This window comes from Heloderma suspectum, chromosome 4, assembly GCF_057233095.1.
Source record: "Heloderma suspectum isolate Gila_16-S chromosome 4, 16-S_ref, whole genome shotgun sequence".
In the NCBI taxonomy this organism is placed as follows: domain Eukaryota; kingdom Metazoa; phylum Chordata; class Lepidosauria; order Squamata; family Helodermatidae; genus Heloderma; species Heloderma suspectum.
In genome coordinates, this window is record NC_139461.1 from 70,497,549 (window position 1) to 71,650,981 (window position 1,153,433).

The 1,153,433-nt window shown below is 42.2% G+C and overlaps 10 protein-coding genes, 2 long non-coding RNA genes and 2 other non-coding genes across 37 annotated transcripts; 7 read left to right on the forward strand and 7 right to left on the reverse strand.

Moving 5' to 3' along the window:
- Window positions 1-2,215: 2,215 nt before the first annotated feature.
- LOC146346987 (chloride channel protein C-like) lies at window positions 2,216-112,042 on the reverse strand. The gene is made up of 16 exons (XM_084848083.1): window positions 111,789-112,042; window positions 100,929-101,058; window positions 95,119-95,199; window positions 93,415-93,590; window positions 92,659-92,751; window positions 84,757-85,000; window positions 79,830-80,024; window positions 79,336-79,433; window positions 78,180-78,283; window positions 76,013-76,184; window positions 73,954-74,125; window positions 58,137-58,303; window positions 36,275-36,454; window positions 7,442-7,538; window positions 4,250-4,345; window positions 2,216-2,446 (listed from the first exon to the last, which is right to left on the reverse strand). Exons 1-16 carry the CDS (start codon window positions 112,040-112,042, stop codon window positions 2,216-2,218), a joined length of 2,490 nt encoding a protein of 829 aa, XP_084704209.1.
- A 16,431-nt stretch (window positions 112,043-128,473) lies between these two features.
- UBE2V2 (ubiquitin conjugating enzyme E2 V2) lies at window positions 128,474-147,379 on the reverse strand. Its single transcript, XM_084849599.1, has 4 exons — window positions 147,341-147,379; window positions 138,445-138,590; window positions 130,771-130,896; window positions 128,474-129,340 (listed from the first exon to the last, which is right to left on the reverse strand). The coding sequence occupies exons 1-4, from the start codon at window positions 147,354-147,356 to the stop codon at window positions 129,194-129,196; spliced, it is 435 nt and encodes a 144-aa protein (XP_084705725.1). The 5' UTR covers window positions 147,357-147,379; the 3' UTR covers window positions 128,474-129,193.
- An 11-nt stretch (window positions 147,380-147,390) lies between these two features.
- On the forward strand, window positions 147,391-157,144 carry LOC146346989 (uncharacterized). Its single transcript, XR_014790124.1, has 5 exons — window positions 147,391-147,544; window positions 147,909-148,106; window positions 149,967-150,148; window positions 156,591-156,731; window positions 157,056-157,144. It is a non-coding gene; the product is annotated as an uncharacterized LOC146346989 (long non-coding RNA).
- TRNAA-AGC (transfer RNA alanine (anticodon AGC)) lies at window positions 156,069-156,141 on the forward strand. The gene has a single exon. It is a non-coding gene; the product is annotated as a tRNA-Ala (tRNA).
- On the forward strand, window positions 156,819-156,891 carry TRNAA-AGC (transfer RNA alanine (anticodon AGC)). The gene has a single exon. It is a non-coding gene; the product is annotated as a tRNA-Ala (tRNA).
- A 10,537-nt stretch (window positions 157,145-167,681) lies between the features above and the next one.
- MCM4 (minichromosome maintenance complex component 4) lies at window positions 167,682-181,183 on the reverse strand. Its single transcript, XM_084849597.1, has 16 exons — window positions 180,909-181,183; window positions 179,339-179,503; window positions 177,750-177,910; window positions 177,481-177,582; window positions 177,030-177,125; window positions 176,849-176,944; window positions 176,047-176,185; window positions 175,365-175,585; window positions 174,171-174,291; window positions 172,820-173,079; window positions 171,867-172,232; window positions 171,003-171,130; window positions 170,257-170,464; window positions 169,442-169,670; window positions 169,135-169,268; window positions 167,682-168,305 (listed from the first exon to the last, which is right to left on the reverse strand). Exons 1-16 carry the CDS (start codon window positions 180,997-180,999, stop codon window positions 168,213-168,215), a joined length of 2,610 nt encoding a protein of 869 aa, XP_084705723.1. The 5' UTR covers window positions 181,000-181,183; the 3' UTR covers window positions 167,682-168,212.
- A 166-nt stretch (window positions 181,184-181,349) lies between these two features.
- Window positions 181,350-346,239, forward strand: PRKDC (protein kinase, DNA-activated, catalytic subunit). 10 transcript variants are annotated; one of them, XM_084849588.1, is made up of 86 exons: window positions 181,350-182,028; window positions 187,380-187,456; window positions 193,942-194,034; window positions 194,992-195,066; window positions 195,780-195,888; window positions 196,527-196,639; window positions 201,023-201,122; window positions 203,015-203,070; window positions 203,189-203,219; window positions 203,552-203,709; window positions 204,819-204,965; window positions 205,184-205,348; window positions 205,513-205,681; window positions 208,701-208,750; window positions 216,572-216,706; window positions 222,509-222,661; window positions 224,316-224,431; window positions 224,764-224,923; window positions 226,466-226,552; window positions 226,971-227,090; window positions 227,591-227,750; window positions 228,176-228,282; window positions 230,334-230,424; window positions 236,066-236,229; window positions 244,873-245,025; window positions 247,215-247,322; window positions 248,651-248,877; window positions 250,278-250,372; window positions 250,806-250,908; window positions 252,104-252,234; window positions 253,371-253,625; window positions 255,208-255,434; window positions 256,491-256,699; window positions 256,814-256,946; window positions 258,702-258,860; window positions 260,512-260,715; window positions 261,436-261,621; window positions 263,596-263,700; window positions 264,273-264,440; window positions 265,414-265,541; window positions 266,706-266,913; window positions 267,063-267,241; window positions 267,970-268,138; window positions 269,695-269,760; window positions 271,724-271,796; window positions 273,076-273,224; window positions 273,599-273,736; window positions 274,644-274,763; window positions 279,563-279,706; window positions 283,048-283,199; window positions 283,597-283,728; window positions 284,974-285,085; window positions 285,881-286,005; window positions 286,103-286,252; window positions 287,046-287,219; window positions 288,991-289,089; window positions 289,774-289,984; window positions 290,705-290,876; window positions 291,376-291,591; window positions 293,252-293,364; window positions 298,938-299,069; window positions 300,695-300,874; window positions 303,138-303,346; window positions 304,876-305,014; window positions 309,576-309,764; window positions 311,416-311,640; window positions 311,930-312,038; window positions 312,603-312,714; window positions 315,767-315,956; window positions 316,893-317,067; window positions 317,751-317,941; window positions 320,410-320,590; window positions 321,280-321,440; window positions 323,146-323,357; window positions 330,428-330,515; window positions 330,728-330,871; window positions 331,566-331,770; window positions 334,277-334,344; window positions 334,618-334,838; window positions 337,275-337,367; window positions 339,005-339,094; window positions 340,652-340,723; window positions 341,259-341,460; window positions 342,301-342,489; window positions 343,272-343,411; window positions 344,220-346,239. In XM_084849588.1, exons 1-86 carry the CDS (start codon window positions 181,860-181,862, stop codon window positions 344,422-344,424), a joined length of 12,420 nt encoding a protein of 4,139 aa, XP_084705714.1. In that variant the 5' UTR covers window positions 181,350-181,859; the 3' UTR covers window positions 344,425-346,239. The 10 variants fall into 10 exon arrangements, 6 of the variants coding, with proteins under 6 accessions (XP_084705714.1, XP_084705715.1, XP_084705716.1 ...); XM_084849589.1 differs by having other exon boundaries at window positions 250,809-250,908; XM_084849590.1 differs by lacking the exon at window positions 339,005-339,094.
- Window positions 346,240-357,607: 11,368 nt separating this feature from the next.
- CEBPD (CCAAT enhancer binding protein delta) lies at window positions 357,608-360,894 on the forward strand. The gene has a single exon (XM_084849598.1). The coding sequence runs from the start codon at window positions 358,592-358,594 to the stop codon at window positions 359,558-359,560; it is 969 nt and encodes a 322-aa protein (XP_084705724.1). The 5' UTR covers window positions 357,608-358,591; the 3' UTR covers window positions 359,561-360,894.
- A 1,227-nt stretch (window positions 360,895-362,121) lies between these two features.
- Window positions 362,122-656,853, reverse strand: SPIDR (scaffold protein involved in DNA repair). Of its 2 annotated transcripts, none has more exons than XM_084849595.1 (20): window positions 656,807-656,853; window positions 654,664-654,819; window positions 649,379-649,448; window positions 645,166-645,333; window positions 638,683-638,843; window positions 534,357-534,613; window positions 529,587-529,687; window positions 515,677-515,896; window positions 459,435-459,636; window positions 458,117-458,391; window positions 394,887-395,048; window positions 392,491-392,578; window positions 387,970-388,113; window positions 387,803-387,862; window positions 378,301-378,511; window positions 376,142-376,294; window positions 366,341-366,434; window positions 364,364-364,478; window positions 363,393-363,446; window positions 362,122-363,045 (listed from the first exon to the last, which is right to left on the reverse strand). In XM_084849595.1, exons 1-20 carry the CDS (start codon window positions 656,819-656,821, stop codon window positions 362,914-362,916), a joined length of 2,838 nt encoding a protein of 945 aa, XP_084705721.1. In that variant the 5' UTR covers window positions 656,822-656,853; the 3' UTR covers window positions 362,122-362,913. The 2 variants fall into 2 exon arrangements, with proteins under 2 accessions (XP_084705721.1, XP_084705722.1); XM_084849596.1 differs by having other exon boundaries at window positions 378,301-378,445; window positions 387,970-388,116.
- On the forward strand, window positions 641,497-656,171 carry LOC146346996 (uncharacterized). The gene is made up of 3 exons (XR_014790123.1): window positions 641,497-641,664; window positions 651,564-651,716; window positions 654,617-656,171. It is a non-coding gene; the product is annotated as an uncharacterized LOC146346996 (long non-coding RNA).
- A 7,206-nt stretch (window positions 656,854-664,059) lies between the features above and the next one.
- Window positions 664,060-726,278, forward strand: LOC146346997 (ethanolaminephosphotransferase 1-like). Its single transcript, XM_084849604.1, has 10 exons — window positions 664,060-664,184; window positions 680,454-680,522; window positions 688,264-688,372; window positions 690,632-690,706; window positions 696,373-696,641; window positions 703,181-703,289; window positions 716,570-716,618; window positions 718,761-718,941; window positions 722,864-723,046; window positions 724,444-726,278. The coding sequence occupies exons 1-10, from the start codon at window positions 664,128-664,130 to the stop codon at window positions 724,495-724,497; spliced, it is 1,155 nt and encodes a 384-aa protein (XP_084705730.1). The 5' UTR covers window positions 664,060-664,127; the 3' UTR covers window positions 724,498-726,278.
- An 8,713-nt stretch (window positions 726,279-734,991) lies between these two features.
- MAPRE2 (microtubule associated protein RP/EB family member 2) lies at window positions 734,992-871,163 on the reverse strand. Of its 3 annotated transcripts, XM_084849602.1 has the most exons (8): window positions 871,066-871,163; window positions 823,931-823,992; window positions 778,529-778,656; window positions 760,858-761,003; window positions 759,151-759,364; window positions 743,100-743,239; window positions 740,289-740,447; window positions 737,156-737,530 (listed from the first exon to the last, which is right to left on the reverse strand). In XM_084849602.1, exons 3-8 carry the CDS (start codon window positions 778,647-778,649, stop codon window positions 737,234-737,236), a joined length of 1,077 nt encoding a protein of 358 aa, XP_084705728.1. In that variant the 5' UTR covers window positions 778,650-778,656; window positions 823,931-823,992; window positions 871,066-871,163; the 3' UTR covers window positions 737,156-737,233. The 3 variants fall into 3 exon arrangements, with proteins under 3 accessions (XP_084705729.1, XP_084705728.1, XP_084705727.1); XM_084849603.1 differs by lacking the exons at window positions 737,156-737,530; window positions 823,931-823,992; window positions 871,066-871,163 and adding exons at window positions 734,992-735,436; window positions 800,532-800,742; XM_084849601.1 differs by lacking the exons at window positions 823,931-823,992; window positions 871,066-871,163 and adding an exon at window positions 800,532-800,742.
- A 15,691-nt stretch (window positions 871,164-886,854) lies between these two features.
- DTNA (dystrobrevin alpha) lies at window positions 886,855-1,110,348 on the reverse strand. Of its 12 annotated transcripts, XM_084849617.1 has the most exons (23): window positions 1,109,849-1,110,116; window positions 1,012,380-1,012,447; window positions 1,004,118-1,004,198; window positions 981,101-981,314; window positions 969,694-969,779; window positions 966,457-966,611; window positions 964,424-964,529; window positions 963,757-963,923; window positions 962,002-962,126; window positions 952,584-952,664; window positions 949,899-949,988; window positions 940,527-940,604; window positions 939,468-939,560; window positions 930,022-930,109; window positions 915,463-915,569; window positions 913,745-913,858; window positions 911,539-911,635; window positions 904,229-904,388; window positions 900,448-900,537; window positions 899,130-899,298; window positions 896,497-896,629; window positions 894,516-894,561; window positions 886,864-890,476 (listed from the first exon to the last, which is right to left on the reverse strand). In XM_084849617.1, the coding sequence occupies exons 1-22, from the start codon at window positions 1,109,863-1,109,865 to the stop codon at window positions 894,544-894,546; spliced, it is 2,337 nt and encodes a 778-aa protein (XP_084705743.1). In that variant the 5' UTR covers window positions 1,109,866-1,110,116; the 3' UTR covers window positions 886,864-890,476; window positions 894,516-894,543. The 12 variants fall into 12 exon arrangements, with proteins under 12 accessions (XP_084705741.1, XP_084705738.1, XP_084705742.1 ...); XM_084849605.1 differs by lacking the exon at window positions 949,899-949,988; XM_084849606.1 differs by lacking the exons at window positions 949,899-949,988; window positions 1,109,849-1,110,116 and adding an exon at window positions 1,057,800-1,057,973.
- LOC146347000 (uncharacterized) lies at window positions 1,030,299-1,033,275 on the reverse strand. The gene is made up of 3 exons (XM_084848212.1): window positions 1,033,032-1,033,275; window positions 1,032,616-1,032,765; window positions 1,030,299-1,030,903 (listed from the first exon to the last, which is right to left on the reverse strand). The coding sequence occupies exons 1-3, from the start codon at window positions 1,033,273-1,033,275 to the stop codon at window positions 1,030,299-1,030,301; spliced, it is 999 nt and encodes a 332-aa protein (XP_084704338.1).
- Window positions 1,110,349-1,153,433: the final 43,085 nt, after the last annotated feature.

Consider the following 1,153,433-nt stretch of genomic DNA (forward strand, 5'->3'; position numbering starts at 1 on the left):
TGGGGGAGCATTTCACTCTTAAGTATTGACAGATTACTGAGATCTTCAAATGAACCCCTGCTGTGGATGCTTCTGCAGGAGATTAGGGGCTTTTCTACACAAGGCATTTATCAGGGGCTTGTCATTCCCTACTCATGGTTGTTTATAGGTTCTTTAGATGACGTTGTGACCCTCCAATTTCACTTCTGTCTCTAACCAGCACTTTCGGTGAGGTTTTTTTTAGAGCAAGGAAAATGCAGCATTTAATTGTGAAAGCAAAACAAAGCACAATTTCATCTTGTGTATTTGTGCTATAGGTCTGCAAGCACATAACTGCAGAACAGTTTTTGTTTTTTTCCTGTGATGGTGCTACAGCTTTGAAATTCTCTCCAAAAAGAGAAAGAGAGATGTTGGGCTACATTTCTTGATATTTTTAAGCATCAAGTGAAAGCTTCCTTATTTTTTGGCTGGAATTCTGTCTCTGCTTACTGTTTTGTTCTTTATGCTTTTCCTATGCAGAAATTTATAAAATTTAGGCCTTCCTATCTTAGAAAAAAGGCAAGTAAGGAAGGGTGAAATTATGCATGATGTGGAGAAAGTGGATCATCCTAGAACCCAGAGGCATCAAATAATACTAGAAACTGGGGCCATCCCATGAAGCAGATTGGTGGGAGATTCAGAACAGACAAATTGAAGTATTTCTTCGCACTTTGCGTAGTTAAACTATGGAATTTGCTACCACAAGTTGTACTGATGTCTGCCAACTTGGACAGCTTTAAAAGGAGATTAGACAAATTCATGCAACATAAGGCTATCAATGGCTACTAGTCATGATGACGCTATATTTCCTCCAGTATCAGAGGTAGTATGCCTCTGAATACCAAATGCTGGCAAACAGGAACAGGGGGGTGCTTTTGCACTCACATCTTGATTGTGGGCTTCCCATTGGCATCTGGTTAGCCACCGTGGGAACAAAAGGCTGGACAAGTAAGGCCTTTGGTATGATCCAGCACGGCTCTTCGTATATTTGTAAATTCATACATTCACATAAAACAGAAATGAATTGTAAGATATATTATGCAAAATATAAGCTAGGATAAAATTTGAGGAGGAAGGATAAAGGATATAGCCAATGAATAGTGCTTAAATATTTTGGAAGCGCTGTACCTTATTTATTTGCAGAAGTAAAGAAGCATGTTAGACAATTAGGAAAGTTCATAATCTACATTCCCTATAGCCAATATAAAAAGTCAGAAAAATGTATCTCTACCTCTATAATTAGCAAGTTTGGATTTCACAAAAATCAGTTCCTAGTGCAATGACATGAGTAACTGGCATGAAGTATTAGCAATTCTACTCATCGCCATTAAGGAACCAATGATAAATTTATTAGACATTACACATGAGAGACCATTTTCCCAGTATATTACATATATCTCAAGCACTTTCCACTTTATAGGCATACTTCCTTAAGAGAAAGAAAAAGTGCTACTTTCTCAAAGGCCTCAAAATCACCTTTTCTCTGCTTGTATGCTTTTCAAATCAGCTAATGATATTAATATACTTGAAGACGCACAATTGCTTAACAACTGCCAAGATTCTCGTAAATAGTTTTCATAGCTCCTTCTCCCTTTGTCAAAATGTATTAATAATACTAATTTTTCTTTACTGTGTACAGTGTCTGCATTTTGTGAATGCTCTTATATACTATTTTTATATCCTATTTGAGACTGGAATGAGAAACAACTATATGGAGTATGAACCCAACTGCCTGAACCCAAAGCCTTGATACTCATTATCATGGTACACATTAATCTAATAGTTTGTTGTGATATGGTAATTATGTGAATTGGACATGGCTTATTTTTCATAATTTGAAATGCATCCATTACATTTGGATGGGGGGAACTCTTCAAAAAAGAACATTTATTTTTCTCTGTCATTATGAAGAATGTAGGATTGCTTTTCTAATAAGTAAAACAAAAGCTTGAGAAACTCCTCAGTCTCCATTCAGATCACTTCACAATGGAGGCTGGTGGCCCTGATTTCAGAGGGTTTCTGAAATCCACAAATCCATTGTGGGTTTCAGTCAAAACCAGCCAGAAGTCTAAAGGAGCTATCTAAGATGCTGAACCCTGTCCCCAAACCCTTTAGAGTTCTGGCTAGTTCTGTCTGAAACCCAGAATGGATTCACAATGCCACCAAAATCAGAGCCACCAGCCCCCACTGTCACTTCCTAGTCTAAAAGCTCATCATCAGAGTGAGGCTGCTGTGATGTCTGTTGGAGTCCCAGCTGCTCTTCCAGCTGGAAAGATATCAGATCTTTTCTGGTGATTATGCCAACAACCTGGTTCTGCAAATCAATGACTGTCAGGTGGCGAAGGCCCAGAGACCGAAAGATGAGGTATGTGCGCTGCAGTGAGAAATGAGCTTGAATTGACATTGCTGATTTGTTGATGTATGGATCCTGCAAAATAAAGAACACATTTAAAGAAAAAGAGTGTAACCTTACTCTGTATTTCCAAATAAAGCCTAGAGGTGGCATAGCACCATTTTTAAAATCTTACTTGTACTTTAAAATGTTTTTTTAAAGCACATGATAATGAAGGTTTCATTTTCCACTAGAAAATTAGGTTATTACTGGAATATACACAGATCACATGGGGTAGAGTAGCTAAGGTTTGACTCTGTATATTCCAGGATTCTGCATGGAAATAATAAATTACCACATATGTATGACGTCTTAAGATGTTTTATAGCTAGGTTTTTGTTACATAGCCATTTGTGACATCATGTAATATTCTACAATTAAGGCTTTAGAAAAGGAATGTAAAACAGTCAATTAAAAATGCCCCCTTTCTCCCCAAAATATAAAGTTCTCTGGGTGAGAAACCTTCTCAGCTTCAAGTTTTTCTATGAGTAAGTAAAGCTAAGTGTCATATTGTCATTATGTTCTTCCTACAGTGAGATTAGCTCCACAGAGGAGAAAAAGCACATAGAACTATGGAGATTATCTCTGTGTAGGAAAAGCCAGATGCACAATATCACTTGTGAAGTGCACTGCAAATATATTCAGCCACAGGTATGCTAGTCAGGAAGCTGATGTGCAGGAAGGATGAGCTAAGTGTCAGAGAAGTATTATGTGTGAAATGGCCCTGAAGTTAAATCCATTGTTTCTAGGGTTAAATAACATTTTCTGTTATTGCCATAAGAGAAAGTTCAGTACGACTCCTAAAAATAAAAGTAAACACCTCAAGCCAAGAAGCATCCTCCCTTGGTGACAATCATAAACGTTTGTATAATTCTTGGGTTAGACTACTGTAATGCACTCTTGCTGGGATTGCTTTTGATGACGATTCAGAAGCTTCAGCCGGAGTAGAATGTACTGGCTGACCCCGGATGGATTGCTCAGTTGAAAGCATATTAAAGCACTGCTTGATCACCTGCCATTGGTTCCCAGTGGTTCTCAAAGCACAACTCAAGGTATCAGAAAGTCCTTAACCACTTGGATCCAATGTATCTACCACCTGCCAATTAGCCTATGTCACTTCATTACCTCCAAGATTTACCAAAAGCATCTTCTTTGGGTTACTGTATGTGTGTTGTGTCAGGAGCCAGGGCTTGTAGAAAGATATAAGGTAATCCTTAGGCTATCTTATGACCACTGTTAAATGAAATGTTGTCATTCGTGGACAATGCAGTGTTGCTCGTTGGTCTATATTCTTCTTCTCAATTCCTGAGAGTCTAAATAGAATGGAGCTGGTTTTGGCTTTAGCTTCCAGTGCAGCAGTTAAAATATTAATGTCAAAATATCTCAAGGAAAACAGGCATGGGATTTTCATTGCTGTGCTGTCAGAGGCATGATTAACGGTAGGGAAAGTCTCAAAAGCATTGCTATACGTTATGTCTTTGCAATTCTGGGCCTGAAGGAGTCAAATACTGACATTTAAATGATCTGTTCCATTAACACTATATCTTCTTTGCCAATCTGGAATGCGTTTCAATCGCAAACCCCTTTCAAATGGTTGCCTTTGCTGTATTTTCTTGTTGGCTCACTGTATCAACATCTGTTATGTTTATATAATTTGAATTAAAACTCAGGAATGCTGTTTGTACTCAGCTACTTTTGTTGAGAGTGTAGCATCCCAGGATTGGCAGTGTTTATGTAAATCAGTGTAGCTGACAGAGCCGTCATAAACAGAAGAGAAAATGTAACAAACACATTGTTCATGGAGGAAACGTTTGTTTTCAGAGTTGGCTTCATTCTTACCAGATTGATGAACAGTTGCTGATATCGAGGATCTGTACTATAGCGACCTAACATAATGGCCATCCGTTGCTGATCGGGCAGTTTTTCAACTCTGATCTGGAAAAAGACAATATCACTGTTACTTTGTGCAGTACACTGACACTTGAACTTCCTTGCACAATGTGGGCTGAGTTTTCAGCAAGGAAATCTGCAAGCAGGGAGAATAAGTGAATTTCTTACCCTATGCGGCAAAGTTCCTGTAAAAGAAAGCTGAATTATAGAGCAGCCTTGCCCAGCCTGATGCCCTCCAAATGTTTTGGATTAAAACTCCCAGCATTCCTGACCATTGGCCATGCTGGTTGGGGCTGATGGGAGTCGATATCCAAAACATCTGGAGGGTACCAGGCGGGGAAAGGCTGTTATAGAAAGATTCAGTGTCCCTGCTTGTCTCTGAAAATCCTTCTTCTCTGCTTGGCTACTTTTGTTGAGGGTGCAGCGCATGCAGCCAACTTACGGTTTATATTTTCAAAAGAGCAGGATTGATTAGAATCTTTATTACTTCGAATTAATAAACCAGCAGGATTCAGTAGATCTAGATATGAGCTGGGAGATGCAAGTCAAGTCAAGGTTTATTTATATGCTCCTTTTCTGCAGTTACTGCACTCAGTATGGAATCACAACAGATACAAATGCAACAATATTTCATAACAAGTTCATTTCAACAATAAATAAATAATCAAAATTTTAAAAATCACAGAATAAATCATTTCAATTCAGTCATTCTCAATTCCTAACAATAATTCATTGTACTAAAACAGACAACAACAGTATAATGATAGCATTAAAGAACAATTCAACATTCATTTATCCAAACAAGCAAAAACCACCAGCAGAGAACCCAGGTTTGACACACACACACACACCCTGCTACCACTAACTCATTATATGTCTTTGGGCAAGTTACTATGTCTCATAAGAACAGTTCAAATGAATAATCCAAGCTGGGTTAATGTATCTAGAGGGTGAGTAGTAGGATCATGATGGTCAGAAGGTCAGAATAGGGATTATGGGTGTACATCTGTACATGTAGGACTCCATGCAGTTGGGACCCCCAGGATAGGGGGGAGCCCTACGTGGGTTCCAATCTCCTGGGTTATATAATATAGTAAGGAAAGCAACCTGATTGCTGCTCATTGCTTTCCCTGCTCTTTCCAACCATGTTGTTGTTGTTCAGTCGTTAAGTCGTATCCGACTCTTCGTGACCCCATGGACCATAGCACGCCAGGCCTTCCTGCCCTCCGCTCTCTCCTGGAGCGTGCTCAAGTTCATATTCATCACATCAGTGATGCTATCTAGCCATCTCATCCTCTGCCGTCCCCTTCTCCTTTTGCCTTCAATCTTTCCCAGCATCAGGGTCTTTTCCAGGGAGTTTTCTCTTCACATTAGGTGGCCAAAATATTTGAGCTTCAGCTTCACTATCTGTCCTTCCAATGAGCAGTCAGGGTTGATTTCTTTTAGGATGGACTGATTTGACCTCCTTGCAGTCCAGGGCACTTGTAAGAGTCTTCTCCAGCACCACAGTTCGAAAGCATCAATTCTTCGGCGCGCAGCCTTCCTTATAGTCCAGCTCTCACAGCCATACGTTACTACTGGGAAAACCATAGCTTTGATTATATGAACCTTTGTTGGCAAGGTGATATCTCTGCTTCTTACTACGCTGTCTAGGTTTGCCATAGCTTTCCTCCCAAGGAGCAAGCGTCTTTTAATTTCATGGCCACAGTCACCGTCTGCAGTGATCTTGGAGCCCAAGAAAATAACATCTGTCACTGCTTCCATTTCTTCCCCTTCTATATGCCAGGAAGTGATGGGGCCAGATGCCATGATCTTAGTTTTTGTAATGTTGAGTTTCAAACCAGCTTTTGCACTCTCCACTTTCACCCTCAACAAGAGGCTCTTTAGATCCTCTTCACTTTCTGCCATTAGGGTGGTATCGTCTGCGTATCTGAGGTTGTTGATAATTCTCCCGGCAGTCTTAATTCCGACCTGTGATTCATCCAACCCAGCGTTTCTCATGATGTACTCTGCATATAAGTTAAATAAGCAGGGCGACAATATGCAGCTTTGTCATACTCCTTTCCCAGTTTTGAACCAATCGGTTGTTCCATGTCTGGTTCTCACTGTTGCTTCTTGACCCTCGTACAGGTTTCTCAGGAGACAGGTAAGGTGGTCTGGTACTCCCATCTCTTCAAGAATTTGCCACAGTTTGTTGTGATCCATACAATCAAAGGCTTTAGTGTAGTCAATGAAGCAGAAATAGACATTTTTCTAGAATTCTCTTGCTTTCTCCATGATCCAGCGAATGTTGGCGATTTGATCTCTAGTTCCTCTGCCTCTTCGAAACCCAGCTTGTATTTCCTGTAGTCCTCGGTTCACATACTGCTGAAGCCTGGCTTGTAGGATTTTGAGCATAAGCCAATAATACAATCTGTAAGTGCCTTTGATATGAAAGGATACAGGGTTTTTAAAACAAAACAAAACTGAGGAGTACAGCATTGAGATCCCTTCCTAACAGAATGTCTGAGGCAGTTCTCATTTAAAAAGCTTTCATGAGCAAGTGCTGCCATAGATCAGCAAATAAACTGCATTTTTAGAGCAATTTCTTTGGTAGCTGGATAATTGTGCAAATGCAATGAAGGCAGGGAAAAGCCTTGCTTCAAGGGCCTTGCTTTCTTGCAGTTGGGGAAACCTGTTTGCTCTTTTAAAAGTAAAATAAAAACCCTAGCACAGGAGAGAACATACTCTGTTCAGTGAAAAGTAGCTTTCAGCAATGAGAAAAGTGTGTGTGTGTGTGTGTGTGTGTGTGAGAGAGAGAGAGAGAGAGAGAGAGAGAGAATTGAATGTCTTGGGAAGTAGACTGGCATCACTCTTTTTTTAAAAGGTGACAATTCCCATCAGCCCCAGTTTGCATGTCCAAGGGTCTGGAATGCTGAAGGTTGTAGTCCAAAACATCTGGAGTGCAGCTGGTTGGGGAAGGCAGCTGAACTAAGCATAACATGTTACATCAGGCTAGTACTGATGTAAGGAGAAAAGAGGGATTGTATGTAGCATTATATGCCATCTACTTCAGACATGACAGTATGGTGGTCCCCATACTGAACTGTCCCTGAATAAGAATTAATATGCCAGATAGGTAAGTAAAAGGGAAATTGTTACCTTCTGGTAGGAAAGAAGAGATGGGTAGGATTCAGAATCATCCATAGGCTCTGTTTCAAATATGGTTTCATTTTCCAGTAGCACGCAGAGCTCAAGCCTAGTTTTATGGAGAATACATTTTGTTTATTTATTTATTTACATTTATATATCACCTTATCAGCTAAAAAGCCATCAAGGCACTGTACAACAATTTTAAACAATAAAATCTTGCAACAATAAAAACAATAATATTAAAATCAGTAAAATATTTTAAAATACACATTTTAGAAGGCTAAGTTTTAACAATGCATCTTTATGTCCTTTCTGTAGGACATATAATAGTTCTTGAGGGAGCGCATTCATGTGTGCCTGACAAAAGGGCCTCTGCAGATAACGGTACCCTCAAAACAGCCTCTCCTGCAGATCTTAGTACTCAGGCTGCTTCACAGCGAGACAGGTGGTCCTGTAGATAGATATGTTCTAAGCCATTTAGAGCTTTAAAGGTTAAATCCAACACCTTGAATTGAGCCCAGAAAGCGACTGGCAAACAGTGCAGGTCTTTCAGGACAGGTGTAATATAGTCCTGATACTCTGCAACCATTAGCAGCCTAGCTGCTGCATTTTACACCAAGTGAAGCTTCCGGACACTTCTCAGGGGTAGCCCCATGTAGAGTGCATTGCAATAGTCTAAACATGATGTAATCAAGGCATGGATAACTGTTGCCTGCTCAGACTGATTCAAGAAGGTTCACAGCTGGCACACCAAGCATAATTGTGCAAACACACTCCTTGTCCCTACCACTACCTGAAGATCCAGGGACAGCGTAGGATCAAAGAGCACTCCCAAGCTATGGATCTGATCCTTCAGCAGGAGTGCAACCCCTTCCACAACAGTCTGAATTCCTGTCCCCAAGTCAGGCTTTGTACTGACCAACAGACAAAATAACCAGTCCAAAACTGCTATAAGACAGTTGGGTTTTTTTAACCAGTGGATTTCCTTCTAGGTAATTCTCAGTGGTTCCCAGTGTGGGTTCCCTGATGGTGAACTAAGAACAAAAGAAGAACCATGTGGGATTAGACCAAAGTCTGTTCTAGTCTCGCATTCTGTCCCCATGGTGGCCAACCAGGTGCCTATGGGAAGCCCACAAGCAGGACACAAGCACAACAGCACTCTCGTGCTTGTGTTCCCCAGCAACTGGCATTGTGAGGCATACAAGACATGCTGGCTGGGAATAATGGGAGTTGTAGTCCAACAACATCTGGGGAACTGAGTTTGGGAACTACTATGTCTGCACAGTAGTCCTCATCATGGGTAAACTCTGCACTCCCAGTATCCATAGGCAAAGAGTCAGATTGACACCAGACAGCCAGGAGATGAGCCATACAACTATTAACTAACCCTGGAAGTTTTAACACCAGAACCTTCCAGAATGCATTGCGAAAAGGAAATTCACAAGTAAGAACCAATTTCCCATTGTTTTGTACTTCCCTGAGAGGAGGAAAGTTTCAGGGGTAGCACTATCAGGTTGGGCACAATCCTATGCATGTTTAGACAGAAAAAAAAGTCCTACAGCATTCCCCAGCCAGCATTAGGAGTTGTAGGACTTTTTCTGTCTAAACATGCATAGGATTGTGCCCTTAGTCTCCTCTGAATGACTGTGCATGGTACAATTACTTTACTGACAAATATGAAGACAGAGGCAGTTGGTTGGCCACTGCAAATTGGATGGACTAGAGTAGATGGATGGTCTAATCCAGCATGGTTCTTCTTTTGTTCACAATGTGTATGTGTGACAAACTAGACAGATCTTCAGTTTTCAACCTGATGGCATACACACAATTGACTATACAGAAGTGGTATCTTTGTTGGAAATTGCTCTTGATGGAAATTGCTCCCTACAGGACTTCCATTAGGTTTGGCTTAATTATTTGTTTTGGTTTTCCTATTGATTACACATGACCAATGAATATGTCATGAATGGTGCCACTTTTATCTCGTTATTAATTTATAACATTTGCTCTGTTTTATCTGGACCTCTCTCAACTTTAATTTATTTGAAGCAAGGAGAATTCATAGGGACATGGTCCAAATATGGGGGGTGGTGGATAAAGTTATCCATCTTGCGTAATGTTTTGCATTAAACCAAAATATTATAGTTTAAACACCAGCTGTACAAGACCATACATCTCTGAAACCTAATAGATATATCACATGATACCTTGCCGAAGAGTAGACATGCAATCTAAACACAAGCTAAGTAAGGTTGTATTCAGTTACTCTCTAGCTCATGCAAGCAGATAGGTAGACTCTATTAGTTTTGCTAAACAAAATATCCAGGAACCAATGAAAAGTAATTCAGTTTTAAATGAGCAAACAGCTTTACAATATTTATCCTCATAAGAACCCTGTGAGATAGCTCATTATGTCACTTTTACAACTGGAATCTTACCAGTGGCCCTCTTTCCACTTGTCCATGATAGATCTTGTTAATTCTCAGTTCTTGTTAGATCTCAATTCTGTTATGAGATGACTTTTTCCAAGACATTGTTCAGCATAGTTAAATTCTCTCTATTATTCACCATGTACACACATAATGATAAGCCAGGAATCCTGACTTATTCAACCACAATGTGTATGACCTGCATGCTGATGTGTGCAGCCTATTCAATTCCACTTTGCTCCTCCTACTTGCATGAGTAGTTAAACAAAGCAGGCACCAATAGTTTAGTGTTACATCCGAACCTGAGATTATGGTTTATTATGCCCAAGCAAATCAAGATTTTTAAGCTAACAACAAACCCTAGTTAAAAGCTGGCTTAAGAATCCCAGTTTCCTTGGGCACAATAAACCATAATCCCAGGTTCTGCCATAATGCTAAGCTATTAATATCTGCTTTGTTTACCCACTCATGTGAGTAGAAGAAATAAAGCCGGAGCAAACACCCTGTGTGCACCAGTGCGCAGCTCATGCACACTGTGGTTTAATAAGCCAGGAGTCCTGGTTTATCATTATGTATGAACATGGCCATTGTCAGCAAAATTATTAGCCTGGAAAGTAGCCAGTTCACTTTGTTACAGAAGCTTTACATTCACACATTAGACAACATTATAAGAGCTACACGCACAAGAGCTTTTCAAAGTCATACAGCCTGGAAAGAATGAATGGTGAAGTGGCACTGCCATGGCAGGCTCCTTCCATGACTTGAGCATGCTTGTTTGAACATCTGAAGCGATGTATATGCATCCCACATTCAAACAAATGTGTATCAATTTGGAACACAGCCAATTACTAAAATGCTGCTCTACCCCACCCCCCAGATGAACATTAATTCTACTCAGATCAAACATCTGTGAAAGCATCCTGTGAGGCCAAATATTCTAACTTATAACTTGACACTAGTTAATGTCAAATGATTCAGCCCAACTTTCCTTTCCTCCCACACCAGTTGGGGTCCATGTAAAGGGTCTGCATAAATAATTCCTCTAAGATCATGTACAGCATACCATGCAAGCAAAGCTCAGACCCTTGGAAGGGGCCACTATAAGAGGAATCAGGTGGGTGGAATCGTTCTAGATGGACTGCTCCTAGCACTACCAATCAAAAGACATTGGACAGCCTCTGTAACAGATTTTCTGAGGTTAAAAAAAAACCCACAGAAGCACTAAGAAAACACAGGAGGGTTACAGATGGAAGATGACAAATTCAACCCCCATAAATTTCAAGAATGAGGCAGGGCGATTGCACAATAAAAGCCTCTCCTGGAAGTACCTAAGTATGTAACCAACCACACTACTCAGGGCACATATAAAAGGAGAGAAAGGATGTTTCAAAGGCAATGTATGCAAGATGTGTGAAAACATTCCACGTATAAAATGCATGGCTTTGAACAATTTAGCCATTCCACTTTGCTTTCCCCTTCTGACAATAAAGGGGGTATTTATTTATAAATATTTATATCCCACCTTATCTCTGAAATGTTCTAGGTGTCTCACAACAAGTAAATAATTTAACCATTAAAAACATATATCCGTAATATAAAAAACAAAAACAGCAGCAGAGACACACAATGCACAGCAATAAAATACTGTATTTAAAAAATTAAAAAGTAGAGACTGATTAAAACAAGTTAAAATTACCCGCTGAAGACATTACACTACATTTTTCCTCTTGCAAGGAACCCAAGATGGCATTCATGAACCTCCTCTCCATTTTATCTTCATAACAACCCTGTGAGTTAGGTTACACTGAGTGACTAGCCCAAAGTCACTCAGTGAGCTCCATGACTGAGTGGAGACTAGAACCTGGATCTCCCAAGTTCCAGAGCCCAGGGACAGTCACTGAAAAGGCCCTATCCATAGTCCCAACTAAATATATCTCAGGGGTTGTTGGGACATACAAGAGCGCCTCCAAAGATGATCTCAGTAAGTGGGCAAGTCGGCATTAGAGAAGGCAGTACTTCAAATACCCTGGTGCTAAAGCATTCAGGATAGTACTGGTTTAAGAATTTCCCAAGTGCTTTCTCTGGTATTCATGAATAATAATCAAGTAGATCAGTACTCTTGCTTTAAAACCACAGCACCTACATGTTTGATCTGACATAACCTGCCTGTTAAATATTTTCACACCTGAAGCAAAAACACAACACAATGCCCCCTGGCCCACTCTAAAATGTTCCTTTTTTAATTATGCAGGGAGAAATGAGAGTGTAGGAAAAATATGTCCTCTCTGGCAGTTACTGCCTGAAATGTAGCATCATCATAAGGCTGGCTGTGGGAGGCTTATAAAAAGATAACCAGCTGTGCAGTCAAGTGAAATGCTTAGATATGGAACCAAATTCTACCCATCTGCTGCTCCAGACAGAATTCTTTCACCTATTTTATGGAAAGGCATCGATCTAAAGATTAAATCTGCATGACTGATCAACGAGTCCTGAAAAACAAAATCAACAATGGTGGTAGTTTGCAAAAAAAAATTAAAAAATTAAGATATCATTTTTTTAGTTCTAAGGGAAGAGTTTTATAATTATCCTAATGCTAGCTACAAGGATGTGATAATTAGCAAAAGTTGACCTTGTCAAAGTTCTCCAACTTCCACCTAGAAGCTTGATCCAACTTATATAATTGCAAGCTTCCCCCCCCCCCCGCATGAAAATCATGAATTACTTACGTGCATACTTGGGTGCCCATTCAAAAGGACGCAATCTTCTCCCAATGATTAAATTGTGTTTTTACACACTTCTTAAAAAGCATGCATGTGCATTTTCTAATTAACTCATTTTTCAAATGCATCCCCGCACCCTGCATGCAGCATCACAACTCAGTATTGTTGTTGTTGTTCAGTCGTTAAGTCGTGTCCGACTCTTTGTGACCCCATGGACCATAGCACACCAGGCCTTCCTGTCCTCCGCTCTCTCCCGGAGTGTGCTCAAGTTCATACTCATTGCATCGGTGATGCTATCTAGCCATCTCATCCTCTGCCATCCCCTTCTCCTTTTGCCTTCAATCTTTCCCAGCATCAGGGTCTTTTCCAGGGAGTTTTCTCTTTGCATTAGGTGGCCAAAATATTTGAGCTTCATCTTCAGTATCTGTCCTTCCAATGAGCAGTCAGGGTTGATTTCCATTAGGATGGACTGATTTGACCTCCTTGCAGTCCAGGGGACTCGTAAGAGTCTTCTCCAGCACCACAGTTCGAAAGCATCAATTATTTGGCCCTCAGCCTTCCCTATAGTCCAGCTCTCACAGCCATACATTACTACTCGGAAAACCATAGCTTTGATTATACGGACCTTTGTTGGCAAGCTTCTTACTATGCTGCCTAGGTTTGCCATAGCTTTCCTCCCAAGGAGCAAGCGTCTTTTAATTTCATGGCTACAGTCACCATCTGCGGTGATCTTGGAGCCCAAGAAAATAACATCTGTCACTGCTTCCATCTCTTCCCCTTCTATATGCCAGGAAGTGATGGGGCCAGATGCCATGATCTTAGTTTTTGTAATGTTGAGTATCAAACCAGCTTTTGCACTCTCCTCTTTCACCCTCAGCAAGAGGCTCTTGAGATCCTCTTCGCTTTCTGCCATTAGGGTGGTATCATCTGCGTATCTGAGGTTGTTGATAATTCTCCCGGCATCTTAATTCTGACCTGTGATTCATCCAACCCAGCATTTCTCATGATGTACTCTGCATATAAGTTAAATAAGCAGAGCGACAATATGCAGCCTTGTCATACTCCTTTCCCAATTTTGAACCAATCGGTTGTTGTATGTCTGGTTCTTACTGTTGCTTCTTGACCCTCGTACAGGTTTCTCAGGAGACAGGTAAGGTGGTCTGGTACTCCCATCTCTTTCAGAATTTGCCAGAGTTTGTTGTGATCCACACAATCAAAGGCTTTAGCATAGTCAATGAAGCAGAAATAGATGTTTTTCTGGAATTCTCTTGCTTTCTCCATGATCCAGCGAATGTTGGCGATTTGATCTCTAGTTCCTCTGCCTCTTCAAAACCCAGCTTGTACTTCCGGTAGTTCTCCGTTCACACACTGCTGAAGCCTAGCTTGTAGGATTTTGAGCATAACCTTGCTGGCATATGAAATGAGTGCAATTGTATGGTAGTTTGAACACTCTTTGGCATTGCCTTTCTTTGGAATTGAAATGTAAACTGACCTTTTCCAGTCTTGTGGCCACTGTTGAGTGTTCCAAATTAGTTGGCATATTGAGTGCAGCACTTTAACAGCATCAACTTTTAGGATTTTAAATAGCTCAGCTGGAATACTGTCATCTCAGCTAGCTTTGTTGTTAGTAATGTTTCCTAAGGCTCACTTGACTTCACTCTCGAGGATGTCCGGCTCAAGTTCAGTGGCCGCACTATCATGGCTATCAGGGACATTAAGATCTTTCCTGCATAGTTCTTCTGTGTATTCTTTCCACCTCTTCTTAATCTCATCTGCTTCTGTTAGGTCCCTGCCTTCTTTGTCCTTTATCATGCTCGTCTTTGCACAAAACGTTCCCTTGAGATCCCCAATTTTCTTGAAAAGATCTCTAGTCTTTCCCATTCTATTGTTTTCCTCGATTTCTTTGCATTGTTCATTTAAGAAGGCCTTCTTGTCTCTCCTTGCTATTCTCTGGAAATCTGCATTCAGTTGGATATATCTTCCCCTTTCTCCTTTGCTTTTCGCTTCCCTTCTTTCCTCAACTACTTGTAAAGCCTCATCAGACAGCCACTTTGCTGTCTTGCATTTCTTTTTCTTTGGGATGGATTTCGTTGCTGCCTCCTGAACAGTGTTACGGACCTCCATCCATAGTTCCTCAGGCACCCTGTCTATCAGGTCTACCCCCTTAAATCTATTCATCACCTCCACTGTATATTCATAAGGGATATGATTTAGGTCATACCTGAGTGGTTTAGTGGTTTTCCTACATTCTTTAATTTAAGCCGAAATTTTGCAACAAGAAGCTCATGATCTGAGCCACAGTCAGCTCCAGGTCTTGTTTTTACTGAATGTATAGAGCTTCTCCATCTTTGACTGCAAAGGACATAATCAATCTGATTTCGATATTGACCATCTGGTGATGTCCATGTGTAGAGTCGTCTCTTGTGCTGTTGGAAAAGAGTGTTTGCTATGATCAGCGTGTTCTCTTGGCAAAACTCTATTAGCTTTTGTCCTGCTTCATTTTGTACACCAAGGCCATGCCTGCCTGTTATCCCGGTGATTTCTTGACTTCCTACTTTAGCATTCCAGTCCCCTATGATGAAGAGGACATCTTTTTTTGGTGTTAGTTCTAGAAGGTGTTGGAGGTCTTCATAGAACCGATCAACCTCAGCTTCTTCAGCATCAGTGGTTGGGGCATAGACTTGAATTACTGTGATGTTGAATGGTTTGCCTTGGATTCGTACTGAGATCATTCTATCGTTTTTGAGATTGTACCCCAGTACTGCTTTTCCCACCCTTTTATTGACTACGAGTGCTACTCCATTTCTTCTAAGGGATTCTTGCCCACAGTAGTAGATATAATGGTCACCTGAATTAAATTCGCCCATGCTTGTCCATTTGAGTTCGCTGATTCCCAAGATGTCGATGTTCAATCTTGCCATCTCCTGTTTGACCACCTCCAGCTTACCTTGATTCATTGATCTTACATTCCAGGTTCCAAAACAATATTGTTCTTTACAGCATCGGATTTTCTTTTCACTACCAGACACATCCACAGCTGAGTGTCCTTTCGGCTTTGGCCCAGCCGCTTCACTCTTTCGGGCGCTACTTGGAAATACCCTCTGCTCTTCCCCAGTAGTATATTGGACACCTTCCGACCTGAGGGTCTCATCTTCCGGCGTCATCTCTTTTAGCCTTGTGATACGTTCCATGGGGTTTTCTTGGCAAGAATACTGGAGTGGGTTGCCATTTCCTTCTCCAGTGGACCACATTTTGTCAGAACTCTCCGCCATGACCTGTCCGTCTTGGGTGGCCCTGCACGGCATAGCTTATGGCTTCACTGAGTTACGCAAGCCCCTTCACCACAACAAGGCAGTGATCCATGAAGGGGATTGTACCAGGTTTAAAACCATGAAGGGGATTGTACCAGGATTGTACCAGGTTTAAACTCAGATTGCACTTGCATTCGGGAGGTGCGAATGGGCTAGATTCTGGTCATAAACAAACTGAAACAAATTTCTTGTACATCCCTGAGCTATATTTTAGGAGTAAAACAAGAATCCCAGTTAGCACAATACTAAAGAACAGAAACATTTTGTTTAGTGCAGGAGTCTTGCTGGTAAGCTTGATCAGATTCCAAATTATTCAACATTGGTCTGAAGTAAACCCAGCAGGGAATCACATAGGAGCCGGGCTTTGAAAAACGAAAGAAAATCTGTGTAATGAAAAAAGCACATGCACATGCAATGTATATACCACAAGCACGATGAAGGAAAGTTTTGCAACACCACTAATGAAAAACAATCCAAGGCTATTAAATTTGCCACATTCAAGAGAAAAATGAGCACCCATTATTTCACTTGGACTTGCAGAAGTCATGCATCAGAAATATAACAAGATCATTCTTTGATGTTACATATATCCTTCCTATCACATCATCAAGTTTCTAAAACAGCAGCCCAAGCATGTTTCTTTCACTATATTTTGGGCTTAACAGGAAGTTCTAGAGATCAGATGGTGAATTGGCAATTGTTCTTCTGCTCTTTATTTATTTAGAAAGGAAGAAACCCCTTTAGGAAAGGACCTCTTTTCAAAGATACCCTGGCAGGCCATACAACATTTTTATTTTATGATATCAGTTACAAAACAGGCATCACAAAGACACACAATTAAGATAACACACTATTACCCAAACCTCCCACGTTAGATACTATTCATTCCTGAGCACTATGCCAAATCTGTCAGCTGGGACAATGTTTCCCACTCCCACCATTGTGCAAAAATCCCTTTATTTAAGGATATGTAACATTCTAAATATTAGAGAAGTGACAGAAGATGTGTGGGGAACCTTTAAAAATAGTTATAAAATGCGGAAGAAGTAGATTAAGTCCACAATCCTATGCATTCTTGAAAGTAAGCCTCATTCAACTTAATGGGGCTTATTCATTGAACTCAATTGAGCTAATATGCATTGAATTCAATATGGCTTACTTCTGAGTAAACATGCCAAGGCTTGCACTGTAAGCAGTTATATCATTGATAATCAAAAGAAAGATATCCCCTTTCATCCTTTGTGTCTGCATGTTACTATCTACATCTGATCTGACAAAAAAAATGGATCCAAGAATATGTTTTATACGGTATGTATCTGAGCTGCACAATCATCAAACTTGATAATAATTAATATTCCAAGTACAGCAGTCAACTTTCTGTAGATATAACATCTCCAACTGGAATTTGTTTCAAAGTCCATTGATGTCATTGGTCTATTTCAGTTGGCTTTATATTTGACAATCAGAGAAAGGCAATGACAGTCAATTGTGGCATACAGTCAGAGTACTCCCACACCTTACATTCTCCAACCTATCTTGTTTTTTCCTGTGAATACCAAGTCCCAGCATCATGCTCGACAATGTTCAATGTTCAATGCATAAAAACAAATGATTTTTTTAAAAAAAATCTTTACATACATCCAAAGTGGAATCATTAGGTTACAAAAGTGTGAAAGGATTACTGAAGGAGGGAAGATACATCACAGAGGAACTAATGATACCAGAGAATTTCAAATATAACAGGCTTATAAAAGTGTTTGTAATACTCATTTTTATCACTAGTCAGTCACTAAAACTCTGACTCCATTTGTCATTGCTAAGGAGACATGTTGATGTCCTGCTTTTATACCTATGGGGTCAAAATTCATCACACCAGGCCAGTGAGGTCAATAGTCACTGTGGATTTATGCTCAGCCCTTGATTAATTTAATCCCCTTACTTAATATTAATCAGAAGCTGTCCTTCTTTTGGGATAGTTGCACTTTAGGCCAATCTTGGTAAACTCATTGTTGGGCGTTTCAATGCCGGTGCAAGTCCCACTGTCTCCCCCACAATTCCCACTTCTGCCCATGCTGTAACTTACTAGCATTAGGCTCCCCTTCACAGTGGGGAGAAGAATAGAGGATGCATGCCAATTGGAACAGGTGCCTGCTCCAGGACAGCAGGCTCCCATCATCTGGTGGGTGAGGCTGCCACCACTGAGACCAACAGGTTGCTGATGCCACCTCCTCCTCCATGGAACAATAGCCAATCAGAGAGCAGGCACTGGGACTTACAGCGTACAACAAAAAGGAGCACCATGCTGTTACATCATCACTGCGCTACAGTTCCTAAATTACAGATGCCAAAATGTCATGAGAATTTAGAACTCTCCAAAGAAGAATTTTTAACATTATTTATGGAGGTGTGTAATTAATAGTTCAAATATGACTAGAATAAAGTAAAGTTTGAACATTACTAAGAGAAACTAAGGTTTTAGTCATAAACATATTTAGTTCTATGCACTAAGACCCATTAAACCCAATGGAGCATCAGTGTAAACACAGCTAAGATTGAGCAGAGCACGAATTATTTGCATCGTTCTCCACTTCAGATAATGTTGAAGAGATAATCACATCTTTTTCAGGGAAAATATCTGAAGAACTAGGTTAAATCAAAGTGACAAACGATGAGGTTTTAGAGCTAAGTGATAGATTAGAAATTAACAAGTCACTGTGACTAGATGTCATAAACCTGAGAGTTTGTTAAGAACTCGGATGTGACTTTGTTGATCTTCTGAAAACAACAAAAATAGGAAAATATACTAAAAAAAATAATTTGTTGTCCTGGAAGATTAAAAGGTAAACAATGTAAAATTCATTATTAAAAATGGATCCAGGGGGGAGCCCTAATTGAGGAACATGCAGACCAGTGGGAAACCTTGATAAAGCTACAATTTATTGTATAAATAATAGATACATATAGAACGTATAGAAAAACAAGTCTTGCTGGGGAAGAATCAGCATGGCCTACGCAGGGAAGCAACTAGATTGGTCAGAGTGGTACAAATACGAGGAACCCAGCCTTCTACCCTTGCCAGGCTAGCCAAGCAGGACCTATTGCAGTCTGCACTTGCTGCTGGTTCAAGCTCAACTTCTAGTTCTGCCTCCACCTCCAGCATTTGAGCTCAAGGTTATGTACAGCCACCCAAGTGATGCTATAGATTACTTAGCACAATGTTGAAGAAGTCACAGAACTTTTATCATATTCAGGGACAAGCAGGTACTAGACTGTAGCTTCATAACCAACATGCAGCTAGAAGTCCATTGTTATTGTCTGTGGGGACATGGATGTAATGCCATAAGCCATATGTGGGGAACATGTGGCTCTCCAGATGTTGTTGAACTATCACTCCCATCTGTCATAGCCAGTACAGCCAATGGTGAGAGATGATGGGAACTGTAGTCCAACAACATCTGGAAGGCCACACATTCCCCATCCCTGCCCGAAGCTTTGCTTAGGGCATAATTCACTTATGTTTCAAAAGCATGAATTATAACAATCAAGATACGCTCAGTGATATTAATCAAGTTGCTTCTGCTATAGGACACAGTGGCCCTGTTCAGACATAACTTAGGACAGGGTAGTTAGGCTAACCATGGTGCATGATGACTACCACTAACCACACCTCATGCTGCTGTCACATGTGCAGGGAACCACAGCACGCAGCATGGTTAGCCTAACCACTCCCTAACTACCCCCCATCCTACAAAACCCTGCAGTCCTCCATCCAGGCCACCACACATCGCAGTGGCCTCAGCAGAGCAAGCGGCCATTGGGGGGGCGCAGGTGGACATCTTGGGGAGGCCGCAGGTGGCAGCAGCTGCCTCCCTACTGGGTCACGGTGCATGCGGATGTTTGCACTTTCCACAGCAGCTGCAGGTGTTTGTGCATGGGAATGCAGTGAGCTCAAGGTCACTGTGCCAATAACAGCGGCAGTGCATGGTTAGCGAGTGTGGTTACACTGTGGTTATGTAGCCACTGTGGTTAGGAAAAACACCCCACAGACAACATGCTATGCCATCATAGTTAGCTCAAAATGCTTAACCATCATGGCTTAGCATTATGTCTGAACAGGGCCAGTATATGCAATGATCCTTGTTGCACTAAAACTTGCAGATGACATTTCAGATGACATTGTCACAACTTGGAGAAGCAACCATCAGAACTCTTACAAAGCTTTGAAGTATATACATCAATGCCTCTTTTCCCAGGCATTTGGCAGCACATGATGAGTTTTAATTGGTCCTGGATGTGTCTTTAGTTGTGATTGAAAGTTCAATGTTGTTTTTAGTTATATGTTGTTTGTGTTTATTGTCTGTGTGCATTTATGTGCTTTTTTGTAAATAGCTTTTAAACTTTATATATTGTATTTAATGTTTTAACTTCTGCAAACCGCCCAGAGAGCTATGGGGAGGTGTAGAAATGCAATAAATAAACACATGTCGTTTGTATAGTTCTAAGAACACAGCAGATATAAATGAGTTATGCTACATCATTTTCTGTGACGAAAAGGGCGTAGTAGATTCATAACCGCCACCTTGTTGCGACTGCCTTTGGTAGCACATTCAGCATTCTAATGGCCAGACCTACCTGTCTCAGTCCAGATGGCTATGGATGGAGGATGGTAGAGGTGCTTAACATACAGTAGGTGACTGGAAAATCAGCACCAGAGTCAGTTCTGGACTGTTGTCCTACATGGGTATGCAGCCTTGTGCAGCACTCACATGTACTTGCATGAAGAATGATGTGCACAGTATTATGCCATGTACATTCAAACTGACAAAGGTAAAGATGGACATTGAATCTGTCCGTGAAGGAGATAATTATAATGATTAGTTTAGTGATTAATTAAAACATTTTTGAGAAAAAATGTTCTTCCACTTCATAGTTTTTGTAGATTTCAAAATGCAGGTATGGTAGCAATATACCAGCACAATAAAAAGTATTATCATGGAACCAAGTTCTCTTTTATTTTTATTTTATTTTTTTATCTCTCTGATTTTTATTTCACATAGAAATTGTTGAATTCATCAAGTTGTTTTGTTACCTTGTATGCATATTTGGGTATTACTTATTTGGGGCTTCTTTTTTACACAATTAAGATGTGGTCTGGGGGGGTGAAAACTAGGGCTCTGCACTGCTTCGGTCCAAAGCCCAAATAACAAGATGAAGCAGGCTGATTCGGAGGTGCCTCGGCGTGATACAAGGCAGATCAGAATAGCACCAAGGTGCCCTGAAGCAAAGCAGCTCTTGACAAGGCACCTCAGTCTGCCTAGGAGATTTGTAGCTCTTCTGAGCAGCCCAGACAGGCTGGCTGCAAATGTATCAACTTGACAGAGATCTGGGAAGGGGAGAAGAGGAGGGAAGGGGGGAAGAGGGGAGGAGGAGGAGGGAGTGAGCTTTAGCAAATGGCAACTCTAATTGCCAAATTAGGGCTGAACAGAACCCAGTGGTCTCCAATCAGTGACAGAAGTGGAGGAAGGGTGAGGAATACTGGAGTGGGGAGATTTGTTCATTGGAGAGAGAGTGTGCACTGGTTAGGTGGTGGTTGGTTTTGTTTGTTGTTAGAGAAAGATCTGGTGTGTGTAGCTTTCTGTTTCTTCTGTATTAATTCAACTATTCTTTCTTTCTTTCTTTTGTAGATTCTTCATTTTAAAAATCAGATATTTAGTACTTCATTTGAGTTTCCTCCCTGGTTCTTAGTCTCTCTCCCCATCCCACCCTTCCGTAATAGGTTTTACCTTTCATTCTTCTTTGTTCATTTAAAAAACCAGAAAATTTCACTTCAGTTGCTTTGCCTCATTCTTTAGCCCCCCCCCCCCCGCTGCCTTCTCAATTCTCTCTCAATCATTAGTTTGCCATTATTTTCATTCTGTGTGTGTGTGTGCGTGTGTATACACACATACACAGAGAGAGAGAGAGAGAGAGAGAGAGGGAGAACTTTCTTGCCCTCGTTCTTGGCTGCCCTCCACCCACCCACCCTGAATTCCTGCATTCCTTCCCTTCTCATTGATCTCTTTCCCCTAAAAATAAATAAAGAACCCCTTTCTCTTCCATTAGGATTATAGTTATACCCTTGCTTGTAGGTAGTTCAGTGTTTGCTTTTCTTTTGCTCATGTGTGTGTGTGCATACTTGTCCTGTGTGGACAAGCAAACAGCGTGTGGCAAAGCACTACACACACATTAACAGCTATTACTTAAATAATATAATACTACACTCTGTGGCAAAGCAAGCAAGCCCAAAGCAAGCAAGGCATCTTCAGGGTGTTGTTGGCAGGGGCAGAGTTGGGTGAGGTGCCGCTGGGACCAGCTGTGCTGGTAGGCAAGCTGGCTCTCCCCCAGTCCGGATAGTGTGTCCTGGCGTAGCAGGGCAGTAGAGTGCGAAGGCCAGTCACTGTGCCTAGAGGTCATTGTTTGAGGAGGCTGGTGTAGGCAGCAGCAGTAGCACTGTTGCCAAAGGAGCATCATCCCCTTCTGTAGTGGAAGAGGGGATCCTGTCAGAGGTGTCTGATGTCCCCAGGTGGTGGAGGGTCAAGAAGAGGAGGTCGTCCAGGGAGGAGGACAAGCAGCAGAAAGCAGACAAGCAGCAGAAAGCAGCAGACAAGCAGCAGAAAGCAGCAGACAAGCGGCAGAAAGACAAGCAGCAGAAAGGGAGGACAAGCAGCAGAAAGAAGCTCCAGCACCCCAACCCCTCTTCCATTGTTCCCTCTGCTCATGTGGTGATTCCTGAGACTCAAGGCAGGCAGTCTCTGTCTCCACAGAAATGTCAGGGCATCGTGTAGGACCACTCTGAGGTGGGAGTGGATCCCAGCACTGCTGCGTGCTGCCACTGCAAGGTGTCTCTGAGCAGGGGGAAACAGCCAGGCCACTAAACCACCAGCAGCCTGCTCTTTCACTTAAGGAGGCAGCACCAGTCGGTCTTGCTTGGCGAAGAGGCCCCCATGTCCTGGCAGGCCAGCAGCAGGGGCAAGCATAAGGATGGTAGTGCTGGAACTCCTGCAAGCTCTCTCTCTCTCACCCCCAAGAGGCTTAGGCAGCCACCATGGAAGAGATGGGATAGGGGAAGATGGGCTCACAAGATGGAGGTTTCCACTGCCTGACCAGATCACGAACTGCATATAAACTGGATAACGATGTGCACTTTGCTACACTCGCAGTTCTTTCAGTTCACTTGCATCATTTTTTTAATTAAAAACTGTCTGAAATTTGGCAGGTGTGGTATGGCTAAAACAAGTAAAATATAAAATAAATATAAAATATTCATTTTGTGTGTGCTAAAAAAAAGAAAAGAAAGCACATTACTACAAAAACTACTCTGCCAGCCTGCCTGCCAGTGTTCCCAGGCAATGTGTATTCAGCCAAACAGAGCATGAGGTCATCCACTGTGAAGCTGAATAGAAAAGTAGTATTAGGGAAGAGTGGTTATTTGCACTTCAAAGAAATCTACTGCAGCGATTAGGGATAATGACCTCCTCCACTTCAACATCTAACTTATTAGATAGCCTATTATCCCTTCTGAGTTTGGTTTGACTTTCTAAGAACAGCACATTTCACCTGTGCCTAGCACAAAAACTACTGGGCCAAACTGTCTGCAATTTGGCAGGTGGGATTCCCACCATGGGGGCAAGGAGGTCCCCAAATTCCATGCACTTCTGCAGAAACAGTGAAAAGTTATTCCTCTTTGCTTTGAGAGTTTTTGTTGAAAAAAATCAAATTGTACTGCACCTAGCACATAAATTATTGGACCAAACTGTCTGAAGTTTGACAAGTTCAGTCATCTCCATGGGCTCTGTTTGGTCCCCAAATTCCATGTATTTTTCATGAAAACTGAAAAAGTTATGGCCATTTGTGTTTTCTAATGCAAGTCAATGGGAAAACATCAAAAACTAGTGATTCAGATGTCTGAATCTCGCTTCAGATTCAGATCTGAGTCAAAGCAGATGGGGTCTGAATTGGTCCGAAGTGAAGTGGGACCATTTCAGAAAGTTCGAATCGGCATCTGAAGTAAAGTGGGGGGGTCCATGCACAGCCCTAGTGAAAACTACTAATTACAAATTACCATCATGGTGAATACTTTTACTAGGTTCATAGGCTATATAATTTTTTTTAAAGTATCTAGTTTAATCTGTTTAGGACACAGTCCTATGCATGTTTAGACAGGAAAAAAATCCTACAACTCCCGGCATGGCTGGCTGGGGAATGCTGGGAGTTGTAGGACTTTTTTCTATCTAAACATGCATAAGATTACACCCTTAAATGTTCATGTATTTGGAAGGAACTGTGCTGTAAACTCAATGGAAATATGACTGATCATTTATTAGTGTCAGATAGCAGGCTAAAGGAGGAAAAAATATGTATAATATGCAGAAGGCAGACTACACCTTGGCCCTATGAACAATTTTATCCATAAATGAAATCTAAAAAACAAGATTTTGTCCATACGTGGTTTACAGATTTTCCACTTTTTGTTCTGCATCTTTTCAGTGATGCCCCCCCAAATTATTTCAATGCATTATTGATCTTGTCCAGTCAACTTGAGCCCTCTTGGGCCCTTACTGGGCAAAAAAAGAGTGAAACAGACAGGCCTAGACTATTACATATCTTCAGCTTGCTTTTTTTTTTTTTTTAACAAATTAAGGGGTTGTGGAAGAGAAGCTACTCATTACTGACAGCCATCAGGGCTAATAATTTACTAGGGTATTAGGCTATCCAAAAACGTCTGCTTGTTTAATAACTCCACATGGTAAGGACCACCCCTTCTGGCCCATAGACTATAAGGCTCATAATCCTTCATCATACGTTTCTGCAGCAACGCTTCTTAACAGTTGTTTGGTACATATATCATGTTTAATACCGTATCTTCATTCTAGTTGCCAAATAAAATCCTGCTGACCTGTTGTCCAGAATGTAAATTTGTGAAGTACACACAAGATTTCGCCCTTTCAAAGTAAACTCGGTTACTGAATTTTGATGCTACAACCGGAGTGGAGAACCTGAGCCCGGGGTCCCAGTCCAGTACTCCAGGGTTCTAAAGAAGGCCAAAACCACTCCCCTTGGGCCCACCCCCCTTGCCCTAACTGTGGATTGTTTGGTGCTTTTTTGGCTTTGTTGGGAATATTGCAACCTCATCTGAAAGTTACAGGAAGGGGGCAGTGTTGCAGTTAGCTAGTTAATGCACGGGAATTTGGGGCATAGCTAACCTTAGGATCTCTATAGAGATCTTACAATGTAGTTTCCTGCTCCTCCCCTTCATTCCCCCCTCTTTCTCTCTGAACTCCTCCATTGCTGAGAGCATATGTGCTTGCTATTTCTCTCTCCTGACAGTGTTATAGAACACAAAAAATGGACAACACCTTTTGTATTAAACTATATGCTGTACCTGCACTTTTATGCAAGAAACTGTGAGTAAACCATTTCACTTTTCTTCACCAAAGAAAGGTGTGGTCTCCTTTTGTGTGCATGTGGGACTGGTAAACACTCATTCTTGTCTGCCTTTTGTTTTTCTCTGCTAACTGCCTTTTTAACAGGAGGCAGCAATACCAAATAATCCCATCAGGCTTTTTGTGCAGTTTTTCTCCATTCTAAGCCTCTCTTAAGGCTTAGTTAAAAGCAGTAATTGCTTTAAGCTAAAATATGCTGATAATTTTTGTATCTGGGTTGCGCCCCTTTTGGCTTTGTCCCCATCCACCACTGGAATGTGGCCCCGCAAGAGCTTCTCCAGAATGAAATTCAGCCCTCGAGCAGAAAGAGGTTCAACATCCCTGCTCTACAGCATCCATCGTTTACTAGTAATCTCTTGTTCTAGCTGAAAGGACAGAAATAGAAGGGAAGGACTGGAGGGAAACGAGCACAAATGTTGAAGAGGATTTTAATAAGCTGTGTCTTTTAATACTAACCAAACTAAGTTTCAGATGATTCCATCACATACTTAGGGTATAGGACAAATACATGATCAGTCTTTCCATATGTAATAATTTTCTCCTCGTGCCTATATTTGAATCCAACTTTTAACAACAACCGGCACTTGCCTCAAAGCCACCCACAGGCTGCAGCTTGGCTTCATAAGTTTTTAATTTGCCTTTCAGCGTTTTAATTCACACACTATATCATTCCAGCTCATTCTGGAGAACTTTGTACACCTGCTCAGCTATTTGTGTAACAAAGCAACCCCTTTACTTTTTAAACAACGTGCAATGTGAAATAATATTTCTTCTTTTTTAGCACAGTTTGCACTTAGGATCACATATAAAGTCTATGCCCTGAACACCAGCTCTAGAATACCCTAAAAAAAACAAAACCCTGCACATAGAAAATAACGGTATGGAGATTATTAATCAAATGCAACTTTGTGAACAGGTAATACACATAACCGGCAAAAGGAGAAGGGGACGGCAGAGGATGAGATGGCTAGATAGCATCACCGATGCAATGAATATGAACTTGAGCACACTCCGGGAGAGAGCGCAGGACAGGAAGGCCTGGCATGCTATGGTCCATGGGGTCACGAAGAGTCGGACACGACTGAACAACAACAAAAAATACACATAACCAATTATTTGCATTTAGATATTCTAATTTAAATTACAACTGTATTACTTTTCCACTGTATCAGTTTTGTTATAATCCAGATTTCAATATAGGATCAGGAGCTGTAGATCATGTGTCAAATCAAACATTTTCTATTCCCATTTATCCTCTTACAAGTTCCCTTCCTGCATTTTTTAGAAGGAGAACTGTGCCAGCACTACTGTGTTCAAGACTGTTGCTGCAGATTTACAGTATACTTTCAGACAGTAGGTAGTACTGGCATCATCTCAATGACTTGGTTTGCATGTCACACCAGCAATTCCTGGGTTTTTTAATTGCCAGGGATGTGCAAATCCAAAAACTCTGGGTTGTTTACAGATTAAACAACCTGAGGTTAACACAACAAACCATGGATTAACTCTGTTGTTTAACCCATAAGCAACACAGAGTTTCCAGGTTCATATGTCACAAAACAACCCAGGAATGGGGTGTTCCTGGGCTGTTAACTAAAAATGGAAATGGCTTGCACACGGCTCATGCACTCCACTCGTCCCCACAATTCCTGGGTTAAAAACCCCAGGAATTGCTACTGGGATGTGCAGACCAGGTCATGGACTCAGGAGAGAGCTAGGTCCAAAAGATAAGGTGAGACAAGGTGCTTGATGTTTTAGTATTGCACCAGTCTAAGTTTGGCCTCACAAGTAAGGCCAAGGAAGTTTCTAGAAAGAACTATGACCCACATATCACAGTATTCTGTACTCTGACTTTTTCTCAAGCAGTACATACTCAAAACATAGTACAACACTGATAAAATATACTTGTCCGCAAGTAATTTTGGCTTGGCAAAAGCTTAGTAAGTTTTGATTTGATTTGCCAACCCCCACCCCACCCCCCACCCCAAAAGTATACCTAATAAGCAGCTATGAAATATACAGACATAGGCCTCTGGATCAATTATGTCTTGCTTAAAGGATGTTACTGCATAATGCAGCTTTAAGTTTTCAACTTTGTCATATTTTCTAAACTATGATCTCTTCGATTTACTTTCAGTTATGTGACACTGCACTTTACTGGAGTGAAAGCATGTATTAGCTAAACAATGTAGTTTAGATTTAGTGTTCCCATGCATCATCATGATAATGTTTCCCTCAGCAATAGTGTCATTATCGTTACTAAGTACAGCTGCTCTGCCATCTCTACCACAGACAACAAGAGCAATTTCTAATCAGTTTGTAAACTGAAAAACTAATTCAAGACTATGGATTGGAGGATTATGAAGAAGCCATGGGCTCAAGAGCCTCCTCCTACTCTAACAACAGGGCATAATACATTGCTTCCTGTTTTAACCAAACCATAGTTTGCTGTTACCAACAAACCACACTTTGCCAGTTCAGATATTGATGAGTTTGTAATCAGTTAAGCCCCATGTGCAAGAGGAGGGAGGAAGAAGTGCTTGTGCCCATGGCTGGCTAGTTCATGATCCTCCAAACCATCAATGGATTGTCTCTATGCAGATTATGAATTAATGCCATTCATTTCGTTACCACATTGGAATGCCACCCGATAACGTACATTTCTCTGGGCAGCTTACAACAAACATAAATGCAACAAACATAAAAACAATTGAGGACCCCCCCCCAAATGAACATAAAGCCACAAAAGCAACATAAAATATATTTGTAGACAACAGTCTGTAAATTGCTTTTATATATCAGAAAAAGAAGCTGTTTAAGCACAAACACCAGCCCTGTTCAGGGGTCCCACCCACCTCCATGCAATTAGAATCATTGGGGAAGAGGGGGGCAGGCCCATGCTCACTGGGCCTGCCCCCTCCATCCCGTTCCCATCGTTTGACTCAGTCATTCTCCATGTATTGGAGGAGTAACTTCTGCAGCAAGGAGTCAGCTCTACTTGCATAGGCATCCCACATCTGTACTTGTGTACTTTTGGTGGCAGAGGAGGTGGGGGCCACCAAAAGGCCTGCCCCTGCTCTAAAGATCACTAACAACCTCTGAATATTTATTGCCCACGGTGGTATTTTTGACCAGCAGAGAAATTGTTAAGATAAGCTCCTTCAATTAGTCAAACAAAAAGGAATAAGCAACCACACAGGACATGAACCATTGCTGGCTTACTACTTTAAACCCGTCCCCCCAAAAAAGTCTGCCACCCAAGTAAACTGGCAGAGGTTTTTTCCCCTTTTAATTTTGGCTTATTGTCAGTTTCAGATTGGGTACGTTTTTGGCAAATGCCCTCTCTTTTACAAAATGGTTTGGCTTGAAGTATAATGATTTCCATCAACCACTGAAATTTCCATGAGCTCCAGGAACAGGGAGAAAAGGAGTTGCTTAACTAATTAAATTACACAGAAATATAGGCAAACTGCCAGACATTTTACTAATTTTTCAAAACTGGCAATGCATGTTTTTCACTAGTTTCTCTTTACAGGTAAGAAGAGTGTTTTGTACATTCCTTTATACATGATGCAGCATTATGTTTTCTGGTTAATCACATTTTCCTAACCTGCTAAGTAAATCAAAAACATTTCCTTATGCTGAAAGGCAGACAACACAAATGGGTAACAATGGATTCACTTGCATTTCTATCCTAGCTGTGAATACAGCCTGATGGAGAGTATGGGTGCTTCCAGATAGAGGGGTCCTAGTGCTGCTACCAATCAGAAGGCATTATGCAGTCATTCCATCATTTCTCCCTTAAAGGGTAAGAGAAAAGACAGAAGAAGCAGTGGGAAAACATGGGAGGGTTATGAGTGGAAGATGACAATGTCTGGACCCCACGCCCTGAATTCCATGAATGAACCAGTGTGATTGCACAATAAAAGCCTCGTCTGGAAGCACCCCAGGATTGTGGTGGCAGACCTGCTCCAATCTATATGCAATGTATAGACTCTATGTGTAACATAGGGCTCCTTCCAAATGATCAGGAACCCAGCACTTTCTATGCTCCCAATTATGGGGAGGAAGCCTTCCACACAGGGCTGGCCCAAGACATTTTGCTGCCTGAGGCAACAAAAGATGGCACCCCTTCCCATTCCATGTACAAATAGTCAACTGGACTGGCAGATTAATCTGTCTTTAGTACTGATGAAGAGACAGTATACTCCACTGCAATGGAAAGCAGCGGGCTAATCTATGGGGTGCAGAGCAGGCCATGTGAGGCACAGCTCTCTTCTCCCACACCTTGTTGCCACCTCCCAGCATCTGCCACCTAAGGCGACTGCTTCACTTTGCCTAATGGTAGAGCCCGCCCTGTTTCCACAGGTACAGTTGTACTTGTGCAGAGTCTGTTCTGATCTTCAATTGAATACACATAGACTGGGACGTGTCCTGCCACTTCAATAATGTCTTTCACCCCTTGCCATGTACTTGTACTCAGTGTATACACACTGTTCACCTGAAAGGCTATACTTTCCTCCATTGCACTGAGAAATCACCTTAATTCTTCCCTCTTTCAATAAGCAACACCTGGGAAATTCACTGAGCATGTGCTGACCTCACCTCACAACACATCCACTATTTCTAAACCATCTACATTTAAATCCATTCACCTCTGTTCGTCTAACATAGCTTTTATGGCTACACTATAGCAATTCCTAGAACAGCCATTGAATTAATCATATTGTCAGAATGAATGTAACTCTGAGTTTCATTCTTCTTAATGTTTAGCGTATTGTCCTGAAGTGAACCAGTTATAGACTGTTATAGGAAATGTTATAACTTCATTAAATTAAGCGTCCACGTGATATAACAACTTGGGGTAAACAAGAAAGGAGTTTTGGTCTGCAGGAGTTACCGGTATTGTCTGTAACTCTGATGACTGTAAACATTTTGGGAAGTTGGATAACTGGTATGTCACCCTATTTTTCTGAAGCTGTGTATAGGAAAACCCAAAACTAAATGACTCATTTTTTCTACATCCACATCATACCTCCCTTAAATGAGTTGCAGGCATTTTCAATTACATTATCCTCAGCAACTGCAGTTGAAGCCACTTTTAAAATGTCATCTCGTAACAAAGAAACTAGGCTGCATCTTGCCAAATCCACTAGTAGTACTGCCTGGTGAATAACAGGATATTGTTTCATTACATGGCTAGGCACAAAGAAAATAGAAAAATTACTTCATAAGTACCTATCAGTCATTCCATAATTTGCTACAAAAACTCAAGATGCTTATTGGAGGAGGATTTGAAAGAATGAGGCTCAGTAACCAAAGACTGAGCCACAATACCCCATCCAAACATCCTATATGTGTTGTGAGGGCCAAACTAGACATTGCATGGAGGATGCAGGAGCAGTATCTCTACAGGGTATTTTGTTTTTATGTTTAATTAAAAATAGTAGTCTCAGAGGCTATGATAATAAGCAGAAGAGAAGGGAGAAGGATGTCAAAACCCTTTCCCTTCCTGCTGCTTATCCACTCAAAATTGAATTGCCCCCACCCACCTATTTTCCCACCCACAAGGATGGGGGAAGAGAGACAGGATCCCAATATCATTTCCCTTGTACGAAGAAAAGCAGAGGGGGGCAGTTTTGAGTAGACAAAGAGCAGGGAGGATAATGGTTAAACAACTCCTTTCCCCTGCTATTCACTTACTCAAATTAAGGACCTCCCCCGTGACCACTTTTTAGTTGAAAAAAAAAGTTTTAAAAATGTCTCCCTCCTATCTTCAAGTTTGTCCCTCAGCCTCAGATGAAAAATGAACCTATTTCTTCATTCCTTTGAATGGTGATATCAAAACTGGGGCTGTGGAGAGAGACTGTGGTGGATCCAGACTAACTTAGTCAAGGAATCAACGTGACATAAGCTAATCATGGATAACCTGTCCCATTTATTTGAATGGAACTAAAGTATGATGAATTTAAGTTTGGATCCAACCCACTGTCTGCTTTTCACAGTGAGGGAAAAGTTATGGCATATCTACATTAGTTGAGATGCTAACTATTGACTTGGGCCCAGTTCAGATGCTAACAATCGACTCAGGCAAAAACCAGATCCTGAGTTCATATCCTGGTTTGTAAGTAGCATGTTACCTACCAGAGAGCAGCACCTCACCTCCATTTTGTCCCCACCCTGTCACCTTGGCTCATAACCTCCATCTTGTCTGAAGCAGGACTGGGTGTGGTTGCAAGATTAGTCACCATGAACAAGAGACCCTAATGCAATCAAAAAACCCCAGACCCTAATGCAATCAAAACAACACCTTAGCACATCAATTGGCTATTGAGAGCCTTGAGTTTGTGTGACCTTCCAAAGAGTAATGAAACTTACATAGTTACATCTGAACAAGATGTCGGGGCAGAGCAGAGCCGGCCGCTGGGAAAGGCCGAAAAAAAAGGCAGGCAGCACAGATTCCCAGAGGCGCAAAGCCTGGCTGTGCTCATACTCCAGGCAAGGACCGGTGCTCTGGCCATGCTCAGGAGCATGGGCAGCCAGGCTTCCTAGTTTACTATTTTTATTTACTTATGTACTTACTTTATTTATTACATTTCTTGTTTGCTGTTGTTTACTTTATTTACTACATGTCTGATCTGCCCAATAGCTAACGTTCTCTTTTCAAGTATGCTTTTTTTTTTTTTTAATTGTTAATGGCTGCTCTGGGAGGGGGAGGGGCTTTTTAGGTGTGGAATATTACCACAAGATGTAGTGATGGCCACCATGGATGGCTTTAAAAGGAGGTTAGACACATTTCTGGAGGAGAAGGCTATCGATGGCTACTCATCCTGATGGCCCTATGCTACCTCCACTACCAGAGGCAGTATGCCTATGTACACCAGTTGCTGGGGAACATGGGTGGGAGGGTGCTGTTGCATTCCTGTCCTGTTTGTGGATTTCCTGTTGACTGCTGGTTGGCCACTGGGTGAACAGAATGCTGGACTAGATAGACCCTTGGTCTGATCCAGCAGGGTTCTTCTTAAGACCTAATTGTGATGGTTTCCTCAAAGGAATTCTAGAATGGGTTGTTTGGTAAGGTGTTGAAGGAGCTCTCACCCCTTTTCACAAAACTCCAAGAGTTCCCTGAACAGAAGGAATGATTGCTAAAGTACTGTAGATACCCTAGAGTCCTCACTTCTCAAATAAACAACACATTTTTCACAGCGCTCAAGACCATTGGGTTCTAATCCTTTACTAAGTCATATGGAGATATGATACACACCTTCATATTTTTATTTCCATTGTCTATTGTGGTATTTGTACAAATATCAAACACTCCTCTACTATTGGCAAGTGATGTGGAGTCCAAAACAGTATGGGTGACTTAACAAGGGGAAAAATGAGACAAACATTTTGGCTCAATCATTTATTAGCATCAGTTCTGATTTTATTGCAGTGGACAGCTGGGAAATAAATGAGTGGGTTAAGCTTATTTAATATATCATATTCAACCTGGTGGACTCTGTAGTTTGCAAGCTATCAGAAGTGTAGTTCTGGGGTTTCTCAGACACTTAATAACATTTAATGGAAGCAGCAAGATGACAACAGATAAAGCACTGCAAGATTGTCTGCTGGTCTCTTCACACATTGGGCTGAATTCTGTGTAAGTTAGCTGAACTTAGGTCCCACTGAAATCAGTGGGCCAAGCTAGTCATGACTTAAGTCCCATCATTTCAATGGGAACCAAGTATGCTGGCTAGGGATTGCTGGGAGTTGTAGGACTTTTTTCTGTCTAAACATGCATAGGATTGGGCCTTTAGTCTGAATCCATCCTGTTATGTTTATAGGCGTAAAGTCTAAACGTGACATGTAAAGTAAGAAAGCAACAGATATTAACATGGGTACAAGTGTATCATATGCATACACTTGTTAAGAAAACTTGACTGACTGACTTGGTAGCAGAATCAGATCTGTCCTAAATAATGTGTGAAATGGCCATGTGCAACAAGGATCATTGGGAAAGGTAATTACCATGATTCAAAAGGATAAGACTGACTTCATATACACATGTCACCCAAATATACACTTCATAGATTAAACTCTGATAACCTCTGTTGATTTTAGATCAAATGGTTCTCATTTTAAGGAATTATTTTTTGTTCATTTGAAATGCCCAAATGATGTGAGAAAGCCAATACTCATAGCCCATCACCTTTAGGTTATTAGGATTAACTTGTGAAAGAAATCCCTGTTTACATTGCAGTCCAGGTAGTTCTAAACTTTTCTTAGGAAAAACATGTTAGTGGTTGGATAAGCATGGAAACAAGTCATCCAGGTAGCAGAAAAGTAGGATGCTCTGGTTCAAATTTTTCTAAACTCCTATGCATGTCATACACACACCCTCATCATCCTTTTGTTTGTTCATCAAAACTCAGCCAGAATTTATAATGTGTCGTGATCTTTTCCCAAGGACATGTTGTTGTTGTTGTTGATGCTGCAGTGCATGTCTACTGCAGATGGCCATGAGAAACTAGCAGAATAGCAATTTTGGGGGACTGGACCAAATACGAGAATATAGGGGCTGCATAACTGATAATAGATGACACCCAAAACTTATAGATCTGGCCATTTGTTTAATAAGACTGGCATGCTTTACTCTTGAGAGCAGACTCATTAGAACAACTTACAGACACAGCAGCACAACAGGAGAATGCAGCATCCTTGTCTGGAAAAGTCTGTCATAGGAAACTCCTTTGTACTCATAATTTGTACTCCTCAGTGGGCAATTGCCACAAAGGTCACTAGCACTGGGCCAACTATTGTAGCAACCCTAGACTTCTACAGGCAGCCAAAACCACCATTACAATGGACATGCAACCCTATCATGCTAAACAGTCTTCAAATAGAGCTAAGCGATGCTCATGGCTGTCAACACTTGGCCTTTGCTATCTCTACCTCTTTCTGCTTACCACTACCACCTTCTCTTTTTTTCACCTTGCTTATGTTCACTGGGACTCCCTGCATTTATTCTAGAAAGCTAGACCATATGCATCAGATACTTACCCAAAGTCAGTACCAACCGAGTTTTCTGTTACGTGTATCTGCCTTTCTGAGTGCATGGCAAGGGTGAAATAATTTTAATTAAAAATTTAGGTTGCCTATTCTGAGAATTTTTTAAAAAATCAACAGAAGCAGCACTGGTTGCAATTTTCATTATGCGTGATAGTGAGATAAGGAGTATAGGAATTGCTGGCAAATGTGCGATAGTGAGATAGGGGGCAGTGCTTGCTAATGTGGTTTTAAAGGGAAAGAAATTTTAATAATTGGCACAATCGGGCATGGCTTGCGGAAACAGATGTCTCCTCAGAAGTAACTCCCATCGTGGTCAATGAGGCTTGTTCCCTAAATATCGATGCTGCATTTCTTTACTGTTTGCTTTGTTGCTGTAAGGAAGTAATTCATGCGAAGCTTTGCTCCTTCTCATTATGGGAGCTTCAGGGGAAGGAGAAAGGGAGGTAGAGCCTGGACCAGGGGGAGAAGTCTTTCTTGTTGGTTGAGCGGCTCCTACCAGTCTGATGACATTCATGCCAATCCCCCCACCCCACCCATAAGTATGTTCCTGTGAAACTAGTAATCATGTGACACACTCGTTTGTGGAGCCCTGCGTAGACCAAAGCCGGTTCTGTGAAAAATCTGGGTAAGCCACCATTTGCTTCTCTTTCTGTTGTCATGGAGACAGCCCCCTAATTAGCATGTCACAATAAGCCAGGATTACTCTGCAGCCCTGGCTTATCATGTACAAGCAGTGTGCTTGAGCACACTGCCTGACTGACCTCAGTGTATGTGGGAGTGACTAAACAAACCACAGACTTTTGGTCCATAGTTTGTTTAATGTGACATGTGAACCTCGACCTCTGGCTTTACTCTCCCTCAACAAGCCAGCGAAATAATCCAACAATAAACCTAACAACTCCCCCTTATTGGCGGTGAGACAAGCCAGGGATCTGGCTTCGCACATCATGCACCAAATATCCATGGGTTGTTTAACTGCTTCGGCTTGCAGCAGGAGCAATCAGGCAGCATTTACAAGCATGATTGTTGTAAACAATATCATGACATTGATACCTTCCTATTGAGTAGGCTCAGGTAACATCATGGTGAACATAGAGAAAATATATTGTTATTCAAAATATAGAGAAAATATTTTGTTATTCAATTCCTGCTTACCAGCAGTTGTGAACATAGTTTTCTTACATTTTGCAGGACTGTCACAAGATTGCCTTTTCTGTCTACAGATTGACAATCACTAAGGATATATATCAGGTTTGAATGGAGACAATCTTGTACAATAGCATAAAGTGAACTATTGTGAGGCCCCGCAAAAAAAAACCATGTATATTGCTACTTTTCTTCCTTGGTGGAAATGCTTGCTTACTTTAGTTCCTGTTTAGTGAAGCAAGCCATCACAATAATTATGGAGACTTTTCTGTTCTTTCTGAATTTTGACATGTTTTATCTTGAAAGAGGTGAACTTGAGTAAAAGTAAACAAAGGGAAGCTTGCTGGCAATTTGTTTCTAGCAAGTTGGGTTTGCTTCAATTTTACGATCAATTTGACCACACAAGTCCTCCTTCATCATTTTTCTAAGAAGCCTCAAGTGCCTTGAGGTGTTTACCCATTTCTAATGGAACATCGCACAGTAATACAGGGGGAACCACAGACAGGCCTACGCATACAGTACTGGATAAAAATATACACAGTTGTTCCAAATCGTAAAGAGAAAACTGTTGTAGATCTCAAGCCTTCTACTTTGAAACATGGATTTTCATAACATGATGTGTTAAGGCCTTCATTCTTTGTTCTAAATACTGGCCTGAGGGGCCCCTTAACTTCAAGGAAGAATGTACTGGGTGTCTTACCTAGTAATCGTTCCCAGGAACACCTCTGCCTGATCTGCCTTAGATTTGTAAACCACTGGGAATCCACTATGGCTGGTGTTGGCAAGGAGTTGAGCCAAGAAAGCAATGTTTTCCTTTAAATGGAGAACTCTGACGTGAAGCTTCATGACATCTCTGGCAGCAAACAATTCCAGGTTCAACCTGATAGACATAAAGCAGACAGCCAACAATTTATTTAGTAAACAGGAAACAAGGCATGCTTACCATGTTAGCATTTGATGACTTTATAATGTGCTAGTGAATTACTTCAAGCTGCAAATAAATTGGTTTTATTTGTGAATATTTTGTTTTAAAATGTAATTAGCCAATAAAATGATTATCAAGCATGGCTTTCCTGCCTATGAGTAAGAGATGCAGGATAAATTCAACCAGATGCAAGCAGTGGTTTTCTGCAAGAGGATAAGAGCCATTAATCAATTTCTATGAGGGTTTTTTTTAGGTTTTTGTTTTAAAGTCCTAACTGAAAATGAAGTCCTCAGAAAATCACGTTCAGGTTACAAAAAGTTTTTGGAGCTAAGAAGAGATAGGGAAGATGAAATAAAAATAAATTTGGCTTTCATAACAACGGAAGTACAGTTAAATTGGCCCAGTTGTCCACCGAACTCAATATCCTGCCTATGACAGTGGCCTATGATCACTGCTTGAAGAGCTTGAGAACTATTAACAACTACTGTATTCACAGATATCAGGAACACTGGTGCCACATCTGTCCTATTTATAGTATTTTAACTGTTTATAATAAATTGTTGGCTGCCCTGAAGATTCTGTGGAGCCACACTGACAGGGTATAAGTTTTAAAATCTGGTGTGACTACAGGGGGTATCATAAGTATATGACACCAATATTTTAATCTCACCCAGGGTGTCCTTGTGTCCTGCTTTACAGATGACAGTTATCTATTTGAAGGTGTCCTCTATTTGAAGGACTGCCCAGTCCAGGTCTGGATTAAAAATAAAGAACCATGAGAAGGGAGCGCAGGAACCATGAAGTTGCCCATTGGCAGTAAACACCTGGACAGCAAACTCAGCAGGCACACAGGTCACCTGGTCACAGTCTCCCTCACTTTGGTGGGATACTGTATTTCTATTTAAAGTATAGTAATTATTTCTAAATTTGCATCTACAGATATAAATCAGCATATGCAAATTTTATGCAAATATGTGCCCCTTTTTTTTATAATGCATAACTGGCCACCCGAATCCCACCCTTCTTCCAAGGAGCTCAGGATATCATACATGCTTCTCCTCCACAACAACCCTGTAAGGTAGTTTAGGCTGAGAGATGGAGACTGGCCCACCATCACCCAGTAAGCTCATGCAGAGAGGGGAACCTGGGAATGTAGCAATTTCTTGGGCCTATGAAATCCTGAATACAGGCTGGATTAATGTGCCAAGTAGTAGCCTGTATACAGTAGTCTGTATATCCAGGACCTGGTTCTTACAAATAGCAAGTGAGGTGATTTAATGCATTTAATGATAAACATTCAACAGATCATCCTGGGCTGTACCACTACAGGCTGCAGGTAGCAGATGCCACATTGGAATAGTCCTGTGTGCGCGCGTGCGCACACACACACACACTCCTTGCACATAGAAATTCGATGTCAGGAATGGTTTTTTGCCTTCTCTTGGACATGCCAGTTCTCTATATACAAGGTATCATTGTTACAGAGGACATTCAATCACCTGGAATCTAAAGAGTACAATGAAGAAACAAGGTGACAATCCTTTCTTGACTGTAAGAATTAGGCCGTAAAAGTGATTATAAAGAGCACTGTACATCCTGGGCCAAAAAATATTTAAACCCGTAAGGAACATTCCAAGTTCCAAACGAGACATGCTCATGTCATGAGGATCAACATGAGAGAATAGGCAGCTCTGCTCATTCACAACTTTTCACTACTGGACAGTTTGCTTTTTTGAATTGCTTTTAACTTGGGTTTCTCATTTCACTCACTGAGAATGTTTACCCATCGACTAGCTGAAGATTTTCATCAGAACAACATTGGATTTTAGCTGGACTTCTTGTAAACCCGCTGTTAATTATGTTGATTAACTATTGGACCTTATATAAATATATTTCATGAGTTTGTTTTGTGGATGGCTTCATTTTCATGATTGTTGCCAGTAACATTTAGACAGTCAATCTATATTTTAAACTATTACATCCATAATTAAACCTGGTTGGTATTTTTAAAGTAATTTACCATGTACATTGTTGCTTTTATACAGTTGTACAGTCTGTTTGATTTGGCCTGGCGAACAGTTAATTAATATCTCCTTGCCCACCCTTCCCCCCTCCAAAAAAAGCGGGGGGATTCCTAGCATTTTCTCATGCTAACTCTCTTAGTCCATACAAATGAGAGGAGACTTGGCTGTTCAGCAACATAGACAGTTAGGTACTTCAGTCTGAAATGTGTTTGGGTTAATTTAATGTCTGTGTCACTTGCTTTTCTTAAGAAGATTTAAAATGCTATTTGTTTACCAACAACTGGTTGGACGGATGAGACATGGCACTCCAGATGTATTCTGTTGACAATATAAGTCACATATGCAGCAGAAAAAAGAAAAAATATCTGACACATTTCTGAAGGTGCCTTGTGTCACGTGGGGGCATATCTATAGGTTAACACAGATATTATACACACCAATATCCAGCCTGATCCAGCATCTAGGAACCTCTTTCCCCAACAGATATTCACAAAGTCAGAGCCCAAGCATCTTTCAGAAGTCCTCTAAGGTCACTTTATTTTGATTATTTATTATTCTTGTTTCAAGTTTTAAGAGATATATGGCAGTGTCAATTACTAGATACACAAAAGACCCAGGGCCAGGGCCCCTGAGACAAATTATTGAATAAAATTTGCATATGCTAATTTATATGTATATATGCCAATTTAGAGTACAATAATTTAAATTTTACATAGGTGAGCCAATTTCCCATCCAATAACTCCAAATGCTTCAATCTGAACCCCCAAACAGTTCCCCAGATCCCCCCAAAACAGTTCCTATTCAAATCAGTTCAATTCCCCTTGATATGACAGTGCTGAGTGTGTTGAAGTCTTTCTCTGCAAACTTGCAGAATCCTTCACAATGTACTTCAAGAGTGAGGACTTCCAGTTGGAACCAATGTCGCTCTGGCAGCTTCCCACAGGTTCTCCCATGGGAGCTTTCTCAAAGAGCTTTTAAAAGGTTGAAAAACCTTTTCATCTCCCCCCTGGAATTAAAGGGGGGCAAGGCGGAATCTGGACAACATCTTGGAGAAAAGTACCCCCCTCAAGATAGTGGGGGGGGGGTGGATTCCAGGATTATCTCCCCAGAGCTTTACCAATGCAAAAAGCTGTGATGAGACTCCTATTTCATAGGAGAAAACAGGGCTGAAGTGTTCCATAATAATATATGCTTCAAGAAATATCAGCAACTCCTATGGGATGATTTAAGAAATATTAACAACATCTGAGAACATCTGAGGACCTGTAAGATCTGTTTGAGAGAAACATGAATGCACCAAGGAGAAGAAAGGGGATGGCTTCACTGCCAACTCCCCCCGTACCTCCTGTGTCAAAAGTTTCGAAAACAGAAGATATAGGGGAATTATTTACTCTGATAAAGACTTTATCTTCGCAATTTACGGAGCAAGCCAGAGGGTTGGATTTAATCCAAAATTCCATCACCGCCTTGCAAGGAGCCATCAATTTAATTAATGTGTCATGGCAAAAAATGGAGACGAGAATTAACGAGCTAGAAGACTGAGTAGCAGCGAATGAAACTTCGACACAAATTTGTTTTAAAAATGCCTCTGACAGAATTTCTCGAGGCATTCACAAGAAGATCCAATGTATGTATTATTGGGATTAAAAATCTGTCTAATGATGTAAAATTGCCTATTTTTGTGGATAAACTTTTGCATGAGATACTCCCTATCCCATCTGATTATTTACTTGATATTGAGCAGGCATTTTGTGTGCCAAATGCGAAAGGGACTGATTATACCATCATAGTCCAATTTGCAAAAGTCTCCACAAATAATTATATCCTGCGTTTGGCAAGAGAGGGTGGGAGGAGGAGTCTCCAGGGAGGAGTCTCTGTACAAAAATGCTCATCAGTTGTGCCCCTTGGGCAATTAGTAATTTAGGGATGTGCAAACACATGATTTTTGTGATTGCTGAGACTCTCCAAACACCACCGTGAAGCTGTGCTCACCTCATTTCTCTTGTTCAATTGTGGTCTTTTTTTGTTTAATTTGAATGGGAAAAGTGCACATTTCAAATAGAAAAAATTGCATTAAAAAAAAACAGATCCAATGCACGCTTTCCCCCATGGAGTAAAGTGTGAAAAAGCACATTTTTGTAAAATGTGCACTTTTAAAGGTGTGTGTGTGTGTTTAAACACATTTTTGAATGCAAACACAAGTTTTGGGACTTTGTGAATGTTTTTGGAGAACATGTGCTCCTTGCATTTGCATTCAGGGTTGTGAATGGGACATGTTCACATGATTTGTGAACATGAACAAAATTCTCGTACATCCCTATTTGTAACTCAGTAAAATCATTTTATTTGTACACCTCTAGTTCTCTGTAGTTCAGTAATTATAACCATTTGTAAAATATAAAATGGCATAAAGCGATTTTATTTTATTTTTCTTTTATTTTCCCATAACTCAACAAATTGAAATTAATTAAAACACTGTGTCATCCAGCCCTCTATATTAAACAAAAGCATCTAGGTCAAGATCCAAAGAACCATATAACTTTTCCACATGCTCATCAAGGACTTGGACTAATGTTTCATGAATAGCAGCTTCAAACAAGTAAAAAGAAAAACAACATCAGTATAAAATTGCCAGTAAATTGCTCACAGTGGAACACATCTGTAGATATCTGTTCCTATTGGCTAAAGTCAGTGGATGGAGTCAAAGAGCAAGTAGCAAAATGGTGGTGACTGCATGGAGGTTGCTGTGCATGTACAGATGTTCATACAAATGGCTCATCACAAAGATGCTCCAATCTACATCACAACATTGCAAACCATCCCTCTTGCAAGTTTGCATCAGGATGAAAAGAAGTGGGAGCTCCTCAAGGTTACCAGTTTACAACAGGGAACAGTCTCCAAGTAGTCAGGTTTAAAGCAGCCACAATGAAGCCATATTGTGGTCTACATTCTGCAAGCTTTTCAGGAGACTCATTTTTACTCTAACAAGCATTGCATTGGCAAAAACATTTGTATGGGATATAAATGTATATGGATCTTATGTTTTAACTCACTGACAGCTGTTCAATGCTTCAATTGTCATTTCTTTTGGCAGACAAAGTCTACAAATACCATAGATAGATAGATGATAGATAGACAGACAGACAGACCGACAGACAACATTAAAATCTAAAATAATTTAAATGGTATATTAAAATCATCATAACAAAACCACATAGCAACATTAATAAATCATATACAAGCAACTAGTCAGAGATTAAGACCCTGCTGAAATAAGTAGGTCTTAACTGCCCACTGAAAACAAAGCAAATATGGGGCCTGGCAGATAGCCATTGGGAGGCATTCCAATCTAAAGGCTACCACAGAAAAGGCACCTTCTCTTATGCCTGCCCACCATTCCTCTAATGGCAGCAGGACACAGAGATGTGTCCCCAATGCTGGTTTTAATGCTCAGGCAGAACTATAGGAGAGAAGGAGGTCCTTCAGATATCCTGTTCTTAAGATACAGGTAGATCTTAAGATCTGTAAAGAAATCTTCAGAAAAGTGAGCTAGTCCAATCAGTTTCTATACCAGCACAGCTGCATTATTTGGTCTCTTTTAAGTGGGAAACCTCAGTCATTTGTTCTGTCTGCCAGCTGGTGGCCAGACATTAGAGCAGCCTTAACCAATTAGTGGAATGTCCTATCCAATGGTTAGACTTATTGTGTATTCCACCTGCAAAGTACTGCATGTGCTTGCTGAACAGGGATCAATTGAACCCAAAAGCTCCACTACCAACACACATGCACACACACACACACACACACACACAATTTCTAGCCAGTGAAACTATTCTATCTACATTTTTCTTGCAGCAGGATGTCAGTCACTCTGCATGTTATCTATAACGGCCTGCAGAGAATGGATGATATGTAAGCACTCCAGAAGCCTGGAACAAAATGTATTAATTCCATATGCTGTTTCCATTAACTTCCTTCTTCAAAATGTGCAGAAACAGAAGTGATTTTGTTCTGCAAGCCTGTTCAGAAATAGGAAGTTTAAAAGTCAATGGGAGGGGCAGCTTTACTACTAGGCAGGAAGCCACCAAGGACAGCACTTTGCAGAGAGTGAATAGCTTGGCTTTTGCTATTCTGCTGCTCAGATACTAAGAAAGAATGACCTGAAGGAAGGAATAGGCAGCAGGCAAGCCATCCCATTGGCAGAGGGAAGGGGAGCTTAGGCCTGGGTATGTCATATGAGGTATGGGAGAGATTTGCAAGAGGCCAGTGGCTGGAAATTTGGGAGATGGTTATGAAATAGGGCATCTCATGATCAACTCAAAGGATTGTGCCAAATGTTGTTGTGGGCCTTCATGCAGCTCTCCCCTTCCAGCATTCACAAAAAGCACATATGCCTAGTAAGTGAACACTCTGCCTCCTGTACACTGCACAACAGAGAAAATGGCCATGCTGCTTCTCATACTATGTAGGCTATTGCCATCTATTTTATCATATGCCAGGAACTAGACAGGGGCAGTGTGTCCCTGTTGGTTCTGCTGGACCTCTCAGCGGCTTTCGATACCATCAACCATGGTATCCTTCTGGGCCGCCTCGCTGGGATGGGATTTGGAGGCACTGTTTTACAGTGGCTCCATTCCTTCTTGGAGGGGCGGACCCAGAAGGTGGTGCTGGGGGACTCCTGTTCGACTCTCTAGCCATTGGCTTGTGGGGTCCCTCAGGGTTCTGTTTTGTCCCCCATGCTATTTAACATATACATGAAACCACTGGGGGAGGTTGTCCGGAGTTTTGGGGTTCAGTGTCACCAGTACGCTGATGACACCCAACTCTACTTTTCGGCAGTAATGGACTGGATGAGGGCAAACAAATTGAAGCTTAATCCAGACAAGACAGAGGTGCTCCTGGTCAGTCGAAAGGTAGATCAGGGAATAGGGATACAGCTTGTGCTGGATGGGGTTACACTCCCCCTGAAGACACAGGTCCACAGCTTGGGTGTACTTCTGGATTCAGCCCTGAGCATGGATGCCCAGGTTTCAGCGGTGGCCAGGAGTGCATTTGCACAGTTAAAGCTAATGCGCCAGCTGCGCCCGTTCCTGGAGATGTCTGACTTGGCCACAGTGACACATGCCTTAGTTACATCCCGTTTGGATTACTGTAACGCGCTCTACATGGGGCTGCCTCAGAAGAGTGTTCAGAAACTTCAGCTGGTTCAAAGAACTGCGGCCAGACTGCTGACTGGAGCTGGTTACAGGGAGCATACAATTCCCCTGTTAAAACAGCTTCACTGGCTCCCAATCTGTTTCCGGGCACAATGCAAAGTGCTGGTTATGTCCTATAAAGCCCTATATGGCTCGGGTCCAGGTTATCTGAAAGACCATATTCTCCCTTATGAGCCTACTCGTGCCCTGAGATCTTCAGGGGAAGCCCTTCTTGCCATCCCGCCATAATCACAGGCACGCCTGGTGGGACTGGGAACGCGGGAGAGGGCCTTCTCGGTGGCTGCCCCAAGGCTCTGGAACTCCCTTCCCAGGGAGGTGAGAGTGTCACCCTCCTTGATATGTTTTCGCAGGCATGCAAAAACTTTTTTGTTCCAGCAGGCCTTTGGGGATAACTAGTCTGGACCTGGGAAAATGCGACATATGGATACCATTTTTGTTGTTCTGGTTGTCTTTTAATGTTTTAATATCTTTACAATTTTAATATTGATGATTTAATTATATTTTTAACTTTTATACAGTTGTATTTATATTTCTATTTATAGGTTTTAATTGTAGCAATTTTAACGTTGTAAGGCCGCCTTGAGTCCCAGTATTGGGGAAAAGGCGGGATATAATAATAATAATAATAATAATAATAATAATAATAATAATTCGTCCATACCTGGAGGAATGTACCTACGAAAGTGTCATACTACAAGCCAGCAGATAAGCTGTGGAACATTTCACAGAGAATGCAGTGTTTGTTTTATTTATTTTGTTTTAGAGATCTATACCCTGCCCTTCAGTAAAATTCCAAAGCTAGCTTATACATCTTCACATCAGGGAACTTACTGTCAGGAAGTTATTGTCCTCCCCCTTCACAATCAACACCACAGAGATTCAAAGCTTCAACCTATTACAACTTCATTAAGCTAAAGACCAGCTTTTCTACAATGTAGATTCAAGGAAGCTCTTAGACTGCCCCAGGCTCTGAACAACTAATCTGAGATCTCTAATTAGAGAAGACGATCCAGAGGGTAGTGAAGCTGCCAACAGTTTGCCTGTAAACATCATGGCCAAACGTGCCTCGCAGTGATGCCCCTCCCTTAGGGCAGCTCCCTTCTACGTTGGCTTCTAAGAGTGGCTATCCTGGCAGAGCATCTTAGCTCCATCCCTAACTCCACCCACTTCGACTTGCATCCCTAGTGTCTCTCAAGTCATGCTTCTCTTCCTCCTTCTCCTTGGAAACTTGAATTCTCATGGTGGAGAGAGGAGGGAGAAACTCAGCTTGGGAGAAACTTCAGCTGTTTGTCAAGGCCTTGAGAGGAATCTCTCCCATCACATTTGGATTCTGGGGAAGGTTCCTCCCCTGGGCTCTGATCTAGCTGCTTCAACTCTGATTCAGAATCGGAGCTGTCAGACATGAGGTCAAAGAGCTTGGACTCATCCCTGTCACTTACCAGGAAGCTGATAAATCTGATAACCTGGAATAAGGATTATCCATGGGGCTGCGGTCTACACTGAGGGACCAAGATTCTAGCCTCCTTGTTAGGAAGGGCGGGACATAAATCATCATCATCATAATCACCATCACCATCACCCTTAGCTAGTATGTTAAAAATGCTTCACATACATTATCCCAGTAAGGTAGGTTAGTATTCAAGTGACTTAATAAAAGTTTATGTGCAGCCATACCACCCTACCAAAGCTGTTCATACAGTAAGGGGTCCCTGCCCTGGGTAAGGTGCACCTTGAGTTTGGGGTAGGGGGAGGAGGTGCGAAGAGCTTCAGCTATTGGGTGGTTTAGAAATGAAATAAAATAAACAACTAAATAAATAAATGTGCTGTTCTGCTTCAGGTAGCAAAATGTCTTTGGCCAGACCTGCTATAAAGGGATATGACGCAGTATAAACGGCATCATGTTTTACCATGCCTCTCGAGAGACGACCTTGATGGGTCCAGTTTCAAATGCACCATCATCTTCTTTCCTTCTTTTTTAAAATTCTCCCCTCCCCCAATTTTATTAAACTTACCCCCACACACACCAGATTCAAGGGGGGGGGGGAGAAATATAAATGTCAACTTCAATGCATTACAAATATTAGATGTTAATATAATCTAAATTAATAAATGGACTACAAGCCCAATATCCAGTATATTAATATATAATGTATAAATAAACTAAAAAGAAAGAAAGAAAACAAATCTGCTAATGCATATAAAGTGAGAAACTCGATTAAATTAGACCAAATTGCTCAATAGTCCTCTTCCTTGCCACTATGTCAAAAAAGAGCCAGTTCAGATGTAAACAAAAAATACATATCATGTATCTGCTGCTGTAAATCAGGAGTAGATTTATCCTTCCAGTGCTGTATAATAATTTTCTTAGCCACACCTCATGCTCAGAGTATCCATAACTCTTGATATGAGTCCATATACTGGGGATATAGCCTAAGATAATGTGCCACTTTAACACACTGTGATTGTTGTAGAATCATATATAATCCTGTGACTATCAGACCAAAATGAAACAATGATAGAACAAGACCAGACCATATGAGTAAGTGTTCCAACAACTTCAGCAATTAGGGGGCCATAACCAGTCCTATTTAAGCATTCTCTGAGTCGTCCAATAAATACAAAGTAGAAGTTTCTGTTGTATTAACCTCATTTTAATATCAAAGGTTCTCATTTTACTGTTTTTAAAACAACCCACTATTGGTTTAAGAGGATATTCTTAAACCAATAAGGATAAGGATATTCAAGTTCATTATTCCAAAGAACTTGGAGATAATTAATATCAATTTTATTTGCATCTTTAAGTTTCTGATAAAGATAAGTTACAGGTTTAGGGACATCTACTAAAAGATCCAAGTTCAATTAGAAAGATGGGGTTTCAGAAGCTGGACATGCATCAGGACCAAAAGGCTGAGATAATAAATGTTTCCATTGAATACACTGCCAACAAGCACTCTCACATAGATCAAATTCAGCTTTCATCAAAAGTTTTGAAAGTGGCATCAGAGGAGATAAGTTGATCCTCTGGAAGGTGCAATTTGTGCCCACAAAAGATTTACGAGCTATTTCTAAACTAGGATTATTATTTGTTCTTTATTGAGTTCATTAGATGCCCTCCTCAAAAAAAGATACAAGGTATCTTACAACAATGATTAAAACATACAAAAATTAAAACAATTTACAACAGATAAAAACAATTAGCAATAAAATAATATCAAGTTCCAATAAAACAATTAGATTACAATTTATGAGCCTCATCATATGCCTGGGTATGGGGGAAAATCTTAACCTGGTGCAATATGTCAAAATTGGCTCCAAGTGGACCTCACTGGGGAGAGCATTCCGCAGCTGAAGAGCCACCGGCTGAAAAGGCCCTCTCCTTTGCTGCCATCCTCCAGATCTCCCTTGCAGGAGATACTTGGTGGACAGCCTCAGATGTTTACAGGTAGGTTCTCCCCAAAGTAAGCTTTTTATGGGTAAAGGGATCACAATAATGCCTATACTATGCAATAACTTTCATACAGTCAGGGCCAGAAATATTGGAACAAGGATAACTGTTTGGGCATTTGGCCTCTGTACACCACCACATTGAAGTTGAAAGGAAACACACCCAGATGGGAGCGAAGTCAGGACTTTCAGCTGTAATTCAAGGGCTTTGACAAAAGTGGGGCACTAAAACAATAGAATGGGAAAGACGAGAGATCTTTTCAAGAAAATTGGAGATCTCAAGGGAACATTTTGTGCAAAGACGGGCATGATAAAGGACAAAGAAGGCAGGGACCTAAGAGAAGCAGATGAGATTAAGAAGAGGTGGAAAGAATACACAGAAGAACAATACAGGAAAGATCGTAATGTCCCTGATAGCCATGATAGTGCGGTCACTGAACCTGAGCCGGACATCCTAGAGAGTGAAGTCAAGTGGGCCTTAGGAAGCATTACTAACAACAAAGCTAGCGGAGATGACAGTATTCCAGCTGAGCTATTTAAAATCCTAAAAGATGATGCTGTTAAAGTGCTGCACTCATATGCCAACAAATTTGGAACACTCAACAGTGGCCGCAAGACTAGAAAAGGTCAGTTTACATTCCAATTCCAAATAAGGGCAATGCGAAAGAGTGTTCAAATTACCGTACAATTGCGCTCATTTCACATGCCAGCAAGGTTATACTCAAAATCCTACAAGCTAGGCTTCAGCAGTATGTGAACCGAGAACTACCAGAAGTACAAGCTGAGTTTCGAAGAGGCAGAGGAACTAGAGATCAAATCGCCAACATTCGCTGGATCATGGAGAAAGCAAGAGAATTCCAGAAAAACGTCTCTTTCTGCTTTATTGACTACGTTAAAGCCTTTGATTGTGTGGATCACAACAAACTCTGGCAAATTCTTAAAGAGATGGGAGTACCAGACCACCTTACCTGTCTCCTGAGAAACCTGTATGAGGGACAAGAAGCAACAGTAAGAACTGGACATGGAACAACCTATTGGTTCCAAATTGGGAAAGGACTACGACGAGGCTGTATATTGTCGCCCTGCTTATTTAATTTATATGCAGAGTACATCATGATAAACGCCGGGTTCGATGAATCACAGGTCAGATTTAAGATTGCCGGGAGAATTATCAATAACCTCAGATACACAGATGATACCACCCTAATGGCAGAAATCAAAGAGGATCTAAAGAGCCTCTTGTTGAGGGTGAAAGTGGAGAGTGCAAAAGCTGGTTTGAAACTCAACATTAAAAAAACGAAGATCATGGCATCTGGCCCCATCACTTCCTGGCATATAGGAGGGGAAGAAATGGAAGCAGTGACAGATTTTACTTTCTTGGGCTCCAAGATCACTGCAGACGGTGACTGTAGCCATGCAATTAAAAGATGCTTGATCCTTGGGAGAAAAGCTATGGCAAACCTAGACAGCATAGTAAGAAGCAGAGACATCACCTTGCTGACAAAGATTCATATAATCAAAACTATGGCTTTCCCAGTAGCAACGTGTGGCTGTGAGAGCTGGACTATAAGGAAGGCTGAGCACCGAATTGATGCCTTCGAACTGTGGTGCTGGAGAAGACTCTTACAAGTCCCCTGGACTGCAAGGAGGTCAAATCAGTCCATCCTAAAGGAAATCAACCCTGACTGCTCACTGGAAGGACAGATACTGAAGATGAAGCTCAAATATTTTGGCCACCTAATGCGAAGAGAAACCTCACTGGAAAAGGCCCTGATGCTGGGAAAGATTGAAGGCAAAAGGAGAAGGGGACGGCAGAGGATGAGATGGCTAGATAGCATCACCAATGCAATGAATTTGAATTTGAGCACGCTCCGGGAGAGAGCGGAGGACAGGAAGGCCTGGCGTGCTATGGTCCATGGGGTCATGAAGAGTCGGACACGACTTAACGACTGAACAACAACAACAAACCATTCAGGAAGTACAGCCAGTGGCATACACACACACATCGTTGGTGGCTCATAAGTAATGGAACAAACCAACGTCATTTCAAACTTAAGGATTGCCTGTAATACCTGGATGAAAATCCTTTCCAGTCGATGACTGTCTGAAGTCTGGAACCCATAGACATGCCCAAATGCTGAGTTTCCTCCCTCGAGATGCTTTGCCAGGCTTTTACTGCATCTGCCTTCAGCTGCTGCTTGTTTGTGGGTCTTTCTGCCTTCAGTCTTGTCTTCAGTAAGTGAAAAGCATGCTCTATTGGGTGGAGATCAGGTGACTGACTTGGCCATTGAAGAACATCCCACTTCTTTGCCTTGAGAAACTCTTGGGTAGCTTTTGCTGTATGTTTTGGGTCATTATCCATCTGCAATATGAAGCGGCGTCATATCAGGTGAGCAGCATTCCGCTGAACCTGAGCAGAAAGTATAGCCCTATACACTACAGAATTCATCCTGCTGCTTTTCTCAGCAGTCAGGTCATCAATAAACACCAATGACCCGGTTCCATTGGCAGCCATACATGCCCATGCCATAACACTGCCTCCACCATGTTTGACAGATGATGTGGCATGCTTTGGATCATGAGCTGTTCCTTTCCTTCTCCATACTTTTCTCTTCCTATCATTCTGGTACAAGTTAATCTTGGTTTCATCAGTCCAAAGAATCTTATTCCAGAACTGGGCAGGCTTTTTTAGGTGTTTGCTGGCAAAGGCTAATCTGGCCTTTCTGTTCTTGAGTGTTACCAGTGGTTTGCACCTTGTTGTGAAGCCTCTGTATTTACATTCATAAAGCTGTCCCTTGACTGTAGATGTTGACAATGACATGCCTACCTCCTCAAGAGCGTTCTTGACCTGGCTAGATGTTGTGAAAGGGGTCCTCTTCACCATGAGCAGAATTCTGCGGTCATCCACTTTAGTTGTCTTCCATGGTCTTCCAGGCCTTTTGCTGTTTCTGAGCTTGCCAGTTAATTCCTTCTTTTTCAGGATGTTCCAAACAGTTGTATTGGCCACTCCCACTGTTTTTGCTATCTCTCTGATGGGTTTATTTTGTTTCCTCAGCCTAATGATGGTAGGGATGTATGAATCCCACTCACCCGTCCGTTCCGGGGCATTGGCGATGGGGGGGAGGCGCTTCGTCCCTCCCTCCGGAATTCTCCCCAGCTGGCTCCACTCTGCAGTGACTCCATGGACCTGCCGGCCAGGGTTGGCTGCAGCCAGAATTCTGGCTGCTGCTGGGCTGCTGCAGCCGCAAATGGCGGCCGCTACACCATTTGTGTGGCTGCCTTTTGCTGTGATAGGCTATGTAAATACTTACATAGCCTATTACGGCAAAGAGCAGGGGTGCAAATGGCCGTCATAGCGGCCGCATCATTTGTAGCCACAGCAGCCCGGCAGCAGCTGGGAGACCAGCCGGAGCCACCGCATCCGCCACTGCATCCGCCGCCAGGTAAGCTCCGTCCCGGGGGGATTCCGCGGGGTGGCAGGGGGTGGAGGCCATTCCGCCACGGATTCTTTAGAATCTGGCCTCACTGGAGTCTGTGGCAGAATTCTCTGACATCCCTAAGTGATGGCCTCCTTCACTCGCATGGACACCTCTTTGGACCTCATGTTGGGAGTTCCAGTGAACAGCTACCAAATGCAAATGTAACACTCAGAACCACCTCTAGGCCTTTTATCTGCTTGATTGGTCATGGGGTACCCAGGAAACAGGCCACACCTGGCCATGCAGCTGCTTGTCAGCCATTTGTTCCATTACTTATGAGTCACCAACGATGGGTGTGTGTGTATGCCACTGGCTGTACTTCCTGAATGGTTAGTGCCCCACTTTTGTCAAAGCCCTTGAATTACAGCTGAAAGTCCTGACTTTGCTCCCATCTTGGTGTGTTTTCTTTCAGCTTCAATGTGGTGGTATACAGAGGCCAACTGCCAAAACAGTTATCCTTGTTCCAATATTTCTTGCCCTGACTGTATATATCTTGTGGTGTTAAACGCTGCTAATAAACCATTTGGCTGGACAAATAAGGAACTAGTACCTGCCAAGATTTCAACTGAGTCAAGTAATAACACTCAAGTTGAGCCCAAATGGGAACTCAGTTCTGAGACTCTTCATTTCAGCCTAAGCTAAGATATATGCCCAGTGAAAAGCTTGGAAATATGGAAGATTAATTCACTTGACAATTCACTTAGGCTGCAGAAAAACGTCTTACAACAGCACTCCTCAGCCAGCCATGCATGTAATTTTTTCTGTCTAAACATGCATAGGATTGCACTCTTAAAATAACATGAAGGTATAAATACAGGGAGACATCAACCTTGGAGTTGAATTCATCTTCGATCACATCTCTCTTAACCCAAATACTCGAGGGAAGTTTAGACCACCTGTCTAAGTCATACTTCATTTATACCAAATATGGTGATAGATTTAATTAACTGAGAAACTAACTGAGAAAGCTTCCTGTCCTAGGAACTGTTATGCCAAGACAAACAAGAACATCCGGATACCACCTAAAGTCCTGAACATGTCAGCAGTGCAGTTAGAACCCAATGGCCTTGTCCGATTTACCCCAATTTTTAGAATAGCCAGATACAACACTAAACTGTTGTATTAAAGAAATCAGGTTAGGAATAGAAACTTCTATGTTATCAGTAAATCACAGAGTATTGTCTGCATACAAAACCATCTTATATTCAATCTCACCTAATATAATATCTTTAATATTTTCAAAATTTCTAATAGGAAGCAGCTCTAAAACTAATTTTAAAAGAAAAGGGGATAAAAAACACCCTTGACATGTATCTGTACATAACTTAATTGAAGAAGACACTGTTATTGATCACTTGTCACTGAGGGGCCATACATATCACACTTATCAAGATACAAAGCTTTGAGGAAATCCATATTTAATCAAAACATGTGACAGAAAACCCCAATATACTACAGCAGGGGTCCCCAAAGCAGTCATAGCACCCATGGGGACCTCCAATGGCACCCACAAAGCTCTCCACTCCCTGCCCCCTTCAAAATTTTATTTTTAATATTTAAAAACTTGAAAAACATTAGGGTGCCAGGTTCTCCTTTCTGTTCCTGAACCTGCCACTGATCAGCTGTTTAGCAGGCAGGAAGAGAAGGAAAGAGTTGGTTCCTTCCCCACAGACTTTTCTCCTTGCTCTCTCTCTCTCTCTCTCTCTCTCTCCACTCCCAGCCTCTAATTTTACTATTTCTCTCCACCCAACCCCTTCCCTCGCTATTTCTCTCCCTACCCTGTCCCTAGCATTCTTTCTTTCCTTCCCTAGCCTTGTTCTTTCTCTCCCCTCTACCCTTTTACCTTGTTATTTCCCTCTCCCTCCCAGTCTCTCACCTTGCGCGCACGCTCTCGCGCTCTCTCTCTCTCTCTCTCTCTCTCTCACACACACACACACCCCTCTTTTAATTAGCCAGGCCCCTGCGGCAGCCATTATGTGACTAGCCATATCCTCCATGGGAGCCATTTTGTGGTGGCGACTACAGCAGTTTCTCGAATTCCCAAATGTGCCCACAGGTTCATGTGACCCTTCTGAATTCGAGTTCTCCTCAGGGTGATGCTGGGCCTTGGAACATGACACAAGCTTATGTTCTTGATTAATGATTTGACAAGCAAAATTTTGCAACCAGGAACTTGCCAGAACATCACAGTTCTACCACACATGCAGGTGTGTGCCTGTGTTCCAACAGCCATGCCAATTTGCCAACACTATTCTTCTGCTGAAACACAGGTCGGATCACCCAACTCTCTGTCATACAGAGAGACAGAGAGAGAGACAGAGAGAGAGAGAGAGAGAGAGAGAGACTGCTGCCTGAAATGTAATAAATAAATATATCCAACCTAAAAACTCAGGATATATGTTTGAGTTTTTAGAGTGGATTTCAGGCATTGTGTTTTGAAATTAAATGTAGATTCCAGATATATTTGGAATCTACATATAATTTCAAGGTGGCAGATTTTGACATGTATATTTTCAGGCCTTTTAATAACTTTTTCAGTAACTTAATTTCATATATATATGTATGTGTGTGTGTGTGTGTGTGTATATATATATATATATATATATATATATATATATATATATATATGTATATGTAAACTCCTACTTCTGGAAGGGAATAAGGAATATCAAAAGCTCAAGTATGCAATTTAATGTAATTCAACTTGCCAGCATGCTTTTATTTGAAACAATGTACAATGGCTATAACATATTCTGAATTCTTGGCTCTCCAAATCAGCTTTATATGGCACATCATGCAGAAACACCCAGGGAATTTTGACAAGGCTAATGTTAAGCTAGAACAGAACAAGCACCAGATTCACTCAGCTCTTAATTCAACTTGTCCCATTAAAAAGTAGGCTGTAAGATATTTTCTTTCTTGAAGTGTATAGTGGCTTATAAAAGCACGAAGAGTTGCCAAGATGTAGATGTGTTCAAGTACTTTTGCCCTCATTAAAAAGCACTCCCTCACAGCTAGCAGCTCTGAGCATTCCAGTTCACTCATTTTTATAACAGGGAAGGGGGCTGTTTATAGCTAGAAGTGCACCATAACTAGAAGTCACAGCGCAGCCATGTGTTAGATACAGTTTGATCAGCCAGGATCCAAACCATCGCAGATTGTATGATCAGAAATAAGTACTTACATGTGAACTTGAATATCTATGTTGTACAGCAAGAAAAAAGCAAAGGAAGTGCGTAATTTGAATTGTTCATGGGTTTATTAATGGAAAGTATACTCAGCATTTCATACTTCCAATCTGGGGATTATGCCCAACCTCAGCTGAAAATAGATCACAATGAATACATTACCTGTTCTCCATCTCTGACATATCACTGGTATACCAGAAAAGGGAGAGATGCTCAAAGCGTGTTTCCTCCAGAAATGAGAACAGAGGGTAGAAATGCATATGTCGTCTTTACTTCCCAAAAGAGCTACAGAGCCAGCACTCATTATAGTCCAAGCAGTTTCTAGTTATAAATTGCTATAAGTCTTATCAAGAGGACTAAGAAACTAAGGACCATCTAACTCTTCATCACAGCTTAGGAAGGCTTTTAGAGAGTGGATTTATTCCTTTTATCATAATTGATATGCCACCCTTCTGGTTTTTATGAGGTGTTGGTTATGTTTTATGATGATTTTACTGCTGCTGTTTTTAAATGGCTTTATTGCTGTCTTGTTATTTGTGTTATCCTGTTTGTGCATTGTTTTTAGTGTATTTTGTTTCTTCTGAGCCACCTTGAACTATCAGGAAAGATGGGGTATAACTATTTTAAATTAAGTAATGTAGCTATTACTTAATTTAAAATTAAGTAATATTAATATTAAATTGTGGGAAGTTCTTGGTGGTATGGGGATACCAAGTCATCTTGTCTGCCTCCTGAGGAATCTGTATAACGACCAAGTAGCAACGGTAAGAACAGACCATGGAACAACGGACTGGTTTAAGATTGGGAACGGAGTATGGCAGGGTTGTATACTCTCACCCTACCTATTCAACCTGTACCCAGAACACATCATGCGACGTGCTGGGCTTGATGAAGCCAAGGCTGGAGTTAAAATCGCTGGAAGAAACATTAACAATCTCCGATATGCAGATGATACCACTTTGATGGCTGAAAGCGAGGAGGAGCTGAGGAACCTCATGACGAAGGTGAAAGAAGAAAGTGCAAAAGCTGGGTTGCAGTTAAACCTCAAAAAAACCAAGATTATGGCAACCAGCTGGATTGATCACTGGCAAATAGAGGGAGAAAACGTGGAGGCAGTGACAGACTTTGTCTTTCTAGGCGCAAAGATTACTGCAGACGCTGACTGCAGCCAGGAAATCAGAAGATGTTTACTTCTTGGGAGGAGAGCAATGACAAATCTTGATAAAATAGTAAAGAGCAGAGACATCACACTGACAACAAAAGTCCGCATAGTGAAAGCAATGGTATTCCCCGTAGTAACCTATGGCTGCGAGAGCTGGACCATAAGGAAGGCTGAGTGAAGGAAGATAGATGCTTTTGAACTGTGGTGCTGGAGGAAAATTCTGAGTGCCTTGGACTGCAAGAAGATCAAACCAGTCCATCCTCCAGGAAAGAAAGCCAGACTGCTCACTTGAGGGAATGATATTAAAGGCAAAACTGAAGTACTTTGGCCACATCATGAGAAGACAGGATACCCTGGAGAAGATGCTGATGCTAGGGAAAGTGGAAGGCAAAAGGAAGAGGTGCCGACCAAGGGCAAGGTGGATGGATGATATTCTGGAGGTGATGGACTTGACCTTGGGGGAGCTGGGGGTGGCGACGGCCGACAGGAAGCTCTGGCGTGGGCTAGTCCATGAAGTCACGAAGAGTCGGAAGCGACTGACTGAATAAACAACAACAATGTAGCTATCATTCCACATTTTCAAAGACTGCTTGTATTTACTGCTCTCAGAAAGATGACCCCAGTGATCCAATGGGAAATTTCATGTATAGCCTTTCCTGTCCCTGTCATTGGGGGAACTTAACATAAACCCATGTTATGGGGGCCACTCATCCTAATGATTTCTCAAATGTTTCCTTAAAAACATAATACACTGCACACTTAAGATTTACTTGAAAATGCAATAGGATGTACAGCAGGCTAAATCTCATACTTCTTCTTTTCACAGTGGCTGCATTTGCACATAACAATAAGTCAGGAATCCTGGCTGTTCCTGGTTTATTGTGAACAAGCAGCTGCTGGTACATGCAACACATTTACTCCTCCCTTTGCAAAATGGATAAAATGGGTAAAATGAGTGGGTAACCAGAAATGTATAGTTATTGTGACATCCAAACTCAGGATTCTGGTTTATTTCTCCAAACAAGCCAGGGTCATAAGCCAGCAACAAGCCAGGGTTTCTTGTTTGCTTACAGATCTTGGCTTGTTTGAGAGCTATCAATTTCTGATTAGTTTAACTTGTTTGCACAATGGGAGAAGCAAAGTGGGAGTGAACAGGCAGTGTGAACCGCCATGGTGCTTATTCACAGTAAACCTGAACCCCATCTACATGAACCTTTTACTCCGGAGCTGCTGCAATCCGAGGACCTTCCGGACATACGACGCAGTCACCACTTTGCGGCCAAACCATGGTTTTCATAAGGAAAATGCGGATTTTCTCAGAAACGTTTTGCTGCGATTCTTTAGCTTGCTGTGGGTTTACCACGGTTGCTGAGCTGTCTGTCCCTTCCTCGAACTGACTTTGCAGTTTGCAGTGGGTGTGGGGTAGGCATGCTTAGTGATTGCGTCACTCTGTGACGCCTTTCCACTCCTCCTCATTCCTCCCTGTTCTTTTGCAGCTGCTCAGTAACAGAGAGGTACACCCAGACGGATCCATTTTGGAATGATGGGTAGGCATGTACCTCTCACGTGGGCACACCCCTTCGCATGTGCAAACCATCGTGAGAGTGTGGGGCTGGAGGACTGCCACTGTGATTATGTACAAACAGTTGGCATGGTAACGAAGGAGCAGACTACCCACATCTTTCCAAGAACAGACAGACATAAAAGAACCCCTAAAATACAAAACAGCCACTAAAATCCCAAAGTGTCACACCCCTATCTTCACGTGGCTATGCGGCTGTGTATTTAAATATAACAGTAAAAAAAGAGCAATGAGACTGCTGCAGTTTACTTCACTTTAACAGCCATGTGTCAGGGCACAGCAGATTTTTCCACTGGAGAAGTCCGCAGTACATGTTCTGCAACAGAAGCTAATTCGCAGATGCAATGCTGCACAGTTACAACAGAGTGAACGTTGAAAGCGGTGCCATGTAGATGGTCCCATGAATAAGCCAGGAATCCTGACTTATAATTATGTGCAAATGCAGCCAGTGTTACATAGTGTAACATAGGAAGAAAGGGTTGCAAATAAAAAGCCAAGCTAAAGGAGAACGTCATACCATTTGAATTGTATAATTTTGTACCTGCACCCCTATGCTTTCCTTCTAAGCTGTTACACAGTGCACTTGCTCTCTACTTGAAGTAATCACAATATGTAAATTTATGCCCCTTTTCTGATATAATGTGCAAGGTGGTTTAGCATTACCTTCACAAAGTTTGGGCTCTTGCCCCCCCTGCCCCGTGCCGCTGCCGCTCATCTGGCATGGCTGCAAGTAGGGGATTGGAAGCATATTCTTCTTTTAAACTATCTAGAGTTCCATTATGTCCTAACTTGGGGAACACTAGTTAGCTTTAAAACTAAGGTTTAGTGAACAAGCCATGATCATAAACCATAGTTTGTCGCTGGCTTCTTTGAACAAGCCATAGTTTTTAAACTAACTGGAGTTCCTTGAAGTCTGGATGTAACAGGGAAGTCTGGTTAGTTTAAAAGCAGAAGTGAAAGGTTCCAGTTTCATCCTTGTGGCCACGCCAGAGGCTCATGCCAGCTTGAGCATCAAAGAAAGCCAAATAGGTAGCTTAGGGATGCTTCTCCAAGGACCTGAACTAAGCCCTTTCCAGCTCTGTGATAGTTCCTAAGTCAAGAGAAGTCACATTTGATGGCAGAATTGATCTGTAATTCTTTAAAAACAGAAAACTAAGGAAATCCACCCAATTTACACTATTCCTTCCAAGCAGAGGGTTCCTGGCTCTATAAATCAAAAAGGCATTGTGCATCTATTCCATCTTTTTCTCCTCAACATTTTCTGGTAAGAAAAAGATGGAAGAAGCGGTGGGAAAACATGGGAGGGTTACACATAGATGTCATCTGTATCTCCCTGTAAAATTATGTGAATGAGGCAGGGCAACTGCAGCATAAAAGCCTCATCTGGAAGCACCCTCAATCCACTCATTTCATTATTATTACTGATTTTTTAAAATTATTATTATTATTATTATTATTATTATTATTATTATTATTATTGCTATTACTATTACTGCACTGACTCCTGGAAAAGTCATAACACAAAAATAAGAAACACTCACCAATTTTTCCTATGGCAAACAAATGGCTCAGCATCTAAGTAGGGAATACATTTCAGCTTCAGTAAAGAACTGTACAGAGACAGGTTAAACCAGTCACCAACCATTTTGGCTAACATGACAGCCAGCATGATGAGTAGCAAGGACTGTACATCATTTGTGATCTCTACCTAAAGCAGGGGGGAAATGAAACCATGTATTACTAGAAGATAAATGTGTTATTCATGATATCGTTAAGTTTTACATTCAAAACTAAGCTATAACTATGATGTGCTTTTATTATTAACAACCATAAATACCATTTAAACAGCACTATCTGAGTGTTAAGCATGGCACATAGGAAACTGCTGCCTATTTGCCCATCTAGGCTAGTGTTAAGCATGGCACATAGGAAACTGCTGCCTTTTGCCCATCTAGAACTCTGACTGACAGCAGCTCTCTAGGGCCTCAAGGTAGAAATCTTTCCCAATACCCTTTACTTGATACTTTTAACTGGAAATGCCAAGGATTGAACGTGGGACCTTCTGTGTCCAAAGCACGTGCTCTACCATTGAGCTACGGCCCCTTCTGCTAAAATGTTCAAAGCACTTCACATACATTATCTCAGTCATCCTTAACCAAATAACCTGTAAACCAGGATTGTCAGCACCTCTAGAGTGTGGGTTCTCAAAGTGTGAGGCAACCTTTCATTCAAAGGTTGCAAGAAGAAACAAAAAAGGCTTTTCCTGATCAAACCCACCTGAAATTTTGTGTATTTCTCAGACAGGTGTTGGAGCTTTTTTTACTTTCCAGAAATCCCTGCCCTGGGGTCTCAAGTGGCCCTGCAACCTCCTGTTTCCACTGACCCATTTGGGCTTTCTTGATTAGCAGTCTATTTATTAATTTTCCCTGTGAATGTTCAGGGAATTATCCAGACAACTCAGTTCAATAAATTCCCTACTACATCTAACTTTTGTGGGAATGTCTTGCAACCCTTGGGTCAAAGGTAATTCTACAATATTCGGTCCATAAACAATAGATGAGCTGTTGCCTCACTGCAGTTGGGATAGCTTTGATGCCCCTTCCCCTTAAAAGAAAAAAAAAGGATCAATGCTGCAGTACATATGAGATTGAGAGGGAGAGAGAGAGGGAGAGAGCATTTAACATGCAAAGGGGATACTCACACAAGAGATAATGCTGTTTTAAAGCTAAAGTGCAAAGAAGCCACTTGACATTTTCACCTCAGGAGCCACTCAAGATAAAGTCTTGAATTATTTTATCTAGTGGATGCTATGTGTGAAACTGTCTAGAGGTTTCTTCATACTTTGCAACAAGACCAGTCAGTTTCTGCAGTGTGGTTGCCCTCTTTGCAGACACAATGGATGTTTCTACATGAGGCTGTTATTCGACTGCATCTACTTTCCATTTCATCACAGAATTGAGATCGGAGCACTACACAAGGAGTGTTTCCTTTCCTGCTTTTCCACTACATAACCTCTAGGTGGCACTGTGGTATAGCAGAATAGCTCAAATACACAAGAGGAAATAGCACTTTCTTTCACATTCACAATTAAATGCTGCATCTTCCCTGCTTTAAAAAAACGTGACCAAAGATGCTCTTTAAAAATGAAACTGGAGGGTCACGGCATCTTCTAAAGAACCTGTAAACAGCCATGAGCAGGAAACGATGTGAACAGGATAAATGCCTTGTGTAGAAAAGTCCAATATAGCATGGGTCACAGCATAGGATGCAATTAGATGGGAATTGTGCCACCCATCATCACAGATGTCACAGCCACTATCATATATGTGCTCACGGGCCAACCTAGATGTGATAAGGGAAAACTGTGAACAGCATCTCCCATGTGTCAATATTTTTAAAGCAATTCTTGGGAGGGCGTGGTTTTGATCAGGATAGCAGTGCTAGGGAAAGGGGTTAATCATTTCCCTCTGTGCTGTTTCCCCAATTAAAAACACCCTCTCCAAAGCTACTATTTGCCTCAAGGGGAGAAACCTACAGGTACCAGTGAGATATCTGCATGTTTCCCCTTGTGGGTCAAATAACAGTTTCAGGAACCCAATTTCAATCAGAGGGAAATGCTGCTATCCTGATCCAATTCCAGAAGAGGCTCAACTGCGTTTACATTTTTAAAAAGCAGAAGATCCTATTTATGGATTTCCCTCCTCATCTAGTTGGGCCAATTACATTTATGTAACTGCATTCCTTATAACCATATTTACATGTAAATACAATCTAACTGTTTTAGATTGTAATCACCTAAAAGCAGGGACCTATCGTTTAGTTGTTAGTCGGTAAAGTACCATGCATATTGATGACACTACAAAAATAATAATGCAACAAATTCAATTCTGAATGATTATCTAAATCGCAAACAACCCCAATAGACAAAGAAAGACTCAAAGTTTATGGGTCATGTTGTAATATGGTTTGACAGTTGGGATACACAATATCCAAAACAGAACTGGATCTCATGCAATCACTGAACAGAAAGCACACATCTGTTGCCCTGTGAAAAACGGTGATCTGAAAAGGGCCATACTCCACTTGCTTCTTGATTTGGAATGCTTCTTATAGCAAAGTTTGTGAACCTCAACCGAGCCCTATGCTTCATAGATACGTAGTTTACATGGAAATAAGCAACATGAGAAGAAAACAAATAAAATATAGGGGGGGAAACAGTGGTGTATTAAAATCATGGAAGGGAATAAAGAGAAAAAAGCAAGGGAAAACAACTTAACAGCCAATAAACTTCATCTTTTAATCATGTTCATTGTAATGTACACATAGAGGCTAATCATAAAGAAGAATTTATTAGCTATGCTTGATTTTGCTATCTTATTAAATTTAGATCTTATAGGGGTAACAGCCCAGGGCATGCTAAAAGCTGCTTGCCTTTAGCACTGTTGCAGCCATACAGTCACCAGTCCTAGTGGACTGAGGAGAAATGCTGTTAATAGACAGATTTATAATTCATAAATCAGGGAATTAGTTTCACCTTGCTTACCTCATACATAATTGCATGCTTGATGAAATGCTTCAGAGGCTTTAAAAAAAACACCTTATATTTTACTCACTCATGGAACTTTTCTGGAAGTGCTACATCTCTCTGGCTTCTACATCATTATAACCAATTGGCCCCCTTCCTATTATTTTAGTTTTATTACATAACACATACTTATGCATTTCATTAAGAGCATCAACAGGGCATGGCACATCAAAGAGAGGAGGGCAGCTGCCCAGGAAACTCAGAAGATGCCGTTAACATAAAACTACTGATAAAAGCTCTGGCCCTCATTCTCAACCACACTGCAGTTAACCTGTTTCATAGTTTGGCTTTTGGTTTCAAAAAATGTAGTCAAAATGGAACCTCATTAGAGCCAAACCTGCCGATGCAGCAGACTTTTGCCGGGGATTCTCTTTTATTTGCATTTGGGGGGGTGGGGAATGCAGTTAAAAGTGAAATCATCTGGTGCAAAAAGCATATTTTTACTCTATAAAGGCAAAGGCAAAAAGGGCACCATTTATATTTACATTCATAAAAAGGCAAGTGACTGTGGTATATGTGAACTTAAAATGTAACAGCTGCCTGCCTGCCTCATTTAGCAGACAACAGTTGCTCCCTCTTTCTTCTTGAAAACGATACTGCATAGTCCAATTCAGGATTGTCTTACTGACTTTAGAAATACAATTTACACCAGGGTTTACAGTTCAAATCATTCTGAAATGTTTATATTTTTATTACGAGCTTTTCTACATGAGGCATTTATTGTGCGCTTGTGATTCTTTACTTACAGTTTTTTATGGGTTCTTTAGGTGATGGCATGACCCTCTAGTTCCGCTTTTGTATTTTCAGAGCACTTTCCCGGTTTGTTTGTTTGTTTTTAAAAAGGGGGAAATTTGGGTATTATTTCTGAAAGGGCTATTTCTATTTGTGTATTTGCGCTATTCCACCATAGCACAGCTCTACCTAAAGGTTATGTAGTGGAAAAGCAGGAAAGGAAAAGCTGTCTGAGTAAAGGTCAGATCTCAATTCTTGCGACAAAACCGAAAGTAGGTACAGCGATTAACAGCGTCATGTAGAGAAGCTCAAACTAGAATAACCTCAGAACCAGCCTACAGATCTCGCTGTACTGCATTCTCTTAACTACCCCCTTCTCTTTCCCAAGCATAGGTCTTCCTGGAACCTTATTTCTCAGCTGCCCCTCTTTTTTCTTTCTACACCCCATAGCACTCTTCTTTTATTGTAATGACACAGGTATCCCTGTAGCTATCAACCCATCAATATTTTTCCTTTTTTCTTTTTTCCCACCCCAGAGATCTACCTGTAATTCTAAAGCTGTCTTCCCCAACCTGGTGCTCTCCAGATGTGTTGGCCTACTACTCCCATCAGCCCCTGCCAGGATGCCCAATGGCGGGTGGTGAGGGGAGTTGTAGTCCAACAACGTCTGGAGGGCCACACTTTCCCCATCCCTGCTCCATTTCCTGCTTAGTGACTCCAGTGGCAACAGCGCACAAGGCTTTCACTTGCCCAGCAATTCACACACTGTGGGTCAAACTACATTGCTTCTTCTCTCCCTGGATTGAGACATGCATGGTGGATTTGGCTGTGGATATTTGGCTTGCTGCAGCCACCCATGGCCCACCTGTGTCTGAGACTCTCTGGAGCCCTAACTATGCATGTATGTTTCACTCCAGTCTATAGCCCTGTTCCGGTGTTTGCCTACATATGCTTACGTATGCTTATTATATGAGGGTGGACTACATGTGATGCAAAACTACATGGGACACAGTTGTATGAATCTTTTAAAAATATTAAATACAGGTGTTGGGGAGCTCTATTAGGATCAGGACCATTGTGCATATGGAAGGAAGGTTAACCCTGTTTTCTGTCACTGCAGTCCTAATGCACACACACACACACACACACACACACACAGCTGCTATTTCGAATGGGAGGGAAGGTCCCTTTGGTGTCAATGAGAGCTTCCCTCCCAGGAAGGGGAGGGAATTTTAATTAGGACTGCAGTGTGGGAAGAAAGGATTAATCCTCCCTTCCCATATACCATAGTCCTGATTGCCCTTCCCTACTATTTAACGTTTTTAAAAGATTTACACAGTACTATCACATGTAATGTAGCATCACATATAGTCTATGCTCCAATATTAAGCATATATAGACTAGGGTGAAACTTGGATGTGTAGTTTGGCCCCCAAATTCCCAAGACACAGGTGGGCTGTACCTAGTTGGCTGCAACAGGCTGAAAAACCATGCACCTTTGAATGTAGGGAGAGAAGAAGCAAGACAGACAGCAATGCAGGCATTCTTTCTACCTTAACCCTACCTTTCATGAGCCTTCAAAGTTCTCACAACGTTGTACAAAAGAGCTACATAAATGGTTATCTGGAATTCTTCCAGCAGGGTAGTTTGTGTTTATAAGGAAGTATTAGAATGTGAGATGACATAGAATTCACATCTGTGTTTCACTCTAATCAATGTATTAATATCTGAGGGTAGAATTAATTAGCAAGCATATTAATTCTGGAAAAATGTTACTTAAATCCTACCATATCTAGGATAAAGACTGGTACTGTGATGCACTTTCCCATGAAATCATACAGATGTTTCAGTTTTTTGTATCAAATGGAGCCCATTTAGATATTTTCCTTTGCAATGAGCAAATGCCAACAAGACCGTGATCCAGCCATGATTCAAGAAACTGAAGCTGTGAGCTATACAAGAACAATAACCGGAACAGTTTGCCCTGGAGTACGAGACTTAGTAATGGCTGTATCTGCTCTTGCTGTAGCCCGAAGATTTTTGCGACACCAGCTGTACTTCTCATTGTAGTCAGATTTGCTATTAATATTCTTATCTATCCTTATCTCAGCTTTTTGCCTGAACATGTTCATTTGCGAGCAGACAGGGGTAATAAAGAGTCGGACACAAGTGCTTGGATTGAAATTGGGCCACGTTTATTGAAATATCTGCAAAACCCAGGATGGGCACTGAACTGCACCAAGCTGCTAGCTGGCACTATAATGGGCGAAGAGGCGTATGCAATGGGCATCGGATCTGCACAATCTACATTATAAACTCCTGGGAAGTCTATGTAGACTGGTGGTGGTACCACACTGAAAATGGTGCCATTTTAATGGTGCTAAAGCTGGAATGTTCCTACTAGGAAAAGCCTCATCCTATTGATGATTGGCATAAAGCTCCCTTCTCACTATGGTCACATTACTCCTCCCATAAGTGTCGCAACTTGCTGCAAGTCACTCCTTGGGCAACTAACTGCAAGTGGTAATGTCAATTAGCTCGTGCTAGTGTAAACTACGCTAGTGCGATGCCAATAGCATTCGCTGGTGTGCCCATTTCCCTGGAAACTTATGTTAGCAGTTGTGCCCCACTGGATACTGACCATTGTCTCTACATTATTTTCAGGGTTTACTTCTTTCAAAAGTTCTCCACCACATCTTTCTCATACTACATTTTCTCCTCTTATGTCCTTTTCTTGGTCTTGCTACTCTGCACAAGCTCATAGGTTAATAGACTCCTCCTCTTCCTCTCAATCACCATGCCTTCTCCCGTGCCACTCCCTATGCCTGGAAAGGTCTACCTATAATACTCCAAGCCACTCCTCCTCCTCCTCCTCCAAACCTCTCCTCAAGACCCACTTCATAAAAAAAGCATAAGCCCTCTTCAGTTGTAATCAATATATGTAGGCTCTACACGCACAGAGCAGTAGTGGGAATGAGCACACTAGCTCTGTCCCTCTCCTTCCTTTTTCTCTTTGCTTTCTACATGTAGATGGAGACTGTCTGTAGTAGAGAATCTCCATTATCTTCAGGGGCTTGCCACCCAATTTCAAACCCTGGAAGGTCAGACAAAGGAGGCTCTCCCTGAAGTAAGTCATCCTCTACATCTGACAGGCCACAAGAACAGCGATGGAGAGGGCAAAGCCAACATGCTTATCCCTGCTCCCCATCCTCACATATAGAACCTACACACACTTACATCGACTGAAGAGGACTTAAGTCTTTTTCACCCTGCGCTGCCACTCTTTCCTCCTCATCTTCACTGCTGGCTTGTCAGTCCCTAGTCTTTCCCTTCCATTCATATCTCCTGTGTCTCATGTATGCTGTAAGCTTTCTGAACAAGGACAGTGTCTCCTCTATGTTCCATATAGGGCCTAGCAATCAGTGGGTGTGGCAAAGTTTTTCAAAGGAAGGGAAGATATAGGTGGATGACAGAAGCCAGTGCTGCTCATGCATTCCAATGGAAAAATGAATTGCCACAGAATAACTTAATATATAGGGCAGGAAGGAACAGAAGAAGTGATAGAAATACATGCAAAGAAATACATGCCAATGCCACATCAGCTTTGCTCGCCCCCAGTGCCCTGCCCTGCCCAGCATCCAGGAAAAATGCCATCTCAGTGCTGAAGCCTTCCTCTCTGAGTGCATCCAGTTCCTTCAGCATATCCCTTCAAAATTTAATATTTCAATCCAAGCTTAATCATTTTTTAATTACTCGGTTCTCTCCTTGTGGTGAACAAAGGGGCCAGCAAAATACCCATTTTATTTTGCTTAGTAGTTTGTGGTTATTTTGCTCTGTATTCTATTTTCTTATTTTTATATTTGTCGTAAACTCAAAGATGAACATATCTTTCATGGTTGTATAGCCAAAAATGTCCACACTTAAGCAAGTGGCCAAAGGTACTACTGCTTCCAAATAAAGCTTTGAAATCGCCTTTATGTCTCCATTCTAGAACTTTGTGAACTGTCAGCCTTTCAACTGTGGACTCCTGGATGCAACATTTTAATGCCTAAGACCAAATGGATGAGTCACTTTCTTATTATTTTTCTGCATCACATTAATAGGCCAGCATATACTGTACCCATCCATTCTAAACTGAAATTGACATATATCTTAAGACATGGGTTTCGACACAGGCTGGATGAGGTCCACCATGTAATGTCATCTAGCCGACAGTGTCAGGCCACTCTGGGCAGGTTGCAGTAGTGAATTATGCACCGTGCAGGTTCTGTCAGGTAGATGTGTTGTGCAAGGTATAGGCTGCACTCATGTGCTCCACTTCCTCACAATGTCCTTGACATTGATTACAAAATTGAGTGTTCTGCAGTCCCCTGGTCTGTTTAGTCTTTTAAATTATCCCATGGTTTTAAAAAAATTCAAAGACTGTATCTGATTAAATTGAAAGGAAACAGTCTTTACCTTTTTGTAAACTTTAGAAAGGCAGAACACACAGTACTGTAAGGGTGCTTCCAAATTGGTGTTTTTCTTCCTTACTGGGTTTTCTTGTGGAAAGGAAAAAAAGGATAAAACAGTGGTGGGGGAAAGGCGGAGGGTTACAAGTGGAAGACAAAGTCATCTGGTTCCCTTGTAAAATTCCGTGGATGAGACTGGGCAGTGCTATAGAAGTGCATGCACTGGGCTTTTGCATTTTTAATAATTTCTCATAGTTTTTTCCTGAAATGGTTATCAGGCTTCAGAGCAAATAGTGAAAATAAATAATATCCTTGCTAAGATCTTCTGGAAAAAGCCCTGAATGTAGGCACGCTTCTTTTTAACCCTGATTCCTCAGCCCCCCACACCCCCGGACAGGGAGAAGAGTAGTGGGGGGGGCAATGTTGAGCACAAAAAATGGGAAAGGATTAAACCCCACCAATTCTTCTGCTTTAGTTTTCTGCCCCTGCAGCTTCATTTTGTAAAATATAAAAAGCCGGGAACAAACTACATGTCACTGTGTTGCATGTCATTTGGTCCAAAGTCTCTTCCCTCAAAAAGAAACTGAGCTTTAAAGAAAGTTTATGATGCAGTAAATGTCTCTTTCACATTTTTGCTTTATTTTATCATAATGCCTTGTGATAAAAGAGGGAGGTTCTGTATTTCCCAGTGAAAAACTACTCTGCAAAAATCTGTCTCTGTAAATGCATTTTAGGAACCTCTACACATTCTGTCATAGAAGCAGCCATCTTAAATTTGAGAGAGCGCAGGACAGGAAGGCCTGGCGTGCTATGGTCCATGGGGTCACGAAGAGTCGGACATGACTGAACAACTGAACAACAAAATCAATGATTAATGTTATAGCAATGCTTTCTGCTCCCAAAAAGGTTAACTAGCAAATCCAGATGAAAACCCACCATGATGCTGATGCTTGAACTTACAAGTACTCACAGCAACCCAACATTATGTCCATATGACCTCCCTCCCTGGTCATGGAATATTCATGTACACCTGACTACCTCTTTCTTAAGTCAGTGTTTTTCCTACTTGTCTTTCATGAATGATCAGCACATTCATTTCCTTAACTTGAGACACACTTGACAAGGCAATCTCACTTCCCTTCAAGCTCTTTGCTGTATCAGCTGTAGCTTTGTAGGGATTTGATTGTGTGCCTGGTCATCTCTCTCATTCACACATTGCTTGCTTCCACTTGTAATCCCACTTTCTCCACCAGCAATACTTTGTTGTATTTCCCAGGGGAACTACGGAACCTGGGTTCTTACTGAAGTAGGATGGCTGAAGGGAGAGAATGCCAGGGCCTCAAAATAGTACACAGGGCCCCCAGCCTACCAGGCCCCATAATTCCTGAAAGGAAACAGATGAAAAACTACTAGGCAACTTAATAGAATAGGAAAAACCAAGAAATAATAATAGGAGAGTGTAAAGGAAACACCCTCCAGGTTATCCCATGGCTAACATTAAATGTGGAGGAACAAGTTGTGGGTTATTTCACCTTTGTCCCCAAATGTGGAAAAAACATGTAGGTTTTCCACAGCAGTTGCCTTTTTAACACGTTAAGATTTGGGTGTATGGCTGTCTCAAGTATAAATCCCTTAAGGTGCAATCCTATGTATGTTTAGACAGAAAAAGTCCCAGCATGCTGGGAGTTGCACTCCCCTTCAGCCAACAACCATTCGCTCCAAAAGCTCAGTCACAACCAATTCTAACTGACCCTAGATACCTTTTTCACATATCCTGGCCAGTTATGTTCCTTTTGGAACTCCTGCCTGCCAATCACCCTTGCCTTGTTGTCCCACTTTACCAATCCAAACAAAGGTATCCTCTCTCCCTAGAAATTTTAAACTCAGCCTGAAGCCTCCCTTCATAAGCAACTATAACCAAGGCAGCCACAAGTATTGTAGGCCAAATACACATTAACAAAGCTAGGTCTGTGGCCTACTCAGTTACATTTACCTTGTTCAGATGTAACGGTGGCATTCAGCAGCAATTTGTGGTTTAATTGACCCACACATTGCGTAGATGTGCACCATGCATAAGCTGTTTCAGTTTCCAGCAACAACCTATGATGAATTCCACATTCATAGATTATTACCATGATATCCAAACCCAGGCCCCTGGGATTGTTTGTGGGTTAAACAACTGCAAGTTAACCCACAGCTTGTTCTTGGGTTGACTTGGGATTGTTTAACCCATGGACAACCCAAAGTGCCCGGGTTCGGACGTCATGATAATGGAAATTGGAAGTAGCTGGTGTGGTGCTTCTAATTAATCCACAAATTGCTGCCATACACCACTATTAACGTCTGAATAGCCCCTTCATAACATCACAAGAGGTCACACAAAGTATATAAACATAACAACACATAAACAAACAGGTGAAAACAGTGTTTCTTCACAGTGGGGATGGAGTCTAACTATCCACAGGTGAGCAATTAGAATATCTCAGACCTGTCTCTGGCTACACTGTCCTGGGCTAGGATATTGCCTGTTGGAGGCCTCAGTCTCTGCCAGTCCCTGGTTGTGTGGAGCTGTTGGTGGATGTACACTGTCTGCATGAAGGCAGAAGGTTGCTGCTGCTGCAATCTGTTTAAAGGACCGCCATCACCTATATCAGCACTTTGAGATCTGTGTCTACTTATGTGTCTACTTATGTATTATAATTAATACTTATTATAATTTTTAGTTTTATGGTTTCTGAAGTTTATGGTTATATTGTTGGAAGCTGCCTTTGGAGAGTTTTACCCTAAAAAGCAGCCTACAAATGTTTTAAATAAACAAATATTCTCCACAATCTTCTCTGGATGGTTCTTTTTACTCCTGTTTCTTCTGCAGTCTGCTCAGTCTCTCTTTCCTGTCACCATATATTAAAATCTCCCTCTCTGAATCTCTTCAACCAACTCGCCTCAGACCTCCCTCACCACCTCTTCAGAAAGAACATTTCAGTCAACTATGGCAATCTACGTTGCTTTTACTAGAACCCTGAGATCCACCAACTGAAGCTAGGAATGTAAGAACTCACCCTAGTTCGGTTCTCCGTGCACTTGCCGAAGCACCGTCCCTGCTCGCTTCCCCCCGAACCTGTGCTCGAGCCACCCACAATTTCGGTGAATTCCCCAGCACACATTGCGAACCCATTCAGTGAGCACCGCCATTTTTGCGCCTTTGCTTTCTAGGAAAAACAGGAAGTTAAAAAAATGTGCATATTCAAATATGCGCACTTTGGAGCTGGGAAAGCTAAATAAGTGCAATATTAGAGGGATTATACCTCTAATATTGCGCTTATTTAGCTTTCCCAGCTCCAAACTGCGCATATTTAAATATGTGCATTTTTTAACTTCCTGTTTTTCCTAGAAAGCAAAGGCGCAAAAATGGCGGTGCTCACCAAACAGATTCGCGGTGAGTACTTTGGAGCGCGAGTGGATACGAGGGGGGAGGCGAACAAGGACAGCGCCTCGGCAGGTGCAGTTTGGAGGTTGCAGGCGGGGGTTGCTTGACGAATTCCCGAACCCCAAACTGCGCTCGTGACATCCCTAACTGAAGCCTGGTGTGAAAAACATACACTTGGGGCCAAAACAGACATTACTTTAAATCTGTGTCTAGCAGTTATGTCTTTTGTTCATTTTTTATTCTAGAGTAGGTGCAGAGGCAGGCAGTCTGGATCTTAAAAGCATCTGTACCCCTACACACACACACACTAGGGTCCTGATCTGAATTGGGCCCCCTGCACCTACTATAGAGTAAAAATGGGGGGGAGACAACGCTGCTAGACAGATTTAAAGTAATGTCTGCTTTGGCCCTCAGAATTAAAGAATTCTGAGCCAAGGAATTTGTCTTGGGTACAAAAACTGAGCGAAGCTCACAGTCCTTCAACACAAAAATCCACTCCTGCTTACCCTAAATTTTCTTCATTTCAGCAGTATCATTTGGGGTGAGCAGGGGGAGGGGGAGAGGAGAATCATTTTGTTGCTGCTATCTTCTATAATAAAAGAGGTGTGTGTGTATGTATGTGTGCCTGTCCATCAGCACCATAGCTCCAAGACCATGAAACCTAGACACCTGATACTTGGCATATTTATTTAGGGGACCCTAGGGGTGTGCACTTCAGGGTTATCTTGTTTTTAAAATGTATTAATTAATTTAAATACACTTAAACGTGTCCCTATGGTTGAGGCCTGCAGTAACATCTTCAGCCACTAGGAGCAGACTTCCCTAACCAGCATATAGGTTTGCAGTCCACACAGTTTGAAGCTAGGGGAGCTTAGTACGCCTGCCCCCTGTCGTGGGGCAGCCTCCCTCATGGGAAGGGAGTGGACAGACCCCTCCCTCAGGGGGCTATAGGGGTGCACCATGGCAGGGCTCATGCCTAGGGCTGCCAGCAGTCAGGGGTTCATTCAGATGGGGCAGGCACAATGTGTCCAACTGTAACTGCTGTGTACATTTGCTTGAAGGCTTCACTATATCAAACAAAAGGCTATTCCGACACAAGCAAATCCTGGTCTGATAGCTGGTCGTTAAATAAATCAGAGTCAGAAATACTTGCTGATCTACCGCAAATCACCCAGAGATCTACCAGTAGATCCATATCTACCTTCTGTCCACCCTTGTCCTATCACAGCGCCAAACCTCTGAGCTGAGCTGTATTCCAACCATCCCAAAGGGGGCTACACTACACTTCAGAATTTAACGCATCCTTGCCCTTTAAACCCAGAAGCCTGTGCCAGGGATTGATATCATAAGTCCTGAGGCTCCATCCTGCCCACATGAGCTCCCACCTCATACTACTTTTGCACTCCACTATTACAGCAATAGCCCAGAATGAATTATGAACTGAGACGATTTTACACCTGTCTCCAACATTCAGTGGTTAATTAAGCCAAGCACTATTGTAAAGATATTTATTTAAAAATATTGATGATATTTTGAAAGACAAACTTCATTCAGCTTCGTTCTTTGGCTTTTTACTAGATTTATTTTAAACTCTAATTAATCTGTCCCATAAATTCCCTGTTTAATATTTGTGTGTACTATCTAAAGGAATGTGATCCCAATAGAACAGCAAAACAGAGAATAAGATAAAATGTACTTGACTGAAGTTTCCCCCTTAACACAATAAATATCCTTTTGACGCTCACAGACTTCAGCCTAACATAGAGTGGAGTGTGCTTAACCCAGTGATTTCACTGGGCCGAAGTGCACTTCATTCTGTGTTGGGATTAGGAGGGTGTGGAATAGTTCTTTGCAAACCAAAGGAAATGTCACCAGATCTAGTATTTTCAGCAAAGAGCAAAGGCTGAGAGTCAAGTGTCAGCATGGAAGAGGTAAGCAGCCAAGAATGAAGAGGTGGGCAAAAGCCTGTGGGGTCTGCTATTTCTTAAAAAAGCATTTTACTAACCTGTTCACTACTACTGCAGAACTCTTTCGAAATGGAAGACTGTGCAAAAAGCCAAAGCAAACATTCCTTTATTATTTTGGAACCTATCAGACAATATCGGAAAAACGTGTGCATTTTATGGTTCAGGGCCACAACCTTTTAACTATGTTTTTGCATTGTCACATCCAAGCCTTTTTCTCTCCTCAAAAACTAATATTTCCTCAAATTATGCCACTATTTAGTTTGGATGGATATAAACTGAAGCTCAGTTTCCCCAATACAAAAAAAGAACACAAGGATTATAGCCTGCCACCTAGGGGAATCAGGAGTGCATTGCATGACAGCTATAATTGTTCCAGCCTCTTTAGCGGTTTTCTATGCTTCCCTCATTTTCTATGTACTCAGAGCAATTTGTATTTTTTTAAATCTTTTTATTACAAGTGAATTGTGCTGAACACAGCTTTCGATGTACAGACTGGAAAATGTTCAGATAACTATTTTAATTTTTATTTGGGGGTATGTTTTTTCCAGAGATCACATTGTACTCCCACAAAAAGAGAGACTGACACGAGGCCGTACATTGTCTCAAAACCCAAAGAGGTCCCATTTCTAATTTAACTGTGTGTGTTTTAAAAATCCAGTGTAAGAACTGCTTGCATTTTGTTTCAAGAGAATATTGCAAAGTTGATTGTTATGTGGAAAGGCAATTTATTATTTTGAAAGATGTCTCTTTACTATTGGCTCTCACAAACAGGGAAATAAATTATTTCATATATTACACTGATTGCAGATGAAAAGGGTTGTTTTTCACTTATTTATTTGAAATTGGTACTTCCAGACAAGGCTTTTCTCATGCCATTCCTGCCTCATTCATGGAATATTATGGAGGGGTCCACACGTTGTTGTCGTTAACTCGTAACCCTCCCGTGTTTTGCTACTGCTTCTTCCATCTTTTCTCTTACCACAGAAATCCATTAAGAAAGAAAGGACACAATAGCTGCACAATGCCTTCTGATTGGTAGCAATAAGAGCCCCTCCATCTAGAAGGACCCTTAGGTTGAGGTATCCAAAGTGGGCCCAAGTCTGGGTCCATTCAGGGGGCTGATAAGTCCTCCTTGAAGAAAGAGATGCAGCTACTGGCTCTCAAGCTCCAGGATACTGTCAAGACCTGGTCTCCAAAGAACCACTCATAAGTCCAGGAGATTTACAATGATGTTCAAGAACCAGATCTCAGTTCTGCAGCAGATGGGGTACCTCTGATAGCTACCCACTAGGCAACATTCCCCTAGTGTTGTCCTCCCCAGCTCCCTAGAACAGGGGTAAGCAATCTGCTGCCCTCCAGATATTTTGGACTACAACTCACACAGCCCCCAACCATAGCCATGCTTTCTGGGGCTGATGGGAGTTGTTGTCCAAATGGAAGACACCAGGTTGTTTACCTCTACTCTAGAACATTACCGCCCAACAGACCTTGTCAGAGATGCTTCACAGTGCTCATTTGGTGACTCAGGATCTGCTTCTTTAAGAAAGCTGATGTGCCCTGCAAATCCTAGAGTTTGGTTAGAATTTAGGCCTGTTTCAACCACGATTAGGCCAGACAGGAAAAGGTTGTAGGTTGATGATATTTAAACCTCCATTTTAGAACCAGCAGCTGTTGGCACAACAAAGTAGCCCTAGTCGGGCATCCCCCTCCCTCTGCTCATGCCTGACAGGCCTCACCATCCATGCATTGGTGGGGACACATCTGTAGAGGAGAACCTGCTCTAACATATATGCTCCCCTCATTATGTGGAATCCTGTGCAGTCAGGGTGGTTTCCACATCATGGGCAGAGCCTACAAGCATAAGACAGGCTCCCTGCTGCAGAAGTGCTACCCCACGTGTGCCAGAGGGCACAGCCCTGCTCTCTCCCTCATGCAATTATCATGTGGGGGAGGGGGTCACCTGAAAAGAACTGAGCCTCTCCATATCTGTTTCCATAATTCTGACAGAGCTCCAGCATCCCCACTTATGAGAGCTTATAGACTCAAGGCAAACTGCTGGAGACTTCAACCACGCACCTCTGCACTGTTATTCTAGCACTTGGGAACCACAACATCAAATGCTCTTTTGATCCATTTGATGATGAACTACCCATGATATTACTAAACAGCTCTCCTTAGAAGTTAGCTTATGTGTACCATTATAACTGTCAGGGAGATTGTTAGCCTTGAAACACCACTGAAGAAAGAAGCAGCTCCAACTGCAGCAAACAGTCCTGGATCAACCCATGCACCACGTTCATCAGTCTGAACTCCAGAAATGGAAACCAATATCAAACCAACGATCCTGCCGTATAATGCTCCTATATACCTGCAGAGGAAAAGAAGTGAGTGAGGACACTGCTCTGGGCAAACAGCCTGTTTTCCTTTTCTCCTAGGGCTTCTCCACACGGGGCTTTATCCTGATATGGAGAATGGTTACTCACTGAAGTTTCTGGGTCCTTTACATTACATCATCAACCTCCAGGGCATCCCCCACACTAAATGACCTTTATCCCATTTTTTAAAAGATCAGAGATAATGAGCTATCAAATCACAAGGGCTTGAGTTCCCTTGTGAAAAGAGGAAATACTGAAATAAGAGGAGCTAGACCCCAGTGCCATCTAGTGGCTGTATAATGAAACAGCTAGAACAATGCAGATAAGGGGGGAACGGTGGAGGTGGGGAAGCATGTGTAAAGGGAGCCCGCCATGATCCTGCATTTAAAACGGAAGCAGAAAGCCCTGGTAAAGTTGTGGAATTTTAGCCTGGTGTAGAAATGCTCTTAGTGATGTAATTGTGCTAGCATAGATCCAGTGCTCATAGTCTGACAAGTGACATCCAGCAACACACACACACACGCGCTTAGAATCATGAGAGAGACACACACACACAGAGAGAAAAAGAGAGAGAGAGAGAGATCATTGGCCCTGCCCCTTCTATCCCACCCTTTTCACTTGTCTCCACAGCCTTCCATGCCCACTCTTCATATGTAGATTCCCCACATGATTTAGAACCCTGGAAAATCAGTAGGGAAGCCTCCCCACTGCAGACTTTACTCCTCCAGTGCATGGAGAATGGATAATGAGGATGCAAGGGATTGAGCAGGGCCAACGGGCTCATTCATTCTCTCACCCACGCACAATTCTAATCACGTGGGGGATGAAGTTCTGAAAACAGCTCCTGTCTGAACATAACGGATGGCAGGGCAGTCGTGTTGCAAGTGGGGAACAACTCTGCTGTGTGGGATAGCTTTACCTGGGTGCCACATACATTAAATGATATCAGAGGGATGCACATATTAGCACTGGAGAGGGAAGTAGGCATTTAAAAAAAAATTAAATTCAAAAGTTCCCTTATCAAAAGTTCACATAATAGCATGGAAGGAGCTGTATTACTAATCTCGAGTGATGGCATTAGCCACTTGATACCTGTGATATTCACACAACTACAATCCACCCAGCATCTAAAATTGGACACATTAATAGCTACATTTCCTGAATCAGAAGATGTACTAGGAAAATGTGATACTCCCACAAAAGAAGCAATTTCTTGAGGAACAAGCTGCAGGTTTTGCATAATATACAAGTGAAAACTGCACATATAGAGAGATCATAGATATAGATATATTTTTAATGAACACATAGAAAGAAAAGTGTATGCTGGAAAAAAAAGAGGCTATATTCAATGATGTCTGTCTGCCAATGGAACAGCACCCATCAGTGGGACAGATTCCCCCTCGCTTCTGCAGCCCCACCCCTTCAAAATCTGCTGGGGGGGGGGATAGGGACTCCCCAGAGCAGATGTGAAGTTGTCAAACATATCCACCTTGCACTCAGAATAATACTTTTGTACTACCTGCGAACCCTCTTTGCACCAACCTGAGGTATGAGATTCAAAGATTAAAAGGCTCAGACAAATCCTTCATTAGGTTTGCCCATTCTTTTGAGCTACCTGCTAAAGATCTCACTGAAGGAAGTGGACATGCTTTTCTTATGAGAGATATAAATGTGAATCCATTTTGTCCAGTATAAGAAGTGGATTGTATAAGCAGCCATTCTTCCATCACCATGTGTAATAGATAATAAACATTTTTGGTTTGTATAGGCAGCTGCACATGTTAAGTATGATGCAATGCAGTGTACTTCATTGTTGTCACTAAACTTTGGTTTATAACAGAGAGAATTACATCTTGCAGCAAAATGAATGCAATACTTACAGCATTGGTATAACTAAACCACTCGCAACAGCAGAGCCTGCAGTCAAGCAAGACAACAAGAAGTAGAAGAGCAGCGCTGTAAAAAGAGAGGCATATCCAAATTCCTCATGAGTCCCACGTCTGAAAAGGTACATGATTCCTCTCATACCACTGTCAGCCAAGAGGGCAGCAGCTTTACATGAGAGTGGAGATGGGGAGGTGGGGGGGGGGAAGAGAGAGAAAGGGAGAACAAAGCAGAAGAGTTCATAATGTCAACATCTTTCAAACACACACACATTCATAAGCTTCTATGTAGATTTGTAACTGTGTGTGCAGCAGGGATATGCTCACAAGCCTTACCTAAAAAACCCTACCTTTTCCACAAGACCACTTGCTTAACTATACTATCAGTCTTCATTTGCACCTGTAAGCCTCAGAGCCTTTCTACATGAAGCTTTTATTGTGCACTTGTGAATGCTCACTCATGGTAGTTTGCTGGTCCTTTACACAACATTGTCATCCTTCAAGGCCTCTCCCATGCTTTGCAACCATTATCACGTTTTTTCCCCTCATGAGGAAAGTGTGGCATTTTTTCTCAATGGTAATGTAGAACTCCTGTGCAATTGCGCAATTCTGCTATACCAGAGTGCCACCAAGTGCTTGTGTAATGGAACATACAGAAAAGCAGAGAGGGGAAAAACCAGAAAAAAAACCCATGTAACAGAGCCGATCTTAATCCCACAAAGAATCCGGAAACAGACGCCTCAATAAAGGTGCGGGTTAAAAGCCTCATGTAGAAAAGCCCTCATTTAAGGGTAAGTCAGTTGCAGCAGCTTTAAATGAGAGGGGGGCAGGATGGCTCTGCTGCCTATTCATCTAACCTGCCATCCACTCCTTATTTCCTCTCCCTCCCTCTGCTTTTTATTCCTCCCACCCTGCCTATTTTAGAATGTGAGCTGCTTGATATCAGCATCTGACTATTTTATTTTTTCTTATCAAACTCTGTAATGCAAGAGTGGGGAACATGTAGCCCTCCAAATGTTGTTGGACTACAACTCCCATCAGACCTAGCCAACATAGCCAATGGTGAAGGCTGATGGAAGTTGCAGTCTAATAACATCTGGAGAGCCACACATTCCCCATCCCTGCTACAAGGCCCCATGGAAACTGATAGTGCTGTATAAATAGGAAACAAACTTGTTGTTGCTGCTATTGTTGTTATTATGCCCCATATTCAAGTGCAGGTTTTCTTCATAGACAGACAAGACATGTCCTTCTCGCCTGCTTGCTATTCACCTAACCTGCCATGTTATCTGGACAAAGTCCTAAGTAGGGGTAGCTAACAGAGTCTCTAAGAGAGCAATCCTATACCCACCAGACAGTGCCTGGGGGGCATAGGATGGTTCGGTTTCCTGGCTCTGAGGTCAGAAACAAGGGTCTGACCTTGGAGCTAGGAAGCTGCCCCCCCCTGCCCCCTCATAGCCAGTGTGGAGAGAACACGCCGGCTACCTCTCCACGCACAGAGATGGGGAAAGGGGGCGTTCCCGGGGGTGGGGAGGGGAGGAGGTCGGGGTGGCAGCCCTATGATAAAATCCCATGGCTGCCCCAGCCTCCTTCCCTCCCCCGCCCTGAAGCCTCCACTAGATGGGTGAAAACACCCATCTAGCTTAAATGCAGAGTGGGAGGTGCAATGAATAGGATACTTGTAAACCTCCGAGTTTGGAGGCTTACAAGTACTCAGGGTGGATCTCTTAGAACTGCACCCTAAAAAATGGAAAAATTGTGTGGCACAGGTAGGAGACATATTTATGTTCATAAACATCCCCAAGTGACACTTTTTGAAACTGGAGACTTTGCTCATACTCACGTTGAAAAACATATTGTTACCTGGAGAAACATATTTGTTTTATTTTTAATTATTTATTTGTAATACATACATACTGCTTAATATAATAAAATCTCTAATACAGTATTAAAAACAATTGCAATTACAATAACAATAACAATACAAAGCAATACAAGGAGCAGCATATGATTAATTGCAATTAATTACAAGCCAGAGAAAGCCTGGGTGAACAAGCATGTTTTTAGAAGGTGTTTGAAACATTCCACGTTTTCTGCCTCCCAAACTGCACACTTACATAAACTCTTTTCATTCCCATTCTTAATCATATGTCTGTCTCCTTACCTTCATTAAAGGTTTGGTTAGAGTATTTCACTACATCTGGCCTGATCTGTAATGTTGCCGGTGGACAATTGTATTCTGAAATTTGCCAGCCAGCATGGCTTAAGCTTGAAAATAAAAAAGAGAAAAGGAACAATGTTAAATTCATGAGGGGAATATATGCTATGAGGGTATGTACAATCCCTCCCACTCATTGAAAGAACATGTGAGGGGAGCTGCATGGGCTCGCCCCGTCTCACACTGCCACTGCAGGCAACAACCATGGCTTCCACCAGCCATGCATTTGGAGCACATCAGGAGAGCCTCTACACACACATCAATGTACAATTGTAGAGCTTCTCCATGTGAGGGGGATCCTGGCTCACTCAGGATACACCCCTGTGTGGAGTTGCTGTATGGGCATAAATCCCCTTCACATGCCAGCCAGTGTGGGGAGGCTAGCTTACATGGCCTTGTGTCCCCCACACACACATACACTTATGTTCTTTCAGTGCTTAGGGGATAATCTAACCCCACTAACACCTGTTCAAAATAGTTCTTATCCATTGATTCACTCTAGGATTGGTTTTCTTATTTAAAACACACTGTGACATAATAAACTGTCTTAATTTTAAATTTGGAGCTAACCTTTGTTTAGGAGGGGAAGTTAGTATTATGGTATGTGTAAATGGTGGAATTTATTTTCTGCATATGCAGCAGTTAGTCCTCAGTTCTTGACATGGAAGACACCCTCCTTTTTTAGGCCTTGTGTTGTAATGTCTCTAAGAGATAGCAATCTAGTCACGAAACGCCCTGTGGCACACTGAAAGTGTATCATTTGGCATTACCAACCTAGATCATTTCTGTGATTCCCTGCCAGCCTTAAAACTACATGGTTCCATAAATCTGTGACATCACTCCGAAAGGCTTTTGCCATAGAACATCAGAGCTGGTTTTCCAACTATGAAATATACACCTGAAGTACACATACATTTCATTTCCTGTATTCCCATGACCAAGCAAGTTTATGGATAGGGCCCAGCAATATCCCACACAAACATACTCTTAAGCCATATTGAGCTCCACCGAAGCTTCACAAACAATGGGACCAGTTCTCAAATTGAAGAAGCCAAGGACACCTATAAAGTATTAATATGCTTATGTCTCTTTCACTACTTACTTTTGTGACTTACTAGCTGGAACAGATGTTGGCAGGTTCTTGACTGGAGTACAGTGAAAGAAGTATGGCAAGTAGACAGTAGCAGTAATGGTCAAAACCTGTACATAAAGTAGATAGATATAGATATATAGATATACTCGGGGAGAGAGAGAGAGTAAAATCAGCAAGTTCACCCCCTTAAGGAACACATGCACAGGTGTATATTCAATTAACCCAAGAAATGTAACCTTTGTACGCAATAAATGTTTGATAGTTGTACGTTCCAGACCTAATCTGTATAGCAATGACTAGGCTTCCACATGCTGGTAGAAGATAAACCAGCAACTGGAAAAAACCCACCTTTAAATACCTGCTGTTATACTAGTTCTGTGCCATGACTTCGCATCCTCTGCTGTTCTATTAATTTTACTTTTTCAGGCGCATGCCTCCTTTCTTACTGAATCCACTGCAAATGTGTATTTAGAATACTCAACAAGATACCATTAAATACTTACAAGGACCAGCACTGATTCTAAGAGCTTGGTTGCTTTTCTGAGGGATGTTTTTGGAATTGTGCTGAAGAACCACATACGTAGTTTATTAATCTTTATATTCAGGAAAACAAAGAGAGCTCCTAGAAGACCCCCAAGTATTCCAAGGAAAATGGCTGGAACGAAAGCCAACACACTCATATCCAGTAAGTTCTTAACCTGAATTGAAAGGAAAAGAAACAGTATGTTCTGTGAATTTTGCCAGTTAGTTGATATATAGCAGCCACCATGCTAGAAGAAACAAGTTATAACAACTCAACAATAAGCAAAATTAGCTGTATAAAAAGCAGATTGCATTTATAATCGCTTATGCGTCATCGCCAAGGCCTTTTTGCCAGATCTCTCAATGTATCCAGTGCTGCCTTCTTCCTTTAGGTTCAAGATGAAGCCGTGCAAAGCCTTTATAATGGGGCTGTGTGCATGGTTTTACACATGACCAGAATTAGCCTGAAATAAGCTACTGGATAGGCCTGCCTGTGTTTGATGCATTAATAAGCAGGCAAGTTTTGGGTCAAGTCATACATATCCCTGAAGCAACTTTATCTGGCTTCCAGTAGCCCTAAGAAATTATTCAAGATGTAGTTTTAAAAGTTTTATTCACAATGTCATTTGTTCAGAAAAGCAGCAATAAGAGTCTAGGGCCACGATCCATTGACTTAAGCAAATTTAACTCTGCTGGATTGTGCCCTGTGTGTATTTCATATAAATCATGTGCATTCTGCAAAGGCAAAAGACCACTACCAATTTTCTTCTTGAGAGGACCTTTCAGAAAATCCTTTTGTTCCTCAAGGGTTTTCTCAAAACAAATCTGCACAGGAGGGTAAGTTTTCCTTCTTAAATTTAACATCTATGAAGCTGAACCATAAGTTAATATTATCAGAAAGCTCAAGGCTGAAGAAGTGTGCTTTACGTTTGCAACATGAGGTTTGTATTGATTCATAGTTTCTACTTGAGTACATTCCATATTTTACCTGCTTCTTAAAAATTTAATTCTATCTCCAAGCAAAGTGAGTTATGCCTTGTTCTGAGCAATAGTAAATTGTACAGCCTGATCTTATGCATGTTTACTCAGAAGAAGTCCCAAAAATTCAGTGGCACTTACTCCCAAGTAAATATACATAGAATTCCAGCTTTTATAAACAAATTCAGACTTCCATAAAATCCCACACTTGGAAAAAATCAAAGAGATGTACTGTAATAAGCCTCCTTTACAATGCTATGGTGAGCACAGTGAAACTGAAGAAAATAAAAATATTTTTCTTGAAAAACATAAGCCACAAGCTTTCCGTTCAGAGTTTGATTTCTGCTATAAAACATGAAAGAAGCCAAATTTCCCTAGAGCCCATTGCTTACTGAAGTAAAAACATTTCTGATTATCTAGCCTAGCTGGCAAGCAAAACACAGTGGAGCCTTGGTAGAAACCACGTTGGCAGCTGTTCCTCTAGGGAAATAGGAGTCAAAATCAATTGCACATTTGTGAAATATGCTGAATCAACTTGTAAAAAACTATAAACTGTTATTCAAAGCAGAAGTCTTTATAATCCATTGTATCGTTCTGTATGATAATTACAGAGAAGTGGCTCTTTTGCATGTTCAGCAAAAACATATTCTAGGAAGGAAGTTCCGTAAACCATATCATGCACCCTCACCAAAAAAAGACCCATTTCTGATCACAAATAGCCTTACTTCCGATGGCGGAGGCAGCTGGAACAACATCTATCACATTGATCCCAACTCATTGGGAAACAGGGTAGAATACATATAGAAAGAGACAGTAAGGTATCCCAGGCTGAAGCAATACAGGGCTCTAAAGTTCAAACCCAGCAGCTTGAGCTTGCTGGCTAAGAATGATGAGAGCTGTAGTCAAAACATCTGGAAGGCACCAGGTTTGGGAAGGTTGCTGCAAAGCATCAAATGTGTCAGGGCACTTTCTAAAAATAAAACCAGACTTCTTGCTACAGCACTTTTAAATATTTTCCCCTTATCTTGGCCATTTATTTTTTACCCTTCTATAGTAACACATGACCACCACTACCACCTCAAGGTCTGAATCCGCGAGGAATAGAGGAAAAAAATATTCTGCCAGATCAGTTCTTGTTCTGTAACAGGTCTTTCAGTGGGTAATAGCTCTGATAACGAAAATATAACCTTCACTTTCAATGACACCTCTGACCATTATACAGTAAACCAAAGATGGGTGTTTATTTTACTTTAAGACGTGTATTTCCCAGTTTATAATTAAACATTCTCAAGGTGACTTACAAAAATAAGAAGTATAAAATATAACCCTATCAGAACAAAACAAAACAAAAAAGAGAGTGCAGCATTTAGAACCAAAAACAAAAAAGCAATTAATAAAACTTCAGCAGCATTTTTTAAAAACCCACAATTAACCTTTAATAAATAAACTTGGCATGGTCCCTAAAACTCACCAGAGTAGGCACCAGGTCAGCTGCCCTGGGAAGAGCATTCTAGAGTCATGGTGCCATCACAGAGAAGGCCCTTCTCCCTAGTCACCACATGCCTGAACTCTGATGACAGATGGGGGCATGCAGAGAAGGCCTTCAGACTCTAATCTTTACTGGCAAGCAGGTTCATAGGGGAGCAGACAGATGTTAACAACATAGCTTGCTTGTGAATTTTTCCTAAGCATCTAGCTGGTCACTCTCAATGGGCAGAAGTTTGAGTTCAATAGGCCATTAGTCTGACCCACCCAGCGTGAAAATACATATGTTTCTATCTGACGAATCCATGGTCACTCTTTGCTACTAATATTAAGCTAACATATATGATAAACTACCAAATCTATGCTCACCCACATCCTTTTATTAAACTACCTACTAGTGCACTTGGCTAAAGAGTAAAAGCCTCAAGGCGCAATCCTATACATGTTTAGACAGAAATCCCAGCATTCCCCAGCCAGCATGTTGTAGGACTTTTTTCTGTCTAAACATGCATAGGACTGCGCTCTTAATAATACTGTACTTATAATGAAATATTGACTATTGCAGTTCTTAGGCTATGAGGTATAAATATACATGATCCTTGAAATCTGATGACATCGTTCTCTGTTCTACATGCTGTTGAGGCATGCCACTTGGAAAAAAAGAAAAAATACGTCTCCAATATTGTCTGGAACCAGCCTTTTAAACGTAATGATGAGCTCATCTAAAATACCTATTTCACAAAGGAAAAATGGTCCCTAAAGAGCTCAAGACCACCTTGGACTTCATTACAGGTAAATATGTTTCCATGAGACTGTTTTATGTCTTAGCTTTTTCTTTTTCTTTTTTGCCCACTCACCCCCTCCTTTTCATTACATCCTATATTCAATTATATTTACTAAATTCCATGATTATACATCTGACTGGACACCAAATGAGAAAGAGCATAACTCCACAAAGGAATACTAAAGAAGAGCTTGCAAGAAATTCAAATACGAAATGGGAAAATGTATCAGATACTTCTAGACGGTGCAGCAGTTTTTAGCATTGCTTAAAGTCCTGCTATAAAACAAGATTGTTTTGCAAAAACTTTCTCTCATTCATTTCTCCCAGTAAGCCTCTGACCTTGCCAAGAACACCAATATTACAAGGTGTTACTTATCTCCAATTATTCTTAGCATCTTTCTTTGTGTATATACACTCCTGTTTATAAAATAGGAGCCTACATTTTATGGCATATTCACAGAGGAAGTATAAATCGATATGGGCTTAAATCAATCTATAATGCAAATACAAAGCCTGTGGTTTGTCCCACATTAACATACACATGTAGTACAAACAAGTTAAGAGGGGCTCAGAAATTTTTTTAATCATCTTTCTTATTTTCAAAAAAAGCAGCTTCAAAACACGGGGGGCGGGCAGGGTTCAAACCAAGCAACAGCATGGGGAGGGGGTTCTTAACTTTTCTCCGCCCACTGCTTCTCCATTAGAAATAGGTGTTTTTCTTTCTGCTGGGTTTCAAACACATGTTTGCTCTTGAATAGATTATTCATTACAAATAGAATGAGCGGGTCTGGCCCTACTGTTAGGCTGTGTGAGTTGGTGGCCTCAGGCAACAGATTTTGGGTGTCAGAGAAGGGCAGCAAATTGTTCATGATTTACTTTGTTATTATTCTGTTTGTACTGCCAGGAATGGGGAGGTGTACTTATGGGATTTTCTGCCTCACATTCTAAAATAACTTAGCTAGCTTTGGATACTGCACATCTTGACTTAGGTGGGTAGGGTGCCATTTGGTGCTCTGCCTCAGACAGCAAAATGTTTAGGGACAGCCCTGAGGGTGAGTGTCACTTAAGAACCTCCGTTATTCTCCAGAAAGATGTAAGGAGGCAGGAGCCATCTGCAGCCAATTCTACGGCGGCTGCACTGGCTAGCAGACAGCTACCTGGCATAACTCAAGGTACTGGCATTAATCTGTAAAGTTCTTCATGGCCTTAGATCTGCACACATAACAGAACCTCTCCCTATATGTCATTCCCACTGCCACCAACAATTAAGTTCAGCATCAGGTGCACTGTTCTCATTCCACCATTACATGAGGTCAAGCTATTTCCAGCAAGACACAGTGCTTTTTTGGCAATGGTTCCTGGGCCATGGAATGGCCTCCCAGAGAAGGCTCATCAAAGGACACCCCCAATCGCTTTCAGAAGGGTCTGGAAGATGTTTCTACTGAGAAAGGTGTTTAAGAGTTGAACCAATTGAGTTGGGCTGCTTTCAGTGTTTTACTAATGGATGCTTAGTCATTAAAAATAAACAAATTATGGTCATAAGTGACCTTGAACATGCGATGAGGTGTAGTAGAAGATATTGTAAATAAATACATAAATAAATAGGCCCAAAGAGATATGGGTGCTGTCATTGCTTGTAATAGTATCAACTTAATACATACCCAAAATAAAATCCTCTTCTCTGCTTTGAAAAATCCAAATTGACCCCTGTAGACAAACCCACAGAGAGAAGAAGAGAGTAAATCTGTAGTAAAGGCAGCCATCAAGCAGCAGAAGAATGTTTGCCAGGCCAGCTTGATATCCCAGAAAGAGGCCACCTCCTCAAGTGTAAACAGAAGTCCACCCACTGGAGCATGGAATACAGAAGCGATCCCTGCCCCTGCACCAGCTGTAACAAAATTCCTCCTGTTAACAAGAAGGGGGGAAATACTTAAGAAAAGATAACCACAACCACAACTGCACAGCACAGCTATTTTCAGAAAGGTATTATGTCTATTGGGCTTTTGTTAAGAAAGGTGTGCTGTTCATCTTTAGATCATAAAATAGCAAACGTAAATAATTGCTTAGCGGTGAGCTTGGAACAAGCACTCGCCTTAGACATGACATTTTTGGTAAAATAAAAAGGATACCTACTTCTTTTAAAAGGGCACGCAGAGATGGAGACTGAAGAAATGAAAGAGGCAGCCCCTCTGAAACCTGCTACCTGAAGCAGCACCTTCATGTTGCTTCATAGTAAGCCTGGCCCTGCTAGGAATAGCACATTTGGGCCAAGGAAAGTAATGCTCAAATTCACCCTTTAAGGCACGGATGAGCAGACTTCAGGCTTGCGGGATCGACTTTGGTTTTTTAATACAATTCCATGGTTTACTGGCCAAAACCTGGTGCAAAACAGTGGCTCAAGGAACAGACCCAATTACCCATTGCACCCCAAGATCTACATCCGAATTGCTACAGATCAGGGATTCTAACATAAAACACTTAAACCGGCCAGCAGAGCTGCGCAAAGACCTGGATAGTGCACTATTTTACAGGTGAGGAACACAGAGACTGAGAAACAAGTAATTCACACAAGACTAGTTGTAGCAAATCATATTTTAACATGCAATTTGTTAAACTATTGGGATGCGAATCAGAAACCCTTGATGATTTACTGCAAATCACCCAGTGATATACCAGTAGATCCTGGTCTACCTTTTATCCAGTCTTGCTTTAATCATAAAGTTGGAACAGCCAATAGAGATCATCTAGCCCAACCTGGTGTCCTCCAGATGTGTTGGACTGCAACTCCCATCATTCCCAGCTAGCACAGCCACCATCAGGTTGAGGAAGGCTGATCTAATCCAGTCCCTGTTCCGTCCAGGTCCTGTGCTGCATGATGCAGCATTCCTGACAGACAGCTGTCAACCCTCTGCTTAAATACCTCCAGAGAAGGAGAACCCACCACCTCCCAAAGCAGCCTCTTCCAATTCCAAACTGCTGTCATCATGAAAACATTTCACCTAATGTTTACCTGAAACTTGTTTCCCTACAATTTCCACCCATTGGTTCTAGTCCTGCCCCTCTGGAGCAACCAAGAACAGGTCTGCTCAATCTTTTTCATGGCACCCTTTCAGATATTTCAAGACCACTATCATGTCTCTTCTTAATCTTCTCTTCTTCAGGTTAAAAATACCTGGCTTTTTCAACCCTTCCTCATAGGACTCAGTTTCCACATCCTTCATCATCCTGGTCACTCTCCTCTGGATGTGCTCCAGTTTGTCAATGCCCTTCTTAAAATCTGGTGCACAGAACTGGACACGGTACTCCAAATGTGGCCTGACTAAGGCACAATAGAGCAGAACTATTACTTCCCATGTTCTGGATATTATGCTTCTGTTAATGCAGCCTAAGACTGCATTAGCTTTTCTGGCAGCTGCATCACAGCACTAGCTCATATTCAGCTTGTGACTGCAATCCTATAACCCTTTACCTAGGAGTAAACCCCACTGAGTTGAATGGTGAAATCAATGGGGCTTACTTTGCTGAAATCGAGATATACTCTGTCCATGGCATTCCCGTGATGTACAAAACTAGTAATTCTATCAATAAAGGAGATTAGATTGGTCTGGCATGACGTATTACTGACAAACCAATGATTACTCCCAGTAATCAATGCATTATTTTCCAGATGATCACAGACCACTTAATAATCTCTTCTAGAATTTTGCCCAGTATTGACATCAGGCTGACTAGTCTGAAGTTTCTGGCGCTACTTCCTCCCCCCCCCACCACCCCTTTTTGGAGATGGAGACAATATTTGCCCATCTCCAATCCTCTGACACCTCACATGTTCTCCAGGAATTCTCAGACATTACATACAGCAACTCTGCAGTAACATCTGCAAGCTCCTTCAGGACCTAGGGATGTAAGGTGTCTAGCGCTAGAGATTGAATCCTGGCAAGATGGAAGCCCTGGCATAAACGGTTCCCGATTCCAGGAGATAGACTCATTGCCTGTTCCAGATGGGGTTGCATTCCCTTTGAAAGATCAGGTTCACAGCCTGGAGGTAATCCATCACTGTTGATGGAGGCTCAAGTGGCCGTGGATGCTCAGAGTGCCTTTTACCACCTTCTGCTGGTTTGCCTGCAATAGCCTCTCCTGGACAGGGACAGCTTGGTCACAGTGTAGGTGCCAGTAACCTCAAGACTGGATTACTGTAAAGTGCTCTATATGAGGCTGCCCTTACGGCTGACCCAGAAGCTGCAGCTACTGCAGAATGCAGCAACTTGGCTGCTATCTGGAGCTGCTCCTCTGTAGCGTGTAACTCCTTTGCTGAGGGAACTGCACTGGCTGCCTATTCGCTACAAGGCCAGACTGAAGGTTTCGCTACTAGTATATAAAGCCCTAAACAACTTGGGACCAGGATACTTGAGAGAGCACGTTTTCCCTTATCAACCTGAGGTCATCAGAAGACATGCTTCTGTCGGTTCTGCATGGATCTATGGCCACACTGGAGTCCCCCTGGAGTTGAGCCTTCATTGTGAGGAACTCCCTGCTTCTGGAAATCAGACAGGCACCAACATTGTGTTGTTTTCAGCACCTGCTGAAGACATCTTTATTTCAAGAAGCCTTCCTTGATTGACCAGCCACAGGTTTGTTTGTTTGTTTGTATTTTGTTTTGTTTTTTTAAGTTTAATGTTGTTGTTGTTGTTGTTCAGTCGTTCAGTCGTGTCCGACTCTTCGTGACCCCATGGACCATAGCACGCCAGGCCTTCCTGTCCTGCGCTCTTTCCCGGAGCGTGCTCAAGTTCATACTCATTGCATCCGTGATGCTATCTAGCCATCTCATCCTCTGCCGTCCCCTTCTCCTTTTGCCTTCAGTCTTTCCCAGCATCAGGGACTTTTCCAGGGAGTTTTCTCTTCGCATTAGGTGGCCAAAATATTGGAGCTTCAGCTTCATTATCTGTCCTTCCAATGAGCACTCAGGGTTGATTTCCTTTAGGATGGACTGATTTGACCTCCTTGCAGTCCAGGGGACTCGTAACAGTCTTCTCCAGCACCACAGTTCGAAAGCATCAATTCTTTGGCGCTCAGCCTTCCTTATAGTCCAGCTCTCACAGCCATACATTACTACTGGGAAAACCATAGCTTTGATTAGACGGACCTTTGTCGGCAAGGTGATGTCTCTGCTTCTTACTATGCTGTCTAGGTTGGCCATAGCTTTCCTCCCAAGGAGCAAGCGTCTTTTAATTTCATGGCTACAGTCACCATCTGCGGTGATCTTGGAGCCCAAGAAAGTAAAATCTGTCACTGCTTCCATTTCTTCCCCTTCTATATGCCAGGAAGTGATAGGGCCAGATGACATGATCTTAGTTTTTTTAATGTTGAGTTTCAAACCAGCTTTTGCACTCTCCTCTTTCACCCTCAACAAGAGGCTCTTGAGATCCTCTTCACTTTCTGCCATTAGGGTGGTATCGTCTGCATATCGGAGGTTGTTGATAATTCTCCCGGCAATCTTAATTCCGACCTCTGATTCATCCAACCCGGCATTTCTCATGATGTACTCTGCATATAAGTTAAATAAGCAGGGTGACAATATGCAGCCTTGTCGTACTCCTTTCCCAATTTTGAACCAATCAGTTGTTCCATCTCTGGTTCTTACTGTTGCTTCTTGACCCTCGTACAGGTTTCTCAGGAGACAGGTAAGGTGGTCTGGTACTCCCATCACTTTAAGAATTTGCCACAGTTTGTAGTGATCCACACAATCAAAGGCTTTAGCGTAGTCAATGAAGCAGAAATAGACGTTTTCCTGGAATTCTCTTGCTTTCTCCATGATGCAGCGAATGTTGGCGATTTGATCTCTAGTTCCTCTGCCTCTTCTAAACCCAGCTTGTACTTCCGGTAGTTCTCGGTTCGCATACTGCTGAAACCTAGCTTGTAGGATTTTGAGCATCACCTTGCTGGCATGTGAAATGAGCGCAATGGTGCGGTAGTTTGAACACTCTTTGGCGTTGCCCTTCTTTGGAATTGGAATGTAAACTGACCTTTTCCAGTCTTGTGGCCACTGTTGAGTGTTCCAGATTTGTTGGCATATTGAATGCAGCACTTTAACAGCATCATCTTTTAGGATTTTAAATAGCTCGGCTGGAATACTGTCATCTCCACTAGCTTTGTTGTTACTAATGCTTCCTAAGGCCCACTTGACTTCACTCTCGAGGATGTCCGGCTCAAGTTCAGTGACCGCACTATCATGGCTATCAGGGACATTCAGATCTTTCCTGTATAGTTCTTCTGTGTATTCTTGCCACCTCTTCTTAATCTCATCTGCTTCTGTTAGGTCCCTGCCTTCTTTGTCCTTGATCATGCCCGTCTTTGCACAAAACGTTCCCTTGAGATCTCCAATTTTCTTGAAGAGATCTCTAGTCTTTCCCATTCTGTTGTTTTCCTCGATTTCTTTGCATTGTTCATTTAAGAAGGCCTTCTTGTCTCTCCTTGCTATTCTCTGGAACTCTGCATTCAGTTGGGTATATCTTCCCCTTTCTCCCTTGCTTTTTGCTTCCCTTCATCGTGAGCTACTTGTAAAGCCTCATCAGACAGCCACTTGGCTTTCTTGCATTTCTTTTTCTTTGGGACGGATTTCGTTGCTGCCTCCTGAACAATGTTACAGACCTCCGTCCATAGTTCCTCAGGCACTCTGTCTATCAGGTCTAATCCCTGAAATCTATTCCTCACCTCCACTGTATATTCATCAGGGATATGATTTAGGTCATACCTGAACGGTTTAGTGGTTTTCCCGACGTTCTTCAATTTAAGCCAAAATTTTGCAAGAAGCAGCTCATGATCTGAGCCACAGTCAGCTCCAGGTCTTGTTTTTACTGACTGTATGGAGCTTCTCCATCTTTGGCTGCAAAGGACATAATCAATCTGATTTCGATATTGACCATCTGGTGACGTCCATGTGTAGAGTCGCCTCTTGTGCTGCTGGAAAAGAGTGTTTGCTATGATCAGCATGTTCTCTTGGCAAAACTCTATTAGCTTTTGTCCTGCTTCATTTTGTACACCAAGGCCATGCCTGCCTGTTATCCCGGTGATTTCTTGACTTCCTACTTTAGCATTCCAATCCCCTATGATGAAGAGGACATCTTTTTTTGGTGTTAGTTCTAGAAGGTGTTGTAGGTCTTCATAGAACCGATCAACCTCAGCTTCTTCGGCCTCAGTGGTTGGGGCATAGACTTGAATTACTGTGATGTTGAATGGTTTGCCTTGGATTCGTACTGAGATCATTCTATCATTTTTAAGATTGTACCCCAGTACTGCTTTTCCTACCCTTTTGTTGACTATGAGTGCTACTCCATTTCTTCTAAGGGATTCTTGCCCACAATAGTAGATATGATGGTCACCTGGATTAAATTCGCCCATTCCTGTCCATTTTAGTTCGCTGATTCCCAAGATGTCGATGTTCAATCTTGCCATCTCATGTTTGACCACCTCCAGCTTACCTTGATTCATTGATCTGACATTCCAGGTTCCTAAACAATATTGTTCTTTACAGCATCGGATTTTCTTTTCACCGCCAGACACATCCACAGCTGAGTGTCCTTTCGGCTTTGGCCCAGCCGCTTCACTCTTTCTGGCGCTACTTGGAAATACCCTCTGCTCTTCCCCAGTAGCATATTGGACACCTTCCGACCTGAGGGGCTCATCTTCCAGCGTCATATCTTTTAGCCTTGTGATACGTTCCATGGGGTTTTCTTGGCAAGAATACTGGAGTGGGTTGCCATTTCCTTCTCCAGTGGACCACATTTTGTCAGAACTCTCTGCCATGACCTGTCCGTCTTGGGTGGCCCTGCACGGCATAGCTTATGGCTTCACTGAGTTACGCAAGCCCCTTCGCCACAACAAGGCAGTGATCCATGAAGGGGATTAAGTTTAATATGTTGCTTTATTCTTTATATATTTTAATATGGTGTTTTATTCTTGTTATCTTTTATTGTTCACCATTCTGGAATCTTTAGATGTGGAGCAGTATATAAATGTTTAAATAAATAAATAAATGATTTTCCGGAATTATCACTGTGTGTGAACGTGGCCTTTGTGTCAGATTCATGTAACTCTTTTGACAGTGCAAATGCACATCTCATCTCCTGTTTTGACATTGCTTCCATTTTGTGACTTAAAAGACATGGGTAGAGAAAACTAACATCTGAATTCATCCTCAGATTTTAAATTGTATGTTTCTATGTACTTCCTATGTGCAAAAATACACATCATTATTTTCCAACAGCCTAGATTGATTATCTGCTGTACCAGCAAGTAATCAATAGAGTGGGGTGCAGAAACTGCAAAGATATTTCTGAAATATGTGCTGTTGGTCATGGGGTAAATTTCTTCCTTAAGTACCAGCTTAAGAAATATATCCCGAATTTATTTCACTAATTGCTGAGGCAAGTTAAAAGGCAAAACGTATCATGTTTATTTAGGCTGTCTGACTATCCTTAGGCCACAGATAGCTTGCAATAGCTTTTTGTTTGGAGATACAACAAACAGTATAGTCAAAGATTTGGGATTTATTTACATATTTTCATAATCCAGTGTTTTAAAGCTATAGAACTTGATCCTTCAAACTTTTCCAAATACAAGCTTGACATGAACAATAACAGTGGTATAATAGATCCAGCTTAAAATAAGACCTTACAGGGTATCCCATGGATTTTCAAATGCCATCATTTCACAAATAAAAGATTAAGTGTTTGTAATGTCTGTACTGCAAGATCTGCTGATTTATCATATCCAAGTATCTTAAAAATGTTATTTTATACAAAAATAGCATTCTTCACGTCACATTGTATGAAATCATTTCATGTGAACAATGTCCATTTAAAATCCAATGACCATTGTGAAGAGAAAATTCTGTTTTGTGCATGCTCTGTAGTAGGATAAGCCAGCCACTGTTTCAACATATGCCAGAAGGCAATGAAGAATCAGATCAGGAATCTTAAATAGGATTGCCTTCTAAGTGTTTGGCATAGCAATTGTACTTGACTATATACTTCAAAATGATAGTGTTCAAAAATGCAGCATAAGCTTGTTTTCCTAATCAAAATTTATTTGAAAGACAAAAACAAAAAAAGTAACTTGGTAGGCCTACAGTTTGGGGAAATACCTTTATTAGAAACAACCAAAATGCCACAGAATTGTGCAAGTTTTCGAGTTCTCCAGAACTTTTCATCAGGTCAGTCACATAAAAGTAACAATGCATTGTCCCCTTAAGCACAATCCAGTCTCCATTAAACACACTTACTAGGGAGTAAACCCTATTGAACACAGTTGGACTTAATATGCATAGGTTTGCACTGTAAAGTGCTGCTTGAAATTGTATATTCCCTACAGTGGAGGTGTAACTTGGGAGAAAAGATGTCTGGATATTTTCTAGCCCATCGTGTCACAGGGACCCCCATTATGATGACAGGTAAAATAAAATAATTTCCAATGATGTTTCTTTTATGTTACGCAGATTAAGCCACCTCTTTTTAACCCATCTTTCAGAAACTAGTCTGAGAAACTTATTTGATAAATTCCCTTACTTGTCAGCTGTATTCCAAAATCTGGTGAAGGAGGGGAGATGAATTCCAAGAAACTTTAGCTTGAACTGGCTCAATCCATATCCTATTATTGCACTGGAAACATATTTCTAAGCATTAATGTTATATTTAATTTACATATTTACAACATTTAAAATCATAAAAAGCAAATGATCAGATGCTATAGAGCTGCATAGAAATTTAGATTCATTCTCCAGATTATGGGTTATGTACCATAGGGGTGTGTGTGTATATATATATAATACAAATGGGACCTGCAACAATATGTTGCAGTGCAGCATGCTCCTGTTCAGGGTTCCAGCCAGCCATTCCCTTTTCCAGAATACTCCATTTCCTTCTCCCTTCCCCACTTTTCCTCCCCCCCTGCCAAAATAAAATAGGCACATAGTGTTCTGTGGTTACTGAGCACAGTTTATGTTCCTCTTTGTCAAGAAGACTCTAGAAATCACCTTAAAATTAGTTATTGACTAGTAAACCCTAGCACATACTCATCTCTCTTTGTAAAGTGCAGAAACTAAATTTTTGGAATTGTCTTGTCTTATTCCAAGGGCCTAGCAATAAACTAAGGTGCTTTACTAATCATATACTTTTGTGTACATTAAAAGGTATATGATTAAAATCACAGGACTAGATCCTTTTATGCACATTGAGTAGGAAATGGTTGTAGACATATATGTGTACAGAGAACTGCTTCATTTTTCTTTTAAACCTGAAACTTTTAAAATATCAACTCCTTACCCCAAGTGAATCATGGGACCTTCTGGTCCACAGAAGAGTCCAGATGCCACAGCTAAAACACATGAGCCAAATGTTCCCACAAAAGTCCTGATATTAAAAATTTGCTGAGTAGAAGCTCCATTCAGAAAGCCAATGACTTCTGGTAATCCACTTGGTGCACCTGTTGGACAAAAGAACTGTGAAAAGAAAAAGGCAATGTAACTGTAGTACTCACATATCCACACTGACACCTAAGCTCACATAACTCCAGAGCCTAATCAAACGTTTTCCTATTTCCAATCAAGATTATCACATGAAATGGTTTAATTGTTATGGTTTGTCCTAAAGGATCTTGGGAAGTGTGTCCTCTTAAGAATTTTCTGTCAGAAGTCCCTAGCCTCCTCACAGAACTGCACTTTCTATAATCTCAGTTAAATCCATTTATTTATATTAACAATATTTATGATATTTACAGACTATTTATTTATTACATTTATATCCTGCCCTTTTTCCTCCTTAAGGAACCCAATGCAGTGTACATAATCCTCCTCCTCTCCCTTTTATCCTCACAACAACAGCCCTGTGAGGTGGGTTGGGCTGAGAGTCTGTGACTGGCCCAAAGTCACCCAGTGAGCTTCCATGGCCGAGTGGGGACTAGAACCCAGATCTCCCGACTCCCAGTCCAACACTCTCGCCACTACGCCACACTGGCTACACAGACTACAGACTACACAGGAAGCAACGTTTTACTGAGTCAGATCATTGGTCCATCTAGCCCAGTAATGGGGACACTGACTGGAAGTTGCTCTCTTAGGCTTTAGGCAGGAGTTTCCCCAGCCTAACCTAGAGATGCTGGAGATCAAACGTGGACCTTCTGCGTGCAAAGCTGTATCACTAAACCGCAGCCCCTCCCCAGACAGAATGTCTTTCAGGGGAAGTCTGTTCACATGGCAGATTGCAACAACTTAAAAATACAAAACAATGAGTGAAATTGATGCAAACAAAATCAAACTACATAAAAGCAAGAGTAAAAAGTCTCCACTAATCCCCAGATGCCTAATGGAATAAAAGGATCTTCACCCTCTTACAAAGACAGATGAGGGGAAAGCACTTACGCCCTTCCCACTGGAGAACATTCCACCTGTTTTTAATCTAGACATACTTTTATTCTACCATAAAGTTCCTTTCTTATACTTCAGCCACTGGACCAGGCTGTTTTTGGGAAGTAGATACAATTTTCTTTTATCCTTCCCATCCATTTTGATGTTACTGAGTTGGTTGCACTTCAGATTAGCAACCCAAGAAAAGCAATTTTACTAAGCCAATTTCTTCTGGTAGGTTCATATGAGCTTTAGAAGCCATTCAAGTGGCAGAAAAGGGGAGCAATACCCCATGTCATCTTTTCCCACCTAAAGACATTCAAAACATTGTGCTGCAAGTGTTTCTTTACCGATCCAACCTTCATCTGATTCACTAAAGCGAATCTATTCAACTACCATCAAAATTTGATTTAATAATTATGTGGGGGTTGTATTTGTATTGACCAAAGCCTTTTCTAATATCAACATTCAAAGTGTGCTGCCTAAAGTACAGTGGGCTATGTGATAAATCTGCACTGTGTGCAAGCACTGAGTCTCATTCACTTTAACTATAAGGTAGTGTCCTCTTTCTCTTAGAACTTGGTATTTAAAATAGCTGAGCAAGAATTGGTACTTTAGCACTTACCACAACCAGTCCTGATGATAAAATGATCATAACCAGTCCAATTCCAAGTATGCAGATCCAAGTCATGTGAAAGCTGCCTTTCTGTTAGTTTTACAAATACATTGTTATTGGTAGAGAAATTGCATAAAACCCTCCTGGGGTATTCACTTGCCTTGAAAGTTCCATTGCTTTATTGTGAGGCAGCCTAAGTTTTAGGTCTAATCCGCATATTACCTCTACCATGTGAAAGATGCCACATGATGCCTTCTCCACACCAATGCCACAATGTGCAATGTGGCTGGTCTCATGGCTCTTCTGCCTGGAATCAACTGGGGATGGGTACCACTGGAGTGGAAGCTCCATGCTAGATGGAAGAACAATGTGAACGGCCACACTGACACATTATGGTGGCAGGATGGAAAAGCCATCACCCAGAGGCCATTTCCAATTACTTCCACGTGATTAGAAGTAAGGAGTAACCCAGACCTCAGAAACGCCATCACCATGTTCAGACAAGGAAATAATAGCACCATGGCCATGTGAAAATATGCTAGGGGAAGGCTACCCTATGTGGCAAGCAACAGCACACCATGTGAAGAGAGTGGTTTTCACCATGCCATTTCCAACATACCAAAAAAAGTATCTGGGGCCATAACATCCCCAAACCACCTGTAGAGAAGAGCCTGTTGTATTTCTCTCTCTTTGGCAACAGCAACCAGTGAGAATGTTTGCTAGATGAGACCAAAATGGATAATCACCCCTGCTGATGTCAACAGCCTGAATCCATGCCGGGGCAACTATCCAGTTAGTGACCATGTGTTTGCATGGTTCTGGCTGCAGCATGCCCTGACTATGCTGCCATCTCCCATTGCTTTAAAAGGGACAGACAGGAATTCCCCTGCCCAACTCAAATCACCACATAGTGCAGGGGTGGGCAGCTTGTGGCCCTCCAGATGTTTTGACTGATAACTCCCATTAACCCTCACCACTGGCTATGCTAGCTAGGGCTGATGGGAATTGGAGGGCAAAACATCTGGTGGGCCACAAGTTGCTGACCCCTGACATAGTGGATGTCAGCAGTTTCACCTAGCAAACCACCTCACCAGCCACCACAGTTCTGTGGTCAAAATGGCATTCTGCAACCAATCCACATCTTTAGGAACACATGTGTTCACAAAAGCAGGAAACCATCATATGAATTTAAGCTTTTTATTTTACTGTTTTTAAATCATTCATTTGAATGAAACAGACCTTAAACAGGGAGTATCATTTAAGTTGAAAATAGCTGGATCACATAGATTTGTTACATTCTGATTAAGCATTTTAAAATAGATGTGAATAAAGACAAAAAGACACTTTTAGCATCACTTGACAAAACTCCCCAGAGTTACTTATTTTTCAAGAAATCCCTGCAATATAAAGACCCAATGAACTGCATGCCTAACTGAGGTTGTAATCGTATTTGTACTTACTTGGGAGTAAGTATTGTTGAACTCAGTGGAATTTACTTTTGAACAGACGTGTAAAGGGTTTTGCTGTGAAAACCCATTTAGAACAGTACAATTGATAATGGTTTAGATCCAGACTTAGAACAGACCCAGTGAAATCAGTGGGACGGAACGTAGTAATGATTTCATTGAGTCAGTTGTAAGTATAAATCTGGATCCATTGGCTATAAAGTTTGCTTGGTGAGTTAGCTTATAAAAATTGTTATTCTAGTGTGTTATAAAATATATTTTCCAGTCTACATCTTTTGTAAAGATATGGTTCCACCTTTTCCCCTTTTGGTTTTTGTTTGTTTGTGTTTGGATTAGCCAGAGTCGTGTTGTCTCCAGTGCTCATCACAAGTAAATTGACTCCCACACATTTTCAATAAAGTAATGGTGCTGAGGTTAGATTCACGTGTGTCTGAAAGTCAAAGATGTCTCTTTTGTTTTCTAGTCTTAAATGGTTCAGCAAATTACTACAGATTTCCTGCCTTAGCCTCAGGTCAGCTCTTTGACTGCAAATTGCAAACATGTGGGATGCTGCAGCAATTTAAGAAGAGCAGATACATGTAACTTGGGTTGAATACTTTGCAAATGAAAGAGGAAGATACCTCAGTCTTGGGGCTCCTTCACACAGGGCTTTTGGAGGCAATCTCCTGCTATGGAGATTGCTTACTCACAGAAGTTTGTGTACATGATGCAGCCCTCATCCAGGGAATCTCCCGCTATTTGTGAGCTCTATTGCGTTGTTTTCCATGATGAGGAAAGTCTGGCATTTTCCCTTCTCCCGCAGTGGAGTTGACAAAAATGAGGGTGTACAGTTTAAAGTCGCTTTTATTACAACTAAAACAACAGAGCCACCTAGTGGCTTTGTAATGAAACACATAGATCTCATTGTGAAGTTTTGGGTTTTTTTAAAGCCACGTGGAAAGGACCCAATCTGATTCCACAAAGGTTCTGGAAGCAGAAGCCCTGGTAAATTGCAGGATTTTTAGCCTTGTGTGATGAAGCCATTGGAATCTTTCCCCTGATTTCCTGACTGGTAGTGCCATAATTTTGACAGCTCCTGATCAAATATAGCACAATAATAACAAGAAAAGTGGGTAGGCCTGTTCTCTAGCCACTGGTATTACAGAAAATGTTTTTGTAGTCTCCTAGCATTGACAGTTATTCATGTCCCTTTAGTCTAGGGCACCTTTCTTCCTCTATGGATGCTTTAAAACAGATATTGTTAAACTCCAACTCCCATCAGTTCCCACCAGCATGACCAATGGTCAGTGGTGATGGAAGTTATAGTCCAAAACAGGTTCCCCATCCCTGCTTTAAAATATGCAGAAGAAGGAGAAGAAGAGATTAGTACTTATAAAAACATGTGAACTCTTTATTGGTACATTATTTATCACCGTGTGATCTCTAGCAAACCTGCATGTCAACAGATTAATGTTGCCTGCAAATCAATATATCCTGGGACCTGATCCCAAAGAAACCCCCACTTCAACTTCTCACTCTTCCTCCCACTCTGCAACTTCTGTCTCTAGCCACTCACCCTCAGAGTTTCTCTATATCAGGGCAGGGGCAGGCTGGAGAATGAGGTCTGTCCCCAACATGTGGCTTTTGTATACATCAGTGATTCCAATGCTGGATGGAGGGGCTGAGGAGATTTTTTTTTCTCCCACCTCCCAACCATTAGTGAGGCTGTTGTCACAGCTGGAGCAAGGGGCATGGCCAGGCCTGGGCCTGCTTTTGCAAATCCAGCACTACCCCAAACTTCCCAAAGTGATGATTGCAGCTTGTCAGAAATGCAGATGAGTGGTCACTTCAGCTTCCCTACCCAAGAGGCTAGGTATGGGAATTGAAGCATTAGAAGGAAATGCTATCCCCCATGCAAACCTGGAGCTCTTGTTGGAGAGGAAAAGACTGACATGATTCTCCCCCCCCCACCCCCACCCCCTTTCCAAAGCCAGATCCCGGCCTTGGGGATGAATGGCACACCAGAACTGGATTGTCTCTCCTCTTTCATCTCCAACTAGCCTTCTGTTGTTACATTGCTCTAAGCATGGCATGACAAAGAATTACACTGTTGGGAATTGGCTATTATGTATAGACAGATAGGGGTGAGCAACAAAGTCAGGGTTTCTTCTTTGCAACCCATACCAAATCATTTGGTGGTGTATGGAGAAACACCCTCTGGATGTTCCTTCTTTGGAGGCAAACTAAATGTTATAGCAGCATACACGAGGGGTAGAAATGTGGTTGTACAATATTCTCATGAAGTGAAAGTGGGGGTGTGGCAATTCAAAGTACAGCTTTGTTGAGCAGGAAAAGGTACTGAAGCCTTCCTTCTGGCTTCCCCCCCCCAAAAAAAAAAACCCCAGTCCTCCCCACTCCAAAAATGATCTCATGGAAGGCCTTACTTTCATCTCCAAGGCCCACCAAGAAAACTAAAAAAAAGAGCTGAAAAGAAGCAGCTTTGGGCAGGGTTGTGAAGGCTGACCTTCCTCCTCCTGCCCACCCCAGCTGCAACTTAAATAATCTCCACCATGTTTTTGATTATGGTAAGACACAAGGACACAAAGAAGACTCCTTACTCTCTTCTATGCAATGTTAGCTGCCGCCTTCAAGGATATTGGTTAGAGTCTACATTTGTTTTCACTTTGATGGTGATATTTTTTTAACCTCTGCCAGGTCAAAATAAAGACCAGATGCACTGAACTACTACCCCTGATGTCCCATTCACTGACAACTGTGCTCTTGTCAACACACTCAGCAATAGGCAGATTCCTTGCAGACCGTTTCAATTTGGTCTGGCCCTCAGTCTAAAGAAAAACAGAAACTATGCCACACCACTGGCTTAGCACTGAACCTGTCACACCAATTATGAACACTGAGGACACCATTCTTAAATCCACTGACAATTTCTGCTATCTCAAGGCCAAACTAGTCACGTCATTTTTGTATGTAGTGAGCCCTAATGTACCATGGTGTAGTGGGAAGGGATGCTTTAACCTTTTGCCCCCTGCACCTGCTATCTGAATGGGGAAAGGCTCCCACTGGAGCTCTCCCCCCATGCAAATAGCAGGTATGAGGAGGTTAAACGGGGCAAAGGGTTAAAGCCCCCCCCCCCATCACAGCAGAGTCCCAATCCAGATCAGGCCTCATGCCATCTCTTTCTTTCTTTCTTTCTTTCTTTCTTTCTTTCTTTCCTCCTTTCTTTTAAGCTGCACACTAGGGCTAACTATGCAATAAATGTCACATCTAGTTCAGCCATCCTTGTCTCATTACTTGTCTAAGCAAAATGGCTGCAGTCTTTACAAAACTGAGTCATGGCCTTTGGAACAACCATCGAACCCACAGAAGTGTAGCCAACGGTCAGTGTGCAATTAAACACTACTGCTAACATTGTGCTAGTGGAAGCAACTTTTAGCACAACACCAATAGTGTTTGCTTGCACTAGATGTCATTTCTACTATTGCAACATAATCTACATTAGCAGTAGTATCAAACTGGATACTGCTTAATATATATCAAAATATATGTACTGTTTCTTGATTTCCCCCTTTTTTACAATAAATAAAAACTCAAACCTACCCAACAAAATGGTCCTTGGCCTGATCTAACAATAGATTATTATTATTTATATACCATACCATTTGCTCTTATGTTGAGGTTTCAGTTCCTTCTGGACAGATTCTGGACTTTGCTCAAGCCTTGATTTCACATTGTTTTATTTAATTGTTATAATTATGCCCCTGTAAGGACTTATAAGAAGAGCCTTGCTGGATCAGACCAAAGGCCCATCTAGTTCACCATCCTGTTTCCAACAGTGGCCAGTCAGATGCCTCTGAGAAGCCCCACAAGAGGACATGAGGCCAATCACCTTCTTCCATTGTTATTCCCTAGCAACTGGCATTCAGAGACACAGCTCGATGTGGCTTATGTAGGGATCACAGACTTTGACCAAGCTAAGCACAGCTAGCTTTAACAATGTAACATCAGCACTCATCCTTGGACCACAATTTGGGCCCAAGAGTATGCCTAGTATTGACCATTGGGAAAGTGAGCCAGCTGCCTTCTTACAGAGGCTAATTCCAGGCAAAGTGGTTCTTAATTACCTATGTTCGCTCATTAAAAGAAATTATACAACACACACAGAACCTATAGCCCCTGGGCATGCCCCCACAGTTGACATGGTCCAATAGTATTTTCACTCAGTGTTTGTAGAGCAATATATGGTCAGGAACAGAGATGGCATAATCCTGACATCAGGTAGCAAAATCTTAATTGAATTTTTTGACCAAAGTTATATGAAAGGAGAGGTTGATTTGTTATTTTCTGACATATTACCTGAATATAGTTCTCCACCAGTTCCCATTTCAGCTTGATGAGATAATCAATTATTTGATGGATCAGGAAACCCAGTGTTCCTACTACTATTCCAATGATGCCCATCACCAACCATCGATCCCAATCCATTCTAAAAAATAAAAAACCAGAAGAATTGCATATCAGTGGCAATCATCTCAGGATGTTAATAATTAGCCTTTTGTTAAGGGGTATAATTAGCTAAATGGTTAATGGACATAGATCACGGAATCTAGGTTTTTAGAGCAAAATTTGGTGACTTTTGTTGAGAATCTCAGCTTCCAATTGAAACAAGATCATGGTTTTCTACACAATATTTTGTTTAGCTTGGACGGCTTGGAGCAAAAACTTTACTGACCTAAGACCGAGACTGCTTGGTTATTAATAAATTTAATAAATACATACATATTTGAGAGATCATACTGCTCCATGGTATACCCCAGAGCTGCAAGTGATGAAACAAAATAGGAGATGGCTTGAGTACAGATGGAGAAGAAACCCTAGTGGATGCAATAAAGTATATTCAGGGGCAATGAGGGTGACAAAAATAATCATCTTGCTGCCTCTATTGAATCTTCTATCTGCCACCCAGTGGAGCTGTTCAGAGTTATCTGGGGGCTATTATATGCCAGCCCTAAGGACACTGTACACCCCTCTGAGGCCTGCTGTAATGCATTTGCTTGGCACTTCCAGGATAAAATGTCTTGCATCTGCCAGGACTTAGACTCCAGTGTTATAGCAGGTGAATCTGGTGAGGTATCCAGAGCACATCCTTGTCCTGTTCTCCTGGATGAGTTTCAGTTGGTACAGTTCAATGGCATTGACAAAGTGCTTGGAGAGTCTCATGTAACCACTTCTGTACTGGATCCTTGCCCCTCTTGGCTTATAAAAACTGGCAGGGAAGGAACAGCTGGCTGGGCCAGGGAGGTGATTAATGCCTCCTTATGAGAGGGAGTGGCCCGGGCCACCTCAAAGAGGTAGTGGTGAGACCACTCCTGAAGAAACCCTCCCTGGACCCAGGAAATCTTAATAATTTTAGGCCAGTAGCAAATGTTCCTTTCCTGGGCATGGTCCTTTGAGTGGGTGGGTGGATTATCCATCAGTAATCAGTGGATGAAACCAATTATCTAGATCCATTTCAGTTGGGGCTCAGGCCAGGTTTTGGAATGGAAACAGCCTTGGTTGCCCTATATGATGACCTATGTCAGGAAAGAGACAGGGGGAGTGTGACCTTGTTGATTCTCCTTGATTTCTTGGTGGCTTTCGATACCATTGTCCATGGTATCCTTCTGGGACGATTGTCTGAACTGGGAGTAGGAGGCACTGCATTGCAGTGGTTTTGCTCCTACTTGGACGGTCAGCTCCAGAAGATGGTGCACGGGGAATAGTGCTCAGCCTCGTGGATTCTCCAGTATTGGGTACCCCAGGGGGTGGTTTTGTCCCCCATGCTATTTAACATCTACATGAAACCGTTGAGTGTGGTCATCCGGAGTTTTGGAGTGTGTTGTCAGCTCCATTTCTCCTATTCATCTTCTTCAGGTGAGGCTGTGGATGTGCTAAATTGGTGCCTGGCTGTGACAATGAACTGGATGAGGGCTAATAAACTGAAACTCAATCCAGACAAGACTGAGATGCTGTTGGTGGGTGGTTCTCCTGACCAGATGGAGGGTGCTCAACCTGTTCTAGATGGGGTTGCACTCCCCCTGAAGGAGCAGCTTCGTAGCTTAGGGGTTCTACTTGAGGCTCAGGTGGCTCTGTAGCACAGAGTGCCTTCTACCAACTTTGGTTGGTGTACCAGCTATACCCCTATCTGGACGACGATAACCTGGCTTCAGTTGTCTATGCTCTGGTAATCGCCAGGTTAGATTACTGCAATGCACTCTACATGGGGCTGCCTTTGAAGATGGTTCAGAAACTGCAGCTCATGCAAAATGTGATGGCCAGATTGATAACAGGGACCAGAAGGTCCAAATATATAAGACCAATGGAACCAGTTACCTATGGAGGTAGTGAGCTCTCCTACACTGGAAGCATTCAAGATGAAGCTGAACAGCCATCTATCAGAGATGCTTTGACTTGGATTCCTGCATTGAGCAGGGGTTGGACTCAGTGGTCTTATAGGCCCCTTCTGACCCTACTATTCTATGATTTTACTGTGTTTTTAATATTTTTAACCTTTGTAAACTGCCCAGAGAGCTTTGGCTATTGGGTGGTATAGAAATGTAATTTAATTAATTAATAACAACAACAACAATAATTTTACCTATTGCCCTAGATCTCTCTCCCCATAAGCCTACATTTCCCACTTTATGCACATTGCCTACATCCCCTGCTTTGAATAACTCACCCCTGCAATTAATCCCTGATCAAAATCTCAGGTTCCGCTTGCAAAATTGCAATGAGAATAAATTGACTTAACTTTCATAATTTATTTCAGTCACAACATTTGAGAGATGCAAGCATAAACTTTCAAGATATGATTTACTGGTAACTAATGTGCTCTATTTAGCTCTTTTGATTAACCACCACAGCTGTGTTAGCAGCTAAAATACCCAGGTGCAATGCCTCTTATTCCTGACTGCTGAGATGCAAAAATGAAACACTAGATCCTACAATCCACTTCCCCATGGAAACTGATTCTAGTTAATACTTCCAAGAATCCCATCAAACCCAGTCCAAACTTTCTTTAATCAATCAGTCCAAAGTAGCCCACCACTTTCCCTGGTCACAATGTCTCCCTTACAATTATTTTAGCTGTATAGGTGCCACTTTTGCAATACAGCTGGGTATTATTACACAAGCTTTATGTCTTCATCTCCTTTAAAAAATGTTCCAAAGGACACAATCCTGTGCATGTTTAGACAGAAAAAACCCCTACACCTCCCAGTTTTCCTCAGCCAGCATGACTGGCTAGAGAATGCTGGGAGTTGTAGGACTTTTTTTTCTATCTAAATATGCATAGGATTGTGTCCTAAAAGGCTTAGAATCATAGAATAGTAGAGTTGGAAGGGGCCTATGTTTCTAGTACCTTTTTCTCCTTTCTAAGTTTTGTGGCATTTTGGTTGGTCCTCCTAATAAAGGGATTGCCAACTTGTAGATGTGAAAATTTTTCTAGTGGACCAACTTTTTGTTTCCCTTCAGAAGTACATGTGGAAGTTTTCCATTTGTCCAACCTGTATGCACTCTTCACTGTCGCCAATAGATGGCATGAGAGGACTTTTGTTTAAATCCACAGTTAGATGTAATGGAACTTACAGTGAATGTGGTAAAACACTTAAAGCTGGCAGTACCTATGAACCAGTCTTTAAATCAGACCTACAAACTCCACTTTGACTATGGGCCAATCTACAGTTACGGTAGGGATGTACGACTCCCTTACCTTGTTCCAGTGGCAGCGTCCGCTGGAGGGGGGAGAAGCTCCATCCTTCCCCCTGGAATCCTCGATGGGGGGGGAGGTGATCTGGTCCTCCCCCCTGGAATCCTTGACAGCCGGCTCTGCTCCGTGGTGGCTCCGCGGAGCAGCCGGCCAGGCCAGGGCCATCCGCAGCTGGATTTCCAGCCGCGGTGGCTGCTGGGTAAAAAAAACACAAAAAAACGGCAAACGCAAATGGCGGGGGCTACGGCCGCCGCCATTTGCGTTCCTTATTTTTCGCCGTCTTAGTCTATGTAAATATTTATGTAGACTATTAAGACGAAAATAAAGGGGAACGCAAATAGCGTAGTGGGGGCTATTTGCGTCCCTTTTTGATTTGCCGTTTTAGCCTACGTAAATATTTATGTAGTCTAAGACGGCGAATCAAAAAGGGACGCAAACAGCGCCCACTATGCTATTTGCGTTCCTCTTTATTTTCGCCGTAATAGTCTACATAAGTCTTTACGTAGCCTATCATGTCTCTGTAAAAAAAACAACAACAACCAGACTGGAAATGGTGGCAGCAGCAGCTGGTCAGAAGACCAGCCACCGAAGCTACCGCCACCGCAGCTGCCTGGAACATCTGCCCCAGGTAAGTCTCGTCCCGGGGGGGATCCACGGAGGGGTGGGGGGTGGCAGGCCATTCCACCACGGATTTCGGGGCCCCGAATGCACTGGCATTCGGCCTCACCGAGATCCATGGTGGAATTCTCTGACATCCCTAACTTACGTGTTTTTTCATTTCCAATGAGGTTTCACTGCCCATCTTTTACACTACGCAGTAGCCACCTTGAATTGGAACCGGAATTTCCTTCTTCCGTGCTCCCGCTTTCAATACCCTGATATCCCGGTATTTCCCCTTAATGTGCTCTGATTTTCCGCCTTCGCTACCATATCTGGTTGTACTCCCCTCCCCTGTCTGTCCATATATGGCAGTGTTTGTATTTCCCTCCTGTCCAATCACAGCTCTTGACGGCCCCATGTCGTCTTCCGGCTACTGTTCTCATAGCTTCCTCAGCACTCACTGTTTCCTCAGCAACAAGCAAAAGGCTGGATGTGCGCACGCTTGTCTGATCTCGGAAGCTAAGCAGGGTCGGCTCCGGTCAGTAGTTGGAAGGGCGACCGCCTGGGAATCAGGCTTCCTGCACTAAGCAGGGGGTTGTTCTATCCCTTCAAATGAGATTCAGTTTTACCCCCTTCTATCCCCCGCTTCGGCTGTTTTTTTAAAAATGTAGGCGTTATCTTCGAAGAATCATGGCTTCTCCGCTATGTTTTTTTTCTTCTGATTCTGGCATGATCATCGAAGATTTGAAAATTCGAAGAGTTGAAGCTTCATATCTTTGAATTTTTGAATCTTCGAAGATCATGCCTGAATCAGAAAAAAAACAAAACATCGCGGTGAAGGCACGATTCTTCGAAGATAACGCCTTAATTAAAAAATAACCTCCCGAAGCGGGGGATAGAAGGGGTAAAACTTAATCTCACTTGAAGGGATAGAACAACCTCCTGCTTAATGGAGGAAGCCTGATTCCCAGGCCCATCCAACTAGTGACCGGGGCCGACCCTGCTTAGCTTCTGAGATCAAACATGGGGCCATCGAGAGCTGTGAGCATGGTGGGCGTGGAATCAGCAGAAACAGGAAGAGTTTCTGATCCTCCAGTGAGAGTCTCCGTCTTTAAGAGCAGGAAAACAGCACAGCACTCGAGTGTGAACCAAGCTCATGCATTCGATGAAGCACCGCAATGGGGAAAATGGGTGAGTGTGGATAATCACGTTTTAATGCGAGAGTGTTTAACCCAACAGGACACTGAATTCATTGCGATGGCGGGCACAATGTAGATCGGCCCTATGTTGGATAATTGTTCTGAAAGAAAAAGAGAAGCTTAAGAAACTAAGGGTGTGCAGTCCTATGGGGATAGGTGGCCACCTCCAAACTCAGAGGCGACCACCTATCCAAAGCAGGGCAGGAGAAGCACAGAGGGGTTCGTTCCCTCTGTGCTTCTGCTGCGCTGCATTTTCAGCTAGACAGCTGTCTAGCCACGGGAGGATGGAGCAGGGGAGGATGCTGCTGTACGACACATTGGATGTGTTGTACAGGCATTTCCACCCTCCCTGCCCTGGAATGCCCCCTGAAACACCCCTTTTTGGCCACTCCATGCTCCTCTTGAGAGCGCAGAGGATGGGGCTGTTCCACGCCACCTCCAAGGCAGCGCGGAAGTGCAGGGAGGTCGGTTCTCCAGGAACCAACCTCAGAGTGCGGGCTCCAAGTTTGGTTCCTGGATAGCATGATCTCCTATGGCTATCTAGCTGCTATCTAGTGGCCATGGGATTGCTCCCTAAAGCTGGCAACTACAACATTTGTTATATCAAATTCAAATCTAATTTAACAGATTTATTCCAAAAATATTGATAACACAAGGCTCCTTACTGATATTTTTATCACTGTATCTCACAAAGCAATTTATATCAAGCCAAAATAAACATGTCCTTGTATCAATTGTATCAATGCACAGTTACAAGATGGGGGATACATGGCTCAAAAACACTACAAGCGAGAAGGATCTTGGAATTGTTGTTGATCACAAGTTGAATATGAGCCAACAATGTGATGTGGCTGCAAAAAAGGCAAATGCTATTTTGGGCTGAATTAATAGAAGCATACCTTCCAAATCCCGGGAAGTACTAGTTCCCCTCTATTCAGCACTGGTTAGGCCTCATCTGGAGTACTGTGTCCAGTTCTGGACACCACACTTTAAGAAGGATGCAGACAAACTGGAGAGGGTTCAGAGGAGGGCAACAAAGATGATCAGGGGACTGGAAACAAAGCCCTATGAGGAGTGGCTGAAAGAACTTGGCATTTTTAGCCTTGAGAAGAGAAGACTGAGGGGAGATATGATAGCGCTCTTCAAGTACTTGAAAGGTTGTCATAGAGAGGAAGGCCAGGATCTCTTCTTGATCATCCCAGAGTGCAGGACACGGAATAATAGGCTCAAGTGACAGGAAGCCAGATTCCGGCTGAACATCAGGAAAAACCTCCTGACTGTTAGAGCAATATGACAATGGAACCAATTACCTAGAGAGGTGGTGGGCTCTCCCACACTGGAGGCCTTCACGACAAGGCTGGACAGCTATCTGTCAGGGATGCTCTGACTCGGATTCCTGCATTGAGCAGGGGGTTGGACTCAATGGCCTTGTAGGCCCCTTCCAACCCTACTATTCTATGATTCTATGATTATTTGTTTTGTCAGCAAATCCTTATGGAAAATTCAGCATTAACTATGTAATCATATATACTAACAAGGATCTCCATTCTCTGAGTGCCAGTATTTAGACAGCCAAAACAGCATGATCCATGTACAAGAGGGGGGTATCAGCAAGCCTGGTAAAGCCCCAAGGTGTGCAGGTATACAGTGATAATGATAATGGGGGAAATGGGGCAGGAAAACCCCTGACACCACCCAATGAAGACTGAGCATGATAGGTAGCCATCTCGGGGTGTGTGCGTGGAGGGCTGGGGGACAATGAGACTGTGTCTCCATAACAATGGAAGGAGAAGTGAATGGAGGAGTATCAGACTTTTAAAAAGGAATCAGCTTTGCTGTGCTTTGGTCCATGCAGGGCTCCATGAGCAAGCGCTCAGCACCAGTAGAAATCATTTCACAGAACGTACTTCCAGGTGGGGTGGAGTTTGGAGTGAATGTCATCTGACTGGCAGAGGCTGCTCAAACAATATGAGAGGCTTTCCTCCTTTCCCCTGAAACTCCAGATGCACCTGCATTTCAGGAGCAAGCCTCATTGAGCACAATGGGAGTTACTTCCAAGAAGACATACATATGCTTGGCTGGGAAAGGGGGGGGGACACAGGGATGGGAAACCAGCCCCCTTTCTGACAGCAGGATCTCTATAACAAAGGTGTGAAGTAGTTACTTCCTAAGGCAATAAACCAAACAACAGAGAATTGCAGGTTCAGTAAAGTGCTTTACAGGCTTCAGGGAATCAGTGCTTTAAACTCTGTATTCAATTCAGGGGGATCTCTGTAAATTCTGATGTGGGCATTCAGAGGGCAATCCTCATTCAGCACAATGGGAGTTACTTCTGAGAAGACACTAATGGGTTTGTTGTGGGAAAGAGAGCAGTAAACACAAAGATGGGAAACCAGCCACCATTGTAACCCAATGCTGTGCAAGATCTCTATAACAAAGGGTCGAAATATTCACATCCTAAGGCAATAAACCAACCAACAGAAAATTGGAGCCCCGAGATCAAGCTTAACAGCACTTAGAGAATTGGGCTTTAAACTGTGCCATTTCAATTGAGGGGGATCTCTGTAAATTCTAGGGATGTACGAAAGGTACTTACCTTTCTGCGGATTATGCTGATGCTGGGGGGGAGGCGTTCCATCCCTCCCCCCGGAATCCTGGCCGGCCGGCTCCGCTCCGCAGGGATTCTGCGGAGCCACCAGCCGGCTCCGCCAGCAGCCGGACATCCGGACGCTGGCTAGCAGGGATGCAAATGGCGGCAGCCGTAGCCGCCGCCGTTTGCGTCCCTGCAGTCAGTCGTGATAGGCTACGTAAATGTTTACGTAGCCTATCATGGCTGATAAAAAAACACACGCGCGTATGCAAATGGCGGCGCCCATGGGCGCCGCCATTTGCGTTCCTTATTTTGGCATGTCTTAGTCTACATAAACATTTATGTAGACTAAGACGGCGAAACTAAGGGGAACGCAAATAGCGTAGACGCTATGCTATTTGCATTCCCCTTATTTTCGCCGTCTCAGTCTACGTAAATGTTTACGTAGACTAAGACGTGCCAAAATAAGAAACACAAATGGCGGCGCCCATGGGCGCCGCCATTTGCGTACGCGCATTTGTTTTTTTTAATCAGCCGTGATAGGCTACGTAAACATTTACGTAGCCTATCACGGTTTTTTTTTTAAATCTAGCCGTGATAGGCTACATAAATCTTTACGTAGCCTATCACAGTTTTTTTTTTTGTTTTTTTTACCTGGAAATGGCGGCGGCGGCAGCCAGTCGGAAGACCGGCCACCGCAGCCGCCGCAGCCGCTGCCGCCAGGAAGATCCGCCTACGGTAAGTCCCGTCCCGGGGGGGGCGGGGGGCTGTTCCACCACCGATTTCGGGGGGCCGAATGCGCTGGCATTCGGCCTTCCCGAGATCCGTGGTGGAACTTTCGTACATCCCTAGTAAATTCTGATGTGGGCATTCAGGGGGCAAGCTTCATTGAGCACAATGGGAGTTACTTCTGAGTAGACACACATATGCTTGTGCTGGGAAAGGGGGGGGAGAACACAGGTATGGGAAACCAGCCCCCTTTCTAACCCAAAACTGCCTAGGATCTCTATAACAAAGGGTCACAGTAGTTACTTCCCAAGGCAGTAATCCAAACAACAGAGAATCAGAGCCTCGAGATCACGCTTTACAGCACTTAGGGAATTTGGGCTTTAAACTGTGCCTTTTCAAACTCAGGGGGATTTCTGTAAGTTCTGATGTGGACATTCAGGGGAGAAGCCTCATTGACCACAATGGGAGTTTCTTCTGAGTATACACTAATTGATTTGCACAGGGACAAGATACACAAAGGAAATACCCCTTGACCGGGGTAACAGTAAAAGGCACACCCCTGGGCAGGGCTAGCATGCCCAAGGTAAATGTGGGGTTTGGGGCACACAGCAGCTATACCAGGGAGAACTCGACTTAAAGAAAAGAATCGGACTTTAAGCAGTCTCAGGAAATCTGTTTTTTCCCTGATAAGCTCCGGGGTGACTGCTGGATGGCCACGACCTCATGTATCCCTAACCACCTCCAAACGCAGCCAGCTCAGAGTAAATCACTCATGGAGACACCCCCCAGGTGGGCAGGAACAGCATTCCACACTTCTTCCATCTAATTACTAGAGTCTAGTAGCAAAGTGAGTGGCCCTATATTGATTAGTATGGCAGCAAAACCCAGACAGAAGGAGATAATTCATGCATGCCCAGGAGACACCCACAGTATACAGAAAAACATCAACATTCATTCATTCATTCATTTTATACCCCACCTTCCTACCAGTCAAGACAGCTAATAATAAAAGTCAAAATGTCAGGTAAAAACATAATTTCCATTCCGTTCTTTTAAAATGTTTTAATTGTTTTAATTATGGGATTGTAATATTTTATCTTGCTGTTCACCGCTCCAAAATCTTTGATGTGGAGTGGTATATAAATATTGTAAATAAATAAATAAATACTGTAAATGATGATAAAACAAATATATTAAATACACAACAGTAAAAGAATAAAAACAGCACCCAACCCAACAGACTGGCTTACATGCCATAGCTCTGCTTCAATTTTTTTAAAAAGTATTTGCCTGTTGGCAGAAGAACAACAGAGACAGAGCCAACTTAGCCTCCCTTGGCAGGGAGTTCCAAAGCCTTGGAGCAGCCACCGAGAAGGCCCTCTTTCATTCCGAAATGTGCCTCTAATGGCCAAGAGAAGAGCCTCCCCGGAGGTCTTAAAACGCAACATTAGATTTTTTAAAAAGAAGAAGTTTGGGGCCTGCATACATACAATGCCTTCCGCCTGCCATGAAACCCTGGTTTTATGAAGGCAAGGCACAAGCCCTTAGTATACTGGGCTGTTATCAGGCCTTCCTCTTGCTTCTCTTCTGTCTAGGCCCTAATGCAGGGAAAGAAACAGGGCTAAGGTGATACACAGCTGATGGTACGCATCCCTGGACCCCAATTTCCCCACCCCCTCTAGGATCCTATGTTACAGATCTGCCCCTTTCACATCTTAAAGCAGGCCTTCTTCAACCTGTTGCCTTCCAGATGTTTTGGACCACAACTCCCAGCATTGCTGACCATTAGTCCTGCTGGCTGGGGCTGATGGGAGGAGCAGTCCAAAACATCTGGAGGGAACCAGGTTGGAGAAGCTTTAATGGATTCATTGGAGCTGGTTAATTGGACTTGGACAGAAAATAGTTTCTTCTGATCCAAATTAACCCCTAATTGTTCATTTCCATTTCAAAGGGGCAGACCCCCTATCCTGGGGTTAGGAAAAGATACACTCAGCTCCTATACAGTGTGGGGATCGGGGTTAACCCCTACCTTTGTTCTGTATTGGTCTGGAGCAGCTTTCCCGAACCAGGTGCCTTCCAGATGCTTTGGACGACAACTCTCACCATCCCTGGCCATTGGCCATGCTTGCTGTGGCTGATGAGAGATGAAGTCCAAAACATCTAGTGGGCACCAGTGGGGAGGGCTGATCTAGAGGAATGAGGGATAGCTGCCCCAGACTCAAACCTGAGAGTTATGGTTGGGGAAGAATTCCCTGATAATTTATCCCTCCTCCATGTGCAATTCCTCATGGCCCCCAACGTGATAGTGCTAATTCAGTACTAAAATGCAGTATGCAGGCCATTGTTACCTGTAGGTTTGCCCCTGCAGCCATTTCTTGTAAACGTCACTGTGCGAAGGCAAGTAATCCAGACTCTCATGGACCGACAGTTGCTCCCTTTCCTTCTCTCGGAGATAAGCACGTCTTCCTGAGCAGCTGTTGTTGCTAGCGTTGCTGTTGCATCTGGGATTGAGAGTCTCAATCAAATCTGGCCGATCTTCTGCCAGCAACATTTGCTCTTCACCATCATCTGTGCTCCTCTTGCAAGAAAGGAGGGTGGGCATTTTGCAGAACCACAGGAGACAACAAAAGAGACCTCAGTCTGCAAAGTGAGATGCCTGACAAATACAACGGGGGGGGGGGGGATTCTGTCTATGCAACAAAGGCTCACTGATTTACGTGTTGGGTTGAGTCACTGCAGCAGCACAGCAGCACACAGATCCAACAAGTTTGTCTCACCCATAGCCTGTCAAATCTAGATCGTGTTTTATAGGTGACTTTCCCCCTAGATGGGTTTGGCACACAATAGATTGGAGACTACTAATTCCCTGAACCCAGGAACTCTTAGGTTTAAAATCAAGCAGCAATTACAGAAGGTTTGGTCCTACTCAAAATTCCAGTCACTTAATATAAAAATCTATTCATTTCATTTTCAGAAACAAACCCAAACTCAAAGGCAGCCTTCATAATAACGTCCAAGACCTACTGCCATTGTCTATGGTCCACTGGCTCTACTGCTGCTCTTTGTTGCTAGTGCTGCCTGTGTACCTGCCCTTCAGTGCCTCTTTGAGGGAGGGGATTGTTCCCTCTTGCTTAAAAGAGGCACTAATAAGACCTTTATTAAAGAAACCTTCCCTTGACCCAGGAAGTTTGTCAGACTATAGGCCAGTCTCGAATGTACCATTCTTGACCAAGGTGATCGAGAAGGTGGTGGCGTACAACTCTAGATGCTTCTGGATTATTCTGATTATCTGGACCCATTTCAATTGGACTTTTGGCTGAGATATGGGACTAAAGGTACAATCCTATGGCCGCTAGACAGCAGCTAGATGGCCATAGGGTTTTTCATTTTCTGGGAACCAAGCTCGGAGCCAGCCCTCCGAAGTTGGTTCCCAGAAAAACGCCTCCCTGCCCCCTCCCTTGCCACGTTCGTAGGTGGTGCAGTTCGTCCCCGGCTCTGCATTCGTAAGAGCAGTGTGGAGCAGGGGAAAAGGGGGCTTTCCCGAGGGTGGCGAGGGGACAGCGGAAGCACTGTTACAATGCTTCCTATGCTCCATCTGGCCTCCCCCCCTGCTCCAAGGTGCCCTGGCTAGACAGCTGAAAACGGCCCTCTAGCTGCAAATGCAGGGTAGCTGGAGAGCAGAGAAAATCCCCTCCACACTCCACCTGCCCTGCATTGGATAGTCAGTCACCTCTGAGTATGGAGGCAGCCAACTAGCACCATAAGATTGCACCCTAAGGGTGCAATCTGATGCATGTTTAGACATAAAAGAGCCCTACAAATCTCAGCCATTCCCCTAAGACTGCTTTGGTCAGCTTGATGGGTGACCTATGCCAGGAATTGGAAAGGGCAGGAGCATGACCCTATTAGGTCTACTAGACTTTTCAGCAGCTTTTGATACCGTTGACTATGGTATCCTTATGGACCACCTGGCAGGGCTGGGCCTCGGGGGTGTAGGTTTGCAGTGGTTCCAGTCTTTTCTTTGGGGCCATGACCAGAAGGTGGTGCTGGGGGATTTTGGGGGGGGATTTTTTTAAACCATCTTGGTTGGTTCCAGAAACGCAATAGATCGATCGATCAATCAATCAGTTCCATTCAACACTGTGGATATTGGCCTATGGTGTCCCACATGGTTTTTTTTTCTTGTCCCCTATATTTAACACTTATATGAAATCACTGGGACAGGTCATTCAGAGCTTTGGTGTAAGGTACTGCCAATATGCTGATAACACCCAGTTCTACTGCTCTTTGTCACCTAACTTGAAGAAAGCAATCCAAACCTTTGAACATTACCTGATTTTGATAATGGACTGGATGAAGGTGAACAAGCTGACCTTAAAAAGAGCAAGGTGAGACTGAGAGCCAGTGTGGTGTCGTAGAGTGTTAGATTGGGACTCAGGAGATCTGGGTTCTAGTCCACACTCAGTCATAGAATCATAGAATCATAGAATAGTAGGGTTGGAAGGGGCCTACAAGGCCATCGAGTCCAACCCCCTGCTCAATGCAGGAATCCAAGTCAGAGCATCCCTGACAAATGGCTGTCCAGCCTCGTCTTGAAGGCCTCCAGTGTGGGAGAGCCCACCACCTCCCCAGGTAATTGGTTCCATTGCCGTATTGCTCTGACACTCAGGAAGTTTTTCCTGATGTTCAGTCGGAATCTGGCTTCCTGTAACTTGAGCCCATTATTCCGTGTCCTGCACTCTGGGATAATCAAGAAGAGATCCTGGCCTTCTTCTCTGTGACAACCTTTCAAGTACTTGAAGAGCGCTATCATATCTCCCCTCAGTCTTCTCTTCTCAAGGCTAAACATGCCCAGTTCTTTCAGTCTCTCTTCATAGGGCTTTGTTTCCAGTCCCCTGATCATCTTTGTTGCCCTCCTTTGAACCCTCTCCAGCTTGTCTGCATCCTTCTTAAAGTGTGGTGCCCAGAACTGGACACAGTACTCCAGATGAGGCCTAACCAGTGCTGAGTAGAGGGGAACTAGTACTTCCCGGGATTTGGAAGCGATGCTTCTATGAATGCAGCCCAAAATAGCATTTGCCTTTTTTGCAGCCACATCACATTGTTGGCTCATATTCAGCTTGTGATCGACGACAATTCCAAGATCCTTCTCGCTCGTAGTGTGGTTGAGCCACGTATCCCCCATCTTGTAACTGTGCATTTGGTTTCTTTTTCCTAGGTGCAGAACTTGGCATTTGTCCCTATTAAATGCCATTCTGTTGTTTTCTGCCCAGCACTCCAGTCTATCCAGATCACTTTGAATTTTGTTTCTGTCTTCCAAAGTATTAGCTATCCCTCCCAATTTTGTGTCATCTGCAAATTTGATCAGCATTCCCTGCACCTCCTCCTCCAAGTCATTAATAAAAATATTGAAGAGCACTGGGCCCAGGACTGAGCCCTGCGGTACCCCACTCGTTACCTCTCCCCAGCTTGAGAAGGTCCCATTGATAAGCACTCTTTGAGTCCGATTCTGTAGCCAACTGTGGATCCACATGATCGTTGTTTCATCTAGCCCACTTCGAGCTAGTTTGCTCATCAGGATATCATGGGGCACTTTGTCGAAAGCTTTGCTGAAGTCGAGGTATATGATGTCTACAGCATTCCCACGGTCTACAAGGGAGGTGACTTGATCAAAAAATGAGATCAGATTTGTCTGGCAGGACTTGTTTTTGACAAATCCATGTTGGCTTCGAGTAATCACTGCATTGTTGTCAAGGTGCTTCCAGATGGATTGCTTTATGATCTGCTCCAGAATTTTCCCAGGGATTGATGTCAGACTGACTGGTCTGTAGTTCCCAGGTTCCTCCTTTTTACCCTTTTTGAAGATAGGGACAACGTTAGCCCTCCTCCAGTCATCTGGCACTTCCCCGGTCCTCCATGATTTCTCAAAGAGAATAGACAGCGGTTCTGAGAGCTCTTCTGCCAGTTCCTTTATGACTCTAGGATGCAGTTCATCTGGCCCTGGAGATTTGAACTCATTCAAAGTAATGAGGTGTTCCTTGACCATATGCCTGTTGATCTCAAGCTGCAATCCTGCCCCTTCAGCCTGTACTTCGCCTTTGCCAGGGGGGTCATAGACCCTCTTTTGGGAGAAGACTGAGCCAAAGTAGGAATTGAGCACCTCTGCCTTTTCTTTGTCATCTGTTATCATTTTGCCATCCTTATTTAATAGCTGAACAACCATTTCTTTCCTCTGCCTTTTACTATGCACGTAGCTGAAGAAAGCCTTTTTGTTGTTTTTAGCATCCCTCGCTAACCTCACCTCGTTCTCCGCTTTAGCCTTCCTGACGCCATCCCTGCAATTCTGTGCTACCTGCCTGTACTCTTCCTTTGTTACTTGGCCTTCTTTCCACTTCCTATATGTGTCCTTTTTTGTTTTCAGGTCATCCCTAAGCTTTTTGTGAAGCCACATTGGCTTCTTCTGTTGTCTTCCACCTTTTCTTCTTGTTGGAATTGTTTGTGATTGTGCCTTGAGAATTTCCTTTTTTAAAAGTTCCCACCCATCTTGGACTCCTTTTCTCGCTAGCATTGCTTGCCATGGGACCTTACTGATCATTGTTCTGAGTTTATGAAAATCAGCTTTCCTAAAATCCAGGGTACGCGTTTGAGTACACTCGGCTTTTGCTTCCCTTAGAACCAAGAACTCAAGTACAACATGGTCACTTTCCCCCAGACTTCCTGTAACTGCTACTTTATCCACTAAGTCATCTCTGTTGGTTAGGATCAAGTCAAGGATAGCCGATCCTCTAGTTCCTTCCTCTACTTTCTGTAGGAGGAAGTTATCCGCCACACAAGTCAGGAATTTCCTGGAGGGGCCATGTTTTGCAGAATTTGTCTCCCAACAAATATCGGGGAAATTGAAGTCCCCCATTACTACTACATCATGCTTCCTTAAAACATTGGCTATTTGCTTTTCAAAAGTTTCATCCTTGGCTTCTCCTTGATTGGGTGGCCGGTAGTAGACTCCGACCACCAGGTTCCTTTTATTCTTTGCTCCATTTATTTCAACCCAGATGCTCTCGATGGGGCTACCAAGCTCCTCCTCCTGTATTTCTGTGCAGAGATATGTATTTTTCACATACAGTGCAACCCCGCCTCCCTTTCTGTTCCTCCTGTTCTTTTTGAACAAGTTATATCCTTCAACTGCTGTATTCCAGTCATGAGAGTCATCCCACCAAGTCTCAGTTATACCTATCAAGTCATAATTTCCCTCCTGTATTAAGAGTTCAAGTTCGTTCTGTTTGTTTCCCATACTCTGGGCATTAGTATATAGACATCGAAGACCATGTGCTTCATAGTCTGGCTTTCTTCCTACATGTGTCTGAAGACTATTATTGGGCGCTATCAGCGCTGTTCTCTCCATTGCAGTGCATGCACCTACGTCCATTGTTACCCCCAACATTACATCTCCCTTCCCCGTAGGATTCAGTTTAAAGCCCTCCTGATGAAGTTCTTCATGCTGTGGCCAAACACATTCTTCCCAGCCTTTGTGAGGTGCAACCCATCCCTAGCCAACAGCCCATCTTCCAGGAAGTATAGCCCGTGGTCCCAGAATCCAAATCTCTCTCTCATGAAGCTCACATGGTGAGTTTGGGCCAGTCTCTTACTCTCAGCCTAGCCTAACTCACAGGATTGTTGTGAGGATAATGTGGAGGAGGAAGAGGACTATGTAAATTGCCTTGGGTTCCTTGCAAGAGGAAAAAAAGCAGGATATAAATGTAATAACTAATAAACCTGGACAAAACAGAGGTGTTGATCATCAGTAGAAAGCATGACCTGGGGTTTGAGAACCAACCTGTTCTGGTAGGGGTTGCACTCCCCTTGAGGGATCAGGTCCCTAGTCTGGGAGTGCTCCTTGATCTTACGCTGCCTCAGGGATCTTCAGGGGGCAGCAGCAGCAAGGAATGCATTTGCGCAATTATGCTTGGTGCGCCAGCTGCAGCACTTCCTAAATCAGTCTGACCTGGCAACAGTTATCCATGCCTTGGTTACATCACATTTAGACTACTGCGATACACTATACATGAGGCTACCCCTGAAGACTGTCCAGAAGCTTCAGTTGATGCAAAATGTGGCAGCAGCTAGGCTGCTAACCGGTGCACAGTACTGGGACCATATTACACCAGGTTTGAAAGACCTGCACTGGTTGTCAGCTGCTGTCCGGGCCCAATGTGATGTGTCAGTTTCAACCTTTAAAGCCCTAAACAAATTAGGGAGACCCTTCCCCAACCTGTGCCCTTCAGATGTTTTGGACCACAGCTCACAGGAAGTCCTGCATTGGCTGCAGCAGACTCAGTGACGGGGCTAACTGCAAAGCAAGGTGATGAAATAGGCGAAGTTCAAAGCACAGGCAATCAAGATACATGGGGTCAGGCTAAGGCAGAAGTGGTCAAGACAGCAGGCAGAGGTCAAAGCATAGTTAGGCAATCAGATATGTTACACAGTCCAGAAGGAGAGTCAAGCAGGAGTCCAAGGTCACTAGAAAGAAGGTTCAATCATAATGTAATGCCAAGAAAACAGGAGCTGGTAAAACATTGCTTCCAGTACCAGCAAGGCAGACACTGAAGGCTTTTATCGCCAGAGCTTGCTGAGCCCCACCCAGGCTCAGCTGCTGTACATTAGGGCTCTATGGCCAGACTGCTGCTCATGAGGAGTTGCTTTCTCCTAAGGAGTCCATTTTTGCAAGCAGGCACTCCTTCACCAGGCCATGGTCCAAGCCTGTACCTTCAGAAGCTGGTGTTCTCAGGGGCTGGGCGGTGACTCAGCATTCCCCACCGCCTCAGAAGAAAAACTTTCTTCCTTTTGAGGGGGATGGTCTTAAGTCCTCTCTCCTGAAGGCCCATCACTTTCTTAATCAGCTCCAGGACCCCCTGAAGCATCTTGTTCCCCAGGGACATTTAGCTTAGAAGTCTCCAGATCGTCATCTGAGGATGATTCCTTCAGAGGAACCATGACACAGGATTCCTGGCCATTGGCCATGCTGATTGAAACTGATGGGAGTTGAAGTCCAGAACATCTGGAGGGCACCAGTTTGGTGATGACTGGCTTAGGACTTGGCCAACTAAAGAACCACCTATCTCATTATGAACTCATCTGGTTATTACTATCTGCCTGGAGAGGCACTCTGCAGTACCCCATTACCCAGAGCAACCCATTTATCAGGCACACATGAAAGGGCTTTGTCCTGTGTTGCTCCCAAACTGTGGAATGTGCTCCCTCCAGAACAACTATCGGCCCCCACTTTTAGAAAGTGGGTAAAGATTAAGATTTTAAATTTACGGAACAATCCTATGCTTGTTTAGACAGAAAAAAAGTCCTAAAACTCCAGCATTCTGCAGCCAGCAAGGCTAGATTCTGTCCTCTTAAATTATGTATGTAGTTGTTTCAATGCTTTAATGTTTTTCATATTTTAAACAGTTGTTTTACGGTTCTGTTCTTTTAAAGTGTTGCACATTGCCTTGATGGCTTTTTAGCAAGTAAGGTGGTATATAAATATTAGTAATAAATAAAAACATAAAAAAATAAGCAAGTGGAGCAAGGAGAAAGTGCAGTAACCTCAATACACCTTGTCCCCTCTCTCTGGGAGGTGGTGTGGATTGGTCCCAGGAGAAGCAAGCAAACTCACTGAGGTAGAGGGGCCCATAGAGCATTTCACCCATGAGCCCCCCAAAACTTGGAGCCACCATTTCTTAGCACTTATTGAGTATTTGGAGCAGATTGGTGGGAACACGGGACATGGCCTTTTCTGTGGCAGCCCTCCAATTATGAACTCTCTCCAAAGGAACGTTAGATAAGCCCCTTCCTTACTTAACTTCTGGAGGTCTGCCAAGACATTTCAGTTCTGCTTAGCATCTTGGTTTTTAATGCTTGCTAGATGGTTTTTATTATTTTGGAGGGATTTAATGTTCTATTCTTAACTCATTGTTTAGAATGGTTTTAATATTTGTTCTGTAAATGGCCTTGAAGGCCTTATGGCCCAAAGGTGGTCTACCAAAAAAATATTGGTACACAGGGAGGGAGAAGACTAAACTACCTGAATCTGCACAACAGATACTGCCACCATGTTTGTTTAAGAAACACATTATCTGGGAGCAGAAAGATTAACTATTCCCTGCACTGTATCACAGATCTGTTTACTATAAACTAAAAAACAGGAACAATACTGCATGTTTACATAAGACAGCCTGACAGTCAGTAACTTCATGCAAGACACGTTCTACTACTTTCTAGCAACCTAGCTATTTATACAGCAGGACAACAATGGAAGAATACTGTGACGCTTCAGGCTGAGTTATTTTTGCTTTCCAACAGGTAGGAGTGAAAGAAAAACATTGTGGCTGTCTCTCTCAGTGTTCATTGTGGCTGTCTCTCTCGGTGTGTCCTGTACCAGGTCTGGCATCAAGGGTAGCCACGTCCCAGCAGGGCCCACTGACAAAAGCCCCCTGGCCTTGCCCCTCCTCTTCACCATTGCGTTCTGTTTGTTCACCTGCCTCTTGCTCCGGCCCAGACAACATTGGTGGTGAGTGGTAGCAATGCTGAGGAAGAGGAGGAGCAACAGCAGCTGCTGACAACGGCAGTGAGAAGGTGGACTCTCTAAGAAAGGGAGCCCACTGAGGGGGCCTTGCCCAAGGACCCTCAAACCCTGCAGCCAGGTCTGTCTGCGTTTCACAAAGAACAGATGTGGAACAGGGCTCTAATACCTGCCATTAACTTTCAAACAGGACTTGAATTATGAGGAGAATGGGAGGGGGTGACCTTTAAGTGAGCACCCATCCCTTTGACCTTTCCTAGACTACAGGACTGTAGATCATTTGAAGATTCAAATTATCTAAAACCATCAGATCATCTGTACAATGTAGTGATTAAATGGTTTTCCTTTGAGTATGCTGCATTGGGAATATGGTTCTCTGGGCCATGCTCGGAGAGAGGGAGGGGAAGCAAGAGAAAAGAGAAAGCAGCCCAGTCTCAGTTTCTTCTCAAGAAAGGAGACAAATTTTATATGGAGAAGTTCTTTTGTTAGAACTCAGATGTGTTTTATTGCTTGAACCTATGCAGTCAGAAGTCAGCATCTCTGAGTTTAATGGCACTTACTCTGAAGTAACTAAACACAGGATTGCAGCCATGCTATTCCTAATAGACTGGGTATTATGCTATGTACTGCAGCTCTGTGTGTGTGTGTGTGTGTGTGTGTGTGTGTGTGTGTGTGTGTGTGGTCTGGGGGCCACATGCACATAGGCACAGGCATTTTACATACACACACTGCAGGTGAAAATGTACCACTTCACTAACCTTCCCTAATTTGGTGCCCTCCAGCTATGTTGGACTTTAATTCCCATCAGCCCCAGCCAATAATGCCCAACAGTAAGGAATGCTAGGAGTTGTAGTCTGAAATAGCTGGAGGGCACCAGATTGGAGAAAACTGCTCTACACCATTGCTTATAAACAGATACTCACACACAGAATCTTCTGTCATGACTATTACACTAATAAGTGTTCTAGAGCTTAATATTAAAAACATTCAATAAACAACTTGTTGGACTGAAATGTAAGGATTACTTCACAATGTATGGGTTGCAAAAACATGGAAGCTGCCAGTGTTGATACTAAAGGAAGTGTCCCAGATCACTGTCATGCTTTGTTACAAACATAACTTTTACTTTAGTCTGTCATATGCAAGACAGAGCTGTTTTTCCTTGTCCCACCATACTATAACTCAGGGTCAGCCAATGAAACTGATTGGTGGTAGTTTAAGGACAGACAAAATAACGTTCTTCATTCTTCACTCAAAATGTAAACATATGGAATTCACTGCTGCAAGATGGAATGACAGCTTCTAGGTGATGGATAGGTCTTCTCAATGGTTATTAGTCATGATAACCAAAAGGACTCTCCATATTGTTACTGCAGGGGAAAGCAATTGATTTCCCAGAAGCATTTTGATTGGCCACTATGAGACACAGGTTACTAGACGAGATGGATCTTTGCATCCAAGCCAGGAGGGCTCTCTTCTTATACTCTTACAAGCAGGAAACGTAAATGGTCACATCTCAGTAATTTTAAATGGATACTTCTCCATGGTCTGAAACCTGATGTATGTTCAGTGGTCATGTTCCGGAACCTTTATTATTAAGCAGGAACTTAGAACTAGTTTAATCGTATACCGTGTAATTCTGGTTTCAATACATATAGAGAAAAGGAAGTTGCCCCATTCAGATTTTATTTCATTGGCGTAGGCATGAGTGTCTTTAAACTTTCAAAGAGAAGCCTATTCTAAACATTTATTATAGGCAAGTAGATTTCCATGGAGATCTGTAATCAGACAACAGTTGGTAGAACAGACACTGGGAAGCTAATGCAGTCAGCACATCTCGTAAAACAGAATGCTGTATTCTCAGTAGAGCAGCCTCCACAACCTGGTGTCCTCCAGATGTGTTGGACCGCAGGTCCTATCATTCTCTGGCTGGGTACCAGATTGGGGAAGGCTGAAGTAGAGAATGATTCAGTCTCTCAAAAAACCTGAAGATATTCAGAGGGGGCTGGGCCAAGGCATTTTACTGCCTGAGCTGAAGGACAAGATGGTGCCTCCCTATTCTATGTACAGAAGCTGGCCAGACTGGCAGTTGCATCTTACTTCAGAAATGGTGATGGGACAGCATCCTCCACCACATCTGAGGGAAGCAGACTAGCTTAGAGAGTGCAGTGCAGGCTATGTGGCACACACAGCTCTGTCCTCCAACACTTCAATGCCACTCTCTGTCCCTCTCATCCATTGCCTGAGGAAACTGCCTTGTTCTGCTTAATGGTAGGGATGGCCACGCATACATATAAAGACCAAATGAGTTAGTCCTGGCTAGATATAAAATTCCCCTTCATGGATCACTGCCTTGTTGTGGCGAAGGGGCTTGCGTGACTCAGTGAAGCCATAAGCTATGCCGTGAGGGCCACCCAAGACAGACAGGTCATGGCAGAGAGTTCTGACAAAATGTGGTCCACTGGACAAGGAAATGGCAACCCACTCCAGTATTCTTGCCAAGAAAACCCCACAGAACGTATCACAAGGCTAAAAGAGATGACGCCGGAAGATGAGACCCTCAGGTCGGAAGGTGTCCAATATACTACTGGGGAAGAACAGAGGGCATTTCCAAGTAGCACCAGAAAGAGTGAAGTGGCTGGGCCAAAGCCGAAAGGACACTCAGCTGTGGACGTGTCTGGTGGTGAAAAGAAAGTCCGATGCTGTAAAGAACAATATTGTTTTGGAACCTGGAATGTAAGATCAATGAATCAAGGTAAGCTGGAGGTGGTCAAACATGCGATGGCAAGATTGAACATCGACATCTTGGGAATCAGTGAACTAAAATGGACCGGCATGGGTGAATTTAATTCAGGTGACCATCATATCTACTACTGTGGGCAAGAATCCCTTAGAAGAAATGGAGTAGCGCTCATAGTCAACAAAAGGGTGGGAAAAGCAGTACTGGGGTACAATCTCAAAAACGATAGAATGATCTCAGTACGAATCCAAGGCAAACCATTCAACATCACAGTAATTCAAGTCTATGCCCCAACCACTGAGGCCGAAGAAGCTGAGGCTGATCGGTTCGATGAAGACCTACAACACCTTCTAGAACACCAAAAAAAGGAGGTCCTCTTCATCATAGGGGATTGGAATGCTAAAGTAGGAAGTCAAGAAATCACTGGGATAACAGGAAAGCATGGCCTTGGTGTACAAAATGAAGCAGGACAAAGGCTAATAGAGTTTTGCCAAGAGAACATGCTGATCATAGCAAACACTCTTTTCCAACAGCACAAGAGGCGACTCTACACATGGACATCACCAGATGGTCAATATCGAAATCAGATTGATTATGTCCTTTGCAGTCAGTCAAAACAAGACCCGGAGCTGACTGTGGCTCAGATCATGAGCTGCTTCTTGCAAAATTTCGGCTGAAATTGAAGAACGTAGGGAAAACCACTAAACCATTCAGGTATGACCTAAATCATATCCCTTATGAATATACAGTGGAGGTGAGGAATAGATTTAAGGGATTAGACCTGATAGACAGAGTGCCTGAGGAACTATGGATGGAGGTCCATAACATTGTTCAGGAGACAGCAGCTAAATCCATCCCCAAAAAAAAGAAATGCAAGAAAGCAAAGTGGCTGTCTTATGAGGCTTTACAAGTAGTTGAGGAAAGCAGGGAAGCGAAAAGCAAGGGAGAAAGGGGAAGATATATCCAACTGAATGCAGAGTTCCAGAGAATTGCAAGGAGAGACAAGAAGGCCTTCTTAAATGAACAATGCAAAGAAATCGAGGAAAACAATAGAATGGGAAAGACTAGAGATCTTTTCAAGAAAATCAGAGATCTCAAGGGAATGTTTTGTGCAAAGACGGACATGATAAAGGACAAAGAAGGCAGGGACCTCACAGAAGCAGATGAGATTAAGAAGAGGTGGCAAGAATACACAGAAGAACTATACAGGAAAGATCTGAATGTCCCTGATAGCCATGATAGTGTGGCCACTGAACTTGAGCCGGACATCCTAGAGAGAAGTCAAGCAGGCCTTAGGAAACATTGCTAACAACAAAGCTAGCCAAGATGACAGTATTCCAGCTGAGCTATTTAAAATCCTAAAAGATGATGCTGTTAAAGTGCTGCACTCAATATGCCAACAAATTTGGAACACTCAACAGTGGCCACAAGACTGGAAAAGGTCAGTTTACATTCCAATTCCAAAGAAGGGCAATGCCAAAGAGTGTTCAAACTACCACACAATTGCGCTCATTTCACATGCCAGCAAGGTTATGCTCAAAATCCTACAAGCTAGGCTTCAGCAGCATGTGAACCGAGAACTACTGGAAGTACAAGCAGGGTTTCGAAGAGGCAGAGGATCTAGAGATCAAATCGCCAACACTCGCTGGATCATGGAGAAAGCAAGAGAATTCCAGAAAAACGTCTATTTCTGCTTCATTGACTACGCTAAAGCCTTTGATTGTGTGGATCACAACAAACTCTGGCAAATTCTTAAAGAGATAGGAGTACCAGACCACCTTACCTGTCTCCTGAGAAACCTGTATGAGGGTCAAGAAGCAAAAGTGAGAACTGGACGTGGAACAACCGATTGGTTCCAAATTGGGAAAGGAGTACGACAAGGCTGTATATTGTTGCCCTGCTTATTTAATTTATATGCAGAGTACATCATGAGAAACGCTGGGTTGGATGAATCACAGGTCAGAATTAAGATTGCTGGGAGAATTGTCAACAATCTCAGATATGCAGACGATACCACCCTAATGGCAGAAAGCGAAGAGGATCTAAAGAGCCTCTTGTTGTGGGCGGAAGTGGAGAGTGCAAAAGCTGGTTTGAAACTCAACATTAACAAAACGAAGATCATGGCATCTGGCCCCATCACTTCCTGGCATATAGAAGGGGAAGAAATGGAAGCAGTGACAGATTTTATTTTCTTGGGGTCCAAGATCACCGCAGACGGTGACTGTAGCCATGAAATTAAAAGACGCTTGCTCCTTGGGAGGAAAGCTATGGCAAACCTAGACAGCATGGTAAGAAGCAGAGACATCACCTTGCCGACAAAGGTCCGTCTAATCAAAGCTATGGTTTTCCCAGTAGTAATGTATGGCTGTGAGAGCTGGACTATAAGGAAGGCTGAGCGCCGAAGAATTGATGCCTTCAAACTGTGGTGCTGGAGAAGACTCTTACAAGTGTCCTGGACTGCAAGGAGGTCAAATCAGTTAATCCTAAAGGAAATCAACCCTGACTGCTCATTGGAAGGACAGATACTGAAGATGAAGCTCAAATATTTTGGCCACCTAATGCGAAGAGAAAACTCCCTGGAAAAGACCCTGCTGCTGGGAAAGATTGAAGGCAAAAGGAGAAGGGGACGGCAGTGGATGAGATGGCTAGATAGCATCACCAATGCAATGAATATGAACTTGAGCACACTCCGGGAGATAGTGGAGGACAGGAAGGCCTGGCGTGCTATGGTCCATGGGGTCACGAAGAGTCAGACACGACTTAACGACTGAACAACAAACAACAAGAAGATATAACATTAAGGGTGGGAGCGGGAAGAAAAGATCTTTGAAAGCTTACATTTGTGCCTAAATTAAAGTTGAACATCTCCAGCAATAGCATATATTGCACATATTAGTAATGTAACTGTTTAGCAACATCAGAATAGCTACAACTATCTACAGTACATATGAAAAGTTGTCTATCAAAATTTTTCTTATACTTGACCACACAGTGTTAACTGGCAGCTACAATTAATAGAGGCCAAAGTGAAATCACTGTTAGGCACATTTTTAAATGACAAGTAGCATTGTCTCTTGATGTTACACATTCTGTCATCAAAATGGAATCTAGTGTATAGCTTTCCTCCATACCCATTCTTCTATCATAACCAAAGCAAGATGGATATGAAAGATGTTAAAGTTCTTTGCAATATCTAAAAGGCAAGTGATGAGCAAAGGGCTGGATGTTCCCGATCTCATTTGATCTCAGAACCTAAGCAGTGTCAGCCCTTGGTTAGTACTTGGATGGGAGACTGCCTGGGAATCAGGCTTCCTGCATTGAGCAGCGGGTTAGACTCGATGGTCTTGTAGGCCCCTTCCAACCCTATGATTCTAAGTTCGGTCTTGTGTTTGGCCATTTCCAATTCCTCAAAATGATGCTTGAATGAAAGCTTGGTCATTCCCAATAGTCTTACCTTCTGAATTATTTAAAACTGTCGTCTCCAAGGGATACATCCTTTTTTCAAAAAGGAACTTTCTTGTGAGAGAACTTAGAAAATATATTCCTAAATCAGGGGCCGCCAATTTTTTAAGCCTTAGGGGCCAACTCATTCACATTTGTGAAGGGGGGACTATGATAGCACCTTGGAGATCTGAGGCTATTCTCCTTTTAGAGCTTAGTACTGATGGTAACAGCAAGCCACATGGCCTTAAGAAGGCACAGGAGGAGTAAGTGGACTCCCCAACACAGGATCAAAAGAGTGATGCATGGGTGCAAGCCACAGGCATCATGCCAGCCAATCGCAACTCCAAATGGCTCTTTTGATTAAAAGTTAAGATCTTTTTGTAGGGTCAGAAACAGTTAAAAGTCAATACAGTTACAACACTGATACATGGAAGACTAATATGGAACACTCACATGCTTTCCAAAATGAACTGCTTCAGAATCACTGGTCAGAAGCATCATTCATTCATTATACTGGGATGTTCACTTTCGCTACTAGATATCATGCCGATATCTAGTAGTGAAACAGAAGAAGAAAGCAAGCAGTAAGTAAAGCTATAGTGCAGACAGATGGACAGGCCTTTTGTGTATACACTCTACCCCAGGCTTCCTCAACCTGGTGCCCTCCATATATGGCGGACTGCAACTCCCAATATTCTCATCCAGTTTGCAAGCTTTTGGTTGTTAGCCATGTGCTGCACTTCAGGAGCTCTGTACCCTCCTGTCTTTTTCAGGGTGGGCACAAACCATTATTTTCTGCCAACACACATGTACCTGTTAATGGATTATTTTTCAAAGAGGGCAAATAAGTCTTTTCATGAGCAGACAAACAACTGATTTTTCCAAAGGGGGGGGGGGATGCTGAATGGTTGACTTACAGCCCTAACCTGACCAAACATGTATACTCAAAAGTTAAGTTCCATTGCATTCAGCAGACTTATCTTCTGGTAAACATGTTTAGGAGTACAGCCTTCAGGATTATTGACAGGTATATTTTGGACCACTTCTCATGAAACACTTTGTAAGGTAAAGAGATTGAAGTATAAAGCATACATTTTATCAGTTATGAAAGCCACATTCATGTATAAATAACTCCTCCCTTTAAAATATTAATATGCAGGGGGCTAAGCCTTTCCTAGTTGCCATGTTTTTTGAAGGGGAAATATGCAATTTATACATATATGCGCACATCATGGGACATGGTACTTCCATTTTGCTCCTAGCATACTTTAAACTAACCCCTATTCCTTTTCACTTCTAAAGTTCATCGTGCTATAGAACTGCTTAGATGTGTGTGTGGGGTGTGTGTGTGGGGGTACCGGTGGGGGTGTGTGTGTGGGTGGGCGTAGATCAGGAGAAAGAGAAAGGGAACTTCTCTCTGCTCCACATAAGGTCTTCCACTCTCCTCATATATGAATTGGTCAGATTTTGGGAGGGGGCGGGGGAGAGTGGGCAAATGAAGAAGGATCTCCTAGCTCAGTCATCTGTTAAGTATTCATCAGTTCCAATTCATCTTGGCTCCCACCCTTCCCCATTTAATTGAATAGAGAAAAAACAGTTTGACACAAGATTTTGCTGAACTAGGAGATTATTATTACCCACAATAGCTAGACACATCTTTTCTGTTTAGAAACAGTATACCTTTGAAAGCCAGGTGCTGGAGGATGAACAGTGTTCCATTTGCTAGGGAGTCATTGTGTATGCATCTGTCTACACAACTCCTGGATTTTTTATTTTTAAAAATGAGATTATTCTAAGGCCACAGGCTGTTACAACTTATACTGTCCCTCTAGGCCTTTTGAATCGTCTAGCAGCACCACCACAGCACTCAAAGCCACCCAAAAATACAGCACTGAAATGCTTGCAAGCAGATGTATTTTCCCACCACAACCTTATCATAGTTTTAAATAGCACATCTGCTATAAGAGTCAAAAAAGTATGACAAGAATACAAGATACTGAGTGAGTAGTCAAGAAAGCAGCAAGAGTTTCAACTAGAGGACCATTCTGTTTTCAAGATTTAAAAAAATGACAAAGGATTATACATGCAAAGCCTAACCTGTGGCCAGTCTCTTAAGCAAATGGGTCCACTGAAATTGCTCCAGCAGCCTAAGTTATCAAGCAAACAAGAGTGGAAGTCAGACACAGATTAGGAGCAGCATTGGACTTCTTGCTCTCACAAGTTACTACCAGCATAACCTAAATATAGAAATAGCACAGCCTTAGAGGATACTTTCCACGTTTTATTTACATTTGAAGACTAACTTTATTCTCAATCACATATCCATACACCTATTTCCTTTTTTGTTTTGTTTCACTAAAACTTAAATGCATGGTTTATTAGAACAAAGACTGTAAACAAATATTTGCAATGTCCATTACATGTAACACACAGGAGCCGCTTAAAAGAAAATCATTCCCCCATTTTATAAATACAAGTATCAAAACAATCCTGACCGTATTTCTGTGTCACTACTAGCAGTCAGCACCCACACCGTTGCGAAAATTAAACAAGTTGAGCAATGGTATTTGCAGTACCTGCTACTTAAACAATTTTATCTGCAGCTCTTTTACTAAAGCAAGATGGATAAAGCATGCCATTTGTTTTTTTATTTTCTTCTTGAGAAAAAGTTTTCTGAAACATTATTCCACAGCAACCTGACACTTCCTGTCATGCTTTCGTCTTGAAACACTGGTGCTCCAATTTTAGGCTACTTCAGACTTATGCTTAAAATGAGTGCCTTGGTAAAGAGGGAAAATTGTGCTGCCTTTTTTCTCTGATTGTGCCTGAAAACATATGGGGCATACATATACATATATATATATATATATATTCTTTCAAATGTCCAGATCATGTACACCAGCAGAAACTTAATGTGTGGGTAGTTTGCATTGTGAGATTGAATCAAGACATTAACATAAGTAGAAGTTGTTTAAGACAAGTTTGGGATTCAGCTAAAATTAATTGTTGTAAGTTTGTCCTTCTGGAGGTTGTGGAAGCTTCATATTTTCTTTGGACATCATTAGACGCCTTAGCTCTTGAAGTATAACTTTAATGCTATAAGAATTTTGCCATTTTGCTAACACTGGTATGCTTCGTGCATCCACCTGTAAAGAACAAAAACAAACATTAAGTACGGAATATGGAATAACCAATTCCATAATTGTGGCGGCATGCTTTCAGTTGAAGTTACAGAGAATCTGAACAGCACCAACTTATGGTGCAGTGCTAAAACTGGGTGCGCTAGTACAGAAGTGCTAAGAACGGGGCATATTGATTGTTACAATTTGTCATAAATCATGGGTACAAATGTCTAGGATAAGCACCCTTGGTTTCCATTGAATAAAATCGGGTTTTTAGTTGTTATAGCTGAAGAGAGAAAGTTTTCAAAGCACAGGAACAGCTCCTACTAACCAATTCAAGGGGAGGAAGGCAAGTGAAAACAAAAAGTATTGTTCAAGGATATGCTAGAAAACTGACCATTTTTGTTGTAGGAGCATATTCAAAAACCTGTAAATCTCGAAATGAATTAATTCATTTTTCTTGGGTAATTCGTAGAAGTTTGGCATTCCTTCATCTTTAAGAAGAGATCAGCTCCTCAGCTCCTCACAAATAATTTCATTATTGGACAAAACTCAAGCTATTTAAAAAGGACAGACAGATGCTTGTAGCTGTTGGTATTTAAAACAGAAACTCCTGTGATATATTCTTCAATACTTTGCTGATACAATTTTGTTACTAAAGAATAAGGCACCCTTAAAGGCCATGAGAAAACAATGCCAGAAAATAATCTGGGTAGGATCCAGATAAATGTGCATATTCAGAGGGCGGCAGAAGTAGAAACTCTTCGTACCCTGGGTGTTCCCCATCCCATCAAAAGGCTCTACCTCTCCCCCCAGGGCTAATGCTCATAGATGTTGCCTCCGCCCGATTTTAGGAGATTCCTCCCTTCCCCGAAGTCCCCTATGCCACACCCCACGCCATTCAATAGGGTCCTCTGACCCTCATCTGAGCCTTTTCAGGGAGCCTCTGGCATTTATCTGGAGCCACCCCTCTGTGTTTTACCAGTCTGGGATACACAATAGATATAAAGAGAAAATATCATACAGTAATCCAAGTTGAGTCTTTATAATTATTGGACATCCTATAACAGGATGGAGAACCTTGCATGGGGGGTGGGGGAGATGATCCACCACCACCACCAAAAAACCCTCCGTGAGCAGAAGCACCAATCCCTGGCAGAAGCACAGTCTGAAACTCTCTTCCAGCCGCTGGTTTGGTCAGAGACCCAGCTTTGCCGCACATAGGCTTTCCTCAGCTGAGGAAAGATCACATGTAGCAATGCCACACTATATGTAGTTTTCATAGTTTAACTGTATTGTCTGTCAGCAAAGGCAAACTACAACAAACAACAGGGCCATATACTAGTTCATGGCATATAATAGCAGATGCACTTTGAACTTTTTCTGCCCATTAGAAACCTTAACAGCTTTTACACAGAAATAAACTAGCTTGCTCATCTTGCATGCCAACTTACCATTCCATTGGTATTATTTATTCCATTCATATTCATTTTAGTTACGAATCTAACTGTTGGAGGTGCTTCTGGATATTTAGGCCCACACTCTACTTTCAAGCTGTATATTCTGTTTTCGTAATTTGTCTAGTAAACAGAGAGCAGAAAAAAGAATTAATCCTATTGAAAGCTAATATGCATTCAAAATAAACAATACTGAAATAAAACTAGTCATCCCAGTCCAAGAGATCACATGCAGAGCTCTTTCGAAACTAGTGAGATTCTGCTGATCAACTGTTTTGGCAGAAATGGGGCTGCTAGGGGGATGACACTGAATTAAATCTCCTTCTCCCTACTGAACAGCTGATTGTTATAATTTTAATATTTTCAAGAGGGCTCCATGCATGCAGCCTAGCTGTTGAATTGGGGAGAACTGCACACACAGGACTCGTTTGCACACCTGGTTCCCCATCCATTTAGGGATACACATGCATAGCATCCTTAGCAGGATTGCAACAAGTAAAGGTCTTATAATGCTAAAACAACAAGAAACATGCCTAAAAGATGCAAGAAGTAATTGGCACCACCATTTCATAGCATTTTCTTTTCTTGTACTACACATACCACTAGAAATATGAAGCCCCCACCCCCGCAAACCTGGAAAAATTCCAACTCCTTCCACAAACTCCCCCCGCCAATTAAAAAAATTGAACAGCTTTGGATTATGAAATATTTCCTTTTAGAATTTAAGACAATGTGTTTAAACATTGTTACCCAGCCTTTACTCCCCACAAATGATTTCTAAAAACTATGTAGTAGAAAATATATAGAAAGACTAGAGATGTAAAATGTCTGGAAAAAATGAAGCCGGGGGGAAATGTGTATTTTAAGATTCCCAGCATGGTTATTTCTTCCATTCCTTATTACAATTATTAATCAAATGTAGCTTTTACTGATAGACATTTAGGGATGTGCCAAGTCATGCTCAGTTTCCCAGCATTTGAGTGGAATCCCCATATTATAATATGGAGGAAAATGTGTATTCCTGACAGTTTGGCTTTCCTTCTACGGAGTCCAGTGTTTCTGGGCTTGTTCTGGATAGATGCTGTAACAGTAAATTAATGTAGTTCTAACCTAAATCCCACATGTAAAAAACCCCCAAATACTGTAGATTATCCTGCCACTGTCACCAGATGCGATGGAACAGCATGAGGTTTAGCCCACCAATGTTCCTTTTTAAAAATTAATGTTGAGGCTTGGGTCTATAAAACTCACCACTAGGTAACGCTGCCTCAGGTATAAAACCTTCCAAGTGCTGCCAATAGAATACTCTTTACCTAAAAGTAACTCAGTAGCCTGATTCCTACAGCACAGGCATGGGATAGACACTACAACTAGAGACAACCTTTCAAAATTAACAAAAAAAATAAGATGTTAAAAGAATTTATTTATTTATTACATTTCTATACCGCCCAATAACCGAAGCTCTCTGGGCATTCACAAAAATGATTTATAAAGTGAATAAAACATCACTCATCAAATAATAGGTTGAGATTGCCGAAAGGTTCTTAGAGATGGTTGCTTACCATTCCTAAATGCAGACTTTTCCAGATAAATAAAATCTCAGTAGCTTTTCCTTCAGATCAGATTTCCCTAACCTCCACCCCACAAACAGGAACAGGCTTAGGAATTTCTCTGAACTTCCTTATAAACAGGAACAGATGCTGTATACCAGTCTTCCTCTGCCTCCAGTTTTTCCTGCTACTTCTGGCTTCTAGAGTCAGATGTTTCACAGACTACTTGCTGAAGTTCCCTCTTGTCAGACATAAAACAGAAACCTAAAATATGTTAAGTATAACTTGGTTTGCTCATAAAATTATCACATTTGGTATCTTAAATGTTAAGTATAGTTCGTTCAGACAATTACAAATTTACTGAGTTTACTTTTAAAAGCTTTTAAATATAATGATAGTTTTATGAGCAAACTAAGTTATATATATAACGTTAAGAACTCAGGGAGCAATCCTATGGCAACTAGACAGTGGCTAGACGGCCATAGGATATGTTGTTTTCTTGGAGCCCGCACTCCGAGGTCGGTTCCTGGAAAACTGACCTCCCCCCACATCCGCGCTGCCTCGGAGGCAGTGTGGAGGAGCCCCATCCTCAACGCTCAGAAGAGGAGCACAGAGTGGCTGAAAAGGGGCAGGGCTGGGGGTGTTCTGGGGCAGGGAGAGCGTATCCTATGTGTCATACAGCAGCCTCCTCTCCCACTCCCCTGCGGCTAGACAGCCGAAATTGGCTGTCTAGCAGAAAAAGCAGGGCAGGAGAGGTGCAGAGGGAATGACAGCCCCCGCCCCGCCCCCATGCTTCTCCCGCCTTGCTTTGGATAGGTGGTCGCCTCCCAGTTTGGAGGTGGCCACCTATCTACATAGGATTGCGCCCTTAAAGGCTGCTTTATGTTCCTAAAGCAGCCTTCCCCAACCTGATGCCCTCCAGATGTTTTGCACTACAATGCCCAGGATTCCTGACCATTAGCTATGCTGCCTGAGTCTGATGAGAACTGAAGTCCAAAATATGTGGAGGGTACCAGGCTGGAGAAAGCTGTCCTAAGGCAACAAAGTGACTTTAGATCTGTAAAAAGCACAACAAAAAAGTATTGCTTATTTTCCGTTTTCTCCCCATGGCTTCAAAATTTCTGGAAATTTTACATCTCTACATACCACAGATTATGTCAGGCATTCTTGAAAAGCATTTAGATATTATATTATCCTTCCCAGAACTGGTGCTTTCCAGGCTACAACTCCCACCATCCCTGACAACTGGCTATACTGGCTGGAGCTGATGAGAGTTGTAGTCCAAAACATCTAGAAAGCACCAGGTTGGAGAAGGCTCTATTACATGAAAGGATTTGCCCTAAGATTTTTAGAAAATGAAGTCTACGAAAAACCCAAATGTACCTCTCCCCACAACGGACACACAACCCCTCTCCTTAATGCCACTATTATTCAAAGGATCAATTTTAAACAGAGAAAAATATGTATGTAAAACAGAGGAAAGATAGCAACTGACAGCAAAACACCTCAACAGAATATAGAAAAGGATTAATAGAGCTTAGGAGAAACTTCTCTGTGTGTCTAATAATATGCTGATTGAATGTAGATGCTGACACAGTGGAGGATAATCACACTTGCTTTCAGAACTTACCTGAATTTAAGCCTTTAGCCCATCTTAAAACTCCTATATTTCCCCTCAAACAAAGGTAAGCTTTATGCTATTTTTCAACATAGTAAATATTAAGCTTCCTTATTCGTAATGGTCACCTAAAAATCTGCTGCCACTAAGCAGAAGTCCTCTGCCCCCAAAATTACACATGACTGGCTTCCAGTTTATTTCCAAGTCCAATTCAAACTGCTGGTTACAACCTTTAAAGCTCTAAACAGCTTGGATCCAGGTCACCAGAAGGACTGTCTTCTTCAATATGAATCAGCTTTTGTGTTAAGGTATGAGAGAGGCTCTCCTTTGTGTCTGCCAACATCTGACATGGTTAGTGGGAACATGAGAGGAGGTTTTCTTAACTGATAATAAATGTATTATGGCATACACTTTTTTTTTGGTTTTGCTGCAACAGACTAACATGGCTACCTCCTCTGAACATTCTTAAAGGCTATGCCAAGGCTCTGGAATTCCCTGCCCAGGAAAGCCCACATAGCCTCATCCACACCTTATTAGCCTTCTGTCATATGTTGTAGACCTCCCTGTTGAGGCAGGATTTTGACTTGCTGGGTTGATTGCTTTATTATTGTTTTGGCCGGCTGCTATTTTTTTCATCTCTTTCTGTAGTTTGTAAATTGCTATTTTATTTTATTTTAATTTTGTATTCTTATTAGTTGCCTTGGGCATGAATTTGAAAAGGCAGTACATAATTTTTTATAATAAATAATAAAGAGGGAAAACATAAATATGGCTGTCCTCACATTTAAAAACGTATCAGCCATCTACAAGCACAGTGATTCAGAGCATGAACTGAAGGTTCCTGGTTCAATTCTCAGTTCAGCCATTTAAAATGTCTCTGTCTTGGACTCACATCTATACTATGGGTATAATAATGGTTTACTATAGGGATTGCTGAGAGAATGTATGTGAAGAGCTTTGACCATCTAGGAAAAGCAATACTAAGTATTGCAGATCAAAAGGAATGGAGCACACTTCTCTTACATAGAACAACATACATTTTCAAAGGGGACAGCTATGGCTGGATCCCCAGCTTCAGAGAAAAGGAAGGTGGTGACCAGGTATAGCATTTTTTCCTGTGATGGTCTCCTGGTAATAAAATACCAACCCCAGAAACATTTGCTCATCATTAACATTATCTTTTAAATCCAAAGCTAAAACTGTTTTACTTTCTCAGGTTTTAAACATGCAATTTTTGTGCTTTCCTGTTTTTAATTTATACATTAGTTATTTTAGCTTGAAATTTTAAATGGTAATTTGATTGTGCATTTTATTATAGTTGTTTTGGAAGTTGTATAAGTCCCACTGGGGGCTTGACAGGAGAAAAGCAGGATATAACATTTTAAATGAGTTAAAACACACAAAAACCTGAGTTTGGAAAAAAGCTATATAGATTTTAGCATTCCTTGCAAAATATTCTTAATCCTTCTGACCGCCTTCCTTTCTGTGCTCAGTTATCCAAATAAACAAATAATTTTTTTTTACCTATTCTGCACATACAGTATCCTTTCCCTTCAAAGCAGTCAGAAGCTGCCAACAGCATTTTAATGTATCATTTCCTATCACTGATCCAGACTGCTTCCTCCCAGTCAGCTGGGTTTAGCCTCCTGCTATGTTCCAAGAATATTTATTATTCCTTCTACAGCACTGAACTGAACACCCTTCATCCCCATTCTGCAGAGCAGGACAACCTTGCCTCAGCTTTAACTACTGTGTGAAAAATATTTAAGTAGCAGATTGGCAGATGGTTTTTAAAAAACAACTAGGCTTCTCTTGCCCTAGCCTATCTCAGTCACTACTTATAGAATTGAAGGACCTTAAGAAAATAATGGGATAAACACAAATATAACAATTAAATCACTTAGCATGTGTGCTGCTGACACTACTAACTGCAAGTAGAAAGGTCAGTAAGACGGCTCCCAGCTCTGCTACTAAATGGACGCTTTGCCTTAAAAACGGAAAAAAAAGGGAACCATTCCTAAAATTAGTACCAACTCCTCTCTGTCTTTAGTCAGAGGTTTATCTTAGTCTATACCAGCTGTCCAAGTTTTACAGTTGACTATAAGCCACTTCACACTGTTGGTCCCATGATTTGTTGTATTTAACTCCCCTGTCCCTCTCAAAGATGGATATGTTTCCCCCACTAGTTTACCTCAGGATGACTCTCATGTGGTGAAAATTCTGATCATTACACTGGGGGTCAGGGGAGAAGAGTTCAGTTTTTCTGGGATTCAGTTTCCTGAGGTCATGCGATTTCTGCCCAACAAAAATAAGTAGAAGGAAAACAAGTGGAAGTGCCAGAGTATAAGAATTTCTTAAGTAGAAATGACATATGAACAAGCCCTTTATCATAGCTTTGCCACATCTGGTGAGCCCCTTGACGGCAGTGCCCTCAACTTGACGGTGGCAGGTGGGTGAAGTAGCAGCAAAAAAGCAGCAGCAAAAAAGCTGTCTAGCTGGTATGCATTGCTGCTATCACCTACCATTTTAATACCCCCACAATGCCTCTGGAGCTGCAAAGTAGTGTAGCTCTGGGGAATTAAAATGGTGGGTGCCAGACAGTCATCTGGGCTCTAGCACTGAGAGCAGTGCCAGGCCCCAGTGGCTGTAGCCAATATTTTGGTTGGCAGTGGGTCCTCCTAAGGGTCTGGGTCACTGGCAACTGTCCAGTGGTGCTGTTACCTGATGCTGGGCGTGCCCTTTGTTTGAATTTGCTAAAACTAATATTATTTGCACTGGGCCAAAGCATAATGCAGGCAGTACATACAAGCGGAAGCTTAAAACTGGACAGCAAGTGTGGTGTACTGGTTAGAGTTATTAGACTGGGACTTGGGATATCTGGGTTCTAGTCCCCACTTGGGCCATGAAGCTTACTGCATGACTTTGGGCCAGTCACTGAGTCTCAGCCTAACGTACCTCACAGGGTTGCTGTGAGGATAAAATGGAGAGAAGGATGACCACGTAAGCCACCCTGGGTTCCTTACAAGAGGGGAAAAGGTGGGATATCAATGGAATAATTAATAAAAACAAGCCATATCTGAAAGTGTGGCAAATAATTAAATTTTATATTGAGCATTTGAATGCTTCTGGTTTTCCAACTCGGCAAGTTTGGCCTGCTGGCAGAATTTGTTGTTAAAAGTTCTTCACATTTAACCTTATTCCTTGCCTTCCCACAAACTCTGTAACAAGGTGCTATCTATTTTATGCTTCAACTACAGAAACTAGTGAAAGAAGCTACTGCAAACACAGCCCCATTTTTAAGGCTTCCATTTATACCAAATGTCTTCAACTTTGCCAATAAACAGGAAGCCATTAAGCTCTGGCTAGTTCCAGGATGTATTGATTATTCTTATTTATACTGATACTAGCAATGCGCCTGTCACATGAATGGCTGATAAATAGTATTTCAAAGAGCAACAGGATCTGGGATCAAGCAGGAAAAGTGGTTGCCCTTTTGGTGCATGACTATAAGAGGAGAGCATGGTATCCAGAGATGCTCTAGACGTTGCTGCTTACCCCTCCAATCTCACACCTGGGAGGCTAAAGTTAGAAGGGAAAGCATAGGCAGATGGATGGCTTATCGACACGATAGCTCCTAGCACTGGCTCTTATTCTACATGCCAAAAAGGAAGCCCAACCTCTTCTCTAATTCACCTTACCTCAAACACTACCAGACTGTTGCGAATGTGTAGGCCTGCAAGGTGAAGAAGGGGAAGGCAACAGATCTTTGTACACATTAGAAAGACAAACCAACTGCCTCCCTTCCTATCCCTATTTCAAGCAGGTTACTTGTCATTCTTGACTGCTAGGGAGAACACGTGCATGTAAAACCAAAGGAAAGGAGAGTATTCTCTTCCAGAAGAATCAGTGTGATCAAGATGCACATTAAAGTGGTAGATTATAAATATACAATAAAAAACCAAACCATGTTTCTGAAAGCAAAAGTCCTGTTTCTTCACTGAGCTGAAACTACAGTTTAATCAGAAATATTTAATACCACCAGAGTATGAATGCACTCAATAGGAATATGCAGCTAGGCCACAGCTGCACACAAGTATTCCAAACGCGTGTGCAGAGCCACCAGAAGGCACTGTTGTACTATCAAATCTGTACTGAGACAAGTGTAAGTCCAATAAAGAGGCCATTACCTAATTATTATGAATATATTGCTCACCTCTTGGCCTGCAGAAATCTTTCCATGCTGGTTTACTGATACTACCTATTATGAGGAAGCAAAACTAACTATGGGTAACTTCCACTGTTGGCTACAAGCCACCAGACAATTAATATTAGAATTTAACCTTACAGGACTTCACTCACAATTAATTAAAACTTAAAAGCAGGAATATGGCATAACTGTGAGTTATTGCCATGTATTGCAAGTGTTAACACACACTTTCTGCTAGAACATGACATAGTATTTTTGTGTTTTTTAAAAGAGAAGATTTAACTTTTAGCACTGACCCTTGGTGGCCCAATAATCATGCCCGTCCACCTTGTAAGCGTCATGTCTTCATCATCTTCGAGGCCCCAGCTTACTGTACCATCTCCTACTCCTTTCTGACCTTCTTCAAGTTCTTCCAACAAGCGAAAATTACGAGGGACCTTAACTATTTGAAAGAAGTAAAGCAATGTAAATAGCAATGTTCAAAATCTGAGCTGGTCTCGCTTCACCCATTAGCATGTTGGCTCATCCAGCCCAGGCATTACCAATCCATCTCTCAGAATTGCTGCATATACAATGTTTTGCAGGTTAACATATTAGATTTGAATTGTTACAAAAACATATCCCCGCTTATGAAGTGTCATTATACATACAAGAACCTGAACTTTACATTCCTCAGCGAATGTATCAAATTATTTGGATATAGGTTTAGTCCAATTTGGATTTAGCCTTATCTCATGGGTCTTATTTTAAATGATGGAATAAAAAATTAATCTCATATTTCATAACTGGAAGTCAGATAAGACCAACATTATTTTAATGATTAATTCATCAATTTTTTGCATCAGAAAAAAAAGTTCTAATATAAAAAACTGGGAATGCCTCCTAAACATTACAACAGAAAGCACTGCTTAGGCTGAATTTGGATGATCAGTAAGCACTACTCGATTCTTCTCTGCGTCTCTTGGAGTTCACATGTGGCTGCAAGTCACTGGGGAATAGTTTTGTCCAGATTAGGAAATTATGGTTACCAGTTTTGGATTAAGCCAGGATATTAAACCAACTTCAATCTGGTTTAATATACTGGCTTGTTAAAAACTAGTAATCATAGTTTCCCAGTTTGCACATGGGAAACAATTGTTTATTAGAGGCTTCCTGGTCTGGTTGCTCACACTGTGAAGAGAAGAGCAAAGGAGTTGCCTGAGCAGAAAAGAGGCTTATTAAACCAAGATATGATCATCTGAACACTGCCTGCACATGATAAAGGCTTGTCCATATCTTTGCTTATTATGCCAAGGTATGACCATCCAAACTGGGCCCATGAAACTTTTATTATTCACAGTACACTTTGCAAATTTAAATTACATCCACTCTGCTTTTGAATATACAACTAGAAGACATTTAAGGGGAACTATATTACTCTCTGCAATTCTATGATTAAGCCAGCAATAATTCAGATTAGAAGGCATAAATTGAAAAATAAGGCTAACACAGTAGGTTTGCAATAACAGAAGACTTGTTGGATTATTGGTCAAAGCTTGGATGGAGAGCCTTCAGTGGACAGTACTCCGACATCTGAGGTGGAGTTATTTTTCATTCCATAAAAAATATTATACAGGAGTGTATACAAGAAAGCACACATTCACCAAGGACTATGTTTCGGGAAAGATCTGCAGAGAAAGAAGTTGATAATATATCGCTGTCCTACAAATAAAAGGAAGCATTTTAAGAAGTGCTCCAAATCCACCGATAGCACTGGCAGGTGAAGCTGATGCTTGTGTCAAATTACTAATCCAGATATGTATACATTTGGTTCCTTGTGTAGGTCAACAATTATGCAAGCATGCAATGCCAGCTCTAAGTTGGTTTGACCACAAGCATGCTCACATGGCTAATTTTGGAGAAAGGATTGAGGAAAGTGCCAAGGGAATTTAACAGATGATATCCGCAGTAAGCTGAAGATAGAACTGTAAACTTCTATGGATAAAGCAAGAGTAGAATATACTGGATATCTTAATTTAAATTTGCAGCCATTATGCTGAAATACACCAACAGGGGTAATGATTTGACCTATACCATACTGTGAAACCAAACAAGTGATAAAGGAAAACAAGATTCTAAATAATGTAGTCACTTTTTTTAGAATAATAGCTTAACATTCAGCACTATCATACAAAGGTTACCACAGGCAACTGTTTTCTTTCTAATAAAAATTGAGGTGTAAAGGTGCAATGTACTTGAGTAGTGCAATCTCACAACTCCTTATTTTAGCAGAACATGGATGGAAGGACATAAGCTGTTTCTCTACTGCTTCAATGTGGGAATGTTGCTATAGTTTCCCCACAATGTTCTGCTTCAAGCAGGACTTCCCAAGTGTACACAGCTTTTGAAGAAAAAGTAAAATAAACCAGCATTTGCACCATTATAATCAGGCTGCAATATTCCCTACCTACTCTTCCTAGGGAGCATGGCTAGAAGCAGTGTTAGTGTACACACAACCAACAGCACACTTTACACTAGTCAAGTAAGCAGTTTCTCTGTTTGACAAAGATATGCTTTCAAGAAGCCTTGTTAAAATTGCTCTGTTATTGTTTCCAACTAAGATTGATAGTGCCCAGTGGTTACCACGGGAAACAGGTTTTGAATTAGAACCCCTCACAATATAGCCACGTATTACAGATTAAAAAAAGCTTGAAAAGGATTGTAACTGTTTGAAAGAACTGCTGTAGCTGCTTGCTATCTTTCAACAGAACTACTTCATCATTACTAAAATGGTGAACATTTGACATTTATAGTATTTCCGAGTAGCTCAGACTCACTTTCTGAAGTGTCACTGTGAAAAGAACCACAACAAACATTTTTAAGCATAGAAAGCCAACTACATTCAATATCTAATAGAAGCCAGATTCTCCTACCCCCTCAGGGCCCACATGACTACACACAGTTTTGACTAAAAAACACACACCATTTTTTTGAGGACCAATGGCTTCCTCCCCAAATACTAGCATTGGTATTAGATCCATGTGTTTTAAACATCATGAAAACTGGACACAAAATGAATTCAGAACTGCATAAATAAAGCATTATTAACAAGAGTAATTCACACTTGGCAGCAACAATATCTTCAAGCTTTTAGACAATGCACACAAGTTATCAAATGATAACCTATGTGTTAATGGTAGTTCTCATCAATGATGAATACTGCAGGTATTAAGAGCAAGTTTGCCCCAACTGAAGATTACAACCCTGAGTTAATGTACTTTCTGTGCTCTGTGACTGTTGCCTTTTTCCTTGCCCTGAGGCAGAGACATAATGAGAGTGTGAAGCAAACTCTCATTAGCTTTTTGCATTTGCTGCAGAAGCTACAGTTCCCTTAGAAAAAAACAGCCTGGAAACTAGTTTTGTATGAAGTCTGATAGCTATGTAAGGGTACTCATGATTACTGGATAAGTAAAAAAAAAAAAAAGACACTAATGCCCTGAGACCATCTAGAACATCCACATGTTCTTGCACCAAGTCCTGGCCATAAAAACATTTTCTGGCACGAAATGTAGTAACACTTGCAAAGCCCTACATGGTTTTGTTACAAACAGGTATCACTTCCTGCAAAAGACTGTTTTTGTTTTTATTCTGTCAGTTACAATCTGTCAAGAGAAACCAGCAATGAAAGGATCCTATAAAACTGTGGTCATGATTTTTCTAAATATTCCTTTGCCATTGCAATCAAAGGAAAAATAAACTTCTGGGTTGTTCTTTTTTAACTGAATAAACCCAGAACAGTTGGTGGTTGCTGGGGGGGGGGGGGCATAATTTGTTTTGCAAGATTAGGAGAGTTGTGTACTTTTTTTAAAAGTACTTTGTAAATTCACATTTGAATTGGGAGGCAAGATGCTAAATATGAAAACTGGCAGGTTCTGTTTTAAATGCTGTGGTTTTTTTTCTAGTTTTAACTGTAAACTGTCCAGAAGTTCAGTTATTGGGCAGTATAGAAGTGTAGTAAATGATATACAAGAGAGCAGTAAGGCATTAAATTACCCTCCCTCTTGTATCTGAAATACGTTATATTTAACATTTTCAATTCCTATTACCTTTAGTAATTAAAAAAAATATTAGCTGGACTGACCAGCTAAACTGATATTATGTAAATTTCACTGGTGTCCATTAAAAACCTTTTTAATGTTAATATAAACCTTAAATGCTTCTGAGACCTTGTGAGACTTTAAATGCTTGCAGGTTTACCACAATTCTTGCGAGAAGTTTTACACAGTAAAACAGACATATACTAAGTATGGATCCAATGCAGCACTACTATTTCATCTTGCCCCAAGAGGATGGGAGAAGAAGCAGATGCAACTTGGTGAGCATCTATCTCCCAGCAGAAACCCGCCCCCCCATGACATCAGAAAGGAGTCTGAGGAAACAACCTGCCCTGAGCAGATGGAAGATTAGGTTTGAACTCAAGAGAAACTGCAGAAGAGAAGAACAACAGGCCAGCAAAGAACAGGCCAGCACAGAAAGACAATAGATGCAGTGCAAACCTGAGTTCAACTGCTATATTCCCATTCATCTGGGCAACTGAATCAAGCATCACCATCATGCTCGCCCCGCTCCCCATCCCAATCCTTTCCCTTGTGTCTCCAGTCTTTTCAGATTGTGAGCCTGAACGCAGGGACTGTCTGACTGTTGATTCTTGTAAGCCCCTCTGGGAGTGTTTTGATTGAAGAAGGATAGAAATGCCTAGAATAAACAATAAAATACTGTTCGTATGGTCCAAAATTCCTACTCACCATTTACTACTTATCTTATATTTTGTACTCAAAGGGAGGAGGTCACTGCAGGTCAATGAATAAGAACTGGACTTACAATGCAATCCTGTACAGCAAGAATGAGGAATTTCAGGTGAGGCCCCATCCCCTAGCTACCAGGGGATGTGGCAAAGGAATCCCTGTTGTGATTTCCAAAGTGTGATCAGAGATTACAGCAAGGATTTCTCTTACTGAGGGTGAGGAGAACCACAATACATGCTTCATCTGGCCCATGTCGTCCCCAACAAGCAACAAAAGAGAAGGTGAAGTGAAGCCAGCTGCACAAGAGGCCTGAACCTGCAGATGTTCCTGCAAGTGCTGGTCAAATGTGCTTTGCTCCTGTGTGAGGAAGGAGAAGCAGGATACAAGCCAGGTCCCCGGCAGAAGCACTGACTGAAAGAACTCCAGCCGGCACTCTAGCCAGGCCCCCAGTGATATCAGGATGCAGGGCCCGCCCCTGATGTCACCTGCCCTGTGGCAGGGCAGGCAATCTGGCCCGCAGACTGAATATGATTCCCCACTTCTGCTATACATGCCTACTCAGATACCCCATTGAATTCTCTGAAACTAACTCCCAAGTGAATATAGGACTGCAACCTCAGACTGAAGATGAAATGTGTCTTCCTCTGAAAAGTCACTGGGCAGCTTTGGCAAGGCACTATTGCTAAATTAGGGGTGGGCTAACCTCTGTCTTACAGTTTCTACTCATTTCTTTTTACTAAAAGTAAATAAAAGCACAGTAAAAAGGCAATACTGCCTTTGTACCATATTAAGTACAATCCTTTCATTACAAGAAAATATGGCAGCCTGAGTAAGAATTACAACAGGCTATACAGGTAGCATAATGGGCCAAGAAAATCTGTTTTCTTCTCAGATCAAGAACTCAATAGTCTACATGCCCAGGCCAGTACCCCTAACTGAGGGAGAAATTTAAAACTGGTAGTTTCAGTATGGCAGCCCCTTCACAGAACACTTAATCAGGAGTGAAGAGTAAGAAGGCTAATATAGCAACTACCAGTGTCCCCCACCTAAGTTCACCCACCCCAAACTCCCTCTGTCATTTCTATTGGTAAGGTTACTTATCAAACGATCTTTAAAACTGAAAATTTTAGTGTAACTGCACTGCAGAAATGTTCATCTGTTCCCAAGACATCAGCAAGAAAGCATACCTGTAGAAAAGGATGCCTGTAACCACCCTATTTGAGCTTGGAATAAACAAGGCTAAAAATACATTAAATAAGATAAATAGCAAATTATACATGTAACTCAAGTATAGAGATCAGACTTTGTCTTTCTCTCTCTCTGACACACACACACACACACACACACACACAGAGCGCGCGCGCGTGCATAAAGGAAGATGAGCACCCTGATCATTTTTCCACTCCTGTTGTATATTTGCCCTCAAAACATCAAGAAACCAGAGATGTAGGTTGCTATTATCCTAGTTTACAGACAGGGAAAGCCATTCAGGGATGAATGGCTTACTGAAGGCCACACAATGGGCCATGTCAGAGATGGGACTTTAAGTCAGTTTTTAGATGCTTTCTAGCACCCAGGTTTTATTTTTGTTTTCTAAAAAGGCTTTCCCCCTTTGGAATTATCAAGAGTTCTTATGGAGATAGCTGCCATTTAAAATACTGTGGCTTTCTTGTCTATTCAGTTACCAATAAATATAGCCTGTACTCACCACCATTATGAGACCAATAAAACCAGCTAGGCAGTCATTTGTCTGGGCATATGTTATATACATTTTTACTCTTGGCACATAACTGATGATGATCATGCAGGTTCAAAACACTGGGGTCCAATACAAGTCCTATGTTCACTTAACATTTCTAATGCAAAACAACATTTTCAAAATTGAGGTCACACCAACAGTATTTTAAAAATCGGTGTTGTGGAAGCTAGGGATGCCCAGGTTTTGTGAAATCCATCCTGTGTATGTTTTGTGGATTGCACAGTGTCGTTTGTTCCAGTGTCCGTTCAGGCAGATTCGAATCCCCCCCCCCCCCGTTATGCAGAATAATACGCAAATAATTCCCTAAGAGGAACTGCAACAATTTACATAATTTATGTTAGTATGTAACATTTAGCATATTGCCCCGCTTTCCATTCAACTATTTTGATGGCGTATGTTTCAGCAGAAACTTGAGTATTATGCAAATATATTTGTAGGAAAAGTTTCAGGAAAGTAAAAAAAAAGATCCAAAAGTCCAAGGACTATATTCAGCAGGTCAGATTCTTAGAAATCCGAACTCATTTTAGTCCATCTCGAATTTCTCCAGCACAATGGCAAGGTGAGTTCTAATATTAAATTCATACATAACTGGCATACTTGCTCCACACAGTCAGCTATCACACCCTTGTTTTCTCACTGCATACTGAAGAATTCATATACTATTCAATAACCATGATGAATTAAGAAAGGTTTGGCTATATAGTTAGGAGGAATCCTTTGCTGAGAAGTAGAAACTACTGTTAAACTTAACAGTTTAAAAAATACTTCCCAACAGAATTAATTTTGATCTTTAAAGCCACTGAACAATTTGGGACCTGCTTACTTAATTGTTTGTCTGGAACATCCCAACATAAGATCTTTGACAGAGTGCACTATCTTAGCTCAGAACTCTTATCACCCCACCAAGCCTGACCTTCTTTTAGAAGCACTGTATGACATTATTTGGGCTGGCAAGAGTCACTGCTGATGTGTGTTAAATATATCAATAGTTTTTTGATGCAGTAGTTTTATTTGACTAATTTCGATATGACTATAAACACAAGAGTTTGGTAATATGAGATATGGAATACTCTAGCAACAGTAATACACTAGAGCTAATAATTTAACAAGTTCAGTATCCATCAGTGCTGTGGAAGATCTAGGTGCAAAAGATATCCTCTTACTAGAAACAATGTTTAAAATCAAATCAAGTAATTGCAAGTTATCGAGGAGAAGTAACTGTGATCCACTGATTTCTGCCACCATCTATGATCAACCACTGATTCCAAGGAGATGGTGCCCATAATAATTGTTGGCTTTGAGAATCAAATGTATCATATAATAACAAAATCCAAAGCACTACAATATTTGTATAAATACACAACTAGTGTGCATTGATAATATACTGTGCTCCCAAGGCAAAAATTGACCATGTCCTTTTACTTTTTCTGGATTAATACAAAATAAAGACCAGAAAGGAAAAGGACAGTATGTGAAAAAGGGAAATCACCACTAAAAACATAATCACATAATTTATTTCACATTCATTGTAAATAACTGCCACTCCCTGGTTCACAGGCACACTAGACTTGAGAGACTAAGAAAGGTTTACCCTTTTACCATTCTATGAAAAGTGGGGGACAGGAACAAGGTATTAAAGAGTTATGATACGATTGGGCAATAATGAGGAGGGGAGTAGGAAGAGAAGGAATGTCAGGAGAATAGGACTGCTGGCAGGCTGGAGGCACAAAGAAAACAAGGCAAGGAACGGGACTGGGATTAAAAGGGGAAGCATGTAGAGAAAGCAGGGAAGTCATGAAAGAGATACAAGTATTACAAGTTTTGGGTTCCCTTAGCTTACAGCCTCAGCAGCGAAGATCCAAGAAAACACAGAAAAGAAATGAGATGCAAAACCTCAAGCTTCATCATAAACTGCTCATGAGCAGAACCAAATTTCCTTCTTCAGTTTTGCAAGAAGTCAGTTAACAAGATCACAGCTGGGAAGGGAGGAAAGTTTATGAGATTATCTATAAATAGATTTAAGAGCTTTTTTCACCCAGTCATTGACCTGCAGACGACAACAGAAGCAATCAGCAAAATACTAGGACAAAATATACAGGACTTAATTACACATCATATCTGTTCGTTAAACACATCTACGGCAGACTCGACAGTCAGTAATACCTGTACTTTCGAAGTGAGGTTAAAACCCATCTAAACTCTACAGGGATCGGCTCTGCCTTCGGGAGGGGTGTGTGATTTATCAGTGTTATATCTGGAAAGGGAGGGGACTCGACGAAGGAATTCCTCAGCTCATGTGGCCCAAACCCTGCAATTTCCCCCACAGAGAAGGGCCCAAAGTCCCTGAATAGCACCTACCTGCCCCAAATAAATCCAAGAACGACCGCCCCAATATGAGCCCCTTCCTCCCCACATCTCTTCCCACACAGCCAGGGGGACTCTCAGCCCCAGGGCCAACCCCGCGGCCTCCCCACCCTGACCCCCGGGGCCGGAACCTTAGCCCGGCAGCGCTGACACTGGCCGCCCTCGACAGAGCCCGCCAGCCTCGGGCTCCCCACCCACAACTCTAAGGAGGAGAATCCTCCCTCCGCCCCGCCACGAGCCCCCTCAGCCATTCAAAACACCCCCCACCCCCACCGCCATACAGACCTGTGGATCCGGCCATCTTGCCCAAACCCCTCCCCCACCAGCCAGGAAGCACACGGGCGCCGAGCATGTGACTTCTGCCTTGCGTGCAACGTCACTTCCTGGAAACCTGCACCCGCCCCTGGGCCGGAGCTTCGGCCTTCTGCGCGTAGAGACTTGGCGAGAGCGGCGACCTTAAAGATGGGGGGAAACGCGACGTCCCTTCAGGCAGAAAGGGCGGGGCAAGGAAACGGGTGGGAGCGTTGGGCGGTCCCCGGAGTGTCTAGTTCTGCCGTCGGAATGATGAGGCGAAGAATGGGTTAATTAAGAAGTTCGGGCGACCTAGTCCCACTGGGCACGCTGGCTCGGGTGTAACTAGTCCCAGTCAATGCGACAGGACTTATTTCTCGCTGACAGCGCAAAGGCCCCGCGTCGGGTTTAAGAGCTGCGCGGCTCTTCTTCTTCTTCCCTGACTTTATTGCATGCCTCTCGGTAGCATCGATAGTCGTAGGAGAGCGATAGCGAAAAGTTGCTTGCTAGGGCCGCTTCCAGACCAGGCTTTTATTGTGCAATCGCCCCGCCTCTTTCACAGAATTGTATGGGTGATCCAGACGTCATCGTCACCCTATTGTAATTCTCCCATTTTCTCTCCACTTCTTCCATCGTTTTCCTTACTGCGGAAAAGCCGTTAAGGAAAAAGAAGAAGAAGAAAAGAATTGCTGCATATTTTTTTCTGAGTGGTAGTGCTAGGAGCCCCCCCATCTGGAAGCACGTTAGTTGAGGAGGAAAGGCAAGTAAGGAACAGCTCAATCCTATAATGGTCTACCTGGAAGTAAGTCCCATGGAATTCAATGGGGCTTACTCCCAGGAAAGTGTATATAAGATTGCAGTATAAGTGTTGGTGGGAGGGAATATATGAATCTGGACTGGGGAGGAGGGAAGGAGAAACAGTGCTATTCAAGGCAGTGGGTGGAAGAGGTAAAATCCCATTTCTAAATATGCCTGTCTCTGGCAGCACACCATTTGTTAGCAAGCCCATAAACCCCGAACATAAAACGCTGGGTCTCTGTCATTTAGAAACATCACCTTACTGGAGGTAACTTGGGACACAGTCCAGTCCAAATGAAGCACTTCTATTTTGTTGGAATAAATTTACGTATGGGCAAAACTCTCACATTCAAAACAATGGGCTTCAACTGGCTCATGCCATTGGTGTCCAAATAGAACTCACTGTCTGTCATTGGTTACAGACTGTGTTCCCAGTGAGCGCAGGGATTCCTTGGGGTTTCTCAGCAGTGTTGGACATGCTTTCTGAAGGACTGCCTGCCTTCCATAACCAACCTTTCCCTGTATTGTGGAGCTATAGAAGACCTGTGTGTGTTCTGTGGTGTGCAGAGCAATGATCAGGAGGCCTGGCCAGCACTTCTTCAATGGATGGTTCTTGCAGAGCAATGATCAGGAGGCCTAGCCAGCACTTCTTCAATGGATCATACAACTAAGACCTAGGCCATGCCTTAGAATCTTCTGCCATAGGGGTGGGCGGGAGGTATATCTCTGGATGATTTGTAGTAGATCATCAAGGATTTCTAACTCCTGATTGTTTAACAATAGCAGAAACAACATGACTGCCCCCACCCTAAATTATACTGCTGAAGTGAAGAAACTTGGGGTAACCAGGAGTGGATTTTGTGTGGAAGGACTGAGTTCCGTTACGTTCTAGTACTCAGAATAAATTCCTGAGTTCAGAGTTATTTAATTTTAAATTCTCCAGGCTCTAGGTGGTGGATCTTGGGATCCTGGTGCAAAAATAAAGTAGATCCCATAAGTCAGGAGTATGTCCACTGCTGTGATACAATGCACAGAGATTGTATGGCAAACAGGTCAATATGGAACACATTATACATCAAAGTAACGTAGAATAATGTTGGGTATGTGCCATCATTACATTACAATATCACAACAATAAACCCCAAATTTAATGTGGAGCCTTGTAGAACTGCCTTCAGGGCTTTTAAGTCCAAACGACAGGATGTAAATGTCTTAAATCTACCAGAACAGCCTCATCATCAAAGGATGTATAAAAAGAAAGACATACATTAACCTGAAGCCCCACCTGCCTGCATGGCAGTATGTGAGGAGAAAGCTTTTTCATAAAATAACATGTGCTGGAGACCTTTAAGAAATCATTTATTTACATAATTTATGTTTTGAATCTTCAAAATAATTTTTATGTTCCCAAGGCACCTAATTATCTATCTCTTCTGTTCATTAAAACTGCTGTCATGCTTGCCTTGGAGAACAACATATTGATGTAGATGATTGATACAATTACTCCTAGGCAGAAATAGGCAACCTGATGCCCTCCAAGTGTTTTGGACTACAACTGCCATCAGCCCCAGCTAGCATGGCCAGTGGTCAGGGATTGTGGGAGCTGTAGTCCAAAATATCTGGGAAGCATTGTGTTTGCCTACCCTGATCTTTGGTGCTGTGCCTCTCTTTGGCTTTCTGAGGAGTAGTGCACATTAAAGCTTCAGGGGAAATGGCTGGAGTGCAAATGGTGAAAAATCAGGCTGAATATTTGAAACACTACATTACAGAGTGCATTTGAAAACCTATGCTGTAAGGTGAAGACATTTTTCTTCTTTGCCAGTTTTGCATTGTACAGTACAATCCAGCATTACAGTCCAGTGTTGAGGGTTGCACTTCCTTGAAAAGTGAAGAAGATTGAACAGCCTCTCTCATATGCCCTTTGCATATAAAATCACCTGTGCCTGCTCCAGCTCAGAAGCCCCAGATGTGTTTGCTTTGATGGCTTGCTGGGATAAATATCAGGTAATTTCACCTGGGAGTGTTGATAAGGGAGTAATCTAGCCTATGAGTATCCCCGACTTATGCCCATCTCAGCTAGAGAAATCCAGCTGTGAAGCCCCAATATATTCTTAACCTGGCATCAGTGGTGAAGTGTATGTTCCTTTCAGCTGGAGGAAGTTATGAAACGCTCCTTACTGAAAAACTAACCCTGTTGATACAAGTTACTAACTTTTGACCTGTATCTAACATTCCATTCTTGAGCAGGATTGTTGAGCATTTTGGGGGGATCAGCTCTAGTACTTCTTGGAATGAACTGATTTTTGAAGTCCTTATCACTCAGGGTTCAGACTTGGAACACCAGTGGTGCAATCCTGTGGATGTCTACTCAGAAGCAAACCTCATGGAGTTCAATGGGACTTACTCCCAAGAAGTGGGTAGGATTGCAGCCTAGGCTTTCTTCACACTGAGCTTTTATCCTGCGATTGAGATTGCTCCTTAACAAAGTTTGTGGGCTTTTTACATGAAGCCTGTCCCTCCAGGGTCTCCTGCACTAAAAGCCCTTTGTTCTGTTTTTAAATAGATCACAGCAAATTACCCTGTTATGTTCTGCTTGAGTTTCCTCCATGAAAAGAGGAAAAGTGGCAAGAAGATGAGTGAGATCAATGAAAGATAATGGAAGACTCAGATATGGGGAAAGGGGAGGTGGGAAAGGGAGCACATGAAAAAGGGAGTCTTTGTGATCCTGTATTTAAAACAGAAACAGAAAGCCCCATTTTAAATGCAGGGTTTTAGGCTGGTGTAGAGATGCCCCTAAACTGGCTTAGTGAATCTGTATCTAGAGATTGGGGTGGGGGTGGGGGTTGATTCTTAATTCAGACCTCAGTAATATCCATGGATTTATGGTGTACTAGTTTTCAATGGCTACTAGTCATGATGACTATATATTACCTCCAATATCAGAGGTAGTATGCCTCTGTATACCAGTTGCGGGGGAACATGAGCAAGAGGGCGCTATACCACTCATGTTCTACTTGGGGGTTTCCCACAAGCAGCTGGTTAGCCACAGTGGGAGCATAATGCTGGACTAGATAGACTCTTGGACTGATCCAGCATGGCTCTTATGCTCTTATATTATCAAATTTGTGTTAATAGTGTGTTTTACTAGAATGCTGATGAATGTTTAAAATAAACTTAATAATTTAAATACACATAACAAAGACACAATTGAATGAATTGAGTTTTAGTTCCTTTACAGTTCAATCCTATACATGTCTTACTTATTGAGTTCCATTGTAAGTGTATAGATTGCAGCCTCAGTTCCCCATTTGTGCTAAATCCCATTCATTTTGTATGGTAGCCTGTGATCAGAAAGCCTGTCTATTTTTTAAAAAATGCATCAACAGAATTTGTTGACCATACTATTAAATCATACTATTAAATATTTTCTTTATTAAAATAACAAAAGCATGAACTGGAGAATGCGGGCATCGATCCCGCTACCTCTCACATGCTAAGCGAGCGCTCTACCATTTGAGCTAATTCCCCTTATAGGATATTGTGTTTAGCCTTTGGTGAGTCATCTCCCTCTTCACTGGCAGACCTCATTCATAGGAATTCATTGAAATTTGAGTTAACTTTGTTTCAGTCTGCAAGCCAGTGCTGCAGTTTAGACTTACTAGTGTAATTCTATGCATATGTACTCAGAAGTAAGTCCCATTGAGTTTAATGGAACTTAACTCCTATGTACATGTATAGGATTGCCGCCGAAGTATTTTAGAACAGTAGTATCCCAACGTTTTCAGACTCAGACCCACCTTTAATCCTAAACTACAACAAGGAATATGGTTCTGGTTTTATATATGTTGTAACCATATGTGTGTGTGTTGATCCTTTCCTTTTAGGGTGACCAGATATAAAGGAGGACAGGGTTCCTATATTTTTAACAGTTACACAGAAAAGGGCATTTTGGCAGTGCGGTTTGTCATGCTAGGATGAAAAAGCCACACCCACCAAAATATATTCTCTATGCAACCATTAATGGTAAAGGAACTCTGTCCTGCTTTGCATCTGGTCATCCTTCTTCCCCAAATTGATTGTGGCAGTACTGCTAGAACACACCACCTTAGACTGGGGTGTGTCTCATTTGCAGATCATAATGCATGGAAACTGGTGTTCTAGAGAAGTGTAACCTTTGTTTTCTTGTGCCTCTACTAAGAACAAACAATACTGATATATGTGACCTGACTTATATAGCATGGGAAAACAGCCTCCAGTGGAGCCTAAAGACATTTCTGTACCAGTCCTTTTGTATTTCTTCCTGTGCCAGGGTTGTGTCTCTGTTCCAAAAGTATATTTAAACCAGGGGTGCAGAGCCAGAATGGGGTGGGGGGCTGAATTGCTCCCCCAACCCTCTGCAGCCCAGATGACATCAATAGGTGTGGCCATGCCTATGGATGGGACTGGCTGTGGACACACCCACTGACACTACCAACACACACACACACACACCCCTGCCCATTTTGCCTTTCTCTCTGCTGAGTCCTTCCGTGCCCCTCAGCATGAAGAGACTCAGGCAGCACCAGCCAAGTTCCTGGCTTTTTGTGGTGCACGTTGTCCCCATGGGGGTGATGTGCACTGTGCGAAGCTACTTGGCTGGCACTGGGAAGAATGGTTGCTCTTTCCAGTACTGGCCAAGTCCCGCCACCAACTACATGCCCACTGTTGTCTCCTTGGAGCAGGGATTCCTCCAGGGGGTAGAGCTTGGAGGCCAAGGAATTCCAGGAGGCCACGTGGAATGGATGCAGAACCTCCAGGGGCCAGAGGTTCTGCACCCCTGCTTTAAACAGTTTAAAAAGGGATAGAGGGGTGTTATGTTTCTAAATGGTACACTTGAGTTTACTAATCCTCCCTCAGTCATCACCTGGCATCAGTCATTCATCAAGCTGCAGCAGAGTAGATGAGAAACATGGCCATTCCATCAGCTCTGCTGAAAGACCACCTCCATCAGGCTCCTCCTCTCCTTGAAATGTTTCCATTCCTGTGGTCATTATAAGAACAGGTATTTAATTTTAGGGAGTGGAGCCTGAGTTTGTGTTTTTCTTCTTCCCATCCTGTCCCCTTTTTCCTTCTGTGTCATATCTTCTAGACTGTACGCCTGCAGACAGGAACTGCCTTGTTTTTATTGACTTATGCAAGCTGCTCTGGGACCCCTTTTGGCTGAAGAGCAGGGTAAAAATGCTTTAACTGAATAAAATGTTTACGCATGCATAAGTGCAGAAGCTCACTATTTGAAATTGAGCATTACTACAAGCGATTCTGACAATGTATTAATTGAAACACGGAGGAGGCAGTGTCAGGAATGTCCCTTTTCACCTTTGGAATCTAATTTCCATTACAACCCAAATGAAGATAGAGTCTTTTATGCATTCACTACCTGCCAGACCTCTGAGGGCAGGGGCACACAGCAGGTCATCTCCAAATGATATCAACAAAGGGACAGCTTTGTACAGGAGCAGGCTGTCCTTAGATCACGGGTAGGGAACATCCTTAGATTTGGGTAGGGAACTCCAACTCTCATCAGCCCCAGCTCATATGACCAGTAGTGAGAGATGATGGGAGTTGGAGTCCAACATCATCTGGAGCAGGGGTCCCCAACCTTTTTAGACCCGTGGGCACATATGGAAACGTGATAAACTGCTGTGGCTACTACCACAAAATTGCTTCCATGAAGGATGTGCCTAATCACATAAAGCCATGTGGGCCTGACCAGTCAAAAGTGAGCTAAGGGGGAACAGGAGAGAGAAATAGTGAGGATAGAAGCTGGGAGGGAGGGAGGGGGAAGCAGCAAGGCAGAGGGGTAGAGAAAGAGCAAGACTAGAAGCTACGGGGAGAGAAACTGAGCTAAAGAGGGATGGGGATAGCGAGGCTAGAGAAGGCGGGGGAAATAGCAAGGCAAAAGGCTTCCTGGTGCCAACATTGTTATCTTTTTGGTGCCAGGTTAAGACCTTTCTCTTCTCCCAGGCATTTGGCAGTATATGAAAAGTTTTAATTGATCCTGGAATGTCTTATCGTTATGGTTGTTTGTTTCTGAGATTGTTTGAAGTTGTTTTAGATATGTTTCTTTTGTGTATATTGTCTGTTCATGTTTTATTTATGTAAATAGTTTTTAACTTCTGTATACTGTGTTTTTAATCTTTGTAAACTGCCCAGAGAGCTTTGGCTATTGGGTGGTATAGAAATGTAAATAATAATAATAATGGAAAGAGCAAGGGTAGAAAGGGAGAGAAAGAAGACTGCTGTAACGTTTCCAAAGGTTCTCTTCAATTTTTTTGAAGGTGGCAGGGAGGGGAGAGCTTTGTGGGTACTGGTGGAGGTCTCGTGGGCACTGCATTGCGGCCCCCTGATCTGGAAAGACACAGGTTCCTCACCCCTATTTAGATGTTTGAGTCCCAAGCCATATTTGTGATGTCCTCTCAGCTCTGTAAAATACTGATCTCCAGTTTTGTTTTTTCAACACATACTGAGCATCTCTTGTTGTTGTTGTTCAGTCGTTAAGTCATGTTCAGCTCTTCGTGACCCCCTGGACCGTAGCATGCCAGGCCTTCCTGTCCTCCGGTGTCTCCCGGAATGTGCTCAAATCCTGCATTTAAAACAGGGCTTTCTGCTTCGGTTTTAAATGCAGGATCACAATGGACTCGTTTTACATGTGCTTTCCTTCCCTCCTCCCCCTTCCCCCTTATCTGAGGTTCCCGTTGTGGCTTTTCCTTTTTCATGGAGTGAACTCAAGCAGAACACAAGCAGGGTAATTTGATAGCGCATTATCTCTAGTCTTTAAAAATGAAGTAAAGGTCATTAAGTGCAGGAGGTTCCCTTGAAGTTCATGACATCATTTAAAGGGCCCGCAAACTTCCATGAGTGAGCAATCTCAATAGCAGGATAAAAGCTCCATGTGAAGAAACCCACTGTCACCTTTTCATCTTTTTCTGGTTTTTCTTTCCACATTACTTAATTTATTGATCATTTATGTTGCATGTGACCTTCTAGAGATGTTATATGTACCTGTAATGGTAATGACATGTGCTTGTACTTTATTAGCCAAACACAATCTGTTTTGAACATTATTATTACAATCCACCTTCTATCCAGGTCCAGAAATTCAAAATAGCAGGAGCAGATTCAAGTTGTAGATGTAAAGCCCTTAATACCACTCTTTCACTTCTCTTTGAATAAGCTGCCAGCCAGAGAACTGTGGAAATGTTTTCTATACACACTTTTAATGATGATTCGCTGAATGCTAGGCATTGCAGCATGAAGGAGAAGGGGAATTAGCTCAAATGGTAGAGCGCTCGCTTAGCATGCGAGAGGTAGCGGGATTGATGCCCGCATTCTCCAGAGTGGTGTTCTTGTTACATCACCCTTTTTTCCCCTTTAAACCTGCTGGCCAACCATTCGTTTGTTAGGCAGATTGCTGGTTAATAAGGAAGGTCCCTTGATATTTCACGAGTAAGAACTACTAATTTGGAGATGCATCTCCTGATATTTGTGGACCACTCTTATTTTTGAATGAGATGCCCAAATGGGACTTGGAGGAGGTTACACCCCCTCCAACTAAAGAGAGGGACAGGTTCGAGTGTATATGTAAGAAACAGCCAGTGCTAGTTTAGGGGAGAGAGAGGAAGAGAGAGCGGGTGTGATCCATGAGAGTTTCTTGCTGGAATTGAACACCTGAAGGGGCAGACCACCCAAATTGCAAGGGTTGGGGGGATCTTTTGCCTTGGAGGATTGTGTTTGATCTGATTGCCCTCCCTTAAGTCCCTCCCAAAGGATGCAAACCCTGGAATTTCCTAGTGCTTTCAAAAGCAGAGAACACACAGTAGTGGTTTCTGGAAAGCCCGTTTCCTATGATGAGTCACCAAAGGCCAAGCAGTGACTGTGTGAGGAAGGGGAATTAGCTCAAATGGTAGAGCGCTCGCTTAGCATGCGAGAGGTAGCGGGATCGATGCCCGCATTCTCCAGTTCGTGCTTTTGTTATTTTAATAAAGAAAATATTTAATAGGGTGATTTATTGAAATTCTGCAGTGTGTCTTTTTTCTTTAAATGAAAAGGCTTTCTAGTCGTAGGCTAAAATGAAGAGTGGGCAGGAGGGGGATTAGCTCAAATGGTAGAGCGCTCGTGCTCGATGTCTGCATTCTCTAGAGGTGTTTCATTAGGTTCCACGTTCTTAATGATCAAGCTGTTTATGATCCTACCATTTAAAAGGCAGAGTCTTTCTGTAGCATGTCAGAGGTAGTCATTGATTTCTTTATGTGACTGCATGTGTGTTTTATGGTGGCAAGAATCTTAAGAATGTCGACTGTTTGACTATGCATACAGCAAGGGGCATCACAACCCCCCCACCCCGACTATGGTTTAGCGTTTGCCCTTCTTTAATTATCAAGTTTCCTTTTCCCAACCACTGTTGCAGACCGTATGGGAAGAGTACAGAGTGCTTGCTTTGCCTGCCAGAAGCAATGGGACTAACGTCTGCTGTTTATTGTTTTGTTGCTGCTTCGGTGGTCATGGAAAGAAAGTGATCCTGTATCCATGTTGTTACTGAAGCATTCGGGTGAGTCAGCCTAGACTACTAACATAGATGCATGAGGCTTTGAGAAAAGGCTTTCTATTCACAACCTTCTCTGCAAACTGGGCAGGAGGGGAATTAGCTCAAATGGTAGAGCGCTCGCTTAGCATGCGAGAGGTAGCGGGATCGATGCCCGCATTCTCCATGGTTTTTTTTTTGTGCATTTTAATAGAGAGAACTTTTAGGACATGATGCTTTTGAAATGTTTGTGGTGCATGTTGTTTTAGAAAAGGCTTTTTAAAAAATTACAGCCTACTTTGCAGAATGAAAGGAGGAAAGGAACTGATGTGTTTATTCTTCATCCTACAGCTTTTATTTTATGGATTTTCAGGAGCAAAATCTCAAGGTCTCACATGCAGCTACGTCCTACACGTGATTACTCAAGTGTAAGTCCTGAAAAGGTGCTTACTCTCCAATAAAATTACTAACCTTAATTTTATCTCAAGATGGAAACTGTTGCAAAGCAATTAATCCTAAACAGTTTTTATACATTATTTATAAAGGTATTACTTGTACAGTTATAAACATATTCTACCTACTTAATTTGCTTCAGTATGTAACAATACTGTATCACTGAATTAGACTTGGGTAAAGAAGTGATCATGGCAATTAAATGAACGAGCCAGGAAGAACTGCTGTTAATTAACTGGTGTGTTTGCATTTCCCTTCATGGGATGCAATGTCCAAAGAAAAAGAAAGGGGCAAAAATTCCGTACAACATTGCCTTGTCAATTTACTTCAGTAAGTAAAAGTAAGGCAGGTTGAGCATTGGTTTTGCTGGGCTGACAATATATTTGCTAGCCGTTCTCTAATTGTACTAAGAATAAATGTTATTAATAAACATTAATTATATATTTTCTTGAAACTGCTTGTATTCAAGTTGTTGCTGTGTTGATGTTTTGATTCTGCCCCCGTCCCCAATTCTGTGATCCAGTGCTTTGCGGCTCAGACCAACATTATGTGGCCTTCTTTGTCTTCTCATACCCCTGCAGCCCCTGTACCTTCCCCAAATCTGCTCCAGTGGGTCTTCCAACCCTCCTGAGCAGATGTGGGGGGGCTGTAGGAGGGGGGTGGAAATGCCAGTGGTTTAACATCTGCTGGCAGAACAGCATGGTTGGATCCAAGCCACAGTGATCTCCCAATCCCACACTTAAGGATGCATGAGAAAGAGAACTGGCTCACAAGACAGAGTATCTCCTTAGTGTCTAATACATTCTGGAATCATTACCTGTATGTACACCTGCATACTATTCAACCAGCAAACAAACAAACAAACAAACTCAGTTAACAAATTATTACTGTTTAAAATACCTGAGCAAACAGGAAAGTTTTGTTTTAGAGTAAAATTCAGAACTCTCAGACTGCATATTGCCCCACTGCAACTTAAAAATATGAGGCATGCCTATTTTATACCTCTTAGAAATCAAATAGACCAATTCCTTATATTTTGCAAAAGCTCAAGCAAACATGGATGCCAACACTTGCACTGAAGTTTGTTCAGGATTAAGTTGCAGTGTCTGCTTTAATACATGTGGGATTCCGTGTAGGTACCCATAGAAGTTACACTTTAAAGGCAATTCATCTAAGATGGCATCTGTCTTTGGGAGGAATTTTATTATGTTTGGTTGAACAGGTAGCTCAAGATTGCCTATATACAGGTAACATAACTTGAAAGAACCTCTGAACCAGGACATGTCACAGCAGTACCCATATCTGTGATGCACAGAGACCACAAAGATCAACAGTACAAAAACATATGGGGATAGAGATTAACTACACCACACATTGTACCCTGTACGTGGTCACCATCTGACATATGGTTAGAGTCACTTGCCCTTCTGCATGCCTTTATTCCAGCATCTGGCATAAAAAGGATCAGATGCCTAGAGGAGTTGGTTTTATTCGTTAGCAAGATTATGATTTTTTTTTTTAAAAACCCAAAACGCTTTGCTTGCTTGCTTGCTTGCTTTCTTTCTTTCTTTCTTTCTTTCTTTCTTTCTTTCTTTCTTTCTTTCTTTTTTCTCTTTCTCTTTTCTTTCTGGACATCATTATTTAAACCTCTCATCTAGGGAATTTTTTAAAATGTTTTAAAAGAAATGTTTTTAAAAGAAAATGCTTTTTCAGGTGTTAATTGACCATCTATTTCAACAAAAACATCAACTTAGCTATCTCAACAAAATAAATTCTTTACAACTGAGGAGCGCTCAGCTTATGTTGCATCCTTTGGATATTTTCCATAAAGAACTCAAGTAAACATGCAAACTTGCTAGTCATATAAATATTTTACTAACACAATTAATGGTTCTCTATTGTCCCTTTTACTGGCTGTTTTCCTAGCGTAGCTTCCTTAAAAACAAGCAAACTGTTATAATCGACCACTACTGCTATATTTGCTTCCTTGAAAAACCCAGTAGCTGGATAGTCCCACTGGTTATAGTTAGTTCACTCAAGTGGTAAGCTTGCTTCCATCTCCTCCTTGTGGTGATAATTATTATAACAAACAAAAGCATTACCTTCCCTGGCACTACAGGCACAATGCCCATTTTACTTTTCAGAAGGGTAGCCCTGTTAGTCTGTTGAAGAAAAAGACACAGAAATAATGTAGAACCTCAATGATTAATACATTTATTGTGGCATAAACTTTTGTTCATGCCAGGGGAAGGCTAAGGACTAGGCTAGTTGCTGCACAACTGAAACTGAATGTAAGGTTTGTATTATGTCCTGGATTGATTGATTGATTAAATTTCTTAATCGCCCATATGGCCAGTCACCCAGCCACTCTGGGTGATGTACAGCAGTACAATTTAAAACAGTACAATTACACATTAAACATTATTTAAAAATACCCTAACCCACCCCAAATGCCTGCCTGAATAACCAAGTTTTCAGTGCGTGGCAGAAGCTCATTAAAGAGTGGGCATGGTGGAGTTCCCTAGGGAGGGAGTTCCACAGAGTGGGAGCCACCACAGAGAAGGCCCTCTCCCTTGTTCTCACCAGCCTAGCTGTCCTGGCTGATGGGAGAGATATAAAGCCATCCGAGGCTGATTTTGTTGAGCGACCTGTCTGGTGTTCTGGAGGCGCTCCTTGAGATACGCTAGGCCAGAACTGTATAGGTCAAAACCAACACCTTGAATTTGGCCCGGAAAACAACTAGTAGCCAGTGCAACTCCTTCAGTACCGGAGTGATGTGATCACGCTGGCAGCTGCCTTTAATCAGGCGAGCTGCCGCGTTCTGCACCAGTTGCAGCTTCTGAACAGTCTTCAAGGGTAACCCCACGTAGACTGTATTACAGTAGTCTAGACGAGAGGAGACCAGGGCATGTACTACCGATGGGAGCAGATGGTCGGGAAGGTAGGGGCGCAGCCACCATATCAGATGGAGTTGATACAACGCTGTCCAGCTCATGGCTGACATCTGAGCCTCCATGGACATCTGGGAGTCTAAAATGACCTCCAGGCTGCGGACCTGGTCTTTCAAGGGTAGCCGTACCCTATTCAACACCAGGTCAGCATCCCCCAACCTCCTCTTGTCTCCCACCAAAAGTACCTTGGTCTTGTCAGGGTTCAGCTTCAGCTTATTCCTCCCCATCCAGCCACTCACCGTCTCCAGACATTTAGGCAGGGATTCTACAGCCAACCCTGGTGAAGATTTGAACGAGAGGAAGAGCTGTGTGTCATCCGCATATTGATGACACTGCACCCCAAACCTCCTGATGATAGCCCCCAGCGGCTTCACATAGATGTTAAACAGCATCGGGGAGAGGATGGAACCCTGTGGCACCCCACACATGAGCGGCCACGGATCTGGCATCTCTCCCAGTGCTACCTTCTGGTGCCTGCCAGAGAGGAAGGACCAGAACCACCATACTACAGTGTCGCCAATGCCCAACCCCTCCAGGCGGTCCAGGAGGATACTGTGGTCAATGGTATCAAAAGCCGCTGAGAGATCGAGGAGAACAAGGAAGGAGCATTCTCCCCTATCCAGAGCCTTCCTCATATCATCCACCAAGGCGACCAAGGCCATTTCTGTCCCATGCCCAGGCCTGAAGCCCAATTGAGATGGATCTAGATAATCGGCTTCCAAGTGTGCCTTCAACTGTATCGTCACCACCGCTCAATGATCTTGCCCCAAAATGGCAGATTCGAGACTGGGCGAAAGTTGTTCAAAACTCGGAGATCCAAGGAGGGCTTCTTTAAGAGTGGACTTATCACTGCCTCCTTGAGGGCTGATGGCATCACTCCCTCCTCAAGGGAGGCATTCACCACCGCCCTGATCCCCTCACCCAATCTCTCTCTGCAGCTCATAATGAGCCAAGATGGGCAGGATCAAGTAAGCAGGTGGTTGGCTTTACAGATGAAAGCACTTTGTCCACTTCATCAGAAGGAAGAAGCTGGAACCGATCCCACAAAACCGGTTTGCCACAGGCCGCCTCTTGCTTGCTAACTGTATCCACGGCGCACGGAATAACACTCCTGATCTGATCAATTTTATCCGCAAAGTGCCTTGCCAAGGCCTCACAGGAGTTTGAGCGTCTATCATAAATTCCAGCCTGTTTCACAACACTGATGTCACACTCCAACTTGACCAAGAAGCAGAATCTAAGGCCCTATGCAGATTCTGGATCTGCATAGGGCCGATTCGTCATTACTGGGAGAGGAATCAATTTAATACCCAACCCGGTGATGTCTCCAAGTGCACCCCTAACCTTTCTCCTATATAAGTGAATGGTTGCCATTTAAATGCTGTGCTGCTCTTAGGGTGAGGGCGAACTTGCCCTCTGCCAGGAATCCTACAAGGGGTGTGGTGTGTCTTTGAAACTGTATGCAGACACCATGTACCTCAGAACCCTCGCAGTATACCTGCCCTCCTCCAATACCCATCATAGACTCTTTCGTATGTAGGGGTTTTCTCCATATGTACAAGGAATATCCAAGCAGTGGCAAGTTCCATGCCCCCTACTGTCTGTTGAAATCAATGCCTCCAGTGTGTGGCCTTGCATACTATGATGGCAGGTCTCTATGTAATTGGAATCCTAAAAAATTAGGGGCCCTGCTTATGTGGAGCCCTGCCATTATGCATATTATGTTGCTGACGTGTTCTGATGTGCATATGGCAGCAGCCTATGGCCTGCTGCCCCCCAATATATTGTAGGTGTGCAGAGGAGCCCTAACTTGAAGAGAACTAACATGTATGGGTAGTTTTGCTTGTATTTAATATTAGGAGGGGGATTTGTTGACTTTTAAGGTCCTACAGGTCTTTGGAGGAAGGAACCTTGAGAACACTTCTTCCATTTTAAACTTTATCAGGTACTGAGATCTTCTGGGGCCTTGTGTGAGGATTCTTCAATAGCTGACCTAATGTCAGCTTGTGAAACTCTCCCTTTCAAGGTTTGTGTCACTAGTTCCTGTTTTTTTCTTCCAAAAATAAGAGCACATTCCTATGGTCACTAGACAGTGGCTAGATGGCCATAGCATGGTTCGGTTTCTGGAAACCCACCATGGAGCCAGCGTTCCCAGATTGGCTGCTGGAGAACCGCCTCCCTGTCCTTGCCCCTGCTGCATCATAGATGGAACGGATCATTCCCAGCTCTGCGCTCGGAAGAGCAGTGCGGAGCAGGGGAAAGAGGGCATTCCTGGGGGCGGAGAGGAGATGGCAGAAGCGTCGTTAAAATGCTTCCTATGCACTGTCCCCCCCCCCCCAACCACTCTGTCTAGATAACCAAAATCGGCCCTCTACCCAGTGATGCAGGGTGGCTGGAGTGCGAAGGAGAAGATCCCTTCTTCATTCTGCCCGCCTTACATTGGAAGGCGGTTGCTTGCGAGTTTGGAAGTGGCTGACTATCCGCATAGGATTGTTCCCTAAGTAAGATCTCTTTATTCTGCAAAGCCTTTAGGGAATAAGTTCTTGGTTTTTTGCAGTTTAGATGTATACGTTGTAGGAAATACATTTAAATATTGATATTTAAAATTTGTTTTATATGACTTTTGATTGTTAGTCATGTGGATCCAATTCATTACTGCAGGTTATGTTGTTTATAATATTGATCTGTTTTTATTCTTATCTGGCGTACCTTAGGAGAGTGATACAGTCAGGGCCAGAAATATTGGAACAAGGATAACTATTTTGGCAGTTGGCCTCTGTACACCACCACACTGAAGTTGAAAGGAAACACACCTAGATGGGAGCAAAGTCAGGACTTTCAGCTGTAATTCAAGGGGTTTGACAAAAGTGGGGCACTAACCATTCAGGAAGTACAGCCAGTGGCATACACACACACCCAGCGTTGGTGGCTCATAAGTAATGGAATGAATGGCTGACAAGCAGTTGCATGGCCAGATGTGGCCTGTTTCCTGGGTGCCTCATGACCAATCAAGCAGAGAAAAGGCCTGGAGGTGGTTCTGAGTGTTACATTTGCATTTGGTAGCTGTTCACTACCAACATGCGGTCCAAAGAGGTGTCCATGCAAGTGAAGCAGGCCATCATTAGGCTGAGGAAACAACATAAACCCATCAGAGAGATAGCAAAAACATTGGGAGCGGCCAACACAACAGTTTGGAATATCCTGAAAAAGAAGGAATTAACTGGCAAGCTCAGCAACAGCAAAAGGCCTGGAAGACCACAGGAGACAACTAAAGTGGATGACCGCAGAATTCTGCTTGTGGTGAAGAGAAACCCTTTCACAACATCTAGCCAGGTCAAGAACGCTCTTGAGGAGGTAGGCATGTCATTGTCAACATGTACAGTCAAGAGACGGCTTTATGAATGTAAATACAGAGGCTTCACAACAAGGTGGAAACCACTGGTAATGCTCAAGAACAGAAAGGCCAGATTAGCCTTTGCCAGCAAACACCTAAAAAAGCCTGCCCAGTTCTGGAATAAGATTCTTTGGACTGATGAAACCAAGATTAACTTGTACTAGAATGATGGGAAAAGTATGGAGAAGGAAAGGAACAGCTCATGATCCAAAGCATACCACATCATCTGTCAAACATGGTGGAGGCAGTGTTATGGCATGGGCATGTATGGCTGCCAATGGAACCAGGTCACTGGTGTTTATTGATGACCTGACTGCTGAGAAAAGCAGCAGGATGAATTCTGAAGTGTATAGGGCTGTACTTTTTGCTCAGCTTCAGCCGAATGCTGCCAAACTGATCGGATGCCGCTTCATGTTGCTGATGGATAATGACCCAAAACATACAGCAAAAGTTACCCAAGAGTTTCTCAAGGCAAAGAAGTGGGATGTTCTTCAATGGCCAAGTCAGTCACCTGATCTCAACTCAATAGAGCATGCTTTTCACTTACTGAAGACAAGACTGAAGGCAGAAAGACCCACAAACAAGCAGCAGCTGAAGGCAGCTGCAGTGAAGGCCTGGCAAAGCATCTCGAAGGAAGAAACTCAGCATTTGGTCATGTCCATGGGTTCCAGACTTCAGGCAGTCATTGACTGCAAAGGATTTTCATCCAGGTATTAAAGGCGATCCTTAAGTTTGAAATGATGTTGGTTTGTTCCATTACTTATGAGCCACCAACGATGGGTGTGTGTGTATTCCACTGGCTGTCCTTCCTCAATGGTTAGTGCCCCACTTTTGTCAAACCCCTTGAATTACAGCTGAAAGTCCTGACTTCGCTCCCATCTGGGTGTGTTTCCTTTCAACTTCAATGTGGTGGTGTACAGAGGCCAACTGCCAAAACAGTTATCCTTGTTCCAATATTTATGGTCCTGACTGTATATAAACAATTATTACTGGATGGAAAGATGCAGTGCAGATATATTGCACCAGGGGTCCCCAGTGTTTTTGGACCTGTGGGCACATTTGAGAAACCGCTGTGAGCACCACCACAAAATGGGTCCCATGAAGGATGTGCCTAGTCACATACTGGGTGCTGTGGGGACCTGACTAGTCAAAAGAGGTGGGGTGGGGAGAGAGGGAAACTAGAGGCTGGGTGGAAGAACTGGCAAAGGGGTAGAGAGGAGAAAAAGAGCAGGGCTAGAGGCTGGGGGGAAATAGCGAGAGTGGGAAAGGAGCAAGGCTAGGAAGGGAGAGAAAGAAAAAGGCTAGGGATGGGGGAGAGAAATAGCAAGCAAAGGGGTTGGGTAGAGAGAAATGGCAACGCTAGAGGCTGGGAGTGGATACAGAGAAGGTCTGTGTGGATGGAAGATTGGATGGTACCAAGAAGCAACTCTTTCCTTCTCTGCCTGCTGAACAGCTGATCAGCGGCAGGTTCAGGAACAGGAGGGAGAACCTGGCACTGTAATAATTTTCAAGGTTTTAAAAAATTAAAAACAACTTGACAAGCCACCTGAATAACCCAACATGCCATGGGTACTCACAGTGACCTGTGCATGGTTGATAAACAACACTGAGGAAACCATGATATCAGGTTCAGATATCATGACAGGCCACTCTGAAATAAACTAGTGTGATAACCCACTGTGCGTCGTGCAAACCAGATCACTGCCCCTGTTCACGATAAATCATGATAAGCCACACTGAGAATGAGCCACTGTGGGTTGTTTACTCACTAACCCATGATACTCCCGACAGATGATTGGGCTTGCTTCCCCCTTAGTCCTCCCGCCCACTCCCTACACCTATCCCCATGTCCTTTGCAGCACAACTCCTCTTCTATCTTGCCCCTACAGGGGCAAAGTTTCCCAGCACCTCACCCTGCAGACAGGTTAATCTGCCCCCACTTGCAGAGGGCCAAGAAGATACAAACTGATGTGCACAATTCAGAAGCATCACAAAAAATGTTATGAAGTAATCGCTCCAAAAGAGAGTAGTATGTGTGTGTATGTAGGTTATTACATCTTGAACTGACACTCAGTTTCCTCCCTGCTTTCAGAACTTCCCTGGACCCTGTACTCTGAAAGCAGTGACTGAATGGGATGGAGTGATTGGAACGGGTAGAAGCCCCGTTTGTGCAATTAAGAAGCAGTGATAAAGGGGAAAAAAAGTTGCCAATGGGTAGCAGCCATTCCAAAGTGCCATGTTGGTGGAGGGGTGCACATGCCGGAGGAGGGAGGAGTGAGGCTGGAGCTAGCACTGGAGAGATTCAGAGAAGTAGCATAGGCTTTTTGCTGCTCTTGCCAGCTGCTTGGGACAAGTCATACTGCCAGGTCCGCACATCATGACAAGCCATCCCCAGCAACAAGCTATGGATTATCATAGCTTGTTATAGTTAACAACCCACACTGAATTGTCCATGCTGGGTTCGCATGTCATGGTAAGCCATACTGATATAAGGCTCTCAACCCTCCATGGCTTATTGTGTTGTGCGAACTGTCACTAGTTTGGTTCACACAACACAGTAAGCCAACCTGGGAATAACCCATGGTATGCCTGACAGACGACTGGGCTTGCCCTAGCTTGTTCTCCCCATCAGTCCTCTAGCTCGCTCTGGCACATATCCAGGTGCCTTTGTGGCAGAAGTTGTCTTGCCTCCTTGTCCTGGTCCCCTCCCTGCTCTGATTGCTACCCATTTTTGTTCAACACTTTTTCCTTTTTGGGGTTTCGGGAGTATGCAAATGGAGTTGTTTTTAATTATTTATTTCCTGTTCCTTTGCAATTGCACAAGAACGCACTTTCACCTGTCCGATATGTGTAGCCTTGCCTTGTCCATTTCCATGTATGTTTCAGCTCTCTGAGGAAGCACAGAAGAGAGGGAAATTGACAGGGCAAGGCTACACATATAAGGAAATTGACAGGGCAAGATTGCAGATAGGCTAATTTATGCACAGTTGGCAAGGACCTGAGAAGTAAAGAATGGCAGGAAGACACTGACAAGTGTCAGTTCAACATATAATAGTGGAAGATTTCATTGTAAAGTGGGAGATATTGTTCCCCCTATACCACATTTTGGTGCACCTGCTTCTTTTACTTCAGAGCTCCCTCTGACAGCTGAAACATACAAGGAAACGGACAAGGCCACACATATCAGACAGGCAACTCTGCACTCTTTTGTACTTGTGAAGCCCTGAAAAATAAACCAAGTGTCTAATAAGTGATGGTCCCTATAAAGTGCTGTTTGGGCATTGGCCGCGGGACAGTCACTCGTGAGGGAGGCTGGAGGCAGCACTGACAAGACTGTGAAGAGCGGCCCAGGCTTTTGTGCCACTCTTGCCAAGCAGCTCTGTAGCCAATCCCGGCAACCCACATAAAATCGCTCTCCTGGCTTTGGCCAACATGACAACCTACCATGGCTAGCTGCCCATGGTTGTTTGTCATGTTACACAAACCCAGTCAATGGCTGGGTTCAGACAACACAATAACCCACACTCAGGGGTTGAGAATGGGTTGTTGAAACTTGGGTTATCATGTTGTCTGAACCCAGTTGTGCTGACAAACCATGGTTTGTTAACCATGAATAAGCCACAGATCAGAACCCAACAACCATAAGTTCTCTTCATGGGTTGTTCGTGGTTTGTTAGCAATGGCTGGGTTCAGACAACACGACAAACCAAGTTTCAATGACAACCACACTCAGCCTTCAAGTTTTGGTTATGTTGTCTGAACCTGGTGAGCGTGCACAGCAGGTGGGTTTACAAATCACCCCACCACTCATGGCTTGTTCTAGGGTTGTGAAGCGGTTTGTAACCCACCCCCGCTGTGCACCCTCACCAGGTTTGGACGACACAACAAATGGCACCAGCAATGGTCATTATGGTAATGACATGGCCCATGACCAACACATGGCAGGCGGGAAAATAAGCTACAGTGGTTTATTTTCCTTCCCCAATTATGCAAACCTGGTCAATATGTCTGAATGAAGTCTAACTGTAGACCATTATGTTTAAACTGTGGTTTATGTGGGGCTAGGATATCAACCACAGTTAGGTTGCTCTACCTCAAGAGCTACTACATCATGCAGAAGGGAATCAGCTTTTGAAACTGGATGCTGAGCAGATGAAATATGAAAATGGACAAGCAGCTGTAAAATATGGTTTACCTGCTGTATGTCTGGACGGAGTTCCTTTTCTAAAGACTAATAAATGCAAAATATAAACTGACATTGTTCCATCAAACCAATACATATATGTTCAATTTTGGAAATGCACAATAAAATGCAGATTACTGATTGTTCTTTATTACAAACAAAACCTTCACAGACATTATCTAATATGTGGAAGCAGCGCTATAGCCAAACATACAACCCTAAAATTTGCATTCCTATCAAATTGCTATCCATGTTAAGGTTTTAAAAGTACAGAACTTATTTTCTATAAATGCTGAGAGAAAAAGTATGAATAAAATTATAATCCAGATTGCCTAAAGAGTTGTCTTTAAAAGCTAAACATTTGACAGTAATTTTCAGTGGTGATATTTATGGCTTCCCGTCTCAATCCCAGTCCAATAGCAAATGGTATCTTTAAAATTACATAAACATCTTGTACAAAAGCAAGAAGTTGTAACAAGAAACAATTTTTGTAATTCAATTACTGTAAAGTAAAGCTAGGGGTTCATTCAGAGCAGCCTGACAGTCTTCCCAGTCACAGTCAGGAAGTCATCATCAGCCAGTGCATGAAGTGCTTCTTCAAACATTTCTTTAGTAACAGCCTTAAAGAAAAAACACACACACGCTTAAATGGACACACAAATGCTATGCACAACAAATCTGACCTGCAGCCATTGCTCCATCTTATCAACTCCGTTTTGCAGATCTCGAAGTCACACTTCAACAAAAATGTTGAAGGGGAACTTCCACTGTGATGCTACTAATCCAGAGTTGATTGCCAAATTTCATACTGTTGAACACTGGTTTTCAAATTGTGTTGGAGCAGCCTGAGGTTCTCCATGAGAAGACCAGTACTAGTGACAACTGTCCTGGAAGGACAGATCCCCTGGCACTACTGATTTCCTCCTGCAGTGTGCAGCTCTAGAAGAACACTGAGTGTGAGTGTGTTCTAAGTCACATGCTCAGTTCATGCAGGACAAAACCATGAGGCTCAATGCCCCATATGGACTGAGGCCATAATCTCCGGGAATATGCTGGGGTTCCATGGCAGATGTGCATGGGTTCTAACAGCAAGATGAAGTGGGTTTTTAAAAATAAATCAGTAATTAAGATCTGTCAATATCTACAACAGTAACAATAAATAGAAATTAAGGAGAAGAACTATAATTAGAAAAAACTTGAAATACAAACACTGGTTTGGGTAGCACATAACTATTCAGAAGGGAAAAAAGGCTAATAATTACACTGTGTTCCTGTTACATTCGTGAGCCTTATCACAACAATCCAAGTTACAAGGCAACGAGCAACTCATGGTATAGCTTCAAACAACCCATAAGCTGAATTCAGGGTGGGGAGGAGGCTATTCTTGGACACTTCGAATCTTGTGAAAGTGAATAGCACAGACATAGCATGGGTGCACAACAGACTTACTGTTTCAGATTGTGCACGAAGATCATCAAAGAGCTGTTGATATCTTAGAGCTGGTGTTTTACCCTTAGATTGAATAAGTTTCTTCAAAGCTTGAGCTAGTTCTTCTTTGCGTTTACGGGCAGTGGCACTCATTCCTTGAAAAAAGAAAAAAGTCACAATGCTTTCCCCAATACAACAGTCATTTAAGCAACCTCTATAGAACTTCCAGTGCTCCAAATTAGAATACTTTTCATGATTACTGTATCAACTGTATTTAAGCAGCTCATGCATGGCAAATACCAAGATCAATTTGTTTTTAGATATGGACCTGTAGTGAGGATAGATATGTCCACAATTCCAGTCCTTGGATCGGTAGCAGACTGTTTTAGAGCCTCACGATGAAGACGTTTTGCTTCTTCTACATCTATTGTTTCCACCTTGTGAGAAAAGCGCACTTTAGCATGAGCTTCTGCCAGACGAATCAAAGACTCCAACTGTCGAGGATATGCAGAAACCATTCCTCTACCACTTCCAATCTTCCTCATAGCCACATATGCCTAGAGTGGAGAAAAAATGGAAAATAGGTGTGTGTGTAGTTTTTGTTACACGTTTAGCAATCCTTGAAAATATAAGCACTAAAGTGGACAGATATCTTCAAAGATGACAAACCTGAACAATTTTCAATTGTGACAGATTCTGGATATGCTAATCAGGTATTATTTCTGAGTGGAAACCACTTTTAAATGCTTTTATTACAATTTTGCCCACACCAAACTGTATTTTTCCCAGATGAATCCTAACCCCTGGGGCAGATTTTCAGGGGCATAGAGGGCTGCATAGGAGAGGAGACAATTGGCAAAGCCCTTCACCCATCCTGCCCTGAGCAGTCACCAGTTCATGGAATTCTGCTCCATGCTGCTCTGGATTCAACCCACTGCAGGGTCCCATGTACCTAAATAGCTTTCATGATTACGTCCTTGGCATATGAAACCAATAAAACCTATTTTTCTGGAAACGCTTTGAAATCATTACGTTTACTTCCAGCTAGGTCTTTAAAGGGTTGCATTAGACTCCAACTGCAGATCGATAGTGTAAATGAAAAAATGATCCAAGAGAGTTTAAAATGCTTTAGCCTACTCTTACCTCAATGAGAGCTTGACTTGCTTCTTCACTTAGTCTTGGACTGACATAACTCCGAGCATAAGCAATATAATCCCTTAATACTGCCATATCCATGTATTCCTCTTCCACCTGCTCTTCAGTTTGATAGTATAATGCAACCAAATGGTGAGCCAAGCGTCTATCATATGCCTCATCTCGTGGGTCCAGCATGAGGAAAATGAGGTCAAACCTATAAGGAAGAATACCACCACCCTATCAACCATTTTTCCATTGGTGTAATTGTTGCCTTATGGCTCTGATCAAGCTGTCAGAAATGTAACACTGCTGCCAGGTCAAATACATGGCATTATACTCAAGCTCTAAGATGATGCGCATTTTATCTGGAAAGCAAACTTCTCTATATAGTAAGAGAATACATAATACGTTTTTTCTTTTCATGTGGTATCTCTGCCCCATAATCGGTAAATTTTGTAGTCTGGAGCTTGGCAATTCTCTGGACCAAAGGAAAAACTTCAAATTGTCAGCTGACTTTGGCAGCCTACACAGGTTCCCATGTGTATAGATCCAAAGAGTTGCCAATAAGTCTCAACATCCATTAAAAATGCCTCCCACTGCAGTATGCAAAGAGCTGCATACATTGAGAGGACAATGAAAATGTTCCCACCATCTGGGCTCCAAAAAGCTGCGACTGGAAATATAAGATAGAAATCATTGGAGGAGGATTTTTTTCCCATGCAGGCAGCAATAAAGTATGTCTCAGGGTATACCTAGATAACAACGTATGGGGAAGTTGAATATTTTCAATTGTAGTTTTCTTCGGATTCCACTGGGATTCTATTGGATTAGCAGCTGCCAGGATGGAGGTACGAGCATTCAACTGGCAAATAATTCCAGCCTGTGAGGAAGGAAAGATCTGAAATTCATCTACAGCTCTAGTAGAATCAAAGTTAGATTATCATTTTACATGCAGGCCACAGCCAAAAAAGGCCACTATGTCAAACAGTTATGAGATTCAATCACCTGTGTTTAAGTGAACTAATTATCAATTCGCCTGTTTTCTATTCCAGTCAGTCATCCATGTCTTCCTCCAGAATACTCCATTCCATTCCCTCCCTCACCTGGTTTTCTTTCCCCTCCTGTCAACAGTCGGCATTCTGTGGCCACTAAGGATGCTTAGTCCTCATTAGACTGTTTCTAGCTTTTTCCTCCCTTAGGTTTTTTTTTAATCAGATATTTTTATACTTCTGTAAACCCTGGGGCCCTGCCATGACTGCTAATACCTCCCCCTCTGATGCATGTGTGGTGCCATGAGAAGGGGCCATGGCTCAGTGACAGAAGACCTGCTTTGCATGCAGAAGGTCCAAGGTTCAATTCCTGGCATCTCCAGGTAGGGCTGGAAAAACCTCTGCCTGAAACCTTGGAGAGCTGCTGCCAGTCAATGTCGACAATGCTGGGGCAGTGGTCTGACTCAGCACAAGGCAGCTTCCTACGTTCCATTTTGGCTACATAAATATTGGCACTCATGTCTAAACATCTGAATAAGACAGTGATACAAATACCAGATCACACTCTCTCCTCGACTGAAGAAAAGTTGCTTAGTTATCGCAGAGATATTTTCAGCAAGTTTTTACCTTAGCAATAGACAGTGTTTGTTGTTCCATGACTTCATGAAGCACTGATCTTGTACTTTCATTCATTTTATCAAACTCGTCAATACAGCAAATCCCATTATCACTGAGGACCAAGGCTCCTGTCTGTAGTACTAACTGTCTCGTTTCAGGATCCTTCATCACATATGCTGTAAGGCCAACAGCACTAGAGCCTTTCCCAGATGTATACTGGCCTCTTGGAACTAGATTATAGATATACTGAAGTAACTGTGACTTGCTGGTACCAGGATCTCCACAGAGCAGAATGTTGATCTCAGCACGAAAATTACCTCTGCCAGTGTGGCTGAAATCTTTCCTTGATCCTCCAAATAGCTGAAGAAGAATGCCCTGGAAAATGGAGTATTTCAATGACAAGCTTATTTTCCTAAATGGGAGATCAATTATTTATGAATATATCTACATGCATAATTTAATGTCCTCTGATTTAGAGATGAACTGGATGCCTCCAGTGCTTTGTGGAAACAGATTTTCTGTGAGCCGCATGTTGGCCATCCCTGCTTTATGTACTCCCAATATGAACTGCTTCCATTCATTTTCCTTTCGTATCACTGGTGGTGAAAAATACTTCACCTATAGTGGGAAGTTCTTAATCGGTAGCACAAAGAATAAAGATGTATGTTTTTTCATATCTAAATTTCTTTAGAAATTATCTTAGTAGAGAAAGGTGATGCTTATATAATTAAAATACATACTTCCATCTTAACTTCACAGTCCTTGAGCTCCTAAGCCCACACCATATTCTATACCAGCTTTAAGCAGTTTCTGAAGTCACTAAGTTATGTTTTCACATATAAACGATTATGTCTTAGTTTATACGTCATGATAGGCATGCACAGAATTTGATGTATTTCATCAATATGACAGATGTAGTAATCTGGCTCCAATAGTCAGGTATATTTTGTAGCTTTGCTTACCTTTTTAATATCTTCATGCTCATAAATACTCGGAGCAAGAGCTGAAGAAAGCCTATCATAAATATCTGGCTTTCTGGAAAGCTCTTGAAGCATTTTCTCACGCTCCTCCGTAAACATTTTCTGTTCTGCTCCATCTTCAATGCCATGCAAACGTTTTGAATCAGTTTTGCAGTAATGAATAACATCAATGTGAGTCTTATAGACAGATCTTACACTGCTCATTCTTGGAATGACACGAACTGGGACTGCTCTGTAGATGCCTGATTAAACATAAAATATTATTATACCTATCAAATAAAAAAGACATTGCACATTTCCTGTCCATGTAAGACATTAACCCAACAGCTTTAGATTTGGAGTAGGCTATGCAGTCACTTAATAGATCAGTAATTCCCAAAGACGATATCATATAATTTAGTCCCAAAATATGGATAGTCACAATACAGTGACAAGCAAGCTAAACAGATACAGTGACTTCCTTGGTTAATTTTTCCATGTAGGAATGTGTGTATATTCTAGGTTCTGTAATGTTATGAAGTATCACAAAACTGTTTTTTGGCACCAGAGTACATGGCTCAAGCAATCAACATGCATCAGTGTTTGTTTTGTTTTTATCAGTAGAAACATATAAGCCCAATAACTCATAACATCTGGTAAATAATTTCTAGGATCTGTACAATAAATAAGTTGAATACAATAACTATATGTATGTTAATACTTCTGGGAGCAATCCTATGGCCGCTAGACAGTGGCTAAATGGCCATAGGATAGCTTGTTTTCCGGGAACTGACCTCAGAGCCCGCACGCTGAGGTCGGTTCCCAGAGAACTGACCTTCCCCCACTTCAGCACTGCCTTGGAGGCAGCATGGAACAGCCCCATCCTCTGGGCTCGCAAGAGGAGTAAAGAGCGGCCGAAAAGGGGTGTGTCTGGGGGCGCAGCTGCAGCTGGCCAGCCACAGCTGGCTGTCTAGTCAAAAATGCAAGGCAGGAGAAGCGCTGAGGGAACAATCCCCTCTGCGTTCCTCCTGCCCAGCATTGGATAGGTGGTCACCTCCGAGTTTGGAGGCTGCCACCTATCTGGATAGGATTGTGCCCTTAGTTTTTAAACAAGTGGATGAAACGGCACATACCAACTACACCTGCATTTACAGCTGACAAAAACATGTGAATGCAAAAAAATTAAGCAGGTACTCCTAATAATCCATATTAATAATCTCTCCTACTCTTTTAGCATACTAATTCTAAACTATCTGAAAATAAAACAAGATACTATTCCACACTGTATTTCGTATTTTTTTTTAAAAAAGAATTAAATAAATTGATTATGGTGGCAATCAAATATTTCTCTTACCTGTAATGTTAACTCTGTCACCTGGCTGAACCTTGTCCACTAGATCATCGTGAGCAAAGAGAAAAATTGTGTATGGTGTCTGGCCAGCTGGCATATCATCTGGAGACTCCTGCAGTTTGATCTGACATGAAACCACTGCTTACTTAAAAGAAATATTATTACATTTGATCAGACTAACTAATTGTTAGAAATATTGGATGCAAGGTTTTGAAACTACACATTCTTTTTCAGACATAGTTATTGAGTGCAAAGAGTAAACAATGTTGCTTCACTAGGCTGCATTGCTCTTTAGATTGGAAAAAGCACCAGTGCAGAAGGCAAAGTTCAGGTCTGCAATTGTGCTACCTTGGTCAGAGTACGTAGCAACTGTCCCAAGGCACTCAGCTGAATGGTAGCCAGAGAAGTCTGCCCAGTTGTATTTCTGCTAGACAAATAACTATTGGCAAGAGCCAGAGCATCTCGGTCTTTCCTTGCTTAGGGAAATATAGCAGGGCTTCTCTGGCAGCAATTTCTCCCTCTATGTATCTCATCTTTGGGTAGTTGGGGAGAGATGTGGGAAGAGACGGCAGGATGTGAATACCCCACAATATTCCCAGGCTATGGAAACTACGTTACAAATATGTCCATCTCCAACGTCTTGGGGTGAATCTAATGGATTTTTGGAATACAGATCAGGAGTGTCCACATGTAGTGTACATTTTAAAATGCTCACTCTTTGAATCATAGAATCTTTTCTGTAAGTTCCTTCCTTCCCCTGCTCCCCCGATATATTTTAATGCAGAGTGCACGTGTGTGTGTGTGTATGTATGTGTGTGTGTGTATATATATATATATATATAAACAAACACACACACACACACACACACGCCAAATCTATCGGAGAAAGAAGCATATTGCTACCTCTGACTTAGCCTTGACAAATGAATCCAGGAATTGATACCCTCCAAACAGGACAATTTTAAAAAGGTGTAATCTGTAATCCACACTATAAAATTAACTGGTTAGGGATACTGGTTAGGTATCAAGGTGTGCCTTGATTAGTATGTGGCAGGGGTGGGATTTGTAAATCATTAGTTGTGTAGTATTGGAAGGTATGGGAAGCATATCAATAGTTTTGCAAAATGTACAAGTAGCAATAGACTGTTGAAAATTAAGCATATACGAACTTTTCAATTGAAGGAAAGAGTAACATACCATCTGTTTATCTGAGAACAAAGAACGATTGTGGATCAAAGCCATACTATGTGTGGTGTTACAGTTCTTGCATGCTGATGGCTCAGCAATCCTGCCACGATCAATTTCTACTCTTGCTGTGAAAGCACAGACCTGGCACTTGAAGAAAGCTTCTTGCATTTCTGGAATTAACTGGGAGGTTCTGATTACCATGCCGTTTATAGTGATAAGCTGGTCAATGTCTATGATATTAAAAAAAGAAAAAAGATCCATCACATTATGGTTCAATGTAGTTAATCATTATGTGATTAACATAATTAAAAGCCATTAGCATAAAACAGCCATCTGGCATCTCTAAACATACATCAAGTAAGACCATAAGGATGAATAAGCACAAATTGTGTAATATCCACTGTGGAATTACATCTTTATGTAGAATAAGTTCTTCTGCATCAGTTGCTTGCTATCAAATTAGGACGTGATATCCCCCATATGGAAGTTGTAGATATGATCACTAGTTTTTGATCTTCCTTTGAAGCTGACATACCTGTCAGCATAAAGTTACATTATTGATAAAGTGGAACTCAAATTCAGTTTGCTGCAAACAAATAAGGCTACTCATCTGGCAACTGTTTTCCTAAGACTGAGCAGTCTATATTATTAAAGAAACTACTATTTATTAAAGATACCCAAAGCATCTTACCTTCTGGGTTCAGGCTCCGCATATTTCTGGTCTTTAATGCATTGTATGGTCTAACTTGAATTTGATGTTCCAGTATTGAGTCAGGGTAACGATCAAAGAAAATTTCATTAGCAGCCATATCAAATGTTGGAATAACTTCCTGTACAAATTGGATATAAACCACAAGTGTACGTTAATACTTGCTTCCGTGCAAGCACAGCACATATGAAAACTTACTTTATAAGCCTATTGACTATTAGATGTGACCAGCACTGGCTTCACTAATTGTAACATTTTATAAATAAATAAATAAAAGAATGTACACTGGCATCCAAAGACATTGCCTTTTGTCTCTTGCATGGTGCCTAGTTGTTTTGTTTTTATGTACATACCTGGATCCAAAGAACCAAGAGATTAATTCTAACGGCCCCAAAGGCTTCAAACTTGTCAAACAGTAGCTCCCAATGCTTCATGCCAAATCTCTTTTAAAACTAAGGCTGCAATCCTATACACATGTATCTGGGTGTAAGCTTCATTGAACTCAATAGGGTTTATGTCTGTGGGTGAGACTTCTTTTGAATAACATGTATAGGATTGCACCATAACAGGAATTATTACATACTAGAATTAGTGAATAAGCAATTCCATACGATAGCAGCACTTCATTTTTTCTATACCATTATTGTGGCATGAACCTATCGTGCCATCAATGCGTATCTGAAGTAACTAAAGCAATAGATCCAGATTACGCTCACTAACGTTTTAGTTCTGGTTGCTATTATAGTTCTTGCATTGAAGAGCCTACTGAAACTGTTTGTCTTACCTGGGGATAGCACACCAGCTGTTTGTAAAGATTTTCATCAAATGATTTTAGATGGTCACAGTTTACGTTCAAAAATGGTTCCCCAACCAAATTTATCTGTAAAACATTTAGTCATTCATTAACAATTAGCATTTAAATCTTAAAACTTACGCCATGATGAAACAATACTGCTATATCATACCTCCTCTAGTCTCTGCATATACAGAGGCTCATTAAGGTCCAAGCCAATGTTCTCATCTTCTTTAGCCGTTGGATCAATGAAACGCTGAAGAAATCTCTGAATATTTGAGAACAAGAACAGAACACAGTTTTGGTGTCTGGGTTCATCCAACAGAAGCAGGGCAGGGTAAAAACGCTGTAACATTCATGCCCCAGTGATTTCTTCATGAGATATGGATTTCATGTAATCTGATGTGAATACTGTGATTGACCACCACTAATTTGTTTAAATTTTAGACAAATTTATCTTGGGAAGAAAAGCTTTCCACAGACATCACTACATATTTATTCCCCACATTGACGGTGTTATTTCACACCGAAATGTTATCTTTTAAAAAGAAACTAAAGAAATACTGCCAATATATAAGAATATAAACACATTTTTACAAGTGTCATAACCATTATCCACTCACCTGGAACTTTTCTTTGCATGAGGCCACATTGACATCTGTTCCCCAAATCACAAGCTTTTGTCCAAAAGACTGTTCACTTGCCACTGCATCCTCCGCTGCAGTCTAAGTACAAGAATAAACTATCAATATTAAATTTAAGGCTGCAATCCAACACTCAAGTATCAGAGTAAGTTCCATTGCATTCAGTGGGTGAGGTGTCTTTTCAATCAATATGCATAAGATTGGTCTGTATCTTAACCAATGTCACCTGTAAAATGTGGAATACTTACCATATCAGAATGCAGATCCACCTGCCTGGCTTTATGGACAGAGCCAAGATCAGCCCTCTGTCGAACTGGAGTCCCTCGCACACCACTCCTTGGGGTTCCTTCTACTCTAGAGCTGGGCGTGCCATAGGTCAGTGGTGAACTAATATCCAAGTCCAGTGGAACTGTTGCAAATAAAATATGATTTTAAAATACTAATGTTACTATTTATTTCTTTTACCCAGGCTTGCTGATTTGCTTCCCTCAAGAAAGGACAGGCAACAATCAGCATGCAACTTTACAGAACTATGCAAACCTCCTTTTAAAAAAATCAATAAACTGCATTAACAGACACACTTGTACCAAAACTGGATTAGCTCCATTCAAAACAACTAGACTGAGCTTTAAGTTTGTAAATACTGCTTAGGCAGCTTGTACATTGTTCACCTACGGTGTTAACAGAGACCACCTGAAGTACTAACAGTGAACATCTCACAGGCGAATGTTTGGAGTGGGTTGATAACTGCAATATTGTCACATCTGTGATGCATCAGAGCTATCAAATGACCAGTTATCATGCACAGATGACCATCCTACAATGGCTTCACTAAACACAGCCATCTGAGCCTACCTCAAGTCTGAGAATGCACAAAGATTGAACACACTAGTTGATCAAATCTATTTACTTGTGACCAGTTGACACTGTGAGTACATTTTACATAGATGAATATGATAATATTCCAATACAATAAGCTCTTATGGATGCAACACACCCGAGGTTTAACACTTTGACCCATCAGCAACAACACACAGTCAATAAACTGCGGGTTGTTGAAAATGCAGCAGGAGCGAGTGTGTGAACTGGTTCTCGCCTGCTTCTCCTGTGATAAACAAGTCAGTCCCGAGGTTGTTTACGTGATGTTTGAACCCAGAACTCTTACTAGGGGATGAACGGGGTGTCCCTGTGTTGTTTATTGCAATGGAAGCAGGCAGGCAGGCGCCCAGGAACTAGCACACACACTCAATCCCACTGTATTTCCCACAACCTATGGTTTGTTAACCATGGACTGTTCCTAATATGAAAACCAGACCTTTGTTTCAATTATTGCAGAGGGAGTTAAGCATGTGATTAGATATCTCCTAATGAAATTAATGGGAATTTAAAGCCCATAAGTTTAGATAGATCATTCCTGGTGTGTTTTATTCTGTATTTGTATTAATTCTTTTTTTTAATCAATGAACATCTATGGACAATTAAAGGGCCTGCATTCGTTTGCATTTCCCCCCTCCTTTTCCCCCCTTGCATCAGTTGGATTTCACAGTGGTCATAATCCAGAGAATTGCACATACCACAGAAGGCTGAGCATATCCATTGAGCTTTTGGAGCTGGAAAGCAGAAGTATCTGGACTGAGCCTAGATACTCTCTTCTCCCTGGGCATCCCCTCTATTCCCCAGCACCCAAGTAAGAGCAACACCGAAAAATGTTATTATTTTTAAGGTCACCAAGTGAATGGCATCACAAAATCCTATTTTAAACATCTCAACATCTGACAATTAAAAAATGAGCTATTTGATGCTGCTACTAACTTCCTCAGTCCAAAGCCAAAAGTACCTGAATGTTGGAACTGCGGCGGACTGGAAAATAAAGCATCTTGAACATTTGGGCTTTGTGTGTCAATTGGTGGAGAAGTTGGCATTGGTTGCAACCCTCCAGTGGAGGTGGAGTCATCTGGGCGATGTCGTTGTGATGGAGGGGATTGCACATCTTCAGAAAGAGCTGCAACAAGATAAGACTTAAGGAACAAGTTTACCTACACTGTTGTATGTTTATTTCACCTTTCATATCTATAAGTAGCAGACCTTTATTTTTCTAAAACAGGTGGTATAAAAAATAAAAAAGACAGTTCATTTTATTTAATACTGATTTTTCACTTTTTGATTAAAAGCTGGTAAGCCAATAAGCATAACCCAAGTTACTGATACTACAGAATTACTATCTGGGCTTGTAAATGAGAGAAAAGGAAAATGGCATCCAAGACAAGTAGTTGTACTGGGTAGCATAGATAGTTATAACACAGGTTCCCTACTTCATCCAGGTGAAAACTACTTGCACAAGGAAGCTTAAGGTTATCTTAAGCAATTAACTCCCCTTGATACCTGCCAAATAAGTTATTGCGCTTTATCCAACTGGGGGTTCATTTAGGGAAAGAAATTTAACCCAAATGAAGAACTGGAACAGTCTATTGACAAAGAGATAAATGAAGTGTCACTGCAACTCCTCTTCAGTGTCACTGCAACTCCTTCTCCTTAGTATGTGAAGGAAATATGGTTATGAAAACTATTCACCACTTCACCCCTCATTCAAGCTTAGATAAATACCGCTACACAGTGAAAACTGTTCAGCATGTTACCGCTCAAACCATGCATCTGGCAGGTGAATATAAGGACACAAGTAGCCTTGCAGCTTCCCTGGATATCTTTGCATCTTGTTTTCCTGAGCATAAATATGCAGCTAGAGCAAGGTCATATTGCATTAAGAGAAGCATAATGTCCAGATCACAGGAAGTAATAGCTTTGCTGTGGCTGGCCAGGCTGCATTCTGAGTACTGAGTCCAGCGCTGGGTGCCACATTTCAAGAAGGAAACTGACCAACTGGAGCACAACCAGAAAAGAGTAACCACCATGGTGGGGCATCTGGAAACCAAGTCCTATGGGAAATGGTTGAAAAAGCTGGGTATGTTTAGTCTGAAGAACAGAAAGCTAAGGGGAGACATGATAGCAGTCTTCAAATATCAGAAGGTTTGCCATGGAGAAGATGAAGCAGACGTTTCTCTCTGACTACAGAGGGCAGGCTTAGAACTAATGAGTGGAAATTGCAGAGAAGCAGATTTCAGGTAAGCATTAGATGAAACTTCCTAACTGTAGGAACCGATAGATGGTTGCACCGACTGCCTCAGGAGGTGGTGTGCTCCCTTTTGCTGCCTAAAGAGATTGAGGCTGCATGTCAGAGGGTACTGTAGTTGCATCCTACATTGCAGATCTTGCGCTGACCAAGGGGTTGGACTAGATGACCTCTAAGAGTCCTCCCAGCTCTACGACTCTGACTGTAAATCAAGGAACGAACATCACGAAAGGGAGCCTGTAACTGCAGAAGCGCCGGCGGAACAGTGATAGCAACTTACGCGTGGCGGGGTTCGTGCCGCCGCCCGGGCTGGCTCCGCGTCTGTGGCGTTTACTGCCGCGGCGACTCGGGGTAGACGCTGGCGAGGACATCGCTCGAGAAACCCTGGGGCGGAGGAGGGCGAGAAGGAACACGAAAACGACGACCTCAGGGAGCAGCCGCGCGAGAAGGAACGAAGGCGGCGGAGGGCCGTCACCCAAGCCCGCGCGCCCTTCAAGTAGACCGGACGAATCCTCTTTTCACAGCACCAGCCGCTCCTTTCTGATCACTTCCCCCAGGAAGGGGGCCGGTAGGCGAAGGACGAGAAAGATTCCGCGCCAAAACGGTCATGTGACCCCCCGCTTTCGCGGGCTTTCCCACCAATCGTGAAGTGGGGGAGACCAACTCCGAAAGGGGGGGGGTGGCCAGCGCCATTCTTCTCACATTTGTGGTCGACGATTTTGAGTGATGCAGGTTGACCGAGTGACGCCGTTCCAAACCTGAGGGCGGCGTGCTTTCGAACACTTTTCTTCAGCGTCGAGTCCCCGTCCCCCCCCCCCAATCCTAAAATGTCTCACATTTAACAGGATTTCGCCGTCGCTAGGAAGAGGAAGAGTTTACAACGTTACCAGGACCGGGGGGGGGGGGGGGGAGAGGTTGACGACACGCGCCGCTCCAGCGGGAGGAGCTTCTAGAATCGGCTTCCCCTGAGCGCTGTTTGGAGGAAGCGAGGCGGCGCCATCCAAAAGTGCCCCTTCGGAGCGTTCCGTTTGCGGCCAGGAAACATGGCCCACCCTGCAGGCTACAATGGTTTCGTCCGACCTCAGCCCCCTCCTTCCTCTGCTCTCCTGAAACCCGTCGCGTAGCTTCTCCACCCTCCCCGCGAACGTTGCCCTTTCCCTCCCCGGATCCGCCGGTGGCCTTGGCCCAGGCCGCTCGCCCGCGCGTCTCTGAGGCGGCAAAGCCGGGCGACATGGCGACCCCGCTCGCGGTGCCCGGCGGCGGGGGACTGCGGGACTGCCTGCTCCAGCTGCACGGCACCCTGCGGAGCCCGGACCCTGGCAGCGGAGCCCTTCACGGCCACAGCTTGATCCGTTCCGTAGCGGAGACGTGCGTGACTAGCGGCGGGGACGGCGTCCTGGGTGCGTAACAGCTCGACGGGGAGAGTGCCTGCCTGAGGGCTCGGGGGTGTCGCGATCTCAGGCGGTTCGGTGTGGATCCCGTAGGCTCGTGCTTCGGGCTGCAGCGTGGTGAATGAGACCCGACGTTGTGGAACTCGGCCGTGGAAGCTCGCTGGGTGGCTTTGGGCCAGTCGCAGACTCTCCACCCAACCTACCTCACAGGGGGGTTGTTAGGATGAAATGGAAAGGAGGCGGACTATGTACGCCGCCTTGAGCTCCTTAAGGAGGAAAAAAGGCGGGCTATAAATGACATAAACCCGTTTTATTCCCTCAAATGGGTTATGGCCCTTGACCTGTGGAACTCCCTGCCACCTGAAGCTTCCGCGAGGCTTACTTTCTAGTATGGTTTCGTAGGGTTTTAACCGTGGTGTCCAATCGGACACTTATTTACTCTAAAATAAGTTCCATTGAGTTCAGTAGGATTGACTCCCAGGTAAATTGTTCATAGGATTGCAGACGTTCAGCCCTAGCCGATGCGTGCTTACTCGGAAGTAAGGCCCGCAGTGTTCAGTGAGGCTTACTTCCTAGTAAGTGTGTTTAAGACTACAGCCTAAGTAATCCTAAGCACACTTACTAAGTAAGTCTTTTTGGCGCCAGTGCAACAGAGCTCTGAGTAAACAAACATGGGATTGTGTGGTGAGACTGCAGTCCTGAGCACACTTACTTGAGACCAAGCCCCGAGTGTTATCCTGTCCTTCAAATAAAATAAATGGCTTTATTTAAAAAAAACTTTAAGCTGCTTTTTAGGACCATACCCCTACGAAGTGATGTACAGAAAGGAGTAAGACACAATACAAAGATATAACCATGTGAGACAAATGTAGAGATTACTTCTGTCGAAGTTTTTCTGATACACAAGCAATTTATCATCTCCGTTAAAGGCAGCAGTGAAGAGGGAGATCTTAGTGGCCCACCTAAACACTTGTAATGAAGGGGCTCTTATGCACACTAACCTCACCAATCCTAATGGCAGGCACTTGAGAAGGGCCCCCTGCAGCAGGTCTTAGTGTATGGACTTTATTATACAGGTGAAGATTTACTTCCTAGCAATCTTGCCTTAAACTAGTCTGTAAATCTGAACAAAATCTTATTTTGTCATCTTCTTTTTTTAAGGTAGATGGTTATAATAGCGTGCTCAGTATATTTGTGACAAATTTTGTACTTTGAACTGGTTAGAGTTCATGGCAGGGAAGGTTAATTTCAAGTCATCTGTAAAATAACTGGCCCCTAAATAGCTCACAGTGGGACTTGTTTCATGAGAAGACATGCTGGTCATGCTGTTTTATTTCATGAGAAAGACATGCTGGTCATGCTGTTAGGTCAGATTTGGGAAACCTTAATTGGCTGGGGGGCTGCATGATGTCTGGGGTGGGGCCAGACCCCTTGATATATCTGGTTCCCAGCTGAAGCACTGGTGTTTCAGTTGGGGACCTGGTTTTTCTGCATTCTGGCTCTTCAGCCAAGGCACTCCTCCAACTGGTGCCTCCCTTAAGGGGAATCTCTGCTATTATCTCTTATCAGTGGTCTGAGATAACAGCAGAGATTCTCCATAATGTGTCACTTGTTCTCCCAATTGTGACATGCAGGGGGAATCCCTGATCAGAGATAAGAGCAGGGATTCCTCTTCCCACTAACCTGGGGGGGTGGTTGTGGGGGGGGGCTAGGGCGGAGCCTCCCATCAACTGGGTGTTGAACCTCTGCTGCGTGGAGGTTCCCCATCCCTGTGCTAGGTGCTTAGCTGTGGTAGATGTGAAGTTTGAACATGGGGACTTCCCAACTCATACTCTTTTAGCCATTATGCTGTATCAGCTCATGAGTCAAATGAAGATCATCTAGCTGCTACTTTACTGCACGTACATGAAATTGGGAAGCCACTAACAAGTGGACATACTGCAAAAGTGATCTTGTGTGTGAAGCTGTACACTCTTATTTTCAACATTTGTATATAGCCAGGTAGGAAAAATATGTTTGAGATTGCATTAGATACGCTCTCAAATTACTCTTTAATTCATAGTTAGTAATTGCAGTTCTGCTTCTCCCACAAACTGAAAAATCAGCTATACCTAATAACCACTCCAGAACACTGTCCCAGTTTAGATGTAATGTGCACAACTCTCAGGCTCATGTGCTCCTTGTTCTCCTTTCTTCCTCTGGCACAACTGCAAGGAGGACTTTGGAAATATCCACTATTAAACTAAAGAGAGTACCCCATTATGTCTGAAGCCAGGGAACTCTAGTTAGTTTAAACTGGTTATTGAACAAGCTGGGATCATAAACCATGATCTGATCTTGATTGAATAAACCATAAATTAAACTAACCAGAGTTCCCTTGCATTGGATGTAAAGGACTTAGATGTACTAAGGAGATCAGATGCTCAGATAGCCTGTTTGTCCTTCTCATGGAGGAGAGGAGTTAACCCATTCCTTTCAAGTCCACACTTCGCTGACTGGAAGGGCACTTCATGGTAAGTCCAACTTTCCGATCCCTCAAAAGCAGGTGCTGTACAGCAGTCTTCCTTTGCCTCCAGCACTTCCTGCTGCCTTTGAGGATGATTCAGTTTCAAGGACTGCTTGCTGAAGTTCCCTCTGGTCAGACCTTTCTTGAACTGCCTGCTGCTGGGCTCTGCTGCCTGCTTGAAGCTTTGCCATAACCTCAGAGCCCAACTTTCTGCTTCTCTCAGCAACCAGGTTCAGTTTTCAAGTTTTCTCCTTGCTCTGCTCTCTTCCACCATCTGCTCTCTTCCAGCTGTCAGTCTCCAACTGACCATTTTTTAAATGTCCTGACCAAAACCTCTGACCAATCACATTCTTTATGAACCTTCTAACTAACAAACCAGCTTGTTGACCCTTTGTCCATTCCAAATTGTACTTTGCTATCCACATGGTAGTGCGGTAGTGGCCGCGGTGGCTTAGTGGTTAAGATGCTGAACTGCAGACTGGAAGGTCGGCAGGTCAGCAGTTCAAGACCCTAGTCTGTGTGACGGAGTGAGCTCCCGTCTTCAGTCCCAGCTTCTGCCAACCTAGCAGTTCGAAAGCAAGAAATTGCAAGTAGATAAATAGGTACTGCCTCGGCGGGAAAGGTAACAGCGATCCGTGCACCTCGGTGTTCAGTCATGCCGGCCACATGACCACGGAAGCGTCTTCGGACAGCGCTGGCTCTTCAGCTTAGAAAGGGGGATGAGCACCGCACCCTAGAGTCGGACACGACTGGTTGGGGACACCTTTACCTTTTTATCCACATGGTACATCTATAATTGAAGGCAGCTTTTCCCCCTAGTCATTTTCAAATTGTCAGTAATTATAACCAAGGCAGCCACTACATAAGCTACTGTCTTATGCCCAATACACAGTAGCAAAACCAGGTGTTTAGCCTATTTGACTACATTATAACCATGCAGTTGTCACTCACAGAATACAAACACTACAAAACATAAACAGATAAAAATATAGTGACTAGGTTTGCACAATATGCTGTGTTTAAGCCACGATGAGCTGCGGTGCCTGCAGGCACCATCCTGAATATGACACCCCCCCCCCCCGCCACGTTACCTGGCTGTGTTCACATGACATAACAACCCAGGGTCGGGGGTTAAACATTCAGGATATCATCCACGAGTGTTGCACCACAACAAGCCACAGCATGTCATGCAGACAGCCCCAGTGTTTCTTCACAGTTTTAAACAGTCTTTAAATGTGCTTTGTTATGTAAATTACCATGGGAGCTTATTATGCAGGAATGTGGTTTAGAAAATTTTAAATAAACTGTGGAAGGGATACGAACCATAAACTTGCCCATAACCTATAATAAATGGCAACCTGTGAGCATTATAGCAAAGCCGTGAAGTCTCCCTGAAGATAATAGTTACTACAATTTATGCAAAAATAAATAAAAAGCCAACAATAAATGTATTGTCATTTCCTTGACAACAGATATCCTTGCAGTGTTTACTCACTGTAAGATAAAGACACCTATTGAAAGAATAGTTGGGTACTATATTTCATCTACTTGCAGTAAGAAATTTGCTGGCTTATATAAGGGTATTAGCAGTGTCCCCTCTCCAGAAATACACAAACAAATAATATCCTAGGATATCTCTGAAGATGAGGATGCTGACATTTCTTTGCTACATTGCTAATGGCAATGTGTGAATAAGGCTTGGAGAAGATATTTTCTTTAAAGCTATTTGATAAAGCATTGCTTTTCTGCAAGGAAAGAGAAATGACTGTCTAATTTTTTTTAGTGAGAAACCTTAAGGAGCGGTGAGGATCACTGTAAATTTAATGTTGAATTTTATTGTATGAACCGTTTTTTTTGTTGTACATCGGCCAGAGTGGCTGGGTGACCAGCCAGATGGGCGATTGATAAATTTAATTAATTAAATAAATAAATGCTATAGACTTTTTGTGGTCAAATTTCATATTTCTCTAGGTGGTCTATTTATATGGGATTCTGTTGTTTTTCTCAGTTCTGTGACATATTGATGTGAGTGAAGACTGTAAGCTAATTTGTACTTTAAGTAAATGGCAGTTCGGTTGCTAATCTATGCTGACAGCTTGAGTACTACTTTTATTTGTATAATAGCCCCGTTTACACCACGTGGTGTTTTCAAGTAATGGGGATGCGGGGAGACAAGATCATGTCCAGTGGTCTTGATTTCTACACAGTTAACAGTAGGTCTGAATGGAGCTTATTTATCTAGACCAATGTATCTTTGGGCCCAAGGACTGAATTGGCACTAGGCAAGGATTTCAGAGACCGCACACCAGCAGTGGACAGGGTCACAGAACAAAGTGGGTGGGAACTCTGCTGGCATGCACCCCCTCCCCCGATATTCCTACACATTCTGTCTCTCAGCCTGCTTCACTCACCGCTTACCTTTTGAAAGACACCATTTTAAGGTGCTGGAATTGCCTTGAAGCCGTGGCTCCCTGTTGAGTTGGCTTGTCCCTTGCCAGGAAGAGGGCTGAGTGAAAGCCTGGGAAATGTTGCTTCACCGTGCTGGGAGCATCTTGAACCAGTGAACTGGGAGGACAGGGGCTTCAGGGAGTGGTTGGGGCCTAACTAGAGGGTTTTGTGGGCAAAAGGGGAGGCCTCATGGGTTGAATTCAGCCCATGGGCCAGTGGTTCCCCATCCCTGGTGTAGACTCCATTCAGAGCTCCCACTGACTGCATGGAGGGCAGGACCAGGACACCCAATTCTACATGCATTCCCTGTGAACAGGGCTAATCTTAATGTATTCTAGAACCAGGTGTTTAGAAAGAAATTTTATTTTGTGTGCACAGTTTGAACCCTTACTTGGTCTTCCCTCAGCCTTACAGACTTCTCTGGTGTTTTCTAAAGAAGATGGACTACTTGCATTTATCCATAAATCACTGAACACTGAAGAAGTAAGTTGATAGTCTTAGGTTGAGGCATGTTTGCAAACAGCCTTATTGTCTTCCAGCGGAACATGTTTTCAGGGGTGTTGCTAGGTTCTTAAAAGATCCGGGGCACAAGCCCATAACACAAATTTGCATCCCCCTCTCTCTCTGTGTGTGTGTGTGTGTGTACACACACACACACAATCACACACACACAAGTTTAAGTGCACGTCTGATATATATATATGTGTGTGTGTGTGTGGGGTATGTGCGTGCAGTGTGCTTGCATGTGTGGATAGATTGCATACATACATAAGAAGTGTGCACTTACTGCCCACCCCACTTCAACTCAGACTCTGATTCAGCATTTTGGAAAACATCCCGCTTCTGCTCTGGTCAATTTGTAGTCGGACCACTTCAGCTCAGCACCAGACCTGAGTCAAGGTTTGGAAAAATGAGTCTTTCTGCTTCCTGTTGACTACCATGGGAAATTAGAAAAAAAAGTAACGTTTTTATCTTGGTCAGAACTGGATGATAATGTCAGGCATCGTAGCCCCCTAGAAGGGGATTGCACCTGCCCAATGTCAGAAAAATAGGTGCAGGGTTTATATTTTGATTTTCTTTTAAAGGGAACTGCCAATAACATTTTAATTCCTTGGAAGAATTGGATAAAAATTTCAGGATTCCTTTTCCCAGTAGGGGAGATCATGCCTGCCAAATTTCAGAATGCTAGCCACAAGGGTTTTTGTGCAAGGGTGGCCTTGACATTTTGAGGTCTCCAAAAGAGGACATACTGATCTCCCTATGTTCCTTGTGGACCATTGTTCTGAAAGTTACAGAATGCCTAGAGTTGTCCCGAAGTAAGAAACCAGCAAAGTTTCAGAAGGATAGGTGCAGCAGTTCATGTGGAATGGGAGTTCTCCAATTTGGGGGAGGGAGTGATTTGCTTTCCCTTCCATTCACCCCTTCCCCAATGGTTTTTGGGTAAATTTGTATGAAAATACATAGGTCATTAGAGGTGTCTCCCAGGTAAGAAACCTGCAAAGTTTCTGAAGGATATATATGCATTCTAATTTAGAATTACTAGAATTTATTTACATTTCACCAAAGTTAGTAGCAGGGGAACATGGGTGGGAAGGTGCTATTGCACTCATGTCCTGCTTGTGGGTTTCCAGTGGGCATCTGGTTGGCTACTGTATGAACAGAATGCTGGACTAGATGGACCTTGGTCTGATGCAGCACGGCTCTTCTTATGTTCTTAAATATAGAGTGCCTCTGAGCATGTGCAGAATGTTTTTCTTTCGCCACCGGCCACTTACATTCTCCCCCTACCAATTCTATTCCCCTCCATGCAACCATCCCTCCTCATCCTACCATCCTCCAGCAACTCTTCATCAAAACAGATGTCTTGTTTTGTGCAACTTCTCTCTACCTCCTCCTTGTTGTGCACAAGCTCTCACTGTATCTTCCTCCCCATAACTTCATTTGTGCCAAGACTTCACCAGGATTCAGCCAATGAGTCTGTTTTCAAAACTAGGGCTAAGTTATGGAGAAACCCTGAACATGTACTAAGTGCCTTTCCCTCACCACTGAAGCTAGAGATCATGCAAAAAACCCCAAAATCATCCCTGATCCACAAATGACAAAACATGCATAGGACTGAGCAGAAAGGGTAGTCAATTCATTGGCTGGAATTGGGTAGGCACTGTATTAAGCTTGCAGTACCATGCTCACAACTCAGGACTCATTTCTGAGTAAACATGCAGAATATCAAGGTGCAAACCCCCCTGCAAAAGTAAATTGTGCTGGAATCCTATGCACACTTTTCTGAGGGAAAGTCTCATTAAACATAATGGGACTTCTGAGTAGGCAAACATAGGATTGCATAAATTAGCAATATTTATCTCCTCTCCACTTAAAAAACAAACCAAAAACTATTTTTTAATTAAGCTTTCTGTTCATAGGAACATAGGAAGCTGCCTTGTAATGAGTCAGATCCTGGGTCCATCTATCCCAGAATTGTTGACACTGACTGGCAGCAGCAGCTCTCCAAAGTTTCAGGCAGGATTCTTTCGTAGCCCTACCTGGAGATACTGGGGATTGAACCTGGAACCTTCTGCATGCTAAGCATGTGCTCTACCACTGAGCTACAACCCTTCCTATTGCTGGATAATGGCAACTGACAAAGAAAACTCCAGTTTTGTTTCTCTGCAACCATGTGAACCCACTCTTCTCAAACACTTGAGTGAGGAGAAGGAGAAAAACCAACCCTCTTGTCTGTTTCTATTAAGTCAAATACAGTTCAGAACTTCTGTTGCCCACTGAAAATAATTCTCTTTAAGAATCCCCCAAGAGATGCTCTGGATGGAATAAAGAAAGAAAGAAAGAACAGGGGAGGGGAGGGAAGAAGACAAGGATGGTGATTAGAAATGCAGAGGTGGGGGGTGAGAAAATTCCCTAAGCCAAGTGGCTCCTTTCAGAGAGGTAGTACTTCAGAGGAATTTAGGAGGCTGTGCAGGGTTTGCAAGGATTGTTGTTATTCAGTTGTGTCCGACTCTTCGTGACCCTATGGACCATAGCACGCCAGGCCTTCCTGTCCTCCGCTCTCTCCTGGAGTGTGCTCAAGTTCATATTCATTGCATTGGTGATGCTATCTAGTCATCTCATCCTCTGCTGTTCCCTTCTCCTTTTGCCTTCAATCTTTCCCAGCATCAGGGTCTTTTCCATGGAGTTTTCTCTTCGCATTAGGTGGCCAAAATATTTGAGCTTCATCTTCAGTATCTGCCCTTCCAATGAGCACTCAGGGTTGATTTCCTTTAGGATGGACTGATTTGACCTCCTTGCAGTCCAGGGGACTCGTAAGAGTCTTCTCCAACACCACAGTTCGAAGGCATCAATTCTTCAGTGCTCAGCCTTCCTTATAGTCCAGCTCTCACAGCCATACATTGCTACTGGGAAAACCATAGCTTTGATTATACGAATCTTTGTCGGCAAGGTGATGTGTCTGCTTCTTACTATGCTCTCTAGGTTTGCCATAGCTTTCCTCCCAAGAATCAAGCGTCTTTCAATTTCATGGCTACAGTCACCGTCTGTGGTGATCTTGGAGCCCAAGAAAATAAAATCTGTCACTGCTTCCATTTCTTCCCCTTCCATATGCCAGGAAGTGATGGGGCCAGAAGCCATGATTTTAGTTTTTGTAATGTTGAGTTTCAAACCAGCTTTTGCACTCTCCACTTCCACCCTCAACAAGAGGCTCTTTAGATCCTCTTCGCTTTCTGCCATTAGGGTGGTATTGTCTGCGTATCTGAGGTTGTTGATAATTCTCCAGGCAATCTTAATTCCGACCTGTGATTCATCCAACCCGGCGTTTCTCATGATGTACTCTGCATATAAGTTAAATAAGCAGGGCGACAATATGCAGCCTTGTCGTACTCCTTTCCCAGTTTTGAACAATTGGTTGTTCCATGTCCGGTTCTCACTGTTGCTTCTTGACCCTCGTACAGGTTTCTCAGGAGACAGGTAAGGTGGTCTGGTACCACCATCTGTTTCAGAATTTGCCAGAGTTTGTTGTGATTCACACAATCAAAGGCTTTAACGTAGTCAATGAAGCAGAAAGAGAAGTTTTTCTGGAATTCTCTTGCTTTCTCCATGATCCAGCGAAAGTTGGCGATTTGATCTCTAGTTCCTCTGCATCTTTGAAACCCAGCTTGTACTTCTGGTAGTTCTCCGTTCACATACTGCTGAAGCCTAGCTTGCAGGATTTTGAGCATAACCTTGCCTGCATGCGAAATGAGTGCAATTGTACGGTAGTTTGAACACTCTTTGGCGTTGCCCTTCTTTGGAATTGGAATGTAAACTGACCTTTTCCAGTCTTGTGGCCATTGTTGAGTGTTCCAAATTTGTTGGCATATTGAGTGCAGCACTTTAACAGCATCATCTTTTAGGATTTTAAATAGCTCAGCTGGAATACTGTAGTCTCTGCTAGCTTTGTCGTTAGTAATGCTTCCTAAGGCCCACTTGACTTCACTTTCTAGGATGTCCGGCTCAAGTTCAGTGACCGCGCTATCCTGGCTATCAGGGACATTCAGATCTTTCCTGTATAGTTCTTCTGTGTATTCTTTCCACCTCTTCTTAATCTCATCTGCTTCTGTTAGGTCCCTGCCTTCTTTGTCCTTTATCATGCCCGTCTTTGCACAAAACGTTCCCTTGAGATCTCCGATTTTCTTGAAGAGATCTCTAGTCTTTCCCATTCTGTTGTTTTCTTCGATTTCTTTGCATTGTTCATTTAAAAAGGGCTTCTTGTCTCTCCTTGCTATTCTCTGGAACTCTGCATTCAGATGGATATATCTTCCCCTTTCTCCCTTGCTTTTCGCTTCCCTTCTTTCCTCAGCTACTTGTAAAGCTTCATCAGGCAGCCACTTTGCTTTCTTGCATTTCTTTTTCTTTGCGATGGATTGAGTTGCTGCCTCCTGAACAGTGTTATGGACCTCCGTCCATAGTTCCTCAGGCACTCTGTCTGTCAGGTCTAATCCCTGAAATCTATTCCTCACCTCCACTGTATATTCATAAGGGATATGATTTAGGTCATACCTGAATGGTTTAGTGGTTTTCCCTACATTCTTCAATTTAAGCCGAAATTTTGCAAGAAGGAGCTCATGATCTGAGCCACAGTCAGCTCCAGGTCTTGTTTTGACTGACTGTATAGAGCTTCTCCATCTTTGGCTGCAAAGGACATAATCAATCTGATTTTGATATTGACCATCTGGTGATGTCTATGTGTAGAGTCGCCTCTTGTGCTGTTGGAAAAGAGTGTTTGCTATGATCAGCGTGTTCTCTTGGCAAAACTCCATTAGCCTTTGTCCTGCTTCATTTTGTACACCAAGGCCATGCTTTCCTGTTATCCCAGTGATTTCTTGACTTCCTACTTTAGCATTCCAATCCCCTATGATGAAGAGGACCTCTTTTTTTGGTGTTAGTTCTAGAAGGTGTTTTAGGTCTTCATCGAAACGATCGACCTCAGCTTCTTCGGCCTCAGTGGTTGGGGCATAGACTTGAATTACTGTGATGTTGAATGGTTTGCCTTGGATTCGTACTGAGATCATTCTATCGTTTTTGAGATTGTACCCCATTACTGCTTTTCCCACCCTTTTGTTGACTATGAGTGCTACTCCATTTCTTCTAAGGGATCCTTGCCCACAGTAGTAGATATGATGGTCACCTGAATTAAATTCGCCCATGCTTGTCCATTTTAGTTCGCTGATTCCCAGGATGTCGATGTTCAATCTTGCCATCTCATGTTTGACCACCTCCAGCTTACCTTGATTCATTGATCTGACATTCCAGGTTCCTAAACAATATTGTTCTTTACAGCATTGGATTTTCTTTTCACCACCAGACACATCCACAGCTGAATGTCCTTTCGGCTTTGGCCCAGCCGCTTCACTCTTTCTGGCGCTACTTGGAAATGCCCTCTGTTCTTCCCCAGTAGTATATTGGACACCTTCCGACCTGAGGGTCTCCCGGCATCATCTCTTTTAGCCTTGTGATACGTTCCATGGGGTTTTCTTGGCAAGAATACTGGCGTGGGTTGCCATTTCCTTCTCCGGTGGACCACATTTTGTAAGAGCTCTCCACCATGACCTGTCTGTCTTGGGTGGCCCTGCACGGCATAGCTTATGGCTTCACTGAGTTACACAAGCCCCTTTGCCAGAACAAAGCAGTGATCCATGAAGGGGGAGATTAGGGATAGTGACCTCCTAATGGTCACCTTAAACACCTTCTGATTAGGATCTCTAATCCCCTGAGTGACTTGACAGTTCTTACTTTTTGTTTTAGACTTTGAGAAAAGGAAACATTACACATGGCTAGTGCAAAAGTCACTGGACCTAATTGTCTGAAATTTGGCAGATTCAGTCAGCTCTGTGGGGGCTGCCAGGCCCCCAAATTTCATTCACGTATGTGGAAGCGCAAAAAAATTATAGCTCTTTGCTTTGACAGATTTTATTGAAAATAGCACATTTTACCTATGTCTAGCACAAAAGCCACTGGACCCAAGTGCCTGAAATTTGGTATATTTAGTCAGCTCCATGGGGCCTACCAAGCCTCCAAATTTCATATATTTATATAAACTAAAAAAGTTACGGCCATTTTGGCTTTCCAATGCAAGTCAATGGGAAAATGTAAAAAAAAAAATGGCAATTAGGACAGCTCAAAGGATCCCGGGCAGAGTTCAAAAAGACCCAGGGCCTGTGCCCAGGTGGGCCCCTCACTGATGATGCCCCTGCATGTTTTGTGTTGGTTTTTCAGTTGGAAATGAGTTGGACTTCTTTTCTTTCAGGCTGCCTGTGTGCCACAAATGACTAGCATAACTATAGATAGATTAGTAAAACATTATCTGGTCAAATAACTTTTGTGTATTCACCTTACAAGTCTGGTTTGAAGGCTTATTAACTGTATATTTGTTTTTGTCTGGCTTTGTAGCATACTTGGTGAAAATGCTTTCTTGTTCACAGTTTCGAGAATGCAGAGAAGAAGCTTTAAAATTTCTTCTGGCTTTTCTGGAAAAGATTGGCCAAAAGGTTCACCCTTATGTACAAGATGTAAAGGTGGGTCAAGGAAAATTAATCTATATTTTACACAAAACTAGACATTTTAGTCAGATAAAATAGTATTATAATATAATAGCAGTAATTAAAAAGTAGTAATCTTTGTCCAGTTAAATCCTAACATAAGGACCTTCGTGTGTTATCTGTTCATCTGCAATGCCATAATGTCCAAAGTACAGCTTTTCCTATCACTCCTTGGGATTCATAAATTGTCTCCGAAAGAGGAGTGTCACATCTTCCAGGCATTTTGTATTTCGGACAGGGTTGTGGAAGAACAGGAAGGATGAAGTACTTGTGCTTCTTGTTCACTCTGTAATTTTCACAATCAAACTGCTCAAAGTTAATGGATATAAGAACCTGGGACAGACTGGCCCTGAACTATCAACCTTGACTGACAGCAGGTCTCCATTGTTTCAGATCAGAAATCTTTTTCTGTCTTGCTACTGAAGGCCATTGTTAGTTCATCCAGATTGTATGTAAGGGGTTGGATCCAAATTTATGTTGAATCAACTGCACTGGTGGAAGTGGGCTTTCCTGCCCCTTCCTTCCCATATTAGCTCCTCCACACCCTGAAAATGCTACACAGAGAGGACACCCTGCTGAATGGGGTGAGCTGTGGTGTGTGGCAAGGGGATCCCCCAGAATCAGGCAGGGGGACCTTCTGTGAGCAGAGCCCTTCCTCTCACAGGTCTCCCTTTCACGGAAGGCAGATCCAGGGTGTTTAGGGAAGTTTTCATGAGTCTGGCCTTTGATAAGAATAATTGAGGGAAGCAGAGTGTTCTAATGTGGCGGATTGTTATGCAGGGAAAAAAAACACCTGGCTTTGCTTTACTTGGGCAATTTGTCTAGTTTTTTAAAGTGCTGTAAAATAGTGAGAAAAATGCAAAGATAATGCAAGATATTTCACTTCGAATGCAGTGCATCACCAGTGTTATATTTTGTCTTTTAAAAATTTAGCGGATGTGTTTTAGTGTTTATACAAAAGACAAAGCGGCAAAATGCAGAATCCCAGCCCTAGAGCTACTGATTAAGGTAAAAATTATATTTATATATAATTCCCTATTGTTTCTGACTTCTGAGAGGATTTAGTTATGCCTTTTTATATGTAGTGATATCTACAGCTTGGCACAATGGAAATATTTTGATGGCATATTTAATTTTTAAAGTGTCTTAAAGTAAATGACTATGAATGTCATTTACTTTGTCACCCCTAAATTGTAGGAGAAGAATACATAAAATTAACATCTTTAACTTCATCCAGAAGTCTGTAGGACTTCGTTATAAAGTTGATATTTATTTAACTAGCAAAGAAATAAAGTGTTTCGTTTAATGATCTTACTGTGTTCTATAGGGCACAATCCTATTGAGATAGACTTCAGCCCCCGAACTCAGAGGCTGACACCTATCCAATGCAGGGCAGACAGAGCATGGAGAGGATCCTCTCCTCTGTGCTCCAGCCACCCTGCCTTTGTGGCTAGATACATGTTTTTGGGGAGGGGGAGGGAAGCTGTCAAAAGCGACTTCCGTGATCTCCTGCCCCTGGGACTGCCCCCCTTTTGCCCTGTCCGTGCTTGTTTATCACTGCAGAGATGGCAGCACTGCAGAAAGAACCATGGTGGCTGCGAGAGGGCAGGGAGCACATTTTCTGGAAACTGAGGTCAGACAACCTCGGTTCCCAGGAACCGAAAAATCCTATGGCTGTCTAGATAGTGTCTGATATTTGGTTATCTTGAACATCCTTCTAGCTTCTTCAGAACTTAAGGTCTTCTTATGTGATAGAAGACCTGAAAGTTGGAGAAATCTTTAATAGATTTTATGGTGAACTTGCTGTGAAAAGTAAAGTGCCTGATACAGGTAAGGTTTAATTTTTCTGTCAGCATTTTTATTTACCTTAGCAAGTAAGATAAGATGATGGGGCTGTACTCCAAATTATTAAGAAGTACAGTTAGTTGTTACTAGGGATACAGTCTTATGTACACTTACTAGGGAGTAAGTCTCACTAAACACATACTCCTGTCTTGAGGGGCAGGGTTTACTTAATTTTCTTTTGATTTGCTCCATTAGTAGGAAATCTGGGAATTTACTGCTGAAACTAGGGTAGGAGTGAGGTACTTTCTCTTAGAACTACTGTCACATTGTGTCAGTTCCTTCCTTTTGAGCCCAGCATATCTGTAATTAGGGTAAGTGACAAGAAGAAATAAATGTGAATGTGCCTTTTAAGTCTCTTCTCCTGATCACAAAGGTCTTAGGTTGGGTGACAGCTTCATTGATAGTCTTCTTGTGGCTAAGTGAGTAAGAGTAGCAACACAGATGGCAGTGACAAAGACTAAAGGTTAGAACCATGTTGGTGAGCCTTAATAAGAACTTGGGGATCTGTAATATTGCTTGTGTTATTAGTTAAATATTTCCCTGTTCAGGGGCAAAACAAAGTGGTGTAACTGGTATCAAATAAAATGTAATCATTTGATTGGGATGCTAATTATTTTTTGAAGTGTTGGAAAGGATTTATGAGCTCCTGGGAGTCTTGGGAGAAGTCCAACCTAGTGATATGCTTGACAACTCTGAAAAACTATTCCGAGCTTATCTGGGAGAACTCAAAACACAGGTAAAGAAAGGGCTTTTTTTGGGACCAGCCAAATTTTGTTTCTACGTGTCTTGGTTTGGAAGGCAAAGATAGTTGGTGATTTTATTTCATAAAACAAGGTGTCATAAAGTTTAAAACATCTACTTATAGCATAAAGTTTTATGGACTAGTCCACTTCTATCACCTCACTTCCATCGAATGAATTATCATTTTATTTATTTATTTATTTATTTATTTATTTCATTTCTATACCGCCCAATAGCTGAAGCTCTCTGGGCGGTTCACAAAAACTAAAACCAAACAACACACAATAAAACAATTTAAAATACATAGAACATTAAAACCACAGTATAACAATACAACCACAATAAAACCTAGCAGCAGTACAGGAGTTTAAAATACAGATTTAAAACAGCAAAGATAAAAATTTAGAAAGCTAAAATGCCTGGGAAAATAAAAAGGTCTTCACCTGGCGCCGAAAGGAGTACAATGTAGGCGCCAGGCGAACCTCACTAGGGAGCTCATTCCAGAGCCGGGGTGCCACAACAGAAAAAGCCCTCCTCCTAGTAGCCACCCGCCTCACTTCCTTTGGCAGGGGCTCACGGAGAAGGGCCTCTGATGATGACCTTAAGGTCTGGGCAGGCACATATGGGAGGAGGCGATCCTTCAGGTAATCTGGCCCCAAGCCATTAAGGGCTTTGAATGTTAACACCAGCACTTTGAATCGGGCCCGGAAATGGACTGGCAGCCAGCGCAGCTGGAAAAGTACTGGCGTAATATGAGCTCGCAGGCCAGTCCCTGTTAACAATCATGCTGCCCTATTTTGGACCAGCTGAAGTTTCCGGACCGTTTTCAAAGGCAGCCCCACATATAACGCATTGCAGTAATCCAGACGAGAAGTTATCAGAGCATGGATAACTGTAGCTAGGCTATCTCTGTCCAGATAAGGGCGTAGTTGGTATACCAGCCTAAGCTGATAAAAAGTGCTCTGTGCCACTGAGTTCACCTGTGCCTCAAGGGACAGTTCTGGATCCAAGAGCACCCCCAAACTACGAACCTGATCCTTTAGGGAGAGTGCAACCCTCTCCAGAACAGGTTGAATATCACCTAGCCGGGCAGACGAACCACCCACTAACAGTACCTCCATCTTGTCTGGATTGAGATTCAGTTTATTAGCCCTCATCCAGTCCATTACTGTTCCCAGGCACTGGTTCAGAACAGCCACTGTCTCACCTGGTTTTGATGAAAAAGAGAGGTAGAGCTGGGTGTCATCCGCATATTGATGGCACCTCAGCCCACACCTCCGGATAACCAGCGGTTTCATGTAGATGTTAAACAGCATGGGGGATAAAATAGAGCCCTGTGGAACCCCATGGCACAATTGCCATGGCACAGAGCAATAATCCCCCAGCACCACCTTCTGGAATCGGCCATCCAAGTAGGAGCGGAACCACTGTAGTGCAGTGCCTCCAACTCCCAACCCAGACAACCTATCCAGAAGGATACCATGGTCGATGGTATCGAAAGCCGCTGAGAGGTCCAGGAGAATCAACAGGGTCGCACTCCCCCTGTCCCTCTCCCGGCAGAGGTCATCCCACAGGGCGACCAAGGCAGTTTCCGTTCCAAAACCAGGCCTGAAGCCTGATTGAAATGGATCTAGATAATCCGTTTCATTCAAGAGTGCCTGGAGCTGTCCTACAACCACCCGCTCAAGCACCTTGCCCAGGAAGGGGATGTTGGCCACTGGCCTATAATTGTTAACATCCTCTGGGTCCAGGTTAGGCTTTTTCAGGAGTGGTCTAATTACTGCCTCTTTTAAAGCAGCAGGCACCACTCCCTCTCTCAAGGAGGAATTTACAACCTCCTGGACCCAGCCGGACAACCCCTCCTTGTTTGATTTAATAAGCCATGAAGGGCAAGGGTCAAGCACACAAGTGGTCGATCGGACTTGGCCAAGCACCTTGTCTGCATCCTCAGGCCTCAGTAACTGAAACTCATCCAATAAAACTGGACCAGACGATGCTCTGAACGCCTCTACCAATGGAACTGCAGTAATGGTGGTGTCCAATTCATGACGAATCTGAGTGACTTTATCCTCAAAGTGCCGTGCAAACTTGTCACAGCGTGCTACCGAGGGTTCCACCATCTCACTCCCTGGCCCAGAATGTAACAGGCCGCGAACCACTCGGAAAAGCTCCTATTAACATATTATAAAACATATTAAACATATTAAACATATTAAAATATATAAAACATATTAGTCTACAATCCTCCTTGTTTCTGCTGCAAAACAGACTAACATTACTACCCCTCGGGAAGTTTATTTAAGGTGCAGTCCTATTGCAATGATTGTAAACCTCCGAACCTAGAGGGTTATAGTCATCCTATGCGGGGTGGGAGGAGTGGTGGAGGTGATCTTAGCCTCCCCGTCCTCCTGCACTGCATTTTCACTAGATGGGCTTTTTTGCCCATCTAGCAAAAGCATCTCGGAGGGGTCGGGGGAAGGAGGCTGGAGAGACCTCAGAATAGCTCGTATCTTGGCCTCTCCAGTCTCTTCCCCTCCCTGTCCTCTGAAACGCCCCTCCCCCCCCAAGATCACATCCCTGAACTCTGAGAGGCAGCTGGTATGGTTTTTTCCAGGCTGAGGGGGAGGGGGGTGGAGTTCCGATTACCAGCTCCAAGGTTGGAGCACTGTCTCCCACTTCGGACCTGGGAATCTGACTTATCCTATGGCCCCTCACACACTCAGGGGCCATAGGACCATTTCCTTAATGATGTAATAATCATAATATTTTACTGTTGGAATTGTATGTATGTTTTCCAAAATTACAGTGTGTAAATAATTAGGGGGGCCGGCAGAAGTGGGAATGTTAGTGCTGGCTGAATTATTGAGGATGAAAAACAGAGACCGTGTACATTGCAGAAGTGAATTTTAAAAATTCCACTGCCAAGCAGAATATTTAGTATTTTCATTATATTTACTTGTTTACTGCATTTATTAACTGCTTCTCCATGAGCATTAAGATTCTTACATATGTTATCACATAATCAAAACTTTTGGTATTCTACACATTTCTTACCTTTAAAAAAACCCCAGCTCATCTGTTTCTGCAGACTATCAGAATAGTGAGCTTCTCTGTTTCTGCTAGGGCCGCAGTGGCTTAGTGGTTAAGACGCTGAACTGCAGACTGGAAGGTCGGCAGGTCAGCAGTTCAAGACCCGAGTGCTGCGTGACGGAGTGAGCCCCCGTCTTCAGTCCCAGCTTCTGCCAACCTAGCAGTTCGAAAGCAAGAAATTGCAAGTAGATAAATAGGTACCGCCTCGGCGGGAAAGGTAACAGCGTTCTGTGCACCTCGGTGTTCAGTCATGCCGGCCACATGACCACGGAAGCGTCTTCGGACAGCGCTGGCTCTTCAGCTTAGAAAGGGGGATGAGCACCGCACCCTAGAGTCTTCGGACAGCGCTGGCTCTTCAGCTTAGAAAGGGGGATGAGCACCGCACCCTAGAGTCGGACACGACTGGTTGGGGACACCTTTACCTTTACCTTTTTTTGCTGTTTCTGCTACATAAAATAGCGATTCCCTAATTCTAATTAGGGAATATTTTGTCAACACACTGCACATAAATTCATAATGGAATTTTGGTCCTGGGTGATTTTATAATGGGCACAATCTGTCGTAAGTTAGTCGTGACTTTCATTGAAGACAATAAAATAGAAAATAATCATGGCTTTGACAAAGTTTGATTGATTTCAGCGGGACTTATACATGGCAAACATTTGCTAGATTGTGCCCATTTTTTTTTTTAAAGAAACTCAGTAAAATGATTAAATGATGCTCTGGTATTCTATATATCCTATAATACACTGGAAATATAGCTGTCCCAGGGATTATAGGATTGACTGAATTTCCAGCTCTGAGGGTGGACAGAGAAGTCTGCTGTTGGAGAAGGAGATCTGACCTTGGATGTTGGAGAGCAGGGAAAAGATGTGTGCTGGGGGTGTGGCAGTGGGCTTGCTGGGAGACGCTGTAGATCTGAAGGATCCACAGCTCTCCAGTCCCCCAGACATGTTCATAAACCAGATGGAAATCTGTGCCAGCCTTTGAGCTGGCATAGCTTGATTCAACTATGCCATTGGTTTCAGTGGGAGGGAATCAGTAAAAGGAAGGGAAACCCCCGGTCTGGGAGGGAGGAAAGCTGCAAATACACTGCTTTCCCCTCACTTCTGCCCTGCCAGCATGAGCCTGGCAGGGCATTGGATATCACATCAGAGTTCTCCAAGATCAAGGATAGGATTGCCCTGCCTGATTCATTGCAAAGATTGTGTCTCGAAATGCATGTTGATATCTCAGGATACAGTCTGCTTTAATATTTTATTTGAGCATAATGTTTTCTTGTTTTTAGATGACCTCTTCAACAAGAGAGCCTAAGTTTCCATTAGTAGCTGGGTGTCTGAAAGGACTGACTGCACTCATGTATAACTTTACTAAATCTGTGGATGAAGGTATAGTATTTCTCTTATTAAAACATCCTAATGACTGTAAGTGTAGCACATTTTTTCCTCAAACTTCATGAAATTCCCTCTCATTCTAAAATTGCTAGACTTTGGATCCCTGTCTCCAGAGTCAGAAGCCTTGTTGAGTATATACGCCCTGATTTTACATACACCCCTGCCCTGGGGCCATTTCATTAGCCTAAATCAGGGCTGGGCAACTTTGGAGACTCTGGAGGCCAGTTTGATCCCTCCCAGAACCCTTTAGGGGCCACAGTCTTGCTGCAGCTGCTGTGTACTCCCAAATCTTGGCATAATTATAAAAACAGTTGGTGGGCTGCTGCCGAATTTTGGCAGCAAACCTCAACAGCGGCCATTTTAGGCCACCATTGTGGTTTACTATGTGGTTTACTGCCAAAATATGGTGGCCAACTGCTGATAGTTTTGCTTCTGCCACAGCAGCAAATTCAGCAGTGGATGGGGCAGCAGAGGCCGCACTTGAGGCCATGGGATGACCACATGCAGCTTGTAGGCTGAGTGTCCGCCTCTGGCCTAAATAATAGAATTTACGGCTGTCATGGATTAATTGATATGCAGGCGATGTGATGCACATAATACAGCACTCCCCAAACCAAACAAACGACCATCAGTAGCACATCCAGTTTATACATTTTATAGATTTAATAATTTTTAAAATTTAAAATGTTATAGCTTTAGAAATTTTAAATACAACACAGATTTTAAAATGTGAAACGTTTTGGTATAAAACACCAGCTTTAGTCACGGATCATGGATTATTATCTTGTTCTTCCAGTTTAGCAATCATAGGGTAATTGTTGCCCAAAATGTGGGTCATACTGAGCACGACAGTTTATAGGTCTATCATCAGTAAGTTTTGGAAACAGTTTGTACATTCTTTCCCCACTTTGCTCTGAATTGTCTTATTGAAACCCATCAACCAATTTGAATAGCAGCAACGTGGCTAATGGAATGGATCATTTAGTTTAGCCCCCTTTCCTGAGGGAGGATATGTTTATACATAAATTTGCCCTATAGATGTTTGTCCAGTCTTCCTAGGAAATCACCAAAGAAGGAGATTTTATAACCTCCTTGGCCTGGATGGTTTGTTTCAGAAGGGAATTTTTCCTAACCCTTAATCTGCCTCCTTGCACTTTTCATCTGTTGCTATTTGTGGTATTTTCAGTGACAGGATGCACAGTTGTTTTCCCCTTCAGTCTGAGATCCTTTTAGATAATTAAAAACTGTCCGCATATTAATCCTCTCCTTCCCAATCTTAATTATTTGGTTCTTTCAACCTGTCTAAATGGGATTTGCCACTAGAGGCTTTACCTTGTAGTTCTTCTCTGAACCTTTTACAACTTCTTTAAGACCTGCAATGTGCACGAGTGAACGCAGTATTCCAAAAATAAGTTTTGTAGTTATATCATGCTTGGTTCTGATAACTTCCTGGATCTTGTGGTGCACCCACATATGAGACTTCCGCTGCATCCTTCCCCATGTTAATTCTGTAGTAAAGGGTGGATGGAAAGCTTTGTCAGAGTAAGATGTGGCTGCATTGCTCCTTTTTTTTGTGGTCACACAGTGCAATCTTATACATGTCTGCTCAGAAGTAAGTTCCATTTAGTTCAATGGCGCTTACTCCTAGGTACGTGGTTATAGGATTGAACTCAATGGGACTTACTTCTGAGTAGATAATGTATAGGAATATGTTGTTAATAGCTTATGATCTGCTAGGTAGACATACAGAAGAGTTTGGTTTGATCAGGTAAAAGATCCTCATGGATTTACACCAAATTCACTATGTTTGAATCAGCTTTTGTAAAGTTTTAATTCATATTACCACATCATCACCATCATTAAATGTTTGGGTATTTTCTCTACAGATCCCCAAGCTTCAAAAGAAATCTTTGATTTTGCAGTAAAGGCAATAAGTCCACAGGTATGCTGGGTGCCCCCCCCCCCCCCCCCGGGACCCCTTTCAAAACAACAGTTCTTTAGATAATGATAAATAAAGCTGATAAGCAGGTCTTTTTATATTGAACCTTTTGACATTGCAGGTTGACTTAAAGCGATATGCTGTGCCCCTTGGTAAGAACGTCTTATTTCATATCAAATAGCTCTATTCAGCAGTATACCTTTGTGACAACTTATTTCTTCTCTATTGGAAAGCATGGCATATGCAATATATTTCTGTCTACAAGAGATACAATATAGTTTTAAAAATAATAAAAAAACAAAATAAAGGGAGGAGAATTTGTCATTTCAGTTCAAATTTTTGTTAGATTAAGTAATTCTGTAAATATATGGCTGCTATAATAATTCAAGAAATGTAAAATTCCAGTGTAAAAGTATTTAGAACATTCTGAGTGAGCTGTCTAGCTGCAACAAATTTAATTTTAATTACAACTTTTGCTTTGCAGCTGGTCTACATTTTTTTAGCAAGCATGCTGTTCAATTTGGCACTTACCTTCTGGATAACTATATCTTACTATTTGAAGTAATGTCCAAATGGTGTGGCCACCAGAATACAGAACTAAAGAAAGCTGCCCATTCAGCCTTGGATACATTTCTTAAACAGGTACAATACATATGGCCTATAATCCAGGACTTAATAAATGGTTAAATTCCCAGACATTGAACAATGCAAAGAGAATAGGGGTCTGCACATTACTTCTTTTTTCCCCTTCCCTCACTTACTCCAATCGGTAAACCATGGTGGAATCTTTTTCTCTCCCATGTCTTTCTCTCACCATCTTCTCTCCCATGTCTCTGTTTCTACATCTTCACTGCACTTTCTGTCCTGCCTATTTTAGACTTTCTCTTCTGCCTGGCTGTCTCCACATTCTCCTACTTGATAGAAGCACTGTTTGAGGGAAGATGTTACTGCTACAAGCATAATATAAGCAGTTTTTTGATGTGGGAATTAAATGCTTAATGGCTGTATAGTGAGGTATTGTTGATTTAACTACTTACAGAGCAATCCTACTGGTGGGGACAGGAAGATCTGACGGCGAAAGAACTGCCTTATACAAAGGCTTGCAGGTTCATGCTGACAGGTCGGAAGGAGGGAGGAGCAGCATTTGTGGGGGGTTTCTTCTTTTTTGTTTAGTTTTTTATTTTCCTTCATGTATTCCCTTTCATTGGAACTGTTGGAAGGGAAATAACGTGCGCCAGCTGGCACACAGTTCTCCCATATCAGGAGCATGTCTGGGGACTGGGAGGGCTTTGGATCCTGTAGACTGAAAGCCTCCTCCAATGCACTCATGATGTGCCTCTGGATTTACCTCCTTTTTGTCCCTGCTGAAAACCGAGCAGCAAGGGCCTTGAAGGTTTCCATGGGGGCTGGGTGGAGGGACAATCTGAAGTTGGATCTCCCCCTCCGCAAGCAAACCTCTGTCTCCATCCTGAAAGGGGAAGATCTGATCCTCCCAGGGACTACAGGATTGCAGCCTTATTTAACTTCTATGTTAGTATAGCGTCAGAACTAATGGGTCACACTTTTTTGCTCCTTGCATCATAACTCTAAAGGCTTCATCATTATTGTATGCCGATGACATTATTTTGTTTATGTCAGGTTGGTTTGGGGAAGCTGCTTAATGGTTTCTTTAAGTGATTTAACTTGAACATATTTAATATTTGATTCTGTAGTAAAATTATAAAATGTCCAATTTCATATATAATTTGCAGATATCTACAATGGTAGCAAAGGATGTAGAAATGCATAAGAACAAACTGCAATTCTTCATGGAACAGTTTTATGGTATCATCAGAAAGATGGATGCCAGCAACAAGGAATTGTCCATTGCTATTCGTGGATATGGGCTCTTTGCTGCGGTATGTACTTTACTTCATTACATAATAGTATAGTAGAGGGGTTGAATGTTAGCACCAGGAGCACATTCATTTGTCATATACTTTCTACATCATCAGGCATGCATTTTTTGCTGAGTCTGCCCATGGTGGCCTAGAATGTGCCCTTTATGTAATAATCCAATTATTTACCTTAATCCAGTTTAATTGTAATATTTGTATTTTCTCTCTCTCATTTAAAGCCATGTAAAGCTATCAATTCAAAGGATGTTGACTTCATGTATGTTGAACTCCTTCAGCGCTGTAAGCAAATGTATCTCACTGAGGCAGAAACAATAGATGACCATGTGTATCAACTACCAAGTTTCCTTCAATCTATTGCTAGCGTTATATTCTATTTAGATACCGTAAGTGAGCAGTTTAAACCTCATTTGTGAAGCTATTATTTTGCAATTTAGGAGGGATATGAATATTACTGATGGGGATTTCACCAATTGAAATAGCTTGATTTTTTTTTAGTGAGCATGCAGCTGCTATCCCTAATATGCCATTCTTCTTTTTCTTCTTTTAGATTCCTGAAGTGTACACTCCAGTTCTTGAATGGCTGATTGTAGTGCAAATAGATAGCTTCCCACGATACAGTGTAAAAATGCAGTCTGCATGTTGTAAATCCATTGTAAAGGTTTTTTTAGCCCTGGCAGGAAAAGGTCCTGTACTGTGGAGTTTTATGAGCACTGTGGGTGAGTTTTTATTTATCTAGAAGTACATTTTCCCCCTCTATTGTAGTACTACTTCAAGTTTTAGAAGCTTGAGAAGTATTCATTAAGGGCAAGGCTTAGGAATGTTATTATAATCTCATAGTATTTGGCTTGGGGAAGTGTTGGTGTGCTGATCGTATTATTCAGTTTATTTTCTTAGGCAGCCTTCCCTAATCTGGTACTCTCCAGATGTGTTGGACTACAACTTTCACCATTCCCAGCTAGCATGGCCACTTGTCCCTTGTCTCTCCTGTATGGGAGATACTGCTACTACCTGTTCTGTGGGTAGCAGTTTCACCAATACAGTTAGCCTAGACACAGTTTTCACATGTATCAGGGGTGAGAGTGATATTTGCAGCAGTTATACTTTGTAATATGGTTTCTCCTTCCCTTGCTTACATGTGTGGGGTGCTCTGTCCTTTCTTCCCCAGTTGTAGGAGTGGGTGGGGTTGCTTCTGAGTATTAGTATGTAGAGTTCTACGACAGTATCTGTAAGGTGCTAACACTTGTCTTCTCAGAAATGCACTCTTTCTATGTGAGGCCAGGCTGTTTGTGCCAAATGTTCTTTTCCATGGTTTCCATCACCAAAGTTCTCCATTTTGTGCTCTAAATGTGCATGACGTGAGGCTGAAGTGATATAGCGCCATGCTGCTTGTCCCATCCTTTGTTTTGATTAGGTGCAAGGTTAACACCAAATCCTATAGTTCATTGTGGCAACATGGATGGGAAGAGGAGCAATGGGACAGTGTGTTTTGGGAGAAGAAAAACTCCCCAAAACACACTGTCCCCATTGCCCCTCCTCCCATCCATACACCTGCTCTGTAGTTAGTACAAACTTGTACCAACTATTGTACCAATTATACAGTAGTTGGTACAACTATTGGTACATAACTGTACCAGTAGTTGGTACAATAGGCTATTGTCAGGGGCAGAATGGGATCTGAAGGCATAAATGCTTGTGGGAACACTGCTTGGCCCCATGGATTCTCCAGTATGGGGTTCCACAGGGGGTCAGTTTTGTCCCCCACACTGTTCAACATCTACATGAAACCATTGGGGTGCGGTCATCCGGAGTTTTGGAGTGCGTTGTCATCAGTACACTGATGACATGCAGGTCTATTTCTCCTTTTCATCTTCTTCAGGTGAGGCTGTGGATGTGTTGAATTTCCTGTCTGTGACAGTGGACTGGATGAGGGCTAATAAACTGAAAATCAATCCAGACAAGACTGAGATGCTGTTGGTGGGTGGTTCTCCTGACCGGATGGAGGGTGCTCAACCTCTTCTGGATGGGGTTGCACTCCCCCTGAAGGAGCAGGTTCGTAGCTTGGAGGTTCTCCTTGGGCCATCTTTGCCCCTTGAGGCTCAGGTGGCTGTGTAGCACAGAGTGCCTTCTACCAACTTTGGTTGGTGGCCCAGCTACACCCCTGTCTGGACAGGGATAACCTGGCTTCAGTTGTCTATGCTCTGGTAATCTCCAAGTTAGATTACTGCAATGCACTCTACATGGGGCTGCCTTTGAAGACAGTTTGGAAGCTGCAAAATGCAGTGGCTAGATTGCTAACAGGGACCAGAAGGTCTGAACATATAAGACCAACTCTGGCCTGCTTGCACTGGCTGCCTATATGCTTCTGTGCTCAATTCAAGGTGCTGGTTTAACCCATAAAGCCCTGTACGGCTTGGGACCGCAATACCTGATGGCACGCCTCTCCTGACATGAACCTACCCGTACACTACGTTCAGCATCTAAGGCCCTCCTTCACGTGCCTCCTCCAAGGAAGCTTGGAAGGCAGCAACAAGGGAGAGGGCCTTCTCAGTGGTTGCCCCCCAACTGTGGAACAAGATCCTTGATGAGGGCCGCCTGGCACTAACATCATCATCTTTTCGGCGCCAGGTTAAGACCTGTCTCTTTCCCAGGCAGCACGTGATGAGTTTTAATTGGTCTTGAATGTGTCTTTAGTTATGACTGATAGTTCAGTGTTGTTTTAGTTATATGTTGTTTGTGCATATTGTCTGTGTGCTTTTATGTGCTTTTTTGTAAATGGCTTTTAAACTTGTTATATTGTATTTAATGTTTTAACTTCTGTAAACCGCCCAGAGAGCTTTGGCTATGGGGCGGTATAGAAATGCAATAAAATAAATATAAATATATGATTTAGCATCAGTCTACTCTTCTCTGTCCTACCCACATCTCTGGTCTTTTTGGGGCCTTGTTCCAGTGGAGTTGCACCAGTAACGCAGATACACTGGCAGTGTATACCTCTCCAGTGGGAGAGGTATATCTCATGTTCCCCCAGCATAGTGGGGTTTCTTCCACACTCTATAGTCCCCCCTCCCACCCAGCAGTGTTATGAGTATAGGATTGTATCCTTAGCTGCAACTGATTTTGTCTTTTATTGCATCCAGTTTAAACTCTGTTTTACCTGCTAGGTTTTGAATGATCTGGCTCCTTTCCCCCCGAATCTTGTGAGATTACCACTGCCTGTGTGTTCTCTCAATCTTTCCCCATCTCATATTTGTTATGCCTCTTCCCTTCCTCTTTCAAAAAACCATTTTTTCCTTTTTTCTCCTTTTAATTTCTATTTTTCTTATTCATTTAAAAGTGTCTATAAAATAACTACAATCTCTAACATTATTACGATGTAATCTGCATGTGGTTGTGCTTGAAATTTAATTTGGCAAGGGATAGGATTCACCTGTATTACTTTTTCTCCATTGCTCAATGCAAATGTTAGTGCTTAACAATAATTTCATTATTTCAGCTGTATTATTTCACCTGTATTCATGTAAGTTACATTTTAAAAATGGGTGCATATTTAAGCCTCAGTGCAACCTGCTAATTAATATAGTAGATTAAGTCTGGTAATGACAGCCGTTGCTGATTATGGATTTTATTTTCTGTGCCAGGAAAATTGCTTTTGTTACTATATTGGAATATTCAGAGACTATTTTTAGTCCACTTGATTGCTATGTTTTTAAAGTGTTGAAATATCTTCATTTTCAGTGCATCAAGGTTTAATCAGAGTCTGTTCTAAGCCAATTGTCTTTTCAAGGGTAAGTTTTGTTTAATTTGTTTTGCATTTATATATAATTGGAACTGTTTTGTTGCCTCTTGTTTGACCAAGGTGTTGTACCCTAATTTATCCTAATTTATTTATTTTTTTAACCCATGGGCCACAGCTTCATAAATTGCAAGGTGTTTTTTTTCACTTGCCTGAGCCCCCTTCCAGAAAACCTGTGACATGCCAACCCATTGTGGGTAAAGGCAGGCCCAGCCCAAGGATTACTGTTGCCTCAAGCAAGGCGGCACTGCCACCCACTCGCTCTTGCTTGGCCAGTCAATTGATCAGCCACACCCTCCTCACTTGCTCACTTCCACTGCTGTTGCAGCCTCCCCCCCAGGGTTCCCCTTGACCTGCCTGTGCTTGCTTGCCTTGCCAGTTGGTGCAAGAAGCACTGGTGAGCTGCCTTTTCGCATGCTAGGTTTGAGCAGGGCTGGTCTGGAGCCGGGGATGCCCTTCTGCGACTGGATGGTGTTGCTTCCATTTTTGTTGCTGGTGGGGAGTGACTTCTCGCAGGAGCCTGGCTGGGGCAGAATGCAGGAGTGTCTGGGCAGGCAGGAGCAAGTGAGGGAGGCCAAGCGAGTGACTGGACAGATGGTGGCGACTGTGGCCGCAGCCAAGGCAGCAGAGAGGCAGTGGCGGGCCCTCCTGGCAGGAGGTGGGGGGGGGGGAGATTGGCACAATTCAGTGCTCTCCCCACTCAGCCATCTGATGTGGGTGCATGACCTCACGTAATGGTAGTGCTGGCCCTGGGTAAAGGGTATCAGGCAGTGAGCTGCTCAGCAAGACTGAGTTTAGGGACCTAACACATAAGCAAAACCCACTAGTTAAACTCATACCGTATTTTAGTACTTAAGTGAAATTTTCTTTTGCATAGTTTGACCAATATCTTGAACTATTTTGCCTTCTGTTGTGTGACCAAAGATGAGATGGCTAGATACATTAAATACATTAATGTATTTAAAGATGCCTCTGTCTGTGTATCATAGACTTTCTGTCCGGGAGAAAATGTATGCTACAGGCTTTTAAAATATTTGGAACTGCTTTAACTTGTATCTTGCATGTGGGGAATTAATTGTAACTCCGTGAGATCATTAACATTTTCTGAGATTACTGTTCAAAAGGCTTGTTTGGGGACATCACAATGATTAAAACAGGTTCAAAGCTGTTTACACATCCTACTCCTGATCTTTACCACTTCATGCTGCTCATTTGCTTATATGTGTTGTCTTAGCCAGTTACATAACTTGATTTCTGTTATCAGAAAAACACATATGAATTCCAGCACATGTATTAAAAAGTTCTTCATCATGGTCTCTGTGCATCACACATATGGGCCCATATGTGCCTGCCTTGTTCGGGAAACTTCTATAGCTGAGGAAAACATTTTGGTGGGAACCCTCCCTCACTATCCACTGCACTTGTCCCGTGGGTCCCCACCCATCTCCTCAGTTCTCTTTTGACTACCTTTCTGAGAGGACGCTTCATTGGGAACTTTGACTCTTTAGAGAAGTTGTTAGTGAGCTGACGTAGTTAGGTTGTTTCTTCCCATTAAAAAAAATTAGATTTGTTAGTTGTTGATCTTGTTTTTCTTGGCAATCTCGGATCGCAGTGTGCTGAGAGGTGCATATGGCCCTTAAGTCCTCTTTTTGTAAATGTATTCAGTGTGGCAGCACGCTACCCCCCCCCCCCCCCCGCTGATGGACATTCCCTTTGTTTGCTTTGCCTGGGGGAAGCTCATGTTGTGGAAACCTGCTGTCATTGTATGAACTTCACAAAGCAGACTAAGCATCACCGATCAGACTGCTTAAAAGCTCTATTGTGGAAAAAGGTGCTAGAAGCTGTGGATTCCACTCCTTTAAAGATTGCCAAAACACAGCCTAGAGCAATGTCGGAGAAATCACAAACATCGCCTCCAAGCTCTAAGTCCCCGGCTCTAACCATGGGCTGGCCAGACCCACCTACTCCTGGCTGTTCTCCCACCATTTCTATGGTGAAGAAACTTTCAAAAAAGGTTAGGGTGCCTAAGGCTTCAGCTGAAGTCAAGGAAAAGAAAAAGACCAAATCACATGAAAAGCAGGTTCCTGCACCTGTTACTGTTCCACTGGCTCAGATTCTGCTGCCTCCACTATTATTGGAATCTCCTATACCAAGAGCTCCGTCAGTACCGAGAGTTCCGTCAACACCATTGCAGGAGCAGATGCATGCGGCTTCAACATCGGAAGGGGAGATCAGACATATGTCACCTCGAAATGTAATTCGTGTTTTCCCACAGCAACCACAGATTCCTTCATTGTAGGTACCGAGAGAATGGGGGTTTTGTGATGTTTCACCAGATTCTTTGCTATGAGAGGTCTGGGTTGCCATACCATGAGTGTTACGAGAGGGACAGATATTACAGATCACATTCGCCGGTGTGGGATTGGAGCAGATTTTATGATTGGCCTCCTCCTCCACTAATGCAATATCAACATGAGGACTGGCAAGGTTCTAGAGAATCTTTTCCTGAGTATATCTGCTATCTTGGGGCCACTTCTCCTCTGTATTGTCGGGCACCAGAGGCAACACTGTTGAAGCCACTGGTGGAGGATCCCTTTTTGCCTCCACCTCCAATACCTCCTTGATCCTCTTCATTAGAGTCAACCATCTTCAGGGGATAGATTGCCATGAGTTACTCCTAAGTTTACAGCTTTGACTAGCATAGTCCATTCTCCTCCAACCTCTCCAAGATCTCTCCCAAAGGAGAAGAGTGGGACGACAACTCATGGAGAAGCGATTTCTCCGCAATCTGTAGAGGACTTTCAATCAAACTTGTCTTCAGTCTCCTCTGTTCCACCTTCCATCTCCTTAGCGGACGATATGGGTACATAGGAGGGTGCTTCACCTTTGGAGGATCTTTTTCATTTTGCTGATCAAATTTTGAGGATGGCCCAGTCTTTGGGAATAGAAACCCAACAGCCTGCTGAAAAATTGCAGTTTTTGATGTTACATACGCTGAATATACACTGAATCCTCAGCACCAGTCTCTATTCCATTTGCCAACTCTACTCCAAATGGTAAAGGAATCATGGAAGGCTCCCTCATTCATGGCTCCCACATCAAAGAGACTGGCATCCCTATACAAGATGCAGGAGAAAGATGCAGGTTTCTTGTTCACTCCTCTCCGCCCTAACTCGATTATTGTGGAATCTTCGCAGGGAAAGTCTCAGAAGATCCATGCTACACCAGCTGATATGGAAGGACACCATTTGGATTTGTTGGGCAAGAGAATCTAGTCTTCTGTTGCTCCGGGTCTTTTTTCTCATGGGAGAAAATTGGGTCACTCTGTGATTACCTTCAGGAACACCGATTGGAGTTGCCAAAAAAAATTCAGTCTGAGGCCCTAAAACTATCGCTTCAACAAATAAACACCATGCGTCACCAAACGGATTGTGATGCAAAAGTGATGGTCAGTGCAGTTGCTCTTCGGCAACATTCTTGTCTTCGGTCAGCGGGTTTAACCCCGGAAGCGAGATCCCATATTGTGGGTCTCCCCTTTGATGGAGAGGGCCTCTTCAACACAAGAACTGATGCGGAGATGGATGCCATACAAAAGGCAAAAAACACAGCAAATAAGATGGAGATGTTGCATCAATATCAGCACACACCTTATTGACAGAGGAAATTGTTCTGACAGCAGCCATTCTGTTGGCATCCTCAATATCTAGATCAAATGCCCAGGTTTCACCTTTAAAAAGGTAAAAAAGGTAAAGGTGTCCCCAACCAGTCGTGTCCGACTCTAGGGTGCGGTGCTCATCCCCGTTTCTAAGCCGAAGAGCCAGCGCTGTCCGAAGACGCTTCCGTGGTCATGTGGCCGGCATGACTGAACACCGTGGTGCACGGAATGCTGTTACCTTTCCCGCCGAGGCGGTACCTATTTATCTACTTGCAATTTCTTGCTTTCGAACTGCTAGGTTGGCAGAAGCTGGGACTGAAGACGGGAGCTCACTCCGTCACGCGGCACTCGGGTCTCGAACTGCTGACCTGCCGACCTTCCAGTCTGCAATTCAGCGTCTTAACCAGCCAAGTCGGTTTAGCCAATTTCGCCCTAAAGGGGACAATTCTTCCAAACTGAGACTGACTTGGTTCCACACCAACTTCATCGCAATTTTGTTTTTCCACTTTTTGGTTCCCTCCTTTCTAGCTTTCTACCCACTTGGATGGCTAGAACTTTGGATGTGTGGGTCCTCAGCATCGTCCAGTTTGGATACTGGACAGAATTTGAAGTCCTTCCTCCCGTAGGTGCCGTAAAAGTGATCGTGCTGTTGAAGATTTTGCAAGAAGAGACAAATACACTTCTCGGAAAGGGCCATTAGAAGAGTCTTTCTGTACAGGACAATAGATGGCTTTTCCCCCCACTACTTCACGGTACCGAAGAGGGATGGGGGACTTCGACCCATCTTGGATCTCCGAAATCTCAACTAGTTCATTTGCACAAGGAGGGTTCGGATGACCACATTAGCCACTATTATTCCTCTCCTTGATCAAGTTGTCTGGTTTGCAGCAGTGGGTCTCAAAGATGTGTACTTCTACATTGCTATCAGGGATGACTAACAGAAGTACCTTCATTTTATTATAGGAACAGACATGTTCCAATTCATGGTGCTCCCTTTCAGATTGACCATGGCTCCATGGGTTTTTACGAAATGTGTGGCTCTGGTTTGTGTATACCTGCACACTCAAGGAATCGAGGTGTATCTGTACCTAGACAACTGGCTAATCGTGGTGTCATCCCAACACCTCTTTCTTCAGGCTGTGCAGTTGTTCAGAAATACTTTGAATTTGATGGGTCTAATAATCAACGAGGAAAAGTCCTGACTAGAACCCACTCAAAGAATACCATTCATTGGTGCAATCCTGGATTCTGTGACAGCAAGGGCTTACCTCCCTTTCGACAGGTTGAACGCCCTTTTGTGTTGAAGACAACACTTTTTCAAAATCATACAACAGCGTTCAATACAATAACTTCTCAGATTGATGGCATCGACGGTGCATGTGGTCGCTTGGGCGAGACTCTGAATGAGGTGTCTTCAGGGTTGGTTTCTAAGATCTATCTGTCAATGCCCCTCACCTGCGACTAACAATTCCGGGAATAGTTGCAGGCAATTTAGTGTGGTGGATGCAACTGCACAATCTGGTACAGGGCATGCCTTTCTTGCCTCCGATGCCTTCACACGTTTTGGTGACCGATGCTTCTCATCTCAGGTGGGGAGCCCACTGCGATTCCCTACTGACTTGAGGCATATGGCATCACAGCGAAAAGTCTCTCTGCATCAGTGCCTTGGAATTGCTGGCTGTTGAGAAGGCCCTTCAGTCTTTTCAGATACAACTTATCACAAACATGTACAGGTGCTCACAGAAAACATAGCAGTGCTGTAGTACCTGAACAAGCAAGAGGGTACCCGTTCCACCACACTTGTGGAAATGACAGTTGACTTGTTGGACTGGGGGCTTGCAAGGGACATTACACTAACAGCTCTTCACATCCCATGCAAGGACAATATCTTGATGGACTTTGAGCCGGACCTCCCAAGTATCTCACGAGTTCGCGATGGCTCAGAATGCAATTTGTCCCAACTATTGTTCCAGAGGAGGACTGGGCAAGAGATCGCTGGGAGTTGCTTTTCAACTTCGTTGGTCAGGGAGCCGTTTTTACCTATTCCCACCATTCCCTCTAAAGCGAGAATCCTGCAAAAGGTTCAGAGAAAGCAAACAGATTGCATTCTGATAGTGCTGTGGTGGCTCAGGCAACTGTGGTTCACTCCGTTGATCAAACGAGCGAAGGGGGAATACTTGAGAATGCTGTTGATGCCGTCCTTGTTGACAATGGACAACGGCTGCATTCATCATTCAGGTCTTCTTCTTCTTCTTAAGGTGCCATCTCCTATCGGAGGTTAGCTATCATTACAGCTTTTTTTGTTTTTGACACAGCTGCTCTAAATAGTTGTATAGAAGTACATCCAGATCTAAACACACTCAAACTTATGGCCTGGCGACTTCGTCCGCAATAGCTTCTTTTTCTAAGCAAGTCCAGGCCGTATTACATGCGGCTTGTAAGCTGAATACAAGACTCTCATATGGTAACAAATGGAAAGTTTTCTCCGCTTTTTTAACTTCAAAGGGTGTTGAGCCATACTCTGCTCGTTTACAGACCATACTTACCTTCCTCCTTACGCTCTTTGATAAAGGACTTAAACTTGCTTCACTTAGAGTATACTTGGTAGCTGTTAGAGCCTTTCATCCCCCTATTGAGGGTTTCTCCATGTTTACTCACTCTGTTGTTCATCAGTTTTTGAGTCTTAAGAATTTAGCACCTCCTAACGAGGAGTTTTGTTCCGCAGTGGAGCTTGTCAGTTGTGTTAAAGATGTAAGCTTCCAAGCCATTGGAACCTTTAGCAAAGTAGATTTGGGATTACTTTCTTGGAAAGTTGCGTTTTTAATTGCTGTTACCACAGCACGGAGATCTAGTGAACTTTGCATTGAGGATTCTCCATACCTTATCTTCCATAAGGATGAGGCGGTTCTCTGCCTGGACCCTGCTTTTTTACTAAAAGTTGTGTCAGACTTTCACCTAAATCAAGACGTCATCCTGCCTACCTTCTTTCCTTCCCCCATCCACCCAGTTGGAGACTATGCTTCATACTCTGGATGTGCGTCAAGCAAAGAAAGTACTGAGCCATTCTGAAAATCATAAAGACTTTGTTTGTCATGAAGGACCTAAGAAGGGCTTGCAGGTCTCATCACAATGGCTTGCTGTTTGGATTGTACACACCATCAAGCTAGCCTACAAGCTCACGAGACTGCGTCTGGATTGTCCTGTCAGAGCCCATTCAACTAGAAGTGTGTCCACATCGACTATCTTTGGGAGGGGTGTGTCACTACTGAATCTATGAAGAGCTGCAATATGGTTGAAATCATCAACATTCATCTCTCATTACAGGCTTGACGTTCAAGCAAGAGAGGATTGAAGCTTTGGTCGGGCAGTCCTGTCTTCCATCCTCCAGTAGGACATTGGGACTCACCTACCCACCTCCAGTAAGTCAGCTTATCTGAGCTTTACAGAGTGGCCACGTGGTCGAAACAGTCAACCTTCATCAGCCATTACAGACTTGATGTGTGAGTCAGAGTGAAGTGTTCCTTTGGCCACACAGTTCTGCCCTCTGTGTTACAGTAGGACACTGATCCACCACTGCTCACCCATACGTGTGCTGCTCACCCATATGTGTGATGCACAGAGACCACGATATGGATTCTGCGCCTGTGCGGAGCCTCTTTCGGGAAACTTCTATAGCTGAGGAAAACCTTTCAGCAGGAACCTTCCCCCTCCATCCACTGTGCATGTCCTAGCAGGTTCCCATCCGTCTTTTCAGTTCCTTGAGACCGACTAGCTGGCCTCTTTACTGAGGATAATTTCTCACTCCAGCATCAACAATAACAGTGAAATCAACACCGAAGCAGGGATGGTGGGTGGGTTGTATGAATGCACAGATGACCTCTTGAAGAACTACAGTTTCAGGTAAGCAACCTGCATTTCTGTTCTTCTTAACTAGTTTAAAGAATCATGTACTGTATCAAATATATGTTCCTGAGAATAGGACATTTCATAGAATACTCATAATATGTCTTGGCAGAATCGTCCTTGTGTGCTCTCTTACTCATTCTTCTGAAATTAGAAAGCTGTGTTTAAGTTTCTGCTATCATACCCATCTAGCACTGATTGTGGATAGCAGTATAATGTCATATATATTCACTTCAGTATTCTGGTGCCTTCTAGGAATACACTGAGAAAGATGGTTCTAGTTCAGAAGAACCTACTTCGGGAGAAGTTAGGACTGGAAAATGGAAAGTGCCTACATATAAGGATTACCTGGATCTTTTTCAAAGTTTATTGAACTGTGACACAATGATGGTAAAAACTCTAATGCTGGGGTCTTTAATGAATAAAGTGTTATGATTCAGTGATTAAGCTTTTCTTCTTATGGAAGAAAATTAGAAATACTTTTCATCTCCTCCTCAACGTCTACTCTGTTGCCATCCCCTACCCTTCCAACAGGTTCTAGTTGTTAGCATTGTGCTCTTTCCTTGCCTTGGAGTGTTGAGTCTTTGCTTCAAATGTGCATGTTTCCGGTTTTTATATATCATTTGAATGAAGTGGATTAAAGACAAGCTAGTTATTGCCTGTAGCTAGAATTTTAGACTTTCTGTGAACTGTCAGGGAAGGTTTTTGCAAACCTGATTACGTGTTTTTATATGGCGTGTACTCTCTGTATTTGTTTATCGGTACCCTATTATCTCATCCTTTACTTATATAATTTGCCTTCTATGCTTTTTAGGATCTTTTTCTGAATCTATTCCACTGTGCCAAATATTTAATTAAGGGTATTACTAATACTATTTTATTAGACCTACTTCACATGTAATGCCAACCATGGCTTAATTAACCCATAGGTTGTTGCCTTACCCAGAGTTAACATATGATTTGGTTTCCAGATGATCAAGCAAACTGCAGATAGTTTTTTCAATTCCTGCCTGGGTTGTTCCTGTCCATTTTTCCCACACCCTTCCTCTCTGCCAGTGGTTTCCAGAGTTTCTTGATCGCGCACCCCTATCAGTAAAAAAAATTTGAGCACGCACCTCCAATATATGTTTATTTATTTATAAATCATATACTTGTACTATTGTACTAATATATTATGTACACTATAAAACACACAGAAATGTGAACCACCCAGAAATTTTTGTGAACCGCCCAGAGAGCTTCGGCTATTGGGCGGTATAGAAATGAAAAAAATAAAAAAATAAATAGAAATAGAAATTAAAAATGTGAAATAAACAATATTTTAAAATTTTATTTTATTTATTAACAGTACAACCTCTCTTGTTGCTCTCAATAAAAGAAATTATTATTAATAATACCATTTTTTAGTGAGAGCAATGTGATTGAATATCCTTCACTATTTTTAAAAATCTTGGTTTAACACTTCATGACACAGCGATTCGAAAGTCTGGTTCTAAGTTCAGTTTATTTCGATACTTTGTTTTAATGGCTGTCATAGCTAAAAAAGACACCTCACAAAGATATATAGATCTAAATGGAAGAAGTGCATCTTTGGCGGTGCTTACTAAATCATAATACTCATTTTTCAATCCTACCCATTATGCAAAGGTTTTTGTTAAAATTCAGCTAGTAAATTTTAGTTATTTATTTAATTTATTAATCGCCCATCTGGCTGGTCACCCAGCCACTTTGGGCGATGTACAACAAGAACAATTTAAAACAATAAAAGACTACATTAAAAACATCACATTTCTAAAAAATACCCTAACCCACCCCAAATGCCTGCCTGAACAACCATGTTTTCAGTGCATGGCAGAAGCTCATTAAAGAGGGAGCATGGCGGAGTTCCCTGGGGAGGGAGTTCCACAGAGTGGGGGCCACCACAGAGAAGGCCTTCTCCCTCGTCCTCAACAGCCTAGTTGTCCTGGCTGATGGGAGAGAGAGAAGGCCATCTTAGGCTGATCTTGTTGAGCGGCCTGTCTGGTGTTGCTGGAGGCACTCCTTGAGGTAGGCTGGCCGGAACCGTATAGGGTTTTAAAGGTCAAAACCAACACCTTGAATTTGGCCCAGAAAACAACTGGTAACCAGCGCAACTCCTTCAGCACTGGAGTGATGTAATCTCGCAAGCGGCTGCCTTTAATCAAGCGAGCCGCCGCATTCTGTACCAGCTGCAGCTTCCGAACCGTCTTCAAGGGTAACCCCATGTAGAGCACATTACAGTAGTCTAAACGAGAGGAGGCCAGGGCATGTACTACCGATGGGAGCAGATGGTTGGGAAGGTAGGGTTGCAGCCGCCGTATCAGATGGAGTTGGTACAGCGCTGTCCGGCTCACAGCTGACACCTGAGCCTCCATGGACAGCTGGGAGTCTAAAATGACCCCCAGGCTGTGGACCTGTTCTTTCAAGGGTAGCCGTACCCCATTCAACACCAGGTCAGCATCCCCCAACCTCCTCTTGTCTCCCAGCAAAAGTACCTTGGTCTTGTCAGGGTTCAACTTCAGCTTATTCATCCCCATCCAGCCACTCACTGTCTCCAGACATTTGGACAGGGATTCTACGGCCAACCTTGGTGAAGATTTAAACGAGAGGTAGAGCTGCATGTCATCCGCATATTGATGACACCGCACCCCAAACCTCCTGATGATAGCGCCCACTGGCCTCACATAAGATGTTAAATAGCACTGGGAAGAGAATAGAACCCTGTGGCACCCCACAAGTGAGCGGCCGCGGGTCTGAAACCTCCTCTCCTAGTGCTACCCTCTGGTACCTGCCAGAGAGGAAGGACCGGAACCACCACAATACAGTGTCGCCAATGCCCAACCCCTCCAGGCGGTCCTGGAGGGTACCGTGGTCAACAATATCAAAAGCCGCTGAGAGGTCGAGGAGAACAAGGAAGAAGCATTCTCCCCTATCCAGAGCCCTCCTCTTATCATCCACCAAGGTGACCAAGGCCATTTCTGTCCCATGCCCAGACCTGAAACCCGACTGAAATGGATCTAGATTCTAGATAGTCGGCTTCTTCCAAGTGTGCCTTCAACTGCATTGCCACCACCCGCTCAATCACCTTGCCCAAAAATGGCAGATTCGAGACTGGGCGAAAATTGTTCAGAACTTGGGGATCCAAGGAGGGCTTCTTGAAGAGTGGTCTTATCACTGCCTTCTTGAGGGCTGATGGCATTACTTCCTCCTCAAGGGAGGTGCTCACCACCACCCTGATTCCCTCACCCAATCTCTCTCTGCAACCCATAATGAGCCAAGATGGGCAAGGATCAAGTAAGCAGGTGGTCAGCCTTACAGATGAAAGCACCTTGTCCACTTCATCAGGAGGAGGAAGCTGGAACCGATTCCACAAAACCAGTTTGCCACAGGCCGCCTCTCGCTCGCTAACTGTATCCACGGTGCATGGAATAACACTCCTAATCCGATCAATTTTATCAGCAAAGTGCCTTGCCAAGGCCTCACAGGAGGCCTTAGAATGCTCCAGCGGTTCCGGAGCAACTGGACTGACCAGGCTCCGGACCACTTGGAACAGCCTCCTGGGACAGCACTCTGCGGACACGATAGAGGCAGCATAATATTCCTTTTTTGCTGCCTTCACTGCAACGTGATAGGCTGAAGATACAGCTTTAGCCTGTGTCTGATGGTCTTTGGAGCGAGACTTCCGCCACCGGCGCTCTAGCCATCTCACCTCCTGTTTCAGAGCTTGTAACTGCAGATTGAACCATGGTGCAGTCCGAGCCCTGTTCAGGGAGAGAAGGCATTTCGGAGCCACCTGATCTAATGCCCCAGTGATTGTGGCATTCCAGCCACCCACCAGGGTCTTGCCCGAGCGGTTGTTGGCCTGCTCCAGAGAATCCTCAAGCGTGTTCAGGAATCTATTCGGATCCATAAGATGCCTGGGGCGGACCGTTTTAATGGGTCCTCCACCCCTGCGGGCAGGTTGTGGAACCAAGAAGTCCAACATCACCAGTTAGTGATCTGACTATGACAAGGGGGTGGTGGATATACCCCCGACTTCGAGATCACTCCCCGCTTCTCCAGAAACAAACACAAGGTCTGCTGCATGACCGGCTACATGAGTGGGCCCAGTTAGAATAGGGTGTAGCTCCCAGGAAGCCATGGTCTCCATGAAGTCCCGAGGTGCCCCCGTGAGGATGGCCTTTGAATGTACATTGAAGTCCCCCAACACCAACAAGTTAAGGGACTGCACATGCACATCAGAGACCACCTCAAGCACCTTGGCCAGGGAGTCAGTCGTGCAGCGGGGTGGACGGTACACGAGCAGAATCCCCAGACTGCTCTTTGGGCCCAACCTCCAGTACATGCACTCAGCAACCTTGGTCTCCCAGAGAAGGGGTCTGGTGAAGACCAAGGACTCTGGGTAGATAACAGCCACTCCCTCTCCCCGATTCCCAGCCCTCGGCTGCCATGCATACAAAAACCCGGGTGGGCACATGGCCACCAGAGTTGGAGCAACGGCCTCAGCCAGCCAGGTCTCCGTAATACATGCCAGATATGCATCCCCATCCAGGATCATGTCATGGATGAGGGATGTTTTCTGAGTAACAGACCTGGCTTTGCAGAGCAGCAACCGAAGGCCAGAGGATGGAGTCACGCCTCCCCCAGCCATCCTTTGGCTCTGGCCAGGCCCAGAACAGGGGACAGATATTACACATCTCTCCCTTATTCCCCTTACATGGTGTGGCCTGCCCCTAGCGCTCCGCCAGCACCTGCCGCCCAGCCTCGGTATGTTCCAGCCCCCAACATTCCCCCCATTGCCTCCATCAGGTGGACACATGCCCCCTCACTTCCGCCTATCAGGCAGGCTACCTACCCCTAAAAACACAATAGAATCCCCCCAAAACTCACCCCCCCACCAACAATTTTTTTAAAACCCCCCCTTTAAAAGTATTGCCAGGCAGGAGTCCACGGTGGTGGTGGTGGTGGTGGTGGCAGCGGTGGCGGCGCAGCAGCAGCAGCAGCAGGCACATCCTCTTCACCAGGTGGGGTGGTGGCTTCCCCTGCAGACCCTGGCTCTCCCAGGCCACCTCAGGCAGCCAGCTTATACAGCCCCTCCAGGAAGGGGCAGGTGGGAGCAGTCAGCGCAGCTGGCTCAGTACCTGCGGGCCTGGTCCTGCAGGGACTGGCAGTCTGCCGGGCAGAAGTCCACAGGGAAGGACTGGTGTTGGTGGTGGCGGTAGGCACAGCAGCAGCAGGCATGCCCTCTTCCCTGGGTGGTGGTGTTGGCTTCCCCTGCAGACCCTGGCATCTTCCTTGATGTCAGTAAGCTGTTCTTGCAAACTAATCAGAAGGTGTTGCATTTTTATTAACAAATGGGTTCAAAACCCACTGAAACTTTTCGTTTGGAAGATTTTTAAACAGGTTAGAAAATTCCATTTCCACGTCTTTTAAGTGTGCAAATATGAGAGTTTTTATATGTGACACATAGTTTTCAGCAACAACATCATATACCAATGGAAACATTTCCAAATATCCATTTACAAAATGCTCTCTCCATGGCTTGGCCTTACTGGCCAGTGGGGGTTTGGTGGCCTGCAGCTTTCGTGGGGCACAGTTTCAGGCAGGGATGACACTGCTTAGCCATCGGCTGGGGGGGGGGGGATGTTTTCGCTTTCCACAGCAACTGCAGATGTTTGTACCTGGGAGTGCGTAGCGCTCAAGGTCGCTGTAGGGTAACAGCGGTGTGGGATCGAAAACATCTTTGTTCTCCACGTGCTTCTCCAATTTCATACTGCAGGCGGGGATGGAGAGTGAGCAGCATCACGTGTTGCTAAGCAGATTTCGATCATGGAGATCTCATGCGCGGGCAGGCGCTGCAGGGCCATTTTCAGCTGCTCTTGCTGTGGAGCTCTATGGTAGCACAGGTTAACCACAGGGGCCTGAGAGACAACACACTAAGCCATGATAAGGGCCACTAACCCTACTGCAACATGTGGTTACTGTGGTTACACTGTGGTTATGTAGCCACTGTGGTTAGGAAAAATGCCCCACAGACAACATGCTAAGCCATCATAAGTGCAAAATGCTTAACCATCATGGCTTAGCGTTATGTCTGAACAGGGCCAGTGTGTAATTAGGAAGAATTCTAGCCATACCAACTATCTAAAATATTCTTTTTTTCCTTCAATTGAGGACTGTCTGTTGGCAGATGAAACCTTTCTAATTGCAAATTCACCGCTAAAATCTCTAAATCGTTTGTTGTATGATGTACTCATTAAGTCTATTCTAAAAGTAATTGAAAAGTTGGACCTCACAGTTCAGAAACAGAACATTTGTGAAGAAAAGGTAAGGCTTTTAAAAAATACTTCTTTGTAGCAAAAATAATGGTGCACCTGTTCTTATGAAGTATGTTCAGGTTGCACTTCCCAGTATTGAAAACACCATTCCTTTCGTATTATCCGTATGTGTATTTCTTAGCAGTGCTTGAATGTAGTATTAAACCATAGTTTAGTGCTATTTGAACAATGTTCAGACTCGTGTGCCCTCCCCTCTTCTCTGGCTGCAAGGAGGAGATTGGAAGCATCTGCTTCTGTTTTCATACTACTGCAGTTTGTCATTTTGTCTTAATCAGGCCAAGCTGTGATTAGTTTTAACTGTAGTTTTGCCAAACAAACCAGGATCGGAAGATGTGCCAGAGGAGGAGAGGGGAGCAGGGAGTGTACAAGCCTGAGGCAGGCCACAAGCTGCTCACCCCTGGTTTAGTCCCACATCCAAAAATAGCCATAGTTTATAGTCCTCCCTTTTCTAATGGCCTTTAGGATAGGATGGACTGTAAAATAGAATGAAACAGAAGCTTTATATAAATACATGCTCTTTCTATGACTAAAGAGATCTAAATCTAAAGGCATTCAAGAACCAAACTAAAGGAGAGGTCAGGAGAGAAATATACATGATCAGACTGGCTTACCAGGTGGGAGAGGTGAGATGAGTAGATATACCTTGTAGAAGTAGAAATCGCCATGAATGTCATTTATTTGGATTTTTACTTTTCCTATCCAAGAGGCCTGTGAAAATGTTACATTTAAAGTCTGAAATGAACTACAAAACTGCAAGTCATATTTAGAATAGAAATAAATACAACTACCTCTTAATAAAAGACAACAAATAGTATGCTTTTGTAGTGCTGCTTTTCTGGAAGATACTCGGTCTTCGGTTATAGAACAATCACCAAGGATTTCTCTCAACATGCCTTCATCAAATAGGTATTTTTGCCCAATTTTGGACATCTATTTTTTTGAAGCATAAACTATTTTTTTATTTTAAATTATATATGAGTAGGATTGATACATGCAAAGGCTATCCAGTCTGACTTGGTCAGTAAGACTAGGTACTGAGAATACAGCATCTCTTAGGGAGCAATCCTATGTCCCCTAGACAGTGTCTAGAGAACATAGGATATTTTAGTTTCTTGGCTCCAAGGTTGGAAACAGGGCTTTGACCTTGGAGCCAGGACACAACACTCCCCACCACCCCCGCCTTGTAGCCAGCGCGGAGAGAACCACGCTGGTATCCCTCCATGCTTGGAAAACAGAGCATGGAGAGAGGGAAAGTGGGGCATTCCTAGGGGCGGGGAGGGGAGAAGACAGGAGTGGCAGCCCTATGACACATTCTGTGGCCGCCCCAGCCTCCTTCACTCCCTGAAGCCTCTGCTAGATGGACAAAAATGCCGAACTAGTTTAAACGCACAGTGGGAGGTGCAAGGTGCCTCCCACTCTGCACTGGATACTCATAAGCCTCCAAGTTCAGAGACTTATGAATACCCAGGGTGGATTCCATAGGATTGTGCTATTAACATATTCAAGTAATTCAAATTACATTATTTTGCACAAACAGCAAGTGTGAGAGCTTGCAAATTGCACAGTGTGAATGGCACATCCCAGGCAAGAAAGAGGTATTTTAGATTTTCTGTTTGGCTGCTGATTCTGATTTTTTTCCTCAGGATGGAAATGAAGCTGACATTGATCTCACCATTCCTACTTCTGATCCAGCCGCAAACCTTCAGCCAACCAAGCCTAAAGACTTTACAGCCTTCATTAACCTAGTGGAATTTTGCAGGTATTATATGTTCTGTGTATTTTAAGGAAATACAGAATATAGGCGCGATACACAATCCAGCTTCTTGTGCTGGTGCAATACCCTCCAATATCACTTATGCAGCCAAACCTTTGGTCTGGAGATTGCATGACTCATACAACATTTGGTAGTAGAATTGGTGAGTGGTTGGGATAGTCACAATGGCCTCCTGGCTTTGAACAGGACACCCTGGGCTTGTAGTTTTATTGAAAATGACTTCAACTGATCATTGGTCTGATTAGGACAGATCATTCACTCACCACCTTCCAGTGCAATATAAGTTCTCTTTCTTGCTGTTCCTTTTATCTTCACAGAGAAATCCTCCCAGATAAGCATGTTGAATACTTTGAACCATGGATTTATTCATTTGGTTATGAGCTAATCAAGCAGTCAACATGGTCACCTCTTATTAGTGGATTTTACAAGCTGCTGGCCATTGCCATGAACATTGCTAAGAAAACAAAATACTTTGAGGTGAGACACCCTTATAGAGATGAGGATTCTGTAATTTATTCAAGGTAGTATTAATGTTGTGTTGACCTGTGCATGAATATAAATATGATTATTCCATTGTAGTAGTTAAGTGAAGATTGGATTTGTGTATAAATCAAAGATTATAACCACACTGAAATTAAGAGAGCTTTTGGTGTTCTGTAAGAGCTGTAGCCTGTAAGAAAAATGGCACAGGAAATTTGTAATTGGTTAACAGGATTGTTTTGGTTTGGGGGTGATAGTATGGCAAGCTCTCCTTGTTGTTTTCCAGCAGTTTGGTTTGACGCCATCTTTCAGATCTCCTAGACTCAAGGGGTTACACAAATGTAGCACTGGCCATTCCTTAAAATTGAATAAGGGACCAGACCATGGGATGGTGTTCTTTCTCCCTCCAGACGTCTCCTCTCATGTCAGTTCCCATTACACTCCCCAACAGGTCTTACTTGTGGTTCATGATCATGCCTGCACCAATATTGACCATGGTTAATGCTGATTGGGGTTTACGTCTAACCAGGATTTGAAATGGTCATAAGTTTTGGATTACTAGTGAACCATGATTAACATTAGCGCAGACATAACAACTAGCCATGGCAAAGACTGGGTGAGGGTATATGTGTTTCTTATGGTCCATACACAATCTAAGCTGTTTTTTACAAACTTGTATATCAGATGACAAATGTCAATTGGATTTCACAGAATTTTAACAGGTCTATTTATCTAAAGTATTTATATCCTGCCTCTCAACTTTAGTTCCTGAGGCACTTTACAGTATTTAAAAATCAATACAAGGAAGTAAAACCAATGAAACTAAAGCACAGTACTAAAATCAATAAAGACCAGCAAAAGCAGTAGCAAAATACCATAAAAACAGAGCAAAACATCAACAGCGTATATCAAACTCTTACATATCAGAGTCAGTAAGAACATACCTAAAAGAGCCTCAGCTCAATTCAAAACTTGAATAAATAGCAGTATTTTTAATGGGTGCATAAAGGCCACTGAAGAAGGCACTAAGTGAATGGTGGACAGGAAGGGTGTCTTGTGGTCGAGGTGCCGGAAAGAAGGATCTGTCTTTGATTGGCACCCACCTCACTTCCAAAGGTGGGGCATTGCGAGCAGAATCTCTGATGAAGTTCTTAATAATCAGTCCAGTGCATTTGTGAGTAGATGGTTCTTCAGCACCCAGGTTGCAAGCTGTTTAGGGCTTTATAGGACTGCATCGGCTCTTGGACTTATGCCCAGAAACCAAGTGGAAGCCAGTGGAATTCTTTTAAGAATTGTCAAGATGTGTTCCATATTTCTAGTACCAGTCAGCTGTGTTCTGAACCAATTCCACTTTCCAAACAGTCTTAAAAGGCAGTCTCATGTAAAGGGCATTTCAGTAATCTTATACACGTTCTTTAATAGGTGTATGTTGTCACGTAAGAGTAGTCCGCTATCCAGTAGGTTCTTTAACTGAAAATTAGAGCACTAAGACAAGACTCACAAAATATGAATAATTCTGTATATTCCTTTGTTTGCTAGGGTGTTGGTCCAGAGAGCAAAAAAAAATGTCCTGAAGATCCAGAGAAGTATTCCTGCTTTGCATTATTTGCCAAATTTGGAAAAGAGGTGATCAGATTACTGTGATCTTCCCTTGAAGTATGTATTACATGTGTTTGAGATATGCAGAAGAGGTAAATGGTAACTTCTTGGCTCTCACACTTTGTTGATAAGCATGATCCATATGCTTTGAGCAGTTCTAACTGAAAACCTAAACCCTCACTCTCTAGTCACCAATCAGATTATTTTAGTATTGTCAGAATTGGAATACAATTTTTCAAGCTTTTCTTACTTAAAAAACTTGTCTAGTTGATTTTATTGGAACTTATTTCCATGGAAGTGTGTTTAGGATTGCAGTCTTATTCTAATTCATCTTAAAATTCCTGTACGTTATGTACTTATCCAACATTAAACTTTTTCCCAGATGCTTTGGGCTGCAGGTAGCTCCTATACCATTTGTATTAAGACTTCTTATCTCTTACTTTAGGTAACAGCAAAAATGAAGCAATACAAAGATGAGCTATTGGCATCTTGTCTGACTTTTGTGCTCTCGTTGCCACATGCCATCATCATGCTCGATATTAAACCGTACATTCCTGCTTTGCAGGTGGGTCAGTATGGTGAATGAACAACGTAGCCATTTTTTCTTTATGTAACTTTTAATGAAATCTTACCTATATTTCACTTGCACAAGATGCATGTCGATTTTAGTGGGATTTGTAGTGGAATCCTGTACGTGTGTATCCAGAACTAAGTCCCACTGAATTCAGCAAGACTTGTTTCAAGGTAAATGTGTACAAGATTGCAGCCGTAATATCTTCATTATCACACCAAGGGAGGAATTGGTGGGGAAACCCAAAGTTTGAATGACAAATCTGAATGACTGCCATGTGTTAAATTTGCAGTTTTATTGTGAATATTTCGGTCTACCACCTTACTTAACATATATCTCATTCCAGGAGCAGGTCTACTAAAACTGTAATGTAGTTGATATTCTGCAGTATTGACAATGATAATTCTCTGCAGAGACAAAAAAGTCATTTAAGGAGTTCATAGATATTTAAAGTCCCCAAACATCTAACAGTTTTCTTCATGCCTGTTGTACAGAATGCTTTTAAACTGGGACTTAGCTACACTCCAATGGCTGATCTTGCACTGGATGCACTAGAGGACTGGTCAGCCCATATTCCCAGATACATAATACAGCCTTATTACAAGGACATTTTGCCTTGCCTTGATGGCTATTTGAAAACTTCTACATCAACAGGTACGCATTAAAATGAATATAGGAAAATGCAAATAATATTTTTAATGACATTCAGGTATTATTTACTAAGCATACAGGTGTTGGACTGGCTATGCTGAAAAATAGTTGCATTTTTTATCACATGTTTATCTACTCTGTCTCTTTTTATCCTCTTACAAGTGAGTGGTTTTAGTTGGTGCAGTAAATAGAAAACAAATTAATAACAATTACTGATAAACATTAGTTTTATGTTGGCAGGAATTTACAGATGTTGACTTGCTAAATAGCCAGTCGTGTTTTGTGTTAGCCACCAGTTCTGCATGCACCGGAGGATGAGGGGGAGGAGGCATTTTATGTCACACTGAGCTTTGAATTGGGCAGAAGCAACATGAGTATCTTGCAGTGAATGATCAATGGGTGTTAATAAGTTGTTCCTTGCAAATTAGATGAATGTCAGGATGATTTGGAAGTGAAGAAACTCTCCCAGGCAATCCAGAAGGGATTGAACAAAGTAGTGATACAGCGGCTGAAGAGAGCAAAGAGTCTTGCATTGGTAAAGTTTCCTCCTATCCTTCCAAAATATCACCTTTTCAATTGAAAGACCAGAGCATACATTTTCTTATTTAGACATGAATAATAAGCCTTGCGTGGTACTTGCTGTTGGGTGGCATAACTACCTGTCTGCAGTCAAACACTCAAAGTAATGGACACACATCCCACAATCTGCTCTGAATTACCTCTTGTTGGACTTATCCATGGTCACTTTTATTTATTTATTCAAAATATTTTATGCTGCTTTATAGGGCCAGCCCTCACAAGGTGGCTTCATCATATAAACATAAAATATAAACTCAAAACACTTAAAAACCAAAAACAGCTTTTTAAATACACTTCTTCTTTACAAAGTGTGATATTTACAGTGTTCAAGGTACTAGGTAATTTATTGTATCTAATATCAGATTAAAAATAAAAAGTAGACTATGTTTAAGAGTGTTAATTATATATTTTATGAATATTTTTTAAAATAACTTGCTAATGTAATGTACATGTTAATAACATGATCCAAAATATGCTTCCCACTTAGTTCAGTGGGACTTACTAAGAAGTATGTTTACAGAGCAATCCTATGCATGTCTACTCAGTAAATCCCATTGAGTTCAGTGGGTAAATGTGTATAGGAACAGAGGTGACCTTGGTTTCTGCTAGATTGTTCTTGCAATATTAAGAACAGATAGGTACTCTATACTATCAAAAATCAAATAGCTGCTTCAGAAGGTAGCAGCCTTCTAGAAGACTTTAATATTTCAAAGCAAGAACTGTCAAAAATGGGAGGGAGCTATATCCTTGTTGATAGTTATATTGTGCAGTACTGGAGTGTGGTAGAATTCTGAAGAAGGAATTCCTGATTTCTTACCTTTTCTTTTTTAAAGAAGCCTTGCACACAGAATACCTTAAGGCAGGAGTGGGGAGCTTGTGGTCCTCCACATATGTTGGTCTATAGCTCCCGTCATCCCTTACCATTGGCTGTACTGGCTAGAGCTGATGGGAGTTGTAGGCCAAAACATCTCGAGGACAGTGGTGGCTCATGACCAATCTGACTGGTGGGGTAGAAAGCAGGTCAGCAGAGGCAGAGCCAACATCATTGGAGGCTGGGCCACCATTATGCAGAGGAGCTTTTAAAGATATAGAAGTTGACCATCCAGCACAGGGGGTTTAAATGACATAACATTGTGCAAATACATTATAAGTTAATTATGTTTCCATACTTACAAATGCATTATAAGCTAGTTTATTATTTGTCCAAGCTGATAAAAGCATTATAAGCCAGTCCAGGATTTCTCCAGTCTCACAAAACTCTAAAAAGCTAGTTTATGATTTTTCCAGTCTCACAAAAGAATACTAAGCTAGACTCACACATGAATTATATCTCTTTCCCCAATTTAAAGAAGTTTACATTCTGGAACTGTGCTGGCCTGGCTCCTCAAAACAAACAGAGAAATAGCAAGCAGTCAAGCACACACACACTCAGTCTCGCCTTGTTTTCCACCTTTTTTCCAAATTAGATTGGCTGGCTTGGCTCAGCCAGTAAGCCAGCCAACAGTGCCCTCATGGGCAACCACTCTGTTGCTCAAAAGACCTCTCTGATTGGCTAGCTCAGGCTAAGAGCCTGAGTTAGCCAGTTTCATATTTTTTTTTTTAAAAAAATTGCCCTGAGGTAGGGGAGTACCCCTCCACACTGCAAGGTAGGTCTAAAAAGCCTTTCCCCATGCGCGTGTGCCTCAGCATGCATGCACGTGCAGTCCTTCAAATAACGCAGTTGCACTGGACCAGGAGTTATGGGTACCAGTGTAGCAGCACAGTGGCAGTAGCTGGCCACCACAATAGAAAGATGGCAGTGGTGCAGCAGTTTTTTGTTTTTCGCTAACGCAGGCATGGTGGCAGGGTCGCAGGGGTGTGGTGGCACCCCCCCCCCATCCCCATGATTTGATCCAACCCTGTTGGAGGGCTACAAGTTGCCCACCCTTAAGGCCAAAGACAACTTTTTATAGATATTCTTTCTCGTATACATTTCAGTAGTTACTCTCTTGCAATAATTTTATCTAGGAGGAAGATCTTTCATTGGATAAAGTAAGAACTAGAGTTGTACGCCTTCTTGGATCTCTGGGAGGACAAATCAATCGGAATTTACTTACAGGTGAGTGTTCAAAAATCTTGTCTTGAAATAAAATAGTTCATCATGATCTGATTTGTCAACCAGACCAGTGTGTTCTGAGACATCCCTTTCTATGCTCCATGGTGCCCAAGAGGAATATGGTCAGGACTACGGCTTGATTATCTTGACTAGCTTTGTATTTGCAACCTAGTAGAATATATGGGTGAACTTGATCATGGTAGTTACATAATAACTACAATTGTGTAGTTGATGGTAGTTCTATTTGTATTATGGGGTGACTTTGGAAATTATTCCTATGGAGTTACATCTATAAAAGTATTTGTTAATATATACTGTCTGTGCACTTTGGTCAAAGACAAGCCCATCAGCAGATACTTGACAGACCCAACAGATTCTGGTTTCTTGACAGACCCATTTCCAAAGAATGTTTTGAACAAGCTGCATGGATCATGTGTTCCTGGAAACGTTTTCATGTGTGTCCATCCATAGCATAGGAATCTTTCCAAACCATTCATTGATGCCAAATGTGAAGTTGGAATTGGCTCTCCTTGAGCCTCAAGATTGTAAATATTCTTTCAAAATAGATGTGATCTGCTCTATTTCTACTTTTCTGATGTTTATTTAAGAGCAACACAAAGGCTGCGATCTTATGTGTATTTACTTGGAAATAGATTCTGTAGAAATAACAGAAATTTTGAGTGAGCATAGTTTGAAAGGTTCTTCTTGTAGGTTTGATGCACATTGTGCTCTCTGGCCTTGGTGGACTTCTCAGTTTAATGTACTTAGGATTTGAGACTAATAAGGTGTGACCTTATTTATGCATTGGCAAGAGTACTGTTGGTTTAATTTTGCACAGTTTGGAATAATCTAAGTTTTTAAATTTAAATTGTTTGGCCAGGACTTCATAAGAACATAGCTTATGTTTTCTGTTGTGCTTGCCATTTGTTTTAATCTTTCTGAGTCTGGCCTAGATTCTGGGACTTAATCTTCTGGTTGTGTGTTTGGCCTTTCAGTGGGCATAACTCAGAGATTTGTCCCAACTATTTGCTTTCTTCCTCTTCTAGAGCTTATGACTGGTATGACCCAGTCATGTCTAAAATCTTTATTTTTGCTAAAGGCAAGACAGAAGATAAAACTAAATCAGTGTGATCATTGCAAAATGAAAATAATTGGGAGAGAATTTAAGCATTTTCCCTTGGAGGTTGAACCTGAAGTAAGGACACTGCTCTAAGATAAACAAATTAAAGCAATCCCAAAATTTTACTAAGTTGACCGGAAAAAAACTCACCTTCCCTTCTGAGCACCCACTGGTTGAACTGGAAAACCATCCCTCTTAAGCTTTTGCTTAATTTTTCCTCAGTGAAGATGGACATTGTGAGATGGGATGGATAACCACCTCCCATCCACTTCAAGGGAACATAATCACCTGCATAGACTCAGATCTGCGATCCAGATTTCATGCCAGGTTCTTTCTGTGGCTACTTCTACCATTCTAAAGAGAAATGGCAGATAAGATGATTGCATTATCACTGTCCTTCTATAAGTACTCATTTCTGTTGGATGGTGGACCACTCCCAGTCATCTCTCTTGGGGGACCTATTATAGATCAGCCGGAATGTCCAAATTACCATAAATGCTGTGGAGCCCAGTAGAAAGAGCTAGTCTCCTGGAAAAATGGCCCAAATGCAAGTTACAGTGCACCATCAATCTACCTGAACTTAAAGCCATTCTTTAGCCCTGTTGTATCCTGACTTACTGACACTGTGACCTGGTTCGCATGTAACTAGAAGCCACCATGGGTGAATTTCCCCGTGGGGTTTTCATTGTGGCGGCGTCTGTCATTTTGAGTATTTGAGCTGTGGCTGAGGCATGCCATAGGTTGTCATTATGTGCAAACCCAGTGTCAGGAGCGCCCTAGCTGCCTCTTGCAGTCCCCACCAATAGCCAACTCAGGATACAGACGACAAGGAATTCTTTCTGAGACTTTATTCCTTTATTCCTTTATGACTTTCAGATACTAATCACTAGCAACAAAGCAAGGAACAGCACTGGGGATAGATAGCAGAGTAGCCTAAGCTCCAGGTAAGGCAGTTGGTCCCTGTTTGAAGGAGAACCACGGGAAGACCCTGAACTTACGGGCTAGGGAGAGATCCTCCCTCTTTTCCTTGGGTCCTTGGGATGCGACCGTTGTTTGCGTGCCAAGCAAGCACTACGCCTCCTTTCTACGCCCTCCATCTGTCGTCACTCCCTGCATCTGCACCGAGCGTCCAGCAAGCCCCCCTCCAGCGCTCTCTCACTGCCAGGGTCACTATCTATCCCAGGAATGCTGGCAGGAGGAATCTCTGCCAGCTGCTGTGCTTGTGAGAGATTAGCGAGCTCCTCTCCCACGGATTGCTGTTCCTCCTCAGAATCAGAACTGCTCTGGGGCTCTATTGGCTCAGTTTCCACCCTGACACCCAGCGAGGGTGGGTTGCTGAGGTGGGTGACAAGCCATCCAGAACCCATGGGCTGTTTTAGGGTTGTGGGTGGATTGTCAGCCACCCCAGCAACCCACCTTTTCCAGGTTCGCAGGTAGCGAGAAGCTACAGTGTGCCCATCATGCCCCAAATATTCAAAATGGTAGCCACCGCCATGACGACAAGCCCCATGGAGAAATTCACCCACGGTGGCTTCTCGTTATGTGTGAGCCAGGCCAGAGGCTCAGGTTTCAGCTTTTTGGCAGCTCAGGTTGCTTTTATGGCAGCACCTACAGTAATTTACTTTAAGACTTTGAAGTCTCAACACAAATCAGCAGGAAGCAGGTTATAACACATTTCTGTAACAAGCTTCAGTTTCTGGTTTTCCCAGTAAAAGATCCAGACAGACTTGGGTTCAGAATACAGAATAAGACCAACAGAGTTTAAAATTCCAACCAAGAAACAAGACTTAAGAAACCTTTCAGGTTAGAAAGACATTGCATCCAGCAAACTTTATTGCCTGTTGCTCTTGTTTAAATACAGGGGAGTGGCCGCTAAAGATCACTGTCAAACATTGGATCCTGGCAGGAAACCTAGTTTGGAAATGCATGCTATGTCTTACCAGACACCTTTGTTCCCTTCTCTTAAGTTGATGTCACATCATAGGACACATCCCAGAAACCCCCTCCCCTGCAGAGTCCTCTCCTTGCTGCCCTGTTCCCATGGAATATGTCTCCACTTGAGAAGCAGGGGTCTCCGTCAAGGGCAGGTCTCCCAGCTGTGGAAAACAGGCTGTATCAGTGTCCTGAGTCTCACCCCCGCCCCCCCCCCCCCAGATTATAACCAGGTGGGATGCCTGGTAGAACTGAACTCTCAGTCATCTGGCTTCCCATTACTGAGCTTGGTTCCACAGCATCCCCCTCTGACTCAGAATCAGTGTCACAGCCTATAGGTCCCCCTGGACTGGGATGAGGCCTGACAAGCACTCTTCTTTCAGCTCTGTCTGGAGAAGAGGTAAGAGAGAAGCCCACATCAGCTAAAAGGGCAGGATGAGATCCTGCAAACTCCAAAAGGAAGTAACCGTCCTACTTCATTGGATGAAACACTATCTGTTGTCTCTACCCATTGAGCATATCCCTAAATCTGCAGGCTGCAGATGGCTTGACTGACCTGTCACAACTGCAAGGGGAGTGGAACCTGCACCCCAGCATATTGTCCCAAATTGTGAAAAAATCAAAAGTCCAGACTGTGTCTTCATTTGCATTGCAGGATAATCACAAGACTCACTGGTTCTTGTCCTGTTTTCAAAGTCCTCAAATGGAAATTTTCAGTGCCCTCTTTGTTCCCTGGCTGCCTAGCATCCTATATGCCTTCCTGTCTTCCAGTCTTGTAACCACAATTCTTCACAACATCTGTTAAGAGAAGGACCCTAAAACTGTATCTGTAGACCTGAGATCTCAACAAGATCTCCAGATCTACATCAAGCAGGTGGCTTAAGGATGCTCTTGGCCTTGAAAGAATAGCAGAGTATGTGGCCTCCCACCAGGATTATAGTCTGCTTTGCCAGTGAAGCTACATTTTTCAAGCCCTTCAGTACCAATGATCTTCTATTTGATATGGGCCCAAGTTATTATTTGGGCTATTTCATCTCCTTTCATCTATTATTACCCCATTGATATTTTTGCTTCTTCGGGGGTCTCTCTTGAATAAAAGATTCTAGCAGCATGGAAACAATGACCTTGATCAGCACTGGGGAGCCTTTGGGGAACTGCAGGATGTGCATACCTGCCCTATATGAATTGTATGAATTAGAAAGTGGAGCTAAGTACCCACCTCCCATATAGGGGACTGTTATTTCATGTGCAGCTCCACTGAGCAAGAAAGTAATGTTGGACTTAAGCTTGTTCAAAAACATTCTTGGGAAATGGGTCTATCATGAATCCAGAATCACATGGTCCCAGGCACTCAGGCACTCACACTGCTCCATACATTCTCACCCACCCACCAGGCAACTTACAATGTGTAGGGAAACTATAAACCTTAATCATGGGGTGGTTCTGCCACACTTTCATAGAGTGTAAATAGTTTTTCTCTTAGCTATTGTACATTTCTGGAGAGGACTCTTTCCAGAGAAAAAGCTTCTAAATGTATTACTAAAATTAATAGGAGTAAACAGCCATCTTATTTCAGGATTCTTACCTTCATATGAGCAGAAACCTTCATGGCAATTCCAGTACTTCTTTCCCTGGCAACATCCACTGAGTTGTCTTAACAAGCAATTGAAAGTAAAATAATAAATACATTTTGTTCTGTATTTTTTGGTCATAAAAGAACAAAATACTATATTACAGTGCTACTAAAAATTAATGGCCACATAAATCTAACTTATTACTAAAACCAAACTATATGGGCATACTATGTCCTGATTGTACAAGATGCTGTCAACAATGTGGCAGTGATTTGGCAACACGCTCATAAATCTTGTGCTAGTCCATCTACTGCTTTCGTTTTTTTGACTTTGCTGATCTATTTGAGTTCAAAAGTGGTTTTCCATTCTGCTTGATTTCTATTTTCAAGCTTTGCAAGCACTTCAGGAAAGAAATTAATATGAGAAAATACAGAGTACTTCTGAATTTACAATGTAAGTCGGCTGAAAGAATATAGATGTTTTTCATTTTTTTCTGCTATAGAAAAATTTAGGACTGAACCTGCAAATATACTTGTTTGACCATATGGTGTACTGCTGATATTTCTGAGCCAGGATCAGAAACAGTATTAGAAACTGTATCTTACCTGCTGTTTGTTTCAGTAGCATGTCAGAAAGCTAATGTTCAACATCACTTCTTTTAAGTGATGAATCACTCAAGTGATTAAATAAAAATGTGTACTTAATATATTCTGCTTTGTAAATGCCAGATAGCCTTTGCTATTCTGGAGAACTATCCAACCACTTAAATAGGTACCTAATCTTTTAGGATACAACCTTGCTTAAAGATTACATTGGATAAATCTGAATTCTTTATGCCTTAGTGGTAACTCGGCTTGTTGTACTTTTAATATTGTATTTTAATATTTATATGTGAACTGCTGAGGGATTTTATCATCTTTAGTGGTATATGAATATCACTAAATAAATAGTTGAAAGGTCCGGTCAGTTGCATAATGTAACACTTTTTTTCTTTTTTGCTCTTTTCCAAATATACTAGCTGCTTCTTCAGAGGAAAAGATGAAGAAATTTGTATCTTGGGACACAGAGAAGCACCTGAGCTTTGCAGTTCCATTTGCTGATATGAAGCCTGTAATCTACTTGGATTTATTCTTGCCTCGTGTTACTGAATTGGCTCTTTCTGCTAGTGACAGGCAGACAAAGGTATTAGGATTCCTGTTTTTCTTCTTTTTGTACTCAGTAGGCATCAAGCTGATGCTATTATGATGGACCCTGTGAAAAAACCTTTGAGGAATGCTTAATATACAAAGACCACGATGTTCTTAACATTCTGTTTTTTCTTTGCATATCCTTTGGGCCACTTGAATAGACCTTGGTGGCTATGGTTTCATATTGAAATCTAATGTTCTCTGTTTGGTGTGAGGAGGCATCTATAATGGGTTAAGTCCCCACCATTACCCAGGACTAGGCACAGATCACGTGACCAGGAACCTTTAGCCTAGTACTGGTGTCCTTGGCTTCTCCCTTCCAGTTCATTCTCTGCCTTCACTGGCTCTTCTGCCAATGCTCGATTCACTGATACCACTTTGAGCCCTAATTAACAGAAGTGGCTCTAACGGCCAACCCAGTCCAGGATCCTGTACTGATTGCGTCTACATCAGGAGGTGAGATTAGAGAGCTATAGCCAGTCCTGGCACCAACTCAGAGGCTGACTGATCACCTGGGCGAATTCCCTATTGCCAAGATCACCGATCTCCCAATTGGAGAAGATCTCCAGATTCCATGTTCTCGGGCTACTGCTCCTCGAGTTGGAGAGATCATACCTCTAGGTTATACGAGTGTCCCAGATACAGATCCCGGTCACTTCTTTCAGATTGGGATAAGTGTTTGAGCTGGGACCTACTACCTCAACGCAACTACTATTGGAATGAGCTGCACTCTGGGTATGGAGGGCTGACAGCAGATGAATAGTACCAAGATTGTCCTCATTATCTAAGACCTGTCTCCCCTAATTGGTACCAGTGTGTACCATCGGCGATGGTTTCTCAACCTCCACCAGACCAGGGATCATTCCTGGCTTTTCCTCCTGTGCCACTGCTGTGGTCAGTATACACCACAGCACTGCCAACACAGTCTATGCCAACATTGCTTCCATGGGCAATAGCATCTGTCCCACCATTGTCTGCACTGCTGCCACCACAGATACAGACTGGTATCGTCCATCCAACCGCTTGCCATGCTGTTCCAGAGCTTGTGCCTGGCCATCACTCAGGCACCTTAACTAATGAGGGGGTCAAAAGGTGTCGACACAACCTGCTGATGTATGTCCCACGCTGCTTCCAGGGGTGTCTCCACAGTTGGGGACGAATGATTATCAATCAGACCTGACTTCCTATTCTTCCTTGATAATGTCCGCTTCATCGCCAGATGTGGCATTGGGCAGTTGGCACCTGGCTTCCCCACTGGGTTCCCACGTGGGTCCGTTATCAGGGCTGGTGCTCCATATGGTTTACTCCCTTGGCTAGGCAGTGCAGCAACTGGTCATGAGGCTGAAAAACCCTGTGTTCAACACAGTTCACAATGAAGCATCATGTCCTGTTGTGATCCTACTTCTACCAACCTTGCTACAGACCATCCAACAATCCTGGAAAGCTCCCTCCTCTATGGCTCCAATATTGAAAAGACTGTAGAATATGTATAGGGTGCAAGAGAAAGATATTGGCTTTCTATTTCCCATCTCCTAAGTCTATCGTAGTGGAGGTGTCTCAGAGGTTGTTACAAAGAGTTCACTCTTCCCCCATGGAGGAGGAACGCACATGCCCAGATCTCATGGGCCATTGGTGGAACCATCGCCTCTAGAAGTAAAGGGATTAGGGCTCTATCCTCGCATCCTTACAATCTCAAAGGGAGATGGATCCCTCAGAGCTGTCTTGAATCTCAAGTTTCTCAACCATTTCATCTGTTACCTCTGGTTCCGGATGGAGAGACTTCTGTCCATCAAAGGAGCTCTTTACCTAGGAGACTTCATGACCTCAGTGGACCTCAGAGAAGCTTATCGCCATGTCTCTGTCTTCCTCAACCATCGGCGTTACCTCCATTTTGCCTTTGAAATGTCCCAGTTTCCATATAGAGCCATACCTTTTTGCCTAGCTTTGGGTCACAGGATATTTACAAAGATCGTGATCACTTTGCTGGCACATCTTCATGTGCAAGGGATCTCAATATACCGTACCTCGATCTGTCATCCATTCAGCCTCTCAGGCAATGGATGATCTCCAAGTCACCCTGGCATGTCTCAAGGACTTCTGTATTTTGGTCAGCAATCAAAGAGTCATCTGCTCCCCTCTTACTTAATACTCCACCTGGGAGCCTTAACAGACACACAAGTAGGGATCATGTCTGTCTCTCCAGAGAGGTTCTCCAAAATTCAAGCTGCCATCAAATTGGGTTGCATCAAGAAGTCAGCTGACTTCATTCTTCTAATGAAGGTTTGGGGCCTCATGGTGTCAACATTCCAGGTTACTCCTTGGGCAAGACTTCTTTCTCATCCCTTACAATGGGCCCTGATTCCTTTCCCAGACAACATAGCTTTATGATGTCACTTGAACATTCATCTGTCCAGGACTGCTTGAGCCTGCTAGTGGCTCCTCTGTCTTGTTCTGAAGAGAGGGGTCCCCCTCCAGGATCCCCCCCCCCAAAACAGTGACTACATCAGACGTCAGCTTTTCTGGTTGGGGAGCTCTGTGCAAGGGAAAGAAGGTTCATGGAACCTGGTCCTCAGGGGAGTCGCAGCTTCCTATCAACCTACTAGAATGCCAGGTGGCCAAGCTAACAGTTCAACACTTCACGCCAGTACTTCCTCTCAGATTGGTCTTCATCCAGGCGGACAGTGTCACAGCCAAAGGAACACATCAACCATCAGGGAGGAATCAAGTCTCCAGACCTCTAGGCGGAGGCAGACTCCCTCCTTTTTTAGGCAGATTATCACCTAGGATCCATCTCTGCAGAATACCTAAGTGGGGGCAGAATACTCAGGCTGACTGGCTAAGCAGGAAATGGCTAAACCAAGAAGAATGGATGCTTCCGTCAGAAGTCTTTGAAGAGATAGTCTCCTGTTTCAGGAGAGTCCAGGTGTTCCTGTTTACATCAGAAGCCAATCACCAGGTTGGCAGCATCTTCTCCCGTTATGCATCTCCAGCACTGGAGATGATGGACGCCCTGTCTTCTCTATGGCTGACTGGGCTTCTATATGCTTTTCCGCCGCTCACTTTTCTCTCCAGGGTTCTGTGGAGGTGAAGGAAGAAAAAGCGAGACTCATTCTAGTGGCTTCCTTTTTTGGCCATGGAGACCCTGGTTTCCCGACCTAATCAATCTGGCAGCAGCTCCTCCTTGGCCCCTCCCTCTGTGGGACGACTTGTTATCGCAAGACCATCTCCTTCACCCAAACCATACATGGCTTCAGTTACATGTCTGGAAATCAAACAGAAATGTTTTGTCAAAGCAGACCTCTCCCCCGTGGTAATGGAGATTATATTGGCCTGTAGGAGACCATCTACCTGCAGAATTTACCAGAGTATGTGGAAGATTTTCTCCACTTGGTTTACTAGGAAAAGGATTTGGGGCATAAAGAGCCAGAATCTCAGACCTTTTAGAATTTCTGCAAGACAGTTTGGCTATGAATCTCAAGCCTAATATGCTTAAGCATCAGGCTTTCACACTATCTACTCTTTTGTCAAAAAACTCAGATAGGTCCATGGGCTCCCATCCTTTTCTTAAAAAGTTCCTGTGCAGAGCTTTTTCTAGGTCACCTCCAGTTCAGTATAATTTCCCTTCCTGGGATCTCCATAAACTCCTTTCAGCACTTCAGATGCCACTCTTTGAGCCCCTGAAATCAGTATCTGTCTGACTGCTCTCTTTCAAGGTTTTATTCTTGGTGGCCATAACATCAGCCAGAAGAATCTCCAAACGTAATGCCCTCTCTGTGGATAAACACCTATGTGTATTCCATAAAAATAGAGTGTTGCTCTGTACTAACCCCTTTTTCCATCCTAAAGTTCTGTCCCCTTTACATTGTCAACAAGAGCTAATTCTTCCCACTTTTTGTCCTTCCCCTGTGCACCCCTCAGAAAAGAAATGGTATTCTCTTGTTGTCAGGAAGGCCCTGAAGACCTATATCAGCAGAACCAAAACCTTTCAGTAGTCAGATTCCCTATTTGTTTCATTCCATCCTGCTTCCTTGGGACAGAAGGTTTCTAATGCCATTCTGAGTAGGTGGCTAAAGGTGTGTATTTCCCTAGCCCATTCCTGCCTGAAGTTGTCTCCACCTACCAACATTTTTGCCCAATCTACAAGAGCAGACGCAATATTGGCAGCTTTTTTCCTCAATGCCTAGCACATTTGTTAAACATTACAAGATTGACTTACATGCCTCTGCTGAGGCGGCCTTTGGAAGGTGAGTCTTGTAACATGTCTTGTAGCAGCTACTACTTTGTTGAATCCCACCCTGCATGGGTCAAGCTTTGGTATGTCCTACCTGATTTACTGTTTACATGCACAAGAGAAAAGACGGTTGATCACTTACAAGTAAAAGGGATTTCTTTGTACATGTAAAACAGTACATCAGGGCCACACCCTAGATTCAGATTCTGTTATGGCTGTTTCTATTGGTGGGGATTAATTTTCTTATTTTGTCACTCTTGGTTTCTTTCCAAGCCCTGTCTGCAGAGACTGTGAGATGTCCTATTTTTCTTGTTTGTATTTCGCTATTCTCACTGATCCTAGTGCTTTCTGAGCTTGTCATTGGAAACAAAGCTTCAAAGGCAGGAAAGACAGTTAAACTTAATTAGAGCAGCGATTTTGCCTTTGGCCACGAGGTGGCACATAATACCCAGCTAATGTACTGTTTTACATACATAAAGAGATCCCTTTTACGGGTAAGTGAGCAGTAGTCTTTTCTATTCTTGCTATAATTCACTGTTCCCAAGAAGGATGGAGGGTTTCAACTGATTCTTGATCGCAGGGACATGAACACCTTTATCACCAAGCGGTTCCAGATGGTCATGCTGACATTGATTCTACCACTTCTACGGGAAGGAGACTGGTTCGCGTCCATAGATCAGAAAGATGCGTATTTCCATATTGCCATCAATTAGTGGAAATATCAGTGCCTCCTTTGGTTCGTAATCGAGCCCGATGCCTACCAGTTCTGTGTGTTGCCCTTCTGCCTTGCCACCACACTGAGGGGCTTCACCAAGTGCATGGCTGTGGTGGGAACTCACTTTCATGTTCAAGGGGTGGCGATGTACCCCTACATCGACAGCTGGCTGCTGGTGGCATCCATAAGGAAGGGATCATGCAGGCTATTTCCCTGATGTATCACCTTCTGCAGGATCTCCATCTCTACCTGAATGTAGAGAAATCCCACTTGAAAACAATGCAAAGAATCCAATTCATCGGGGCAGTTTTGGATTCTCTGGTGGGCTCAGCATTCTTCCCTCCAGACTGTGCATGCTGTGCAGGAGAGTTATCCACTCAGAAGGTTACCCACATGGTGTGCATTCAACAGCTATTGGGACTGATGACAGCTACTATCGCGGTAGTGCCTTTTGCATGCTTGAGGATGAAGGTGCTCCATAATTGATTCATTGGGTGTTCAACCCTTGGTGGGCACCCATTGCACCCATCTTCATGTAGCGAACACATTGGCATGGTGGATGGATGCTTCCAACCTGGGTGTGGGCATCCCATTTCTCCAGCCTTCCCCATCTTGGATCTTTACACAGATGTGTCTCTGTCGAGATAGGGGGCTCACTGTGGGCCCCTTGAGGTGCAAGGGGTGTGGATCATGGTGGACTCTGCATGTCACATCATTTTTGGAGTTGCTGGCAATTGAGAAGGATCTGAGAGCTTTTGATACCGATCTCAGAGGCTGCTTGGTTCAAGTAATTTCAGACAACTGTTTACCCCCACAGTTTACTATCTGAACAAACAACGGGGTATGAAATCTCTCCTTCTGGTCCACCTAACCCTCCATATCAGTTGGTGCATCTCTCATTGGATTGGCCTGGTTGCAGTATACATCGGCAGGGTGGACAACATCATAGCTGACTGGCTGGGTCAAACCTACTCCACTCCCCAAGAGAGGGAACTGGACAGAGCAGTCCTTGCAGACCTCTTTCGCCTTTGGGGCACTGCAGGGGTAGGCTTGTTTGCTGGGGCAGCCAGCACCATTTGCCCAAAATTCTGCAGCAGAGGGGGAATAACGCGAGATACCCATGGGGGACACCTTCATTTTCCAGGGGACAGGAACACTATTTTATCTTTTCATGCCCTTCTCAGTGATAGCAAAGATAAAGACAGATGGGATGGACTGCATCCTGATCATAGCATGGTGGCTGAGGCAACCTTGGTTCACCCCTCTCTTTCAACTCTCCCATGGGGAGTATCGCCAGCTTCCATCAATACCAAACCTGATCATATGGGATCAAGGCATCTTGACATGCTATGACTGATGCGTGGAGGGTCCATTGATCGTTTCCAACCCTTCAGTCCCTGATGCGGTAAAACTAATTCTGCATGCTGCTCGCGAGCCATCTACAAGATGTTCCTATGCCTGAAAATGGATATCCTTTTGCTCCTTTTCTACCACTCATGATTGTGACCCTGTTTGGTGCCAGTTGCGCCAAATTTTGCCTTTTATCTTGTCTCTTTACGATAGGGGTTTAAAACTTCCTTCCCTACTAGCATATCTGTCAGTTTCCGCCTCTCATGCTTCAGTGAACGGTTTCTGTTTTTTCACACCTGCTTACTAAGCAGTTTCTTGGTGGTGTACGGAATCTCACTCCTCCAGTTTTGCTCCCGGTACTGACTTGGAGCTTGTTGGTTGTTTTGTGGTCCTTGACTGCCAAGCCATTCAAACAGCTTGTGACAACAAATGCCATCTCTTGTCTTGTAATAGCCAGCAGAAAGGTAGTTTTCTATCAGCCTGCTGGTCCAACGAACTATGCGCGTTGTGTATAGGCCCACCTTATATGGCTTTAAGTCACGATAAGGTGGTGCTCTGTCCTGCCATCACGCTCCTGACCAAGGTGGTATCTGAGTTCCACTTGAATCAGGACATTGTACTGTAGTTTTCTTTCAGTCTCTTTCCACTCTGCTTGAACCTACTCTTCTTACCCTGGATGTTTGAAGGGTGTTGGCTTTCTATAAATTGAGGACTGAGCCTTTCATCAATCCCCTTGCTTACTTGTGTGCTATGGTGGCAAGAGGCAAGGACTACCAGTTGTCCTGGGTGGTCCATGCTATTAAGTTGGCGTATGAACTGGCTGGCCTTAATCTTTCTTGTCCAATCCAAGCTCACTTGACTTGTGCTATGGCTACTCCCGTGGCTTTTGGGAAAAGGAGTCTCTCACCCTGAGCTCTGCAGAGTGGACACTGGTTGAAACAACCTTTATCAGCCATTACAGACTTGATGTACAAGTCAGAGTGGAGTGTTCCTTTGGCCGCACAGTTCTGTCCACTGTGTTACATTAGGGCACTGATCTGCCACTAGTATGTCAACTTGCTACTTGCCCATATGTGTGATGCACAGAGACCACAAAGAAGGAAGACAGGCTGCTTATCTGTAACTGTAGTCCTTTGAGTGGTCACCTGTGCATTCATATGATCCACCTACCATCCCTGCTTCGATGTCAATGTTGATATCAGTATTGGTACTGAGGCTCCTCTCGGTTCTGAGGCTGTAGTGGGGAGCCTCTAGAAACTGAAGGAATAGGTGGAAATCCGCTAGGGACAAGCACACTGGGGCGCCAAGAATTCCTCAGCTATAGACTTTTCCTGAATGGGGCTCCCTGCAGACTTGGAGCCCGTTTGTGTGAATGTGCAGAGGACCACTCGAAGAACTACAGTTGAAAGTAAGCAATATGTCTTTTTCATGACCTGTGATACTTTATACTTATGCATTAAGGGTGTATCAGTAAAGGTATCAGTTATTCAGTGAAATTCCAATCCCGGCCTTTGCATTTTTGTGTGTCCTAAATGGAACTTACATTAGAGGGGTATTCGAGATCAGTTAGATCTCAGATGCGCTAAATGAAAAAATTGCATTTTTGAGATATTGGGGTTCTGATAATCCCCAGAAATTGTGAACGATTTCTGCAATAGTTTTACTTCGATGCAGCAGTTAAGAGAAAACAACCAAGAGTCTTGAGGCACAGTAAAGACTAAAAAAAATATTTATTTATTCATTATTACTTTTATAGTCCGCCTTTTTCCCTCTCGCAAGGAACCCAAGGCAGCTTACATGGTCCTCCTTTCCATTTTATCCTTACAACTCCCCTATGAGGTAGGTTAGGCTAAGACTCAGTGACTGGCATAAAGTCACCTAATGAGCTTCATGGCAGTGGGGACTAGAACCCTCATCTCCACAGTCCCTGTCCAGTGCTCTAACCACTACACCACACTGGCATAAACTTTTCATGGATTACAGCTCATTTCATCAGATGCATGAAATCTTATCCTGAGTTCCAAGTGTATGTATATATACACACAGGTGGGGTCATGTTAACATTTTAAGTATAATTTTTGTTTACATTAAATCAATCTTTTATCAGATATGCCTTATTAATATTTAATAACTTTAATTTAATTGGGAATCTAACCTAATCTTGCATTAGTAAAGTGCTTTTTCCATGCAACAAAGTATGAATGGAAGATCTGCTTAGATATATTTATGTATACACGAATAAAGGGCTAGATATTCTCCCAGGTAGCCTCCTCTTCCCATCCATACCTCTTTGTAGGAGTATGTATTTAACTGAAATGGCTGATCAACTTCTTTTTTTCTAGGTTGCAGCTTGTGAGCTCTTGCATAGCATAGTTGTGTACATGCTGGGGAAAGGTTCTCAGATGCCTGAAGGACAACAGAGTTCCCCACCAATGTCTCAGCTATATAAACACACATTTCCTATACTGCTTCAACTTGCCTGTGATGTGGACCAGGCAAGTAAACCCATTTTTTGTTGTTTCAAAATCTAGTTCTGTTACTTGAAATCAATTTTAGATGGTTAACTCTTAAAATATATTTTTTAAAAGTTTTATAAAAGCTTTTGCAGTGATTTTGGATCTCATAATTTTTCTCATTTCTCCTCCCAAAGAAAAACATACCTTTTGTGTTATATGTTTTAGGAGCAATGGAAACTGGAAAGGGGGAAAATATATTACAAACCTTGGGCGTAGTCATCCTAGTCCAACTAATATATAGCTTAACTTCGATGTTCACGTTTTATCATAATAATCATAGAAGTTTAACAAGAACCTTTATGAAGAAGTAGTAGTAGAAAATAAGGGTGTGCAGGATTCGGAGATCCAAAACCACAAGGTCATTTTGTGACAATCTGTCATCTTGTGTGACCTCCTCCCCCCAAAACACACCAACACCCTCTACTGGTGGAAGTCAGTATTGCAAGTGACTTTACTCCACGGAACTATTTAATGCTACACCCCCTCAGACACCTCCCACTGTATGAAAATGACCCCGTCTACACCCCTTTTGTGGTTTATGCTGTCACTGCTGTCGTGACAATGTCAAAACAAACACAAAAGACGACTCCTTCCCCCCTCTCCCCCTCCGTAGCCCCACCCTGATAGATGAGAGGTGGCAGGGAAAGAGTGGGTGGAGGGTTAGGGCTGACTCTCTCTCCCCTGCCCTATGCCTGTCATCTATCAGGATGGAACTAGGGAAAGGAGGGAGGGGGAAGGAGTTGTCTTTTGTGTTTGTTTTGATATTTTGTTTTGTTTGTTTGTTTTGATATTGTTGTGACAGCATTAACCACGTAAAAGGGACATAGACTGGGGGTCATTTGCATAAAGTGGGAGGTGTCTGAGAGGGTGTAGCATTAAGTAGTTCTGTGGAGTAAAGTCACTTGCAGTACTGACTTTCACCAGTAGAGCGTTTTGGCGTGTTGGGGGGGTCACACAAGATGGTGGATTATCACAAAATGGCCGCCATGCTTCGGATCTTTGAATTGGAACCCGGCACACCCCTAGTAGAAAACAAATGGTAAACTTAAGAAACAGAGAAGCAACTTCAAAGCTAGATACTGATTTTTACCAACAAACTGTTGCCCCAAATTACACAAATGGAAATGTACATAGCAGCTGCATTGTAAGAAGCTACTAGCAGGGAAAATCTATCTTCTTGCTGCGTGTGCTGAATGTTCGTGTGCTCTATGCCCAAGGTTAAAAGGTTCTTACTTTTTTCTTTCATTTTCTTGGCTATGCTTTGAATCCCAGAGTTCACAGAAGTATTTTCTTTCCATCATGAGAGAGCCTATGCTTTGTGGTGAGAGTTCTGTGAAGACAGTTATGTGGGCAATTTCAACAGGTGTTGAGGCCTGTTGCCATCTGTTGCACTCTGCAGGAGTGTTGGTAGTTGGACTTGCTTAAGGGAAGAGGTTCCCAACCCAAGCTGCATAGGTTTCAATCATCATGGATACAGACATACAAAGAGAGAGGAGGAAAAAGAGCCTGCAAACATAGGTCCATGATCCAGAAGATCTAGGATTTACTGACAGAGTGTAATTCTCCACAAATTTAGATGTAAAATGTATTTCCAAATTATCCATATTTATAACCTTGCAGAGAGCTATTACTTGACTGGCTTTGCAAGTTTGCTTTAGGAGCATGTGTCCAAAAGCGATATGGCCCCATGGGTGTCCTCCTGCTTAAACTGCTAAGCTTGCATCCTCAGTAGGAGAATAGTGTTCATAATAAGGCATTTCCTATCTGAGAGATCCATATTACAACGACTTGGGTATGCGATGCCTGATTGATACAGTTTTTGTATGTTCATTGTGATGCAGCATTAACTAAAGGCTATGGGCATTCGCAAAGTAGGCCCAGTGATTCAGCAAAATGGACCTTTAGAAAAACAGCTCAGGATATCTTTTTAAAGAAGGAACTTTTCACTTATATTAAGAACATTCAGTTATGCCATTCTTGGTGTTGGTTTAAATATGGCAAGAAGAGCCTACACTTTACATTTTCAAGGTCTAACCCTCAGAACTCAGCCTGCTGAGGATGTATTTCTGGGAGAAGCTCAGTAAGTGTTGGGAGCCATTTAATGCAATAATTAAACTAAAATATAATGTAAATATAATTCAATACTACTTAATTTTTTTTCTTTTTAGATTACAAGGCAACTCTACAGGACTCTAGTTATGGAGCTAATTCATTGGTTCACAAATAACAAAAAGTTTGAAAGTCAGGATACAGTGATATTACTAGAAGCAATATTGGTAGGTAACTGGTATCTAAGAGAAATTCTAAATATTGTTGAATTTATAAACACTCAGTTTTCTCCTCTAATTATATTATGTTATTACGTTGTAGTTTTAGTATTTTAATCTTTGTAAACTGCCCAGAGAGCTTTAGCTACTGGGTAGTACAGAAACATAAGAAATGAAATGAAATCTGAAGCCTTTTTGGTGAGAAGGATTTTATTTGCCTCAGCATACACCATTCATTCATTTTCACTTTAATATATGGACGTGGACAATTGACACAAACCCTGTTTCCCTTTTGTCTATTTCTGGAATATCACATTTTATAAGAGCCAGCAGAATTCTTGCTAGTTTTTAACAAGATCTCTACTCCACAAAATATTACTCCCCCCACCATCCTGCCCAGCCCAAATATACAGGACTCTATTTTTATCTGTTTGAAAGCAGATTGTAAATAAAATCTAGGGCAATTACTGGAGCCATTGGATACACAGACATGGAGATGATTAACTGTAGGACGCAAGTGAAAAGCTTTCACTTATTTCTCCTTGCCTAGCTGAGTCAGAGGGATTGAACTTTACCTAAAGGATCAGGTTTGTAATTTGGAGATACTTTTGGTTCCAGCATTGTTAACAGGAATTATGGGAGTGCTTTGTGATTTACACTTGTTTCTAGTAAATTTTGAGCTCCTATTAAAAGTACTGGTTTTAACCTTAAACGCCCCAAACTTTTTGGGGCCAGGTTACCTGAAGGATTGCCTCCTTTTGTATATACCTCGACAGACATGAAGATCTTCATCAGAGGCTCTTCTCCAGGTGCCCCCACCTAAGGTGAAGAGGGTGGCTATGAAGGAGAGGACCTTTTCTGGTGGTGCCCTGATTATGGAATGCCCTCTCCAGAGAGGCTTGCCTAGTGCCAGTGTTAGGATCTTTATGGCATTAGGCAATGACATTTTTATTTTTCCAGGCCTTTAAAATAATATTTCAGTGCATTTTAATCTTGGAACTAATTACTACTTCAGTGGGTTTTAGTGCAGTTTTTATATTGATTTTATATTGCTCTCTTCTGTGTTGGTTCTATGGTGATTTCTGTGTTTTTAAATGTTATATGGATCATTTTTAGTTGTTTTTAATTATTTGATTATACTTTGATTTAAAAGCTTTGTGAGCAGCCCAGGGGTCTTGGTTAATTGGGCAGTAGAAAATGCCATAAACAAATAATTCTTCACTGTGTCTTATCTAACAACGACCACAGTAGCTCACAGTTCTTGGCATCAGATGTTGAGCAAACGAACACTATTGCAAAAGTTCCTTATAATGGACCAACTTCGTTGTCTGTTTCAGGATGGGATAGTGGATCCTGTGGACAGCACTTTGAGAGATTTCTGTGGCCAATGTGTCCGCGAATTTTTGAAATGGTCCATTAAGCAGACTACACCACAGCAGCAGGAGAAAAGTCCAGTGAATACCAAGTCCCTCTTCAAGAGACTGTACAGCCTTGCTCTCCATCCCAATGCTTTCAAGCGGTTAGGAGCTGCACTTGCTTTTAATAACATCTACAGAGAATTTAGGTGAGCAACACAATTTGCACTTCTGCTAAGTTGGATAAAAATCATATGAGGATGTAAGTATGTTGAGCCAGAGAGTTCAGTATCTACCAAAACATGCTGTTACTAATTAATCTTTAAAAGATACTCTACAGACAGACCTATTCACAGCTCTTTTCTTTGGGTTACTATAGCTTCAGACTTCTGAGGTTCTTCCTCTAAGGCCAAGAAATTGCCGCAACTCAACACGAGATTGGGTGGAATTTGTGCTAGAGGGACAAAACTTTTTTGTTTTGGAAGCTCTGTCAAAGGACTATCAGCTTCTGAGATTTAGGTTTTTTGCATTCCCTGTACATGGCTTGACTCACTTGCCTGAATCATGGCTGGTAACAAGGGAGAGGGCTTTTCAGTTGTGTCTTTACTAAGGAATGTACTCTTCGAGGAGGTTTGTTTGGCATCTATGTTGCTTTGTTTTATGTCCCAGGCAAAAACCTATTAATTTTATATATTAAATAGTATTTCTTGTATTTGCATCTTTTAAATTTGTAAATTGCCCTTGAGTCACTTTAGATAAAGGGCGGTATTAAAAACGTTTAAAATAAATATATTTGGATAATTTCCCTGAATTATTCCTTGTTTGTGGCTATCTCTGGTTTGATTAATTTTTGTCTGTGACCTTGCTTGGACATAATACTAAACTGGTTTAGTTCTACATGAATGAGACTTGCGCTTGCCAGCTCCTCTCTCTTCTTGCACGGCCATGAGAAGAAGATCAGAAACGATCACTTGCATTTTTAACTAACCACAGTTTAGCATTATCATATCTGAACTCAGACAAGCTGTGAGTAGTTTTAACTTGGGATATATGCCAGCTGGTTTGGCTTATGAAGTTGGCATGTTTCCCTAAACCACAGATAAATTTTAACCACAGTTCAGTGTTCTGATGTAATTAATGCTAAACTGCAGTTAATTGAAAACGAAAGTCAAAGCATCTGATCTCCTTGTGGTCATGCCAGAGAATGAGAGGGGAACAGAAAGCTCATCCATATAATGCAAACCATAGTTGAGTGTTTCATCCAAACTAGGGCACTGTTTACTCCTGCTAGTTGCGTCTGTAATCTGGATTGTGAATCTCAATACAGTGAATCTCAATACAGTGGATTTGGAATGGCCTTGGGGCAGGGAATTGAGCTAGATGATGATAGTGTCTCTTCAAATCCAGTGGTTTGCCTAGTTGTAACAGCTGATACCTTTTTCTGTAGAGATCCAAAGATTATTACTTTTTGGCACTCTATTTTTAAAATGGTGTGGGATTTCAGACAACATAAAAAGCATGCTTCTTGTCTTATGCTTTGAATATTAGTTTTAAATTCTAGCTTCCATTCATAGTCCAATCCTTACCTATTTTGCCCCTTGTTTTGCAGGGAAGAGAGTGCTCTGGTGGACCAGTTTGTCTTTGAAGCATTGGTTGTGTACTTGGAAAGTCTGGCCTTGACCCATGGAGATGAGAAAACTTTAGGTGCTAGTTTAAAGCTTCTTTCAAAGTTTTGTTGAATGAAGCTTACATTTGGTGCTTCAAAATCTTAAAGAAATGCAGACCTAAAATGTTTGCTCTATTAAAACATTTTCACTTTGGAAACTGTTAAAATGTTTGCGTTGTAATAATAAAAAACCAAATTGCACTATAGAATATGCTGACAGGGATATTTAGAGGGACATTTCCTTTAAGACATCTACAAAGTAGGTTTCTGGTGGGATTTTTGGGGATGTTGCACTTTTTACGATTAATTCATTATTTTGTACTTGTTTTAAGTACAAATGCACATTTGTAAAGTACATTACAAATGTACATTTCTAAAGTACATTTTAAGCATTCTAGACCAGAAACAGCCCTGATCTTTTAGAAATGTTATTTGGTGTCTGTTACAGTATAAATCTTTTCCATTTGAAAGCAGGTACAACTCAACAATGTTGTGATGCTGTTGATCACCTGAAGCGTATAATTAAACATAAAGCATCTGTCCTGAACAAAGAAAGCGATAGGAGGTTACCTTGGTTAGTAATCTTTTTGAAGTTCTGAGGGGCACATTTTTGGTGGTGGTGGTGGTGGGAACCACATAGCTCTTTTAATGTATGCCCGTTTCCTCATATTTTGAAATCACCTAAGAAAGCTTGCAATCCCATACGTTTCCCAGCTGACACCATCAGCTGTGTGGCTGAGGAAAGATGCTGTTCTGGCACAGCTGTTTGCAGCAACAGGACGGGGATCTTCATTGGGATCACTTGTGGGGGAATCACTTGTGTGTGTGGGGGGGCAGGGAATTTAACTCCCCCACTAAAGTGGTTCTGATCCTGATGCAGCTAAGATTGCTGTTTGCCAACTCCTAATAGTGATCTTGATAAGGATTGGGGGGGGGCAGGGAATTTAACTCCCCCACTAAAGTGGTTCTGATGCAGCAGAGATGCTGTGTGTGTATACTTGAGAGAAGGGACAATGTAGGTGTGTGTGTTCACCTGTGCATGTATGTTCGTGTGTGTCTGCAGTCCCTGACCCCGCTAGCCATCACTGCATGCAACCCTCATTGGCAAAAAGGTTGCCCACCCCTGCTAGACACACTTATTTGGGAATCCGCATCAGTGAACTCCAGTGGGATTTTCTTCTGAGTAATCGAACATATAACCAGACTGAAGATATTTCAGTATTTAGTAAGACAGTCAATTTGCTGGTAAACCGGAGGTTGCAAACTAGGATCCCCTTATTTGTTCCTCGACAGTGTTTGTTGCTAAGACAGACTGCTCTATTTTTTCTCCCTTTTCTGGAGCTGGGGAGATAAACAAAATAGCTTATTCTTCCCTGGACAAATCTTTCTATCAAGCCTTTGTTAGGCAAAAACTTGATGTGTTCAATGTGTAAGAGAGATACGAAAGACAGGAAAATGCTGCTTTGATCTGGGGTGTTATTGGGAACGAGCAAAGATATGAATCAAATGTTAAGCTATAATTTTGTGTTGTACTCAGGAAGAGGATAAATTTGGTATTTCCTGCATTTCGGGAGATTAGTGTTCCAGGCATGGCATAAAGTTTGATTGTCATGTTCTTATGTGTGTGAATTAATTAACTCCTTTATTGCTGGGGCATTTGAAATGTTTATTTTTATGTTTAAATGTATAAGCAGAGTAGTATTTAAGCAACTGACTGCTATGCTGGATTCATTTAATAATATTAGACAATTTTTGTTACCCTTATGTAGGGGATTTCCACCTACATCAATATGTTTGGTGGATGTTGTCATGTGGCTTTTAATGCAGTGTGGACGACCTCAAACCGAGTGCCGACATAAAGTCATAGAGCTTTTCTTCGAATTTGTTCCCTTGTTGCCAGGTTTGTAAATTGCAGCATATGTAGATAGTCTGTTGCTGATGTAGCATACTGGCTAAGAGGCTGTGTTCTGAATCAGGAAGTCCTGAGTTCAAACGTTACCTCTGCCATGAGCTCACCAAATGGTTTTAGGCAAGCTGCTATTCTTTCAGCCTGAGTCCCTTATATCAGGGGTCCCCGGGCCGCGGACCGGTACCAGTCTGTGGCCTGTTAGGGACCGGGCTGCAGTAGGGGTGTGGGAACCCCCCCTACCTTGGGTCCCGGGGGGGGGGAGGTGATCCATCCCTCCCCCACGCCCCGGAATCCTCACTGGCCCTGGCTGAGTCTGCCCTGTTCTTTGTAGTAATAGCCTATTACTGCAAAGAACAGGGACGTAAATGGCGTCCACTATGTGGACGCCATTTGCATCCCAGCAGCCAGAAGTCCTCCCCCGGCCGGAGCCAGCCAGCAGCTCCGCGGCGAGTCCAGGGCCAACAAAGATTCCGGGGGGGGGGGAGGGACGGATCACCCCGCCGCGGACCCAAGGTAAGGGGGGTTCTTGCCCCCCTACTGCGGCCCGGTCCCATCCCCCCCCCGGTCCATGGAAAAATTGTCTTCCACAGACCGGTCCCTGGTCCCAAAAAGATTGGGGACCGCTGCCTTACACGATTCCAGTGAGATCTGAAAAAAAGATAAGTGGATTCATTGTTAAATATTCTGCACACCATTAGGTTGCATAAATCTTACTTAACTCAGTGGGATTTAAGCAGCTCAACTATGTGCAGGATTGTAGCCTAAGAGTCTGCTGGCTCTTTGCAAGGTAAAAGTACTGTGAAATTATCATACAAACGTCCTTCCACGATTCTGTAAATTTGTTCTATCCTACTCTGATTACCAAAGTCTTGTTTTGGGTGGTGATGAGTTCATATTCTCAAAGTATAAAGTCTGGGGGTGGGGGGAAGAGCTTCTTTAAGCCATCTTCTCCATTGGTCAGAAAGTTCCTTAAAAAAATAAACCGTAAGTCTGTGGAAATAAAATAGGATGTTTTTTAATAGATTGACTCCAGGTTTGGTGGTGCTTTCTAGACTATAGGCACAAGAGTTGATTGCCTGCAGCACATTTATCCAGAAATCTTTTAACTACTTACGTTTCTCCATCAGGAAACAATTCTCCATCTTCCTGGTTGGGTGATGTTCTTCAGAAACAAGGAATCTGTTTTCTCATAAAGAAATTTGAAGGAGGTGGCTATGAAGGTGAAAACGTGTCTGGAATCTTGTCCCATCCAACTCTTTATGACCTGCAAGAGACCTTTAGTTTGCGAGCTACCGTGCAGTGGATGGATATGCTTCTGGCTGCTTTGGACTGTTACAATACTTTTATCAAGCAGGGCGTGATTAGACCAAATGAGATACTAGGTAGGTACATTACAGAAGCAGTTTGCTTGATGATTCATCTCTCACATCAATTAGAGTGAAGTGCATAACTAGAAATATCAGAAAACCTTTCTGCATTTGGATTTGACTTTCTTTCTGTTTCAGAGAAATTCTTTTGGTTTTCTTTATTTTAAGATAAAAGTGGTGACCCATGTACAAAAAATGCTGTGTTGCTGTTGCCCGTACTCATTTTCTCTGCCCCATCTCCAAGGGGACTATAACACTATATTACTCTATCCATAGGAAAAATGAACATGATTTCTTTCAAGCCCCAGCAACTGATATAAATTGAACTGAAGACTGTTATAACTAAAGGCTGGGAGGTGTTGTCATCCTTTTTTCTGTCATGTCCTCTTCCTGAATCATCACAGTACCTCCTGTTCTACCACATCATGCTTTTCTGCTTATATGTTCCCTTGCTTTATTTCGATATCATAGTTCTCCTCCACAACCTTCTAGAAGAGTTTAATAATGCTTGCACTACCGTCCCACAGATAGTTTTTTGTCACCTGGAGTTGTCTTCTGTTATGTCCCCCTGTACAAGCTTTTTGTGTCAAACAGCATCTGTGGTTTTGGCCACTGTGGCCACATGCAAGAGAGATTATGTGAAAGAACATTTAAATGATGGGTGGTTTTTCCAAATAAGGTAGTTACCTATTATTAAAATAAATAATTTTGCATCCGAAGTGTAATACTGGTGTAAAGGAAATATTGTGGGTTTTTTTTTGCTGTACCTTGTATTTTTTTTAAAGAAAAGCAAAACACAACAACAACAGAAACACAACACAATACACATACACTAAAATATCTCTTAAGATTGTAAGATATCTACCTTTGGCTCCCCTTACACAATGAATGCTTATTATTATTATTATTATTCTCTAGTTCTCATCTTAGTTGTATATCATACATTGAGTTCACAGACATTATCTCCTTTCTCCTAATTTTAACAACAGAAAAAAGAGACTCAACCATCTCAAAGTTCAAAATCCACATACATAGTTATCACTTTTTCTCTATTTCTTGTACAAATTCTATAAAAGGTTTCCAATCTAACATAAATTTAGTTGTTGACCCTTCTTTAATTATAATAGTAAGTTTTGCCATCTCTGCCAGTTCCATCATTTTCATAATCCGCTCTCTCACAGTTGGTATGGTTTCATTCTTCCACTTTTGTGCATACGATAACCTTGCAGCCATTGTCATGTAGAGAAAGAGGGTTCCCCCCTTCTCTTTTACATGTTTATCTTTTAGTTCCAGTAAAAAAGTTTCTGGCTTTAGTTCTATAGTAGTCTTTACTATTCTTTGAGCCAGAGACTGTATTCGTTTCCAAAATATTTTAGCTTTTTTACAAGTCCACCGTAAATGATAAAACGTTCCCTCTTGGTCTTAGGAAATATTGTTTTAGAAGGGAAATTGAGTGAGGACTAAGTCTAGAATGCTGGAGACAAACAATGTGGTGGCTGTACTATTTATTCTTTTTACATAGTTTTTATGTCTAACAATATAAGATTGTATTTTGTATTCTGAGGTAAGTGATTCACTCTTCCACAACTCTTTCCAGCTACAAATGTAGGATCTTCATTCCTGACATCACTGGAGTTCTTCCTTGGAAAACTTGCCTTGCATGATGTGTCTGGTGCAGAACAGTGTTTTGGCATTGGATCCAAAGGCAACATGTTTAGTCCACAAGAAAGAGAAGAATACAATTACAGCAAATGTACAATTGTAGTTCGAATTATGGTTTTTGTCAGCATGATTTTAGAGACCCACCAGCAGGATTTCTGGAAGGTAGGTTTGGCTGTATTGGTCAGGATCCAAAGAAACCTGCTGATAGTTCCCTGGACTCAAGGAGACTAAGGACTTAACGTTTTTCGAACAGCCGCAGCTTCCCATGCCTTATGGCAAAACACTTCTGAAACTGTTGCTGTTTGTGATATGACATGGGGGAATTTGAAAAAACAACAACACAATAATTACAGATGCCATACCCTTTGCATGAGCCTTAAGCTCCTTGAGTCCAGATTGTGTTTGTGCATCATAAAATGTGCCCTCAGCAATCACTGACACTGTACTGGTGAATGAGTTGCCTATCCTGTTCCATGGCTTTAATTACTAGCTAAGAAGAACAAATTAGCTTTTGCCCTAAAGACGGCAACCTTATGAATACTTTCTTGAGAGTAAGCTGTGACACACTGCAGTTATTTTTTTTTTTACTGAAATATAACGGATGTGCCCCTACCAGACTGCCTAAGCAAATTTCACGGATGCTCTTGAAAATTAGATCAGTTACTGTTCATTCATATACATATATAAAAAACAGGTCTGCCATTCACATAATAAGCTCTAGAGTTTATTAGGGTGCAATCCCATGGCCACTAGACAGTGACTAGACAGCCATAGGATTGGTCAGTTCCTGGAGAACGACCTCCCTGCCTCTTCCCCCTCCGCCTTGTAGGCAGAATGGAAAGTCCCCAGTCTCCGGGGTCATAAGAGCAGTGCGGAGCAGGGCAAAAAGGAGTATTTCCAGGGGCAGGAGTGCGGAAATGCTGGTACGACGCTTCCTATTCATTGTCTGGCTTCCCCCTCGCCCCGTGCTCCAAGGTCCCACAGCTAGACAGCCGAAATCGGAGAGAAGATCCCTTCCACGCTCCACCTGCCTATCCCAATACGATTGCACCATAAGTTGTATTTTAAAATTTGACATAATTTCACAAAGAAGGGTGGGAGGACTGAAGGGACTATTTTGCTGTCAGGGAGGTGCACACAAATGTAAATCTTAAAATAAATGAAAATTGTTGGATTTCAAAATTAAAACAACTTGTCTCATTTTTATCTTATTCCTAGCTGCTTGAGAGAGAGTTGCTTAATAATAATCTGATAGAGCTCATTGTGAGAACCGTCTGTGACCCCAAAAGCATAGGCTTTAACATAGCTGATGTACAAGTTATGGAAAATCTCCCCAATGTTTGTGTGAGGCTTATAAAAGCTTTGATGAAATCTCCTTATAAAGAACCTTTAGAGATCAGCATAAAGAAAATAATAACATCAAAAAGGTAGGATGCTTCTGAATATAGCGTTCTAATGTAAGTGCATAAGAACAATGCAAATAATGGTTTTGATATGGCATTTAATGTATTCTCAGTATTTATTCTCTTTTGTTTTGTCAGCATTGAGGAGCTTTGCCGTGTTGAGCTATATAATCCAGAAGCCCGGTTGGATCATGTCAGACTTGGTTCCATTCTATCTGCATGCAAGCAGCTTCACAAAGCTGGTTTGCTTGACAGTACTTTGCAATCTCAGGTAAAAATATAACTTGTCAAATGTATTGGCTTCGGTACTTCGGCAGAGGAAGAAGATGTAAAATGTGGCAGACTTACTGGAGTAGTTTTGCAATAACTAAAATACTGATATCATATCAATATGGAAAAGATATAAGATTATGCATTCATCATCTGTCAGCAACTATATTTCTTGATAAATAAAGTAGAGTATTTCCTCTGGGGGGGGGGGAAATGGAACAATCATTTCTCCTCATCTGCCCTCCTGCTGCAAGTTTGAACCTGTGCACTGTTGGGTTAATCTAATCCAGATTTTGTTTATGTTTAAGTATCTGTAATCACTAGAGATCAAATCGCCAACATTCTCTGCATCATGGAGAAAGCAAGAGAATTCCAGAAAAACGTCTATTTCTGCTTCATTGACTACGCTAAAGCCTTTGATTGTGTGGATCACAACAAACTGTGGCAAATTCTTAAAGTGATGGGAGTACCAGACCACCTTACCTGTCTCCTGAGAAACCTGTACGAGGGTCAAGAAGCAACAGTAAGAACCAGACATAGAACAACCGATTGGTTCCAAATTGGGAAAGGAGTACGACAAGGCTGCATATTGTCACCCTGCTTATTTAACTTATATGCAGAGTACATCATGAGAAATGCCGGGTTGGATGAATCAGAGGTCGGAATTAAGATTGCTGGGAGAATTATCCACAACCTCCGATATGCAGACGATACCACCCTAATGGCAGAAAGTGAAGAGGATCTAAAGAGCCACTTGTTGAGGGTGAAAGAGGAGAGTGCAAAAGCTGGTTTGAAACTCAACATTAAAAAAACTAAGATCATGGCATCTGGCCCCATCACTTCCTGGCATATAGAAGGGGAAGAAATGGAAGCAGTGACTGATTTTACTTTCTTGGGCTCCAAGATCACCGCAGACGGTGACTGTAGCCATGAAATTAAAAGACGCTTGCTCCTTGGAAGGAAAGCTATGGCCAACCTAGACAGCATAGTAAGAAGCAGAGACATCACCTTGCCGACAAAGGTCCGTCTAATCAAAGCTATGGTTTTCCCAGTAGTAATGTATGGCTGTGAGAGCTGGACTATAAGGAAAGCTGAGCGCCGAAGAATTGATGCTTTCGAACTGTGGTGCTGGAGGAGACTCTTACGAGTGCCCTGGACTGCAAGGAGGTCAAATCAGTCCATCCTAAAGGAAATCAACCCTGAGTGCTCATTGGAAGGACAGATCCTGAAGCTGAAGCTCCAATATTTTGGCCACCTAATGCGAAGAGAAAACTCCCTGGAAAAGACCCTGATGCTGGGAAAGACTGAAGGCAAAAGGAGAAGGGGACGGCAGAGGATGAGATGGCTAGATAGCATCACAGATGCAATGAATATGAACTTGAGCACGCTCCGGGAGAGAGCGCAGGACAGGAAGGCCTGGCGTGCTATGGTCCATGGGGTCACGAAGAGTCGGACACGACTGAACGACTGAACAACAACAACAAATCTGTAATCACAACTATCATGAAGCATTGCTGTTGTGATGGCATTTAAATTGTGGAGTTTCAGTTCTTACTTACATTGGGGGCGAGGTGGATGCAGGGGGAAAGGCACAACCTTTCTTTTGTATTCTTGACGATATTTCAATTCAAGAAAAGTCTCTAAGGGGTATTGCAAATAGCAGGAAAAGAAAAGGGCGTCTTGTAATTTCAATTTAAATCTGTTTCCCCTCACGTTTTTTTCAAGTGCATCTTTTGTTATTTTTCTCTCTCTTAAGGGTTCAGATCTACGTTGTGAGACCGGCTCTAAGCTAATTTTAGTTGTATACAAAGGTATTGCACCAGCAGATGAAAGAAAGTCCCTTCCCTCATTGGACCTCAGCAGCAAACGATTAGCTGAGAGACTTCTGCATCTGGCTTTTGCTTTTGGAGTCCAGGTAGGGGGCTGACCTTGTTGATGGCATGTATCTGTTTTCTGATGTTTTATGTCCCTATTATTTGTATTTAACAAATCTTCTGATAGCTGTTACCCATGACTTACGTTGGCCTACCCACATTGTTTTTGATATCACCGAAAAAGAAGTTAAATCACTTCTTCAATCAGGAATAACTGTGGAAGTTTAATCTTGTCTTTGATATATGTATTTCTACACGGGATTATGTTATTCCAGTTGAATTTAGTGATGAGCATTCTTTCTCAATGGAAGACATTCTTTGATGGGTATGCTCCTTACTTTCACACTTGGAGGCAGGAATCCTACACATAGAAGCCCCACACACTTTCCATTCTGCTCCACTGAAAGAGCAGAGCTCACTGGACAGCTCTGCATTTGAGGTGTAATGCTCAAGAGATCTTTCCTTCTTCCATTCCCTTCTCTCATCCTTGTTCAGTGACAAGTCTCACTTAGAAGGTGAGGAGGATGGTAGGACTTTCGTTTTAGATCTAAAAAAGAGGGCATTCCATGTAAAATGATGCTTAAGGGGAGCCACTTACCTTAGACCTCCCACTGTAAATAGGTATTGTACCTGGAACTCTCCTTTCCCCTGTCCCTAATGTAGCCTTCTTTTGAGCCCATCAGACCCATGTCTTTGAAATTCCACACACTGGAGGTTGTATTCCTGGTTGGTGTTTCCTCTGTGAGAATGATGTGGGAGGTGGGAGGAGCCTTCTCACTTAGGAAGGAGCTCTGTATTTTTCATGAGGACAGGATCACCCTATACATAGACACTCTATATTGTTCCTACACCCAATATCCTGTTATATTGGGTGCAAGAACTCTGGATAACCTTGATTCTCCCATATCCTAAACATCCCGAAGAGAGAAAGCAGCACTTCCTAGAGAGAATGTTTGTAAATTTGCCACATGGGCATCTGCCTCCACCTTTATTTGCCACTGCAAGATCGAAGCCTATGCATCTACAGAAGTGGCTTTTTCAGGTGGGTACTACAAGATGTGCTGTAGAGCAACAGAGTGCTGCTGTTTCATATCTCATCCAAGAAAACTTTGTTCTGTTGAGAGAAGGAAACACTAGTACTATTAATAATTTTTCTCACTAGATGGAGGACATCCTGATCTATCAAGGGTTTTTTTTTTTTTAAGATAGTTAATGCCTGCCTATAACTACTTCAGTAGTGGAAGACAGCATAATCTTGACTCTTGAGTTATTTGGTGATGGTTCAACATCTTTGTTCTCCCCCGCCCCTTTTTTCTCGTTTGGTCTCAGATATTCTCAGTGTTTACAAGTTTTTTGTTTTAATGTTTGAGTTTTTTAAATAGCTGTCTCCTGAACTGGGTGGGGCTCCTCCATCCAGGGGGGATTCCTATTTTGCATAGCTCTGCCTCCATATGTGTAGAAGGGAGGAGCTAACCCATCCAAGGATATCCCTGTCCACTGAGAAGAATGAACATTATTCACAGTAAATATCAATGTTCATTTTTATTTTGAATACTTGATCACAGTTGTGTCAGCTTTTCTAGTACTTTAATAATGGGAAAAGATATACTTGACTATTACATTTTTTATTGAAAAGCATGTTTATAATATTGAAAAACATGACTTTAACTCTTTTGTATTCATTTCCTGTAGTGCACAGAGCTGGTGAGTCTCTTGTTGAACACACTGATGTTATCTGTGCCATTATCTGGAACATCCCAAAGAAACCTTATCAGCTTTTCTCACGGAGAGTATTTCTACAGCTTATTCTTGGAAACCATTAACAGAGAGTTGTTGAAAAACCTGGATATAGCAGTACTTCACCTTATGAAATCAGCTGTAGACAGCCCCAAAATGGTAATGGACTCTGCTTTAAAATATTGAGGTGGCAGATTTATTGTCTTTCAAATTTTACTCCCCAAACAAGTGTAATTTAAAAAATAAACAGGAGTAACCGTTTTAGTTTGTTTTGTACATTTAGCTTTTTTGTACATTTATACTAGTGTATAATAATTATTATACATTATTTAATGTATAATTTAATAATTATAATATTATATTATTAGTATAATAATATAATTATTATTATACTAATAATAGCTTTTTTGTACATTTATACTAGTGCCCAAGCATTATCAGAGGATGATCCTAATGACACAATAGAGAAGATCTACTATTAGATCTTTGCTACTTCTATATTGTAAATGGTCTGTGTTCTATAACGATTTTCCACCCTACCACTGACATGTTTCCAGGCCATTTTACTTATATGCCCTTACCCCAGGATTGGGCAGAGCCTGAACGTTGGGGAACTTTTTAATGCATCCTGGGAATTGGCATTATATCAGGAGGCTAAGGTTTTTCTAATACTACATTCCCATTTTCTTAACTGTACAGTTCCAACCTTTCTTTGTGGAAGCTGTATCTATGACAGACGTGGCTATATTGAGAATGTACATACTACTGTAATGATTAATTTGGTAATCTTGCAGGCATTATATTTTAGTCCCACAGTATTAAGGTTGAATTCCATAAAATTCTATTAATATTTCATGGTAGTAATACTCTACATTTCAGGTTGGTACTATTTTGAATGGCATGCTGGATCAAAGCTTTAGAGATCGTGCTGTTCGAAAGCAACAAGGAGTGGAACTAGTGACTTCTATATTAAAAAACTGGGGAGAGCTTGACCATTGGTGGACCAACGATTCTGCTCCTGAGAGCAAAATGGCTGTCCTGACCCTATTGGCTAAAGTTCTGCAGGTAAAGCTACAACTATATTTTATTTATTTATTTACAGTATTTATATACCGCTCTACATCAAAGATTTTGGAGCAGTGAACAACAAGATAAAAGAATAAAATGCCCTATTAAAACATTTTAAAAGAAACAGATTCTGAACTTAATAAATCACGGCTGGTCACTCAAGGAAGGCCTCTCGAAATAACAATGTCTTCAGGAGGCACTGAAAACTACACAACGTTGGTACCTGTCTGACCTCCAAAGGCAGGAAGTTCCACAGGAGGGGGCCACCACACTGAAGGCTCTTTTCCTGGTGGACTCCAGATGGGCCATGGCTCCCAGTGGAACCACTGGGGACATGCCCTCTGATGACCTCAGTGGCCAGGCAGGTTGGTAACTATATTAGCTGAGTAAGTTAGTTTAGTGCTTGTGAGGGAACATGAGGCTCCCTGTAAATAATTTTCCAGAGCCAATAATGTCCAAACAGACCCCAGGATGAAATGCTTAAGAAAAATCTAGATGGTATTCTTAAAATTTTGAAATATGTTAGCTTAATTTCTTCCTGAGATTGGTGTATAGGGTAGGGTATAATTTTCTCCATGTACAGATATGATTCCGAGGTCTAGTTATGGGGCGCAGCCAGTATCTAAATCCAGCCCCTAGGAAATCCAGTCCCTAAAAAATGCCCAAATACTCTTCACCTGCTGTGGTGCTGACCATGGTACAGGAATTGGAGGCTCCCTCTGCATCTTCTAGCAAGGCACCCAGGAGTTTGGCAGTGGGTAATCTAGTGGGCTGGGTTAAGGGCATTCAAAATATGTAGGTTACTCATGCATGGGGTACATGCGGGGTTCAAAACCATCCCTGACTGATGCTCTGAGCACATTGGGGGAATGCTGGGTGCTTTGAGGAAGCTGGAGGGGGTTCAGTAAGTTTAGCTGCATTTGGGGTGTTCTGGATCATGCAGTGGTGTGCTGGCTGCTGTATCAAGATGGCAGCAGTGTACTGGTCTATCTGATTCCCTTCCAGTTTCGTCAAAGCCTGTGGGATGAGTTCTGGTAATTACACCTTGGTAACTATTGCAGCATCCCTTCCCATATTAGCTGTACTTCTGTGGTGGATGTTGCACAGCTAACAACCTGCATTTCCTTCTCCCTGCATAAAAATTGTTGGATCAGGCCCTGCACTAATTTGAAAACATAGCTAGTAATAGTAACCTTCCTGTATGGTTGGGCCTCATTGTTTTTTATTGGTCTGCACAAATTTCATTTTGGGATTAATAGGAACTTAAATTATACTAAAATACATTCTTTCTGTGAAGAGGCCTTCTGGTTTGAGGAGTTATGCTGGTGTTGATTGCTGCTGTTCTTTTAATTTGTGTTATTTTATTGTTATTGGATATGAGCCACCCTAAGGATTTTATTTGACATAAGATTATTTATTTATCTGCAGTATTTTTATCCCATTCTTTAGTCAGAAAGTCTCCCAAAGTGGCTTACAAAGATTAATAATAAGACAGTCCCTGTCCTCAGGCTCGCAGTCTGAAAGACACAACACGAAAGGAAAAGAGATTGGGAGGGAGGAGCAAAAAAGCAAAACCCAAACACCAGTTCTTAGTTTCAACATTCTTATAGGTATACTTTCTGGCAGGGAAGGAGGAAACAAGTTCCCTGCAGCTGTTCCTTCTCTAGCTGATGTATGGGGCCAGGTTGGTCTCCCTCTTGGTGTGATGTTCCTCTTGGGAGGCAGGGGGTGCAACCTCCCAGTGGCCCTTCGTTCTCTGGCTGATGGATGAGGCTACGTTCTGCAGTCTGTAGGATATACACCTTTCATGAATAAATATTCAACGTAAACCTCCCTACATGCACATAGTGTCAGCTGAAATATATTTTAGAAATTTTTGTGACTGATTATCAGATTAAATATTTTAATGTAGTTGAATTAACAAATATATTCTATATGAAAGTTCAACATTATTTTCCTTACTTTTGCCAGATTGACTCTTCTGTGTCATTTAATACACATCATGAGGCATTTTCTGTTGTTTTTAATACATACACAAGTCTACTTACTGACCAGAAGTTGAGTCTAAACCTCAAGGTAATTGAATTGTATGTGTACTTGTATTTACCTGTGGTGGTATTAGCGAAGTACTGGTTGCACACAGGGGCCATGTTCAGATGTCATGCTAAACTATAGTTTAGCAAGACGTGACTAAGGCTAGCCTCCTTCCAGTCTCATGCACTCCTCCTGTATTGCTGAGAGAAGTTCAGAAGCTTTTGTTTTTGCTTTTAGTTCAGTGCAATTTGTGGCATCCAAGCTGATGTGCTGTGACTAACATTAACTATGATTAGTTTAAAACAGGCCAACTTCAAACTGTGATTTCTGAAGAGGGTTTGTTTAGTGTGATGCCATAATGTGGCCATTGTTCTTAAAGTAACTAGTAAAGCTCCTTTTTATTCTCTTCCACCAGCACCAGTTATAATTAAGAGTTTGAAAGTGGTTCCGAATCCCTTGTTAATATTGAAACTTGGTTAGTATTAGCCTTGATATATCCACTGTGCCTAATTGGTCCTCAGCAGATTATTTTTTCCATCAAAACTTTCTTGAGAGAGTGAAGGTTTTATATGTTACCATATAATATAATGTTCTAAATTACATCTATATTTCAGAGTCAAGCAGTTATTATCCTTCCATTCTTCACTAACCTTGTTGGAGAAAGACTTGGTGACCTTAAAAATGCACTTGACCAACTTGTAGCATTTAATTTCCCATTGAGATCTGATGAGTTTCCCAAAGGAACCTTAAGATACAATAACTATGTGGACTGCATTAAAAAAGTAAGTGAAAAAATGTGTAGTGTACTCACGACTTAGTTGTATATTTTATGTATATTTTAAAATACATGTTACCTGCTTTGAGCCCAAAGCCACGTACTTAAGAGAAACCCAAACAAATAAAACTTAGAAAAAAAATATATGTAGAAATGATACATCTGTATTTTTCTATTCCTTGTAATGCAAGGATTTCTGAATACACATCAGATCTTGTTTTAGCTTCAATATGCATCTTTATTTATAGTAAGATTTTGTAAATCCTGTGTTAATTTGCCTAGATTTCATGTGCAACTCTTACATGTTTTTAGTCCTGTAAATGTGCCTCACGCTGAGGAATATTTTTGGGAATGACAACTGTCAATTGACCCAGTGAACCATGAACAACCCTTGAAGAGAACTCATGGTTTGTTGTTAAGTATGTTTACTGGAATGAATTTGTATTCAATTTGGTGTCCATATGTGGAAGGGTTCCTGTTTGATTGTGGCTGTGGTTACTGAGAAATAAGGCGTAGATTTAAACAACCTGCTGAACTGGTGAATGTAGGTAATAGGGTGATGGACACCAAATAGAATAGATGCAGTGATAATTTAATATGAATGCTCAGATTTTTATTTATTATTTATTCATTTGTTACATTTATATTTTGCCTCTCCTTCAAGGACCCCAAAGCAGCATACATGTTCTCCTCCTCTCCGTCTTATCCTCACAACGATCCTGGAAGGTAGGGTAGGCTGAGAGTTAGTGACTTTCCCAAAGTCTCCCAGTGAGATTCATGGCCCAGGTGGGCACTAGAACCTGGATCTCCCCACTTCCAGTCCAGCACTCTTAACCACTACACCACACTGGAAAAATCACTGTTCATCACCTAGCTATAGCTCACTAGCTATTTCAAAAAAAGTCCAGGATGCAGACAGCTGCAGTCTCACCATCTGTCTGTTACATATCCTCTAAAAATACATTTTTTCTCTCTCCTAGTTTTTAGATGCACTAGAACTATCCCAGAGTCCTATGTTGTTACTGTTGATGACAGAAATTCTTTGCAGAGACCAGAGACACATAATGGAGGAATTATTTGAAATCACCTTCAAAAGGATTGCCAAAAGGTAATCCTGATCACTTGCTCTTTAAAGTAACAGTGAAACAGATGTCCCTCCAGTTTTTACTATTTAAATGTTTAAATTGTTCTACAATTTAAGTGTCAAGAGTTGGGTGTGATGTTCCTGCCTAGGTTCCACCTTTTCCCCAGCCTCCACCTCTGAAACTGAGAACCAAACCTCTCAGGAAATGCCTGCTTTCACCTGGATCAGTTGTTCCCATTCATACCCAAAGTTCAGCCCTTTTACTCTCTCTGGGTTCCAGAGAAACTCAATAGGCTCAATTGGTGTTCTCAACTCACTACAGGAGAAGTAACAAGGAAACAGATTTAATAATGGTAGTGTAACAATTCAGCCAAAACATGGGAGTCTGTATTTAAAAAACCAAAGATTTATTTGTAACAAGAAGAGTTGTATGTTATTATTATTCATTAATACTTGGTTCTAACTTCCCTACCTATTCTACCCCTTCTAAAATCCTATACACAAATCCCATTACTGGATGTTGCTTCCACAATCCCTAAATCCCTGTCTAACTTCTAAGTGTCAATTCATTCCTTTCTTAACCTCAGAATCCTCTCTCACACACAGGCCCCTCCCACTTTTCACTCCCTCTCTAACACTATTAACCCTTGCTTACCTGGGTTACATAAAACAATATAAGCACATCACAATAATAGGCATATGCTACATTGGGTAACTTGAGAATACAGGGTATGTGTTCAGTCTTTTTTTTCCCATTTCCCTTGCTATCAAAAGAAATACATTCTGGGGAAATCAGGATGACTCCTGATGCCTCTTGCCACATGGTGGTGATGCAGATTGTTGTTTGGGGAACTCTTTTAACTCCATATTCCTTTGGTGTGCTTTAGCTGGACCTATTCAAGCAGTCTTGTGGGGTGGTGGGTTGGCATAGGGTTTCCCTATAGGCTCCTGTGTGGCTGAACAGTGTATAAAAACACAGGACAAAATAGTATGTAGAAACACAGTCAAACAGCTTCCTTAAGTTTTCCTTGGATATATCCTGACAAATGCTGATTCTGCCTATTTAAGAATAGTATCACTGTGTTGTAAAGAAATCACTACTTAAGAAGCTGTCTCTGAAAGAGAATTGGGGATTGGTGTTGTTGGAATGTGGTTGAAGGTTTTCTTTAAATTTCTCACTGTGTTTAGGGGTAGCTGTGACAAACAAGTGGCATTGCTGGACACTGTGCACAAAATGTTCCAGTGTGACACCCTTCTCTCATATGCAACCTGTCAAGCCTATGTCGATCGCTCTCTTCTTGTGCTGTTGCTTCACTGCAGCTTGGATGCACTGAAAGAATTTTTAAGTAAGATTATTGTGGAGGCTATGGATACACTAAAGTCCAGATTTACAAAGGTAAAGGTTGACCCATATCTTCTGAAATTGATATTTTAAATAAATGAACAATTATGTTTATGTTTCCTTTAAAGAAATTGTGCATTTATATCTGAAGCTTCTTGCCATACCAGCACTTAGAACTCAGTTCTGTTTATATATTTATCCAGTCAAATGAAACTGCTTTTGAAATGCAACTCACCAAGAAAATGAGCTACTACAAGAGTTTGAAAGTGATGTATTCACGTCTTTCCAAACAAGATGTGTATTCTAAGGACTCTACAATTAACCAAGCTTTTCAGGGCTCCACCTGTGTAGAAGGCAATGAACTTACAAAGGCACTAATAAAGTAAGAATTTCTCACTTCTCCTTAGTGTGCCTTTGTTTAACTTGATTTATGTAGTCAGTAAAATAATACTTGAAGATCAATGTTCATGATGCAGAATGCAAGCTTTTCAGTTATCACAGATTTCCTCAGGCGTGGATGTTCAAGACATGTTTTTAAAAGGATGTAATAGATGTTTCAGGGCATGATGTTAAGGTGTTGTGTGTAGATTGTTTCACTGTGCAATCCTATGCATATTTACTTAGAAGTAAGTCCTACTGTGTTTAATTACGCTTGCTCCCTAGTAAGTGTTTAAGATTGTAGTCTTAGTCTCAAGGGCTTATCCTCATGCCCTTAATATGAGTGGTATCTATTGCTTTCTCCCTTATTTTTTCTTGAACATCCAGCCTAAGTAAGAAAGTTATTTTACTATTTGTTCTGTCCCACCAAATATCCTGTAGAAACCTGTATGTGAAATCTTTCCACTAAGGTTGAGTATGTTGCAACTGATGTTGCTACTAGGGTTAGAGCTACCAGGACCACTTCGAAAATACCAGCCAGCTTATTGAGGTTTAATGCTGTTACTGCAAAGCATTATATTAAAATATTCCAGTTTACCTTTGAATAGCAAGTTGTAAGTATGAACTAAAGACTATTATTACAACTGTAGCTCTGCACTTGCTGGCATATATTAGTCTATGTATGACTTCCTTTAAAATTGCTGTCTGCTTTTTTATCTGTTTTGTTTCAAGGTCCTGCTATGATGCCTTTTCAGAAAACATGTCAGGTGAAACCCAGCTATTGGAAAAGAGGAGACAGTATCATTGTGCTGCATATAATTGTGCCATTGCTGTTGTTAGCTGTGTGTTCAATGAAAGTAAATTCTACCAAGGCTTTCTTTTCACAGAAAAACCAGAAAAGGTGTGTATTTAATGAAATTTCATCCAGGCTGTGGGTTAACGATGACTGGCCCTGATACCAAATTTGGGTTTAGAAAGGATCTTGGCTGGTCCAACAACCAGATAAGAACCCCAGGCTCACTGACAACTATTGGATGCCACTGTAGGTTCGTTAGGTTTCTTCATTCAGCAAAGCAAGATCCTTCTGAGTAGCCCTGGGACAGTGGATTTAAAGAGGAGGGGTATAATTCTCTGAATCTCAGTTATATTGGTATCAGCATTTTACAGAGTACATTTATATCCCACCTTTCTTCCATCATGGAACTCAAGGTAGCATACATGGGGTTCCCAGGAAGTCTTCTATCCAGGCACCGTCCAGACCCAAACCTGCTTAGCTTCAGCAAGATGGCTGCAGCCCTCAGACCATGTCCTGGGATAAGACACACTGATCTCCTTATTCTTTCTGAAAGATTTTACGATTTAGAATAGCAAATATCTGAATCCTAAACATATTATCTAATCATTCAAAGTAGTCGGCATAAATGGATAACAAGGTGAAGTATGAAATTGGGTAATGGCACTCAGCACCAATTCAAATGTGTATTTATTAGGCTTTGTCTATATAAGAATTCTAAAATTATGTATTAGTGAATATCATCTGGAGGTTGTGGAAGTGGCAGGTGCATTCTTTTACCATAGGTCACATATAGACAGGCTCTGGGCTGTATGTGGTCTTCAGAGTCCTCCCATATGGCTTGTTGTGGGCACCTATGTTGCTGCCATCACCCTCTTGAATTGCTCATCCCCAGGCTGCTGTGATTGTGATAAGGAAGAGGATAGGTGGGGATGACTCCTCACATGTGCTCTTCCCCTGCAAAAGCTGTTTTGTGGGTTGTTGACAGCACATTTGTGGTGGGAAAGAGGGTGTGTGAAGAGAGTCATCTCTCTGTGCCCTCCTCTCCAGCACAGTCTTCATCAGGATCTCTGGGAGGTGGCACTCAGCACAAGGATAGAGCCTCTCACCTTGTTCCCTGGTGATCTTCAGCAAGATCACAGTTTCTCTGCTGCCGATAGGCTCCTTCCTCACCATTAGCAATCCTGTGTGTGTTGGTGAATGGTCTGTATGTCTGTGCAGTTTGTATGTGTTATGGTCCCACCCACCAATCCTGCCCATTTGTGCAGCCCCCAAAAATGTTATATGAGGGCCAGTGTCCTCACATAACCCCAGAAAGTTTCCCACCCCTGTCATAGGTGGAGGAGTTTCTCCTGTCTAAGCTATGTAGTTTTCTGCATTCTGCTAATTGGAAGGTTGACATATTCCACCTCCTGGACTTGAGGTATCACCTGTGAGCTTATATCACTGAGAGATGCCTGCTTTCTCTATTGAATGCTGTAGAATATAGATATTAATAACAGCCACTAGTAATATTTATAAGATTTTTATTGACCTTTTCATGCAGGCAAGTCTTCATAAATCATTGTTGGAACAGATAATTAACAATTTTTATAGTAACTTTAGATAAAAATGTATAGTATAGTGATCATATTCAAATTTGCATGTACCCTTTAATTACACAGAATTTACTTGTTTTTGAAAACTTGTTGGATTTGCAACACCATTACTCATTTCCCATCGAGATTGAGGTAGGAAGACATTACTTTCCAATTTCAATGAAAATTTCAGTAATTTTTATCTTGCATAATAATAAACTGAATGTAATGAAAGCAACAACAAAAACAGCACTACAGTGTAACTAATAAGCTTAACTGCTCCCTATTCAGAAAATATTTTTTTTTCTGCCACAAGAATTCTAGACCAAGCTAAGATGGGTGGCCAAGTCACAGAAGACAAATATTAAGATTTTACTAGATTTTAATCCGGATCTCTGCAATGGCTCCTACTCTGCTAACCAAGCCTGATAGTGATGATGGCAAACCCCAAGATTGCTCTCACCGAACATGTCACCCAGTCTTTATTGTGGTTGACTCAAACAGTATGCCTATGTTGGGGGGATCCTCTATAGGAATCCATGAGCCCACTGTGGTGCTGTGGTCATGGAGAGAAGCTGGAACTATAACACAATTTAATGGCTTAAATTTGGGGAAAATTCTTGTCACTGATAGTGCTGAATATATGATGTTGATACATGATGTTAGCTGATAGACACAAGTTTCCAGAGGGATGTTGCTCTTACATTCATGAGCAGACTGAGGCCTACCATCATATTCAAGGTGTGTCCAATAGCTAAGGGGATTGGCTGAGCCAGCAGCTGCTGGACTATGGGGGATGATGGTTCTTTCGCTGAGAGTTGATCCAGGATATGGCAAGCAAAATGGGTCACATGGTCAGAGAACACAAGATTTGGGAAATCTATCAGGTTCTTCAAAGGTACAGGGATGCCTAATCAGTTTGTAGGTTATACCCTACTTCCCCAGTATCCCCCCTTAATGATCAGAGTGACCAGTATGAAGTTCATATTAATCACTCCATATTGGCCACAAAGGCCATGTGTATCCAACCTCATCAAATGTGAGTAAGATGGGGCTTCATAAATGGAATAAAGGCTTGCAGGAAAAGCATTTCTTGGCTAGTTTAAATCAGTATGTGAAATTCTACACTACCTGTACCCACTGCGTTTTGGTCCATGTTGTCCCCTAGGGTTGTCAGGTTGGAATGCTGCAGTGACAGTAGAAGCCTCAACTAGCAGAACTCCTTATCGGGATCTAAACTCTATTATAGATACAATTTCCCTCTTGGCTGCCTGCCTGCCTGCTTTCTTCCTTCCTGGCAATAGCACGCAGCCATTCCTGCCTCTAGGATCTTGTCACTGGAGACAAAGGTTGCCTCCATGGCACAGAGTACCTTTGACCAATTTAGGCTGCTACATCAGCTGCAATCGTACAGCTGCTGCAGCATCCTAAATAGCCTGGCCATGGTTTGGTAACCTCCAGATTAGACTGCTGTAATGTGTTATATGTCCCTGCACTGAGCAGGGGGTTGGGCTTGATGGCCTGAATGGCCCCTTCCAACTCTATGATTCTACATGGAACTGGCTTTAGAAGACTGTTCAGGAATTGCAGTTCAGAATACAGCTGCTAACTGAGGCTGGGCATCACATCGATTCTTTGTCAACTGCACTGGCTCTTGATCCACGTCTAGGCTCAATTCAGTTCAATTTGACAGAGAAGAGAAGTGACATGAAGTAAGGATTGCTTAAGTCAAAATGAAAAATGACCAAAATATGGGGCAGTAGTATTTGCATTACATATAGAAAGGAAAGTAATAACAGCACTTGGCAACAGCTGACGTATGTGAAAAAAGGAAAGGGAGTTATTCAAGATAACTGTAACTGTAATGTTTCCATCTGACTGACTGGGAAGAGGACAATGGCCATACTTCAGGGAGTTCTTTTTGATAATCAAAGGGTTGTGGATTGCCAGTGAGCTCTTTTTTCCTTTGCAGCAAAGTTGCCCACTTCTGTTCAGTATTTTATATGTTTAATTCTAGATCCCTCTAGATTTGGAAGAACTATATGGAATTATATTAAATATGTAATGGAATTGCAAATGGATTGGGTTTCCTTTGAAAATATTTTGTATGTCCTAGGTTCCTCTTGAAAAAAAGAAACAGTACATTGCTATTAGGAAGGAAGCCAGGGAAGCAATGAGTGTGGATTCAGGTATAATTATTTCCCATTATCTAAAAACCGATGATGATGATTTATTTTATATAGAGTCATCAGTGTACATGGCGTTTTATGGAGTAAGATCTAGGTAAAGTACTCTAGGTAACTTTTCCAAGAAGCTTATAATTTATATTTTAACATTAAGAAAAGGGAGGAGAGGGTCATAGAATCATAGAATAGTAGGGTTGGAAGGGGCCTGCAAGACCATCGAGTCCAAATGCAGTTACATGTACTTAATACATTGGTTCAGTTTTAGACAGTTTTAAATACCATTTAATTATGGCTAAAGTGGATTGCAAGGAGGAATTTGAAGGAAGCAAGAGAACCGGCACTGCAAAGGTGTTCTGGGTGGGAGTTCCGGACATAGGGGGTGGATAATTTCATTTATAATTGGATTAAAACATTAAATACAAATGCAAGTAGAGTGGAAAACATGCCTTGCAAAAAAGTAAAACATTTTGACTGAAAGTATTTATTTTAATTATTAGAATATTACTAAAATTGAAAAAAAAATTCTACATTGTAAATGCTTTAATGCACCCTTAAGGCCCTAATCTAACTACATTTGCTGTGCTTAATTCCCATTGAAAACCAATGGGGCAATTATTATTCATACCTAATTTATGTTTTGCTGAGCTGAAGGGGTCTCATGTGTAACTAAATATGGTTGGATCAGGGGCTTAATGTTTAGATGTTTCTGGTTAAGTCTGAATGTATATTTTGATTTGAAAGAAAAAAAAACCTTTTAAAATTGTCCTTTATTTATTTAAAATAATTCTAGGCTGCCTTTAATGGCAGAAGCCCTCCATTGCATTCAACATGAATAACATGAGGCTGAACGGAACTTTCATAACGTTTAAGTTATAGAGACATCTAGTCTTCCTTCATTTACACAGACACACATGCACACAAGAGTGTCAAAACCGAGCCTACAATGGAGACTTTGCTGATTTCCTGGCTGTGACAACTGAAGCAAAAAACTATATCTGTAACCTAGACATATGTTTGTGATCTTCCTGTCTATATTTCATATTTGTTATGCTCTGTGTTTTTATTGTAATGCGATGTGAATGTGCCACACGATAAAGAAATAAATAAAATAATAACATGCACACATACTGAATGGCAGAAATCCTGTTCATGTTTTACTTAATGTTGTCTATTGGACACACCCAAGAGATCTGTGCAACGATTCTATCATTTTATTAGGTAACCAGCTTTTCAGTCCTCTGTTTCTCTCTCAGTATAACCAGACTGGGCATTTCTCTTTTAGGTGAACCACACTATTTAGCGTCAGCATCATATATGGTAGACAGCAGTCTGAGTGAGGAAATGAGCCAATTTGATTTCTCAACTGGAATACAGAGTTTTTCATATAACTCTCAAGATCCTACCACCTCTGGTTCTCGTCTCAGGATAAAGGTAACTTGGCTTGTATGTTATGTATGAAAACTGCACGTGTGTATAGTCTGGATTGTGTTAAATTTCCTTGTTTCTGTGAACTTCAGATTTGGAAAGAAAACACCATCCATTTAGCAACCTTAAGAGAACAATCCTATGCTCTTTATGGAATGCTCCAAGAACAGAGCACTCAGTTCCTTTCTATGCCCTGCAGCTCTTGCTTACAGGGTGGAAGTCAACAGAGATGTGACGCTTATGGTATTTGTCTTCTGTCCACAGATGGAAGAAAAATAATTTGCTCTGCAGTGGTTGGTTGGAGCCAGAATGTGGGCCCTGAATCTGGTAAAATTAAATGTGGTACCCTCGGAACTAATTTTCAATTGTTGTTTATAAAGGAGCCCTCAGAATCTATGGTTCGAGATGATGTTATGGAATTGGAAATGGATGAGCTCAACCAGCATGAATGTATGGCCTCTATGACAACCCTGGTCAAACATATGCACAGAAATAACATCACACCCACAGTAGCAAAAGTGAGTATCGCCTTGTTAACTTACACACTTTCCTAGATTTTTCAAGATGGATTATCAGTGCTTCTCAAGTAAATGTGTTGAAAATTCAGCAGACCTATTAGGTGAAACATTTCTGTCTTGTGAAAACTTCAAAATTGTCTGTTACCTTTTCATTTGCAATACTCTTCATTTCTGTAATTTGTATTCTACTTGTGATTTACACCCAGTTGCTCTAGGAAAGAACTCAAATCACTTGAATGCAACCAAGAATGTAAAGGGGTGTGATGTGTAAAAGTGCTCAATCTAAAAGGTTCTGTTGATTTTTAATTGTTTGCTGTCATACAGGAAAGTTTGATTTTGTATTAAGCCATGTACTTGTGTTCGTACAGATTTCTGTATCATCTGACTATGTCTAGAAACAATCTCACATCCTTTACTTTGTGAAAAGCTCCCATTTCCCTGGACATTTTCACCTGTGGATTAATTGTTGGGAGGCTCCACTACCAATAATTGAGGAAGGATTATGGCTTCACTTCCTTGATTGCTGATCTATATATGAGTTAGCCTTCTTTTGTTGTCATATTTGAGGGACTGCTACCAGCACTTCTAAACCAAACGTTTTCCAAACTTAAGAAGCATGACACACATTTCTCACTAAATACATGTAATCTGTAAGTCTAGCAGTATTTCAGGTGGATGATTTGCTGCTTAGAACTTCATGATCAAAGTCTCTAGAAGCTCTCACATGGCATGGCTATATTTGGGGTCAAATTGATCTTGGCTGAAACCTGATAAAATAAAATACTAGAAAAGTGTTTCTATATAGTTTTCTGAAACTGCAGCTGCCAAGTAAAGTTTTTGTTTTTTGGTTAACACTTGCAGTGTCTATGTGTGTATATTATATAAAAATAATATTTTGGGTATTTAGGATGCAGATTCACCAGATCTTCCTCCATGGATGAAGTTTCTGCACAGCAAACTGGGGAATCCGTCTGTATCACTCAATATTCGCCTGTTTATAGCAAAACTCATTGTGAATACAGAAGAAGTGAGTCATTTTTTTAATGATACTGTAAAAATGCTGTTATAAATGGATGCTGCAGTTGTATAGCCTTGGTGTACAGGAGTATCAGTGCTAGCATAACTTTTCTCCATTACATATTTATTAATAAAGGCAGTTGAACACATTGTTTATGAACATATGTGAGGATTGTGTTCTTAAAATATTACAAGAAGTGGTGAAAAGAAAGTAGTGAGATGTGTGCACCTCTAGGCTGAACAGAATACAATTATATGTAGGTATAACAATAGAGCGTCTATTCTGTATGTATGATCTACTGAGTATCCCCTCTACTCAGCACTGGTTAGGCCTCATCTTAAGTACTGTGTCCTATTCTGGGTGCCACACTTTAACAAGGATGCAGACAAACTGTGGAGAGGGTTCAGAGGAGGGCAACAAAGATGATTGGGGGCTGGAAACAAAGCCCTATGAGGAGAGACTGAAAGAACTGGGCATGTGTAGCTTTGAGAAGAGAAGACTGAGGGGAGATATGATAGTGCTCTTCAAGTACTTGAAAGGCTGTCACAGAGAGGAAGGCCAGGATCTCTTCTCCATCATCCCAGAGTGCAGGACACAGAATCATGGGCTCAAGTTACAGGAAGCCAGATTCTGGCTGAACATCAGGAAAAACCTCCAGACTGTTAGAGTAATATGACAACGGAACCAATTACCTAGGGAGGTAGTGGGCTCTCCCAAACTGGAGGAATTCAAGATGAAGCTGGACAGCCATCTGTCAGGGGGTTGGACTCGGTGGTCTTATAGGCCCCTTCCAACCTTACTATTCTATGATTCTGTGATAACCTGTTTGCTTGGGGGGGGGCAGTTTAGGGCACAATCCTTTCCTTGTTTAGACATAAAAAAGTCCTACAACTCCCAGTATTCCCTAGCCATCCATTCTGGCTGTGGAATGCTGGGAGTTGTAGGAGTTTTTATGTCCAAACATGCACAGAATTGCGCCCTTAGTATATTTCAGGATGGATTGATTTAAATCATACATTTAAATCATGGACGAGCAATCCTATGGCCACTAGTCAGCGGCTAGATGACCATAGGATATGTGGTTTTCTGGGAACCGACCTTCCCCCTGCTTCCGCAGTGCCTCGGTGGCAGCGCTGAACAGCCCCGTGCTTGGAAAAGGAGCGCAGAGTGGCCAAAATGGGGCGTTCTGGGGGGTGTTCCAGGATGGGGAAGGTGGAACTGCTGATACAACACATCCTATGTGTCATACCAGCAGCCTCCTCACCCACTCCGCCTTCCCATGGCTAGACAGCCGAAATCGGCTGTCCAGCCGCGAATGCAGGGCAGGAGAAGCATGGAGGGAACAGTCCCCTCCATGCTTCTCGTGCCCTGCATTGGATAGTCGGTCGCCTCCAAGTTCGAGACAGCCCCCTATCTCCATAGGATGGCGCCCTAAGAAAATAAGGCCAATTTAAATCAAGCTTCCCTTTTAAATAACTGGTTTAAACCAACTTTCCCATTTTGAAATGCCTATATTTCCTGAGCAAGCATGCATCCAAACTGGGTGTTTAAACAATTAGAACATAATAGTTTACAACTAGGGAAAACTTTTATGTAACCTAAAGACACAATTCAAAACCTCTAGCTGTACAGCTTTTTGTACTATGTTTTGCATGCATATATGCCATGGCTATAAGCCAACAAGGATTCTAAGCGACATTACTTACTTGGAAGGCTAAGGCTCCAATTCTGTGTGTGCGTGTTTGGAAAGACGTCCCACTGAACAAAGTGGAACTTGCTTCTTAGTCAACGTGCATGAAGTCAAGCTGTAACAAGTCTCCAGAACTTCCCAGAAGCAAGGGATGGTAGTTACTTGGCAAAATATTATTTCTCCATGAATGTCCATACAGTTCAATTGGTAGAATCATAAATAATAATAATGTCACAACTAAATACATTGCATACCTCAGGTAGTTGGGTGAAAAATAATAATACAAGATCATTCATAGGGGCATAATGGATGACCTGGAAAATATGACATAGCCTCACCTAGATTATAGTGGCTGTGATGACCTGCTAATCCCTGGCCCCTGTATCTAGTCCTAACGTAAGTACATAAACCAGGGTCTTTAACCTTTTCAGACCCATTTGGCAATTTGAAAAGTGCCCTGAGCCCTGAGCACCACCACAAATTGGCTCCCCAGCCCCGTACAGTATCCAGTCAGAAAAAGGATGGGAGCGACCCTCTTATCTGTGTGTGTGTGTGTGTGTGTGTGTGTGTATGAGTGTGCATGTGTGCATGATTGTGAACATTGTGTGTGTGGTACTCACTCTAGCTTCTCTCTCTGGCTCTTCTCTCTTTTCTTCTCTCTTTGGCTTGTCTTTCTTTCGTCCTTTCCATCTCTCTGGCTCCTCTCTGGTTCTGCTTTCTTTCCTTCTCTCTCTCTCTGCTTCCTCTCTCTCCCTGTATCCCCATCCCCATGCAAGTGAATGGAGCAATTTCTCCATTCATTTGCATGGGGTGAGAAACAGCTGCCCTTCTGAAAATTGGCTGGGGGGGTGAAGGTCACCCCCCCCACACACCAAGGTCCCTGTTGTTTCAAGGGTCCTTGGTTGAGGGTGGCCTTTGCCCCCCTTCAGCCATTTTTGGCAGGGAGGACTTTTTCCACTTCCCTATGTAAGGGAAAAACTGGAGGCTAAAACTTCAGGGGCCCTGGTATTGGATACCTAGGCATACTTACATTAAGCGGCCTCAGCTTGGTCCTGATGTTGCAGGTGAGGTTCCTTTGGGGATGTCAGGAGCGCCCTAGCTGCTTCTTACAGTCCCCTCCAATAGCCAACTCGGGACACAGATGATGAGGATTCTTTCCAAAGCTTTATTCCTTTATTACTTTATGACTCTTACAGATACTAATCACTAGCGACTAAGCAAGGAACTGCACTGGGGATAGATAGAAGAGTAGCCTAAGCTCCAGGTAAGGCAGTTGGTCCTTGTTTGAAGGAGAACCGTGGAAAGACTCTGAGCTTATGGGCTATGGAGAGATCCTCCCTCTTACCCTTGGGTCCTCGGGACGCGACCGTTGTTTTAGCACCAAATGAGCGGAGTGCCTCCTTTTGGCGCCCTCCATCTGTTGCCGCTCCCTGCATCTGCGCCGAGTGTCCAGCAAGCCCCCCTCCAGTGCTCTCTCACTGCCAGGGTCACTGTCTCTCTCAGGAATGCTGGCAGGAGGAATCTCTGCCAGCTGTTGTGCTTGTGAGAGATGAGCGAGCTCCTCTCCCACGGATTGCTGTTCTTCCTCAGAATCAGAACTGCTCTGGGGCTCTATGGGCTCAGTTTCCACCCTGACAGGGGACTGAGATAGAGTGTTCAGATTCAGATTTACTTAAATTCTACAAGTAAGGACTGAAACAAAGTCATAAACTAAATGCATTTATTAAAGATAAAGGAAGTTTAACAAACACACAAACCTTCAGCCAAGCCAAGCAAAGACCTATTCACACATCCTGCAGCTGTATGCTTACCACTCACACCAGTAGTCTACCAGCAAGGATAAAGGGATTCTCTCCTTCTCCAAGCATGACCAGGGACTCACAGAGGCCTAAGTGATAGGGTCAGAGTAATGTCTCAAGTTCGGGGGTGGAAAAAGAAAGACAGACCCAGGTCTCTTCCAACTTAAACGCCCCTCCTCAATTGGTAACCACCTTTCTAATTCATATTCTGAAATCTTTACATCTATTGGTTCACGTCACATTATAGGACATCCTATTCCCAGAAAGTCCGACCTTTTATCCCCCAAATGACCTCTCTCCTTGACATAAGGTATTTATGTCTTCCTGAGCTTTAGGTCTCCTTTTATGTGGTCAACACCTCCTTTTTTCTTCCCTTTATTTCCAGACGGGAATTGCAAACCACAACATGTTCTTTTCTATGACCCCGTACCTTTTACATAGTTTCCATATAAGAAAGAGACAGTTGATAACCTTCCAACTGACATCTCTTGTCAGTTTATATATGGCATCTAGCAAGCTTCAAATGCAGTAGACTTTGCTCCCCTAGCCCCATTACCCATTAGTGTTAACCCCCTTATAAGCACCATCTCTTACCCCTTAAACTCCCCTTACCCCATATTGTACCCAAATGTATATGGCAAGGCCAAAGAAAATCCTTACACATTTAAGCTAATGGATAGATCGGTCTATTGGCTTGCATAAAGAAAGGAAAAGCCCCTCTGCCAAAAACCGGGAAGGGGGGGGATCAACACCCACCAAGAAGCCTGTTGCCCCAAGAGTTCTGGGGGGGGGACTTTGCCTGCCCCCCAGTTGTTTTTCAGCAGGCAGGACTTCCCCTCCATTAAGATGAATGGAAGAATCCCTCAATTCACTTGCAGAGGGGGAAAATAGCTTTGTGGGTGACATAAACAGTTGTGCTGTATGATGACTTATATAACTTGTAGTTTTGAAACTGGTAGATGAATAAAATTCCATCAACACATCTTGGGTACAAGCATGGTTAGCTTCTCATGCAAGAGACATGCTATTATCTATGGCCCTTAATTGGAGTGTGCTAATTGAGAAGGGGGTTTGATTGAGAAAATATCTGAGTGACATATCTTATACATTCAGCATGTAAATATAAACAAGCTGTTCAAACATTAATGTTATTTAATGTTCCTACCTAGATAGAACATGATTTATCAACAAGGCATCTAACATTTTCTCATCAAACATTTGTAGGAATGCATTTCTCCATTTAATCTATTTTATTAATTTGTGTAGCAGTTTCTAGAATGGCAGCCTTGTACATATGACTTGCAGTTTTTCTTCTCTAGGTTTTCCAACCTTATGCAAAGCGGTGGTTAGGCCCCTTACTACAGCTGGTTGTTTGTGGTGATAATGGAGGAGAAGGGATTCATTACATGGTGGTGGAGATAGTGGTCACCCTACTTTCCTGGACAAGTGTTGCTACGCCCAAAGTAAGGAAACAAGTTATTTATTTAGTCATAATATTCTGATTCAGACATATTTGTAATGGCCATTAACTGAGTCAAATAATTTTAGGAAGAGTGAAATTTATCAGTTCTTAATAAGAAGCACCGCTGGTAATTCATGTATAATAACTTCTGGAGCACCAATAGGTTGTAAAAGCTTTCTTAGCAGTATCTTGAAGAGACACTAGTTGAATGCTTGTGGATATTATTGGCACCAAATACATGTTAGTAATAATATGTCAAGTGTCTTTTGAGAATGTGTTTATACATTTAAACTTTGTGTTATCCTGTGCAGTCTGACACTGCTGAAATGTTGATGCTTTCTGGCTCCTGAAGAATTAATCAATATAGAATAGGTGGCATAATACCTCTTCATGGCTCAACTAATGGTTTACAATGTTGTCAACTTTCAAACGTGCACATTGTTCATTAGACATAGGTATTTGGAGAAAAAACAGAATTGCACTAGATCATGTCCTCTGTTTAGGCTGGATTTAGACTAGCTGCATTTGCTGCTGTTAATCTGATCTCATCTCTTATTTTATGTTAATGTCCTTACATGCTTGGGGCTCAAGTTTCTTTTAAGCCGCTCAGAAACAGTGTACTGAGTGAAAACTGTGCAGCAGGTGAAAATGTTAACTAAGGAAAGGAAGCTTTTCTTTAGCTCTAGTTTTAGTAAAGCCTCAGAAGGCAGAGTAAATATGACAAAACAAAAATAGCCATTATTTTACTAGTTGGAGATTAATTTTGAAACCATACTGTTCAGTTCAAATTGGCTGGTATTTCCTACCAAAGATTAACATATAGCTAACTCAGTTCTTTTTTCTTTTTCTTTTTTAACTTGGAACAGTCTGCTCTAAAGTAGGAATGTTGATGTGCATGTATACATACCTGTGCTCCCCCCCTTCTCTCTCTCTCTCTCTCTCTCTCACACACACACACACACACACACACACACGGATGCTGGAGAAATTCTAGACAGACTAAAATGAGCTCAGATTTCTAAGAATCCGACCTGCAGAATCCACTGTGGCGCATCTCCCTCAGGCCGTGCAGAGTCTGTGGACTTTTGGATGATTTTTTTACTTTCCTGAAATTTACACATAAATATTTGTAGGAAAATACACATGTTTCTGCTGAGGAAATGTTGAATGGAATGGGGAACAATATACCAGATGTTACATACTGAAGTGAATTATGTAAATACTTAAATATTTATGTAATTATTGGTGAATTTTTCTGCACAACGAAAAAAATATTCGCATCTGTCTCTGGGTGGCTGATGGAACAAAAGGCGCCTGACAATCCACGAGACATAGAGCGGATTTTACACAATCCGTACATCCCTACACACACACACACACACACACGCACGCTACAAAGCAATATGTCCATCCAAGTCTACTTAAATGGATGTTACCTACCAAGGCTGTAATTTTCTACACAGGCTGTATGAATTCAGTTGGTTACTGTGCACAGGACTACACACCAGCTTGTTAGTATAACTTGAACCTTATAGTCACAGAGTGTATTGAGATCCATAAGAGGACTGCAGCAATGGAATAAAAGGAGAGGCCCTCTTATGGATCAGTAACTGGTTAAAGAACAGAAAGCAGAGAATAGGAATAAATGGTAAATTCTCCCAGTGGAGGGATACAAACAGCAGGGTATCACAGGGATCTGTAGTGCTTTTTAACTTTTTCATAAATAATCTGGAATAAGGAGCAGTAAGGTGGCCAAGTTTGCTGATGATGCCAAATTATTTAGGGTGGTTAAAACAATAACTGATTGCAAAGAGCTCCAAAAGGCTCTCTCAAACTGTGAGAACAGGCAATAAAATAGCAAATGCAGTTCACTGTAATGAATGTAAGGTGATCCACATTGGGGTAAAGAATCCCAATTTCACCTATATGCTGATGGGGTCTGAGCTGGCGGTGACTGATCAAGAAAAGAGATCTTGGGGCTGTGGTGGATAGCTCAGTGAAAATGTCATTGTCAGCCCAGTGTGTGGCTGCTGTGAAAAAGGTAAATTTCATGTTGGGCATAATTATAAAAGGAATTGAAAATAAAACTGCCAATGTCATACTGCTCTCATATTGGAATATTGTGTTCAGTTCTGGTCACCCCATCTAAAAAAGGATATTGTAGAGATGAAAAAGGTGCAGAAAAGGGCAGCCAAAACGTTCAAGGGGCCAGAGCAACTCCCCTATGAGGAAAAGTTATTACACCTGGGGCTTTAGTGTGGATAAACGGTGAGTAAGGGGAGATATGATGGGCATGTACAAAATTATGCATGGTGTGGAGAAAATGGACTGACATTTTTTCTCCCCCTCTCATAATACTAGAATCCAGGTTCAACCTATGAATCAGAGTGGTAGGAGATTCAGGGCCACCAATTTGGACAGGTTTAAAGGGGGATTCAACAAATTCATGGAAGAGAAGGCTATCAATGGCTACTTGTCATGATGGCTATATATTACCTCCAGTGTCAGAGGCAGAATGCCTCTGTATAGCAGTTGCTGGGGAACATGAGCAGGAGGGTGCTATTGCATTCATGTTCTATTTTTGGGCTTCCCATAGGCAGCTGATTGGCCAGTGTCTGAATAGAATGCTGGACTAGTTTGACCATCGGTCTGATCCAGCATAGTTCTTCTTATGTTCTCATAACACTGTTGCCGTTTTTTCTTAAAGATGTATTTTTTTGTTTCCTTGTAGACCTGTCTTGGCAAATCTAAAACACAGGTTAGGTTGACCCTTCCCTTTTTCTCTGATTTTCTTGTTCTAGGTCATGGGGCAAGCATTAGGTTTGCCAAGCAGTGTGTTTGTTTTCATGCTTGTCCTAGAATATTTTTTCTCTTGATTTATGATGCAGTTGGAGAACCAGACCTTTGTAATATTCATTTTGCAGTATGATAGCTGGTTTCTCATGATGCGAGCATGGTTAAGAAGATACTGCATTGTTGGAATGTGAAGTTGATGACTTTAAAAATATATGTTAGTCCTAAATGGAAAAAAAATGGCTAGGTTGAACCTTTTCTTTTTATAATACATTTGAATTAAGATAATTCATGCACGTTTTGTCAACGGAAATGGGAACTGTACCACCACTACTATTATTTAACATGTGTTTGGTATGAGTATGCTATTCAGTGTACACAACAATTTTGTTTGCATTTTCCACAAGAGACTGTTAGTCATATTAATTAATTGAATGTTGCAAGTTACACTTTGAGTGCTAAATAGTGGAGGGAAAGTGTCATGTGTATCTGTAATCAATCAACAACTTCTTGTGTGTAATAAGTTGCTTTGTGATTCCTTCATACTAGGGAGATATCAAGGATCAAGTCCTAGCTAACAGATTGCTTGAGTTCTTGATGAAAAATGCATTCCACCAGAAAAGAGCAGTGTTCAGACATAACCTAGAAATTATCAAGACAGTAGTAGAGTGCTGGAAAGACTGTCTCAGCATACCTTACAGGTAAATAATATTAATAAAGATACAGTTGCAGTATACAGATAGGATCAGTGTTGAGCTATGCCAAGGTCTATAGTTTGTGATCACAAAAGCATCCAAGTAGTTTGATGGCTTGCTTTTTCAAAGATAGTTGTAGTATTTGCTGATAGGTGAACTGTTGCATTTATACCAAATCCTGTTGTTGTCATGTCTAATAGTTTGCATGTTAACCTAAGACATCAGATAAACCAGTTGGATGATGGGGTGTGAATTAGTGAGAGTTCTATATAGGGTTTCTAAAATACTCCAGTTCATACTCTTTGAATAGTAAGCATGTACTTAACTACTTTCAGTTTTTCTCTAGATTTGCCAATGTATGTGCTTCTATTTTTGATGCCCTCCATGTTTTTGTTTACTATAGGATAATATTTGAACGGTTTTCTGGTGGAGATCCCAATACAAAAGATAACTCCGTGGGAATTCAGTTATTAGGAATTATTCTTGCTAATAATTTCCCTCCCTATGATCCAAAGTGTGAAATAGATAGTGTGAGGTAAGAAAAACAACTTTTTGAAACTGAGTTTGACATGTCTGTTAAAAGTGTATTGAACATAAAGAATTTGGCGAGTAGGAAAGGAAATTGGAAACACCTACGCCTTGGGTCCTGAAGTGTACACAACCTTCTTCAGCCAGCCTTATTCGCAGAAAGGACAGGTCCATTGCCTGCTTTTAGGGACCACTAGTGGGAATTTTTCTGCCATAATTCTTTATAGTGCTCTCTCCACAGAAGGTGTGCTTTTCAGATGTGAGTTATTTTAGTGCAGATTTCCCCAACCCAGCACTGTCGATGTTTGGGATTTCAATTCCCATCAGCCCCAGCCAACATGTCCAGTGGTCAGGAATGCTGTGAGTTGTAGTTCAAAACATATGGAGGGCATCAGGTTGGGGAAGGCCATGATAGATCGTCGGATCAAACTATTTAATGGGTCCCTACAATGTTTCACTTCCGTAGGATTGCATCAGAAAGCTTTGACTCTAATTTGAATCTGTATATCTCAAATATTCTGTCTTTGTAGTGCCAAGATCACAAAGAGGCATTCCACAACTGCAGTGATCACATGATGTACCTGTGATAGGGAGATCATACAGAGGTTTTCCCCAGGTTAAACTATATGAATGCATATTGACCATCCAAAAAGGGAAACATTTAGACATACAATGCTACATTAAAATTGGCTTTAATATACATGGGGAGCAGAATGGATAAATTTAACAATCCACTGAACAACTTGGACTTGAAAATTTAAAGAAACTCTGAAAACTGCATATGCAAAGTACATGCATTAGACACTTTATAATCCATGCTGCTTAGCTTGCAGATAAAATAGGTGTCACAATGACTTTCCTTGATGTCTTGGGCCGGTTCATATGAACAAAACAAGCCACCATGGCTAGTTGTGAGTTGTGGTATGTGCTGGTCGCAATTTGCATAATCACCGTCCAGCTCTGGCTTATCATGTCTTCCAAACCCAGGCAGCATAGCTTGTTGAAGGGTTAAACAACCCTCAGATAATCCTTCAACAAGCCATGCTGCCTGGGTTCAGATGACATGGTAAGTCATGCCCGGGTAGTAATTATGCAAATCATGCCCAGCATCCATCGTGGCTCACAATAAGCCACCATGTTTAAGCCATGGTGGCTTGTTTGGATTGTGCAAACCAGGTCTCTGTCTGTCTCATGTAATAAATATTAAAATGCCATTCTATGAGTATCAAAGCATATTTCTTATTTATGCTAGATACTTCCAGGCTTTGGCTAACAACATGGCCTTAATAAGATACAAGGAAGTATATGCAGCAGCTGCCGAAGTACTGGGACTCATTCTTCAGTATTTTGCTCAGAAGGAAAATGTGAGTGCAATATGCTTTATGTTTTATCATTTCTAAATTAATGAAGAAGTTTGCTTTCTAAGTATATTATATGCCATTGTATTTGTTAAGCTGACACCTAGAATAAGTATTATGGAATGCTTTTAAAGCAGCATGTATATGTATTTACTTTTGCTAATCCATTGGATTTCAGTAGTATAACATTTGTGGGGAGCAGGGAATTGAATAAATATACTTTTGTATTAAAACTGTAGGAATTCCCATGCTAGAACTCACCAAAACTCTACCCAGTCCATCACTCTTGCCTCCGTTACTGGCCAGCCAGATGCCACTGAAAAACTATGTTGGATATAGCCATCCTCATTTTGTCCCCTAAGTTTAGTAAGCAGAGGTGTCCTGCCTCTGAAATGAAGGTGCCATTCTTATTATGGTTAGTAAGCACTGAGGGCGCTTCTGGATGACCTAGCACTAAGAATCAGAATGTATTGTGCAGCTATTGTGTCATACTTAACTGATGTTCTGACGTAAGAAAAAAGATGGAAGAAGTGGTGGGAAAACGTAGCAAGGCTACTGAATGGAAAGATGTTTTCATCTGGACAACATTTTCCTCCCAAAAATTCCATGAATGAACCAGGGTGTTAGCATGGTAGAAGACCCTGAAAGAGATAGCTTTCATGAAATTATCAAATTCTATAAGAACGACTGGGGAGGTCTCTTACTAGTAACAGTAGTAGTAATAATTATTACTAAAATATTTGGTCAACATGTTGAGCTTTTGCCATTTACAGCTATATAATGATGTGTTCAATTTTTCAGATATTTGACGGTCCAATTTATGATTTAGTCGTAAAGCAACTAAAACAGCATCAAAACACCAAAGAGGACAAATTTATTGTTTGCCTGAATAAAGTGACAAAGAACTTTCCTCCTCTTGCTGATAGGTATATAATAATTATTAATTGTCTTATACCGTAGAGAGGTTTGGTTATGTAGCTCTATTATAATGTCTCACACTTTCTAATTCTCGGTCATGTAAAGATTTATGAATACGATCTTCTTCCTGATACCAAAGCTTCATGGGGTGATGAAAACTCATTGCCTGGAAGTAATAATGTGCCGTGCTGAAGAAATAGCTGATTTGTACCTACAGTTGAAAAGTAAGGAATTCACACAGGTCATGAGTCACAGGTAAGTAGGACATAACTAGTCTATATTTCTTTTCAGGCTCTCACCCGTATCACACAGCTGGTTTGGAAATGTTTTTGAGCATGCCCCAGTTAAACAAATAGGAGTTGCTCAAAATAATGACCTGGTTCACATGTCACGGCTACCCAGGGTTTAGAGCCAGTGTCCTCTGGTTGTTTAGCTTGGCAGGAGCAGGCAGGCAGGAGCCAGCATGCTTACTCGCTTGTTCACCCAGGGTTTAACTCCCACTGCAGCTACAGTTTGTTAAACTGTGGGTTGTTGTGAATGAAGCAGGAGTGAGCAAGCTAGTTCTTGCTCCCTGATAACTCCCACTGCAGCCAGATGGAACTAAACAACCCAGGGATGCTCCATTCCTGAATTGTTTATTGTGATGTCTGAACTTGGAGTTGTGGGTTGTTGGGGGAGAGACAACCCAGAGTTAGAACCCATGGTTTGTTCTTGGGTTGTTGTGATATGTAAATATTTTTCATTTTGGCCCTTAGAGCAGCAGGAGGAGGCTAACATTACCGTACCCTTTCTGTTTTGACAGGGACAGTTAAGGTTCTTCAAAGAAGGAATTTCCATATTCACTTTTTCTATACCTAAAATCATGCTTATTGTTAATGCAGTGTAGTTATGTTTAAATTCAATTGAATTGTACTTTAAAACAGTGAATAAAACCTATTAAGTGTAAAAGCTTCTTCTGAAATTAAACCCAAATTCCTAAATATGCTAAATAAATTTTCTACATCTAGAAGTTCAGAGAATAATGAAAGCAATGTTGATTCTCTCCTAGAGATGATGAAAGGCAAACAGTATGTTTGGATATAGTATACAAGATGTTACCTAAGCTGAAACCAACTGAAGTTCGAGAGCTTCTTCCAACAATAACAGGCTTCATTTCTCACCCTTCACCATTATGTCGTGGACGAATGTATGATATTCTCATGTGGATATATGATAACTACAGGTAAGGATTCAAACACAGGTGGTATTATTATAAAGAAGACAAGGGCATAACAGCAGAATTAAACAGTAAAAAATGCAACATGAGAAACAACACACCGTGGCTCGCTAGGCAGAGCTGGTGGCTCCTCTCCCTGAAGAAGCAACAGGACAGAAATTCATGCTAAGACCAATTTTTGTTTTCACAGGCAGTGCATGAAATTTATAGCTGGGGCTCTGACATGTTGAAACCAGGGCTAGTGAGAACTTCAAACAGTGTCTAGGAGCAGGTACAGATTGTGTGCTAAGGGCAGGAAGGGGAGACAGAGGGAGGAGTTTTAAGGAGGCTGAGGGCTCAGAAACAAATTAGGAATAGAAGGAGTGGGAACCAGGTGACAAGATGGAACCTGATGAGAAATGAGTGAAAGATGCAGAAGCCTGAGGGAAAGGGATGGAGAAGTTTGGAAATGTGGGAAAAGAGGTATACATGAGGGTTGGGGAGGAAAGTTTGCAGGGCTAACAGGAGACTGACTTCATATAGATATAGAATGAACAGTCTGGATCTCTTGAATGCCTCTATGGGACCAACTCCCTTCAGTTCCTTCTCAAAACTCCTTTTCTAGGAAGACTTTGGAACATCCCCTTAGTCCCAATATTCTTTTCCAACTTAGCCAAAATATGTCTAATTAAAATTATCACATATTCTTCCCCTCTTTACCCCTGCCTCCATTCACCTCTTCCTTTGTTGTTTCCCTATGTATATTTTAGATTCTAAGCCCCTTGTGGTAGGGACCTGTCAAACCCACTTTGTAAAGTGCCAATGGTGTCATATAAAAATAGATGCATTTCATTGCTTATGGTTTAATAATGAGATTAATAAGTAAGTAACTTAGGACGCAATCCTATGGGGATAGGCGGCCGCCTCTGAACTCGAAGGCAACCGCCTATCCAATGCAGGGCAGGAGAAACACAGGGGGCATCATCTCCTCCGTGCTTCTCCTGCCCTGCATTTGTGGCTAGACAGCCAATTTCAGCTGTTTAGCCGCAGGAAGTCAGAGCGGGGCTGGCAGCGGCCGGAAGACACATAGACTTTGTTGTACTGGCATTTCTGCCTGCCCCGCCCCCTGGAAAGTCCCTTTTACACCACTCCGCGCTGCTCTTACGAGTGCAGAGTGCCAGGCCATTTCCATACGGCGGCACTGTGGGGTGGGGGGAGGTTCTTGGGGAACCGACCTTGGAGCACAGGCTTCGTGGTCAGTTCCTGGAAACCAACGTATCCTATGGCCATCTAGCCACTGACTAGCGGCCATAGGATTGCTCCCTTAATAAGTAATAAGACTGAGGGGGCTATAATAGCACTTTTCAAGTACCCAAAGGGTTGTCACACAGAAGAGGGCTGTAACCTGTTCTCTATCATCCAAGACTAGGACATAAGGGGCTTAAGTTACAAGTTGAAATAAGGGGCTTAAGTTACAAGAAGGTAGATTTCTGTTGAACATCAGAAAAAATGTCCTAACAGTCAGAGCAGTCAGACAATGGAACCAACTGCCTAGGGTGGCTCTCCATTGCTATAGGTATTTAAGCAGAGACTGGACAGCCATATGTCAGGGATGCTTTAAACCGGATTCTTGCACTGAGCAGGGGGTTGGACTCGGTGTCCTAAATGGCCCCTTCCAACTGTATGATTCTGTTATCTCATTGGCTTCACTGAATATACTGCACAGGTCTTCACTGATCTGTGGTGTGAGTGAGTGGGTGGGGAGTGGAGTTAATTATTTTTTTCTCTTTTTCCTCAGGGATTCTGAAAGCCAAGCTGATGAGGCATCTTCTGATGTGTATAAACTGGCAAAAGAAACTCTGCTTCAAGGACTGATTGATGAGAATTCTGGACTGCAGTAAGTAATGTATATTTGGATTTTTCCGACTAAAACTGTAAAGCCCTAATGACCATTTCAATACAGAAATCAGAATTTTCTTGCTACCTAAGTTAGATTGTCCACTGAATAGTGGCACATCACTGAAGAGTTTCACGTATTTGTTTCTGGAGCATGAGGTATTTTTTCTAATATTGAATTACATGCAGCAGGAGACTGACAGCACAATCCTATGCATGCCTATTCTGAAGTATGTTCCATTGAGTTCAGTGGGGCTTGCTCCCAGGAGAGGGGGTATAGGATTGCAGCTTAAAATACTTTTGAACTTTAAAAAATTGGTGTAACACAGAGATTTTCTTCCTTGATGGGGCAGTTCTTCCTCACATACAATTCCAAGGGAGCAATTACATCCACTAGTCCAATCTCTCTATATCTAACAGATAAGAAAGGAATTCTACCAGTAAATTCAATTCCCTGTTTCATGTTTCTGCCTTGATAAAAGTAAGTAATAAGGATTCTGGTCTTGCAAGGGTTGTTAACTGGTGATGTGGTGGGGATGATTTAGCTGGGGGACTTTTAATATGCCATTCATTATGTGTTCATTCAGATATTTAGAAAACCATAGGATTCCTATAGCTTGGCATTTTTGTATTATAGCCTATTTTTCATAAAAGTATTTGCATGTCTGTTTGTTTGTTTTTACAGATTGATTGTTAGGAATTTTTGGAGTGATGAAACTAGGTTACCAGCAAATACTCTTGATCGTATGTTGATTTTGTTAAGTTCTTTCTACTCAGTCAAAATCGAAACTCAGTATTTGAGTTTAGCTACAAATTTTCTACTTGAGATGACCAGCAAGAGCCCAGATTACTCCAGAAAAATGTTTGAGTATCCACTTTCAGAATGCAAATTTCAGGTGAATTTATATATTATGGTATTGTAATACAGTATCATTGGATAGTCTTTAGGATCCATAACCCTTTAGACCAGAGCCAGATCACTGAACAGCTCTTTAAATTGTGTTAATTATAATTTCAGTTGATTAATTCGAAGCTTTATCAGATGTAATCTGAGACAGTAATTTCGATACTATATTTGGGAAAATGTGATATTTTAATAGAATTACATATTTAATATATATACATTTTTTTCCAAATTAACTAGCTGTATATACTAAATAGCTGTATTTTTCCATTTTGTACTGATGAGAGGCAACGGGGAGGGGGGAATCAGCAAAGATTGCGCCCTTCACCTTTCTTCCAGTGATTATTGTTTCATTGTTTTATTTTTCCTAATTATTTTATTGGTTTGCTATTTTTATGAATGTATGAGCTGGTTTGGAGCCTTCAGTCAGAAAGCTGAGTATAAGTTTTAGAACAAATAAAAATAAATACTTTGTTTTCAAGGTTGAGTTTAAAAATAAATGCCAAATGGGGCAAAATCCTCATAATGTTGAAAGGCAGTCATCTTTGGGCTAATGTTATACATAGAAAGGACTACATATTGCATTTATTCAGTAGTCTCATTTATTTCAGTGGGATTTTCTCCCAGGTAAGTTTACCTAGGATTAATATTATTGTAACCATGACAGTAATGAGCAAAGGTGGTTTCAGCTCATATTGTTTTTCTTCTCTAGGATTTTACTATTGACTCAAATTGGCGGTACCGAAGTACCGTTCTTACCCCTATGTTTGCAGAGACCCAAGCTTCCCAGCGTGCCAACAGGTATCACTCACAGGAAGGATCCATGGGTGGCCAACTAAGGGCTACACAACAACAATATGAATTTACCCCCACCCAAAATATCAGTAAGTATCTGTACATCAGGGTTCCCCAACCTAATGCTCTCCAGATGTTTTGTACCACAGCTTCCATCCTCCCCAGCAGTCGTGGCCAATGATGGGAGTTGGGGTCCAAAACATCTGGAAGGTGACAAGTTGGGGAAGGCTGCTCAATCTCATGCTTCTGAAACACTAACAAATTTGTTAGTCTTTAAAAGTTGCAGTAAGACTCTTGGTTGTTTTGCGAATGTGGCCAACCCTTTGGGAATTGTTAAAAAAAATGTGGATCACATGCTTGCTTGTGTAATACACAAGTTCATACTTGCATATACTTTTGGACTCATATACAAGAAAAGCGAATTGTTAAAAATCTCAATTTTTTATCTGAATCTCCCCCTGATGTTCTTTCTTCATTTATATATTTTGTTGTAACTGGACTGAACAAAGGAACATTATTTGGGGTGGGGAGGGCAGCCCATTTTATATTAATTTTGACTTGTGTAATGATGCTTTCTCCTTATTTCAGGTGGGAGAAGCTCTTTTAACTGGCTAATAGGAAACAGTGTTGACACCTTTGCAGAGTACACAATTTCTTCATCTGCTGAATCTCTATCTTCATCCATGTTGCTCATTAACAAGCGGGCTGACAGATCACATGGAGCTACCTTCAAACCCTTAGGTCCTAATTTTGGGAAGAAAAGGGTGGGCTTACCAGGAGATGAGGTGGACAGTAAAGCTAAAGGTACTGCTGCTAATGCATTATCTCCCCACCACCTGTGTTGTTTTGTTAAACGAAAGCTTCTTTTATTGTCTAACCCAAGGGTTCACAGTCTTTGGGCTGTGGGAACATTTGGAGTTTTGGGAAAGTGCTGTGGATGCTGTCACGACATGGCTGCCGGGACAGTACCCGTTACAAATGGTTGCAGTGGAGCAGTGACCAGTTACAAAATGACAAGAAGGTAAAAGTCAGACCTAAGAAATAAATAAAAAAGAGATCCTCTTGAATTTGCAAGTTTTTTAAATCCACCCACCACAGCCCCGCAAACTTTACATAGGAGTCTGTAAACTGCACAGTAAAAATCACAGATCTAGTGCTTGCCTGTGCCAAGGCACAGATCCAAAAGGCACGGGTCCTCATGGGTTTTACATGGAATGTCAAAACCACAGAGGCAACCTTGGATTTGGTGGGGTGGGCGGGTATCCCTTGTTAAAAATAAAATAAAATGGAGATCCATACAGATCTGTGCCTTGGAATCATGTTTTTGTGCCATGGTGGTACTGGTGAGAGATTTATGATTTTTATTGTGCAGTCTGTGGACACCAATGTAAGCTTAAATTTGATGGAGGATTTTGTGAGGGATGCTGTGTAAAAATCATGCAAATTCAAGAGGATCAGTTTTCATTCTAGGTTAAAGTTGGGGCTGACTTTTACCCAGACCCAAATGGAAAAGCAGAGTATGTATAGGAGGTGCTGTGTGTATATACTTTCTTGACTTATCCAACAAATGGTGGGAAGTTGTGCCCTGCTTCCACTTCTTATTCAAGTTCTTCTCTGCCTAATCTGAAACTGAACAGAAAACACACACATTTGCAGAAGGAGATTTCTGTGGTGGAAGGTAATGGGGTTTCTAAAGTCAATAAATGACCAAGTAAAGTGATGCAAAGTCATTAAAAATGCTGTTATGAGGTTGCAGTTAAGAATTTTCAGCCCCAAAGTGTTAACTCCTAAAGATTTTCATACTACATTCCTTACCAGTGGGTTGGCTTAACACATATTTATTGCAGTCCCCTGCATCACTCTGCTTTTTTCTCCTCCTCCCCTGGCCACTGTGCTTTCCCTCCTCTTCCCCCTCACCGCCAACATCCTGACTGGGGTGGATGGTGGCTTGTGGTTCTTTATAGGAAATTGCTCACCTCCCATTCACAGCAGGTGGGAGTCATCTTAGATCCTCCAAAGTGTCAGGAAATGAAGTTGAGGGATCAGATGGGAGCTGAGCTGCTTCTAACCAGAAGTGCTGCTTACCTGCTCGAATGAGGACATCGGGAAGAGATGACTGTCAGCAGCAGGTGGGGGAGCCGTGAGCCTCACAGGTGCTGTGGCATGGCAATGTGGGCATCACATTGGGGAACACTGGTCTGAGCAAGTGACTTAATATCACACCCATTATTTTTGCTCAAAGGAACAACCGGAAGAAATTTGTTTCAAGAACTTAAAGCTTTATATTGGGAAACCATTTAAATGGAAGGATTCTGATTTTGTCAGAATCCCATTAATAGAGCCTAAGTGATATGAGTGACAGTTCCAGTCCCAGTTTTAGTTAGCAATGTTTTGTATGCAAATTAAATTCAGTTTTTATTAAATAGTTTTTTATGCATAAGAATTTTTCTTTTATATGTATTAGGTATAGATGAACGGGCGGAAATTCTGAGACTCAGAAGACGCTTCTTAAAGGACCAAGACAAGCTTAGTTTGATTTATGCAAGGAAAGGTGTTGCTGAACAGAAACAAGAAAAGGTATGTTTTCTGTTGAAATTAATTATAAACACAGGCTTGAGAAACTACTTTTGGAATAGTTCTACTGAAGTACCTCTTTTGGAATAAAGTGCATGCTTGCTTATTTAGTTGAGGAAGTTGCGTAGCAGGAAAATCAGTGTTCTTGCTTGTGTGGAGAGCTTCCATGGCTAGAGGAGGCTATCTTCTTCAGACAGTCACCCTCCACAAGTTAAGGGTGACAGATGTGGCAGAGAAGTGCAGCTGGAGCACTCATCCTCTGCATGCATTTGCTCTATTCAGGATCAGAACACCTGAATTGGGCTAAGGTTTCCCATGGTACCCCTGTTCACAATATGGTAAAATATGGATTGGACAATACTACAATTAGGTGGCTCCACAGCTATTGAGCAACCATACTCAACGAGTGGTAATTAATGGCTCAACATCCTCCCAGAGGTGGGTCTCAAGTGGAGTGCTGCAGAGCTCTGTCCTAGGCCCTGTGCTGTTTAACATTTTTATAAACTACTTGGATGAGAGTGTAGTGGGGTTGCTTATTAAGGCTGAAGATGACATGAAGCTAGGATGGATAGCCAACACCATTGAAGACAGGATTAAGATTCAAAAGAATCTAGACAGGCTAGAATACTGAGACAAATCTTAACAAGATGAGATTCAATGGAGATAAATGTAAAGTCTTGCATTTAGGTACAAAAAAATAAACACAAGTATAGGGTGGGGGAGACCTGGCTTGGCATCAGTAAATGTGAAAAGAACCTAGGTGTCTTAGTGGATCACAAGCTGTATATGAGCCAGCAGTGTGATGCGGCAGCTCAGAAAGCTAATGCAATCGGGGACTGAATTAACAGAAGAATAGTGTCTAGATCATGGGAATGTCCGTTCTATTCTGCATTAGTCAGGCTACATTTGAAGTACTATATACAATTCTGGGTGCTCATTTTAAGAAGGGCATTGACAAACTGGAGCACATTCAGAGAACCAGGATGGTGAGGGGATCTGGAAACCCAAGCCCTGTGAAGGAAGGTTGAAAGCCGGGCTGGCTTTCCCATGAGGCAGGGTGAATCTCTTGCTTCAGCTGGTGGATCTTGAAGGGCAGTGGATCCCATGTGCCCTGCTGCCAGGATGGCTCTGGGTCCTGATTCCAACGTTGCCCTATGCCTCTCAAAGTGAGGCAGAGGGCAGACAGCTACTCAGGAGAGCCCCACTGACCAATCTCCTGTTGCCATGTCACAGGCAGTCTCTTGGGCCACCTCCCTAATGCCTCATCCTCACGAAGGACACCTCAGAGCGAGGTATTGAAGGGAAGGCAGGTGGAGGTATCTGGCAGGGTGGAGGGTGGCAGTGGCTCGTGCTCCTCTTATTTCTTCACCATGTGGCAGTGGCTCACACTCCTTTGCTTCTCCCACAGGCAGTGGTGGCTTGTGCGCCTTCCCCCTCCGTGTGCCTCAGTAGGTCACGGTCCTCCCCCTTCTCCCATGGCAGCGGCGTGTCCTCCCACTTCAGGTGGTGAGAAATCTTATGCTGGCCCTGGTTGAAAGAGCTGGATATATTTAGTCTGGAGAAGAGATTATTAAAGGGAAACATGTTTGTAGTCTTCACATATCTGAAAGGCTGTCATGCAGAAGATGGAGCAGATTTGTTCTTTGTTGCTCCCGAGGGCAGAACTGGAAGCAATGGGTGGAAATTTCAGGGATGCAGATTTCAGCTAAACATTAGGAGAAACTAACAGTGAGAGGTGTCCAGCAGTGGAACAGATTGCCTCAGGAGGTGGTAGGTTCTCCTTCACTGGAAGTATTCAAGCAGAAGTTGGATGGCCATCTGTCAGGGATGCTGTAGCTGCACCCTGCAGTGCACAGCCTGCATTGAGAAGGGGAGTGGACTAGATGTTCTCTGAGGCCCCTTCCAGCTCAATGATTCAATGCTAATTTATATCTATATATGCACATTTAGAAAGAATTACTAGAATTTGCTTACATTTCACAGAAGACAAAGCCAGCCAATTAATTTCCCTTCCAAATCACACCAAATAAAAACATTCTTTAGGGTGCAATCCTATGCATGTTTAAACAGAAAAGAGCCCTACATCTCCCAGCAGTGCCCCAGCCAGCCATACTGGCTGAAGAATGCTGGGAGATGTAGGACACTTTTCTGTCTAAACATGCATAGGATTGCACCCTTAATTAATTTGCACCCCACCCTCGGGTCATCCTAAATCAGTAGTTCCTTTTCAGTTACTACTAATTTTCAATAGCTCTGAACAGGTGTGAAAAAGTGTACAAAAAAGAGTGGTTGGTAATTTTTTTCATGAGCTCTTTCACATGTGCCCACATGAAGTTAAACTTAGAAAAAGAAGCTTCCATTGGCATCAATGGAAGGTTTTTTCTTAACTTTAATTGCCATGCAGGGTGGGTGGGGTTGCAGCATGTTAAGAGGAGAAGGGTAACCCTTCCCTCACCAGCTGCAATTCCCCTTGAAAATCCCCCCCCCCCGGCAATTAAGCTGAGGAAAAAAACTTCCATTAACATCAGTGGACACTCAGAACTCTCAGGAAAAGAACTGGGCCTGGTCAGTTGATTCAGGGCCAAATGAGCCCAGGGCTAGCAACACCCCTGCTCATATGGGTTACTCCTCCCAGTCACTCCCTTAAGGCAGGGCTATTCAAATTAGCCTTATATATCCCCTGAGTGGATAGAGTCTCCACCCAGCTTCTGATCCTTCCTGTTCCTGTGAATTCGTTGCAATCCACAGCTCTGCTCACCCACTCATCCCTTGATGTAGTGCAGCTGGAAGCATGAGCCCTAGAAGCCAACATACTGGGAAGCTGGAACCTTTGGCTTAAATTTGGGGAATGATCCTGGATCATTTTCTTCAGTGGCCATCCTTGAAGGCTATCCTTTTGCGGGACCCATTTTTCTTTAAGCTCCACAAGAAGTTGCCCTTTTAACTTCCTCCTTTCTACCCACCCTCCATGCCACAAAGGAGAAGGTTTGGTAGACTAAACACCCACAGTCTTTTGGTAATCCCAAACCTGTCTTCAATCCCATAGTAAGCAGGAATGAGCTGGGGTTCCCCCTTTGAGCCTCTAGCAAAGTTGCCTTTTACGGAGCGTACATCCTTTCCCTGCCCATCCCAGTCATATTGTTAATAGTTATATTTGCATGTTGAGCTTCTACCATCCTTGAGCTTCTACCATCCTAGAGAGAAGGATTAGTACAAACTGGATGCCTGGATGGTCTCAGACTTCACCTAGACAGAACACAGGGGATTATATTCACTTATGCTCATTAGGGCTGGGCAAACGAGCTGTCAGGATTGGGCCCAGGCTCCTTGTTGAGTCTGAAGATTCTGATTCTGCTTAAAAAAACAGGGCTAGGAAAACAGTTAGGCCAGAGAGCATGGGAGGAAATTCCTTGTAAGTCTCCAGAAGTCAGGGAAGAATCTTCCCAAGGCCTTGACAAACAGTTGGACCAGGCTCAGACACCGCCTCCTCCTCCTCCTGTGGGAAACCAAGTCCCCTCAGGAGAGGAGGAGGAGGGGCACAACTTGGTCAACGCAAGAGCGTACCATCGTATGAGTGGTTTGACATGTTCTGCCAGATTGGCTACCCACTAGAGCCAATGCAGAAGGGGGCCACCCTGAGGGAGGGGCCTAAGCAGCCTTTCAGGTCTTGCTGTAGATGGCCGTTGTCAGTATGGTGGCAACTCCTCTACCCTGCTAGCCTTTCCTATTAGAGAGCTCAGGATTAGCTATTTAGGCCGTAGAGCAGTCTTTGAGCTATGCTGAGTCTGTATTGTGGAAAAGCTTGTCATTAGCATAATAAAGCAGTATCAGCTTGAAGTTTAAGTCTCTGTTTTGTTGATTGCTTAGAAGGAGGCCTATAGCCTTGACACTAGTGATGTCTGAGATTGCCAGGAGTCTCTGATCATTGTCTCGCTGCTTGTCTTGTGCTCGATTCCTGTTCACGTTTGCAGTTGCTGCTCCCTCTGCAAGAATGGGAAACTTGCACAGATCGGGCTCCAATCAAGCTCCCCAAATTGGTGCAAATTTCCCCCACAGACTAAAGTGGGGCTGATTCAGTCTACTGAGGAAATTTGCACAAATTTGGACATTTGCATAAATTGAACTGGGAATTGGGAATGAGACAAATGTGACCACGTGTTCAACAATTTGCAAATATTTTTTGCAGACGTGTGCTTACACTCACACTCACCTTCAGAGCATCAAACAGGGCATGCTCGCATGTTTTATGAACAAAAGCGAAATACTCATACATCCCTAACTTAATGTTCCTGTCTGGGGAAAATGGTTTTTGAGGCCAAGTTACCCAGATGGTTCAGAAGTGGCATATTAAGTGCTTATCAGGTACCAGGGTGAGGTTCTGCTTTGGAGGGTGGGAATATCTTCACATGTATAGTGAGGAGCAGGCAGTGATTTCAGCCTTTGGGGGTTGATCTTCTGGAGGCGATCTGTAGAACAGCTACATGGATGATCTGTACACATATTTCACAATAAATTACAAGGTGAACCTTCTTTCATTTGTAAATCCAGCATTTGGGAGGCAGATACTCCAAAGGGTGTTGATACCCTGAGATGCAGTCATTGGCTGGTAGACCCACATTAGGGAATGATATAGATACATCCTGGAAATAAGGACTGCCTTCTGGTTACCTAGAGTGGGGAAAGAATGTTTGACTTTTTTAAATAAATCACTGCTCCCAAAGGTAGCCATGGGGCAGTCCACTCACCTAGTCAAATGTTTTAGCTTAGGCTGCATTCAAAGGCTCTTATGAGGGAGAGAGAGCCTCTGTGGATTTTTTTTTAACCCATTTGAGAAAATTCAGTTCAGAGTTGGGATACATTTCCTGTTTTGTTTGGTCTGCTCTGTGCATTTTTTAATTTCATTTGAGAAAGCCCACCCCAGTTGGTCTATCACGGAGACAGAGCCTCACTAGGATGTCTACTGCCCTATTGTATTCTGTGTGTGTTACAACAGTTGCCATGTTGTTAGGCATGAGTAACAATTCTGCTATTTTGTACCAGGGATTGGGAAGTTCCTGCTCTGAACTGATAAAACTTGCTCTTAGAGAATGGGGGAATGCCCTTTCTCCTAGTGAAGACAGAAGTTCACTCTGTTTTTCATCATGAGGAGATGCTATCCCAGTAGTAGTATTTGCCCTCTAAAAAGCGTTGAGAATGGTAATTCACAGTTAAAAATTCCTTTCTTATATAAACACATATGCTGTTCTTAATAAGTTCTCACTGTGGAAAAAAATCAGTGTAACCAGTAAAAAAACAACAACCCGGTACTATTAGCTGCTTTACTTCTAACTTTTCAGGGTCATCACTTTTTCTGCTTGGATAAAAAAAGAGAAGGTAATATTTAGGGAGAAAAGACATGATAGAGAGTTATGGTTCCAGAAAATCTTCTGCAGTTTGCATTGAACTCTGTTATGGTTTCTGCAGAGCATTTTAACTGTTGCATATGCAAATCATTTAGTCACTGTGTTAGATGCTGGTTTGTTCCATTCATGTTCTGTTCATGACAAAAGTGTCTCATAAACTGCCAATTTCTGCAGGAAATAAAAACTCAGCTGAAGATGAAGCATGATGCTCAGGTCACTCTGTACAGAAAATACAGGCAAGGCGACCTCCCTGACATCCAGATTGAATATCGCAGTCTAATTACTCCTTTGCAGGGAGTGGCACAGGTATACTCTCTTATCAGGGTTTCTTAATTAACTTTTGGGGGGATGTAATTTTGGCAAACATATAAAAAACTCATGTGTAATTTTGGGTACATTTAGACATTAAATTCAGTATCCTTAAGATGCTTGGATAGAGCGCTTCCTGTAATCTGGTTCTGTTCAGTAACCTCAAAACTGCAGTGTGATACATTATTTGTTTTGTTTAAATTAATATTTTTTGTGTGTGTCTTAGCTTGGCATTTGACCTTCAGAATTTGTTTTCAGACTTTGCATCATTTCAGCCTGGAGAAACCAAAGATGGTTTAAATCTTTGTGATAGTGCATTATTAGGTCTGTCCCTTACCGTTCCCATTGTAGCTATTGAGTAGAAAGGAGGACATCATGACTGAGTGATGTCCAGATCATCCATGGATTCTAGTAAGAGCTTCTTTCCCTAGATCCCATAGAATCAACAACCATGGCTGTTAATGGTGATCTGCTATTACTGAGGATGAGGTAGGAGCAGCCATACGGTATATCATTGAAGGGAATGAAGTATGGGAGATAGTTTCTCTGAAAAAACAACACACCTAATTATCTCTTCCATTCTCCTTAAACAGTAGCTTCAGAGGCATGACTACCCAAATGACTTCATGCTTGGACTCTTTCAGTGCAGGGGAACCTTCTCTAATTCCAGTCCTGCCTGCTTCAAGGCATCAGAGCATCTTTCACAGCTCCATCCCTGACAAGGAGAGCTTCTGCTGCATATGTGCTGTATGTGCCATATGCCCCACAGAGACGAGCACCAGAACTAGTCTCAAAAAGGGTCGTGGCTTCCAGGCTAGTTTCTGGTAGGCCCTCTGTCTCTCAGGCAATAGTGAAAAGGGCTGAGAGACTTAACCACAATACTGCCATAGTAAAGCTAGGGGAGCAGTTATTCTGAGGATGTGAGAATGAGTTGACTAAAGCTCAGACCCTTTGTGAAAATGGAATCGATTTTTTTTTAATTACACGTAAGGATTTTTTTTCCAACTTTGCTATTTCTTTGCACACTTTTTTTTTCACCTTCACCTACAGTTTGCAGATAATTTTAGAGTCCCATTTGTGCCTCAAGGAGATTGCTTGATATCTGCAGTTACTCATGATATCAATGTCTAACAGCCCAAGGCTGTGTGTGTTCACTAGGAAGTAAGTTCTACTGAGTTCAGTGGGGTTGTACTTCCAGGATTTCACTGTTAGGGTGGCAAAGGCAAATGCAATCCCAAATTGTTTAGGGATTATAAGGCATAATATGTTCTACATAAATTATAATACCATCTTGTGGATCTGCATTTAACAGGATTAATATAAATAACTGATGTTACACAGCACAATGTTTGTTTCAGCATTTATGAACTTTTTAAAAAACGAGTTCAACAAGAACTTCCAAAAATCATTATTATGGCACCATAAAACTTAATAATTCATTGTAGAACATTTGGCTTTTCCTCTAAAATTTGTAAAATGCATGCTTTACGTTTGGGTCACCCTGCTTATAATATACTTCAAATGTAGAAATGGCAAATGTTTTTCTACCCTGTGGAAGTACCTGTGCAATAGTGTTATGCTTATTCATACCAATGATTAATTGCTTACATTCTTAATTACAGAGAGATCCTACACTGGCTAAACAGCTCTTCAGCAGTTTGTTTAGTGGAATTCTGGAAGAAATGAAAAAATCTAATTCTCAGTCAGAGAAGAACAATGCTATCAAGCAGTTGGTGCAGAACTTCAATCACTTTCTGACCACAACTGTATTGTATTTCCCACCATTCATAGCTTGTATCCAGGTAGTACTTACTGTGTATTTGAGAATTTGTAATCCTGTTTTGCTTTGTTATGCTTATAAATGATATAAATCAAGACAAGCTACAAATGATTATAGATGGCACCATTCTGTTTATGTTTGTTAACTGTTACCCAATGATATTGCTAGTTCCTTCTGCTAATAATACTCTGTGAAATTAACTTAATTCTTACTCTTTACAGTATAATATTGACTATAGACACAGTCTCATCTCATGGTGTTGGAAGGCAGGAACTTGAAGAAGGAGCAGGCATTATGCTCCTAAATTGATAACCATGGTTTAGCAAATGCAGCATGATTGTGCTTTAAAACCTGGTTTCTGAACTGAGGATACTTCAGATTCCCAGCTCTGACCTTGGAGGAGGGAACCGGAGCTCTGACCCCCCCCCCCCCCCGCCAGTGCAGAAAGAATCATGTCAGCTTCTCTCCAAGGTCAGGAACTCAGCCTTGGAGGATGAGGAATGGGGGTATTTCAGTGGGCGGGGAGGGCAGGAGACTGGAGGGGCCAGGATATGAGCTATCGAGCTTCTGGTAGCCTCCTTCCCTCCTCCTCCAAAACGTCATTGCTAGACAAAGCAATGGCGGCAAGAAAGCATGTCTAGCAAAACATGCAGGGTGGGAGGACGGGGAGGCAAAGAAGAACCGCTGCACCCGCTCTGCTGCTGCACCCGCTCTGCATAGAATGGCCATAAGTCTCCGAGTTCAGAGGTCTACAATCATCACAATAAGATTGCACCCTAAAAGAGATGGGGGAATTTGAGTCCAAGAGTGAGGAGCCAGGGGGAGGTATTAATAAAGTACAATCTCACAGTCCATTCCCAGTCATTAGGGCAACAATCCTAAACACACATACTAGAGACTAAGTCCCACTGAATTTGGAAGGACTTACTTCTGAGTAAACATACCTAGGATGACATCCTAAATCATGATTAGTATTGGGGTAGCTTTACCTCTGCTTCTCCCACAGGGTGCAATTCTTGCTCATAGATAGATGCAGTTAGTTTTGCCTGCCTATAGAAGTATCACTTGATAATCTCACCTTGAGTTCTCAAAATAGGGATAGTTGTGAATTTGCTTTTGGAACAGGATCAGGAGGTTTACTTTTGCTCAGGGTATCAGGCCAAGTCTTATGGTGTGTACTAAAATTTATCTTAAGACAGAACAAAATGGGCGCTGAACCATTGTACTTTAGATTCTTTGCATCTCACCACAGTGGCTTTGGTGCCTGTATCCTTTGCCTGATGTTTGAGATGTAAGAGTGTTAAGTAGATTGATGTCTGTTATTAAAAAAATACAAAAAGAAACAGTGGACTAAAATCTGTTACTTTTGGCCAGCACCAGGAGTTTCCTAACATTCTTTTCTGTTAATGATAGTATCTGTGGTAACCAACTGGATCAAGGAGCTCTCAGTTGCCATTACTTAGTTTACTTGCCTTTTATAAACTCAGTTGTATGTGTAAGTGGAATAAGATATTCACGGTAGCCTGGTACTGGCAGAAATGTTCCACAACACCCACAATATCTCTTAGTGGATAATAAATAATGCAGTTAGAGAAGCTGGGTGTGTAGAATGCTTGAAATAGTTTTAGCCATAAGACCTAAATGGGAAATGAAAATTGGGCCAGATCTTTGGTCAGTAAATTTCTCTGACCAAGCACTAAACGTTGCACTATAACAGAAATGTGTGTGCATCTGTAACTGAATTGCGTTCTTATTCATTTGCTACTTTTTACTACTAATCCTGTGTCATCCTTAATGTAGGAATACTTGTGTGTCTGAAAGTTGGACTGATAGTGGTGGGGGTTAAAATAAATAATTTGCATTGTCAGGGAGTTGGAAGTTTTGTTTAGTGTTGCAGTGACCTATATCATAGTAGCTTTATATATTTAAGGGAAAGTATATGAGATTAGAAATACCTTAATGAGAGTTTAGTTACACTTATGTATTATATTAAACATATGTCCACTGCCAAAAATGGCAACCACACATTTAATTTCCCTCTCTCCCTGTGTAATATCTTTAACAACTTATTTCCTAATATCAGTGTTGTACATTTCCCTGCCCCCCATCATTGCCAGCCAGTAATGTGATGTGAGGCTAGGGAAACACACAGAACACAAGTAAGTTGTTCTAGATGTAACCATTACAAAGTTGGACTGGGGGTGAGTTGGGGGCTGGGCGGGATTAAACCTGTGGTTGTTTGTTATTCTTTTCTTCAATAGCTAATTATGGGCTTGGTGTAATAGGAAATGAGCTACCAGCACAAAGAGCTTCTGGACATCAACTCTTCTAGTGTGAGTACTAGCTGCTTAGCAAGTTTACAGCAACCAGTGGGTATCCTACTGCTTGAACAGGCTTTAGTTCACCTTTCCCCTGAAAAGGAGCCACCCTCCAAACGGATGCGTGGAAAGACAGAACTTTCACCTGATGTGACCAGATGGATTGAACTTGCCAAGTAAGTTTTTCTTGAGAAATTTTGTGTGTGTTTTTTACCCTAACGTAGAGAAGAGTTTTAGAAGTGCATAAAAATTAATACAGAATTGCATTCAAGATAGTACTTGTCAAATTGACTGTGGTGATTTGTTCTTAATCAAACTTCATGGAAGGCGGTCTGAGAATATCTGCACATTCTCAATGACTTGCTTTGTGTTTCTCCTCTAGAGTTACATTTCTGTATGTTGCGATATTGATTAGTTGTATAAAGAAAACTGTAAATAATATTTCTATGGCCAGGCATTTATGGAGCACTTATTGACCTGGTTTGCATGACACAGCACAGCTCATCGTGGGTTATTTAAAAGCACCCATGGGTGCCACTTTGCATGTCTAACCTTCCCTGCTTGGGAGTTGCCCTGTCATGCAAACCCAGCAAGTGTGGGTTGTGCTAGGGTGAAACAACCCTTGAATAATCCATGGTCTGTTCTAGGGTTATGTGAGGATTGTATAAATATGCCACAGTGGGCTGTCCTGCAAGCTGGCCCAGTGAGTTACCTAATATTTTATCAGTAGTGATGTTGAATTAGAGCCAATGTGGTATAGTGGACTGTTGGACTAACACTGAGAAGAGACCCATGTTCAAACACCCTACTCACTGTTAGCATGCATCCTCGGTCACACGCTTATGGAAACTTGCATATGCATACAAGTGTCATGACGAATGTGGGAACAAAGGGACCTTTTTCAGAGGTGTGCTCTGCACACAGCATACTATGCGCTGTGGCCCAACAAAGTGAGGAAATTGCTACTTCAAGTGGGAATACGGTTACTTCAAGTGGGAATACGGTTACTTCAAGAACAATGGTTCAGAGTAAATATTACAAGCTTTATTTTATAACAAATATTTACAAGAGTAAAATGCTTAGTATATCAACTCTCTCTTATACTGTTTCTAATGGTCCTAACATAGAGATAAAGACAGGGATGGAGAATTAACATTTGCAAAATAAGGAATGGGAGGACACTATGGAAATGGCAAGACACGGTTTGGGAAAGTATATGCCGGAGTGCTCAAGTGCTGGTGAAAAATAGTGGGCTACAGGAGGTTAGAATAGTAGGCTACGGGAGGTCAGAGGAATCAAAGGAGAAAGAGAATGAAATAGTGAAAGATGCTATAATTACCTTTTTTCATTGTGATGCGAATAGAGTATAACACACATTACACATGTACAGAAAGCCATCATGGATGAGCTTCTCTGTAACATCAGCCATGAAGCCTGCTGGATGACCCTAGAGTAATCTGTTAGTCTAACGTCCTTTACACTGTGGTTGTGAAGACAAAATGGGGGTACAGAGATCTTGAACACCGCCCTGAGCAACTTGGAGGAAGAGGAAGATAAAATATAATAAATAGACTACCTTTGTCCTTAAATGAATCTGGTTCTTTTCAAATCTAGCACAGCCTGATTTAACTGAGGGACATGTAAATCATTTTGAAAATTAGAAGTTAGGATAAGAATGTGTGCTTGAAATTTTTTGTCTTTCTAGGCTTTATCGATCTGTTGGAGATTATGATGTTCTGTGGGGTATTTTTAGTGGAAAGATTGGCACTAAGGAAATTACTCAAAAGGCCTTATTAGCTGAAGCAAAAAGTGATTATGCTGAAGCAGCTAAGCAATATGATGAGGTACAGCTATATTTTATGAAGTATCTTATTTTCAAGTGTCTGAAGAAAAACACTATTGTTCAGGCTGTAAATATTGATAATTTAAAAGCTCTCCAAATCATGATTTCCTCTTTGATCAGGATAGATGCCCTAGACTGAAATCCTGTAGTCAGCTACCTGGGAGTGAGCCCCACTGAACTCAAAGGGACTTACTTCAGAGTAGTCATGTACATAATTTCACTGTTAGTGACTGAGGGGAAAATGAGGGGCTCGAATTGTATATAAACCTATTTAGACTTCAGGAATTTGTAGAGTTTATGATTTGTATAGTTTGCCATTTGTATAGTTGATAGTATGCTTACAAGGTGGGGAAGTTGTCGGCATGACCTGTAAGGTGAGTTTGACTCAGGGTACTTATTAATAGACTGATTTCAAGCTCTAATAAGGTGTCAAGTAGAGTTCCTTAAGAGTCTGGTATTTTACATTTTTAATTAATGGCTTAGGAGGAGGAGCAGGTAGCATATAGTTTTGCATATGTTTCATACAAGAGGTGTTGAGGTATCTAAATTTGCCTTTATTAAAGGAATACTTCTCTTTATTTTGGAAGATCCTTGGAATATTTTTATGATAGGAACTCTTGTTCTCCTGGTTGGTGTGAGGAAGGCTTCCCTACAAAGAGTTACCTCTGTTGCCCAGGAAAAGCAGGGACTGTGTACAACATTTTGTGTAATACCTCGGTCCCAGCCTGCTGCCTGTCAGTTTGTGCCTACTTTTCACCTAGGATAGAGCTCTCTCATCTCTCAATCTTTGGCTTCACTATTACTTACTACTTAATCAGTCTCTACTCCTCCTTACCTTCACCACTTGTTCCTCTCCTATTTTTTTTTTTTTAAAAGCCCTGCTTTTTCTACTGCTTTTCCTCTGTCATTCTTTCTTCCTGCTTTCCTCTTCATGGCTCCTGTGGGTAAGAAAGCAGTTGCCAAATCTGCAAATAAAATGAAGCAGGTTAGTCATATCAGGTTTGTCAGAAGCCTGCCAAAAGTCAAGTGGCCCCATGGCCTTGGCTCCAGACTGGAGCTCAATTCTGCTGGTCGTACACGGGAAAAATTCCCAGCACGGAATAGCTTGCTGGCTCTGGCTGCCCATTCAATCTTGCGGACAATGAAACAACCAGCAACTGCCCAACCTTGCAAGAAGCGCTTACAACTATGGGAGTAAGGAGACATGTGTCTTCGGACCACCACATCCTCTCCCGAAATGATTTGGAGCCCTCCACTTACCTGGATTTGGAGTTAGAGGAGGAAAGGATCCAGAAACCACAGGCTCAGTCAGAGAAGCTGCGTCATACCCATGGCAATGGTGGGGACCATAACTGATTCTCCTTCCCCCAGGGTAGATTCCCACCAAATGCAGTTGGTGGTCATTTTGGATTCCAATTCTTTCCACCCAAGAGGATGAAGCTACTCCTCCCTGTCCTGTGTTGCCTAGACAAACTGAGCCTGAAGAGTCTAACTGACCAAGATAAACAGGTAGATAAACAGGGTACAAGAACAAGTTGTGCTGCTAAGTGTAATCACTATCCGCACCCTTCTGACTCCTCCCCCTCCCGCCTCCAGACCAGAAGACAAAAGCAAGCAGCCTAAATCTCAGCAGCTTAGCAAACAGCCCACTCTTGCTGTCACTCAGCAGTCTTCTGCAGACTCCAGGGAAGGATCACCTGACCCCCATTCTACAGCCATAGGCAGCACCAAAAGGATCCCCCACCCCAATCCCAAATGTCCTCACAATAGTGACGCCTCATTGCCCTCTCAGGGGAACAGCAATTTGGACAAGGAGGAGGGGGGATGGTCAGATATGGACACAATAGAGGCCTCTACAGTCAGGTTCTTCAATAAAGACACATTTTTGACTACTTTCTAAAACGATTGCTTCTCCAGCTATTACTCCAACAGAGCCAGAAAAGCTGCAGTTCCTGTCAAGGGGAGCAGCGATGTTTCCAGAACCCAAACCTGACATCAGAGAGGTACCTTTCTCCAGTTCCTTTAAGAAACTACTGAAAGAAGAATGGACATCCCCCACCCCACCCACTTCAAAGATGCAAACTCTGTGAGACTTTTTTATATACTGTGACAGGATATCATGGAAGAGCTTAAAACACACCTAGTAGATGTCTCAGTAGCCACACTACTTATAAGGATGGACAATGCAACTACAAAGGCCCGTGTATATCACCAAGGAGGCACACAATCTCCCTCTCTCCACACATATGCCCAATCAGTGCTCCTCTGGGCAGAACAGAACCTAATCTCCATATCAGCCCAGCGCATCTAGGGCAAGCTAAACTGCACAGCAGACTACATCAGTCAGTAGCCACTCAACCTGGGAGAGTAGAGCTTGCATCCCTCAGTCTTCCAAGAGATCCAGAAACACTTTGGTCCATTGGTAATAGGCCTATTTGCCTCATACCACAGCCACAAGCTACCACAGTCCCTTTCAAGAGTCCATTTCTACAGAGCCAAGAACACAGATATTCTAAACCCCACATGGCCCAGAGAGAGACTCTGCACCTTCCCACCAACTCCACTTATTGCCAGGGTGCTGCAAAAGATCTGGACAGAGCAAACAAAAGTCATAGTGGGAGCACCCTTCTGACCCAGAAGACTGTGGTTTTCAGAAGTCCTACACCTTGCACAAGAAGACCCCTGGTTCCTTTCCCAGTAGCCAGATCTCCTCTTGCAGGGACCGATGCTCCACCCAGACCTAGGATGGTTTTGTCTAGCCCCTTGGACATTGAAAGGTCTGTCTACATGACCCTAGGATACCTGGACACTATAATCAACATCCTGCTAGCATAATGTACTATCTGCATATACGAAACCTCCTGGAAGGTGTTCACCAGATGTTTCAGATGTAAAAACTCAACTTTCATGCTGCAGGTATCAAGGAGCTCCTGTTGTTCCTCCAACCAGGCCTTGATATGGGTCTCAAACTGGCCATGCTATACAGGCAGACTTCAGTCATCCAATCAGTCCTTTCTAAATTGGGTCATCTACCTCTCAGCTCCCACCCTCATCGCAAGAGCTTCCGCAGGGGGAGCACGCTGTTATGCCTACCCATCATTCACAAATTCCCATCCTGGAGCCTCCAACTAGTCCTGTCTGCATGCACCAAAATACCCTTTGAACCCCTCAAGCTCATTCCACTTAGCCTCCTATCTCAAAAGACAGTGTTCTTAGTGGTAATTACTTCAGCACAGTGAATATCAGAACCCTCAGCCCTTTCTACATGGGAAGGCCTGATAACCTTAGTCCTACTAAGACTGGACCCTACCTTTATCCCCAAAGTCAATACTTTGTTCCATAGATTGCAAGAGCTTATTCTACCTTCCTTCTGCCCTCACCATTCTCACCCCCTGGAAAAGGGCTGGCATAAGCTAGACATATGGAGAACAATAAAGGTTTACCTCAAACAGATTTTTCCTTCAGAAAATCTGACTCCCTTTTCATTTCACCCCACAGCAATGAGGAAGAACCATGGGGCTAGAACCATGCTAGCCAGATGGCTCATGGCATGCATTTTCCAGTCTACAAGGCTTCACACTTTCCTAAACCTGTAAAAATCACACCACATTCCACTAGATCAGCAGCCACTTCAGCCACCTTTTCCACCAATGCCTCCGTAGCAGAAATATGCAAGGCCAGGTCTTGGCTGAATCCAAATTTCTTCATCAAACACTGTAAGACACTTATGCCACCTCAGATACCTTCTTCGGTAGAAGGGTTCTCTAGGAGGTAGTTAGCTCTCAGTAGACTCAGTATTCAGAAATATCCCACCCTAATTGGCAGTCACCTTTGGCATATCCCAGCGTAGGGGTACCTTCCTCACACTAACCTGAAGAACAGAACATTGGTACTTACCAAGAAGGTTCCTTCTGGATTGGTGTGTGGAAGCCCACCCTTTTTGCATGCCTGAGTTTATTCCATCTATTACTCAGATTACCTGCCTCTGTGACCCCTGAGTAAGGCCTTCTCCTAAGGGTCTGCTCCTCCTATACATATATCTCCTCCCTGTGGATTTTCTCCCTTCCTCTGTGGCTTCTTTCCTCACGCCTAACTTGGGAGATTCAGAACTCTGCTTCTGAGGTACAGCTACAGATGGAACTGGCATGGAGGAGGCAGAAACTGAAAGATTACACAAAACTTTGTCACGTGGTCCATGCTTTTCCTGGGTGATAGAGGGAGTTAACCCACTGTAGGAATGCCTTCCACACACCAACCCAGAAGGAACTTTCTTAGTAAGTACCAGTGTTCCGTTCTCCTGCATTTATGGGCAGGTTCTGTAGCTCAGTGGTAGAGCACATGCTTTGTATGCAAAAAAAAATCCCAGGTTCAATCACTGGCATCTCCAGGTAGGGCTGGGAAGCACTCTTGTCCAAATCTGCAGAGTTGGTACTAGTCAGCATGCTTTTTGCAGAGAAATCAAGTCTGCTGTAGAAAATACTGTGAATTCTGTCAACGTGTTCAAATAAATGCTAGATAAATACCTGATAATCACTAAGATGTATCTGTATTTGCACCTGTAGGCGCTCTCAACACGAGACTGGCCTGATGAAGAACCAACAGAAGCAGAAAAGGATTTTTGGGAACTTGCATCCCTTGAATGCTACAACCATCTGACAGAATGGAAGTCTCTGGAATACAGTTCAACTGTTAACATTGACAATGGAAAGCCCCCAAACCTAAATAAAACATGGAGTGATCCATTTTATCAGGTTTTCAAAAATAAAATACTTGCCTCAACAACTATACTGAATTTGTTCATTGGACCAGGGTGCTGGGGCTTGAGCCTTAGACTCCATTTTTAAGGCAAAACTACAAGTTATGTGGGAGAGACATGATTTATCTCTAGATATCTGCATTTTTCCCCTATAGGTCCAACAGCACCTGCTAGGGTGTGTGGATTTAGATCATGCAAATATTGGGGCTATTCACACAACATGCTAACCCACACTCAGTGGTTGAGTGTGGTTGTTGTTGAACCATTTGTTGAACTGTGGGTTAGGGCATTGTCAGAACCCAGGACATTTCTGCAGGATGGGGAAAAGGGGGTTAAAAGTATCCACTTACCTGTGGGTTTCCCATTCGTGCTGGGGTGGAGCAACCTAAGAGGGTCCACCAATTGGCTGCCCTCCCTCCCATAAAAAAAAATAGGTTTGTCCCTGTTTAACCCCAGCAGTCTTTTTCGCAGATTGATAAAAATCAAGCCACAAGAAAGATCTTTCCTCCAAACTGGGGACAAACCCGTTTTTTTTATGGGAAGGATGGGGGGAATGGAGCGCCAAGTGGGGGACCATTTTTTTTGTGTGTGTGTAATTTCTTCATGCTGGTCTTGGGCAAGGTTGGCATGAAGAGAAAAAAAAAGGCACCCATAGGCTTGCACTGCATTTCAAAAGTGCCCTGTGCCCAGAATCGGGGGTGGGGTGAAATCCAACCCCCTGCCAAAGAACTGTTGGGGCAACACCGCTAAAATGAAGAAGAAATAAAATGAAAAGCCCCATTTGTGCTCATTCCCCGGTCACGGAGAAGTACAAAAACATTTTCCTGGTCCCATTTTTGCGCAAAAAAACACACTTGGAGCCATGAAGTGGGGATCAGCAGGGGCGAGGGGGGTGGGTGACAGCTCCTCCAGAGTGCCATTTGGGCACCATTGAAGGGACTGTCACTGGCAAGGGGAAAAGGGCATGGGCAGTGGCTTGGCCGCAATTGTGGCGCCTCTGGGCAAGAGTGGCAGGAGTTTCTGCCATTCTTGCCAAGTGGCTCGCTGCCTGATGACCTTTACCCATGATTGGTTGGCATGTCTGGGTTTGGATGGCATGCCAACCCATCATGGGTAAAACAACCCCTACTGCAGATCGTGCATTCTCAGAGTGGGTTGTTTGGGAAAAACAACCCAACCTGAGAAGAATGTCCAGGTTCAGATGACACGCTAACCAACAGTGGTTTGTTCTGGAAAACAAACGGTCATTGGCTGGTGTCTCATGAGAACCCAGTCACTGAGTGTGGGTTAGCGTGTTGTGAGAACCCAGTCAATGTGTGTATGTGGAGGGGTGCGGGAGAAACACCCTATTCCCTGCTGCTGCTCCAGACAAATTTCAGTGTTAAAAAAAAAAGTTGGGAAATCAGTCACAGATATCCTGCAGTTTGGCTCTTTTACATGATGAGGAGTACTCTCAAGCTAACATTAACCTTGTGTGGGAAAATCCAGTTTATAACTTTAAAACATTTTTTACAATTTAATTTAATTGACAAATATATTAGTATTTTAAGCTTATAGGTCATGGTAGCATATCCCATATGACTGACCTTTTGGTTTTTCTACAATATTAACGAAATCATTTTGCTCCCCCTCCCCCTTTTTTTAAGGAAACCTATCTACCATACATAATTCGCAGCAAGCTGAAGCTTCTCCTTCATGGTGGAAATGACCAGTCTTTATTGACATTTATTGATGAGGCTATGAAGACAGAACAGAAGAAATCTCTTATAGAAATGTACTACAGTCAAGAGTTGAGTCTTCTCTATATTTTGCAGGATGATTTTGACAGAGCCAAATACTACGTCAACAATGCTATGCAAATGTTCATGGAGGTAATGGTCACACACATCTCCTGTCTACCTTAAAAGTCAATAAGGAAGTTTAAGTTGATGATAGTTCATTGTTACTGCATTACGCATCCTGGGGATTATGTCACTCAAAAGTTGCATATATTTATGCTCCTTTCTCCTTGGAAATTAAAAGGGGACAAATGGGGTTCATGTAAAACTCTGATTCCCTGAGATTGTCAGGGCTAGATGACTGCATAGGGGAAAACAGCACACAAGAGAATCCACTGATAGTTGGATAGAATTTCAAAGGAAAATCTTGTTTCTCCCACAGAACTATTCCAATATTGATTCACTATTGCACCAGAGTAGACTTACCAAGCTGCAGTCAGTTCAGGCTTTAACAGAAATACAGGATTTTGTCAACTTTATAAGCAGACCAAGTAAGTTTTTCTTTTCCTTGATGCAATGCTATGACATATATTTAATAGCTAAATTGTTGCAGTAGACTTGTAACCGTGGAAAAATGTAAGTTCAGGTCAGTGGTAGTAATGTTTACTTTTCCCAAAGATGAATGTGTCTCTTACTTTATACATCCCAAAATATGCATAACAGCTAAAATATTCCTGGATAATCACGTTTTCATGGTAGTGGCTGCTGCTTGTTTTTTGTTTGTTTTTAATCCAGTTCTGATACAGAGATGTGCAAGGCAAGATTGGAATGCATTGAAGTTTCTGTTTTACACACTGCTCTCTAATGCTGCATCAGGCAATGTTTTTGATATTCAGAGAGCTGACAGAAACAGCTTCCAGTGAGCAATGCAGCTGAAGTTTATAAAACAAATTTACGCATGCACCGTTCAGTATTAGTTATTGATCATACTGATTTTTTAGGATTTAATCATGTGGTTCTTGCCCTGCATTGTCTGGCTGCGGATGTAATTTTTGAATGTTTTGTCTGTCATCCCCTCTCTCTCTCTCTCCCCCCCCCCACCCCCGGGTTCTTAGGTAATATAGCTTCTCAGGCTTCCCTTAAGAGACTTCTCAGTGTTTGGACAAGCAGATATCCAGATAACAAAATGGATCCTATGAACATCTGGGATGATATCATTACAAATCGGTAAATAAAGTCTGAACTTGCTTATCTGTGATTGCATGTATCTGTTGCACATCCATGAATATTATCTGTTCCAGTTAAATCACTGCCTTCAATAGCGAACTCAAATGGTTGAGTGCCTATCAGTCTGGGAGCAAAATGGGCCCATTGAGTGATACGATAGTGATTTCTACCTACCCAGGGAACTCCCTAGGTACATAGAAGTATCTAAATTTGTAAATTACATTTATTTAAAAACAAAGCCAAACCTACTATGAGTTTCCAGGACTTATAGAACATTGATGGCAGTTGAGCATATAGAGAGAAGAAATGCCATAGGACAACTCTCCCCATTTGGATATGGAACTTCCAGATTTATGTTAAGCACCAAAGACAGGAACTCCTGCTTCATAGTACATCTTGTTTGTGAGCATGTGTGTGGTGGTGGGAACCAAATGTTCCCACCTCTCATCTAGCCAGCTCTACCTCTCATTCAAATCTTCACCAAGGTTGGCCGTAGAATCCCTGCCCAAATGTCTGGAGACGGTGAGTGGCTGGATGGGGAGGAATAAGCTGAAGCTGAACCCTGACAAGACCGAGGTAATTTTGGTGGGAGACAAGAGGAGGCTAGGGGATGTTGACCTGGTGTTGAATGGGGTATGGCTACCCTTGAAAGACCAGGTCCGCAGCCTGGGGGTCATTTTGGACTCCCAGCTGTCCATGGAGGCTCAGGTGTCAGCTGTGAGCCGGACAGCGCTGTATCAACTCCATCTGATACGGCGGCTGCGCCCCTTCCTTCCCGACCATCTGCTCCCATCGGTAGTACATGCCCTGGTCTCCTCTCGTTTAGACTACTGTAATGCGCTGTACGTGGGGTTACCCTTGAAGATGGTTTGGAAACTGCAGCTGGTACAGAACCGGCAGCTCGCCTGATTAAAGGCAGCCGCCGGCGAGATCACATCACTCCAGTGCTGAAGGAGTTGCACTGGTTACCAGTTGTTTTCCGGGCCAAATTCAAGGTGTTGGTTTTGACCTTTAAAACCCTATATAGTTCCGGCCCAGCCTATCTTAAGGAGCGCCTCCAGCAGCACCAGACAGGCCACTCAACAAGATCAGCCTCGGATGGCCTTCTCTCTGTCCCATCAGCCAGGACAGCTAGACTGGTGGGGACGAGGGAGAGGGCCTTTTCTGTGGTGGCCCCCACTCTGTGGAACTCCCTCCCTAGGGAACTCCGTCATGCCCCCTCTTTAATGAGCTTCCGTCGTGCATTAAAAACGTGGGTGTTCAGGCAGGCATTTGGGGTGGGTTAGGGTATTTTAGAAAATGTTTTTATGGTAGAATTTTATTGTTTTAAACTGTTTTATTGTATGTTGTACATCGCCCAGAGTGGCTGGGTGACCAGCCAGATGGGCGATTAATAAATTTAATAATAAATAAATAAATAAATAATAAAAATGTGCCGCTGACCAATCAGCTATGCCGAAGTGCTGTACTTCTCCATTGTTTTCTGTGGGCAGCTCTTGCTTCTGCCCAGTATAGCAAGAAGAAGGATCTAAAGGAACCAAAAGTTGAACTGACTCTAGGTGTGTTCACAGGTACCCTGCACAGCTTAGTGAATGCATGGAAAATGGAATGGAGCTGTACCCACCAGCTCTGTCTCTCTGACCTCTGCTCATTCAGTGGAGGTCTGAATGTGGAGCCTATGCACGTATAAGTATGCCCCCTGCTCAGACTTCTGCCGAACACACAGAGGTTGAGGGATGGAGCCAATGAGCATGGCAAAGTTGTGTGTGGGGCCAGCAGGTGCAATCTCACTTCTACCTCCATGTGTTTATAGGTGGATGAAAGGCACATATAAACAGATCTTGTCTGTCTACCAATTAAGTCTGTAACTGATATCAGTTGAGATACAAGCTATTAGTGTGTCAGTTGAAAACAAAAATAAGGAAAGAAAAATGGAGAGGAGATGGAATTGATCTGCTGAAGGCTCGTAACAGGTTATAATAAATGGGAATGTGTCGTGAGGTTAAAAAACTGCCCTCCTTGTACTTTACAGGGATGGTTCAGATGGGAGAAAAGGAAAAATGCACCTTTCTCACTCTCTAGAACCACTTCCTGCCCCTGGGCTATATATCAACAAAATGCTCAGGTTTTGGGGTGGCAGCCCAGCCCAACCTGAGTCCTAAAGCACTATAGCACTACAGGGATAGGCTTGTGGGAGAAGAAGAAAAAAGGTATCCTTTTTCCCCTTCTCCCTCCTGAAACACTTCTCCCATCTTCCAGGCCTGAACAGGACTACAAGGCTGTAGCCCTAGACTGACTGGTGTCCAGAAGAGAAGCACTCCTCACAGGGCAAAGCTGAGCAACTTGTGGCCTTCCAGATATTGCTGGACCGCAACTCCTGTCAGCTGTAGCCAGCATATCCAGTGGGTGAGGGATGATGGGAGTTACAATCCAACAGCATCTGGAGGGCCATACATTGCCCATCCTTGTCATGGATGGGAAACACTACAGTGTTTTGTTGCAGCTTCCACTTGTAAATAGTTCTGTTGCAAATCTCAGGAGCAAAAGTTGCATGTGGGAGTGGCAACAGTATGTTTTTGATGTTGATATTATGTATAAATATAAAATTATGATATGACTATCAGAGCAGTTAATAAGGATTGTAATTGCTTGCTGTTCTTCAGTGCTATTAGCAGTTCGACAATAGCTGTTTGTTGCACTTATATAATCATTAGTTACACTTAGGTTTGAGTAAGGGTGGTTAGGAAAGTGTGACTGGCTAAATTATTAAATCCACACTGAAGAGCTTGGATTAACAGCTAATGTAACACAATAATATCTGAAAACTTGGTTATTCAGGCAGGCATTTGGGGTGGGTTAGGGTATTTTTAAATAATGTTTTAATGTATAATTTTACTGCTTTAAATTGTACCTTTGTACATCGCCCAGAGTGGCCGGGTGACTGGCCAGATGGGCGATTAAGAAATTTAATTAATTAATAAAATAAATAAGGACAAACAACTTCTGCAACTCCAGCTTTATTTCTGTCGATGTTGTGTTCTTATCTTTGTAGGTGTTTCTTTCTTGACAAAATTAAGGAGAGACTTCCTAACATCCATCTAGAAGACAGTATGGAAGTGGATGGAGGAGGAGATGCTAGTTCCAAAATGGATGTGGATAGTGAGAAGGAAGACACACACTCATTGATTAGAAGCTGCAAATTTACCATGAAAATGAAGATGATAGAGAGTGCCAGGAAACAGGTGTCTATGTCATGTTTAATAGTCCACAATCCACCACAAAAAAACATAGAAAGTACACTGTGGATACATGGCAGAATAATAGTAGGGCTAGAAATTTCCTCAAAGCATGTTTTAAGTAGTTTGAAAGAACTGATCATAATTGCCTTTAAAGGCTGTCCTTTAGAACACTAGATAGACACATTTAAAGGACAGAGGAAGATTTAGTGATGTTATTAATATGTACTTTACCTGTGCTGTGCGACATTCTTATTCACATTCCAGATTGTATGGGATTCTTTAAAACTACTGTTTGAATTACACAGACACCTCTGCCATTGGGCAATTTGCTTGCTTCTGCTTATGACACAGTATAAATTAGAATGATGCAAGTTAATATATAGGGGTAGGTGGGATTGGCTGATTTAATACAAGAAAGTTGGGTTAAATAAAAGTTTCTTCTGGCCCTATGTTTCTATGAACATTGCCTGTCCTTGTTCTCCTATTAAACTGGTGATTTCAGTGACATTTAGCACTTGTTTAACATCTTTGAAAAGCAGAGTTAGACTTAAAACACTTTCTGAACTTTAGTAGAAGTTCAGATGTTCTATCATGGCCTGTATCAGGTATATGGGGTACGCACTACTTGCATTGAGTGAAACATATTTATTTTTCAAAGCTTGACTAGATGGAAAACTCTGAAGACTTGTGAAGAAGCATATTGTAAAATCATTTCTCAAATCTTTTAGTCAATGTGCCTTCCTACAATGGGAAAAAATATACAAGATCAATAATTTTCAACAATGTTTTGATTCATGCTTTTAAAAATCTTTGTTGGCAGACTGAGATTTCTGTAAAGTTTATTATTACTAATTTGCTTTTCTTGTCTTGTATTCAAGAGTTCTGCCTTTTCTCCATAAAGTTATATTGAGTTTTTTCTCTTTTGATTTCTTAATACAGAACAGCTTCTCAGTAGCCTTAAAACTTCTGAAGGACTTGCACAGAGATTCTAAGACTAGAGAAGATTGGCTGGTGAGGTGGAACCACAGCTATTGCCGATTTAGCCACAGTCGCAGCCAGAGCCAGAGTAGTCCTGAACAAATACTTACAGTACTCAAAACAATCTCCCTATTAGGTAAGTGTTTCACTAATGCATAATGTAATATGAAAATAATAAGAGCTATGCCAGATCAGACCAAAGGCACATCTAGACAAGCATTCTGTTCCCACAGTGGCCAACCAGATACCAATGGGAAGGCCACAAGCAGGACATGAGTACAATAGCATCCGCCCGCTCATGTTCCCAGCAACTGCCTCTGATGCTGTAGGTAGTGTGTCACCATGATGACTAGTAGCCATTGATAGCCTTATCCTCCATGAATTTGTTTAATCTCTTTCTAAAGGTATCTTAAATTGGTGGCCATCAGCACATCTTGTGCTCACTAATTTCATAGTTTAACTATGCATTGTGTGAAGAAGTACTTCCTTTTATCTGTCCTGAATCTCCCACTGTTCAGCTTTATGGGATGATCCCAGGTTCTAGTAGTATATGAGAGGGAGAAATGTTTTTCCCTATCCACGTTCTCCACACAATACATAATTGTATACACCTCTATCATGGCCCTCTTTACTCACCTCTTTTCAAAGCTAAAAAGAGCCAAACAGTGTAACCTTTCCATATAAGGCAGTTGCTCCAGCCTCTTAATCATTTTGGTTGCCCTTTTATGTACTTCACGATGTGTTAAGCAAGGCTCTTTTGTTATGCTTTCTGGGTATATTTGTATTAGAATATTAGTTTTCCAACATTTGATCCAACAGATGGGACCATGTCTGGCAATTTGAGCATCAATGCACTAACTTTCCGCAACCAAAACCTTCTTCTGGGTACCTCTTTCCACATCATGGCCAGTGCCCTTTGCAAGGATCCAAGATCTCTTGACCAAATTGAGGAAGAAAAAACTAGACAAGTCTTATTGCTTTCAGGAGAAAAGCCTGATAATATTGAAACGGTAAAGTTTTTCTCCCTTAAATGTGAACTGCTGATGAGGTGAACAGAAGTGCAACTGGATTTTTGTCCTAATCCAAAATGTGTTATATGGAAGTAAAAGGCTGCAGGGATTCCAGTGGAACTTACTACTTCCCTAGATCTAGGGAGAACGGGAATTCACAAATAAATTTTCCTTTTCACATCAGTGTGGTTAGGATTTTGTTGTTTGATAGATTGTGTCAGTCTTTTCCCCCATTTTATAGAGAGGCCTTTATTTTAAGGTCGGGGGAAAGAGAGGGAGGGTCTGCCATCATAAAATCAGTGAGGGGGTGGCCAGCAGCAGATAATGGCTGCAGAAAGAGGGTACACTTCCCCCAAGATTGGGGAATAAATGGCTTCTATTGCTCCTGTTACTTTCCACCTATGAATCCTGCCTCTTTTCCCACCTTCCCACAACTTCTGCCACCATGCCTTAGTGTCTGCATCAAAAGCACTTTTGTAACCTTGTTTAAGAAATCGTATGTAACAATGTTTGTTTAAGAAATCACATATAGAATGAGCTATTTCTATGAAAATGAAACACCTCTCACTGTAGAAAAATTAAAAGAAAACCTTTAGGGAACCCAAATGAATTGGATTCTCCTTCATCAAATATATTAGCTTATTATGAATCCTCTAGTACGGGGTAGTCAACCTTTTGGGCACATCTGGAAATTTGAGAAACTGCCATGGGCACAGCCATAAAATAGCTGCTATGGGTGTGCATTGCTAGTCACAAAGAACAAGTGACCTGCCCAGAAATATTCATGGGAAATTAAGATGCCAACAGCTATATGCTCCCACTTGGCTTTGTAGCAATCTCAGCCCATAAGAAATATGAAAAATATTGTTTAAATAAAAATGGCAAGAAAGGGTGTCTCAGTGGGTGCCAAGGAAGGTGTCTTGGGGGCATATTGGTGCCTGCGGGATCCATGTTGCCTTCCCCTGCTCTAGTAAGACGAAGTATGACTAAATTTGAAGGTATTTTATAGGAACATATGGTTAATACAAAAGGATTCATCTCTAAAATGTATTTACATCTTATTGAGATAGGCACAGATACGTCAGATGGACTGACTATAATATGGGAATATGATATTGGGATGACAGTAGAGCAAAATGTATGGGATAAATTATGAGTGACTCAAAGAAAACTGTATCAACAATCCTTAGCAAGAATTCATTAGCACGGTTAGACTGATGGTGTATTACGCCAGTTTATCTGACAAGGATAGTGAGTATAGCCAATACAAAATGTTGGAGAAATTGTAATCAGCAAGGTTTATATATTTGTATGTGGGGTCATGTCCTGTTGTATTACAGTTTTGGAACACTATATTCTCAGAAACTGAAAACAGTATACATCAATCTGTATATGTTATATCAGCACTGGCTCTATTAACAATATAGGAAGAATAAAATGGAAAAGTGACATCTAAGGAATCAGTTGTGTTCGTGTTGATGGCAGCCCACAGGATAATAGCTAAATGTTAGAAAACTGCAGATGTTCTGACACTGAAATCTTGGTACATGGAGCTGTGGCAAATAGCCAAGGCAGAAAAAATTGATGTACCAACTGAAATGAGCTAAAGGCAAAATCACAATATCTGATTTTTTTATAAAATAGGGCATGATTTTATTTTATACCCAAGTCAGGGACATACACAGTGATATTTGTCAAAGCATTTCCTCAGATTATGGGAAAGAGATGGGGAGAGCAATCCTGCGGCCACTAGACACTGTCTAGAGGACCATAGGATTTTTCAGTTTACTCACTCTGAGCTTGTAGACAGTGCTCCAAGCTTGGAGCCAGGAAACCATGCTCCCCTCCCCGTTATACCCTGCATGGGGAGAACCACAGAAGCTGCTCCTCTGTGCTCGTAAAACAGAGCACGGAGAGGATGAGAAGGATGCATTCCCCGGGGTGGGGAGGAGATCACGGAAGCCTCTTTACGTTACTTCCTATAGGGACTCCAGGTCTGTTCCCTCTCCGCAGCCCCGTCTAGACACAAAAAATCATGCGGTTAGCCAAGAATGCAGGGCAGGCAGAGCATGGAGGAGAGGATCCCTTCCGTGCTCCGCCTGACCTGCATTGGATAGGCATCAGCCTCCAAATTCAGAGATCTATCTCGATAGGATTGCGCCCTAACTATGATTTGTTACTATGAAGAACTGTAAAGATAACCTCCAGGTAGCCAAGGGATTTCACCTATATTTTTCTCTGTAAAGTTAAGAGGGAAAATGTGTTAAATGTACTGTCCTCTATCAATAACTAGGTTTAAACTTAAATATATTTTATTTGTTCATCTTTGTATCTGGAATTTTTTTTTGTAAAAATCATATATAATCCGTGTTTCCTTAACATTCTTTTGAAATTCGTTTTTATTCTGTATTTTGCTCTATAAATCTATAATGCTTGGTCATATGGCTCTTGGTTTATTGTGATTTCAGGTTATAGCAGGCTTGAACAAGAAAGCTTTCCAGTGCTTCAGCAGGGCTATAAGGAAAGTTGAAGAAGAGGTACAGTCCATCTCATCTGACCACATAGATACAAAAGGTGTCATAAATGCATATATGACATTAGCTAATTTCTGTGATGGTCATCTCCGTAAAGAAGAAGAAAGCTCAGCAGGTGAGTTAAAAGATGACTTGTTCATTCCAGTTGTGCAACTGTGAAGAAGGTAGATCAGAGAGGATTTAAACCAAATTGATACATTCTTCTGTGATATATCTAAGTCACCATAAATTGGTTTCTAACATGTCAGTTTTGTATTGTGAAAGTTTTATGTTGAGAGCTAGTGTATACAGCATCATTTTGAACTTTAGTGTTCATGTTCTGGCATAGTAAATATGAGCTCTTGCTAATGGTATAAACATTTTCCCCATGTGAAACTGACATAGCAAAAGCAACTCATGATAGTTTTACATCCTCAAAAAATAACATGTTAGTCAGGTTAAGATTATTACAAAAACAGTAGCCTATGTTTAAAGAAATTGTTTTAAACAATAATGACTTTGCATACTTGCATCTATGAATTTTGGATGTACCAAAGTCATCAGTATTATGTTTTTAAAACTTCAGCCTAGCCATCCGTCATTACTTAGGAGACATAAGGTGGGGAGAGAGAGTGATAATATCTACATGTGGCAAGATGCTCAAGGCAGTGGAACCACATGGTCACAGTTAAGAAAGTGCCCAACAAAGGCAAAAAAGGTTTTATTTTATATAAGTTTGATAAAGCACTTTATTGCCATAGATAAAGGTAACTTATATTGGCAGTACAAACCATTGTTTCTGTTGGTCTTTTTGTGTCTTGCCAGATATAAATGCTGTGGATTTGCAGGCGTTCCCAGCCATTGTAGTGGATAAAGTAATAAAAGCTTTAAAACTGAATTCAGAAGAAGCTAGGTTAAAATTTCCAAGGCTATTGCAAATTGTGGAGAGGTATCCCAGGGAGACTTTGAGCCTCATGGAACAAAAGGTGAGTATTCCCATCTTGGTGGGCAAACAAATAAAAAGAGGGTGGGTTTTGAAATGACATCAAATTATCTAAGGTGGTTAAAACAAAAAGGAATTGCAAAAAGCTCCAAAAGAATCTTTCCAAACGGAGTGAACAGGCAATAAAATGGCAAATGCAGTTCAATGTAAGTAAGTATAATGTGATGCATATTGGAATAAAAAATTCTAACCACATATATACAGATGGGGTCTTAGCTGACAGTGCCTGGCAAGAAAAGAGAGATCTTGGTTTCATGGTAGATAGCTCAATGAAAACCTTGACTGGGTATGCAGCAGCTGTGACAAAGGCAGATTACATGTTGGGAGGAAAGGGGTCATAAATAAAACTGTAAATAACAGTGCAAATATATGGTGCAACCACACTTGGAACACTGTGTTCAGTTTAGGTTGCAACATTTCAAAAAATGTATTGCAGAGCTGGAAAAGGTGTAGAAAAGGGCAACCCAAAATATCAAGGGTTGGAGCAACTCCCCTATATAGAACTGTTACAGTGTTTGGGACCTTTTAGCTTAGAAAAAGGTGGAGAACCAGGTAGAAGTTTATGAAATTACAGTGGATAGGGAGGAGCTTTTCTCCCACCTCTCAAATACTAGAAGTTGCGGTCATCCAGTTAAACTGATTGGCAGGGAATTCAGGACCAACAAAAAGAAGGTGATATACTCAGTGTGTAATAATTTGTGGAATTCACTGCCACAAGATGTGGTACTGGCCTTTAGCTTAGATGGAGTTAAACAAAAGTCATGGAGAATGTGTAGAATAAATGGCTATTAATTATACTGGCTATAGTCATCCTCCAGTTTCAGAGGCAGTATGCCATTGAATACCAGCATCAGCAGGAGAGGGCCATTGCCCTCATGTCCTGCTTGTGGGCTTCCCAGAGGACTCTAGTTGGCCACTGTGGGAAGTTGCTGGACAACACAGACCATTGGTCTGATCCAGCAAGGCTCTTTTTGTTCTTAGGGTTATGTAGTTTACCTGGAAGGTCTATTTACTGCCTGTTTCCCCCCTGTGATGAGCCACATGATTTTTGGAGTTGAATAATGAAAGCACATGTTGCCTTTTCATCTGTTTTCAATATTTGAAGAGCCAAACTCCAAGTTGTTACTGTTTTAAAATGCTTGTTTCAATGCTGAATAAATGCTGTTGTATGTACTGACCCACGAATGGAAGAGAAATGCCTCAAGATTCTGAAACTGAGATTTTGTTAGAAAGCCCAACGCGTTTTGGCCTATTGTTATTTAAGGCCTTCTGCAAGGGGCTGCAAAATAAGACAAGGCAACCCATTACTAAAATAGCATAGAATTCTACCATTGAAGAGCAAAATGTGTGTAGTACTGTGCTGTCTGAACACCCCCCATTTGTGGGTCTACTTCGGATGCTCTCCTGCTTTTGTACCTCTTGTTGTATGTAGTGACCCCACGATTCTTTTCTGTTAACAGTTGTAATTAGAAGTCTTGTTTATCTCAGCTTTAATAGATCTTAGAAACTTATTGTGATGTGCTTTGGCTGAGTCAACATTTTATGCTGATTGATACAATCTATACACATTTCCAGATGGAAAATTACAATAGAAAAAGTTGTTATCTTCTGACTGGTTCAGCTGAGTTGTAATAGACATAGGCATGATTTGCTCTCGCTCACATTCACAGATATTATATGTTTTACAGATTTCCTCCGTTCCTTGCTGGCAGTTCATTGGCTGGATCAGCCAGCTGATGGCGATGCTTGATAAGGAGGAAGCTCTGGCAGTGCAGTATACAGTGGAAGAAATTGCCAACAGTTATCCACAGGCAATAGTGTATCCCTTCATGATTAGCAGTGAAAGCTTTTCTTTCCAGGAAACTATCATGGGCAATAAGAACAAGGAGTTTGTAGCAAGGTGATATTGAAGTAAATTATTTTATTGTTAGTAAAAGTAGTAATATTTTCTAATGAGAACAAATGTGTTGTTTGTAAATAATTTTACATATATATTTTTTTTGTTTCCCAAGCCATGCATTTGTATGGTAAGAAGTATAGGTGTTGCCATTCTTTGCACTTCCCTTAGCTCTTCTGCTCCTCATTCTTTTTGGAAACTTATAGGTTGGATCCAGATGCCAGCCTGCAGAAAGAGGCTAGTAGAAGCTGACTTCATACACTTTCATCTCCCTGCCAGCTCCCACAGTCCCTTGAAAATGCTCTACATGAGTCAGGGGGCCCTGCTGAGTGAGGTGGGTTATGGTGCACAGGGTTGAGGGGGATAGGGGGGTTCATAAAAAAATTAGGCAGAGACACCTGTGAGTGGGGCAGAAGGTAGCTCTGCTCAGTTTTCCCCCTTTCAGTCTCCTGTGCCACAGTCCCCTCCCCCCCCCCAGCAAAGTCCCTTGACTTTTGGGGGACTCTGGGGGCTGGCAGAGAAAGGCGGGGGAAGGAAAGCCAGTTTCTGTCCACTTTCTTCCACAGGCAAATATCTGGATCCATCCCATTGTCAGCAAAAACAAAAGTAAAAACTGTTTTCCTTTCCTATCTTTTCATTATGTTTAAACTTTGACAATTAAAGAGGAGTTTAGCACCCAGTTACATTGGTATATTCACAGTAGGTTGGATCTAGACTAAATTAGTTGTGCTTAGGCCCCATTAAAATGTGAAAAGTCAGTTATGAGTAATTTTAGTCCCATTGATGGCAGTGGTAATTTAACAGTGCATTCCTATGCATGTCTACCCAGAGGTAAGCTCAACTGAATTCGATGAGATTTCTTTCCGGGCAAGTGTGTATAGGATTGCAGTCTAGGTATAAGTAGCTTAGATTGCAATGTTATACCCATTTACTTGGGCATACGTCCCATGAGACTTACTCCTGAGTAGACATGTATGGAATTGCACTGCCAACCTGGTGCTCTCCAGATGTTTTGGGCTACAACTCCCACCATCCCTGAGAGGAGAAGATTTTTGAACATGTAGATTTGAGTAGGGAGGTTCAAAAATGCACAGGTAGACAGTGAAGAGGCTATTGACATCTGGCAGTGATGCCATAGGCACCATCCAATAGGTACCTGTGGCACTAGCTCAGCTCTCCTCAGCAAGAAACCATATGGGTTACTTGTACCTTTTGTCAGTATAGAATCATAGAATAGTAGGGTTTGAAGGGGCCTATAAGACCATCAAGTCCAACCCCCTGCTCAGTGCAGGAATCTAAGTCAAAGCATCCCTGACAGGTGGCTGTCCAGCTTCATCTTAAATGCCTCCAGTGTGGGAAAGCCCACCACCTCCCTAGGTAATTGGTTCCATTATCATATTGTTCTAACAGTGAGGAATTTTTTCCTGATGTTCCACTGGAATCCGGCTTCTTGTAACTTGAGCCCATTATTCCGTGTCCTGCACTCTGAGATGGTCGAGAAGAGATCCTGACCTTCCTCTCTCTGACAACCTTTCAAGTACTTCAAGAGCACTATCATATCTCCCCTCGGTCTTCTCTTCTCAAGGCTAAACATGCCCAGTTCTTTTAGTCTCTCCTCATAGGGCTTTGTTTCCAGTCCCCTGATCATCTTCATTGCTCTCCTCTGAACCCTCTGCAGTTTGTCTGCATCCTTCTTAAAGTGTGGTGCCCAGAACAGGGCACAGAACTCCAGATGAGGCCTAACCAGTGCTGAGTAGAGGGGAACTAGTACTTCACAGGATATGGAAGCTATACTTCTATGAATGCAGCCCAAAATAGCATTTGCCTTTTTTGCAGCCATATCACATTGTTGGCTCATATTCAGCTTGTGATCTACAACAATTCCAAGATCCTTCTTGCTTGTAGTATTGTTGAGCAGCTTCACTTAATGTTCTCATTGCTGGAAAACAGTGGTGAATGGAGAACAGGAATGCTTGGTTTGATGGTACCCTCTGGGCAAGTTTATAATACCTGCTCAATCCATGCAGGAGAATGTGAGTATCTGAAAGAGGATATATATATCCTCTCTCTATATATAATTCCTTTAAAATATTTGTCTAGTCTCTCCTGCTATTTTAGGTGGCTTACAGAGACAGTCACTACAAAGGATTGCTGGATAAAGATGCGCTGAAGGGGAACTGTGAACCTGTTCTCTATTGGTTTATTGTAGAGCATACAACAAACAGTGTGATGGCAAACTTAAATGCAACAGTCTGATCCGTGTGATAAGCTATTCATGTTCAGTTGCTTGCTATTTGTAGTTGCTAATCTCCACTACACGTGCCCAAGCAGTATAAAATAAAGGTGTTTGGCTTGCTGAAAATCAGTGGATCCATAAGAAGAGCCCTGCTGGATCAGACCAAAGGCCTAATTTGGCATCCTATTCCCCAATCAGGTGTCTATAAGGGCCCGCAAGCAGGACATGAGGAAATTGCCCTCTCCTGTTCTTGTTACCCAGTGACTGGTATTTATTTATTATTTATTGCATTTATATCCTGCCTCTTTTTGCAAGGAACCCAAGGCGGCTTACATGTCACAAAGACCCGTGGACTCGCCAGGTATGTTGCCTCCCGGGAGGACAAATTAGAGACGTGACTGAAAGGTTGCCTGCACTCATAAAGCCCACTGACAGGTATCCCTTTCTTCTCATCCATGTGGGAACAAATGATACCGCCAAGCGGAGCTACAAAGAAATCATGTCAGACTTCGAAGCTTTGGGAAGGAAACTCAAGAACTATCTTTGGGGCCCAGATAGTTTTCTCACCCATCCTTCCAGTAGTTAGAAGAGGGCTAGAAAGGGAACGAAAAATACTTTGGGTGAATGACTGGCTACGAAGGTGGTGCCGACGAGAGAGATTTGGATTCTGGGACCACGGCCTATACTTCCTGGAAGATGGGCTGTTGGCAAGGGACGGGTTGCACCTCACAAAGGATGGGAAGAATGTATTTGGCCACAGTATGAAGAACTTCATCAGGAGGGCTTTAAACTGAATCCTATGGGGAAGGGAGATGTAATGTTGGGGGTAACAATGGACGTAGGGGCATGCACTGCAACAGAGAGAACAGCTCTGATAGCGCCCAATAATAGTCTTCAGACACATGTAGGAAGAAAGCCAGACTATGAAGCACATGGTCTTCGATGTCTATATACTAATACCCAGAGTATGGGAAACAAACAGAACGAACTTGAACTCTTCATACAGGAGGGAAATTATGACTTGATAGGTATAACTGAGACTTGGTGGGATGGCTGTTATGACTGGAATACAGCAATCGAAGGATATAACTTGTTCAAAAAGAACAGGAGGAACAGAAAGAGAGGTGGGGTTGCATTGTATGTGAAAAATACATATCTCTGCCCAGAAATATAGGAGGATGAGCTTGGTAGCCCCATCGAGAGCATCTGGATCAAAATAAATGGCGCAGAGAATAAAAGGAACCTGGTGGTCGGAGTCTACTACCGGCCACCCAACCAAGGAGAAGACGAGGATGAAACTTTTGAAAAGCAAATAGCCAATGTTTCAAGGAAGCATGATGTAGTAGTAATGGGGGACTTCAATTTCCCCGATATTTGTTGGGAGACAAATTCTGCAAAACATGGCTCCTCCAGGAAATTCCTGACTTGTGTGGTGGATAACTTCCTCCTACAGAAAGTAGAAGAAGGAACTAGAGGATCGGCTATCCTTGACTTGATCCTAACCAACAGAGATGACTTAGTGGATAAAGTAGCAGTTACAGGAACTCTGGGGGAAAGCAACCATGTTATACTTGAGTTCTTGGTTCTAAGGGAAGCAAAAGCCGAGTGTAGTCAAATGCGTACCCTGGATTTTAGGAAAGCTGATTTTAATAAGCTCAGAACAATGATCAGTAAGGGTTCATGGCAAGCGACGCTAACGAGAAAAGGAGTCCAAGATGGGTGGGAACTTTAAAAAAAAGGAAATTCTCAAGGCACAATTACAAACAATTCCAACAAGAAGAAAAGGTGGAAGACAACAGAAGAAGCCAATGTGGCTTCATAAAAAGCTTAGGGATGACCTGAACACAAAAAAGGATACATACAGGAAGTGGAAAGAAGGCCAAGCAACAAAGCAATAGTACAAGCTGTTAGCACAGAATTGCAGGGATGGCATCAGGAAGGCTAAAGCTGAGAACGAGCTGAGGTTAGCGAGGGATGCTCAAAGCAACAAAAAGGCTTTCTTCAGCTACGTGCATAGTAAAAGGCAGAGGAAAGAAATGGTGGTTCAGCTATTAAATAAGGATGGCAAAACGATAACAGATGACAAAGAAAAGGCAGAGGTGCTCAATTCCTACTTTGGCTCAGTCTTCTCCTAAAAGAGGGTCTATGACCCCCCTGGCAAAGGCGAAGTACAGGCTGAAGGGGCAGGATTGCAGCTTGAGATCGATAGGCATATGGTCAAGGAACACCTAATTACTTTGAATGAGTTCAAATCTCCAGGGCCAGATGAATTGCATCCTAGAGTAATAAAGGAACTGGCAGAAGAACTCTCAGAACCGCTGTCTATTCTCTCTGAGAAATCATGGAGGACAGGTGAAGTGCCAGATGACTGGAGGAGGGCGAATGTGTTGTCCCTATCTTCAAAAAAGGGTAAAAAGGAGGAACCTGGGAACTACAGACCAGTCAGTCTGACATCAATCCTTGGGAAAATTCTGGAGCAGATTATAAAGCAATCCATCTGTAAGCACCTTGAAAACAATGCAGTGATTGCTTGAAGCCAACATGGATTTTTCAAAAACAAGTCCTGCCAGACGAATCTGATCTCATTTTTTGATCAATTAACCTCCCTTGTGGACCATGGGAATGCTGTAGACATCATATACCTCGACTTCAGCAAAGCTTTCGACAATGTGCCGCGTGATATCCTGATGACCAAACTAGCTCAAAGTGGGCTAGATGAAACAGCGATCCAGTGGATCCACAGTTGGCTACAGAATCGGACTCAAAGAATGCTTATCAATGGGACCTTTTCAAACTGGGGGGAGGTAACGAGTGGGGTACCGCAGGGCTCAGTCCTGGGCCCAGTGCTCTTCAACATTTTTATGAATGACTTGGAGGAGGAGGTGCAGGGAATGTTGATCAAATTGCAGATGACACAAAATTGGATGGGATAGCTAATACTTTGGAAGACAGAAACAAAATTCAAAGTGATCTGGATAGACTGGAGCGCTGGGCAGAAAACAACAGAATGACATTTAATAGGGATAAATGCCATGTTCTGCACCTAGGAAAAAGAATCCAAATGTGCAGTTAAAGATGGGGGATACGTGGCTCAACAACACTACAAGCGAGAAGGATCTTGGAATTGTTGTCGATCACAAGTTGAATATGAGCCAACAATGTGATATGGCTGCAAAAAAGGCAAATGCTATTTTGGGCTACATTCATAGTAGCATAGCTTCCAAATCCCGGGAAGTACTAGTTCCCCTCTACTCAGCACTGGTTAGGCCTCATCTGGAGTACTGTGTCCAGTTCTGGACACCACACTTTAGGAAGGATGCAGACAAACTGGAGAGGGTTCAGAGGAGGGCAACAGAGATGATCAGGGGACTGGAAACAAAGCCCTATGAAGAGAGAGTGAAAGAACTGGGCATGTTTAGCCTTGATAAGAGAAGACTGAGCGGGAGATATGATAGTGCTCTTCAAGTACTTGAAAGGTTGTCACAGAGAGGAAGGCCAGGATCTCTTCTCGATCATCCCAGAGTGCAGGACACGGAATAATGGGCTCAAGTGACAGGAAGCCAGATTCCGGCTGACCATCAGGAAAAACTTCCTGGCTGTTAGAGCAATAGGAGAATGGAACCAATTACCTAGGGAGGTGGTGGGCTCTCCCACACTGGAGGCATTCAAGACGAGTCAGGACAGCCATCTGTCAGGGATGCTCTGACTTGGATTCCTGCATTGAGCAGGGATTTGGACTCGATGGCCTTGTAGGCCCCTTCCAACCCTACTGTTCTACTATTCTATGACATTATCCTCCTCCTCTCCATTTTATCCTAACAACAACAACCCCATGATGGATGGGCTGAGAGTCTGTGACTGGCCCAAAGTCACCCAGTGAGCTTCCATGGCCGAGTAGGGACTAGAGCCTGGATCTCCCAGTCCAACACTCTCACCACTACACCACACTAAACAGTCGAACACTCTCACCACTACACCATGCTAAATAGACTGGTATTTAGAAGCACTGTGCTTCTGATCCTATATAGGCATCATTAGTAGCTACTGAAAGCCTTTTCCTCCATGAATTTGTCTAATCCCCTTTTCAAACCATCTGAAATTGGTGGCCATCAGCACATCTTGTGTTAGCAAAGTCCATATTTTAATTATGAGCTGTGTGAAAAAGTACTTCCTTCTATATGTAACGAATCTTCCACCATTCACCTTCATTGGATGATCCTGGGTACGAGAGGAGAGATACCGCTCTTTTTCCACATCATGCTTGTTTTTGTATAGCTTTATCATGTCAAAAATACCATTAAATTCAGCAAAGTGTTATTTTTAGGTAAGTATGTACAAGATCAAGGCTGAAATCTTATGCATAAGTCCCACCATGACACTTACTTGGACTAACATAGGTAGTTAGTCCATCTAGTTCAGTATTGGCAGTTCCAGAGGAAGGCAACCTTTGGGGCCTGTGGGCACATCTGTGAAATTGAGAAAATGTCATGGACTGGGCATTCATAGGAAATTCAGATGGCAGCAGCTAGAGGCTCCCAGTTCACTTTGAAGCAATCTAGCTACTAGTAAGAAAATACTAACATATTTTTTAAAATAAACCTCGGGAGGAGTAGGGTGCCTTGTGGTTAAAGTAAGCCACTGTGGGCTGTTGTGTTGTACAAATCTGGTCATTGTGTGTATGACCCTAAGTTTTGGTCTTGCAATTCTTCAATTCTGTTTAGCAAAACTTCTTTTGTGCCTAATGGAAGAGTTGAGCTATATTATTTGTTCACAAAGCGGAGAAGAATGTTTCTGTGACAGTTTTTTGTTTTTCTTGCGGTGATCTGTTCTTTCATAGGATGAAAAGCAAATTAGATAGAGGAGGAGTGGTGCAAGATTTTGTCCATGCCTTGGAGCAGCTTTCCAATCCTGCAATTCTCTTCAAGGTACAATAGCCAAATCCTTCATACTATGAGATGATCTAGAAGTTATTGTATTTAGTATTTATATAGTGCTTTTTAAGTATTCAGGACACATCCAGTAATCAGAATAATTAGTGCAGTTGTTTTCTGCGTAATTTCTTTTTATAGACACTATGTTTAAACTTTTGCCTTCCATTTGCATGCAAGAGAAAAGCGTTTTTATTCTGAATTCACAGGATTGGACTGAGGATATAAAAAATGAGCTGAAGAAAACTAAGATAAATAAAAATAACATTCAGCAGTTGTATAATGGAATGTACCAGAAGTTGGGAGATTTGCAGGCTCCAGGTCTTGGGTTGTTCAGAAAGCAATTTATTCAGGTGTGTATTGATATACCAGTTGAATTTTATTGATGTATAGAATCAGAGTGAAAATATAATGGAAATCCTGAACTGAATGGTTAAATGTATTACAATTCTGTCTTTCTTGTAACTGAATAGGCCTCAGAAATTGATGTTAGCTATAGGTGGCTGTCCTAGAAATGTTACCATTCTTCAGTGCAATACGTTGCACAAATCTTGGCTTTAATAGCATTTGCAGGATTTGAATCAATTCTAAAGGAACTCAGTCATGGCTTTTGAAGATTACTCAGAAGACCCTGAAATTGATAGGATTCCCATTTCTAGCCTAAATATAGCCATTGGCATCATTACACATCCGTTAGGAAGTTCTCTCTCTCTCCCTCCCCCCGCTTCTGTAGGTCTTTTGAGTTCTGTAGGAGCTGTTGAGGCATATGCAAGCCTGTGCTGACCAGAGCTTGTAATAATGGTTCGCTCAAGTTGAGCTATACTAGCTGTCCCCCGCTTTTTTGTAAGGCAGTGTACATAATTGTATCACATTAATTTCAAACATCATACATAATCTGCATGCCAAAGAGCAGAACTGAAAGTTAAGAAGCTCTGGCAACTTGCCAAGGATGCGTTTGTGCTCATTTAGCTGTATCAAGGAATTAAGTAGTCTAAATACTTTGCCTGTTATAAAGCTAATGCGTTTGTTAAAAAATTTCTACTTCAGAAATTTGGGAAGGAATTTGACAATCATTTTGGAAAAGGAGGTTCCAAACTGCTAGATATGAAAGCCAGTGTCTTCAACACTATTGCAGACTCACTCTTCTCAAAAATGGGAGAGTATCAGAAAGAACCTGGGAATCTGAAGGATTGCTCATCTTGGATGAGCGAGTTCAAACCAGAATTCTTGAAGATCGAGCTGGAAATTCCTGGTAAGCTAAGCCTTCAGTTCATAAAAGGAATAATTGATAAATGAAAAAGATATTGCTAAATGGAAGGATTAAGTCATATCCTCAAGTTTCATGTTTTATATAGTGACTTTATGGGCCCTAATTATCTGTGCTTAACAACGGATGAACAATGAACTCTATTATCTGAGAGATATTTTCTGTGTCAGACCATTATGATTTCCTCTTTACACTTTGTTCCCAAATTGAACTAATTTCAGAAGTATTGATTTTTTTCAAATCTGATCAAGATTTATCTTTTATTTTGGAGGAGTCTGTTCCCTCCAAACCTATTGAATGTCAAAATCTAATAACTGAAGTAAAAAAAGGCACATTAAAAAAGCATTGTAGTTGAAATATGGTTTAAAAAGCAATCAAGGTGTGTTCCAGAATAAGAATTACTAAGGGCCTGTTCGTATGTCTTACTTGTGACATGATTACTGCCAGGAACACAAAATATAATGGTTGCTGCATGAGACACTCTTTCTCTCTACTTGTCACCATCCAGTGTTACAGAACATCAGGGATATTTTTGGCTTGTTAGAGGAGGTCCCTAGAAGAAAAGATGGCTGGGGATTGGGTTAAAAAGCCCTTCCAATTCCTTCCCAGAGCCAGTCTTGCATTTGCCTCCTATGCAAATAGACACAAATATCTGGGACTGACATACCTAGCAGGGCAAATTGATCAGGGATCTTAAGCATGTCAGCAAATCTCTTCTTTGGGGGACAGATTGAAGATTACTTAGATCTGTCCCACAAAGAAGAGATTTGCTGTCATGGTTTGGATTGTCAGAACCATGTGGGGACATTCTAAATACAAACAGTTTCCCGTTTGATTAAAGCCATAAAAGGAGGGAGTGATGCCATCAGCCCTCAAGGAGGCAGTGATAAGACCGCTTTTAAAGAAGCCCTCCTTGGATCCCCAAGTTTTGAACAACTTTTGCCCAGACTCGAATCTGCCATTTTTGGGCAAGGTGATTGAGCGGGTGGTGGCAATGCAGTTGAAGGCACACTTGGAAGCCGATTATCTAGATCCATTTCAGTCGGGCTTCAGGCCTGGGCATGGGACAGAAATGGCCTTGGTGGATGCTATGAGGAGGGCTCTGGATAGGGGCGAATGCTCCTTCCTTGTTCTCCTTGACCTCTCAGTGGCTTTTGATACCGTTGACCATGGTATCCTCCTGGACCGCCTGGAGGGATTGGGCATTGGAGACACCGTATTACGGTGGTTCTGGCCCTTCCTCTCCAGCAGGTACCAGAGGGTAGCACTGGGAGAGGAGGTTTCGGACCCGTGACCACTCACTTGTGGGGTGCCACAGGTTTCCATCCTCTCCCTGATGCTATTTAACATCTATGTGAGGCCGCTTGGGGCTATCATCAGAAGGTTTGGGGTGTGGTGTCATCAGTATGTGGATGACACGCAGCTCTACCTCCCGTTCAAATCTTCACCAAGGTTGGCCGTAGAATCCCTGTCCAAATGTCTGGAGACAGTGAGTGGCTGGATGGGGAGGAATAAGCTGAAGCTGAACCCTGACAAGACCGAGGTACTTTTGGTGGGAGACAAGAGGAGGTTGGGGGATGTTGACCTGGTGTTGAATGGGGTACGGCTACCCTTGAAAGACCAGGTCCGCAGCTTGGAGGTCATCTTAGACTCCCAGCTGTCCATGGAGGCTCAGGTGTCAGCTGTGAGCTGGACAGCACTGTACCAACTCTGATATGGTGGCTGCGCCCCTACCTTCCCAACCATCTGCTTCCATCGGTAGTACATGCCCTGGTCTCCTCTCGTCTACTGTGATGCGCTGTACATGGGGTTACCCTTGAAGACGGTTCGGAAGCTGCAGCTGGTACAGAACTCAGCCACTCGCCTGATTAAAGGCAGCCGCTGGCAAGGTCACATCACTCCAATGCTAAAGGAGCTGCACTGGTTACCAGTTGTTTTCCAGGCCAAATTCAAGGTGTTGGTTTTGACCTTTAAAACCCTATACGGTTCTGGCCCAGCCTATCTCAAGGAGTGCCTCCAGCAACACCAGATAGGCCACTCAACAAGATCAGCCTCGGATGGCCTTCTCTCTGTCCCATCAGCCAGGACAGCTAGGCTGGTGAGGATGAGGGAGAGGGCCTTCTCTGTGGTAGCCCCCACTCTGTGGAGCTCTGTCCCTAGGGAGCTCTGCCATGCTCCCTCTTTAATGAGCTTCCGCCACGCATTAAAAACATGGTTGTTCAGGCAGGCATTTGGGGTGGGTTAGGGTAATTTTAGAAATGTGATGTTTTTAATGTTGAATTTTATTGTTTTGAACTGTTTTTATTGTTGTACATTGCCCGGAGTGGCTGGGTGACCAGCCAGATGGGCGATTAATACATTTAATAAATAAATAAATAAAAATAGGCTCTGGGTCCCTGGGATTTTCTACCAGTGTAGTGCATTTAAGATGTTACTACCTTATTCGCTTAATCAAATGAGCATTTTGAAAGATTACTTTCTACTTATTCAGGTCAATATGATGGTAAAGGAAAGCCGTTGCCAGAATACCATGCAAAAATTTCCGGATTTGATGAGCGGGTATGTTAATATATTAATGTACACTGTTAATGTTATGGTAGAAAGCTATTGTATGTAAGAAAATAATCCAGCATCCCCACCCTGATCAATCTGATCTATTTCTGCTTATTATAACATCGATTGTAACTATATACAGTGCTTATATGTGACCATCTGGTGAAATTACACAGATCTAGATTTTTTATGAATTCTTACATTTTACAGAAACATAAGAGCATTTCTTATTCCTATACTGCAGTAACTATTTTTTGTCTTTATCCCATTTTATCCAAGATAAAAATGATGCAATCCATCCGGAAACCAAAGCGTATAATTATCAGAGGCAGTGATGAGCGTGAATATCCCTTCCTTGTTAAAGCAGGGGAAGATCTCCGGCAAGACCAGCGCATTGAGCAGCTCTTTGATGTTATGAATATTGTCCTTTTACGAGATGCTGCCTGCAGTCAAAAAAACATGCAGTTAAAAACTTATCAAGTTATTCCAATGACCTCCAGGTAGGCAATAGCCAGTCTGTTATGTAACATATGTGTGCCAATCTTTATTGCATAAATTAGTAGGCGAAATATCACAGATCTCTGTAGCATACCCACAATATAAACAAAGGTTTGAAGCATCTTTTAGAATGTTACTAAACACCAATAATTATTTATTTATTATTATTGCATTTATATCCTGCCTTTTTTCCTCTTTGCAAGGCACTCAAGGCACTCTCAATTTCCCATTATATGTAATAAAAAGATTATTGCGGAGCTACTTAAAATATTAAATCAAATGCTGTTTTAGCATATCATATTCCTATTGGACAAAGACGTTTTCATTGCCATAAACCAAACTGATAAATTTTAGGCAAAACCTTCCTGTGCTCTATAATTGCTTCTTGCAAAGTTACTGTATCTTCCCTTGAAGTTATAGTTTTAAAGATTTGAGGCAGACTTCTGAAGAAAGAGCAGGCGGTTGCGTCCTTGAACTGTCTCTTAATCCTCCCTATGTTCCACACGTGGCTTGATTAGGCCTACAGTCAGACCACCAACCTCCTCAGATGTGAGGTAAAAATAAGTAAATATGTGCCTCACAGATATTAAGGAAGATTATTGGGTGTCTATCGCAGTGGTTAGCTAGTGCTTAATAAATGTGCATTTATGTATAAGTCTAAAATTATCATTTGCTTGAGTAAAGGAGAGAGGTTGTTTCAAACCTTAACGCTTGCATACCTTTTACTTTCTCTTGTGTATGTGACATTTTAATGCCAATGAGGCAAAGGTGTCTTGTAACCTTACCACCAGTTTGTTTCCTCTGCATATTTTACCCATCTTTGTAAAATATGCAGGAATAATATGGATGGGCAACTGATTAAAGAACAGAAGCAAAGAGTATGAAAACTCTTTAATTTCATTTTAATTCTTAAAATGAAAGGATGTAAATGGTGGGGTCCCTCAAGGATCTGCATTGGGACCAATGCTTTTTAACTTGTTTATAAATGCTCTGGAATTAGGAAGGAATAGTGAGGTGGATAGGTTTGCTGATGACACCAAGTTATTTAGAATGATTAAAACAGAAAGGGATTGTAAAGAGCTCCAAAAGGATATGTCCAAATAGATAGAATGAGGATTAAAATGGCAAATGCAGTTCAATGGGCAGTATCCAATGGGGTGCTTATGCCTCCACTGATTCTGTTGCACCCTGCCGATTCCCTTCTCCACTGCTTCCGGAATGGAGATTTAGAACTTCTGGGGGAACCAGAAACAGGCAAAAACACTCATTTCTGGAACAGGGCAGGTCAGTGGAGCTCAAATGAGGGAGCTCTGCTGATCTGCCTCTATCCAGAAATGTGTGTTCCCACTTGTTTTGAGGCTTCATCTAGGAAGTGTTAAATCTCTGCTGTGCAGGCAGTAGTTCCCGCTTGCACAACAGAATCACCGGGACCCACTGCTTATGCAACAGAATTGGGGGCACAAGTGCCCCATTGGATACTGCCCAATGTAAGCAAGTGTAAAGTGACACATATTGGGTCCAAAAATCCCAACTTCACATATGTGCTGATGAGATTTGAGCTAATGGTGACTGACCAAGAAAAGAGACGTTGGGGTTGTGGTAGGCAGCTCAGTGAAAATGCTGACCCAGTATGCAGCTATTTTGAAAAAGGCAAATTCCATGTTGGGCATAATTAGGAAAGGAATTGAAAATAAAACTGCTAATATCATGCTGTCATTATAAATACTGCCTAAGGTCTATTGTGCAACCACACTTGGAATACTGTGTGTAGTTCTGGTCACTGCACCTAATAAAAAAGGATACTGTAGAGTTGAAAAAGGTGCAGAAAAGGGCAACCAAAATGATGAAGAGGCTAGAGCAACTCCCTGATGAGGAAAAGTTACACCGTCTGGGACTGTTTAGCTTGGAAAAAGGGTGAGTAAAGTGAGATATGACTGAGGTGTGCAAAGTTATGCATGGTATGTAGAAAATGGATAGACATTTTTCTCCCACTCTCATAATGCTAGAATCCAAGGTCAACCTATGAATCAGATTGGTCCAGGACAGATAAAAGGAAGTACTTGTTCACACAGCACATAATTAAACGACGGAATTCACTACCGCAAGATGTAGTGATGGCCACCAATTTGGATGGCTTTAAAAGTATTAGACAAATTCTTGGAGGGTAAGATGATCCGTGGCTACTTGTCATAATGGCTATATGTTACCTGCAATGTCAGAGATAGTATGCCTCTGTATACCAGTTGCTGGGGAACATGAGGAGGAGGTCGCTATTGTACTCATGTCCTATTTGTGGATTTCCTATAGGCATCTGGTTGGACAGGGTGAGCAGAATGGACTAAATGGATCCTTGGTCTGATCCAGCATAGCTCTTATAGTGCTCTGTGTTTATTTTTTGCCATGTTATTTATATATACCTTGGATATATTTTCTTACAGACTAGGACTGATTGAATGGCTTGAGAATACTTGTACTTTAAGAGAGTTCCTTTTGAAGAGCATGTCTGAACAGGAAAAGAATTATTATAACAGGTAATTACCATGTATAACTCTGTTCTGGGTTATATACATATCTTTGGAGATATGCAAAGAAGCGTGACAATTCATTAACATTACTTACTGTCATAATGTCAGTTGGAACAGTTGACATTAAACTTAAGAAGTCAGAAGTATTTCCTGCCCTAGATTAATAATTGTCAGTTGTTTGTTTAATGGGTGTCATTTTGCCTCTAACCCACATTCTCTGCCTACTTACTTAAACGAAAGAGCTTGCTATCCCTCCTGGATTCTTCATCATCACCATTTTCTTATCAACAAATTGCTTTTTACAAGCAAAGGATTTTTTTTTATTTTAGCTTGAATAAGCAGGAACTGAACTTCAGTCAGAATGGAGAGCAATGTAAATGCATGCTCAGCACTGATGGAAGTGGGCTGTCATCCCTGTGGCAAGAGACACAGAGAGTCTCTGAGGAGCTATCACTCATATTTTATCATGTCGCTCTACGGAAGCCAGATTTAAGCCACTTTTCGTCATGGAAGTAACTTGTAATCTAATGAACAAAAATTGTAATGTTGAAAGTAGCCCCTAAGTGTGTTGTCAGACATTGTACAACTGGAGTTCTTTTGTGAATATTCAGTTCTAGGAAGTGGTTTTTTCCACTTCTCAGTGCCTGTTCTTGTGTATCAGGCCTCATTAGGTTATTCTCCATATGTTACCTGGGGCTTAATTAGACAGCTCTGTTAATATTGGATTTTAATTTATAAAGTAGTACCAGCACTTCAGTTCTATACTGTTCTAAAAAGCCAATTCAGTTTTTAAAAAAATATATCAGCATTACCTACCTTCTGTCTTCTAATTTGCTCTGAAAGATGTTGAATAAGAAATAACAAAACAGTAAACATTGCCCACTATGTAACAGATTCTTTTCCCCACTGGGTATTTAAGCAATTGCTGGTCTTTTTTTTTTTACAGTTTGAATGGTCTTGATTCAACCCAGCATTGGTAATAATGAACTGTATGAAAGGGGAAAGAAAATGGTCAAAGAGAATGCTAAAAGATATAACAATCATGTACAAGTAAAGAGAATTATTTCTTAGAAAATGTATTTCCCAGTGAAACAAATTATGAATTATTGTTAATTGTATAACAATTAGCATTTTAAGAGATGGGTGTGGAATGAGCTCAGTTAAATGAATGGTTTCAATATGGGGCATGATATGGAGTATTTCTCACTGTGAAGGAAGCTAACTGTCCCTGATTTTTTCATGTTGAAATTAACAGTTCACAGATCTCTAGTAGCTATATGTTAGTTGGAAGAAGGCAGAAGTAAAACTACAAAGTTTGCTTAATGTGAGAACAAAAGGGATTTTGCAAGTCAGGACCTTGTATACCATTCTTTCTATTTGAATAGAAATTTTCTGTAAATAATTACTCCTTCCTGCACTTCAGGACAAAACAGTAGAATCCGTTCTTGTAGGACCTTATTTTTCTATAATGCTCAATAAACAGTATCTCCCCTTGTGAAAAATTGTTTGATTCATTAATTGTTCTTACACGTTGCACCCTGATGGTAAAAAATCAGAAAACAAGGTATGGCATTATATGCTTTTCGGGTGATGTATACGTTAATTGCTTGGGGGCTGTGTTTATGTGTTTTCCCCTTCACCAGCCACAATGGTCCTCGTGCTGATTATACCAGTTGGCTGACCAAGATGGGGAGGAATAACGAGACTGTTTCGCACTACATGTACATGTACCAGTAAGTCTTGGAAATCATCGTTATCAATAGCATTTCTTCCCTGAGTGGTGGAAACTACTCAGGGCGATTCTAGTTGTGCTAGTATCTGCAGACTCACAACCGCAGCAAACGATATCCCATCTAATGCGAATTGGAAGTCAGGAACAGACTTTTGCCTACTTTTTCAGAGGCAGCAATTCTGTGGTGAATGTGTGTGAACATATCCATTGCCCCTTTTCCCCCACCCTTTTTTCTCTGCATTGGCAAGAAGCCAGTTCTTGAAAGACACAAGAATTCCTCAGGACAATTATAAAGTCTTCTCTACTTGAGATGATAGGAAACACCAGCAGCGTGGGGGATATATCCCTGTGTTCTGGGCTCTGCTTCTTGCAGTGCTAGTCATATTCTCCATGGTGGGCAGATGTTTCCTGAGGAGGGCAAGTACAGACTCTGCTCCGGTAATATTCGCTTAAACAAACTGCGCACCTTGTTTCACAAGTCTCAGGAGCTGGTCCTACCCTCCTCCTGTCCTAATTCCTCTCACCTTCAGGAGAGAGACTGGCACAAATTGGATGTATGAAGAGCAGAACAAATCTATCTTAAATGTACCCAGTCTTTTAGACAATCCAATTCTTTATTTGTATCCTTTCACCTGACAGCTATGAGCAAAAAAGTGTCCAGATCCATGTTAAAAAAAAAAAAAAGTGAACCGCCCAGAGAGCTTCGGCTATGGGCAGTATAGAAATATAATAAATGAAATCAAAAGCGTGCATATTTCTGGCATATGAGGCATCACACCTCCCCAAACCTCTCCACATTACAGCACACTGAACTAGATCAACATCCTCCTCAGCCACTTTAAGCACCTGTGCATCCTTGGCTGAGCTATGCAAAGCAGCAATTGGAAAAATCCAAATTCTTTCATTAGACATTATTAAATCAACACATACGCCTCTGCAGATGCCTCCTTTGTTAGGAGGGTACTCCAGCAGGTGGTAGCATCACAATAGACTCAAGTTATTCGTAAATCTTCTTCCTAACCAAATTGGTATAAGCTTTAGCGTATCCCATCATGGGATGATTTCCTCACACCAACCTGGAGAATGGAACATTGATACTTACTGAGAAATGTTCTTCTGGGTTGATGTACAGAAGGCATCCCAACCACACCCTTATTTTTCACCGACTCTATACAGAATTCTACAGCAACTGACCTCTACGCACTCAAGCTGGTCCTTCTTCTGTGGGGCTCTAGTTGATTATTCTTTCAGATAATCTGAAATCGTTATCTAGGATAACTGTCTGAATTAACATTAATCTGCATGGCCTTGTGGTCCTTCTTATGACTCCACCTGGGAGAGGTATAGCCATAGACAGAACTGGCAAGGAGGAGCCTGGGAACAATAGAGTACTTGAAAATCTGTCACATGGTCCTTGCTTTTCCCTGGGCAGTAGCGGAAGTTAACCATTGTGGGATGTGTTCCACACTCCAATATGGAAGGAACTTTTATCAGTAAGTACCAGTGTTTCATTCTCTAATTATATGGTTCTAGTGATTAGTGTTTTGCTCACTTTCAGGAAAGCTAATCGTACAGAAACAGTGACGTCTTTTCAGCGACGACAGAACTCTGTTCCTGAAGACCTGCTAAGGTGTGTTCTCTTATGCTATAGGCTTTGAAATAGCAGTCGTGATTAGCTTAAGGATGCCTAATGGTTGCTTACAGAAATTCTCATATGGCCAAGAGCTACAGCTCCCTCATTTTCCCATGTCCCCTCTGCTTTCTCTCACTCCCAGTTCATGGACAGTCTGCTGGCCCACAATTTCTAAAAAAAACAAAACACCCTCCCTCAGAGGCCTTCACTGATCGCTTTATGCTATTGCAATATTTTTCTGTTGCCTTCTCTTAGGCCAGGGGTTGGTTATTGGTTGACTACAGTTCCCGCAGTCCCTAATCATTGCTTGTGCTGGATTGGGCTGATGGGAGTTGGAGTTCAACAGGATCTGGGGGGCCATAGGTTCGCAACCCCTACTTTTAGGCTTTTTAGCATGGAAAGGTGGAAACAAGGGGGGATTCTTTGTTCTGAATGTCTAATGTTTTGATATATCCTAGAAACTGCACCTCTGAAATCTAGGAGTATAATTCCTAAGTTAACAATGCAAATATATATATATTTCCTTTCTTAGGAGAGCCTTTGTCAAGATGAGTACAACTCCAGAGGCCTTTCTATGTGTGAGATCCCATTTTGCCAGCTCCCATGCATTGATGTGCATCAGCCACTGGATTGTTGGTATTGGAGACAGACACTTGTCAAATTTTATGATCAGGATGGAGACAGGTGGCATGGTGGGAATAGACTTTGGACATGCATTTGGTTCAGCTACACAGGTATTCTCCCTCTGTACTTTGCCCAGTTACTTAGGTTTAGCTATATTAAATGTTATGGAGTGATTTTTTAATAAATATAATATTCCGAATTCCTCTAGGTTCCCTTATGGGAAGGGTTTTTTGTTTTTTTGGCTAGTCAGCAGCATTGTTCAAGTGAAGCAGCACACTAATTATTACTCCCTTACCCCTTTTGGACCTTGCATACAACTTATTGAATATTTTCCATTTCCAACAAAAGTTAAAAGTTCTAGTCATCCTAGATGATTTATTCCAGTTGTTAGCGAGCTTATTGGGATAGCTGAAAATTAGGGAAAATGTGCCTAATTCAAATGTGTTTTTTATCTTTTATTTCCCATTAATGTTCCAAACTTGGATTGATCATACAAAACAATAATAAAGACTACATCACTAATAAAACAAATACTAATTTAAAAACTAATAAAAGAATACTAATAAAACCTAGGGAGGTTAGGGTAAGATAGGATGGTGAGTCATGTAATCAGTGGCAACAACAGAATGGATCATCTTTGGCAGAAATAACTGGATAAAAAGTGGGAAAGGAAGCCGGGTGTATGTTGCAGTGGCTCCTAGATAGGGCAGCCTAGGAACTGAATAGCTGCCCTGAGCTCCTTGGAGGAAAGGCAGGATAAAAACATAATATGTTGGTACTTGACATTCGTTTCACTAGTATCCATATTTCTTTACTATATTGTCTTGATTTCTGATTATTCATAAATCACAAACTCTTCTGCTGTATAACAAAAAAGAGATAAATTAACAGTTCTTGTTGGCGTTGTAGATTTGTCAGAAGCATTTATTTTTAATTTTCCTTGTATGTAGTTTCTGCACGTGCCGGAGTTGATGCCTTTCCGTTTGACTCGCCAGTTCATTAATTTGATGTTGCCCATGAAGGAATCGGGTCTTATTTATAAAGTGATGGTGCATTCCTTAAGAGCCTACCGTGCAGATCAAGACTTTCTCATTAATACTATGGATGTATTTGTGAAGGAGCCTTCCTTGGATTGGAAAGTAGGTTCTCCTTTTGTTAATTCTGGTTTATCTGAACAAATCAAGATAAATGGTTTCATATAATCCTATAAGGAAGAGAGAATGGCTAGATGACCTGTGAAGTTCTTATTAAATAATTAGTGAATATACTTGCAGTTTCCCAATCTTAAGTTGTATTGCGCTTGTTGCAGTGAGGCCTTGACATAAATGGTACATAACCTGATTTGCATGTCACGGCAGCAATTTCTGAGATGTGCACAAGCCAGTACCACTTGTAGTCAGCAACCCAGGAACACCCCATTCCTGGGTTGTTTTGTGACATGCAAACCTGGAAACTCTGGGTTAACGCATAAACAATCCAGAGTTTCCAGGTCTGCATGTCATGAAACTAGAAGGAGAAATGGCTCTTGCACTCTGTTTGTCCCTGGCAGTTCCTGGATTAAATAATCCAGGTATTGCCACTGTGGCATGTGAACACCACCTATATTTTTTATTATTACTTTGGTGAATTAATAGAAAAATATGCACTTTCATTATTGAATATCTAAGCAATAGTAAAGTTTATGTATAATAGTTTTCTTTTGTTTTTTAATGATTTTATAATAAAGCTAGTATATGAATACACCAAATTTCAAAAGTAAAATTAAAGATTAGTTTAAGTATGACATTTAAATCCTGTACTATGTACTGTGCTTAATTTGGTTGATAACTGAAGTTAAGTGAGAAACATGTACTGGGATGTATATTATGGAGAGTGCAAGGTTATATTTCATGGGCATGTATATGACATTTTCTCCCATTAGAATTTTGAACTTCAACAGTTGAAAAAAGGAGGCACGTGGACTAAAGAAATAAACACAGATGAGGTTAATTGGTACCCCCGCCAAAAAGTAAATTTTGCCAGAAGGAAGTTGGCAGGTGTTAATCCAGCTGTTATCACCAGGTAAATGTTTCTGTTAAGTACTTTGAAATTTTCAGCATGCAGATTTGCATTAAAGTATGCAAATGGGAGGACAGTGGCTGCCTGAAAATTAGAAATATTGTTTTATTTTGTTCTAATTCGGGATGTACTTACAAATGCATGCTTGTCTCTTGATAATTTGCAGCATGAAGTAATGTTATGTGTATCCACCCCTCATAAACAAAAACCACTGACCATACTTTTATACTACCTCACATGTCTTCAAATATGATACTTTTCAATAGAGGGATTTCTCATTCTCCCCTAGAAGTCATTGATTAATAAAATATCAGCTGATAATAGACTGATTCACATGAATATGCAAATCTGCTCTCAGTTGTATGTAGTAACTTTACCCTTTCACAATCAGGGCATTTCACATAGCCAAAATCAATTTTGCATTGGTTCCAAATGGAGCTAAATTTCATGCTATTTTTATTCACTAACCATTGAATTAAATAATAGGATCACAAATTGAAATTTAGAGTGATGGGACATGCCTGCCTACAGTTCACATGTTTGAATGGTTAGTAAATAAAAATGGCTACATGTGGACCTGGGCCATGTGACTATAGAAGCCCCGATTTATAGCCATCAAGAACAAATCTACTATGGTCTTTCCCACCAGAATCTGTTTTTCGTATATATTTTTTTCTATAGTGATAGGGTTGAGAGAGAGAGAGAGAGAGAATTTGAATAGCTTTTCATTTATCAGAATGCTCAAGGTGTTACAGGAGCAGTGAGTATGCTGAATTGTTCCATTGTATTTTTGCTGTCACCTTCCTTAAAGTGACGAACTACGGCTGGGCCATGAGAAATCAGCTGCCTACAGGGATTATATATCTGTGGCACGAGGAAATAAAGAACACAATATCCGAGCTAGAGAACCAGAGGATGGACTTTCAGAAGAAATGCAAGTGAAGTGCCTTATAGACCAAGCCACGGACCCAAATATCCTTGGCAGAGTTTGGGTAGGATGGGAGTCCTGGATGTGAAAGATAAAAATGTCATCAAAATGAAATTCTTTGTCAGTGCCTGTGCCATCAAGTTACCACTACTTGGAAATTGGAGGTGAAGACTAGTTGGACTGTGGATTATTTACATAGCAATTAGTACATATTACAAATTGTGATGCAGCAACATAATTTAATCAAACACTGACAATTCTGTAATTTGAACTTGTAACTGCTTACCATGTGAGGTATTGAGTTAGGGAGACTTAAAAGTGTGATGTGTACAGCTCGATAATTATACATTTAATTGCTAACATTAAGGAAGGAAAAGAAAAAGCAACACTGTTTCCCAAAAACCTAGTAGAAAAAGCCAGTAAGAATATATAACTGATCATACTAGCTGTATTTATGCTGAATTGGCTGCAGTGCTTGCTTATTACCTATGGTACTGTGAACCAGTGAAAGCATGACTGCTTATGTGAGTGATTTACTCACCTATTCAGAGTAACACTGGAAGAGAGAACTCAGGTGAGATTGATTTTTCTGCTAATGGAAGGGAAAGCAGCAAATTTGTGACTGTGCTATGCACAGACAAGCAGCTGCAATTTTGCATGAGTATGCTCTTCCGACATCCCACTGCACAGTTATAAGCAGTAATCTGTGTGATTTAGTCTGTCAAAGTAATATCTGCACCAGCTCTGTGATTACCAGCTAACCTTAAGCTGACAAGTGTGTGTGCATAAATATATCCATGTTACCCCAAATGAACACCAGTAAATAAATCCTAAATTCCGAAAGTCCTTGGCTATAAAAACGAATTATCAACAAACTTGATGTCCCATGAAAATGTTTTCCTTCCAAGCAGACTGTAATTTAAAAAATAAGAGCAGCAAAGCTGAAAGCAGAAAATGGCAATATCGTTCTGCTGTCGATAAGGTCTACTGCTGCAGAACTTGACCTGGAGAAAAATGTAAACTGTGCCACTGAAACATCGGGGAATATTTGATATTGAGACACATCTGTAAAATGTTACTAAACTTATTTTAGAATAAATCTGTTATTGACCTCGTAACTTCTGCATATCATGGAGCACCGCAAAAAACAATAGTCTCTTAAAAGTTGTGTGCTTGCTTGTGTTTGTGCTGAGGTTTGTTTCAGGTTTTGTTCATAAAGGAAACAGAAGGAAAAGCAGCAAAACCTACACAGAACAGAATTGTTTTCTCCTTTTATATCTTCATCAGTAAAAGTGTTGCTATGATTTGAGAATGGTGTGAATGTTTTTGATACATGGCTTCTAAAATAATTGTACTGCAAATACAAGTAGATAATGCAAAGTTGCAGCAAGAGCCACAAATTAAGCATCGGCCTCAAGTGAGGTATTAATTTATCCTTTTACTCATTTCTTCATTTACAGAGCACTTTGACCTGTAAGCTTGAAGGGTAAAGGTCCAAGCTTATAATTTAACCAAGTCCTTAATCGTAATGCATGCATAGCAGCCTTTTCAATAAGGAACTCTTGTGGACATGACACTTCTAGTTGTAATTACTTCAAGATTTCGAAGATTAGTCAGCGAAATCTTAATGATACAAGGAAGATCTGGTTGCCAAAAGGTTTAAATGTCCAAGGTTACAGTACAGGGTTTTTTTCCCCTTTGCCCCATCTGCTCAGTACTGTTAGATTTTGAAAAGGTTGTTTCTGTTGTTCCTGCACTGCCACTCATCTTTAATAGCAAACTCATGTACCTTAAGTAGCCAAAATGAACTCATCCACACCCAAGAGGGAGGTAGCAGCAGGCTTAGGGGAGCCCTAGATTTTGCAGAACTACAAAAAAAAAAAAAACAAACAAACCCCTTAAAGGGGGAATCCTAAGGACACCAAAACAGCTAAACAAGGACTGAGCATGCTCAGTACCAGAGAATGCTGGCTGACACTTGTGGGAGAAAAGGGGTGGGGAGGAGTGAGGACAATGGAATGGAGTATCCTGGAAAGGGGCATGGCTATCTGGCTGGAATCCTGAGCAGGAGCACTCCACGCTGCAGTTTTGTTGCAGGTCTCACTTGTTCCCCGTAACAGCGACCTAAGAGCTTCATCCAAAAAGGAGGCAGTGGTTTCTACATACTCGCGAGACTCCCTAGGTACACAGACATATATAAGTGAGTAAAGGGGATTGTCCTCAAAACCCTAACACAGTATAGTAAGCATTTGGAGGAGGGGAGAGAGCTAAATAGGGGATGCATTTTGGAAGTGGAAGGGGGGAATTCACTGAAACTCTTGATTGCCAGTCCCACTTGTACATCTAATTGTTGACTGTATTGTTTTCTAAAATCACCAGTGTTACACTGAGCCATGTAACAGGCCTGTGTCAATGCCCCAGGGTTCCCCTTTGCTGCACCTCTGGGTGTGTTGAAAGTTTGCTAACTTCGTTGTACATATTCTGTGGTGTAGTTTTGTAGTTGTTTGCTCCTGTTTCTTTCTGTGTCATATCGTTCACTGGATTGGGCAGAGGAAAAAGGAGATGGCAGAGCCTTCGAGAGAATGGTCCTAAAGCACACTGAAGGGTTGTTAGCCCTATCTCTGCTGCCCTTAGTCCCCACACCTATTTGGCAGGGGAAAGTCCTTCAAGTGAAGTGACCACCTTCTCCCCCAACAGCTAGAGGATTGAGCCTGATCTGTGGAAAGTCTTTAGATTCGGATGACTCTGGCAAAACGAATACATACACAAAAGCCACTCCTGCCAAAGTGGGCATTTTGTATCTGGACACAACTTCCTCCAATGTCATAGAGGACCAGGGGCCCTATCACATTCCCAGTGGATGACATAAAACTGGTCATAAAGGTGTACATGTGTATGGAGCCCTCAATCTCCCCACCCATCATATTTGATATGATGGCAGCATACATGCATATGTTGCTACCTCTATCCATGTTTTTCTTGTGGTGGGTGAGCCACATAGCAAATATTATAGTGCTAGGTTGTCCAAATAACATGGGTGCAAACAAGAGATACTGTGGTTTTCTTGTAGCCTTCTTGTTCAATCGATTGTTCTTATAACTCAATCAGGAGAAAGGGCAGGTTTTATGAGTTGTGAGGGTGGAGGTGTTTGATTAGCAGGGTGGGGGTCAGGAGATATCTGCAATCCGCATCACTAAATGAGGCAGGGCTGCCCACTTACTCCATCAACCGGGAGGGAACCCACATCACCAATCAGAAATCACTCAGTCTTGGAGACTGTGAAGATACTTGTCCACCACAGCCTGCAACAATGAGGTGGTTGTGAGACAACCTGGGGTCATTCAGATGTCTCCACCCCAACTTCCTTCAGCCCTAGCCTGCAAAGCCAATAGTTAAGGAAGATGGGAGTTGTAGGCCAAAACATCTGGACAGCCACAGGTTGCCTGCTCCTGCTGTAGGCCAAAGAACTAGTAGCCAAAGTTCCACTGAAACATCAGCTCTCTCCTCAGCTTTGCTTAATAATCCCTTTCTACAGGCATTGTGGCTCTCTAAGCAATAATCCCAATCACCTGCTTTTCAAACTCTATCTTTCGAAGGCAACAGTGGGAGCAAGTAAATGCAAAACAACTTATTTCACTCTAATGTTATAGGATATAAAAGACAGACCGGATTGTTTTTAAAATCAAAGTCCTACACTAGATGAAAATAAAGGTAAAATTATTGAGCTTGTAACCATGATCAGAGTTACGGATCTGTGAGTAGTGTTTCTGCTGTTTTAGCACAATATACAGGTGGTATTATGTAACAAATAGAACTGGCTTTTGTCAAAAAATACCATTGGAAGAAGTGGCAGAGTAAACTGCTTAGTTCAAAACCAACCACCAGAAATAGAAGTAGTTTCACTGTGCTGTAAATCTTTGCAAGCGGATAGTCTGTTATTTGTTAGAACAGTATCCAAATTAATGCTTCTCCCATTCTCTTGCATAGTTAGTTGATACGATTAGTTGTACTTTGCTTTGAAGATAACATATTCCTACTATCTGAATAGCAAGCCAATATTAAACACACTCATTTTTAACAGTGCATTGCATTTTCTTGGCAGTAAGGATGATTAACTATCTAGCTAAACATTATCTGTTACTAATGTACATACCCCCTAATATATTACATCAATACTGCTATGTAAAATGACAAACCTTTAGTGCCTTTCCATTAAGATACCCAACAGGAAAGAAAGTGATTTCAAGTGTTCACAAAGGCAGTATGGACAATGTTTTGATGGTATGTGGCTGCAACGCTAACAGAAACAAAGTGCCAAGAACAGCTCTGCTGAGGGGCAAATAGCCCTCATCAGACAGTAGGTGGAGAAAACAAATATTTTACAGAACAATCCTTTATGTGCCTATGCAGAAGTAAGTCTCACTTAATTCAATGGAGCTTACTCCCAGATAACTAGGATTACGATTTAAATAAAGGCACAGCATGGATATTTTATATTTGCATGTTGTTGTTGTTCAGTCGTTCAGTCGTGTCCGACTCTTCGTGACCCCATGGACCATAGCACGCCAGGCCTTCCTGTCCTGCGCTCTCTCCCGGAGTGTACTCAAGTTCATATTCATTGCATCTGTGATGTTATCTAGCCATCTCATCCTCTGCCGTCCCCTTCTCCTTTTGCCTTCAGTCTTTCCCAGCATCAGGGTCTTTTCCAGAGAGTTTTCTCTTCGCATTAGGTGGCCAAAATATTTGAGCTTCAGCTTCAGTATCTGTCCTTCCAATGAGCAGTCATGGTTGATTTCCTCTAGGATTGACTGATTTGACCTACTTGCAGTCCAGGGGACTCATAAGAGTCTTCTCCAGCACCACAGTTCGAAAGCATCAATTCTTCGGCGCTCAGCCTTCCTTCTAGTCCAGCTCTCACAGCCATACGTTACTACTGGGAAAACCATAGCTTTGATTAGACGGACCTTTGTCGGCAAGGTGATGTCTCTGCTTCTTACTATGCTGTCTAGGTTGGCCATAGCTTTCCTCCCAAGGAGCAAGCGTCTTTTAATTTCATGGCTACAGTCACCGTCTGCGGTGATCTTGGAGCCCAAGAAAGTAAAATCTGTCACTGCTTCCATTTCTTCCCCTTCAATATGCCAGGAAGTGATGGGGCCAGATGCCATGATCTTAGTTTTTTTAATGTTGAGTTTCAAACCAGCTTTTGCACTCTCCTCTTTCACCCTCAACAAGAGGCTCTTTAGATCCTCTTCGCTTTCTGCCATTAGGGTGGTATCATCTGCATATCGGAGGTTGTTGATAATTCTCCCAGCAATCTTAATTCCGACCTGTGATTCATCCAACTCAGCATTTCTCATGATGTACTCTGCATATAAGTTAAATAAGCAGGGTGACAATATGCAGCCTTGTCGTACTCCTTTCCCAATTTTGAACCAATCGGTTGTTCCATGTCTGGTTCTTACTGTTGCTTCTTGACCCTCGTACAGGTTTCTCAGGAGACAGGTAAGGTGGTCTGGTACTCCCATCACTTTAAGAATTTGCCACAGTTTGTTGTGATCCACACAATCAAAGGCTTTAGCGTAGTCAATGAAGCAGAAATAGACGTTTTTCTGGAATTCTCTTGCTTTCTCCATGATGCAGCGAATGTTGGCGATTTGATCTCTAGTTCCTGTGCCTCTTCTAAATCCAGCTTGTACTTCTGGTAGTTCTCGGTTCGCATACTGCTGAAGCCTAGCTTGTAGGATTTTGAGCATCACCTTGCTGGCATGTGAAATGAGCGCAATGGTGCGGTAGTTTGAACACTCTTTGGCGTTGCCCTTCTTTGGAATTGGAATGTAAACTGACCTTTTCCAGTCTTGTGGCCACTGTTGAGTGTTCCAGATTTGTTGGCATATTGAATGCAGCACTTTAACAGCATCATCTTTTAGGATTTTAAATAGCTCGGCTGGAATACTGTCATCTCCGCTAGCTTTGTTGTTACTAATGCTTCCTAAGGCCCACTTGACTTCACTCTCGAGGATGTCCGGCTCAAGTTCAGTGACCGCACTATCATGGCTATCAGGGACATTCAGATCTTTCCTGTATAGTTCTTCTGTGTATTCTTGCCACCTCTTCTTAATCTCATCTGCTTCTGTGAGGTCCCTGCCTTCTTTGTCCTTTATCATGCCCGTCTTTGCACAAAACGTTCCCTTGAGATCTCCAATTTTCTTGAAGAGATCTCTAGTCTTTCCCATTCTGTTGTTTTCCTCGATTTCTTTGCATTGTTCATTTCAGAAGGCCTTCTTGTCTCTCCTTGCTATTCTCTGGAACTCTGCATTCAGTTGGGTATATCTTCCCCTTTCTCCCTTGCTTTTCGCTTCCCTTCTTTCCTCAGCTACTTGTAAAGCCTCATCAGACAGCCACTTTGCTTTCTTGCATTTCTTTTTCTTTGGGATGGATTTCGTTGCTGCCTCCTGAACAATGTTACGGACCTCCGTCCATAGTTCCTCAGGCACTCTGTCTATCAGTTCTAATCCCTGAAATCTATTCCTCACCTCCACTGTATATTCATCAGGGATATGATTTAGGTCATACCTGAATGGTTTAGTGGTTTTCCCGACGTTCTTCAATTTAAGCTGAAATTTTGCAAGAAGCAGCTCATGATCTGAGCCACAGTCAGCTCCAGGTCTTGTTTTTACTGACTGTATGGAGCTTCTCCATCTTTGGCTGCAAAGGACATAATCAATCTGATTTCGATATTGACCATCTGGTGACGTCCATGTGTAGAGTCGCCTCTTGTGCTGTTGGAAAAGAGTGTTTGCTATGATCAGTGTGTTCTCTTGGCAAAACTCTATTAGCTTTTGTCCTGCTTCATTTTGTACACCAAGGCCATGCCTGCCTGTTATCCCGGTGATTTCTTGACTTCCTACTTTAGCATTCCAATCCCCTATGATGAAGAGGACATCTTTTTTGGGTGTTAGTTCTAGAAGGTGTTGTAGGTCTTCATAGAACCGATCAACCTCAGCTTCTTCGGCCTCAGTGGTTGGGGCATAGACTTGAATTACTGTGATGTTGAATGGTTTGCCTTGGATTCGTACTGAGATCATTCTATCACTTTTAAGATTGTACCCCAGTACTGCTTTTCCCACCCTTTTGTTGACTATGAGTGCTACTCCATTTCTTCTAAGGGATTCTTGCCCACAATAGTAGATATGATGGTCACCTGAATTAAATTCGCCCATGCCTGTCCATTTTAGTTCGCTGATTCCCAAGATGTCGATGTTCAATCTTGCCATCTCATGTTTGACCACCTCCAGCTTACCTAGATTCATTGATCTGACATTCCAGGTTCCTAAACAATATTGTTCTTTACAGCATCGGATTTTCTTTTCACCACCAGACACATCCACAGCTGAGTGTCCTTTCGGCTTTGGCCCAGCCGCTTCACTCTTTCTGGCGCTACTTGGAAATACCCTCTGCTCTTCCCCAGTAGCATATTGGACACCTTCCGACCTGAGGGGCTCATCTTCCGGCGTCATCTCTTTTAGCCTTGTGATACGTTCCATGGGGTTTTCTTGGCAAGAATACTGGAGTGGGTTGCCATTTCCTTCTCCAGTGGACCACATTTTGTCAGAACTCTCTGCCATGACCTGTCCGTCTTGGGTGGCCCTGCACGGCATAGCTTATGGCTTCACTGAGTTACGCAAGCCCCTTCGCCACAACAAGGCAGTGATCCATGAAGGGGTATATTTGCATACACAAAGATAAATCAAATAGCGGTAACCATGATTTGCTGCCAGATACTTCTGTTACGTCTAAACAGGCTCACTGCCTACTCCAGTTGCTACTAGATGGTCCCTTCCTCAGTCCTACCCATAGTCACTATTATATCTAATATATTTCCATTTCCTGTTCAATATCGTCCCCCAAATAAGTGATGCATTTGTTGAGCTATTACTACACTAAGCTGTCACCCATATGCAAGGTCTGGAGAGTTTGGGTGCAACCTGAGTTTTGTCACTGCACATTCTCTGTATAGTGTGGGGAGGCATCCAAAAGACTGGATTGTTTCCTTGGCACCACGTAGGAAAGCAGGGATCATATGATGCGATCTTTCAAGTGCTGCTTGCTCTGACTCCACCCTCCATTCCTTCCAAGCCTCACCCAGGAAAGTCATTTCTTGAGCTTCCTCTCCAGTTTTCCACACCTTTTTCTAATTCTTTTTCTTACTGTTTCTCAATTCCAGGCTTCCTTCTGTTCCTCCCATAAAATTTTGCTCCTTCTCACCTCTGTTCTGATGGCTCTGGTAGGGAAGGGAACAATGACATTGAAGACGATGCACATTAGGGTCATCAGGGTCCTCAAGCACATGCCAGCACACCTCACAGCTTGCTATAGTCCTGTTCTCCCAACTGCCAAACTATTGCATCTCCCAAGCCTCACAATTGTGCTACTGCATCCGGGCAGAATAGACAGCCACCTCCTTGCAGTGCTGGTATCTCCCCAAGCTCCAAAGAGGCTGAGCTCCAAACAAAACCCTGCTGCACTGCTGAACAACTTATTGACTGGGAACTGGTGATTTCTGAGGCCTCCGACACTGAATTGGTCCTAGTGGAAGACAACATAGCCATCACGTGAGATCTAGAGATGAGTGTGTGTGTGTATGGGGGGGATCACAGCAACATTGCAGGCAGCGGCCACCTTTTGTCTAGCTGTCAATTCCAGGCAGCGCCATCTTCTGGTTTTCAGGCCTGCTTGGGCATTCAGCAGCTGTGGACCACCAGACCTAATCCTTCAGGGCAACACTCTCTTCCCACTCCCTTCAATGAGGATCAATTTATGCCAAAAATTAGGGCTGTGGGTAGCTAGTGAAATCATTGATAGGCATTTACTGAGGCAGCCCAGAGTAGATACTCCAAGGGAGCAAGGATATCGCCCTCCCCTCAAAATTTGCCTCCATCCTCTCCTCCCAGAGCTGCATCTAAATCAAAGTGGAAGGGAAAAGGACAGCTTGTTAAAGGGAGAATTCCTTAGCAAGCCACTACAAGCAACCCCACCACCTTGATTGCCACGGTTCACTCCGTGGCAAAATCTGACCAAGCCTCCCCACAGTTTCACTCTCTCTTGCCCAGTGGTCACCCCGCTGCGTATAGAATTAGTGATTATGAAAGCAACCCCCCTCATTCAGGTCTATCAGATCAAGAAGCAGGAGTATGGTCAGACTCAAACTGAGCAACCTTCTAGGGATCACCTCTTTAACGCTGATTATTTCTTCCCTCTGCTCTCTAAAGTGCTGGCCACCCTAGGCATCGGCTCCCCTTCACCAAAAGAGCCTACTCTCTCCTCAGTAACTACAGCTCTATTAGAGAGGCTAGGGATCTGTAGCTGTGACATCTCAGCACTCTCACCATGCTATAATTCCCAGGTTTCTTTAGGGCATGGGTGGGCAACTTGTGGCCCTCCAGATGTTTTGGCCTATAAACTTCCATGATCTCTCACCCCAGGCTATGCTGGCTAGGGATGATGAGACCCGTAGGCCAAAACATTTGGAAGGCCACAAGTTGCCAACCCCTGCTTTTGGGAAAGACGTGATAACTACCCAGAGGGGCAGCAGTCTTTCCAGAACCCAAGAAAACCAACAGCGAGGCCCCTTTCCCTTAGCTTTTCAAGAAGCTGGTGGACTTGGAATGGGCCGCTCTTTTCCAAGGCAGAAAGGGCATTAATGTAGCACAAAACTTCTACTCCCTTCCACAGCAACCATGGAAAAATTTAAGATACCCTTTGTAGCCACCCCAGTGACAGCTCTTCTTTCAGGAGCCATTACTCCCAAAGAAGATGGGATCCTATTCAAGGATCTTAATGAGAACCGGTCTGACTTCACCTTTAAAAGTGTTCATGAAGCAGCTTCACTAGCCATCACAGCATTCCCTACCTCCTCACTCTTCACCTGTGCACCCATGCTCTGGGTGGAGGATGTCTGCCAAATTCACCTTTGTGGAAGACATCACCTGGGATGCTCTACTCAGCCAAAACCATAGCTCTACCTGGACTATCTCCTGAGAGCTCCCCCTCTCACCAAAGCAAAAAGGGATCTTCACACCAGTCTGGTATGAGATTGATTCACCTAGGGCCACTCATAAACATGGACACTGGCTCCATTTCCCTGTCCCCAGAAAGAATCTCAAAACTGCTCCAAGAGTCCTCCTCTAGCCACCATCTCAGGGCAGTGGATCTCATGACCCTAGCACACCTTTGGGGACTCATGATTTCCTGCATCCAAATTCTCCGATGAGCAAGATTCTACTCCTGTCCTCTCCAGTGGTTACTTCTACCTTACCAGAAGGACACTACTTTCACACATGACAGATTAATACAGCTTCCCCTCCGCCCATAATCAAAATGTCACTCATTTGGTGGAGGAATCGTTCCAATATCCACAAAGGACTAACTACAGATGCCAGTCTAATAGTGGGAGACCCACTGCCACAATCTGGTAGCCCAGGGCCGCTGGTCCCCTGCAGAAGCCAGCCACAGCATCTGCTGGCTGGAACAATGAGCAGCCCATCTAGCACTAGTCCACTTTCACCATGCCCTACAGAGGCATCACATCCTCATAAGAATAGACAATGGCCCACATAAGCCATCGAGGGGGGTCTCACTCAAAAGTGCTTTGAAAGGAAGCAAATCTTCTCTTTGCCTGGGTGGAGTGATCCATTCTATCGATCTCAGCCCAACACATCAAGGGGACGCTATGTGCGCCAGCAAACTATCTCAGTCAGCAACACATTGATCCAGACAAGTGGGCCCTCAACCCTGAGGGCCTTCACCAAATTCAACACCACTTTGGCTGCTTGATGCTAAACCTTTTCACATCCCCCTCAAAATCACAAGCTTCTCCTGCTTCCAGTCCAGCAAGTTGGAAGCACAGAATGCTCTCACATCACCCTGGCCCCCAGGTCTTCCGTTTGTCTTTCCACCAACACTCTGATTTCAAGGGTTCTTCTCAAGAAACAAATGCAGCAGGCCACATTTTTCCCCACACTGGCCAAAATGCCCATGGTTTTCGGAAATACTACACTTGGCTAAGACAAATTCCTGGTTCTTTCTACAGCAACCAGATCTCACTCAGGCACCCATTCCTCATCCAGACCCAGCCTGGCTACATCTAGCAGCATGGAAGCCAAATGGCAAACATTCCTGAGCCTGCTCATTAATATTCTCCTGTCTTCTAGGAAACGATCAACGGAGTGTATCTACAAGGCAACCTGGAGGGCTTTTTGCAGATGGTTCAAATGCAAAACAGTGGAATCTTCTAAGGCAGGCCTCACCCCACCTCCTTTCCTTCCTCCAAGGAGGTATGGACATGGGCCTTAAAGCCAACTTGTTAAAGACTCCAGCATCATCTCCTCAGTTCTCTGGAGACCTGGACATGCACCAATGGCGACACCCCACCACCACCACCACCACCTGAAGTGCTTCCTACAAGCTGCTCTTCTCAGCTCTCCAGCAGTAGTGCCCAGATTCCCATCCTGAAACTTATATACAGCCCTAAAAGCACCCACTCAGGCTCCTTTTGAACCCCTATGAACTGTGTTGCTTAGACTCTTTGTTTTCTAAGATGGTTTTCCCTATACCCATCACTTGAGCCAAAAGGGTTTCCGAGTTGGGCACTTTATCTGAGACCATCTATGTGTCTTCACCAACAACACAGCAATACTCAGACCCTTCCTTCTTACTAAAAGTAACTATGCGTTTCACCGGCCTCAGGAACTGGTCCTTCCATCTTTCTGTCCAAACCCTTCTCATTCCTCTGAGAAGCTATGACACAAATTAGATGTCTGCAGGGCTCTAAAAATGTGAGTAAGTAGAACCAAGGACCTATGCCTCACAGACTCACTATATCTGTCTTTCCATCTACCATCACTAGGCAAAAAGGCCTTCAAGACCACCATAGCACACTGGATTGAGGCCTGTATCACATCAGCATATGATGCACAACACATTCCTAGGCCTCCACATCTCAAGGCACACTCTACCAGGGCTGCAGCAGCGTCTGCTGCTTTTTCCACAAATGCTTCTCTACCAGCGACCTGGTTGATACCTAACATTTTCATGAGCCAAAGGAAGCAGCACTTGAAAGATCATAATCATGTGATCCCTGCCTTCCTGGGCGGTGCCAACAACACAACCCAGTCTTTTGGATGCACTTGCAATTGCACTAAGAGAATATACGGAAAACAAGTTGCTAACATTCTTTTAATAACAAGAGCACTGTGAAACTTCTAAACTTTCATTTTAAAAAAAGCTAATTGAGGCTACTACATCTTTTGTGGCTGTCTGTATTCTTTATGGCACTTTGCTTGAGGAATAATTCCTGTTTAGACTTCAATCTGAGCCTATTCTGATACTGTTTCTTCCTTGAAGGAATAACTGAAAAAAGTTAATGTTTTGTAATTATAGCCAACATTTCAGGATCAAACCTATGATTTCTTGGTTCTTTTCTACATACTAGCACCCTGTGTGTGTGTCTTGTTTTTTTAACTGGCCATGTGATGGCAACAGAATGACCTGTTACTTTACAGGCTGTAAAATAATCTGAGCAGAACATATTCCGAATCATAAACATATGTACAACATTCAACCACAAGAGGGCAATGCTTCAATAGCTATCAGTGGCTATTGTTTGTCTGTGGAAAGTATACATAAAAGCAGTTGCAGAGGGAACACTGGGCAGGGCAAAGCAAGTGTGAAATATGCCCCCATTTCTTCATGTTCTTTCAAGCTGTACTAGTCTTATGTCAAACCCCAGATTGGGCGGGAGGGTTTCTCCCTAACAATTACATCAAATAAAATGGGTAACGTCTTGCAAGGTGGGTTCACGTTTGAAATTATTTTGAAGCACCTCTCACAGCCTCTTCTGATACACAGCTTATTAGCTGTGGTAGATGCACAGTAATGTAACTCTCAGAATGGTCAGATACGTGTCCCAACATTCTAAACTGTAACAGCAAAAGCGAGTGTGGTCCAGGGAACAGACTGAGAAACCCGGGTTCAAATGTCACTTCAGCCACTAGCTCACGATTTAGTCTCGGGCAAGTAGGTTCCGACCATGCTAGAAAAGATTCTAGCAAAAAAGAAGCCTGTAACAGGAATTGCTGGACTGGCATGAGCCAGGCAAAAGCAAACCGACACGGGCCCCCTCCAAGTCTCTCCCCCGCCGCCCGCCCAAGCGCTGTCGGTTCTCTTGACGTCTCACTGACATCAGTAACTGCGCTGCATGACCCCAAAGCGAAGGGGCAGGTGGTTGTCCGGAGCAGGTCCTCTCCTCCCCGCCTACAAATCCAGCCACGGTAAAAAGGCCGCCCCCGGGAGCAGCTGAGGAAGGCGCCAGCCCCACTTGCTGCTCGTTGCACTACCGCCCCTTGCCGCGCCTGCTAGGGGAGCGGGGTGTACACCGCGTGCGCCGGAGGCATACTGCCCGCACGAGGGGGCTTGCAGGGCCGCCGCCGCCGCCTAGGACGGAGGAACTCAGGACGGAGGAATTCAGTCAAGGACCCCAGAAACGGGCGGGAGCGACGAAGGTTACAGGCTTCTCTCCCGCTATTCGCGGCGGGCAAGGCAGGAGGCACCTCCCGCCCCCACAACAACCGAGCTGCCGCCGCCCCGTGGGTAACCAGGCGTCTGTGCGTTGCTCACTTTCTCCGCCTGGGGGCGCCCCCGGCTGGGAGGCGGCGGCAAGGAGGACGCGAAGCTGCGCCCCCCGGCCGCCGGATCAAAGGCGGCGAAGCGGCAGGGGACGGACTGGGGCTTAGCACGCCACGCCGCGCCGCGCCCAGACCAATCCCGGGCGGCGGCGGCGGCGGCGGCTGCTCCCGCCGCCCCTTGGCAGAGACCCTGCCCACCCCCTCCGCCTCCCGGGGCTTCTCCAGCAACACCCCCCCGCCGTCACAAGGGGCAGGAGGCGGGCCCGAGCTGGGGATATAAGCAGCCGAGGCGGCACCTCGCTCCCAGGCTCTCCTTTCCACGCGCACGCGCGCCGCCTGAGACGGCGGTAGCTCGCTAGCGGCCGAAGCCCCGCGTGCGAGCCCGGAGCGGACGAGCGAGCCGGGCGGGCCAGCGAGGGGCAGCGCGGAGGGAGGCAAAGTCCAAGCCCGGCCAGCCGAGGCCCCTGCGCCTCGCGCCTCTTCCACGGCAGCAGAGCGGGGAGGCGACGTCGGCTCTGCGCCCTCCGCCAGCCGCTGAAGCCCCTCGCTCGCCTCGCCAGCACCGACCCTCCAATGAGCGCCGCCACCCTGGACAGCCTGGACTCGCTGTCGTGCTACCGGAGCTGGTCCCTGGAGCCCGCCAACTTCTACGACGCCCAGGTGGGTGAAGGCGGCGGCGGGCTGAGCCCCTCGTGCAAAGCGGGCGGCATGAGCGTCGCCGCCACCGCCGTCGAGGAGGCCGGCGTCATCTCCTCCGCCCCCGGCAGCGGCAGCCGCGACCTGGCGGAGCTGAGCGCCGCCGCGCCGGCCATGTACGAGGACGAGAGCGCCATCGACTTCAGCTCCTATATCGACTCCATGGCGGCCGTGCCCAACCTGGAGCTGTGCAACGACGAGCTCTTCGCCGACCTCTTCAACAGCAACCACAAGGGCGGCGAGCGCGGCAGCGGCGGCGCCTACGGGGACTACCTGCCGCCGCCGCCGCCGCCGCAGCAGCAGCACGCGTCCGGCGGCAGCGCCTTAGCCAGCCTGCTGCACGCCAGCGTCCCGCCCGGCCCGCTCCGGGGTGCCGTCAAGCAAGAGCCCGACTGGGGGGACGAGGCGTCCGGGTCGGGCTCGCTGCTGCCCTCGCAGATCGCTACCTGCGCCCAGACTATCGTCAGCCTGAGCGGCCAGCCCACCCCGCCTACCTCTCCAGAACCGCCGGGCAGCGCCTCGCCGTCCAGCTACAGCAGCCGCTCGTCCGCCTCGTCGTCGTCGGGAGGCAAGGAGCGGACGGCGAAGAAGTGCGTGGACAGGTTCAGCCCGGAGTACCGGCAGCGGCGAGAGCGCAACAACATTGCCGTGCGCAAGAGCCGCGACAAAGCCAAGCGTCGCAACCAGGAGATGCAGCAGAAGCTGGTGGAGCTCTCCTCCGAGAACGAGAGGCTGCACAAGAAGATTGACCAGCTCACCCGGGACTTAGGCAGCCTCCGACACTTCTTCAAGCAGCTGCCCAGCGCCACTTTCCTGCAGCCCTCCTCGGCAACGGACTGCCGGTAACCGGCTGCAGAGGGAGCCACCACGGCTGACTATGCAAGAGACTTTGAACTTCTTCAAGAATACCTCACAGAGAGCCGCACAGACTGCAGCTGGGGCTGCAGGGGAGGGAGGGAGGCAGGCCGGGTGGGAAGAGTGGCTGCACGCACAGACTGTGCCAAAGGTGTGCAGAGAGGCGCGGGGCGGGCGCTCCTTGCTCTCCTGGCTTTCCTCCCGAGGAAGGAGAAACCGAGGCTGGAAGGCCAGAAAGGAACATGCCGTGAAAATGTGTTGGCTTTCGCGTTTCTTTTTTGAATGGGCTAAGCTTGGGTCTTTAACCACAAAACTTGCCAAAAAAGTGAAAAAAGCTAAAGTCTCTTTCTTCCTAAATTATTTTTGTAATGATAGTTTTTTTTTTCTACATCTTCCTCCTGTTGATGCAGCTACGGTACTTTGTAAGAAACAAACATGATTTTCAAACTTTTCAAACACTTTTTATTGTAAACAGCAAGAGAAAAAATAGACTGAGCATGCTCAAACTTTTATATAAATTTTTACAGCATTTCTAAAAATAAAAAACCCTTTGAAATGTACTTTGACTTCGTATTTGTTGTGGTGGGACATACTGAGGTAACAGTTAAGGATGCAGGAGTTAAATGTGTAGTTTCTTGATTTTAAAAACATGAGAAAGCACCATGATAGTTTTTAAATGCTAGTTATACAGCTAACAGATAATATTAAAACAGGAATTCAAGGTGAAGTTATCCGCATTGGGGTTAAATAGTTACCTGCAAAAACATACTTGTCGCAATCTTCCACTGTCTTAAAGGGTGCCTAATTCCACCAAGGATCCAACAAGTTAAAGAAGTGCAATTCTATACCTATTGAACTCAGGACTTTCTTTTGAGTAGACATGTATAAGATTGTGCTGTTAGGAGAAGCTGAGCCTTCCTTAAAACTCAGTGCAATTGCAGGTACATAAAAATGATCCGGTAGAGAAAGTCTATGCATCTATATATACATTTATCCAAAAAGATAAACGTATACTCACTTTGATGCAAATACTTACGCATCAAAATGTCTAATTTTTAAACTGGTATGTGTACAAAATATTATGAGCAAAGTACATGGCAAAAGCAGTGCAAAAATAGAAGCCAGTTTGGCTTCTTTATTTCTGGGGGCTATTCGTCTCATGCCAGTTTGGGCATGAGACGAATAGCCCCCACAAATAATTCTAAGCAGTGATGTAAATGATGAATGTGAAGACAAACCAAGCCACAGAAAAAGATCAACCATGTAAACAAGATGCTAAACATGACCGGTGTTAAATCCTCAGGAGTAAACATTACAATGGCATGTTTTCCAAAAAATAAAATAAAATAAAAATGGTCTTCTATTTCTAACACAAATACACTGGGGAGAGGGGAATGGAGAGAAGTTTGTTTCTGCTTCAGGGAGCACTTTCAGGTATTACCATCCAACTCATCACAGATGTATTTTGCTGCATATGTGTGCACTAGGAAACTATAATGACTGCAGCTTCCAAATCCATGCATAACATAGCAAGATACAGGGTTGAATCCAGGATCTTCTGTGGATGGAAAGCTGCTGCTCACAGAAGGTGCCTCCACCTGGTTTTCAGGGATCCCTACTCCCCGCTGTGCCTCTGCTCGCCTCATTCAGCTGACACCCCCACCCCTCTGTGTAGCATTTTTAGGGGGTTGTGGGGGGCTGCCTTGAGAAGATTTATGTAAGGAAGTATACTTTGGCCAGCCCAACTGCACACACCCAAATCCAAACATATACTGCTAGCATGATTAGGCAAGGTTGATACCCTGCTCTTCTGCCTGTCAAGGTACCACTAAGACAGCTAACAACAACATAACATGAGCCAAATTGTTGCTGTCCACAGAAAAGATGCAGTGCCTAGATTTTGTACTGCTCTTTGGCTAAAAGCCACAGATTGCACAACACATTGATTCTTTTCAGAGGTACAATTAGCTAGTCACACAATGTAAAATCTAATATAGACACTGTTTTGAAAAAATTACAATTTGGAATCGGAAGCATGCATACTTCCAAGGAGCTCCGTTTATGATGAGATTCCCCTATCTCGCTCCCCCCACTCCACCCCCCCCCCATTCTAAGCACAAAAGCCAGCAGCTGAGTAGGGGGAATATTTCATGCAAGCAAGTCCATATATGCAGGGATTCCCTATTCTCTGCAAAAGAAAACCCTCTGTACAGTGTACACATACAGGACTCTGGATCCCAGCTATTATAATGAAGTCCAGCTGATTTTAGTGTTTCAACTTTCTTTTCTAAGACTGTGCCACTGTTTTGTTTGGTGCACCAAATAAGTTAGATCCAGATTTAGTCATACTTTGAGTAGACCCAGTGATATCAATGGAACTTAAGTTAGTCATTAGGGTTTATTCCAAGTATTTCGTTGGGTTTATTCGAAGTATGACTAAATCTGGATCCAACCAGAAGATTTATGGTTCCTTAAAGAAATCTATTCCAGTTCTATCTACAAACCAAAAGGACATTTTAAAAAATATGGGTCGCATTAAGTATAACTATTCTCAAGGAGTTATCTTGTTCTTTTACTTTTAATTATACTGAAAAGTACAATAACCACTTTATAGGATGATGTTTTAAAAAGATACAATGGTCAAGTACTTCTATATTTAGACAATGATTAACACTGTACATATGCGTTTGACACCCTTTATCACATCAGCAGAAAGTAAAACATTTTAACTCTTTATAATGTTTACTTGAAATTGGTAACAAATACAGATCATCATTACACCATGTCATATGAGACATACTGTGTTTCAATACATATTTGGGAAATCCTTATTAGAATTTATTGTTAATAGATTAATATCCACAGTTGGACTTAATCATGTAGCTCAGAAATTAATTTTACAAACCTTTTCAAGCACACACAATTGTTTTAACATCCAGTTAGAAAAAAATTCAAGCCTCTGAAACCTTATCCAAAAATTAACTTCCAGATCAAGAAAAAAAAGTTGGACAAACGTATTTCACTTCAGTGCTTTGGAAATTACTTCTGGATGACCAGAAACACATACACAATGGGAACAATTCAGCCAAAGTTAAGCATTTGCAAGTTCCATTGATTTCAGTAGGAGAGATTTCAACACATGTATTTTAACTTCTCTCATTGAAATCAATGAGACCTGAATATGCTTAATGTTGTTTGGCACATGTCCCATATAAATATTAACAATATTGGCGCTAACAGTTTATTTTCAGAGTAATCTCTCAAAAAATATTTATTACCTGCATTATACATTATCTACAAGTACAGTTCACAACCATATTACAGACTAGCAGACAATATTTCCTTTAATTTTTTCCTGCATCTGGGAGAACAATTTCTTCCAATCCAACACAGCTAGATGGGTGGCTGGTTACAGACTGGACATAACAATATAAAAACCCCACCTCCTTTCCCAGCACACTCTTCACTTCATAACTCTGTAAGGATAAAGCACATACATTAAAACAAACAATCCTGTACATTTTGTCCTAGCCAGCATACAGCTGAAAGATACTCAGTGAAAGGTGCTCTTCAAGTAAAACCTTTTTTTTGTTTCTTATTTTTATTGCTCAAAAAGCAAAGTAGCCTGCATATAATCCTAACAGTTATGAAAAATAACCACTTTGTACCGTTGTTTGTCTGTATTAATACAAATTTGTATTTTACCAATTACATTTTAATAAAAAGTATATTTAAAAAAACATTTTAATAAAAAGTATATTTTTAAAAAAATCCACTTCAATAAACAAGTTTGAATGAAAAACAGAGAAACAAGTATACATACCCCGTTGTCAGCGGGGGAGGACTCCAGAAGTAACGAAATGGTCTTTTGGAGCAGCTAACATAACAAAGAAATGACAAAAGAAGATTCAGATTTATGTATTCTCTGCCCACATTAAAAATAGGAGTATTCAATAAAGATTAAAAGCCTATGACTTCAATTTGGCTTCATCCAAAGAGGACAGGTAGCTATATGAAGTTTGTGACCTTAAAGGTCTGTGCTTCCTGTAAGCTGTTAAACATTATGTAACTTGACACAGAAAAGATTTCCAGAATTTCATGATCCCAGGAAAACCCTCCAAAAGAAGACTCCCCACCTTTAAGATCTCAAAAATTATGGTGGAGATATTATTTAAGAAAAGACCCAGTGTAGTGCAGTGGATTGAAAGTTTGATAGGACGTGGATACTGAGCCATGAAACATAATGGGTGGCCTTGGGGAAGCACTTAGTCTTTAACCCCGACTTATTCACAAGGTTGTTATGAGGCTAAAATGAGATGAAGATACATGGTAACCGATTCCTGAATCTTTAGGATACACAGGAATAATAATGCTGGGACAGAGCTTTAAATTCTTGTTCATCATCCCATAGGGAGAATGGTAGTTGTACTGCAGTGAATAAAAGATCTGTGGATACTTGAAGGGCTTTAAACAGCTTTGGTCTCTCAAGGTACACGTACTTTCAAAGAAGGATGTGGTCCATTTGTTCCTAAAGTTCATGTAGTCCAACATCTAGGGCAGGACCCTTGCTATAGCAATTCATGCCTAACACTCTATACAGAACAGCTGAGATCATCCAGATTATACATGTGCTACACAAAAGAAAGGCTCTGTGGATGCTATAGAAACCGAATGCCTCTCTTCAGCTACAGCTGTTTATGAAACGTTATTTCATTTCAGAGCACCTTTAAGTGACCCACAGAGCCTCACTATAACATAACAATTCTTATAACATGAACTCTGTTCTTCTCATACCTTAACTTTTACTGTGGATAGCGGCCGGGATTGGCAATGCAGAAAGACTTCCAGGTGCATCTTGAGAACTGGTGAAATTACAGCTTTACAACACTGGCTGCAGTAAAGTAATCCTCTGAAATCCATGAGAAAAGGTCCATGTTATATATGCAACCAGCATTAGGCCTTTTCTTTATTAATTTGACTGTTTGAACGTGACCAAACATATGGTATCAGTTTTCTTGATGTGAATTTTTATTGTTGATTGGAAGAACTAATATTCATATTTTCCCTACCTTTATTAAACTGACGTTACAATCCTAGGGAGAAATAAGATGGAACTACAGATAGCAAGGGGAAGATGGGATTCCCAGCTCCAAGTGCGAATGGATTCCTAACGCCAGTGACATTACCAAGGGAAAGCAGGCAGTAGGAGGGGTGCTTAACCTTCTTCCACTCACCTATTGTCCTCTGAAAATGCCCATCCCAACCATTTTTAAAAACTGTTTTTCTCCCAGCTAGGGTCCAAGATCAAAACAAATCCAGCTTCAGGGAAAACTAGACAGGGGGATGGGGACATTTGCCTGGGCGAATCAACAGATATGAGAAGAATTAAGTACCCTATTACCACCATTCCTGCCCTGCTAATCTCCTTCTGCATTCTTGTTAACCAGTAATAATATGTTTAGGAAACTTTGTGCTGGATTTATTTAAACTATTTATTTTTACCCTGCACTTCAGCCAAAAAGGCTCCCAGGGTGGCTTACATAAGATCAATAAAACAAAACAGGCCCCACCCACAGGCTTTCTATCTAAAAGACCAAAAGGAAAAAAGGATGAGGAGGGGAGAGGAAAACAAGCACACCTGGACACCACATTCTTCAAGTTACATAGTAGTTCTTTAAATAACAGGCTGGAATGGAAATAGTTCAGGGAGAGGAGGAGCCCAATGGAACTGGTCTCTCAGCAGAGCCATGAGAATTGTCTTGCTTCTCTCTCCCCCTCTGCTGCAGGCAGATTGAATTTATTGTGAGCAAAGAGATTATGATGAGAAAGCTATCATCTTTTGCTTCTTCCCTGGAACATTCACTGGTGTACCTAGAGTTTCTATTCTTACTTACGGCCAGCAACTATTGATATATCCCCTCCCTCTGAATCTAACCCTTTAAAAAGGCATCCTGTGGCACTGAATTACAGAAGTTGTGTGTTGCACGAAGTAGTAGTGTTTTTGTTTGTCCTTAATATATTCTCTGTTAATTTTATTGGATGATGAAGAGAATTAAATTATTTGAGAATACTTTCAATTTTCTTTCTTCACACTATATAATTTTTATAAACCTCTATCATGACCCATTCCACATGGGCTCAGTGTCCATATGCAGAGGGGTTCTAATAGGGCTTAACAGAGCCCTGTTTTGCCCCCTTCCATTTCCAGTCCTTCTTCCCTTTTTGGTCAAATTACATGGGCTCCAGAGCTTGTGCAATGTGACCAGGTGAGAGGGAATGGGTGGAGATTATGGGAGGCATGCACAGACCTCCCACTCTCTGTAACTGCCTGTTATGCTGCTCACATGTGTGGGGAGGGGAGGTGGGAAGGAAGGGGGAAAAAACCCAGGGCTTTGTTAAGCACTATTGGGATTACTCTACATTCTCACACAGTTGTGCCCATGTATTTTGTTGCTTCTTTGAGCAGCTATTGGCTACTCAAAGGAAACATTAACATGTGAAATATCTCCTGTCTCCTGGAACTTTTGAGAAGAATTTTCCTCTGGATGAAATTAAAGGCAAAGTTGTTGCAGTATCTTGATCAAAATTAGGTAGGGCTACAGGCCACAGATTGCCCAACTTTGCACTGAAGGATCTGTTCTTTTATTCTGTGACTTCTAATTTCCAAAAAGCCTTTGATGACGAATTCTGTCAAAAGATTTTTGAGACTCCAAATACACAATGCCCATAGCATCATCCTTATCTACATTAGTTACACAAGCATGTTCTTACCTGTCTTGTGGATGCTGCTCTACTCTTTCATTGCCACATCTGTTACATGTAGGCCAAGAGAAAGCAGCCCTCTCATTAATGCCTGCAACCATGCCTGAAAAAAGGGGAAAACATGTGCATGGGCTTAATATATATTGATGATATATATCAATATATATACCTTTGACACTTCGTCTTTTTGGCTTGATATAGTATGGCTCTTTCTTCTCTGCAGAAAGCTGTGTGTGTGTGTGTGTGTGTGTGTGAGAGAGAGAGAGAGAGAGAGCGAGAGAGAGAGAGAGAGAGCGAAAGCAAATGAAAAAGAATACTCTCAGGTATACGAAGACTTATTTAATTCTTAAAGACCTTTTATTGACTCCAGAACTACTAGAAAGCAACTCTCAGTTGCCATTTCTTGAACCTCCGAAGTATTAAAAGCTCTAACCTGGCAGCTTTTAACATTTTGCCTCTTTTTTTCTTCTTTCTGCTTCAGAGAGCAAGTGCTCTTGGTCACCTTGGACAAGTTTGAATGTATTATATCAGCTTAATAAGCCTTCTAAATGAGGCTTTTGCCTGCTTACCCAGCTCCTTCGCTCCTCCCTTTGCAGCAAGAGCAAATAAACCAGTAAGTCTTCCATTAACTATAGTTTCTCATTTTGTCTGAACAGGGAAGCTATGGTTAACAGCTTTGGAACAAGCCAAGGTATTATGCCAAATTCAAATCATGGCTTAATATCCTGGCTTACTCTGAAACTGTTAACAATAGTTTCCTGGTTCAGATGAAATGGAGAACTAGTTAATGGAAGATTCCCTTGGTTTGTTTGCTTACTGGCAGGGGCTGTGTGCCTGGCCAAACGGCTATTATGCCAAGATACTATTGTCCACATGTAGTAATTGTTTCAATCTGATATCTGGAAAATGCCAGGGAGAAGGAGGGAAAATCAACAGAATGTACATTCATCTAACTCCAGGAGTTACTCTTTATTTATATCCATGTAACTAGGAGCAGAATCTGCTAAAAAAAATCTGACATACGTGACTAGAAACATTAGGGAACTGAAGGCCATCGAGATACTTTGGATCACCAGTAAGCATTGTTGCAAAGTATTATAAATCAAGTAAATTGAGTATTGTATGGGAAGGCTAGTAAAAAGATTTAGAACAATGGAGATTTGTTGAGCCAAGCAATAAACATTAAGGATGTAGCACTGTTTGCAAGTAAAACATACAGATGGGTAATCTTGGGCACCTGCAAGTAAATGGATTACAATTGCCAAGCCTACAGTATATACGTCAAAGGCCAATCACCTCATAATCCCTGTTGTGTTGAGTAACAGTCAATCCTATGATAAACTCAAATGTTAGAGAATCACAACTGCTAATGTTTGCATGTTCTGAAAAGCAGTGCTGAAATTTGGTGGTGAAGACAAGGGTGAAATACGCATCAGACTTTATGTTCCTTTATATGCAGTTTCAGGAGTTTCAGAGACATATTACACTTGGCAGTTGTTGCTAACTGATAGTGTGAAAGAACACTTTAGTTCACAATGAAAGCCTGGACCATAGCAAGAAGCACAAGCAGATCAAGGGTGGCATCCAAATTTATCACCTCTGAACCCTACTTTTCTTTCAGGATGTTCAAGATGGCATATATAGGGTTATTCCAATTTATCCTTTTAATAACCCTGCAAGATAAGTAATCGAGGTAATCACAAGTGACCCTGTGATCAAGGGAGATGTTAAGGATTACTGTAAATTGATATGTTTTATGATACGAATGCCTCCCACTTACGGTAGAGCCACCCCTGTACCACATTCATGTTCACAACAGTCTAGTGACAGATAGTTACCAATATTTCTATTTACATGTGGAAAACTCAGGTTGTTTGTAAGGCTATCTTAGGAATCCTAGGTTAAACAGGGGTCAGAATCCTTCAATACATCATAACTGGCCACATTCACATATAACACTATGCCACGATTTAGTGTTATCTGCATGAGCCTCAACGAGCCTGAACAAAACCTCAGTCTTGCATGCCCTCCTCCCCTCCTCCTGCATAGCCTGGAGGAGGACTGTTGCCAAATTTAGCTTCACTTTCTTGATTCCTAGCTTGTTACTTATGAACCAGGAATTTTGGTTTAAAATAAACTATTCTGTCGCTAAACAAGCCAAAAGCAAATTCTGGAGTGTTTTGTTGGCTCGTTTAACAAAGTAGAGTTTGTTTTAAAATATGATTCCTGGTTTGTACATAATGACAAACCTGGAATCAGGAAAAGTGAAACTAAACTCAGCAGGAGCCCTCCTCCCAGCCATGTGAGAGGAGGAGAGGGGAGTCTTTGAGCACAAGCCCAAGACTTCACTAGGGCTCATTTCAGCTTATGCCCACGGTGCTAAATCCTAGCTTAGCATCACATGTGGAATGGCCCACTGCTTCTCTTTATTGAAGCACTGAGGCCAAGGGGACAGCACATTTTGTACCATAAACACTTAAAGAACAACTATTATTAGGTAGTTCGAAGTTACACATCTTTTTTCTTACACAAATCACACATTCTGCACTATGAAATGTTGAGGAGTACAGTAAATTTATTAAGACCTAAAGAAATACGGTTGAAAAATGTGATGACCATGCATTCTCTATTACATAGCATTCATTAGTCAAAATTTCATTTTATTTCAAAGTGTTCTGGGGTGCAAACTTGTGGACTCTGGGAAGACATCCCAGGGGCTAGAGGATTTTTTGGATATCCCTCTCTGAGGGTGGAGAGAGAGGCATGCCCTCAGAGGGAGAACTGATTTCATAAGCCTCCTACCTTTTGCTGTGGAAAGGTGTGCTGCTGATGCTTCTCTAACATCAGAACTACAATGTCAGAAGGCAAAAAAGAGGTGTGCTAAGAGAGGCTGAGGAACCAGAGGATCCAAAGCCCTCCTCTTCCCCCAACATGCCCTCTGAACAGGCAAAACATCATGCCAGTCCTGAAGCTGGTGTAGTTATATCCCTCCCATTGGGTGTAGTGGGAAGAAAAGGATTTAAAACGGACAAATGGGTATAAAAGGCCAAAAAGGAAAAAAAAAAAGTCCTCTCAACTTCTGCCCTAGTGGCACAGGAAGGTAGTTTCTTCTACCTCAGTTTTTGCCTCCCTCCCCCTTATGATTGCTCTGTAAGGTTGCAATCCTATATCCACTTAGTAGGGAGTGGCATGTATAGGATTGCATTGCTTCATGCTTAATTAAACAAAGAAATCTGGAAGTTAAATTAACAGATAAACAATATTTTCAGCTTTTAAAGAGATTTAAACAACCTCTTCTGTTACTTGCTAAAATGGGGGGAAACGTCAACATTTTACTATGATAACATAAGGCTCCTACACAACTCAAAACCCTTGTCCCCTTATGTTCTTTTTTTTGGAAAATATTTTTATTTATTTTATCTTTATAAATGAAATATACAATACCAAACATACCAACAACTTGATCAATACTAGAATTTCCCAACAATACAATATTCTGATGAGGACACCATAATAACAAAAAGAGAAGGGAAAAGAAAGGGGCGGAAAAAGGAAAAAAGGCAAAGGAAGGAGGAAAGGAGGTGAAGAAAAAGGAAGATTCTTTCCCCTTCTCCTCCGCCTCCCCCTTAAAGAATTAAATTTAAATTCCAATACCCCTCAGCCTCCAATGCCATTCTATTTTACAAACTATATCTATAACCTTAACAATCTTACAGTTTAATAAACAACCTTACATTTCAATATTATATCATCAATCTTACATCCAAGAAACAGGTCTACAGTTCATTCCCAGTAACCTAGATTACTACTACTACTACTAATAATAATTTTTTAAAAAAGGAATGTAGTGTTATATAATAATAAAACTTAAAATAAACCTTCAACAGTCAGTAACATATTTTATATTTTATGCTAGATATATAAGTACACATTGTACCCTCAAACAATTAATTGAAATACAGCATACCATATCTATTTTGAAATAAAAAATATAAATAAAAGCAAGAAAAAACAAAAGTTGAAAGTGAATAAATGAATATATATATAATCATTATCTTCTGACGTAGCCTGGATCATGTAGACTAAACACAAACAGTTAACAAAGCTTGTTTAAAGATTCCAGTTCATGGGGTTGTAACAGGAATCTCACACATTTTTACGTTCAACCATGCCTCTGCCATTTCATGATTTATAAAGTTCTTCATCTGACCTTCAGACATGATACAAAGTGTAGCAGGATATTTTAAGTAATATTGTAAGTTCATTCGTTTTGCCATATTTTTTGCTTTGATAAAATGCCTTCTTTTATTCACCACCTCTTTGATGTAATCTGGAAATAACATAACTTGATCTTGTTTCCAGGAAAGGCTTCCACCCTCTCTTGCCAAACGCAGGATATAATTCTTTGTGGAGACTTTTGCAAATTGGACTATGATGGTATAATCAGTCCCTTTCGCATTTGGCACACAAAATGCCTGCTCAATATCAAGTAAATAATCAGATGGGATAGGGAGTATCTCATGCAAAAGTTTATCCACAAAAACAGGCAATTTTACATCATTAGACAAATTTTTAATTCCAATAATACGTACATTGGATCTTCTCATGAAGGCCTCCAGTTGAGAAATTCTGTCAGAGGTAGTTTTAAAACAAATTTGTGTTGAAGTTTCATTCGCTGCTACTTGGTCTTCTAGCTCGTTAATTCTCATCTCCATTTTTTGCCATGACGCATTAATTACATCGATGGCTCCTTGCAAGGTGGTGATAGAATTTTGGAACCTTCTGGCTTGCTCCGTAAATTGAGAAGATAAAGTCTTTATTAGAGTAACTAATTCTGTTACTCTAATAATCTTCTGTTTCTGAAACTTTTGACACAGGAGGTACGGGGGGAGTTGGCGGTGAAGCCATCCCCTTTCTTCTCCTCGGTGCATTCATGTTTCTCTCAAACAGATCTTACAGGTTCTCAGATGTTGTTAATATTTCTTAAATCATCCCACAGGAGTTGTTGGTATTTCTTGAAGCATATATTATTATGGAACACGTCAGCCCTGTTTTCTCCTATGAAATAGGAGTCTCATCACGGCTTTTTGTGTTGGTAAAGCTCTGGGGAGATATTCCTGGAATCCAGCCCCCGCACTATCTCGAGGGGGGTACTTTTCTCCAAGATGTTGTCCAGATTCCGCCTTGCCCCCCCTTTAATTCCAGGGGGGAGATGAAAAGGTTTTTCAGCCTTTTAAAAAGCTGTTTGAGAAAGCTCCCACGGGAAAACCCGTGGGAGAACCCATGGGAAGCTGCCAGAGCGACATCGGTTCCAACCGGAAGTCTCCCCTTATGTTTTGATTCTTATAGGTGGGATTGTGAGGAAAGGAATCTTTTAATATATCTTTCCCAAACTGTGACATTTTGAAGAGCAGCAAAGAATCCATTGTATTCTTGGCATCTTACCATAGTGCACACGCTACCCTACTTGTTTAGGAATTAAGCAGAGTGCAGGGGAAAAATGATGATCTCAAAAAACAGTTTTTTTAAAAAAAATGAAAGTACTTTTTCTTAATATTAAGTAATCTAAATATAAGCATATTAACTCTATATTCAACACCATTTACCAGATACACTGAGTTAAAAGCACACTTTTCTGTGTAAATGAAAAACCAATTTGATCATTTTGTAAATATGAACATTTCCACTCTAGTGAAACATAGGCATTTCATTATCACCCAATGAAAGTAAACTGTTCTAGTCTGCCCACTAACTATCAGACCTTGCTTCAATTTATCAATCATGGGCATTTTACTTTGTGAGGGCAGGGCGGGATCAAGTCAGAATGAAGCAGAAAGGGGCAACTCTGCAAGAACAAGAGAGGATAAAACTGTCCAGTGTGCAGATTCCTATATTCTCATACTTAACCTCATAAATTGTCATGACTACTGGCCATAAGAAAGACCCTACATCAAAATATTTTAAAGATATTCCCTCTATAGATAAAAAGGAAAGCATGCAAATCATATATAATGTGAGAAATAGATGGAAGGCCTAGTTGTAAGAATGGAACCACAGTGTAAATAATACTTTATTTAGTTGTAAAATAACATGGTTTAGGGCGCAATCCTCTGGCCACTAGACAGCAGCTAGATGGCCATAGGATTTTTCAGTGTTCAGGAACCAACCTTGGAGCCCGCACTCTGAGTCTGGTTGCCAGAAAACCACCTCCCTGCCCCCACCGCCTCATAAGAGGTGCAGTTCATCCCAGGCTCTGCACTTGTAAGAGCAGCGTGAAGCGGGAGAAAAGGGGGCGTTCCTGGGGGCGGGGACAACGAAAGCATCATTGTGACTCTTCCTATGTGATGTCTGGCCACAGCCCCCCCCCCGCTCCAAAGTGCTGCAGCTAGACAGACAAAAATAGCTGTCTAGCCGCTAATTCAGGGTGGCCAGAGCGCACAGGAGAAGATCCCCTCCACACTCCACCAACCTTGCATTGGATAGGCAGTCGCCTCCAAATTCAGAGGTGGCCGCCTATCCCCATAGGAATGCTCCCTTAGTAGTCCTAGTTACATTGTTCTTTGGGAAATATAGGAACTAGTATCAGTGAGAAACTTGATTTAAATCAAAGGCTTAGGCCCTATCTTCCTGGGTGATTTGCTGTGGATTGGGACTGTTTGGAGGTCCTTTGCATCACATGACATTGTGGCCAGTCCGCAGCCACCTTGGAGTTTACCTGTAGGGAAGCCGCATTTTTGCAGAGTACTTTTACTCTATTGTTTTTCTTTAATCGGCTCCCCTGCAGTTCAGCTTCCTCTTTAAATTTGGTATGACTGGGGCATTCCTAGGGGTGTGTCTTTCACCTGGCTGTGCCCTTGGTAACCTAGGTAACTAAAGTAACTACCCTGCCTTTCCAACACATCAAAATGCTAGAGCACCCTTTTAAGCCTTCAGAATCGCACTGCACTTCCTTTTCGTCAGTGGGAGTAATTAGCCCCCCAATTATTCACTCCTCTGAGGTTTGCATTATTTTGCTTCTCTGATGTTATGTTAAGGTGCTTCTCTGATGTTGTGTAAAGTTGCTTCTCTGATGTCACGTTACTTTGCTTCTCTGATGCGAATATGGGCTTTATTGCTGTAGCAATCTAGCATGGTCTCAGGAACATGGGAGCAGAAAACCTGTCACTGCAAGCAGGGAGAAGTGTCCAGGAAAGGAGAAAGAGGGGTTGGAAGCTATAACTCAATGACAGTTTGCTAGACTGGGGCAAAATTGGGAGGGTGGGGTGCTCTCATACGGAGCCTTCAAATGCTGCACTGGAAAACTGGGGATTTTGGCTTGTTCACCCCAAGTGTGCACACTGGGGAAAAAGGAGTGCGGGCAATAACTCCATGACAGTTTGCTGGAATGGGGCAAAATTGGGGTAGTGGGCCGCTCTCATAGGGATCCTTCAGATGCTACACTGGAGAATCAAGGATTTTGGCTTCTTTAGGCAAAAGTGCACACATTTAGGAAAAGGGGGGCGCTGCTGGGGTGCTCTCATGGTTAGCAGGTATCTAACCTGCCTTTTTAGTGCTGTTTGTAGCTTTCAGAATTGTGAATTACTCTCCATTCATAATAATGTAATAGCAGGGGGGAGCCTGGACATGGGGTGGGAAGCCAGCCTCTCTCATTGGTTGAGCAGCCCCTGCTGGGTTGACGGAATTCAGTTCTACTCCCCGCACTCAGCCCAGAAGTGTGTTCCTTTCAAGTGCTGTGTGACCTGTGAAAACTGGATTTTAAAGGTACGGTACACTTGGCTTTTCTTGCTGTGTGTGTCAAATGGGCCAAAAGCTGATAATGGGCCAAAGCTGATTCCATGAAAATCCAGATAATAGTCCCACACGCTTCTCCTTCCATTGTCGTGAAGATCCCCTCCTAAAGTGGCATTTTTTTCTTGCTGATTTAATTTATTATTTGATTGATTGAAATTACTTATATCCCACCTTTCAGGACAAAAATGCTTCCAAGGAGGATTACAAGTAACAACAATAAATATACATTGATAAAAACACAATAGAAATATAAGGACAAAAGTCATTAGGGTCTTTCTAGGGTCCTGCAGTTGGTCCTGCAGTTGGTGGCAGATGGACCCGTGGTGGTGGAGGAGGGGAGGGCCAGTCTGCTTGGAGCAGGTCCCTAACGTTGCCTGTCTCCCTCTCTCTCCTGAAATCCTTCCCACAGGGCAGTAGGTGTCAGTTGGCCCCGCAGTAGTGGCAGTGAGGGTGGGGAATAGTTTTAAATGAATCTATCTAGTTAAGGGAATTAGAGATAGAGCATTTGTGTGAAATGAACACTGTGGGCAGTATCCAGCGGGACCATTGCACAAGCAGCCCCGCTTACCAATTCTATTGTGCAAGCGGAACCCCACCCATTGCGCAGTAGAGATTTAAGACATCCTACAGAAAGCCCCAAAATGAGCAGAAATGCTCATTTCTGGATCAGGACAGGTTGGCAGAGCTCCCTTATGCAAGCTTCATTGACCTGCTGCATTCCAGAAACTAGCGTTTCTGTTAGTTTCTGGTTGCTCCCAGAAGTGCTAAATGTCTGTTGCACAAGTGGTGGGTCTCGCCTGTGGAACGGAATCGGCAGGAGTGCAACAGAATCAGTGGGGGTGTACCATCCCACTGGATACTGCCCTCTATGTTAAAATCCAGACATCAAATGTGAATAATTGGCAAAAAGAAGCTCTCTTCAGGTGTTCAGATTTTAAAACATGTAGAGGAGACAGGGATGCAAACTCCATCCCTGCCCTTCTTGTGTTGACAGGGAATGTCTGTAGTTGAAAGTGTAACTGGGTTCAGCTACAGTCTTTCATGTGATTGGGAATTCTTTAACAAAGTACTCAATTTTTTGCAAAAGAACTTGAAAGCAGAAGCAGGGACAGCTGGGATGAAGTGCAGATTCCACCAGCTGTTCCCAGGACATAGCCCAAGAAAAATAGCTGGTATATGCATACCCTTAGAAAACGTAGCTAGAAAAATGTCTACATTTGAAGTGGACAAATAGATCAAATGACCGAGTCCATGTTTGCTATCTTCACAATCTGTGATTGCCCATCTTCACAGAGATGTACCCCATGTGTGCTATGCTCATCTAAACAGGCCCTGTGGTGGTTCAATTGCTACTGAGAACTTGTGGTCAAATTAAGTGATGAATAACCATTAAATCGCAGAATACAGATGAATATAGGGTTATAAGCGAAGTAGCAAAACAATGGTGTGCTAATTAAGTACTGCAGACGGGATGTAAATGGAAAAAGAAAATGAAACTGGCAGAAAAGCAAGAATTCTAAAGTACTAACATTTTCAAAAATAAATCTATAAATTTACCTTGATTTTAATAAATACTGCAAACATCTATATAAAGCTGGGTTTAACCCTACATAAATGTAAAAGTGGTAACATTCATAATACCCAATAATATTTACTAATAATGCCAAGTAAAGGTCAGGATTTGTTATCTTTCAAGTTATGCTAATAGCATATACCAGTCTCTCCATTCCCAACATACACTTTTTCTTGTTGTGGATAGAGTGTTGCACTTAGACTGTAGAAAGCCAGGTTCAAATCCTCACTCAGACTATAAGCTCACTGGATGATCCTGGGCCAGTCACATACACTCTCAACCCAATCTTCATCACAGGGTTGTTGTGCGAAAAAATGGGGAGAAACCATATGAACTACAAGGGCAAGGTTAAAAAGAGGAAGGGCAATATTAAAAAGTAATAAAATGGACCTTTCAAGTAGGCAAAAGTCTTAGCAACATGTGCTTCAGAAAAAAATTGTACTAACCTCTAGCAGTACAAATGGAATTGACTTGGGTTGCAGAATCCAGCTTATCTAGTTTGACAGGACCAGTCAGTTCAGTGATGTCAGCAACAGCAGCCCTACACAAAAGGGGCTTTTGTAAGGAGAGAACAGTACGTTCAATGCAAATAATCCTACCTGCCAACAAAGACATTTTGATAAGTTACAGTAACAAGGAAAAAGGTGACCATGTTAATTGGCTGGACCAATAAAGACAACGTTCCCAGCCAGCCTTTTACGAAGCTTGATTTAGTCTGCATTACTCAAACTCTGAATGTGAAGCACATGATATTAAGCAAAGTGGCTTCCAGCCCAAACCATCCTGATGTGTCAAATATTTAGAGGGGAGAAAATGTATTAGTCTTTTGGTTGCTTGCACAATTTCTTCTTCTTCTTCCTTTTCTTTTTCGTGTCTCTGTGTGTGTGTGTTGCCAAGCTGTTCTGAGGCTAGACACATTGCACTTTGCTCCCCAAAGCAGGATGGCCAAACCTTTGCCCAGCAGAGTGTCACGTGGATGATGCAGTGGATTTGGATATATGACAAAAAACTTTTATAAGTAGGTCAGTGGCTCAAATGCCACAGAGGCCAAAGGCCACTATCATCTGGTGGTTAATTTACACTGAACATAATTACAATCTAATCCTAATTCTTTCCAGTATGTGCATGCACATCAATTGATAATATGTTGGCAACTCCAGATGGTTGCAGAAGGACAGTATATCCTCTAAAATAAAAGGCATGTTGACAGATTTTGGCCATTATATTTATAGAAGCAATTGGGACAGTGCACTAAGAGGACTACAGAAGGGAACAGAGTTAATAAAAAAGATTGTTCTCCTCCTCTGGCTATGGCAGTATAAGCAGTCCACCTGGTAGAAGAGAAACTTCACTCCAGTGGATCATTCCCTCCACTGTATTCCCATTAACAACACCAAGGAGGGTGTGCACCATATAAAGCTTTCTTCGGCTAGTGCATGCTAAGTGGATTACTTATTACACATCACTGTATTCTCAACAACTATTTGGTGTGTACAGTGCTGCTGCTAACTAATCAATGAAGCTTCCATCAGGCTACAGCAGAGGGAGAGATGGGAAGTAAGGCCACTCCATCAGCTTTGCTGAGAGATAGGATCCATCTGGTTTCCATTCCAGCTAGTCATTATAAGAACTTTGTAACTCTAAGAACTGGTGTCTGAATTTGCTTGTTTTCCTCTTCTATGCTCATCCCTTTTTCTTTTGTGTCATGTCTTTTAGACTGTAATCCTGTGTGCAGGCATTGTCTTGTTTAATTGATCTTATGTAATCTCAACCCTCTACTCTTATTGAAACTTTGCCCATGATAGAGACATATGCCCAAGACAAAGAGGGCCACATCCATCTTATGATGAGAAAAATAATAATACTAGAAGGATTGTTACTAGAACATTACTGTTTCCAGGTATCTTAAGACAGGGATGGATGTGTGTCTTTAGGTATGTAGCATGAGAGGCCTGAACCTTTAAAGATCATCCTCTTTTGCTGGAAGCAGGCTGGCGAGTTTTCCACTGCTACCACTGTAGTAGAGAACTCAGAGCTATACCTCCTTTGTTTCAGAAATGTAACAGGAAAAATAAGAAATATTGGCAGTTGCAGAGAAGTTTGTTTGGACTGAGTCCATCATGCTTCAGTTTGGATTGCAACTTAGGGCGCAATCCTAACTAGATAGGCGGCTGCCTCTGACCTCAGAGGCAACTGCCTATCGAAAGCAAGGCAGGAGAGGCACAGGGGGATCATTCCCTCCGTGCCTCTCCTGCCTTGCTCTTTTTCGCTAGACAGTCATTTTTGGATGCACAGCTCCACTCTCCCCACCCCAGAACGCCCCCCCAGCCCCACCCCTTTTCTCATCTTCTGAGTACAGAGGACGGGGCTTCTCTGCGCTGCCTACAAGGCAGTGCGGACAAGGGAGGAGGTCAGATTTCTAGGAAATACTCCAAGTCTCCAAGGTCAGTTCCCAGAAAAGAGCATATCCTATGGCCCTCTAAACAATGTCTAGTGGCCATAGGATTGCTCCCTTAGACATTCATCAGGTTATATTTTGTACAGATACATGGAAGCTTATAGATTTTATCAAAGTTCATTTGTCTCCACTTGTTCTAGTGCTTACCATTGCCATATAGAGCATCCTTGAAAAAAATAACACAGGGGGATGTGCTCTCAAGTGCTTCCATTACTTCCACATCAACCACACATGATGAAGTAACTGAGACTGGCAGAGTTTTGGGAGTTCCAGGACTGACCTCAGATGAACTCTGCAGGGAGAAATCAGTGACAAATAGCCAAAATTGCCTTTGGCTTGAAGGAGTGCTACCTGTTTCCTAGAGTTTGAAAGGAAAAGAACAATGCAAAAAAGTAATATGTTACAATTGAACAAGACATTCTGTTTTCTCCATAATTACATACTCAATTCAGTTGGTATAATCCCCACTTTAGTTGGAAGCATTTAAACATTCAATTCAGTGGGCTGAATTTTATATAATTTAAAATGATATGGAGCTTAGAACACAATAAGAGCCATGTTGGATTAGACCAAGGGTTCATTTAGTCCAGCATTCTGTTCACACAGTGGCCAACCAGCTGCCCATGGGAAACCCACAAGCAGGATATGGGTGCAATAGCACCCTCTTGCCCAAGTTCCCCAGCAACTGGTGTACACAGGCATACTGCCTCTGATACTGGAGGTATCACATAGCCATCAGGACTAGAAGCCATTGATTTCCTTCTCCTCCATGAATTTGTCCAATCCCCTTTTAAACCCATCCTAAGTGGTGGCCATCACTACATCTTGTGGAATTAAATTCCATAGTTTAACTGTGCGCTGTGTGAAGAAGTCCTTCCTTTTATCTATCCTGAATCTCCCAGAGTTTGATTCTACACTCTGCAGTGCTACAACAGTAGAGCAAAGGATTCAGCACAGTACTTCCAGCACCTGTCTATGCACTAGGACAGCAATGGTTATCACCACTGCTGCCTTCAGAAAGCTCCCATGCTTGGATTTGAAGGTCAGGAAGAAAGTGAGGACGTGGTGACAAAAGGGCTGACATTGTCAACTGCATGATATGCCACATCCAAAGCTGTTATACAACCTTGAACGAGGAAATTCAAGGTCATGTGGGGCAGAAATGCATGGCTACACTTGATTGTCTTGCAACAGATTGCATCTTAGCTGTTGTGGTGTATGTTAAAATGGTATGAAGTGATATAGACAGGTGTAAATAATATTTTCCTTGTCTGCATTAGGGCTTTCAAGCATGTCAGCATTCCTCAACTAATCAGCTTTAAAAGCTCTCCTCATATACGATGTCAGATAACGTTGACCTAGTTCATTTAAAGAAATATACACGTTCACCTTTTTTCCCTCAGAATAAGGAACACACCAGAAACATTATTACTAGGCTGTGTAATGTGCTCCACTCCCTTGGTAGAAACTGCTATAGCTATGAACCTGGAAGTTTTCCTCCCAGATAAATATCAACATTTTTCAAAGATGCATATAAACAAGGTGATTCATAAAAGTAATGGGAGAAACAAATACATCTTCCCCATCATCATAAATATCCTGCTTGGGACAGGAAGAAAAATATTCAGCTAAAAGTAAAGGACATGGAAACAAATAATCTCATAGTAAAAGTGCATACCTTTTGTGTTTGATCTCATATTGGAAAGAGTTCCAGCTCAATATTAAGACATGTAATTATTAGACTAGAAACCTATGATTGTAAAGCAACTATTAATTCATGAGGATAGTGCAGAATCCATTTGGATTTAAACGATAATCATCTTTTCCCACTGATCTGTAGTTTTTGTAACTCTTCCAGGTTTTTCAACGTTTGAAAATGCCAAGGCTACAATTCTATACCCACTTTGCTGGGGGTAAGCCCTACTGAACTCAGTGGGACTTACTTCTGAGTAGATAAGTATAGGATTGCATTGCAAATGTTTTACTCCTCCTCCAAAATGGGTTTTCATAAGCATCTATATGACAACACCAAAGAATGTTTGCAGTTTTTCAGATTTTAATACTGATGAGGTACTTGAAATGTAAAACGTTGAAAAAGCTGAATTCCCTGTCCTCTCCTTCAAGGCACCTCCCCCAGCTTCCCAAACGCTACACAAAAGAGTGGGGAACCCTGCTAAATGGGATAGCTGTGGCACGGGGGCTAAGGGGGAAGAAGGGGATGCCTCTGTTCAATTCTGGGGGCCTCCCACTTCCCTCTCTGTCCACCCTATGCAGCAGGTTCCCCTGACCTTCTGTGTAGTGTTTTTGGGGGACCGGGTGGGGAGGGCCACTGTGGGGAGGAAAGAGTAAAGAAGTCTGCTTCTGCTAGCCCCATTAATGCATGCATAACGCTGGACCCAACCCTATCCATTTATTGTGGCATAAGCTTTACTGGCCATTATAAACTGATAGTCTTTAAGGTGCCAAAAGAACAGCTTTTTGTTGCAACTGATTGATACGGCCAGCCTACCCGTCTGGAATCTGTATTATTATGGCTTCAGATATCAACACTTACACATATTTGCTTTTTTAAAAAAAGATAACCATCCACTGATTTATATGAATAGCCTCATAACAGAGAGACTGGAAAATATGAGTGACTAAAAGTTGGCTAAATATACAGCAATTTATAACATTTTAAATCCAGGGGTACTGTTATTCTCATTTCAGGTTTTTATAGTTGATACCCAGAACTTATGTTCTGTAACTGCAGAATTTTAAAAGTTTATTGAAAGAGTGATTTTTTTTGTTTTATTTTAAATGGCACATAGGAGAAACACTAGAACTTTGAAACATTAACCTTTAGATTCTGACCAATGGAACTGTCAGCCAAAAAGTAAATAACAATAAGTCATTTTAAAACCATCATCTTCCTATGTGTGCGTCAACTTGTTCTGAACAGAAAGGACAGAACAGACAAACAGCAGCAGGATTGAGTTATGCGACGGTACAGCTCTCCCAAGCACAGATGGAATATATTTCCTCATTTTCCTTTTGCACCATGATACTTATTCTGAATAGTAATAAAAAAGGCCATATTTCCATTTCTCTATTCACATAAATAAAGAGATGTAGAGTTCTAGTTCAAATAGCTATATGGAGCAACACTAGTGATTTTTTTTTTAAAAATAAGCAACGTAATTATTAGGCAGAAAATATAGACAGTTTATACAGTCCCCCCTCCCCCGCTGTTCTGAATAAATTAGTCTGTAAAAGAAATCTAAACTGGACCAAGGTCTTCCACTTCATATTTTATGATACACCAGACTTGAGTGAAGGACAAATCCTTATTGGCAAAGATTGAAGCAATAAACAAGTTCCAGCCCTGACATTTTAATTCTGGAATGGTTAGAATAGGTATTTGTATCCTCATTTCTACAAAATCTAACCCTTTCTGTTCATTTGTAGTACAGCTCTTTTAAAAATCATTTTTGAAGATTTAAAGGTTGAATTAAGTTGCTGTTTAATCTGGTCTAAAATATTTTCACTAGCACTGTAATTCAATTAAAGAAATCTGAATTGATTATTCAATTATATTTGCATATGCATTAAATCAGTATTTATGCACATATTAATCAATCAACCATCTTGGGATGTGTCTACTGTAAAAGCTATGCAGAACCAAAGAAAGCACCTATTATTTGAGGAATTGCTGGACAAGTGAGAAGGTGAAGCCAAAGCATCCTAAGAAAAATATCTTACTAAGAGATGAATCACAAAAGGGGGAAGATCAAAATCCTAAAGAAGCATTGTGGAGTAATCCTCTCACAGCACAATTTTTTTGCTCTTCTCACAAGCCTGGAGAAAGGCGGTGGCAGCGGATGGGTGGGGACTCCACTCACACAGAGCTCCATCACACTGAGCTTCATCACAGCTTTGTTTACTTCTGGCAAGACCAGCCAAGGTGAGGAAAACTAAGCGAGAGCTGAGGTGGCTTACAGTTTACACAGAGTGATAAAGGAGTGGGCATAGGCACAATCAGACTGAAGACTTCTATCAACCTAGAAGATTTTAAGTGATTTATCAGCCCAGTTAATCAAGTAAAGTTGAATTCCTAATTTTAATCTTGTAATTGTTAGGAGGCATCTTAGAAGTCTACAAGAACCATATACATCTTCTTAGTCTCCCTGTTCAGGATACCAGGGACTTTTGACAGATTTTGTCTGTGTCTATGCACTCCTGTTCCTGCTAGTAGCCTCTGCTATGCACAATTTAGTGTCTAGAAAAATGACCCTAATTTGAATATTACAGTCAGTCCCCAACAACTGGCAAGCTTACTTTGAGATGGATGCTAAATCAGATATCACATGTGAACTACTAGAGCTATAAAATTTCTGGAAATTTTGAAGCCATGGAGAAAAAAAAAATTTCCCTGTTTTTTCAGGGAAAAGTGGAAAATTTGAAAAATAAGCAATACTTATTTTTAAGCACTCCTTACAGATCTAAAGTCACTTTGTTGCTTTGGGACAGCCTTCCCCAACCTGGTGCCCTCCAGATATTTTGGAGCTTCTATCAGCCTCAGGCAGGATGGCCAATGGTCAGGAATGCTGGCCGCTGTAGCCCAAAAAATCTGGAACCAGGGCACCAGGTTGAGGAATGCTGTTTTAGGAACATAAAGCAGCCTTTGTGTTCCTAAAGTTATATTATGTATAACATGGTTTGCTCATAAAATTTTCATTTTATTTGAAAACTTTAAAAAGTGATCTCAGTAAATGTGTCATTATTGTGTCAATAAACTATACTTTTGAAATTTAATACCCAAACATGATTAATTTTATGAGTAAACCAAGTTATACATAAGTTATTTTAGATTTCTACTTTATGTCTGACCAAAGGGAATTTCAGCAAGTAGTCCCTAAAATCATCCTAGAAGCCAGAGGAAGCAGGAAGAACTGGAGGCAGGGGAAGACTCTGTAGAACAAAACCCCAACTGTCAAGAACGTACATTTTCTTCCATATTATATGGTGATTCTGTTCACGTGTTGGGAAACTGAGCATGACTTGGAGCATCCCAAAATGTCTATCAGTAAAAGTTACACTGGATCAATAATTTTAATAAGAAATGGAAGAAATAACTATGCTAAGAATCTTACAGAGGGGATTAAAAAAAACATTTTCCCCTATGGCTTCATTATTTCCAGACATTTTACAAGTCTTTCTATAAAACCCTTCCTATTACATAGATTTCAGAAATCATTTTGGGGGAGTAAAGACTTGGTAACAATATATAAACACATTGTCTTAAATTCGAAAAGAAAATATTTCATGATTCAAAGCTGCTCAATTTTGGGGGAAAAAAACAAAAATGGTCCTTGGAAAAAACCCGGAAAAAAATAGTTTTTTTTCAAAATCTTTTCATTTTTTTCTCGTGCCTAAACATCTATGAATCTCTGGGATGTAAGGAATGCACACACTTTCATGATCCTATAGCAGGATTCCCCCAAGGATCTATTTTGAGACCACTGCTTCTGTAACTTGTTCTGGATTTACAGGTATGCAGTTAAGTGGCCAGACGACACCAAATTATTTAGAGTGATTAAAACAGAAAGGGATTGTAAAGAGATCCTCTGAAATGATCTCTCCAAACTGGATGAATGGGTAAGAAAATGGAGAATGCAGTTTAGTATAAGTAAGTGTAAAGTAATGCATATTGGGGGTAAATAATCCCAACTTTAAACATACAATGATGGAGTCTGAACTGGCTGTGATTACACAGGGAAGAGATCTTGGGGCTGTGGTGGATACCCCAATGAAGATGTGCATCCTGTGTGCAGCAATTGCGAAGAAGGAAAATAGGGATTATTAAGAAAGAGATTTCTTAAAAACTGCCAGTATCATATTGCCTTTATACAAATCTGTGGTATGGCCACACTTGGAGCACTGTGTACAGTTCTGGTTGCCACATTTCAAAACTGATATTGTAGGGTTGACTAATAATTTGTGGAATTCGCTACCACAAGACATGGTGGTGGCCTCTAGCTTAGATAGCTTTAAAGTAGGGTTAGACAGATTGATGGAGGATAAGGCTATGAATGGCTACAAGTTATGATGGTTACATATTACCTCCAGGTTCAGAGCCAGTATGCCACTGAATGCCAGCATCAACAGGAGGGGGCTTTTGCCTTCATGTCCTGCTTGTGGCCTTCCCAGAAGAATCTGGTCGGCCACTACGGGAAGCAGGACGCTGGGCAAGATGGACCATTGGTCTGATCCAGTAGAGCTCTTTTTATGTTCTCATATTATTCAGTATGCTATCGTTATAATTTTCTTTAAACATCTTCCTGCCTTGACAGTTACTTCTTAATATAATGGGGAAAATAATGAGCAAGAGAAAGCCTACTCTTTAATAAGCAGGTATCATATTCCATCAACAAATTTGTCCTTTAGGGAGAAGACAGCATCCCAAAGATACCTAGCTGAAACTGGATGACTTTCCAAATAAACAGAGTAATGGAAACCCATTTAAACAAAGCTTGCATCTCTGAATGTTAAATTCCTCCAAACCTGAGGCGTATGTAAGCAGAAGGCACTATGTGAGAGCACAAAAAGTCTGACGCAATACCATGCAATGTGATTTGTCCTGCTTGTTTCAAGAAGGACTCATTCAACAGCCAATGATTCTGTAAGAGCTTAAGACAATTATTTTGTTAACCAACGTATAAGTAAAGAAAGAAAAGAAAAATATGCTATTGTAAAAAAAGACTAATCCAATCTTTGGAGTAGGCCTTTAACAACAGATAATGGTGTTAAGAGGTGCATGATTGATTGTCTTAAGTAAAAAAGGCAGAGGGGGCTCAGCTTGAGTTTGGGAATCTCTATGAAGTGGGCGATTTCTACCCCCTTGCCTGAACTTTCCAAAGCTACATCTAAGATGTCGGGATCTCATTTTGTTCATATGTTTCCCTTGATAATAGGATGTTATATGTTAAATTTCAATTTGTTTTTATCTGCTCTAAGCTTCTGGAATGTAATATAAGAAGTTATGTCAAATAATTTTTGTCAGACTCATGGGATAATAGTTCATTGGTGGGGCTTCTCTGCATCACAGGTACAAACATACCCCAGAAATTGCCCACAACCCAATGTAACATTTTAAGTACGGGAGACACATCAGGGATTGTAGGAGGACTGTTGAGGAAGGAGAGAAAAAACAGCAACAGCCTGGATAGTTAAGGGACAGAGGGAGGGGCAGGTAAAATGTGGTTCAGCTATGTGCAGTTTTTTAGTGTCATTTTTAGGTTTAAGAGCTTTAGTCATCTCTTATCTAATTATATAATGGTGCTTGTTGTTTTGTATTCTGAATATAAATCTGATGTCATTTTTGTATGTGTCAGGGTAGTTTCTGGTAAAGGCAATAGAAAATTCCCTACGTCATACCATGGCAAAAGTTTCTCTACAGTCTGCAACCTTTCTGTAACACGAATGATTTGCAACACTATAATCCTCCTCAACTAACTAAATGAATACGAACATTTCAGATGTATCCTTACAGAGTCTCTTGTGATATTATGGCACTTCATTTAAAAATTATTTTTATTTATTATTCTTAACACAGTGCTATCAGAGCGCACAGTGTACAGTGTCTTTGTATTGCAAAGAAACAGACTCTTCTTCAAATGAGTTTATAATGTTAGTAAGAATCTATTGACATAATATAGAGTTGTATCCAATGTTAGCCTTTCTTTAAGTTGACCTATTGAAATGAATAGGACTTGGGTTAGACTAACACTAGATACATCCCATAATCTATTAAAATTAGTTAATAGTAAAAGGAGGAGATATACCAATGGGAAGAGGAAAGTTGTCTGGGCATATCCAAGGTCAAAATTAATAACAAGCCAGTAGGCCATAGCAATTTTTCCTAAATGGACTGCTACACTTTAACAAATCACATCTTTTAACCTAAGAATATAGGACCTACCCACTTAAATGAGATTGTAAGTAAAGCTGGACATGGGGGCAAACATGTTCCCCCCACCATGAATGCCCCTGGGAACAATGCTACATCATGACCATACATCATTCCCGTGGGGCAGTCTGTTCCAAGAACACTGCTGGGCTACAGTTGAAGCAGTGGCCATGCTTTAAGAAAAAATAAGTAAAAGAAGACAAAAACTTTTTTGCCAGCTCACATTTAAAACCTAAGACCTCCCCCTGAAAGGTCTTAGAATTTTTCCCTCTCCTCAAAGACTGATTTGATCGGGGGGGGGGGGATTTTACCCTCCCCCCACAAAATGTCCCCCAAACCGGGGCCAAAACATTAATTATACGAGTCTTCCCCCTGAAAGTACCGCATGTCACACCAAGCAATTCTGAAACATCCTTCTTGATACAAGGAACTTAAGTCATTTCCCAAGTCCTATTGTTTTTAAACCTCAGGCTATTTAACTTTCTCCGGATTATACCACTAGTCTATGGAAACAGATTCAGCCCAGAAGCTAAGTTTTGTAGCTCTTCTTTACCAGCAATCCTAGCTCTAGATCAGGGTTCTCAGTATATCTATTCATCTATCAAAACCTCTCACAATGTTTAAAAGCCCAAAAGTTATGAAAGCTCTGTTTCTTCCTTTTACCCATGGAGATGAAAACAAAACCTCTCTCAAATACAAGTCAGGGTCCCTGCAGGCCCACCCACAGTCCATCTATATGACTCTACTTTTATCGCCACATTTATACTTTCAGTCAAAACTGCAATTGCTGGGATGGATCCAGCCATTCCCCTTCTCCTACTCTATACACACACAGCCAGGCTAAATCCATGAAGCAGCATCACGTCATAAGAAATTGTGCTCTAGATATTCATACTGTTCCTTTAATTTTGCAACTCCCATGGATTTAGCAAAATTTACTCCTTAAAACAGGGGTAGGCAAGCTTTTTGGGCTATGGACACATTTAGCAGTTTGAGAAACTGTCCTGGCCACCACCACAAAGTGGTTGTCATGGAAGGCACGGCAAAGGACAAATAACTTGCCCAAACGACCAAGGAGAAGGCAGAGGTAGAATCTGAGCCCCAACACACTAAACAATGCCTTTGGGCCCACAGTTTTCAGCACCAAGAAAAGCCTGTTTCACAGCAATCCCAGGTGCCAGTAAGAAAATGTGTCAATTTTTTTAAAAATGAGAGGGGTAGGGCACTTTGGTAGATGCCTAGAAGGTGTCTCTAGGCACCACATTGCCTACCCCTGCCTTAAAGTCTTCTTCCCAGAGGTAAGTATTACTCTGATTGTTATTAAATTGCACCAGCAAACCAGTTTGTTCCCAACACCGCCAAGATTTGCTTTCTCACACACATTACACTTTTGAGGGAGGGAGGGAGGAGTGGTAGTGGACCAGCTGAACCATCTAGTCAATCTGGTACTGCACAATGGAATAATTTTTACTTAGGGATCTGTGGCTCTTAGACATTTCTGAAAAACATTATCTCCTGTCACTTACACCAAGAGAGACAGAATCCTTCAGCTTAAGGTTGGGAAGAGATATACACAAAGGACTAAGGAAGAGAAATGCTTCTGTCTACATATATATTTTGTTTGAACTGACTATGTTTGTACATGAATGCTTTGTTGGCTTGCAGAGTAAGACCTGTAAAACCAACCAACAAAATAATTACCTGCAGTCTTCGATATACAACATGTGCCCAGAAGCTACAACACTGATGCATGTCGCACATCTGAAATACAATTAAAAAGTGGGCCAGATATTTAATTTCAAACATGTTAATATGCTAATAAACATGTAAGTTGTAAAATCTGCAGCAGCAGCAGCAACAACAAATACCTGAAGAATTTCCTTGAGATTGTGCACAGCTGGGGGGAAATACAAATCTGAAATTGGTTCTTTCTCATCTGCATCAATGTGTCTTGGGTCAGGATGAGCAGCAAGAATGTAACAGAAACTAGGAGGGGGCAGATTCATTGTAACCTGCTGAAAATGAAGCAATCAAAATAGGTGTGGTCATAAAATAGTGAATGTTCTATATTAAGCTTAATTACTTGGTTGAGTAGAGTAGGGAGATCTTCATCAAAACAAATGGGAAGAGCAAATTTAGAGAATCTTCTTTTTAAGGCATACTTGGTAGTAGCAGCTGCTTCTGCTCCTCTAAATGTCAGAGAGTGACCCTTTTGGCAAAATCAAGAATAATATTTCACTTAAACTTTCCTGTGTGGCTACACCCACAAATCTATGTTGCACAAAAACAAGCCCAATCAACAAATCAAGAAAGCTGTTTTTGTCATGGTAGTCATGGTCAAAATGGATTCTATTATTTTCATGTCTTCAAATTATTTCAATGACATTTGAGAATTTTAGTACATGGGTGAATTTGACAATAAACAGATGAAGCCGCATCACTGAGAAACATGAATACTGCCAAATTAAGCAGCAAAAGGATAATAAGGAACATGAATACTGGAACATGAAGCAATGTGACTCTCTCTCTCTCTCCCTGTTATGATGAGAACAAATCTTTTTATTTAAAGGTAACATCCACCATCTGAAAAGGCTATAAAGCTATGGGGATTAATAAATTTTTAGTGTTATAGGAGTGATGTTATTCTTCTTGGGAGTTATTGCTTGAGAATTACTAAAATCATAAAGAAATTATGAATAATGAAAACAGTTGTTCAGCTATTAAACATTTTCCCACTTACACACATAGCGTTAATCCAAAATTGGATGCTGGTCTCTGATGATTCAAAGAGAGCCATAAATCACACATCCTTCCAAGAAGCCACAATAAATTAATTTCAAGTTTTTAATTTAGATGTGAAAGATTGTGTATTGTACGGACACATTTGTGTTAATGACGGGCATGAACAAATATTCATTTAATCCTGGCTCACAAACAGCTGAAGAAGCAAAATGGTGAAGAGTGTGAACTATGAGGTAGGAAGACCCGCATTCAAATCTTGCTTCAGCATCAGTAGGTAGCCTTAGAAATAATCCTCCCCTCCCCAACACTGTGACCGCCCCTCAAAAAATCACCCCTCCCCCACTGCAGTCAGGCTTAAAAAAACCCCACTGAGGCCAATGGAGACTTTTTCCAAGACTAATTGCAGTGTGGGTGAGCAATCATGTCATGGGGCCACCTGCCAGCAGTGGGGCGGCTCTGCTTGCCCAGAACTAATTCAGCTTCAGGCCAAAAAAGGTTCCCTAGCCCTGCCTTGACAAACCAGTGTTCTCTCAGCTTCATCCCTCTCCCCTCATCTGAAACAAAGGAGAATAGTAATAATGGTCTATCTTTAAGAGAGAAGGTACATGAAATGCACTGAACACTCAAAATGTGCTATGTAAATGCTAGGTATTACTAAAATGTCAACAAAAGGATAATTGAAAGTTCCACTCTTTTGAAAGCTTGATTAAGAATCACTAAGGAAATTACAAACAAATGAATGGCATAAGTCAACATATTCTAAGACTTTTGCTCCATACATACCTCCATATATTCCATTGTACAAGTGCTGTAAGACATGAATCCACCTATTGCTTTGAGATTTATATAAGCAGTGGTGAGATGAAGTATCATAATCTGGAATTTTACCTTGCTTTTAAATTTCTCATTCTCTCTGGTGGAGTATAACCCACCCTTCAGTAGCATTTCTCTCTGATTGGGGTTGAGATTAGACAGGGACACCCAGGGATGTCCCTCTGTCCTGCCTTCTCACTCTTCCAGGAGGGGAAGCAATCCCAGTGAACAGATTGCCTTATCCCCATCAGAAAGAAGAGAACATTTAAGGGGTAGGACAAATTTCTTTTCTGGCAGCCATAGAGCAACCTGCTTGCTCGAGAGCACTTCCATCCTGTGGAGAATGTGCTCCCAATAATTCATTCTCACAGAATTTTCTACAGAACCTGCCTTCTGCTCAGTATTTGAGACAAGGAATTTCAAAGTAAAGTATCAACTTGCATACTGCACATCAATGAATGTGCATCCCTGAAGGATATTTTCTGACATAAAGGACCTGTTCAGGCAATCGCAACAGGAAAAAAAACCGTCATAGCTTCTCCCCCCGCCCCCACATGTTCCCCGTGCACAACCACCATTTGCATAATCCCCTGCACTGAAGCACAGGTTGGCATGTCGTCTGAGCCTGGTGTGTGGTGTTAGCTTCATACCCACCCTACAACCTCTACTGCATGTCATGGGTTGTAGGGTGTGTACAAAGTCACCCCTGCTGTGTGCCAGGTTCAGACATCCTGCCAACCCGTGCTGCAGTACGGGAGATTATACAAATGGCAGTTGCGCAAACAGTACACGATGGCTTCTTTGCCCGTCGCGATCATCCAAACCCAGTCACAATATCTATTTATCTCTCCCAAATTGCAAGTAGATAGTAGAACAGCAACCTTAAATCTTCCCTGTTAGGAGACTGTCCAATGTCAAAACATGACAAAGGATATTATCTTAATTATAACTATACAAGGATAGCCTTATGTTCATTACTTATCAACTATGTCATCACAACTGTGGTTTCAGCATTGTCACAACTGACAGTGTGCATTAGTCTTGACTTAAAAAAGGAGGCATGAGCAGTTGTCCAATAGAAGTGAAGTCTAATTCATAAAACTTCCTAGCTCAGGGTTTGTATATGATTGTAATAAACTGCATCCACCTATCTCTTTCTAGTCAAGGCAATACTGGCAGTTTTTCCATTTCTGGCCAAGTATCTTACTGGTATTGCCAAGCATTAGAAGTCAATGTGGCAGCCTCCTACTTTTTCAGGCTTTTTGCTTTCCTAGTATTTCCACAACTATATTGGGTCATGGCATAGATTGAATAGCACTGCCTTCCCTTGGATCGGCAAGCCAGAAACAGGAGGAGTCCCAGTGAACCATCCGACTACACAGAAGGAGAAATGACACTGGAAGGCCTCTTCACCAGCTCGGCTACAATTCCAGCTCTGTCCAGTTCCTCCTCTCCCTCAACTGTTTCCATTCAAGCTGGTCATTATAAAACTGTTGTTGTCTCATTCTTCCCTCACCATCCCTTTTGTGTTGTGTCTTTAGATTGTAAGCCTGTGGGCAGGGAACGTCTTGTTTATTACTGATTCCATGTAAGTTGTTCTGGGAGCCTTTTTAGCTGAACAGCGGGGTGAATAATAATACTAACCCAAAGTACTATGTAATGGCAAAATAAGAAGATTCACTTTCAATTCCATTCAGTTATTGACTATCCATGTACAAGCATATGGCAGCTTTAATAATTCCAAATGTTTCCTGATTGCGCCACTACCAAAGATCAATCTGTTAATTTAGCTCAGTAAAACAAAGTTTTTACATTTTTAGACATGGTTTGAAAACTGTTTTATTCCAGAAGCCCTTTTTGGATAATGATTTGTTTAATAACCTCATTTTTTAAAATTATCTCTTGTGTTTTTAACTGTTATGGATTTTATTGTAATTTTGATGTTTTTTCTTCTTTCATTTAAAAGCTGACTAGGGAAAACTTGTTCTAAAAGATGAACTATAAATAATAAAATAAAAGTCAGTATAACACCAGAATCGTGTGGATCAATAGCATATATTGATATTCAATACAAGTATAATTCTGGGTCTGTCAAGTCCCCCGTGGCAATTCACCATAGGCCCTAAAAAGCATTCCTATGGTAGTATTATAATCTCTACATCCAAAATCATCATTAGTTGAAGAAATTACTCTTAACACTTCAAAAAGAGTCTCTCATCCCTGAAGTAGCAAGGGTCAAAATGGCCTAGTTTGGAACTTGATACATTAATACACTTTTTAAATTATTTTATTAATTCACTCTGGGAATCTCAAGTGCTTGTCCTCTTGAATTCAGGTCCTTTCCCATAGAATATGGGTGGGTAACTTCCATCCAATGGGAGGGCGAGCAGTGCAAAGGGGAATCCCCTTGTTATGTCCTTGTGATTCCCCTGCGGGAGCTGCAGCTGCTCACTCATCAAGCGCTTGCAGGAGCTAAGTGCTGGCTGAGGGTGCTTCAGTCCTGCTTCTGCATGGGGAACGAGAAGCAGGAGCAAAGCCAACTGCGCACTCATCTGGTGTTTGTAGAAGTTCCTGCAAGTGTTCATTCTATAGCCTAGGATGAGATCATCAGCTTTTCTAGACATGAACACCATGCTAGCTTAACTCAGGTATTCACGAGTTGCTACTAATGGAACGGTCACCATAAACCCCACCATTGGTGAGGTTGTGCTGACAGAAAACAACAGAACCTTCAAGATTTAATTAGAGGAAGTGAGAAGGTGCATAAATACATCCTTGCCTTATAAATAAATGTGCTTATTTGGAAAAAGAAGAGATTTGAAGCTATAGCTTACCATTTCATTCTCTTGACTTCGACCAGGAACTTTAAGAGGCAATAGTGGAGGCCATAAACTGTCTATCAGGCTAAAAAGCCCCAGCACTCTTTGAAAACAAAAACAAGGAAGCAAAACACAAATCTGGTAAAATCTAGCTTTAAAATTTAGAATGCTGTATTCAAAGTAAAAGGGTAATAATTTGAAACAATACATGATGCTGAAAGGAAATTCATGTCATATTTGCTCACTACATTTTAGATTTTAGTTGCCCTGATCAATACTACAACCCTACACATATCGACTTGGAAGTAAGTCTCACTGAGTTCAAAGGGGCTTACTCCTAGATAAGTAGGTGAAGGAATGGAGCCTAAGGCCATACTTACCTGGAAGTAAGTTCCACTGAACTTATTGCAACTTACTTCTGAGGAAAGGCCAACAAACAAGCTACAAGAGATTACTATAGTGCTTGTATATACTGATAAAACCCTTACAAAGATGGAACAGCAGTTCTTAGAGACACCGATTGTGGGAGGAGAAAAAAAGGGAAAGTTGGTTGTGCGTCTGTGAAAAGGCACGGGGGAAAGATAAAAGTATCTCCAGCAGCAACAGAGAAATGGGTAATGGGTATGGGACTCCACATCTGCCATATTCAGCTAGAAACACTGACCCAAGAAGAAATGTCAGGGATATGAGACTAGTGGAAGATGAAAGGTAAACGGTAGAAAAAAATGGAAATCATCAGTAAGAACGTATAAGAACTAATGAGAGAAACCAGAATGCTTGTAGAATGAAAATGTAGTGGGACAAGGACTAAGCCCTATGGCTCAGCTATGAGAACAGGAAAGATGAAGATAAGTTATGTCATCAAGGAGGTAGAGGAGAGAAGGAAGGTCAAACAGACAGAATAGCTTAATGAAAACACAATGATAATTGAATAATTATCTCCTCCTGACAAAACAAGAGTTAATTGGAAGGTTCTAGGGCTCCATTCAATGCAAGTCATAAACTAGCATTATCAACTGGGGAGGGGCAGAGACAATCTTCTAGCAGGCCAGGTACTTCACCTCCATGGATGACACCTGATTCAAAATAATTACCATCCACAAGACACAAACTACTGTGACCATAATGCTAATGCGTTTCCAACTCCTCACTGACGCACAACAAATTAAATTATATGGGATAAGGATGACAAGTCAAAATAAAGATGGTTTTAGCCATTTTTGAGCATGGCTTTTATTTTCTGCAACACGTGCTCAAAACCTGAAGGCTAATTTCAACTTAGTGATAGCTTCTACTAGCACAGCCTCTACTCCATGGAAGACGTTACCCGAATTGGTAGAAACCACTGTTCTGGTTCTTTTCCTACACAGAATGACAAACAATGGAAAAATGAACCTAGAAATTCTACACAATAAACTTCAGTATATTGCCCTCTTTTCCTCACAATCACTCATTAGTCACCCGCTGTTAAGCTGCTGTAAAATATTCAGGTTAAGGTAAAAGAGTTTAGGGAAGGCTGGTAATCATGTATGAGTAAGCATAACAGTATGAAAGGATGCCAGGAAACAAAGATACTGCTTCACATATTGTTAATCCAGTTGATTTAGTAACGATACAATTCTAGTCATCCTCTCTAAAAAACAGAAAATATACACAGAAGAGCAACAAAAACAATCAGGGATATGGAATGCCTTTCTTATGAGGAAAAGCTAAGACGACAGCAGCTCTTCAGCTTAAGGCCAGGTCACATTGTCAGTTCTTCCATGCAACCATGTACATGAGAGAATGGAGAAATGCTAGCAAATTTCTCCTCACGGGGAAATGCTAGCATCAACTAGGCTGTACGTGTTGGGAACAACATTAGATTTATCAAGCATATTTATAAGTGCTTTAGAATAGTAGAACCATAGTGACCGACCTTTCTGGTGAGAGACTCAAAAGTCAAGCCTGAAGTACTAGACAGAGTGGCACACTACCAAGGACCAAAGTAGATATGCAGCACTCTCCTCCCCTTGTACCTTGGGGTGCTTCCAGATAAAGCTTTTACTGTGTAATCACCCTACCCCATTCATGGAATTTTACAGGGGGTCCAGATGCCATCATCTTCTATTTGTAATCCTCCTGTGTTTTCTCAGCGCTTCTTGCATCTTTTTTCTTACCACAAAAAATCCATTAATGAGGGGAAGATGGAATAGGTGCCCAACACCTTTTGATTGGTAGAGCCTAGAAGCCCTAATACACAGGCAACTAATTGTCTTGTGACACTTATTCCATATATGTGTTAGTCTTTATTATTTATTTAGTCTTTATTATTCCATAAATGTGTTAGTCTTTAAGGTGCTACAATGCTCTGCTGCAACAGATTAAGACAGCTATCCTTGTGGAGGATATTCTTATGGTGTTTTTGTTACCTTCCTCTCGTGACTCTCTGCAAAATTTTAATTCCAGATAAACTGCAGTGTTTTCCTTCCCATCTTTTGCTACATTTTTCTATTGGTTCCCAAGAAGAAAATAGGACTTGAAACCGTATTTCACTGAATATTCCATAGGTATCCTGAAGAAGGAGGCACAATCTGCAAAAAAGAGTATTAAAATTTAGGCCATTAATGGCACACTCATAAGAGTTCTCAGACATCTCGGAATTAAAGATTTCTTCGTAGGATAGAAGTCTTTTATCTGCCCCACCCCCCTTTAAGGTTTATGAAATTCTGATGAAAACTGAATTCATCATAACTGTTAACCAACTGCTTTGTTATGCAAGTTTAAAGCAGCGGGGGGGGGGGGGACCTCTTTCAGCCCAAGTGCTGAATTCAAATTCAGAGAAGGGGGGGCTGTATGCCAGTGGTGAGTGGGATTGAAGGCAAAGGAGATGGGGCCAAAGGTAAAATGGGTGGGGACCCAAAAATCCCAGTATATTGTAGCTTAAAGCTCTTATGCTGCCAGGAACTAAGCCTTAGGAGAGGCATTTCAGCCTTTTAGAATGGGGAACAAACTGCACAAAAGGAAGAAACCACCAAATGCTCAGTGGCTGGGGGAAAGGGGATGGGGGCATAGCTGTCTGGGAAATCCTGGTGGGCCAGACTGGGACCCCAGGAGAGCCAAATTTGACCCCTAGGCCTGAGGTTCCCCAGCCCTGGTTTAAAGGATCCAGTTGAAAGGAGCTCCAGGATCAGGGCTGAGGAGCCCTCTGGCTAAGACCTTGGAGAGCCGCTGCCAGTCAAGGTAGACAATATTGAGCTATATAGACCAATGCCCTGACTCAACAACTTCAAGTGTTTATATTGAGAAATTATAGGAAGGAATGTCACATTCCAGTTTGAGGTATCACTGTGCGCGCACACACTTCTAATTTTTCTCCTAAAACAGTGATTCCTAGTTCTTTTTACTCTAGTGGCTACCTGTAGTAATATGCTGGATTGAGTTCCAGCACTCTTCCCCCTGCTACAGATATCTCAGCCTCAGCCCAATGGCTTCTAAAGTCTGTTCCCACAATTTGTTCTACAATTTGTTCTTCAATTGCTCATTCTGTCTAAGATCTACAAGAAATCACTGGGGAAAGTCATCTGGGGCTTCAGCTGAGGTGTCATCAATATGCAGATGACACCCAGTTCTATTTCTCCTTTTTGTCAGAGTCAGATGAGGCAAAGAAAGTGCTGAACAGGTGCCTGAGGTCAGTAATGGACTGGATGTGAGCAAATAAATTCAGGCTCAATCCAGATAAGATGGAAATACTATTGGTGGGTGGTTCATCTGACCACGGTGGTATTCTCCCTGTTCTGAATGAGGTTGGACTTTTCTGAAGGAATAGAGATGCAGCTTGGTGGTGGTGCTGTTTGATCCAGTCCTCACTCAAGATGCCCAGCTGGCATCCATGTCATAAAATGCCATTCCCCAACTGAGGTTGGTGCATCAATGGCAGCCTACTCTGGACTGAGATAGCCTGGTCACAGTTATCCATGCCCCGGTAACTTCTAGATTAGATTATAGCAACAAACTGAACGTACAGCTCTGAAGAAAAATCAGTACATAAATTACTGCAAATTATAGTCGGTAGAGATGGTTGACAGGAATCAACTGCATGGCAAGTATCTTGCTGGTATTAAATGTCTCTCTTGGCTTCCTGTTTTGTTTTGAGGTACAGTTCAAAGTGATGGCTTTGTCCTTTAAAGCTTTATATGGCTTAGGACCCAGGCATCTAAAGGACCACTTGCTCCCAAATGAATTTGCCTAATGGTTAGGCCCTTCTCTGGGTGTCCGTCTTCAAAGGTTAGGCAGGTGGTGACACAGAGAGGGCCTTCTCTGTGGTGGCATCTTAGTTGTGGAACACTTTATCTAGAGATGTTTGCCTGGCAACTAGTTTGCTTAGTTTTAGATGCAGGGTTAAAACTACTTTATTTGCCAAAGCTTAACTGAGTATTTTACTGTTCTTCCCGAGGTTTATCATCATGCTATTTTATGGTTTGTGTTTTTAATGCTTATAGTAGGTTAAAATAATGTTGTGTTCTTATATTTTATTTTTCTGTAAGCCAGTCTATAAATTTCTTGGAAATAAATAGTTGGGCTAGAAATATTTTAAATGAATAAAATTAATTTGCAGTAGTACTGTCCCTGGAAAAATCTGAACCTTCATATATCATCCTTTAAAAAAAGAAGCCTCCTACCTCATATCAGCTGCATAGTCTTACATAATGAAGCAATCATTCCTATACTCAGTTCCAGCTGAGAACCGTTCCCTTACCGCTGCCCTCCTCAACCTGGTGCCCTCCAGATGTTTTGGACTTCAACTCTCTACAGGGAAACAGGTTGGGGAAGGCTGCCTTAACTAAGAACAGCCATACAGAAACTGTTGCACTCAGAAAGGGGGTGAAAACTTTGGCTATTGGGCAGTATAGAAATGTAATAAATAAATACATACAAACAAAACAAAACAAAACTACAGCCAGATAACCATCCAACCTCACTCTGCTATACTTCCAGGAAGTCTTTGCAGGAAGGAACTGTGACTCTAGATGTGGATACCTTATTGAAAAAAGGGAGGTAAAATTATTAAGCACCTTCACCTTACTAACCGAGCTCTGTCAACTGCACCCCTCCCTAATTGTTCTCAATATTGTTTTCTGTGGCTGTTTTTACTCTGTTGCTGTCATGTTAATATTATATTGTTGATTTTCACATTGTATTTTAGTTATGTAAACTGCTTTGAACCTTCTCAGAAAAGCAGCATCTAAATAAATAAATGTTTTTGTTGACTGCATTTTTATCCCATCCTTTCTCCAAGTTCAGAATTGCATATTGGCATTGCATGAAATCAGGAATTCGGCCAGTGCTGAGAGAAGCAGCTGCTCATCCCAGTGCCAGCCAAGTACCTGTCTCCATACTGAGAGAGGCACAGAACTCTGTGCCTCTCTCAGCATGGAGGAAGAAGGGGGGGGGTTGGTTGGTTGATATCAGTGGGTGTGGCCACATCCCCTGACATCATCATCTGGCTTGTGAAGGGCCTGGTGGGTAGCATTCTGGTCACCCACCTATATTTAGTTCTGTATCCCCAGTATACATGTTTTCCCACCATCACTTCCAAATAATGGTTACAAATGCAGGTGCCTTGCAGGCAGCAGCTAAAGTACAAGAGAACCTCTCCTTTTTTTGTAAAAAGGTGGGGTAGAAATGTAAATTTAAAAAAACTGAACTGTGGTAAGAGTCAATTCATTAGTGGTAAGGAAATACCTTCCAGGGAAAAGCATTCTGCTTGTAGCTCAACATCAAAACAAGTGGAAACTGTCCTGGGGTAAAACTGATTTTCCCCTCAGTTAATGCTGCAAAAACATGTGCAGGTGCCCCAAGACAAGAAGGCTTTTAGATGTGTGGTTGCCACTGGAAAGAGCATAAAGATAAGAGTGTGAGAACAGAGGGATGAAAAACTCACACGATTAACTGGGAAGAGCAAAGAGGCAAAGGCAGGGTGTGATAAGAAAATAGGCAGATTGGGATTTTTTTTTCTTTCTCTATGACTGCAGCCTAATTCTCCTTGAAATGGTAAACCTGTGTCTCAGGTTTATGCAGGTGGGGACTTGCATGACTGAATGTTCCCGCATACCAAAAAAATTACAAATAAAAAACCCCTACATATAGAAAACTGGCTCGTCAGTGAGAAGGCTAGAGTAGATCTCTTCTCCCTAACATCTAGCTTTTTATGTGGAGGGATTTTTTTATTTTTATATGGAGGAGCATTCAGTCATCTGAGCCCCCACCTGCAATCAGCCCAGCCACAGGTTTACCAAGTTCAATGAGCATTAGGCCACAATGAATTTCATTTCAAAGCTTGGGAATGTTCTGTTAATATCCCAAAAGAGCTGGAGGCAGGGAAGAGGGAAGGCGAGGCCAATTACTTTGCATTGTTTTTATGACTGTGGTGGTAATGCTTAGATTTATTCATTTTTCAGTGGATATTTGGAAAATATGATATTGTGCCATTATGCTGCCCCCTCCTCATTAGTCATCCTTCTTGGGAAAGGTGGAAAACGGATTTTAATTCTGTAACGAAATGGCTATATAAACCCCATAAAATGGTTGGAGTTCCCTTTGTTCCCCCAAAGAGTAGGGCTGAATAGTATTCCACACAACAGGTACAGTTTAAAAGAAACGGCCTCCTGATGATGCCAGCAATGTCATGGAATAGCATTAATACAGGAGGAAGTAAGGGCAAAACAAGGGGTTTGTAATGCTCTTGCAGAAAAGAACAGCAAAGACAATCAATACATTGTGGAAATAAATCTATTTTATAAAGGATGGAGAACGACTGCTCAGGCTTCTGTTTATGTATTTAATCACTGGAAGCATGGAGGAGGTGGGGGAAAAGGCAGACGCTAACAGAAAGTTTTAAGTACACAGCCAATTTGCCTGATATCAGTGGCAACATTTGCTCATCCAAGATAGGGCGATGCTGTTCGTGTTTGCTCCTGGAGGAAAAACGTATCTCTCTGTGTATGTATGTATGTGCACTCCTAGCAGGGACCAAAACATGAAGAGGTTGCACACACACATAATAGGACCTCTGTGCTCCATTCTCTTAGTCAAAACAGGCACAAAACTGTGCCAACACAGTTCCAATTCAACAACTTGTCTGGTCAAGTCTTAAGGTGGAGCTCCTTAACTTCTACTGGTGTGGCCTGGAATCAAACGGCAACTTTGAGACGCCACCCAAGCTGGATTTAACTTATCTGAACCTATCAAATACAAACAAAAGCCCTCCACCCACTGCACATGTTATCTCTAGAGCGATCAGAATCAGGGAGACAGATGTATAGGCACAAAAGGACACAAATATCAGCCTATTTTCTGTCCTGTAAAAATCAGTCTATTTTCTATCTAGCCTACATGAGTTCCTTGGTAAAAGACACCTTATTTGTAGTTGCCTAAAGAGCTCTTCCATATCATTTTTATATATCCTATGTAGTAGTGATGAAGATACCAAGAAAATAAAAGCAGCAACAATTAGAACTTAAACAGCATTGATCAAAATTACAATTAACCTGAAAATATCTTTGTTATCTTTTCTCTGGTGTTGCTACTGGAAATGGAAATACTTGTTTTTGCCCTAATTAAAGCAATGTTCTCTATGATCAATTAGGGCAAAAGGCGATTTCCATTTCCACTGGCAGCACCAGAAAAATATGCATTTTGAGGCGACTAGACAAGATTTTGAAAGGACAAGATCTGCCTTGAATGTTAGAATCTTCCCAAATTCTCCTTCTCCAGAACTGATACAAGTTGTTCATTTAGGCTGCATTCCTATACCCACTTACCTGGGAGTAAGTCCCACTGAACTCACTGGAGCTTAGCTTTGAATATATATGTATAGGATTGCACTGTTGTTTATTCTGGAGAACCCAGATAACGTTGCTTTCCACCACAATGAATTCCGAAGTTCTCCCCAGTGTCCTCCAATTTTTTCAAGTCCTTATTTGTGACAATTTCATTCAACTTCCAACAGGATTGCATAGGGGCACTGACCTATGCCTTCTATGGAGGACTACTCCATGATGTGGGTAATAACATGGCTGATAACAATGTCTTGGTTATGAAGTCCCTTTTCCATACAGTTTTGCTTTCATATTGCCTTATCTGACTACACCTATGTCATGCGTTTTCCTGCAACATGACACTTCCTAGCATTAGCATTCACCTTTTGAAACGTCTGGACTTTTTTGCTCAATAGCACAACCATTTTTATATATAACAAATGTATTATACTTAAAATGTAATTTACATTAAAAAAACTGTTTCTTTTCTTTTTTTTAAACATGCAGAATTTTTTGAGTGTGTCCTTACAGGCAGTTTTTAAAAAGCCTGGGTTACTGCCCTCCTGTAATCTGGCAGATATGCCCACCAGTACTGTGCCATTCACATATACATTTCTAGTGGATTTCCTGCTAGCAGGAAAAACAGCTCTATGTGTGGAACTACAGTTGTAATTCCAACTCTAGCAGGTTGTAGTAGAGCATTAACTATGTAGCACTAAAGGGCCGTATTGTGAAATGCACAGAAATACCTCCATATTCTGCATTAATGCCCCAATCCTATATATATATATATAGTTATTCAAAAAGCATTAGTTCTATTGATCTGAATGGAATTTACATTCAAGAATGCTGAGGCCTGCAGCCTTCCACCTAGTTAAAACTTTAATTTAAAATGTGGTTAATAATCTCTAGGAGCTGGACTAAGGGTGGGCAACAGTGCCCCCCCCCCCCCGCCACACTGCTGAAAGTCATGGTGGCAGCAAAAAGGTTGGTGGTTGGCTGCCAAATTTCAGCAGCAAAATGCTATGGAGTGGCATAACAGCCAAATGAGCTTGAGAACAAGCTAAATTTTACCTTTTTACCTCTCTGTAGCACCATTTTGTTTTTTACTGCCACTGCTGCCACACTCAACAGCAGGAGTATGGCCTACAAAGGGGGTGGTCCGGAGGAGGGGGTGAAAATGGCCTCCGGACCACTTTTTTGTAACCTGGCCAAAAAAAGGTAAGAAAAAAGGAGGATAAAAAAGACAGCTGTAAAAGCCTCTCCCCCCATCCAAAACACCAATATATTTGTGCACACAAATATATTGGGAATTAAATCTTGCAGCTGTATGTTTTGTTTTTGTCAGCAACTAAACCCCCTTGCACTCCCTGCCATGCACCTACTTCACCTTCCCCGGCGATTGCCCAGATCCCCCCGCCCAATGTCTAATTCACCTCACAAAAATACATAATCAAATGTGTCTGAGGCACTACTGGAAACTAGGGTACTGGGTTATCCCAGGCACAAGACATCCAGTCCAGAGAGAGTAGGGAAATGGCAGCAACGGAGGGACATGACTAAGATTTAGACTTAAGCAAGCACTGAAAAATCCACCTATCACAAGATTCCATTATTTTCCTCTGTGTTTAACTATCAATCTATGGCTATGGATTCACAATCATATTGCCAGTTTTCACTGTACAAGAAGCATACACTGATCAAGTAAAGGGCAAGAATTATCCTTATCCCCTCTAATCACTCCAAATACATCCTAAGTCATTAACCACCAGGACGGGCTCATTCTCCAAACTACAACCCAATTTCCCACTCAGAGAAATAGAAGAGGGAGGAGGAGGAATCTTGAGCATCTGCACCAAAGTCACTCAAGTCCTGCTCAGTCCAAATTTTACTCAGTTCATCCTCACAGCACTCTTGTGAAAATTGTGATTATAATTACAGATCAGAAACTGAGGCTGAATCAGAGTGAGTTGTTTGAGACCATACAAAGAAGGCCATACATCTGTGGTAAAGGCTCCCGAAGTTCAATACAGGATAGCTTCTGAACATGTACAGCATTCCCCCAGCACTTAGCCTTCCTGGGCAGAGGGCATGCCTCTCAGGTTGACTTGAGTCTTGAGGCATCTCAATAAGGCAAAGTCTAGGGAGAAACGGGCGGGGCGGGGCGGGGCGGGGGGGACAAACAGGGAGAAGAAAGAAATTTGAAAACAACAAAGAAAAAGAAAGGGATATCCAGGGAGGAAAGAGTGAATGGCAGAGGCAGAAAGGAGTGATACAAAAAGCAACAATAGGCAAGGAGATAGGCAAAATGCCTCATTTAAGTCAGATCTCACTAGGGCTTGGTCCCAGATTCTGTCCTAAAACTTGAGAGATGACCATACTGGTAAGCATGGTCAAAGTTAGTTTGAGGGGAGGTAAAACAGGCCTCGTTTTGTACTCTTACCCCACCTGTAAAATGGATACCAGGAGGCAAGGGAGATAAAGAGGCAGAAAGTGGTGATGAAACATGACCATTGGTATACTACTCAGTAGCACAAATGGAATATCAATTCAAGTTTTTGTCTGCCAGCCGCAGACTTATCCGCCCTGCAATACTGGACTGCATGTTTGAAGAATGCAAACAGTGGATACATTTTCTTTGAAGTGTTCAGGAAACAGTGGAACCTGGGGGCTTAACTTTTGCTTTGAACCACTGAGTCACCCAAATGAGTTTAACTCTGTGCAGGCCCAGGGCCCCCCTAGGACTGGCAAAGAACCCACTGCCCTAATAGTACTGCTACTCTGCCTTTGCATGAAATATCCAGTAATTAAAAAAAAAAAAAACAGCATTAGAGAATCTCAGTTTGCAAGACCAACCTCTGACAAAATACATAGACTCATTGAATAAGGGCCCCGAAGATCCTAGAACTGGTGCTGACCCTGTGGATTAAGAGTTAGTTTAAGGTAAAGCTAATCAAACTGAATAAAGGGACATATGCGGGATTTTATGTAGATTTAATTAAGCAGTATTAAATTCTAACCCCTAGAACATAGGTTAATTAATCTACCTACCGAACTTGTGCAGGCAAGTCTTAATAAGATTTCTTTCACTCTTTTTTATACTTCTATGCCTTCAGGAATAGAAGCCCAGGCAAACAGTTATTATGGGATGCAGGCCAGTCAACAGGAATCCACACATAGGCAAAGACTTTTACATTTTACTGCCTATAGGAGCGGGACATGGTAAATACGATAAAGAATAAGCATGTTGCTGGGGAATGCATTTCTATCAAGTGTAGAATGGAAGTCAGAGGTTTTAATTATTATTTTTCATAGAATACATTTAAGACGTAAGTATTTTTAAGCACAGCAATGCTGGCTTACTGTCTTACTATATCTGGTAGGTACTTTTTAATCTAATTGTATTCCTATATGGATTTTCATATTCAGAAACATTTAAATGATAAATCTCTTAGGCTTACTCAAAGCAATATTAAAGCTGTGCTCTAACACTTATATTTATTTATTTAATTTCGTATCCGCTTTTCATGATAAAATAATCCCCAAACAGGATATTTACTTTTGGTAAGTATTCTATTAATTTTAGATGATTTTAAATACATTCATGGATGATAAGGATAAGCTATAATGTAGAAGCTCTACCTAATACTCTTAAATTACAAATCACTTTGCCCATCACACACATAAACACAGCCACATGCTCCTTACATGCCCCCCTCTGCCTGATTTGAGGTACCTCTGGACCCACAAATCCCATGCCTTCCTAGATCTTCCACTTGGACCAAGAGTAGATTACTTTGCATCTCCCTCCACCAGTATCAGCCCTGACTGGGTAAAGGATGTCAAGCAGGTCTGGTTGGCTGGAGAAAGGCCTGAGAATAAAGTGCTGGTCTCTTTACAAATCCATTACACCCAGCATGATGGTCTAGCTTCCGTTACATAGCAACTTACCCATCATTCTGTATTTGAAGCATCCTCCATATGTACAGGCCAGAATTTCCCCCTTGATGGTTCTGTCTACCAGAAGTAGACTGGATATATCTCTTAATTCTAACATTTTACTTATACCTTCCTCAGCTATTGAAAGGAACCAATGGCCCATCTACTTCTCTCTCTATATATATTGGTCACGGCATGTCCCAAGTGTGAAAACTCTGCCCAGGCCCACATGCCATACCTGATTGGAGGTTACACTTACACACACACACACACACACACACACACATCAACCCTCTCCCCTAATTTGACAGGATTAAAAAATAGGCATAATCCACTATAAAAAGTTGTCTTTCCTCTGAACATCACGAGAAATCCATGCTGATGCATGTAAGCTGAAGACCTCTTAGTTACTGTGTAGTTTAGTTAGACAGTGAACTGGGGTTTGTTTTTTGGTTAGTTCCTGTTTTACCTCTTGTCCCTTACATCCCAATCGCTAATCTTAATAAAGCTTCTTGATTCATAATGTAGAGTTGACTGCATACTGCTGACAACTCAAGGTTCTTTTCCCTGTGTGCCAGGCTGCACGTCCATGCAATGTGCTTTGACTAAGGGGAGATAAGGCGAAAACAGGCAGAACTCACTCAATGGAGACTGAGGAGTTAACTGGTGGTTGCCTCCTCCTAGGCTTAGATTCAATCTCCAACTCCTGTAGTTCCTCTTGTTCAAGATTTAGCGTCAACTGAGAAATGGTGGCAGTCATAAATCAGGGTGCCTTAGGCTAGTCATGGCCCCTCAATAGCTGGGTAATCTCTACAGAGGATTCTAAAGGCAAAACCTCATATATGAACTGTTAAACTGGACAATGGCAATCTCGACCACAAGTGATCAACTACCACACCACAGGGCACATCTAGTTCCCATAACCACATCTGCTCCAGACTAGAAGGACAAGGTGCTGCTTCTTACCTGGCAGGTACCTTCTCCAATGGGAAATAAGAAGCTACTCAGAAGAATTCTGCAGGACAAAAGCAGTGTACAAAAGAGCTGTATGTCACTTATAGCTTGGCAAGCACCACTGCCATCAAGAAATGATAGATCAACAATGCAGAAGCCACTGGAGGAATCTATGGGGTTTTCAGCCTGGGAAGGCCTGGGCTCTCTCTCTGCCAAATTGGTCCAGGGGAGAGGACAGTGATGCCATGGTGTGTGTGTGTGTGTGTGTGTGTGTGCGCGCAAGAGAGGGGGGGGTGTTCTCTAGTTACTGAGCAAAATTGTTAAGTTCAATTTCCCCAGTTGAAAAACCTGGCCAGTTTGATCTAGACATACAGAATCAATAAACACCCTCATGTGAGAAAATGCCAACGTGTTATGTTTTTGACAGCTTAGCTAACATAGATATGTTCTTTCTAAGAAAATGCCTTTTCAAAAATCCCATTAAAACTACAATAATGCAAATAAAATTGTACTGATGAATAGATAATTCTTTATTCATACTGGAAGATTTCACCTTTGAATAACCAGAAGCAATATGTTTACAGAGACAAGTATAGTTTCTTAGTATTTATTCAGCCACTCTCTGAAATCTATGAATGGGACGCTAAAATAATTAGTAAATATACTATGAAACTAGAACTTAAAAACGGAGAGTTCACATGTTTTAAAAACTGAAAGAACATTCAAAGATCTTAGTAAAATGAAGCAAACATAAACAAAACATCACAGCTTCAATGATTGTGCAAGGCAAATGAAATGTAACAGAGTTGATTATGGAATGGTGCCTACATTTGGGATGATATTCTTTCTACTGTTTAATGTAACACCATCCCACTGAAACTCAACTAAAAATATACCCTACTTTTCAGCAAAATAAGCTACAGAACGAACAGAGCAAGAAAGCATAAGAGAAGGGATTTGCTGGGGATTCTCATTTGGCAAAAAGACAACTCGTTCTTCAAGTTTCTAATGTTGGTTCTCTTCCCATCCTCCTCTCCAAACACACACACTTCAGTTGTTTTCACTTCTCCGCTCTTTTGCTGGCTCTGTTTCATAGGTGCATGCCTATGACTGAGAGAACTGTGTGTGTATTCGAGTAGACTGTTTACAAAAGTTATGGTAGCACTTCTCAGCAGCCCATCGAGAATTCCAGGAAATGGCCTCTGTTATTTTATTCTAGGTCAATGTCGGCTCATGACAGGCAGCAAAGCTGACACAGGACAGCTCGCTCAGCCTTACAATCCCGTAGTGAGGCCTCAATGGGTGGGAGAGAGAGGGAGGGAGGGAGAGCAGACGAATGAGCCATGAGTGGGCGGAGTGCCTTCTCAGCACTCGACCGACCACAGCACAAGGAATTATGATAAACACTACTCTGGAAACAAGATGCAACAGCACATTGTGTTCTTCTTCAGAAAAACATTGAGACTTCAGCTCACTTCAAGTAAACAGTTAATCTTGTTTACCTTTTTCTAATTTGATGAGATGTTAAACTGAACAATTCAGTTTGCACATGAAACAAGAGTTTCTTTTCCCTGCAGAATTTAACTTCTTTATTTTACTCTCAGCAGCACCCTGCCACAAATCAGTCCAATATGCAAAGTTTCTATTATCTGCATGCACTAAGGTTTTTTGTTTTCTGTTTGTTTTGCTAAAACTGACTTAACGTGGTGCCAAACCAATGTGTCTTGCAGGCAGAATAAGTGTTGGAATTAATATAGGACTTTCCTTCTTGAAAGTTTGTAATAGATATATAAATACATGACTAATTCATAAAGAGTGGGTGGGAAAACACTGTCAGGGAATGGAGATTACATTCCAACCCCCAACATCTAGAGCAAAGAATGTGGACCTTTAATGAGAACTGGGATGCTTTTTAGTCTACTCTTAACAAATTCACAATACTAATTATACAAAAATTAAAATTAAGAGGACACTAAAGTTCTTAATTGCAATATATTTAAGTATTTATTGATTTAGTATCTATATGTGTTATATTATCTTTTGCTGACTGTGTACGATCTACCAGGGTTGAGGAACCTGTGGTCATCCAGATGCCATCGGACTACAATCCCATGATCCCCAACCATGGGTCATGCTGGGTGGGGCTGATGGGAATTGGAATCCAACCTTTGGAAGGTCACAGTTCTCCACTCTGATCCAGGCCTATGATAGCATACAACTGTAAAATGTGCTAGTTACAGATAAATGTTTGAATAATCCAACATTGTCCATAGTTACTGAACATGTAATTCATGTTACTTCAAAACAGAAAAATCAACAAATATGTTCCCATTTTGTCCTTGGATACACAGTTGACGAATACGTAGTTAGAAAATGAAGTCGTATTGATTTTCTTGTAGGATGAAGCCACTTTGTACCTCTTTATTAGTTAATGATAGCTTCTCTCCATGCTATATAATTCCAGTTTCTCAAAAATAAGGAATACTAGATTGAAAGGAAATTTAAAATAATTATGAAAACTAATAAGCTGATATAACCATTTAAAACATATTAATAAGCAGTTATTTTAGGATTTAACTTGGTGGGATTTTGCATAATGCATTTTAAAGCCACATAATCAAAATGCTTCCTAATATATGAAAATCCCTTCTGTCCTAAACATAACTCCACATTTTTGGTTTGATGTTTAGGCACTGACGACAACAGTTGTGAATTCCTAACAGTTGTGACTTCTAGATGCCCAAATGACCTTGCATTTGTGATTTTTGCAGTCATATGAGTGGGATGACAATCACAGCTTTCTGCAGTACTATATGGTTTGGTTTGCACATAGTGCTAATCCCTGGTGTGGTTTGTTGAAATCTGGCTTGTAGTTGTGTCTGAACTCATCCCTGCAAACAAAGCACAGTTTGTTAACCAGCTATAACCCATAAATTATATGGGCTCATATAACCCATGAGCCCTGTTCACACATAATGACAACCTATTGATTTAAAAACCAATAGGTTGTTGGGGACGTGCAGACATGCTGCCTGCAGCACACCCACCTCTTCTGCTTTACTGCACAACCCATGATTGGCTCCTTCATAATTTGTACAGCATGATGTGCAAATGAGAATCACTGGGTTGTTTAGGGGCTAAAAGGAAAGGAAAGGTTCCTCCTGTGCAAGCACTGAGTCATTGCTGACCCCTAGAGGGACGCCGCTTTCGCTGGCATTTTCATGGCAGACTGTAGCAGGGTGGTTTGCCATTGCCTTCCCCAGTCGTGACTACCTTTCCCCCAGCAAGCTGGGTACTCATTTTACCGACCTCGGAAGGATGGAGGGCTGAGTTGACCTGAGCCGGCTACCTGGCACCCAGCTTCTGCTGGGATTGAACTCAGGTCGTGGGGAGAGTTTTCAGTTGCAATTAATCCATGGTTTGTTGTTGGGTTAATTGCTGGGTTGATTAGCCCCTAACCAACCCAGTGGTCTGGGTTCACATTTCACACCACACAACCTATAAAGGAGATGATTGTGAATTGTGTGGTAAAGCGGAAGAAGTACCCACTTGTGCACAACAACCCGGTTTTTAAACTGATGGGTTGGCGTTACATGTGGTTTGTTGTTAGCTTATAAAGTCTGGCTTCTTTAAACCATGGCTTGTTGTGATGTCTAAACCCAGACACGTGGCTTATCCCTGGCTTGCTTGCCTGGCTGGTTGCCCTGAAACAGGGGTGCCTAGCAAGAGCAGCTGAAACTGCTTTGAAGGTTGGCAAAATGGGCAGGAGAGAAACAAGCCAAAAATAGGGAAAACAAGTTGCAGTTTGTTTGCTCATCTGCAACAGAATTCATGGCTAAAGCAACAAACCCTGGTTAATATAAACCATTGCTAATTTAAACAATAGCTTAGCATTGAATGCGAACACAGTCTATATGTGTGCAAACGGATCCCAGACAAGCATACCCTCTCTAATCACCTTTCTTCCCTATATATGAGACTATGCAAGCCCTAGGGCTGAAAAGTGGGGCAAAAATACGTACATACACATGTATAAATAAATAAACTCAACCACACTAGGCCACCCTCTACCATTACTCTTTCAGCTTGCACTTTATAATAGATAATGGGCAATATTAATTATTTCCACCATCTGTATGCACAAGAAGAACCTGCAACACAAGCTAGGATTTCCTTGGACCATTCTGTGAAGCTATTTAAATAGCATGCTCACATTCAACATATTTCCTTTTCTGCAGTGCTATGCCTGTAATGCATAAAAGCAAACTGTCGGATACAGTCTGAGGTCATTCTCCAGGTTATTTAGAATCAGGTCTCAATGGGTACTACTTGGACATATTGAAGGGCTTTAAAGCTCTTACTCACACAAAATGAAAGTGAAGTGGCATGTGAAAATGAGCACTGCCTGGTAGCAAATTCTCTCATTGCACTATAAGACTATAAGAAGACCCATGCTGGATCAGACCAAAAGTCCATCTAGTCCAGCATTCTGTTTACACAGCGGCCAACCCGCTGTCGACGGGAAGCCCACAAGCAGGACATGAGTGCAACAGCACCACTATGATTTCATTCAACATGTATGCATGGCTACTCCTACCCTACATGCAAAATGCACAGTCCTTCTCCATACAATTAATCAAGATTAAAGTCCTTGGAGTGTAAGAGGGGAATGATATAAACAGTTTCTTATGTACTCTGTCCTTGCTTCAGGATGAAGGCACACAACTACTTTTTCCATGATTTTGCTACATCAAGGTAGAAATGAAAATAGTATGTGAAATTAGTCTGATGAGAGACATTTGGGTTTGTGTTCAACAAAACCTTGCCATAGTAGGAATGAGGAACTGTCCCAGAAAAAGTTTCCCACAACACACAGACTCTGTTGTGGCCCAGCCAAAACTCAACAACCTTGGTTTTCTTCCTGTCTTTCAATGATTTGTCCTACTACCTCCTGCATCAGTAATGGAACCACAGATCCCATCCCTGGCAAAGACAGTGGGACACCCTATTCTTCTGAGCTACTCTCACAGCTGCCTATCTGTGGTGTGCAGAGAGGAGCCCCACCCTCATGACATAGGGCCTAAAAAGAAACCTTTGTGCCACTACAGCAAGCCATTTTCTAGTCCTCCCTGTTCCCTATAAAAGATCATACTCCACCATTTCAGGAAGACAGCCCCAAATTTATTAGTAGTAATATTTTTATTATACTATTCTACAGATAGAAAATCCAGACTGAGTTAATTTGCCCACAGCCAGTTAGCGAAAAGAGATTTCAGTACAGGTCTCCTAAATCCAAGACAATATTAGTCACTGAGGCTGCAATCCTATGTTCATTTATTCTGGAGTAATTCCAACTAAATTTAGTAGGACTTACTTCTGAGTAAACAAGCAGGATCAGGCTGTATCACTCTTAAGAGAAACCAGAAGGCCTCCATTTGGTTAAAGGACTAAGCAATATTTACAAAACACTATGCAAGTTTTAAAGTTGCAATGATGGAGATGTGTGTGCGTGTGTTAAAGAGGGGGAAAACATGCTTCTGAGTAAGGGCATGGTGTAAAACCCTATTCTACAGCTCAGTTTTAAGATGGTAATGGATGAAACATTTGCAGACTTGATTGGATTAGCGCTGTGTGTTGTGTAAAAGATGTCATGCAACACAGAGGCATGTTGGAACAAAGGAGCAGTTGAAGATCTTCCTCCGTAAAGTTTAACAACTATTTGTTAGCCATGCTTGTTTCTGGTACTGATCAGAACTTATTTCAATGTCTTGTTAAGACAGAAAAGACCAGTTAAAATGTCTTTCATTTATTACCTGAAGATTAATTTTAAGAAGTGCACTAGGTACATAATCAATAGAACCCAAATCAGTGATGCTACTTCATGGTTAGAGGGCAGGATCTAGCACTCCCTTCAGACAAAATCCCATCTTAAACTTAAAGAAGGGATTTAGCTATACATTGACATGACAGACATAACTGGACAGAAAAAATGGGTGATGTCTGGCCCTTTATGACCATACGCAGATTGGCACCAAAGGTTTTGGTGTTTTCACTCAGTCGGCCTTCCAACCGGTAAAAGACATATGCAAGAATTTTGAAAACCAAAACCTGTTAAATACAGTAGCATTTGGAATAATTTTATAGAACAAGAATTGTTTTATTTTTAATGTCTCTTTTTAAAAAATGTGGTTTTAAAAAAAGGGTGAGAGACATCATCTAAACTGCTGTGAGAATAAGGAAGAATGATAATCAAAGTTAATCAACAGCAGCCTCACGCTTATATAGGCCTTTTCATCCCAAAACACCTCAAAGAGCTTGACAAACTATCTTCAGAATAGATCTTCATTTGACTTTTCTGCTCCAGCCACATGACCAGTATTTCCATGACTGGAATGAGATTCCCTTTATCAGTAGTGAAAAACAGGTCTATTTACTAGTAGCCAAAGGCTTAACACAAAAGCAAAGAATGCCATATCTAATCTAAACTACAGAGGGAATTGAGGGAGTCTGAAGGTAATCACACAAATTAGAACTGGACAAGGGCATTTTGTTAACATCATCAGTTAACTCCTATCCAAACTGCATGAGTAATTTAGAATGAGTAGTTTTTAGACTTGGATTTTATCTCTTATCTGAACGAGAATACCTGTAGTAGCACATACTAGGGCAGTAGTACTACTGTGTGCTGGGACAATGGCTCAGTACTGATTCTGACAAAAAATAAGGTCTTGTAAAGAATCAGCCATATCCTATACTATGAAGCTACACCAGTCCATAGTTCACTGGTTTGGAATACCAATTTGTTGAGCTCATAGTAACACAGTTGTACAAGGTGGCATTTTCTCCCATTCTTCTCCAGTTTGTAAGGTACAACAAGTTTTTTGTGAGACTCTGAAAACGTGCGCACAAAGCCAGCTGCCTTGTAGATGAATGCATAAAAGCTTTTTTAAAATCTTAAACCCTTTACTCTCGATGAAACTCTTTCTGATTGCTCTGAAACTACATGAACTACAAAGCCAATTACTTTGAAGAACTACAAAGTTCTTTAACATCATACCCCCACCCCTTCACTGAAACTCTTAACTGATTACTGTGAACTGCAAGACCAGAAAATCTGAACAACTAAACAGTCTTTAGTTTGCTGAATATCTTCTGTATTTGGGTCAATTCTCTTGATTGTTCCTTGCAAACATTTTTTGTGGTTGCAATCACATACCCAAATCAAAAACTCCTCTCTTGTTCTCATGCATGCAGCTAGATGCTTGTTTGTTTTTGCTTTGTTTTTTAAAGCAATTTTCACTCTAGCAGCTCTCCAAGGTGAAAAGAAAAATCCTGTTTTAAAATGCTTTTTGTAATTCAACAAATATATTTTTTCTATGTGGATTTCTCTTGCTCAGATAGTTAGATTTCTTGCCCACAGATTTGGTTTGAACTTTTTTATTCAAACTTTCAGATCCGCTCTTCCTTAGGATATATGATGAGAGCAAAACAGAACACCAGCATAATCGTTCATCAACACAAGCTGGTGCAAAGATACATTAATTTTACTCATTAGACATCTCTCATTCATTGGGACAACTTGGCGCAACAATACTCCTTGGGCTTCCTAGTGCTCGAAGGCATTGGGCACTTATTCCATATTTCCCTCCTTAAACTGATTAGTTCTGGTAAGAAAAAAGACAGAAGAAATGATGGGAAAACACGGGAAAGGTACAAATATTTGAGCCAGGGTGACCACGGGGTAAAAGCTTGAAAAAATCCAAAGGATGGCCGCCTCATACTTAAAATTCAGATGGAAAATTCAGACGGAAAATTCTTTACATTTTCTCACCCTTCCAAAGTTACGGAATATCCCCCCTTCCACAGGGTACAAATGATCCTGTGAAAGGGAGTGAGGGTGGATATTTCAACACAATCAAGCCTTTGTGTACCTTTTGTATTTAAAAGTGCAAGTTCTTGTTGATAGTTCTTGCTGTTATTGTTTCTAACACTCTCCCTCATAACATATTCTCCTCCGGAGTATAGTTTGTTTTTCTCTCAAGTGACATTGTGACAAAACTATACTGCCCCATCACTGCATTTGATGTAGTTTGATTGGGTGGCAGCAGGGAGTGGGTATGGCCAGGCCTGAACAGCATGCCTTAATTTGTCAGCACCGCCATGTTAATTATGCTGGCCCTGCTTCAGATGTGCATATGTTGGGAGAGGGAGCAGCATTATGCATATGGTTGTGCCATCAAGTATAGGCTCATGGGCCAGGAGTTTTGCCCAGTGCCAATGCTGGGCCACCCAGCACTGTCTGCAACTCATGTGGTAGAGGAATAAGTACAGGGCATGAGTTCCCATACCCATTTACACATCACATTTACAAAGAAATTCTATTGATGTAATGTAACTGTCACAGGAACAACTGCCTGGGGATGGGGGAGAAGAGATTTGTGTCTAAGAAAAGGATCTGGAAGGGTAAATCAGTCTAGCCCAGCAAGTAAAATTTAAATTATGACAAGGATATTATGTTATAGATCTTATGGAAGCTTGTAAATAAGCGGAAGGGGGGTGTTTAGCTGTGAATTATGAGGATAAATAAGGCGGGATATAAATGTAATAAATACATAAAATAAATTGAGAAGGTACAATTTAACAAAGAGGCCTGGATTACCAGACAAAATCTCTAGAGAAGCAGTACATTTCTTCTCTCTCATTCACAACTCAGAACTACCACCTTTAACATGGCAAATTATGGACAGTCTAGCCACTCACTGCACAAGTAGGGCAGTGAGTAGGACATCAGGTACTTGCTGCAGCCACAATATATAATCTTGGAAATTCAATTCTATAATGTAAATTATTTTAATTATTCACTAGGGAATGGGGACAGCAAACAGAACATTATGCATTATACTTCTATAAAACTCTTACTAACTTTTTTCTGAATGTACACTTAATGCTGCTCTTTAGTTCCTACAGAAGCCCTTGTTTCCCTCTCAATTACATATTGGCTGTCATTTGAAAGGAAATTTTATGTTGACAAATAATATGGCTAAATTTGTCCATTCATCATCCATCTACTTGCTATATGAGCACCCAACAAAAAATATGAATCACTGGCAATCCTACTTACAAAGCCTATTAAACAATTTAGAAATAGACAACTTTAGAGACAAAACTAGTTTTAATTAACCGTATATTTTAAGTTAAGGGTTATCTTCTTTTTAAGCTCATATCCACAGCCAAGTACCAATTATATCTTTTAAGGCCCTTACGTGTGATACAGCTTCTTCAAAAGAGGATTTAAAGAGGCATGCAGAAATTCCTGTACTTATCCAACAGGACCTTCCAAGATTTCTGGGATTCAAAAGACAATGTGATCTTTAATTTTCCAATAGAGATTGCGAATGAGAAAAACAGGAAAGATGGGAAGGGAGTATGTTTTAAGGAATAGCCTCCTCCCCCAATGCATAAAACCCTGCCAGGTATAAACTTCATGTAGGATATCAAGATAAAAACAGGAATTCCAAAGGAGGGGAGAGAAGAACACTGCATTACAGTCCACAACATAGGGTGCAATCCTATGGCTGCCAGTCAGTGGCTAGACGGCCATAGGATACGTCAACTTCTGGGAACTGACCTCGGAGCCCACGCTCCGAGGTCAGTTCCTTGAGAAACAACCTTCCCCCTCCCCCCCCGCACTGCCTTGTAGGCAGCGCGGAACGGCCCCACACTCCGCGCTCAGAAGAGGAGCACAGATCAGCAAAAACGAGGTGTTCCTGGGGGTGTTCCGGGGCAGGGAAGGCGGAAATACCAGTACGACACTTCCAACGTGTTGTCCAGCAGCCGCTTCCCCCGCTCCATCTTCCCACGGTTAGACAGCCGAAATCGGCTGTTTAGCCACAAATGCAGGGTGGCTGAAGAGCAGAGGGGACGATTCCCTCCGCACTTCTCCTGCCCTGCATTGCATAGACGGTCACCTCCAAGTTCAGAGGCGGCTGCCTATCCCGGTACAATTTCTCCCTTAATTACTTTGCATGGATCAATATTTCATTATGTAACACCAATGTTCCATTATGGACCACAAGGCAGTTTACATCTAATTCTCTCCCATCCAGACACTGACCAGAGCTTCAGTAAGGTTGTTTCATTATATGCCTTTACTGGGGCCAATTTGTATAGCATTTTTTAATTTAAAAAGAGGTTTAGAATCTTTACCTCACTCATCCTCACAACAGCCCTTTGAAATCTCACTTATATAGTCTATATAAAAATCTCATTTTTACAGTTACTAAAGGAACATAAACTCTTGACTAAGTAAGATATCAACTCAGGTCCATATCCAGCTCCCTATCTATCATACTACACTGGTCTAGGCCAACCTTACAAGAAAGGAACATAAAGCAGTTACTTTGGGCAGGAGATTCCAGACAAGATGCTGTTTTCCTTCCTCCAGTTTCAATCTGTGCTTGATGGGGTTTCACTCCCCCTGAAGACTCACACTGGCAGTTTGGGTGTACTTGGTGGCCAGGAATGTGTTTGCGCAGCTGAGGCTAGTGAGCCAACTGCGCCCATTCCTATAGATATCTGATCCTGCCATGGTCTCACATGCCTTAGTTACATCCCGTTTGGATTACTATAACATGCTCTATGTGGGGGTCTCTTCAAAAAACTGTTTAGAAACTTCAGCTGGTCCTGAATGCTGCAGCCAGACTGTTGACCGGAGCTTGTTACAAGGAGCATGTGACTTCCTTATTATAACAGCTTCACTGGCTACCAGTCTGTTTCCAGGCAGACCTATAAAGCCCTATACCACTTGGGACCAGGCTACCTGAAAGATCGCTTTCTCTCAGATGAGCCTGCCCGGTTCTTAAGGTCTTCTGGATAGACCCTTCTTTCAAGACCGCCACCTTTAGAGGTGAATTTGCTGGCGACACAAAGGAGGGCCTTCTCGGTGGCTGCTCCCTAGCTGTGGAACTCCCTGCCAAGGGAGGCTAGGTTTGCTCCTTCTCTGATATCCCTCAACCAGCAGGCAAAGACCACTTTATTCAAGTGCGCCTTTGGTGTGTCAGGCTTGAGGCTGTTTTTACTCTGTTCCTGTTGTGGTTTTAGTTGTGTTTAATGTATTTATTATTGCTTTTATCAAGTTTTATTAGTGATTGCATGCTGCCTTGAGTGCTGGTTTTGGTAGAAAGGCAGAGTATAAGTCAAATAAATAAATAAATAAACAAACAAACAAACAAACAAACAAAATATCTGAAAAACAGTGACCTCCAATCGGAGGGAGGGGGATCATTTTGAATTTTCATTTTGGTTGTGAAACCACTGAAGGCTGGCATGGCATTGGCTTTCTACTATAGTCCCCAAAAGTGGTGTTGGAGGATCTAAGGAAATAAGGCAGAGGAAGCACTGAAAATGAGCCTACACATCTCAAAGGGCAAGATGCACAGGCATTCCTCCAGATATTTTAAAGCAGCAAATGAAGAAGTAGTGCATCTCATTTGTGCTTCCTCTCCACATACGTCAGACAACCTGAAGGTCCTTCAGTAAGCTTGTTCAAATTTATAAGCCCAACTGTTAAATCTTTAAGAAGTCATAAAAAATAAAATAAAAATGAGGAAAGGGATTAACTGCAGACTCCTGCCTTTACTATATTCTAGATTGTATTTTTAAATTTCACATGTATTGTTTTAAAAAGACTAATCTGAAAAGACTTCATGCAACAAAGCCCTTCAAAAGAATTTTTAAATTTATTTATTTATTTAGTAGAGAAGTAGCAGGTCCAGTTCGCAGGATCAACCAACCCATGGTTAACAAACCATGGGTTCTTTGTGAGCTCAAGCAAGCAAACGAGCTGGCTCCCACCCACTCACCCGCTTCCTCTTTCTGAAACAACCTAGGAATGTTCCTAGGTTGTTGTCATGATATGCAAACCCAGCACTCTGAGTTGTTTAGGATTAAACAACCCAGAGTTTTAACCCATGGTTTGTTGTTGGGTTAAAACTCTGGGTTGTTTAACCCTAAACATCCCAGACTGGTGGGTTCACTTGCCATGATAACAACTCAGGAATGAGGTATTCCTTAGTTGTTTTGGAAACTTGATTCAAAGTGGAAGTGGTGAGCAGGAGGGAGACAGCACATTCTCTTGAGCTAAATACATTCTAGGTCATGCTTGACAGTATTATGGAAACTTATTTCCCAGTATCTAGGTATCTATTGTCCTTCTCTAGAACAGAGAAAGAATGAGGCTTTTGTGTGATTTCACTCCCTCATTCACATAATGTTAAGGGGGGTCCTGATGATGATACCTTTAATTGTAGCCCTCCAATATTTTCCCACCACTTGTTCTGTCCTTCTTCTTGTCAGAAAAAATCATTAATGAAGAAAAGACAAAAAAACTGCACAATACCATCTGACCGTTAGTGACAGGAGCCCTCCATCTGGAAGCACCCAGGGTGTGCTTGTGCAGTTAAAATTTGACTTAAGAGTTTGAAAAAGAGAGAGAGATTTGTACTTCCCTACAAATGTGGCATGCTCCCTCAAGAAATACCAGTCCCAGAGTTCCTGGAGTAGCCCCAGCACAAGCTCTCCCGCCACCTGAGGCAAGAGAGCACACATGCAGCCACTGCATTGCACTCCCCTTACCTTTACTGAAGGTGCCATGGGAGGGAGGGAGCATGACATACTTTTACTATGTCACACTCCCTCACTCCCTTCCCTTTGCTGTTCTTTTCTACTTACAGGACATGGGGACATGGAAGATTCATCAGTTGTTCCCAGCACCATTTATAGCTTGCTAAAGAATGACTCACTTCCCCCATTCCCAACCAACACACTGGAAACCTTATCTTCAGATAATGTTAACCCTTTCTCACCACAGAAGAATTCTTAATCTCCAGAGATTGGGTAGTTGGTGTGAGAACTTTGCAGAAGGGAGAAATGTGTTTTGTGGGTAACCTCCAGAGTTCTAAAGTTCTTTACCTCAGAGAGGTGGGTTGGAGATAGCTTGGTACATGCAGTTTGGCACGGAAGTATCTCACTCAGGAACTAATCCTTGAAAACTCACCCAGAGCTGTCAGAAGCAATACTGAGTTTCAGGTGGGGGAGGGGGGCAGATCTGCCTGACTGGCATTGCCAGACAGACTTTTCCATTAGTGTTAGTTCAGGCAAAGGGAAAGCGAGAGCATGACTACCTGTTCAGCAGCTGGGTTTTTTTTTTACCACTCTTGCCCACTGCCTCTGTGGCCTGGCAAAATTACCCATGAACAACCCACATCTGCAAGTTTGCACATCACAATAATCCAAAGTTTAAACAACCCAGAGTTCACAATCCAACAACAAGCCATGGGTTCTCTTCCTGGGTTATTCATGGTTAACAAACCTTGGTTAGTGTGACTGTGTTTGCACATCATGAGAATTTATAGAATCATAGGGTGGAATTCAACAACCCATAGTGTGGACTGATGTGATGTGCAAATGCATAGGCTGGGTTCACACAACACACTAACCGACACTCAGTGGTTGAGTGTGGGTTGTTGTTGAACTGTGTGTTAGCAAGTTGTCTGAACCCAGGACATTTTCCACAGGGTAGCTTGTTAACTATGCAGCATGGGTTATTTTTCTTGAACAAGGCAACCTGAGAACCCATGGTTTGTTTTGGGTTGTTCAGGGTGGTTAACAACTCACCCTGTGGAAAATGTCCTGGTTCGGACAACATGCTAACCCACAGTTCAACAACCCAGAGAGCAATCCTATCGCCCGCTAGACACTATCTAGAGGGCCATAGGATATGCTCATTTCCTGGAATCGACCTCTGAGCCTGCGCTTCCATGTCAGTTCCTGGAAAACCAACTGCCCCTCTCGTCTGCGCTGCCTCAGAGGCAGCATGGAGAAGCCCCATCGTACATGCTCGGAAGAGAAGCGCAGAGCGACTGCAAGGGGTGGGACTGGGGGGGCATTCCAGGGTGGGGAGAGCGGAGCTGCACATATGACACATCCAATGTGTCGTACAGCAGCTTCCTCTCCTGGTCGGCCCCTCTGCCTCTAGATAGCCGAAAACGGCTGTCTAGCGAAAAATAGCAAGGCAGGAGAGGCATGGAGGGAATGATCCCCCTGTGCCTCTCCTGCTTTGCTTTGGATAGGCAGTTGCCTCCGAAGTCAGAGGCAGCAGCCTATCTAGTAGGATTGCGCCCTCAACCACTGAGTGTGAACAGCCGCACAGACTGGGTTCACGTGATCACTGCAGACCGCCGTGATTTATTTAAACAGCCCATATGTTATAGGGGGGTTGTTTAACCTTCACATAAGCCATCCTTGTCAGGTTCTCACAACACGATAAGCCATGGCGACCAGCCACTGGGGCTTGAATATTTAAAATGGCCACTGGCATGCACCACAACCCACCGTGGCTTGAATAAGCCACACTGGGATGTGGTAATCATGTCAGCACATAGTAATGTCTGAACTGGGCCAATGTCTAGTATTCATTTGTTTGTTCATTCATTTCCTCTCTCTTTCTCTAGATGGTATGTTAAAAACATACAGCAACAGAGGGGATGGGGAGGTTTATACCCAGTTGTACACTATGGTGTAATTTCAGACATATAGAAGATATAGTTTTAGAATTAAAATGGAAACTATTTTTTCATATGGCAGATTGTATGTGATCATTTTTATGTGTATGGGAATAGGGCTTGGGTCTCAAGTTTATACTATGCCCCATAGAATGATGCTTGGCCCTGCTCAGTGCTAAGCCCACCAGCATATATCTGACAGCAATAGCTATACTGTCTTTTTCTAGTAAAAATCAGTTGTTCACATAATCTAGTCCAATACAACTCAATACCCCAATATAGGTATAAACATATTCACCAATAACGCAGAGCAGTTAGACACAAAGTGCAAATAGATAGTATACTGGAGATAAAAGCAAGAAGAAACTGCCAGGTAGGTTCTCTCACACACTATAAGAGGTCTGTGCATATGTTAAGAGGCAAATATGAGGGGAAAAGAAAGAACTGCTCTTCATAGATCATGGGAAATGTCTTTGACCACTGTCCATACATTGACCATGAATATACAATGTATGATCAGAACTTTGTTTTACAACACCTGTAGCCTAATTTTACAGAATTATTTTTTGTCAACAATTCATATCTGAACAGATCCCTTTGACATATATTAGCCTTTCCTCTGGTTTAGTGATACATCAGAATCTATAGAAGTTACCCATGGCTGTTCTGTCAATTTGTTTCTGCAAATTCTTCATATTTCAGCTATGAAATCCAGTCAAATGACTCAACTATTTGTCCTACTGTCCTAGGACAAAGTACTGTAAGGGCACAATCCTATGTATGGCTGGCTGAAGGGAAGCTGGGAGTTGTAGGACTTCTTTCTGTCTAAACATACATAGGATTGTGCCCTAAATGAGACTGAAAAGCAGGTCACATAAGCATGTTCTTAAATATGAACTATCTGTTTGATTTCCTGTGTCTTTTTGATAGTACAGTAATGGTTACCGTACTATCAAAAAGGCATGGGAAATCAAACAGAAAGGAAAAAAACCTATGAATTGACAAAAAGGCTCCCTCCATTTCTAAATGCTGAGGACCTCATTGTAGACTGTGTGTGTGTGTGTGTGTGTGTGTGTATTCCACAAAATTATTCCAAGCCCTTACCAATAACAAGTGATATTAATAAAACACCAGAAATAAATATCAGCTGGCAGGGCGGGGGGTTACTTCTGTGACTATTTCATTTTTCATTATTGTGTAAATCTGGAACAATTGTGAATTTATCAGTGGAAGACTTGTGATCTAAGACCAGCCACAAGGAATGCTATTACAATAGAAAACAAGAGTTTTCTTTAAAGGCAGCTGCTGTGAATTTTATTTTCCAGTGGATATTTGTTTTCAATATGCAGATATATTGTGCTCAACCTGTATTTAGTGGTGGGTATCATAACTGCTCTGTTCATGAGCCATATCGATCTACAGGATGATAATCTACAAACTGAAAATGGTTAGACAAGTCCTGACATGACTGTCTGTAATGGTTCCAAATTATCTATAACATTCTGAGATGTAAATGGAATCTTCATTTATTTTCTAGATCATATCACAGTACATAGTTGTTACAGCCTATTGCTCATTGATTTTAAGTTGTTGGACCAGGAAAGCAAACAAAAGATCAAAGTAATAAATGAGCGCATCGGATTTAGAGGTTAAAGCAAATGTCAGAACAGGCTTACTTGGCATTGTTCCTCCAGCAAATTTAAAGATCCTTGTTAACGTCTGTAAAATCCCATCTTTGATTTATAGAGAACAGCAACTCTTACTTAGACCATTTAATACCACATGCTACTCCAATTTATCACAATGCAGAAGAACACGAGAGGAATGAATAGTTGTGTTGAATTCTAATGACAAGAATAATGTGGTGTGGGCAGACCACCGACATCCTTGTAGATCCCATTCAAGGCCAACTACACACATCAATGACATATTTGAACCCACTGGTATGGATTCTCCATGACCCTTTCTTTACAAAAACATGACTTATGGGAACCCACCAATTTAAATTTGGACCACTGTGCAGCGGGGGCATGATTATGTCTTCCCCTCTGCAATGTTTTCCTGCTGAAAATCGCCCCCCTCCCCTCAACTGCTATTTGCAATTTTGAACTTTCTGGGAACAAGCATATCCCCCCACCCCCCAAAAAGTGGCTCTGTTCCACCGATCTATAAGATACCAGAAATACGTCAGGTCTAACTTGCATCACATTTAGATCCCTAAATCAAATTCTGTGTTACAGTGTTACTCAAAACGCCAGATAATTACCAATGTAACATTATTTTCACTGTTGGCAAAATTGCAGACTGCATTGCAGACCTCAGGAATATGAATGCAAGCCATCTTTCTGTTCTTGCAGGTCCCCTATGCCTGAGAAAGCTGAATGAGAGACAGAGCAGCAGCCGATGCAAGCTTTCCTCATCACTAAATATCCATGCTGGGTAGGCTTAGAACTGCACCTGTTATATTGCTAGGTGTTTGTCAAGATTAAGATCACACTGTAACTCATTTAAAACTTGAGAGAAAGGCTAAATGGGAAGTGCAATGTAGTATGTTAAGACCCTAAGGAAAGAAATGCTATTTATGTTCAGTTATTATCAGTATATTACAAAGTAGTCTTGGGAGGGTTAATTAGTTCATGACTTCACGTCACTTTGAAGATGCAAGAATTCTAGGAATAATTCAAACATTATATTTGTGCCAACTCCCTTGCTGCAATCTGGCTGTTATTGCCTCCAAAAAGAACCTTGAGAGAAACATAATTGCATCTATTGCAATGTCACTAAGTTAATATCAAAAGACTGAGTAGCTGTATTAAGCACATAATACAGGAACATAAGAAAATGCCTTACACCAAATCAGACCATTGGGCCATGTAGCTCAGTATTGTCTTTCCCAGCCCTAACAAAAAATGCTGGGAATTCAACGTGGGACCTTCCACACGCAAAGTATGTGCTCTACCAATAAGCTATGGCTCGTCCCCTAATACAGCCACCCATAAAAAAAAATAGTCAAGAAACAACAGCCAAATCTATTTACCCAAGTAATCCAGTAGACTTCCATGATACTCAAGTAATCATATATTTTATATTAGAGTAGTATTTCTTATACTGACATGAGACTTACGAAGGGCACAGTGAATTTGGTTAAATAGGAACAGATAAGAAGGTTCTACAAAAATGAGACCACAAGGAATTAGAAAAGATGAAGAATGCAGAGTAACAGTGTCTGCCAAGTGATCCAGTCAAGGAAGAAATCTAGCAGAGCACACCCTCTAACCCTGATATAATGCTCCTGGCAAGAATGCTTGTTCATAACCCAACACATAACTTTGTATTGTCCTGCAAGCTTCTTTGTAGTATCAAGAACCCTGCTTGATACTAGGTGGATCTCATTGAGGCATTTGTGCATATATTTATCATAGCAGCTGCCTTTGCTTTGCTTATGGTTCCCAAACAATTCCAGTAGTGGCCTTCCATCTGGGCTCTCTTCAACACCTGATATGTTAATTGAAGTACCAGTTGCCCTAATGGCTCAACTAAGCCAGAAGGGACTGATGTCTGCCTGTACCTTATAACAGAATTATAGGCCAGCGGCCAACATCCCCTTCCTGGGCAAGGTGCTTGAGCGGGTGGTTGTAGGACAGCTCCAGGCACTCTTGAATGAAACCTTGAATCTAGATCCATTTCAATCGAGCTTCAGGCCTGGTTTTGGAACGGAAACTGCCTTGGTCGCCCTGTGGGATGACCTCTGCCGGGAGAGGGACAGGGGGAGTGCGACCCTGTTGATTCTCCTGGACCTCTCAGCGGCTTTCGATACCATCGACCATAGTATCCTTCTGGATAGGTTGTCTGGGTTAGGAGTTGGAGGCACTGCACTACAGTGGTTCTGCTCCTACTTGGATGGCCGATTCCAGAAGGTGGTGCTGGGGGATTATTGCTCTGTGCCATGGCAATTGTGCCAAGGGGTTCCACAGGGCTCTATTTTATCCCCCATGCTGTTTAACATCTACATGAAACCGCTGGGGGAGGTTATCCGGAGGTGTGGGCTGAGGTGCCGTTAATATGCGGATGACACCCAGCTCTACCTCTCTTTCTCATCAAAACCAGGTGAGACAGTGGCTGTTCTGAATCAGTGCCTGGGTACGGTAATGGACTGGATGAGGGCCAATAAACTGAAACTCAATCCAGACAAGATGGAGGTACTATTAGTGGGTGGTTCGTCTGCCCGGCTAGGTGATATTCAACCTGTTCTGGAGGGGGTTGCACTCCCCCTAAAGGATCACGTTCATAGTTTGGGGGTGCTCTTGGATCCAGAACTGTCACTTGAGGCACAGGTGAACTCAGTGGCACGGAGCACTTTTTATCAGCTTAGGCTGGTATACCAACTACGCCCTTATCTGGACAGAGATAGCCTAGTTACAGTTATCCATGCTCTGATAACTTCTCGTCTGGATTACTGCAATGCATTATACGTGGGGCTGCCTTTGAAAACAGTCCGGAAACTTCAGCTGGTCCAAAATAGGGCAGCAAGATTGTTAACAGGGACTGGCCTGCGAGCTCATATTACGCCAGTACTTTTCCAGCTGCACTGGCTGCCAGTCCATTTCCGGGCCCGATTCAAAGTGCTGGTGTTAACATTCAAAGCCCTTAACGGCTTGGGGCCCGGTAACCTGAAGGATCGCCTCCTCCCATATGTGCCTACCCGGACCTTAAGATCATCGTCAGCGGCCCTTCTCCGTGAGCCCCTGCCAAAGGAAGTGAGGCGGGTGGCTACTAGGAGGAGGGCTTTTTCTGCTGTGGCACCCCGGCTGTGGAATGAGCTCCCTAGTGAGGTTCGCCTGGCACCTACATTGTATTCCTTTCAGCGCCAGGTGAAGACCTTTTTATTTTCCCAGGCATTTTAGCATTTTAACTTTCTACATTTTTAGTTTTGCTGTTTTAAATCTGTATTTTAAACTGCTGCACTGCTGCTAGGTTTTACTGTGGTTGTATTGTTATATTGTGGTTTTAATGTTCTATATATTTAAAATTGTTTTATTGTGTGCTGTTTGGTTTTAATTTTTGTGAACTGCCCAGAGAGCTTCGGCTATTGGGCGGTATAGAAATGAAATAAATAAATAAATACCTTTGACAACTTACTGATATCACACCCCATCCAAGAAAGAATACCCAGGGGCTAACAGATTGCCTTGTTCTGCCTCGAGCATCACAGGCATAGGAACAAAAATCCATCGACTCCCAAACAGATGCAGTTGCATCTGAGAGTTATATCCCAGCAATGGCCAAGGAAATACAAATGAAAGTCTCCAAAGTCATGGACCTAGCACAGAATGTGAAGAAGTGCAGGGGGTGAATGGTCCCATCCATCAAGTCAGTCCAGTGGCTTGAGATCTCCAGTGCTTCCTCTGGACTACCAACCACCCATCCCCAGTCACCCTTGAGAGAATCCCAACTTCTGAGATCCACGTGCAGAAGTGACCATCCATAACCCAAGTCAAGACCTTGGTGTCCATGGATGCTAGGCTCCTGGGATGGGTATACATTACAAAAGGAACATGATCCCAAGATGAACAGGAAAATTAAAAGAACAATGTCACCTGACTAGAGCTATGAAATCCGTAGACATGGCATGTAAACTGCTGGGATAAATGTTTATGAAGGGTGGTATGTACGTGCGTGTGTATGTGTACACTATACATCTTGCACCCAGTCCATCTATAAGGATCATTTGCAGGCTCTGAGACCAGCAATCTCAATAACGCTCTCTTCCATCAGCGAAGAACAGGAGCTAATGTTAAAGATGTATTAAACTAAGGTATCTTTGTGAATTCAGTCCTAGGATCCCAAATAGAAACAAAATCTCAGTTGCCAGTCCATTGCAACAAAATTATTTTGTTGTAGCCTATGGCTCTACATTTGTTACCTGCATAATGTACACATACATACTGCTCACTGTACACATTTCTTAAGCTGTATAATTTACAACCACCTGAACTACTTTTTAAAAAGTCTCCTATAGCTGCATTTCCTAAAAAGTTAATCTGATCAAAAATAACGCCACAAGTCTTGCTATCTGTGCTGTAAAAATTCTCCTCAGCTGCAGGAGCAATCTAAATTAACAGATGTGTACTGTTCTAATATATAATCTATGACACGTCAAAGAGCCTTCTTGTAAACTAGCAGTACGATGACTAACAACTCTGTTTCCATCAGAAGCCCTTAATCCTACGTAAGAAGTCTGCATGCTAATAGATGTCACGGGCAAATGTTAACCAGCTACAGCTGGCTCCCAGCTATAAAAAGCATTAATGAAAACACAAGTACTAACTTTGCCCCCCCCCCACTCTTCACCCTCTTAGCCCCTGCGTCAAGGCTGTGCAAAGGCATCACTTTCCAAGGGCTCTGTGTGAATGAACTCCCTGCTCTGAACTAGCTTGGTCTGGTTCCCTGAAGTTTGTTTACTGAACAGCATGTGCAGAGACACACTGATCATGGGGGAAATAGGGGGAGAAACAAATCACATGATCCCTTGGCTCAGGCAATGGGTATTACTGAGAGCCTTGAAATATGTGCTTTTCTATAGCAAATAAGACCAGGAAATGTGGGAGGGAGGAGCAGGTTCTAATAATAAAAAATGCTAATCAGAATACAAAAGGGAGTCAATGTGCATTCCAAATATCACAAAATATTATACAAAATATTATATTATGAATGTTGAAATTCCTCAAATTAATGCACCTGAGTTTGAGAGTGCAGAACATTATGTTGTTGTTTTTCATCTCCTGCAATTATAAAACACTTATTTTTCATATCATGGGTATGTCTAGAAACGAAGGGTGTCAGTACAACCCACTTTTTTAAAAAAGATTAAAATTTAGAGACAGACAGATGTGAAGATTTATATGTTTAATTTATTTTTTTTAATTCTAAACTGTGCCTTCATCCAGACATGGATCTCATGGCAGTATAGATTAAAAATATTAAACACTGTTTTGCATTATGGGCTGTGGATTGGCCCATCTATTAACAAATGAAGAATACACACAATAAAGATGCAACTCTGATTTTAGTAAAACATATCAGTTGTTGAGCTGCACAGCTAATTATGTTATGAGTATTATTAAACAACAAAATAAGGTTGTAAAAATGTACTGCACTCTGTCCCTGAACCGCTTTTAAAGGATCAAGAACTAGGTGCAAGACAGCATGCTCCCTCCCACCGGTCTCTCCCCATCCATCACAAATCCCAAGCTTAGGTCTAGTTAAGGCTTACACGGGAACCAACCTTATCTATAATTAATACCAAATAGCATTCCCTGTTAAACAGGGTTTTGAAACCAGGTTCAAATTCATACCTTGGTTACCATTAAGAAGCGTTAGGATGCTGATGTAACTTGTCACCATAGTTCACGCCGGCAGGAAGAGATTGGGTGGAAATTTTCAGCACAGAGAAGTCTGAGTGAGGAAACAAGTGATGTTACAAGTGATTCTACTGGCGATTCCCAATCTCTTAAGGCAGCTTTCCCTAACCTGGTGCTTTACAGATATTTTGGACTTCAACTCCCATCAGCCCCAGTCAGCATGACCAATCGTCAGAAATGTTGGGAGTTGTTGTCCAAAATATCTGAAGGGCATCAGGTTGGGGAAGGTAGTCTTAAGGGATAGGGCTTCTTATACTTGCACCGGCCCACAGATTATGTGCTTCCATGGTAGTAAATTGTTAATTAAAATTTACAGCAGGGGATCAAGCTCCAGAAGGCTAAACTGGAGTGACAAAGGCCAAGTTCAAATGTGATGCATGTGAAAAATGTTACATATTTGTAACACGGCAAGCACAGCTCTACCAGAACACCAAGCCCTGCCCTAATCAGAAGTTGCAAAGCAGGCCTGGGATGCTAAATGAGTTGTCAAATATTATCAATTGACCATCTATAATATGAACACAGTCAAATATTCTATGATGTCAAACACACCCTTATGTAAGTGACAGCCTACCATTTTATTGCATTATGGCGTCAGGTGCCATCACGACAAGAGTAAGGACATCCTCATCCTGCAAGCAAGAAGGTCACAAGACTCACCTCTCATATAAAAGCAATAAGACCTGCCCTGAAACTCTTTCCAGAGTGCCATCTATCCTCTTAATTAAGCCACATGGCTTAGTTTTTCCTATTCACCATGCACTGTAACTGCAGGCACTTCTGAACACAGAATAGGGTTCAGGGAGCATAAAGCAAACACACAAGCAGTCATCATAGTGGCCAGGAGTCAAGATGACCACTGAGTCCACTGCATTTACTGAGGAGAAGAGAGGACTGTATGTGATGTGGATGTTACTGCTATTCTGTAAAGCTACTGGACTCTGGAGTGTTGCAGAATACAATTTTTAAAAATTCATACATACATACAATTCTTCCTATTCTATGTTGCTGTTCTGAAAAGGGCATAATTTGAATACTTGACTGGGATCCAGGGTTAGGTTCTGGATGGGTCTGTGCTCTTCCTTAAAAATAAGGTCCACAGCTTAGGGGTGCTCCCTGATCTTCTGCTCCTCCTGGATGGCCAGGTGGTGACAGTAGCCAGCAGCACTTTTTATCAGCTTTGGATTGAGATAATGGATCTGCTCACAATAATTCATGCCTTAGTAACACCCAAATTAAATCACTGAAATATGCACAAGTTGGGGCTGCCTTTGAAAACTGTTTGGAAACCACAATTGGTTCAAAATGCAGTACCGAGGTTGTAAACTGAAACACATCCCATACAGCATGCTATTATAAGGTATGCTTGAGGAGAGACTGAAAGAACTGGGCATGTTTAGCCTTGAGAAGAGAAGACTGAGGGGAGGTATGATAGCACTCTTCAAGTACTTGAAAGGTTGTCATAGAGAGGAAGGCCAGGATCTCTTCTCGATCATCCCAGAGTGCAGGACATGGAATCATGGGCTCAAGTGACAGGAAGCCGATTCCAGCTAAACATCAGGGAAAAACTGACTGTTAGAGTAATATGACAATGGAACCAATTACCTAGGGAGGTGGTGGGCTCTCCCACACTGGAGGCATTCAAGATGAGGCTGGACAGCCATCTGTCAGGGATCCTTTGACTTGGATTCCTGCATTCAGCAGGGGGTTGGACTTGATGATCTTATACGCCCCTTCCAACCCTACTATTCTATGATTCTATGATAATACTGGTTCAGCTCCTATGTGTTTCTGGGCACAATGCATACTGGTGGCGATCCTTGAAAGCATAAACAGTCTGGGACTGAGATACCTGAAGTGGGGGTGAGAAATCAAGTAGCGAGTGCTTGCATTCACACCTACCTCTGCTTGATGTCACCAAGCAGAAGCTGGGCAGGTAGTACAGCCTACTGGCATTTTCTGCCAGGAATGATAGTCCCAATTTTGAAAGAAGCATGGGAAAGGAGGAAAGGCCTGCCAGGCTTCTTACATCTTCACTAAAGCCATTGCCAGGTATCTCGTTCTGCCCCCCAAGGTAAGCTTTTCTCCCTTGGGGGCCAAGATCAGGTAGCAGAAGAGAATCAGGACACTTCCAACATTCTTCCACACATTCGAGAAAAAAAAACTTTGTGACGTTTTAATGTTCGCCTGGAACATTTTTGGGGTGAGCAGCCTTCTGCTCACCCACTTCTAATCTGAAGGACCACATCTGCCCATATCAACCTGCATGTACATTTAGATCACCATCCAAGGTCCTGTTCCATGTCCTCCCAAACACTACCTGAGATGCAGCTATGGATGGTTTGCCAGCCACAGCCATTCCTGGACTGTGAAAACCTGGTCTATGCTCCGATAACTTTCCACCTGGGCATACTGCAATGCTCTCTACATGGGGCTTCTCTTGAAGATGGTCTGGAAGCTGCACTTGGTGCAGAATGCTTCTGACCATGTATTGACAGGGCAGTGACATATGAGCATATTACACCAGTTTTGAAATCTCTGCACTGGCTGCTGGTGAGGTACTGGGCCCAATTCAAGGTGTTAGTAGTAGTGCACAAAGTGCTAAATGGTTCAGGACCTTTCCACAATACTGGCCAATCTGGAATTTAAGGTGAGCCAGGGGGGCTTTGCTTCTGGTGCTCTTGAGAAAGACTACCACCCCTGGCAGAGCCTTCTTGGTGGTGGCACATCAGCTACAGAAGAAGTCCCTTCTGGTAGAGATTTGGCTGTCCCCATGCTGTTGACATTTAGGCATCAGTTAAATATGTATTTATTTGTGCAAGCTTTGGAGGATAGGCAAGTACTTTGTTTTTCTGATTGTGTTGATAGTTTTATTGTATTTTATTATATATTTATGAGTTTAGAGTTCAGATTTTAATGTTGTTCATGTGTTATACTGTACTTTATGTAGGTTGTTAGCTGGCCTAGACTCCTTATGAGGAAGGGTAGGACAGAAATCAAACAAAAAAAACAAATGAGACCAGGCCTTTTTGGTCATGCCACCCAAACTTTGTAACTGAGGGAAGCACATCTGACTTAGATGCTGCTTGTCTTCTGGCAGCAAAAACCTGCCTGTTTCAGGGACATTTGAGTTATGATAATTTAATCAATGTATTGGTTGCCTTCTTGATGATTTTATACTATCTGGCTTTATGTTCTTGTCGTGCCTGTATTGTTGTGTGATTTTTAGTGTCAATTTGGCACCGATTTATAGACTATGTTCTGCATAATGCAACAGATTTAAGGCCACCTATGACACATTTGAATCTTTGGAAAGATCTCTTGGGATGAACTGGTCCTGTCCCAAATCCCCACTCCCACCCCCCCAATACCTGCATGTTGTGTGGCAATTCACCTTTTGTACACGATAGCTGGAGATATCATAACATCCCTCATGATAAAGTGTTGCACTGGAGTTTTGGTTATGTTATTCTGTTAAGTCACTATAAATGAAAAAAATGTGGTTTTATTGCTGTATTACTATTGTATAGTTAGTTGCTTTGTTGGTCTTCTGACCAAAAGGTATCATGGAAGAGGGTAAACAGGTGAAAAATGAATTTCGGAGCACCTCCTTCTAAACTACCACTACCACCAGACCTCACTAGCTTACATTACATCCAGATGCATGAGAAGCAGAAGGACCAGGGACACACTCTTAACGTGAACTAGTATACATGAAAACCACTCACAGGTTTGTTTGTGGGGATGAAGAGAATTGAGTAACTTTTTCAGATCTCAGGTTTTGAAGCATATAGTAGAATCAGAATTTATTATGAGCATCTATAGTAGAATCTGGAGTGAATCATGCTTTTCACAGCAATGTGGGGAGACACTTTCTCTTAAGTTACTTCCCATGTGTTGCTCCAGTAACATCTAGATGGAAAGACCATGTTGGTGAGGCAAGGGATGTGGTTCCTTTCTTCACTGCCTTCCAGGGCGTTCACCTGGAAAACATCCAGGTTATTTGGTCAACTTATATGGTTCATCCATTTTTAGACATTTCCAGAGCACAGTGGGGAAAGTGATAGGGAGGCAGATCTGTCACCTTTATAGTAAAGCCTAGAAGAAAATAGACTATAAAGGACTTTTGCAAAGCATAGGTCTTAATTATTTTATTTTTAGAAGCTTTACATATAGGAGAAGGTTTTAAATCTCTGGTCTTAAATGGCCGTAGTCTTACTGCTATCCCTGATTTTATTCTTCAAGCTGGATCAAGCTGAATTTCATGTATTATTTTGGGAGGGAAATGGGGGCATAATATTTGCACTACCTGTCATCTAGAATTGCAAGGTATGTGTGTGCTCGCCAGTTTCCTACTTAAGCAGTCCCTTCCCCCTCCATTCCATTCCCGAAGAGATTTCCAAGTCTGACATGCTTCAGGGTTGGAATTCAGTGGAGGAAACTGCTGAACAGGACACTGACCAAACTAATTTGTTGCGTGCACACTAGCACGTGCAGATTTTATTTGCTGGATCAAAGCACGAGCCTATGAAACAAAACAAGTCAAGGATGACTCATTTCTGAACTCAACATTGAGTTTATGGGTGACAGATGCAGTGCTTTTTCATTAAACACAGAGAAAAAGCTGTGTGGATTCAACAAAACAGGGAAACTGGACTAGATGAAAATAAGACTTTGCAGTATGGATGTAAGTATCAAAGCAATGCCATTTATTCTGTGAGCCCTTCCGATTTTCATTGTCACAAAACACAGATGACAAAAGTCATGTCATCATGTAACAGAAACAGAGTTATGTTCAATACACACACTGTTCAGCTAGTAGCCTATATGCTTGAGGCCTGTTCTCCAAGGTGGGTAATGTTGCACATCAACCAAAGCATGGGAAATATCCATGGAAAGTCAGAAAATACTTTAAGCCATGTCCATATCTGTGCATTTAAATTAGGAGGAAACCCCCTCTCTGTTAATGTACAAGCTGTATTTGACTCATGCCCTTGACTTGACATAAGAAATATTTAAGTTGACTGCACAAAGTTTAGAGAAGTTGTTTTTGGCAGGGTGATGTTATCAAGTATTTTGGAATTATTAGTGCATGTGCACCCATTATGTATTTTATATGTGCAGGCTAGTTCTAGAGAGAAGTTTGTGTCCCCAATCCACCCTTTTGCAGTGTGTGGTTATAACTCCAGATGGTATAATACATTATAGGTAGATAACATGTTAGGTTTAATTCAGATTTTACCTCCCAAAAACAAAAGGGCTCCCTCTGTCTATGAAAAACTTTTGATCCAGCAGAAGAATCCTGCTGGCAGAATGGGGATGGACCCAATTTTTTCATTTCCCCCCCTCTGCAGCCCCCTATGCCTCGTAAACATCTGCTGTGGAGGATTGCGGGACCCCTTGGAACAGTGTGGGCATGGGGGGAGATTGGCAAAAATCACCCCCCTTTCTGTTGGTGGGGGCATTCTGAGTAGAACTCCACTCAGAGGTAGAAGTAAATGGAATATAACCCATTGCCTTTGCGTAATAGATGTATGTGTTATTTTTGTGTGCAGTAAATTATAGTAAAAAGTAACATTTACAGCACAATCCTATGCATATCTACTCAGAAGTAAGTCCCACTGTAAGCTATGAGGTTTTAAACAGGAGGCTCAGATTTGTACCCTCATATGAAACACTCAGAGATGGGACTCCCGGTAGGAGCGATGTCGCCCTGGCAAGCGTCCTGCAGAGGCTCTGCAGGTCACCTCCTCAAACAGCTTTTAAAAGGCTGAAAAACCTTTTCATCTTCCCCTGGAATTAAAAGGGGAAGCTAGAGTACAATCTGGATAAGATCTTGGAAGAACAACTTCTTTTGCAGAGCAGCAGAAGAGCTGGACTCTAAGGTCAGTTTTCCGGAGCATCATCTACTCAAAGCTGTTTTGAAACTCCTATGTAATTAGGAGACTTCTGGGCTGACGAGTTCCAAAAGTATTTATGAATTAAAAATACCAACAATATCTGAGGAACTGCAAAATCTGTTGAAGTGACTGTTTGTAATTATACTTGCTTGCTTTCTTTATGGAAGAGGAGGATGGCAGCATCAAGGGGAAGGAAAAAAGCCGCGGGACCACTGCCAACTCCCCCAACCCCTCTCTTGGCAAAGGTTTCTAGAGATGCCGGAGATGTAGAGGAATTGTTGGCTCTGATAAAAACTTTGTCTTCTCAATTAGCAGAACAGGCTAAGAGGCTGGATACAATCCAAGATTCTATTACTAACTTTCAAGGGGCTGTGGGTTGAATTAACAGTTCTTTGCAAAAGATGGAATTGAAGGTTAATGCTCCCCAAGACCAGGTGTCTGCGCAAGAGACAGCTATGCATGCCTCCCATAATATCCTGTCTGCGAGAATTTCCCAACTGGAGGCATATACTCATAGAGCGAATCTGCATATTCTTGGTATCAAACATCTGCCTGCTGATATAAGTCTGTTTAAATTCTTGGATAAATCTCTGCATGAGCTACTTATTCTGCCATCTGATTATTTACTTGATATTGAACATGCATACCATGTTCCAGGTCCAGTTCGTGGCACCAAAGGGACTGCCTATACTGTTATAGTTCAATTTGCAAGAGTTTCTACAAAAAATCACATTTTGCGCTTGGCAAGGGAAGTGGGAGAATTTGGGGGGGGGGGGCAACATGAGACAAAGTTATGTTATTTCCGGATTACACTAAGAAATCACTGACAAAAGAAGGCAATTTACCAAGGCGAGAAATCAGGCAAGACAAATGAATCTGCAATATCATATCAAACATCCTGCTATATTTTGCATTCTTTTTGAAGGCCAGATGAAAAAGTTTTTAAATCATGAAATGGCGGAGGCTTGGCTAGCTGGTGTTCAAAGTAAGGCATGGGAGTCATCTTCCCCAGCCTCATGAGCTGGGAACTTTTCAATTCTTATTCTTCTTTGGATTTATTTGGGTTATAAGGTCCAGGCAGTATGCCAGTCCAGAGGACTGTTTACATTTATCCCCCTTATTTCTCTCTCTTTTTCTTACTCCCTCTTTTTTTACATTAGACATGATATACTGTATAATAAAATTCCTGTTTGTGTGTGTATAGATATGTATACATCCATATATAGATTTAGAAATGACACTATCTAAAATATAGATAGCATAGTTATTATTATTACTTAGCTTTTTTAATTTCCTTCCTTTTTTATTATTATTACTATCATTATTATGAGACTTTGATTAGTAATATTTTTGGCTGGTTAAATTGTTAAGCTTTACTATTATACATTAACTGAAGGGCAATATATGGTTATTGGAAATGAATTGTAGGCCTGCTCCCTTGCTATAAGACTGATGATATGATATTGAAATGTAAGGTTGATTATCTATGCTGTACTGAATTGTAATATTGGCAATGTTATAGGTATAACTTTTAAGTAGAATGATACTTGAAGTTTGCGTGTAATGCAGTTTAAATTTAATCCTTTTAAGTAACTTTTTTGTATTTTTTATTTTTCTTTCTTGCTTTCTTCTTCCTTTTCCTTCTTCTGTTCTTTTTTTTTCTTTTTCGTTATGTGTCTGCCTAAGAATACTGTATTGTTGGAAACTGTAGATAATGACTAGGTTGCTGGTACTGTTTATTTCATTTATAAAGATAAAAAATAGAATAAAAAGTATTTTCAAAATAAGTAAGTCCCATTGAGTTCAACTGGACTTACCTCCAGGTAAATATGTATAGGTTTGCAGCATTAGCATATTTGTCAAAATGAGCACCATATGGTTTTTATTTTGGGGGTTGGAACACCACAGTTCACACAAATTAGGATTTCAGAGTGAACTCTTCACAGCCTGTCTAAATGGCTGATTGAAATAGCCATGGAAGTACTATGGCTATATGGTCTGTACAAGCTTGCTTCCTATCATCAGCTCAAAGTTCTCCTGGGTGGGACAGGCTGCACTCCTACACATACTTACCTGGGAGTAAGTCCCACTGGACTCAATGGAACTTACTTCTGAGTAGACATGTATAGGACTGCATGGATGAGTTACTTATCTTTTTCAAGTATATGGAAATAATTGTGTGTGTTTTCTTATTGTATGAGGGAAAAGCAACAATAAATTGATCTTTGGCCCAAATTAAAACTAATTATTTCCATTGCGATATTCTGTAAATATTAGACGGGAGAGAGATAGGAAATACCCAATTTTGTTATTATTTATTTCTTAAAGTAATTTATTAGCCACCTTTCTAGCACTCAAAGTAGCATACAATAACTAAAACAAAAAAACCACCAAATCCAGAAAAAACAGCATTAATAAGAACAAACAAAACTACTCAGTTGAACAAAAGGGCCAAATGGAAAATATGCATTTTGCTTCCCTTTTTGGAAGATGAATAAAGAGGAGGAATTCCAGATCTCAGGGGGAATTCATTCAACAGCATTAGAGCAACTGACACAGTAGCTTTGGTCCTTATCACAAGAGTCCTCACTTTGCAATGAGCTGGAAGTTAGAGCACGGTCTGTAATGACTGAAGCTGGCATGGGGGACAATATCTTTGTAATCTTTGTAAACTGCCCAGAGAGCTTTGGCCATTGGGGCAGTATAGAACTGACTGAATGAATGAATAGGTGCTCTCTGTGATGGGGCCCAGGTTGTGAAGGGGCTTTATAGGTAAGCGCCAGAAACTTAAATTGAGCTCAGAAGCACATGGCATCCACTGCATCTGCAACTAGACTGGTTGAGTATGATCACATCCATCCTATACCCATAAGCTGACTTATGGCAACATTTTGCTATTGGTAAAGCTTCTAAATTGTCTTCTTCAAGGGCAGCTTCATACACAGCACATTACAGAAGTCAAGGCTAGAGGTCAGAAAAGCATAGATTATCATCAGAAGATTCTGTATGTTGAAGAAGGGGTGGACCTGTGCAACAAATGGAGCTGATAGCAAGCATTTTCAGTTACTACAGCAACCTGATTATCATAAAACAAGGCCGAATCAAAAACAATTCCCAGACTCCACATGTGTTCCAATGGGGAAGGGGGGAAGACTACAACCCCATAAATCAGAGAGAAACCTTCAAAATCCAGGAAGACCTGTCAAGCATCACTTCTGTCTTGTCTGAATTCTACTTCAAGCTGTTAACCCTCGTGCAAATGACCACAGCTTCCAGACACTGATTCAGAAATATATAGTATTTAATATTTTGAGGAAAGTGTCCTTCTGTATTTGATGTTGTATATACAGTGGAGGTGAGGAATAGATTTAAGGGATTAGACCTGATAGACAGAGTGCCTGAGGAACTATGGACAGAGGTCCGTAACATTGTTCAGGAGGCAGCAACTCAATCCATCCCAAAGAAAAAGAAATGCAAGAAAGCAAAGTGGCTGTCTGATGAGGCTTTACAAGTAGCTGAGGAAAGAAGGGAAGTGAAAAGCAAGGGAGAAAGGGGAAGATATATCCAACTGAATGCAGAGTTCCAGAGAATAGCAAGGAGAGACAAGAAGGCCTTCTGAAATGAACAATGCAAAGAAATCGAGGAAAACAACAGAGTGGGAAAGACTAGAGATCTCTTCAAGAAAACTGGAGATCTCAAGGGAATGTTTTGTGCAAAGACGGGCATGATAAAGGACAAAGAAGGCAGGGACCTAACAGAAGCAGATGAGATTAAGAAGAGGTGGAAAGAATACACAGAAGAACTATACAGGAAAGATCTGAACGTCCCTGATAGCCATGATAGTGCAGTCACTGAACTTGAGCCGGACATCCTCGAGAGTGAAGTCAAGTGGGCCTTAGGAAGCATTAGTAACAACAAAGCTAGCGGAGATGACAGTATTCCAGCTGAGCTATTTAAGATCCTAAAAGATGATGCTGTTCAAGTGCTGCACTCAATATGCCAACAAATTTGGAACACTCAACAATGGCCGCAAGACTGGAAAAGGTCAGTTTACATTCCAATTCCAAAGAAGGGCAATGCCAAAGAGTGTTCAAACTACCGCACAATTGCGCTCATTTCACATGCCAGCAAGGTGATGCTCAAAATCCTACAAGCTAGGCTTCAGCAGTATGCGAACCGAGAACTACCGGAAGTACAAGCTGGGTTTCGAAGAGGCAGAGGAACTAGAGATCAAATCGCCAACATTTGCTTGATCATGGAGAAAGCAAGAGAATTTCAGAAAAACGTCTCTTTCTGCTTCATTGACTACGCTAAAGCCTTTGATTGTGTGGATCACAACAAACTGTGGCAAATTCTTAAAGTGATGGGAGTACCAGACCTCCTTACCTGTCTCCTGAGAAACCTGTACGAGGGTCAAGAAGCAACAGTAAGAACCCGACATGGAACAACCGATTGGTTCAAAATTGGGAAAGGAGTACGACAAGGCTGCATATTGTCACCCTGCTTATTTAACTTATATGCAGAGTACATCATGAGAAACACAGGGTTGGATGAATCACAGGTCGGAATTAAGATTGCTGGGAGAATGATCAACAACCTCCGATATGCAGACGATACCACCCTAATGGCAGAAAGCGAAGAGGATCTCAAGAGCCTCTTGTTGAGGGTGAAAGAGGGGAGTGCAAAAGCTGGTTTGAAACTCAACATTAAAAAAAACGAAGATCATGGCATCTGGCCCCATCACTTCCTGGCATATAGAAGGGGAAGAAATGGAAGCAGTGATAGATTTTACTTTCTTGGTCTCCAAGATCACAGCAGACTGTGACTGTAGCCATGAAATTAAAAGACGCTTGTTCCTTGGGAGGAAAGCTATGGCAAACCTAGACAGCATGGTCAGAAGCAGAGACATCACCTTGCCGACAAAGGTCCGTCTAATCAAAGCTATGGTTTTCCCAGTAGTAATGTATGGCTGTGAGAGCTGGACTAGAAGGAAGGCTGAGCGCCGAAGAATTGATGCTTTCGAACTGTGGTGCTGGAGAAGACTCTTATGAGTCCCCTGGACTGCAAGTAGGTCAAATCAGTCAATCCTAGAGGAAATCAACCATGACTGCTCATTGGAAGGACAGATACTGAAGCTGAAGCTCAAATATTTTGGCCACCTAATGCGAAGAGAAAACTCTCTGGAAAAGACCCTGATGCTGGGAAAGACTGAAGGCAAAAGGAGAAGGGGACGGCAGAGGATGCGATGGCTAGATAGCATCACCGATGCAATGAATATGAACTTGAGCACACTCCGGGAGAGAGCGGAGGACAGGAAGGCCTGGCGTGCTATGGTCCATGGGGTCACGAAGAGTCGGACACGACTGAACGACTGAACAACAACAAAAATTAGAATTCTATTATGGGAAAAAGAGGTGGGATAAATACAGCACTTTCTGCAATGTCAGCATCTTTATTTCTGCAGATGATGTATCACCTTTTGCCCAACAGGCCCACTAAAGCAGTTTTAGCCATACCACTTTGGGGCTTGTATATATGAACAAAAGATAACCCTGGAAAATATCACTACCATTACAGGGCTTGCACAGACTTCATATGACCATGAAGCTTGATCTGATCATACATAGGTTTTAAATAACAGCACAATTTTTCATGGCCACCTAGCCATGAAAGCACAGTTAGAAAAGCAGAACATGCGTTGACCAACATTGGAATGTAAATTATAAAAGACCAGCAGTGCTGGTACACGTGCTGGATGTGGCTTTAAATCCCCACTCAGCCATGAGTTGATTTGAAGTGTCTTTCGTAGTCTTGGCTCTTCAGCTGCAAAATAGGAATTTTTGCGAGGATGATGATTGTAAAGCATAAAGTGCTATTATGTAAATGATGAAAAAGAAAAATGTAATTATTACTTGAACTAACGAAGTGTACTCCATATATCTGAAATGTAAAATATGTAAGTATAAATTTGTTGCACCATTATAAAAGGTATAACAAGATGCCCACATTAACCAAAAATCCTTATACTGGACTCACAAAAAGAAAAGCCATTCTGTTCTCACAGTGGCCAACCAGCTGCCTATGGGAAGCCCACAGTTCAACAGCACCCTCCCACTTGTGTTCCCTGGCAACTGTTCTACAGAAGCATACTGCCTCTGATACTGGGGTAGTATATAACAGTGGCAAAACTTATGGTGGTTTGTGAGGTACGGTTGCACTGAACACAAAAAAGCTGGGAAATTTTTTGAACCATAATGCCAGCCCCCTTTCAAACCACAACATGCCTTGGGCACAGGGACCAGCATGTGTGTGGCAAATGAAGAAGAGCAGGAGCCCACTGGAATGCACACGTGACTGCTGAACCACCGGGCTCTGGGAACTATCAGTCAACAGCCTGAGTGTTCGGAACTGTGAGATCGTATGCATGCCAAGTCAGAGCTGCCCCCTTATTTCATGTTGATTAAGCATCTTTGGGTCTCTGTTTCTGTAGCCTTCTTTGTACCTAAAGATCGAGCTGCCTATAATCATAAGAACATACGAGCCATGCTGGATCAGACCAAGAGTCTATCCAGTCCAGAATTCTGTTCACACAGTGGCCAACCAGCTGTCAACCAGGAATGCACAAGTAACAGCACCCTCTTGCCCATGTTCCCCAGCAACAGGTGTACATAGGCATACTGCTTCTGATACTGGAGGCAGCTCAAAGCCATCAGGACTAGTAGCCATTGATAGACTCCTTCACCAGGAATTTCTCTACCCATCTTTTAAAGCCATCCAAATTGGTGGCCATCACTACATGATGTGCTTGTGAATTCCATAGTTTAACTATGCACTGTGTGAAGTACTTCCTTTTATCTCTCCTGAATCTCCCACCCATCAGCTTCATGAGAAGACCCCAGGTTCTAGTATTATGAAGGAAAAAAATGATTGTATCCACATTCATCACACCATGCATAATTTTGTACACCTCTGTTATGTCTCCCCTCGCCCTCCTTTTTTCCAAGCTAAACAATCCCAGCTGTTGTAACCTTCCCTCATAGGGAAGATGTTCCAGCCCCTAGATCATTTTAGCTGCCCTTTTCTGAGCTTTTTCCAGCTCTACAATATCCTTTTGTAGGTGTGATGACCAGAACTGTACACAGTATTGCAAGTGGGTTCGCACCATAGATTTGTATAAAGGCAGTATAATATTGATGGTTTTATTCTCGATTCCTTTTCTAATTATGCCTAACGTGGAGTTTGCCTTTTTTACAATGGCCACACAATGGTTGACAGTTTCATCAAGCTGTCCACCACAACACCAAGATATCTTTCTTGGTTGGTCACCGTTATCTCGGATCCCATCAGGTTATACTTGAAGTTAGGATTTTTTGCCCCAATGTACATCATTTTACACTTGCATACGCTTAACCTCATTTGCCATTTGGATGCCCATTCTTCCAGTTTGGAGAGATCCTTTTGGAGCTCCTTGCAATCCCTATTTGTTTTAACCACCCTAAATAATTTGGTATCGTTAGCAAACTTGGCCACTTCACTGCTCTCTCCTAAATCCTCATCATTTATGAACAAGATGAAAAGCATTGGTCCCAATACAGATCCATGTAGGACCCCACTATTTACGTCCCTCCATCAGGAGAATTTACTATTTATTCCTACCCTCTGCTTTCTATCATAGAATAGTAGGGTTGGAAGGGGCCTACAAGGCCATCGAGTCCAACCCCCTGCTCAATGCAGGAATCCAAGTCAGAGCATTCCCGACAGATGGCTGTCCAGCCTCATCTTGAATGCCTCCAGTGTGGGAGAGCCCACCACTCCCTAGGTAATTGGTTCCATTGTCGTATTGCTCTAACAGTCAGGACATTTTTCTGATGTTCAGCTGGAATATGGCTTCCTGTTAACTTGAGCCCATGATTCCGTGTCCTGCATTCTGGAATGATCAAGAAGAGATCCTGGCCTTCTTCTCTGTGACAACCTTTCAAGTACTTGAAGAGCGCTATCATATCTCCCCTCAGTCTTCTCTTCTCAAGGCTAAACATGCCCAGTTCTTTCAGTCTCTCCTCATAGGGCTTTGTTTCCAATCCCCTGATCATCTTTATTGCCCTCCTCCGAACCCTCTCCAGTTTGTCTGCATCCTTCTTAAAGTGTGGTGCCCAGAACTGGACACAGTACTCCAGATGAGGCCTAACCAGTGCTGAATAGAGGGGAACTAGTACTTCCCGGGATCTGGAAGCTATGCTTCTATTAATGCAGCCCCAAATAGCATTTGCCTTTTTTGCAGCCACATCACACTGTTGGCTCATATTCAGCTTGTGATCGACAACAGTTCCAAGATCCATCTCGCTTATTGTTGAGCCACGTATCCCCACAGTATCTTTAACTGTGCATTTGGTTTCTTTTTCCTAGGTGCAGAACTTGGCATTTATCCCTATTAAATTTCACTCTTATTTTCTGCCCAGCGCTCCAGTCTATCAAGATCACTTTGAATTTTGTTTCTGTCTTCCAGGGTATTAGCTATCCCTCCCAATTTTGTGTCATCTGCAAGTTTGATCAGCGTTCCCTGCACCTCCTCCTCCAAGTCATTAATAAAAATGTTGAAGAGCACTGGGCCCAGGACTGAGCCCTGCGGGACCCCACTTGTTACCTCTCCCCAGTTTGAGAAGATCCCATTGATAAGCACGCTTTGAGTCCGATGCTAATGTGGATCAACTGTGGATCCACCAACTGTGGATCCACCGGATCGTTGTTTCATCTAGCCCACTTTGAGCTAGTTTGCTCATCAGGATATCATGGGGCACTTTGTCGAAAGCTTTGCTGAAGTTGAAGTATATTATGTCCACAGCATTCCCACAGTCCACAAGGGAGGTTACTTGATCAATGACATCAGATTCGTCTTGACAAATCCATGTTGGCTTCGAGTAATCACTGCATTGTTTTCAAGGTGCTTACGGATGGATTGCTTTATAATCTGCTCCAGAATGTTCCAGGGATTGGTGTCAGGCTGACTGGCCTGTAGTTCCCAGGTTCCTCCTTTTTACCCTTTTTGAAGATAGGGACAACATTAGCCCTCCTCCAGTCATCTGGTACTTCACCCGTGCTCCATGATTTCTCAAAGAGAATAGACAGTGGTTCTGAGAGTTCTTCTGCCAGTTCCTTTATTACTCTAGGATGAAGGTCATCTGGCCCTGGAGATTTGAACTCAAAGTAATCTGGCGTTCCTTGACCTATCGATCTCAAGCTGCAATCCTGCTCCTTCAGCCTGTACTTTGCCTTTGCCAGGGGGGTCATAGACCCTCTTTTGGGAGAAGACTGAACCAAAGTAGGAATTGAGCACTTCTGCCTTTTCTTTGTCATTTGTTATCATTTTACCATCCTTATTTAATAGCTGAACCACCATTTCTTTCCTCTGTCTTTTACTATGCACGTAGCTGAAGAAAGCCCTTTTGTTGCTTTGAGCATCCTTCGCTAACCTCAGCTCGTTCTCAGCTTTAGCCTTCCTGACACCATCCCTGCAATTTTGTGCTACCTGCCTGTACTCTTCCATTGTTGCTTGGCCTTCCTTCCACTTCCTACATGTGTCCTTTTTTGTTTTCAGGTCATCTCTAAGCTTTTTGTGAAGCCACATTGGCTTCTTCTGTTGTCTTCCACCTTTTCTTCTTGTTGGAATTGTTTGTAATTGTGCCTTGAGAATTTCCTTTTTAAAAAAACTCCCACTCATCTTGGACTCCTTTTCTCGTTAGAATAGCTTGCCATGGGACCTTACTTATCATTTCTGAGTTTATTAAATTCGGCTTTCCTAAAATCCAGGGTACGCGTTTGGCTATACTCAGCTTTTGCTTCCTTTAGAACCAGGAACTCAAGTATAACATGGTCGCTTTCCCCCAAAGTTCCTGTGACTGCTACTTTACCCACTAAGTCATCTCTATTGGTTAGGATCAAGTCAAGGATAGCCAATCCTCTAGTTCCTTCCTCTACTTTCTGTAGAAGGAAGTTATCCGCCACAAAAGTCAGGGATTTCCTGGAGGGGCCATGTTTTGCAGAATTTGTCTCCCAACAAATATCGGGGAAATTGAAGTCCCCCATTACTACTATATCATGCTTCCTTGAAACATTGGCTATTTGCTTTTCAAAAGTTTCATCCTCGTCTTCTACTTGATTGGATGGCCAGCAGTAGATGGCCACCACCATGTTCCTTTTATTCTTTGCTCCATTTATTTTAACCCAGATGCTCTCGATGGGGCTACCAAGCTCATCCTCCTGTATTTCTGTGCAGAGATATGTGTTTTTAATGTATAGTGCAACCCCACCTCCCTTTCTATTCCTCCTGATCTTTTTGAACAAGTTATATCCTTCAATTGCTGTATTCCAGTCATGAGAGTCATACCACCAGGTCTCAGTTATACCTATCAAGTCATAATTTCCCTCCTGTATTAAGAGTTCAAGTTCGTTCTGTTTGTTTCCCATACTCTGGGCATTAGTATTTAGACGTCGAAGACCATGTGCTTCATCGTCTGGCTTTCTTCCTACATGTTTGTGAAGACTATTATTGGGTGCTATTACAGCTGTTCTCTCCATTGCAGTGCATGTTCTCCCCGGATCCCTTTTTAAAAATTGGTGTTACGTTGCCCATCTTCCAGTCCTCTGGTACAGAAGCTGATCTTAGAGACATGTTGCATATTTTGGTTAGAAGATCAGGAATTTCATATTTGAGTTCTTTGAGAACTCTAGGATGGATATCATCTGGGCCTGGTGATGTATTTGCTTTCAATTTATCAATAAGGTTGAGAACTTCATCTTTTGTCACCACTATTTGCCTCAGTTCCTCAGACTCCCTTCCATCAGTTCAGGCACAGATATCGGTCATATACCTTCTGCAGTGAAGACCAACGAGAAGAATTCATTCAGCTTCTCTGCAATCTCCTTATCCTCCTTTAGTACTACTTTAGTTCCATTACCATCCAACGGTCCAACTGCCTCCCTCGCTGTTTTCCTGCTTCTGATATATTTAAAGAATCCTTTATCACTGGCCTTAATATTGTTAGCGATATGCTCTCCAAAATGCTTTTTTGCATCTCTTATTGTCTGCTTGCATCACCTTTTGTGCAAGCTTATGCTCCCTTCTGTTTTCCTCACTTGAGCAAGACTCCCATTTTCTGAAGGAAGCCCACTTTTCTCTAATAGCATCCTTGACACTGCTCATTAACCATGCTGGTGACCTCTTGGACTTCATGCTACTTTTCCTAACCTGTGGTATATATTTTAGCCAAGCTTCGTTATTGTGGTTTTGAGCAGCCTCCCAGCATTTTGAAGGGATTTAACCCTGTTGACTGTCCCTTTCAACTTCCTTTTCACTAGTTCCCTCATTTTAGAGAAGTTTCCTCTTTTGAAGTCAAATGTGACTCGGTTGGACTTCCTGGGCAATTTTCCACTCGAATATATATGATAGCACTGTGGTCACTATTTCCAAATGGTTCAACAGCATTTACATATCATACTAGGTCCTGGTCGACACCACTGAGGATTAAATCCAGGTTTGCCTCCCCTCTGGTCGGTTCCATGACCAACTTTTCTAGGGCAGGTCATTTAGAGCATCAAAAAATTTAACCTCTTTGTCCTGACTATGCATTTATCCAGTCAATGTGGGAGTAGCAGTCCTGTAGCAGTGAAGGGATTATCAGCCTGAGCACTCGCTAGCAGAGAGGAAGTTGGCATACGGAGAGAAAGCCAGCGACCAGCAGTACAAGGGTTAACAATTTGGCCCCCATTGGGCTGCACCACCGCCGTAAGGGTTAATGGACAAGAAGTATAGCCTATAGGGACTATCTCCCTGTTTTTCCCAGCTCTCCCAATCTTGTGCCATCAGCAGAAGCTGTTAGCGCCATAGATTATCGCAGGGCCAGTACTCATTGTAGTAGCTTAGAGGTTTCAACAATCGGTTGATACATTGTGGCTGAAAATGCATCCCCAGCTATTTACAAGCCAGTACAAATATATCCTCAGCCACTGATTATGAACATCAACATTAGCTAGCGACTGGAACTGCCTGAAATTAACTCCTGCACTCCGGTAGGCAGGTAGAAATAGAGGGGAGGCTATGGGGGGAAGGGGCACTGTTTGTCTTGCCATGCTGCTGCAGTCCAATGGGGGCCAAACTGTTAACTTTTTGTTGTGCTGGCTTTCCTTTCTCTGTCCAGTATGACATCCCAACTTCCTCTCTGCCAACCAGCGCTCAAGCTGTTATCCCTTCACTGCTGGCAGTGGCACAGGGTAGCGGGTGCCAGAACAAATGGGAAGTGGAGGCTAAGGGTGCCAACCTGCTAACCCCTGTACTGCTGGCTTTCCCTCAACTGTTTTCACTCAGGCATGAGGGGGCAACTCTGACTTGGCATGCATAAGATCTCACAGGTCTAAGCACTCAGGCTGTTGACTGACAGGTCCCAGAGCCCTGTGATTCAACAGTCATGTGTGCATCCCAATGGGCTCCTGCCCTTCGTCACTTGCCACACATGTGCTGGTCCCTTTGCCTAAGGCGTGTTGTGGTTTCAAAGGGGGTGGGCATTATGGTTAGAAAAATGATTTCCCAGCTTTTGTGTGTTCAGTGCGACGATAACTCACAAACCACAGTAGGTTTTGCCACTGATGTCGCAAGTTTTGTTAAGAAGGGCTTGCAGACACTGGTGTTTATCAACACTGGAGTTGTAAAAGAAGATTTCCCCACATTTAGAACATGGGATACAGCAACCCAGCCCCACACACAATGGGTTTGCTCAGAACAATACCGTAATCACAGTAGATTCCCCCTCACATGCATAGTTCATGCTTGGGATGGGTGCCTGGGCGTGAGGGCTTATGACTAGGGTGGGGTCCTGGAGGTGGCGGCTCCAGGCTGGGGGCACTTGGTTTCGAGGGGAGCTCATACCTGGGTCTGATGGGGGTGACTTGTGCTAGGGGTGGGGGGTCTGGGGTGGGGGTCCATGACAGGTATGGGGGGCCTTATGGGAGCTTGGTTGGGGGCTCCAGGCTGGGAGGGGGCAGTTGGAGGGGCAGTTTGGGGGGTTCATACCTAGGGCTCTGCAATGGAGGCTCATGGCCAATCCAACTAGTAGGGCATAAAGGGGGGATCACTGGAGGAGGAGCCCAGGGGTCACTGGAGGTGGACCCACCGGCACCTATTTTGCTATACACAAGCCTTTTGCTTCACAGTTCAACCCACCAACCCTCCATCCCAGACATTTTCCCAGAATAACAACACAGAGAAAGCAGTTTGTGGCAGAGCCCACTTATTGAAAACAGTGGGGGAGAGGAAGAAACCCATTTCACACTCACATCCACATGCTTATATGGGAATAAGTTCCATTTAATTCAGTGAGACATACTTCTAAGTAGACCTACATACAATTGCTGTACATATCCCATCATTTAAAAGCACTTGGCACACACAAGCAAATGATGCCAATGTGTATTCTGTCATCATCATTGTTGTCGTCATCATCTTAAGTTGTAGCACCATAAATTGAAAAAGTTTTCTATTAAGGATAGAATCCACCCACACCAAGCACTATACACCCATACATAAGAATTTATCAGTTTGCAAATCCCTACCCACCCCAAGCCCAAATACATTATTACACAACGTGGCAGCACAGATTTAAATGCATTCCCCTTACCCCTATTTATTCAGTCACAACCCCATGGAAATAAAAAATGCAAATCAACCACCCTTCTGCAGGGGCAGGGCACAGCCCCGTCATTCCCTCTCCCTGCCGTGATTGATTGACCTGGACCAAGCTGTTCTGCCATGGGCTCTAGAAGGCCCTTTTAATCCCCCCCCCCGGCCCCCAGCTGCATGCTACTGTTCAATGTGAACATTCCAAAAGCTCCAACCAACTTCCCTCAATACAAACAAATAGGATTGGGGGCGAGGGAGCTCATATCTCCTCCAATCCTTGACTGATCTTGCTGGACTTCGACCCCACTGCTAGTTAACCCATTCTTTCCCCACCTGGCAAATCTGACAGCTTTCCATCCATATTTCACAAAACAAGTGGTTGGTCATGCCTTTTCACTCTTTTTTCTTCAATTTTCAGAGTCAATATTTTTCTACCATAGCTTATGCACTAGAACTCCCCACACACCTACATCTCAAAGGGCAATGCTAACTTCAGTCCATGAGGCCCTACATGACGGGTTAATCCTTTCCCCCGATAACATCCCATAATAAGCTTTGTTATGCACCAAACCTAGCTAATCCACTTGAAAATTGCACAGCTGTCTACATGCAAATCAGACAAGGGGGAGCTTAGCTATGCCCCCCAAACTTACTTTTAGCCCCCACAGAAAAATGTGCAAAATAGTGTTTCTAACTGTAACTATGGGTGGCCCAATTGGGCCACCCACAAGCCATCATGACTAGTAGCCACTGATAGTCTTAGCCATGAATTTGTCTAACCCCCTTTCAAAGCCATCCAAGTTAACTACACCTTGTGGTAACAAAGTACACAGTTTAACTCAGCACTATCTGGCTTGGATCACCCACCATTTAGCTTCATAGGATGACCCCAAGTTCTAGTATTATGAGAGGGAAAAAAAACCTTCTGCCTATCCATATTCTCTACACAATGCATTATTCTGTACACCTGTATCATGTCTACTCCACTTGCCTTTTTTCTAAGCCAAACAGGCCCAAATGTTGTAACCTTTCCTTGTAGGAGAGTTGTTCCAGCCTCTTGATAGTTTTGGTTGCCCTTTTCTGCACCTTTTCCAAAAATATCCTCGTTGAGGTGCTGTGACCACAGCTGTACACAATATTTCAATTGTGGTTGCACCACAGATTTGTATATGGGGATTATGACATTGGCAGTTTTATTTTCAGTTGTTTTTCTAATTATGCCCAACACGGATTTTGCCTTTTTCACAACAGCCAAACACTGGGTTTACATTTTCATTGAACTGTAGTTCACTTTATTAAACACAGAAATTGTTCTAAATCAAAAGAAATTTACAGTGCTATGCTACTTCCACAATGCTCTGCAGTGGCCCGTTTATAAAATTTAAATGAACATTGGACTAGCCAAGGATGGGCATTTTATCACAGATACTTAACTACGTGGCAAGGTGGCAGTCAACATGGTATGCTACTGTTGGTAAACTGCCATCTTGCCCATTTGGTATTAGCCAAATATTTTACTCAATCTTCTCTTTCTCCAAGAAGCTCAGAACTCACATTGAGCATGCAGGGCGTCTATTATCAAGGTACTCTTTTAGTGTTATCAATATTTTAGTATCTCAGACTATGTTTTGGGTTCTGAATATACTGCATGAAACTTTCCCAAACTGATAATCTACCTGGGGTGGATTTCAGTTATGGGCAAAAGTATCTTCACTCACAAATGCAGCATAAGACATGAAAGAATGCAAGATAATGAGAGGTCATAACTGGACTTTCATATAACCCAAGGAAAGATTCCATTAAGAATGAAACCTAAATCTGTTAGGACTATAAAAGTTGGGCCCAATGAACTGAAGATTTTTATCCCCATTTTCTGATAAAGATATTCTGATTAACTGTGTATTAGGAACACGATGGACTTAATGAGACTAATACTGAACTTTTATATTTCTTTCTTGTAGATCTTCAGTAGATCTACAAGAAATGTCTTCAAACTACCATCATTAACATTGTTCTTTTACCTATAATCTGTCCTATTCCTCCATTTTCAATTAAAGAAAATGGTATATCTCCATGGTGCATGGTTATGTAATGGTTTTATACATTTAAATACACTAATCAAGTTTTTCATCAATTTGAGCCATCCAAGGTTGACTGTACAAAATTAAATCTAGTCCTGTATCTGTTTATCTTAACTTACATACAGCACACCCAGCAATGCTGTACTAGAATGCCTACAGTTATTCTCCTTATAGCTTCACTACCTGGATTGTATAACAGTTTCTATGAGCTGTTCCAGCATGATTATACTACTGCTTGTTATCCAAGCCAGAACTGAAGTCAATCATTTGGTGAGAGGTAGGGTTATACTACATACATACTTGAAATTCCTCTTTTAAGCACAACATTCAAAGGTACAAATATTCAAAATCATAAATATCAAAAAGAAAGGGAATATTCCATACTTTTTATGTAGGCCATTTTGGAATATCTGACATACAGCAGGTGCTGGAAAATTACCATTCTCTGCTGAAACTACTAATAACTAGTATTGCACATGCTGGCTCTAGGCCTGGAAAGTTACCTTTACAACTTGCCTGTGACAGATTCCTTATACATTATACCACTAGATAACTCACAAGAAACAATATATCTTCTTACCCATTCCACAAAAGTGTGCATTTTGGGTTTACTACATAAAGTTATAAAGAAGAATATAGTACTCAAAGGATAGCAGCATTTATATAGCACCTTAAAGTACTACATATAACATTATCTCAGTAATCTTTACCATAATCTTGGATGGGAGATTAGTGTAATTATCCCCATATTGCAGATTTGGGAGGGTGGGGGAGTTATAAGATAACTTAGAGTTAGGCCTGACCAGGTAATCAAGTTCCAGGGTCTCAAGGGGTCTGCTGTCAACCCAAGTGAGCCAAAAGCAGGTGTGTGATCCAAAATAGGCAGAAGTTGAATTCCAGAGCATCAAACAATAATTACAAAGGCCAGAGACAGGTGCCTAGTGAAAAAAAAAAGCAAGAGGTCAGCATTCAAGGCAGCAACAGAGGATCAGGAGCACCAGAAGCAGAGGGTAGTCAAAGCCAGGCAACAGTCATGATTCATAGCAGCAATCAGGGAAAGAGAGCAGAGGCTTAGGCAATGTTCTCACACCAGAGACAGGTTGTTCAAACTGAGCAGCAAGCTCTGAGCCTAGGGTTTTTTAGAGCCTGGTAGGCCAGGACTGATCTATGAGGTCAGATGACCAAATGCTCAGGCAAGCTGAGGTTGTCAGGCTCCAATAGCAAAGCCCAAAACTCAGTCTACCAGGCTTGCAGTAGAGACAGAATGCTGATGGAACAGAAGGGAAGGTGCCAGAGCCTGACTGCTGGGATACATGGTTCAAGATTGCCACCCCCTTAAACAGAGATAGTTCAGAGGCAAGGTAAGAACCAGGCTCAAAGCTTATACTACTAACCACTACTACACTATAACAGCTCCCAATAAAATAAAGCAACATATCCCATGATCAGCATTTCAGTTCATGTAAACATGAGCATAATCACTCTATAGGTGAATAAAGAACAGTGAATTAGATTGAGGCAGCTGAACATTTGCTTGTTTATACTACAATACTGAACATTTTGTTATGAATCCATGTTTTATTGGCACAAGAGTTGTATGGCATAATCAACAGCAACAGTTGTCAAAAATAATTACCAGTTTTGACTGGTGTTAAACATTTACATATCTACCATCAATCTTCATATCTACTGTACTATTTTTTCAGGACCTCTAAATGAAGTGTTACATGTTTTAGGTCTACTCAGCCTTTCCCCATAGTCACCATCATCACAGCCAGCCAACTTACTAATACTTTTTATCAATTCCTGTTCTTCGATCACTCTACTTTCCTTTCACCTTCCCAGAATGTCTCTGTCCTTGTCAGACACCTCAGTGCTCGATTCCCTACTTCTCATGCCACTGTCTGGAGAAGCAAACTGCAACTAGTTCAAGCCAGAAGAGAAACACCAGACTCTTCCTGGTCCTAGGAGTACCCAAGAAACAATCCTGTACCACAGCTTGTTGCATAGCTCCTAAATCTGATGCACCCCCTCAGCCTGGGCAACTGGCTGCTCAAGGAGACTACTATACTATCCCTCTGTGCTCTAGACTGACTGACAACTGACGAATTGCCTGCTGCCTCCTCTGCTCCAGATTAATTATGAACCCTCCAGCTGTGAGCTGGACTCTGCACTATTTTATTTCTCAATCTTCATTGAGAGGTGGCATAGTGTAGAATGTGAACTATGAACCAGGAAGTCTACAAATCTCACCTCATTCACTCACTCACTGGGTGGCTGTGGATAAGTCACTACTGTCTGAGCTTCAGCCACCTACCTGGAAGGTTGCAAGGAATGCTCAGATAAAATGTGAAGCACTTTGAACAAGTGAAATATACTACATAGGTGTTAAACTATCAATAGAGATTAAATTATTAGTTATAGCAAGCAAACAGATCTTAGATAAAATATCTGCCCTTTGGGCAGAATAAGAATAAGACTTAATACATAAAAGTAGGTATATAAGGTAACTTGCACTCTCTGTTGGAGAGTATTCTAAAAAAGACTATATTCAAAATAAGTAGGAAGTAGGGTTTTCTGTGTCTGGGAGTGGGTAGAGGAGTATTTCCTAAGGGCAGGAGCTCCATATAAGCTTTTCTGGACTTCCCAAAAGAAAGAGAGGGATTATAAGGAATATAATAAACAGAATTAATTTGGGCCCCAGTCTCCACGGTTCCTGTATGTGAATGACTGATTTCCCTGACCCCCAATTATTCCTTAGAATAAAGAGTCAAAGCAGAATTTGACCTGCTACAGATACATTTTGCTCAGACAAGTAAGGGAAATAATGTAAAAGTCCTCAAACAGCAATTAGACATCTTTACGAGACTACTTTTAAAAATGGCTTTTCATTTACAAGACATAAACGTTTCTATCATATAGAGTTCAGTGAGGCACATTTAGGTTGTCTGCTTCCTGTTTATTGTGCACTTAAAAAAAATGTATCCCAGAAGTATTAGATATTCTTAAAAATCCTATGTTCATGAATGTTTTGTTTAGAAACATTTAGCTGAAGAAATGAATGGTATGCTGTAAACAGAATGGAAGTTGCCCACAAAAGAAAACGGTTTGACAGATGCTAACATCTGTGAACATGGATTTTCCACAAATGTCCTTTCCCTCTCTCCTCCCTCTTCAACCACAATAAACACTAAGTTAAAATAAGTCTTGTGTAACTCGGACTTCGGTTTTCCTTAGAGTAAACACAATGAGTGACCTCAATTCTAATTTACCTACCTTGAAATGTTAGCATTGGACCCATTATCTTTACTCAGATGCAGATCTTGTGATAAATTTAATGGTGCTTGTGTAAGTGGATATGTAAAAGTCCAGCATGGAAAAAGCAAAATTGTAAAGAATTTTATGAATAATTCAGATATGAATCAGGTAAATCCGATGTAGTCTACTTAACACTGCACAAGCGAAAATGCTATACAGAAACTCATTAAAAGATGCTGGAGCATTATCCCATTAAAAGGATTGATATTGCATAAGACAAATTAAAAATGTATATATTCCTCATTACCTATGCCTTTTAGACCTCATGTAAACAATTAGACTCCTGAAACTATTAGTCACTGACAGGCATAGTCATAGAAACACATAACATGGGATTGAAATCAGGCCGCAGTGTATTTATTAAGCAGGCGGCTATATTTTATCCTGTAAAATAACAGGACAGTTTTAAAGGGGAATCAGACAAATTCATGGAGAAGAAGGCTATCAATGGATACTAGTCAAGATGGATATATATTGCCTCCAGTATAGGAGGCATTATGCCTCTGAATACCAGTTGCTAGGGCATACAAGTAGGAAGGTGCTATTGCACTCCTGTCCTCCTTGTGGGCTTCCTTTCCCATAGGTATATGGTTGGCCATTAGGGGAACAGAATGCTGAACTTTTTGTCTGATTCAGCACAGCTCATCTTATGTTCTTATCTTAGGGAGATTTTCCCCTTAAAGAGCCCTAGTTTCAAGCATAATCTTTATGACTATGAGTGCAATCCTATGCATGTATAGACAGAAAAAGGTCCTAGAATTCCCAGCATGTTCCAGCCATGGCTGGCTGGAGGGATGCTGGCAGATGTAGAACATTTTTCTGTCTATACATGCATAGGATTGTGCCCTATATTTTTATTTCTATGCTCTGCTGTTGTTTTTTGCAGGAGGCAGGGGGAGCGGTAATCAATTTTCTGGCATTTGCTCTTCTGTCAGTTGTAATTACAGAATAATTGATGGAACAGCATTTCAGAGAAAGTTGAAAAACAAAAACAGTCCTGTTATGTCTATGAATTTCAGAAAAGAGGTAGACTCCATTGATCAGTAACTAGAACACACCATGTCATAGACCATAAAGGTACAATCTACAAGCAATCTGTTCTTCTTCCTAATATGTGGGGCTATCTTTGGAGACAGTTTGGAAGCTGCAACTTGTCCCTGATAACAGGGAGCAAATGGTCTGAACATATAAACCAATTATTTCCCAATTGCGCTGGCTGCCTGTACATTACTGACCCCAATTCAAGGTGTGGTTTTGACCTATAAAGACTCATAAGGCTCTGGACAGCAATATCTAACAAAGTACCTCTCCAGGTATGAACCTACCCATACATCATCTGAGGTCATCCTCCAAGTGCCTCTCAGAGGATGTCAAGAAGGGAGAGGACCTTCTTGATGGTGGCCATCTGATTATGGAATGCTCGCCCCAGTGAGATCCGCCTGGCACTAACAATGTCATCTTTTTGCTACCAGGTTAAGACTTTCCTCTATCCCCCCAGCATTTGACAACATACAATAAAGTTTTTAACAAGTCTTGGGATTTTTGTTTAAAATTGTTTTATATGTAAATGGTTTTATATTATGTTATTATATTGTATTTTAGGTTTTTAATTTTTTGTAATCTGTCCAGAGAGCTTTGGCTATTGGGCAGTATAGACATGTAATTAATGAAATGAAATATGGCAGACTATATATGAACACATACAAAAAACCTGAGGGTAATTCATATTCAGCTTGGCCTGGGTCTATGAGGGTAGATAACCACAACATGCTAAACAGTCATGCCAATGCTCAATTCCTGTACCATACAGCAGCTCTCTCACATACCATACTACAGAGATAGACTAGATGGATGAACTCCTATTCTGGTTTTCCCAGACCAAATATATGTCCACCAATGCTATCTTGTCTCATATAAAGTGTCTCCCTTCTCTCCCTGGGCTGCTCCTTCTACACTACCCCCATCTCAATACAAACTGAACAGTGGGAAGTCCTAGATTCAGTCTACCAACTTCTTCCTTATATCCTACTGTGTTCTCCTTCCAGAACAGAACACGGTCTAATCATTCTACTGAGTTATCTTGCTTTATATTAGGGACATTGAATATTTAAAAAAACCATAAAATAAAATAAAATAATAAAATAAAATGAAACCCACCCTTCCAATAAGCCATGCCTGATAAGATGATTGGGCTTGGCGTGCGTTATTCTTCCCCTTCTTCCCCAAGTGCTCCAGCAGACTCCTTCACATATCCCAAGGACTTTGCGACAAAAACCATCTTGTCTCTGCCTCCCTGCTCCAATCACTACCCCTTTTCATTCCCAATAAAGGAGCAATTCATGCAGGTGTGCAAATTTCACTTCCCTTAACTTCCCAGCCATTACATTTGCATACATTTCCCTTGCATTTACATCCCAGTCCCCCAAAATGCAGAAATTTCCCTGACGTTTAAAAAAAACTTTAAGAGGGTAGCAGAATGGGACAGAGCAAATAGGGTGCTAGCATCAGTAGTACCCACCTCCAATGGGTTCCCATTCACCCCATCCCATGCAACTGCCTTCTCATTATTATTATTATTTAAGAACTGTCAGGAAGCTGCAGTAACCATAGCAGTTAAGTGCTCTGAAAAGGCGCTGCAAAGGGGGGGGGTAATATCTCCCCTTTCTGGAGTAGCTGGAGACTTAGGGAAGTGTTGAAAAGATGGAGGACACTGAGAAGTGTCAGTCCAACACTTAAAAATGAGAGGATCACATCGCCAAGGGGGAGATATCCCCCCCTTTTGATGCACTTACTCTTTTGCCCCCCCCCCATATCTAGTGCTTCTGAATTGCGGCCCCTCCTTTCCATTAGTATTATTTCTCCCCTGAACCTTCGCGACTGTACATAAATTAGCCGATATGTAAACTTGTCATGTCAGTTTCCTTGTATGTTACCTACTCCCCTTCCCTGCTCCCTTTGACAGCAGAAATACTCAAGGAAACTGATGAGTCAAGACTACACATATAAGAGAACCATAAGAGTGCACTTGTGGAAGACTGAGCCCGCCCCCATACGACCCCAATTACGCATTTTTGAAGCACTGCATCTTTTTAACATGCCAGGGAGCAAGTGACAGTTCTTTTAAAGGGCCATTTTGGCACTTTGGAAGTATGGACACCAGCGAGAACGTGAAAACTGAATGGCACGGGCTGTTTTGCCACTCTAGCTGAGTGGTTCTGTGGCCAATCACGACATCTCATGATGAAACTGCTTCCCCAAGTTTGGACGACACGACAACCAATCATCTGTGAAAATAATCCTACATCAAGCCATGGGTTCTCAGCATGGCTTGTTCCCAAAACATAAGCCACCCTGTGGAAAGTAGGGATGTCAGAGAATTCCGCCACGGATCTCGGTGAGGCTGAATGCCAGTGCATTCGGTCCCCCGAACTCTGTGGCGGAACGGCCTGCCACCCCCCGCCACCCCCGCGGATCCCCCCCAGGACGAGACTTACCTGGGGCGGATGTTCCGGGCGGTGGCGGCTCAGGCTGCAGCGGCTGGTCTTCTGACCAGCTGCCGCCGCCGCCATTTGCAGTCTTGTCGTTTTTTGTTTTACAAGACATGATAGGCTACGTAAAGATTTACGTAGCCTATCATGGCTGGGTTAAAAAAAAAAAAAAACCCGTACGCAAATGGCGGTGGCTACGGCCACCGCCATTTGCGTTCCTTATTTCTGGGCGTCTTAGCCTACGTAAATATTTATGTAGACTATGCCAGCGAATCAAAAAGGGATGCAAATAGCGCCCGCTACGCTATTTGCGTTCCCCTTTATTTTCGCTGTCATAGTCTACATAAATATTTACATAGACTAAGACGGCCAAAAATAAGGAACGCAAATGGTGGCGGCCATAGCCACCACCATTTTCGTACGCGGCTGTTTTTTTGTTTTGTTTTTTACCCAGAGCCCTCCGTGGCCGGAAATCCAGCTGTGGACAGCTCTGGCCTGGGCCTGGCCGGCTGCTCCGCAGAGCTGCCGTGGAGCACAGACGGCCGTGGAGGATTCCGGGGGGGAGGAACGGATCGCCTCCCCTCCCCCGTCAAGGATTCCGGGGGGAGGGACAGAACTCCTCCCCGCCACCATCAATATAATCCACGGAAAGGTAAGTGACTTTCGTACATCCCTAGTGGAAAGTGCTCTCGGTTCAGATCACACAACAACCAACTATGGCTGGCTGCCCATGATGGGTTGTTGTGTTGCGCAAACCCAGTCATTGTTTCGAAGTTGCCTATTTTACTAAGAATTATGGGAATAAAATTTCACTTAGCTGTGCTCCCCATTCTTATGTATAACTTGGAAACAAGCTGTACCGAGTTCAATGGCACCTACTCCCAAGGACATATGCATAGGATTGCATACTATTAATGTTCATGCAGAAGAAAAGGATATTTTCCAAAGGTACCAAATTAAAATATTTGTTTACTGATTCACAAAACAAGGAGAAAAAGGGTAGGCAATAAGGACAACATACAGAAGTTAATAAGTATTTTTTTTAGAATACATGCTCTTATTCTGCTATCTAGCCCTATGTGTTCTGGTATTTTGAAAACTATGCTTCTTTTGTTGAGGGGTTTACAAATATAATTTGCCCATAGCCTCCAAGATACAGATGAAAATAAATAAAATTATATTCATTTCATTTACCCTGTTTAACTATCCCCATTACAGTAATTATCTGTCAATTATTTCTGTTTTCTTTCTTAATTCAACCAGCTCACTCACAGCAAGCAAATATTAGAAAACCAATGTATGCATTGCGCCAGGAAGGAAAATGATAAAATATTAAGTTCAATATTTCATCAGCAGGGATGTCCATTCATGTAGCAGAAGTAATCTCTATTGCTTTACCAATATTCTTATCAAAAATATCTGGTTGTTTTGGTCTCATGACTCAGCTAAAGCTTGTAGGGATTGATGAGCTCCTTCTTTCAAAGGAGTTTTGAAATACCTCATCTAATTCCTTTTTGGTAAACAGAAATTAAGCCATTGCTATCTGACTACAGAAGGAGGTGAGAGTGAGTAAAGAGAATGCAGCTACTATGCAACCTTGGATCAAGCATCACGCTCTTTTTGTAAATAATGGGCAAAAGAAGGGATTTGGAGTTGGGGCATAAGCATCTTATAAGGAAAACCTCGGGCAAGCCAAGTTCTTTAGGTCTCAGTTTCTATGCTCAGAGATGTTAGTGATAATACTCCACAAGAAACACTATGAAGATTAAGGAGAAATATAGAATACTGATAAGGAAATAATTGAGTATTTCAGAAGAAAATGGCAATTTGAGAACATGGGAAACATGGGGGGAGTGCAAATCCTATCTGAACAGTACAATGTCCAGACTTGTAAAATATCACAGAATTAGAGGCATCAGGGATTTCTAAAAGATCTGTTAAGTCAGGTTCACCACTTATTTGACACTGATTACTTGATATTTTTGTCATCCACCCAGGATTTTAACAAGACCCTAGCAACTGGTGAAGGGTTATAGCTCAATGGTAGAGCACATGTTTAACATGCAGATGGTCCCAGCTTCAATCCCGGACTTTACAAGGTAGGGTTGGGGAACTTGGTGCTGCCAGTCAGTGTAGGCAATACTGAACTAGACGAACCAATGGTCTGAGCATAAAACAGCCTTCAATCTTTTTAACTGTAATTTGGCACCACCAGTGTTATTACAATGATACCCAATGGTAGATAATTACATGGATCTGAATGAGCAAATTAGTTATGGCCATCCAAACTCATAACAGACTCCTGATATACACTGTGAGTGCTGACTAAGAAAGCTGGTCCACCCTTGCTATAGCACTTCCAGAAATGTTTGAAGTAGCATCCTATTTTCATCTAGAGAGTAGGATCATTCTAACCTTCAGAAAAAACTAAGACCACTCAAATCACAATGTTCAGCCTAGCGACTCTCCTTAGTTAGTACTACAAATCACGGTAGGCCAATTTCTACTACTCACCTAACATTTGGCAGGTCTGAATTTAACAATGGTGCCATGTTTGGGGAAAGGTTAGTTCCCTGAAGATGACATCTTAAATCTTCTTTAGCAACCAAATAATACACTCTTTGAACAACCACTTGGACCTGGATTCCTCTTCCTCCGGCTGTTCCTTGTGTCTCCACAACATCAAGAAGAGAGTCGCTCAAGGAAGTAATTGAAAAGGGAGATAATTTGGGCTCATTGTTGGTATGAGTGTGTGCAGCCTTGGAAGTCTTCATACTGGGACAGGAAGACTGGTAAAAACAAAGCCATAAACCAAATGATTGTACAGAAAGCTTATACAAGGACTTAAAGACTGACACCAGCATTTTAAGTTGGGTGCATTTGATACATGATCAGTATAAAATTGACAAGCACCAACCAACTTTTTGGCCACCACATACTGCACTAGTTGCAGATTTTGAATTATCTCTCAAGGCAGCCCCATGTAAAAAAGCATTGCAACAGTCTAGTCTGGATGTAACTGAGATATGTTTGACTGATGAATCAAAAGTTACTTAGCAAGTGGGCAAAGATGTCCAGCTCTGTTCCTCTTGCTCTAATGTCCTAATACTAGGAAACAATAACTCAAGGATGTATTAATGTTCCCAACTGCAATGAGCCACCCAGAGGCTATCACATAAAGGACATGAACTAGGCACATATGTTCACAAGCCATGCATCTTTTACAAAAATTGCTAACTTCATTAAAAAATACAGTGGTAAATATTGGAGGACTCAAAGATGGGGCAGAGAAATTAAATGCATGAACATTAGGAGTAACTACTCATCGTAAGAAACATGGCAGTCCAGTCCCCACTCTGGATGTGTACATTTTATTCTGTACATTTCCCCAGAGAGGCGGAAAATTCTATATATCAGAACACAAAGTAAGTTACAGTAGATGTTATAGACAGAGAGGATGGGAACACTATACAGCTGCTGTTCGTAGCAGCAGCCCTGTATTTTTCATATCATGTGTTCTTCCTTTAGAAAGGCTGGTAAATTGAACAAGCTCAGCTATAAGCAAGATGAACAGTAAAATGCTCAATATATCACAGCAATACTATTCAGCACAGTAGTAAAGCTGTTACAGCAAACTCTCACAGCAGTTAAGTATTTGAACATGTGAAAAAAACATCTGCTTGAAAAATATTAATATGAGTATTTCTTATCGAACATTCAAACTTGCTCAAATAAAGGCTCCTGAGAGCATATGAGCATTCTTGCATGCATTGTTTCCAAATATCCATTCATTAACTTGCTACAAAGTGTTAAACTATAAAATAAACTTTACCTGATTAATTGCAGATGCTTGAGGCCAATTGTCTTTTACATCAGATAAACTGAATATCCAGGCCAAAGATATGCTTCTTTTAGTAAGCAAAGGTTCTTGAAAATGCGGTCTATTCATCTCTGTCGGTTCTTTAAGAACAACCTTTTGACTGAAATAAGTATTCATGATAACTGGAATGTTTTCATTTAGGAGACGTTTTTGCCTGAAAAACAGAATTATAGTTATCTCATTCGCTTCCTTCTAAAAAGTTAAAAGATTCAAAATATAATCTTGAATGATTGTTTAAAATGTATATGCTGGTTGCTTTCTTGAACGCTTTTAAAATACAAAATGTTCACTAAAAATTAAATGTTTGAATACATTTAACATACAGGTTTGTTATGTTTGAATACATGTTTGAAGGTGGTCACAAAAAAATCATAATGAGAACCCCATTCCACACTAGGCTATCAAGGATAGCATCTCAGCATAGCATCTCAGGCCTTCCACTTTTGGCACAATGGGACCTCTTGTCCTCCCATTTTGGTGCTGGAAGGTAGTCCTGCTGACTTCACAAGATAGTCATCAGTGCAGCTGTTTCAGTTCAGGGAAGAAGATGCTGTATTTGCATATGATGGTATATTGTACAAGCTGGGGGGGGGGGGGGAGGCTACCAAGTAAAGTTTCAGCATGAGCTCCTAGAAACCAACACAGATTACTGCTGAGTTTTCCCCTTTCCCCATGTGTCATTTGTTTTATACAGCATGACACAAGAGATGATATGAAGTTAATTAAGGGAAGCAGGTACTATATGTCTACTATTCCAAGAGGAAGGAAGGGAGGGGACAACCAGTGTATGACATCTCACTAGGAGTTAATTTGGCACGAGTCTGGGTTATAAATTATACTCTTTGAAGTCTGTAGGGGATGATCTCTGTGGTATGGCACCCTCTTTGGGATATTACATTTTTTGACAGTTGAATATTTGTTCCCCAAAAAATTATTAAGGGGGCAATGGCCAAGAATGGATGGATGGATGTATTTAAATTATTTCTTGGCTGACTATCAGGGCAGTAGCCCTCCCAAGGCAGTGTACAAGAATAAAACTCACAAAAAAGGGCCTGTTCAGACACACACTGAGGAAGGGTGGTTAGGCTAATCATGGGGCAGGGTGGTTAGAGCTAACCACTGCGGGAGCCCCTGCCACACATGCAGGTAACCATGGCCCGCAGTGTGCTTAGTCTAGCCACTCATTAACCACCATGGTTACTGCTAAACTCTGCAGTCCTCCAGATGGGCCACTATGCATCCCAGCAGTCTCAGCGGAGGAAGTTGCTGTGGGCAGCCATTTTGGAGCCTCAAGTGGAGGAAGCTGTTGCAGGCAGCCATTTTGCTGCTTGGTGCTGTAGCAGCGGCCAGTGGCCATCTTGGGGCGGGCCCCCAATGGCAACTTATTCCTGAGGTGTGGAGCCACTGCGGGAAAGGCTGTCTCTTGTACAGTTGCCCACCTAACTGCCCTCGCAGGTGGGCAGATGAGAAGGGACTCTCTTGCTGATCTTGAAGTGTGGGAAGGCTGATATCAGTGAAGGCAGTCCTTCAAGTAATTTGATCCCAAACTGTTTAAGGATTTAAAGGTCAAAAACAGCACTTTAAATTGAGTTTGGAAACACATCAGTAACCAGTGCAGCTGGCGCAGTATAGGCATTATATGATGGAATTACCTCACCCCCACCAACACTCGGGTGGCCACATTCTGCACCAGTTCAAGTTTCTGGACCATTGTCAAAGGCAGCCCCATGTACAGCACGTTACAGTAGTCTAGTCTGGACATCACTAGGTTATACGGAAAACTATTTTTCATAGTTCCAATATTTATTATAGGATAAAGCCCATTATAATTATATCATTTTAGCTATAGATATGCAAGTTATGTCAGTCCAGTTATTGTCTCATAGCAATATTTAAATATTTATAAATTACACAAAACTTCGCAAGAGGTACTCATACTGTTTTTTCTGCTAAACCCCTTATGAGCGCCAACTTACCCTCAATAATAGATTTCTGATACTAATCTAACCAGGATCCAGAAATCATTCAATCTGCCTCCTATTTCCATTATTATATCACTATCTGTTTTATACTTCTCAATAGATTCATGGTGCTGCCTGGAGGCTGATAACTGAAGTGTCCTCTAATCTAGCCAAACCTCACATCCTAACTAAAGGATTCCCTTTCCTCCTTAGTAGATTAGGCACTCTGCTTTAGAAAGCACATATTATATGCAGTTAATTATGTTTTTATTTGTATTTATTTTATGTAAAAAATTTTATATATTCAAAATGTGATTTGCAAAACCAACTGACAAAATAAAATAATTCTCTAAAGATAAATTCTGTCAAGGAAGTATATGATCTTGTAATATTTCTGAATAAAGAAATTCTTGTCTGTACAGCTGTAAATGGTGTGACTTGAGAAACAATCATAAGACTCTGGTTGCTTAGATGGCTGAACATATGATGGGAAAAGATGTTGGGAAGTATTCGTGTATTTAAGTAATATAATAGTAGCAAAATAAAACAGGTTGAGACATTGCTTAGCTATATTTAAATCCTGTTATTGCACTTACTTTCTTGATCCAGCTTTCCAGGGTTTTTAATTAGTTCCTCCTATTCATTACCAGGGTGTGTGTAAGAAATTACAAAGCTCACTCCTACAGAAGCTGCATGGCTATGACAAATTAAGACAATGATGGGAACATCACTCCACATTTGTCATAACAGGCACACTTTCTTTTTAGATTCTGCCAACAGCTTAGTTAATGGTATCTAAAGGGTGCTAGCAGGTAAGGGTCATAATTTTCTTTACAGTTTAATGGGAAATTATGGCAGCTGTTCAGTTTTTCTTAAGTAGGGCCACTTGCATTCTGCATTACTAAAATAATTCTAAACTTAACTGAAATAGACAAGAAGGAACCCGCAACAAAATGTTACAATGTATTCCCAGGCCCTAACAGTAGTGTTCCTGTTCCAGGTTCCACCCAGCTTCCAAAACAATCCCTTATAGAGCTGTTTGGGGTCCACAGAAAAAACTTGCTTGTTTTCCCACCTTTATGAAAACTTCCCCCTACTGTGCTATAATATGGTGGTAAAGGGCACAGGATTGGGGCTGCCTGCCAGCTCTGAACATGAGTGCTTTATTGCTGAGTAGCTGGGCAAGGGGGTATAGTTTTTTTCACTTTATAATGTGCACCCCCCTGATCCTAATGCTTACCTACCGGATTGCCTACTAAAGCTGTTAGGGGTCAAGCAAACCCATCCCCCCTCCCTCCCCAGGACAGGAAGAAAGAGCCACCCATGGAGGGGGGGGGAGAAATCCAGGATTTTAGCACTGGTGTTATTGGGCAGGAACATGTTCCTCCACGCAGCACAAACAAAAGGTATCAGGAAAGATAGTAGTTTCTGTCTATGTCATTCAGTGTGCATCCAGAAGTTCACACACTACACAATGAGATGAGGAACTCTAGTATTTCTTATTCCAGTATCCTCAACATTCTACAGGTTCTGGAAGCTCACAGGAACTAGGGGTGGGGGGGTTTTCTTTTAATCTCAAAGGTATATTCCTTTGTGCACATAGGGTAATATGGAGACCACTACCTTATTTTCACTAGCCCTGTTTCACTTTCAAACTGATAAGCACAAGACCATCCAAACTCACTATTAGAGGGAATGATAAGCAACTGAATAAAAAAGTAAGATAGAAATAAACATGGCAACTAGTAAGTTTCTGTTTACATATTGTAGTGGGTCTTTCCAGGATCTTTCATTATGGGACTAGAAAACAAATTAAAATGCCCTACTATAATAATCCCATGGCTGGTTCATATATTTCATCTGTGTCACTTGATTGCTTAGTGCTTGATGAGCCTATGTACTACATATTATTTATTCATTATATTTTCAATCACTCAATAACAAAGGTTCTCTGGGTGGATTTGTTGTTCAGTCGTTAAGTCGTGTCCGACTCTTCGTGAACCCATGGACCATAGCACGCCAGGCCTTCCTGTCCTCCGATTTCTCCCGGAGCGTGCTCAAGTTCATATTCATTGCATCGGTGATGCTATCTAGCCATCTCATCCTCTGCCGTCCCCTTCTCCTTTTGCCTTCAACCTTTCCCAGCATCAGGGTCTTTTCCAGTGGCTTTTCGCATTAGGTGGCCAAAATATTTGAGCTTCAGCTTCAGTATCTGTCCTTCCAATGAGCAGTCATGGTTGATTTCCTCTAGGATTGACTGATTTGACCTCCTTGCAGTCCAGCACCACAGTTCAAAAGCATCAATTCTTTGGTGCTCGGCCTTCCTTATAGTCCAGCTCTCACAGCCATACATTACTACTGGGAAAACCATAGCTTTTATGGTTTGTCAAAGCTTTGATTATACGGGCCTTTGTCGGCAAGGTGATGTCTCTGCTTCTTACTATGCTGTCTAGGGTTGCCATAGCTTTCCTCCCAAGGAGCAAGCGTCTTTTAATTTCATGGCTCTTCGAAACCCAGCCTCTTTGAAACCCAGCTTGTAGTTCCGGTAGTTCTCGGTTCACATACTGCTGAAGCCTAGCTTGTAGGATTTTGAGCATAACCTTGCTGGCATGTAAAACGAGCGCAACTGTATGGTAGTTTGAACACTCTTTGGCATTGCCCTTCTTTGGAATTGGAATGTAAACTGACCTTTTCCAGTCTTGTGGCCATTGCTGAGTGTTCCACATTTGTTGGCATATTGAGTGCAGCACTTGAACAGCATCATCTTTTAGGATTTTAAATAGCTCAGCTGGAATACTGTCATCTCCGCTAGCTTTGTTGTTAGTAATGCTTCCTAAGGCCCACTTGACTTCACTCTCTAGGATATCCGGCTCAAGTTCAGTGACCGCATTATCATGGCTATCAGAGACATTCAGACCTTTCCTGTATAGTTCTTCTGTGTATTCTTGCCACCTCTTCTTAATCTCATCTGCTACTGTTAGGTCCCTGCCTTTTTTGTCCTTTATCATGCCCGTCTTTGCACAAAACGTTCCCTTGAGATCTCCGATTTTCTTGAAAAGATCTCTCGTCTTTCCCATTGTATTGTTTTCCTCGGTTTCTTTGCATTGTTCATTTCAGAAGGCCTTCTTGTCTCTCCTTGCTATTCTCTAGAACTCTGCATTCAGTTGGATATATCTTCCCCTTTCTCCCTTGCTTTTCGCTTCCCTTCTTTCCTCAGCTTCTTGTAAAGCCTCATCAGACAGCCACTTGGCTTTCTTGCATTTCTTTTTCTTTGGGATGGATTGAGTTGCTGCCTCCTGAACAATGTTACAGACCTCCGTCCATAGTTCCTCAGGCACTCTGTCTATCAGGTCTATTCCCTTAAATCTATTCCTCACCTCCACTGTATATTCATAAGGGATATGATTGAGGTCATACCTGAATGGTTTAGTGGTTTTCCCTACGTTCTTCAATTTAAGCCAAAATTTTGCAATAAGAAGCTCATGATCTGAGCCACAGTCAGCTCCAGGTCTTGTTTTTACTGACTGTATAGAGCTTCTCTATCTTTGGCTGCAAAGGACATAATCAATCTGATTTCAATATTGACCATCTGGTGATGTCCGTGTGTAGAGTCACCTCTTGTGCTGTTGGAAAAGAGTGTTTGCTATGATCAGCGTGTTCTCTTGGCAAAACTCCATTAGCCTTTGTCCTGCTTCATTTTGTACACCAAGGCCATGCTTGCCTGTTATCCCAGTGATTTCTTGACTTCCTACTTTAGCATTCCAATCCCCTATGATGAAGAGGACATCTTTTTTTGGTGTTAGTTCTAGAAGATGTTGTAGGTCTTCATAGAACTGATCAACCTCAGCTTCTTTGGCATCAGTGGTTGGGGCATAGACCTGAATTACTGTGATGTTGAATGGTTTGCCTTGGATTCGTACTGAGATCGTTCTATCGTTTTTGACATTGTACCCCAGTACTGCTTTTCCCACCCTTTTGTTGACTATGAGTGCTACTCCATTTCTTCTAAGGGATTCTTGCCCACAGTAGTAGATATAATGGTCACCTGAATTAAATTCACCCATGCTTGTCCATTTTAGTTCGCTGATTCCCAAGATGTCGATGTTCAATCTTGCCATCTCATGTTTGACCACCTCCAGCTTACCTTGATTCATTGATCTTACATTCCAGGTTCGTAAACAATATTGTTCTTTACAGCTAAAAGAATACAATACAATACAATACAATACAATACAATACAATACAATAGTTGTAGAGCCAACATGGCAACTACAATCTTACTATAACCAGTTTGAATTCACATTTCCAAGGAAAGAATATATTTGATTTTCTGTTCTAACATGGTAATTTATGAGAAAATACATATCCACACATCTTTAAATGGTTTGATCCCATGGATACAATTACAGATTTTAATTTCTTTATTGTGGTACTCCTCAAAATATTTTTAGCAGTAGAATCATGAAAATAATCCCAGGACTCAAATTGCTGCTAACCCAACTGAATCAACCCTGACATGTATTTGATGATCTGAAAAAGACTTTAGAATAAGTGCTATCCTGGTAATGCAGAGGCCATAGCGTATTTCTTGTTACTGGCAGCTAGTAAACTGAGATTATCAACAGATTATCAATAAAACCTCCTCTGTATGTACAGGAACAACTCATTCATTGGACAGTATGTCTAGATCATCTCTCAAGTAGGGGGCACAGAGCTGCCTTCTGCTGGCCCCCTTGCTGATGAAAGGAGGTGAACATGGAACTACTACTAAGTAAACTCTGCTTTGGGCTGAACCCTGAGGACTGTTCCAACTACCAGCCATGTCCATATATACCCTTCATGGGCAAGGTGCTGTAGCAAATGGCGGTTAGACAACTCCAGGCACTCTTGGTTAACAATGATTATCTGGATCCATTTAAATCTGGTTTGATATGCCAGGAATAAAATGGATGATATGCCAGGAAAAGGATGTGGAGAGTGTGATTCTATTGATTCCTCTGATCCTCTCAGTGTCTTTTGATACCATGGTATCCTTCTGGATCAACTGTCCAGAATAGGGAGTACTGCACTTTGGTGTTTTCATTCCTATCTGGACAGCTATTTCCAGAAAGTGGTACCAGGAGAATATTGCTCCATTCTATGGCAGTTCTGCAGAGGCAGGCAATCAAAATCCAGTGGGGGACCAGCTGACCCGACCCTCACCTAACCCTCCATGAGCTGTCAGATATCAGAGGGCATGGCCCACCCCAGTCAGGGGCAAGACCCCACCCCAGATGGCAACATGGGTTAGGCCTCACCCCCTCACATCATTTGGTTCCTGGCAGTTGCATGGGAGGATTATTCTCCCAACAGGGCCACTGGGAACCAGTTTCCCATACCCTGTGCTTTCTCCCTCTGGGAAGAGAACATGGGGCAGATGAAGTAATTGATTCCCGGAAGCCGTATTGGGAGGACGATCTGCCTGAGGCAGCCACCAGGAACCAGCTTTGCCTGCCCCACACTATCTCCCACTGGAGAGATGAGAAGAAGCCTCTCCCCCAATCCTCTTGTTATCTCTAATGAAAGATTGGAGATAACAAGAAGATTCCTCTTGCCCATGTCCTCCCCAAGGCCCCAGTAGCCTGCAGGCCAGGAAATGGAGCTTAGGGAGGGGGAGAGGGGCCTGCGGAAGAGCCCAACTCTCTGCAGGCCAGATGGGCAGCCTTCACAGGCCAAATTGGGCCTGCAGGCTGGAGGATGTCTTCCCCTGTGATATCGTGTGTCAGAGGGTTCTACTTTGTTCAACATGATATGTAACATCTACATGAAACTGCTAAGGGATGTCATTCAAGAATTTGGGGTGCTCCTGCTCTCATTGTGGACAAGACTAAGGTGCTTTTGATGGGTGGCTTGTCAGCCCTAGGAGGCTTGATCAATCTGTTCGGGAAAGTGCAACTCTCCCTCTAAGGGTCACAGTCTGGGAATGCTCTTGCCTTTGGAGACTGAAGTGGTCTCTGTGGCATGAAGGACCTTCCACTAACTCAGGCTAGTGCCCTAGCTTGAATTCTTCCTGGCCCTCTATGCCCTGAGTAATATCTTGTCTGGACTACTGCAAAGGGCTGCCTTTGAAGGTATTTGGAAAGGGTAGTTGGTTCAAATGCTGCAGCTGGGATCAGGTGAAGATGATCATTTCACATCATTTTTAACAACTGTATTGATTTCTGGTCCATTTCTGAGCATAATCTGAAGTGCTGGTTTTAAGGCCCAAATCAGCTTCAGACCTGGCTACTTAAAGGACCCTCTTCTCCTACATAAACTTGCCAGAGTATTAAGATCATCATATGTGACCCTTCTCCATCAGTGGAAGTAAGTTGGATGCGAACCAGAGATAGGCCTTTCTTGGTTGTATTGCCTTGTTTTTGGAACTCCTTCATTCCAGAAAAGGTTGGTATGGCATCATCCTTGCTTTCTTTTCAGCACCAGGTGAAGATCTTTTCATTTCCCCATGCCTTTTAGATTTATCTGTTTAAGAAGTTTTTATGCCAGAATTTTTCTGCTCTGCTGTTTTATATTTTTGAATTGTTTAGGCATTTTAATCTTTTTTAAACTTCTCTACAAACTTAATTGGTTGAAAAGCAGAGGTGTTTAAAAAAAAAAAGTCTCCACTTATAGCTTCAACTGAGAATGGTTGGCTATTTTATCAAAAATTACAGATCTGACAATGTGGCAATCTAATGCAGCGAATGCATTAAGACAATTTGGGATGGTAAGGTAGCATGGTGGGATAGCATATGGCAAAGCAAATATGTAGCTAGCTCAGGAGAGGAATATGGCAAGGCAAACGTTTGGCTAGTTCAGGAGAGGAATTTTAGAACTGCAGGAAGAGAGGCAAAAGTTGTGGTTTAGGGAGCATGAATAAGGTTCTTCACACACAAACATTAGTAAAGAAATGTAAATCAGAAAATAATGAGTGAATAATTTTCAGTACAGCACACTCACCAGAGAACCAGTACTCTTTTGCTACTGGCAGAGAACTGTGCAGCATACTTTATATTTTCAAGTTAGCACATGCATAGATGCCTGCTCTTGCCTAAATAAAGTGCAATAGTGTGAGGCAAAGGCCAATATAAAACAGGAACACATTTTCTCTCATTATATTTACAATTACACTTATTGTTCTCCACTATGGCACTAATCCAGTGCTCTCTAGAGCAGAAAAAACCTTGGATACAACTAGAGCACTTAAGCTACATTTGAGAAACAACTGCTTGTGATTGTATACGAACTGGTGGCATTAACTTTTATCAGGAGTGCTTATGTGAACAATGGCTACAGCAGTTATTAGCAGAAATCAGAGACCTTCAGTCAAAGGTTTGGCTTTGGAAAAGGTTTAGTACAAATCAAAATAAAATTGAGCTTCTCCCTTCTTCCTTATGGTAGTACAATCCACACCCTGAGAAAGCTTCTGTTAAGTATAAGAGTTTGCAGAGAAGGGATATTTTCACTAGGTGCAGCTTTTTCTATCACAGTTCCTCAGTTTCTCTTTGCCCATCTCCCATTCTTCCAATACCCATAATTTCCTTAGGCCCAGCTTTCCAACCCATTGCCTTCTCTGTCCTGTTTCCTTCTATTGCCTTGACTTTTGGATAGCCTCCCTGAATGTCCAGTAGACCTGTCTCGTTCCCTGCCAGCATGAAGCTTCTCCTGGTCCTAGATCCTGTGTATGGTTTTTCTTTAGCACCCTTTCACATCCCATCTTTATCTTCTTCCCTTGTTGTACCTGCATATCCATCCACTAGACTGTTACTCAGTCCACTACCTACTTTGCCCTCTTCATTCGGCCACTCTGAAAGTTTCCTGTTCCTTAGCTTTGCTACCTACTGGGAACTGTACAGTGAGGGTTCCCTTTCTCCCTTCCAGCCTCAGGGTCTGCTCTGGAGCTGGTATGGTCAGGTCTTGCAAGAAACAGCCAGCACCACACTTACCAAGGGGTTGGCTGTTCCTTCCCTTGCTATTGCAAAGGGACTAAGCTTGGATACTGGAATGGCAAGGAGGAAAGAGCCACCCTAGCCCTGAGAATGGGAATGGCTCCTCTTCCCCACTACAAGCCTGCTTCAGAAGGCTGCTTCAGCCACATGCAGGATGAAGAGGCTGGAAGATCAAAGTATGAAAAGAGAGAGAAGCGAACAGGAAAATGGAAGAGGCAAAGAGAAGAGATCCCCTTCCCAATAATTATTTGCAACACTAGATTATGGTAGGTAAGTCCATTCAAATGTAGCTTTCATCTTTATCTTCCAGTGGCTTATAAACACTTTCATCAGAAGATAAAGTATTACAACAGCCCTCATTGCTATATTCTCCTCTTAATATGAATTGTATATAGTTCTTAGTCCTTCACCTACTACAAAACATAGACATTGGGTGAAGAATAAAGGAATGGAGGAACAGAATTTCATAACTCAACAGTAAGACACAGTCTCCACTTTTTGAACACAGACTGAGAGAAGTCACCAGTGGTGTGATTCAGTTTTCATATATCTCCTATCAGAGAAATCTATTTCTCTCACATTTCAGTTCCAATGCATATATACTTACAACAGCATGTCACCACCCAAAAAGGAGTTCAGCACAGTAGAGGCTCCAAGCTGCTGTCAAGAATATGCCACTCTGCTCAATCTTAAACAGAATTAGTAACTTCCACAGAGGTATGATGCTAGGGTATGCATAAATCACACAACAGGGCTGGAGCAATATGATAAACATTCCATATGCTCATGGCAGCAGTGTGGAAGCTTCTTCACAGCAATTATACCATCACAGGTATTCACGAATCAAATATCAGTTTCATTAACCTTTCAGCATGACACTTTAGGCAGGTAATTCAGTGCAGAATTAGATAATACAAAAGAAACTGAGCTGCTGCTACTCCTAGTGTGCTTCCAAACAGTGGGCTCTTAGCGCTGCCAATCAAAAGACACTGTGCAAGTACTCTGTTTTTCCATCCTTAACAAAACTTTTGTGAGAAGAAAAAAGGTGGAAAAGTGATAGGGAAGCATAGGAGGGTTATAAGATGGCTTTGTCTGACTTCCTGTAAAATTCCATGAATGAGGCAGGGCGATTGCATGACAAAAGCCTCATCTGGAAGCAACACACTCCCACCTCTTCCCAGTAACATCTATAATACAACACAGGACTATAATACAACACATGAAGTCAGCTTTGTTGCAGGAAAATGCAGAACACAACAACTTAATGTTAACATGTTGCCTTAATACTAACTATTACCAAGATGAAAAAGACACCAAGCAGTGGCAGCTCCATGTCTCTTGTAATCTCTACTCCTTGGTCACATTTCTTGGACCATTGTATGCTGGTGTAAATAATGCTACGTAACAACTGAACTCTGAGCTCATTGGGCATCAGAGTTTTCATTTTAAAAGAATTTGTAGCTATCATATTTGCAAGGATGTTTGGAAATGTAATGGTAGAAATAATAAAGGACAGGAAAAAAATAATAAGCAGCCCAAAATCATGTTATGTCTATATATAAGATTTTTCAAGGATTTATTCAAATCTGTTCCTTTTGAGGATACACAATTTTGAATCAGAATTACTGTATCAGAAGTAATACAACTGGGCCTAAAACAAAATGTAGCAATACAGATTGTTCTTGTTTAGGGTTTTCAGCCAACCAGCCATGGGCTTTTTTCTCGTTTCCAGCCAACTCCATTCTACCATCTCTAGTTTTCCGTGTCCAGCCTCCACAACAGACATCCAGTGTCACCACTGAGCATGCTTATAGGGCTGTTCTGTTTCTGCAGTTTCCCCCCACCAATTCCCCCCCCCATAAAAACTGGTGGGGGCTTTTTTTTTGTACTTCTGCAAACCTTAAGATTGCCATGAGCCTGGTGATATCTCCCTCTTGTGTCTGGATGGTGCCGTTTTGGCTACATAAGGATAGGCACTTACAAAATAAGTTTATTAGCAGTATATAAGATCCTTGACAAATGCAAGTATCTGACTTGAAAAAGTAATGTGTTGTTTTAATTATGTGCAAATAATTAACCCGCCCCCAATATTTGAAATCCTTCTCCTGGAAAGCTGCTTGTTGCCTTGCCGTTCCTATATTCCTGCCAAGCTCCAAGCAGAAAAAAAGAGTCAGGGAAGTTGTAGGCATACAGAACAACACTTAGCCCTGCCCCACTGTCCATGCCAGTCTGGAAGGATGAAGGAGCAATGGCCCCATGGATGAAGCAGATGCTTTTGCTCACGTCTTTTTGCTCAGCTCAGGTCCTTTTGCTCAGCCAGTTCCCTCCCCACTTAACCTATCAGTGCTTGGAAATAATTAATCGTGTATTTTGAACACTTTAATTGAAGTCACAAAGGAACCTAAGTGGAGAGAGTTAGTTGGAAGGGGGTAACAGGCCTTTTCGTTTGATCTATATAACACCCCACCCCCTGTTACATTGTTGTTGTTCAGTCGTTAAATCGTGCCCGACTCTTCATGAGCCCATGGACCATAGCACGCCAGGCCTTCCTGTCCTCCGCTCTCTCCTGGAGTGTGCTCAGGTTCATAGTCACTGCATCGGTGATGCTATCTAGCCATCTCATTCTCTGCCGTCCCCTTCTCCTTTTGCCTTCAATCTTTCCCAGCATCAGGGTCTTTTCCAGGGAGTTTTCTCTTCGCATTAGGTAGCCAAAATATTTGAGCTTCAGCTTCAGAATCCGTCCTTCCAATGAGCAGTCAGGGTTGATTTCCTTTAGGAATGACTGATTTGACCTACTTGCAGTCCAGGGGACTTGTAAGAGTCTTCTCCAGCACCACAGTTCGAAAGCATCAATTATTTGGCACTCGGCCTTCCTTATAGTCCAGCTCTCACAGCCACACGTTACTACTGGGAAAACCATAGCTTTGATTAGACGGACCTTTGTCGGCAAGGTGATGTCTCTGCTTCTGACTATGCTGTCTAGGTTTGCCAGAGCTTTCCTCCCAAGGAGCAAGCATCTTTTAATTTCATGGCTACAGTCACCATCTGCGGTGATCTTGGAGCCCAAGAAAATAAATCTGTCACTGCTTCCATTTCTTCCCCTTCTATATGCCAGGAAGTGATGGGGCCAGATGTCATGATCTTCATTTTTTTAATGTTGAGTTTCAAACCAGCTTTTGCACTCTCCTCTTTCACCCTCAACAAGAGGCTCTTGAGATCCTCTTCGCTTTCTGCCATTAGGGTGGTATCATCTGCGTATCTGAGGTTGTTGATAATTCTCCCAGCAATCTTAATTCCAACCTGTGATTCATCCAACCCGGCATTTCTCATGATGTACTCTGCATATAAGTTAAATAAGCAGGGCGACAATATGCAGCCTTGTCGTACTCCTTTCCCAATTTTGAACCAATTGGTTGTTCCATGTCCGGTTCTTACTGTTGCTTCTTGACCCTGGTACAGGTTTCTCAGGAGACAGGTAAGGTGGTCTGGTACTCCCATCACTTTCAGAATTTGCCACAGTTTGTTGTGATCCATACAATCAAAGGCTTTAGCGTAGTCAATGTAGCAGAAATAGATGTTTTTCTGGAATTCTCTTGCTTTCTCCATGATGCAGCGAATGTTGGCGATTTGATCTCTAGTTCCTCTGCCTCTTCGAAACCCAGCTTGTACTTCCGGTAGTTCTCGGTTCGCATACTGCTGAAGCCTAGCTTGCAGGATTTTGAGCATAACCTTGCTGGCATGTGAAATGAGCGCAATTGTGCGGTAGTTTGAACACTCTTTGGCATTGCCCTTCTTTGGAATTGGAATGTAAACTGACCTTTTCCAGTCTTGTGGCCACTGCTGATTGTTCCACATTTGTTGGCATATTGAGTGCAGCACTTGAACAGCATCATCTTTTAGGATTTTAAATAGCTCAGCTGGAATACTGTCATCTCCGCTAGCATTGTTGTTAGTAATGCTTCCTAAGGCCCACTTGACTTCACTCTCGAGGATGTCCGGCTCAAGTTCAGTGACCGCACTATCATGGCTATCAGGGACATTCAGATCTTTCCTGTATAGTTCTTCTGTGTATTCTTGCCACCTCTTCTTAATCTCATCTGCTTCTGTTAGGTCCCTGCCTTCTTTGTTCTTTATCATGCCCGTCTTTGCACAAAACGTTCCCTTGAGATCTCCGATTTTCTTGAAGAGATCTCTTGTCTTTCCCATTCTATTGTTTTCCTCAATTTCTTTGCATTGTTCATTTCAGAAGGCCTTCTTGTCTCTCCTTGCTATTCTCTGGAACTCTGCATTCAGTTGGATATATCTTCCCCTTTCTCCCTTGCTTTTCGCTTCCCTTCTTTCCTCAGCTACTTGTAAAGCCTCCTCAGACAGCCACTTTGCTTCCGTGCATTTCTTTTTCTTGGGGATGGATTGAGTTGCTGCCTCCTGAACAATGTTACGGACCTCCGTCCATAGTTCCTCAGGCACTCTGTCTATCAGGTCTAATCCCTGAAATCTATTCCTCACCTCCACTGTATATTCATAAGGGATATGATTGAGGTCATACCTGAATGGTTTAGTGGTTTTCCCCACGTTCTTCAATTTCAGCCAAAATCTTGCAATAAGAAGCTCATGATCTGAGCCACAGTCAGCTCCAGGTCTTGTTTTGACTGACTGTATAGAGCTTCTCTACCTTTGGCTGCAAAGGACATAATCAATCTGATTTCGATATTGACCATCTGGTGATGTCCATGTGTAGAGTCGCCTCTTGTGCTGTTGGAAAAGAATGTTTGCTATGATCAGCGTGTTCTCTTGGCAAAACTCTATTAGCCTGTGTCTTGCTTCATTTTGTACACCAAGGCCATGCTTGCCTGTTATCCCAGTGATTTCTTGACTTCCTACTTTAACATTCCAATCCCCTATGATGAAAAGAACATCTTTTTTTGGTGTTAGTTCTAGAAGGTGTTGTAGGTCTTCATAGAACTGATCAACCTCAGCTTCTTCGGCATCAGTGGTTGGGGCATAGATTTGAATTACTGTGATGTTGAATGGTTTGCCTTGGATTCATACTGAGATCATTCTATCTTTTTTGAGACTGTACCCCAGTACTGCTTTTCCCACCCTTTTATTGACTATGAATGCTACTCCATTTCTTCTAAGGGATTCTTGCCCACAGTAGTAGATATAATGGTCACCTGAATTAAATTCGCCCATGCTTGTCTGTTTTAGTTCGCTGATTCCCAAGATGTCGATGTTCAATCTTGCCATCTCATGTTTGACCACCTCTAGCTTACCTTGATTCATTGATCTTACATTCCAGGTTCCTAAACAATGTTGTTCTTTACAGCATTGGATTACCTGTTACATACCTAGAGTATATTCACACCTAATGATCTAATGATAGCATGCATGCATATGTTATGGATGTTGGCTCATCCTTTCTCTTAAACACTCAGGTTGTCCTGGTCTTTTAAAACCCTCTAATAACTACCATCAATAAAACCTCTGGTTTTCCTGGACAACCCTTCCTCATCCACTACAGCAGGAAGGACTGCTAGAACACTGTTGGGATTTCACAAATAAATATGAAATTGTTAAACTGAAGTATAATTACATCTTGTGTTCTTCATGACTCTAATTCCTCTAATTAGATCAAACAATGTGCAACAATATAGTTTGAAATACAAGAAAGCAAATACAATCAAACAGTGGTAATTTCTTTGGAGAACTGAAGTAAGATGCTGGTTCACTCAGGGAGACAGATTCAGGAAGATAAACAATTATTCTGAAGTCTTGGCAAATTCCATAAAACAAAGTAAAGGCAAAACTAAGCCTGAAATTATGTCCTTATGTAACCCCACTGGGTTTACTAAACCCACTCTTCTTCATTTTGGCAGAATAAGAATAAACATTGCATACTGCATAGGAAAGACGAGATTATCAATTTTACTTTCCCCTCAAATACATTTCAATGTACATTATTTTCATGTAAATTGTACAACAAAAATCTTACTCTCAGGCTAAAGTGCTTTTTGCCAAGTTCCGGCACAAAGAACACTTTGTAGCCAATGTTAATCATTTCAGAATTATCAGGAGCTCATAATGAAAATACTGAAAAGCTTAACTGGTCCCATCAGTACTGCAATTATTTTAAAGTCCATGAAAAATAATAGTTGTTCATATACTTCATATTGTGTGCCTCCATACAGAAATGGAATACTACTACAGAATGTCCTAAGATTTGGAATTTTATGACAGACAGGCAATGGAGAAGAAGGGAAAAGGTTGAGTTCAGGTCAACAGTTTATTCAAACATATTTAGCAATGAAAATTAGACCCAATTACAGTTGGAGAAGATCTAAAAACATGATACATCATCTTTATGATATACTTTTACACTTTCGTAAGTACAGAATTTGAGGAAAAACTGTTTACATGTTCTATAAGCTTAACTAACAAAACAAAACCAATTAATCCAGTTGCACTTACTGAGAAGAAAAAAAGGCATATCAAATCACAAAAGCATAACAGTTTGCATGTTGTTTTTTTAACAAGAGCAAACTGGAGGCTGATTTCCTGTATACAAGGATATGCAGCTGAAAAACATGTGCAGGGTACATAGTATCACATTTCTGAAGAGGAGTTTCCTTGCCTCCCTAAGAAATGTCAGAGGAAGGAAAATAAAGACTATCAAGGGACCAGCACTGTTCCACTTCTGCTTACCCCCCAAGTGTCAGACAATTAGCACTCAAAAGGGAGTGACAGTCCCCTTCTTGCATATTTATATAATAATCACCACATACAACATTTATTTAAAATTGTTCTGTTTGTCTGCTCACAGCAGCCCAAAAGATGATGACCCTGACAGGCTCTGGGCAAAGATGAGAGAGGCTGTGCAGACCATATCAATATCCAGCTCCTGCTGGACGCCAGCCAGAAGAACAGTATTATAGCCTTGGCGGAGACTGTCGGCTCCCTTGGCCTTAGGGCTAATGGTGAAATATACTATAGCTGCTGATGTGAAAGGGTTTTTAAAACCAAGATGAATGAGAGAAAAAACTCTTAACATAGTCTTATTTAGTTCTTCACTTATATCACACTGAACCCTCCTGTATCTATCTTTTTAGCACAATTCTTTGTGCTAAAGACACAGTTCACTGATTTCATGAACTGTGAACTAGGTACCAAGAATTTTTAGCAGAGGTATTGATTCATAAAATACTGTTACTACTAGAAGTAATCACATAATCCAGTTGGTTAAAAAAAGGAAAAAGAAATAGTGTGGCAAGGGCTCAGCCAACCAACAAAGTTTTATTACTATGGCTTCACTTCAACAAAGTGTAGCATGAGAAAAAAGACACTTCAAGTTTTGTAAGGGGGACAACCAATTTCCAATCCCACCCCCCACCTTCAACTGCAGCCCCACCAAACACATTTCATACCATTCTCAGGAATGACCTTTTGGGCAGGTGCTTGAAGCTGCAGTGGGAAGGTGAAAGTGAGAAAATCCCATTTTGTGGGTGGAACTCTGTGCTTCTTAGGATCCAAACCTACCAGTTTCTTCCATGATTGATAGAGTCTAGTAACTACGGAACAGTCAATACCAGCAATAGAGCAGAAATCAACTATTCTGTTGAGTGTTCATTCATAAAACTGGGGGAGGGGGGATCATTGATGGTATTATTATTATTATATTATTTATTTGATTTGTACCCCACCTTTCTACCAAAAAATAGTATTTAAGATGGCCTACAGAATTAACATTGATTAGAATAAAACAATACATTAAAATACAATAAAAACATTACAATTACAGGGAATTTTTTAAAATTAAGAATTAAAAATAGCATCCAACTGAATGGACTCACTTATAGGCCAAAGGCCTTCTTGAATAAAGCAGTCTTTGCATCTGAAGGACAGCACAGGGGAGCAAACGTAGCTTCTCTTGGGAGGGAGTTCCACAGCCTAGGAGTGGCCACTGAAAAGGCCCTCTCTTGGGTCACCATCAAATGTACCTCTGAAGGTTGTGGTCTCAAACAAAGGGCCTTTCCAGAAGATCTCAATAATGGGGCAGGCTCATATGGGAGAAGGCAGTCTTTCAGGTAGCTTGGTCCTAAGCCATATAGGGTTTTACAGGTCATAACCAGCACTCTGAATTCTTCCCAGAAACAGACTGGCAGCCAGGGAAGTTGTTGTAACGAAGGAGTATTATGCTCCCTTGTAACTAGCTATAGTCATCAGTCTGGCCACAGCATTCTGGCTGCAGCTGAAGTTTCTGAACACTCTTTGAAGACAGCCCCACACAGAGTGCATTACAGTAGTGCAAACATGATGACATTAAGACATCTCTGACCATCAGCAGATCAGACATCTCTAGGAACAGGCGCAGTTGACACACAAACCTCAGCTGTGCAAACGCACTCCTGGCCACTGCCAAAACCTTGACATCCAGATCCAGGGCCGAGTCCAAGAGTGCACCAAACTGTGAGTCTGAGTCTTCAGGGGGAGTGTATTGCTTAGGACATCTGCCACCCAATATCCACTCATAGTAAATAAACAAAAAGATTATTCTGGAAGGGAGAACTACTTTAAAACAAAGTTATAAAACAGACCACCAGCACTCTTCTACTCACTGTAAGTAAATTGTGGATTACAGCTTCAATTTCAACGACAATTGGTGGGAGATTCAGGACAGATAAAAGGAGGTACTTCTTCACACAGCGCATAAACTATGGCATTCACTACCACAACATGTAGTGATGGCTAACAATTTTCATGGCTTTAAAAGGAGATTAGATACATTCATGGAGGATAAGGCTTTCAGTGGCTACTAGTCATGATGGTTATATGCTACTTCCAGCATTGGAGGCAGTACGCTTATGTATACCAGTTGGTGGGGAAGACGAGCATGAAGGTGCTATTGCACTCATTTCCTATTTGTGGTTTCCCACAGACAGCTGGTTGGACACTGTGAACAGAATGGTGAACTAAATGGACACTTGGTCTGATCCAGCACGATCTTATGTTCTTAACTTCAATTCATGATATTGAATGGAATGTTTCTCTATCGAATGGTCAACTTTGAAGCTAAATGTATGATCAATTTTACCCCTCCCTTTGACTTTATTTTTCTAGGATGCACAAAAGTTTTCTCATGTGTGTTCAAGTTATGGGTTCATGCTGGACAACAGATATGAGGGATGGGAACATAGAAAAAATTCACGTAAGGAAATTAGCTTTGCTTTAAGTATTTAAACTATATAGTTCTATTATTATCATCATCATCTTCTTCTTCTTCTGTAGGAGTTAATTCCTGTAGGAGTTAATTCATTTCTCATTATTATAACGTGCCCTGTATGGTCGCTAGCAGTTTCACTGCTGCAGTGAAATACAGCTGACATGGATGGCCCTGTTTGTGGAAAGAAGATCAACTCCCTCAGGCTATGAATATTCACAGGCACCAAGATAAGAGTCTACTGACTAGAGAACAGAGCCAGAAACAAGATAAATGCTTAATATTTTCAAATATACTTGTACTTATACTTAATTGGCGTAATAAGGGAAGTTTCATTAAAGATGTTCATAAATCTGCTGGACTCAAACTTCTAATATTAAAAGTAAAGAATTATTCAATATTCACTTTTATAAACCTACTAATTATTCTGCATGTGTCAACTATAACTTTTCTAAGCCAGAGCTGGTCAGAAAGTAGATATCCAGGTGTTCTGAACAACTCCCAGCATTTCTGATTAGTGGCCATGGTGGCTGGGGCTTCTGGGAGTTGAAGTCCAAAACATCTGGAGATCTACCATCTGCCCATCCCTAAACTATGAAGTCTTTTTTCACTTATTCTTACAAACTTTCTTAGAACATGCTATATCAAATACATTTTAAGATAAAGTGTACATGGATGAGTTCAGAACTGCAGAATGCTCAGTTCACTCTGTGGACATACCACTGAAATCAACTCAATTTTTTATCCCTAATAATTCTTGTCAAACAGTTTGTCTTTTAGATGACTGTAGCACAAAGCTTCATTTCAGGTGTCCTTCCTATATATCTGTTAATGTGCATGCTCTTACGTCCTCAGAACCTAAGGAAAGCAGTGATATGTGGAATTACCCTGGCACCTCCATCACCACAAAATGCACAGATTCCCATGATCTGCTGCTTTAAGCCTAACTTGAATTAGTAACAATGCAAAGTACGGTTACTAATTTCTGAGCCCAGTTGGTTGCCCTACTCTGGCTCTTGAAAAGGTTTGGGGAGGATGCTCCCACTGCATCCCACTCTTTCTTGGGTTGGTTGGGCCACAGAAACAGAAACAGCCTGGGATGAATCGCCCCTTTCCCCATCCTTTTATCTGCGGTTGTGGCCCTTCTCCTACACAGCCGGACAGCCATCACACGCCCTATAGAACTAAGCTCTTTTCTTCCTCTGCCTCCTGTCTGGCATAACCTCCTGAATCACCAAGGTCAGTCACGTTCCCTCTTCCTTGCCACCCCCTTGCAAGCAGAAAAGAAGATATGGAAATTCTCACAATAATTGGGGAGGAAGTTTCTGTTCTTGTGTTGAACAGTACAGTTTCTCTGGGGTGGTTTTGGCTATGTATATTTCGCAGCTTTTGTCTACAGCAGGCCAGTTCATTATGGGGATGGAAAAACAACTAAGGGTGCAATCTTATGCATGTTTAGGCAGAAAAAAAATGCTATAACTCCCATGCATTCCCCAGCCAGCCAACATGCTTGTTGGGAATGCAGGGAGTTGTAGGACTTCATTCTGTCTAAACATGCATAGGACTGTGCCCAAAAGCAGCTACAGGGTCAAAATTGGGTTACTGAAAAAGAGATCCTTATATCTAAAGATGGAGCTTTTCTTCACAATCACATATGTACACTACAAACAACATTTCTTTGAAAACATACATTGTGCACATTACAAGAATACAGCTTACAGTGGTGCACTAAACCAGCAATACTGATAAGGCTTTGATCCAAAGCAGATATTACTTTAAAAATAGTAGTAGCTATGTATTTTTTTCTGTTTTATTCTAGATTAAGTACATGGTTCCAATCCAGATTGGGTCCTTAGCATGGGGGTGGGTGGGTAGGGAGGCTTTAATCCTTTCCCCCCTCCAAGACTGGGGGTGGGGGGACATGCCTGCAATTTAAATGGCCAAAAAGTGATATCGGTATTTGGCAATAAAAACTGCAGGCACAAGGTCCAATCCAGACTGGGACCACAACGGGGGGGAAAGGTTAAAGCCTCCCTACCAACACATTCAGATCCCAATCTAAATCAGGGGCCCTGCACTTACTCTAGAGTAAAACAGAAAAAGACATAGCTGCTACTACGTCTTTATAGTAATGCCTGGTTTGGCCCTCAGATGGTTCTACTACTGTGTTTGACAAGGCTGTATTGACACTAACTGAAAATAAAACAATCCTTGCAATACTATTTAAATCTACTGCAACCACAAGTGTAATCAGTTTCTAGAACAGCAAATACTTTTCAGCCTTTCTAACTTTTCAGGTGATACCACAAATAGAAACAGATATCAAGATGTGCTCCAGAATAGATTCCACAAAAATGCAAGATTGGATATTAGTTACATGAACCACTTTGGGCATCTATGGAATGCTTCAAAATAGTATTTGGTTCTGCCTGTTTGATCTTCAGAAATTACATAAAGACAGTCTTAAACCATCACTCAAGCACCAGAGCTCATATTGTTATTTCAAATAAATGACGTAATGAAACAGCATGCTTTTAATTATAGCATTCCACTAAAAAGAAAGTGTGCTGAATTTCTTGTTCATATAACTAAAAGATAAAAGTTAAAATACTTACACTTATATTCAAAATCCAATTTGAGATTAAAAATTGTGCCATTTGAGAGAGAGAGAGAGAGAGAGAATGAGAGAATTTGCCTCCTAGGTTTTTAGTTCAACCTCACCATAGACAAAATATCTAGCAAAACAAATACACACACACAAACACATTAGGAGGAAAGGTTGTCCTCATTTCATTTCATAAATATCCCTCCCTCCCCGCCTTGTAGCAATATGAAATAGTTTAGAAAAATACGTCCAGGTAAATACTATGTCACTGATGCTGATGGCAAGATATTACAGATATCATTGTCAGATTATAGTGATCACCTTTAAAAGGAGGAACTAAACTTCTTTAAAACCACCTGGAATTATTTTTTTCCTCCAAAGTAACTGCCTGATATTCTTAAAAGGTTACCTCAACAAAAGCTATAAAATCGGCAATAATATTAATCCTGTATCACCATGATACAGAATTCTCCTAAATCAAAACCATTTTCTTGAGTATCAGCTATTTAGGCTTTAACAGTTACCCTTTCAAAGCAGTATGGCATGAGTAAAGCCTATTTAGAAGGGGTAGATAATATGTGACTTACTGTGCCACATTCTTATATTATTATTATTATTATTAATATTTCTATACTGACCCTAGCCAAAGCTCTCTCAATAACCCATTAAGTACTTTGCTGGGGCCCACAGTCACCATTCACAGAGCTCTGAACACCTAGCTTGCGGTTCTGCTCATTTAGCCAGTTGTTACTGCATCACACAAAATTAAGGATGTTGCTAGAAATACAGAGAACATACTACTTGGCCATCCACAAAGAAAAGATGAAAAAGTCATTCACACCCTGTATAAATTGTTAGCTAAGAGCAATTTTCTACTAGCCTCTCCTTCCAAACATCCATGTTTCTCAGGGTCCGAACAGCAGTCTTGAGTAGCACTGGGGACAGCTAACATGAATAAAGACCTCTACCTTTTCTTTCTGTTTACATTTCCCATGCAGTTACCACAAAGTATCCAATAGTAGCTCTAGGACAGATGTGAGCAATTTATGGCCCTCTAGATATTTGGCCTATAATTCCCACCATCCCTCACCTTTGGCTATGCTGGCTAGAACTGATGGGTGTTGTAGGCCAAAACTTCTGGAGGGCCACAAGTTGCCCACACCTGCTCTAGGAGAACAAAGCAAATTGGTAATAACCAAAGCAACATTATTTCAGTGTACTGGTTCATACAGATCTAAATACCCTGCTAATACACACATTAAAATCCACCCCCAGCTTCCTTAGGGCCTAACTAAATATGATGTCAATCATGTGGCAGGATTTTTAGAACATAAATTGCAGATGCACCTCCCGCATTCTGGATGTGGTCCTTGGTGTGTGTGGTAGGGGAACATTAACCCTTTGACCCTTGTTGCAGTCCTGATCTCTCTCTCTCTCTCTCTCTCTCTCTCTCTTTCGCACCCCTACCAGCAATTTGCATTGGGGAAAATTTTTATTCAAATTACAGACGCAAGGGCCCCAATCTAAATCACGACTGCAGTGAAGGGTCAAAGGGTTAAAACCCTCCTACTCCCCATGCCAGGGTCTCAATCCAGATTGGGGGATTCATGCGTGCAAGGACAGGTTGCTTACCTGTAAACTGTGGTACTTTGACTAGTCACCTGTGAACTCACACATATGGGTTACAGACCTGCACAGAACAGCCATTTGGAAGACTGGTAATGCTCCGAGCATTAGGTAAGCAAGCTGTCCTCCTCCTTCATGGTCTCTCACACATATGGGTGACTGATAAGCAAGAAACTTACCAGAAGAAGATGTCACATCAAGACTGTAGAGAGAACTGCCTTGCCAAAGGCTGCATCCGTACGAGCTCTGAATGCCCAAGCAGTAGTGCTTGATGAAGGTTGAGCCCATGTTGTAGTGCTGCACAGCTGGGGAAGCCAAATGCCCCTAAGAAAGGCAATAGATGGTGCCATAGCCCTAGTTAAGTGGCTCAGACATGTAAGGGAGCCAGAAGGCATGCAAGCTGGTAAGCAAAGAGTATGGTCGACACCACCCACCTAATGAAATGTTGTGGGGATATGAAGTGTCCTTTTTTCAGGCCCAAGTAGCACACAAACAGATGAAGGGAAGTTTGGAACAATGCTGTGAACTGGAAGTAGAACAAAAGAACCCTCCACACTTCTAGTGAGTGAAGCTTGGTCTCCAATGGAGGGGTGAGGTGTGGAAGAAACGTTGACAACACGATATACTGAACCACATGAAACTATGACACCACTTTGGGAAGAAAGGAACAGTCTGGTCGCAAAAACATCTTATCTTTGTGTAACATCAAATATGGCTGGTCATGGTGTAGAGCACAGAGCTCACTTGTTCTGCATGCCGAACTAATGGCAGTGAGGAAAGCTACCTGCATAGTAGGGGGTCATAGACCAGCCATAGCCATCGGTTTAAAGCGTTTCACTGTAAATTGTGCCAGCACCACCAACAGGCTCCATGCCAGGGCAGGTAGAGTGTCTGGCGGGTATAGTCTGGCAAGTCCCTTGAGGAAACACTTGACATCTGGATGGGAGTAGGGGGAGTGTCAGGGTGGAAACTGAGCCAATAGAGCCCCAGAGCAGTTCTGATTCTGAGGAGGAACAGCAATCTGTGGGAGAGGAACTCGCTCATCTCTCACAAGCACAGCAGCTGGCAGAGATTCCTCCTGCCAGCATTCCTGGGATAGATAGTGACCCTGGCAGTGAGAGAGCGCTGGAGGGGGGCTTGCTGGACGCTCAGCGCAGATGCAGGGAGCAATGACAGATGGAGGGCGCGGAAAGGAGGTGTAGCGCTCATTTGGCACGCAAACAACGGTCTCGTCCCGAGGGCCCAAGGGAAAGAAGGGGGATCTCTCCCTAGCCCATAAGTTCAGGGTCTTCCCATGATTCTCCTTCAAACAGGGACCAACTGCCTTATCTGGAGCTTAGGCTACTCTGCTATCTTTCCCCAATGCTGTTCCTTGCTTTGGCGCTAGCGATTAGTATTCTGAAAGAGTCATAAAGTAATAAAGGAATAAAGCCTCGGAAAGAATTCCTCGTCGTCTGTGTCCTGAGTTGGCTATTGGTGGGGACTGCAAGAGGCAGCTAGGGCGCTCCTGACAGGGAGAAACCCTCAACCTTGTCATGATTAGCTAAGATTGCTGCCAAGAATACTCTCAGGGATGAGAGTGCTAGATCCTTAGCTTTGAGAGAGGAAAGAACTCAAGTACTCAAGAAATGTCACAGGATATGGGACTCTGTCCCTTTGGCACAAGAAAGGCTGAAAACACTTTCCACTTAGCGGCCCTAGCAGAGGGTTTGCAGGATTATTTTGGTCCTTGGGAATTATTTGGTTTGGGTCTTGGTAGGGTTTGCCTTCTCGGTCTCAGTCATCAGTATTGAAGTCTTGGGGTCAGGCTGCACTGCCATGGCTGGTGGTTTGCTCAAAGGCAAGGCCGAAGCTAATGCCAGAGAAAAGGCTGGTACATTTGATACTGGAGATGACTGCCCTGCAGTCTCTTCCTTCTGTATGGAAGCTGTGGCGAGCAGGAGAGAAAGGGTCAGTGCCTGCTTGGTGCAGATGGAGGACGAGGCACTGTAAAGAGGCCAATTGGGGCAGCCAAAGCCACCACCTTGAGGGCTTGCTCCCACAATAGGGTGCGGAGATGAGCCATCCTATTCCTTCTGGCCTATTAGGTAAAGGCCTAGCAGAGGATGCAAGAGTCCACTGTGTGTGTCTCTCCTAGGCATAGGAGATAGAGGGAATGGCCATCAATTACTGGTATCTTCCCACCACAGTGGGTGAACTTTTTGAAGAAGGCCTTGGAGGCTATGCAACCCAGAGGAGTAAAGACGAAAAGGAAGAAAAACTCAGAGAAGATAGTGAAGGAAGAAAGAACTCTGCCCAGCAGTCCCAGGCGGGGGTAGCCGCAGTTTTGCAGTGAAAGGCCGTGAGACAAGGAGAATGTTCCAAACTCTACCAGTTGCTGCAGCAGACAAAAAGGAATTGAGTGGCAGGCGGCAGCCATGCTTGGAGTGTGCAGAGGGGAGGATGCAACTCCCACCTAAATCTCTGCTTAGCTCTAGAATGTGCTGAATTACTGTTCTCTGTAGACCCATATGTCTGAATCACTGAGACCATGAAGAATTTATGCCTTAGAAATCCTACATACTACATGACTGGCATCACATCTAGTTCGGCCAGTGGATCTTGAAAGGTGAAAATACGCATCTTTCAGCCTTTAAACATATTCTGAAGCAGAAGCATCTTTATAAAGCTAACCTGATAACCGAACAGCAATTTTAAAAATCTGTTCTAATATATTTTGACATGCTACTCAACAGGTTTATGAACAACAGTAGAAATTTTAAGAGAGTGTCATATGATGGACTATGAGCTGCCCTCTAGTACAGAATGCAAATGAACTCCTTCATCTCCCTGGGTTTTCCCCTCTCTCTTCCCTGATCTTTACCCAGGATACTATGCTCACAGGGAGTTGCTCATTTTAGCCAGCTACTTTGGAGAGGGCAAGTTGCCAAACTGCGAACACAATGACTGGATTGAGTATTTAAGCAAATACACCAGAATGGCATTCAGCCACATATGCGAGGAATAATCACAACTGTTAACAGGAAATTTGCTTTAAAGCAAGGCTGGGTCATCCCTTAAAACAGAGATTTTGTCTTCTACCAGCAAGTCTCATCTAATGATAACCCAGGAGGAAAGAAAAAATACATACATACATTCTGAAAACTGCATAAACCCAGGTAATACATTTTGCAGTGCCTAGTAAACTATGGATTGGCAGCCCTCCAGGGGACTTTTGCCTCAGCAGACTGCTACAGCTCCCTGTACAGAGGGGGCCATAATCCACTTTGACACCTCTTCCCCTGATGCTTTTTATAATTCATTTATGGCTATTATTAGCTACTTGCCAGGGCCAATTTGACATATTCTTTCCTAGGGATTTCTTCTAGAAAGACACCAAGAGAAAGCTTCATGATATGGCCAATATTTAAGAGCCCTCTGAATATTCACTGTGCACCAGGAGCTCTTGAAGATTCTCTGCATCTGGACAGAATGGAGGGAAAGCTCTTGAAACCTGTGAAAAAGATGACAAAGCAGAACTTTGTTCCTGTGGAACACATTATGTTCTGTTCAGCTCTGTGGCGCATCTAGCTAAAGTCAGGCCTATGAAGAACACGGTTTTCTAGGCCAGAAGCTTCATAGCAATCTGGGCCAGAAATTCAGAAGGAGCATTGGTAAAGGATCAAATAACTAAATGTAGCTCTACAAGGAAAATCAGTTGACTGCAGATGGGCCCAACAACTCCACCTCTGCAGGGAAAAGCTTAATATGTGGAAGATCTGAGATGGGCTTTTTGTTAATACAAGAAAGGATAGACTGATATGTAGGAAGAGATCCAACAATCTAATCTTGCTCCCTCCCAGTGAATCAAGAATTCTTAGAGATGGCTGCTTCAGAGAAAGAGTTCTGCCTCTCTGGCATCCTAGGTGGAATGGCTTCATGTCTTGAATTGTTCTTTGGAACATAGGAAGCTGCCTTATACTGAGTTGGATCATTGGTCCAACTCGCCTAGTATTGTTGATACTGACTGGCAGGGCCTCTCCAGGATTTCAGAAAGGATTCTTTCCTAGCCCTACCTGGAGATGCCGGGGATCAAACCTTATAAGAGAAGGAAAATGCCCTTCTCTGGAAGCCTGATCCACTCCACTTATAGCATGCACTTATAGCAACCTTTAACCCTTCACCCTCAATGCAGCCCCAATCGAGTTCGGGTCCCCTACGCCTGCTATTCACATTAGAATAAGGTGGGGCTCCCATTTGCTCCAATGCAAGCTTATTTCCCCAAGCAAATAGCAGGAGCAGGAGTGGGGAGAGAATCTGGACAGGGACCACAGTGGTGGTGGGCAGCCCAAAGGGTGAATCCCCCCCACAATTGTTCTAATCCAGACTGAGCCCCCATGACTGCAGTTTGCTTTTAAAAAGCCATGCATGCAGTTGCTAATTGTGTGAATGGTGCCATTTCTAGCTTGGCCCTGAGACACTGTAGTAACTGATGGTAATTAAGTCTTGGAGGGCTTGATTTAAGATACTGTACTGTAACTATGATTACAAAAGGTGAGAGACGGCAATTTTATATTGGATATATAACTGATGGAATGGTACATCTGGCTGTAACACAATTTTTTGTGTTATAACTAAAACACCAGCACCACAAATCAACACGTTACTTGCCATGCCTGCTATAGCAACTTGAGTCTCTTTCTGCAAAACAAATATGACACACAGCAAAAGCTTCCCAGAAAGAAAGATTTATTAACACTGGAATGTTCCTGCTCATCCTGGCTTTTCACTTCTAAACACAACAGGAATGTTATGCATTTCTAAACTATTTCTGCAAGCACAGCCCAGATAAATATGACTACATTATGGCTGTTCACGACATCAGTTATGAAAAAGAGATATTTGACCTGTATTTGAATACAAACTACGATGCTCTCCAAATACACACTGTACCCATCATAGGAAGGAGAAACATCTAAATATCATTTCTGGCATTTGGCTTGAGTTATGCTCTTCCTTACTGAACTGTGGAACAAATTCCAAACACCACACTGACAAGACAGCATGTTCTTTCTATATTCAACATATTGCATAGTCTTATAAAGAATGCAGAATGCCTGAGCAGAAAAACCTTTGATCCAAGGGCTTTCCTACTCTATGCTGCTTCAAATGTTTAACTTGTGTGACAATACTGGCTGCCATTCTTTCCATGTATAAGATAAATGTGTGCATGATACTTCGAAGTTTCCATATTGTAGTACCAATGGAACCCCTACCTCTGTAATACATTCCCACCACATTCACCTTCAGATGTCAGTATCCTCACCTCTTACAATTCTCCAATGGAGGGGGGCGGGGGATAGTTGACATTAACTGACAGAACAAGACTGCTAAGTTTGACCATAAAAGAGAGATCAGGATTTGATGGACTGTTTTGGTTACAAAGTGCCATTTGTAAAGTGAGTAGTTTGATACACAGGTCATCCACAATTTCTTCCTGGAAAGTCAGACCATTTATGTCTTGTGTTTTGCACTTGCAGAAAGAAGCCTGAGTTTAAAGGGTACATGCAGTGCTCTTCTAAAGTCTAGATAGAGCAGGCAAGGGGAAAGGGTTGTACTCAAAGTAACTGGAAGCAAGGTGATCTTGCTGATACACACTGCCCTGACCATGCAAGTCACTATGTTAAAATAGCCACAAGGTTGACTCTTAGGTCACTGAAGATAGCCTTGTGGCTAGACATACTTTCAGTGCACAATGGGTCATACTTGTAGCAGACCACTGAAATCAATGAGACTTAAGTTAGTCATGACTATCTTAAATTCAACTGCTTTCAATGGGTCTACACTAGGTATGATTAACCTATAAGTATGGATCCCTCAGGTCGGAAGGTGTCCAATATACTACTGCGGAAGAGCAGAGGGCATTTCCAAGTAGCGCCAGAAAGAGTGAAGCGGCTGGGCCAAAGCCGAAAGGACACTCAGCTGTGGATGTGTCTAGTAGGGATGTCAGAGAATTTCTCCACGAATCTCGGGGAGGCCAAATGCCAGCGCATTCGGCCCCCCAAAACTGGTGGAGAAACGGTCTGCCCCCCGCCCCCCCGGGACGGGACTTACCTTGTGCGAATGTCCCTGGCGGCGGCGGCGGTTTGGCGGCGGCCGGTTTTCCGACTGGCTGCCACCGCCGCCATTTCCAAGTTAAAAAAAAAGAAGTGATAGGCTACGTAAAAATTTACGTAGCCTATCACGGCTAGATTTTTTAAAAAAACACCGTCATAGGCTACGTAAATGTTTACATAGCCTATCATGGCTGAGTGGAAAAAAAAACAAAAAACCGCGCGTATGCAAATGGGCGCCGCCATGTGCGTTCCTTATTTTGGCACGTGTAGTCTACATAAAGATTTACGTAGACTACACGTGCCAAAATAAGGAACGCAAATAGCGTTTCCCTTATTTTCGCCGTAGTCTACGTAAATGTTTACATAGACTACACGTGCCAAAATAAGGAACGCAAATTGTGGCGCCCATGGGCGCCGCCATTTGCGTACGCGCAGGTTTGTTTTTTTTTTCACTCAGCCGTGATAGGCTACGTAAACATTTACGTAGCTTATCATGGCTGACTGGAGGGACGCAAACGGCGGCGGCTATGGCCGCCGCCGTTTGTGTCCCGGCAGGACAGGATTCGCGGCCGGACAGACGGGGCGCCTCCCCCCCAGCCAGAATTTCGGGGGGGAGGGACGGGGCGCCACCCCCCCGGCCAGAATTTTGGGGGGGAGGGACGGAGCACCTCCCCCCCACCGCGAATCAACTTTCGGGTTCAGGTAAGTGACTTTCGTACATCCCTAGTGTCTAGTGGTGAGAAGAAAGTCTGATGCTGTAAAGAACAATATTGTTTAGGAACCTGGAATGTAAGATCAGTGAATCAAGGTAAGCTGGAGGAGGTCAAACATGAGATGGCAAGATTGAACAGCTACATCTTGGGAATCAGCGATCTAAAATGGACAAGCATGGGTGAATTTAATTCAGGTGACCATTATATCTACTACTGTGGACAAGAATCCCTTAGAAGAAATAGAGTAGCACTCACAGTCAACAAAAGGGTGGGAAAAGCAGTACTGGGGTACAATCTCAAAAACGATAGAATGATCTCAGTACGAATCCAAGGCAAACCATTCAACATCACAGTAATTCAAATCTATGCCCCAACCACTGAGGCCGAAGAAGCTGAGGTTGATCAGTTCTATGAAGACCTACAATAACCTTCTAGAACTAACACCAAAAAAGATGTCCTCTTCATCATAGGGGATTGGAATGCTAAAGTAGAAAGTCAAGAAATCACCAGGATAACAGGCAAGCATGGCCTTGGTGTACAAAATGAAGCAGGACAAAGGCTAATAGAGTTTTGCAAAGAGAACACGCTGATCATAACAAACACGCTTTTCCAGCAGCACAAGAGGCGACTGACTACACATGGACATCACCAGACGGTCAATATCAAAATCAGATTGATTATGTCCTTTGCAGCCAAAGATGGAGATGCTCTATACAGTCAGTCAAAACAAGACCTGGAGCTGACTGTGGCTCAGATCATGAGCTGCTTGTTGCAAAATTTCGGCTGAAATTGAAGAATGTAGGGAAAACCACTAAACCATTCAGGTATGACCTAAATCATAACCCTTATGAATATACAGTGGAGGTGAGGAATAGATTTCAGGGATTAGACCTGATAGACAGAGTGCCTGATGGACGGAGGTCCGTAACATTGTTCAGGAGGCAGCAACTCAATCCATCCCAAAGAAAAAGAAATGCAAGAAAATGAAATGCAAAGTGGCTGTCTGAGGAGGCTTTACAAGTAGCTGAGGAAAGAAGGGAAGTGAAAAGCAAGGGAGAAAGGGGAAGATATATCCAACTGAATGCAGAGTTCCAGAGAATAGCAAGGAGAGACAAGAAGGCCTTCTGAAATGAACAATGCAAAGAAATCAAGGAAAACAACAGAATGGGAAAGACTAGAGATCTTTTCAAGAAAATCGGAGATCTCAAAGGAACGTTTTGTGCAAAGACAGGCATGATAAAGGACAAAGAAGGCAGGGACCTAACAGAAGCAGATGAGATTAAGAAGAGGTGCAAGGAATACACAGAAGAACTATACAGAAAAGATCTGAATGTCCCTGATAGCCATGATAGTGCGGTCACTGAACTTGAGCCGGACATCCTAGAGAGTGAAGTCAAGTGCGCCTTAGGAAGCATTACTAACAACAACGCTAGCGGAGATGACAGTATTCCTGCTGAGCTATTTAAAATCCTAAAAGATGATGCTGTTAAAGTGCTGCATTCAACATGCCAACAAATTTGGAACACTCAAATTTGGCCACAAGAGTGGAAAAGGTCAGTTTACATTCCAATTCCAAAGAAGTGCAATGCCAAAGAGTGATCAAACTACCGCACAATTGCACATGAAATTAAAAGACGCTTGCTCCTTGGGAGGAAAGCTATGGCACACCGAGACAGCATAGTAAGAAGCAGAGACATCACCTTGCCGACAAAGGTTCATATAATCAAAGCTATGGTTTTCCCAGTAGTAATGTATGGCTGTGAAAGCTGGACTATAAGGAAGGCTGAGCGCCGAAGAATTGATGCTTTCAAACTGTGGTGCTGGAGAAGACACTTACGAGTCCCCTGGACTGCAAGGAGCTCAAATCAGTCATTCCTAAAGGAAATCAACTCTGACTGCTCATTGGAAGGAAAGATACTGAAGCTGAAGCTCAAATATTTTGGCCACCTAATGCGAAGAGAAAACTCCCTGGAAAAGACCCTGCTGCTGGGAAAGACTGAAGGCAAAAGGAGAAAGGGATGGCAGGGGATGAGATGGCTAGATAGCATCACCGATGCAATGAATATGAAATTGAGCACAATCTGGGGAGAGCGGAGGAAAGGAAGGCCCTGTGTGCTATGGTCCATGGGGTCACGAAGAGTCGGACACAACTTAACGACTGAACAACAACAACAATGGATCCAACCTATTTTTTAAAAAAAATTAAAACAGCATGCCTGTTAAAGACAGGCTGCAATCCTCCACCTGCTTTCTCCAGTCCAAGCAGTGCTGAATCATGTGATTCTTCTCTAAAACATCCCACAATACAGATGCAAATACAACAAGCTATTTACATGTGAACGGGTTTTTTTTCATGTGTTATCCACAGATGGAGATCAGGTCGTTGTTGTTGTTGTTCAGTCATTAAGTCATGTCCGACTCTTCATGACCCCATGGACCATAGCATGCCAGGCCTTCCTGTCCTCCGCTCTCTCCCAGAGTGTGCTCAAGTTCATATTAATTGCATCGGTGATGTTAACTAGCCATCTCATCCTCTGCTGTCCCCTTCTCCTTTTGCCGTCAATCTTTCCCAGCATCAGGGTCTTTTCCAGGGAGTTTTCGCATTAGGTGGCCAAAATATTTGAGCTTCAACTTCAGTATCTGTCCTTCCAATGAGTACTCAGGGTTGATTTCCTTTAGGATTGACTGATTTGACCTCCTTGTAGTCCAGGGCACTCGTAAGAGTCTTCTCCAGCACCACAGTTCGAAAGCATCAATTCTTTGGCGCTCAGCCTTCCTTATAGTCCAGCTCTATGCTGTCTAGGTTTGCCATAGCTTTCCTCCCAAGGAGCAAGCGTCTTTTAATTTCATGGCTACAGTCACCGTCTGTGGTGATCTTGGAGCCCAAGAAAATAAAATCCGTCACTGCTTCCATTTCTTCCCCTTCTATATGCCAGGAAATGATGGGGCCAGATGCCATGATCTTAGTTTTTTTAATGTTGAGTTTCAAACCAGCTTTTGCACTCTCCTCTTTCACCCTCAACAAGAGGCTCTTGAGATCCCCTTCACTTTCTGCCATTAGGGTGGTATTGTCTTCATATCTGAGGTTGTTGATAATTCTCCCAGCAATCTTAATTCCGACCTGTGATTCATCCAACCCAGCGTTTCTCATGATGTACTCTGCATATAAGTTAAATAAGGAGGGCGACAATATACAGCCTTGTCGTACTCCTTTCCCAATTTGGAACCAATCGGTTGTTCCATGTCCGGTTCTTACTGTTGCTTCTTGACCCTGGTACAGGTTTCTCAGGAGACAGGTAAGGTGGTCTGGTACTCCCATCACTTTCAGAATTTGCCACAGTTTGTTGTGATCCATACAATCAAAGGCTTTAGCGTAGTCAGTGTAGCAGAAATAGACGTTTTTCTGGAATCCTCTTGCTTTCTCCATGATCCAGCAAATGTTGGCGATTTGATCTCTAGTTCCTCTGCCTCTTTGAAACCCCGCTTGTACTTCCGGTAGTTCTTGGTTCACATACTGCTGAAGCCTAGCTTGCAGGATTTTGAGCATAACCTTGCTGGCATGTGAAATGAGCACAACTGTACGGTGGTTTGAACACTCTTTGGCATTGCCCTTCTTTGGAATTGGAATGTAAACTGACCTTTTCCAGTCTTGTGGCCACTGTTGAGTGTTCCAAATTTGTTGGCATATTGAGTGTAGCACTTTAACAGCGTCATCTTTTAGGATTTTAAATAGCTCAGCTGGAATACTGTCATCTCCGCTAGCTTTGTTGTTAGTAATGCTTCCTAAGGCCCACTTGACTTCACTCTCTAGGATGTCCGGCTCAAGTTCAGTGACCGCACGATCATGGCTATCAGGGACATTAAGATCTTTCCTGTATAGTTCTTCTGTGTATTCTTGCCACCTCCGTCCATAGTTCCTCAGGCACTCTGTCTATCAGGTCTAATCCCTTAAATCTATTCCTCACCTCCACTGTATATTCATAAGGGATATGATTGAGGTCATACCTGAATGGTTTAGTGGTTTTCCCTACGTTCTTCAATTTCAGCCGAAATTTTGCAATAAGAAGCTCATGATCTGAGCCACAGTCAGCTCCAGGTCTTGTTTTGACTGACTGTATAGAGCTTCTCCATCTTTGGCTGCAAAGTACATAATCAATCTGATTTCGATATTGACCGTCTGGTGATGTCCATGTGTAGAGTCGCCTCTTGTGCTGTTCGGAAAGAGTGTTTGCTACCAAGACAAATGAAATGTGCTTAAAATTTGACTGAACAAAAGAAACTTCCTAATATAAAATGTAGCTTTTTAACACATCATAAAACATTTTAGAAATAATTAGAAATATTTGTATTCCTCTACAAATTATCACTGATCATATCATAGTGAAGTCTGGAACAATACATAAAGTCAAATGCAAACATTAACAAGGAACTCTTAAATGTAGTCTATGTTCATACACACGCACATACGTACGTACATACGTTCACCAAACACTCCAATGGAAGGATAAACTAATAAACTGGAGTTGGGTTAAAAATGATGGTGACAATGATCATCAACATTTATATACCACCGTATCTGCTAAAAAGCCATCAAGGTGGTGTACAACAATTTAAAACAGGACAATTTAATACAGTACTAATTACTGATGGAAAGCTCAGACAAGACTTCACCTCTTCCTGTCACAGTACCTGTTCAAAACTAAAGAAATGTTTCTCTTTTAGAATCTATATGCACTTGGGAAAATTTCCTTTGATATGAAAGCAGTGACTAACACCACTCATGTTATATAAATCCTCTCTTATTTTTTGCACCAACCTACTATATTCTTTTTGAGATGCAACCAAGTTTCTTAAAATATGAAACACACACAGGCAGACAATACAATTACACAGCAAATTTATTAAAGCTCTGATTTTACATCATTAAAGCCACCATGAGCTAGTGCTAGTAGCCAAAGTATCTTTTACAAAGCCTTAGAAAACGTCTGGAGAAAAATAGCGAGGGGCAGTAATTTTAGCAGAACTTACTTTCCAAACTCTACAAATAGAGTTAAAAATAACTCAAACTGTGAAATGTCAGTCAGCAAGCATTTTATGCTAAGCAACATAGCCTCCCCACCACCTTGCTAAAAATAAAACTGTATGTTACTGCAATACTTTTCACTTGCTTCAGCCAAGAACTCCCAAACCTCCCTGAAACTAACCTCAGTTGGATCACTTGCTTGTGTACTATGAGTCAGCACTTCTCAACATTTCTGGAAATTCCTCTGTGTAAACTCCTCCCATATAGCAGGAAACTGCAGATCCAATTCAGTGTATACCAGGAAACACACAGAGATTTGCACATTTCACTGGAGCCACATAAGCATTTAATTACATTTCTGGGTAGCTCCCAACCACGCTTCTTTCAGTGATACTCTTGGTTGCAGAAAACTAATGCTTCAATTAACAAAGAGTTAATAGCAGGAACTCTTCTTAATCAGTGAATACTGTTTATAAAAAAAAATACCAAACGTTGCCATAATTCAGTTTATAATTAAGTTGTTCTTAAGTCTTATGTATATGATTAACAATTGAATCCTATACATCTCTACTTAGAAATAAGTCCCACTGAATTCAATAGGGCATACTACCAGGTAGGTAGATATAGGATTGTAGTCTAAGTTCTCAAAGACAATCAAATATTAAACGTTAAAAAGTTCATATTCTATGAAAACATAATCTCAAAACACCCAGTTTCAATACTAGGAAAGCTGTTCTGTAGTACAATTGCTTCCCAATATTAGTCTCATTCAATAGGTTGGCCAAATACAAAGCAACACAGGAAAGTTGTTCCTTTAAGAGTTGTGCAAAAACAATTTCAGCAAGTACAGTCTTTTCTCATCATTACATGACAAGCTACATTGGCCAAAATTCCCTCTTCTACACAGCTATTAAGGTACAGGGGCCTTGTTCTCCTTTACACTGGAGCCACTCTGTCATTCAGGAGAAGACGCATACAACCCACTCAAATGACAGAAATCATAAACTGGGAAAGATTTGTACCAATGCTGATTTTTCTCCCTGGTTGGGAGCAGCTTGGGAAGATTAAATAATAAAAAAAATTATGTCAATTAAGTTTTCAAGTACTGGTCTGGAAATGTGTCAGGTACCTACATATGTTGACATTTTCTGTAATCTTGTCCTGGTGCCTAAACATTCATGCCATGTATCCAGCCCTGTTTAAATCTCAGTGAGGTGTAGCCTAACAGACCCATTGATTTCTACAGGTCTACTTTAAGTATGACTAAGTCTGGATCCAAACCATTATTCGTAAAGTCAAGACTCCTTGCTGCATGGGATTGAAACCCAAGTACGTCGCGAAGACACATCGACTTGCAAGGTATGCTGTCGCCCAGGAGGATGGATTAGAGACATGACTGAAGGGTTGTCTACACTCATAAAGGCCACTGACAGGTATCCCTTTCTTCTCATCCATGTGGGAACAAATGATACCACCAAGTGGAGCTGCAAAGAAATCACATCAGACTTTGAAGCTTTGGGAAGGAAACTCAAGGACTTTGGGGCACAGACAGTTTTCTCATCCAGCAGTAGTTCCAGTAGTTAGAAGAGGGATAGAAACGGAAAGAAAAATACCCCGGGTGAATGACTGGCTACGAAGGTGGTGCCGGCGTGAGAGATTTGGATTCTGGAACAACAGGCTATGCTTCCTAGAAGATGGAGTGTTGGCAAGGGAGGGGTTGCACCTCACAAAGGCTGGGAAAAATATGTTTGGCCACAGCATGAAGAACTTCATCAGGAGGGCTTTAAACTGAATCCTACAGGGGAGGGAGATGTAAAGTTGGGGGTAACAATGGATGAAGGCTCATGCACCACAACAGAGAGAACAGCTCTAATAGCGGCCAGTAATAGTTGTCACAAACATGTAGGGAGAAAGCCAGACCATGAAGCACATGGTCTTCGATGTCTAAATACTAATGCCCAGAGTATGGGAAACAAACAGAACGAACTTGAACTCTTAATATGGGAGAGGAATTATGACTTGATAGGTGTAACTGAAATTTGGTGGGATGACTCCCATGACTGGAATACAGCAACTGAAAGATATAACTTGTTCAAAAAGAACAGAAGGAACAGAAAGGGAGGTTGAGTTGCACTATATGTTAAAAATACATATCTCTGCACAGAAATACAGGAGGAGGAGCTTGGTAGCCCCATCGAGAGCATCTGGGTTAAAATAAATGGAGCAAAGAATAAAAGGAACCTGGTGGTTGGAGTCTACTACTGGCCACCCAATCAAGGAGAAGACAAGGATGAAACTTTTGAAAAGCAAATTGCCAATGTTTCAAGGAAGCATGAATGGGGGACTTAAATTTCCCTGATACTTGTTGGGAGACAAATTCTGCAAAACATGGCCCCTCCAGGAAATTCCTGACTTGTGTTGCGGATAACTTCCTCCTACAGAAAGTGGATGAAGGAACTAGAGGATAAGCTATCCTTGACTTCATCCTAACCAAGAGAGATGACTTAGTGCATAAAGTACAGTTACAGGAACTTTGGGGGAAATGACCATGTTATACTTGAGTTCCTGGTTCTAAAAGAAGAAAAAGCTGAGTGTAGGCAAATGTGTGCCCTGGATTTTAGGAAAACCAATTTTAATAAACTCAGACCAATAAGTAAGGTCCCATAGTGAGCAGCTCTCATGAGAAAAGGAGTCCATGTGGGTGGGAGTTTTTAAAAAAGGAAATTCTCAAGACACAATTACAAACAATTCCAACAAGAAAAAAAGGTGGAAGACAACAGAAGAAGCCAATGTGGCTTCACAAAAAGCTTAGAGATGACCTGAAAACAAAAAAGCACATATACAGGAAGTGGAAGGAAGGCCAAGCAACAATGGAAGAGTACAGGCAGGTAGCACAGAATTGCAGTGATGGTGTCAGGAAGACTAAAGCTAAGAACGAGCTGAGGTTAGTGAGGGATGCTAAAAGCAACAAAAAGGCTTTCTTCAGATATGAGCATAGTAAAAGACAGAGGAAAGAAATGGTGGTTCAACTATTCAATCAGTATGGCAAATGATAACAGATGACAAAGAAAAGGCAGAAGTGCTCAATTCCTACTTCAGCTCAATCTTCTCCCAAAAGAGGATCTATGACCCCCCTGGCAAAGGTGAAGTACAGGCTGAAGGGGCAGGACTGCAGCTTGATAGGCATATAGTCAAGGAACACCTAATTACTTTGAATGAGTTCAAATCTGCAAGGCCAGATGAACTGCATCCTAGAGGAATAAAGGAACTGGCAGAAGAACTCTTGGAACCGCTGTCTATTCTCTTTGAGAAATCATGGAGCACAGGTGAAATGCTAGATGACTGGAGGAGGGCTAATGTTGTCACTATCTTCAAAAAGGACAAAAAGGAGGAACCTGGGAACCAGTCAGTCTGCCATCAATCCCCAGAAAATTCTGGAACAGATTATAAAGCAAACCATCTGTAAGCACCTTGAAAACAATGCAGTGATTATCAAAGCCAACATGGATTTGTCAAGAACAAATCCTGCCAGACGAATCTGATCTCATTTCTTGATCAGGTCACCTCCCTTGTGGACTGTGGGAATGCTGTGGATATAATATACCTCAACTTCAGCAAAGCTTTCGACAGAGTGCCCCATGATATCCTGATGAGCAAACTAGCTCAAAGTGGGCTAGATGAAACAATGATCTGGTGGATCCACAGTTGGCTACCGAACTGGACTCAAAGAGTGCTTATCAATGGGATCTTCTCAAACTGGGGAGAGATAACAAGTGGGGTACTGCAGGGCCCAGTCCTGGGCCCAGTGCTCTTCAACATTTTTATTAATGACTTAATTAAGGACTCAATGGTCTTATAGGCCCCTTCCAACCCTGCTATTATATGTTTCTATGTCATAGCTTTAAGCAACAGGATAATAACTTAGAACCCTGAGCACTATAAACTGCCATGCCTTCCTGTCATCCCATTTTCTTCAAGCTTCAACTGGTAAGACATGACCTACCCACCCACAATTTTCTAACCCATATACAATTCATACTTCTTATATCATTTTCAGTATAATGGCAGGTCTGACCTTATACTAGTAGTTACCTTATAGGGAAAATATTCCCATTGCCACAAAGAGATCCCTGCAAGACGCTGCAATAACCACCTTCAAATTCACTTACATATGGGATTCAGTTTTACTATATACTGTTCTCAGAGAAGTTTCACCACAGTAATATTCTTTCTCTGAAATCTGAAGTCTTATTGGACAGTATTGTCAGAGCGATTGCTGGTGTACTCTATAGAAGGAGTACAAATGGAAGGAAAAAGGCTCTGATTCCAAAGAACCACCACTAATAAAAATAGCAAAATGAACTAGGTAAAAGGTGTGCTCCTGTATCACTTTTCTCAGGAAATCCTATTTCAGTATACTGTACTCTCCAACATTTCCTATAAGGCAGTAGTGACACAGTGAAATATTTACAGGCAGAGTACACAGGTAATGCTAAACCATGGTTTAGTAATTTGAGGACAAGCTGCAGCAAGCCTCAGGCTCATGGCTTCCCTCCTCCCCTCTCCTCCTCTTGACATAGCTGCAAGGAAGAGATCAGAAGCTTGTGCTTCCATTTGAGATTAACCTCAATCTATCTATGTTGCCCAAATCCTAAACTGTACTTAATCTGAACTATGGTTTGTTCGAACAAGGCAACCTCATAATTCATGGCTTGAAGTTGGTTTGTTCAGATTAACCATAGTTTGTATGGTTTGAACATGGCAAGCCACAGTTTATTAAAAATGGAAGCAAAAGCTTCCAAACTAGTCCTTACGGGCAAGTTGGGAGTGGGGGGTAGGAAGCTTACTATGGTTTGTTCTCATAACGTGAACCTACATGCAAGGTATGTGAAAACCATCTCACTGTCTGACATTTAATCTAAAGACCTGTTGATATATTATCAAGGTATGATGGAAGCAATCTGGGAAAGTATTATGGAACCTATAATCTATTGACAATCTCCCAGAAAACACTATCTTAGCTACCATGGACATTGAGGCCCTCTACACCAACGTCCCTCACAAAGATGGACTACAAGCATCAGGAATATCATCACTGAGTGTGCTACGGCCACCAAACCCTGCCACTTTGTACTTACCCACAATTCATTTATTTCAGCTTTGAGGAAAACATTTATCTTCAGATCAGTGGCACTGCCATGGGCACTTGCATGGCCCACAGTATGCCAACATCTTCATGGCTGACCTAGAACAACACTTTTTCAACTCTTGTCCTCAAAAGCCTCCACCTGAGATTCAATAATGATAATGTTATTATCTGGACTCATGGACAGAAGACCCTGACAAAGTTCTACCAAGATTTCAGTAACGCTTTCACCCCACTGTCAATCTAAGCCTTGATCAGCCCACACAAGACATGATTGTTAGAAACCTACTGACAGCTACACATAGTTACATGCTTCCAGCTTCCACCCACAACACACCACAAGATCCACTGTCTACAGCCAAGCCCTAAGATACAGTTGTATTTGTTCTGATTCGTCAGACAAGAGACTCACAACTTAAGGAGCAAAAATCAGGCATTCCTCAGACTAGAATTCCCACCCACAAAGTGAAAAAACAGATTGACAAGGCCAGACTGGTACCCACGAATAATCTACTACATGACAGATGCAAATGAGAAAACAACAGAACACACTTGTCACCTACAGTTCCCTGCTAAAACCACTCAAATGTATCATCAATGATCAACAGCCCATCCTGGACAACGACACTTCCCTCTCATAGGCCTTTTGTGGAAGGTCTGTACTTGCTTATAGAAAGCCCCCCAACATAAAACAGTTACTCATTAGCAACAACAGGCCATATAGCAAGTATGTACACACAGGGACCAGACCCTGCAACAAACCCAGATGCCAGCTCTGCCCCCATATCTACTGTGGAAACACTATTGCAGGACCTAATGATGTCACACACAACATTAGGAGTTCATTCACTTGCTCAGCTTCAAATGTGATATATGCCATCTTCTTTCAGCAATGCCCTTCCGCGTTCTACATAGGGCAAACAAGCCAGTCTCTATGGAAAATAATAAATGGAAACAAATCTAACATCAGAAATGGTAATATTCAAAAACTATTCCCACGATATTTGTCACTTACCTTAAAGTGACCAAAGGGAGATTAGTGTAAAAGGTTGCTTAGTGAACAGATTTAATTGTATTGTCAGGGGCATGAATTGAGATAAAGGGTTTTTTAAATCACACTACATTTGTTAATTGGCTTACCTAGTGCCAGGATGTTTGTGTTATCAGCAATACTGTGAATGGCCATTGTTAATAATGTGATTGTCACTGTCAGTACTTTCTGCATTTAATCTCCTTCTGACTTCACAATTATTCTCCTCTGTCCCCTCCCTTGCACAATATGTACTATATGTAAACACTCGTACATCATATGCTCCCTCAGGTCAACAGTACCATTATAACATTCCAGAGGTCTTTGAAGTATTGGTTTCTATTTATTTATTAGACTTTTAGATCACCTATAACCAAAGTTCTTTGCATGGAGCACATATAAATGAGAAACATAAATACAAAATAGCAATAAAACAATGATAATAAAAGTACAGAATAAAACCCGAATAAAACTAGCATCTGGGGTAAAAGCAATGCAGCACATAACAAAAACAAAGTAAAACCAAGAGCAAAAATAAAACACTGCAAAGATCTAAAAACACTAAAATAGTTCTTAAAATGCATTGTTGTTGTTGTTCAGTCGTTCAGTCGTGTCTGACTCTTCATGAACCCATGGACCATAGTACGCCAGGCCTTCCTGTCCTCCGATCTCTCCCGGAGCGTGCTCAAGTCCATATTCATTGCATTGGTGATGCTATCTAGCCATCTCATCCTCTGCCGTCCCCTTCTCCTTTTGCCTTCAGTCTTTCCCAGCATCAGGGTCTTTTCCAGAGAGTTTTCTCTTCGCATTAGGTGACCAAAATATTTCAGCTTCAGTATCTTTCCTTCCAATGAGCAGTCAGGGTTGATTTCCTTTAGGATGGACTGATTTGACCTCCTTGCAGTCCAGGGGACTCCTAAGAGTCTTCTCCAGCACCACAGTTCGAAAGCATCACTTCTTCGGCGCTCAGCCTTCCTTATAGTCCAGCTCTCACAGCCATACATTACTACTGGGAAAAGCATAGCTTTGATTAGACGGACCTTTGTCGGCAAGGTGATGTCTCCGCTTCTGACTATGCTGTCTAGGTTGGCCATAGCTTTCCTCCCAAGGAGCAAGCATCTTTTGATTTCATGGCTACAGTCACCATCTGCGGTGATCTTGGACCCCAAGAAAATAAAATCTGTCACTGCTTCCATTTCTTCCCCTTCTATATGCCAGGAAATGATGGGGCCAGATGCCATGATCTTAGTTTTTTTAATGTTGAGTTTCAAACCAGCTTTTGCACTCTCCTCTTTCACCCTCAACAAGAGGCTCTTGAGATCCTCTTCGCTTTCTGCCATTAGGGTGGTATCGTCTGCGTATCTGAGGTTGTTGATAATTCTCCCAGCAATCTTAATTCCGACCTGTGATTCATCCAACCCCGCGTTTCTCATGATGTACTCTGCATATAAGTTAAATAAGCAGGGCGACAATATGCAGCCTTGTCGTACTCCTTTCCCAATTTGGAACCAATCGGTTGTTCCATGTCCGGTTCTTACTGTTGCTTCTTGACCCTCGTACAGGTTTCTCAGGAGACAGGTAAGGTGTATAAAGGTCTTCAAATGTCAGGAGCACCCTAGCTGCCTCTTGAAGTCCCCTCCAATAGCCAACTCAGGACACAGACGACAAGAATTCTTTCCAAGGCTTTATTCCTTTATTACTTTATGACTCTTTCAGATACTAATCACTAGCGACTAAGCAAGGAACAGCACTGGGGAAAGATAGCAGAGTAGCTTAAGCTCCAGTAAGGCAGTTGATCCCCGTTTGAAGGAGAACCACAGGAAGACTCTGAACTTATGGGCTATGGAGAGATCCTCCCTCTTTCCTTTGGGTCCTCAGGACACGACCGTTGTTGCTGGGGAGGAATTTAACATTTCTAATATTAAACTAAATATTTCCCTATACTTTTGCATTGTCATAAATGAGCATATATTTTCAAATATCTCATTTCCAAAATTCAAACTAGTTTCAGAATTTCAAAATTCAGTTTATGCTAGCAGTGTTGACAGCCCCAGTTCCTAAGTAAGATAGTAATGTCTGTGTTTGTGCTAAATATGCAGATAGAAATGGTGACTAGTACATTTTAAAAAGTGACAATATTGCTATCATTCAAAATAGGTTCAGGGGCATGAACGTCAGCATTAGATGCAAATCCATTTTACAGTAGCTTTCTGTTCACATAATGAGAAAACAGGTACCAAACCTGTAATGTGGAAGAAGAGCAACCAGATCAAATCAACATACCTCTCTCAGATGAAAACAAGGGAAAACAAACAAGGAAACATCCCTTGTCAACCCCTGTAAACTATATATGATCACTTACACAGAATTCCCAGCAGTGACCCTTCCATGTTTTTCCATGTTCTTAAACAGGCAACAGCTATTACAATTCAGATGCTCCACTAATATCCTGCTCTAATTAAATAGACAGTTTCTTTGGGGATGCAACAGATAGTAGATGCCATGGTAAAGACTTTCCAAATACACTGAGTTATAATACTTACAGATATCCACTCTTCCAATTATACAAAAATATGTATATTATTTGAAGTCACTGCATCTCTCATTTCATGATAAAGATATTGTTTTACAGCAATTAAGAGTATCTTAAGAAATACCTCGCTCATTGGCTGTTTTACACCATTTTCCTCTTCCTGCTACAAATGGCAGGGTTGGTTGTTGTTCTTTAACATTGTCCTCAAAAAGAAGACATTTAAACCTCAGTAACAAAAAACTGTTTTTCTCAATTGTTTTTCCCCCCTTCAGTACAGAGCAATGAGATTAAAGTGTGGCAAACAGCCACATACCTCAGCCATCACAGTCACTAATAGATGCATTTAACATTTATGCAGTTTTCAAATGCAAAGCATCTGGTTTCAATTTCAAATCTGGCTTACAATAAAAGTGTCTCCTCCACAATACTTTTATTATAAGCTGTACTCCCCTCCTCCTTTTTTTGCTCCTTTTTGGAAGAGGCTGTTCCTTCCTTCTTGCTGGAAGCCACCTGACCATTGCCAGGAAGAGGAATGCAAAACATTCCCAGGAGCAGCTCCTGACGTCAGCAGAGCATTTCGCCTCCCAATGTTCAGAACTGTCTGGAAATTCCAGTCTCTAGTAGAACTAATTGAACGCGATAGCAGCTGTAGCCAGCACTGAATCACATTTTAAACTGCTTCATGTTAAGATTATTGGTGCCCCAAACCAGCACAAGCCTGATAATTTTTTTTTTCTGAATTAATAATGCACACTGTAATTGTGACTAGACTGCTTAATTTGTTTTATCACAACCTTAAACCTTTAGTAGCTGCCCTAACAGAATTAAATACATGCACAAAAGTATTATGTATCATTTATGTGCCTCTTTCATACATGGGGGGGGGGGGGGAGGAAGAAAGGTTTATTTAAATTAACAGCAGAGTAAACCATGACTCAGCCAGAAATCCTCAAGTGGGTTATGCCATGCACAGCTGTTCATGTCATCCCATTCAGCTTTCACAATATTAAGTTCTAAACTAGAGATTCTCCAGCTCAGAATTATTTACGTTCCCGTTTAATTTTAGTCTGAATCAGTGTTGAACACCACTGTTAATCTACAATTAGCTACTTGTATATTATTTCTTCACATATAATACCAACAGCACCCAGAACAAACTGAACATCAATGCATAGATACCAAATCTCAAGTTCTGCAATTCCACAGCATATTAGATTCTGCACTTCCCCAGTGCTGAAAGGGTATATTTTAAAAATTACTTCTTATTTTCATTTTTTGGCTACAGGGATTGGGGAAAGGAAAAGAGGCACAAACATGAGTATTCATACACCTAGACAAATAACCTATCTCTCCGGAAAAGACTAACTATATTATAGAACGGAAAAGGTCTTTTGTGAAGTATTTAATTACCTTTTAACTCTCATGTCCTATCTGGTTACAGTTAAGGGTCATACTAACCATAAAATTTATGTTTTCACCATACTGATAAACAAAGCAGTAGTAAGTTCCATGGACAGATTGTTTACTGCATGGGGGGAATCAGTTTGCTTTAAATATGCATGATCCACAAAGATCATGCATATTTAAAGGAATATTAACATACTTCAATTATATTCATTGCACTAGTCTGCAGTTTTAACACAAGTAAGGCCAACAAATAAAGCCAAAACATTGGGTTAAACTTGTTCACCTATAAAATGTGAAATGATTGAGGCTTCAGTTGGGAACCTCGAGTCCTCAGCATAACTTGATGCAGAGCTCAGTATCATCCAGCTCAACAGATGCTACAGGCCCAGTCTTGCTCTCTGGGAAATGCTTCCTCTTCGGTTTCAGTGAGTGAGTGTGTGTGTGCGCGTGCGCATGAAAGGGGAAGATGAAATGGGGTGGCACAGAGAAAAGGAACTATGCAATCCTGCAAACTCCACCCATCTTTGGCTCTGATTCTGCCCAACACTGGCTGTGGCCCCCAACTGATCTTTCCCGTGGGTCAGCAGCCCTTCGTAGGAAAAGGTTCCCCACCTGATTTAGGATTCCTTAGGCTACATTCTCTTTTTTACACCTTTATATTATTATGTATTCACATTTCTATAAGCCACACATTTAAGAATTGTAATATGTCTCTGGTGTTCTGCATTCAAAAGAAACGAACAACATGAAACATTTTAATAGATTTTGATTTTCCAGAAAAATAAATCATTAGTCTCAGATTGAACTTTAAAAATGAATCTATTTATGCCACCTTTATACAATGTAATTTCATAAAAACTTACAATGCATGGGTAAGATGGGACTCCCAAAGAAATATAGCACATTTCATCTCAATAGTTTTAAGCAAACTTGTTCTTGCAAACTGGCCTGTGCTTGAAGGAGCACACTGATTTTTATTTTATTTTTATGTTTGTACCATCCACTACAACAGTCTCAATTATTAGGAACAACAACTTTTCACGTTGCCAAATAAGTCAGCATGCAGGAAGGAGGGGTTGCAAAGGGATGTGGAGATAGGCTAAACAATTTATCACAGCAGAATTTTCCATGTGTGTGCTAAAGGGAAGAAGGCTGTTCAAAAAGATGCCTCAAAATCCCATGACTCTCCTGAGTCCAATTCCAGGACTTGTGGTCATGCAGTCACATCCAACTTTCCATGGCCCAAATTCGGTAAGAGATTCGATTCCCTTTAAATCACTAATGGGAACATTTAGTATGAAGTTGTAAACTCCCAGATTCCCAGAAGTAAATATACTCAAAGTGAGAAAACACTATTTAGCAACCTGCCATGTCACAATTTTAACTTAGTTGTTCATGGGCAAAACAACTTGCATTACAGGAACTAGCAAAGAAATCTCTTAATGATCACAAAGGAGATAGAGAATCAGTATATAATGTGAAAATAAGTTTCAGACAAGGCAACAAGAATATTTTTGCAATGCACAGTCTTGTATTATGTGTCTCAGTTCCTTATATATTGCCACTTCACATGTAATAGCCAATGGGAGAAAAAAGCTGGAACTGAGAGAAATCACAAGTGTGAATACTATGTATACACACCACTCTAAACATATTCAAATTCCTGACAATGTCAAAGCAACTGCTTCCCCATTCTCTGCTGTGTACTATACTCAGTGCACCATACTCCAGCCCTGGAACAGGACAGGACATAAAGACTCTAGGGTACCCTTCCCCATCTTGGTGCCTTCCAGGTGTGTTGGACTTCAATCCCCATCAATCCCATCAGCATGCTGGCTAAGAATGATGGAAGTTGTAGCCCAACACACTTGGCGGGCACCAGATTGACAAAGGGTGACCTAGGGGTTAAAAAAAAGTCCCCCTAAATGTAGCCACCAGGCTTTCCCAAATCAAATTGACCTTTGCACTGTTCCTGCCTATCTTCCCTCCCTGACACAGCCTTTGAAATGCAATACAAACTTGACAGGTAGGTCATGAAGGGCCTAGTCCATCTTGGTTCTTTACCTTATGTACAGCACTCACACTCCCCATTCCTAACTGCACTACTCTATCTAGTCTACAACTCAACCACTGCTGATGGCCACACAACAAAAAAACCTCACCATGAAGGTGTCTTAATCCTTCATCTTCCATCTTAGATTCCACTTTCATTTTCCTCTCCAAAAATATTGTTGGCTTTGCTGTGTATTCTAAATCTAATCAAGACAGACAGCCATAGTAATGATTACTTGGTTTTGAGTTTTTTCTTCTTACAGGTTGCAAAGCAAAGTCAATAGACTTTCATTTCAGATGAATATTTATTTAAAGCTGAACCTGACATGCCAGTAGTTACTGACCAGGATGATACACTAGTGCAGGGTGGGCAGAAAGTAGATCTCCAGATGTTTTGGACTTCAACTCCTAGCATTCCTGACAATTGGCCCTGCTGGCAGAGGCTTCTGGGAGTTGAAGTCCAAAAAATATAAAGATCTACATTCCACCCACCCTTGAATTAGTGCATGCTCAATAAGATACTTTTAGCTTTGATTTAAAACTATCCAATAGTTTTATCACTGTTGGTATAGCTAGAAACCTACACTGTCAGATTAACTATTCTAAAAAGCATGTTGTGACAAAGAAATAAATCTGGATATCTTACTGAAGTCAGTAAGCACTCTATTTGCACATTTCTTTATTTGGGAAATGGCAATTTTTGTAAACTGAAGCAAAAACACATGTGTACTTCTGAGGCTATGGTATAATAGAGTTCTGATGTTAAATTTGTTGCTATAATTTATTACATTGTTTAAACAAATTGTAAACCTTTTCACTAGTTATATGTTCTAACATTCGTTGCCTACACAACAGCTAAAAAAGGAATAGTATGACTCAGTTTAATAACGCCCTGGTTCGCACATCACAACAGCCCACTGTGGCTTAATTTACCTGCAGGGGCTGTTGCGTCATGCTAGGCACCCATGGGCACGCATTTTGCTGTGGCTTGTCATGTCATGTGAACCCAGGTAGCAGAGGTTGTTTGAGGGTTAGACAATCTTCAAATAACCATAAAACAAGCCATAGGTTATTTGAGAGTTCTCTAACCTTCAAACGACCCCTGCCGACTGGGTTTGCACAACATGATAAGCCACAGTAAGCTGGGTACCCACAGATGCCATGCAAAAATAGTGCCCACAGGCACCAAGAATGATGCAACCCCCACAGGTAAATTGAGCCATGGTGGACTGTGTGTCATGTGAACCAGGTCAATGTGTGTTCCCTTTGCATGCAATGTTTTAATTGGTTTTTAGTTGTTGATTTGATAATAAAGTTTTTGCTTTTACAAATTTCCCTTTATGGAGAGTAATATCACCCACAGATGATAGACAGGTTTTACCCCTACAGCAAAGTTGTCACCAAGTGCAGCATTTCACTTTTCTCCATAAGAGTGAATGACAGGCATTGGAAAACCTCCGGGGATTAAATAAGCCACTTGTACTTGGTGAGCCCACTGTTTGGGAAAGAGGCAGGTTCCACCACCACCACCTTCATTGTAATTTCCCTCCTGTTTACTCTGTCCTATATAACACAATGGGATCCATTTAGGACTGTATCTGCCCCTCTATCTGCATAGTGCCACCCAGAGTTTCTGCCTTTTCCAGGACACTTCTTATGCTTATCCAGCACAGCACCTTCTAAGGACACATTCCTGATATGCAAATATACACTAAGTGCACCACTAAAAGTCATAAATGTTGGGGTGGGGGCAATCACGGAATCAGAAGGACTCAAAAGAACATCCAGTCAGACTCCTGATCAAAGTAAGATCTTCCATCCACTAGCCCTAACACAGATCACTGAACAAAATGGATTGAAATGTGCCTCAAAAAGAAAACAGGTGAACTACAAAAAGGTGCTTAAATATCTCAAGACAGTTCATGGAAATAAAGTAAGTCAACTCTACAGGAAAAGGCAAAATCTCTCAGGGCCACTGGAAATCAGACAGGCGATGGGTCCTTCCTGACACAAAACATGCTGATCAGCTAGTGCCTGAATCTGAACCAAGCCCATCAACCAAGTCATCCTAAGGGTGCATCTGAACACCATCCTTTCCCTGATGAAACATCACATGTACAGGGGAAATCCTATTTGACTCCAAAAGGGCACAGCTAAGGCACAAGAAAGGAAATCTGGAAGCTTTTTCCTTTTTTTTTTTCTTGAACCCAATGAGGTTCTTTGCCCCAGCAACTTTTCCTATGACTATTCTGGAATTCTACATCTCTAATCGTTAAAATTCTTCTGAGACTTTGTAAATTCACAATTTGTAGACTATTACACCATTAGCATTCAACTTTAATCATTTGCTTGCTATTTTGCATTGATTCACTCACAACTGGTTGAAGCATGCTATCATATTCCTTTTCAGAGTTTCCCCCCAGAGTCAAGTAGACCAAATTATTTTAGTTTTTGTTTGCACAGCTATTTGTTTCTAATTCTGTGATCTTCATAGGCCTGATCAACATGGTTACTGAGTGGAGTAGCTGCTGAGAAAAGTAAAACTGCCCAAGCTACATGGGCAACACATCACACAATTGCCTTATTACAGAGATACGAATTCACGTATTTTAACTATTTTGCACAACCATAGCGTTTAAGTAGTGCATTAACTGGGTTTTAGTTGGTGGACTTTGTACTTATTCCAGGTTAAATGTATCTCCAATGTGAATGACCAAAACTGGAAACCAAATTCCAATGTGTCCTTGTCTATACCAAGTCTGCCCTTTCCCTACTAATAACCCCTCCCCTAATTCATCCAAGAACTGAATCTGTCATCTTTGAAGCAAGTTCATATTGCAAGGTCATAGTCTTTGCACCTCAAAATGCATGGCATAACAATTTTTGACTATTCAGTTTAATGCTCAGGAGGTCACCCAATTTATTCTACATAGCTTTCTGATCTTCCTCTGAATTAACAATTCCTGCTAGCTTATTGTCTCCTCTGCTAATTCCCTGTCCAAAGCCACTAAGTAATAAAAAATAGAGCCAAGTCTGTTCCCTAAGAGATTCTACTGGTTTCTACCAAGAAGCTTTGCCTTTTGACAAAATCCTCCATCTTCTTCCCTTTAACCAATGTTTATCCCTAGACGAATTTCTCTGTAGCAACGTTGGTTTGTCTTAAAATGTCTTTGTAATAATACTTGGTTTTTTAGTAGATAGAAAATATGACTTTTTTAACAAAAGAAGAACTGTTTCAGGTAGCAGACAGGTTATTCATACTTTCAGGCAAAATAAAAATCAATTCTTATTATTTATGCATTTACTCTTGGCTGAGCTATAAAAAATATTTTAGCATGCTTCTATCCAGAACTGTATAAAGCAGAATTATTATCTTTTAACAGGGCCAGATTTTAGTTCCACCACTTCCTCATTAAATAAAATGTGGAATTCATAATGGGATTAAACACACATGGGAATGCTCTTAAAGGGAGCCATATATAATGGAAAGTTCGGTATCTAGCCTGGAGTTAATTCCTTACTATACATTTTTTACTGATTTTAACAAAACTGTCTGCTATGCCTTGTTTGACGTCAAACGGACAACAACCCACTAGCCATTTCTGTCACGGCAGTATCCTTGGAATTTCCTCTTTTATAAGAGCTAGAAATTTTCAAGTCTGGAATATCCTTCTTGATATATCATTGCAGCATTTTCATTCCAGTTCAATAGCTTTATCCCCAAATTTAACAAAAAATTAAAGTAGTTAAAACATAACATCTTACTTTAGAATGGATATGTTACAAAAACTAGTCTAGTTTATCATGTATGTCTCAGTTCAATCATGTTATCATAAGATAAAGTTTTAAATACATTTCATTCCATTCATGTGAAAAGTTTATAGATTTTTACAAGCTTCTACTTTGACAAAGTTTATATTTTTTAAAGGACCTTCTCTTTTATATATAAATAATGGAAGTTACTTGAGGGCTAAGTAGATCTATTTGGAAAGCTTTGTGCTATGGGACTGACCATAAAGCATGTCATTCTTATAAAGACTTTTATTAACTATATACCATCTTGTTATATTTTGCTTCATTTTAAACAGTATGCTTCTGATTACTATACCTCAAATGTATTTAACACCAGCATGCTAGGCTGCTTGCAAAACAGAAGCGGCATAACCCCTACCCAGAGGCCTTATACCCCTATACCAGGAGCCTTATATTGAAGAGGAAAAAAACCCAGTAGTGATGGGAAAACACAACTTAGTAAGGACCATCCATAAATCTGTCATGCTTAAAGAGGAAAAGGGGTAGCAAGGCTGCATGCTGGTTAAAAATGAAGCAAAATATAACAAGACGGTATGGGGTACATAAAGGTCTTTATAAGGGTGACATGCTTTACGGTCGGTCCCAAAGCACAAAGCTCTCCAAAGAGATCTACTTATCCCTCAAGTCAACACTAATTAACTGGCTAGCAACTTGCTCTTTTTTGGTTTCTTTCTGAAGTTAACCAGGTCCATAAACATGTACTGTCTAGCCATAAAAACAAAATCAGATTCTGGATATAGTTTTAAAACTATTTTAAAAACAGAAATCTATCTGTGTTTTATTTGCAGGGGAGGGTCCTCCTACCTGATAAATGTTTCCAGTTTGCACTATCCTACTTCATGCTAGCATTGTTTGGTTCTGGTAACAACCTTTTGGACAATGGCTGGGATCCTCTTGAGGTTCAGCTACAGTATCAAAGGTCCATTGTTTTCACATTCTTCATTCTGTACTCCTTCATTAGGTATTTTTCTGCTTTCAACATGCTTACAAGTGACATTTTAGGATTGCAGCACATAGTATTGAACCATATACCACAAAAAGACAGAAAACCACATTGTCCCAGTTATCTCTGTGCTAGCATCTACCACTGTTCCATCCATGACTATTGTTCCAAGGTAATTTTGTTCAAAACACAGCTAATAATGCATATCAAAGCTCTTTGTTCTATGATGTGTATACATACTACGTGAGTAATATGAAACAGTAAACCCTGGAGCCAACAAAGACATATCCAGAAATCATGTGGAACAGACTGTGGATGGCCATAGAGCTTGCAACTGGACCCTAGCTTTATTGTCTCCAGCTTCAAGAGCTCTCACAGAAGCACAGGTAGCCTCCACAATCAGTTTTGGTGGGCCTGTTTGGTGAATGCTCAACAAAAGGAATGAGATCAACCATATCTCCCTCGCCCAGGCAAAAATACCAGAGTGAGTGCCATTCCAAGGTGGCAACTTATTCCCTCAACTAGAAAGCCTACAGAAGAGGGTCTTCAAGGCCATAAGCCCTGTGATGGCAAAAAGGAGCTGGAAGGCAAGACAAGACAACCAGAAAAACACAAAACACTGAAGACAGAAGTATCATGAAGACAAAGAAGAAACACAAAATAAAGAGAAGTAACAGTGACTCAGATCAATCTTCTCAGCAAAAAGAGGGAGAATGTTCGCAGCAGTGCTCCTCCTGAAATGGCTGAATAAGAACTAAGCAGGAAGAGTGGGACCATGGCCTTTGAATCTGTACACTAGGATGAGGGTGGGCTCCCACCAAAAGCTCTCTCAGCTCTGGAATGTTCCCAAGTGAAGCACCCAACCATGGGTTAACTCATCCTCCAACTGCTTGAAAGGTAGGAACAAAGTGATGATTTTTTTCTCTATTCTCTCCCCAGGTAGGCCACTCCTCAGTTCTGTGACATGGCCAAGCTTGTAGCAGAAAGAGACTTATGAACTTATCACAGGCAAAGGTAGAATCTAAGATGGTGGGTAGAAAAATCTTAATAGTGAAAATTGAGGCAGGTACCTTAGTGAGTAAGTATTGAGGGTAGCCACTTACTATGAGGGTGTAGCGCTGGATGTGTCTGCATGACAACAAGAAGGAACCTAATGGGTGACTACCAATGTCCTCCTGTTGGCTTTGGATGCATTGAACTATGAGATGTGCAAAAGCTAAGTGATATCCTGGGAGTGTTAGGTGGGTGCCCTTAGGGAGGAGGAGGATGTTCTGCACACCCTCCTTCCAAAGGTAATTTTGGTGGAGGCAAAAATATATTTTCTGCAGTGTCTTGTGAAAATGCTTAACCACCACCATGTGGCCGCTCAGCTGATTTCTGGTATGGATGTGTTAGTGGATAGCACAGCAGATATGGCAGCTGTTCTAGTAAAGTGATGTGTAGAGAGGTATGGCCAGGTGTTGGTATTCATAGCCAAGAGAAATGCAGGCTTTCAACCAGCATGCCAAAGTGGAGCTGGGCACTTCCTTCCCCACTGACATGGAATGGAAAGATACAAATAGTTTATTTGGATGTCTAGATGATTCTGTTCATTGAAGGAAGATTGAGTGCTCTTTTGACATCTAGCTTTTGGCATGAGTGTTCTGAAGGGTGTATTGACTTGGGACAAAAGGGGGAAGAATCAACTGCTGGGATCTGTGACATAGTTAACCTTCAGAATGAATGTGGGGTTGGTTCTGGCTACTACTCTTCTTTTGTAGAAAGTGAAGAAGAGTTTGCTGATAGACATGACATTATGTTCTGACACTCTACTAGCCAAAGTGATTGCTATAAGGAAGGCTAACTTGAGGGAAAGAATTCACAGTGGTACCGATTTGAGCAGTGGGCAGGGGGTTTGTTGATTTGTTCTTACACACTGGCTAAGAAAAACATGAAGGGCTGCAAGAAAATAGCAAGGAGAGAAAGATTTAAGAGGCTTTAAGGGAAGCGAGCATAAGTTAAGCAATAAGGAGAAGAGAGGAAATGAGCTTCTACTCCAAGCAAAGACGGGAATGAACTGAAGAGGGGCCTCAGTATAAAATAAAATACGATATATTGTATTGTATTATATTCTGTTAAATATTCGTATTGTATTTTATATTTTAACTGTATTTTAAAATGGCATTTTAATTTTTTTAACTGCTTGTAATCTGCCCAGAGAACATTAGTTATTGGGCAGATTCGAATGTACTGACTGACTGACTGACTGACTGAATGGGCAAAGGATAATGGAGAAAAAATCAAGTTGTATGTTTCTTGCCCTCCAAGCAGTAGGTGGAGTTAACCCACAGTTGGATGCCTCCTACACCAACAGGAGAATGAGTAAAATTCCTAATTAGCTGGCATCCTCTAGAAAGGTTAGACCAGTTCAATCTGTATGTGACATTTGGGAGGAAGGGCACAAGTAGGAGATACCTCCGAGAGTTGTATCAGGAAGAGATTGCTGTCTTGCACAGAAGAAGTAAAAGCCTTATTGAAACTATAGCCGAGGCTTTACTTCTCTTTATCCTAAGAGACAGCTGCTGTCATTTTCGTCTGTTTCAGTTGAAGCTGGATTTTATATTAGTAGTGATCTAAACTTCAAACCTGAGATCTGTGTTGTGCCACAGTTCTTCTGTACATTGGATGCACACCAGTGCACAAACAACAGTAAAAGACAGATTAATTTGCTCAGTCAATACCATTTTGCCATGCCCCACTATTCTCAATTTCTAGTGTATTATGTGTACCATGACACCCCTCCCACATCTTCTTGCCACATTGAATCTGCAGCTTCCAATGGAACAAGAAACTGTAAAAATAAAAAAGAAACCCAAGTCAAGCCACAGTAACTTAAGTGGCATTTACAATCCACACTGAAAAGGTGTGTGAAAAGCTCAAAAGGTAACATATATTGAACGAAAGTTACCTGTTGTTGTCTTTTAATGTACAAATTAAAATAATCACCATTGCCTAAGGAAACATTTCAAGGACTTAGTTTTTAAATCTAACCCATACTAAAATCCTTCTCAGTCCCAACATTTCCGAAGATTTGATGGTTAAATACTTACTACTACACTGTTAATATAGAAGAGTGTGAGAAAGGATTACTTTGCTTAAGACAGCAAGCTTCTGATTGCTCCCAATACAACTCATTTATTTAAGAAATTGATTGCTTTAAGAAGGAGATGGTTGCTTCTCAACTGTACTGTGAATGAAGATATTGGAAGCAAGCTAACCAAGGCTGCTTCATTTCTTTTCTCCTTCAGAATAGTTTATAATCTCTAAGGTCTTTGAAGGAGTAATCATCTACAGATTGTACAATTACATCTATTTTCCAGCAGTGCTCTTGCAGTCAGTGACTTTGAATTTTGTCGAATTTTATTGTAGGGTGGCTGAACGTCTTTCCCTTATCAGAGCTCTATCCCTTCTGCTTTTGCAAAAACTTCAAAGGAAGAATGTAAAAGAGGACTTACTCTCTTTTTGATGGTAAGGATTTGTCTGTTGTTTTTTTCTCCACATTGTCTGCTTGAATATCTATAACTTTTTAAATGCATACATTCTATCAAAGGGCTCTGTAGGAACAATATCCCTTGTTGTCCCTGATCTGACTGATGAACTGCTGATCCAGGGAACTTGCCTTTATCAATGTGATAAATAGAATAACTAAAGATACACAACTTCCAGAGGTGTAGCAGTATTTCTTTGATTTGTGTTTGCTTGGAGCTCCCCGTCCCCACACACCTCACCCCATTGGGAGCTAGAAAACACAACAGCTGAAGAGTTGATGTGCTTAACTTATAGTTAAAAAATTCATGTTGAAGACCATCATAAGCACCTTGAAGCACTTTGACTTTTAAAATCTCATTTAATTATGCTTCACACATTTGGATTAAAAAGAGTTTAATGGTTAAATAATTAGTTACACCTTGTAGCATAGCCCAAGTCTCTTATGAAGACCCAGGTCTCCTCTAAAATAATGCAACAAGCTGTTCTGATAAAAGAAGCACTTAACCTATGACTGGCAGAGTCCGTCCTTTGTACTTACCAAGGAGGATGGATATATATGACATCTTGTGGTACAGCTTTGAGATGAGCTGTTGTTTCTTTTGCGAAAAGAACCTTAAGTCTAGGGTGAATATCAGCAATTTCTTCTGCAGAAGAACTGTCAGCACAAATTTGTTGCAACTGCTGACAGATAGCTATGCAGTGAGTACATTCTTCATGCATTTCTAAGATCTTCACAATTAGTACACCAGATTTAACACCTGGAAGTTAAACAATGAAACACATAAGTTCTTCACAGGATATTAAGTCACACAAGCATAGAAAGGATACACAGCCCTACTTCTTTCTAAGACATGTATGTGTGCAGATAAAAAGAAGTCACTAGAAAATGAACTTGCTTGCACTTTTAAAAGACTGTACAGGACTTCAGTACATGAAAATCAATCCATCTCCTTTAAACTTTTCATCTGTTAATACAGCATTCTATTAATTCTCACCAATATGCCTTTAAATAATACTTTAGTGTTGTACAACCCTGAATAACCTCACAGTAAGCTGGACTTGTATTTGGGCCAATATGGACCATAGCTCAATGGTAAAGCATAGGCTTTCAGTGTAGGAGTCTCAGGTTCAATCCCTGACATCTCCAATTAAATGTTCAGTAATAAAGTGGCAGGAAAAGACCTCTGCCAGACTCCCTGGAGTCAGAATAGACTGGCCTTCCCCCACCTGGTGCCCTGAAGATCTGCTGGACTGCAACTAGCCGCTTTGGGAGCACTCCTGCCCTGAAAGGTGGCTTAGAAATATTTGAACTAAATAAATAAAACTCCCATCACCCCATGGGGATGTTGGGAGTTGTAGTCCAACACATCTGGAATGTACCAAGTTGGGGAAGGAGGGCTGGAATAGACAATACATGGGCTAAAAGCCTGGTATAAGGCTGTTTCCTATTTCGTATTTGAAAAATGCAGCTCAGCAGACAAACAGCAATTGGGAAGGACTTGATAATCTTCCTACTAGAAAAAGAAAGAAAGGAAGGAAGGAAGGAAGGAAGGAAGGAAGGAAGGAAGGAAGGTAGGTTAGCTATTGGCCTTTAAAGCCATAAACAGTTTGGGTCCAGACTAATTGAAGAACTGTGTTCACCCATACTAACCTGCCTGCACACTGAGATCACCAACAGAAGCCCTACCTGTGTGCCTGCCTGTAAGAGCAATTAGGTTGACAGGAATATGGGATAAGGCCTTCTCGGAAGAGTCCTGCTTGTGGAACTCTGTTCCAATTTATGTCCATGAGGCCCCATCATTATAGGCCTTCAAGTGGGCCCTAAAGACTTCTTGGCCTATAACTGAGTTAGGATTCTACCGGGGCCATTGTGTATATGATGCTGTCTGGCTTTAACTGTAACTCTTGATTTTTTCATTGCTCTTATCACTGTTTTGTGGTTTTAGGTTTTACCATCTTTGGAGGGTTCTACCTAAAAGGCGGCTTATACATCAAGTAAATAAAATAAATGCTCTGGGGAGCCTAAGTTTTCCTCAGTCGTTCTAGTAGACGGGCTTAAACTGATCCAAAAACAGATGATTTTCAAAATAGAATAAAGACTACCCTAAACAAAGAAAATATTACCTAAAACATACTTACAAAGTAAGGCCGGCAGCCCAAAGCAAGAGGAGCCAGTCCTTTCCATCTTAAACCATTTAAGAACGACAGCAGAATTAATTTTAGCAATATAAATGCCAACATCAGTGAGTTATAATGTTTGTTGCTTGATTATGCAAACAACAGAAAACAGCTTCTATGATCAGCAAAATCTGTGAGCTTGGGCGTAGCTTAGAAGCCACATCGCTAGGAAAAAACACTTGACACTTGAAATATTTAAGCCTCAGAAGAGACGCTTGAGTATGGTGTACCAGGGTTTCTGAGTAGCTTGAAAGTACAGCCAAGAGGGGGTTTAAAGCACCACATCAAAGGAGCTCTGTTCCAGTAATACTTAAGAATTGTGCATGCAGCTGCCATATCAATTAAGCCCTACGTGACACTCATGTGACAAGTCTCTATTACTTTTATTCTCCATTTTCTGCCATTTGCTTTCAAATACCTACCTATAAGAAAAGAGAGTACTATTCTATGAAGGCGGGAGGAGGGCTATAAAAGACTAAAGATGCTTGGAAAGCCAGAAGTCCACTGCTGCAGAATGGCAGGAATGGGTAGCTAAGTGGTTAGCTTTAAAAAGTCTAGTTGCTACACAACTTCAGTCAAAATATAAAGTATCTCAAAAATATGTTTGAGGGGAAAAGTAGTAAACTATTTGCTGTGACATTATCTGATTATTTTGAATCTGACTGTTGAGCTTTGTCAGAAAATTTTGATTCCTAAACTAAATTGCAATATTCCAAACTAAGGGACCTAACCATTTTCCAAAGAAAGTAGAAATATGCACCTAAACCAAACATATCGGTATACTTTTCAACATATACCTGCAGTCAACCTGAGACTGGCAAATTTCATTCAATGAAAAATACTGCCAATTACTTGTGACATTTTAAATATATATTTACTAATTCTAACAACTGCAAATTAATTCTCATCAGCTGAGTGAACTTTCTGGGGTGTACCTTAGACTGAGCTCAGTCTTCTCCCCCACATACAGTATGTTTCCATATCTTAGGTCTTGTCCTGGCCCAGTTCCAAACAGATAAGAAAGTCATAGTATAAGTGATCAGACCAAGTTTGATGGACAACTGAGGGCAGACAAGGTCTGGGGAAGAAATCCAGCATAGCAAAGAGTAAGCGCAGCGCCAGTCATGTGGTGAGCCATGTGTTCTGTAGGGTCCAGCACAGATACTGGGGGAAAAAAACAAAGTGACACACATCCCTGGTATCCTCTTTCACTTGCAATCTCCATTTTACTCTGTTATGGTGTTATGAGCAAAACACATGGGAAGGGGCCATAGCTTAGTGGTAGAGCATAAGTTCTGCATGTGAAAGGTCCCAGGTTCAATATCCCACATCTCCAATTTTAAAAAAATCAAGTAGCAAGTGAGGAGAAAGGCCTATTTCCCTGGAGATCCACTGCCAGTCAGAGTAGATATTACTAGGCTAGACTGATCAAGTCTGGCCTGCTATAAGGCAGCTTCCTATGTCCCCAGGGTTGTCATAGCCTATCTCTCTCAACCCTATTGACAATATGGGGATATTGACATGACAAGAGTTACATTACAAGGCTGTCATAAGTCATCCTCATCAACCTGTAACACTGGAGTACATTGCAGAATTGTCATAAACCATACTCTCTCTTAGCCTTGGCCATTCTCCCGTCATCACACTCTGTTCATAACGTCTCTCAGCCTCTAATCACCCATCTCCCAAATGGTAATGATAACAATAGAGAGTTTATTTCTCCTTTCCTAATGCATCTGTCTTTGCTTCTTGGGAGGGCATGCTACTGCCAAATCACTGCAGCAATAAAGTTCGGGACTTCTGGATCACCTCCTATTTATTTATTTATTTCATTTATGTAATGCCCAATAGCCGAAGCTCTCCTATGAGAAGCTATAATTCTTAATACTAATGAGAGATGATCCTGGCATCAAAAATAGCCAGGGAATATGATATGCCAACTAAGTAATTAGCCTGGTACTCTCTTATATCTATGGGTCAGGGAACTAGCAAGCAAATGGCAAGATGATCTATGAAAACAAAGACTGCAGGATTCAGCACAGAAGCCATGACTAGGGACTAGAAAGCTAATCTAATACAGGATATTTCACAAGCAACTACTGCCTCTTACAAACTGAATTTATAGTGCTTCAAGCTCAGATATATGCTGTTGCTCTGCCCACTGACAAGTGATATCCAGAGTTTTCTTCTATCACTCACACTGCTATAGTTAACAGGTACTTAAATCTTGTAACCAGACAAGTGCTTTGGCCCCTTTGAACAGATTAATGTTAGTTCTTGTGACACTGTCACATGAGTAAGGCTGGATTCAGTTGGACTCCTGTACCAGGTTATTAGAATAGACACAGGAGATATCTTGGGTTCCTCTACTGCAGTAAGCTAGAGGTTCTGAAGAGCAACTGAGGATTTGAATGGTTCAACATCTAGTTCCTCAGTCTGTGATGATTCAATCTGATGATGTGGAGATAACAGCTTCTTGACCTCTAGTCTCTTTTGCTCTCTGAAGAAGACATTCAGAGCCTGTATCAGGATCAAACTGGGTCACTACAGCCCTGTCTCTTGCACTCAGGAAGATAAGGTCTTAGGTTTGGCTATGCCATTGGTTTGCTGCCTGCTCTTGTGCAAGCTGTTTGATCTCTACAGGACTTTCCTTTAAGGTGCCTGAGCCCGAATAAGCAGAGCTATGCGAGAACTGTTATTGTGCATGCTCATTTGCCACATGACAGACCCGAGTTCCATAAAGCCCCTGAATACATTTATATTTAGATCTTTTGTTTTGAACCAGTACCTTATCAGTTTACCCGTTCAAGCTGTCAGTAGACTGTAAATTATCTAGCAATTATAATTGTTTTTAACCAAGAAAACATTATCTGCCATAAACAACTGGATTTGCTCCTCTCTAGACTTTTCCTGTTTCCAATCCATTCTAATTAACCTTTGAGTCACATATATTAACATCAAACACCATAAACATTTATACATACCACCTATCATTTGAAATATGCAAATGATTCTACATTTTGTAGAAAATTCTACATTTTGATTCTAAATTCTAAAGCTCAAAAATGGGAATTACAGTATGACAACTGAATTTATGAACAGGGCTGAACTCACGTGTGTGTGTGTAGTATATTTTTTGTTTATCTATACCTACACACACATACACACATAATACAAAACACACAAAACAATTACATGCAAAATTAATATGCAGCCCAAAGTCATGCAATGAATAGTATATTACCACTGGACCCTGGAGACATGGATGATTACATGATTAGGTTATTACCCCTAATCATGTAATAACCTCACAATATGGGCATGAACAAGTTGCTACTTCTCTGCTAAACATTCTTCACAAGATGACTGCAAACATATATAAGAAGTGACAGTGGTATTAACATTAATAACAAATTATGTGCCTAAAAATATTAACATGTTTCTATGTTCCATATGCATTGCATTTATATGAATCATAGAGTGATATATTCCACAGGGGTAGCTGTGTTAAATTGTTACAACAAAACCAAGGGGAAACAGATTTATTGTGGCATACGCTTTAACAGATTAGAGCCCAATTATTCAGCTACACAAAGCATTACCCTCAGCAGATTTTATATTCTATATTATATTACATAATATATGGTGAGGAGGGAGATATGGAGGGTAGAGACAACCACACTGTTATAGGGGGAAGGAGTGCAACCAGGTGTTGATTGCTCCCAGGCTGTCTCTTAATCCAGACAGCCTGACTAGCCTTAGTGACAGTTCCCCTGGATTGAAGGTCCTGCTTCTGAATGCCAGTTCAGCAAATGGGAAAACAACAGCCATCCAGAATTTGATCCATGATGAACATGCCATCCTGGGTTGTGTTATGGAGACCTGGTTGGATGAGCCTTTTGTGTCTGTGTGTGGGAGGATGGGGGGTGAATCTCTCCCACCTCTGTCCACCTGGGTTCCCTGTGCAGCACCAGGCAAGATGGGGGGGGAGAGGCAGACTTACAGTGGTCTATTGTGATTCCATCTCCCTGACCAGATGCCCCATCCCTCAGTCTTCTACTATTGTGCGTGTGTGTATCTGAAGGTGCGTGTTTGGACCAGAACAGGGATCCTGCTGGCATACCACCCATCCGGCTGCCCAACACGCTCTTTTCCTGAACTACCAGGGGTGGTCCGTGGGTGGTTCTGAAGCCCCCTTGGCTTTTTGTGTTGGGAACTTCAACCTACATGGTGAGACCACCCTGTCAGGAGTGGATCAGGTCTTCATGGCCTCCATGGAAACCATGCGTCTGTCCCAGTTGGTGTCTGTATTCACTCATTCAGCAGATATGATCCACCCAGAACAATATGATCCACCCAGAAATGTGATGGATCTGAATGGCTTCCTGACAGCTCTTGGGAATTTTCCAATCACCTCAGTTGGAATTCTGTCAAAGCCTAGTTGACTTCAGGAATGGGAAAAGCTCGGGCAGTTCTCACAAATGCTCCTGAGAACCCTCTCCTGCTAAGTAAAGCTACCTTGTTTTCAAGGGAAGTGGAAATGAAGAAACGAGTGGGAAGATGGCTAGAGCAATGCTGGTGAAAAAGGTGGAATGAGCATGAGCAAACATGGGCTAGAGTCCCTTTGAAAGCCTACTCTGTGATAGTGATGGGTGAAAAGAAATTATACTTCTCTACCACTATTGTATCTGCACAGTGTCATTCAACAGAGCTTTTTCAGATAGTCAACAGCCTATTAAATTCAGGCACAAAAAACATCTAACGCTCAATAGCCCATTGTGATCAATTTGCACAACACTTTGCAGAAAAAAATTGTTTGTATTTATGCTGACTTCAATGCCACAGTTGGTACAGATCCTGAGGATGTAACTGTAACTTCTAATTGAAAAATATCCATTGTAACAGAACAATTTGTACAGCCAAAGAATGTAAACAGGATTCTTGCCCTTCCTGGCTCATAAAAGTGGTCAGGGATTTAGGGTAGCAGTTAATGCCTCTTTTACAACAGGATGCAATGTCATTATGCCCAAAGGGGGTGGTAGTAACCCCACTGTATTCGATAATTTCTGGTCCATCTCCAATATACAATTATTGGGCAAAGTGTTGGTGCATGTCGTGATTTCTCAGCTCCTGGTGTTCTCGAATAAGGCAGACTCTCTAGATCAGGGGTCCCCAACCCCTGGGCCATAGATCGGGACCAGTTCGAGGCCTGTTAGGAACCAGACCGCAGTAGGGGTGTGCGAAACCCCTTACCTTGGGTCTGGCGGGGGGGGGGATGATCCGTCCCTCCTCCCGCCCCCGGAATCCTCGCTGACCCGGCCGGCTCCGCTCTGCGGCGACTCCACAGAGCTGCCGGCCGGCTCCAGCCACTGGCAGACTTCCAGCTGCTGGGACGCAAATGGCGTCCGCATAGTGGATGCCATTTGCATCCCTGTTCTTCCAGTAATAGGCTACGTAAACCTTTATGTAGCCTATTACTGCAAAGAACAGGGACGCAAATGGCGTCCACTATGCGGACACCATTTGCATCCCAGCAGCCAGAGGTCAGCCAGTGAAACCATCCCCCCAGCCCCAGTCTGTGGAAAAATTGTCTTCCACGAGACTGCTCCCTGGTGCCAAAAAGGGACCGCTGCTCTAGATCCATTTCAATCTGACTTCAGGCCTGGTTATAGGACAGAGACTGTGCTGGTTACCTTGGTGAATGATCTATGCCAAAAACTGGGTGTCCCTGTGGGGTCTGTTCGACCTTTCACTGGCTTTTGATACCATTGACCACATCCTTCTGGATCACCTGGTTGAGTTGGGATTGTTTTACAGTGGCTCCGCTCTTTCTTGGAGTGGTGATTTCAGAAGGTGGTGCTGAAGGACTCCTGTTCAACACCATGGTAATTGGCCTATGGTGTCCCTTAAGGTTCTATCTTGTCCCCCAAGCAATTTAACATATCCATGAAACTGCTGGAAGAAGTTGTTAGGAGTCTGGGGTGATGACACTCAACTGTATTTCACCTTTCCATCTAAATTCAAAGAAACTCTTCAAGTTCTAAATCAGTGTCTAATGTCCATAATGGACTGGCTGGGGTGAACATACTAAAGCTTAATCCAGACAAAACAGAACTTCTCCTGGTCAGTCAAAAGACAGATCAGGGAAGAGGGGCTCAACCTGTGTTGGATGGGGTTACACTCTCCTTGAAGACTGAGGTTCATAGTTCATAGCTGAAGTTCATAGTTTTAGCATACTCGAAGTTTCAGCGGTGTCCAGGAGTGTGTTTGCACAGCTAAGACTACTGTGCCTCTTCCTGGTGATGTTGGATCCGGCCATGGTGACATATGCTCTAGTTACATTTTGTTTCCACTGCTGTAATGCTTCTACATGGGGCTGCCTTTGAAAAGTGTTTGGAAACTTTAACTGGTCCAGAATGCTGCAGCCAGGCAGTTGATGGGAACCAGTTATAAGGAGTGTAGGACTCCCCTGTTATAATAACGTCACTGACTAGCAGCCTGTTTCTGGGCACAATTCAAAGTGCTAGTTATGACCTATCAAGTCCTACACAATTTGGGAGCAAGCTATTTGAAAGACTGCATTCTCTCTTATGGTTCTACATGGGTTTTAAGATCCTTAGGAAAGAAGATTTCTCTCTCTCCTACCACCACTGGAGGCACATTTGGCAGGAACACAAGAGACAGTCTTCTCAGTTGGTATAGGACTGCAGCCTAAAACTACTATAAAACCCACAATCAATGCAGAGAAAAACAGCAGCCAAAAATCAGATTCATAAAATTTTATGTTTGTTTCTCCAACAAAGACATGGGGGCTGTTCACATGATGCAACAGTCCACTGCATGGTGAGGCTGTGGTGCATGCGGGACACACATGGCCACCATTTTGAATATACAACCTCTGCTCAGGGGTCGTCATGCCATGCAAGCCTGGCAAGAGCAGGTTATGTGAGGGTTAAACAACTCACCGAGTTTGCACGACATGACAACCCCCAAGCAGGGGTTGGATATACAGTTTTGATGCCTGCAAGAATCGTGCCTTATCATGGGTTAAATAACCCAAGAGCCGCTGCATGTCATCTGAACCCGGTCACCATATGGTCAACATGTATGTGTACACATATATATTTATTTTAAAACTTAACTGGGCCTGGGTCTCCACCCCACCCCACCCCCACCCCCACCAACAACTCAGAGATTGAGACAAACCAATGCACTACTAATCCCAGGATTCTGTTTTTTCTTATTTAGTAAAGAGCTATGCAACTTTTAGAGAAGCTGTAGTTTCTCCAAAGTTAGTACAGTAGATCTAATTTCAAGGAGGAAAGATCAAGGACAGAAAACAGAGCACAGGCCTCTAGCCAAAATTACTGACATCCTTTAAAAACATGATTTATTTAATATTTTAAGTTCAGATATTTAAAGAGTATGAAGTCAAAGAGCTCAGACACAGACATACAAGTATATAAAAGAACATAGGAAGAGCAGCGCTATATAAGACCAAAGGCCTAATCTAGGCCAGCATTCTGTTCCCACAGTGGCATCCTCCCACTCATGATCCCCAGCAACTGGTATTGAGAAGCATACTGCCTCTGATACTGGTGATAATATACATCCATCATGACTAGTAGCGACTGATACTCTTATCCCCCAATGAATCTTTCTAATCCCCTTTTAAAGTTGCTCATATTGGCAGCCATCACTACATCTTGTGGTAGCGGAATTCCATGATTTACATATGCATGGTGTGAAGAAGTACTTTTATCTGTCCAGAATCTCCAACTATTTAGCTTCAATGGATGACCCTGCTTTCTAGCATTATGAGACAAAGGGGGAAAAAAAACTTTGCACTAGCCATTTTCCCCACACCATGGATAATTTTATACACCTCTACCATGTCCCTACTTACCCTTTTTTCTAAGTTAAAAGCACCCAATGTTGTAATCTTTCTTCACAGGGGAGTTGCTCTACTCTCTTGATCATTTTGGTTGCCCTTTTCTAGGCAGTTGTCCTAAGTGGCACTTGAATGATTTGTTATACCGCCTTCCTACTGTGTATACAGCCAGCTACTCCATCTAAGGTGGCCAGAGAAATTGCAGCGCAGTCCCTAAGTTTAATCACTGGAGGCATCAGGATGGTGGGGCCTCCCTTAACCATTTAACAGCTAGCAGTTCCACTTGAGATCACTCCTTCCAGCCGCTGACATTGCCCTTGTGACACCTGGCTTGTAACGACTGGGACTGCACTTCAACCAGGTCTCAATATTATCTTCTGTCTCCATGCAGCATGCTCCTCTTTTAACCATTTTCTTAGAACGTAATATTGTTCTATTATATTTTTACCCAAGAAAAGGAAAAGGAAAAACTTGCACCAACTTGCAACTATGAATACTCACTTTTATAGAGGTGCCATACTTTGTAAATGTTATATTACCTTTGCATGTTCTAATCTCCCTCCCTCCCTCCCTCCCTCCCTATTTCTCTCTCACACACTCCCTTTTGCCCTGTATCCTGAGGACATGCATGGAAAGGTGAGGAGACTACCGAGGTACTACGATTTGGGAAGTGTGTGTAAAACATCCAAGGATGATCATATGAATCCTAAGAACTGTTTGGAATGTAAGTCATTGCCACTGTGAGTTGTCCTATCTTCCTCGTAGGCTTTCCAGTATCTAGAAAAGATTATTCGGGGGAACTTGTCTATGGTGAATACTTAGGATGGTCATTCCCAAAAGTATAATCATATTAAGTCTGAAAGCACATTATCAATTTCATAATATTATCCTTCCATTGTTCTTGTTTTGTGCTGAAGAAGGTTCCACATACTTGAACACAGGTGTACCTAAATCAGCCAGAAGGCTGCTGGCAAGGGAGAATTTTGAACATAAACCCAATGACTCAAGCCAAAGAGAAGAAAGGAGAGTATACACACATACACACTGTACAAACTGATGTAAGTGCTACTTTAGGCCTAATCATAAAACCTTATTTTGAGAAATGTTTATTTTTACCTAAGTACTACTTTGTTTTTCTTGAATAGGGTAGGCATATGTGGGGAAAAGACAATAGGCACTTAATCCCGCCTGGAATTGTATATATACATGCTCTGATTTTAAGTGGCATGCCATTACTTTCTTCTCTTAGGTTTTACTCACCAAGAAAAATATCAGTTTTTATTTCTGCACTTTGTTTTCAACATTGTGAAGGGAAAAAAGAGGTGACAGGAGGACACAAAGAGAATGCTGGCCAGTCGCCATTCCCCTGTGGGTCTAAAATATTAACTTCTAGCATTCATTACGATTAAGAACAAGAAAGCCATCAAGTACAGTGCCAAGTAAGTAAAGTACAAACACTTAGGAAGACTATTCATACACTAAAGATGGTGCTAAAGGAGTGCTGGCCCAATGTGTATTAATAGTGCAGTATTACATCCCCATATCATGGATGGGTGTGGGGCACCAAGCTTTCCTGCAAGAGAAAAAGCCAGGGTGCAGTGAGATTGTCTAAAAGAAATATAAATCTTTTACATCGGTGAACAGGCAATGCATATGCACACTTCAAGGCTGGATGTGGGAGCACACAGCCAAAAAGTAGATATTTAAAAATTGAAGAAGATTCACAAGAAGGAAAGGCAATGCTTGTACAGGCAAGGCTAGTCTTGCTGCTCTTAAATATATGTTTTGTTTTGCTTTTAATATAAGGGACAAACTACATGTTACATGTAAAAGTATTCCATCAAGGCCCAACTTTTTCATTTCTTTCCAGAGAAATCAGTGTCAGGAGGCTGAGAGCTTGAGCAGATGACTGCTGAATGGGGGAGAAGGACAGAAGGTTTTAATCCTTTCCCTGGGTTGATTCTTTTTCAGCAGGACTTGCTCTTCTATATCAGGGATGAGCAATTTGTGGCCCTCGAAAAGCTTTGGCCTTCAAGTCCTAACATCCCTCACCATTGGCGAAGCTGGAGGGCCACAAGTTGTGCACCTGTAATTGTGTAACATAACCTTTAATAACTCTTCCTGCCAATTTACCCAGATCAGATGTTAAGCTAACAGGCCTGTAATTTCATGGATCCCTTTCAAAAATTGATGTTGCATCGCCCACTCTCCAGCCTTCTGATACAGAGGCCAATCTTAGGGATGTTACAAATTTGTTAGAAGATCAGCAATTTCACATTTGAGTTCTTTAAGAACTCTCAGATGGATACCATCTGGACCATTTCTTTTCAATTTGTCAATAAAGTCTTGAACTTCAGCTCTTGTCACCATTATTTGCCTCCGTTCCTCAGAGTCCCTTCCTAAAACATCCATTCAGGCACAGGTATGTGCCCTACATTTTCTGCAGTGAATATAGATGCAAATAATATCTCTAGCTTCTCTAAGATCTCCTTATCCTCCTTTAGTACTTCTGTATCCTAAAGCAGCCTTCCCCAAGGACTACAAGTCCCAGGATTCCTGACCACTGGCCATGCTGGCTGGGAATGATGAGAGCTGCAGTCCAAAACATCTGGACGGCACCAGGTTGGGGAAGGCTGTCCTAAAGGCTCGAGTTGGGTAACATTTTAAAACTTAAAAAAGAAAGACTCATGGGTTATAATATATTTAAAAGAACCCACTGATTATAAACAAGTTCTAATCATTTGTCCAAATAAGATCTTCACAATGCTTTCTTTCTATACCAGCCAAAGCTTCCATTCATGTTCATTGGAGTAAGTGCATTGCAGTAAGGCATAAAGCCATGAATGTTGGTTGCTACATCCAAATCTAAAATAAATAACTAGGTAGAGATGGTGGAAAGTGTTCGTAGCCATTGCCCCCAGCTAAAAGTACAGGAAGCAACATACTAAGGAACACAAGGTAATGAGCACGAATAACCTTGAAGTCTGAACCCAATCAATAACCAGTTGGTTCCCTTCCTCCATAAACAGGCCCTGCTAATAGCAGTTATTTAAGGGTGCAAGTATATGTGACATTCGTACATCCATGAGTGGATCTCCTGCCATTTTTCTAAAAGTTTAATATGGCTACACAGGGCTCCAAATATGATCGAAAGCACAACACCTGGGGGAAGTGGGGAGGCTTTAAGCCTTTTTCTCAATATCATATTCCCAATGAAACTCTTCCCCCTCCCCCTTGCAAGAAGCTTATTTTTTCCCTGCAGGGGAAAACACGTAGATCCCATATCTAGTAACCAGTTCTGGAAATGTCTTCCCAAATCCCAAATAAAGCCAGAACCTAGGATTTAGCATCATCAGGAAATTCGTCTCTTCTCTTTTATCAGTGACATTATGTTCTATGCAACTGTACACTATAGAGTTTCCAGAGGGATTTAACAAGACTCCAAAAGTTAAGATGGTCCAATCCCATCTCTGATCTCTGAGCTCATCTGTCTCTTGCATGTTTGCCTTAAGCAAGAGCACAGAAGCAAGAAATGTGCAGATGTCAAAAACAAGCCTGTGAATCATCACATTTTTGAAATATTGTAAGGGAAAACGAAGCAAATAAAATCCCAAATAGGAAAAGATAGCAAATGAGCCCAGCTAGACTTCCATAAAACTAATTTTATTTTAAAAATTGCTTTAATGCATTACAGGACTCAACGTTTTTCTACATGACACTGCTCTTTTCAACCACTGTGGATAACAGTAAGCAATTGGCAACATCAAAGTTATCCAATACATTTTGCTTTTAACATGGAAAAATATGGTATAGCCACGATCCAAAGCTATATGCATGCGCAAGGAATGGAATGCAAAGCCAAACTTTTAGAAAATGATTTTACTGCAACAGCTACCATGGCTTGAGTACCTCAAGTCAAGAGGCACAAGGATAAAGTCTGCCATTAATTAGCCTCAAGGTTATTCTGATGTACCAAAACATGCGACAGGTTGTCTCCCCCTAGACTAAGACAATGTGCTTACTTTGAGTCTCATTAGTGTTAAATGACTTTTAGGACTGCTGACCTGATACTTTGAAAGCATCATAGTCACATGGCTCTGGAGAAGCCTTTTATTTAGGGAAAGTGTTCTGTGAATACCAAAGAGGTTTCTGTAATCTGACTGTAATCATTACTCTTTATTGGTGTTGCAAAACTAAAACATCCTTCTCTGTTTGCATTGAAGAACCTGAGTGATAACAAGAAGTACAAAATACACATATCAGACTGTTTACACCACACCTCATACGTCTTCATTTAAAATCAACCCCCACAAAAGTAGACTTTGGCCAAAATACTTTACATAGTAATCAGATGCCAAAATTTCCGCTATGGTTCTCACCTGAAAGTCTTTCATAATCAGAAATACACTGATGCCTCCAAAAGCTAACAGCAGTCCTCTCTCGGTTCTGTAGTCTATTCAATCTCTCTGCTAGCCCTCCCCTACAGAGAACAAAAGATTATTTAATCATGCCAAGATTTATCTTTTTCTTGAAAATACCACAAAACAAATGTAATATATATTTTCTGAACTCCTTAGAACCACAGGGATAATGTAAAGTTACACCTGTACAGATTTTTTATAGGACATCATTACTATAAGCTGTTTTCATATATGTATTTTTTAGTACCTGGAATAAAAACCAGAGGAATGTTGAAAGGGGTATAAGAGGACCCTTTGGGTCACAGCAACTCTCCAACTGAAGAGTGTAATTTCAGCCACAACTTTCAGTTGAGTGTACTTTTGACCATTGGCCTACAGCATATTACTGGAAGATGCGTGATCGCTGGCAAGGAGTGTATCCCAAAATACTCCTCACACATACTTGACCTCATGATTCATTTCATAAGCTGGGTCCAGTGTGCACTTTCAGTGGTCTGAAAATTGTCCACAGCTGAAATAGTTCAGTATTTGCAAGGGGAATGTCATGAAAAGCGAATATACTTAAGGTAATACTGTAACAACATATCTACAATTCAGATACAAAACTGTCTATGTTAAATACAACAGTATTATTTTGCCTGAAGTTGCCTTTGCGCTAAAGGCACCATTGAGTAAATTGCTGAACATATGTACTTTTTATTAAGTAGTCAGATGAGGCCGCACTTTGCATCCCTTCTATTTGTTATGGGGGTTTATTAGGAGGGGGCATAGCAGGGCCTTCTCGCCTAAGGCCCAGTGTAATAAACCTCCTCTTCTAACGAGCCCTTCCCATGTACAAACCTATAGACTTTTAAAAGGCATAGGCAAGATTAATTTGGCTTTAGTGATGCTGTATCAAACTGGATGCCTGATATTTTACTGATGCATGATATATTTTAATGGTCACGCAAAAAGAAAAGATAGCTGTGTTGGCCAAAGAAATAAATATTAGGTTCCAGCATGGTCAATGGCTGGGGATGATGTGCACTGTAGTCTAAAACATCTGAAGAACACCAGGTTGGGGAAGGCTGACATTAAACATTCAAAAAGCAAGGTATTTTTCTCTTTCTCATCTACACATGCTAATATGGCTTGAAACTTTAGCTCTGTTAAAATGTGCATTTCTTTTATGCACCCTCCCATTTTCCAAGTTACTAGACTTAAATATTACACATTCGCAGCATCAATACTGTAATTTTTAAAAGCTGATATAATTTCGGCAAGCTTACTTTCAAGTAAACAGCTCAAGTCAGAAGAATTGAGAAGACAATAAAAGTAAATGATTTATTTGTCCTTTGGCAGTAATAAAAAGGCCAAGGAGCTCAGAGCACTTTATAATCACATACAGCTTCTTAACCAATTATTCACCAGCCAAAAGCGTTTTAAAACTTATGAAATGAAGGAAATGTTCACATACTACATCAATGCCTCTGCCTCCGATACTTAGCACACTTTCTTCTGTGTGCAATGGCAAACTACACGTGAATTTACCTCTTAAAATTAATTGCTGCAAAGCAGCTTTCTTCTTAAGAATGTAAGAAGAGCAAACAGGCCCAAGTGCATCGTCTAGTTCAGCCTTTCCCAACTGGGGCCCTCCAGATAAGTTGGACTATAACGCTCAGCATCCCACAGCCAGCATATCTGGCTGGGGAACTCTGGGAGTTGTAGTCCAATGCATCTGCAGGGCACAAGGTTGGGGAAGGCTAGTCCAGTGCAACCCAACATTTAGTGCTGTATTCAACCCTTTGACATTCTTTTTCTTAAAGTTTCTAATGAAACATAACTATTAAAAATATATATATAGTCACTGAAACGCTAAACTATAATCCTAATGGTAACTTAAGAAACATGAAATTTTAGACAGAAGTGTTTTCCTATAAACAGTACATACAGCATGCATAAGAAGGTGTGTTCTAAACTCTTCTTACACACTAGACTCCTCTGTCACAGTGTTACAGTAAACCAGGTGTGAGCAACTTGTGGCCTTCCAGATGTTGGACTGCAACTCCCATCAGCTCTAGGGTGAGGTATGATGTGGGTTGCAGCCAATGATATAAGGGCCACAAGTTGCCCACCCTTGCAGTAAACAAATCAGCCAGCCATTTTGCATGGCTATTTATAGGCACTACAGATAGCTGCAACAGCAATAGCCACTCATGAATAACACATGAGCTCAGGCTGCTGATTCTTTCACATAGGAGAAGCACCAATTTTTCAATCATTTCCTTGTGGGCAAGCTCTCAAAAAATGTGTGTGTGTATGTGTGTACACACGCGCATGTACAGACACACACTTTCCTTCTTCATAAGCACTAAAGATGAGACAGGGACAAGACTGAAATAAGGAATGCGAAAGAGATAGAGACAGAGCAGAGCAACTAGAGAGAAAGATGGATACAAAAAAATGAGAACAGGGATAGATAAAAGGTATGGCAAATAGCCAAAGTGCTTAAACTATACACTACCTATGTTTGGGCATCTTTATTTACATACTGAAATAGAAAACTAAGGGCGCAATCCTATGGGATGTGTCCTGGGTACTCATAAGCTTCTGAACTCAGAGGCTTACAAGTATCCAGTGTAGAGCAGGAGGCATGCTGCTCATCCCACTCTGCATTTTAGCTAGAGGGGCTATTTCATCCATCTAGAGAAGGCCTCGGGGAAGGAAAGAGGCTGGGGACGGTTGGAGATACCTCATAGCTGCACATCCCTGTCTCCTCCCCTCTTCTGGGAACACCCCCCTTTAACCCCCTATGAGCTCATGTTTTTGAGCTCGTAGCAGCAGCCAGTGAAGTTCTTTACGTGCTGGTTGCAAGGGGGCAGGGGAGGGGGTGGGGAATGCATTTTCCTGGCTCTGAGCTCAGAGCCAGGAAACCGAAATATCCAATGTCCTCCAGACACTGTCTAGGGGGGAACGGATTGATCTCCCCATGAGACTTATCAAGTGGATGAGTTGCTGATTTTTGCTCATTTCACATATTGATATTTTAGAATAATCTACAACATAGATGATAGATCAAGTAAAGCTAAAATATTAACCTCTTATTTGAAGCTTAAACTTTTAAGATGTTGAACTTCTGGATTTAGACAAGTTTTGAAACTTGAAGCTATTTAGGTTTGCTACAGATGAAATTCTGCCAGATGTGCTCAAGCATTTTTCCCTCTTCCAGTCTTGTACACACATTCCCTATGCACACAGCCCCTTTCCGTTTTGGAGATAACCGTGGTTGGCAAAAATATTGGTATGTATCTTCGGTAATGAGAGGGAAGAGAGTATAAGTATACACGGTGCTGCCAATCACCAAACTATAGCATTGAATGGGGCCACATTAATATACTGTGTAGAGCTCAGTAAAGTTTAGGTGGTATAGAAATGTAATAAATAAAGAAAATGACAAGAAGAAAAAGCTGGGATGTGAGACAGATGGCATAAAAGGAATGATGTAATGAGTTGACTGGAACAGGAAGAAAAAGATCTAATGAGTAAGGCATCCACAAGGACTGTGAGATAGAGGGAATTATGAGGCTGAGACTAATCCTTAGCTCATTTTTTAACTCTTTTTAAAAGGAAGAGATATGGGCCAATCACAGAAAAGTTAAGTTGATAGTACTATAAATGGGACTGTGATATTTTGATAGGCATAATGTAACTGAACCATGTAATAGCTTTCTAACCCTGCACTTACCACACATCTGTGCTGCATTCAAACAATATAATATACATATAATTTCTCACATGTATTTTTTCTATATGGGAAAAAAAGCAACACTGAAATGGACCAGAGATACTCTTGGGCAACAGAAATGTAGATTTATCCGAAGTACTGTATCACCCAACTTCCAGATATTTAAGAGCAACCTAACATGCATTAAAATGATTTTATTTTGATAAACGATGAGATGAGAAGTAATAGGGTGGTTCTAAAAGACATTTCTGTACTCTAAGAATTCTTGAGTTTTAAAAATCCAGAAAAAACTGTCATTCAACTAAAAATCCATTGTACTTTTGATGCTCTCTTTCCTTTCAGAATTTATTTTATTTTCAAAGCTTTGGCTCACTTCACAAGATGAGGTTGTTGTTTTACTGTATAGTATTTCAAAACATTCTGCATTTTCTCGTGCTTTGATAAAGTTATCAGTGCTTAACTGTTCATCAGCACAAATTGTGTTTAAAAAAGCAATGTAAAGTTTTGTTTTGCTTTGACTTTACCTCTCACAATAACATAGGAAATAAGACCAGCACTACTAAACAATAGGTGGATTCGCATGATCATTGGCTTCCCCCCCTCCCTGCATGTGCTGATCATGAGCTGTCTAATTAACATTAACAGCAGGTTGTCATGACATCTGAACCTGGCTAGGGTGGGTGGCTGGGGTGGGTAACAAACCACCCTGAAACCCTTCAACAAGCAACCTCAGTGATTGTGTGAACTGCTCAGCATCTCAGAGTGGAGAGAAGATGGTTATTGTGTGAAGACTTTAACAAACTGCACACAGAGATTAAGATACCAACATCTCCTGGAAAAAAATTAAGACATTAATTGAGCTACCAAATGGTGATTCACAACTTATAATGGTCAACATTTTTTTATTCTTCAAATGTTTAACTCTTAAAAATCAATTTTACTAATGGTGAAGGAACACTAGTTAATATTAATGGGAAGTTACATTTAAAAGACCAGATACATACCTCAGTAATTTTCTTTTCTTTGCAGAATCTTCCAGAGTCCTCAAACTCTTGTCTGTCTTTTTCTTAGGTGTTTGCAGAAGGGTCTGAGCAGATTTTAACCAATCACTTATTGATCTTCCTGTATCTGTTTCAATCTCTACTCCAAAACTGAACTGGAGCTTTTTAGGACATTTTAAATTCACAGCTTCAGTTTTTAGTAGGCATTCTTCTGAATTTTCACTGTCTGATGAATATTCTGAAATGTCGATAGAAATTGTCTGCATAGAAGAAAACATATATTTAAATGTATATTTAAATGTAAAGGTGTCACAGCACTGACCAGTAAGAACATAACAGTATGTTCTTAATGACATAACGTAACATGTCACAAAATTATGACAAGCAGTGTTAACAATTCATCCAATGCATCCAGAAAATGAACATGGAGGCTATGCTTTTTTGGAAAGAGTATAACCCACTTCTCTAATTTCAAAAAATGGAAATGCTCAAGGCACCTTACACAACTCAAAACTAATTAAGCACTAGCAAACAACAATCAGTAATATAAATGCCCCAAACCAAGAGCTAGAAACCAATCAGGGAGCCATTAATCAAGTCATACTACTGACCCATCTAACCCAGTACAGCAGCTCTCCAAGGATTAAGACAGGGGACTTTTTCCAGCACTACCTAGTAGCGCCAGATACTGAACCTGGGACCTTCTGTAGACAAAGCATTTGCTCTACTACTGATCTACAATCTTCTCCCCTCAAAAATTCTAAGCAGCAAATAAATCAAAAGCTTGACAGAAAACAAAGATCTGGTCATTGGCAGAACAGTAGCAAAGAAGGAGCTTTTCAAGGCAGGGAGTTCCACATTCTGGGTGCCAGAGCAGAAAAGGCTCTCTTCATGTGTTGGTTATACCTCGGGGGATGCAAAAGATGTATATGCAAAAGGGCCTCACCAGATTATCACAGTGGAGCAGCAAATTCATATGGGGAGAGATGGTCCTTTATATAATGGTTGTACATTGTGTGCAGAAATGGGTCAGTGGCCAGTGCAGCTGATACAGCAAAGTAGTAATAGACTGAGTTTGCACATAATGCCAAAGGGGTTAAACAACCCATGAATTGGCAGGGCCATGGGGGAGTGCTTACCACTTCTGCTTTGTTAAACAACAGGATGTTTCTGGCTTGTTAATAGTGACATCTAAATCTGGCAGTCTGGATTGTTGAGAGTTACACAGCCCAGAGTTTTAATCCAACAACAACAATGTTTTAACTGAACAACCCTGGAACAGGGCAGGGCATTCTCAGATTGTTTCGCAAAGCTGATGCAAAGTGGAAGCAGCGAATGGGTGGGAGGCAGCAAACTCTACTTCCCTTGACAGCAAACTCCGAAAAAAGAGTTTTGGGGGAGGTTATGATTACTGAGGGAGTATGTGAAGGTTATTTCTGCTGTACCGATGTACAAAGCAACTGCTGTAAGGAAGCATGTAAAATAAAATTGAGGTTGCTGTCCAGCGACACACCAAAGTCAAGTAGGTAATTTAGAAGGAAATTGACAAGTTGATTGTACTGCTGTAGACTGTATACAGCAGATAGGTGAATCTGTGCACTCGCGAAGGACTGGGAAATTTAAACAAAAATTACAAACCCATTGGTGCACCTGAGAAGCACCAAAAAGTAATAATTAAAAACATATGAGTGAAGCACCAAAAAAGAAAAAGAAACAAAAGTTGCAAGCTAAGTTATTGCTCCAAAAAGAGGTCACTACTGGGGGTGAGCCGGGAGGAAAAGTTTCACTCTGAAGGGCATATGAGGACACAAGAGGAATTGTGCCACAAAGTGCCCTGGGATATGTGAAAGGAGCAGATGGGAGGACTAAGGGAAAAACAAACCAAGGCAAGCCGCAGAGCACCCAATTGTCAGTTGGGAGTAACATGGGTGAGCAAACTAACAACCAATCCACAGCGGCTAATTCTCAGCATGGTTTAGTGTGAGAAGTGAACCAGTCCAAAGTGCCTACCAGGCAAGGTTGCCTTTTTGCTCAACCATCAGCTATTGATGTGTAGATTTACCTGAGCCAGACTTCCTTGCCAGTAAGTCTGACACAAACTACAAGCAAATTTCCTTAAGATGAAATGACTGTCCATCTATTTGCTGCTGCTTATCATCCCAGCTCTTGCTGATAACTTTCCCTGTCCTACCTGTCATTTGTCCTCCCTTTGACTAAGTTAGTTCCCAAATCGCTCGCAATAAAAGAACTGCTAGTGTGCTGAACAAAATAATGCATTTAATTAAATGCTTTTCTTATTACCCACCCATAGAGGTGTCTGCCTGCTTTGTGTTTGCATGATTTGCTGCTCTGGCCATTGCTAAACTGGGCAGCACAAAGCAGTGATTCCAAATATATCAGCAGGGAGCCAGAGTCTTCTCCCTTGGGGCTCAAGAACAAAGACTCCCCAATGTAATGAGGCAAAAGGCACAACAGAAAGCTCCGCGCCACTCACAGTGATGCCATAAGCCACCATGGGTTAATTAACCCTCAGGGCCCCCGTGGTGTGTGCCAGATGCCATTTTGAATATGCAAACCCCATCCAGCGGTTGCCATGGCTTATCGTTTTGTGTGAACCCGGGCAGCAGGGGTTGTGCGAGGGTTAAACAACCCTCACAGAACCCAGTGGCTTGTCATGATGTTAGAACTGGCCCAGTGTCTGAGATAGTAAGGCAGGGTTCTGCCCCTTTATGACACCTCCAGCTAGCAACAGGGTACAGGGCTAGAGGTAATAAAATTCCAGGTCAATCAGAGACTCGTTGTGACTACCTGTAAGTGCCATTATCGACCCTAGTAAAGTACACATCTAGGCCTGAGGTATCTCTACAGGCCTGCAGCCTTGATCCCGAACAAGACACAATTTCTCTTTTAATTATTAATGCAAGGTATTATTCTATTAAAAATTATTCTGTTACCTAAAGACAAAACCTGACTTCTCTTCCACACTTTATTACTATAAATAATAATAAAAATGATGGCATTAAACCAGTGAAACATTCATAATACATGCTTTCTCATAACTTGAAACTAGAGGAAACTCAAATTATGCTTAAGAGTTTCTCACGTTAAAAGGCTTATTTATTTAGGTACTTAATGCATTACACATGTAACAAGTATATGTACTATCTACATCCACAAAATTCTGCAGTCTGCAAGAACCTCACAAGAGAAAATGAAAATATAAGGGCCAAACTTCACATAATACACATGTGTAATGGTAGCCCATAGACCTTTCCTTGATATAAAGGCCACTTTCAGAAGGGAACAATGAGGACTAGAGAAATATACATAGAAAGGGAGCTTAAACTTTCCTTGTTCTAAATTGCCCTGCCCCCAAGCATCTTTTCCTTGATGGTTTCAAATGCACTCCCAATCCCTCCCTCCCTCCCAAAATGACTTTTCATGCCAAAAAAGGGCTACTAGACATGAGAGCAACATGTCGTATGGCCCTCCATTATTTTAAGCAAGAACGCTTCTTTTAAAAACCTTGCAGCCAGTTGATTGGGATGAGTATAGGTGCTCCAATAAGGATGTAAAGCTCCTGCATTCATTCCAAAGAAAGACACAGATCTGTGCATGTACACTGATCAGATTGCACATGGAACTGGACTGGGGTATCAGCCAGTGTCCTGGAGGTTGGAGATTCTGTGTGCTATATGAAAACATACCACTCTCCCATATAGCCTCCTGCTATGTTTGCTTAATTATATGCACCTCTTATCCTATTGCTTCACTATCACTATCAACAAAAAATGACACAGCAATAAATTAAGATTCCAATTCTATGAAACTCATATTTTAAACAAATCATAAAAATTAAGAACATATGTAAAATAAGCACACACATTTAATTTTCTTTACAACCTAAGCCTTTCGTCCAACCCTACTGCTTCTTTGTATTTTTCTTAAGTATTAATTTTTAAGACAGTGTGTTCAACATGAGCACAAATAGAAATAAATGCTTTCGTTTGCTTAATTTATCAATATTGTTTGGCTGAAAAACATTTTTCACCATGCAGAATTAAGAGAAGGGGTTGGCAGGTAATGCATGTTTTAAGTATAAATCAGCAACAAAAGAGAACCTCTCTTGCTTTAGCAATGCCCCCATAGTGCTGTATTGTCTGTCAGATACTTGCAATGTATGCCAAATATATTTGAAAAGCAATTCTATTTGTTCAGAAGTAAGCATCCAGAAAAAGTAATATAAACCTTACCAAATTTACATCTGCAGATGTAAGTGTATGTTTGCACCTACTTAGGTTTCAAACATCATCATGAGTTAATCTGGTATTTCAGCATGCTAACTGTGCCAACCCCTTCATGGATCACTGCCTTGTTGTGGCGAAGGGGCTTGCGTAACTCAGTGAAGCCATAAGCTATGCCGTGCAGGGCCACCCAAGACGGACAGGTCATGGCAGAGAGTTCTGACAAAATGTGGTCCACTGGAGAAGGAAATGGCAACCCACTCCAGTATTCTTGCCAAGAAAACCCCATGGAACGTATCACAAGGCTAAAAGAGATGACACCGGAAGATGAGCCCCTCAGGTCGGAAGGTGTCCAATATGCTACTGGGGAAGAGCAGAGGGTATTTCCAAGTAGCGCCAGAAAGAGTGAAGCGGCTGGGCCAAACCCGAAAGGACACTCAGCTGTGGATGTGTCTGGCGGTGAAAAGAAAATCCGATGCTGTAAAGAACAATATTGTTTAGGAACCTGGAATGTCAGATCAATGAATCAAGGTAAGCTGGAGGTGGTCAAACATGAGATGGCAAGATTGAACATCGACATCTTGGGAGTCAGCGAACTCAAATGGACAGGCATGGGCGAATTTAATTCAGGTGACCATCATATCTACTATTGCGGGCAAGAATCCCTTAGAAGAAATGGAGTAGCACTCATAGTCAACAAAAGGGTGGGAAAAGCAGTACTGGGGTACAATCTTAAAAATGATAGAATGATCTCAGTACGAATCCAAGGCAAACCATTCAACATCACAGTAATTCAAGTCTATGCCCCAACCACTGAGGCCGAAGAAGCTGAGGTTGATCGGTTCTATGAAGACCTACAACACCTTCTAGAACTAACACCAAAAAAAGATGTCCTCTTCATCATAGGGGATTGGAATGCTAAAGTAGGAAGTCAAGAAATCACCGGGATAACAGGCAGGCATGGCCTTGGTGTACAAAATGAAGCAGGACAAAAGCTAATAGAGTTTTGCCAAGAGAACATGCTGATCATTTTCCAACAGCACAAGAGGCGACTCTACACATGGACGTCACCAGATGGTCAATATCGAAATCAGATTGATTATGTCCTTTGCAGCCAAAGATGGAGAAGCTCCATACAGTCAGTAAAAACAAGACCTGGAGCTGACTGTGGCTCAGATCATGAGCTGCTTCTTGCAAAATTTCGGCTTAAATTGAAGAACGTAGGGAAAGCCACTAAACCTTTCAGGTATGATCTAAATCATATCCCTGATGAATATACAGTGGAGGTGAGGAATAGATTTCAGGGATTAGACCTGATAGACAGAGTGCCTGAGGAACTATGGACGGAGGTCCGTAACATTGTTCAGGAGGCAGCAACGAAATCCGTCCCAAAGAAAAAGAAATGCAAGAAAGCCAAGTGGCTGTCTGATGAGGCTTTACAAGTAGTTCACGAAAGAAGGGAAGCGAAAAGCAAGGGAGAAAGGGGAAGATATACCCAACTGAATGCAGAGTTCCAGAGAATAGCAAGGAGAGACAAGAAGGCCTTCTTAAATGAACAATGCAAAGAAATCGAGGAAAACAACAGAATGGGAAAGACTAGAGATCTCTTCAAGAAAATTGGAGATCTCAAGGGAACGTTTTGTGCAAAGACGGGCATGATAAAGGACAAAGAAGGCAGGGACCTAACAGAAGCAGATGAGATTAAGAAGAGGTGGCAAGAATACACAGAAGAACTATACAGGAAAGATCTGAATGTCCCTGATAGCCATGATAGTGCGGTCACTGAACTTGAGCCGGACATCCTCGAGAGTGAAGTCAAGTGGGCCTTAGGAAGCATTAGTAACAACAAAGCTAGCGGAGATGACAGTATTCCAGCCGAGCTATTTAAAATCCTAAAAGATGATGCTGTTAAAGTGCTGCATTCAATATGCCAACAAATCTGGAACACTCAACAGTGGCCACAAGACTGGAAAAGGTCAGTTTACATTCCAATTCCAAAGAAGGGCAACGCCAAAGAGTGTTCAAACTACCGCACCATTGCGCTCATTTCACATGCCAGCAAGGTGATGCTCAAAATCCTACAAGCTAGGCTTCAGCAGTATGTGAACCGAGAACTACCGGAAGTACAAGCTGGGTTTCGAAGAGGCAGAGGAACTAGAGATCAAATCGCCAACATTCGCTGCATCATGGAGAAAGCAAGAGAATTCCAGAAAAACGTCTATTTCTGCTTCATTGACTACGCTAAAGCCTTTGATTGTGTGGATCACAACAAACTGTGGCAAATTCTTAAAGTGATGGGAGTACCAGACCACCTTACTTGTCTCCTGAGAAACCTGTACGAGGGTCAAGAAGCAACAGTAAGAACCAGACATGGAACAACCGAGTGGTTCAAAATTGGGAAAGGAGTACGACAAGGCTGCATATTGTCACCCTGCTTATTTAACTTATATGCAGAGTACATCATGAGAAATGCCGGGCTGGATGAATCAGAGATCGGAATTAAGATTGCCGGGAGAATTATCAACAACCTCCGATATGCAGACGATACCACCCTAATGGCAGAAAGCGAAGAGGATCTCAAGAGCCTCTTGTTGAGGGTGAAAGAGGAGAGTGCAAAAGCTGGTTTGAAACTCAACATTAAAAAAACTAAGATCATGGCATCTGGCCCTATCACTTCCTGGCATATAGAAGGGGAAGAAATGGAAGCAGTGACAGATTTTACTTTCTTGGGCTCCAAGATCACCGCAGACGGTGACTGTAGCCATGAAATTAAAAGACGCTTGCTCCTTGGGAGGAAAGCTATGGCAAACCTAGACAGCATAGTAAGAAGCAGAGACATCATCTTGCCGACAAAGGTCCGTCTAATCAAAGCTATGGTTTTCCCAGTAGTAATGTATGGCTGTGAGAGCTGGACTATAAGGAAGGCTGAGCGCCGAAGAATTGATGCTTTCGAACTGTGGTGCTGGAGAAGACTCTTACGGGTCCCCTGGACTGCAAGGAGGTCAAATCAGTCCATCCTAAAGGAAATCAACCCTGACTGCTCTTTGGAAGGACAGATAATGAAGCTGAAGCTCCAATATTTTGGCCACCTAATGCGAAGAGAAAACTCCCTGGAAAAGACCCTGATGCTGGGAAAGACTGAAGGCAAAAGGAGAAGGGGACGGCAGAGGATGAGATGGCTAGATAGCATCACGGATGCAATGAATATGAACTTGAGCACGCTCCGGGAGAGAGCGCAGGACAGGAAGGCCTGGCGTGCTATGGTCCATGGGGTCACGAAGAGTCGGACACGACTGAACGACTGAACAACAACAACAAACTGTGCCAAATTCAAAGTCTGTTTAACTTCTCACATTTCTTTCTAAATCACTTTTAACCAATACTAAGCATTTGCCAAGTTCTAAGTGAAGTTGGTTACATTTGACACATGAAATCATATGAAGTGAGCAAGATGTTGTGATTCTACCTGCCCGCCTTTCTGATATGTTCCAGTTCCTGTCAAAAGATTTTAGGGTCCTTTTAAACTCACCGGCATGTGGGCCAGTTGTGTCCATCTCCAAAATGGAAGAAATCATATGACCTTATGACACAGCCTCCTAAAGTTCCAAAGAAGGCAAAAGTAGTACTAGATCCTGTTCCCCATTCAATCAAACTATGTGTATTGCCACATTGCTTTCCCTATTTGTTTCTACAGTTTCTCTTCAGATTCTCCCCCTCCCACGCAACTCCCTCTTTAGATATCTATCTTTTCTGTACGATTTCTTCCCACCTGAGCTCTTACAAGAATCAGTCAATCTTGTCCTGGCTGAATCTACCGTTTCCCTGCACTCTGGTACACTTCAGCCTCTCTCTGCTTTTTCTGTTGCTTCTATTCTATTCTGATGTGATTCTTTTGTTCTCAGCAGGCTGCTACTTGTTTAGGTTTATTCTCATAACAATTTCAAACCTCTGCAAGGGTGATGGGACCTGTAAGAATGATCAGAGGTTTCCAGATGTCTCTTGGGGATTTTCCTTTTGATATGTCTGGCAGACCTGCCAGTGCCCTAGTTGATCTCTGAAACACAGAGATGGTCTGGGCTATTGACATGGCTATTCCAAGATACTCTCTTCTATGCTCTGTGTAGAGCAGGGGTGGGCAGAAGGTAGATCTGGATTTACTGGTAGATCTCTGGATGATCTATAGTAGATCGACAATGATTTCTAACAACACAATGATTCACCCACCTTAAATTATACTGCTGAAAGCTTGGGATAGTGGAATTTTTGTGTGGAAGAACTACAAGTTCATTTTTTCACTTGAAACAAATTCCTGGACTCAGAATTCTTTCATCTTAAGTGTGTGTCTTTTGCACCTGGCACCTGTTGGTTCTAGGAATCCTGCAAGTGTGACATCTGCGCACCCTAGCTATAGTCTCATGCCGTCTCCATGATTTTTGTAGGAGTTGGGGCAATAATATGAATAGGGAAGACAAGTGATGGAAAACCTGAGGTCAAATTTGACCCAGCACTACTGAGAGTTCATCTTAAAGCATATTCTATGGCTTTAGAGGACATACTTCTCCATCACCCACACAGTGTTATTTAGCACAGCTATTCTGAGTGATGAGAGACCTCTAGGAAAAGGAATGGCAAAGAGCTCCAAAACAGTATCTCCAAACTGGGTGAATGGGCAACAAAATGTGGTTCAATGCAAGGAAGTGTAAACTGATGCACTTTGTGCAAAACCTTCATAACATCACATATGCACTGATGGGGTCTGAGCTGGCAGTGACTAGCCAGGGAAGGTATCTTGGAGTTGTGGTGGATATTAGGTCAATGAAAGCATTGCCCTAGTGTGTGGAAGCTGTGAAAAAGGCAAATTCCATGTTAGGGATCATTAGGAAAGAGATCAAAAATAAAACTGCCAATATTGTAATTCCTCTATGGTATGACCACATTTGGAATATGTACAGTTCTGGTCACTGTACCTTAAAAAGGATAGTGTAGGATACTGGGAAACATGGAGAAAGGGGAAAACAAAATGATCGAGGGGCTGGAGCAACTTCCCTATAAGGAAAGATTACAACATTTGGAACAATTAGTTTAGAAAAAAGGCAAATAATGGGGGGCATGATAGAAGTGTATAAAATTAAACATGGTATGGAAAAAAAGAACTTCTTCACACAGCATATAGTTAAGGAAAGATTACAACATTTGGAACAATTAGTTTAAAAAAAGGCGAGTAATGGGGGAAATGATAGAAGTGTATAAAATTAAACATGGTGTGGAAAAAGAGGAAGAACGTCTTCACACAGCACATAGTTAAACTATGGAATTTGCTTAATAAAGATTTGATGATGGACATCAACTTAGACAACATTAAAAGGGGATTAGATAAATTCATAGAGGATAACGCTATCAATAGTTACTAGTCAAGTTGGCTATATGCAACTTCCAGGATTAGAGCTAGTATGCTTCTGAACCGGAGTTGCTAGGATACTACAACAGGAGAGGGCTATTGCCTTCATGCCTTATTTGTTAGTTTATCACAGGCATCTGGTTGGCCACAGTGGGAAGTAGGATACCGAACTAGACAGGCTTTTGGTCTGATCTAGCAGGGCTCTTCCTATATTCTTAAGTGTGTGTGTTTTTCCCTTGATAGGTGCTGTTTTCATACCAAATTTACTTTTTAAAATTATTGTTTTAGTTTAAGCGTTACATTAGATACCTATCTTGCTTAAATTTGTTTGCCACCTTGGATATTTTATAGAAAGGAGGGATTAAAATGCAAAAATAATACACATTTCAATTAAGATGTTTTTAACGATTTGCATACTGTTATGGGCCATCAAAGACCTAACAACACAGACAGTCAGATCACCACAAAATGTGGTGTTTATCAATGGAATTCATTCTTACATTTGACTGCAAGTAACAGAGAAAACGTGAAAGTGAAGCAAATGTATGTGTGAATCAGTCATATGTAAATTATTGAATGACAAACAGAGCAATCCTATGGTCCCTGGAAGAGCATTCTCAGGGACCATAGGATTTTTCAGATTCCCCCTGTTGAGGTTGTAGACACTCCTATGACCTGGGGGTGAGGGGACTCTGGCTTCTGATCCCCCACTCTCCTCCATCACTACAGAAATAAAGCTGCTTCCTGAGATCTCAAAAGTGACTTTGAGGAGGTAAAAAAAAATGGAGTGTTCTGGTGGGAAGGGAGGGGGGAGGAGAGGAGAGACTCGGATCTGCAGTATCCTGTGGCCTCTCAAGCTTCAGTCCTGAGCCCAGGAGTACAACCGCTCTAGGCAGGCTCTGAATCCAACCTAGAAGATAAGCTAGAGTTTGGCTACAGAATCGGACTCAAAGAGTGCTTATCAATGGGGTCTTCTCAAAGTGGGAAGAGGTAACGAGCGGGGTACCACAGGGCTCAGTTTTGGGCCCAGTGCTCTTCAACATTTTTATTAATAACTTGGAGGAGGAGAAGGTGCAGGGAATGCTGATCAAATTTGCAGGGACACAAAATTGGGCGGGATAGCTAATACCTTGGAAGACAGAAACAAAATTCAAAGTGATCTTGATAGACTGGAGCGCTGGGCAGAAAACAACAGAATGACATTTAATAGGGATAAATGCCAAGTTCTGCACCTAGGAAAAATAAACCAAATGCACAGTTACAAGATGGGGGATACGTGGCTCAACAACACTACAAGTGAGAAGGATCTTGGAATTGTTGTCAATCACAAGCTGAATATGCGCCAACAATGTGATGTGCTTGCAAAAAAGGCAAAGGCTATTTTGGGCTGCATTAATAGAAGCATAGCTTCCAAATCCCGGGAAGTACTAGTCCCCCTCTACTCAACAGTGCTTTGGCCTCATCTGAAGTACTGTGTCCAGTTCTGGGCACCACATTTTAAGAAGGATGCAGACAAACTGGAGAGGGTTCAGAGGAGGGCAACAAAGATGATCAGGGGACTGGAAACAAAGCCCTATGAAGAGAGACTGAAAGAACTGGGCATGTTTAGCCTTGAGAAGAGAAGAGTGAGGGGAGATATGATAGCACTCTTCAAATACTTGGAAGGTTGTCACAGAGAGGAAGGCCAGGATCTCTTCTCGATCATCCCAGAGTGCAGGACACGGAATCATGGGTTTAAGTGACAGGAAGCCAGATTCCGGTGGAACATCCGAAAAAAGTTCCTGACTGTTAGAGCAATAGAGCAATGGAACCAATTACCTATGGAGGTAGTGGGCTCTCCCACACTGGAGGCATTCAAGATGAAGCTGGACAGCCATCTGTCAGGGATGCTCGGACTTGGATTCCTGCATTGAGCAGGGGTTTGGACTCAGTGGTCTTGTAGGCCCCTTCCAACCCTACTATTCTATGATTCTATAAAAGAACAAGAAGGATGGAGAAGTGAAAATCAGCTCCATCGCTCCTTCTGTTCTACCAGCCATCTGCCCACAGAGCACAGGATATTGGAGCATTCCAACATCGGAGGGCTCCATCAAAAGGCATAGGAATGTGCCCTAACAGTGTTATGCATGCTTAGCGAGAGCCAAGCCCTAACTCAGGTCAACAGGACTTACTCCCAAATAAGTGTGCCAAGAAGTACAGTCTAAGATCTGGTTAAAAGAACCAGTAATGTGCAGCAAAGCATACACAAAGTCATTAAATGAAATGAAGTATAACATAAGAACAAGCACCCCGCATCACATTTTATTTCCAATCTAGATACTTTGCCACAACATTAGATAAGCGAGTTATGAGGCAACAATCTTAAATCAGACAGCCCACTCCAGCTGCACAACTAGCAACCTCCGATTCTTATACCATATATCACAGAATATGGAAAAGGACCCTGTAAATATTTGAGTGGCTAGTGTAGTGAATCTCTGCTGTATTTGTTAATGGATACAGACTATAACTGCAGAAGAGTATGGAAGGGTGTTTGTTATTAAGCCTATGATCTGCACTAGAAAGTAACAGCAGGGACAGCATGTCAGTGGGCTGGTTCACATGACACAGTGGGTTATTTAACCCATGATGAGCCGTAGTGCATGCAGCCATCATTTTGAATATGCAAACCCCAACTGGGGCAATCAGGGGTTTCAGCATGTCATGTGAACCCAGCCATTGCGGGTTATTCAAGGGTTACACAACCTTCGCATAACCCTACTACTAATCAAGGGTTGCATATTCAATCAGGGGTGCATATTCAAAATGGCAGCTGCACACACAGCAGCTCATGTCATCTGACCCAGGTCAGTCAGTCAGTCCCTCTTTTGTGCATGGAAAAGTAGCAATAGGACATTTACAACTAAATATAGGCCACTATTTCTAACCAAGATCTTACTGATACATTTCACTCTGCCTTTGCAGTTTTTCCCATTTCTAGAGCACTCTTGTAGAATTTTTTTTTCTGAATACCATCTGTGAAGATCTTATGGTAGGTGGTATAAAGAGAATTCAAAAGTAGTACACACCCACATTTTGAATCTTAGTTGTTTGTGTGTGCAATGCTGTATGAGGTGACACCTGTTTTCTTCAAAGTATAAAACCACAGAGAGGCAACAGTCAGACTGTGAGAGATTAAATAGCTGAAAGATTAAATAGTCATGCGTGGGCAGAGTTAACCATGATAAACAAACAACGAGACTGATAAATCACTAGTTCCTTAATTTTTCCCAGAGTGGCAAGCCCAGATAAAATTAATCAGTCACATAGGCTTTCCTTGACAAGCATACTTTTTATACATGCAGTGTTTTTAATTTCTTTAGCATGCAAGATTGCTTCTTTACACTACAAAACAGAATTGTACCTTTCTCTCTCACACACACACTCACAGCAAAAAAAAAAAAAAAAAAGTGCAAGAGCCACCATTCCTACCATCTGTTACTTTCATGTCTAGTCTAGCAAAAACACTGATATAGTAAGCCTTCGGCTCCTATGGGTTGCATGTGAGTCGCTAAACTCTTTCAGATGGGGGTACACAATAAAAAAAACAAAGGTGTATGGCTCACCAAATATATTGCCCAATCATGGAAGTTTTCCACAACTTTATTAATAATTGCTGCTGCTGGCTACAGCATGAAGTTAGTGGCAAAATATTGTATTTTCCAGTATGTTTCTAACAAAGCAATTCAATGCATGGTTACTCAGAAGTAAACCCCACTAAAATTAATAGGATTTACTCCTAAGTATATGCATTTTGAACTGCAGGCTTAGTGATATTAGGCCACCAAAACAAAATGGGGCATACTGATTTGCCCAAGGCCACCCACATGTCTGTGCAAAGATTAGAAACCAAGTCCAGTGTTCTACCTGCTATAGCACATTGGCTCACATGGATTGCATCTCTTAATTCATCATCTGCCAGCCTCAACAGCAGGAAGTCATAATCCTCCAAGTCAACTACTATGAAAAATACATCTCAGTTAAGTCCAGTGTTAAATGCATTGCACACTAATATTACGTGCCAGCTAGGACAAACAGTGGAGAAAAATAAAATAAATGCAGCAGAACTTAAATCAGATTAAGGCTCATCAGATTAGAATTTAGTTAGAGCCACCACCCCTTCTTTTCAGAACAGTGATTAGCAACATTTGAAATGTGGTTATAATTTAATGTTATGAATCATTATCACAGAAGTGAGATCTTAGTGCCTTATCACACTGGGCATAGGCTAATTATCTCTATGTGAAGGGGCTAGGATTTTTTTTTCTTTTTGTAGTGTTAACTAAAAACAAATATTTATTGCTAATAGTATGTGTTGTCAGGACTCCAGTCTGTGTGTCACTGTTATAAACAGAAATCCATTGGACATTTGAGAGTAACATCATAGAAAAAAACACATCAGCAATACCTCTTCAGGCAATGGCAAGTTGATTATAACAGGCAGAAAAGTTTATTTACACTTCTTTATTCCAAGCTATTTCAAAAGCTAAGGGCACTTACGAAGTAACATAAAATAAAATCCAGTATTTATCATTTCTATAACTTTATCTGAACAAAATATATGCTCCAATTCTTACCACATTTATCCTCATGAAAATAATTTGAAGTAAATTAGTTTGACAAAAAGTGACTAGTCCTTCAGGTTATTACAAGTGATTGCCAAAACACTGAACTACCACCAACAGCTTAAGGTTTTTTAAAAACTGCTTTCAAATGTTCAAAGTGCTTCACATACATTATCTTGCTAAAAATATTATAAGGTGGTTCACATGTAACAACAACCCACTGGTTTAAAAACCATTGGCTTGTTGGGGATGCATGGGTGTGCTGCCAGCAGCACACCCACCTCTTCCAGTTTAGACCACAACCCACAATTGGTTCCTTCGTAGGTTGTGCAGCATGACGTGCAAACCCGGACTGGTTGGTTGTTTAGGGACTAAAGAACCCAGCGGGTGACCCAACAACAAACCATAGGTACAATTCCATGTACTATATCAGTATCATAAATATAAATATAAATTCCTTCTATCTATTAAATCTCAGGGTATTCTTTCTGTCCTTCTCCCCTTGGATTCTTCATCAGCTTTTAATATAATTGACTACGTTCTCCTCTGTATTTCCATGGTTTCTCTAGTTCCACCATTTCCTAGTTTCAGCTATAACCTTTTCCATAGTTCCTTCCAGGTTTCTGTGTTAAGGGTTTTCTCCCATCCTCATTTCCAGTATCTGTTGATGTTCTCCATATCTTTAGCCTAGGTCCTTTTCTTTTTAGTAAAAAGAAGGTGACCTAGGCTAAAGTTGTGGATAACATCAACAGATACTGGAAATGAGGATGAGAGAGAACCCTTAACAATGAATCTGTCTCTTGGCTTTATTATTTGTACTTCCTTATCTCCAGTAGGATTTCTACCTTGATCATCTTCAGCTCTATCTTTGCTTTTGTTCAGTTTCCTTAATTAACATTTCTGATGTTTTCTTTGCTATTTTTCCCTATAGCATTTAATTTTCTAAAAATTAAGGTTGCTAAAACCAAGCTTCAGCCCCTCTCCCATTCTCCTCCTCCTCCTCCACTCTTCTACCGTTAAGCTTGAAACCTCAATGTTACTTTTGATCTCTTTCTGCATACATATTCACTCAATTACACTTTCATCATATACTATCTTTAACATTTGTTCTTTTCTCTCTTCTGCAGCAAATCAAATTCTGACTCTCATTATTTCTCACCTTGACTACTGAAACTCTTTTGCTCAATCTTCTTGCCTCTTTACATACTTCCTTCCTTTTGTTGGAAGTAACATGTCAAGCGACAGATATCAGGAATGAATTTGATCAAACTTTATTATACAAAATGCTAGAAGCCTCCAAGCCAAAATGGCAGAGTTGGAGTGCCTGGTTTTAAAGGAGAACCTAGGCACAAGATGACATTGGATAAAGTAGGGCTGAAATAAGAATTTAGCCAGCCAATGTCAACACCACTTCCCCAAAATAAGGTAGTGTTAGAAAAAGGAGACTCCATAACCATTGGCGTCTCAAGTTACGTAAGAGCCCGAGTGGCGGGAAAATATAGGCGGAGCAAAAAGGGAATCATACTGACGCACTCATGACTAACGGCTTGGTAAGCTGATAGTGACTGTTTATTGGATATTAACTTAGTGAGCCGATGTACTAACTGTTTCATTGGTTACTGGTGAGAACAATAGAAGCGATATGATATAAAAGGCTTTTGCACACGTGTCTCGGGGTCCAGACTGCTCTGCACCCGTTTTGCAAAACGTTCAATAAAATAGTGTTGGATCCACTGCTGCCTGCCTGGCATTCTTTTCTTCTAAACTGAAAGCAAGGACTTTTTATCTAACAATTTGGTGCCGTGACTCGGATCCTGCTTCGGGGCGCGTCCCCTTCGCGCTGAGCCGAGGGGCCGCGGAGGAGAAGTGGCCACAGGCGGTTGTTTTATACTGCCTTCTCCTCACGACGGTGGCGGCAGAAGTGCCTGGGGACCAACGCCAGAGGAAGAGGGAGACGTGATCACTCCTTTTAGGCACCGGCAGTGGATCAATAAAGCAGCTGGACGCAGCTGCGGGCGGGACAGAAGAGGCTTTTGGGGTAAGTGAAACAGCTTACATCAGGGGATAAACGCGGGACGGTGGTGTGTTTGTGATTGTGTGAGACGCCTATGGGCGAAGCGAGTGAGGAGCCCCGATCTGCATTTCCTTACCCCGGAGACGGGCTAGGTCAGAGGAGGGCGAAGCGCAAGAATTGCTGACTGAAATTCCCACCGTCATGGGCGGGTCCCAATCTAAGTCTGCGAAGAAATCCCATACGCCCTTGGAGTGTTGTTTGCGCAATTGGTCACATTTTAAGCAGAATTATGGAACTAAGATGACAAAGGATCGTCTTGTCTTTTTTTGCACCCGGGAATGGCCAATATTAGAACCCAAATGGCCACCCGAGGGGTCTTTTGACCCAACCTTGGTATCTGATGTGCGAACAATAGTAGCACAGAGGGGAAGTTGGGACCAGTTCCCTTATATTGATTCGTGGGCAACTTGTGTGCCCCTTGGCGGCAGGCCTGCTCCGTGGGTTGTTAAATGCATGTCCCTTGCCCTTCCCATGGTGGTCAAAAGGAAACCACCAAAAGAAGGACCACCCAGGGTCGTGGCCACGGCACCGGAGGACCTACTGCTTCCTCCTCCCTACGGGACAGCCGTCGCAGGGCGCTCGTTGCAACCACCACCCTCTCCTGAGGGGCCCGCCCAGCGGTTAGATGCCCCCGAGAAGGACCCCTCTCATGAAATAGTACCGGAGGACCCCACCCCTCTAGTTGAACACCAGGACACTCTCCAAGATCGTCTATATTCCCTAGAGGAAAAATTGGAGGTCCTACAGAGAGAGGCAAAAGGGGGACCTAACTACAACCTGCGAAAGGACCCCCAACCACCGGTGAAGTTCACCTTCCCCATCAGAGAAGTCCCCGACCCTACCGCCCAACATCCTCAAGGGACGATGTTTGTTTATGTCCCATTCAAAACATCTGATTTGTATAATTGGAAACAATTTAACCCCTCCTTTGAAGAGGATCCCGGGCCACTCCTGTCTCTGATGGAGAATGTGAGGCTTACTCACAACCCCACATGGGACGATACACAAATGCTATTGAACACCTGTTTTCTCAGCCAAAAGCCAACCATCCTTGCAGGGGCACGAGCCAAGTATAGGGAGGAAAATCCCCAAGCAACTGAGGAGGAGACGGTGGAGGTTCTGCCCACAGGGCGACCCAATTGGGGGGTGGCCACAGCGGCACATAGACGCTTACATGCTGACTATTTTCGACTCATTTTAGCAGGCATGAAGCAAGCCGCGAGAAGGGCCCCCAATTTGCAAAAAGTCCTGACTCTAAAGCAAGACAAAAACGAACCTCCTGCTGTGTTCCTCCAAAGGCTGAGGGAAGCCTTCGCTAAATATACTGACATTGACTTGAATGATCCAAATAATTTAAGGATCCTCACGACTCAGTTCGTGGGAAATAGCTGCCAGGACATCAGAAAGAAGTTGCAAAAAGTTGAAGGAGGGTTGGCAGCTGACTTAGGAGTTTTAGTTGAAGTAGCTCAAAAGGTTTATGAGAGGCGAGAAGAAGAAGAAGGAAAAGAAAAAGACAAGAGGCAGGCCAAGCTCCTTGCTGCGGTTCTTAAACCTGACAAGGAGGGAGCTAGGAAGGGGAGGAAAGGGGGAAGGAAAGGATCTCCCCTGGGGAAAGATCAATGTGCCTTTTGTAAGAAAATGGGGCACTGGAAGCGTGACTGTGAGGCTTTGAAGCAGAAAGAGAGAGGGGAAAATACGGGAGAAGCACAGAGAGTTCTGTATGAAGAGGAAAGAGATTAGGACAGACCGGGGCCCGGCCCCCTCTTAGCCGTCTCTGAGGCAAGACGGGACCCCATGGTCAAAATAAAGGTTGGGGGCCACTCCTACAAAGCCCTTGTGGACACAGGGGCCGCCCTGTCCGTCCTCCCCCTCAGTGAGCCCCCAACGGGAGGTGGGGGGTTCACCACCATAATGGGGGTCGAGGGAAGGGCAACTCAAGTGCCCCTCTCTCGTCCCCTGTTCACCAAGGTTGGGAAAACACACCTAGAACATGCATTTGTCTGTACCCCCTCCTGTCCGGTGGCATTGCTAGGGAGGGACTTATTGACTAAACTCCAAATTGAGATTGCTTTTACTCCTGACGGAAGGATGGAGATACGGCTCCCTAAACAGCAGAGTAGTAACTACCAAATGGCCCTTTTGAAGGTTGCAGAAGAATCCATCCCAGAGGCCACCGAGGACTGGAGCTTAATAGAAAACAGAGTCAACCCTCTAGCTTGGTCCGGGATTGGAGGGGCCTCTCGTGCCAAGTCGGCAGCACCATACAAAATTCCCCTCAAGGAGGGAGCAAGGCCTGTTCATGTGAAACAGTATCCCCTTTCCCGCCAAGGAAAGGAGGGCCTACAACCAGTAATAACAAAGCTCCGAGAAGAAGGCCGGCTCATTGAGATAATGTCTCCCTATAACACGCCCATCATCGCTGTGCCAAAAAGGGGAGGGGGGGGCAAGGGCTACCGCTTAGTGCAAGACCTCCGGCTCATTAATCAGCAGATCGAGGCCCCCCATCCTGTGGTCCCCAACCCACACACCCTCCTTGTAGGAATTCCGGAAGAGCACGCCTGGTTCACTGTCATAGACCTAAAAGACGCCTTTTTCAGCATCCCCCTCCACCCTGATTCAAGGCCTTTGTTCGCCTTTGAATGGGAAAGCCCAGGGGGGGGGTCAAAAGTTCAATTAGCATGGACAGTCATCCCTCAGGGGCTGAATCTCTCACCGGTGGTCTTTGGTCAGCAGCTCCAAAAGGATCTCGAACCCTGGGTCCAGCAGCACTCAGAGGTGCATCTCCTCCAGTACTGTGACGACCTCCTGATTTCAGCCAAGGCCAAGAATGCGTGCCTGAGTGGGACGGTTTCCCTCCTCAACTATCTAGCAGGGGGGGGGTATAAAGTGTCAAAAGAAAAAGTACAGTTGGCCCAACCAACTGTAAAATTCCTAGGCTACCACATAACTAAGGGGACTCGGAGCCTAGGGCAAGAAAGAGTTGAAGTCATCCGTGACACTCCTGTCCCTAAGTCCCCCCGCGAATTGAGGGCCTACCTGGGGCTGACCGGATTCTGCCGACTATGGATAGCAAACTATGGGGAGACAGCGCGGCCGCTGTATGAGGCGCTGCAGAAAGATAGACTGGATAAATGGAAATGGACTAAGGAAATGAATAAGTCTTTTCTCAGTCTTAAAGCTGCTCTTGTGTCACCACCTGCTCTAGCCATACCAAATCCCAGCCGGCCATTTAGACTTTATGTGCATGAAAATAAGGGCATAGCTTCGGGAGTGCTTTGCCAGCGAAAAGGGCCCTCTTGGAGACCAGTGGGATATTACTCCAAGGTCCTAGATGTCGTAGCGCGAGGATGGCCAAGTTGCCTGAGGGCAGTAGCGGCAACGGCTCTGGTTTGCGCTGAAGCGGAGAAATTGACAATGGGAGGACCCATTGAAATTTGGGTGCCGCATGGAGTGCCACAAATTTTGGGATCAGGAGGAGGAAGCAAATTTCTCAACCCAGCCCGGCATTCCCGATATGAAATAGGTTTACTAACAAACGAAAACCTCACTTTTAAGGCTTGCTCCAGCTTTAATATCGCCACACTGCTGCCAACATTACTGGGCACAAACGGATCAGGACTCCCAGATCATGACTGCCTTGAAGTATTAGACCTGGACACCAAAGGCCGACCGGACCTTGAGGATGAACCAATAGAGGGAGCCAGAGATCTGTTTGTAGATGGATCTAGCTATATGCTGGATGGAAGGCGCTACACAGGCGCGGCTGTCGTTACTCTAGAGGAGAGTGTGCATGAGGAAAGGCTGCCTCCTCATTTCTCCGCCCAATCCGCTGAACTGGTAGCCCTGACAAGAGCCCTGCAAGCCAGCAAGGGAAAGCGAGTAAATATTTATACCGATAGCAAAAATGCCTTCGCCGTTGTGCATGCTCATGGGCAACTGTGGAAAGAGAGGGGATTCCTTACAGCAAACGGATCTCCAGTGGCTAATGGCGGCCTAATAGTGGATCTTCTGGATGCCCTCCAGCTACCCTCACAAGTAGCTGTTGTCCACGTCCGAGCCCATGGGAAAGAAAAAGAGGAAAAATGGAGACAGGGAAATCAGAAGGCAGATGAGGCCGCAAAAAGAGCAGCCAGAGAGGGAATCCAAGGAACATTCCTCATTCTACCCAAAAGAAAAGAGCGCCCCACATACTCCCCTGCTGAGTTACGAATGGCACAAGAACACGGAATAAGTCCCTGTGATGACGGATGGATCCAGATGACAGATGGAAGACTGCTTCTTCCACAGACCCTGCAGAGGGTTGTTCTAGAGCAAGTTCACCATTCTCTTGGACACCCTGGAGCATCAGCCATGATCGACTATTGCAAGAGGCTGTTTGTCTCCCCTGGCTTAACTGTATGCGCCCACCGACTAGCCGCAACCTGTGAAGTTTGCCAGAAAACCAACCCTCCCAGGGCACCCCCTCCTCCAAAAGGAGGGCGACCATGGGCCTACTATCCTTTCCAGAGGGCGCAGATTGATTTTGCTGAGATGCCACCATGTAGGGGTTACAGGTATTTGCTTGTAATAGTATGTCAAATGACAGGGTGGGTAGAGGCGTTTCCATGTAGAAACTGCCAAGCTAAAACTGTTGTTGCTAAATTGTTACAGGAGGTGGTGCCCCGGTTCTCCCTGCCCGAAGTTATAGAGTCCGATCAGGGCTCACATTTCACCTCAGTTATTACACGGGGGCTGGCACAAGCTCTGGGAATAGAGTGGCATTTACATTGCCCCTGGAGGCCCCAGGCAAGTGGACAGGTTGAAAGAATCAATCGGAGCCTCAAGGAGACTTTAACCAAACTCCAACGAGGGGTGAAGCTCACTTGGGTTGAGGCTCTGCCAATAGCTTTAACGAAGCTTCGAAGGATGCCAAGAAAGGACATAAAATTGTCCCCCTTTGAACTGATGTTTGGGTTCCCGCCTTGGGTACACTGCGGAAGGAGGGAGGAAGTCAAGTGGGAGGTGGGTGATCAGATGCTAAGGGATCAGTTGACTTCTCTACAGTCTTTTCTTTCACAGCTACGAGCTTATTCCGTTCCGTTTCAGAGACTGCCGTTAGATGCACCTATCCATCTCTTCCAGACGGGAGACGAGGTGTTGCTGAAAAAGTGGAATAAAGAAGCTTTAAAGGAAGGGTGGGAGGGGCCTTATTTGGTGGGACCAACCAGCCACTCGTGTGTAAAGCTTGTGGGTTCTAGTAAATGGACACATTGCAGCCGGATAAAGCCATTTAAGCGACCCTCGCTTCCTTCTGTCACTTGGAAAGAACAGGAGGACACAGGCAACGGTCCTTTGCTCCCTGGCACCCCTCTGGAAGCTGCCAAGGACACAGGCGAAGAAGCCATCCAGGAGCCACAATCGCCTGTAATATACAAGTCACAACATCTGGGAAAAGCTCGGGTTCGAATTACAAAAAACTTGTAATATGAAGCAAGTATTGTGGGTGGTGTTGGTAATGTTGGTTAAAGAAATATTAACGTGGATGGTGATACCTCAAGGACTTGGGCTTGACAGCTTTAAGATAAAACCCCGAAATGTCACACCAACACCCCTCAGACCACTTCTGGTACAGATCCCTGAGAAAGAGAGGCGTCCCTGGAGAACCAGGTTAGGGATCCCAATAACAGAGGAAACTGATAATGTGTGGTTAGAGTGGATAAAGTATACAGCCAAGTCTTTAAATAAGTCTGACTGTTTTGTTTGTGCCACAGGGAGATCTGTGGCAAAGGTGCTGCCCTTTCCACTGGGATGGGACACTCCTTCCCTCCTCACCTGCGTGATCCGTTTGTTCCAACACCCTGATGCATGGGGAGAGGAGGAATGCCAAACCCTCAATAAATTATACCCCCCACTCAAATCAAAGGATCGTGTCAGACCTTCCACAGTCTTCCTGCAAAGAAGAAACCATACCGGATGCATACACCGAAACCTTGCAGACACAGAGGGGCGTATAGGGAACCTGACGAGTAAAGTAAGATGTGTTAATTCTACCCGCTTTAGGAATAATTCCCTTTCAATCCCACGAGCTGATCTCTGGTGGTATTGTGGTGGCCTAGAGTTGTATGAGGTATTGCCCTCCAATTGGTCCGGAGCTTGTGGGTTAGTTCAGTTGGCAGTCCCCTTTTCAATTGCATACCATCCAGCAGAGAAGACTGGCCAACCCCGGCAGAAACGATCAGTAACCCCTTTTGATGATCAAATATATATTGACTCCATAGGAGTACCAAGGGGAGTGCCAGATGAGTTCAAAGGAAGAAATCAAATTTCTGCAGGATTTGAATCTACCCTGTTTTGGTGGGTGACCATTAACGAAAATGTAGATTGGATCAATTACGTTTATTATAATCAGCAGAGGTTTATAAACTATACTCGAGATGCTGTAAAAGGATTGGCTGAGCAGCTAGATGCCACCAGCCAAATGGCTTGGGAAAATCGGCGTGTTCTTGATATGATGTTAGCAGAAAAAGGAGGGGTTTGTGTCATGCTAGGTGGACGGTGTTGCACCTTCATCCCTAACAACACTGCCCCAGATGGCACGGTAGCAAGGGCTTTGCAGGGTCTCACCGCCTTGTCTGAAGAATTAGCCGAGAATTCAGGGATTAACAACCCCGTGACTGACTGGTTGGAGAGATGGTTTGGAAAATGGAAACACCTAGCAGCCTCAATCCTTATTTCGCTTGTAGTGATGATAGGAGTTTTAGTGTTATTTGGTTGTTGCATTATCCCCTGCGCTAGAGGCTTATCCCAGCGGTTAATTGAAACCGCTCTGTCAAAACAGATGCTCTTGCTTTATTGTGCTGATAAAGAAACTCCGTTTTAAATGCTTTAAGACGTAAATAAAGACTTAAAGGAGGGAATTGTTAGAAAAAGGAGACTCCATAACCATTGGCGTCTCAAGTTACGTAAGAGCCCGAGTGGCGGGAAAATATAGGCGGAGCAAAAAGGGAATCATACTGACGCACTCATGACTAACGGCTTGGTAAGCTGATAGTGACTGTTTATTGGATATTAACTTAGTGAGCCGATGTACTAACTGTTTCATTGGTTACTGGTGAGAACAATAGAAGCGATATGATATAAAAGGCTTTTGCACACGTGTCTCGGGGTCCAGACTGCTCTGCACCCGTTTTGCAAAACGTTCAATAAAATAGTGTTGGATCCACTGCTGCCTGCCTGGCATTCTTTTCTTCTAAACCGAAAGCAAGGACTTTTTATCTAACAGTAGCAAACTGCATTGACCCAATTCAAAATTGTTTGTCAAAAATTAAATTATTTGAAAAAAGCTGTTCCAAGAAGCTCCTTATGTAGAGATGTGAAGGTCCAGGAAAAAAACAGAAGATTTCAGAAAAAAACCTGTGTTTTTTCTGTTTTTTTCCAAGGACTGTTTTTGTTTTTTTTCCAGAAAATTGAAAAAACTGAACAGCTTTGGATTATGAAATATTTTTGTTTAGAATGTAAGAACAAGTATTTATATATTGTTACCCAGCCTTTACTCACCCCAAAATGATTTCTAAAAATTATGTAATAAGAACACTTCTATAGAAAGACTAGAGATGTAAAATGTCTGGAAATAATGAAACCATGTGGAAAATATTTTTTAATCCTCTCTGTAAGATTCCCAGCATAGTTAGTTCTTTCATTCCTTATTAAAATTATTTATCTAAAGTATGTTTTACTGATAGACATTTATGCACCATTTCCCAGCATGTGAGTACAGTCACCATTGTGCATTCTTGACAGTAAATGTGCATTCTTGACAGCTTGGGTTCTGTTCTATACAGTCCTGAATTTCTGATGCTAGAGCAGTCATTTAATGTAGTTCTAATCTATTCAGACAATAATTACAAATTTACTGAGTTTTCTTTTTAAAGTTTTAAAATATAATAATTTTATGAGCAAACTAAATCATACATAAAATAGCTTTAGGAACAGAAAGGCTGCTTTATGTTCCTAAAGCAACCCTCTGCAACCTGGTGCCCTCTGGAAGTTTTGGACTACAGTGCCCAGCATTCCTGGATGGCATCAGTTTGGGGAAGACTGTCTTAAAGTAACGCAACAACTTTAGATTTGTAAAGAGAACTAAAAAGTAAGTGTTGCTTATTTTTCTATTTTTCCAAGATTTCCAGTTTTTCTGAACCCTCCCCCCCTCAAAAAAAACATTTTTTTTCTCCCATGGCCTCAAAATTTCTGGAAATTTTTACATCTCTATCCTTATGCACAGATATTTCTTTATTTACTATGATTTATTACCTGCGTTCATTATAAAATAATCCCCTTCCAGGGCATGAAACCAATAAAACACAGCAAACTCATACATTAATCTACAAAACAGTAAAACAGGGCAGAACAGAAACATAGATAAATTTACAAAACGAAACGTTAACACAGATTCAAGTCAAAAGCCTGGATGAACAAACAGGTCTTTAGTTGGTGCCAAAAGCTTGTAAGACTTGGTGCAGACCATATATGAGGGGGGCAGGAGTTCCACATTGTGGTGCCTGTATTGAGAAGCACTCTCTCGGGTTGCCGCATATCAAACCCCAGACAAATGCCATACCGTCAAGACGGCATCACTGCTATACCTTAATATCTGAGCAGTTTCATAAGGGAGAAGGTGCACCATCAGATATCCAAGTCCTAAGCTCTGTAGGACTTTATTTGTTAACACAAGGACCTTGAACTTGGCTCAGTAGCTTATTGAGAGCCAGTGGAACTCCTACAGAAGTGTGTAATATGCTTCTGGTACGCTGTCCCACGCAGCAGCCTAGCCACTGTATTTTCGATCGTTTCCAGGCCAGCCTCAAAGGCAACCTATGTAAAGCACACTGCAATAGTGCAGTCTTGAGAACAGCAGCACATGGATCTCTGTGGCCAGGCTATCATGTCCAGGAATGGATGTAGCTTGCAAACCAACTAAAGAGGCAGTCCTCACTGTGTAGGCCACCTGTGCCTCCACTGACAGTGATGGATCTAGGAGCACCCCAAAGCTATGCACCTACTATTCAGAGGGAGTGCAATCCCATCCGGAACAGGCAACTTCCCTAATTCCCAGACAAAGGAACCACCTATCCACAGTGTCTACATCTTGTCAGAATTCAGCCTAAGCTTATTGGCCCTCATCCAGCCCACCACTGCAATCCAGGGCCTGCAAAGCTTCTCTTGACTCAGAAGATAAAGAGAATACTGATGATACTTTACTCCAAATCTCCTAATGACCGCCCGCAATGGCTTTGTATAGATGTTGAATAGCATCAGGGACAGAATAGAGCCCTGCGGGACCCCAGAGCTTAACTGCCAAAGGCTCAAGGCATGGTCATCCAATACTATCCTTTGGATACAACCTTGCAGATAGGAGCAGAAGCACTGTAGCACCATGCTTCCCAACTCCCAATTCAGGGACCTAGCCAGAAGGCTACCATGGTCAATGGTATCAAAAGCCACTGAAAAATCAAGGAGAATCAACAAGGTTGCACTCCCCGTCTCTCCTGATAAAGGTCATGTGTCAGGGTGACCAAGGCTGATTCAGTCTCGAAACAAGGCCTGAACCCGGCCTGGAAACAACCTAGATAAACACTTTCTTCCAAGAGTTTCTGAAGCTACACAGCCACTACACTCAAGTACCTTCCCTAAAAAAGGGCTTCTAGTGATCAGGCAATAGTTATTAAGAATCTTTGGGTGCAGTGTAGGTTTCTTGAGAATTGGGCACACCACCACCTCCTTCAAGGCATCGGGCACCTCTCCCTCCTGCAGCGATACATTTACCACACACAGGCCTAATCCACTCAGTCCCTTTTAGCTAGCTGGAATTAGCCATGAAGGACAAGGGTTGAGAAAGCAAGTAGTTGGATGCATCACCTTAAGCAACCTGTCCACATTATCAGACCTCAAAAGTGGAAAGTGATTCAGCACAAAGATGGGCAATTTTATCCCCTAAGTGCCTTGCAAATATGTCACAGTAAGTGTTGGTGGGGTCCAATACTCCATTTACTGTTAAAAGATCCCAAACTTCATGAAACAACTTTGTTGGCTGTCTACATGAGGATGCAATGGAAGCAGTGAAGAATCCCCTATTTACTGCCCTCGCAGCTACATGCTAGGCATGTTCATATGTTGTAGCCTGTGTTTGACAGTCTTCACAAGGAATTTTCCACCACCTTTTGTTCTAGCCATCATCCGACCTGCCTCACTGCCCATATGTCCACTGAGAAACAGGAGACTACCAGGTTCCACAGCAACAGAGGGGGCAATTGTGTCAACAGCCCATCTCATCTTATCTCATCATTTTTTAACGATACTAGGATCTCAACAGGATCGAAAGTCCCCCAGAGGATTCGAGAATCAATCAAATTCCTTACGTCTCTGCGGGAGAAGATATTACTCTTACCACCTGCACAAATGCCCAGAATTTTTAGAGGAGAAGATTTAATTGGTTATCCTCTAGAAGAAATAGAATGTAGGTGTTTGTGAGGACCATTTTATCTTGCAACAACATTCAGATTATTCCAGTGACTTAAGGAAAATTCTACTTTTCTAAAGATATAACATTGGGTGCAGGGTGATCAAGGGTACTAGAAATAAGAAAATACGAAGAAAAGAAGCTGCAGCCTTCTTAGAGTTAAATAGGTTAGTCTCTAACTCTGATCACAAACATATTTTACGAAGCAAAACAGGTTTCACAGGTTAGACTCATTCAGCCCCAACTGCAAGCTGTTCCAGCCCGCCTCTGCTAAAACAGGTTTTTATAATACCTGGATCAACCTAATCAAAATATGAGTGGCCACCTGCTTAGATGATCATTCATTTTCATTTCAACAAGAAGACTGGCAATTCTAGCCTAATGTGTTTGGCTAGCCAGCACCAGTACCAGCACCAGCCCCTCTAAAACTAACAACTGAAAATAAGGTGACTGCATAATTAAGAATTAAAAACACATACCACTGCTTAATAAAAGAGAAACTTGCTATAACTAGACCATTTTACACTGCTCTCCTTGCATTCATAGATTCTACAAATCAAAGCTCTGGTTAATGGCTTACAAAACTTTGATCCACAATAACTGCAACAGCAGCAGTCTTACGGACATTTTATACAAGATATTTTGTACTTTGAAACAGATTCCCGAGCACAACACACAAGCATACTGGATCAGTTTAGAGGACCAAATGACACAATACGTGGATAGAACATTCTCTCCACATACCCCCATCCCCACTGTGGCTCCCAAATACTGAAGAGCATCTGCTGTGGTCTGCAAGCAGGAGCTAAGAAAGCACAGGTGGAAAGAAGGGCATTTAACCTTTCCCAGCAGGTGTTTTCCCACTCAACATTGCACTACTAAAGCTGTTTTCATCCTGTGGGAAGAAAGCAGAAAGTAGACCCAACAGCTCATTGCTGATTAAATTCAGAGCTAGGACATTCCAACTAGTTCAGTTTATGGAAGAAACAAAAGCTTGGCAGGACCTTTGGGAGGGGCCATGGGTGGCAATTGCCTCCGGCTTCACACATAGGGGGTGATAAAACATACACTCCAACTGAGAAGGACAAACTATACACTCCCATGCTTCAGATGAACATTAAGCCCCCAGCCCTCTCAAAGTCTTAAAGCCCACTATAATTATATGTCACCTTCTACTCTTATACATGAGAGCTATCAAATCTAAACACCAAGAGAAGTGAGAAGCTGAAGTATATAAGAGCAACCATGCTGAATCATACCAAAGGCTTTCTGTTCTCACACAGCCAGCCAGATGCCTATGGCAAGCCCCCCAAGCAGTATATGAGCACAATAGCACCCTCCTACTTGTGCTCCCTAGCAACTAGTCTTCATATTGCCTCTGATATCAGAAGGAATATATGGCTATTACAGCTTGTAGCCACTGACAACCCTATCCTCCATGACTTTCCTCCAGGTTTCTATGTTAAGGGTTCTCTTTCTTCCTCATTTCCAATTATCTGTTTACATTCTCCAAATCTTTGACCTGGAGGTCTTATCTACCAACATGCCTCTGTCATCTTCTCCAGGTGAGCTACTTTGGCCTCTAGGGAATGAACTTGCTTCCTCACAGCCAGGAGTTCATTGCACCAAGCACACAACCATGACTTCTGCCCAGAACGCAGGCAGTCATACAATATACTGGACCGCACCCACACCCCTGTTGGCTTTCTACATTCATAGCTGTTTCTTTACTGAATTTGGTCACCTGGAAAGCAAAGTTATTTACTATCACAAGGGGAGAAGGGTCAACTGGCCCACATCCTTGCACTGTTGCTTAGCTCACCTATCTGCTTAACTTCTTATTACCATGATGCTTTGACCCTGGGACTGAGACACTTCATTGGCAGGGCTCCCTTCAGAAGCCTATCCTAACTTCTGGACCCTCAAACTCCTCAGTCAACTCCCGTTGGCTCGCTCTATATTAAAAGCTCCCTAGGTCTAGCTGTCTACTTACAGAACTGGTTTAGCAGTTGGCTCCACCCCCAGCTAGCTCAGTGACTCACCTCAGGCACCTCAGCCAGCAGAAACCCTGCCCACCAGAACAAATATGCCACAGCATATAGTAGTAGCTAGGAAAAATAAACTGAAACCACAAAAACAAGAAACGAACAGAAACCAAACAGTTCCCCCAAAAGTTGTTTTATTTTGTTTTGAGACCAAGCAAACTGCTAAAGTGTAACTTTTTTCTTTGCTTTTTAAAATGATTGCACAAAGTAAAAAACATATTCCAAGTATTTGGGGAATTTAGGATTCTTTAAGTTATATGTACTCGACTTGGGGGAGCTGGGGTGGCGACGGCTGACAGGAAGCTCTGGCGTGGGCTGGTCCATGAATTTGTTTATTTATTTATTTATTCATTTCATTTCTATACCGCCCAATAGCTGAAGCTCTCTGGGCGGTTCACAAAAACTAAAACCAAACAACACACAATAAAACAATTTAAAATATATAGAACATTAAAACCACAATATAACAATACAACCACAATAAAACCTAGCAGCAGTACAGGAGTTTAAAATACAGATTTAAAACAGCAAAGATAAAAATTTAGAAAGCTAAAATGCCTGGGAAAATAAAAAGGTCTTCACCTGGCGCCGAAAAGAGTACAATGTAGGCGCCAGGCGAACCTCACTAGGGAGCTCATTCCAGAGCCGGGGTGCCACAACAGAAAAAGCCCTCCTCCTAGTAGCCACCCGCCTCACTTCCTTTGGCAGGGGCTCACGGAGAAGGGCCGCTGATGATGATCTTAAGGTCCAGGCAGGCACATATGGGAGGAGGCGATCCTTCAGGTAACCTGGCCCCAAGCCGTTAAGGGCTTTGAATGTTAACACCAGCACTTTAAATCGGGCCTGGAAATGGACTGGCAGCCAGTGCAGCTGGAAAAGTACTGGAGTAATATGAGCTCGCAGGCCAGTCCCTGTTAACAATCTTGCTGCCCTATTTTGGACCAGCTGAAGTTTCCGGACCGTTTTCAAAGGCAGCCCCACGTATAACGCATTGCAGTAATCCAGACGAGAAGTTATCAGAGCATGGATAACTGTAGCTAGGCTATCTCTGTCCAGATAAGGGCGTAGTTGGTATACCAGCCTAAGCTGATAAAAAGTGCTCCGTGCCACTGAGTTCACCTGTGCCTCAAGGGACAGTTCTGGATCCAAGAGCACCCCCAAACTACGAACCTGATCCTTTAGGGGGAGTGCAACCCCCTCCAGAACAGGTTGAATATCACCTAGCCGGGCAGACGAACCACCCACTAACAGTACCTCCGTCTTGTCTGGATTGAGTTTCAGTTTATTAGCCCTCATCCAGTCCATTACCGTGCCCAGGCACTGATTCAGAACAGCCACTGTCTCACCTGGTTTTGATGAGAAAGAGAGGTAGAGCTGGGTGTCATCCGCATATTGATGGCACCTCAGCCCACACCTCCGGATAACCTCCCCCAGCGGTTTCATGTAGATGTTAAACAGCATGGGGGATAGAATAGAGCCCTGTGGAACCCCATGGCACAATTGCCATGGCACAGAGCAATAATCCCCCAGCACCACCTTCTGGAATCGGCCATCCAAGTAGGAGCGGAACCACTGTAGTGCAGTGCCTCCAACTCCCAACCCAGACAACCTATCCAGAAGGATACCATGGTCGATGGTATCGAAAGCCGCTGAAAGGTCCAGGAGAATCAACAGGGTCGCACTCCCCCTGTCCCTCTCCCGGCAGAGGTCATCCCACAGGGCGACCAAGGCAGTTTCCGTTCCAAAACCAGGCCTGAAGCCCGATTGAAATGGATCTAGATAATCCGTTTCATTCAAGAGTGCCTGGAGCTGTCCTACAACCACCCGCTCAAGCACCTTGCCCAGGAAGGGGATGTTGGCCACTGGCCTATAATTGTTAACATCCTCTGGGTTCAGGTTAGGCTTTTTCAGGAGTGGTCTAATTACTGCCTTTTTTAAAGCGGCAGGCACCACTCCCTCTCTCAAGGAGGAATTTACAACCTCCTGGACCCAGCCGGACAACCCCTCCTTGTTTGATTTAATAAGCCATGAAGGGCAAGGGTCAAGCACACAAGTGGTCGATCGGACTTGGCCAAGCACCTTGTCCGCATCCTCAGGCCTCAGTAACTGAAACTCATCCAATAAAACATGAAGTCACGAAGAGTCGGAAGCGACTGACCAAATAAACAACAACAAAGTTATATGTATTCTCTGAAGTTCCTTCCATATTTAATAAATACTTTTCTTCTTAGGAGAAAAATGGAAACAATTTGTGTCTGCCTTATATCTGCTTTGCATAGGGGAACCAAGAACATAAAATAATAATAATAATAATAATAATAATAATAATACTGTGCAAGCTGTAATTCTGTTTTCCTCATACTTCCCTTAATCATCCTTAACTGCCCCCCCCAAAGATGGGAGGAGAAAGTTTCTATATCATACCCCATGAAGTTCTTGAAGTAAGACTGCAATCCTAAGCATACGTACTAGGGAGTAAGTCTCATTAAACTCCAGCAGGAGTTTAATGGGACTCCTGCTTTAATTGTACTATGAAAGGTATGGATGACTGACAGTTTATAATTCTAATTCTCTATAAACCTTTTACGAATTGTAAATTTTACCAGCGTACCATATATCTTTCAACTATTTTTACAGGAGAATTTATGTCGAGAAAAACAAAGTTTGATCAGTCTCAAAATAATCCCTTAATGCTGCAGTACAAAATACACACCCACACCCACCCTTCTTTAAACAGTGTTTTAACAGTGTGAGACAAACTCAAAATGATTATAAAATGTGTTGCTTGAGGCTAAAACATTTTACATCCCAAGTATGTTGTATAAATAAAATCTAAACTTCTGTGATTTAAACAATAATGATACTTTACGCCTTTAAAAAAAATAACAGATCTTAGTTCCAGAATTTATCAAAAATCCCCTCCATTTATGCATCATCCCCTCGCATTTACTCACAAGCTATTTCATGTATAAGCTATGATATACGTATTACAACTTTTTCTAAGCTGCCTTACAGAACGGTGGCTAGAACTTGCCAGCGTTCCCAAGAGATTCTAAGTTAGATAGCCTTACTACTCTTGTATGTCAGATAGGAAAGGAGTCCGGCCTCTTCAACTCTCTTCAATGTAGTCCGTTATTTCCCTTGCTGGAATCTCAGTGAGGTTCCCCAGCTTATTTAGGGAAGAAAAGATCCATTAGTCCAACCTCATAGCTAACATTATGCTCAGAGACTTTAGGATGGGGGTCATCAGCATCATAGGCATTTCTTTCAACTGGAGCAGAGGCAGCCAAAGTTAAGGCAAATGCCACTGACAGAAAGAAACTATCCAGCAGACACCCCAGAAATTTTGAGATGATCTATTATTCCAGCCTCAAGAATTTTTCAGCAGCTGTGCCCAGGCTTTGAAACTCCCCCTAAAAGGAAGCCAATCTTGCTAGTTCTCTATTAGCCAGTGTGGACTAAATTTAAAACAATAATTTAAAACATGATTCAAAATAAGCAAGAAAAAGAGGCTATTCAAATAATTGATTTAAACGACGCTGCCCACTGATACTACTTCATACATTCCTTTAAAAATGGTTCATACTAAACTGTTAATTTATGACTAAATATTTTCTTTACACAATATAGAAGAGATACTTCTAGAATACACTGCTCAATTGAAAGGGTTTTTTTTAACCTATAGAAGGAACTTCTTGAAAACATCCCCACTTAAATCTTTCTTTGCGGAGAACTCTTGTTATTTGGCAGATTAAAAATATACCATAAATACTTACAACCATGACAGTTTGTGAGATTAAGGGTGCAATTAAGGACTTTTTTCTGTCTAAACATGCATAGGATTATGTCCTAAGTATAGGAATATAGAAACCTGCAAACTGGACAGTTTTGTCTTCTTGCCAGAGTTGCCCCTTTCTGCCTCGGCCCAGCCTCAGCCTCACAAAAAAAAGTACCAAATAGAAACATAATGCCTAATAGGTGAAAGCAAGGTCTGATTGTTTACTGAATGATCAAATTGGTTCTTCATTTGCATGGAAAATCTTCCTTATCTAGTAGTGGGCATTGATTCAATTTAGAGATCGGTTTGGTTTGCACATAGTACTAAACCACAGTTTAGTATTATATGCACAAGCCCTGAGCTTATGTGCTTCCTCCTCTGACATGGTCCCAGGGCGAATGGAAGCATGTGCTTCCATTTTCAACTAACTGAAGTAGTCATCAAGATAACTCAGGATGGGTTAAATAAGCCACCATGGCTTATTTAACCCATCGTTTGTTATCGTGTCATCTGTTGAGAATTTTTAAATCCATGATGGCTTACTTGGCTGAAATAGCCCCCTCTGTGTTATTGTATCATCTGGCGCTCACCATGGCTTATCCCTATTGCCTACAGGGTCGGCTGGCAAGAGCAGCCAAAACTGCTGCAGATGTTCTACTCCAGTCTGCAGAGCCCTTTTTCCAAGATCTGACAAGCAGCCCAGGGACAACCACAGCCAAACAAGCACAGCCTTCCATGATACTACGCTATGGTTACAAAATGACAGCTTTCCCCTAGTGCAATGACAGTCTCGCACTACCCCGCTACAGCAAAGTTACACAATGACAAGCTTCCCTGATCACTACTTTGAAAGTGCACAACTTGGGAAATAGCAGAAAATATGGCAATAGGGAAAGGACTGCTCACTTTTCCATGAAGAAGCGCAGTTCCGCAATTATCCAGGACAGCATCTTGAGGCTGTCCATGAAGACAACCCACCTGTGGAATTTCACCCCATTCCAGGTAACTGTCAGGGAGTTAGGGCTCCTACTTCCTTTTTCTTTCTTGGGTCACTCAGGTCACTGTCCCTTTTCCATGAAGCACAATTGCACAATTATCCACTATAGCATCTGAAGATTCCCCATGAGTGCACCCCACCTGTGCAATTTCTGCCCAGTCCAGCAAACAGTCAGGGAGTTATAACTCCCACCCCTTTTTCCTTTTATGTGTACTTTCCATGAACAAGCAAAATCACACAGTTATCCATTATAGCTTTTGAAGGCCCCCCAGGAGAGCACCCCACCTATTACAATCCAGCAACCTGCCAAGGAGTTTCCCTTTTTCTGGACACTTCTCCATGAAAAAGCAAAGTTGGGCAGTACTGTACAGGCTTCCCCAGTGCTATGACAGCCTCCCCTGTATCCACAGGGCTGTGCTACAGCTAAGTCGCACAATGACAGACCTCCCGGATCACTACTGTGAAAAAAGGAAAGACAAGAGGCAACGGCCGAATAGGGGAACATAGGTGTGCAGTACAGTACAGCCTCCCCTGATTGCACGATCCCCCTACTGTGAAGTGTCACATTTACAGCCCTCCATGATGAGACTGACAGTGCTAACTTTTCCATGAAAACTGCAACACAAGGGAAGCTGGGATACCATCCAGCAGAGCAGGAGGACTGGAGAGGGAGGAGGAGCGAGGCCGGGGAAAATAAGCTGCTCACAGTAGCTTATTTGGCCAATCGTGTGGGAGAAAACAGTAGCTTATTTTCTAAATAAACTACTGTGAGTAGCTTATTAAGCCATCATAGCTTAAAGTGATGGCCAAACAGGGCCATTATGTCCAAACTGTGAACTGTGGGTAGTGTTAATTGTGATTTATCTGAACAAGCTAGGATCATTAATGGCAGTTTGAAGCTGTCTGATTTGGACAAACCAGAGATAAAACCAAGCACAATTTCTCCCAGTTCAGGTATGACAGCAAATGCTTCCAACCTCCTCCTCATAGGAAGAGGGGAGGGCAAGCATGTGAGCTCAAGGTTCATGCATGTAATGCTAAACTATTTTTTAGTGTTACATGCAAGCTGGCTCATTAACTGTAGGACTAAGATGCCTAAATTGACATTATTTAATATCAAGCTACTCTTTAAGATAACCTCATTATTTCTATTTAAAAAAACAAATGAACTTTAAATCAAAACATTCCATTTTTTAATTCATTGATTATTAGCCACGCTTTTGCCCGATTGTGAGGACCTTTCCTTTTAAAGAGTTTTACATTTCTTGAAGCTGTTTTAAGTGTTCTTTTGGATACTTCTTGTTTAATTTTTATCTTAGGGCACAATCCTGGATAGCGGCTAGACAGCCATAGGATTGGTCGGTTTCCGGGACCCAAACTCGGAGCCCGCACTCCATGGTTGGTCCCCGGAGAACCGCCTCCCCGCCCCTCCCCTGCTGCCTCACAGGCAACACAGAACGTTCCCGAGCTTGTAAGAGCAGTGCAGAGCAGGGCAAAAGGGGGTGTTTCCAGGGGTGGGGACAGGCAGGGAGTGTGGAAGTGCTGGTACACTTCCTATGTGTCATCCAACCTCCCCACCTCATGCTCCAACATCCCATGGCTAGACAGCTCAAATTAGTCATCCAGCCACGAATGCAGGGCAGCTGGAACATGGAGGAGAGGATCCCCTCTGCAATCCTCCGACCCTGCACTGGATAGCGATTGCCTCCAAGTTCGGAGGCGGCCGCCTAGCCCAATAGGATTGATGCCTTAGCTGCTTAAGGACTGTATGATATTTTATTTTTATAATTGACTGTTTGCTGTCTTGCAGTCTTTCAAAGAAATATGTTATGAGGGTGCTTTAATTAAATAATACATTAATAACTTTTAATTGTTTATATATATTGAACACATTTAAATACTCCCAAGTATGATGTACATGAGGTTATCATATTTTATCATCACAATAATCCTGTGATAAATATTAGGCTAAACTTTGTGGCTGTGTCAAGATTTCAGACCCAACCCTCCCTGATCCATCCATTACACCACACTTGCTTTCATAAGGGTTCCTCTGTTAGAAAAGATGGTTGCAGCACTAGTGTAATGACAGGGGGATACAGATGCAAACTTGCGATCCATAGCAAAGGAAACACTTTTATTTGCAAAATACATATTAGTGTAATATCTTTATTAGGCTAACCAAAAAATGTGCAAGCTTTCAAAATCCCCAGATCTCTTCATCAGGCAAGATCTTGAAAATATACCCCAACAGGGTGTTGTCCAATTGTTGCATAGTTTCTGATAACGGCCTAAATAGAGAGAAAAACAGTACATAATATGCAGTTGAAAGGCCAAAACTCAGAGCTTTGTGCACTATTTTCCCCCTTGAATGAAATCTGAAAAACAAGATTTATTCCATACTTGTTACACACATTTGCACTCTCTATTCTGAATCTTTGTCGTGTTGATTCCACACATTATTTCAATACATTAAAGACCTCTTCCTGCCTATTTGAAACTTCTGGGGCATAATTTGGGCAAAAAAAAAATTCAAGTTATAGCTCCGAACTCTTACACTGACTGGGAACACAATTCAGTGGTAGGGCCCTTCCTTTAAATATGTCTTAGCAAAAGAAAGAAAACTACAGGAAACTTTTCAAAAGAAACTTTACCAAGGACTGAGGGTTACTGCCTTAAAAAAAAAATCAGAGATCACGTTGTTCCCTGAAGGTTGCAATGAAACTCACTTTCTAAGTACTCCCCTCGCCCCACCTGCCCCTGGTTTCTTTCATGTCGTAGGTCAGATGCAACTCATTTCCCTGCAACATCCCAAGCAAACTGGGCCAGAATACACACTGGAACCCCACAGAACTCTGCACTGATATCTTATGTTTGTATAATGAAGTTAAGGTTGGTATTTGAACTACGTAAAAAAAAAACAAAAAACCCACAAATATGTCTACTAATACATTTTTCGAACACTGCCCTATAATGGGTTGACCAATGTGAAGCAGTGAAACAGTTTGCAAAAGACAAGCATCACCAGCAGACTTTATAACTTCACAATTGAACCACACCATTTCTGAAAACCAAGCCTGAAGCATCTCAACCCCTGCACATCCACAACACACTCCAAGTAAATAATCAGCAAGTCCTGCCTTTACCTTTCCAAGATGATGTTATGAGGATTAACTGAAGTATCAATTGGCTTTGAAACATGAAAGTTACTGTAAGTAGTTTGTAATGGTTCTATAAATAACCTCCAGGGATTTTTCATTCTCTGCTCTCCTCCACCCCTGGAAAGCAAAAATGGTTTTTTTCTTCTATTGCCCAGTACTTTTCCACATCTATTACGCTATCAAAACTGCTTGAGTATATTTGGGTTATATACCAGGACAGGACAGTTTGATCTGCTTCTCATTATTCAGGATGCAAGGCAAAGCCATTTCCTTTTACAGTTCCTCAATTCAGCAAGTGATGACATTCAAGCACAGCACTGACCCTCAGAACCCTGCTGAATCAGAATGTGGATCCATCTCACCCAGGATATTGTTTCTCATGGTAGCCAATGAAATACCTCTGGGAAGCCCATAAGCAGGACATGAAAGCAACCCCTTTCCTCTATTGTATTCTCTGTATATTTTTTGTGTTGCAACGATTTCAGTGTTTTAGAAGAAAAAAGCAGACTGTAAAGTTAAAATGGTGAAAGCTTTGTATTCAAACAGGAAGTCGTTCCTCCAAAGGATATTGCAAATTCACCTCAAAGGGGAAGCTGTGGAACAGAATTAAAAGTTCCAAAACACTTCAGATGTCAGAATGTAGAGGCTGCACACACAAATCAATGTATTCATCCAAGTGTGTCTAAAGCGTATATGCATTGAACACTTTTGTTTTATTCATTTGCGCTTTAAAATGTACCCATTGTATAAGCCACGAACAAAAAATGTTTGTGAGAAACATATGACTACATCTGGATAACTTTACCAGTACTATCAAACTGATTCTACACAACTGATGATCACTGGGGGGAGGGGGGAGCAATCATTTTGTCAATTATCTTAGAAAGAATGAGGTGTGCTTAAATGAAAAACCATTATTCCACTGGAAAATGAGAACACACTTCTGCACGTCAATGGTTGCCAATTTAATTTGTAAGCATGCTATATCATGGATCTGTCAAGGGGTGGAGGGCAATTCCTGAGCAAGTCAGCAACCCACCCCTATCTATTCATCCTCTTTATCCCTCGTCTGATCATCCGGCACTGCCTCTTCTCATCATTCTGCCCTTGCAGCCTTGGTAGCTCCACTTCAAACCTAAAAGGTACATAACTTCTATATCAGAAGACAACGTCCCCAACTCTGAGACTCGCCTCGCAGATGTAATGGCTACCAGAAAAACAGTCTTGATAGTTAGCAGCTTTAAGGAACGAGTAGCCATAGAGTCGAATGGGGCCCCCATATTAACACCCAGTTCAGATTCCAGGTGGGAAATCTATGCACCAGGGGTGGAGGGAGAGAGAATGGGTGTATGTGCATTAGAGTGTGTGTGGCATGTGTATATGACATGGGAAAGGCCTCCGCCAGAAACCTTGGAGAGCTGCTGCCAGTCAGAGTAGACATTACTCGGTTAGAGAGTCAAATAATAGCACTTGGTAGAAGGCAGCTTCCTATTTTCTACTTGAGTGGATGTGGATTCACCAGATAGGAATGCTACTTTATGCACTAAGCATGCAGAATCTTTACATAATGTTCAATGAAAACAACCCAGTGTGGAACTGCTATGAAAAAGGCAAATTCCATGTTGGGGACCATTAGGAAAGGAACCAAAAATAAAACTGCCAATGTTGTAATCTACGATGTGACCTCACCTGGAATACAAAATGTACAGTTCTGGTCACTGCACCTCAAAAACAAGATTGTAGAGCTGGAAAAGGCGTAGAAAAGGGAAACCAAAATGATCAAGGGGCTGGAGCAACTTTCCAATCTGGAAAAGTTATGACGTTTGGCCTTTGTTAGCTTAAGAAAAAAGTGAATAAGGGGAAACATTATAGAGGTGTGTAAAATTATGCATGGCAAGAAGAAAGAGGTAATACTAGAACCCAGGGTCACCCAATGTACTGAATAGTGCAAAATTCGGGACAGATAAAAGCAAGTACTTCACACATTGCACAGTCAGAATGTAGAATTCATTATCACAAGATGTATTGATGGCCACCAGCTTGGATGGCTTTGACAGGTATTAAATAAATTTATGGAAGGGAAGTGTATCAGTGGCAACTAGTCACGATAGCTATATATTACCTCCAATATCAAAGGCAGCATGCCTCTGTATACCAGTTGCTGAGGAACATGTGGGAGGGTGCTATTTGCTCATATCCCAGTTCCACCCATGGCAAGCTCTGCAGGCATAACTGTATCACCCGAGGTGTTCCCACCATTGATAGGTCTCAAAAATGGGGCATTCTGGGGACAAGGGAGGGATGGGATGGAGACAGTCTTGGAACTGCTTAATAAAAGGCCCCTTCATTCACTGGGAAAGTCCCAGGATTGGGGGGCCCTCTACACCAGCCTGGTGCAATTATTCCCCCTCCCCCTTATTGGAACAAATAGAGGGACTAAAAACAGAACCACATGAGACAAGGAACTATAAGACTGCCCCCCACAGACCTCCTGCCCTGGCCAGGTAAACCACTAGAGCTTGGGAAGAGGCTGACGATCCTCCACTTTGCGCACGCGCACACACACACATGCATGCACCCGTCCCACTTAGGATTGTACTACTAGGCTGCAATCTCAGGCACATTTACTAGGGAGGAAGTTCCTTTGAGTTCAGTGGGACTTACTTTTGAGTAAGCATTTTTAGGATTGCACTGCTCATATGGTAATTTCACTGAAACATCTGTACGTGTGGAAAGTTTTGAAATCAGTAGTGATATCAAGGTACCCAAATTTTTTATCAGTTAGGACATCACCGGATTCATTTCTTCTAGTTTAGTAAAATTGTGAAGCCATCTTTAGTTGGTTGTACCGTCTCCCTAAATTAATGAACAGTTTAAAAAACTTTAACCTTTGACTTTTTCTCTTCCTCCCTTCCTTTAGCCTCAAAACAAAATCTGCCAAATCTTTTTAGAAAATAAAAGATTAATATTTATCTGGTATGAAAGGCAACTGGAAAACACACAAAGCCCCTTTTTTGGCTTCATGCCCTTTATCTGCCTTCAGTGAACATTTTGATCATATCATTCTCTTTTTGGTAAGTGACCTTTCTCCATTAGCAACAGGAAAGAAATATTCAAAGAAGATTTCTTTAATAGAGACATTCTAGCCCATACACAAAAGACAACAGATTGTAAAAAATAATTTAATTATAATTTACAAAGCAGCTATAAAATAAGACATTTTGTAATCTAGATAAATCAAGGGATGAACAACATTGTCCACCACAGACGTGACCACATATTTGGGGTGGAATCTGACAACTATTAAGAAAAAAATGGATTGGGGCCAGGTTACCTGAAGGAGCATCTCTACCCAGACTCCAAGATGAGGATCTACTCCAGGTTCCCCTATCAAATGTGGTGAGGAAGGTGGTAACAAGAAAGAGGGCCTTTTCAGTGGTGGTACCCTCACTGTAGAATGCCCTCCACAGAAAGGTTCATCTAGTGCCTACATAATGATTTCTTCCGTGCAGGTGAAAACGTTTTTATTTTCCAACATATTTTAGGAACTGTTTTATGGCTTTTAGATCTTTGCACTATTTTATCCCTGCTATTGATTTTACTTTTGGTTTTAGGTGCTGTTACTGGTTTTATCTTGCTTTTATCTGACCTGTTTAGGTCAGATAATTGTCATTGATTTCTTACCTTGTATTTTAGGTTTCTTAAATGGTATTTTATGTTTTTAATTTGTACACTGCCCAAATAACTGGTTATTGGGTAGTTTTAAAATATAATAGATAAATCAATCACAGTGGAACTTTTTTTAAAAAAATGAACCCCTAGAGTTTAGAGAGACTATTAATTTCACTGTATATCTGTGATTTCTATGGGTCAGGCAACTGTACTTAAATCTGGCATACCTATTCAACAATACTGAAACTAGCACTGGGACATTCGGCCCAGACTTTCTGCAAATTTTAGGGGGTGAGGAAAACTTTTAAGTTGAGGTGCGGTTAACATGACGACAGGGTGGCTATTTTAAAACAGTGCTAATGCGTCCAACAGCGGTTTGACTGCCCCTAGCTGCTGCCTGACAGTGTTCCTTAGTAACTAGGAGAGAACAGAGAAGGAAGTATATCCCAACAAGCAAAGACAAAAACAAAAAAATGACAAATTGGGAAGTATAATGTAATAAATATAGACAAAATAAATTTACATACACAAACACATATACCAAATTTATAGGCTTGGAACACCACAGCTATCCCAGAAACCTACCAATAAAATTTATCCTGAAAATGAAAGAAAAAAAATTAAGAGCATGTTCTTCCAAATGAATGTAAAAATAATGTAGGAAGAGCAGGTCGTTCTTCTCTTTTATCTAAAGCCCATTCAATAACATCCATAATTTCATGTTGTGGAATATTTGTATAAAGTAAGACCACATCCATTGTCACAAGCCAAATATTTTGTATATCCCCAGATATAACATCAATACAATTTAGAAAATGAGTAGTGTTCCTTATATAGGACTCAATATTACAAACAAGTGGTTTAAGGAATGAATCTACATATGTTGATAAAGGTTTTACTATAGATCCACATGCGAAAATGATAGGTCTCCCCGGAAGTAAAAAGGCCAATCTCAGAATTCAACAACCCATGGGTTGAATAAACCATGTGTTAGCATTATGTGAGGACCAAGTTAATGATTAAAAGAAAAACAATTGACGAATGGATCCTTGGATACCGCTATTGGTTTTAACAGAATTCTTAATTGCTGACCTGGGAAAACAAGAAAGTCTTAACCGGGTGCCGAAAAGACCACAATGTAGGTGCCAGGCAAGCCTTTCTGCAGAGCTCATTCCACAACTGGGGTGCCACAACAGAAAAGGCCCTCTTCTTAGAAGCCACTCACCTCACTTCATTTAGCAGGGGCTCCTGGAGAAAGACTGCTGAAATGGCAGTCAGGAGGCCGCATGCTCAATTCTCCCGCGGTCCTGACAGTTTAAATAACCAATGGGTAGTCATTATGTGTGAACCAGGTCAATGAGTGTCTGCACCCTGCCAGTTTACATGTGTGCTCATTGAAATGTTGTCTATTTGACCTAGCACATGTGAATTCTGCGCTAGTTCCTGAAAGCCTAAGAGACCTAACCTGATCAACTCTAAGTTCGAACTAATTTATGCTCCTCTTGCTCTCCACTCTCCTTGTGCCAAGTGACAATCAAGGTCACTTGGCACAAGGCTGGCATCTGTTGTGATTAGAACTCTGTCCAGAACACATCTCTTGTAAAAGACATTGAGAGGCCAGCCACCAATCCAGAGAGAGATGTAACTGGCAAGGCAGATCTATCTTGACGGAAATGCAGCTGGCTATCTGATCCTGAAAGAGTAGCAGTATCCTCTGTAAGTGTCTTAAGTAGAACATCAACCACTCTAGGTCTGGCACGGCACCTTCATACCATGTAGATGGGCTAATCGCATGATACTCGCTCTTGTTGCCTTCTGAGATGCGCCACCAAGGCAACCAGGACCTGAGTGAAGAGCCTTGGGGCTGATGTTAGACCAAAAGGAAGAGCTTTGTATTTATAACATTCCCTATTCTAGGCAAAGTGCAGGAACTTCCTATCATTGGACTTCTTCAGGATAGCCCTGGGAGTGAGACTTTCTACTCAAGCATCCAATGCTGTGTTCTCCCAGGCTTAAGCAAAGAATGCACTATCTGCAATTGGGTCCAGGGACTGAGTCACCATGGCGCCAGGTGGACTTTGGTTTCTTAGAGCCCTTGGAGAATGATGATAAGGCACTGGATAAATAATGTTATGTTTCCCTACCAAAGGCCTTAGGTCTTGACCACTTGGCCATAGGCGTATTGTAAAACTGTTGTCTGGGCTGCTTTAAGGAATAAAGGAGTATGGCATCTTCTTGCTCTCCTTTTTCTTAGCTGAAGGACTTCTTTTTATCCTTGGTCTCAACCAGGACTACTTTCATGGGCTCGTCAAACAATTTGGCCCATGTAAAAGGTGTAGATTGCAAGGCAAGCCGGAAAGCTTAAATCCACTGCCCTATGTCTTAGCCAAATGTTGTGCCTGGCTACACTTGCCGCCACGGCCCTAGATTCGAGTTGCACTGCATCTAACTAGGAATCTGCCAGCACAGCAGCTGCAAAAGAGATCTTTCTTAGCCCATCACTGAATTGCTTTCAAGTCTGCTCGGCCGTGGCCAGCTCCTCCAACGAGAAGCGGTCTGCTCTGGCAAACGTTGAGTTTGTCACTGAAACATGGAATGCTGCAGGAGAGACCTCAAAATTCTTGCAGAGTGACACTTCTACTCATTTGTCACAAGGGTCTTTGGGACCCCTTTCTCCATCTGCTGGAATGACAGCCATACAGGTGAGACCATCTACAATAGGAACCTGCAATAGCATCCTAAGTTTGTCTGGTAATATATAATTCTGAATAATTATTTTGTGCATGAATTTTTCCTTGAGAGGATTGTTCCACTCTGTTTCCCGCATCCTTTGGAAAAGGTCAGGGAATGGCACAGTCTGTGACTGGGGAGAGGGGTCCTTTGGCAGAGGGGTAGAGGCCCCTTGTTCCTTAACTTTACCCTCCAACAATTGTAAGGTTTGGCGTGCCTTGTATAAAGCTAAAAAAAAAAAAGATCAGCCTGAAATAAATGTTCTAGGTTTGAGCTGCTAGTTATAGATCCACCGCAGGAAACTCACCCTCCTACCTATTGAGGGAGGTCACTGCCTCTGACGTACCTGGAATAGGAGAAAGTACATAATTTCCCCTGGCTGGGGCAGAAAATCTGCTTGAATCTTTGATGGGGGAAGTATTAAGCTGGGGAGTATCTTGTTACACTTTTGCACCCTCACTGCCCCCCACATTTTGCGGATGCAGCTGGGAAATGGGGGTTCTTGACTGGGGTATTTGCTATGCTTTTTCCTTAGAGAGCAATCCCCAGAAGAAGCTGACCTCCTTGCTCGAATGACTTAAATAACTAGTGGATGGCCAGCTACTTTTTCTGTGTTTACACCTAGATCTGCCACAAGAGGAGCTGTATCTGTGCTTTGTCTTACCCTTGTGAAACCTTCTACTTAGGAAACTGCCTTATACCTAGGGATATCAGAGAATTCCGCCACGGATCTCGGTGAGGCCGAATGCCAGTGCATTCGGCCCCCTGAAATCTGTGGCGGAACGGCCTGCCCCCCTTGCCCCCCCGCGGATCCCCCCCGGGATGAGACTTACCTGTGGCGGATCCTCCGGGCGGCGGCGGCAGCAGCAGCGGCTGGTCTTCCGACCGGCCGCCGCCGCCGCCATTTGTCTTGTAAAAAATAACAAAACGACGTGATAGGCTACGTAAAGATTTATGTAGCCTATCATGGCTGGGTTAAAAAACAACAACCGCGTACTCAAATGGCGGCTACGGCCGCCGCCATTTGCGTTCCTTATTTTTGGCCGTCTGAATCTACGTAAATATTTACATAGACTATGCCGGCAAAAATAAAGGGGAACGCAAATAGCGTAACGGGCGCTATTTGCGTCCCTTTTTGATTTGCCGTTTTAGCCTTCATAAATCTTTACGTTTATAAATCTAAAAAGCTCTCCAGGGTTTCAAGAAGGATTCTTTCCTAGCCCTATCTGGAGATACTAGGGATTGAACCTGAGACTTTCTACATGCAAAGCAAGTACCACTGAGCTATGGTCCCTCCTCCTATGTGGAGATCTGGAGGGCAAGGGATTTGTGCTGCAGGATTTTCCTTCCCTAACTGGGAGAACCCCATTGATCTTGCTAATAACAGAACTCACCCAGGGAGAGCTAAAGAGTGGTTTTCAGGGGGACTTTGTCACTCACTTCCTAGTGTTGCTGGAAGAAAGCAATTTGCCATGTTATGGGTTATGGAGAGCATCAAAGGGGATGGTCTCTCCCCTTAGAGGAGCAACTAAGGCTGTTAGATCTTGCTTTTTGAACAAGGGGAGGTGCCCCCTCCTGAAGTTTCTGAAATGACCTCTATCATGAAGGGCGAAACCAGATGTTTTAAAGGGTCCATTTAAAAACTGATAAAGATGGGGCCGTGTGTACCTCTTTCAAGAGAGAGTCCCAAAGATGTGTAGACATCAGAGAAAAAGCCCTGTCTCTTGTGCCTGCCACTCTGATGGACTGACAGTAAGCTAGAAATCAGCCTCTAAGGCTGCTCTTCAAGTCTGGGCAGGTTTGTATGGGTGCAGATGGTCTTTCAAACAACCTGAACCCAAACCATTTAGGACTTTAAACAACCACAACCGTACTTTAACATTGAGCTTGGAAATGAATAGGCAACCAATGTAACTGGCACACTATAGGTGTAATATGTTCAGAATGCCTGGCTTCCACAAGCATTCTAGTAGTTGCATTGTATACCAGCTGCAGTTTCCTAAACATCTGTAAGGGCAGCCCCACACAAAATGCGTTGCATCTGTCCATGCAACCAGAACATGTGTAACTGAGACATGGTCTGGTTTCTCCAGACAGGGCTGCAGCTGGTGAGCAGCCTATGCTTGTAAAAGATGCTCCTAGCCACCAATGCCACCTACACTTCCATACATAGCACTGAGTCCAGAAGAACACCTGAACTGTGTACTTGCTCTTCTAGAGGATATGCAACCCCATCCAAACTGGTTGCAAACCTCTATTTGAATCAGAAGGCTTTTATCCCATAGTACTTCCATCTTATCTGGATTAAGCTTCAGCTAGTTTGCCTTCATTCATACCAAAATTGTCCCAGACAGCTTTTCAGGATTTGTATAGCCTCCCTGGGACTAGCAGATGGAAAAAAGGTATCATCTGCATACTGATGACACTTTAGCATATACCTCCAGGTGACTTCTCCCAGCAGTTTTATGTAGATTTTAAACAGTATGGGGGACAATATATTATTTATTTTATTTGTACCCTGCCTTTTAACCAAAAATGGCACTCAAAATAGAACCCTGAGGTACCCCAAAAAACCAGGACATACCCCAAAGACCTCAAAGGTCATGAGGTAGAACAAAAATTCCCCAGGATCCATCTCTCCCTGTAGGATCCATCTCTCCCAGGAAAGACCAGAGTCACTGTAACACCATGCCTTCAAGTCTTATCCTGGAGGGATGATCCAGAAGAATAACATGGTTGATGGTATCAAAAGCTGATGAGGGGTCCAGGAAAACTGACAGGTCCATTCCTCAGTGTAAGTCACCCACCTGGGCAGCTAAGGCGGTTTCTACCCCCAATGCATGCCATTAATTTAAAGGCAAATTTATAGAAGACCGTACAAAGAATTATTCTTCTGGAGTGGCAGGAACCAAGTTATTACTTATTGGCTCAGGGAAAGCACTTGAGCCAAGCAAGGTTAGCAAATAAATACCCCCAAAACAACTTATATTGGCAGGAAGAGAATAAAAATGCCATTTTTTATTCTGCCAATAAAACAAAGCCAAATCTCTTATATTTTCCTATGTGATACAGGAAATCATTGAAACCGAGTGACACCTAGTGATGAGCACCAAGTAGATGAGACTTTACTCTCCCACACAGTTAAGATAAGGGGGCAAGCTCTGACAGGCAGTTGTTCAAGAGTGGGTGTTAAACTATGGGAACCTGGTACAACTCTGTTTCTCTCCCTTAAAAACTAAACATCAAGTGAGCCAAGACCTAGAGCTGATACATAACCCCAAAAAACAAGCTGGTAATGAAAGAAGATTTCCGTCAATTATCTACTTAATTCTCTTCTTCATTCTCTCAGGCAAGCACACCCCTAACCCCCAAAATGGACCTGTTCCAGATATTTTATTAACATATAATACAAAAACTAAGAGATAAAGGGTGGTGGTGGATGATTTCCATTTGTGCCTTAAGTATCAATAGTTGTTTTGGAGACAGTTTAGTGGCAGCCTAAGTATATCTGTTGCAACTAGTGTCCTGTTGCTAGTTGGTTTATGGGCTTCACAAGCAGATTATTTTGCCAGTGGTTCCCAAATTGTTGCTAACTGTGCAGTTACTGGAAGGGAGGAAGGGGGAGGGGCAGGGATGCAATGTGATTTGTGGTGGGGTTACAGGAAGGAAAAGCTATGCAAAGTAGAAACAACGGCAGTTCACTCAAAGGGAAGATGGAGCAAGAAAGTAATGATAGTTTTTTCACAATTACACAGTGCACCCTTGAGGAGGGATCTTTCAAAGAGACCAGAGCTGACTTGTTTAGAAATGAAAGCCTAATATATGTGCATTTAGGTAGCCCTTATACACAATCCTAAGAACATATCCTATATTTGTGGGCAGTAATTAAAAACACATATAAACAAATGCCCAAGACTGGGACCAGGTCTATTTTTATCACAAGAAACGACAGAACACTGAGACTTCAACATAACACTCAATGCCAAGGAAAAGAGGAAAGTACAGATTGCATTTTTCTTAAGAGTGAAAGGAGCAAAGGAGGAAAAGAAAATAATTATGCCTTATGAGCTGATTCAGTTCATTTTCTAAATAACCTTTTTTCTCAAAAATTATCAATTCGCTAAAAATCACAAAAAATCTTTTCATTTCTTTGCCGAAGTTGCTATGACAGAGGCAGATATCATGCAAAGACACAACCGACATTCCTCACCCAGTGTGAGCCTACGCTGAAACTTATTTGAATGAACTTGACCCTCCTTGGCTGCAGGCCAGCATGCAACGTCACTGAATGACTTAACAGAACACAGTGTTCTTGGCACAAACACAAAAATGTGTTGAAAGCTACGCTGGAGAGAATCTAAGTATAACATTTCACATTAATAAAAAGAACGAGTAATAAAGAGATAGTAAACACAATGCCAGAAGTAGTAATCTGAATGTTTGTTTGCAGACGTTTTAAAAAATTGTCCCGTGTCCTGTCTCATCCCCCACAGCATTTAGGACCAAGTAAATGTATGCACTTGGTTCTCTGGACTGAGCCTCTCACCCACCCCACCCTCATCTTCAGTCCCTCTTCAAATCTGAGCCCACACACATTCGTGTCCAGCTTTCCCTCAGTCATATACCTGGAAAATTCCAATTCACCTTTAGCTTATAAGAGAAGGGAGTGACAGCCTCTTAAACTAGCAACAACCCATGACTCACTTCCTCTCAAAACCTTGATGGAGGTGCTACACGACAAGCTTTTCACACAATTCTTTTGTACACGATAATCTGTTACGAAGTTATGTCATTCATGAATAGATTATGTTAACTCTGTCATGAGATTAACAACTAACAAAAGAGTAGGCCAACAAAATCAATATAATTTATCATGAACTCAATGTACTTCCTTCATGTAAATAAGCTGGTATTACCTCCCCCCCATTTCCTCATTTGGGATTTCCCCACAATTTGTTCCCAGTGCCCTGTGCCAAGCTCCATGTTTCCCTCCTCTATACTCTCACTCAGTTTCTATCTCAGATGACTATTTCTCCATCCCCTGGCTATTTACTAATGCCTAAGTGCCATCTTCCTACAGTGTCTGCAAAAAATAAAGACTTTAAGAACATCTGAAAATTGTGTACATATGCATATAAGCACATTTACATATATTATAAAGATCTGCATAATTTATGATGAATTAATTTGTATTCTTGGTATAGTATTCAGGCCTCTGACATTTTCTCTACTTCAATTCAAGAAGAATGATACAAAAATGAGTATAAATAAAATAAATGGCATGACATTTATCTCAATCTGGAATCCTATGCACAATTAGTTGGGAGTAAGCCCCATTAGACTTAGTCAGATTTATTCTGAGTAAATCTGCATAGGCTGGGTCAGTTAATTTGCTAGTGTAAGTTATGCATATCTATATTGTATGTGCATTTTTGCATAATACCATATTTTGCACACAGAATGAAGAATTCTTAGCACAGCAAACTAACAATTCAACCCTCACTTAACAAGTCAGATGAAATATTTTCTTTTACTAATTTTAAACCTGTACAGATAGGCTTATATCTTTATCAGTTTAGTCTTTGTGACAGATAGCACCTAAATGGCATGACAAGCCTGGAACCAGTCCTGCTGAGCTTTCAGCTACTTGCATCGTTTAAAGTACAAGCTCCTCTCTGTAAAACAGCAATGTAACAAGCCCAACGTAACAATGTTTAGCACTAACCAGAGTTCCTCTCATTGGTCGCTTCCTATAAAATAACTTGTGCAGATGCCTTGCATGAGTCAAATACACAGTAAGCCATCTTTACTTGTTCACAGAATGTTAGTTAAAACCAAAGCGATGCTATTGTCATGTGTTTCCAGTCAATCGGAGGTACAAAATAGGTGAAATTATACCTTTTTAAATTGTGCAGGCTTTCCAATTATATAGAATTCTTCATCATATATGTATGTAAATATAGCTCTACTCCCAAACTGGAAGCACCAGTTGACCAGTTCTGCCAGATTACATTGCTTCACTCCTTTCTTTAATAGGAGGCTGCACCATGCTGGCAGCTGAGTTTCCTATAAAGCCTTGCCCATACCGCACTATAAAATCACTATGCTTACTGTACACAGACATGTTTAGATATTTTTTTATTTTAGCCATTTGCCATCCATATTTAGTGTCTATTCTTAGTAGTTTATTTAAAATATTCATATACCGCCATTCATCTTATGGCACTAGGGTGGTTCATGCCATGTCAATAAAAAAAAAAATTAAAATCCCAATAAAACTGCAACAAAGAAATCATAAGATACATACATAAAATAAGCAGCTTCTTTACATGATGGATATCACCACAGTGTAACGAGGGGCAGATGAAAATTAATTGACCTGGCCAGTGCGATTATATTTATGGCTAAAGAGAGATGATGAGTAAGGGACAAGCTTCCATTCCCCCAATCCAAGATTGCATTTACTCGCAAGGGAAATACACTACCTGCCATGATACATGATCAGCTAGACATTCTATTTGCATGCATGGAAGAGGGGTGAATGAAGTGTGTGTGTGTGTGTGTGTGTGTGTGTGTGTCTGTCTATCTGTCTATCTATCTACCTACCTACCTACCTACCTACCTATGCAACGTATGAAGTTGCTTATGTAGGTATGATTGCAATCTATATCAAGATTGTAGCATATATACCTTCCCCCTATTCCTTCTCCTTCTTTCCCTACTTAAGATTTCCAGCTCCCCAACATTAAAGGGCTACTGATTTTTTAAACTGAAAATGGAGCCAGCCATAGGTTGTCCATGGCTTGTCTTTGTTTAGCACAATTGAGCCATATGGATCAAAAGAATCCACTCTGTACTCAAATAGTACAGAGCTTCTGGCTTTGTGACATAAACTGCAAGGATGAGAAGGACAGACAGGCATGTAACCCCTCCATAGCTATGCTTCAATGCTACATACCAGAGATGCACAACCTGCAGCCCTTGAGCCCTCCCAGTATGGCCCATGGAACCACAGGGGCTCCCACCTACTTTCCCCCACAGCCCAACTTAGCAGCTGGATTGTGGGGCACAGGCAGGAGAATGCTGCTCTGGCACTGCTATTAGCAGCATTGAGACAGCAATCTCACTGGGGCCTCAGAGGCAAACACCTCTCTCAACCCACAGCAATCCCAACTGCCAGATCATTGTTTTTCCTGCTGCTATTAGCAGTTGAGAAACAGCTATCTCTCTGGAGATTGCTGGGGGCTGGGAGAGGCAAAAAGCTTCTCCCAATCCCCTGCATTCCCCAGAGTCCAGCAGGCAGGAAGGGGAGGTTTAAACCTCATCTCCCTGCATACTGAGATCTCAATCTCTCTCTATAGGGGCGGGAGGGGGGGAGGAGGAGAGAGATCAAGTGTGTGTGTGGGCATGGGCGGGGGTAGAGAAAGAGAGTATGTATGTGGACTGGGGGAAGAGAAAAAGTGTGTGTGTATTGGGGGGGAGTACATATGTGAGGGGGGCGTACACACACACACAGCCCTCAACCTGGCATCTGACACCAAATGTGGCCATTGTAGGTGAAAAGGTTGTGTATCCCTATGTGAAGAAATTCCTTTACATAACCGTTTGTGTCATGTAATGTTTATTTTGTGTGGCCTCTGTGAGGCTACAGTGTGTCTGTGTAGGCTTGAAGCCTTGTTTTGTTACTGTAAAAAAAGCCTGTGTAGTAGTTGCTTAGCAATGTTCTGAAGAGGGAGAGAATGACAATCGCTTTGAATATTGTTAAATGGGACCTGGATCAGGTAAATTTGATTCTGATTGGCTGTGGATTCTATCTAGGTGGAAAAGAGCGGTTGGGAAACAACAGTTAAAGTATGATTGCTGAAAGTGAGAGAGTTAGTCTGTGATAGTCAGAGAGGAGAGAAGGTCTGCTGGTTGGTGTGTGGTGTTTCAAAAGGACTAGGAAAAGGCTGAGGAGAAATTGAATAGCTAAGGCGTGAATATTAAGCTATTATTTCTCTGTGGGATAACAATACATGGCTGGTAAAGATCAGGAGTAGGTAGCACTGTTATGCCAAGAGGCTGCCCTAAGATCTTGCGAGGGGAAGGTTATACAGGCAGGCAGTAAAAACCCAAATAGACTGTTCAAGCAGCCAGAAATACAATGGAGGAGCTTTGGTGTCAGATGAAGCCTGTACCCAGAAGCTGGACCTGGTTGTGAGAGTATTTGGCTGGGGCCGAGGTTTAGGGAATTTGGCCTGAGGTAAAAGAACTCGTCCCCTTCATGGATCACTGCCTTGTTGTGGCGAAGGGGCTTGCGTAACTCAGTGAAGCCATAAGCTATGCCGTGCAGGGCCACCCAAGATGGACAGGTCATGGCAGAGAGTTCTGACAAAATGTGGTCCACTGGAGAAGGAAATGGCAACCCACTCCAGTATTCTTGACAAGAAAACCCCATGGAACGTATCACAAGGCTAAAAGAGATGACGCCGGAAGATGAACCCCTCAGGTCGGAAGGTGTCCAATATACTACTGGGGAAGAGCAGAGGGAATTTCCAAGTAGCGCCTGAAAGAATGAAGCAGCTGGGCCAAAGCCGAAAGGACACTCAGCTGTGGATGTGTCTGGTGGTGAAAAGAAAATCCGATGCTGTAAAGAACAATATTGTTTAGGAACCTGGAATGTCAGATCAATGAATCAAGGTAAGCTGGAGGTGGTCAAACATGAGATAGGAAGACTGAACATCGACATCTTGGGAATCAGTGAACTAAAATGGACAGGCATGGGCGAATTTAATTCAGGTGACCATCGTATCTACTATTGTGGGCAAGAATCCCTTAGAGGAAATGGAGTAGCACTCATAGTCAACAAAAGGGTGGGAAAAGCAGTACTGGGGTACAATCTTAAAAATGATAGAATGATCTCAGTACGAATCCAAGGCAAACCATTCAACATCACAGTAATTCAAGTCTATGCCCCAACCACTGAGGCCGAAGAAGCTGAGGTTGATCGGTTCTATGAAGACCTACAACACCTTCTAGAACTAACACCAAAAAAAGATGTCCTCTTCATCATAGGGGATTGGAATGCTAAAGTAGGAAGTCAAGAAATCACTGGGATAACAGGCAGGCATGGTCTTGGTGTACAAAATGAAGCAGGACAAAAGCTAATAGAGTTTTGCCAAGAGAACATGCTGATCATAGCAAACACTCTTTTCCAACAGCACAAGAGACGACTCTACACATGGACATCACCAGATGGTCAATATCGAAATCAGATTGATTATGTCCTTTGCAGCCAAAGATGGAGAAGCTCTATACAGTCAGTCAAAACAAGACCTGGAGCTGACTGTGGCTCAGATCATGAGCTGCTTCTTGCAAAATTTCGGCTTAAATTGAAGAACGGAGGGAAAACCACTAAACCGTTCAGGTATGACCTAAATCATATCCCTTATGAATATACAGTGGAGGTGATGAATAGATTTAAGGGATTAGACCTGATAGACAGAGTGCCTGAGGAACTATGGACGGAGGTCCGTAACATTGTTCAGGAGGCAGCAACTCAATCCATCCCAAAGAAAAATAAATGCAAGAAAGCAAAGTGGCTGTCTGATGAGGCTTTACAAGTAGCTCACGAAAGAAGAGAAGCGAAAAGCAAGGGAGAAAGGGGAAGATATATGATATCCAACTGAATGCAGAGTTCCAGAGAATAGCAAGGAGAGACAAGAAGGCCTTCTTAAATGAACAATGCAAAGAAATCGAGGAAAACAACAGAATGGGAAAGACGAGAGATCTCTTCAAGAAAATCGGAGATCTCAAGGGAACGTTTTGTGCAAAGACGGGCATGATAAAGGACAAAGAAGGCAGGGACCTAACAGATGCAGATGAGATTAAGAAGAGGTGGAAAGAATACACAGAAGAACTATACAGGAAAGATCTGAATGTCCCTGATAGCCATGATAGTGCGGTCACTGAACTTGAGCCGGACATCCTCGAGAGTGAAGTCAAGTGGGCCTTAGGAAGCATTACTAACAACAAAGCTAGTGGAGATGACAGTATTCCAGCTGAGCTATTTAAAATCCTAAAAGATGATGCTGTTAAAGTGCTGCATTCAATATGCCAACAAATCTGGAACACTCAACAGTGGCCACAAGACTGGAAAAGGTCAGTTTACATTCCAATTCCAAAGAAGGGCAACGCCAAAGAGTGTTCAAACTACCGCACAATTGCGCTCATTTCACATGCCAGCAAGGTGATGCTCAAAATCCTACAAGCTAGGCTTCAGCAGTATGCGAACCGAGAACTACCGGAAGTACAAGCTGGGTTTCGAAGAGGCAGAGGAACTAGAGATCAAATCGCCAACATTCGCTGCATCATGGAGAAAGCAAGGGAATTCCAGAAAAACGTCTCTTTCTGCTTCATTGACTACGCTAAAGCCTTTGATTGTGTGGATCACAACAAACTGTGGCAAATTCTTAAAGTGATGGGAGTACCAGACCACCTTACCTGTCTCCTGAGAAACCTGTACGAGGGTCAAGAAGCAACAGTAAGAACCAGACATGGAACAACCAAGTGGTTCAAAATTGGGAAAGGAGTACGACAAGGCTGCATATTGTCACCCTGCTTATTTAACTTATATGCAGAGTACATCATGAGAAATGCCGGGTTGGATGAATCACAGGTCGGAATTAAGATTGCTGGGAGAATTATTAACAACCTCTGATATGCAGACGATACCACCCTAATGGCAGAAAGCGAAGAGGATCTCAAGAGCCTCTTGTTGAGGGTGAAAGAGGAGAGTGCAAAAGCTGGTTTGAAACTCAACATTAAAAAAACTAAGATCATGGCATCTGGCCCCATCACTTCCTGGCATATAGAAGGGGAAGAAATGGAAGCAGTGACAGATTTTACTTTCTTGGGCTCCAAGATCACCGCAGACGGTGACTGTAGCCATGAAATTAAAAGACGCCTGCTCTTTGGGAGGAAAGCTATGGCAAACCTAGACAGCATAGTAAGAAGCAGAGACATCACCTTGCCGACAAAGGTCCGTATAATCCAAGCTATGGTTTTCCCAGTAGTAATGTATGGCTGTGAGAGCTGGACTATAAGGAAGGCTGAGCGCCAAAGAATTGATGCTTTTGAACTGTGGTGCTGGAGAAGACTCTTACGAGTCCCCTGGACTGCAAGGAGGTCAAATCAGTCCATCCTAAAGGAAATCAACCCTGAGTGCTCATTGGAAGGACAGATACTGAAGCTGAAGCTCCAATATTTTGGCCATCTAATGCGAAGAGAAAACTCCCTGGAAAAGACCCTGATGCTGGGAAAGACTGAAGGCAAAAGGAGAAGGGGACGGCAGAGGATGAGATGGCTAGATAGCATCACCGATGCAATGAATATGAACTTGAGCACGCTCCGGGAGAGAGCGCAGGACGGGAAGGCCTGGCGTGCTATGGTCCATGGGGTCACGAAGAGTCAGACACGACTGAACAACTGAACAACAAAAGAACTCGTAGAGTCTTGTAACACCAACATTGACTCTTGAATCCTAAAGATTGTCACTAAGCAGTCTTTTGAAAACCCAAAGTAAGTATTAAGCAATCCCTTATGTACAAAATACCCCTTTAAGAAACTACTTGTTTAATAGTTTGTCTTGTCTCTAGTACTGGTGCCCATCTCATGTCTAAGCCTCTTATACTAGCTACTAGGAGGTTTTAAAGTATTCTAAGTGCATTGGTGGCAGCGGAAAAGGATCAGCTTGTGGAACTCTTGAGTTATAACAGCAGAGAGTTCCTTAGGCCCAGAAAGATAAGCATTTCCTCTAAATAAGAAACTGCATGGGTGGGATTACCCAGTAAAGGAGCAGTTCCCCCATAGGTAATGTCAGTGCTGGGGAGAGGAAATCCCCCATACCCTGCTATACGCAGAGCACAATATAAATCCAGCAGGTGTTGTGCTCTGCCTGTTCACCCCTCCCCCTGCAGCATTAAATGATAACTGCCTATCTTATGATAGGTGAAAGACAACCAGCCTCTGTACCACAGATTTCTCCTCAACGCAGTACTGCATTATGATAGTTGGGTGCATGATTGTACGGCCTTTGGCTACGTTAGTTTGTCACTAGAATTCTTACCAAGGAAAATTGCCCCAGGGAAAACTGCCCAAAGCAAGAAACATATTGCAAAGCCACCTTAATCTTTACAGCTCAGTGGAAGAGCATATACTTTTCATGCAGAAAGTCGTTCAGTCCTTGGCATCTCTAGTTTAAAAAGAATCAGGTGGCAGGTGACATGAAAGACCCCCTACTGGAGACCCTAAAAATCCCCTGCTACCCAGAACAGACATTACTGAGCTGGACAGACAGGTAGTCCGACCTGATATAAGACAGCTTCCTACATAATAGTGCATAATGGCTGAAGACATTAGATCTCCGATGATAAAAACTCCCTTGTAAAACTGAAGCTTTTTGTTTAAATTCTCTTCACTGGTATTAAGTACCTTGAGAAAGATAAATAAGAAGGGATTTGGACATAAAACATTATTCACTACATCCAAAAGGTTGTGAGCTTGACCCAAAAATGCAAACATCATGGTATGAGGAAAATACACAGTCATGAGGGAAATAAAAATATTTGTATTTAAGTTTTGAGCAAACAGCTACAATTGTCCCCAAAATGGGAATGCAGATTTCTTTAGTAGGTTCTGAAATCCTGCCCTGATACTAGCATTATCAGTGTTCCCAGCCAGGTTCAACAAAGTCTGAAGGTTTGCTTGAAAACCAGATCTACATGTTTGTGAGGTTTCTAGAGCCACTCCCTGTTGGTTAGTGAGAAACAGTAGAAGACTGCCATCATCTCTAAGGAGGGCAAAGTTGAAAGCCAGAGGATGTGACACATTTGCCACAAGCATGCAAGCAACTAACTGGTCTTTGTAATAAAGCACAAAGGAGCTTGTGTAATCACTTAAATGGATGAGACTGATAGCTCAGAAAGGATGAGACTAATTATTCAATGTATTGGAAGATTACAGGAGTGCACTCAAAGCTTCCATAAAATCTTTGTTTGAAGAGTTTCTTTATCCACATTACAAGACATAGTTGAAGAACTTCCTTTACATGCACAGACCACGTCAACAGTGCACACTGAAAAGTTAGAAATTATATTGCTAATCTAGCCACTAATTTGGTTTTTTGTATGCTTCCAAAAATGGAAGAAGACTCCATTCCTGAGTATATTCAGCATGTTTTTTCCACCAAACAGGAGACCAAAGTAGGACAACGCAGCTGGCAGTATCCAGATGGCCAAGTGTTCAAGCATTTTCTTTGGCCCTTGATTCCATCCATCAACAAAGGAAAAGCAGCTGAAAAGCAGCATAGCTAGTAAGCTCTGCCTTATTTCATGGTGCAACACTGCTACTTGTTTACAGAAGAAATTTGGTTAGAAGTGCTTGGGAATAGTGTATTAATAGTGCCACCTTAGGCACAGTTACCTGGAAGTAAGCCCCACTGAACATTGTGAATTTACTTCTCCATAAACATGGATAGGATGGTGTTGGGGATTAGTTTTGTCAATAAAAGCCTCTGTAAATTATGCCTGGACATCTCCATTATTTCTACCTTTTCTGCCAGCAGAAGACATGTGATGGCATCATGTACTTCTCCCTCCCTCTCTCACACTCACACATACACCTTTCTCTATAGTGCATGTGCATGTCTCTCATACCACTCTGAATGCATCTCATCAAGCTGGCCCTAGACCTGCCAGCCCATAAAGAGGTTTCTAGGGGCAACTTCACATACTATAAGAACACAAAATATACAGCAAGATTGCAATCAAGTGGTTGTTTTTTGTTTTGTTTTTACTTTCCCAGGGTGAACCCAGCCACCCACTTACCATCTTGCCATCTGCATAGCTCAAAATTGATCCCAGGCACGCACACAGCTTGGCTGATGTGTAGCTAATATTATTTATTTTATTTATTATTTATTTATAATTGCATTAAACTTTGCTTCTGTTCCTGCTCCTATATCCTTACAAAGATATTGCTTTATCTATCCCCCATCTTTGAACTGTTTGAGACATTATTTGACTTAGAAAATTCATTTCCATTCTTGCAGGTGACTTCTTATAATGGAGTAGGTTTTTTCCTGTTTAAATTTAGTACAGAGGACTGATTGTGAGACAAAGTGTTGAAAAAATAAAAAAATATATAGGAAGGAGTAATGCATGTATATATGTATGATACAGAATAATACTGGTACATACAAAATGTTCAGTCTTCTACAACTCATTTGTTGCTGCCTTTTAATTGTCTACTTCAGTTCTCTTTACAATGGTGACAGTATAGTATATAATTATACTATAGTATATAATTGACAGTATAGCCTTTCTGTACACCTGAAACTGCTCAGCAACAAATTAGTTTGTTGGCTTTAGTTTTCCCTGCAAATACATAAATTTTCTGGTTTTGAAGATGGTCTAATAACCGCTGCTGCTATTACTGAAGTAATGTTAACATTTTCATGCTCATGTGTGAATCGAGATTTTGAAGTTCAAATTCAGAAAGATAAGAACACCAGCTCTCTTGGTTCTGGTGAAAATATCAGAATACTTTTTATGGCAAGCTGAAAATCAACAGGTTCCTAACACTCTACCCCATAACTGAAGGGCCTATACAGTGTAGTTATTTACTTTAAGAAGAAAATACAGTTTCTCTGACATTTTAGCACAGTCATTTGCTAGCATTGGCAAGGCTGGTCTAATTCAGCCTCCTATGTAACTTGGGAAGGGTACAAAAGCAGGTGTGAATGGAAGGTGAGCATGTACGAGAGTATAGACGACTCACTGGGTACAGGCAAAACAAGAATAATGCTGGCCAGGTTTTGTGGATCTCCACTTATTTTACCCATTCTCAGGGCTCAGAATGGGTCACAATTATTTAAGCATAATAAGATCAACAAACACCACATAAAAAAGTAGGCACATTAAGTTTAACCCATACAATACGATACTTTATTGCTTAAAGCCATAGGCCACCACAATGTACACTGAAAAGAGAGAAAGAAAAAGAACAGTACAGTCACATATTTGTATATGCTCTGGGAAATAATGGCAAGAAATTTATGCCTAGGATGGCCATAGACAGGGCATCTTAGTAAGTAATGAGAGACATCCTCAACCTCCCCAGACCCACAGATACAGAGTCTCTGATGGACTGGGGTATTGTCAAATCTTCTCTCCAAGAAGGCAGAGGGCATGCATTGTAGATAGGGATGTACGAAAGTCACTTACCTTTTCGCAGGTGTGATTCACGGAGGATCCCCAGAATCCTCCCTGGCCGGCTCTGCTCCGCGGCGACTCACCATGGCCGGGCTGCTGCAGACGCAAATGGCAGCTGCTGTAGCGGCCGCCATTTGCATCCTGCCAGGCTGCTGTGATAGGCTACGTAAATATTTACATAGCCTATCACGGCAAAGAGCAGGGACGCAAATGGCGGCTGCTACACCGTTTGTGCCACTGCTCTTTCCGTGGTAGGCTACGTATTTATGTAGCCTATCACGGTAAAGGCAGCCACGCAAATGGCGTAGTGGCCGCCATTTGCGTGGCTGCCTTTACCGTGATAGGATATGTAAATACTTACGAAGCCTATCACAGAAAGAGCAGCGGTGCAAACAGTGTAGTGGCTGCCATTTGCGTCCCTGCTCTTTGCCGTGATAGGCTACGTAAATACTTGCGTAGCCTATCACGGCAGCTTGGCAGGACGCAAATGGCAGCTGCAGCAGCCAGCCAAAAGACCAGCCGCTGCTGCAGGAGCTGCTGCTGCTGCCGCCACCGGAGCCCCAGGTAAGTTTTGTTCCGGGGGGATTCCGCAGGGTGGCAGGGGGTGGGAGGCCATTCTGCCACGGGTTTTGGGGGGGCCGAATGCCAGTGCATTCGGCCTCACTGAAATCCGTGGTAGAATTCTCCGCCATCCCTAATTGTAGAAGCAATGCTGTAAATGATTTCCGCAAGTGAGGCACAGTCAGAGTTGTAAAGTAACTCTCCAGACCAAATGACGTCTTATATAATGGGTACCAGCAAGAATAAGGCATTTGTGAGATTGTAACCAAATCCATCCACTTAGAATAAATATAATTTTTTTCTTTAAGCCTCTGCTTTACTCTGTCACAGAAAGAAAAGAAGGAAAGGACTCAGTATCAATTCCATAAGCTTACAACATAGGTTTGGTCAGGTTTACCCAAGACTTTTGGGATGGGGTCTGAAGTTGCTCTTGAAAGCATTTTTTTGGAAGGTGGGAATCGCTCATATGGGTCAGCTTGAGCCAATACAAAGCAAGAGCAGCGTGAATAGATGTTTTAACTGAAATCAATCCCACTTCTGCCCTTAGAAGGGCCCCAGGTGTACTCCAGGGGACAGTTAAGAGAGATCTCATAAAAGAGTTCTGAACCACCTCAAAAATAGAGGCATTCGTGTATCCCCATACCTCTGCCCCATACGTCAGTTGTGAAACTACCTTCTTCTGAAATATCTCAACTGCAGGGACAACAAACTTCCCCTTTGTGATTGAGAGAACTGAAGGACAGATTGAGTAGACTGGGATGATTTCAGCTTAATTACATCTAGATGTTTTCTACACGAAAGTCGGGCGTTGAAATTAAGGCCCAAATATCTGAAGTTGTTCATTTGTTCAATGGATTAATTGTCCAACTTCCACATATGTGTTTTCCTTTTCTTCCCAAATACTACAATTTTAGTCTTAGCATAGTTAATAGACAAATGCTCTCTTGTGTAAAATGTACTCAACTTTCTCAAGAGCCTTCGCATACCAATTAATGTAGTGGAAATCATTGCGATATCATCTGCATATAGGAGGACTGAGAGTTTAACATCCTGAATAGAAGCTAGGAAGTACAATGCTATTAATATACAATTCTTGTACAATGCTATTAATATAAAAATTAAAAAGAAAAGGGGCCAATAAACATCCCTGACGCACTCCTTTATCAGTTGGGATGCTTTCTGATAACAATCCATTCGCCACCAGCCTAACTCTAAGAGTAGTGTCAGAGTAGAGCATTTGGATTAAAAGTAACAGCCTTCTATCAATGTTTGTGGCAGATAGCTTTTGCCACAAACGATCTCTATCTACAAGGTCAAAGGCTGAACTAAAATCCACAAAAGTAACAAATAACTCTTTTCTATCATGCTGAGAATATTTCTGTATTAGGTGATGGAGAACAAAACACTGGTCTATTGTAGATTTCCCCTTTGCAAACACGGCCTGTTCTTCAGCTAAAATCAAGTTTTCAGCTGCCCATAACTCTAATTTGTGTAAAAGATATTTAGTATATAATTTTGAAACAACATTAAGCAGACTGATTGGTCTAAAATTATCTGGATCTGCTTTAGAGCCTCTCTTGTGAATAGGAACAACAAAGCTCACTTCCCAGCCCTGGGGAATTTTTCCATGCTGGTTTATATAAGTAAACATTTTAGCAAGAATTGGGCACCACTAGGGATGGCGGTGAATTTCTCCATGAATCTTCGGGAGGCCAAGCGCCGAGGCATTCGGCCCCCCTAAAGTGTTGGGGAAATTCTCCGCCGGGCCCCTGGCCCCCCTCCCCGGATGGGACTTACCTTCAGCGAATGTCCCTCTCGGCAGCGGGTCCCAGCGGCGTTTCGGCGGCGTTTCAGCGGGGGCGGCGGCCGGTCTCCCGACCGGCTGCCGCCACCACCATTACAAAATAATAAAGTAAAACACACACACACACCCGTGATAGGCTACGTAACGATTTACGTAGCCTATCACGGCTAGATTTCCAAAGTGAGCAGTGATAGGCTACGTAAATCGTCACGTAGCCTATCACAGGTGACTTTGGAAAAGAAAAAAAAAAGCGCGTACGCAAATGGCAGCAGCCCATGTGCGCCGCCATTTGCGTTCCTTATTTTGGCACATCTAGTCTACATAAAGATTTACGTAGACTAAGGCGAAAATAAGGGCAACGCAAATAGCGTTCCCTTATTTTCGCTGTAGTCTACGTAAATCTTTACGTAGACTAGACGTGCCAAAATAAAGAACGCAAATGGCAGTGCCCATGGGCCGCTGCCATTTGCGTACGCGCTTTTTTTTTTCCAAAGTCACCCGTGATAGGCTACGTGACGATTAACGTAGCCTATCACGACTGACTTTGGAAATCTAGCTGTGATAGGCTACGTTAATCGTTACGTAGCCTATCATGGGGTTTTTTGTTTTGTTTTGTTTTTACTTTTTCTTTCACAGCCGGGGAGACGGGGCGCTTCTCCCCAGCCTGAATTTCGGCCGGGCGAGGCAGGGCGCCTCCCCCCCGGCCTGAATTTCGGCCGGGCGAGGCGGGACGCCTCCCCTCCCTCGCCTGAACTTCGGGGGGAGAAGCAAACCGCCTCCCCCCCACCGCGAAAAAAGCTGCGGGACAAGGTAAGTCCCTTTCGTACATCCCTAGGCACCACCAAGTAGAATTAGATCTAAACAATTCACCAGGAAGCATATCCTCTCCAGGGGCCTTTTTAGGAGGCAGGGAGGCAATCAAATCACGCACTTCATCCCACATAACTGGTTCCCAATCAGGGCAGGAAGAGAAAGACAAAAAATCCCTGCCGTGAAGGGGATCAGATGGGGTCCCAACAAAAGATTGTCTAAACAAGGCTGAAAAGTGAGCTTGCCACTGTGAGGAAGTAATTTGATTATCAATGGAGTCATGATGTCTCCTTGTCCCTTTTGTCACTAACATCCAGAATCTAGTTGAATCTCTTTCTAGAATTGCCAGCCCTAGCTCCATCCAGGATTGTCGTACATGCTCGTTCTTTTTCTGGCGCAAGAGATTTTTATACTCTTTGCGAAAGCTGATGTAGACAGTAAACTTTTCTAAGGAGTCTTCTTGCCTCAATCTCCTGATTGCTCCTGCCAGCCTACGTTTCTGGGCAGTACACCATTTATCAAACCAGCCTTGACTAGTGTGCAGGCCTGGAAAAGGAGCTTTAGTAGTGACCACTAATGGTCTAAGTTCTTTCACTATTTTCCCATAAGTTCCCAGGGGGTCCAAGGAGGTAAAAAATTCCTCTCTCAAAGATAACATCTTGGGGGTCGCTAGAAATAAGTTTATTTCTTCTTGTAGCTTCCCATTCCAACACAGTCTTTTTTCTCCCTGGATTATTAAATTATTTGCAGAAGCGAAACCGGGGGGAACTTTTCCAGTTGGTAACGAAAGACACATCTGAATTGGCATGTGATCACTCTCTGGTCTAGTAAGGACTTTGAAATTGTTGAAAAAGAATAGAGCCAATTGTGAGAGGATCATAAAATCTAACATACTCCTGCCCCTTGGGCCAATATATGTATATCAGTTTGAATTTGGGTCTATATCTGTCCCATTACATATTATAAGTGAAACTTAACAACAAGAGCAAAGAGGAATTGACCAGCTTTATTAAGCCCCAAATCCTTAGAATTTCTAGTAGGGAGAGAAGCCAGATCATCTGGAGTAAGTCCCATTTTCTCACCCATTTTACAGTTGTTTTGTCCTATTCTATCATTCATATCACCTGCTATCAAGATTTTGGGGTCAGCCTGTATTTCAAATAAGGTGGAGAGGGCCCAAACAAGTTCATTCTATATGGAGGTATCTTCATACTTTGAATTCTGCGGGGGAGAATATACATTTACTAAAAAAAATGTCAGACCTGAAGGCCAATCCACCTGAAGAATTAAGATGTTACTACTATCGCTTACATCAAGCTGTACAATTTTTGGGTTATTATCCACTGAAACCATAGTTGCTAGACCGCCCCAGGCACAGCCTCTACTATCTGATTTGCTAGCTGGTTGGGTATACACAAGGTATCCTGGAAAAGTGGGAACAGTCGTAGTGGTAGTCCAGGTTTCTTGAATAAAAAGAACTTCAAACTGAGTGCAAAATTTTTTAAAATTCTCATCTACCAATTTTTCAGAGGCTGTGCAGGAAGGTGGGGTGGTAAATTTATTTCTGCTGTAACTTTTTGAAGTTGTTTGAAAGGATCCCAGCTCAGTTAAATTTGATTTTCCTAAAGAGGTGAACTTGAGAGGCTCGATAGCAGAAAGTGGCAAGGAAGATGGTGTCAGGCAGTGTTGTGGCTATATTGCGATTTGCTTGTCTGCAGCCTTTTTCTCCAAGGAGTTTAAATTAGATAGTTTCAATAATCCTGTGTGGCTGATATCATCTGATTGTAGAGCTGGAACCTGAAAAGGCTTTTGAGAAGGGTCCAAAGCAGGGTGGCCTTCGCCTAATCTTTTCAACAGTGCATGGAGCCTAGTAGTAATTGACTGTTGTTCCATCACTGTCAGGTCATAGAATGTATCAATTAAAGCTTCTTCTTCAGGTATCACAGAAGTAAATGGTTGTTCAATTGGAGAGAATTCTTCACCAGAGTCTATATCATATTGGCTCTCAGTCCAGTAGGCCATACAGAGAGGGTTCTTATTCGTATGCCTGGTAAAATCTAACTCTTTGACTCTAATCTCATTATCATCATGATCTAGATTTATTAAATTGTTAAGAGTCAAAGTTCATCAGGGTTGACTGTTTTTTGACAAAGGGGGTCAGAGTCAGGAGGGTCTCTTGTCTATGAGTGTCAGTATCCTGACATTTCACAGACAATCCTTCAATCAAAGGTCGGGTCCAGGTGTTTAAAAAATGTATTTTCACCTGTATCCCAACAGTGGCAAAAGCCCCCCTATATGTGAGGACAGAGTGCACAGTGGAGGTTTTAGTGAAGGTTGTTTTTATCCCAAAACTAGGGTAGTCAAAGGACAGATCTTCAACATCCTCTATGTCAAAAACTGACAGAAAACCTAGCCCTACATCACTAAGGATTTGTAAAAAATGATACTTCTTTTCAGTTTGAGACAATTCGCTGCTTGGCCTTGGAAAATTACAGAAGACCAGCTGGTATTTTAGAAGTATTATAGATAGGTTTGCTGCCAAAGGCAATTTAGTAGTGCAGATAATTCCATCTATACCTAGGCCTCCAGGCGGGGGAGAATCATTAGGTAGTAATTTTACATCAGCTGGGTTGAGTGACAAAAGGTCAGTAATTGCTGCCTGTGGGTCAGGGTCCTCGACTACTGCGGGTAGAGCAAGAAGATGCAACAAAGAGTTTTTCTTCCTCCAAGAGCTCTGAGCCATCTTTACCTTGTTAGGGCTATCATTTTTTCCCTGAACTTTGTTGGCCATGAGTCTAAACAATCTCTTAACAATCTCTTAAAATTAAAATGACTATTAGAAGTACTGTAGCAGGATGTACAGTATTAGAAGTACCGTAGCAACAAAAACCACACACAGAAAGTAAGCACATTAAGTTTAATCTGCTTACCTCCAGCCTACACAAGATGGGTTTTAAAGCAATTCCAGAAAATGCTCAAGCTAGCACTTTGACAAGTATCTAATCCCAGTTTCAAACATACAACTGAAACCAAGCTTATAGATCAGCAGTAAGCCCTTTGCATCTCCCTTTTCCATCCTCTCTACCCAGTTTTCATGTTGCATACAGCAAACTGGAGTAAAATAAAACATGTACACTCCAAAACTCACGGTGAAATCCAGCAACAACTAGGGTTATCAAAATTACACCATTTCATTTTAGCTTGGTTTGAACACTGTTAAAACTAATGTTGAAACTGGGTAGAAGGGGCAGATGGAATTCACACTCTGATAAGAGATGCTGAGTATGCATATGTAATCAGAAGGAGAAAGAAAGAAAGAAAGAAAGAAAGAAAGAAAGAAAGAAAGAAAGAAAGAAATCACAATGACAGCTCTGGTTCACTAGAAACATAGAATGGTAGGGTTGGAAGGGGCCTACAAGGCCATTGAGTCCAACCCCCAGAGCATCCCTGACAGATGGCTGTCCAGCCTCGTCTTGAAGGCCTCCAGTGTGGGAGACCCCACTACTTCCGTAGGTAATTGGTTCCATTGTCATATTGCTCTAACAGTCAGGAAGTTTCTCCTGATGTTCAGCCAGAATCTGGCTTCCTGTACCTTCACTCCCTTCAATGAGTACAATTAAACAGCAATATAGCATAGCATGTTTTGTCATGTGTTTTTTCTTTTTATTTGGCTCGAGCTTCAGTGGTGAGGTGAGTATGCACATAATACATACTCAGAGTTTCTCCATAATTTAGCCCTACTTTCAAAGAGAGACTCCTTGGCTGAATCCTAGTGAAGTCTTGGCACAAATTAAAATATGGGGAGGCGCGGACAATGAGAGCTTGCACATGACATGGAAGTAGGGCTGCATAAAATAAAAAGAAAACATCTGTTTTTATGGAGAATTGCTGCAGGACAGTAGAACGAGGAGGGATTGTTGTGTGGAGGAGAATAGAATGGGGAGGGGAAGGCCGTAAGTGCTCAGTGGTGAGAGAAAAGCATTCTGCATATGCTCAGAGGCACTCTATTTAACTACTAACAATAGTGAAATGTAAATAAATTCTAGTAATTCTACTGTTGCATGCATGTGTGTGTGCGCGCGCACACATATATGTGCATATAATATTAGCAATGTGCACTGAATTCAGGCACTGTCTAAAGCTCAAGCAGACTTGGGCAGACTTTATGTCTCGAAATAATATATTTTGGTTTTGTTTCTCTAAACGCTGCAGGAGGACAGAGAGAATGTGGTTGAATGTCTGACAGGTCTACCTTCTAATCCTAAAACAGATTTTACCATAGGCTCCAATCACTGTGCTTTGGAGGAGGGCAAGGAGGAGACAATGAGATGGCCATTCTTCCAATGCTACCATACTTCACTATGAAAAAGCTTTAAAGTGGATTTCAAGCATCATAATTCCTTAGCACCTGCTCCTATCCTTCTGAAACTTCGCAGGTTTCTTTCCTGGAGTCACCTCTGTTACCTGTGCCATTGTCATAAACATTTACCAAAAAAACGTGTGTGTGGGGGGGGGGGAGGGATGGGGAAGCAAACCACTTAACCCCAAACTGGAGAACTCCCCTGCCAAATGAACCGCTGCATACTTAGGGACACCTCTAGGCTGCCTATAATTTTGAGAACAATGGTTCAAAAGGAATATATGGAAATAAGTATGTCCTCTTTTAGAGGCCCTCAAAAGGTCAAGCCTGCTCTTGCACAAGACCCTTGTGGCTAGCTTTCTGAAATCTGGCAGACATGATCCCCTCAGATGGGGCAACTTATCCTGAAATTTTCATCCAATTCTGCAAAGAAATAAAAATGGTGTTGACAGTTCCTTTTAAAAGAAAACCAATATATAAAGGCATGTAGAACCGAAAAATCCCTGTACCTATTTTTCTGACACAGGGCACACAAAAATCCCCTCTTAAGGGGCTACTATGCCTGCAACTATCACCCAATTCTGACGAAGAGAAAAGTTAGTTTTAAAAAAAAATCCCATCATAGCCAACAGGAAAAACAAAGCCTCCATTTTCTGAACCTTGACTCAGGTTCAGTACCAAGTGGAAGTGGACTGACTCCAAATTAGTCCAAGCAGAAGTAAGATGTTTTCCAAAGTGCTGAATTAGGTCCAAGTCAAAGTGGGGTATCATACTTACTTACTTATACTTACACCTCATACACACAGACACACACACAAACATAACATAAGAATAGCCATGCTGGATCAGACCAAGGGTCCATCTAGTCCAGCATTTTGTTCACACAGTGGCCAAACAACTGTTGACCAGGAACCCACAAGCAGGGCATGAGTGCAAGAGCACCTTCCCACCCATGTTCCCCAGCAACTGGTGTACATAGGCTCACTGCCTCTGGTACTGGAGGTAGCACATAGCCATCAGGACTAGTAGCCGATGATAACCAATTCTCCTCCAGGAATTTGTCCTACCCCCTTTTAAAGCCATCCAAATTGTTGTCCATCACTACATCCTGTGGTAGTGAATTCCATAGTTTAACTATGTGTGCCTTCTACCTCTCAGTCCAGGCAATGGTGGAGAAAGTTCTAAATACAAATCTGAACTCCTCCTCCTGGCACCACTGTCATATCCACAGATTGAGACTCCTCAGCTTTGCCTGTCTAGCTGGCCCTGCATGTGGAACAGGCAGCAGTTCAGAGAAAGCCACCTTGGTGCTCCTGGATGTCAGGGTGGAAACTGAGCCGACAGAACCCCAGAGCAGTTCTGATTCTGAGGAGGATCAGCAATCTGTGGGAGAGGAGCCAGCTCATCCCTCACAGGCTCAGCATCTGGCACAGATTCCTCCTGCCAGCATTCCTGAGATTGTGACCTTGGCAATGAGAGAGTGTGGGAGGGGGGCTTGCTAGATGCTTGACGCAGAAGCAGGGAGCGATGAGCGATAGAGGGCGTGAAAAGGAGGCGTAGCGCCCGTTTGATGCGCAAGCAATGGCCGCATCCCATGGACCCAAGGGAAAGAGGGAGGATCTCTCCCTAGCCCATAAGTTCAGGGTCTTCAAGTGATTCTCCTTCAAACGGAGACCAACTGCCTACCCGGAGCACAGGATACTCTGCTGTTCATTGCTTAGTCGCTGGTGATTAGCATCTGAAAGAGTCATTAAGTTGTAAAAGGATTAAAGCCTTGAAAAGAATCCTTTCGTCTGTGTCTTGAGTTGGCTATTAGAGTGTACTGAAAGAGGCTGCTAGGGTGCTCCTGACACTGGATTTCAACCTCCTACCTAGCAACCTACATTTGGGTTCCAGGACCTCACGACTACGTTTCCCCACATCATTGGTACCAACATGGACCACAACCACTGATTCCACCCCAGCACTGTCTACTAGGCTACCTAGACAGCGTGTGATATCCACAACTTTCACACCAGGCAGGCAATTCACCATGTGGTCTACATACCCATCACAAACCCAGCTTTCTATGTGTCTAATGATCGAATATCCCACTCCCCCCAGAGCCACATCCTCGGCGTGAGAGGATATTTCTTTGTCTTCCAAGGAATGGGTCCCTTCTAAAGGATCATTTCCCTCTTCCTCAGAATGATGCCCTCCTTCCCCAAGATCCACATTCTCCATGACAGCAGAGGAGCTATCACCCTGGGAGGTCCCTGAAGGTCTCATCCACCGAACTCTCTGCCTTTCTTAGCTTCTCCACATCAGCTACCTTGGCCTCAAGGGAATGAACTTGTTCCCTGAGAGCCAGAAGTTCATTACACCAAGCACACACCCATGACTTCCATCCAGCAGGTAGACAGTCATACATGTGGTGCTCAATGCAATACACTGGATAGCCCCCACCCCCTGCTGGCTTTCTACCTTCATAGCTGTTCTGTTGTAGATTTCTGGATGTGTTTTCCCTGGGAAATTTAGCTGTTCACTACAAGAAGGTGGGAGATTATTTATAGTTATTTATTTACAGTTACTTACTGTGAGTATGGAATAGGGAGGAAAGAGTCGATTGCCCTGGCTTCTTCGCCCTGTTGCTAAACTCACACAGTTGCTTAACTCGCTTGTTTGCTGACGCTTTGTCACTAGGGCTGAGACCCTTCGTCACTGGGGCTCCGAGTGTGAGGAGCCCCACTTGTGTTATGGGCCTGTGCTCCAGATCTTTTCAGAACCTAGCAATGTCCCGGCCCAGGATCAGTTGAAGCCATCACTGGTTAAAGAATCTGAGGGCCAGAATACGTTGCTTTAAATTCGCGGCTTGTTCTTGCACCTTATAAAAGAAAGGAAAGGAAAGGAAAGGAAAGGAAAGGAAAGGAAAGGAAAGGAAAGGAAGAGCTGATTCAAATTAGGACTGCAGAGGTGGTGAAGGGGATTTAACCCTTTCCTCCTGTGCCATGATCCTGATGAAAATCCCCTCCCTCAAGCTGCTAATGGAACCAATATCTGTTATTTCCCATAGAAGGAAATTTTATTCAAGGAAGATTTTCATCAGGACAATAGTGCAGAAATGAAATGTTAAACCCCTCCAGTTCTGCTATAATCCAGACTGACATGTTATGGAGGAGTAAGAAAATCATCATGGAAAACCAGGGCAAAGTTTAGCATCTCATACTTTTCAATTAAGCAACTTAAGAGGATTCATTAAGATGATGACACATATTTAATGCCATACCTTTTAGTGATATGGGTCTGGAAAATTTTGGATTAGGCTAATTTGAGTAGGGAGATCTGCATCAGAAAAATATTATCATGACCTAGAGCAGGGGTGAGCAACTTGGGGCCTCTAGATGTTTTGGGCTACAACTCCCATCATCCTTCATTATTGGCTATGATGGCTAGTGCTGATGGGAGCTGTAGGCAAAAACATCCAGAGAGCCACAAGTTGCCCGCTGCTGCCATATAATTATTTAATTTAGCACAATTTACTTGTGTTTAGTAAATAAAGCTTTAAAACTACTTTATGTTAATTTTTGACCCAATACAATGCAATTATATTTGAGGGGGAAATTAAAGCACACTTCACGCAATTTAAATATTATACTATATAGAATTTTTTATTAGAAAGCTTGTTAAAATTTAAAGACAATAGCATGTACTTCCCTTACATTGCTAACATTTAAGAAAAACATGAAGGTACTGAAAACTGTTAACAGACAAATGAATTTTAGCTACTCTAAGAGCTGTGCATGATACAACCATTCATCTACAACTTTGAAACTGCCGAGCTTGCCTATTATTGTATTTGCAATTGGCATCTATTAATTTGTTATTTAGTTTTACTTTTTTATGCATTGATGAAACTGAATTGTTTTTGTAGAAAAATTAACTGGAAAATGTCCTGTGGAAAATTTTCTATCCTACATCACTGGTAACTTTAAAGTTTCTACAGTGCTATTAATCACAAAACCAACATGTGTTTCATTTGTATTTACCACGTTTCTTGTAGCAATTTCAAGAGGAGTAGGCTGTTGCAGCAAAAAACAGAGCCTTGTGGCATCTTAAAGACTAACACATTTTAGCATAAGCTTTCATGGACAATAGCCCACTTCATCGGATGCATGATGAAGTGCACATTTTTGTTCAACCTATGCTAACAGCCAGCACAGCAACCAACAATCTCTTTTTAAAACAAACAAACAAATGCCAGCAGCAGCTTGGAAACCAAGACTGACTTTGTTTGCTAGAAGTTAGAGAATATTATACAGATTTGGGCTGCCCCAAAATCTGTTTCTGTCCTCATATTAAGAAGGATCACAGAGTCTGAAATTTCAAATTAGAAAGCTGCTGTCTCTATAGGGTAATGTCACCTCTCTCTAACCCACTCTCACCCAAAAAGTAGTGAACTAGATGACTAGTGTGTCTTATTTTTGTGATCCATAAGGATGGAAAAAGGACACTTATGAAATCCACAATGTCAGCATTAATCATGCAAGCTCATCAGCATGTTAATAGGCAAAATAGTATATCTGCCAACAAGGCTCTTCACTTCTGGTGACACTTCCTATACTTGAAGCAAATTTGGTTATGAAAGGCAACTGCATGACCTCTATAATAAAAATGCAATTTAGATATTAAATGTTTTTACAGATTAAACTAGCTTGACTGAAAAAAAAACTTTACCAGGCAGATCAGCCCAACTGTATGTTAAATCTCTGCTGTCTGATAAAATCCCATCAGTAACATTAGTTGTGGCCAAATTCTTGTCAGTTGCACTGAAAACAGGGAAGCAACAATCTGATGTTGGAGGGTTGTTTCTGGAGGGGCTACCTTATGTTTGTATGTTGTATGTTTGAATTGATGTTATTTATGCAGCTATATTTTGTTTTGTAAATATCTGTCTTCTTTAATCCCTGGCCTGTCAATCACAATGAAAAGTACTGAAAAAACATAAAGCCACATACGTTATGTTAGCTTATAAAACAACTCATTCTAGAAATAAATGTTCTTCATAGTCCATTCTGCAAGCAAGCTGATAATATTTCCAATCCCTATCTGCCAAATCCTATACTTTCACTACATCCTTGTATTAAGGTCTAGCTTAGTGGCCATAGGTGGCAAGGAATTTGCATACAGACCTCAAAGTAGCCATTCTGGAGCAAAAGGATTTCAAGAACAGATTACCTTAACTACAATTCATCAAGAAGTTCAACTATCCCCTGTGGCTTCAACAGGGACATTTTTAAAAAAACAATCACACTAGATATGTTAATTAGATCACCAATGCCAGGGTGTCTGTGTTATCACCCAACAACCGTTGTGAATGTCTGCGATTAATAATGCTGATCACTGGCTGTGCTTCTGCATTTCATTTCCCTCTGATCTCACTGTTTATAATACACACACACACTGCATATATAGACTTGCAACACAGGATAAGATTTCATGCATCTGACGCAGTCTGTGAAAGCTTGAGCCATAATATATTTGTTAGTTAATACCACAAGAAACTTTGTTGTTTTTGCTACAGACACACACATGACTGCACCTCTGGGAATCCAATGTAAATGAAGATTCTTCTGATGGTCATAAGTTTTTATCAACATTCATAACCATCTATGTTCAAATCTAAGAAAAAGGCTATGATAAGATTTGTACATTCAAATCTGGCTTGCTCCCACCCACATCAAAAATGGAACCATTAGTTCACGCCAATAAAGTTACAGGAAGGTAACATTTCTCTTTAATACAAAAATATTAGTCAACTTTAGTTATAGGTTTGAAGATCAGGGTGCTAATTTTGTCATGTCATATGTTTTGTCACATCATATCTCTAACATACTACAAACTTTTATCCCAAGAGAAATGATTACAAGACAGTGCTTCACAAAGACAGTTCACATAAATATTTCTCCCTTTGCATGTATCTTCCTTTGGATGCAAAAAATGAGGAAGTCATACTTTCAGCATCTTTCACAACTATTGCAGGCTTATCAGGCACTGAGATTTTAAATCCTTTCTTTTTAATACCTTTAGTTTCAAATTAGGCATGCCATCATTTCATTAGTAAGTACACATGGAGCTTTGAGAGATCATCATGACTAACATAAAACCCATTTTTTTCAATGGATTTACCCCAATTATCAATAAATCTGAATCCAACCCATTAAACACAAATAGCAAAAGTCTTAAAAAGTTATTTAAATGCCACATGTGAAAATGCTCTCATGGCCTTGATTCAGTTTTCCTAAAACTTAAGGAAGAGTTTCATGACATATTTTGCCAATCTGGGACAGAGGTAGACAACCTTTTTGGGCCATGGTTATAGTTGGCAATTTGAAAAATGGATCCTGTGGACCACCACAAAATGACTGTTATGGGAGACATGGCAAAGGACAAGGAACCTGCCCACAAGTCTGAGTATAAGGCAAAGGTGGGGTGTGAGCCCCAACACAGTAAACAACTACTTTGAAGCCACAGTTTTCCGCATCAACAGAAACCTATTTCACACGAATCCCAGCTGCTGGTAAGAAAATGGGTAAGTTGTTAAAAAGTGGCCGTGTAGGGCATCTTTGTGGGCACCAAGAAAGTTGTCAGGGGGGGCACTGATGCCTCTCTGGATTTAATAGTATTTATTGACTTCCTCTCTGTAATTACGGGGGGGGGGGGGAAATTACCTTATTTTCAGTGAGGACCCTAAGAGCACCAACAGTTATATATTATTCAGGGAGGAAATGGTTACATGTTTAAAAGTTGTTCACAAAAGGAGCCATGACTTTGTTTGTAGATCTTGCTCACTGATTTAAATCCACAGTCAAATTTTTGTAGTATGTACACTATACACAAGAAGCATAAAAGACATCCTTAATTAATATTCATAGGCCTTGATCACTGATCCTTCCATTTCCTACGCCAATGCCCTTGCCGAGTACAAAAACCTTAGGATACAGGACTTTATTTATTAATTATTTGTGACATTTATATACAGCTGAATATAATAAAACCCCTCAGTGGTTCACAATATTAAAATCATATTTAAAATACAATATTAAAAACACATTAAAAACACTTCCAACTAAAATAAAAGACAATTCAAGGAGGAATACAATGGAGCGGCATGATTAATTTAATTACAGCCCAGGGGAAGCCTGTGTTAACAAGTGTGTTTTCAGGAGGTGTTTAAGAGAACCACTTTTTCTGCCTCCTGAAATGCACAAGGGAAGGTTTTCTAAAGGGTGGGTGGTGCTACAGAGAAAGCCTGCCAGTAGGGTACTACATGGCGTCAATCTGTTCATTTTGGAATGGCCAGCAAGGCCTCCTCTGATGATCTTAAAAGTCACCTGGGTATAAGGGAAGGCGGTCTACTGGATAGCCTGGTCCCAAGTTGTTTAGGGCTTTGTATGCCAATAACTTAACCTTGTATGTGGCTCAGTACAACTAATAGGCAGCTAGTGCAGTTCTTTTAAGACGGGTGTTACGTGAGCATAGCTAGGTGTCCCAGTGAGCACCCTAGCTGCTGCATTCTGCACTAGCTACAGCTTCTGAACCATGCACAAGAGCAGCCCCACATAGAGCGCATTGCAGTAGTCTAATCGTGAGGTTACCACTGCATAGATCACCATGGCTAGGCTATCCCTATCGAGGAACAGGCGTAGCTGGCGTACCAACCAAAGTTAGTTATGGGAACTCTGGGCCACCAAGGCCACCTGGGTCTCCAGTGACAAAGATGGATCCAAGAGCACCCTCAAATTACAGACCTGCTCCTTCACAGGGAGTGCAACCCCATCCAGAACAGCCAAACACCCCAATTCCTGGACCTGAGAATTGTCAACCCATAGGGTCTCTGTCTTATCTGGATCCAGCCTCAGTTTCATGACCCTCATCAAAGCCATAACTGCATTCAGGCACCGGTTCAGAACGTACATGGCCTCTCCTGATTCAGATGTCACAGAGAAATAGAGTGGGGTGTCATCAGCATACTAGTGACACCTTGCCCCAAATCTCCTGATGACTGCTCCCGACGGACTCATATAGATTTTAATTAACATTGGGGAATGTTATTTAATACAATAGTTACAGTGGACGCATTGTTATTTGATAATGTTATTAAAAACAATGTTATTTGATATAATAATTATAGTGGACACATTCAAATATGGCTTTATCCCAACCCTTCTTCCAAGGAGCCTAGGTTGAAATGCCCCTTTCATCTTATCTTCACAATTATCCTGTTAGGTAGGTTATGCTGAGAGAGAATGACTGCTCAATAAGCTTTCTTCCTAAGTATGGATTTGAACCTGGTTCTTGGTCCAATACTCAAATCACCATGGGACTGTCTAATTGGCTCAGCCCACCTATAACTTCCTGAGACATGATTTTTGATTCAGCAACTAGAAAGCAAGTATATCCCCAATTGTGTTGATGTGTTGTCACATCAAGGCAACTGGGAATACACTGCTTCACATCACAACTGAAGTGTCAACTTCAGCCATCCAGGATTCCTTAATGGACTGAAGCAGTGTAGAAAGAAAATGAATGGAAACTGGAGCCAAAGCCTCCGTGTATACTATATACAAGAGCAGATCTTGTAACTTCTCAGCCAGTTGTTGGGTCTGAATTCCTAATGACTGTGCCATTCTTAGGATTTGTTCGGTGAAGTGGTAAAAATCTTCGGAAGGCGAAGCCCCTTCACGCATCCCTACCACATCATCTGGGGAAGAGATTGAAGGCGGTACCAAGTATACAGATGTTGAGTCTGAAAGACAGTACTCAATGGAATGTGGGGACAAAGCTGCCCCTTGCTCCTACTCCTTCTCCTTAGGTGTCAAGCTAGGCAGAGGTGGGAGAGGACGAGATGGAATTGATCCCATGGTCCCAGAAACTAGTGGAGCCGACAGTCTTATTGTATGTAGGCTGTGTGTGTTTATTTTATTTATTTATTTGTTTGTTTGTTTATTAAATTGCTTAATCACCCATCTGGCCAGTCACCCGGCCACTCTGGGCGATGTACAACGGTGCAATTTAAAACAGTAAAATTATACATTAAAACATTATTTAAAAAATACCCTAACCCATCCCAAATGCCTGCCTGAATAACCAAGTTTTCAGTGCGTGGCAGAAGCTCATCAAAGAGGGGGCATGGCAGAGTTCCCTAGGGAGGAGGTTCCACGGAGTGGGGGCCACCACAGAGAAGGCCCTCTCCTTCGTCCTCAACAGCCTAGCTGTCCTGGCTGATGGGACAGAGAGAAGGCCATTCGAGGCTGATCTTGTTAAGCAGCCTGTCTGGTGTTGCGGGAGGCACTCCTTGAGATAGGCTGGGCCAGAACTGTATAGGGTTTTAAAGGTCAAAACCTTGAATTTGGCCCAGAAAACAACTGGTAGCCAGTACAACTCCTTCAGCACTGGAGTGATGTGATCACGCTGGCGGCTGCCTTTAATCAGGCGAGCCGCTGCGTTCTGCACCAGCTGCAGCTTCCAAACCATCTTCAAGGGTAAACCCATGAAGAGCGCATTACAGTAGTCTAGATGAGAGGAGACCAGGGCATGTACTACCAATGGGGAAGGCAGGGGTGCAGCAGCCATATCAGATGGAGTTGGTATACAGCTGTCCAGCTCAAAGCTGACACCTGAGCCTCCATGGACAGCTGGGAGTCTAAAATGACCTCCAGGCTTCGGACCTGGTCCTTCAGGAGTAGCCGTACCCCATTCAACACCAGGTCAACATCCCCCAACCTCTTCTTATCTCCCACCAAAAGTACCTCGGTCTTGTCAAGGTTCAGCTTCAGCTTATTCCTCCCCATCCAGCCACTCACCATCTCCAGACATTTAGACGGGGATTCTGCAGCCAACCCTGGTGAAGATTTGAACAAGAGGTAGAGCTGTGTGTCATCCGCATATTGATGACACCGCACCCCAAACCTCCTGATGATAGCCCCCAGCGGCTTCACATAGATGTTAAATAGCATCAGGGAGAGGATGGAACCCTGTGGTACCCCACATGTGAGCGGCCATGGGTCCGACACCTCCTCTCCCAGTGCTACCCTCTGGTACCTGCCGGAGAGGAAGGACCAGAACCACCGTAATATGATGTCTCCAATGTCCATTCTCTCCAGACAGTCCAGGAGGATACCATGGACAACGGTATCAAAAGCCGCTGAGAGGTAGAAGAGAACAAGGAAGGAGCATTCACCCCTATCCAAAGCCCTCCTCATATCATCCACCAAGGTTACGAAGGCCATTTCTGTCCATTGATCCGATCAATTTTATCCACAAAGTGCCTTGCCAAGGCATCACAGGAGGGCTTAGAATGCTCCACCAGTTCCGGAGCAACTGGATCAACCAGGCTCCGGACCACTTGGAACAGCCTCCTGGGTCAGCACTCTGCGGACGTGATAGAGGCAGCATATTATTCCTTTTTTGCTGCCTTCATCACCACGTGATAGGCTGAAGATACAGCTCCAGCCCGTGTCCGATCGTCTTCGGAGCGAGACTTCCGCCATCGGCACTCTAGCCATCTCACTTCCTGTTTCAGGGCTCGTAACCACGGATTGAACCATGGTGCAGTTCGAACCCTGTTCAGGGGGAGAGGGCATTTCAGAGCCACCCAATCTAATGCCTCAGTGATTGCAGCATTCCAGCCACCCACCAGGGTCTCTCCCGACACCAAGTGGCCGTTGGTGTGCTCCAGAGAATCCCCAAGCATGTTCAGGAATCCATTCGGATCCATAAGATGCCTGGGGCGGACCATTTTAATGGGTCCTCCACCCTTGCGGACGGATTGTGGAACCAAGAAGTCCAACATCACCAGATAGTGATCTGACCATGACAAGGGGGCGGTGGATATACCCCCAACTTCCAGATCACTCCCCGCTTCTCCAGAAACAAACACATAGTCTAGTGAATGACCGGCTACATGAGTGGGCCCAGTTAGAATAGGGTACAGCTCCCAGGAAGCCATGGTCTCCATGAAGTCCCGAGGTGGCCCTGTGAGGATGGCCTCTGAATGTACATTGAAGTCCCCCAACACCAATAAGTTAGGGGACTGCACACGCACATCAGAGACCACCTCAAGCACCTCGGCCAGGGAGTCAGTCGTGCAGCGGGGTAGACAGTACATGAGCAGAACCCAGACTGCCCTTCGGGCCCAACCTCCAGTACATGCACTCAGCAACCTTGGTCTCCTGGAGAGGGGGTATGATGAAGACCAAGGACTCCCAGTAGATAACAGCCACTCCCCCTCCCCGATCCCCAGCCCTCGGCTGCTGTGCATACGAAAATCCAGCTGGGCACATGGCTGCCAGAGTTGGAGCAGCCACCTCAGCCAGCCAGGCCTCCATAATACATGCCAGGTCTGCACCCTCCCCCAGGATCATGTCATGGATGAAGGATGTTTTCTGGGTAACAGACCTGGCATTACAGAGCAGCAAACGAAGGCCAGAAGATGGAGTCACACCTCCCTCAGCCATCCTTTGGCTCTGGTCAGGCCCGGAACAGGGGACAGATATTACACATCTCTCCATTGTTCCCTTTACCTGGCATGGCCTGCCCCTAGCACTCCGCCAGCACCTGCTGCCCAGTCTCTGTATAGTCTGGCCCGCAACACTCCCCCCACTGCCTCCATCAGGTGAGCACATGCCCCCTTGCTTCCGCCTATCAGGCAGGCTACCCACCCCAAAAAACACAACAAAAAACCCCCAAAACCCACCCCCCACCAACAGTTAAACAAAAATCAAAACAAAACATCCCCATTACCAATACTGGTTCTCCCAAGCCACTTCAGCCTGCCAGCTTATATGGTCCCTCCAGGAGGAACAGCTGGCAGCTGCTGGCTAAGTACCTGGGGGCCTGGTCCTGCAGCGAGTGGCGGTTTGCCAAGCAGAAGCCCACAGGAAGAGCAGTGGTGGTGGTGGTGGTGATGGCCACAGCAGCAGCAAGCACTCTTCCTGGATGGTGGCTCTCCTACAGGTACTGGCTCTCCCAGGCCATCTCAGCCAGCCAGCTTATATGGTCCTTCCAGGAGGAACAGGTGGCGACAGTCAGCAGCAGCTGGCTCAGTACCTGGGGGCCTGGTCCTACAGGGAATGGCGGTCTGTCAGGCAGAAGCCCACAGGAAGAGTGGTGGTGGTGGTGGTCGCAGCAGCAGCAAGCACTCCCTCTTCCTGGATGGTGGCTCTCCTACAGGTACTGGCTCTCCTGTGTGTCCCCTCAAGGAGGTCGGGCACACCATGACTGGTGGAGGAGGCAAAAGAGGATCCTCTCATGGCGGCCATGAAACTGTTGCCAAAGGTGCCGAATGGTACCAAGGGCATGTTGTTCCTAAATACCTTGTCCGATCATGGAAAGCATCATGATGGTAACACCAGACATCATATTGATAGTGCATCCTGGGTGGAAATTACCAGTCACCAAATCTGTTCCAGTCGCGTACTGGTGAACGGGATCTGTAGCCAACATCCCTCTCACAGTAGTGACGGTATGGTATACCTGATTTCTCAGAATGAACGGAATCTGGTGAGGTATCCCTGTATATGCACTCCCTCGGTACGGGAAGAGAGAGCTGTATTTGAAGTGGCAAGCTGTGGGGAGCTATTGGTGGCGACACTTCTCTGATTTCGCCTTCCGATGTCGATGCCATGCGTAGTGGTTCAGGCAACGATGCCAAAGGTGCTCTCAGTACCAACAGCGAAATCGATGGAGCTCTCTGTATTGGAGAGTCCAAAAATGGCGGAGGCAGCAGGATCGGAATTTCACACTCATCAGCAGACTGAGAAGGAGAAAGACACGTACTGTGATCTTTCTTTTACTTCTTCTTAGGAGCCTCAGACACTGATTTAGATGCCCTTGGCATCTTTGCCTTCTTAGACACTATTTTTGTTGTAGACACTGTCAAAGACCTGCCCAGAGTGGGCAGTTCAGTGCAACCCGTGGTTAGAGACGTAGACTTGGCCTGCTCCATAGATGGGGATTGAACTTTCTCCGCCATTGCCTGGACTGAGAGGTAGAAGGCATACATAGTTAACCTATGGAATTCGCTACCACAGGATATAGTGATGGCCAACAATTTGGGTGGCTTTAAAGGCCGGATGGACAAATTCCTGGAGGAAAGGGTTATCAATGGCTACTAGTCCTGATGGCTATGTGCTACCTCCAGTACCAGAGGCAGTGAGCCTATCTACACCAGTTGCTGGGGATCATAGGTGGGAGGGTGCTGTTGCACTCATGCCCTGCTTGTGGGTTCCAAGTCAACAGTTGTTTGGCCACTGTGTGAACAAAATGCTAGATAGATGGACCCTTGGTCTGATCCAGCATGGCTCTTCTTATGTTCTTATGTTCATATGTTATTTTTAATTACCACCCTGTGTCAAATTTGCCATTCTTGGGCAAGGTACTGGAGCATGTGGTGGCCTCACAACTCCAAGCCGTTTTGGATGAAACTGATTATTTAGATCCATTCCAATCAGGTTTCAGGTCTGGTTATGGGACAGAAACAGCCTTGGTTGCCCTGGTTGATGACTTATGCCAGGGAATGGATGGGAGGAGTGCAACCCTGTTGGTTCTTCTGGACCTCTCAGTGGCTTTTGATACCATCAACCATGGTATCCTTCTGGATCATTTATATGGATTGGGCTTGGGGGGCACAGTTTTAAAGTGGTTCCGGTCCTTTCTGGAGGAGTGGTCTCAGAAGGTGGTGCTGGGGGACTTACGTTCCATCCCATGGCCATTAGCCTGTGGGGTGCTGCAAGGTTCTATCTTGTCCCCCATGCTTTTTAACATCTACATGAAACCACTGGGGGAAGTCATCAGGAGGTTTGGGCTGAAATGTCATCAGTATGTGGATGATACTCAGCTTTATCTAGGGATGGCGTAGAATTCTGCCACGGACCCCAATGAGTCCATGGCAGAACTACTCTAGTTCCACACACTAGTCTTTAGAATCCGGCCTCCAGAGTCCATGGCGTAATGTCACTACTCACCTCCGCCTCCCTCTGGACCTGTGCGGAGCCGGATCCTCCTCGCGGCAGTTACACGAAGCCGCCGGCCAGCTCCGCAATGTCAGTGATACAGCCACCACTGCCATGCCGTACTGCTGGCTGAGACTGACTCCGGACACAAATGGTGTCCACTACGCCATTTGCGGCCGTAAAGCTTTGCATTTAGCTTAAACTAAGGGTTTTACGGATGCAAATGGCGTCTGCTACGCCATTTGCGTCTGTGGTTTTTCATACAATAGGCTAGGGGATGCCATTTGCATCCGGAGTCAGCCTCAACCAGCGATACAGCATGGCAATGGCAGCCATATTGCTGACACTGCGGAGTCAGCCGGCGGCTCCGCAGAATCGGCACGAAGCAGAGCCGGCTAAAGAGGATTCCGGGGGGAGGGATGGATCGCCTCCCCCCAAGGGTGGATTCCCCACCGGAACAGCAGGTAGGGAATCCTCCCATCCCTATATCTACCTCTTGTTTCCATCTGTGCATCCCAGGGAGGCTGTGAAACTCTTGAACCAGTGTCTGGAAGTTGTTTTGGGATGGATGAGGGTCAACAAGCTGAAACTTAATCCAGACAAGACGGAGGTACTGTGGGTTGGGAAACCAACTACTTCGGATGAAGGTTTACAACTAGTCTAAATTGGGGTTGCACTCCCCCTGAAAGACCAAGTGTGCAGTTTGGGAGTCCTCCTGGACTCTGAGCTAACTGAGGAAGCCCAGGTGGCTGCAGTGTCCAGGAGTGCTTTTTATCAGCTTAGGCTGGTACGCCAAGTGCGGCCCTATCTGGAAAGGATGGACCTAGCCTCAGTTAGCCACACACTAGTCATGTCCAGGCTGGACTATTGTAATGCCCTATACGTGGGGCTGACTTTGAGGACAGTTCAGAAACTCCAGCTTGTGCAGAATGCGGCCACCTGAGTATTGGTGGGGGTGAGGCGATTCAATCATATAACACCTTATACTGTGCCAGCTGCACTGGTTACTGGTTCATTTCCAAACCCAATTCAAAGTGCTGGTTTTGACCTTTTAAAGCCTTAAATGGTTTGGGACCATGTTACTTGAAGGACTGCCTACACCCATATCAGCCTGCCCATACTTTAAGATCAGAAAGAGAGGCCCTTCTTATTTGCCCACCTGTGAGAGCAGTCAGGTGGGTGAACATATGTGAGAGGGCCTTCTCTGCAGTGGCCCCACATCTCTGGAACAAGCTGCCGTCAGAGGTCTGCCATGCCCCATCACTGCAGACTTTTAAGAAGGCCTTGAAAACATTATTTTACCTTGGCCTTCTGTTAATATGGCTGCTACTGCTGCTGTTAACATCATTGTTGGTTTTATTGTTGGTTTTAATTGTTTTTTATCACTTTTAATATTTTAACTGTTTTAATGTATTTTATTGTTATAAGCCGCCTTGGGAGGGTTTCTGCCCTGAAAGGCGGCCAAGAAATATTGTTAATAATAATAATAAATAATATGTTCTTAATCAACAGCTTCCAAGGCTTTCTTCCACAAGATCGCTTTTAAGCATTCTAATCGGTGACACTTAGTTTGTTTATACAAACAAACAGTGTTCATACAGTGTCGGCCCGTCTCCACCACATGAGATTCCCCCAGGCAAAGCAAAGAGAATGCCCGTCAGCAGGGGGTAGTTTACTGCCACACTGGATGCACTTATGAAAAGGGGCCTTCACAGCCATGCGTCACCAAATTTCAAAGATCATGAAAAAGACAAAAAGACAACACCTAACTCTAATCTAATTTTGTTGTTGTTGTTGTTGTTGTTGATAGAACGAAGACAAACAAGAAAGAAGAATGGGAGGAAAGAAGAGCTCCTAACTATCTCAGCGAAAAGGTGAAAAAAAGAGAAGTCCTAACGAGGCATCCTTACAACAATACGGTCAAAACAGAACTGAGGGAACAGGCGGGAACCCGCTGGGATATGCACAGTGGATGTTGGGGGAGGGTTCCCACCAAAAAGAGAATGTTCCCGAACAAGGCTCCGCACTGGCGCAGAGTCCATATCATATGTGTGATGCACAGATTCCACAAAGAAGAACAAGCATTTCTGTTCATTTAGGGACTTGCTTTATGAAGCACTAAATCTCCATTATGTGAGCAGTCGCTGGTATAACACACTCCGCAGGAGCGCAGCAGCCCTATTGGATACTGCCTATTGCTTTTGCAACCTGGTAGCAAGATCTTTATACTATACTTCCTCCAACTCCTCTTGCTTCTCGCTTGCTTGAAGCTACACAAATGCAAGTCAAGGAGTAGCGTAACCTGTGGAAGCACTGTAGTATGTTTCAGTCCAAGGAAGCCTTTCACTTTCAAGTCCGTGAAGCTCAAAGTGAATGGTCAAAATCTGAAGCTATGGATCTTTCAGACACTGATTCTGATTAGAGCAGTGACTTCAGTTGTGTTAGTACTTTTGATGATCAAATATTTGAGAGATGGAGTTGGATATAAATCAAGTACAGAAATATATGCTCAGATACTATGGCACTTATCCTACACAGGCTTACTCAGAAGCAAGTCCCTCCCTTTGAATTAAGTGGAACATACTCCTAGCATAGGACTGTAGCCTGATATCATTGAACTCTTCAACAGTATATTCATTGAACAGTTTTACTGAATATTAAAATGTATTGCTACTTCTTAATTACATTATAGGGAAATTATTTTCTGAGCTATTTTTCTAAATTAACTATGTCTTCCATTTCTGCATGATAATGCCACAATCTACGTATTGTTTCTGAACCTAAACAATAAAATCTTTCTTTTGTGCCCTGTACTGTTGTGTTTTCTATTTTCATCTTTTTCCACCAGGCAAAAGTTACTTTTAACACAGACTTACTATGGAGTAAGCATAGTGGGACTTACTTCCAAATAAATATGCTTAAGATTGAGCTGTGGGGTACCTTAGGGTACAGCAACTTGAAGCTTAGCTCTGACACAGAGTATATTTATATTTGTTTCAATATAGTGGAGGGTGGAAAATGACTTTCCTGCCCTTCCTCTCCCTGTCAGACCCCCCTAAGCCCTTCCTCCCAAAAATCTTCCTTGAGGGTTGGGGGACCCTGTTGAATAGGGGTGAGCTGTGATATCAGGGGCTGAGAGGAAAAGGGGAAATCACTGAAGAATCTGATGGAGGAACATTCTATGAGTAGAAGCTCCACTCGCAGAATGTGCCTCTGTCTGATTTTCAGTGATCTCTCCCTTCCCCCTCAATCTACCATGCCACAGCCCACCCCATTTAGCAGGGTTCCCTGACACTCAGGGAAAGCCCTGTCAGAAGGCTGCCAGGGAGAAGATCAGATAGAAGAGACACCTTTCGCACAATCCCCTCCCACAGGTTGATTTCTGGATCCAATATGTTTCCTGTTCTTACAAATAGTAAAGTTTATGTTTGCTTTAAAAATATGGGAGGGCACTTCTCTCTCCCCTCTCCTCAACCACAGACTTCAGATTATCTGGAAATGTTCTTTCTCTATGCTTTGCATCTGCCATCCTGAAAGAAGGTAAGGCACCATAAGGTAGTGTGGTGACTTAAATTAGCCTATAGCATTCCTTTAAGAGCCATTGAGATTTGGTTCAAAGACCATTACTATTATCAGTACTGAACATTGGCCAAGCTGTAATACACTATACCCAAGCAATGAAATGTACCAAAAACTTTATCACTGCTCCACATTTTGATAGCATTACAACAATGGTATGTCAGGTTTTAAAAGCATAGCACCAATGAAGTCTTAACTGCAAACCCAACTGAATTTGCAATTTTAAAGCAGCAATAGTATGAGCAGAAAAGAAGTGCACAGACAACTGGAGGTATTAAAAGATCTTACAGCAGTCCATCATGGGGCTCAATATGCAAGCTAATTTCAAATGGAAAACTGGTTGCCGATTCTACCACATGATCAGCCGCAGTAAAAACTTTTAATACGCCTTCGGTTACTTGCATGCTTTTCCCTTGCACATGCTATGGTTGTCTGGAATTGCAGACTTCAACTTCAGCTTGGACTCCATTTGCTGCCTTTTCACAGGTTCACCAAAACAATTTATTTCCTTTTTGTATTATGTGTTTTAGAACACAGCCATGTGGGCAAACCATCACTTCCTGGCATATAGAAGGGGAAGAAATGGAAGCAGTGACAGATTTTACTTTCTTGGGCTCCAAGATCACCGCAGACGGTGACTGTAGCCATGAAATTAAAAGACGCTTGCTCCTTGGGAGGAAAGCTATGGCCAACCTAGACAGCATAGTCAGAAGCAGAGACATCACCTTGCCGACAAAGGTCCGTCTAATCAAAGCTATGGTTTTCCCAGTAGTAATGTATGACTGTGAGAGCTGGACTATAAGGAAGGCTGAGCGCCGAAGAATTGATGCTTTCGAACTGTGGTGCTGGAGAAGACTCTTACGAGTCCCCTGGACTGCAAGGAGGTCAAATCAGTCCATCCTAAAGGAAATCAACCCTGAGTGCTCATTGGAAGGACAGATAATGAAGCTGAAGCTCCAATATTTTGGCCACCTAATGCGAAGAGAAAACTCCCTGGAAAAGACCCTGATGCTGGGAAAGACTGAAGGCAAAAGGAGAAGGGGACGGCAGAGGATGAGATGGCTAGATAGCATCATGGATGCAATGAATATGAACTTGAGCACGCTCCGGGAGAGAGCGCAGGACAGGAAGGCCTGGCGTGCTATGGTCCATGGGGTCACGAAGAGTCGGACACGACTGAACGACTGAACAACAACAACAACAATGTGGGGAAAGTTTTATACAATATTTAGTGGCCTTGGCCTTGTAAATATTACAAATGCTAAAATCTTAAGAGTTTAAAATTATTAAAGAAATGGAAACGTTGCACAAGATTATTAATATACCGCAAACCAGGCATCCACAGAAGATGATATATTTTATGTATTTGGCACATTTGAATAATTTTCAGAATGTAAAAGAACACTTTAAAAACACCTCACAAATATGGTTAAAGAGAATAAGGTTATTTAACACAGGAAACTATCATTGCTAATTCAAATGATAGTTCCCTAGTCCTGTGGCAATTTAACTTGAATGTAAATATGCATTCAAATATGCATTCAAATATGTAAACTGCCAACCTAGCAGTTCGAAAGCAAGAAATTGCAAGTAGATAAATAGGTACCGCCTCGGCGGGAAAGGTAGCAGCGTTCCGTGCACCTCGGTGTTCAGTCATGCCGGCCACATGACCACGGAAGCGTCTTCGGACAGCGCTGGCTCTTCGGCTTAGAAACGGGGATGAGCACCGCACCCTAGAGTCGGACACGACTGGTTGGGGACACCTTTACCTTTTTACCTTTTTAAATATGCATATTCCCTGAATTTAGACGAGTACAGAACCTTTCAGCCTGAGGGTTGAATTCCATTTCAGAGCAGCTTTTAGGGACCACATTCCAGTGGTACATGGAGCCAAAGGCAAAAGGGGCGGGGCCAAAATACCAGAATATTTTAGTTTAAAGCTCTTGCTGCAAGCAACTAAGCCTTAGGAAAGGCATTTCAACTTTTTAGAATGGGGGGAAATGCCACAAAATCCAGGAAACTACCAAATGATTGATGGTTAGGGGAAAGGAGGGGCAGGGGAAGGAGGCATGGCCATCTGGGAAACTATGGAGAGCCAGGCTGGGATCCCACACAGGCCGCCAGGCCTAAAGATCTGCACTCCTGATTTAGACTGCTTTAAAAAATGTCTCCATGAGCCCTGCTGAAAGGCCTCCTTCATGAAGGCTCCTCCTCCCTCAACTGTTACCACCAACAGCCATTCCAGCAGGCTGTACTGAGGGAGATGAGAAGGAGAGCAGGACTATATCAGAGCCCTGCTAAAAGAATTAATTTTTCCCCTGTTCCCTCCCCATTCCTTTTTCCTTGTGTGTCACGTCTTTTTAGATTGTAAGCCTGGGGCCAGGGACTGTCTTGTTTAAAAGTGATTATATGTAAGTGCTCTGGGAGTCTTTTTGGCTAAGGAGCAGCATAGAAATACTTCAAATTAATAAATTAAAGATATGTTATCTGTCACAGTTAACCATTTTCTATAATACAAAAACAGCATTTGGGCTCTTCTATTGGGTGCATGTGCTCTTCTGCACTATGATATGGATGTACAATCTTTTTAATACATTTTTTTTAACTATTGCCCAGGCATGACATAGGTCAAGTGTATCATCATCATGCAAACATGGAAAATAAACCTGTCAAAACTATGCATAACCTCAGCAAACATTCACGGAACTTACTCAGATACAGGGGAAGGGGGAAGGAAAGGAAAGGAAAGGAAAGGAAAGGAAAGGAAAGGAAAGGAAAGGAAAGGAAAGGAAAGGAAAGGAAAGGAAACGAAAGGATCTTCCTGTCTAAGCACCGAGTCATTGCTGACCCCTAGAGGAACGCTGCTTGTGCTGACGTTTTCATGGCAGACTATAGCGGGCTGGTTTGCCATTGCCTTCCCCAGTCGTGACTACCTTTCCCCCAGCAAACTGGGTACTCATTTTACCAACCTCGGAAGGATGGAAGGTTGAGTCGACCTGAGCCAGCTACCTGGGACCCAGCTTCCGCTAGGATCGAACTCAGGTCGTGGGGAGAGTTTTGGTTGCAATAACTGCCGCCTACCATTCTGCGCCACACGAGGTTCATGAAGGGGGAAAAGAAAGAGGTAATTTGTAGGGAAGAACAGACAAGTAAGAGGGAGTGTTTAAAACCCCTCACACTCCTTCCTTGTTAAAGCCCCATTCCTGGCTATTTGGTTGTTCTGCCTCCTAGTTGGACATATTTCCAGCCTCAGAGTCCACCCAAGGAAAAAAGAAACAAATTGAAAACAGAAGGGGATTTGCAAAGGAGAACTGGCAGGTAGAGAAGAGTTAAGCACCCCACTGTACCCACCTATTCTCCCTTGCAGCTGTTCCCCTCTCCCACATTAGCGTTTTGAGACAAACACAGGGGGATTGGGAACAACATGTTTACCTTGTAAAATGTAATTTTATACGAATGTATTAATAAAGTCTCAAGTAAGTTCCACTGAATTCAGAGGGCTTTATTTTTGAGTAAAGATGCATAGAATTGCACTGCATATGCTTCTTGGTAAAGCAGGATCACCCTAAGCCCACCAACCCACAGCGATCTCATATAGCTATTGTTACTTCAAAAGTCAACTTCCAGAGTTGTTCTCCTTTGCCCTACAAAGCAGCCCTATCCTAATAACTTACTAGGTAGAATTTTAATTTCTTTTCAAGATCAAATGTTTATATCACTTTACATCAAAATAGGAGCACCAAAGGAACGAACTATAACTTAGAGGAAACTGAAGTGACTGTTTTAAAAAAAAGTGTTGTGGCCAACAGAGTCAGCACAGGAGAGAAGACAGAGAACTTGATAAGGGCATGACAGCAAATTAAGCAGTTACTCAGAAGAGGTGAATGACAACTTAGTCAGGGGGTGGTGACTGTTTTACGGGATGGAAAATACACCGGCCTGAATCAGGATGTATAGAATGATACTGGGAGCTTGAATAACTGAGTAAGTAAATTAATGAATCAGGATGTTCAATGCAAGGAAGAAAGCTTGAGAACGCTAAAGTTAAGCTTATTAAGCCCCCCTTTCAATAGGAGAGAATTAAGTACATAAATTAAGCTAGTTTATGGTAAGTGTGAAATGATTTCTTGTGAATGTATAATTCTGTTGGGAACAGAGCCCTAAACAGAAACCTGCTATAAGCAAAAGTGTACAAGACTGAAAGAAAGGAACATCTAAGAATAACAGTGAAGTAAGTAGAGAAGAGGCTTGCCTACACTGGCTTTCATAAAAGGATAAGTAAGACTGTAGCTTGAGCTAGTGTATGTGCCAATCCTGTAAGCTCAAAGTACACAAGTTGTTTTTGGTTTTTTTTTAAACAAGTCTATACAAGCTCAACTCAGAAACCTCTCTCGTTATTCACAAAAACTATTTGCTTGGAATGTCCTGATAACAGAGGAATTGTAAATATGACTGGCAAGTTATGGATGGAAAAGATGTTTGCTTTATGACCCACCTGTATCTGTCCAGAGATAATGCAAGATCATGGCCCTCAAAATGGATGGTGAGCCTTCCTAAGAAAACCTGGGAAGTTCCTAGCAGAGCCTAAGAAGCCTACTATGAGTTCCCCAAGCTCAACCTTTTAGGTACATTCATATCAATAATTTAATTGGTGACTGTGGATGCAGTCACTAATTCATTCAAGACATCAGGATACTGAAATGTCTGCTCGCTTGTTTTCTTTTTACTCAACCCAGATTTTATGCACTTTGCAGGGAGTGAAGAGCCATAAACTTGCCATATGTCACAGCAAACAACTGAATGGTTTCCATGCTTCCCCCTCTTCCACCCACCACCCAAAATAACCACATGGTGGCTTTATCACCTCAGCTGTTCATATGAATGCTTTTCAGTGTGGGCTAGAAACTAGAATATATCCTCAACAACGCAATGTGAAAAGCTACATGAGTTGATAGAAGATGCAGTCCTCAAGCAACAAAACAAAGTAGTCCCATGGAACAGGAGAGCCACTATATTTCACATGTTAAGTCATTCCAGAGGACAGTGCCTTGCACACAGATACTATTGTTGCAGATACTCTTGATTTTCTAGATATCATAACTGAAAGATGCTTGTAGGTGTTATGCTTGGGAGGAATCAAACATTTCCACATTGGAGAGGTTCATTATAACGATGTGTGAGCACTCCCCACATAAGTGACACAGATATCATCGACGGAATGGAAACAACTGTTTGTCTTCTTCCTCTTGCTCCGTCTTGTTCCACCCACCATAGTAATCTGTAATATCAGCACAGTTTTACCACCCTGGCCCCTCTTTATCATACACTGCTTAGCTATGCTCCCTCTAAGCAAAGGCCAGCAGCAGCATGAAAGAAAGCACAAATATGTGGCTGGCCTCTCCCTTGTGAAATAAAACAGGCGTAAAATTATAAAGATATGCATCTAAGAAAAGAACTTCATCCATCTCAGAAATGGAAAGAAAACAGATGCACAGGCCTCAAGTGACCAAGTTTCTGGAATCTCAATCTTCCTAAAAACGCCAAGAGCTAGCATACATTATAGAAGTCTTCCACTAGATTAAGAAGATGCTCACAGAAGCAAGAAACAGCACAGGCCTATTATATGCAGCATGTTTTCCTTGAAGGAAGTAGCAGTGTTCTTCCTTCAAGCAAGCCATGGGCCCAAACCCGTGCAACGCCTTCAGACCAATGCCAGCAATTGCCAGGGATATGCAGCACTAACATGTACATATTAAATATTATACCTACTGCCATGAGGGGCTTTTCAGCATCCTATGCATGGCAGCCATGCCAATAAAATCAAAGCAGGATATTAACTTTAAATATTTGAAATATAATATGCTTTTATAAAGGGCAGTTTTTGAAATATTTTTAAAATGAATACAGATTTAACACTGCCAAAAACAGTCCTGGAAAAAATATATCAAAACCTAAGAAGAATTTCTGTTAATCCAGAACAAGAATCTTGGGAACTGGGAGGCTTATAGAAAGTAGTGGGAAGTATAGGATTTGTTTGTTGATTTTCAACACTTTTAAATCTTTACGAGACTTGTGCTCTTATGGACTATAGTAATTCAACAATTATAGCACTTTGCTTCCACTGCAAACATCAGGTTGTTTTGCATGCAGGATACAGGGTGGAGGGAGGAGAAGGAACGAAGAGAATGTAGTGTGTGATACCATGAAGCCTTCAAGTAAAGTAACACAGCTGTCAGAGCTGGACACTTTGTGCCCAACCTGCCTGAGTGAAGCCACACTTGCTGGCACCCCTAGGCATGGCCCATGCTATGGTTCCCCCCATAGCCCCCTGAGGGAGGACTCTATCTATTCCCTTTCCTTGAAGAGGGGGCTGCCCACAGCAGAGAGGTGGCAGCCCTATAACTCTGTCCTTTCTGGCTTCAAACTACTGACTGCAAAGCTATGTGCTGGTTAGGGAAATCTGCCACCTTAAGGTGATATTGCGGACTTCAAACACATCAATACGTTTAAATTAAAGTTAATGTCTTCTAAAAACCAAATAACCAGATGTGCACACCCTTAGAATGCATGCCATAGGCTTCATGGTCTTGGAGCTATGACAATGACAGACACACATACATCTTTTTATTATAGACTGGTGTACCTCTGGCATCATTCCAAATGTTACTGCCCAGAGAATCCAATCCCAAAACATACACCACCAGATCCACATGTAATGACACAACTGGAACAGATACACTTTAATATTTCAAAAGCAATGATTTAGTGCATAGAAGTAGTGTAATGGCAAAGGCTGTTAAGCAAGCTGGTGTCTTGATGTTTTGACTACAACTCCCATAATTCCTGCCCATTGGTCATACCGGCTACGGCTTGTGGGACTTTTAGTCCAAAACATCTGGAAAGCCCCAGGTTACCTACCCCTGCACAGAGTCTAAAAGAAAAGGCTTGTGGCTGTTCAGAATCCTAAAATTTAACGGAGGAGACAGCGTGGATTGGCCAACTCTAGCAGTTTAGTGTTAAATCAGAACAAATACATACCCCACTTGGGACAGAATTTTCTCACTATGTTGTGCTATAATTAGGCTTGGTCTGCATATGCGAAAAAATAGGATGAACTGCACCACTTCGGACTACAGTTGGGGAATGCCATATTCCTGGAAACGCCTGGAAACACCTGCCATACGCCTGGAAACAGAAAACTAGCCAAGCAGAGAGAAAGGCTCTGGCTTAGCCCTTTGCATTTTGTGTTGGTTTTCTTTTTTTAAAAACGTAGGAAATATTTGCTCTCCCTCTTATAGTTGGGCCATAAATTCTACCACCACAGCATTCCACCACCTTGTTCTGTTCCATTTATAGCAGGGATGGGGAACCTCAGAACCTTGGAGTGTCCAAATCTGGCCTGCCAGTGCTTTTGCCAGGCACCACCCCCTTCCCACAGAGCCCCTCCCCCATTGGGTTTCCCACAGCTCAGAGCTGCAGAAAGGGCTGGGTTACTGCTGTACTGAGCTGGGAACTGATGATGTAGGGGGAAGCTTTGGGAGGGAAGATTGTCATCTGATATCATCTGGTGGGCGGGGGAGGGTGTTGCCCCGGGAGGAAATCCAGCCTCAGGGTCTGAAACAGTTTTACTGACACACACACACGTGCACACATACACACAAACACACACAGGGTTTATAGGATTATCTTCCCCAGCAGTTTATTCTGAGCTTCCTACTCAGATGCAAAAGAGCATAGCATTTGGTGTGTCATCATCAATGGGGACCAGAAGAAAACATTTTGAGCAGAAACACAGACATATAACCTCTAATCAGGCATTAAGTCATCTGTCTGACACAGATTCCACTCCATGCAATAGTAATACAGTGTCCTACAATAATTCCTTTTATATTACACAACAGAGGGAACAGTCATAGACACATCAGAAAATGTGACAGGATGGACAAGAGAAAAACAAACAAAACCACATGTGAAATACTGCCGTGGCTAATTTTCTTTTATTATCTGTAAGTTATTAAATTATGGAAACTGAACAATTAAGCCCTGGGTGAAGCTCCATTAAACTCAATGCAAAGATTGCCACTGACTTCAGTTGAACACAGATTGCACTGCTGGGCCAAAACTGAAGAGCAACAAAGGCTCATACAAGGAACTTGCACTGGCCCCATTAGTTTACTCCCCCCTTATTTCCCTGCCTCATCTCTGCAATCTCCAGAGGGGGCACTTTGGAGGATGCCACATGCTCCTGAGGTTTGCCTCAAGAGCACTTGCAGTACAGCATTTAGTGTTGCAGCACCCACCCTCTGGAACGCTTTACCAATAGACATTAGACAGCCCCCCCCAGTTCTGACATTCAGACATCTTCTTAAAACTCATCTGTTTACACAAGCTTTCCCTGAAGTGTGACCCAGCCAGCTATGGTTTGTAGCACAAAGTGGAGTGTGTGGTTTTATTGCTGATTTATTTGTATTGTGTTGTTTTTATTGTCATATTTATTGTTATTTTTATGACATTGTATTTTATGTCCACTGCTTTGATACCTTTGTGGAAAGCGGTATATACATTCAAATAACATAAATAAAAATACCACAAACCGCTTCTGAGCTCCCTTCGATTTCATAAGCATTTTGGCAAAAGGGATGGGGGCCAGAATGGCTCTTAAAAGAACACCACCACCACCACCAAAGACTAAATCCTCTTAGGCTCACAGAGGTACAGTTCTTTGGCTCCTGGTCCATATCTTTTCAAAGTAAGTACTTATTAGCTATTCTGAGCCTTTGGATTGGGGTAGACTCTAAATCTAGATTAAGTGAGGCACATATTAACTTTTCATATTTTGAATATTTCCGAAGGTCAAAAAGCTTTTCATTCTATTGTACTTAGGAAAATCACAGTGTCCCTCTATGCTCAAACTATGATCTCCAACAAAGCTTTCCCCCTCTAAGAAAAGACCCCTAACCAACACAGGTTTGAGAAATAGGACAAAGCAGATAACTGTTACCACACCTATTCTGAAGCTTAAGGAACTATGAACCAGATAGTACTTGGCTGACTTTCCCAGCATTGTCTACTGAAGATGATATTCCTTTAAGCCAGCCTTTCCCAAACTGGCGCCCTCCAGATGTTTTGGACTACAACTCCCAGCATTTCTGACCATTGGTCATTCTTTCTGGGGTTGATGAAGTCCAGACTATCTGGAGGGCACCAGATTGTTAAAGCTGTTTTAAGCTGTAAGGGCAGAAGGCCAGGGAGTGGAGGAGAGAATGAGGGGGAAAAAAGGTATTTGTACCTACACTGGAGGTTTCGTTGTATTCTCATACCTTAACTTTATTACAACGCCTGCTTCTAGCTGACCAATTCCTTCCAGTTATCTTTACTAATGAATTATTAAACTTTGCCCTTCTCCTCACCCGCCATTCATTTTTGTCCTGTCTTGCTTAGTTTGTAAGTCCACCAAGTAGGAACTACATCTCCTTTGGTGGTACATTTTGAAAGAAGGACAAAGAGCCATTACACAAATATCTGCAGGCACTTCAACATAAAGACTTAAAGATATTGCCCAGTCTATCATTTTCCATTCAGGAACGAATCACAGAAAACATATTCTCATACGTAAATCAAAATTAATTAGTAAAACTACACTATGGATTTTTAAAGACCACCACTAATGAAATACCTATTTTGGGGTAAGATGGGAAGTAAACTTTTAAAGAGCTTTATCAGTAATACAAAGGTTTTTTAAAATAATTCTTATTAGGCTTTTTTTGTTTTATCAAAAAAATCCACTGTACAGTTTCCAAAACATGGACGCTTTTTTCCACAAATCTCTGTAACAGAGTAGCCAACATCCAAGTTATTGACATGCCGCAAATTAGAATTAGATATCAGCAAGATGTGTCATGATAAAGATGCCTGTAGGACAAAGAAAACAAACAAGCTGGACTGAAATTACTCAGACAAGTGAGCCACACTATACACAACAGACGTCACCAGCCAATTTGACAATGGATAAAACTCCTTCCTGACCTTTTTCACAGCTGTCAGTTAAATCTGTGCTAACCACTACAACTCCTTTTACAATAAGTATTTATTCAGAAAAAATGTGTGCAAAACTATTTGTTTTAGCCAAGTTTGCCTTCTCTAGGCCAGGTTTGAATGCCAAAATAAACTATGGTTTATCATGATGGGATGAGTTGCAATGAGCCCTGGGCTCAACTCTCCTTCTACTTTCTCTTTCTCCAAGGCAGCTACAAAGAGGCTGTTTTACTGTTTTTAAAAACATTATTAACCGCAGTTTAGCATTATGCCAGAACGCTAAACTGTGGTTAAATCTTAGCTATAGTTTGTTGGAAACAAGCCAGTCTCAGACTGGAATTAAGATTTAACCACAGTTCAGACCACACTAGAGGAGCAAAGGAGAGGGGGTCATGTGAGCCTCAGGCTCGCTGCACCTTGTTCCTACCATGATACGTCATGGTTTATTGTGACGTTGAAATCAGTTGTGTGTGTGCGTGTGCACGCGCGCATGTGCATACACACCTGTATCATAACATTCTGCACAAGGAAATACACCATTTGTTTACTAGATAGATTTATATACAACTTTCCAGTGGACTATCATACAGGTTTACAGACTCATAAAGGCTAAACACTGCTAATATGTGAAACTCTACAGTCATAAAGTGATTATCTTATATTAGAAACCAATTTTTGCCCACATGAAATACACGGATAAATCTGGGCACACTGGAGACAATTGCTGAAATAACACCCACACCAGTCTACCTTTAAAAAACACAAAACAAAAGGGGTATCACTAAAATTTAGGAGCAGCATTTCAAAAACAGGACCAGGCTTTGAAATCAAATACTCCTCACAGTACTCTAGTACACATTGTTGTTCAGTCGTTAAGTCTACCACTTATGTTGTTGTTGTTGTTCAGTCGTTAAATTGTGTCCGACTCTTCGTGACCCCATGGACCATAGCACGCCAGGCCTTCCTGTCCTCCGCTCTCTCCCGGAGCGTGCTCAAGTTCATATTCTTTGCATCGGTTATGCTATCTAGTCATCTCATCCTCTGCCGTCCCCTTCTCCTTTTGCCTTCAATCTTTCCCAGCAGCAGGGTCTTTTCCAGAGAGTTTTCTCTTCGCATTAGGTGGCCAAAATATTTGAGCTTCAGCTTCAGTATCTGTCCTTCCAATGAGCAGTCAGGGTTGATTTCCTTTAGGATGGACTGATTTGACCTCCTTGCAGTCCAGGGGACTCGTAAGAGTCTTCTCTAGCACCACAGTTCGAAAGCATCAATTCTTTGGCGCTCAGCCTTCCTTATAGTCCAGCTCTCACAGCCATACATTACTACTGGGAAAACCATAGCTTTGATTAGACGGACCTTTGTCAGCAAGGTGATGTCTCTGCTTCTTACTATGCTGTCTCGGTGTGCCATAGCTTTCCTCCCAAGGAACAAGCGTATTTTAATTTCATGGCTACAGTCACCGTCTGCGGTGATCTTGGACCCCAAGAAAATAAAATCTGTCACTGCTTCCATTTCTTCCCCTTCTATATGCGAGGAAGTGATGGGGCCAGATGCCATGATCTTAGTTTTTGTAATGTCGAGTTTCAAACCAGCTTTTGCACCCTCCTCTTTCACCCTCAACAAGAGGCTCTTTAGATCCTCTTCACTTTCTGCCATTAGGGTGGTATCATCTGCGTATCTGAGGTTGTTGATTATTCTCCCAGCAATCTTAATTTCGACCTGTGATTCACCCAACCCGGCATTTCTCTTTACTTATTTATTTCATTTCTATACCGCCCAATAGCCGAAGCTCTCTGGGCGATTCACAAAAATTAAAACCAAACAGCACACAATAAACCAATTTAAAATATATAGAACATTAAAACCACAATATAACAATGCAACCACAATAAAACCTAGGAGCAGTGCAGGAGTTTAAAATACAGATTTAAAACAGCAAAGCTAAAAGTTCAGAAAGCTAAAATGCTAAAATGCCTGGGAGAATAAAAAGGTCTTCACCTGGCGCCGAAAGGAATACAATGCAGGTGCCAGGCGAACCTCATTAGGAAGCTCATTCCAGAGCCAGGGTGCCACAGCAGAAAAAGCCCTCCTCCTAATAGCCACCCACCTCACTTCCTTTGGCAGGGGCTCACGGAGGAGGGCCGCTGATAATGAACTTAATTATGTACTCTGCATATCAGTTAAATAAGCAGGGCGACAATATACAGCCTTGTCGTACTGCTTTCCCAATTTTGAACCAATCGGTTGTTCCATGTCTGGTTCTTACTGTTGCTTCTTGACCCTCATACAGGTTTCTCAGGAGACAGTTAAGGTACTCCCATCTCTTCAAGAATTTGCCACAGTTTGTTGTGATCCACACAATCAAAGGTTTTAGAATAGTCAATGAAGCAGAAAGAGACGTTTTTCTGGAATTCTCTTGCTTTCTCCATGATCCAGCAAATGTTGGCGATTCGATCTTTAGTTCCTCTGCCTCTTCGAAACCCAACTTGTACTTCTGGTAGTTCTCGGTTCACATACTGCTGAAGCCTAGCTTGTAGGATTTTGAGCATCACCTTGCTGGCATGTGAAATGAGTGCAATTGTATGGTAGTTTGTACACTCTTTGGCATTGCCCTTCTTTGGAATTGGAATGTAAACTGACCTTTTCCAGTCTTGTGGCCACTGTTGAGTGTTCCAAATTTGTTGGCATATTGAGTGCAGCACTTTAACAGCATCATCTTTTAGGATTTTAAATAGCTCAGCTGGAAGACTGTCATCTCCACTAGCTTTGTTGTTAGTAATGCTTCCTAAGGCCCACTTGACTTCACTCTCGAGGATGTCCAGCTCAAGTTCAGTGAGCGCACTATCATGCCTATCAGGGACATTCAGATCTTTCCTGTATAGTTCTTCTGTGTATTCTTTCCACCTCTTCTTAATCTCATCTGCTTCTGTTAGGTCCCTGCCTTCTTTCTCCTTTATCATGCCCATCTTTGCACAAAACGTTCCCTTGAGATCTCCGATTTTCTTGAAAAGATTTCTAGTCTTTCCCATTCTATTGTTTTCCTCAATTTCTTTGCATTGTTCATTTCAGAAGGCCTTCTTGTCTCTCCTTGCTGTTCTCTGGAACTCTGCATTCAGTTGGATATATCTTCCCCTTTCTCCCTTGCTTTTCGCTTCCCTTCTTTCCTCAGCTCCTTGTAAACCCTCATCAGATAGCCATTTTGCTTTCTTGCATTTCTTTTTCTTTGGGATGGATTGAGTTGCTGCCTCCTGAACAATGTTATAGACTTCCGTCCATAGTTCCTCAGGCACTCTGTCTATCAGGTCTAATCCCTTAAATCTATTCCTCACCTCCACTGTATATTCATAAGGAATATGATTTAGGTCATACCTGAATGGTTTAGTGGTTTTCCCTACGTTCTTCAATTTCAGCCAAAATTTTGCAAGAAGCAGCTCATGATCAGAGCCACAGTCAGCTCCAGGTGTTGTTTTGACTGGCTGTATAGAGCTTCTCCATCTTTGGCTGCAAAGTACATATCAATCTGATTTCGATATTGACCATCTGGTGATGTCCATGTGTAGAGTCACCTCTTGTGCTGTTGGAAAAGAGTGTTTGCTATGATCAGCGTGTTCTCTTGGCAAAACTCTATTAGCCTTTGTCCTGCTTCATTTTGTACACCAAGGCCATTCTTGCCTGTTATCCCGGTGATTTCTTGACTTCCTACTTTGGCATTCGAATCCCCTATGATGAAGAGGACATCTTTTTTTGGTGTTAGTTCTAGAAGGTGTTGTAGGAAGGGATGTACAAAAGTCACTTACCTCTTCGAAGGGTGACATTCGTGGTGGGGGGGAGGCGCTCCGTCCCTCCCCCCGAAATTCTGGCCGGGGGGGGAGGCGCTCCATCCCCCCCCCCGAAATTCTGGCCAGCCGGCTCCACTCCACAGGGATTCTGCGGAGACGCCAGCCGGCTCCGCCAGCGGCCAGACATCCGGCCACTGGCTAGCAGGGATGCAAATGACGGTGGCTACGTTATTTGCATTCCCCTTATTTTTGCCATCTTAGTCTACGTAAATGTTTACGTAGACTAAGATGTGCCAAAATAAGGAACGCAAATGGCGGCGCCCATGGGCGCCACCATTTGCGTACCTGCGTTTTTTTTTTCTTTTAAATCAGCCGTGATAGGCTACGTAAACATTTACGTAGCCTATCACTTTTGTTGTTGTTGTTGTTGTTTAACTGGAAATGGCGGCGGCGTCAGTCAGTCGGAAGACCGGCCACTGCAGCCACCACCGCCAAGCCGCCGCCAGGAAGATCCGCCCAAGGTAAGTCCCGTTCCGGGGGGGGCGTGGCAGACCATTCCGCCACCGATTTCGGGGGGCCGAATGCGCTGGCTTTCGGCCTCCCCGAGATTCATGGCGAAATTCTCTGACATCCCTTGTTTTAGGTCTTCATAGAACCAATCGACCTCAGCTTCTTTGGCCTCAGTGGTTGGGGCATAGACTTGAATTACTGTGATGTTGAATGGTTTGCCTTGGATTCGTACTGAGATCATTCTATCGTTTTTGAGATTGTGCCCCAGTACTGCTTTTCCCACCCTTTTGTTGACTATGAGTGCTACTCCATTTCCTCTAAGGGATTCTTGTCCACAGTAGTAGATATGATGGTCACCTGAATTAAATTTGCCCATGCTTGTCCATTTTAGTTCGCTGATTCCCAAGATGTCAATGTGCAATCTTGCCATCTCATGTTTGACCACCTCCAGCTTACCTTGATTCATTGATCTGACATTCCAGGTTCCTAAACAATATTGTTCTTTACAGCATCGGATTTTCTTTTCACCACCAGACACATCCACAGCTGAGTGTCCTTTCGGCTTTGACCCAGCCACTTCATTCTTTCTAGTGCTACCTGGAAATACCCTCTGCTCTTCCCCAGTAGTATATTGGGCACCTTCCAAGGGGCTCATCTTCCAGCGTCATATCTTTTAGCCTTGTGATATGTTCCATGGGGTTTTCTTGGCAAGAATACTGGAGTGGGTTGTCATTTCCTTCTCCAGTGGACCACATTTTGTCAGAACTCTCTGCCATGACCTGTCCGGCTTGGGTGGCCCTGCACAGCATAGCTTATGGCTTCACTGAGTTATACAAGCCCCTTCTCCACAACAAGGCAGCGATCCATGAAGGGCTAGTACACATTACCAAGTCACAAATATGGTGTTTTTATTAATCTGATATCTTTCCCATTCATATAACGAAGTGTGACCTCTTTAAAAATTGAACTTCAAATATTTTCATTCTGGAGGATTAAATTACTAAAGTGCTTAATCTCAATCTTTACCTTCACCATTAAGTAATTACTTCAACAAAGTAATTCAACGGCAAACATACATACAAGGAGAAGTACAGCAATCAATATTTCATACATTAAGTAAGGCATTTGTTTTATTGTAATAAATTTATTATTCACATAACTACCAGTTTCTCTTGCAAACATGTAACTGTAACTTTCACAGTAGCAAGGCTGTCAACTTAAATCTGCCTTTACATGAGGCTACTGCCGCAGGCCACCAAGCATCACTGTGCCGTACAATCTGTCAAATAAATCCTATACATCACAACTTACTTCACCCATTCTCACGACTTTAAAGGTAGAAAGGGGAATCACTTTCAGTAAGGCAGAGGCCACATTTGAGCCTCATGGCCCCACATGGCCACTTTGTTCCCCCTTTCATGTGAGCCAGGAAACAAGCCAGGAAGTCTTCAGTTAGCTGTAGCTTCCCGTTACATCCAAATTAGGAGATTAATATTTGGTTTATATTTTCCAAAGTTTAAGACTTGCTGCACCAGCAAATAAGTACTTAGGATAGTGTATACTTATATTCAATCCACATAGCTACTTGCAATCATATGGCAGCAGCTCCACACAGCAAGCCATATGTGAAGTGATTTTTCGTGTGGTAATACCAACTTTCACTACACTTTCATTTTTCTCCAGTTTGCACTGATGCAATGAAAATTATCGCAACTGTGAGTAGCCCCTTCACACAGATCAAACGTGTTTTAAGCAGCAACTACATGAGGACTTGTCCGTAAGTTCTATATATACACTATGCCAATGAAATGAGCAAAACTGTGATAGTATGCTGGTATTAAGAGGCACATGAGCAAATTTTAGGATTAGGCTGGTCCATCTAGTATAAGAGGTGGCTACACAGTGAAATGGGTTTTCTGGAAAACATTGACCTGGAAAATTAGGGGCATTTGCATAGGGTTATTTGTATCAGAAAATTCAGTTTGCATCAGAAAATCACTAGAGTTATTTAATTTAGCATGTTTACAAAATCCTTGTAAAATAAACGATGAAGCTTTAAAAAAAGTGCCCATTTTATTTTTTTTGTCTTAATATACCACAACTAAGTGACCTGAAACATTTGGGGGGGGGGGAATAAGAGCACACTTCATGTGATTTAAATGTTATATTGTGTAGGCATTCTTTATTAGGATACTTGTAAAAATTTAAAGACAAAAGCATATACTTCCCTTGTTGTTTAGATGTAAGAAAGAAACAAAGATACTAAAAACTGTTGACACATTAATTCAGCCTTCCCCAACCTAGTGCCCTTGAGGTATGTTGGACTACAGCTCCCAGCATCCTTCAGCAAGCAGCATGGAAGGTACCAGGTTTGGGAAGGCTGCACTAATTAATTTTAGCAACCTAAAGAACTGTGCATAATATGCTGCCAACCGTTCCTATTTCAACAAGAGCTCAACTCTCTTCCACTGAGGTCGTTGAGGCACTTTCAGTTTCGCTGTTGCCACTTTTTAGTTCCATTTCACTCTGACATGTATGTATTTCAATGACATATATGTATTCCTGCACATACTTGCTTGGGATAATCACTTGAAAAATATTAATTACAACTTTGAAACTGCCAAGCTTGCCTAATATTGTATTTGCAATTGGCATTCATTCATTGTTACTAATAAAGTTAGGGGGAAAAAAATTCCAGGGAAAAATGAAGCACTGAAGAATTTTCCACCCCAAATCACCGTGGCTACTGGCAGCTGTCTTAAGCCAGATATATTGAGCAAATGCTGACCAGTTTTTGTCAGGTATATGCTGTGGTCTGTAACAATTGTGCACAGTGTAAGTGAAGAATATTACATTTTTTTTGTTCTGCATAGATCTACTCAGACTAAAAAAGGTGAAGATCTGGGTGGTCATCTTCCCCACCCACACCCTTCCGGCTGCCTAAAAATATATATTTATTGCAAATATTAGACAACTGTGGGAAAGGCTTTAGAAAAATGTGTGCCCTCTTACACATTTCACAAGAACTGAGTACATGTACTATGATGGCTGACATCATACCTATGCATGTCAATAACTGCCTCATGCTACATGCATTTCCAGGTTCCTTATTTTGCACAAAGGGGGCACAAAATAAAGAGGCATACAAATAAAGGTGCATTACTGGATTAACCTGTCAAGAAAATATATTGCATTTTAGAAAATGAAACAAAATTTTCCTCTAATAACTAACCTCCAAAACCTAATGAACTGTATTATATTTGGCCAGGGGGCAAAGGGAGCAATCTAATTCTGCATACACTCTCCTGTTCTCACACCTAAAAGAGATCACATTACATAAAAAGGATTTCATTAAGTACTTGCCTCCTGAAAGCAAAATTCAATATATATTTGTGCTAATACAAACAGCTCCATTTCTAAGTATAGACATATTTGTATATTTAACATAACATCTAATACAAGTTTTAAGTGTTGTTGTATGAGTATGATACAATTTTATTTCCACCAGCATAACAATGAAACACTCTTTTTTATTTATTAAACTACTTTTTCACACACTTCTTACAATATTTTCTGTAGCAAACAAATTTGTGTTTCCCCTTGTTCTAAAAAATATTCCTAGGACCATGATGTGTCTCATGCACTGAAGAGTGAAATAATGTAAAGTATGTAAGGAGCCCTGTAATTATGATGGTAGTGATCTTTCATGCAACGTGATTCAACTTCCAAAGTCAAGTTTGATGACCCAGACAAACCACTGCCCTGGAAATTCCCACAAAAGGACACTCCATTAAGATTATATCTGGGAAGCAGATTGTATTTTGGATTGTGCTGCTATGTCTTACGAGTAAATACATTCAAATTGTACTTCAAAACACGGGTATCTACAGAGAACAGTGAACTGTAGCATGTTGGTGGCATCATGCTTGGCAAACAAAAAGCCAATTGCTCACAATTCCCCTCCCCACCCCATAAATTATAGACATAAGCATAGCACAACAACAGAATTGTTGACCAAAGGGCTCCCTTTCCAACCAAATGAGGAAACCACTTAATCTATGCAGTACCTAGTTTGTCAAAGTTCACTAAGCACACATTAGTTGGTTTCCTTTAGGCTCATAAAGCCTGGAATACCATCATTTTTGAACAACTATAAGCATATTAATATGTACCTCAAAATAGACAGTTTATGTCAATTCATTTGTAATGCCATACCATGGTTTGTTGCTCCATAACAAAGCCTCAGGTTCACACATTCCCTCCTCTCCCATAGACCCGTTCATGTGTGAACACCTGATGAGGGGTTATAAATTTCCATTCAAACTAGGAATATATTAAGCAGAGCATAGAAAGCAAGCAAGGAAGGAGCACACAAGCACAAGGCTTGTTTCCCTAGTACCAAAGTATAGCTGGCTGCGAACAATACCCAGTGTGCTGCAGAAGAGTAGGATTGCTTCTCTGGGCTCTCCCTGCATTAGACACAACATTGACATTCATTTCATACAGACAAAAAGTGAAATCCAAACATGTCTGACTCCATTAGCCACTGAATTACCCCTTTTCCCTGTGCACCCCCCAAAATGTGCTTTGGAAGATTGAGGGAACCTACAGAGCAGATTGGGGGGGGTGTTTATAGGGAAAGGAGAGAAAGGGAAGTCTGCTTGCACAATGTTGGAGAGAACCCAAAGAGAATTCAAAAATATGTATGCTGGACAGGAACAAATAGACTGCTGTCAGCTGCATTGTAACAATAATGCAATGAAGTCAAAGCAAACCCCACTGAAACCTATATATTAATTGTTCTATTTCTATATAATACCCTAACACATTTCAAAAGTCACTCTCCAACAAAGAGCAATCAAAAACCTCCAAGCATGGGTTCACTCTTTCAGAAGATATTGCTTTGTTCTACATAATATTCCCTGTTCCCTGCATCAAATAAGCCAAACTTGTCAATAAGATATATCAGTACAGAAATTTTTGTCACTGTTCCCAGAGAAACAACTTTTCTATTATAAAAACAAACTCATACATTTAGCTCTCATCTTGCCAAAGGTTAGTTTTCATATAAGGCAATATGTGAACGAACAGAAGGAAAGAGTCTCTCAAAGTTCTAGCACTTCTACTAATAATTTATGAATCAGCAAACTAAATTATACAAAGCTTGTATAATATGACTAGTGGCATCTAAGGGAAAAAGTATACATTATGAAAGTGTTTACACATTCCATGAATACATATAGACCGAAAATGAAGAACTTTAGGGAGACAGGCATGTATCCTTTCACAAGAGCTGAAAATTCAAGATTATAATACTAGTGACTAAGACAAAGAGACTAAACAGTTTTCTTCAATCCTTACATCTTGCAGACCAATTGGAAGAAGGCAAGGTGTAGTTGTTGTTTTAAAACAAGTAAATACACCAATAAAGTATGCAGAAGCTATGCTTGCTTACAGTATTAGCTCACTTTCTTTTTTTTACATTTCAGTTACTTTATTAGTTCTTGAAATATTGATCCACCACACATTTGTTCATTCTAAAATGCTCCCATTGCTTAATCTAAAATAGTCTGCCCATAACCATCAAATATCCTGTATTTATTACATCACTGTGGCTCACAAGGAAAAGACCATGAAACACTCACTTAGCCACAGTTTAACCTGCTTATACTGCATAAATGCCACAACACAGCATACCGTACATCAGATTACATGAGACTACCCTCCTCTAAATCCAACTTTCACTGGGGTGTTCAAGTAATTCCTAAATAAAAAAACACACAAAAAAGAGTTGGTTCTTGTCTCCCTCTACTGGAAATTCTGAGAATACTTTCAAAGTGAACTGAAGGACTTTACAGGCTAAAACATCAGTAAATGGCTCCAACCCATCAATACTCTAAATTCAAGAACCCATAAACATCTATCAATCAGCTCACTACAGTCCATCATTAAAATCTACTTTTAAAAAAAATCTAGTGGGGGTGCCATAAAGATAAAACTGAACTTTTGAAATCCAAACAGGACGAAGAGCAGTATAAAAGTGTTTTCAATAAGTACTCACAGAGAATGAAATGGAGCCATAAAACATTAAAAATTTACAGCATTCTAATAAGGACTAAGTCTATATCAAGAACAGAACCCCCACATCAAAACAGAGGCTGTGCCAAAATGGAGTGATGCTTTTTCACTGGCATCACATTTTTTCACCAAACATTAACCTAACAAAAAATTAGCTGCAACCTTGAAAAAACTCCTTTATCCAAAAATCACTGCATTCCCAAGGTATGCCCATGTTAAGACAGATTTAGATAAATGTTACTCATGTTAACCTAAAACACTAACTACTTTGACAACCTTCAGACCATTTGGGCAAATGAGGTTTCAGGACATAAAATTATCAAGTGGATCTATCCTCTAATACCTAAATTATTTGCAATCAAGAACAATTTCTTACCTTTGAAGGTTCACCTTCCTTCTCTTCATCAGACCTAAAATTGCTGCTTGTGCAAGAATCAGTGTCCAATATGTCCAAAGGAATCACATCAGTTTTTGGTCCATTGTACTGTTCAACATCATAATCACTATCATTCTCCCAATCAATGAATTGTGGTTCATCTTAATGAAAAAAGAAAAATTAGAATTATTAAGACCATCTTTTAAAATGCTAACATCCCCACAGAAGCTTATTTAGAACATAAGAGCTATACTGGAAGTGCTGTCCATCGACTACAGCACTTTGTTCACACAGTGACCAGCCAGCTATCTGTGGGAAACCTACAAGTAGGACATGACTACAATAGCACCATCCTGTTTGTGTTCCCCAGCAGTTGGTATACAAAGGAATACTGCATTCTTATTTCATTCTTTCAAATGTGCCTAACCAAATAAAATATTGAAGCTTGCAAGTTCAACTGTTTCTTATGAGTACTGGTGGCAAGTGAGACTAGTCATTACACCGCAGGAAGGTGCCTCCCTAGAGTAGGTATATAACCCATATAGAGCTACGACTGCCATCTTTCCTACCAGCTTTAGTCCTGTATTCTTAACAGCATGACATGCAGAAATGTTTGCAACCACTTACCTCCATGACAGCAAAAGTAAGTTTCTGTGCATCAGGCTGATGGAAAAAGTCAGTAATGGTGCTACTGATTTCCAAAAGCTCTAATTCAACAACATAAAAGGGGGTGAGGGGGTTAAGTGATGCTATAATAACAGATATGTCCTCAGAATTGTAAAATGAAAACTGGAAGGTAACAAATGCCACTCTGAAACACAACAGAAAGAGCAAATCACATGTAAGTACTAAAGCTGTAGAACATCACACAGTGATCCAATACACTTTTAAAGTTCTCATTTCCAGATTTGTTTAACATTTGCAGAAGTAGATGACAACATACTGTGTGTTGTTTGGTTTTAATTTTTGTGAACCGCCCAGAGAGCTTCGGCTATTGGGCGGTATAGAAATGAAATGAAATAAATAAATAAAACATATTTAGCTATGCAAGCTGATGTTTTCAGATAAATAGACAATAAACTGGAAAATGAGTATTACTTCCATTTCACTAAGAACAGCAGGAAACTACAAAAAGTTGTGCCTGACCCAGTTAGACTAATGCAACATTTACTGAACTAATAAACAAATGCCAGAATAGTCTGCTAAGGAAAGATGGCCATCTAGTGTTTCTGACAACATCATCTATAAAATAGCACCGAGGAGTTATGATAGAGGAAATAAGGCTCTCTTCAAACATTAACCTGCTTCACATGAAACACTATACCAGGATTTAGCACTACATGCACAAGCTGGAACAAACCTGAGCAAAGCCTGAAGCTCACACATTGCCTCTTCCCCTCTTCTCCTCCCACATAGTTGGGAAGATTCTTCCTGAGTTTAATTTTACTTTACATGAAAGCTGGTTTGTCATGGTGCACAACCCAGAGACTGTCAGATTCAAAACAAGCCAACTTCAAGCCGTAATTGTTTTGATGGTTTAACTAATGAGAGGGATTTACTTCAAAAATCCATGTTAGAGTAATACCTTTACTAGGCCAACTCAAAGGTCACAAAAAGTGTGCAAGCATTTTGGTAATCAAAAATATGCTGCCTCTAAAACTGGGGTGGGTAACATATGGTCCTCCAGATATGGTCAAACCGCAACTCCCATCAGTCCTCACAAGTGACTATGCTGGCTGGAGCTGATGGGTGTTGCAGTCCAAGAACATCTGGAAGGCCTGGAAGGTCCATCCCTGCTCTAAAACCTGAAGTTCCATTCTTGTCTATTATGGTTAATAGACATTTGTCTTGCTAAGGTGTCATGCTGTCCAAATGCAAAAAGTGAGCACTCTCTAGGTCTGCACACCTGTCCAGCAGTTTCATATACACTAGTTTGTAAGCAGAGATTAAACACAGTTCTTGACTCAGATGAAATGGGAAACTGTGGTATAACCAATCCTAAAAATGTTCTACTATAGGGCACGAGAGAAAAGGGGACCCTCTGCTTCCTGCTTTTTAACTACACTAACCTATAAGAGGACCTCTCCTTTTATCCCATGACGGCTAAGTATTTTTAGGATCCTTTGATGAGTAAAAATGTGGTGGTTCCAAAAACAAAAACCACCACAGTTATGATCCTGTCCACACGTACAAAATATTTCGTCAATAGTAAACTAAAGTGGGTGGATTGACTCACTGACAAAGATTAAGAGTGAACACCAGAGGTTCTATTTTTCCACAAAAGTAGTACTGGAATCCCACACAATTCCCAATAACCAAGATAGAGCAGGAGAAGATGGAAACTGTAATTTGTAAGAGTTGTAATTTGCCAAATAAGGGGTGGGAACAGCACTATAGAAATGGCAAGGTGGGCTTTGGGTAACTTACACACAACAGGATAACTGAGTTTCAATAGCATAGCATGGGCCACACAAGGGGAAGCATGAAGAGATATAGAACTATGTCAGGAGAAAGAGAGAGAAGTAAAGTCAGAGTGGGTATATTTACTTCGTTTCAGGGGAAGGGAAACCACAAAGGACTTCACTTCATCATTGTCAAGAACTCCGTTTTCTTTTTGTGCTCTCTGTGTCTAACTCCACTTGGCCAGGGTAAAGTGGCACATAGTGTTGCAACTCCCTGCATGTCTGTTATTTCAAGATGCCTCTGATCTTCAAGGCCAGAGTAAGATTCAGTTAACTGGTCTGAATAATCTCAGCTGCATTCCTGTGGGAACTTTCACCCTCCCTTCTGGGGTTTGGGAACACTGTTTCAGTTGACCTGTGATTGTCTAACTAAGATCTTCCTTGGGTTGTCAGGGGTTTGAATGTAAAACGAGGGGGCATGGAGCCACTCATTTGTCTTCGTCTTCATGCTACAACTTGCCCTCAGGCTTATGAGTCTTTGGATCCAGGACTGGGCCCTGTCCTGAAGACTCGGACTTAGGTAATGTATAGAGCAGAGTCAGGAATTTCTTTATTATTTTGCCTGAAGTATTGTTTCCAAAGGTTACTCTGATTTCTGTATGCCTTTTTATCCCTCTTCCATTCCCCCTTGGTAAATACACAATCTCTGCCTCTAGATCTGTGGGTGCTTTCTTCCAAGTGCACCTTAGTACTAAATCCAGAGTCTTCTACTTGTTTACTTGCTACTGTTGATTGCTTCAGGCTTCAGGCTTGTGAATAGGATGGTGAGCCCCTATTCTCTAAATCTCTAGAGCATCCTGTAAGGTCTGAGAGTCCCCTGGCTCAGGCTGAGGTGGACATAAGGGGTGATGGCAGCCTACCTTGGCAATTGCCCCGCCTACACTGCTGGGAGTTAGGGCACCCCCTTCTCTCCCTTTGCACTCGTTGATCACAATTAATCAGAAACTCACAGCAGGCACACAGGCTAACCTGGCATTGATCAGCCATTAGATATGAATTTTGGCCTTTGCCTGGATAGGACTGAGGACCACAATATGCCACCACCCACTCAAAAGCCAATATATCAAAAGTTGGATAATGGAGATGATGGGGAAACTGATGGCTGGCTAAGCCATTATTAAGAACCCCAGAGCCCTAAACAAATGCAGAAAGCAATTCAAAGTACAATTTGGAATGTAGAGCGATGGAACACAATGTTCTCCTTGAGCCCCAACTTAAAGAAAACAACAAAGGCAAGGGAACTTAAGGAATTGAGGCAAGAAAGAGAAGCTAGCTAACTGTCGGGATGCCTGGTCCAATGTTTCATGAGAACCTAGCACAACGCTCTTGACTCTTAGCTTGGCTACAGGAGGAATAAATCACTGCACTTAGTCACAACTCATAGCAGTCATAGCACGTTCTCTGACTGCAAAGCATGGCTCCCTGAGATTCTGAGGGGCTGACAGAAGGCTGAGCTCAGTGTGATCGCGTGGCCACACTGAAATGGAAGTGGCTTGCAGGAAGCAACGGGTGCTTCACAGGGGCAAAGCTCTATCAGGGTATACAAGGCAGCAAGGTAGTGTAATGCTGCTCCTTAAGGGCTTGGGATGTGAGCTGTGTAAAGTGGCAGGGGCATGGAATGGAGAGAGAGGAGAGTGGAATGCAAGTTTGGAAGGAACTGAGGGAGAAGGAGGAAAAGAGGAGGGAGAAATGGTTGGAGGAGAAGAGGCAGCTGCAGAGTGAAACAGAGAAGCTGAGAAGGAAGTTTAGGGAAGGCAGCAGTGTTGTGAAGAAGAGAAAGAGGCAGATAAAGCAGCCTCCAGCCAGAAAGGAAGAGCAAACTTGCACAAGAGAAACCGGCAACAACAGACTGAAGGAACTGGGACAAACAACTGTTGCTGGTCTAACCGCAGTAACACTGTGCTTTGTCATGAACAGTTTAGAGCTTTTCATATTTGGTTTATATAGTTTTGTTATTTCATTAATATTGGTATTTAACAAAAATTCTAAAGTTATATAAATACTGTTACATATTTAGTTGTTTGTCTCTGGAGTGATTGCAATCTGCCCCTCCTCATCCTAATTATAGAAACCTGAGACATTACAGTAGCACAAACAGAAGATAAAACCTCGTCTTAGAAACATGGGTTTGACAACAAAAGAGTAAAGAGGGAATGCTAGGAACAGATCACAAGGAATGGGCAGAAAGCCAGGCAAACCCAGGCAGATCCTGAGGCTGATGCAACAGTGTCCACACTGAGTCCCATGATCAGAAGTACACAGAATGACTGGACTCAAGAACAGTTACAGACTTCATGTCTGGAGGCAATGACTTTGGACAGGCACAGGATGGGGCTGAACAGAGGGCTACAGGGATGAATAGGGCCCTTCCTTTGAAATCCTGACTTCTTGACTGAGTTAAGCCTGGCTGAGCATTACAAAGGCAATGCACCTGAGAGACAATTATGTGGAAGTTCCTAGAACAAAGAAACCATTAGGAATACCCAGATGGTTCATTAACCTGATCTACCTTGAAGAGAGGACACTTCAGGATTGTCCTATATTTCCTGCCAAGGCTTTAAGCTGGCCAATTTAAAGGTACCCTCATAGGTTGCTTGACCAGAGTGGTGACTTGGTAGTCAGGAACACATTTGCATGTACCCAGAGTTCCCAGCTTTGCATCCTGCAGAAGGGTAACTCCTCTTAACCCAATTAGGGCAAAGAACATACAGCCCACAAACTTCAATTACAACAAAGGCAGCTAGCCTAGCATATTGCCATGTAATGTTAAGTACATCAGATGCTTGCACTAGCACCTACCATAAGACTCTATTGCTCCTGGCTACCCTGTGCAGCCTTCCAGAACAATAAAACTTGTTAGACAAGTTACTTATTGATGCCAACAAAAATACACCATCATAGCTGAGCTTTTCAGTAACAATACATAACATCCTATTTGAGCCAAAGAAAATTATTTTAGGTTACTTAAAAGGAGATATAGGAACAGTCAATTTTGAATTGTTATTTACTTTATTTGCTGACATAATTTGTACTGCAGAAAAGTGGAAATCTACACAAATTCCAACCATTACAGATTGGCTTGAAAATATGGGATATTGCATTGTTAATTAAATCGACATAGGGTGCAATCCTATGTGGCTTGCCAGCAGCCTCCAAACTCAGAGGCTGCCGAGTATCCAAAACGGGAGGACAGTGGAAGTGATCTTTGCCTCTGTGCTCCAGGCACCCTGCATTTCTACTAGATGGGCCATTTCTGCTAGATGGAGGGGGAAGGAAAGAGGCTGGAGCGGCTGTAGGATACATCATATCACAGCCACCCTGGTCTCCCCACTCCCCTGCGAATGCCCCCTTTTCCACATCTCCATGCCGTTTTCCGAGCACGGAGAGGGAGCCGCCACGGTTCTATCTCCAGCAGCTATGAGGTATAAGGGGCAGTGAGCACAGTTTCCTGGCTCTGAGGAAACCAAACTATCCTATATGCCATCACCCCCAGACGCTGTGCAGGGGGCATACAATCGTTCCTTTATTTTCAAAAAGCTCTTCAGAAATCACACTGACAGATGGTCCCTGTTTATCCATTATTAGAACAATGTAAGATAAAGTTAAAACATATGTTTCCTTTTCTTTGCTGTAAATAATTATTTTGCTGATTTTTATCATAAGGTTTGTTTGTGTTCATTATATTACAAGTACTAATGTATCTTTCTTTATCATATGTTGTAAATATTGCACCATAAATATTATTTATTACTTTACCTTATGTATATTATTTAATATGTAACACCTCTATTATAATAATTTAAAAATTGCAGCAATAATGGGAGATAGTAATAAATTATCTTTAATAACTGAAAATTTGAATTCTCAGGAATAAACACACTGCGTATTACAGAAGAACCAATTTCTACAATTTAGCAAATGAAGGTTGCTGCTGTCTATTTCATACAGGATGAAACTTAAATAATTTTCAAAGAAACTGATCTTGATACCATGTGTAGGAAACACATGTAAAGACCCTCACCTTCATTATATCCATCCTTCGAGATCAAGTCATATTTTCTATATTTCTCCGCTTTTAGATGAGGAAACTTTGAAATCAAAGTCTTATTTTCACCATCTGAGAAGTCGCTCCCACTGGAGCTCCATACTATGTCAGTGAATTCACTTGAATTCTCACTTTTAGATTTTTCTGTGGAACAGAATATGTAAATACTTAACACAGTAAGTACATCAGAGTATTCCAAAGTATGCGCTCTACAATTGTATTGCAATGTACATGTCACTATATTAAAATACTGAAATGTAACAGGAATCCAGTTTTTTAAAGTGTACTTAAATCATAACCATCGGGTGCTCAAAACTATGAAATTATCTTTTAAACTGATATGAAAATAAATGCCGAAAACTTGAATAATTTACTTGAATAAATGCCAAAAACTAACCCCACACAAAACAGCAAGTACATATGGCATATTTAGAGCAACAAATTTGCAAGAATTATTATTAGCACAATATTTCAGTGTACAAACTGAGTTCAACTCCCATTTAATAAATATCTGAAACAACCTGCATTTGGATGTCTCAATATAAACCACAGTTTATCATGACACGAACATGCCTAGCCTCCTCCCAGGCCTGCACATTCCCCATCTTCCTTCAGTATGGCCATGAGAAGATTGGAAACATTAATTAACCAGAGTTTAGCAAGTGGTCTGAACCATAAACACTGGTTAATCTTAAGCCTGGTTTGCTGAAACAAAACAGCATCATTGTTTCAAACAATGAAAAAATATTTAAGATTAACAGTGGCTTACATATTATCCAAATCCAAGGGCTGTGGTTAATAAAAAATGGAAGCGAAGGCTGGAGGAGAAAACAGGGGCATGGGGAAGAGTCTAGACTCATTCCTAGCTTGATAAAATATGGTTTATCATTACATCCTAACAGAGCCAGTGGGTAAGCAGATTTTTTGACCATGAAAACTCAAGACTTCAAGACTGTGATGTTTATCTTTAGGTTGTTCCTTACACAATATGATAATACTTGGCAGTTATATCATTGCTTTGAGTTCAGCCCAGTATTATTCCCATATTGGAGGTGGAGGGCTGAACCAGAAAACCAGTGCTTTCCAAAAGCCATCTACTAAGTTCATGGCAAAGTCCAGATTTAAACCAGGGACTTCCTAAGTCAGAGCTCACAACTTCTTATACATGCCAAGCACCTGTGAGATCTCAAAAAACAAAGATAAACCAATTTCAGCAGTTAAGGTGATTTGATTTCTGAAGAGTGTAACCAGAGTGTAACACTCTGTCTCCCTGTCTCGCGCACGCTTGCGCTCCCTGTCTCGCGCGCTCTCTGGCTCTCTGTCTGGCTCTGGCGCCCTGTCTGGCGCCCTGTCGCTCTGTCTCGCGCTCTGTCTCTCTCTCGCGCGCTCTCTCTCTCTCTCTCTCGCACGCGCTCTCTCTCTCGCACGCGCTCTCTCTCTCGCACGCGCGCGCTCTCTCTCTCTCTCGCACGCGCGCGCTCTCTCTCTCTCTCGCACGCGCGCGCTCTCTCTCTCTCTCGCACGCGCGCGCTCTCTCTGTCTCTGTCTCTCGCGCTCTCTCTCTCTGTCTCGCTCGCTCTCTCTCTCTGTCTCGCTCGCTCTCTCTCTCTCTCGCGCTCGCTCTCTCTCTCTCTCGCGCTCGCTCTCTCTCTCTCTCGCGCGCGCTCTCTCTCTCTCTCGCGCGCGCTCTCTCTCTCTCTCGCGCGCGCTCTCTCTCTCTCTCGCGCGCTCTCTCTCTCTCTCTCGCACGCGCTCTCTCTCTCTCTCTCGCACGCGCTCTCTCTCTCTCTCTCGCACGCGCTCTCTCTCTCTCTCGCACGCGCTCTCTCTCTCTCTCGCACGCGCTCTCTCTCTCGCTCTCTGTCTCTCTCTCTCGCTCTCTGTCTCTCTCTCTCGCTCTCTGTCTCGCTCTCTCGCTCTCTGTCTCGCTCTCTCGCTCTCTGTCTCGCTCTCTCGCTCTCTGTCTCGCTCTCGCTCTCTGTCTCGCGCTCTCGCTCTCTGTCTCGCGCGCTCGCTCTCTGTCTCTGTCTCGCGCGCTCGCTCTCTGTCTCTGTCTCGCGCGCTCGCTCTCTGTCTCTGTCTCGCGCGCTCGCTCTCTGTCTCTGTCTCGCGCGCTCGCTCTCTGTCTCTGTCTCGCGCGCTCGCTCTCTGTCTCTGTCTCGCGCGCTCGCTCTCTGTCTCTGTCTCGCGCGCTCGCTCTCTGTCTCTGTCTCGCGCTCGCTCTCTGTCTCTGTCTCGCGCTCGCTCTCTGTCTCTGTCTCGCGCTCGCTCTCTGTCTCTGTCTCGCGCTCGCTCTCTGTCTCTGTCTCGCGCTCGCTCTCTGTCTCTGTCTCGCGCTCGCTCTCTGTCTCGCGCTCGCTCTCTCTGTCTCTGTCTCTGTCTCGCGCTCGCTCTCTGTCTCGCTCTCGCTGTCTCGCTCTGTCTCGCTCTCGCTCTCTGTCTCGCTCTCTGTCTCGCTCTCTGTCTCGCGCGCTCGCTCTCTGTCTCGCTCTCGCGCTCGCTCTCTGTCTCGCTCTCGCGCTCTCTGTCTCGCGCGCTCGCTCTCGCGCTCTCTGTCTCGCGCGCTCGCTCTCGCGCTCTCTGTCTCGCGCGCTCGCTCTCGCGCTCTCTGTCTCGCGCGCTCGCTCTCTCTGTCTCTGTCTCGCGCGCTCGCTCTCTCTGTCTCTGTCTCGCGCTCGCTCTCTCTGTCTCGCGCTCGCTCTCTCTGTCTCGCGCTCGCTCTCTCTGTCTCGCGCTCGCTCTCTCTCTCTCGCTCTCTCTCTCTCTCTCTCGCGCTCTCTCTCTCTCTCTCTCGCGCTCTCTCTCTCTCTCTCTCGCGCTCTCTCTCTCTCTCTCGCGCTCTCTCTCTCTCTCTCTCGCGCTCTCTCTCTCTCTCTCTCGCGCTCTCTCTCTCTCTCTCTCGCGCTCTCTCTCTCTCTCTCTCGCGCTCTCTCTCTCTCTCTCTCGCGCTCTCTCTCTCTCTCTCTCGCGCTCTCTCTCTCTCTCGCGCTCTCTCTCTCTCTCGCGCGCTCTCTCTCTCGCGCGCTCTCTCTCTCGCGCGCTCTCTCTCTCTCGCGCTCTCTCTCTCTCGCGCTCTCTCTCTCTCGCGCTCTCTCTCTCTCGCGCTCTCTCTCTCTCGCGCTCTCTCTCTCTCGCGCTCTCTCTCTCTCGCGCTCTCTCTCTCTCGCGCTCTCTGCCTCGCTCTCTGCCTCGCTCTCTGCCTCGCTCTCTGCCTCGCTCTCTGCCTCGCTCTCTGCCTCGCTCTCTGCCTCGCTCTCTCTCGCTCTCTGCCTCGCTCTCTCTCGCTCTCTCTCGCTCTCTGCCTCTGCCTCGCTCTCTGCCTCTGCCTCGCTCTCTGCCTCTGCCTCGCTCTCTGCCTCTGCCTCTGCCTCGCTCTCTGCCTCTGCCTCGCTCTCTGCCTCGCTCTCTGCCTCTGCCTCGCTCTCTGCCTCTGCCTCGCTCTCTGCCTCTGCCTCGCTCTCTGCCTCGCTCTCGCTCTCTGCCTCTGCCGCGCGCACTGTCCCGCGCGCGCACTGTCCCGCGCGCGCACTGTCCCGCGCGCGCACTGTCCCGCGCGCGCACTGTCCCGCGCGCGCACTGTCCCGCGCGCGCACTGTCCCGCGCGCGCACTGTCCCGCGCGCGCACTGTCCCGCGCGCGCACTGTCCCGCGCGCGCACTGTCCCGCGCGCGCACTGTCCCGCGCGCGCACTGCCTCTCTGACTCTCCCTCTCTCCCTCTGACTCTCGCTCTCCCCCGTCAGTCCGTCTCCCTCCCCCTCCCCCCTCCCCGTCTCTCTCTTTCTCCCTCTCCCTCCCCCCACCCGTCTCTCTCTTTCTCTCCCCCCCCGTCTCTCTCTTTCTCTCCCCCCCCGTCTCTCTCTTTCTCTCCCCCCCGTCTCTCTCTTTCTCTCCCCCCCCGTCTCTCTCTTTCTCTCCCCCCCCCGTCTCTCTCTTTCTCTCCCCCCCCCCCGTCTCTCTCTTTCTCCCCCTCTGTCTCGTACCCAGAAAGTTGTATTTTTTTAAAGATTTTGCCAAGTTATGATAATACTGGGGTGGCTGTGTAGAATTTATTTTACAAGGCCAGATATAATTCCAACTAGGCTACCACTAAGTAAGAAGTCATGCAAATCTACCATAGACAAAGCTTTGTGAGTAATACAAACCAGCCCTCTTGTACTGTTAATGTGAAATGATACAATGTCAGTTATACCTCCAATCGAGCTGAGGAATGATGAAAAGCGTTTCTTAACTCTAGATGTTTTTTCTGAAGATCCTTTAGTCTGTTTTAAAAAGTAAATGAATACAAAATCAGTAAGTAACATGAAAACTATTCTTCGACGTTTGCATACATATTCATTTTATTGATTGAACCTGCAATCCTATACCCACTTACCTGGAAGTAAGCCCCATCAATAGCCGCATTAGTTCTGAGTAGACATGTATAGGATTATGCTATACATAAATTATATAGGAGACCCCAGAGAGGCTAACAATCATATTTTAAAATATATAAATCAATATGCAACAAAACAAAAGAATTTTCATTGCAGCAATGGTACTGAAAAAGCAACAATACCAGCAACACACAACAAAAAGTTAGCAGAACCAGAAACAGCAGACACTGTCACAAAAATTATGCTCAAACAGAATGCTTTTCACCATCTGACTGGATGTAATAAGACGGAAGGACATCCAAACCTCCATGGATGAATAACTCCAAAATCTCCACTGAGTATTTTTCAATGGCTACTAGACATGATGGCTACATATTACCTCCAGCATCTGAGGCAGTATGCCTTTGTAGAACACTTACTGAGGAATGCTATTGCATTCATAGCCTGCTATAGCTTTCCCATAGGCTGGTCATTGTGGGAACAGAATGCTGGACTAGATAGGCCTTTGGTCTGATCGAGCAGAGCTCTACTTATGTTCTTAATATTGATAATGAATAACTCCATTCAAGTTATTTTTACTCAGTGTATTTTAGTTTTCTGTTGATCATACATACTATAATAGAAAGGCTAAGACCAAGGTATGTTTACTTTTCCATTCCCTCTTACAATTTTCCAGCAATACTTCTGTCATTTGGGAACTGTTCAAAATGCAGTAGCACTAATCAAGGCATGTGACCATAGTATACATCTGTGCTATCATTTACGTTGCTTGCCTGTAAAGGAGGGGTGGACAACTTGTGACACTCCAGATATTTTAGCCTACAACTCCCAGCATCCCTCACCATTGGTTATGCTAGTTAAAGCTGTTTGGAACTGTAGACCAAAACATCAGGAGGGCCACAAGTTGCCCATCCCTGCTGTAGATTGACAGACTGAATTGAAAATATGATTTTAAAGCCCTGGTAATATTAGACATACTTTTAAAACCTGAACTGGTGGGCATCTAAGTCAGCATTTGAAGAAATGGTCAATCAGGACTTTTAAAACATTTTGCTTCTATCATATGATGGCTAAATGAAAGCCTTATTGGGCTGATAAGAATACTGGCCTGACAAAAGGGAAGCCATTACTCTGATTCCATGTGAAATATTATGTTTATGCTTGCAATTAACCAGAGTGAAACATTTGGTGGCACATTTCAGGTAACAGTTTTAGTTAAGAAATGATGTATTGAGTAGATGCCAGCAAGCTGGATGTAATTAGTTTTAACTAAGGGGGCCAGGTGGGGTTGACATAACTTGGAAGGAATTGAAAGAAAAAGAGAATGCATTGTGCATGTGCGACAGATATGAAAGGGGTGATGAGCGGACATTAATGCAAAATGGCTTAGGATTCTAGTAAAATAGTAATTAAAATGAATACTGCATTTATTCCATATTTTAGGGAAGCTTCCACAAGATGCTTACAAAGATATGTATGCATATCTCATGAAACACATAACAAATATAGCATTTAACCAAAACAAGATCATTAATCCATTTTAGCAAGAAAGGAAGGTAAACTCCACAGAAAGAGAGGAGGAGGGTATAAACGTGGGGAAAGACAGAAGGGGGAGTTAAGCAAGATATATCTAATGCAATTAGCTCTTGTAGTATTGATTTCAGGCAAGACTTTTAGACTTTGAAAAAGGATTCCTCTATCAACAGACTCTGCCTGTTCCATCAATGAGCATTGCCTTAGATTGACTAAAAAGGTTCCAGACTTGTTTCCACCTGAAGATCAGAGGACTGGCCATGCCCCTCTGATGAAGGGGGAAGGGGGGAAGTTGAAGTCGTGGCTATAAATAATTATATTCCCTGTTGTGGTTGGGGCCTTCTAAACAAATGCATTGTACTGTATGGTAGCCCTGTGGGCATTTGGATTGTAGTGTAGCCTTGTAGGCCAATGAATTTTACTTGTACTTAATAACGTTTAGATGTCTCTTTTCACTTTTTATCATAGAATCATAGAATAGTAGGGTTGGAAGGGGCCTACAAGATCATCGAGTCCAATCCCCTGCTCAATGCAGGAATCCAAGTCAGAACATCCCCGCCAGATGGCTGTCCAGCCTCATCCTGAATGCCTCCAGTGTGGGAAAGCCCACTACCTCCATAGGTAATTGGTTCCATTGTCATATTGCTCTAACAGTCAGGAAGTTTTTCCTGATGTTCAGCCGGAATCTGGCTTCCTGTTAACTTGAGCCCATGATTCCATGTCCTGCACTCAGGGATAATCGAGAAGAGATGCTGTCCTTCCTCTCTGTGACAACCTTTCAAGTACTTGAAGAGCGCTATCATATCTCCCCCTCAGTCTTCTCTTCTCAAGGCTAAACATACCCAGTTCTTTCAGTCTCCCTTCATAAGGCTTTGTTTCCAGTCCCCTGAAGCTCCAGTCCCCAGAGGTTGTTGCCCTCCTCTGAACCCTCTCCAGCTTGACTGCATCCTTCTTAAAGTGTGGTGCCCAGAAATGGACACAGTACTCCAGATGAGGCCTAACCAGTGCTGAGTAGAGAATTGGGAAGCTATGCTTCTATTAATGCAGCCCCAAATAGCATTTGCCTTTTTTACAGCCACATCACATTGTTGGCTCATATTCAGCTTGTGAATATGCTGAATATTCAGCATTATTCTGAATATTCAGCGACAACAATTCCAACATCCTTCTCGCTTGTAGTGTGGTTGAACCACGTATCCCCCATTGTGTAACTATGCATTTGGTTTCTTTTTCGTAGGTGCAGAACTTCGCATTTATCCCTATTAAATTTCATTGTTTTCTGCCCAGCGTTCCAGTCTATCAAGAACACTTTGAATTTTGTTTCTGTCTTCCAAAGTATTAGCTATCCCGCCCAATTTTGTGACATCTGCAAATCTGATCAGCGTTCCCTGCACCTCCTCCTCCAAGTTATTAATAAAAATGTTGAAGAGCACTGGGCCCAAGACTGAGCCCTGCGGTACCCCGCTCATTACCTCTCCCCAGTTTGAGAGGATCCCACTGATAAGCACTCTTTGAGTCCAATTCTGTAGCCAACTGTGGATCCACCGGATCGTTGTGTCATCTAGCCCACTTTGAGCTAGTTTGCTCATCAGGATATCATGGGGCACTTTGGTGAAAGCTTTGCTGAAGTCGAGGTATATTATGTCCACAGCATTCCCACAGTCCACAAGGGAGGTTACTTGATCAATGACATCAGATTCGTCTTGACAAATCCATGTTGGCTTCGAGTAATCACAGCATTGCTTTCAAGGTGCTTACACATGGATTGCTTTATCATCTGCTCAAGAATTTTCCAGGGACTGATGTCAGGCTGACTGGTCTGTAGTTCCCAGGTTCCTCCTTTTTACCCTTTTTGAAGATAGGGACAACATTAGCCCTCCTCCAGTCATCTGGCAGTTCACCCGTCCTCCATGATTGCTCAAAGATAATAGACAGTGGTTCTGAGAGTTCTTCTGCCAGTTCCTTTATTACCCTAGGGTGCAGTTCATCTGGCCCTGGAGATCTGAACTCATTCAAAGTAATTCGGTGTTCCTTGACTATATGCCTATTGATCTCAAGCTGCAATCCTGCCCCTTCAGCCTGTACTTCACCTTTGCCAGGGGGGTCATAGACCCTCTTTTGGGAGAAGACTGAGCCAAAGTAGGAATTGAACACTTCTGCCTTTTCCTTGTCATCTGTTATCATTTTACCATCCTAATTTAATAGCTGAACCACCACTTCTTTCCTCTGTTTTTTTACTATGCACATAGCTGAAGAAAGCTTTTTTGTTGCTTTGAGCATCCCTCGCTAACCTCAGCTCTTTCTCAGCTTTAGCCTTCCTGAAGCCATCCCTGCAATTCTGTGCTACCTGCCTGTACTCTTCCTTTGTTACTTGGCCTTCTTTCCACTTCCTCTATGTGTCCTTTTTTGTTTTCAGGTCATCTCTTAGCTTTTTGTGAAGACACATTGGCTTCTTCTGTTGTCTTCTTCCTTTTTTTCTTGATGGAATTGTTTGTAATTGTGCCCTGAGAATTTCCTTTTTTAAAAGCTACCACACATCTTGGACTCCTTTTCTCATTAAGAGTCGCTTGCCATGGGACCTTACCTATCACCATGCTGAGCTTATTAAAATCAGCTTTTATGGTTTGGACTCCTGTTCCTGACTACAGGGTCCAGTTAACCCTTTAACTGACCCAGGTCAGTGCTTACATAACAAGGCTCTAAGAAAAATGCTGACCAATACAGGGGACCAGCACAGATATAACTCTAGAAATCTATTAACCACGGCTAAGAGATGAAAACTGGGTCACAACATTTCTCCCTCTCCCAATCATCTCCCCTCTAACACAAACTACCACCACCCACACACACACAATGGCCTTAACCATGTTTAAGCATTACACTGGCACCCAGTAGTACCAGTGCTTAACATTAACCAGGCTTGCTAGCTAGCTGAGTTTTGTTAAGAGAAAACCCTGGTTAGTATTAACCATAGTTAATGGTAGTACTGGTGTAATACTTAACCATATTTATTAAAATGTCATCAGTCCATGCAGACACTTCCCAAGGCATAGTTAAGACTGACGAGGAAAGGGCAGGTGAATTTGCATTAGTGACTACAGGTAGCGCATGATGTTGCAGCTTGCTCCCAATTGTTTGTAAGTTCACAGTTAAGGAAAGTGTTGACAGTGAAACTACACAGAAACTACTAATGATATGCCATAAACTGTGATTTTTGTTAAGTTCATATAAAAATTATGATTGCAAGTCTTAAACAACTAACAGTTTACTTGACTAATTGGTGAGGACCAATTTTAATCAGCAAAGGCAAATTTTAATTGGTGAAGCTAAGCATTAATTCATTATTTAAAGACTTCTTTTCCTTCTATCACTGAGTGTTATCTTTTGTTAATTAATTGTAAATTATTACAAAAAAGTACCAACTTGAGATTTAGTAATTAATCAGTTAAAAAGGCAGATGATTAAGCAACCAGAATTTTTTTGGCAACCCTGATAAAAATTTCCCTAACTTCTCTTCTTAGCCAGTACGCAGTTCCAAACGTCCCTACAAGAAGAACATACATTTTACCTCCACTGAAGAAGCTGTCTGAAATCCATCACCACAACGAAGCCATGCACTTGACACTGAAGCTGCAGCCACTGCTACCCCAGCATTTCTATTCCCTTCCCCTATAGGCTCTTCATCTGGAAAAGAAGCTAATTCCATGTACCGTGCTCGCTTTCTCTGGAAAGAAAAATATTATTGACTTAATTCACTGGCATTATTTTTTGGAGTTTAATGTAGGGACAGGCAGAATATAGACCTCCAGATTTTGGAACTTCAGCTCCCATCATCCCTGACCATTGGCTATGCTGACAGGGGCTTCTGGAAGTTGAAGCCCAAAACATCTGGAGATCTTCCTTCTGCCCACCCCTGGTTTAGTTTCCCCATGCAACTATTTCAGGTCAAATGCCTGTGGTATATTGGGACAAATAATTAACATGGCGTACTTTTTTTTAGCTTTGTTGTTTACTAAATTCAAGTAAAATGAATATGGTAAATCTATATATGCTAGATCACTCTCTGGGGCAGCCTTCCCTAACTCAGTGTCCTCCAGATGTGTCGGATGTCAATTCCCATCAGCCTTAACCTGCATGATCAATAGTCAGGAATGCTGGGAATTGTAATCCAAAACATTTGAAGAGCCCAGGTTGGGGAAGGCAGCTCTAGAGCATCAGAAAATCTTCCAGTGCATGCTGAATTTTTCCTTTGCAAATGACCCTAATATACATTGGATTTTTTTTTCCAGACGACTCATATCACTAGGTAAAGAGAAGTGTCTTAAAACCTGTTTTGAAAACCAAGGGAATGGGGTGGGGGGCAATCGTAAATCTAGAGTGCATCCCACAATTTGGGGGCAACACTCGAGAAAGCCCTTTTCCAAGGGCCTGACAAAGGGGCCTCACTCTGAGGACAGTGGCGTCCTCAGAAGGGCCTCTTCTGCAGATCGTAATAACCAGACAGATTCATAACAAGACAGGTGGTCCTTTAAAGAGACAGGCTGTTTAGGGCTGTCTCTTTAAACACCCTGAATTGAGCCCAAAAAACAACTGGCAACCAATCCAGGTAGGTCAATACTGGTGTAATATAGTCTTGATACCAGTTACTGCATTATGCACCAATTGAAGCTTTCGAACACTCTTCAAGTGTAGTCCCACACAGAGCACATTACAGTAGTCTAAACATGACATAACCAAGGCATAGATAAGTGTTGGCAAATTAGGCCAACTCAGGAAAGGTTGCAGCTAGCACACTGAAGATCCAGAGACAGCATAGGATCAAGGAGCAATCAAATGCTACAGACCTGATCTTTCAGAGGGAATGCACCCCGTACAGAATGGACTGAACCCCCAAGTCAGGCTTTCTACTGATCAACAGCACCTCCATCTCATCTGGATGTAGCCTCAGCTTGTTCACCTTCATCTAACCCATGTAAGGCTATTGACAGCTTTCTTTGTATTAGATGACAAGGAACAATAAAGCTGGATATCATCAGCATATTGGTGGCACCTGACTCCAAAGCTCTGAATTACTTCTCCCAATAGTTTCATTTCGTTTCAAATTTACCACCTCTATTTTCCACAGATAAACTAGGCTTAATACTACATTAATTCTTATTATTATATAGACAACACACCAGACAACCTTTGTCATAGAATTCATAGTCTTAGCTCCCAACCTTTCATGAATATAGGGACATACCAAAACAAACAGAGAATGGCCACTGAAATACATTGGTCCCCTCCAAACAGTTTTATGAATACACTGAATTTCCCAACAGCCACTGGAACATATTAAACCCAGTGATTAGTCGAGTTTCTCCACTGCATATACCCCTAACACAAAGACATGCTTTCTCCACCCTTAGATAATTTCCTTCTCCCTATACACACCTAAAATGTACAAGGTCCCACTCTCACTCAGAACTGGAAACATCCCCCTGGGTGTTAATTTGAGCCAGGATTCAGGCCAGAATAATGAACATAGGCGCCTCTGGGCACGTGCAGAGTGCCCTTCTCTCATTCTCAGCAGTCTTAACGACTCCCCAAAATATCTAGTATTAGTCAGAAGAAACTCCAGGACCCAAGCCGCAGGCATTAACATTCTCTCTGCACCAATATGACGCTCAAACTCCCACTGTTCACGCATTCCCCTCTCCCCACTGTGGTACCTTTCTGAGGGGCATCTCCTCCTCTTAGAACAGGCCTTCCATTTGTCACGTGACGTGAACGAAAGACCTCGGCCTCAGAGAACGGCGAAAAAATACTTTGTTTCAGCAATAGGATTCAAGCCACGCCCCCTCCCTTCCAGCTTGGCGCCGTTTCATCGGCTGAGCCTTTGATTGGGGGAAACACGGCAAAATGCGTATGACGTAACGACGGAAAAGAAGGCGATGGGTGTTTTTCCTTGCTCTCGCCTCGCGGCGGTTCCCTGACGGCCCTCGGTCTGATCTTGACGCCTTACGCTCGCTGCGCATGCGCCATGTATGAATGGTTCTTTCGAGCTGCAATGAGAGCTTCGCCACTGAGCTAACGGAGACCGTGACATCGCCTCAGAGCCATCAGTAGCAAAATTTGTGTGGGGTCCAATTACATTTGGGTTCCTTCCCTGCTCAACGGTAGATCTGTGTGACAGATGATCATGAGTTAGCCCCTTATCCTGAAGCAGTGTGTATGTATTTAGTCAGTGTCTAATGAAGCTCACTGGGTGACCATGGACCACCATCTCTCAGCCTCTCCTCACCTATCTCAGAGGTGCCTTGAGCACCTTGGTGGGATATGATTGTATTTAAACAACAACTGCATTTATGTAAAGGCCGGGTGTTTCTAAATGAAGCTTTTACTACACCATCACCCTGCCTCATTCACAGAGGTGGGGGCGGGGGGGGGCAGATGACATCTACTCCTAACCGTCCTGTATTTTCCCATCACTTCTTCCATCTGTTAAGAAAAAAGGATGGAAAGGCTACATGATGCCTTCTGATTGCTAGCACTAGGAGACATCCATCTGGAAACACCCAGTACATGTTGCTTTTCCACTACAAAACAGCTAAAGTTACCATACTAAAGCTGCAATCCTACATACACTTAACTTGGGAATAAGCTCCAATGAATATAGTGGGGTTTATTTTGTAAACATGCATAGGATTCTGCTGTAAATCAGAGTTAAAACATCAACATTTAAACAATGGCACAGTTAAAATAATGACTGTATTTTATGGATTATTTGAATGCCTCGTTCTGTTTATTTGAGTTTTCCAACTATTTCAAACATACAGCAGCTTGAAAATCACTGCAACAAGACATTTGAAATCAGGATATCAGTCTTTTCTCTGCTACTCAGTGACTAAGAACTGGGAAATCAGTTAAGCAGTGTTGTTTTAAGCTGTCCTTTATTGTTGGATTTTTTAAAAAAAATGTTTTTAGTTCAAAGTTGTTTTAAGCTATATGTTGTTTGTATACATTGTCTGCGTGTTTTTATGTAAACAGTTTTTAAACTTTGTATATTGTATTTTAATGTTTTAACTTTTGTAAACCGCCCAGAGAGCATCAGCTATGGGAAGGAATAGAAATATATTAAATAAACAAATAATAAAAAATTAAGAATTTAGGCACAGCCCTAAATGATATGCAAAATAAGACATGATTATATACCATTCAAGAAGATAATTGAGATGAAGTCAGTGTTGAATGCTCATAAGCATTTTGGGAACCTGAACCTATCAGCACACCTGTAAATATCATTGGGCATAATCCAGCAACATAGTTTTAAATTCCACTGATTTCAATAGCAGAGTTAGGGACAACTAGTTGTGACACTGCAGATTTATTAAAGTGTTCCTGCTTCTCTTCTTTGTGCTAAAAGCAGCTGCAGGGATGATTTTCATTAAGACCACAGCATAGCAGCAGAGGATTTCACTTTGCCCCTCTGTGCAGATTCCTCAGTACAAATCCACCCCATCCCCCAGCTACTACTAGAAATGGAGAAGAGAACATAGCAGAATTCATATTGTACCTGATGCTTTCTCTTAGACAAAAAGTTGCTTGCAGAGGTAAGATGGATCAACCTGCCTTGAGCTGTGGCCTTTCCATTGTTTTCTGGATACACAGGAAGAAAAGCAACTCTAATGCAGGGATGCACCTAAGTATCACAAAGTTGGCCAGCAAGGCACGTGGGATGCTCTAGAATCAACTGCTTCCCACCATATTGCTTTTAGGCAGGCAAATACACTGTTTTTATTGAATGCAGTGATGATAGAAGCCTGGGGTCTCCAACATGGTGCTTGTGACCTATCAAGCTCCTTGACCCTCCTGAGTTTCATTTTATTTCTTAAGAATTTTAAAAATGATTTTTTTAAAAAACTGGAAAGCTGGTTGGTAGCAAAACGAATTGCTGCTCTCCAGTGCCATCTTTATTTGGGTTCAGAGCAGTGGTTTTGTGTTTTCGAGCTCGAATCCCACCTCTGCCTTGTAATTTGTTTCTTGTGCAAGTTGCTATCCTTTCATTCTCACCAGTGTGGCTTATGAGAAATTAGTGCTTTGTGACAGGCCATGACCACCATGACAGGCATTTTATGTATGGGCAAGTCCTGCCCCATGGCAGCCATTTTGTGAGAATACCCACAGCATTTAATCAAAATTCCAAATGTGCCCACTAAACCAAAAAGGTTGGGGACTCCTGTTCTAGGGTGTGGGGCAATATACAACACATTGGTAGATGCATTTTATGTGGCTACATGTTATATAAGGAAGTTATTGCATTATTCAGATTGCACAAAATGATGGCTTATGTTACAATATGCCATTAGTATATCACCTGCATATGTTAAACTATATGTTTTGCAGTCCTCTCTCTCTTTCTCTCTCTCTCTATATATATATGGAGGATGATAGAGGAATAAGGAAAAATCTTAAGGGAAATCTACTTCTATTAAGTCCTTAGGCTGCAATCCTACGTATACTAGCCCCAATGAACTTAGTGGGACTTACTTCTAAATAAATGTGTACACAATTTCACTGTTAATGTTTTTGATCCCAAACAGCAAACACCATTATTGCAGACCTACAGTGCAATTCTATACATGTCTACTCAGAAGTAAGCACTTTTGAGTTAAATGGGACTTACTCCCAGGTAAGTATGCACAGGATTGCAGTCTAACACTGCAAGCCTATACACATCGACTCAAAAGTAAGCACCACTGAATTCAAGGGACTTGCATCCAGATAAGTGGTTACAGCCCATAAAATGAAATTTTAAAAGTTTACTTTTAAACTTTCCTATCCTTGAAAAAATAGGTATCTTTTTAGTATTCTCAGTTATATAAATTCTGGAGTGCAAACATCAGAAATAAGCAACACTTTGGTGTATGTTTGATTTCAACAGTATCCAACCGTAGTCCTATGTAAACTAGGCCTACTCACTTCAATGGGTCTACTCTGTGTAGGAGTACCACTGGATACTACCCAGTGTCCCTTAACTGAAGATATTTGCTTTATTTCAAATGTTTTTTTTTCATCTTAGAACATCTTCATCTTGTAAAATATACTCCATTGAAGCCCACAGAGATTAATCAACGGTTTTATTAGTTAAAGAGCTGGTGTGGTATAACGGTTAGAGTGTTTAACCTGTCCTGGAGAGAGCCAGGCTCAGATACCCATAGCTCAGTATGTGCTATTGCCACAGTCACTGTCTCTCACAGTATGTGCTATTGCTACCTCTCAGCCCAACCTACCTCACACGGTTGTTGCAAGGATAACATGGGAGCGAAAATCAAGTATTCCACCTTGAGCTCCTTGGAGAAAAGGCAAGATATAAATGATAACCCCTTCATGGATCACTGCCTTGTTGTGGCGAAGGGGCTTCCGCAACTCAGTGAAGCCATAACCTATGCCATGCAGGGCCACTCAAGATGGACAGGTCATGGCAGAGAGTTCTGACAAAATGTGGTCCACTGGAGAAGGAAATGGCAACCCACTCCAGTATTCTTGCCAAGAAAACCCCATGGAACGTATCACAAGGCTAAAAGAGATGACGCCGGAAGATGAGCCCCTCAGGTCGGAAGGTGTCCAATACACTACTGGGGAAGAGCAGAGGGCATTTCCAAGTAGCACCAGAAAGAGTGAAGCGGCTGGGCCAAAGCCAAAAGGACACTCAGCTGTGGATGTGTCTGGTGGTGAAAAGAAAACCTGATGCTGTAAAGAACAGTATTGTTTAGGAACCTGGAAAGTAAGATCAATGAATCAAGGTAAGCTGGAGGTGGTCAAACATGAGATGACAAGACTGAACATTGACATCTTGGGATCAGCGAACTAAAATGGACAGGCATGGGCGAATTTAATTCAGGTGACCATTATATCTACTACTGTGGGCAAGAATCCCTTAGAAGAAATGGAGTAGCACTCATAGTCAACAAAAGGGTGGGAAAAGCAGTACTGGGGTACAATCTCAAAAACGATAGAATGATCTCAGTATGAATCCAAGGCAAACTATTCAACATCACAGTAATTCAAGTCTATGCCCCAACCACTGATGCCGAAGAAGCTGAGGTTAATCGGTTCTATGAAGACTTACAACACCTTCTAGAACTAACACCAAAAAAAGATGTTCTCTTCATCATAGGGGATTGGAATGCCAAAGTAGGAAGTCAAGAAATCACTGGGATAACAGGTAAGCATGGCCTGGATGTACAAAATGAAGCAGGATAAAGGCTAATAGAGTTTTGTCAAGAGAACACGCTGATCATAGCAAACACTCTTTTCCAACAGCACAAGAGGCGACTCTACACATGGACATCATCAGACGGTCAATACAGAAATCAGATTGATTATGTCCTTTGCAGCCAAAGATGGAGAAGCTCTATACAGTCAGTCAAAACAAGACCTGGAGCTGACTGTGGCTCAGATCATGAGCTGCTTCTTGCAAAATTTCGGCTTAAATTGAAGAACGGAGGGAAAACCACTAAACCATTCAGGTATGACCTAAATCATATCCCTTATGAATATACAGTGGAGGTGACAAATAGATTTCAGGGATTAGACCTGATAGACAGAGTGCCTGAGGAACTATGGATGGAGGTCTGTAACATTGTTCAGGAGGCAGCAACTCAATCCATCCCAAAGAAAAAGAAATGCAAGAAAGCAAAGTGGCTGTCTGATGAGGGGTTTACAAGTAGCAGAGGAAAGAAGGGAAGTGAAATGGGAGAAAGGGGAAGATATACCCAACTGAATGCAGATTTCCAGAGAACAGCATGGAGAGACAATAAGGCCTTCTTAAATAACAATGCAAAGAAACCGAGGAAAACAATAGAATGGGAAAGACTAGAGATCTTTTCAAGGAAATCGGAGATCTCAAGGGAACGTTTTGTGCAAAGACGGGCATGATAAAGGACAAAGAAGGCAGGGACCTAACAGAAGCAGATGAGATTAAGAAGAGGTGGCAAGAATACACAGAAGAACTATACAGGAAAGATCTGAATGTCCCTGATAGCCATGATAGTGCGATCACTGAACTTGAGCTGGACATCCTCGAGAGTGAAGTCAAGTGGGCCTTAGGAAGCATTACTAACAACAAAGCTAGCGGAGATGACACTATTCCAGCTGAGCTATTTAAGATCCTAAAAGATGATGCTGTTAAAGTGCTGCACTCAATGTGCCAACAGATTTGGAACACTCAACAGTGGCCACAAGACTGGAAAAGGTCAGTTTACATTCCAATTCCAAAGAAGGGCAATGCCAAAGAGTGTACAAACTAACGTACAATTGCGCTCATTTCACATGCCAACAAGGTGATGCTCAAAATCCTACAAGCTAGGCTTCAGCAGTATGTGAACCGAGAACTACCGGAAGTACAAGCTGGGTTTCGAAGAGGCAGAGTTACTAGAGATCAAATCGCCAACATTCGCTGGATCATGGAGAAAGCAAGAGAATTCCAGAAAAACGTCTATTTCTGCTTCACTGACTATGCTAAAGCCTTTGATTGTGTGGATCACAACTGTGCCAAATTCTGAAAGAGATGGGAGTACCAGACCACTTTACCTGTCTCCTGAGAAACCTGTATGAGGGTCAAGAAGCAACAGTAAGAACCAGACATGGAACAACCGATTGGTTCCAAATTGGGAAAGGAGTACAAGGCTGCATATTGTCACCCTGCTAATTTAACTTATATGCAGAGTACATCATGAGAAACGCCGGGTTGGATGAATCACAGGTCGGAATTAAGATTCCAGGAGAATTATCAACAACCTCAGATATGCAGACGATACCACCCTAATGGCAGAAAGCGAAGAGGATCTAAAGAGCCTCTTGTTGAGGTTGAAAGAGGAGTGCAAAAGCTGGTTTGAAACTCAACATTAAAAAACGAAGATCATGGCATCTGGCCCCATCACTTCCTGGCATATAGAAGGGGAAGAAATGGAAGCAGTGACAGATTTTATTTTCTTGGGGTCCAAGATCACCGCAGACGGTGACTGTAGCCATGAAATTAAAAGACGTTTGTTCCTTGGGAGGAAAGCTGTGGCAAACCTAGACAGCATAGTAAGAAACAGAGACATCACCATGCCGACAAAGGTCCGTCTAATCAAAGCTATGGTTTTCCCAGTAGTAATGTATGGCTGTGAGAGCTGGACTATAAGGAAGGCTGAGCGCCGAAGAATTGATGCTTTCGAACTGTGGTGCTGGAGAAGACTCTTACGAGTCCCCTGGACTGCAAGAAGGTCAAATCAGTCCATCCTAAAGGAAATCAACCCTGAGTGCTCATTGGAAGGACAGATACTGAAGCTGAAGCTCAAATATTTTGGCCAGCTAATGCGAAGAGAAAACTTCCTGGAAAAGACCCTGCTGCTGGGAAAGATTGAAGGCAAAGGGAGAAGGGGACGGCAGAGGATGAGATGGCTAGATAGCATCACCGATGCAAAGAATATGAACTTGAGCACGCTCCGGGAGAGAGCGCAGGACAGGAAGGCCTGGCGTGCTATGGTCCATGGGGTCACGAAGAGTCGGACACAACTTAACGACTGAACAACAACAACAACATAAGTGGTGGATTATGCACACACACATATGCACACGCATATAATTAAAAAACCATATTAACACTATTCCTGTTCTGTGGAGCTATTATACTTTTCAATAAAGGATAACCTTTCAAACGGTAGGATAGAAAAAGGAGGCTGTTCAAGGGACAGTATAGCACACCTGAGGTGCGTGGAAAAAACAGAAGTGTGTACAGTTCCAAGGTGAAATGGATTCTTCGATTGAAACAAAGAGCTAGTGTCCTCATCTCGCTTTACCACTGAATCACTCCCGGGCAAGCAGAGACAAGAGCTCAGAGCAGGTCTGAGCTGACGCGCTCAGCGAGTGACTGGTAGCAGCAGCTCTTCTTCTCCCGCCTCTTTTCTGTGTGTTTTGCTCTCCTCCCTCTCGGCTCGAGACGTAAGCGTAGGACCCGAAAGGAGCACTGAGCAGAAGTTGCGTGCGGTGGACACAGCGCGCACCATGATGCAGAGCCAGTACGTAACTGCCCAACAGTTGGCCGGCTTCCGCCAATACAAGGTAATACAGTTTTGGGGGGGGGGGGAGCCACGTGTTCTCAGCTTCGACCCTCCTCAGTATCTGCCCCTTTAGAAAGCGACGGTCTGCGTTTGCGTGCGTTCGCGCGCGCTTTGTGACTGGCAGCTTGCAAATCCGGTACTGCGCTGCTGGCTCAGCGATTCCCCCGACCCCTGTGATGGAAGGAAGAGGGGCTTGGTTGGTTTCATTCACATAGTTTGGGAAATTCAGGGCGCCCGTGGTAGGAGCAGCAGCTTTCGCTGTTTAGGGAAAGTGGCTGAAGTGTACTTTCTCTTTTCCAAGCGGTAAAGAGCCAGAATAGATAGTAATCACATGGAAGTCCGTAGAAATCTGGCCTGTGTAAACAGAAGTCCCGCAAATCCAGCAAATGCGAATGGACTTTGAACAGGTTGCTCACCTCTTGTATTCAATCAAGCTTGTCTCTACTGTTAACCAGAGGTTTTTGTATGCATCTTCCGCCTAACAGATTGTGCCTTTGCATCTATATTGTTTTCATCATTAGCTATTCTTTCTAGTGCTAAGGATGCAGCATATTGAATTTGGAAGCTGCAGTACTGTACACACATTGAAACTAACCCCTTTGAACAAAGTGGCGCTTACTTCTAAGAAAAGACGTGTAGTTTCGAGCTGCACTGAGATCTAGCATACTACTTGCTATTTTATATTTTGCAGTCCAGTGTGTGTGTGTGTGTGTGTGTGTACTTGGGACATACTTCATACTTGGGACAAAGCAGTTGTGAGCGTGGTATAAACTGTTGAGAATAAACTACTGGCAAAAGTGTAGGAATTAAAATAAATGTTCATCAGCCTGTGCATGTGTTGACAAAGCAGTAGTTAGGCAAGATTCTCAGGTTAGTAACTAACCTGAGAATCTTGCCTAACCACTGCTTTGTCAGACATAAACTTTTGGCTCTTAATTTTTTTTTTTAATGAAATCCAGTGCATGTTTCTATGAGGAAGGGCTCCTGTCAAAATGGCAGCACCCATTACTTATATGAGGTACTACATTTTATTTATTGATGTATTTATATAAAATATTTCTTGGCTACCTTTCAGGGCAAAAGCCCTCCCAAGGCGGCTTACAACAATAAAATACATAAAAGCAATTAAAATATTAAAAGTGATAAAAATATAAAAACAATAAAAGCCAACAATAAAACCTACAATGATGTTAACAGCAGCAACAATAGCAGTCATATCAAGAGAAGGCCAAGGTAAAATAATATGTTTTCAAGGCCTTCTTAAAAGTCTGCAATGATGGAGCATGGCGGACCTCCGATGGCAGCTTGTTCCAAAGATGTGGGGCTACTGCAGAGAAGGCCCTCTCACATGTGTTCACCCACCTGACTGCTCTCATGGGTGGGCAAATGAGAAGGGCCTCTCTTTCTGATCTTAAAGTACGGGCAAGCTGATATGGGGGTAGGAGGTCCTTCAAGTAACTTGGTCCCAGACTGTTTAAAGCTTTAAAGGTCAAAACCAGCACTTTGAATTGGGCTCAGAAACACACTGGTAACCAGTGCAGCAGGCACAGTATTGGCATTATATGTTTGAATTGCCTCGCCCCCACCAGTACTTGGGCAGCTGCATTCTGCACAAGCTGGAGTTTCTGAACCATCTTCAAAGGCAGCCCCATGTATAGCGCATTACAGTAGTCCAGCCTGGACATTACTGGTGTGTGGATAACTCAGGCAAGGTCCATCCTCTCCAGATAGGGCCTCAGTTGGCGTACCAGCCTAAGCTGATAAAAAACACTCCTGGACACTGCAGCCACCTGAGCTTCCCCAGAACTCAGAACCCAGGAGGACTCCCAGACTGCACACTTGGTCTGTGAGGGGGAGTGCAACCCCATCTAAGACCAGCTGTAAACCTCCATCCGAAGTAGCTGGTTTTCCAACCCACAGTACCTCCACCTTGTCTGGATTACGTTTCAGCTTGTTCACCCTCACTATCCCAAAACAGTCTCCAGACACTGGTTCAAGAGTTTCACAGCCTCCCTGGGATGTGCAGATGGAAACGAGAGGTAGAGCTGAGTATCATCCACACACTGATGACATTTCAGCCCAGACTTCCTGATGAGCTCCCCCAGCGGTTTCATGTAGATGTTAAGAAGCATGGGGGACAAGTTAGAATCTTGTGGCACCCTACAGGCTAATGGGCATGGGGTGGAACAGAAGTCCCCCAGCACCACCATCTGAGACCGCTCCTCCAGAAAGGACCGGAACCACTTTAAAACTGTGCCTCCCAAGCCCAATCCAGATAAACGATCCAGAAGGATACCATAGTCAATGGTATCGAAAGCTGCTGAGAGGTCCAGAAGAACCAACAGGGTTGCATTCCCCCATCTATTCCCTGGCATAAGTCATTAACCAGGGCGACCACGGCTGTTTCCATCCCATAACCAGGCCTGAAGCCTGATTGGAATGGATCTAAATAATCAGTTTCATCCAAAACAGCTTGGAGTTGTGAGGCCACCACACGCTCCAGCACCTTGCCCAAAAATGGCAACTTTGACCCAGGGTGGTAATTATCTGGATCCATAGGATCAAAATTTGGTTTCTTCAGCAAGGGCCTCACCACAGCTTCTTTCAAAGCTGCGGAGACCTCTCCATCCCTCAAGGAGGCATTTACCACCTCTGAGGTCCGGATATCCAGCCCAGCTCTGGCAGATTTCACAAGCCAGGATGGGCAAGGATCTAAAGGTCAAATAGCAGGCCTCAGGCCTCCAAGCAGTTTGTTCGCATCCTCAGGGAGCACAAGCTGAAAGGTATCCATAACATGACTAGATGGTGCACCAGCCCCATCCATATCAGACTCTGTCAAAACAATGTCATCCAAGTCAGCGCAAATACGAGCAATTTTATCTGCAAAGTGTCTGGCAAATTGTTCACAGCAGGCCTTTGAGGGTTTGAGTTCTTGTGTTTCAAGGCCTACAACCAAGAGGCCTTTAACCACATTAAAGAGCTCCACTGGACAACACTGAGCAGATGCAATGGTGGCGGAGAAGTAGGATTTCTTTGCCACCATCACTGCCACAGAATGAGATCGCAAGTGGATTCTTACCTGTGTTCAATCATGTTTGTTCTGAGTCTTCTGGTAATTTAAGCTATTACCATGTCTCATGGCTTCTTTTAAGCTTATAGGTGCAATTTGGAAATGTTTGCAAAAAATTGATAACAGTCAGAAGACACTGCAGAATAATTGTCCTCATTTGTTTCAATATGTTCAGCTTCATAATTTTATTGAAAAGACTTGTAGTATTCTCCATTTGAATAGTGAATATATTGTTATGCTCACCCCACTTCTCCAACTGGTGAGAAGTTCCAGGCATGCTGTCCTTATGCAGGTTGGCTACCTTTGGAAGGGGATCTTGTAATATTTGAGTTTATTTACAAATACACAAGTGGAGCATAGGTGGAGGCACAGCTTAAGCACTCTAATAGACATCAGATCTCCAGAGAGGAAGAGAGAGCCAGTATCCCCAAATGCTGTTAGCTTGAAGAGCCCAAACTTGGCTCTCTCTATCACGCTTAGTCTTTATCCAACTTGAAAACAGCAGTCTTCACTCACAGCTAGCTTTCCCCTTGCCCAAAAGGGGGAATCAGTGGGCCGATTTGTATGCTCAGATACACCACAGTGGCTTGTTTAAATCAGCGGCACGTGCTATGCACTAGTAGCCTAATTACCCACCCAGGCGTGGCTTGTCATGTCATCCAAACCCAGGTGGCATGGGTTGATTGAGGGGGAAACAATCCTCAAATAACCCAACAACAAGCCATGCCACCTAGGTTCAGACGACATGACAAGCTGTGCCCTGGTGGGTAATTAGGATGATGGCACCCAGCACCTGCTGCCGATTTAAACAAGCCACAGTGGCTTGTTCTGATTGTGCGAACTGGGTCAGAACAAGCCTGTTCACATATCACAACAGTCCACTGCGGGTTAATTTACCTGTGGGGATTGCTGTGTTTTGCATGGAGCCTGTGGGTGTCTGGCTTGCTGTAGCTTGTCATGTCATGGAAACCCAGGTGGCAGGGATTGCTTGAAGTTTAGACAACCCTCAAATAACCCTAAAACAAGCCATGGGTTATTTGAGGATTGTCTAACCCTCAAGCAACCCCTGCTGCCTGGGTTCACATGACATGACAAGCCACAGCAAACCAGGCACCCAGCACAACACAACAGCCACATAGGTAAATTAGGCCACATTGGGCTGTTGTGTCCTGTGTGTCACATTCCTCTGTCCTCTTCCTTCACAATCAACACACTCCAGGAAACAAAGCTCTAGGCTAACACTACTTTATTGGTTAATGACTAGCTTCGTTACAAATGTAAATTCTAGGAAACTCTCAGACTGCAATGAACCAGCTAATCCACACATCTATGAATATCAATATAAGATATGAAGTGGAAGTTAGAAAAGTTGCCAGCAGTCTGGGCAAGAAGTTTCATGGCCAGACTAGCTCCACAGGGATGCCCCTCCCTTAGGGCGGTTCCCTCCTACATTAGCTATCATGAGTGGTCAACCTGGTGGAGCGTCTTAGCTCTGCCCCTAACTTTTCCCACTTCGCCCGGAGACAAACTCTCATGTCCCTCAAGTCATGCCCTTGCCCCCCCCCTCCTCAACTTGCATTCTCATGGGAGAGGGATGAGGGAGCTGTTCAACCTGTACCATCTGTGTGTCAAGGTCCTGGAAGAAAGTCTCTCTGTATCTGGGCTCACTGGGGAGGTTGCCTCCCTCTCTTCTGGCTGTTCCCATTCTGAATCTGAGCTGTCAGCCATCTCCACACACTCAGATTCATTCCTGACATCATCCCCGCTCCCACAGTTCCTCCCCCACCACTTTCCCCATGAAGGCCCTGGCTTGTGGGAGTAGCGTTGGTGGAACCTGCAGACCAGCAATGGGTCATGCAAACATTCTGCTGGTTCCCAGGAACGATTTTCTGGTCCATTACCCTCCCAGTCCACCAGATATTGCAGCCACCCCCAAAAAAGGCGCGAGTCTACGATGGCAGCGACTTCAAGCTCTTCCTCTCCCCCCACCAAAATGGGAGGTGGGGGGTGCAGAGTCAGAGCGATGAGGTTGTCCAGAGATCACAGGGGAAAGCAAGGAGCGATGAAACACAGGGTGAATCTTCAGGGAGGGCGAGTCTAAAAGCGACAGGGTTGATCGGGCCGTAATTTGGAAAGGTCCAGATGGAGCATTCGCTAATTCGAAGGCCATGACCAAATATTCATAGGCTCTGTACTTGCAACGGAACACTGTCTTCCATTTCACCCCCTCCTGGATGCATATGAGATTATAGTGCCGCACAAGTCCAATTGGGTGAAAATCTTGGCTTGTCTCAGGTTCTCTAACATCTCAGGGAATAGAGGGAGCAGATATTTGTTGCGTATGGTAATGGAATTTAACTTTCTGTAATTGTGCACCCGACAGAGCTTCCTGGATTTTTATTTTTATTTTTTACGAACAGTGTTGGGGTGCCTGCAGGGGAGGTAGAAGGACGAATGAAAGCTTGCTTCAAATTGGTGTCCAAAAACTCTTGCAGAGCTCAAAGTTCCAGCTCCAACATGGAGTACAGCCGCCTGGCGGGGATGGGAGCTCCTGGGATCAAATGAATGGCACAATCTTAGGGTCGAGGCGGGGAGGAACTGGTCAGCCTCCTTCATGTCAAAAACATCCCTGAAGGCAGCATATTTGCTAGGGACACCAGAGTGGGAGAACCACCTCGAGGTGACAGTGACAGTGAGGGGGATGAAGGGGTTAATGCTTGAGTCATCCCCGCTCCGGCTGCTGAGAAGCAATGATGTTCACATTAACCAGATCTATGTGTCATCTTCTCCAACCATCTCTTAACTTTCTCAGGCCATTTATGTATATCAAGAAGCAATCATCTAACTCTTCGCTCCCTTAGAGACACATCACCTGTAGTTTCCCTAACAAAAAATGTGCTTGACGGCTTTGCCAGTACTATTAGCCACCTTGAGTGCCATGTTCTTAGTGGAAAGGTAGAGTACAATCAAATAAATAAACAAAATTAAGGGAGTCTCCAGCAGTACTTCTGGCTGTATTAGTCCTCTTCTGTCCAGACTCCCAATCTTATAACAATATAATGTTGGGAGTAGGAAAGGCTGATTGTCTAAAATGTATAACTTGTTGCCTTGGAGGGCTCTGACTCTGACACTGGCACAGGCAGCTAGTGAGCAGGGAAGGAGTTGGATCCAGGGGGATGGGAGGATCTGGAGCAACCAGGAATGGAAGAAGGAAGATGTCCCTGCCTCCCGTGCAGTGCATTCCAGTGCATGAGATCTATTGATATAGGGTGGGTTAGAAATATTTTAATAAAATATCTAAAAGTTTATTCAGAAATAAGTTTCACTAACTTCAATTAAACTTACTTGCCAATAAGTGTATGCAGGATTTGAGCCTAAGGCTGCATACTTACCTGGGAGTACATTGCATTGAACTCAGTGGGGCTTTCTTCTGAGCAGACGCACATAGGATTGCACTGTAAACCTCCCACCCCCTCCCTGCCCATCAAATTGCCAGGTCGTTAATTCCAGTCCAATCCTGCGCATGTTTACTTGGAAGTAAGTCTTCATTAGAGGAACTTACTACAAAGAAAATGTGAAGCTTTACCCTGAATTCAATGGGGCTTACTTTTGAGTAAACATGCATAGGATTGCATTGTTAGCTATATAATTTTCAAAGATTGGAAAAGTTAGGGACTTGTGAGTGCTTGCCTCATACTGCAAGTTAGAAAGTCCAATTTGTGTTTTTTTTTTGTAAGAGTTGTAATGTATATAGTGAGCAGACAATACAGAACCATAAAATGTGTCATGCTTAAGTACTATAGAGCTTACAACTAATTAAATCCCACTGATTTCAATAGACTTAAACCATGTGATTAACTTTATCTGGATTGGGTCCAATAGGTACAATCTGGCTCTGTTGAAACCAATGGCGTTTTGTAATTGGTGTGGTAAAGACTGCACGGAAATTAAAGTTCTCCACTTTTTGGTTGCCATAGAGATGTGACAGCCAGCTTTGAACAGTATCCCCACCTCTCACATGGGCTTCAGTTGAACATTTTACTTATTTTTGTAACTCTTGTTTTCTGGGACTAACATGGCAACAACATTTCATTCTTATACAGAGCTGTATTAAATTAATCCTCTCTACCTCCTCTGAAACCATATATTTTCAGAATGCATAATTTTAAGTCAGGCAGAGTTTATCAGTTCAGTATGAAATAGCTAAGGTGTGTGTGTGCGTGTGTATTTCCTCTATTGCAGTGACAAGGGATAGGTACAGCCGGAACAGTGATTCTGCATATGTGATAAGGACACTATTTGGAAGATAATTGTCAATTTTTTGTCTATTTATTTAAACAGTTTTTATTCTGCCTTTCCAAAAAGGTAGGGTGGCTTACAGTACAATGAATCTGATACAGTTTCTACCGGGCGAACATCTCATATTGTCTCTCATAAATACAATTTCAAAGCATATAATATGTTATCTAATCAAAGTTTGATTCCTATAAGAAAAGTGAAGTATTAGATTTCAGTTGAAAATAAAAATGAAGAGTCATCACCTTGGTTTTGTTTTAAATAGCTATCAGTAGCAGGAAGCCACAGAAATGGGAGGAATGTTTTTTTGGCTTAGTTTTAAAAGGACAATTAAAGAACATGTATTCCTTTTTTAAAAAAAGATATTAAATAACATGTTTTGTCTGCTTCTGTGGCTGAGATCACTTTATTCCTGCATAATTTATAGAGTTGTCCTTGAAGTAAATATCTCATTTTATGTTGTTGTTCTAGCGTCATTTCATGCATAATTAACAGCTAAAATAGTGACTCTCTCTATAGAGTATTTATTTTCTTTAAGTCATTTAGGCCAGGCAGTTTCTTTCTTTGTGTTTTTGAAATTATTTTCTATATGAGAGCTCCTGCCACCAAGAGAGATTCAGCAAATGGATGCACGGCCAGAATTATACCAATAACATTTCTAAATTCCATCCAGGTAAGTTTTTTTATTAGGTCGATGAATATTATTCATTTTGTTATAGTTTAGTTTATAGTATAGTTATATAGTTTTTTTTAATAGTCGATGAATATTATTATAATTTATTATTTTTTACACTGTCTAAAACTGTTAGATATTGCTTGCCTGCAGTCCTGCTGGATCAAATTAGGTATCTATCTAACTGAGCATTCTGATTTCCACAGTGGCCAAACAGATGCCTCTGGGGAGTTCACAAACAGGGTCTGAGGGCAATAGCCCTCTGTCACTGTTGCTCCCAAACAGCTGAGAGGCTTACAGTGCAATCCTATGGAAGCTTAGACAGAAAAAAGGCCTACAGCTCACAGCATGTCCCAGCCTTTTTTCAGTCTAAACTTGCATAGGATTGCACCTTTACTAGCTTTGAATCTTGAGGCTCCATAGAGCCCCCATAGAGCCATACCTAACAAGTCAAAAATGATACATCCATACAAAAGATAAAACAGCCTTTGTGTCTGAATACTCTTATTCTTTGTACTTCTAAGTGTATCTGCAACTTGCCTTCCCAGTCCCAAATATAACCAGAATTAGTGTTGCCAACTCAATATTGTTGGGGGGGGGGGGGGGTTCCAGGCCTTTCAGACTTTTGTGCCATTTGTTGCATTGGGAAATATCTGCAAAGGGAAAACTTGTACACTGGTTTCTCTTTAACTTTGCAACAGGTAGCATGGTCTGAGGTTTTTGGGTTTGCCTTGCTGCTAGATGCTAGCACAGCAGGGGTAGCAGTGGGACTTTCATTCGATGGTGGGAAGTAAATCTGCATGGACCAGTTTTGTAGTGAATTCCTTGAGAGTGTCCTGCCTTTGTGAGTCTATGCACCCATTCCCCTCTGTCTTTCTCCTGCTGTGCCCACTTATACCCGCCTTTCTGTTTGTGTCCTCCTGTCTTTCCTTCTGCCTTTCCGTGTCTCTGTCCCTGGCTGATTTTTTAAAGACTGATTTTGTACCTGCATTCTCTGCTATGGACTTACTGATGTTCTTTGTGCCTAGAGACTCAAAGAGCTTCTGCACACCATGCTTTTATCCCGCAGCTTTACCGGGGCTTCTGCTTCTGGATTCTTTGCAGGATCAAGATTGGCTTTTTTACACACATGCTTCCCCTTGCTTTTTAGGGGGGCACGTTCTATAGGTTTCATTATACAGCCACTAGAAGGCACTGGTTTAGCACTATTCCAGAAGTACACGCTGCCGATATCCCGGTTCTGGAGAAAATGCCAGACTTTTCTTGATCTTAAAAAAAATGTAATAAAGGTCATAAAGCATGGTAGACACCCGGGAGGGTGACAACGATGTGTAAAGGACCCGCAAACTTCCATGAGTGACTATTTGCGCATATACATATTTACACAAAATCACTGTATATTGCTAAAATGCGCATTATCCCCATATATCACTAAAATGCGCATTATCCCTGTATATTGCTAAAATGTGCATGTGCACAAAATTGCTATAGCAATTTTTCACAAATGTGCATTTTAGCAATATGGCAATTTTTGTACATTTTTTCAGCGTTTTTATTTATTTTCTGCTTATTTTTGTAATGGAATCAGAAAGAAGGAAGAAAATGACCACCAACAGCCATTGGTAGCCCCGCTCCTGTAATGGCCACATGAGCTACTGAGGCTGCTGGGATATGTGACGGAGAGGTTGGAGGACTGCAGGAGGGAGGGTGGTTAGAGAGTGGTTAAGCTAGCCACGCTGAGGGCCATGGTTAGCTGCATGTGTAGCAGGGGCTCTCAGAGTGGTTAGCCTAACCACCCTGCCCCAATGTGCATCTGAACAGGGTCAATATCTGCACAATAATGTACTCCAGGAAATAACCTAGCTGCTGCATTCTGAACTGGAACTACAGTTTCTGAAACAGCCATAGGGGCAACCCCACAAAGCGCATATTACAACACTAGTAATGATAAACCTTTGGGTCCAGGGAGGTTTTTTCTTTTCTTTTCCAGGAGTGGTTGTACCAGTGCCTCCTTAATGACAGCAGGGACTAACTCCTCACACAATGATGTGTTCACCATTCCCTTGACCCATCCAGTCAAACCCTCTTGGCTTGCTGAAATCAGCCATGATGGGCAATGGTCAAGAAGACCTGTGACAGGTCAAACTGTTACAAGTGTCTTGTCCACATCCTCAGGCCGCAGGAGTTGAAACTGATCCCACAAAACTAGATTGTGTATTGGACACCTCATTTGGACCTGTTACAACAGCACCATTAAGATCATTATGAAGGCAAGAAATTTTGTCCTCAAAATGCCTTGCAAAATTGTCACAGCAGGCCTCCAAGGGCAGCAGCATCACATTTACTGGGGCAGATGCTAATAATCTCTGTACCACCTAGAAAAGCTCTACTGGATGCCTACTTGAGGACACAATGGAGGCAACAAAGTAAGCCTTCTTTGCAACCCTGACTGCCATATAGTAGGTGTGATTATGCACTTTCGGACAGTCTCATATGGAGTTTTATGCCATTGGTGTTCTAGCTATCATCCAGCCTGTTTCATTGCTCTCAACTCTCCAGAGAGCCAGGGAGCAACCTGAGCTCCACATCATCAGAGAGAGCACTCAGGACCAATCGTGTTGATGGCCTGTCGCATCTTGCCATTCCATAGCAAGATTCGGGCCTCAACAGGATCACCTGTGCTGGAAAATCCCCCAGAGCATTCAGGAATCCATTGGATTCCGTAAGTTTCCAACAGTAGACTATCTTAATGGGTCTCCTGCCCCTAGAGGGGGAAATAGATGGTGCAAAACCACACTTTACCAGGAAGTGAGAAACTGAGGGAACTTTAATGTTCTACACTGCCTCAGCTGCAGAGCCTTGAAAAAAAGTCTGACTCCAGTTAGAGGAGAGCAACAGGAGTACCTCACAAGATCATCAGGGCCTAACTAGAATGTGAAAATCAACAATAATAGCACAAACTACATGCATCTGGACCAAGTGATGTCTCCATATGCTGCTATACATGCAGAGAGCTGTAACATATTAGGGGCATGTTGTGCTATCATAATACATTGTTTTGAGTTTAATGTTTATGGACTTACCAGCTACGTCCAGAGTGGATGTGCAGCCTCATTGTGAACAATAATAATACATTATTTGTCATGCTTTTAAAATTAGTAATAAAATATATTTACTGCATCATTCATAGTTCATGAATTTTTGTGTAGTCTGCTTACACCAGGAGGAATCAAACTGTTGAAACTGAACACGCTTGCTCCTTGGGTGTTTGGGGGAGCTGCATACTTGTGTAATCACAACTATCTAGGGATGGGGTTACATATTCATGCCATGCATTCTATTGAAATATTAGTATGTTGGAAGCAATAATCAGCTACTGTATCTCCCTGTAGTGTTATACACATGTTTTGTAGAATCTGGTACTAATTTCTGTTAGGGATTAGATCTGATGGTCTGACCTTGTAATCATCTCTCTCATTTTCACTGCATTTCTAGGTTTGTGTGTGGTACAGTGGTCTCACTTTTTCATAGCATATGCACTATAGACTAATTGAATATGTCATTTTGCCAGAGGCCCTACATGGCTAATATATGCACAAGTTAAAAAACGTACACTGTTTTCAAAGTTGTCTTGCTTCGTAGTTAGCAGCTTGAACAAAGTAAATCGATCAGTTGTTGCAGCTAATGTTCACATTAATACAGTATGGAATCATACACTGAAGTATACAGTAGCATAGACACAATAGCAACACACCTTTATATTTCTATATAAAAGTATTGATTTTATACATTCTCCTGTTTTCAAGAAGCAGAACAGGACAAGCAAATGGATTTGCAGGCAATATCATGCTGAACAAATATTATGGGGATCCCACAAGTCTCCCTGACCAATATATTTTTCTTCTCTGCTTGGATTGACATAGAGGCAGGCAGGCAAGCAAGCAGACATTCAGGTTAGCTACTTTGGTCTTGCTCCACACTGTACATCATAAATACTGTGCTACAGAGAAGAACTAGTCTTGTGACCCCCACTAGCAGGCTATATATATTTTTAAATTGTGCTATAACTGCAGACATGACCTCAAAGTTCCTCTAAAGACTAAGCACTATGTTCTTAGCTTTGAAGAATGTTTTAAAAAACACAAAACAACCCAGCACTTTATAATGGATCTGCTCATGTATTTAACACAGTGATTTAACTCCATCCTGAAGCAGATGGAGTAGCCTGTGAGAAGGAGAGAAGTTTCCCTCTCACTTGTAAGTACTGTATCTGCTTGCACATTGTGATGTAAATACACTGCTATGAAGTGAAGAATTAAATTTTGATCCACAAAGCTCTGAAATATCTTTTTAGCCATCTATACACTAACAGAATATAGAAAGCAATTGCACATAAACACCACCTACACCTCAGTTTATCAGATAGTTTATATGAGATGCACAGCACATAAATGCAGGTGGGGAGAGGTAATACATCATCTGTATCAATTCCTCCTTTAGGCACAATTTTGCCCTCATTCTTAGGAGGTCATTTGACATCAGATAAGGTCCTGCCTCCATAAAGTGGGAAGGCAGGGCTAAAGAGGTCCATCTGGCAAAGTTGTTGCACATAGATTGACAGGCTGACATATATTAATTTGCTCCAAGGCACACTTGATCCATCAGTGAGGCCGCCTGTGGCTTACAGCCTGCTTTTCCATCTGAACCTGCACCAGTGCCCTCTGCTATGCCAGGCTGGGTGTACCCCATGAGCCCCAGGGGCCTGTAAAAGTGGCCCAACCTCTCGCCATGCGTATAGGTACGCTATACTCACCTGACAGTGTATATGCCAGGTTGGCTCCCGCTGTTGGCTGCGGTGTTGGCTCAACCGTCTTCCCCACGGATGCAGGTGGCATCTACAGTTGTCCGTGTTCAGCCTCTCCAGTGCTTCCAAACAAGCTAGGAGGGCAGACAAAGCATTGGCCTTAACCACTATCTGGGTTTTCTTTACTGGCTTAGTCATAGGGCACAGGGTGGGACTGCTTGTCCAGGATAGGATGTTGTTGGGCTTGGGGCCCTTGGGCTTTTCAGGTGCATCCAAATGTGCTAGAATAGCTGCTACCACTGCTCCTTCATCGTCCTCAGAGGAGGACAAAAAATGGGAAAAAAGCATTTTGTAAAAAAATGTTTTAAAAATTCAGGTTTGTAAATGGGTTTTGTAAATCTGTGGCATGCTACTAATCCTTAAAACTGTTTGGGGAGATATTAAGAAAAGTTAGTAAAGACACAATCCTATGCATGTTTAGAAAGAAAAAGGCATGGCTGGTTGGTGAATATTGGAAGTTGCAGACTTCTTTCTGTCTAAACATGCATAGGATTGCACCCTAATTTATCTGTTATGAAAATAAACAACTTATTGTATTTTTACCCTTTATGCTCCTTTCTTATAAGAAATTGAGAAACAATCTCTGATCTAAACATATATAGTCATAAAAAGTAACCAAAAAATTAAACAGCCTTTTGTGGCATCACTTTGACTCCTGGCACTTTGTGTGGATGGTTTTTCAGTTTTATTAGTCAAATAGGGGTAGAATTAATCACAAAAGCTGTAAGAACATGTACTTCATATTGCAATTCAAACCTCAACATCATTGAGAAATAGAGTTGTAGAAGACGTACACAAATATTTTATGATTCTTTTTCAGTGCTGGGAAATACATTTGACTCTAGCGGTTGACCCAGGGTTAAGTATCCTAAATGACTGACAAAGTTGGTTTGGACTGCAATTAAATAAGAGTGCAATTGAGAATCATACCTATGTCAGTATGTTGCTGTAGACCTGAAAAGGAGCCTTGTTTTCTCTTGGTAAATAAATAGCCAAAATATTTGAGCCTCAGCTTCAGTATCTGTCCTTCCAATGAGCAGTCAGGGTTGATTTCCTGTAGGATTGACTGATTTGATCTCCTTGCAGTCCAGGGGACTCGTAAGAGTCTTCTGCAGCACCACAGTTAGAAATATTTCGACACAGCTCAAATATTTTGGCCACCTAATGTGAAGAGAAAACTCACTGGAAAAGACCCTGATGCTGTGAAAGATTGAAGGCAAAAGGAGAAGGGGACAGCAGAGGATGAGATGGCTAGATAGCATCACCGATGCAGTGAATATGAACCTGAGCACACTCCAGGAGAGAGTGGAGGACAGGAAGGCCTGGCGTGCTATGGTCCATGGGGTCATGAAGAGTCGGACACGACTTAACGACTGAACACAACAAATAAATAGCATCTTAACATTATTCACTGATTTACCTAGAGATGATCTATTTCACTTGGAAGTTTTAAAAAGAGCAATATTAGTGTTATGTCCAAATTTCAGATGGTAGCTTTCTATGGGGGTGTTTGGACGATCGCAGGGGAAAAGAAGCCATCATGGTTTCTCCCCACCCCCATGCATGCCACGCGCATGCCTGTTGTTTACATAATTACCCCCGCTGCAGCACAGGTTGGTGTGTTGTGCAAACCCAGCATACGGTGGGGGTGGCTTCATAACCACCCTACAATCGCTATAGCATGTCATGGGTTGTAGGATGAGTACGAAGCCGCCGCACCATGCGGCAGGTTCACATGACACACCAACCCACAATGGCTTCTTCTCCCCGCTCCCCGTGATCATTCAGACCCAGACTATATGTTAATGATGAAAATATATCAAAGCAGGGGTGGATAGAAGGTAGGTCAGGCTCTACGGGTAGATCTCTAGGTGATTTGCAGCAGATCAGTAAGGGTTTCTAACTCCCATTACTTTAACAGTGGTAATAACAATAAGGTAATACTAATAAATTAGGCTGTTAAAAAAAAGAAAACCAGGAGTCGATTTTTGTATATGAGAACGTGAACTCAGTTCTCGTAATGAAAAGAAAAAGGGACCATGTTTCTTCATAATTCCAAGGATATGACTTCCAACTATTTTTCACCTGACTCCAATAAAAAACAATGTAGATCCTGCAAGCTTTTAATCTGCCCACCCCAATATTAAAGGATATCAATTAACACTTGGGAAACAAGTCATTCATATAACAATGTATAGTATTAGAAAAGTGTTTGTAAAGGTACTGGGAAAACTGAATATGCACTAGTTATAGAAGTATTGCTTATAGTGAAGAGAGTGTTTGATTTTGGCTCTAGACTCTGGTTCAGATCTTCACTCAGTCATGAAGCTCACTGGATTGAATTCGGGTGCAATTCTATGCTTGTTTAGACAGAAAGAATGCCTGTGACTCCCAGCATACCCCAAGCCAGCCATGCTGGCTGGGGCATGCTGGGAGTTGTGGGCTTTTTCTCTGTATGAACATGCATAGAATTGTGCCGTTAGGAAATTTGTTATATCTTAGCTTCTCTTGTCTACGTAGATTAATTCTATGGATAACTCTATGGAGTGGGATACAAATGTGATAAATACATTAAAACTGGATAAAAATGGATGAGAGTTGCTTGGGAGCTATGTTTGATCCCACATTTTTTGCAATACTATATGAATGTAGACACTGTCTGTTTATTTATTTATACTTAGATACCACTTAATATAATTAAACCTCTAAGTGGGGTGGGTATAGTTGAAGATCTGCTTTGTTGTTTATTTTCCTGCCAACTTGATGATAGTATAAGGGGAAGAGTTATTGCTGCTCTTATTTATCTCTTATTTATATTTATTTATTTATCTTAGTATCCCTGGATGTTCCCAAAAAAAGCCTGTTATCTGTTGGTGAAGAGGAACAAAAACATAATAGAAAAAAAGTTGAGAAATGTTTAATTGAGACTGTGAAGATGTATTAAAAATGTGTAACTAATAAATTATGAAGTAATAACCAATCTGTGATGGTGATACTGAATTATTCTTAATGTGTGGATGTGTTTTTATTGTTTTTGAGTGTGAAAAGTGTGTGCTCTTCTGTATGTATAGATTTGGGAAAATGATTTGGCCTGTCGTTGTATAATAATCTACTGTTACTAGTACTGTATAAGGAACATGTACAACCATTTTAAAAATAAATGTAAGGCCATATATTTTTCAGAAGAATTTTATATTGTCATTCAATCAGGTTGCCACCATGTAAATAAAAATAAAACAGAAGCTATTATGGTGAATAATCATAGAAATGAAATGTAGTTGCTTTTTTAGATTGCTCTCTACACTTTGTGAAAGAAAAACATTTTAAATGTTCTGATTTGATGTATGTTTATTTGTTTTGCTTGCAGTACTGTGCTGTGGACACAAATCCTTTATCCATTTATGTTATGCAGCCATTATGGGATAGAATAATAAAGGTAAGAGTCTTCATATGAGGATAACTAAATCATATTTTAAATAGGATTTCATGGTATCTTGTGTTTTCAGTTGGGTGTATTGGCTATGTAGTAGCACCTAATGTATAGAAATGAATATATTTAAAGCTCACTATAATTACCATTCCCCTTCATGGATCACTGCCTTGTTGTGGCGAAGGGGCTTGCGTAACTCAGTGAAGCCATAAGCAATGCCGTGCAGGGCCACCCAAGACGGACAGGTCATGGTGGAGAGTTCTGACAAAATGTGGTCCACCGGAGAAGGAAATGGCAACCCACGCCAGTATTCTTGACAAGAAAACCCCATGGAATGTATCACAAGGCTAAAAGATATGACGCTGGAAGATGAGCCCCTCAGGTCGGAAGGTGTCCAATATACTACTGCGGAAGAGCAGAGGGAATTTCCAAGTAGCGCCAGAAAGAGTGAAGCGGCTGGGCCAAAGCCGAAAGGACACTCAGCTGTGGATGTGTCTGGTGGTGAAAAGAAAGTCCGATGCTGTAAAGAACAGTATTGTTTAGGAACCTGGAATGTCAGATCAATGAATCAAGGTAAGCTGGAGGTGGTCAAACATAAGATGGCAAGATTGAACATCGACATCTTAGGAATCAGCGAACTAAAATGGACAGGCATGGGCAAATTTAATTCAGGTGACCATTATATCTACTACCGTGGGCAAGAATCCCGTAGAAGAAATGGAGTCACACTCATAGTCAACAAAAGGGTGGGAAAAGCCGTACTGGGGTACAATCTCAAAAACAATAGAATGATCTCAGTACGAATCCAAGGCAAACCATTCAACATCACAATAATTCAAGTCTATGCCCCAACCACTGATGCCGAAGAAGCTGAGGTTGATCGGTTCTATGAAGACCTACAACACCTTCTAGAACTAACACCAAAAAAAGATGTCCTCTTCATCATAGGGGATTGGAATGCTAAAGTAGGAAGTCAAGAAATCACCGGGATAACAGGCAAGCATGGCCTTGGTGTACAAAATGAAGCAGGACAAAGGCTAATAGAGTTTTGCCAAGGGAACACACTGATCATAGCAAACACTCTTTTCCAACAGCACAAGAGGCAACTGTACACATGGACATCACCAGATGGTCAATATCGAAACCAGACTGATTATGTCCTTTGCAGCCAAAGATGGAGAAGCTCTATACAGTCAGTCAAAACAAGACCTGGAGCTGACTGTGGCTCAGATCATGAGCTGCTTCTTGCAAAATTTCGGCTTAAATTGAAGAACGGAGGGAAAACCACTAAACCATTCAGGTATGACCTAAATCATATCCCTTATGAATATACAGTGGAGGTGACAAATAGATTTAAGGGATTAGACCTGATAGACAGAGTGCCTGAGGATCTATGGATGGAGGTCTGTAACATTGTTCAGGAGGCAGCAACTCAATCCATCGCAAAGAAAAAGAAATGCAAGAAAGCAAAGTGGCTGTCTGATGAGGGGTTTACAAGTAGCTGAGGAAAGAAGGGAAGCGAAAAGCAAGGGAGAAAGGGGAAGATATACCCAACTGAATGCAGAGTTCCAGAGAATAGCAAGGAGAGACAAGAAGGCCTTCTTAAATTAACAATAATTGTTAAATTAACAAGAAATCGAAGAAAACAACTGAATGGGAAAGACTAGAGATCTCTTCAAGAAAATCGGAGATCTCAAGGGAACGTTTTGTGCAAAGACGGGCATGATAAAGGACAAAGAAGGCAGGGACCTAACAGAAGCAGATGAGATTAAGAAGAGGTGGAAAGACTACACAGAAGAACTATACAGGAAAGATCTGAATGTCCCTGATAGCCATGATAGTGCGGTCACTGAACTTGAGCCGGACATCCTAGAGAGTGAAGTCAAGTGGGCCTTAGGAAGCATTACTAACAACAAAGCTAGCGGAGATGACAGTATTCCAGCTGAGCTATTTAAAATCCTAAAAGATGATGCTGTTAAAGTGCTGCACTCAATATGCCAACAAATTTGGAACACTCAACAGTGGCCACAAAACTGGAAAAGGTCAGTTTACATTCCAATTCCAAAGAAGGGCAATGCCAAAGAGTGTTCAAACTACCATACAATTGCACTCATTTCACATGCCAGCAAGGTGATGCTCAAAATCCTACAAGTTGGGCTTCAGCTAGTATGTGAACCAAGAACTACCGGAAGTACAAGCTGGGATACAAGTACAAGCTGTTTCGAAGAGGCAGAGGAACTAGAGATCAAATCGCCAACATTCGCTGGATCATGGAGAAAGCAAGAGAATTCCAGAAAAACGTCTCTTTCTGCTTCATTGACTACGCTAAAGCCTTTGATTGTGTGGATCACAACAAACTGTGGCAAATTCTTAAAGTGATGGGAGTACCAGACCACCTCACCTGTCTCCTGAGAAACCTGTACAAGGGTCAAGAAGCAACAGTAAGAACCGGACATGGAACAACTGATTAGTTCAAAATTGGGAAAGGAGTACGACAAGGCTGTATATTGTCGCCCTGCTTATTTAATTTATATGCAGAGTACATCATGAGAAACACAGGGTTGAATGAATCACAGGTCGGAATTAAGATTGCCGGGAGAATTATCAATAACCTCAGACACGCAGACGATACCACCCTAATGGCAGAAAGCGAAGAGGATCTAAAGAGCCTCTTGTCGAGGGTGAAAGTGGAGAGTGCAAAAGCTGGTTTGAAACTCAACATTAAAAAAACTAAGATCATAGCATCTGGCCCCATCACTTCCTGGCATATAGAAGGGGAAGAAATGGAAGCAGTGACAGATTTTATTTTCTTGGGCTCCAAGATCACCGCAGACAGTGACTGTAGCCATGAAATTAAAAGACACTTGCTCCTTGGGAGGAAAGCTATGGCAAACCTAGACAGCATAGTAAGAAGCAGAGACATCACCTTGCCGACAAAGGTCCGTATAATCAAAGCTATGGTTTTCCCAGTAGCAACGTATGGCTGTGAGAGCTGGACTATAAGGAAGGCTGAGTGCTTAAGAATTGATGCTTTCGAACTGCGGTGCTGGAGAAGACTCTTACAAGTCCCCTGGACTGCAAGGAGGTCAAATCAGTCCATCCTAAAGGAAATCAACCCTGACTGCTCATTGGAAGGACAGATACTGAAGCTGAAGCTCCAATATTTTGGCCACCTAATGCGAAGAGAAAACTCCCTGGAAAAGACCCTGATGCTGGGAAAGATTGAAGGCAAACGGAGAAGGGAACGGCAGGGGATGAGATGGCTAGATAGCATCACCGATGCAATGAATATGGACTTGAGCACACTCCGGGAGAGAGCAGAGGACAGGAAGGCCTGGCGTGCTACAGTCCATGGTGTCACGAAGAGTTGGACATGACTGAACGACTCAACAACAACAACAATAATTACCATTAAAGTTACATTACTTTGATAGCTAACCATAATATAAATATTCTACCAACACAGCCATTTCAAATAGGTCAAGAAATAAGTGAGGACCCAAGACAAATGAGTAGAATAAAGATAGAAAGATGAATTGTAATGAAATATGGGGAAATTACATGTACCAGGATAGCCCATAAACCACAATGCAGCAGGCTATTTTCTGCCTAGAAATTATGTCATTTGCGTATTCAAGTCTAATGTTGCCAGCCATACCAAATTAAGTTTCATGGATTCATAGGATGCTTCTGCCATCATCAACTCTGGGAGATCATGTTTGTAGGCATGGGGCTGTATATTGGTGTCACAGCCTGTAATACAGGGCCTATGTGGCTGAAAGATTATATTTTTACTGTCCAATCCTGGAGAATTGAATGTGTCTGCAGAACTTTGTTTTGAGTTAAATACGTCCTTAAGTAAAGGGACTTAAATATAAACCATTAAAATGCTTAGAATGTACAGACAGGGATTTTATATTAGATTCCCAGTATTATGTCTTGCTCTTCCATCCATTATAAAATGTCTGTCTGTCTTCCATTATCTTCTTTATTCTAGAGCCTGAAGATATTGCTACTATAATTTGTTTTTCATACAACATATGATAAATAAGCTGTGTCTGCTCACTCAGGTATTACTCCAGGGAGCAGGTTTTTCCTTTAAGAAGATGAAAATAAGAGCCATTACAATGATCACAGAAAAATATGAGTACCACTTCAGATGTGCGAAAGAATCTGAAGAAATAAAATCACTTTGCTGAGACACTCTGATGCTTTTCTCCAACCATAGCTAACAACCCTCAACATAAATCTGTATTGAAGGAAGTAATAGTATATAACGAATAAGTGTATCTTAGAGTGTGATGCTATTGAAGTATTGAAGAAAATGTGAAAGTAATAGTCAAAAAATGTGAATGCATATTCGTGTATACATCCTCTTTTCATATATATGGACAGAATACTTAGATTTAGTAAAGCATAGTCTCTATAATGTGTATATATGAAAATAAATGTTTTATTGGATCTTCAAGAGTAGCTTGTTTTAAATGGCATGCATATTCATACACCAAAAGTCACCATGGAAGGGAATGCTTATATCCTGATCTAGTAAAAACACTCATACCCCATTAATTTTTTTAGAACAGTATTGGGAGGATGCAGTGTTGATGAGAAAAACTTTAATATTGCCACAAGAGAAATAAGGCTATTTACTACATCTCATTAGCCACATCCAGGCACGTTACATGAGTGAAAATAACTTGCAAAATAAGTTTTACATATATTTGGTTACACAAACTCAAGAGCCTGCAGAATTGCTTCAAATTTTTTAGGCTTAAAGGTCTGCCAGGAACCAAATAAGCACTTAAAATTATCACAAGTTGCTTTTCTTATATGGAGACCATCCCATATATATGAAATATGATACTAGATGGATCCTTGTCTATTTACGCTACTGCAAATTTTAAAGCAATTGTTATGGGCTTGTTACATTACCAACTGATGAGTATGGCCATACAGTTGTCTTTAGATTCAGAATTATATCTAACAGGTTTTCCATGCATGTTACTCATTATGCATTCAGACTTTTCTTTTGAAATAGCGGTTTTGAAACATCCATGTTTAAAGACAGAAGGACGATCTGTTTCAGGAATTGCCCCCTCCCACTAATTCTCCCACATAAGGAGGGTGAGATTTAACCATTATCCCCCTCCCATGATTCTTTTGCAGCTCCACAGCTTTCAATAGACACAGGACTATAAAATTCACTATCAGTACAGTGAAACAGGGCCACCCACAGACAAAGCAGAGTTTTCTGCATACTTGGGGGAGTCCGCAGTTATGCAAATGAAAATTGTCCTCCAGGAGCCACAACATGTTGAGGGCAGTTGAGTATCAGGTTAACCAAAAAGAGGCAGAAGTGGTCCACGTGCGCCTTTAGGAGCTTATAGAAAGGGGGGAAGGATTAGAGTCTAATCCTCAATGTGAACCTAATTCCCTCTTAGTCCAGGTTGCTATAAAAACTGTTGTTGTTAAATAGCTATGTAAAAACAAAAATGGGCTTAGATCTAACTATGTTCTTCCACCAGCAAAATGGAACCACTGGTGGAATGGAACTTCCCCGTCATCTCCTCCCCACTGCAGCCACCTGTGCGTCTCTCCAAATCTGATCAGGGAGATGACCCTCCAGAGCAAATACAGGGGGGTGGGGTACACGGGGAGCTACAGAGAGGAGGATCTGCCTCTTCCTCCAGAGCAGATTTGGGAGGGTGTGCAGGGAAATGCAGTGGAAGGAGAGGAGAAGGAAATCTTGTTCCACCAATGAATCTGTTCCGCTGGCGTTTTTGAATGGCAAAATACAATAAACTGTTTACAATAAAGAAAACTCTCATAGAATAGTAGGGTTGGAAGGAGCCTATAAGACCATCGAGTCCAACCCCCTGTCACAAGACATTATAAGGTTTTAAGGGCTCTGGCCCCTTTGAAGCTATTTAATAGGATCAGAAGAAAAGCACTTTCTCTGATCCTAATTAACTCCCTCTCCCCATTATTTTCAGCTGCAAGGTATTTCGTGCTAGACTGCCAAAGCTTGTGGTTGAGTGACCAGGAAACTACCTACCTAGTTCCAGAACGCAACAGTCTTACACTTCTGTGCTGTTTTTTAAAAATCATGTAGCTATGCTGTTGCATAGTGCTGTTGAAGCAGGTTGATAATATGGTGAAATACAGGTTCTCTTCCATTATCAGGTCTTAAGTGCTCAGGGAACAGGCAGCTTGTCTAATGTGTGTAATTGTAATAATAAGGTTATATGACAGATGTACATGCTTTTACCCTGTTTGTGTGGTGGATGCGAGTATGCTTGTATCAATGTAAGTCTTTCACTCTCAGGGACATGTAAAGTAGGGAATCTTTGAAATAGAATCAAAATGTGAAGTGTCTCCTGTTTCATTTGTGTATTCATGTGGTTTTAATATATATATTTCAGTATAGCCATAGTGACCAGATCCTCCAGTTGTTTGTTTCCTTAAAAAGTGTTAAGAGCTGAGATGCAAGAGAACTGTCTCTGCTGCAGAAAGGCTGAAGTTCCACACTGCAGAACAGTAATAGGTGCAGAAGTTAGCCTGCAACAGGGAGCCAGCATCTTTTTGCCACAGTAGTGTTGTTTTCAGAGAGAAACTGTGTGCGCATGTGCGCACATGCATGAATGTGCATTCACACACACCACCCTTAAATGGTTATAGAAGTTGAAAACATACAGATCAAACCTTAGCCTTTTTGTTGGTATATTTACTTGTTTGTCACTAATACCTTAAATGTTTACTGTTTTATCTTTGCTATTATTGTATGTGTTATTTGGGGTGATCACTTTAAGGTTTCTGAAGGAAACAAATATTCACCTTTAGTACCAGTTCAGTGCTACCTGACATCTAAAGTTTCCACCTACTGCCTGCCTCACACCAGGTATTCTGTAAATCAGAAGTTACATGTGGAGAACAGCCCCTGAAGGTGTGCATAGCCTTGTCAAACTTCTGTTTCACAGTTCAGCTAGGACCTTGACAGATAAGCTAGGGTAGTAGGGATGTAAATTGGTTGTAAATGCAGGAGGCAGATACATTTTTAGGAGCCAAGTTTGGGATGATTCTTTCATCCCTCTTCCTACCTACCCATCCCACTATTATTCCCCTTTTCCCCTCCCTGCCAAGCTATTTGAAACAATGTGAAGGGAGGAAGGGACAAGTTTCTTCTATGAAAGAAACAACCCTCTTCTCATTGCCACAGTGTCATATTTTCATTCCTCCAGGGAAGCTGTGTAGGATGGAAACTGAGACCAGGATATATGTGTGGAGCAGGGGAATAATGCTAAAAGGTAGGCTTCAGAATTCTGCATCAGCTGTAGCTTCTGAAACATTGTCAAGAGCAGTTTTACATATTGGATAGCAATGATACAAATGGGAGATCACCAAATAATTATGGTAACAAGAGGCATAACTAGTTTGTAAGCTGGAGCTGATAAAACCTACCCCTAGTTGCTGTTGCTACCAGGGCAGCAAATAGCATATATATTTCTTTCTACCTGGGGGATTTAAGGAAGTAAAGAGTCTAGAATCAGACACTATGAACACAGCCAGTTGAAGACTACTGCTCTCTGCTGCACACCACAGTACCACACTGTGGTGCTGCAGCCTTTTTTTGATCTCTGCTATATAAATAGTACAAAAACCTTTTATATGACACAGTAACTATTTTGTCAATAGGGCAGGGAAATTCCAGTTCACAAATATATTTTTTTTCTTCTTTTAAATTGTGCAGATAGTACCCTTGTGGGTTGCTCCTAATCTTCTAACCTTCACTGGATTTATGATGATTTTAATTCATTATTCTGTATTATCCTTTTATGACTGGGACTACACTGCATCAGGTAACATTATTCATTTGTTTCTTATAGCTCAATCTTCTTTCCAACATTACATGACCAAACAAGAGGGAACTTGAATTCACTGTATATTCACAGTGGGCTGTGATAAACCAATATAGCATGACACTGTAGACAGCGCAGCTACACTGGACCAGCAAAGGCAACTCAGTGTGCTATTAACTCTGCCGCCTATACTCCTATTGTGCCATCAGAACCCTCATCAGTAGATCAAGCCTAAATCTCAGTCACCAAGGCCCACGCTTATGAATAGGGTGTTGAGTAAGCAGATCATCAACCCACCCAGCTGCCACACATGTGCACACAAAAAGAAACTTAATTGGCGTCTTTGTAGACCATATATAGGGGTTATAAAATGCCCTTAGCTGGTAATTTGTTTTGACACACATGCTTGGGAATTTGGGAGTTGAAGTGCAACTGTACTTAATTTTTTTTTTATTTTCAAAGCACTGTAGCCCTCCCCCCACCCCCCAGCCCCAAAGTTGTGAAGGCTGTTGGAGTGTTGTGCCAGGGAGCTCCAGATGCTTGTGGATGGCTCTCAGTGTCCAGAACCAACCGTGCTCCCCCTCAGACCTCTAGCAGACTTGGAAGCTTGTTTAGACCTTCAAACAGACTTTCCTTCTATCCATCTGTGAGGAGCTTCTAGGCACTGAGAACTCGTAGACACAGATGGTGGGCTTTTCTGCTCTAGGAGTTGTGCATACTTCCACACAGCTCTCAAGGAGAAAAAGAAAGTGTGCAACAGTCATTTCCAGTCCTCCTTCACAGCTCTACCTCAGGGCAGGTTGTGAGGGCTAAATTGCATCCTACATTAAATGCATAGCATGTAGCTGATATTAACTTTGTTTTACTTTAGTGTAAGCATGCAAGGCCCTAATCTGGATTGGGACCTCTGCACCTGGGGAGGGGGGTAGACCTTCCCACCTGGTCACTCCCCTCACCCTAAACTTGTCCCCCTCCCTGCATGGGGGCTAAAAAAAACTCAGTTGACACCAATTGAGGTTTTTAGGGAAGTAGCTGGGTGGGAAGGTTTAACCCCATCCTGCACACAGTGGCCCTAATCCAGATAGCGGTCCTGCATGCTTGCACTAAAGTAAAAAAACCCATTAGGATCAGCTACATGCTATGCACTTACCATAGCATGTTGCAAGTCATTTGTGGTTGAGGTAGCAGCTATGGTCAGGAATAGGAGCTGACTGATGCTTTCTTGCCCCTTTGGGGACCTATGGTATGTTGCTTCCAATACTCACCAGCCAGAGTTATCTGCAGGTATTTTGCAAGAAGCATGACCAGGACAGAGGGTTGAAAGTGGCATTTAAAAAGTCAGTGATGCAAGCATCCCTAAAGCAATATAAGCAGTCAAACACAAGAGCGATATTTCATAACTGCAATATATTACAAGGCTCTGAAGGAGTAGTTGTTGCCCAATATGTTGGGGTTGCTTCATGTTTTGGCAATTTCATACATAGAAATCACTTTTGTGTACCATCCTAGCATGTAGCTGATAACATGCCAATCCTGCACATATGTAAATTACTATAGGTAATTGAGGCATAGACATGCTAAAAGGCCACAGCCAATCACACTTTCCAGTATATGTACATACAACAATTTATATGCCTATAGGATTGTCATTAAGAAGCAGAAATAACCTCCATATATGAAAGCAGTTTGTATACGCAGCAGTCCATCATATTGACCAAACGGGAGTTATCTGCATTTTTTTCTGGAATTTTTTTATTGGGGGGCATTAATAGCATCTTCTGGGACAAGGCAGTTTGGGAAAATGACATGGGGAAGGGTTAAAAACAAACAAACAAACACACACACACACACACACACACCTCTAGTACCACTGCTCCAGTCAAAATTGGAGCTCTTGCCTGCTCCCATGGCTGCTTTAAAGCTAAAATATAAAGAGTCAATTGGTCTTATCACAGATTCCCCTGCATCATACCTGTTTCAGCCCTGAGCACTGGCTCTATGGTCACAGTGAAGATTTGTGACTAGCAAATCTCTAGCAGCTGAATGAGAGAATGTGTATCTAACTGTTAAGCAGGTACATCTCTAACCCGTTCTATGTGATATTTGCCTATATCACAAGGTAAGGGTTGTAAGATGCAAGCCCTAAAAATATGATGACAGGCTCAACTCTGGGTTGTTTAAAGGATGTTAATTATGAAACACTTCGGAAGCACATATTTCAATAGTTTAACCCTTATTATTTCATTTTCCTTTGGGCAGGTTCCAGTCCTGGGTTGATTCCGACATGGGTTTGGGTTTTTGGTGCTTTTGCGACGTGTTGTACTTACACTTTAGGTAAAGTATTATTAGAAAATTTGTGAAGCGAAACCTGTGGATATTTTTGCACATTTCAAATGCAACACTACCCAGGGTTATGGGATTGGAATTTACCTGTGAGTTTAATTAGGGCTCTGAAAAGCAAATTAGTACAGTCTCTACATTCATTTTAACCAGGGTTAATAATAGTCAGACACAGCAGAGAGCCCATCTAGAGTTTACACAGAAGAAGGGCATGGTGTGGGAGCACATGATCCTGAAGCCTACTTCTGATCCCTTAACTCTACATAGTATTAACTATTTGGCTCAATGAACATGGAAGTAAGCTTCTGAGAGCTCACTGACAGCATCTCTACACCAGCCTAAAATCCCGCATTTAGAACAGGGCATTCTGCTTCTGTTTTGAATGCAGGATCATAACTGACTCCTTTTACACACACTTCCTTTCCCCCCTCCCCCTTTCCCTCCTTCTCCCCCTTATCTGAGTCTTCCATATGTTTCATTGATCTAGCTCCTCTTCTTGCGGCTTTTCCTTTCTCATGGAGGGAACTCAAGTGGGGTAATTTCAATTTCATACCTCATTATCTCCAATCTATTTAAAAATGGAATCAAGGTCATTTAGTGCTGGAGACATCATGTAAAGGGCCCGCAAACTTCTGTGAGTGAACAATCTCAATAGCAGGATAAAAGCTCCGTGTGAAGAAGCCCTAAGACATACACACCTGGATCTAGGCTTTATAGATAAGTTTGGTTAGGACTAGGACTAAAAGAAATGCAGGCATATAGGCAGGGGAAAGGCAAACAAAAAGGACTTGGAAAAATTCAAGGCAGCAAGTAGTAATAGGAACAATGGAATAATCACCAGCAAATTTAAGGATACAGAGTGCATGATGAGGCACAATCCAGGAGCTCCAACATGAAACGTCTTCTTGCTTCCTTTAATGTGTGTGTGGATGGGGGGAGGTATTTGGAGGCTAGGAACAAGACTGGATCACCCAAATTACTCCAGGCTTTATTTAATTGATAGTCACAGCGGGGCTGAAGGAGTTTTTGTCATATGTTTACATTTAAAAATGGGAATTCTTGAAAGGTTATGCTGTTAGTATGGTTCCACAATGCTGAAACTCTGATAACATGATGAAAATATGTAAGCACCATTTATTTAGTTAAATCAGAAAATATTATGAAACTTTTCTTTAATGGCTGCTGTTAAAAATAGTTTCTCATATCTGTCTTTAAAAAACAATCATAGGTCGGATCCAGAGGGAATTGGTCACACTTTAGTCACATTGAAATCAGTGGGATTTAATGTCTTATTTATTTATTCTAAGATCTATTAGTTTCCCTATAGCTAATACTTCTCAGGGCAACCTTCAATAAAAACACAAATACATTCCACATCCATATAAATAAAAATGAAAGCAGAGCAATAAAGCAGTCAATTAAAAGCAGTAGTGGCTAAAACAGGAATGACAACAAGAAGATCTGAAAGCATCATAAAAATACAATTACTTAAAAACATAACACAGTGTTATAAATATACAGAGGATTAGTAAGGGAATAAAAAGGTGTTTGCGTGGGCCTGGAACCAGAACAAAGTAGGTGCCAAGTGGACCACTTTGGGGAGAGGATTCCCTAATGGAGGTGGGGGGGCTACTACAGAAAAGGCCACTGCTGAGAAGCCACCCACCATACCTCCGCATGCGAGGGCAGGGGTGTTGAACCTCAGACCCATTGGCCATGACTGGCTCACCTGAGGTCCCAATCTGGCCTTTATGGTTCCCAAGATGGCTATACACCCTTCCCTAGGCTCACCCTCTTTTCCCCAACTGCCAACTGTTTGGTGGTTTCCTGGCTTTTGTGCTCCCTCCTCCCCAATTATAAAAGGCTGGAATGCTTCTCATAAAGCTTACTTATTGGTAGTAAGAGTTGTAAGCTAAAATACATGTTATTTTGTTTTGCTTTTTTATTTTGGCCCCACCCCTTTTGCCCAGTCCACCACTGGAATGCTGTCTCTGAGAGCATCTCCAAAATTTAATTTGTCCCTCAGGCTGAAAGAGGTTCAACACCCCTGCTTTATAGGCTAACGTCAGCTCTTCGAATTGGACGTGGAAACAAATTAGGAGACAGCGTAGGTGATACAATACTGACATAATAGGATCATAATGTCCAGTTCCAGTCTGTACCAACCTGCCATTTTTGGACTAACTGAAATTTCTGACTGAAGGCCTGTCCCACATATGCACTGTAGTAATCTAAATGAGAGGTTACCAGGGCATGGATCGCTGAAGCCAGGCTGTCTCTATCCAAGTAGGGTCATACCTGGCATACCAGTCTAAGCTGGTAAAAGGCAGTCCATGGCACAGAGGACACTTGTGCCTCTAATGACAGATGGGTCTATAAGCACCCACAAGCTACAAAGTTGCCCTCTTCCTAGGATCAACCTTTTCTAGAACAGGATGAATGCCACTCACCTGAACTGACAAACCACCCACGAACACTACCTACATCTTGTTTGGATTGAGCTTCAGTTTATCTGCTCTCATCTAGCCCATTACCGCAGCCAGCCTTTAATTAAGCACTTTCACTAGCTCACTTGGGTCTGATGAAAAAGAGAGAGAGAACTGTGTGTCATCAGCATACTTATAGCACTGCACTCTAAATCCCTGGATGACCTCACTCAGTGGTTCATGTAGATGTTAAATACCATGGGGGATGGAAGCCTGCAGAACCACAAAGCATAAATGTCATGTAGCTCAAGCAGAAATCCCCCAGCACCACCTTCTGGAAATGGTCATCCAAATAAGAGCTAAACTCCTGTAAATATGTACCTTCTACAACTGACTCAGACAACCTCTCTAGAAGGATACCATGGTTGATGCCAATGAAAGCTGCTGGGAGGTCCAGGAGAATCAACACAGTCACAATTCCCCGTCTCTTTCCCAGCAAAGGTAATCCCACAGGGTGACCAAGGCAGGTTTGGTGCCCCAGTTGAAATGGAGCTAGAAAATTCATTTCATCCAAGAGTACCTGGATCTGACCTGCCACTTCTCTCTCAAGCACCTTGCCCAGGAAGGTAATGTTAGCCACCAGCCTATAATTATTCAGATCTATAGTCCAATGATGTGTTTTTCAGAAGTGGTCTCACTAACTATGTAATTTGGGTATATAAAATCAGTTGCATCTCAAGAACTGCACAATTCGCATTTGTTGTAGTCAAGTTCTTTTTTTATTACATTTTGAAAGTACAATAAAAATATATTTACAGAAAAGTGGTCTGACTACCACCTTCTTTAGGGAGAATGGGAGCATTCCCTCTCAAAAAGAGGAATTTATAACTTTTCAGTCCTAGCCAGTCACATCATTCCTACCAGATGTAGGGACAAGGGTGGTTGAACTTTATCAAGCATCTTGTCCACATCCTTGGGCCCTAAAAACTGAAAGTCAACCAATAATATCCAAACAGTTGGTGACCTGTACATTTCCATAGACTGAACTGTCTCAACTGTGGAATCTTAAGTTGTGACAGATACAAGTGATTTTGCCTTGAAATGTCTTGCAAACATGTTACAGCATGCTACCAGGGGTTCTATCAGATGTCCCCCCAGTCAGAATCCAAATGACCTCAAATCAAGTTCAGATGGATGACATTGGAAGGATGTAATGGTGGAGGAGAAAAACTGCTGCTTTGCCTCTACCACCAGCACAGAGTAGCTTAATAATGAGCTCTTATATTTGACTGGATTTGAGATTAGGTTTTGTCTACCTGTGTTCCAGTTGTCTCCCAGCTTGCTTCATTGGCCTCAGCGCAGATGTATACTAAGGAGCTGAACAGGCTCTAACAAAGCAAGAGAGGATTCTCAGGAGCAATCATATCATGTTAGTCATGACTAATTGTGCTGTTGATTTCAGTGGGACTAAAGCATGACTACTGTCCTCTGGATTCCCCCCCCCCCCAGTATGGGAATATTTGGTAAAAATGGAATTCTAATATTGACTGTGAATCATTACCACTCCTCACTTTAGAGAAATTAGTTTAACATTGGGTTTTCTTCTGTGAAAAGGAGCAATATTTGACAGTGCTTTTACTTGAGAATGAAAGTTGGAGGCAATCCTTATGGATCTGCTTGGCCGTCAAAACAGATATGAAAAGAATAGTCACAAGGCCAAACTGTCAAGAAAAAAGGGGCATTACATAAGATCTGCTTCACATTCTTCCAGGGTGCTTCAAATGGATGGATCCTAGTGCTACCGGTTAGAAGGATTTATGCAGCTATTCCGTCTTTTTCTCTTAACAGATTTTCCGTGGTAAGAAAAAAAAGATGGAAAAAGCTGTAGGAAAACATGGGAGGGTTATGAATGGAACACATTGTCTGGACCCTGAATAAAATTCCATGAATAAGAAAGTTTCTTGGCACAATATAAACCTCATCTGGAAGCACCCCTAGTCTCTTTCCCAGTCTGGGGTAAAAAAACAAACCCAGAATGGAAACAACAGGACTAGCACAAGCTAGTTTGAGTTATATCACCACATAAAATATAGATTGAATCTTGGATAAGATAAAAATCGAAGCCCTTCTCCATTGGCAAGCAAAAAAATCCCCAAATTAACCGGGGTGTGTGTGTGTCTGGGGCTGCACCGTTCATAGGAAAGATTAAAGAGTCAAGGCTAATAAGGTGCAGTTATTAATTCCTGGCATATTTCATTTGTCTTCACTGGGGGAATCTATTCAGCAGTTAGCTAGATGGAAGTAGAAGCTTCTAATAGAATGTGTAGAAGTGCTGTGTCTCTGAACATGACTGCCACGTGCTCCTCTACACATGTTTTATTTAAAGGAGATACAATTTTGCTTTAGCTACCTGCTGAATAAATTCCCCTGATGATATGTGAAATGCATTGGAAATTACTTATTAAATAGTAACTGAACTTCCTAGACTTTGTTCCTGCATCTTTTCTTCTCCATTGGTGTTTTGCTGCGCTGCCAGCAGTCACTTTATCTGCAGCGGCTGCTGGCAGCTAACGCTGCAGTCTAGTTACGATGCCGATGTATTTCTATAGTGTCCTCATCTCAAAAACAATACCTTCATAGTTCAACTGTATATATAAAACTGTCTTTTATTCTAAAAATGCTGCCAGTTGTTATTAAGCTTGTGTAAATTTCACAATAAGAAACTCAGATTCTGTGCCAAGACCAATTTTTATAAAAGTTGTGCTAAGGCTAGGGTGGTAGTGAAGAGTGGGAGAGTAGAATGAAATATGGATCATTTGGGAGACAAAGGGAATGGGATATCTTCCAGTAGTGAGACCAGTCCAGCCTGAACTGCTTTTTCTATCCATGTCACTGATTCAATAGAGGATCATCTTCTTTTTAGCACAGAGCTACCCCTAGGGATAGGTGATCCCTAGTGTTTGGTACATTTCCTGTTGTAGGCCCCATGATAAATCTGAAGTAATGGCTGAATGCCTGTTAATTATACACTCTTAATACTTTCACTGAATGTGAAGAGACTGAAGAACTTTTTTTTCCTAATTCCCATGGGCATTGAGAGAAATTTGAAAGCATGGCTCTAAAATATTCAATTCAGAAAGCAAAAGAGGAACCTATAATAACAAAGATGTCATTAATTTTGTTATTTGCCTTGTAGCATCTAATTTCTGTAGGTACTTTCCTGTTCCTTTATAGATTCCATAGATGGAAAGCATGCTCGAAGGACTCAGTCCAGTACCCCTTTGGGAGAGTTGTTTGACCATGGATTAGACAGCTGGGCTTCCTCTATTTTTGCTCTCTCCTTTTATTCCATCTGTTCACGTGATAATGGGAAAGTTGGAAATTCTGTTGTCACCATGTATTTATCATTAAGTGTTATCTTACTAAATTTTATGTTTTCGCACTGGGAAAAATATAACACAGGAGTTCTTTTTCTTCCATGGGGATATGATATAAGCCAAGTGGTAAGTATTTATGATTTTTAAATTAGAATTATGGTCTTTTTAAAGCATATTGAAAGAAAAGGAAACTATTGCTTAGGGCAAGTGCATTTGTCTGGGACTTCAAATAAATTTTAAATTAAATAAATTGAAATAAATTGTGTTAAAGAAATATTTCTGCAATAGATGGGGTAAAGCACACTCAAATAATTCATTATCAATAAAAAGTCAACCACCTTGTAGGAAAAAAAAATGCCTGCAGCAAGGATAAAAGTCAGATATTATAAAGGGGAATGTCATTTAGCTGCATTTGATTTGTAGCACTCTAAAACTATTGGATGTGAAACTGTTCAATGACTCCCCTGATGTTATGTGCTGGTATACTATGAGAATTGTTAGGTGTAGTCTTTACTCAAATGTCATCAATTGCACTATAGAGAAGCACCATAAGTATACCAGCCATGTAACTCCCACTGGTCTATTGCTCCAGGTATAATTAAAGATATATTTAATTTGCATAGCAATCAGAAATTGTTGTGAAACTCATATATTCATTACAACACTCATATATTCATTACATTTCTTAATTTTCATCTTGGTAAAAGAGTGACATAGGGATCCACCCAACATCATACTGGTAGAAAGGAGTTCACAGGAAGCGATTTCTCACCCCAAAAATGCTGCACAGAAGATTGGGGACCCTTCTAAATGGGATTGAGCTGTGACATGGGGAGCTGGGAGCAGAAAGGGGGATCCCCTAAGTTTGATCAGAGACACTTTCCATGAGTGGGAGCTCTGCCCACTAGTGGAATGACTGCTGGATACAACTATAGTAGTTAGCCCCCAAAATTACCATACCCTACCAAGTAGCTTCTCCTCACTTCTCACCTTCCACATATGATTTGGTCTTCTGATTAGGTTGGATAAAACAAAAGAAATTAAACTGCTGGGAACCACCTTTTATATACCAACATATAGAAAACAATGTGGGTTAAATCTAACATCATGCTAGTGGAAGTCTGCTAGTACAATGGGACTTCCTCCTCCCCCTGCAGCCCTCTGTGCTGCCCAAAATCTGCTCCAGCGGGTTTCCAGTCCTCCAGAGCAGATTTTGAGGGTGCCCAGTGTAGAGGGGGAATCACACTGTGACGGAGATGGAGCTTACTTGAGCTCTCTTATACAGCAGCTCCCCGCCTTCCAGGGCCCAGATCAAATGTCTTGAATGTGTTCCTGAGTTGTTAAGCCATGTAGGGGAGAGAAAACTCCCTGGAGTCCTGGTCAGAAACCTCAGTTGTACAGTTCCCATCCAAACAGGAAGGGGAAAAAAATACATTTATCATCAAAACAGCTTTTACAGAGAAAAAGGGTGAACAGAGAATACACAATACAGAAAACAACCCAAAAACTTTTAAACTGTCTCACCTGCACAGGCTCCAAACTTACTCTCACATGCCAGTCACCAGGGCAAACCTCATGCACCTCCACCCCCACATCGGGAGGGGAGCCAAGGTACAGAACAATAACACATGCAGGTATCAATGGACACCCCCCCCCCCAATCCCAAAGGAGTAGGAACTCCACATCCTTTTAACAGGGCTATCCAAGGAGGGCAAAGGAGTCACACACACCTGCTCCTGGTTAGGCTGGAACAAGAAAGGGGGCAGCTGTTAATTAAGGGAAGGATACCTGGCCCAGTTCCAATAAAAGAGACTTGACAGAAGAAACCAAGTTTGGGAAGACAGCCACACTCCAGTTCCACTGATGGAAGCAGTTCCCTCAGCAGAATGGCACTATTGGATCCAACCCTTTGACCGTTTTCTGAGGGTCAGTAAATCAGTACTCTGGTCAGAAAAGTATTAGGGTTCAGTTCCTAATTTGTTATTGATTCATTTGATGGCCTTTGTAAAGTCATTACTTCTCCCACTCTCTGAAGTGGTTAATCTCCTTCCTACATAGGGTCACTGAAAACAGTGAGATACATTCAGTTCAAAACATATTTATTTGTAAGTGGAGTCCATTGATTTCAGTGGAAATTATTTTCAAGTCAGTATTGTATAAGATGGCAACCAGGCATTTCAGACCAAAATCCCTTCCTTGGAAGCAAGTCACACTGATTTAACCTGAATGTACCTTTAGGCAGTCATTCTTAGCCTATGGGTAATACATGTGATAAATAATCATAATAGTTAACGTGCAAGGCGAAGAAGCAATCATTAAGGCAATTAGTTCTCAAACCATATAAATTGTACAAGGCAACTCAGTCGTGATCCTGGGGCTCCTAGGCCTTTTCCTATTATATTTCAAATTCCTCAGCACTCTGGAGCCAGGACAGCTCCATCAGATTGGACCTGACTCAGAGTTGATTCAAATGTGCTTTCAGAAAAATGCATGAGACAGGCCTCTTAGGACAGTATCACTTCAGAATGTATATAGGGAGTCACATTTTTAATGCTTCCCCTGCAAGCCAGAAACCCAATGTACATACAAAGCTAACATGTCAGGGGAGAATATCCTAGTCCAGCATGCTCCCTGACATGCTGTTTGTGCATGGCTTCTCAGCATGGGGAGCATTCAATCGTGCAGCTTCCAAACATGCATGCGTTCATGCATTCTAAAATGATAACAACACAGGAGAAGTATATCATAGGCCTTTTCTGAATGTTTGAACTGGATCTCAGTTTTAACATTTCAGCAGGATTGCAACTGAGAGATTTATCTGTAGATCTTCCATTGTTTGTTTAACATGGGATTTTATCTTAAGAACCACTCAGAAATGCTTAGCTTCATATGTTATTTGTTTGTTTTGTTTATTCAACATCATATATATATATGTGCGTATGCACGCACATATATATATGATATATAGATATAGATACACACACCCACACACAACGCTACCCTAGCAGGTTCCACCGCTAACCCTGGAAACAAGCAGAAATGCTTATTTCTGGATTGGAGCAGGTCAGTGGAGCTTGCAGAAGGGAGCTTGGCTGTCCTGTCCCATTGGCATTGCTGGCGTTACTATAGGAAGCATAGCTTCCCGTCGTGCTAGCGGCTGGTCCTGTGGGTGCAATGGAATGAATGGCGGTGCAGCGACAGTGTTGGAAGTAGCCAATACTGCCACTGCCCCTCCTCTCCTTCCATCGCAAGCACACATGGAGTGTGCTCCTTGCAATTGTGTGGTTTTTAAAACAATCTTAAATGGGAAGATTTTCACTTCAAGTTTAGCTTCACAGATGTTAGAATTAGGCCAAGAAGAGACTGGCTGGTAGCTTAGTCCCATATTCAGGAGCAAGTTTTACTTACTGTTGTTTCTTTGGAGAAAGGAAGATTATTAGAGAACTTATTTTCCATTATAAAAGGTTATTTCATCTTTTTAGAGAATATGTTCTCTCTAGAGGGTTCCTTGTAAAGCTCATGCAGGAGATTAATTAGAGTATTTATATCTTAGTGCTTTTACATTAATGAGACTGTGACCTTAGAACTTTAACTCTGACTTCACAATAAAATCAGCAGATCCATTTCTGACACCTAACAATTCTAAAAGAATGCCCAGTTGTTTCTATGAATGTTATTTCCCTGCATTAAGTAAAACTGTTTGTTATTTGATTTGTACCCCACCTTTCTAACAAGAAAAATCGCACTTCTTCAATCGCTGGAATTCTTTATGCATATATCAGTGCATATATAACTTCTTCCAGTGTACTGTCTTTGGATACAAAGATTTTTCTTAGATAATGCAAAGACCAAATTTGAGCACCTAGCCCTTAAAGACATGTGGAACAGCGACTACGTGTGCAATAGTTTGTGCCAAGATAACTTTAACAGCAGCCGTTGCTTGGCAAAAGGGGGCAGATCCACCCTGCTCTAGTGCCTGATACTTATAATCCTCCTTAAAAGGCGACTACCAAATATTAGGTGGCTCGAGTGGTGCCAAAGTGCTTTTTGTACAACACTTGAACAATCCCCAGTAATGCACTGTTTCCAGGTATTTGCTTGCAGCAGCTTTGCTTCATGCTATATTTTGCAACAGTGGCTGATGTAGCAGAGCAGTTTTCACAGATCACCCACCTATGCTAATGTTGCTAATTTAAGACCAAGCCACTGTGGCTGGAATGAGCTACCGGAGACACATGGTGCTGCCAAAAAACACAGTCATGTATCTTCTCCTCTTCTCTCCCACAGTAACATTTAGTCATACAAAACACGTGACCTGATATTACCATGCTAAGAGTTTCCCTGCAAGTGACTTATTAATGAAGTGGAGTGAGAGCTAGCAAACTTGGAGCACAGTAATACCATGTTATACATTTTATATTATGGGACAGAGAGTGGCAGGAGATACAGAGCTGATGTTTTTGGCAGCACTCATGCATCTCCTGTAATATCTAATTACAGCCTTACAAGAAAAACTAACTGGTTAGCTTTTCAACATTCTCCTGGCACATATTTGCATTTGAGGTGATAAATGCTTTTCAGTGTTTTTCAGCATAGCCCCTCTCTTATATTCAGTCAAATCTATGTTCAGTCAAATCTATTTAAGCTCATATATGATAGATGAAACTTGAGAAACATGAATTCAAGTGCATGTCAATACATACACCTAGATAACTGGCTGCTTCCAAATACAATTAAGTGGTAGTGATACTACAATTGCCCTTCAAGAATATATATTTTAAAAGTGCATGCTTTGATCCTTGCAGGCAATAATGCATTGACAACAATGTGCAGTTAGTTTAAAAAATTGCATTGAGTGTCCAGTGTGTTGGACAAAGGTTTCTGTCCTCATGGGGCCTATAAATTAACTCCTCTTATAACAGGAAAGTCACATACATTGTGACTTTACATTTTTTGTGTGTGGTGTGACTGAAGACATCTAGCCCATATAGAGACAGCACGTTAGATCAGTGCATGGTCAGTTGGGTGTTGATTCTTCTTTTATTGTTAATTAAAGTTGCATGCTTGATTCCTGTTCTATCCGCTAATGGCATTAGTACTGCTTATCCTAAGAGCCTTTAATAAAAGGTGACATGCCTTCTTTCCTCTTCATTGTGTTTTATAAGAACTTAATAGCAACCATTCTTTTTTAAATCACTCTGCTGTGCTGATCTTAGGACAAAATGGTTTGATTAAACTTTAATTGTATCGCTAGGATATGTTTTAAAATCTTACTAGTACATTGATACTATTAACCACTAGAAAGATTTATGAAAATATTTAAGAATGGCAGTTTGCAGAAGATGGAATATAAGTGATAAGGAGATAATTTCCCTCCACCCATACCCCAAGTCTGCTATACCACTTTCAGGGCATATTTTTCAAGCAATATAGGTGGCCTTCCCATACCAAGTCGAAACACATTCACTTGACAGTTTTTCTCATTGGGTTAGATCTAGACTTAGATTGGGTTAGATCTAGACTTCCACTCATGGAACGGGGTACTCTGTCAGGTCTCAGCTTCCTCCTGTGCCACCTGAAAATCTTCTCTGGAGGATTAGAGGGAGATGGCATGGGTGACTAGAGAAGGAATTGGCAAAAATTACCCCCCAACACACACAAACACCTTTTCATGGAAAAACCCCACTGGATCTGGGCCTTTTTGTCTACAGATGGACCCCTTCCATGACAGAAGGACTTGTTTGGATCCAACCCATTTATTTCAATGTGACATACTTCCAGTTACATAGAGGCTTGTTCACACAATATGCTAACCCTCACTCAGTGGTTGAGTGTGGGTTGTGTTGAACTGTGAGTTGTTGTTGAAATGTAGGTTAGCGTGTTGTCTGAACACAGCACGTTTTTTCCAGGGCGAGTTATCATCTTGTCTGAATGCAGCCAGTGTTGCTTGTTAATCATGCAATGTGGCTTGTTAACCACCCTGAACAACCCAACAACAAACCATGGGTTCTCAAGATGGCTTGTTTTAGAAAATAAGCCCCACTAAATGGTTAACAAGCCACCCTGGCTGCATTCAGACAACATAACCTGCAGGTCAACAAGCAACCCGCAGTTCATAACAACCCACACTCAACCACTGAGTGTGGGTTAGTGTGTTGTGTGAACAGCCCCTACGTGTTACATGACATCATTCCCAGTGAAGGGAGGAGAGAGAAAGTGGAGGAGGAAAGACATACCCCCTTCTGGAGCAGCCACTGGCCATGTCCTCATCAGGGAGGTGGTCTAGCAATTAATCCCTATGGCAACCTATCACTTTAGTTTACTTAAAGAGAATGTGCCCAGCCACCTGATGTGCCTACGCCAGACCTGTCCGGCTGGTTTCAGCCCACCCTCTCTTAGAATCAAGAACTACTTAGCTGGATGTGACTCTGGGGGGTCATCCATCTCAACCCCCAATCCTATAAAAATATGTTCATAATCTCAGACAGGAATTCTCACCAAATACTTAGTTCCATAGCTTAATCAGGCTTCACTATGGAAAAGATAGTGGGTGAAAGAGGCAAATAATGTTTACCCCTGCATTTATGCAAGACTAGAATGACCTGAGCCTTATATTCTTATGCTTCTTGAAATAAAGTGAAAGCAGCTTTTTCTTTTCCCTTTAGGTTCTAATAGGCATGTATCTGCTGACTGCTGCTTTTGGGGTAGAAGTTTGGCACAAGCCTTTCATATTTGGTTACTTTCTCACAGACACAATGATAATCCTTCTCATAGGTAAGCAATGGTAAAAACCTATAGCATTGTGATGCCTGTTTGAATACAGTTTCAACTACTTCCAGCAGTGTAGTGGTGGTGGGTCGCGCTGGGGCGTTGCTCCGGAACTTTTTTTGAAGCCAGTCCCCAGCCAGGTCGCAGTCTGCTAGGGGAGGGGGAGGGAGCAGGGGGAGTGCGGGCGGCTGCCTCTTGGCTGCTGGCCAGACAAAGGGAGTGAGAGAAGGAGCCTGAGGGAGCTCTGCAAGCTCCTTTCTCCCCCACTTCTCCTCGTCAGCTCTTGGCTTCTCCGCCCGTCCCTGCTCCGCCCCTGCGCACCCGCCCGGCGCTGCCCTCGTCTCCTGCAACACTGGCCACCTGTTCAGGGCTGCTGCTGCTGGCCACAGCGGCAGCAGCGTGGGGGGGGGTGGGCTGCCACCATTATTTACTTATGGGGCAGGGCGGGTGGCCGGTTTGTGCCAGTTTTTAGGATTTATCACACAATCCTATGCACGTTTACTCAGAGGCCTGCCCCACTATGTTCAATTGCCAATTGGGCTTTCTCCCAGGTAAGCGTGCGTAGGACTGCAGCCTTAGCTGCCTTCCCAAGATCTCTGTAAATTTAATTCGAAATAAACACCCATTGGATTTCACTGTTAATTCTTGAACATTAATTTCTACAGTAAGCAGAACTGCCAAATGCAACCTGCTCTGTCAGCTACACTGTTTGGTACAAGGTTGGCATGTATCTGGGCAAACAAACCCTGGTGGAGGGATGGGAAACAGAAAAAAATCAGTTGGGGGGAGAGGAGGAAGAAGGTAGGGGTGTGTGTGTGGGGGGGTTCAATCCAGCTGGGTCTGTGGACGTTTCTGTTGTGGGATGGGACAGATATAATGGAGCTTAGGAAAGGCTAATGGGTAATGTTGGGGCAACAGTAAGAACTGGACATGGAACAACCGAGTGGTTCAAAATTGGGAAAGGAGTACGACAAGGCTACATATTGTCACCCTGCTTATTTAACTTATATGCAGAGTACATCATGAGAAACGCTGGGTTGGATGAATCAGAGGTCGGAATTAAGATTGCTGGGAGAATTATCAACAACCTCCGATATGCAGATGATACCACCCTAATGGCAGAAAGTGAAGAGGATCTCAAGAGCCTCTTGTTGAGGGTGAAAGAGGAGAGTGCAAAAGCTGGTTTGAAACTCAACATTAAAAAAATGAAGATCATGGCATCTGGCCCCATCACTTCCTGGCATATAGAAGGGGAAGAATTGGAAGCAGTGACAGATTTTACTTTCTTGGGCTCCAAGATCACTGCAGACGGTTACTGTAGCCATGAAATTAAAAGACGCTTGCTCCTTGGGAGGAAAGCTACGGCAAACCTAGACAGCATAGTAAGAAGCAGAGACATCACCTTACCAACAAAGGTCCGTCTAATCAAAGCTATGGTTTTCCCAGTAGTAATGTATGGCTGTGAGAGCTGGACTCTAAGGAAGGCTGAGCGCCGAAGAATTGAAGCTTTCCATCTGTGGTGCTGGAGAAGACTCTTACGAGTGCCCTGGACTGCAAGGAGGTCAAATCAGTCAATCCTAAAGGAAATCAACCCTGACTGCTCATTGGAAGGACAGATACTGAAGCTGAAGCTCAAATATTTTGGCCATCTAATGCGAAGAGAAAACTCCCTGGAAAAGACCCTGATGCTGGGAAGGACTGAAGGCAAAAGGAGAAGGGGATGGCAGAGGATGAGATGGCTAGATAGCATCACCGATGCAATGAATATGAACCTGATCACACTCCGGGAGAGTGCGCAGGACAGGAAGGCCTGGCGTGCTATGGTCCATGGGGTCACGAAGAGTCGGACATGACTGAACGACTGAACAACAACAACAATGTTGGGGCGCTAAGGGAGTGTGCAAGGAGGCTGTTTAAATGAGAAGGGCAGAGTTGAGAGGTTGACGCTTCAATAGAGTATCGTATTTTGAAAACCTAGAATGTTTGTGTTTGAGTGAGTGAGTGAGTGAGTGAGTAGGTGAAAAAGAATAACACCCCTGCATTTTTTTCTCAGACATCCAGTTGAAATACCACTGCCTTACTCTCAGCTGCACTGTTTTTGGATCCCAGTTGAAGGCTGTATATCTTACAAGGTTGTACAATCTTAGAAGGGACGTGGCTGTGAGAGGGCATGACTGTGACTGTCATGAAGGGACCCTGCACTTCTGAATTTGCCACTACACTACCCACTATTTCATAATTGATATTTTTGTCATACTATTTTTGGTTCCTGAGTATCAAGAAATTGAAAGCCCAGTACAGTCTAAAGTTATACACTTTAGGCTGAAATCCTAGATGCACTTACTTGGGAGTAAGCCCCATTGAACTCAGTGGGACTTACTTTTGAATAAGACATGCATAGGATTACACTGTTAATGCCTTATAGATTTCAGTGAGTGAGTATTAACCTGATTTTTCCCCTAAATTTCTAAGAGAATTCAAAATTGCATATTCTTCTAAGGTGGAGGTTCTCAAACTTTCTGCACAGCCCAGTTGAGAAAACTGAAAATTACTGAGGCCCACCAGCCACAAAATGGCAGTGCAGAGCCAGTCACAAAATGGTGACAAATGGAGGCAGAGTTTGGCATAAGCAGCTGGCAAATTGTTGTTCAGTCGTTCAGTCGTGTCCGACTCTTCGTGACCCCATGGACCATAGCACACCAGGCCTTCCTGTCCTGCGCTCTCTCCCGGAGTGTGCTCAAGTCCATATTCATTGCATCGGTGATGCTATCTAGTCATCTCATTCTCTGCTGTCCCCTTCTCCTTTTGTATTCAATCTTTCCCAGCATCAGGGTCTTTTCCAGGGAGTTTTCTCTTCGCATTAGATGGCCAAAATATTTGAGCTTCAGCTTCAGTATCTGTCCTTCCAATGAGCACTCAGGGTTGATTTCCTTTAGGATTGACTGATTTGACCTCCTTGCAGTCCAGGGGACTCATAAGAGTCTTCCCAGCACCACAGTTGGAAAGCATCATTTCTTCGGCGCTCAGCCTTCCTTATAGTCCAGCTCTCACAGCCATACATTACTACTGGGAAAACCATAGCTTGGATTATACGGACCTTTGTCAGCAAGGTGATTCTCTGCTTCTTACTATGCTGTCTAGGTTTGCCATAGCTTTCCTCCCAAGGAGCAAGCGTCTTTTAATTTCATGGCTACAGTCACCGTCTGCGGTGATCTTGGAGCCCAAGAAAATAAAATCTGTCACTGCTTCCATTTCTTCCCCTTCTATATGCCAGGAAGTGATGGGGCCAGATGCCATGATCTTCATTTTTTTAATGTTGAGTTTCAAACCAGCTTTTGCACTCTCCTCTTTCACCCTCAACAAGAGGCTCTTGAGATCCTCTTCACTTTCTGCCACTGGGGTGGTATCATCTGCGTATCTGAGGTTGTTGATAATTCTCCCAGCAATCTTAATTCCGACCTGTAATTCATCCAACCCTGCGTTTTTCATGATGGACTCTGCATATAAATTAAATAAGCAGGGCGACAATATACAGCCTTGTCGTACTCCTTTCCCAATTTGGAACCAATCAGTTGTTCCATGTCCGGTTCTTTCTGTTGCTTCTTGACCCTGGTACAGGTTTCTCAGGAGACAGGTGAGGTGGTCTGGTACTCCCATCTCTTTCAGAATTTGCCACAGTTCGTTGTGATCCACACAATCAAAGGCTTTAGGGTAGTCAATGAAGCAGAAAGAGACGTTTTTCTGGAATTCTCTTGCTTTCTCCATGATCCAGCGAATGTTGGCGATTTGATTTCTAGTTCCTCTGCCTCTTCGAAAGAGCTTGTACTTGTATCCCAGCTTGTACTTCCGGTAGTTCTTGGTCCACATACTGCTGAAGCCTAGCTTGTAGGATTTTGAGCATCACCTTGCTGGTATGTGAAATGAGCGCAATTGTACGGTAGTTTGTACACTCTTTGGCATTGCCTTTCTTTGGAACTGGAATGTAAACTGATCTTTTCCAGTCTTGTGGCCATTGTTGAGTGTTCCAAATTTGTTGGCATATTGAGTGCAGCACTTGAACAGCATCATCTTTTAGGATCTTAAATAGCTCAGCTGGAATACTGTCATCTCCGCTAGCTTTGTTGTTAGTAATGCTTCCTAAGGCCCACTTGACTTCACTCTCTAGGATGTCCGGCTCAAGTTCAGTGAGCACACTATCATGGCTATCAGGGACATTCAGATCTTTCCTGTATAGTTCTTCTGTGTATTCTTTCCACCTCTTCTTAATCCCATCTGCTTCTGTTAGGTCCCTGCCTTCTTTGTCCTTTACCATGCCCGTCTTTGCACAAAACGTTCCCTTGAGATCTCCGATTTTCTTGAAGACATCTCTCGTCTTTCCCATTCTGTTGTTTTCATAGAATCATAGAATAGTAGAGTTGGAAGGGGCCTACAAGGCCATTGAGTCCAACCCCCTGCTCAATGCAGGAATCCAAGTCAGAGCATCCCTGACAGATGGCTGTCCAGCCTCATCTTGAACGCCTCCAGCGTGGGAGAGCCCACCACCTCCCTAGGTAATTGGTTCCATTGTCGTAATGCTCTAACAGTCAGGATGTTTTTCCTGATGTTCAGCCGGAAACTGGCTTCCTGTAACTTGAGCCCATTATTCTGTGTCCTGCACTCTGGGATGATCAAGAAGAGATCCTGGCCTTCTTCTCTGTGACAACCTTTCAAGTACTTGAAGAGTGCTATCATATCTCCCCTCAGTCTTCTCTTCTTGAAGCCTCTCTTCTCAAGGCTAAACATACCCAGTTCTTTCAGTCTCTCTTCATAGGGCTTTGTTTCCAGTCCTCTGATCATCTTTGTTGCCCTCCTCTGAACCCTCTCCAGTTTGTCTGCATCGTTCTTAAAGTGTGGTGCCCAGAACTGGACACAGTACTCCAGATGAGGCCTAACCAGTGCTGAGTAGAGGGGAACTAGTACTTCCCGGGATTTGGAAGCTATGCTTCTATTAATGCAGCCCAAAAGAGCATTGGCCTTTTTTGCAGCCACATCACATTGTTGGCTCATATTCAGCTTGTGATCGACAACAATTCCAAGAACCTTCTCACTTGTAGTGTTGTTGAGCCACGTATCCCCCATCTTATAACTGTGCATTTGGTTTCTTTTTCCTAGGTGCAGAACTTGGCATTTATCCCTGTTAAATGTCATTCTGTTGTTTTCTGCCCAGCGCTCGAGTCTATCCAGATCACTTTGAATTTTGTTTCTGTCTTCCAAAATTTCTTTGAATTTTGTTTCTGTTTTCTTCGATTTCTTTACATTGTTCATTTAAGAAGGCCTTCTTGTCTCTCCTTGCTGTTCTCTGGAACTCTGTCCCAGGGTGGAGTATGTGTATGTGTGTGTGTGCACGCATGTGTGTGTTTACTATTTCCCTTCCATTGCAAGCAATAGGAGGGAAATTATTTATGTCAGATCCAGGACTAGTGTGAATCCCCCTGTGTGTGAGGCATGCCTGGGAACTGGAAGGGCTTTGGGACCTGGGATCCAAAGCCTCCCCAGTCTGCCCATGCCACACCCCCAATCCATCCCCTTTTTACCTATCATGATGTCAGAGATCCATCATCAGGGAGGTAAGCACTGCAGTCATTTCCACAGGGGCTGGGATGGGGTAGTCAATGTCAGATCCCCTCCTCCAAGGGCAGACCTCCCCACCCTTGAGGACAGAGATCCAAACCTCCAGGGATCATAATATTGCAACATAAGTACATTGTACCAACCAATCCAGATCACAACTATTTGTTTTACCTTTGCATTACAGACTAAGGAAACACTAATTTAAGCCTCACATGTGAAGACACTTTCAGATAGTTTGTTCTTAAAGAAAACCTAAATCTGGTCATTCAATTGTTTGTGGGTAACATTTCTCATATTTCTATTTTTTATTATTATTTATAAAGCATCTAGGAATCTAGTGGATGCTGTATGCAGAAAAAACATAAAAGACAAGTTCTGCAGGCTTGTTGTTGTTCAGTCATTCAGTCATGTCTGACTCTTCGTGGCCCCATGGACCATAGCACGCCAGGCCTTCCTGTCCTCTGCTCTCTCCCAGAGCGTGCTCAAGTTCATATCATTGCATCGGTGATGCTATCTAGCCATCTCATCCTCTGCCGTCCCCTTCTCCTTTTGCCTTCAGTCTTTCCCAGCATCAGGGTCTTTTCCAGTGACTTTTCAAGACTTTTTGCAAGGGACATAATCAATCTGATTTCAATATTGACCATCTGGTGATGTCCATGTGTAGAGTCGCCTCTTGTGCTGTTGGAAAAGAGTGTTTGCTATGATCAGTGTGTTCTCTTGGCTTAGCCTTTCTCCTGCTTCATTTTGTACACCAAGGCCATGCTTGCCTGTTATCCTGGTGATTTCTTGACTTCCTACTTTGGCATTCCAATCCCCTATGATGAAGAGGACATCTTTTTTTGGTGTTAGTTCTAGAAGGTGTTGTAGGTCTTCATAGAACCGATCAACCTCAGCTTCTTCGGCCTCAGTGGTTGGGGCATAGACTAGAATTACTGTGATGTTGAATGGTTTGCCTTGGATTCGTACTGAGATCATTCTGTCGTTTTTGAGATTGTACCCCAGTACTGCCTTTTCCACCCTTTTGTTTACTATGAGTGCTACTCCATTTCTTCTACGGGATTCTTGCCCACAATAGTAGATATGATGGTCACCTGAATTAAATTCGCCCATGCCTGTCCATTTTAGTTCGCTGATTTCCAAGATGTCGATGTTCAATCTTGCCATCTCATGTTTGACCACCTCCAGCTTACCTTGATTCATTGATCTGACATTCCAGGTTCCTAAACAATATTGTTCTTTACAGCATCAGACTTCCTTTTCACCACCAGACACATCCATTGCTGAGTGTCCTTTCGGCTTTGGCCCAGCCGCTTCACTCTTTCTGGCGCTACTTGGAAATTCCCTCTGCTCTTCCGCAGTAGTATATTGGACACCTTCCGACCTGAGGGGCTCATCTTCCGGCGTCATCTCTTTTAGCCTTGTGATACGTTCCATGGGGTTTTCTTGGCAAGAATGCCGGAGTGGGTTGCCATTTCCTTCTCCAGTGGACCACATTTTGTCAGAACTCTCCGCCATGACCTGTCGGTCTTGGGTGGCCCTGCACAGCATAGCTTATGGCTTCACTGAGTTACGCAAGCCCCTTCGCCACAACAAGGCAGCGATCCATGAAGGGGTCTGCAGGCTTACATTGTTAAAAAGGATGGCACATTAAATAAAATGGGGGAGTGGGGAGGTTTGCCCTAGAAAATCCAAGGTAAAGTAGTGAATCTTGAAGAGCCAGTTGACGGAAGGTAAAGAAGAGGCCAACTAATTGCCAGAAGAGAGACTGCAACACTGAAAATACCCATTCAGGTATAAATATTCTCTCTGCTTGACTAATATCAAGATAGCCAATTGTTTCTGTGGATACAGCATTTCTCACACACACAATCCACTGGAAGTTGTGCAACTTACATCCAGTTAAGTGGTGCTTTCGTAGATGTTGATGCTAGTGGGTTGTGGACATAACCAGAGGGATTTGAGCAAGAGTGTTCTGAGGCTGCATTTACCATATTGGTCCTATAAAACATTTATTTCCCTTAGTAGGTTAAATTACCATCCTATGTGATCATTGTGGCTTTGTGGGACTGGGGTGGAAAACAAAGCAGGATTAAAAGGCTCTCATACTTTTTATTATTGTTTCCCAGGCTCCCCACAGGAACTGTTACGTACTAATTGGACATCACTTAGCCATTTGGTGGCATTTATTAGTCACTGCTGAGCATTTGACAGTGACCCTCTGTTAGCTGCAATCAATACTTGGCAAAAGTATCTGAGTGCCATTTTTTCTGGAGTTTTGTACTTATAGGAACTCAGTAGGTACTCTAATGAGTTGCTTTTTAATTCCTGCTTTACCTAATTGCAAGAACTCAAATGCTGAGGATGACAGTGAGATTTGTACAAGTGAGGTTTATACAATTTTTTAAATGGCTCAAAACATCTGGATTAACATCAGAATCAAGTCTATTCCAGATGTTATTTCCTTCAGATTAAATCACCCTGTGTATTTAAAAAAATGATTATGTGTTCTCCAATTATCTGAAGGACAATGCCAATATACCTTCCACCATAGCAAGTCAGGGAGAAGGCTAGACTCAAACTCTCAGTGTCTTTCAGGTGCTAGCATTCTATCAGAAGGGAGATCTTTACAGTGGGGGCGGCGGGAGCAGGGCATTTAGGTATCCACGCTACCACCTGCAAACTGAACTGGTATTGTCCACTTTGTTTATTCAAGCTGTCCCAGCTCATGTAATATTCAGGTCATGCATATTACTGTAAATCAGGGGCAGGGAACCTCTTTCAGCCTGAGGGCTGAATTCAGTTTCAGAGAAGCACTGTGGCCAAAGGCAAAAGGGGTGGAGCCAAAATACCAGCATATTTTAGCTTAAAGCTCTCACTAAACCTTAGAAGGTGCATTTCAACCTTTTGGAATTGGGAAAAAATTGCACAATAGTTGGGAAACCTCTGAATGGTCAGCAGTCTAGGGAAAGGGAGTATGGCCAGGAAAGGGAGCCAATTGTCCTCGTGCCAATGAATGCTGGAGACTCGGGAAAGCAATGCAGTTCAGTGCAAATTCACACAGTTGCAGCATGATCTACCCAGATTTTCTTCTCACCACTGCAAGATACACTGACCTGGTTCGCATGATCACCATGAGTTAAACAAGCTACAGTGGCCATTTGTCTAATCAGCTCCACTAGGCGTGGCTTGTCATGTCATCCAAACCCAGGCAGCATGGCTTGTTTTAGTGCAAATAAACCTTCAAACAACCCATGGGCTGTTGTTTAGGAAAACCTCTTAATGGAGGAAAGACCCAAAACCTCACCTGCCCTTCTAAGAAAAGAAATAAGAATTGAAGCAAATTTCACTTTTAAAAAGGCAAGAGGTGGTTGTGGTCAATGTGTTTTTCCTGGCCAAAAATTTCACTTCATATAAAAATAAATTGTGAGTGGCTAATGGTTTCTGAGTGCTAATTTTAGCCTGAGACTCTACTTCTGCTCCTCTTGGTTGCTTTTCTTTTAACAAATCAAACAGGGATTGCAGAAGGAAGTTTAGATATAACCTCAAGCATCATTGTTTTGTCTCATCTCTATCCTAACGCAATGCAGATGTTTAACTGCTGTATGTACATTAAGCTTTTATTGCAAAGGGCTCTATTTAATAGAAACCATAACTATGGTGCAGATTAACTGTAGGCAATCCTGAGAGCAGCAAGCTTGAAAACATACAGGAAAGTACTCAAAATACTTGAGATGCTTCTTCTTGCAGAAGATCATCTAGATGTTATATATAGTGCTGCTGCTGTTTTTAGGGAAACAGGAAAATTAGGGAGTAATTACAATGTGAAAATGATAAACAATGTGAAAAATGACATCTGGGCAAAAAAACCCTATTCTCAAGGGTTTTTTTTTAAAGAACAAAGATTATTGTTTTGGAGATAATATAGATACTGTTATGGTAGGCCTGCACAACATAACCCTGAAAGGCAATTGCAGTCCTCCTCTTTCTCTTTGTTTGTGCCCCCTGCGGGGTGGGGGTGTCAAAATATCCACTGTTTTTGGCCTCTTTTCAACATCTTTGTGGGAACATTTAAGACCTGCCCAAATTCACTGGAAGTAGATGTGGAGATGTGAGGATCCCCGTGCCACTGCATTTGCATTGTTCTCCCTGGATTCAGAGGTGCATGGTGGAGGTGATGCCAGTTTTTCCATCCTGTTCCAGCCATGCTGTGTGGACTGCCAGCACCCAAGTCTCCCTCAGTGTATGAATTGCTGGGCTAGTGAAAGCCTTATGCACGGTGGCCACCACACTTAGCCAGAACGATATGGGAGATAGGGAGAAACACTGCACAACAAAACAAATCCCAGGAGCAGGCAACCTCATACCCTTCAGATGTTTTGAATTGCTACAACTCCCATAACCCCTTACCATTTGCCATGCTATCTGGGGATGATGGGAGTTGCAGTCCAAAACATCTGGAGGGTGTCAGGTTGCCTACCCCTGAAGGAAGAAAAATGGGGGGAGGATTGTAGATAGAGATGTGAGGTGAGGAAAGAAGAGTGGATAACAGATGGAGTAGAGAGAGAACTGCAGTGATGCAGAGGGAAAATGATGTGCAGAGAAACCTGTGGGATGAGGAAAGGGGATAACTGAAAAGGAAGAGATAACAGATTTGGTGTACAGACTTGTAGAAGAGAGGAAAGGACATTTTTGGCTATATGAAGAAAATTTAACAGAAAGTTTCAGAGAGACCTGTATTGGTCCAAAAAGGGAGCAGAGCACAAGGCATGGGTGCAGAAAAAGAAAAATGGGATTAATAAAATGGGTTAACAAACTAAGAGAGCCATCCTATGTCCACCAGACAGTGTCTGCTCTTTGAAGCTGTTTATTTCTGGGAGTTCTAGCTTCTCTGAAGAGGATTCCTCCAGTGGGGGTATGACACCTCCCCTTGTGCATGGGTGGTGCCATTTTCAATAAAGAAGGACTGGCACTCAAGAGAACTGGGATTGCTGTCAATATATATGATGGTTCCCAATTGGTTCCATGCTAATGAGTAATTTACTCTTCATGACATTCTAGAGTGTTGAATGGTAACTGGTTTTATCTCTTCCCAGACAAGCTGTTTCAAAGTTGTATGATATAGTCAGTCAGCTTTTTCCTCAGCATAAGTTCATATGAGGACAATCAAAGGAGAAAAGCAGAAGAAATGCAGAAGATTGGTATAAACTGTGCAGAAGTTAATGCAGGAGTTGAAACTAGTATGTGACTTAACATTGGGTGGATAAAGACTTAGTTATACCTAGAGTGGAGCCATTGAATCAGTAGGACTTGACTTGATTGCAATGACCACATCTGGATCCATCCCTTAGGCAAGAACACCACAGTGCAATCCTATAAATGTCTTCTTAGAAATAGGCCGTATTGAGTTAAATTGGATTTACTTCCAGGTAAGTGGATATAGGATTTCAACCATAGAGTTGTTGATTATAAGACAGCTTGGCTGACCCAATCATTACAAATTTGAGTCATGTATAACTGGCTGAAACTGACTGACGTCATACATATGTGATGGACATTTAGGGAGCAATCCTATGGCTGCTAGTCAGTGGCTAGATGGTCATAAGATAGGTCGGTTCCCTCAGAACTGACCTCCCCCATGCTGCCTCATAGACAGCTCGGAATGGCTCTGTGCTCCACGCTTGGAAGAGGAACATGGAGCAGCAAAAATGGGGTGTTCCGGGAGGCGTTCCGGGGCAGGGAAGGAGGAAATGCTGGTACGACACATCCTATGTGTCGTCCGGCAGCCGCTTCCCCCAGTCTGCCTTCCCATGGCTAGACAGCCAAAATCGGCTGTCTAGCCACAAATGCAGGGTGGCTGAAATGCGGAGGTAACGATCCCCTCCACAGTTCTCCTGCTCTGCATTGGATAGGCAGTTGCCTCCAACGTCAGAGGCGGCCGCCTATCCCCATAGGATTGCGTCCTCTGGAAAGCAAAGAAATATTGGAGAACAGTGGTTGCACAGGTATTTCAGCTTTATATATCTCTGGATCTACTAATATGCTGACCTATCTTTGTAAAGATGTCAGTATGTGATAAGCAAGAGCTAAAATTATATATTTAACTCTAGCGAAAAGTGTTTGTGCGAAATCACTTTTCGCACTTTCGCACGAAATCACAAAAACCACCTTTAGTCATTAACTAATGACCAAAGGGGAGGGGAGAAAATTCCTTATTAAGAACTGCATTCAGCTGTCATTAGTTAAGTTCCCTGCAAGGGCAGGGCAATCCTGCCTTCCCGTTCTGAGTGCTCCGACATCAGATTCTCCAATATATCCCAAACCCCTGCTGGGCTCTTGTAGGAGGAGCAGTGCTCACCTCTCTTCTCTTGGTGTGGTATTGTTGTTGTTGTTAAGTATTTCTCTCCCATTGAAAGCTATGGGAAGAGGATTCCTTATGTTCCAAGGCTGTTATAAATTCTTCCCTGTATTGGGGCATGACTGGGGACTGGGATCCACCCATACCATGCCCCTGGTCCTCCCCTTTCCCACTTGCCAATGTCAGGTGAGGAATGAGGATGTTTCCATTGGGGCAGAGAGGAAGGATCAGAGGTCATCTCTAAGGTTGGAGCTCTCTCCCCAACCTCAGAGGGGGAGGTCTGCTATATCCTGTGGCCATTGGAATGCTGTCGCAAGGACCATAGGACTGCAGACTACCCATACCAACTCTTAAGTTCAATATAGTAATGACTGAAGAGAAACTAGTGTTCTGTTATATATAACAAATAAGTTATAAGTATCTAACACCAAACATAATTTTATGGATGTATGTTGAAAACTGCTACTTCTTCATCTTTTTATGTCCTGTTTACTGTTTTATGTGACATTACTGGAATTGTGGTAGCATTTGTATATGTCGTTGTTGTTACATATTTGTCTGAATTAATTTTTAAATAACTGGCTGAAACCAATAGGGCATAACACCAGCAGAACCATGTAAGGAACATTGCATGCATGCTCGTCATAAGATTCAAATTATCCGTTCAAAGAGCTGTATCCAATGTTAATCCTACTTAGAGTAGACCAATTGAAATAAGTGGGATTTAAGTTAGACTAACATTGAAACCAACCCATTGGATACAACCCAGAATGTGCAAAATGTATTTTACTCTTCACAGGATAGTCCATATTCAAAAGCAACCATGCAGTATCATCCCACACATCTTTGTGTCTAAAGGGATAGCTATGGCGCTGTTCTTCCTAACACACACACGTTTTAAAGGCTAGGCATGCTGCACTACACTACAGCAGTCCAAAAAGAGGAACTGAAACTGGCTACAGATACATATAGCATATTATGTGCCATGTGCCTGACTGCCCTTGGATATGGCTAGTCTGAGGTGGTATGTGTGGGACATAGCCATTGGTTGCATGCAGATGACATCCAAACATGCACATGTGTGCAAAATCCTGCCCATCTGTCCTGGGCATCAAGTGTCCTTAAATGCCCTGGAAATTTTTCTCAGGTCCTTCCTCCATCCAGTCATAGATGGGCCTGGTACTCAGTACACATACACTCATATGCTTGATGGACCAGTGTCAGCATGCTCAACCCCTGCAAATGGCCGTAGTAAGTCAATAAAGCTATTTTATTAAGGCAGTGTGACCATGAATCACCATGTATACATTTTCTCTTCTAGTCTGCTGCATATTTATTTCCCTTCCACAGACGTTCTACAACATTTACATGTAAGTGTCAACATAAGTGAATGCTCTGTCATACTCTTTTAAGTCATTGTGCCTCTGTCTTTCTCTTGTAGTGAAACACATTTGAGATTGCAACACGCTGTGTTCAATTCAGATAGCAACTTGTCCTTAAAAGTATTACTGTATGTGTCATGTCCCATCCAGTTAGCACAATCTGAGATTCCATGTTTTTCTCTCCATTCTCCCCCCACCCCAGTTCATTTCCTATGCATTGGTTTCCCTGTGTATGTTCAATGTTTTATGGACATAAGTTCTGTTCAATACCCATAATGCTATAAGAATCAGGAGCACTAACACACTGTTGGAAGCAATATTTTGTTTTCAGTTACAAGTAACATTTCAAATGGATTCTTCATTTGCATTGACACAAAAGGTGTGGTTCCCACCGCCTCCCTGCCTTCAGCAGGATATATCTACTTCATGATTTATATAATTAGTTATTTTATTTTTTATATTTAAATTGTTTATGGATGGTTTCTTACTAAAATAATATCCAAAGCTGGTAAGTGTTGCATTTGGCAAATAGATTACAACTAAAGATCTAGTTGTTATTTTTGTACAGATAGGTCATCATATAAAAAGTATGTTATCGATGAAGCTTTCTTATATTTTGCATTCCTATATCTTTATTATTCCAGAGGTAGGCAGCATAAGTCATGTTGTCATGTCAGGCACAAATACCTACTGACTCTTACCAAGCTTTCATTTAAAAACAGAAACAAGAACACCTCAGGAAGAATCTAAGGACAGTTCTACATGTTCAGAAAACGCATGCAGCCCCTAAAGAGCTGTACTGTACCACTTCAGAATACAAGAATGAATTAATTCCACACCATCAGAAATTCCCTGCATATAGAAGACTGGCATGCTAGATTAGGACCCTTCTCCCTATGAGCAGGGAGTCTTTGATGTGGGAAAGAACCAATGGTGAAGGATTATGGGAGTTGTAGGCTAAAACTTTTGAAGGGGCACAAGTTGCCCATCACAGCTGTAAGATAACTCCTACTAGCTCAAGAACCCAATAAAATGCTCCCCAAATCTTCAAATGATTGCTAATGCAACCCAGAAGTGGGATGACTTGGGTTTTAAGTGTGGCTGTTAGTAGCAGCAGGGTTCTTGGGCTTCCCAGATACCAAAGTAAGTGCTTTTAGTGGAAGAATATCTGTCAGATTAGACTATATTGCACTTTTTCCTTTTTCCTTAGTCATAGCAATTGTGAGCAAACATTTAATCATTAGTTTCCAAACAAACAGACATCAGACATACAATACAATATCAATTGGTATGCATAAGAAAAACATACTGTATAATCAGGCTGCTTAGACAATCTTTAAATAAGCATTATTTCCTTTTCCTTTACATATAGTAGCCTAATTTTTAAAATTGTTCAGAATGTAATTTTAATAAGCTCAGATCACTGGTGGTTTTAGAAAGATGTTTGCCTAAGTACAGTGAAAAATGTTTAGGACGCTTACTGTTTATCTCTAAAAGTAGCTAAGAATGGTCATCCTCTTTAAAACTATATCTAAATGTAGATAAAGGCATCAATATTGTCATGAAATGAACATTGATCAGCATGTTCAATGGGACACCATTAAACCAACAGGCCATGTGAACCACAGCCAGGCTGTTTGTGGATTATGCAACCAGTATTGTTTGGAATACAACCAAAAGCAATTTCTACAATTGCAGCAGCTCTTTTTCCAGCTGCTACAATCGTGACAGTTGCTGCTGGTTGTTTGTGTCCAACCCAGCTCACATTGCTTTTTCTGCACAGGATCCCATAGCTGGAGATGGTCAAAAGGGACTGTGCCGAGTTCTGTGCGTGAATTGCCCTTGAAACAAAGTGTGTACCCATGGAAGCATGGCAGTTACAAAAAAATACCATCCATAATTCACTCTGAGGTTTGGGCTTTGTTGATAGATAGAAGCAGGAATGGCAAAGCTGGACAGAATGCCTAACTAATTAATAATAAGAAGTAAGTAATTAAGTAAGTAAGTAATTATTTTCAGAGAGACGTGGTAAAGGTTTGTGACCACTACCCCAGAGCTTTTGGCTTTGACCCTGTGAGGCTTTTATAGATGAATGACAATGTCTTCATTATGCAATTTCTTTATCTACAGAGCATATAGAAATAAAACATTGCTGAAGGATTCTTTATATGAAGGACTCCTACCACTGCTTTCTCCTGTGCTGCTCTTTACGCTCCTCACCATCTGGGTAGCTTGGTCTCCATGCAAAATACTAGCAAAACAAACCAGGCTGTTTTTATGGATGGTTGGAGTTATGTTCTCAAATCTCATAGTAAGTATTGCTTGGGTTGCTGGGGCTAGCGATAATTTTCTTTAAATATACATCCCATCCACCCCAGTTTTATCTTACTTAATAAAATGAAGCTATTTCTATTTTAACGCTTAGATCAGTCCACAAAGATCACAGGTTCATGGATAACTTGTACTACTGCTTCTATGGCAAGAGGACCCATATGGGGGCCACTTACTGTTCAGTAAGTGGTTGTTACAGCTCTGAGGTGTAATACCCCCGCTTTGTCATATTTCTGCTAACATATATGGCTGATTATAATGAAATAATATTTGAATATAAGCACTGGGTTTAAGAACACACTGAAAATCAGTATACAGTGCCACCATGGAGACTAATTGTGCCTGCAGCAGGGAGCAGGAGAAAGACCTACCCATAGGTTAAGTGGGTTAAAATGGCCACAACCTTATTGGTTACAGCTCAGAGTTTAGTGTGGGCAAGGATCCAAACAATGGGCAGCCTGATTGATGACCGACAACATCTCAATAAAGTAACACTGATGGGAGAGGGAAGAATCTCAAGCCCTCCATGATGTAAACACCATTATCATTCCTACGACCTAACTGTATGGCAGGCGTGCCAGCCTCTGAACTAGGCTTAAACTGATACTCTAAGGCCGCTCTGGGGGTTCCTCAGGGGGAAGCCCGCCCACGCTATGGATCTAGCCCAATGCCTTCAGTGCCTGCAATGAAAAAAGGTCACAAATATACAATATTGCAATTCAGCATCAAACCACAATTATTGCTGTGAGGAAGGTTAAACCTGCATTGCCAAGAGCAATCATGAATGCAGGTAAAATTCCTTCCGTAATGCCCTTTTCCAACTCTGGGTTGGTACATGAGCTGTATCTGCTTCTGGAAAATATAGTGTCACAGACTTATCCACTATAATGAAGGAGCCCCTCCTCCCATATATTCTCTTGTGTTTTAAGACCTGTAGGCCTGTTATGGGTGCTCCTGAGTTCTGAGGTGTGGCCAGAGGTGTTTCTCTATTATGGCATTCACTTGGTACCTCCCTCCCTGTATTTATAAGGTAGATCAAGACATTTTAAAGAAGGTGTTATGAGCTGCTTACTAGGGCACAATTTTTATGCACAGCATTGCTGTTTTTGTTTGATCTGGATTTTATTAGTCATATGCATTTTATTGTAAGTCACTTCAGGGGAGGAGTGGTGCATAAATTAAACAAATGGTTGGATCCAGATTTACACTGGATCAACTGCAGTGTCAGAAGTGGACTTCCCTGCCCTTCCTTCCCATGACAGCCCCTCCAGCCCCCTGAAAATGCTACACAAAGAGTCAAAAGATGTTGCTGAATGGGGTGAGCTGTGATGTGGAAGAGAGGAGGGATCCCCAAAACTAGTCAGAAAGACCTTCCATGATTGAAGCTGTTTCTCTCACAGAATGCCCCTTCCTCTTGTGGAAGACATATACTGGATCCAACTCAAAATAAATAATTTTAAAAATCTTAATAGGACATTCAATCCACACTTAATCTCAAGAAACGACAACACATGTTCATCACATAGGCAAAGTGATCTTGTCCAAGATAATACCACAGTTTGAACATCCAGCAAAAAATACATTATTTAAAACTGAAGATATAGAAAACAAGCCATGGCTTGTTTGTAGCTGTAGGTAAATCTCTCCTCGATTACTGCATTACATTGGTACCTTTAGGAATTTAGCTTCTAAAACTAGAAGTAAAATGTAAATATTATTGATTTTACATACCTATTAAGCCTCCAGATACAGGCACAGGTGCTTGTTTTAGTTCACTTAGTTCCACTTTGGAGCCTGCATCCAGCCTTACAGCAATGCTTTGTCCTAAGAGGGACAGGATTTATTGCAGAACTATTTTCATCCTGAGTGGAAGCTTTTGTCAAGAGTTCAGGCTCTGTTCTTCAATGAGAAAAACGTGCTTTGGAATTTCCTGCTCCTGATAATATCCAGACATATTTGAGCCAATAATGTTGAGATGCTTACAAGAAGCAATTCTAGCAGATGTTCCTTGTTAGGCAGCAATTTACAATGACACCCCAACCCCCACCCTCACTAAGATGCATGGTTCAAGACACTGACAAAGAAATAACTACTGTTGTGTTGGAAAAGTTACATGATTGGTTCACATTTCATGAACCAAAGGGCCACATTCTTACTATGTCTCTTCTGAATATTTATTTAAATTCTTCTGCCCCTTAGAGGCTGGTCATCATAGCAATTTCTTTGCTCTGTAATTCTAACACATTACCAATCAAGTGCAGAATTTAATATGCTTAAGCACAGTGATTATCCTGACTTTACTTTCAAATTGGATGTGCATTCAAATGTGCATCTAAATACATATTTTTACTCAAATAGTTAACTATGCGGAACTGGACCAGCGTGAGAGACTGTTAGCTGGGCTGCTTCAGCAACAGGGATGCAATACCTCTTCCTTGCTGACATCTACCTTTGTGTGAACAGTTTCTCTATAGCCTCTGGCATTAATTGGCAAGTCCTTACGCCTCTTCTTACCCAGGTACCCCAGATGTCACCAGATAAGCCGAGTTAGACTAGTGACTTACTGCTCCAGTTTTACTACAGGAATTATATTTATCCTAGAATAGCCAAATAATAAATAGCTGCCAACACCTGAGTTAAAGAGCAGAAGGACTATTCTTAATACAGAACTGCTAACTCTCTCCAGATCAGAACACACCAGTTTAACCAAAAGTTTTGATAAATCTAAACACAAAGAAGTTCCGTCAATGAAATAAGCATAAAAAGCTGGTTTTAAATTCTAATATTTGCCTTAGACAATAGAGTAGGATAGATAAAATCTATCTTAATGTGGCACCAGAAGAATTAATAGTATAGAACAGTATGAAGAAATTAAAAGCTCTCTCTGCCATCCTGGCTGAAGATGCAGTATTGGAATCCAGGGAGCATAGGTTTCTTAGCTCCAAAAGAAGATTACCCCCCCCCCCCACCAAGATATGGCTGTAATTTTATATGGCCTTGCCAAAGAAATTGACATGTCTATGCAGAAGTAAATTTTGCTGTGTTCAACAATTTATTCCCAGGTAAATGTACATAGGATTGCAGCCACAATGGCATATGCTATAGGAGATATAGGGCAAAGATGAACATAGGTCAGTTGATTGCAACACCACACACTTTTGCCCCTTAGACAGGAAGCAGGTTGGGTGATTCACATACAGACTTGCAGGTTATATATAATTTCAACAATTTAAGCTGTTGCATCCTTAACTTTCCATGACAGTGTTGTTGTTGTTGTTGTTCAGTCGTGTCCGACTCTTTGTGACCCCATGGACCATAGCACGACAGGCCTTCCTGTCCTGCGCTCTCTCCCGGAGTGCAAAAACTTACGGTGGGGTGGAGGCAGAAGGAGCAAAAATGTTATGCAAACCACATACACACAGGGTGCTTCCAGATGGACAGCGCCTAGTGCTACTAATCAAAAGACATCGTGAAGCTATTGTGTGGCTGCTACACTGCAGTTCTGAAAGCAACAATGAAGTGCAAATGAATGCTCACATCTGGAAGCAGCCACTGTAGTAATAAAAAAAAAAAGGCAAGCAGTCAAAAAACACGGGGAGGGTTACAAATGGAAGACAACATCCCCCCCACCCCGATGAGGCAGGGAGATTGCATAATAAAAACTTCATCTGGAAGCACCCATAGATTCAGCTCAGCACTAATCAAACACACTATTTTGACAAGTATTATGGCTGAAATCACATGTCATTAGAATGCTTTGATAAATCTGACCAATAAAGAAACAAAAGGTAGATGGCAAATCTTAACCATGGTGCTGTCCCAAGTTTCCTAGTCTGACAACTGAAAATGAAGCTTGTGTTTCCTTTGCCTGCCACTCATTGACCTGACTTTATTTCCTGCAGTGCAGAATGATAATTTGCCAGATGACCAATACAAGATCTGAAGTCCTTCACTGGTTTATCGTTCCATTAGCTCTCATAGTCTACACAGCAACAGCTGGATTTCAGGGCAGATTGGAAGAAGCAATACTTGCTGCATTTACCATCTTTGTCACTGCTGCTCACATCCACTATGGACTTTGTGTGGTAAAATATATGATTTGATAGTAACTACTAATACAGATTACATTCTAAAAGCATGACTGTCACCAAAACTCTTCCCTCTCTGTATCAGAGAAACATAAATAAATCAATCTTCTTCTTTTGGGGATTTGTGACTTCCAGCCTGTTTTCTGATCTGCCTAGTAATTGGGCTGCCCTGTACCTAGTTTCAGCAGTTTGAGAAACACTTCAATAATTTTGATATTTTGATTGAGGCAGTTAGTGTGTGAGTGCGTGCGCACACACACATACAGTTGCTACGAAAAAGTCCTTGATCCATCCCTTGTGTTTTATTCTGTTAAAAATGTCCTTGTGAATCTAGCTCAATGAAATAAAAATACATCTTTCAAGAATGCTGTAGAGAACTACAGGTTCTCAGGAGGATAAATATACTACAGAAACAGAGGTTGCTTTCAGTTCTAGCCCTATCACTGACATAATCTTCACTAACTGGTTTTATGTAACCATTTACATGTGTCATGCGTATCCCAACCTCTTTCCTAAAAGGCAACTATTGCAGTAAAATAGGAAATTACATTAAAAACAAGATTATATTCCATATACAGTGGCTAGCCAGATATTAGAGGAGTGTGTGTGTGTGTGTTTCTTGGTGGGTGCAGTCTTGGAATATATTGAAAGAAACAATTTCTGGGTCATAGAGGACAGGCATTAATGGTGTACTTTCCCACCTGTCCCAGGAATGCCAAATATTTTTTAAATACTTGGGAGACCATCTTGAGGCAACTGGTACTCATGTCACCAGATAGTTGATAGGGAGAAGAGATGCTGTCTACTGGGCCTTCCTTTATACCAACTACTATACCCTTGGAGTAAGAGTCCTTGACATCCTCACACACATCATGCTTTGTTTTTGAGGCTCCCTTTGTACACCTTGTGTTTCTTGGAGGAAAGACAGGATACAAATCTAACAAATCAACTTGGCAAAGTGAATTCATGCTTCATAGAGATTATTTCCCTACCAGCTTGTTAAAATAATTATCTAAATCAGTATCTCTTCAATAGTGCCCATACCTGATATAAGAAAGACATCTCTTTGTTTCTGATGTGGAACTGCATGTAACAGATTCCTCAAAAAGAAAATGATCACTGCCACACAAGTGAAATGACAACAGAAGCTACCACAACACACATCAGTATCACAGTGATTAAAACAGATTTATTTGGGTCAAATTTAATGCTTGTGTAGATAAGAGAAACTAACTTCCTTGAGTCTTGTCTCATTTAACATGGTGCAAATGGAAGTTACAATGAGGACACTAGCTTTTATCTAATGTTCTGTTAATTCTGTATGATTAGGAGAAGATGATGGGAGTATATATTTCATTTTCTAATCAAGATGTCCTTTATGTTTATTCCTTTAGGTGAAACAGTTGAGCAAACATTTCAACATCTACATCTTTTCCTTGAAAAAGTGATTAGAAGAATGAATGCAGTGGCCACAGTATCAATGCTACAAAACTTCATATTGCTGTACTACAGAAATGTAGAAATACGGAGCAAAAATCCAAAAAGCAGGAGAGATGTTCAGAGTAAAGCAATATTATGTATCAAGAGCTTTAAGTGTTTACAATGTGCTTCCCATGTAATTTGAAAGCTCCTACTGCCACTCCCATCACCCCTAGCTAGCATAGCCAGTCATGAGGGATTATGGGAGTGGTACACCAAAACATCTGGAGAGCCACAACTTGCCCACCTCTGCTGTAAGCCATTGTCCTCTTGACTTGATTATCTTTTGCTCTTACGAATTTACTCAAACTGCTTTCTTTTACTTTCTCAAACTTCCTGAAAGATCTCTCAAGACCTCCTTCTCCCTTTCTCAGTAATCTTGGTAACCAAATAATTCTTTATAATGTACACACACATTGGTGGCAACTCTTATTCAAGTAGATTGCTCAATGTCTAGTCTACTTCTGCCCTACCCTATTTTCCTTCTAGATGTATTGTCTCTTCAGTTCTTCTCCATATTGTAAATTCATGTCAAATTGCTTCTTCAACACAAATTATAGGAAAAAAGGCAAAATTAAAGCAAGCCAAATCTGTAAGGGAGTGAATGAAATACTTGCCAGTGCTACTTCTCAAGAAAATCTTGGCCTTACACTAAATGTATGTTTGGCAATTACCATGGGTCCAACTTCTCTACACATGCTCTGCTCCAGTATAAGCTGCCATATTTTCCACGTACATATATTAAATTTGATAGCACTCTGATCAGTTTTCTGTCGTTCAGCAGCACTTACATCTCACATCTGGTCCTGGGCACCACTGAGAATGAAGTCCAAGTTCACCTCCCCTCTTGTCAGTTTTGTGACCAACTGTACTAAGGCTCTGTTGTTTAGTGTATCAAGAAATTGTACCTCTTTGTCGTCACTGGAACACACATTTATCCAGTCTACGTGAGGTTAATTGAAATCACCTATTACTACCACATCCTCTCCTTTGGATGCCTCCCTAATTTCATTCTCCATCTCGAGATCACCCTGAGTGATATCACAACCTCAATAATAAATTACTCTTGGGGCATGGTATTGTCACCCACCTATTGATTTTGTGGCAGTACCTACCCCTTTTGAGGCTTCTAGTTTGACGCTATGCCTGTACTAAGGTGCTGAATGGCACTGCCCACAATACGTCCTTCCCAGCCTTTCTATATAGGAGGGAGTCCCCAATGTAGTCCCCGTGGGTACCTCCAGTGGCACCCATGAAGGGGACTCCAACAATAGTTGTTAATTTTTTTCCATTTTTAAAATGTTGATTTGTATGAAATGCATACAACTTTCTAGCATGCATAGGCTTCAACAAAAGTGGACCAAATATCCTACTAAGTACCCATTTGAAGGTGGCATCTATATGCCACCCGTTCAAATATTGAAAGTGTTGTAAGGTCCTCTATCCATTGCATTATAGGAGGCAAGTGTTTATCCTGCCACTGTTGTAATATCAGTCTTTTGGCTATCAAAAGGGAGTGGAGAATCCATTTACGCTGACCAATCAACTTTAATATACAGTGTTATACACACTCTTTTAAATTATTTACTTGCATAATTTCCATGATGCAAGTAAATAATTTAAAAGAGTGTGTATAACACTGTATATTAAAGACGGTTACAGTACAAAACTTATCTGTGTAATAACCTCCCCACAAAAAGAAGCAGCTACTGGACATTGCCAAAACATGTTTAAAAGACACATTAGTGTATTGCACCACCAGCAATTAGCTGAATTACACAATCCCTTATTAAAGAGATATTGTTGTATCCAATAGGCAAAAAACGTATGTTTTTTGCTAAATAAGTTGCAGCCTAAGATCCATAAACATCAAAGGTAGATGCCAAAGTGGCGAGCCACCGAATAAGCATTTTGTGGTGGTGCCCACATCAGTTTCTCAAATTCCCAGATGTGCCCATGGGTCCAAAAAGTTTGGGGATCCCTGCTATAGTGTCTGTATATGGAGATGATTGTATCCCACTGGTTCTCTCTATTCCACACACACATGCTAACTCAAGGAATTTGGATAATGTAGAAATATATTCCTTCTTAAGTGCCAGAATATTGTTTCTTTAGGAATGTTCTCTTTCCAGACTTTAGTAGTAAACTGTAATAGTTGATGATCCAATATATAGTTTTGAGAAAATAGATCATTCCTGCTCCTAGCCACTGTGGCTACAATCCTGTTCACACTTATCTGGAAGTACATCCCATTCAACTCAACAGGACTTACTTTTGACAAGCATAGGATTGCACTGTGAGATAGCCAGTATAACTGTTATATTAAGCAATTTACTTTCTGTTCCTTGGATTTACGCACCATCCCTCACCCCCATTTTTTTTTGCATCTTTTATGTCACCAGCATATATACATACCTCTAGGCCAGGGATAGGCAACTTGATGCCCTCCAGATGTTTTGGACAACAATTATCATAATCTGCAACTTTTGGCCATGCTGGCTAAGGCATATGGGAGTTGTAGTACAAAACACCTGGAGGGCACAAGGTGGCCTACCCATGCTCTAGACCAATTGTGCTATAATATTCCACACTTCATTATGAAGTGTTGCCAGGATCCAGCTCTTAGAAGAAATATCTCAGAGTTTTAGTGCAGCCTTCTGCAACCTTGTGCCCTCTAGATGTTTTAAGCTTCAACTTCTATCAACCTCAACCAGTATGGCCAATAGGCAGGAATGCTGGGAGTTGTGGTCCAAAACATAGAGGTTAGCAGATTGGGGAAAGCTGCTTTAGTGCAACATAATGGTTGTATCTGTTAAAAATCCTTTAAATCCCATTTGCTAATTTTCATGTAGTAGAAGCTTATATGTGAATTTTGATAACTAGAGATCAAAACCAGTTATATAGGTGAAAGCTATTGGGGTATGCAGTGTTAGTTCACATTGGTCACCAAGGCAGCAATTTGTGGGGAAATCATTGCTCCTACATTTAGAAAGAAATTCTCCTTCCTGGAGGATGTGGAAGCAGTTCAGCCAGTGTGGTCAGACATATACTTCTAATATTTCATAATTACATTTCAAAAAGAGGTGCCAAAACATTGTTTCAATGGCAGTACCAGTGACTGTATATTCAGAAATTCACAAGAGTGAAGAACAGGATTATATAAGCAGTTATGCATTTTACATCTCTCTGAGGAGTATTCTACCATTTATATAATATTTTTACAGCACAAAGTATTTTGTTAACTGTACATTGCAGTTCTAAGTTTAGGGTTTGGGGCACAAATACAGGAGGCTCTGGTCCCCACAATTGAGTTTTCTCTCATGTAATATGGCAATGCAATTAAAGTATTGAAAACCACCCTCCCAATCGTAAATATATTTACATGGAAATAATTGCCAAATAATTTAAATTAAATGTACTTCTAAGTATGTATCAATAGTAAATATTGTTTTAAATTTATGTACCTGTAAAAAACAATGTGTTATGGAATGTAATATAGTAAGGTTTAACAGTAAGAAGTGGAAAGGTTTAATTGGCGCTTAACTGTTACTTACTTTATATATGAGGCTTATTTTTGGCAGTCTGCTGTCAATTGCTGCAGTTATGAAGGAAGCTGTTATAGGCCTTAATGATTCAGTTAATCCTGTCAGCTTATATATTGGACAGGAGACTAAAGAAATGCCAGGTTTTGATAGTAAATAAATTGTTCATTAGATAGCCTATCATTGGCTCATAAATTTAAGATGGTAGGTCATTGGTCAGAGGGTGGAAGCAGTTCTGGCAAAGATCCCAAAAATGACAAAACAGCAGCAGAGCCAAGAGTGGCTGGAATCACTGAAGGCTGAAGTTAGCAAGCAGAAGACTCCAGAGATGGTTCTCCAAGAAAGCTTCTAGCCAGAGTGAAGGCAGTTGGCTTCAGGAAGCAAAAATACTTAAGAAGAAACAACTGAGTGACTTCTTTGCTATGTCCTGGTTGTCAAGCCCCTGACCAGAAGGAAGACTTCAGGGGAAGCTGAAGCAAGCCTACCATAAAGATTACTCATCTTAAGATGCTGGGAGTCCACCGTGAGACACCTGAGATCCTGTATCTTTCCAGTGGGTTCCAGACCACAGGGAGAATTCCAGGTATTGTCCTCTGGATCATTTTGGGAGAGTCAACAGGTGGAGGGAAGAAAAGAGTAATTGGAACTGGGTTTTAATTAGGAGGTAAGGTTATGACAGTTTCCTTAAAGAAACAGTATCAATGTAAGGAATTACTAGAGTATATTGATAAAATGTAGTCATATATTATTAAACTTTTTACTTCATAAATAAGATTTAAATAGTTATATTTGTTTTAACTTTTAAGTAAATCTGTCTATTCATCCTATGTCTTGATGATTACGCTACTGTAGAATTCATGGTGTGCTAGAATAGTTTTACTGGAAATTTTATGGTTTATCTTATGAGGGGAGGATTGGTGAGTCAAATCTTCCATATTTGGTGACTTTGATGGGGGATAATTCCCTGTGTGATTTGTATAAGGGCATTATGATATTAGCAGTTTTACTTTCAATTCCTTTCCTAATTATCCCCAACATGGAATTTGCCTTTTTCTTAGCAGCCGCACACTGGGTCGACATTTTCATTGAGCTGTTCCCCACAACTTCAAAATCTCTTTCTTGGTCAGACCCTGTTAGCTCAGATCCCATCAGCACATATGTGAAGTTGGGATTCCCCCCCCTCCCCCATGCATCACTTTACACTTGCTTACACTTACCCACTTACATTCTCCAACTATTCCCAAAAGTTGCTTGCTGCATTTTAGAACGTGGGAATTGATGCAATAAATTATCAAATTATCTCCAAGTTGTTATGCTTCTATACTACTATTTATTTTCTAAGGTCCTTAGAGCAGGTATTGTCATCAGGTATTTGGAAAGCAAACAGCACAAAGCTGGCAGGGATCACACTAGACATATTTATTCAAATGGTACATCTCCCTGCCCTGTTGCAGCCCAGTTACAAGCAGCTTTACTTAGTGAGCTGGTTCATGCAACACAACCCACCCTGGGTTAATTTAGCCCCAGGGGCTGTTTCATCATGCTGGGTGCCCACAGCTGCTGCATGGTGCCCATGGACGAATGGCTTGCTGTGGGCTGTGTCATGCAAACTCAGGTGGCAGGTGTTGTTTGAGGGTTAGATAAACTTCAAATAACTCTAAAACATCCTAAAATTAACCCACGGTGGGCTGTCATGTTGTGCCAACCAGATCCGTCTGTTGGATGGGACTTCCTCCCAAGTAAGTATAGACAGAATTACCAGTGTTTTTTTTTTTTTTAAACTCCTCAGCCTTGCCTCCACCCAACCACCACCTCACTTGTCCTGGCTAATCTTCCTGGGTCTCCAGACCTAACTACATATTATATTCTGTGACTTGCAATCATGACATTAAAAAAAAAAAAATCATAGGGACTGGGGAGGCACCTCAGTGCACGAGGAAAAGAGGTTTAACCCCTCCCTCTCTGGCTGCAATCCCATCAAAAATCCCTCCATGAAGTCACTTAAGCATTAGGGAGGAAAAGTTCCCTCTAGCACTAATGGGAGCTTTTTTATAATGCTAATTGCAGTATGGGAGGACTTTCATTGGGATTGTGGTACCAACCAATTGCTCCTCCCTTTGCACCTAGGATTAAATGAAAAAACCAGATAAGGCTGCCAGCCATGCTAATGACATATGCAGTTAGGTCCTTAACAAGGTCCTTCACATACCCTGCCATTCCTTCTGGGGCTGCAAAATGTGTGGTGCCCCCTTCAAATTGTCAGCTGAGATCACCTACTGATTAAGTCTTACAAATCGTTTGAGGCTGCTACAGAACCAACCCTTGATTAGTAAAGACCTCACTAGAAACTATGATTTGTAAAATAAACTTCATATTATTTTCCTATAATATTGGCATGCCCTCACATAAAAGCATTACAGAGAACATTGTATAATGCATATGGCACAGATAAAACGTATTTGTTTAACTGAAACTTTGGAAGTTAATCTTGATTCAGTGCAAAAGAATATTTTTATTTATAGCTTGACTAATCAATTACTAGTTTCTCTGAGGTCTTCAGATTTTCTGGACAGTTTGACTTGGAGCCTTTTGAGTTTCTCCTGTCCAGCAGGCATTAAGGGTATCATCGTATATAATCAAGAATTCTTAACATGAGCCCTTTGGTATATTTGCATTAGAACACAGTACTTTTATTTATTAAATTCCTAATCCACCCAATAACTAATGTTTCAGTAATCTGTCCGAAAAGACTACTGAAAAGTTAGATGTTCAGCAAAGAGCCAAGATATTAGTTTTTAAACTTTATCATCTTGCCTGGTGACACCCCAATCCAAAGCACATTCACCTGAAAGTGATTTTCACTGTTTTCAGTGAAACCTACTTTGAAGGAAGTATGGGTAGGTTTCCAATATTAAACTCTCACTCCTCCCAAACTGAAACCATCTTCCCTCCAAGCTGAAACCATCTTCTCTAAAGCTGTAATGAAACAAGAAGACTAACCAGATAAAAGGGAATGAAAAACAAGGGGAAGAAGCAAAAGGTGGAAAATAAAATAGAGGGAACAGTTTCAAATAGACATCTCTTCCCTCTTGGAATGACAACGCACTGGATTTTCCTTCCTTAAAAAGCTGTACTAGTTAATTCTAATAAAAATGTCAGCATTGAACTGGAGCAGTAGGGTTGACTTTCACACACTTTTTCACAGGGGGCAATTATTGTTGCACCTTATTTCATTTTTTATTGACAGAGGAAGAAGGAAAATCCCCCTTAGGCCTCCTTCTGAGAGTAACCCTATACCCAACTAGAAAGTCCCTTCACAGTCCTTTCTTAACCTGATCAGTCACTTCACATAACACATAGACCTGGTTCGCATGATCACTGCAACTTAAACAAGCCATGGTGGCCTGTAGTTGGGTTATTTGAGGGTTGCTTCCCCCTCAAGCCATGTTGCCCGGGTTCAGACGACATGACAAGCTGCATCTGGGTGGGTAATCAGGTAAATGATGCCTGGCACATGCCTGCAACTTAAACAAGCCACAGTGGCTTGTTTAAGCTGCGGTAATCATGTGAACCGGGCCATAGTCTGCTTTTTGTACGTTTCTCAGAAGCACAATTTGAACACAGATGTTGATGTGACTGGCAAAGTCCAGGATCTAAACCCAATGCATTACATTGGTAATGAAAACATTGGTTACATTGTTTTCATGACTTCCTCCAAGATGGGGGTCATCGAAACCATGTGATTTTGCAGTGGGTCTAATACAAAATGATTGTGGGTATAATGACAACTTTCGAGCACAAGTATGCGCTACAGTATTTTTTCCTGTTACAGATGGTTCCTTGTACACACACACGAGCTCTGATATGCACATGGCCTCCCTATGCGGAAGGACTGGTTGATTTGCTGCCATCAAAGGCTGCTCCATCCATGTTTCCCTACTGTGTGCCTTGCAATCTCCCTGCAGCTCTGTAAGTGCATTATACCTTCCATGGAGCTTTGTCTGCATTCATTTTCTTAGAATGCAATCCTATGCATGTTTAGAAGGAAAAAAGTCCTACAGCTCCCTGCTGGCTGGGAAATGCTGGGAGTTGTAGGACTTTTTTCTGTCTAAACATGCATAGGATTTGCGCTTTGAGGCGTTAAAAAACTATTTTCACAGTAGATTCAGTGCTCTGCAAGAAGGCTCTCTTTATTGCTGTTTTTTGTCCCAAGATGTGCTGCAAGGAAGGAAGTGTGCTATATGCACTGAGTAGCTAACCTTTGATTATTAAGTACTCATTTTGACTCAGCTCAAAATGCCTGAATGATAGCCTTTAGAAATCAGAAACCCAACACATCCAACCTCATGAAGGTCTATTGAGCTAGAGAGATTGTAACATATACTTTTTTTATTAAATAAGTAAAAAGATAAATGCAAGTCAAGTTATTCACATATTCAGAGACCAAAAAAAGTCTACTCTATCATGCGACAATTGGTGGGTAACGCAAAATGATTGATACATCTGAATAAGACTTTTTGCATCTATTATGTCATTACTTATCTATGTATAATTAACAATACATATGTTTACATTCCTTTCAGTTTACATTTAAGATATAACCAAAGCTTTATGGTGTGCTATTTAGTAAAAGTAATTACAAACGCATATTAAAACCATAACGGAATAACAGGGTTACTCACCACAGAAGGGGGCAGGGGAGTCCTCTTTCCCTTTCCAGAGTCTCACTCCCCTCAGCACAACTGAGCAGTTTAGGCTTTATACCAGGGGTGGACAACTTGTAGATGAAAACATCTGGAGGGCCACAACTCCCATCAGCCCTAGCCAAAACAGTCAATGGTGAGGGATCATGGCAGCTGTAGGCCAAAACATCTGGAGGGTCACAAGTTGCCTGCTCCTGCTTTATTTACACACACACACACACACACCCTTGCTTTCTCATCCTCCTGTCTCCTAGGCCAGCCACTTCCTGTCTCTAAACAGCAACAAAAAAGTATTGCAGGGAAATTGCTCCACACATCAGTTATACAAAAAGAACAGAATAAAACCAGATACATAACTTTCCTCCCTCATACACTCTCTCTCTCTCTCTCTCTCACACACACACACACACACACCTCTAAGTGACAGGACTAAGGGGCAAAGAGGCTTTGATAGGAACTATCTAGGAACAAAGAAATCCGGAAAAGCCCGGAAAGCGCTTCAAAAGGAAGTGATCTGAAAATTTGCTCAAGAGGAAAAAGAAACACGGATACAACTGGTGGCGATGAACGGGTACTTAAAATGCTGGTTCAGAAATCTTGTAACTGCCCAAAATTTCCTTTGATCACAATGGGCATTTTGGAGACAGTGTAACTAGTAATAATAATCATGGACATTTTAAAACAGAATATGTATATCTTCTTTCTCTGCTGGATCATGACAGTATACTACATCCTCCTGAAAGCAACTCTGTTCTTTAACTTTTTATGTATAAAGCCTTTAAGTGAAACCAAATCACTTCTTCTAACAATACAAAAGATGATAGCTACCAAAGATGGGTACTTTGATTTTCATAGTGGTAGGATGGTATGGGATGAGGGCAAGTTGTGTGAACTCTTCAAACCTGAAGAGATTGGCTACAATTCTTTTGAGCTAAGGGGGTTAAGCTAGGGAAATGCATACTTTTGTTCGAATGTTTAAAAGCATTCATTATATGCTGCCTGAGCTATGACTAAATAAGAGGCACTCTGTTGCAAGAGACTTCTGCAAGAATAAACAATTTCTTGAAAGATGCAAGGAGACCTTGCATGTGTACATGAATGTAAGAAACCACCATTACTTAGTGATGAAACACCATTGTTCACAAGGCTACACGGAGACCTTCAGTAATTGTAGCCTGTAGGTTGGTATTCTTTTAGATTCTTGTTAGTGTACTTGCCTAGCCAAACAACCAGCCAAATCTGAATTTGAGGACTGAAACAGCAAACCAGAAAAACCATGAAAAAAAAGCAACAAACAAACCCCCAAACCAACAACAACTAGAACTAGACTAAGAAAATGTGCAATTTAAGTTTAAGAAATTAGGAATGTTTTAATACAAGATTTGCTATAGTTCTATTATAAAATGCCATCATCTAAGTGCAAGTTTAACAAGAAGGGTAATATTAAAAAATGTGGCAATGAATATTTCTGTATGCCAACAATTTGTTTCTACACCCTGCCAATCCATTCAGTAGTCACACAGATAGACCAAAGAATCATTCTCATCTTTACCACTCACCATGCCCGAAAACTGGCATTAATATCTGTGTAGAAAGGAGATGGTCACTGAACATTACATTTCAAAGATGACTGCATAAAGACTTCAGAGAAAAACTATGCATGATTGTGCTAGTAAATATTTTGGCATGCCCAATCCTACAATAAAAAGTGTTTATCCTCCACATACACAAGAGGAAAGGAAAGTGCCCGATTCTCATAATCCCCATTTCCTCTAGTGGGAATCTGAACCTAAGTGACATCTGCAGGTACAGATATAGTAGTGAAGACTTTTATAAACACTTAACTGACAGACACTGAATATGGAATTGAAACAGGAAGAACATTTCTAGTAGCAGGGTAAACGTCACAAAGCTCTCAGTATAAGAATTAGACAGGCATGTGTGCATCTTCCAGAAATAAAGGATATACTGTGCAGTTTTCTAACATGCTTTGGTGTACAACATTAGGAGGATTACAGTTCATGGTGTTTTACTTTTTTCTTAATTGGGAAAAAGTTGCTCACTTATGTGTCATAATAAAAGACGGGAACAAGTATAATTTGACTGTCATTTCAGCTGTTTCCCCTCTTTCACACAGATTGATCAAATTTATGCCCAAAGTGGATGAAATTACCATGAAATGTGAGAAACCTAACAGAATAGTACTTTTTTTGTCGTAAGAGATGCCCATATAAATAGTTTTGAACAAATTACAAATGTATCATACTTAAGACAAAAGAAAAAAATAAATATATATTATATATATATATTTTTTAAAAGCTGAACAATCTCAAGCAGCCAAATAGTGAAGTTGCAGTGGCAGAAATTGGGAACAAAGCCCGGAGACCTTCTCAGGTGCATACCCTGATAAGAAGACTTCTGCAAACACATCTTGGCAAAGGATGGGTACAGAATGCAGCAGTTGGCTGACACTCACTATGGTACATTTATGTTAATGGCAGACTGAGAGTGACTGGTTTCAAGTCTGAGGCCACACATGTTCCATTCTTCAGAAGAAAGTTCCCACACAAAATTAAAAGTGTGCCTGGCAATCAGTATTCTTCTTGCTGCTGGGGCTGTTCATGAACCTGTTCCTCACCTTCATGTTCTTCTGTGTGGCTCTCCTGTATGTTTAATGTAGAGAGAAAAAATATTACAACCATTTCATGGGCGGAACAAACCTCAGCATAGCCAACAATATACTGAAAATACTGAAGTGAGATCCTTTACCCATGTCCCGCTGAAAATGTAAGTTGTTGACAGAACTGCTAAATGAACATTCCTGAACTATTACACCAAACTTTACTAATGCAGTAGGACTGTTAAAGCCTGAATGACTAAAAGTTCCAGCATTATTCGAATTCTGTTTTTAATGTAGACCCCAGGAGTTTGTGTTGAAAGGCAGATGTAAACTTGTGGGCAACAAAATGATGGGAGCTGAATTTCAAGTGTTGATGAGAACTTGTGGGCTTACTTAAGACTGCGGCCTAACATTTCACCCGTTTGAATCAGTGATATTTCTACTAATTTAGCACTGAGACTTCAAGGCTATCAAACTTACCCAATTTTCAATGAAGGCATATTTGTTTTGATGTGAGAGTGATTCTTCCCTCAAGAACTAAGGGAAGTCATAACCAACAACCTACTGAAATACAACAAATTAATTGCATGCATTGCTAGAATCTCTTTGTGGAATATTCTGATAGAACGAACATTGTTTCTGTTTTGCCTTGTTAGAGTATCAATAGTCCTTAAATTGCAAATATACACTAGTGGAGTTGGGTTCAGTGTAAAAACACAGTGATCTATATCTTTATCTATGGCCGGCTTGCCTCTGTTAACTCCAGGTCAAATGCTAGCCTTGTTGAAAATAGTAATTTCCCTGTAAAATTACTACATGGTCAATCTCTGCCCTGCACTTGTGACATCCAGATTACAGCTGAACCAAAGGGGGAATTGCTTTTCATTAAAGGTTTTATTCCCTATTTAAAATGTTCTGCTTCCAGTAAATGTTAGGGGTATATTAATAGAGACAAAAGTGCTCATCTGTTGTGTGTACAGTCAGGGCCAGAAATATTGGAACAAGGATAACTTTTTTGGCAGTAGGCCTCTGTACACCACCACATCGAAGTTGATAGGAAACACACAGATGGGAGTAAAGTCAGAACTTTCAGCTGTAATTCAAGGGGTTTGACAAAAGTGGGGCACTAACCATTCAGGAAGGACAGCCAGTGGCATACACACACACCCATTGTTGGTGGCTCATAAGTAGGGATGTACGAAAGTCACTTACCTTTTCGACGGGGTGATTCGCAGTGGGGGGAGAGGCACTCTGCATCTCCCCCCGAAATCCTAACCCATGGAGCCACCAGCCAGGTGCATTCGCAGGTGCCAAGTGGAGCCTGCAGACGCAAATGGCGGCGGCTATGGCGGCCGCCATTTGCGTTCCTGTTTTTTGGCCGTGATAGGCTACGTAAATATTTATGTAGCCTAACACGGCAAAAAAACGGGCGCAAATGGCAGCCGCTACGCCATTTGCGCCCCTGTCTTTCGCCATGATACGCTACGTAAATATTTACGTAGCCTATCACAGCCTCCGCAGGGATGCAAATAGTGTCCCTGAGTTAGCCGTGATAGGGTACGTAAATACTTATGTAGCCTATCACAGCAAAAATAGGGTAGTGAATGGCGGCCGCAGATGTGGCCGCCATTTGCAAAGCAGCGCGAATGGCACCAGGTAAGTGTCCCGTTTCGCGCGCCTTTCACGGGGTGGTGGGGCGGGGGGCTTCGTTCTGCCACAGATTTCAGGGGGCCGAATGCACTGGCATTCGGCCTCACCGAGATCTGTGGCGGAATTCTCTGACATCCCTACTCATAAGTAATGGAACAACCCAACATCATTTCAAACTTAAGGATCGCCTTTAATACCTGGATGAAAATCCTTTGCAGTCAATGACTGCCTGAAGTCTGGAACCCATGGACATGACCAAATGTGGAGTTTCCTCCCTCGAGATGCTTTGCCAGGCCTTTACTGCAGCTGCCTTCAGCTGCTGCTTGTTCGTGGGTCTTTCTGCCTTCAGTCTTGTCTTCAGTAAGTGAAAAGCATGCTCTATTGGGTGGAGATCAGGTGACTGACTTGGCCATTGAAGAACATCCCACTTCTTTGCCTTGAGAAACTCTTGGGTAGCTTTTGCTGTATGTCTTGGGTCATTATCCATCTGCAATATGAAGCGGCATCCTATCAGTTTGGCAGCATTCGGCTGAATCTGAGCAGAAAGTATAGCCCTATACACTCCAGAATTCATCCTGCTGCTTTTATCAGCAGTCAGGTCATCAATAAACACCAGTGACCCGGTTCCATTGGCAGTCACACATGCCCATACCATAACACTGCCTCCACCATGTTTGACAGATGATGTGGTATGCTTTGGATCATGAGCTGTTCCTTTCTTTCTCCATACTTTTCCCATCATTCTGGTACAAGTTAATCTTGGTTTCATCAGTCCAAAGAATCTTATTCCAGAACTGGGCAGGCTTTCTTAGGTGTTTGCTGGCAAAGGCTAATTTGGCCTGTCTGTTCTTGAGCATTACCAGTGGTTTGCACCTTGTTGTGAAGCCTCTGTATTTACATTAATAAAGCTGTCCCTTGACTGTAGATGTTGACAATGACATGCCTACCTCGCCTACCTCCTCAAGAGCGTTCTTGACCTGTCTAGATGTTGTGAAAGGGTTCCTCTTCACCATGAGCAGAATTCTGCAGTCATCCACTTTAGCTGTCTTCTGTGGTCTCTTCCAGGCCTTTTGCTGTTGCTGAGCTTGCCAGTTAATTCCTTCTTTTTCAGGATGTTCCAAACTGTTGTGTTGGCCACTCCCAATGTTTTTGCTCTCTGATGGGTTTATTTTGTTTCCTCAGCTTAATGATGGCCTCCTTCACTCGCATGGATACCTCTTTGGACCTCATGTTGGGCGTTCCAGTGAACAGCTACCAGATGCAAATGTAACACTCAGAACCACCTCCAGGCCTTTTATCTGCTTGATTGGTCATGGGGCACCCAGGAAACAGGCCACACCTGGCCATGCAGCTGCTTGTCAGCCATTTGTTCTATTACTTATGAGCCACCAATGATGGGTGTGTGTGTATGCCACTGGCTGTACTTCCTGAATGGTTAGTGCCCCACTTTTGTCAAACCCCTTGAATTACAGCTGAAAGTCCTGACTTCACTCCCATCTGGGTGTGTTTCCTTTCGACTTCAATGTGGTGGTGTATAGAGGCCAACTGCCAAAACAGTTATCCTTATTCCAATATTCCTGGCCCTGACTGTACGTGTGCATGCTTGAGGGGAGAGAACATGTCCCTTGGATTGCTGGGGCAACCAGGCAATGCTCACTGTCTTCCCATGCTGTTTTGCAGTGGCAGGCAATGAAACTGCTCCCTGCATAGCATGAACAGAAAGGGAGCACTGCCCAGTTACTTGGGCAATGAGAGGATGCATTCCCTCTCATTCAAATCAAGGACAATGCTTTATTTTATTTATTTCATTTCTATACCGCCGAATAGCCGAAGCTCTCTGGGCGGTTCACAGTGCTTCCTGCCGACACCCAAATGGCAATGTGACAACACCCTGTTGGCAGTATGATCTCAGACAGAATTATTGCATTGACCCAACTGGTGGAATATGAATATATGCAACCAATGTTTTATGGTAATGGTTGCCCCAAGAAATACCGTCATGATCACAGAAACAGCTCCTGGGTCAATCTGCCAGGGCACATAGTACTTTTCTCCATGCAGGATCTGTTGGGCACGAACACGAAAAGTGGACAGGAAAACACTGGTGTGGATGCACCACAGGCTGAACTTGGAGCTTTATATATACAAAGCATGTGCCCTTAGGACCTAGTTAGGGTTCTTCACAATTTCATGAGTGATCATTTGAAATTGTAAAAATATCAAAAACACAAATTTTGGAAAAACTACTGATGTTATTGCCCAGTATCATTTTGATATGAAGACAAACATGACCATTTCACCTGGCCTTTTTGGAAACTATTTTTTTAAAGTTCAGAATTTTAAAGAATTAAATATGCTCTCTCAAAAGCATGGACTCTGTTTTTAACACAGTATATGAAAAGAACACTGACAGTTTATATTTTCTAGAGTATCTACAGAATAAACAACTTGAAGTAAATGAACAAAGAATAATTTTTTGCAATAATGCTTGTTTTGACAATCTCGCAAAGAGTTGTAAAAGGGCACTATCCCATTCACCCACAGCTTTCCTCTGAATGCACAAACTGCATGCAAGGAAGCAGCAATGGCCATTCTTCTCTTCTTCCTCCCCCTATTTCTACAGGGCTATTGTGGCTGTGTCTCAGAACTGTCAAGCCAGAAGACGCATTGGGATAGCCCTGCACTATAACACTACAGTGCTGTAGTGGCTGAGTCAGTGGACTTTAAAGGTTCACAAATGATAAGCACATAACCCTCAAAATGTGCAGGGTTCATTCCACTGACTTGGAAGAACAATATGTAATTGTCTCCAGAGTCTGTCCCAGACTTAACAGAAGGCTATAGAATATTCCCACATTTTTCTGTTCACTCAGCAGAAATAAAACCATCATGACAGCGATTTGACCCTTAGCTACTCCCCCTCAGCAAGCAGCAAAATGCACCTCTGAGCTATAAACAAGGAACAAATCCTGAATAACGGCAACAATGAGCAACTAGGAATGCTCACCCTCAACAAAATTTGAGTAATAGAATCTACAATACTACTGAAAAAGTGTTGGGTTCTGTCTTTAAAACTGTAAACTATATTTTACATTTACCTGGAAATAAAACTGTATTCAGTGTGATAGTCTGCCATCACATAATAAAAACCATCATTTGTTAATGTACCAATGCTATCTTTCAGTTTAAGACATATGATACACACATTCTTGTAATTAAAAAGCAGGTGATTATCTTGGACTTACATGTTCTTCTGAAGCATAGAGAACTTCCATTAGCCGCTGGACAAGGTCATTATTTTCCTGCCCATGTTCTTGACAGAGAAGCTCGATCTCCCTTAACTTTCCAAAATAGAAATCCCTTTCCTTCTCCACACCTTCAAGTGCAAGTTTTAATGAATGTACCTGTAACAATACAGCACTTCTCAACATCATATAATTCTATGCAGCAAATGTGACGTGATCGGTAGGAAGACTGAATGCTCACATGCTTTCAACACAAATAAAAATGAATTTATACTTTCATTCTGAAAAATGGGTGCATTCCCTCCCTTGAAGTTTCCTTATAATGCATTATCAGTGCCCTCAAAAACCACCCAAGACTGGGTTGAAAAATCTGGTTTTGTGCTATATGCCATATCAAAAACTTCCAATCATAAAGTAAGTTCCAAAACCTAGCCTTTAACCACCACTCCAGGCAACGCAAGATTAAATTACAGAGGGAGAGAATGGATAGTACTGTCGAGTCAGTGAGCATGGCAGCAAGAAAGGAAAAGGAACAGAAATCTTTGAGCAGATATCTGTGCCGGAGACTGGTTTAGCTAGGGTTCTGAATGTTGCTTTATGGAGCATGTTAACAAGTTCATGTAATGCATACACTTGACACTGAAAGACACATCTCGCATGAAAAACATTTGTTCTCTTTTTGTGGCATACAATCATCTGAATATAGGATCATCTTTCAGAAAGTTACTGAATGATGGAACTTGATGCTGGGCAGAAGCTGGACCACATGCTCTTTTGGTCAGAGGCAGATAAGCTCAACATCATTGCCGCCACATCAGGCTGCCAGACAATGTTCCACAGTAGTAGTGTTACTTCGGTTGAGGGTGGGTACATCTTAGGGCTAAATGCGCAACTGCAAACATATATTTATTTGCATAAAGGGGCTAAAAACTTTGGTGCATTTACTGGTTTGGCTGTCAGGCCCTTGCCTCAACCTTGCACACTTGTCCTCCCAACTCCCCCTTATGTGCTCCAATCCCCTCACTTCCTAATTTGCCATGACATCCAAATTGGGAATGTTATGATTACTGCAAGCTGTAGTTTACCACCAAACCAGAAGTGGAAACAACTCTGTGGTTTGGAGGCAAAATAGATTTTATGGTAATTATAATTTGCCTAATTTGGATGTCACAGCAAATATTTATTTACTATATTTATATAAGGCCATATAATAATGTTGTTCTCTGAGTGACACACATAAAATAAAATACAACTTAAAAATAAAAGATAATAAAATAACTGTTTGCAGAATAAAATACTTTTTCCAGGCAGAAAGACGAATAAAAACAGACAAACCAAAAGTGCACAGATCATAAAGAGTGGCTAAAAACACTAGAACTGCATACTCATTAAAATCACTGGGTTGAAAAAAAAGCCTAGCAGAGTAAAAAAGTCTTCACCAAATACTAAAAAGATTACAATGAAGGCAACAGGTGAACCTGTATGGAGAGGGCATTCCACAACTGGGGTGCCAGTAGTGAGAAGGACCTGGCATTGCATAGTGCTTAAGAGCATGTGCTGGAAAACCCCCAGTTGAAATCTGAGCTTAGCCATGAGCTTGCTGGGTGACTTTAGAAAAGGCTACCTTTAAATAAGATAGTACCTCCCAGTACTGCTGATCTGTAACATGGAAGGGGACCAGACTTCAACAACTTGCCATATCGATTGTGGTGCCACCCTGTGGCGAACGTGATGAGCAGCCAGCTTTCTTCTCAATTCTGAAGCTGCATAGGTGGGCAAAAATCATCTCAGCAGTTGTGTAGTGATCCCCACCACCTCCCCAACTCCAAGGTGGAGTGAAGGCTGAGGTTGTGTTTGGCAGGTTTGTTTGGCCAAAACACCTGGATAACCTTGGCAATTTAGGTCCAGACTGGCAAGAAAACCCACCACTAGCCTTTTCTGCTCTGGAGCAGGAAAGGCAGGTAGAGGAGGGTTGGACACTGCTGCCCGAAGGCACTCAGGGTGCCTTCAAGCAGTGGTACCCAACCAGCCACTGTTCCCACTGACCCTTCAGGAAACATCAGTGGGGGGGGCATAACCTGGAGAGAAAGGGAGCTGGTGACTACAATTTTTGATTTGGCCAGCAAGGCCAAGCAAGCGAGTGTTCCCTTCAAGGATCTACAGTTTTTACCTTACAGAATGACTGTAAAAACTACCAAGGAAACATGTGTTGACGTATCTACATAGCACTTTGCTTATGTATCATCATTACAGCCTTCTGCACAGGCATAGAAGTGAATAGGATCATAATGCAGAAGGGAACGTTCTTGCACATGAACCAAGCCCACATCTCCAAGCTAACCTGTGGTAATACCATGCCTCTGCTGTTGCTCAGCTGTGCTTTGGGGCACCTGAAAAACTTGGTGGGAGGAGAACAGAGAGAGGATCTGGCAGTAGTTCCACTCCACAGAATCAGAAGGATCTTTAAGAACAGCAGTGGGCAGAAAGGAGATCTCCAGATGTTTTGTACTTCAACTCCCAGCATTCCTGACTGCTGGACATGATGGTAGGGGAGTTGCCCAAAACATCTGGAGATCTACCTTCTACCCACTCCTATTGCAGAAGCCCAGGAATTGGAACCTACATCAAACCTTCTTTTTCTTCTTTTGAGCTAGAGCTGGACAGTTCTGGGGCACTTGCCACATTGCATGCTGCACATGCTGTTAGAACTGAAGCAGCAACACAAAACCACCACTGTTTAGCATCCGAAAAGATTTCACTGAAGCGCTCAGACAAATAGCAGTTTTCCATTTCATGGCCAAAGCACATTACCTGTTCACTGAGCTGTATGACTTGTGTCTCCAAATCTTTATCACATTTAGATGCTGAGCTGCTTGGGGGTGTTTTTTTTGCCGACGATGGGCGAGATGGTGTTGAGCCTGGTTTTGAAGCTGGACTGGATTTAGCAGCACCTACAGAAGAGTGCAATAAAATGGTATTTATTTCATTTCTATACTGCCCAATAGCTGAAGCTCTCTTTTTAAAAGAGTAGTTAAGCCATTTTCTGGGAAAGTGCTTTCTTTTAAGTTAAAATGTTTACCAATTTCAAATAAGAAAACGCTTAATATACACACTAGAATCACCCAAGGTTACAAGTGAAAAGCAGTATGTTTTCTAAGTCTGCAGTTCGTAGAAGTTGCAGTTCAACCACCCTCCAAGATTAAAAAAGCAAAATAATTCCTTCATGTAAGTTTTGAATCTGTACAGATGATTCAGCAAACCTAAACTTTCTGAGGCTGCAATTCTAAACACACTTTCTAGGGAGGACGCGCCATTGAGCACAGCAAAGCTTACTTCTGAGAAAACATGCATAGGACTATGATTTAAAGGTTTGAGTTAAAGGAAGAAAGGTTTATTTTCCTGTGGCAGTTTTATTTATAAGTTCTACTTGCAAATATGATTAAAAAGCAAAGACCACACTTGGTTGATTTCAACACTGAAATTAATTTGCTACAAATAAGTTTAAAGCCATTGCTGAAGACTAAGCTGCTGTTTACAGAAAAGATTTCAGGTACCAACAAGATTGAGCACTCTGAAAAGTGCTATCAAGTTCCAAAAGTCTCAAGCAATTGAGCTAAGCCAGACACATACAACAGGGAATAAGATATCAGATGAAAACCTCCAAGATGTCTAGCCAATCTAGGAGAATTTTCCTCACCTCCTTAAAAATGAGGCTCAGGCAAGTGTGAATAAATCCCATCCATTAAATCAAAATTAAGATCTGACTGCATCACAAGTCCATTACAAGTCAATATCCTATCTCTAAAATGTGAAAGGTTGTCCATGTCCCAAAAAGAAAAGAGCATTTTAAAACAGAGGAAACATTGGAAAGATTTTCTGTGACATATTTGGAGAAAGATAAGCAGCCTCTGAGGAAGGAAAGTCCTTTCCGAAATGTGTCGGGCATAATAAAAAGTTTTTTTCAGGCACCTGAGAATATCTTCCCTTCAGTTTTGGGTCACATAAGTGCCTTCCCCTCTTGCTGTTTCAAAAAGAAAAGAGACAGAGGGAGGAAAAACCTATGGGCCATGTCAGATAAGCATAAATCATTCAAAGGGAATTTTATAAATGTTTGCTTTGTTTTTTGATCCTTTCTCTCTCCATCCAAAATAAGCCTCACTTACTCTCTTTGCTCCTGTAACTCAGACATTTTTAATTGTATTTCTCTGAAATTTGGCCAGACTATACTCCTTATGAAGGAGATCAGCCTTTCCCAATCTGGTATCCTCCAGCTATTTTGAACTACAACTCTCATAATCCCTGACCACTGGCAATGTTGGCAGGGGCTGATGAGAGTTGCAGCCGAAAACATCTGGAAGGTCCCAGGTTGGCTGCAGTGAATTCCCAATATTGAGGAATGGTACCGTTTTTCAGGGCCCTGAGATCTAGGTACCCAGCCTTGGCTGTAAACCCATCATGAAGAAAAAAACTTGAGGCTAAATTGTGGAACGTATTTCATGTATCTACTTACCTATTGTTCAGATCTTGTAAGATCTGCTGGAGCCAATTAGAAGCAGAATAAGTGCAGAACAAGCAACATTATGAACAATGCATTACTGGCCCAGGCCCTTCTCTAGAAGAAAGTGTGCTTGTGCAGTAGAAGTAGGACTTGTCATGTGAGAACAAGAGATGTGTGTTTATCATGTTCTCTCAAGGTCTACCAGTCCCCAAGTTCCTTGTGCATAGGCAGGAGGGAGGGACATCTGGTGGGAGGAACAAAACACCATAATAATCAGGGACATTTATCCCAGGGACAGTGAGAACCAGTGCTGCTGGTAGGATTTACAAGTCCAAATTTTACAGGGGGGGACGTTTGAAATAACCCATTTCCCAGTGGGATTCCCATGCTTTTAAGTGTGAAATACACCCTTGGTGTGGTCCCCCACTTAGCCTGCCCATGCTAGCCTCCCCACTGCTTCTTATGAAACTAGATGCCCACCCCACTCTTTGGCAAAGATTGCTGAGGATGCTTGCAGGTTGATAGGTGTCGAAGGAGAAGTGGCTTCAGCTGTGAAACTGCAAGCATCGTCAGGTTTTCTTTGTTAATTCACTGTTGCGCAAGTGTGCAACAGTGATAAAATGAAGGAAAAAAATAAGGGGACATTAGCACACATTCCCCAAACTTGGGGGAGTGGGAAAAAATTTCCCAGTACTGTTTCTGTGCAAAGATGGGGGCGGGATTTTTTTTTTAAGGGCTCTGATAGCAATCATGATCGGAGCCACAACAGGGCCTTGGTGGTAGGCAAGATGGGTTCTGCCTCCAAGTCCTCTGGGATACCAGGCAGAGCCAGCTGGAGGACCAAGGGGGAAACAGCCAACACACTGTGGATGATGCACTCAATTGTCTGGAAGACTCATCAACCACGCACTGTGGGTTGTTCGCAAAACAACACACAGTGCATGGCTTGTGACCCACGATGGGTTGGCATGTCATGTGAGCACGCCCAAAGAGTTTTCCTTCTGTGAAAGAGGTTTGTGTTGGCGCTGAAAACAGTGGGTTCAAAGGAGTTTAATATGTTGGGCTCAGACCCCACCTCTGCCTCGTATTCAGTCTTTCGGGCAGGTTACTTGTCCTATCTAATTAGCCATATCTCCCTTAGCAGCCATTTTGTGGTAGTGTCCAGGATAGTTTGTCAAACTGCCAAATGTGTCCAAACGCTTGCGAAGGTTGCCCACACCTGTGCTATGCTCATTATCTGTAGCATGTAAAGTGCACTGAAAGTATTATGTGGATGAAATAGACCTTTAAGTGGCAATACTGTTTTTAATTGTGAACACTTTGCAGTATTTGGTCAAAGGAAGGGTCCCACATTCCTTTTGATTATTTTTCTTTGGATAAACTACTTTTGTTCCATATTAAAGATTATGTTTGAATCCTAAAGCCAATATATAATTAATGTATGCGCAATTAGCACATTACCAAAAAAAACCCAATTCCTCTCCTTCCATATATTCAATCCTTTTCATTAGATACTAATGAATGAGTGTATGAATGCCACTTCAGGCTTCTTTTCAAAGAAATGTGATTGAATGCATTAAGAATGCGAATTGCAAGGGAACTGGAGTAAGATATGCTAAAAAAAAGTATTTTACTTTCTAATAAAATCTAATTGAGAAATCAAAGGAGGAGGTAGCTGTTGAAGCAACTGGCCTAAAGCCAATGTTTCAAGCAGCAGAATATAAAACCAATCTTTAAAGTATTTGCTCATATATAACATATTTGCTTATGTGAAAGTATGAGCACTAGCAATGGAATACAACTCGGATTCTCACATTCTTAAATTTGTTTAGTTAATACAAATGTTGAGGGCTGCAGTCCCCCATTATTTTCTCATTCAAAAAACCAAATCAAGTCAGGACTTAGCCATGCATATCTAATGGCAGAAATAGGAGTAGGAATAAATGGTAAATTCTCCGAATGGAGGGAAGAAAATAGCGGGGTCCCACAGGAATCTGTATTAGGACCAATGCTTTTCAATCTGTTCATAAATGATCTGGAATTAGGAGTGAGCAGTGAAGTGGACAAGCTTGCTGATGACACCAAATTATTTAGGGTGGTTAAAACAAAAAGGTATTGTGAAGAGCGCCAAAAGAATCTCTCCAAACTGGGAGAATGGGCATCTAAATGGCAAGGGCAGTTCAATGTAATTTATTTATTTTATTTATTTATTTCATTTCTATACCGCCCAATAGCCGAAGCTCTCTGGGCGGTTCACAAAAATTAAAACCAAACAACACACAATAAAATAATTTAAAATATATAGAACATTAAAACCACAGTATAACAATACAACCACAATAAAACCTAGCAGCAGTACTGGAATTTAAAATACAGATTTAAAACAGCAAAGATAAAAATTTAGAAAGCTAAAATGCCTGGGAAAATAAAAAGGTCTTCACTTGGCGCCGAAAGGAGTACAATGTAGGCGCCAGGCAAACCTCACTAGGGAGCTCATTCCAGAGCCGGGGTGTCACAATAGAAAAAGCCCTCCTCCTAGTAGCCACCCGCCTCACTTCCTTTGGCAGGGGCTCACGGAGAAGGGCCGCTGGTGATGATCTTAAGGTCCGGGCAGGCACATATGGGAGGAGGCGATCCTTCAGGTTACCTGGCCCCAAGCCGTTAAGGGCTTTGAATGTTAACACCAGCACTTTGAATCGGGCCCGGAAATGGACTGGCAGCCAGTGCAGCTGGAAAAGTACTGGCGTAATATGAGCTCGCAGGCCAGTCCCTGTTAACAATCTTGCTGCCCTATTTTGGATCAGCTGAAGTTTCCGGACCGTTTTCAAAGGCAGCCCCACGTATAACGCATTGCAGTAATCCAGACGAGAAGTTATCAGAGCATGGATAACTGTAGCTAGGCTATCTCTGTCCAGATAAGGGCGTAGTTGGTATACCAGCCTAAGCTGATAAAAAGTGCTCCGTGCCACTGAGTTCACCTGTGCCTCAAGGGACAGTTCTGGATCCAAGAGCACCCCCAAACTACGAACCTGATCCTTTAGGGGGAGTGCAACCCCCTCCAGAACAGGTTGAATATCACCTAGCCGGGCAGATGAACCACCCACTAACAGTACCTCCGTCTTGTCTGGATTGAGTTTCAGTTTATTAGCCCTCATCCAGTCCATTACCGTGCCCAGGCACTGGTTCAGAACAGTCACTGCCTCACGTGGATTTGATGAGAAAGAGAGGTAGAGCTGGGTGTCATCTGCATATTGATGGCACCTCAGCCCACACCTCCGGATAACCTCCCCCAGCAGTTTCATGTAGATGTTAAACAGCATGGGGGATAAAATAGAGCCCTGTGGAACCCCATGGCACAATTGCCATGGCACAGAGCAATAATCCCCCAGCACCACCTTCTGGAATTGGCCATCCAAGTAGGAGTGGAACCACTGTAGTGCAGTGCCTCCAACTCCCAACCCAGACAACCTATCCAGAAGGATACCATGGCCGATGGTATCGAAAGCTGCTGAGAGGTCCAGGAGAATCAACAGGGTTGCACTCCCCCTGTCCCTCTCCCATGTAAGCAAGTATAAAGTGATGCATACTGGGGCAAAAAATCCCAACTTCAAGTATAACCTCATGGGATCTGAGCTGGCAGTGACCAACCAGGAAAGAGATCTTGGGGTTGTGGTGGACAGCTCAATGAAAATGTCAATCCAGTGTGCGGCGGCTGTAGAAAAGGCAAACTCCATGTTAGGCATAATTAGAAAAGGAATTGAGAATAAAACTGCCAATATCATACTGCCCTTATACAAATCTATGGTGTGACCACACTTGAAATACCGTGTACAGTTCTGGTCACCACACCTAAAAAAAGATATTGTAGAGCTGGAAAAAGGTGCAGAAAAGGGCAACTAAAATGATCAAGGGGCTGGAGCATCCCCCTATGAGAGAAGGTTTCAACAGCTGGGATTGTTTCGCTTGGAAAAAAGTAAGAAGAGGGTAAGGGGAGGCATGATAGAGGTGTACAAAATTATGCATGCTGTGGAGAATGTGGATAGGGAGACATTTTTCTCCCTCTCTCAAAATACTAGAGCCTGGGGTCATCCTATGAAGCTGATTGGTGGGAGATTCAGGACAGATGAAAGGAAGTACTTCTTCATACAGCGCATAGTTAAACTACTGAATTCGCTACCACAGGATGTAGTGATGGCCACCAATTTGGATGGCTTTAAAAGGGGGTTGGACAAATTCCTGGAGGAAAAGGCTATCAATGGCTACTAGTCTTGATGGCTATGTGCTACCTCTAGTACCAGAGGCAATGAGCCTATGTACACCAGTTGCTGGGGAACATGGGTGGGAGGGTGCTGTTGCGCTCATGTCCTGCTTGTGGGTTCCTGGTCAACAGCTGGTTGGCCACTGTGTGAACAGAATGCTGGACTAGATGGACCCTTGGTCTGATCCAGCATGGTTCTTCTTATGTTCTTAATTGTACATTAGGTAGTGATCACCTAACAACTATTGTTTTAAATTGACATTATTAAGGATTAATAGAAATGCCTGCATGAAAATAAAACAAGTTGAAAACAGAAATTTTGGTGTCTTCCTCTATCGCTGCCATCAGCCCCCAGCAATAACTAAAAGCAAAATCTGGAAAGTGTTTTTTTTTTTTTTAAGTTAAATTATATTGCTTATAATCAGAGCTAGAAGGAATACTATTGCAAAGGGCTGCTGTTGACAGAGTATGAAGCAGACAGACCTGGGACAATTAAGCGTTCATTCTTGGCTCCAACCGTTTGGAACAGCCACACTATAGCTTGCAAATATTCTGATTAACAAAAACAACCAAACAGGAAACCAAGCACTGCAGCACAAGGAAATACTGACCAGAGAGAGCAGGAGAAAGCATCCACAAAAACCTTAAGTACTACCATTTTTATTACATGAAGCAAGTGTCCCAATACATTTTCAAATAAAGCATTTCTAGCTGAATGGATAGAAAATTCTGTAACTGGCAGCTATGCAGTATCAAATCTAATCCATCATCCCTGGATGTTATCAGAACAAATGGATGAGGCATTTACAGAAACATTTCTCACCTGTAGGCACCCACAGGGACAACCGCAAAAGGAAGGGACTATTGCCTCCATGCTCTGCTTATGAGTTTCTCAAAGGCATCTGGGTGGCTACTGTGGGAAACAGGATGCAGGACTAGATGGCCCTTTGGTGTGATCCAGTCAATCGATTTCTACACTGCCCAATAGCCGGAGCTCTCTGGGCAGTTCACAACAATTAAAATCACAAAATACAGCATCAAATGCAATATAAAATTCAAAAGTTTAAAGCTACAGTATAAAGTAAAAACAAAAAAAACCTAGTAGTAGTGCAATGATTTAAAACATACTATCAGATTTAAAACAACAGAACTAAAAGACTAAAATGCCAGGGAAAATAAGGTCTTCACCTGCTGTTGAAAAGAGTACAATGTAGGTGCCAGGCAAGCCTCTCTGGGAAGCTCATTCTATCATTTCATAACTGGGGTGCCACAGCAGAAAAGGCCCTTTTCCTGGTAACCACCCACCTCACTTCCTTTGTCAGGGGCTCCTGGAGAAGGACCACTACAGATGGAGATGATCCTTCAAACTGTTTAGGGCTTTGAATGTTAATACCAGCACTTTGAATCAGGTTTGGGCATGCACTGGCAGCCAGTGCAAATGGAAAAGTACCAGCATAATATGATCACGTTGGCCAGTCCCTGTTAACCATCTCACCTATTTTGGGCCTGCTAAAGTTTCCAGACAGTTTTGAAAAGCATCCCCCATGTAGACTTCCGGTCGGAGCCAATGTCACCCTCGCAGCATTCCATGGAGCCTCCGCAGGACACTATCTCAAATAGCTTTTTAAAAGGTTGAAAAACCTTTTCATCTCTCCCCTGGAATTAAAAGGGGAGGCAGGAGCTGCATCTGGATGAAGTTTTGGAAGATAATCCTCTGTGTGAATTAGCAGAGGGGATGGACTCCGAGACTAGCCTGCCAGAGCTTAATCATCGCTCAAAGTTGTTTTGAACCTCCTATCTAATTAGGAGAAATCAGGGCTGACATGCTCCATTGTAGTTTATGGATTAAGAAATACCAACAATATTTGAGGAATGGATTAAGAAATATCAACAATATCTGAGGACCTGAAATATCTGTTTGAAGAAAAGGATGGCTACATCAAGGAGGAAAAAAGAATTTCCACCTACCCCCCCCTCCGATACCTCCCTTGGCAAAGGCTCCGAGAACCGAAGATACAGGGGAGTTACTTGCTCTGATAAAAACTTTGTCTTCGCAATTTACTGAACAGGCTAAGAAGTCGGATACAATCCAAAATTCCATCATCACCCTGCAAGGGGCTGTGGATTTAATCAACACTTCTTGGCAAAAAATGGAGGTGAAGGTTAACGAGCTGCAAGATCGGGTGGCCGGGAATGAGACTCCGTCACAAGCTTTTTTCATCAATTTTTCTGTCAGAATTTCACAACTGGAGGCTTTTGCGTGCAGGGCAAATGTACGTATCATTGGTATTAAAAGATTTACCTACTGATGTAAATTTGTCTACTTTTGTAGATAAGCTTTTGCATGAGATACTCCCTGTGCCATCTGATTATTCATTTGATATTGAGCAGACATTCTGTGTGTCAAATGCCAAAGGGACTGGTTATACGATTATAGTCCAATTTGCAAGAATCTCCACAAAAAATTATATCCTGCGTTTGGCAAGAGAGGGCGGAAATCTTTTTTGGAAACAAGATAAAGTTATGTTATTTCCGGATTACACCAAAGAAGTTGCTGATAAAAGAAGGCAATTTAGCAAGGTGAAAAATCTGGCAAAACAAATGAACTTACAGTATCATTTAAAATATCCTGTTACATTTTTTTGCATTTTTTCTGAAGGCCAGATGAAGAAGTTTCTAAACCACGAAATGGCAGAGGCGTGGCTAAATGGAAAATCGTGTGAGATTTCTGTTCCAGCCCCATGAACTGGAATCTACAAATATGTTTTGTTAACTGGTTATGTTTATTCTGTAAGACTCAGGCTAGGCCAGAGATAATTGCTCATATATATATCCATCCTTTTTTTCTTCTCTCATGTTTTTCTTTCTTTTCTTTAAATCTTTTCTTTTTAAAATGGGTATGATATACTGTACTTAAATGTACTGTTTGAGGGTGTATAGAAATGTGCACACTCATTTATATATCTACTACGAAATACATTTGTGATTGGTGTAAGGTTGCTTTTAAGCTTTATTATTATATAACACTATAAATTTATTAGTGAATTGTTATTATTATTATTTATCCTTTTTAATCTTCTTCCTTTTTATTACTATTATTATAATTATGATGAGAGTGGTTAGTAAGATTTTTGGCTGGTTAAATTGTTAAGCTTTACTATTATATGTTAGCTGAAGGGCAATATATGGTTCCTGGAAATGAATTGTAGGCCTACTTCCTTGTTATATGATGGATGATATGATATTGAAATGTTAGGTTGATTATTTATGCTGTATTGAATTGTAATATTGCCAATGTTATAGGTATAATTTTTAAGTAGAATGGGATTTGAAGTTTCTGTGTAATGGAGTTTAAATTTAATCCTTTTAAGTAACTTCATTCATCTATCTATCTATCTATCTATATATTCATGCTTCCTTCTTCCTTCTCCTTCTTCTGTTTTCTTTCTCTTTTTTTTTCTTTTTTGTCATTGCTGTGTCTGCCTAAGAATACTGTATCGTTGGGAAATTGTAGTTACTGATTAGGTTGTTGGTACTGTTTATTTTATTTATAAAGATAAAAAATAGAATAAAAAGTATTTTCAAAAAAAGAAAAGCACCCCCATGTAAAACACATTGCAGTAATCCAGACAAGAGGTTATCGGAGCATGGATAACAGTAGCTAGGCAATCTCTGTCCAGATAAGGATGTAGTTAATATATCAGCTTGAGCAAACCTTTTCTTACGGGCAAATAGAAAGAGAAGGAATATTCTTTATAAAGCTCCAAGCAAACTGAGGGCTGTTTAATACAATGCATTTTGTAGCCAAAAAAGGATTCAGAATTGATGCACATTGCATTATGATGGGTGCTCACATAGATGCCCCATCGCTTTTCCCTATAAAATTATATGTGAGCAGAAGCCAGATCAGTTCTTGGTTATGCTACTTCTAGCCACTGATTAAGATCTGGGGGTGTAAACATCTGATACAAGTCTGTTCAATCTATTGGTATCCTATATGAAATAACTTTAATTTCCCTTGGGGAAAAAACTTAATGATTTTAAATGATATAAAACATTATAACACATTTCTTGCTTTATGATTTTGTCTCTGCTGTCATTGGGATTTGCAGCTCTGGGAGTGACAAAAATTAGCCAGTATCATCCACAGGCCAGCAACTCTGTAACAAGTTACTTCTGCCAAACAAGACAACATCAGGGTGGTCAACAGATTAGTCCTAAGGAACTATTTGTGCTACAGTTTCCAAGCTGCATTACGCTTGACCTGCAATGACTCGTTAGAACAGTTGTCCTGTTAGGCAAAGGAGAAAATCTGCCATTCTTTATTCATAAACACTGAGTAAAGTTGATGCTTCTAATATTCCATCCCACAGTTTTAATTTAACAAACACAATGTAATTCAAATTCCTAAAAACATTATAAGAGTAATAACATTGGGAAAGATGCAATCCATTTCCAGACAATGGAAACAGATGCTAGATTCCATGGGGATCCAAATGTTTGGTATCAGATTATAGGACTGAAAATATCCCATCTTGCTTTGGGGGTTAACTTTCAAACCTCTCTGTGGGAAACGGGGTGGCTAAATTGCACTTTGCTACAGAGTCTACAATGTAAATACACAATTACAGAGCAAAACATTTTCAAAGTGAAGACCTGTTTTTCTTATTTTACAAAATGTATTCCATTCTGCTATAGTCATGGGATGAGAAAGGATAATGCGCTATGGATGGCACTGAAGCCCCAGCACTGGACCACTGTAAAACCTACCCAGTCTTCTCCTACCTCTACCACTGCCCACTAGAGCGGAACCAAAAAGGAAGCTCATGTTATACTTACTACAGACCCATTCTACTTGTCAACCTTCCCTCCACCTTTCATGTCACTGTAATCCTTGTGAAAAGGAGAAAGACATGTATTCCCTGCATCCATTTTCACCCTCCCATCAAGCAAAGCATTCAGGGTTTAGGAAGTCAGATACCAAGAGTAATGGCGAGAGGATAACATTGCCAAATGGGAATTATTCCACCACCACCCCCATCCCACACACACACTTTGGTGCTCTTTTGGAAACAATTATTTCAGTTGCCTTTTTTTTCTGTGCTTCTGATTTGTGCAAATGGGTTCATATTTTCTCTTAGTATTATTTTTTCCCTGGTCCTTCACAAGTATGTGCAGATTAGCCTATGTGCAGCCTCGCTATGTCAATTTCCTGGTACATTACCTACACCACTTCTGTGCTTCCTCTGACAGGTGCAACATAGAAGGAAATTATAAGGCAAAACTACGCATAGCAGTATATATGTGCAAAAGACTGAGAGGAAAAATGATGATAAAAATTACGACCCAAAAAGTGGCAAATGACATAAGTATCCGGAAAAGGGGTACCAACTGGAGCAGCGAAGGGGCTCGGAAAGTTTGTCACCATAGTGACGAGGTGAAGAGACAGGTTGCCAGGAAAGGACACTGGGAACAAGCTGGAGGACTGAAGGGGAAAGAAGCCATGCCAAGCCACTGTGCACCTGATCACCTACTGGGAGTAACATGGGTTGTTCAACATGGGTTGTTTTCCAGGGCGGCTTAGCGTGACATGGAAACTGGGCCAATGACAACCATACTCAGGTTGTAATTACATGCGACTCAGGCCTATGAGTTGAGTATGGGCTGTTGTTGAATTGTGAATTGTTGTTAAATCATAGGTAGCCATTAGGTGTGAACCCCGTACTATGGTTTAACTATGGCCATGTTTGGGCATAACAGCAGCATCTGGTGGCAATTCGTGGGTTAATCTATTTGTTGTAAAAAGAGATCTGTTGGATCACACCCAATGTCCATCTAGTCTTGTATCCTGTTCTTTAAACATGGCTTTAAAATAGCAGTGATAAGCAGAAAAGCTTTGGGATATTGCTTTAAAGGCAGGAAACTATGTTTTAACAAATGTGCATCCTTCATAATTGACCCATACAAATATACAAAATTTCTTATAGGAAGCAACCATAAGATTAATAACCGCATAGCATGATTCATTTTACAACTTTACTACTCATGCTGATAGCAATAGTAAGGAACTGGTACCCTCTCAGTTCTGCTTTTCAAAGTACAAATAGTTTGTCACATGTAATCCTGGAGTTACCTTTGTAACGGCCATTCATTATTCCTTACTCAAGTAGGACTTGCCTTTACTAACACTGCTGACATGGTAAGTGAAAAGTCACAGCCAAATCAGCTTATATTGTGTGTGTATGTATATGCAGGAGTATTATCAGATGTCCCAGGAAGTGTAAATGTTCTCAACTAAGTGCCACTCACAAGGCAATTGTGGAATGCCTTAACTCATAATAAAAGCAAAATACTGTAACCAAGATTATTTGGTACTCTTAAATGCACTTCCAATAATTTATTCTTTTATTTATTTCTAACTCTCCCTTCTTTAAAAAATCAAGGTAGCTCACAGTCCAGAGAGCCATAAACATAATAAGATATCAGTTAAAACAACAAACTATTTACAGCTAAATTTATAAAAAGCAGGAGCGGCTATTCCCAAATCTAGTTAAAAATAGCATCCCAGAAAGACACTGGAATAAATTGGTCTTCAAAAGACACGCAACTAAGAGGCCAGACACTCCTCTCTTGGGAAACTGTTCCAAAATTGTTAACAACTAAATAGTAGCTTGCAAAAAACATGCTTAATGAAATCTGTGCATACTTCAAACAGATGTCATATAAAGTTACACTGTTACCAAATGATTACTCATAACCTCAAATTGGTTAACGGCAGTGGTGTACTGGAGCCAGGGCTTGCAAGGACATAGCACTGGCACTTTTTTATTAGTAGGGATGCTGATATCATCGGTCAGCCCCCTCAGAATTGCTGTTCCCTCTTAGAGTAGCTGTAATCCTCACAACAGCAGGAGAGGGAACACATTTTCTCAGCAACAATATATAGTTGTGAGGGATCCCTGTTATGATGTCAAGTATTTTGGGGGGCCAATAAGACCCAGTAGCTTTAAAAAAGACCTGCTCCTAATGGAGATGAAAATGGCTAAACTGGTTGGTTGATGTGAATCAACATAGGTGCCTGCATTTTTGGTCCTTCTTAGGGGGCAGGGCTATGGGGACAGCCAGGAGCGCCTACAGTTCAAAATTTGCCATTACACTACTGGTTAATGGAACACAGTGTGTATAATGGGGTAGTGCCTCACACTAGCACCCTCCTTGCTGCCAAACTTGCTTCAAGCTGCCCAAGAGAGTAACCCTTCCCTGAAACTCTCCACACCTGAGAAGCCAACAGCTTCAGCTAGAATTGCAGCAATCTGTAACTAGAACATAAAGAAGGCGGGTCAGTCAAAATGTGTGGGAGGAGAAAAAGGCAATTTTTTCACAGGTGTGCAAAACATATCAGATACTGCTGGGCAGCAGAGACTAGGAAGGCATGGAGGTGTGAGCCAGGGCTGGTATCAAGGGTCAGCATGATTGGACACCTGCTGACTGCCCACACCCCAGCTGGAAGCTTACTGACAGGGGCCCCCTGGACCTGCTCCTTCTCTTCATCATTGCAACCTGCTTATTCACCCTCCTCTCGCTCTGGCCCAGACAATGGTGGTAATGTGAAATTAGAGCAGTAGATGCCACCGTCTATTTGCTCACTGACTCTTTGCCAAGCAAGCAGATGGTAGCAATAAGCAGCAGCTGGCAACACTAGTAGGGAGATAGACTTATTTAGGGAGGGGGGCCTACTGAGGGTATCTTTTCAAGGACCCTCCAAACTTGGAGCCTCCACTGGTGCAAGCCTCCCTCTCCTGGAGAAAGGGCAAAAGCACAAGATAGGATTCTAACCTAGAAGTGAAGTAACTCCCTTTCTCTCCACACCTCCCCCCAAAGTTAAAGAGGGCTTGTTTTGTTATTTCTTGTCCTTGTGTGTCCGCTAGTAGCCACTGGTAGTCTTTATTGTTTTGGATTACATAGCCCTAGCCTTCCCTTTCTCCCAGAGGAACTGGAAGACCCCCTTTCTTTTCCTCTTGCTCCATTACTAAAAGTTGGGCATCATCAGCTTAGGGATCCAACAAAGGCTATCCCTACTGGGAGTCCAGCAGAGCCTCACAGAGCTGGCCACCCTCCCAAGAACTGGCAAGCTCCTGTTTTAATGCTCTGACCCTTCCTGTCATCTGAGTCCAGAGGGAGCCTGCTCCAAAATGCAATATGACTTTAGGACTCCCCAGGTAGTTCAGCCTTTGGTAGGGGAAAAGATTTTGGCTTGGATCCACACTGCAAGTGGAGTTCCACATACGAAATAACGCCTTTTCTTAATTTCCCTTCACGCTGGAGCCTCCAGTGCCCCCCCCCAAAATCAGGGGACTCTCTGGTACATTGTAGGATATGGCATGGGGGAGACTGCAGTGAGAAGGAGGGAAGTGATGTAAATTGGACCTCCCCTTGCCCAAACAGAGGTGCCTTTTGTTCTCGTTATCACGCCATTGGATGCTTCCATTATATCCTCCTATGATGGGCAGCTGATTCTTCATAACATTCTGGTTTCAACATTGCTTAGATCATGTTCCACAGCTTGGTGTCCTCCAGATGTTTTGTATTACAATTCCCATCATCCCCAGCTAGCATGGGCCTGCTGGCTGTGTAGTCCAACACATCTGGAGGGCACCAGGTTGGGGACGGCTGATCTAGGGGCTTTACTGAACATTTGAAGGAAAACAGGCACTCTAGCAAACAACACAGACATTAGAGGAACACTTCATGATGCGTACACTTGCATGATGCGTACACTTGCCAGGTCACACTTTCCACAGGTACTGGTGTGGTGGACCACTTGTCTAAAGCTTATCCAAACCAGGACACAAGTTCCTGCCTGTGGCTCTTGAAGGACACATTTAACTATCATCAAAGTAAAGTATTGCTCAGGACTCACACCTTTTGTTGTTTTTCTGACTTTCTCACAGTTGTTGCCACTGTACCATCAATGTAAATAAAATAGGGATTTAAGATAAACCAGTAAATGGAACCCATGCTTTCCAAGTGGTACGTATCAATATTTTTCAAAAAGCAACCCCATCCCCTCATACACACGCACACACATATATTGATTTATTTCTTACTATTAGGCCAGCACTTAGGATTTGGAAACGTACCAATCACCATAAAACTAGATATGCCTGCAGTTTCCTGTAAGGATGAACATGAAAAAAAAAGAAGAGAAACCACTCATCCCATTTCTTTACATCTCCTATGCCTATCAGCAAGAACAGTAGCTAAGAATTTACTCTTATTTAAGTACAAAAGGGCTCCAAGAGATTTATTACCAATGATTTAGTACTCTAGTAAACCCTAGCACAGGTCTGAGAAAGAACTAAAGGAAGGCCAAAAGATTTACATCATTTTAAGCAGGTTATTAGCTTTGAAAATCCTTCACTTAGGAGCTTCAGAGCTTATATTTTGACATTTTGTGAAATAAAGTGCAAACAATTAACTGGAAAATAAAATAGGTACACTACCATAACAACCTGACCCTATTAATTGTGGTATCAGGGTCACAAACTGATGCAAAATACACCACCTTCACAACACCATTGCCTACTACTACTGCACCAGCAAGTGAATTGTACATTCTGCAATGTTATATATGGCCCATAATCAGGTGTGTGTGTGTGTGTGTGTGTTGGGGAGGGGCATATTGAAAATGAAGTGTCCTAAAGAGCGGTAGTAGTAGGTTAGCTTTACTGCACTTGTCAAGGATAGAATTCTATGCACGAGTCCCTTTATGCATTGTCACAACCTGGATTTCATAGATCACTATGGGATATTACAGCACACACATACCCCTCTCACAGTTTTAAGACATTTACAGCATAATCTTATATAAGTCTACTCAGGAGTACATCCCACTGACTTCAGCTGGTCTTAGACCCATGTAAGCAGGTACAGGATTGCAGTCTTAATCCATGACACAATACTCTGGATGATGCGGAGTGCGAAAGGGCCCCCACATTTCAACCCAACCTGCTTCCATATTAAGGCAATTGTATTGACAACATACCACTCAGAAATTACTATTGTAGAAGAATAAAATTCTGCAATAATGGCTAATAATGGCCTACCTGCTGTAGGGGAGTTTGCATGATGAGATTTTTTTGGCAAATTAAAGATTTGTTCCCCAGGATCAGGTGGTGGAATAGCATCTTGGCCTTGCCTGGCCTCCACTGGATCATATTCTTTCCCATCATAGTTAGCATCAAAGAATTTCTTAAACCACTGTATGAAATCCAAGTTGTCTTGGAAGCGCCCCTTTACCAATTTTTCCACTGGGATCACCTTTATAGAACAAAGCAAGGTAGGTCAGTGATTAAAGGAGCACAGAAAAAAATCCTACAACTCCAACCATATCCCAGCCAGTCATGCTTGCTGGGGAATGCTGGGAGTTATAGGACTCCCCCACCCCCAGTCTAAACATGCATAGGATTGCACTTTAAAGTAACAATTGAAGCATTTCAACACTAGCATACCAACATCTCCAAATGCCAATGTAGCACTCATATGAAGATAATATTATTGGATAGCAAAACAAGGGAAGGTACTTGTCAACTATATGCACAATACTGGCTGGTTATCTAGGCTGCCAGTTAATTTATTATGCATTACATCTCCCAACAGAATTCTGGAGCTTAGTTGATTCACATCATGTAGATCACATTAAAAATGTATGCTACCCTCTGATTTTGTCCTCAGTCATTTATGTAGAAGTACCTGGCGGTACTGTAGCCAGAACTATTCACCATTTTATTAAACATGCTTAGTTCTCTGCAGCTATTCTATAAGTATCCACAAAATATTTAATACAGTTAATTTAAAGAGCACAAAATAATAGGACACACCATTAAATATCATACAAGCAATATAAAGGCTACTTCTCAAAGGAACTTCAGGTATATGAAAGGCCATACTTGTAAAATGTTTTATATGCAACTAAAGGTGTCAAGTGTGCATTAAAAAATGTGCTCCCTCCCTCACAAACAGTTTGCATCATATTGGTAACTACAACTAGGGAAGTGGGATAGAGGGTGGGCAGAGAGAGAGGTCTGCAGGTGGAGGCTTCCCCAGTGCAGTGGTGTGGCCTACTCACAGCCTTCTGCACACAGTGGAGGCCAGAAAAGAGCATTCTAGGGAAGTATCGGGGAAGGTTATGGATCCACAACATCCTATGCCCTCTTATTCTCCCAAGAGGCCCTGGAACTACACCAGCCCTGGAGCTGTAGTTAATTTCCTCCTACTGATTTCAATAGGAGGGAAAGAAACCAGTGAAAAACTATCCTCCACCCCACCACTTAAGATCCAGCAAGGCTCCAAATAAGGTGTTGGTCCTGCAGCCTATCTCCTCTCCCCCTTCCCAGATATTTAGGACTTCCCAGATATTTAGGACTGCAGTGGCCTTGAGTTCTCAAAAGGAACTCAAGGCCACTGCTTCAGAATTATATTCCATATACTCAGCATCTAACAGTGACTATGTTCATTTTCCTGTGTTAATGTTTAGGAAAAATTAACACATAAAGCAGCCAGAGCATGCATTCTTGGTGTAGGTTGAAAAAGCTGGGTTATTGTCTAGTGCAGAGTTAAATGTTAACCTAACGTTAGACATGTTAATCTTTTCTTAACTTTTTGGATTTGTTAGCCACCCAGACAGCACATGTACTGATGGGGAAGATAAAGATGGGTTCAAAAATAAGGAAAGCAATTTGAATGAGAAAATGTGTCTCTGAAATGTAACTTCAGCTTGTTCAAAACTCTGTTCTAAAATGGTCCACATTTACCTTATCCACATTCATTCTTTTAAATGATGCTTGTAGAAGTTTGAAGTTATGGATGTACTCATGCTCCAGCTTTGCTTGAAATTTTACTTTCTTCAAGCTAATACATCCTGGGAATAACATGTCCATGAACTGGCAGTAAGCTGCCCCTAAATTAAGAGAAAGCAATTATATTAATCATAATGCAAACAACTGAAATAACAAAGTATTTATCACAGATGACAAAGTAACCAGGCTTATTATCTGCTGCAGCACGTAGTGCTACGCATGCCTTGTACTGAATACATCCAATGTGAACATTTACCTTTTCACACAGTTATGTGACTGTTTTTCTATATCATTAGAAAAAAAAGAGCAATAACAGCAATATTGAGAAATATTACTGGAAAGATCAAGAAAAATGTTCAGGTTATCGAAGTCAAGGGAGAAAAGGCATATTGATCCTATAACATACTCCAACAGATTTAAGTTCTATTCATTTGCATGGCACTTTTTCTTTTAAAATATACACATGTATAATAAGAGACCCTTATCTACCATGATAAAATAGGATGCTAGGTTGTGTTTTGTTTACAGCAGCCCTTCCTAATCTGCTGCCCTCCAGATATGTTATTGTTATGTTATGTTATACTTTATTTCTATGCTGCCTTTTGGCCAAAAGGCCCCCAAAGCGGCTCACAAAAATATACAAATACAATATTTAAACAATACACCAAATACAAGTTCAAAGCAGAAGTATCACAACAGCTATTTAAAACTAAAACAACTAAAGGCCCTGTAGCCTGAACACACCTCCTACCTATCCAAAAGCAAAAACCCATAATCAAAAATGCCAGAGTAGAGCTGGAATAATCCAGAGCTCCTTATAAGGTTTCCCAGGCAGAGGGATGGGCAGAGCAGATGAGGAAAAAAATGCCTGGGTTGGAACAGCGCCTCCCACTGAAGCAGAGCCTCCCAAGCTGTAGCTCCAGCCCTGCTTTTAAAGTCTCCAGGTGTGTGCGCACGCGCGGGGTGGAGGCAGGTGGAACAGCTCACACTCAATGGAACAGCACCTCCCCCAGAAGCAGTTCTCTCAAGCTGCAGCTCTAGCCTTGCTTTTAAAATCTCCGGGGGGGGGGGAGCAGGTGGAACAGCTCACCCTCCATGGAACAGTGCCTCCCCCTGAAGCAGTTCTTCAGTTGGAATACAACTCCCATCATACCCAGCCAGCACATAGTCCACCATATGAAGAATGGCTTACAGGGTGGCACCAGCAGCCACAAGTGTACAGCTCATCATAGCTCACAAATTCTAGTCAATGGCCATCAATTCAAGTATCAAGCAGCTGCCAGTGTCACAAAGCCAAAATGACAACCCCCAAAAGACAAGCCTAAGTATAGTCAAGGATGAAAAGGAACTAGGAGGCAGTGATAGGAGTCTTAGTCAACTGGAAAAGACCCCAGTGAAGAGGCAGAAAGGTTCTACTTGTCTTTTGACTACCCAAGGTGATGGCAGCGGCTTTCAGCCTCCATACACAGTGAAAAGAATTAGGGTTCTAACCCCATAAGTGCTGATAAAAGTCTTGTAAGAGCCCATATGCTGCTGAGACACAATCTTAAATTTCTCCATTACTACAGTGGCCAGGCTGATACTTTGCACGTCTCATTCAGGCCCCACTGCTTCCGGCCTAAAGGTCCCGCAAAGGGCTGGATGTGCCTGATCTCATCTGATCTCGGAAGCTAAGCAGGGTCAGCCCTGGTCAGTACTTGGATGGGAGACCGCTTGGGAATCAGGCTTCTTGCATTGAGCACAGGGTTGGACTCGATGATCTTGCAGGCCCCTTCCAACCCTATGATTCTATGATCTCCCAAAATACTGTTCAACAAAATGGTAATTAAGATCCTATGCACTGCTACATGAAGGTAAAGCCTCACTGAGTTCAGTGGGCTATCTCAAAACACACACACACTTTTTGTTCCAATTTGACTCACTGCTTACTACTACAGACAACAGAAGATGCACACACGTGGCTATCAGAACTTCTTGTACATTTCCCAACATTATGTTTCCCTCTGCCAAGTCAAATAGATATAACTGTAGCACAGTCTACTTGTCTATTATCAGCCCTATTCAATTACCATGCACAAACCTAGCCACCACACTTTGTCCCTTAATATTGGCTAGTTTTGTTGCCAGTGGAAAGGATTATGTTCCTTCCTAGCATACACACTGTCCCTGTTTCTTCCTACCGAGAACCTATTTCATGGTATTGTTCCGTATAAGCACTGGAAATAGGGAGCAGGATCAGGAGGAGAAGGAAGAACTGCAGGTGGCTGGCTTTTAAACACTACACACCTTATACATTTCCCCCTTCAAAGCGTGATGTTCTTCAAACCAGATCTCAGTTCCAGCTAACATTTCAGGTTAATTTATTCAAAATAAAGACAGGGAATAACACAAATCACTCTCCAAACCTACTCTGGAAGTACAGTCTGCCACCACATGAAAAAACTAGCAAAAAGGGACAAGATATTAAGAGTAAAATGATCCACATTATGGGATTTGGGAAGCATACCCCACTGCGGCATGTAGTAACAATTTTAGCTAGGGTCAACTGTCATGAGGAGAGAACGTGGCAGAATGTCATTAGAAGGCAACTGCTTCGAAAACTAGCCTTTCGGGATCCACAAAATGAGCCACGCTATAACCCAAATGATCATTTCAGACATGTCCTCTCCAAGATGCTATTTGTGTTGGCAGGCAAGTCACAATGTAGCACAGACTAAGTTAGTACAGAACTGATGGGATGCATATTTTAAGGCAACAGTTTGACTCCCCAGGATATGCCAGAGATTCTTCATCTCCTGCTGGTGACAGAGGAACAGCTGGTTGGGACACAGGAGAAGGCCTTCTCTGTGGCCACACCTAGGTTGTGGAACTGGTTGAGATTATTCAGAGGTGAGTACACACAATTGGATGTCATCACTTAACAATCCCAGGACTGAGCCATGGGATAGGTTCTGATACTATGGTCTGGTAGGCCCTATATGGCTTGGTTTTTGAGAGATTAGTTGATGTTTCTCAATAGGAAAGCCACAGAACTCTGCACATAGTTAAAGGTACTCTTTCCTTTATTGATATTATACAATTCCTGGTGTGAGGAAGGAAGGGGGGTATTAAAAAATGCCTCAAAGGTCATCAGCTGTCACTGAAAGGAACTATAACCAAAGCTGGCAGCATTAAAACATGCATGTTGCCACATCTTTCTGAAAGCAGTTCAGTATTTCCTTTACAACTTGATGTGCTTAATTTCCTCTGGATATTGATTTAGTCATCAGTGTTTTCAATATTCACAGGTTGGGTTACAGATCGTATTTGCAAATGTGGCTGTGTTGGCTACATGCATGAGTGGTAACTTCTCTTGACCCAGTTAGAGTGCAGAAATTCTATACTGCTTCTAGAACAGAACAGAAGGCAGATCACACCACTGCCTGTTATAGCACAGATCTGGCAAACTCACCCGCCCTTTTTTCATAAGAAAAAATAAAAGGTTATCTGTTATGGCCTATGAAGTGCTCATTTTCTACAGAAAAAGTAGCATAATAAGCCAAATATTGCTAATTCTAATCTACTGAAAATTTTGTTGCGTTTTTCTTTTTAAAAATGAGTTCGATGTTCCATTTGCTGCCAGGACATAATTGCACTGTGGCTATCATCAAAGAGAATACCATCACCATTATATTATTCAAAACTTTAGTATAGAATCATGTATTTCATTAAACTGCCCAATAGTGTTTTTTGAATGGAAGTTTTTGTTTAAACATTTCCTAGAGAGATACCTCAATACATCAACATGCACCAAATGTGTCTCACATTTCTATAGCAACTATGGGGTGCAGCAGAAGAGGGCACAGAACTGCAGGGAGGAAGAGATCAGGAACAAGAAAAAACAAGGAATTGGCTGTGCAAACTGAATTAAAAATATGAGGATGTACATTTACACAAAGTCAGAAAAAGCCCAGAACCTTGTATCAAGCACGGAATTCAGCTTACTGAGAATCCCGGCTTTAATTTAAACAAAAAATGACTGCTGATAAGACAGAAGGAGTAGTGCAGGTTCGTGTAGCAGCTTTCCAATTCCTCCCCCACCCAGTCCAGCAAGACCACAAACCAGGAAGAGATCAGGGCCTTGTTAGCTCGGAAGCCATGTTTGTTGCCTTCACAACAGAAGCACATCTGCAACACCCCGTGGCAGTCTTGTTGTTTTCTGGGCAACCAGGCAGGCTAGGCACTACCCTAAGTGACTTGCTGCTATAATCTCTGAGTCTCCCCTGTCCATTTTGTCAGAGGGTGAGGGAGAGGGGTCCATATTGATTGTGGGGAGGAGATCCTGGACAACTGGTTTTTGAACATGTTATTACTCTTCGAGTTCCAGGCCCATGTACACACACACACACACACACACACACACACACGGGTTCTAAAAAGGGAGAGGAAGGCATAAGCTCAGGAGAGCATATGTACTCCTGAACCACATGTACTGATTATCAGTGCTGTCAGAGCTAGAAAAGTTGTCATCTATTTGGACAAGGGGCTAAACCCAAGCCCTTCCACTCACCAAATGTTGATGGACCTGACATACTTTGACATCTGATTGATGGGTGGAGATGAGGCCATGCATACGGATGATGTGAGTGCATAGCCCACTGCTGTGCCTGACCATTTTTTGGACAGAGGCCAATATTTTCCTATAAAGGATGCACTTATCTGTATGCACAACTTTAAGACTGTACTTGTTAAAATAAATTGTACTGCCTTTCCTTTAACATATTCCACTCCCTTACAAGTATGTCACTCTTCCCTATCTGCATTGCATTTTGCTGCATAAAGAAGGCTATTTGCCTGAAATAAATTTCATATAAATGGGTCTAGATGGCTCTAGAGAGAATCACTGTGTTTGCTCGATAGCAGTGATGAGCACGCTCTACTACAAATTCACAGATGGGACCACAACAGCAGCATCTTGCATTAAGTATGCATGATGTAACTTTTTGGCAAGGACAGGAATAACTGCAGAACAGAGTAGATTCATTTTACAGCTATAGCTTTTCAAAATTGTGTGTGTGGGGGGGACTTGTTAACATCCTTATATTTATGAAAGCTACTTTAGGTCAAACATTTGGTTTTGCTTTCTAGATATTTAACTGGACTATAAATTTTGAACAAGAACACTGTATTTGTTTAAAAGTCAGCTTAATAGATTTTTCCCCTCCCCAACTCCAGTTACATTTTTAAGAGTTTTTTTTTTAAGGTTAATCTGTCATATGAGCAGCTGTTTCATATATACACTGGGCTCATAACTATCTCCTCTAACTGGCAGTCATCCTCCAAAGTCTCTGAGGTCTTTCCTGTCCCTACATCCTCAAGTTATTTTAACTAGAGTTAATGGGAATTGAACGTAGGAGAACCTTCTGCATGCAAAGTGTACCACTGAGAAGAAAGTTTATGGAACATTTATTGCAGAATGTTTGTACCCTGTAATCCCAGCCTTCCCCAACCTGGTGCCTCCAAATGTTCTGGACTACAACTCCTAGAATTCCTGACCATTAGTCATGCTACCTGGGGCTGATGGGAGTTGAAGTCCAAAACATCTGGAGGGTGCCAGGTTGGGGAAGGCTGCTGTATCCTATTTGCAGAAGAAAGGCTATCCAGTCTCTTAAGTATCTGTAACTGAAGGAAAACTGAAGAGATACTGGGGGAAGAAGGAGGGCAGAGGTGCTAGATTTGGAGTAACCCCTTTTTATAACCTCAAGCTGGATTACGGAGATGTGTGAACTGTTCCACCTCCATTCCTCTCCACCCATGTCCAAAGTGCATGGTAGTTGATACTCCAAGAACACTACCGTTGGCATTTCATCAGCCTTGTAACTGGATTTGTATCCAAGAGACCAAATAATCAAGTCTTCAAGGGTTAACTCTTGAGATCCTCAATGTATTCTCCACAATAGGCCTGTACACACTTAATGACAGGCCATGGGTTAAACAAACCATGGGCTGTTGGGATGAGTGGGAGAGAGCAGGCACACTGCCTGCAGCACATACCAGCTTCTTCCACTTTTAATCAACAACCTGCGACAGGTTAACCGCTGGGTTGTTTAGCCCCTAAGCAACCCATCGGCCTGGGTTCAGATGTCACACTCAACAACTTACAAAGGAGTCGATTGTGGGATGTTAAGTAAAAGCAGAAATGGCAGGCACATGGGAGGCAGCGCACTCACTCTTTCCTGCTTGTGCACGACAGCCTATTGGTTGATTATACCATGGATTGTCATTACATGTGAACCAGGTCAATGTCTCAAATAATATTGTAGCCCTGATTTTTACAGTGCTAGAACTCTGTTATGGGAAAATACAGCACATCTCTAATGGCTCTCAACTCAAGTATAAGAAACTATTAAGACCAAAAAAAAAGACAGACAACACATAGCTTGAAGTGTAAACTGAGCCTCCAAACTACCAAAATCTCCACTGTATAGCTTAAAATGTGACAAAACAATTTTTAACTTTTGCCACCTATATCCTCTAGATCCTGATATTGATGCAGGTGTTGCAGAAAGAATAGCTGAAAAGTTAGCAACTTATCCACAGCCCTGTAGAAGGCTCTAGCAATTACGGTCACGTAGAATATTAAACGAAATAAAACGACTCAAGGGTTTGCAGGTAAGTGGCAATAATCACAAGAAGGCCCATACAGTAGAATAATTCTAAATCTATGTGCCAATTTGACCGAATATCCAACACAGCCTATGTAGAAAAGCAATCTATTTAATCTCTGCCGTTATTTAAATGTGCAAATAACTCAAGACATCAAAAGTGTAATCAATTAATCAATCATATTTCACACCCTCTATTCCACAGCTATAATAAGAGTATTCTTTTGATAATACATATTCCTTTCACTCCTTGAATTCATGCTACAGCTACAGACCATAACTGCCTCTTTATTGCTCAAAATTATTAAATGCAAGATTTTTTTAAACCTGTGATAGTCTACTGCTATATTATGAGAAACAAGAACATGTTAAAGACTTCAGGAAAATACATCAGTGTATGCATACACTATGGAAGGAAAATGATAGCTATTGACTAGCCAGGCAGAACTGCTTGAGAATGTTTTGACCAACTTGGGATTTCTGCATCCAGTATCTACCAAAGCTTTTCAGTCAGAACTGGACTAGTCACAAGGCCTTATTAAACATGTGCTCCAGTGTGTCATGCTCACAGCAGACATCATCCACCAAGGAGTGTCACAGGGAGCTTCTGAACATGTTTAGTGTGGCCTAGTAAGGCTCTGGGGTTTTCCAGAATATCCTGGATTTACTGACAGATTCTAGAAGGCCTGTTTTAATTTCAGTTGCAGTTCCACCCAAACAGAATCTTAAATCTACAGTTCAGATTCAGGTTGATCCAAATTTCAGTGGCATTCCTACTGGGGACTATAATCCAAATTAAATTAAACACCACTACAAAAGATTAAATGAGATGTGATTAGATCTAAATTTATACAGGACTCTCCTCCAGAATCTGTTGTCAGTAACAGTCTGAAAGAATGTCAAGTAGGAATAGGCATATCAGGAATCAGAATCCAACAAAATGGGAAACCCCACAAAGGATGCCAAAAGCAAAATGCAAGCAAAAGATATTTTTTATTGCACAAAAATAAACAGTTCCAATGCATTTTGGACCTACATGTGGTCCAAAACACGTTGGAGCTGTTTATTTTTGGGAATAAAACAAATCAGGAATTAGGCAATATAACAGTATAATCATATCTGCATTATTCTGTGACTTAAAGTCTATTTTGCCATTTGCAGCAATGTTCTGCCACTCTGTCATCTCTGACAGCCCAAACTGTGGGATTGTATTCAATGATGTTGTTCTACCAGTGGTAGGGAGACTGCTGGGGGAACAGATTTCCTCTCCCCTCTGCAGCTCCCTGCACACATCCCAAATCTGCTACAGAGAGTTGGGGGACACTTCAAAGCAGATCTGGGGTGTGTGGGAGCTGCAGGGGGGAAGTCCTGTCGCATAAGCATACTTCCGCTCATGAAACACTGGTTCCAAGCCCTACCCCTTCATAGTAATGTATCGTGGGTCACTCCATCTCTATGTTCACGTAGTAGTAATGGGTGTTACTTCTATATTTTGTTCTCTAGATAGAATACTAGGGTATAGCATTTTCTTACGTAGAGAAGTTACGTATTAAGCAGCATAATGTCATTCATACCTTTTAAGGGGGGCACCCAGGATGCCACTCTAAGCAAATATAGCCAGGGTGAAAGCATGCAAAGGAAAAGCTGCTTATAGTACATGTATTCTTCTTGAGTCTTAGGTGTGTGTTTGTCTTCATTAAGTAGGCCAAGCGCAGCATAGTGCTTTCTGACAACCTGCTGTAATAGTTATGTGCCAGATGATTTCAGTTTTGTGGTGTCTAAATTTAGTCTGCAGCTCTATTAACATTACTTTTGTGAAAATGAAAAGTGGAAACCCTTTCCATGCACTCAAGAGTCCTAAAATTCTTAGCTCTGGGTGTGTGCATATTCTCACCAGGAAATGAATTTTTGGTATCCAGGCAAAAGGGCTGGGTTCTGTATATATTTATGCACTTCAGTGGGAAAACCTCAAATGAGTATGCTTTAGGGTATTTCAGTCTTTGGCTGAAATGGTCACATGAAGGCACAGACTGGAATGTAATACTTTGGAGCCAAATAACTCTGTTCTTATTCACATCTCAACTGGTCACCTGCACTTGCTTAGCCCCCTTCTTTCGCAGGTGTTCGGCCATAAGGAGTTCTTCAGCTGGAGTGTGTGGTTAAGGGTTGGTTTCTCCCATCTATGAGAAGCCTTGCCAATATTACAACAAGATATTGTGCCAAACAGCCTCATCCAGACAACTGCCCATGGCTTCATAAACCAATTGTCCATGCCTCAGACAAGTCCATGAACCCACACATCTCCCTCACCGTGCTTTGCACATTGGCTTCAGGGTGGAGTTGCTGGCTTGAATTAAGCCAGAGTTCCCTATTATCAGTTAACAAAAAAGGAAAATAAGCCAGGATGAGGGAAAGGCATGTGGCCATAGCACTCATCTATGGCTTCATAAATCATGGTTCCTGAAGCCTTGGAAAATTCTCTGAAAGCAGCCATAATGTAGTAAGGGTGGTTTGATAAAAAGGTTCTAGCCATGGTATACTGCTTGGGAATATTGAAAGCATTCTGCTTTGCACATCCTCAGTGACTACCCACATTGGTGTGGGCCACAGAATGACACAGGCATATATTGGAACTGCCAAGATGGTACATAGTGACAAAACGGTTATTATCACTGCAAATGAAAGAATACAGTTTGGGTAAGGCTGCGCTACAGTATTCTGTGGGAAACTAACCAGGGCATTTTGAATCGGCTTGCAGCACTAGTGAATCCTCTCTGTTAGCCTCAATTGATGTTTTGGGGACCCCAGTCACTTAATTCTACCCTTTGTGTTTGTGAGCCTTCATCTTTTTTCATTCCAACATTATTTTCTCCTGTGCTTTAATTTTAGGTTGTTCACTATAGCCAAATGAATATATAAATTCACTATATATGAGATTGTATGCAACTCTTAAGCTTTTGCTATAGAACTCCCTCCCTTCACCAGCCACGTTGCCAACTCTTGAAAAACAAAATTCTAGTACCTGTGCGGGGCCTGAGGGTAGCACCTGGTAGCTTAGGGTGGACAGCCCACAGAAAACACTCTGTTTATGTAAACTGTGCAGCTATCGCATGTGCTTACATGCCAAATGCTATGTATAACACACATCTAGCCAACGCAATATTTAAAAAACTAAGCACTTAGAAAATACTTATTAATTTTACAGGTAGGAAGACAGGAGCCAAGAAGTGTCTGAAGGACAAGTCCATGGGCAAGAATTCAAATCACATGCAGAGTAGTTCACTTTGGTTCATGTTCCTATCTAGATTACAAGATCAAAACCAAATATGCATTATATGTTCACAGAATTAAGCAAGAGAAGATACTGCATACTCCCTGCCCTGCCCCAAAAGAATAATATTCACAGGACTTGCACAGAAGTACTCTCTTAACCTCCTTATAAGCAAACTCCCTCCTCTCCTTTTTTACACACTCAGGGATGATGCCTCTGAGCTTATGTTGCCATCTCTTCATGCCCACTCTCCAGTGCTGCTTAACCTGCGCCATGTTCACTTAGCTCCCTCTCACCAGGTAGCTGGGCTGGCAGTATGGACATGCTCAAGTCCCAGACAAACAGCCCAGTGTGGTTTCTCCTCATCAGCTGCCTGTCCATCCACCCCCTTCCTCCAGCTTCGCAGTGACACAGAACAGAAAATGAGCAAGGCTGCTATCCTAACTCCTCCTTGTACCCCTTGCCATGGGGAGGCCCAGGCCAGAAAAACAACAAGAACTGGATGTGATGCAGTAGTGTATGGCTATTTGCATTCTCACACACTGCACATGCACACACAGTATTCATACACACAACTAGGGATACTGGAAGCATTTGAAGGAGGGATGCACAAATATGCACGGTCTGCTCAAATGACTGAGAGCAGAATCAAGGTGATCACAACCCACCATGAGTAGATCCCTTGATTCTGCTTGCACCCCAGCCCTGGTTCCCCTTTCCCCATAGCTGCAGTGGGCTGCAAAACATAGCCAGCCTAAGATAATGGCCATTGATGTTGCTGTTAGTGTCCATGATCTCAGGCCATCAAGCTCTAAAAATGGCTGGCACAAGGCAAACAGCAACTCACTTTTGAAGGCCCTCTTGTTCCAAGGGCCTTCAGTTGTGGGTCACTTTTGCGCCTCACCAGCCATTTAGGAGTATACAGCAGGTCTAAGTCTACCTACTGAAATCAATGGAGAACTACACAAATGCTCACACGCATGCACACAAACTGAGACTCTTCCCAACTCAGCATGAAACCATATGCAAAATTTTAAAAAAATAAACTTTTCTTAAAAAGAAAAATTGGACAAAGGTGAGATAACTGATTTCTCATAACTTTTCCAAAAACGGGGGGGGGGGGGGGGGGAATACCCTCAAACCAACCAGGGTGATCGTTTTTTGGTTGGTCAGCAGCCCATCCCCCCAAATGCCACAATACTCAAGCATTTTATACAATACAATATGACTTGTTCACTCTTAATGCTAAGAAAATGTTCCTGAATATTGCAATGCTTCCCACATCCTCTTGCCCTTTGAAGTCTTCTTTAAATGCAGCTATTTTATGGGGACTAATGTTATGCTGCATGAAGACTGGAAACACTTCAAGGAACACTCTTTTTTAAAACAAGAAAAGAAAGAAGAATAAAAGACCAAATTAGATCAGCACAGCAATTCAAAAACTGCACAGAATTACTGAATGGCCTGCATGCAGCTGTTAATTCATCTGAAATAATCTCTTTGTCTTGTTCTATCTTACAAATGTGTTAAAGTAAAAACAATTAGGCGACTTCAGACCTACGTGTAGCCTTGAAGGTATTGGGGGCCTGCAGAATCTTGTTCTAATTGTGAGAACACCAGTCTTCATTTAGAAAGGTTTCCAATCCTCACAGTTGTAGAGTTAAACTAGAAAGTGAAGAACAGTATAGATGCCATACTGGGTCCATCTTATCCTGGATCTGAAAACCACTTTAAACCATGGTTTCGAGTTCTTGGCTAAAACTAGGAAGCCTAGAGAATGTTAACCATAATTAAGTTTCTGTCCAGATTTAAAGGGTTGTGGGGAATTCACCCCCCAAAAAGAAGGGCTTGGGAGTGTGCAGTCCACAGCCTGGTTGCCTTTTTCTTAAACACGACAGGGAGGGAGCTAGTATTACATCTGCATCAACCTGATAAAGGCAAAGGCAAATAAAGAGGAGCTCCCACTGATAATACTCAGATAACTGTTCCCCAAGAATGGATTCAAGCTTTCAATTCTTTCAGTGTAACACTTGGAGAATAATAATAGTGTAGATTTAGAGTAAGTGCAAAATCTTCATATGAAGCTTGGCAGCAGCCATGGTAACCATGATATTATGTTACTCCAATCCATATTTAGTAACTCTTTATCTGTACCCCTTGTGAAACGTTTCAACAAAGCTCTCAATGCTGAACAGTAAATGCGAGTGGGTTTATTTTCCTTATCTAATAGTCCCATCTGGGCCTCTGATCACTTGCATTAGACTCATGTTAGAATAAACTTTTTTCCTAAAGTAGTTGTAACACATGGTGGTTGTTTTCTGGTTCTTCTCCACCACTCCCTACCCTGCCTCCTGTCAAGGGCTCCTTGGAGGGCTCTCAGTCTAATCCAGTAGCCAAGTCCAGACGCAGACAAAGGGACTCTTTTCAAAGCTTTATTCTTCTTTTACAACTTAACAGCTCTACAGGTAGCAACTAGATCTGAGCAGCAGCATCCCTATGCCCTAAGTTAGAACAGTTGGTCCCCGTTTGAAGGGCAATTACTGGCAGACCCCTGAATATAAGGACTAGGGAGAATCCCTCCCCTTTTCCCTTGGATCCTCTGGGCGCAACCGTTCTTTGAGCGCGAACCATTTGGCGCCGCTCTCTGCGTCTGCGCCGCGCATCCCCCCCAGTCTGCTATCTGTGCTGAGTCACTCCCTGGACTGCTTTCTAAACTAGGAATGTGGGTGGGATGAATCTCCGTCAGCTGTTGGTCCTGGGAAAAAAGGAGCGCGCTCCTCTCCCGAAGGAGCGACTGCTCTTCCTCAGCATCAGAACTACTCTGGGATTCTATGGACTCAGTGTCCACCCTGACACCTCCCATGGTTGGTGGTTTATATATAATAGTGTTGAATGCTTAGGTATGGGGCAAGTAGCCAGACCTACATCCGAGCCCACTAGTGCTAACAACTGCCCCCACACACCCAGCATACTTCCCCTTCTTGTGTGTAAAAGGTCCATGAGTAGCAATTGCCGATTTTAGGCCCTGTGCAACCATTTACAAATTAGTGAATGTTTGTTTCCAAGTTTGGGAAGAAAGGGGTGAGAGAAGCACCAACCACTTACCATACACAATAGGGTCACGGCTATGAAGCAGTGATCTCTGGCATGCCAAATTTCTCTCTTTTGGCAATGTAACCCACCTCTGAGAAGAAAACCAGTAATGTTCAAATTTGTATATTCATTTGATGCAATATATTATAACAAACAATAAACTGAGAACACTGAGTCTATGAATTAAAAATATGTGCACACTTTTTAAAAAGAAGCCCCCATACACTAATATCTGGGCAAAGTGACTCAGCTAAGAGGCCTGCGACTAATAACAGATCTGGAAGTGTCACTGTTCAATAGTAGAGCACATATACTGCAGCACGCAGAAGAACCTGGGGTCAATCCCTGGCATCTCCAAGTTGTTGTTGTTGTTCTTGTTCAGTTGTGTCCGACTCTTCGTGACCCCATGGACCATAGCACGCCAGGCCTTCCTGTCCTCCGCTCTCTCCCGGAGTGTGCTCAAGTTCATATTCATTGTATCGGTGATGCTATCTAGCCATCTCATCCTCTGCCGTCCCCTTCTCCTTTTGCCTTCAATCTTTCCCAGCAGCAGGGTCTTTTCCAGGGAGTTTTCTCTTCGCATTAGGTGGCCAAAATATTGGAGCTTCAGTATCTGTCCTTCCAATGAGCAGTCAGGGTTGATTTCCTTTAGGATGGACTGATTTGACCTCCTTGAAGTCCAGGGGACTCGTAAGAGTCTTCTCCAGCACCACAGTTTGAAGGCATCAATTCTTCAGCGCTCAGCCTTCCTTATAGCCCACCTCTCACAGCCATACGTTACTACTGGGAAAACCATAGCTTTGATTATACAAACCTTTGTCACCAAGGTGATGTCTCTGCTTCTTACTATGCTGTCTCGGTGTGCCATAGCTTTCCTCCCAAGCAGCAAGTGTCTTTTAATTTCATGGCTACAGTCACCGTCTGCAGTGATCTTGGAGCCCAAGAAAGTAAAATCTGTCACTGCTTCCATTTCTTCCCCTTCTATATGCCAGGAAGTGATGGGGCCAGATGCCATGATCTTAGTTTTTTTAGAGCTGGGAGAACCCCATCTGCAACACTGGAGAGCTGCTACCAGTCAGTGCAGTAGGCAATAGTGAACTACATGGCCTAGTATAAGGCAGCTTCCTAATGCTGTGTTCTTGAAATTTGCATCTTCAGCCTGACATCTTGAGATCTGTTTTTGTATCCTTCGGCTAGTGATTCTCTAGTTGTATAGTGGGGCACCCCAGAATGCAATGAGAAATAAATATATAAATAAATGCCTCTGCGAGCTCATCAGCCATTTACAGGAGTAATCTACTTGATCCATCTCTGGATAAACTTACTGCTCTGGCGTCACCTCCTTTTATTAAGATTCCATTGGGGGCAGGTAATTGTACCACACCTCTGTATCAAGTATGATTGAATCATTCCATCACTCCTGATACAGCAAGGCCCCAAATAGTGAGTCCTATAGAAGCATGGGGGTTGGGCTCTGAGGACAAGTAATTTGACCTTACACCCCTAAATTTTGACTTTTACAGTGTGCAAGGGTAAAATGTTTTTCAGTTATCTGAAATTTAGGAAATACTGGCTGCATTCATATGTAACAATAAGCCTGAAATTCTGGCTTATTAAACCACAATGTGAAAGAGCAGCATGCTCATGCATACAGCCTATTTGCTTCTGTTTCACCCTTCCTTTCGTAGAGGTGGGTGCGTAAACCAGGCAAAGATAACTTAGGGTGACATTTGAATCTGGAATTATGGTTTATTGTACCCAAACAAGCCAAGACTCATGAACAACAAACTTGGTTGAAAGCTGGCTTGTGATCCTGTCTTGTTTTAGGGTAATAAACCATACTCCCAGGTTTGGACATCATGCTAAGCTATTCCTGCCTGGTTTGTTTACCTATTTGCATAAAGGGAGGGGTTAAGCAGGCGTGAACAAGTTTCATACACCAGTATGCTGCTTGTTCACATTGTGGTTTAATAAGTCAGAATTCATGGATTATTATGCATGATCATGGCCAGTATCTTAGATTATTAGCATGTATTGTAATCATATGTAGTTTCATCAAGCAATTTTGATTGTCAAAGTCCTCATGCACAACAGTGGCACAACATCTGAACTGCTCAGTGCAAATGTCACATCAGAGACGTTTAAAGGAAGCATTGCAAGAAAGCAGACAACTTTAAAAACTGAACAAAGTTCAGGCTGCTCTCCACATTCACACCCCACAATATTTATCTGAATATAAGAACAGTGGAGGAAGCAATAACATATACATATGTAGAAATAAAAAGAAAATGAAACCAATGGATTTTGCAAAAAGGCAAGTTAAATGGAGGCAAGGGTCTACTACCTTTTTAGTATGTCCCAAAACAATTAAAAAGAGGCATGAGATGGGGAGACACAAAAATACCATATATTTATCACATTTGATCAAGACAAGAGAAGCCACAGTATCACTCTACTGTTCAAGGCCTTTATACCCTCGAAGGTCTACCAAATCCCCACCAATACATGACATTGCCCTTTGACCCAAAGATGCTGACCCAAGTGCTGAATTGAAAGCGACACTAATTGCAACTTTATTCATCAAGATAAAAGCTAAACTATATATCTGAGACTGAACTAACTCAGCCAGACATTCCTACCAACTAGCCTTCAATCCAGCAACAAATCCAAGTCCCAGGGTGCAAAAGCATGCACATCAAACAGAGCCACAGGCAGGCTCACTTTCACAGGTCCTCATCTCTAGTTGTTGCAGAGCCTTACAGAATTCTCCACTCCAAAGCCAGAGAATTATCTCCATTTACCAGAATTTTCAACTTCTCATCAAAGCCAGTAGAGAACAATGCTTTCCAATACATGGCACTGTCTGCAATACTCTGCTCCTCATTTGCAATTATCTGGGTACTTCCAACTACATTCATTAATCCACAATATCTGTGACAAACTACTTACCTGACACAGTGGCAGCCAGCCCATATTGTGCCACACACTAGTTTTATATCTGGCAGATGAAAACATTTCAGGAAGTTCACTGATATCTTAACAGATAAAACTTGGCTGACAATCTATGGTTACAACTATGGCTCAATTCAGACATCACACCAAATCATGGCTTATGCCAACCATAGTTCAGAAACCAACTATGGCTTAAGCTTCCAAGTGAGTCAGGCAACCCATATAGTTTAGAGCTGAATGTCTGCTTTTTTCCCTGCTTCCTCAGCACTCCCACGTCTAGGTGCTTCACCTTCAGAGCCCACTGCAACAACCATATCTATGATTAGTAAATTCAGACACCATGCTAAATCACAATCATAAACAAACTGAACCCATAACTAAATATTTCCAATAACACAACTTTTTTTTCCCCAACACACCCATCCATACTTTTTTTAGCAATCACTACAAAACACACATAAACCACATGCTACTTTTAACTATACGTCTCTTATCTAAGGATGCCCCATCAGTCCAGTTTATTTAGAACGTCTATTAACATATTATAATGGGGCCACTCACAGCAAACGTCACACACAAAGGAAAAAAAGGAGAGATTAATCCAGTATACTTTAGGAATATCTTCAAGCAGTATAAAATCTATTATGTCTCATCTCATTTCATATCATTGCCCTTAGGAGCTCTGTGCATCCAGTAAAATGACTTCCAGGCAACTTGAACACCTCAGTAGCTTTTTATTAATCTAGACTCGCATCAGAAAGTTAGTATTACAATATTACAGCTCCTTATGCTCTGCCACATATTTCTATGTTTCGAAGTGATTTTGGAAACTATTTCATACATACGGAACCTGCTGGATTCTTTGTATCTGAATTTAAATTTTGCTTACAAACCATGTCAAGTTTCTGAATTTGACCAACTTAGACCCCCTCTCAAACATTCCTTTTTCAGCATGGTTGCAGCAGCTACTATGATTGTTCCCAAGCCTGTCAGAGAATGTTGAAAGATGTCTGTCCATGCAGGTTGTTGTGACATGTTTAACCACGGAGGTGCCGTGTCTTGCAAAGAGCTGGGCAGTACTAGAGTAGTTGCTAACCATATGATCAAAGCAATCCACATGGTACAAGCCTTTTGACATTATGACTGGCATGGGAATACCAAAAAAGTTGCTAAAATCATGACAGTAGCAGAAAAGGGTCTTGTACACAAGCATTTCCATAATAGGTTTGTAAATAAGGAGTCACCTTAAACCAAGACCGAGGATATATTACTAGTAAACAACCAGCTGCAGACCAGACATAACCATTCAAGAGCCCTGAAGCCTGTTCTCAAAATTCTGGGGGTCTTTTGAACTCTTCTACACATCAGTCATTAACTTGCTTTGGGTCAAACTTGGGTTCTTATACACACGTTGCACTACAGACACACATTACAAATCAAAATGTCAAATATAAAGGGACTATGTGAATTTGTGATCTCTCCCCCAACCCCCAGAGTTCCGTAAATTATAGAAAAGTCCATTCTATAAATTCTGTTATGTCAGGAAGCTAAAGATAGACTTAAAAAAAAGAGAGGCTAAAATAGAAATGTGAATGTCTGATACAAAGAAAGGTTTCAGATATGTTTTGATACACTGCTACAATGAAGATTTTAAGGTGTGTCTTACCTGAACATAGTTGTTCAACTTTTGTGTAGTTTAAAGCTACTATGTCATTCACCCATGCAATGATGTCATGTCTGCTCATAGTCTCTTGGGTTATAGAGGTAGAATACACGTTGACCGCCATTCCCCAACTGCAAAATCAGAGAGGTAGATATAAAGATTAGTGTCTGAATGTACATGTTTTTGAAACCAACAGCCAACTATCTGAGTTAGTAAGATGAAAATATATGTGGAGGTTCCTTGAGCATATTTTTATGGCTGTTTTAGAGGTGGAAGGGTCACCACAATATAACCCTTCCTTTAAAATGTTCATGTGATAAGAGATCTTCTGAAGGGCTCTCACATGGCAAAAATCCTTGTTAGCACATCCTAAAACTCTTGCGTGTCAACCCTATGCCACCCCCAATTTTTCACGGACAAGGGAGAAGTTGCATTCTTTTGAAATTGGCCTATCAATGGCATTTGACCAGAAACAATCTTTCAAGACATTATCCTGAACTCCCTCCCAAAAGAGCAACGAATATGGAAGATACAGGAGTGTGAATGATGCAACGCAAAAAGGAGATCTAGTCCACTACAAATCCATATACTTTGACAAAACATATACAATTTTTGATACTTACTACCAGCCTTTCCCTGACACAGTGGAACCAGAGCAAGGGCACGTGAAAGAACACAAAATGCAGCCTAAATTATATTCCTTGGCAAGGATTTGGGGGGGGGGGCAACCACTCATGACAAGTAGTATCCATAGGCATAGCATATTCATAAGATTATGCTTTGCATACTTTGGACCAGGGGTGGCCAACTTGTAGGCCAAAACATCTGGAGGGCTACAACTCCCATCAGCCCTTGGCAGCATAGCCATGGGGAGGGACCATGAGGAGCTGTAGCCCAAAACATCTGGAGGGCCACAAGTTGCCCATCTATGTTTTAGACAGAAATGAAGTTAGCTCTTCCTTTCTCTCCTGTGAAATTCTTCATAGCATCTATTCCGCAACCCCTAACCCCTGACTAAACACTGCTGTAGAGAGATTTACCAACTGGTGATACTTGACAACAAATTATCAGTTTAGCAAACTAGAGATCCAGAACACTATTCAAGCATTTGGACTGAATTGGGAAAAAACTGACAAGAGTTCACAAACAGAATGCCTTTATTTAAAAAACAAAACAAAAAACTTTTATTACCACACATGTGTTCTGTGCAGTTTTGCTCACATTACTGGGCGTTTATGGCATTTTGCTTACAATAGAAACATGCAGAAACTATACCCGCAAGGCAGGGCATTTCTATGACCTGTGAAGCGGCATCCATGGTATGAATCAAGAGAATGAAAACATTAAACGAATATGCACACACTTAAGCCTCACTGGGAGAAAGTGGTCAGGTTTTACACAGTGATTCAAATTACACAACGTATTATAATTCTGACATTACTACCACGATCCAGCAATGAGTTAAGCAGACTCAAGGCTAACATCAGATTGTCAGAGGAAGGGAGAAAACTAACAGCCAAACACACTCCCTTTTCCATTTTCATCCTCTTGTGATTGGGTGGGGTTTTCTGATGGTCTGATTCAGCACCAGGGAGTAACTTGGGTCCTCTAAGCTCACTCTGTGATTTCCTCTTCTTTCGCCATGTCTCACCCTTTCAGCCTGACATAGTACACAGACATTACTTGTCACATTTAGAAAGGAATGAGAAGGAATTAAACCTTGCAGCCTGCTGATTGCCCTTAGGGGATTCACAGGCTTTTGCCTTTTGTGTAATGGCTTCCACACATACCATTCTCTTCTAGAAGTTTTGTGACAGTGTTAGTGGGACATCTGCAAGAATATGGGATAATTGAAAGCCAGTCAACCAACCTATATCACCAGTTCATCACAACTTGTGGGGTCCAGTAATGGGAGATGTAAAATAGTACACAGGGAATTGACTGAAGTCAAATATAAGAAACCAATAATGGCTCTGCGACTATGGGTCAACTGACTGCCACTTGGGCTTTGGGATCTAGTCTGGGACAGGGCAGCTTGTGTATGTGTGTGTGGAGGGAGGGGCTCCCTTGATTTCTTCACCACATTTAGGAATCTATAAAGAAACCAGACATAAGGCTGTTGTGGTTCTTTGGCTCTCAGTCCATTGGCTGAGTCACTACACTGAACTCTTCAGACAGTCCTGCCTGGTTGACTTTGGGGGACTCTAGTTCCTCTCTACTGGGCCTTTATCTGAATTATATTTATGCATATTTATATTTATGTTGCAGATCTCAAAAACAGTGGCCAAAGTTAAAACCTCTCATTGGTATTCCATTTCCTTCTTGGGCCCAGGGTCAAGAGCAAACGATTGAGTGTGTGCGTGCGTGCTTGCAAGGAATCACATTCAAATAGGATACATAGGTTCAAAAGCTAGCTCATCTATGAAATTCACAGGTTACCAATCACAAGTCACTCACTTAGCCTAGCCTACCTTTCAAAGATAAAAATGATATACTGTAGTTCTCTAGATCAGAAGATTGTAATTCAAGTGATCTCAAGTTTGTTGTTCTCCCCACCCCAATTTTTAAAAAAATGTATATGCCTTCAGCACAGCTTCCTGGGCAGTTTACAAAAACAAGATAAAATACACAAATAAAAAAATATAACCACCATGTTAAATGAGAAAAATAAATTAAAATACAGTAAGAAGGCTGGTAAAATAAAAATCTCTTTGCCAGCAACAAAAGAACAACAGTGTTGAGGGGCACCTGGAGGAGTCTCCAAAAATGATCTCAGTACATGGCCAGGTTGGCATAGGAAAAAGCATTCCTTTAAGTACCAGGGCCCTAAACTGCACAGGGCTTTGAAGGTAAACTCAGAAATCAACAGAAAGCCAGCAAAATTCTTTTAATACCGGTGAGATATGTTCCCACTGACAGGTCCCAGTCAACAGGCTGTAAACTGAACTGCAGTTACCAGATGGTCTTCAAAGGCAGCCTCACATCCATTGCACTGCAGTAGTCAATCAGAGACATTGCCAGAGGATGGATAACTGTGGCCAAGCTATCTCTGTACAGGACAGGTTGCAGCTGGTGCACCAGCCAAAACTGATAGGGAGACACTACTTGCCATAAAAGTTATCTGGGCCTCCAGTGATGAAACTAGATCCTCAAATACTCCCAGACGATGATGGTAAACATTTGGTGGGGAGGGGATTGCAACCCCATCCAAAATAAGTAGAATATCTTCACCGAACAGGCAATCCACCTATACATAGAATCTCCATCTTGTCAGGACTGAGTTTGAGTGTATTGGTTCTCATCGGATCAAATGCTGAATCTAAGCACTAATTCAGCACTTGCACTGCCTCACGTGAACCTGCTGAAAAGAGAAATAGACCTGGGTGTCATAAGCCTACTGACAGTACCTCATCCCAAATTCCTGAATGACCTCTTTCACCAGTTTAATGCAAATGTTAAAGCATGGAGACAAGACAGAATCCTGCCATGGAGCTCCACAGTAGTTCCCCAGCAGCACCTTCTGGAATCAGCCGTCTACAACAAGATGACTTCAACTCCCAAACCAGATTGCCTATCCAGAAGGATACCATGGTTAATGGTTATCAAAAGTCACTGAGAGGCCCAGTAGAATTAGCACAACCACACTTTGTCCTTCTCCTGACATGAGCATGACTATGGCAGCCTCTGTACCAGGCCTGAAACCAGACTGAAATAGGTCCACATAACCAGGCGCATCCAAGAGCACATGGAGTTGAGTAGCCACCACCTGTTTGAGTACCTGCTAAGAAGGGGATATTAGCACTTGATAACTTCTAGAATCTTTAGGATCCAAGGAGGATTTTTTTTTTAAAGGTAAAAAAGGTGTCCCCAACCAGTCGTGTCCGACTCTAGGGTGCGGTGCTCATCCCCGTTTCTAAGCCGAAGAGCCAGCGCTGTCCGAAGACACTTCCGTGGTCATGTGGCCGGCATGAATGAACACCGAGATGCACGGAACGCTGTTACCTTTCCCGCCGAAGCAGTACCTATTTATCTACTTGCAATTTCTTGCTTTCGAACTCCTAGGTTGGCAGAAGCTGGGACTGAAGACGGGAGCTCACTCCGTCACGCAGCACTCGGGTCTCGAACTGCTGTCCTGCCGACCTTCCAGTCTGCAGTTCAGCGTCTTAACCACTAAGCCACCGCGGCCCATGAGTATTTTTTTTAGTAATAGCCAAATGCTGAACATATAGGCCAATATGACAGGGAAACCCTCCCAAAATTCTACTTATTTTTAATATCAATATCCCACTTTTCTTTCCAATAACAAATCCCTACCATTTCTTACAATATAGGTTAATACTTAAACAATATAAACAGAATATAATATATATCAAAAGAAAGGTAAGAATGACGTCCTGTAAATGTCTTCCTAAAACTAAGAGTTTAAAGTTAAATTACAGCCAACTTGCTCCATGTCTCTTATTTCATGAATGGAGAGCTCCCAAAATAAGAGATTCTCACATATCTTGATTATAGTAATGTGCTCTACATGACTGGAAATTGCTGCAAAATGCTGGCTGGGACTGGACATGGTACATACTACTCCAGCGACAAATAATCTGTACTGCTGGCTGATTCTATGATTCTATTCATTTTTTGAATGGTTTCAAATTCAAGGTGCTCCTTTTTACTGATAAACACCTATACAGCTTGGGATCTGGGGACTTAAAGGATCATCTTCCCTCATGTTCTCCATCCAAGATCCTTGCCAAGGTCCTCACTGAGTGAAGTTCAGCAGGAATCTACCAACAGCAAGGTCTTTCAGTGGAGGTCATTCTGTAGAATCCCCCTCCCCTTGCTGGGAGGTCTATCTAGCACAAGCACAGTATCTGTTCAGGGAACAGGTGAAAACCTAGCTTTTTCAGAAGGATTATGGAGCTGAATGAAGCTGTCTATGGATGCCTTCTTTCTGCTGAGGTGCTGTTGGCTCATGTTAGATTTGTCTCTATTGCTCCTACTTTATTTCTGATGTTGTATTTTTGGGAAGGGTTGATGATATGCTTTTGTTGACTATATAAATATTGTTAAAACTTGTCTGAAATCTACTTTGAATTTAATTTTATAAAGAAAAGTGGGACATATTTATTGATTTTTAATAGATTAAGTTATCAATAGGATGAGGAGCTGATATATGAGAGAAGTTACTCTCAGTTCACAAATACAGAAAACAAGCACAATGAAAGTGTCATTGAAGTTAGTGAGGCCTTTTTGAAAAGAAAAGAAAAGAAAAGAAAAGAAAAGGAAAGGCTGCAAAACAGTAACAAGGATCAGGATACTGTCTGGTAAGAAAGACTGGAGACAACCACAATGAAGCATGAAGCACTACTGCAGATGATTTGGCCAAGAAGGAGAAAGCCCCTGAATCTTTGCCAGATTTTTTTCTCCCAGGGATTTCCTCTTTTTCCTAATGAAATGGCCTGTTTGGAGACCACTGGCTCCAGCAAAGGTCTGGGACTGGAAAACAAAACATATCACTGGACGTTGCTGTGTCATGGAAACTCCTAGTTCAACAAACTGGTGAAATGAATCTTTGCTCTTCTGCTGCTTTTGCAAACTGAAGGTTTCAAAACCTATGGAGTGCAACATCAAGAGTTCAGAGGAAGAAGTCCCTTAAAATGAAAAACTCTTGAAATGATTACATGTTTGCCAACCTGTGTAACCTGCATACTATAGCAACCTTCCCAAAACTGGTGCCCTCAGATGCTTTGGATTACAGCACCCAGCATTCCTGACCATAGGCCATGCTGGCTGGGGCTGATGGGAGTTGAAGTCCAAAACAGTTGGAAGGCACCAAGTTGGAGGAGGTTGCTAGTCAAAGAACCAGTATTTGTGCAATTTAGAAAGTGAAGAAGTTAGGACCGGAAGTATTTTTTGCTGCTTACCCATCTTCAACACTTGAACAGGTGCCACTCAGCATAGAGAAAGGAAGAGCTAGATTAGGTGAACAAGGCTGTGCTAATGGCCAGGTACCCATACTCTTTCCAAGAGGTAACTCTCTGTTTTAGAATATTTGCCTACTCTCTGAATGACAACTCCATCTAGAATGTCTTCCCAACCTTCTCAAACTTAATTGGTTTTAACTTTAGACAGACTACTAATGCATCCAAGTGAATACTTGCTTGCAGACAGAAGCAAAATACATCCAACAGAAAGAAGGGTAGAGAAAAATAAACTAAAAATCAAGTCTCCAACTATACCATGAAGTGTCAAAGAGAACTAATACGTGAAAAATCTTTCCCTCCTGGGTTTCCTCAGACCTCCTTCCCCTGGACCTACCTCTTTCCCCCAACCACTGATTGCTTGGTGGTTTCCCAGCTTTTGTGCAGTTTTTCCTACATTCTTAAAAAAAAATAAAAATGCTTCTTCTAAGTCTTAGTTTCTGGCAGTAAGAGCTTTAAACTAAAATATGTTGGTATTTGTATTTTTGGCCATGGCCTTTTGCCTTTATCCCTGCCCCTTTTTCATTCGGCACTGCCTACCACTGAAAATCCAGCCCCTGAAAACGTCTCCAAAATGGACTTTGGCCCTTGGGCTGAAAGAGGTTCTGCACCCCCGCTATAGCTATTCTTAATTCCAATTTTGAACACCACAGTGTTTGGGGTTTTTTAGAACCAAACCTAGGTTCATGTTAGGTATTCCTCAGCGCTCGCTACACAAAATTCATGTTGGTTCCCAGAGTTTACTAGCAATTCTACCAAATTTAGAAGGACCTGAATCTCCTGCAACAGTGTATATTCAAGATCACTTAGTGCGTATCAGTTACCCCTGAACAACATTTAACCACTCTAACTGCACTTAATTCAGAGCAATAGGAAGTCCTTCTTCCCACTTTTTTAATCCATACCTATGTGTAGAGTAGCAATTATAACTGTTGGCAATTGTGAATACAGGATCAGAGAGATAGTATAAGTTATTCCGGATAGAAAAGTTGGGTTTTTCTATGAAGTGGGTATGAGTTGAGACAGGAATAGGTTAAATTACCTCCCAGCCACATGATCCCAATGGAAAACACACAATTCTTTCCTCAGATATAAGGTGCTTGACTCTGCCACCTACTTGGTAGACACAATTACTGCTGAACATACTACCTTTCCTGTGAGCTCTCTGAGAAGGATGGAATGACTGGGCTTAAATGGAGGAACTTCAGGGTTCGGAGAACTATGGCGTGGTCTTTAGTTGGAAATCTACAACTGATGGAAGGATTGGACAAAGTGGTTTCTTTTAGAAAAAACTTTAACATGTAGATGGCAAGAATTGGATAACTTGCTCTGACCCCAATCCCCAAGAGACTATCCAGAACTGTGTGGATTGATATTCTATGAGTATTAGGCTGGAGTCCCTTATGCAGGCTGTCCTGGAGAAAAGCCAAAACCTTCAGACTGGAAGCTAAGGTCTCTGTTACCTTATTGGTCCCCCCCCCCACCCCAAACCCCCCATGGAAGAGATCTCCTAGTCATCACATAGATTTTCAAAGCAAGCTTCTTTCAGGATGCCAGGGTAATATCTATCACCGTTGGAGCACATCCCTTCACATCTATATGGTTCTGCTCAATCCGCAGGGCATTATGCTCAACTAGGTCATCCCAGGGTGGAAAATAGGGCCATGGGAGAGAAGAACCGATTTAGTTGTTCCCAGCTGTAGGTTCATATGTGTAATGCACAGAGACCATGAAGAACTATGGCTTCCAGGCCAGAAAAATACAACCAGAATCACTGCCTGGCACACCTACATTTTGCAGAGTGCCCAAAGTAAGATGGGAATAGGTGCAGGGACGTTCCCCCCAACTAAGATCTTGATGGTTCAGCCCGTCAACTGTGGCATCCAAATCTCCCTGGAGTTGTTCTGCTGTCAATGAAAGTACATGATTCTTCACTTCCACATCTCATTGCAGCAGGCTGAGATCACACATGTGGCCCTTTTGGACAAGTCCAACAGGACAGAGACTGACTTATTGAGCAAGTAGTATATGAAGGTGTTACTTGTTGGGAGAGCTAATGTTGGGAGGGAAACAGGAGCTACTGGAAGGTCCAGGAGTCACATGATACTTGGCCCAAAGAGTCACATCTATGTTCATGATCAGGGCTCCTTGAGGCTGTGTTAGATGCACAATTGTGTTAAAAGCACAATGTCTGTGTCATTCTTTGGGTGTTTCCTGGGTAAGCAAATTGTCAGGATTCCTTTAGCCCCCACTTTATTTCAACACCTAAAACAAACACAGATGAGAGGCTTCAGTCTACAGCTTTTAATCCATTACTTCACAAGGTCATACAGATGCACATTCTTAGTGACTCTCAGTTAGGGATGTCAGAGAATTCCACGACGCATCTCGGTGAGGCCGAATGCGTAGCCTATCACGTAGCCTATCACGGCTAACACAGGGACGCATTTGCGGAAATCCCTGGGGAAAAAAATCTGGCAAAGATTCAAGGGCTTTCTCCCTCTTGGCCAAATCAACTGCAGTAGTGCTTCATGCTTCATTGTGGTTGCCTCCAGTCTTTCTTACCAGACAGTATCCTGATCCTTGTTACTGTTTTGCAGCCTTTTCTTTTCTTTTCTTTTCTTTTCAAAAGGCCTCACTAACTTCAATGACACCCCACGAAAGGTGTGCGAAATGGAGCACTTACCTGCTCCCGTCTGCGCTGCTTTGCGAATGGCAGCCGTCCTGCGGCCGTCATTCGCTTCCTCCTCTTCATAGCCGTGATAGGCTACGTAAATACTTACGTAGCCTATCACGGTGGGGGGGGGAACCCCAGCGTACGCAAATGGCAGCGGCTACCAGCATTTGCGTACGCTGGGTTCCCCCCCCCCACCGTGATAGGCTACGTAAATACTTACGTAGCCTATCACGGCGGGGGGGGGGGGAACCCCCAGCATATGCAAATTGCGGCAGCTACTGCCATTTGCGTACACTGGGGTTTTTCCCTCTGCCGTGATAGGCTATGTAAATATTTACATAGCCTATCACGGCTCAATACAGGGACGCAAATGGCAGCAGCTTCGACAGCCATTTGTGTCCCTGCAGGGCGGCCCAGCGGCCGGATGTCTGGCTGTGGGCGGCCGGAGCTGGCCAGCGGCTCCGCAGCATGGCTGCAGAGCAGAGCTGGTTAGGCAGGATTCCAGGGGGACGGAGCACCCCCCCATCGAGGATTCCGGGGGGAGGGACAGAGTGCCTCCCCCCCACCGCGGATGCCCCTGCGCAGAGCCAGGTAAGGGATTCGTACATCCCTACTCTCAGTCTACAAAGGAATGCCTTCACGGGAATTCAAAAGGAAGTTACGAGAATTGCCCGCTGTTTGAAGAGGAAGGCAGTCTCACTAGCCTAACTTAAGGGGGGGAGGTCCCTTTGTCTCGTGAGGCTTCTGAGCACAGCTTCTCACACAAGACTAATCGGGTAGACCGTCTAAGTTCTGCCCCTGCCTTCTCTTCCTTTGCTCTGTGCCTGCGCCTGGCATCTATTAGATCAGACTCCCCAAACCCTGCCTCCTTCTGTTCACTGACTCTCACAGGGGTGTGTGAAGAGGGACCCTCATCCTCAGCCAGCTGGGCGTTTGTAACCTGAGAAGCCAGCCCAGTCATGTCTGGACTACCCTGAGGAAACACCTCCCCCATGTCTATTTGGTGTTTCTCATCTGCTTGTGGTGATAACAAAAACCCATCTCTGGCAAAGGAAGTCTGTTCAAAAAGGGTTCATTCTGAAACTCTAATGCATATTTATCACTGGATAAGGCACCCTAGGCATGAACATAGAGTTGCAGTAGTCCCCATGCTGGGGACTGGGTTTGGTGACATTTGGGCTTGCTTAGCTCCTTGTTCGCAATGGCAGGAGACAGGAGACGGGTCTGACTTCTTAAAGTCGGGGTTATGTCACTAGGTGGGCTTGGTGGTCCTATAGGGATGAAGGTCCCTTTGGGGGCCTGCACTCCCATGTCCATGGACAGTTGCTTTCTTATCCTTAGCCTCAATAAGAACTTCAAGAGACTCACTAAACTAATAAATAAAAATAACTGTTTTCTAGTTCAAGTGCCATACAACACTCTCCTTCTCCCTAGTCACATAGCAATCTGTACTTTTTGCATTTCATTCCTCTCTAACTTCACTCCTTATAATATGTCTCTTTATAAACAGTTTTAAATTATTTTAACACAGTGTTTTTATTCTTTCTCCTGTCTGCTGTTCACTGCTCCAAGGTCTTTGGATGTGGAGCAGTATACAAATACCATAAATAAATAAACAAACAAACACAGCTTTTTAAAGTAGACAGGTGTAATGGACAGATCAGACTTGCACTGGAATGTAGGGAGCCAGTACTTTAGAGGTTCCAGGGACCCTTTGACTATGTCAACATTCACGGCCCTCGCAGAAAGCTGCATGCAGTCCATAAAGCAATCTGCCATGAGCTTTGCCACTCTGGTAAGCCTGACTATGCCACTGCAGAGTTGCCAGAGGGTGAGGAAGTGCAGTGCGCTGAGCATCTTGCTAACAAAAAAGGGGGAAACCCAGAGGGTGGAAGCAAACACTGGCAGGACATTTGTTCATATAAGTCTTCCCTGATCTGGCCACGTAACTGTATTTATGCCAAAACGTTTTCTTGAGCCACAGGCGGACACAGAGCTAGCTGTCTATCTCTACCCCACTGCGAGCAAGAGGTGAGGACAGGCAAAGCATTGGTGGGGACCATGCAGGTAGTGAAATGCACCTGGTCCCACTGTGTTGGAAAACTCCTCTTCCCTAACAAAGGATGTAAGGGGGAAAGGTGAGGAAGTGGAGAGGAAAGTACACCTACAAACATATTAAGAAAAAACTCTCTGCTCTCAGCATAAAGCTCAGGAGCAGACTGGAGCCCTGCTTTCAGCTAGGAGTCAGAGCTTGAACTCAGAGGTGCACTTGGGACACTAATTCCCAAGGAATTAAGTGTCAAATTTGTTTTTGGCCCTGCCTCCTGGCTGGAAGAGGACTAAAGACGCTTCCTGGACTCTTACTCCTTGAATGGGAATAGCATGAATCATAACAGTGTGTTCTTGTATATGGAAGAGAGGCTCAACTTCAATTAATTTTGGGTTGCAAACTTCATATGGGATCATACTCACAAGCATATGCTTGTTACTGGAGCCCAGATATAGTTACAGAAACTACAACTTATGAGATACCTCCCCAACCACTACTGTTGTTGCTTCAAACCAGGAGATGTTGTGTAGCTGTTACCATCTTCTCCACCCTCCTCCGGCTGCATCTATTGCACTACTTGTCCATCTATGAAATTCTCATTCATGGGGAATAACTGCATCTCAGAAAGAAAGAAAAAACTAGTAGTTTATAAAAGGAGTGGCAATGTTTGGGAAGTCTCTTAAAAGCAATGTGATTTCTTGAAATGGAGATCATTTACATAATGTGGTTTGTGTCTATATTCTGGAAGTATGGCTAGATTGGTCTGATGTAATCTGCCTATTGCTGCCTTTTATATTCCAAGAGTATAGCCTCTGAGCATTGATAGGAAAAAAAAAATATTGTTTTCCAGTTCACGTGCCATACAGCACTCTCCCTCTCCCAACTCACATAGTACATCTGTACTTTTTGCATTTAATTCCTCTCTAATTTCACTCCTTTCAATTCACCATCGCCACCACCCAGGGTGTGTGTATATATATATATATACCTGTCAACATTCATACATCTTATGAAGCGTGGCTTGTATGGCTTATGTCATAATAAATTTAAAATCTGTTGGTCTTTTAATGCCCCCAAAACTCTTTGTCAATTTTGCTGCAACAGACTAACATCACTACCCCTCTGGAAGCATTTGATCATTCAAACTACTAAATAACTAGCAATCAATGTCTACCATTTTTCAAGTATACTTTTAAAATACAACTATAAACAGACAGAGATGCTGAAGAACTCCTTTTTCAGTATTGTGCAAAACTTGGACCAAGAAGGTGTACAGTATGCCACAACAGGTGACATCTAATGTAGCAACAAAAAGAACATTTAAAAGTTGACTAAAAATATTCAGAAATTGTTCTTCAAGGTGTGATTTTACATAAAAAAAAAAAAGATGAAGTAGTTCAGATCTCTCTTAACCTTAGGAAACGGTGAGGGCATGAACATCTATAATTGTTTGAAGCCAAACTACATGTTAGAACAACCCAACCAATACTGCTCTAGCACAACCTATGTTCATTTCATTGGGCCAGTATTTTGTAAAATTGGAATTCCTACACTTGAAAATGAATAAGTATAAACTTTAAAATGTCTAGTCTTGTGATGGACAGAGATCAAGGAGTACCAATATTTTAATAGGAACAGGAGGTAGTAGAAGTAGAAGATTCTTTCTTACCTCCATGTAGAGGGTTCAGTTCTCATTCTCAGTGAAAAGCAGCATATTTGTATCAGTTAGTGAAGGCTTACATAGACTGCAGGATTGAATGCCACTAAAACCAGAGCCCTGAACTGTTATTGTACATTTTCATTTAGCTGGGCTGCTTATAGTGACAGACCTCAGAAGTAATTCTGAGCATACTTACTTAGAAGTTACACAGCACCCTCAACACAGATGGCACTTTACTGTATGTTCAACAGAATAAGAGATGCTAACTTCTAAGTAACATACTTAGGACTGGGGTATTAGCGATGATTAGAAGTTAAATTTAAACTGATAAAAGTTAAAGTGCTTGTATTGTTTTAGACATAATCAATTTTAAACACTTTTACTTCTGTGAAAACGCAAGTTTTATTTTGTAGGTTTCACTTTGTGCTTCACGTTCTACAGCTACAACAGCAATTGTGAATATTAATACTTTGATAAAAACAAGCTTAGAATTGGGCCTAAAGCTTAAATGAGACATTCTTCTAAGCAGCCTGACATTGCAGGATTTCCTATAAATGCTACATCCTTAATCCTCCCCTTACTGATTAATGTTTACATTTCCTTGCAATGAAGACAAACACTTTTGCAGAGTGTGGGGGGGTGGGGTAGGTCCTAACACCACCACCCCCATCCCATGAAGAATGCTCACCACTATAAGTCAAAATGTTAACAGAGCAATTGTATGGCAGCTACCTGCCAGCTCATTGCAGCCAGGGTGGGAGGTGGTGGGTGGCTTTTTTAAAAAGCCTTTTTCAGCACTGTGGTCCTTTTAATTTCCCCTCCCATTGACACCGAGGAATCAACTATGCCAGCTCCAGAACTGGTGTAATTTCTAGGCTGCTTTAGAGGCATGTTGGGGGACTGATGTGGCTCAGGATCCTGTATTTCAGAGGTTTTCCTGGGCTTGCCCATTGTTTAGGTTTGAGGGATTCACGTTAGTGTTATATTGAAAACTCTTTCTTATGCCAAATGTTGTATCAGTAATGTTCACTTTGAAATGCTCCGGTTCAGTTTGGGTGTTGTTCTTTTCTACTGTTCCTTCTCTCTCTCTCTCTCTCTCTCTCTCTCTCTCACACACACAAACACACACACACACACACTCCATGCTCCAATCCAAGAGCCTTGCTCTGGGTGGGACTTGGGACAGAGAATGGTAAGTCCCAGGCAGTGTGTGCTGAGTCAGTGCAAGATAGGAAAACTCTACTGGCTCCTCCTCCATTTACAGGGGATGGGAAGCATTGACAATCTGCACATCTGTAAAAGGAGAAGATCCTTAGGATGCCATAGACTCTTGACTTCCCCTCTCACACCCTGTTCTAGTCTTCACTACAACAGAACCACACCAGAGTAGCAGCAATGGTGTCAAACCTTTCTGCTGCTGCAACACAGAGATCTGCGATAGCAGACCTCCTTCTCTACCTACAGATATCCTGTGGCTCCTTGAATGACCTCCCAGGGACCATAGGATTGAAGCCTAAATGGGTCAAGACCATTCGAAAGCTATATTTTATTATTATTCCACATGCTCCACATTTTGATGAATATATTAAATATTACCCAGAATGTACTCTTACAGTGCAATCCTGTTCATGTCTACCCAGACATTCTGTTAAATTAAATGGTATGTTACTCTCAAGTAAGCAGCTATAAGATTGCATCCTTAAGCAAACAAATTGAACCAAATCACTGCAGCTATTGGGGCAGACACATCACATTCTAAAATATGCTGAAAGTAGGTTGGACACATTCATGGATTTCTGAGGCATTTGTATTCAGGGCAAAGAACTGTACCTAAACTACAGTACTTAGAATTCACTTTTTGTCTCCGCCAATACAGAAATGAATAGAGACAGCTACTGGAATGGAAACTATGCAAGCTTCCAGAAGTTAGGCAACCTGGTGCCCTCCAGATGTTTTGGACCACAGCTCCCCAAATTCCTGACCATTGGCCATGTCAGCTGGGAAATATGGGAGCTGTACTCCAAAACATCTGGAGGGCAACAGGTTGTCTATCCCTATGTCGTTTCTGTCAAGCTAATAGGCTGTTCTCAAGCTTCAGATGTTGGAGATGGGAAGTTTCATAGCATTATGAATAGGTGATGGGGGAAGATGTTCCCTTTCTCAATTATTCATATGATGTCATCAGTTCCATATTCTCAGAGGAGAATAAAATAATATCAATGTGGGGGACAGGGAGAATCATTACTCAAGCAACACCCCCCACCCCAACAGCAACACAATCCAGGTATATTGCTCTATTCTGTGTGGGGTCACATCCCCCACAGAAGGCCCAAAGTTTCACCTCGGAAGTCCAGCCTATGACTGTAGGTAGGAGTACCCTTTATTAGCTAAGGATGCAATCCTATGTATGTTCAGACAGAAAAATGGCTGAGGAATGCTGGGTGTTGTAGAACTTTTTCTGTCTAAACTTCCATTGGATTGCACAGTGCACCCTAAGCCTGATAAGCCTGCTGGACCTCTTTCCTTGATGACAGGGTTTTAGCCATGTATATCCATGCTCTGGTAACCTCACAAACTATTTACTGCAGTGTACTCCGTACTGAGCTGCCCCTGAAGATGGTCTAAAATCTTCAACTTGTGAAGAATTCTGCTGTCCACCTCCTAATGAAAATTGGCCATGGAGAGCACATTACACCTACTCTATTTTTTAAAATTGTCTCTTGAGCACTCACTGAGTGCAGGAATAATCCAAAAATATTCTAAATCAATACTCCTGTTCAACAGTCAAGTTGCTCAGTGTTGAGGCCTACAATCTAAGCTTTGCATGAGAAGCACAATACATTTGTTTGATTTCTATTGACACAATTAAAAGTAATTGTTTGCAACCTCATCTTATAGGAATAACAAACTGGACTTATCAGTACATCTAGTACTGCTAATATCCAAGCATACAGAAATCCTGATTTATCTACTTGAAATCACAAACAAGATTTAGAAATCACAACTTTAGTTAGGAGGAAAGATATAGGGCTCGTATTGCTCTCTGGCTACAGTACTTTTAGAAGGACATTGCCCCAATGTTTCCTAAATATCTGTAATCATTAGGGCTAGAAATTTATCTTTAGTACTAACATTTTCAGTATTTTTAATAGGACCCAGTTTAGCCCATGGTCTGTACAGTCTCCTAAGTCTAAAATGCAATACAAAGGAAATATGAATCAGTGGAATTGTTCTGGAGCTGAACCAAATGGCGTTTTCTCCCTTCTGTAAGAGCTCTCTGTTATGCTGGACCATTTCCGAAAAGACCATGGAATATTATGAGTATCAACTGAATACCTTTCTCAAAAGTAAGACCTACCTCTCTCTCTCTCTCTCTCTCTCTCTCTCTCTCACACACACACACACACACTTTTCTTGTACACTAAGGGAATTTCTATATGAAGGGGTTTCTCCTCCAAGTGTCTCCCTCAAATGGACTAATGCAGCATATTTGACCCCTGCAAAGCCACCCAGAAACACTCAGCTACTCTCTTACTAGCCCATGGGGGAAGGAACCTGATTGGCTTGCACTGATGTTCCTCTCTCAGGGATTACAACTCCCACATTTGCATTCATTCAGCATTTCTGAGTTAATTATCCCAGTTTTTATCTGAACTGGCAGATTTAGAAGACTACTGGGGGGGGGGAACACCTAATATTACTCTGAATCAAGAATTTGTTTTAACCTGTGAATTAACTAATAAACTAATTTGAATTAATTTCATTTTTTTAAAAAAAAATTGATTAAGTTCACATTCTTAAAGCTACAAATTTAAAAATTATCCAAAGACAAGCAAGTAGTGTGATATTCATACATTTCAACAAGTTACAATTCATTTTTGAACTAGAAAAACTACATGCCATCTAAAAATACAAGGAAGGGGGAGAGGGAAGGAGTATTTCAAGTTAATTTGGATAAAAGCTATTTGTTGGACATAATCATCCCATGATGATATTATTTCATTCCAAATATATAAAAGGCAATAATCAAAGTCCAAATTCAGGAGAGATACAGTACTTGAGCCAAATGTAACTTTTCAATACACTTTTCATGAAGTTCACACAGGTTGCAATCCACACTAGAGAGTAAATCCCATTGAATTTACTCCTGCTGTTTCTTAACTCTTTCATTGCCTAGTCTAAAGGAGATAAATATGTGCCAGAGCCCTTGATGGGAGATGTGTTCTTATCTCATATGTGCAGAGGTACAGAAAAAGAAAGTGTATGCAACTCCTCTCACTGCCTCTTACAAGTGCCAGACGACTTTGAGGAGAACAGTGGGTCTAAGCCAAACAGAAAGATGGGCTTGGCTTATTGGCCAGTCTCTATTTGTGGATCCCAGTTAAGGGCACAACCTTTATCCATCAGCTCTGGTCAAGGTGGACTGCCTATAATGAAGATTGGTTACCTGACTAAACACAACAGGCAAGATCAGGGATCATCTCTCGTGAAAATGAAGCTCTCCAGACTAAATGCTGAGATCAACCTTTAAATATTATGTCAATAGAGGTTGACCCAATAAAAGGGTATTATCTTACACACAGGAATGAATTATGTTTATTTAGCTTTCATAAAGGCATATGGTAAAGGAGCAGGTAGCATCACCTTCATTTTTAAGACATGCAGACAAAGTTGTTAAAACAAGCCACACAGCTCTCATTCAAAATCTATTTTTCAGTTACACTTATTACACAAGACCCATAACAGTTGATTATTATGCAGGTCTTTCCCTATGCAAGATGAAAGTCATCATTAGAAAGGTGTTAGGAAAAAATTATTATTCAGTTACTGGCAAAAAACCAAACCCATAGACAAAGCATATTTGTAAGCCCATTTTATTTCTACACTGGTTTAGAAAATATACAACATGTGTTATTTACAAGGAATAAGACTGGGATACTTGCCTTCACACACTTCATTTACCCATTTATGAATAAAGCATCCAGGGCCAATTGTTTCTTTCTTCATCCTAAATATTTTACATCAGTGTTATCTGCTACAACGCCAGCAACAAAGAATGCCATCAAAGTTTCTAGAAAGTCCTAGACACTTATCAAGTAAGAGCTCTTAGGGCACATTCCTATGCATGTTTAGACAGAAAGATGTCCTACAACTCCCAACATTTCCCAGCCAGCCATGCTGGCTGGGGAATATTGGGAGTTGTGTGACTTTTTTCTGTCTAGACATGCATAGGATTGTGCCCTTGGCTAGGCTAAATTCAGACTATCTTCACTCAAATTATGGTTTGAAGTATTGGGGGTGGGGGGAAGCCTAGCAAACTTCCACATTCCCTCATCACCTTTCCTCTCAGTTTCCTGTTCAGTGGTAAATACAAGTTGCTGTGATGCCTGAACTGGCAAATCATGGCTAGCGCTTACCTTCCAAACCAAGAAACAAGTGGGTTTCTAATTTTGGTTCAGAAGACAAGCACTAATCACATTTTCCCAATTCAGGTATCATAGCAAATCTAGTGTTAAACTGGAAATGGAAGCCAACTGCACCCAAGAAGGGACAAAAATACATGCAAGCCCCCAGCTTATGTCTGATCCCACAACCCATCATCTGGAGGATTGTCTGAATAGAGCCTTATATTGCAGTGCCTACTTGGAAGCAGGCCCTCCTGAATTCAATGGGACTTACTCTCAGAGATGTGTGTATAGCAGCCTTCTCCAATCCAGTGCCCTCCAGATGTACTAAACTACAGTCCAACACATCTGAAGAGCACCAGAATGGGGAAGGCTGGTGAATAGGCTTGCAGCCTTCATGTCCTTGCATGTGTACTTAAAACAATGGTGACACTGAGGTTTCTGTTTCACTCTCTAAGCAATTACAAATTCTGTAATTCAAAGAGGCACATGAGCTGCATAACCAACATTTTGGATTGTGTTTTGGGGTAGCATGAAGTATGTTGTTGTAAACTGATGTATTTTAATTGCTATTGCAACCAATTAGGGTATGCACACTTGTTCAGGAGAGATATGAATTAAAAGAATAGAAACTGTATTTAAATAATTGCTTATTTCAGAATGATTTCACCTCAGTTGAACCATCTTTATGTGACCTTATGAGAGTCCTGCTTTCCTCAACTTAATCTGAGTCATTGAGGGTGATGCTGGCTGCAATCCTATGCAAACATATCTGAGAGTACGGTGTGTATACATGCACAGGATTGCTCTGAAAGTAAAGCAAGATCATAGTTGTATAAAACAGATTCATGCACTGATATTCTTTTGGAAGTCATGATAGAGGAAATAATATAGCATAATGCTACTTGGCATTCTGCTGCATCACAAATTGTTACTATATTTGTTCACTTTCATACAGAGGCTTCCATCTCAGTTGATCTTGGCATACTTCAGAGAACCAGACCATCTGAGGTAATGACAATTTCATGGTGGCTGCTAAGAATGCACCATGGTGAAATATGAACTGACTGATCTACCACTTTAAGATCTCAGTGTCTGGATTATTCATGGATTTGGGGTTTGAATTTTTTTTAATGTGTTCATTTTTTTCTAAATAGATGGGAGAAAGATAAGTGAAATGAGTTATACAAAGTCATATAGTTAATATATAATATATATATATATATATATATATAGCCAGTGTGGTGTAGTGGCTAGAGTGTTGGACTGGGAGCCGGGACATCTGGGTTCTAGTCCCCACTCAGCCATGGAAGCTCACTGGGTGACTTTGGGCCAGTCACAAACTCTTAGCCCAACCCACCTCACAGGGTTGTTGTTGTGAGGATAAAATGGAGGAGGAGGAAGAAGACTATGTATGCCACCTTGGGTTCCTTAAGGAGGAAAAAAGGTGGGATATAAATGTAATTAAATAAATAAATAAAAATATGTGTCAGAGTCAAGAATACCGCACCCATCATCCAGCTTCAGTGAGTGAACTGGAAGCAATACTCCACACTTTATTAACTCCCAGATCCCTTAAAACAAGTATTAGGGAGGCAGGAGATAAAGCACACGCTCACTGCCCTAATAGTGTGATAAGAGAATCCTACACTGCAAAATGAGGAAGGTCAGGCCATATATTATCAGGCTCCTATAAAGATATCTGCAGTTACTCACGAGTCATATGTTACCTTCCATCCCACACTGACAAGCAAGGCAATTCTACAGCTGGAGTGGGGACCCTAAGGCGCAGGGCCAAATCCAGCTGTCCTGGGGCTCCAATTCAACCCTCCGGGTTTCCCCAGATGGCCGCCACCCCCCTTTCCCTGGCTCCACCCTCTTTCTTCCAACCACCAGTCATTTAGTGGCTTCCCAGCTTTTGTGCAGCTTTGTCTTAATTCTAAAAAGTTGAAATGCCTTTCCTAAGGCTTAACTACTGACAGTAAGAACTTTAAACTACAAAAAAAAAATTGTATTTTTGGCCCCAGCCTTTTTGTCCTTGGCTTTGCCTTCAGCCCTGTCCACCACTGGAATGTGACTCCCAAAAGCTTCTCTAAAATTGAATTTGACCCTCAGGCTGAAAGAGGTTCCCCATCCCTACTCTACAGAACATAGTTTCTGGAGCATCTTGGACTGGACTTTTATGAATGAAACCACTGAGGAGGAAAAATCCCATTATAACTGGGCATGGCAGTCTTTTTTAAGATCTGCATATAATGTTGATTAGGTAATAATTTAAGCATTTCTGTTCAACAGAACATGGTTTACTTTTCATTTTCGTAACAGATTAATCAGTATGATTAAATACCAGCTTATAAACAAACACAAGATATACTGAGAGAGACTAAAATTAAGGAGTTACCAGTTTTCATATTTCAGTAGAAATATTTATCAAATGATTCCAGTTTCTCTGTTCAAAAAAATGAAGAAACATAAACAGAGGAAATGAGGGCTTTCAGAGTATCAGTAAGGCTTTAAGAAGTAAATAAAAATGTACCAAGTGGTTTTTGGTATAAAATCCTCATTCTATATCTTAGTTTCAATTGCACCTAAAAAAATGTTACTTTTAAAGCATGATCAAGAAAAGGGGGAAAAATCTGTATGGGTCTGTATGGGAAGCTAGTGTGTTTAAGAAGTTTGTATGTTTGTTGTTGTTGGAGTAAGAAAGCACTTGGATTCCACAAATAATTCAACAATTTAGTCCTTAAAACATTGCTGTGAGCAATGTAACCTACTCAAGGGAAAGGAGCCCATAGCCAGGTCAGTTCTGGGTGAGTTAAGGGCAAACTGAGCAATACTATTCCTAAGGAATATTCATGGGTTATCCAATTCTCAGCTAAGCAAATATATTCACTTCTTTTTGTTCCAGTTCTACATTTCACTACACACTACAGCTTAGCCAAATATTTTTATAATGGTTTTAGGGACAGTTTCATTTCCTGCAGCTTGCTCCATGGCATGAGCTTTCAAAAAAAAGGGAGGGGGAGTGTGATTCTGGGGTGGGGGAGAGGAAAGGGGAGGAAGGGTATTAACTTAAAGGAGATCTGTCTGGGTGTATTTCTTCAACTATTCTTACCTTTTTAGAGCACACATCTGAGAAAAGCCTAGTCAAAACTAGTTCTTAGCTATATTGTTATCCTTACTGAATCATACAAGCAATCTTAATGCGCTTATCTAGGGGAACATATTGTCAGATATGCTAATTCAAAAAAGAAAAAAGAAAAGGGATCCCTGCTGCTAAAGATACATGCCAAGCAATTACCAAAAATGCTTAGAACTGTGACAAAGAAAATAGCCACCATCCTCCTTCAAGCAAAGAACACAATGAAAATGCATCACACCAGAAAAAGCAGGCAGGAAGGTCAGTGCAGGCAGCACAGTCAAAATGCATAAGCAAGATGCTATACCCTTTTAGAAGCTGCTGCACAGTCCACCTTGTTTCCAAACCCAAGATTTGGAGGAAGATTTTTTTTTTTAGTGTATTTTTGACACCCTGACCTCTGCTGTCAAGCTTTCCACCAATCAGGGTGCGCAATTCTTACAAAGCTCCATCAATCTGCTGGTTTAACATCACAGACTGCAGTTTAATCTAGAGGATTCCATTTTCCCTTCCACACACCAAGGCAGTGCACCACTACCACCACCATCACAGGACCCTGTTCCTTTCTTCTCCCCCCCCCCCAGCCATTCCCTTTTGCTGTCCCCCAAATGCCTCCTTTACACACACACACGTGCACGCGCGCACACACACACACACACACACAACGACATAGTATTACTGCCTGATGAACATTATCGTCATTATTTTAATTATTTATATATTTGCACGCGCGCACACACACGAAGCCTTGCAATATTACCAAAACTCAAATTAAAAAGGCGGGGAGGGGGAGATGGGAGATGCGGGAGAGCCCCTCGAACACAGGAGAAGTATTCACAAGATGTTTTCCATCTGGACAATGCAAGGCGTTCGTTCAAGCAGCTAGACCACGCTGCACGCTTAGGAGAGGAGAGACGCCGATTAGGTTTAAAGCGCCGCTGCTTTTGTTATGCAATACCCCGCAACCTCCACTCCACCTCCCACCCCGCTCTGCTGCAGTTCCCCCAAGCCTGTGTGTGTGTGTGTGTGTGTGTCCGTCCACGCACACGTAAGCGCACGCCCAAACACACAGAGAGAGAAAAGAGAGGGAGGGTTACCTGTAGGAACGCTCCCCTCGCACCGTGTGTTTCCTGAAAGGGATGATGGTGGTGCCGTTATCCTGGATGATGTCGTTGTTGTTCTCTCCATTTGGGGACAGCGCTTGGGTAGGTCCAGGCATTGGAGCGCTCCCAGAGGCAGGCGGCCCTAGCCCGGGCGCCTGTGCGAGTGTGTGTGCAGAAGCTGGGCGGGCGCGTCGCTCGCGTCTGCTCCTTCGCTACCGACTCTGCCCCTCTCGCCGCGCCGCGCCGCCGCCCTCCCCTTTCCTCTCTGGCCGGTGACGTCAAACGGCCGGGAGCAGCACTCAGGCCACGTGACACGGCTCCTCGCCATAGCAACCAGCTAACTCATCACATCTCAATTCACACAGGGCCTGAGCATGACCACGCGAAGGCAGCCGAACAGGCGCGAGGGGCAGGCCGAACATCTGGCGCGCAAGAACGCCGAGCTGAGCTGAGCGCCCGCGCCCCGCGCCGGCGTCTCCTCCTCCACGGCTTCCTTTCAGTCCTGCACTCTGTATCTGCAGCTGTATATACAAAGAGCCAGCCTAAAATTTTTTTAAAAGGGCGGCGCTTTACAAAGGCAGTACTAAACCATTTTCTTTTGCACCTTCCTCTCCCCGCCTCCACCACCAACCCCCCTCCCCACGATTTTTAAAATCACAGCAGTGCAATTAAATTGCATCCACAGTAGTCCCCCTTCAAGCGACGGCTGGTGGGCGTAGGCAAAGTATGCGACAAAATGCTTGGAAAACGTGACGTTTAAAATTATGGAGGGAGGTCTCTTCAAACGAGCATTTCATAAAAATCACCCTCGGTGGGAGCTTGGAGAAAAGAGTTTTAATGGCGAGAGAGAGGGAGGGAGGGACGGGATGGCAGTTTTCTACAAGTATTTTACATGGCTATCAACCTTGTTTTAAAGGAGATCATTAGAGAGATGTGAAGTAGAAGGGCAGTTTGGCAAAAGGTATCCCCCCCCCACGCTAAACACCAACGTATAAGCAAAGACAGAGCATTTCCTCTTCTCCCCAGCCCCTTACTCTCAGGCATTTAAGTCGTTTACTATTTGTCCTACATTTTAGGAGGAGCGAGCCAAACAAAACTAAACGAAAAAATAAGCTTTTTCTTAAAGCCTCATAATCCATCATCATCTCTGCCCCCGATAATACCAAGTTGTTTTTTGTCTCAAACTACCAGAATTCGTATCAAAACCACTCTCCCATGTACTAAACCCAGATGGCAGCACAAATCCAAACATCAGCAGCAAGGTACACAAGCTCTAGTTTTTTCCAATTTTTCTTTCAGATTTAAGGTGCTTGTGGTATATCCTGATTCTTGCCACTTCAAAATTGCTTCTAATACACAATAATTATGTGCCTTTTGCCCTTCCTTACTGGTAATAAAAAATGGAAGGAGGCAAAGTGGCTGAATTATTCCAATGTATAAAAGGGCTGGCTTTAACAACTGCTCATGTTCTTAATAAACATTTCTCACCCTCCTGTCTCTGTTACAAACTGCTGGCAGGAAAGGGTGTCTAAGAACTCTTCTTTCTTAGACAAAGACTGTGCTGAAATCACCTTGAAAAGTTCAAATGCATTATAACAGCCTCAGGACATATATACTGAAGCCATTTGATGGCTTTCTTCCTTTTGAATATGCTTGTAGAAAGGGGCTGGGCAATTAGACGATATATACATTTTGCAAGAAGCTACTTGCCTTACCACTTTTATTAACGGATCTTTAAAACAGCCATGTTAAGTACCTCTTCCTTTTTGTTCACTGCTCCTGAATAGCGCCTATCCGCCTCCTTTGGTCTCCAAAGTCTCTGCATAACAACTCTTCTCAGCTGATTAGCATAAGGTGGTAAACAAATCTTTGATCTTAGAAATCACTTTAAACATCAGGAAACAATACCCACCCAAGACAAAGGCTGGGGGCAGCCAAAATTACATCTTTAACTATTGTGTTGCTACTTCTCCTGAAGAATGAGAAACTCAATGCAGGTTTTGCAAGACTACTTTAGTTCAGATGAGAAAGCAAAGTACTATGTAGCTTTTCTGAATACAGACAGTACTGCCCATTCCCCACTTTTTTTCCCTAGCTGTGTGTTTAAAGTTTTATTAATTTTTATCATTAAATTTTTATGCAATGTTTCCACCAAAGTCATAACCTGCCCTAATTTTCCAAATTAAATGAGTTGCCATGGAAAGGGCTGATGTGGACTGACCAACAAAAAGGCAGCTTCATACACACACTTTAAAAGCCTGGTGCCAGGTGTTACACATTTCTCCTTGCACACAGAGAGAAGCCCTTGGGGAGTCATCCCAACTCCTGGAGGTTGGTTCCACCGAAAACAGCTCAGAACACCCACAACAGACCACCCATGAATCTGGGTTTTCTGTCTTCCTACATCTAAGGAAATCCAGGGACAGTGTTATCATTCACCCTGTGCCATGGCTTTATCTTTGACTCCGCATATTCCAGGGGTCCTCAATGCTGCCCACAGGCACTCACCCCTCCCCCTGTTTTTTTTTAAATAGATGTACATGGATTTATATATATCCATTACAATGAATACTTATGAAATGCATACAACTTTCTAGCAATTATACATAGGTTAAACAAAAGCAGACCAAATATCCAAAAAAGTATCCATTTGAGGATGGCATCTATATGCCACCCAGTCCTCAGTCCATTGCATTACAGGTGAGTGTTTATTCTTCAGCATTGTAATATCAGTGTTTTAGCTGTCAAAAGGCCATGGAGAATATATTTATGCTGATCATTTGTTAATTTCCATGAAGCAGATAAATAATTTAAAACAGCATGTACATCAGTGAATATCAAAGACTGTTCCAGTACAAAATTTGTCTGTGAAATAACCTCCCCAAAAGAAGCAACTACTGGACATTGCCAAAACATATGTATAAAGGAAGCATTAGCTGTATTGCACTACCAGCAATTAGCCAAATTAGACAATCCCTTATTAAAGAGATGTTGCCGTGTCCAATAGACTCTAAACAAAAGGTTTTTCTGAATAAGATACAGCCTAATATCCAGAGATGTGACAGGTAGGCATCAAAGTGTAGGCATCCTTTATTAAAGAGATGTTGCAGTGTCCAAGCAACACAAAACAAATTACTTTGCTGAACAGGACGCAGCCTAAGATCCACAGACGTGACAGGTAGACACCAAAATGGCAATCCACTGATCAGGTATCTTGTGTTGATGCCCACAGCAGTTTCTCAAATTCCCAAATGTGTCCATGAGTCCAAAAAGGCTGGGGACCCCTGCTATATTCAGTATGTAGCCAAGATGTGTCACTGTTCTGGTCACTTCTTGTCTAGAGTCTACTGCAATCTTCTTCTCTGGTCTTTCATTGTCTCCTCTAGGTTCCCTCACATTTATCCAGCACTTGGATACCAAAATCATTCACCTCTCATCACTCTGATCACATGACATTTTTCTCCCTCTCTCACAATAGTAGAACCTGGAGTCAGCCCATGAAGCTGATTGGTGGGAGATTCAGGACAGATAAAAGGAAGTGCTTCTTCACACACCGTATAGTTAAACTATGGAATTCTTTACCACAGCATGTAGTGATGGCCACCAGTTTGGATGGCTTTAAAAGGAGGTTAGCCTTCTCCACCAGGAATTTATCTATCAATGGCTACAAGTCCTGATGGTTATGTGCTACCTCCAGTATCAGAGGCACTATGCCTATGTACACAAGTTGCTGGGGAAAATAGGCAGGAGGGTGCTGTTGCACTCGTGTCCTGCTTGTGGTTTCCTGGTCAACACCTGGTTGGCCACTGTGTGGACAGAATGCTGAACTAGATGGGCATTTGGTCTGATCCAGCATGGATTTATGTTCTTACAATGCCCCTCCATAAATGCCTATACTGGCTTCCTGTCAGTGTGGATCCAGAACTAATTCCTTATCCTAATACCTTAAAAGCCCTTCATGGTCTTGCCCCCTAATCTCTCTGCTCTTATGTCCTGATACTTGCTTGCCTGTGAACTTTACTCCTCTACCTCCATCCCCACCACCATCTTAAGGCTTCCTGCTACCTCAAAAGACCCTACCCTTTCTCCCTTGCTGCCCTATACACTTGGAACTGCCCCTCAGAACACCTGCATGATGCCACCTCTCTTCAAATCATTCCTCAAAAGCCATCTTTTCCTTGAATAATTTGGTATAGCCCCTTAATTCCCATGTCCTGATGTAACTCAGCCTGTAACTAAGTACATACCACTGAAACAATTATGTATTGCTTTCCTGTTTACTTCTGGCTTCCCTTGCACTGTTACTCCTGTGCTGAATGTTAGATTGTAACCTCCTCGGCACAGAACTGTTTTCTCATACTCTATAAAACCTCATGCACACTGATGGTGCATAACAACAACAACAACCAGAGGTGGGGAACTTTTTTTGCCCAAAGGCCAAATTGGCTCTGGGCAAGCACTTTGGGGGGCTCATGCCAGTAGCAGGCAGGGCCATTCCCACTGATGCCTTGCAGCCCTGACATACTTGCCTGGACCCCATTTTCTCTCACACCCACAGCTTCACCCACCCCTCACCTTTCTCAATCAGAAAACTGAGGAGTGGGCAAAGCCAACTGAGCCTCCTTCTCTAGGAGTGGCATGAGGCTTCACCTGCCCCCACTTACCCTGATTGGGGAAGGTGAGCAGCAAGCAAAGACCACTGAGCCACTACCTTAAGGAGCAGCTCCTCCGTCCAGAGCCAGCTTTGCTTCCCCTTTGCCTTTCTTTATTGGGGAAAGGTGAGAGGGCTGACTGAGCCATGAGGAGTGTCCTATAGGCCACAACTCAACCTGGAGCTGTTCTCATGCCCCCTCTCCCTTCTCGGAGGGGTTGGGGCTTCAGGGAAGGGCCTTTCCAGAGGCCTTCGCATGCTGAATGAGGAAGTCTGGTGAGCCAAATTTGCTTCATGGGCCAGAAGTTCACCATCTGTGGTGTAAACACTTAAGTATCATTACCTCATGGATATAGCTGTTCTGTGTTGTTTCAACTGGTTAACACCTTAGTACTCAGTTGTTAAACGCTTAGCTTGGGAGATGGGACGAATTGACTGGGTTCAGATGATCATGGGGATGAAAGAACCCATTGTGGGTTCTTCCCCTGCCCCCATGTGTCACATGAACAACCATGATTTGCATAATTACCCACAACACAGCACAAGTTGCCATGTTGTCCAAACCCCGCACACAGCATGGCGGGGGTTACTTCTTACCCACATCATAATCCACGGCTTGCAGTGGGGGTTGTGGGGTGGGCGGCACAATAACCCACGCTGCATTGCAGGTGATTATGTAACTTGCGGGCGGGTGCACAGCAGGCACAAGTGACGACCCCATAATGGGATCTTTCACCCCCATGATCATCCAAACGCAGCCATTAAAAATAAGCTTTGAGACATGTTTACACCTTTGAAAAAACCTCAACAACAAAAGAGCAACTGACTGCTGGGTGGACTAATGGATGCCTTCAAAATAATCAGAGACAATGCTGAGACAAGAACTGCTGAAGGGTGCTAGATAATATAAAAATATCCTACTGTAACATGTAGAATTACCTTTTCTTTAAAACAACAACAACAACAACAACAACAACATGAGAAAGCAGAAAATGAAATGCCTGCTCCACTGAGGCCACCAGGTTAGCCATTTGAAAAACAAACCACATATGAAAACTGAGTACAACATTGCAGCATGATTTGTTAATCTTGCTTCAGCACTCAAAAATTGACTACATTTCTTGGCCGATCTGTTCCCAACAACAGCTCTTTTATTCTAATTTTATCTCTTAAAATATGATGCAAGAACAACCCTGCCCCCGCCCATCAGCTTCATTTGAAAATTCTTTTTTCCCCTTTACAGCTACAACTGTGCCAATGCAATCCTGAGAACAGAGGGAAAAAATGATGTGGGTTTCATATGGATGACAGACCTTTTGGCCTGGCTGACATTCACCACTTGGAAACATTGCAAACATTACTGATGTAGTTAATTTTGCCCTTACTGCAAGCCACTACATATACAATAAATCATCTTGTAGGTTTCCTCCTCCCACATTCATAGTTGTGTGCAAAACAATTCCCTATATGCAGACCAACTGACATAAAATATAGGCCACAAGCCTGTAGTTAGAATACAGTTCTGGTCTTGAGTTTTTAAAAGCGCAATCCTGTGCATGTTTAGACAGAAAAAAGTCCTACAACTCCCAGGATGCTCCAGCCAGCCATATTGGCTGGGGAATGCTGGGAGTTGTAGGACTTTTTTCTGTCTAAACATGCACACAGTTGCACCTTTAGTAAGGTAAGTAAGAGGAACGCAGTTTGCAGGGGTTAGCGGTATAGCTGAAGAGGATGTAGGTTTCCCCACCAACACTAATGTAAGCAAAAGATTTCTCAAAAAATGAGAAGGAATATTTGATTTCTCATCAAATATGACACATACTTCAATGAATAACAAAAAAAACTTTTAAAATGTATAATCTGCTTATTATAACTTCATTTCAAAGCAGATGTTATTTTCAGTCATTAATGCAAATAGCCCATTTGGCTACTTCTCACTTCTTACCAGAACAGGAGAACCAGTATCAGTATTAAATCAAACTATAAACATTAAAATTAAGAGAGCCGACAGTCCTACATTTGCAAACATCATTTATTTTCTCAAGAAGAACTTTATTACTATAGTGTTTTATTTTCCAATTTTTTATTGTTCATGCTCTCTCAGAACATATGCATAACTCAAAAACATTAGAAATTGTTGAGATTGTGTGCAGATGAGCATCTAATTCCAAACAAGTACTGTCACCACTGAGTTGAAGACTTGTCCAAGAAAAGAAAGAATATTCAAACACATGTCGGTTTGCAATCAGAGTACAATACATGGCTACAATGCCCTTCTATACCACAACCACTTTCTCTTTTGCTTAACAATCAGATGTTTACATATATAGCAGAAGAGAGGTTCAAAGGACATTTAAGTCTCAAAATGTTTTGTGAATAGTGATAGCCTAGTGAATAGCCTAGGCCTTGTCCATGTATTCAGGTGCTGCACAGCTAAGCTTGCATTTTAATTATCGATTATGTATGTATTTGTTACATTTAAATCCTGTCTTTCACCCAGGGAGACCAAGGCAGCGTACGCATAAACCTCCTCTACCCCATTTTATCCTCACAACAATCTGGTGACATAGATTAGACTAAGAGTCAGTGACTGACCTGGTAAAAGCTTCATTCATTTATTTATGTATTACATTTATATCCCGTCTTTTTTTCCTCCTTAAGGAACCCAAGGTAGCATACATTATCCTCCTCCTCTCCATTTTATCCTTACAACAACAACCCTGTGAGGTAGGTTGGGCTGAGAGTCTGTGACTGGCCCAAAGTCACCCAGTGAGTTTCCATGGCTGAGTGGAGACTAAAACCCAGGTCTCCCGGCTCTCAGTCCAACACTCTAGCCACTACACCATGGCTGAGTGGAGACTAGAACTCTTAAGAACAGAAAGGAAGATGGGCAGCTGAACTGTCACAGTACTGGAAAGATCTCTCTCCCACACACACAGAAACTATGAAGTATCTCAGAATCCCAGCGTGGTGCAGTGGATGAAGTGCTGGTCTAAGACAAGTTCAAATCCCTACACCAGAGCTTTCCAAACTTTTCATGTTGGTGACACACTTTTTAGACATGCATCATTTCACAACACAGTAATTTAGTTTACTAAACTGGAGGTTAACCTAACCCGTTATAAGAGATACGGACACATACATAAATTGTAATAACGAAATGTATGGGGACACAACATATCTCATGAAAACCTTTCATTTATATTTTTTAAAATATATGATTTGTAAGATAATAACATACATTGTTGTCATTTATGAGTAACAGTATGTAAATATGTGCAAGAATTTAAAAAAGTTGAATAACACCAATAACTAATTACCATTTTAATGGGATAATATGAGGTTGATGAGATGAACACAGCTTTTCAATATTTGGTGGAATATTAGATAAAGACACTCGCATTTCGTCACCAAGCATTTTTAAGCTTCCACGTTGCAGTGTCTTTAGGTTTGCCATCGTTGAAAAGGATACTTCACAAATGTATGTAGTAGAAAACTGCAGAATAATTTTTAACGCTTTTTTAGCTATGTTTGGATGCATTTTTGAAATGCGAATCCAAAAGCTGTCTAAGTCACTAGGTTTTAGCGTTAACTAAATATGAAAACAGGACTGTTTTAAGCGCTTATCTTTCTCTGTTTTTTCTTATGAAAATAACAGCACCTGCGCTCCACTCCCACAGTGATAAAGTGAGATAAAGATAGGAATCAGGACCAGGAGAAAATGTGAAAAATAAACAAAATTAACGAAAGTGTTTACAATACATATTAGGTCACATAGGTCCAGGGAGGACCTCAGCTGCAAAAACACATGAAGTAGAGAAGCAAAAGTCCAACAAAAATGGTGTAAATATATATGTCTCACTACAAGGCTATATTGCTGCAAATATTTGCAATGCCTATGTGCAGAGTCCAGTTCCAGCACTCTCCAGTGGTACACTGCTGGTGGGTGCTCAATCCACGATTACAGCAGAATAAAAATAAAAATAAATGGCAGAAATCAAATTATAAGTGCCACGTGGTGGGTGGCTTGCTGTTTGCCACATTGGGTTTGGGAGGGTGGCCTCCCTTCAGCCAGCAGCAGGTGGGTTGACTGGGTGACAGCCTGCAGCTGTGCTCGCCTGGGTGATTAGGAGCACGCTGATTCCGAGGCTTCTGACCTCCACTGAGCTCCGTTCCGATTGGCCAAGATGGCGGACGGCCCACTCGGTGCTGTCCCAGTCCAGGACCTCCAGGGGACTCCTCCGCTCAGCACAGCCGAGAGTTGGGGGTGGTGTAACTCACAACTAATTGCTCCGTTAAAGGAGTCTCCAATGAGAATTCCGAATTCTCCACACTCCTTGTGCAGCCAGCATTACCACACTCCTTGCTGTACCGCTCCGACACCACCAATTACGTGCGTCTTACATCAAGACGCCACACGATCCTAAAGCAGCTAATGTTAAAGCAGCTAAGGCTTAGCTGCTAAGGCTAAGCTGCTTTAACATTAACTGCTTTAGGAAGTTCTGGGGGAGGGGCCAAGGGAAGCAAACGCGAGTAACGGAGCTCCACGGTGCCCTTCCGCACAATTTTCTGCATTTCGCGCAACACGCCTACACACTGCCGCCGACACACTAATGTGTCGCGGCACACAGTTTGGAAAGCTCTGCCCTACACAGTCACTTCTCACAAATGTAAGAAGCAAATTAAATTAAGTTGACTGGGCTGCCTTGGGCTAGTCATTACTTCTCAGCCTAACCTACCTCACAGGGTTATTGTAAGTATAAAATAGGGGAGGGCAAACCATATGTGTTGCTTTGAGCTTTTTGGAAGGCAGGCAGGATATAAAAGTAATAGTTAAATTTTCTATTTATATAAAAGTCAAAAATTGTGTGTTGGTTTGTGTGTTTGGGGCTGGCTGCAGGGCCATCTGTAACGCATGGAATAAGGGGGAGCTGCCCTGGGTGTAATCACACTGTAGGGGCCCACTGAGCCTGTCATCTGGGCCCTACAGTTGCTGCCCCTTTTACTTCACATTCTCACTTGCCAGAGTGTATGACAGGAGTCACTGGGTTACATTACTTTGTTTACAGTTTCCCTTACTAACAAGTACACCCTCCCAATCATGGTAAAGGCCAGGTTTCTGATTTGAGCTATGAGTCATCCTATTGGCCATCTTTCATTCTATTGGTCTCTCTCCCATTCACTCTGACTTCCTTCACCTTGGATTGGCTGGCCGCCGTTTGTTCCCTCCCCTGTACTCATGGTTTCTTTTCTGACTGTGGAAAGCATTTAGTTTCTCTCCCCTGTTCCTGCAATATCCAGCAAGGAAGCCTCTATTGAACATTTTAAAAGTGGTATGAGACTCAGTGTGGATTATATTGTAGTAGTGCTTACAGATTCAGTCTCTTGCATTTTTTAGTAGGGTTTTTTTTTATTAAATCTGTTCATTATAATTGTTGCGCTTTTTTAATAGTGTCTGGTGGATTCAACTTTTCACCTTTCTTATGGGGCCTTTCCGAGACGCGTAAACCTACCTTACTGTGTTTCTAACAAATAGTGCCTATGACAAAATTACATCCTGGGCAATGCCGGGTATATCAGCTAGTAATTAAATAAAACCCAAATCACTTAAGAATATGAGCTATTTGTTGGTCAATAGATGGCAACCCTATTCGGGGAAATCAGACCAATTTAAGTAAAATTCCAGAAATTGGTCCATTTTTACAAGACTGTGTTCACTCTGCTCCAAATAAGCCATCATGTAGTTATACTAAGCAAACCTTTATTAAGGTAGACTTACCAGAGCATTGAATCCCTTTTGATTTATACAGCCAGCACACGCATACACACACACATATATGCACACCCCTCAAGTATGCCCAAAGGTAGGACAGGAGGTCATTCTTCACTTTGGGTTGGATCCAGATTTAGTCATACCTGAAGTAGTTAAATAGTCATGACTAACTTAAGTCCCACTGATTTCAATGGGTCTACTCCAAATATAACGATATCTGGCTCCAACTGGATCTGAGACCAAGAAACATACAGATTAGTGCTAAAAACTAGGCAGATTCAGATAAGCTGGGAAGCACTGGAATTGTACAATAACCACTGAGGGCCAGTGCAGACATCAGCAGCAGCAGCAGCAGCAGCAGCACCACCACCACCACCACCACCACCACTACTACATTTCTATACCACCCCATAACTGAAGCTGTCTGGACTCTGGACAGTTTACAATGGTTAGAACATTAAAAGCACAATATGCAAATTTTAAAATATAAAAAACAACCAAACAGACAGTATACACAAAAACAACATATACCCCAAAACAACTTTGAACAATTAAACAAACCATAAAACAAATCCAGGATCATAAGAACATAAGAAGCCATGCTGGAACAGATCGAAGGTCCATCTAGTCCAGCATTCTGTTCACACAGTGGCCAAAGAGCTGTCGACCAGGAACCCACAAACAGGACACAAATGCAAAAGCATCCTCCCACCCATGTTCCCCAGCAACTGGTCTACATAGGCTCACTGCCTCTGGTACTGGAGGTAGCACATAGCCATCAAGACTAGTAGCCATTGATAGCCTTTTCCTCCAGGAATTTGTCCAACCCCCTTTTAAAGCCATCCAAATTGGTGGCCATCCCTACATCCTGTAGTAGCAAATTCCATAGTTCATGCGCTGTGTGAAGAAGTACTTCCTTTTATCTATCCTGAATCTCCCACCCATCAGCTTCTTGGGATGACCTCAGGTTTTAGTATTTTGAGAGAGGGAAAAAAAATGTCTCCCTGGACAAGTTTTCCACACCATGCATAATTTTGTACACCTCTATCATGTCTCCCCTTACCCTCTTTTTTTTCCAAGCTAAACAATCCCAGCTGTTGTAACCTTCTCTCATAGGGGAGATGCCCCAGCCCTTTGATAATTTTAGTTGCTGTTTTCTGCACCTTTTCCCAACTATACAATATCTTTTTTTAGGTATGGTGACCAGAACTGTACACAGTATTCCAAGTGTACATTGTAGATCTGTATAAGGGCATTATGATATTGGAAGTTTTATTTTCAATTCCTTTTCTAATTATGCCTAACATGGAGTTTGCCTTTTTTACAGCGGCCACACACTGGGTTGACATTTTCATCAAGCTGTCCACCACAACCCGAAGATCTCTTTCGTGGATGGTCATCGCCAGCTCAGATCCCATCAGGTTATACTTGAAGTTGGGATTTTTTGCCCCAACATGCATCACTTACAACTCATCACATGCTGCCAAATGCCTGGGAAAAGAGAAAGTCTTGACCTGGTGCCGAAAAGATAACCATGTTGGCGCTAGGCAGGCCTCATCAATTCCACAATTGGAGGGCCACCACTGAGAAGGCCCTTTCCCTTGTTGCTGTCTTCCGAGTCTCCCTAGGCACCTGGAGGAGGACCTTAGATGCTGAGTGTAGCGTATGGGCATATTTGAGCCAGGAGAGGCATTCTGTCAGGTATTGCAGTCCCGAGTCATTTAAGGCTTTATAGATTAAAACCAGCACCTTGAATCAGGCTCGGAAACATATAGGCAGCCAATACCAGCAGGCCAGAGTAGGTCTTACGAGTGCAGACTTTCTGGTCCCCGTTATCAATCTGGGTACCGTATTTTGCACCAGCTGAGGCTTCTGAACTGTCTTCAAAGGCAGCCCCATGTAGAGCGCATTGCAGTAATCCAACATGGACAACTGAAACCAAGTTAGCCCTCTCCGGATAGGGACGTAGCTGGACCACCAAACCAAGTTGGTAGAAGGCACTCTGTGCCACTGATGCCATCTGAGCCTCAAGTGACAGGGTTGGCTCTAGGAGAACACTCAAGCTATAAACCTGCTCCTTCAGGGGGAGTGCAACCCCATCCAGAACTGGTTGAACACCCTCCATCTGGTCAGAAGAACCACCTACTTACTAACAGCATCTCAGTCTTGTCTGAATTGAGTTTCAGTTTATTAGCCCTCATCCAGTCCTTTGTTGCAGGCAGGCACAGATTTAGCACATCCACAGCCTCACCTGATGAAGATGAAAAGGAGAAGGAGAACTGCCTGTCATCAGCATACTGATGACAATGCACTCCAAATCTCCAGATGTCTGCACTCAATGGTTTCATGTAGATGTTGAACAGCATGGGGGACAAAATGAACCCCTGCGGAACCCCATACTGGAGAATCCACAGGGCTGAGCCATGTTCCCCAAGCACCACCTTCTGGAGCTGACCATCCATGTAGGACCAAAACCACTGCAATGCCATGCCTACCACTCCCACCTCAGACAGTCATCTGAGAAGGATACAACGGTCAATGGTATCAAAAGCCGCTGAGAGATCAAGGAGAATCAACAAGGTCACACTCCCCCTATCTTTCTCTCAACATAGGTCATTATACAGGGTGACCAAGGCTGTTTCTGTTCCAAAACCAGGCCTGAACCCCACTGAAATATAATGGCTAACTATGATTGAAAGCAGTGCTCAATAGGATCAAATATGTGGTCTGATAGGTATATACCCAAAGTGTTACAATGACACAAGGACTACACTATGTGCCTTACTGGATGTTTCAATTCGCTCTTGGTTCAAGAGCATATTAGAGCCAAGGAAAAACATGGAACCAAATGGTGACTATGAAGATTGGCCACCAAAGCATCTCTAGGCTTGACAGAAATTAGGCACATGTGAATGAATACATAGTTATGTTATGGCTGATATACAGAAGCCCTTGCCCTCTTTTTTGTGACAGTCCTTCAAGGATTTGAAGAGTGCTATTATGTTCCACCTCAATCTTCTCTTCTTCAGGCGAAACATATCCAGTTCCTTCAACCTTTCCTCTCAGGACTTGTTTTCCATACCCCTGACCATCTTTGGTACTGTAGTCTGAACCTGTTCCAGTTTGTCTACATGCTTCTTAAAGAGCAGTGCCCTGAATAGGACCCAGTACTCCAGATGAGGTTTGACTTGTGCAGAATCAAGTGAACTAATCACTTCCCATGACCTGGAAATTATGATCTATTAATACAGCTTAAAACCACAATTAGCCTTGTTTGCTGCCTCATCACACTGCCGACTCATGTTCAACTTGTGGCTGACTACAATCCTGAGATCCTTTTCAAAGATATTACTGCCAAGCCAGGTATCTCCTATCCTAATTCCTGTGCAGTTCTTTTTTTAACCTAAGCACAGAACTTTATATTTGTCTTATTTTCATTATGTTAGTTTCCACCCAATTCTATCAAGAGCATGTTGATTTGTATTCCTGTCTTCTGCTGTGTTACCTATCCCCCCTAGTTTTGTGTTATCCTCAAATGTGATATGGATTCCCTCCACCACTTCATCTAAGTCATTGATTAAAATGTTGAACAGTACTGAGTTCAGGACAGAGCACCCTCCCTCCAGTTTACCCCTGGAGCCACTGAAGAGTAGAGTTTTCCAAGCAGCTGCAAATCCATTAGTTACAAATGTGCTCAAAGCTTAGCTGATCTATTTCTTCTCATGTTTCCCAAGAAATTCATTATTTCTGTTGTCGGATTCCTATGTATTTAATGACAACTTTATTGTGATGATAGGAACCTGTAGAATAAAGTATCATGTATCAACTGTTAAATAGGCAGATGTAATTGTAAATAGGCAGAACTCCTATACTGCCTCGGCATAGCGTCGTCAGAGCGGGGGAGGATCTCTCACCACACCCCCATCATACGGAAAGATTTAGACCAGCTCTAAATTATTTCCCTCCCATTGCTTGAAAAGGGAACAAAATAGTTTTACAAATGAAAGGAAAAAAAACTGGAGGGAGAGTGGTGACCACCACTCCTTTCTCATTTCCGCCCTAGTGACTGTAGCCTGGCTCAGCTTAGGACTGTTGGAACACTCCAATACACCAATAGGATTGCTCTGTTAATGCAAAAGAGCAATATATAATCATGTGTATGCCAGATCAATAAATGGCTGCTGACAATAGTATTACTAGCACATCAAATCAAATGTAATATAACTCGTTCACATAGGCTATACTAAACCTATGCAGGAGGAGTACATATTTCATTTGTTTATGACAGGTTATCATAATTACACTGGTTAGCCCAATGAGATCTAACTGTTACATTAACCCTTTTGTTTCAGACCCCTTTTGTCTAAGATCCCTTAATTTATTAACGGAGCATGAGCAGCCTTTCAGGTAATTTCGGTGGGACTTTAAACATTTCAGTCAGAAAGTACATCTCTTCTACAACAGAATAGTAAAGATACCATAAGTTTCCGTCCACACTTCCTGTATATAAAGTGCAAGCCTTCCTATTCTTTTATGGTACAATATTCTCATTTCCTGGTAAACCCTCCCTATTTTGTTACTCATAGAAAGGATCCACAACAAATGTGTCCTTCACATGAAAGGGATTGACATAAAGGTAGAACAAGGGAGTCACTTCCTCTCACGGGAGACCCCCCCTTCCCGGCCATCACAAAAGCATTCAGTTTGTTGGTAGGCAGCATCTTTGTGAGAGCTCAGAGGAGCCACAAGCAGTAAAGAGGAGGAGGGAAAGGTAGCCCTGGCAGAGTTCCATCTCTAGTTCTTTTCAGCGGTGAACTCAGCTGGAAGAGTTTGCTGGGACAGCCACAAAAGCTAAACTGACAGGAGAGAGAGGTCAAGTTTATATAGTTGGGGGTGGGTAGGTATATTGAACTTCCTGGCGCAGCAGCATCTAGGCCATATTACACCACACAGTTGGTTTATTGCAAATGCAGGAGAATTGTTGGTCCCATAATGCAAACAGTGTTTATTTATTTATTTCATTTCTATACCGCCCAATAGCCAAAGCTCTCTGGGTGGTTCACAAAATTAAAACCTCTTTAAAAAGAGGTAAACCCACCAAAAGAGCTCATGAACCTGAATAAATAATGATCCCTTTAATGAATAATGTAGATCAACCACATCATCCAGAACTGTGCAAGGAGGAAACTGGTTATGCTGAAAGGCCCATCACAAACTTAAAGGATCATGGACACTCCATCAAGACATGTTTAACTGTGAGGGGAATGATACAAGCCATGCATGTGTGTGTAGCCTTCCCCTTTGATAGATTATAATGGGTAGGGAATCTGTGCCTGATCCTTAACTGAGCCAGAACAACTTCCTTTCTTCAGTTCTTAAATTACCATAATTGAGGTACTGGTTTCAGCTCAAGAAGCTATTCGTTGATCAGACCCTTCCCTCAGCTCTTGCTACTAGTCTATAAAGTTGCAGAGTATAAGGAAAGGGCAGTATGTATAGCGGAATTAAAATGTATAAGAGTAGGAAATGTTCTAGAAATGCATTTACATTTCTTGTGACACAAAGAAATACACATGCCACTATTCCTCCGTGGCCATTATTAGATTCCATATGTCAAAGTCAACTTAGATTCCAGTGGTTAATTTTCACAGTTTAAATAGTGATCTCTGCATGCTGGAGAATGGGTGGGGGGTTCTTAACTTATTGCCTGAATTTTCATACATGTTCAGTTAAGTGAGCTTTGTGCAGATATTCGTTAGTGAGGCGAGGAGAGGGAAGAGGATATGTATATCTATATCATTTCAGTATTATTTATAAAATTTTCCTAAATACACTGTAGAAGGGTTTCATTAAACATTAGACAGCCACCTTTTAAAAGTACTCCAGATATAATTTAGAGCCCCACACATTTTGCTCACTTTAGCTACACAAAGAAAATCAGCATTTAAGTCAGTCTGAGAATATTGTGTTCAGAAGCTGTCCGTTTTTACATCCTAATAAATACCTCATCAATACATAGCACTGATAGGGACTGGGGATCAGAAGAAATCTAACAAGAAAATGCAAGGTATAGAGACTATTACAGCTCTTAGCCAAATGGCAACACCGATGAACACTTAGTCCATCTCTGTTAACCTGTAACTGCATGGCTTTTAAGGGCTACTTCACAGTTTACACTGGTATCTCCCACAAGAAACGTGTAAGGGGTGAACAGCAGGCATGTATCCTTATGCAGGGAGCCCCAATCCAATCAATATGTATACACATGTTTTGTTATCTTTTGGTTGGTCTAATAGAAGGCATTATACTAATATGGATTTAAGAGCACGTAGCTATTGTTCACACTTTACATGTTTGCTGGGGGAGACACCAGTGTACCTACAGCAAACAACTGCAATGTATTGGATGAAACTATCCTCAAACCCATGGGGCCATGGTGGCTTAGTGGTTAAGACGCTGAACTTCAGACCGAAAGGTCGGCAGGAGCAGTTCGAGACCCGAGTGCTGCGTGACGGAGTGAGCTCCCGTCTTCAGTCCCAGCTTCTGCCAACCTAGCAGTTCGAAAGCAAGAAATTGCAAGTAGATAAATAGGTACCGCTTCAGCGGGAAAGGTAACAGCGTTCCGTGCACCTCGGTGTTCAGTCATGCCGGCCACATGACCATGGAAGTGTCTTCGGACAGTGCTGGCTCTTCGGCTTAGAAATGGAGATGAGCGCCACACCCTAGAGTCGGACAAAACTGGTTGGGGACACCTTTACCTTTACCTTTTTATCCTCAAACCTATATGCACTGCAGCTGGGATCAGCACAAGGTGTCCTGTGCCACATTATCCTATTCCTGTTTTACTACTACTCCTTGCCTCTGACCTACAGCAAACAGTGCAGGGTCTCACCCCAATCCAAAACCTTCATATGCTTTGGTAAGTACATTGAGTTCCTATGGGAATGGGCTTCCTCAAGAACCAATTATACAGTATTTTTAGCAACATGTCTAGAACAATGCCACTGTAGACTCTTATCATTCCCAGATATACAGCATGTGTTACAGCTATTCCTTTCTGTTTAACTCAGTAGTATTATTTAATGCCTAAGAAGGAAGTGATTGTCGCCCATTTGAAGCAGGGGTTACAAAGCCCCAGAGCACTTACATTTTTAGTACTAAACTTGCACAAGACTCTGCCAACCTGTACAAAAGGGGCAACACCAAGAAACATTCTCTGTGGCTGTTCAAACAGTTATGGGAATCTTCCCCTAGAAGTCTGTAAGAACCAAAGTTTGCAGATGTTTCAGACATGCTACAACAATTTAAAATGTGGGTTGCTTTCAGCAGCCTGGGTTAAGCTTATGGAAGAGAAGAGAGACATTACCATTATGTTTGCATTCTAGCACATTTTTAGAGAAACAGATTGGCAGTCATCCTAAGACCTTGGAATGGGAAGGTGATAAATCTAAAGACAACAAGAGACAAGGAAGCACAAAGAAACAGCAGGAACTCAATTGAACAAGCACTAAGTACAGCACACTAGCAACAGTAGTTCCTCTTTTAAAATACTACTCTGCAACATACAAGAGCCAGCAGAGACTAAAGCCAAACTAAAGGATGCATGGAAAGTTACCAAAAATTGTAATCATGATCCTTTTACCAAAGTGAAAAAAAGTCAACACATATGACTCTGCTGTGTCTGACCTCCATGATAACTAGTACTGAAAGGGGAATGTTTTTTTTTTTTTTAAGCTGCAAGATACTTGCTGAACTCAGGGCCTTGATTAGAGCCTCTGGCTGTGTTTGGATGCAACAGTAAAGCAGGAAGAATCCTGGATTATTGTTCATGAGCAGTGTGCTCCTACACACTACCCAACTGCCCCCTCTGCAAGCTGGAGCAGATAAACAAACGATGGACCTCTGGTTTGTTTTTCGTGATGTCTAAACTGTGAACCAGCTAACAAAAAGGAATCTCAAAAATCAAACACAAAACTAAGTGGATTAATGATTCTACCAAATTCGTGAAATTCAGTTAATTCAAGATTAATTGCAACTGTCCACTATCATTCTATATTACTACTTGAGTGAATCAGACTGTGCTGTCTTTTAAGAAGTGGATCTTATGATTAGTCAGTTAGCATAACTCCCCAGGGGAGTATTCCTGGTTATAGAACAGTGGGAAAAAAACTATAAAAAATTCAGGTCATTTTTAAACAGGGCCTTAAAAGGGCACCGTGCCTATCTTACTATTGAAGTAAGCAAGCAGTCTGGAGCCATAAACAAACATTCCATTTAACTTAACTTTTCCCTATCAAGGGGAACAGTATCCCAGTCTCTTCCCACGTTTAACCAAAATTGCCTTCAAACAGTAGATTTTGTAATTAAGAACACCAGGCTGATCATGGTGTCCTGCAATTACTTTTAGGGGGGAAAGGTCAACTTAGAAATGTCTCACTGTACTTTTGTCATTTATTTAATGCATGTAACATTGAAGAAGAAAAACTAAAATAAAAGCCACATTATTAAAAACCAACAATGAAAAGCAATAATTAAAGTAATTAAATCACAGCAGCAGAACTAGGTATTTAAAGCCTGTTTAAATAGTAAGAGCAAAAGAACAGCCATGCTGGATTAGGCCAAAGTCCTATCTAATCCAGCATTCTGTTCACACAGTGGCCAACCGATGCCCATGGGAAGCCCCACAAGCAGGATGTGTGCAACAGCACCATCCTGTTTGTGATCCCAGCAACTGGAACAGGGAGACATACTGTTCCTGATATTGTAAATGTTTTCGGTGAGTGTCTGAAAGATGATGAGAAAGCAAGGTAAATTTAGAAAGGAATTTGTATAGGTCCCACCACCAAAAAGGTCCCATCTCTTGTGGTCACTTGCTTGAGCATTATGATAGCACAGAGAATAAGACCCCCAAGGCAGATCAATATGGGAACAGACCATCCTTGACGTAACTGGGTCCCAGACTCTTTCAGGTTTTAAAGGCCAACACTAGCACTTTGAATTGAGCCTGGAAACAAACAGGTAACCAACAGAGCTAGAGCAAAGCCTGAGCATATTACTCAATCATTGGGTGCCAGATAAGAGTTTGGCCACTTCATTTTGGACCAACTGATGTTTGCAATGTATTCTGTTATTTATAGGCCAGCTTTCAACAATATTACTGGAAAGTACTTGGGATAAGCAGATCTGCAAACAGTCCATACACACTCAGAGCAATCCTGCCAAAAATCAGTACCTTTAAGTCACACTGAAATCCATGAAAGAAATAATTTCCAGAGAGGTAGCCATATTAGGCTATTGCAGCAAAAACAAATAGTCTTGTGGCATCTTAAAGATTTATTGTGGCCTAACTTTTTGTGAATTGTATATCACTTCATCAGATGCATGACATGTTGTTCTGCATGATAGGTCCTGAGATATAGATTTATATACACATGACAGGGGGAGTGGCGATTGTAAACAGAGATCAGAATGAAGTGAACTGCAGAAAATACAGGTAGTACTTTCATTACATTACATTACATACATTAACAATGGCCCATCACAAAAAACTGTTGCTGGTGATAACAGACAACCTGACATTGGTAAACTGATTAACACATGTAATGTGATATGGTTCGTTCTGATTTAAGGCACAACAGAGTATTGAACCTCTTAATGAATTGCAATTATAGTGGTTTCTCAGTTGGAGTCTCCCTTTGAAGTTCCTTTGTTCAAGGATGGTCACTTTAAGATCAGTTACAATGTGTCTTGGGAGGCTGAAGTGTCTCCCCATTAGTTTTTTTTTTTTTAATTACTGGCATACCTGATGTCAGATTTGTGTCCATTTATTTTCTTGCATAGAAACTGGCCTGTTTGTCCTATGTAGAATTCAGAAGGGCATTGGTGGTAAATGATGGCATAAATCACATTGGAAAATGAACTAGTGAATGAATCCCTGATGTTGTGGATAAGGTCCTGTGTGAGTGCGAGTTAGACGCATGCATAACTCTCCCAGGTGAAATCGGGACTTAAGAAGATTTTTACTCTTATTTGATTTTGTCAAATCTTTGTCTTTCATACATCAAATCTTTGTCTTTTATACATTAAAATATAAGCCCAATCCAGCCCTTGTCATACAGGGCCAATTGCATGCAACAACAATTGGCCTTGGGTGGGGACATCCATTCTCATTACATACAAAACAGCCCTGTTGATTTCAAAAGAAAATTATTTTCAATTATTTTAATTTTAGCAGCCCTATTCACTTCAACTGCTAATGCCAATGGAACTAAATACATTTATATTGATAGTCTGCCCCACCTCATGCAAAGTGGGGTGGGAAATGGGCTATTAGGAGCTCTTTAACCAGCTGATCTTAACCACGTCTGTGCGTTGTCATCACATTTTACCATCCTTAATTTAAATGGCGCAGAATTAAGTTGGGTTGCCTTCTTCATGATACTATGGAACAGCTGGGATGCACACAGTGTAAAGGATGTCAAAAAACCCATGCATCCTTAGATATTATTAATATAATCCAACCTACAAAGAACCATAAGGTTGTGCAACACTGTTCAGAAGTGTATTTGCAACAAAAAAAGCGAAGTCTTTTTCTTATTACAAGAAAAATAACTTGTTGTTTCTTACGTCATAGAAAAACAACGAGCATTCAAAACATAGAACATAAATAATGATCAATTTTCATATGATTTTTTAAATGTACTTTTGGGGGGCTTTAAATATTAGAAAACTGACAATACAGAATCCTTCTCTGGAATAGTGTATTCTAATCTGCACTGACGTAATTTTGGCTTTCCTTCCCTATTGCAATTGTCAGCAACCATTTGTAAAGCGGCTATTTGCATGCAAGATATCTTTTCCCCCTACTCGCAGATATGACCCCCCCCACCGCCAAATCTGGATCAGGGCATAGGTCTATAAACATGTTTAATTAAAAATCAGTTTCTCCCCCCCCAAACTGATTTTAATTAAAAGAGAGAGAAAGAGATTGCACCCTAAATAACTACAGCTCATTTGTTAATATGTGCTAGTATTTACAATAGTAGTTTGAAGGCCTGCAGTTGCAAAATAGATATTCACTATATTCTGTGTTAAACTGGCAAAAGATATCAGCATATGGAGAAGCTGTATAACTGCAGACTAGTATAACTTCCTCAACTGTGCTAAGAATAAATATAGTGACATAGAAAAGATGCATGTGCAGGCAAGTGTAAAAACTTTTTCAAGCCTCAAATAAAACTTTGGTTAATGCTTCGCTAACAAAACTTGCTACTTCTGCAGTAGCACAATAAAGCTCTATGCTGAAGAATTTTGTCACAGCTTATTATGCTATGTATTATACTGCAATATCTGACAGAATAATTTTAGGAGGAAATATTACCGAAGAAATAATGCAGAAGGAATTCCATAAGGAATTATCTGGGAAACTTGTCTGTTGATCTAAGGAAGACATCACTTCCGGAAGCATATGGCTTCCAAGATTGTTTTTTCATTAGCTATGGCACTGTTCTAAGTGGACTTCCGTAGAAACTGCTTATTTTGTCCTCAGTAGTAATTAACCTTCCTTCCAGTTATAAGTTGTGGCACTGTCTGTTCTTGGAAGGTGCAGCCACATTTTACTTTGAAGGAGAGAGTGCTAGAATACATATTCCTTGAATATGGAGGCAGTACCTTTAGAAGGGACCTATTTCAATGCCTCATTTCTCCCCCACATGAAGAATTCGATGCTGGAATTGGCATAACAACTACAACTGCATTGCCCTGGCTGGTTGGTGAGGGTTCTGCTCTGTGCAAGGTTCTGCTCTCTCCAACAAGACCTACAGGGCTTGGGATTAGTCGCCCAGTAACCAGGTGAAGAGGAAAAAAGAAGGAACTGCTGAAGGGGCAGGGAATCCTAGGCTGTTTCTAGTAAAATCTTCAGAAGGGCACTGAGTCCCAGAAGCACTTATACTATCCATTCCCTCTCAAACCCAGAGGCTTTCCCCTGGGCCCAGAAGAGACTTCTGTACCAACCACCACAAGGCTTCTCTTCAGGTTAAAGGATCAAGGAGGACCAATGACTGTTGTGTTTCTTCAACTTATGCCGGTAACCTGCGACTGTGGTGCTACACCCTGTCCCAGGGTTTTCCTTTACATTTGGGCCCTATACATCCCAGATGGGCAGCCACAGCTGGGTTAAAGCTTCTCTCCTCCACCTCCTCTTCTGTCCTTAGCCACAACACCCAAATTAGAAGACTGTGTAAAAGTTGCTCAAGACATTATTTAATTCAGAATGCGACTGCTCCCTGATAATTTTTAAAGCACCTACATGAACAGATGTTTTTATATTAATCGGTTGATAGCTTCCACTCTGAAAGCTGTCTCAAAAATAAACTGTTAATACTTTTAACCTAGTAAGACAGAAAGCATACCTGCACAGGCACATTTTGCAAACCAGGCTGCATACTAGAATTATTTAAAATAAGATTTTTCTTCCATTTAAAAACCAAGCCATGTGATAAGACATCGGTTTTGACAGGAACATCCTTAGAATGGTACATTCCACAAGAACATCTCCTTAATCCATGCTTATGTTGTTAAAAGGCTTTCTACACATTGCCACCTTGTGGATATGTCACCTAATTGTATTATTGTTCTCCAGTCTTCATATTACTATCCATGTTTTATATAGCTTGCTGCATATTTAGTTATTGGATTAGTTATAGATGTGATACTTTGTTAGTTAAATATTCATATTATATTATTGCAATGTTTTATATTTATTAGTTTGTCATTATGAATTTAGTATGGTATTGAACTGCTTCATCTATTATTAAAATATATTGTAATTTTGATGAGTTTGTATTTATTATTGTGCACTTATTGTCAGCCATTTGGGGCTTCCTGTCAGAAGAAAAACGAGCGTATAAATATGAAGTTTCATTTAATTTAATTTCTACCTTAGTAATTCAACAAAAATATAGAACTTACTTTGTGCATTCATGCACTTTCCCCGATTGCTGGAATTAACTGTTGGTTGCAGCAATTTGGTACTAGAAAAGAAAATACAGCAGCATTCAGCTCAACATGAAAACCAGGAAAAGCAACATAGTAACACAGTATCTTTATACAGCTACACAGCCACAAAGCTATCATTTTAGTTCTAAAAATGGAAAGGACAAGTCCTTTATTATAGTACCCTAATTCAACAAAGTTCACACTATCAAACTGATACATCTTACTGCCAAGAAGATGCAGCTCCTATATTGTGATGTCTGCTTGATTTAGAAACCATAGTCTAAACATAGTGCCTGAAATCTCAATATACCTAGACATTTAAACTCTGGATCTTAATGAGTAGTCCCACCAAGCTCTGGGAATTGGACATGTTGCAATTCTTACACAATAGTTTATATAAACAATTATATGTAAATACCCATAGGACATATCACAATATCTGTCTGAATGTTACATCATGCAGTACAAAACTTTCTCCCAAACATGCAGCTTCTGGATGTTCAAACCCAAGCCAAAACAAAAAACCATTAAAAAAATGTTTTAAAGTCTCCTTCCCAGAATGACACCAACCAGCAAACAACAACATGGAATGCCAAGAAAACCACCATCAAATTAGAACACACCTGTGGATTCAGAGGCGACCTATGATTTGCTGATGGTTTGGAAGAGAGCTCTTATAAAAATCATGAGGATCCAGAAGAATCCATGTTTGGGGGCTATGGTGGTGTTTGCAAGCACCAGATCTACACTTTTTACCATGCAATCTATAGATATCACTTTTAAGCTTTCATTTGATTGTAGTTTGGGTGGGTAGAGAAATCTAGTGTACAACTCATGCAAATTCAAGAAGATCCATTTTAATTCTGCTGGAGCCAGGTTTTACCCAGACCATATGTGCACATGGCACACACATACATACACATGTGTTTTCTGTGGGAGATCTGTTACGTGCACGTGCATGCTCAGGGGATGGGGGGAGTGCTTTCCTATTTTGTTTTCTGTGAGGGGTGCTTTGCAGTGTGTGTAGGCTACACATGAGCTCAGCCAGTACACACACTCTTTCCCCCCTACGTTACTCCACTATCCCCTGCTCTTCCGAGCCGCTCCACTCCTCCCCCACAGCCAATGCCCTTACCCACTCAGCAGTGGTACTTCTGAATCGGAGCCACTTGGCTCCCATTCTCATCAGGTGGCAGCCATTTCAGAATTTCCCAGATGCATTGCCCAGTGTCAGGCTATATATTTGGGAGCTTCTAAAATGGCTGCCACCTGATGAGGATGGAAGCCAAGCAAATCCCATACAGAAGCACTGCCCCCTGCTTGGATGAGGATATCTGGAGTGGGCGGTGAGTCCTTTGTGGGTGCTGCAGCACGGCACTACAAGTGCCATAGCATCTTCAGCCATCAAATTGGGGATTTCAGCATTAAGGATTATGCACGTAGTGAGAGGGGTTGCACAAGTCAAAGGTTTGTGAATTCTGCATGCCAGAATTCACAAACTGTTTTTTTTTGCTTCAAAACAGTACTACCGTATTACAGTGAGTAAATGAAACTGGTTTCAAAGGAACTTACTGAGCTCTGTGGGGGCTTGTGCCCTATAAAGCAACCTACAAATGTCGTAACTGTACTTAATTTATTTATTATTTAAGTATTTGATTTGTACCCCACCTTTCCACCAAGAAAAATGGCACTCAAGGCAGCTTACGACCATAAATAAAACTTAATTAAAAAAATAAAACAAATGCACTAAAAGCACAATTAAAAACAAAACAATAATAAAAACAGCATCTAACCCCAAAGACCCACTTACATGCCAAAGGCATGATCGAATAAAAAGGACTTTGCCTGACAGAGGAAGAACAGCAGAGATGGAGCAAACCTCACCTCCCTCAGCTGGAAGTTCCACAGCTGGGGGTAGTGACCGAGAAAGCCCTCCTTCACATTGCCACCAAACATGACTCTAAAGGCAGCAGTATCGAAAGAAGGGCCTCTACCAAAGATCTTAAGACCTGGGGAAGTTCATATGGGAGAAGGTGGTCTTTCAGGTAGCCTGGTTCCCAAGCCATATAAGGCTTTAAAGGTCATAACCAGCACATTGAATGCTGCCCAGAAACAGACCAGAAGCCAGTGAAGCTGCTATAACAAGGGAGTCATGTGCTCCCTGTAACTGGCTCCGGTCAACAGTCTGACTGCAGCATTCTGGACCAGCTGAAGTTCCTGAACAATTTTTAAAGGCAGCCCCATGTAGAGCATGTCATAGTAGTTCAAACGGTGGGTAACTAAGGCATGTATGGCTGTGGCCAGATCAGACATCTCTAGGAACAGGCGCAGTTGGCGCACAAGCGTCAGCTGTGCAAACACAGTCCTGGCCACCGCTGAAACCTAGGCATCCAGATTCAGAGCTGAGCCCAGGAGTACAACCAAACTACGAGTCTGAGTCTTCAGGGGGAGTGTAACCCCATCCAACACAGGTTGAGTCACTATTCCCTGATCTGCCTTTCAACTAACAGGAGTACCTCTGTCTTGTCTGAATCAAGCTTCAATTTGTTTGCTTTCCCTCAGCAAGTCCATTACTGACATCAGGCACCAATTTAGAACCAGAACAGCTTCCTTGGATTTAGATAGAAGAGAGAGAGAGAGTCAGGTGTCATCAGCACAATGGTGCACCAAACCCCAAAACTCCAGACAGTCTCTCCCAGCAGTTTCATTTATATGTTAAATAGTATGGGGGAGAAGATGGAACCTTTAGGGACACCACAGGCCAATGGCCACAGCTTCGAGCAGGAATCCCCCAGCAGCATCTTCTGAGATCACCCCTCCAAGAGGAACCAGAGCCACCATATAATAGTGCCTCCCAGTCCCATCTCAGACAGATGCCCCAGATGGATAATATGGTCAATGGTATCGAAAGCTGCCAACAGGTCCAGCAGAACCAACAGGGACACACTCCCCCTGTCCAGTTCCTGAAGTAGATCGTCCACCAAGGTGACCAAAGCAGTCTCTGTCCCGTAACCAGGACTGAGGCCAGATTGGCCTGATTTCTAGATAATCCGCCTCATCCAGAAGTCACTGGAGCTGAGAAGCCACCACGCACTCCAACACCTTGCCCAAAAACGGAATATTGGAGACCAGCTGGAAATTATCCAATGAAATGGTGTTCAGGGAGGTTTTTTTAAAACACACACACACACACGCACACGTATGTACGTACATCTTACCACTGCCTCTTTTAGGCAAGATGGAATCACACCTTGCTGTAAAGAGGCATTCACCACTACCTTTACCCACTCAACTAATCCCTCCTGGCTGCAAAATTTTCTAAGCCGGGAAGGGCAAGGGTCAAGCACACAAGTGGTAGGCCTCACTACTTCAAGGATCTTGTCCACATCCTTGGGCTGTACAAACTAGAAAGTATCCATTGTAACTGCACAAGCAGGGGCCAAAGTTACATCCACCAGACCTGCATCAACTATAGCATCCACGTCACTACAGATATGACCAATTTAATCTGCAAAGTGTCATGCAAATTGATCACAGAAGGTGATCCACCTCTTCTCTTGTGGGTAAGAGTGCAATAGGCCTGTGACCACCTCTTCTTCTTGTGGGTGACTCTGTGCAGATGCAATGGTGGTGGTGAAGTACAATTTCTTTGCTGACCTTACTACCATGGAGTAAGCTTTAAAATGAGCTCTAGCCTGTGCTCAATCATTCTCAGTTTTCTGCCAACATCACCCTAATCAACAGCACCTTATTAAATAAGAGAGCTAGACTTAAGGTTACTGAGATATTTTAATTATTAAAATTCATAAAATGGCATGTGGATTAGATTTATTTACTTACTGTACATTAAGACTGCCTAATAACCAAAGTGTACAATACAATATGGTAGAAGATTTCATAATTTTTTCAACTCACCAAATTCAAAAAGATCCTATGAGCCAACTCTTAATTTTTATCCCACTGTTTAGAAACTGTATGTTTATAGCCCAACCCCCAAGTTGGTTAAGGCACAGGCCTATATTTTAAGCCCAGTTAATCTATTCAATGTTATTCAATAACTTATTCAATATAAGTTTAGAGTTGGCCTCAGAATTTTGCATGTACAAACCCTACTGAAATCAATATGTATGATTGCAGTTATTGGTCTCAAACCGAATATCATTCTGTCTTCACTGGTGTGTGGATGAAGCTACAAGTGTGATTATCTATACAGATATAGTCCCTAAGTGAAAGCCAGAATGCAAACAAATCTAAGCACCATGTGAGGGATATCTTATACAGCTCAACAGCCCTACTCACAAACACAGCTCCCTTCCTGTGGCCATCAAACAGAGAGAAACAGACAGCTGTAGGGAAATGACAGTTATTGAAAAATATACGCAGGCAAAACTTACAACATCTTAGTCATTTCCCGCTATCATAATCAGAAAATGTCATTATTCCCAACATCTGCTTCATACATCAGCAAATAAGACTTCGCACAAACACGCCATGTATAAGTATTTACTAAAGTAAGACTGCTGGGGTTTCATTCTGCCTTAAATTCATGGTCCTAATCCTAGGTGTGCAGGGCACTCAATGGCAAGGGAAATGCACTTCACACCTGCTCAGACACACTCTCTTTTCCAGCCAACCAGGGTTCCCATGTGCTGGCCATAAAAGTGAGAAAATATGGTTGTTGTGAAAGAGCAAGCGCATTTAGAATAGTTGCCCACAATGCAACGAAGTTTAAGAATCACTGATCTAATAGGTATCAAAAGAGGACAAAACTACATTGTATTTACAGCAAAGTCAAGATGGCACAATGTCGTGCAGCAGTTCACATGCCAACATTGCTCTCTTCGGATTGTGTCATCTGTGTACGGCCTGCATTTATTGAGTTTATCAGCCTACCCAGTTAAGACATGGAATCAGCCAAGCTGTTGTGCGTGTGGCTTGCAGGGACTGGGTGCATCAAAGAAGTATACCTGCACACTGCAAAGCCCCATGCAGCAGCAGCAGCAGCATGACAGTTTTCCTGTTAATATCTGTATAAATACAGTAGCACCGTGAGTAAACTGTGTAGCATCCAGCCTTGTAGCACTATATGTGAGCTATTTAGCACAGTCAAGCACCTAGCCCAAAGCCCTCTTCTAGTTTGTTGCTGCGACAAGACAAATGCTTGGTCCCCTTGCATCCTACAGGCAGCTTGCCTCTCATGTCAGGAAATTTCAGACTCATGGTGAAACAACATTTCCCTGTCTTGAATGGCAATGTTTGGAAACTTACCAAGTGAACTGCAAATATCCCTCACCTATTTGCCTGTTCTTACTGCTTCAATACATCATTTTATTTCTTCTGGAAGTAAGCTGTCATTTTCTCCTGAAGCTCTTACCCAAGTACAGAGACCTCGCCAGCATTTATCTCCAACACTTATAGATATGACAGCAAGGTGTAAATGTAAACTTCCTGATTGTATGGAGTGTTAAACTGAGAGATTTTAATGATTAATATTCATAAAGTGATGCACAGAATAGGAAGCTGACTTACATTGAGTCAGACTACATTAGTCCATCAAGCTCAGTATTGCCTACACTGACTGGCAATGGCTGTCCAGGTTTGCAGACAGGGGACCTTCCCAGACCTACCTGGAGATGTCACAATTGAGACCTTGTGCATGCAAAGCATGTGATCTACCACTGAGCTTATAGTTTATCATCCTGCCTAGAAACCTCAATTTATTAAATCTGAGAGAGTTGTTCTAATTCACAAAACTGCACCTCTGGACTTAGCTTTTACACTTGCCACAATGAAAGCGGGAGCGTATGTTTCACTGCTGCTCTCTAACGATGTCTGAATCGCCAGAGAACCAAGGACTCTGGGAGGATGAACCCCCTGCCTCTCAGGAAGAACATCATGGCAAAGGGACACACACACAAAAAAGGAAAGGTTCCTCCTGTGCAAGCACCGAGTCATTGCTGACTCCTGAAGGGATGCCACTTTTGCAGGCGTTTTCATGGCAGACTATAGCGGGGTGGTTTGCCATTGCCTTCCCCAGTCGTGACCACCTTTCCCCCAGCAAGCTGGGTACTCATTTTACTGACCTCGAAAGGATGGAAGGCTGAGTCAACCCGAGCCAGCTACCTGGGACCCAGCTTCCGCTGGGATCAAACTCAGGTCATGGGGAGAGTTTCGGTTGCAATACTGCCACCTACCACTCTGCGCCACACGAGGCTCCTGGCCTCAAACATCAGCCAGAGAGGGAGCAGCTGCAGAAAGCTCACTTCACCCCTCCCTACCCAAAATAACACCTCTAAGAACTTTGAAATTAAGAACTAGCACCTGAGTTTTGCTCCCCCCCCCATCCTCCTTCCCAATCCCATTTCTTTCTGTGTCATGTCTTTTAGATTGTAAGCCTGAGGACAGGGACTTCCTTATTATTAATCTTGTAAGCCACTCTGGGAGCCTTTTTTGGCTGGAGGTTAAAAATGCTGTAATTAATTACTTAATTGATTAAATTTCCCCTACTCCAACAGTGGGCAGACCAGCCTTGCAAGGTCTACTTTGTTCTTTTACTAGAACCCTGAGATCCACCAACTGGAGCCTAGCACAAAAGACATACACGTAGAATTTAAAGCATTCTGAACCCAGTAATTTCTTTTGAGTACCAAGATTGAACAGTGTTCACAGTCCTTGCACATCCTCTCCACATACGTGGCTCCATTCTAGCCCTCTAGCAAATCAGACAAGCCACTCTCTTCAGCCTCTAGAGAGAGTCTGGTAACATCTTACAAGGTGTGACATATTACATCATTTGTTTTGCTTTTGCTATTCACAGACAGGTGCAAAATGTTATGAAAGGCACTGAAGCATCACCTCCAGACTATCAGAAAGCTTGCTCAGGCCACCATCACCACTCTGGCTTCTGACATTTCTCCAAGTATGGCCCAAATACTTTTAAACCTATTCTCATAGACTCCAAGGGCAACTTGATTTAGGAAATAAATAAAAACTAAGATTCTCAGGAGGATGTTGAATGGTGTTCCCTATATCAATTTCTGCACACTGGTGGAATAATGGATTATATATATCCCTGCCCAGTGCTCTCCTGTATGGAGAACCAAAAAAGGTGGTGATGCCTCCCAAACCTGATATAAACAAGACTAGAAATTTGCATGGAAAATTGGTTTAGACAGGGAAAAAGTCCTATAACTCCCAGCATTCCCCAGCCAGGTAGGCTGGGGAATATTAAGTTTATAACAAGTATAAATTATGTTTACTTGTTGTTCACCACCCTGGAATGATTTGGATAAAGAGTGTTATACAAATGTTTTAAATACATACATTAATATACTGCACAGAATTATCACTCATCTCTGATGACCATTTTATGTTCCATTTTATTCTCTCCATCATTTTTATTTACCTGACCTATGAGCCAATTGTCACATTATAAGAGCCACATGGCTGCCACTTGGCTGTCATTCCACCCCACACTGTTCTAACAACATAAGAATATAGGAACAAATTGGCAGGAGGGGCCTTATTACGTGGTGAAATGATGCTGGCATCAGAGGCCAGAAAAGGGTGGAGAATTAACAAGGCTCTTTCCATGTAATCCTTCCATCTGGTTTCTGTGTGGGATGGGCCCAGAGAGCAACAGTCATGATGCCCTTGTAACATAATATAACAATCAATCCTTAGTTTGACGAGAGAGGTACTTCAGTTAGCTCAAGAACACTGTTTTGGGGCTTTCCTATAGCAAGAAACAAGTCAGACCTGCAACAGAATATTGCAGTGTATGTCCCCCTCCTAAGAGGAGTGCTTCTGTTCTTAGCTCCAGATTGCCTGGAACAGGAACTCTTTAGTACTGTTTAGGCCTGGAGGTGGGGTCAGGAGTAGAGAAGGGTTAGAAGGCAGCTTTTCTCACTTCCATACCCCAAACCTGTTTATTTTATAGATATACAGCAGCAACATAGTATATTTTATAGATCTACATCTCTCCAATAATCCCCAAACTCCAGGATATTTAATGTAAAATGTCAGTTTGAGCAGGTCCATTCCTTCTCTTCTTGCTGTCCACTTTCCTTTTTTTTTAGGTTTTGTTTTCAACTGGTACAATAATATTCCATGTCTCACAACAGTTCTCAACCATAGAGCAAATTGAGAAACATTTCACTGTAGAAAACAATGTGTTCGCTAATTTTTAGGACCATGTACTTCTCTGCAATACACACACCTCAAAGTTCTTACAAATATTGTGTCCACTGGTCTGCAGTGCCAAGACCACTACTTTTCATAATCAAAGAGTCTGACAAGCATTCATGACACTGCTCTCAGCCGAGCCCTTTTCAAGCGATTTCATAGTGAGTTAAGAGCTTGGAGCACCTAACGCAACCAAGATCTATAGAATTTGCTCAAGGCCACAAGCGGAGCTGTCAAAGTCCTCTATAGCGCTATCTACAGAAGTGTGTAAAGCATTCATGACTATGTAATCATATAAATAAGAATACACAGAATGCATCATAAATCTCTCATTTGTTATTTTCACACAACAAAGCACCATAGCTAGCAGAACATTTTTTTTTACTCAAAGGTCCTGACTTTATATGAGGGAAGGGCTTCTGCAAATGTACTAGATCCGTGCAAAGTTATCAAAGTAGTTCCTGATACTGGTCATGAAGTAGTTACCTGTGCACCAGAACTTGATTGAACAAAAATGGCCATCTTCCTTTTCTCTCAGCAGCCACTGAGCCCTCCCCACGTTTGGACTGGGTTGCGGGGACATGGCTGCTTTTAGTGCATAAACACACACACACAGAGATACATTTACACATTTCCAACACCATGTCTAGTTTGGTCTTCAGTAATATTGTTCTCCCCTTCATGGATCACTGCCTTGTTGTGGCGAAGGGGCTTGCGTAACTCAGTGAAGCCATAAGCTATGCCGTGCAGGGCCACCCAAGACGGACAGGTCATGGCAGAGAGTTCTGACAAAATGTGGTCCACTGGAGAAGGAAATGGCAACCCACTCCAGTATTCTTGCCAAGAAAACCCCATGGAACGTATCACAAGGCTAAAAGATATGACGCCAGAAGATGAGCCCCTCAGATTGGAAGGTGTCCAATATACTACTGGGGAAGAGCAGAGGGTATTTCCAAGTAGCGCCAGAAAGAGTGAAGCGGCTGGGCCAAAGCCAAAAGGACACTCAGCTGTGGATGTGTCTGGTGGTGAAAAGAAAATCTGATGCTGTAAAGAACAATATTGTTTAGGAACCTGGAATGTAAGATCAATGAATCAAGGTAAGCTGGAGGTGGTCAAACTTGAGATGGCAAGATTGAACATCGACATCTTGGGAATCAGAGAACTAAAATGGACAAGCATGGGTGAATTTAATTCAGGTGACCATTATATCTACTACTGTGGGCAAGAATCCCTTAGAAGAAATGGAGTAGCACTCATAGTCAACAAAAGGGTGGGGAAAGCAGTACTGGGGTACAATCTTAAAAACGACAGAATGATCTCAGAATGAATCCAAGGCAAACCATTCAACATCACAGTAATTCTAGTCTATGCCCCAACCACTGAGGCCGAAGAAGCTGAGGTTGATCGGTTCTATGAAGACCTACAACACCTTCTAGAACTAACACCAAAAAAAGATGTCCTCTTCATCATAGGGGATTGGAATGCTAAAATAGGAAGTCAAGAAATAACTGGGATAACAGGCAAGCATGGCCTTGGTGTATAAAATGAATCAGGACAAAGACTAATAGAGTTTTGCCAAGAGAACACGCTGATCATAGCAAACACTCTTTTCCAACAGCACAAGAGGCGACTCTACACAAGGACATCACCAAATGGTCAATATCGAAACCAGACTGATTATGTACTTTGCAGCCAAAGATGGAGAAGCTCTATACAGTCAGTAAAAACAAGACCTGGAGCTGACTGTGGCTCAGATTACGAGCTTCTTGTTGCAAAATTTCAGCTTAAATTGAAGAACGTAGGGAAAACCACTAAACCATTCAGGTACGACCTCAATCATATCCCTTATGAATATACAGTGGAGGTGAGGAATAGATTTAAGGGATTAGACCTGATAGACAGAGTGCCTGAGGAACTATGGACGGAGGTCCGTAACATTGTTCAGGAGGCAGCAACTCAATCCATCCCAAAGAAAAAGAAATGCAAGAAAGCAAAGTGGCTGTCTGAGCAGGCTTTACAAGTAGCTGAGGAAAGAAGGGAAGTGAAAAGCAAGGGAGAAAGGGGAAGATATATCCAACTGAATGCAGAGTTCTAGAGAATAGCAAGGAGAGACAAGAAGGCCTTCTTAAATGAACAATGCAAAGAAATCGAGGAAAACAACAGAATGGGAAAGACTAGAGATCTCTTCAAGAAAATTGGAGATCTCAAGGGAACGTTTTGTGCAAAGATGGGCATGATAAAGGACCAAGAAGGCAGGGACCTAACAGAAGCAGATGAGATTAATTAAGAAGAGGTGGCAAGAATACACAGAAGAACTATACAGGAAAGATCTGAATGTCCCTGATAGCCATGATAGTGCGGTCACTGAACTTGAGCCAGACATCCTAGAGAGTGAAGTCAAGTGGGCCTTAGGAAGCATTAGTAACAACAAAGCTAGCGGAGATGACAGTATTCCAGCTGAGCTATTTAAAATCCTAAAAGATGATGCTGTTAAAGTGCTGCACTCAATATGCCAACAAATGTGGAACACTCAACAGTGGCCACAAGACTGGAAAAGGTCAGTTTACATTCCAATTCCAAAGAAGGGCAACACCAAAGAGTGTTCAAACTACCATACAATTGCGCTCATTTCACATGCCAGCAAGGTTATGCTCAAAATCCTACAAGCCAGGCTTCAGCAGTATGCGAACCGATAACTACCGGAAGTACAAGCAGGGTTTCGAAGAGGCAGAGGAACTAGAGATCAAATCACCAACATTCGCTGCATCATGGAGAAAGCAAGAGAATTCCAGAAAAACGTCTATTTCTGCTTCATTAACTATGCTAAAGCCTTTGATTGAGTGGATCACAACAAACTGTGGCAAATTCTGAAAGAGATGGGAGTACCAGACCACCTTACCTGTCTCCTGAGAAACCTGTACGAGGGTCAAGAAGCAACAGTAAGAACCAGACATGGAACAACCGATTGGTTCAAAACTGGGAAAGGAGTATGACAAGCCTGCATATTGTCGCCCTCCTTATTTAACTTATATGCAGAGTACATCTTGAGAAACGCCGGGTTGGATGAATCACAGGTTGGAATTAAGATTGCCGGGAGAATTATCAACAACCTCAGATACGCAGACGATACCACCCTAATGGCAGAAAGCAAAGAGGATCTAAAGAGCCTCTTGTTGAGGGTGAAAGAGGAGAGTGCAAAAGCTGGTTTGAAACTCAACAGTAAGAAAACTAAGTTCATGGCATCTGGCCCCATCACTTCCTGGCATATAGAAGGGGAAGAAATGGAAGCAGTGACAGATTTTATTTTCTTGGGCTCCAAGATCACCGCACACGGTGACTGTAGCCATGAAATTGAAAGACACTTGCTCCTTGGGAGGAAAGCTATGGCAAACCTAGACAGCATAGTAAGAAGCAGAGACATTACCTTGCCGACAAAGGTCCGTTTAATCAAAGCTATGGTTTTCCCAGTAGTAATGTATGGCTGTGAGAGCTGGACTATAAGGAAGGCTGAGTGACGAAGAATGTATGCTTTCGAACTGTGGTGCTGGAGAAGACTGTTACGAGTCCCCTGGACTGCAAGGAGGTCAAATCAGTGCATCCTAAAGGAAATCAACCCTGAGTGCTCATTGGAAGGACAGATACTGAAGCTGAAGCTGAAATATTTTGGCCACCTAATGCGAAGAGAAAACTCTCTGGAAAAGACCCTGATGCTGGGAAAGACTGAAGGCAAAAGGAGAAGGGGACGGCAGAGGATGAGATGGCTAGATAGCATCACTAATGCAATGAATATGGACTTGAGCACACTCCAGGAGAGAGCGCAGGACAGGAAGGCCTGGCGTGCTATGGTCCATGGGGTCACGAAGGGTCGGACACGACTGAACAACAATATTGTTCTGTTTACAAATATCAGAACACCATTGTGGCATTGCAACCCCAAGGTACAGAGAGTTCAAAAACTTGACTTTTAAAAAGACATAAGTAGTTAGGGATGATTAAATAAGGTTAATTTCCTGGAACACTAACATGGAAGAGATCTGCTCCAAAATCTCTTGCACAGTCTAAACAGCCTCTGGAGAACTATTTAAAAGTTACATCCATACTTCACCTCCATTACTCCATCTTAAGACTATTACAAGCTACAGTTTTTGTTCCCAATATCACATTCATCTTTTTCTCTGTTCTACCACATTCTGTTTAATATCCAGCCGATGAAGAGTTGTGTAGAACAAACTATTTTGTGACTTTAGTTGGTCTTAATAAAGGTAATATACCCTACTGTTTGGGGGGGGGGGGGGTTGGACTTTATTTCTAAGGTACCAATATATCTACCTACATTTCCACCATCACCACTCTACCCAGAAGTAGTGAATTCACTTAAAGGGCTATTTTACACATAATGCTAATCCATGGTTTATTTTAATGATAGTTTGTTGCCCTGCCCAGGATTTGTCTGTCAGACAATCCAATAAACCATGGTTTGTTTTCTCAGTCCTTGGGTTGTCACCCTCGTCCTTTGCCTGCTCTCCTGTATCCCAAATGCCTTTGCAGCACTGGCATATAAAGAAGCTGGGTGTTGTTCTTTTTTACCACTCTTGCCCACTGCCTCTGTAGCCTGGTAAAACACCCCCAAAATAACCCATGTTTCTGGGTTCACATGTAACGACAATGCATGATTTAAACAACCCACAGTTCACAACAAACGATGGGTTCTCTTCAAGGGTTGTTTGTGGTTAACAACCCATAATTAACCCATAGTTCTGGGTTCACACATAACAATGCACAATTCTAGAAACCATGGTTTAATTAACCATGATTTGTCATTATGTGCGAACCAAGTCTAAGTCTGTAATGAAACACAGTACTGTATATTGAGACCCAGAGCACATTAGTTGTTAAATTAAAGTGACAGCAAACAGAATATTCCTGTACTGTGAAGAAAAGATAAATTGCAGGAAAGGTAATTCAGAAGTGGTATTAGGATTTCTAGATGGATATATTGTACCATCTGTTTGACATGTAGTATTTTTCCTATTCTGAATTTTAAAAAGGGCAAGGAAACAGAAAAGGACAGATACTTTTCCAGGGCCTAACCACTCTAAAGGCCAGAATTATAAAATGGTTCTTTTATAAAACTCTGCCAAGCCCCCAGCAATTACAGTATGAACAGATCTCTATAGCTGGATTGCAAACATGATCAGCTGGAAGGGTGGGAGAAGAGAATGAATGAATGAACAGATTCGTATTTTAAGATGTATTTAGACCATTTGATCATGGCTGAGATCAAGCAGCATCATTTTAGAGATAGTGGGTATATTTCCAGACTTCCTGATTTTACTGTCTTTAACTTGAGGCATAGCCTCCTGGAGTAAGAAATTCATTATAAAAACCTCTCTATTCCAAAAGAAGGGAGCTATTACTAAAACCCACAGAGCATACACACTGGTTCCAGTGAGGTGTTCTATATAGAAATGCAGTAAGGAATTATATTTTGTAATGCTGTTATATAATTAAGATATAATCAACAATGCCAGGCAGGATACAAAGAAGGGCTGCTATCTAATAGGTCAGTTGGAAGAGAAATGGATCACTGCTTCATCCAACTCAGTGATTTATTTCAAGGAACAAAAGTGGTGCCAGTAACCAGTAGCTCCTTTCAAATAAAAGAAAACAATATCTATGCCCCCATTCAAACGTACTTCTGGCTGCCAAGAAAGAACTCATAAGTGCTTTAGCTCCTATCCCTTTTCAACCTTATCACAGTATTCTTCTGTCTTATTTTCCTTCACATTTGTTTGCCAATTGAAGCCTATTGTTCTAAAGTATCAAGCTCAGCATAAAACAATATCTAAAAGGACATTGATCATACTTTAAAATGTAGGCTAAGGCTTACAAGAAACCATCTACTTGAAAATTACATCTATGCAAAATATTTTTTTAATGTACAGAGAAAACTTGACTAGATAAGAAATCTTCTTTAAGCACCAGGAATTACATTTTTTATACTTTCAGATATTATTGCTTTTAGAGTTATGGAAATTTTAGAAGAAAAGGTACTGGTGGTACATATTAACTATCACATACAGTTATACAGACTTGTTATCAGGACAGAAGAAATGTCATTATGCTAGTCAGATGAATTCCAAACATGATGTTGGCATGATTAAAAATGAATGTAAATATTAATTTACCACTGTAATGAATAATGCATAATGACTACTATAATGCATTTTATGAGGAGCTGCCCTTAAAGATTACCTGGAAGCTTCAACTAGAATGCGGCTTCTAGAACATTAATGGATATGGCCAGATGGAATCATATTATACCAATTTTAAAGGAGCTGCTTCTAGGCCCCATTCAAGGTGCTAGTGCTTACCTATAAAGCCCTAAAAAGCTTGGTACCCTGATATTGGAAGGACTGCCTCTCCCTGTTTGCCTGTGTCTTCAGATCTACAGGGAAGGCTCTTCTCAAGGTGCCTTCTACTTGTTATACAACAACTAGAGAAACAGACTTCTCTGTTGTGGGACCCCTTTTGTGGAACATCCTCCCCAAGGAAGTGTGACTGGCACCAAGCTTGCAACCATTTTGACATTAAGTCAAAAATTTTCTGTTTGCCTGGGCATTTTAAGTTGGTCAGTCTGTCTTATTAGTTTTTTAACCACCTTTTAATGTTCTTTTATGATTGCATTTTGTGGTTGTACTAACATTTTAAAATTATATGTATTTGATCACCATCCTGGTATCTTTTGATGAAGGGCAGTTGACAGCTATCCAAACAAATAACTTTTATTTCCACAATTAAGCACACAATTGTAGAGATGTATTGTTGCATCTACCCCAGTGATCAGTACTCACAGAACTATTTCAACCCATAGTCATTTATTTTCATCAAAAGACTGTCAATCATCTTTACACTATTGTTTTATTTTTAGTATGCTATTGTAATTTAACTTTTTATTTTGTGCAACCCCCATTGGAAATTACAACGTTTAGAAGCAGGATAAAAATGCTTCAAAGAAATGCATCAAAGGCAGGCTGGACTTTTGCAGTCCAAACCAAAAGAGGAGATATCTCCCAGCGCTTAGAAATATAGCAACAAAACAACTGGGCTGGGCTTACTGGTGATAATAAATATAAATAGATTGCCAATATCATAATGGCCTTACACAAGACTATGGTGTGACTGCACTTGAAATGTGGAGAAAGTGGATAGGAAGTTTTCTCCCTGTCTCATGATACTAGAACCCAGGGTCATCCCATGAAGTTGAATGGTAGGGGATTCAGGATATATAAAAGGAAATACTTCTTCACACAGCACATAACTGAGCTATGGAGTTCGCTTCCACACCACAGTGGTGGTCACCGACTTGGACAGCTTTAAAAGAGGATTAGACAAATTCATGGAGGATAAGGCTATCAATGGCTACTAGTCATGATGGCTAAATATTACCTCCAGGTGCCAGGAAACACAAGCTGGAGGGTGCTATTGCACTCATGTCCTGCTTTGGGCTTCCTATTGGCACCTGGTCAGCCACTGTGAGAACAGAATGCTGGACTAGATAGGCCCGTGTTCTGATCCAGCATGGCTATTCTTACGTACAGGATCAGACTGCAAAGTTACCATTTGAGACTCTGTTCCTTTCTCCAGATCATAGTTCTGGCGAACATAATGAATTTAATCTTATATCCATATTTTCTTTAGGAAAATGCATTGTTTGGTGTATATTGTTAGATTTTAAAATATTGTAGCTGCTAGATGTGAGGGGCACCTACACATTTATCTAATTTCCTTTAGTGTTGACCAATGTACTTAATCTAACAGAACTCAAACACTGGAGAGGGTAGTAACAGAGAGCAAAGATAATTAGCCATGCAGTTTTTCATTCACCTAGGACCGTGATGGCAAACCTATGACACGCGTGTCAGCACTAACACGCATAGCCATTTTCGATGACACGCGGCCGCATGCGGTCGCATGCAGAGAAGTATGGGGCCACATGCCGAGAAGGACGTTTCATCCTCGGCTACTGCACGGCCAGGTGCAGTAGCCGAGGATGAAACATTTGCTGTAGTGTAGTGTAGACACTCTGTGCCGGAGGTCTGTAGGCCAAAACAACAGAACTCTGGCACAGAGCGTCTAGTTCTGGGACTTCCGGTTAGGCCGTTAGGGGATCTTTGACCTCACTTCCAGCCAGCGGAGCAGGGAGCAGCGGAATGCCGCGGGGGACGCATCTCTGGGGGCCCTGTGATCGCCATTACCAGCAACCACATAACCACAGCAACCATCATCCAATCTACTGTTCTGGGGTGTCGTGGATTTCTAATTGACCATCATTACTGAGATAAGTGAGGGGTAGGCTGGGAGAGGCGAGGGCCTGTGCTATGGGTGCCGTTTCCTGCCATTAGAAATAGCGGCAGCCATCTTAATTTATATAAGGAACACCATTTTGCAGCATAGTGCAGACTCCATTTCACCACTATTACTGTTGTGCATCCTTATTAACCCCTATTTCTGCTTATTAACCCTGCCCTTTCCTAAAAGACAGTTACATGTGCCATCTTGTGGTCAGTTAGGCTAGTTAACCCCTAATTGCCTGCTGGGCTAACAGGCTATCTATAATTCTATCTTCTGTCACTGCCCCCCTGATGGAGAACCCCAAAAATAAAAAACCAAGGTTAAGTAAAGGAAGTGGTAGTGGCAGTAGCCGACCCTTTCAAGAGACATGGACCGAGATGTATGGCATTATAGAAAAAAATTCAGTACATCGAACATTTTGCGTTCTATGTACTGAAACGGTAGTAAGCAGAACGTGGAATATAAATAGACATTTTGAAACTAATCATTCCCAGCTCTTGAAAAAAAGTGAGGATGAAAGGAAGGAATACATTTCCAGGCAGCTACACCTTTATAAGAGCCAATCTAATTCCATCCTTAAATTTATAAAAGGCTCTACAAATTTAACATCTGCAAGTTTGAGCATTGCTCACTCCATAGCTCAGCATGGAAAAGCACTCAGTGAGGGAGAATTTATTAAAGAAACTCTCCTAAGATGTGCACCAGTTCTATTTCACGATATGCAGAATAAAGATGCAATTATTAAGAGAATATCTGAGTTACCACTCAGTAGAAATATCATAAAAGACCGAATAATGAGACTGAACACAAACGTACAACATCAATTAAAGAGAGACATAAGTAATTGTAAATATTTTTCGATCTCTCTTGATGAAACTACTGATGTCACATCACATGCTCAGTTGGCCATTATTGGTCGATATTCTGATGGTCTCACAATGAGAGAAGAGTTGATAAAGTTAGTATCAGTGCCAACAAGTACATCATGAAGCGAAATATGTAAGGTTGTTATACAAACATTCCATGACCTAAGCATTGATATCTCTAAAGTTGTGTCAGTGACAACAGATGGGGCACCAAACATGGTGGGGAAAAAAGTCGGATTTGTCAAATTGTTTACGGAAGCTATTGGACATCCAATTGTGCCTTTTCATTGTATTATCCATCAGGAGGTTTTATGTGCCAAGGCAGGATTCACCGACTTAAACGACTTAATGTCAGTTGTTACAAAAATAGTTAATTTAATAGCTGCTCGCCCCCTTCACAAGCGAGAATTTTCTGCACTTTTACTGGAGGTTGATTCCACCTACAGTGGACTGCTGATGTACAATAATGTAAGATGGCTGAGCCGAGGCAAAGTTCTTGAGCGCTTTGTGGAGTGCTTTGAAGAAATTAAGGTATTTCTTGAGGATAAGGATCTGGGAAACTTTTCTCAGCTTAATGATGATAAATGGGTCAACACCCTGATATTTTTTACAGATCTCTCTGTTCGTATTAATGAACTGAACTTAAAGTTACAAGGTTTTGGCAAAAGTTATGTTTGGATACATAAAAGCTTTTGAAAGTCAACTTAAAATTTTCAAGCGAGATGTAGAAACTAAAACTTATAAGTATTTTCCTCGAGTAACAAAGTATTTTGAGAAGGCCAGTGCAGCTGTACAAAATGAAATGGAACCCTTGCATATAAAGTACCAGCATGTTTTAGACTCGTTACTTGACCAGTTCAGTGATAGATTTAATCAATTTAGAAGCCTAGAACAGACCATAAAAATAATTAAGTATCCCGATGTAGTAGTCTACAGTAGTTTGGAATTAAATGGTTTCCAATGGATGCAAATTGATGATTTGGAGATGCAACTTGCAGAATTTCAAGACAGCATCTGGGCTCAGGTGTTTGTCGACTTGAGGTCAAAGCTTGAGAATCTGGAAAGGTGCCGCTTGGAGAATCAAGAGGAGTGCCACTACGAACAGGAAATTTGGAGTGCCTGGAACCGATTACCAGACACTTTTAGCACCCTGAAAAATATAGCAATGGCTTTACTCACAATTTTTCCCTCTACGTACTTTTGTGAGACCTTATTCTCAGCGTTAAATAATATCAAAACCAACAAAAGAAACAGATTGACAGATGAAGTTAGTAGCGCTTGCTTGGGCTTGAAGTGTACAAAATACCAACCTTCAATTGAAGGTTTAGCCAATGAAATTCAGCAACAAAAAAGTCACTAATAGGCAGGTTAGTTAAAGAATTCCCCCTCCCCCACACTTATCTTAGTTCACGGCACCCCACACAAGTTAAATAATATCAAGACCAACAAAAGAAACCGACTGACAGATGAACAAAGAAGTCACTAAGCAGGTAAGTTAAATAATTAGTTTTTGGTTTATTAAATACAGTTATATATTACAATTATACTTTTTTGTTATTTAAACTATAAATATCGTGAAATTATGGTTTTTTTATCGAAGTGACACACCACCCGAGTTATGCTCGGTTTTTTGGCGAATTTTGACACACCAAGCTCAAAAGGTTGCCCATCACTGACCTAGGACAAATCAGAACACTGCTTTGGTAAGAATCCAAGGAATAACTACATTGCTGTTGCTTTTTCCCTCTATCCTCCAGCAACACCATCTTTTTGTCATTGCAACTGCTGCAACCAACATGCAGTGCACTCCTAAGGCAGCTGAGAATTCTCTTGCAATCCAAGTTAAATGGATATTGGCCATAAAGCCTTGAGTGAGGAAAAATATACACACAGGTGTTGTAATACCGACTTGAAAAAGCAACAGCCATGGCAGCACCAATACTAAAAGTAGCTGCAACAGCATGGTAAAGGCAGATCAGCAACTATAATGAAAGAGACTACTGGCAGACAGAATGGAAAGGGTAATAGTACAGGGAAGCATTCCTTTGAAACACACTGAATCATTCCTTAGATACTCTCTATACAAGACATCCAAATGGTGATGGGGGAAAAGGGGAAACAGAGAAAGTTCATCAGCAACTAATTTTTTTCACTATGTACTGACTCCATATAAATGGAAAAACAACCAAGAGTCTTCCAGCAGACTAACAGAGTTATTATGGCATAAGCTTTCATGGACTACAGCAGAGCTGGCATCAAGGGTAGGCATGGTTGGGCACCTGCTGAGGGCACACACCCCAGCAGGTTCCCATTGACAAGAGTCCCCTGGAGGTGCTCCTCCTTCTCACCACTGCAACCTGCTTGTTCACCTGCCTCTCATTCTGGTCCAGACAACTGCAGTGGTGAGAAGGAGGGGAAGTAGATGGCACTGCCTACTTGCTCCCTGGCTCTATGCCCACCAAGCACTGTTGAGAAAGAGGATGAGGACCAATAGCAGTTGGTAACAATGGCAGAGAGAAGGTAGACTGACTGAGGGAGGGGCCCACTGAGGGTGCCTTCCCCAAGGCCCTCAAATCCTGGAGCCAGCACTGGACTACAGCCTACTTCATCAGATGCACGAAGTGTCATCCTGACTTACATTATGTTGCAGAACTCAAAGAGACCACGGAGTGAAGGAAAAAGAGTTTCTTTATTTAACGCGCGGGCGTAAGGCTGGAATCACTTCCAAAGAGCCAGAAGCCCCGATTTACATCAGCACATTGTTTTTATAGACATTGTGACACATATGAAACGGCTCCTCCTCCCCCTCCCGTGTGGGGTTGCAGTCCTCAACATTTCCTCTCTTAGCACCATTGTTTATATCCCAGGAACTGGGTTATAGGCCATGATAAACAAAGAACATAATATGCAAGAACATGATATCCACTATTCTGACCTTAGCCTTGTTAACTAGATAAGACATTCTTGCGTCTTGTCAGCTTACAAACATATATTTTAGAGAGCAAGAGCTCAGCAAGAACATGAAGCATGAGACTGCATGAGGCTACTTAGTCTGACCCCCGATATGGCTGCTACATTCCCCCCTTAAATGCATAATTTCATTACAATTATAGCATTTCTGATAACCATACAAAGCTTTTTGTGACATACATATTACTTAGCCTCTTGTTGGGCTATTAGAGCGTAGAGGGCAGCAGTTTTACTAGCTGAGACATAAAACAGATTGGTTAAACAGCGCATAAGACAAGGAACGCAGAGACATAACAGAACTCTTATGAACAACACTGGTAGAATTAGGATGAACAATGCTTCAAGCCAGCTAAGATCTGGAAGCCAAGGGGTTAACTAATTTAGCTAATTGTTTTGTCTTATTGTTTTGTTAGCTACTATATTGTACAGCTTGTTGATCTGTTCATCTACAGCATTGCCATTATCAGTTAAGTTAAAACAACAGAGCTTTTGGTGTGTCTCACAACTTAAATGATGAAGAAGGAAGAGGTAATTTATACCAGCTCTATTCTCTAGAACTGCACCTCTTAGATCACGCAACTCTTTATTTAATAATGACAGTGCTCGTGAGGTGGCATTTATGCTTTTGGCTAAGCTGCAAGCTAACCGGTTGATCTCCAGACCATCAGCCAAGGCTAAACCTGGAACCCCAACCAGTGACATTGCTAAGGCCAATTTTTCTGAGTCAGAATATAACTGCACATGACTATTACAATTTTTAGTTAGTTGGAGTGCTCGAGGCTGCCGTCGACGGATTTTCTCGGGCCACGGGGGTAGAATTGGCACCAGGCGGATGAGGCAACATGGGTGGTTATTAGACAAGTTGGCAGGAATGAATGACCAAGTGCAGGAACTACATGTCTAAAACCATCCATGAGGCAAAAGTATGTGGGCATCATTAAAAGATATGTTTTGAATTTCATTACAGTGGAAGGGGGGGCCAGGGATAGCTTTACATTTTCTGGAAAATTTTTGACAATTAAGCATTCGTGCACACGTAGCATTTGTTTCAGCAACGATGGGGGTGCGTAAAGTAAATTCTGTAGGGGGTAGGATCTTTGCAACCACGCCCCAATCAGCATTTTGGGAATAAGTCAAGCCTATACCATAATTGCGTAACATGGTATCTTTTTAAATTTTCTCAGGATGTCTACAGACAGGTATTAGACAAGAGCTAATAAGCCTGTTTGCAGGTATATCTTTTGGTAAACAAAAATGTTTTACTCCAGTGATGTTAGCTAAGTGAAGCCAGTAATTATCAGCGAATCGCTGGGACAGATTTCCCTCTCTAGGGGCAGACCCCCCTTTTGCACCTTATTAAGGAAACACAATGCAACACTACTAACACTACAACACGCATGTTTGATCTTCTTTGGGATCTGACCGTACGCCGGGCAGCTATTCACCTGGCTAGCTGCAGTAGGGTCTAGTCCCCTTCTTCAATTTCTCCAGTTGCAGGTCTGACTGTACGCTGGGTGGACAATCTCCCGGTGTGCCCACAGTAAGGTCTAGCCTGAGTCTTCTTACTGCTTTTTCAGAATAATTTTTAAAGGATTTTTAGGATTTCTGTTTATAGTCCATTTCCCCCCTCTCGCTCTTTTGACTCGTGTCTAATGTATCCAGGGTTTAATTTCAGCTACTTTTATAGCTGTGGGGGTGGAAAGTATAACAGTTTTTGGTCCTCTCCATCTGGGAGTTAAAGGGTTATTTTTTCCCTCTTTAACTCATACTTCATCTTTTGGTTGGAAAGGGTGATCTTCTGTGATGGGAATTGGGGCCTATTTTCTAAGACAAAACGATGCTGGGTTTGAAGAACTTTGCCCAGTGTTTGGACTTCTTGTTTAAGGCTAACGTTTGCTTGCTCTTGATGCTACTCCAGTGTCAATCATGAAGTCAATGTCACGGCCCTTCACAGTGGCAGTGACCAGGGGCTTCCCGGGGCTGAGATTAAGGGGGCCCGGTCTGTCTTATTTAAGACTTTTGGCTTTAGCCATTTTAATGAAGGGGGCTTCTTTATACATTTTTATAGACCCCTGCTTTTGCCAGTGTGGTTGCCAACCAAGCTGTCTCCTTCTTCGCCCATTCTGGCCCCTTTGGTTTTCTCTTTTGTATTTGATTTATTTTATTTGGGCATTCATGCCACTAATGTTTATCTTGTCTGCACTGGGCACACTGGTTCTTTCTTAAGAATCTTTTGCCTCTGCCGGGTCTCCTTCTTTTCCTCGCCCACGTCTTCTTGGGCCTCTGGGTCAAGGGGGGTATACTGGCGATAGGCATTTAAAAGATGCTCCAAGTACGCTCTGGGGGCTTTGGTGGCACCTTGCAGCACTTCAGACACTTTAGTCATATTAACTGACTTTTTTATACTTGCTCTCATGACTTCTAACAGCAGGGTTTGATACTGGGTGAGGCGCTTTAGCCCCGCTTCTGTGCTGGGAGAGAGAAATCTCTCCCTCCCTCTCTTGCTTTTTCTTTCTTTTGCTGATCTGCCTGTATTGCAGATTATGTTTCAAACTTTTTATATAACTCTCTGCTCTATGCACCAGCCTTCTCTCTTTATTTGTCTTTTTTGCAAGTTAAATTCACTTACTTAAACCTTTCTGCTCTACACTAGTCCCAATGACGCACATTTGGGATAGGCTCTTCTTTTCCTTCTAGTTATATTTTTTCATCTTAAAGAACTATTACATTATTGTGGCTACTTTATCCCCACGTAATAAGCTCCAGGCATAATCAGCTGCTTTTAATTCACCCTGGAGCAACTATGGCCACGCTTTTTCTACAAATGTTCTCTTTCTTCTTGTCAACCATTGGGAACCACACTCAGTATCATTTGGAGTTGCAACTAACAGTAAAAACATCCGCAAATATCACATATATTTTATGATATCTAAGAAATCATAAAATACACACAACAAACTTTTTTTCAATTTAGCACAATGAATGAAAAACACTTCTTGCATGGTAAGGCATGATGGAGCAGATCCAGCTGTACACTGAGCTGACTACAAACACAGACACACGGTCTACAGCAATGAGAGTTCAAGTTTATGAAAAGCTTCACAGCACTGTCTATGGCAAGTCTCTGACAATTTAAAATTTTAGTCCATGTGCAGAGTGTCTCTAAAAAGCCCAGACGATGATGGAGGCAAACAGAGAAGGCTCTGGGCAATGAAGATGAGATGTTTCTAGCAAAGGCTCCCCACTTTTGCATCAGTTTAAAAAGGGGAAGTGTGGCCCTACACCCTTTCTGACAGACAAGGGCCTTTAACTTTTTAGTAAGGCCTCTGTCTAAACAGAGCGGCACAGCTCAGCTCTCTAGCCATGACGCTTTAACCTGGGCAACTCCTCTGTAAACTTTATTCTACTTCTGTCAGGTTCTCACAGACATTTTAAAAACTTACTTTTTTTTCCTCTTCTAACCTGGTACACGAAAGCAAAGTGCCAAAACTCAGGACGCTGGGGGGTGATGGGCATCGCTTTATACTTGCATTTTTTTCAGGCAGCCATTAATCTTCTTTGGGGAGGGGGTGGAGTGATTTGCAGGACTTCAAAGGCAAGCTTCCCAGTTTGTTTGTATTTGTAAATCCCAAGATTAAAACAGGACACCATGAGGTACAGGGCAGCCAAATTCTTTGCTTTGGCATGGGCAACAAATAACTCAGGTTAGCTTTCTTCGCTGGGGTCTCAAACAGGAAAACAGTCTTAATTTAAAGTTGTAACATCACTGACAGCATCAGCCAGCCAGCTACACAGATTTCACTGTTTTTCAAGACAGTTACTCCAATATCTTCTTTTCTTCTCAATCAGGTTGGGTCTCCCAGCTTACACAGTTTATTGCAGCTTCCAGGAGCATGGTAGTAGCATAATTTTGGCTTGGCCAGGAACATGCTTTCTGGTTTCTCGGTCTCTTCAGCACACACACTCAGGCAGTTTAACACTGGACACTCAAATCAGTGAGATTTCTTCATTGTAGGGAATCCCACGGCAAAAGCTTAATGGTTACGCTCTTCAGAAATCATATAGCTGATGGTCAGTAGCTACAGGCTCTATGCAATTTTAACACAGTTCAAAGCTAAACATGGTTACCTTGACAGAGATCTTCAACATGGTCTCTCCACTTCATTCTGCCTTGGGACCGTTTTATGGCACACTTTCCACTCGAAGAGGGGTCTAGCCTGTGCCCTGGGGGCTGATTTTTCACCTTTATTCTATTTTGCGCCTTCATCTTCCGGGTCTTCATTTTCAGTTTCCATTTTTTAGGGATTTCATCTCAATTAGGCGAGGTGATGATGTTGCACAACTCAGAACTTTGTGGGCAATTGTCCTGCTCCCCTCCCGGCGCACTAGCTACTTCTTCGGCCTCACACTCCCACGCTTCGTTAAAAGCAAGGCTGTCTTGCAACATTTCTCTGATTAATAGCCTCAGATCTTGTTCTTGTTCTTGTTTTTTCTTTTAGCTTGGCCTTGAGCTTTTTGCTGTTTCCTCTTTCTATTCTGAATCCTTTAAAAAAAATCTTTTTCCTTTTTTTTTTAACATACATCTCAAGGGGGTGCAAGTCTTGCTTCCCCCACCTCTCATAGCCTCCCTCCTAAGATAAAGACGGACACAAGGAGGGAAAGGGGATTGGTCAGTGAGTAAGGGGTCTCACTGGCCGACACAAAAGGAATTTCACACCTGGGCACCCGGACGGTCAACGGTATGCAACAGAAACCGCAGTAGCCACTCACACAATCATCAATTTTCACCACTTCATTCATATGTCCCTGCCACCCACTTTTCCCACTTTTCACTAGAGCGGAAAGCGGCTTCCCCAGCTTCCTGCTGAGTACTGGCCGGCTGAGTACTGGTGCCCGCTCAGGGGTGTGATCAGGCCCCCCTTCTACCCGCAAGGGGTAGGTTCTTTTGTATACGTATACTAACACTGACCTTCTTCATAAGGTGGGGCCCTCTTTTTTTCTGCCCAGTGGCCTTTCTCCCGAAAGGCGGGGCCCTCTTTTACTCCATACTTGCCTTACTCCTGAAGGCTTCCAATGTGGGTTTCAACTCAATTGCAGCTGCGATACAGGCAGGGCTCAAGTTCCTTCTTCCGCTTCTCAAGGTTCTCTTGCTGCTCGCTGCCGTTTAGGCGATCCCGGCGCAGGCCCCCTCCTGTTTACCCGACAAAAAGGTCGGTGGCGCCAAGAAAGGGAAGCGTGCGCCGAGCTCTCCCTCCCGGTGCGGCGATTAAGAGCAGGCAACTGCCACCTCTCTGTCTCAGAGCCTGCCACATCCGAGTCACGGCACCATTTATGTTGTAGAACTCAGAGTCAAAGAGACCACGGAGTGAAGGAAAAAGAGTTTCTTTATTTAACGCGCGGGCTTAAGGCTGGAATCATTTCCAAAGAGCCAGAAGCCCCGATTTACATCAGCACATTGTTTTTATAGACATTGTGACACATATGAAACGGCTCCTCCTCCCCCTCCCGTGTGGGGTTGCAGTCCTCAACATTTTCTCTCTTAGCACCATTGTTTATATCCCAGGAACTGGGTTATAGGCCATGATAAACAAAGAACATAATATGCAAGAACATGATATCCACTATTCTGACCTTAGCCTTGCTAACTAGATAAGACATTCTTGCGTCTTGTCAGCTTACAAACATATATTTTAGAGAGCAAGAGCTCAGCAAGAACATGAAGCATGAGACTGCATGAGGCTACTTAGTCTGACCCCCGATATGGCTGCTACAATTATACACACGATTGAGGAGGGAGGTTGGTAAACAGAGAGGTCAGAGGGAAATGAAATCCAGAAAGTGCAGGTGTCTCCTGGAAGCTCCGAAACCACAGCGGAGTGCTGTTGTTGTTGTTCAGTCGTTAAGTCGTGTCCGACTATTCGTGACCCCATGGACCATAGCACACCAGGCCTTCCTGTCCTGCGCTCTCTCCTGGAGTGTGCTCAAGTTCATATTCATTGCATCGGTGATGCTATCTAGCCATCTCATCCTCTGCCGTCCCCTTCTCCTTTTTCCTTCAATCTTTCCCAGCAGCAGGGTCTTTTCCAGGGAGTTTTCTATTCGTATTAGGTGGCCAAAATATTTGAGCTTCAGCTTCAGTACCTGTCCTTCCAATGAACAGTCAGGGTTGATTTCCTTTAGGATGGACTGATTTGACCTCCTTGCAGTCCAGGGGACTCGTAAGAGTCTTCTCTAGCACCATAGTTCAAAAGCATCAATTCTTTGGCGCTCAGCCTTCCTTATAGTCCAGCTCTCAAAGCCATACATTACTACTGGGAAAACCATAGCTTTGATTATATGAACCTTTGTCGGCAAGGTAATGTCTCTGCTTCTTACTATGCTGTCTAGGTGTGCCATAGCTTTCCTTCCAAGGAGCAAGCATCTTTTAATTTCATTAATTTTAATTTTAATTTAATTATAGTCACCATCTGCGGTGATCTTGGAGCCGAAGAAAGTAAAATCTGTCACTACTTCCATTTCTTCCCCTTCTATATGCCAGGAAGTGATGGGGCCAGATGCCATGATCTTAGTTTTTTTTAATGTCGAGTTTCAAACCAGCTTTTGCACTCTCCACTTTCACCCTCAACAAGAGGCTCTTTAGGTCCTCTTCGCTTTCTGCCATTAGGGTGGTATTGTCTGTGTATCTGAGGTTGTTGATAATTCTCCCGACAATCTTAATTCTGACTGTGATTCATCCAACCCGGCGTTTCTCATGATGTACTCTGCATATAAATTAAATAAGCAGGGTGACAATATGCAGCCTTGTCGTACTCCTTTCCCAATTATGAACCAATTGGTTGTTCCATGTCCGGTTCTTACTGTTGCTTCTTGACCCTCATGCAGGTTCTCAGGAGACAGGTAAGGTGGTCTGGTACAGCGGATTGTAGGACATTATAAAATCAAAAGGTATCAGAAGGCACTATGACATCAGGCGGATCACTGGACTCTAAACTACAACAATTGTGTGATTAAGCAGAGGACAGCCCCTGTAACTTCCAAATGGAAGGCATAATATTAATAAGCTCTCATCTGATAGAGATGGCACTGTAATATTAGCGACGTTATCCTAATCCTGTGTATCCTTCTCTATTTCTTGTTTGGGGGGGCGGATGTCCTAAAGTGCCCCTTATATTAAGGGTCTTGTTCCAGAGCCTCCAAATATAATAGGCACTTAATTCAAAATGTTACATTTCCATTAAACCTTACAGGACACAAAAGTTCAGAAGACTTACCCCCTTCTGAAAGTGTTTTGTATATGCCAGTTTGACACTGGTCTCATGATCAGAGACAGTCTGCTGAAAAGAGCAGTAACATCTAAGCTTGTTAAATAAGATTGATTGATTGATTGAATATCTTTATATTGTTTACCAAACTAAATTAGACTTTTGAAATATACTACTGGCTCTGACATTGCGCCATATATATTTTGTATATGGGAAAGAGCATAAGATGTCTTCAAACTCAGCAGCTATTCATTATAACATGCAGAAACACAGAGAAACCTTTGACTTGTAAAAGGAGCGTAAACAACTGAACTGAACAATTGTCCTTGGTAGCTGGTACAGCCATATAGGCTCAGGATTATCCTGGCATCTCAGAAGATTATGCAGGCCTAACCGCTCCTAGTGACCTCTGCCCAAAAGTGAAAGTATTCCTTTCTATTCCTCTGACATGGCCTACTAACACCAAGGTCTTCTGGGCTGGCCTCTTAAAGGGGCAGAATACAACACCCACTAATGTTCTTATTCCTTTTTAAAAAATTAAAGTCTGCAAAGGCACAACCCCAAACTTCCAGTTTGTCCAATAAGATCTTTCAGAGGATACACAAGAAGGTAATGGGCCTGTTCCCACAAACAGCCCACTCTGCCTGCAGTTACCATAAAACTGAGTAAGTGGAGTGCTAATCAAATTGTGTATATTGGTGAAGGAGTAGGGAGAGGGAGTAATTACACTTATTCATTCTTTCATTCACACACTTATTTATATGCCACCTATTACGGCAGATTTTTTTTAAAGATAAAATATAATTAAACAAATCACGATATAACCAGACAGCAGCATAAGGATTATTATAAAAACATAGGTTAGCCTAAAAAAAAATTGCACCTCCACAATAAAAATGGAATTAAACCTTTAAAAAGCTCCCTAATTTAAAAGCTGCAGTGATGAAAAGGCCTAATCCATGAAAAAGCGGACTGATGAGTTTAAAACAAGCTCAAATGTTTGCAATGTTAAAGTCATGCACTCTTCAGTGGGGAGGGAGTTCCACAACCTGGGAGCCCCCACTACTGCCAGAATATATGTATTGTCCAGAGACTATTGTTATAAAACTTAGCATTCCTGGCATACTTTCTTTTCTGGATTGGAAATGTTTCAAATAGCCATAACATTGAGCTGGATCCAGACACATCCAGTTCATCACACTTAGGTCCCATTGAGGCCAATGTGAAGTTAGTAATGACTAATTTAAATAAAGTCACACTGATGTCAATGTGACCTATGCATGAATGACAGCACAAATACAATGTAATAAACTTGTTTACTTAGAAGTATCATTGAGTTCAATGGGGCTTTCTCCCAAATCAGTGGGTAATAGGATTACAGCCTTAGTGTGGATCCAACCCACTAGTGTTTATTCTTTTAAAGCTATGTAATTGATTTGATGATGACATCCATATCCACAGCCTGACTAGAATATAATTTTTTAAAAATAGTTTGGTCTCCTACAGAAAGCCCAGTGAAGTTTGCACTTCCTGTTCCTCCCACATCTCTATCATATGTGAAGCTGTGCTATGTCTTCGTATTTAAAAAGTTAGCTCTTAACCAGAATGGAGGAGTAATTTTGACTTTTTACCAGATGCCAAACTCTGTAATGACAACATTCATATCCACAGTTCGATCAGTATAGAAAAAAATATCGTAAGATTTTCTGCAGGAAGTCTGATGTACTTGGGCTGCCTGGCAAAGGTGCAACATACAGCCACATTCCTAACATCTGGCAATTGTCTCATATGTTTAGGGAAGCCTCCCCCAACCTGGTGCCCTCCAGATGTTTTGGGCTTCAGTTCCCATCAACCCCAGCCAGCATGGCAAGTGGTCAGAAATTCTGGGAGTTGTAATCTAAAACATCTGGAGGGCACCAGGTTGGGGAAGGGATTATTATGAATTTGCTAAGAAGGGCTGCACAAGCTGTGGCCTACTAACTACAGCTTCAACCCACGTTTCCTGTTTAAGCTTGATGACAGAACTTTCCTTCCTGAAGTGAACTAGCAACTAAGGCCCTAATTCTGAAGCCACATCTACTAACATAAACACTTTCTCTAATTTGTATATTCTTTATAAACTTGTCTCAGGTGGCGGAAATATTTATAAAAAACAATGTGGGAAGAAAGTAAAAGGGCTCTGGCAGTCTAAAAACATGTTTTAGGCTACAATAATTTAACACTTACTTGGGAGTAAGTCCCACTGAACACAGACTTCTGAGTAAACATGAATAGGATTAAGTTGTAAGAGAGGGGCAAGCAATCAATACCTATATTTTCTGTGTCTCAACAGACAACCAAGAGAGCTAAGAGGTCATGTGTCCCACAAATGATTCAGAGGGGTACCCTGAGATGAGCATGACTCTGGGGCACAAGGTACAAAAACAGCACCTGTGATGGCTGCCAGTCATCAAAGTTGCTTTTGCTGCCACCAGCGTATGAGCCTTCTTGTCTCTTTAGATTTATGGGTTACTTAAAGTTTGCTAATCAAAAGTTAAAGATTGATTAGAACAGCTGGAGGGAGAAGCAGGGCCTTTTAAGCTATGGCATCTGAGTTCTGAGATTAGTTATCTGAACTAGACCATCTCCTCATTGGTTTCTAGAATGGTACGCAAAGCCCATGTTTTGTGCCTTTTATTTGGGAGGTTAGGTTGATACCACCATCCTCCCCGGCTTTAATTGCTTTCAGTTAATACCCTTCTGCTGGATTATTATTCTGATATTAGTACTTTTATTTGGAATTTATTCTTTGTTTTGTGGTATTATGGTTTTGGTTATTGTAAAAATCTCAAGTGGGTTGGAGGGGCAGGTGGAGTATACATGGTTATGCATAACAAGCAGAAATGGACTTTTGACTGCTAGCCCTGGCAGTAAAGGTCAGTGGAATCAAGAGATGAGCTGGAACAGAGGAAAAAGGAAAAGCAGCAGGGAGAAATGAAGGAAGAAAGCAAACCAGCAAGCAACTGGGGCAATTGGAACTTTCTGCCACCTCACAGCCTGCAAATTTGTTGTTTTATTTAGCCAGCTTTTAAAATTGTACTTTGGGAAAATACCATAGCTCATAAATAGCTTTTACTCAGTGTATGTATTTTATAGGACTGATTCATAATTTCTTAGAGCAGATGTAATTACGCATGACTCATAACATACCGTACAAAATACATGTGGTTTAACTGTCTATCTGCTAGAGCACTGTATAACTGCAGAATGCTACTCTAGTGCTTGTCAGTTTCAGAAGTACTAGAACAGTTCAGATCTTGACTATTATAGTTAGGATCCCATACTGAAGAAGGTCTTAAGATTTAAGATAATGTATCTGACAAAAATATTATTGATTTAAACTTGTGCACTGCTTAACTTTTTTTTTTAGTTCTAGTAGCATGTAGAATACTAATAAGTGTACCCTATTCACCATTTCCAAACCATCCATTCTTCTCAAACACTTCATTAGCTGGCCTTAGTTTTGCTATGTCATGTTGAACTATGAAATTTAACATGGAGCTTGGTTGTAATACAATTTGTTACTGGTGTAATTTGACATGGGGGAAGAGAACAGCCAAATATTACAAAGGTATCCCTAACTCAGAGAATAGGCACCATTTATAATTGCATAAGAAAATATTCTAAAACTAAAATGTAACCTCAGTTTAATATTAGTCCTACAAAATATGAGTTGAGACAAATTTCAGTACCCTTAGATAAAGAAGAAATTAACTAGAAGAAATAATTCATACATAACAATTATTATCAGTTAATGTATGTATTACATTTCTATAGTATGCAATAGCCAAAGCTCTATGGGCGGTTCACAAACATTAAAACCCTAAAACCCAAGATAAAACATAATATAAAACCTTTAAAAGTTTAAAACAGAAAAAAACAGAGTAAATGCCACAAGAAGGGAAATTTATCCTTTAACAAAGTGATAGAAAAACGAGCATAGGTCTGATTTGTGGTGTGCTGCACCACAGATAAGCCTTATATGTACAACTATTTGCCTGAATAGATGGTAACAAGGTAAAAAAAATGCAGTGCTCGAATGATGGGGTAAAGAATTGGGGGACCCTTAATAAAACCCACAGAGCGCAGCCTCTGATTCCCCACAATTTTACTCAGATCTGCACTGTAGCCTTCTAGAAACATGGGGGTGACATACATGGTAAGTAGGCTGACATGCCTCCCCCCTAATTTGAACAGTGCAAAAAGTCCTACAAAATCACCATTGCTACTGACATCGAATGGAAATCCTGCCTACTGTTATACAAGCTTGTTGGCAAGTCCTGGAAGTCTATTGTGTTATAATAGCAACTTCATTCACCAGTCTGTCTTCTGGGAAATTGGTGTTTTGTGACGGGCCATACCCATTATGACAACAATTTTGTGATTGGGAAAGCCCACCCCATGGCAGCCATTCTGTGAGAGTATCCACAACACTCTCTCCAAATTCCAGATATGCCCACTAACCCCCAAAAGATTGGGGACTCCTGGTCTAGCCCCTGTACCAATACTGGGACCAGACAGAGGCCTTGTGTTGCTAGCACTATAGTCCTGCTCCAGTGTTTTATGTGCAAAGGTACTCTTTGGAACAATTATTCTAAAACCATATTTCCTTTGAAATATAAACTGACACTCATGTTGTTTTAAATGCTGATGGGAAAGTGTTTTTAAAAACGCATTATAAGATATGTGTCTGTAGTACAAGAATGAGTCTGTAGTACAAAGGAATTGAGAATAAAACTGCCAACATCATACTGCCCCTATACAAATCTATGGTGCGACGACACTTGGAATACTGTCTACAGTTCTGATCACCACACCTAAAAAAAAATATTGTAGAGCTGGAAAAGGTGCAGAAAAGGGCAACTAAAACGACCAAGGTGCTGGAGCATCTCCCCTGTGAGAGAAGGTTACAATAGCTGGGATTGTTTAGCCTGGAAAAAGGGGAGACATCATAGAGGTCTACAAAATAATGCATGGTGTGGAGAATGTGGATAGGGAGACATTTTTCTCCCTCTCTCAAAATACTAGAACCCAGGGTCATCCTATGAATCTGATTGGTGGGAGATACAGAACAGATAAAAGGGAGTACTTCACACAGCACATAGTATGGAATTTTCTACCACAGGAAGTAATGATGGCCACCAGTTTGGATGGCTTTAAAAGGGGGTTAGACAGATTCCTGGAGGAAAAGGTTATCAGTGGCTACTAGTCTTGATGGCTATGTGCTACCTCCAGTACCAGAGGCAGTGAGCCTATGTAGACCAGTTGCTGGGGAACATGAGTGGGAGGGTGCTATTGCACTCATGCCCTGCTTGTGGTTCCTGGTCGATAGCTGGTTGGCCACTGTGTGAACAGAATGCTGGACTAGATGGACCATGGTCTGATCCAGCATGGCTCTTCTTATGTTCTTAATGACCCGACACAACTCAGACTTTGTAAGTGAACTTCAGGAGCACTGCAAAATCCATGTCTGATCCTTCTCAAATTAAATAAATGAGCAAGAAAAAGTACATTTTGGAACATGCCTATACTTAAATGAATCTGTGTGTTTCAAAGGAAAAAAAATGAAAATCATAAAGTGAAATATGGCATGTTCTGTCATCTGACAGCATCTCCCCTTATGCAAGTTCATACATTCAGACTCAATAGATGAATTTAGATTTAGGGTGTGAATCACTGTAGAACAACATTTCTCTTCCAGCTGTGCCCCCTTTGTGGGAAATTTCTATGAGATGATAAAAACCAGAGATCCAAGATGAGTCATCAAGTCAAAGTAGATGCTACCAGTTTCACATGTTAAGATTACAAGATTCCTCCTCTTAGAAGGAAGCCTCTGATCTCAGAGGCCTCTGCATATCCAGTGCCCTGTTGGGCTGCTGCTGGCAGGGAAGGAGGACTGATGGAGGCTATTTTAGTTTTTCTGCCCTCCTTTTACATGTTTTTCTTCTAGACTGGCCTTTATGCCTGTATAGAGGGGGTGCTCTCGTGGGGATGGGCTGGGGATGGAGATGCTGTGGGATTTCTCATATTCTGGCCTCTCCTTTCCCCTCCCCGCCCTCTGAAACGCCCCCTTTTCCTTCCCTCTGAGGCCACATTCGCAACCTCCTTGGTGAAGTTCTTTACATGGGGGCTGAGAGAAGGATCAGAACTCACAGTTCCCCTTCTGAGGCAGTAGCAGTGTCTACAGCCTTGGGAGGGGGACTCTGAACAATACTATGGTCCTGGGACACTCTCCCAGGGATCACTGGATTGCTCTCTCCAGTGAGAAATGACAATTACAACTCTTACAAATACTTGAAGTCACCTGCAGTGTTCATCTGGGGTGTACTGAAGTCTCAGACAGGCATCTTTCATGAGCTATTTGATTTAAGGGCTATATCCACAAATGGATTTGCTGGGACAGTCCATCTCTCCTAAATCCCACTTATCACCTACAGTGCAACTGATTTGCATCACCTTCTCAACCTTCAGAATCCTATTTCACAGTAGTTTACCAATGTCATGTGACCTTTCCATGGCAATAGGTTTCAGCCATTATATATTAGGCCCTTGTGGATAATCTGCTGAGTATGCTATTCAGCATTTAAGATGTCTTTCATTCTCACCCTCAGAATGTGTTTCTGCGTCTGTAATTTAAGTCTACTTGCAATCTATGAAGAAACAGCTAACAGAAACTTCAGACAAGATGCCCATCAGGTCAAGATTAAGTGCATTTAAACATCTGGAGAAATATATTTACTAAAGCAAATATGAAACCATTTATATTTCAAGTGACAAGGATCTCAATTAGTCTATTTACTTTACTTGTTTTATTATGTATTCAGGCAAACACTAAATTAGGCAAACAAAAGGAGATAAAAATAGGCTTGGGATTCAGAAATAACAGACCCCCCGCCCAAGTTGTCTGAAAACTGCAAAGAGATTCTTTAAGCACATACTGTAGACAGGCATTATCAGATTCTCTTCTTCTCCCTCCCCTGTCCCAGCACTATGAATCATAGTGTCCCTTCATTTTTAAGCTTTTAGCTGGCATTCCTAGTTAAAAACCATGTATACCAAAGCACTTCTCCTAACCTGCTTCACTGACAGATGGTTAAAGACTCTCAAGTAGAGTGCTATTCTTTCTGCAAAGTGATATTTTTTCTTTGGATATACTGGGTGGCGCACCAGTTCTGCTCTTACTCTGAAACCACAAACCGTGTTTTTTACTATGATTCATGTCAGTTATGATGATTAAAAGAGCATGGAAAGCTACATTACGTTACTAGAAGTTGAGAGTTAAGAACCATTCCAACAATGCACTTCCACCTCACAAGTAAGGACAGAAATATTAGCCACCCTCTGTCAACATCCTAGATGCTGTAAGAAACAAAATTAAGAGCAGTGGCTATAATTCATCAAATTTTAGTCTAGTATTTTAGTTATTAAAAAAGGCAACAGAAGAATCCTATGCTTAAAGTTATGTTTTCTCATTTCTATGAGCCCTTCATCTCTGCCCTTATTTTTGCACATTGCTTTCATGTAACATTACAGGAGACCATTCTTTCTTCAAGTTCATAATCCATACCATTAATGCTGTGCCATTTTGCTTACCATCTCTGTCTTTTCTCTTTCCCCAATTGTTGCTCTCTTGCTCAACAAAAGTGCATCTACTGTTAGAATCCCATGTTTATGTAGCATTTCATGATGTCTATATGGTGCCATCAGAGTGTTCACTGCTATATAGAACTGAGAAGAAAGAAACCTCCCACCCTACAGGCCTTACAACTGACATTAGAGAAAACCAGGCTAGTACTGGCTTCCACTGTATTGTATTCATGCTTTCTTTTATGCTGAGCGCGAGTCCCCAAGTTTATCCAACAACTTGTCTCTCTTCCCTTAAGTCCTTCTCCAAAGCTTTTTTGGACCCACCCACTCACTCTATCCATTCTGTACTGCCTACTACCAGATTACTTCCCTAACTTTACTATCAAATATGGATCTTTTTAACTGTCATGGTCATCTTGCCTAGTTTATAAACCTACTGGGCAGGCAACTCCATCAGTTTTGTGTTCTGCACAATGTCTAGCCTGCATTGTTGATGGGTTACTAATAATAATCTAACCTTGAACAACCTAAGCAGCAGACAGATGGCTGGTTGCCAAAAAAAACCCCTATTTTTAAAATCAGACTTCAGTCTACCTCATATTTAAAAGGAAAGTACTTGTGCAGCTAGAAGATAAGAGCTGCCTGCCATATTAGCAAATTCACTCCTGACATAAGCCCATGAAGTGGAGCAAGTTCAAAGGAGGACCCCTGCAATTCAGAATCACAAGCAAGGTTGAATGTAGCCTGTGAGACTTTTTTGTTACTGCCTATTACTGCCACAAACGACTTAGCTTTCTGCTCTGGTAACAAGCAGGTGAGACCCTACCTTCATGCTAACTATTTAGGGGGAGCTGTCAGAAGAGCACACATCAAGAAATGCTGCTAACTTTTGCAAGGATAGAAGTTCCAGTGATTGCTTCTCCCTCCCCCCTCACATTATTTTTTCAATAAACTCTAGGAGAGCTCTCAGCTCCAAAGGATTGCCTACTAGGAGTAAAAGCTGTCACAAACAATAGGATTCAGCAGGAGTCAGCAAAGTCTCAGTCTGAATCTGTGGCTCAAAGGATTCCCTTGGAACAATAACATGTAGATTCCATCTTGCTGTTGACAGCTCGATTATACAGGCCCACTGTGAGTTGCATTTTGACGGGACACATCCAGTACAAGTTGGGTTACTTATAAAGTAGAGTGACTGATGTAAGGAATTCTTGCTTATAAGGGTAAAATCTGACGTATATTCTTAGACTGCGATCCTATTCCACTTCCCTGGGAGTAAGGCCTATTGAACTCAATGGGACTTACTTGTGAGTAGATCTGTCTAGAATAGCACTTCTAATGTGGCAGATATTATTTATTATTACATTTGAACACACATGATCTGCCCTGAAAACAACTGTCCTAAAATGAACATGTTGCCAAACCACTTCCACCGTACAGAATATCTATCCATCTATGCCTATTAATCAATAATACCTTAATGACCAAGATTTCTGCCAGTCACTCTACTTATAAACTTTGGTTTGGATCCTAAGATATATTAACTGAAGAAGTTCAGAGAAGGAAAGTTTCTCATACTTCCTGCAACTCCTGCCTCCCAAAACCCTGGCTGGAGAATCAGTGCGGGTCTCCTGAACAATGTGATGTAGGCGGGCGGGGGGGGGGGGGCGGGCTGCTGGAGAGATGGGAAACTTTCCTTCCATGAACTTCCTTAAGGTTTCAATCCTATACTATTTACCTGGAAGTAAGCACCTCTGAACTCAATGGGACTTACTTCTGGGTAGACATATCTAGGATTGCGCTGTGAGTTAGCATAGGATCCAAGCCTGATTCGGGCAATTCCCTTCTCCCAGCAGCACCCTGCACCCCATCCCACACAATTCAAGAGGGCTCCTGACCTCCAGTGAGGCTTTGTGGGAGGAAGGGAGGTACTGGTGGCTGCAGTTGGAAGGAGGGTAATGGAAACTTTCCTTCTGTGACCTTCTTCCTTTACTTATCTTAGAATACAAACCTGTCTTCACCCTTACTTTCACCCAAGCACTCATTGCAACATTAAGTAAGTTTCCCCTAGAAGGAATTCACAGTGTTTTGACAAGCAGCACCAAAGCGCTGATGGCTCGAACAATGACTTTAAATATTTCTCTAGCCATAATTTGTATGACTAGACACAATGCAAACAAAGGAGCCATCGTATGGAGGCTGTGCAGTCAGTTGCACAGAAATGGATACAGAACACAAGGTAGCATTTGACTGACTGCAATCTGGCTTGCATACTCTTCCTTTTTGAAATAAGGCCTGTCCCAGGTTTCACTGCTATTCATAAACTGATTTTGTAAAGCCTACACATAGAAATACTAATATTTCCAAAATGAATATGAAAAATATGAGGTGTTAACAGAAATCTCTTGGCCTTTTCTCTCTAAAGCGATACCTCCTTTGCTACTCTTTAGGAGAAAACTACCCCAAAGCTTGCATGGATGTTTTTCAATCATATCCCACTTTCAAAGCATATTTTTCCCCAACTAAAAAGTAATTGTTACATTTTGTAGGGAGCAATCCTACTGGGATAGGTGGCCACCTCTGAACTCAGAGGTGACCACCTATCCAATGCAGCACAGGAGAATCGCTGGGGGATCGTCCCCTCCACGCTTCAGCCACCCTGCATTTGTGGCTAGACAGCCGATTTTGGCTGACTAGCCACAGGAAGTCGGAGCATAGGACACGGCGGCTGGATGACATGTTGGATGTGTCGTACTGGATTTCCGACTTCCGCACGCTCGCATGCCTCCAGAAATGCCCCATTTTTGCAGCTCTGCGCTCCTCTTCCGAGCATGGAGCAGGGGGCCATTCGGCGCAGCCTATGAGGCAGTGCAGGAGGGGGTGAAGGTCGGTTCTCAGGAAACCGACCTATCCTATGGCCGTCTAGCTGCTGACCAGCAGCCATAGGATTGCACCCTTAGTAAATCATGTTTTTAACAAACAGGATGTCTTAGAGGCAGCATAAGAGTAATAATTATTTAGGATAGATGTTATTAAAAATGCTTTGGTCACCTACTGATGGAATCCAAATTTAGTTTGTATCCTTAATTGACTGCAAGCTAGAGAATGTAAACAACAGTGCGACAGAGTGTGGTTGCCCCAACACAAACAGATCTCCATCATACAGATGGGACTTAAGGGTATATTACCTCTCTAAAGACTGCAATGTAAGCAACATTTGTCATTGTTTGAAGCAATTAGATGTGCCTGTGTAGGAAAAAGGACTTCAAAGTTAATAAATTATCTAAATAATGTCTATGACAGATTCTGGGTTGTATCCAATGGTGTTGTTCTGCCGACCCTTCAGAGCAGATTTTCATGTGGCACAGAAGGCGGGGGGGGGGGGGGAGAAAGCCCCAGCACTCTAGTAGGCTTCCACTGTATTTAAACCTTTTACTTGAATTTTTGCTTTATATTGATCCTTGCTATAACTCCAAGTAGTAAATTTTTGTAGTGTGTCTCCTTCAGTGTTCCTAGTAAAATGAACTGCTCTAATAACAACTATTAAATTACTGCAAAAGGATTTCTATTCTACATAACTGGAAGGCATTGATACTGTATGTCAGCCTTTCCCAACATGGTGCCCTTCAGGTGTTTGGGGCTTCAACTCCCTTTAGGCCCATCGAGCATGAACAACTGTCAGGAATGGTGAGAGTTGTAGCCCAAAACAACTGGAGAGCACTGGGCTGGAGAAGACTGCTATATATACTACAGAATAAATTGGTCCCAATCCAAAATTAATTGTGTCTAACAATGCAATTCTATACATATTTATTCAGAAGTAAGTCTCTCTGTGTTCAATGAGGTCTACATCCAAGTAAGTATGTTTAGGACTGAAGTCTAAGTCCCACTGAAATAAATAGGATTTGTTAGTTGCAACTCACTTGTGACCAAATCCCATTGGAACCAGTGGAATATCTAACCTTAGCTGGACCAGGGTCTTTGCAGTTTACTGTTTGTAATGGGGTGGGGAGAACCTAGTAGCAACCTATTTAATTACAGCCTGGGGAAAAAAACAGTTCAAATATCTTTATGCTTCAATGAATATGCCCTCATCCTTTTCTTTTCTTTTTTTTTAATAAGTTAGAGAAAGGATTTCTACCACCCACAGTTGTAAAAGTCACTTTCTACAAAGCAGCATCAGCTGTGCATTGCTAATGGATGCACTGTCCTTCAATAAAATTTAGCAGCAAATGATTCTTGACATTAGTCAATACTCCTTGTGCCTCCCCTGTCACTATTATGGCACTTCCATATATCTGCTTTCTTCAGTGCTTTTGAGAGTGACTGGCATGCTGATGCTAAACACCCATAAGCCAGACATGAAATGTACAGCTAGTCCAAACATACTAGCAGTATCAGCCCAAGGGGAAGATCAACCATTACACAGATCCAGAGGCAGTAACTCCAAACCGCTGTGCTTTTTAAAAAATTAGGTACTTCCTGTTTTGTTGCCAGTTTTTCAGCTACCATTCCTCAGAAAGCTGATACATGGAAGGAACAGGTGGTATTGCCTCCATTACTCCTTCTTCTCATTCTTTTGCCTAAAAATTCAAATAGTAGGAAATCCTAACTCTTGTGCACATGTGCATATATTTTTCTTTATTATCCCATTTACAGAACATATTCCTAGAATTTGGGAAGAGTGTCCATACAGTCCACACATGTTCTGTTATAGCAGGGATAATGATCATGTTAACTGATCCTTACACAATGCATCCACCATGAGACCTTGTGAAATATGTGGATGTTACAGGGTTCTTTTCTATAACAGAAGCAGTACAATTCAGTAATGGATCTGACCAAAGGGATTAACACCGCGACACGAGTATGATATGGATGTGTACAATCACTGATCCTCTTTGGCATCCTTCCCCAACTTGGTGCCCTCCAGCTGTTTTGGACTACAACTCTCATCACTCCTGACCATTGGCCATGCTATCTGGGGCTGATGGGAGCTGAAGTCCAACACATCCAGAAGGTACCAGGTTGGGGAAGGTTGCTCTTCAGAATATGCCGAAGCAATACAGTGGGTTATGAAATTAACTATAAAATACTACTGATGCTATGAAATTCACTAATAGATCCAAGCGACAGGATTTTACAAATGCAAAACCCTCTTACGAAGCAATCCTACGGCCCCTAGACAGCATCTGAGGGGCCATAGGATAATTCGGATTCCCAGCTCTGAAGTCAGAGATAGCGCTCTGACCTCAGAGGGGGGAACTGTAGCTCTGACCTCCCTCCCCTGGTACCCAGCATGGAAAGAATCACACTGGCTGCTCTCCGAGGTCAAGAACTCAGCCTCGGCGCAGGGAAGAAGGAGGTGTTCCAGAAGGCAGGGAGGAGACTGGAGAGGCCAGGGTATGAGCTCCTGAGGCCTCTTCAGTCTCCTTCCCTCCCCATCTAAAGCGCCCCAGCTACATGGGCAAAAAACCCGCCTAGCACAAAATGAATGGCAGGAGGACAGGGAGGTGAAGATCGCCTCTGCTGCTCCTCCCGCTCTGTACAGGATGACCATAAGCCTCCGAGTTTGGAGGCTTATGATCAACACAGAACGACTGCACCCTTAACCATGCAATAGAATATATTATGCTCATATCATGGTTGAACAGGAAACCACAAACCATGGACTCACAATAAGTACAGAATATGTAACCGTCATAAAATGGAAGAGTGAACAAGAATAAATGTACAAAATGGAACCTGAACAAGTAAAGTTCAGCTACCTTACGAACATAGCATTGTTCTAGGATAGTAACTATACTAGACTCAGAAAAGCCTGAAGGTACATTCACACACATTAGGAACATAAGAAGCTGTCTTATACCGAGTCAGACCATGGGTCCATCTAGCCCAGTACTGCCGACACTGATTAGCAGCTGCTCTCTAGAGTGTCAAGCGCAATTTTTTCCAGCTCTGCCTAGAAATGCCAGGGACTGAACCTGAACCATGCAAAGCAGCTGTTCTACCACTGAGCCACAGCCCCTCCACACATTTATCTCTGTGGCTAGAAAAATAAATACGTTTGGCATCTTGACACTAACTTTCAAGAGACTTTTTTTATTACAGAAAGGCATGAGCCTTCCTACATGAAAGCCTACTTTGTCGGACATTAGTCTCAAGGTACCATAAAACATACTTCTTTTTCTTAGAGAAAACTAACATGGCTTTCATATTTTATAAATAATGATGTGGCTAGAACAGAGCATGGGATATCCAAAGCAGGAACAGACAAGTTGCTGCAGGCTAGAAGTACCTGCTAAATTCAAAATATAGTTTGAAAAAACAACCCGAATAATTCAAATTACTGAAAGTATCAGGATGTACCTAGGAAAGTTAATATTACCTTTGGGAGGATTAATAACTTCTAGACAAAACTTTGTATTCCGTTAGAGTCATTTTGCTAATGCAAAGCTTCTACCACTTGTGGAAACTCCATTTTCATCCTTGGGCAAGTGTCAAATCCAATACTATGATTCCACTTATGCAAGCCATTCCAAAAGCCATTGGACTCGTTATTGCACAAGCCATTTCACAAGCTGTTGCACAGCTCATTACAACTTCATTGGTCTAGGTGCTGCTTGTACTACTGGTTGTGCAAACAGTAGTGTGGAACACAACCTGTACTGGTTGTGCAAGGGTAGCCAAACTAGGCCATCTCTTGTACTTTTTTCTGTTGGCATAGTCCTGGAAACAACAAGATAAGGCCTGCTGGCATAAGGAGAAACCTGCTGGATCAAACTAAAGGTTTACTGCTTCCTACAGTGGACAGCCAGATGCCATCACGACACCCAGAAACAGGGCTTGAAGGCAGTAGCCAACTGTTGCTCTCTAGCAGCTGGTATTTAGTGGCATGCTACCCTCTGAATCTGGAGGTTCCATGCAGCTGTATATACACATACACAAATATATATGTCAATCAGCTCTCCGGGTACCAATCTTTATGTAGCCAAAATGGCACTATCCACATGCTAGTGCAGCTTTCCCTAACTTGGTGCCCTCCAGATGTTTTGGACTGCAGCTCTCATAATCCCTGACTATTGGCCATGCTGGCTGGGACTGATGAGAGTTGTAGTCCCAAATATCTGGAGGGTGCCAGGTTGGGGAAGGCTGCTACCGGCAGGTATGAACAGACTCACGGAAACCAAGCTTTTTCAGATGATCAAACATTTTTATGGGGGAGGGAAGCTAAAGGGACTTCTCCCTCCCCAACTACCATGATGAGGACTGAACATGTTCAGTGGCCACAGAATGCTGACTGACAGTTGGAAGGGGGAAAAAACTGAAAATGGGGAGTGGGGGAGGGGAAAATCCAATGGAGTATTCTGGAAAAGAGCAAGGCTATCTGTCTTGAATCCTGAACTACAGCACTCTACACTGCAACATTTTGTTGCAGGTCCCATTAGTGTATACTAAAAGTGAACTCAGTGCTCAATTACGATGGCTATGTAGCCAAAATAGGGCTGAGACACATGCGGGAGGTACCAGCATGCTCAGGGGAGCTCCAAAATTTGCAGAAGTAGAAAAAAATCTTTAAGAAAGAAAAAAAAAAACGTAAGGGCCAAGAAAAACAGCCCAATGAAGACTGGGCATACTCAGTGGGCACAGAATGCTGAGTGTCTTTTGAAAGGGAGGAAAAAACACAAAAATGGGGTGGGGGATGGAATGGAGTATTCTAGAAAAAGGCACTGTTAGCTGGCTAGAAACCTGAAGAGGAGCACTCATAACTAATAACCATAGACCTGTCCTCCATACATTTATCTAATTATGATAAAGCAAACAATTTGGCTGAGGACAACAGCAAATTAGAGGCCACTACCACAAATGGCTGAAGACAGTGTTCATATCATAGAACAAACTTATTATAGCCAGTACAATCCTATACCTGTCTACTCAGACCTAAGTCCCATTGATTTCAATGTCGCTTACTTCTAGGTAAGTGGACACAGGATTGCATCCTAAAAGAATTAACAGAACAGGATATTGGACTATAATGCTAATCTTACTAGGAAAGAAACTCCACTGAACTAAGTACTTTTGCCAAGGTCCTGGTACTTAACACTTGGTGACATTATTGCAGAGCTCTAGAGGACATAGGAAAGAAAGCAGTTACTATGCTGTGTAACACCTAAAAACTTACCCTGACTTTTATAATTTTTAAAACAGTTTTCATTTACTGAATTCAACACAATATTGAATTCAGTATAACTGTGGGGTGGAAGTACAAGCACATGTATTCAGATGTGCCTTGTACAAAATTTCGCCATTATGTGCTTCACTTTCCTCCACTGTAAAACAAGAACAGTTGGCATAAACCATACTTTGCAAATTGCCTTTCAATTAAAAACACCACCGCCACTGTGTCTTTGCTACTATGTCTTTGCTACACCCCACTAGAACTGGTAGCACAGAACTAAGCAGACAGAAGAGATTTCCTGGAAAAGCCTAGCCTACTGCTCCTGAGACCAGCTGGAGATAACACATACATCATAGTGTTTTAGGGCACAGGGGAACATTGGATGTTAACTAACCGCTGAGGCCATGCCAGTTAATGTTCCATTTAAACAGCTGCGCATTTTATTCACTAAATCTTTTATTAAAGACTCTCTCTCAACAACCAGACCTAACTAAAGCATTTAGCATGAATAAATCAGCAGCCTTTGCTGATTTTAAGCTAGAATAATCCTAGGATTGGTTGTAACCCAAAGCAGCCAAAATTTATTTCTAGGTCAAGTAGTAGTATATTGTCAATACACAATGCCTGCCTCTAGCTCACTGGTTGAACTATGTTAAGTTGGGGCAGGAGAAAATGAATAGCTAGTGTAGAAAAACCACTTTCACTGCTCTTGTGCTTATTTCTATGATATCCAGGACCTCATTCATTAGTTTAATGGGATTTCTGAACAGATCAGCCTAAACTTAAAAAGTAAAATAAAAAGGGCTCCCAATCCCCCAACATATACATGAAGCCAGAAGCTTAATCTTTCCCACTTCCAAAACATATATAACCTTTTAGATATGAATTATGAATGTAGCTGTTCCTCAAGATGAGGATATCTTAAAATAGATAACTGACAAGTAAATCCCTATACCCAGTGAAATCAAATATGCCTCCTCCATACATACACATGAAGTTCGTTGCTTGCTAGGGTTATTTGTGTCTGAGTGCTTCTCCCTTCCCACAGAAAGAGGCTCAGCTAGGATAACTACCCAGTTAGGATAAAGTAGACCACAAGTCCCTAACCTTTTTGGACCCATGGGAACATCTGAGAATTTGTGAAACTGTTGTTGGCACCACCACAAAATGCCTAATCAGTGGATTGCCACTTTGATGCCTACCTGTCTTATTCAGAAAAACCTTTTGTTTAGAGTCTATTGGACACGGCAACATCTCTTTAATAAGGGATTGTCTAATTTGGCTAATTGCTGGTGATGCAATACAGCTAATGTTTCTTTTAAACCTATGTTTTGGCGATGTCCAGTAGTTACTTCTTTTGGGGAGGAAGTTATTACACAGATAAATTTTGTACTGGAACAGTCTTTGATATTCATTGCTATACACACTGTTTTAAATTTTTTTACCTGCTTCATGGAAATTAACAAATGGTCAGTGTAAATGGATTTGCCACTCCCTTTTGACAGCTAAAATACTGATATTACAACAGTGGAAGGAAAAACACTCCCCTCCTATAGTGCAATAGATTGACCACCTTATAACACTTTCAGTATTTGAATGGGTGGCATACCTTCAAATGGATACATTTGAATATTTGGTCCACTTTTGTTGAAGCCTATGTATAATTGCTAGAAAGTTGTATGCGTTTCATATGTATTCACTGCTATGGTTATATAGCAATCTATATACATACATTAAAAAAAACCCGGAAAAATAAGTTTTGCAGGTGTCCATAGAGGCCATATTGGGGACCCTTTCGTGAGCGCTATTGGAGACCATGTTAGAGACCCCTGGTTCAGACTCTAGACTGAATGGTCTTACGAGGATCCCCGTCTTTAGATAGTAAAGGGTACTAATTCACTTACTTCAAAATGTGGCAAGCCAGCCCTGCTGCATTTGGGGGTCCTCCTGCTCTTGTTCTGAATGGAGCCCTGGACACCTCCCCAAGTCCTGCCCTGATGGCCAGCCAGGGACATATTCCACCCAGCAGCAGAGATCTAGCAGTGCAGACATCAAAACTGCTATTCTATGCATGCATGCATGCATGAGACTGCCCCTCCCGTCCTGCCTCCTTTCCCAGTGTTAGGAGGGAACCCCAGGGCCAACCTAGTCCTACACAGAGTTAGTCATTTGTTTAGACAAGTGTGCATAACCTAGCCACTTGTATTTTGGAGAAAAAGCAGCCACAGTACCCCAATCCAGAATGTGCTCATCAAGACCAGGGACCTAAATCAGTCTCCTGCTGAAAAGCACCCCCTACCTCGCTGCTATTTGCCCCTGTTTGTTTTTTGCCCCCCAAAGAGCTGTTCATGGCAGTCAGAAGGGAAAGCAATATTCAGGGGAAAAAACTTGTGCAAGGCCCTGATCTGGACTGACTGCCTACTTTTACTCTAAAATAAAAGCACACCCATTTAAACATGTGATTCACTTCACATGTAGCTTGGCCCTGAGATGCCCTGTGCTAGTCGTCTTCAAACACCAGGACTGGATTAGTGCCCCAGTCCAGAGATTGTTATGTACATTACACAGCAATGGGCAACGCACATACAGCTGTGTGTAAGGACTGTGTGCTTACTTGCCAAAAAGATGTGTGGAAGGGGCCCCATGTTCAAAAAGTTTGAAAAATGCTGCAAAAGAAGCAGTAAATAAATATCCAGTAGCTAGCCTTTGAGTTTAAGAACATCCAGGAAGGTTAATGTTTCAATATCAACATTAAGGCCAAGCAAGCAAGGCAATGTCCATTGTCACTGGAATAGGTAGAGCTCCTGCCAGCTGTCCAGTATTTTACCTGTCCATGCAGGTGCTTTCGCCTGTGGTTTGGTATCAGGTATTTAGTTGAATACACAGGGTATTTCTGAGCCAAGCAGCTGTGGGATGTCTATGTCTCTCTCTCACGGACTCTACATTCAGGACTCCAACCACCCACCCCGCTCCCATGCACCAAAACCAGGCTCTGGCCCTGACACAGCAAAGCCTCACACAGCTCCACCACTAGCCAGGGATTTTTAAAAGCACCAAGTTGGCAAGCCGAGGAATAGGCGACGAGGGCTCTATTCCATCCCATCCCCAGCTTCGTACGGAGCGAGAGAGGCTCCTCCCGGGCCGGCAGCGGCTTCAATCCCCCTGCAAAAGCAGGGCTTCTTTGTAAGTCGGCTGCCTCTTGCCAGCCTCTCAGCGCCGAGCGCCGAGCTATTCCCCCGCCCTCCCCGCGAAAGCCCCAACACGGCCTCAACTATTTCCCCTTCCCTCTCTCGAGCTGCAGTTTGTCCGGGGTATCCCCACCCCTCCTCGTCCTCTTGCAAGGCGCGCGCGCCTCCTCTCCTTTCCCCCATCTGCGGAGGGGGCCCGTTGGGGACTCGCGCACCGACGCCGCTGCCAGCGTGGCAACCCCAAGTCCCCCCGGCCACGCAGCCTCGGAATGAGCCCTGCTTCCTCGTACCAGGCGCCGGAACCCAACCTGGCTCCAGGCGGCCAGGCACCAGGCTGCTCTCCCGGCAACTTCCCGGGGCCCCGGCGGCGAGTTCTGTCCCTGTCGCCGGCTGGCCGGCTGGCTTGCTCCCTGCCCTCGCCGTTCCGAGGGGCAGCTGCGGCGGCTGAGGTGGGCGCCCTCTTCCACTGCCCGCCACTCACCTGCTCCCGCCGGGCTGGGCCGCCGAACGTGTCGCTTCCCCCTTTGACAGCTGCCTTTTGTTTTCCCCACCCTTCTCCGTCTCCGCTTCGGCTGCCGCTCCGCTCCACCCCGAGAGCCACGTGAATGAGCCGGGCGAGCGAGCCGGGCGGATCTGGGAATGGGCGGCCCTGGCGCGCAGCAGCAGCAACCAGCGAAAAAGACCAGGAGCGGGGAGCGGGGCCGAGCAGCGAAGCCCAGCCCGGAGGCGGAGTGTGTCGTGCGCCTGCGGAGCTGCCACGGGAGGCGGGAGAGCCCTGTCACGCCTGCGACCACCCGAGCCCGCCTTCCTTATCTTCCCGCTCGCTCAGGCGCTGCCTCAGCGAGCTAAGGGCCCCGTCGCCAGCGCGGGAGCACAAAGGAGCTTTTTACGCGGCTATTTTCCCGACGTGATGCTGCTGCGCGCCTTTATCGCTGAGCGACCACGGCGCTGAAACGGGAACTTGCCAAGCCTGTATACACACAGATGGATGCCCCTTGTTTAGTGAGAAGGACCGATTAACTTTCCTTGTCTCCATAGGAGGAAACCCGGATGAGCTGCTGCCTTCACCTCACCCCCATTCCTCGTTCTCTCGCCCATTCAAAGAGTGTATGAGTCAGAATTTTAGAGATACCATTACGTTAATTAATTGATGGGCTTAATTACAGGACTGGTCCAAGAGATTTTGTTGCCTGAGGTGGAGCAGCAAATGCTGCCCTACCCACACACCACGTCAAAGTGCATAGTACCCCAAACCAAGTAAGTTGTTTTGGCACGTGACGCAGAAAGCACCTCCCTTTGTCCCTGGCAGTAGAAAAAAATTCAGCGGTAACAAATGAAATAACTAACTATGGGCTGCCCTTTCATGTCACCCATATTGTGCTGCCTTACTCTTCCCGATGGTAGGGCGAGTACTGCTTAATAAATATATTTATGTATTGCTAGACTCTTCTGGAAATGCTTTTTTGAGGATGGAAAGAATGCATCTGGCAACAGTGACCATTTCAGCATCTGGGAGCCATAGGAAAAGACTTGCTATGTTGGCTCCCCTCTTATTCAAACTGTGACATTCCAGTCATGTGCATATCCTCCCAAGTGCAGGATTCAACCTTCGGTGCTGCTTTTTGGGTGGTTGCACTAGCATGGTAAAAGCGACATCTAGTGCATGCTACCATGAGATTGTACACATAAGACACAAGCAACTTACCATCTGCTACAGTAACTGGGAGCCAACATGGCTAAGGCCCAATGGCCATCATGTGTCATGGCTATCACTAGCATTTCTACACGAGGCTTTTATTGCACACTTGTGATCGGTCACTCACAGAAGTTCGCAGGTCCTTGACACAACAACCTCAATGGTGTCTCCCACATTTTCTGAGCTTTGTCCCACTTTTTAAGATAGGTGATAACCTGATAACGAACATTAATCAATATATCCGCTGTGTGTAATTGTGCAGTTCTGCTACAACCACAGCACTATCTAGTGGCTGTAAAATGAAACATATAGAACTTGCCAAGAAGGGAATTCCCTGATTCAAAGCACATGTCCACCCATGTAAAGGAGACAACCTTAATCTCTCAAAGAATCTGGAAGCAGAAGCCCTGGTAAAGATGCGGGATTTTAGCCTCATGTGGTGAAGCTCCACAGGCTGAAATTGTGAGAACAACCCTTCAACAAACAAAAGCTGGTGCACTCTTCAATATGAGAAATCATATTTAGGGTGCAATCCTATGCATGTTTGGATGTGGGGGGGGGGAAATCCTACAATGTCCCAGCATGCCCCAGCCAGCCACTGATTGTGGAGGATCACCCCTCACCACTGTTCAGTGCCACAATTCATGTCTGCTAACACCATAAGTCTACACCCTTTAATTTAATATACCCCTTTTCTTAAGGTAGATGGTCATTAGGCATGAGACAAACAGATCAGAGGTACAAGGAAAGTAAACAATATAGTATTATTAAAAAAAACAAAAGAAAATAAAACGTATTAGATTGCTGTTACTTTAGGAACAAGGTTTCTATATTATAACTTAAAAACAGGGCTTCTGTATTGTTATTGTTACCACCAATCTGGTGTTAGAAGCCCCAGTTCCTCACCCTAACCAAACCTGAGCCAGTTTCCCTGTCAAGCTCCTCCCCAATAAAGTCAAGGCCTAGCAATGGGGTCTTGATAAGCAGTCATCCCTCTTGTATGTTTGACAACAGACTGGAACCTTTAAAGCTGTTCACAGGCTTCCCCTGCTGTCTTTAGTTTGGTCCAGCAGCTGCTCTTTCAGACCACCACCCCCAGTTGACACTCATGCTTCAGCTCTTTCATCCTGCTCCAGGAGTCTTCCTCTCCTCACTTGCAGACCTCCTTCAGCTTCTGCCTCACATGCTGTCAGATTGGCTTCCTGGTCTTTTGGCTGTTCTTCTGCCTGGTGGATATCTTCTCCCCAGCCTCTCATGAAGACATCTCCCCCCAAAAGTCTCTCTGACAGACTCTCCCCAGATGCCTCTCCACAGCTCCTTAGATTTGCTTCTGGTGCTCCAGCTAATCAGCTTTAAAGTTGATTACTTGTGACCAACTTTCCCTCACATCACCTCCATTCAACTTCAGGACCAATAGGCATCTTTAGAATGTTCATCTACTCTCCAATCAGATGGTACCAGTTTGATCCAATCTTCCTATATATAGGACTGAAACCTGGACTCATATTCACCTCTCAATGGTAACAGGAACTGTCACACAACCAGCATACCATATTTACAGTCTATCTCTCTTCTGGCTCAAGTCTTGAGTAAAAGTCATACTTTTTTTCTTCTGGTACTATTAACCCCTTTGTCTTCTGTCATTGTAACAAAACTGGACATATCAAACTTTAATATGTTGGACATATTAAACTTTGCCTCACAAAAACTCAGTTTCTTCACACCCTACAATAATTAATTACTAAATTTTCTCTCATAATTTATCCCTAGGTTCACAAAGAAGCTTGCTTCCCCAAGCAAAATATGTTTAATTATGAATGTCAAGTACAAGGCAAGCTTTCCGAGACAACAAAGATGACATGTGCCTGGATGGTCCCATAAATTGTAAGTACCCATGATAATAAGCATTAATATTAATATGTCAGCAGCATAATAACTAACACTTATAACATTGTTCGTGCTTTCTCATATCTGCAGTATAATGTTCATGTTGAAAATACCAGCTGGTTAGAGCTGTTTCTCTGCTAAGTTGCTCAGAGCCTTAGTCATCATTATCACTGTTTCTAGCACCATGTTTACAACTGTAAAGACAGAATGCTAAAAAGCTGGATGGAGGCATAGCAATGAAACATATCATTCAGTGGTTTTCGTCCCAACTCCTTTAATAATTGCCTGGAGCATGGATTAATGCTTGTCAATCAAATACATACTCCTTAGATATAGGGTGACAACTGCAACATTATTTATTATAGATGCTATGCTATGGTCCATGGGGTCACAAAGAGTCAGACACGACTGAATGACTGAACAACAAATGCTATTTGCATATTTCATCAACTTTGGGAAAGCTAACTAGATGGCTGCTCCAAAGATCTGAAAATAGCTGTTATATAAACTGTGCCAGAGTCTGAAAGGATGACTATTTTGTAATCTTCTGTTCCATTAATTCTTCTGTTTCAATTCCATTTCAAATAATTGTATTGTTCTTCCCTGCTATTCAGCTGAACTGCTTTAATTTTTATCTGAGGACTGCCTAAATCCGTAATGATAGAACCAGAAGTTGGGGAATTAATTGTGCCAGGATCCACCTTGATGGTAATTGGAATATATACAAATATTACCTTGAACGTCTCATATGGTAATTCCCTGAGACCCTTACACTTTTGTTCTGTGGAGTTTTTACTTCTTGCCTTTGCATCCTCTAACTTATAACCTATTATCTTGTAGGTGTGCTAAAGTCAAAGGCGGTTTGGATTTTTGGTACCTAGTATAGTGTATAGAGGTGAAGTTAAGCGGATAAGCTGCAAAGGCTCCACTTCAATTTTCACCTCAGCCATTAACCAGTGGCCTTAAGCAAGTCACTTTATTTCAGCCTCAGCACCCATCTGTAATATGGGTGTAATACTGGTGTACCATTCTCCCTCCCTCCCTCCCTCCCTCCCTCCATGTGTGTGTGTGTGTGTGTGTTTTGCAATTAATGAAATGTATGTTAAGTGTTCTGAACTCTTAGGAAAAGCACTTTATAAATTTTCTTATAAGATACTTCATGGAAAGTTTTCTGTTCTTTAAAGGCTGCAATCCTTTACCAATTCACCTGAGAGTAAGTCCAATTTAACTCAATGGGACATACTTCTGAGTTGATATGTATAGGATTGTACTTTAAAAAGACAAAATTAAGAAGACAACACATTGCAAATACACATTTCTTTGTGTTTTTGTGATAATTTCTCCCTTGTCCCCCATCTAGCTAGTTAGACAGACGTTTGACCCCTCTCCCTTGATACAGAAGACTTGAGGAACCAAGAGTTTATCTGTTATTCTTTTAATTCATCCCAGTTAGTAACTTTAATTCCCATACATGTGTTTTAAATCTGTTGAAACATAAAGTCTGATGATGACCTGGAGGCTAGGGAAGAAATGGCGGTGTTGAGAAAAGCAAACACCTCCATGTGACAGTCAGAATATAGAGCTTTAAATGGGATGTAACACCCTCCCCCCATATTTTCAGGCCTAATGGAGCCGTCAACAAAACATGATGGAAATTCCTTTTACCAGTTTTTGTTCCTGTAGGGTGTACCCCCCCACACACACACACCAAAAGAGGAGGCTGTCAGTGTTTAGAAGGTGAAGTATTCTTTGCTCTTTATGTTTTCCACTGCTATTCACTTAAAAACCATTGAACATGTTCCTTTGTAATAAACAGAATGTATATTTTAGGAGACTTCATGGAGTGGGGCGGGTGAAAAGTTCTTATTCCTTTTGGGATTGGTAACAATTTGCTCAAAGTGACTACTTAATTCTGGGAGAGGCCGTTAGAGTACTCTTGGAAACTCTGTCAGAGAATCTGCTTCCTGTTTATGTCTACTGATAGTTGCTCATTGTGTGTTTATTGATGGGCTGCAGTTTCATAAACACTCAATGTGTTTCATTCAGGAGAACCGTTTACTGTGAACAGACCCACATTTGACAAATATACTGTTATCTGAACAAATTGCTCTGTAGTTCTTTGTTAATTAATGGTGATCAGATAAGCAGCCTGACTCTGCCTGGTACAAATTCAGTGAATGTTGTGATCAAATAATGTATACTGTTTAAAGCTTTACTTTAAAAAGTATATAATATCAAAGCCTGGTAGAATGTGTCTCCTGAGTTCTTCTCATAGCCCACCTCCCACCCAAGCCTGGTGCTCTATGAAGTATGTGTGCATTTTAAATTAATGCATTTAGGGCGCAATCCTATGGGGATAGGTGGCTGCCTCCAAACTTGGAGGCGGCTGCCTATCCGAGGCAGGGCAGGAGAAGTACAGAGGGGATCGTTCTCTCCACGCTTCTCTTGCCCTGCATTTGTGGCTAGAGAGCCGATTTCGGCTGTCTAGCCGCAAGAAGGCAGAGCAGGGGAGGAGGCTTCCGGACGACACATAGGATGTGTCATACCAGCATTTCCCCTTTCCCAGCCCCGGAACGCCCCCCCGGAATGCCCCATGTTGGCCGCTCCATGCTCCTCTTCCGAGCGCGAAGTGTGGGGCTGTTCCGCGCTGCCTGAGAGGCAGTGTGGAAGGGGGGGAAGGACGGTTCTCTGGGAACCGACCTCAGAGCATGGGCTCCGATGCTGGTTCCCTGAAAACCACATATCCTATGGCTGTCTAGCTGCTGCCTAGTGGCCATGGGATTGCTCCCTTAGTTTACGAAGAAAATGGCAATGAAATGATGTAATATTTTTTTCATTGTTTACTAATAGATTAAACAAAGACCTTACTTGGATTAAACAACTTCATTCCTTTTTATAGGGCATTTGTTATAAAGTTGATGTTAGGAACTTGTTCCTGTGTACACCACTTTCATCTTCATCTGCGGGCTACACAAGTCACTTAAATTCAACCTCCTAGACAGTGGCACCAGTTATAGACACTGATTTCTGGATTGGGAAGGGCCGTTACTCAGTGGTAGAGCACACATGCTTTGTACGCAAAAGGTCCAGGATTCGATCGCCGGAATCTCCAGGTAGGGCTGGAAAAGCTCCTGCCTGAAACTTGCAGCGCCACTGCCAGTCAGTGCTGACAATACTGGGCTAGATGGACCAATGGTCTGAGTCAGTATAAGGCAGCCTCCTATTTTCCTATGATTGTGGTTCCTGTACCTCTGAGCTTATAACGTTTTCCATTAATTTAAACGGAGGCAGCTTGTCTGCATATGCAAAGCTATGCACATATGGATCAGTTGCGCTCAACAAAATGAATGGGAAAACTGATTCAGCCAAGGTACATTTCTGCCCACACTTGGTTCTGTTTGCTGGCTAGGGTAACAACCTGCACATTTAGTAATGCATCTGAACAACAAGCAGGGAAAAAGGCAAACAACCCACCTAAAACATGGGAGGGGCAAACCAAGAACTAGCTCTGAGTTGAAAGCAAAGGCAAGTACTTATGCCAATTGCAGTGCAAAGGCAATAAACCCAGGTTCTCCTCACTGGAGGGGGAGAAGTTTTTGCACCAGTTCCTGTTGTTGGGTACATCTCCGGGGGTATTAAAAGCAGATATCCTGATAATCTGTATTTGTAAAGGATCCTTTTGGGGCTTTTCTACATGAGGCATTTATCATGCATTTACTATTCCCTGCTCACAGTTGTTTACAGGTTCTTTTGTTGCGACCATCTAGTTTCACGTGTTTTTTAGAGCAGGGAAAATGTGGCATTTAACTGCGAAAGCAAAAGAAACTACTGTTTTCATGTGTGTGTTTGTGCTATTCCACTCTACCCCGGTGCTACCTAGAGGTTTTGTAACAGAAAGCAGGAAAGGAAATGCTCTTGGTGTAGTGCTTGGATCTCAATTCTGCAATGAAACTGAAAGTAGATACAGTGGATTAACAGCCTTGTGCAGAAAAGCTCTCTTTCCAGTCCCACTTTGCACCAGCATGGCTGCAGGATTATCTGATGAGCAGAGGTCATACCAGGAGTTAACATTTTAGATGGAAGAGAAAGGAATGTAGATGGGGATAATGCTTGCATACAGAAAGCTTGGGACAATAATTTTTAAATAATTATTTAAATAATGTTTATGAGTATAAAATGGGACAAAAGGAAAACCTAAAAATAGTCTGAGAGTTGTTTGCAAAGTATTATTGTTGAAAGATGTATACTTAAATTGACTTACTCATCTGAGGTGGGAGAATGGTGTTAAAAGCAAACATGCTTGCTGTGTTTTGTGGACCACACAAAATCACTATGATTTAAGAATATAATCAACGAGGAATAAGATTCTGACTAATTTCATTTTAAAATTTAAAATAAACCATTTTGAATCCTTCCGCACAGAACACTTTCCTTACTTTTTTTTTCAAATTGGCCCTAAAATGTGCCTTATTAATTCTCAAGTTTTTCCTTGTTTATATTTTCACAGTATTATAGCCTTCCCCTTCATGGATCACTGCCTTGTTGTGGCGAAGGGGCTTGCGTAACTCAGTGAAGCCATAAGCTATGCCGTGCAGGAAAGATCTGAATGTCCCTGATAGCCATAATAGTGCGGTCACTGAACTTGAGCCGGACATCCTAGAGAGTGAAGTCAAGTGGGCCTTAGGAAGCATTAGTAACAACAAAGCTACCGGAGACGACAGTATTCCAGCCGAGCTATTTAAAATCCTAAAAGATGATGCTGTTAAAGTGCTGCATTCAATATGCCAACAAATCTGGAACACTCAACAGTGGCCACAAGACTGGAAAAGGTCAGTTTACATTCCAATTCCAAAGAAGGGCAACGCCAAAGAGTGTTCAAACTACCGCACCATTGCGCTCATTTCACATGCCAGCAAGGTGATGCTCAAAATCCTACAAGCTAGGCTTCAGCAGTATGCGAACCGAGAACTACCGGAAGTACAAGCTGGGTTTCGAAGAGGCAGAGGAACTAGAGATCAAATCGCCAACATTCGCTGCATCATGGAGAAAGCAAGAGAATTCCAGAAAAACGTCTATTTCTGCTTCATTGACTACGCTAAAGCCTTTGATTGTGTGGATCACAACAAACTGTGGCAAATTCTGAAAGTGATGGGAGTACCAGACCACCTTACCCGTCTCCTGAGAAACCTGTACGAGGGTCAAGAAGCAACAGTAAGAACCAGACATGGAACAACCGATTGGTTCAAAATTGGGAAAGGAGTACGACAAGGCTGCATATTGTCACCCTGCTTATTTAACTTATATGCAGAGTACATCATGAGAAATGCCGGGTTGGATGAATCAGAGGTCGGAATTAAGATTGCTGGGAGAATGATCAACAACCTCCGATATGCAGACGATACCACCCTAATGGCAGAAAGCGAAGAGGATCTCAAGAGCCTCTTGTTGAGGGTGAAAGAGGAGAGTGCAAAAGCTGGTTTGAAACTCAACATTAACAAAACGAAGATCATGGCATCTGGCCCCATCACTTCCTGGCATATAGAAGGGGAAGAAATGGAAGCAGTGACAGATTTTACTTTCTTGTGCTCCAAGATCACCACAGACGGTGACTGTAGCCATGAAATTAAAAGACGCTTGCTCCTTGGGAGGAAAGCTATGGCCAACCTAGACAGCATAGTAAGAAGCAGAGACATCACCTTGCCGACAAAGGTCCGTCTAATCAAAGCTATGGTTTTCCCAGTAGTAATGTATGGCTGTGAGAGCTGGACTATAAGGAAGGCTGAGCGCCGAAGAATTGATGCTTTCGAACTGTGGTGCTGGAGAAGACTGTTACGAGTCCCCTGGACTGCAAGGAGGTCAAATCAGTCCATCCTAAAGGAAATCAACCCTGAGTGCTCATTGGAAGGACAGATAATGAAGCTGAAGCTCAAATATTTTGGCCACCTAATGCGAAGAGAAAACTCCCTGGAAAAGACCCTGATGCTGGGAAAGACTGAAGGCAAAAGGAGAAGGGGACGGCAGAGGATGAGATGGCTAGATAGCATCACGGATGCAATGAATATGAACTTGAGCATGCTCCGGGAGAGAGCACAGGACAGGAAGGCCTGGCGTGCTATGGTCCATGGGGTCACGAAGAGTCGGACACGACTGAACGACTGAACAACAACAACATTATAGCCTTCCCCAGTGCTGCCTGCTGAATTGAAAATGAAGAGAATCGTGGACCAAATAAAGGAGGCCACTTCCTAAACTAATATCCGTGACTGCTTGTAGGGGGTGGGGATGGGAGGAAATGGAGGAAAACTGTAAAGAATTGCCTCATCTAACAATAACTCCTTTGTGGGTGCATCACATGTAACAAGTAGAGCTGTTTAAAACTCCAGTCTTGATGACAAAACAACACACACACACACACACACACACACACCCATTCTCATTCTCTGTTTACTTCCCACTAATACATGTGGCAGAATTTTAGAAACTAGAGAGGAACAAGGTTTCCTCTAAAATGTTGCAAACAAAACATTTTATTTCCTATAGCTTCACTTCATCCTAGACTTTTAGATTTTGCTTGTAAATATTCCAATTTTACATCTCTGTACTTGCGGAACTTTGAAATGTTGGTTGGACTTGGGAGGTGACAGTATACTCATCTCATTCATATTTGTATCCAAACTTCAGTGCCACATTTATTTATTCCCAGTTAGTTGTGACATTGCAACCAATGGACCAAATCAGTCACACAACTAACAAGTCCTATTGCTTTCAGTGGGACAGTCATGATTAACTTAGGTGAATTGGAACCTGTGCATTTACATCATTAATATTATTTGAAGGAGTAGTCACATTCGCTGTACACAGATTATGTACAGACATGTTTTATTACTAGACTACCAAAATGTCTGTTATTATAGCAGGTATGGTAGAGAGAAGGCTTGTATTTGCAGGGATCTCTGGGAAAGGTGCTTTGCACTGTTCATATAGAAGCACATTGCACTGTTCTTTGTTGAGGCTGGCCAGCTATAAGAACACAGGCAAATAGGAGAAAATTAGGGATTTTTGTTTATTCAACTGATTCAGCAGAAACTGCATGAAATAAACAAAAATACAGCCCTTTTTAAACACAACTGAGAACATCTCATTGGTATCTGCAGGGTGGTGGTTAAACAGAATTTGGAATGTGAAACTATTTGAATTAGGCATACCCTTTATAGGAAGGGAAATATATGCATACATTTGCATGTAAACATACAAATTAGCATGGGTGACTTGCTAATACTTACTTGGAAGTAAGTCCCACAATTTCATTTATATAGAGATTTTGTGAGTTCTGCAAAGCAGTAAATGACTTACAACTTAACCAACAAACCACTGAGTTCATAGAGAAATGCTGGTATGTATACTTAGGACTGCAGCTGTAGGCTGCAATCCCATACTACTTACCTGGAAGTAAGCATAACTGAACACAGTGGGACTTATTCCTGAGTAAATATGCATAGGATTGTCCTGCATTCATGCATCTGATCAACCCTATTCCATGGAATCTTATGCCATAATAAATTTGTTAGTCTTTAAGGTGCTACAGCACTCTTTATAGGATTGTCCTGAAAATTTAACTAATGAAGCATGACAACTTTTATCGCTTGCTATTCTGATTATATCAGTTTTCAGCTTTTAGACTAAAACTAGGACAAAGATTAAAAACTGTACAGTTAAATGGGGGTAAAACAGTTAGAAAGCAGGTATATCAACTGAAGTTGCTAAGTGTCATATTCTAAAACATTGTTTTAGAAACAATAATCAGCATGTAATTTTAATGTCTTGTTCTTAGAAACCAGACTGTTGAAAATTTCTGTGCCTTTTGCTTTTCTACCTAGCTCTCATTACATGTCACAAATAGCCCCCTCTCCTTTTTTTCAAAAATTGTAGAGGGAATTTCCTAGCAGCAGAGTTCCCTGGAGTGTTAATTATTCTGTTTGCCAAACCCAGCCTAACACAGGCTTTTCATTCAATTTAAGAGGTTTCAGGACACATTATGATTTTGGTCTTTGGAAGGAAATCATAGCGGCAAGACGCTCCCTCCTCCACAGAAAACTTTAAAGGGGTCATGTATGCAAAACAAAAGCTATTGTCCACATTTTATTCTTGCTGCTCTAACCTTTAAGAAAACTCTCAAATTCTAGTGGCATGCACTGAGAACAGAAATACTCAGGAAAGGGATTCAGAGCTGCTGCCTTGGAAACAAGAGCTAAGAACGGGAAGCCTTGGGGCCTGAAGCCTTTCGGGTCTGCACTGCTTCTGCTTTGGGGATAGAATTACCTGTGCTAGCTGCTGCTTTTGTTGACAAGCACATCTGATGCCATGGCTTTCCTTTTTTCTTAAGCCCCACATACTCACATGGCTTTCAGCTGAAACATTTTTCATGTGTTCTGTAGCTTGGTTGAATGGTTCACTTAATTAAGTGGAATTGCTTCCAATCTGTGTATTCCTTGAACTGCTTGCCACCACAAAAGAGAATCTGATGCTTCCAAGCTGTTCATGGAAAACCTCCTTTACCTGCAAGAATATAATAATTTCCTTTTGCTTCTGCCTATACAGTTCATTAATGCAGCAATCCTATACCCACTTACTAGGGAGCAAGTCCCACTGAATTCAGTGGGACTTACTTCTATGTAGACATGTACTGAGAACAAGCATGGTATAGTGGCTAGAGCACAGGTAAGCAACCTAGGATTGCCTTGTTAAAGGCTTAGCTTGAACCTGAGCTCTCTTGGGCTTTGCCTGGAATCTTTTTGTTACCTGGAATAAATTAATTAAGAAAAAAACAATGTGCTGTTGAGTATGGGCTCCATCACACAGGTGGAAAAATCCACATCAATACCAGGGCTTTCTCCATCCAGTTACATTGTGGGATTAGATTGGGCTCCTTTACACAGTTGTTTCTATCCCATTATATTCCATTCTTTACTTTTTCATGGGGTGGCTAAAAAAGGTAAAGGTGTCCCCAACCAGTCGTGTCCGACTCTAGGGTGCGGTGCTCATCCCCGTTTCTAAGCCGAAGAGCCAGCGCTGTCCGAAGACGCTTCCGTGGTCATGTGGCCGGCATGACTGAACACCGAGGTGCACGGAACACTGTTACCTTTCCCGCCGAGGCGGTACCTATTTATCTACTTGCAATTTCTTGCTTTCGAACTGCTAGGTTGGCAGGAGCTGGGACTGAAGACGGGAGCTCACTCCGTCACGCGGCACTCGGGTCTCGAACTGCTGTCCTGCGACCTTCCGGTCTGCAGTTCAGCATCTTAACCACTAAGCCACCGCGGCTACCTTTCCGCAAAAAGCCATTACACGCGCTGAAGGCATCCTGAAATTTCTTCCTTGGTACCTTCCCCTTTCCCTCCCTTTGCAGGTTACTGGTGGTTTGGTTGTGATTGACATGCAACACAGGTGGACAGCAACCTCCACTGAACTGCCCACCCCCACAGGCACTGGCTTCCCATTGACCTGCTGAAATGCTGGCATGCTGGCCGTTCTGTGTTGTGGAGTGAGCGGCTCAAGCCAGAAGCAAAAGTCAGTGCATTGCATTGAGTCATGGCAAGCTGGTGTGGTGGCAAGCCAGCCAGTCAGTATACCGACACACCCACCACCCCAGATTCTCTGGTGTCATCATGACCGTGCTCCCATCAAACCAAAACAACTGCCCACAGGCGCGCACACACAGCAGTTTCTTCATGCTACGGTGGAAATACACTGGGAGGTTATGACGCTCCTGGTGCGCAGGCTGAAAAAATACTGCATTTTTTCCATTTGCATAGAATGCTGGATAGACAGAGGGAAATGGTGAGAAAATCACTGGGGGATTATGACATCATGTAATGGGCCCATAAACTTCCATGAGTAGCCACTCATGAATGTGCACTAAATTGCAGTTGTAGAGATACCCTATGTGTAGAGTGACCAGAGTCAGCAAGAAGGCAAGGAACTCTCAGTATACAGTTAGGAGTGAAGGTTAAATCCATTGTCAACTTCCTCCCCAAACCCAAGCAGATAGGAAAATCACGTTTGAGAAACCAGGGAAGGAATTAGGGGATTGTTGACATATTCCCAGCCTTAAAAGCCAATACTCTTATTGCGGCACAAACTTTCACAGATTAGAGGCATGAAGCATTCTCAGTCTCTCTGCATGATCACAAAGGGCATCAGTTTTCTGTTGTCAACTCCTTATGTTTTAATTCAGGAGTGGGCACCCCATAGCCTTTGGAGGCTGCCTATATGGCCCACCACGTGTGCTCTGCCCACCCCCCCCCCCACGCTGCTACAGCTGCTACCACACAGGGTGTCCAAGGACAGTCAGCATTGGACACTCTGTTTCCCAACCAAATCAGCTTCCCAACAGCCCACCAAACAGCTGTGTGGCAGGAGCCCTATTCTACTGGGAAACAGGGTGTATGGGGATGGACAAAGACATTAGGGGTTTCTAAGGGGCAATCTCTTGCCATACATTTATTGATTTATTCATTGTTCATATTCAACTTTTGACTTGCAAGTCCAAAAGTCACTAACGACATGTGTTAGGCAAATAAAATTCCATTTGAAATTAAAACAAAGCAATAATAAAATGAGAAGAGACTGTAGAAATACTAGTTAGATCTTAGAAATACAAACTGGCATTTCTAAAAGGCTGAGGTTTATAAATTTTTTTGCTTTTACCTTTGCATTGCCTTTGTTCTCACAAGGCCAATTTTCAAATGCACAACTGGAATAAGGAGAAAGGTTAATAGTAATACTGTACTAACAATACTGTAATAACACTGTTCTGAGCTGTGGGTTCTGCTGATGCCGTGTGCTGTAGCCTGGGTTGCAGCGATCTCTCTGAATCAGATCTTGAGCAGGTTCAGGTTAGGCCAGGTTTCTCAGGTAAGCAAGACAGAGATTAGCACCACAGAAAGCTCCAAATGGGGCTGAAAACCACACAAGGTTACTCTAACAAGAAGCAGAGCAAGACTGAGGCTCAAATAGGAGTTTGGCTGCTTTTAGGGTGGTTGGCCCCACTTCTATACTGGCTGGGGATTGGTCTTTTAAAGGAGACTAGTATGTTTTAGCAGTCTCAGGCTGAAAGGACATGGGAGTGGCTAGGGTATGCTACTGTCTTCATGGTCAGAGTCCTTAACAGTGCGAGGATAATAATGCAACCTCCTCTGGACATGGGAGATCCAAACCCTGGGGACTTTCTGGAGAATCGGGTCCTGGAGTGGTGGAAGCCTTGTGCCACCTTTCTCTGGCCAAGTCATCTCTGTGAACCATTAACTCTAGAGGCCCTTTTTCTGAAGACAACGGGCCAGGATCCTCTGAGGGTTTGGGGTCCTGGTCCATGACAAATACATAGGGGTGATGCAGTCATCCACCCAAATCTGCTCTGCACATGGGAGATTTGCACCACTTCTCACCAGAAGCCCTCCTGGAGACACAGAGCTGCATTTGTGGGATCTCTGTGTATACCTAACAGCACACATGGACCAACCCGCTCAGCTCATGAGCACCTATACTGTAAGTTTCACTTTCATTTTTTAGTAACACACAAGGCCAGCCCAAAACATTATGCTGCCTGAAGCAGAGCAGGATATGGTGCCTTTTCCCCCAAGTCAAGGTGTATAGCCATAGTACCCAAGGCCAGTCAAGTTATTTTGATACCCAAGGACGAAAACCCCACCTTTCCTAGTATTTAAGACACAACAAAAATAAATATCATTTGCTGTCCTTTCCTGACATCCAAAATCAGCTGCCTGAAACAGCAACCTTGCTCTGCTAATGGCAGGGCTTGCTCTTAGTTGGATTTTCATGTAAGACGGAATGGTCAAGCTATACTTTTCCTGTTCAAAAGTAGGGGGTGTATCCAAAACTAGAGTCACTATCAGTCAGTAAGTACTAATATTTTTACTAGAGAAGGGCTGTCACCTGTTTTTGGCAGAGCTCCTCTGCTTTTAAAAGAGCTGTGGGACAGGTAGAAATTCTCACCTGCTGAATTTCTGAATGACATACAAGACATTGGGTGAAATCCAGTAAAATGGAATGGACAAAGTTGGCAGAACGGATTCCCCCCACCCCCCACCCCGATTTGTGAGAGTGCAGGGAGGAGGAGAGGAAGGGAAAGTCCTATTGCACAAGCAAAAGTCTGCTTGCATGATGTTGAATGTTGCCCATTGAAGCCCTGAGAGGGGAAAAAAAAGATAGCAATTCTAATGTTTCTAGTGGAGTTATAGCTCCTGACTCCCCTGAAAGTGTATTCATTACCAATCAAGACAAAATAGCATCCATGCTGTTTTCTTAATGGTATAGTATTTTTTCATTGTGATGCCCAGATTGTGGAACTCCCTGATGCTATTCCAGTACCACCTGAAGGCATTTTTGTTCTGGCTTAACTGGAGTCTCATATCTGGCTATCTTGATGTTGGTAATCTTATCTGATCCTCCTGTCTGGTCTTGATTTTTTGTCATTTAAAACTTTCATGATTATTTTTTGTTCTGGATATTAGTTTACTTGGAAATTATTGTTAAAAAAGAACAGTTGGACAGAAATGCTTTTATAAATTCACACTGAGTTATCTGTATGAGCCTGAGGAAGAATTCACCTAACCTGGGGGGAAATGAATCCCTAAGCCAGAGTAAACAACAAAAACTGAGGCTTGATTAATTACTTTTAAAAATTCTTTTTAATGAAGAAATAATTCCATTCCAAAATATAGACACACAATTAAATAGTTTAATCACTTCAAAATATAACATGTCCTCAGTAGGTTTGAACACACGCACACACACAAAACAATACTTAACAGCAATACAAAATCCCCCCATACAATAATAGTTGTTTACAATACCAATGAATAATGTGAAATTTGTAGTGTGTGTCTGTCTGGACTAGTGAGAAATAACAGTAGTTAAAAACATCAGACAGTTAGTAGCCTCAAGATGTAACTCTTCATACATTTTTGGTTCGCAAGTAAAAATGCCCTCTCTTCTCAGAACACAGTGGAGTGCTTGTCGTTCAAGGCTCCTTGCACTGAATTGAACCAACCTAACTGTTGCAACCTGAAGTTGCAATATTTACAATATATATCTACAGCAATTCTACGAAACTAATAAGAATGGGAGATGATTAAAGTAAAGGCAGACAACTGTGCTAAATAATGGTGCAACATTTTTGTCTCATGCTTATAAGAAAATACATATTATCACAACAAAGGCCACGCACCTTTTAATGCAGTTTTTAATTAACATTACTACTTACAGAGTATCTATCCTCCATCTTTTCTTTCAACATTCAAGAATCCTATTAATCTTCACATTCTGATTCCTGCCTCCTAACCACCTTTCCATTGACAATCCATCATTAATTTTTGGCTGCAATAACTGGCCGTACATAAAAGGCCAGTTCAACCATTTCTGTAACTTTAAAGTTCACAATCCACAATCCAAACCAAGTTGAACAAACAGACAAGGACTGAGTGGGCTAAAACATAGGTCCAGTTGGGACAAAACTCTCACCTAACCACTCTTACATGTGTGTAAGTGTCTCTGAGTTTGGGAGATTGTGCCTTTCTGTGCCACCCACCAGGCATACCTGTCCCACCAGACATCCACATCTGCGCCTGTTTGAATAGGGCACATGCATAAAATCTAATTCCTGAATGCCTCAGCAGCACAACTAACATCCCAAATAAAATCTGGGAATTGACCATGTGATCTGGACCGACATCTGTGGGGTTTTAAGCATGTACACTTTAATTCAAATGTTATGCCTGCATGTTGGTGTCTGGTAGCCACAGAGGTTGGATTCCCGCACTCCCACTTCCCTACCACATGTTGGAGAGAAATCAGGGGAAAGCATTGCCCTTGCTGGGCCATTGCCAGCTTAACAGCTGGGTAACATAGTGAAACCAGGTTTTGGTTCTGGAGAGGCAAATAAAACAGTGCTTAATCTTTGAGTTCCAGAGTACAAGAGGCCACCTAAAGCTCTGCTTGGGGATTCTGTGCCGAAACCAGTGCTGAGCGAATGGTGCTGGGGTTGTGAAGACAATAATAGTGCTATACAGATCTTGCAGTGCTTAGACTCATGCATGGATCTTACATGCAGTGTCGATGTACAAATAAAGGTTGGTGTTAAAGCAACAAGGTTAACACTCCAACTGTAGTTATGTGGCTGAATTTGGATCATTTGGATATAGCTATGTTCTATTCCATTTTGCTTCTCTTCAGGAAATATCTGGTTGGAGTCCTGAGGTATCAGCAAGATTTAACAATATACTGTAGTAGTTTTAACTGATGAGTGCTAGGCACTAGTAGAGGGTAACCAGTTCCTGAGAAAAGGGTGTAGGAGAGGTAAGCTGTCACAGGTTATGAATAGTGCCCACCATGTCAGGTTGATAGATATAGGAGTAAAGATTAGTTATTGCAAAGGTGGGGTTGGGGGTGTCTCTATGTAAACCTATTTTATTTTCTGCAGTTGTCTGAATTCTGTGATTTGACTACTTAGAGACAATGCTGAAATATATACAATGATTTTGTACATATGTGAACAGTAGCTAAATAACCTTTGTCTAATGCTTATCCCTTGTAGAATCGGCAGGCAGATAAAACTTCTAATTTGGACAAAACTGTATGCAAGCTCTTTGGAAAAAGTACTGTTAGTAAAACTACATTTTCTATGAAAATCAGGATTTATAGAATTGAGCCTGTTCTAAACTGATGCCTGATATTAGCATTGTTGTACCATGTATGAAATGCCTTCATCAATACCCTGGCATACTGTTTTCTTCCTAACTAAAAGATCACTGATGTGAGTTGTTACAAGCTAATTCACTGCATAACAAAAGCTGGAAAAAATCATTGCAACATTTCCCCCCTTTTATAATCCTGATGCAACGAAGGCCCATGATCTTTCTTCTCACTGCTGTAGTGAGAGATAGGATGTTAAGAGTTAATCCAAGGGACATCATTTTAATTATATATCTTTTTTTTTTAAGGGCACTCTTCCCTCCTGTGCTTATCACAGATAGCTAATATCCTCATTCAGCCCTGAAAGAAAGTCTCGCTACACATTTCCAAGAATGCATGCAGAACATCTGGTGGCTGGCTAAGGCAATGCACATTCAGAAATAAAAGAAAATAGTTGCAAGCGCACTTTTAAAGCCTGTACATTTAAAGCTGAAGGCCTCAACAAACAGGATATGAAGGATGGAGAAATGTGAAAGAACACATGCTTACTAAAGTTCTACAACAGCAATAAAACAAATACTATGAAAGATTATACGTAACGTTAGTGTAGGGATTTTATGGCACCTGTGGTTTATAAACAGCTTTATAACATAGTTCACAGTTTTAAGAAGATCTGTGCTGATTTTAAAAACTAGATTCTATATTATTTGAATGTTGCCTTTTGTATATGATATCTATTTGGAAAGAAAATATTTACACTAACTTCTATGGCTGATTTGTTAGATTACTTTGAAAGAAAACATTCCTAAGTTATGTAGTAGCCCTAAATCATAGAGATACTTTGTAGTGCATTTTGTACAAGTCTGTTTTTGTTTTGTTTTTGTTTTTTTGCAGAAAGACTGTAAAACAAATTGTAATCCAAGGTTGCAATCCTGCACCTGGTCATGTGCAGTTAAATCCCATTGATATCTATGAGATTTCAGCACATGCAACTGGATTCAGAATTGCAACCATAGTCTAATACTTAGCTTTTGGGCTATAAATATGTACACTCAGGAGTATATTCATTCAGTGTTAAATGCATCATTGTAGCTTTTAAAATTTCCTCTGTGGAAAAACAATGTACAGTGCGTAGGAAAGTGTTTTAAAATCTCAAACTATTCAGAAATCAAACTCCTAATATAAACAGTATTAATATTGTCATTGTAAACTGAACAGGTTCAACAGTATGTGCAAAGGGCTTGTGTTTTGTTAGTTCTGCTGTTAACTGTAACAACAGCATTTTTCAGCCTGTGTTCTTCACCAGTAATGAGCCATGTTACATAAGATGTTGCTGATATAAGTTAGCTTTAAATAAAAATCTTTTATTTTTTCTTCTTCAAAACAAACACCTACAAACTACAACTTGTAGAACAAAAGTAATGTGCTACAGTCTTCAGATCTAGTTGGTTAACTTATGTCAGAGATGCTGCACATGTTGTTTCACTTCTTCTATAAAGCTGGCAGCCAGGCTATCTCTATCATCAGTCTGAGTGCAGCTCTCTTCCTCCTCCTCCTCAGTTCTTATATCACTTTCGTTGTCCATTTGACTGCAGCTTTCCTGTCAAGAAATATTTAACAGAAATTTGATGGCAGCCACTGTCATAATGTACAGGGACATACTGTTAAGCTTGTATATTGCCTGATGCATATTAGTGGGAAAACAAAAAGCTATCAGTCTACAGTGCTTCCCTGATCCAGAGCTCTGCATGCCCATAATGGTATATACAGAGCTCCTGCACATTACTTGTTCGTTGCTTTTAGCACTTATTACCCTGCTCTGTGCATTTGGCCAAATGGAATGAATGTTCCTTACAGCCTGGATAGCTGGGGCCAGATTTCCTCTGTCAGGAGGGGCTGCACTGGTGCACCAGCTTAAACTGGTAAGAACATAAGAAGAGCCATGCTGGATCAGACCAAAGTCCATCTAGTCCAGCATTCTACTCACACAGTGGCCAACTAGCTGCTCATGGGAAACCCACAAGCAGGACATAAATGTAACAGCACTCTCCCACCCATGTTCCCCAGCAACTGGTGTACGTACGCAGAGTAGCAGAAGCCTCTGAGGTAGCATATAGCTATCAGGACTAGTAGCCATTGATAGCCTTCTCCTCCCGGAATTTGTTCAATCCCCTTTTAAAGCCATCCAAATTGGTGGCCATCACTACATCTTGTGGAAGTGAATTCCATAGTTTAACTATGCGCTGCATGAAGAAGTACTTCCTTTTATTTGTTCTGAAGCTCCCACCAATCAGCTTAATGGGATGACCTTGGATTCTAGTATTATGAGATAGTGGATAGGGAGACATTTTTCTCCCTTTCCCCACACCATGCATACCTCTATCATGTCTCTCATGGTGAAAGCTGTTTCATGCCATGGAACTCAATTTGGGCCTCCAAGCTGGATGTAATAGCACTCCCAGACTGTGAACCTCATCCTTCAGAGGGGGTGCAACCCTTTCCAAAACAAGTAGAACACCCCCATCTCAGGTTAGACAAACTACCTGGTAACAGTACCTCCATCTTGTCTAACTTGAGCATAAATTTACTGGTCCTCATCCAGTCCAAAGTAGAGTTATACCAAACCCCAGGAGGACCCCACTCAGTGGTTTCATGCAGATGTTGAATAGCATGGGGAGGAGAAATAGAGCTCTGCAGCACACCACAGCACAACTGCCATGGGGCAGAGCAGTAGCCTCCAGTGACACCTTCTGGAAATGACTGTCCAGAAAATGAAACCACAGAAGTGAAATACTCCTGATCCTCACCTCAGAAAGCTGCTTTAGAAGGATACAATGACTGATGGTATTGAGAGCCACTTAGAGGTCTATAAGAATTAACAGGACACCCTACCCCTGCCTTCTTCTAGCCAAGGTCATACCTCAGGGCAATCAAAGCTGATCCCATGTCAAGTCAAAGCCTGCAACTGGACTGAAATGTATCCAGATAATCATTGGCATTCAAGAGCGTCTAGACTGGAGTAGCCCAGCAACCACCCTCTCAAACAGCTTATTCAGGGACATAGGGAATTCCCTGTACTTGAGTAGAGAGGGCTACTCAACGTATGAGTGGCCCTGGCCCCTCCATTGAAAAGAACGTGGAAGCTCTATGAGTATATCAGAGCTCCCGCAAGCACAATGGATTGTTGGATCAGGGTTTGTGCAAATAAAACACATCTTAGAGTGTAGGAGTAGAACCACCCACCATGTTGAAACAGTAGATCCAGATTGCAGACTGATGTGTTAGTGCAAATAACTCATTTGGGATATGCATATGACTGAAACTGGAGTCTGTCCAGGACCCTCCTCAACCATTCCCAGGTTGAAGAGACCAATGCTTCCTTTTTATTTCACCTGGCCCTGTGAGGAGGAGATTCTTTCAGCTCTCCTTTGTAGGTTTAGGCTAGCATCTCTTGCAGTCTGAGCTTCGTAATATGCCCATATGTGATGCAGATAACTGTGATGGCCATTTAGATGTGTCTCTGCATCAGGTATGTACCTGGAAGGCTGCTTGAACATGCATATTTTCCAAGATGTATTTGTTTTGGTTCATTTGTCTTTATTTGAAATACTATGCACAAACATTCAGTTCTACAATAAAATCTTGACTTCATTCTGTAAATGACTAAAATAAAGCGGACAAAACATGATCTATTTTTGAAGTGGGGAAATAGCTGTACATGATTAATGGAAACAAGAAAACCTAAAAAGCTTCTAGTCTTGCATATTGATGTGCTGCCAGCCAGACGTTTATCTGAACAAGAACATAAGCAGCTGTTGCTACTTCTCTTGTATGCAGAAAGAATTAAACCTTGCAGAGGAATTCAAATATCATGAAGCGATGTGATTCAATATGGTGCTGATTTAGCAATTTGAATTACGATAGTTGCAACTAACTTAACTCCTATTGACTTTAATGAGACTTCAATGTGACTGATTTTCTCTAGAGTGGGCTGCTCAGCTACATTTTGAGCTTTTAAAGCTAATTTTAAATTTCTCGAAACATCTATACCTCTGTTACACATTATAAACCATAAAGGGAGATTCAACAAAGCTTCTGGAATAATCCTATCCTGGCATCAACATGCAAGTTGTTTAAAGCAAAACAGGAATTAAAAAAAAAAAAAAGAATCTGGCTGGTAAAAATCTTGTAACACAGCTTACAAAATATCGTTTTCAAAAGTAGAGCAAGCTGGACCTGACATATAACTCATGATGGCACTTTTTAACAAATCAGAGTAGGTGCCAGTTAGCTTGCATCCAAACAACAGGTTTATAAACTGAAATCAGTTGAACCAAAATAGGAACAATTATTTTGGGCAGGTTTCCATATCATTCCTCTTAAGAGTATTATCTTGGACAAATATAAAATGAGTAGAAAGTGTACATTGGTATCCTGGGGCTATAGTTTTATGTTATCAAGCCCACAAAGACAAGCCACTTAGCTTTCTCAGTACAGCTCAGTATGAGCAAGTTCTGTCTGAACAATTACAGTAGAACTGCAAGAGATTTACAATACACTGGTAGAGAGTAAATGTGAAGGTGTACAACAACATCTTGAACTGTACATCTTTCTGGAGTTAGGCTATAGCACCCTAGTTCCTATATAAACAAAAGTTTCTATTATTTCTGTAATACACAAAACCACCACAAGGATATGGTCAGCACCATGATCTTTGATTTCTCACACCTAGTGGATAAGTCCAGTTGCAGCAGAACAAACTGTGAGTGAAAGTTCATTGTGATTAATATTCCCTAGGTTAGCCAAACATCTTAGCTGCTCAATCTCTCTCTCTCTCTCTCTCTCACATACACACACACACACACACACACATTGTGTGAAAGTTCACTTTCTTAAGAACAGAGGAAAAGTTATTGACACAACACTCCTGCAGAGAGGGACAGAGGGCAATTTCACTAGTGCTGAAAGAGTATGCAATAATAAGGTTGGTGGGATGCATTTTAGTCCTGTTACTTAACTATGAGTAGAACAAACAGCAAGTTATAAATGCTTTTAATGCTACCCTTGTGAGAACTGTGGGCGATTGCATGAGTTGAGTAGTTAATGTATGCAGAACATACGTTGACTATACATTTTAGATGGAACTTAAAATTACAAGGTGCCAAAATTTATCTCAAATCATTCTACTAGACTAGAAGTCAGCATCTCTAGGTCCAATCTGGTGTTTGTGGGGTACCATAGATTCTACAGCTGCAAAGCTCCTCTCTACCTGCCTCCCCTCTGGATTTCTTGAAATCGATGAAGGGAGAGTTGGAAACATAAACATGAGTGAGGTAAACAACCCCCTCTCACTGTATGCCTCTCCACTTGCCTTCCTGGCAAGAGCAAGAGAGCACACAGAGATACCAACTAGAATGTGCTAGCAATGGAAGGCTTTCTCCTTTTGGTTATGCACTCTGGTATATATGCTCTTTCTTAGGTAACATGAAGGGAAAGAGATGAAGGATGTCTGGATTTGCCAGTAGTCCTCTTTGGGACTTGGGTTTGGCTACTTTCCCCCTTCACACATGCACCCATTCAATGTGGCCTGCTAGTAAAACTAGTTGCTTACAAGAGTTTTAGACTAACATAATACTTACTTTGAGGGGAGAATACAAGGATAGTTACTCATCCTTGCAAGCTGACCTGTGAATAAAAAAAGAAAACTGAAGAAGTGAGCAGCCAAACCAGTGTAGCATTCCATAGATAACGGTGCACAAGAGAGGTGAGAGAGTGTTGGCATGCGATAATAGTATACAGGAAATAAAGAGGCTTGCGTGCAAGAAGAAACTATAAGACGGTTCTATTGCCAATAGGAGCAGGAGGGGGTAAGCACTGAATTTGCTGTTCCGAATACAAATGTTATTTGCTACAAACTCCAAAGCTAGATCAACTATGAAAGGAAGAATCTCTTCTAATTCTTCCTCCTAGAGTTGTTTGTAGTACCAAAGGAATGTGATTTCTTTGATAGGCAGATGTAATTCAAGAACTGTTAATTATTGTGAATGCCCAGAGATCTTTGGCTATTGGGAGGTATAGAAATGTATTTAAATAAATAAATAATGACTAAGTTCTAGCCAATCAATTGTTCAGTTACAGCATTATTTTCTAGGCATGTGTACCTGGAACAAAATGATGATTAAGTACGTGGCACCACCTTCTTGGCCTGAGCAAATCTACCCTGTTCAAGGAGTATTTTTTACATATAGTGAAACAGAAAGTGCATTTTCATATTGTTCAAAGCTTCAACTCAAGAGAAAGTACCCTAATTCTAGTAATAAGCCTTATATGTGGCATAACTTAACCATTTCCCCCCCCCCACACCAATGAGGGCCATACAGCCTGACACTATGAATGTGTGTTTCAAAATAAGTCCCACTATTATTAATGTGGCTTCCTCCCAGCTAACTGTGCCAAGGATTGCAGCCTTATGATGCAATCCTGTCCTTAACATGCTCAAGAGCAGGATTGCACCATAAGGTGCAATCTTATGTCCTGTCCCAGCCTTATGGTGGGTGAGGATAGGATTGCTACTACATCTCATGCCAGTAGTTAGGGGAGGCATGGGTTGCTATTCTCTGAACCCCTGGATACACCGTGGGCTTTTCCCGGCAGTATGCTTGTGGAGTGGGTTGATTGATGCTATCGAGAAATTTGTGCTGACTCGTGCCTTTCATGCATAATTATGCCCAGTGGAGGCTGGTGGCTCCAATTTCCATGGGGCTGCAAATCCGCTCGGGGTTTCAGTCAGAACTCTAAAGGAGCTATCCAAAGTGCTGAAATACATTTTGGGGATAGGGTTCAGCACCTTAGATAGCTCCTTCATAGTTCTGGCTGGTTCTGATTCACAGCCCCAATGAAATCAGAACCACCAGCTCCCACTGGCCGTTGTCGGAGTGATGTTATAATCAGTATGTGGCCACAGAATTGCCGGGGACTCTGTGGGAGCGGCCACTGCTGCAGTGCTTCCTTTGTGCTGCTATGACTGTGCTGTTGACTGTGCTGGGGGAGCACAGGATTCCAGCTAATTATGCTTTGGCATAGCAGCAACCATTTTAGTTGTGCCACAGGACTGGACCGACCATCTGTTTTTGGTTTTTTGGTTGCATGACGGCTAATTGGCTTTTGAAATCAGCTCTTAGCTCCACTGAAAAGCACTGTGAGATGGCATTGGACAATATAAAAGTTGGACCTGTGGAGATGAAATCTGTGATGGCTCATTCACACATGCAAATCATCACTTTATTCTACAGTGCCAAACATGCTTGTGTGAGCCAACCTCCACTCCCATTGTGATTCAGTAAAAAGCACCTTGTTGACAGAGAATGTTACTAGCATTTGTGATGCACCAAGTAACAGCTTGTGAAGGTTAATGTCAGTCTTATTCTTTTCAGTACATAATGTACTTCCTGATTACTCACAGACAGAAATTAATGAGTGAAAGTATTATTTGGAATCTGAAGCCTCTTCACCATACAAAGAATGCACTTCTGATCCAACAGAAATAAAACTTAGCACATAGTAATTTATTGGTTCTAATTTAACCTAGATAATTTTGTTGAGCTCTTATTTCCTTTTTACCTGATAAGCTTCATCCTGCAGCTTTTGCTTCAAATACTCCTCCATCTTGAGCTCATTCTCTAGCTGGCGGACAGAATCATTTTCATAGTTCTCATCATCTGCTCTAACGTAAGGGTCTCCATCTTCTGTAACCCTAAATGCAATTATTAATAAATAGCTTCCTAAAATAAAAACAAATGCTAAAATTCCCTAAAGCACTTATGCTGTCCTCATGAATTTTGAAATACAAGATCAGTTTTGTGCTTTTTCTTTTAACTGCTTATGCATTCCTTCAGAACTGGGGGTTTATTTCCTAGTACCTTCCCTCACACACTTTATCTTTCAGATGGTTTTGATTACTCACATGGAGAGGAGATTCCCACCTGCAGTACATTCTAGGATAATTACTAGATAACAGATGCTACATGTTCAGCAGTATCAAACTGAAGATTCCTCCCTGGACAGTACCATGTCAGACTAAAAGTTGGGGGTTGCATTTATAAACACTTCCCCGTGTAAAAAACCCCCTGCATGTACTAAACTAGCACATCATGAAGACAGATTCTTGCCTAGCTCTTTCCTGATATGCTAGATTTCTACTTGTAGGGAGGGTGTTTTTTTTCAACATAGGAGCATTAAAAATGTGACCATCAATCCAGGAAGGAACAAGTAATTTGGGGTGCAAATCTGTGGATTGTGCCCCTGTTAAATGGAAGCCTAGGAACTCTGAGACCCTGAACCCTGCTGGGCTGGCAGAGCAGGAGGAGTGATGGAGGCAATTTTTGCCTCTCCATCCCCCACTTTTTTTTCTCTCTAGAAGGGTCCCTAAGCACATCTAGAGGAGTCATGCTGGCAGGAGCTCCACTGGGGCTGGAGTGGCCATAGCATTTCTTGTATCCTTGCCTTTCCTCTCACCACACACCAGGAAGCCCCCTTTTCAACCTCTACAGTTCTCTGAAACCACTTTGTGACCTCAAAAAGTAGCAGGTGCGGTTCTTTCCAAGGCGGCTGCAAGGGGTGGGGGAGAGATCAGGACTGGATTTTCGAGTCCCCTTCCTGATGTCATAGCAGTGTCTACAGCTTTGGGAGGGGGACTCCCAAAAATCCTATCGTCCCTGGGACACTCTCCAGGTATCATAGGATTGCTCTCTTAGCTGAACGTGTAGATCAGCCCTCCACTCAGCACTATGTCCAGGCTTTGGAATACACAGCTGAAAACACAGGCAGTGTCCTGAAGATGGACAAATACTAGTTTACCTACAACACTCACAGTGAATGCAGAAAGCTAACAATGTGGACTATGTAGGTTGAACTGGTTCCTGTCCACTGCACGACCACGTAGGGACCAGTAGAGGGTGATGCACTGGACTGTGGGGATTAGAAGTAAAGAAATAGCACTTCTGGTTCCAAGCAGTCAAGCCATCCCTTGCACCTCTTGGCATTAATAATGCCATACAGAGGTCAGGATCCAAAGAGCTATTTTAGCCATGCCCAACATGTTGGGCACGACCAGGGAGATTTTTTACTCTGAACAGCAAACTGCCATCCTATACCACACACTACTTTTGAAAGTTTCAAAAGCAGTTTTGTTGTGTGGCATAGGGAGGGAGGGGGTAAACTTTTGAGGAACATAAGCCCAAGTGTGTTGCTAGGCCTGGACCCATGGTGCCCCAGCCCTGAATCTATTTCCCAGGGGCCCAGACCTATTCCACAGAGCCTTGAGTGTCTACTGGTGCCAATGAACAGGTTTTTTCTCTCAATTGCTATGGACAAGGCAACTTTCAAGGGAGACTGCAGCTGGAGAGGGAAAGGTTAACTCACCCCTTCCCTCATGGTGCAACATCTCTCCCCCCACAAGGCAATTAAGCTTAATAAAACCATCTTCAATTGGTTAGGGTTGATTTGGCTTTGGGCGCAAATTAATTGAAAAATTAATTTGATGAAAAATTAATTGGATCGCTTTGCCTCCTGTGAATTTTAAATAAATCCTAAATATATAAATTCCTAAATTAGCACACATGCAGATTTTATGCAGATTTGTGTCTTATGGGCTTGGTCCCCAAATTTTCTGAGTGCATACCAATAAGCCCAAAGTTCCCATTGGCACACATGACTAGAATGATGTGTGGTTCTTTGGATCCTGACCAAAGGCTTTTGACATTACTTCAATTATTGATCAGACCCTAGATTCACATCTGAAATCACAGCAACACCCTGATCTTCAGCAGAAAACAGCCCATCTTTTTCTCATCCCAAGGAAAGTAAAAATATGTGTACATTTCCAGCGTATCTGTTGGAAATACTCCTTTTCCTTTGGCTAGGGTCAGCTATTGCTAAATTCATCTTCCTCTAAAAGGGCTCCATTTCCATTTTTGTTTTCAGAAATATTCCTAAAGGGCATCAATGCTGAATTTCAAAGCTAAAATCACTGCAAGTTCTTCCTACCAAGGCCTTGTGAGATTTTTTAATTGGACTTAAAAACAACCCTTATTGCTCTTCTTGGCTTAATATTTGATTAAGAGAGCAATTCAATATTACATGTACATAACTTGATTGCTTAGCTTGTCTTATTGAAGACAAAAGAGAATATATAATATGTAGCAAGAAAGAAAAAAAGAATAAGAGAGAGCAAGAGTGTGTGGGGGAGTACCCACATATCACTACGAATGGTTCCAGTGGCAGCTGCACTGTGAAGGTAGCCTGGCTTTCGGGCATGGATCTGTGCAAGGAAAGCCTTTTCGGAAGTTGGTGATGGAACAAGGTCTTCAAAATGAGTCCGACCAAATTCAGAATCCACATTGCTCTCTGTTTCACTTCCAACTTCTGTGGGAAGAAAGGTGATGATGGTACTATGGTTACATGAGTTCTAGCATGTTTCTCTCCTATTTCTAGCATAGACTGAGTTGCTGAAATTGCTAAAAATACATCCGTTTGTACAGTTTTACTGAGTTAACTATTTCAGTCCTGTACTGTTCACACTTGCTATTTATTACTGATTCCCAGTCACCAACTAGGGGATCAGCTGGGCTATCCACAGTTGAATCAATGGATTACCCCTTAACATTTTTGTCCAAACCCTGACACAACTTTGGATCTCTTTTATATAGAACTGCATCTTGCATTACCTGTGTAGCACTAAGGGCTTCTCTACACCAAGCTTTTATCCTGCACCTTTACCAGGGCTTCTGCTTCCGGATCCTTTGCGGCATTAAGATCGACTCCTTTACACATGCTTTCTTTCAGAGATTTCCTTTCTCTGCAAGTTCTGTATGTTTCATTATACAGCCACTAGATGGCACTGTGCTATAGCTGTGGTATAGCGGAATTGCAGAAGTAAACAGAGCCGTTGGAGTGCTTCAAAATGCAATTTAAAAAATAGTGGGTTATCCCCATTAAGAAAAAAGCCACAATAAGGGTCACAAAGCATGGGAGAGGCTCTGGAGGGTGATGTCATGAAAAGGACCCACAAAGTACTGTGAATGACCCATCATGCACGCACAATAAAAGCCTTGTGTATAGAAGACCTAAGTCATGGCACCTTACTTCATACACAAAAGATTATTGCTGCTGTATGGCAAACCTGTCAACACTTACCATCTGTTAAAAGCAAGGGGAGTTCCTTGAACACAGCAACAGGTGCATGGCCTATTGCTACATTCCAGTTACCTTGGATTGGGGCAACTGTCCTCATTTCAGTTTATTCCTCCTTAGGGAGGACATTCCAAAGCTGCAGTGCCTCTACAAAGAAAGCACTCTCCTTTGTAATTACACAGCATACTTGATATGGAAGTCACTTGGACTAGGGACTCAGTGGAAGATATTAAGACACTGGCAGGCTGGTATGGGAAGCTGCTATCTTTACATCTTAGAAAATGTTCGATGGAACATACATACATGCCTTTTTCTAGGCTGCACTTAAAAAAAAAAACATTTTAAACTATTACAGCCTAACTGTGCTTTAAATCATCAGACCTGAGTTCAGCTCTTTCACCAGAGAAGACATAGTGTTGGTGATTGAATCTGCTGCTACCAGCAAGTCATTTCTTAAATTTCTCCTTGCACCTGAGATAGAAGAGGAAAAAAGTACTAAATATTTTCAGCGAAGTATACTTTATGTTTAGAGCTCTTTTTACTCCATGCAAGGTTAACAACTCAGGATGTAATTACATTGCAGCGTAGCAAATAAAAAGACACATTTGAGATCTTTTAGGGAGCTAAAATTTTGCTTTCATATGGATTTGGTTTCTGCTTTCCTACACTGCACAGTAACCACAGCTCAATGCTGTGCAATGTAGGAAAGCAGAAACCAGTGGAAGGCAGAGCAATCCAAGGTGGGCTGGGGGGTTGGGGAGAGAATTGCACCACCCAGGGCAGAAGGTGGTGGTGGTGGTGGGGAGATTTTCTGCCCCCATTCTTCCTTTTTAAAATTCCCTCCCACGGACACAAATGAGAGGGGAATGAAGTATGCCAACTCCAGAGCTGGGGACTTTTTCACCCTACTGCCAGAGCACTGAAGTTTCTGCTGCTGCAACAAGGAGGCCTTGTGCGGGACCCTTCTCCACTTGCAGATGGGTGGAAAGCGAGGTCTGCAGTATCTTAAGGCCCTGGGACACTAAGGGACATTAAGACTGCACCCTTAACGATGGTGCCACTAGCCTAGAATAACATGCATATGGGTTAGAACAATATAGAACAGAGATGGAGAAGCTCCATACAGTCAGTAAAAACAAGACCTGGAGCTGACTGTGGCTCAGATCATGAGCTGCTTCTTGCAAAATTTCGGCTTAAATTGAAGAACGTCGGGAAAACCACTAAACCGTTCAGGTATGACCTAAATCATATCCCTTATGAATATACAGTGGAGGTGAGGAATAGATTTCAGGGATTAGACCTGATAGACAGAGTGCCTGAGGAACTATGGACGGAGGTCCGTAACATTGTTCAGGAGGCAGCAATGAAATCCATCCCAAAGAAAAAGAAATGCAAGAAAGCAAAGTGGCTGTCTGATGAGGCTTTACAAGTAGCTCACGAAAGAAGGGAAGCGAAAAGCAAGGGAGAAAGGGGAAGATATACCCAACTGAATGCAGAGTTCCAGAGAATAGCAAGGAGAGACAAGAAGGCCTTCTTAAATGAACAATGCAAAGAAATCGAGGAAAACAACAGAATGGGAAAGACTAGAGATCTCTTCAAGAAAATTGGAGATCTCAAGGGAACGTTTCGTGCAAAGACGGGCATGATAAAGGACAAAGAAGGCAGGGACCTAACAGAAGCAGATGACATTAAGAAGAGGTGGCAAGAATACACAGAAGAACTATACAGGAAAGATCTGAATGTCCCTGATAGCCATGATAGTGCGGTCACTGAACTTGAGCCGGACATCCTAGAGAGTGAAGTCAAGTGGGCCTTAGGAAGCATTAGTAACAACAAAGCTAGCGGAGATGACAGTATTCCAGTCGAGCTATTTAAAATCCTAAAAGATGATGCTATTAAAGTGCTGCATTCAATATGCCAACAAATCTGGAACACTCAACAGTGGCCACAAGACTGGAAAAGGTCAGTTTACATTCCAATTCCAAAGAAGGGCAACGCCAAAGAGTGTTCAAACTACCGCACAATTGCGCTCATTTCACATGCCAGCAAGGTGATGCTCAAAATCCTACAAGCTAGGCTTCAGCAGTATGCGAACCGAGAACTACCGGAAGTACAAGCTGGGTTTCGAAGAGGCAGAGGAACTAGAGATCAAATCGCCAACATTCGCTGCATCATGGAGAAAGCAAGAGAATTCCAGAAAAACGTCTATTTCTGCTTCATTGACTACGCTAAAGCCTTTGATTGTGTGGATCACAACAAACTGTGGCAAATTCTTAAAGTGATGGGAGTACCAGACCACCTTACCTGTCTCCTGAGAAACCTGTACGAGGGTCAAGAAGCAACAGTAAGAACCAGACATGGAACAACCGATTGGTTCAAAATTGGGAAAGGAGTACGACAAGGCTGCATATTGTCACCCTGCTTATTTAACTTATATGCAGAGTACATCATGAGAAATGCCGGGTTGGATGAATCAGAGGTCGGAATTAAGATTGCTGGGAGAATTATCAACAACCTCCGATATGCAGACGATACCACCCTAATGGCAGAAAGCGAAGAGGATCTAAAGAGCCTCTTGTTGAGGGTGAAAGAGGAGAGTGCAAAAGCTGGTTTGAAACTCAACATTAAAAAAAACTAAGATCATGGCATCTGGCCCCATCACTTCCTGGCATATAGAAGGGGAAGAAATGGAAGCAATGACAGATTTCACTTTCTTGGGCTCCAAGATCACCGCAGACGGTGACTGTAGCCATGAAATTAAAAGACGCTTGCTCCTTGGGAGGAAAGCTATGGCCAACCTAGACAGCATAGTAAGAAGCAGAGACATCACCTTGCCGACAAAGGTCCATCTAATCAAAGCTATGGTTTTCCCAGTAGTAATGTATGGCTGTGAGAGCTGGACTATAAGGAAGGCTGAGCGCCGAAGAATTGATGCTTTCGAACTGTGGTGCTGGAGAAGACTCTTACGAGTGCCCTGGACTGCAAGGAGGTCAAATCAGTCCATCCTAAAGGAAATCAACCCTGAGTGCTCATTGGAAGGACAGATAATGAAGCTGAAGCTCCAATATTTTGGCCACCTAATGCGACGAGAAAACTCTCTGGAAAAGACCCTGATGCTGGGAAAGACTGAAGGCAAAAGGAGAAGGGGACGGCAGAGGATGAGATGGCTAGATAGCATCACCAATGCAATGAATATGAACTTGAGCACGCTCCGGGAGAGAGCGCAGGACAGGAAGGCCTGGCATGCTATGGTCCATGGGGTCACGAAGAGTCGGACACGACTGAACAACAACAACAGTGTAAGACTGCAGTGGAGGAGAAATTGGAGAAAAATCTATATGACTTGATTGTATAGAAATATTACATGTCTGAATTGTGTCTGGAAAAAGGAAGAAGAAAATCCATTACCAATCAAATAGATTTAAGCTTGGGTAGATTCACAAACCAAGTTGCTGTTGTTTTTAACCTACTGAGGAATTAGTTTTTTCTTTGTTTTTCTAGCCCATTTTTAAGCAATCCATATGGAACTAACTCATGAGAAATTTCTAGCACTTTGGGATAATAGCACTAAGATCATACAGGGAAATGAATGCTCCTAACTAAGGAACTACTTTGCTATAGGGACTCTGAGCCGTCAAGCAGTTGGCAACAGAAACGATCGCCACACAAGGTAGGGCAAAATAGCACATTACGAAGGAGTATAATTGCAATGGTCAAGGAATACAATGCAACTTTCTGTACACTTGATTAATAAAGGATGTTGTGTCTGGTGAGGATAATTTAGAAAGCCTGGTTTGTTAAGTTAGGGACATACTTTCTCTCATGTTTTTCATTACAGAGCAACAAGGTTCAATTATAATTTCTTGCAATTGTTTCATTCCATAGAATCATAGAATAGCAGGGTTGGAAGGGGCCTACAAGGCCATCGAGTCCAATCCACTCACTGATTCTTCTTGCCTGAAACACAATCTTTTAATTACTTGGTTAAATGATAAAAGCTGCTTTGCAGATAACATGATACATTTATGGTGAGGGAAGAAGTTGTGGAACTGCGGAGCAATCCCCCTGCCCCCTCAGCAGTACTGATCTACATCGATAGGGAATTTATTGACTCTTCCTGACTATGACCTCTTTTTGACTGATGATGGTTTGTACAACTTACCTTGTGCAAAAGCTTCCTGCACATCTCCCCCCACACCTGTCAGAGAGTCCTGAGGTGTGTGGGCTGGAGTCGAGCAGGCAGATGCAGATCGGATGGGCATAGGAATAGGCCGGCTGATAGTGTGACTGGGAGAGGAGCGAGGGGAGCCTGCCCCTTGGGTCTGGAAAAAAGGCATGAGTGGTTAAGAGTGACTTTCAAGAGAAGGGGCTTGGTTGCTGCCATCTCCAGTTATATGCCTGCTGTGCAAATCATCAGAAAATGCCTACCTCATGCTGAATAGCAGGATCATCCTGATAGAAAGCAAATACATCAGCTTGTTTTGTTAGTTAATAGGGCCAAAAGCACACACTAGTAAAACAAAGGAGATGAATAACATAGGGAAGGAGAAGTGAAATAGCCAAAAATTCTGAGTTTAAATAGACATACCGATTAAAAAAAAAAAAAGCAATATAGGAAATCTTTTTCTCAAGGAAAAAAAAGTTTAACAGTGTACATAGAATTACATGGGTTCTTCTTGGCTCTGTAAAATGCAAATGTGGATGACTTTGGAAAAGGAGCATATAAAGGGAGGGAGGGAGGGAGGGAGAAAGGGAGGGAGGGAGATGGTTAGAAAATAATTATAAGTATATATGTAATTGTAATAATTCAAAAAATGGAAGTAGGAACTTGTTGCTGGTTTGAAAGTGACATTTTCCCCTGCCTTCCCTTTGAAAGATCCACAGTCCATCATGGCTTAGATGTACGGTGTCATTCTTCGAATAAAAGTCCAAATTGGCATGTAAATGCCAAACACTACTGGTTGGTGAAGCAAAACCTTATACTTTAAAGAACAATCCAGACTTCTTTTTCCTATTGCAGGGGGTGGATGGAGAAGACAAATTTAACCCCTATATTCCCAAATAAATGGTTTTCTCTGCAGGATACGTCTACATTCAGGTACTTGGAATAGCAACCAGAGCTGCAATTTACTTTAATGGAATGTTACTTAAGTAATATTACATTCTTAGGTGCTGGCACTGTGCTGCAAGACCCATCCTTCCAGAATCAGCCCTGACAGGCCACAAAGCAAGCCACATTTGAAATATGGGGAATTTTTAAAAGCCACTCTTTAGTCTAAACTAGAAGTTGCTTTGTATGTGTGACACGATTCCACATCTCTTCCCCATGTCTCTTGGCAACATTTAGTTAAAGAAGATGCCTGTGTGACATAGCATCATAGAGGTGGAGGCCCCAGTGAGCCAGTGTAGTGTAGTGTAGTGTAGTGTAGTGGTTAGAGTGTTGGACTGGGACTCAGGTGATCCAGGCTCTAGTTCCAGGCCATGAAGCTCACAGGGCCAGTCACTGACTCTCAGCTTGCCCTACCTCACAGGGTTGTTTTGAGGATAAAATGGAGAGGAGGACCACATAAGCTGCCCTGGGTTCTTTGCAAGGGGGAAAAAGGCAGGATATAAATGTAATAATAAATAAAAATAAATACATCTAGTCCAACCCCTCTGCTTGATGCAGGAAATCCAGAGCGAAGACAACTCCAACAGACGGGTGTCTAGCTTCTGGCTGAAGACCTCCAATGAGGAAAAGCTTTCCCCACCCCCTCCCAGTAATTAGTCCAATTGTCAAACTGCTCTTACTACGAAGATGTTTCTCCTAATGATCAACTAAAATCTACTCTTCTGTAACTTAAGTCCTTCTGGGGCAGCAATGCCCCCCCCAAGAATTTGCCCTCTTCTGTGTGACAGCCCTTCAGGTATTTGAGAAGTGCTATCATTCCCTCTTCCCCTCAGTCTTCTTTTCTCCAGGCTAATTTCGCTCAACATAACCAGGTCCTTTAATATTTCCTCATAGGATGTTTTTCCCAAACCACCTTTGTTGGCCTCTTTTGAATGCATTCCGATTTGTTTACATCCTTAAGGTATGGCACCTAGAACCATATATAGTGTTCCACATCACCCTCATGCTCAGTGTTTCTGTTCTGGCTCTACTTCATTGGCTCTTGCTTGCAGTGGCCAGGCCAGCATCAAGGGTAGGTATGGTTAGGTGCCTGCCAAGGGCCCACTGCAGGGGGTCACTGAAAAACACCCCCTCGAGTTGCTCCTCCTCTTCACTATTGCAACCTGCTTGTTCCCCTGCCTCTCGCTCTGGTCCAAACAATGATGCTGGTAAGAAGGAAGCTGTAGATGCCACTGTCCACATGCTCTCTGTCTGTCTGTCAAGGAAGCAAATGCTAGCAATGATGAGAAAGAGGAGAACAACAGCAGGTGGTGAAAATGGCAGTGAGAAGGCAGACTCACTGAGGAAGGGGGTCCATTAAGGCTGTTTTGCCCAAGGACCCTCAAAAGCCCACAGCTGGCAATGGGTAAGAGAAATGTTCAGTGTGTTGAGGATGACATATCACATATTCTGCTTAAGCTGAAATATCACTGGAAGAAGTGGAGGAGATGCAGATTAGCATCAGCCATGTGTTCAAAGTAACATGCAGTTTGGCCCTAAAATACAGCACAAATCACTATTGTAGTGGTGGGGAGACAAACCCCAGTGTGAGTGCATGCAAACTTTTGTGTGAACTTAAGGAGGCTCTCTAAATCATGCCAAAGTGTTTAACATCAGTCACAACAGATGGTCTGGGGATTTGGAGTGCATTGTCATCATTATGTTGATGACACTCAGCTCTAATTTCTTCTTTTCACTTAATATCAAGGAAGATGTTGATGTTTGAATCACAGTTTGAATGCAGCAACAGGCTGGATTGGGGCTAATACACTGAAGCTTATTCCAGACAAAGAGAAGGCCTCTGGAATTTGGATTTAGCTTGTAGTACTCTCCCTGAAATATTAAGTTTGCAGTCCAAGGATGCTTTTGGATCAGCCTTACACCTAGATGCTCAGATGGTGGCAGTAGCCAGGACTGCCTTTGCCCAGCCTAGGCTGGTGTGCCAGCTGCACTCGTTCCTGAGGAGGCCAGACACGGCTACAGTAACACATAACTTAATTACATCATGACTGGATTATTGCAATGCACTCTACAGGGGAAACTTTAGAAATGTCAGCTGGTCAAGTATGTGGTGGCAAAGGGTATTAGTGGGCACTTGCCATGCAATCATGTTACATCTATCCTGCGATGTCTGCACCGGGCGCCGATTTGTTTCCAGGGGCAAATCAAAGTGTTGGAGATCACCTTAAAGCCCCAAATGACTTGGGTCTGAGATACCCAAAGGTACTTCCTCCCCTACTAACCTGCCCAATGTCGAAGATCTGGTGGAGAGGCTCTTCTCTTTATCCCACCTATGGTAGAAGCACGGTTAATGGCGACAAGTGAGAGTGCCTTCTCGATGGCAGCACCCAAGTTGTGGAACATCTTGTTCCATAAAGTTCAGCTGGCCCCAACTCTTGCTATTTTCCACTGGCTATTGAAGATATTTCTATTCTGGCAGGCTTTTTCCTTGCAGGTAGATAATGATTTGATTTAAGATTGTTTTTATCTGTCATCATTCCTGCCGCTGATGCTATGGTTTTATTGTGCAATTGTAATTTTAACTGATGTAAGCCGCCTAAAGTGATATGAAGGCATCAGGAAGGAAGGGTAATATTTTTCTGATAAATAAAAGTCATGTAGTTAGTAGATGGAAATTAGCAAAAGATTCTAAAGAACATGCAAAGACCATATCCTTTCACTGTCATACATTCTCTACCAGGTACTCCATTTTTGTAATCTGAAGTAGGCAATAGCAATAGGTTTACTTGAGGCCCACTGGGTGACATATATAGTTGATGGACTGCATTCAGCTTGGGGGGATTACATGTTTTGCAAACTTGCTCTAGCATCGTGCACACTAACCAGTGACTACAGAGATAGGAATCTATAACTAAAATATGTTTGCCATTTAATAGGGACTAGGTTGCTTGGTACTAGGGATGGGGAAAACTTTGGGAACCACTCTTCTGAGTCATGGCCAAGGGTGGAATGTTTTCATTCGGCTCTGTTGAAACTCCAAAGTGGATTTCCACTCTGAACCAGTAAGGGGAAGGTAATTAAACACCCCCTTGCTGGATAGAAGACCTTGGTGAAGATCTGGAAACCGCTAGTCAGCAGCAAGTCTTGGATTCACTTCAGTATTGCTATTACCACTGCTTGCAGCCATAGTTCCAATGCAGATATTAGTAGCGGGAGAACTCCACTCTCTTCCTAGATTTGCAATCCCACTGTCTTCAGTGGCTAGAATTCTACTGCCCAGATAACACAAATAGGACTAGCTCACACCATTTTTGAGGAGAAGCAGGGGAGCTGCTTTGGGTCCGTAATCCTGGAAGAATCTGTTTAGCATTTTGGGGTCTAAACTAGGGAGTGTTGGTTTGGCAGAGCAGTTCAGTCAAGTTTATACTGCTGTTTTGTTCAGCAGCAGACCAATTCCTTTCCTGTTGCAGCTACCATCATGAAGACAATGACATTTTTAATGGAAATTATATCTATACCTCCTTGTTGACTTTACATATATGAAATCTCATAAGAACAAAGCTTAGATTTACCCTGCAAAGAGCTCCCATCCCCACCCATTAAGTAACACTTGAAACAAAACCTGGTTTGTTGGTCTTTGGTATGTGGCACCCTCTGGTGGAACCTAAGGTAACTCACAAAGAAGAATTAGCTGGCTAGTCATCTTCTATACAGAATACCACCTTTACGTTTCTGAAGTTCTGAACGAGAACTTCTTCTTAGGGATATATAAATGAAAAAGTCATAGGCTAGGGAATGGACAGTTGCCTAGCTCACTAACTACAAAATATCTGTGATACATTTGTAAAACTTTGCATTTTATGCAAGAGTGCCAAGCTGAAACAAGGGATGATTTTTTCACAAATCCTTTCAACTCCACAAAAAGTACTTCCACTATTAGAACTTTTCACCCTATTTCTAAAAGGCGCAGCCTTTTGTGAAAAGGGTACAAGAAGGAACGCATCTAGGGAGATGCTCCTTTGTCCTATCCAATTATGTCTAATTGAGTAGTTGTGGCAGGATGTGGATGGGGACGTGCAACTGAATGTGCATGCTGTGAAAATAATGCAGTATGGATAGACAACATTGGCATTCCGATGCACATCCAAATAGGGATGTCATTCATCTGTACTGTATTACTCCACTAACAGTCACATGTAACAATATGTGTCCGGAGCTGGATTGGAGTGAAAGTCTTGCTGTGCAATGCAGCAAGGCAGGATGTTGGCCTTGTTCCCTCTGCAACAGAGATATATTTGCTCTTTTACCCCAGTTGAGACTGAGAAAAATGTAACTGTTGCTAGCCTCCTTGGACATTTTTAATGGAATGACAGGGTATAAATATTTTAAAATAAATAACATAAAATAAAACAGGGCTTTGCCCTCAGTAATATCTGCTGGACAAATTTTTCTATGTTTTTCTTTCCAGCTGCCTGAGAGCAATAGAAGAAAGGAGTTTCAAGGTCATTACAGTGTAAAAAAAATTCAGCTCAGCTAGCTACATTTCTCACCAACCTGAACTATTGCTGCACTTTCAGATTAGAAGGGAGCTGCTCATGTTCACACATTTTTATAGTTTGCATTGTGAGTATTTAAAAAAGTTACTACTCTTTGTGCCCAAGGTGCCTCTATATCAGTCGTGAGCAATGGAGATCCCTTACATTTATGCTGACTTCTCAAGGAAACCATAACTCTTAATTAGCTAACTGGATGAAGTACTTAAACTGCTCAGATAAAAGGTGAAAAGCATGCAAGATAGTGTTATTTATTGGTCCAGAGCATGTACACGCATTTCAAGCAGATTTCAAACAGCATACACTTGGATAACACAAGCACTCCTTAAGAGTTAGTGTGACATCTACAGGGTAAATAACTTACTCCCTGCTTCAATTCTTCTTCCTAAGGAAAGATTGGACCATTGTGAGTTAGATGAACTGGAGTTTAAAGTTGAAGGTAGAGGAGAACTGAAGATTCAGAGCAGGCAAAAACCTGGTTTCTGTTGTTATCTACACTCTGTAAAACAAATCCCTTGAACTTAGCGCACTGTGCTTCTGATCACCAATTGCTGGGTGGGTGGGTGGGGGGACAATGGGGAAAAGCTGTTGACTTTATGTCCTGTTTGCAAAGCTGGAATGGGCAACCTTTTTTCTGTCAAGGGCCACATTGCTTTGGGGGCGATCTATTGGGGTCCAGATGTCAGTGGTTGATAGGCCAGAGCCAAAAAATTGGTGCAGCTAACTCCTTTTTTCCTATGTCTTTCTCCCCCTCCTTCTCTCTCTCCCCTTCTTCCTCCCCACCCAGACAGCTGCAAAGGAAAGGACAGACTGCGCTTGAAAGTGGGTGGAGCTGATTGCCTGCATACAGCTTTGGAAATCAGGTTAAGGGACACAGGTTGCCCACCCCTGTTCTAGAGGTACCTGTCTAGCCACTTTTGAAAACAGACTGCTAGACTAGATGGTCAGATCCAGCAGAGCTCTTCCATTTTTGCTCTTATTGTACATACAGAACAACAGGTGTGGCTGTATAGAACCACAGCTTCAACTTAAATGGTGTACCCAAATTCCACTTACAAAAGAAATCTGCCTCAAATTTCTGAAAGCTCCTCATGTTCAAAGATACTATGAATACTATATACTATTCAAGAACAACAAAGATAGTTTACTAGCCATTTTTCTGTGCATGGCTGCATTCCTATGGAAAGTCTACATCAAAGAAAGAAGGCACCTTGTTAGAAGGAGGTAGTTACCAGAAAAAGAAGAGAATTTTCACACCACAGGTGCATCTCTATTAAGTCCAGTGAGACTATGCTGGGTTTATGCCAGGCCTGAATTGTATACATTTGCAAAATTGCAAATAACTGAAGTTGGGTTTTCTGCCTCCTCCTTGATGACTCTGTTATCAAGGGTATGAATTTTTGCACATTATAAAATGGAGTATGATAAATGGCTGCTTTAATGACAATACCACTCCTTAGTATCTGAAAGGAAAAAGGAAGTCATTCATGATCTAGAGAAAGGGGCATTTGGATCCAGTCTCTATTACTGCTGCTTTTCTGAAAAGGATGATCAAGCTGCAGGATGAAAAGATAAGGGTAACTACATGGTATTAATCTAGGGAACAGAAACAATTAATTGCTGAAATAAATGAGGGGACATTTCTCACACAACTAATGTTTATGGGATGAAACGTACAGACTGTGAATTATTATTATTATTATTATTGATAATAACAATAATAGTAGTCTCTTTCCTTGAATTACTTTTTTCCATTACACCACTACACAGCTTTTCTGTTTTGCTTAATATGAAGTTGACATATTCTACCTTGAGCAGTTTCATGAGGCCTTCTAATTGAACCATGAGTTCTCTCCGGCTTTCCTGAAGAGCAGACATCCTTTGTTCCAGCTCATCCTTCCTCTGTCTAAGAAATAAGCATTTAAGATCAGAGTAGTTATCTGACCATTTCATAGCTTTCCAGGACACAGAGATACATTTGAAATCAATACAAAGAACAATCTACACATGAGTTGCATGTGATTTCTTCGACGGAAACATTTTTTGTGTAGTAGTATTTCCCCAGTTGAAATATAACTGGGGCAATAAAATTGTTTAGTTTGTTTTCTGGTACAATAAGTCAAAACAGTCACAGTACTTTAGCTTAAAACACATATAATATTTCTATAGTTGCAGGATCACCTGGCTGGAACCTATTCCAGTAATTGATAAATGGCATCCAATGTTTTTGGAAAGCCTGGATAGAGTTCATTCTTCTCTCCCATTGCAACTTGTAACTTATTTTATTCATTATCAGGGTAGTCCAAATCTTATTTTTCCATTGTACTAGAGACCATATATATGTTGAAGAGAATCTTCATTTTCGCTTTTGCTATTTTGCAAAAGTTGTGCAAGAAATTAAAATAAGCCCTTTTAACTGTTAATTGGTGCTTATTATTCTAAACACACACAAAGCCAGACAGAAACTGGTTTTTCTGACAATGCAAATTAAAACAGATGAAAGATCTCAATTGTCAAAGCTCCCTAAGGACATTCAGTGCCAAGAAATTTAAACTAACTTATTGTGTTTTAAATCTGTGAAGCAAAACTGAAAAAATATAAAAAGAAACAAACCCAACAACCCTAAATCAAGCAGAAGTGTCAGTGTTACATCATCAGTGGGCATTTTTTAAAAAGTAAAATAATAATGGCCTGTCAATTAAAGCAGTCATCTAAGCAAGATTACAGCCTGTTTTAGGCATCTTCTCCAAAAAGGGATGTGCAATAATACTTTGATTACAATCATTTTCAAGTTCTATTGTGCTCATGCTTCATATTACTGCTAGATATTTCCATTTCCAACTGCTAGATAGCTCTGTTAGCAAATCAATAATGAAAAAAGCAACCACAAAATAGTATTATCTTGGGATCTCAAATAATTAATTAGGTTTGTAACCCCTAATATCCTAGAATGCTTAGAGCATACACACACACACACACACACACACACACTTAGATAAAGAATAATGTAAGGGAAATTCCCCCCCACCCCAAAATACTAGACCCTGGGGTCATCCCATTAAGGTGATTGGTGGGAAATTCAGGACAGATAAAAGGAGGTACTTCTTCACACAGCGCATAGTTAAACTATGGAATTCGCTACCATGGGATGTAGTGATGGCCCCCAATTTGGATTACTTTAAAAGGGGGTTAGACAAATTCCTGGAGGAAAACGCTATCAGTGGCTACTAGTCTTGAGGGCTATGTGCTATCTCCAGTGAGCCTATGTAAACCAGTTGCTGGGCAACTTGGGTGGGAGGGTGCTGTTGCACTCATGTCCTGCTTGTGGGTTCCTGGTCCATCTAGTCCAGCATTCTGTTTGCACAGTGGCCAGCCGGTTGGCCACTGTGTGAACAGAATGCTGGACTAGATGGACCTTTGGTCTGATCCTGCATGGCTCTTCTTATGTTATAAGTTAAAAATACATCAACTCAGACCCCAGCTATTCAACCCTTTTTCTGTTAACTTCCTATATAGTACTTTGACTTATAATGATACCAGCCATAGGAAAGCCTTTATGGCTGAAGTGGAGGGGAGGCTGCAGCCCATGAACTAATTTCATGCAGCCCTCAGCATCATCTGGCTCTACAGCTGTTGTTCTTACTCTCTAGGCTGCCCATCTGGGAACAGCTTCCTTTTCTGCTTTGTGTGTGTGCTTGTGGTACAAAAGCTGAAGGAAGTTGCTATATCCTTCTTCTGGTTCTTTCACACAGGGCAACTGGTTTTACATGGCCACTGTGCTGAGGGAGAGGGATGCCCAGCTAACTGATATATATTCTTAGTTAATGTTTACATATTAATAAACAGAAGTCTCAGTCCTACAAGGAAGCACAGGTTCTTATATTTAAACATGAAAATCGTGAATAGGATGCCTTGTTTGTGTAAAACGACATTGTCTTTTGTTCAAAATAGATGTTTGTATGTGGAAGTGTAACTTGGAAAAATCATTAGCTAAACATTACACACACATATTTACCTCAGGAGCCGAAGTTCTGCCAGGAGAGTAGGATTCTGCGCTGCCTTCTCGGGCGTGGGTTGAGACGCCTGCTCATGTTCAAGTCGCAGCCTGTGAATCTCTTGTAAGATTTCTCTTACAGAGGAAGAGAAAAAGAGGTCAGTGGTCTGTATAATTTTCACTGAACAAAACTTTACAAACAGAGAACTAAACTAGTGCAAATAATGTCAGCCTAATTCCAAGCGTTTAAGGAGAAGATCCTGGAATCCCCGTGGGAGGTTCACACATGCTGGGAGGCTTCTCAGGCCCCCCTGCTAAGAGGAACCTCCTGTCCTCCACCACCCACTGTTGAAAGCTCCGGGAACCTCACAAGTGGCCTTGGATGCAGTGCAAGGAGCTGCTTTCAGACAAAAAAAATTCCAAAAAGTGGGGAAAAAGAAAACCCCAATATTTCAACTAGGAGATACTGCTTGCGTGGACAAGACCATGTGGATCTGCTTAATTTACATCTGTTGCATCAAGGTGACAGGGAACCGAGAAGCTATGGGCTCTGTCCTTTTGAGTCTATGAACTGCTACAAATGTATTTGAATAACTGTTCGCATTTAGAGACTCAATGTGGTATAGTGGTTAGGGCTAGAACCTTGATTTGGCCATGAAACGTACTGGGGTGACCTTGGGCAAAGCCCTGGGTCTCAGACCCAAAGCAGACATTACTCTAAATTCATGGCTAGCAGCTACTTTTGGGGTTGTTTGGTTTTTTTTACTGTAGAGGAAGGACATGGGGACCAATCTGGATTGCAATCCTAGCATGGGTGGTGGTTCTTTAAGCCTCCCTGCCACTGTGGTAATGATCCAGATAAGGGCTCCTATGACAACAATTTATACTCTCAAATAGTGATCCATATTTGGCAATATCAATTGCAGGCATCCTCCACCCCCCTGCTTGATCTGCTAGCTATGTCTTTAAAGTACCACCTGCTTTGGCCCTCAGCCTGATTCACAGGGTTGTTACGAGGATATAATGTAGAGGGGGGCAGTAGGGAGGAGAGCAATGACATATGCCAACCCAAGCTTCTTGGAGGAAGGACCGGATAAGAATGTAATAAATAAATATTTTCAAAGGTCGTAAAAAATGATTCGTGTTCTAGTTTCTCCTTGGATCTTGTGATTATATTTCTGGGAGAAAAAAAGTATAGTCCTCAAATTACAAACTTTGTAATCAGATTGAAATTTGACTGTGCCTGCTTTGCCACAACCAGGAGTCCACAAATTGTGGCGGAACTTACTAGTCAACAACTACTGTCTAGTAGCTGGCTGTGAACTCCATTCATACCAGAACTTCAATGGGCTTTACTTCTGAGCAAGGATGCTACTGTAACTAATTCTACGTTCATGTAACTGCAATCATAGCATATGGTTCCTCTCCCCACCCCCCATTTTTCTGCCTATTATATTATATTATATTATATTAATTATATTATATTATGTTATATTATATTATATTCTTCAGTTCAAAAGTTCTAACTCTACAATGATGGCATGACAAAGAACAGAAATAAACAGCAGCCCCAGTTTATTGTTATAATCTACACAGTATCTATGGGTTCGCTCACGATAGATTCAGCACCATTTTTGTCAGCTCTGCCTTGATACCATCTGTCTTTGCATCTTGTTTCATCCACATATATCCATTCAGCCTGGATGTAGGTCACAATAAATTGATCAGAAGATCCTTACCTGTTTTTGTTTTCGAGTTCTTGAATAAGCTGTCGTTGTTGCTTATTTGCATCAATAGAGAATGAGATATCTGGAGCACCTCTCTGCTGTGGTTGCTGTTGTGGCTGCTGGAAGAAAGGTTATTAAAAATGTTAAGTAAATGCATATTGTTTAAAGAAGAACACCCATCTTTTTTCCTTTCTATAATCACACATGTGAGTGTTGCACTGTGGTGCCAGAAATCCCAGGGTTCATATCTCACCTTAGCTAGGACCTCACTATGTACATTAGATAAGCCTTGCTTTTTTTGTCCCCATCGTCAATATAGAGGATAAGAATAATAAATCTACATTACATTATTGTTGTAAGGGTTGGTGAGATAATGTATGTGAACCACTTTGAACACTCAAAATGAGCTAAATATATATGAACCTGCACATATTATGGTACAGCTGTATAGAAAATGTCTGCATTCATAGATGAAATCCTCTTCACATTTGTATTGAGGGATAAGGGAACAATCTTTTTACAAGACAGAGATATGGTGGCAACATGGACAAGAAAGAATGCATACGTCAAGAGCAAGGATACAGGAGATAAGTCCAGCTGAGCTCAATGGGATACTCTCAGGTCAGTATGTCTAGCGGGGGTGGGCACATGTGCCCCCCGCTGCTTCCACAGGCTTGTTTTTACAAATTGCCCACCTTATCACTATACAGAACTAAATAGGCCAAATTAAGCTTCTTTGAAGGTAAATTTGATCTGTATGGCACTCCATATCCACTATGGAGCACAATACAGATCAAATTTAGCTTTAAAACAAAATACATTTGGCCCATTTACTGCTCCATATCACTAACATAGCAATTTGGGTGTGAAAATTAGGGGGCGCCCCATGGAGTGCAGCTCATGGGAGGGGGGTGGGGGGCAGAAATATCTATGGACCCCTACAAGTTGTCCACCCTGATGTATAGGATTCTATATTTTTTATTTTATTTTATTTTTAACTAACTTTTTTCCATTTATTTGTCTTGTAACACACACTTCCACACCAGTGGGACTCTGCTTTTAACCTCTAGTGAGTAGAGGAACAGGCACAGGCTAGTCTAGAACAATTACAAAGCTGGACACAAAAAGGGAAAAGAGGCTATGGAAGGACAAGACTCTCCAGTGGTGGTGACCTGCAAGGTGTGTGCAATGTTTGTTTTCTTGCCTGAGAACAACATGGCCTACACCTGCAACAAGTGCAAGTTGATCACGCTGCTGGAAGAAAAAGTAAGTGGACTGGAGCGGCGACTGTCGACCCTCCGGGGAATAAGAGAACACATTCTTGGACAGAATGGGGGAACTACAGCAGCAAAGGGAAGACCAGAAGGTTGAAGAGCAACAGCAAGATGAGGCAGTGGGAAATGCTGAGGTGAAGAAAAACGGAGTAGAGCATACTCCTTGGAAAAGGGTGACAGTTAGGAGAAGAAGAACTAGACTCCACTCTGCACCAGTGGAAGCAGTGGAGCTGTGGAACCGATTCCAGGTACTTGCGGATGAGACTGGAGGACAGCCTGCGGAGGAAGAATCACAGGGGAACCTGCATGAAAGTGAGCAAGAGGCTGAAGGTCAGTCAAACAGAGGCGATGAAACCCAGGCCTACAACAAGAAGAAGGGAAGAGTGGTAGTAGTGGGAGACTCCTTGCTGCGTGGGATCGAGACCCAAGTATGTCGCGAAGACCCATGGACTCGCCAGGTATGTTGTCTCCCAGGAGGACGAATTAGAGATGTGACTGAAAGGTTGCCTGCACTCATAAAACCCACTGACAGGTATCCCTTTCTTCTCATCCATGTGGGAACAAATGATACCGCCAAGCGGAGCTACGAAGAAATCACGTCAGACTTTGAAGCTCTGGGAAGGAAACTCAAGAACTTTGGGGCCCAGATAATTTTCTCATCCATCCTTCCAGGAGTTAGAGGGCTAGAAAGGGAACGAAAAATACTCCGGGTGAATGACTGGCTATGAAGGTGGTGCCGACGAGAGAGATTTGGATTCTGGGATCACGGGCTATACTTCCTGAAAGATGGTCTGTTGGCAAGGGACAGGTTGCACCTCACAAAGGATGGGAAGAATGTGTTTGGCCACAGCATGAAGAACTTCATCAGGAGGGCTTTAAACTGAATCCTACAGGGAAGGGAGATGTAATGTTGGGGGTAACAATGGACGTAGGCGCATGTACTGCAACAGAGAGAACAGCTCTGATAGCGCCCAATAACAGTCTTCAGACACATGTAAGAAGAAAGCCAGACTATGAAGCACACGGTCTTCAATGTCTATATACTAATGCCCAGAGTATGGGAAACAAACAGAACAAACTTGAACTCTTAATACAGGAGGGAAATTATGACTTGATAGGTATAACTGAGACTTGGGGGGATGACTCTCATGACTGGAATACAGCAATTGAAGGATATCACTTGTTCAAAAAGAACAGGAGGAACAGAAAGGGAGGTGAGGTTGCACTGTATGTGAAAAATATGTATCTCTGCACAGAAATACAGGAGGATGAGATTGGTAGCCCCATCGAGAGCATCTGGATCAAAATAAATGGAGGAAAGAATAAAAGGAACCTGGTGGTCGGAGTCTACTACCGGCCACCCAACCAAGGAGAAGACGAGGATGAAACTTTTGAAAAGCAAATAGCCAATGTTTTAAGGAAGCATGATGTAGTAGTAATGGGGGACTTCAATTTCCCCGATATATGTTGGGAGACAAATTCTGCAAAATATGGCCCCTCCAGGAAATTCCTGACTTGTGTGGCGGATAACTTCCTCCTACAGAAAGTAGAGGAAGGAACTAGAGGATCGGCTATCCTTGACTTGATCCTAACCAACAGAGATGACTTAGTGGATAAAGTAGCAGTTACAGGAACTCTGGGGGAAAGCGACCATGTTGCACTTGAGTTCTTGGTTCTAAGGGAAGCAAAAGCCGAGTGTAGTCAAACGCATACCCTGGATTTTAGGAAAGCTGATCTTAATAAACTCAGAACAATGATCAGTAAGGTCCCATGGCAAGCGACACTAATGAGAAAAGGAGTCCAAGATGGGTGGGAGCTTTTAAAAAAGGAAATTCTCAAGGCACAATCACAAACAATTCCAACAAGAAGAAAAGGTGGAAGACAACAGAAGAAGCCAATGTGGCTTCACAAAAAGCTTAGGGATGACCTGAAAACAAAAAAGGACACATATAGGAAGTGGAAAGAAGGCCAAGCAACAAAGGAAGAGTACAGGCAGGTAGTACAGAATTGTAGGGATGGCGTCAGGAAGGCTAAAACTGAGAATGAGCTGAGGTTAGCGAGGGATGCTAAAAACAACAAAAAGTCTTTCTTCAGCTACGTGCATAGTAAAAGGCAGAGGAAAGAAATGGTTGTTCAGCTATTAAATAAGGATGGCAAAATGATAACAGATGACAAAGAAAAGGCAGAGGTGCTCAATGCCTACTTTGGCTCAGTCTTCTCCCAAAAGAGGGTCTATGACCCCCCTGGCAAAGGCGAAGTGCAGGCTGAAGGGGCAGGATTGCAGCTTGAGATCGATAGGCATATGGTCAAGGAACACCGAATTACTTTGAATGAGTTCAAATCTCCAGGGCCAGATGAACTGCATCCTGGAGTAATAAAGGAACTGGCAGAAGAACTCTCAGAACCGCTGTCTATTCTCTTTGAGAAATCATGGAGGACGGGGGAAGTGCCAGAGGACTGGAGGAGGGCTAATGTTGTTGTTGTTGTTGTTGTTCAGTTGTTCAGTCGTGTCCGACTCTTCGTGACCCCATGGACCATAGCACGCCAGGCCTTCCTGTCCTGCGCTCTCTCCCGGAGCGTGCTCAAGTTCATATTCATTGCATCCGTGATGCTATCTAGCCATCTCATCCTCTGCCGTCCCCTTCTCCTTTTGCCTTCAGTCTTTCCCAGCATCAGGGTCTTTTCCAGGGAGTTTTCTCTTCGCATTAGGTGGCCAAAATATTGGAGCTTCAGCTTCAGTATCTGTCCTTCCAAAGAGCAGTCAGGGTTGATTTCCTTTAGGATGGACTGATTTGACCTCCTTGCAGTCCAGGGGACTCGTAAGAGTCTTCTCCAGCACCACAGTTCGAAAGCATCAATTCTTCGGCGCTCAGCCTTCCTTATAGTCCAGCTCTCACAGCCATACATTACTACTGGGATCTTCAAAAAGGGTAAAAAGGAGGAACCTGGGAACTACAGACCAGTCAGTCTGACATCAATCCCAGGGAAAATTCTGGAGCACATGATAAAAAAATCCATCTGGAAGCACCTTGAAAACAATGCCGTGATTACTCGAAGCCAACATGGATTTGTCAAGAACAAGTCCTGCCAGACAAATCTGATCTCATTTTTTGATCAAGTAACCTCCCTTGTAGACCGTGGGAATGCTGTAGACATCATATACCTCGACTTCAGCAAAGCTTTCGACAAAGTGCCCTATGATATTCTGATGAGCAAACTAGCTCAAAGTGGGCTAGATGAAACAACGATCTGGTGGATCCACAGTTGGCTACAGAATCGGACTCAAAGAGTGCTTATCAATGGGACCTTCTCAAACTGGAGAGAGGTAACGAGTGGGGTACCGCAGAGCTCAGTCCTGGGCCCAGTGCTCTTCAACATTTTTATGAATGACTTGGAGGAGGAGGTGCAGGGAATGCTGATCAAATTTGCAGATGACACAAAATTGGGCGGGATAGCTAATACCTTGGAAGACAGAAACAAAATTCAAAGTGATCTGGATAGACTGGAGTGCTGGGCAGAAAACAACAGAATGACATTTAATAGGGATAAATGCCAAGTTCTGCACCTAGGAAAAAGAAACCAAATGCACAGTTACAAGATGGGGGATATGTGGCTCAACAACACTACAAGCGAGAAAAATCTTGGAATTGTTGTCGATCACAAGCTGAATATAAGCCAACAATGTGATTGGCTGCAAAAAAGGCAAAGGCTATTTTGGGCTGCATTAATAGAAGCATAGCTTCCAAATCCCGGGACGTACTAGTTCCCCTCTACTCAGCACTGGTTAGGCCTCATCTGAAGTACTGTGTCCAGTTCTGGGCACCACACTTTAAGAAGGATGCAGACAAACTGGAGAGGGTTCAGAGGAGGGCAACAAAGATGATCAGGGGACTGGAAACAAAGCCCTATGAAGAGAGACTGAAAGAACTGGGCATGTTTAGCCTTGAGAAGAGAAGACTGAGGGGAGATACGATAGCACTCTTCAAGTACTTGAAAGGTTGTCACAGAGAAGAAGGCCAGGATCTCTTCTTGATCATCCCAGAGTGCAGGACACGGAATAATGGGCTCAAGTGACAGGAAGCCAGATTCCGGCTGAACATCAGGAAAAACTTCCTGACTGGTTAGAGCAATACGACAATGGAACCAATTCCCTAGGGAGGTGGTGGGCTCTCCCACACTGGAGGCGTTCAAGACGAGGCTGGACAGCCATCTGTCAGGGATGCTCTGACTTGGATTCCTGCATTGAGCAGGGGGTTGGACTCAATGGCCTTGTAGGCCCCTTCCAACCCTACTACTATTCTATGATTCTATGATAGCCTTAGGTTGCAATCTTACTGTATAACCACTTACCTAGGAGTAAGCTCCATTGAAATCAATGGACTTACATTTGAGTAGGGATGTATGCGAATTTCTTTTCAGTTTGCAAATCACCAGAACTTGCCGTCTTTGCAACGTGAACATGAATGGGAATGCATTTTTTGGAAAAAGCTCACATATTCCTGAGGTTTTGACTGCGTTTGGAAAATTTGTATTTAAAAAAATGTGTGCGCTTTAAAATTCACATTTTTCAAAAGATACACATTTTCATGCATTAGTAAATGGGGGGAAAATGCACACGCTTAAAAAAGCATGCACAGAAATTTGCACATTACCCATTTGAAATGCACACTTTTACCATTTGAATGAAAAGACAGGTTGCCAATGAAAATGGGAGTGAGGCAAACCGAGCTTTGAAGTGGAGTTTGGAGAATTTTGGCAAGCTCAAGCATCCCTGGTTCTCCAGTCCCTACTTTTGAGTAGACATGGCTAAGACTGTGCTGTTAGCTTATGGGAAAGAGCAATGCAATGGGAAACAAGAGGTGAGGGTTGAAGCTGCATATCTTGGAGGTGTAAAGGTGGTCTTGTAGTGGATTTGGTACTGGAAGAGCTGGCAAGTTTAGTGAGCTCCCACAGTTGCGTGCTAAAGGCATAGAGACCTGTGTAGCTTAACAAAGTAAGCAGATTTTAGCAGGCTTTGGCTAACAAAGGTAGGCCTCATTGTATAATGATGGGCAGCTTCCTTAGATGGGCCTCATATACACTTCTAATTGTTACCAAGCAAGTGCAGCTGCACAGGTCAACCACTGTACATTTGCTTGGTTACCTCACCCCTCTGAGATAAGGGTGTAGTGTTTTATCTCACTCCTGAGCTGGCTCTCTTTCTCACAGGGAAGGCAATGAATTTCCCAGACTGGGATGCTTTGAGAACCTCCTTGAAGTATGAGAGGGAGCTATATAATCCAACCTGCAGGCTTTGGTCTTGCTCCAAGGGGTAATTGCATGCTGCCAGCCTGGAGAACTTTTTCCAGTCCTGAGGGGAGCATCTCGTATATCTTGGGGACCAAAGGTGCCTGCTTTGTCAACTGAAGGGACGTGAGCTTTCTTTGTATATTCTTTCTGCCTCCATATGTCATCTTGTGTACTCAGTAAACTACTAAACTGATCCATCTCTGATTTGTCTCACTTTAGCACCCACAAATCTGATTTAATTGGAACCTAAGTCAATCAGGCCCCTTCATGGATCACTGCCTTGTTGTGGCGAAGGGGCTTGCGTAACTCAGTGAAGCCATAAGCTATGCCGTGCAGGGCCACCCAAGACGGACAGGTCATGGCGGAGAGTTCTGACAAAATGTGGTCCACTGGAGAAGGAAATGGCAACCCACTCCAGTATTCTTGCCAAGAAAACCCCATGGAACGTATCACAAGGCTAAAAGAGATGACGCCGGAAGATGAGCCCCTCAGGTCGGAAGGTGTCCAATATGCTACTGGGGAAGAGCAGAGGGTATTTCCAAGTAGCGCCAGAAAGAGTGAAGCGGCTGGGCCAAACCCGAAAGGACACTCAGCTGTGGATGTGTCTGGTGGTGAAAAGAAAATCCGATGCTGTAAAGAACAATATTGTTTAGGAACCTGGAATGTCAGATCAATGAATCAAGGTAAGCTGGAGGTGGTCAAACATGAGATGGCAAGATTGAACATCGACATCTTGGGAATCAGCGAACTAAAATGGACAGGCATGGGCGAATTTAATTCAGGTGACCATCATATCTACTATTGTGGGCAAGAATCCCTTAGAAGAAATGGAGTAGCACTCATAGTCAACAAAAGGGTGGGAAAAGCAGTACTGGGGTACAATCTTAAAAATGATAGAATGATCTCAGTACGAATCCAAGGCAAACCATTCAACATCACAGTAATTCAAGTCTATGCCCCAACCACTGAGGCCGAAGAAGCTGAGGTTGATCGGTTCTATGAAGACCTACAACACCTTCTAGAACTAACACCAAAAAAAGAGGTCCTCTTCATCATAGGGGATTGGAATGCTAAAGTAGGAAGTCAAGAAATCACCGGGATAACAGGCAGGCATGGCCTTGGTGTACAAAATGAAGCAGGACAAAAGCTAATAGAGTTTTGCCAAGAGAACATGCTGATCATAGCAAACACTCTTTTCCAACAGCACAAGAGGCGACTCTACACATGGACGTCACCAGATGGTCAATATCGAAATCAGATTGATTATGTCCTTTGCAGCCAAAGATGGAGAAGCTCCATACAGTCAGTAAAAACAAGACAGCTGATCAATAAATCAATAGAGGTCTCCATAAGGAAAGCCTTAAATAGCAATAATAGTTCTGGATGGAAAAGTGAGAGATGGTAGGACAAGAACCCAGGCCTCCAAGGCCTAACAACCCAAACCACACTGTTACAGGAACAAACAGAAGTCAAACAGGAAGGGGATCTTTGTAATCTCCCATGGCCTAGTCATGATGTATCCCATTCCTTCCCCTCAGCTCCAGCCATGGAAAACAGCCCTCCCAGACCAGTAAGGAACAAGCTATATATGGAACTGTAGTCCTCTGGAATATCAGGAGGTCCTAGGTTTGAGCCCTGAATATGGATTCCCAGGGGAAATGGGTGGCAAGAGCGTTTACAGGGCAATCAACCAGTCAGTTACTAGCAATTAATTGTCAGACTCATTTATGGACCACATAAATTTTGCCCAGCCCCCCTTCATTCCGTCCAGCCATATCTTCACTGTACTGATTTGGGTTGTTTTCTTTTTACAGTATCTGCTGGTTATGCCCCCCAGAAGGCCTTGGCATCAATCCCTCCCCTTCCCAACACCTCCACATCATGACAGGAACATTGCTTGGTTTATGACACCATTAGTAACCAAGCAGAAGTCAGGAAAACATTTGGCGGGTGGTGCCCACCTCATCATTTTAGCTGATGCTCAAGTGGTAAAGCGATGGGCAAGACATAGATCTTCAGTCCTGATGAGGTGCTGTGACAGTTAACCCACTATGTGCCCACCATCATGAAGACATCTGAGGTGAGTAACAAGGGGAGGCTCCCTATTTTACTAACCTTCAACAGAACAGAAATACAACTAAACAGTCCTAGGCTTTATTGAATAGGATTACTTGTGGATTCAATTTGACAGCATCACAGAGGAATAGGGGTACATCATGTGTACATCCCCAGGCCCCAGCAACCTGAAACACATCCAAAAAATCTGACTAGACAATGCTTTGGATGCATCCACTGGCAATGCTGTAGCTGGCTATGGATTCAAGTGATTTTTAACCCTCAGAATGCTTAGCAAGTAAGTCACAATGGGCATTTGGGGATTCCTTGACATCACCTTCCTGTCCTAGCCAGAGAAGGTCCTCACTACTTCAAAGAGCTCTGCTGGTTGGCACGTAAGAGGACACCATGGTGGCAGAGAAGTATTGCTTCTTTGTCACCATCACAGCCACCACAGAGTAGGCTCTAAAATGAACTCTCACCTGTGTTCACCATTGCTCCATCTCCTTGATCATCCCCAGGAAAACCAGAAAACTGAGCAAAGCCTATCCAGTGGGAGCAATCATTTTGACTGCTTGATTAATCTCTGTCTCTCACAGAGCAATCAAGGCATTGACATGAGCCCCAGCCATACCAACCTGAGACTCTCAGGAATTCAGACATAATGTCACACCATTGTCAAGGGTGGGTCTGACCTCTGAGTTAGCCTAGGACTGTAACTAAGCTGCTTTCCTATCATGCCTCCAACTCCACCTATTTTTGTCCCTTGGATTGGTGGTGCTCTACTGACACAACATTGCTACATTAGTGTAAATGAACTATGCTAGCTAATATTTTGTTTTACCCGTGTGATGGAATATAATGTATCCCAAGGATAAGACCACAATGTCAGGGCTGGGGCATGGGCAGCAGTCTGGAGCAAGCCAGGAGTCCAGGTTGCTGAGTAATCCAGATCAGAGATCAGTCCGGGAGTCAGGACCAAAGAGCAATTGGGACAGATGGCAAACCAGGGGGACAGACCAGAAGACAAGCCAAAGGTTATGAGGACCAAAGAGCAAGTCTAGAAACATGAGATACACCAGAGCTCAGGTGGACCTTGTTGCTCAACTGCAACAAGAAGCCCTTTATACTCCTTCCTGGCCAGAACAATCAAACAGCTGGCAGAATCACTTCAAGTCTGGAAGGTTCTTTGCAAGGCAGCTCCATGTGGTTTCTGACACTTTTACTGAGAGGCTGCAGTTATGCCCCTCACCATATGGGGCAGTGGTCAGCTGTTCTTGAGACACAGCCTCTTTCTATAGCAGAGTCTCTCCTACAACTAGGGGGGCTTCCAGACGAGGCTTTTATAGTGTAATCACTCTGCCTCATTCACAGAATTTTAGGCTGGGCCCAGGCGACATCGTTTTCCACTCATAACCCTCCCAAGTTTTACCACCACTTCTGTCTTTATTCTTACCACAGAAAATCCGCTAAGGAAGAAAAGACGGAATTGCTGCACAATGCCTTCTGATTGGTAGTGCTAGGAGCTCTCCATCTGGAATCACCCTAGCTGTTCTGCAGTATTTTCAGAGATAAATCTTACAGAATGAGGAGCATGATAATTTGCTCTTACACCTAGAAACTGTGCTGCACTTAGCAAGCGCGGGGGAATAATGTTTTTCATTAATTGGAAATCATGGTCTATATTAGAGATGAGTGAGCTCTCTTGGATTAATTCAGAAATTATTCAAGTCCTTCAAAACACAAAAGACCGTAAGATAATTTTGCTGGGCCAACCTGAGGCCTAGAAAAATACCCCCCACCCTTGCCAGCCTGCAACATTCACAGGAAGAAATTTCAAATGCTGCAAGGGCAAAAACTGAAAGAGGGGGGTAAGCCTCCTGAGGATCCTTTTGTCCTAAGGGTGCTCTGTGGTGGTTGGGATCCTTCTTTCAGTTCTTGACCCTCCAGTGCTACCAAAACAGACAGTCCAGTCACAGAGGGATTTGGAAATTCCACATGCTGTCAGAGCTGTCTGTGTGCTCAGTCTTGGGCTCCCAAAGTCCCCATGATCCCTGGCTGACAAAGGCTGTGCTTGGCCAGGAGAAATCTCTCTTGTAGAGGTGCAAACCATGTTTCAGTCAGGGAACCTGGCAATTTTTCTCTGGCTTGGATTTTAATCCGAAACATCCAAAAAACAATATAAGCAACCATCACAATAAAACAACAATATACTGAAGAAATAATAAAAGAGCACAATTACAACATTTTAAAAAGGAGAGTCAGCATACACAATACAACCAATCATTAAGGCATTCCTGAATAAAAACAGAAACAGCTATAAGTCCTTGAAAATATAAGAATTCAGTGAGAAGAGGAACTGCTAATTTGAAACTTCTTGTTTTCTCAGTACTGATCTAATATGCTAGCAATATTTCATGATAACCTTTGTAATTTACTACCCTTATGATGGTTCCTTGTTGCTTTTTTGTTTGGTTTTAATATTTCTGCTGTTTTTGCAGTTGGTTGTTTTTTTATGTGATTGATTATCATATTTATGAGAGATGTCAGCCACCTTGGGGTTCTATTGTGGAACCAAAAGGTGGAGTACAAATATTTAAATAAATAATATATAAACATATTTTACAAAATGAGAATCTATGTATTATAGTGGAGATAATATCAGGGAACTAATTTTACAAACTGAAACCAATTGGAAATTGGTTGAACAAGCCTGACGTAACCGAAGGAACATCGGTAATTGTGGCTCTATGATGATTCTAATGATCCTCTCAAAATGACGCTAGCCCAATGTTCCTTGGGGCATGTCATAATAGGAGGCAGTTTATAGTGAAGGTGTACTCTTACAGTATTTTCACATATGGAGTTTAAATTAAGTTGTGCTTATATCCATCTACTGTGAATCTAAATCGGCTAGAATGTCCATTCAATTGGTCTTAAGCACTTATTACATGGGAAGGAAAGCATCTGCAAAGTAAGATTAAAAGATTCTTAACAAACACATACTGAAACCAGAGATACCATATATAAGTCAATGAATCAAAGATAACACAATTCACTCACTAAAGCCAAGCCCATGGTTATAGTAAACCCTAGAAACTGCTAACCTTAGCATGCTGGTGCTCAATTTGAATGACACCACATGGAAGATAATTACTGTTCACAGGTCTTAATTATATCCAAAAGAAATTGTATCACATCTGTCAATGAACTCTGGTTATGTGGCATCACACACTATTTGTCTCCCAAACATACATTGCTTGTCTTTTGCTTCCTGCATCTTGTGTATGTGTACATCAAAACTAAGAGGCTTCACAAGTTTAGAAATATGGCTTTGACTTGCATGGTTCTATATGAAAGAGAACTTACTCACTGAGGACATAATGCCAGAAGCAGCTCTCAAAATGGGAATGAACTTTGTGGTGTTTTATAGGGAGCTTCTTTTTGTTTAAATGTTGTTTATACCTTTGTGTTCAAAATATGCTAAGGTAAAGGAAATCACACTGGTCTTATTTATGCCTTCCCCATGCTTTTATTAGGTTTCTGCTTCACTCCTTTTGTTCAGAGTACAGTATATATTTAGCCCACTGTTCTCCTATGTTGAGATTTTCATAGATTAATAATAATTGTTCTAGAATAAAAATGACGGTTATAGCTAATGTAGTGGGTCATCTTATTCATTGTCTCCAAGATCATTAAGGGAAAGGCCCAGCATTCAGGTTTTCGGTACCTGCAATATTTCAACTAAAGCCTGTAATAGACTCACACTTGTTTTCTTCCCCAAAGACAGAAATCAATCTAAACTAGTATTACAGTCAAAAATCTCCTTAAAATTCCTTCTCTTCAGATTATGAAGTTGGAAGCTAAAGGAGCATGGTTCTAAAGCAGCATAGGTCCACTAATATCTACAACTATATTTTTATGACAAAAACCTTATTAGAACCTAATTAACAGTACAATCCTATTCATGTCTAACCAGAAATAAGTTCCATTGACCAGGATTGCATGATCAAAATACGCCACAGTGGCTTATTTAAATTGTGGTACATGTCAGACACGTATGTGGCACAACGTATGTGGCACAAACCAGGTGGCCCTAGCCCTGCACTAAATAAATGTTGAGCAACAGCAGAAGTGAAATCTCTGACATTCTAATACTGAAATTTTGTGGAAAGTCAGAATTGCTACCAAGAAAGCCGTGTATTGCTGCCAAGAAAGCCATGTACTCATCACTGATAAACTTGTCACAAACAAGTGCCCAGTTCACCGTCAGCTTCAGTTTTCCACCTGTGAAATGGAGATAAAAATGACCATCCACAAAGCCTGATGAAGACATATCCATTAGGTTAAACTTTGTGCTTCTGGGTTAGCACATGGCCAGAGTCCAGAGAGGGGTCCTGGAAAGGGCAATTACCCTTTCTTTTGCCCCTGGACCCACTCCCAAACCCAAAAGCGGAAAGCCCAATGATTTAGACTGCACACCCTGTCTGTCTCTGTAATGATTTCAAGCAAGGAATTTAAGCAGGCTAAGGACCCTCCCCAGTCCCACACTTATTGCGGGGGGCTGATACAACATGATACCAGGTCAAGACTTTCCTCTGCTCCTCAAAGCATTGAAGGCATATGATGGGCTTTTTATGCATCAGTTGTTTGCTGTTGGTCCTTCTGATGTTTTTATTGATTTATTATGTTTTGGTATTTTTAATGGAAATTGTTTTTAGCTATTTTGTATTTTGTATGTTTTAATAATTTTGTTGTAAGTCGCCTTGGGTCTTTTTAAAGAGAAAGGCGACTAAGAAATTCAGTCAAAGAAAGAAAAAGAAAGAATTTCCATAATCGTTGCCCTGGCATGGGTTGTCATGTCGTCCGAACCTGGGTGGCATGGCTTGTTGGAGTGGAAACATCCCTCAAATAACTTTACACTGGCCCATGGGTTATTGGACAGTTGTTTTCTCCTCCAACAATCCGTGCTGCCTGGGTTCAGATGACAAAACAAACTGTGCCTGGGAGTAATTATGGAAATTGCACCCGGCACACACTACAATTTAAATAAACCATTGTGGCTTATTTTGATCATGTGAACCACCCCACTGAGTTCAGTGGGGCTTACTCCCAGGTGTGTACAGGACTGTACCCACTGAACACAATGGGCCTTATTTCTAAGTAGATGTGCACAGGATTGTGCTGTGAGTCAGGAAATAGTAAATTCAGATAAACAGAAACCTTGGGCAATAAGAAAGATTAATTGTAACTCCTGTATAAATGATACAACATTCTTCAGTGCATAGATTACATGCTATCCAAAAACAAAAGGTGCAATCCAGCAATAAGTAAAAAGTGCTAAATCTTTATTTCAGCTGAAGTGTTGAACATATGCTTAACTCACTTACTGAAGACAGAGAATTGCTTTACTTTGGCTAGCTTGCATCCAGAAATTAAAGGAAAATGGAATATGCAAGCAACTAAGAGCTAATCCAAACAGCCACTATGATCTGATGTTCCTGTGAACTGCTGTGGGGTCATGGCATGAAGCTTCGCAGAAGGTGGGCTGAGCACTTTATGCATAGTGGAAATTCTGTGCTGTATGCAGAACATTCTCCAGTACTGAAGAACCCAGAATAAACCTTGCTTGTGCAGACCTTCTTGCATACATTGGAGCCCTGCAGAGCTTTGGATAGTGACCATTATTGTTTACCACCTTAGTTGCTGTGTCAAGACTTAACTGCTGCAATTACCTCTAGATTAGTACTCATCTATCTGTAAGCATGGTTAGAGGTAGCTCATTAGATGTAAGCAAGCATATCTCAGGGGAAAGTAGTAGTCTATAGTGTGATAACATGTAACAGACTGCAACTATCAGAATTAATTTCCCTGAACTTGGCAAATCATTTCATTTCAGCAAGTAAAAAAAAAGCAGCAAAACATCATCATCCCCCTAATTAAAACCACTTACTGATGAAGTAGTCTCTGCTGCCAGTCTTGCTGCATACCTGGCGATCAGTCTGTGCTCTTCATCGAGACGATTTGGACTGTCAAGCAAACTGTTGTGGTGGGAGGGCAAGGAAAAATGGAAGAGCCATTAATATAAAGGTTAAGAGGAGAATATTCCTTAACCTATATAGAGAAAAGGTGACTAAAGGTGGGGGACGGAGGATGACATGAAGTTAATAAAATTATTAAGAAGTGGAGAAAGTGGACAGGGAGACATTGTTCTCCCTTGTAACTCTAGAATTCAGGGTTGCCCAACTAAACCAATTGGCAGTAGATTCAGGACAGACAACATAAAGTAATTCTTCATACAAGGCATATTTAAGTTGTGGAACTCATTGCTGAAATATATGGCAATGATCACTGACATAGGCAGGTTCAAAAGGGATTAGATAATTTCATGGAAGTTAACCCTACTGGTGGCTATAAAGCATGCCAGCTAAATGGAACCTCCATGTTCAGAGGCATTAGTTGCTGGTGGCCAAACAATGGGAGAGATCTGCTGCATTCGGGCCCTGTTTGGGGGCTTTCCAAAAGCATCCGGCAGGCTACTGCTGGAAATAGGATGCCAGAGCCAAATCTGATCCTGCAAGGATTCTCTTAGGATCTTAATATGACTACTTTACCATGGTCCCTATTCAAAAGATCCCTCTGAGTGTGCCACTTGATAGACAGAGGGCTCCAAGATCAGAGTGAGGAGTCAGGCAGAGCAGGAAGAGGACAAAGGCAAAAATGCCTCCTATGCCTCCATTTCTTTACATTTTCAGCAAGACAAGCCTCTCAGGAGATGGAGGAGCTTTATGATCCTGTGGATTCTGGCCTCTCCTCCCCGCCTCCCTGCCTCCCACCCTACCAGCCTGTAGCCAGCCTAAAAGTTCTAGGGGGCTGCCAAAAAAGTAGGGGGAGTTCATCTAGTTTGCAGGCCTTTTAAAGACATAACTGTAAACTGGTTTGTTTTAATTATTTGTCTGTTTAAAACTATTAGTGGGCAGAGAAAATTTAGGGGGGAACAGGCTCCCCAGCCCACCCCTGGTTATGGGACTGCACCCCACCCCCTTTTCCTTCTCCCCAAGTTCTCCTGAGGACATTGTTGCAACCTCGGAAGAGAAACCATAATGTTGCTTTCCACAATGTCTGTGGGGGGGTGGGGGGATTCACCATATCCAGCATCTACAACCTTGGGAAGGGGATCCACCATATTCTATGGTCCCTGGGTAGTTCTCCCAGTGACAATACGATTGCTCTGCTTGTCACTGTGGAATTTATGAAGTATGCTGTCTTATTTCAGGAAGTATCTTTCTCTCCTGGAAACCCCCAAAGTTTTAAAATACAAAATGTCATATTTTTTTCCCGACAGTCTTCCAGAATGGAGCATAAGGCACATTTGTTTATTCTTTTAAGGTGCAATCCAATGCATGTGTAGATAGAAAAAGGCCCTACAACTCCCAGAATGCCCCAGCCAGCCGTGTTGGCTGGGGCATGCTGGGGGTTGTAGTACATTTTTCTGTCTAAACATGTATTGCATTGCGCCCTTAGGCTATTTCCATTCTAGTATATCACTATAAGGAGGAGTGCAAATGAAAAAAGATAGTCTTTCCTTATAATAATGAATAGTAATTTTTAGTGTTTTATGCTTTAAATTATCTCATGCTGCCTTCCAGATAAAAGGCACCTATAATAAACTTTTAATAATATGCAAATTAATACATTAAATAAATGGATGAAAAGAAAGATGATTAATCACCTAAATTTCTTGAACTAGTTGACAGTCTTGCTATTATTACTGTTTTATTTACTGAAGTATATTGGACATGATAGCCCACCAGGGGTTATTTAACCCTTGGTGAGGCTGCAGCATGTGCTGCAGCCATTTTGCATATCCAACCCCCACTTGAGGGTTGTCATGTCATGGGAATCCTGTGAATGTGGGTTATGTGAGGGTTAAACAACTTCACATAACCCTAGAACAAACCATGGTTAATGTGACGTTTATGTTTAACCCTTGCATAAACCACACTCGCTGGGTTCCCATGACTTGACAACTCCCGAGTGGGGGTTGATATGCAAAATGCTGCCAGCAAGCCCCGTGGCTCATTGTCGGTTAACCAGGTCTGTATCAGAATGGGCCTCCACCAATTAATTCACTAAATGCACGGTCCTATGCATGTTTACTCAGACGTAACTCCCATTGAGTTTAGTGAGGCTTATTCCAACGTAAGTGTGTATAGGATTGCAGCTTAGGGTTACAATTTGTGCACACTTGCTTGTAAATAAGCCCCATTGAACACAGTGCGACTTATGTCTAAGTAAACATATATAGGTTTGTGCTGCATAGCATTTGTTGATTAAACTACCAATTAAAGGCACGATCCTATACCTGTTTAGACAGCAAAAAGTCTTACAATTCCCAGCATAGGATTGCTCCCTAAACGAATTAAAGTATGCAGACTGAAATCAGTTATTAACACTGCAATTCAATGCATTTTTACTTAGAAGTAAGTCCCACTAAATTCAATGGAACTTACTCCCAGTGTACAGGATTGCAAGCCTATAAATTCTTTAACATAAACAACTCCTATTTAAAATGGATAGAGGCTGTAAGGCCTGAGTATGTGTTGCTATGAGATTTTCCTTAATGCTCCTTAAGAAATGTTCTTGATTGCCTCAATGGGGAAGGGATGGAAATAGGCCATAAGCATACTGTAAAACGTAATAACCAGTCAAAGAAGTCAAAGATTCATAGGAGAAAATGCATATGCCAGAGACATTTGGAGAGGGACATTGTGTATAATGTTAGAAGCCTCTGAGCCAACTTGGGAGAGTTTATTTATTTATTTATTTTTTATACCGCCCAATAGCTGAAGCTCTCTGGGCAGTTCACAGTTGAGAGTTGGAGTGTTTGGTTTTAAAGGAGAATGGAAACCTGGGGGAATGGAGAGAATCAGTGGGATATGGTCATTCTGGATACAAAATCGATAGGAAAGGCAAGGAAGGGCAGTACTAGGGATGGTGTTGCTCTGTACCTCAAGGAGGGCATTCTGTCAAACAAATGTGAACCCTCAAAGGGGGCAGACTCCTCCACAGAATCACTGTGGATGACAATACCAGGCCCCGATAGTAATTTAGTACTAGGGACATGCTATCATCCCCATGACCAACTTGCTCAGGGTGATACTGAGATGGAAAAGGAAATCAGGGAGGCATCCAAAGGAGAAAGTGTTCTAGTAATGGGTGACTTCAGATACCCTCACATACACTGGATAAATGTGTGTTTCAGTGACATGCAAGAGGGTAAATTTTTAGATACCCTAAATGACTATGCCTCGGAACAGCTGGGTATGGAACTGACCAGAAGGGAGGTGACCCCGGACATAATCCTAAGTAGTGCCCAGGAACTAGTACGAAAGAGAGTGTTCTTGAACTGATACAGGACTGGATACAGTGGCCACAGTGCTCTCAAATTTAATTTATATGTAATGGAAAATTACCAAGGGAATCCAACAGTCATATTTGAGTTCAAAAGAAGAAATGTCTCTAAAATGAGGGACTTGGTAAAAACAAAGGTGAAAGGGAAAGCCAAGAGGGTAAAATGTCTTCAGAACATTTGGGGATTATGCTAAACCAGAATAACAAAAGCTCAGCTAGAATGTAAACTGTAAGTCAGGAAAGGTAGCACAAAGTGCATTTGGTCACCATCGTGGCTACTGGACAATGACAAGGAAGCTATCATAAGAAGGCTCCCTTCAGAAAACCGAAGTCTTGCCCAAAGAGAACAAAAAGGAACACAAACTTGTACAAAAGAAATGCAAACAGACAATAAGGGATGCAAAAAGGAGCATTTGGTAATAACATTAATAGCAACTATATAAAAAACTTTGAATATATCAGAAGCAGGGAACTGGCTAGGGAGGTGGTTGGACGGTTGAATAACAACTGAGTTAAAAGAGTACTAAGGAAGGCTAAGGAGATTGCAGAGAAACTGAATAAATTGTGTCTGTCTTCACTGAAGATATAGGGCAAATATACCCATGCCTGAACTGATATGTTAAGGAAGGGATTCTTGAAGAAATGGTAAATGATATTTTCAAAAGAAATTTTTTTCCCACCAGTTTTGCCAGTTTTTTGTAGTAGATTTATTTTAAAAGTATAAAGTTGCTCAGTTGCAAGGAAAATGGGCAAATTTTATTTTATTCTTTATTCAATCATTCTCAGACTACTAGCCTCCATGGCAACACAGGATTTGCACTAGCACAGAAGGAAAAGTCCTGCTGAAAAAGAATTGACATGGATTCTGCAAAGGTACATCCTCTCAGTAACATTTTAAGGTTTTTTTTGAGAGTAGATGCTGCAGTTTCAAAAGGCTTTTGACAAAGTCCCATACCAAAGATTCCTGAGCAAACTCAGCAGTCATGAATAAGAGGAGAGGGTCCTCTTATGGATAGGCAACTAGTTAAAAACCAGAAAGCAGAGCAGGAATAAATGGTCAGTTCTCAAAATGGAGGGGTGTAAACAGTGCAGTCTTCCAAGGTTTTGTATGAGAACCATTTTTTAAAAAAAATTTTTTGCGAGTGATGCAAAAAATCCTATCTTCACGTATACCCTGATGGAGTTTGAGCAGGTGGTGACTGATCTAGAAAGGGATCCTTGGGTTTTAATTTGCTGAAAATGTCAACCCAGCATCCAGTTGAGTAGCCTAACTCTAGTCACAATCATACTGTTTTTAATTATGTACCAGCATACGTAATTATGTACCAGCATACGTAAGAAGAAGGCCCATATACTGCAGGGCTCCCATTGGGGGTGCAATTTGTTTCTGCATACTTTTGCATATAGATACACTGTAACTCTTAATGTAAGGGAAGGGGAGAAGGATTCCCCACAATGGAACACTGTCTCCAAATGCAACATTTTCCTCCCACCACAGTAGGAGTATATGGTAGCCCCTCATTTATATGGGAGAAAGTGCAGAGTGCTCAAGCACTGAGGTGAGGGGTAAACCTGCATCCTGCTTTTTGTCACCCCGGGATCTAATACAGCAGGCAGGATGCTCCACTTCAAATGTTCCTTACGTTCCCAGTGGCTCCCACTGAATTGTAGGATAAAGTAAAGGTAGGATATTCTGTATAGGAAAAATTGGTTTAGATTTTGTTTCTGGTACTGAATATCCAGCTATCATATAGGGGACATGGTTGAAAAGGAGAAAAATTGCTTCCCACTGTTAAAATACAAATGGATAAGAAACAATCCTAGTCCCAGCTGCTCCTATTGGTGGCAGCTTCTTGCTGCAGGACAAATATGCCATCACAGAGTCAGGGGCATCCCACATGACCCTTGCAGCTAAAAAGCCACTAGACAGGATGGAAAGTCAGAACCTTATGCATTGTCCTCTGTAGGCAAGACAAGCGGTGACAAATCCACCACTTGTTTGCTATCATGTCAGCTGAACATGTCAACTTACTCTTGAACACATTCATTGTGGTTGGAAGTTATACGGAATTCTTCTGATATACTTGCCCAATAATATACAAATAGAAGGCAGGGCAACAACACTAGTTCTTTCTCAGCTGATACATTTTCTAGGACTACTGGAGGGTGTTAATTCACCCAAAGTCAGCTCATATGGCTCAAGGAAATTAGTCACTTCACAATTGACTAGGAAAGGAAACATACACCCACACTCCAGTAAACACAAGCCACTCTGATTTGAAGGAAAATTGTTTCTCTTCCCCAAATGCCCAAAATATACACAAGCAGTGAAGAGCGCATTTCATTTCTGAAATTTGCATGAGAAAAATGTTTATGTAATATATTGGAACCCCCACGTCTCACTCTTGATGATTCAAATATGTTGATGGTTTGAATTCATTTGTGTTCCTCATGTACTCTCATTGCAGTGTTGCCTTCTGGGAAAAGCACATCTATTTATCTGAAATTATCTAAAACAGTGTTTATCCTACCGTTGCCAACTTTTCAAGTGGTCACTGTAGCTGTGTCTTTTCATAGCGGTCTGATGCACCAAGATTAGCAAGTGAAGTTTTCTCCGTACTATGAAAAGCTTCAACTGCTGATTTCTGCACACCATCAAACTCTTATTAAACACAGAAATGGAAGCCATCCCCATCCCCACCCTCCCGTCAGCTGGCAACCCTATATTATCCACATGTTTTTAATGCTCCTGAGACCATTCAGATGAGAACATACAGAAGTCTGGTTCACACGTAATGACAACCCAGAAACTTGGTTCACATGACCAAGGTGTGGTTTACAAGCTCCGGTGGCTTGTTAACCCCACCACACATGCCAATCGAGTTTCCCCAATTACCCTCACTGGCACGGCTTGCCTTGTCATCCGAACCTGGGCAGTATGGCTTGTTTGAGGAGGCAGCAACCCTCAAGTAACCCAGGGGTTGTTGTAGCGTTATTGGAGGGTTGTTTCCACCTCGAACAAGCCATGTCACCTGGGTTTGGATGACACAAGCTGCACCAGGGCTGTGATTATGGAAATTACACCTGGCATGCGCCGTAATTTAAATAAGCCACAGTGGCTTATTTTGAGCATGCGAACCAAGTCAATGAAACTTACTTCTGGGTAGACATGAATAGGATTGTACTGTTAATTAGGTTCTAAATAGGTTGTTGTAATAAAAGATAGTTGTAGATATTAGTTTGGACGACACAGCAAACCATGTCAATGAGAGTAATGGGGAAATCCGGGCAGTATGCACAGCCAGGAAAATAAGCCACCATGCTTATTTCCTTTGCTGCAGTTGTTTGAACAATCCCAGACGATGAGCTGAATCATGGGTGGTTGTTACGTGTGAACCCTACACTATGGTTTAACTACGAAGTGTTAACCATGAACAACCTAGGAAGCAAAGCCATGGTTTACTGTTGGATTGTGAACTCTGGGTTGTTCATGGTTAACACCCCATAGTTAAACCATAGTGCAGGGTTTGCATATAATGACAACCCACAATTCAACAACAACCCATACTCTGGGTTGTTGTTACATGCAGACCAGGTCTATAAAGAGTTCAGAACATCTTGGCAATGTTTTGTTAACTTCTGTGAAGATATACTGTTTTGCATTATTTGGTCATTGTTTTCTTTCAGTAACATTTCTTTATGACTATCAAGGCATGCTTTCTTTCTTTCTTTTTAATAGGGACCACAAATACTATGGGATGGTATCAATCTTTTTCTGTTATGTATAATACTACACTGAATAGTAATAGTACATACTTTGAATGAAACTGTAGCTTTAATTCAGCCTTAAAAAAAAATAGATCTAAGGAAGGATTTTCCAAAATGTCTTTAGGCTATATGCTCTTTTACTTAGCTGTTCTTATAGTTAAGAAAAGTTACCCAAATTTGTCATCTAAATTTGTCCTCTTGCATTCAAATCCATTGATTCTAGTTCTAACATCACTGGATATAGTGAAGAATGGTTCTGCTTTTTCCCATGGACTGTAAATGGTATATAGCAGACCATTAGTGTCTGGAACTTTGCGGCTGGCTGAGCACTCTCTGGTCAGAAAGCAGTCATCTATTAAATACATAACCACTGACAATAGTAGTCACCTAAGGATAATATCAGCAGTGATGTAACTCTATAAAAACTACATAATGTTCAGGGACAACAGATTCTTTTATATTGGCTAAGCTTTAAGTATTCAAAACCATGCCTTTCTCTCACTAGCCTAAGTCATATGTAATACATGGTTGACTGTTAGTCGTTAGCTAATTTTGTCCATCAAAGTCAAGAAGGTAGCCTGTGTGAATGACTGATGCTCTTTATAACAAAGGTGTTAAGACTGTAATCTTTAAATGTCAGTAATCAAATGTTTTGTACTGAACATTGGTTTAATTCTTTGAATTATCAAGGATTGTATTGTTCATTTACCCATCTAACCTTCAGAAGCATTAAACTAAAGGCTTGTCATGGCATACGGTTTCTTTTCTCTGCTGAACATGTGAACTCAAGCTTAACTATATCAGTGCAAGCTTGTCAGTATAAATGGAAAGGAACTCACCAGAATTTGACTGATAACAGGAACAACTGGCAGATAAAGGGCTACAGCTTGCAGGATCATAAACAGATTATTCAGAGAAGGATGCTCCCATGATGGATAAAAAGGCCTGTTATATGAGAACTCTCTGTTCAGAAAGCACCCATTGATTAAATATCTACTAACTAAAAATGGCATCTAACATGTTACACAACAAGGACCTTGCTAGGAATTTTTGTGATACATGGAAGTTGTTGCTCCTTCTAATGATATTGTTTGGGAAAATGTGCCCCATGGAATCCAATACTGACTTTCAGTCCAGTCTTGATCTTGTATGTTACATCCATAAGGAATGTGATGACCAGCCTTCATTATGCTGCAGGGCACTGCAGGGTGAACCACTGCATGTGTTCAACTAACCTTTCATCAACTGCTTTTGAGCACCATCTTAGGCACTGTTGTGCAAAGCCATGCAAGGTAGGCAAATAAAAGTCTCTCACAGCCCTTTTTAACCATTGCCTTTCCTCACTTTCAAAATGATTCCAGCAAATGTGTAAATCTGTGCATTCCATCCTTTACATTTCCTTCATGGGTAAAGCCAGTGTGGTCTAGCTGACAGCGTGCTAGACCTAAGAGATCTGGGCTCAAGTCTCTGCTCAGTCATGAACCTACTAGATAACTTGCAAAAGTAATTACCTTTCTTCCACAAAGTTATTCTAATGATAAACAACATAAGGGCTGGAAAGCAATCTGCACGTTAAAAGCACAATAGAAATGATTATTAGCAACAACCATCTCCAGGACAATCCAAAAATTGCATTAATTCCACTTACATACTGTATTTGTATTCAATGCTGCTTGTTCAACAAGGGTTTCAGTTGTCTGCTCAGAAGTCACTTCCATGTAAGGAAGAGAGTAGATATCATGTACATCATCAACATATAGTTTATGTGCATTGAGGAGTAGTGGCTGTTTGTGCCTTCTCAATATGCACAGCTGCAGTGAAATAATGTGCCTATGATAACCGGATGTTTCACAAAAGAGTTAACTTCTGTTTAGAATATTCATAACATGAAGCAACTCTATGCTGGCTCATGGGGTTTGTGGCCCAATTTGAAGGTTACTAGGATAAGTGGTCAGATTGTGTATAATAATATCTGTAAGTACACTAATGGCTGCCTTTTAAAGACTAACACAAATCAGTGTGCATAGTCATAATTCTAACCAAGGCAGCTGTTTGTAATATTTAACACTGCTGCTGAAATCAAATGGAATAAGGACCAGGCCCATCAATTTAGTTTCTGGTCCATTCTTTAGAAACTGCATTCTGCTATAACCTGGATTCACCAGGCTAATGTCCCTCCTCTAAAGACCCCCACCAAGGTGCCCAGCCTGCACTAACCGTGAGGGGTTGTTCTGGAGCATGTTGACATACAACCCAATGAGAACATGTTCATCAGCCAGCCTGTCTGCAACATCGAGGCTATACTGTAACCTGAAACAGGGTTGGGGGAAAAGGGTGTAGTCCGGACAGACAAAGAGAAATAAACAGAGAAAGCAGGAGCAAGTAAGAGTGTGAAATGGGAATTTATCAAATGAGCAGTCAAATGTTCTTCAAAAAAACAAGTGCTGAAATTGTTATCAATTCCAACTAATCAAGGTAGAACTTAAGAGTTATTAAGAAAGATGGCATGTAAGAGGCAAGAATATCAGCTTGCTGGAGTACACACAGCACCTACAAAGATCTAAAGAAGCAGAGATGCTCAAGGACCATGCAGGAGCTGGCCTTGGATTAGTGCTATAATGAAGCATAAAAGATAATAGCTTTCAGACGTTGCTAATTTTGGCTGAAATCCTGAGCACACTTATGTAGAAGTAAATTCAATTGATGTCAGTTGGATGTCTTAGAGCTGATTTATGCATACAAACCAATCACATTACATAGTTCCTAGGAATGAATAATTTCAAACAGCATGTAGAAGACTGCAAGTCAGAATGCTTACTCCCGTAAAATATTGTTTGAACATGGAAATCTAGTGCACCAGGGAGAAGGTTAGGTGTGAATATTCTCACTGATGTACTAGATTTTCATGCTGGGGAGATTTTGATGTGATTCCTCCAAGTGCAGACTGAAATAGTACAGTCTTAGAAACTGTACACCACATAAATTATATACATGTATAGATTAGTTCTTAGGGCGGAAGTGTACAATTTAATTATGACTACACAAATCTGCATAAAATGTAGAATTACCTGTATTTTAAGATGTCATATAAAGACAAGTTTTGAAATATTACTGTATTTTATATGTCTTTATTTGTGTTTAATCCAGCTGGCAAATTATGGGGAAATTAAAAATCTCCACTTAATACATTTTGTAGAATGTACAGTATATTGCAAGGAGAAGGCATTTGCTTTAGTTGTGTTAGTGCAAGCTGTTGATGCACCTTTGTAAACTTACCCTTTGCCTTTCAAAAAAGCTGGAGCAGCCCTAGCCAGCAATTTGTTCTGCTCTACTTCATTATTCTTGTAAGGAGAGCTAGTTAATGAGACAGGACAACTAAGAAGACAGTAAACAGTGATGGCTATAATCCACTGAAACTTACTAACTGTGAAACATATGTAAGTAATTTACAATGCAACGTCTATTCCTGTCTATTTAGAAGTAAGTCTCATTAGCTCAATGAGACTTACTTCCAAGTAAGACTGTATAGGACCGCAGCCTTAAATAACAGATAATTCTAAAATCCAAATCACTATAAAAGTTAAAATGAACTCTGTGGTTTTTTTCCAACACCGAATGTCGATTTTCTACAAGTTTATAAAAGTTCTGTAGTTGCACTTCTCTTAAGTTTTTTTTTTAAAAAAATTAGTAAGCTGTTACACAGCTTCAACCAAAATCGTTACTGAAAACCTATTTAATTTCATATAGATTTTCTAAGCTGCAAGCCGGATACTGTATGTGTATGAGACTTAATGCTGCCAACTCTTTAGAAACATTTCCTAGAATAGTATTTCTAGGGCAGTGGGAAGGGAATCAGTTAAGAAAGGGTTCTTCTCTTTGCCACTATAGGAATATTTTTTTTCCATTAAGGATATACTCCAAGAAAATGTCTATAAGTAACTGAACAAACATTTAGTCACCTCTAATTTAAAAATATTCTTGTATAGTTCTGTTTTGATTATTCTTTTAGTTTTACTTTTATGTTTAAATATATAAAGAACCACAATAACTTGCAGTTCTTGATTCAGTTTTGAGAAAAATAAATGTAATTCAAAGATTTTTTGACTCTCACTCTGAAACATGCCAAAACAACTTTCTTTCTTGCTCCAGTTGTCCTTTCCAGTAATCTTTTTATGACAGCTACTGGGGTGGGGCGGGGAATATTATAGCTAAAAGGAATGTGGCTGTGTGCTATGCAAAAGAATGGATATCTCATTTACAGCATACCATATGAGGTGATTAAGTTGTTGTGGGTATAATGAAAACAAACCTTTAAGTATGCGTAAGCTAATAGCCTAGTCTACAAACCAGTTAGTCCTAAATACTAGGATTGGTCTACTTAGTCACAGTGATGGAGCTGAGGCTGATATTATAGCACACTAATTTGGAAGCAAATTCCCATGAAATCAGTGATATCTACTTCACTAAATGGGAATGATCCAAAATTTCATGGGGCTCCAATGTGCAAATGGTGCTCCATGGGTGCAGGGGATTCCCTGTTCTCTTTAATAATGGGAATATTGTAAGTATGTAAAGGGGAATTGTTATGTGCACACAGTGGCAATGTCTAAGTCTCAGAAGAAGATAGAGCACCATTTCATATGCACATTGGTGTTCCCATATGTGCATCTGGTCCACAGATCATGGTGAACATGTCAAGGAATGGAAGTAAATCATCTTATATATTCATTAAGCTGCCAGGAATACAAGCTCCAAAATAAATATTACTGTTTTAGGTCCACTTCTTTCTTATGTGTAATCAATTAACTACACTTCCAATTGAGCCAACTCCTGTAATGGAATTAAGATGAACAAGTAGCAGAGATGGGTAGAACCCCACAGTGCTACTCCAGAAAAGTTTCAGCAGACCAGGAATTTTTATCTGGCTATCTGCAGAGTTTCCTTTTAGAGTATGAACAGATATGACAGCCTCCAGTTCCACCAATGAATTTACTAGCATCTCACGGGTTCCATAGGCTTTTGCAGTACAGTTGGCCTCACCACACATGCACAGATCTCTGATGCTAATGTGGGCTTTTTATGTCATTGAACAATGCAGTAAAGGAGTCCCTGAACAAGGAACAACCCTCCAAAACTACAGCAGATTCTCTCTACAAAATTCCAGTGTGGTTGTGCTGTAGCCAGAATCAGATTCACTACCAAATTCTGCATATAGTAGAATTCAGCAGTATTACTGTGTAAGGATATGATTGAGTACACTACTCTCCAGATTCTAAATTTTATGGGGGGGGGGGGGTTTGGTTAGATTCCGAATGTCAAAAGGATCTATGTGTGCATACGTATTTTACCATCAATACCTTTGGATAACATAATGCTATATCATATAGGTATTTGTTGGGATTAATTTCCTATCAGGTAATAGAAGAAAAATGCAAACAGAGACATTATGCAATTCATATAGAGAATCAAACTAATGTAGCATTTATGAAGGGGAAAAAGCAGCACAGCTCTTATGAAGGGCGGGGGGAATCATCACCTGCTGTCGACTTCTCAAATAGCCAGTTATCTTGCCTTGTTCGAAATATTTATGCTAGTATTGTATCAGTAAAATCACATATATACCATGAGAAAAGGGATTTCACAAACTCAGATACTAACAGAAGGCAGTCACTAACAATTAAAGAGAAATATGGTTTCAACCTAGCCTTAATTAATCAAGGTGTAATGCCATACAATTGTCAACAGGAACAGAATAAGAAATCTACTGTCCCAAAGGTCCCCTGTCCAAGGTCCTGAAGTAACCATCAAGTCTCTCTCTCTCTCTCTCTCTCTCTCTCATAATCAGGAATAATCGAGCATTATGTTGACTAATGTGTTCACAGATATACATCATACAAATATTACTTTTCTTATTCATTTAATCCATGATCCAAAGGGCTGATTAAATTCACAAAAGATATTTATGTTCTAATTAAAATGGGATTAGACTAATTCATAGAGGATAGCTTTATCAATGGCTATTACAACAATGTCTAAACACCATCTACTTGTTTATAGGTGCTATGCCACTCAATAACAGTTGCAGGGGGGTGATATTGCTTTCATGTGCCATGTATGTGCTTTCCAAAAGCATTGGATGGCCACAGAGGGAAACAGGAAGTCTTGAGTAGATGGATCTTTGGTCACAAGATTCTTTTAATGTTCTTTTATGTTAGGAGTATTGAATATCTTTCAGCCCAAGGGCCAAATTCCATTTTAGAACAGCTCTCAGGGGCCACATTCCAGTGGTGGGTGGGGCCAAAAATACCAGCATATTTTAGCTTAAAGCTTTTATTGCCAATAACTGCACCTTAGGAGAGGCATTGCTGTGTTTTGGAATGTGGAAAAACTGCACAAAAGCCTAGAAACCACCAAAAAATCGGTTAAGGAAAAGGGGATGAGGCCAGAGGAATGGTGCAAGGCCATCTGGGGAATCCCAGAAAGCACTATTGGGAGCTCAATATGGTCGGATTGGGACCCCAGGCCTGAGGTTCTGCATCCTTGTTTTATGTGCTGGACCAGTGGAATCTTTACCCCCCACACACAGTTATTTGGATCCTGTCCATAATATGATAACAGAACTCTTTTAAACTGTTGTGCATTTTATACCCTAACATTTTAATATGTGCCTGGGAGGACTATTGGGCAACTCAGGGGGTCGGGGAGGTGCCACCATAACTGTGGTCACGGGCAGGGGGAGGTATGGCGTTGGGGGATTAACAGGCCAGCTGAGGAGAAGAGGGGCTAGATACCTTACAGCTGTCCCCTCTTCTGGTTCTTCCCCCAACCTGATGGTTCCTGGCAGTCTTACCAGTCTGCCCTCGGGTCTGGTGCTGCTGCTGCTGAATGCCAGGTCGGCCCAAAATAAAATCTCCCTCATCCATGATCTGATTGTGGATGAGGGGGCTGACCTGGCATGTATTACTGAGACCTGGGTGGGGGAACTGGGGGGGTCACTCTCTCCCAGCTGTGCCCTCCTGGGTACTCGGTGCAGCATCAACACCGACTTGAGGGTCGGGGAGGGGGGGTTGCCGTGGTCTATAGGAATTCAATCTCCCTCTCCAGGCTTCCTGCTCATTCGAGTGCAGATCTTGAGTGTTTGTACCTTGTGTTGGGTACCCGGGACAGATTAGGGATTCTGTTGGTGTACCGCCCACCCCGCTGCCCATCAGACTCCCTGCCTGAGCTGACGGAGGTGGTCTCGGACTTGGTGTTGAGGACCCCCAGGATGATGGTCCTGGGGGATCTCAACTTCCATGCCGAGGCCGCTGTATCCGGGGCGGCTCAGGACTTCATGGCCGCCATGACAACCATGGGGCTGTCCCAACATGTCATCGGCCCAACGCATATAAAAGGACACACACTTGATCTGGTTTTCTCGACTGGGCAGGAGGATGGTGATCTGAAAGTGGAGGAATTAACATCTGTCCCTTTGTCGTGGTCAGATCACTTCTTGCTGAGGTTTAGACTTCTGGCAGCCTTTCCCCTCTGCAAGGGTGGGGGACCTATTAAAATGGTCCGCCCCCGGAGATTAATGGATTCCGATGGATTCCAGGGGGCTCTGGGGGATTTTCCTGCTGGTACGGCTGGTGCTCCTGTCGAAGCCCAGGTCGCTCTGTGGAACGCAGAGATGACTCGGGCGGTTGACATGATTGCGCCCAAGCGCCCTCTCCCTCTGAGCAGAGCCCGGACAGCTCCTTGGTATACACCTGAGCTGAGGGCAATGAAGCAAGAGGGGAAATGGCTAGAATGCAGGTGGAGGAAAACTCGTGCTGAGTCTGACCGAACACAGGTAAGAGCCCACTATCGAGCCTACTCTGTGGCGGTGAGGGTGGCAAAGAGACAGTTCTTTTCCACCAGCATTGCATCTTCTCAGTGTCGTCCAGTGCAGCTTTTCCGAGTGGTTCACGGCCTGTTACATTCTGGGCCAGGGAGAGAGACGGTGGAACCCTCGGTAGCACGCTGTGACAAGTTTGCACGGCACTTTGAGGATAAAGTCGCTCAGATTCGTCATGAATTGGACACCACCATTAATGCAGTTCCATTGGTAGAGGCGTTCAGAGCACCGTCTGGTCCAGTTTTATTGGATGAGTTTCAGTTACTGAGGCCTGAGGATGCGGACAAGGTGCTTGGCCAAGTCCGATCGACCACTTGTGTGCTTGACCCTTGCCCTTCATGGCTTATTAAATCAAACAAGGAGGGGTTGTCTGGCTGGGTCCAGGAGGTTGTAAATTCCTCCTTGAGAGAGGGAGTGGTGCCTGCCGCTTTAAAAGAGGCGGTAATTAGACCACTCCTGAAAAAGCCTAACCTGGACCCAGAGGATGTTAACAATTATAGGCCAGTGGCCAACATCCCCTTCCTGGGCAAGGTGCTTGGCAATTGAGCCATGGGGTTCCACAGGACTCTATTTTATCCCCCATGCTGTTTAACATCTACATGAAACCGCTGGGCGAGGTTATCCGGAGGTGTGGGCTGAGGTGCCATCAATATGCAGATGACACCCAGCTCTACCTCTCTTTCTCATCAAAACCAGGTGAGGCAGTGGCTGTTCTGAATCAGTGCCTGGGCACGGTAATGGACTGGATGAGGACCAATAAACTGAAACTCAATCCAGACAAGACGGAGTGGGTAGTTCGTCTGCCCGGCTAGGTGATATTCAAACTGTTCTGGAGGAGGTTGCACTCCCCCTAAAGGATCAGGTTCATAGTTTGGGGGTGCTCTTGGATCCAGAACTGTCACTTGAGGCACAGGTGAACTCTGTGGCACGGAGCACTTTTTATCAGCTTCGGCTGGTATACCAACTACGCCCTTATCTGAACAGAGATAGCCTAGCTACAGTTATCCATGCTCTGATAACTTCTCGTCTGGATTACTGCAATGCATTATATGTGGGGCTGCCTTTGAAAACGGTCCGGAAACTTCAGCTGGTCCAAAATAGGGCAGCAAGATTGTTAACAGGGACTGGCCTGCGAGCTCATATTACGCCAGTACTTTTCCAGCTGCGCTGGCTGCCAGTCCATTTCCGGGCCTGATTCAAAGTGCTGGTGTTAACATTCAAAGCCCTTAACGGCTTGGGGACAGGTTACCTGAAGGATCGCCTCCTCCCATATGTGTCTGCCCGGACGTTAAGATCATTGTCAGCGGCCCTTCTCCGTGAGCCCCTGCCAAAGGAAGTGAGGCGGGTGGCTACTAGGAGGAGGGCTTTTTCTGCTGTGGCACCCCGGCTCTGGAATGAGCTCCCTAGTGAGGTTCGCCTGGCGCCTACATTGTATTCCTTTCGGCGCCAGGTGAAGACCTTTTTATTTTCCCAGGCATTTTAGCTTTCTAAATTTTTATCTTTGCTGTTTTAAATCTGTATTTTAAACTCCTGCACTGCTGCTAGATTTTATTGTGGTTGTATTGTTATATTGTGGTTTTAATGTTCTATATATTTTAAATTGTTTTATTGTGTGTTTGGTTTTAATTTTTGTGAACCGCCCAGAGAGCTTCGGCAATTGGGCGGTATAGAAATTAAATAAATAAATAAATAAATAAAACAGAAGTGAAGGCATGATATTCCTTCATTCGGAAGATACAGTTTTTTTTTTTCAAATATCCATGATAAGAAAACAATGTATTATACCTTTATCAATACACTTAATTGACACAAGTATGCAAAAAAGAAATGATGAAAAAAAAAGTAAAGAAAGAAAGCAAAGCTGCTCCCAAGGGTCAGAGGGATCCTTCCAAAGTGGAAAAGGTTGGAAGTGAAAATTGGCAATCCTTACTGCGTGCATGGTGCTTTTTGTGTATCCATATGGGCTTGCTGGGATCCTGGTTTACACACACACACACAGCATAACCTTTTAGTTTTTGTTGCCCAAATATAAAAATATAATGACTTTTCCAGATCAATGAGTAAACTGTTGCCCAACTAAAGCAAGGTGTGTGACATCTATCTTTTGCTGAAATGGATCTAACATGAATAAAAACTATCTGGATGATTTAGGGCACCCTGCCCAACTGTGTTTGTTTCCAAGCATTTTGTTTGTTAACATCTTAGTTGCTTCTACCCAGAGAAAGGAATCCAAGTTTTGTAAAATCCCTGTTCCTGAATGATAACCCAAAGTTTTAATATAGGGCATCTGAGCATAGCACCTAGTATTCAAAATCTGGGTGTTTTTATATGAAATGCAAAAATTATTTAAATTTCACACATTTCTGCAGTGATATCAAAAATATCATGAACATTCATATTACTTCTAATTCACCCCTTTTACATCAAATGTCACTCCCCAGCAGAGTCTTTCTGGTTCAAATGTCTGAGCCTTTAGATCAAATGTCATACTCTAACAGAGCCCAGGTGTTTCATTTTCAGTATTGGCACTTCTGTTTCTGTTCAAGATTGTATTTATTCACATATAACCAAAACAGCCCAAACATTTAACTTTCACATTTATATTTAGTGTCCCTGATCCATTTTAAAATCAATTTACAGTGCAATATACATCATTGTCCTTCACAAATGTAGATGAGTGATAAAAAGGTTTTGGATATCACTTGTGACAGTGCTCTCTTGACTGATTTACAACACAGTCCTATAGATGTCTACACAAATGTTCAATGGCACTTACTCCTAGGTAGGTCAGTATAGGATTGTAGCCTTGATATAATGAAATGTGAAAAATCTGATTCAAGATAGGTATGATTCACACATGCAGTATCTCATGATTACACCAAAAAGGGATGTGATTACAACACTATTGCAATTGCATATAACTATATGCAACTATATGATTGGGTCAGCCTAATAAGTCCATCCAGTCCAATATCTTTTATCCAACAATGGCTGGCCAGATGCTCCTGGGAAGCCCACAAGTAGGATATGAAGAACTTGCAGTTCATGTTTTAACGTCACCTTTCAAATAGGGGCAAGTGCAAGCATCAGTATATTTGTGTGGAGAGCATTTAAGCATCACTGCTGCATGTATGAAGCAGTCCTACACAGTTGGAATTCCATAGAGAAAAGAACAACAGAAAGTAAAGCAACAGAGAAAAGCAGGGTCGTCGTTATTAGATTTCATCAAACTGGATGGAAAATTATTGTCAGAAAAGGGTATTGATCCCACCCAAATATAATGAAGCATGCTTGCTTAATGTTATCCACAGTGGACAAACAACAGGATATGCAGCGTGCAATGAACTCAAGTGATATTTAAAGTGCTTCATTTACACAGATATTTCACACTTAAGTGCAAGATATCCATAACTACTATAATAAAAGGACTAGTACTGTAGTACAAGTGATGCCACTACATTATTCTGCTATCCCCTTCCTAAGTCAGGGTCACAAAAAAGAAGGAACACACAGGACTGTTTTAATAATCTGAATGATGTCTGCTCAGATAGATATCAGATTCTATCAGTCATGTTGAAATAAGACTTCTGCACAATAACATTCTACTTAAATGTTTATTTTGATGTCTCTTTACAAATAGCACCTTTAAGGGAAAATAGCAGCTGGTGTGTACATGGGTACATATGTATGATTTTCAGCAGGCCAATGGTGTGAGGGGAAAGGGTTAAATCCTTCTCCCTTCATGGTTCTAATCTGGATTGAAGCCCCTGTAGCTGCTTTTGTAAAGAAAAGGACATGGGGAATTCCAAGCACAAGATTCAAACACACTATTAAAGTGTGTTTGAATCTAATCTAATTTAACCTATCTAATTTAACCCTCAGTAGCCCTTTAAGTGTCAGTTGGCTATTAACTGTCAGTTGCTGGTTTATGTGTGCTATGTAAACCTCATCCGTATGTGGAAACCTGGGGCAGAAGCCAACAGGACAGTTGCACTCCCGCCGATTCTCTTGCGCCCCACAAATTCCCATCTGCAAGGGGTGTCGACCCCTTGCAGAACAGACATATAGCACTTCCAGGGGCAACCGGAAATGAGCAAAAATGCTCATTTCTGGAACAGGGCAGGCAGCAGAGCTCACATAAGGGACCTCTGCTGACCTGTCCGAATCCAGAAATGACTGTTTCCACTCATTTTGGGGCTTCCTCTGGGAAGCATTTAATCTCTGTCGCACAAGCGTGTGTCCTGCTTGTGCAATGGAATCAGTGCGACCAACCATTTGTGGAACAGAATCTGTGGGGCACAAGAGAATTGGCAGGGGTGTAAACATCCCATTGGATTATGTCCCTGCATCCCTCTGTGGATTGCTCTGCCTCTATCAGGCCCAACTATTTATGTTTTTCAGTGCAAGGCTCCCTTTTGAGCAGTATTTCCTGTTCTGTGTTTTGAGGGAAATGCACTAAAATTAAAATTCATGGGTCAGTAGGCCTAAGTGTAAAACACCTGCAGATGCAGGTAGTGCATTTAAATACCTGTCTTGTGCAAAATGCCAAATGAAAGAGGCAAGTTCCAAGCCCAGTATGAAATTCATCTGAAATCTCCTTAAAACAAAAAGTCCCCTACTTTTAGGGGGGGAAAACCAATTAAAAACAAACCCCAAACCTCACCCCTCCATCATTAGTAATTCTGTGGAATGGCTAATTATATTAATGTACTGATGTTAGTGTACAAGCTACAGAACTACATCAATTAGTGATTTAGTGCTCTTATACTGACCGTGAATTGTCGTGAAGCTGATTTACATACAGCTTTATAACAGAATGCTCATCAGCCACAGGACTGGCTACATTTATACTCTCAAGTAACCTAAATAATTCAAACAATGAAGCCTCATTAACAGTTTGTGCAAATGTAAACATAAACAGGGATATGTTTGGTGTGAATTCAGTTCACACCCACTGCAGAGAGAATACTGCCTATACTCACAAAATGTAAAAATGTGATTCAGGTTAATAAAGTCTGGATGTAAAAATGATTAGACCAGTTTACAAGTTACTTCACTGAGATGTCACTGGGAGAGGGAAACAAACATAACATTAAAAAAGTAGACAAGTGACCTCTGTAAGTCATCACAGTTGACACTAGACATTGCACAGCAAAACTTTACTGTCAATATAAAAAAAAAAGTGTGGATCTAGGCGGAGCCTCAACATCCAGATAATTATGAGAACTTCTTCCCTGGATTTAGGAAGTTGTGATGTCATCCATGCCCAGTTCATAGTAACTGAACATGGAATACAACTAACATTTGCATTCCAAACATCAGCTATGCCAAACATTTCTCCTTTACAGTATTTAAAACAATGAAGAAAGGAAAACATTTTCCCCTGCTTATTCTCAGCATATGTTTAAAAGATGCATTTAGATAAGCAAGTAAGACCCACTGAACATTAACTATGGCTGTGTGTGTGTGCGCGCATTTTTTTTTAAACGTTGCTTAAAGTAGTAAGCTTTCTTGTGTGAAACAAGTGTCACACACACAACCAAGGATATAGTGCTGTGCAAATAGTGCGGTTCTGGGCATGGTAACTGTTTCACAGAAATGGCTCACAATATTCTTTGCAATCAGATTTAAAGTGCATGCTACTCACAACATCGTCCCTAAGCATTTATCCTGGAGGCAAAAATCAAGGAATAAGCCCTGATGAGGGATAAGGGCGGCTGAACTTTTTATGTTTTCATGGACAGTAGCTTACATGGCTTTCAAACAGAATTAGGCAAATTAGTGGAGGACAGGTCTATCAGTGACTACTTGCTATATTAGCGAAATTGAACCTGCATAGAGGTTCTGTACCTCTGGATACTAGATGCTGGGGGTAAACAGGAGGACTGTTGCTTTCATGCTGTACTTGTAAGCTCCCCAGAAGCATTCAGCTGGTAACTGCTGGACTAGCTACACCTTTGGGCTTTTTATGTTTGTATGAATGCTTGGCAATGGTCTGTTGAAATGGCAAACTAATAAAGTGGCATCAAAATAATGTGAGGTGACACTGTCTCAATTCTGTACTCCATCTCTAGTTGACTATAGCTGTGCCCTCACCTGCTTCTTGGTGTTTACATATTTACTGTCCGCTCCTAGCGATACTTTCCAATGTATCCTTATGATGCTATGGGCTGCATCCTGACATGCTGCATAGTGTGGACATGCTTCCCAAGCAATTCAGACTATTAGCCCCGATGGCCACAGCTGATTTAGGTTGGTTCTGAATAGGGATGGATCACTCTATTTCTGGTCCATGTCTCTTTCTTATGTATTCCCTCATAAGTCCGTCCCATTTCTGCATTACTCTATGCCTTCTTTTGTTAAAAACTGCACAAAAATCACATTTAAATGTGTATTTAAATATGTATTTTTAAATGTATTTTCTCTCAAGATACGCATTTTAAACATATTTCGATTTTTTTTTTTAAACTGAGAACTTCAACTGCAACGCTTGGAAAACGTGAGAAATCAAATGGATAGGTACATTCCAATCTGCACATTAGTCTGGGAACTGTGAACAGATCAATTTGTACTGGAATTTGCCAAGTTCAAATTAATCAAGCATCCCTAGTTCTGGGTCACTAGAAGATTTTTTTTTAAATGCACCTAAACAAGCAACTCTATAGCCCAGATGTAACGTTCTTGGTCCAAACAACCATGCTTTGTTTGAGTGGAAACAAGCAATGAGCTTAAGCACTGTTCCTTCCTCCTCCTCCTCCTGTCACTCGACTTCAGAATAGACTTCAAGATTTGTTAACTCAGTTTCCTGTGTTGTCCGAACTGGTTTAAGTGCTCCCTACAAACCAGGATTGCAAACAGGATCAAACCATGGTTTGCAGTGCTGGTTTACAAGGAGAATTTAAACTAGTTTCCAGGCTTTGATGTCACAGGAAACTGTGGTTTAACAAAGCAGGAGGTCTACACTTAAGGCAGGCATGTGAAAGTAGGATGAAGGGAAGAGGAGGGTTTGCTCAAGCTCATTACTTGTTCCTTCTCCAACAACCATAGTTCATTGGAGTGAAAACGTTACACCTGAAATGGGCCTATATTTTTACTCAGATGCATCGCAGAACCCAAAGGGCATGGTTTGAAGGCACACGATGCAGCAAACCTGTTGAAGCAAAGCAGGTCTGGATCTGGTCAGTACCTGGTTGGAAGAGCACTTAGGAACCCTATGTATGCTGCCTTGAGTTCCATGGTGGAAGAAAAGTCGGATATAAATGAAATGAATAAATAAATAAATAAATAAATGTTATTTTTCCCTTTAAACAATGAAAAAGATCAAGCCAAAAAAAGATCTAGGGCATTTCCACGCTGTTTTCTAGTATTGTTTTCACTGTGAAGTTTGAGATTAAAATACAAAATAAAAACAGGTATTGAAGTACTCTGTCTGAAAAGAAATCAGGAGAAATACTCACCTTCTGTTTGTGAAAGGACTTCCTGAGGGAACAGAGTGGGAGAACAATGTATCATTCATGCTGGTGACTGGTCTAGGAGGCCTTGAAAGAAGACACAGTGACTAAGAATATGTGGTTTGTATGTAATATAGCATTAAATACAGAATTTCAACACATGCAAACATTACCAGTCTACTGCAGAATCTTGTTTTTGTACTCCACTACTACAGTTAAAAATGCTAAATCTCAATTTTTTACATCAAACAACAGGACTGAGTGATAGGAAGACATCCTTTTTATGTACTGACATATGCTGTGTGCAATTTGCTTGACCCATTTTCTTGCTTCAGTAAAATAATTTGACTGTGCTATGTCTTCACAAACCGCACAGCAATGCTTAATAAAATAGAATGAGTACAGAATTATTTTAATCACCTTTATAGTGTTTGTACACATCACTGTGTTGGACTTACATGCTCTAATTGTTTTAAAGGAACATTGTCTTCTTTTTGAAAACCGAAGATCTATCTCAAATGGTTCAACTTACCAGGGCCAATTCAGATGGCCATGTGGTGGCCCCTTTGAACCCAAGGCCCCTTTGAACTATGGAAGCTGCTGTGTAGGGAGCCCTTCATATTAACAGGTCACCACACAGGACCTTAAATTTTCACTGTGTCACAGCAAATGATCCCTTACGATTGCAGTCCTATATACTTACCTGGAAGTAAGTCCCACTGACCTCCATGAGACTTATGTCCAAGTACATGTGCATAGGATTGCACTGATAGTAAGTCTGCCATGTTGAAAATCAGGGAATCTACTTGGTGAAGGACTCACACGAATAGTTCCACATTGAGAGTATTCACACAATTTGAATTTCAAGCAGCCATTACATGGGTGCTAGTTAATATGAATCATCAGCCTACCAAGGACTACAAATGGAAAGAACCCACATAAACCACTTTACTGTATTGAATAAGCACACTGGTAATATATGTTTCTCTTAAGCAGTCAGTTTTTCTTTTAGCTGTAAGGTGTTTTATTCAAGTAGCAGCAAAGGGAAAATAGTAATATACAAGCATCACACAGGGCTAAGACACATGCAACAGGAGCTTTGTGAAAAATTTATCCTTAATTTGTATTCTTTAAAAGAGTGCTGCTCAGTAATAAGTATTCACAAATCTGAGTTGTGCTACATTTCTTATGCTAGTGAGGAACCTTGGATCCTTTTATATAGCAAATAAACATCTAAAGAGACCACATGCACAGCAGAAAACCCTTTTATGCAGGGTTGCTAATTCCCAAGCATTAATTTACTCAGCCAACACAGACACAGTTTAGAAATTATCCATAGGACAATATGAAGGTACTGGGAATGTTGCTAGAAACCTAGTCCACAAATGTTAAAGATTTTGCCACTGACTTTAATAATGTCAGGATGGCATTTTTGAAGTTCAGTTCACAAAGACTGACTGAAGTGGTTATTTTCCATACCAATGGGGCAACATTAAGGTGGAAAGCAACCATGCCCTTCCATATGACCTCTCATTAAACAATACCAGAAAAGTTGGGGTGAGCAGACATACTCAGGTATTGTTTTTCTTGGGCCTTACACGGAGTTGCATCTCAATCCTGAACATTTATATTGTAACAATGTACCATCAAAGGCCCTGTTCCAGAGAATGCAACATGCATTCTAGAATCTGTTTCTACAGATCTAGAAACAGATTTCTGTATACAGTGCAGCTCTGCCAGGTGTGCAAAAGCCAGCTGTGCGAGGAAAAAGTTAGCTATCACACCCTCCTATCTGTGAATAGGAAATGGCAGCAGGAACTAAGAATCTCTTGCAGTTCTTGAGAAACCTTGTCACATTTCTTTCTGTCTCTCAACCTACGTATCCTAAAGTTTGCATACATGAACTTGCTCTTCCTTTGTTCTCGAGGAGGGCCATGGCCAGCAGCAAACTGTTCAGAACGTTGTTGGTTCTGTTCTAAAACTGCTTCTGATTGGCTCCATTAACTCTGAGCAGATCTGAACCTTCCATATAGATTGGGGGAGGGGACTTGTGGCCCTCCAGATGTTTTGGCCTACAACTCTATCATACCTCACCACTGTCTAGGGTTAATGCGAGTTGTAGGCCAAAACATCCAGAGGGCCACAAGTTGCCCGCCCCTGATATATATACAAAGATAGATAGAGGGAAATAAGTTTGTATAAACTTCCTCAAGCACAATTTAGCTTCAATATTCTCCTTGTGGTAATGGGCTTGCAACTCAGACCAGCCTACCCACCCCTAGAATCTCCTGGATTGTTGTCTTTTCTTTATGCTTGGCCCCTGTATTCTCAGCAGCTAGCTAAGTAGGGTAGAGTTCCCAATCTGAATCTGGATGCTCTGATCCCTATTCTTTAGATAACAGGATCTTCTAGAGCAGCCTCCCCCAACCTAGTGCCCTTGAGAGGTATTGGGACTGCAACTGGGATGCTAGCTGGGAATAATACAATCCAACACTATATGGATTGTTGGACCAGGTTGGAGAAGGCTGTTCTAGAGACTTCAAGGGAAGGCTGAAGGAAGGAAAAAACCCTTGAAAAATGAAATCAGTACATATAACGTACATTCAACGAATCTTATGAGATTTCCAGCCAGCTCTAATGGTCTTCTTACGATCAATTATCCAATCATTATAAGATTTGTTTTCCCATCTCAAAACTATATTAAAGGATAATACTTTACTTACCAAGTATCTCTTTTGCAGCCAAAAAGGAAATAAAAACGTAATTAATTAAGATGAAATTCTTTATTTCTTTAAAAAAGTGCCGAAGGTGGAAGGGAAATTCTACCTATTGCAGTTAATATTCTGTTCTTACAGGCAAACAGTCATGGCTGCCAAGTAGCCCTGTTGTGTGTTAACATCACTAGTTATGCATCTAGAGTTATTCAACTCTATCTCTATAAGATCAGAACAGTTGTTATATTTTGTCATAATTGCTAGTTGATCCTTATATCAAGAAAACTGAATGGTAACCAATTTAGAGGTTGCTAATATTTCTTTAATGCTACCAGTCACAATATTCACCTTCTTCAAATTCAGATGGTATAGCATAGAATTTGAAACATACATATGCAATCTGATAATTGGTTTTAAATAGCTGGGTATTTAACAATAGATGCCCTTTTGCTAATTCTGGATTTGAATACAAAGCCTCCAATATTTGTTACAAAATATTTAGGAACTGGAGGTTGATGCATGAATGTAGAAAAGTTTCATGATGAATCTGTAACAGGCAATGATACACAAGGGCCAGGATCTCAAGAACTATTGAACCAGTTCCAGATGACCAGGAACACAGAAAGCTGCCTTATATTTGAGTCAGATCATTGGTCCATCTAGCTCAGTATTGTCAACACTGACTGGCAGCTCTCCAGGGATTCAGGCAGGAATCTTTCCTAGCCCTACCTAGAGATGCCAGAGATAGAACCTGGGACCTTCTGCATGCAAAGCAGGTGCTCCACCACTGAGCCATTGCCCCTCTCCATGAGGCCTTAGCCTTGTGTTCCTTGAACAGCCCTTTCCCCATGTACCTAAGGCAAGCATCCTTTAATTCTCCATGGAGTTATGCGGTACAGTGAACTGCACTGGAAACTCTGTTGAGTTTCAACAGCAGTTTGTGAAATCCCATGGCAGTCTGTCATTCAAAGAAAAAAAATTTAAACTCCACACCCATCCCGACTAGATGTGCACAAGCCCTTGGCTCTGCCTAAAGTAGCATCTTGAATTCCAGCCATAATATATGATATAACAAATATAAATAAACAAAATGTTAACATTTAAAACATTTTGGTTGGCTATCAATGGAAACTGTTATTGAAAATATACTTGGAATGATGTAGTTCTCAGATAACCATGAAGTAATTAATAAAATCTGAAGAGCACTTTGTAGCCTCTCTGACAGCTATAGTATTTAAAGCATAATCTAGCTCCGTACCTAAAAGGAATTACTGTATGTTTCAATATGAAAATAACAAGCCAGAAGTTCACTGAAGGTTTTAATATTAGCATAAAAGGTGTGAAATATAAGAATACAGATTACCAGGGGAATTCATCTCCAAGCCAGAGAGGTAATTGTTCTCTTAGGGTTTGCACTATCATATTACATTGGTGTAAAACAGGGAGTTAAACTTATGTTGATTGCTTACTGCATTTATTAAATGGAATTTAACAATGTTTGAACATAATATTTACCACTTTGCACCCACTTATGCTGGTAGAGGCACTTGCACTGGTAAACATCATGTTTAACCCAGTGTATGATGCCAGTGCATATGCGGGCATAGCTCTACAAAAGATTGTTGTCCTGACTAAAGTGATTGCTGCAGGGGAAAGAGGACTTTGCTTACATGAAGTCTACCATTAAAACTGGTTGTAAATACCCCTTTGCTTGGATGCCCGCCTAGAGCTGTTTCTCATGATACAGTTTATCTTCCATTACTTTAAGAATAAAAATCACTCTAGTAAGAAGATATTCTCAAAGACTTCATATAGCATACCTGTTCCCCTTTGCTAATTTAAGTCAGCTGCATTGTATATGATGCTCTCTCTACAACTTGTGCATTTTTATTTCTGTATCATTATATTCAAATTTGCTTTCAATTTCTCTAAAAGGTAAAGTGAAAATAAACTAGCAAATAGTCACACTGTCATTCCTAGGCACATGGAGTTGCGCTTAAGGAAGGAGCAACTGCCCTAGGATTAGAAAAGACCAGATCGTTCATCTGATAAAAATACAAAAAATAATGCTTAATTACCTTTCACTGCTCATCACCAGTATGTTTTCTTGTACTGAACAACAACTGAAACATATTGGCTCTAATCCAGCTAAAATTAGTTGTGATTAAGACTGTAATTCTCTGCACACTATATCCAACAAGTAAACATAAATAAAATGAGACTGCACATGCCATTGAAACAATGGGACTTGAATCAGTCATAAATAATTTCTTCATGATTTTAATGAGGTATGATAACAACTAACTTTAGAGGATTGGGGTCATTGCCCCCCATATAAAGGCATAGGTAAAGAAGATGTAGACAGAAGCCTTTTGACTGGATTTATCCCAGATTCTAGATAATGCACAGAAGAATTTCATGGTCCACTTTAATTTCACCTTTATTCTTTCTCCTTCTCGGATTTTTTTCATGTGGATATATACTAAAACAAAAGCTCTTTTTCATAACATGGGGAGGTAACTGTGCTGGCAGCACTGGGGATTGGGGGTGGGGGGCAGCGGAGGAAATTGATTAAGGCTTGAATCCAACAGTGTCCTTCTGCCAGCAGAAAGGAAACTGCTGGTGGAGGTGAGTTCCCCTTCCACTGCAGTCCCCCAGGTCACAAAATTCACAAAATGATTCACAAAATCATTTGCTTTTGAGTTCAGCTGTCTGACTCCCTTGGCCTTTTCAACTTTTCAATAGCTTGCTTCTGCTTAAGTAGTCAGCTCTTTATTTTGTTTTGTTTATACTTCCAAGAAACCAGATGAACTGAGGTCCAGCATTTCAAACTAATATTCTTAGCAGGGAAAATTTATTTTCAAAGTAGAATTCTCAAGTAAGATGCTGTTTTGAAAAGCACTTAAGGTTATAGCACACTTCAGCTCTTCAACATAGCTTCTACTAAAATTTTCATCACAGACTTCCTTTTTATTACTGCACTATATTAATCAGCCTCAAAACAACAGCTTATTTCTTTAGAAATAAGTAACTATAGCACAGTATTTAATATTTGTGCGAGCTTCTTCATGCCAAAGCAGGCTAAGTGACTTCCAGCAGTGCAGCCAACCATGGCCAGTCATTATGGAATATAATATTCCTTGCGTTTACTACATCACACATGCAACAGTGACAAGTGTAAACACAGAACGATCAGCCACATGTAGAAAAAGTTTTGATATTAGGTAAATGAAACATTGGTAGTATCCAATGTTAGTCCTATGTTGAGTAGACCCTTTGAAATGAATGGGACTTGTCCCATTCATTTCAGTGGGTCTACTCTACATAGGATTAATATTGGACACTACTCATAGAACATAAAAATAAATCTCTGTAAGGAAGATAAGAACTACTTTAAGCTATTTACATAATGTGAAAAGTGGTTACTGTAAAAAACCCATTTAGCCTCCCCTAATCTGCTGCCTTCCTGATACGCTGGATTACAAAAAAAGTTACCTGCACACAGAATCCAACACTGCCACTGTACCTCTGTTCATTCTGCTGCACCCGTTGGACCAACCGCTAACGCTTCCTAAAGCAACCCTGGAAACAAGCGGAAACATTAGTTTCTGGAATGAATCAGATCACTGGAGCTCCCTCCTGTGAGTTCTGCTGACCTGCCCCATTCCAGAAACGAAGGCTCCCACTTGTTTCCAATTGCTTCAGGAGTTGCTAGCTTCCCGTTACACTAGCAGTGTTCCGCCAGAGTGGGGATAGCTTTGGATACTGCCCAGTGTATATTACGAGAGAAGCGTTCGAGCCAGGCCTTTGCCCTGACATGCTAGCTTTCTATGTGAATAGAATGTTTTGTATGGAGACGCATTCTGTTATGCGAGTCCCCACATGCAGTCTGAAGTGGTACACCCAGACAAAAGTTTACCACCTGAATTGCCTGAAATGCTTTAGTTGATAAAAGGTGTTTTGGGGGGGTGGCGGTAGGGGGGAGAGTTACACCTAGGCTTTTTTTCTAATGGGCCAACACCTGTGCTTTTTACTTTTAGTTCTGAATAGGCACTCCTGGGACTGGCTCAGGATTTTTCCAGGTTTCCAAGAAAAACTTCCAGAAAAATCCCAAGCCAGTCTAAAGACTTGGAAAGAATGTCACCCATTTCTGCCACCCTCCCCCACTCTACAAAACAACCCCTACTGCCTCTTTGCCCAGAGTAAATGACAGGGTGTAGCAGACTATGATAGCTAGATTTCTGAGCAAGTTAAGGGCTTGTAAAATTCGTCTCTCCTTTTGGGGTAGGTTTTTGACCCCCCAAAGTTCTTCTCTAAACCTAAGAAATTGGCTGGCACCTCTAGTTCTTAATACATATGTGGACCACTTTGGCAAGCCTGGAGAACCTCTATATTGTGGACAATGTTCTTGAGTGTAGATCTGCTTCTACACTGTCCAGTTTTTGATAATTGTCAGCAAAACAATGCAGAGATTTCAAAGTAGCAGTAGCAGCCAGCTGCTCTGCGTATACCTTGCCAGCCTTCTCCAACCTAGTGCCCTGCAACTGGCCAAAGGTCAGGGATGATGGAAGTTGTAGTCCAAAGCATCTGAAGGGTATGAGGTAATGGAAGGCTGCCTTAAGGCATTTCCAGACATCAGCTTCTGTATGGACTATATCTCCATACAGAAGTGAAATACGGTGTACCGTTCGGAGCTACAATTTCTGGGGAAGTTCCTACCCACTCTCCTTCCCCTGCCCCTACACAATCCTACTTGCACACCTGAAACAGCAGCAATTAGAATGGGAATTGCTGCAGTTAGTCTCTAGCATTCCATTATCTGACATGCTGAATTAGTATGCCAGTCACCTTTCACAAACCGCTATCCTCCCAGAAAGCAGATATCTGGAAGTGCCCTTAAAACCCCTGTCCTGCACATGGAGCACCTGTGAAAACCCCCTATATTCTACTGTAGCTCAACAGTGCCCTATAGAGTGTCTGGTAAGCTGGCACCATGTGGGATGCCTGAATAGTCTTATGTGACCTTTTTATTCTCCAATATATATTCCAAAATTTAAGCTCTTTTCTTAGAATAGACTAACTGGTTCAAACGGCTGGGTGTCATTAAGAAGGTGGGTCCAGCTACTAAGTAATTTTCTGATTTGCTAGCTAAACCACTGACATCAGAAAGGGAGGCTATCGGATGACTCAATAAAACAACCATCAGTCTCTGCTAAGGGGCCAGCTTTTACTGAATTCAGATTCCCATAAGTGTAAGAGCTCCCTCTCTCTTCTAGAGCCTTCTTTATACAATCTAACTAGAGGCCAAGATGCTCTCTCTCAGACCATCCTCTCTACAATGAGCTCTGCAGATGTTCTGGAACCTAAGACCCTATTCAAGTAGGTAGTATGTAACATATAGCTAAGTTAGATTGACTTTTGGGTTTTATTTGGAATTCTATATGTGTGGTTGTTGGCATTTCCTTCTTTTGCCTCCCCCATAGACTCCTTTTTATACTTGGGCATTTGGGTGCATTGTTTAAAAAGGGAATTCTCACTAAACACTTCCCAACATGAAGAACTGGACAGTTACAAAACTGCCATTTGTCTTTTTAGGATTTAGCACAGGCTATTGCATTTTGTAATTCATAACCTTAATTCCACTTTGTATTTCAGCCACTTTGTATGAGCTGAATTATATCCTTTAGACAACCTAAATGTAAAGATAGCCAGAATGGTTAGATGAATAATTTGAAAAATACTTAATGTTGGATAAATAAAGTTAGTTTTTTTTAGGCTAAAATCCTATACATATATAGTATTTTATATAGGGAGTATATCCAACTGAACTCAATGGGACTTACTTATGAGTAGATGTGTATAGGACTGCATTGTTAACTTGCTTTATTTTTTTAGATATTTAACAGTTTTACTGGTCAAAATAGAGCTGACTCAAATTAAGCTCTTGCCTCCTGCTAAATTTAGGACTTTCTAAACTGAAATTTAGAGTAATCATTCCAGAATGTGAGAATATGAAGCTTATGTAATTTTTTAAAGGAGCAATCCTATGGCTGCTAGTCAGCGGCTAGACGGCCGTAGGATACGTCAGTTCCCGGGGAACTGACCTTCCCCACTTCCTGCGCTGCCTCGCAGGCAGCTCGGAGCGGCCCTGGGCCTGCACTCAGAAGAGGAGCGCAGAGCAGCGAAAATGGGGCATTCTGGGGTGGGGAAGGCAGAAATACAGGTACGACACATCCTATGTGTCGTCCGGCAGCAGCTTCCCCCACTCCATCTTTCTGCGGCTAGACAGCCAAAATCGGCTGTCTAGCTGCAAATGCAGGGTGGCTGAAGTGCAGAGCGGACGATCCCCTCTGCGCTTCTCCTGCCCTGCATTGGACAGGCAGTCACCTCTGAGTTTGGAGGCAGCTGTCTATATCCCCATAGGGTTGCGCCCTCCATGTCTGTAATTTAATTCAAGCATTTACTTTTTAAAAAAAACTTGTTTAAAATTTACTTTAGTTTCCACATGTCCCGCTTGACATTTCAGTAATGTAAAGGTGAGTATGCATGAGTAAATTCACACCGCAATTGGACAGCTGAATAAGTAGCATTATTTCTTGAAACCTCCCATAAAACAGTTCATAGATAATTATGAAGAGGTCTTCCTCTTGCCCTCAAACCAGGTTCATCTAGAACAAAGGCTATTATCTTCAGAGCACACAGATACTTACACAATATGAGCCAAGTTTAGAGGTTTTTCAGGCTGGTCAGGGAACATTGGGTGCAAAGGTTCACGGCTGGAAGCACAGCTTAAAGACTTGCTAAGTGCATTAGTTAGCTTCTTAGCAGGTGATTTCTGGGAGGAACAAGGAAGGTAAAGGTAATTTGGACAGGTGAGGTTTAAACTGTTGTTGCTACCACAGAAGTATGGGAAACAAAACAGTGCTCTACTAGTTATTGACATACCTTTCACCCACAAGGCCCCACTGTATCACCTGTTGAGTTGCACCCTCTTAATTCTGTTAAATATCTTTAAAGAGGGATTAACCTCACAGGGTCAGGGGAGATCCTGCATTTAAATGTATGCAGAATCTCTAAGTTCATCTTTCATCTCTCCCCAAAGCAAGAAGAGTGGAGCAGGGTGCAAGGGAACCATGTATCCTCCACTGTGAGAATCCCAGTGAAAACAACAATAACAACAACAACAGAATAGCTGTTAATGACAAAGTCAGATCTGGGAGCGAGCAAAAAATCCATGTCTACCATAGAACCGTTAGGAAAAGATGTGTGCACATATTTTTTTTGGTGATCTGTGAATTGGCCTTCATTCAAACACCCTATATCCTACAGTCCAACATCCATTTCCAAGAAGTGAGACTTTAGAGGCCATTACTGGAATCAGAACTACTGAATGATCTACTAACTGGCATTGCTAATCTAGCAGTCACAGTTTTCCTGTCCTCAATGTTTGTCTATTCCATGTGAATACAACATCAGAGGCATCAACTTTCATATGCAATACTGTTTGTACTAAAATAGTTTCATTTGCATTCAGTGTCCTTATTGCACTTCACTCTTTTCTAACAATGCAGCTGAGATTATCTCAGGTTGTGAAACCCAGAGGCAACAAGGCTCCATTTTGAAAATCTACTCTCTCTCACAGCCTAATCCACAGTCTAATTAACCTGCAGTTTTTGGACAAATGGTTGAAAGTAAGTCTAACCAATTTAATGGAATTTGTTGCTAAGAAAAAGTGCACAGATTTACATCATATATCAGCTTATATCCAACAAATTTGGATCAACTTAGTTGTGGCTTGTGCTGGCCATCCACTAGATCACTGATATAATTTGATTTCCTTGTGGAAAACAGGACAAGCTCATATATGTTTCAGATGAGTGGAAAACAAAGTTCATAGTGTTAGGTATTACCTCACAGAATTGTTGAATATATAACATGTCTACATTTGTATTGATGTCATACTAACATATTTAATAAAGAACTGAATGGTACATCAGTATCTTTCATAGTTCTTTTTAGATCTTGTCTCCATTTATATGACACAGTTCTTTTTAGATATAGATCTATTATCACATCAAGCAGAGAACATGAGAAAAAAGCCAACATATTTGACTATGTCCTACAAAAATGAACAACTTACTGTGGAAATAGTTTTATATTCCAAGACCCGCCTGCAGCTGTCCTGACATCCAGTATAGTATTAACATGTTGGACTGCTCAAATCCACACTGAGGATAGCCACACTGTTCAGTTCTTCCCATTTTTCATCTCAGAACTGACTGGGAACATGGACCACAACTGAGCCTTCTCCATTACAGAGACGCTTAGCTAACTGGCAAAGTTAGTTTCCTATATGTGGTTTTAAGGGAAACAATTCGGTCAGTTCCAATTCCCATCCTTGGGGGTTTCTCTCTCTGACTGGTGGAGTTCAAACAGTCTGCAGCAATTCATGAACCTTCCCTTACCCATGACGTGTATTCTTTCATTTGGTGCTGGTTGCTATGGGAACCACTGGCATGTCCCCTCCAGAAGCAATCTTGACAGAGCTGGTAATTGTGACACTGCTGGCATCGATAGCGGAATCCCATCATGCTCTCGCTATGACAGTAGGAACACTCAACAGGGTGGAAGACTACAGGGGAGATAAATTTACGAACAAAACAAAAGAAATAATCACTACCAGCATTAAAACTGGAGCCACTAGCAGGTCTTGGAAACGTCCCTTTGTGTGGGGTGATTTTCAACATCAAATTTTACTCTTAAATTGTCTGAAATGTAAGTGTAAAAGCTTCACAATTTTCTCCCAAGACAAAGAGTCATCTGCTACTGTGTAAGAGAAAACCTCTTGTAGCATGGTAAGATTTTGGGAGCGGTGAAACATTATTAGAGTTACACCATTTATAACTTACAGCCCATTCCCATGTAGAATTAGGCATGCCTAAGCTCACTGCAATCACACCGCAGGCTCACAAAAGATTGCACTTTAAAAAATCAGAAACATAGCAACAGGGCCTAGAGTGAATAAGCCACTCTTTTTTTCAATGACAAGGTGGCTATAACTTTTATTAAAAAGATATAATTATTGTGACCCACATTGTTATTCTAGTTGCCACTCATGCTTTAACTACATACCATTCTCAACATTTGCCAGTCGATGCAGAAGCGGTAACCAGACCAGACACTGTGGTGGAGGATCAGACATAAGAGTATCCAAGAAAGCATTCAGTGTGACTTTTTTCTGTTTGTATGAACAAAGTAGAAACAATTCAGTATGATAACTTAAAAAAGGAGATTTTACTTTTCTCAGGGGGGAAAACACATGCATGTGGGTGAAAAAATGAAGCCGATAAATTATATCTTAAACCTTCAGCTTATGAAAGAATTATACTGCTTATATGAATTATACTTCAGCTATAAGAATTACACTTACATTGGGTTTTACAGATTGGTGATATTGTTTTAGGGAAGTATAAAATCCAGCAGTCCAATCAGCACTAGTGTTTCAACTATATTCAGTGCCCATAGCTCAATGGTAAACACATATTTTGCACTTACAAGGGATCTCAAGTAGCACAGCTACAAAAGAACACTCCGTAACCTGGAAAGCTATTGTCAGTTAGGAGGAGACAGTATTAGACTAGATGGACCAACGGTCTGATTGAATATAAGGCAGCTTTAAAGTTCACACAGGTTTACAAACAGAACAAAAAAGTTATCCTAGCCTAACAGAATAAAACGTTTAGTAACTAAGCTTCCATTATGTTATCACAACACTACGAGCTGCCTCTTGGCGTATCATGGCAATATCCCCCCACCCCCATCAACAACTGAGTTGAATGGCCCTTGGCAGAGCACCCTCTCTGACCTCCTTTGCACTTGTGGGGTATATTATTTGGGAAGAAGGGAGCTCAAGAAGAGCTGCTGCTTTGTCCTAATAAGCCTGGCCCTCTCCATGGTTTAAGGAGAAGTTTAGGGGTATGCTATTTTATTTCTCTGTGTAAGGAGATCTCTCCACAGTGGAAGCTGGTGGCTCCTATTTCAGTGGGACATTGAACCTGCCTTGGGTTTCAGTCAGAACTCTAAATGAGCTATCCAAGGTGCTGAACCCATTGTGGGGCAGGGTTCAGCACTTTAGACAGCTCCTTTAGAGTTCTGACTGACTCTGACTGAAACCAGGGTAGATTCACTGCACCACTGAAATAGGAACCACCAGGCTCCACTGTCTCTGCATGCTCATATGGGGAACAAATGGTAGATGCTGAAATCAGGTCATAAAGGAGGTGGCTCAAAAGGTAGAGAATTTAGGGGAAGGGTTCTGAGTGCCAAAGGCTTGAGAAACTCAAGCCCCAAGTACTGGTCACCTCTATAAAGATAATGCTGTGGCCTCTCTGAATCTGATAATGTGTCAGAAGTCCCATTTGCCTTTGTATCTAAATTCCTTGATATCATAAACCATATTTATGTAAGAGCAGTGGGAAACTAAGATGTCTCAGGGCCAGACTAGACATGCTGTGGAAGCAGTTTCCCACAAGTTTTTTTAAAAAGTGGTGATTTGGTTGTTGTTGTTTTTTACTAAAATGTAGCTGCATGGAGATGCCAATTTGCTTGGAGCAGCAGCAAGGGGTACGCAGTGGAGGCTGGTGGCTCCGATGTCAGTGGGGCAGTGAATCCGCTCCGGGTTTCATTCAGAACTCTAAAGGAGCTATCCAAGGTGCTTCTTTAGAGTTCTGACTGGTTCTGATGGAAGCTGATTCACCGCCCCACTGACATGGAGCCACCAGCCTCCACTGGGAGTAGGAACACTTAATTCTTTTCCTACCAGCAGTTTTTCTGATCAGAATCACCCTCCCAGAGCTGTTTTTCTCCCTCACAGGGAAAAAGACACAAGGACCCCTACTGCTGCTCTGATCAAATTTGCAGCACCCCTTGGCTACATTTTAGTTTTTTTTAAAACACACATTGGGAGACTGTTTACATATCTCGCATGGTACATCTGGCTTGCCCTTAACAGAAAGCCAATATGAATGCAGTTCTCTTCTGGTTTGCAATTGCAAAAGTATCCAATATTTAATTTAAAAATAAATTAAAATGCCATCAAATGTTGGAACTAAATGTCATTACGGGATGGATGAAAAGAAGGTGTTGAACGATGCCTGTTTATCTACCTGTTGAGAAAAACAGGATTTTGCTGACTGCTCCGTATAACCAAAAGAAGGACCTTCGAAGACTGCAGTGGGCAGTTTAAGGACTTCTCGCAGAAACATGTCATATCTTCCATAAACCATTATACCGCTGGTGTCTGAAATCATTGAGAAGATATCTGACAGAATAAAAAAAGAAAGATGGGGAAAATAGAATTTTTTTTTTATACAAGCCATGAGTTTCAAATCTAACAGGGTTTGAGCTGAACTAATTACTTTAGATATTGGGTGGCATCCAATGCAAGTCTAACTTAAGTCCCATTCATTTCAATGGATCTACTCTAAGTAGGACTAACATTGGCTCTAACTCTCCTATCTACCTACCTATCTAGAGTTGGATAATCCTAAAAGTAGTTAGCAAGCAAGCATTCAAGTTCCCCAGAAATCTTTAGGCAGGATGTTAAACAAATTAGTGGGGAGAGCAAGAGTTGCCCTGGACATGGCAAAAAGCCCAGGTCTGCTCATTTTAATATTTCCAAAGGGAGAGTATCTAGCAGTGTTTCTTTCTCCTAGTATCGTTTGGTCCAATTCTAAGTCTATTTTGCACCAAGTCATGTTTAACCTAATTAAGGGTTCCATCCTATACTCGCTTACTTGGGAGTATGTCCCATTGAAATCAGTGAGACTTACTTCTGAGTAGATATGAGTAGGATTGCACTGTCACTCTGCATAATTCTTTCACTCTTGGCTTTTTTTCCTATATACCCCGGAATATATTTTTCTCTCCCTACCCCATCTTCTATTCTTTAACATCCAACCTTAAGAAGATTTCTGAGGAACATAAAAGCTAGCTCACTAGTTTGTGACGTTTTAGTAGGTACTAATAAAAGTAATATTTTACTATTACATTTGTATTTTTCTAATGGAGCAACTTGTGTCCAACTACATTTTTAGTTTATTTTTCTATATAATCTTTAATATTGCATGTATGTTTCATTTTAGTCCAACTAACACAGACAAAAAGAATGCAAATGGAAGACAACTTTAAGATTCTATGCTAACCTGACCCCATGCTTGGTAGATTTCTGGGGGTAATTCTTTTCTAGCTGGATAAAAGACAGATGTAAATCAGAAGACAGTAATTTAGTCTGATAAAATTGATCCAAGGTAGAAAATCTGAACTTCTTGTCCTAGAGCAAATTTCTGCTTCAAATGTAGATCTGGGAACTAAGTGCATATGTATATAGAGGGTGCCACGTGATGGAGTGAGCTCCCGTCTTCAGTCCCAGCTCCTGCCAACCTAGCAGTTCGAAAGCAAGAAATTGCAAGTAGATAAATAGGTACCGCCTCAGCGGGAAAGGTAACAGCGTTCCGTGCACCTTGGTGTTCAGTCATGCTGGCCACATGACCACGGAAGCATCTTCGGACAGCGCTGGCTCTTCAGCTTAGAAATGGAGATGAGCACCACACCCTAGAGTCGGACATGACTGGTTGGGGACACCTTTTTATGCATTATATAGGGTGCTTTCTCATCTGACATTTAAGTTGTTTTTGTGCCTCTCTTGGGCGATTTGTTAGCATCTGTGAATGTGTTTATTATGACCAATATTGGTTTTAACTATGGCTACAACCTGGGGGGTGTCTCCATGAGGGATTTAATCAAAGCTGGGTGTTTGGAGGTTGTTAGGGATACATGACGTCGTGGTCATCCAGCAGCCACCCTGGAACTTATCAGGAAAAACCAGATTTCCTGAGACTGCTTGATTTCTGATTCTTTTCCTTAAGTCGGGTTCTCTGCGGTATAGCTGTTGTGTGCCCCAACCCCTGCATTTACTCGGGTATGCTAGCCCTGCCCAAGGGTGTGCCTTTCACCATGACCCCAGTCAAGGCGTGTTCCCTGTCCCTGTCTTTCTCAGCACAAACATATGTGTGTCTACTCAGAAGTAACTCCCATTGTGGTCAATGAGGCTTGTTCCCGAAATGTGCACTGAGATTCCCATGAATTGAAATAACTCATTTAGAGAGCCTTAATTTCAAAGCTTCAAAGCGTCGATTGATCGTAGCAAGGCAGCTAGAACACTGTGTTCTGGAAAGGATTGTTTATTTAAGGAAGTAAGGGAGGGGGAGAGAGAGAGAGAGAGAGAGAAGGAGATTGTTCCTGTCCCCCTGTGTTTCCCAACATAAACCAATTAGTGTCTACTCAGAAGTAACTCCCATTGTGGTCAATGAGGCTTGTCCCCTGAATGAAGGGGAGCCTCTCTTATTCTCAAAGGAGAAAGCGGCGAGGGTTTTTTTTTTCTCTTATTGGTTGACCAGCCCCTGCCCGTCAGATAACATTCACTCCACGCACACCCCACCTGGAAGTATGTTCTGTGAAGCAGCTTTTACTGGTGCGATACACTTGCTTGTGGAGCCCTGATTGGGGCAAAGCCAGCTCCTTAAAAAATCTAGGTAAGCCATGATTCGCTTCTCCTTCCATCTCCTTCTGTTGTTGTGGAGACACCCTCCTGCCAGTTAATGAGGCTTTACTTGACTAATCTATCTATTAAATTTGTATATTTCCCAAAGGTTTTGCTAACTGTGTTCCTCCTTTTGCTTTCTTACTTAGAGAAAGAGCACTTCTATAAAATTTTTAACAAATGCTTTACAGATGTTAAATATGTAAAAAAACACAGCCCCACACAAAACAAGAACAAGCCAAATGCAAAAATGGGGAAAATGCTTTTGGTATTTTTAGGTATTTTAGCTCTTATCAAATGAGGATCTGGTTCCCAATGCAATGGTGCCATATTGCACTAGCAGAGGGATATTTGTACTTTCTCTATCCTATGCCCATCTCTGTCAGTTCAGTTGCTGTTTGGGTCTAGAACTCTGCAGAACAAAAGGCAGCTATTGCTTGGGAGGGGGGAACACTTTGGGTCAAAACATGTTTCATTTTCACATTTATGAAATATTATTTAAAAAAGTGAGAAAAAGGCAAATTATGCTTTGTGCAGGACACTGTGCATTTGACGGTCCATAAGAGGATCTTCTTGGTAACAGAACTCTGAAAAGAAACCACACACGTCTGCCTCCAGATGAGCAGACATCAAAACGATGAGTATTTTCTCTTGAGACTCTATGCAAACCATGAACGGGCTTCTGCAAGCACCTGCCTGCTGATTTTGATTCATTTTGCTATTAGCAAAACCAAATGCAGGTTCTATTTCCTATTGAAAGCAATCATTAATAAAATACATATAATGGTGCAAAAAGACTTACATCTTAATTTATCCATGATTTTTCCTCCACAAAGTGTTGCCAAAGCCATTTTGACAGCAAACACAGAAATTTTTCCATGTCCTTCTCTATACAGTAAGAAAAAAAACACATCAGTAAGACTAGATTTTGCACTGTTGTTGAATAATAATAGTAGACACATTCTTAGGCTTAGATATAAAATCCCATAATTAAAACAATTAAAGCATTTTTTTAAAGGATGAACATAATAAACCACAGCTGGTCACTTAGGGAAAGCCTCTCAGAATAATGACATCTTCAGGAGGTGCCAAAAGCAACACAATGCCTGCCTGACCTCCAAAGGCAGGGAATTCCACAGGAAGAGGGCCACTATGCTAAAGACTCTTCTCCTGGTAGATTCCAATCGGGCTATAGGTCCATGTGGAACCACCATGAGCAAGCCCTCTGATGACCTCAGTGACCAGACAGGTTGGTAAAGAAGGAGGCACTTTCTCAGGTATCCTGGTCCCAAGTTGTTTAGGGCTTTACTAATACCTTAAACCTGGCCCAGTAGTGAATAGGCAGCCAGTGCAGTTCCCTCAGCAAAAGAGTTACATGCTGAAAAGGGGCAGCTCCCAACAACAGCCAAGCTGCTGCATTCTGCACTAGCTCTGGCTTCTGGACAAGTCCTATGGGCAGCTCCACATAGAGCGCATTGCAGTAATCCAGTCTTGAAGTTACTAATGCCTATAGCACCATGGCCAAGCTATCCCCGTCCAGGAGAGGCCGTAGCTGGTGAACCAGCTGAAGTTGGTAAAAGGCACACTGAGCTGCTGTGGCCACTTGGGCCTCCAGAGACAATGATGGATCTAGGAGTACCCTCAGACTACAAACCTGAACTTTTAGGGGGAGTGCAACCCCATCTGATTAAATTCTATAGTTTAACATAGAAAGGGGAAATTTCTGATTAGAATTATAATTTCAAATTACTATAATTATTAACAAAACTAATTCTAGTAGAAAGGTCCTCTCTCTTGCAGCCACCCTCCTTGCCTCATTTGGCAGGGAACCTAGAAGAGGGCCCCAGAACTGAACAGAGGTCACAGTCCTTCTATATAAAAATCATCTCCTGGGTTAACCCGCTCTCAGCTTTCTTCATTCCAGCCAGCAGTATAATTTAGGATGGGGGAAGAGTCATTTTGTTGTTGCTCCTGTTAAACAACTGGGAGTGAGAATCCCTTGTCCACCTACTTGCAAATCAGCCAGAGATCTATCCATAGATCCTAATCTACCTTCTGCCTTCTCCTGCAGGAGATAATATGATGATTCACTGGGATGTTTTTAAAGCCATTATTAGATGCTATATTGCATTAATGGCAAAACAGCAGGAGCAGTATCCCATATTGCTGCTTCACCTCCCAGTGCAGGCACAAGCTCTGCCACCACATCAACACCCCCATTGCTGCTGCTGCCATGTCATCACCACCCACCCACTGGCACCACCTGCAGGCAGGTGGGTTCTTTGGAGAGGCGTGTGGGCCAGAGAAAGCAGCCAGCACAGTTCTGCAGACAGCCAGCCAAAATGCCTAGCTCTGATCAGTCTTTCCTCAGAAACAGGCATTCTGGGAGAGGTATCCCAGGAGATTGCCTATGCTGTGGTCCTGCTAGTGTGTGGGCAGTATTGGATACTGCCTCAGCAAAACATGTAGACATGTACACACACAGAGATTTTTTTTTTAGTTGAAAGGCTCACTAAATTAACCCAATCACTCCAGTTGTAAACTCATCTGGTGGAACTGAAAAAGGAATTGGGCATTTTAGAAGTCCAAATAGTTCACCTTTTGCCTCAGTAATTAGAGATAACCAATTCACTCTTGTCAGAAGTGGAGATAATTCTCAGTAATGGGAAAAATATTTTTTCAGGTTCAGAGACTTTATACAGGAAGCAAGTATTTTGTGGTCTAGAGATGGAATGGGGAACCTCTGGCCTACAGGTCAGATCCAGCCCATGCAGATTCCCCATAGCCCATAAGCGTCTTCAGCAGGCCCTGCCCCTTCTCCCTCCCTAACTCGTGGTTGCAAGGCATGTATCACCTCATTGATCAAACAATGACTTCAGAGAGGTATCTCTATGTGTGACTCGTTGAATGCCAACCTCACCACAGCACTGTGGTCCCTCCCAAGAACAGAGGCAGTCCAGCTGTCAATGCTAAAAGTGGAGGAATGGGACAATTGATGTTTCAGGACAAGTTTTAGGATGGACCACAAATGACCTTTAATTAAATTGCCAAAGAGATGCCTCTGGCAGTGAAAAGACAGGTCACTGTGATGTGCTGTGCTGTGAAGAAAAGACTTGTGTTGACCTTGTAAAAGCTAGACATCAACATGGGCTACCTTATGCTCAGCATCACCTTCTGCATAGGTAAATCTACAATGTGAGAAATCTTCCATGAAATTTTCCAAGTTCTGAACAAACAGTACATCAGCAATGTCATTAAAGTGAGGAATGAGAGTAGGGAGATCCAAGGTTTTCAAGAGCTTGCTATCTCTAGGGCGGCATGGGGTGGGGAGGATTGGGTTCTTTTCACATCTGAATTTTAGCCCCAGAAAAAAATGGACCAGAGTACTACAACCAAATATGTTTCCACAACATGGCTGTACAGGGTATGGTAGACACTACGGGATGGTTCATGGACATCTATGCAGGGGTGTCCAGGAGAAGCCACGACACTTTCATTTTCTGCATCTTTTCCCTGACACAAAAGCTGTCATTGGGCTGGCAGTTCATTGGGCCAGCAGTTCTAGTAAATAATGTTCTAGTGCATCCTCAAATCTTGGGTGACTAGGCATTGACTCTGCAAACCAAGCTCATGATGCCTTATCAATCACCAAGGATGGTCCTAGGCAAGAAATTGACCATAGTAGGGTGATGCTGCAATAGGAGAGATCCATTGGACATCTAAAACTGAGCTGCAGGTCACTTTGCTGGATGTTGAGGCAGCCCTTGTGGCAGATGTCATTGTGGCTTGTTGCATCCTCCACAACATGGAGAGGACACTCTACTAGGAACACCTCAGCCTGCCTGGACCTGAGCAAGATGCCATTTCCATGGAACATGAGCAGAGGAATTCTCCGCCTCACCCAGTCAATCTTCTGTCTGAGGATTCCAGACATCATGAATCAAGGGCAATTTGATCTGCCACTTTTCAGTTCATTCGGGATCATTACCCCCCACTGTCCACATGGAAAGGCCATGATTACAAAAGCATTCCACTACACCTGTGATCAAAGCAATCCCCAGAAAGGCTGCTTTCACGCAGAGATCACACACTTTCACTACCCCTTTAAATAATCCACCTTACTAACATTATTGCTTTCACTTGCTGTACTGCTGAACAACTACTATATTTTCTCCATGAAAAATGACTTGGGTGTTTATTGGATGAGTGGGTTCTGGTGGGGAGGGAACGTTTCTGGAGGGGGGGATTTGGGGGCTTACTCAGCAGCTTGTTTTGTGCTGGAAACAGTAGTCTCCTCGTAGCCAAAAACATTTCTATGGTTGGTAGAAACATATTCAACTATAGCATGCACTGAATATAGGCTTACACTGAGAAGTTGGATGCTACTTATGAGAATGGAGTTATTTGGGGGGTGGGCTGTGTAAAGAGGGGTAAATACTGTTCATTGATTTCCAGGTAGTCATATGTTAACGACAGGCTAAAACCTCCCCTACAGTGCTTTGCTGGAGGCTAACAGATGCTGATTGCGAACAATGGGGGTGCAGGGAGGTGGGCTGTGTGCATTTCACTCAGGGTAATTGATTTACAACACTGATAATCATTCCAAACTGATCTGTGATTATTCTGTTTCTCTCCCCCTACTTTTATTCTTGATGTGTTTTGTCCATTGTATTATGTTTCTTTTTCTTCTTTCTTTACTTAACTAGTGTAAATCCCAAGGTTAGTAGTCTGAGAATGATTGGATAAAAATATGTTTGCCCATTTTCTTTGCAGCTGGAAGAACCTTACACTTTAAAATAAAGGTACTACAAATAAACCAGCAAAGGCGAAAACCAAAAAAGATGTTGTTTTTAAAAAGATAGTTTACGATTTCTTGAAGTGAGGTCAAAAACACATGTTGTGAGATTTTTCTCTCTCTTCTCCCTCTGGTGTCCTTTCAGCTCTTTCTCCTGAGCTTCTCTTCCTCCTCCTCTAACTATCACCAACTGACTTTTCTTCAGCCCCTTTCCCAACACTCTGTGCCTATCCTTTCATTGGCCCAGCACTCTAAGAACTCACAGGCGTAAGCATTACTACACATGCATACACACAGTGTGTCACATGTTACATTACATGCATAGTGTGGGGCATATGCATTAACCTCCCCTTTGCCTCTTCCTACTCCCTTCCCAGGCTCCCCAAAGCTTGAGCTTTGAACTTTTTTGAAGTTTCAAACTAATCTGCATGTCTACACTGTGCAAACTTCTGTTTAAAACAAAAATGAGCTAAATCGGTCTACTGGATCTCTAGTAATAAGCCTTACCCTACTGTATTCTTATATAAGATTTTTATATTTTTTTCTTTTTATTAAAGAAACATTTATTTTTAAAACAAAAATACGTTAACCAAATAAACACTTCCTGGTAGCTACCTGCAGCTTGTAAGGCTGTGTGTGTACAGTATATGTGTTTGGGGAAGACATGGCTCAGGACCACGAGCACTGAATATACTGTAGCTTCCAGTAATAGCGACTTTCGGGAGGCACCAGAACCAGTCCCTGGTCCTTCTGAAGTGGGGCCCACTGCCTTGCCCATATGACCCCAGAAGGCTAACACCTGCAGGAAAAGGCTGATGGTCCTTTAACAGCCAGATGAAGCCCCTGAGGGAGTGGAGTTTCCAGAAAGACTCTCCTGGTCTGACTATAAAAGCCTGTCAGTTGCTCCCAGAGGCTGCTAGAGTAGTTTAGCTCTCTAGATCCTGGGCTGCTGACCAAGGTCCTGAAACTAGCCCCAGTTCCAGAAGAGGGTCAGCCATCTTGACCACATTATGCTTCTTTGCTGAGCTGTTGCTCAGGAGGACTGATGATGGATTTTCTGATGGATTGTGACATGAGCCACATGTTAATGTGACACTGGGGTCCCCAGTGTGCTGTCTGTGGGCACCAATGTGCCTTCAGATGCCTCCCTTGGTATGCACCAGGGTCCTTGCCCCTCTGGATTAACTTTAACAGATTTTTTTAAATAAAAAGAAAATATCTGGGAGATGTTAGGGAGCATCCTGGGGGGCTAAAGGGTTAGTGGGGAGTGAGGGGACGTGTTTCGTCTGTGCTCTTTCTCTCTCTGTATTGCCTGTTTGTTCTTTAATGTGTGTGCATGCCAGCTAGCTGGTTGGTTTTACAGTGGTGTGTGTTTTGTCTGGGTTGTGTGTGTTGTAGTTTGGTAATGTTTTCTGATGTGGTACGTGTGTAGTTTGTCTGGGGTTGTGTTTTTGTTGTTGGTGTGTGTTTGTCTGAACAGCTATAAAATGGGTGTTTTGTTGTGCTTTGGGAGGGGGGCAAATCTACAATTTGGCATAAGTGGCTCAAATCTCACTTCTGCCTTGTACTCAGTTTCTTGGCCAAGTTACTTGTCTCTGAGCCTTATTAGTTTTTCTTCAGTGAAATGTGTCTTGGAGCAGAAAACTATGCATTCAAAAGACTGATTTTGTATTTTGGAAGTCAGACCCCACCTCTACATTGTGCTTAGGTCAAATTATTGGGAAAATTATTTTTCTTTTACCTTACCAATTTGCCTCCTGGAAAATGGGTGTTTTGTGACTGGCCATGTTCACCATGGCAGCCATTTTGTGTGAATGGGTACCCCTGCTGTAATGTATTGTTAAACCCAAGTAAGTCAGTTGAAGATTGCATGGGGTGGTGGTGGTATAGAATCTGCTAAGAATTTCCCCAAACATTAGGGGTTTTCACTAAAGGCCTTTAAGGGCACAATCCTATCCAGTTTAGACAGAAAAAGTCCTACAATTCTCAGTCTGTCCCAGTCAGCATAGTTGCCTGGAGGGATGCTGGGAGTTGTAGGACTTTTTTCTGTTTAAATGTGCATAGGATTGCACCTTAAAGTATGTATTTGCAAAAGTAAATACATATCTGGAAACCAATAGGAGTAAATGCATCTGGGAGGGTGATTTAGAGTGGAGAAGTTGTAGGTGAGGAAATAATGAAGCACTCCTTTCTCTGCCACTTCCCCACTCCAAATCATCCCCCCCGGCCCCCAGACATACACACTGCTTTTCTTTTTCTTTTTTTAAATTGGGTGTGTCTCTGTAAAACTTGTTTGCATGTAACATGCAATTAGTCCTTTAAGCTCAGCAGGTTGCAAAATGGATAAAAAGAGTCCCAACTCCCCAATTTCCTTTACTTTATACTAGTGGACAATATGGGACAGTATTTTGCATGGGCCGTTATAGTGACATCCTTTGACCCATCATCTTTACAGGTCAAGCTATTTATAGCATTAACATTTTTAATGAAAACATTAGCAAATGGCAGGTGGAAATGACTACTATTTGAACCCAATACAAAAATTATTTTAAAATGTGTTTTTATGTATAGCAATAGTACCGACGTAATGGTTCCTAAAGTAATAGTAGTTACATTTTTACAGAACAAACTATGAATAGCAGATAAATAAGCTTCATTCCTTACATCCCAAAGCTGGTCTTTTCCATAATTGAATATTGCTGAGTAGAGAAGGTATGAAAAGAACATTTTCCATTTTTGTTTAATGTTGCAGTTTGATTTGATAGATTTGGACACTGCATTTCATCTTGGTAATTTATATTCATAAATCTGTATCAAGACTCAGTGTAAATTCAATTTTCCTATGAAAATATATATTGACATGGCTTACAGCTGGATGAGATAAATGGGGACCATGGCATTGACATGCCCTTCAGGTCTGGCAATTATCAAAGCAGCTCTGTTGTGCAATGAAGCTCCTCTCTATTAATAGTTCTACATTTTCATGAGTAAAATACTGCTGCTTAAGACCAAGTATTTTGTCTTGTAGCAGCTGCAAGTAAAGATGTTAAGTTCTGGGATCTTTGGTGTGAAGCTATAAAAGCTATAAAAGGAAAAATAAATCTTAACAGACAAAAAATAAATGAAGAAATCAACCACATTACTTGTATGGAGGGAGGGGGGGAAATCTGATTTACATCTTATTCAATGAGTCTCCAGAGTTCTCTACAAAATGATCAACACTCGAAGATGCAACAATGCCATGAGACAGCCATACGGTAATGGCGATACAGTCAACAATCACATAAAAACATAAGAGCCCTGCTAGATTAGACCAAAGGCCTATTTAGTGCAGCATTCTGTTCCCACAGCGGCCAACCAGATATCTCTAGGAAGTCCAAAAGCAGGACATGAGAGCAATAGCACCCTCCCACTTGTGTTCCCCAGCAACTGGTATACAGAGAGGCATACTACCTCTGATACTGAGGTAATACACAGCCAATGCCATCATGAATAGTAGCTAATAATGGCTTTAACCTCCATCTGCCCTTATGTAGATGGGAAGAAGACTGATCAACAACTTCACCTTTCATGATATGGCTACACTGACTTTAACAATCATAAAACATTTGCAGAAAACTCATGCTCATTATATGAGCAAATGACAGCACTTCTTTGTTTCTAATAAATTGCACATGGATGTCATGAACACATCAGAAGGTCTTAAGAAGGGGACAGGATGAAGGACCAAGCATCCTCTTATAACTTCCATTCTCTTCTCAAAAGTGAGGAAAGGTAGGTAACTACCCTTTGTACTGCTGTCTCCAGTGCATATGAAACATCAGCAGAGAACCTGAGGCCACATGTGACACTCCAGCCTGCCTTCGTATGTTACTAATTTGTATCAAACTAGTAGTGACCATCATGAAACAGAATCTAAGAATGTGATGGAAACCATCTGCATGTTTTTAAAAACTCTTCTCAAAGTCAAAACCTTAATCTCTTGGTTTTAACAAAACCTTATCTAGATTGTCTCTTTCAAACCAAACTGCATGATTTTCTATATGAACGGAAGATATTTTAGTAACAAATGAATTATAAGGCTTTTTGCTTTTATGTGTATTTTGTTTAATTATGTTGTTATTTCAAGAAGCAGACCTATAGAAACATAGCAGCTGTTTATACTTTCCTTGCAAGAATGCACTCTGATCTATAGTAGCTCGCTGCTAAATATTTTCATTCTAGTAATATATTCTGACAAAACTAATTGGAATCAAGCTCAGTTATTTCACTGAGTGGAGCACGTGTGCAATCACCATAGTCAGGAAGGAGGTGTTTTGTTTTTAATTGCACCAATGCAGCAGCTAATCCAAGCTGCAAACACCTTGTGAACAGCATCAAAGAAGGGTAAGCAAGACAACCATTCCTGGGCTCCCAGGCAAACTTTCACAGCAAAAATGTTCCTTTGTAAAAACAAACAAACAACAACAACAAAAACAGGTTGGCATGGCATGACTTGAGAACAGAAATGCTACTCTGTTCTACTTACAGTACAATGTATATTCCAGGGAAAAATTAGTCTGGTTTTTCAAATGATGAGTACAAATACATGCTAATCTGCACATGTAATTGCTGATGAAAATTTGAGCAATGAGCCATGCCAGGAAACCAAACCAAATGTGATTCAAAGAACATGACTTCATGTGTATCTCTTAGTGGTGTGTAATATTTAAGCTGGTGTGTATTCTGCACCAAAGGAAAGCTCCAAAAGTACCTAGAAAACTCACATTTTGTTAAAATAAATAATTTAATTACATGTGCATCCATTCTGCATATTTTGTCTTGCTTACAAAAGTTAATTTTTTGAGAAGAGTGGAGGACAGGAAAAGGAACAATGGAGGAGAGGGACAAGTCTGGGATTACTTAACCATAAATATTATGGTTAAGGGAACAATAGTCTTGGGAAAGGGCAGGAAACCAAAGACCACCATACTCTGACCACTATAAAGGGTTCTTTAATACGCCTTTGGTTTTTGAGCATTTACAAAATGCTTTTCCAACAGTTGCCTGCAACTACAGTACAAGGACTATTTATATATTTAAAAGATTTCTATCATGCCTTTTATCAAGATACTTGAATATGTTTTTGCTATTGAGCTTACATTCTCATTAGGACTGCTCACTCTTCCCTATGATAAAACTGCTTGCTGCTACTAATGTGCTCACAGTCAAGTGGAGATCATGTAATCAATGTGATGGTATCGCAATCCCATATAGCCAATCAGATCTGATGATGTCACAAAGCCAATTCAGCGGTGAGAGCAATGTTTTCTGTCCTCCCTGTGAAACTCTGTAAACATTTCTATCGTCATCCCAATTAACTTAGCCAGGGATGATTTTTAATATTTTGTTGCCTGAGGTAAAAATATCAAGGGGCATTCCCCAACACTTTCTGGATCTCCTGGGACTCTTCATCCATTCCACCTGGCTATATTGTTTGTTGAACCTGATGGTTGGGACTTCTATTGAATCTCAAATTTAGGACATCTTGTATCTCTGAGTCCAATTACAAGTTCCAAGCATTTTGTCTGAGGAGTTGGGACACTTCTGATTTATAGTATGCAAAATTAAAACAATTGCTATTCCTAAACAACCTGTGTTTTGGGATATGCTCTAAGTCCCATACTTCTGTCCAATCACCCAGCTAGCAAAAATGTATATAATAGCCACCTGAGCACACTCTTTGTAATATATTTCACCCACTGTGTTCTAAAGCAATACTTTTTCATTTCTTCCTCAGTGGCATGTGTTTTGTGTTGAATTTTAAAGCCTTGTGGTACTGAACTCTAGAAACAAAATGTATATTATGAATGATCTCATTTTCACAGCTATATTTTGTTGGAAGAGAGAATGACTTACTGGCAGTGGGCACCAAAGCACGTGTCCGGGCATTCGTAATTAAGTTTCCTTCCTGATCATGTTAGAGCCACGAATTCAGGTTCTACATATATAACAACCTTCTCTTTGTTGTGTAGCCTTTTCAAAAAATCCTGAAGGCCACAGTTTCACAGCCTTGAGCCTTCTGACAATTTCTCCTTGGAGAGGGTAGGAGAGATGGTTGGATACAGGCACACTGTGCTTCTGCTGCTTTGTCATGTGGAACAGTTGCCTTCCACTCCACTCCAGCTGTTACCATGGTGACTAAACCGTACTAGTTGATCTGGCTTGGTACTGTGTACCTTTCAGAGCCAGAAGTCCATCAAGTGTATATTGGGGAGGAGGGAAAGAAATGGTGGGCAGGCAAGTGGGAGCATAAGGGAACTTATTTTAATGATTCTTTAATAGTGTGGATTTCCAACCAGTGCACCTCCAAAATATAAACCCATAATGGATAATTTGTACCTGCATAAAGCTGATCCCAGTCAATCTAGTTTCTAATTTCAGGCTATTCAGATGCTTTTAAGAATGGCAGCAACTTGCAGATGGATCCTGTGCTCAATTACCAGACATAATTTGCGTATCTACACAGAATGCTCATCTATAACACTACATTAGGGATGTCCCATTAAAATAAATCCACATTTATTTTGTTTGTTTTTAGCCAGGCATTGCAATGCAAGGCTTCAGGCGGTGGTAATAGCATGGATTCTCTTGCCATTTTTCCACTGGAATCTTATAGTTTGCTATATTAACAGGAAAAAGGACAAAAATTGCTCACAGCTGCAAAGCTTGCAGCAAAAAGAGTTTCCTCCAAACAATAGGCCACTAATCCCATGCCACTAACACAGAATAAACACTACTGCAGATGTTTCCAAAGGCAATAACATCCAAATAATGGAATAATTTTGTATTTTGAAGTATCTGCATAGGGCCAAACTAGGTATTACACACACATGTGGCTAAAATTGTCCCTATGGTCCTTTTGGTAAAGTAACTTCAGTGTGTGTGTGTGTGTGTGTGTGTGTGAGAGAGAGAGAGAGAGAGAGAAAGAGAGTGAGTGGGGGTGGGGGGAGAGATCAGGATTGGGGAAACAGTGGAGGAGGGGTTTCCTAAACCATTTCCCTGTCATTTTCTTACTCCAAATCACTAACAAACAGATCCCCGCCTATGCATAGTTTCAAATTTGGATTTTAGTGAAAGAAAAGCCACTTGGAAGGGCAATTTAGAGTGGAAAATGGGTGGGGAGAAAAAGGGTTAAGCATCACATCTGACTGCCACTTCTCCAATCCAGATTTCTTTTCTGATTTTAAAAAGGCCATCAGAATAAGATTACATCTGCATGTAATATCTAAGCTTATACTCACAATTGAGAAAGTCCTGAACAACAACAATAATGTACAAATTTTGCTGTATAAGGCTAAGGTCAATATTTTAGTCAAACTGTAATGCTTTTCTATGGTAATATTAATAGCAACAGCATTAAAGGCAAACTTACGGATCAAAAGCTGCCAGCAAGAAGTTGAGCAGTAAGCTGATGGATTGTTCTACGTTGATCTGGTGCGTTGTTGGCATGCGTTTGTTTAGTTGGTAAAAAACGGTGGACAGTACAGCTTCAAGTCGAGCCACATTCAGCTCTATGTTTGGATCCAAGTTGTTCAATGAATTTTCCCGCAGTGCTTCTATTACATTCCAAATATCCACTAGGTGCACTATGTATAATGCAAAAATGACCATCAGATAAATGCCCACAAGAGATACAAAATAATTCCATCTCAGGCGACAGCATTTTCACATAGTATAGAAAGGATACAAATAGAAGACTGTACAGAATTATAAAATGTTGTGTGTGCCAAAGTGTTATTAAAGTCATAATTAATAAAGGACAAAAATATTCTATAAAGTCAACAAAAAAGCAGTTCAATTTTAGAGCTTAATGTAGCCTTTCTCCTAAAAGCTAAACAGCCTAGTTTGTTTAGCCTAGCCTCCAGCATAGATGGCCTCTGCCCCACTTGCCATTTAAAACATATGAACCCATCCACTTAAACTCCTTTGACATGTGGCAAACCCTTTGAGATGACTCAAATTCTAAGGCATCTGGTGATTCAGGACTGAACTGACACAGGAGCCCTTTGGGTCTTCTGCATGAAGTATTAGAGTCCTGTTTTTCTCCCCAAAACACCTTGTATCATATTGACCACAATAGCTGCAGCGGTTTGAAGAGTTACCATGTGTATGGAACCTTGCGGAGTGGGGAGAGCTGCTTGGGGAAGGGACAGCTATAGCAGAAGAAAAGTGGGCAGGGAAGGGATTAAGCATCCCCCTTCACTTGTCCATTCCAAACTGTTCTCTTGTCAAATTGTTTTTTCCTTAGAAGAAGTGGCTGCTAAGATGTTGTTACATGCATTTCAGCTTTCATGGTAGGGACCCCCATGAACCTAAGTTCTTATCAAAGCAAGATTCTTTAGGATTATAGGGCTGGTACTCCAATGTTACAACAAACTGTAAGCAAATATCAATTTTATTGGTATTGTTTTAGTATGTAAAGTCATCTGTAATTTTAACCACTACCCCATCCTAAAGAACCTTGCTTCAGTAAGAACTTAATTACATGTGGGCTTTTGTTCTTTTTAAAGTGTAGAAGTTTCCAGATAAGAGGAGAATGAAAGGTTTCTGGAATCAAGACAGGATGAGACTTGATAATCAGAAAGACAGAACTACTTACTGTAATGGGAAATCCCTGGTGATGGCTCCACCCCATTGTTATCAGTTGAGCTACCAAATTCCTTTCCATGATTTCAAGGCAGTGAAAGCCCAGAGACATTCATGGGAAGCTTCCCTAGGAAGATTCAGACCTCTCTCCTGATCAGCAGGAGCCACGGATCTGCTGGCCAGATGTCTTACTGCCACAGAGATAGAAGCAATCACACTGATGGCAGGGAAAGGTTGAGAAAAGGTGTGGCTGGGAAGATGGAACCGTAACCCTATCCAGGGACAGGATAAGCCACCCACAAGGAAAACAGCTGTGAGAAGAGAGGATTGGGTGAGGATAACGTAGAGAGAGAAAAAGCTTTCTCCCGTGTCTTTGTGTGCTCCACTGTGTACCTCCTTGCCTTCGGAGCTTTGGCCTGGGAAGGCACACAATCTCCTGGCAGATTGCAGCAGGAACTATCCCAGTGAAGAATTTATTTTTATTTTATTATTTAAAATATTTCTAGACCATGTTTCAGAACAGGAGCCCGCCCAAGGTGGTGTTCAATAATAAAATTCATATAGTTACCGAAAGGGCTGGATGTGCTTGATCTCATCTGATCTCGGAAGCTAAACAGGGTCAGCCCTGGTTAGTACTTGGATGGGGAGCTGTCTGGGAATCAGGCTTCCTGCACTGAGCAGGGGGTTGGACTCAATGGTCTTGTAGGCACCTTCCAGCCCTATGATTCTAAGCATCCTAGTCCCTTTCTCAGAAAAACAAATGCTGAGCAGATCCAGAGAGAAAAATATTCACTTCCTGAAATTCTTCTGTATAATTTAGGGAGGATGGAAGAGCAAATAGCGGTCCCTGGTCATCACTGTATCTAAGGTTTATCAGCCTTCTTCTCTTGCAGTCTAATGGACACAAGGACCTATCTCCCTTCACTTTGATTTCATAACATAAAACACAATCTTTACCTGGTTAACAAGTTGTAAAATGTTCACTACAAGTATTATATTCCTGTACAGCTGTCAAGTTCACCATCTGAATGGATCCTATGTTATCCCTAGAAGTCTAACATGCTTAATTACATTTTTAGCCTATCTTTTTATTCATCTTTTACACATATTGTTGCTTAGTGTAATACAAAAAGAACATATTTCCTGGAAGAAAATAAATTATGTTTACATCATTAGAGCTTAATTTTCAGACTTACTAAACAATATGACATTAAAAAAGGTAGACTGTAACATATTTTATAATGTAAATTAACACCAACAATTCATTTCAATTCCCCCCTCCACTTCCTTGTTTCTCCTTTGGGTTTTATTTAGGGAGAAAAACTTAAACCACTTAGAACTTAGTACTACTACTTTGGCCTGGAAATAAAAAGTACCTTGGTTGCTATTATGAGACCAAAGATAGGAACAAGCCTTTTTAACAGACAAACTATATATTAAGAGAAAAATGTAGATGTGGATGATTTCAGGGCCCAAAGAAATGTGACATGTAAGATCCATGAGGAAATCCCTGGACTTCTTTTTTACTTTAAAGAAGCTGGAGTGGGAGAAAGGCTGCTTAACCCCTTTCCTGATGTTGTTTGCCTGTTATTAGTCATGCTGGGAGCAGGGTGGGGTGGAGTGGGGTGGCGAGGACAGAAACAGTTTTCTGTACAGAGCCTGTATTTCCCTCCAGCCAGGGCTTAATAGCCACGGGGGGGGGGGGGGGGAGATGCACTGATATCTCTGTGTTTGGCAAACATTTCCTTTGAGTTCTAGAGGCCTCAAGGGCTTTTGTGAGCACTTAGAAAACTAAACTGCAAAACCCCCACATGCCTGTTGAAATAAATGGAGATACTTTGTTTCCATTGATTCTAAGCGGCGGATTTAGAGGCTGCATGCCAGAAAACGTTTGGGGCAAGAAGGTCTTCAGGGATAGGTTGCTGCTTGCTGCTCATCAGCCCTACGGGGCATGCAGCAGGTTTACACCTGCCTAGTGAAATCAGTGGAAACATGGAGGTGTCCACTGGTGTCCTCTTGCCCCAAGGGTTTTCAGTGATGGGTTGCATTTTGCCATTTTTGGAGCTGCAGGCTCGTTAACTCTGCTGACTGAAATCAATTGAGACTTCAGACCAATTGCTGTCCACCATCTCATCAGTGAGGAGGCTTTACATGGTAAACCCCAACTGTATATGGCATATGTTGATCTATGGGCAGCTTTGGACACAAGTGTTGTAGAATTTTGCTCACAAAAATCCTCTAATCTTGATCACAGATGGATGGAACAAATCCAAGACTCGAGTTCTTCACTCTAATACTGACTTGCAAGTAAGATCTATCACTACGAGTGGCCTTACTTGAAAGGTTCCAGACATGAGAAGTGAAACAGGGTGGTGTTCTGCTTCCCTATCTTTTCAACTACTTCATAAATAAGGTGGTGACTAAATTAAAAGGAGTCAAATTCTTCCCCCCACCCTATAGCTGATAGTAGGAAATGTTCGATTTTATGTTTACGCTACTAATCTTCCATATGCAAACTTGCCTGTGTAGAATGTTTGTTGTCAAAAAGTTGCAGATACCAAAATTGTGTCAAAACAAAACCTGCAGTCTTTGGATGTAATTTCCCTAGGCACAAATGGCAGATTAATTTGAGTAACATTGAACAGGTAAACAAATTAGCTTATACAGGCATTCTTTTTTCTGGCTCTGTAAACTGAATTCTTCAGAGTGAGCTGTATCTGTTTCTGGCAGGTCATAGAACAGAGTAGTATAGAATCACAGAACAGTAGCGTTGGAAGGGGCCTACAAGGCCATCGAGTCCACCCCCTGCTCAATGTAGGAATCCAAGTCAGAGCATCCCTGACGGATGGCTGTCCAGTCTCATCTTGAATACCTCCACTGTGGGGGAGTCCACTACCTCCCTAGGTAATGAGTTCCATTGTCGCATTGCTCTAACAGTCAGAAAGTTTTTCCTGATGTTCAGCCAGATCTGGCTTCCTGTCACTTGAGCCCCTGATTCCATGTCCTGCACTCTGGGATGATCGAGAAGAGATCCAGGCCTTCCTCTCTGTGACGACCTTGCAAGTACTTGAAGAGTGCTATCATATCTCCCCTCAGTCTTCTCTTCTCAAGGCTAAACATGCCCAGTTCTATCAGTCTCTCGTCATAGGGCTTTGTTTCCAGTCCCCTGATCACCTTTGTTGCCCTCCTCTGAGCCCTCTCCAGTTTGTCTGCATCCTTTGTAAAATGTGGTGCCCAGAACTGGACACAGTACTCCAGATGAGGCCTAACCAGTGCTGAGTAGAGGGGAACTAGTACTTCCAAGGATTTGGAAGTTGCATGGAGACAAGGAGATTCTGCCCACTCGGGAAATTTTTGAGATGTTTTATCCCCAGACTCTATATGGTCCCAAGGCTTGGGGCACACAAGGAGGTAGTGAAACCATTTAACAAAATTTCCGAAATAAATTCCTCAGGACTATCTTGGGTGCTCTTCAGGGCATCCTGATAGCCCTTTTGAGAGCTTACACTGGTATGTAATTGAACCCTCAGGAGCTCAATTACAACTGTACTCCTTTAAAAAACTGGATTCAACTCTTCCTGATGTCTGAAAACAGACCCTCTAAGAGGTGCAGTACTTCAGGTTTGGTGGCCAAATCCAACCTATCTGGGGTCCCAATTTGGCGCTCTGGGGTTTGCCAGATGTCCTCTCTCCCTTCTCCCACCAATCATTTGGTGGTTTTCCAGCTTTTGTGCAGTCTTATTCCCATTCTAAATACATGAGAAGCCCATCCTAAGGCTTAGTTACTTCCCATTTTGTCTCCAGCCCTGCCCACTATTGGAATGAGGCCCCCAAGAACTTCTCTGAAATGCAATTCAGCCCTACCAGCTAACCTGGTACCAGAATTTAATCCAAGTGGTGAAATTATCTCAGGATTCGTTTGTAGCAAATTAGTTTGGCAAATTTGGCCAATTTTAAATTTAGGTCCAGTGTTTATAAGACTTTCATCCAATGTGGTACAGCCTAATTAGCCAGTAATAAAACTGCACATGTTTTGCCATGATTAAATATTGGCATTATTTAAAAAGACTACCCTGGTCAAATTAGTTACTTCCCACTGAGAAGAGCTCTTATCCAAATAAGGTGTTAATCTGATGCCTACAGTTGTTTTGGAAGGGAGATTGGCCCATGTTCCATATGATACCTGTCTAAGTCTCTGTGGCACAGGTAACACTGAGGATCTTGCACAATATTTTTTTAAATGCCCGGTTTAAGTATCAGTTAGAAAACAAATTTCTTCTCTGGCTGCTGTTGAGTAGGGAAAATTGGTCAGATCCTCACAAGTTCAACCTTTTCTTAGATAACTGATGTCAAGAAGTATTCATTAGGTCAGCAGCTTATGATACAGCATTATCCAAATCTTGTGCTGCCTTTACTGAACCTTATGTTTACATTGTTACCATCCTTGACTGCTGTAATGGTAACTAATTTTGGCTGACCTACCTCTTGCTCACAGTAACTATCTGTAAGATATCATTGTTATCAGTCATTTAGGGCGCAATCCTATCCAGGTAGGCAGCCACCTTCGAACTTGGAGGCAACCGCCTATCCAGAGCAGGGCAGGAGAAGCACAGAGGGGATCCTTCCCTCCGTGCTTCTCCTGCCCTACATTTTCAGCTAGACAGCCGATTGCAGCTGTCTAGCCACGGGAGGATGAGGTGGGGGAGGAGGCTGCTGTATGACACATTGGATGTGTTGTACAGGCATTTCCGCCCTCCCCACCCTGGAACGCCCCCAGCCACACCCGTTTTCAGCCACTCCGCACTCCTCTTGCGAGTGTGGAGGACGAGGCTGTTCCGCGCTGCCTCTGAGGCAGTGTGGAGGTGGTGGGAGGTTAGTTCTCCAGGAACTGACCGTGGACTGCAGGCTCCGAGGTTGTTTCCCAGATAACATGATATCCTATGGCCGTCTAGCCGCTGTCAAGCGGCCATAGGATTGCTCCCTTAATGTACTGTATTTTAACATTTCTGTTATGGCTAGTGGCCAATATGAGAATATTTACCATTTGTAAACAAAATGGAATTATGAGCCATTTCACAAAACCATTGAAATGTCAAATGGGTTTTTAAGTATCAGTTCCTATTTACTTATCATACAATATCTCTATCTGTAATAAATTAAAGATATATTATTATGAAATGAATCTGAAATGGAGTTATTACTTCATTGTTTCAGATATTAGTCTCAAAGGTATAATTATGCCGAAACAGATTATAAAAAAATGTCCTTTTAAGGGCCTGTTCACATCTTATTCTTGAGAGAGGTATGCATCTGCAGTAAAAAGCAGTTACTTACCATTCACTCTTTCCCTGCAGTCTCTCCATTGCACAGAAGAGGGCAAGTATTTGATTAGAGCCAAATTAACTGAGGGTGTGTGTACATCAGAAGGAGCAGAGATCTACATACTAGCATAGGGGGAGCGGGGAAACATATACCACAGGAATGAAAGGAAAAACAATGAAGATTTGCTTGCCTGCCCTATAGTCCAATCCTTAAGGTTTGATTTAGCTGCAGCACAGTAGAAACAAATGTTTGTAAAGTTCAGCTAAGTAGAACCTGGCCTCTGACAATTGGGACAGGGTGAAATGGCTCTTTCTCCTTGCCAGGGACCTTTCTACTAGGAAAGATCAGCATAAGGGTGCACTAGCTTTCCTTTGACCTTAGCAAGCTAATGGTTGCCAGGATGCTATACTATGGTGTCATTCATAGTCTTACCTCCTTTCCACTCTCACTAGTATGTCACAAAGGCTCTTAAAGTGGCAGGTTGCTGGCAGTGTGTGGGATCATGATGGCTATTGCTTATCTATGCTGGGTTTTGGGTCCTGGCATTAATGAAAAAGCAGTTGAGATATTGTGTCATCCTTAGTATCCCTAAGCTTGGACCTGTGAGCTACTATACGCAGAAGGATTTTTTAAAGCGTCTGTTAAAAGAATTTAATTTTTTTTCTATAATTTCATTTTTATTGCATAACCTCTTCAAATCCCGTATCAATTACTTCCTACATGAACTCTTCGCAGGAGATTCAGTGAGGTCAAGGTGCTACTAGCAGAGTGAAATTTAAGGCTGCGCCAAAATGCCTCCCTCTTCTTCCCTGATCTCAGACTTGCTTGCAGGCTATGAAGAAAACCATCCCTTTTAATCAATTTTTCAGGAGACCTTGTGAATAGGTGCTGAAAAGTTTGCTCCACTTACTGATGGTAGCAACTCTTCTCCCATTAATGCTGGGCACATTTTTTTCCTTTTCTTTTTAACCCACAAGATATCATAGTGAGGGCAGGAAACATTGCCCTCACTCTGATTTGGCTTTGTGATGATGCCACATAGCCAATGAGATTTGGTTATATGATGATGGCCGAACCCAAAATAGAGGAAGAGGAATTCTTCCTGTCCTCATTCTACTGCCCCATAGCACTCAGTAACAATTTGGTGTGGGTACGTACTATCAACACCACCACAAGAACTATGAAAAAGGTGGTAAAAAGGTGGGAGAGGGGGCTTTCATTAAACTTTTTACCCCCCTTAACATTCCAATTTTAAGACAAAAACCTGGCCTGCATGCTTAAGTGCAGTAAAAGCTTCAAGGACACATCCATTTATGTGTGTGGAGAACACTGAAGAGTGCTATAGAAACCATAAACAGTTATTTAAATACTCCAGAAGCTGGAAACCAGCCACAGAAGCAGCAGGAACATTAAAAGACAAAGCTATAAAAAGGGTACTCAAAAAAGACAGGGAAATAGCAGAAAAGCTAAATGAATTTTTGCATCAGTCTTCACCGCATAAGATTTATTAATAACATGTCTTATTCTTCCTTAGGATAGCTAAGAAAAGGTCCCATGGGGCTCCTATGCCATCTCCCACATAGACACTAACTGTAATAATACAACAGTCTCATTTCAGGCCAAGATGTGTGAGAGATAGCCACTCATGACTGATCTTTTCAGGGAATAAAGCTGAAGAGCTAAGAGAGGTGACAATAAATAAATGTGTAATAATTCACACATTTAAAACTAGTAAGTCATTAGGGTCAGGTGGCATTCACTCAAGATTTCTTAAATAATTGTTGGCTAAAAGTATTTAAGATAACTAAAATTGGCCTCCTGATCAGAGATCTGGGAGATTGCCAATGTTTAAGGGGATCCAGGAAACTATAAACCTGTCAGCCTAACTTCAGCTCAAAGCAAATTGATGGAAAGCATTTTAAAGATACAATTGTCAAAATGAAAAGGATAGTAAACTTTGCTGAAGAAATATTGAAACTATATTTAAGCAGAAATAGATTAAGATTTCACATGAAAGAAAACTTGCATATGGTCAAGAGTCTGCTACAGATAATGAATTCCTTGTGACTTCCTGAGAATGAGGTAATACAAATTAGAGGAAGATAGCATTACTAACCACTAGATGGCAGTGTGCATATTTTAATAAGCAGCACATATATGTGCTCTTACATATTAACCATAAATTAGCATGGCACCAGATTAAAACGAACCAAGATATATGGATTTCTACTTGTCCCTTAAGAAAATAAATGCTATCTGTGTATCTCCATGAACTTCTGTATAGTTAATTCTCTCAGAACTACGAAATAAGAACTGAAAGAAAAAACATTTCACTGAAAATAATAATAATAATAATAATAATAGAAATTGAATTCTCAGATGTTAGGCATGCATTTATCCCATTTCTTATTTATTATGTTATAAATCAGGCACAACACAGTCTCAGCTAGTAAAGTGAGCTGTGAAATGGATGGTCCCCAGTTAAAACTCATCCCAGTAATAAGCTTGCTAGGGATCCCAAGGCAATTCACGATCCCTTATCCCTGGTGCCCATCAGCCCCACTCTGCCCATAGAAACCTCCACTGGTGCCCACCTGGATCCCTAACTCCAAATTAAAAAAAAAAAAAAAGAATTTAGATTTTTTAAACTGGGAAGCTAGCATGCTGAAAGTGAAGTCTCAGCCTCCAGCACCATGTTTATTTCCAAAAATGCCTCTGGCACCCTTGTGGAAATAAAATAGAAATACTGGATGGCTGCAGCCTGGTGCTTTGTTTTGAAGCATTCCCAGCCGTCCTGAAAAAAAAAGGTAAATCAGAGGGTAGGGGTAGGGGTGGGGTGGGGGGACAGGAAGTGTTTTGCTTGTGCTGTGTGTGTGTTTTGGAGCAGAAAACTGTGGATTCAAAGGAGTGGTCTTGTGTTTTGGAACTCAAACTCCACCTCTGACTTGTATTTAGATTCTTGGGCAAGTTACTTTTCTTTTAGCCTCACTAGTTTGTCTTCTTGGAAATGGGTGTTTTGTGACTGTTGACATCCATCATGGCATCCATTTTGAGAATGGGCAAGCTCCCCATGGCAGCCATTTTGTGAGAGCACTCACAACACCTTCTCAAAATTCCAAACGTGCCCATTAGCCCAAAAAGGACTCTTGTCTTAGCCTTAACTGCATTTCTGTAATACAGGGATATTAATACTGGCCTACCTTACCCAAGTGATGTAAAGATTAGTAAAATAATGTATGTGAAGTGCTCTGAACACTGTAAAGGGACATATAAATGCTAAACATTAAGTTGCAGGAATGGCACAAAATGAAGGGTGAAGAGTGCTTGACTGAACTTGAGCTGTTAACTGGCACATTAATTTTCATCATCCAACCGGTAAAAAAACCAAAAGAGAACTTCAGAGGTAGCCCAACAAAGGATGGCTGTTGTTTTGCTACTGAATCAATCCTGGATTTCCCCAGATCCTACACCAACTCTCAAGATTCCACCAGGCTCTACCCTCTGAATCTGTCGGGGAGTTGGCAGTAATTCTGAAATCAAAAGCTGCCAAGTCTTTTGGGAGTCAGAAATAAAATGTAAGATGCCTGTGGCTAGTAGAAACAAAACAGCGCAGTACATTATTAAAAACATACATATTTTGAGCTGCCAAACCTGGCCAATTTATATTCAAGACCTACAACATGCCCCACCCGCCCAGAAGAATGCTTTTAAATTATTTTAATACGCATTACTATGAGGAAGTGCATCTTTCCTACTGGAATATTTTGAGGCTGCAATCCTAAGCAAATGTGTCCCATTTTCTTCTGAGTAAGGATTGTACTCATGCAGTGCAATTACTGTGCAGAAACAGTGATTTTATATGTTTATGATGTTTATGATTTGTAATGTTTATATTCTGTGAGTGATGTTGAGATGTAACCAAGTAGGCCAGAAGCCATGGCTTTGCTGCTATGTATTGGGCATAAGACAATTGTGGCTACCTTCGTTACAGTTGCTATGGGAGGGAGGCTTCAAGCTGACAGTTTGAAAATGACTAGTGCAAAAAGCTGCTTTTGTTTGTATATGGATCAGGCAGATAGTAAAATACAATTGGATTGGTCAAGAAATGTAATCAGTGGCTAGAAGGCCCATATAGAACCACTGATTAGTCAATAAAAGAAGACCAATAGGTGAAAGCCCTAATAGGGCTAGGAGGGAATAAATGGTCAGTTAGTGGGTCAGTTGGTTGTTGGCTGTAAGAGGACCTGAAGACCAGAGCTGCTAGCTGCAGACAGCAGAGCTGAAAAAGGAGCAAGCTTTCCAGTCTGCAAGAACCATGTTGGAATAGGACCCAAAGACTGGAGTTGATGATGGAGGAAAACAAGAACCTGTGAGGTTGTGGTGCAGCTTGAAGCAGATCCCAGAACCCAGCACCAGAGGGCCTCAAGCAGAGGTTCAACCAGAAAGGGAACTTCAGCAAGTAGTAATTAAAACATCAGAATAATCCTAGAAGCCAGAAGTGGCAGAAAGAGCTTAAGGCAGAGAAAGACTACTGTACAGCATGTATTCCTGTTTGAGAGTGATTGGCTGGGGTGAAGGTTAGCAGAAACTAGTCTGAGGGAAATGGTATTGAAAGCTTATTTAGCTAGGGAAATCTCTCTTACATATTGGGAATAGTAACAGAGAGAGCAATCCTATGCTCCCTGCGTGAGCATCCGAGGAACAATAGGAATGTTTGGATTCCTCCTTCTGAGGTCGGGAATGGCATTCTGACCTCCGAAGGAGGAGTTGGAGATCTCCCCCTCTGCTCCCGCCATCTTGCAGCCACTGTGGAAAGAACCACACTGGCTGCCCTCTGAGGTAAAAAAATTGTTTTCATTTCATTTCTATACTGCCCAATAGTCGAAGCTCTCTGGGTGGTTCACAAAAATTCAAACCACAGAGTGCAACATAAAACAATATAAAATATAAAAGCTTAAGACCACAATATAACAAATCAACCAGAATAAAACCTGAATAAAAAAGCGACCTTGGAGGAGGAAGAAAGGGGGTGTTCTGGTGGGTAGGGAGGGGAGGAGACAGGTGAAGCCAAGATACGAGCTATCCTGAGCCTGTGCCAGCCTCCCTCCGTCCCCCTCTAAAGCGCCATCACTAGATGGGCTAGAAAGCAGGTCTTGTGAAATCTGCAGGATGGGAGGATGGGGAGGTGCAAGGGCATCGTTAAAGAGGGGTTCACCTGGGCACAGGCCCTGGATCTTTTCTGAGCTGTGCCCCGGATCTTTTGAGCTGTCCTATTTGCCATTTTTTTTTACATTTTCCCATTGACTTGCACTGGAAAATAGAAATGGCCATAACTTTTTTAGTTTGCATGATAAATACAGGAAATGTGGAGATCTGGTAGCCCCCATGGAGCTTATTGAACCTGACAAATTCCAGGCAGTTAGCTCCAGTGGTTTTTGTACTAGTCACGTACATTTTGGTATTTTCAAGAAAATCTGTCAAAGCAAAGAGCTATAATTTTTTTGTGCTTCCACATAAGTGCACAGAGTTGGGGACTTGGTAGCCCCTGTAGAGCTGACTGACTCTGCCAAATTTCAGACAGTTAGGCCCAGTGGCTTTTGTGCTAGTCACAGGTAAATTTTGCTTTTTTCAAGAAAATCTGTCAAAGTAAAGAGCTACAATTGTTTTGTGCTTCGACATAAGTGCATGGAATTTGGAGATCTGGCAGCCTCTCTGGAGCTGACTGAACCTAGCAAATTTCAGACAATTAGGTCCAGTGGCTTTTGCACTAGCCATGCATAAATTTTCCTTTTCTCAAAGACTAAAACAAAAAGTAAAAACTGTCAAGCCACACAGAGGATTAGAGATCTTAATCAGAAGGTGTTTAAGGTGACCATTGGGAGGTCACTATCCCTAATCTCTGGTGTAGGTTTTTTTTTGAGGTGCAAAAAACTCTCTCCCTCTACTTTTCTGCTCCTACATGCCCACTGTCGGGAACTTGCTTGCAATGAAATTTTGAAGAGGGAAATGGAAGGGAAGAAAGAGTTCCATGTGAAATACTGGTATTTCACACAACATCTGATTTCACTGCCCCAAACTGGAATCTCTGACTTCTGCAGAAATTTAGTAGCTTCAGTACAGCAAAGGATCCAATCAGCCTCCACAAACTTCTTTCTCTCCCTCCACTTTAATTTCTCCTAAATAGCTGTAGGACTTGAATTATCCGAAAGGGAGAGTTAGGACTATGTGGAGTCATGATCAAGGAACTGTTGAGGCTTTTAAATATTCTAGAGGTTTTTTTTAAAAGCTAGAAAAAGCCCCTAGCCACCTCACCTCATAAAGTTAATTTACGTACGTGTAATCCTTACAAACCCTCCACAGCCTCCTAAGTTCCTCTGAAGTACTACCTCTCTGAAAGGAGCCTAGGGAATCCTCTCTGCTCCCCACCCCCACACACATTTCCAATCACCATTCTTCTTTTCTTCTTCCCTCCACTATCCTGTTTTTTTTCTTTCTCTTCTTTGTTCCACCCAGAGCATATCTTGGGGGAATTCTTAAAGAGAATTCTTTTCCATGGTCAAGAGAAGTTCTGAACTGCATTTGACTTTATACAAACAGACAAGAGGGTTGGTTTTTCTCCTTCTCCTCACTCAAGTCTTTGAGAAAAGTGGGTTCACATAGAGAAACAAATCTGGGGCTGTTTTCTTTGTCGGTTGCCACTATCCAGCAATAGGAAGGGCTGTAGCTCAGTGGTAGAGCACCTGCTTGGCATGCAGAAGGTCCCAGGTTCAATCCCCAGCATGGCCAGGTAGGGCTAGGAAAGAATCCTGCCTGAAACCCTGGACAGCCGCTGCTGCCAGTCAGTGTCAACAGTACTGGGCTAGATGGACCCAGGGTCTGACTCAGTATAAGGCAGCTTCCTATGTTTCTATGAACAGAAAGCTTTAATAAAAAACAGGAGGTTTTGGTTTGTTTTTTAAGTGGAGGGGAGATAAATGCTGCTCATTTATACAAGCCTATGTATGCCTTCTCAGAAGCCCCATTATGTTTAATGAGGCTTACCCTCAGGAGAGTGTGCATAGGATTCCAGCACAAGCTACTTTTGCAGATTAGTTTGCACCATGATGTTCTGCATGTTTACTCAGAAATAAGTCCCGAGTTGTGAGCATGGTACTGCAGGCTTAATACCCAATTCTGTCTAATGAATTGACTGCCCTTTCAACTCAACCCTATCCATGTTTTGTCATTTGTGGGTATGGGCTTTTTTTTTTTTGGCATGTACTCTAGCTTCAGTGGTAAGGGAAAGGCACTTTGTGCACGCTCAGAGTTTCTCCATAACTTAGCCCTAGTTCTGAAAACAGACTCATTGGCTGAATCCTGGTGAAGTCTTGGCACAAATGAAATTATGGGGAGGAAGATACAATGAGAGCTTGTGCACAACAAGGAGGAGGTAGAGGAGAGTTGCACAAACAAGACATCTGTTTTGATGAAGAGTTGCTGGAGGATGGTAGGATGAGGAGGGATGGTTGCATGGAGGGGAATAGAATTGGTAGGGGGAGAATGTAAGTGCTCAGTGGTGAAAGAAAAGCATTCTGCATATGCCCAGAGGCACTCTGTATTTAAGAATGTAAGAAGAGTCATGCTGCATCAAACCAAGGTCCAACTAGTCTAGCATTCTATTCACACAGCGGCCAACCGAATGCCCACGGGAAACCCACAAACAGAATGTGAGTGCAATATCACCTTCCCACCCATGTTCCCCTGCTACTAACATTGGTGAAATGTAAATAAATTCTAGTAATTCTAAATTACAATGCATGTATATCCTTCAGAAACTTTGCAGGTTTCTTGCGTGGGAGACACCTCTAATGACCTGTGCATTTTCATACAAATATACCCAAAAACTATTGGGAAGGAGATGAAGTGAAGGGAAAGCAAATCACTTCCTCCTCCAAATTGGAGAACTCCCCTTCCACATGAACTGCTGCACCTATCCTTCTGAAACTTTGCTGGTTTCTTACTTAGGGACACCTCTAGGCTGTCTGTAATTTTCAGAACAATGGTCCACAAGGAATGTAGAGAGGGAAGTATGTCCTCTTTTGGAGACCTCAAAATGTCAAGGCCACCCTTGCACAAAATCCCTTGTGGCTATCATTCTGAAGTTTGGCAGGCATCATCTCCCCTGATGGGGCAATGAATCCTGAAATTTTTATCCAATTCTTCCAAGTAATAACAATGTTATTGGCAGTTCCTTTTAAAAGAAAATCAAAATACAAACCCTACACCTATTTTTCTGACATTGGGCAGGTGTAATCCCCTTCTAGGGGGCTACTATGCTTGAAATTACCATCTAGTTCTGACCAAGAGAAAAACGTTACTTTTTTTTCTAATTTCCCATGGTAGTAAACAGGAAGCAGAAAGACTCCTTTTTCCAAACCTTGACTCAAGTTTGGTGCTGAGCTGAAGTGGACTGACTATAAATTGGCCTGAGCAGAAGCAGGATGCTTTCCAAAATGCTGAATCGGGCTCTGATTTGAAGTGAGGTGGGGGGTCAGTGCACACTTCTTATGTATGTATGTATGTATGTTTGTATGTAAGTAATCTATGCACACATGTAAGCACACCGCATGCACACACACATATACACACACATATTAGAGGTCCGCTTAGACACAGATATGCAAATTTGTGTTATGGGCCTGTGCCCCGGATCTTTTAAGAACCTAGCAACACCCCTGGGGAGGTGAAGATCACCTCTGCTGCTCCTCCTGCCCTGCACTGGCTGATTGGACATCTCTGAGTTTGGAGGCTTCCAATCACTGAGGGCTCAGTTGATAAGATTGTGCCCTAAGCATATTTAACCTAAGCATTATACATTGAAAAGCAAACCTGATTACTTTAGATAAATAATTCCCTTATACAATTCTTAGTTTCGTTCATTGTATATGGCCAGATTTCTTTGTTCACCTGCAAATAAAGACAAGTAAAAGGAGTCTCTCTGCTTAAATTCAACTTATGTTGTATCTTCCCTATGTACCATATAATGTTTATATCCTAATGTACTATTCTATATATTTTACTTCACATATCTTAATCTATTGCATCATATATCATAATCTGTATATTTTAATTTACAGATTTATATTTTTATATTTATATTTTTATCTTGGTGATTTTAAAGTACTTTATTTATTTCAGTCCATATACTGTAATTAAATTACATTAAATGTTAAACCTGACCATTTTTGGTGTATCTTTGTTCCTTGAATGGGTCTGTGACTGTATAATAAACTTTGATTGATGGTTCATCTTATAAACTTGTGTCTCGTGGTGGTGTCAACCCCATGCCTATGCCATAGAAACCAAGCCACTTTCCATAAGGTACAGAGGGATTATTTTGGTAGCGGCGCTTAAATGTTTTATCGTTAATGCAGCATTCCCCCTGTGAGGTCAGTCTCAGAACTTTATTAAACACTGTGGTATAGAGTTTCATAAACTCAAGCCTCAAAGATTTGAAAAGGGAACATAGGTGGGGTAGCCATGTTGTTCCTTTATGCATACTTACTTTGAAGTAAGAATCTTTAAACTCAATTAGATTTTCATGTAAATGTGATTAGGGTTGGACTGTTAGGGACTCTTAAGATTTACGATGTTTTTTTTGAGTATCACATGATCTGCATTTTTGTTTGCATCATTTCTAGTTACCTAGGTATGTTCCTTTAAGTCAGGTACATTTTCTGTGCTGATACTTAACTCATCCCCATTCATTGACTAATATTAAAATCCAGTTTATATTGCCACAGTAACATCTCAGCAAAATTCTACATGGCATCATCAAATGCACTGAATGATAATAGCAGGCTTTGGAAAAGAGGAACAGCTTAAGTTAACATAAAAATATCTTAGCCATCAGCAATTATAGGAAAGAATATAAATTAGAAAATGAAAAATAAATGGGATTTGGATAAAATATTATGGGCACAATGACATGTATATATTTATAGTCTGCTGGAGCGCAGCAGTAGCAATTTTAGATGATGTTCCCAGAACCCCTAGATGGAGTAAGAGTCTGCACACTTGAGTATTTGTCTGAGTTTTTTTTAATCTTGCAAGATTTGAAGATGATTTGCAAATTAAAGATAAAGATGTTTCCATAGAAGAAGGAAAAATGTTAGATTATGTGATGGACACAAAAATAAGCGTAGAAGATGAAGCAAATCAAAGAACAAAATATTCTGAGAATAGGATGGCACTACACTCTATCTTAAAATAAATTACTATTGGTGATATTGTACTCTAAGGGTGAAGCGAGACGTAACATTTTAAGCATGGTGGAACTCTGAACAGGAATGCTGCAGATCTCCAATGTCTTGCCATTATGTCACTTACATGAAGCATATATAAGGACACATTCCTATTAAGATGTATTAGTTGAATGTCAATCCATTTTTGCCTATACATGCAATTATGTGGTAGCACTACAATGAGGAGGCCTCCAAATCAGTTTGTCTAACTCTTGCTTTGCATTAGTATTTTTTAGGAACACACATGGGGCTTAAAATTTTTCAAAATACTTTGGCATTTGCCCTAAATTTCTGCACACTTGAAATGCAGCTAAATGAGAGATTCGCAGTACAATCCTATGCATGTCTACTCAGAAATAAGTCTGAGTACACATGCATATCTGAGGCTTCAGTTATATGCAAACTTACCTGGACGTAAGTCCCATTGAAATCAATGGGGCTACTTCTGAGTAGCCATGTATAGGTTTGTATTGCACATATGGAATTGGTTTCAGAAGTATTGGCTACACAGCCACACTGGAACTTCATTTTGGCATCATAGTTTGATGCTCCAACTGCCAGATTTTGGGGGGGGGGGGGTTTGGTTTTTTTGCTGCAAGCTTGATGATATAATAGCCACTGATGTGAGGTTGGCCCAGAGTGCGATGTGTTTAAAAATATCTGAAGTGAATATATCTTTAGTAGCACTTGCATTTAATTTACAGATGTGAATCATTGTGCATTAGACAGGGAGGGATATATGGCTAATATAAAGAAATGGGCAGAAGAGAAAGAGGCCCAAAGGCATGTAAGAAATTGGAGCTGACTAGCCTACATGCCTCTGAGATCTGATTATCTGAACTGAGCAGAAGGATGAGAAAGAGAAGGATTAGAGTTGGGGCAAACATGGAAGATAACAAGGTTGCCCTCACATATTCCATTCCTTGTGAAAACAGCTATATTGTTCTGGAGATGAGACTGCGCAAAAAGTATTTCATTCAAAAGAAAACAGAAGAGAAAAACAACTGAAACCCCCAAGGTGCCAAATTAAAAACCAACAGAGATATGAACTCCTGGTTTGTCTGCTCCAATTAAACCCCATATTAGAATCATCAGCCTGGATTTACATTCAAGGCTTTCAACTGCCAACTATTTTTTCTGATCTATGGAAATTAGCAGTCTTTGCTTTTTCTACAAGCCAGCACTGCAGAATAATCACGCTACACATTGAGCAAAGCCCACCAAGGATGGAAGCAGTTTTCCCGCTGTACAATAATGTCTAAATATATAATGGAGTTTTGATTATGGTATGTTATGTTCAGCCTCTGCTGCTGTAGCCCAGTAAGGGTCAACTTGAGATTTAATATTACTAAGTGCCATATATATATATATATATATATATATAATGAAAAATTTCAGACTGAGGAAGACTGAACAATATTTCTGGAAATCTGAAATGCTGACAATCATGTAGAGGTTTCGAGAATCACAGCTGGCACTTAGTCCTCCCAATTTTGGACGTAATTCAATTGTTCATGTTTGTATTATCTCAGCACCTAAAACAGGGGATTCCCACGGTCATCTACTAAAGTTTCAACACATGTTTCCATACCCATGAATGGCATCTATTTGCTTGCTTCCTTGCCTCCCCCATCCATTAAAGTGGAGAGATTCATGACTAAGTTCAGATACTTCAGTAAAATTATTATGAGTTTGTTAGGACTGTGTACTTTCCAGACCTCAGAATCCAAAGAGGTTCTTACGCCCCCAACAATTCTCTTCTGCGCTGCCAATTGCATTGTGCAAGCAGACCCACCACGTGCACAATGGCGATTTAGTGCTTCCGGGGCAACCCGAAACGAGTGGAAATGCTTGTTCTAGAAGGAGGCAGGTTGGTGGCACTCACATAAGGGAGTTCTGCCAACCAGCCTCTTTCCCAAAATTAGTGTTTCCACTCGTTTGAGGGCTTCCCCTATAAAGTGCTAAATCTCCCTTGTGTAAGCAGTAGGTACCACTTGTGCAACAGAATTGTCAGGACCCATCACTTGCAGAAGGGAATTGCTGGGATGGAAAGGAATCGGCAGGGGTGTAAGCATCCCGTTGGATTCTTCCCCTCTTGTTATATTTATATCTATATAGTAGCTAACATTGTCTATGAGACTTATTTGTCATATGTATAGTGCCAGAAGTGTTCACGGTGCATTACAGAGTTCCATAGGCAAAAAACAGATAGCTCCCTGCTCTCAAGAACCCTATAATTTAAAATAAAAAATGGGGGAAATAAGTAACAGAGGAAGTGGGAGGGAGAGACAAGGTTAGGAAGGGATGAATGTAAATGTGCTTACATGCACGTAGAATATGGGTATAGCTGAGAATGAGTATTAAAGAAACTCAAAGGCCTTGTGGAAAAGCTGGGTTCTAAGGAAGGTTTTGAAGGATTTATATAAGAAAGAGATACCACTATGTACACGGTAACGGAGGGAGTTCCATGCATGCCAGCAACAATGGAGAATGACAGAAGTAGAGAGACCTTTGAGTGGTTGAGTGTGGTCGAGTTATAGCTATGGAGGTCACAGGCAGGGGTATTGTGAGAAAAAAAGGTAAGAAGATAGCAGGGAGCTTTAAAAGGTAAGGACAAGAAGTTTTTATTATTATTAATGACATTGTTATTATGTCTTTCCTTTAAGCTGCTTGGGGTGATATGCATCTCTCTCCCCTCCCACCCCTCATTTTACCCTCACACCCATCCTATGGTATAGGTTAGGCTGAACGATGGACTGGAACAAAGTTATGAAGGTAGCTTCATGGCTCAGTGAGGATTTGAACTCAGGTCACCCAGGTCCTAGTCCAATACTCTAACCATTACACCACACTAGTTTCCAATTGGCATTGGATACAGAAAGAGATGTGGTGGTGAAGATAATAGCAGGGGAGATAGTGAAGGAACTGGATTAAGGGGGCATGTGGAAGGATGAGTAAAGCAGAGGGCCATCTCATGAAGAGATACCGAAGGAGAAAAATGAAGGAGGGATGTGAGGAGGAGGGATAGGCTGAGGTAAAGAGGTATCAAGGCAAGTAAGTTCAGTTTTGCCACTGAAGAAGATGGCAAGGTCCTGAATAGAAAATGAGGAGGAGGCAAAGGAACAGACATTAGTAAATCATCAAAGATAGAGGACAGACACTGGGATTGTTAGAATGGGTGTGGAGCACAGGGATGTTGTAATGTTGCTTGATCAAATAAGTAACAGATGAGAAAGACTGTATTAATTTATAGTCAACCAGATATTTTGATTTACTTGAAGGGCACTCAGCAATTCCAGAACATAAAAATAATGAATGGAGGAAGTAAACCAGCGCTCAGAATTAGTAGGGGAGACAATTCTGTGGAACAATAGGGCAAATAATAAAGAGCTGAGGTTAGGTAGGAGCTGAAGGTGGAAACCGTGGAGTCTAGGGAGTGGGCAGAACTGATGGAGGCAATAAGAGGAGACAATACTTCTGAAACAGTCATTGGAAGGTGCGAAAGACGGAAAGGGGGAAACGTGGAGAGACAGAAAGGGAGAAATGTGAACCCCCCTGCAAAGAGAAAGATGGTTGAAGAGGGAGAGTTCTAAAGCAGAAAGTGCCAAAACAGAACCATTTGCATAGTACACAAAATGAAGAGTGGTCATGGTTGTGAATTGGAGTGTCAGTCTAGAGTCACAGGCCAAAGGAGGATATTAAGGAGATTTTTTCAGCATGAATGTTGAAATAAACAAGAAACGAGATGGGAAAGCAGAACACTCCAACTTGGAAAGTCCTTTGTTTCTTGGCTGGCAAGGGGCTACTGAAGACAATGCAGAGCCACATCCATAAGCAGCCCAATATCAATGGAATGTAGGTAGGCACGAAAAGGGATTTCATAATCTGTAAGTAAATGGAGAACACCTACTTCAAGGGTATGCAATCTGGTGCCCTACAGATGCTTGGACTGCATCTCTCATCAGCCCCAGCCAGCATGGCCCATGATCAGGGAGTATGGGACTTGTAGTCCAAAATACCTGGAGGGCACCAAGTCACCAACTCGTGACCTACTTCGACAGTCTGTACATTTGTCATCAGTATGCTGAGAATCCTCTCCCAGAATCTTGAAGATATGAATGGAAAACACGTTGTGACCCAACCTGGGTTTATAAAAGAAGTTATAGTGTAGTAAAAGGAAGCAGCTAAGGTACTAAGTGTCTTAATATTGCCTGCTGAGAAATTCTTTTCCTCCAAAATACTCCAAAGCAATGGAATTCAATCAAAAACTTTAGTGCTTCCTAATACTTAGGCTGCAATCCTGTGTCAAGATTTGTGAACATAAAGCCTTTTACAAGCAGTTGAGCTTATATACAGAATAGGACAATGGACTTTACAAATAATCCTTACCATGTGATTGGTTGCACTGGCGAGTAAGTTTGTAAAATCCAGTCTACTGTGCCACAGCAACATCACAACTAGAGATGCAAGACAAACTAGAACAGTGAGCTAGTGTATCAATAGTGCTGTGATCGCCAGATGTAGCATACTTGTACAGTGTAAAGTTATGCAGCATGAGCAACAGCTGTGGCAGAGTCATGGCTGGGGAAAGCCGGAAGAGACTGCACTGGAAATAACTCAACTGCACACTACCATAAAGGTCTTTTATTAATCCCACAGGTACCTTACATTCCTGATATATAATTTCAACCTGCTATAATAGGATTGCTGCTGATATGCTTCATAGCAGGGCAGAGTTGTGTCATTTGCCTCCTAATAAGATGTGGCTCTACTTAACATAAACCAATATGCAATAGATCAGTGCACTGATACAACTGGGGTGCTAAAGAACAATAGAGGAGCTTAGTGGGTGCCAGATACAGCAGCTTTGCTGAAGAGAACAGGCTTCACCTAGGGATGGACCAATATGTGATCTGCATGATCACCCAGATTCTCCAAACATCACCTTGAAGCACATCTCGTCTCATTTCCAGCATTCAATTGCTCTCTCTCTCTTTTTTGCTTCATTTGAAGGGGAAAGTGCACAGTTCCAATGGGAAAAATGCACATTTTGTAAAAACCATACAAAAATGTGCACTTTCCCCCCCATCGAGTAAAGTGTGAAAGTGCACATTTTTTTGAGCGTGAGCACAAGTTCATGAATGGGCAAGCATTTCTGAGAACATGCTCTCCTGCTTGCATTCAAGTTTGACACTGCTAACGGGACATGTTTGCGTGATCTGTGAGCATAAATGAAATTCTTGTTCATCTCTAGCTTCACCTTTCTTTGCATCCTCTGTTCTCTAATAGCATCTACAGAGTGAGAGCATTGCCTCTTTAATTATAGAGACAGACAGGCAGAAGATCACTGGATTCAGGCTTCCAGTATGCCAATACTAAACACTGAGGCATGGGATGTGCATTGCAGGGTCTCTTTGTTATCAGGAAGTTCTCATATCCCACTTTAGAAGTAGAGCCAAAAGAAGGAGACCCTTCTCCAGTGATTCCCAGGGACATATCCTTCAGATCTGTACAGTGATCTTAACTGGGATCAACCTACCACATCTATGAAAAATGATCACATGCCACCGATGCCATGTAAAAAAAACAGGAGCTGTTTTGCTCCAATAATATGTAAACTATTATATAAAACCCGTAAAACAATTGTATACTGCTTATAATTTAAGAAGCATGTAGCATTCTTAAGGATGGCTTATATACTGAGATATTTACAGAGAAAAACCTAATAATTTTGTTTACCATTTTAATGATGAAAATTTTGAATGCAAAAATTAATATCTGTTTGTTACTGTAAAAGCTTAAAATAAATTCCACCCAGCTACACAAGATAATCTTAGAGGTAAAATGAACAAATCTAATAGTGTTAAGAAACAAAACCTGTGGGGTGGGAAAGGGGGAGAACACCTTTTGATTTTATGGTACATCTCATAATATTGATAAGGGAAAAGTACTTTTCAGAAGATGCACTTAAAAAACTCCGCCCTCTCCTACCACCATCTGCATGCAAACATTTAAACTTTTAAGTCTAATTAGCAGTAGTGGGATATCATGCTCTCTGGAGAGCCAGGTGTTCTTATCAGCATCTCCTGAACATGTGTTAAAAAAAAAATTCCCATTTGCATTTCAACTGGGGAACAAACACAACTCTACAGTGGAAGATTAATGATGGTAATTCGAATTAACCACTGGCACACTTACAGTTGCATTTCTTCTGTACGAATCTAAGCTTGCATGCTGTCCTGTAGGTGGATAAACGGATGCGATCCAGATCTTGAGCCCCTAATGATAGAGAAGTAAACATATGTTATGATAGTTACAATTTGTGCATGTATCTCACACACAGATGAGAGAAAGAAGTGTTCTCTTGGACATTTTCAAGTTTGACTTTTCTAACTAGAGAGAATGCAAAGTTAAAAATAGTTTAGCAAAGGAAAATAATAAGCCTTCTATATCTTCCATGCTGAAAAACAATCTGATCAAACTACAGGCTGAAAAAACAAAATGTCTGAGCTCCAATACCAGGGGAAACTTTGTTTAATTTTAATATTTAAGTTAGAATAATAGAATATTAGGGTTGGAAGGGGCCTATAAGACCATTGAGTCCAACCCCCCTGCTCAATGTAGGAATCCAAGTCAGAGCATCCCTGACAGATGGCTGTCCAGCCTCATCTTGAATGCCTCCAGTGTGGGAGAGCCCACCACCTCCCTGGGTAATTGGTTCCATTGTCGTATTGCTCTAACAGTCAGAAAGTTTTTCCTGATGTTCAGCCAGATCTGGCTTCCTGTCACTTGAGCCCATGATTCCATGTCCTGCACTCTGGGATGACTGAGAAGAGATCCTGGCCTTCCTCTCTGTGACAACCTTTCAAGTATTTGAAGAACACTATCATATCTCCCCTCAATCTTCTCTTCTCAAGACTAAACATGCCCAGTTCTTTCAGTCTCTCCTTATAGGGCTTTGTTTCCAGTCCCCTGATCATCTTTGTTGCCCTCCTCTGAACCCTCTCCAATTTGTCTGCATCCTTCTTAAAGTGTGGTGCCCAGAACTGGACACAGTACTCCAGATGAGGCCTAACCAGTGCTGAGTAGAGGGGAACTAGTACTTCCCGGGATTTGGAAGCTATGCTTCTATTAATGTAACTTAAAAGTGTGCAGTAAATATCCTCAGCTGATTAGTCATTTCAGAATAAGATATTGCACTGCTGGAGGGGGGTTTGTAGAATGACTTCCATGCCACCTCCTTCCCTTGGCAGCACCCAGAGCCTCACGAAAAGGGTCTCCTGAATGGTTTGGGAACCCTCCTGAATTCTGCATTTCTCAGTTCTAAGAGAGCACGGCATTCTAGGCCTCTTTCAGCACAGAGAAAGGGACTCAGGAGATGCTGAAAGGAGCAATTCCTCCTAGCGCTGGCAGAATCAGGCACCTCCTCTGAGCATCTCTCACTGTTCCCATCCTCCCAGCACTGGACAAGTCTCTGGCTTTGCACGCATCCACATCCCCACTGTTATTTCTGATCTGTGATTGGAGATAACAGTGGGGATTTCTCCAATGTAAAAGGCCATCTATTAACCAATGAAATGTCAACATTTGATTAGTCAATTGACCAGCAAATAAACCCTGTTTTCAGATATTAGGGAGCTATTACACCTTAAACAAGATCAAAACAGAACCTAAAATGCTCCAAATGTATGGGGACGGAATCTCTGTTCCTTGCTTTCATTCCAAGAGTAATCAGTAGAAGTATAAGAGGCAACATTGCCAAGACCCTCTGTGCCCTGTTGTCTCATAAAAATGGGAAATGGGGATACTAGACTGCAGTGGTTTCACTCCTATTTGGATGGATGGCTCCAGAAGGTGGGGCTTGGGACATATTGCTATACCCTGTGGACTGGATGAGTGCTAAGAAACTGGAATTCAATACAGACAAGACTGAGGTGGTGTTAGTAGGTGATTTTTCTGACTGGATGCAAGGTGTTCAGCCTATTCTGGATTGGGTTGCACTTCCCCTGAAAGAGCAGGTTTATAGCTTGGGGGTTCTGCTGGAGTCATCATTGTCATTTGAGGCTGAAGTGGCCTCAGTAGCACAGAGTGCTTGGGGCCGAGCCATTCCCCTATCTGGACAGGGATAACCTGGCTTCTGTAGTCTAAACCTCCAGATTAGATTCCTGCAATGTGCTCTATCTACATGGGGTTGCCTTTGAAGACAGTTCAGAAACTGCAGCTTGTGCAAAATGCAGTGGTCAGATTTATAGTGGGGACCAGAAGGGCTAAGCATACAATACTGGCCCGCTTGCACTGGCTGCTTGTCCATTTCTGAGTCCAATTAAAGGTGCTGATTTTAACCTATAAGTGCCTCTATACCCGACAGAGTGTCTCTCCTAGTATGAACCTACCCATACAACATCTGAGGCGTTCCTCTGAGGGCCTTCTCTGAGAGAGGTTCAGAGGACAGCAACAAGGGAGTGGGCCATTTTGGTCGCAGCCCTTGGATTGTGGAATGCTTTCCCAAAAGATGTCCACCTGGTGCCAACACTGTCATCTTTTCGGCACCAGGTCCAGGCTTTCCTCTAATCCCAAGCATTTGATGGAACATCATGGTCTTCTTAATTCAATTGTTTTATTAGGTCTTGGGATTGAACTGTTAATTGCATTTAGCTGTTTTAAATGTTTTGTATGTTTTAATCTCTGTTGTAAGAGATTTACACTTTGTCTAATTCTGAGAAAGAATCAATTTAAACAAAATTGATCTTCTAATCAATTTAAACAAAAACAACAACAGTGGCAAAGGTTACTCAGCATTCCTTAAAGAAGCCTCTTGTACTCAGTTAATTAAAGAACAACAAGTAGGCCTACACCTCCTTTTTATTAAGCTAAACTTAGAAATTTGTAATATTTCTGTTATAGCACTGCTTTCCAGGTGTGAGCAGAGACTTTAGACAGCCAGATTGAGCAATTACATCTGTGGGGGAAATATGCACAGTTGAACTGAATGAAGGTGGAAAGCATTATATTTAGCTGATTTGCATGACCCTATAAAAACATAAAGTCCTCGTAAAGAGCCTTTCCAAGAAAAATACACATAACCCTTTGTATAATTCTAAATACACTAGGGAGATTTAGGAAGTTTTGATTGGTTGATATCCTCATGATAAAAAGATCACAGGATGTATATGTCACAATCCTCCAGGAAACAAATCATAACAAATGAGAGAAGACAAATCAAGGCGAAATGTATGTGTATTTGTGTGTGAAAATATGAACTGAGAGACTGTTAAAGGATCTGAAAAGTAAGTATTATTTGTAAAGTTAAAATGTTATCTCTGTTTTGGCATTATGATTAGATTACAGAGAATGAATACTTATGGACCTGAAATCTGAATCTTCCATGACAGGACAGAAAAGAAGCAGCATTATTACTTCCCTGCCCCAGTAGTACTCATTATACTTTTGCTAACTTTTCTTCTTTCCCTTTCCCATCTGCCAAGTACTCTTGACTAGATTGTTTTACCAACTGGCTGCTTGAATAGCGATGTGCATACAAACAAAACTCAAGCTCTCCAAATTCCATTTCAAGCTCTTTCCGTTTTGTGTCCATATCAAATTGCAATCTTTGTTTGGGGGTTTTTGCATGAAAACTTGTGCATATTTTTGTGCTTCTTTTTCCAAATGTATGCTTCAATTGTGCACATCTTTGAAATGTATACATTCTTCTCCCATTATTAAAGTGTGTTCATGTACATTTTTCAAAAGTACACATTTTTCATGTGCATTTTCAAATCTGTGCAAGCTGTTGAATCCATTTTGGGGGTCCGTGAATCACAATGCAAGCTTGGAAATGTATGGACTTCAACCACAGATTGCATTTGAGTCCATGTTCCGTTTGGGAGGTGCAAACTGGGTAAATCCTGATCAAAAATGAACTGAAACAAATTTCTCATAAATCCTTATGTTTGAATACTATCTGTTCCTGGCAAATGCTCCGCTGAACTATTTAATGTCTCATCCTAAGACATTTTCATTTCCCCAAAAGATGGTTTTATCCTTAAGAGACTAGGAACTTCTTCCGTTCATTGGTCATATTGCTGAGCACTTGAGAAAACCCATTTCAGTGGGCCCAGCTATTTCTCTCATTTTACATGACTAACCTTGCACAATACTTACATTGTCCTGTTCTTTTCTTTAAAAAAAAATTTCTATTCATATCAGATTATGTTTTACTACAGTCCTATGCTTGCATTATTTAATCTCAAGGGACTCTTATTAAATATATTTTAAAGTAGAAGTTCTCGAGTGTCTTTTGATGGTGGACTTATTGACATTTTCCCTCCTCATTTCACTCAGACAGCAATAATGTAATTGCATTGTCACCTTGCTAATGGTACATATACAAGATCATATCCTCTTACTTGGTATTAATTGGACCTTGGGCAATAAGGGATAAGCAATATGCATTATTGATCTTCAGTATGTACCCAAAGGCTATGGATCCCTGAAGAGAGCTGAACAGCACCCTTTAAAAAATTGGTACAGCTATGCTATAAAGAAGAGTAAGAGCCTCTATTTTGAAAAAGGTGGCAGGACAAAAACTGAGAAGAAAAATGGCAACTAGGAGTTGCAGTCCAGCTCCTTGGAAGTGGGAACCTGCCTTTTTTGGGGTGGGAGGAACAGATATTGCTGATACTGATCAGTCAGTGCCATATCCTTTTTTGTTTGGTACTTTGTATATAACAATGGGAACAACTTTTCTAGACTTCGGCTTCCATGTTGTTAGCAGACTGGGTGATCTCTCTACCAAATTCCAGAATTTGTTTTCTAAGATGGAACTCTGAGGCATTCTTCATGTCCTTAGGGATGTAATTAGGTAAAGAATTAGGCAAGGAAAAGCTTGATAGTAGCTGCAAGAGAATATCTAGTTTGGCCCTAACTGGGGGTAAATCTGACAAGGCCATTTCTACACAACTACTTTTGTTTAACAACCCGTTAACAGGCTTAAACTCCTGCTCTGTTCTCAGTGGGAAAATAAGGTGAGGAGGAGGCAGAAGCATTGAATCCAAGGATATGCATGTTGCTATTACCTGAACTGTTTGTACAGTCACCTTAGGAAAATGCAGCAGTATAGAAGCACCTAAGAGAGAAGTGAGAAAGCTATCTTGCTGTGCCTCTGTAAGGATCAGAGCCACTGAAGACTGACAAACAAATATTTTTCTTTCTTGCACTTGAAGGAATGGAGAAGGGATGTAGCACCCCTATTGAGCTGATGCTACTTTAGCATTGCCACAAATTTGCCTCATTTGCCAAGTAAACACAAACACACAGGCACAGAAAGGTAAAGCTGAGGTATTTTTCCTTGTTTTTTCTTCACAATATTTTGTGATACTTCAAGGATATGTATGCAGGTGGTCATTGACTGTCAATAGTTTTCAGTCTGAGAACCACTGCTTTAAAGAGCTGCTATAATTATATTTTGCCATTTTGTTAAAATAAGACTATACAAATATGATCTTTTGTATTAATCTTGGTTTGAGTCTTGGACTCTAGCATGTTTATTTGCAGGACTAACCCAGGGCTGGATCTACATGGCAACAAATGTGAAGTGCTTTCATGTTTAAATGTGGATTTTCATGAAACTGGCTTTGGTCCATCAGAAGCACATAAAATAAAAAATGTGGTGTAAACACAACTTTAAAATCAGCCTTTCACAGGTCAAACTGCACTTTAATCTGTCTTACTTTGAGGTGGAATGGCGCTAGTAGAAGTGAACGTCATCAACCCCATAGATGCTGCTCAGCCAATGAGAGAGGTTTCCTCCCCGCCTCTCTCCATGCTCCACTGCTCAGGGAAGTTTAATGGAAGAAATAAGTCAGATAGTTTATCCTTCACCTCTTCCACCCGCATCCACCAACTGTGAACTATTGAAGCCCAGGGATATTGAAGCCTGGGCAATATTGAAGCCCAGGGACAGAATGATGGGCGGGCAGACAAGAGGTGCCTTGGTCCTGCACAAAGGGAAAGGGCTGGAATTGCCCCCTCTGCTAGTGCTCTGGAGTTAGCAGTGGTGGCTACTCCTGCTGCTGCCTCCACTTCCCTGACTGGAACTAAGCCTCCTCCACCTCACAAACACGCAGGAAAATCACACACACAGAGGGGACTATTCTGAAGGGGAGACATGAAAGAATCAGAGGATGCTATTTTTGTGAACCGCCCAGAGAGCTTTGGCTAGGGGGCGGTATAGAAATATAATAAATGAATGAATGAAATGAATGCTATTTGTGAAAGAAAAAAGCAAACTGCTGCATTACTCTGAAGGGTTGACCCAGTGTGATTCCATGATTGGGGAGGCTTGTTCCCAGCCCTGTCTATGCTCCCTTGCTCCACTGGCTGCCCTTTCTCCTCCCTGCTCTGTATATTCCTTAACTGTAGGTGTACTGCACAACTACAAAGTTCAGCTGTATTGCCACTGCAAAATAGCGGCTGGCTGCCCTTTCTCCTTCTGCTCTGCGACCACCTATCCAAAGCAAGGCAGGAGAAGCATGGAGGGGATCATTCTCTCCACGCTCCTCTTGCCCTGCTTTTTCTGCTGGACAGCCGATTACGGCTGTCTAGCTGCAGGAGCATGGAGTGGGGAAGGAGGCTGCTGTAGGACACATAGGATGTGTCATACAGGCAGCTACACTCTCCCCGACCTGGAACGCCCCCAGCCATGTCCCTTTCCGGCTGCTCTGCACTCCTCTTGTGAGCGCGGAGGATGGGGCTGTTTCGTGCTGCCTCCAAGGCAGCGTGGAAGTGGGGGGAGGTTGGTTCTCCAGGAACCAACCTCGGAGTACAGGCTCCGAGGTCGGTTCCTGGATAACAGCATATCCTATTGCCGTCTAGCTGCTATCTAGCAGCCACAGGATTACTCCCTAAGTTAACTAAGTATATGGGACAAGTTAGTTATGACATAAATCCCACAGATGTCAATCAGAATTAAGTTCAAATAATTTACAGTGCAATCCTAGGTGGGGCTGGTGGGGGTGCAAAGCGTCAGATCATCTGCCACTTCCAGGTGTGGAGGGAGGGTGGACTCACCTTCCTCTGTGCCACACAGTTTAGTTTTTACTTTATTTTCCACACATTGTTTCCAGTGGGGAATGCCCTGCTTGGGGTCTTCTGCCACCTACTGCAGATGGTAACACCGTTGGCAGTAGATTTATGCCCACAAAGCTAATGTGGGCATAACTTTGGCCTCCAGGGTGGATACCTCCTGAGAGCTCCTCTTTACCAGTGGATGGAGACTTCACCCAGATTCCTCATCCCTCAGACAGCTGCCCAAGAAGGTTGGGTATTCTGTCCATCTGGATCCAAACCCCTTGGACACTGATTTAAACTGAGCACTGTCAGCTTCAGTTACTTATAGTTCTTACTGCTAGAAAGAAAAGGTAGCATTACCCTGTAAAGTGACTGATCTACTGGCACTGGATTCAAACTAGGTTACCTAACAGTCTGTGGTGTGGACTACTTGGAATGATAAAGAGACAGTGATCCAGCTTCACTTTTCTCATAATAGGAGCTAGTTTGGGACACTAGTTTGGAACATTTGGTTTTGATTTGAAAGAGCTGTATATAAATCCCACAAATTAGCTTCAATTGCTCATCTGTGAAATGGAAATAATAATGTTCAACTTCACACGTCTGATACAAAACATGATTGGAGAATTTACAAAATTTTGTGAAGTAAGATTACAACAGTTAGCACATTTAGTTGAAATTAAGTTACACAGAAATCAACAAGGTTTTCCAAATATGTATGTTTAAGATCAGGGTATGAAACTAGATATGCTCAATTGCAAGCTAAATTATATTAACATTAAATTATATTAATGTTTTAACCTGAGGTGTAAAAGGGAGAAGAATTTATATTGGTACCAGAAAACATTCATCTCAGAAAACATTTCTATTCAAGACCACGTTACAATATTTAAATTAAGAACCCGAAAACTGAGATATTTTAGTAAAGTCAGGATGATTTCAGGATAGTGTTACTTAGGACGCAATCCTATGCATGCTGGCTGGGGAATGCTGAGAGTTGTAGGCCTTTTTTCTGTCTAAACATGCATAGGATTGCACCCTTAGTGAGTGATAGTGGTTTTGATGGTTCACGTTTCTTTTCTCTTCAAGGAATATATTTGTATGATTATGGATATGTTTGCCTTGGATATTTTAGCAGTAACTGATACAGTAGAAAAACTAGCTTGTAAGTAATCCACAGAGCCACAAAAAGACATCAGGGCAACTAAGTATACCTTTTTGCAACTTGCCTCATACTTGAAGCATTTTTAAACTCCTGTTATGTAGAGCAAGCTGCCTACAGCCCAAGGCACAAATCCATGCAATATTTACTAAAGTTATATTCTGTCTTGTTGGTCTTTTGCAAGAAAGCATTCATCTGCCAGAAAAACTAAAAAATGCCACAGCACTTACGCATTTCTGCAAACAGCTGCCTCCTTTCTGCCATGGTAGTTCCTCTTTTCCCACAGTCTTCAATCATTCTACGGGACAAAAATATTAAGCTTCACTATCATTCGTAAGCTGAACACAATTGCAAAAATGTTTGAAATGTTCCAGTGTAGTGTTTTTCCCTATTATATATCCAAAGAGGACTGGGAAGATATTCTGTAAACAATGTATGCTTTGGATTTTTGTCCTCAAGCATCTAATTTCTTCTACCATTCTCTCCTCTGAAGACCAATGCTTAGTTCTGTTTGAAAATATCAGTGCAAACCTTTTAAATACTATGCTGTCATTTTGCTCATGGCACAGTTTGCTTTAAAATGGAGTGGCAACTCCTTTTTATAGTCAGTCACTGTAACGTTCTAAATTTATGTTATCCCTACAAGGCTTTTGTTTAACCATAGGTTTGTATCGATTTTACACAGGCATGATTTCTGCATTATAAAAATGTGCAAAACTATGAAAACTGCATGGGTTTGAAGAACAAGAAGTTTCCTTGCTGCAACTGTTATACCAAAAACTATTAGAGACAGAAATAATTATGTTGACATATGGTAGTCACATTGAAACTTAAGGAAACATGAACAGTATAGTAGAATGCAGCTGGCTTCAGCTTTCAGGGTTGTCATATCCAGGAAAAATCCATGTGATATCCAATTTGAGCCTAACATTTTCATGCTTATGCCTTCCAGATACACGCCTGTACAGAGACAGTATGTTTGATACTACAGGTATGCAAACTTAATTCTAATGCAAAATGGATGATGCTCCACTTGTTTTAGTGAAGACATTTCTCCTGACCTGAAAAGGGCTGGTGAAGAGGAGGTTACATTACTGTATTGGATGAAAACATATTTGCAAAGTTACCAACTTCAGCAATCCTTGCAGTTAATAGCTGAAATGAAGAAAGGTTACTGCAGAGCCCTCCTTGCCTTAATGGATTTACAGCTGCATTGTGACTCCCTCGTTGCATTTCTTCTAAAAAACATTTCTCTAGTAGCAGGTCTTTCTCAGCTATACCTTTAAGCATTTCAGCTCTAATCTTTGGCAATATCATAAAATTGTTGCCTGCTCTTTCCTAAGGCTACTAATAATTGCAGTGCATATGTAGTATTTGTTTGTACTTTATCTAGATGAACTACTTATGGTTTTAGTGAAAAAGAGCTAGTAATTCACACCAAGTGTGATCATTCAATAACTGTCTCTTCGGGTTTTGTTTTTCAAACATCTGCATTACAAAATTCAAATTTCGTCTTGATGATTCATCTTTCCTATCAAAATGCTATCTTAATATAGAAAAAAAAAAACCCAGCAGGTTCTTTTTAGCCACATTCTTCCATTTCTTCAATTAGTTTTAAAGTTGGAACTGAAAATACTGCTTTGACCTAACTCTGTTGTTGGTAATAACAGCTGCTTTTGTTTTTATTTCACTGTAACAACACATCAAACCAGATGTGACACAAGAGATCCATGATCGAATCTCTTTCTTATTTATTTATTTATTTATTGCTGTATCATTTTACTTTAAAGCAGCTGTGGCAGGGAGGGTGAGTTTTTACTGAAGCAGTGGTGTTGTGGTGGAGGTGGTGGGTAAGTAATAGGAATTGTTTAATCCTTCCTTCATACTATTTTCCCAATCCAAATTACCCCCAAACTGCTTTTACCCCATCAGGAAAAAAACAAGTTCCTTATCATGACTGCATTTCCCCCACCCCACCATGGCCAATAGCAATTTCGGAGGTCAATGTAGATCATGAAAATAAGGGAGGAGGGAGCTAACCTCCCCACCCCCGGCTATGGTGCTCCAATCAAGGTCAAAGCCCACAACTGCAGCTTTAAAGTGTGGGAGCATGTCAAGAGACCCAATTACAGGTCTGCATCGCTGGTCCAATGTTAAAAATATGGTAGTAGAACATATAAGATTGGAAACCTGGAGGAGAGTGCGAGTCTAAAAGGATTTCATATGTAATATAAACTTAAAATCAGATTAATACAAAATAAAGAAACAACAACCAGAAAACACACTACAATAGGGAAAAGAAAATGTATGCTTGGATAATATCCTGTTCCAGAAAATTGCAAATAAAGTCAAATTTTCAATGAACTTATTCACGGTTTGGTCTGTTGTCCATTAGTTAATCCTCTATACTCTATTAGCCAGTCATTTCATTAATCAAATGTAAAATATTAGTCAAAAAGGTTGTATTACTGGACAACCCCTCCGAACTATGCCAGAAGTTTTCAGTGACTGCTGATATAATTGCCATCTATACATACAAATGTAACATCCCTGAGTGAGTCACCATCTCTTGACCACTATCTCTACTGCCCATTTGCTTGACATCTCCTTCTGGCTGGCCCCAGTTTGCACTACAGTCCACTGGGAGAGCACAAGCCAAGTAGAGCATGATTCTCCTTTTATTTAATCTCGCCACTGCTTGCATACTTTGAGAGGGCAGTTGAGCAGGAAACAGCAGCAAAGAGAAGCAGCAGGCCAGGAGGCTCGGGGGGGAGGGGGGGTCAGCACTGGGCTTCTGGCTGAGGTGTGTCTGATTATGCCAGCCTCTGACATTGGCCCTGGGTAACATGCAAACATTTCTGTGTAATAATAGTGTCTTGCATGCGAGTGCACCTTAAACCAGTCACAGATTATGTGGCAGTGATAGCTCAAACTCCTTGTGACACTCTATAACAACGGAGCCATGGGGGTGGGGGAGATCAGGCTACTCACTGTAAGTGTGAGGAAGCAATGAACACTCTGAAAAATCTCATGATGGATTAAAAGTAGGATCAAATGGCTTAATTTGCTTATTTATAAAAGCATAGCCTTTCAACTGTGAAAATACATCACAGTAAAAACAAACAAATCCAACAACATGAGGATCCTAAAAAGAAATTCAAAGGTCCGAAGAGCTTCACAAAGGAAGGCAAATTAAATAGACTCCATCGTTAAAGCTAAGCAGGTTTCAGCCTGGCTACTAACTTGATAGGAGATGACGTAGGATTAATGTGGCTCCTGACCTTGGAGCAAGGACGTCATACACATGTAGTATAGAGAAATCCCATTGTGAAGGATCAATGAGATGTGTCAACATTTTTGGAAATGCTCTAGGTAGCTGATGGAATCTCTGGAGGTGAAACAGCCCACTTTTACTTTTGTCTTCAATTGTAAGTCTTCTATCTTCCATTATAACTTTCTAATGGCTTATTGACAGAGTACAAACAATAACTAAAAATATCTAAAGTATGGGCAATATTGCTAATAATTCCCTCTAATAACAAATTCAGATGCCTGAGTGCCAACAGGATTGGAACCAAAATGGGGCCACTGAAAAACAAGAGGGAAATGTCAGCATTCTTGGGTGAACCCTGGGATATGCAGAAGTACAAAACATTTTTTTAAAGCACAAAGGAACCAAACTGGACAAAAAAACAGCCCAATGAGGACTATTCAGAAGCCACAGAATGTTGAATCTTAATTGGAATAGAAAACTGTGTGTGTGTGTGTGTGTGAGAGAGAGAGAGAGAGAGAGAGAGAGGGAGAGAGAGAATTGGCCTTTACAGCTTATAGTAAGTAACCTGGGAGAAGGCATAGCTATCTGGCTGGAAATCTGAACAGGAGCACTCCTTTTATTGAGAGAAAATATACTGCCATATTAGAAAACAAGTAATATTTAAGGGCATTTCAGATTGTTATGAGAAGCCATGCATAGTTACGCCTTACTTCCAAATTGTTAACAGTATGTAATACACAGCTACATATGTTTTTTTTATCCTTTATATAATACGCCCTGTCCCCTTTCTGTGTATTTCCAAATGTAAGTGTCAAAATCAATTTCCCCTTCATTTGAGTAAGGAATGCCCGAAGTCCTGTTCAGTGAGATGTGTCTAGAAATATTGTTGTTCAGTCGTTAAGTCATGTCCGACTCTTGGTGAGCCCATGGACCATAGCACGCCAGGCCTTCCTGTCCTCCGCTCTCTCCCGGAGTGTGCTCAAATTCATATTCATTGCATCGGTGATGCTATCTAGCCATCTCATCCTCTGCCGTCCCCTTCTCCTTTTGCCTTCGATCTTTCCCAGCATCAGGGTCTTTTCCAGTGACTTTTCTCTTCACATTAGGTGGCCAAAATATTTGAGCTTCAGCTTCAGTATCTGTCCTTCCAATGAGCAGTCAGGGTTGATTTCCTTTAGGATTGACTGATTTGCCCTCTTTGCAGTCCAGGGGACTCGTAACAGTCTTCTCCAGCACCACACTTCTAAAGCATCAATTCTTCAGTGCTCAGCCTTCCTTATAGTCCAGCTCTCACAGCCATACATTGCTACTGGGAAAACCATAGCTTTGATTATATGAACCTTTGTCGGCAAGGTGATGTCTCTGCGTCTTACTATGCTGTCTAGGTGTGCCATAGCTTTCCTCCCAAGGAGCAAGCCTCTTTTAATTTCATGGCTACAGTCACATTCTGCGGTGATCTTGGACCCCAAGAAAATAAAATCTGTCACTGCTTCCATTTCTTCCCCTTCTATATGCCAGGAAGTGATGGGGCCAGATGCCATGATCTTCGTTTTTTTAATGTTGAGTTTCAAACCAGCTTTTGCACTCTCCACTTTCACCCTCAACAAGAGGCTCTTGAGATCCTCTTCGCTTTCTGCCATTAGGGTGGTATCGTCTGCGTATCTGAGGTTGTTGATAATTCTCCCGACAATCTTAATTCTGACCTGTGATTCATCCAACCTGGCGTTCCTCATGATGTACTCTGTATATAAGTTAAATAAGCAGGGCGACAATATACAGCCTTGTCGTACTCCAATTAACTCTAATTATATAATTATATTATACTAATATAATTTTGTTCCTCTAATTCTTTTCTTTCTACCCTGAAAGCAGATCTGATAACAATAGCACCAAATTTAACACATATTTCCCTTTTACCTGCATGCAGTGCCAACTGTAAGTGTTGTGTTTACGTTCAGTATAACAAGAAAAGCACATATGATAGCAGCAAAAGGTTCTGTATCTCCATCACCTCATGGCTCATTTCATTTCATTTGACTAGGTCAGAAGAATGACATCTACTAAGCCAAACCATAGGGACAGAAAGCAAGAAGCTCTGGAAGAGAAGTATCATGGAGACAAAAGCCTTTTCCTCCAGACAATGCATGTTGACTTTTGCTTTCACTTGTGTTGCTTATTTGGCTGGGCACTGCTACAAAGCAGGCTGCAGTATTTCACATGACTCCTATGTAGTCAAAAGGATCTCTTGACCTGCCTAGTGGTGTCATGATTAAAACCAAATTCACTTTAAAATAAGCTATCAGCGACAGAATTGGCTCACTGGAACCAGCTTCATATTTCATAGCTGGGTAGAATATCTGCCTTAAAAATAGTGGTACTTCCAAAAATTTTGTTTTTGTTCTTAAACATACCGTTAAAGGTCCCACAAAAGATACTTGGAGACTGGCAAACAACGTTCTTAGATTTTGTTTGGAATGGGAAAAAACCAAGAGTAGCAAAAAAACCTTTAATAAAACCAACAAAGAATGGTGGATTATCCTTCCCATCCCTAAAATATTATTATGTTGAGGCTATGCTTATGCATTTGAAGACATGGTTTAATCCAGATAGAGCAACTGAATTAGTGCAGTATAATGTCTCAACGAAGTTGAAAAATACTTTATGGTTCTGTAATAAATTTGACAGAAATATATTAAGAATGAACCTGTGTACCAAAACCCATGTTTAACAACTGGTTGAAACTTAAAAGAGTATTAAGTCCGTGTTTATCTCCATTAACAGCTATTACGAATAATGATGAGACGATAGATGAAACACAACTAAGCAATCTATCTTTATGGTATAATCATGGGCTAATAGAAATAACCACACTTATAGATAAGGGAACATTTAAATCATATGAATAAATACAGAATGAAAGGCAAAACTCTCAACCTTTATTTTTTCAGTATTTATAGCTTAGAAGTATAGCCTTAAGGTTACTAAGGAAATCCGGACCTCTTCAGGAAAAAAAAAAAAACACTTTTGACAATTTGATGATGCATAATCAGGAAAACATATTAAGTAAGCTTTATAAAGTTCTATTAGATTTAGATCTTATAATTAATAATTATCAGAAAAGCTTGGAAAGAGAACTAATTTGTCTGATTCCAGTAGGTACCTGGACTTGGATCTGGAATAATATATCAGAGCAGACTATTAGCACAAACCTGAAATAATTTTTTTAAAAATTTATATTCCGCTGGTATTTAATGCCTGTAAGGCTTAATTGCATTTATCAATTATCAACTGGAGAGCCAGTGTAGTGTAGTGGTGAGAGTGATGGACTGGGAGCCAGGAGATCCGGGTTCTAGTCCCCACTTGGCCATGGACGCTCACTGGGTGACTTTGGACCAGTCACAGACTCTCAGCCCAACCTACCTCACAGAGTTGTTGTTGTGAGGATACAACAGAGAGGAGGAGGATAATGTAAGCCGCCTTGGGTTCCTTGCAAGAGGAATAAAGGCGGGATATAAATGCAAAAATAAATAAATAAATAAATATCATAAGGGTGATAACAGGTGCTGGAGATGTAAAATGCCTAACGCAGATATGGCCCATGTTTTTTGGTTTTGCCCAATCATTAAGGACTATTGGCTAAAGATAATAGATGAAATTGAGATTATATCAGGATATAGACTACCTTTGGATCCAATAATTATTCTTTTTGGTTATGTCAAGGAAGTTGTTCTATCTGATGACATAGAGATGATAGTGCATTGATTAACAGCCGCCAGAATGCTGATATCGGCAAACTGGAAAAACCCGAAAGCCCCTACCGTTGATGACTGGATTATTAAAGTATGAGAAATAATATATATGGTTAAGTTAACTAATATAGTAAGGGTTAGAGAGGGAAGACAGCAAAATAATAGATTTATAGAAAAGTGGTCATTATTTGTAAAGTATTGGTATAATAAGAATCAAGAGAATGTACAGCCTTTTGTGTTATTGGGAACTTTGTGATATTTGCTGGTTTTGTTGATTAATTTGATTATATTCTATATTGTTTGAACTGTTGATAATAAAAAATGGTTCCCTTAAAAACAACAACCCCAAATTCACTTTAAAATAAGCTATCAGGGACAGAATTAGGTTGGGTAAGCTTGCTATCCTTGAACAGTTGGATGGTTCTGGGCCTAGATTGTGGCACATTAGAATATTCTAATGATATTACTTCAGCTATGGCACCACCAATGTCTCTTTGCATACATCTCCATCATCATCATCATCATCATCATCATCATCAAGAAGATGACTGAAACTGAAATTCCAGTCCAAATTAGGTTGGCCATTTACGTCAAAAGGGGAGAAAATGCACCATCAAAAACCTGCAATAAGGGATTGAATACCTCCAGTCAATACTGGGCTATTGTAAGTCACCCTTTCCAGAAAAAGGTCCTTACAGCCTGAAACTTGGAAACAAAGGGGTCTCCAATCTTTTTTGGTTGGTAGCACATTGGAATTTTGAAAGTGTATCATAGGTACTCTCCTAGAATGGCTGCCATGGGGCACCTTGCCCATTCGTAACATGGCTACCAGAAGCCAAACTGGTGAGACTAATAAAAAAGCAACTTGCCCATGAACCTAAGTACAAAGCAAAAGTGGAATCTCAACTCCAAAACACAAAACCACTCTTTTGGACCCATGGGATGGAACAGAAGTTTCCCAGCACAACCTTCTGAGACTGCTCCTCCAGGAAGATCCAGAACCACCATAACATCATACCTCCTAAGCCCAAACTAGATAAATGACCCAGAGGGTTACCAAAAATGATATTAAAAACCATTGAGAGGTCCAGGAGAACCACCAGGGTTGCACCTCTCAGTCAGCCAACATTCCATGCTATTGTGAGCTGGCTTAGATGGAGGCTGTGGGGCAGAGAGATGGGGAGGGCTCTCCCCCCACCTCTCTAACTTGGAATCCTTTCAGTTTGCTGAATTCTTGATATCCTGACAGGCGCTGACGGAGAGGGCAACCCAGGCCCATTCTAACTAGGTCATGTACCCTGCTTTTCCTTGGAGGTGTGCCTAGGAGATTATTGTTAAGTATTAAGCACTTAAGATAATAGTAAGTGCTAGACAATGTGGACAATAGGTCCCTTACCATAACTGGCTTATGATCAAATAGACACAAAAGAAAGAAAAGCTCAGGAGGGAGCGAGAAAATAAACACATTTATGTACAAAGTCTTACATAATGTTACCTAATGAAGCTACATAGAAGCACACAACAAATGGATGTGAAGGATGAACAGGCTCACACCTGCTACCCCCCACCTCCACTCTCTCCTTCATGCATTGAGTCTACACATTTGTTGTATGAACATGGCTAGAGCCCTGGTAAAATGGCAAGAGCAGGAGTCTTTTCTGAAAGCTCAATGAAACCATCATCAAGTTTCTACTTCTCTGTCTTCTCTAGTTTAGGCTAGCCTAAACAGAGAGAGAGAGAGAGAGAGAGAGAGAACAATAAACAGAACTTTCAGAAGACAAAATTAATACAAGGCTACTGATGCATCATTTAATACTAATAAAAGTGAATGCTGTATATGGAATTTTGCTGGAACACAGATAAAAAACAGAGAAATTGAGATGTGAATTAATGCAAAAGATGCTTTATCTCTTTCTCCTTCTCACCTACCTATGTGGTTGCTACATTAAGTTATACTTTAATGATTTCATCCTATAATCTTCTATCATATTAACTGAATAATTTTGCTTTATGCTTATCACATGATACTGGTTTATATTCCTGGCATATTCTACAACTGAGTATTAATATAAACTCCATTATAAAGCTGGCCTTGATACACAACTATGCTGGTTTTGCCCCAGGGCAAATTCAGCCTTTTCAGTACCTATTTGTTTAAAAAAATACATATTACTATAGATCAGGCATTTAATTTGTTTTTGGTGAGTGGTTTTGTGTTCTGGAGTTCAGACTCCACTTTTGCCTTGTACTTAGGTTCATGGGCAAGTTGTTTTTTTTATTAGTCTCACCAGTTTGATTTCTGGTAGCCATGTTATGAATGGGCAACGTGTGTGGGGTGAATTGCACCAGAGGGAAGTGACTCATATGTCTCTATGGGTGTCCGCAAGAGGGACCAAAACATTTACACTAAAAATAAATCCTGAAAGAATTATAGGAATAAAAGGAAAGGTAGATAACATAGAGACAAAGCTATTGACCAGGTTCGCACATCATGGTGGCAATTCCTGGGTTGTTTAACCCAGGAATTGCTGGGGACGGGCAAAGAACATGAGTTGTTTCCATTTTCCATTTTCATGTTTAGTGTTTCATGATGTGTGAACCTAGAAACTATGGGTTGTTTGGGGGTTAAACAACCCAGAGTTTCTAGGCTTGCATGTCACATCATGGGGTGTTCCTGGGTTGTTAATTAAAAGTGGAAATGGCTTGCACACTCCACTCATCCCTGAAATTCCAGGTTTAAACAACCCAGGAATTGCTACTGTGATGTGCAAACCTGATAACTGATAATTGTTAAACGAGACATACAAGTAAAAATTTTGTTTAAAAAAGAGAACATTTAAGATAAATCTAATTCAAATACAAATCAGAAGGTTGTCAACTAAATAAAGACTAGCCCTTTCCACTTCATCTGTCCAGACCAAAGAGAAAGTACAATTCTTATTATGCTAATGCTACATGGGTCTTTCTGTGCAGAGGTGAGAGCACTGTCCTTGGCTAAGTCTACTGGTGTCTCATTCTGCACTAGCAAAGGCTTAAAAAAAGCCAGATTACTAATACATTTTCCAAAATAGGTAATTGTACTTCTTATAGCCATCTATTTTAGACACTCTTATATTTTGTAATTAACTGTGACCAATTTAGCTTAACCCATATTATCCTTAAAGGTAAACCACATGCCTTAAAATAAGAGAATTGCTGATCACTGCCATCATTTGTGTGGTAGCTGATATATGTCTCAAACATATGATGGATTTCAGCTTCCTATCTTCTGGCTCAGCCCACATTTTGAAAGTTGTTCCATGAACTGATAGGCAATGGTTTGGACACATGTCTTTGATCTGTCAGAGCATTCATATGATTGGATAGGATTTGGCTTGGGGATCACAACACATACCTCTCTTTGTAAGGCCAGCTCCAAAGGTGGGCATTTGCCAGGGCCTCAACAGTGCTACCATTCTCACTTTCCATGGAGCACATGAGAAACCTTGAGGCAGTGTGGTTTGCACTTTTTGGTTTGCACGTGTATGTCGAGCAAAGGGCTGGATGCACCTGAACTCGTCTGATCTTGGAAGCTAAGCAGGGTCAGCCCTGGTTAGTACTTCGATGGGAGACTGGGAATCAGGCTTCCTGCATTGAGCAGGGGGTTGGACTTGATGGTCTTGTATACCCCTTCCAACCCTATGATTCTATCCCACTTCTTCCAGGTTAAGAAAGTTTATTGAGGGTAAATAAGGGTGCCTGAGGGTCCCCTCAAAATCCAGAAACCAGCCCCTGAGGGACCCCTCAAAATGCAGAAACCAGTGGATTTCACACAACCCCTCTGAGGCCTTCTCAAAAGGGTTGTGTGAAATCCACTATGTCTTAGGGCCAAACTACACATAACATGGGAGATCTGTGAACTACACATTAATAACTTGATCCTGCCATATTTGTCAGATCCTGACTTCCCAGAGATGAGGCACAAGTCACTGTAAACCTTTTTATTGCAGCAATTCTAGTAATTAGCTATCAGCTTTTACAGTCCCAATAAAGATCCACCGTTCACAACCTAAGTCCTTGAGCAGAAGCAGTCCTTGAGCATCACAAACAAACAGCCAAACAGCCTTGGGTACCGCTCACAAGATAAAACCACACAGATTCAGAGATCCAATGAAGGGGAAGCTTCTCAAGCGATCAAAGCATTGCTTCCAAAAAAGTCTACTTCAAGTTGCTCTGGTTTAAATACAGGGGAGTGGCCACTAAAGATCAGTATCAAGACATTCAATCCTGGCAAGAAAACCTGACTCTTAGATGGTTGGTATGCCCCACAGGGCACCTCTGCTTCGCCCTCTTTAGTTGATGCCAGACTAAGGCAGACACCCCTGAAACTCCTCCTGCTTGGACCTCCTTCTTCTAACCTGTTCCCATGGAAGATGTCTCTGGCTGAGAAGCAAGCCAGCCTCCATCAAGGTCATGCCTCTCGGCTGTGGGAGATAGGCTATATCAGTGTCCTGTGTCTCACCCCCTCCCAGCTTGTAAACCAGTGGGAGGCCTGGCAGAGCTGAGTTCTCAGGCATCTGGCTTCCCACGGCTACACCTGACTCTACAGTGTCCCCTTCTGACTCAAATTGGTGTCAGAAGCTATAGCTCTCCCTTAAGTGTGGCAAAGTGTCACAGTGTTTTTGCTTAGCAGACAGGGGGATTTGGTTTGGAGATGCAGAGTGTGGGTGAGGAACTGGGATTAACCCGTTCCCCTCAAACTGATTCCCACTGCAAATCTCCCCCACTCCCAGCCTAGTTGCGGGGGAGGGGAAAACATACAGAAATTCTGTCAGTGTCCAAAGTGGCCTACACAGGCTGTTGGTTAAGTTCCAGAGTAGGCAGGTGACTATTTAAAGGGCGATAGATAGATAGATAGATAGATAGATAGATAGATAGATAGATAGATAACATGGTCCAATGTGGGCTGGTGGCCAGGTTCCAGAGCAGGCAAGCAAGGGGACAGGGTGAGGAAGCTGAGATGAGGCAAGGTGAGTCTGTTTAGGACCTTCACTCACAAATTAGTTGCTCAAGAGTGGGAAGCTGAGCTTAGAAGAGTTCTTATATAAGGCCAGCAGGGCCTCTATTGGCATCCTGATTCTTCTCGGCTATAGTCTCCCTTCCTGCCACTGTCAAGGCCGGCACTGTGGAGTAGCAAGGTTCAGGCCAGCCAGTCCCTCCAGCTGTAAGTGGTTCCAGTGGTGAAGAGTAAGGCCTTGCTGTCAGGTTCCCGTGTTCAAGTCCACGGGAACCCTATTTCACCTCTTATGTTTTCCAGTCCACAACTAATAAAAAAGTTTAGGAGTCAACAAATCTAAATGTGCCTTGTACCATTCTGTAGGAAAACCATCTGGCCCCAGAGCTTTCCCATTCCTCATATTCTCAATGACGTACTTAACCTCTTTCCTCTGTAGAGTCTTTGCCAGCAGCTCCTTTTGCTATGAATCCAATCATGGAAGGCCCAACTCTGAAAAGAAATGTTCAAATTCTAGATTCATAGGCTCCCTATCCTTTTTATATAATTCGGAATTACATTTTTGAAACTCTAAATTTATTTGGGGGGGTTGTATATACATTATTATGATTATCTTTGATCAATGGAATATAATTCCAGGGCTGTGTTTCCACCAGTGATTTACTCCAACCTGGCTGCACGGTGATGTCTCTGTGTTTCTATGACGTCTGTGGCCATTCAGCCCCAGCACTGCATTTTATCGCTGAAAAACCACTTCTTCTGAGACTGCTTATAGTCCGACTTTTCCAGCTTACCGTGGCTCCATTACTGACCTGTTTCCACAATCACACTGGGTCTGGTATCACAGTCCTGCCCATGGGGTGTGTAGCCCAGCCTTTGTGGATGTGTCGCTCTGACCTCAGTGACCCAACCCTTTCCCTCCCTGTTTTCCGGAAGTTTCATCACCATTTTGGAGCAGGATGCCGAGGGATCAACTTTTAAAACATCATTGAAAATAACCACTAGAACACAGCCCATGACCCCAGTTGGGGTGTGTGTGTGTCTCCCATTGTGCTGAATGAGACTTGCCCTCTCAATGACCACAGAAATGACAGAGAAGCCCCTCAGTTTACACGGCGCATATCAAAGGCCTCAGTTCTTGTAATGCGATTAAGCCAACATTGTTATCTTTTTGGCGCCAGGTTAACACCTTTCTTTTCTCCCAGGCATTTGGCAGCATATGATAAGTTTTAATTGACCCTGGAATGGTGTATGATTATGGTTGTCTGCTTTGAGATTTCTTGTTGAAGTTTTAGATATTTGTTCTTGTATATTGTTCTGTTCGTGTGTTTTTTATGGAATTGCCTTTTCAAATCTGTATATTTTATTTTTAAATGTTTTAATCTTTGTAAACCGCCCAGAGAGCTTTGGGTATTGGGCAGCATAGAAATGTAATTAATTAATTAATTAATGCAGCTCGGGGTGGGTATGGGATTTGTATCAAGGAATGCCACAGGAAGAAAGAGTAAACCCCTCTCCACTATGGGCCCAGTCCAAATTCATGTCTTCCCTAACAGCTATTTTTAGAAGAAAAATAAACTGGGAGATCCAATCATGTATCTCACACATAACTTGTAATTTGGCCCTTCGTCTAGGGAGTTTTAGGTTTGCACCTGTGCTCTGAAGTGGCCTTTGGCAACTCTTGTTCCACAAATATGGCAATAAACGTGACCTACATAAAGTCACTGTGTGGATTTATAAGATAAGGCTGGCAAAGAACTTTGCATATTAAAGTGCCATATTAATTATTAATATTTTTTTAAAGCAGCTAAAATGATGGAAAGCTAAATGAACCCCACTGGAGACTTTTTGTTCCTACATCTTCAAAACAGGGATTCAGTATATTACATTTAATCTAATTAAGATTTGACAGATTATTTATTATTCAGCATTATTTTCACAATAGCACAAAGGGCAGAATGATATACAGTATTGTTAAGCAGAAAATTTATTTCTACAGAGACACCATGCAGACGTATTGCATATAAAGCTCATATCTGATGGTGCTTGTACACAGACAAAACCAGAATGCACTGCTAGATACTGATCCTATTCTTCTTTAATGTACTCACCTACTGAGGTAATACTGAACTATCATTACTGTAAGCAGTACAAAGTGCAGTCGAGGAGGAGCGTTCATAATAAACTAATACTTATTATTGCATAAATATTTTAGGTTATTCCCCCCTTCCTGCCTCATATGACATGGAGGTCCTTTTGCTGCAGAAGGATGTCTGTTCCATAAGTACTCTCCTATGCTCCTTCTGAATTGCAGGGATATGTTGAAATATTAGTGTTGTAGATTTGCCTTTCAAGAGGTGGGGGAAGCACAAGGAGAATAATGGCAATAGAAGTCTATGGGAAAAGCTCACAATAAAAGTAGAACTGTTTTGGTTGCTTCTGAAAAACAAATTGTTGTTTGTGTAAAATGTATTAGATGTAGGCAACATTTTTCTAGGGGCGTATCACACAGCAAAACAATCCCACAGGAGCACATGCAATGGTATGTTCCCAGTAGGCATTAAAGCATGCTTAATAATTTGTGTTGGGACCCCCTCCCTCCCTCATTTATAATGTAAATCCATGAACAAGCAAGTCAATGGCAATCTCATAGGTCCCTCTTTAGTGACATATTACCTTTAAATATGTTACTTGAAGCTGCAAACACATATGCTCTGGGCATGTATTTGTAACCTGGACAACCGTATGTATGGAAATACTGTGGAATTGGTGAGTTAAATGGACATCCGAAACCATCCTTTCTTGTTCAGTGTTAAAGTTATTGGTTACTAAGGAATGCACCTGGCTTCACATGGGTTTGATATAATGAAATCTTCAAACAAATCTACACAGCTGTCAGAGATGGACACATTCTGCCTGCCCCATCTGAGGGAAGCCGTGCCTACTGGCACCTGTAGGCATGGCCCCTGCCATGGTGAACCCTCAAGGGGAGTTGCCCCATAGCATGAGGGAGCCGCAGGCATATGAATCTGTTATTTGGCCTACTAATCTCCCCTGGCTTTAAACTGTATGGACTGAAAAGCTATGCACTGGTTAGCGAAGTCTGCCCCTAGTGGCTCACGATGTTACTGAAGGCTTCAACCACATGGACACATTTAACTTAAAGTATTTTAAAAACAAAGTAAACCTGAGGTGCACACCCCTAGGGGTCCCCTTAGTATGCATGCCAAATTCCAGGTGTCTAGGCTTCACAGTCTTAGCAGTATGGCACTGATGGATAATCGGACAGACAGACAGAGTCACACACACACACTTTTATTGTTATAGATGATGGGCCACAAAAGATTAGGGGGAACAAGTACCCCTAAACATCCTGTTTTCCCAGGATGATCAACCAGGTATTCTAAAACAAACCTTCAGTTGACATAAGCTTATATAGTCCCAACATTGCTAAGCTATTGGAGATCATCTGAGAATCTGTCTGGAAACTCTCAGTTGTCTGAAGCCAAAAATTGCATTATTAATATTATAAGTCTCTCATTCTGAGTATATATAGACTTTTCACCTCTCATGCTGCCTTGATTTTCTTTCTCTCTTTTCTATCTCTCATGTTGCACCTTTTAACTGCTCTCTTCTTTCTTGCCACACCTAGTTGTGCTGTGACAAATCAGTCCACTCTCTGACCTCTTTCACTTGACAACTTGCTTTGTAGGTAAAGAACAAAGGAGCACAACATAGAACTCAACTGGACTCTAGACACCGTGTCCTGATCTGTTCTTTTTATTGCTGAATGTGCCCTGCAGGCTGCAAACTAAAACCGACCAAAGAGGTAGTGACCTCACAGTTTGCAGGTGCTGTGAACAAACTGTTCCAACATATAGTTGAAAGATACTGGCAAGCAACTGTCACAGCAGTGGGGAAAGCCACTGTAGGAAGTCTAGGAAGATGCTGCCATCTGACCAATCATCAGGCTGTACTTTTCATAGCCAGATACTTACTTATTTCCTTCGTTGCCTTTCCTTGCCCTAAGATGGCAAACGACATTAAGCACTAAACCAATATAAGCAATACAAATGCAACACAGGAATATAACACAACTATAGTAGCAATATAACACTTCTGGACAGGAGCAGATCACAGCCTATGAAGGTCTGTAGAGAGAGCATGCATCTAAGGTAATTAGGTAACCTGGCTCTAAATATAAAGCCAGCATCCTGCAAGATGAGATCTTGTTCTGGCTCTTGTAAAAAAGCTCAGAAATGCATTTGGCCGCTCTAAATGTTACCATATATGGGAAGAACGAATGGTAAATGGAGAAACCGAGTAACATCGTGCACATTTTGCATTCCCTCTACTGATGGAGACAGTTGTCAAAATATTCGGTGGCCTCCAAAAGCTCCAGATTCAGGCAGAAGTGATATCAAAGTCCTAGGGGCAAATTAATTCTGCAGTTGTAAGCAGCAGGTGAGCCAACTACACATGGGGCACCTCTTGCCTTTTTTCACTTCACCTTCTGTAGCATTAATGTGATGTTGTCAGAGAAGCAGCTACAGGGAAATGTTTCTTCTGCAGTGAAGAACATCACTGTAAGTATTTCTCCTTCTGTGTAAGTCAGAGGAAATTTGAAGAGGACTGTGGACAAGGATGCGAGATCACAACACCAACAAGTTTGGCTTAATTCTATGGTCTTGATTCTAGTTCCATGCAGCTTCCCTTGACAGGAAGAGATATTCATTCAGTCTGGATGTATTATTTTGAGCTTTTAAGCAAATAGGACTGAAGACCCTCAAATTGTCACTGAAATGCTTGAAATATGGCATTCTGGTTACAGGCAAACAATTATTATTTTTTGGAAGGGGTGTTATTTCTCACTCACCTACCCAACCACCAACATAAAATTGGAGTTTTCTACTGTAGAAGGTGCTTTGTTTATAGTAGAGCAGATGGAGGCTATTTCATGCCTTCAACAAATTTGGAGCACTGAAGCTTAGTGGGCAATGAGATTGACACCTCAAGTGTTTGTTAACCCACAGCCTTACTTACATCGGTCATGTCTACCTGCAACATACAAGGCCTATCTAGATGCATTGACCTGGTTCACATGTAATGAGAAGCCACCATGGGTGAATTTCCCAGTGGGGCTTCTCGTTGCAGTGGTGGCCACCATTTTGAATATTTGATCCATGGCAGGGGTGCACTGTAGCTTGTCATTACATATGAACCTGGCAAAGGTAAGATGTTGCGGTGGTTAACACCCAGAATCCATGGCCTGTTTTAGGGTTGCAGGTGACTTGTTAGCCACCCCAACAACCCACCCTCACCACGTTCATATGCAACAACAAGCTACAGCACCCACCACCCTGCCCTCGGCTCGAATATTCAAAATGGTGGCTGCCACTGCAATGAAAAGCCCCATGGGGAAATTCACTCATGGTGGCTTCTCGTTATGTGCAAACCCACCCTTTGTCTCACTTCCCAACCATGCATTCAGTGTGCTATTTGGTGAACATGTGAATAGGCCCTCTATATAAGAACCACAAAGGCAATGCATGCATGATTGACAATAATGGAAATCAATGTGGTGATGCACTTAGCCACTTCTGACATTTCCCCCTTTCCTTTTCGTTTCAAGGCCATTCATAGGCCCAATTTTGATGTGGAAAAGAATCTCTTTAATTTTCTTATCATAAAATGATCTCTGAAAGTGCCCCATGCTGTGAAACCATAAGTTTCCTCTTGCGGGTGTAAGGAGAGGGAAATAAAGAGAGGAGGGACAAGTATTTGGAATAAAATCTGGGTCACATTTACTGAAATTCTTTGCTCTGCAAAGGGGGAACTAAGTGGTCACCTTCTCAAAGCCAGCATAGCCTGGTGTAGTATTGGGTGAGACATTCACCCCCAATTTTGGGTTGAGAGGCCTTCCCCTGTCACCTTCCTTCATGCCACAAAACTACTACAAGAGAGGAGTTAGCCTCAAAGGTAATCCCTATCTCCCAACTGGGGCCACAAAACCCTTAGCTGGAAGCCCCAGGCCTCACCAGTCACCTGAAACGGTGCCTCCAAATGCTCACTGACCCTAAAACCCAACAAGGTGCCTGCACATACCTGCCACAGGAGGGCGGCAAGCCTCTGCTTAGCCGTTCTCCCCCCACCTGCACTGAAGCCATTCAAGCAAACCACTTCTCAGACTGGCCAAAAACAAATCATTGCCCTCATCAGATAAGTGAACCCCATCTTGCCTATATAGTTCCCTCCGCGCGTAAGAAATATCGGGATGCCTAACTATCCCATCCCCTTGACTGAGTAAGGCATTACCTATCTCCCTATTCATCTTCCTGCAGGCCTTATCCAAGACCCAAGGATCCAAACCGTCATGCCATACCAGTCTGGGCAATAAAAACGACAACAGAATGGAAACTCCTGGCCAACGATGCTGGATAACTTGAAAGTCGGCCAAAGCCTGCAAAATGAGGGCCTTGCCCTTCAGCAAGCCCAAATCATTCCCCCCGAGGTGTAACAGCACAACCTGTGGGGGAACACAAACCAGACCATATTGGAATATCGTAGGCAGGAGGTGCTCCCAATGCATGCCATGTCTGCCCAGCCACTGAGCGTTGGCATACTGACTGAGTGCGAGCTGGGATCCACAGCTTGACTGGGAGGCCCTCCGTCCGGCCCAGAAGACCATGCTGTGCCCACAAATAAGCACACACACTGGCCCCTGAGCATTCCAGCGATCTAGGAAACAAAAGTGAACATGTGAGAATAACAACGTAAGAACTAGAGCCCAGGTAGTGGTCTCACATAGGCTCTATAGGCCTTGGAGCGCCACCTACCCACCGACTGTACCTTGTTTATTGAAGCAGCAGTTGAAGCAACCCCAATACGGAAAGAACGCGAACAAAAATGGAATGAACTTAAAACCAAGACCCTTCAAGGCTAGCTTCGTGACAGTCCAGAATTGGTATTTGGTCAGGGGGGCAGAGTCGCTGTGACAGAAAAGGGGGCTGTGCCAGTCCCCTCAAACATTGAGGAATGCCCCTAGAGCCTCCACCGGGCATATCTCTTCCCGAGTAGCAGGGAAAAGAGACACCTGCACTCCTCTCCCACACTTACTGGTCTTAGACCTCCGCAAACAGACGCGCACAAGTGATCGTGAAAACTGAATATCTTTAAACTGTAACGCTTGCCTGGACAGATCACCCTTGGCAGCCACAACCAATTCCGAAATCCGAAATGAATAATGCCGTCAAAGCTGCGGCATGGAAAAGGGTAGCCTCGTACATAAAGATATCCACTGTCCCTTCAGTCCCAGCAATGTATCCAGCGTCAAAGGAAGCCGAGTGTCAGATACTGCAGGAGACGTCTGTGCCCAACCCTGAAGAGCTCGCCTGACCCTAAAGTAGGGATGTCAGAGAATCCCGACACGGATCTCGGTGAGGCCGAATGCCAGTGTATTCGGCCCCACAAAATCTGTGGCGGAACGGCCTGCCCCCCGCCCCCCCCCGTGGAAGCCCCCCGGGACGAGACTTACCTGGGGCGGATGTTCCGGGCGGCGGCGGCTCTGGCAGCGGCTTTGGCTGCGGCGGATGGTCTTCCGACCGGCTGCCGCCGCCGCCATTTGCCGTCTGGAGGTTTGATTATTTTTTTACAGGGACGTGATAGGCTATGTAAAGATTTACGTAGCCTATCACGGCTAGGTTAAAAAAAAATGCATACACAAATGGCGGCAGCTATGGCCGCCGCCATTTGCGTTCTTTATTTTTCGCCGTCTTAGTCTACATAAATATTTACATAGACTATTACGGTGAAAATAAAGGGGAACGCGAATAGCATAGCGGGGGCTATTTGCGTCCCTTTTTGATTCGCCGTTTTAGCCTATATAAATATTTACGTAGGCTAAAACGGCGAATCAAGAAGGGATGCAAATAGCACCCGCTACGCTATTTGCGTTCCCCTTTATTTTCGCCGTAATAGTCTACGTAAATATTTACGTAGACTAAGACGGCGAAAAATAAGGAACGCAAATGGCGGCACCCGTAGCTGCCACCATTTGCGTACGTGTTTTTTGTTTTGTTTTTTTACTCAGAGCCCTCCGCAGCTGGAAATCTGGCTGTGGACGGCTCTGGCCTGGGTTGGGCCTGGCCGGCTGCTCTGCGGAGCTGCTGCGGAGCAGAGGCGGCCGTCAAGGATTCCGGAGGGGAGGACCGCATCGCCTCCCCCCCCATGAACATAATCTGCGGAAAGGTAAGTGACTTTCGTACGTCCCTACCCTAAAGTCAACAGTGTTATAAGGCACCCCCCTCCACTTGGACCAAAAGGCAAGAGTGGAAAGTTTTCTGCCAGTGGTCTGTGCCAGGCGTGAACATAGAATTGCAACAGGTACTCTACTGGAATGGGCCAAACCTGCAGCAGCTGCAAGGAATCCCTGAAAACAAAGAACTTCCTACCTGCCTTGAAGTAAGAAGCCGTGAAGCGAGGGACTGCTACAGACTGCAGCATGGCCCGCTCGGCCTCATCCTGCCAATCTTCCAAAGCTAGGCTGGCATGGTCTCCGGCAGTTCCTGTGCCCAGGGAGCAAGGTCCCGAAACCTCTGTACCTGGTTACGCAACAAAGCACCAGCAATGGCATTATCGAAGCCAGGGATATGTCAGGCCCGAAACAAGATGTTAAACCAGAGGCATTACAAAGTAAATGCCCTAACCAAAACCATTACTCTAGGATTACGGGATGACAGGGAATTAACCACCTGAACCGTGTCCTGGTTGTCACACCAAAAGTGCACTGCAGAGTTGGACAGTTGATCGGCCCACATGTGTGCAGCTACATAAATTGGAAAGAATTCTTAAAAGGTGAGATCCCTACCTACACCAGCAGCTAAACGGTCCTCCAGCCATGGCCTGGCGCACCATCGATCCCCAAAAATGACTCCAAAACCAAAGGCAACCAACGCGTCAGAGTGTATCTGAAGTTCAGCTTCCAATAAATGCTCCCGCCTCCATAAAGAAATGCTGTTAAATTCATCAAGGAAGTGCAGCCATACCTGCAGGTCTGCCTTCATAGCAGCAGACACTCTGACACGGTGGTGAGGAAACCGTAGACCCTGCATAGCACCACACAGGCACCGCAGGAACGCCCTACCAGGTGCTACCACCCAGCAAGTGAAATTAAGATGTCCAACAACTTCCTGTTAGGGATGTACGAAAGTCTTACCTGGCTCCGTGCCAGGCAATCCGCGGTGGTGGGGAGGCACTCCATCCCCCCCCCCAAATCCTTCCCGGCCGGCTCCGCTTCCCGGCGACTCCACAGAGCTGCCGGCTGGGGCCAGCTGCAGCTGGAGTTCTGGCCACGGCCGGGCTGCTGCGGCCGCAAATGGCGGCCATCGTAGCGGCCGCCATTTGCATCCTTGCAGTCAGCCGTGATACGCTACGTAAGTATTTACATAGCCTATCACGGCAAAGAGCAGGGACTAGGGATGGCAGAGAATTTCTCCACGAAACTTTGGGAGGCCGAGTGCCGAGGCATTCGGCCCCCTGAAAGTGTTGGGGAAATTCTCCGCCGGCCCCCCGCCCCCCCCCAGGATGGGACTTACCTTCTGCGAATGTCCCTCTCGGCGGCGGGTCCCGGCGGCGGTTCGGCGGCATTTCGTTGGGGGCGGCAGCCAGTCTCCCGACCGGCTGCCACCGCCGCCATTACAAAATAAAAAAGTAAAAAAACAAAACAAAAACACACACCCGTGATAGGCTACATGACGATTTATGTAGCCTATCACGGCTAGATTTCCAAAGTCAGCCGTGATAGGCTACGTAAATCGTCACGTAGCCTATCACGGGTGACTTTGGGGGGGGGGAAGCGCGTACGCAAATGGCGGCGGCCCATGGGCGCCGCCATTTGCGTTCCTTATTTTGGCGCGTCTAGTCTACGTAAAGATTTACGTAGACTATGGCGAAAATAAGGGAACGCTATTTGCGTTGCCCTTATTTTCGCCGTAGTCTACGTAAATCTTTACGTAGACTAGACGCGCCAAAATAGGGAACGCAAATGGCGGCGCCCATGGGCCGCCGCCATTTGCGTACGCGCTTCCCCCCCCCAAAGTCACCCGTGATAGGCTACGTGACGATTATCGTAGCCTATCACGGCTGACTTTGGAAATCTAGCCGTGATTGGCTACGTTAATCGTTACGTAGCCTATCACGGGTTTGTTTGTTTTTTCCCACTTTTTCTTTCACAGCTGGGGAGACGGGGCGCTTCTCCCCGGCCTGAATTTCGGCCGGGCGAGGCGGGGCACCTCCCCCCCGTTATTAAAACTTAATAACAGATATGGGGCCCTCAGTTTTCTCTGTGGCCAAAGGAACACCCAGTTCCTCTGCCAAGGCAGAAAACTCCTGCATTAAATAGGCACACTGGGTAGAATCCCAGGGGCCGACAAATAAAAAAAATCAACGAGGTAATATACCATATTCTGCAATCCCATCCTATCTGTAAGGGCCCACCCCAAAAATGAATTGAATTTCTCTAACATAGCACAGGAAATACAGCACCCCATAGGGAGAGCTCTATCAACATAAAATTGGAATTGAAAACAGAACCCTAAAAGATCAAAATCATCAGGGTAGATAGGCAAAAGGTGAAATGCAAATTTAATATTGCATTTGCTCATGAGGGCTCCATGACCACAGGCCCATACCATAGAAATTGCAGAATCGAAAGATGCGTAGTGTACGGAACAAAGGTGCCCCAGAATAGCATCATTCACAGATCCACCTTTAGGTTATGGATCAGCCTGTATTCCTCAGGAGTCTTTTTAGGTACAATACCCAGGAGAGACACTCTCAAGTTGAGGAATAGGAGGTGTAGCAAATGGACCAATGACCCTACCCTGCCAGCGGCCACCTCTTTCTGGATTTTTTCCCTGACTGGATGTTCAAAACACGCAATGGATTTCTGGTTCTGTGCAAACTGAGCACGATGCTGGCCCTGAAAAGGAATCTGGAATCCTTCGGAAAACCCTTTCTCTAAATAAACAGCATCTTCCTGCAGTAGATACCACCTCAGGAGGCATGAAAGAGACTGCAATTTCACCAGGCTGGGACCCTTTTGGAGGGGGCTGTTGCCCCCCACCTTGTTTCCTATTGGCCTACCCCTCCTGGCCTGCTTCCCATCATCCTCTGGCCCTGGGGCAATTAAGACAACCACGTTGTCCCCCATACATAGCACTCGTGCCAGAACTTGCCAGAGGTTTTAGAGCAGGCACTGTGGGCACTAAACTCCGAACAGAGCAAGCGGTGTTAAACCACCTGCCCCTCACCAGCCTTAAAGGCTGAAGCAGGCTGCTGTTTGGATAATAAGTGGCCATTGTCTTGCCTGTCCCCATAGCCTGGCCTCGCTGGGGTCATGAACTGGAGCCACAGGTCATGGTCCTCCTCATTCCAACACAGGGTGGGGTCAAGGGCGGCCCGCATACAAAATGATTCATCATATGCCAGCCATGCCCCACCCTCATATTCCATATAGGCCCTGTAAATAATACCTAAATATTTGGTCAGGACCCAACCCCACTCTGGGTATTTCTGCTGTATAATACCTATGTAGATGATGACACCAGGCAACCAATTTGCCCAAGTGCGAGAAACCGCTCCTGTTCTTTGTCGCTGGACTTCTCCTCGTCTTTTGATTCCGATTCCCGGACTAACATGAATACATCCACAAACTCACCCTTCAATACCTTCTCCCTAGTGGCCAGCAAGAGATGATATCCTCTGGTTGTATTGTTATACTGTGGTTTTAATGTTTTATATATTTTATATTGTTTTATTGTGTGCTCTTTGGTTTTAATTTTTGTGAACCACCCAGAGAGCTTCGGCTATTGGGCGGTATAGAAAATAAATAAATAAATAAATAAATAACCCGAGGAGGGCAACAGTACTGCCTGTTGGGATTGCCACAACAGTAACCTTGGCATACAGATCATTGCTAGCAACGGGGGCCACCACAGAAGCCACAGCGTCACTGGCCATAGGGCCATGCCACACTGCTGCGCAAGCTGCAGCAGCAGAGGATACTTTCTGAGAAGCGGGCTCATGAATGGTTCCCATAGAGGCAGTAACTGTTGGAAGTGGCGGAAGTGGAACAGACATGGTCCCCACTGCGGCTCCCAACTCACCAGACACAGCAGAGGAAGCGGGGTTAATGCCCGTAAGGGCACACCCGGTATGCAAAGTGACACCAGACGACGCCCCGACCGATGTCACTGTGGGAATAGCTGTGCCGGAAACACCGGACAAACCCCCAGTAGGAGGCTGTTGTTGTTAAGTCGTGTCCGACTCTTCGTGACCCCATGGACCATAGCACGCCAGGCCTTCCTGTCCTCCGCTCTCTCCAAGAGTGCTACCAGTAGGAGGTAGCATAGGCCAAAAGGCCTGAGGTAGGGATGGAGGAGAATTTCTCCACGAATCTCCGGGAGGCCGAATGCCAACGCATTCAGCCCCCCGAAATTGGTGGTGAAATTCTCCGCCGGCCCCCCGCCCCCCCCCCCCGGGATGGGACGTACCTCGTGCGAATGTCCTTCTCGGCGGCGGGTTCTGGCAGCGTTTTGGCCTAGTTTTGGTGGGGGCGGCGGCCGGTCTTCTGAACGGCTGCCGCCACCGCCACTGCAAAATAAAAAAGGAAAGTAAAAAAAGAAAAACACACACCCGTGATAGGCTACGTAACGATTTACGTAGCCTATCACAGCTAGATTTCCAAAGTCAGCCGTGATAGGCTACGTAAATCGTCACGTAGCCTATCACGGGTGACTTTGAAAAAAAAAAAAAAGCGCATACGCAAATGGCGGCGCCCATGGGGAGCCACCATTTGCGTTCCTTAGTTTGGCACGTCTAGTCTACATAAAGATTTACATAGACTACGGCGAAAATATGGGCAACGCAAATAGCGTTCCCTTATTTTCGCCGTAGTCTACGTAAATCTTTACGTAGACTAGACGTGCCATACTAAGGAACGCAAATGCATTTGTGTACGCACTTTTTTTTTCCCCCCAAAGTCACCCGTGATAGGCTACATGACGATTTACGTAGCCTATCACGGCTGACTTTGGAAATCTAGCCGTGATAGGCTACGTAAATCATTATGTAGCCTATCACGGGTGTGTGTTTTTCTTTTTTTACTTTACTTTTTTTTTTCGCGGCCGGGTAGACGGGGCACTCCTCCCCAGCATGAATTTCGGCGGCGAGGGATGGGGCGCCTCCCCCCCGGCCTGAATTTCGGCCAGGCGAGGCGGGGCGCCTCCCCCCCCTTGCCTGAACTTCGGGGGGAGAACCGAAGCGCCTCCCCCCCTCCGCGAAGCAAGCTGCGGGACTAGGTAAGTCCCTTTTGTCCATCCCTACTGAGCAGTAGGAACATCTCCTCTGTGAGGAAAGGACCAACCCATCGCAGACATCCAGGGAAGCCACTCCCAAGGCATAAATGGGCCACACCCCTGCCAAGGGATGGGAGATCCAGGCACTACCCCCTCACCTTGACCCAGAGGTGTTACCGCAGGAGAATCTGGGACCTGGCTCAGGCTAGGTGCTGCTATGCCTGCCAATGCGGAGGCAGACTCCCTGGAAACCGGAACTGGAACAGAAACCAATGCTGGCTCTTGCACTTGGTCACAGGCCAAACAAACGGCCTACAGCTCTGCTACCTGCACTGGAATGGAGCTAGGAGATCTCTCCAGAGCATCCAACCTGGCTGAAATTGAAAGCAGAAGATTCCTCTGAATCTGCTTCCTAGTCATCCTCAACCCTGTACTCCGAATGCTCTGCTGAAGAGGAGTAACTGGAGCAGAAATCCCCTTATCCCTTTCTGCTGCCTCCAACCTGGAGAGAAGCATAGCCACCGTAGGGCTATCATCCTCAGAGGAAGATGAATTGGTCCTATGAAAATGCAGTTTGGCAGGGGGCGAGGGGCCTTCCCCTCCACCCCCCAATTCCTTTCTTAGGTGGCATCCTGGCAGGGCTAAACACTGCCCCAACCTACACAGGCTAGTACTATAGGGAAGGGGGGTGTGTGTAAAGAGGCAGCCCAGGGATTGCCACCAATAGCCCCCCCCCAGCTTCAGCTGTATGGGTGGGGGGGGTGAGTGAGCCTGAATAGGCACACCTGGAAAACCTCGGGCTTACAGACCCAGCAAAATTACCAGCAATGGCCCCACTGTGCCCTAGGAGCCACAGCGCATACACGTCCTAACACACACACACACACACACACACACACACAAGGTAGGGGGCAAAGCTGCCCAACTCCCTCCCTCCAAACGAATCCCTCGCCAGCCACCACTGATATGTAAATGGGGGGGAGGCCCTAGTGGCCCACCCAACAAACCTTGGGCCTATAGGCCCAGTATCAGCACGAAGCCACCCACTTCGCACTGGGAGGAGTCGCACACATGCGTGAGACCAGCCATGTTGTCCGGCGAGTGGGAAACGCTGCCGCCAAAATGCTGCCACTGCCAAGATCAGGACCCCCAGAGCCCTCCCAAGCCTTGACACCAGCTGGAAAGGCCGAGAGGAGGTGAGCTGCCTCAACTCTGAAGAGGCAAAGCTGCCCAATGACCCTCTATTGACCAACAAACAGGCTGACACCTCAGCCTTGTCAGGCACCGAAGCCTCTTCTCTTGGCTGTAGGAGCGTGTGCCGCTCTCCCCTCAGCCATGCTTTGAAGAGGTGTAAGGGAGAGGTGGCCTAGCCTAAAACGGCCAGTAAGGCCCTTTCCCTCCACAGTGGTGCCACCTGGAATGCCAGTTCGTTCCCCTCATCTCTCCCCCCCCAAAAAAAATCCTTCCCACAGCTAGGCAAGCCGGACGCAGAGGAAGGGGCATCTGTCAGGAATGTTTCTGAGCAAAGGGAGTGGGATAGTAATTCAGATTCTGAAGAAGAACTGCCAGATATGGGGGAGGTATGTTCCCAGGCTAGTCCAGACATGGCTAGGCAAGCTCCTCAGGTTTCAAATGTCCACCTGCAAGAGGAGGTTCCCTCTTCACACACACATCCCCGGTGAGAGACAGCGAACAGGGAGAGGCGGGGTTTTTGGGGAATCTGAATTAATAGATGCCAGATGCAGAGCAAAGAGGGAGAAGGCCGGGGCGGAACTCAGACGGTCTACCCGAGTGGCCTTGCATGAACAGCTGCGCCTAGAGACCTCACGAGAGAGACAGAGACCTCCCCCCACCCCTTAAGTTAGGCTATTCAAACAGCAGACAACTTTCCTAGCTATCTTTTGAACCCCCTGAAGGCATTTCCTTGTAGACTGAGTCACTGAGAATTTGCATTTGTGAGACCCTTTGAAGAAATGGATTAAAAGCCGTATCTTGTCTGTGTTTACTTTAGCGTTTGAAGTTCAGTGGGGGCAAAAGGAATCCTGACAGCATCTGCAGTATATTTCAGCAATGGCAAAAGGGTTCACAACAGCCAAGAATAAAGTGGCTTGTGCTACAGAGCTTGGAGTTACGGTAAACTCTTAAAGAGGCTGCTCCTGATACACTGCTTGTAACAGGTTTTTACTGTTCTCGTGTAGCGGTATACCATCTTCAGCATTAGTAAGAAGACAATCTACAATGACCTGCCTCATTTTCACAACCGGTAAGTATAGGGTTGCTTTGTACTTTCTGAAACTAGAAAAGGTATTAAAAGAAATTACCATGTTCTGGGATGACAAGATGAAAGTGTGATAAGACACAACAAAATTAAAGCAGTTTTCAAGGATTCTTTAAAGGAACAAATTTTTAACAGATACGGACTTCTGAAGAGAGTATAAAGCTTTTCTTTTTTCTTCTTTTTTTTTAATAAGACCCAACTATCCCAAAATTGCTTTTTTTACATTTAACTATTAGCATTATCCCAGGGTTCTTTCACTTCTACACTTATCCTTCTGCCAAAGTTGTGAAAAAATAATAACAGATATGAAGAACCTACATTTGACCAATAACACTCTCATAACCTAAGTCCCACCCAGGATGAGGAATAAATACCTCAAAGAAAGTGAAAAAAATGTCAGCCCCAAACCAACAAAAACATCCCTTCCCAGTCTTGATACAGAGTACTCAGCTGAAGGCCAGTGTGTTTGTCTGCCCAAGTAGGTGGGTTGTTGTTGTCGTTCAGTCGTGTCCGACTCTTCGTGACCCCATGGACCATAGCACGCCAGTACTCCCAGCTGATTTCTAGTTGGGAAATTCAGCTTGTCACCCAAAGCCTCACAACATCATGAGGCTTCTTCCCATCTGCAAACTCCCCCGTTTGCAGGTAAATGCCCCAGCAGGATGGGAACCCCTTTCTTGTTATGAACAGATCTCTGATAATACAGCAGAACACAAAGGTACTGTATTATGGAGACCATGTGTTTCCCTGGCCATCTTTAAAACATCCACACGCATGCAAAACATTTCATAATGTAACAGGCATGGGAGTTTTTGTTCCTTAACTGTCAAGAGTCATATCTGATAACAAAAGATCCTTTCCCAGGAAGAAGCCATTTTAAGACTGTCAAAAGAGAATAATAGTGTGGGATCTGAATTGCAGATAATTAATAGAAATAACTGTGCTGTTCCCATCTTTCCTCTTCTCTTAAAATTCATGTTAAGTGGATCCTCCGAACAGTAGTATCCAACTGTGTCCTAGCACTGATGACACTGTGTTAACGTAAAGCAACACTTGTGCAACATAACCAGCACTTACCAGGGCAATGGGAAAAAGTGATGATTTGTGACTTCCAGTAGGAGCCATGTTGCCCTGCTAAGTGTCCTGCGGAGGCTCCGCAGGTCGCCTCCTCAACCAGCTTTTAAAGGTTGAAAAACCTTTTCATCTTCCCCTGGAATGAAAAGGGGAAGCTAGAGTACAATCTAGAAAAGATCTTGGAAGAACAACTCCTTTGGTGGAGCAGCAGAAGAGCTGGACTCTAAGGTCCGTTTTCCGGAGCGTCATCTACCCAAAGCTGTTTTGAAACTCCTATATAATTAGGAGACTTCAGGGCTGACGAGTTCCAAAAGTATTTATGAATTAAAAATACCAACAATATCTGAGGAACTGCAAAATCTGTTGAAGTGACTGTCTGTTTGTAACTATATTTACTTGCTTTCTTTATGGGAGAAGAGGATGGCAGCATCAAGGGGAAGGAAAAAAGCCGCGGGACCACCACCAACTCCCCCAACCCCTCTCTTGGCAAAGGTTTCTGGAGATGTAGAGGAGTTGCTGGCTCTGATAAAAACTTTGTTTTCTCAATTAACAGAACAGGCTAAGAGGCTGGATACAATCCAAGATTCTATTACTAACCTTCAAGGGGCTGTGGATTTAATTAACAGTTCTTTGCAAAAGATGGAATTGAAGGTTAATGCTCCCCAAGACCAGGTGTCTGCGCAAAAGACAGCTATGCATGCCTCCCATAATAACCTGTCTGCAAGAATTTCCCAACTGGAGGCATATACTAGTAGAGCGAATCTGCGTATCCTTGGTATCAAACATCTGCCTGCTGATATAAGTCTGTTTAAATTCTTGGATAAATTTCTGCATGAGCTACTCGCTCTGCCATCTGATTATTTACTTGATATTGAGCATGCATACTGTGTTCCAGGTCCAGTTCGTGGCCTATACTGTTATAGTTCAATTTGCAAGAGTTTCCACAAAAACATAGTATTTTGCGCTTGGCAAGGGAAATGGGAGAACTTTTTGGGGGGCCAACACAAGACAGAGTTATGTTATTTCCGGATTACACTAAAGAAATTGCTGACAAAAGAAGGCAATTTACCAAGGCGAGAAATCAGGCAAGACAAATGAATCTGCAATATCATATCAAATATCCTGCTATATTTTGCATTCTTTTTGAAGGCCAGATGAAAAAGTTTTTAAATCATGAAATGGCGGAGGCTTGGCTAGCTGGTGTTCAAAGTAAGGCATGGGAGACATCTTCCCCAGCCTCATGAGCTGGGAACTTTTCAATTCTTCTTCTTCAGATTTATTTGGGTTATAAGGTCCAGGCAGTACGCCAGTCCAGAGGACTGTTTACATATATCCTCTTTTTCTCTCTCTCTTTTTCTTGCTTCCTCTTTTTTTTTAACATTAGACATGATATACTGTATAATAAAAATTTCTGTTTGTGTGTGTATAGATATGTATACATTCATATAGAGATTTAGAAATGACACTATAGATAGCATAAAGTTATTATTATTACTTAGCCTTTTTAATTTCCTTCCTTTTTATTATTATTACTATCATTATTATGAGACTTTGGTTAATAATATTTTTGGCTGGTTAAATTGTTAAGCTTTACTATTATATGTTAACTGAAGGGCAATATATTGTTATTGGAAATGAATTGTAGGCCTGCTCTCTTGCTATAAGACAGATGATATGATATTGAAATGTAAGGTTGATTATCTATGCCGTACTGAATTGTTATATTGGCAATGTTATAGGTATAACGTTTAAGTAGAATGGTATTTGAAGTTTGTGTGTAATGGAGTTTAAATTTAATCTTTTTAAGTAACTTTTTATATTTTTTCTTTTTCTTTCTTTCTTTTCCTTTTTCCTTTTCCTTCTTCTGTTCTTTTTTTTCTTTTTCGTTATTGCTGTGTCCTCCTAAGAATACTGTATTGTTGAAACTGTAGATAATGACTAGGTTGTTGGTACTGTTTATTTCATTTATAAAGATAAAAAATAGAATAAAAAGTATTTTCAAAAAAAAAAAAGGAAAAATTGATGATTTGCCACTAGATTTTGGTGGTGGTGCTAATTTCGGCAGCAAATTGCTGCTTCTTACCATTGCCCTAGCAAGCTCTTGGTTACATTGCACAAAGATTGGTTTACAGTAGCACAACATAATTAGCGCTGATGCTGGGACACAGTTGGATACACCTAGAGTAGGGTCGTGTGTGTTTGCATGATATTACACAGATGGCAAAATGGATGCTTATTTCAATATGATATAGACATTTTATTTGTCTGATACTACAACCATACCTGCTTGAACTGACGAACACCTGAAATTAGTATGACATATGCTTATACACATGATTTCTTTTCTGTCATTTCCTAATAATTTTTTTTAAAACAAATCAACTTTTTAAACCTGTTCCATATCTAAAAAGCAGTAGTTTCTAAACTGTTTTCTAAGTGTATTCTCAACCAAAGAAATGCGTATTTGCTCAGAATCCACACTGTACTTTAACTGTTTAACTAACGTTTGGCAGGGATCCTGTACATTTAACAGCCAGATGATTAGCAGAAACTTAAGACATCACTGCATTTCCATGCTGAGAAAATTCCATCTGTCAATTTTGACCTTGTTATCTGCCAGGAAAAACAACATGGCAACCTCAGCTACAACCATTTTTTACTCTTGTGCTATGTTGTCTCAAAGTTGTCTGCATGGAAGTTGGCAATATACCTCAATCTTGTGTCAGAATTGACCTCTCTCATTTGTATACCATTATCTGCAAGGATAGCTGTATAAGTCTTCAAATGTGCATCTGACAAATCTTATTATGGTTGTCCAGAGACAATGGTCTCATTCAGATGTAACACTAAACTATGATTTTTGCGTTATGTGAAAAATCTTCAGGCTCATGAGCTTCCCCCCTCTACTCCCTGCTCTAGTATGGCCTAAAGATTGAAAGCTTTTGCTTCCATTATAATTAACCATTGTTATGACCAAACCAAGAGAAACTATGGTTTGTTTTAACTATGGTTTAGAGAAACAAGCCAACTTCAAACTGTGATTTATGAAGTTGTCTTGTTTCCCTAAATGACAGTTATGATTAAGCATAATTTTCAGTTCACACATAACCATCAACCATGGTTAATTAAAAACAAAAGCGAAAGCTTCCAATCTCATCTTTGTAACCATGCAGAAAGAAAGGGGAGAGTGGAGTACGTGTCCCCCAACACTCCGGAGGCTTTTCAGTATCTAAAAAGCATTGGCAAGGAAGAGAAAGAAGAAATACTTGTGCAAGTAGTTTTCTGCTTGTGCAACCTTTGGATTCAACCCATTTGTTGCTCAATTCTGGAACTTTCTTATGAGGGTTCCCAAAATGTGAGCATTTTCCCGAGGCATTACAATTACAAAACATTTTTGTGTTCGGAAATGAGGGAGATAACAGGTCTAAGTAGACATGGTTAGGATGGGGCTGCAAGAGTTATTTTAGTATGTTATTTATAAGTATCTTTTTGTGTTTTAAATTTAATGATTTATAATTTGTATACTGAATGATTTATAAAGTCATAAATCCAGGGAACATGTTATAAATCTAACCAATCAGCCATTACATTTGTAGTTTTACTTATACCACACATTCTGTTTGAAATGTAGAAACACATTTAAATGTGCCTTGCTGACATTATTCCCTTTACTGTTGCTTCTTGATGCATTGTTTTAAGCTACTACAACAATTTGTCAGCTTAAATATGACACTTCTATACAATTTTATGTACACATGCTCTATATTCTGAAATAACTATAAAAAATGTGTAGAATTCCCACCCACCCCCGCACCATTTAAACTGGAAAACAACACCTTTTCAACATAAAATTTATAATCTACGAGAAGCTGTTTTATTTAAAATACTGCCAAATAAAATTACTTCTTTTTGTAATACAACCCCTTCCACTGGATGATGTATAAGTGCGTAATTGTAGGTTAATATTTGACTTGTACAACCATGTCCGATCTCATATAGATCATAAATTTCAGTGGTTTTCCTTTGCACTGTACATTCATTACTAACAAAAAAGTGTGTGTGTGTGTGTGTGTGTGTTGTCTATGACAGAGAGATGTGTTGATTCAGTTATATCTAATAGATCTATTCATTCTTGTAGTAGTGACATCTAGAATTTAGGATGTTTAACACTTCCATTATAAGACCATGTGGTTGTCTATGACAATTGCATTTGAGTTTTAGATTGCTTTTAAAGAAATGTGTTGGTTTTTTTTAAAAAAAGAATGATACGATTACAAAATTTGGTAGTGAAAATGCTTTACAATATTAAATTATGCTAGAATTCTCTCTCTCTCTCTCTCTCTGACTGTCATTCATATATATATATATATATATATATATATATATATGACAGCAAACAGGCCTATAAGAAGACAAAAATGAGGTATTGGAATAAATATTTGCTATAGTTGGACAAGTTTCATCTTACAAGATTTGAGTCAAGCTCATATAATAATGGAATAATGGAGGAATAAGATCTTAATAAAAATAAGGATATGCATTTACTTTTATTATTGTGCTTCCTTGAGATTTTCAGTGAAAATATTTTGCAAAATAACAGCTCTCTGTTCAGCCTCCTACAACAGCTGTGGCACAGTCACTCCAGGGAGATTTAATGCATCATTATGTCAGCTCATTTTTCTATATCTTTAGTCACGTCTGATAACTTGGGATTGGAAATTATAGGCTGTTTTACAAAGAGAGGAAATTAACTGAATGGTCTTGATGTAGTCATTTGGGTTACTCATAATAAATGTTATCTGTCTCTTAGCTGTGCTGAATTCCGAAGACAAACAGTATTAATAAATTTACAAAATGAAAAAAAAAGCACCCTGATACTGAAATCATTCTCTCTGTACACACAGAACTGGGAATGTTGTCTACATTCCTTGAGAAAACAAACGTGAAAATAGGGGATATATGCTGCACTAGCAGCAGCCAATTGTGTTTTCATGTTTGATGAAATTGCTCAAACTACAGGTAATTTTTTCTTAGGACACCCCCCCCCCCTCAAATTACTAAGACATTTTGCTGTGGTTTAAGAATACACCAATCCCTAGGTTTGTGCGTAAAATTAATACCATTATAAAGGATATATATATATACACACACACACACACACACACACACATACACACACATAATAGGAAGCACATTTCCTGAGCAATGCAATATTCACCCAAGGGGGAAAAAATGCTAATATAAAAATAAAATGTCCACCTTTTTTTTGGAGATTGGGGCTCAGGAATATTGTGAGGTACACACTATAACATTCACAGAGGTTAAATAATTCTAAACGCAGCCCCAGCCCCACTGCAGGTACTAAAATTACACTGATAACTAGCCAGCCCCAAATCACTTTAGAATGGCACATGTGATGTAGCCCCTGGTGAGAACCCCAAGTGTGTCTCTGGGCTGGACTGTGACCCTGCTCTCTGTTCCTTAGACCTACCTATAAGCAAACATCTTTCCTTCTAACAGAAACATTCTGCACCTTAGCCCTTAGCCTAATGCATTTTTGTCCTTTTCTTTCAAGCAGTTGGGAGCGCAGCCTATAGAGAGACAGTTCCTGACCATCAGAGTATAAAATCTAATTATGTCACCATGAATCCCAAGAAAGTTAGACATAAGGAAAGTGCAAAAGAGCAAGCTACTGATAAGCAAGGTATTGTTTTTCAGTCAGCTTTTTATACTGGGGAAAATATCTCAAACCATTTCCTGTTTAAGGAAGGTTGCAAATGCCTTGGAAGCTATCAGGATTTGTTTTTATTTGTAAATTCACAGCAATTTGATACACTGAATTAAAAATTAATACAATGTAATTAAAATAATTAAATTATTCCTATGTAATATTTCAGTTTCTACTAAACTTTATAACACAGCATTTATGATTTGCTTCCTTTACTATTCAAATTATTAAAAACCTAATAAGTTTCCAGTTAACATGAAAGTATTCTTAGAATGTTCTTCATTAGGAGACACATCCACATGTTAGAGATCACCAAAATGTTTGAAATTTTACAGGGGGAGGGAGGAGGTGTCTGAACAAATAACATTTTAGGGAGCAATCCTATGGCCACTAGACAGTGGCTAGACGGCCATAGGATATCTGGTTTTCCAGGAACTGACCTCAGAGCCCGCACTCCAAGGTTAATTCCTAGAGAACCGACCTCCCCCTGATTCCACGCTGCCTCTGAGGCAGCGTGGAACAGCCCAGGATTGCTTGGGTTATGCAACGGGTTATGCAACGGTTAAACAACATATATTAAACAATGCTTGCATAACCCATGGTCTGTTTTAGGTTTATGCGAGCGTTGCTTAACCCTCGCATAACCCATGCTCACCAGGTTCGCACAACACAACAAGCTCAAGCAGGGGTTGGATATGCAACTTGGTGCCTTCGTGTAACCCAACAACAGACGATGGTCCCAGGTTTGCACAACACAACAAGCCGCAGCTGGGTGTTGAGTATTCAAAATGGCTGTGTGAACACGCTGGCATGCATGTGCCTGCAGTGTACTCTGTAATGTTTGAAGTGGCTATGTGCTTTTTCAGAGCATGAACATGTAGGGGAAAGCTATAATAGGCTTTAGTACTCTGTGTATCTATGGTAGAAAGGTATGTTTCCAATTCAGATATTACTGGGTACAACAGAGATACATGTGATGATGTACCCACTACATTTGTAATGTGCGAATGGCCATTCCTCTCTCTCGTTTTTCCTTTTATTACTATTGCTACTTTCTCTCTCTTCCTTTATTATAATGCATATGCTTCTAGAGCAGGGACAAATTCTGAGCACCTGTCATAATGGTAACAACTCTTCCAATTTGGGAACAGGATATCTTAAACTTCAATTCATTTCCTAAATTGGTCTCCCCTTTGAAATGCTAAGGAAGGAAGATATTGCAGAGTAAAGTCATTCATCAAAGTTCAGACATACTATATATGTTTTTCAATGCCACTTCCAAAATACTAGAAGTTAATCCATTTCCTAAGAAACCAGTAACAGTAGCTGTCACACACACCATCAAGGTTCAAATGCATTCATGCAAAATATATAAATTTGTCTCCACAAGTTGACTGCATATTGTTATTTTTACAGTTACACGAGAAAGAAAACTATGATGTAGAGGGAGGATTTTGGTGAAAAATGTGGCTTAGGGAATGTTAAAGTCTCCACCCACCATGCCCCTCAGCTACCACATTAGCATTACACGGGAATCACAGAGCTGACTATCCTAATAGCTGTCCCATTATTTAAAAATATATATTATGGTAACCACACCAAAAAGATATCGTGGGAACAATATTTAAAAATCCACTATATATTGTTTTTACTGCAAATGCTGGATGGTTCTTGCTTTTTATTTTTATTGCTGTTTTGTTGTCGGATTTATTGTTGTCTCTAAATTGATTTTTATTTTATTGTACGAAGCTTTGGGGAGCATTTTGCCCCCAAAGTGGCATATAAATGTTAATATAAACAAACAATAATACATTTAAAGAATCCGAGAATACTGAAGATTCATAGGACAATTGAGCAACCTGTATTAGACACATTGAGGGTGCAATCCTATGCATGTTTAGACATTTTTCTGCCTAAACATGTATAGGATTGTGCCCTAAACATTATTCTCTCTAATCGCAAACTTGGGTGGTTGAGTCCCAATCAGTTCAGAAGGAAAAAGTACTAACCCTAGGTATCCAGGAGCATATTTATTTATTTATTCATTCATTCATTCATTCATTCATTCATTCCATTTCATTTCATTTCTATACCGCCCAATAGCTGAAGCTCTGTGGGAGATTCAAAAAAATTAAAACCAAAGAGCACACAATAAAACAATATAAAATATATAAAACATTAAAAGCACAGTATAACAATACAACCAGAATAAAACCTAGCAGCAAAAATACAGATTCTTAAAATACAGATTCAAAACAGCAAAGCTAAAAGTCTAGAAAGCTAAAATGCCTGGGAAAATAAAAAGGTCTTCACCTTGTGCCGGAAAGAATACAGTATACAACTTACATATCTGTTTGTAAGTTAAAAGAAGATTAAAAAACAAACAACCAGACCAGCTTGACAAGGATGTGTGAGCTTCCAGGGCTTAGAATGCTGATGGCAAATTAAGCCTATAAAGATAAGAAAAGCTGCATGTCTGGAAGTCAAAGGCAAAAGCTCTTGTCTTTGCATCTACTTTTTGTTTGGGCAGAGATATGCTCTAGTCCAGGGGCATTGTTAGGAGGGCCACCTGGGCACAGGCCCTGGATCTTTTCTGAGCTGGGCCCTGGATCTTTTGAGCTATCCTAATTGCCATTTTTTAAAACATTTTCCCACTAACTTGCACTGGAAAACAAAAATGGCCATAACTTCTTTATTTTGTAAGATAAATACATGATATCTGGAGGCTTGGTAGCCCCCATGGAACTGGTTGAATTTGCCAAATTTCTGGCAGTTACATTCAGTAGATTTTGTGCTGGTCACAGGCAAGATTTGCTATTTTTAAGAAAAATGTCAATGCAAAGAGCTGTTTTTTTGATGCTTCCACATACATGCATGGAATTTGGGGACCTGCCAGCCCCCATAGAGATGACTGAGCCTGCCAAATTTCAGACAGTTAGGCCCAGTGGCTTTTGTGCTAGCCACAGATAAAATTTCCTTTTTCCAAGAAAATCTGTCAAATAAAGAGCTATAATTGTCTTGTGCTTCTTCATAAATTCATGGAATTTGTGGACCTAGCAGGCCCTATGTAGCTGACTGAACCTACCAAATTTCAGACAGTCAGGTCCAGTGGCTTTTGCGCTAGGCATGCGTAATTTTTCCTTTTCTCAAAGTCTAAAACAAAAAGTAAAAACTGTCAAGTCACCCAGGGGATTAGAGATCCTAATCAGAAAGTGTTTAAAGTGACCATTAGGAGGTCACTATCTCTAATCTCTGGTGTAGGGTTTTTTTGAGGTGCAAAAAACTCTCTCCCCCTACTTCTCTTTTCTGCTTTTACATGCCCACTGTCGGGAGCTTGCCTGCAATAAAATTTTGAAGAGGGAGAAGGAAGGGAAGAAGGAGCTCCATGTGAAATAATGGTATTTCACACAGCATCTGATTTCACTGCCTCAAACTGGAACCTTTGACTTCTGCAGAAGTTTAGTAGCTTCAGTACAGCAAAGGATCCAATCAGCCTCCACAAACTTCTTTCTCTCCCTCCACTTTCTCCTAAATAGCTGTAGGACTCAAATAATCCCAAAGGGAGGGTTAGGACTATGTGGCGTCATGATCGAGAAACTGCTGGGGCTTTTAAATAGGTTCTATAGTTTTAAAAAATCCCCCAGCAACCTCACCTCATAAAGTTCATTTAAGTACATGCAATCCTTACAAACCCTCTACAGCCTCCTAAGTTCCTCTGAAGTACTACCTCTCTGAAAGGAGCCACTTGGCTTAGGGAATTCTCTCTGCTCCCCACCCCCACACACATTTCCAATCACCATTCTTCTTTTCTTCTTCCCTCCACTATCCTGTTTTTTTTTTCTTTCTCTTCTTTGTTCCACCCAGAGCATATCTTGGGGGAATTCTTAAAGAGAATTCTTTTCCATGGTCAAGAGAAGTTCTGAACTGCATTTGACTTTATACAAACAGACAAGAGGGTTGGTTTTTCTCCTTCTCCTCACTCAAGTCTTTGAGAAAAGTGGGTTCACATAGAGAAACAAATCTGGGGCTGTTTTCTTTGTCGGTTGCCACTATCCAGCAATAGGAAGGGCTGTAGCTCAGTGGTAGAGCACCTGCTTGGCATGCAGAAGGTCCCAGGTTCAATCCCCAGCATGGCCAGGTAGGGCTAGGAAAGAATCCTGCCTGAAACCCTGGACAGCCGCTGCTGCCAGTCAGTGTCAACAGTACTGGGCTAGATGGACCCAGGGTCTGACTCCGTATAAGGCAGCTTCCTATGTTTCTATGAACAGAAAGCTTTAATAAAAAACAGAAGTTTTTGGTTTGTTTTTTAGGTGGAGGGGAGATAAATGCTGCTCATTTATACAAGCCTATGTATACCTTCTCAGAAGCCCCATTATGTTAAATGAGGCTTACCCTCAGGAGAGTGTGCATTAGGAGTGCACGAAAGCCACTTACCTGGTCTCGCAGCTTGCTTCGCGGTGGGGGGGAGGCGCTTCGCTGCTCCCCCCGAAGTTCAGGCCGGGGGGGAGGCTTCCCGCCTCGCCCGGCCGAAATTCAGGCCGGGGAGGAGGCGCCTCGCCTCGCCCGGCCGCGAAATGAAAAATAAAAAAAACCAAAAAACAACACCCCTGTGATAGGCTACGTGACGATTAACGCAGCCTATCACGGCTAGATCTGCAAAGTCAGCCGTGATAGGCTACGAAAATCGTCACGTAGCCTATCACGGGTGACTTTAAAAAAAAAAAAAAAGCAGGAACGCAAATGGCGGCCCCCATAGGGAGCCGCCATTCGCGTTCCTTTGGTCGCTGTAGTCTACGTAAATCTTTACGTAGACTACAGCGACCAAATAAGGAACGGGAATGGCGGCTCCCTATGGGGGCTGCCATTAACCGTAAGTGCTTTTTTTTTTTTTTTTTAAGTCACCCGTGATAGGCTACGTGACGATTTACGTAGCCTATCACGGCTGACTTTGCAAATCTAGCCGTGATAGGCTACGCTAATTGTCACATAGCCTATCACAGGGGCGTTTTTTTTTTTTTTTTACTTTTATTGGAATGGCGGTCAAAAGACCGGCTGCCGCCTCTGCCCCTGTTGAAGACCTGACGAACCGCCACCGGGACCTGCCGCCGGGAGGGACATTTGGGAAAGGTAAGTCCCGTCCCAGGGGGGGGTGCGGGGGGCGGCGGAGAATTTCTCCCCGAAACTACTTCGGGGGGCCGAACACGTTGGCACTTGGCCCCCCGAAGTTTCGGGGAGAAATTCTCCCCCATCCCTAGTGTGCATAGGATTCCAGCACAAGCTACTTTTTCAAATTAGTTTGAACTTTGATGTTCTGCATGTTTACTCATAAACAAGTCCTGAGTTGTGAGCATGGTACTGCAGGCTTAATACCCAATTCTGTCTAATGAATTGACTGCCCTTTCAGCTCAACCCTATCCATGTTTTGTCATTTGTGGGTTTGGGCTTCTTCTTTTTTTGCATGAACTCTAGCTTCAGTGGTAAGGGAAAGGCACTTCGTGCACGCCCAGAGTTTCTCCATAACTTAGCCCTAGTTCTGAAAACAGACTCATTGGCTGAATCCTGGTGAAGTCTTGGCACAAATGAAGTTATGGGGAGGAAGATACAATGAGAGCTCATGCACAAAAGGAGAAGGTAGAGGAGAGTTGCACAAAACAAGACATCTGTTTTGATGAAGAGTTGCTGGAGGATGGTAGGATGAAGAGGGATGGTTGCATGGAGGGGAATAGAATTGGTAGGGGGAGAATGTAAGTGCTCAGTGGTGAAAGAAAAACATTATGCACATGCTCAGAGGCACTCTTTATTTAAGAACATAAGAAGAGCCGTACTGCATCAGACCAAGGTCCATCTAGTCCAGCATCCTGTTCACACAGTGGCCAGCCAGATGGCCATTGGAAACCCACAAGCAGGACATGAGTGCAATAGCACCTTCCCACCCATGTTCCCCTGCTGCTAACATTGGTGAAAAGTAAATAAATTCTAGTAATTCTAAATTACAATGCATGTATATACTTCAGAAACTTTGCAGGTTTCTTGCCTGGGGGACACCTCTAATGACCTGGGCATTTTCTCACAAATATACCCAAAAACTATTGGGGAAGGGGTGAATGGAAAGCAAATCACTCCCTTCCCCAAACTGGAGAACTCCCCTTCCACATGAACTGCTGCACCTATCCTTCTGAAACTTTGCTGGTTTCTTACTTAGAAGAAGTAAGTACTTACTGTAGGCTGTCTGTAATTTTCAGAACAATGGTCCACAAGGAACATAGGGAAGTAATGTCTTCTTTTGGAGACCTCAAAATGTCAAGGCCACCCTTACACAAAAACCCTTCTGGCTATCATTCTGAAATTTAGCAGACACGATCTTCTCTGATGGGGCAATGAATCCTGAAATTTTTATCCAATTCTTCCAAGGAATTAAAACATTATTGGCAGTTCCCATTAAAATAAAATCAAAATATAAACCCTGCACCTATTTTTCTGACATCTGGCAAGTGTAATCCCCTTCTAGGGGGCTACTATGCCTGAAATTATCCAGTTCTGACCTTGAGAAAAAAGTGACAGTTGTTTTTTTCTAATTTCCCATGGTAGTCAACAGGTAGCAGAAAAACTCATTTTTCCAAACCTTGACTCAAGTTTGGTGCTGAGCTGAAGTGGTCCGACTACAAATTGGCCAGAGCAGAAGTGGCATGTTTTCCAAAATGCTGAATCGGGGTCTGAGTTGAAGTGGTGTGGGGGGGTCAGTGCATACTTCTTATGTATGTATGTATGTACGTATGTATGTATGTTCAACCTGACTGCTCATTGGAAGGACAGATACTGAAGCTGAAGCTCAAATATTTTGGCCACCAAATGCGAGGAGAAAAGTCACTGGAAAAGTCACTGATTCTGGGAAAGATTGAAGGCAAAAGGAGAAGGAGACAGCAGAGGATGAGATGGCTAGATAGCATCACTGATGCAATGAATATGAACTTGAGCACACTCCGGGAGACAGCGGAGGACAGGAAGGCCTGGAGTGCTATGGTCCATGGGGTCACGAAGAGTCGGACACAACTTAACGACTGAACAACAACAACAACATAAGTGGTAGACTTAACGACTGAACAACATGTATGTATGTATGTAATCTATACATACACGCAAACACACTGCATGCAGACACCACACACACACACACACACATATTAGATGTGCGCTTAGAGTCGTGTGCAAATTTGTGTTATGGGCCTGTGCCCCAGATCTTTTAAGACCCTAGTAATGCCCCTGCTCTAGTCTAAACACAGCTATGCTAATCCTAGATTTCTCCATTACTTTCTGCAGTCAGCTCTTACATCAGCCCTTAGGTAAGCAGACAAAAGTGTAAAGAAACCAGATGTCCAGCAGACCCTGAGTCTATGGTTGAGAACTGTGGAGACAAAGAATGTTAGGGCGAGGCAAAGAAACATGGAAGGCAGGAGGTAAGAGGGAACTGACCTGCTCAAGTCCCTAACAGCTTGTAGTAATTATGCCAAAGGGAGAGGTTAGGGGTGGGGGGAATATGTGCCATGTTGTTTAAAAAACACACACCCCTCTCGTCTTTGCACAATGCAGGGATATTTTAGGAGGAAGGAAAGGAAAAAGGATATATTTTACCTTTCTCACTCTCCAGCTCCCCAGTATATAGCAAGAAACTAGCCAGCCCCAAACCTGAGAAGTATAACTAGTACTGTATAGCACAGCAGTTGAAGGCCTCACAGGAGGTGGAAAGAAAAAAAGCATATTTCCCACCACCACCCTTCCTCCTCTTGAAATTCTCTTTCCCATTACTCCTCACATCTCGAACAGCACTACAAAGCTTCTTGGCTGGCTGAAGGCCTGAAGAGAAGCACTCCTTTTGGGGGGTTGGGATACAATTACTGCCATATTTTGTTGTTTAACTACTGTTATCAAAGTCCATTTCTGTGTGTAGGTTTTGCTCTCCAACATGTTGATGTGATCACCCTCCATTCATTCCAAGTTCTTTGGCTCTTTCAAGCAAAGTAAGTTTGCACAAAGTCTGTGGGTGGACAGTGCAGACATATAACACTTCGCTGCACTTGAATAATAGATATGATTAAACTGTTTAACCCAATGTCATTAACATTTTATACTTGCTTAACCCAGGATGAATGGCTAACAGTGGAAGTGTTTTACATTATAATTCATTATGCTTTTCTTTACATCATTGTATCTCATCAGTGCAATGAGAATGGGTTATAGATACTCAGTTCAATTCAGGTTAATTTGTTTTAAGTCACAGGCTATGACAAAAACATACAATAAGAACAAAAACAACAAGAGCAGCTAATACAAGCCACGGAACTTATTGCTAATACTACAAACCCTGGTTAATATATTCAAGAATAATCGAGATAATAGTGAACGAGATAATACGTTTTGGATACTTTGTAAATAGAGCCAAGACAAAAGAGGCTATTATCCACAGGGCACTCATTAATATTAGCAAGTGAAAATGTACTTTTTGAAATAGACCAAAAAGTCATTTTTTACCCCAAAGAAACATCTTCCCCCAGATATAATATGCACTAATAGGGCAATAAAACAAATAATGTGACAAATCTCCAGTTGTTCCACAACCACAAATACACATCTTACATATCTTGGTATCTTTCCTTGAGAACTGCAGAAGACATTTAATTAAAGCTAAGAAGGGTAAGGCTGCAATTCTGTGCACACTTACCTGGAAGCCTCATTAATCAGAATGAGGCTTACTTCTGAATACACGTGTGTGTATGTGCATAGTACATGCACTATGTGATTCTTAACTAGTGATGTCAGAAAGCAAGTATTTAAATCAAAGTTGGTACTTAAACTTGGCATAAACAGGAAATCTTGGAATTTTCCCTTCAGGGCAAAGTCTTTCTGAACATAAACATCTCCTACCCTTTTCTTTTTATGAAGGCTGCTCTGGAACTGGAAAAAGAATCCTTTGAGAAACTATAGGAGAATGATCTGCCTAACTCTTTCCAGCCATGTTACTTTTACTACTCTAGTAAACTAATTTTTGGAATTCTATCATCAGTCATAAACAATAACCTGATCTAACAGTTAAGCAAATGTAGCTGGACTTTCAGTTTCACAGACAATAAGCTACTCTCAGAAATACTGCAGGCACTGACCAAGGAGAATGGTATGCAAAACATTATTCTCAAGTGGCTCAAGATCTACAGACTCACAAAGCCTCCAAACTTCTACCCCACAAAGAACTTAAAAGTGCAGTTTTAATTCAATAATTGCTAAGGTGAATTTCTCCTAATGTTTTCCAAAATCTTACAACATCTAGTGATAATTCTTCCAGTTTCAGTTTAGCAGGTGAAGGATGGTTCATAGTATGTACAGTATATGAATCAATTTGCCACTTATGAATTGCTGGTTTACTACAACTGAAAACACTTACTGTAGATTTTTCATGGAAAATGCTCGATGAATTCTGTTTACAAAAGAACTTAAAGATCTGAACAATCTATGAAGACTAATTAGGATATATGACAAAAGAACAATGTCATTTGAAGAGAGTAAAACAGATAATTTCCTATTATTGGCAGTTGAAAGGAAAAACCTGTTTCCTCTAAGTTCAAATACAATATTATTAATTAAAGGTGCAATCCTATTGGAATAGGCAGCCGCCTCCAAACTTGGAGGGGCAGCCTATCCAATACAGGGCAGGAGCAGCGTGGAGGGGATCTTCCCCTCCGTGATTCAGCTACCCTGCTTTCATGGCTAGACAGCTGATTTCGGCTGTCTAGCTGCGGGAAGTCAGAGCGGGGGGGGGGAGGACGTTGGACAGACACATAGGAAGCATTGGAAAGGCACTTCCACCCTCCCCGCCCCACCGCACAGAACATCCCCATTTTTGCTGCTCTGCGCTGCTCTGGGATTGACCTGCGTTGCCTATGAGGCAGTGCGGGAGGGGGTGGAGGTCGGTTCTCAGGCAACCGACCTCGGAGTGCGGGCTCAGAGGTTGATTCCCGTGAACTGATCTATCCTATGGCTATCTAGCTGCTGACTAGCAGCCATAGGATTGCGCCCTAAAAGGTCAAATAAGGAAGGGGCTAAGATACCGCCCCCCATTTTATAGCCTCTTCATCACAGAGATTGTATTGGTCAGGAGGCTGAATGGAAAAGATCTAACTTTAGGACAGATGTTGAGAACAGAGAACTTTACTCAGCAAAATTAAGCAACTATCCATGTTGGTAAGAAAATATTTTTCTCAAAGTATCTCATGATTACTCATATAAAAACTAGTCGTGAGATTTCTCCTAATTTTTTCCAAAATCCATATAAAAGCCACGTACAACTAGCCTTTCTCCCATGTGACAAACCTATACATAATATGGGCCATACAAAGCAGTTATCTAGTGTAGAACATCTTGGCCTAAAGCCAGTCATTTTCACTTGTCCAATTTTCAAGATTACACTATAAATATTTGCTGTATAAATTGGCCATTAAATCTAAACAACTTATTGGTTGATAATTTGAGAGAATACTTTTGTTGCCCTTCTTGTAAATATGAATAGCCAACCATGGAAGATGGTGACAATTAAATTGATAAAACCAAGTTTTTTAGAATTGACTGGCACCCACCAATTTGGATAATGTTTAAAAGGTCCCCAAAGAATGTCTCCCTCTCCTGGGGCATTGTTGTTTGACAACAGAGATATAAATTCTTCTACCACCACACCAGTAATAGAGGACCATAAATCTGCGCTAAGGGAAGGAGGGGTAAATGGCAATGTATGTAGAAACCCACCTTTAAAAAGAAGAGAAGAATCAGCAAAAAACTGTTATCTGCAAAGCCAAGGACAAATTCTTAAGACAATAAACTCCTACAAATGTTACAAGTGAAGCATTCATTTGGGCCAGAAACATGGCAAGAGTTTTGAACCACTGTGCAATAAGAGCTAGAATGTCAAAGAGCATGAACTACCTGGAAAATATAGCAGAAGTTATAACAGAAAATTGTTGTTTGTTGTGATTTAGATATAAAGACTTTTATTACATAAAACTGGAACATCATTACTTCATTTTGTGACACTTGCAAACTTCATAGGACCAACTACATACATTTGCAAAAACTACAAAGAAAAACTACAAAGAAAGTCCTGCCTTTTCACCATGGAAAAGAAAAAGTTGATTTAAAAATTATCAGCTTTTAACTTACCTGAGCCTGCTGCTTAAAACAGCAAAACAGCAGTAATTCACCTCTTTGAGAACACGGTATGTAAGACCTAAACCATTTGACCATAAACATCTACACAACAAACTCTAAAGTAACCTTTAACTTTAGTGCTCATTCTCCCTCTCGTGCTCAGTGCAGAGCAATCTAATATACCTTATCATGTGGTGTGTTGCTATAGCAACAATGAATCCAGCTACTGCAATACAAAAGACTGACAAAAACTTGTTTTTTCTCCTTCTGCCCACCTAGTTAGAGTCAGGATGTTTTCCTTATGGTTATGCAGCATATCTAATCCAAAAACACTACAATACCTAGAGATCTGGATTAAAGTATGCAGCAGAATGTAAAAAACAAACTGGGAATTATTATTTTTGTAATCCCCACACATTAATGTTAGCAAAACACATACAACTGCCAATCATTTCTTAAAATTGATTAAGAAGGGATCCAAAGAAAAGACCACCAAGGGCAACAAACTGACCCTAAAATAGAATCTTCCACATATTCACCCTAATCCTAATTGTACCAAATCATAAACACAGAAGAGTGAACCACAGAAAAGATAATGGCCAGCAAGCCAAACACTACAGATGAAGGCCAAACAAATAAACTGAAAAACCAACATATGGTGAACATTCTTTCTCAACTTCAATAACACAGCGATAAGAATTTGCACGTAAAGCAGGAACTTTCTACAGAGACTCCCCAAGTTAACATATTATGGGACACCAGCCAACCACACTAGGTACCCAGTTTCAAATAGATAGCCCTTATGTACTTACACAAAAGCAAAATTTAAAAAACAACATATGGAAATCTCTTTGGCAAATGCAGGTGATGAGCACCAGTGCTGAATTTCTGTGTAGTTATGCACCTAAAGGCCACTGCGTGCTTATCATTTGGAATTGATCCCCATATTCAAAACACTGAAGATGGAGAGGGAAATCAGTGGAAAATGAGGATCTTTCCTTTTGCAAGTGGACTAGCAGGATGAACATGTGTGTCACGGGACACCTGGCAAATCAGTTTGCAATCAGTACTCAAGTTTTGCCAGAGAAGGCTCTCCAATTTTAATATTGCAACCAACTTTTCTTGGATGAAACAATCCCACTGAAAATCCAAAGATATACTTAAGATGCCCATATCTACTTTTAATAGCAGCACCCAAAATTTCAACATGTGTACAATTAAGAAAATAAAGGGCTTCCCTAGATAACGAACCTTCCCCAAATCAGACCAGGAAAAGGTTGTAAGAACAAGATAGCCATTAACATACGCTCTGAAGTTACTTACATGAATGCAGACTCTCTTGTCATATATTCACTAATCCTTTAAGACTGTCAGTGTTTCACACACATGGTGCAAGCAAAGTGCATTTCCCACTGAAGTTCACATTATTAATTTTAATGCCTTTCATGTCTACATTTCATGGGGTCAAGAAAACAGAAAATGCAAAATTGAAGATATTTAGAAAGCTTAACAAAACATTAAAAGGTCAACTGTGTCAACAGAAAAATGTATAAATGTTTTGTATAGCAGTATTTCTTGTAGCTTTGGAAAGCAAAGTATTGAGGAAAAAAACATCTCTTGTGTTCTGAGAATACTTTGAGATCTAGGACAACACAACAACATCCATATTCTGCAGCTTACAGTGCAATGTGGCTATTCAAGGCAGCAGCAAAGCAGGAAATGTAGCACCTGCTAGCTCTTTACAGATGGTCTGATAAGGGAAAGATGAATAGAGCTACTCTTTGAATTATTTATGCCTGTTTTGATATGCAAGGAGTAAAGGCAGACTTAGGTGTCATTCACAGGAAAGAGTCTGGTGAGTTCAGAGTTCCTAAGACTTTATTTTAGCAAACCAAAACAGTGAATAGTGAATCTAATTACGTCATCTTAGTTCAAGACAGGCCACAGTTTCTTGAAACACTGCCCTTTTGAAAGGTAGGAAATCTCACTATAACCTCTCTATATCCTTTACTACCCCTAAATCTGTGATGTTAAAATATATACAGTAACCCTCTTACAGATGTTATTTGCTTATGCAGCATGACTTGATGATTTTGAGATGCAACATACAGCAATATTAAGCAAAATAATGCTTTGCCTTCTGCCTGTTAGAATGTCTCAAAAAGAATGTTATGAGTTCTTTCTAACTTGGGAGGTTGCATATTGATCCAACAAAACCTAACAGCTTTATTTTTTCCAGAACTGGAATCAACATGAAACAATAGTCACAATTTACGTTTCATTGTGCAAAGCACAGTGGGTTCCTGATCATAAAGTGATGCACTGAGACCACACAATTAACAATCTCTATTTGGGAATGGGAATTTTGCTGGAATGTGATTCTGTGAGAATATCTTGCAAACCGAGTGTTATTTAATCCCTTTAGAACAGAGGCCAGTAACCTCTGTCTCATGAGTTGAGTCTGGTCTGCCAGAGCTCCCCCATCAGCCTGCCACCGCCCCTCCCGGAAGACATCCTCTCCGGAAAAGCACAGGGCAGGTGAAGGCAACTCCCAACAGAGCAGCTTACTCTTTGCTGCTGCTCAGCTGTTTCCTGAGCAGTGGGGGCTGGGGGAAGATCACAGGGAATGGAGGTTTACCTCCCCTCTCCATAATCTGCCCTCCACACACTACTCAGAAAACAACTGAGCAGTGGCAGAGAAATCTACTTCACCAACCCAATTGGCTATACGGGGTTGTTAAAGCAGAGAGTTAGTTTGCCAGCCCAATTGGCTTCCATACAGTGGCTGCAGAGAAAATGAAGCTGCTTTCCCCATGGACAGTTCGGAAGCCGACTAGCCTGGTGAAGCAAGGACAGAGCACTCTGCTCTGCCAACCAGACTGGCTATGTGTGGATGTTGAATGGATGTGTCTAAACAGGTATGTAGATATGTGTGGATATCCAAATGGCCCCACCCACTTTTCGCTTTGGCCCTGCCCACCAATGGCATGTGGCCCCCATCAGGTTAGCCATGAGAAAAGGTGCCCCTCACCCCTGCTTTAGAATTCCACAGAGATTATATGGTAGCCATTGCCATATTTACATGACAGAGGAACAGGTGGAGAAACCAGTAGGCCATTCTGCATAAAGAACAAATGATCATACTGTTTATTGGGCCCACCCACACCCATCTTGTGAATATATCTCTGTGTGATCGATGGATGGTATAGGTGTGTGTATACAGAGGTATAATGTGTATATGAGTAAACATGCATAAGAGAGGGCCACAAGTGTCAAAATAACTGTAGAGACCGTACCTTTCATGATCCTGTATTTATTTATAGCCTCTTCCATTTATATCCTGTAAATAATGTAGCTATGATTATATCTGATGTGTCTGTACCTACTATGACTACCCCTAACGTGATGCCAACTTATGAGCTTCCCCTGAAGTAAATCCCAGACCCTTGCGAAACAAGATACATGTGTGCAAATGTGTACATAGGAATACTAAATTTAATACTATTATTAAATTGTACCCATAGAGGGGGAGTGCTACCAATGTCTCAGCGTGTGCCAGTACCACCCCTCAACTTTCTGCATTGAGTGGGAAGCTCTGAAGCAGAAGTCTATGCACGTTTGACATAATGTACTTAGAATATTTCCCATGATCAGGAAACCTGTGCAATCAGTGCTCCTGATGGTGGAGAGAATTCTAAGCACGTTCAGCCCAAAGACATTTAGAATCCTCCTTCAGACTTTTCCACTCAACCTGGAAGGGTTGGAGGTGTGGCTATACAGTGTTAAGACACCCAGCTGAATGGGGTGAGTTGTGGTGTCTGTGTGTGGGAGAGGGGATTCTCGAAAATCAACGGGAGGGACTTTCTGCAGGTGGAGCCTTTCCTCTCACATAAGGCAGATCCTGACCTGGATCCAACCCATGATGTAATAATGCCTGAATAGGGCTTTATTAGGAAGGCTAATTTCAAACTGTTGAAAACCTATTGTAGGACAATTATGTTTTTCAAATATATATTTAGTCAAAACAGCAAACACCCTTGGATTTTATATTAACATGGGACAATTGCAGAGTAAGCAAATAAAGCAGGTAGAGTACAGCTTCCAGTAATGTGTAATTGCATAGTATGGTGAAGCTTGGGCAGTGATCTTTGGTATTGGAATGGAGGTGTCACAATCATATTCCTATGGCTGGAAGGTCCAGACAAATGTAAAAAACAATGCCCACATCATTAATACAGCTAACTATGAAGCTTGGATCTAGGCATTCTACATTAGTATAACTGGCTATAACCACAATGTTTTAAAACAATACTCTAGGAGTAGCTCATTCATTCTGGAAAAGAAAATATTGCATTGGGGATTTTCCCATTTCCCCACAAATTTCCAATTTTGTCCTGATTTCCCTCCCACTTCTCAATTTTTCTGGGTCACTGGACTCTGCCCTAGTACAAGGCGTGTGTGTATGTGTGTGTGTCTTTTAATAGTTGGCAACTATGTGACATAACCAGGCCCCACATTTGCGTCTTATGGAATGGGATGCTGCCAAGCTGGTAATCCTACTTGTTCCTGAAGTACAGATATACTTCAGATATGGCCTAAATAAAGCTTTCAGAATTGTAAGAGCCCTGCTGGATCAGACCAAAGGCCCATCTAGTCTTGAATTCTGTTTCCACAGTGGGTGGCCAACCAGATGTCTATGGGAAGCCCACGAACAGGGCATGAGTGCAATAGCACCCTCATGCTCGTTTCCCCTAGCAACTGATATACAGAGGCATACTTCCTTTGATACTGGAGGTAATATATAGTCATCATGACTGGTAGCTGTTGATAGTCATTCATTCATTCATTTATGTATTTATTTATAATATTTATATACCGCTCCTCATCAGAAGATTTCAGAGCGGTGAACAACATAAGAATAAAACGATGGTTAAAAGAGTTTAAAAAGTTAAAACATTTTTAAAAAGACAAATCCCAACAAAGTGGAATTCAACAACCCACGGCTGGTCATGCAAGGAAGGCCTCTTGAAAGAACAATGGCTTCAGGAGGCGCCGGAAAGAACACAGTGTTGGCGCCTGCCTGACCTCTAAAGGCAGGGAATTCCATAGGAAGGGGGCCACCATACTGAAGGCTCTTCTCCTGGTGGACTCCAACCGGGCCATAGGTCCATGTGGAACCACCAGGAACATGTCCTCTGATGACCTCAGTGACCGGGCAGGTTGGTAGGGAAGGAGGCGCTCTCTCAGGTATCCTGGTCTCAAGTTGTTTAGGGCTTTGTACACTAGTACTAATACCTTAAACCTGGCCCGGTAGCAAATAGGCAGCCAGTGCAGTTCCCTCAGCAAAGGAGTTACACGCTGAAAAGGGGCAGCTCCCGACAACAGCCGAGCTGCTACATTCTGCACTGGCTCCAGCTTCCGGACCAGCCTTAAGGGCAGCCCCACACAGAGCGCATTGCAGTAATCCAGTCTTGAGGTTACTAATGCCTGTACCACTGTGGTCAAGCTATCCCTGTACAGGAGAGGCTGTAGCTGGCCAACCAGCCAAAGCTGGTAAAAGGCACTCCGAGCTGCCGCGACCACTTGGGCCTCCAGCAACAATGATGAATCTAGGAGTACCCCCAGACTATGGACCTGATCTTTCAGAGGGAGTGCAACCCCATCCAGAACAGGCAATAAGCCTATCTCCCGGACCCGGGAACCACTCAGCCACAGGGCTTCCATCTTGCCAGGATTCAGCTTCAGTTTATTGGCCCTTATCCAGCCCATCACTGAGTCTAGGCACTGATCCAGGACTTGTACAGCCTCTCCTGATTCAGATGTCACAGGGAGATAGAGCCGCGTGTCATCAGCATACTGATGGCATTTAGCTCCAAATGCTCTAATGACCGCTCCCAGCGGCTTCATATTAACCAGGTCTCCTGGTGATAGAGATGGAAGTTCTATGAACCACGGCAACTCCCCCCCCCCCCGTCCCTATAACCTATGTTGGTGCTGCACTGAGTACCCAGGCGGGCAGAGCTGAGTCATTCTCTTTTATTCTGTGTAATCCCCTTTTAAAGCTGTCCAAGTTGGTGGCCTTCACTACATCCCGTGGTAGCAAATTCCATAGTATATCTATGTGCTGTATGAAGAAGTACTTCCTTTTCATATATTCTACATTTTATGGAGTCTTAAGAACCACTAATTTTTGCAAAAATCTACCTAAATTTATTTTGCCAGAATGTATCTTCTACAAAACAGCTTCTTCAGAAATATTTATATATTTGCTTAATTTAAATAAAGCCAGTATTATTATTGCAGTATTATTATTGGTATTATTATTAACACCAAGAGTAATTTCCTTATTTAATTCATAAATTTGTCAACCCTCTCTGTATTTTCCAGGCAAAACATACAATATGAGGAAAGTAAAGGGTGTTATTAATCTCTCTCTGTATAGATTAAAGTACATTAGAAACGTATTTTATAGTCCCAAATGCAAATGTAACAAGAACTACATTGAGCATGCTTCCCGTATCCAATAATTATCCATTCCTTATTGGCATGCAGCAGTGCTTACTGTGCCAAGTTAGATTAATCTGATTTCTGAAGACATTCAATATTTTCCATTAGTTTTATTATGCTTTATATCTGGGCCTGCTGCAAGAAAAGCATTTAGTTCTTTTTTTAAAAAAGTGGCACTAGCCAAAAAGCTCACTCATCACAGTAGATGGATTACGGGTGACCAAGCAAGGTTTTTTTTTTATTAAGATGTGGTTTCCATTTTTGACTTTTGTTAACAAAAAAGAAAATGACTTCAGACTTTCAGTCACACAGAGGTCATTTTGGAGAGATGTAATATCTTAAGATTTGAATATATACCTTGTGGAAGTCTTTATATATAGTGTAACTTTGGCACTACAAAACTGAATGTGGATGTTTATATAGGAGAATAAGCACCTGTACTCTAAAGTACTGTTTAAAGTTTTGTTTATCTGCTAATGGCAAAATAATATATATTTTAAACTATAGCATGAAGTGACCTCTACTCCTAAAACAAATATTGGAATGTAACCAACATTTTAACATTTTAGCAAATGTTTTAACATAAATCTGAAGGATCTGCGTTGTTCTATTAACACCACTCAAGACATTGGTAGGTGGCCAAAGGTGACTCTGCTGCATGTCCGGTTGAAGTCGCAACTGCCACTTGAGCCTCCTTTCTGTACTCCCCTGTTGAGTAATAGCACAACGAGCGATGAGTGATTCAGGTTACCAAGTGTGTTCATCCAGAGTTTCGGCAAATTCAAAGAGGAACTTGTGAAGGCAGATGATATTTTCTAAGAACCACAAAAACACCGATGTAAAAAAATGAAATATGATACTTGAAGACAGGTCATTACACTGTCAGGATGGAAACTGAGCCGATAGAACCCCAGAGCAGTTCTGATTCTGAGGAGGAGCAGCAATCCGTGGGAGAGGAGCCCGCTCATCCCTCACAGGCACAGCAGCTGGCAGAGATTCCTCCTGCCAGCATTCCTGGGATAGATAGTGACCCTGGCAGTGAGAGAGTGCAGGAGGGGGGCTTGCTGGACACTCGACACCAAGAGTGACGACAGCTGGAGGGCGCAGAAAGGAGGCGTAGCGCTCGTTTGGCGCACAAGCAACAGTCGCATCCCGAGGACCCAAGGGAAAAAGGGAGGAACTCTCCCTAGTCCATAGGTTCAGGGTCTTCCAGTGATTCTCCTTCAAACGGGGACCAACTGCCTAACCTGGAACATAGGCTACTATGCTGTTCCTTGTTTAGTCACTGGTGATTAGCATCTGAAAGAGTCATTAAGCTGTAAAAGGATTAAAGCCTTGAAAAGAATCCTTTTGTCTGTGTCTTGAGTTAGCTACTGGAGTAGACTGAAAGAGGCCGCCAGGGCTCCCTTCTGTGAGCTCCGCTGACCTGTGGCATTCCAGAAACAAGCGTTTTCTCTCATTTCTAATTGCTTCAGGAACCACTTGATTCCCACTGTGCTAGTGGTATGTCCTGCTAATGTGGGAGTAGTATTGGATACTGCCCAGAAATTTCTCCCCTCTTTTTAGGGCACAAATTCTCCCAGAAAGTGCCCTTCCTGATATTTTATATTCCTTGCTTGAATAGAAAACACTTTTTTTTTGCACAAAGCTTATTAACTCTAAAAAGGCAGAGAAAGGATAGATTAAGAAAATACAAGTCATGAATTAGCATTCCAAATATTCCCTGCTTTTAAAATTTAAGATGTTGGAATGCAGCAGATACTCTCCTCATCAATATCTTTTGGAAATATGCATTTTAAATTATGTAATAAATGTAAAATCTATTTTTGTACAATGCCAGAAGGAGAGACATAATGAAATATGTGAGCCACTATTGGTCAATGATTAAAATGTGCTCTCATTACTGTGCCCCTTTGCTATTAGCAGGGGAAATGAGAATAAGATGGTGATGGAGGCATCATGATGAGTGTAATAATCTTCCTTGCAAAAAAGATTTGAGGAAGCCAAACTACAGAGACTGGGATAATCATAGTGGATGTGAACCAGCCAAAACTAAGAATGCTTAAATCCTGCCTATTACAATAGGAAAGTTAACCATATCCTTAACAATCTCTTACATTCTGTGAGCTTATCATACTCATGATAGAACAAAGTGAAAATTCCTGTATTCTTCTGAGGACATTCATTTGTACAAATTACATGCCCCCATGTTGAATGTTGAATTCCTCCACTGAAAATAATGGTGATTAGATAACTGTTTCACCAAAGATGGTGAAAATGAATGACTGTCTACAGGAGAATTTCATGAAATTTTCACCTTATGGTAACATTATGCTGCCTCTATTGCGTCTGCAGAGCGCTGTCCCAGGAGGCTGTTCCAAGTGGTCCAGAGCCTGGTCAGTCCAGTGGCTCTGGAACCGCTGGAGCATTCTAAGGCCTCCTGTGAGGCCTTGGCAAGGCACTTTGTGGATAAAATTGATCTGATTAGGAGTGTTATTCCGTGCGCTGTGGATACAGTTAGTGAGCATGAGGCGGTCTGTGGCAAACCAGTTTTGTGGGATTGGTTCCAGCTTCTTCCTCCTGATGAAGTGGACAAGGTGCTTTCATCTGTACGGCCGACCACCTGCTTACTTGATCCTTGCCCATCTTGGCTCATTATGGGCTGCAGAGAGAAACTGGGTGAGGGGATCAGGGTGGTGGTGAGCGCCTCCCTTGAGGAGGGAGTAATGCCATCAGCCCTCAAGGAGGCAGTGATAAGACCACTCTTAAAGAAGCCCTCCTTGGATCCCCAAGTTCTGAACAACTTTTGCCCAGACTCGAATCTGCCATTTTGGGGAAAGGTGATTGAGCGGGTGGTGGAGATGCAGTTGAAGGCACACTTGGAAGAAGCCGATTATCTAGACCCATTTTAGTCGGGCTTCAGGCTTGGGCATGGGACAGTGGTGGATGACATGAGGAGGGCTCTGGATAGGGGGGAATGCTCCTTCCTTGTTCTCCTTGACCTCTCAGTGGCTTTTGATACCGTTGGCCACGGTAGCCTCCTGGACCGCCTGGAGGGGTTGGGCATTGGAGACACCGTATTGCGGTGGTTCTGGTCCTTCCTCTTCGGCAGATTCCAGACGGTAGCACTGGGAGAGGAGGTTTCGGACCCATGGCCACTCACTTGTGCGGTGCCACAGGGTTCCATCCTCTCCCCAATGCTATTTAACATCTATGTGAAGCCGCTGGGGGCTATCATAAGATTTGGGGTGCCGTGTCATCAATATGCAGATGATACGGAGCTCTACCTCTCATTTAAATCTTCACCAAGGTTGGCCGTAGAATCCCTGTCCAAATGTCTGGAGACGGTGAGTGGCTGGATGGGGAGGAATAAGCTGAACCTGACCCCTGACAAGACCGAGGTACTTTTGGTGGGAGACAAGAGGAGGTTGGGGGATGTTGACCTGGTGTTGAATGGGGTACGGTTACCCTTGAAAGACCAGCTCCGCAGCCTGGGGGTCATCTTAGACTCCCAGCTGTCCATGGAGGCTCAGGTGTCAGCTGTGAGCCGGACAGCGCTGTCCCAACTCCATCTGATATGGCGGCTGCACCCCTACCTTCCTGACCATCTGCTCTCATCGGTAGTACATGCCCTGGTCTCCTCTCGTTTAGACTACTGTAATGCGCTCTACGTGGGGTTACCCTTGAAGACAGTTTGGAAGCTGCAGCTGGTACAGAACGCGGCAGCTCGCCTGATTACAGGCAACCGCTGCCGAGATCACATCACTCCAGTGCTGAAGGAGTTGCACTGGCTACCATTTGTTTTCCGGGCCAAATTCAAGGTGTTGGTTTTGACCTTTAAAACCCTATGTGGTTCCGGCCCAGCCTATCTTAAGGAGCGCCTCCAGCAACACCACACAGGCCGCTTAACAAGATCAGCCTCGGATGGCCTTCTGTCTGTCCCATCAACCAGGACAGCTAGGCTGGTGAGGATGAGGGAGACGGCCTTCTCTGTGGTGACCCCCACTCTGTGGAACTCCTTCCCTAAGGAACTCCGCCATGCCCCCTCTTTAATGAGCTTCTGCCACGCATTAAAAACATGGTTGTTCAGGCAGGCATTTGGGGTGGATTAGGGTATTTTTATGATGTTTTTAATGTAGAATTTTATTGTTTTAACTGTTTTGTTGTTGTACATCGCCCAGAGTGGCTAGGTGACTAGCCAGATGGGTGATTAATAAATTTAATAAATAAATAAATAAATAAAATTTCCTTGTAAACAATTGTTTACAAATTCACCCAAATGCACAAGTAATTTTAGGGCAAGAGGGTTCATTTTAATTCTAGATCAATGTCAAAAACGTATGCCAGCTCTGAATATAAAACTATTAATACTTTCAGAAGCTTTACAACCATGAATGACTTCTGTGACAATTAGCATAAAGCTATCTGGAAACAGGAGCCTGTAAAATTTATCATAGTTTGTTTTGTTTTTTAAATAGCTCCCTTGAAAGGAGTTCCAAAGTTTAATTACCCATATTTCTTAGGAGTCTGTCTCTGGTACTGAGCTACCCATTTATACAGACACATTCAATATTGCGTTCATCCAGCTCCAGCTTCAGCTTCCAAGTAAATGTATCTTACAGTGCCTCTGTATTTCTGCGAGATAGAGGAATTTCAGTTACCAGATAATATTCATGATAAGCAATTCTTACAGCGGTTACATCAACAGCATTATCATTTTATCTGGGACAAACATTTTCCTAGAAATCTATACCATGCTAAAGGTTTTAATCACTGGGTTTGCTTTAGGTTAGATATTCATTCTGGTTTTGCCTTTACACCCCAAGGAACAGGCAAGTAAAGCAATAAAGCCATACAGTTGTAGAACAATAAAGCCAACACAGACAATTAAAACCACTTAATTTTAACTAGAAAGGGACGCAAAAAGAGCGTAGATGTTGAGACACCAATGAAGTATTTCCGTGCCAGATGTGACAGAATCCTGGCATCCCTATACATTTTGCATTTCTTTCTTCTGCTGCAGTGGTCATTAGAAAATCTGCTCCATTTTTTAAAATGTGCAGATCAGAAAGCACCGCAGTGCCAGACAACCATGACTAACAGGGGTATGACAGATCATTCAACTGTGGTAAAAAGAGGCGTAACGAAAGAGATCAAGAACGTTGCCTTAAAGATGAAGCCTCCGCAGGAAGTAGCATTGCCCTAAATATGAATCAGACAAAGGAATACTTTACGTAGGAGTTAGTGGCAAAGACGCAGCACTTCCAAATGCATTTAACTCTACAGCAGTGCCAGGGACAATATCTTAGAGGCACGACACCTTTTTATAAATCTGATTACACAACTTCAGCCATGGCATTTTTATACACAAGCTACAACTGGTCAATAATAATTAGTCCAAAATACTTTTGCATTTTGCAAAGTCTATATGGACTTTCAGGTTACAACATAAAAACAGCCCTGCTAGATCAGACCAAGGGTCCATCTAGGCCAGCATTCTGTTCACACAGCCGCCAACCAGCTGCTTGTGGGAAACCCACAAGTGGGGCATGAGGGCAACAGCACCATCCAAATTGATTGATTGTTGTCAATCAACAACTGACATTCAGAGGCATACTGACTCTTCTGATACTGGAAGCAGCATATAGCCATCAGGACTAGTAGCCACAGATGGCCTTATCATCCATGAATTTGTCTAATCCCCCTTTAAAGCCATCCAAATTGGTGGCCATCACTACATCTTGTGTTCAAGACATTGGTTTTGAACCATAAGACCTTAATAGCTTGGGCTTCTACAGCTTCTCCCCTGTACTCCATCACAAACTCTGACACAGACTAAGAATGTCCTTTTGACTTTACCATCTCTCTGCCAAGTCAGAGCAGCACAGTAGAAACATGTCGCCAGGGGCCATGCCACAATTGCCCTATCCACTCTGATACTTCAGAACAGGGTGTGCTAGATCTAGGGATGTCAGAGAATTCCACCACAGATCTCGGTGAGGCCGAATGCCACTGCATTTGGCCCCCCGAAATCCGTGGCGGAACGAAGCCCCCCCGCCTCCCGCCCCACGAAAGGCATGCAAAACGGGACACCTACCTGCTGCCGTTCACGCTGACTTGTGAATGGTGGCCGCGGCCGCCATTCGCTTCATCACTATAGCCATGATAGGCTACGTAAATACTTATGTAGCCTATCACAGCTAACGCAGGGACGCCATTTCCCTGCAGAAGCCGTGATAGGCTGCGTAAGTATTTACATAGCCTATCACGGCACAAAAAAAGGGAACACAAATGGTGGCAGCTACGGCGGCTGCCATTTGCGTTCCCTTTTTTTTTTGCCGTGATACGCTACGTAAATATTTACGTAGGCTATTACGGCAAAAGAGGGGCGCAAATGGCGTAGTGGCCACCATTTGCGTTCCTTTTTCTCTCTCGCCGTAATAGGCTACGTAAATATTTACGTAACCTATCACGGCAAAAAAAAAAAAGGGAACGCAAATGGCGGCCGCCATAGCCGCCATTTGCGTTCGCTGGTGGGTTTTTTTTGCCGTGATAGGCTATGTAAATATTTACATAACCTATCACAGCAAAATACAGGGACGCAAATGGCGGCGGCTACGGCAGCCACCATTTGCGTCCCTGCAGGCTGCCCAGCGGTCGGATGTCCGGCTGTGGGTGGCCCCGGCCAGCGGCTCTGTGGAATCTCTGTGGAGTGGAGCCATCCGGAGAGAATTTTGGAGGGAGGGACAGCACGCCTCCCCCCCACCGTGAATGTCACCCTTCGAAAAGGTAAGTGACTTTTGTACATCCCTAAATGTTTAATTTAATTAAATTACATATTTAATGTATTTAAATAATCCCTAAATTATTTAAATAAATAAAGGAGATTAGATCCCTAGCTAGATCTCTAAATGAATTAGATTTACAGTTAACTTTTACATTCACCTAAGGAAGTAGCACATTCTTCTCAATTAGTAGCTTGCCAAAGCCACCCCTCAAGCTGCACTGAAACACATGTGATGGAATTGGGAATACTTAGAAGTTCAGTGTTCAGCATGCTGCATTAAGTCTGTACAACACTGTTTTACCATTGTACAATCACCACAAAGGGCTGCAGCACAGGGGCAGAGCACATGGTTTGCATACAAAAGGTCCCAGGTTCCTGGCATCTCCAGGTATGGCTGGAAAAAAAATATTTCAGAAACCCAGGAGAGCCACTGCCAGGCAGTATAGGCAATACTGAGCTAGATGGACCAACGATTTGACTCTGTATAAGGCAGCTTCCTATGTTCTACACATTCTGGGCATGGAATAGAAAAGGAAAAAAGCAAAAAAGCACATGACTGGGTAAGCCCATGATTATCGTGCATGCATATAAATGCAGATTTAAAATGGCATGCCCAGCAATGCCACAGTATCATAGAAAACCCTAGCTTGTTATTCACAGAGGCACTGTAGGAGGATGTTTTGCACTCAAAATATTCATAGACTAAACCAGGTTTCACACTGGCGCCTAACTCAGAGCAGCTGCCACCAAACAACTTTCTTCTTTAACCAAAGGTAGACTGGGCCTTAGTAGCCCAGAAAATTTCATAGCCAGGAGTAGAACTGACATGTGCATTCTCCTAAATTAGTCTGGGTTGCAAACATTTCTCTAAAGTAGCACAATGGTAATATGCTTTACTAGTAACAGGGGACTTCTGGAGTGGCAAAGCGCTAAGTAACTCAAGGCAAAGCAATGAATTATATAAACAAAGCTACCATATATGTCTGAATTTATCTCCTGTTTTTCCCAAATATAAGAAAACAAAAGATTGCTAAAAGGCAATCTCAATAAAACTGTCTTTGCTTGTATTTTGAAGGCTAAAAGGCAGAGTCAAGAAGATTACAATTATGAAATCCATTGTTATCAACATAACTTCGAAACAGGGATTTAGGATTTAAAAAAAAACAACTGCACAAAGTTGGTGGCTATAAAAACTGAAGTTGGTGGCTATAAAAACTGTTAGCAAAGCTGCCCACTATGTAGGTATAAAATATTTCTAGATGACCTCAGAATCCTATGTGTGATGGCCAAGTAGAAAACCTTTTTGTAGTCTTCCCATTACAATCTGTATTTATGTATCTGAATAAATACAGAACATGTATTTATTCATTTTATTTATTTAGGACCAAACCCTCAACAAAACTACATTCACAAAATGAATGAAACAATGGTACATTAGGCACACCAGGTAAATGTACAGTAGACAGAGCAAGTAGAGTATGAGAAAACTGCTTTAGGTAGGGAGATTAGTTGGATATAAGGAGTTGTATCTAATATTGTATCCAATGTTGGTCTAATTTAAGTCCAATTTATTTCAATGGGTATACTCTAAGTAGGACTAACAAACACATTGAAGGGCAAACCTTATTTCCACAAGTAGTCCAGTCTCCAGAAAATCTGTACATATCTGACAGTATGGGGAACATAGTTGTTGATTGTTTCTCCATAGAACCAGCTGGTTCTGGAATTTCACAACTTTTTGATTTGGAGGCAGGTTTGCATCCAAGAAAGATGCTGGCATTTAAAATGGTTACAGCCTAGTTCTATAGTTCCATTACGTAGTGTGTAACTTTTAGCTGCTTGATTTTGCATCCTAAATTATTTTAGATTGACATGAATAGGTCAGTGCAATGTAGAGATAATCCCTCTAAGAGCTTCAAATGACAGCATCATTTAAATAAATAAAGTGACAATCCTATATACACTTAGCTGGGAGCAAGTCCCATTGAGCTCAGTGGGACTTACTTCTGATTAGACATGCACAGAATTGTGCCGTAGATGTTATAGTGTATACCTACAGGTAACATGTAGGTTGTAGGGCACATGACTAAAAGACACCAGCAATAAACTGAATACATAGTACTTCATATGCCATCTACTAATGCTACCAACAGCTTTTCACTAAGTGAGTATATAAATAAAGGAGATTAGAGAATAACAGCCAGTATTACAGCTTGGCTTGGATTTTATTGTTGATTGTCAAAACATAAGTGACCAAAAATAAAGTAGAGCATCATCTATCAAACCTAGCTCCTGTTTCCTTTTCTCCAGCCCACTCAGTCACTAAAAGAGCTTTTGAACATCTTGTTCCTAGACACAAAGGGGAAAAGGCAGTTATGAAGATACACTGCTAATAGAAATCAGGAAGAAATCTATGGCTTTCATAGACCCTCATGCAGAGCTGATAAGGTGCACTCCAGTAATTGAGTGATAAATCTAGTGAGCCACAAGGAGGAACTTCCCTCCTTTCCTTATGCACCCTAAATACAAAAGCAAAAACATCATGCTTTGTTGTTAATGGTGTTTAACCTTCAACCCATGAAAAATAATTCGACGAGTACCACCCAGTGGTGAAATAGTGATCAAATCTAACTATAGCTCAATGGGGTCTAAAACAGGGCACTTCTTTTTCAAAATGACAGCAGAATTCAAAGGCAGATTTGCCATTGACAACATGTAAAATAGCATATAACTCATTGAAGGAATGTAAGGATTTTACACATGGCTCATTCTGGGATGATGTTAGAACATTTTAATATCTATAGCTGGGTATAGATAAGTTCACACTTTGTCCCATATTCCACAAATTAAATCCCCACACTGGAGAAGACAGAAGTGCAGAACGGCCATTTGTAATCTGTCTATGCTTGCTTCAGGACATGTGTCTCTATACTTGTCTGCAAACTATTTCTCCATGTTCAGAGAATAAGCCCTTCCGTAACATGGATAATGTCCAGTTTGCATCCAAGGTGTGTGTGTGTGTGTGTGTGTGCGCGCGCGCGTGTGTGTGTGGATTTTGTTCAAATGTGCTAGGCTCCATTCTGCCAGAGGACATGGGCTATCTGTAGAGATGTCCCAGGAACTAGGACATTTCCCAAATCCAAAAACACAGCATGTGTAACTTTGATATTTAATCAAATAGGTAGTGGAGGGTCCATGTAAGGTATTCAGGGAGGAATGGAGATGAGATCTGAGCTTTTCTAAAAAATAAAGTGTTATTGAGAAAGTCTAACAAAACATCAGTTTAATAGTTAACTGTGAATACTGTCCCAGAGATTGGAGGAGGAGGGAGGAGAGGGAGGGGAAGAGAATGAGGGTATATGGTAGATTGCTTCAGGCTTCTAAGAAAGGGAGGGGGAACTCCAGTTAGAATTGAAAAGCCAGAGGTAGAGAGACAGAGAGGGCGAGTTACACTTTTCCTTCCTAATGCTGCATCAGAACAGAGGAGGCGCAGGGCTCCTTAGCGCCAGGATAGATTAAACAACAGTGAAAAGAAAATACTTTTCTCAGCCACAGCAAAGCTTTACTGAGCAGAGAGAGAGGGAGAGAGACAGAGAGGGCGAGTTACACTTTTCCTTCCTAATGCTGCATCAGAACAGAGGAGGTGCAGGGCTCCTTAGCGCCAGGATAGATTAAACAACAGTGAAAAGAAAATACTTTTCTCAGCCACAGCAAAGCTTTACTGAGCAGAGTCTACTGGAAGTGGGGATGCAGAAAAAGAGTACTCAAAAACTAGTAGGCTGAATTTATCCCAGTAAGTCCTTTGCTGGAATCACCCAGACAAAATGGGTTCCCAGGTACAGGAGTGGGCACATTAAGTGATACAGTGTTGCTTTGATTAGATTAGGAACTGGAGGTAGACTGAACATTTATCCATTGGGAGGTCCCATGCTAGTGTATACGGCAAGGCTGGGCAACTTCAGGACATCTGGGGGCCATGTTCACTCCCTGGATCCCCCTGTGGTCTCACCCCCCCCCCATAGGTGCTGAAGAAGAAATAGAAATAAAGTTTAAAATAATGTCTGTAGTGGCTACGGAGCGCCCAAAAGGTCAAAATTGGCAAACAAGCTAATTTTCACCCTTTTTGGCACTCTGCAGCCACTATGGCCTCCACATTTTTCAAAAACAATTAAATAAATTAATTTGGGAGGGGGGCAGTGGAGACCACAGCTAGGGGCAGCAAGGGCCACATGTGGCCCATGGGCCATGTGTTACCCCTGCTATAAGGGGCTGGACACACCCTTGTTCACACAATATAGGGTTTTGACAGGAACTTTCAAGTGCACTTTATCTTAGTTTGCTAGATCCTTACAAGCTCAGCTTCCCAGGAAAAAAAAATTACAGCCTTTCAGCCAAGAAGCTTGTGATCACACACACAAAAAGGCGGCAGAATAATGCTCTCCGGCAACAACACTTTCACACATTATTACAAGTATCAAAACATAAAAGTCCAGTTTGGACTTAACATTCCACACTTAATAAACTATAGTTTATTAAGCTGAGAATAAGTGTTGGGCCTATCACACCACTTGCCCCCTCCCCTCAATTGCTGGCTTTGGCACTTCAGTCCTGGTTTCTTTAACCACAGTTTCCTGCTATGTACGTAATGAGGAATTGTGGATTAATTCCGGTCTGTCTAAACGAGGATCAAACCATTAAATGACAGTTCTCTATTTCATATGTAACAGGAAACTTTGATTTAAATTGACCACGATCATAGCACTGAAGCTAACCCAAGAAGAGAGGGGCAAGGGGGAGTGCATGCATCCAACTTTCATTTCTGGCTCAATGTGGCTTATTAATAAGCCAGGAACACTACATCTGAAGGAGCTCAATGATCTGGTTCCGATATAACATATATCTCCTTATTAAACCAAGAGATGCACCATCTTTTTGCCTGCACACACTCCCCATTACCACCTCCTCCTCCTTGGTGTGCCACAACTGAAGACTTTCTGGATTAATAATTACCCATAATATCTTATGGCATCTGAACCTGGAAAATATAGTTACCAGGTCTGGAAGAAAGTAAGATTTGAAACCAGAGTTCGAAGTTGGGTTTCAGATCCTGGTTTGTTCTGAACCTGATAACCATAGTTTCCTAGCTTGGATATAACAGGAAAGTATAGTGAATACACCCTGGAATTCTTCAATTGTGGAGTGCCAAGAAGGGAGGGGAGGTACAAAGACAGAGCGTGAGGACACAAGGCTCATGGCTATCTTGGCTTAATAAACAGAGATATATTATAGCCAAACCAGCCCAGTGTGTGAATTGGGTTCCCTATTGTTTAGAATATTTTGTAAGTTTTAAGGAGGAGCTGGTGCATTTTGTGTGTGCTGTCTGTGCACTGGGAGCATGGACAAATTCCCTTTCCAAATATTACAGACAAATCACAAAAATAGGAATAGTAAATTATGCTTAATGAACTGACTCGAGTGCTAGTTGCAATGCGTAAAAGCCCCTTCATGTTTTCAGAACTAGGCATGTCAAACCTTATTCTAGATTGTGTGTATATCTGAGTTATGGATAAATTCCAACCAAACGTCAAAAGTCTAGGTTCTTAGCCTAGAAGGCTACAGAGTGCAGAATCACAGACACAACCAAAGGAATGTATGCAGCCACTTTATACCATCAGACCATCAATCCAGTAACATCCACTCTACCCTTGCAGTGGCTCTCCAAAGCCTCAGGCAAGGAACTTTCCCAGCTCTGGTACCCTCATGCAAAGCTCTACCTCTTAGGTAAGACATTTTCATTACCAAATGGTGTGCTTTTTCAGATTAACCAATGTTGATATTTGTAAGCCCTTCTTCATCCCTTCAGCTGTGATGGGAGACAAGAGCACTGACCTGAATAAATGACTAGAGTCTCAAAATATTCATTCGTCATCTCTGCATAGAGCTACTCCATTTTGGGAACTGCTGCACAGAGATTATAACATCATAAAAATAATACCTGCATATTTGTTAACTGTCAGTAGCTGCATGTAACTTATTTTCTCATTTTGGCCACTGAACTGCCACAACCTGGATATTTCATACAAACTTTCAGAAGTGCTGAAAAGCACCTTTATTTCAGCAAATTCAGAAGAGGGGAGCTCAAAACAGCAGAATATCTGGAAAATAATGGCAGTGAACAGGATGGGTATGCAGAAATATTTCACCTCCCCCCCCCCCCAGCATTGCTTTCCCACCACATGAAACATATGTTCAGTCACTGCAGCCCTCAGTTAAAAAGTGACTTTTGAAAGTGACACAGCCATTATGCCAATCTCCATTGTTGTCTCTGAGTGACATCTTTGCTCCTTTCCTTAGGCGAGTTGATTGCTAGGCATGAAAAAAGTTTTGAATTGAGGTAGTGATGTCACAAAAGCTTTGTTATTCCTCTGAAGCAGGGAAAGACTATGCAGCTCCTGCAAGGAGGAAGAGCATTTGGAGGGCTCTCATGAAAACTTGCTGATTATCTAAACACAGTTCTCCACCTTCAAGACGGTACTTCACCTTGCCTGTAACAGGAACATGGTTCAGGAAGAGGAGGTATCCAGACTTGCAAATGTGTCCACAGACATCTGTGGGCCGAAACAGATATTACTTTAAATCTGTGTCTAGCAGCTACATCTTTTGTTCATTTTTTTTTTTTTACTTTAGAGTAGGCACAGGGGCCCCTGTCCAGAGCCTAAATATCCCCCCTCCCTCCACACCTCGGTCCAAATCCAAATTGGGCCCCTGAGCCTACGTTAGAGTAAAAACAAAACAAAAGATGTAGCTGCTAGACACAGATTTAAAGTAATGTCTATTTCGGCCCTGAAACACCACTACAGAAACATCATTGCAGAGGTAAATTCTACTACTTACTTGACATTGGTGTCTTTATTCCTCTGTCCACAAATGTAAACATTTTAACAAGAGCAAGAGATTAAGAAGGATCCCTGCCCCCCAAAGTCCAATTGGGTACTGACCTCTTGCTTTCCTCTTAAATGTATGGTTTTTGGCAGACTGGCTGGCTTGGATCATCCAGAGTAATCTTCAGTGAAGGTAATTTTTTACTGCAACGTGCCTGTGATTTCTGTGGCATGCTGTGGTCTGATCTGTCTAGGCTGATTTGTACAATCTGTTAGCCTTCCCTTTACCATAGGGTTGCTTTAGATTGCCTTTTGCCCCTTTCTAATTCTATGATCATCAAGACATGCTTATCACTACTTTTACAATGGCCATAATCTTAAATGATGGGAAACCTGTCATTGAAACATTCAGTTAAACTGATAAGAACCCCCCACACGCTCATACGAACAAAGAGGTTTTTAATTGAAGCAATCCACACAACATATTGGGGCTCGACTTACTGTTATATATCGGAGCTTGACAGACAAGTGTGGTGCTGAGAATTATTCCCCTTCTCTTTGTCTAATGAGGGCTGAAAATAATTGGTATGAATTCTTGCATAAACTGCACACAGTCATGAACCATAAATTATTCATGGCCTATAATGCAATTATTTACTGTCCTTGTGTATAGAAAGCCATGCGTATTACAGCAGCACAGCTCTCCTCACCATAAATTCCAAAATGGAAGAGACAGTTCCATGGATATTATTTTAATGGTTTAACAAGCACCAAGGGATTTGTAAGTTCCTTGTCTAGGTTTTCCTAAACTTGACAAATCCAAGGATTGCAGATGGATAACAGCGTCAGACAATGCTCAAGCCCCCAACATCCAGTTACCATTCATCCCATACTGATGAGTGAGATGGGAAATCTAATCAAGGGGCACACCTGGAACAGAAACATCTTTCCTTATTTCCTAGAAGGCTGATACATTGCCCCATTTTTACCTGAAATAGGTGAGTGTAGTTCAGAGATGGGGAAAGAAAGGAAATACAATCAGAGACTCATAACTGCATGTAGTACTTCTGTAGAATCCAAGGCAAGTCTGAGTGCCAACATCACCCATAGATTTGGTCTGAGATCTAGATTCAATGCCCACCTCAGCAATAGGTATACTATGTAGCCTTAGGTATGTCAGAATATTGGCTTGGATCCTGCTGAGGCCTTCTGCAAATGAAAGTCCTCACTTTTGTGGAAGGGGCTTGGATCGAGCAGAGATTCCTTGAATGGAAATGGGAGCAGGGAGAAAATATTTACTGATTTCCCCTCTGCTGCCCAATGCACCACCTCCTATACTTCCTATAGCTTTCCCAACCCACAGACTACAAGGCAGGGCATAGAGAGCTGCAGACAGAAGGGGGACTCGTGACCTGTGTGTTTCATTATGTGAGTGGAACTCCACACAGAGAACTCTAGATCCAACCCATAGGTTATTCATTTCAGCCAGGTGTGGAGAAGTGTACTCACCCCAGGGGCCATATTGCCTCTTGGAACACACCCCTGGGGGACTGGATGACATCAGGGGGCAGGGTCTTCCCCAAAAGCCCCACCTCTTTCCCTGAAGTCCACCCCCCATGTCATTGGACTCCTTTCTCCATGCAGAGATGAATGGAGTGATGACATAGAGGCTGTTTGCATGTAACAGTGGCAAATTGTGGGTGCCAGGCATGTTCCGCAGCTTTTTTGAATATTCAACCCCCATTTGGGCCAATCGAGGTTTGTTATGTGATGTCCAACTCTGGACACTACAGGTTAATCATGGGTTAAACAACCCACAGATAAACTAACTAGTAATTGCCACTGTTACATGTGAACCAGGTCATAGAGACGTGCTCCATGCATTTAAAAAGGGACTAAAAGAACAAAACATATTTAGAATAAAATCAAAAGTTGGTTATAGAAACAGTCAACCATGTGCTAGTGCTAATTTCTTTTTGCACATTTGCAGCTGTGAATGCAAAGGAGATCACCTTTTGTGTTACATTTTCTTTCACCGCTGGCTGGCAGTAGTTCAATTTTTTACAGATTAAACGAAGTTGTCGTCATATTTGGTTCCCAATTCTTTAAATAGTGGGTATTGGAATACAAAACGAAATAGGTTTTCAACTACCCCCTCCCCCAAATGAAGAAGTAAGTCATTCTATCTTAGCCTCAGTCCCCCATATCTAAAATGGGAACCACAGTGGTCTACCTAGTGTTATAAGGGATAACAAGGACTGAGAAGTGGGAAGTACCAGAGTTCAAGTAAGCCAGGCTGGAGGAGATGATTGCCCTTAAACTGCCCAGAACTACATGTTTTGCTCAGGATAATTCTTGCTGTTAATGTATTCTTAGTGCGCTGTGTTCTGAAATCTTAACTGGTGGTGAGATTGTAAAGCGCCTTGAAAATTAAAGCACTAAGTTGTTAATAAAAATAGCCATCACCAACATGATGGAACTATCAAATGAAGGAACACTCTTAAATTCTGGTTGGCTCCATGGAGTGCTAGTGAACTGAGGGAATGGTGTAATAAAGACCACCCATTAAAACAGATGGAGCTGTAATGATCTGAAAGAAAGGACAGTTCCTCAAACAATAAGGAATATCTAGTAATCCTGTATGGAAGTTAGGCTTGACACATTGGAGCAGTTCTGATTGATGTGCTTCTTCATAATAGCATTTGGGAGGTTTGAAATGAGATTATTGTACTTAAAAAAAAAAATCACTTGTTTTAGAAAAGTGATTTCTACATCATCCTTCCCATATTTGATTAAGCAAAAGAAGCAGAAGTGTTGATTTTGCAAATGATAGATCAAGACAGTTCCTTGCTCTTGGGCCTTGCCTGTTCTTCACATTGTTTGCACTGACACTTCATTGCACATGACCTTTTATGTACATACAATATTGTAACTCAACATGTTTAATAGATAGGAAAATAGAGCAGAGAGTTGCCACCTTGCTATTCAGTGTTGATCTCACAGGTTTTATTTGATTCTTATTGCCTCAGCTAAGAAAAACCCTACACAAATTTCTTGAAAAGTGACCTCGCCCTCCAAAACCGCTCCTCTCTTCTGCCCTTTCCTAGATACAGCACCATAAAATAACCCAACAGACTGAAACACAATTGCTCTTCCAAGCACAATGCTTCATTATGTATGTTGTTTTGAAAACAGTTTCCAGAGCTACAAGTATGTCAGCAAATGCAGGAGAAAAGAATGTTGATGGTGTTATAAGGTCAGCTCTTCAGAGGCCGTGGGCAGCATTTGCTGGCATGCTGCCAGACAATCACCATAGCAAGCACTGCTACTCATAGGCAATGATTTTGCTGCATTGACCATGCTAAGTCTCCAGCAAAGTCTGAAGATAGGAATTACTCACTCTGCCTCAGAACCCACATGCACCCTTTGCTAAGAATTTAAGAGCACACAGCATAGTTCAAACTAAAGAAACTGTGAGGGTTAAACACACACACACACACAGATCAACCTTAACTTTAAGTGCTTGTGCTTATGTACAGTGCTGTAGTGGTAAAGTTTGAAGTTCAGGTGCTCATCATGACAATCCCGCAAGCCACACCCCCAAGGAGAGGCCAAGAATGCAGGCAGCTATGTTGATCCATAGCAACAAGCCCGTTCTTGCAGCTTTCATCTCTATGAGCAGCAGATCTTTTATAAAGCTATTGACCCGGTTTGGACAATGAGCAGAGAAAAGAAGCCACCATGGCTTCTTTTCCCCACCCCATGAGTGCCACTCAAGTGCCTGCCATTTCCCTAATTACCCTCACTGCAGCACAGGTTGCTGTGTTGACTGAACCTGGTGATGTGCATTGCACGGGTGGTTTCCAAATCACCCCACAACCCATGGCTTATTGTAGGAGTTGTGGAGCACCTTGGATATCTCTTTTAGAGTCCAGACTGATTCTGACTGAAATCTGAAGCAGATTCACCACCCCACTGACATCGGCGCCACCAGCTTCCACTGACTGGAAGGGATCTTAGAGGTCATCTAATCCAACCTCCTGCTAAGTGTGGGATCAGCAGTACAGGATGCAAATGCAGCATCCTCGACAGATGACCACTCACTCTTTGCTTCAGTGCCTCCAGTGAAGGAGAGCCCATCATCTCCTAAAACAGTTGGTTGGAAGGAATCTTGTGAAGCACCTTGAATTGCTCCTTTAGAGTTCTGACTGGTTCTGACTGAAACCCATAGTGGATGTACTGCCCCACTGACATCAGAGCCACCAGCCTCCACTGCTTCCAACTCTATGATTCTATGGAGAATCGATAGCCCAAGCTTCTTTGACTTCAGGGTAGGGAACAGTTGTTAAGGATTCCCTTTCTTGGTCAGCATGTATTTCTTTCTTTCCTGAGAAGAGTCCTAAATGTATTTCAGCTTTCTCTTGAGAACAGGAATATAGGAAGCTGCCTTATACTGAGTCAGACCAGGGGCCCATCTAGTGCAGTATTGTTGATATTGACTGGCAGCACTCCAGGGTTTCAGGCCAGAATTTTTCCAGCCCTACCTGGAGATATGAGAGATTGAACTTGGGGTCCTCTGCATGTAAAGCATGTGGACCCCCCCAAAAAAAATTATTTACATCTCTTGGATTTTTACCATCAGTTACACTTACAAATACTCTATAAGCTTGTAATTTTTTCTGTATAATTTTTATCCTTTTGTTCTGCCCTTAATTGCAGCTTGGTTGCTGAAATACTAATCCTACTGTTACCAATAATTAAACGCTAATGTCTCAAAAGAGCAGCAAGGTCAGATTACAGAGAACCCAACTTTCAACGAAAAGGTGTTTCTTGCTATTCAGTTAAATATATTTAGACTCAGACAAAATAAGGTAACCATGCTGCTGACACACAGTTCAGGCAGATCTGCTGCAAGCTCTCCTGCTTTGATCAAGAAACAATTTTAGAACTAATCTCCCTCCCTGTTTGAAATCTGATCTCCCAACTTTTGTCTTCCTCCTGGTCAGTTTCACCTTCATTGAGATTTCCTAAACAATGCTATTGAAAATTAAAGTCCAAGAACTCAAGGGGATGAATAAAGGGAAATCACTTTGCAATGCACTTCAGCTAATTAGCTTGTATTGTGTAAAACAGCTCATAGCTCACCCTGTTTGGAAATTAGGGCATTGTGCAGCACATGGGCTCTATCAGGCTTGGCTTTGAGTTTAAGAATTCTGGGGGAGAGCTTGTGCTGCTAGATTAAGGCAGATCTGTTCCCAAGATCTCTCCTGTTTTGTTCAATTTAAGCTGCTAAATAGCTTAGATCTAACTTTGCAGTTTAACATTTTCAATCACCAGCTTAACATTTTCAATTAAGAATTAATAGGGCTTGGCCTACTAATGAGCCACAAACAAGGCAATAAGCATCATCATAACGCACTTACTTTGAATGTGCATTTAGGAATATCATCTCCTAAATTTGCATCAATGAATGCAAATATCAATATATTTAGAGCACAATCCTACACATGTTTAGACTGAAAGTAGTCCTACAATTCCCAGCATTCTCCAGCCAGCCATGCTGGCTGGGGCGTGCTGGGAATTGTAGGACTTTTTTTCTGCCTAAACATCCGTAGGATTGCACCCTTACTATTACCATAGGTTAAATCCTTGAGATGGGATGTTACATAAATCTTTCATTTGGACTTTCAAAAACTGAGAGAAATTAGCTTATCATGCCACAGGCAGTAAACATTAGTATTAGTGATGTGGAAATGTATACAGTCTCTTGGGAAGCAGCAGCTTGCATCTACCTAGGGGAGTAGCAAAGCGTTGTTTCCTCCACCACGATTTTGTCCTCTTCAGGTCCATGAGTGTCAGAAAGAATGAAAATTGGAAAGAAGCAACTCTTTTGCTACCTTTTTTCATATACTTTTAATAAATAGAGTTGGATGGTGTATCCCTTTCCCCTCTTCTCCCCTCCACCATATTTTCCACCTGTGTTTCTGTTTTTCCTTTCTACTAGCGTCTGACTAAAGTCTTAGCCCTTTTGCAAGTACATTTAGAGTACTGGAAACTATCAGTATTGTTACAGGGACCAATACAATTTTAACAAGATAGAATTGTAGCAATCTTGTATAAAAATACAGTAGTATAAAGCTTATTACTAGAGATCTACCAGACCAGTTTTGCTCATTTTTTTAAAAAAAAACGGAAGCTTGAACAATGTAGACATGCAGAAAATGACAAAATGCTGAAAAAGTTCAAAGCTCGAGCTTCGGGAGAAGGGAGAGGGATGAGGGAAAGGGCAGGTTACACAGTGTGTGTATGCACATGTAATAATGCTTATTCCTGTGAGGTCTTCGAGTGCTGGGCCAATGAAAGGACAAGGCAAGCACAGAATGTTGGGAAAGGGACTGAAGAAAAGTCAGTTGGTGATAGAGGAGGAGGAAGAGAAGATGAGGAGAAATTGCTGAAAGGACACCAGGGGGAGAAGAGAGAGACAAATCTTACTTCACTTGTGTTCCACCTCAAACTTGAAGAGATGGTAAACAATCGTTTAAAAAGGGACATTTTTTTTTGTTTTCACCTTTGCTGGTTTATTTGTAGTACACTTATTTGAAAAGTGTAAAGTTGTTTCAGTCACAAGGGACTGTGGTGACACAGGATTTGCACCAGTCTGTTGAATAAGAACAAGGAATTAGTAGGAATTTGTCTCCAAAGCACAAAAAGATATTTACACGAAGGAGAATTACTGAATGCTAGAGGAGGTTTGTAACTGAAATTTTAAAACTCTGTTTTACATACATGCTCTTGTCCTATAAAGAGTGCAAGTTGTTTGATTCCTGCCCAGAGCTGCTATGAAACCATTATCCCCACAATACCTGAAATACTCAATACACATTCACTAAAAGAATGTGAACACATTCACTCAATTACACATCCACTAAAATCTGAACGTGAACTTGCTGTTTTGATCTGTAGAGGATTTATTGCTCAGAAAGATCAACAAATGCTGATTTGGCTCCACTTTCACCTTTTGGTTGAAACTCCTTTTAGATAATACAGTTTTTACAAGTAAACAAGCCAGCTGATCCTGGCTTAGAGGACCTCATTGACAAATGCCCTGTGCTTTTAACTGCCACATGACAGGCAATCATTCAGTACACGCAGCCTCCCTCCCCACTGCATCCTCCTTCCAGGAAAAGCTCCACCTTCTGAATTTCTGCCTGGATTGCAGCTATTCAAAAGCCTCTTTCAGAAAAAGAGGTGGTACCTTCTAACTTGTCTCAGTGATCTGGGCTACTGGTTCACTGACAATTTAACACATATTTATTCTGGATTACTTAACTCTTTATTCACAGCTACTCAGAGGGTGACATCCACTCTTCTAATACCCTAAATGTAAAAGTGTTTTTAGTGAAGTTATTCCATGTTAGGTAGTAGTTCTGCCTGCTGCATTAGATACCAGGGCTTAACTTCTGGGTGCATTTCGAAAAGGAATACAACTGCATTGCCTCTGAAAAGGAAATAATACTGTGGGTTATTAATTTATATTTGAAGACCCAAACTACCTTTTACACTTAGGCAAGTGGGGCTTTTCCTATCCATTGCCCATAGAATTGGAGGAGGTCTCAGCTGGAGTCTCAGCAAGACCATCTCTTCCACATCATCATCACCTAAGCGACATAGAATAGTAGGGTTGGAAGGGCCTACAAGGCCATCGAGTCCCATCCCCTGACTCAAACTACATGTGATGTTAAATGCATCTTTGCATCTAATGTAATTAAATTAAAATTGTAATTTCAACAGTTGATGACAGGGATTAATGGAATCAAAGCAGGCTGGCATGGAGGGGAACATAAGAAGAGCCATGCTGGATCAGACCAAGGGTCTATCTAGTCCACCATTCTGTTCATACAGTGGCCAACCAGTTGTTGACCAGGAACCCACAAGCAGGACATTGCTTGTGGGTTCCTATGTACTGCAACTGGTGTACATATAGGTTCACTGCCTCTGGTACTGGAGGTAGCACATAGCCATCAAGACTAGTAACCATTGATAGCCTTTTCCTCCAGGAATTTGTCCAACCCCCTTTTAAAGCCATCCAAATTGGTGGCCATCGCTACATACTGTGGTAGTGAGTTCCAGAGTTTATGCGCTGTGTGAAGAAGTACTTCCTTTTAACTGTCCTGGATCTCCCATCCATCAGCTTCATGGGAGGACCCTGGGTTCTAGTAGTTTGAAAGAGGGAGAAAAATGTCTCACTATCCACATTCTCCACACCATGCATAATTTTGTAGATGTCTATCTACAAACCTCCCCTTACCCTCCTTTTTTCCAACCTAAACAATCCCAGCTGTTGTAACCTTCTCTCATAGGGGAGATGCTCCAGCCCCTTGATAATTTTAGTTGCCCTTTTCTGCACCTTTTCCAGCTCTACGATATCTTTTTTAAGGTGTAGTGACCAGAATTGTATACAGTATTTCAAGTGTGGTCACACCATAGATTTGTATAAGGGCAGCATGATATTGGAAGTTTTATTCTTAATTTCTTTTCTAATTATGCCTAACATAGAGTTTGCCTTTTTTACAATGGACACATTGGGTTGACATCTTCATTAAGCTGTCCACCACAACCCCAAAATCTCTTTCCTGGTTGGTCATGGCTAGCTCAGCTCCCATTAGGCTATACTTGAAGTTGGGATTTTTTGACCCAATGTACATCACTTTATACTTGCTTACATTGAACTGCATTTGCCATTTAGATGCCCATTCTCCCAATTTGGAGAGATCCTTTTGGAGCTCTTCACAATCCCTTTTTGTTTTAAACACCCTAAATAATTTGGTGTCATCTGCAAACTTGGCCACTTCACTTCTCACTCCTATTTCCAGATAATTTATGAACACGTTGAAAAGCATTGGTCCTCCTAATACAGATCCCCAAGGGACCCCACTATTTACCTCCCTCCATTGGGAGAATTTACCATTTATTCCTACTGTCTGCTTTCTGTTCTTTAACCAGTTACTGATCCATAAGAGGACCTGTCCTCTTATTCCATGACTGCTAAGTTTGATCGGGAGTTTTTGGTGAGGGACTTTGTGAAAAGCCTTTTGGAAGTCCAAGTAAACAATGTCTACCGGATCACCCCTGTCTACATGTTTATTGACACTCTCAAAGAACTCTAAAAGGTAAGTGAGACGGGACTTTGATTTGCTGAAGCCATGTTGATTCTTTTTCAGCAGGGCTTGTCCTTCTGTATGCTTACTAATTTTATCTTTAATAATGCCTTCAACCAATTTACCTGGAACAGACGTTGAGCTAACAGGCCTGTAATTTCCTGGATTCCCCCTGGATCCCTTTTTGAAAATTGGTGTTATCCTCTATATCCTCTGGTATAGCGGCTGCTCTTAGGGACATGTTGCATATTTTGGTTAGGAGATCAGCAGTTTCATATTTGAGTTCTTTGAGAACTCTAGGATGAATACCATCTGGGCCCAATGATTTATTTGCTTTCAATTTATCAATAAGGTTGAGAACTTAATCTTTTGTCACCACTGTTTGTCCTCAGACTCCCTTCCTGAAAACATCACTTCACACACAGGTTTCTGTCCTATATCTTCTGCAGTGGAAGACGGATGAAAAGAATTCATTCATGTTCTCTGCAATCTCCTTGTCCTCCTTCAGTACTCCTTTAACTCCATTCTCATCCAGTGGTGCAACTCTTCCCTAGCTCGTTTTCTGCTTCTGGTGTATTTAAAGAATTCTTTATTGTTGGCCTTGATGTTAGCGATGGATTTTTGTGTATCCAGAAAACTTTCCCCCAGGGAAATTTAACTCTTTCCTCCCCTGCTGTGACCCAAAGGAAAATTCCTCTTCTGAAGTTGGTATTTGCCTCTATCAGTTATTGCAATTATGATTGTAAAGAATTGCACATCAGATGCAAAGATGCATTTAACATCACATACAGGTTGACCTTAAAAATCTTGCTGAAACCCAAAGTATAGTTGCAGCACATGCTTAGCTTTGAGGCTTATTAGGGATGAAGGACTACTTGAAACCTTTGAAATATACCATGAATGAGGCAAATAGAGGTCCACACACTGCATTTTTTGCTGCCAGATCCAAATATTAAATTCAGGTTTTTATGAAACTGATGCAATCGGGTTTTGTTTTTTTAAACCCACACACACAAGTTGAACCATAAGAGACACAGAAAATAGGGCAGCTTGTTGGGACTATGATGCACTTTTGTATTTACTGCTTAGAGTAAATTCATCATGAAACAGTCCAAAGTAAAATTTTGGCAGACTAGTTCTACGAAGTGTTGAGGCCAGATACATTTTATACCCATATTAGGCTAGGGAACAAGTTCAGAGCTGGATTCAACAGCTCCCTTGTTTGTAATTTTTAAGAAGGGAGTGATAGCATCTTAAGAGTACAGGCAAAATCCCCAGTGGTCTCATGAAAACCTCTACTACCAGCAGTACCACCAGGTACTTAACATATAAAACAACATACCGTGGATGAAATCAAAATGAAAACTAAATCTGTGAAGAGTGGAAATTTTGACAAACTTGTTTTGGTGGCAAACCACTACGGAGGCTTAAAAAGTGGCATGGGGAGGCAGCAGAACTGCAGCCCATGGGGTGGCCCAGGTGGTGGAAAGCGGCTCCCAGCCCCTTACCCTTGCAAAGCTGCCCATACTCAAAAATCCATATAAAACTTATAATAGAGCAGAGTGCACACGAACACCCAGTTTAAACAGACTAAGAATGGGCTATAAAAAGGTGATATTAAAGTACTTTACTGGGAGCAAACCTACCCCCTTCTGACAGCCATCTGAGAGGGGTTAGGATGCAGCAGAGGTGCCCCTCCACCAGTGGTGGAGTTCTGGGTGGGGGAGGCTGGGCAGGGCAGGCCAGGCCAGGCCAGAAGCAGCTTTGGATTCACTGGATCTAAAGTCCTTCTATTCCCTGCAGAGGAGGCTGGTGTCAGGATTGAGCCCAGGCCCTCTGGTTTGGTTTTGGACTCTGATTCAGATCCAGAGATGGAGCTAGAAGAAGCCCAGCAGAGACAGGGTGTGGGGGAGGAAATTCCCCAAGACTCCTCAGGAGTCAGCGAAGAACTTTCCCAGGGGCTTATCGAGGAGGAGTGCCAGGCTCAGAGGCTGCCTCCTCCTCACATGGAAACCTGGCCCAAGTCGAAAGGGGAGGAAGCACTGGGATTGACAGATACCAGAGCCCACTGCAGAGTTAAGTGGGCAGAGCTGAGAGGAGGTGGGAAGTGTCTCATCAGGAGTTGGGCTGGGAGGAACCCAGAAAGAGCTGGATGAGTAGACGGGGAAACCCATCCATTTTACTTGAAAGGCAACTGCCCTGCTTTCAGTAGCTCTCTTGCCAAAAGATTTCTTTTGCTAATTAGGGCTAGAGACATCTCTTAGCTTTGCTTCAGAGGTGAAGAGGTGCTATTAGCTGAATAAAGAGTTTGTGGATTGCACAGTGAGGAGTCCTGGTTGCTTCATTATTCAGCGGGAGGGCTTGGAATCCCTGACAGCTGGATTGGGCTCCTCAGATATGCCAGCCTGGTTCTGGCATAGCTAATTGTGCCTATTGGTTGCAGTGGGGGAAAATTCTGAATAAATAGGTTCCGCTATGTCAAAAAGCCGAATAAATTCACCCCCACCTGCCTTAGCCAGCATGAGTGTGAAGATCCGCCACTTCGCTCCCTCTCACTGAACCACTTAGGATTTCAGCCTTACAATGCAATTTTAAGTACACTTACTAGGAATAAGGACCATTGAAGCCAGTGGGACTTATGTTCAAGTAAACATGCTAAGGATCAGGTTGTACAAGAGATTAGACTCACATAACCAGTTTCAACTAGCCTTTTCGTTTAGTTGGGTTATGAAGCAAATTGTACATTATATCTCTTAAAAGACTATCAACAGTTGACAACCCTGTATATACCCAACTGTATATCTTGTATATCTGTCAAAATTAAAATGTTGTGTGTGTTGCTGTTTTTTTAGAAATTTCTTTATTTAGCCCTTTATGCCACCCCTTTCATTACAGGATTCAAGTGTGCTTGTATTATCCCAAACCCTGGAGTACCGAACTGATGAACGAGCTACTTGGCAAATTCTCAGACCAAAACGTACCATGAAGAAATGGCTAGAAAAATTATGGTGACCCAGGAAAGCATCATAACATGTTTAAATCCATGCTGACACAGAAATCCATTATATGCATGAAGTTCCTTCCTGACTAAGGATTCTTTCTCCATTATTGCCTATCAAAGCCATCTTGCCGTTCTCTTGCCTATGGGTTTTCTGGTACATAGATTTCCAGAGAGAATGTGCCATATTACCAAACATACTGAATCACTGAAAGACCAATCTCTCAAGCTAACTGTTATTTCAGCAAAATATTTTATTTATTAGCACGCACATCCAAATTACATCATATCCTTTGGGGGAAAGGAATATTAGATACTTCAACTTGATATACAACATCAGCAAGTAAAGCACACTGAATATGCAGATTTAAATTACTGCTCCTGGACTGGGAAGGTAAAACTGTGTCAGCTATAGAGTTCATTTCTCCACTACTTGCTGTTTGTGTAGTACAAAATTATTTCTGCACTTTGTTTTTTTCTGTTTTCCAGCTTGCCCAGGAGCGATATTGGATCCCTATGTAAATGCAATGCATAAATATACATGAATTGTGCATCCATCCATGAACTCTGGGGTAAAGATTCAGAGACCCTGAAGCACAATCACTGTCAGAGCTAACTCCAGGTTTAGTTATTTGGTAGTCCTACTAGTCACTCTTCAGCATAAAGAGTGAGAAGGGAAGGAAGGTCTGAAAATAATAAAAGCAAATACAATAAAATTCAAACATACAATCAATAAAAGTTGCAGAAGCATCAGCCATTACCAGAAGATACACAAACAACAGAAGTCATAAAAACACCATGAAAACCAACTAGACAACATGCTGGAATGTCTGATCAAATAAAAAATGTTTTAGTCTAGCGCCAAAAAGACATCAAGGTTGGTGCTGACAAATTTCTCCAGGGAAGGTACTGCAAATATATGATGCCACATCTGACAAAGCCCTTCCTCTAGTAATCACTCGACTAACCACACGACAGGAGGACTTCGGCAGAGACTTCAGATGAAGGGTCTAAGGTTTGGGCAGACTCATGTGGTAGACAGGGCAGGCCTTCAGATAGCCATGTCCCATGCTGTCTAAGGCACGGATGAGAAACTTCCATATTGTGGGCTGAATTTCACCCACCAGGCCTCCCCATCTAGGCCGCAAAGGCCTCAGGTGAAACCCCTCCCTGAAGACCTGTCTCTCTCAGGGAAAGGAGAAGGGTGGGAGGACAGCTCCTCAAGCTGCGGCTCAGTTGGCTTTACTCCCTGCTCGCCTTTCCCTGATCAGTTCCAGGAAGGTGAGAGCTGCCTCCCAACTGAGCCCTCACCCTGAGGAGCCATTCCTTGAGGTGCCAGGTTAGGGCTTTGCCCACTTGTCGCCTTCCCAATCCGGGGAGGCAATGGGGTGGGCAAAGCTGATTAGCCAGCAGCTCAATCAGAAGCTGTATTGGGCCCTCTCTGCTCCTCAGTTTACTGGCACAGATCTTCTGAGGATCAGAGGGTCTAATTTTCATACCCACTGTGGAGACTGGGCAGGGAGGTTTAACCAGTTATGAGTGCTTAAAGTCCAATTCTTTTCCTTAAGTCAGGTTCTTCACAGTATAGCTGTTGTGTGCCCAACCCATGCATTTACCTCAGGTATGCTAGCCCTACCCAGGGGTGTGCCTTGACCCCGGTCAAGGGCTGTTTCCTGTCCCCTGTGTTTCCCAGCACAAACCAATTAGTATCTACTCAAAAGTAACTCCCATCGTGCTCAATGAGGCTTGCACACATCAGAATTTACAGAGATCCCCCTGAACTGAAATACAGATTTTAAAGCACTGGTTCCCCGAAGCCTGTAAAGCACTTTACAGAACCTGTGATTCTCCGTGGCTTGGTTTATTGCCTTCAGACGTAACTAAATCACACCTCCGTTACAGTGGTCCTGCACAACACCAGGTTACAATGGGGAATGGTTTCCCTGTCCCTGTGTTTACTGCTCTCTTTCCCAGAATGAACCCATTAGTGTCTCCTCATGGTGCTGAATGAGGCTTGCCCTCTGAGTGCCCACATCAGAATTTACAGAGAGATCCCCCTGAATTGAATAGAGTTTAAAGCACTTTCCTTGAAGCCTGTAAAGTGCTTTACTGAACCTTTACTGAACCTCCATGGCTTACTTTATTGCTTTAGGAAGTAACTACTTCACACCTTTGTTCTAGAGGTGCTGCAGTCAGAAAAGGGGCTGGTTTCCCATCCCTGTGTCCCCCTCCCCTTTCCCAGCACAAGCATATGTATGTCTACTCGGAAGTAACTCCCATTGTGCTCAATGAGGCTTGCTCCTGAAATGCAGGTGCATCTGGAGTTTCAGGGGAAAGGAGGGAGGGAGAGAAGGGGGGAAGCCTCTCTTATTGGCTGAGCAGCCTCTGCCAGTCAGATGACATTCACTCCAACCCCCACCCCCACCAGGAAGTATGGGATATGGAAAAGCACCTCCCCCCCAGCCAGAATTTCAGGGGGGAGGGACGGAGCGCCTCCCCCCCAGGACAGAATTTCGGGGGGAGGGACGGAGCACCTCCCCCCCACCGCGAATGTCACCCTTCGAAAAGGTAAGTGACTTTCGTACATCCCTAGAAATTTGATAACGGCAGGCAAGCACCTTAAAGCTTCAATGACGGAGAAGGCAACAGTCCAGGGCTAATGAAACTGAGACATCTGTGTGACATCGTCATTTTCTGGACAGTCCAAAATGCAGTGCCAGGTTAGCCATGCTGCATTTTGGTCTGTCCATGACACATCCAGATCAGCCATGGGTATAGGGAATGATGGGTTAACACTCTGAGGGAGATCTGTCTCTCCCCACCCACCCCGCCCCAGCAGCCCTGACATGGATCACTTCAGTCCAGGTTAGTGCTTTGAGCACCAACTCTCCATAAGGGGCTTGAAGGGCTTACTAACTGGTTGAAGAACTCCGTGCTCATCTAAGTACCCTTGAACACAAGAATCAAACACAGAGGACTTCCCGGATCTTAATAATAGCTCCATAGCAAACAATATTTGCAAGATCTGGCCACTCAGGAACCACTGCAATTACTCACCTAGCGGGGAGGCTCACAAACAGAGAACACCTCAGCAAAAGCCCAATTAAATATGTTTCTAGCAAACCATACATTATAAGTGAAGACCCAGTGAAGACAACACAAAGCAATTAAAAAAGGAGTAATTTTGGAATAAACTAATAAGCAAGGTCTCTGACAAAGCAGAAACTGAAGGCTACTTACACAGTTTGAAAGCAATTGCACTAGGCTCTCTTATTCAGAGAGGCAGAACTACAAGTCAGATGGAATTCACTTTGGGTTTCTAACAGTAGGGAACAATGTGGTGAGACACAAAGCCTTATGAAAACATGTAGTGTAATCTGGAAACAATTGAGGCTTCAATCACCCACAGTGGAATGCTTACAATCATGTAAGACTAAGACAGAAAATGCTCTGTATTCAGTGGCAGGATTTCATGGTGAATAATTCTATGGATTTAGAAAGCAAATCTGTAATAGATTCTGCAAATCCTGCTGCCAGCAAGATTCTTTCTGGAATGTGATCAAGCTGTGAGATGGCATTTTCTTGCTCAAGGCTTTCTGCAGGTTTTTAAAACAAACAAAGGAAAATAATCTTTCATTATATTAAAAGGCTGGGGGCGGGATTACAAATCCCAAAATCATTGATAGGTTATCTATCTTAAGTTCAAAAGGAACAGTTCCACCTCCCCATGACAGACCATGGCCCCGATCCAGCTATAGTTGCATGCATAACAAATGCTGACCATGGATGGGGATATTCATCCTCACTTGCATCAAAATGATGCATCTAGTCAGTCTGATATGGTTCAAACGAGCACTGTTATGCAGATTGAGATATGCAACTAATATGCACCCACCCCCTCAGTTACACATGGGAATTTCCTTTGCTGGATTAGTGTAAATATGTGCTCCAACATTTAATTAATTATTATCATATAATTATTTAAGATTATCTCTGGAACAACTTGAGAGATATGGCCCTTTTTTATTAAATACTTAGGGTTGTATCCCAACTTAGTCATACTTAGAGTAGATCCACTGAAATCAATGAATAACTTATGTCCCATTGGTGAGTCTACTCTAAGTATGAATAAGTCTGAAGCATTTATGGCCTCGTTGTACGAGGACAGAATGGTGACATACATATTAAAAGAAATTGTGACTGCTCAAGCTTCAGTTTTTAAAACATGAGCAAAATCGGTCTGGTAGATCTCTAGTAATACACTAACTTTTTCTTATATAGATTTGATTGATGCTTTTGATGGTTAGCATGAACAGAGGCTGTACCTGGTTGTAATTGGTAACATAAACTTAAGCGTTTCAAGTCTTCATTACATAGAGCATCTCTAAAAAAAAAAAAGGTAAAGGTGTCCCCAACCAGTCGTGTCCGACTCTAGGGGGTGGTGCTCATCTCCATTTCTAAGCCGAAGAGCCAGCGCTGTCCGAAGACGCTTCCGTGGTCATGTGGCCGGCATGACTGAACACCGAGGTGCACGGAACGCTGTTACCTTTCCCGCCAAAGCGGTACCTATTTATCTACTTGCAATTTCTTGCTTTCGAACTGCTAGGTTGGCAGGAGCTGGGACTGAAGACGGGAGCTCACTCCGTCACGCAGCACTCGGGTCTCAAACTGCTGTCCTGCCGACCTTCTGGTCAGCAGTTCAGCGTCTTAACCACTAAGCCACTGTGGCCCAGAGCATCTCTACACCAGCCTAAAATCCCACACTCAAAATGGGGTTTTCTGTTTCTATTTCAAATGCAGGATCACAACAGACTCCCTTTACACACTTCTTTTCCCAGTTTCCCCCCCCCCTTTACATGCTTCTTTCCCCCTCCTTTACCCCCTTGTCTGAGTCTTCCGTAAGTTTCATTCTACAGCCACTAGATGGCACTGTGGTCTAGCTCCTCCCATTGTGGCTTTCCCTTTTTCATGAGGGAACTCAAGCACTGTAATTTGATAGCTCATTATCTCTGATCTTTAAAAAAAAAAAAAGGAATAAAGGTCATTTAGTGCAGGAGACACCCTGGAGGTTAACGATATCATCTAAAGGGCCCACAAAATTCTGTGAGTAACCAATCTTAATAGCAGGATAAAAGCTCTGTGAGAAGAAGCCCATAGACTCACATAGGCCATCGTTTTGTGTGGCACCCTCTTCTCTAGTCTTCTGCTTAAAATTGCCTTGGTGGAGCCACAGTACAGGCAATTCAAATTACTGCTAAGACTCCAGGTAAGGTCTCCCATGGTTGCTCTTAAAAACAACAAACAAGATGGCAGTAGATATTGGTGCGTTGTTACCTGCTTTTTGTTCTAAAGAGTAGGATGGAAGAGGCCGAGACGGAGCTCACTGACTTATCTTTGCAAGAGGCCAAGTAGTGGAACCTGTCTGAATGTCTCTTGGAATGACTAATAAAACAAACACTCTTTTTAAAAACAACTCTAGGGCTCCACAAAATCTAAGCTGTCTCTGTCCCCTCTACCATGAAATGCATAATTTTCTACATTACTTAAATCATCCTAACACAGATTCTCTACAAAAGCCTTATCACTTCCATTACTAACCCAATTAGAAGCTTTGCTTTGTGTGCAGTTGATAATCCGTTCAATCAGTGGTGAAAGCCAGGATTTATTTACATAATAACTGGCTTCAGTAAATGAGCATACACCTCAACACTTCCTCATGTTATCACTTAAGATTGGTATAAATTATATTATTTGCAAAGGGTATGTTGTGGATTATACATCCTGCAGATCAACTCACTTTCAAGCATAAGGAGCTTCTGTGTCTTGAACGGGGAGTCTTTAGATTTATGTCCAGCTGAATCACTGAACAGCATGTTGCAACCCAGGGATGGGCAGTTTAGTATTGTCAAGCCCAGGAATGACCCTGCCCACTCAGGCTGGCTACTGTATTCTCCTGAACAGGAAGGAGTTTAAGAAGGCTTCCTGTTCCATTTAAGCCTTGCTTAAATAGTAAGGACTTACTGAGTTCTGGTGTCTTCCTGTATTATTTGGTCCTGACCTGCTCTTCAGACCTGACTACTTGCTTGTCCCATGGTGCCTGGTTCCTGTCTCCTACCTCACCTCAGATCACTGCCCACAGCCCAGTCCTGAAACCAAACATGGGGGATTGTCCCTGGCCTTTTGCTTTGTTTCAGAGGCACAGTGTAAGAGGTGGGGCATAGTTCTGGCAGCCACATCTTTTGGGGTCGGCATCGAGACCAGCCAAAATGTGTGGTCCCCTGGTCTCTTTGCATGTGTATCATCACAGGGTTCCCATTTGCAATGACCCTGGTTAGTATCCAACACTGCCCTTGTGCTAGCAGGAGCAACCGCTACCACTTGATAACGCAACCAGAAACTGGTCCAAACTAGCACTTCTAGAATGGGACAAGTTAGCAGAGCTTGCGGGAGTTCCACTGACCTGCCCCATCCTTCTCGTGATAGTCTGAGCTACTTCCTGGATTGCACTATGAAGTGCTAGCTTCCCATTCTACTCGCAGTTATTCCTGCTAGCACCATGATTGGCACTGGCAGATTGCCAGTGTTGGATAAGGTAAATGTTGCTTGCCTTTAGAGGACAGGTGCTGAAGGTCTGTTGAATATAATTTTATCAGTAAGTGCAATTACTATGTATTTAGTTACCTTCAATTAAGGTAGGAGTTTTTTTTTTCTAGGAGTTTTATTTTAATATTGGCAATTAGTGGAAAACAACAAGAGAATCCCCCGTTCTGCAGGTAATCATTTTTCTTCACAAGGCTTGCTTCAAATGCAAAGCAGGCCTTTAGAATCGCTCATTCCTAGGAGGCTTTTTACAGGGTTGACGAGCTTGGATATATGTGGAACTTGTGAAACCAAATCTAAAAACAGTGGAACAGTTATTTGTAATCCCAAGAGCTGATGTAAAATGGTTCTGATAATCTGGATAAATATATCTTTTTGTTGTACAGAGAGTTTCTTTCCCTGTGCCAGGAATCTAGAGATTTTTGTAAAGCATTTTAAAATGCACCCTCCCCCAATCTTGATACTATTTTTGATAGTTTCTCTACCTGGAAACAATACCACACAATGTATAGAAAGTGAGGCATACTATGTTCTCTTAATGAGAAACCACATTTAGTCCCCAAATTGGCCGCAAGTTAGTGGGGTAAAATAGTCCATATATATCCCTTACGTATGTCACAAGGGTACTGTAAAACTTTACTAAATAAATTCGGCAAAGCACTTTGAAATCCTTGGATGAAACCTGCTTTGGATGGAAGGCATTACTGCTATATTAAATCATGATACATCTGTCATTCCTGAATGGCAGCATATGAAGAATAATAGGCAGATGCATATTTATTACTACTCTGTTGTAAGTTAAGTGCGTTGTTGTTGTTGCTGATGTTTTTGTTATCCTTCGCGGGAAGGGAGTATCCAGGGATGTGAAGTTTTGGGCTGAACTTGAGGGGAAGCACAGACAAGTCTTTAGATAATAAGGAAAAAGACCACAAGCCTCTATGTGAATGCCACCTGGCTGCCTCAGTTTACCTTGATATAAATTTAAAATATACTCCACATGTATTCAGTAAGCATGAAGTAGCAACATCTACATTCTCTCAAGGCCATGTATGTGAAGGCCCCACCGTTTAGTTACTTTTGCACACTGTCTGGAGAGATCATAGAATAGTAGGGTTGGAAGGGGCCTACAAGGCCATCGAGTCTAACCCCTTGCTCAATGCAAGAATCCAAGTCAGAGCATCCCTGACAGATGGCTGTCCAGCCTCATCTTGAATGCCTCCAGTGTGGGAGATCATCTTAGCCGGACAGCCCAGGAGTAGTGGGAAACGCAATTTGAGATGGCTTATATTGGACACAAGAAAGAAGGTACTTTTAAACAAGCATGTGGCCTTCTATTTCTCAGCAGGAAAGAACACAGGATACACAGGTTACTTACAAACAAGTATTTGGAACAAGGAAGGAACAATGCTGTTCTATGTAGAGAGGGGGAGAGAGTGTGGGGGTGAGGAGAATGCATTTACAGAGCTAAGCAAGCTCCAGTGTTTGGTATTCAAGCACCATTTAGGGCTATCTCACAAAACAAATCTGGGTTTGCCACTGTGTGTACACTCAACAGAGAGCTACAGCTAGTCACAGCTCCCCAAAGAGTGCAGATGTATGTGTGTGTTTGCAAACACAAGTTGGTTTGCATTCACATGTTTAGGGATACACTGGAAACACCCTATGTGTGAACTAAGTGGCAAAGAATGATGATTTTAGCCATGCCCAATCCCCCCCCCCAGGTTCTTGAAATCCAGGATACTCAGGGATCCCCAACCTTTTTGGACCTGTGGGCACATTTGGGAATTTGAGAAACTGCTGTGGGCACCACCACAAAATGGTTCCCATGGAGGATGTGGTTAGTCACATAATGGCTGCTGTGGGGGCCTGGCTAGTCAAAAGACAAGTGATTCACCCAGAAAACCGAGTACAAGTGGAGGAAGAGTCTTAACTCCAAAGCCAATCTACATATTTGACTCCAAAGAAGCACAACAAAATACCCATTTAGAGTGGCAAGCCTATGCATGGTTACATGGAGCTCAATAGGAAGTACTTCTGAGCAGGTTTACATAGCTCTGCCAATCCTATCCACTTTTCCCTGGCCGCAAAGGAAAGGAACATGTCCCTGTCCCCAAAAGGAAAGGAAACGTTTTCCCTACTTTGACCCCAGGCTCAACCACTCTGTTCCCCACAACAGCGAGATAAAGCAGTGAGAGAGAGGGAGAAAAAGCAAGACTAGGGACTGAGAGGGAGAGGTAAATAGCAAGAGAAAGGGCAAGGATAGAAGCTAGGAGTGGGGAGAAACAGCAAAGTAAAGCAGTGTGTGTGGGGGGAGAGAAATAGCGAGGCTAGAGAGTGGGAGAGACCAAAGGGGAAAGGTCTGTGTGAGCAGAAGAAGATTGGGTGGGCGGTGCCAGGAAGCAACACATTCATTCTCTTCTTACCCAGCTAACAGCTGATCAGCAGCAAGTTCAGGAACAGGAAGGAGAATCTGGTGTCCTAACATTTTTCAAGGCTTTTATTAAGAATACATTTTTGAAGGGGCCAGGGAGTGGAGAGCTTCATGGGCACTGTTGGAGTCCCTGTGGGTGCAATAATGCCCATGGGTGCTGCACTGGGGACCCCTGCTGTATCTAAACACAAAGGTTCCATTTTTAGTTATCTTTACTAATGACCATTGATAGACTTATTCTTCTTGAACTTGTCTGATCTTTGTTTACAGCCACTGTAGTGGCCATCACCACTTCATTTGATAATGAAATCCATATGTTGATGGTATGTTTGCTGAGTGAACAACTTTACTCAGTTGTTCTGGAGGGCTATTAGCATATTTCCTTTCATCTATCCTGCGTCTACTATTAATCAATTTCTAGAGGAGCTCATGGTTTTCCTTCCAACAGAGGAAATGCAGGATCTAAACGTCTTTCTACAGATAATAATTCTGATCTTACTCAATATCATAGTTATTATATAGGCAGCTATATAACTGCCTATATAATTATGAGTATATACCCAGCTGATTCCACATGTATACACGAGTTTTGGGAATTCTTACCTAGATAAACATGTGTTCCTATAGTTTTTTGCTATGTTAAACTAATATGAAGTGACACTTCTTTGCTAAGAGCTCAAATTTTGTTTGACCTTCCATTCTGCCTTGCACAAATAAATGAATAAGATTGTCAATAGGATGGATTCTATATTTTAATATTTCAGAAAAAGAATTTAATTTTTAAAAGTGTAAAGGGTTGCTTTAATTGCCACCTTTCTGGATGAACAAGCAGAATGGTACATCAAAAACATAGAATTACAATATTAAATTCTAAGTACTAAGAACGAGGGAGTATTCATTTTTTATCACTGTTTTAACAACATTTAAATAATTTATTTAGGGGCAACACTGAATAAAAAACCCATTAAGATGGATACATATTCAAAGTTTTACTTTGAAAAGCAATGATAATCTACCATATCTGGTTTTCTCTGAAATTATTTCAGCAAATCAGGCCCAATAAATATTCAGATGTTGGTTTCAATGATCATGCACCGCTTGAATTGTGAAGAATACACTGTATGGGAAGTGGCATAATCTTTTCCAGACACTCTAGTTACTGGGAAATAATTTAATTTAGGTTGCCATCCTATGCACAGTTCCCTAGGAGTAAGCCCCTTTGAACACCAGGGGCCTTGCTTCTGAGTAAACATGCAAAGGATTGAGCTGTTAAAATATTTCTATCCCTTCATTTGACTGCAGTGTTCAGGGAGGCTTGAAGACTCAGTCCCTTTCACTGAGGCAAGATCTGCCAAATGCAAAAATCTGCCAAATGCAGATTAGAGCTTATCAGTGAAGTTTACTCACGTGGGCTGCATTCAGAGCCAAAGTAAAGACAGCGCGCACTATAGCTGAGAGCCTGTAGGACAATATGGATGTTTAGTAAGACACACTTTTCAGCTTTAAACCTCAGCAAGGAAACAGTACCATATGAAAAAAAGGAATCTTCCTTTAATCAGGTGTAGCCAGGGGGAATTTTTTAGAACTGTAATTTTTTTAAAAAAAGTTTGAATACATTTATTTTGTTCACCATCAATATTATACTTATTTTCAATGGCCATCGACTGAAGTGAATTTACCTAGGAAGATGAGCAGGTTCAGGAAGTGAAAACTGAAACCCCATCGAAGCCTAGAGCAGCCTTCGTCAACCTGGTGCCCTCCAGTTGTGCTGGCTGGAGGATGCTGGGAGTTGTAGTTCAACACATCTGGAGGGCACCAGGTTGGAGAAAGCTGGCTTAGAGCATCCCCTTTGCTTTAGGTTTGTGCTACTAAACGGAAAATGAGTCTTTGAAAAGTGGCATTTGATATCCCCTTTTCTCTCCTCAGTTTGCAAGTCTGAGATGGGACCCTCCTATGGCAAGGGACCTGTGTGAGGCAAGCTGATATAGTGTGTAGTACACACAGTCGTCTTGGGGGCAATAATCAATGTGAAAGAAAAACCCTCATCTCTACATTTCAAACCAGTATTGTGGCCACTGTGCTCAAAGCTGTTTTCTCCTTCCGTATCCCAGTAGCCTTTCATCCACTGCCTGCCAGTTGGGGACTAGGGTGGCACAGTTGAAAGGGAATGCTAAATAGCACGTGCTGCTCTTGTCACTTTACAAATACAAGAAGTGGCAACTCTGAGCCAGTTGGCACCAGAGACGGCAGCGCCATCAGTTTGGCTCCTGCTTCTGCAAGCAGGAGACACACTGGGTGGATTTTCAAAATTTGTTTTGCAATAGGTAAGGGGGGGAGAAACATCTGTGTTTATCTGCCAGAGGTTCTGCTCCTCCTCCTCCTCCCAGCCATTTAGAAATCCTGCATGGCACACGGCAATCCACAGGGCCTGCCTTGTGCCTGATTTACATCTGCAATAACATTTCCATATGGAGGGATATTAACGAACCTGTTACATGCACTGACCTGGATCTTTGCAGCTGCCATTCTGCACTGTCTATCATTCCTAACACAGCAACCAACTCAGATCAGCAGAGGTGCCTAACAAGCTCGCAATGCATACTGGGAAAAGGGCCCTCATAGGTGCTGCAAAGGCTTGCAAAGGGGGGAAGGATAACAAGCTTGGAGTAAGTCTGTTCAGCAACTGTACAGTGCTAATTAATATTTGGATTTTGAAACATAAATCAGACATGCTTTGAAGCATAAGACAGTGTTTGGCCATTGTACAGCTCCATGCTGGCAGCTGCATTCAGGAGAACTGAAGGGCATTGTTACTGTTCCTGGAAGGGTTTTTTTCTTCCACTAACGCCTTTACCCCTTGTCATTTAGTTATATTAGAATACAGTAGGTAAGAATACTATAAGACAAAATAAAACATAACTGTGGTAACCTAAAAGGATCAGAGGTCACTAGACTGGGAAAAGTCCCCTCCCAAGATTTTGGAACATCACTGCCAGTCAGAGAAGACAGCATTGGGCTGGATAGATCAGTGGACATCATATGACATCTTTGGGTTTGAAGGGCATGGTAAAGAATATACAAGTAAATCCAGTCCACTTAGGCTGTGTTTGTACATGTAGTAACCTATGGGATTGGCTGAATGTTATGTAGCTTTCAGAGATGGTGCATTACCTGAGAAGCTTTGCATAAAGTAGCTTCCCAAATGGTTCAGCCAATGTAGACACTTGGGGATTAGGTCTGTGTGGCTGAAACCTGCTAACTGTATGTTAAGACACTTCAAATGCCTCCCACACACCGAGGTGGTTGTGTTACAAATAGCCAGCCGCATAGGCCACTATGTATGTAAATAAGGTATGATGATTAAATGACATCACCCACTTAAATGGCACTTCCACATCACCCGAGTGCTTCCCACTGACCAGGGCTAATCTCAGTTAACTGGAAGCAATGCAGTTCGAAGGGTACTGCTCCCAGTTAGGTCTGAAACAACCTGAAGTCATTTCTGGCAGTTAAGAATTCCAGGGACGGCTTTGTTTAGACAGTCCTTTCTGCTAACCCTGCTCTGGCCAAGAATGGGGTGAGGTTTCAGAGTGGAGGTGCTCAACAATGCAAGTACCACAGCTTGAATTAGCTGAGTGATCCCAGTTTGAGGTGAGCACAGCACTGGAGTTTGCCCATACTCATATTGGGGGTCAGTTCGAAGTACACCTGAGCTCAAACTGCAAATGACAGCGAGCAACCCTGGAGAGCCCTGCACAGGGAGTTTCCTGAACTGCACAGATCTTGTTTGCTGTTGAGCATGGTGGCTGCTTGCAAGCACCCATGATCTCCAGCTGCAAACAGTGATGTGGGGCAGAAAATTTCCCGCTGCTTAATTTTTCTGTGGAAAAGTTTGTTTCATAAATTCATTTGTAAAAATGAATGGATGCCAAATGAAAATAGAATTTTAGGTAAGCTTGGCAGTTTCAAAATTATGATTAATGGTTCCCAGGTGATTATCCCTAGCAGGTATGTGAGAGAATACATATATGTCACTGAAGTACATATATGTCTCAGAGTGAAATGGAACAAATAAGTAGTGACAGTAAAAAAGAAGGTGTCCCAACAACCTCAGTTGAAGAGAGCTTCCAGATGGTTCACTTCCATCTAAAAGATCAAATTTGGGGATGCTGTTAGATCTGGCCCTTTTTTTGGATGTCTACACATTAAGATGGTGTACCAGCTACAAACCATTCTGGACAGAGGCATCCTGGCCACTGTTAACCATGTTACAATAACCTCTACATTAGACTACTGTAATGCTACCTATGAATACTTCTTGGAAGCTTCCACTGCTCTAAAACTTTGCTGTGAAACTTCTGACCAGGATCAACAAAGAGAACACCTCATATGAGTGCTTAACTACTGTACAGGCTGTGTCAGTCCATTTCCAAATACAACCCAGAGAGTTAGTTTTCACCTTTAAAATTCTATATCTCTAGGGTCCAGGGTAGCCTAACAAATGCCTGTGTCCACTTGAACCTGACTGAATTCTGAGATCATCATTTGAAGCCCCTCTTCAGGGGCTCTGTCTGTTGATTTGAACCTGAGGGTAACCAGGGAAAGGGTCTTTTTAGTGCTGGCACCCTGTTTATGGAACTCTCTCTCCAGGGAGACACACTTAGTACCACTTCACAGTTCAGCATTCACTTCAAAGTGTTTACAACTGACTTGCTTTGGCTAGGAATACCTTACAACACTGGACAAAATGTTCAATTCCTTGAATTAAGTTGTGATAAATAATATTTTCCATCTTATGCCCAAACTTCCTCCTAGAATTGTTAGGAAAACCAATTTCCTTGTGTGCAGTTGCATTAAACTTGCTGAACAAATTAATTTTGCTGTAATGGGAAAGGAGACATTATCTTCAGTGTTTTAAGTAGGTCAGTGCAAATATATTGTAGTGAGGATTAAACTGTTTCTCCTGCATCCTCTTCCCAGTACTGGTAACTTCAAATCATCCTGATTTAATTATGCTTCCCTTGTCAATCGTGATGAAATTATATGGCTGTTAACAGCTGATACTCTGGTAGCCCTGATTTCTATATTCTGATATTTTAGTCCTGTGGTCTCAAGCATGTGGGGGCCCCATGCAGTAGCGTATAGGATTGGATTGTACAGCTAGAAATGCTATAGACAAGCCTGTAAAATAATTTATTTATTTGTTTGTTTGTTTGTCTTAAATGTCCAAACTGCTCCTTCATTTGCATTGAATCCCAGGGCCAGTATACATACAATTTAAAAACAGATAAAATGTTACAACAATAAAAATCAAATCAATATAGTAGAACTGAGAGGCATAACTATTAAATCAGCCAACTAAACAATCAATTTAAAATGCCTGGGTAATAAAAATGTCTTGTCCCAGGCTCCCAGCACCGAAAAGAATACAGAGTTGTCGCCAGTCATATCTCCTTCAGGAGAGCATTCCAACGCTGAAGAACCACCACAGAGAAGCCCCTTCATTTTGTAAATACATAGTGGACCTCCTTGTGATGGAACTCGGAGATATAAGTATCTAATTATAACCTACTTTAGCGAATTAAGCACATAACTCAATATATGTGAGTTGAAAATTTAATGCATATCACAATTTACAATAAAGCATTAAAGAAATTAACAGGAGTAGATGTCAAAACAATTACCCTTGAGTGGGAAAACTACATTTCCCAGGGCTCTTGGCACATGACTTAGTGCTGTAGCAGAACCATGTGCTAAGGGAAAGATTGAGACACACCCCTCTCTTCTTCTCTGCGGCAGCCAGAGCACCAGCAAGATGAGCTGGTGGGAGAGGAGTGTGAAGGTAGAAAGAATTCAGTTTTTCTCTGCCTCAAATTAAAATCTGAGCCAGAGAAGAATTCAGGGGATTGTAATGCTCACCTTGTATTCAATTGATTATGAATCACTGAAGTTTGTATTCTGAGTGAAGGAATACTAATTCGGGGCTAAGCCGGACAATTAAAAGCTATCCGCAATATTCTTTCAAAAAGAGGAACAGTCATTATCGTTTCCTGATTGTCTCTTACATTAGTTAGGTCCAAACTGATTTAATGTTAAATGTATTTTTCTTTTCATTTCTTCATTTTAAAACATTTCTATACTACCTGCCATGTACAACATATTCAAGTATGTCCAACAATAAAACTACAATGTAAATATAAATTGCAGCTAAAACAAAGCACAACTATATAATCAGTAGGCCATAATCTAAAAATCATAACAGCTGGCATCATAAATCAGTAAATTTCGAGGCAAATAAAAACGTTTTCAACATGACAATACATTTTTATCCATGACAATACATTCAGATGTATGTCTGATAAAAATCTATGGACTATTCATGGATTATCTTCACTGGTTCTCAGATTGTTTCTGGGCCCAATGCAATGTGCTGATATAAACCCCGTTCATAGCTTGGGGCCACAGTATCTGAAGGAACACCTCTTCCTGTATTCCTACCCCAAGTCATGAGATTGTCATTACAGGCACTGCTCCGAGTGCCTTGCATGGTGAGGTATGGCAGGTGGATATATTTGGAAATGAACCCCCTAGTTTAAAATTCCTCCCCCAAAGAAGTCTACATGGAACCTACTTCGTTTTCTTTTTGGTGTCAGGCAAAGACCCTTTTAATCCTCTTTATATTTCTACTGTGTTGTGATTTTAAGTAGTTTATCTCTGTGATATTTTTAGAACTTGTTGTGATGCCTGTGGCTTTAGCCTCTGCTGCTTTTAACCAATTGGTACTTTTAATTGATTGTTTTATTATGCTGCTTTTGATTTGATTTATATGGATTTGGGGTTTTATTTGTGTTTTTACTGTATGTTGCTCTGAGAGCAATTTGCAATTAGGAGTAATAAATAAATGTCAATTCACAATCATACATATATGCCTGCAGTTCAAGGATGCCTCATGTTTATCCCTACAGATGATTATTTCAACATCAAAATATCCTGACTGTAGGCAGAATCTAACAGGACACTGATATCCCTGCTTATTCTTTTCTGCCCCACTGATCCCCTTCCACAAGTGGTGGGTCCTGCCAATTCCGTTGTGCAAGCGGGACCCACTGCTTAGGCAAGGGAGATTTAGTGCTCTCTAAAGGAAGCCCTGAAATTAGCAGAAATGTTAGTTTCTGGATGGAGGCAGGTCAGTGGAGCTCCCTTATGTGGGCTCCGCCGACTTGCCTCCTTCCAGAAATGAGCATTGCCACTAATTTCGGGTTGGCCCGGAAGTGCTAAATTGCCATTATGCAAGTGGTGGGGGCTGCTTGCACAACGCAATTATCGGGGTGTAAGAGAATTGGCAGGGGTGTAAATGCTGCCCTGTATCTAGAATTAACCAAAGTGTCTCAGAGGGTCACTTAACTCTAACAGTATCATCTCACTGGTGGTGATCCTAATGGAAGGACTTAAGAAACCCCTTGCTTAGAGATGACAATGTGTATTCAAACAGTTCCTTTACATGTAGTGTCCAGAGGTATAAAATAAGACTATTTTGGGACTAGTACCAGGTGGAGGAATTTCTTGAAATTTCTAACACAATGGGCAAGGATAACAAAGCAATCTACCTCAGTTGAGGAACTGTCCCTAAGAAGTTAACTATATTCAGATGACGTTATTGCCAACATAAATATATGCTTAAATATTCCATAATTCTTTTCAAAGTGAAATTGTGAGTTATGTGGAATTTCATATTGGGAGTTTAAATCATTAAAATGTGGAACTCTTCCTGCATGTAGATAGACCTAACCCCATGTTTTGTATTACCATGGTGAGTTTGCTTTGAGAAGGTTATCTGAATACTGACTTGTGCTAGAAGCCATACCTTTGCGAGATTTAATAAAAGAATTATCAAGAACATGACAAAACTAGAAATGATGGTGCTACTATGTTTAATTTCCATTCATTTCACTTTTGTAAGTAGTTTTATAAACTTTTCCTTTTCAAGGAAAATAAGGTAGTTTGTATTGTCCTGCTTTTTTCTTATTGTGTACATCATGGCTATGCCGAACACAAAGCTTAACATTAATCTACAGTACAGTACAACAGAAAAGGGCAGGATTAATGACCTGTGAAATAGGTACAGTCAGTGCTGGTTAATCTATGCCTGGCTTAGCCCAAAGTTTTGAGATATAACACTGGCCAGCTGTGTAACTGGTGAATGCTCTTAAGAGCGAGGGAAGCAAAATATATTCATAGAGTGTATTTCCATTTTATGGGGAGGGAAAACCAGTTGGTCAGTAAAAGTTGTCCTTGCTTACCCTGTGTATTATTTTCCTAAGAGATGTATTGTTCCAACACAAATGGCTGCTAAAGGTTCCTTCACATGTTTGGTTAATGAAAGAGTCATTCCTGGATTCCTAGCACTTTGCAGAAAAGCTTGCTTTACAGCAGGTTATAGCAGGGGTGTCAAGCCTGTTCCAGCCCAAGGGCTGGATTCAATTTTAGAGAAGCTCTTGGGGAGGTCAGCATCCCAGTCGGAGTGGGGGCAAAGGGGAGCAGGTCAAGGGCAAAATGTGCATGGCGAAAATACCAGCCTATTTCATTTTAAAGTTCTTACTGCCAATAACTAAGCCTTAGGAGAGGCATTTCAAGCTTTTAGACTGGGGAAAAAAACTGTGCAAAATCCAGGAAACCACCAGACGACTGGAGGTTGGGAGAAAGAGGTGTGGTCTTCTGGGTAAGTCCAGTGGGCCAAACTGGGACCACAGGTGGTTTGGATTGGGCCCACAGGCTTGAGGTTCAAGACCCCTGCTTTATAATCTTCCATCACTTGCAGTTCTAACCATAGCACATTAACATTCCCTCTTTGAGACTGACCACAGCTCAGCAGTAGATCCCAGGTTCAATTCCTAGCACCTCCAGTTTATATCCCTGAACAAAATCCAAATGTGAAATGCTTTAGTTAGTAGAGTAACATGGTACCCAAACCATAGACACTTTTGCTAAAACTCTTAATCCTCAAAAAGGTGGACCTACCCTACCCAAGTGGCTTGGATACCTTCAAGGTTGGGGTTGTTTGGAGTCTACTTTGGGAACTCTGAAGCGATCATACTATGATTATAGATATCGTGACATTAGCATTATAAACATATGCTGCCACTAGAGTCTCCAGTACAAAGCACACTGTTAGAATTACATAAAATGTTAATTTTAGTAGCAATACTGGACTAAGGAGTTGAGAACTAATTCAACTAGTTATAATGCCCACATTCTTCCCCTCCATTGTTAAAGTATGTTCTTGTAAATTATTTCTACTTCCTCTCCATCATGATTAGCCGGGGGCTGGGAGCATATTCATACATTCAGTTTTGCTATTTATATTCCCTGCCCTTCAAAAACATTATCTTGAGTACTATAACATATGGAATTAGTTAATAAGGAAAAAGGGACAAATTGTCAGGTGCAGCATTTTACCATCAAATGAAGGAAACAGATTTCAACTGCAGCCAAGTGTTGCTCTTTATATTTCCAAGCCAAAGTTTCCCTTGTGGCATTAAACAACTCTCCAAAATATAAACCAGAAGATCAGGAATTTTATATCTCCATAAAAAACTCTTGGTAGCCCTTCAACGGCAACAAGCAGCTTTTTATAGATAGAATTTCAGAAAGTCAATGGTATAAGGGGAAAGCAGGAAATATTTTCACACCATAATAAAACTTGCAAGCTGTTGAAATACAAAGACTGACTAAATACAAGCCCAACATTTTACAAGATCTAATCAAACAACCCCCCAGTCTGTACAATGCACCTCTCTTTTTTTGGCAAGGAAGCAAGTATGCCTGGGCCCTTTCTTACTCATTGACATTAAAAACAGTTTTTAATATTTCCATAAAATCCCCCATCCCAAAGCACAGAATATTATCCTTCCATTAGTTTCATGCAATAGTCCTAATGTCTTTCACAGCATATCTGCATGAGTAACTGAGCTCAGAATTAGAGTTCAAATGAGGATCAAAAGATTTTTCAAAAAATAGCAGACACATCTGATAAATGACCACTTGCCTATTTTTGACCAATCAGAAGATCAAGTACAGTCTGTACTCTCTTATGTTTTAACAATCCCATTTTAGACAAATGTTACTGTGCATTTTAAAAAATGGAACATAAACTTATACAGACAGAACAAAACAGTCCACAATAAAAGACATACATTGCCAAGTAAGGGAACTAATTGGAAAAAAACAAACCATGTTTCACAGTAATAAAATCTGTTTTGTGCTTCCAAATTACACATTGCAGAGTGACAGAGAAACAGAGCCAAGAACAGAATGGAATCATGAGAAGCATTATGATGGCCTGCTACTAAACCATCAAAACAACAACAACCTTGATTTCAACTTTGTCATTGCAGAATTGCTTTGAACTCTGCAAGTGAAATAGATCAAGCATATTATCAGGGAAGAATAAATCTGGCAGGAATGAAACACCTCTTTTAAACTATGGTGTCAGGATCATGAAAGAAAAAGACATCTTAAACATGCCACAACAAGTAAAGTTGTATAATGCCAGCTCACCGAGGCATGCATTCCAAACCACTCATAAAGGGCAAAGAAGGAGCTTTTCCTCTAAGTATGCCTCCATGCACTGTTTAGATCAAAGGAAACTGAGCATGTATGGTAAAAGCAACAAGGAGTTCAAATAAAGCTTGCTACTCACCCTGCGGTATGCACCATGATCTTCTCACCCCCCTAATAATTCCAGTACACTAAGAGTTCTTTTATTGTCTGAAGAAACAAGAACTTAGTCCTAGAGGAGGCAAAAGGAAAGCTCCAAAACCAGGAATCTGTGAGAGACTGAATGCAAACCCCTGCCCAAGATGCTGTATATTCTGCGTGTCTATCTTTAACTTGTAAATGATTTAGTTTCACATTCCACTGAAGTCCTGCTGGCAGATGCGTTTGCAAAGCTTACCAATCACAAGCACTCAGATACACTCCCTTTCTCTCCTCTCCCCCACCCCTTGTCACTCCCCCCCCCGCCCTGCATTTCCCTCCTTTAGAGAGCCCCACAGACCTGCTTTTTTTTTTTTTTAACCTGTCTTTGCAAGATGAAAGGAGAGGTTTTCACTGATCCTTGCTATGTGGGCATAGATGGAAATCGAAGTTCTCTTGCCATGTCTCCCCTTCTGACATCCTCACAGTTCTGCAGCCAGGAATAAACTAGCTTCCAAACTTGGCTGCCCAGGAAAGGAATGTTCTGCAAGTGACATTCCTCAGAGCCTGCAGCAACAGAGCACAGGAGCTATTCTGCCTTTAAGAAATGCATAATTCTGTAGGTTTACATCACAGAACACATGTAAATTCCGAGCCCTGAATGAAAAGAATAACATCCACTGAATTTCATGACTGAATAATCACACTGGCAAGATACAATATTTATATCCGGGCCTCAAGCCGCTTTGTGAGGGCCCTTTGCCTTAAAAAGAGGGGTTGTTGTTGTTCAGTGGTTAAGTCGTGTCCGACTCTTCGTGACCCCATGGACCATAGCACGCCAGGCCTTCCTGTCCTGCGCTCTCTCCCGGAGTGTGCGCAAGTTAAAAAGAGGGGTACAAATACTTAAATAGATAAATATGCTCGTTTATCCATAAGTAAATGTCATATTTCAATGAAACTTCTTTCCGTGAAAGCATGCTTAGGATTGCAGTCATAAGAACATTCACAATGGTGTTGTTGAATCAGACCAAGGTGATCTAGTCTGGCACAGTGGTGCCGTTCCCTAATTTTAGACACTGGATTTAGTGTTCTTCTGTGAGCCCCTCTCTTTAGAGGGCAACATGCACTGCTACACCTGAAAATGTGACAAGTCAGCCCTACTGCATTTGGGGCCCCTCCAGCACATTCTGTTGTGTAGGAGCTAGGGTGGTCTCTTAAGCATTGCTAAAAAAGGACACAGATTTGCATAACAATGGCATGTATTAATTTATATGTATAGATGCAACTTTAGAAATAATTGCTATAATTTAAATAGAAATACATTTGTATTTAAGTGACTAAGGGTGCAATTCTATGGTCCATAGACATTGTCTGAGGGGCCAAAGGAGACTGGGGATTCACCCCTCGGAAACAGCCCTCCAATCTTGGAAGAGGGAGTCAGAGATCTGACCCCTCAACCCTTACCCTCAGCACAGAAATAATTGCCCTCAGAGATTGGAAAATTAACCTCAGAGAGGGAGAAAAGGGGGTGTTCTGGTGGGGGAGGGGAGGAGACCGGAGAGGCCTGGTTATAAGTTACCTTGAGCCTCTTCCAGCTTCCTTCCCACCCCTTCCAAAGCACCATCTCTAGAAGGGCTAAAAAGCCTGTCTGGTGAAATATGCAGGGTGGGAGAATGGGGAGGCGAAGATTGCCTTTGCTGCTCCTCCCGCCCTGCATTGGATGATTGGAAGCTTCCAAGTTTGGGGGCTCCCAATCATTGAGGGCACACTCAAGAGGATTGTGCCCTTAGTCTGCTGTCCCGGTGGCAATAGCTGATGAGCAACTTCAACACCCTTCTTCTCCCTTCTTATGATTCTTTATCTCTAAACTGGCCTTGAACTGGATAGCCATTCAAACAGAGCAAGTCATCAAACAGAGAACTATCCTCTGATAAGTAGGACATGTGGGGCAGCATCCAATTGGACATGACAGCTAACATACATTACATTGTGCTACTGTGAGGGACCTCTAGTGCAACACCAATAGCGTTGGCTGGCACAATGGGATACCCTGGAAAACATGTTGCACCAACTAATACTATTGGCGTGCGCTGGAGGTCCCTTATGCTAGTACAATGTGATTTATATTAGTGCTAGTGTCCACCTGGATACTGCCCATGGTCACCCTAGTGGGGCCTTGGACCTCTATCCCAGGGTCCTGCTGTCACAACATTGGCCCAGCATTCTGTCTCCAACAGTGCCCAGCCAGATGCCACAAGTAAGCTCAATAGCAGCAGGGCTTTGTGTCAATTACTCCATGTTATTTGCCCACCAACATGGGTAATCAGAGACAGGTTGCTTCTATTTTAGTTATGTTATCACCCATTTGTAGAATAAATCTTAGTTGATTGGTATCAGTTTTAATCAACTAATCAGTCACTGGCTGGCAGTCAGCCTGCAGATTGTGAATGAAAACAAAGTGGCAATCAAAGGCAAGTGGGTGGGAAGAAGGCAGGGTACCATGAAAGGGGCAGGGTGACCCCCAGAAGCAGCACAGGCTGGATTGGGGCCCATGGTGGGCTGGATAATCCTGAAGGCCAAAGATTCTGCACCCCTGAACTAATAGATGGTCACATGCAAATGTATGCAAATTTTAAATCAGTAGTTCTGAAGACAAAAACACATGCTTTGTTTTTATTTGATGTGTGCATGAGTCACAGCAGGCACCACCTCAGAAGACTGTGTGGGGGGGGGGGAGAGGGGAGGTCAGGGGGAAAGGCTCTTATAAAATGGAACCTGCAGTTTTTCTAAATATTTGTATTTTAAAAATACTTAGGGCACAATCCTATGCATGTTTAGACAGAAAGAAGGCCTACAACTCCCAGCATGCCTCAGCCAGCTGTTGGGCATGCTGGGAGTTGTAGGCCTTTTTCTGTCTAAACAGACATAAGGTTACGCCTTTTGTTAAATTAACCAGTTACACTGACTATATGTCACAGTCCTAACTTTTAGCTGTAATAGGTAATTGCTATTGGTAGATCTATCCACCATGAATTTGATCCTTCTTAAAGCTATCTAAGCCATTTCCCCCAAAATCCCACAGTAATTCACCTTTGGGCATCTAAGCTGAAAGAGCTTAAGCTTTACAGTTGTCTATTTTTCTCCTAGAACTTAAAAAAAATATATTAATGAGATTTAGAAAACAGGCTGATGCAGAAACATTAGGGAAGAATGCCAAGCTGAGTTCCAGGAAAGAGGTTGCTGAAAGTTGATACTCTTGCCAGATCTAATATTAGTTAATGACTGAGTCTGCCTATCTGGGGTGGAGAAAGTGGATAGGGAGAAATTTTTCCCCCTGTCTCATAATACTAGAACCTGAGGTCATGCTATGAAGCTAAAAAGTGAGAAATTCAGGAAAGATAAAAGGAAGTACTTCTTCACACACCACATAGTCAAACTGAGGAATTTGCTACCACAAGATATAGTGATGGCCAACAACTTGGATGGCTTTAAGAGAGGATTAGACAAATCCATGGAGGATAAGGCTATCAATGGCTACTAGTCATGGGGCAGTGTCCAATACAGCTGTTACACCTCTGTTTGTTCCTTTGTGCCCATGGGACCCACTGCTAGCACAACAGGAAGTAGCGTTTCCCAAAGCAACCCGAGTGGGACAGGTCAGTGGAGCTCCCTTCTGCAAACTTTGCTGCCCTGCCCTGTTCTTTTCCGACTGCTTCAGGGACCGCTAGCTTCCTGTTGTGTTAACAGTAGGTGGGCAGCACTGGATACTGTCCATGATGTCTATATATTACTTCCACTATCAGAGGCAGTATGGCTCACAGAATTATAGAATAGTAGGGTTGGAAGGGGCCCATAAGACCATCGAGTCCAGCCCCCTGCTCAGTGCAGGAATCCAAGCCTCAATACCAGTTGCTGGAGAACATGAATAGGAAGATGCTCTTGCTTGTGGGCATCTGGTTGGACATTGTGGGAACCAAAGGCTGGACTAGTTAGGTCTGATCCAGCACAGATCTTCTTATGTTCTTATCTCAAACCTAGAACCACTGATGAAGGCTGCAACCTGGTACACACTTATCTGGGACTAAGACCCATGGAATTCAATGGGGGCTTGTTTCGGAGTAGACATGTAGAGGATTGGACCATAAGTCACAATATGGAATGGCATCACAGACAAACATGATCAAGTGAGTTTTCACTTTGCTGCCAGATCAAAACAGGAAGAAAGGAATGAAGTGGGAGACAGATCTAATTCTCAGTTCTGCTGATCCACTGCCATATCCAATTTTGATACGGAATTCAGTGTTGAAGTAAACAGCACTTCTGACAGCCAGCTTCAAGATCTATATAAAAGCAGGCAGTCCATAAAAAACAAGAGATCATCTTACTAAATATCAGGATAGCTAGGAAAACCTCTTTACTATGTTATCTGACTAGAGTTTTATATCACTATCATGACTATAACTGCACCAAGTGTCTGAAAGGCTGCTAGATGAAACATTTGTAAAAGGCAGCAGTGTTGGTGGCTTGCCGCTAGGAACCATTTGCTACCACTGCAGGGAGATGGAGGGGGAAGGGAAATTCCCACTCTTACTGTTAACTGCTGGGAGGTAGCAGTGCTGGAAGTAGGGAGCAGGGCACCTTAATCACCACCAACATGCAAGCATGTGGTTGTTATTGGCTAGCACCCTGCAAACATGGGGTTGCTAACTGGCTAGCACCCTACAAACATGGGGTTGCTAACTGGCTAGCTACCTATGGGATCAGCTGCTGATGTCTGTGAAGGTGGTTAACCAGTCAGTGTTTATTTGCATGGTGCTGGCTGAGGCGCTCCCTGCATCCATCAGCACCTCCAAGATGTCTGATGCCAAGGGCAAGAACTACCCTTCCCCCTGCAGGGGCTAGTATTTCCCACTAGTGAAATTATTCACCCAGCCCCTGCTGATAAAAGGTAAGAGATATCATGGAATTCTGTGAAGATCTGTGGAGGATCCATAATGTCCTAAGGAGCCATGAAGCAAGACTTCGAAACAAATTACATCCACTACAATAAATTTGCCTGTCATCAGTTTTACCTATTTGCACACAGGCACCTTGATATAAGTTTCAAATCATGGAGGCTGTGGTTAATGGTAGCATTTGAGGTAAATTATTTAGAAAACTTTAATCCTCACACATCTATACACAAACACAACTGGGAAAGTTATAACCAAGTACTATGCATTTTTAATGAAAAATAACTCCCACTGAGTTCAAGGGGGCTTCCTCCTAAGTGAATAGGATTGGAGCTTGTCATGGAGGGCTTAGAGGATACGCCTGACGGGAAGCTAGAGAAGAACTTTGTTGTCTTTTTTAAACAACAGTAACAGGAAACACCTGACTCCACCCCAATAGATCTAAGAGCCATTATGGTATAGTGGTTAGAATGTTGGACTAGGACTAGACTAGTCCCCACTTGACCATGAAGCTCCCTGGGTGACTTTGGGCCAGTCACTGACTCTCAGTCTAACCTACCTCACGTCATTGTGGTGAGGTTAAAATGGTGAGGAGAAGGATCATGTATGTTGCCTTGGGTTCCTTGGAGGAAAGGTGGGATGTAAATGTAAGTAGTAAATAAATAAAAAGTCCAGTGCCACCTCGTGACTGAACCATATAATGCCACTATCCTCACAGAGACTAAGCTTGTCCCAAGCCTCATCGCCTCCCTAGGCAACTAGGAAGCCATTCTGACCTCCAAATAAGAACCTAGTTATAGCAGCAGTCTCTCCTCTTGTGACAGGAGGCCTCCAACCAGTACAGTTCTCACAGCAAGTTTCACTTTTTAAAATATCTCTTATTCAGCCTTCCTTTTCACCTCACCCACTTGTCACTCTGAAGGTCAGCTGATGGGGGTCATGTGAAGCTCTGGTTTTCAGCTGACCACTTGATAACTCCTGCAGGCACATGCGACTGCATTCCAGAGCCTTAGGATGCAATCTATGTGTGTGGGAGGTAACCCCACTGAACACAATGGAATTTACTTTTGAACAAACATGGCTCGGATCAGGCTAGAGGCATGCTAGAACCACACTAATCATAGGACTGAGGCTAGCACAATCCTCTAATCTGCCAGTAATTAAATATCCATCTAATTTTTAAAAGAACAAATGCACATTCAAATATGGATTTTCTCATTGCTCATATTTCAGTAAGTGATGGTGGAACAAGCACTAAGACTGGATATAAAGCATATGAATTATTGAGCACTTCCAGCTGAAGCCTGGAAAAATACCAGTTTACAGTCCCACCAATTTATACAAGAAGGATAACATGGCAAAACGTTTGTATTTTACAGGGGCTCAAACCTGGCCAGATCTACAAAATAAAGCCCTTGTTAACAGTAGTTGTTAACAACATTTGCAACTAAACCAGTACTGCGCATGGGTCAGCTACAAATACACACAGGAACAAACTGTGTTTGGAACTAGTTTGCTCAGACAAGACCAACGGCCCTTCTTGTTGCTCTGCTGTACAAAAAAGGCTTTGAAACATTTTCGACACCGAGGCTGGGAGACTAACTACCAGGGTACTAAGAACTCCAGTGAACACACAGTACTTCATAGTAACAAGGAAAACAGCTCAATATTTTGCAACTGAGTTCATAATGGAGAGGGCCCATACTTTATAAGTAACTAATAAATGTCACCAATTTGTTGCTAATTCGACTTCTTCACAGTCTGTTATTCAACAGAGACTCCCGCTCCTCTGGCTAAAAACATTTCTCCCAACAAGGCCTGAAGAGAAACTAACGACTTAAATATTTGTATTTTAGTAGGGAAGGAAATGCTTCTTTTCTGAGCTAGTAACTATTCCCTTCCAAGTCATTTCTCATTTCTGCAAATGTGTAAAACTTGCACTTCTTTGTAAGCGACTGTGTGTGATAAGGTTTGATAAAAAAAAAAAAAAAGTATCTCCACTGCTATTTTCCCTGGAAATCTCATACATACTAAACTTGTAATTTACAGACTGCCAGGGTTTATTTGCGTTCCATTCCCTGGAAAGACTTGCAGTGATATGCAATTATTAAAGGCCTCAACTAGATGGTAGGTAACAAGACCTTCCCTTTCTCTCTATTCTCATTTCCCATTGTTTGTTGTCTTCATACATTGAAAACCTTCAGTGAGTATCTGTCTTATTATACAGCACCTGGTGTAATTTTAGGAAGAAGAAGAAGAAGAAGAAGAAGAAGAAGAAGAAGAAGAAGAAGAAGAAGAAGAAGAAGAAGAGCCTTTAAGCACCAGTCTTTGTTGCCTTCAGTAACTACTGCATTCAAACTGAACTTGGAAATGAAATTTTCTGTGAATTAAAAGTAAAAGACAAAAACCTCCAATAATCACAAGTTAGGTATTTCTGGTAAGAGTTTTTCAGGCCTAGTACTTTGTGCAATATACAGGGGGTACATTCATTTATTTCTGAATGTATAGCTTGTTTTTCAGTCTGCCCTTACAGGCTCACAAAATTTTGTCTGCTCACAAAATAAAATCATGTCACAAATGATAACATCCGATTACAATTAAAAGCAGTAACCTTTAAAACCACATTAGCAAGGTGAATGCCAGAGAATGGTCTGAAAAGCAGATGACACAGTCCTACTGTTAGCACTGCACACTGCCTGGATGGAAGACAACTGGGAATCATATGTAAACTACTCTGAGCTCCTCCAAGAAAGAGTGGAGAATGCTAGTGGAAGGCTTAGAGGCCACTGCAGTCAAGAACTTTATCATTTCACCCCAACAAGGTCAAAAATGTAACAGGAAATGGCTGACTCCACTGGATACAACTAAGTCCAGTGTTATCTAGTGACTAAACTGTATAATAATAACACTGTCTACACAGTAATAAACAAGGAATGACATCACAACAGCCCATTTTTAAGTAAGCCAAGGAGTCCCAAAGGGCTAGCATGGCACTCATGAACCAACAAAGATGGAATTTGTATCTCACTAACAGACAAAAAATTCCAAACTAGGGGGTTATTTTCACTTTAGTTTTTGTCCCGAGTACAAAATACTCACATGCATCTCTTTTCCCAGCTATTGCTTCCAAAAAGAGGCATATGATATGCTTTATTCTACATGTGTACACCATTTATCCTGGTAGTTACATTTTGTACACAGGTATACATGCTGAAGTACAAAGAGAGGATTGGCCCTAAGAGTCTGACAACTCCCGACACCATGGGGTGTGGGAAGGGCCTTGACGGTCCCAACAGGCAATTTGCTGAACAATTTCCCCCCATTAACAACTCAAGTCTGACCTTGGGAAGAGGGAGCAACACAGGAGCAAATCCATTGCTAGACCAATAGAGGATCGTTTAGATTCCTCCGTGATCCCAACCAGCACTAAGGTTGTGACAGGCTGTTAGTTGTGTGAACTCACATCAACTCACCTTGATGTGCAGGTTTGGCCCAACAAGCCATTTTGCTGTCTGGGGGCATAAGCCTATGCATGTTTAGATAGAAAAAGTCCTACAACTCTCAGCATTCCTCAGACATGCTGGCCGGGGAATGCTGGGAGTTGTAGGACTTTTTTCTGTCTAAACCTGCATATAATTGTGCTCTGAGGCAGAAGAACAAACGCTGCCCCCTCCCCCGCAAGTCAAGGTTCATAGTACCAAGGCTGGCCAAGTTATTTTGCTACCTAAGACAAAAAAAGCCACAAACACCTCTCCCTGGGAATAAAAAATATAATGTTAATAAACTAAAGCTGCAATCATATACCCAATTACCTGAAAGAAAGCTCTATTAAACTCCATGGGCCTTACTTCTGAGTAGAAATTTATAGGATTGCACTGTAAATAATTACAAATTTGCTCCCCCAAAATCAGCTGCCTGAGACAGCCACCTCACTATGTCTAATGTTAGGGCCCAGCCCTGTTTCATGGGGCTAAACATTCAGCTCTAATAAGGGGGTTACAGCTGCATGAATAATCAATTTCCTCCTGTGCATAATAGAATTATATTATAACCTAATGATTTATGTGAATGATTCAAGGAAGTGTATCATGCATGCAACTTCAAATTATATGGCACTAATTCTAACTCCTGAACAGGCCAAACATTCACATTTCCACCAAATGTTCATTTACTGTCTGCCTTCTTTCAGTGAGCTCATGCAAAATATTTGGACAACTCGTTACTATTCATAGATTTAACAGCCTTCTTCCTTAAAGTGACAAATCACTCTCTGATTTCAGGCCCAAAATTACTATTGTAGATTTTAGTCTTCTCTCCACCAAGAGAACACATACTAAATATTATTTCAGAGTGGACTACACTGAAGGTCTAGTCAGTGTAGACTACATACATCATGCACTTTAATAATCGTTTTCATTAAAACCTACTAACAAATGCAAAAGGTGTTAAAATCTCCCACTTATTAAATGGGGAAGTTCACTCATAACAGGAAACCATGGTTTCCCACTATACGAACAGTCCCAGCAAGCCTCAGAATCACATGCTCCCTCTCCACTCTCTTTTTTCACAGTAGTGAACAGGTCAGAAGCTCTCACTTTGCTTTTAAACAAGCCACAGTTTCCCATTTGATCTGAACTTGGTGAACTATAGTTAGTTCAAATAAACCTGTATCAACCCATGGTTTCTGATCCTGGCTTGTTCACTTATTAGAGTTTAGACAAGCCATAGTTTCCCAAATTCAGATGCAATAGGAAAAAATAGCCATATTCATCCATGCACACTCGCCCCTATACCCTGATCATGGCTTATTATCAGATCCTGGTTTATTATCCTGGTTTGTTAACTTACAGTAAGCCAGAGTTCCCTGTGTCAGATGTAACAGGGAACTCTAGCATAGTGCATGCCAAAACCTTTCCACTGAAGCCAGTGCGTGGTATGAAGAGGGGAGGGGAAAGTGCATGGCCATGGCATGAATGTTAAAAAGTGGCCTGTGGTTTGTTTAAAAAATGGAAATGAAAGCTTCTGACCTCCACACAAGCATGAAAGAGGAGAGGGATCAGGGAGTGGGTTAGTCTGAGGTCTGCCACAGTTTTTTCACTTAGCAGGAAACCATGGGAAACCATGTTTTCCTATTACATCTGTTGTTGTTTATTTGGTCAGTCGCTTCCAACTCTTCGTGACTTCATGGACCAGCCCACACCAGAGCTTCCTGTCGGCCATCGCCACCCCCAGCTCTCCCTAGGTTGAGTCCATCAGCTCCAGAATATCATCCATCCATCTTGCCCTTGGTCGGCCCCTCTTCCTTTTGCCTTCCACTTTCCCTAGCATCAGCATCTTCTCCAGGGTGTCCTGTCTTCTCATGATGTGGCCAAAGTACTTCAGTTTTGCCTTTAATATCATTCCCTCAAGTGAGCAGTCCGGCTTTATTTCCTGGAGGATGGACTGGTTTGATCTTCTTGCAGTCCAAGTCACTCTCAGAATTTTCCTCCAGCACCACAGTTCAGAAGCATCTATCTTCCTTCGCTCAGCCTTCCTTATGGTCCAGCTCTCGCAGCCATAGGTTACTACAGGGAATACCATTGCTTTAACTATGTGGACCTTTGTTCTCAGTGCGATGTCTCTGCAGTTCACTATTTTATCAAGATTTGTCATTGCTCTCCTCCCAAGAAGTAAACGTCTTCTGATTTCCTGACTGCAGTCAGCGTCTGCAGTAATCTTTGCACCTAGAAAGACAAAGTCTGTCACTGCCTCCATGTTTTCTCCCTCTATTTGCCAGTTATCAATCAAGCTGGTTGCCATAATCTTTGTTTTTTTGAGGTTTAACTGCAACCCAGCTTTTGCACTTTCTTCTTTCACCTTCGTCATGAGGTTCCTCAGCTCCTCCTCGCTTTCAGCCATCAAAGTGGTATCGTCTGCATATCTGAGATTGTTAATGTTTCTTCCAGCGATTTTAACTCCGGCCTTGGCTTCATCAAGCCCAGCACGTCGCATGATGTGTTCTGCGTACAGGTTGAATAGGTAAGGTGAGAGTATACAACCCTGCCGTATTCCTTTCCCAATCTTAAACCAGTCCGTTGTTCCGTGGTCTGTTCTTACCATTGCTACTTGGTCTTTATACAGATTCCTCAGGAGGCAGACAAGATGACTTGGTATCCCCATACCACCAAGAACTTGCCACAGTTTGTTATGATCCACACAGTCAAAGGCTTTTGAATAGTCAATAAAACAGAAATAGATGTTTTTCTGAAACTCCCTGGCTTTCTCCATTATCCAGTGGATACTGGCAATTTGGCCTCTAGCTCCTCTGCCTTTTCTAAACCCAGCTTGTACATCTGGCAATTCTCGTTCCATGAATTGCTGGAGTCTACCTTGCAAGATCTTGAGCATTACCTTACTGGCATGTGAAATAAGTGCCACTGTTCGATAGTTTGAACATTCTTTGGTGCTTCCCTTTTTTGGTACGGGGATATAAGTTGATTTTTTCCAATCTGTTGGCCATTCTTGTGTTTTCCAAATTTGCTGGCATATGGCATGCATCACCTTGATAGCATCATCTTGCAAGATTTTAAACAGTTCAGCTGCGATACCATCATCTCCTGCTGCCTTGTTATTAGCAATGCTTCTTAAGGCCCATTCAACCTCTCTTCAGGATGTCTGGCTCTAACTCACTGACCACACCGTCAAATCTATCCCCGATATTATTATCCTTCCTATACAGATCTTGCATATATTCTTGCCACCTTTTCTTGATCTCTTCTGCTTCTGTTAGGGCCTTGCCATCTTTGTTTTTGATCATACCCATTTTTGCCTGGAATTTACCTCCGATGTTTCTAATTTTCTGGAAGAGGTCTCTTGTCCTTCCTATTCTATTATCTTCTTCCACTTCCACGCATTGCTTGTTTACAAATAATTCCTTATGTCTTCTGGCTAACCTCTGGAATTTTGCATTTAATTGGGCATATCTCCCCCTATCACTGTTGCTTTTTGCTTTCCTTCTTTCTTGGGCTGCTTCCAGTGTCTCAGCAGACAGCCATCTTGCCTTCTTGGTTTTCTTTTTCTTTGGGACGTTTTTTGTTGCCGCCTCCTGAACAATGTTGCGAACGTCTGTCCATAGTTCTTCCGGGACCCTATCTACTAAATCTAGTCCCTTAAATCTATTCTTCACCTCCACTGCATATTCATTAGGAATATTAGTGAGTTCATCTTTAAGTAATCTGTGGGTCTTCCCTATTCTCTTAATCTGATTCTAAATTGTGTAATAAGAAGTTCGTGATCTGAACTACAATCAGCTCCAGGTCTTGTTTTTACCGACTGCATAGATGTCCGCCACCTTTGGCTACAAAGGATGTAGTCAATCTGATTTCGGTGTCGACCATCTGGTGAAGTCCATGTATAAAGTTGTCTCTTAGGTTGTTGGAAGAGAGTGTTTGTTATGCACAGTGAGTTGTCTTGGCAAAATTCTATCAGCCTATGTCCCGCTTCATTTTGTTCTCCCAGACCATGCTTGCCTGTAATTCCAGGTGTCATTTGACTACCCACCTTAGCATTCCAGTCTCCTGGAATGAAAATAACATCTCTTTTTGGCATATTATCCAGTAGGTGCTGCAGATCCTCATAGAACTGATCTACTTTTGCTTCTTCAGCATCTGTGGTTGGGGCGTATATTTGGATCACTGTGATGTTAAATGGCTTACCCTGAATTCAAATTGAGATCATTCTATCATTTTTTGGATTGTATCCAAGCACTGCTTTAGCCACTTTATTATTAATTATGAGGGCTACTCCATTTCTTCTGTGGTCCTCTTGTCCACAGTAGTAGATCTGGTGGTCATCTGATGTGAAGTGGCCCATTCCAGTCCATTTCAGTTCACTGACACCCAAAATGTCTATATTTAATCTTGTTGTTGTTGTTCAGTCCTTAAGTCGTGTCCGACTCTTTGTGACCCCATGGACCATAGCATGCCAGACCTTCCTGTCCTCCGCTCTCATTTAATCTTGACATCTCCCCAATAACCACATCCAATTTGCCCTGGCTCCTAGATCTTACATTCCAGGTTCCTATGGTGTGTTGATCTTTAGAAAATCGGATTCATCGTTCACCACCAGCACCAACGGCTGCTAGCCATCTTTTCAGCTTTGAGCTAGCTGCATCATCACATCTGGGGCTAGTTGAACTTATCCTCTGTTCCTCCCCAGTAGCATTTTGACCATCTTCCGACCTGGGAGTCCCATCTTCCGATGGTATACCAACATATCTCTGGTTGTACTGATCTAATGTGTGCTTAATGGGCAGAGTAGACTTTTAAGTAGTTCAGAGCAAGAAGGTATGAAGCCTGACTCACCAATTAAAAAGCTTTCATAATTAGCTCAAGATGTGGGACACTTCTTTTGTTTTTAACTACACCATAACACAAGCCAAGTCCTAAGCACAGGTACAAAGTATGATGGCAACAGAGATTTCACTGAGACAATCAGGAACATACTATGGGCTCCCCCCTTCCTTATATATTATATGTTATTGCTTTATACTAGATTGTTTGGTGTTAAATAAAGCTTATATGGATTGAATTTGCCTACTAGAATGGCAACTTGGGGTTTCACCTGATTTCTGAAATTAGTGGTGTCTTGATATGCCCTTTAAGTCAGAGTTGAATGAGCACGGAGGAAAAGCAGAGTTTCCCCTGTTGGCTTTATTATGCTCTATCAGACCCAATATGAGGGAACTATCTCTAGAAGCTATTTGTTCAGAAATTACAGATTCATAAGAACTAGAGGACCAAATGAAAGGGGATATAAACTATGGAAGTAATATTAGGGATCTTTATATTTAAAGCTGTGCCTCCCTTGTACTGTCATGTTGGTGCTGAATGTGGAAGTTGACATGGTGCAGCCAGTGCAATCAAAAATCTTTTCTTTTTGTTTAGAAATCTTTCTATAACAGGCATCTTATTAAAGATAATGATCTCATTTTAAGAGAAAGATGAATGTTATGATTAGTTGCCTTGCTGTTTTTTTAATGCCCATGAAGCCATCCAAGCACAGTTGGTTACTGCAATAGACTGACAAGTTGTATAATATAGTCAGTAAATACTTTACATTCCGTGGGTCATTGCAGACTTCAGAAGAAACAAAACCCATGATTCACAACAATGCTACACTGAATTAAAAAGAAAATTTATAAAACAACAGCTGCAAGCATAAAGGGAAACAATGGCGTATTAAGGAGGACTACATCTGTGCTAATCTTAGCATGCTGTCAATAAACATACCACAGAATTACTGAAGGGTTAAAAATAATAATAACAGCCATTAACTACTCTCAGCAAATGGCATGCAAAGTTTTCCACTCTTTAGAGAAGACTGTGTATGTGAAAAGGGAGGCAGTGCAGCTCCAGTGTTAGATTTGTTTCTTATTTGATAATGCTGATTCTGTAATAACTTCAACTGCATTTTGAAAAAGTGTTTAATATATCATATTTTCTGAGGATGTTTACATGAACAATATGACCAAGACATATGTACTATATAAAAGAGGGCACGAGTGTGTTGCAGCAGTATCTAAATTGTGTACCAAGACATAATCATACAGTTGGGTACAGGGCTGGCATCAAGTGAAGGCATGGTTGGGCACCTGCCAAGGGACACACCCCAGCAGAGACCCACTTACAACAGCCCCTCCTCTTTACCACTGCAACCTACTTGTTCATCCGCCTCTCACACTGGCCCAGACAATGGTGGTGGCGAGGAGCAGCAGAGGTAGCAGTCACTGCCTGCTCGCTCACTGGCTCTCTGCCTGTCAAGCAAGCAAGTGGAAGCAATGTTGGGAAGGAGGATGAGGATCAATAGCGGCTGGTGACAATGGCAGTGAGAAGGTAGACTTATTGATGGAGGGGCCCATTGAGGGCATCTTGCCCAAGGGCTCACAAAAAATCTGGAGCTGGCACGGTTTGGGTATTTTCATATTTCTTTCAAGAAAACTTTGGCAGTCTGGACCAATTTAACTCAAGCTGCAACTTGGCACAGCTCTTTGTTGTATAGAACAGCTCGTATCCTATGTGTTGAAGGTTTTTAGTACTCTCTAGGCCAGATGTTTTATCTTTGTGTTTGTTGTTTTTATGAATTATTGCTATTTTATTACTGTATCAGTTTTTATTCTATGCCTTTTTATGTAGTAAGTCACCTGAAAGGTGGCCTAGAAATATTTTAAATAATTAACAGGTTTTTTTGTGGTAAGAAAGAAGACAAAAGAAGTAGTGGGAAAACATAGGAGGGTTACAAATTGAAGATGGACATCATCGGGACTCCTCATAAAATTCTGTTAACAAAGCAGGGCAGTGGTACAATAAAAGCCTAATCTGGAAGCACCCTGTGGCCAGGACCAGTTTATGGCTGGTGGAGGGAACTGGGATGGTATGCATGATTTGGATGATATGTACATTCCTAACACCCCTTTTAGAAGGGAGGAAGATTGTGGATGTCAGCCAAATAAATGCATGCATCTGGGGGGTTTTACTCAGTGGCAGGTATACAAGTTCCTGGGGTATGGACCCACTCCCCATCACACATAGGACATATGTCTAAACTGGCCCCATGGCCGGTATCCAATGGGGCACTTACACACACACAAATCAATTTTCCTGTGGCCCACAGATTCCCTTTCACAAGTAGCACCCACCACTTATGCAAGAGAGACTTCGCACTTCTGGGGGAGACTCAGAATAAGCAGAAAACACTTGTTTCTGGAAGGAGGCAGGTTGGCAGAGTTTGCATAAGGGAGGGGAACCAGCGGGGCGGAAGGCAATCACAAGGGGCAGAGCACACTGTTGGATTCTACCCTATGTATTTTTGTAATATCAGAATAGATAAATATTATGAGTCTGATTTGTGATTAGCCAAAAAAGTCTTGGGAACAGGAATGCAGCAGAGCAAGGGGAAGACCATAGCTCAATGGTAGAGCATATGCTTTGCATGCAGAAGGTCCCAGATTCAATCCCCAGCATCTCCAGGTAGGGCTAGAAAAGAATCCTGCCTGAAACCCTGGAGAGCCACTGCCAGTCAGTGTCAATAACATTTGGCTAGATGGACCAACGGTCTGGCTCAGTATAAGGCAGCTTCCTGTGTTCCTATGGTTAGGAAAGACTTCTTCCTGGGACCTTGGGCAGATACTGCCAGTCACTGCAGACAATATTGATTTGAACTAGATGGAATGGTCTGATATGGTATAAGACAGCTTCCTGCATACCTGGGTGAGCAGGTCTAGGGATGTTTTTGCCTTGTGATGTTTCGAGGAGAATCTAAAGGTCACCTGATCCCCTTAATCTGATTGGAGGTTGCACCTATGCCTGGAATATGAAATTCTTCTGAGACCAGCACAAATGCAAATCTGATGCGTGTTTACTAAGAAGCAGGCCCTACTGAGTTCAGTGGGGCTTCCTCCAAGGTAAATATACATTAAATTGCAGTCATAAGCTTTTTCATTTTGTTTTCAAAGATTTTGATTAAATACATACAGTTATTTTAGCTTTATCAGTTTATTTGGTTGGGGTTCCCCCTTGATAGATGCATTTAGTTATTTCTAAAATCTACACCTACATCCCTCATCGACTCAAAGGACAGATCTAGACATACTGATTTCCTATACTTTACTTCTGTGAAAAAATCACAAAACAGCACAAGTCTTGTTTATGGAAGAGTGTAAGTGTGTGTATGTGTGAAATCAGCAGCAAAGTGAAAAGTATAATTGCTTTATTTTAAACTTTGGCTTTGTGTACTGTGTGGCTGATTCAAAGCACTGTGACACTGTAATGTAAACTATTATTTATGACTGCTGCTACAAAAGATTTGCCTCAGGGCTTTGTGACTGAACACCACATACCTTGGATTTATAACATTAAAGCACATGGGAAAGCTCTATGCAAGGTGTGGTTTTCCACAGATAGAAAAGTCTGACCACTTATCCACAGAACCACATCATGGTCAGGATATGGCATGGGCATCTCCTTAAGCCCCTGAACATTTCACACTTGTAGTTATGCAACTTTAAAAAATAGAAGAGATGACATGATAAAGCTAAAACAAGCATTTGGTTTCTGAGGCAGGTTCCACAACCAAAGTTGTAAACATTTCTGTATCTGCTGCTATACAGAAATTGATTCCCAAAGAGAAGAAACTGAAGAACAACACTGATGAAGAAGATGAAACATCTGCTGTGTACCAAAGAGGGTAGTTAATATGCTTGTATAGCTGACTGCTATTCCCATGTGTGTGTGTGTGGGGGGGGCATCCCCTAAACCAAGGGGATGGTTTAACAAACTTGCCTTGTTAACCCTAGGCAAACAACAAGCTTTCTTTGAGGTATTTTTGTCATCTGTATTCACCCATGTTATTTCAGATTCTGCAACAACTGAGACACCTCTAGTATCTTTGGGAGAGGGTTAATGGATGAGAAATAACAGCTCATTTTTTCTTCACCTGGACGATAGAGGTTTCCTACTAATGTGATAGATATATGCATCAGTTCTCACAACAGAGAGGAAATGTACTTCCCCTTCTTGATACTTTTTATCTCAGAAGAAAGCACTGTTTACACAAGATCAGTTCTTTGTCTAACCGAAATTCAGGGTTGGAGTGAGTTCATGCATAATCCTCTTGGGATAAATTGCCATGTATGTTCTAGAAAAGCCTATACCTTTTTTTTCCAAAGAAAGGGAGGTCTTGTTAATTAAATGCTGAAGGTGAGACTTTTAGAAGATGCACTCAGCTCCAACTCAGATTTTCCTAATTACTTTGTGTGAGTCTCCCTGTGAGTTCTTTATATATGTTTACAAAATTGTGTCTCCTCCCATCTCATGAATCCTGACTAAAATGTCAATTCTCTTAAAATTAGTAATTTTCTATACCTTTCCCCCTAGGCATCATCCAGGGCCAGGTATCAACTACCATACCTCTACAGGAGCTGTTAACCCAGTAAAGGTCTGAGGATGGCAGGAAACTTATATGCTGGCTGTCCCTAATTCACCCGTTGCAGCTGGGTCTGACTCATCAGTAGCTAAAGCTGAGTCTTCGTTCTCCTGAGTAGACCCCTCTTTTGATCCATGGGTGGAGGTAGGAGACTGTGGGGCCATGGGTGGGCTTGCAGCAGGGTTAAAGGGGTTCTTGGAAGCCTTGGGTGAGCCATCCCTGCCACAGGACCCCCTACCACAGGACCCCACCTCAGTTCTACTGTAGGTGAGGGCGGTGCTGGGAAATCAGATTCCTCCTCCTCTGAAGAGGTCTCCCCCTGGGGCTTGGGTTAGCTGGGAACCTGATAAGCACGGCCTTAGCTAAGATTTTGAAAGGCAATGAAAATCAGAAGATTTATAGCAAAACTGATGAAATTCCTAATTCAATCTGTTCAAGAAACTGATAGGTAGCCATATTACTGCATATAAAATAATGGTTCTTCATTACAAAATGTCCTCAGTAATAGCATCTTAAAAATTACTGAAGTTTCATGATGCAGGAAATGCATTTTTGCATAACCAGTGAAGGACAACAAAAAGGAGTCCAACACACACAGAGATATTATATCAAGACTGTAAATAATTTTTTAAAATATGTGTAACATTTTCTGTTTAAGGCTTTTCATTGTGCAGGATCAAAGTCAGTTCTATTTGGAGCAAAACAGACACATCCATCACGGAGACATAATGTTTATGTGATATCATCTGATGTCATAGCAGACCTGCTGTACCACCTGTTTGAACTCCAGTGCATAAGATTTCCAATGGCAGTGACAAGTAGCAAGAACATCAGATATACTGTCCTAGATTTAAAGACATATGTAGCCAGCATTACTAAGAAAAACCACAAAATGCCAAACAAATGCAGAATGCCCTTTTAATAAAACCAAGTGCAAGGCTGTCAATCTCTGATGGCACAATTCACATTCTCTCTTACTACTTCATACATAGGGACATAAGGGGATATCAGTGAAATGTAAAGTAGTGGTCAAATCACTCCTTCTAATAGCAAACTTAGATGGTGAGCACCAGAGTATTAGGGCCAAAACAAGACAACTGGGAAACAAGAGAGAGGTAACAGCATGCTCAGGGGAACCACAAGGTTTACAAATGTATGAAAAATCTTTAGGGGCAAAAGAACTAACGGGACCCTACCCCCAAAACACACACACAATGCAATAAAGACTAAAAATGCTCAATGGACACAGAATGATGAGTGTCCATGGTGGGTGGTAAAGAGTGGAAAATGAGAGATGGAATGGTATATTCTGGAAGAGGATGGGCCGATCTACATTGTGCCCGCCATCTAGGGATAGCGGAGAATTTCTCCCCGAAACTTCGGGGGGCCGAGCGCCAACGTGTTCGGCCCCCCGAACAAGTTTCGGGGAGAAATTCTCCGCACCCCCCCGCGCCCCGCACCCCCCCCGGGACGGGACTTACCTTTGCCTAATGTCCCTCCCGGCGGCGGGTCCGGCCGGCGGTTCGGCGGGTCTTCATCAGGGGCGGGGGCAGCAGCCGATCTTTCGACCGGCTGCCGCCACTGCCATTGCAATAAAAGAAAAAAAAAAACGCCCCCGTGATAGGCTACATGATGATTAACGTAGCCTATCATGGCTAGATTTGCAAAGTCAGCCGTGATAGGGTACGTAAATCGTCACTTAGCCTATTACGGGTGACTTTTTTAAAAAAAAGCGCGTACGGATAATGGCGGCCCCCATAGGGAGCCGCCATTCCCGTTCCTTATTTGGTCGCTGTAGTCTACATAAATGTTTACGTAGACTACGGCAAAAATAAGGGCAACGCTATTTGCGTTGCCCTTATTTTCGCCGTAGTCTACGTAAAGATTTACATAGACTACAGCGACCAAATAAGGAACGCAAATGGCGGCTCCCTATGGGGGCCGCCATTTGCGTACGCGCTTCTTCTTTTTTTTTTAAGTCACCCGTGATAGGCTACGTGGCGATTTATGTAGCCTATCACGGCTGACTTTGCAGATCTAGCCGTGATAGGCTACGTTAATCGTCACGTAGCCTATCACGGGGGCGTTGTTTTTTTTTTAACTGTTTAGTTCGCGGCCGGGCGAGGCGAGGTGCCTCCTCCCCGGCCTGAATTTCAGCCGGGCGAGGAGGGAAGCCTCCCCCCCGGCCTGAATTTCGGCCGGGCGAGGCGGGAAGCCTCCCCCCCCCGGCCTGAACTTCGCGGGGGGAGCAATGAAGCGCCTCCCCCCCACCGCGGGAAATCTTCGAGGACAGGTAAGTGACTTTCGTCCACCCCTATCGCCATCGCAATTAATTCGGTGTCCCATCGGGTTAAACGCTCTCGCATTAAAATGTGAGTATTCACACTCACCCATTTTCCCCGTTGCAGTGCTTCATCGAATGCGCAAGCTCGGTTCACACTCGAGCACTGTGCTGTTTTCCTGCTGTTTTCCTGCGTGTGCTTGTCTGATCTCAGATGCTAAGCGGGGTCGGCCCCGGCCCCGAAGATCATGCCTGAATTAGAAAAAAAAACATCGCGGAGAAGCCCCGATTCTGCAAAGATAATGCCTTAATTTTTTAAAAAACACCCGGAGCGGGGGATAGGAGGGGGTAAAACTTAATCTCATTTGAAGGGATAGAATAACCCCCGGCTCAGTGCAGGAAGCCTGATTCCCAGGCGGTCGCCCATCCAACTACTGACAGGGCCAACCCCGCTTAGCTTCCGAGATCAGACAAGAGCGCACACATCCAGCCCTTTGCTTGTTGCTGAGGAAATGGGGGCTGCTGAGGAAGCTATGCGATCAGTAGCCGGAAGACTACATGGGGCTATCAAGAGCTGTGATTGGACAGGAGGGAAATACAAACACCACCATATATGGACAGGCAGGGGAGGGGACTACGACTGGATACGGTAGTGAAGGCAGAAAATCAGAGCTCATTAAGGGGAAATATGAGGATATCAGGGTACTGAAAGCGAGAGCATGGAAGTGGGAAATTCCGGTTCCAATTCGAGGTGGGTACTGCATAGTGTGAAAGGCGGGCGGTGAAACCTCATTGGAAGCGAAAAAAGGCAGTAAGTGTAGATCCAGCCAACATGTCTGGCTGGCAGGAACACTGAAAAGAAGCACTCAGCACTGCAATATTTTTTCTTCACAGTCCCACTTGTAATGTGCAGGAATTCAGCAGATGGAGATGCAGAGATGAGAAAAGCTTTATTAGTACTTGTAATGAAGTAGTACATTTATTTATTTAGTTAGTTAGTTCTTCAGACATTTTGCTGAGAAATGTCTTTTTATATGAACTCTAGCAACAGTTGACACAAAACTAAGTTTACCAGACCATTCCTCCTTCATGAGCTCCAGTCCAAACTACAGGTTGTTTTTAAAACTCAGAGGACTTTTTAAAATAACTTGGGGGGACACTCAACAGATAACCAAGAAAAACCATCAATAAACCAAGATACAGATATAGAACTGTGACAAAGTATCACATTTTTTGACATGTCTGAATACTAACTATGGCACCATCTGAAGAAGACACTGAAAACAATTTCACACATCCAGTTCCCACCTGGAGGTTGCAAGAGACCTGCTGGCTACACATTTTGTAGCTCCTCCCTCCACTCCTCTCCCCAGTCCCCACCTCATCACCCACTTTCCTCCTAACCTACCCTCCCCCTTCCCACTCTCATACTTAGGTTACAATTAGAGCCGTTAAACTGTTTATTGCAAATTTGTATTTTTCGCATAAAAAAGAAGAGAGATTAACCCCCCCCAATAAAATATAAATAAACTCTAGAGCACAACATTCTCAGGAGTCAGCCAAAATGCTCTTTATGGCATTAAGTAATCAGCAGCTGTCACCACTATTAATCCAAATATCTTCATTGTTTCCTGTGTTTTTTCACACACAAATATGTTAAAGTTTAAATTCTGTTATTTTAATAAGCATTTGATTTAGGGCTAAAATCAGCAGCATCTTTTAATACTTGCAAATAAGACTTAGAGAGCAATCCTACATCCCCTAGACAACATCTGGGGGAGATAGGGTTTTTCAGTTTCCCAGCTCCGAGCTCGTAGCTGGGAAACCATGCTCCCTGCCCCTCCCCCTCCTCCTTGTAGCCCAGGCAGAGAGAACCAAAGCAGCTGCCCCTCCATGTCTGTCTGTGCTCGTAACACAGAGCATGGACAGGAAGAAAAGGGGGTGTTCTCGGGGACGGGTCAGGGAGGAGACTGCGGAAGCTGTTTTAGACAGCTTCCTATGTGGTCTCCAGCCCCGTTTCCGCCCCCTCCCTGAAGGTGCATGTCCAAAATCAGGCATTTAAGGCAAACTGCAGGGCAGCCAGAGCAAAGAAGGAACCCTCTCCTCCATGCTTCAGCCACCCTGCTTCAGAGTCAAGTCAAAGGTGACCGTCTATCTCGATAGGATTGTGCCTTTAAGTAATAATTTGCTTGGATGGATATTCAGAGTCAGATTTGCAGCTCAATGTTGCACTTAGGGCACAATCCTATGCATGCTTAGACAGAAAAAAGGCCTACAATTCTCAGCATTCCCCAGCCAGCCATGACTGCCTGAGGAATGCTGGGAGTTGTAGGATGTTTTTTTCTGTTTAAACATGCATAGGCTTGCATCCCTAATTTGTTCCTCAGGGGAATGTGTCTTAGCCAAACCTCACTTATATGAGACCAAGTACTGAATCTTCCTCTGGTGATTTTTTTTTTCTGGGCAGGGGACAGAGCAGGTTTTTCCATTTGTTTCACTGGCCCAGTAGAGCGGAGGTGGGTTAGAACTAGTGATGCTCGAGGATTTCACTCCATCTGTATTTTTAAGCAAACTGTTCTGCTTTGCTTGTCCCAGATTAAAATGGGGATGGAAATGCAGTTATCCTTCAGATTACACTTCTCTGAATTTTGCAATACAGTTAGTTCTCAGCTTAAAAAAGCTACTAAGGGTGCAATCCTATGGGGATAGGCAGCCACCTCCGAACTCAGAGGCGACCGCCTATCCAATGCAGGACAGGAGAAGCGCGGAGGGGATCATTCCCTCTGTGCTTCTCCTGCCCTGCATTTGCGGCTAGACAGCTGATTTTGCCTGTCTAGCCGCAGGAAGGTGGAGCGGGGGAGGAGGCTGCCAGACGACACATAGGATGTGTTGTACTGGCATTTCCACTTTCCCCACCCCAGAATGCCCTGGAATGCCCCATTTTAGCTGCTCCACACTCCTCTTCCAAGTGTGGAGCTTGGGGCCATTCTGTGCTGCCTGCGAGACAGCGCAGAAGGGTGGAAGGTCAGTTCTCTGGGATCCGACCTTGGAGCGTGGGCTCTGAGGTCGGTTCCTGGAAAACCACATATCCTATGGCCAACTAGCTGCTGACCATCATAGGATTGCTCCCTCCAATGCCTATTTTTAGGATAAAATGCATACAAAAATGCATCCTTTAGGATAAAATGTGTATTTAACTATTTAAATGTAATTTTTTGTGCAGGCTTTTAAAAATAATAATTCACAGATAGATGCAGAAACAGCGTGAAATGGATTTATGAATGTGAAACTGATACAGTCCTGAATTAGATTGATCCACCCATTTCTAGCCACAACAGTCTGCACCAGCTGTAGGTTCTAAGCCATTTTCAAAAGAAGCCTCATGGCAGTTGCCATTCAGGTTGTCAGAATCATTGCAGGAGATCATTAAAGGTACCTGTCCTCCAGGAAGGGGCAGTGTCTACCTACCAGATGCAGCTGACAAGAAGGCACCATTGACCACCTGCTTCTCAAGGGGCAAGAGATGTTAAACCGCATTCGATAATGAGAAATCCATATATTCTGAATAAAGCTCAGGAAGAGGCACCTCCTGACCATTCTGTTTTGTCCTTAGTCGGATATTTCAACAGCACAGAGTAATTTGTATAGACCCAAGCACAATTCTAGGAACACATATAAAGGTTTGGTTCACATGTAATGACACACTTCATTAGCTATTCATGCTAAAAACATGAACAGCAGCAACAAAGCTTTTATTTGCAGCTTATCTGCCGCTGTAAACAGAAGTTTCAATGCGGTTATCAACCCCCTATGCCAGGGCATAAATAGTATATGCTCTTGAAAGAAAATAAAGACAGTATTATAGATTTATGTCCTTCCTATGCTTAAGGAAAACTTACTCTGTTGTGTCGCCTTTCTACTTCAGACAGAGAGGCATTGAAAATGCTATACTGTGACTTTCCTGCTTTTCTAAGCTGTACAAAAGGCACCAAAACACAAGAATTAACTTGGTTTGCAGAGGTGGCCAGTGCATTCCAACAGACCTTGTAATAGAACAGACCACACACCTAATTATGCCAGCTATTTTCCCTTGAAATATCTAAACATTTGGAGTGAAATGGTTTGCCAGTTCTTAAATCATTATTTGATGTTACAAAACACATACATTAAACTGGAACTTGCAATGAATGTCAGACTATAGTTGTTCAGAAAGTGAGAAGAATTATAACAGAACGGCCAACAGTGCAATCCTATACATGTCTACTCAGAATTAAGCTTCACTGAGTTCAATGGGATTTACTCCCAGGTGTGTATAGGATTGCGGCCTTAGGCAGCAAGCCTGCCCACACTCTGCTTGAATCCCATTGACATTAGTGTGATGTAAGTAGGCTAACCTCATCTAAGGCTGCAGTCCTGTGCCCCCTTACATAGGATTAAGCCCCATGAAACACAGTGGGGCTTACTTTTGAGGAAACATGCATAGGATTATGCTGTAAAACTTTGATCCTATGTACACTTACTTGGGGGTGGGGAATAAATCCCATTTAACTCACTAGGTGTTACTCCAAATAAAGATGACTGGAATTTGGCTACAGGTCTTTTCAAACATGCTGCACCATTAGTAAATATCAGAGGGAGCTTTTCTTTAGTGTAACAAGTTTTGTAAATTATATTACCCAGAAAAATGGTTGCACATTATCTCAACAGGAATGTTCTGTGGCAAACTGCTAAAAAAATAAATTAAAAATAAATTAAAATAAAATTGAAAAATCTGCTCAAGCAGTTTTGCTTGACACAGAAATAGGTAAGGATCCACCTTCAAGCCCAGCAGATTTGTGCTGGATGTCAAGCCAGCCAGCCAGTGCTTAAGAGACAGGGAAGAAAAGGGAAGTGAGGCTGGAAGAATTACAATGAGCATAGTACACAGAGAGAGCATGCAGGCAACACTTGTCTTCTCTACCCTCTTCTCATAGTACATGATTCAGTGGTTTGCCCTCCTGTCCATGTGTGCTGATCTTCTGCAGTTATTATCTCATGCCCCTCTCATTATAGTGAGGAATGCCATATTCTCACAGAACCCTCTGGCCTAGTTGCGCTTTCATCCAACATCTTGTGAGCAAACATCAGCCCATGCAATGGGACTTTCCCTTGCTCTCCTCCTCCCTGCAGCCACCCGAGCACCCCGAATCTGCTCTGGAGGGCCCCTTCAACCCTCCGAAGAAGGTTTGGGTTGTGTGTGGGGGCTGCAAGGGGGAGAGAAAATCTGCTGCCAATGGTTTCCACTCCTCTGGCAGATGGCCACCACTGGATCCAAGCCATAGTTTTAACATTCTCAACATTTTTATAATCAGTAACCCAGTGTAGTAAGTTTTCCATGAAAACAAAGAAACATAGAAGGTGCCCCATGGGTTACTAAGCCCACCCTTTTTCAGAAGCAGGTTTCTCATCTAAAATTTATCCTTGTCAAAGGTCTACTCATCCTTATGTACAGCTGTGGGTGTATGGCTCTAGATGACTAAGAAGCCCACCAGTCAATATTTCTTCCTCTGGAATAAAATCCACCTCAAATAGAAGGTGCTAGCATTATATATGGAAACCTTCCCCAACCCTCTGACCCCCAGATGTATTGGACTACAACTCCCAGCATTCCTGACCATTGGCCATGCTGGCTGGGGCTGATGGGAGCTGAAGTCCAAAACATCTGGAGGTCACTGGGTTAGGGAAGGCTGATACATGGTAACTGCAGCAAAACTGTATGCAAAAAATTGGAGACCTATTATTGATGAATGGTTAGAATGCAAAGTTAACGCATTATATTAGAACAATGGAAAATAGACAATTAGGTACAGCTACTGTGGATCTCAACATATCATCCTCCTGTTCCAGAAATATTTCCCTAAGGCTTCACTACCAACACTACTATATGGGATTCGTAGTGCCACTTTTAATACTCTTAAGAGACACAATTATGTTATAACTTAGAGATGGGGCTTTCAAAACTACTCAGTGTTATCTTTATTCTGCTTCTATGGATATCAGTGGGTGAAGTGCAGGCTGGTGGCTCTCATGTCAATGGGGCTGTGAATCCCCAATCAGAACTCTAAAGGAACCTATGGGTTCAGCACCTTGGATACCTCCTTTAGAGTTCTGACTGAAATAATGCCTCTAATATTGAGCATATTAAGCTTTCCTGGCCCCAAACTGCGCATATTTAAATAAAGTTTTAAAAAGGCGACAAAATGGTGGGCACTTGCCGGATGGGCCTGGGGTGAGTGCAGGCAACTCACCGAGCTCATGGGGGCTTGAGTGCGGGTTTGGGGGCGGGGAGTGGGGGCTGCACTTCAGCAGGCACCTGGAGAGCCCGAGCTGGGGTGGGTACCCCTACCTGTAAAGGACGTGTGGAGAATGCTCCAAAGCTGACAGTTTAGAATTTGACAGCAGTTGCATATGAATAAAATGAACAATTGCCCTGAAATGAATAGTAAAATCTTTTATTCTTAGAACAGTCTCCTGGGAGAAGTGTTGAAAGCCTCTCATCCTGAATTTTTAAAATTAGACTAGAATACAAAGGAATATGCACATCTAAAGGGTACAGTCAGTATAAGAGTGAACAAACAATCGAATGCAGTCAGACCTATGTAGCAGATAAAGTCCTTTCCATCTTGTATATCTATGTCTATGATTCATGTGCTGCTGTTTTTGGCTGATGTCATCTTGGGGCATGGGTGATCATTCAGACAGAGAGAATATCACATAGTACTATCTGATAATGGATGGAAGAACCTATCGGACTAAGATTTCAAAGACCAAGAAAAGGGGCACCTGTTAGTTCTAAGTTTTAAATTGTGATGATGAAACAGACTGTCCCCTCCCAAATATGCCACTCTTGAGCTGAAACCTCACTGGCCCCAGGATCTTTCAGAAGTGGCTATGAAAACACATCTTAAGACAGTGACAGGCATCATGCAGGTTTCCTACAGTGGGAGGAAACCACCTTGCCCAACATGTTGCTGCTTAGAGCAACCACTCTGGGAAACCTGCACGCAATACATACGGCCAGTAAAGTCTTGGAGGCACGACTACTACTGTCATTGGGAGAGCAGAGCAGGGTGGGCTGGGTTGGGGTGGATATGTTGTTCTTTGACTGAGATAATCATTCCATTTGTTTTTTTCAGCTACCACTATCTTTCCTTGGATCTTCTCCAGTACTATTGCCTACATGTATTGCCATATGACCTATAGAAAAAACTGTTTAGTTAACACATGCAGTTGAAAATATTTTATATATCTCAAAAGAATATTTTAATTGTTACCCTTTCATCAATAAGATGCCTGTTTTTGGAAAAAAGCAGAGCAATTAACTTCAAAGTAACATGTTAAGCCAATACACACGTAATGAGGCTAAACAACTTTACATTTCTCTAGTTTCCACAGTATGTCCTTATTAATTGCATTCTGGCATCAGTGGCTGATTACAGAGTTAACTTACAGAGGATCAAGAATTTTTAGCAGAGCTAGATTAAAAAAGGTAAAGGTGTCCCCAACCAGTCGTGTCTGACTCTAGGGTGCGGTGCTCATCCCCGTTTTTAAGCCGACGAGCCAGCGCTGTCCGAAGACGCTTCCGTGGTCATGTGGCCGGCATGACTGAACACCGAGGCACACGGAACGCTGTTACCTTTCCCGCCGAGGCAGTACCTATTTATCTACTTGCAATTTCTTGCTTTCGAACTGCTAGGTTGGCAGAAGCTGGGACTGAAGACGGGAGCTCATTCCGTCACGCAGCACTCGGGTCTCGAACTGCCGACCTTCCAGTCTGCAGTTCAGCGTCTTAACCACTAAGCCACCGCGGCTAGATTAACATTCTCAAAATACACTGGTTCACACAATTTAGGGCCAAATGACATGTGAGGTTAAAAAGTGTATTTGCATCTAAAGTATAGGGTGTTTTTTTAAAATACATGGAGGGGCCAATTCACATGTTCACTGCAACCTATCATGGCTTATTTAAGCTAGGGTGGGTTGTGGCACATGCTGGTGGTCATTTTGAATATTCTACTCCCAGCGGGGGTTGCCATGGTTTGCCATGTCATCCAAATCCAGGCGACAGGGATTGTTGGAAGGGGAAACAACCCTCAAATAACTCATGATCTGTTGTAGAGTTCTTTGAGAACTCTAGGATGGATACCATCTGAGCCCGGTGATTTATTTGCTTTCAGTTTAGTGATAAGATTGAGAACTTCATCTCTTGTCACCACTGTTTGGCTCAGTTCCTTAGACTCCCTTCCTGAAAACATCAGTTCACGCACAGGTATCTGTCCTATATCTTCTGCAGTGAAGATGGATGAAAAGAGTTCATTCAGGTTCTCTGCAATCTCCTTGTCCTCCTTCAGTACTCCTTTAACTCCATTCTCATCCAGTGGTGCAACTGCTTCCCTAGCTGGTTTTCTGCTTCTGATATATTTAAAGAATTCTTTACTGTTGGCCTTGATGTTCTTAGCGATATGCTCTTCAAAATGCTTTTTTGCATCTCTTATTGTTTGCTTGCTTCGTCTTTGTAAGCTTGTGCAGCCTTTTGTTTTCCTCACTTGGGCAAGACTTCCATTTTCTGAAAGAAGCTCTCTTTTCTCTAATAGCTCCCTTAACACTGCCCGTTAACTATGCTGGCGACCTCTTGGACTTGGTGCTACCTTTCCTAAACTGTGGTACACATTTTAGCTGGGCTGCTATTATTATTTAAGCCATGGTGGGTTGCGATGCCCAACAACCCCTGCTGCCTAGGTTCAGATGACACAGCAAACCATGGCAACCCCCCGCTGGGGGATGAATATTCAAAATGGCCACCAGCATGTTCTCATGTCAGGGCACCCAGCAGTCTGGACCCAATGCCTTATGTCCTTTGCTGCCGGGGCTCTGCCTCTCCTACAAATATGGCTAAGTGCTATGGTGGAAAGGTGCCACCTAGGCTGCAGTAATTGTCAGGTGACCCCATAGCCCCATCTCAACTCACCTAGGTTTAGAATGCCCTGGCCTTAGACCTGGCCCATAGTCGGAGCAACTGATTGCTATAAGCAGCAGGCAACAATGATGACGCTTGATGCTTCAATTCACCTCTTCTGAAACTCACCCCTTGATCATACCCGTTTGGGCTACATTGCTGGCTCTAAACCATCAGATGCTTGGTTCATCCAGGAGCAATCTTCAGCTGAATCTACACATAGCAGTTATACCGTTATCATACCGTTATCATAACTGTTGGTACACATGACTAGGGATGTACGAAAGTGACTTACCTTTTTGCGGATTCTGTTCATGGGGGGGGGAGGCATTCCGTACCTCCCCCCAGAATCCTCAACGGGGGGGGGGAAGCGATCCAGTCCTCCCCCCTGGAATCCTCGATGGCTGGCTGTGCTCCGTGGCGGCTCCGCAGAGCAGCCGGCCAGGCCCAGGCCAGGGCCGTCCACAGCTGGATTTCTGGCCACAGAGGGCTCTGGGTAAAAAACACACAACCAAACATGTATGCAAATGGCAGTGGCTACAGCCGCCACCATTTGCGTTCCTTATTTTTCGGCGTCTTAGTCTACGTCAATATTTACGTAGACTAAGACAAAGAAAAGAAAGGGGAACGCAAATAGCGTAGTGGGTGCTATTTGCGTTCCCCTTTCTTTTCTTCGTCTTAGTTTACGTAAATATTGACGTAGACTGAGACGGCAAAAAATAAGGAAGGCAAATGGCGGCAGCCGTAGCCGCTGCCATTTGCATACGCGTTTTGTTTTTTTTAAACCCAGACGTGATAGGCTACGTAAGTCTTTACGTAGCCTATCACATCTATGGGGAAAAAAAGGAAAAAAACACAGATTGCAAATGGCAGTGGCAGCCAGTCGGAAGACCAGCCGCCGCTGCCGCCAAAGCCGCCGCCGTCCGGAACATCCGCCCCAGGTAAGTCTCATCTCGGGGGGGGGGATCCACGGGGGGGCAGGGGGTGGCAGGCCGTTCCTCGATGGATTTCGGGGGGCCGAATGCACTGGCTTTGGCCTCACCGAGATCCGTCGCGGAATTCTCTGACATCCCTACACATGACACCAATGGGCACCAATAGTTATGATAACCGTATAACTGCTATGTGTAGATTCAGCCTTCTTGACAGCCAGCACCAGGAACAAACCCTTGCATGGTACTGTAAATTTCCTTTCCTGTGGGTAGGGATGGCGGAGAATTTCTCCCCGAAATTTCGGGGGGCTGAGCGCCAACGTGTTCGGCCCCCGAACAAGTTTCGGGGAGAAATTCTCTGCCCCCCCACACCCCGCACCCTCCCCCGGGACGGGACTTACCTTTGCCGAATGTCCCTCCCGGCGGCGGGTCCGGCCGGCGGTTCGTCGGGTCTTCGTCCGGGGCGGGAGCAGCAGCCGGTCTTTTGACCGGCTGCCGCCGCCGCCATTCCAATAAAAGGAAAAAAAACAACGCCCCCATGATAGGCTACGTGACGATTAACGTAGCCTATCACGGCTAGATTTGCAAAGTCAGCTGTGATAGGCTACGTAAATCGTCACGTAGCCTATCACGGGTGACTTAAAAAAAAAAAAAAGCGCGTACGGATAATGGCGGCCCCCATAGGGAGCCGCCATTCACGTTCCTTATTTGGTCGCTGTAGTCTACATAAATGTTTACGTAGACTACGGCGAAAATAAGGGCAACGCTATTTGCGTTGCCCTTATTTTCGCCGTAGTCTACATAAAGATTTACGTAGACTACAGCGACCAAATAAGGAACGGGAATGGCAGCTCCCTATGGGGGCCGCCATTTGCATACGCGCTTTTTTTTTTTTCCAAAGTCACCCGTGATAGGCTACATGACAATTAACGTAGCCTATCACGGCTGACTTTGCAGATCTAGCCGTGATAGGCTACGTTAATCGTCACGTAGCCTATTACGGGGGCGTTTTTTTTTTACTTTTAATTTCACGGCCGGGCGAGGCGAGGCGCCTCCTCCCTGGCCTGAATTTCGGCCGGGCGAGGCGGGAAGCCTCCCCCCCCCGGCCTGAACTTCGCGGGGGGAGCAGCGAAGTGCCTCCCCCGCACCGCGAAAAGCTGCGAGACCAGGTAAGTGACTTTCGTGCACCCCTACCTGTGGGGCAAATAGTTTCAAAAGGATGATTTATATGGGAAAAGGCTGTCCAGCGAAATGCCCACTCCCTCATTACTGTTTCCTCATCTGGGCGGGGTGAGGGGCGGATGGCTGCTTTGATTTTTAAAAAACAACTCCAAATAGAATCATGGAGGATCTGACCACATATCTCCTGATGTCTGATCTAGTTTGGTCCTCAGATACGGGTCCTTCATGGGAAAGTGAAGATGGTGTTACCTTACTTCAGATTTAGATTACTTCCATTTTGACAGTCTCTTTGAGATAGTATTACATTTCATAAATAATCCAGAACTAGTCAATGGGTCTACTCTAAGTAGGACGTATGTAGGATTTTATCCATTGTCTGCAATTCTTGGCACACTTACTTGAGAGCAAGTCTCATTGCAACCAGTGGTACTTACTTCTGAATAAACATGCATAGGATCAGACTGTAAAAGATTTGTGTAATTGGTGTTCTGCTGTAGCCACTTATCAAAGATTATGATAAATCTCCATATAATGTCTTCAAATTGTGCAAGCAGGTAGTATAACTTTAGGATACACAACTAGTGAACTGGACAAAAAGAGAAGGAGTTGCAGCAGGATGTCTTCTCATTCTTGGCAAGCTTATACCATTGGCTCAGGATTCAGCTTTGGATATGTCATATATGGTTAGGCTGCTGCTGAACTAAGATTCCCTTGTTACACTGAGTGTGATTTTTCTCCTTGATTGTCATAAATTTATACTTATAAATTCAAGGTAGCCTTGAATTTGTCTCTACAAATTGCTTCCGAGAACTGCAGAGCACAGTATGTTTCAACAGCACAGGCTCAGAGTCATTTTAGCATCTGCCTTGCTAAGTTAACAATGTTCCATTAATTATTTGGAGCACAACGTATTGGTTAAAATGACTAGTGTCCTTTTGATTGTGATTGTCAGTTAAACCCATCACAAGGTTGAATCCCACAACAAATCAAGAAAGTCCTCTGAAGTCAAGCAACAATTCAGCTCCCATCATCCTGAAAGGAAATAATAAGGCCTCCAAATAGAACATTCCACAAGCCCGCCTCTTAAATCAATTTGGTTTAAATGCAAATGCAAAAAGCAATCATAACATGATGTTCACAGCACATCACAAATTAAAGGAACACTATTTACAACAGAAGCAAACATGTAGCAGTGTGTCGTAATAGATCAAGACTGATATTTGCAAGAATATTTTTGTATAGGACTAATTGGTGCAAGAGTATTCAATTCCTGTACAACAAGCACAACAGTTGCTGGCTATATCTTCATTAAACAAGTCTCTCCCTAAATAATAATGACAGTTTTATTTAGGAATTTACAGGAACACCCTCTGGGCAAGCCCATTGAAATGACTTAAGACTTACATGGTTCCACAACCACCTCTATGTGATCGCAGGGTTGCATCACTAGCATTTCATGCTGAGCTAAGTGAAGACCAGCAATCTTACTGAATTTCCCAGTGGTGCCATGAACGATCATAATACTTAGTATTTATATTGCACCTGAGAGTATTCAAAGCACTTTACATACACAACCTTGTTATAATTGTTAAAATGATCCTGTAAATGAGGTCAGTATTATTATCTTCATTTTGCAGATGTGGTTACTGAGGGAGAGTCTGTTGCCTAAAGCCACCCAGTGAGTCCATGGTAGATGTAAGATTTGGTCTGGGGACTTCCTGATTTGCAGCTCAGTTTCTCAGCCGCAGCATTACACCCGCTCTGTCACAGCTCAGTTGGGTTTCAAACCAGAAGTTGGTTCTATAGTGCCCCTTGTGGGGAGTCACTCAAAACTGCAGAGTATTTTTCTAGGAATGGGCAAATCTATGAATTTTGGCTTTGCCGATTTTCTCATTTCCCTAACTGCAAGTTTGTTTCTGCCCACATTTACATTAGTTTGTGAATGCAGCAAAATCCATTGGAAAAAAAGTCCACATGAAAATGTGTACTCATTTTTGTGCACATTTTCCCGAATACGTTCATTTTGGCACACACTTTTCCCAGTGTGCAAACTTTTTGTAACTGTTTTTCTCCTAATACAATGTATTTTTGTGCATGATTTCCCCTAACATATTCATGTTTGTGTGCACTTCTCCTTAGTATATGCATTTTTGTGTGCGTTTTTGAATTGTAAACCAGGGGAGGATCTACATTATGTCTGCTGGTGCATTCAATTTGGTAGACTGGTGAGTTAAATGGCATCGCATTAAAACGTGATTATTCACACTCACCCCGTTTCCCCATTCCAGTACCTCATCGAATGCGCAAGCATGGTTCACACTCGAGTGCTGTGCTCTTTTCCTGCTCTTAAAGAAGGAGGCTCTGACTGACTGGAGGAACAGAAACTCCTCCTGGTTCTGCTGATCCCCGCCCACCGTCCCTCTCCTCCTCTATCCCTGTGTGTGTGTGTACAGCAAGAGGTTGCCAGTCCGCCCCCTCCCGACTCCAGTCCCGTCAGCAAGAAGAGTGGAAGAAGTAGGGCTGTCAGAGAATTTCTCCACAAATCTCGGGGAGGCCGAATGCCAGCGCATTCGGCCCCCCGAAATTGGTGGAGAAACGGTCTGCCCCCCTGCCACCCCCGGGACGGGACTTACCTCGTGCAACTGTCCCTGGCGGCGGCGGCTCTGGTGGCGGTTCGGCGGCGGTTCGGTGGCAGAAGCTTCAAAGACCGCCCTGTTTTTGTCCCCTGTGGGGGAAAATCCCATTGGAAGCAACTGCTTAAACAATCTTAAGGCACATCTGCCTCCACCAACTGAAGTTGGAAAATATGGATCTTCCGCCAGCCTAAATTCCTGCATTTAAAATGGGGTTTTCTGCTTCCATTTTAAATGCAGGATCACAACTGACTGCCTTTACACATGCTGCCTTCCCCCACTCCCCCCCCCCCATTCTCCTGGTAGCTTAACTTCAGCTGTACTGTTTTCTCATAGCCCCAATCCTGGGCTCTTACTTACTTGGGAGCAAGCCACATTGAACTCAATGGGACTTACTTCTGAGTAGACATAAGATCACCCTGTAAGTCTGAAAGCCTCAAGTATGCCCCATTGGACTTAACAGGGTGCTCTGAAACAACAGAGGATGTTGCTTTTGAGCTTGGTGGGGTGGGGATCAGATGTGTCTCCCTTCATTGCAGGGAGGCATTTTACCCTCTTCTCCCTCCAATTGAGAAATGCAGAGGCAGGAGATGCTCACGTTGGGGGGGGGGGATGCTTGTGTCTTTAAAAACAGCCCAGTGAAAAAAGTTATGTTTGTGTGCGGAGAAATCAGGCTGGAGAAGCTACGATTCTTCGAAGATTTGAAGATCATGCCTTAATTTTTTTTTAAATAGGCAAAGCAGGGGATAGAAGGAGGTAAAAGTTAGTGTCAGTGGAAGGGATAGAACAACCCCCTGTTAGGAGTGCACGAAAGCCACTTACCTGGTCTCGCAGCTTTTCGCGGTAGGGGGGAGGCGCTTCGCTGCTCTCCCCCCGAAGTTCAGGCCGGGGGGGGGGAGGTTTCCTGCCTCACCCGGCCGAAATTCAGGCCGGGGAGGAGGCGCCTCGCCTCGCCCGGCCGCGAAATAAAAAGTAAAACAAAAAACAAAAACGCCCCCGTGATAGGCTACGTGACGATTAACGTAGCCTATCACGGCTAGATCTGCAAAGTCAGCCGTGATAGGCTACGTAAATTGTCACGTAGCCTATCACAGGTGACTTAAAAAAAAAAAAAAAGCACGTACGCAAATGGCGGCCCCCATAGGGAGCCGCCATTCGCGTTCCTTATTTGGTCGCTGTAGTCTACGTAAATGTTTACGTAGACTACGGCGAAAATAAGGGCAACACAAATAGCATTGCCCTTATTTTCGCTGTAGTCTATGTAATCTTTACGTAGACTACAGCGACCAAATAAGGAACGTGAATGGCGGCTCCCTATGGGGGCCGCCATTAGGCATACGTGCTTTTTTTTTTTTTTTAAAGTCACCCGTGATAGGCTACGTGACGATTTACGTAGCCTATCACGGCTGACATTGGAAATCTAGCCGTGATAGGCTACGTTAATCGTCACGTAGCCTATCACGGGGCCGTGTTTTTTTTTTTAGTTTTATTGGAATGGCGGCGGCGGCAGCCGGTCGAAAGATTGGCTGCCGCCCCCGCCCCTGACGAAGACCCGACGAAACGCCGCCGGGACCCACCGCCGGGAGGGACATTCGGGAAAGGTAAGTCCCGTCCCGGGCGGGGTGCGGGGGGTGGGGGGGCGGAGAATTTCTCCCCGAAACTTGTTCAGGGGGCCGAACACGTTGGCGCTCGGCCCCCCGAAGTTTCAGGGAGAAATTCTCCGCCAACCCTACCCCCTGTTCAATGCATGAAGCCTGATTCCCAGGTGGTCACCCATACAAGTACCCGATGGCAGGTGCGGGTGCGGCAGCGAATTCGGCGGTGGGTGCGGTGGGGTGGCGGCGGCGGGGATGGCAGCGGCGGGGGCGGCAGGGGCGGCGGGGGCGGCAAGTGCGGTGCAGGCACAGCGTACGCAAATGGCAGCAGCCGCCATTTGGATTCGCTATTTGTCGCTGTTCTAGCCTTCGTAAATATTTATGTAGGCTAGAACGGCGAAAAATAGTGAACGCAAATGGTGGCCGCCACAGCTGCCACCATTTGCATACGCTTTTTTTTTACTTTGCCGTGATAGGCTACGTAAATATTTACATAGCCTATCACAGTTAAGTACAGGGACGCAAATGGCGGTGGCTATGGCCGCCGCCATTTGTGTCCCTGCTGCCCAGTGGCCGGATGTCCAGCTGCGGGCGGAGCTGGCCAGCGGCTCTGCGGAATCCCCGTGGAGTGGAGCCGGCCAGGCAGGACTCCGGGGGGAGGGACAGAGCGCCTCCCCCCTGTCGAGGATTCCAGGGGGAGGGACAGAGTGCCTCCCCCCCACTGCGAAGCAGATCCACAAAACGGTAAGTGACTTTCGTACATCCCTAGTAATTGGACAGGAGGGAAATACAAATACCGCTGTATATGGGCAGGCGTGGGAGGGGACTACGACGTTGTATGGTGACAAACACGGAGGAGCAGAGCACATTAATGGGAAATAACGGAATAACAGGGTATTGAAAGCGGGATCACGGAAGCAGGAAATTCCGGTTCCAATGTGAGACGGGTGCTGCGTAGTGTGAAAGACCAGTGGTGAGACCTCATTCGAGGTGGAAAACAACGTAAGTATAGATCGCCCCCAGATCATAAAATTCTAAAAAGTGCAGATTTTAGCGCACAAAAGCATTCCAATTCCCATATAAGTTTGGCAGGCCCAAATTTGGTAAGTTTGTACAAAAATTCAGACCTGATGAATTTCTCTTACATCCCTATATTTTTCTCCTAGATCCCAGCATGGTTCCACCACCTCTCCCAGACAGGCCACTGATCCCTTACTCCTGGCCAAGCTATTAATATTTTTAGGTCATGCCTGTGCAACAACCAAACTCTGGCATTGCTATGGCTTTCTAATCTTGCCCCAAGTGTTACTGCCAATCAGCTAGCATGTTGTTCTGTTTTTCTCCCCAGTCAGCAAGCTTCCATAGCCACTTGACTGATCTTCTGCCTGCTGCAATCCTCATTTCAAACCAACCTCAATTTTGGGCAAACTTCTGAACCCCAGCCTGCAATTTATTCTGCACCAAGATTGACCATATGAAGATCTGGCCCAGTACTCTGTCCAATTCTTGTCCTAGTCCTGGTAAGATGATCTACATTTCACCCCCAATGTGCTGAGCTATCTACAGCCCAATGTTAGGACAGAGGTATTGTGTCAAATTATTGTGTTAAATATGGAATGGCCCATCCTTGTTGCTCCAAATTACCCCTTCCAAAATGTCTTTAAAAGAAGGCATCAGAGCTCTGTTACGTGCATTTTTTCATGCAACATGAAATTATTAGCCCCTTAGGGCACAATCCTATGGGGATAGTCAGCCAGCTCCAAACTCGGAGGCGACTGACTATCCAATGCAGGGCGGGTGGAGTGCGGAGGGGATCCTCTCCTCTGTGCTCTGGCCGCCCTGCATTTGCAGCTAGACAGCTGATTTCAGCTATCTAGCTGGGGTGCCTTGGAGTGGGGGGAGGCAAGACAGCACATAGGAAGCATCGTACCAGTGCTTCTGTGGTCCCCTCCCCTCCCCATCCCCAGGAACACCCCCTTTTTGGCTGCTCCTTGCTGATCTTCCAAGTGCAGAGTTGGGGTCGAACTGCACGGCCTATGAGGTGGCAGGGGAGCTGGATCTGTGGAAACTGACCTTGGAGCACTGGCTCTGAGCTCGGTTCCCATAAACCAAAAAATCCTATGGCTGTCTAGATGCTGTCTAGCGGCATAGGTTTGTGGCCTTAGAATCCTAATACTTTACTGATGGCTGAAAAATAGCCATTCTAGCTGCAGCATATGACAAAAGCATACACACAAGCACCCTTTACTACTTCATGGTGGGCCGGGGGAGAGAAGCATCCAATTTTTTCTACTAATAATTGGAACTTTTAATTCTGCACTTGATTCAAAATCAGCTATATGGTCATTTGGCAAAAGTAATGCCATTCAGGGTTTTTTTGATAGGCCTCACAAATTTCACTATGGTGAGCTGCGGAACACATCTTTAAATGAATGACATTTTTCATCTTGATGTCTTACTGTTGCATCAAGAGTTAATGGATAAGAGTTAATGGACTGCAAAGCTTTCTTATACTTTTACTACCTCAGCTGTGCATAATAACAAAACCCAAGAAGAACAGCAGCCATTTCATGGCATCACATAGTCATAATTCAAAATCCATCTTGGATCTTATTTTTCAAAGGTCACCCTCTCAGTTCAGAAAGCAGCCTTTACTCTTTAAGTAAAAACTCTCTAGATTACTAATACGCAGACATATATGCCTAAAATGACATGCATCCATGGCCTGTTGGCTGTCCTCATTTATGTCCTTCTGTTTGGATGGCACCCCGCCCAGTAACAACTTGGTGGAGCCATTTTACTGAAGTATAACTGCCAAAACACGATGGACTTTGATGGGCAGCCAACATCCATCTCCCCATCTTGCTCCATGTCACATGATCACATGTTGACATGCACAGGACATGCAGTGACTATTTCAAAGATAAAAGAAATGTTGATAAGCATATCTGGCTGTGACAAACCTGTGCTTCATTTCAGGGTCCACACTGGAAAATATTTTAGCAACAAAATATGATAAGCTGCAACCGCAAAATCTTACAGCCAAAGAAGTAGCATTTCTCAAAGGAGAACGTTGCATGCCAGAGAAACAAAGAAAGAGAGAAACAGAAGTATGTTGTTATCAGGTGAGGACATTATGTACAAATGATTTAGACACAACATTTTCTACCTAATTCTTCTGTGCACAGAAACACTCCAGAGGAAGGAAGGAACATGTATGAGACATTCACAAAACGTATTTCCAAATATTTCAAATTATGGAAATAACACACAAGAACATTCCATCTGTGAAAACTGAGGAGTGTTATAATTCCTGTTCAAAGGCTTGTTATGTGCTGATGGACAGCACATGGGCATGGCAAATGGATATATACTAGAGCTGAGCTGAAAGTTCATTACCAAACCTTTTTGGCTTGAAGGAGGGCTTTGCGGGAGGTGAAAGTTTCCTCTTTTTTGCTCACCTTTCATTTAACACTTTGCTACCTGGGCTATTTGTGGTCCTAGCAGCAGTAGCAATCATGCCCTCTACTGCCACAAGGTAACATCTTTTCTTTGTTTTTTATCCCAAGACACCAGAGTCAGTGCATGAAGGATTGCCTTCAATCAGATTTTGCTTCAAACATAGCCAAACCTCATTATGTCAACATGAAGCCAAGTCAGAGTGAGGGGAATGCTTCCCACCCTCACTCTGGTATGTTGTGAGTAAAAAAGGAGAAAGAAATAATACCCAGTAGCAGCGGCAGGGAGTGTGACTGCTGTCATAGTAAGAGAGGCAAATGCTTTTGTCTCTGTTTTCACGGTTTCCTTGAAAAACTGCCAAAAAGCAGAGTGTAGGTGGACTGTTTACCACCTGCAAACAGGGTGGAATTGGGAGAACATTTCAACTCAGGCCTAAAGTATTTTCAAAAGTTTTATTTTTGAAATGTTATATTGATATTTCCATATATTTCAACGTGGTAAGAGTGATACATTCACTTCCCAAGAACAGGCATTAGGTTAGGGCCTGCGGTTTGATTTGCACAGTTCAGCACTACTCTCAGGCTGCAATCTTATGCCCATTTAACCCATTGAACTCAGTTGGCTTTACTTCTGAGTAGACAGATCAAGGATCACACCATTAGTTAATGATTTTACCCCATAAAGTGGAGATCATCACACAGCAAGAGGAGCGGCCTTGACATTTGGTCTTTGTTTTGGTGAGTTGTTAAAAAAAATGAAGTGGTGTTCTATAGTTTCTTTTGTTATTTATATTTTTTGTACAAAGTGGAAAACATCAACTTGTTTATTTTCTAATTCTGCCCCCCTTTCTCTCTCCAACTGCAAATGAGGCAGGGAAAACAATTTCTCTCCTGCCCCAAGAGAATCGATCTTTTCAGTGTAAATAATAACAGTAAAAAGATTTGTTCAGGTCATTCTTCATTTGGCTTGGTTCAAGCTTCTGCAAGCACTCAGATCAATGGCTCCAAGAAGCCCCATTGCTTTCAACCCAGTTATTCATACATGTGTAAGATTTCTCTTTTTCCCCAAGACAAATCCCAAGTGGTGGTAGTTACTTTTTCCTAGTTAAAGCTGATATGAGCAAATGTTCCTCTTTGTGGCATTTCACCAGTTCATCATTCTCCTGAGCACCAGAAAAGGGGAGAGAAAATGCCAAGGGATGGCATTTGCTGTTAGCGAGTCTCTGGCTTTTTAGATATGTATTGAGTAGGGATGTATGAAAGTGACTTACCTTTCGCGGATTATGTTGATGGGGGGGGAGGCGTTCCGTCCCTCCCCCTGGAATCTGCGAATGGCCAGCTGTGCTCCGCGGCAGCTCCGCGGAGCAGCCGGCCAGGCCCGGCCCGGCCCGGCCCGGCCCGGCCAGAGCCGTCTGCAGCCAGATTTCCGGCCGCGGAGGGCTCTGGGTAAAAACAAAACAAAACACCCGCGTACGCAAATGGCGGCGGCCACAGCCACCGCCATTTGCATTCCTTCTTTTTGGCCGTCTTAATCTACGTAAATATTTACGTAGACTATGACGGCGAAAATCAAGGGGAACGCAAATAGCGTAGTGGGCGCTATTTGTGTCCCTTTTTCATTCACCGATTTAGCCTACGTAAATCTTTACGTAGGCTAAAACGGCGAATCAAAAGGGAATGCAAATAGTGCCTGCTACGCTATTTGCGTTCCCCTTGATTTTCGCCGTCATAGTCTACGTAAAGATTTATGTAGATTAAGACGGTAAAAAGAGGGAACGCAAATGGCGGTGGCCGTAGCCGCCGCCATTTGCGTACGTGTGTTTTTTTTTAACCCACCCCCAACCATGATAGGCTACATAAAGATTTACGTAGCCTATCACATCTTTTTTTTCTTTTTTTTTAAACCTAGCCATGATAGGCTACGTAAATCTTTACGTAGCCTATCACGTCTTTTTTTTTCTCACAAGCCTGGAAATGGCGGTGGTGGCAGCTGGTCAGAAGACCGGCCGCCGCTGGAGCCGCCAGCGGAGCCGCCGCCGGAGCCACCGCCGGAGCCACTGCCGCCCGGAAGATCCGCCCCAGGTAAGTCTCGTCCCGAGGGGGATCCGTGGGGGGGGCGGGGGGGCAGGCCGTTCTGCCACAGATTTCGGAGGGCTGAATGCACTGGCATTCGGCCTCACCGAGATCCGTGGCGGAATTCTCTGACATCCCTAGTACACCTTGACATCACCATGATACCATTGTCCCAACCCTTAAATACATGTAGTTTCCTAAGAAAACAAAGAGAAGGTATTCCTTACCTCCAAATAAGAACTTATTTTAATTGCTGTGAATAAACTCAAAGTTAAAATCTTAAATTTCCATATAACAATAAAAGTTAGAATAAAGTCTAGTTTGCATGTTAATGAGAGATGCAAGGGTATGCAAACCTTAATTCGGACCATGATGATTCAGCCCCAGAACATATTAAGTTGTAATAAAGATAGTCACCCCCTTTTGGGAGGAGGTCATAATATGGATAAACGTTGTATTGGAACACTCTTTAATATTGAATGAAGTACATGTTCCAAACTATTTACCGGTTTCTTGGAATTGAACATATGGTCAGCACAAATGGATTTTCTGAGCCCTTTTGACTGCCAAAAAACTCATATTACAACATTGGAAGGATAAATGTTCACCTCCTATAATGCAACGGACTGAGGACCTAACAATACTATCAATATTTGAATGGGTGGTATATAGGAGCCACTTGCAGATAAATATATGGATATTTGCTCTGCTTTTCTTGAAGCTTCTGTGTATCTCATGGGGTTTTTAGAGTGTTGTATTTAATGGAATATTGATATTTCTATGGATATAATTTCTTGTCTTTTGCTTTTCTTTTCACCCAATTTGTTTTGTTTTGTTAAAATCACAATAGAAACATTAACAGAAAAAAAAGATGTAGTCAAGATGAGTGCCTCTAAGTATGTACATAGTGTATTTCCCCCCAAGGCTTTCATGTGAGAGGATGTCATAATTCAAGCAGTCTCTAGACATGGCAACTTTTAATTTGAGGGTTAAGGCAAGGGTTACAAGAGAGCAGTGCACCTGCCTCATCTTGACTACAGCTTGGAGGCATGACTTGTGTGGCTCCAAAGTGATGTTGCTTGTGACTCCTAGTAGGAGATGCAGCATCAGTATCCATGCAAACATCCTTTGTGACTCTCTTGATTGTTGCCTGGCTTCAGGTAACAATACTCCAATAATGGGGAGGGGCTGTAGCTCAGTGGTGGAGCACCTGCTTTGCATACAGAAGGTCCTTGGCATCTCCAGGTATGGCTAGAAAGGAATCTTGCCTGAAACCCTGGAATGCTGCTGCCAGTCCGTGTTGACAATACTGGACTAGATGGACCAAGGGTCTAACTCATTATACAGTCAGGGCCAGAAATATTGGAACAGGGATAACAGTTTTGGCAGTTGGCCTCTGTACACCACCACATTGAAGTTGAAAGGAAACACACCCAGATGGGAGTGAAGTCAGGACTTTCAACTGTAATTCAAGGGGTTTGACAAAAGTGGGGCACTAACCATTCAGGAAGTACCACCAGTGGCATACACACACACCCATCATTGGTGGCTCATAAGTAATGGAACAAACCAACATCATTTCAAACTTAAGGATCGCCTTTAATACCTGGATGAATATCCTTCGCAGTCAATGACTGCCTGAAGTCTGGAACCCATGGACATGACCAAATGCTGAGTTTCCTCCCTCGTGATGCTTTGCCAGGCCTTTACTGCAGCTGCTGCTTGTTTGTGGGTCTTTCTGCCTTCAGTCTTGTCTTCAGTAAGTGAAAAGCATGCTCTATTGGGTTAAGATAAGGTGACTGACTTGGCCATTGAAGAACATCCCACTACTTTGCCTTGAGAAACTCTTGGGTAGCTTTTGCTGTATGTTTTGGGTCATTATCCATCTACAATATGAAGCGGTGTCCTATCAGTTTGGCAGCATTTGGCTGAAGCTGAGCAGAAAGTATAGCCCTTCTATACTTCAGTATAGAACTTCAGAATTCATCCTGCTGCGTTTATCAGCAGTCAGGTCATCAATAAATACCAGTGACCCAGTTCCATTGGCAGCCATACATGCCCATGCCATAACACTGCCTCCACCATGTTTGACAGATGATGTGGTATGCTTTGGATCATGAGCTGTTCCTTTTTTTCTCCATACTTTTCCCATCATTCTGGTACAAGTTAATCTTGGTTTCATCAGTCCAAAGAATCTTATTCCAGAATTGGGCAGGCTTTTTTAGGTGTTTGCTGGCAAAAACTAATCTGGCCTTTCGGTTCTTGAGCATTACCAGTGGTTTGCACCTTGTTGTGAAGCCTCTGTATTTACATTCATAAAGCCGTCTCTTGACTGTAGATGTTGACAATGACATGCCTACCTCCTCAAGAGCGTTCTTGACCTGGCTCGATGTTGTGAAAGGGTTCTTCTTCACCATGAGCAGAATTCTGCAGTCATCCACTTTAGTTGTCTTCCGTGGTCTCCTAGGCCTTTTGCTCTTGCTGAGCTTGCCAGTTAATTCCTTCTTTTTCAGGATGTTCCAGACTGT

Coding starts and splice junctions, on each gene's coding strand:
- LOC146347000 (XM_084848212.1), bottom strand. CDS start 1,033,275: ATGCAGGGTCTACGGTTTCCTCACCACCGTGTCAGAGTGTCTGCTGCT. Junction 1,032,766..1,033,031: donor CCGTTTAGCTGCTGGTGTAG/GTAGGGATCTCA, acceptor TTGCGTAACCAG/GTACAGAGGTTTCGGGACCT. Junction 1,030,904..1,032,615: donor GGCTTCTTACTTCAAGGCAG/GTAGGAAGTTCT, acceptor TTTGTTTCCTAG/ATCGCTGGAATGCTCAGGGG.
- MCM4 (XM_084849597.1), bottom strand. CDS start 180,999: ATGTCCTCGCCAGCGTCTACCCCGAGTCGCCGCGGCAGTAAACGCCAC. Junction 177,911..179,338: donor GCCGCAGTTCCAACATTCAG/GTACTTTTGGCT, acceptor TATTTGCAACAG/TTCCACTGGACTTGGATATT. Junction 175,586..176,046: donor GCGGAGCCTGAACCCAGAAG/GTAAGATGCTTT, acceptor TTAATATCATAG/ACATTGACCAGCTTATCACT.
- LOC146346997 (XM_084849604.1), top strand. CDS start 664,128: ATGATGCAGAGCCAGTACGTAACTGCCCAACAGTTGGCCGGCTTCCGC. Junction 680,523..688,263: donor TATGGGATAGAATAATAAAG/GTAAGAGTCTTC, acceptor TAAATTGTGCAG/ATAGTACCCTTGTGGGTTGC. Junction 690,707..696,372: donor GTGTTGTACTTACACTTTAG/GTAAAGTATTAT, acceptor GTTCCTTTATAG/ATTCCATAGATGGAAAGCAT.
- LOC146346987 (XM_084848083.1), bottom strand. CDS start 112,042: ATGCCCACCCTCCTTTCTTGCAAGAGGAGCACAGATGATGGTGAAGAG. Junction 85,001..92,658: donor TTTTGGAATACAGCTGACAA/GTAAGGGAATTT, acceptor TCTTGTTAACAG/GAGGAATTTTGTTACAGCTG. Junction 2,447..4,249: donor AGCAACTGTTCATCAATCTG/GTAAGAATGAAG, acceptor TTTATTTTGCAG/GATCCATACATCAACAAATC.
- SPIDR (XM_084849595.1), bottom strand. Junction 534,614..638,682: donor AGGAAGGTGAACCTTCAAAG/GTAAGAAATTGT, acceptor TCTTCTATGCAG/ACAATTTCTATCGACATTTC. Junction 378,512..387,802: donor TTGTATATCGAAGACTGCAG/GTAATTATTTTG, acceptor TTCAAACTCTAG/GAAACAGGTAGCACTCCTTC.
- DTNA (XM_084849617.1), bottom strand. Junction 952,665..962,001: donor CTAAACTTGGCTCATATTGT/GTAAGTATCTGT, acceptor TCTTCTTTCAAG/GCCTCCTAGACCAGTCACCA. Junction 949,989..952,583: donor AGTCCTTTCACAAACAGAAG/GTGAGTATTTCT, acceptor TGAATTATTTAG/GTTACTTGAGAGTATAAATG.
- PRKDC (XM_084849588.1), top strand. CDS start 181,860: ATGGCGACCCCGCTCGCGGTGCCCGGCGGCGGGGGACTGCGGGACTGC. Junction 224,432..224,763: donor AACCTAGTGGAATTTTGCAG/GTATTATATGTT, acceptor TTATCTTCACAG/AGAAATCCTCCCAGATAAGC. Junction 263,701..264,272: donor AGTTGAGTCTAAACCTCAAG/GTAATTGAATTG, acceptor TCTATATTTCAG/AGTCAAGCAGTTATTATCCT.
- MAPRE2 (XM_084849601.1), bottom strand. CDS start 800,653: ATGCCTGGACCTACCCAAGCGCTGTCCCCAAATGGAGAGAACAACAAC. Junction 743,240..759,150: donor TGCAAACTCCCCTACAGCAG/GTAGGCCATTAT, acceptor ACTCTTCTGTAG/GTGCTGCTAAATCCAGTCCA. Junction 737,531..740,288: donor TCTATGCTTCAGAAGAACAT/GTAAGTCCAAGA, acceptor TTCATATTGCAG/ATGGATAATGACCCAAGACA.
- UBE2V2 (XM_084849599.1), bottom strand. Junction 130,897..138,444: donor TGATTATTGGGCCACCAAGG/GTCAGTGCTAAA, acceptor TCTGTTTACTAG/ACAAATTACGAAAACAGAAT. Junction 129,341..130,770: donor TAAATAATACCAATGGAATG/GTAAGTTGGCAT, acceptor TGTTCTTTACAG/GTGGATGCACGAAGCATACC.
- CEBPD (XM_084849598.1), top strand. CDS start 358,592: ATGAGCGCCGCCACCCTGGACAGCCTGGACTCGCTGTCGTGCTACCGG.